Raw genomic sequence first — 920,816 nt, forward strand, 5'->3', positions numbered from 1 at the left:
GGTTAATTGTCAGTTGAATGCTATTTTTAACAATATCTTTTTTTAAAAAAGTTATTAAAAATTGCCTTTCAAGCAAGTTCCCACAGTGCTCTGCGCCCCCTCTGCAAAGTCAAAACAGAATAAAAATAGCTGAACTTTTCAAACATGTAAAAATCAGCATCGAAACCATAAGCTAGGATTCAGTTGATTAAAGGCGGGGGGAGCTCAGGCTTCAGAGCCGAATGTGACCCTTTAGGGTTCTGTGTCTGGCCACTGGAATGCCCCCCAGGCCCCATGCTTCCCTGGAATTGTCTCAGACCACAAGCATTTTTGCTTAGCTGGAATGAGTCTTTGAATTCTGATAATGCCTCTTGGTTCTTCAAGAGGGAGAATAAAAGATTCAGAGGGATGTGGGATTGTGTGTTATTTTGCTCCTTTACCTCTGGCCACACACACTACTGACATGTGGTCCTCAGAAGATCACCCAGAAAGGAATGGAACTCTTGGGCTGGGGAAAAAAAAAAAGATTGCCACACAAAATGGTGGCAGAATCTTGCTCTACAACAGGGGTGGAGAACCTCTGGCCCGAGGACCAATCTTGGCCCACCAAGAGGTCCAACTTGGCCCATGAGGCTGCTTTCCCCCAAACTATAAACACCTGTAAATATGTTGGCATCATGTGTGATGTCAGCTGATGGGTGGGAGGGCACATATCAATATTACTTTGGCCGTACTTGCCTATTCCCATAAGGGAGCTGGTGCTTGCAGCCAAAACAGGATTTTAACTCCTGCTTTTCATCTGATGAGTGTGTGCATGTGTGAAATCCAGTTCAGTTTTGACTTCCAAGTGCAGGAGCATGCAGCCAAAGCAAGCAGCCCCAAGGTGTTTTGTTTTTTTGCAAACATCAGTTACAAGTGGGTTCCTCCCATTCACAACCAAATGCTTGGAAAACACAGGCTTCTTTCTCCCTTTCCCACCAGCTGATTCGGGGTGGGGGAGGGAGGAAAAAGAATAACTTTTCCAGCCCTGTGTTTGACCCCTTGCTCTGTGGTTCCCAAGTGGCTGCAGGCTGCTTGGGAACCCTAGACAAAGGATTATGACAGGTCAGTGGGGACAGTGAACCTGCCAGTCAAGTGACACCTTAATGATTGCATGTGATTGGCAGGTGGGTGGTCCTCTCACCCTGCCAGAGCTAACCCACAAGGTGCCCATAGAGGTTCCCTATCCCTGCTCTGTTATGTAGAGTCTAAGAAGTTGCCCAGGCAGCTCTACAAGCTATACAACAGAAGTTCAACATTGTTGGATTTAGCACAGATCCATAGGGAAAGGCTAGCTCTAAACTTCTGAGTGTAGTTAATTGCATAAAGTATGCCTCTCAGCGCTTCAGCGGCAGAATATTCATAATGGGTGCTATCCAGAAATGGCTGTGAACTTAAATCCCAGTGCATTCTGTGCCTAACTTTCCCTGATCAGTCCCCCATGTGTACTGTAATTATTGGAACTGGAAAAGGTCCCGTCCCCCCTTTAAACAGATCTTGCATTTCCCTATGAAGTCAGCACAGATCCCTCTGGTGGAAAGGGCCTGAACAGCATGTAATGGGTTTGCACAACATTCATCATCACCCATCTTTTCCTAATGGAAAACTACAGGAGCTTTGATGAATGGGGAGTGCGATTTGGCCAATTTTGCCTGAGCTCCTTAAAGTGTTTGGTGTGCACTCCCCGCTACTATTATGCTATTTTGAAACTTCTGATAGCAACAACTTTTCAGCCTTGCCCTGAAATTGCCGATTGTACCGCTCCAAACAGCTGCTGTGATCCTGGAGGGATTGTTGTTCTGCTGTGATACATCTAATCGTGCCAAATTAGTGAGAACAAAGCACACATCCAGGAGTGCAGGAAGCGCCCCTGGAAAAGGCAAGGCTCTATTTTGCTGGGGACATCAGCGGGCTGAAACTGACATGTTAGCCATATAGAATGTGCTCTTCGCTGTAAATGGTGTTCTTCGAGCGTTCTCGGTTTTTAATAACTTTTTTAAAAAGATTGGCATTCTCTGTCAATTGTATGGGTGGCTGGAGAACCACCATCGGCTGAAGCACCCTTGACATTTGTGGTATGAAAAGAAGATAAAGGAAAGCAGTCCATCTCAACCTCTTAAATTAGAACTGTTACATCAGTGCAGGAACTGGGGTACTTCCAGCAGCTTCAGGGCAATTTCTCCTCTTTGTTCTTTTGTGCTGAAAATGGTTTCTCCTTTTGGAGGCTGAGCCCAGTTGCAGCAACTTGCAGTCACCTCTGCAGTTTACTGAGAGAGAGAGATTACAATAGAATTCTCTCCATTATTGTTAGAGGGACATGTTTTTAGAGGAGGAAATTAATTGCCCCTCCTGGAAGAACAAAGCTCAGTATTGACATTTTGGTGGTTCTCCTAACTTGCACATCTCGTTGCTGGCTGATTTATTTTCTTCATTTAGATTTTAGTTAACAATCAGAATGTGCTTAAATGGACTCTTGGTTCACAAGCTGCTTCATCCTCTGCAGTGCTTAGTTTGGATGGCGCAGACAAGCTTTCTAAGAAGAAATTTGCTGCCAGGCACTTGGGGCATTCATCCTGATTCGCTTGCACACAAAGTTTACATGGAGGTGAGATTCTAGCTAGCTGAGAATTCCTATTGATTGATTGTGGGGAGCTTACACTGGCCATGTGTCCTGATTTGCTTGAGGGGCGTTTGTACATTTTCCAGTTAGTCATTTGTCCACCTCTTGTTTTTCCCACACATTTCCCTGTCACTTAACCAAACTACAACAAAAGTCTGATCTTTTGAAATTTGTTGTGTTGGGGCAACCAAGTGCTTTGATCCATTATAATTGCCGAAACCTACCGTATTTTTCGCTCTATAAGACGCACCATACCACAAGACACGCCTAGTTTTTGGAGGAGGAAAACAAGAAGAAAAATATTCTGAATCTCAGAAACCAGAACAGCAGGAGGGATCACTATGCAGTGAAAGCAGCAATCCCTCTTGCTGTTCTGGCTTCTGGGATAGCTGAGCAGCCTGCATTCGCTCCATAAGACGCACACACATTTCCCCTTTTTAGGAGGGAAAAAGTGAGTCTTATAGAGCAAAAAATACAGTAAATGTTCCTTCTGCATTTGAATCCGTCCCGCAGAATATAGTCTGGAGCTCCCCTTGGGTTCTGTGGTATTCTCGTCTGTGGGAGGGCTGATGAAAATGAATGCCTCTGAAGCAGGGGAGGCCCCTCTTTCAGGCAAAGTGTCACTCAAGTGACCACCTAGGTGCCACTGGCCTCCATTGCCCTCAAGGCTGGTACCACCCATTAGGAACAGCGCCATGTTAGGCCTTCCCTCATGGTTTTATTTTACCATGGAAAGTAACTGGATGGCTTCAGGTTGAGCTGAAGACTTGGTGTCTGTGGATGAAAGAGACTATTTAACCCATTTCTTTCCACACACACCCCAAAGCTGCTTTCTTCCTTGAGAATAAAAAATATTGGTCCCTTTGTCTTTTATTGATTGGGGAGAAAAGTAGCTTGGGGTCAGCAATTTTGAGCAGCCAGCCGCCTGTGAACTGGTTTGAGACGCCAAGCCGCAGTTTAGTGGAATGTGTCATCTTGAATTGGCCACCAAGGGGGCGAATTCCTGTACTGTATTATAGATGTAAACCAGCCGCTGTAATTAGAAACGTGAGTATAGCACAGGCTCCTTCCGACTGAAGAAAGTGTGTTTAATTCCTCCTGGCCTGCATGCTGCAATAAGCAGCTTTTCCTCTTGAATAAGATGAATGAACGCCCCACCCCCCAATCCCTACTGACTACATTTTATTAGGTACCAAAATGAAGAAATCCGGAACCAGCTTTGAGCCATATTTTTGTTTTTGTTTTTAGTTTAATACTCAGGGGAAAAAGAAGAAGAAATGCTTGAAAACTGCACTTAAAACCTGAAAAAGTTAGAATCTGTGTTTTATTGAGCACGTTCATTGATTACGGTGGTATGACACAGGGGAAATTACTGCATTTGGAATGCTTCTCTAATGCCTGCAATTCCCCACACAGTAATGTACACAGTCATCATTTGGTGGTGGGTTTTTGTTTTTTGTTTTGGTCTCAGTGGAACATTAATGCACATGGAAGAGGCTGCTGGGAGGACGAACAGGGATTCCGTGCCTGCTCTTTGCTTTTGGGTCAATTGTTGTGTTGCCTTGGCTGTCCAGTGACTTGCTCTGCCCTCTCCCTCCTGGATTCTGTGTCTGTCTTGGAATCAGTTTGCCCATCATTCTCACAACCTTGCTCGAACCTTTCTGAACGAGCTCCGCTCCGCTCATCCCCCCCATCCCAAACTGTCAATGACATTAGTCCAGTAAAATATATGTTATGCTTCTACGCTCTTCACCCTGAGCTCCTCCTCAGAGGATGTGAAATGTTAAAAGTATTCCCAGCCAGTTTGTCATCCCTAAGAGAAGCTGAGCTTTGTGGCTTGTATTCGACAGGCTCCCAATATGCTGTACTGTAGCCTTATTGGAGTTCACCGATTGGGTCTGCGTTGCTCCGGGACAGGAGGAAGGAAGTCAAAATGACACCGAGGTTGCTTCAAAGAAAGAGTTTATTCTGCTGTCCGGATAGCAGAAGGCACCTGCGTGGTGAGTCCACAGCAAGTACAAAGAAATTACAAGTTTCATGCAGTATATATATCCTCCAGGCATCCTCTCCCCCTTCCCCAGCCACGTCAACTAGTATACGCAGGTTGACATCACATATGTTCCTGCTCTGGTACTCTCAACCATAAAAGGATCTTCCTTCCTGTACTTCTGACCATAAAAGGATCTTCCTCTTTCTACTCTTATCTGGGAAGATGTCATAATCTCCAGCAACACGCTTTTGGCGTTTTCCCCGGACATTGGTCTTGCGCATATTTTGTGGTCAGCACATAAGATAAAGTTCTGATGTGTTTTCGTTGTTCCCCTGGGGAGCCAAGGCCATCCCTTGCCTGTCCTGATAAAGGACAGAACTGTTTATGCAGTTGTGTCCTTATTATGGTTTTGCTCAACAGTTCAAGTTTTACGCATTTAAAAGTGCTCTCTTTTGAAAGAACAAAGGGGGGGGGAGTTGAGTCAGTTTTAAACTTGCTACACAGAAACCCATTCCTTCAGTACCGCTTCTCCCTTTCTGCATTTGGCAGACTTTCTACCTTGTGAAACAAAGCCTACATTCTTAAAGCAACATACATTTGTTTATGTGCCTATTTATGCTTTGCCTTACCCTATCCCCACCCCTAATGCACACACACCAACTGCAAAATTGCTGGGGGTGGGAGGGAGGGAGAAAATGAGTGTTGATGATCACACAGGCACTCTAGGAGATACCAATTTTTTTGGGTTCAGGGGCACCATTGGAATTGGAGTGCTGTGGGCAGCACTCACAAAATGGCTGCCGCAGTCGGGGTGGTGTAACACAAAAAAGGCATCTACATCAGGCACTGCTATGTTTGCTCAAAGAGAGCAGCTCTTTGCTCCTCTCCTCGGCTCAGAATTGAAGGGAGGGTGGTTGCCCAATCCTGGCATCCAATGAAATGTGTGTATGTTTTAAGGGGCATATTCAATATCGGTGAGGCTGAACCAATGCAAACAGGAACTAAGCAGAAAGATCAAAGAGTCTATCATGCATTGTCAATTTTGTAGGATATTTATGCAAACATCTTGGGGACACCGGGGGTGGGGTGCACACTGATGCCTGTGCACATTGGCTTGGTGCCCTGTAGCCAATATGTGTCCTTCACAGCTGAAGCTTCTCTGTTCAAGTAGACAAAAACCTACAGAACTGGATGACCATATATATATATATATATATATATATATATATATATATATATATCTCCATCCACTTGTGGTGGAGTTCACTCAATTCCTCCCCATGACTACAGTCTCCTGTGTCCTCCAAAAGCCACTGCTGAGGACCAAAGGACCCTTTGAGACGAGATGGGGAAACTGGAAGAACGTGATATGGTTGCCTGCACTAGAGGAACAGCCTTTCTGCTCATGCAAAACACTTTTGGATCCAAGTCTATGCTTTCAACTTCAGAGAACTGTCATGTGATTCCCACCCAGAAAGCTTTACAGAGTCAGACCTTCTTACCTTCAGCAACAGAACCATGTTGTGCATTTAATGAAAATCTTCTACCTCCACTGTTGGGAGCAGTATGCGTCAGGATAGCAGCTGCTGAGTATCCCAAGTGAGGAGAGCAGTGTTGCATTTTCAGGCCCTGCTTGTGAGCTTCCCATAGGCATGTGGCTTAAGAACAACATGCTGGACTTACATCAGCCTTTGGTGTGACCCAGAAGGGCTCTAATGTTCTTGGGGCCCTGTTTGCGCCATATTACTAGGTCAAAATGTTGGCCATATGCATCCAACATTGGCCCAAGGGGATGCACCTCAGAGGTCTTCTGCATTATACTCGGTTGTGTTTCATTAAGACATCTGCCTCCCACCGAATAGTTTAATTCCCAGAGCCCATGATGAACCACCTGTTCTAGGAATCCAGCAAGATGTTGGTATGCATGTAAGACAGAAAAATCGACCAAGCTGAAGGGTATCAGGTGCTGCCCTTCTGAAGTTCAGTGGGCTGTTCTCTCTGAAGAGCAATTATTCCTTATGGCCAGCCCTCCCTCCCCCCACCACTTTCAAATGCAAACAAATCTTTTTACAAATGTCGTAGATGGGTCATAACACTCCAGTGCATACACAATGAACACCTTAACTTTATTGCAAAGACTCTGTGTGTTTAAAAAAAGGAACATATTGTGCTGACATTGTAAGGAAGCCCTTGACGTCTGATAGTTTAACTGAGTCTCTTAATGTTTGACAAATGATTCCAGTTCAGCATCTGCCTTTGAAAGCAGGAGATAATATGGGACTGGCTCAATGTTAAACACTTTTTCTAGGGCAGCATGCAATTTGATGGGCTGCAGGGAAAGCTAACAGCTTTATACAATGGCCCGCTTCCAAATGGCCACACAATTCTTTTCCTTACGTCGAAATTACAGTGTTTTACAAAAGGGGAAAAAGGCAGGGGGGATTTCTTAGCTGCGATGTTCTTTATTTATTGAAGATGTGAAAGCTTCAAGTGCAAGTGAAATGCAATGTCTAATATTTGCAAATTGTTCCAGAATGAAAGTGAAGCAATTGGCCTCTGCTCTCTGTAATATTTCTGTATTGCTATCATTAAGCCCCATTGGGTTGATGCTTTGATAAGTGGTGGTCAGATGTTGGCCTTCAAGATTGCTATTTGCAAGCTCCCCACCCCCCTTTTTTCTTTTGGTGTATGTATGTGTTCCTATCCCTTTTGTTTTGTATTCAGCAATACTGGATGCTATATAATGGGAAGTGGAATAGAAATCTTAAATTTGGAAGCAGAGGAAAAGCTGAGCAATGAAATGTTTCTCAGCTGTGATTTGCTTTCTTGCAGGAGCCCCGTTTTCTTTAAAATTGTATGCTAAACATATCCTGTAAACTTGTCATCCGGGTGCCTAAAATCCATGTTAATTGCCAAAATGAGAGGTAGTGGGAGGACTCAGGTCTGCCTGGAAGGTGTCCATTGTCAAGGAAGACAACTCTGCACACACACAGGGGCACACTCATTTTAATTATTCCTTCTCATGTTCTCTACATTGCATAGAGAGAAACTTTAACAATGAATTCAAAGGGAAAAGAAACAAGAAATTGATTTTCCCCGCCCCCTGAACTGAAAAGTCCCAAATATTGCAACCTTTCCCCATAGGGGAGTTGCAACCCCTTTATCATTTCAGTTGCCTTTATTTCTGCACCATTTGCAGATCAGTAGTATTCTTTTTGGAGGTGCAGCAACCAGAATCTGTACACAGTATCCAAGTGTGGCTGCACCATTTATTTGTATAACAGAATGGTGGCAGTTTTATTTTCAATCCCTCTCCTAATTATCTCTAACACGGGATTCATTCTTTTTTCAGCTACCAAACACTGCGCCAACATCCACCAGATTCCTGCCATTTCAAATCCCATTGGCACATATGTCATTAATATTTTTGCTGCAAGTGCCTCGCTTTACACTTCTTTACATCATTAAATTGCATTTTCCAGTTTTAGGCTTTCCATACGTCAGGAAAATTCCTGACATGTCCTGGTTTGGGGGGAAACCTGGATGTATGTCAATGCGGCGGAAACAGCTCCAAAAGCTTAACATCACTATTTTGGGTTTTCCTCCCAAACAATTTGGGTTTGTTCCACCAAAAAAGCTCAACAATTTTGGCGGTTTCCTTAAAAAGAAGCTCAAAAAGCTCACTCTTTGTGGGTGTCAGGAATCTTACCTTTTGAAATATGGCAGCCCCACCGGTTTTAGGGTAAGCTCCTTTTATAGCTCCTCACAAACCCCTTACATTTTTACCACCTTCAGCAATTTGATGTCATCAACATATTTGGCAAAGTCATTGCTCACCCCTATTTCCAGATTGTTTAGGATGAACTTTAAAAGCACAGGTCCCACTACAGATACATTCTGATACTTAGATCTGTGAGGTTTGCAGCCAAAATCACAAACATGTTTTGCTTAGCTAAACGCATGACAGTGTTTCCCAACCGGTGTTCCGCGGCACACTAGTGTGCCGCGAGACGTTGCCTGGTGTGCCGTGGGAGGGAGGCGGGCGAGGCGGGCGGCGAGAGGCGGGGCGGCGGCGGCGAGGAGAGGCCGCCCAGCGCGGGGCTCTGGCTGCCTGCGTGGCGCTGACGTCACGGGGCTGTAACGTCGAAAGAAACCCGGGAATCCAGGCTGCGGACAGCCAAACTTCGCCTTTTCTCTATGGCCAGCTTTCATCCTATCATATGCTAATACGTCTACGGTTGAAGCTGCGGAAGGGCGGAAGTTCCTGCGGGGAAGAACCATCCGGTGAGCCCCGCGATCTTGGGAAGCTGAGTTCCCCCCTCGAGAACCGCCCCTCTCCCGCCACCCTTCTTCTTCTCTGCTGCCCGCGTATGGTCCCGCCGCGTAGCATCCTCTCGGCGCCCAGAGCCCGGGGGGCTTCCTGCTTGCCATGGCGAGCAGCAGCAGCCTGGCGGCGGTAGCTGGCCTCGCAAAAGCTCCCGCCACTGGAGGCCCCTTTGCGCCCGCCGGCCGCCTGTCGGCCGCCTGCTCCTGGGAGTGCCGGGCGGACCTGGCGGGAGTCCTGCGCCTCGTCCCGGGGGGGGAGGGAACTGACGCCTGCGAGCCCCTGGGACCCCCGCTGAACGGGTGAGGAAGGCGCCTGAGACTGGGGGGGGGATGCACACGCCCCAGGTCGCGGGCCTTCCTGTTCTCTGGAAGGAGCCCCGGGAGCCGTGGGAAGGAGGCGAGGGGCAGCCGAGACGGGGCCTCGAGGGGCTTGGCGGGGGGCTGCCCCTCTTCCAGACACCCCCCAACCCCCCAGAATGACCGCCAAATGCTGAACAAGCATCAAACAACCACAGAGGCTTCCGCGTCGTGACTCAGCGGGCAGGGTGTAGGTGTGTTTTTGCACGAAAAGGATCCCAGGCACATCAGTTCCCGGCGTCGATCCCTGCCTTGGAAACCTTGGAGAGCTCCTGCCCTCCAAGTGCAGACCCGCCGCTGTCAACTTTTTCCACATTGAACCCAAACACATTGCACTTGGGGGACCAGCTTCTTAAATCTTTGGCCATATAGTTTGCACGGTTGCACTTGGCACTGCGACCCAATTTGGATCAATTGGAAGACTAGTGGGTGTAGCAGCAGCCTGGCAAGAACAGGCTCTTGTCCTCTTTCCACTTTTTCAATCCACCCTTCCCCCTCTGGGGTAGCTTTCTTACTTGCTCTAGAACAGTGGTTCCCAACCTTTTTTTGGGCCATGCCCCACCTAAACATCTCTAAAATCCTGCCCCCCCCCATGACGTATAATTCTTATTATTCAAAAAGTGAACTCCTATTCACGTGGAGGAAGCCTAACCATTACCTTCTATGCTGTTACTATTTTTTTATTTTTTTTTACATAAGTAAAAAGTGACCTTTCCCCATCTGGCATGGTGGTGTGCCTCGAGATTTTTTTCATGAAACAAGTGTGCCTTTGCCCAAAAAAGGTTGGGAAACACTGGACTAGTACACAGAGAGTTCTTGAACTTCCTAGAGAGGACTCTGTGAGGTCACTTCCTTTGCCACCTCTAGTCAAGAACTGTGTAACAAAGGCAGCAAAACTTTTTAAGTCCTTCTGCCTGTGAGGAAGGCACTCTTCACCATGGTCTTCAGCCATGTTAGCTAAGACTACCAACTTTTATTTTACTGTAACTTAGAAGTATTTTTATGCACACTACCTTGCTATATTTGCTTCCTGCCTCAAAATGTAAGCAAACTCCCCTCCCCCCTCGTTTATTTCACTAAAAACGTGTAGTTTGTTCTCTGCACTGGGGGTGAAGAGGGGGGAGGTCAGTGGGCCACAAATGAAAGGGGTAGAAGGTTGCAATTGCCTAATTCCTTACCTTTAATAAGCTGCAAAACTTGTAATGGCTTTACTCTGCTAAAAAGGCTTCACAGTCAGATTACTTTTGTATCTCTCCCACACAATGTGGGGTAGGAGGTTTAGAGCTAAATCTACAAATTTAATCCTCAAATCCATCTTCCACAGGATCAACCTCGAGCATGCATGTACGTATGCAATTGGGTGTGCATTAGTGCCACTGGGAGCTGCAAGCTTAAGAAGTAGTAAAGTAAAAAAAGGTAAAGGACCCCTGGATGGTTAAGTCCTGTCAAAGGCGACTATGGAGTGTGGCGCTCATCACCACTTTCAGGCCGAGGGAGCTGGCATTTGTCTGCAGACAGCTTTCAGGGGCATGTGGCCAGCATGACTAAACCGCTACGGGACACAGTGGTGGAAACCAGAGTGTGCAGAAACGCCGTTTACCTTCCTGCCCCAGCAGTACCTATTTTATCTACTTGCACTGGCGTTCTTTGGAACTGCTAGGTTGGCAGGAAGTAGTACAGGGGCAGTGAGGCACCAAAAGTGGTGCCAGATGTGGGTGGGTGAGCCCCAAACAAAGATAAATGTGTCATTTTACCTAGGAATACTTCTGGGAACCACTGTCTTGAGAGAAGGAACACTATTCCCATACTCTCTTCGCCGCTTGTTTCACCCACCAAATCCCATGTAAAACAATGCAGATTCTTTACTGTTTTGTTCTATATTATTTGCTACCTTAATAATGAACCATTCAAGGTTTCTTAGTGACTCTGTCCAATCAAACCAATGGTAAATTATCCCCGAGTATTGTATGCAACTCTTTGTTGGATACTCAGGAGGCCTCTGCCTGCCGCCTTGGCTGGGTTGGAAATTCACTGTCAGAAAACTCAGAAACCTGGGGATTTTAGCAGAGTTCCAGAAATGTGCTCTCTTAGCAATTGTTGTGGTGAAAAAAGATAGTTTGGGGCCATTTATCTTTTAGTTGTCCTGTGGGTAAGCAGAGCCTTGACACTAGGCCGCCATTACACTCTCAGGCAAACCATGCCCCATCCTCCTCCTCCCTTTAAAATAAGGTGGGTGTTGTGGTGAACTGTGAGGCTTGGGACATAAAATGTGTTAACAGAGGTGTAAGCGAAGGAGCGATGGCAGGGCTGGCAAGCAGAGCAGGCGGGTGGGGGACAGCCTCTAGTCTAATAAACAAATAGATAGGCCCCTGGTATGCTTGTTTTGAAATGCAGCTCTGAGATCTTAGCTATCTAGCTCTTTTTAGGTGATGAGAACTATTATGGCTAACTGCAGAGAGCTTTCTCTCTGCCTGTGTGGGTTTTTTTAAATTAAAAAAACAACAACACAGCAGGCTTTGACTTGCATTGCCAAAAGAAGTATCTGGAATATGGGTTGGGTGGGTGGCATGGTAAAACGCGATCGTGAAGTGATAAGTTGCCACCATATCACAGTGTGCCGGGAGGTGGGAGCGGAGAAATCTCTAAATGGCATTTGATCAGTGCACTTATCACCACCTAAAATGGTTCATGTGACCCTCTTAGAGGAAGGTTGAAGTACTCTCTAGCTAGTATCCAGGCTACATCCAGATATGCTGTTTCCAGGTGAGCTGCTTTAATATTGCTGCCCTATATTTTCCAGAACAATGCAATTTTGACTCTGCAGGATAGCAATTCCTGTGCACACTGGCAAACCTTTGTGTGAGCATCAGTGATCTCCTTTGACAGCGTCTTCTTTCATTCCAAAACAGATTCTCAGCTGGAGGAGATGGAGGTAAAAAAAAGTCACCTTTTTCCGTCATACATTGAGAGTGTTATTACTTATTTATTTTAAAGTCCTTGCATAGAATTAAATGTCCTATCTTGAACAGAATCATTTTCTATCCTGCCTAGAGAGGATGTACAATTTAGAATCTGGGTCACTTGTTCTAGGCAAGGTGTTCAGTAATATACTTATTGCTGAGGACCCCAGTCGATTGTGGCATGTACATGTTTGTGCTTGGTTTATGTTGAATCTGCTAGCATTTTGCCTCACCAGCAGCAGGAATGCCATATTACATTTTTTTGGGCTATGGCAACATGAACATTTTGGGGGGCATATCTAGGGAAGGGTCATAGCTCATTGGCAGAACATCTGCTTTGCATGCACAAGATGTTGGGTATTGCTGCCAGTCAATACTGAACTAGATAACTAATGGTTTAACTCGGTATAAGGCAGCATAACAACAACAACAACAACAACAACAACAACAACAACAAACAAATATTTGTACCCCGCTCATCTGACTGGGTTGCCCCAGCTACTCTGGGTGGCTTCCAGCACATATAAAAACATAATAAAGCATTGCACATTTAAAAACTACCTGATACAGGGCTGCCTTCAGATGTCTTCTAAAGGTTGTATAGTTATTTATCTCCTTGACATCTGATGGGAGGGCATTCTACAGGGCGGGTGCCACTACCAAGAAGGCCCTCTGCCTGGTTCCCTGTAACCTCACTTCTTGCAGTGAGGGTAATGCTAGAAGGCCCTCAGAGCTAGCTCTTGTGCATCTATATTTATTTTCTGGGAGAGGGTGATGTGCACTAGCATGATCTTGCAGCCAGAGATGCCACATTGGACTAGTGAAAGATTTGGATAACCATCTCTATTTGGACAGTGACATCAGGTTGCTTTATCACTTCAGACCACAGATGGAAGCTCATAGGCTGAAATGCTTCCTCACAAAAACATACATATATCCAGAAAATGAATGCTTTGGAGAAGAGGTCTAATTTGCAGTCTAAAGTACAGTCCACATACAAATTTACTACCTTGGTGAGCAGTAAACAGCAGCCTCGCCTCCCATCTGAATTGGTACAGTCTTAGGAAAAGAAACTTGATACTGTTTGCATCAAAAAACTATAAAGGGTAAAGAGAAACTGCAGTATATTTCAGTGAGTTAAGAAATTACAGTGGCTTTGCTCTGCTTATCCAAGTTTTTGATATGACATTTGATGCAACAGGAAAAAGAGATCAGCCTTTCAGACTGTAACAGAATAAATTCAGATACTTGCCCATGATCTGCAAATCTCTTGCCTTTTTCTGGATTTTAGAAAATGCAGGATCAAAGATGTGGGAATTAATTAGCAAAGTAAAATGGTTTCAAAGAGAATTACTTTACATGCATTGCTTCTGTTCCTTTGTCATAATAAGAGAGTCACTATTTCATAGCATATTACCATTGCAGTGTTAAAAAAAAAAGGTGTTTACATGTCATTAGTTTATGGCTGACTACATATGCAGAGCACACCTTTCCTTAACGACAAAGACCATCTCAGTCAATTACTTTAAATCAATTTATGGCTTTGAGACATATACAGTCTCTCTCTCTCTCTCTCTCTCTCTCTCTCTCTCTCTCTCTCTCTCTCTCTCTCTGTGTGTGTGTGTGTGTGTGTGTGTCTGTATTCCAAAGCTTGCACAGGAAAAATGTCACTTGCTATCCAACCAAGGGCAAGCCTGAAACATATGGTTACAATATCTGTGCCTTCATTGGGCTCCTGGGAGTATTCAGTGACAAATCAATGAAAATCTCTTGTACATGGGCTAGTGCAAAGTGGTGTGCATTGAGGGTGATACTGGAGCCGCCCTGTGCTATGATATTGGTAGCTGTGCTGCTCCCTTCACCCGCTCCCTTGCACGGATGCATTTTAAGCAAAGCATGAGAAGCTATTGTTCCTTTGTGAATAAGAATTACAACAGTTTAACTTAAAATGAACAGAGAAACAGAAAACAGGTCTGGCTTTCCACTTACACACCAGAGAGGAGAATGTCCCGTAAATCTGTCAGATGAATGACTCCCTAAGCTGTATTCCTTCGTCTGTCTATGAACAATATTGGATGATTCACAAGAAAATCTCCCAGACATGAAAGGGTAATTATGATGTGGTCCATCAGTCATTCCCAGGGTTTGGCTGCACCAACGCTCCTTCCTGCAAGTCTTACACATGTGTGCATACCCTCAAGTGAGCCCCACTGAATATGTGTGGGGGGGGGGGGGATTACAGCTTTTTGTGTGTGTCAAGGTGTTACTGTTTGTACGTTTCTTACATTTCCACATTTCCCCCCCTGGGGCTGTGTGGGAATCTCTTCATATTGTGTTTTTATTATTTTAAAAACAGTGCTGAATTAGGGCACATATCAAATGAATAGCATTGTCAGCAGCCACTCTTAAGAATTCCAGAAAAACTAAAGCAGCTAATCTCTAGAATTTGTGATTGGGAAACCTTCCACAAGGATATTCCACTTTTTCCTCTCTGTCCAAGGGTTTATCAGTTCCCTCATTCCTCTGAGGCTTTTAATCGCAATTTAGAAACAATAGGGCTTTCACATTCCCTAAGCAAAGTAGTTCAAAATTGAAAAAGAGAGTGCTTTATGGCTCGGTTTATTTATATTTATATTAAATTAGGATTTTCAGTATGCCTAATTAGTATAATTAATCAAGGTTCCCCTTGAATATTCTCTACAGCTATTCTGTGACCTTTCTAGTTTGAGTAGTGGGTTGCAACATCGCTCTTCCACTGATATCCACTGTTCTACAGCTAACTTATTTGATGCTGTAAAATGTCACACTCTCCCCTCCCCCTTTACAGTTTCCCCCCTTTTTATTGTTCAGTTGAATATTGATCTGTATTGAGTGCAAGTTATCCTTTCTTCTTCCCAGAGCACTGGCCTTATGCTGTGCTGTACAAAAAGATCAGCTCCATCTGTACTTTTATTGTTTTGAAAAGTTAAACACTTCAAGGTGAAATTTAGGTGATAAAACCTACACTTTTCCCTCATGCTGACATCTTTTCCGATGCTTAGCTATACCAGTCTACATTTGCAACTGGCTGTAAGGTTAAAGGATCGGCAAAAACCCACTAAAGCATGGGCAGCGAACCTGCAACCCTCCATATGTTGTTGGATTCCAGCATGACTCAGTGGTCAGGGGATGATGGGAGCAGTAGTCCAGCAAAATCTAGAGGGTCACAGAGCCCCCATCGTGCGATAAACCCTGGGCAAGGCATACCCTTCTCACTGTTGCCAACCATCCAGAAAAAACCCTGGCATAGATGGAAAGCACCGTCTTAAAAGGCGTTACCCTTTCTGTCTCATACAGGAAGGAACGTCTCTTATTTGAGGGTGCCCTGTTATAATGCATGCAAGCATCATCTATGCTTTGTTTTGTTTTCCTTTAGAGCTGTTGTTTTTACTCGCATGAAAATATATTCAAATTACGGTGATTACAAGCAACAAACACAGTTAAGTTTTTGGGTTTTTTTAAGAGCAGCATGTCAATTCATAATACTCACAGAGGCACGAGGCTCAAGAGCTCAGGGCTGGCCATACTTTCTCAGACTTTGCTACTGGATTGCCCTTCATTGATGTTCGATGGATGGATTGGGCTGGTCCCTCTGGAGTCGGAGCCTAGACTGTTGCTCAGGACAGTGTCCTTGACACTGATCTGTCTACAGTGCTCCTGGGATGATGGATCCAGCCTGCTCATCTCACTCCTTGATCTTGGTCAGAAGCATATTTTATTTTACTAATTCCATTGAAAGTGTGCTCGAATTCTGCATTTTATACACTTTATTAGGCACGTATTATTATCAGTATAACATCATATGCGCATTTATCCACATTAGATGCATATACACACCAGATTTCTTAAACATATATTTATACAGTTCTGCTACAGAAATATAGTACCACATGGTGCACACTCTTTTTATATGTACAGCACGTGTATATTTCTGCATACAATTTTGCATACAATTAGTCAGGCTTAAAATAAACAAACCAGAATCCCAGAGCATTCAAGCAGCTTGGATGTAAGCAGGTGCTTGATGCGAGACATGCCAGTAAAGTTTGATTTGGTTGGAACAGTTACATTCTGTGTATAAAACCTCACAATCTGTGATTTTAAGGTGTTTAAACTGTTTTCAGTATTGTATTTTGATGTTATTACCTTCTCTGGGACCTTAGGGTGAAGGGCTGGTTAATGATGACGATGACGATGATAATTTCCATAGCTGGAGATTCAAATGTAGAATTCTGTCAACGGAAGCTTTGTGCAAATATTGCTGCTTGTGCAACAGGGCTCTTCACTTCTTTCTCCTCCACCCCCGGACCCCTAAAATTGGCTGTGGAGGGGATCAGGAGGACATCCCCTCCATAGTGCTTGGGGGGGGGAGTGAAGGAGGGCACGCTGCCTGGCAAGTCAAGACACTTGCCCTCTTGGAACAATCAGAAGAGCGTGATGTTGAATTCCTCCCCTGTTGTTTCCTACAACAGAAAGGGGAATCCTACAACAGAAAGGGGAATGCCAGGTTCATTCACACAAGGGTGACTTAGAATACATAGAGGGGGCTTTGCCCAGAAAGGCCATGTTGTTGAAGCCCCTCATTTTTAGGAAATACCATTTGATCAGAATTAAGTGGTCAAACTGTGGGGGAGACATACATCTTTTTTATAATATGACTGCCTGCGCTTTTTGATTATTTCTAGCACTGCATTTAGGTGTGAAAACGGGAGAGCAACACCATAGGCAGCTTTATTCCTGATGAACTAAGAGACCACCAGATTTATTCATGCCCCCAGGGATGAGGGATCCTTGACAGCTTGTGTTGCAGCTTAATATTGTAATTGATCTCATTTGCTGGCCTTTTGCACTGCTCCCCTTTCAGTCTTGTATGCTAAATAATTCAGACCTCTTATTTTCCCACAGCAAAAGAAACTCTGACTTCAATCATGCTTTTTACTGTTGCAGGAGCCTGTGGATCAAAAGTAGTAGTAATAGAAGGCCCCTGTGACGTAGATCACTTAACGTGACAGCTTTTTATTCATGCTGTGAGGATGTTCACCATCTGGTTATTTGATTAAAGTATTGTCTCATTCATATATATATATATATATATATATATATATATATATATATATTAGAACCCCCACTACAAAATGTTTCCTTTTTCATGGGTAAATCTGTAGCCATGAAAGATGCACTGAATTGTTTGGGGCAATGTGGCCACATTGGTGCCATTCTATTAACCAATGAGGCAGGTTTCAGGTAATCTTTATGGCTCAAAACACAGGTAATTAAGCAGGGGCCAAGCAAAAGAATTGCAGAAAACGTAGGTAACATAGCAGTTTAACTTGTGTAGGACTCAAATGGTGGCTGCAAAGCAGAAGGACTCAAATGGTGTCATGCATAGAGGGTCCCCTACCCAACTCAAATGGCATCAGGTAGTAAATGCAAGGGACTTGGTTAATAGCAGAGAATCACTGTTGGAAATAAATTAATCTGATTGGTCAGACACTGATTACCAGTAAACTGACAGCGGAGGCAGTCAGATTTAATTGAGCTCCAATCAGGGTTCAAGCAAAGCAGGCTCAGCTAGGGAAAGAAACACAATAAAACTAGCTATAGAGGCACATCCGTGTTGGTATCACCCACGTAGGACCAGTTCCAACTTAAGCAAAGGCTTTTGGAAAGGTGTTCGCACCTTGGCTAGAGACGGGATTAGAAATGGTTTGAGGACTATGGATTAGTTTGAAGCTGTCTTAAGAAACAGTTCATTAAATTCTATTTTTTAAAACGTATAAAACACAGGTCTCTAAAACTACTTCTTCATCTGGGGCCAGCATTTGTTGATTTCCAGTCAAACTAGTTTAGCAGCATAAGAGAGTTTATTTTTCATCTCGCTCCTGTTTAGAGTTAACTTCAGATGGAATGGTGAACTAATCTAAAAATGATCTAAAATGGATTTTTGGTGGGATACCTAAAATGTCACGGTTTTATGGTCCAATATCTTTGCCCTTTGTACAAGTGGAAGCAAACATCTTAGTGTTTCCCTTTTGGAAGAGGGTGATTTTTCCTCCCGAGTTGATAAAGCATTTCTGCTTCAGAGCCTCCCAAGTGGTACTGATTATCGGACAATTTGATTATTGGTTTCATAGGCCAGAACTGACTCGTAACATGTATTTTAGAATGTTTATGGGGAAAATAAAGTTTTAAAGTCTACTCTAGTGTTGGTGGCAAGGAGGTTACTTTTTTGCCTTCACCATTGCATCCCTGCAGTGTTGTCCATCAGAGCTTCTCCAGGTAGAGAAAAGGTTGTTGCATCCACTCATTTCAGAAGGAGATGCTCCTCCTGGGGTCAGCTCTGCCTAGTGGCCTGTGGTCAGTTGTCATGCGTGCACATTCACTACCCAACTTACATTCTCCTCTTCCTGTTATAAGAATGTATGCAGGAAAGCCTGCTGGTAAAGAAATGAATTTGAACATCTGGCTCCCTGGATGTTAAATAGAAACAATTATTATTTTAATATTGTCGTCATGATTTCTGAGTATGAAAATGTTTGATTTCAATATATGTTTATATATCAGTCTTCAATCATGCTTCTATTACTTCCACACCCAGTGGTAGGATATTTTACATTGATGCCTTTTGTACTGAACACAATCAAGGAAGTATTATGAAAGGCTTTTATTTGCTGATTTTCCAAGGTTTAAGGTGCCTTGAGTTAATTGTTCAAAACAAAACTTAAATAATACAGAAAACACAGTTTTAATAGCACCAGAAACACCCAAATATACTAACCAGCCAAGCCAAAAGCTACTGTTTTGTTGTTTTGTTTTTAATTATTTACTTGTTTTTAATCCTGTATTTATTCTGTGAACTACCCTAAGATCTTATGATGAGAGGCGGTGTATACATCTAATAAATTAAACTAAATTAAATTAACAATGTAAGTTGAAATACTTGTGTGTGTGCAGGACACTTAAATCAGAAAGGATTTTTTTTTTTTTGCTTTCCAGAACAGTAGCTGTTTTTGTCTGTTGTACTAAAGAAAAAGAAAAAGTCCTCTTTGTTGGCGCTTACTTCAAAGTAGTCATGTATAGGACTGGGATATTATAATCCCAAGGTTGATATGTTGAAGACTGAAACAAGACAAACTTTATTCTGAATTATTAAGTCCCCAACACTTTCACCTCTAGTTCTTCCCACTGCTGGTATGAATGCCCTCGAGAGAAAAAAGGTTTCCCACCCTGGTCTCAGGGCAGATCCACCCATGAGGCAATTGAGACGACAGCCTCAGGCACCACAGTCCAGCGAGGCAGCAGTTCCCCATGCTGATCTTTGTCCCCCCCCCCCTTTGTTCCTGATGTAGATCTTCCCTTACCCCATCTTCCCTGGTGGGGAGGGAGGATGCCATTTTGGTGTCCTCGTCAGGTGCCAAAATGTATTGGGCCAGCCCCTACATCAGACACAGGCGGAGCCTCATTGTCCATCTACTTCACAAAAATCTAGCTTGGGGAACCGCTGAGGTAATACTCACAAAACATGACTATAACAGTGCTCTGGCTGTTATGCAGGCCAAAAAATACTTCAGTCCTTGTCGGAACATTATTTATTTATTTATCACAACTCAAAAATCCCATTAAGATGTCTTCACAGAGAACAAACAATTTATGACAAGTAACTAGCAACAACTGTTCAGAAGGTTGGGAAGGCAATTACTTTATTAAAAAAGAGACACAATTGGCTTCTGCACCACTTATCCAAATAGATTTTCAGCTGGGTTCAATAAAGCAAAAAAAGAAAGATAGAAATTTGCCTTGGGTTTCTGCAGCCTTTTAAGATTTTCTTTGTTTTATTGTGGAAAGAAGAAGTGTTTGTTTAGAATTTCTTCACAGTTAGTACTGCGGGGGGGGGGGGGGATTCTGCTAGACTTCAAAACATATATCTGTCTCTCCCTGTACATTCAAAAAACTCATTATTAAGTTTTTCATGACTCTTCTAAAACTAGACGCTTCCTTCTGAGACATGAAAGTTAAGATTTCCCCCAAGAAAAAGTACAGTATTTGAATTTTTCTTTCTCCCGCTATTTGGGGCCTCTGGCATTACATACAATGACAGGTTTATCTTGCCAATACCCCTTTCTTCCTGGGTGCTAAAAATAATTTTGAAAATGTGCCAGGCAAAATGAACAAAAAAAATGTAGCTGTCTTCACCTTGTCTTACATGTATTTGCCTTGATCAGCTTTATAGTATAGGGGTGACCAAACTGTGCCTTCTGGCCCTTTTGCAATATGACTCTAGGGCAGTTTAAGCCAGCCAGGTGTCTTTAGAAGCTCATAAACAAGACACAAAGGTTCTGGGCATTCTTTGTTTGTCATACAGTATAACTTAGATGCAGTTACTACAATGGAAAATCTCTGTAGTTGATTTCCAGCATTTGATCTTCAGAGGGGTATTGCTTCTGTACAAAAAGGTTTAATTCAACTATCGTGACTAATATTTGATGACAGGCAAGTCATGAAACTAATTTCTCTTTAAAATAGGGTTGGGGAGTCTGTGTTGCCAGACTACAACTGTTTGTGTAATTCCAATAACTTGAATGTTGTGAAGTGGCACTGTTTGTGCATGTGTGCACCTGCACCTAGCATTTCCAAAGCTTTTTCCGTATGAGGTGAAAAAACCTAATCAGTTTTTAAAAAACATGGAAGCTTATTTCTGTTAGTTTCTAGATCTGTAAAACAAGCACCAAAACGACACAAATAATTAATAAGTTGCTATGAGTGTTGATACTTTGCCTGTTCACCAAATCAGTGATTCCCTGGAATTCTGTCTCCAGAATGGATCTATGTCCACTGCTGGCCTGGAAGTGAGGAGCAAAAACTTGCTGGCTGCTTATGGGTCTTGTGTCACAAGCTGATGGCCGCAGTGCACTGTGGGACAAAGCAAAGGAGAATCTGAACTTCCTAAGTGAAGTGCAGTCACTTTGGCATGCTGGCTACTGTTTTTCTAAAAATAGAATCTCTTTGCTTTTCATTCATGTTTTATCGGACCACTCATCACTGTGTGCCAATGTAGAAGTAGCATTTATTCTCTTATTTACCGTTCCCTCTTTTTCTTCAATAGTGAGAATGAATAGGAAATCAATGCTATTAGAGGGAAGAATGACGAGTTCATCCCCAGGAAGCTGTGTGCTCATATATTTAGCCCCACATCCCACCTGCATCTTTTAGCAAACCTGGTATATAGGATGGAACTACAGTGGTACCTCAGGTTAAGAACTTAATTCGTTCTGGAGGTCCATTCTTAACCTGAAACTGTCTTAACCTGAGGTACCACTTTAGCTAATGGGGCCTCCCGCGCTGCCGCCACGCGATTTCTGTTCTCATCCTGAGGTAAATTTCTTAACCTGAGGTACTATTTCTGGGTTAGCGGAATCTGTAACCTGAAGCGTCTGTAACCTGAGGTACCACTGTATAAGAAAAACATGTCAGCAAAGAAGCATACCATTGCAAGGAGACCCCAAAGGTCCTCTAATGTAACCTCCTGTGATGCAGGAATAGGATAAACCCAATACTACAGCATCCCTGAGAGGTGACTGTCTAGTCTCCATATGTTGCTGGACTCCAGCTCCGATCATCTCTGACTATTGCCCATGCTGGTTGGGGATGATGGAAGCTGGAATCCAGAAAATGCCTGGAGGGCCGCAGGTTCCCCACCCCTCCTTTAGGTAACCATTGCTCGCACCTTCCACGTAGTCTGTGGAATAATCACGGATTTGCTTTGCTAAAGACTTTAGACTTTCTAACAGTGAACAAATGCCTGAAGGGGCTCTCTCAATTAGCAAAGGCATAGTCCAGTTTCTCATAGGCAATGTGGTCTCTCCCCCCACAACTCCCTGCTGAGCAGATGTATAATATATGACATGATAAATTTGGGTCTAAAGTAATAGTAGGAGGGGAAAGTGCTCCACCAGTAGAGACAAATCCTGGATAGGATTTATATGTATTCATAAAGTACTAGAGTACGTAGTATTGTTTTGCAAAGTAAGGGCATAAAGCAGGATAAGCTGACTCGAAGATTACAAACACTTGAAATAAAAAAAAGTTGGTAGGTGAGCAGAGTTCTGTGATTTTCTAGGTGGTTCAGAACCTAGCACAAAAGTGTGTTTATTCACCTAAGCTGCATAGTGTTGCATCTTCTTTTTAGGTCCTTTGGCATTAAGCAAAACCACCTACATACTTTATCAGCCCCCTCCTCCAGCCCCCAGATCATGACACAGTTTGGTCCACAACTCTGCTATTATCAGAAAGACAGAACAAGAAGTCCACATAGAGCAGATAGCTCAAGAAAATGAACCATGCTGCAGGCTGCAGGGCAAGTCTCACAGACACATGCAGCGTATGGTAAAGGAATTACATATACAGTGGTACCTCGGGTTACATACGCTTCAGGTTACATACGCTTCAGGTTACAGACTCCGCTAACCCAGAAATAGTACCTCGGGTTAAGTACTTTGCTTCAGGATGAGAACAGAAATTGTGCTCCGGCGGCGCGGCGGCAGCAGGAGGCCCCATTAGCTAAAGTGGTGCTTCAGGTTAAGAATGGACCTCCGGAACGAATTAAGTACTTAACCCGAGGTACTGCTTTAAAATACATTTGAACCATTTTAGAGGTTGAAGGAAAATCAGTGAATCCACAGACCTCAAACACAAATTGAAAGCCCTCCTTTCTCAACGTTAGTCCGCTTTTACATAAACTCTTCCTCCCTACTCCAAACACAGACTGACATCAGAAATATAGAATGACAAATCAGGGGGGAGGGTTTTTTGTTTTGTTTTGTTTTTGCCTTTGCTTTGTGCAGGGACCATTTGAAGAGGAACGGTTTATCTGGAGAGTGAGAGGACTTTCTGAATTTAAGTAGCAGTGTCCTGAAAGGGTTATACCCAACTCTCTCTAGTTTTAACATGGTGTGTACGCTAAAGAGTCTGGATAGCTCAGCTGGTTAGAGCGTGGTTCTGATAACACCAAGATTGCAGGTTTGATCCCCGTATGGGGCAGCTGCATATTCCTGCACTGCAGGGAGTTGGGCCAGGTGATCTTTGGGGTCTGTTCTAGCTCTATAATTCTATGATTCTATATACAAGTGAGTAGGCGAGGTATTGGGAGCTCAGAGCCGCAGCGTATGAACGCGCCGCCATCTTGGAACTTTTCAAGATGGGAGGTTTGCTTCCCGACCCTGCATAGAAATGGCTGTTATGACACTGGCAAAGTTGTGTGTGTGTGTGTGTGTGTGTGTGTGTGTGTGTGTATGATTTCAAGCTTTCAGGCTGCACAAATCACCACTGGGTGTTCTTCAATAACGGAACATAACATTAGGTATTTTGTAGCATTGTTTGGAGCCAACACTCCAACGACACCTGCAAGGCTGAAGATTCCCAACTCCTTACAAAGAGAAAATCAGTGAAAAGAAACTTCTAATCTCCTGACAGCTCAGAAATATGTATTTTTTTTTAATGATTGTTGGTTCTTGAAATCTTCAGTGCTTTTCCACAGTAGTACACTAGATGGCAATGCAGAGGCAAATAAAATACTCTGTGCAGTGCTTTGAATGTGCCAGGCTGTATTTGATGGGTTCTTTATTACAGTGGTGGAGGGATTAAGTGTCTCGCTTCACAAAACTGGGCAGTGGAGCTGGCATTAGAGCAGAAGTGCTGGATCTGTTTGCAGGGATGGGATCTGAGGACAAAGAAGCCATGCTTTCGGGGAAGAACAGCCAGGGTGGGAGGGTGCCTGCCTCATTCACTGCAGCACAGTTGGCTGGGTAGCAGAGAACTCTGTTACGTTCTTAAAACTTAACAGCCATTTTTTGTTTTCATGATACTCTTAACTGTGCTCAGTACAGACTTTAACCTAATTCATTGGCAGGCGATACAGGAATTTCTTTATTGCTCTGTTGAACTAGGGCTGGAACTTAGTTCTGGGAGAAGCAATGCGTTTTCCCACTCTGCATTTACCAAATCTGCTCTTAAGGGCATGTCTACATAAAAAACTTTATTGCTGAAACACATTACCAGCAAACTAATTTGATAGGACTATGCTATTTGTGAGAGCAGGTTGGCAAGTTTTAGTATTTGAATACTTTGTTCCGTGGTGTGTGTTTTAAGCAAGCCCCTCTGCTCACAGAAAAATTAACATGCCAGGAGAAGGCTACCCTAGAACCTTCCTCCTGGTGTGCTAATATTATATGTATAGGGTGTGTTTTAAATAAGGTGGCATATTCAGCCAGCTGGCTGAAGTGTTAGTCCAGTAATTAAACCCTGATCTCCCAGGTCCTAGTCTGACCCTAAACCAGGCTTCCTCAACCTCGGCCCTCCAGATGTTTTGAAACCACAATTCCCATCATCCCTGACCACTGGTCCTGCTAGCTAGGGATCATGGGAGTTGTAGGCCAAAAACATCTGGAGGGCCGAGGTTGAGGAAGCCTGCTCTAACCATTGCACCACACTGTCTTCCTCCTGCTATGGGGCAGCAATATAAATCAAGTTTTATTTGATGTTTCAATGTGTCGTAAACTACTCTGCGATGATTCTTTAAAATATGAAGTGGTATAGAAATGAAAGGAGTATTTTGGCACCAAAGATGCGGTGGGAGCTTGGCAATATATTATTGCAGATCCAGGGTAACAGAGTTTAGGAGTGCAAGGGCACCCATAACTGCTAAAGTTGGGGAATGTTAGAAATGAATAAATGGTAGAATTTAGATAGTATTTGAAGTATTGAAGGAAAGATGAAAGGCGTTAGATTTAAAATGCAGGCTAAAGCAGGAAATCGCCTAGAGAGGCGGGCCACCATTGTGTAATTACTGGACAATGGCCAGTTGTTGACACTCTGCCTAAGCATGGGGTAAATAGAAGAGTAGGGAAGGGGATGTTACAGGAGCCATGGTGTCACACAGGGGGGAAATGTATCCTTTTAAAATTTGAGGTTGGGGAAGGAGGGGGAGAATCTAATGCTGGGCTGCTGTGAAGGACGGGCTCCCTCTGATATGTGAATGCTGTGAAAATCGATATGTGTAAATATTTCAAAGACACTGCATACTCCACTCCACTGTGCCTTGTGTTCCCCCAAAGGAACACAGACCCTAGTTAAGTGCCAAGACCCCTTGCAATCTCGTGCACCACTCAGTAGAGGTGAGTTGGTCAGTAACAATATATATATATATATATATATATATATATGGCATTTACCAGAGGTTTTGTTTATCAATTATATAATATATCACTTGTGTTCTGCATCTTTTCCATCCCATTAGAGTGGCTTACAGATCTAAATGGAAGAAACACCGACATCTTAACACAACAAAATAATATGCATACAGCAGACAGCATTAAAATTTTAAGGAGGGGAGGGGGAGACATGTTGTGAAATGCACGGTTTAATTGTATAAGAGTGACATCATTTCAAGAACTTGTCCTTTGTAAAAGGATCACCTGTGCGTATGAGAATCGTGTATAGCTCAAACTACTGAATAAATGGTTGTACTTAACCGTAGCGAAGCTGCAGTTTCCCCACTTAACCTTATAATAAAAATAGGAGCTTAAATTGAAGTTGTTACTGTGTGAGTAATTTTGATGGTTGGCATTAGGGAGGTCTCTGGTCTGCGGACACCTTCTACTGACAGCTATAAAGGACTCTGTGAACCTGGACATCTGTGTGATGGGAATGTTTTCTGCTTTATTGTTTAGGTTTCTAGCTCATTCTTTGATGCTTGTTCAATATGGTATGCAGCGTAGTAAGAACACAATTTTCAACAATAAAGCATACAATGTAAGTGTATGTGTGTAATTAGCAAATGGAGCAAAAGCTACATTTGTTCTAAAAACCTTTCTACCTCAGCAGTTTGAAAAGCAAAGGCTTAGGCTGGCTCCATAACTGGACCTTTTAGCACTGAAAATAAATTCCTGTCCCACGATGTGTTGGAAACTGAATTAAAATGATGATTCCACACAATATGGACTAAAAGCTTTATTTTCTGCATTAAATCTAAAATGCCTGACCACACCACAAAGGGTGTGTGTGTGTAAGTTCCTTGCTTTTGAAAAGAAAGTGGGAGAGAAACCACTTCCTAATAGTTATTTTTATTTTAGTTCTCACAATTCCACTCTAATGCAATATCAACAGGCACTGGAAGGATATATCAGATAGTGAAGTTACGTGTGACCCACTGTGGAGCTGATACAGCCCTTTGTGGTAGCATGAACTTTCATTTTCCTTTCTCTTCTCCTACTTGTGTTCAGAGGTGGATTTAGGGGAGAGTGACCGGTTCACCTGCACTGGGCACCGAGTCAAGAAGGCATTGCAGGGGACACTGCAACAATGACAAACAATGGAAGGTGAGAGGTTGGCAGCCAATTTTGGCATTGCACAGGGCACTGCTGAAATTTTAAATCCCAAAGTTTGCCACTGCTTGTGCTAAATGCTTTCTTCCTCCTCCTCCTTGCTTCTCCTCTGACTTGCTATGGATACTTTCATATTTCTCCATCTGGATCTTAACTCAGTGACTCTAACCCTCCGTGTAATAAACCTGGGAGAGTCATCCGTTTTGTAAAGTCTCTTACAGGCAGAATGAGAGAGTCCTCAGAACTGGTGACCAATGGAATCCACAGGTTAAAAATAGGTTTACTTGATTTTTAAACAGTCCTCACAAAATGGGATGGTGGAAAGATTAAAAACGTGCTGTTATTAAGGCCTAAAAGATACCGAGCAAATAAAGAGAGAGTGAGGGGGGGAAATATGAATTTGGAATGCTGGAGAAAAGAAAAGTTACTGAGGCACACAAAAGTGGATTGATTACATAGGAGGGCTTTAATGCAGGCTCAGCAAAACACAAGTTTCCCTACTTCACATTCTTTATTTAAGCTCTGGCTGCTCAAATGCACCACGGTAAGAAAAATGCAAAGGTTGCTGCAGCCAGTTTAGGATTGCAAAGTTCAGATAGCACAGGAAGGGGGGGAAGGCCTCCCACTGTTGCTGAGATTGACACTGATTGGTGAGGGAAACCAAATGAACAAATCCTCAAATACAGGAGCAGTTAAGAGTTCAGACCCTTCCTTCCAACATTACATAAGCAGAATGTCCATTGTTAATGAGTCATGAAGCTCCTCCCACAATGTGCTATTGCTATTCTGAAGCTGTAATTAGCATTTTGGTTTGCTCACAATGATGAAAGATTTGAACTTGAAGTACCCCTGGACATTTTTTTTACCAAGAAGTTGGGTAAAAGTATAGATTTCACCACCAGTTTTACAAATCTGTTGTTTTCTGTAGTGGACAGGGTGTCAGACTACAACCTGAGAGACCAGGGTTCAGATTCCCCCTCATTTGGGCCAGTCACTCACATTCTTACTTATCTGTTTCTCTTTTGGGAACTAATGTGGCACATAGGTTGCCCACCCAGAAATGCATTTTGCCCCCTCTGTGCCTGCCCCCTACAAATTTCTAGTGCTACTAGCACTTAAACTGGTCACTAAGCAAATATGCATCTTGCACCTAGGCACAAGTCTATTTAAAATTTTCCACAAGTATGTTTCATTTTGGGGAAGGGGAACTATGTACCACATCCACAACACTTTGTTGTAAACATTTATTTATTTATTTTCACACACACTCTCTCTCTCTAATTACCAAGGTGGCTTCTATGTTGCTTACCGAGTGTAAAATCAATTACTGTAAGCACACATAATTAAAATACACAATTCCTTCCAGGGTCAACATGCCAGTTAAGATAAAGTTAATATAATATATGTAATAAGCATTTTTTTTAAAGCTGAACTACAGTACTTAATTTAGCTATAATTTTCTCAATGTGTGAGGGAAGGAGAGAGTTGATATGAAAGACCTGCAAAGGGATGTTTCAGCAACTGGTGGTATCAGCTTGCAAGTTTGGCATTTCCCTTGCTGCCTCCCTCAGCCACAGTGGCGTAGCGTGGGTTGTCAGTACCCGGGGCAAGGCAAGTAATTTGCGCTCCCTAACCCATGGATTTGCGCCCCCTAACCCGTGGATTTACGCCCCCTAACCCTAACCCCCAGATGTTGCGCCCGGTGCGGCTGGTCCCCCCTGCACACCCCACGCTACGCCACTGCTCAGCCACAGTAGATTGTGATTCAATAGCATCGAATCTTTTGCTGCCTGCAGCAGCCAAGCAGCTGGCCCAGAGGTCCTTTCAATTCAGGGGTTTTAAAGTTTTCTTTTTCTTTTTTAATCCTCAGGAGATGGTTAGTGTTCTATTCCTTTACAAAGACAAGAAGGCTCCCTGCTGTAAAGCGTCATGTGTACTAGTGATACTACCCGTTTAGATGGAAGAACTGAGTATCTGTCCAAAATTCTGGAGAGGCAGCTAGCCTAGGCAATAATGAACTAGAATATGGACCAAATAAAATAAGCTTCCTCTGTGCCATAGCAGTGCTCATCTAAATGCTATGAAGCATGAAACAACACAACACAAATGCAATACAGCATGCACAAACACTTCAACAAGTAGTAACGCAGACGTGTATTTTCGCTCTGCGTGAAAACTTGTGGCAAGGAATAAGGGCCGGTGTCTGATGTTAGCACAATGCACATAGCTGCCTCTTAGATGGCAATGGAATTATTTTTTTGCCTTTCTGTCACCCGTGACCTCACCTAAAAGCTGGTGGCATTATCCACTTTGCATCTCTTCCTGAGTGGCTTTATTCATTGCTGCTATGTTGTTTCTGCTTCTCCTTGTGCCTGCAGATAATAGGGGGAGATGAACAGTAAGCTTATTGCTGCTGTGTGCTCCAGCAGTACATTCTCGGTAATCTGATTTGTCTCTACACAAGGATTTTAGAGATATACTTCAAGTCATTTATGCCACTGGATGACAGCAGGGCTAAGTTCTAGGAGGATTTAAGAATGTAGATGTCGTACAGTGCTGGTTGTTGGCTTGCTAGCTGTTTCCCAATCCGTCTTGGCTTTAATGCGATTTCTCTACGTTGCTTAAGGTTTTTCCTTCTACTGTGTGCTTCTTTGAGTTAGGACTGACAATGGTCTGTTCCATGGCAAAGGGGGAAAATACTTAATGTTTTCTCTTCTCCTTCAGCACTGCAAATATTTATGAATATATGTTTTGATTTCAGAAAGGATTATTCACAAGTAAACAGTTTGTGAATCATAGTCATTGCTCTACACTATGAATAGATTTCATATAAGATGGGCTGTAGCACAAGAGGCAAGGCATGCCAGATTTGTGATTTGCAGGGGAAACTGCTCCCCATCAGATCTGTTCAGACAAACAGCTTCAGCTTCTATGTGAACTTTGTTACATGTGAAATAAAGAGATACAAAATTGTTTGGACTGATTCCCAATAACCTTTTAAGTAGGAGACTGCCTAACAAAATTCAATGTTGACACACCCTCTACCATATGTGTGTGTGTGTGTACTGTAATGAGTTGCTCAGTTTGAAATTGTTCGTCATCTGCTGATCTTGTGTGTCTTAAGGATATTTTATGTTGTCATTGTTATACATTGTTATTGTTTTATTGGCTTGTTGCTTTATTGAAGGGTAGCCATAGAGGTAGAACCCCATGACACATGCCCTATTTATTTGGAATTTCAGGTGAGATACCCACACAGTGGCAGTTGTTCTCAATACCAGTCACCACACAGAAGCATAGAAAGGTTCAGATACTTTACTGTAGCAGAAGATAAGGAACAGTAAAGCAGTTATTGATGTAGATATATACAGCTTGTAGGCTTTTGCATATACATATACAGTGGTACCTCAGGTTACATACGCTTCAGGTTACATATGCTTCAGGTTACAGACTCCACTAACCCAGAAATAGTGCTTCAGGTTAAGAACTTTGCTTCAGGATGAGAACAGAAATCGTGCTCCGGTGGCGCGGCGGCAGCAGGAGGCCCCATTAGCTAAAGTGGTGCTTCAGGTTAAGAACAGTTTCAGGACCTCCGGAACGAATTAAGTACTTAACCCGAGGTACCACTGTACATTGGAACCTTGGTTGTTGAACACCTCCAAAGTTGTATGCTTCGGCTTTTGAACGCCGAAAACCCAGAAGTAATTGTTCCGGTTTTTGAACAATTTTTGGAAGTCAAATGTGCTACATGGCTTCTGTTTTGAGTTTCCCTATTGTATTGAGGCTTCTACTTTCAGTTTTTGGTTTTTGAACATTTCGGAAGTCGAACAGTCTTCTGGAACAGAATACGTTCGAAAACCGAGATTCCACTGTATTCAGATACATACAAGTACATTGCTGCTCTAAATAAGTTCAGCAATTCAAGACATAACATGGACAAGTAGCACTGAATGGCTAACTGACATAGTAACTGCAGGCTAACAGTCACTCACCCTGAGCGGACATGCTTCAATCACAGATATAGTCGGGGCACAAGGTTGTGACCATAGCAACTGGCTTGGCTGAATTGCACTTGCAATTAGTTCATCCACGGGGTGATTTACACTCATGAAGGAAATTAGCCCCTTTTCATGTCCAGTTACTGCAACACTATCATACTGAGCTATGATTGACTGTGAGGAGTTTATATACTGGTGGTGGTGTGTGGTGAGTGAAGTGTTGAATTACATTTTGTCTTATGCCCTGTCATAGTGACGTGGGTGGAGAGGTTGTTGATGTAATCCCCTCCTTTACCTGAAGTCATTTAGGAAGAAATTTATTGTGTTGGGTTTGGCTGTGATGTAAAGTTGCATAGCCTTAGACATAGTCAAAATCAGGGATTGGATAGTATATAATGTGAAAGACTGTGCCTGAGAAAGCCTACAGCATGAGAGGGAAACCTATGGCTCTTCACATGTTGAACTCCAACTCCCATCAGCCCAGCCCACATGATCAGGGATCAGGGCTGATGGGAGTTGTAGTCCATCAACATCTGGAGGCTATCATGTTGGCCACCCCCAGTCATGAAGAGCAAGGGATGTACTAGGTGTGCCCCCACCTCTTCTGCCCACAACTCCACCCTGTTTTAGCCGCCCCACCAGTGTTCCTTTCTTAGTGGAGGCATATCCTGCATTATGCCAATGTAGCATGCCTTCTGCCAAATCCTACGTCCTCTTAATAAGCAAGTAGATCTTGAGTTCAGGAGTGTGACCAGAGCCTGGTTTAGAAAATGCAGTTTCATCCCCTTCTCCTACCTCACTAACCCCATCAGGTAGCAGTGGTCCTGTCGTTAAAGAGATTGATTCTAGCCACATTTTCTTTATAAAAGTCTCACAACACCACACATCTGCCATATATTACGACTTACCTTTAATGGAAGAAAATGTAGGATGTTGGAAAGAAAAATGGGCAGAAACTACGAAGGTTTAAACAGTGCCAAAAATAACAATCCTTTGAGTTCACATTTAATATAGATAAGTTACTCAATCTACAGTAGGGTAGTGTGTTGAGGCTATTTATGCATAAATCACTTAGTTCAGCCTGGATCCAACACTGATAGGACATAATTGATCTTTAAAAGTTTCATGAAGGAATCACAGACTGTGAAATTAAAGGAGGGTTCTGTTGTTTAACTTTGCATTTCTATCAGTTGATAGGGATAGAACAGGCAATGGAAAGATGCCTCTTTTCTTTGCAGGAAGAATATTTTACAGATAGCATTGCAGTGTTAATTTGGTAACCCCAGTGTCTGCAAAAGTTAAAGTGACATTAACTTTCAGAGATCACATAAGTGTGGCCTCTACTGCCTCAGAGCAAGAGCCCATCTTAATCCAACATCCTGTTTTCCAGCAGTCGCCGGACACATTACAGTGGTACCTCGTGTTAAATACACTTCAGGTTACATACACTTCAGGTTACAGACTTCGCTAACCCAGAAATATTACCTCGGGTTAAGAACTTTGCTTCAGGATGAGAACAGAAATCGTGCAGCGGTGGCACAGTGGCAGCAGGAGGCCCCATTAGCTAAAGTGGTGCTTCAGGTTAAGAACGGACTTCCGGGACGAATTAAGTACTTAACCCGAGGTACCACTGTATTCTGGCAGCAACCAAGACATGAAGGCAATAGCCCTCCCCTGATTTTTGTCCCTCATTAGTGTTCACAGATATATTCCCTTTGATAATGGAGGTTCATAAGTTGCATATCTCCACCTTCACATTTGTTTTTGGAATTGGCTCAATAACTAGATCGCTAAGTATAGTTCCACAGAAGAATGCAACTGAGTAGAAAGTTACTTCTCACTCCATGTTCCCCCTCTGAGTGGTGGCCTCCTGTTGAATGCTCTCCCCAGAGAGGCACCATTGTGAGGCAAAAACAATATTATTCACCTAAGCCTTTGGAACATAAATTTAGCAAGGTGGGGAAGAGTTGGGTCTATTTTAATTTTTTTAAAAAATTGTATATTTTTGTGTTTTATCCTTGTTAATGTTCATTTGTTGTAAGTTACTATGAGTTTCATTTGGGGGGGGGGGGAAACGAACGAAAACAAATAATGGGAGGAGGGGGATATGTGGTACTGGTGGCACTGTGAGACCACACGCATTTTTGTTTACTTACAAATAGCATTATGTTACTTTGGTGGATGAAGTGGCCAGTCAACAAGGTTCATCACAAGTACTATACCACAACTGCTCCTGAGTTGTTCAAAGCAGCATTTTATTTGCAACTGCCTGGAAACATATGAGGTAACCCACTGCTCTAAATGTTATTTGTTCTAATATCCTTTGCTTACTTTGATTTTATATAATCCCTTGATTATTCCTTTCAGCTTATTTTTAAATATATCTCTCACAAACTTCCTCTCAGACAATAATTGCTCTCATGTTGGAATGAAGACAGAGAGCTACAATTATATAAATTTCTATAATTATACAATTATATATAGCTGGAAGGTGATGCCACAGTTCTTACTGAGGTGATGTGGGAAAAGCGGTCATTCTAAATTTAGTTGTATTCCAGGCTACTGAGTTGGTGGTGGTTGTTTTTTTTTGGGGGGGGGGTTTAGTTGCTTGTTCTTTGTACATCCCTATATTTCTTACTTTGTGCCAACTGGTAGGCCACTTGACTTACAACTTAACTCTGCTGTAGCTGTTTTCTGTACGAATGTGTGATTTGAAGTAAGAAAAGAGAAACCATTGTTCGGGAGCATTGAGACATTGTGCAGAATGTATCAGTGGCATGAAATAAGCTAGCAACACTTTCCTTTTGCCTGTGCAGTGCAATGCAAAAAAACAAACCCCATTGAGGTTTGCTTCTGCTCTGGGAATGGCTTTATGCATCTATTCTTGTGGTGGTCTTCAAAGTGTCCTGCAAATGCAATTGACTATATGACCTATTTGTTTCTACTGTGTTGGGTTTCAGCTGGTAGTAGACGACAGGATGGCAAGCATGTAATAGCAATAGTAGTCGTAGTCATAGTAATAGTAATAGCAATAGCAATAACAACAACAACAACAACAACAACAACAACAACAACAACAAATAATAATAATAATAATAATAATAATAATAATAATAATAATAATAATAATAAAATAAATAATCCTGCTGTGAAATGCCACTAGCTTTTTCTCACACTTACCGCTTTTCTCTACCCTTTAAACCAGAGTTTTCCACATGATACTTTTGGGTTTTGGTTGTTCCAGAATAATTTCTCAGCAAGGGCAGGTGGTGTTTAGAGAAGCTAATGAGAAGAATGACTTGGCTCCAAAGGGCATAACTGGAACGCATATCACAGCTGGGCTCTCTCCAAAGAGACTATGAATGAGACAGGCATTTTCAATTACTATCTAGGGTTGAGGTCCCAGTAATACCTTCTCACCAGTGACATGCTCCAAGCAATAATCATGCACACCCGTTATCTGCTTCAAGTGAGTACTTTAGCATGCAGGAGGCTGGGTATTGTCTTGCAAATACATTTTGCTCCAGTTGCAGGCCCTATCACGTTTTTGTTGTTGTTGCTGCTGTTATTGGTGCTACAGCTGTATCAGCTAAAACACTGTACACTTTGATGGAGTGGTTCAACTGTTATTTGTTTCGTTTCTTGGTAATCGTAATCTGTACCACTCCATAAAAAAGGAAGGTTGCTTGCTGATAGTAAGCAGAAAGCACAAGTAAGATAGATGGGACATTGATACTGCTTATGGGGTTGATAATATGTAAGCATTTGTAAGCATTCTTCATTGAGCATGTGCTCAGAAGTGGGATCATTCAGTACAGAGAATGATAATACGTTAACATCAGTTAACATATTAATGATAGGTTAGATGAATTCTTGAATGGGGATTAATTTTTGGCTGTGAGTAGTGGGGCAGGGGAAAGCCTTTTACTATGAAATCAGAATCCAATCCTTCTCTTGGTTTCCAGGCACCAATGGAGGCTTCCTTCTTGAGGCAAACAGCAGTCGGGAGGGATTTTCATTGGGACCCTGGAGAGTGGTGGTGGGAAAATATAAATTTTTCTCTCCTCACTCGTTGTGGTCCCAATGCTATTCAGGCTCCCCCATGGCTATTTAAACAACAACAATAACAACAAATGCCTGTCAATTGCATTATCACAACTAGTTTATTATTGCTGCCAAGAATCACCGAGAAGAGAGAAGCTAGAGCTGAGTGCTACTCCACTGATACAATATAGAAAACTGGGGAGGGAGATAATTCCTGTACAGTACTCTGGATGGTAAATTAAATGTAATTTAGTAAATTGTTCTCACATTCCCATCACATGTGAAAAAATGTCCCTTTCAGTTTACATCCTCTCTAGCACAGATCCTCCTTCAATCATGGTTTGAAAGTTAAGTGAATAAGCAACATGCATCTGGACAGATGAGGAACTAATTTCTAATGTTTATGTTTCAATTATTGTTGTGGCTATCTTTCTTAATTTTAAGAAGATGTTGTTGTCTTTTCTAAGTTCAAAGGTGTGTGTGTACTGAAATTAATAAATTAGTATGCCATTGGATGATGTCTGTACAGACTGTCAGAAGATGCTTAGTTGCTCTATACAACCTGAATGCAGGCTCCAGTTAATTTATTGCAATATTCCTGAGAAGCATGTCTAATTAGTTTCATCTCGCAGCTGAGTGAACAATGCCAAAAGGGTGGGATAATGCATATTAGATTCCATGTAGAATCAGTAGCTTGAGAGGAAACGTAGGTATGATAAATGTAATAATATTATGCGCTAATTTTATAGAAAATGTGTATTCTTCCTAGGGATAGTGTGAGGTTTTAGCCCATCCAGGATCTGGGACAGAATTATGGGTTCTAATCAGGGTGGAAGCAGTTCTGGAATGGGCTCAGGGCTTGTTCAGTTTGGATGGGTTCTGGGACCTGTTGCAGAAGTTAAAAGGAAAGTTGGCATAGCACGCCTGGTGGTATTCCTGGACTGCACTGTACCCATCTCCCATGTTCAGCTTCCTCTGATACAATGAGCAGAGTTCATTGTAGTAGTACTCTAGCTCAATAATAGCAGTACGTACTCCTTTGGTATGCTGCAGGCCTGGGAGCACATGAGTGAGGCTAACCACAGCCTGATGATGCTCTCCCAGCTGCACTAAGCCTTGTCTTGTACACAAAAGGACTTCTGGTATAGTGAGGGAGAGGTGATGTCCTTATTCTCTATGATTCTCTCTCTCATTCTCATTACAGTACTAGGGGGAAAAAACCAAAAAAAAAAAAAAAAACAAACCCCAAAAACATATCCCAAAGTTCAGTGCAGAAATGGACACCTCCATGCAGAATTATTATTTGTAGTACTGTAGTGCTTGTGTAAAGCCAGTTGGTTTCAATTTCATGTATTAATTCTGTGCTAGCTATTTTGCTCACTGGAAAGGATGCCTGCTGTTGCAAGTGTACTTTATCAAATTAAAGCACCCACTCCTGTTTCATGTAGCATATTGCATTATTTGCTACACTTCACTTCCTGGCATTCTTTCATCCCAAGGAAACACTGAACAGGGTATTGCATCAGTTAATATATGTCATGCACTGTCTGGGATTTGTTTGTCTTTGTATTATTATTTTTTTATACTTAACCTTATGGCTCAGGAATCGTTATGTGCTCAATTAACTTTGGCTTATGTGCTCTTTGCACTTAAAGACTATATTGCTCTTTCTGTAGGAAAACACACACACACTGATTGTTTTGTGCACAATAGACCCAAGTAGCCTGGTGGTGCATTATTTCATCATGGGTCAAAAGAGAACAGCTGTAGCTACAGAATATAGGGTCGAAAGGGGACATACTCTGTTACTGATTGTATTTGTTCTGTACCCGCTCTCAGCGCTGAATCATCCACTGGAATGTTGCAAGGGGACTTTAAAAATTATGAAATAATCCATATTATTTTGGCCTAACCACCTGCAGCAATTGTAACGTTCTATTAAAGGCTCTCAGGAAATTCATAATGTTGAACACCACTAATTTCTTTTCCACAAGGATTGCTATTCCAATTTACAGAATAATGAACAGTATGGAAAGTTGCAACAGAAAGCCTCAATTTGATCCTTCCTTTCTTCCTAATGAGTTTATCAGCAGAAAAGTAAAATGAATACAAAAGAAACAAGGACTCAGCATAATTCCCATATAAGCTCCTACTCTGCAGAGTTATATTTAAGAGCTGGAGTTTACTATGGAATATGCTACTGGGACCATGAAGTGTAAATTACATTTGATCTAATAACTAAAAATATCTGGAATACAGTTGTACCTTGGAAGTTGAACAGAATCCATTCCAGTAGTCCGTTCGACTTCCAAAACGTTCAAAAACCAAAGGATGGCTTCTGATTGGCTGCAGGAAGGTCCTGCAGCCAATTGGAAGCCACGGAAGCCCCGACAGATGTTCAACTTCCAAAAATAGTTCGCAAACCGTAACAGTCACTTCCAGGTTTGCTGCGCTCGGGAGCCAAAACGTTCGAGAAGTAGGCTGTTTGACTTCCAAGGTACAACTGTATTTGTAAACCCATGCATCACAATGGAAGAACTAAGACTGACAAAGTTTCCTTACCACAGTATATATACTATAGATGGGAGTCCAGTCAGCATGCAGGCTTTGCAAAACAACATAATTTAATCAGCTTTTATTGCTGAAATGAAACCAGTAGATTATGCCCCTGCAGAGAAAAGTGCAGCTATAAATGACAAGCAGGGCAGTGATGTTTTGCTCTGTCCCGTTTGCAAGAAAATGTCTGCTAGTCCCAGCTCTGGATCCAACATATAGCTTGCTAAGATACCATACCGGGCTGTGCTGCTGACTCTCCCCCACAACACACGCTTCGAAAACTACAACTCTGTAGTCCCCTTGACAGCATGGAAGACAGTTTCACATGTTGCAATCCAAAGTGGCTACGGGAAGGAATACTGAAAATACATGGGTGGGGACAACTAGACACAGCCACATGGCTCTAGTATTCTCACAGCTACCACATGGGGAAAGGCTCCTATGGCACTCGTGTGTGTGTGGCCTAGTTGAAAAACATTGGTCCAACAGTGTTTATGCCTATTGTTGCACCAAATTTGGGGTGGTGAGGTTGAGTCTCAGTGCTGTGTGTGTGTGTGTGTGTGTGTGTGTGTGTGTGAGAGAGAGAGAGAGAGAGAGAGAGAGAGAGAATAAGTTGAGGCAGCAAAAATGGTCCCCTATTGGAATCTCATTTATGCTACTTCATAGTAAAGTTATCCCTGACTGGTAGCTTGTAGATTGCTGCCATAAAATCCAGTTTCCAAGAGCTGACGTAGGATTATAAAATAAACCACACACAAAATTTTAATTCCTCTCTTACTTGGCTAAGTCTCTAAGAAGAATAAACTGAAATGCCAATTCTTACTAGGTGCATGTATTTACCATTGCAGAATGACCAGACAGCACAGAGCAAAGCAACCTTGATGTTCTTGACAAGAAAAGTCACACTATAGTTACAGAAAGTCAATACCCCCCCTCAGGCTTATGTCCAAAATGGGTAGGTATTGACTGCCCTACGAATCCTACCAGTTTTGAGGGTAATAAGAATATTGCAGTGTGCTCTTTGCTAGGAATAGCCAGCAGGCAAACTTTTTGAGTTATGCAAAGACAACTGAAGCATTTCACATATGACAGCATGCACCATGGGTAAAGCTGTGATCTCAGGCAAATAGCCTGCAATCTAAACAGTCATTTAAAGGCCAATTCTGCTGCCAGAAATGTCCTTGAAAGCACTGAGGGTGCAGCATGATTGCGCGTGTTGAAAGAATAACTGCACTATATCAGGAAAGGACCATTGTGAAGAGTGGATAATGTTATATATATTGGCCATTTCAGTTTTCCTGGTTTTGAGTAAAAAGGGACTAGGGATATGAAATACAGTGGCAGGATGGTTTGGATTTCAGAAGTTGGTTATAACAGCCTTTACCAGGAAGGCTTTCCCTGAAGTGTGACCCAGGCATTTTATAGAATAATAACTGTATAATTGTAGAAATTGTCTTATTGTCTTTACTTTACTGAGTTTGTAATTTTTTGTATTTTATATTTTATCTTACTTCATTTTATTGCTTTGGAAACTTTCTGTTGTAAATCTGCAAACAAATGAATAAACCACACACCAGGGAATTCATGTTTATGTGCTAAACCCTCCAAGGATTAAGATTATTCAGCCCACATAGTTAATGTTGATACTTATCATATTTAATATGATGATATTTATCATATTTTATATATGCACACAAAAATCCTTGTTATGATAAATAATATATCTCACTACATGAAAGGTGAGTTACTTTTAAAACTATTTTTCTCCTCTGCAGAAAATATTCTTGATTTCTTAGGGTGGGACTATACTTGAGAAGGTTTGAATTCCCAGATGTAGGAAGACAGTGATTTCTGTTTCAACTTTTATTCATTACAATCAATGCTGGTTCTATTCATCTGCAGTTCTGTTCATACCAAATACTATGTTACCTGTCCTGCTGGCCACTATTCCATAGAAACCTCAAAGTATCTTCTCAGTGGGGTTCCAGGTGGTTTGGCCAACCTGCTGTGTAAAGTAGAATCTCTGTCTTAAAATATGCCTCTGAATCTTCTGTGACTCACAGAGGATCTGTGGAAAGGATCCCCTCGAGATAAAATGTTTGAAAACCTCTGCCTGAATCAGGCCTGCACAGTTTGTATCCCAGCAAGCTGAGCACAACAGCAGTATATTCTGACTTGCGCAAAACTTGACAGCTCACCTGGTTTTGTAGTCACAGAACGGTAGCAAAGCCAGGATATTTGGTGATATTTAGCTAGTGGCTTGGTGGGTCAAAAGAGCTGCAGGATTGTTCTAGAGAAAATTCAGTTTTGAATAATAAGTTTTGACAGTCTTTGAAAATCTGCCTAATAATAAATTTAACAAAAGCATTCATTTTTTTAAAAAAAACCCATGAATCATAAATAAACAACCAGAGTGCATATTGTGAGAATCTAGCAGTTTAAGACGGCTTGTGTGATTCACTTAGGAATTGCCTGTTAGTTGTACAAAGGCTTTCAGACTGAACCGAAGAGCATAAGTTCCTTTGAAACTCAGCTGAGATTGTCTGCCTGAAGTGTCTGCTCAATGTCTTATTTCTGCAACAGCTATGTATTTATCTTGACACCAAATTTTCTGTTATGACCCTGGGAAGCTGAGGCTTTTTCTGCTGCCAAGCCTGAGACTAAACACCGATTTCTGTGCTCATGTGAGAAACACCGTCTTGTAAGTAAAGGCCTCGGAAAACACTGATGTCCAGCAATTAACATATCAATCTGGTTTTTACGTCAACTTGAAGTTACTGCAGATCTATGCAGCTGTAAAGCAGGAGCAACTGGCTGGGAGGAGTCCCTCTAGCGCTGTTCATGTATGACTGCACAGAGTATGGACCACTCTGGGATGCAGGAATAAGTTTGAGAGGCCAGTCCATGTTGGACTAAATTTACTGATGGACAGTGATTTTTCTACCCTAGCAGAGTACTTTGGACACAGATCTGACACTGCACCCTCTTCTTCTTACTTGCCTCCTCTCTCCTTCCCTCCTGCCCCCCCCGCCCCAAAGTGGCTAGAATGATAAAAGCCATTAATGATAGGAAGGGAGCTCCTTCTCTCTGTTGGATGCCACTGGCTGTCTTTTCCGGCTCCCCCGCAGCACATCCCAGTGTAATACGCTTCTGCACAAGTTTTACAGTGTGCCCAGCCTCCTAGTAGCACAGCTGGTGACCCAGTCAATTTTAAAATGCTGTGTCATTCTGGTTACTTGTGCAGCTTAAGGCCCTGCAGCGCAGTCAACTGGCTTTGTTTGAACGTCTCATTGATGTGTTAAATTTCTGTGGCACTTTTGGACCAAACTGGTCCTTAAGGCAATGTGGGGGGAAATAAATAGTGCAATTCAAAAAAAAAAAACACAATTTAAACAAAGACAAATGGTAGGGAAATACAATAAATCTAAACCACAATTAATATATAGCAGGTGGCAAACATTATTTTTAAAGCATTTACCTATTTTCCACCTCCAAAACCCTGAGGAATAATAATAATAATAATAATAATAATAATAATAATAATAATACAGTGGTACCTTGTTTTACAAACTTAATCCGTTCTGGAAGTCCATTCTTAAACCAAAGCATTCTTAAACCAAGGCATGCTTTCCCATAGCAGCAGGGGACTCAATTTACAAATGGAACACACTCAACAGGAAGCGGAGCATGTTCTTATTCCAAGGCAAAGTTCACAAATCAAAACACCTACTTCTGGGTTAGCAGCATTCTTAATCCAAGTTGTTCATAAACTAAGCTGTTCTTAAACCAAGGTACCACTGTATTAATATAGCTTTGGTCAGCCTGCTGAAACATTGAAAAGTCGAGGAGACTTTTTGGGAATGGGGTCTGTAACAAGGGTACTTCTGTTGAAAAAAAATAAGAGGATGGTGTTGAACTAAGTTTTACTTAAAGTAGACCTGTTGACATAAACAGACCTAACTTGGTCATGTTCCTTAACTTCAATGGATTTATTCTGAAAAAAATGCTGATTGGAAGGTCACCAGTTTGAATTCCTGAAACGGAGTGAGCTCTTGTTGCTCTGTCCCAGCTCCTGCCAACCTAGCAGTTCGAAAGCATACCAGTGCTAGTAGATAAATAGGTACCGCTGTGGCAGGGAGGTAAATGGTGTTTCCTTGTGCTCTGGCTTCCATCACGGTGTTCTGTTGCACCAGAAGCGGTTTAGTCATGCTGGCCACATGACTCGGAAAGCTGTCAGCAGACAAATGCCGGCTCCCTCAGCCTGAAAGCAAGATGAGCGCCACAACCCATAGTTGCCTTTGACTGGACTTAACCGTCATGGGGTCCTTTACATTTTTTACTATTATTTAGCTGGACACTAGAGAGATGAACATTTAAAAAGCTGTCTCTGGCCTTAGGTGTGTTTTTGTGTGCTGTTCAATGCAGCACTTTTTTCTTTTAGTGCTCGCTGTGAGAAAGACAATAAAAAAACCTATTAAAATCAGCATTTAAGGACAACAATGACAGGAAGAAGGAATAGCTGCTTTTCTCCTGGGTACTTTTCTAGGGAAGTATATTATAGGTGCCAATGTTTTTCTTTCTCTTATCTGTTTCTTTTCACAGTTTTTATATGAGCTTGTACAATTTGTTTCAGCATACAGTTACCTGAGAGAGATGGTGAATATGAAAGTGTGGGATTGGTTGACATGCCCTGTGGTGCCTTCAGTTGAAATGTTTTGTTTTGGCCTGAGGTAAAAGCAGCTTAGATGTCCTCCTAATCTTTCTCATAGGAGGAACATTTTGTTTGCTAGGTTCCCCCTGGGCTTTTTCTACATAGAAGCTTTCCATACATCTGATTCAGTACTGTAGTTCAGTATTAAACAGGTAGTCCATTTGCCTCTTCGTTTCTCAGACTATATGGTTCTCTGCTTCAAATATCTACCTGGGCTTCTCATGCCCTTCCTCTTCCCTTCCTACAATTCCTAGAGTGGTATAACAGTCAATCCCTCTTTATAGGCAACTCTGAGAATTGTAGCTCTAGGAGGGGAATAAGGGGCTCCTAACAATGTTTAGCACCTTTAACAAACTACAGTTCCCAGAATCCTTTGAGGAAGGTCATGGCTGTTTAAAGTAGAATCATAGTGCTTTAACTGTGTGGTGTGAATGTGGCCTTATTTTGTTCAATGGCACTTGGCTCCAAGTAGATGTATATCAGGTATTACATCCTATGTAGATACCAGTGCATTTGTTCATCATCATCCCTTGTTTTCCTCATGCTCCCTCTGCTTTTCCATGTTGAAGTTTGGATTGTAAAGCCGCTCAGGAGAGTAATGTGTCCTTTTTGTTTGCTACACTTCATGGCAAGCACTGGGGATACTGATGGCACTGTCAGGAGCTCGTCCTACACTCAAGTAGGACCCTGGCAGAGACACATGCCTGACTGGCATGTTCTCTCCCTCCTGGTCGTTCATTCGGGAGCTTCAAAAGCTTTCTTCTGCCTGAACATCACAGTGACTGATACCAACAGACATCGGCACACTTCGGCTAGCAGACATCGGCAGAGTCTTCACAGCTTGCGTAACAGACCTCAACAGCTCAGCATTTTGGCTAATCTACTTTATTTACATATAAACACACACAGAGCACTGTAACATAGCTCCCTCTCTCTAGCATCAGACAGCAAAGAGAAAAAGAACAAAGGACAATAATCCCACTTCACAGAACACAGTAACACAAACATCCTGTCTCCGTCACTTCCCACTGTGGAGTCAAAACATACATCGTCATGTGATAGACAAAAATCCCATGACTGCAATCATGGAGCAGGAATTCTAACTGGCACTATATACAGAAATAATAAAACTAGATAGGCAAGAGGCCGTTGTTGGCTAGTATCATTTAGAGGCTGAAAGCACTAAATGAGCACATCTGATTGTTAAAATGGGCATTTCTGGAGATCCATCAGTGATTATCCCAATCATTGATTATCCAATGATTATCCCAATCATCACATGGGTATATTTTCCTTTGGTCTGAAGATTTAATTTCTCCTCTGTGTCAAATGCAATAAGATAAGGAGAGGCAAGACTTGTCCAGTTGTTTTGACATTGGCACAATCTCATGTGTGTAGGTCTTCTGCCAGCTGGTTCCTCCCCCCTCCCCAGCTTCCATGCCTTTTCTCTTTTGTGTCACTGAAGAAAGAGAATGGGACTTCTGGACTTTCTGGTACCACCCTGTGTGTATTTCTACCATGGTGCAAAAATGAAAAGACTGAACTGCCATGACAAGGCTTCTTCCTGCTATTTCTGTCAACGTCTTCAAGCTTGCCTTTATTTAACTCCACAGATGTGTTGAAAAATCAGACTTCTTTGTCTTTCCTTTTTCTGATAACTCTTCCCTCCAGTCTCCACGATACTGGGGTGTGGGAGGGGGAATGGAGAGATGTACGAACCATAAAACAACACTTTTATGTTTTAAGGGCCTTCCCACGTCTCAAAAGATCTGAGAGACTGACAAGACAGCCATGGGTGGGTTTGGGTTTTTTTTTAAAAGATTTATTTCCCATTTGATCAGGCTAAAATCAATGGGGGTGAGCAAAAGACTTTTGTGTGTGGTAAAACAAAAGTTTAAGTTTACTTTTATGTGCCCTCTTCTCCCCTCTTCTCTCCAGATTACATTTGATCTATAGTACAAATTACTTATAGAGTTGTCATCTAAAAAAAATAAATCAAATTCTTGTGGTTTGATGTTTAAAGGGTATGAAGTAGGAGTAGGAATCAGTGAATATATATCTTTCTTTCTATCCGTTTCTTATTTTTCTAATGTTAAATCTAGTTCCCTATATTTCCATGGCCATTTACATTTTTAAAAGGTCCCCATGATAATTATTCACCATTTAAATGGCAAATTCCTAATATAGTATTTTTGTATGCAATTTTTGCCTAATTTACACATTTTTACAAAGCAATTTCCCCATTTATAATGCATTTTGTACATTATTTTCACTAATATACATATTTTTATGCACACTACTTGGCTAGAAAATTGCATTGCAAAATTCGGAGAAGCATAAATTTTAAATGATGGTTGTGTTTTGTTTCAAGTATAGGTAGATTCACCTTTAATTTCCCCCCATCCCCAATTTAGAATATTTAATAAGCCATAAAAGTGTAAAGTTGCATATACATGTTCTTTCACTAACAGTCAAGAATTAATGACTTTCCTGAAAGTATTGCTTTCAGATCCTGGGGGACTCATTAGAAATAATGTTGAAGTTCCAAGCAGAAAACAAAAGTATAGGGTGGAGAAAGTTCCAGGTCTGTTTTTTGAAGGTTGCTAACTCTAACTATTGGCTGATTTAAATTTGTAGGACTTTTGGTGTATGTTTTGGTGGAGGTGTGTAATATGATAGTTAGACTCAATCTGCAAATCCAAGGCTCAAATCTCACTTTAGGTATGTCACCTCTGCTATCAGCAGCTTTTCTCCGCCATGTCCACCTTATCTTGTGCATCGGCTGATCAGAAGAAGTCTTTCAGGTCTTTAAATGTAAAGGTAAAGGGACCCCTGACAGTTAAGTCCAGTCGCGAACAACTCTGGGTTGCAGTGCTTTACTGGCCGAGGGAGCCTACGTTTGTTCACAGACAGTTTTTCTGGGTCATGTGGCCAGCATGACTAAGCCACTTCTGGCGAAACCAGAGCAGTGCATGGAAACGCTGTTTACCTTCCCGCCGGAGCGGTACCTATTTATCTACTTGCACTTTGACGTGCTTTCGAACTGCTAGGTTGGCAGGAGCTAGGACTGAGCAACGGGAGCTCACCCCGTCGCAGGGATTCGAACCTCTGACCTTTTGATCGGCAAGCCCAAGGCTCAGTGGTTTAGACCACAGCACCACCTGTGTCCAGGTCTTCAGCTGGGACTGAATATCACCCCTTTTGCCCATAATTGTTTGTCAAGCCTTCATTATTATGCAGGTTTTTGTTTTTAAAAAAATTCTCACTCCTTTGTAATCATTGTAATCCCGGCATCTATTTGGTCAAACTGTTCCTTCCCTGAGAATAGCTGAGAGCACAGGTCCCATTGTTCAGGAACTTTTGGGAAGGCAGTGGTCTTTCTTTTTATTAATCTGGTAGCACTTGTTCAGGCAAAGCTGCCATTAGATGCAATCTTTGCTTTTTTGTAGGCAGGCATGGTTAGTCTGAATTTAGGAAAGCCTCCAATGACAAATGCAATATAAACTAATTCCTCCCAGTCAGATGAATTCATATCCAGGAGTGGAGTATGGGAAGACCGTGGCTAGTCCGCCACCAGTACTGGAGTATTTATTACCTCCCTATGCCCTTGCACAGTTCATTGTGCTTATGTCAGCAGCAGCAGCAGTGTTATGCCATCTGGCCACCTGAGTGATTGCTATCCGAAGCAGAGAGCCATGGCACCATGAGCTAAATGATCACTGCCCTCCCACCATTTTGCCACATGCTTTTGTTTACTGTTTAATGATTGATTAATAATCTCTTTAAAATATTGTGGGCTGGTGACAAGCAAAGTGGATCTCAGTGAGCAGATGCTCCCAGTCCTTTCAAACACAGAAAAGTGCTTTTGATAAAGAGACAAGACGAATGGCTAAAGAATTGGTTTAGGTATTGTACTGAGGGTGAGTGAATGAGGTGGACTAAGAGCTCCACCATGTAATAATTTTGTTGCACAGTAATGTGCTGTTCTTGCTGAGTTGTTGCAAGGGATTCAGACATCGGTTCTGTGAAATATATGATTGTGAACTCTTTTATTTAAAAGCACTTATGCACCGCTTAATATTTCAAAAATCTCTAAGCACGGTATGCTCCCTGAGATTCCACCCATGGAAGTTGCTGAGCAACCGTAGAGGACAAGTGAGGCTAAGACCCAAAGTGGCTGCCCTCCTCCTGTACATACGTATCTCCACATATCCTGCAGCTTCAAGGACACCCTATAACTCAACTGTGGATGATTTCCATAAACTTTACACAGATTGCTACAAAGGTGAACTCATTTACATAATTACTATGGAAATGAAGGGTACTCCATTGTGTTTGCTGTTGAATAATGGATCTAGCAATGCAATTCATAGACGCCTTGGAAGATACTATGTGTCTGTGTTTGTAAATGTGCGCGTGTGCATTTATTTAGGCTAATCGTGATGCTGAGATATCCATGCATGGCAGTAGCAATGCTAGCATTAGGCCTGTAAGGGGCAGAGGAGGGCCATTTTGAACAAGCAAAGTCTCTCTCTTCAGAGACAGCAGGAAGCAACAATTTGCCAGAAGTGGTGACAGTTGTGATGGGACATCAGCAGAAAAGGAGCAGTTGCAAATAGTCAAATGTATGTTAATGTACTTACAGAACCGCAGCGTTCCTGCTGATGAGATGCTAGCTGCTTCTTCCATAGCTCTAGCCCAAAGCATCATAGCACCCTATAGCTAGATAGAGGGTTGGTATTTTGCATGTTATTTTCACCTGTACTGTTCATATCTGTTCCCTTATTCAGGTGCTGTGTTTGACTAGAGTATGTAAGTAGGGCTATATGTAAGTGTCTGCATGCCGGTCACACCCCCAGTATCCCTTTGCACACCCAGTTTCCCACACGCTCTACCCTGGCCTTTCCACATTGCGTAGGAAGGTCAAAGGAAGCTTTTAAATGTTTTCACCCAAGTGCATTTAGAAGATCCCTTGGGACCTTTCTTGCTCGATGCAAGAAGCTTAAGGGTGGAGTGCATAAAGGCCATTGCGTGTGGGGACTTGGGGAGAGGGCTTGCATGCACTGAATGTCACTCTACACCCTTCCTTGTGTTTACATTCCCTGTTCAAGCCTAATACCTGAACAGAGCTTGTGTTTAGTTTTGGTGTCTTTATACTGAATTGATTGGTGAGATACGGAACTAGTGTGTGTAAGATGCAACTGTCACATGGTCGGTGTGTGGCATGTGTGCCGTAAGTAGCACAGGTGGGCAGCAGCACCAGGGTCATGAGATGGACCCTTCAGCTGTCCTGATTAACTGGACTAACCAGTTAATCAGGAGTATTGTTGTTAATTTCAGTGAATACTATTGCCTGTCTGCATCTCACACATTTGCATTGTTGCTTGCCACCCCAATCTTTGAATGGTGTGAGATGCCAGGGTTTCACATATACACAACCTGAGTCTACAAGGAAGGGAGGGGGTTCACAGCATTAACACCCCAATAGGGTTTTCCTTCTCCTATAGCCACAGCTTTGGATTCCAACAGAAATCAGGCATCAAGCTGTCTCCAGCTGCCCAGCACGCGGCTGCTAGCTCACATAACTCGCCTCTCAACTCTGGCCTTTGTCTTTCTAACTACCATTGAGTTGAGGGAGGGCACCCCACCCATTTGACATCTGGCACAGAGCCACTTCCTTTGTTACCTTAATGGCCATTACTTAGAGGACCATTATCTCACCAGGAAGCTAGCCTGGCTATTTCAGGAATTGAATCTGTGCTGGATCCAGGAGTTAGAAGGGGTCTCACATATACAGTTTAACCATCCCAACTCATAGCACTATGATTGGATGAAATGACTACCAAGCATTGAGATTAGGGATTCAAAGTCTTTCTGCCTGGGGACTCAAGTCAAAACAGAGTAAAAGAAGGCAAATAGCTCATGGACTTGGGATTCCAGAATGCTGTGGGCAGCACAATACCCTTGGCACCTTGTTCCTCCCTATTTATTTATTTTAATTCTGGGTGGGGTGCAGGTTGTCTGATTCCTTTGTCTATTTTGGGGGTGGATGGTGTTTAGATGTGCTATCTATTTAGGACTTAGGGTCCTGTGTTTTGGGCACTTTGAACCTGGACTTTGGTTCTAACTCAAGAGCTGCATTTATATATGTTACATGAATTTGTTCTCTATGGAATGTCTCACAAGCATTTCTTACCTAGAGGCCTGAGCTTGCCTGCAGTTTTAATATATACTTTTTGCTTCTGTTTCATTTGAGTCTGGATTGTGTGGACCCACCATTAGGCAACAGGCTTTGCACTGGACTGTTAGACTCTGTTTCTAGATTCAGGCACAGAGCTAGATACTCCTGTTTTCATCTGTCAAATGTTGGAATGCATGCACTTAATTAAAGCATATCTTCAGGGGCACCCTTCTGCTTGCACTCCATGCCACAAATCTGTCTACTCTTGGGTCTAGCAGGCTGGAAGCAAAACTACATGTAGGCACTGGTTTCTCTCTTTCTCTGTAGCATAAGTGCACACCACAGTGGCACAATTTTTGGATTTTACGTGCAGCACACTTGTTTGAAAATTTGGCTATTATTGTTTGGTTGCTTGTGAAATTTGTCTGCTGTGTTTCCACCAAATGGTGCTCAAGGCTACTGATTTAACTCAAACAATAATTCTTTGCAATGCTTCTATGAATATGCACACACAGACTAGCTGTTCTTGTAACCTGCCAGTCATAATCCTATGAGCAAGCTCCAACAAGAAACTAAGATATTGCTTTTTAAGCCACCCCCCAGAAAAGCTTAATCTATCTCAGGGTCATCTTTTCACCTATATGTTCTCATGGGATTGCTTCATAAATTCACCGCATACACTTCTCATATTATGTTGGAATTGGTTCTAAGAAGGTTTCCCATCCTTTCCCGTGCAATAGCAGATGGCAAGACTTCAATTAACAGTGAATTCAAACAATGTGATTCACTGGTAATTGCTGGCTCTAGTAACAGGACTTTGTTGCTTATGTTTAAAGAAATAATGATATAGCCACTTGCCAACTTGCCAGCAATTGAGAAGCACAACAAATTAGAGTGAAGGAGAGCCTATAATTCAGAGGGCAAAGCAGCCTGAATGAATCTTATTCTGAAAATACATGATGTTAGGAATTGTGAATACCAGTATGCTGGATAGCCTTCATTTCCTCCCCAACTCATAGCACATCACTATCCATAGAGGTTGTAAGGGACACAGTTGGCACTGTGGTCTAACCACTGAGCCTCTTGGGCTTGCCGATCGGAATGTCAGCAGTTTGAATCCACATGACGGGGTGAGCTCCCATTGCTTTGTCCCAGCTTCTGCCAACCTAGCTGTTCCAAAGCATACCAGTGCAAGGAGATAAAGAGGTTGAATGTAACAAAATGCAATATTCTTCTTACTTTATTTATTTGGTCTGAGGAGGGAGAGACAAAGCAACCCAGCTACAGGTTTGCTTTATCCTGCTTTAACTGTCTAGTTAACTTACTAGAACAGGAAGAGTAAAGTGAAAGAGTGCTGCTTGGTGAATCAAGAACACAGAGAGAATGCTTTCGGCTTAGAGCAAAGGTGCATCAGGGATTCTTTCTGAGGATGCTGTAGACATGGACTTCCTGCGTTGGCAAGAGGATGGCCTAGATTACCTCTGAAGTCCAGCCCAACTCTATGATTCTATAATCAAGCCTGGCATTCTGTGGCCATCAGTGACCAGAAGAATAAAAGGAGATGCCAGCCTCATGTTGGTTCCTGAAAGTAGCAACTTATCATCTGAAGACTGCCCTGTGAGTTTCGGCCAAAAGTCTTTCCTTAGCACCTTCATATGTCTTATTTTGGAACAAGTCACTGGAACATATACTTTCTCTTCTACTAACAGATGCCTCTGCCAGGATACTTGCTTTTGCCCCAGATTTCTTAAGTCTTTCTGAAATGGAATCTTCTAAGATGCTATAGAATCCCACCTTATCTAAAAGAGAACGTGCTGGCATTCATCCCGTCCTTCGTTCCGACTCTGCAGTGGAGGTTGTTCTTTGTTTCAAGAACAAAATGCCCCTGCCACACTCCTGCCTATTTATGTACTCTTAATGCACAATTAACATCCTGTTAAACTCTGCACACATGGCGAATCTACCCTGGTCTCTTTGTACTGTGGCTTTCAACCTCCTGCTACCCTTAAATTACGCCATCGCTCTCACTTTCATGCCAGGAGGAGCTTTTTCAATTTACCACACTGTCAGTATTTACTTGTTAGCCTGCCAATAGCGCTAACATTTTTAATTGATTTACTACTGATTCCTCCCCCCCTTCATTGCCAGGAGAGTGATAAAAAGATCACATGTTGCACAAATGTGAAGGCCTGCCCTTATAATGCAGCCTGTAGGCACTACGCTGCTCCTCAGCAGGTCTGTGGCATGCCTTGTTTTTATACCCTGCAATTAGGACAAGAGTCATGCTAATAATAAAACCTGGGGATACGGCATGAAAGCACCCGCTTTCGAAAGTACCTGTACATTTGTTAGAATTTACTTACATCTTCTGTCTAAATTGCTTGATGTACCTGGGGAGTTGAATGCGTTATGCGAGAAACTCCCCAAATAAAATTACATTGGATTTTCTTCCTGAATGTCACATTTGTCTTTCTAAATTCCCTTGTTGGCTTTTAGATTTCACATGAACAGGGAATAATAACAAATGGAGCTGCATTGTAATAACAAGGGGAAGCCTCTGTTTACCGCAAGAGCTGTGAAAAGGATATTCAAGAGTGTCCTTCAGGTTTGGTGTCTACAATTATAGAGGACTTGTGTGAGAATTATACATAATAAGGTGGTTTTGATTCCTACTTGTTGCTCTGTTGTTGTTGGTTTGGTTTATCCCCCCCCCCCCAGTTATTTTGCTGTTGTGTTACATTCGTAAACCATTTCAAATTCAGCATGGAGACACTTGCTAGCTGTGAAGTGAATCAGGAACAAGCAAAATCCAAAGACACTGGAAAACAGGCTAGCAGTATTTTTTTGTTGGTGCTTTAGGCAATACATGGACTGTCCAGTACCTAGTTATGATATTGCAGTATATTGTGTGGTGTTCCAGCAGTGGAGTAAAGTGTATTAAGTATCACGAAGAGGAAGTCAGACAGAGGTGCATTGCATACCCAACTGGCAACTTTATTGCATGTGAGACTTACAGAGGAAACTGACTGGCTGGCAGTACAAGGGGTGCTCCTGGCTGTGTATACACCATACATTTAAATTACACCCACCCATTCAAAAATCCTGCAGACCAACATGCATTGCTGGTGAGATGATGCTCAGATTGGTGTGTCAAAAATTGCCACCGACCAAGGCCATGTGATTGCATATTTAAACAAAACATCAGTCAGTCACCTTGAAGTCCTTGATGTGTCCTTATGCCACATGCACCTTTCATCTGTTGCAACTGTTATGTCGACCCCTCAAAATACTGCCATGGGCAATCACTGCAGGGTGCCAGCTTGGTCAAGCATGCTGGTGTTGTACAACTTCATCAACATCAGTCTGCCATATGAACTGGCAAGAGATTATCACCCTCTCTCTGTGTTGGAGACTGGATACTCTGATTCAGCATACCTGAACCCTACAAATCTTTTAAATAACTAAAGTCCTTACTTGAGGTGTTAGTTTTAATCAGCGAAGCTTTACACATTATTTTATCCGACACAAGCAGGCACCTTCGAAATACAAGTGCAAAACCTCCTCTATCTTTTATATCAATGAGAATCTTGTGTTTTATCCTAGGTTTCTTCTCCCTCCAAATAAACATAGACAGATCTTTTCGCCAGTCTTTCAGACATCATGTATCATTAAGTATTGGGATCGTTTGGAATAAAAATAGCATTTTGGGGGAAATAGTCATTTTTATTGCTGAGATTCTCCCTATTAGTGATAATTGCATTCTGCTATATTCAGTGTTATTTCAGTCTGGTTCTTCCATTGGTGAGCTATCGCTAATCATGCAATCAGTCAGAAGCCTACCAGTTCTCTGTGGTGCAGGGTGGAGCCTAATTCTATGTCCAAAGATAAGGCAGGATTTGGAGAAAGGAGATGGATTGTAATTGCAGATATAATGAAAAATACTCTATTCCAAAAGTGTTTAAAAAAAATATTCTGGTATTATTAGGTTTGATGTTAAGTGATAGCATGAATGTTATATTGGTAATCACAGCTGGGTTTCCCCCCCCCTCCTGTGGAGTGGAGAGCACAATCCTAACTCTGTTATCAGAGTTCCACTTATTTTTTGTGGGTTAAGTCCACATCTATTTATCATCTATCTGGCTATCTATCTATCCATCAGACAATTCAGTCTCTGGAAGTTGCATCCCTGTTTGCTCATTATTTCTTTCCTTGGCATGTTCACATTGGTAAAGCAGAAGTGAAGTATGCATATGAGCCATCGCCTTGCAGAAACGCAAGTGATTGATATTGTGGGTGTTAACCCTTCTTGTTTCAATTTTTATGCAGGCCAATGACATTTAGCTAACTGAGCTGTCAGTGTACAAAATTGCATGCCACATCTCATCAACAGAGAAGATAAATTACAGTGAGATTTGACACTTTCTATATACAGTTATACACCTGCGCAGGCCAGCCTGTAAACACCTCATTACACTGTAGTGCGTAATGAATAAAGTAGTATCTTGGACCTAAGCTACTGGTGGTTCCTGTTTCCAATAAACAATGTGCATTTGCCATATTCCAATTTTTTAAATTTTTATTTTACAAATGCAATATATTTGTCTGTCCAGCTACACTTGGTGTTACTGGGCAATAAGCACTTGCTACTTACCAGCCTGCCTTGGTGGCATAACTATTAGTGAATTGGGGCCTGATATGTGCTGCTGTGTAATATATAATCCCTGTCTCTGTTGCTTTATTCGTTGCATAATCTTTGGAAACCTAGGAAGCACTAGCTGCTATATCAAAGCAAAGGAATTACATCAGATTTAACGAGAGAGAGTGAGTTTTATTTTGACTCCTGCATTGCATATTTGTTCCCCCCCCCCACAACAGCACAAAATGCTATGAGTAGAAATAAATGAAATACGCTGACACTGCCAAAGAAACAGATAATAGTTAAAGGAACACATTTCCAAACTACAAGTAAACCACAAACCCTATTTGCTGGCAGTTAAGCACAGAAAACATGCTATCCAAGAAGACTGTATAGAACCAGTCTGTGTTTCTGATGTCTAAGCCAAGGAAGGGTAATCTTATGGGACTTCCAGCTCCCACCAGACCTAGCTAGAATGGCCAATTTTTATAGTATAATCATTATGTTTTAAAGGTTTCAGGCAGATGTCTTGTAATATTCCACATCAATTTGTTGCTTCTTCCTTATTCTATAGTTTTCAGTGTGATGCAGATCATAGCATCACAGTCACATAGCTGAAAGCAACCCATGTCTCAGCATTGGCAATCTGCCCTAATGTAAGGCCATGTGCCTATTCAGTCACATCTTTGTGATGACTGATGGACTGATTAATTGCCATATAGAGATCAGCTATTTTGATAAGTGTACATTACATGCCTACATGTGGAGCTTACAATGACCTCTGCAGTCCTTGTATCAAACCTATATTGGTTAAGTTTTCTTCATATGTAATTTTTTTTTAGGGGGGGAACAAGATATACTTAGCTTGTTTATCTGATAACATACTTATCAGAAAATAGACCAACTTTCCACTTTGAACCGCTACTCGACTTGATTTCAGAAGGACATTTCTAGGGTTGGTTACCTTTGAATGAAAAGTGGATCTGATTTCATTTATCAATTTCATATACAGTATCATTCAAGATTGGGTGATTTGCATCTTATGTTTCTAGATATTATTTATTTTGAAGGTTAGCAGTTTTCATTTTAAACTCTCTTAGGGAAAGAGAGCACACAATCAAATTTCAAACGTACATGGAATAGTGAGTTTTTATGATTTCATATTCTGAAACCTGCACTAATGTAAGAACATAGGAAGCTACCTTATACTGACTCAGGCCCTTGGTTCATCTAACTCACTATTTTCTGCACTGGCTGGCAGCAGCTGCCCAGGATTTCAGACAGACAGGGGGTCTCTTCCAGCCTCTGCAGCTTTCTGCAGGCTCATGGAGAAGGCACAAATGAAGTTTGATCCTCTTTATCCACCCTTGAGAAGGGGAATTAAATGAAGCATATGGCCCCTGGCATGCCCTCGTAAGGACCATAGGATTGCAACCTTCATCACTTTAAAAATCACATTTATCTAAGGAAACCGAAGCAATTTCACAAATTGTAGCAGTTCTGATTTTGAAGATATGAAATTTATTTATGTATTTTTTTAGCTCGATGCTACCTATTCTGACTTGATGCAGCTACTCTCCATGATCTCAGTAAGGGTCTTCTGTCTGCTTTTATCTAGGGAAAGAACATTGCTTTAATAGAGAACAGATTTCCTGTTCAAAAATACTCTCTGAGTCTCAATAGTTTTATGATTTATGCAGTAAATCATATATAATTGATGATTTGTACTTCTTCCATTAGTATTAGGTGGACACAACATTGATGTATTGCTACAGTTTTCTTAAGATGCGTTCAGGGTAAAGAGGTTTGCACTGAACAGCTGTGCTTTGCTATGTAAATTGCCCAAGGTTCTCAAAAAGAGAGAAATTGGTTAATTCTCTTCACCTCCTCTAGTCCCGTCTCCGCAGAAGTTTTGCAATACTGTTTTAGGCAGTGCTTGCATCTTTTTGAGGTTACTTATTGTTCTGATTTATATGTGCTTTTTGAACTAGAAGGAACCTCAAGTCAGCTCACATGAAAGAGTAAAATGCAATTACCTTGGCGTTACATCTACCCTCTCTGAGAAATGACATGGCCTGGCTTTGGAGTAACATTGTTAGTCCATGGACTCCTCATGTTGAACCAATCTAGAACTTGTTCTACATCACATAAAAGTAACATGCAAAATATATTTAAATGATCCATGGCAGTATGCTATTGAACACCAACTGCTAGGAACCACAGTAGCTTAGGGGTGGTATAGTTTGATACAATGAAAATGAGCCCTATGCCTGCCTCTTATCCTATGCTCTGCTTCAGTTAGTTGCATCCAAACTGATGAACTCTGGTTTGTACTTGCCCTCTAAACCTAGGATTGCAAACCAGCTTCAGTACATGACTATGGTTTGATCAAGTGGTTCTTTTTGAACCAAGCTGCTGTGTCTTAATTTAATTAAAGAGAGTTGGTAAACAAAGAAGTCTTTCAATTTTTATTTGAATGACCTGAATACAGTGGTATCTTGGGTTACAAACGCCTCGGGTTACAACCACTTTGGGTTACAGACTCCACTAACCCGGAAGTAGTACCTCAGGTTAAGAACTTTGCCCCAGGATGAGAACAGAAATTGCGCATTGGCGGCAGCGGGAGGCCCCTTTAGCTAAAGTGGTACCTCAGGTTAAGAACAGTTTTAGGTTAAGAACGGACTTCCGGAACTAATTAAGTTCGTAACGAGAGGTACCACTGTACTGAATAATGAATAAATATTCTTGCATTTATGTTCTCATATAAACGCTTGGTATTTCCAGATTACTTCAAACCAAATGCATACAAAAAGCTTTAGGCAATTGCTATAATCAAGGACTCACTAGGCAAAGCACTCTATAAGATTCTGTATTGCTTGGGTGATCAGCTTCTAAATAGTTTTGGTGAGCCTTGCTTGCATACCTCCAGGAATCAGCAAAGCAGAAAAATGTACCAAGGGCAACTCTCAGTCATCCAACGGTGAGTTGCAGTTGGCATCATTAACAAGTCCTCCATCTGCTCCAGCACTGTAGGTGACTAATGTCAGGGAGGATCACACGGCACACCCACATGCACACTCTAGATGTGGTTGGACTCGATCCCCTATTAGCCACAGCCAATTGGCCATTAGCCACAACATGACCTATGATCGGGGATGAAGGGACTTGTAGTTCAACAATATCTGGAGGCCACCACATTGGCTCCCCCTGGTATAAATGTTTTATCATGTTGAATGTTCCCCAGTTATTCTATTGTCTCTTCCTACTTCGGAACACCTGCCTACTATTTTGCATCTATTCAGTGCCTGCATTTATTGCAAGCACACAGAAAAGAATTGTTGTTCAGAGCTCCCGGCTGGCTTTTCTTTATATTCCTAAATGTCTTGGGATTATGCCAACATTGATAGGAAAAGGGCACTTGCTGATGTATCTATTATTTTACAAAGTTGATAGTTAAATCCATGAATGTGAATGCGGGTACTCAGGAGAAAAACAAGAGCTGAAGGACAGAGCTTTGTAGGATTACTAGAAAATGGTAGAAATAAAGAGAAGCTAGATAGTCGGAAAAGAGGATGGTGTCAATTAAAGCCCAAAGAGAAGAGGGAGTCGAGGAGCTCCAGATGACTGACAGCACTGAAGGCCCAGGCTGACGGAGTAGAAAGACAATGTCAAATAGGACCTTAGATTTAGCTCCAGAAAGGTCAAGTAACATTAGCAGAAAGTAGGATAGAAATGTTAAGCAAGTCTTTGTTCAGCTTGAGCTCCATGTTGTTTGACAAGGCCACGAAGAACCCAATTTTCTTTGCATATATAAAATGCTTTCTAGAAATCAAGCTATCATACAAGTCCCTCCATATACGAAATGACTTATTAATAGGGAGGAAAATGCCAGCAATGTAGAAAATCCACAGAAGGAATTGGATTCAGCAGAGGATGCTTGGCATGTGACAAATATGTTCTGCGAGTATGCTGTAGAAGTGGGGGGAAGTAGGCAGAAGAAAAAAAGCTGAACTTGTCCATAAATGACAAAACGAGAGAGGATGGCTACACCATGTTTTAACAAGCAGTTCAAAATGACAAGTGCAGTGAAAGCCTAAGCTTGCTTACTCAGAACTAAGCCTCACTAAGCTCATTGGAGGTTGCTCTCTAGTAAGTGAGCTTAGGATTTCACTGTTAATGTGCCTCTATTTCACGGACAGGAAAAAGAACAGCCAATGAATACTGTATAATTTGTCCAAATGGAATGAATCGTAATCAGCAGGATTTGATGCATCACACCCACAGGTGCTAAAGAATTCAGGAGTCAATGACTACAGAATGCAGAAACATGGGGCTTATTGAGAGCAAGGACAATAGGGATCAGGGTAATAAGGCCAAGTTAGTGTGACCTGGATATCTGAGGAAAGCATTCTTATTTTATGGTTACTGATTTTTATTTTCCTTTCCATATCAGAAAAGTTTTGCGAAAAGTTGTGATTGCACATTGATTTATTTTTGATTATAAAGTAGAGAAATGTTGACTGGTGGGTATATTTTTGGTGAAAAAGCCCCAGATACTCAGATTGCCTCAAAGAAGATGGAGAATAATTGCTCTCTATAGCTTCTACAGCAGCCTACGAAAAGGAAGCCGTAGATTTTCCCTGCTGGAAGGCAGATTTAGATTAGGTTATATAAGAAATTCTCAGCAGTGATACAAGTTGACCAATGGGACAAGCTTACCTGGGGAATTTTAAAATCAGCTTTTGATGTTTTTAAGATGAGGCTGAACATCACTGGCTGACATGGTTTAGCTATAGTGGACCCTGCAATGATTCATATGATTGGGCTAAATGACTTTTCAGTATACTTTTAGGACTGTGGTTTGGCAATCTTGAGAAGAAAAGAAAAAATGTGTGTTGGTTTATTGACTATGCAGATGGACACTTGCACAACTATTATGCAGGAACAATGAAAGCATATCTATGATGGAAAAACAGCTAGGTAATATAAGACATCTGTCTGTGGCTTCACGTGAAAGGAAGACAGTTTTTGGAAAGTCTGGTCTTAGGTTTCACCCTTATAGACAGTGAACTTAGTTTACATGCAAATGATTCACTATGTTGCTGATGACAGAACATGGTGACACACCTCTAATTATTATACTATCTAATTTAGAATATGTTTCCTTAAACTGTTTTACACTGGGAAATATAGAAACAACTACACACAGGTACCAGGTGGCACTGTGGTCTAAACCACTGAGCCTCTTGGGCTTGCCAATGGGAAGGTTGGTGGTTTGAATCCACTGACGGGGTGAGCTCCTGTTGCTCTGTCTCAGCTCCTGCTAACCTAGCAGTTCGAAAGCATACCAGTGTTAGTAGATAAATAGTTACTGCTGTGGTGGGAAGGTAAACAGCATTTCCATGCGCTCTGGCTTCCATCATGGTGTTCTATTGCACCAGAAGCGGTTTAATCATGCTGGCCACATGACCCAGAAAGCTGTTTGTGGACAAACGGCTGGCCCCCTCGGCCTGAAGCAAGATGAGCGCCGCACCCCATAGTTGCCTTGGACTGGACTTAACCATCCAGGGGTCCTTTACCCATTATCCTTTTTTTTTTTTCACTGTAAACAAATAAGCAACCTTAACCAAGCCTTACTTTTTGTGTTTTGCTGGTCAGCGGCAGCTGTTTCTCTGAAAAACATGGTAGGAAGGAGCGGGAAGAAAGAGGGAGAGATTAGACAAATAGAGAACCTTTTTTTTCTTTCTTTATTTGCTTTTGCAAGCTTTCATTTCCTGGGTTTTTCCATTGTTTTGGAGTCAAAATTCCTTTGTCTCGAACACATTTGAAATTCCCTCATAGGAATCACTGGAAATTGCTGATTTGCTATGCGAACGTTCAGCTAATACATGATTTCCTGAGAATGCATTGTGTTTGGATAGCAGGACCTGCATGTTTTTTAAAAAAACTTATAATTGAAAAAATGAGTCTTTGAAGCGTATTTTAGTCATAAGACTTCAAGTGCCAGCTATCCGTCTGCTTTTTTGTTTGGCTGGGTCACATGACAGCTGATGAAAATGGAAATTAATAGTACGTATTTTACAACATTCAACCTGAAGTTATTAGTGGCTAGAGGTAAAGTCTTTCATCTTAATCAAAAGAAGTCAAACTGATATAGACTCCTTGTGCAGAATGCTTTGCTCTGAGAAGCCTTTGGCCTCCAATCAAGGCAGCATGGAGATGGACAGTGGAGGTGGATGGTTACATGACTTATGTGGATGGAGGTTGAGTTGGACTTCCAAATGGTACCCACACATCGTCACCCAGGCCAGGTGGTGAGTAAACAGGCAGAACAGGCAGGTGAAGGGTCCTTCTGGACCTGAGGCCCTCAGTAGTGCCCGATCTGACTTACCACTGGTGCCAGACATGCCTATCTCTCACCAACTTTAGATACTCTAGTTTGTCAGGGTGACATTTTGTCAACTGAAAGAAAGATGCCCCATGCTCTCCTAGATTGCCAAAAGTCCATAGGTTGCCTAAGTGTGGTTATTAGATATAGTAACACCCATAAACAATAGCATTGGAACACTTCTTGCTGAGAGATAAAGTATGACAGACAGCACAGGAAACAGGAACGGGGTGGAATTTGGCCTTACTGAGTGATGCAGTAGTTGTGCATGTTTTCATTATAAAGATAAATCTTGTTAGATTTAACTTGTGACTCAGTTGCCTGACACAGTTATTGACACCTGTGATATTACTATGTCAACATTTTATATCTCCTGTTTGTATAGGTGAAATTGCTGTGTATAGGTCACCTGGCTTTCCTTGGTTAGAGTCAGAAAACACATTTGAAGGAGAGAATGAAACCAGCAAGCAGAAGTTATTAAAAGAACAGAGGTCCCCCCCCCCAAGAGATGAATGCTTCTGTGAAATCACATACACAAACACACAAAATTTCAACCGGCTAGGATTTTCGATTCAAAGCAGGATAATGTTTATATACACTCTAAATATCCCAAATGTGGCAAAATATAAGATGGATATAGTTTCCCCAGCCCATTACCTCCTTGATCTTGACATCCACCTTCCTACTCTGCTTGTTGTTTACATACCAGGAGGAGCTCTGACCATTTGCATCAGGTTGTGGGATGTTAGATGACTGAGATAGGGATGGGGGAATGGACAGGAACACCTGCAGCTCCTTAATTTCCTCTCAGAAGCTGTGTTTTCCCATTTTGAACCTGGCATTGGTGAACCTCCCAAAGTAGGGATGGAAATCTGTAGCTTTCCAAGTATTGCTGGAACAACAGCTCCAATCATCCCTCCACTGGCTCCTGTTAATAATGGGTGTTTCTGGTCTGCAACATAATTAAGGGGTTATTCTAGTTTAAAATATAGATTTGCTAAATATAAGGATTTTCTGTCACATGGGATCATTTTATTATATGATCAGATAGGTGAAAAAACACAACCATTAAGTCTCCCCCCCATATATATACAAATTAGAAGTTATATGTAATATATATAGCTTGTCAGAAATAAATCTTTTTGGGTGGTAGTCCCAGTGCCCTGGACTGTTCAATGCCTGCTAAACACTGAATTGTTTCAGCAAATGTTCCTAGCCAGCCATATTATTAAATTTTGCTGATTTTATCTGTATTCTGATTGTTTTATTATGGCTACTTGTTTTTAAAGTTTGTTGTGTTTTTTTGTATTTTTGAGTAAGTATTTTATAGTGTTTTAGGTAAACTTAGATTTAAAATAAATAAATAGCCTATAAATTGTGTTAAATAAAAAAAAGTCACAAGATAAGTAGAGATCTAACAATACGTGAAAGTTTTTTTCTTTTTCTTTTCTTTTCCTATTTGGACAAAAGGATCTGATCTCCAAAGTATATAAAATCTTGGTGGAGAAATGCATGAACATATATAGCCAATTAAAAGAAAACTGGGAGAAGGAATTTAAGACGGAGATCAGTGATGAAAAGTGAGTTTGTAAAAATCAACCAAGAGAATTGTTGTAAAAATATTATATGAATGATATCATACTAAATTATTGACCTTAATTTCTGGCATGTGCTTGAATTCCTACCACAGAGAGGTCTGGAATTACCACTGTAATTAGGGTTGGTGTTATGTACTAAGCTTGGAGCCTAGAACAATAGGCAGGTAGGATCCTAGAATGCAGCAACTGATTGGCTTGGAGGAGAAGACCAATCAGGCTCCAGGAGGGAAGCTGAATCAGCCAATCAGATGGGACTCATTGCGTAAATAATGTATATAAAAGCCTGAGGTTTTGGGGAAAATTCAATCACTGTTTTACAAGCTGCAATAAAGAGCATGAAATCACTGCAGGACTCCGAGTATATTTCAGTTGGCAAAGATGCAGTGTGTCTTGGGTGGTGGGGTGGGGGCAGAAACAGTAAGCTGGTCTTACCTCTTCTTTCCACAGGTAGATAAGGAATTTGGCCCATTCTCCCAGTTCTTCCTGCATAGGCCGTTTTTACAGCATTAAAGAATAAAGAATTATGTTTGTTTAAGTAAAAAAAAAGAACTCTACCACCTCAGAAGTTGTTTGGTAGTGCAACCAGAGCCTGAAGGATGAAAAAAAGTATAGGTTTACTCACAAATGCATTATTTTATAATTTGCTGAGGCTCGCCTAATAGCATGATTTTTCAAAACTGTATACCTTCTAGGCCTTGTTATATTTGATTCACCCAGTATTAAAACTGCATTTTGCTTTGGTTAGCATTTTGTGGTTGCCACAAAAGCCTCATAGCAATGAAAAGTAGAGACTGAAATGAAAATCTGAAATGAAAATCATTAGTCTGCCTGAGATATCTCAAAGGGAACAAACACAGTGATACTTTGGACTGCAATATGTTATTCTCCAAATTATAACATTTGTGCCCAACAGAGGAGCAATAAGTCCCATTTACAGCCAAGGGAGTTAATCAAATAAAAGTTATTGAATGCACAGTAATCGTTAGATAGCTGATGGTAGAAATCTTCCATATATTGTGTAATTAGTATTAAGTGATGGATTCCCCCCTGTTCTATGTAAGCATGCTTGCACAGTTACATAGAGCCCAATAATAGAAAAATATATATGGCATGGAATAGAACTTTGAAGTGTATCTGTTATCTCTCTGGTAACACAAATATTCTTAGTGGGCTTTTTAGTTTTTATCTAAATAGCTCTTTCATGTTCTTTGCTCTGCTGAAGGTGAGAATAAATAAAAGCTTTTATTTTTGGTGCAAATGCATTGGAATATTGCTGTGGGTGTTCAGGAACAAATCTCAAGCAGAGAAGAATGAGGGAATTCACTTATTTTGAACTCAAGGGAAGCAGAAAAGTTTCTGCTTTTTGCTCTCATATTCTGTGCGCCTTGACACAGAGCTGCTGAGTTTCAATCTTCCTTTTGGCTCATGTCACAGAATGCAACAATGGAGAGGAGAATGAATATTATCACATGTGCTCTGAAAAGGAATGAAACAATATCTAAACACTGATAGTTAATATGGATTTGAAGTAGGAGGTTGTTTAAATGGCGAGAAAGTGAGCTGGGCAGAGGCATAACACGGTTGCTAAACTTCCTTTGGTTTTGCATTGCAATTAATCTGGGCCTGTCAAATTATTTTGCTACATGTTTGGCTACTAATCTGAGGTCACATCCACACCGTACTTTTAAAGCACATCTAATGCACATTTAAAGGCATATGATTATAGCATTTGCATTTTTTTGCTGCAACAGTGTGATGAAGCTGCAAAAGAAAGCTAATGCTATTGTAGGCTGCATCAGCAGAAGCATGGTGTCCAGCTCAAAGGAAGTAATAGTCCCATTCTATTCTTCCTTGGCCAGACCACACCTGGACTACTGTGTCCAGTTCTGGGTGCCACGGTTTAAGAAGGATATTGACAAGCTGGAACATGTGTAGAGGATAGTGACCAGGATAATTAAGGGTCTGGGAACCAGGCCTTCTGAGGAACAGTTGAGGGAGTTGGGCATGTTTAGCTGGGATAAGAGGAAACTGAGAGAAGATACAATAGCCATCTTCCAATATCTAAAGGGCTGTCACATAGAAGATGGAGCAAGCTTGTTTTCTTCTGCACTGAAAGGTGCAGGAGACCTGAACCAATGGATTCAGGTTACAAGAAAGAAGATTCCTATTAAACATTTGGAAGAACTTTCTGACAGTAGGAACAGTTTGACAGTGGAACAGACTCCCTTAGAAGGTGGTGGACTTTCCTTCAATGGAGGTTTTTAAGCAGAAGTTGGATGGCCATCTGTCATGAATGCTTTATTGGAGATTCCTGCATTGCTGGGGGTTGGATCACATGACCCTTGGGGTTCTTTCCAACTCTACAATTCTATGATTCTATTACTTCCCCCATAGAATCCTGGGAACTGCCATTAACCCCTCATGGAACTAGAATTCCCAATACCCTTAACAAACCACAGTTACCAGGATTTTTTGTAGAAAGGCATGCACTTTTGAATGTGTGTTAAATGTGCTTTAAATGTATGTGTGATGTGACCTGAGAAGAGGACTAGGCCATAAATCCAATGGTTATCCTGGACAAACCTGAACTGTGGCCTAGCAAGGCCTGTCTGTGAACTAATCCTACAGAAGAGGGGATGCTGTTTCTACTTTTGTGCGATATTTATGGCCCAGACCTCATAAAACAAGAAGACTGCTAGGGAACTGACAGTCAGCTCCACATAAGACTTTCCTGCAGCACACAATGGGGGGAAAAATACATTGTAAAAACATTTGAAGTATATACCTCTCCCCCCTCCAATGCCAGAACGGAAAACTTATTCAACTAGACTTTATCTATGTCAGTGAAAAATTAACAAGTGAAAAACCATACTGGTTCAATGCATGCCCTTGATGAAATCAGACAGAGACTTCTGTGAATGGAACTTTAAATATCTCAGTGGTCTTTGGTCATTTTCATATGTTGCACTTTTTATCTCCTGCGGCAGCAGTCTTGTTGACCCCTTCGAATGTAGGGCGCCAGCCTCATCATGCAATGACATTTTAACATCAGTTGTTTAAGACATTGGGAAAAGCCTTCATTTTTATATTCCCCTTTCCTCCTTCATAAGACATATGGAAGTACTGCAATTCCTACATAGGCTGATCATTTGGGAATATTCGATTTTGCTAAACTGTCTAAAATTATATTTGGACAACTTCAGACCTATCAATATCCTAGAAGAATTTTGAAACCATGTATAAGGTTAGGAGGATGGAACGGGAAAATAGTTTAAACCTAAGGGGTGGGGAACAGTGAGAACCTTGGAAGTTGGTGCCATTGACTTTTGACAGGTATAATGGCCCAATACAGGGAGCCATACTTAAACACTGGAACTAGTGGCAGACATACCTGGATGTAGAGCAAAACTTTATATATTAACTCTATAATTCAAGAAAGCTTATTTTTATTTCTTGTGTGGGATTGATAGAACCCTGCATCTGGATGAGCCTCATTCATGGCATAGTTAGGAATTCATTACTCAAAAGCCTAAGGGCGAGTGTTACTATCATACAGTAATTTACAGATTTATAGATAATTTCCCCCCATCAGAGGTACTAACCATTATTACTTTTATTAATTTTGTAGTAGATCATCTACACTTGGCCACTGATGAAGGCTAAAAGCTGAAACAAGTCTGGCCAAGGAGCACCCGTTTTCAATTAGCATGTGCCGTATAAATAGAGTGTAGGAATGCTTTATTAATATGTGTTTGTAGTTTGGATTTTATTGAATATTAAATATCTATAGCTATATTTGCAACTTCCTATTGAGCATTTTACCCTTATTTTTGTTTATTCTGTGATTGTTGTTTTTTGCTAAGGAAAGCACAGCTTATTTCCTTGTGGCTATATGATACATTACCAGAAGAGAAATGACCGCTCTGAAGGAGTGCAAAGAGAATAAACACCATGGTGTATCTGCACCAGCATAACTGGATGCCTTCATCTGCCCCAGCTGCAACAAAACATGTCTCTTCCATGTCAGTCTCTACAGTCAAAACAGGTACTATAACTCTCCAGCAGATCAAATTTACCCCCAAAGGCACACGCCTCCATCGTCTCCCGAGACAGACGGATGCCAACAACGATACAATACAGTACAGTACAATTTGCTGCATCTTGTGGATTCTACAGCAGCCTGACATTCTTAAAGTTGGCAGTTTTTATATGACCAGTACAGTACTTCTGCTCTGATCTCCTCGTGCTCAGTATCTGGAGGGGAGCGGGAAGGACCAAGGTTCTCACTAAAGGGAAATATGTGAAATTTTGAATTATCTGAGAGTGAATTATCTGGCAGCTTACCTGAAATGCAGGCTTCATTTAAGTCGATTAGAGTTTTGGGTAATGTGATGGGATACATCTAGTACAGACCACAGAACGTAACCTTTCAGATGTCTCTATATTAGCCTTTAAAACAATAACAACATAAGGCTCTTCCTTTCCCCTGCTCGTTCTCACTTTATCAACTGGCAGATGGGTGATTTTTACTTGTTAAGGTGAATTGACTTCTTACAAAGGCTTTTCCACTGCACTGCCATAAATCAGTTGGAAACGATGGCTGTGAGAACAGTAAATCAGCACCCTGGGCCTTGTCATTTTACCATCCAGCCTGCATGCTGGGAGCCGACATTTGTTCCCAGCAACCGCTCAAGTGAAAAGGTGTTTTAAAAATACTATATATATATATATATATATATATATATATATATATATATATATAATTTGCACTTCTTTGAAACTTCGGAAAGGTGTTGGCATTGGGCTGTATTTTGCTTGAATAAAAGGGAGCTGCAGCAGCCTGCAGAGACATATTTATTTGAAACTAAGGGCGAAATCAGATGGGAGGTCTCAACCTTGAACATACTGATGTGCAGGAAACACTCCATGAGGAAGGTATGTAAGCCTGTGTAGAACTGGAGGTTTACTATTGCAGCATAGCTTTAGTCATGCACAGATTTAACTCGCCCAATGTTGTGAGAATGCTCTACCGCAGGGATGGGGGATCTCACATCTGGTGGGGAGATGTGGCCCTCCAGACCCCTCTATCTGAACCTCAGATCTGTCCCCAGGCCACGTCCCTTCTCCACAAGCCACACCCCCACAGGCCCTGCTCCTCGTCCTCCTGGAGTGTTTTTGCCAGTCTGGAATGAATGTGCCCTGGAACTCTGATAATGCTTCCTGCTTCTGTGGGTGGAGGAATAGACTGGGGCATGTGTAGAAACTACCCTACTGTAACATTTATGTCCTTTGCTCTGCTCACTTCTCTTCCTGCCCGCCCCTGGCACATGGCACAAGGATTACATTTCTTGCATGTTGTTAAGTTGTGGGTGAACATATTAGACAACACAGCGATTCTTCAAACAGCTCTTGTTTTTATTCACAGGCCAGAACAGAACTGAACTGAAGGGTTCAGCCAGCCTGCTTATATAGAGCTCCACTAGAACGCAACAGTAACCATTTTCTGTAACTATCCAATCACTGAATGTCACTTTCAATCCCTTATTTGCATATGTGGACCTGAGTGAAAACTATCTACAGTATCCCCCTGCTGGCCCAGGATGAGAACTTCAGTACATAACACATGTCACAGTTCCTGACATGAATCTAATTGCCTCTAATCCCACATGCATATTTCCAGTGCAGAGATGGACTGTAGCGCAGCGCCAGAGCATATGCTTTTCATGAAAAAATGGGTTCCACGTTCAGCCCCAGGCATCTCAAGATAATGGCTAAGAAAAATTTCCTGTCTGAAACCCTGTAGTTGGTGTCAACAATATTTTAGGTATGGAAAAGGTTTAGGCAGCTTCCCAAGTTTTTATATGGATATACAGTGGTGAGAGAAAACGAGTTCTGCATTTGTTCAAAGGTTCACTTTCCAATATAATAATTATATATTTTTCCCACACATATATTCTATATCACATATTCCATGGTTGAAGCTTGGCATTCAAAATAGGTTTGATCAGTTGAAGCCCAGCTGAAATTGTGGCTTGATAGCGAAACTGGGCATCAGAGGTTCTGAAAGAGACTAGATGTCTGATAACTTGCACTTAGAGAATTACACTATATATTTGAATCTTTTTGAGGCTCAGAAGACGCCTTCTTCCAAATATGTATTTATTTATCTGTCAAAATGCATATCCTAACTTTATACAAAAGATTAATGGCAGTTTACAACCCAGAAAGATAAGACAATGCACATTGATGCAAACATATTAGAATTCCTGCTTAAAGGCAGAAGCAGCATGAAATTAACTTTTTAAGAAATTTATGCAAAGTCTCACTGAAACAAAACATTGTTAATCGCCAATCTGAAAGCAAGCAGCAGTTAGGCCAAGAGGTCCTTCCTGATGAGACTATTCTAAATATTGAGGCTCAAAGCAGAATAGGCCTGTTTCAGGCATCTGCTTGTCAGGGTTCAGCCATGCCCAGATATGGAACCAGGGGATTCTTTGGAGAAGATCTCCACTGTGCCAGCAGCTCTGAATAGCCAGTTCAGTGTAGTGTTTAGAGTGTTGGACTGGGACCTGGGAGACCAGGGTTTGCATCCTCACTCAGCCATGAGACTTACTGGCTAACCTTGGGCTAGTCACTGTCTCTTAACCTAACATAGCTCACAGGGTTGTTTTGATGATAATATATGGAGAAGGAGGAGGAGGAGAACTATGGATGCCACCTTGAGCTCCTTAAAGGAAAGGTGTCCTCATAATCACAATCTCTCCTGCAGAATCAGAGGTCTCCTTACATATTACCTGGATTCCTGTCTGACACGGCCCCCTGTCTCTCCCATCACCTCCAGGACCACAGGAACAGAAGGGATGGTGAGCCACATAGAAGCTTCAGGGCCACCAGTGAAATGCCCAGTTGCTGCATGTGCAGCTATTCGGAACATGGGAGAGGCACATGTAAGCACCTGCCTTTATCAAGGCCCTGCAGAGAACCAGGAAGGAAACCTCCAGCTTCCATTATAAACTCTCAGTCTGAGCTGCTTTGCTGCAAAGTATCGATTCTCCATTGCAAAGCTTTCTTATATTAGGGAAATGGACACTAATTCCAGGGTGGGGGACTGAAACGGACTCAAAGAGAAATAACCTTCATTTCCCTGGTAAATATCAACCCAGCTGATGAACAGCCAACCTGCTTCTGCTTCTTCCCCAAAGGGGTTTGCTACCCAAGAGATTTGTATAGCTAAGGAATGCACTCAATATCTCTGGGCCAGTCCTGGTTGGTGGGTTGGAAACTATGTTTTAGTTCACTTTATTTATTTTCTCTCAGTCAACCAACTTTGCTCCATCTCTTTCCATTTAGAAAATGTTGTTCGTTTCCACAATCTCTCCGGATGTCAGCCAGATATGCCTTACACGTTGTAACCCTACCCATGTCTACTGCTGTTGAGTTCAATGGCGCCTACTCCCAGGTGAGTGGGCATAAGATTGATGTCTTGACAATGACATCTCTGTGAAACTGAGGGAACTTTGCTTGCAGTGACTGTAAGATCAAACCTTGACAGCAGTAAGAATGCTGAGATAAAAGGTCACTGAAGTCTTTGAAAGGTTTCAGAAAAGAAGTCGCTTAAAGTGTGACCTTCCTTTATTCCAGATCTTTGATATACTATCAAATAATTATCATGCAGAATTCCTCAGAAGGATAATTTACTCAGATGGCTTTGGTTCCACAAAGGAGAATTATGAGCCGTAATATTAAAAAAAAAAAAAAAGACGACTCATGCCAGAAACAGCCCCTTTTTTGGCCAATGCTGAGTAAGTATTATCTCACTATTTAGCCAAGTCAATTGCTTTTGTTGTTAAAAAGGTCCCCCTCTTGGATCTGAGCTGCTGGATAGGCTTTTGTGGTGGGTGGGTTGCAATTTTAGCTAATGAGCCAGGCAGTGCAGTCTCAGTGCTTTGTAATGGCTTTAGTCGCATTTGACTTCATGCACGAATAGTCAGAAACCAGCCAAAAGGAAGGTCAGGCAACATGCTGATAAGGAAATAATCCTAAATCTCCATTTGGGGTGATTTCATTGCAAAAATGCTTACTCTTGTGACAAGGTCACATTAGTATTTGAATCATCGCCTTTCCTTTTGGCTTTGTTCAACACTACTTTGAACAGCTTCTTCCTGTTGCGGGTTCCTTTCAGCTATTCATGTCAAGTGCCGCTGAAAACCTGTGTTGACTTCCTGTTGTTGTCCCCCCCCCCTTTGGAGTAACTCCTGCTTTGATTACTAAACAAAACTTTGCACAGCTGATTGGCATGTGGGGCCTTCAGGTGTTATAACTGGACAACAGACCTGTCTGGTTCCCAGGTACATGAACTGCCCATAGCACAGGATATGTGATATGAGTGTGGTCAGAATTTATTTACTTATTGCTTTAGGAAGTGATTTAGTGTTACAGACAAGGAGATGCTTGATTCCAAACACTTTGGATTAGACTTCACATCTAAAGTGGGGCCTTGGTTCACTTTTCTGAAGCTTTGTATGGCCCCTCCTTGACTGTAATGTGGATCAATGAGTATCTAATTCCATCCACCCCCACACCCCCACACCCCAATCCACAGCACGAGTTTCACATTCCTGCTGCGTTCTTGATGGAGTAGGCAACATTTTATTTATAAAAATTTGGAAGTGTGCACTAAAGTAGTACTTGGACCAATATACAGAATAGCTCTATATTACACTATTATTCATTGAGACACAGACCAACAAAATATTCAACCCTGAACTTAAATTCAAGTAGGGGCAGCGTTTGGTGGTGCCACTGCTGCATCTGCAGCCCTGCTGCTCGTGGCAGCTGTGGCGAAGGCGTGGGACAGGGCAGGTGCATCATTCAGACCCGGATCGGGCCCAATGCCATTATGTGACAGCTTGGAATTCAGAAGATGCCAGGCCAACTCAGCAAAACAACCTCCCTGCCGTGCAAACACCCTGTTTGGGGACCTTCTGCAGCCTGCTGCCAACAGGTAGTCCATCACAGACACACCTGCTCATTTGTACATTTGGCAGCCAGTGAGGGGCTGGCTCAGTCAGGAGAACTGAGTGGAAGGATACAAATACCCTTCCAAAATATCCATGATGCTTTGGAGCAGCTTGCTTTGTTTTGGACCACTTTGGACAAATCCCACTTCATTTTGGAGCAAGTCTGAGTACTTCCAAAGTGGCCCACTTTGGTTCAGTATCCAGCTATATTCTGAAGTGGATGCACACTAGGTAAGCTCTTTTGATTGCCTCATTGTGTGGCGAGATTTAATTGCTGGTCAGTAATGACCATATTGTAGTAGTGACATTTACCAAAAAAAAAAAAAAAAAAAAGGAACAGCTCATCATACTTGGCCGAATGTGGCCACATGTCTTGATCTCGGACACACAAAGCCTCTGTGTTTGTTTTTCAAATTCTTATTTATGGAAGTGTCCAAGTATAACAGTCAACTTGTAAAGGGACCATCAGTGGTCTGAGAGAACTGTAGGGGCAGCTCCTCACCCATCTTCCCTGAAACTTCTCTGAGGAAAGGTGGAAGAGAACAAATCCAGGCCAGGGATCAGAGCCATCAATTCCGGAGTTAGCCTGAATATTTTGTACCATTTGTTTGTGTTAAGATTTTAAACCGTAAACCACCTTGGTGGCTGGACCTGATGTTGGAGTATCACCTTTTTTGTATTTTGCCCTGTTCACAGCATAGCCTGTAGGCACTAGCACCCTGTAGTTCCCAATCTTCTTCAACCCTGAAAGGATACTATGTGAGATAATTGGTCATACTTTATGGGTTCGGTGAACCACTCTAGCCCACCTGCCTGTATTCTTTAAAAATTCCAGAGGGTCATTTCTGCCCCCAAGTTATTTGTAATGCTTTGTTGAAATCAAAGGCTCCCCCCCCCCGTCTCTGGATGGTTTCTTTCATTCATAGGCTTTCTCCCATGAGATTTGAATTGTAGATGATTCTGTACATTTATATTTAATACTGGAGAACTAACCAGCCATGTAGGTATTTATATGGCTCCAAAGTCATATGAAAATGCTTTGTACTGCTGAAATTGATGTTTATGCTTTCGCTGTCAGATACTGCATTTTCATTGTTGTTTGTTAAAATGTGTGTGTGTGTGTGTGTTTCTCCTCATGCCTGTGGAGAAATATAACCCATTTGGATTTGCCTAAGGATGAATTAACACATGCGTTTTTCATTAAACTGCTGTATACTTCTGATTCATGTAACTTTGTCACATACGCACCATATGTTTTAAACACATGACTTCCTCCAAAGAATGCTGGGAACTGTAGTTTGTTAAGGTGCTGGGAGTTGTAGATCTGCGAAGCGTAAACTACTGTTGCCAAGATTCTTTGGAGAGGAAAAAGATGGTTAATGCACTTCAATTGTATGGTGTGGAAGTGACCTTTGATTAAGCATGGAGTAGGTATAAAATTGGGATGCGGGTGGTGCTGTGGGTTAAACCACAGAGCCTAGGGCTTGCCGATCAGAAGGTCGGCGGTTTGAATCCCCATGATGGGGTGAGCTCCCGTTGCTCGGTCCCTGCTCCTGCCAACCTAGCAGTTCGAAAGCATGTCAAAGTGCAAGTAGATAAATAGGTACCGCTCCGACGGGAAGGTAAACGGCATTTCCGTGCGCTGCTCTGGTTCGCCAGAAGCGGCTTAGTCATGCTGGCCACATGACCCGGAAGCTGTACGCCAGCTCCCTCGGCCAATAAAGCAAGATGAGCGCTGCAACACCAGAGTCGGTCACGACTGGACCTAACGGTCAGGGGTCCCTTTACCTTTTAGGTATAAAATTGTGGGTTAAAGAACAACATAACTTGATTAAAAAATTGTTGTGCGCCCCCCCCCCTTTTAAAGGAGCTTCCTATCTGTGCCTCATTACTTTCAGTGGAGGACCTAGCCAGCTTTCTCCCACTTGCCATTATGATTTGCTTTGTGTTGAATTTAGCATGATTTCTGGTCAGACAGGATGGTCATAGAAAGGTCATAGAATGATGATCTTGTGAAAGGGCAGGCAACTGTGGGAAGAGTATGGGTAACTGACTAGAGCAAGGGTAGCTAATGTAGTCCTTTCCAGATGTTGTGAACTGTAACGTCCAACAGCCCCAGGCAATCCATGACAATGATAGAGTCCACAGTGTTTGGAGGGTGCCATGTTGGTGCCCTCACAAGGAGAGCCACCTCTTCAACCTTCCAGATATTTGGGATTCCAAATACTACCATCATTGACCATTGGGCATGTTCATAGTGGCTGATGGGAGTTGTAACCCAAAACATCTGGAGCGACCTGGGTGGGAGTATCAGGATAGCTGACCAAAATAGTAGTTATTATATTTTTATGCATGGTTTTTAGTGATAAATACAAGCATTGCTTTGTTTCTTGGGAATAAGGCAGATGAATATGTGAACATTCCAGCTATTTTACTGAAGCTATACTCTGCCAGTTTCCTTTTATTTGTTTTTCCAATTAGGTGTTTTCATCCGTTGGTTCTCACATGTCATCGTCACTGAAAATAAAAATAAATAAAAATCGGCACCTGACTTTTTCCTCCCCCCGCCCCCCGAGGAAGCAGTTCACATTGGCACCATAGCCATCAAAGCTGCGAAGGCACAGTGCAAATCATCACCTTGGAAGAAAACATCCTCCTCCGTTTTTGTTTCCTTTTCTGCACAAAATTCTGAGACATTTTGCAGATGAAAGGTAGGATGCTAGACAGGAACTCCTTTGAGCTTTGCCTTTGCATTCAGACAAAAATCACTTAGCAGGTTTTGATGCGTGCAAACTGGGAGGGGTGGGCGTGGGGGTGGAGAGAATGGGCAGCCGCATCACGATCAACCAGGCATTGTAAAGAGCATTAAATTTGCTTCTCCTTAAGAAAGAGTAAATTCAATTAGAGAGCCCTGTGGAGAGACAGCAGTAAAAGGATAAGACCTGAGCTTTACTGCAGAAACAAAGGCCTTGATTCGATGCACAGTTAGAATTGCTTAATTGGATATTCCATCATAGGATGCTATCAGATTTTGTTAGTTATAATGCATTCTTCCACACCCACCCACCTATCCAGACCTGGTAGAATTTGATTTCTCACTGACTGTTCTCAATGTACACCTTCAAAGTAAAAATAAATTACTTGGATTTGGAGAATATTATCAATCATCTTCTCTTCAGTAGTGATGTGTGTAAAAAAAATCCCAGCAGCCACTGGCTCCATTTTCCATATTCACCCTTTTATGTCTTCATTGTAGAAGAGTCTTTCGAATGTTACTTCGGCACTTTTGCACAAAACCCAGCTCTCAATGCTGAACAGACTGAAAGTGCTATTTTTTTTTTCTTCCAGGGGTGGGGGGCGCTGTCACACAAAGATCTTTACCCTCTACATCCTTATAGCTGTGAGCTATTAAATTGGCTGAACATAGTTTAACTACAGTTTTTGTAGAGTCAATTATTAATGAATATTTCATTCTATACACGGCATTGCTTTGCCAAATGGCAACTGCTGTGAAGTTAATTACTTTGCAGTTAGGTTTTAAGGTGAAAATCAAAAGGAGCTAGGACTTTTTCTTTTCTTTTCTTTTTGCTGCAAAATTCATCCGCAGAATCAGTTGTGTCATTGCCAAAGAATGCTAACGGTATGTTTTCACAAGCAAGCAAAGCAGGCAAGAGTCATCTTTGTTATGAGCATGGCTGATAAAGCATCCACAAAGCCATGGTTCTGGCAAAGAATGCATCCTACAGCTTTGTAGCTGCACGGCAGATGGATTCTCAGACTTCTCAAAGCATTGGGCGCGCATCTATCTATCTATCTATCTATCTATCTATCTATCTATCTATCTATCTATCTTTAGTTTTCAACCCATTGAGCTCCCAACATTTAGCCAAGTAGAAATGCTTTTCACAGATAAAGATGCTCAGAAAATACAGATGTACAAACTGCAAAGGGGAAACTTCCCTGTTGTGTCCAGCTACTACTTTGTGTAGTTACTCTGCAGATATTTTGGCTCTCCCTGGGCATCAGAAAGAATCAGGAAGTGGCAAGATAGCAAAAAATGTAAAAGGCTTCCTGTGATGAGCCACTTCTTATTTTCACACTCAAGTGGGGCATATGACTAAACTTGTTAACTCATCCAGGCTTGAAAATGGGGACTCTTTTTTGTGGAATTTGGAAACTAGCACTTTGTTTTCTTAAAAGGTGCACTATTTATTTGCTACCCTTGAACAATTACTAGATGCTATGGCCCAAATTCTGAGCAGAAGTTAGGACTCAGTTATGGAACGGGGGCAGGCTCAAATGTACCATTTTGGGGCATGGTGATTGAAAAGTGGTGACCTCAGATCTCCCAACACATCTGGATGATACTGATTATTGGAACTCATTTCATTTGGGTTTCTGGCCAGGGCATGTGACTTAGTTTGCTTTGGTCACCTTGGTAAATGCTCTATGCCAGGAACTGGAGCAGATCAGTGCAATCCTATTAGTTCTGAACATATTGGCAGCTGGTGATGCCATTAACCATGGTATTCTTCTGCACAACCTGGCAGGATTGAACCTTGGGAGTACTGTAAACAGCTCTGAATGCATGCATTATTGCAAAGGAACAGTTGTAAGTACACTCTAAACTATGCACTCCTGATTATTCCTTGGAAGCTGTGGCCAGAGCCGTCTTTCCCATAGGGCTTAGTGGTGCGCCAGCCTCTCAGGGTTACCCCAGCAAGTGGGAGAGCTGCGCGGCTTTGCTGGCGGCCTCCCCTTTCCCTGCACACCTGCCAGCTGAGCCCCGCCAACCATAAGGCTGGCGGTTGTGCAGCGTCCCTCCCAAGCCTCCTCGGGAGGAGAGTGATCCCCACAGAGGCTTAGGATGGAAGCTGCACCCTGCCAACTATATGACTAGCTGGCGCGCAGCTTCCCTCCCAAGCCTCTGCGGCGACCGCTATCCTCCGACAGAGGCTTGGGAGGGGTGCAACTTTACTCCCAGGCCTCTGTGGGGATCGCTCTCCCACAGCGGCATGGGGGAGAGTTGCACCCCCCCGGATGGCTGGCATTGTGCAGCTATGGCCACCCCAACATTATCCGTGGTAATTTGGGGGTCCTGGGCGGATATTTGCACCCCGGCGCTGCATCTGCTAAAGACGGCCCTGGCTGTGGCTGTCTGAAACAGGCTTTACCTGTCCCACACCTAACATCACATGCCAGGTGAGTGATAGGTGGGCATGGCTGACCAAAAACAGCCATATGGACCAACTGGATGGCCTGGTGGTTCCTCACCCTTGATATTGACTCATTCATCCAGTTTTAAGTCACTGACTTTGACACTAAAACCACTTCAGTTGCTGTGAGAATCTATACCAGAAGCTTGATAGTGGGAGTACATCTCTGTTGGTTTTTCTGGACCTCTTAGCATAATTCATTGGTCTCATCCTGGATCATCTGGTAGGAATGGGATTAGGAGAGTACCATATTAAGATGCTTCCAGTCCTTCTTGGGAGTTGGCTTCAGAAGCTGAAGTTGGGGGGACTTTCGTTCTTCCCCAGGTCCATTGGCTATGATATTTCTCTGGGTTCAGTCTTGTGTCCCATGTTATTTAAAATCTCCAGGGGGAGAAACTGAGAAAGATTGTCCAAGGATTGTGATGTGCTACTTTCATCTACTAGCTGTTGGTGTTCTGACTTGGTGCCTGAAGGCGGTAGTGGGCTAGATGAGAACTAACAAATTGAAACCTAATCCAGACAAGATAGAGGTGCTTCTTGCCTGGAAACAGATGGACTCTGGAATAGGAATCCTTGAACAGTTCACAGTTTGTGGATGGTTCTGAACTCAGCTCTTCACCTAGAAGCTGCAGTCAGGTGTGCCTTTGCCCATTTTAATCTGATGCATCAAGTATCCATTCTTGATTAGGTGTACCATGCAGACAAACTATGTAAGCTAGGATTTAAGGGAATTTGGTTTCATGGACATCAGAGGAAGTAAAATGGCTTGTGCGGTCACAGCAAAAGATTGCTAAGATCAGCTTATGAGCAAACCAGCAGCAGAAAATGTATTTGTGGGGGGAAATATTCATTGTGAATTGTTTTGCTCAGCTCCATCTGTCACAGTGAGATGCTTTATCCAGATTTGTGCAACTGTATTATTTCTAGGAAAAATGAAATGCCTGGATGTGTGTGGATGTGCATGCACATGTAAAGCACAATTTATTTGAAAGAAATTTATATTATTTCAGGTTGGTTGTTGGATCTGCACTTGGCAGACAGGCTGCAGAAATCATAAATGGGAGAATGTTGTTCAACTGCTCCTTTAAAGTCAGCTTATTGTAGCAGGATAATGAGACGCTGAAATCAGAGCCTTCCTGATTGAAGTAAGGAGTTAGGCAGTTGGAACTAAAGTGATTCATAAGTTATTCCGTTGTCTCAGCATAGTGGTTGGTGTTCAGTTCAGTGTTACTCAGAGTAGACCCATTTATGGACATGACTAATGGACTTACTCTGAGTAAAACTTAGTTGAATATTGCCTAGTATCTCAACAGTCTCATCCTACATTGCAAGGGTTTGGACTAGATGACCCTTTGAGTCTCTTCCAACTCTACAAATTTATGATTCTTACCCACGTGTTTGTAAATTCTAAGCAGATAATTTCTCCTTTATTGTCACTATCCCTTTCCCAAGCTGTTGGCATATCTGAATGCCTTATTTTTGCACAAAACACACTGAATTGTCTAGGACCTGTAAGTCATATACTAGTAGCTGTGCTCCCTGCTTATCTGCGAACAGTCAAAAAAAATCAATGCTTTCCAATTATAAGGTGACGATGGACGTGGACTCCTCCTCTTCAGACTTTGCCTGTGGTTCCATCCTTCCCTTCTTCTATTCCACTTGTTTAAATTGTCTCAAGAGTATTCTATTACTTACCCAGATACTGTACTTTATAATGACTGTGAAGAAGGGGCATGCAGGTAGGTAAAGATAGTTTGCTCTGTTGGAGATACAGTAGCCACAGATTATTTGGCCAAGGTGTGAAATCATACAATTATTGTAGGGATTATTTTCTGGAAATAACTTTTTTGTAATACTAGCAATAGGTCATCTCTTGGGATATATTATAGCAGGGGCAGCCAACACAGTGCCCTTATCATATTACAACTTCTACCATCCCTGACAATTGGTCATGCTGTTCGGCACTGGACTCAGACATCTTCTGAACAACACCATGTATTCCTGACAAATATAGCGTTTTCCAACAACATTTCCAGCAAAAAACCCCACAACACACATTAGGGTTCCGGTTACCCAAGGAGGGAAACTAATTAGCTGTCTTTTTAAATGAACATGATCATGAAAACAGCGGTTTGAAGCATGAGTTTATTATTATGTTTTATATATTCTGTAAGCTGCACAGAGTGGCTGGGGAAGCCTAGCCTAGCCAGATGGGTGTGGTATAATAATAATAATAATAATAATAATAATAATAATAATAATAATAATATTTATCTTGGGCATGTTGACAGCGTTTCTTCTGAGCATGTCTGCCCTTCAGAACTATACCATGGAACATGTTGCCGCATTACATAAAACCTTATATAATATACTGTTATTCCCTCACAGCCAGCCTACTTTCAGGTAGGTAGCCATGTTGGTCTGACGAAGTCGAAATAATTTAAAAAGTTAAAATAATAATAATAATAATAATAATAATAATAATAATAATAATAATAATAATAATAGTAGTAGTAGTAGTAGTAGTAGTCTAGTAGCACCTTAGAGACCGACTAAGTTTGTTCTAGGTATGAGCTTTCGTGTGTATGCACACTTCTTCAGAAGAATTAATTAGCCAATCTACTGCTACTATTTGCAGAAATGTGCAGCCTTGGTTCCAAAAGAACATGCCAAAGCTTTGTCTGAGGTTTGGGCTTGTTTTTAGATTATGTGGTGAAGTTGAATGGCAATGAGCAGCAATATGGTGTAATGGTTAGTGTGTATGATTTGGACCAGGAAAACTGTGTTTGAAGCCCCATTTGTAATGAAGACCACTCAGTGATTGGGGTGGATGAGAGGGCAGTTACACATCCAGCTCACAGCTTTGTTGTGAAGATAAAATATGATAACCCCTATGTATCTGCCTTATACTGAGTCAGACAAATGGTCTGACTCAGTATAAGGCAGCTTCCTATGTTACTGTCTAAGCCCATTAGAGATTATTTGTGTGATATCAGCACCATAAATGACTTCTGGTGTGTTGTCTCTCGCTGGGGGAAATGAAACAGCAGAGGTGAGAGAGGAAGGAATCTAGGCAGCCCTGATGCACGATATCCCACATGCCAGTCTGATGCCATGCCTTTTGGGAAGCAGGGCGGCTGGGGGGAGTTGAGAAGAGGTTCCTGTTATCACATGCAAGCGAAAGAGAACAAAAATTGTGGTTCTGTAAGTGTGAAGAACATTTATCTATGTGCCACAAGGTGGATCAAACACAAAGTATTATACTTGATCGCATTTGTGGAGCTCTTGAAGGATAAAGGCAGAACGTTGCCCTTTTCAAGAGCACATCACTAAATGACTCTCTACAGCTATCTTTGCCGTTTTAATCCCCCACCTTCACTTTTTATGGAAAACATTGGAACAACAGGAGGCAAAGCGGGACCGCAGAGTAAAATTGTAGCAGTAAATCTATCGAAGTTACCCAAGTTATTTTGAAGCTAATTATGACTGTGTGCAAAGCAAATGAAGTGAGAAGAACTGAATTAATGAAGACCGGCTACCTCCTACAAGCTAATGAGGCGTACTTTATACCAATAGCTCTTCAAATTGAAAAATTAAACTGCTTGGTAAAGGGGGGTGGGGAATATGCCGGGAAGTTTTGTTAAGGCCAGCACAGAAGGTAAAAAAAAAAATCACTCAGTGGGATTTATGCTCTCCAGTTGTTTAAAACCTCAGCATGACATAGTTACTTTAATGTGACACAATTCTTCCTTCAATATCTGGCTACTTTCCACCCACCCCCCACCCCCCACCAATCCTCATTAGGCATTGCATTCAGTGACACTAGACCAAATCTAACAACAGGCCCTTATTGAATTATGTCCATCTTTGTTGGGAGAATTAATCCTTAAGTTTATTAATGTTGGACTAATTATTATTTCTAAAAAGTTGTGGCATACTCATTTCAATTTTTAAATAAAATAAAATAGCCTCCTCTTTATCCTTCTGCACATCAGAAAGCACGGTTTGCTTTCTGGAAACATTTTGTTACTCCTGCCTCTGTTCTATGGTTCACATATGTTAAAATGTATTCTGTTCTGTAATTTTACTTTGATCTCAACCCCCCCCCCTGCCCCCAATTGTTCAGTGAAGGATCTGCCATGCAGGATGTAATGGCAGCATCCTACCTGAATAATTGCTGGAAGATAGACTGGTGCAATGACAGACTTCCACAACCATTGGTGTGAGCAAGTGGACAATATGTTCAGTACAAATGTGCCTTCAGTTTAGGCTTCTGCAACCACAGCAGAACCAGCTCTTTAGCTATGAATTATCTGTACTAATTATCCGTTTTTATACAACTAACTTGTGGATTAGAATAGCAAGCCACCTATACCTGCCTTGCTCTAGTTAATCTTTTCAGGGGGGAAATTATACACGTAAAGAGTTTGGTATCATTTTGGACCTGGATGGAAAGGATGAGCCGAGCCACTAAAAGGTGTGAAAATGACCAAACTACTTCCAGATGTTTGTCTGAGATGAGTCCTTGTAATTGAATCATGTCTTTCCATGGTCCATGATTGCATTACTGTTCAATTCATGCATAATGACATTACTCTCAATAAGGTTAACAGCCAACACACTTTTCACTTTCGATTCTTTTAGTATTTCTTTCTCCTTACGCTACAGTGAGCCTATATTCCCAAGAAAGACCCTGTCCTGTGCTCATCTCTATGGCAGGGGTAGCCAACATGGTGCTCTAAAAATGTTATTTGGTTTCAATTCCCATCAGCCTCAATTAGCATGGCCCAAGTGTTAGGGTTGATGTAATCCAACAACACCTGGAGAACATCACATTGGCTACCCCTGCTCAATGGGGATAGAATTTTATGACCCTAGGAACTCTATGGAGGTCCCCTGCCTAGGAGGGCTTCCCCATTCATTTCACAAGAGAGTTCAGACCCATTTGAACCGCTTTGTGGGTTCAGATTCCATGCACGTTTTCATGGAAACAAGCACAATTATGCATGAATCTACAAATAGGGAATAAGTTCATATTGCGTCAGAGATACTTTGACATCCTTTATAGAGTTTCAGTAAGGGTGCCAACAGATTTTTTTTAAAAAAATCCAGCTTGATCTGCTGTTGAGACTTGAATAAGCTTCATCTCTTGAATTCAGTAGGCAAACCTTTTATATATGTAACATGTGCATAAGTCTTTTCATCGGCTGATGCCTGGAACAGCTGTCAAAGGCCCAGGAGGGCATGGTGAAATGTTTTTGGGCAGCTCTGGTTTTGTAGTTCAGTGTTTAATCCACAGATGAAGACATTATAACAGATATTGAATCGTCATACAGTTCTCTATTACCGGTAGGTTAATGCATGCTGATTGTTTTGGCACAATGTATTCATTTCTGTAAATGCAGGAGTTCTCCGGCTTTCTGCCCCATGGCCCACTTGAGCATAGCTGTCAAGTGTCCCTTATTTGAAGGGACAGTCGCTTATTCCAGCGCCATGTCCCGCTGCTGTCCCTTATTGATGGATGTCCCTTAAATGATGTCCCCTAAATTTCAAAGGAAGCAGCTCCTCTCCCTCCCTCCCTGCCGGCCAGGGAGGAGGGAGGCTCCAACTGTGTTGCTTGGCTGTGTTGCTCACCCAATAAGAAGTCTAAGAACGACTGGGGGGTGGAGCTTGCATGCCTTGTGTGTGGCTAGTTAATGCAAGCTGAGGGTTTTTTTGAAATCTGTATGCCATTTTGTTGCACGTGCTGCTGCAAACTTTGCAGTGCAAAGCCAGGCCGGGGAGCCATCTTAAGTTGAGGCTGCATAGCCCTTGTGGTGCATGTGATTCAGAATTCAGATTCTATTCAGTTGAACCTCTGGTTACAAAGTTGGTTGGACAGTCTTCTCGAAGCTACCCATCATGAGTTTGACCAGACTGCAGGAGGACAGGAAGACTGGAGTGCCTGGAACAGGTGAGGCTGCAGGTCCCTTATTTTGGCTGCTGGTCCCTTATTTTCAAATCTGTAAGTTGACAGCTATGCACTTGAGAAGGGTGAAATAATAATAATTACTATTTTATAAATTTGTAATTCACTTTATATTGCAAATTACAACTGAAAAACAGACAAACAGCTCTTCTGCCATAGATACATTAAAACCAAGAGGAAAAAGAAATATATTAAAAACATCCCACCCACTTCTAAAAGGCACAGATAGTTAAAGGCCAAAGGCCTTGATACGGATGAAAGATTTTGCCTGGTGCCTAAAGATATGTAATAATGGTGCCAGGCAAGACTCCCTGGGGAAAGCATTCCCTAAATGAAGAGCAATGGCAGAAAAGGCCCACAGAAAACTACTACAATTCACCAGTACATAATGGAGATGTGCAGGCAGAACCAGTCACAAAATAGTCACAGATGGAGGCTGGGTTTGGCATAAACAGTTGGCAATTACTGACACCATGTAACCAATTCATTTTTGGAAATAGCTAAATTCTCTGCCACAGTGTTTTCCTCATGGCAAGGGGTTCCACAGCTGAGCTTTCCTCAAATTAAGTACAGACATTTGCTGTGGAGGTATTGTGACTCACCTTCCCCATTGTAGGCAGAATTGACTGTTTCGCACTCTAAGACATTTTCTCGTGTGTGTGTGTGTATTTCTTACATATATTTCTTATATATTTTTCATATATATATATATATATATATATATATATATATATATATATATATTCTTATATATTTTTGGTTCCTAGTTTCTTGTTTCGGGAAGCTTTTAATGTTTGATGTATTATAGTATTTTAATACTCTTTTGGAAGCCGCCCAGAGTGGCTGGGGAAGCCCAGTCAGATGGGCGGGGTATAAATAATAAGTTGTTGTTGTTGTTGTTGTTGTTGTTGTTGTTGTTGTTGTTGTTCCCATTCTCCTTTCATACTGAACTTTTACCTTATCCCCACACTGTCAAATGCCAATTTTGTTTCGTTTTTCTCATCCCTACTCCCCGTTCCTTTAAAAACCACTGTATCAAATTTCCTCTCTTATCTGCAGTATTTCAGCATTTATTTCAGTAAAGAAATAAATAATGAACCTTTTCTCTCAGGTTCTGATTTCCTTCAACATCTGCTCTGGCCATTTCCCTCTCAGCGGAGGGAGACCTTCCTACTCCTTCCTCTGACCCTTTTTACTTCCTGGCTACCTGTACAGTGGTGCCCCGCAAGACGAATGCCTCGCAAGACGGAAAACCCGCTAGACGAAAGGGTTTTCCGTTTTTGAGCTGCTTCGCAAGACGATTTTCCCTATGGGCTTGCTTTGCAAGACGAAAACGTCTTGCGAGTGTTCTATTTTTTTGCCCCCCCTTTTTCTAAGCCGCTAATCCGCTAATAGCCTTTTAGCCGCTAAGCCGCTAATGGCTGCTAATCCGCTTAAACCGCTAATAGCGCTAATCCGCTAAGCCGCTAATAGGGTTGCTTCGCAAGACGAAGAAACCGCTAGACGAAGAGACTCGCGGAACGGATTATTTTCGTCTTGCGAGGCACCACTGTACTCAGCATCTATGGGGTTGCTGGCACTGGCATCAGTCCAACCAAGAAACTAGGGCACAGCTTTGGGGGCGAGGTGGGGAAGTAAGAAGGCACCGGGCAGGCAGTGGCACTGAGGCCCACTTGAAAGTGGCTCAAAGCCCAGTGTTTGGGAAACAATGTGACAGTGAAAACTAGACGTTGGAAGAAGGTATGCGTTTCAAACCTATGTCGGGCCCATATAAGGAATCCCCTGTACCTAATTTGTTGTGGAGCCACCATGACAACAAGCACAATGGGGCAAAGCTTGCGAATGAGTTAGGAGCAAAGCAGCTGGTTTTCTTCTCACATTCCCCACTCCACTTGAATTTTATCAGCCAAAAATACAAATCCACATATAGCAGCTGTTTTACTCTAAAGAAGGAAAATACATGAAAAAAGAAACACTCTCCAATGCTCACTTCATAGTGAGCCAGGGTTTGAGCTAGAGATTTGGAGGGATAAATTATTTTCCCTCTGAAAGGTTCTATGGCTGAAAGTAGAATCTTGGCTGCCAGAATGAGGGCCATAAAAATGTTTGAGCTTCATTAGGTGCAGCATTGTAGCTTGGATTAGAATATGTCTGGCTGGTTTCTACACACACACACACACTACAGGTTCTCACTCCTATGTGCTAAGTTGATGGTTTAAAATGATGGATGTCAATTAGCCCTGTTTGTCAGAAACAGTCTCTGCTTCCCAGTACCTGTGCACAGTAAATTATCACACTAGTTTTTGCCATTTCTTTAGCATGGGTTCCTACTAGAGTTGTCAGTCTTCAGGGTTTGTGTTCCAACTCCCTCACCTGTTCCTATGGATTTCTAAACCTTAATTCCTGAATCTGGTGCCCTCCAGCCCAGGCTAGCTGTGACTGATTAAAATTGTAGCCCAAAAACATAAGGAGGGCATCAGGTTGAAGAAGGCTGGTTTAGAAGTTAAATTTTGGCAGTGAGGAGCAGACACACCATCTCTAATTTTCACTGATGAACTATGATGCCCTGTGCAGGGCAGAACCTCCCGTTTTACACAGAGACAGGCACCATCTGCACTATATATTTAAAGCAGTATTATACCAGTCATGGCTCACACCCAAGGAATCATGGGAAATGTAGTTTGTTAAGAAGAATTGGGAGCAGGGCTTCTTTCAGTCGGAACTCTCTGGAATTCAATTCTAGCAGCTCTCAGGTGGGCTGAGAACGAGGGAGATGTTCATGGTGAATTCCGGCACCTTTTTTTCTGGTTAGGAGACACCTTATTTATTTATTTATTTATTTATTTATTTATTTATTTAGTCACAGAGGGGGTCTTCCAGCGAGACTCAGCACGCGTAACAAACTGCAGGATTCTTGAGGGGAAGCCATGGCTGTTAAAGTGGTATGATACTAATTTAAATGTCTAGTGCAGTTGAGGGCACAGTTGCTGAGGTATATTTTGAACAACGGACAGATGTGTTTTTCTATTTTATCTTTACCCAACTGAGTAAATCTCCTTCTAGCTTTTAAAGGGGTGAAACACAGGGGTGCAGAATAAAAACACAGTATCCAAAATGTTGTGTAGAGCCTTCAGCGATGTTGTGTTGTGGAGAGGCTTGGACAGTGATTCATAGTTTGGGAACTGAGGTGTTACAAGTCGTCTATCTATCTCCTATCTATCTATCTATCTATCTATCATCTATCTATGAATTGTTGAAAAATATGATATATCAAGATGTCTGTTAGAGCAGACCAGCAAGAACTGTTGAGTTGACAGGTGGGAATAGGTGGCTATGAAATGGATTAGATTAAATATTAAGATGTGAATGTGCTTGCTATATGGTTCACCCATAAGGAAAGATAATTGCTGTTGCTTAGAATGTAGTACAATTTATAATTTTATGCAGGAGGTGGAAGGAATTGTGCAACATAATACCTATGCACCGGCCTGAAGGCATAGTTTGATCAAAATAGGTGTAGTCCATAAATTGGAATTAGCCTTTTCAACAACCTCAAGTTAGACAAATAAATCACTTTGACTAGCCCATTTCAATTTTTTTTAAAGAAAACAACCACCCTGAAGCAAATGAACTATGGATCATCCATTTGTGCTGCTGACTCACTTTGGCTGAGGTAGTTCATTATTATCAATTAACACACTCTCCTAAAGCCTGGCAACAATTATACTACCTTTTGCAAAGTCCATTTAATCTCATTAGTTGCCACTCTAACTCATAGGTTGCAATCCTATTTGATATGCCTACTTACCTGGGAGCAACCCTCATTGAACTCAATGAGATTTACTCCCAGGTAGACATTTACAGGATTGTGCTGTTGCTGACATAATAATCTATTAGTGTACAGTTGCGTAGAGTAGGAAGCATGCCCTCTCCTTATTTGCTTTAAGAAGAAAATGCTGCTATATTTAAGAAGAGGGAGGGAATAGCCATTTTGAAGGTACAAATGCAGCTCCCATTCCATGTATTATGCTATCTGATATACACAATCCAAAGTTATGGCATTATTTTGTTTAAGGATAATATTTCAAGAGGGTCAAATTAAAACCACCACATGCTTTTTCTAAAACCATTTTCTAACTAAGGCATAGAGCTAACTCCCACTGCCCCTGCCCCAAATTCTTAATATAATATGTGTTTTTCAACAGACTCATCCATAACATAGGGCCACACTTGTGGCCCAATAATAAGCTTGAATACAGTCAGCTCTTGCAAGTGAGAGGAAGGATGCATATAGTTTGGAGCAGAGAGGTGCTGGCAGGACAAAGTGTTAAGCATTTCCACACCTCTCATTTATCCAAATCACCTGCTCCAAAGTAGCTATAAAATTCATTACACACATTTGCATGTAATATGTAGTTTGTTTTTTCATTTCTGTCTCACCAGTATATATCCAGATAGCCCTCAAGAAAAAGCTTGCAGCAGATAACAGATCAGTAGGGGCTTCAGTTTCTACTACTTTGCTGATACTCACAATCTCTTTAACTGATCTGATTTTTCTCCTAATGTTTTACTCAACTTTTTTTTTTTTTGCTTCTTACCTTTTTGAACTATTTTCTTTTTAAAAAACTTTTGAGGATTGCATCAATAATTACCAGGGAGCATCCAGTTGACTGGAAGAGAAATCTTAACTTTCAACAACTCACCTCTGCTGCTCTCTGTTGTGGTGGTGACTTCTAGTAGGTGTAAGCATGTTGAAGACTCACAAAGGAATAAGGTTACAGTGAAGAGATATATCTTGTTCTGTTTTGTTCTGTTACTAAAGGGCCTGAGGAGGAATGGAAAAGTGTATGTGTACATGCATTTTGGGGTCTGATTTTACAGGGAGGAGAATATAACCAGAATGTATCTGTAAGAAGGAAACACATGACACCTAGCTTTAAATTGCAATGCCAAGCAATCTGAATTTTTATCAGGAGGAAAATAGATCATTTAACATTTAGGGTATATTAGTGGGACCATTAATTTTTCATATAGAACCTGAAAAATTGTTCTGATCACCCTTCTACCAGAAATAACTAGATCATGTAAAATACTAGCAGCACAATATCCCCCCACCCCCCATTCTGCAAAGGTGGTTCTATGTGACTGTTTCTCCTCCGTTGATAAAACTAATGTTATTCTCTCTCTCAATATTAAATTATTCAAATTACAGGATTTCAGCAGAGGCAGGAATCAAGTTTATAGACTATAGCCAATGTGGTGTTGTGGTTAAAGTGCTGGATTAGCATATGGTAGATCAGGATTCAAATCTGGGGCTAGTTGCTATCTCTCCGCCTTACCTCATAGGGTTGTTGTGAGGATAAAATATGGGAGGCAGAAGTGTGTATGTCACCTTGAGCTCTTTGGAGAAAACATGATTGTCGTTTAGTTGTTTAGTCGTGTCCGACTCTTCGTGACCCCATGGACCAGAGCACGCCAGGCACTCCTGTCTTCCACTGCCTCCCGCAGTTTGGTCAGACTCATGTTTGTAGCTTCGAGGACACTGTCCAACCATCTCGCCCTCTGTCATCCCCTGCTCCTTGTACTCTCAATCTTTTCCAGGGAGTCTTCTCTTCTCTTCTCATGAGGTGGCCAAAGTATTGGAGCCTCAGCTTCAGGATCTGTCCTTCCAGTGAGCACTCCTTCAGAATGGATAGGTTTGATCTTCTTGCAGTCCATGAGACTCTCAAGAGTCTCCTCCAGCACCATAATTCAAAAGCATCAATTCTTTGGCGATCAGCCTTCATTATGGTCCAGCTTTCACTTCCATACATCACTGCTGGGGAAACCATAGCTTTAACTATACGAACCTTTGTTGGCAAGGTGATGTCTATGCTTTTTAAGATGCTGTCCAGAGATATAACAACATCCAAAACACTTTCATAGTCCTAGTATCATTTAAAACATCTAAGTCCTCTCACGGGTTTTGGTACATTTAATTTTGTTTTAAAATGTAATTGTCAACATGCAGATTTTATAGAATCAAAGTAAGGAACATGTTTACACTAATAAACAGCGAGTTAATATGAAGGTTGGGTGGACTTGCCAAGAAGTAGAAGTCCCACCCCCACAATCTTGGGGGCACCACAGGGGACACTATTCTTTAGAATGGAGCGAGAGAGGTGTGGTGTGCATGCGTCGAATTTTGGTATTGGAGACAGAACTCTACTGGCCCTTGCCCTGCTTCGTTTTGTACTCCAAGGCCAAACCTGCCAGCTGTTCCTTTTATCTCTTGATTCCCTACTTTAGCATTTCAATCCCCTATAATGAGAAGAACATCCTTCTTTGGTGTCACTTCTATAAGGTGTTGTAAGTCTTCATAGAATTGGTCAATTTCAGTTTCTTCAGCACCGGTAGTTGGTGCATAAAGTTGGATTACTGTGATGTTAAAAGGTCTGCCTTCAATTTGTATCGAGATCAATCTATCATTTTTGAGACTGCATCCCAGTACAGCTTTCGCCACTCTTTTGTTGACTATGAGGGCCACTCCATTTCTTTTACTGGGTTCTTGCCCACAGTAGTAGATATGATGGTCATCCAAACTGAATTTGCCCATTCCCATCCATTTTAGTTCACTGGTGCCCAGGATGTCAATATTTATTCTTGCCATCTCATTTTTGACCACACCCAGCTTACCAAGGTTCGTGGTTCTTACATTTCAGGTTCCTATGCAATATTTTTCTTTACAGCATTGGACTTTCCTTTCGCTTCCAGGCATATCTGCAACTGAGCGACCTTTCGGCTTTGGCCCAGCCACTTCATCAGCTCTGAATCTACTTGTACTTGTCCTCTGCTCTTCTTCAGTAGCATGTTGGATGCCTTCCGACCTGAGGGGCTCATCTTCCAGCATCATAACAGTGACATATATGCCTGTTGTCTTTGTCCATGGAGTTTTCTTGGCAAGGATACTGGAGTGGCTTGCCAGTTCCTGCTCCAGGTGGATCACGTTTAGTCAAAACTCTCCACTATGACCTATCCATCTTGGGTGGTGCTGCACGGCATAGCTCATAGCTTCTCTGAGTTATTCAAGCCCCTTCACCACAACAAAGCAGTAATCCATGAAGGGTATATAAATGTAATTATAACGACTGCCTCCCAGACACCCTTGGTCTTGTGCCACCTGAGGGGAAGGTTTTCCCAGCTAACAGACTGTACCCCTCTGCTCAGCCCCCTCTCCCTCTGTAAAGAACTGTTGTAACCAGACAAGGGGCTAATTATTTCCATGAGGTTGCCCAGTGCTATTTTTATAGAAAAAGAGGTGCCCAAACTCATCATTCCCTTATAATGGCAATGGCATCCATCTGAGAGGTGCCGGAACTGAGTCCCGGTGAGTTCTGGCTGAGAAAAAGCCCTGAGATTGCTCCTTTTCAGTCAGCCTCTAAATGTCCCCAGGAGTCTCCCTTAATGCAGCATGGAACTATAGTTTCTAATATGTTTTAGACCACAACTCCCATCAGTTCCAGTTATATTGACTGTGATGGCTGGGGCTTATGGACAGGGTCACCAAGAGTCAGGAACAGTGTGTATTGGGGCATTAGACCCACAACAAAGCAAGGGCCTCATGTATTTCCTCATGAAGAGCTGGTGCAATTTTACAAATTCCACTTTTGAAACTGGGCAGCAGTTTGAAAAAATAAAAAATTTTAAAAAGTAGCAAGGCATAAAAAAAACATTATGGATGTTTCCATCCTCTGGGGCCTTCAGTAGAATGTGACCAAACAGTTCCTTGCAATTTATTGGGGTTTTGGAATTGGTGCCATGAAAAATTCTTTTTTTTCTTTTGATAGTGTATGAAGAAAGGAAAAGTCAAACTAGATTCTGTAAACAATAGCAAAATTGTTCCTGCAATGGACCTAATCAGTGCTATTCTAACAGCCAAGGTAAGTGTGACACTTGTGGTTTTTTTGTAGGGGAAAAGTTATTGGTGGAGCCAAAATGATTATTATTTTTTAGCTAATCATAGATGCATAGACAAATAATGATTCACTTAGTGCAGACTAAACAAGTGATGATAAAAAATCAAGACCAGAATTGTTCTGAATATAGCAAATTTTCATGGAACAAAAACAAGGATATACATATATCCTTTGGCAGAGCACCAAAGGCATGTGTGTGCTTTGAAAGAGCCCAAGGTTAATTTGAACTAGGCTTTTGAGAGATGCTGTCAGTTTGTATTTAACTGGGGGGTTTCTGGCAGCTTTGCTTATTATATGTGCTTGTCAAATAATTTACACAGTCATCAGTTCATCACAAACATAAATGAGCGTAGTAGCAATTTGCTAATTTAAGTTTTCTTAGAAAATCCTTGAGGTTGTGTTTAACTTCCATTTAAAATTATTAGTCTGAATGGGTCCAAGAAGAAAGGAAGGAGGGGGAGCTAGAAAGAAGTGACATTTTCTTGAAAATACAGGACAACATGATTCCTTTTAAGTCTAGTAGGAATTTATGTTAATTCTGGATTTGCATATTTGCTATGATTCCTAGTTTACATAATATGGCATTTCTGTGTTTGTTGTGATCATTAGAAACCTGACTAAAAGAAAATTATGGGGGAAATGCAACTCATGAGTCTTCCAGTGATAGGTGGGGAATTACAAAAAAAGATGGTAAACAGGTCAAGAAAAATGACAATAAAGGCTGTTAGATTTTGCTAAAAGGAACACAGGAATCCACAGGAAAACCTGTTTAACTCAGTGTAACTGAATATCTAAAATGTACCTTACTCCTGTTCCTATTCCAATGCTACTACCCTGCTTGTCCACTTCTCTCCTTGTCAGCCCCCATCAACTGCTTTGCTGCTGATAATGTGGTCAGAGGTTTAGCTATGCTTTGGTTTTCCTTTCCCCTTCCCTTCTGTCTTGCTCTGAAGAAGGATGGGGATGGTGGTGGTGGTGGCTTCAGAGCAAGGCATTCTGGGGAAGATGGAGGAGGTTGCCTGCTCTACCATGGCTTTGCTGTGGTGGCTAGAAATTATCTTAAGCTAAGTTAAAAATAAAGTTATTGGAGAAAGTTTAATTATTAAACTATTTTAAAAACAAAAAAGACCACACAATTTCTAGTGGTGGCATTAATGAGTGAGCTGGAACTGCGGGGTGAGAGAAAGGAGTGGAAATAGGGATTTTTGTTTAAGGAAAAGTGAGATTTCTAAGGAAACACCTAGCATAGTATAGCCTGGTGTTTTGCTAGATGGAAAAGAGCTGGAAAGGAGTGTCATGCTAGCTAGACTGCTATATAGACCATGAGAGAGAGAGAGAGAGAGAGAGAGAGAGAGAGAGAGAATTTAGACTGCTGTAGCTGCTAATTGGCATCCTGCCAGAGAGCCAAAAAGTTTTGCCTTTGCCAGGGATATGCTGCAGATTGACACTTCTGTGTTTCTATGCACTTCTGTGCTTAGTGGGTGACTCTGCAGTGTCTTGGTCACTGCTGGACTCTGGATCATGACACCTCCCTCCATAAAGTAATCTGTCCAGCATCTGAATACCAGAACCACACAGACGTCTCTTAGAATCCATGTACTTGATGACCATTATAATTATTTCATAATATATGTGGAGAAAGGGTTGGATAAAACCTGTTCTTTATAGTATCTCCAACAGTTCCCAGCTGCAAGAAATACCAGGTGAATGGAAAATTTCTCTAAAAATGTATTTTTACTATCTGCATCTTTGCTAATGTAAAGACTGCATTATTCTTTTTTAAGGAAACAAAGTTCTTTTCTTTTTAAGCCATTGGAACCTTTTCCTTTATTTTACAGCCAGCAGATGGAAACTTGTTTGCTGGAACTTCTGGAACTTTGTGAGTAAAATCTTCACTTATTTGCAAAGCTAAGTGTCTGTGATTTATTCTAACCTAAGTTTTTTATGGGGAACATTTGTTCAAGGATGGATGCTATAAAATCTGACCAAAATTCAATGTGCTTTGTAGCAATCACCATTGTGCTAACTATGCTAGGAGATCCCCCCAACCTCTCCAACAATTATTGCACAGACCCATAGTTTTTCTTTATTCATTTCTTAATTGAGGATATATTTTCCCAGTCCTTCCCCATTTCTGTCCTTTTCTTTTGGCTAGGTGGGGCAGGGAAAGCAACTTGGACCACTTAACATCAGACTAATAAAAGACAACATAGAAGCTATGTGGCCTAACCTTTAATGGGAACTCTTATTGACAGATGCAGAGCATTTTCATTATAAAAACAACATAGCTTCTAAATGAAGCAGCACATGTACTAAAGGCTGTCTGAGTCTCATGCAGCTATCATTTTTGACAGCTGCTACAGGTAGCTGTAGCTAGAGAATGCCTCCCAGTGTTTTCTGTTCCTCACGCTCCCAGACAGAACAGTATTAAGGTCAGTCTATGACAAATATGAATTCATATTGTGAGCCTGTACATTTCTGAAGCAAAGATTGCGCCGAAATTCACTAGCTACGCTTGGACCTCTTCAACATGCAGGGCTCATGGATGTAGAAGACAACCCCATTACTTGCTACATTGCCTTACTAGCAGCACCTCAGCCTCCTTCTGACTGAGTGAATAAATTGTGCTCAGTACAAGGTAGCTTTGACATGCTAGTGGCTTGTTTTTATTCAGGATTGCTTCCACAGAAGAGGCGTTGTGCAATGACTTAACTATGTGCATAATTAGCCTATAAAATGGCACTCATCCCTACATTTAGCCATTACATGCCCAAGGGTATGTTTGTATAAATGCCAAATAATGTGGATAATAGAATGGAACCTTCATGGATGCCAGTTTCAACTTAACTTAAAGATGATACATAACTTGTCCACCATTACCAGGTGACTTCACTTTTATGACTGAGATGACTACTTTGGCAGTTCTTGACACAGCAGAAGCAACAGCCTAACCAGCCTCCTATAGTCAATTGTATCAAATGCTGCTATACAAGTCCAAAGTGACTAAAACAACCAGGGGTCCTAGATCTAACATCAGTTTATCATCCATCATTCTGACAACTGTGTTGTCTATTCCAAAGGTCATTGGAACCTCATCTGGAATTTCTCAGTACTGATATTACATTCCAAATATATTTGCAGCTGAACTGCCACAGCCTTTAAATTTCTTTCCTTTTTTAGTGGATAGCAGAGTTTGAAAGTGGAAAACCATTTCTGATTGGGATATACACTGTTCCATATGAAAATACTCATACTCCTGTTGGAATAAGTTTTAGGCTTACAAACTGCTTTCATATTAGGAGTTGCAGTAGGAACTCAAGTGTTTGCTCGATAGTTGAAAAACTTCAGATGTTACTACTAGAAGTTACCGTATTTTTACCGTGTGTAAGACAATTTTTTTTGCTATTAAAATAGGCAAAAAATAGGGGTTGTCTTATACATGGATAGTGAATGCAGAGGGGGTGAGTGGGCAGGTGATTGGCAGCAGTGGGCAGGTGGGCGATTGGTTGCGACCTCCTTCCAGAAAGCTCAACAACTTTGGATAACTTTCCTCTAAAAACCTCAACAATTGAAGACTCACCTCTGCAAAAAAAGCAGATAAGAAGAAGAAGAAGCTCAACAACTCAAGAAATATCGATTTCTTAATTTTGGGTTCAGAAACATAGGGTTCGTCTTATGCATGGGGCCGTCTTATACACGGAAAAAAATATGGTAAATAAACACTTGGTGTAGCAGTGGGGGATGAGCACACAAGCTCTACCCTTTGATAGGGTGATCTTTCTGCACTCAAGGAGTTTCCCTGAACATTTTAGAATCCTGGTTTCCCAGGATTCTAAAACATGTAGGAAGCCTCCCTTAGGACAGAAGTCTTTTTGCTTCAGAAGATTGGTCTCTATAATTTGGAGGATGACGGGAACAACCATGTGGGGACAAAGTTGGCATGCTTACCCCATGCTAAATACTTACCCCATGTTAAATGTGTTTATTTAACTTCTAATTATAACACTTGATGATGGCTAACAAGGCACCAATCCCCATGAAAACTAAAATTACTAATGCAGTTTTAGAAAGAATTGATGCATTTTAATTTCTTTTCTATACTATGAAACTTCTACTAAATCTAAAAATGCCATCAGTCATTTTAGATGGAGATAACAGGCAAGAAGTCACTCAAATTAAATTTGCTTCCTTAGGCTTAGCAAGAGAAGAAAAGATCCCTAGGAATAATTGACAGATAAGAGATGACGGAGATAAAAAGAAATGGACTGGTAAGTATTTAATGGCTGTTTATGGCATTACACATGTTATAGTTTAGTGGTACATTGAAATTTCATTATTTTCATAGTTCTTGTTTTCCCATTTCGCTTTTCCTGTCCACTTCGTTCTGCTAATTTTACTGAGTAAATACAGTGTGGATAATGGACAGCTATTGTGCCAAAATACATTTAAAGGACTTATTCAAAAGGAATAATTTGTCCATCAAGGTGACCACAGCTGTCTCTTTTCCATAACATGAACTAATAAAGATGTATTAAAATGGATCTCGATTACCTACATCATCTGGGAATGCTAAAAAATTTTTTTATCACAGTCCAAGGAAGTTGTAGTGTTTCTAAAACAATGCCTGGAATTGGTATGGGGTGGATAAGCTGAAGCTTAATCCAGACAATAAATAGATGTTCCCAGTCAGAAGATCAGGTAATAGGAAATCTACCTGTTTTTGGTCTCAGATTTTAGTGTACAGTGGTACCTCGGGTTAAGTACTTAATTCCTTCCGGAGGTCCATTCTTAACCTGAAACTGTTCTTAACCTGAAGCACCACTTTAGCTAATGGGGCCTCCTGCTGCCGCCACGCAGCCGGAGCCCGATTTCTGTTCTTATCCTGAAGCAAAGTTCTTAACTTGAAGCACTATTTCTGGGTTAGTGGAGTGTGTAACATGAAGAGTATGTAACCTGAAGCATATGTAACCTGAGGTACTACTGTACATGGCAATAGAGCTCAAAAATATGGAAGTAAAAGGAGGAGGCCCCACAAGCCCCACCTCCTGACTCTCACCAATTTTAGTTTATCTTTCACTTTTGGTCCACATCTCATTTAAAGAACCGTAGGAAGGTAAAGCAGGTGTCTTGAAGTTTCCTAGCTACAGTACGCAGCTGGATTGAACAGGTCATCTGATGGCAGAGTTCTCCACTATGGTGAGATGCTTGGTATTTTTATTTAAATTATAGTAATTATTTCTGAACCCGCATATAGATCAGCACATGGAAATTTTATGGAAATCCATATAATACTTTATTGTCTTTTTCAGAGGTGCCCAACTCTCCTCTCTTCCCCCCACTGCCTATAATTTGAGCATTGTGTAGCCTGCCCATGCAAAACTGTATCCTGGCTATTTCCATGCTGGTGTAGCATAGCTTCTAAGAAGGCTTCTAGAACTCCATGGTAACAAGGGAGGAGTCCATACCATAGCTCCTTTCCTTCTTCCCATGCCAATCTCTGCTCTCTTGAAGGCTTGATCAATGCAGTGGCCCTTGGCCATAGCTTCCATATTATGAGTACTAATGATTTTAGCCTATTCACATCAGTTTTGGTGTGTGACAACATTCAATTTAAAGATGGTATAGCTACATTTGGACAATGGAGTTGATCTGTTCTCCACCTGGGCTTTTGAAGCATATTCTGTCTGGCCAGCTGTATTTCAAAGAAGGGGCATTTAGGTTTTCAAGCTACAGGTTAGGTTAATATTTTCTCCTGTGAACACTGAGCTGTTGTGGGCCAATTCTCCTATTCAAATACTCAAATATTTGACTTCACATATTTCCATTTATTTTACTATGCATGTTGATCCATAGGAATCCTTACAATGCACAGGCCATGTGCTGCCTATTGCATGGCAGTTCTTTTGTTGATGTATATCTGAATTATCACAAGCTATCAGGCATTTGTTTTTTCCACATCTAGAGATTCTCAGAAGGAGCATTTCATGTTGCCCTTTTGCTCAGCAGGAAGACGATGCTGGCAGTAGAGACAATATAATGATTTGGGCTACAGTTGTGAAGGGCTGTTATACTATAATGGGTCACATCCTCTGCTTTCCTAACATAAGGCGGGGGGGGGGGAGTTGCTGTCAGGCTTTGCTAGCTATAGTTTGTTTTGACATCTTTGTGTTACCAAATGTGCTGGCTGTCAGAATCTTCTATATCCCAAATCTGCTGGCCCAATTAGTTGTAAAAACAGGAGCCTCTTGTCAGAAATGCTGCCTCTCCCTTCTCTGCATACTGCAGCCCAAAAGGTTTTTGAACTCTATAATTAGAGCAGGGAATGCAAGGCATTGTGGTCCCACTTAAATACAGATGTTCAGTGCTACAAGTGGTGGGGTAACTGCAAATATGATGGGCACAGCAGTTCCTGAATATAGGAGTTCTAAACATGATCTCACGAAGGGGGTGTGTGGGTGTGGGTGCATGTGCATGGATCTCTCTGGGATAGGATTCCATGTTTTGAGTGTTGTTGGTGCTTCACAATCCTATGCATATATTCAGAAGCAAGTCCACTGTGTGCAATTGAGCTTTCTCCCTAGTCCTGACCTTCAGTTGTATTCCTACAGTTACCTGAGAGTAAGCTCCTTTGAATACATCAGAATTTACTTCTGAGCAGACATGCATGGAATTGAATTGATAATTTTTTTGTGAGTAGATAATTGTTAGGAGGCATTTTTGATGTGTTGCTGGACTTGTGGGTTTAAAAGAAGCAAATCCTAGTATGCTTTTATTTACTGCATATGTAGTCCACTTCCTCCAAGGATCTTAGGACAGCTCATGGGCTTATTCCATTGTATCCTACTGTTCTCCAACAGAACCCTTATAAGGTGGGTTAGTGGTTCTTGGCCAGCCATCTGAAGATCTCGGATTTCTTTTTCCTTCCCCTTCCCATCAAAACAGGAGGGATATGTCACAAAATCAAGGGGTGTGGAGTATTCCCTAACCATCAAAAGGAGACTACTAAGCATTAAAATGGGCACAGGATTTCACAGGACAACTAAAGGATTCCTTGCTATTTGTTTAAAGCAAATAATATTTCCTTCCCTTCCCACCTCCAAATTAAGTGTGATGTGATAAAAGAATTCAGTTCTGACAGAGTGCTTCTATGACCTTTTATACTCTTCAAGTCCTTAAACCCCTCACACAAATTTATGAGTTGTCTCCCATCTTCAGCAAGTCACAGGGATGTGAGATAGCAACATTATAGTAGGGAAATGCAAGTCTGATTTTTCAAGTAGGCAATGCTTTTATCTTTTTCCTCCACTTGATAAAAGAAAGCTCTTTCTTTCTTTTTGCCAGTATGAAGTATGTTCCGTTCCATGGCATGCAACTGACAGATTGCCATTTTAAATAATGGCTGGGGTTCAGTCCACCTAATAACAACCTTGTGCCCTGAGGCAAGATAATCTGAGATACAGAGGGTCCCTGGCAAATACCTGTCCATCATTTTATCGGGAACCTCTGTGTAGCCCCTGCCCTTGAAATCTTTTCCTGCTGTTAAATTGGGAGTGGGGGCTTAATTAAGAAATAGGTATAGTGCATAAGACTGAGTGGAAATGAACTGACTTGCTTTCATATATACTGAAAGCTTTGCACATCTTAAACATTCCTTTTATTGTCTCTCTCCAATTTGCTTCCCTTGTTCACACCCCCATTGGACTTAGAGCTTGACTAAGCACTTAGGTCCCATCCATACTATGCATTTAAGGTAGTGCTATACCGCTCTGAACAATCATGGCCCCCCTCAAAGAATCCCGGGAAATGCAGCTTTTTAAAGGAATTGACAGGTGTTGAGAGACCCCTATCCCTTCCCCTCAAGCTACAGTTCCCAGTGTTTCCTGGGAAGACGCATTGATTTTTAAAGCACTCTGTTTATAACTCTATGAGAGGAATGGGGGGTACATAGAACCCAAGGTCGGCCAAGTTCTTTGGTCACCTGAGGCCCTCCCATAAGTTGTTGGGACTACAACTCCCATCATCCATGACCATTCGCCATGCTGTCTAGGGTTTGATGGGAACAGGACTCCAACAACACTTGGAGGGCCACAGGTTTCTCATCTGTTGCATAAATTAATTATGCATTATGTGAAGTAGTGCTTTTATTCTGACCATCATGGATATATAGTCAGTCAAAACTATTGGGGTTTTTAATCAGACAATCCCCTAACTGCATTCTGGAGTGGTTGCAGCAAGGCTGTGTGTCACAGTATTCTGAAATGTGTAGTTTTCCATTTGGGATTGCAGAGAAATGATGGGCACCTCACCTTTCAGAGATGCTTATCCACCACCACTGATCTTGTCATTGAGGAACTCCTGATGAGCTACCAAGACACCCCAAAATTCTTTAGAACATATTTGAAAATAACTTCTTTATCATTAACCTTGGTTTTCTGCTTTAGCATTCTGTAATACAAGGATAACATTTGCCGATAAGTCCACGTGAAGCAGCTATATTTAAATAGAGTTTGTGTGGGGATGTTATATATTTGCTTTAGCATCATGGAACTAAGGTAAAGCATAAATGTTCAGCTCTGCTTTGATCAATGTGGGTTTTCTCTCATAAAAATGATCCTGCTACGTCCTTCTTATATTCTTTCCACCAGAGTTCAGCAAGGGCAGGCTGAAGATTAAAATCTCTTTCTGTGCAGAAGGCTTGCAATACTTCTGATTTTTGAAGTGATTAGAATTTCATTTCTCACTGTAATCTCCCCACCCCCCTTTTCTTTTCTTTCCTTTCTTTTTTATTAGAGCCACTCGCCCTATACATAACAACTATGGATGGGGAGGAAATGGATCAGGAGAAGGAGACATTCATTAGAAAGTAAGTGTGTGGGGATTAGAAAAGTCTGTCTGACTCACAAAGTAGAAATGGCATTTAGTATCCTAGTCCCCTTCTAGACAAAATAAGCAAATGCTGCCGTGAAGTTTAAAGCCTGCTGGTCACAAAATTGGAAATTGGTTTCCTGGGGCTCTCTGTAAACTCTTCATTACTTTACTCAATCATGCTTCATTAGAAAGTTAACAGACAGAATACCAGTGCACATTGGGATACGTTCAAGCGCCAGCCCTTCCGTCTCCTTGAACGTCACTTAAAACTTGAATGTCACAGCAGATTAGACATTGTGTCAAATTGCATCTTCTCATCAGGCTGCGGCATGGGCAGCTTGCAGATCATAGCTACTTAACCTCTTGAAAATTGCCAGGTGCTTTTTAGCCTGTTTTGCAATGGGTAACAGGAGGGTTTAATTCAAAGTGATTCTGATGGAACTAACACACAATTTCCAAAGGCATCCGGAAGGAAAACAAGCTGATGAAAGGCACAAACTAAAGACATGCGCATGATGTCTCACGTGAGCTTTCAACTCTTATTTTCTGGAAAGAAAATAAAATAGTTAAAAACTGCTATGTGGTTTTTTCCAACTTCATCGCAATTAATTTGAACTCTTAGCTGAATCTTACTCATCCAAATCCAGGTTCCAAGTTCTATTTTTCATGTTGGCAGTATAGCAGTAGTTGTGGTTTGCAATTTTTGTTATTGTTGTTGTTCTTCTTCAGTGATACAGTTCTTTGAATCTTAATGTGCTTTTTTATAACAAGGAGCCCGGCATGTTTGTTGTCAATAGCTATTTTTTGACAGGAGCTACTGCTAAAGAACTAGCTTTTAGACATACAGACTTAAACAAGCAATAGGTATTCAGTCATTCATCATCATCATCATCATTTATTGAATTTATATACCGCCCTATAACTGGAGGTCTCAGATTGTAACTAATCTGGTATGATCTGCTGACTTACTGAAATAAGTGCTACCTGCATTGCCTTTAAATTGAACCAGTAATGAGTCATCATGTAGAAGTGGCAATTGTATCTATTTAACTCCAAGTGTGATTTATAAATTAATAGTTGAACATCCTTTGTAGTTGGTACAATAGATTGTTTCTATTATTTTTACATCTTTTCAGTAGGGTTGGCTCTGCCATTTGGCAGAGCAAGGTGGCTGCTTCAGGTAGCAGATCTTTGGTGTCATGGACTAGATAGCACATTCTTCGTTATTTATTATTATATTGTATTTTTACTGCCAGATGGGACGCGGGTGGCGCTGTGGGTTAAACCACAGAGCCTAGGACTTGCCAATCAGAAGGTTGGCAGTTCGAATCCCCGCGACTGGGTGAGCTCGCATTGCTCGGTCCCTGCTCCTGCCAACCTAGCTGTTCAAAAGCACGTCAGAGTGCAATTAGATAAATAGGTACCGCTCTGGTGGGAAGGTAAACGGCATTTCTGTGCGCTGCTCTGGTTTGCCAGAAGCTGCTTAGTCATGCTGGCCACATGACCCGGAAGCTGTACGCCGGCTCCCTCGGCCAATAAAGCGAGATGAGCGCCGCAACCCCAGAGTCGGTCACGATTGGACCTAATAATCAGGGGTCCTTTACCTTATTTTTACTGCCAGAGAGGGGGGGGGGGAGTGCTTTTGTCACCAAAGAACATTCCTGATCTTGGATCCTATGTATCATGACTGCTAGGAAAGCACCAACTGGGGGATGCTGTTGTATTTCTGCCGTTATATGTGATGCAGCAAAATATAGTGGGCCAGCCCTACTTCTCTGGGTGTCTGTAAACCTTCTTAAATAATAGGAGGTGCAGGGTAGAAATGTTTGAAATAACTAAAAAACAAACAAACCCCACAACCCTATATTTACAAGGAGAAAATTGCATGCAGTTATTACTTCCTCTCTTTAAAAAAATCACGCAAACCTGTCTATTTCACATTTACCTTGAGCAATTCCATTCTTAGAGTAATTGGTCCTTCTTCCCACCCTCCCTAGGTTTACCCTAGCTTGTAACCATGCTGCATTTTTATTGCCAGCAGTGACATTTTTTTGTTTTGCTGTTAATAATTGTAACTTGAATTCAATTAAGTTTGATAAAACACACTTGTCACCTTCCTGTCCAGAAGAGTGATTTCTTTCATTCTTCCAGGATAGGGCTACAGTTTGTGCCACATCTTATTTTTGTTGCTGTTACTAATGTTATCAAAATGTATACTCCCAGTCATATTTGGTGAGGGCTTCCAAAGAATTACAGCCCAATTGTAAACTGATGGGCTTGATAAATCAACTTGTCCCAAAGACTTGTCACAGAAAAACAGCCTCTCCTGGAGTATACCATTTTCAGTGCAAAGACATGAGGCAAACCTAGATTTTCACCTTTTGTGGTATTTTTCCCCAAGTCCGCTTACCTTTGACGGCCATTGTAGCCTGGCCACGACCTTGTCTGCCATCTGGGAATGTCAACTGGTGGGGATTGCGGCCTGCCTGCGGATTGACCAATTGAAGGCAGAATCAGGCACAGGATGCCCTCAGGGGGTGGGCCAAATTGCCCAATAGCCATTGCTTGGGTCCACTCCCGGGGGATAAATCGAGGCCTGTCCAGGCCCCTTTCCAAGTCTGTTGCCGGATCTCTTTGGATCAAGTTCCCCACCACCAGCACCAAATCTGTAAATAAAACTGTAAGATGAGATTTCACAACACGTGCCAACATACGGTTTTTATGTTGTTATGAGGTGCATGATGAGCTTGAATTTTGCATTGAAGTGGTTATCTCTTTGATTCCAATTGTCAGTATCTTATTTTTGTTGCAAGAGCTATGCCCTAAAAGGTGACCTAAAAATATTCAAATGAATAAATAAATAATAAGTTATGGGTGAGGGAGGGTCTAGCACCCCTCACCCACTCTCCCACTTTTCTATTAAGGCGAAACCCTCCAATGCCACCAGTTTATATATGACTGGGGAAGTTCCTCATTTAAAAAGATGCACTTGCCACTATCTGAGTAAGCATATCCAAATAGCATCCAACAATTGCTTTTTCGTTCAGCTGCAACAACAACAAAAAAGTGATGGCTTTTTATTTTGATATGTTTTTGGAGGTTAAAAGAATGAACTGGGGAGGATAACCTCACATATATTATTTTCATAGTGATGTGTGGGAATCATTTGGCTTAAGCCTCAACAGAACACTGAAAGCCTACCCAACTACACTATGAAATTATAGTAGCTATTACTCATAAGCTACATTTATTGCATTTTGAATGGAGAATTAGCTGCATGGCTCCAATGGTGATTAATGATTTTTATGCAGCTAAACCCTATCCAATGTACTGAAAATGCTCTTTCTTAGGGAGTTTGTGGGTTATAAATGTGCACATGCTAATCAAATATTAAAGGTAGATTTGCTGACTATCGCCAAGTATTGTGAAGGTATGTTGAAACAGATTTTGTAGCCCAAATCATTGTATACAGTCTGCTAGTACAGTTTTGCTATATTACTGTATAAAAAAGAATTATTTGTTTAAAATACTGGTTCTGGTTTAATTAAGAAGAAAAAAAGACACCCACTAGGCTGTAACCATGAACATAGCATATCACATTAGATATAGTTCCAATCTATTTAGCGTATCTAAAATACTACTTGGAAGAAAAGTCAGGGCTATTTCTGATTATTTTAGAGAGACAAAGACAGCAATTATATTTTACAGAACTCTGAAAATGTCATGGTTGGTTCAATATCACACCAGGCTTTCTAGCTTGTAATATTAGCAATGGCTCATTTTCTGTAATGAGAGACTCTGTGATTAATGAAAGTGTAAAACCATATCTTAATAGATATTAGTTCCACTGCAAGATGTAATATTACTTTTCCTATAGAATTTAATGGGCTTGTGTCGAAGGTGGAGAATGATAGGCGAAACATGGCCTGTTTTTCACATGAGCAGGAAACAGGGAACTGCTCTAATCCACAACAGAAAAAAGAGGCAAATATCCAAAAGACGCCGTAGAATATTAGTTTTATTTTATGAAATAGTTCAATGCATTTCATGTTGTACAGTTACTTTTCAAGGGAACTTTTTCTCAGTTCTTTCAATAAATTGTAGGAATTTATTTTCACAAACTTTCTGATTTTCTAAGAATTGTGCATTAGAAGTACCGTGTGCATACAATGGCTGTGTGAAATGCCACTGTGGGTCTGCCAAATCCCACAACTGAAGTTAGGCACATTCAGAGGACCCACCATGAACCCAGGACCAGGGGCAAGACAGGGCACCTAAAAACGATTCCTTAAATCATATCCCAGGACAATAACACAACCTGAAGAACCAGATAACCGACAAGCACCATGGGATCATCATCGGGAATAGAGATGCAAGTGAGCACAAAGCAAAGTTTGGTCCTGAAAGCACTCACTTGGCAACATGAAGCAACTTGTGTTGGAGTCAGGATCAGAGCCACACTAGTATTTCAGGGAGAGTGGGGCAGCCAGGCCAAGTTCTTAAACCCTCAGTTGCTGCTTAGAAGCTGCTGAAGCAAAAGCTTCTGCAGGCATCTCCCAGTTTAGTGCTGATTCTGCCCTGCAGCACACCGTCTGACTGCTGGTGGTATTGGACGGCTTCTCTATCCAGCTCAAAAGGCTCACCCAGAGTAGCCCTGTTCAGGTCTTATGCCTGAACAGGAATGCAGACATGAGTAGGGAGCATGCGGATGTACATGGCACCCCCCAATCCCAACGTATCTAGCCCTACATATTCCACTTCTACCTCCCCATGTTGAAGAGAAACGTCTGAACAGTGTGTTATTAGACATTTTGATTTTGAGCAAGCTTTTAATATGCTTTTAACTGAACATGCTTAGAAACCCACTCCCAACACAGGAAGGTTGGGAGTGTGCAGGGGATGTTGAGGGCAGGGCCAGCATATGTGGTGGCCCCCATACCACCTTTTCTAGAGGAGGGAAGGACCATAGCTCAGTGGTTCAGCATCTGCTCTGCATGGAGATGGTCTCAGGTTCAATCCTTGCCATCTCCTGGTAGGAACCCCGGTCTGAAGTTCTAGAGAACCTCTGCAGGTCAGGCCATATTGAGCCAGATGGAACAATGGACTGAGTGTAAGGGAGCTTCCTATGTTCCTTTCAGGAATATCGCCTGAACGAAGTGGGGGGGGGGTCTTATGCAACTATGTATCTGAAGGTGGGGAGGGGGCATGGTGCGAAGTGTGTCTCAGGAAAAAACTGTTGGGTAAAACAGTACAAGATGATGGGGAAAAGTTACTTGCTAGCTAAAATGAATCAATTTCCTCCAAGGAGGCAAGTACAAGATTTAATCTTCACACGAAGATCTGACCTACTGTTTTGGTAATACAGTAAAATAACGAGGAGGAATTAGGCTTGATTGAAATATGCTTCCTTGCATGCATTAAAGCGAGGTCTATTTTTTGTAATGTTAGGCATACTGTGGCATATAAAGAAAAATATGCTTAATGTTTTGACCTCCTGTAATCTTGGCTGAGGTTCTGTACTTCAGCTAATGCCAGCACAGATTAATCAGTGCTAATACAAATGTTCTTGGCTGTAGATGAGAAGTTGGGCTGATGAGTGATTACTTTAACCGCCTGCACTATAGAGATGGTGTGCAATTTATTTCTGTGGGAAACACTCATTCTGCGAAGCTCAAAGACATTAAAGCCGACATCAGAAAAAAAGAAAGGTTTTAACATTGATATTTGGAGAGCAATGATTGTTTAACCCCAGAACTCTGTACCCTTTTCATCATGGCACCTGTTTCAACCTGATCTCATAATTCTGAATAGCTTGCATTTAAACATCAGGGTATCAAGAAGTAATTTTTAACCTTCGTATATCAGAGAAACTGGAGCAGGGTGGGTCATTGCGAAAAGGATAGGATGTCATTTTGAGCATTCGCACAGTCAGCCCTGTTCTGCTTCTCCTCCTCCTTCCTCCTTTTCCCAACTTGGGGAATGCTCGAGATGCGCCAACTCATCACTGCTGGCAGGAGAGAGATGGTCCCTTTTATTGGGGTTTGAGGAGTCGAACTACATAGATCTCAGCTGAAGGCTTTGCTGGACTTATTTTCATTTACCTGTCTGCTTGAGAATGACGGCGGCTTTATCTGTCATTGGCGGGAGAGACTCCCACAAGCCAGTATTGATTAATGGTCCTGTTGGGCTGCCACAGGACCCAGCTGAGGCTTGTTGAGGCTAATATTGCTAAGTTGTAACCTGGGGTTTTGTGTTTTTGGATTCTTGGGTGCAGATATGTGTCTGGGATGGGATCAGTTGGTGAGAACATTGTTGTCGTTTAGTTTGTGACCCCATGGACCAGAGCACGCCAGGCACTCCTGTCTTCCACTGCCTCCTGCAGTTTGGTCAAACTCATGCTGGTAGCTTTACCAGCGTCATAATTTTTATATGCCTGTTGTCTTTGTCCATGGAGTTTTCTTGGCAGGGATACTGGAGTGGCTTGCCGGTTCCTGCTCCAGGTGGATCACGTTCGGTCAAAACTCTCTAGTATGACCTGTCCATCTTGGGTGGCCCTGCACGGCATAGCTCATAGCTTCTCTAAGTTATTCAAGCCCCTTCACCACGGCAAGGCAGTGATCCATGAAGGGGGGTGAGAACATTATGGGTCCCTGTTGTAATGATCCTGGGCTCGGGGGGGGGTGTATGGTATGAGAACAGGGGAAAACCACATAACACATGACACAGACAGTTGGTGGCAGTGCCACATGCCAGCTCCTCTAGCCAGATGTAGTGTGCATTTCAGATAATGACACTGTTTCATTTCTCATTTTGTTTCATAAAATTTGAATTAGTTAGGTTAGCCTTTAAGTGTAAGGGGAATTTAATATCCCACACTCTCTGCTCCTTTGATTGAACAATTGCAGATTTTAGTCTTTGTCATAGGGCTGTTTTTCACATTATGATTCATATATCTATATGGCAGTGTAGAGAAGCTGTTAAAATACATGCAGCTAGATGCACACTCTGCATCCCAGCTGAACATCAGACAAGTGGCATCCCCCCCCCCCCAAATGGCAAGTAGCCTAACATGGTGTGGTTTGTTATCTATTTTTTGAGTCATTCAGCGTGATGCAGCAGTTTCACCCTCAAACCTTAGTGTTAAAGTAGACTCCTTGCACAAGATTTGAAGATGAGTCTTTACTTGTCAGGATGGCCAACAATTTAACAAGCTGTATTATTTATATTTATCAAATTCAATACAATTTGTTTATCTCCCTTGTGCCCAAGAGAGGGTTTGGTCTTCTTGCTCCAAAACACACATAAAAAAATTAGTCCATAGCTTGCCTGTCTTCATAAACTCTTCCAGACAGAGCCTCCTTGAAGTCTTTACACTCCCATGTTCTCAGTCAACAAAGCAATGGCAAGACAACCAGCCAACCCCCAACTCCCACACTCTGTTCTAAGACGCACGCACACACACTCTTAAAGGCAGTAAACATATCAATGATCCAGCATTTCTGTGACCTTGATTGGAGTTATTGCAGCTGTTACATTACATATGTTTTCTTTCCCCCAGTGCAACTGTAAAATGCATTTTCTAACAAACACAGTACAAATACTAACATGGTTTTCATAAGTAACAGGGGATGTGTTTATTTATTTTGTGGTGGTGGGAATACTAACAAACACAGCCCTGAAGTTACAGTGCGAAAAGTAGGGGTAACTTAAGGATTGAGGGACAAGGGGCAGAAAAGGACGGAGGGGAGGAAAATGTGTCTACATTAGTGATGGGGAATCTTTTTACTGTTAAGGGCAGCATACCCTTCACAGGTAATCTAGAGGGCTGCATGCTGGCGCTGAAGGGGACCAGAGGCAAATTTGGTCAGGCCCCCCCTCTTTCTCTAGTCTAGTTTAGTTAAGAGAAAAGCAAAAACAAAATTTTGAAGGTTTGTTATCCCAGCTTTTTAGGATCAAACCGCTCATTATTTTAAATGCCTCATCACCATTAAGACAGCATATTAGAAAAACCAGTTGGGAGGGGGAATCCGAATTGCGATTGGGTGCATGGAAGAGGTGCTCTATGTGATACTGCCTTTGATGTTGGTCTGGAAGATGCAGCTAGCTAACACCTGGACAGCAGACTGAACAGGCACTCAGGCAACCCAACCCCAGTCTCCCCCACCATGAGCAAACTTTTTTCTATTAAAATTATAGTATAGTAATTTATATGCAGGTAACCTGGAGATCCCAACAATAGCTCAATTCCTCCAGGATGATGTTAGCCACAGTTAGTCTATTCTTACTCATAGTGAGCCTCCTTAAATTAAGAAATAACCATTTAGACATGAAGAATCTGTGCCCCAAAGGCTTGATTGTTAAGGAAATAGCTGATGATTTGCTTTTAACTTTTGTTCTTATCAGTATTGAACTAATTTAAAAGACTCTGTAACAAGCTGAATTAGAGCTAAGCCAAGGGTCTTTTAACAGAGCCGAATTGCTGCTAGTGTGGCAGGAGAAAATTGCAACACTCAAGAATGGTAAAAATATGCACTGTTGTGTTTTGTTTGACTGCAGCTGACCTTTCATTAATAATATGAATAAATGGATCTCAAATACAACTTTGCAGAGCAGCGGAGTTTTCTCTTTCTTTCTGTGTTGGTATAGCAGTGTGTGTACTTGCAGCATTGCTGAAGTTTTAAAACTGATTATTTTAAAAGTTTGGAAGGAAAGACTGTGGCATAGGCCAGTATTGGATAAAAGACCACATTTTATGTTTTATTCAGTTAATTAGAGGTAGTTCACACTGGATGTATTTCACTTCATTCCTCTTTTCACAGTCATGTTGGCATGGGTCCTTAAACTAGGTAAAAAGTCTAATTTTCTTTTTTTATAAAAACAACTGTACAGCATATTTGTAAGTTAGAGAAATTTTAAACACCTTTCTCCAATGCCTTTTGAAATCCCATTGGAAACTTTTTTGAGAGAGATTACTCATAAAACCACCATAAGAAAATAGATGGTCAATCCCCACCCCTGCTCCATAATCTGAGTTTGCTACCCCGAGTTGCAAACATTATTTCCCCAAGACCTCTAAATAACAAACTAGGGTATCATAGGACACCAGCAGCAGCTGTAAATTATAGAATTATAGAGTTGGAAGGGACCCTGAGTCCAACCCCTGCAATGCAGGTATATCAACTAAAGCATCCATTCTTTGGGTTCATAGAATAATAGAACTGTAGAGTTGGAAGGGACCCTTTGGATCATCAAGGCCAACCCGCTGCAATTCAGGAATATACAGCTGTTCCATACAGGGATTGAACATGCAACTTTGGTGTTATCGGCACCACACTCTAACCAACTGGAGGTATCCAGTCATTCTGTTACTGCAAGGACTTCTGCCTGTGGATCAAGACTTCCTCTCCTCTCCTCTGTGCATCCCCACACTCCTCCAAATCTTTGGTAGAAGGCTGCAGGAACCTTAAAAACATGTTTTTCGGGGGAAGCAAGGGGTGTAAGTTGCTCAATGAGTTGCTGAGCAAGAGAAACAATCTAGACTAAAATGTGACTAGATGAAGCAAATACGAAAATGCAATGGCTTCATAACCTAGTATTTCAGAAAACTCGCAGATCTCACAAGTATATATACTTTTGGGTATAAGGTATGATGGTGTGCTTATGTCCTACTTTTCGGCTTCCTATGGGCACCTGGATTGCTATTGTGAGAACAGAATGCTGGAGTAGATGAGTCTTTGACTTGAACCAGTAGGGCTCTTATTACATTCTTATGGACAGGTAAAACAACTTGTTGATTGGCTGAAGCTGGATAATCATCCTGTTGACATTTCAATTCCACCTTAAGGAACAGGCATGTGTAATTGTTGTGTGTCACATGTCTGTTTACATTCTAGCACAGTATGCTGGGAACTTTCGTTTGTATAGCTTTTGCTTTTGCTGTTCTCTCTGAGATGACATGAGAGAGAGACGACATGTTTTTTTGTTCTGATTTATGATTAGTAAATCTGTAGCTGTAGCATGACTTCACAAGCCTCACACCTATTCTGTGTGCTCAGTACACTCTGCTAATAGCGTGCCCTGGCTTCTCAAGTCAGGTCTCTGATTTACGTCGGAGCACGGGCCAATGGAAGGAGATGTCCGAGCTGGGGCTTGCCAGCTGGCCTCCCAGCCCTCCGCATGTTGACTCATCCTGGGCTCTGCTGCTAAAGCCATTCCATGCTGCCACTCATTGGGTGATCTATTGAATTTTCTGATGGCACCTTTGATCTAGACAGCTTTTTTTCTGAATTGAGGGGCAGAGAGATGGGGGAAAGGTCAAAGTGATGTGGAAGGATGGGTTTGGACATTATTATTAATGACATGATGGCCAGTTCTAGAAGGGTGGTTGCAAGTGGAAGTAGCATCAGTGAAGGAGGTCACAATGCAGTTAGGGGGCTGAGAAATGATGGTGTGTCTCATTCAGGGCCGAGAGAGAGAAGGAAGCCCTGAGCTAGTCCTCATCCATGGTGCCCCACTGTGTAGGAGTAGGCCTTTAGTTATGGTCAGTAAGGGTGTGTGGAGAAGCATTTTCTCAATATATGCGGGATGTGGTTTTGGTGTGTGATCATACACAGAAATTCATGCAGTAAATGTTTGTGCTGACTTCTTTATTCCAATACTTTGGTATCCTGGACATGCTTTTATCTTTCTTGCTGTTTCCATAGCTATATGATTTATTTATGTCTCTGCTGTGGGCATTCTACTGTTTTGAGTGTATTTCCTGTTCCTTGCAAAATCTTGATATACTTATCATCATGTCTAGCATTTGATTCAGCAGCTGATGGTAGTGAAATGAGTAAACAAGCAAGGCGTATAATGAGATGAGTAAACCAGAGTCTGTAGGAGTCGGAGTTTGGAAGCTATATGAGAGCTAGTTGGCAAAGTCTTGTTAGCTCACTGTGGAATGCAACCAAATGAATTTCCTTGATTAGGATAACTATCATTAGGAGCTGCAGTCCATAATTTTAAGAGTTTAATTAAATCTGAGGTTGCTACTCACTGCTCATTTAGCAGCCATGGCTGAAAAAGCCATTTTCTCTCCATCTGAGCTTGGCAAGTATTCCAGCATATTAAATGAGTGTCTGAGATCGAGACATAGCATTAGTATTCTTTTGCAAGACCTAACTAACTACCGGTTAGGGTGGTAGATACCTTTTTGAGGATTAATATGTTATTGTGTGACAGACACCCTGAACCTAATAATACTGGGGAAGAATGTATTTCGTATTCAGTCTCAATAATTGTATGCTTTCCTTTATCCAAGTGGATTAAGAGTACTGTATTTATTTTAAAATCAGTTCTGCAATTATTAAAATACAAAGTAAGCTTAAATCTTCCCACCATCAACACATGGTGGCCCATCAAGAGCTTGAGAAACATTTTAATTCCTTAGACTACAAGAACAGGGAGGAATACAGGATTTTCCAGGGTTCTCAGTCTCTCCTGGAACTTCCATGGATAGACAAGGATCCTCACTGCAGAAGTGCAGCTTTTTGAGGTGCCTCTAGAATTCACGTGATCTTGTAAGTGGGGATGAAGATGTTGCCTCTTAGGACAGGATGTGTGCTCACCTGACTGCTTAGATATTCAAGACTAGCATTTTCACAAGTGCCACACCATGTCCATGCCATACTTGCAAGAAATGTATCCCTTGGTGTGGGAGCACCTGATATTTGGAACTGTGGCCAAAACTTCCCCATTTCAGGCTTGTGTTCACCAGTCAGCTGATAGGTACTAAACATTTGGTGAATAGTGCTAGAGGCAATCAGCAGTCTACTGAGTTAGCTAATACTTGATAAATGCTGAGCTATCCCAGAGCTTCCATGTTCTTCTTGTGCTCTTGTGGATAACACCTTTAGACTTTCACAAAACTATCCTATATATGTTTTATTGAATTCAGTAGAACATTCCCAAATATGTTTTAACAGGACCACAGCCCAAGTAGTTTTCTAAGCTGAAAACTAATTTACCATGTACCAGCAGTAGATGTACCTGTTCGTGGAAGGAAAAAAACAACAACAAAACAAACCAGCAGGCTGGCACTGCTGAGTTAAAGTATCCACAAAGCACAAGCTGGATATTGACAAGTTGGGATGTGTGCAGAGGAGGGCAACCAACATGACCAAGGGTCTGGAAACCAACTCTTATGAGGAATGGTTGAGGGATTTGTGTATGTTTAGCCCAGAAAAGAGGAACTGAGAAGAGATATCATAGCCATCTTCCAGTATCTAAAGGGCTGTCACATGGGAGATGTTGCAAGCTTGTTTTCTCCTGCTCCGAAGGATAGCACCCAAACCATTCAAGTTAAAAGAAAGGAGATACCAGCTAGACACCAGGAAGAATTTTCTGACAGTCAGAGCTATTCAGCATTGAAGCAGACTCCCATGAAAAGTGGTGAAGTCTTTCCTTCCTTTGAGGTTTTTAAGCAGAGGTTGGGTGGCCATCTGTCATGGATGCTTTAGTTGAGATTCCTACATTGCAAGGGGTTGGACTAAATGTCCCTCAGGATCCCTTCCAATTCTACAATTCTATGATTCTAAGTAACACAATTCATTAGAATGGTAAAATCTGCCTTTAGGTTAAGAGAAACTGACATGGTTCCTTCTCAGGAGGACAGAAGAAAGACAGAAGCACAGTTGCTTAGCACTTCCAGCTGAGCCATGAAGCCTGACTAACTCTGGGTATTCCGTAGACCTACTCATGCCTGGTATTTTTTTTCATATAAAAAATGCTGCATCCTCACAAGTCAGGGTATTTATCCTTCACATTTTAGGGCTCTGGGTGCCTCCTGCCCTGTTACACAATTCTTTTTATGAGTCACTGTACCTAGCAGGCTCTGAGAAGGCAGTGGGAGAAATTACGTTGTTTCCTCTATCTATATACTATCATCAATATAAGCTGTGCTGTGTGGGCAGTTTCAGGAATAGTTGTCTTGGATGGAGACTTTGGAAATGTTTGTCAATTCTCTGCGTGCTTGTGGATTTCATTAAAAGTCAAAATTGACCTATGCTAGATAAATCGATTTTGATTTTAGTGGAATAGAGTTCCCTGTAGTAAGTAATATAGTTAAAAGATGGATTTTCTCCCCCACTTAAAAGCCTGGTAAATAGAATTCTTAAAGTTCTTAGAGGGAAAGTGCTTAGAGGAAAAGGGAGCAAACTGTAAACATTAAAAAAACACTTCCACCAATAAACAACTTGTTGATTGCAATTTGATAAAAAGCAGCTCAGGTTCAGTGAAGTGTCCAGGCAATGGAATCTGAAAAATAGCTCCATTAGTATAGATTTGATTTTAAAAGATGGCATTGGCCAACAGATGCAGGATACTGCTGCGTATTGGCAAGGTGCATTAAGCACTCTGTTTACCCAACACATACATAAAGAAGCTGATTATATCAGCAATGGCATTACACAAGGTGCAGATTAAATGGGGACAGGGACTTGGTCTGCTTATCTCAGTTCTCCCTAAACAAAGAGGGTCACCTTTCTACAACAAGCAAACCAAAAAGGACTAAACATTCCTTATTATTGTCATTCATTATCTCTTCCTTTTTGGCCTATTATTAAGCAACATGGGTGTGATTTTCTAATCTGTTTTACAGAGGGTTTTATTTTTACATTATCATGCTTAATATTTCTTTACTGTGCTAAAAATGTCAGTGGTCTGTATACTGTTTCTATCTGCGCACCTACCGAGCTAGAACTCTCTATACAGTGGTACCTCAGTGGTACTTAATTCGTTCTGGAGGTCCGTACTTAACCTGAAACTGTTCTTAACCTGAAGCACCACTTTAGCTAATGGGACCTCCCACTGCCGCTGCGCTGCCGGAGCATGGTTTCTGTTCTCATCCTGAAGCAAAGTTCTTTACCTGAAGCACTATTTCTGGGTTAGCGGAGTCTGTAACCTGAAGCGTATGTAGCCTGAATCGTATGTAACCCGAGGTACCACTGTATCTCTATCTCCGTATCTATAGATATTATAATAGAAGCTTGGCTGCTCCTGTTAACATGTTTCTCCCTCCAAGGGAGGGAGCATGTAAGGTTCTCCTGCTTGCTCCCCATTTCCTCTTCAAAGCACCCCCTGGGGTATATTCATGCCTCATGCAGCACAATCTACTCTCCCTCCCTGCAAAGTCAAATGCATAGTACCTGGGGTAGAGAATCCCACAAGTGTCTTTTGCTCTCCCTGATGTAAAAAAAATATGAAGAATAAATAACAATTTGTTGCCCAAAATCAGTTGCCTGAAGTAGTCACCTCATCACCTCACTGTGCCAAATGGTAGAGGCCACCACGCATCAACCATACAGGAGCTTGAGCAGGAGAGTACGGTCTTGTTGCCTAGAAAAAAGCACTGCACTCACAGGTTGGAGCAAACCCACCCACCCCAAAGGACCGTGTCAAAATCCTCCTCCCCATAAAAGCTCAACAACTTTGATCAATCCAATGGGTAGATCACTGCCAGCTCTTTTTAATAGTGGGAGTAGATCACAGTCTCTTGGGAGTTGTACATGCCTGCTGCAAAGCAAGAGACCTTGTCTTTAAAAGGTGGGTGGGTGGGGTACAGAAACTTGTCTCCTCGTTGCTTCTGTCCAGTTCTTAACTTCTTGCCCTGTGCTTGAACTCCTGAACCATGACTCCAGAGCTGCTGACTCTTACTGTTACTTGCCTGACTAAAGATCTATTTTATTTTATTTTTACTTGCAAGTAAGAGCCTCTGCTTGTGTGTTTTGGGATGCAAGCCAGGACAATTGCTTTGTAATTTGCAAATGATCATCGGCTGTCCTATGGTTACCTCTGCTTGGGTAAGCCTTGGGAAGATATTGTGCAGTTGGTTTGTTTGGACTCTAACTTCCCATTAAAAAAAGAAAAGTCAGTAAAACTTTGATTGTCCCCCCTCCCCATCCTACAGGAGGTGGTGGGAAGGATGTGTCTGTATAGACAAATTAGAAATTGTATTTATGTGTGTTTGAGTTTGAGTTTGACCAAACTGCAGGAGGCAGTGGAAGATAGGCGTGCCTGGCGTGCTCTGGTCCACGGGGTCACGAAGAGTCGGACACGACTAAATGACTAAACAACAACAACAACAAATTTATGTGTGTGAGAGATCTACATAATCCTCACATTGTTAAGTGACTAAACAAAATCACATGACCAGACCAAGTATATCCAAAGGAGACACTTTCTGGTGTTAGGTATGCAGTGACTCAAAAAACTGCAATTTTGTGCTGTTAAAGACAAATGCTATAGCCAGTGGTATAAATAAATAATACACTTGCCTTCTCCATGGATGGACATGAAAATTTTACCAGAGCTTGCATAGTTTGTCTTGCCTCCAAGCATTGTCCATGAGTTCTCTTTAAGAACACAGGAGTTCCTAACAGCTGTGTACAGAATACAAACAACTTTCTTTTTTCCAAGTAGAGCAATTATTAGAACATTGCCTCCCTTATTGCTTGCTCTACAGCACCAGCTCCAATTCTGTTTTGATAATAGTCAAGTTGTGTGGAAAGAGAGAGGAAGCTTTGCTTCAGGACGGATTGCCTTGCATTGGGGCAGGATCTCTACTGTATTTTAACTACCCAAACAAAAATAATTCCAGGAGATACTGCTGACCAATGATAAAACAGATGTTAAGAAGCAAAAAGATACTATGGAAATGGCCAGGAATTGTTATGAGAGCCTCTGTATTTGTGCACTGTTTTAAAGTTGGGCTGAGTAACTTTTTTAAAAAGTTGAGGGCCATGTTTAATAATAATAATAATAAGGGGGAGAGCTAGAACAAGGAAGTGCATTCATAAGTGCGAGGCACTTGACCACAGAGGCTACTGCATCTTTCCAGGCCCCAGATAGAGCACCTCTGACCTTGGGCATCCATCTGTCTACAGTGGTCTCTCTTTCTCCATCTTGTTCTTCTGATGGGTGTATCTGAATTATAGAGAGCAGAGAGTCATACAGACTCCTAAATGCTGTGTACACTTTTCGTAATATAGGTCTAACAAAAGCAATCTCTGCCCCGATGGACTAAACTGGGGCCATTCTTGTAACTGTAGCTTTGGTTCTTGTAAGAATCAGATGAACGTGTTCTCCAGCCAAACATGTCTTCCTCCTGTCTGAATCTCAGAATGTACATCAAGCTGTTGTATTGTTTCTGAATGGCAAGATGACCCATATACCTTTACAACACCTGTATTTTTTTTTAAAAAAAACAACAACCCCAAAGGTTTCCAAAGAAGGAAAGAAATCTAGTAGAATGAACATTTTAGTGTTTTGGAAGATGCATATGTTTGACTTCAGTCATAAATGGAACATTGCTTTTTGTCACTGCCATGAATACACAGCTGGATTTTACACTGTGGAATTCTACCGGTATACTTTCTTTCCTTTCAACTGCTAATATATGGGAACACAGTGCAGGTGCATTTTGATTTATTTGGAAACAATCCCAGGGATTTCTGTTTGCTGTCTGTTTGGCAGCAACTACTTATAGCAAGGTCCAAATCCCTTCAGAAAGCTACACAAGGAATAAAAAATGCTCCAAGAAACCTGTAAGAAAGGGGAGGGGAATAAACTATAATAACTATATTTATACAATTATAGACATTGATTAGATTTATACGCAAAAGTGAACTCAAACACTATAACTGAGCCTCAGACATAGTGTGAACGAAATATGGTGAGGTGGAGACTGCTACTCAGCACATCTGTTGACATAAATGTATAACCAATAGTGATATTTTGTTCCGCCGATTCCCAGTAACCCAGGCAGCCAAACTCCTATTTAGTTATTTGTGCCTTATGTTTCCTAGTTATTCCAGCATTGGCTTTGCAAATGGCCTACCCAGGTCCTGAATGCTGAAAAGATATAAACTGAAGCCTTTAAAGACACAACTGCTTGGCATACATTCATTAAATCAATTGTATTCTTCTGGTGTTGCATCTGAATATAATTTTCAAATGGTAGAAATCCTATTTATTGCAGTACACTTTGCCATTGCAGAACACTCAAAGGGAACAGAATGCAAAACAAAGGAGAGATTCTTTGGGTTCCATGTTGATGCGACATACTAAATCAAGGAATCGTGCTGTGTTATTTCAAACCTGGGGCAGTCTCCCATGGACTAGAGCTTTGAATGCTTTCTTATTATTATAAAATCTATGTTTATTGGATTGCAGCAACAAGCTTTGAATGCTTGAAGCATCGATCAGTTTTCATCTTGGCTTGAAGACATTATGTGAACCTTAGAGACTGAAGGAGAAATGCAAGGTGACCACAAGCAGGGCAGATAAGATTAACTGCAGTATATTATCTCTGAACTAGAATCCATGGGCAACTGATAAGATTAGGTGGATGATGACTTGTTGAACACCAGGGCCATGTTGCCTACTCATCATGCTCCTTCTTTGTGTTTTGAATGCTGGTCTAAATGCAGTAGGACTTTCCGTGCAGAATCATAAGTGGGGTGCCTCACATCCTCTTTCTCTCATTTGCCTTTTATAGTCATCCTTTTTTTTAGTCTTATCTTACTACTGAAAGACTAAATATTCAATAATCCCACAAATACTGCAATGACTGGGATATAATTTAATTATTAGAAGCCTCGTTGGTTCCCAACAGGTTTCATTTTCACTGTATTTTATAGCTATCTCTAAAAATGTTTTAAAGTTTTTGTTCTGCTTTTTGTTACAACAGAAATGAAAGAGAAAGGTTAGGGCCCATTGCAGCCTTTGCATTCCATTTGCTTTGGACTACAACTCCCATCAACCTCAGCCAGCATTACTGCAGTGTTTGTCAACATGGGGCCCTCCAGGTGTTGCTGGATTACCAACACTTATCACCCCCAGTCATGCTGGTTGAGGCTGATGGGAATTGTCCAAAATATCTGGAGGGCACCAGGTTGCTGATCTGTTGTTCAAAAAGCCATAACATCCATTCATTCAGTGTAGTGGTGCCAAGCCTCTGGAACTCCCTCCCCAACCAAGATTAGCCAGGTACCCTCCTTGCTAAACTTCAGGTGCTTGGCTTTGTTCTAGCAGGCATTTTAAGCTAGTGTTTGTTGTCCCATTTTCTGTGTATTGGTTTGTTTGTTTTTTATGTAAGTGGTACATAAATGTCTTAAATAACTGATCTATAAATCTGACTCTCCACCAAATATATACAAATGGGGATTATGCATGTAGACACTTTTGCAATTTGGCAGTTCTATTCTTGACTAACACAGAGGGTGGCAGATCTATGTAAATATGAAGTGTAAAATGAGAAGTATCCCATTCAATTCAGCTCCCCTGTCGTTTCTATGTTACATTCTTTTCAAGTTGGGACAGGGAGGTCTAAATCCAAGATGGAGTTAAGCATGCTCAAGCCCTTTGATTGCAATGGGTTTAAGCAAGCCTAACCCTCTGCTGGGTTTGGACCAGAATTTTTAATATGAAACTCTCAAATCCGTTAGTTTATTTAATATCTAGGTTAGATGCTGTTGAAATATCTCAAAACTGGAAATGAAATAGAACTTGCTTCCCCTTCCAATAAAAAATGGTATCATTTGTTGCAGAAAGGGGTGGGTGGGGTCAGAATTAATCTAGGTTACAATAAAGAATAAACCTTCACAAATGATTTATTGGGAAATATTCATCCATTTTCTGGATTCTCATCTCCAAGCTAAAGCTGATCATTCCTAGAAAGCTGTGTAGTTCCCCCAGCCCCTCTTTCCAATTCGAACTTCAGTATCTGGCTCCCAAATATCAGGCACAGCAGATATTTTCAAAATAGCTTGAGACATTTGTGGCTTCAGCAGATTCAGTGTACTTTAAAAGCTGGCAGGTTTCTTTGTACTTCATGTTTCCTGGAGATAAAATTATCATGCCTCTATTCACTGGGATAAAGGCTCTCTCTACTGCTTTCATTTAAAGACATCTTCAGGTACAGAAATGTGCTTTTTAAACAACAACAACAACAATTCGACCACCAGTATTTTTAGATCAGCTTTAGCGGAGAACAGGACAGCAAAATGCAGTGCAAAAGAAAGGGCTATTCACCCTTTTTCAGTTATCCTGGGCCACACATGGAGTCATTAGAAGACCCCTGCTGGATCACACCAATGGCAAGTGTCCTCCTTCTAATCCAGCATCCTCTTTCCTACAGCAGCCAATCAGATGCCTCTGGAAAGCCCAGAAGCATGGCATGAGGGCAATAGCCCTCAGCCACAGTCATTCCTCATCAACTGGTATTATCTGATTCAGGCCTGCTGAATCTGGACCTGGAGGTAGCATATAGCCATCAGGACCAGCAGACATTAATAGTATTATCCTTTATGAATTTTTAATATTCGCCCAGCTTGACCTGAAAATGCCCAATATTTTTTAAATATATTGCAGGGGTCCTGTTAGAGCAGGAAGGACATTCTCCCCCAATTTGTCTTCTGGAAAAGTTGATAGGGATTATTTTCTAAATATTCTGAAGGTTGGTTCCATGGGTGGCTATTAGAGAGAGCGCCTTCCCTGTGGTGAACCCAAGCTGTGGATAACTCCTCCCAAAGGATGGTTTTGGAAACCTGGTTGAAGTCCTTCTTCTCATGAGTTTTTATTAGTGTTTAGATGCTTCTATGCTTTTGGTTTAGAGAAAGCTTCAACTCCTGTGTCTGGTTGGTTTTGTTATGTGGCATGGGGAGGTTCCACATTATCTTTTGTGGCAGCAAAACTTCTTGGACCAGCCCAGATGAGAGTAGAAGAAAAATGGGAAGCCTTTTGCCCATCAGTGCCTTAAGTTCTGGCTTCCCTTTTTTCACAGAACCATAGACAGCATTGGTAGGAGGAATTACCTGAGAACTTTTCTTTTCTCAATGGTTTCTGTCCCCCCCCCCAATGACGACAATGGTTTGTCTACCCTACACCAGAATTGGAAGGGTTTAGCCACAATTTTAAACTAATCTCAGTTTTAAAATCCCTTTGCATCCCCACTATTAATGGCTAATGCTCCATGATTTGTAAGGGGATTGCTTTTTAGAAATATATCAAAAACATCACTGTACATGTTCCAAGACTGATGACCCTTGTAGTAAGAGCCTTAATAGCCCTGCGATAATATAATGGGGCAGGATTAAAGATGAAATCTTGAGAAGAGAAACAAGATACATTTTTCGCCCCGAAAGATGTATGAGGGGGAAAATATAGAACTGTTTTAACGTACTGCCATTTCTGTACAACTCACTGTAGCAGTGCCAGTGACACATTATTATAGCTTTTGTACATGCCTCTGGAAGGAAGACAAGAGATGCTGGTGGGATTAAGGCCATTGCTTTAACAGTCTTACATGTCTGCATTGGGCCAGGACAGACACAGTAAGCTCAAGCAGAAAGAAATATAAGGAAACTTAGCCATAATCTTTTCCTAGCCAACATTCCTCTTGGGTGGGTTGGCTGTTTATGACTTGTGTTACAAAAATGCATGCCGTTCCTGTCTTCCATCAGTGCAATGTACAGTTCCTATTTCAAAAGAAAAGAAAAGAAAAAATTGGGTTCAGTTATCCACAAAGGACATAATCTGATAAAGCCTCTCCTCTTCCAAAGAGGGGAGGTGTTGTGGGCGGGACATAATTTCTGCGTCATGCAGGGGCCGTTATGGCCCCTGCCCACTCACCTGGCTGGTGCACCACGCCCACAGGTAAGTGCCCAATCGGGCGGCTTGGAGGGGGCATGGTTTGCAGTTTAACTTACTGCTGCGCCAGCCATTCTGCCTCATTTTCCGCCTTCCCAGGCAAGGAACTCATCTCTCTCTCTCTCTCTCTCTCTCTCTCTCTCTCTCTCTCACACACACACACACACACCACTTTATAGTGAGGTCATATGATTCCATGCAGGGTACTGGATAATGGGCTGCAGTTGGATGTGGGAAACCTGAGTTTAAACTCCTGGTTTGACCTTGGATTTGTTAGGTGCTCTTAGGCAATTCCCTGTATCTCAACTATCACTTTATAAACTGCAGATAAGAGCCACCTTTCTCATAGCACTGTTGAGTTTGGCATATCCTAAGGGTTGCTTGTCCAACACAAAGCCTGGTACAGATGTTTGCACTGTGAATTAAAAATCAAAGGACACAAGAAGAGCCCATTTGGATCAGGCCAAGCACCCATCTAGTCCTGCACTCTGTTCTCTCAGTGGCCAACCAGATGCCCACAACAAGCAGGACAAGGGCCCAATAGCATTCTCCCTTTACGGCAGGTGTGGAGAACCTTTGTCCTTCCAGATGTTCCTGAACTGCAGCTTCCACCGTCCGTGGCCATTGGCTGGGGCTGATGAGAGCTGTAATTTTGCAACGTCTGGAGAACAACAGTTCCCCATGCCTGCTTTAGGCCTTCTGCTTGTGGAGAAAATTATGGGACTGTCTTTCCATATCCCTCTTTCCTCTTCTCCCTAGCAAAATAATGTATTTGAAAAAAATGAATATAAATTTTCAGATGCACCAAAGTGTGCACCTTTATATAAAGAGCCAGAACTGTGTATCTTTTAAAATGCCTGCCATTTTTCATTAAGGTCTCATATGTTATATAAAATTGCTTCTGGATTACATTTCCACTGTCGGAGGTGGTATTTCTCTGAATACCAGTTGCTGGGAGATGGCAGGTGGGGAAAGTGCTGGTGTGCTCTGGTTCTGCTTTGTGGGCTTCCCACTGGCATCTGCTTCGCAACTGTGAGAACAGAGTCCTCCTGTCCCCTCACCCCATCCTTGGAATGGGCTGGGGAACTAAACAAGCCTGGAGCTTCCATTGGTCCCAATGGGAGGAGAAACCCTTATTTGAATAAAAGCCTCCGAAAGGGGGAGAAGCAAAACAGGAAATGGCACTCCCTTCCAAACTGTTGCCTGGCGAATGCAAACCTAGGAACACTGGTGGACAAAGGTGGGAGCGGGGGGGGGGGTTCACCCTGGGTGACATCCTGGGGGGTGACATCGCTGCTGCCCCCGCCCTGGAACATGTGCCACGTCACCTGGGACATGTGCCACGCCCCCCTGGGACATGCGCCATCCATGCCCCTGGATGTACGCCACTCCCAGTGCTGGAGCAAGTAGCCCCGCCGCTGCCTAAGACAACTTTGGATTTGATTCTCCCTCCCCTCACTGAGTAGAATTGTTCTGCCTGGCACAGAAGTGAGTTTGGGGTACAACACTCCCCCGTTTCTTAAACGTGTATGTGAGAAACAACAGCTCTTTGATTCCCAAGCACCTGTCTACTTTCCTTCTGCAAGTAGACTGGGTACGTTGAAAAATCCCCAGAGCAGTTTTACCAATATTCCTGACAGATTTCTTTTTATTAGGCTTCCTCAGCTAGTTTTCCCCACACTGCATCTTAAACAACATCAACATGCACACACTCGGTTAGAGCATCTTTCCCCTCCTGCAGTTTATAAGCAGCATGGGTAGGAGACATACTTAAGCAGCACATGGGAGATAAAGGAACTGGATTCCCCAGCTTGCTTCTCTGTGGTGATTAGCTCTCATAAACACCAAGTCAGCCATCACATACAACTGTTACATTTTTCAGATGCTGAACCCTCCACCAAAGGTGGTACCTAATTATTATTATTTAATTAAAAACAAACCCAGCAGCCACATACAAAATATTTTATTTAGTGTGTTTTTTTTACTATTTATTAAAATGTGTGCCCCACTTTTCAAAATAAGACAAGTGTGCTGGATCAGACCAGTCACCCATCTAGTACAGTATCCTGTTCTTGCAATGGCCAGCCACATGCCCACGGGAATCCTGAAAGCAAGATCTGGTAGTAGCGGCACTCTATCCACTTGTGATCCCAAGTGACTGGCATTCAGTCAGAGGTGTGCTGTCTCCAGCAGTGGAAGGGGAACATGGCAATCTTCAAAGTGGTCCACAACACTTTTGAATTAATGTGACAAACTTCTATATTGGAACAGCACATTTGATTAAGGGGAATTCTAGTTCATCAGTACCACCCGGTCACCAAAAACCTGGAAGTAGATGTGTCTCTTTCAGGCCATTATAAATGTTAGAAAGGTGTTCCCAACTATTGGAGAACATACTGAGAACAGTAGAATGTTGTTCCAAAGGTCAGGAGGTTGCAACCCTCAGGTACCTTCGCCCATGTTGTTATCCAGAGCCAGGGCTTTTCCCCCCAGCAGGAATTTGGGGGAACTCAGTTCCGGCACCTTTTGGGTGGGTGCCATTGCCATTCTATGAGAACAAGGGAGGCGTTCATGGTGAGTTCCAGTACCTCTTTTTCTAGAAAAATAGCACTGTTCAGATTTTTTTTCCTGTGGAGCTAAAAGAAAGAAAATGTGAAAGTTCTGGCCCTGTGACTCCCTCTACAAGTTGTATGACTTGTATTATTCCTGAACAAGAAAATGCCAAATTATTTGCAAGGATGGCAATGTGTATTATGTTCTCAGGAGCACCCTGAAGGTGGAGCAAGCCATTGGTTCTGGGTATGCAGTCACATAGGGCCACTTGCAGATTGATAGAAGTCAAGTCCCTTCTCAAGGAAGAAGTGGCTTAGGGTGAAGGAGCCAGGACAGAACTGGAGGCTTTGTAACAGGAATGCAGGACCTTTAGCCCTCCAGATGTTGCTGAACTACAACTCCCATCAGCCCCAGGAAGCACTTGTTAATTGAATTGTCTTTCAGGAACATTGGTTGGCCAAAAGATTCCCACATATGTTTTATAGGATGAGGTATAGGATGAGTACCGCCCTCTGGTCTGGTGGTACTGAAGCACCACAGAGAACAGACTGTCACCTCCCTCCTTTCACAATCATGGTGATGCAGAAAGTACAGCAACTACGTGAGGTTGCCAGAATCACAGATCTCTGGTATTCAAAGGGATCCACTGTTTCCTTGAAAGCTTGCCTCATGTTGTCTTCTAGCTCCTTTTGTAAGTGGAAAACAACAACAACAACAACAACAACAACAACAACAACAACAACAACAACAACAACAAGACCCCACATCCCACAAGGATTAGAGCCCTTGTATTCTCATGGGAGCTTGTATTTATCACTTTTGATGGACATTGCCGATCACTAGGAAGGTACACTTGCCACTGGCATGATAATGAGAGGCTTTTGTAGCCTAACAAAAGTCAGTACCTTTCAATTTACTCCAGTCGCGTACAGCTCATGGCTTTTGATGTCTGTAAGCCACAGTAGACCTGCCTTTAATCTCTACACATGTAGCTTTAGCAGCAGTTCTTAGGGGAACATAAATTGAAAGAGGAGGAATGCAACACAGAGGAGGGGGAAATATTCTGTTCGTGATTTACAGGGTCTCTGGAGCCCAAAAGCACTAAACAGGTTGTTTTACATGGAGAAACAGACCATGGAAGTGACTACCCCATTAAAGGGAGATTCAAGATAAGAATTACAACATGGGCAGAAACCTGGTTTCAGTGTAGTAAAATGATACCATCAGGATGTTACAGAATGAAAAGCAATCACTTTCAATTATTATTGCACATGTCAGCCCAGTAAACTAACTCAGCTGGTATTTTAAGTAGCAATTCACAAGCATCTGCAGGCTAAACTATTTTGCGCATGGACAGAAATTCAATGTGTATAGGCACCCTGAGAAAGGGGAATCTATTTGCGTTTCAGTAGTAAATAAATGTTGGGGGCTAAGTATATTCTCAATAGGAATGAACAAATTTGTCCATTTTGGTTTCCTTCAGTTTCTCTTCTTCCCCCCTAATCTTAGGCTCATTTCCCCCCCTTTAAATAAAGCAAGAAACTTGTCAGCACTTTAGTGTGCATTCCTCCTCCTAATACAACACATTTTGGTATGCAGTGTTGCCTAATATACATACTTTTGCAGTCAATTTCCCCAAATATATTGCATTTGTGTGTGTTATTTTCAGTTACATAGTCATTTTTATGCATGCTTTCCTTCCATATGCCATTTTTTTGTACACATTTTGGGAGGGGTGCAAAATTTGGAGAAGTGTGAATTTTGAATGATAGCTGGTCTCAGTGCATGTGTTGTTTTTGGGAAATGCAAATTAGGTACATTCACATTAAAATGAGAACTGAACTGAATTTCTTCCCCGTGCATGTCTGCATGTGAACACCTTCCGCTTCAACACATGTGGAGGAATTCCCTGAAACTAGACATAGGTATTTATTATAATTATATCTCAACCTTCCTCAGGAATTCTGGGTGGCATGGGCAATGTTATCCCATTTTTCCTAATAACAACATTGTAGTGTTGGGTAGGCCAAAAATTTAGTATCTGCTAGATCATGTGAACAGGACCATAGCCCAGTGGTAAAACATCTGCTTTGTTTGCCAAAGGTTGCAGGTTCAATTCCCGGTGTCTCTAGGTATGGCTGAAAAAATACTTCTGTCTAAGACCCTAGAGAGCCTTAGAAGAAGAGAAGAAGAAGAGTTTGGATTTGATATCCCGCTTTATCACTATCCGAAGGAGTCTCAAAGCGGCTAACATTCTCCCTTCCCTTCCCCCCCCCCACAACAAACACTCTGTGAGGTGAGTAGGGCTGAGAGACTTCAGAGAAGTGTGACTAGCCCAAGGTCACCCAGCAGCTGCATGTGGAGGAGCGGGGAAGCGAACCTGGTTCACCGGATTACGAGTCCACCGCTCTGAACCATTACACCACACTGGCTCTCAGTGTGGGCAGTACTGAGTTAGATGATCCAATATTATGACTCATTCTAAGGCCACTTCCTACATCAGGAAGAGCCATACTTGATGTATGATATGCCCCACTTGTTTGCTGGTAGACAAAGGATTAAGGAGAGTTTGGTGTACCAACTCCAAATTCTCCCAATCCTTTCTGAAACTAATGTCTGAATATTAAATTTCGGTGTTATAGTTTAACATCTGGAGATATTTAATATCAGCATGTCATATATTACTTTGAAATCTGACAGCTTTTGATAGCAGAGATGAGATCATATTTGGTGTTTGCCAGCTGTTGGATCTCTGACAGCATTTGACAGTGGACAGCTATGGCATTTGACATTTGATACAATATCAAACAGTATGCGATTAATGCATGATAGTATTTGAGAGCTGACTTCCGATATTTCGCCCTGTGAATATTTGCTCTTCTATAAATATTTGATTCGCTACGTGCTTGCTCTCAGTGTCTTAAACCACATTTTTAAACAGTCAATATCAGAGGGAAGTATGTGCTTTCTCAAAACAAAGGTGCCAGAGTTGAAGCTTTCTTGAAAAACACTCTTGTTGACTGCAAGTCCTGACTCCTAAATCTCAGGTGCATGAAGGTGGCTGCACTGTGGCAGAAATGTACACTGAACATGTCTGGGGGGTCACGCTCTTTATTATTGAAGCAGATACTCCATGACTGAGCAGGTGGCTTTCAAAGACGGGCTAGAATTCAGTGCTAGTCCTACTCAGAGTAGAGCCATTGAAGTTAGTGGAGATGACTAAGATAGATTCATAAATTTCAATGGGTGTATTCTGAGTGGGATTCAGTTGCATTCTGCCCAGGTTTGGAAGATGCCCCCTAATGATCTTAGACTCAAAAAAATCATGAAGTGTTCTGTATAGTTGCATATTTCAAATATAAACTGATCTGAAAGTTCTTGGTCATTTATTTAACACATCAGAAAATTAAGTGACTTTACTCTTCACCTATCATGCGTGCTGGCTCTGTTGGGGTGGGGTGCACATAAAATCCAACATGCACGCAGGCTGAGGTTTTGCAGTCCATCTCCAGGGGTGGGGATTGGTAATTGTGCAATTTTGGCCTACACACATTGGGTTCTATATGCATAGGGTGCATTTACAGGAGTCATCCCTGCAGGGGGAGCTAGCTGTGTACCAGATGAATGAGATGGCTGATACATGCTGGCATCTGGGTATGGATTCCTGGTGATTTTGTGGACCACCATGGAGAGAAGGCGCTCATTTGCATCACCTAACCCTATTCCATGTCCTATATTTAGTAGTGATACGACATTATCAGGACTTTATCAGGAAACTCAGGGTGATAAAAGCAATTAATTTATTGAGAAACAGCCACCAGACTGTATTGTAATGTTTAGAAGCCTACTGCTTGTTTCTCTAGGAGTTATGAGATATCAGAATCCACCTAGGTTTTATTCAGGTTATTTTAAAACCGCACCCCAGACAATCTGAGTGATTAAACAAGAACAAAACTTGACTACGTAACAGCCAATGGCTTGTTGGAAGCAAAATAAACCAAGCTCAGAATTGCACCTAAGCTGCTAAACTGAGCCGTGGCTTGGATTTAGGAATCTGGCAGCTTCAGGACCAGGAGGTGGGGGGAACAGTCACAATTTTTGCTCTGGGTACCTACACACTTGCTCATTCTCACTAAGTCGTAAGTTGACTTAGCATTACATGCAAACCAGGCCAATGAATAAAACATACAATCAATAAATTACAAAAAAGCAATTATAATAGAATTGGAAAATAGTAATTTATTTACGTTAATGACACATCTCTAGGAAATTACCCTGCAGGGAGCCCAGATTGCTGCCTCGCCAAATTCTTGATATTGCACCTGAAGTCAGTCAAAAATCCAAATAATTACTGCAATAGAAAATGACTAAAGAAACAGAGATATGGGATGCCTTGTCTTTAAAGTATGTCTGCCAAAAGGTTGTCCCAAACTGGACGGTTTGGGAGATGCTGTCACAGAATCCATTTCCAAACAATTAACAAGTTTTGCCGGTGAGAGTCAATACTTCACCCACAATGCTGATTTGTATATGTAGCAATGTATTAAAAAGCTAATGCTAATGACACAAACTTATGCCTGTGAATGCTCTGAATGCTTTTAGCATGTTTAATATACTAAGAGTGAAATGTCTTGATGTAAGGACAGAATATGACAGTTGATTGGTGCTGAGACAGTAGGAGAACTGCCTTATGGCTGGATGACATATGAGGCGATAAGGAGAGACATTGACTCGGATAAAACAAGGACAGTTTGAAACAGAATGGGCCTACTGTGATTAGGCTGGTGGACTTGAAATTCATTATAAAGCAGAATCAGTTATGTGAGAGCTGGGAGACCTTTTTGTGTGTGTGTGCAAACATTCTCATCACTTTAGCCGTCTTGATTTCTTGCCATTCATCACTGTCTCCCTGTCCAGTTTCATAAAGGATTTCTTGCTCTTTCTTGACACCTTACACTCCTCGCAACTTACTGTAATCTTGTAGAGGACGAATTTGTTCTAAGGACGAGTGAATGGTAAAAGCAAGCTGTGTTTGCCGCTTTCACCTCTTTGACTTAAACAACGAGACTAATGCCTTTAAAGCTTATCGTATAAAGGTATCATAGCCTATTTCTCGCTGAGGTGGTAAAGCCATGTCTGGGCTTGGATAACTCATCCATCCTCCACCACATTTCCTGCACATAGAAAGCTAGCATTTCAAGAAGAAGGACTTGTCTAGCTTTCTCTTTAACATGCTCATTTTCTGTGTGCTTCTCCCTTCCCCAAAGCATAATAATCAAAGAGCTTACCTGTATGTCCTCTTTTGTTCTGTTTAGAGTGCTATGGCTCTGACATAAGTAGGGATGGGTGAATTTATCAGTTTTTCTCAGTTTACCATTTTGCTGGTCTTAAATTCAGTACTCTATATCACTTTGCATTAAAGAAAAGTCCTCATGAAAATTCTTCAGCGTTTGTGTGCAATTCCGCCCCATATACATGTGTTTGAATGTAATTCTTTGTAATATACCCATTTTTGCAAAGCAATTTCCCCTAATATAAGACATTTCTGTATTTTAAAAAAAAATCTGCATTTTAAGGTACACTGTACCAAAGTATATGCATTTTGTACACATTGCTTGGTTGGGGAACTACACTGCAAAATCTGTAGATGTGTGAATGTTGAAGGATGGCTGGATTGTTTCAAAAGTGATAATTTGGTAGGTTCATCTTTAATCGCAAACTGGATTGAATTTCTTCTCCAACCTAAGATGCAGTTTGCCACCTCAATGAGAACTAAGAATTACTTTTGACATGTCTTCTTAACAGACACGCTTAATAGACACCATGATGTCCTGTAAAAAAAACGAATAGGTGAATGTTAGCAACTATTTCCATGAACAACTGAGAGGGAGGTGAAGAGAATCCCTCTATCCAAGTTATAACAGGTGATGTGAGGGCTTCTCTTGCAATTTTAACACTGCACACAAATATTGGGCAGGGTGGGGTTTGCTTTAAATCAGGCATGGGGCACCTGCAACTCTGCATATGTTGTTGGAGCCCCAGCTAGCATGGTCATGGCCAAAGAGGAAGGAAATTGTAACCCAGTAACATGTGGAGGATCACAACTTCCCCCACCCTGATTTAAACTGATTTCTGTGTGGAGAAAGCTTACAACACCACTGCCCATGCCACAAACCATATTGCACCAGCGTTTTGCCATCTGTGATGGCTTTCAGTTTGTTTCTGGGTCCAATTCGAAGTGCTGGTATTAACTTTAAAAATTCTAAATGTCTCTAGCCAGTGGCTACTAGTCATCTTCTTCCCATGTATGCTTAGGTGCACTGTAGGATCATTTTCTGAGGCCCTTCTACGGCTGCCTCTGCCAAATGTGGAAAGGACCTTTTCAGTGGTGTTGCATCTTTGTGGAATTCCCTCCCCAGAGAGACTTGCCTGGTTCCTCCATTGCGATCTTTTGGATTATAGGACCACCACCCCAGCTTTCAAAGCTTAGAGTATTCCAGTGCTTTTTAAAGGCTTTGCACTGATGTAATTTCCTAGTATTTTGGATTGGTGCTTTTGTTGGTTTTGTTGTGTTTAGACTTCATGTTTCTACTGGTAATTGTCCATTAGAATAGCTCAGCTGATAGAGCATGAGAGCCAGTGTGGTGTAGTGGTTAAGAGCGGTAGACTTGTAACCTGGTGAACCGGGTTCGCGTCTCCGCTCCTCCACATGCAGCTGCTGGGTGACCTTGGGCTAGTCACACTTCTCTGAAGTCTCTCAGCCCCACTCACCTCACAGAGTGTTTGTTGTGGGGGAGGAAGGGAAAGGAGAATGTTAGCCGCTTTTAGACTCCTTTGGGTAGTGATAAAGTGGGATATCAATTCCAAACTCCTCCTCCTCCTCCTCTTCTTCTCCTCTTAATCTCATGGTTGTGGGTTCAAGCCCCACATTGCCAGGCAAAAGATTTCTGCATTGCAATGGATTGGACTAGATCACTCTCGTGGTCCCTTCCAACTCTATAATTCTATCAGTCTGGGAACCTTAGTTATTGGGTGGCATATGAACATTTTAAATAAAAAAATTAAAGAGTGTGCATGCGCGTGGTTGTGGATGAGTTCCATGCATGAAATTGTATATCAATTTAATTGACAGGGGGGTAAATGGGATTGAAAATTGTGCATCAAAGACATGAGATTACAAAATGGGATTAAAAAATATCGTTCAAAAGTTGAACAAATGGAAAGGAGCACCAAAGATGGTCCTTGCCCAGGGAAGCATGTGGTCCACAATGACCTTGAGAGGGTGTTTCAGCACAGTAGTTCCTTGTGTACTTGGGATCTCTGATGTGCCACTGGAGTCTGCTGCTTCCAAGCACAGCCCCATTCATGTATACTTATCCTTTGCATGCACAGATGTGCTCACTCTGTTGAAATTAATAGGATAGCTCATGCTTATAAGACATAATTAAGCTGTTCATGGGGCTCTGGTTTAGGATGTGTGCATAAGAGAGAAGGGGGGGGAGAGAAAAAACACATTGGCTTTAAAAACTCAATTTGGTAATGAGCGGAGTCTGTTTGAATTAACTGTTTCTGAAACACTCAATTAAGTGAATGCAAGTAGTATTGCTTTCTGTACATGCAATTACATTTGACACTTTCACAGAAATTGCATTATTTTATTTAGGTAGAGAATTGTGTTAGAAACACTTCAGTTACATTCTTAGGAATTTTAAAAGAACGCAATGAGCGAATAAGGAATTCATCTAAGGACATTTCTTGAATAATGAATTTTATTGTAATTGCCCACTGTTTCGTTCTTGATTTGCAAGCTGCACGACTGTTTGGCTTCAAACATGCAAATTCATTGTTATCTTGTTCCAGTAAACAGATTGCTGTGATGATATACAGTAGTAGTTAAGCTATCTGCTTTGTTTACCAATTTCATTGCATGCTTCATTGCCTCTCTCTTGCAGCATCTCCCAGCATATGATGGAGGAGGCTCAGATATGCAGCCTATAGCACTTAGAAGTACTCTGTTGGCCTGGATCCAAAGAGCCCCATGCCTGTGCCTTATGGCACTTCCATGTTGTGCTTCTAACTGGAGCCACTCCTATTGCTTTGGTTACCTAAGAACATAGGAAGCTGCTGAATCAGACCATTGGTCCATCAAGCTCAATATTGCCTACAGTGGCTTTCAGGCAGGGGACATTCTAAGCCCTACCTGGAGATGGTGGGGATGGAACTCTGGGACCTCCGGCATGCAAGGTGGATTCCCTTCCATTGAGCTTTTCAGTGTATTCTACAGGCTTCTGCATAAAGTGAGTGATGGTGACAGTCTCAAGTTACATTTGAATCCTTCCCATTATTTATAAAGGTATTTAGATGACGTATTAAGTGGCATGTTGGCCCCTTTTATAAATCCCCTGGGAGCTACTGCAATTTTCTTATCGGTGGCCCCATCTAAATCCACCTCATTCTTCTCACATTCAAAGATGCCATGGCAAAGGGCGGCATCCGGTGCCCTCGTTCAGTTGGTGCAAGGGTTTACGCTTGCGCAAGCGAACCTCCTTTCCCTGTGCATATCCCACGCTTCCCTCACATTGGCTTCAAAGTATCAGAACAGATTTAAGGGTGCGTGGGCAGAAGAGAGGGGCAGAATACTCCGTTGTTGAAGCAGAAATTCTTGAGCGGGTGGCACATTCATGTAGAACTATAGGCAACTCCCCGTTTGTGCAGGGGTTGCGTTGTGGATCACTGCCCATATCAGTGCTCACGTATAGGCCTGTTCCATCCCTGACCCCATTCCACCCCCTTGGCGGGAGTGAGAATGTGTTTTAAATGTATGGTATATATGTACCCTAGGGGTGTTTTAGAGGTTCATTTTTGTGAAGATGAAGTTTTGTTCCCTACCTCACCCCCCCCATTATATCTTCTTGTTCAGATATTATGCATACATGGTCATTTCCAATTTTCGATAAATAAATAAAAATGGCTGGTTAATTTGAAGTTTTTATGTCATTCGCTAAATCAGTCTCTCTTACAAATTGCGGCAAGTTTTTGCAATCCTGACTGCTGCAGCTGGGGTGCAGGGGAGGGGGTTATTTTTTATTGAATCTATGGTACATGGTGCCAAAGGATGTGATGTGAGGAAAGGGTTGCCTAGTAGCAGTTTCTGAAAATGCTGATTATTTTGTTTGCTCATTTATTTTAATTTGGTTGGTAATCGCTTTGAATTGGGCGCACACTGAGAGTTGCTCTTGCAGTCTCCAGGAAGGCATTTATCTCTCTGTCAGCAAGTAGTTTAGTAAGGAGCCTGCTTTCAGACCAGAAGACCATAGCGCATGGTGACCTCTCAGCCAGTGCCTGGTTCCCAGCTTCCAAAATAGCTTGCTGTCATAGAGGTATAGAGTTGGAAGGGGCCATGAGGACCATCTAGTCTAACCCTCTGCAGTACAGAAATCTTTCATCCAATGTGGGGATTGAAACCCATGACCCTGATATTAAGAGTCTCATGCTCTACTGACTGGGCAGTCGACAACAAAATAAATTAAAATAAAATTTCCTATTTTGGGACTCGGTCTAGGTAACTTTAAAGGGCAGAGGGCACCTCTTGGGCTAGATTTGATTCATGGACCTCCAGCTGTTGTTCCCAAATCAGTGTAATGTAACATTTATAAATATACTCCATCTTAGACAACGTCTCTCACAGGGCTAGCTTTAGGTGTGAGGGGGCCTGGCAAAATGCTTTCTATGGGTCCCCTCAAGCACCACCACCATCATTCTCTGTGACAGGCACCTTTGACTGTTCTAATTATCTAATTATTCTAATAATGGCCCAATGTAACATCCTTCCAGGGCACACTGTGGGGAGTTTAAAATGGTGGCAGTCCAGCTGCCCACCACTCCATTCTGAGTCTCAGAGATAGGTATAAGAGCCCAGAAAAGGCATCTGCCTAGGTAGGCTTTGCCTGGTGCTTAGGCCCTGACTGTTTCTTAAGGAGACCAGGTGCTGAAATGGGGACTTGTTGCTTGAAGAACAAAAACCCTTTGTATCCGTGAAGCTGCCTCCTCCTTGTCTTCCTGTAACATGGCAACGGTGTTGCTGAGGGATGCTTTGCGGCTCACAGGCATAATGCGAATTCTCCCCCCTACAGAGCCAATAGCAATTACAGTTGCTCTTTGTATTGAAAAGGACATTCAATATGGTAACTGCACTGCTCTCCGAATGTCCTTTGGCGATTGACCTTTGAGATGTGGTGTCCATAAATTGGTTAGGATCCTGCTGGGATTTTAAGAGGATTTGTCACTTTGTAATCAATGGAAGCAAGCACTTTCACTCGGTATGATAGGATGAGCTTTTTATCAGTCTAATTCCAACATTACCTTTAAAACAAAAACTCCCCCAAAATAATCTTGATTTTGTGTGTTTAAGAAATATTAATGTCAGTTTTGCCTTCCGCACTGAAGCTGAGAACAGGTTGGTAGGTAGGTATATAGATTGATAAAGACTATGTGGGTTGTGACAACATCCTAGACTGCATAATGCAAGTTCTTTGACTGATGTTCACTTCTGGTGATCTGTGTTCTCCTTCACTTTAAAGGCTGCACATACCCGCTGCCTTTTATACCATAGAAGTAAATGGTCATCATTCACTATTTTGTTGCCTGTTAATTACTCATTCGTACTCCAAGTAGGGGTTGGTAACATAGAAAAAGTTTTTTAAAAAATAAATAAAATTGTCTGTGTATGTGTGCATACTTTTTAAAAACAACAACTCCTTGACAGGAATCTAAAGCACAGGGCAGCAGAAGTTCACAGGAATAGAGAGAAGTGGGTAGCCCAGAGTCCATGTTGTACTTAAGGGAACAGTGCACAGTTAATGCATCATGCCTGAATGCAACATAAACATCTCTTGGAGATACTGTTGATGTTGGAATAAAATTTGTTCACAGCACCTCCAAAGCAGAAAGTAAAGGTCATGGTATTTATGAGATTGGTTGGCCCAATAAATGTTGGTGCCTGAGGAGGCATAATGGGGAAGGCTGCCACTGCCATGGCACTTGCCACCTAACACAGTTGCCTCCCTTTGTCCCATGGTAGGACAAAGGCCCTATTCCTGAGGTAGAAGTAAAACCCGCTCCAGCCATTGGGTTATCCAGTCCCTATAGGCAGGGTCTTACAGAAATGTTATTTATTTATTTTCTTTCAGTTATAAGCTACTTTTCCTTTGTTCCTAGGCATGTGGTTCTTAGGCAGTCTCTCATCCAGGCACTGACCAGACCCAGACTAGCTTAGCTTCAGCAAAGTGGTAGCTTCATGTGCCTTCAGGCCATACCCAGTGAAAGATACTGTCTCCCATAGAATTTTCTCTGTGCTACATTCCACAAGCCCTCTCTCTACTTCTCCTATTTATGTATGCCAAATATTTTTCCTACAAATCCCAAGACAACAGCAAAACACAACGTAAGAAAACAATACAGTGGTACCTCGGGTTACATACACTTCAGGTTACATACGCTTCAGGTTACAGACTCTGCTAACCCAGAAATAGTACCTTGGGTTAAGAACTTTGCTTCAGGATGAGAACAGAAATTGCGCGGCAGCAGCGGGAGGCCCCATTAGCTAAAGTGGTGCTTCAGGTTAAGAACAGTTTCAGGTTAAGAACGGACCTCTGGAACGAGTTAAGTTCTTAACCCAAGGTACCACTGTACGTACATTAAAACAACATGATAAATAAAAGCATTATAACAAAACAATAGACAGACTTTTTATATTATTACTAACAGTTTGTTCAAGGGGGAGCTGCAATAAAATGTTGTCCTCCTGTCTAAAAGACGTGCTGCTGCTCAAGGATCAATTCCCTCCAGGCTTGGCTTTCCGTCCTCCCACCCTGCTGTGTTCTTTTTCTTCTTCCTTTTCCAACTGTTATGCTGTTATGCATTGCTAGTCCTAATTGGGCTGTTGTTGTTTTTTAATTCTCATCATCTCCTCCTCCTCCTCCAGTATCTCACATTCATCTTTGGATATACGCCTCTTCAGGTTCTTTCCAGCGTTCTCTGTTCTTTGCTGTCTGCATCCATATAAGCCCTGCTGTTAATTTTAGATCCTCCACCTACCAAGTTTGTCCCCTTAGGTTTTTAAAACATATTTTTGCATTACCTTTAAACCTTGGGGTGGCCCCGTTTTGGCTACAATCCGAGTGGCACTCACTGCCTGAGCTTGTGACTGAAAAAACAAACAAACATGTTTGTAGCACCATAGAGTAGATTGTTCATTAACTGGTTGCAGTGGACAGAGAATAACTCTGATTCAGGTTGCATTTAAAGGCAAACCTACCTGCTCTGCACTTTCTGAAACAATATGCAAACTCAAATGGCTTGAAACGTCATCCTTGAATCTTCATACTTCTCCAGATGTTGCAGAGCAGTTATGCAGCCACGTTATGTATATAAATGCATATACCAGAGTGATGCATGCATATAGTGGTGAAAATGCATTATATAGGGAAAATTGCTTTGCAAAAATGTCTATATTAGGCAAAACTGAATACAAAATGTGTCTATTAGGGGAAATTCACACTAAAATGTGGATGATGTTTCATTAGCATATTTTTCACACACACACACACACACACACACCTCCCCAAAAATCTGCAAACCCAGATTCCCCCATTCCTAGCTGTAGCTGACCTGGGTGTTCAGGTTCTGGTTGCCTGGTCTTTTGCCTAGCAATTTTTCTGGTCAAAACTTCTCATAGCCTGAAAGTTTCAAGTTTTATTCTCTCCCTTTCTCAGGAAAGAAAATAAAATAGTTTTAATGTATGTGTCTCATTTTCTCATCCTCTCTCAATAAATGTCTGGGCTTTATGTACTTTGCCAAGATCCGGCCACCCTCCATCGGAAGTGGGTGTGAAATCTGCACATGAATGAAACATGGGCAAGAACCTTGTTTATATTGTTATCCATGTGGAAGGTGAGCTTTGAGTCTTTGTTTGCTGCCTAAGCTATCAGTCATCAGTAAAACCAAGAGCGACCATGTGTTACTGGTCTTAGAGGAGGGAAATCTTTACCTAGACCATGGTATTATGAGCTGCATAATCTGTAACTCTCTTCTTGGGCAATGCAATTACAACTGTGAAATGTTCCAAACAAAATCCTCTTGTCATGGAATCCTCTTTGCACCCTCTACCCCCCCCTTTTAGTAAAAGAACCAACAAAATCACATGAAGACCAATGACCTATGGAATCTTTGTGGTGGTTTTGACACCTGTGGCAGCTGTCTCCTTCGCCTTCAGGAAGTCATATATATCAGAACAGTATAAATAGCTGTAGGGGGAGATGCAGCCTGAACTACAAAAGACTAGTTGAGCCAGGGAACGGAGCAGTTTCCAGAAATAGCTAATCCCTTGTCGCGAAAGTAATGTGCGAGGCAGAGGACATATACTTCATCTGGAGAAAGAGAGTGAGCCGTAAATGCAGAGATGAGTTGGAACAGCTCTATCTAGGACAAAAATTACCACAATCTGTAACAATGAAAACATGGACAAAACGGACAGGGTGTTATATATAATTTTGTAACAGAGCACAGTAGCAACTTGATCATGACCAATGCAGCTGACTTGTAGAGCACAAAGGAAGCACTAAGGATCGGGGAAGGGGGGAATGGTGATAAGAATGTAAGATAATGAACAGTACCCATGTCTAAGTAAAACCAAGGGTTAAGGACAAAGGAGCCAGTCAGATTATCTGTCTACAGAGCAATGGTCAAATGCCTTGAGAGTGTTGAAAGAAAAGGGTTGTGTCATGAGCCCTGGAGCATTGTTGGGGCTGTGCTTGGGTTGGCAGACATTGATGCAGGAGGTGGAAAAGGAAGAATTGGAGGGAGTTACGGGAACCTAAGTTCTTAAATCTTAAAAAGCAGAGTCATCACATTGCCAACAAAGGTCCGTATAGTTAAAGCCATGGTTTTCCCGGTAGTTGTTATGTAGTGTAGTTTCACCCTGGGCCAACAGGGGGATACTGTATATAGTTTTCACTCAGGTCTGTAGATAGTTTTCACTCAGGTCCGCGTCTGTTATTTTAGGCGGGAACTCTGGGCTGTTGTGGTTACAATGTTGACAGCCGGCTGCCTATAAATACAGGCCGGCTGAGCTGTTCGCAGTCAGTTCTATTCCAGCTTACCATAATAAAGAGCTACTTGAAGAAATCGCTGTGCCGGCTGCTATGTCAACCCACAACTTAACACTGGCGATGAGGATGGGATGGATGGACATCAGAGCACAGCTAGATGCGGCCAGCCTCTGAACTGAGCTGAATCACTGAGCTGAATCACAGAGCGAAATCACTGAGCGAAATCACTGGGCAGAACCAATTCAGAGCTGACTGTTCTGGCTAGAGCACTGTGTTCCATCCATCGCCCTTCACGCCGGCATCGGAATCATGGCTTCACTTGTGCCTCTACCGCCGTTTGCGCCAGCCTCTGAATCATGGGACTCCTACCTCGCTCGGTTCGACTGCTACCTCCAAGCCAACGAGCTGACAGCAGTATCAAAGGATCGGAAGCGGGGCCTATTCCTCAGCCTCTGTGGGCCTGAGGTGTTTGAGACGGCCCGAGCGTTGGTTGCGCCTGAAGCAGTCCAGGCAACACCATGGGACACGATCCAAGAGAAGCTCCGCAACCACTACGCACCAAAGCCGTCCAAGATTGCTGCCCGCCATGCGTTCTACCACCGGAACCAGGCAGAGGGGGAGTCAATCAACAACTACACCACCGCCCTGCGACAGGCTGCAATGCACTGTGAGTTCCGAGACTTAGACGATGCCCTGATGGATCGAATTGTCTGCGGGGTCCGGGACATCCATCTGCAACGGCGCCTCCTAGCCAAGCCAGACCTCACGCTACAGAAAGCCATTGAGGAGGCTGTGGCCTCAGAAGCTGCTGAACGCTCCGCCCAGGAGATCCGCAAGTCCAGCAGCCCGCGTCTTGCTAGGGAGCCAGTTCCGGTGCATCATGAAGAGGCCAGCAGTGAGGAGGCATCCTCCAGTGAAGACGATGACGTGCACCAGACAAAGCGGGAGCGCAGGAAGTTCCAACAGAAGTCCAAGGGCCAACCGGAATGTGCTGGCTGCGGAGGCAACCATTCCCGTGCCAAGTGTCGATTCAGAGACGCCATCTGTAGGAAGTGTTCCAGAAGGGGCCACATCGCTAAGGTCTGCCGATCGGCTCCGTCTGACACCCCCCCTTCATCAACTCGCAAGTCCAAGTCTTCACTCCAGTCTGCCAAGGAAAGTTGTTTTGCTCTCACCAACTGCCGCTGCCCGTCTGGAACCACGATTGGCCAAACCGACTCGCCTACGCGACGCAAGCTGAACGTCACGGTGCTCATTGAAGGAGCTCCATGTGACATGGAGATCGACACCGGGTCTGCCCTGTCCATCGTGTCATGGAGCACCATCAAAAGACTGGTACCCAGAGTGTCCAAAAGGCAACTCGACTCTCACCGCGTACACCTGAGAGACTACCAGGGAAACGACATTCCCGTGGTAGGCGTTGGCCGGTTCCGGATCGCTTTCAAGGATTTTTCGGGCCTGCTCCGGTTGGTGGTGGTCGAAGGTCAGCGGCCAAGCCTCCTAGGGCTAGACTGGTTTGATGCCCTCGGCCTGGAAGTCACCGGCATCAACTGCATCTCTAACGCAGAGACTGAGGGTCTGGTCAAAGACTTTGCCGAGGTTTTTGACGGCACCTTGGGCCAATATACAGGTACGCCCATCTCCTTTAGCCTTGATCCACAAGTCGCCCCCATCAAGCTAAAGCCACGCCGGGTTCCCTTTGCTCTCAAGGCTAAGGTGGACGAACAACTGGACAAACTGATCGCTCAAGGAGTTTTGGAGCCGGTTGACCACGCAAAGTGGGAAACCCCCATCGTCACGCCTGTCAAGCCAGATGGGTCGGTGAGAATCTGCGCTGACTACAAGTGCACAATCAACAAGGCACTTCAGCAGCACGCTTATCCGGTTCCTGTTGTCCAACACCTGCTGCATTCCCTGGGTGAGGGTAAGGTCTTCGCTAAGCTGGACCTTGCCCAAGCCTATCAACAACTGCCAGTCGATGATGCCACTGCTGAAGCCCAGACGATCGTCACCCACCGGGGGGCTTTCCGTTGCCGCCGGTTGCAGTTCGGGGTGAGTGTGGCTCCTGGCATCTTCCAAAGCCTTATGGAGCGTCTCCTGCAAGGGCTTCCGGGCGTGGTACCATATTTTGATGACGTCTTGGTGTCTGCAGACTCACACCAGCAGCTGTTCGAGCGCCTCCGTGCCATGCTGACCAGGTTCCAGGAGGCCGGGCTCAAGGTAAAGAGGGAGAAGTGCCAGATCGCCGTTCCACAGGTAGAGTTCCTGGGCTATCTTATCGATGCCTCCGGTCTTCATCCAACCACATCCAAGATCCGCGCTATCCAGCAGGCCCCCACCCCAAAGAACAAAACGGAGTTGCAGGCATTCCTGGGGCTGCTGAACTTTTATAACATGTTCCTGCCCCACAAAGCCACAGTGGCTGAGCCTCTTCACCGACTCCTTAGCACTAAGACGCCTTGGGCCTGGGGTCATCGGGAGACGGCGGCCTTCAACGCGGTCAAGGCTCTCCTTTCTTCAGACAGTGTGCTGGTGCAGTACAGTGAATCCAGGCCGCTGGTCCTTGCCTGCGACGCCTCACCTTTTGGCATCGGTGCTGTCCTTAGTCACCGTTTTCCAGATGGAAGAGAAGCACCGCTCGCCTACTTTTCCAGGACACTATCTCCGACGGAACGGAATTACAGCCAGCTCGACAAGGAGGCATTGGCACTTGTGGCTGGAGTGAAGAGGTTCCATGAATATCTCTATGGCAGGACTTTTGACCTCATCACTGACCACAAGCCACTCCTGGGCCTCCTCGCCGGTGATCGTCCAACTCCACCGGTCCTCTCACCACGCATGCTGCGATGGACTGTTTTCCTGGCTGCCTACCACTACCGGCTCATCCATCGCCCGGGGAAATCGATGGGCCATGCCGACGCCCTCAGCCGTTGCCCTCTTCCAGCATTTGTGGAAGACCCGGCTCCAGCTTCATCGCTCCTTCTGATTGAGGATCTTCCGGCAGCGCCTGTATCGGCTGCCACTGTGGCCTCCGCATCTGCCCAGGATCGCACCATCAGCCGGGTGCTCAACTGGGTGTGGAGGGGGTGGCCACAAGGGCCTTTTGCATCGGAGTTCCAGCCCTTCGCAACCAGACAACATGAACTCTCAGCTCATCGCGGCTGCCTGCTGTGGGGAGATCGCGTCGTGATTCCCCAGGGACTCCGTCAGCGCGTCCTGGAGGCTCTGCACGTTGGCCACCCGGGAATTGTCAAAATGAAGGCGTTGGCTCGGTGTTACGTCTGGTGGCCTAATATGGACGATGCCATCACTGCCTGGGTGTCCGCCTGTCAAGCGTGCCAGGAGTCGAGGCCTGCACCACCGGCAGCTAAGGGACACACCTGGGAGACGCCAAAGACACCCTGGTCGAGGGTGCACATCGATCTGGCTGGCCCCTTTCACGGCCGGACCTTTATGGTAGTGGTGGACGCCTATTCCAAATGGCTGGAGGTCGCCCTGATGCCCTCCACCACTACCGAAGCTGTCATCCGGGTGCTGCGAGGCCTGTTTGCAACGCATGGGTGTCCTGATGTCCTTGTCTCTGACAACGGACCGCAGTTCACGTCAGGCACGTTTGAGCGGTATCTTTTGGGACTGGGCATCCGCCATGCCCTAACGGCACCCTTTCATCCATCCAGCAACGGGAAAGCGGAAAGAATGGTGTGCTCGACAAAAGAGGCACTGGCGCGCCTGGACCGGGGAGACTGGCATGAGCGGGTCGCCGAATACTTGTTCGTGCAACACATCACCCCTCATGCGGCCACAGGGAGGAGTCCTGCTGAACTGCTTATGGGCCGCCGCCTCAGGTCACCGCTCGACCGGCTACACCCAGACTTTGCCGTGGCTGAACCCCCAGGCTGTGCCAACGCACCACGGTCATTTGTCCCAGGAAACCAGGTCTTTGCCCGGAACTATGTGGGGGACATCCCTTGGGTGCCAGCCACAGTAGTGGGAGTCACTGGACCTCGCTCGTACCAGGTGGCACTCGAAGACGGACGCTTGTGGCGACGGCACATAGACCAGCTTAGGCGCAGGGTTGGGGACTTGGACACTACCGAGGTGCCCCCAACTGCGCTTGCGGCTCCAGAAGAGACACGTACAGATGGCGAGGCCCCACCTACACCTCCCTTGCAAACTGCCAGCGTGGAGCCGAACCAAGCCGTTTCAGAACAGACTCAGACCACTCCACTTGCGGAGGCTCCACCCACAGCAGCGGATCCAGGGGAGTTGGTTCCAACGCCACCTAGGGTCGCACCACAGCCTCAGCGAGTACTGTGTGGCCCTCCGGACTTGGCTACCAGTCCCCGGCGGTCTGGCAGAGTTTCCAAGCGCCCAACTTATTTAAAGGACTATGTTGTCGGACAGGTATCACTGTTGGTCTAAGTATGGGAAATGTAACCGATATGCTTTTGTGCTTAATTGAACCATTACGCGTAGTGCTGTATATAAGGAAACCATTACGATTGTAACTAACGCCTTATCTCGGTGGGGAGGGGTGTTATGTAGTGTAGTTTCACCCTGGGCCAACAGGGGGATACTGTATATAGTTTTCACTCAGGTCTGTAGATAGTTTTCACTCAGGTCCGCGTCTGTTATTTTAGGCGGGAACTCTGGGCTGTTGTGGTTACAATGTTGACAGCCGGCTGCCTATAAATACAGGCCGGCTGAGCTGTTCGCAGTCAGTTCTATTCCAGCTTACCATAATAAAGAGCTACTTGAAGAAATCGCTGTGCCGGCTGCTATGTCAACCTTGTCGTGAAAGTAATGTGCGAGGCAGAGGACATATACTTCATCTGGAGAAAGAGAGTGAGCCGTAAATGCAGAGATGAGTTGGAACAGCTCTATCTAGGACAAAAATTACCACAATCTGTAACAATGAAAACATGGACAAAACGGACAGGGTGTTATATATAATTTTGTAACAGAGCACAGTAGCAACTTGATCATGACCAATGCAGCTGACTTGTAGAGCACAAAGGAAGCACTAAGGATCGGGGAAGGGGGGAATGGTGATAAGAATGTAAGATAATGAACAGTACCCATGTCTAAGTAAAACCAAGGGTTAAGGACAAAGGAGCCAGTCAGATTATCTGTCTACAGAGCAATGGTCAAATGCCTTGAGAGTGTTGAAAGAAAAGGGTTGTGTCATGAGCCCTGGAGCATTGTTGGGGCTGTGCTTGGGTTGGCAGACATTGATGCAGGAGGTGGAAAAGGAAGAATTGGAGGGAGTTACGGGAACCTAAGTTCTTAAATCTTAAAAAGCAGAGACATCACATTGCCAACAAAGGTCCGTATAGTTAAAGCCATGGTTTTCCCGGTAGTGATGTATGGAAGTGAAAGCTGGACCATAAAGAAGGTTGATCACCGAAGAATTGATGCTTTTGAATTATGGTGCTGGAGGAGACTCTTGAGAGTCCCATGGACTGCAAGAAGATCAAATACATCCATTCTTAAGGAAATTAGCCCTGAGTGCTCACTGGAAGGACAGATCCTGAAGCTGAGGCTCCAATACTTTGGCCACCTCATGAGAAGAGAAGACTCCCTGGAAAAGACCCTGATGTTGGGAAAGATTGAGGGCACAAGGAGAAGGGGACGACAGAGGACGAGATGGTTGGACAGTGTCCTCGAAGCTACAAACATGAGTCTGACCAAACTGCGGGAGGCAGTGGAAGACAGGAGTGCCTGGCGTGCTCTGATCCATGGGGTCACGAAGAGTCGGACACGACTAAACGACTAAACAACAACAAAGTTGGAGGAGCGGGGAATTCTCCCTTTTCACACTAACTTCAGCTGCTTTGGAAGGAGGAGAAAGGACAATGGCTCTCTTCTCCAATATTCTGCAGAGTGGAGAGCCTCAGTGGAGGCTGGAGAGAGTTTTGTTCAGCCAATGGGGCCAGGGAGGCTGACTGGCAGTGGCAGGGAGGTAGGTAGCAATGACTGAACAGGAGGGTGTAGCCTTGTTGCCTAGAATGAAGGTCTACCTTTGTGGATAGAAGAAGACCCACCCACCTGGTCAGAGGTTTGCACCTGCAGTCTTGACATTCCCAAGAGAGTCTTGCAAACGAGCATGCCACACTTCATATTTAAAAGCTGGTGGGAGAGGTGGGGAAACTTGTTGGGACGTCTTCATGGCTTCCATCTAGTTCTCAACTTCTTGCCCTGCTCTTGAACTCCTGAACATTGAGTCTGCTGCCATGACTGTACTATTACTTGCCTAAATAAAGATCACTTCCTTACTTACAAGTAGGAGCCTCTGTCTGCATGTGTTGGGTGGGAGACAGGACAGGTTGCTCTTCTCCGCCTGCAGTAATGGCTACCAGAGACTTTTGACCTCTTTGATATTTTTTTCCCTGATAGAAGACGACAGCTGTAAACTGAACAGTTAAAAAACAATCACAATGTTAAAGCACGGCTAGACTGACATCCTTCATTGTAGGGCAAAGAGAGTAAGACGGCAGTAAATGCTGGGATTTTAAAAATCGTGTATGGCAGCCAGTTGGCTTTCCTTCCTGTGACCTGCCAGTCATTGCACGGAACTGGCTGGGGATTTGGAGCATTTGGCAAGAAATGAATGGGGAAATTGGCTGGATTCCTTCCTCAAAAAGTGACAGCTGTTTTTAAGCAGCCCCACAGGTTAGACATGCCACTAAATCTGGAACTCCACCACGATTTTCCATATCATAGGCAATTAGCAGTTTATTAAAATATCACTGACCACCCCCATTTGAACTTTCTGGAGGTTCCCATAGCTTCTTCTGAGACTACTTATTTCCCTGACAGCATATGTACCTGATCATGCATTTGTATTCCATATACTTGTTGCTTTGCCATCAGTGCACATCGCGCCTTACATTGTAACCAAATTCATTTTGTGTGTGTGTGTGAATTGCTATTCGCAACTCTTCCAAATGTGTGTGCCTTCATTTCTTCACATACTGTTTATGACCATCTCACCTTTCTGCCATGCATTCTTGCCACTGGAGCAGAGGCAACCCGAGACCTTCTAGTGATATCTTTTGGCCCCTGGGTGCCAAGGCACCAGACCAGTCACCAGTGAACAAAATCACAAGGAGGAGCATCAACCTTGATGATGCAACGTAACCCATGAATGATTGTCATTACCGAAGCAGTGTGAACGAGCAGCTGGGGTTGGTCCAGGAGAGCATACTCTTAAACTCCATTTGTTACTGAGCCAGAACACAGGAAACCTCACAGAAGCTGCTACACCTTCCCAGACTATTTCAACATATGGGCATGTTCTGGCTATGTGTACATACACACAGACTCAATGGAAACATACCCAGAACCATCAGCAGCTGGAAAATGTTAAAACCCAGAGTCTCCAGTGAGCACTGTTGATTATAAGATCATGAACCACAGAATTATCAAGGAGGGGTGTGTCATGGTGCATAAGACAATCTGCTATGATAGCTGAAGGTTGATTGTCTGAGTGACAACAATGAGCATTGCTTCAAAAAGACACCCTCAACATACCATATGATATATTAGCATATCCTTCAACACCTTTCCATGACAGCAGCATAGGAAACTAACTTCTACTATTTGTCTGTTTTGACAGTGGTTCTCTAAGGTCTTAGACAGATTTTTCACATCACCTATTATCTGATCCTTTTACCTGGAGATGCTGCGAGGGATTAAACATGGAACCTTCTGCATGAATGTATATACTGAGCTGTGGGTCTTCCATGATCTGCTTCAACATAAATACTAATGCAAATGTTACTAGGCAATGAGTTCTTTGTTGCCAAACTAGACTGGCCTTATGCCCCCAAAAGATAGGGGAATATTCCTAAGCTGTTTTTTCCACTAAGAAATAGATCAAGATGTGGGCAAGTTGGTTGATAGGTATCTCTTTGAATTAGCTTAATGGAATGAACAGTAGCTGTTTGCTAGTTAGAGCCAGTGGTTGCAACAATGCAAATATATGTGGGAAGAAGGAAGTGACTGGTTTACAAGATGTTGTGCTCACAAAAACAGTCAACTTTGTATTGGACAACCTTGCTGTGATCCCCGCCCCCCTGTATTGTTCCTAGTGGAAACAAAATAGTGGGACTTTCTCCCAGGAGAAACATTGCAGGTTTCCCCAAACATATACTGTTATTTCCCTCACGCTCTGAACTTTTTGATGGGAGCCCTCATTCCTGAAATGGTGAATTGCTTCAACTATCCAACTTCTGAACTGAAAATATTATGTAGAATGGTTCTGTGTGTCTGTTTCTGGAATTCTATGAATCCCCCATTTTATGTTATTTTGTCATGTTAGGTGAAAAGGGGTTTGTGGTTGTGTGTGTCTTGTGGGAAGACAGAGGACAACATGTTTGTAGACACAGACTTAGCAGCCTGACTTCAAATCCCAGTTAGCTTTAGACTTCCTGACAGGCCTTGGGCAAATTACTCTCCCAGGCTCAGTTCCACATGTGTTCAATTGAAACTTCAAGCATATTGCTTTGAGGGTACATTGGAGAGGTGTGTAAAAGACCTTGCGTCTCATATACCACGAATAACAGTTGAGTAACTTTGTGCCCATTGCCTTTGATTCCGACTGATCTTTAACTTTGGTTCTCTCCTGCCTGTTCTTTTGAACATTCTCTTCCTCCCTTAGGTAGTCGCTGCAAAATATTTGTGGGAAGCCTTTTACACAGCACCACATAACTCAGCTTGAGTGCACTGGCTATACACAAACCATCTGCAAAAACAGACTGTAAAATGTACACCGAAAATAATGACCCAAGCAAGCAAAGAGACACTACACTCATAAATAAAAGACGAATTCAGACACCCTCCAAAGATATATTGCAGGGTTTCCTGGCGAACTGAACATCTGCAGGTGTCTCTTGGATTAACTGCCATTCTTTTCAACATGGCATGGTTAGTGACTGCTGTTTATTCTGTTGGCCAGGTATATGGCACAGGCATCCAGCTAAAAAGAAAAGAAAGATTGTTTTCTTTCTTTCTTTTTACTGTTTGCATCAGGGAGGTGAATGATCAGGCAGTATTTCTGCCTGAGGTGTTGGACTACACCATAACACAAGCACCATAGAAATGGAGCCTATGAAAGGGTCTTGCAACAAGAGTTATCGTTGCTGATCCTTCCTGTGTTGGGTGGATTGCTGGTTAACAGCCCAGGGTGGAGGGTTAATGCTTCATCACTAATTGTTAGGCTACTACTGGCTGGGGATCCCTCTTTGCTTTTGAATTAGATACCCCTGACAGCTTGGAGAAGGTGAAGTCATGGAAGAAGGGAACTGAACATTTTTAGCTGAAGTTAGAGGGAAGCATGGGGTGCAGCCTAGAGAATTGCATCTTGGGACCTGCCTTATCAGAGTGCCTGTTTGGTTATAGCAGAGTTGGGGAACCTCAGGCTCCTGGGAGTTGAATGCAGCCCCCAGGCCTCTTCCTAAGTTGGTGGTAGCCAAACTTGGCCCTCCAGCTGTTTTGGGACTACAGTTCCCATCATCCCTGACCAGTGGTCCTGTTAGCTAGGGATGATGGGAGTTGTAGTCCAAAAACAGCTGGAGGGCCCAATTTGGCCACCACTGTGATTCTCTCCTCTTCAGGCCACACCCCATCCTGTAGGATAATACCTATTGCCCATTAGGATAAAGATTGGGCATTGGGGATGTAAGAACATTTGACCTTCTTATGGATGGAATGTGGTCTACTGTACAGAGGTCCACCCATTGTTCCCTTGCTCCACCCATCGCTTGTTCCATCCGTTATTATTATTTTGACTCCGGTCCCATTCACTTTTGCCTTTGTCTCTAGCTGGTATGGAGCCCATATAGAATGGGGGGGGGAGATTCCCCCACCCCCGCTTACAGTATTGCACAGTTGCATTAAATCTCTAGTGCCCCCAAAGCTGGCAGTGCTGCTGTCCCTAGAACCCAAGACAGTGGGGAGTAGGGTATCCAAGTTTTTAAAAAATGGACAAGGGCTTCTGCATCCTTGATAGTAGGAGAGGGCAGCACTCCTGCACCTTTAATAGTTAGAAAAAGAAGGGATTTCAGTAGGTATGGCTTGTTATGAAGGTGGTGGTGGTGGTGAGGATTCCCCCCCCCCCCAAGCACCTGAGATGCCTTGGGCCACCCCTGCAACTGCTTGCCACAAATACCCCGCTTCAGTGCTAAAACAACACAGGAAGCACCTATGTCCTACATGAGCCCTTTGACTGAAATTGTAGAACTTTTGCCCTCTTTTATGTAGAACAGTGTGCTCCTCAGAACTACTTCTTTTTATTTGTTTGACCTTCCTAATGAGAACAAGTTGATACAGCTATGGTTAATGAGCCAATTATTCTTTTTCTTCAGAATAGCATCCATGAAAGCATTCCACCACCACCCCTCAAGTTTACGGTGGGAATCAATTAAAACCTATCCTATTATTTATATTTTATTACTGTTTGCATTTGGTAAGCCTTCCTCAATGAGATAATTAATTGGTCAAGAATAAAACTGCCCCTGAAGCCCATAGAGATTCCTGAACAGGCAATTCCAGCTTTGCAGTTAATTTCACAAACTTAATTTCCTCAGGATGACTAGACCTGGCTTGTTGCTCTCGTTGCAACAGAAGGGAGCAAAATCTCATGAAATTACATTCTGCAGTAGATTCAAAGTTAAACCTAAGATAACCAATGACTCCGAGCTATTATCTCCAGGACCGGAGGCAGCAGCTCAGGGTGGGACATCTCCTTTGCACGCAGAAGGTCCTATCTTTGGTCCATGGGATCTCCAGGAGGACTAAGAGAGGCTCCTGTCTTGCCTTTTGAATATCTATTTGCCAAACAACTATTAAAGGCACGGGAGCACAATTCATGACCAAGGGTCGTAATGCTAATGGTATCTGGCAATAGCACTGGGGAGTTTTAAAATAAATACTGTATTAGAATAAAAATAGGTGAAGCTTGTTCTTTTATCAAAATATGTTCTATGTTGCCACCAGGGTTTTTTGTGTTTATATTTTTTACAAATGTGAAGGCGTTTTAGTTACCCTGTAGAATATTTCAAAAGGCCACTTAAAGCCAAACTCAGTGTTACACTGTGAGTGGAGCTGATGTTAACAACATTGCAATAGTGTATGTGTTTAATGATGAAAGCTGGAAGTTTGAGAGGAGAAACAATAGCAGTTGGAGCATGCAGGTGTGTTGTTTAACCCTTTCTTCTCTGACCACCCCCCCTTTCAGAATCATGCTTTCACCTGCTTTCCAGTCCTTGAAAAACCAGCGGTACCAATTAAAAGCAACCAACAGAAATGGAACAGAGTCCACAGGGCCACTCATCGGCCATAGGAAGTTTCTTCTGGACAAGGCAGGATGCTGCATCTTCTTTGGAAAGCCCCAGAGACAAGGACTGCTCCAACTCACAATATCAGCAAGGTGGAGCAATTGCTCATTGGCACAGGTGTTTCCAATTCAGATGCTGAGAGCATGTGGAGCAGTGATCACAGTGCAGAAGTTTCAGGCTACATCCACACAATGTATTCAAAGCACTATTATAATAGTACTTTAACAATTATGGCATCCTCCCAAAAAAACCAGGAACCCTAATTTGTTAAGGGTGTTGAGAGTTGTTAAGAGACCCCCTATTCCCCTCACATACTTACAATTAGCAGAGGGGGTTTAACAATCAATCCCTCTTCCTAGGGAACTCTGTGAATTGTAGCTCTGTGTCTCAACAACTCCCAGCACCCTTAACAAGCTACACTTCCCAGGATTCTTTGGGGTATGAGTGTGTGTAATATTTATGATGCAGGTGTGGCCTAAGCAGTGGTTGGGCTTGGATGGGGAGAAGCTGAACTCGGCTGCTAATGTACACTGACCTAGTCCATGTGGCACAAGGACTTTTGAATGGACTGTGAGTGTTCTGCTGATTTCATTGCCTCAAGTAGCCCCATGTTTCCTCTGGCCACCTCTGTGCTATAAGGTGGATGGATAGTCCTTAGTCGGCCTCTAGTGGGCCTCATAATAGGGCTTCTCTAACAGGGTTAGTAAAGAGGTGTGGTTGCTTCTGGCAGCAGGTTCTTGAGAGTGAGCAACAATTGTAAATTAATAAAAGAAAAGAGTGAGCAGCAACTGCAGCAAGATGTTGGAATACAGAGCTACGTGTGTCACAGTGCGTGCCTGAAGTAGCCTATGTCCTCAGGTGTGGTAGTGGATGCTGTTTCCTCCTCCGCCCTCTGGTGTCGAAGCAAGATTCAGTCAGCTTCTATGCGTGGAATGGGAGATGCCACCTTGTCCCTTACCTCAGACTGCGAAATGTCGTGGGTTGGCTCTGGACTCGGGCTTTGGGGTAAGTAGTTGGTATGAAACTTTAGGCAGCTACACTTACTGCACCTTCCTGCTGTGTTCCTAGTTTATAAGTGCATAGAAGAAAGCCCTCAAGCACTTTGTGAATCTAAGTTTCATTTTAGGTTTGTTTTGGGTTTGCTGTTTTGACATTGTGAGGTACCGAGTAATCTGTGTTTGCATGTAAAAGCACTCCTCGTTGCTTGATGCTGGAGACCTTTGGAGCTCTTGCTTTTCTCCAAGTTCCCTAAAAATGCACGAAAATGGATTTTATTTTTTTTAAGGATTGCTATGCCAGATGTAGTGCTTTTGTAGCCAGCCTAACAGCTTGGATGGAAGTGCATTATCTTCCACCGCCAAACGCAAGAGGCAAACATTGTGGAGCAATTTTCAGTCTCTTCTGGAAGTGATGTGAAGGCAATCCTTTTAGGGTTTTATTCCCCAGTGCTTGCAATGAACAATTGAAGCTGCACTATTACTTGAATCCTCTGTGAAATTGGAGAAGCAAATTAGCTGTGAAAAATGCAAGAATTTCCGAAATACGGGGGACTAATGTGACAACTGAGTATTATGGCATAATTGAATTAGTTCTGTGGTACGGATTTTAAATAAGGGTAACAGAATAGAGCAGGGCTTTTGTTCCCAAATGAAAGAATGGATTTAACATTCTGAGGCTCAAGAGCCGCAGTTCAGAGTAAGAGAAAGTAAGTGTCAGAGGGCTTTTTGCCACCTAAGTGTGAATATTTGTCAAAGCTAAAGGCTTGCAGTAAAATACTCTGGTATAAACTAGAGAAGTCTTTTGAGGTGGCTCTAATTTATTTATGGATGCACCACACAGGCTGTTTATTATCAGCTCTGTTTCCTCAAATGCTTGTTGTTTTTAATGAATGCAAACGAGAGCCATGATTACACAGTCTCCTTTTTGACTCCCGTAGTCCTAGCCCCAAACTGTGTACTCGTTGGATGTAATGTGTGAACAGCTCTCTTTTCCCATCATGCCCATTAGGGATGGGAAGGTCAACCTATTTCTGTTCTCTGGGTCAGTTCTTTGTGTGCTCAGTGATCCTAGTTTCTCCATTTTAAACATGCCTGCGTGCGCACACACAAAATTTGCATATAAATTGAACCAATTTTGTGTGACCCCCCCCCAAAAAAACCACACCATCCAACTGTATTCCTAATTTTGATCAGGATACAGAACAGGAGATGGCAAATTTGCTATGTGCATGGTTCCTCCTCTCGTTTCCTTTCTTTAATGGAGGAACGTTCAGTTACGTGAGCTCTCATTGGTAGTCTTTAGTGATTCAGTTGAGAAACAAGTTTATGCCGTTTTCTCTTTGTGAGAGCTATTCCTAACAGTGCAATTCTAGAAAAAAAAAATAAGCTGGGAGGTTTTTAGGCCCCCCCCTGCCCACTTTACCAAAAAAACACACACCCTAAAATGAAACTTCTTTTATGACAAAGAATTTATGACACTATATGTGCCTATCAGACAAAATGAGTTATCAAAGGAAGTATGCCAAGCATGAAATCCATATCCCACTATTCTGTGATTTGCTGTAGACACAGTGGTTCAGCTCTCCTGACCACAGAGGCTACCTCCGTCACTTCAGTGAAAGAAGCTTGTGCTTTCCTTTGTAATCACAGAATGCATCCTCCCATTTACTGAGGCGAATGGGATATCTAAAGGATTTAGGGAAGCGTACATGGGAGTCTCTGGATGGCTATATCTTTTTCCTACCCCCTCTTTCCATATTTGTATGGCTGAGAAGTTGCTGGGTTATTCCAATTGTTTGAGATTGTCCAGCTGAGCCAACTTCAGTCCTCCTCCAAATAGCTCAGGCTGCAGCAGTCTTAACTATACTATTTACTCAGAAGTAAATCCTATTAAATTAAGTGGAGCTTACTCCCAGGTAACTGGGGTTAGGTCTGCAGTTTTAGTGTGACTCATGTGGTGCAGTTATACTACCTGCCAATCTGTGATTTTAAGATTACCTAGCACTCCATCATGGATAAGCAAAGAAGTCACATCAAGGTTACTGATTAAGCCTGCCTAGAAGAGGGGGAAATCTAGTAGCAATTTCCATCCACGATAACTATCTTCCTCTGCCCCAGGAGGCACCTACCATCTCCCTAGCACCCCCATGGCTCTAATTGACTAGAAACGGTCAAATTCTAACTTGGGTCCCAAACTCTTAAAAATGGTCTGTAGCCATGCAGTTCTTTGTCCCTGATGAACCTCTCAACCTGCAACTGATACCTGAACCTGCCTTCCCCAGAGGTGACCTTGGAGAGTAAGTTTGCTTGGATTAAGTGTAGGGTTAGGGTTTGTTCAACTAATATTCTGCTAGTGTTTTAGTTCAGTTTTGAGCTGCATACTTAGTATTCCCTCATATTTTGCCTACATATATTCCTTTTGAATGAACCACTTAATTGGATTTCTGGGCTGTCCAGGTTGTCAAAGGGCCTGGGAAAAGGACAGGGTGAAGCTGCCAAGCTGGATACTTGGCATTCATCCGGATCTTCCCCTACTCCCAAGGAGACCACCATAAGGCAGTGGGAATCCTGCACCCTTGTCTCTAGGATGGGTGGTGGCAGCAGAGACAAAGAACTAGGACAGGTTCCCCAAAGATATTAACCTGCTGCGTTGTCGTTTCCTGTAATGATAAAACTACCAAGGTTTGTCCTGTCCTAAATATTGTAAATCCCTGGTTCATTTATTGTTACTACCATGACTATCACATTTTGCCATTGAAACTTTCAGCCCAGTTTGTGTATTCTTTCCCTTTCTTCCCTTGAGTGAAGAACTGCACATTTTACAAACGTGACTTATCGCTCCTTTTGGACTCCTTCGTTCAAAACAAGAATAATGTTTTCCTGCTGTGCAACTGTTCAAGCATAAGGGTACTTAGCTCAACAGGGAGCCATTTGCAGCTCAAGAACCTTCCACACAGAGCTGTTTCAGATGTACTGCTGTTGTGCAGGAACAGGATGTGAACATTCCATGTGCTTCCTGTTCCACCACAATGTTGTTGCATGTATCAAGGCCTGCAGCGGATGCTGAAGGCGCTTTCATGTTCGGGAGATGCAAATGCTATATTTCAAACATGACATTCTGGAACGGGAAGCATGAGGATCTTGATATCAGTCACAGTTAAGCTTCTATTTTAAAATTTCATGACCAGAAAAGACATTAAGTACCTATCTTTCTTCTAGCACAGTTTCCAGATCTGAAATAGAAAGTCTTCCAGTTTGGATCCAGTCTGAATTCAAATAAAGAGCCACATTAAGGATGCTGATGTTAGAATAAGATTTTTTAAAATGATACCCATCTTCATAATTTCACCACATCTCTGACTGCAACCCTTCCAACAGCTTGGGGACTTTGTACCTATTATTGGCGTTAATCTCACTGAGTACCAACTATGGACTATTTTTGAAATCTGTTTATTTATTTTTGACTATTTAAAATGTATTTTTTTCTGATATACCAGCATTTTCACCTTCCAGGTGCTACCTCATTGAGCTGGTGGAATTTCTTCCCCTACACACTGATTTCTTCCCAAACCACCCTGCAACTGACAATCTTTTCCATGTTATCTTTTGTAAATGTATAGTATGTCTTTGAATCAGTCTCATCTACCACACCCAAAACCTTCAAAGGTGTGAGAACCCTAACAGTTTCCTCAAAAATTTCTTTGTTAGAAATAAAATAGATAGGATGTATATTAAACCATTTGACTTGAATGTTGGCTAGTAAGTCTCCCAGTTGTTCTTTTCATAAGTGGATATAAAACTCCCTAAACTGGTATAGATACTCACCTCCCTTACCAGTCCTTTATTCATCTGCACTGTTGAAGGAGGGATAATTTAATATAGGCATCAAAGGGAACCTACTTGGGATTCATTTAGATTGTCATGCTTTCTGCCTTATCTTCTGTTGTTTATGTATGAACACACCACAGGATTAATTGTTAATTGTAAATTGTGTGTTTTCTTGATGAGGTCTGGGAGCCCGCTCAGAGTACAAACTAAGCTTCATCAGCCAGGCCACACCTCCACTGGCCTCCTGGGTCACAGTTATTTCTCTTAAAGGGGGCTTGTGTACAGTATTTAGTTGATAATGTATACGTTACACTTTCCATACCATAAATGTGCACCTTGTGAATGCAACACAAACTATTGCAGACATATGAGAGCATGTTGGAAGGCTGCACCAGCAGAGGGACGTCCTTTGATTCTGACAGTTCCATCTCCACCACTGAATTTATTGGTGCAACTGAACCCTGCCAAGTAGACCCCTCTTGGACCAGATTTGTACATTGCTTGCAGGCAAATATCGTATTTTTTGCTCTATAAGACTCACTTTTCCCCTCCTTAAAAGTAAGGGGAAATGTGTGTTCGTCTTATGGAGCGAATGCAGGCTACGCAGCTATCCGAAAAGCCAGAGCAGCAAGAGGGATTGCTGCTTTCGCTGCGCAGCGATCCCTCTTGTTGTTCTGACTTCTGAAATTCAGAATATTTTTTTTCTTGTTTTCCTCCTCCAAAAACTAGGTGCGTCTTGTGGTCTGGTGCATCTTATAGAGCGAAAAATACGGTAAGTATTTACTACCACTCAAGTAGCAAAATTTGTTCTGCCAAACAACCTACAGGGGTGTGTGAGAGGTGCTTTCCCCTTCCCATATTTTTAACACTTAACATAGCTTACTATGGAAGGGCAATGCAGGATTTATATCTGAAGGAGAGGAAGCATCATTTTTTGTCTGTTTCTCCTTGTATGCCTGTTTGTTGAGTATGTTAAATTGATGGTTTGAAGTATTTAAATTGTGGTGGCCCGTGGCTTTAAACAATAAAGTTTTATTCTGTTCCAACTGGTGCAACGGAAAAGCTTCATAATATATTTTCCGTTTTGGAATTCCTTACTCGCATTGTATAATAAATCACATCCAAGTCTTTTATTCTCATATTCTGAAAAAAATAAAGTTATTAATGGAAGGCCTGCCATTTCCCAAGACGTTTTCCTGGAATTAAAACGTGAAGCACCTGAAACATAAACAATAGTCAGGGGAGGATTGACAATGTTTTCTGCTGCTGTTCTGTCTAACTGGGAGAACTTTAAGCTCCTTTGGCTTTTACTTACTTTCCTAACACTTTTGGCCACTGGGCATAGGCTTATAGCAGGTTTGGACGATGGAGAACTTTGGGCTCTCAAATTTTCCTGACTCCCTGTGTAACACTAACATCTCTCCCCCCCCAGCCTCTCATGCTCTGTTCAATAGCATTATTGTGGTGCCCTCTGCAGTTGTAGTTCCCAGCCCAACTGCACTTCTCGTGCCACCCTGAAACTGCCTCTGGTGTGGTTAACCTTTTTTTAACCTGAGTGCAGCATTATGAATTGGTTCCTTCTCCAAGGGCCAAATGCCCCTGCTCTGTGCCACACCCAATTAGAAGCATCATGGAGTGCTTGGCAGGGGGTGTGAGGATTGCTTTGCTGCTGTTCTTCCTTTCTTTGCCAGTTTGGAATATGTACTCCTTTTTGCATTGTTGTTTCTCATTATGTGTGCTTCCTTAGCAGGGTTAGGGTGTGCATGGTGCAGGGGTGCCATTGGGGCAAGCTAAGGGGATATTGGTGCATTTGCGGTGCTGCTGCCACCACATGTGTTTGTTTATGGTGCCACTGGTGGGGATGTTTGGCATACATTTGGGTGCCGTGGTGGAAAGGTGTGGCTGTGCATGCTGGGGGAGCTATGTATGGATTGGGTACTCTTGGTGATAAGGGACGCGGGTGGCGCTGTGGGTTAAACCACAGAGCCTAGGGCTTGCCGATCAGAAGGTCGGCGGTTCAAATTGCCGCGACAGGGTGAGCTCCTGTTGCTCAGTCCCTGCTCCTGCCAACCTAGCAGTTTGAAAGCATGTCGAAGTGCAAGTAGATAAATAGGTACCACTCCGGCAGGAAGGTAAACGGCGTTTTCGTGCGCTGCTCTGGTTCGCCAGAAGCGGCTTAGTCATGCTTGCCACATGACCCGGAAGCTGTACGCTGGCTCCCTCAGCCAATAAAGCGAGATGAGCGCCACAACCCCAGAGTCGATCACTATTGGACCTAATGGTCAGGGGTCCCTTTACCTTTACTCTTGGTGATAGTGCTATGGATGGTATGGGAATGTCTGCATTCCTTCCACTGTCATTGTTTCCCGTTTCCCTGCACTACGCATCTCCACCATCCACACAGGGTTTAGGATGGGCCAGAATTTGGGTCCAGTGCATCTATCCCATGGGTAGGCAAACTAAGGCCCGGGGCCAAGATCTGGCCCAATCACCTTCTAAATCTGGCCTGCGGACGGTCTGGGAATCAGTGTGTTTTTACATGAGTAGAATGTGTCCTTTTATTTAAAATGCATCTCTGGATTATTTGTGGGGCCTGCCCGGTGTTTTTACATGGGTAGAATGTGTGCTTTTATTTAAAATGCATTTCTGGGTTATTTGTGGGGCATAGGAATTTGTTCACCCCTCCCCCGAAATATATTCCGGCCCCCCACAAGGTCTGAGGGACAGTGGACCAGCCCCCTGCTGAAAAAATCTGCTGACCCTTGATCTGTCATATGCTCCCTCATATTTGTTCTGCTCATCAGCAGAATTAGGGATTAGTATCAGAAAATGTTTTGTGCTTAGGTTGTTGAGAGTATCCAGTCTAATGGACACCCGAACTTCAGTGCAGTTATAGGTCCACTAGTGTATTAATCTACCTAGAATTTTATCTTCCTGAGTTATTAGGGCTGGTTATACACCACTTTAAAGCAACTGCATTGTTCTTGGACTGCTTCCCCCCCCCCCATTGAAGGACACCCCCTCCCCTGCACACTTAATAAATATAAAGTGTGTCTGTGCTGGGCGGGGGAGTTCACTTTCTAAATACTATTTAACTTCTTTATCTAATTGTTTTGACACAAACAGGATGTAAATGGCTTTCTCTTTCTAAAAACTCTAAACAATTTCAGTTTTTACATCAAATTAAAGTAGCTTTGAAAGGAAATAATGCATCTACAGATGGTGCTGAATTGCATAAAATTAATTACTACATGTGCAAGTTCTCAGTAATTAATTCCATTGAGGCTTGTAAAATCCATTGCAAGCACAATTAGATGTTTTTAGCCTTCCTTTTGTACCTGAACATTTTACTATCTTATGGCAGACCATGTTGCAATGACAAGGAAAAATTCTGTACTGTTGCCCAGGGAAGGAGGACCTCATTTTCTACTTCCGTGAATCTGAAACAAATGGCCACATCCTGAAAATTAATTTCGATTAAAAAGCAGCAGAAACCCAGTGCCTTTTCTTTCTGTGTTCAACAATAACATTTCAAACAGGGGTAGCCAACACAACAACATTATTTGCACCCCACCCATCTAACTGGGTTGCCTCAGCTACTCCAGCATATTGTCCTCCAGTTGTTTGGGACTACAACTCCCATCCTCCTTTCACCCTTGGCCATTCTCATTGAGGCTAACATTGCATTATAGGTTTGTAAGGAGGGTGTAAGGGACGGGTGTGGCGCTGTGGGTTAAACCACAGAGCCTAAGGCTTGCTGATCAGCAGGTTGGCAGTTCGAATCCCTGCAATGGGGTGAGCTCCTGTTGCTCGGTCCCTGCTCCTGCCAACCTAGCAGCTCAAAAGCAAGTCAAAGTGCAAGTAGATAAATAGGTACCGCTCCGGTGGGAAGGTAAACGGCGTTTCCGTGCACTGCTCTGGTTAGCCAGAAGCAGCTTAGTCATGCTGGTCACATGACCTGGAAACTGTACGCCAGCTCCCTCAGCCAATAAAGTGAGATGAGCTCTGCAACCCCAGAGTCATCTGTGACTGGACCTAATGGTCAGGGGTCCCTTTACCTTTACCTTTAAAGAGGGTGTTATGATTTGGGACCTCCAGGTCACATTTCAGTGGTGGTGGTGGAAGAGGGGCACACACCAGATTCCCAACAAGATGTTCTTTAAGCAAGATTCGATTGCAAAGGATAAGAAATAGATAACACTTGCAGTTACTATTTTATAACTCATATGAAGGACCAGTCAAATAGTCTCTTGTGTGAAAAGAAAGGCACCTGTGTCTTTGGTACCTTTAACTAGTACATAAACCTAGATATGGTCCAGCTAGATTATATGTTAAATGAGAAGTGCAGCAATAAGCATGGGAAGCCTGTTGTATTTCATTTTGACTGGAGCACATGGGGAGCAAAGTGCCAATGGGAGTCACCCACCCACCCACCCACCCACCTGAAAACTAATCTCCCCTTGGTACGAGAAATGTTTGTTGTGACTATAGAGGGAAAGGTTACACCCATTGAAAAAGGCCCCCTACCCTTAAAAAACTGTGGATGAGGGAATGGGCCACAGCTCAAGGACTGAGTATCTGCTTTGCATGGAGGTTCAATCCCTGGTGTCTCCAGATAGGGCTGGGAACATATTCTCTGCCTGAAATCATGGAGAGCCACTGCCAGCCAGTCTAGGCAATTCTGAGCTACATGGTCTGACTTGGTATCTAGCGAAACCTCAGCTTTTCTACTCCATGCCTACCTTGAGGGGTTGTGCCTGACTGGAATGTATTCTTGAACTGTGATCATGGTTCTTGCTTGCCTGGATGGAGGTGTGTGTGTGTGTGTGTGTGTGTGTGTGTGTGTGTGTGTTTAGAAACCTCTGACTTATCTTTGGCTGGAACATAGCCTGCTGTGTAAAGGGAAGAGTCACACACATTCCTCCATTCACTTTTGCCTCTGGCCACACCCTCCCCAGGCAATGCAGTCCTCAGAAGCTTGCCTATAATAGGAAGCAGCCCTCTCCTGCTGAAAAACGTCCGCTACCCAAACCCTAAATGATGCCAAAACTGTGATTAAACCCCAACTGAGAGGTGATTGTGCTAAGTTCCACTAAGATGAAGGTATGAACATTTAAGCTTCACAGCACCTTTCTCCAGGATGAACAGAAGGGCAAAAAGTGCTTCATGAGGGAAGAAATAATTTATATCCTCTCAGGAGGTGAGTTTGGGAGTATTGTTAGGCAATGTTCCAGTAGTGGTTGGCAGTGCAGTGAGTGGAACTTATCTGACTACCTGCCACCAGCATTGCTGTGGCTTAATGGGAGAGGAAAGGTGGCAGTGAGATTGGTATGGTGTTGAGACACTAATGGGAGACCCAGACTGGATAAGCCAGTGTGTTTCCACTGACCTTGCCCCCCAGCGACACCCTTGATGAGAGGTTGGGTAAGTGCCTTTGCCCTAATAGCTGCTACTGGCTTGGTCGAAGCAAGCTTGGACACCCAAGGGTTGGTCTTGTGGTAGGAAAAACACTCTTGTGAGCCTTCACAGCAAGCACTCTGCAAATCAAAGGTATCTTATAGGTACAAAGAGGTGAGGCATCCAGTTTTAAGGATTTGTTTTGTATTAATTCTGATACAAACTGACCTGATCTGGATTAGCCCAGCTAATGTGTGGACTGGGATGCATCTCTCCATCATTGAATGATAGAACTCTAGAGGTGGAAGGGACGCCGAAGGTCACCTAGTCCAATCCCCTGTTATGTATGAATTTCGGCTAAAGCAGTCATGAGAGATGGCTATCCAGCATCTGCTTTAAAAACCGCCAGTGATGGAGAGTCCACCACCTCCAGAGGGAGTTTGTTACAATGTGGATCAGCTCTTAACTGTCATAAACAGGCATAGGCAAACTTGGCCCTCCAGATGTTTTTGGACTACAACTCCCATGATCCCTAGCTAGCAGGACCAATGGTCAGGGATGATGGGAACTGTAGTCCCAAAACATCTGGAGGGCTGAGACTGCCTGTGCCTGGTCATAAGTTTTTCCTGATGTTTAGCTGGAATCTCTTTTCTTGAATTCTGTGATGAAGTTCTCAGCTCAAAAACCATTGGAATGTATTGATTAATTCGTATTTTGAGAGTAAATATGTATTGAAATGCAGGTTTCCATGAAAAAAAGTTTCAAAAAGAGATTTCAATCAAATTTTTCATGCATCTTTTAATTTAAAAAATCAGATTAATGTAGAAATGGGACAGAATAGGGTTATGAATGAACACATTCAAAGGTGACATGGACTGGAAACTAATTGGTCTGTCCATCCCAACCTATCAGAGCTGGAGCTTGCTTTTGCTGCCAGTCATGCTTTCTCCTGAATCCCTTCTTCAATGTATGCAGCTTGTGTGCGAGAAGAGTTGTCCTGTGCTTGATGATTGAATTGGCAATGCAGGAGAGAAAATGGCTCTGGGGAAGAGAGATATAACAAGGTACTGATAACTAGGCTGCCAAAAAGAAAGAAAAAAAGAGTGAATGAGAGTCTGGAGGGGAGAAGAAGGCTGAAGAAGTAATAGGCAGCTGTGGTGCATGTGTGAAAGGGAGGAGGGGAAGAATAAAGACTAATGAACACTAATGTTTCAGGCATTAGCTATGACAGGAGTGCATTTGCTCTTATTTTTCTGCATGGATAAAAGTGGGAAGGGAGGGGCAGAACAGCACATGAGAAATAGAGACAGACAAACCAACAGACTGCTTTCCGTTTATATCCGCAACTGGAAAATGCAAGTCCATATTGGAGAATTTATTACTATAACTTCAAAGAAATGCTCCACACATTCCATTTTAATAGCTGCAAGTAGACATTATTATGGATTTCAAGAAAACTGTAGCATGTGCATCTGGCAAATGCATATTTCTAGGTGCGGTGTGAATCTTTCGTGCAGGTGTGTGTGCCCCAGAGAACTGGCATTGGCTGTGTGGATCAGTGCCATGTTGCCTGTGAAATAGGACAAAATCCTAAGGGAGGAATTCAGTGCCGTGCTTTCATAATAGTTCCGCCAATGCAACCCAATGGGGGGGGGGGAAGCCATATTTTGCTATTGGGACCTGTTGCATTGCCTCCTTCTAGTGCAACACTTTTATTGAATCCAGCCCTATGTATCTTCCTTGTCTGTTGCTTAGCAGAATTTGCAAAGACTTGAGGGTCCTTTCTTTTTTAAACACCTTTGGCACCTCTTTGAGATAATACAGTATGTACATACCAGACTTTCAAATGCTTAGGTTCTATGAAGCTGCAGTCCCATTTGCTTAAGCCCATAGATTTGCATGTACTGTACATCCAATTGCATGTACAGCAAGATGGGGGTGGGAGGAACGTCTGATTTTTCAAGACAAAGTGTTGATGCTAGTAAGTGGAGTAGACCTTTACCCACACGTTCTGATTACAGCCCTGCAAACACTTCTTCATGTCACTTTTCTGTAGGGTAACCAGCATCATATAACAAGTATCCTTGAGTCTACTTATTGCATGAAGGGGTTAAAACCATAGAGTAAGCTGTCCTGCCAGGCTTAGCCTATGTCACTTCCCCTCACTTTGGGAGGAAATGGGTAACCAAATATTTGCTACCTCACTCTACATGTGAATTCAGTATGGAAGGAGTTCTGAGCTGGTCACTCCAGCCAACCACATGACTTTAGCTAGCCTCTTTTGCTTCAGACCAGAATAGTCTGAAACTAGCATCTTCCTATACCAATAGTTTACAAACTTATACCTGATTGCTGTATGGAAAATCATATGAATTTGACCTTTGAAGAGTTTTGTAAGTAAAACCATTTTATGACTTGCCAAATGTGTGGTTTATCTCTCTACTAGGGAGAGAACTTATTCTTATACCATACTGGAGAGAACTTTTAAATGGGTACTTTTTGGGGGCTCACTGGAAGGGCACATTTTAAAGCTTTTACAGCCTATATTTCCATGCTTTCCTTTGCTGTGATACAAAATGTCTGCTAGGGTTCTCTTCCCAAAGGGTACTTGCCCCAAAGGTGGGTCTCGACTTCCAGGATTCCAGCATGTTCTTCATGCTGCGCTGACTTCTGGCCAGTGTGCACTCATCTCACCCTTGTTGCTGCTGCTGCCCATTTGCTTGCCCCGTGCCCTCTGGGCCTAGTCTGCACCATCTCCAGAGGCAGAGGGCAAGGAGAACAGATAATGTTGTTAGTTTCCATAGCTGGTCACTCACATGGCAAGGATGGGTAAACAGACAGCAACTGGAAGGAGAAAGGGCTGGGGATCTCTGGTGTGGTTGGCAGTGGGTCCCTTGTTGTGGCATTGGCCTCACCCCATGCCTAACAATTAGGGATGGACAAATATGTCCATTTTTTGTTCCTCTTGGTGTCTCATTTTTCCAATCTTAAATTTAGTTCTTCTCATCAGTTTGCTTTTTGTGACTCCTCATGAGATTCCATCAGAATTTTAGTGCCTATTTCTCTTAATATGCACATTTTTGCAAGCAATTTCTCTAATGTAATGTGTTTTTGAATGTTTGTATGTGCATTTTTTGCCCATTTCTCCTTAATATATGCATTTGTGTACATCTGTTCTTGTTCTTGTTCTTCCTGTTGTTGTTAGAGAACTGAATCACAAAATTTGGGGAACTCTGAGTTTGAAAAGTTGGCTGGGTTTCAGTTTAAATATTTTTTTGGGGAAGTGCAAACCGGACCAAATTTATTCCCTCAGTGATGCCAGTCCCTGTTGCTGGTCCTGATTGGAGTTCAGCTGGGGATGGACTGGCATCATTAGAGAGGCTACATGGGGGAATAAGCCAATGATGTGACTTACATTTGCTTGTAATAATTTATTTCCCAGCGTACGCATCATTGGGGGGTTCCTGAGTTTAAGCAGATGGGTCTGCTGTTACTATCTCCTGTAGCCTGAGATCCATTTAGACCTTAGAGAATTGTGTGTCTCCTTTGCCCATCGTTGATATGTTAAAGAAGCTATTTTACAAGAAAAATAAAAACAAGTCAAAAGAAACTGAAAACTGAGCAACAATTATTATAAGGCCATATTGCGGGGTGTGTGTGTGTAAGTTCTGGTATTGATGACAGAATTTATTGTATATCATAACATTTGAGATCAGTGCATGGCTTAAGAATAAATAGCAATTTTGGGAGGGGAAACACTAATCCGAACAATTGCTCTTATTTAACAGATTGAAAAAGATTCCAGGCTTCAATCCAGCTTTCTGTCCTTTTCGTATTTTATGCTAACAAGCTAAGAGAGGGCCTGGTTTTCCATTTGGCATGCTTAGCAAGTATAGTAAGAAGCAATCTCCTATATTAGGCTTCCTTTAATCTGGTGCCCCCCCCCAATATTTGGGACTGTAATTCCCATCACCCTTGACCATTGGTGCTGTTGGCTGGGGTTGACACGAATTGTAATTCAAAACATCTGGTGGGTACCATGTTTGGGAATGCTGTCTTTCTATCAAGGAATAGAGATGGTGGGCACTGTCAAGAGATGGTGGGCACTGTCACCATGTGTATGGTGTGCCATACACATGGTGAAGCAGATTAGCCTCAGGGTCCACCCTACAAAGCAAAATGCCTTCTTCCCTCAGCAGCTGGCTTGATCAGTATCCGGATTTCACCCATTGAATTGCATGACTCCATACAGTTCTGTAGGAAAAAATAAAGGGTTGTGGGTGGGTGACAGGAAAGAGACGAATACCCAGAGGATTAGAGCCAATTTGGCTCCCATCCCAGCATTATCTCCCAAGCGTAGTCTTTATTTTGTTCCATAAACCTCTATTACTATGAGAAATGTCAGATCAGGCTCAGGCCATGGGCAGCTGTTCCAATATTTAGACATGGAGGGTGTCTTCTCCAGCACAGAGCCTGCCAGATGTTGTAGGACACCACCTACCACCAGCTCCCGCCAGCATGGCCAGAAGTAAGTGATGCAACATCTGGAAGGTACCAGGTTGTAAAGGCTGAACTGGAAGAGGAAAGAGGGACTTCTGCAATTAGAAAGTTCCACCCTGTTGACCATGCAAAGGTTCCTGAGAGTTGAGTGGGCTGATGTTGCATACCTCTGGTTTGCCACTGTGAAAATAGGATGCTGGACTAGATGGGCCATTGGCCTGATCCAGCACACACTTCCTGTGTTTCTTATGTTTTGGGAGAGGGAGGACAAATCTGGGAGAGGGGGGAAGAGAAGTGACCAGGAGGGTACCCTGCTATAAACATTTATTTTTAATGTTGTTTGAATCAACCCAGGAGCATTTGAGGGGGAAATTAATGAAACCGTCAGTTTCCTCATGCGCAGTGACCTTTGACTAGCATTCTCATTTGGGAAGTAACCAGAAGAAGAAAATAGCATTTTCTGCACTTCACATTCTCTAAATTCCAGACTCGTGGATGGCCTTGCTATGTTCACAGAGGTGAGGGGTGCTTGTGCGTATTTTCTGTAACCTTTCATACCAGACAGCCACTGGATAAATGCCAAGGAAAGCCTGATCTGATTTCTAATCAGTGGACAGGCTGGTTCATGAACTCAGGGAGCGAAAAAAAGAAAGCAATTTTTTACTTCTGTAATCCCAAAGTTGCGCTTGTAACAATGGACAGAATAGTGATTCAGGGTTGGGATTTCCCCCCGTGCACAACAAAATACTGTGCCTGCCTGAAATCACATATTTCTTTTTAACCCTTTCGGATTGACACCTTCTGGCAGGCACTTACTAGAATGAAGGATGGAAAATAGAAAGCAGCTTGTACAACTGCTTAGCATTTTGCTAAATATAGCAGAGCTGTGAAACTGTTTAAAGGACCCACCTTAATTTTGGTGATTGTAAGTTTTTAAAAAACTGTTCGTAATACAGTGGTACCTCGCAAGACGAATGCCTCGCAAGACAAAAAACTCGCTAGACGAAAGGTTTTTCCGTTTTCGATTTGCCTCGCAAGACAAATTTCCCTATGGGCTTGCTTCGCAAGACAAAAACGTCTCGCGACTTTGTTTCCTTTGTCTAAAAACAAAGACATGTTTTGTTTATAAAGTTAATTTATTTTCCCTTCAATTTTTGAACTGCTCTTTACAGTATGTGTGACTTTAAAGAGCAGTTAATAAACTGTTGTTGTACCAAATTTGGCTTTGTTTGGACTTTTTTTGACCATAGGAACGCATTAATTGATTTTCAATGCATTCCTATGGGATTTCGTGATTCGCAAGACGAAAAATTCGCTAGACGACAAAACTTGCGGAACGAATTAATTTCGTCTCGCGGGGCACCACTGTATTGTGTTTTAATATTGTAACTCGGCCTGGGATGTCAGGATGAAGGGACTGTAATAATAATAATAAACTTGCTGAAACTTTAAACTAATTTACATTTGCCATGTTTGGGATGCAGAATAACATTGGTTCTTCATCTATTGCATGTTATTTGCCAGTACGTTCTCCGTGATTCCCTTTGGAAGGGGCTTTATTTGGGGGAAACGGTTACAACACAATACAACCGCTACGTTACTTCTGGAATTTCTGACGTCTACCTTTAAAAACTGACACGGGCTAGAACTAGAGTACCTGCAGGAATGGCTTCTCCTATAGCAATCTGCCTGTGAGCTCTGTGAACCGATTCAGAGTCTCAGCTCCCCACCATATTTTTGGAGAGTATACTTATGTATATTTATGAAAATGTAATTAGGAAGGGCCATAGCTCGGTAGTAGGGCACCTACCTGCCTTGCATGCAGAAAGTTTCTGGCTGGGAAAGATCCCTGGCCAGTTAATGTAGACAATAGTGTCCTACGTGGCCACATTAGTAGAACGGGGGGTGCATGTTAACCTGACCTGCAAGGTTGCATGAATTCTAGAAGCACCTTGCATGAATTATGGTTATAATTTATTGAATTAGTATACCATCCTTAATCTGCAGATCACAATATAAAAACCGCAAAATACATAGTAAAAATAAGAGCAACAACAAACCAATTGTCTATCCATGGAGGCTCCTGATGTGATAGAGAATCAGGGTTTATCACACAGGGAGCATCTATGGCTAGATAAGGGCCTCAGCTGCAGAAGAGTACTTTCCCATGAGGAGTTGTGTGGCTAAAGGTCCATCTCACTCTACCTGTGGTGTTCCTTCTGGGGATACTGCCTGAAGAGAACGGTTGTAAATGGTTCTCACCATTTCTGTTGAAGCTCAGTATGAAGTTTATGGATCACATAAATAAATAACCAAGGCAGAGCTAGGGACACAGTTGGGGGAGGGCAGAAAGGGGTGTGTGTGTGTGTGTGTGTGTGTGTGTGTGTGTGTGTGTGTGTGTAGTCTTTCTCTACTGTCTTTCAAACTTTAGGTGAAGAGCTTTGGACTAGGACCAAGGAGACCAAATCCTTGCCATAATGCTCATTGGGTGACCTTGGGCCAGTTGTCGCCTCTCAGTTTACTGTACTTCCCACAGTTGTTGTGATGATAAAACAGGGACAATATGTGTATGCCACCTTGAACAACTTCGAGGAAAAGTGGGAAAAACTGTGGTGGTGATTATTCTCCAGTAGTATGTGTATATCTCTCACTGGTTCTACACACTTACCACAAGCAAGCACAGCATCCATCCTCTTTCTTTGTCTTATACACGCTTTCTTGGACTTCAGGTTTTTTTTCTGAAATGTGACCCATCAGTGGCTTTGTTAAGTGTGGAATTCAGAACCAACACCCTCCACATAAAAACCTATGGGATAAAGTGGGGAGAGTGAGAACTCAGCACACAGGCATCTGATAGGGGCTGGCAGCAAGCTGTGACGTGCACTACAGAAGCCTGAGCCAGCCAGTCATCAGCCATTCCCTTTCTTCATGTCTTCAGAAATGCCTCTGAGACCATGTATGATGCAGCAATTGCAATGGGGGAAGTGGGGTGGACGGTGAAGCAGCAGTCAGGGGACCCACATGCTTAAAAAACACAAAAAATCCACATACATTTGTGTAGATAGCTCTGCTCTAGTGACTCACCTGAGGTCAGGCTTCGACCAAGTAGTGTTTGCAAAGTCGAACGTGAATGAAGGCTATATTAATATGTATCAATGCACCAATGTCTTCAAATTTCAACCACATTTTCTTTATGTAGACAAAAGGAACTTTTATTTTGTCTGCCTGCAGGGGGAGATTGCACCGTCTAGCGGCTGTTAATGCACTGCCATCAATGTGTAACAATGCTTTAGGGAGTTCCTGCCCCAAGGAGTTTACAGTCTAAATTATATATAATACGTTATAGATATAATTACTCACCCAGTACTACTGCGTTGACAGGCCCACTCAGTCTTCTAGCACCCCCAGTAGGACTATTAATAAGCTCTTGATGCAAAGCTTTCAGAAATACCCAGTCAATCATAACAACAGCATGATTAAAGATTCTTCACAATAATAAACTAATCTTCAAGGGTTTTTATTTTAATACCCCAAAGAGCTTTTGGATAGGATAAATCACAACTTAAGGAAGAGTGAGTAAGACCTGCAAAGTTTGGGATAGGGCTTTGAAATTTCTGGGGGAAACAACTCGTTGTGCTTGTGACCTTGAGACATGTCATCTATGCTTCCTTTGCATAGGTTGTTGTCCAAGAGTTAAAGATGCCAATAAGTCCTTCTTATCTTGCTGACATACTTGATTTGCTTAGTTAATGCCCAAATCATGCTTTGGGATCTCCTGTTTGGAAAGTGGTGATGGAAGCACAAATGCCTTTCTGATGCTATCGGCCTAATCTGGTTTTTTTTTTTTTTTTTACTAGGACCGCACAGATGCAGCTAGGAGATAGATGCCTATACCTGCCTGTGTAATAAGGACTGTGCTCTCGGGGGAGCAAGTTAGCATTCTTTTCTGAGAGGGCTGATCTGCTCCGTAGATTAGATAATCAAACACACCGAGACACATTATGCTGACAAGGTGCTTCAAAGGAGAATCTTGACTGGGGAAAAATACAGCTACCTTTTGGTCAGCCTGGCTGCATCAGCCTGGCACAGGGAAGGGCTAAATAAAATTGAGGATTAAAGTTAATGGCATTTCAAGAAGAATAGCAAGGCAAAAATAAATCCATTCTGATCTTACATACACATGTGTAAAGCCAGAATAACTCCCATGAAAACAAGAGGATTAGGTATGGAAGAACCCTTCGCTGCCAGAGCCACGTGTGTCTTACAGATGATATTACTCTTATTTCTTCTCCAGTATCCAGAGGATTTGGATCAGAACCTTATAATGCAGGTGAGCACACACTTCAGTAATCAAGTCCTTAAATACAGTATGCAGCAGTAATGCTATATTTCCCCCCTCACTGCCCTGGAGTTGCGTTTCTTGAAGGTGAACATTCTGAGTTACTGAATTTTCAGGCGTGACTGTTTTTATACTGTTTTTAATTAAGTGAGGCAGGACCAGAAACCAGTGAGCTGTCTGAATGCCTTTTTTTCTCTTGACATGACTGTCCTGATATTTTTCTTTAATTTTGTTATCAGTACATATACTTCCCACATTTTTTCTCCAGAGGACCTCAAGGTGGTGTGCATGGTTCTTCCCCCTTCCCCATTTTATCATCACAACAACCATTTGAGGTAGGCTTGGCTGAGAGACAGTAATGGGCCCCAAGTCCACCTAGTGAGCTTCAGGGCGGAGTGGGGATTTGATCCCCGGTCTCCCAAACCACACCAACCTGTCCGTCCAGCTTGCATTCCCAAGGGGAACACACTGGCAAGGCAGACACCTGCACCCTGTGGGACTGAGCCACCCTGGGCAGCTTGGGTGGAAGTGCAGGATATAGATCAAATAAATAACCCTCCATTCATCAGCTGATGAGTGGAGGGTTCAATCCTGCTGTATTCTGCTTCCCCAAAGCTGAACCCTCTCCTGCCCCCGGTCAGTTTTGCAGGTGGGCGGGACTGCCATCTTACCTGTCACATGATAGCACCATGATGTCAGGTGATTGGCAGAGTTGCACAACTATGTTGAAACTAAGTATCCGTATGAAAACCAGGTCAGACAGGCCACGTCAAAGAGAGGCAGAGTAGCCCTGCCACAGGACTAGTGTCCTGTTGTGCTGTCTTCTCTAAACATTTCAGTTTCCTTCCAGCAGGGGGAGCTAGAAAATAAGATTCAGCAAAGAGCCCATTTACGACCTATTTCTAACTTTGTGACCCCATAGACCAACATTGCGCCTGATTTTCTTAATGCACCCACTACACATTTCCCTAATACGGCTGTGAAAGTGAAGTACCATAGCAGCAACATCTTCTCTTTGCAGAGAGAGCTTTTTAAATTACTGTAGCATATTCCCAGCAGGAAGTATCTATTGTGGCGACTGACAGATTCCTGACAGCGGTCCTGATTCTGGAAGCTGTTAGAAAAAGTTCCCCACTCTGTGTGGTGAGTCTTGCAGACAAGCAGGTAGCTGGGTCGAGGCAGCTGGCACAGGGAGGCATTGAAGCAGCCATTAGTATTAGATGCTCAGTGTGCATTATGAAACACTGGGGATATGTAGAGACCTTGTTCTCCACCCCTATTTTCCTTGAGGGCCTCCCACAAGCCAAAATTACATCCAGAAGGACTGAAGAATGCAATTCAAGGAGGAAACTGACTGTCCATGCGTGCTGAACAGTATTTTAGTATTCAGATTTGCAGTATTTTGGTATATATATATATATATATATATATATATATATATGCATGCTGCCTATTTTAGAATATGTTAGCGCAATTTATTTGTTTGGTGCTTGGCCTATCATTACGATCATAAGGCTAAACGACCGAGTAGGTTAGAAATTCCAACCTAGGGATGCTTCCATAATTCTCACCAACTTCTCCCATGTATTTTAGAGCTTCAAATTACTTGGCCTTCTTTTTGCAAATTACCCTTTCTTTTTTCTGAAGTATAACTAATTCATTAGGGGTTCTTTGCTGCTCCCCCCATGCCCTGCCTTCTTTATCAGCAGTGTACATGCACTGATTGATAGAGTAGTGCCCCCCAAATGCAATCTTGATGTCAACATACATGTGATTGCATCAATATATTTGCTTATGTTACATTTTTGCATTCATGTCATGGTACCAAAAAAAGGTAGCTGTGACTGTACATTAATCAGGATTCTTTTGTGTGGTGGTTTACCCATGTGTCCCATTAAGACAGAAAGCTGCCCCTACCATTAGGCGGCATGAGGCAGATACTAGGGGGCAGGGATTAATGGCAAGGTATTGGGAGGACAGAGTTGCATGTTTTATCCAGCCTACAGTATGCCCCCTAAGCTGGCCTAAGGTCCCATGGAGGATGCTATCCTATTACCAGTGTTTGAGTAAAATTCAGCCACCCACCAGTCCATTTGACTTTTATACCTGGAAGAGGAGGAGGGTACCATTTTGCCTTTTGCCACAGGCAGGACAAATCCTTAAGTTGGCCCTGGTTAAACACCACTCAAGAGAAACCTTGATGCAGTCATCTAGATGATCACAATCGTATTGTGTCCCCCCAAAATATTCTAATCAGTGTACAAATGTTCATTGGTAAAAACATGTAAATGAAAAAATGAATTTGAAACTTGCAACCACCATGCTCCAATTCCTGAATTTAATTTTTAAAGTTATCCTAGTAAACCAGAATTCAGAAGAGGTAGGATTGCAAGGCAGAGTGAACCAGAGAAACAATATGGGTGGGGGACTTCCGGGTTAGCGCCTCCGGCAATGGCGGATTTCCTCTGACCGGGAGGAATCTGCTTTGTGGAAATCAGGGTCTGATTTACACTTTTTTCTGTAATTTTAAACTTTCAATAAATATCATTTTTTTTAAAAAAAAGAAAGAAACAATATGGGTGGGGAACCTGTGGCTTTCAACTCCCATCGTTTGGAGGCCCACTGGTCCCCCATCTTTGCATTGTGGGATGGAATGTCCTAAAACAACAGCAGATATATAAGTGTGCTGAGAACATGCTGTTTTACTAACAATGAAATGCTATTAATTGTTTCAGCACACCTTAGAGGGCATATTTTCTATTCTTTTGGGTTTGGGAAAGGTGTGTGTGTGTGTGTGTGTGTGTGTGTGTGTGTGTGTGTGTTACTGGTGCTTGTCTACAATGCTGTACACACATACCTGGGAGTGGGTCCCTTTCTGCTCAGCTGGGCTTCCCTTTGAGTAGAGATGCAGAGAATTGTTCTGCAAAGCCAAGTGAATTCTATGGGGCTCCCTTTGGAGTAGAACTGTGGGAGCAGGCAACACTATTTCATTTTGGGGTGGGGGAAGACATTTCAATGAAGTCGTGGGAAATGCAGTTTTGCCATTTAATAAAATTTACATAATGAGATGTAGGAATATTACGTGATATTTTATGTTGATCCTTTTCTTCTTTTTTGGGGAGGTGGGGGTGTCTTTTTCTAGATTTTCCTACTAGGCTTAAACCAATTATAGTTTGCCCAAAGAATCCGTTCTCCCTTCCCATATTCTGGCTGTCACTTCCTCCCAGGAGAAGCCCTAATTAGACAGTATGGCTCCCCCTCCCCCCCCACCGACTTGGATCATTAAATAAACTGTTGACTGAATGGGAAAAAAGACTTGCAGCACTAGAGAAAACTGGCATTAAAACAAATGCCCAGGGCAAAATGCTGTTGGTCTTTAAGACTAATTTCCCCCCATTTTCAGGGACTGTGGGGAATCTTTCCACAGAAAAAGCAAATAATAGCAGCAGGCCCAAATCGGGATGGGAGGGAGAATCATAAAAGCATAAAATTGTAGAGTTAGGAGGGACCCCAAGGGTCATGTAGTCAAACTCCCTCCAGTGCAGGAATCTCAACTAAAGAAGCATCACAGCATAATGAAAGGAGTGTGTGTGTGTGTGTGTGTGGTTGAAGGGGAGGAGAGTCAATAGTTATTCTGCAGGAAATAGACAAACTCATCCCCCGTGGAATGTGGGGTGGTGACTTTACACACACACACACACACACACACACACACACACCCCCTTTAAAAAAAGGCAGTTCTTTTATGGGTTCTTTTTAAATTGGAGCAGTAGAAAGTTAATTAGCAGGCAGATATGATCTGCCCCCAGCATACTCTGCCTTCCTGAGGCGAACTCTGAAGGATGATTTTGTGGCTACTCCCCAAGATCTTGAGATGATTTTGAGCAGGGTGCCCAGTGCTATTGGGGTGGCCAGAACTCACCATGAACACCTCCCTTGGTCTCTTATAATGGCAATGGTGCCAGAACTGAGTTCCGGCAAGTTCTGGCTGGAAAAAAGCCCTGCGGGTACCAAGTATCTCCTTCCCTAGCAGCTACAACTGAAATCCCATGTCCCTGAAGTGATAGAACAGCTAAGGCTGTGTACGGTACCTTACATTTAAAGCACTTTAAAAGTACACGACTTCCCCCAAAGAACCCTGGGAACAGTAGTTTGTCCAGGGTGCTGGGAATCATCAGTCACTGACTGTGAGACTACAGTTCCCAGGATTCTTTGGGGGATATAATGTACTTTAGTGTGTGTGCAATCGTAGTCTGAAGACGCTGTTGTCATGGGCAGAAGCAGACTTGGCCTTTCAACGCTGTGTTGACGAGCACATTCATCATTGTAACGCTCACTCAGTACTTCATGTCACATTTTTGAGCATTGAAAGCGCTTCCCATTCATTATCTTAGTCATTTTACAACTGTGAAAGATAGTCGGGTATTACTGTTCCACACAGTGTAAGGATGTGAATTTTGAATTGGGGGCTTACCAACCTGAGTTTCGCACATACGCATCAGAATCGTATGTAGGTTTACGCAGAGGTCAGCCCAAATGATTTCAGTGGATCTCACCCACCCACTGTTTACTTAATTTAAAGTTGTTGGTGTGGGTTTGGTTTTTTTTAAAGAAAAGAACAGAGGCCTGCTGGATCAGGCATACACAGTTGGGCTTTCCCTTCCCTCTCCCCATGCCCCTAAATGTGACTCTTTTGGTGGTGGTGGTCAGGAGAACCTCATAAAAGCACATGGAAGTGGGGGTATTCTGTCTGGCCAGCTGAAATGTTTGCCATAGCGCAACCTTGAATTGCACTCCATATGTTATACATATCTTAGATTCCCTGTTTTCACTGGTGTTTTTTAGGCCTTCCCCAGAGGTCCCCATGTTGATTTGTGCTTATGATGGCATCAGGGCAGTTATTGGTGGTCCCACCTTCAATACTGTTTGCACCTGGAAAAGTTTTGGGGTGGATATACAGCTTCGTTCCAGTTTTATTTTTGTCCCTCTAGTGTTGCTCTGTATAGCACCTCTCTAGATGGCAATAATGTACTCATGCTGGGGAAGCATCACAGAGCTAATAAAGTGGAATGATGTGTGGATGGCTCAGTATAAATCCATGACTAATGCACTTTTATTGTGTCAATGACACCCACAAAAACACCCACACCAGTCTGGAGGGGCCCTGATGAAAATAACATTTCCAGTTACCTACAAGGAGTGGTGAGATCTGAGACACAGTCAATTTATTTTATTCGTTTCGCTAAATAATTTATTTGCTCCACAAATATGATGAGATGCCTTAACTTGTGTGCAGGTTGTACATAAAAGACCACAGAATCTTCTGCCTATCCCTTCTTCAGACATGTTTCTAGTTATTATTCTAAATGGAAATTTCAGAGGGCAAAGAACATAAATTGGCAATAGCATCTGAAAGAAGCATGAACTTTTTTTTTTAAGTGGTAGCAGTCACAACTCTATCACACATTGTGAAAATAGAATCCCAGGACAGCGGCATTCAGTGTGAAATGCTGTTCAGAATCTCATCACTTCTGAATTTTTTTTAAAAAAAGAAAGGAAAAGGAAGGCACATTGGAAGAGTCTTGACAATTCAAGGGAGGATTGAATCTGGGATCGTTTCCCTCAATGAAATTATCATTAAAATAGCCTGGGGAAATGCATCTGTCAAAGTGACAGCTTACATATGGCTGGTGAGTTATGAAATTCTTGCCGGTTTCATAGACCTCCATGTTGATATTCCAGTAAGCAAAGGCCAAGTATAACAACACACAGCAGCTCATCTGCTAAAAAAAGAATTAAGAAGTGATCCTGGGAAAGATACTACATGTTTTGGAATTACAGTGCTGCGTCTGAATATGGGACGAATACATACCCTTTGTTTATGTGTGTTAGAATTTTCAGCAGCCATCTTAGTTTGGAATTCCTCATTCATATTTTCTGAGTTATTAATCATGATTACACACTAAACAAAATTGGTCGGTTTGTTTCAGCCTGGCATCTATGTTTGAAGCTAGCCAAGGGACACTTGGGGGCACCTTGGGGCAAGGAAGAGGCGAATCTTGACTGCAATCCCTACAAATACAGGAACACATCATATAATGTTTCTCCTCTGGAGATTCAATGTTTGTTGGGTTGGGGCAGTCAAAGAGAGATAGTTGAGGGCTAGGTCACCCTATCATAATACTGTTACTGTTCTTAACTATTTTCTATGAGTTTTGGCTATGTCATCCTGTTGTTTCCTGTCCTGTAGAACTCTATATTTCTCTATACGTGTCTGGTTTCTCTAGGTTTTTTTAGGCTATCTAAAACGTTTCCTATGGAGCATGGAATTGCTTAGGATTGTTCTTGTTAAAGCCCAGCAGTAGAAGGTTAAGAGAGAGAGATTACCGTATTTTTTGCTCTATAACATGCACCTGACCATAACACGCACGTAGTTTTTAGAGGAGGAAAATCCGTAGGCATGCCACCCGTAGGCATTCCCTCCATAACACGCACAGACATTTCCCCTTACTTTCTAGGAGGAAAAAAGTGAGTGTTATGGTGCAAAAAATACGGTAAGTTTTTTTTTTTTAAAAATAAAAGTTTAAATTGCTTTAATAAAAAACCAGAACCAAAGCTAGAGCTCATCAGAAGCAGTGTTCTAGAGAGCCTCACATTGTAATGCTTAGCAGAGTCATGTAAGGCCTAGATTGGAAACCACTGCAGCGTGCGCACACCTACCCATGTTGTCCTTGGATAAAAAAGGATTTGTAGTCATGGTGCTAGGGAGACTCCAAATTCACATATATGTGGAACAGTATGTGCATAGTTACTTTCTTTCCAATGTGAGGAGCCAGAGGATGAGTGATTGAATTTGAGCGAGGCGCACAGGATGAGGAGAGAAAGGAGGTTCCAGTGCACCGGTAGTGGGAGTCCTTGCACTGGTTTCCACTAGCGTGCTAGTTCAGTTGAATCCAAGCCTCCGTATTTAACTACAAATCCATTAAAATCTTTAGGTATGGTTAACCATGATATTACTCCCAGTTGTGTGACTGGACAGTAAGGAGAGACGCAACATGTGTGTTTGAATGCAGACTGCCATGATATTCAACACTGCTTCACACAGAAACTTTGAAAAGAATCATGGCTTTTCCAGATAAGTAAATTTTAGCAGAATAAGTGCTAAATTGCTCCTGCTCAGTCATTCAAGGAGATCCAGCTGTTTACCCCATGAAACATTTTTTTTTCTAACCACAAGGACTTCCCAACACTTAAATGAAAAAAATAAATCTACGTCTGGGGAAATGTGGTTCTTTTTGCTAATGTATCTTTTGCTCTTGCAGATGCAAAATGGAACAGTGTTCCATGGGTATCACTTGTAACTATTCAGTTGATGACTGACTCTGCTTTGAGCTCCAGACTTTATAAACAAGGTTTAATTTATGCCCCCCCCTTTAACATTTTTTTTAAAAGAAAGAGATAGGACAGTTCCTTAGTATAAGCACACTAATCCCTTCCCAAAAAAACTCCCCCTCCCCAGACTAAACAGAACCAGTATTGAATACCAGAAAGGTTACCCCTTTCTGACAATAAGACTTAGTTCTTTCAAGGATGGTTGCTTCTCCTATCTCCTATTATTCCTTTGCAGCAAGGCTATCTTCCCAGGAACAAGGCTGCTCTCCATGCACTATGGGAGTGAGGTTGTTATGTGGTCCTGCACAGAGTTTGCTGGACTACAGCTCCAAACATCCCTTAGCGCTAGCTTAGGGCTGGTGGAAGTTGGTATACAACAACATCTGGAGAGCCACATGTTTCCCACCCCTGCTATAAACTCACTGGTTCTTATTGCTCATTTACACGGTAAATAAAAGATACCCATATTTTAGATATATCAATAGCAAAGGTGTACACACTGGGGTCTCCTGGAGGTGAGGGGGAAGGTTAAAGAAAAGGTAAGGTAAAAGTAAGGCGACATCAGGCTGAGCGATGTTTCCAGCATAGGATTGCAAGACTTCTGCATGCTTTACCAATGCTCATGCTGTATGTTTCATCTATATTTTACCAAGGAGGAGTAAGAACTCTGCTGAACTCTCATTACGCGTGCAGTGATTTAGAAATCAGCCCCTGTGGCTGCATTTGATATTCAGTTGCTGAACTGTGGCACTCTGTTTCATTACTCATAGCAGGTTGGTTTGGAAATGTGTCCTATGAACCTATAAATTATGCAAATTTCACTGTAGATGTGTAGCAGCATGATGGGAGGGTGGGTGTGTTTTTCTTTTCAGCTTTTAATTTTTTAACAGAAAAAAATCATATTTTTTTTTAAAAGAAAAGTACAAGAACAGGAGCCCCAATAAAAAACACGAACATCAAACAAACACACACAAATTGGTAAATCCAAGCCCATATTGATGCTTTCTTTTGCTTTAAAAAGCCTATTTTGTTGATCAACTTTTTAATTATACAAAACCAACAAGTATGTAAAACAAAGCAGTGGTATGTACCTTGTTACAAGGAAATGGAGAATAATCACTTAATAGAACATATACAGCCAGCAAATTGGTCTGTTAGGGTAGGGAACTCCCCTAAACTGTCCCGTACTCACAGATCCTCATCGCAGCTCATAGAATCAATGGTTCAACCACACAAGCAATAAAATTGCAATTGGTGGGTATAATTGCATGGTTGGGGAGATGGCAGTCTCACATTCTCCCTCCATGTAGAGAACTGAGCTTGGGGGATTGTGGTGACTTGGGGTGTATGGGGTGCTAGGGCAGTACCTCTGGTGGGAGACACACCGTGCTCCTTTATAGATATTTAGAACTGGGCACACCCCTTTTCTCCCATTGTAATTCACACGGAGCTTGCCCCAAAAATTATTTTGAGCAGGCCTGCACATTAGCATATCCATATTCACAGAAGAGAATAAAGACACATCACTGAACTGATGTTGGTCACTCTTGATGGCCTCAAAACAGTCTGGGAGTGTTTGCCATTTGTCAATTAAGTACCAAGTCCTCATAGTCAGCACAGTGGTGGACTTTGGGCTCTCAAATTTCAGTGGTGCCCTGTGCAGTGCTAAGATTTGGTACCTTCTACCTCTCATGTTCTGTTCTACAGCATTGAATTCATGACCCCCGCAAAGCGGCACACTGTGTGACTGCACCATTTATGCCACCCTAAAACTGCCTCTGATCAGCAGCCTTTAAATTAAATGACATACCGCTAGATGTTGAGAGTCATAGAATCATAGAGTTGCAAGGGACCCTGTGAATCATCTCCAACCCTCTGCAATGCAGGAATATGCATCTGTCCCCCGTATGGTGATTGAACCTGCAACTTTGGCGTCATCAGCACCAAGCTCTAACCAGCTGAGCTATCCAGGCTGACTTAAGAGAATCCACTCATTTTATATACAAATAATTTAACAGTTGCCCACTTAACTTTGTATCATATATACTTCAACAGAATATCAAGGTACTTTAACATGCAGTGGAAATCCCTTCACTGCCTCTTGTCAGGCTTAGCCGTATATATTTCATTATACAATAATTTAGTGTACCAAATGCCTGTGTGTTGCCTTGCATATTAATCTGGTTATAAGTGCTATATTGAAGCTTAAATTAAGTTACTTTTGTCACAGTACTTTTAGCAGACCTGATGTGTTGCTATGGAGATTTCGGGTTTCTGCAGCATGACATCCTCTGGCAAATCAACTGAGCCAGCATCATTGGTTCTTTTGTATATTATTATCCAGAGCAACTTCACATCATTTGCAGGCTTATTCAACTGAGCAGTAATGCACAGACCTGAAGACTGACCTTATTTGTTCATTCCAAAATGAAGATGATAAAGGTCACCAGGGAAAATGATGAGCTCCCTTCTGGCTTGTTGTTTGTCATAACTGCCAAATAAAGGGTGTCAGGAAGCAAAAGGGAAAGGAAAGTTAGAGCCTCTTGAAATTAATGCAACTAAACTGATTTAACTACATTGGACATTGACAAATTGGCCCCAATTCAGCTATAGGTGCTCTAACAACTGGTGGCATCTCCAATGACATTTTAAAAGCATGCACTCAGGCAGCAAATAGGCCACAGATAGGGATGTGCACCTCGATCAGGGTGACTTTTGCCAGATCAGGGAGACTGTGTTTAACTTTGCACAGTACTAAGGGACACTTTGCCTGACCAAAGTGTGCCCCAGCAATATTTTGCCTTCGCATGACGCACACATAGCAATTGAGTGCACTATTCCTGGATCTCTCGTGCTTTTCCAGGCAGAAAGCATTACAGCCTGAAAGCTGGAGGAATACAAATGTAATATCCTTGCACCAGAAATGTAACCTTTGAGAGAACAGGGAAAGGGCTCAGTAATGAATGAGAAGCGGTGCTCATTTATTGAACACATGCACACACAGAGACCTGATTGTGCAGAAAGGGCTTGCCCTAGGCATGACCTATGTTGTGAGCAACCATCAAAGCATGACAAGAACTGGTCCCTGTTTTCAAAGAAACACTTGTGTTGTTCAACATGCTGAGTTTGTTTTGCAGGTATTGGTTATAAGGAAAACACTGGGGTGGAATCCAAAGTTATGGAAGCAGGCATCTATTTATTCAATGGGTTTCCACCCTATCTCTTTCTCACTGCAGCTTCCTGTTCTCCGTGAAAGCCTTTATTGCTGATCAGAAGGTCAGCAGTTCAAATCCCTGTGACGGGGTGAGCTCCCGTTGCTCGGTCCCTGCTCCTGCCAACCTAGCAGTTCGAAAGGACATCAAAGTGCCAGTAGATAAATAGGTACCGCTCCGGCGGGAAGGTAAATGGCGTTTCCGTGCGCTGCTCTGGTTCGCCATAAGCGGCTTAGTCATGCTGGCCACATGACCCCGGAAGCTGTACGCCGGCTCCCTCAGCCAATAAAGCGAGATGAGCAAGAGTCAGTCACGACTGGACCTAATGGTCAGGGGTCCCTTTACCCTTACCTTTTTATGCCTCCATTAAGGGGAGGACCACAGTTTGGTGTTTTAGCACCAGATTAGCATGCAGAAAACTCCCGGTTCAATCCTTAGCACCTCTAGGTTGGGCTGGGAAATATTTTTGTTTGAAATCCAAGAGGATTTGCTGCCAGTCAGTGTAGGTCATACTGAAATAGATAGACCAATGGCCTGATATCTTCCTCTTTTTCTGTTTTCTTTGCTCACTAGGACTGAAGTTTTTCAATCACCTCTTGACCAAGGTAAAGCACATTTAGTCATACATATGAAGACCAACTTCTGGGCAGTAATCCTATGCACAGACTATTTAAATCCCACTGAAGGGATTTAAGCACTCTGAATGCAGACTTGGAGACTACAGGTTGTGGCCCAAATCCAGAGTAATTCCTACCCAAAGACATCTGAAATCAATGGGACAAGTTAGTGATCACTGTCAAGCCCTTTTGGTTTCATCAACATGTAGGTCACATTACTAAATTTATCATGGCTTCGGTCTATGTCATCTATTTTAAATTATAATAATAAAATGTTGCTTTTCTTACTCAAACTGGCAATGCAAAGCCACCAATGAAACTATGAATGAAGAAGGAAATGAAGAATGCTGGTTTACTGTTAAATTTCCTATTAATACTACCAAGTACAGATGGGAGAGAAATTTGGTTTGGTCCACACTTCCTGGAACAAAAATGCAGCTCTCCTTCAAAATTCACGCTTCTTGAGATTTTATGACGCAGTTCACCAACCCCAAAATGCATACATTAGGGGTAAATGTTACTGAAAAGAGCAAAAACAAATGCATTTTATAAGAAAAAAATACATTTTACAAACTTGCAAACTAATATGGAAATGTGGAAAAAATGTGAAACTGAGAGAAACCAACACTGGCAGATGCATCCATTCCTACCTTCATTCATCCCTTAACATTTAGTAGGGTATAAACCAGGGATAGCCAACATTTCTCTCTCCAGATGTTTTTGGACTACAATTCCCATTTTCCAAGACTGCTGGCCATGATGGCAGGGGCTAATGGGAGTTGTAGTCCAACAACATCTGGGGGGCACCATGTTGGGTATCTCTGATGTTTTAAGATCACAGGACCCAATGAAAACAACCTCAATTTTGGTGGCCTTTTTCTGGCAGGGATCTTTGAAAACTGGAACTATCCTCCAGCGACAATCCAATGGACTCTGAGGAAGGACCAATTTATATAGAATCTTGTAAATCTCTGCACAAGCACATTAATACTAGTTAATATTCCTGCCTTCGGATGGTACTCTTATTCACTGAACTCAGATGTTAATTCAATCAACTTTATGTTAAGCTGTCACATAAGTCTAGCAAGTGTTTGATAATAACTCTTGTCTTACAGCGTCTATGATGATAAGCCTGGTATAATTGTGCTATCAGTTTTCTGACTGTTTGGCCCAGTGAGCATTGAAGTCAATGGGAGTTTTTCCCCAGGGTTCAGGATTACTCTTTGCTACCATAGGCAGCATTCTGAAATTCTTTCTCAAAGGTGTGGTCCCCCCCATTTTTGTTTTAAAGATCACTAGTACAAATGGTGGATAGTGTAAGTTCTACTGATTTGTAGGCAGTGCATAATTTCATTGAGGAAGGTGGCTAGCAGAAGCACTCCCAGGTCTGCTAAGCTAAATCCACCTTTGAATTCACATTCAAATCCACGAGTTACGTTTTAGAAGTGCCGTCTTTGTCTGCTGTGATAGGGGAGGTTGAATTGCCTATGAGTGCATTACCCTTTTTGAGTATGCAAGCAACATTTTCTTGTTCATAAGAAGAATGAAGTAAACCCGATTAGATTTGTTCTCCATCTGGGGTCAGGAAATTAACTTTGGAAATGATTTAAATCTCTTGCCCAGGAAGGGACTTTTCCAACTCCTTAGTTCAGTTTGACAGGCACTTCTGCCTTCGAATGGATATTGCAAGGTGAAAGGGATGAAACTAAAACTAATTCAGAGGGTGTTGTCTCAGTCCTTAGAATGGGCTCTCTGACTATTCTTCAAGTGTGGGAGCCAAATCCAGCTGTCTAGGTCTCTTTTTGGCCCACAACACTCTTCCTGAGCTATACCTCTCATCGGCCCTTCTTTGCACTCATTTTGTTTGGCTGGAAAATTTCTGCAAACTCTGATAATGCCTTTCACTTTTCTGGATGTAGGACAGATGAGGTGTGTGTTTGTGTGTAGCAAAACAACACAAATTTGGCTTCTATAGTGTCAGTTTTCCAGGTCACCCAATATGCCTTTTGGCAATTCCTCCCCCAGGTCTAGTTTGTAATGCGTGAACTAGGAAATCATGGGTATAATCAGGAGCAACTTTCAGAGCTATGGTGGGTTTCCCTTCCTATTCTGGTTAACCTGAGCATGGAAATCGCTGCAGACCCTAGTTCAGATCACCAGTTTTCACACTTTGCTTGCCCAGGCCAAGCCAGGACAGCTTGCAGAGGTGAAAAAATATATTGTGTGAAACAGCCCTTGGATATTGCAAAACTAGCTGCTGCTTTAAAGGAGAAGCGATTTTGCGAAAGCATAGAGAACAGAGCAGCTGCAGGGAAAAAGTGATGATAGGATATAGTGTAATTCTGGTTGACTTGGGCTTGGAATATTTAGATTGCTGTTGGTACTGCTCCCTTTGGGTTCTTTGTTTATCAAGGTGGTTGAATTTATATGCGCTGGCAGGGCATTGCTGGGCTAAAGAAGGAGAGAAATGCAGAACACCAAGCATGGCTGGAAAATATGCAACGGGGATTGTCATACTTTATCCTGTTAATTGTGTCTTTCTCTAGAAGGATGACTTGTGCTACCTTTCCTCTACAGAAGGTATTTAGGGCATGTTCTTTTCAAAGGAAAGGTGCAGAGGGAAGGGAAAGATTTAACATTTCAGTAGAACGAAGGCTGACCTCCTGCTCTCTGAGTCACACAGGGGGAGGGTTGGCGTCAGGAAGACTTTTGCTAAAGGGAACTGCCAGGCTGATGTGCCAGGGGACACCCCCTGTCACATATTCCTGTAAAGACTATTAAAGGGAGGAGGCTGGCTTTGACTTGGGTTGGGGCAGGGGGCGAGGAAAAAGAGATTGCTATTCACAATACTTTTTGACCACTGTGGAAGGTTCACAATACTTCCTTGCTGGTGCCCACTCCAGGCAATGGCAGCTCCCTCACTGGGCCACTCTCAGGTGAGAGATGGGATAGAAGTATTAGATAACCCAGTAGATGTGGGGCAATGAGCCTATTAATGCTTCAGAGATGTATCTTGCATGGTTGTGCTTCACTGTGGGTTGTATAGGCGGTTTATGTATGAGTGTTTGGTTGGTCAACTTAGATAATGTTTGAGGTAGTGAATTATTGTGGTGGTTGGGCAGAAAGGTTGACAAGTAAGACTGTCTATGTGGTTGTATGAATAACATGTGCTATGTTGCTTTAAAAAGTTTAAATTATACTGCCTTGTTGTGTTGTGTATTTTGATATTGTTTATATATTTGTTTTATTTTTTATGTAAATATTTGGTATGGTTTTTAATTGTACTTATGCTTATATACATTAGAAACTGCTTTGAGATCTTTGGATAGCAAGCAGTGTATAAATGGAAATAATAATAAAACAATTGTGTAAGGGTTACTAAAGAAGAGAAAAAGGATTATACATCTACTTGAGATGCCTTGAAGGGCCCTTCATTATATACTTTTTTTCTCCTCAGTCATGAAATCCCCTGCAAGTATCCCAAAGGAGTTCTTTAGGGTTGAAACCTATTCAACCCTCAACAATTTTTTTATTCAAAAGTCTATTCTTGGAGTTGTTATATAAGTTTCTTTATTCAAGAGAGGGAAATATTCTGCTGCTCCTGCCCCCCCCCCAACAATTGCAATCACCTCTTCAGTTTAAATGAATAATAAATGCCCCAATATGATTACACTAAAATTTCCAAGAGTCAGAAAACTCCTAATAAAATAATGGGATTTGAGAGTCCTTTTATTTATTATAACTAAAAGGAAAGGGAAAAAGGGAACAACTAAATCTGACATTTGAACTAATGTCATTTAGCAAGCAGAGAAAAGCACAGAAAGCTCTAGTTTTGGAAAACTGATTTCACCTTCTATACTTATAAATTGAAAAGTTGTAATAACTGTATTGTCATAATTGTACTATTTTATTAGTGACTAACACAGTGATCTAGTGTGTGTTTAGGCTGCATTGTCCTTCCCCTATCAGTTTGCCTCCAGATGTTGTTGGGCCCCAGTTCCCTTCAGCCCCAGCCAGTATGGCCAATGCTTTGGGATGATGGGAGTCAGAGTCCAAAACATCTGGAGGGCATGGGGTTTACATGGACTTGCTCTGATTTTCATAGAGTTCTCAGTAAGATTTAGGGCGGTTTTAACCCTAGTACACAAAAAATGTATTTGCAGATGGGAACTGGAGAGCATAACTCTTCCTAATCTGTGCATACAAACAGACTTTTGCATTCAGATTATGCTTTGCAATACTCCCCAGTACAGGAAAAAGAGTGTTGAGTAAAGTAACCCAGGTTCCACTGCATCCCCCCCCCAAAAAACTAAAGTTATGATTCAAACCGTGGTTGGCTCAGATATGGTCAAACTTAGGTGGTGTACAGAATGACTGATTCCCATAATTCATTTTCCCTCTCCAACACATAACCACCATAGCTCTGGCCTCTAGTTGGCACGGAAGAACTTCACATTCAAAATGTCAGGACAATTGTCCGCTGAGTGCAGAGATACCTGAAATGGGGGCAAAGTTATCTAGCACTGTAGTAATGCAATCTAAACACTAGCGCTGTGCCAAAATGTATCCTTCAATTTTTTGAAAGCTGTTTTCACCAGCAAAATATGTTTCTGGTGGTTGTTTTTTGCCTCATTTGTGGAGCACTTCAGAATTTCTGTAGGATTCTGGTAGATATAGGACTGAGCTTGCTTTATTGTTGCCAGCTGGCCATGGGTGGCATGCATTTTTCTTCCCCAAACATTTATCCAGCAGCCTCCCTGGCTGCCTGTGCTTCCTGATCTGAAGAGGAGCAACCTCGTAATGTCTTCCTTATGGAAAGCTCTTTCTCTCTTAAATTAATAACAAAAAAACCCCTGTCATATTGTAGGGAGCCTTCTTGCACTTACAGGAAAGCCCAGCCTAGAATACCATGGGGTTTTAATGAAGCATGGGCACCTGGGAAGGCTGCAGGGTGCAAATCACCATAAAGATGTTTTATAGAAGGAAAGAAATGACACAAGCACTGGCATTTTTCACTTTTGTTGGATGCTGTTCCTTTTTTTGTTAATTGATAGAGAATGCTGGGGGGGAAATGGCGGAGATATCTATAGTAGCTGGTAGTCAGTAAAAATCCCTGTTCATGCCAGAAAATCCAGGAAGTGATAAATGCAGTCCTCAAGCAAGAAGAGTGTGTACTTGCAGCCGGAGTAACAGGAATACCCCTGTTTTCCTTTGTCAGTATCACATATTATTTAAAGCCAAGATAGCATAAGAGTAGGCCTACCGCACAGCCCTATTGCACACTTCCCTGACGGGAAGCCCCACTGAGCACAGAGGGACTACATCTGAGAGCAAGATTGCACCGACAGATAGGAGGAACCTATGCTCATTCTCTTCTGAGCCATGAAGCTCTGGGAGCCTTTGAGCCATCTGCTATCTTCTCACTAACTCATGTCACATACAGGGTTGTTAAAAGGAAGAAATAGGATAACCCCAGCCTTGAGCTCCTTGAAGAAAGAGTGAGATGCAAATGGGATAAATGAATAGATTTCGGATACGGCATGAAAAGTGGAAATGGGAAGTGTTCTGGTGCATCTGTTAGTTCTGCAGCGTTCCCTCTTTGAACTTTTCTGTTACTGTGACAATTAAACCATGTTATTGCTCCACTTACATATGACTGAGAATGCAGCTGTGTAGCAGTAAAATCTTATTCCTTCCAGAAGGCGGTTGCCAAAGAACAAATTAGATTATTCAGTACATTTCCAATTTTAAAAGGACAACTCCAACAACATCTGCTACCACATTTCATTCAAAGTGCAGATGCAATGAAGATCTTCCGAAATTTGTTTTGGGTTACTCATCAGAGATGTGATGATCTCCCCTCATGACATCAAGTTGAAAACCCAGGGCCTTTCTGCAGTTACCATTTGTAGTGGTAGAGTTTCTGAGGGTTTTCTTTCTCTTGTTTGAAGCTTTCAGCATGCTGCCACAGGACAGCAAAAATTTTCCAGCTGGTATTCCAGAAAAAAATGTACTCAAACCCCCAACTTTTCTTCTGCTGCAAGTATCCAACTTTTGTGAACTATCTGGAAAGGATCTTTGATCATTTCCATTTGTGTGGCATGTGCGCAAGCATCGTCCCATTTTCTGTGTGGAGGAGGTATGGTTGATAGGTGTGGTTAGGGAGGCAATTATTTTACACCATTTCCCTCTGACCAGTCTGAGTAGCCAGTTTGTAAGCTCAGTTCAGAGGAGAGATGCGGTACAGAAAGACAATGGTGCTGAGTCAAAGTACTGCATGTGACAGCAGTCATTACCCACAAACAAAATTCCGTCACAATAGCCAGGTTTGTCATAGCTCAGGCAGACTCGTTGTTCCTCTTTTGATTTCCTATTCCCCCACTTGATTAGAATTCTGAAGAAGAAGAAAAGCTGCAAAAGAGCAATCTCTCTGCACATGCTCATAACTCTGGCATTTATTGGTTGGAGAGACATGAGAATAAGAGGTGTGACTAACAGCCACAGAACCTTCCTCAATTTGGGCACAACCCACCATTAGTGTGGAAATGAAATAATAATAATAATAATAATAAATTTTATTTATATCCCGCCCTCCCCAGCCGAAGCCGGGCTCAGGGCGGCTAACAACACTAAAATAGTGCACCATTATAAAACATCATAAGAATTAATTAAAATCAAAATTGATGGCAACCATAAACTAAAGTATTGTAAAGATTGCCAAAGGAGGGAGTCAGGCTGTGCCCTAACCAAAGGCCTGGTGGAACAGCTCTGTCTTGCAGGCCCTGCGGAAAGATGTCAAGTCCTGCAGGGCCCTTGTCTCTTGTGACAGAGCGTTCCACCAGGTTGGAGCCGCAGCCGAAAAAGCCCTGGCTCTAGTTGAGGCCAGCCTAACCTCTCTGTGGCCTGGGACCTTCAAGATGTTTTTATTTGAGGACCGTAAGTTCCTCTGTGGGGCATACCAGGAGAGGCGGTCCCGTAGATACGAGGGTCCTAGGCCGTGTAGGGCTTTGAAGGTTAAAACCAGCACCTTAAACCTGATCCTGTACTCCACCGGGAGCCAGTGCAGCTGGTATAGCACCGGATGAATGTGATCCCGCAGCGAAGACCCCGTAAGGAGTCTCGCTGCGGCATTCTGCACCCGCTGGAGTTTATGGGTCAGTCTCAAGGGCAGCCCCACGTAGAGCGAGTTACAATAATCCAGTCTGGAGGTGACCGTCGCGTGGATCACAGTGGCTAGGTCAGGGCGAGAGAGGTAAGGAGCCAACTGCTTAGCTTGGCGGAGATGAAAAAATGCCGCCTTTGTTATAGCTGCAATCTGCGCCTCCATGGAGAGGGAGGTATCGAAGATTACACCCAAACTCTTAACGGACGGTGCTGGCACTAATTGCACCCCCGCAAGAGATGGGAGTTGCCCCCTCAGTCCCATATCGTCCCGTCCCAGCCAGAGGACCTCTGTCTTCGAAGGATTTAACTTCAACCGGCTCCCACGTAACCATCCAGCCACAGCTTCCAAGCATCTGATCAGTGTGTCTGGGGCCGAGTCATGATGGCCATCCATCAACAGATAGAGTTGGGTGTCATCAGCATACTGATGGCAGCCCAGCCCAAAACTCCGGACAAGCTGGGCGAGGGGGCGCATAAAGATGTTAAAAAGCATCGGGGAGAGAATCGCACCCTGAGGCACTCCACACACCAAGGAGTGGCGGGATGGCAGTTCCCCCCCAAGCGCCACCCTCTGTCCCCGACCAGAGAGAAAAGAGCGCAGCCATTGAAGGACTGTGCCCTGGATCCCCACGTCGGCGAGGCGGTGGTCCAGAAGTTCGTGATCAACCATGTCGAAAGCTGCTGACAGATCTAGAAGAATCAGCAGCCCCGACCCGCCTCGATCCAGCTGTCTACGAAGATCATCTGTTAGGGCGACCAGAGCCGTCTCGGTCCCATGACCAGCGCGGAAGCCGGACTGGAATGGATCCAGAGCAGATGTTTCATCCAGAAACCTACCAAGCTGTTCAGCAACCGCTCTCTCAATCACCTTACCCAGGAATGGAAGATTCGAAACTGGGCCACCGCCTCCAGCAGGCCTGACAGGGTGGCTGCTGGTGCGCTAGGTGGCCGGTACACCAGCCAGACAGCCAAGCTCACCTCGGAGCCCCACACTAGGCCAACACATTCAATGCCGGGGATCGATGGCGGTGGTAGAGCCCTGAAAGAACAATCTTCCCGGATTAATAGTGCCACCCCTCCCCCCCGGCCCACAGTCCGTGACTGGTGGGGGACGGAAAAACCCGGGGGCGCCATCTCTCGTAAGGTGACAGTATCCCCTTCGCGCACCCAGGTCTCCGTCACACAAGCCAGGTCGACCCCCTGCGAGATGATGAAATCTCGCAGGGTGGCGGTTTTGTTGCCTATAGACCTGGCATTGCACAACACCAGTGACGGAGGTGAGTAATCCTTGCTCACCCTACCCTCGTCTCTCGGGATGGGGCGCAGATTGGAAGGGGTATGAGCATATCCGTATCTCGATCCCCTTCGCCTATGACATCTGCCCCCACCGCCATACCTCCCTCGCCCCTCCACAGTAGGAATCCCAGGCCTCATACTCGCCTCCATTTACAAAATATAAAAGCAAACCCTGCACTCACTTCCTAATAACATGTGACCAAAGGTGGAGAGCCAGGCATAGGCAAACTCCGGCCCTCCAGATGTTTGGGACTACAATTCCCATCATCCCTAGCTAACAGGACCAATGGCCAGGGGTGATGGGAATTGTAGTCCCAAACATCTGGAGGGCTGGAGTTTGCCTATGCCTGGTGGAGACAATCAGCTTCAAATTCACCCTTAAAAAGATTGGCAGAAGACACATACCCCGCCCTTCAGAACTTCATGTTCAGATTGTGTGCCTCTACATACTTTTAACCCTTGTCTGTCCCGACAAATGGTTTTCGTCTTCACTTTTAGGAGGCTGCCACCTGTACTTGAGGGAGGAGGAGGAAGGGCAGCAACTCTGGAGACTGGCTGACTGAAAACAACATCTTGAAATTCTTCATTGTATTTGTGGGTGGTGGAATGGAGGGGGGGGAGGCATGTCACCAAATATTTTCCAGCATGGGATGAAATTCTCCAAGTTTCATGGAGGAGGGGGCTCAGCCTACCATCATGGTTCCTTACTTTTCCACCAGGTTTGTTTCATGCTCTTGCTGCTCCTGCAGAACTCCTGAGTTGGCAGCCTGGCTACTAATTTATATCCCCCACTAGAAATGGCTCACCTAGTTGGATGGAGCCACAATATGAGTCTCCCAGCAGCAGGGGTGCTGCCGCTTACAGGGAGAGTGAGGGGTGAGTTAGTGGGGAAGGTTGGTGTAGTACGGGCACACTACTGGAAGAACCTGATTGACTCCCCTGGTGTAACCCACAACCACACGCCCGCATTGACCCTCTCCCCCTTAGTAAGTGGAATCATTAAATGTACTTAAGTGGAGTCTGCAGCTTCTAATAGAGCCTGTTGTTCCCTAAAACAGCACTGAGGAGAGCGTATTGATGATTCCCTCCTAATGAAATAGAATGAAATGAAATGCTGGAAGCCAATTCCAACCTGCTACTCCTCCCAGTACTCGCACTTGAGCTGTTATTCCAAAAGTTGCTTCACCTAAGCAAAATAATAATAATTAAAAAGCCAAGATTATTCTTCAGGGGCATAATTGCTGCAGTTGCACAATATTCTGGAGCTTGCATTTCAGATGTAAGCATTATCACCATCTTTAGAAGAAACAAGGCAAAGTTTTGCTCACTGGTGAGCTAGGAAAAGTATGAATTTGTCAGTTACATTATCCTTCATGCTGTATCCCCAATGTAAAAGAAAACCATTAGCTGATCCCTGAAGTGCACATATCTATCTATTTGCTACATAGCTGTGTGTTTTGTAAACACATTCTGAGTCTCTTAAAATAACCGTGATGCCAAAACACTAGCTGACTGCTTTGTGAAAACATGGCCCATTTCCTTCTGGAGTAGGAATTTAATTTGTTCTGAAATTCAATAAAGCTGAGGAGGGTGTAATGCTCCAGGTTTGATATCAGGAAGGAGGACATTAGATAGATAAGAAAAAAGGAGTAAAGATTTAACTGCATCACTTAAATGTTTATTTGCAAGTACGCATATGAGGAATTTCATGTGTGTTTCGTGTTTACAGGAGAGGTGTCCACACATTACATTCAATGTGTGCCTTGTGCAGTCTTTGTTTTCAGTAGCTGATCTGTACAAATTAATAGGTCACACTCTTCCGCACAAACACTTGTACATGTGTAGAGAGAAAGCGTGTACCCGCGTTCACTGTAATGTGTGAAGACACCTGCATTCTAGTCCTATTCCTCTTGCTCTGGTGATTCTTTCCCATGTGATAAGGGCATTGCATATGCAAAACAAGCCATGCCGATTCTAGATGGAGTTGCACTCTCCCTGAAAGACCAGGTGCATAGTCTGGGAGCGGTCCTTGATCCAGATTTGTATCTTTGAGACCCAAATGGCCTTAGTGGTGGTTGTTGGCATCCGTCTGTCTTGACCTTTGTGGTAAGGTTTGCCCATTTCCAGCTCTTGCTACTTCACCAGCTATGGTGGTTGCTGGACAATGAAAGCTTTGGCCACAGTTTTGCATGCGCTCTAGTAACCTCCTGTCTAGATTACTGTAACATGCTCTGTGTAGTGCATACCTTGAGGGCGAACCAGTGGGCCATCTAGTCCAGCATCCAATTCTCACAGTGGTCACCCAGATGCCTGTGGAAAACCGCCAAGCAGGAAAAGCAGAAAGGCTATGTTCAGAGGTTTGTTTGTTTGTGTGTATGTGGATTGTTTTGTACTGCTGTATTGATTTTTATTGGTGTTGTCATTGAAATTGTTGATGCTTTTAATTGCATAGTAAGAATTATAGTGATATTTCACACACACACACACACACACACACACACACACACAGACACACACACACTGCTTTGTGGGCACCTGTGATGAAAAGCAGTATATAAGAAAATAAATAAATAAACTCAAAATCACTTGGGGCCATTTCCAAAGTGAAACTGATGCATTCCGAACCTTCCATCAATCCATTTTGTATTTCTGAATTTAGTGCAGAGCACCACGCATAACACAATTTGTCACAGCTTTCCAGTTCTTTCAGTTCTTTTGCATCTTCCCCCCTCCTTTACATTGATGATGTATACATGTGGGCCCTGATAAAACACGGGGGGGGGGGGGCGGACCCAAAACATTCAGGATTTCTTTTTTATTGGTGTTTTATCAATGGACACATGCACATCGGTAATGCTGCATGGATAAAAGATGCAAATAAAAGGAAGGCGCCGAAAGTTGCGGTAAACTCTGTATGCTCCCACCCTAGAAAACTGAAATTCTGCTGGTTAAGTCAAAACCCAGGAGGAGTGGAATGCAGAACAGGCCACCACTGAGAAGTCTCTGTCTCTTGTGCCAGACACCCTCAGAGATCTTACTGTCTGGTGCATGAGTAGGGCCTCAGATGCAGATGAATGTGTAGGAATTAGGTTAAACCCAGGCCTTTGAATTGACTGTGTGCTATGCACATATTACTTTTTGGCTGTTTTTAAAAGAGACAAATTGAAATCCACCGGTTTTATTTATTTAAACACCAACACAACACTTTTGGATCAAATGTAAGTTTACTACATATTGTACTGTAGAAGACCAGTGTCCCCCATTTTTTTTGTCTCTCAGGAGGATGCACTGAAGGTCACTGCTATGCAAATGGTGGTTTGTACAGGAAGCTTTGATGATCAGACCACTAGTTTCAGGGCCCAGGTATGAAAGAAAATAGCCTTTCCTTAGGTTTCCAAGTGTGAAATCTTTGGAATGGACAAATTAAATAAGTTGCTAAGGGCACACTTTACAAGCCATGAAGGGGATCCAGCCTGTTTTCAATAGGAGCAATAATGTCAGATAAACTTGCCAGGGCACAAAATATGGGTCACATGGCATAAAGTTTTATTGTGGATGCAGACATTAAATAACCCTGTGCTCTTCTGAGTGTGCTGCCTTATCTATATTATGCATATTGTGGTGATAGGATGCGTAGTGTAGGCTGCCTTTGGCCACAGAATTATTTGAGGGTGACTTGCCTTTGCTCATTGCAGTAGCTTTTTTAACTTGATGTCTTTTAAAACCTGGATAATACCTATATGAATAAGGAGAATGAATAGAGGCTATCATTTAACATCCCTCCCATCTCCATGGCTGCTTGAGGATTTTGTCAGGCCACAATAAGATACAAATCAAGCTATTTTACTAAGTGATATGCTAAATAAATATAATCTTCCCCCTGCTGAGGGTCACCACTCATGTACACCTGGGAATATCAAGAGCAGAAATGTTAGGTATCATGTTTGCTACACTACAAATCCTTTTGACTGACACCCAGAAGCAGGCCTCCTACTTTGTGTATGACTGAAGCAGTGTGCAAACTGATTTCTCCTGGCGGACACCTCTTCAGTGAAGGAATCACAGGAGTTAGTCACTTCAGTATTGTGGGCCATTTGCACAACAACGTCAGCCTTCCCTGGAGTCTCTGTAATGCTGGTCTGGGAAAGCCATTTACCTTTCTGATAAATGACATACCCATAGGATTGGTTTGTTATTTTGCTGTGATTACTGTGTGGCTTCTGCAGGTTTGTGAGCAAGGCATAAGACCGAGTTGGTAGGCAATGAGTGGGCAATGGCAGGTGCTCCACAGCTGTTTCCCAGCTGAACTGGCTGGCTGATGGCCGGGTGCTCCAAAGCCAGCAGCCAGCTGGACCAGCAGCCATGGTTGGCAATTTTCTTTTGGGTGAGCAGGTAGTGGCTTCCTATTCTGCCACTTTCCCAATTTGCTGCCTGATCCATGAGGCTCACCTTGCCTCAAGGTCAGGCTGGCTCTCTACAAGATCCCCTGAAATCATTTATATTCACTCTTCCTCCATCCGAATCTAATCAAAGCAGCACTATTATCACCTATCAATTTTATATGGACAGCTGTGAGATGTTGAGTGTCCTTTTATAAGAAGTACATTTAAATTCCTCCTAAAGCATAGACTCCCCTCCTTTGATAAGCACGAACAAGGGAAACATTCCTTTTTTGTGCACCTGGAAATTGCTCTTATAGGAGCACTGTACATTTTGGTAATCAAAGGCTACAGCCGCCCTAGAACTCCTGAACTGAGTGACTCTCCTTCCTTGAGTTTCTTTTGTGTGTCCTCCTTGAGTTTTGCCAGCAGACACTTCGTCTTTACTCTTGGTTTGGTGCCTGTTCTTACAGTGCTGAAAACTCCAGGCAATCCCAGGTAAGAGTTTTGCTGGAAAACATGAAGGCTGACTTAGTTTGAACCCCGGTTCTGAGAGTTCCCCCCCCTCCATGCACTTCCACTTCTAGTGAACTCCACCTGCTGATGCTTTTCTGCACTGAGGAAAGTTCCTCCTTTTCTTTCCTCCTTTTCGTATTCACCCCAATGTCCCCTGTGTTCTCTCTCTGCATACAGCCAGAGTATAAGAAATGAATACCGTAATTTTGTCTTTCAACAGTGTTTAAATTCTCACTACAGTTCCTCCCCTTCTCAGAAGCCACACTATCATCACACAACCCCTGTGGCTGGCAGCTAAAAACAAAAACAAAATGCAAAATATTTATTACTTAGCGAAAGACGATAGTGTAGGAAATAGTAGAATATCAATGGATGGCAGCCATCACACTATTGCTCTTCTTCCCCCTGTGCACTATTGACAGCCTTTGTAGTTATTATATTGTCATTTTGCTTATTTTCTCAGTACAGTGGTACCTCAGGTTAAGAACTTAATTCGTTCCGGAGGTTCGTTCTTAACCTCAAACTGTTCTTAACCTGAAGCACCACTTAAGCTAATGGGGCCTCCTGCTGCTGCTGTGCCGCCACACGATTTCTGTTCTCATCCTGAAGCAAAGTTCTTAACCTGAGGTACTATTTTTCGGTTAGCGGAGTCTGTAACCCGAGGTACCACTGTAAAGCCTCATTTTTGGGAAAGCTCTAATCCAGGGGTTGGCAAGGTTTACCAGCCATGGGCCAGATCAATTCCACAGAGATTGTCTGTGGGCTGGACTGGCGCAGCGTGATGCCAGAAATCACATCTGCGCATGTCGGCGTTGCCGGAAACCACTTCTGTGCATGCCCAGATGCTGAAAATCATGCCTGTGCAGAAGCGATTTTCGGCGTTTGGACATTCACAGAGGCGATTTCCGGCACCCCTTTGCGAGTCCCCGCACCGCGCCGGTTTAGTGCAGCGTGTGGGGGAGTCACCGAGTGGGTGGCTCAGTTTGTGGGGGGCTCATGGGCCAGTAAAATGGTCTTCATAGGCCGCATCCAGCCCATGGACCGCATGTTGCCGACCCCTGCTCTAATCCCATCTTTGCTGTTGCCCCAAGTACCTTATAAAAACACTCGGCTACCTTGACTAAACACACTAAAGTTACTGACATTCAGGATTCATTCACATTTCTGCCTGTCCTGCCACTTCCTCCCAGAAAAAAACTCCTACTTCTGAATAGGAGCAAATGTAAATCGGGTTTTGCTCTGATTCAATGGATGGTAAAAAGCTGGCTTTCCTGGGCAATTTGGTGGGGCAAATGGAAAACCACTCAGAAGGCAATGGGACAAGCGGAAAACTGTTCAGGCCTGTGCTTCCTAGATTACGAGACAAGTGGAAGTGTGAACAAGCCCTCTGTTCCTGTGTATTTGGAAAATGTGCTGGTTTCTGAGCCAGCTCCACTGGGTGGGCAGCAATCAGTCTTCTGGCAGAAGAGAGTCAAGATCACAATGGAAAATGGTCCCCTTAGGGCATTTGAGCTAAACACATATTCCCCCTCTGGGTATTTTGTGTTCCAAAAGGGTTTATTAGTCCCTTGTTTGCATACACATATAGAGACACTTGTCCTAATTAAGTGTGTAAAGAAAATAATTGTTTTAGATATTTCAGGGCTTAACTATAGCCTAGAACCAGGGTAGCCAGTGTGCCCTATAGATATTGTTGGACTACAACTCTCATTAGCCCCTGCCAGTATAGTCAATAGCCTGGCATGATGGGTGCTGCAGTATAACACCACCTGAAGGGCACCAGTTGCTCCAAAAAGGTTGTGGGGTGAAACCTTGTTAGGCGAGACTCAAATTAAGCAGTAGGTTTTCTTAGAAAAGAAAATATGCAGCAGTCCCTTTTTTAAAAAAAGAAGAAATAATACATCATGTTTTGAATAGCGTTCTACATTCTTTTCCGCTGAACACGCTTGACATTTTTCACTGAAGTACTTTAATAACATAGGGGATTACATATACTAGATGCAAAGCAGTTTCCTTTCCGGTATGTAAAAAGAAATTGCTTTGTTTAATGTTCAGGACAGCTCCAAATTATCAATCCCATCGGAAAAAATAGCCGGAATGACCTTTTTTGTGTTAACTTAATGAAAGTGGATTTGGATGGGGTTTTTTTGAAACTGAGCATGGTAATAAAGTTTTACTGATCCATGCTAGAGAAGGAGAGAGAGAGAAAGAGAAAGAGAGAGAATCAGTTTGGAGGATATGGATTCTGCTGATCACAGCAGCCGCCATTTATTTAATATAGGCTCATGGCTAAGAGGAAACAGAATTGTAATACTCCTCTGGATTCCTTAAGGGGCTGTTGAGAATGCAATTTATATAACTTGCATAGCATACTATGCCGAGGAAGGGCAAAACTAGCTACAATGTTAAGTGAAGATTATTTCACTTCCATATGTTGGCTGATTTGTTATGAAAGCTTTTAAAAAAAAAGCTATTAAAAGCAGAAAGTTCTGAAGCGAATGATTTAGGGAGTGAAGGGAGGGGGTCCCCCCTCCATCTTTCAGGTCACAGGGGATTATTCCTCAGGAACATCTATATATCTCTAGTTATTATGAGGCATAAAAAAGTAACTGCAATAAATACTGTTAGAATAAACTGTGCTTTGGGATTATTGTTGTTCTTTTTTGCAATCTCATCTTGAATAAATTCTTGAACACATTCAAAAGCAGGGATTTGGACTTCTTAATGATGAATCTTTGTCCTCTCTTTCCAGTAAAAACTAAAAATGATGCCCCTAGTGTACATTACTTCCTGTGCCATGGGGGGATATCCAAAACAAACACAGTGGTGCATCTAGTCTTCTGTTATTGGGCTATATTTGTACCTACCAACTGTGACAAACAGAGAATGGAGTAGCAGGGCAGCATTTCACATGATGAGCCCCTAGTTCCCACGCTTTACAGATTCCTTAGATTTGATAAACAGTTCGGTGACAGGGCTAGATGTTGACATTTGTGTTCGGAGGATTTGCAGGAAAGTATGCCGCTCTTAGGAATATATTTGTGGTTTCAAAGGGCTTGTCTTGTCTGGCTAATAACTTTTGTAAGCGCCAGTGCAACAATAACACTCATGCCTTTCATTCTCTTCTAGAGATGAATGTGGAAGGGAAATTTGGTCAAGAGTACAACTGGGAAAACCTCCTTCCCCCTCACACACCTTCATCTGCCACGCACACAGCTTCATTTCTAGGGACACTTCTGGCTCCCATTTCTAAAGCACCCCTTGATGGCAGCAAAATTGCCAGCTGCTCTTTGCTGCTGCATGGAGAATTGTGTGGCTTCTGTGCAGTCAAGTTTTTTAAAAACCACCCTCAGCCACCTTGTAAGCATTTACACTTGTTTTAACACTGCCCATAATGTTTGAATCTTCTCTCCCAATCTCCTGCTCCCCCAAGCTCTAAATTTGAGCTAAAACTTTGATCCTGGCCCTTGTCAGGGCTAAGCTGTAGGCAGCAAGCTGAGGTGAGGGACAGAGTTACACCAGGGCATCAGAGTCAAGGGACAAAGCCAGCACCGGAAAGCACGTTAGGATGGAAGGTCCCTTCCAGCTCTTCTATTCTATGATTCTAATGGCAAGCCAGAAGAGCAAGATGAGGGGCAATATCAAAGAGCAATGAAAGAATACACGAATACAGAAAAGGTCAGAAAGACAATGTTATTCAGGTAAGGCACACCTAGAGCAGGAAGCCATCTTTTACTTCTTCCTGTCTCAGAGGGTTCATTGGGAAGCCTTGGTAGATGAAGCCATCCCAGAGCCTGAGGATAATTCACTGCTCAGGTAGAGACTGTAACCTGAAATATGGTGGTATATCACACTAGGTAGCTGTGCACATACATTGGTACCTCAGACCTAGCTGTCAACGTTTCCCCTTTTTAAGGGAAATTTCCTTATTCTGAATAGGATTCCTTGGAAGAAAATGGAAAAGTTGACAGCTATGACCTCGGGTTACAAACACTTCGGGTTACAAACACTTCGGGTTACAGACTCCGCTAACCCGGAAGTAGTACCTCGGGTTAAGAACTTTACCTCAGGATGAGAAGAGAAATCGCGCAGCGGTGGCATAGCAGCGGCAGCGGCGGCGGCGGAAGGCCCCATTAGCTAAAGTGGTACCTCAGGTTAAGAATGGTTTCGGGTTAAGAACGGACCTCCGGAACGAATTAAGTACGTAACCAGAGGTACCACTGTATTCAAAGACTGGTAGTGCCTGCAAACAGAGCTGTCTTCAGGTTGTTGGGCTGTGTGTGTGTGTGTGTATGTGTTTTTAAATATTTTGGCAATGTAGTAGTGGGCTCAGGGGCATACAGAAAAACTGTGCCAAGAGACCTCGAGGCCATTCCTCCCCTTGGTAATATAATGTGCTGGCTAGGTTAGAGGTAACACATGCTGTTGTGTGCACAGTCTTGTGGCACAGCCCCAGCAAGTCAGTTTCTGTTTGAATTAACAGAATGCCTAGCTGCTCTGCATGCAGTTGTTTAACATTGTGCAAGGAGCCCTCCATCTTCAAAGGGACTTTTGTACCACCTGTACTCCTAATCATGGTAGGCTGAGTCATTTGTTAGATGGTACTTTGACATCTTTATGTGATCATCCCAACAGCCAACCTGAGAAGTTGTTTTCTTTCTTAGACTTGAATGAATTCGTTCCCAAAAATTCTGTTCATTTTTGTGTCTGAATATATTCACCAGGTGTGTTCCGCCTGCTCTGATATTTGCTGAATATTCTCTAGATACTTGATACCTGTATTTGACACCCAGTGATGCTGGATTTCAGTATTTTATTTGCCAGGAGAGAGTGTGCATAATTAATCAATGGTCTTCAGTACATGACAGTACTGATAGTACTGATAGCTGGAGAACTGGGCACAAACAAACAAAATGAATTTCAATAGGGACAAATTGTAACACAGGAAGAACCAGTTGCACAAATCTAAGATGGGTGACACTTGGATAGCCAGTAGTACATGTGAAAGGGGTCTAGGGGTCTTAGTAGACCACAAGCTTCACATGAGCCAACAATGTGATACAGCAGCAGCAAAAAAGGAAAGAAAAGAAAAGCTAATACTATTCTAGGCTGCATCAACAGCAGCATCGTGCCCCGGTCAAGGGAGATAATAGCACAGCTCTAATTTGCCTTGGTCAGACCACACCTGGATGACTGTGTCCAGTTATGGTTGCCACAATTTAAGAAGGATATTGACAAGTTGGAATGTGTGCCGAGGAGGGCAACCAAGATGATCAAGGGTCTCGAAACCTTAGAATAATAATTGAGGGAATTTTGTATGTTTAGCCTGCAAAAGAGGAGACTGAGAAGGGGATATGATAGCTATCTTCAAATATCTAAGGGTCTGTAACATAGAAGATGCATAGAGCAAGCTTGTTTTCTTCTGTGTCAGAGGTGAGGATACGAACCAATGGATTCAAGTTACAAGAAAGGAGGTTCCAAGTAAACACTAGGAAGAACTTTCTGATAGCAAGACCTGTTTGTCAGTGGAACAGACTTTCTAGGGAGGTGGTGGACACTCTTTTCATGAATTTTTTAAAGCAGAGGTTGGATGGCTATCTGTCATGGATGCTTTAGTTGAGATTTCTGCATTGCAGGGGTTGGACTAGATTACTCTTGGGGTCTCTTCCAACTCTACAATTCTATGTAAACTACATTAGTGCACTAGCCTATACATATTTACTCAGGAGTAAATTTCACTAAGTTTAATGTGGCTCACATCCATCTAAATTATACAATTGCAGCCTGAGCTCAAGGTGATTTATTTTTAAGTAGACCTGTATACAATTGCATTGTAAGGGGATTTTATTGAATTGTTAGCTTCTAAAGAGCCCCAGGCTTCCCCCAAAACTATTTGACAGTTACTTAGTATATAATATTTGACTATTTCTGTTGGTTGTCAAGCAATGTTATTTAATATTTAATAGTTCTAATAGTTACGTAATGGTAGTTTTTTACATCTAACATGCAGTGATGTTTAACAGTGTTTGATACTCTGGAGCTTATCATTACATATTCGAAGTGTGCCAAAATCAAACAACCAAGAGGTGTCAATAAGTCTAAACCATTTGAATCTTCATTTTGAAATTTTTTCTTTTATAAAAAGATTAGATTGAAAAGGTGAATATTGAATCCAAAATATGAATGAAAGTGAGAAATTTTGAATATTTGCACGTATTCTTCTCCATTGAATATATTGTGATCTTAAATATTCAAAATTACCCATTACAGAAGGCAAGCAAAATAACTGTAAAAGACAGGAACATCAATAACTTAGCACAAAATGCAGCTGCTACAATGTGCCCCCCCCAAAGGCTCAAAAGCTCAACAACTTTGGTGTCCAGATTTTCACTTTTTAAAATATGGCAACCCTAATCTATGGCTATGCAGATAGAGCTGGACTACAATTTCCATGATCCATGACCATTGGCCCTGCTGGCTGTGGCTGATGGAAGCTGTTCAACAACCTCTGAAGTCGACAATCCTCGCCTTATGTTCATAATCCCTCCGTGTCTCACCACCATCTGAGGTTGGGTAGGAGGGGATAGGAGAAAGTGTCTTTTCAATCATCGTGCCTCACATTAGGAATGTCCTTCCAAGAGAACCATCTCCAATATCTTTTTTAAAAAATTGGATCATGCGTTACAGCAAGTTGAACCACTGATTCCCACTGTTTTATGATTCATGTGGTCTACGGAATGACTGATGACATTGCTGGGCTCTGTGCTTCATATTGTTTTGTTGCTGAATGTTGCTGTATTGTTTTGCTCTTTAAGCTGTACACTGCCCTGAGAGCTTGTGCTGAATGGCGGCTCATAAATTCTGGACGTAAATTAAATTAATAAAGAAGTGAAACCCTCTGGAAGACATATTGTCGAAGGAGCTGACAAAGTAAGCCACACTGAACTATAAGAGAAATAAAATAGGACAAACAAGTAGTAGATTCACTGTATGATGCAAGAACATGGGGTCATGATGAAGGATACCACTAACAGATGAGTGAGATCTCAGAGGAAATCTCCGGGACAACGAAACCATATTATTTCAATAAAAACTAGGTACCATGGGAATACAGCCCCCACGTTGTTTAATCATACATGGTGATATGGGCTTTGTGTTCATTTTAATAGATTCTTAAGCTCAGCATGGAAGCATTATTAACAAAAGAGCTTTGTTGTTAAATGTCCCCGAAACATGACATTTTACAGGATAGAATTTGTAAGCAAACATTTCACACAGTTCCATTTACAGAGAAGTTATAGCTCCCCAAACAGCCAACTTTATTGTTAAATCAAATGGAGCTTAGTACCCAGTCCTTGTAAACGTCTGGAGCAATGTTTTTATTTCAGGACATGTGTTTCGGTGTGTGGACATGGGGAGAAAAATTGACTAACAAGCCAAGAGATTCTTAGATCCTCTGTGGTCCATATGTAAAAAAGAAGAAGTCAATATTTGTTACTTTTAACCAACTGACAAGCTCTACAGTCTTTCAGGATCAGTGGCAGATTTTCAATTGCTCTGTATATACTGAAGGTATTTGTAGCAAAGGTATTGTTTTTCTCACCTTAAGATCATGAAATGGTCTCCCAAGTCACCACCAGATGCAGATTTTTTTTTCTGGGAGGGATTCTGCCGCAAACTGGAAAGTTAGGTTTGCAGGTTGGAAAGTGGTAGGGAAATGCACTAACAAGTGCAGAATAAATGACAAATTAGTGGGAATAAGTTTAACTTCTGTGCAAACAAATCAGGATGGAAGTCATAAGCATGTCACAGCAATTCTGTGCATGTCTACTGAGACACAAGCCCCACTGGTGCTTATTCCCAGTTAACTGTGCATAGGATTGTAGTAAAGGAGCCAAATGGAGACAACCATTTGTCTCAGGGCCTACTAAGGCATCGGGGATATCATAGTCCTACTAGGATCGTGCCTCTTCACCATGCAGGTGGTGTTGGTGATTGGATCCTACAATCTAATGGTGCCTCACATTTACATATATATTTATGGTTGTGCATATGCTCCTCACAAGGCAGTCTGTCTCAGAGGAATTTTGGACCTCCAGAGCAAAGCAGATCTCCTCTGAAGAGGACTAAAGCTAAGCAGTTTGGTCCTGAAGCTGCAGATCCATTTTGGAGGTTCACAGGGGCTGCCGTCAATGGTGCTACTCTAAAGGTGACTATCACAGCAGCTGTCAAAGGAGGAAAAGAATGGCTGCACTCTCAAATGGTGAGTGAGTGATGGGAGGGGAAGCCGGTCTCTAAGCAAGGACCCTGTTGACCCTTCTGCCCCGCCAGCTTTTTCCAGGGTTCAGCCGTTATTATTCACCTATGCAAATCTATGGAGACAACACGTGTGTGTGTGTGTGTGTGTGTGTGTGTGTGTGTGTGTGTGTAACCACACCTGGAAACCTTCGGCCAAAGATCCTTGGGGCAACAGGGTCCTTGCTGGGTGGAGGGGGGTTTCCCTCCCCACTAGGATTGTGAGCAGCCTTTCTTTGATGGCTTCCCTGAAGCTTCATGCAACAAGTGAGATCCCTGAATTGGTGCCAATCACACTTTCTAACTATAGGTCCCATGCCACACAGTTCTGGAGGACGCCCTGATCTTCAGGAGCTACTTTAGAGATAAGTGCATATGTGTGCTAGACTGTTGCATGAATAGAGTTCCATTCGCACTTCTCTGGGTCCAATCCATTGTGCATTCTCCCACCCCTTCCTTCAAACCTCCGCTGTTTAATCTAGGAGACAGCTGGGGAGAGGTTCCCTTCCACGCGGCAATAGGAAAGGAAGGTGTGAGTGGTGGTCCTGCTTTTCAGAGTAGAGGGTTGGTATTTCTCCTGTTCAGTTCCACACATAGCAGGTCAAATCTGGGAGCTTTCATGTGATGGGCTCTGAATGAGAGTCATGGCAAGAATCGTGGCAGTGCCTAATTTTAGGGTCCATTCACATCACTACTGTGTTCATTGCCAACGCATCTCTTTTATGTATTGTGCAGGTACAGATATGTTCATGGTTCATAGGTTGTTTGAATTGTTCCTCTGGAGCAGCAGATCCAATTTTGCATGACGCATCCAAAATGGGTTGATAACAGGTATGCACAGATGTGGCCTGTGAATGATTTAGGCAACCTATATAGCACCCGGCTGGTTAAAAATGTGCAGGGGGTTGGGGCAATGAAAGCCAACACTACCTGGCCAGTGGAATTGTATGAAAGGATCTTACGAGGCAGGTCTAAAGGATTACAAAGTATACCTCCTTATTATTATTATTATTATGTTGTTGTTGTTGTTGTTGTTGTAGTAGTACTAATTTGTTTCTGGAGATTTGTTGCTATGATCCAGTAAGTCCATGAAGGTGCAAATGCACAGCATGGCTTTTCAACTTCAGCCAACCTTCCTCCCATCCCAGGTGTCCCTGCCAATTGCTTCTCTAGGGGATGGGCAACTAGCAACACAGGAAGCTGCATTATAATGAGTCAGACCCAATGGTCCATCTAACTTCAGCGTTGCCGACACTGATTGGAAGTGGCTCTGCAAGGTTTGAAGCAGGGAATGTTTCTCAGCCCTACCTGGAGATGCAGGGGGTTAAATTGGGGACCTTCCGCTTCCACAGCAGATGCTCTACCACTGAGTTTTGGCCTTTCCCATGTTGCTGTTTCAAAAATAGAGAAGACAACGCAGAGGCCCAATTGTGCATGCAGATATAGCACCATGCACTTCTCTGGATATGTGTGCATGTATCCAAAATGAGGAACGTTCTGGATGCTGTACAAAACCATCCATTTCTGTTTTACCCATCCTAATCCTGGATGTCTACCAACCCTAATTTTACCCTTTAAAGTATTATCTTTGCCGCCTCTTTCAGTTCCGCCTAATGAGAATGCCCTTATAACGAAAGGCTAGAAGGTGTTACGACAAAACAGAATTGTTCTTCTCTCTCTCTCAGACTATCAGGGAAACATTTAACAATGTTTCTCCCTTTCTCCTCATTAGACTAACAATGAGCAATGACAATTGCTTGTTCCAAGATGTCTCTGGGAACACAGCCTAGCAGCTCATTATTAGCTGAAGCTGCGGAGACGGCATGGCCCAGATTGTCATTTCATGCACACTGATGTAATTCGGCACCAGCTGAGCTACAATGGCAAGCAACAGTGGATATAAGTGGCCTCCATTTCTCTCTCTTTCTCCTGCCATTACAAGCATGTGGTATCTACCACATACATGGCAATGAATGGAAAGAGCTACATACCAATAATTGCCAGCTTTTGTATTGCCTTCACTGCCCAGAACTCTTAGCAGAGTCACCATCCTAGATATGCATGGGGAGAGTTAAATTTGGGCACAAGGGAGATCATGGGTACCACAAAATACCAGGAAGTCACTTGTTATACTTCCAGGTAATGCTGAAATTCAAAAACTTGATTTATTTATTTTCTGATTCTGAGGATGGGGATCAGTGCACACAGATCCAGAAACAATAAATGATATGAATGAGCAAAAAATATTTCTGTATGTCCCCACCTGAGTGATGGCCCAGTGGTGCTAGTGGTCAGGTAGATTCCTCCCAGGTGCAACACAATGCTCATTAGGGCAGGGATGGGGCAGGGATTAGGCAGCATCCATGAGGTTGCAGGAGCTCCAGGTTGGTGGCAGAGGCCCTGCAGGTGTGCACATGCCTTTAGAGCTGCTGCTGCAGCAGCAGAGCTTCCCTAACGTCCCCACTGCTGCCTCCCCATGTTGGCAGGGGCAGCCCTGCCTTTGGGAGGATGTCGCAGACAGGGGAGGTCTGCAGCTCAGTTACAGAGCCCCTGCTTTGCAAGCAGAAGGTTCTGTCCCCAGCATCTACAGGTGGCACTGGGAGAGAACCTTGCCTGAAGCCCTGGAGAGTTGCTGTCAGTCAGTGTTGACAATACTGAACTGGGTGGACCAATGGTCTGACTGAGTATAAGGCTGCTTCCTTTGTTCTTGTGTCCTTCCCCAGCCCAGCCCTCCATGAACCGCCAGTGCTGCTTTGCCGCCTAACAGGGACAAGACAATTCAAAGTTCCAGCCAGCTGCTCCTTGCCTTGCAGGCCTTTCCCCACCTGGCCTAGGAGGGCGGGACCCTACCTGTCCCCACCTACAAAAGCTGAGGCTGCAGAACAGACTCTTGGGCTGGGGTGTTGTTTAGGGGGTTGTTGGAAGGTGGGGGAGTTGTTGCTGTTATTGATATTATTTTTTATATTTATTTTAGATCTTACGATTTATGTGGAAATTGTTTAATTTGGTTGTGTTCTTTTTGATGTTTTTTGTTGTTTATCTCCACTGTTCATGCTTGAAAAAGGAGATATTGTCAACTACTGGTAAGAATTACCTGAGAGATAGATCCGATAGTGTCTGTCAGGGCCAGCCCTACCATTAGGCGCATTGAGACAGCTGCCTCAGGTAGCAGTGTGGTGTAATGTTGGAGTAAGACCTGGCAGATCAGGATTCAAATCCCCACTCAACCAGAACGTTTACTGGGTGACCTTGAGCCAGGCACCCTCTCTCATCCTAACCTCACAGGATAGTTGTGAGGATAAAATGAGGAGCTGGAGAACCATATATGCCACCTTAAGTTCCTTGGCGTGAAAGTGGAACCTAAATGCAATGAAATCTATCTATCATCTATCTAATCAGGTGTGGCCATGGTGACAGCTCCCGACCATTCTCCTAGAACACCCTGAAACCAAGCCTATATGCTGGAGGACACTGTCTTGTCAGCAGTGTTGCTGTAAGATTCAGTTGCCAGTTGTGTTGATGTATGACTCCAATTGCCATGTGGGATGCAGGGGTGCAATCTTGCCATTCACCACAGAGAGCAAAATGTCTTGGGAAAGCTTAAGCACCTGTATTACTTTTACCCAAATATCCTGCTCGTGTGCATTTTACAAGGCTGTTTAAGGAAATTTACATTTAGGGATTAATTAGTTCTCGTGATCCTAAGGAACAATGCTGATAGATGTCGGACTATATACTCCATAAAACTGCTGCTGTTTTTATTTGTATAGTTTGATTAATAGTAAATAGACATTGTAAATCAATAAGCTAGAGATGTTGCATTTGAAATTGTGTATGTGTGGCCTAGAGGACTAGCAGGTGACTAACAAGGAAGTTATTGAACCGATCCCTTTTGCTAAACGATTTTATGCAAGGAAGGTTGGCATGCTTGAATGCCTGGAAGTTAAAGTATGTTATTTATCCCCTGGACAGATATAGGACATGACCATCACAGTGCAAGCTTCCATTTACTGCCCGTTCCAAACCTAAGGCATTTCCTTCAGACTGAAAGGTTTTGCAGTCCATCAACTTTCTTCCTGATTGCACAGTCCCAAAGCCAACCTCTTCTGTAAGAAATAACCAAGAATGGATTCTGAGCAGTTGAAGGCATTTCCCATTCGTGTTGGCTTCTGGACTGTGCCCCCCCCCCCACAATACAATTTCAAAATAATGGCTGTTTCATGAATTCCATATTTGTATCACACCCTACTTCCACAACCCTGCCAAGTAGTTTAGGCAGCAAAATGTCTATTGCTCCTTTCAGATCCAAAGGTAAGGAAGATTCAAAACAATGACATTCTGAGTCATAAAAAGCAAATCCAAGAGCACCATATTTTAACTGCATAAATCAGAAACGGCATTCTTGCCTAAAGTATGAGGCTATCCTGTGACTTTCCCTTGATGGGCTGAGGGTCCAAGGACATGTTACATTAAAGTATGCTGCTTTAAAAAAAAATAAGTATTTAGCACTGGCCATTTTCCTCTCTCTCTCTCTCTCTCTCTCTCTCTCTCTCTCTCTCTCTCTCACAAACACACAAACAAACAAACACACACCAGCAGCAGTTTGGGCCTTTGATCCAGAGTGGCACAATGTAGTACAGGGAGGCAGCCTGACGTTTCCTCCCTGTACCATTTTACACTGAAAACTGCCTCTCTCTGCTGCTATTTTTCCAGATATCAGAGAGAAAACAGCACAGAGAGGAAAATGCCAACCTCATCCCCTTGCCCTGAGATTCTGATCCAGACTATGGCTCTACATTTCTAAAAATAGAAAGTGGAGAGTGCTAAGCATGCTTTAGGGCTTGCTAACCAGGTATCGGGTGGCACTGTGGTCTAAACCACTGAGCCTAGGGCTTGCCGATTGGAAGGTCAGTGGTTTAAATTCCTGTGACAGGGTGAGCTCCTGTTGCTCGGTCCCTGCTCCTGCCAACCTAGCAGTTCGAAAGCACATCAAAGTGCAAGTAGATAAACAGGTAAATACCAGCGGGAAGGTAAACACCATTTATGTGTGCTGCTCTGGTTTCGCCAGAAGTGGCTTGGTCATGCTGGCCACATGACCCGGAAAAACTGTGGACTGCGGACAAACGTAGGCTCCCTTGGCCAGTAAAGCAAGATGAGCACCGCAACCCCAGAGTCGTTTGCGACTGGACTTAACTGTCAGGGGTCCTTTACCTTTTTAACCAGGTATCAGCCATTCACCATTATACTCATCCATAAACCAATGAGTACAAGGCAATTCTGTACTTATATGATTACCCTGCTGATTGATGAAAATAATTTGGCTATTCTATGCAACTACATAGATATTTTAAAGACCTAAGCCAGTGGTTTTCAACCAATGTGCTGTGGCACCCTGGGGTGCCTTGAGTGGTGGTCAGGGGTGTCGTGGGCAACACTGGCCTGTCCCTCTTCACTTCCCTCCCTCCTCTGATGACTTCTTATGTCTCTGCCTCTCAAAGGCTTGTGCAGCTGTTTGTTGCAGCAGCGCTGGCTACAAGCTATGCAGGCAAATGGTCCTTCTGGGGCTGGCCAGCGGGTGCTGCTGCCAGGAGCTGAGGCAGCCTCAGAGTAAGCAAGGGGGTGGGCAAGGGAGCCCAGTCTGCCAGCCCTTGCTGTTGGGAATGGACAGACAGGTCCCAGGCCCCTGTGGGGCAGTGTGAGGAGGCACCTCTTTTGGGGGCAGGGATGGCAGCTCAGAGACCAGGGGTGGCAGGAGGCTGAGGGAACACACCACAAGGGAGAGTGTTCAAAAAAGGCTGCCAGCTCTGCAGGAAAAGGCTTCTGCATAACTAGGCTTCTGAGCTCCACAGGGGTGCCACAGAAAGAATGTAGTTGGTCAACGCAGCCGTGGATTCAAAAAGGTTGAAAACCTATGACATAAGCCCTGATGTAGGGTTGAAAACTTTCTGATATACAGTGGTACCTTGGCTGTTGAATGTAATCCATTCTAGAAGACAGTTTGACTTCCGAATTGTTTGACAACTGCGGCGCAATGGGCGGTTAGCAAATTCAACTGAGAAAACTGAGAAACATGCCTCAGAAGCTGTTTGACTTTTGAGGCACATTCAAAAACGGAAGCATTTCCAGGTTTTCTGCGTTCGAAAACCGAAACATTCACCTTCCAAAGTGTTCGACAACTGAGGTACCGCTGTATATTTTTCAATGGGAAATGTACAATTTCTTTTAAAAATCATTGTTCCATAAAATTTGCTAGTAGCATAATGAATGGATACAATACAGGTCAAATAGGCAGCTTCAGAGTCGTAGTACTAATTAACTTTTTCATGTGACTATTCCTGGGAAGCATGAATGAATGTACTGTATAATAAATATAAATGCATTGATCTTTGGACAGGCTAAAATGACTATATTAACCGTTTTCCATGCTTTGATTCCGCACCCTACTTAAAAATGTGAACAATTTAGTTACTAAACTGTCATATTTTCAAATATTTAAAAGTATTCCAGTAACATTACTTCCAAATAAAGCTTTGACTTGGTTTGAATATAACATGTGGCCATCTGTCATGGTCATGGATACTTTAGTTGACATTCCTGCATTGCAGGGGTTGTACAGTGGTGCCCCGCAAGACGAATGCCTCGCAAGACGAAAAACTCGCAAGATGAAAGGGTTTTCCGTTTTTTGAGTCGCTTCGCAAGATGAATTTCCCTATGGGCTTGCTTTGCAAGACGAAACGTCTTGCGAGTTTGTTTCCTTTTTCTTAAAGCCGCTAAGCCGTTAATAGCCGTGCTTCGCAAGACGAAAAAACCGCAAGACGAAGTGACTCGCGGAACGCATTAATTTCGTCTTGCGAGGCACCACTGTACTAGATGACCATTGGGGCCCTTCCAACTCTATGATTCTGTGATTCTATGTAAACCACATTACAGTGGTACCTCAGGTTAAGTACTTAATTTGTTCCGGAGGTCCGTACTTAACCTGAAACTGTTCTTAAGCTGAAGCACCACTTTAGCTAATGGGGCCTCCTGCTGCTGCTGCGCCGCCGGAGCCCGATTTCTGTTCTTATCCTGAAGCAAAGTTCTTAACCTGGAGCACTATTTCTGGGTTAGCGGAGTCTGTAACCTGAAGCGTATGTAACCCGAGGTACCACTGTAGTAGCACTGGCCTATACATGTTTACTCAGGAGTAAGTCTTACTCAGTTTAATGTGGTATACAATTGAGTATACAATTGCAGCCTGAGCTCTAGGTGATTTTTTTTTTAAGTAGACATGTATACAATTGCATTGTAAGGGGATTTTATTGAATTGTTTTCCCTAATCAAGTTTCTGCCAGATTGCTAAGAGCTAATTAGAGCTTAAATGCAAATCATAATATTTCTCCTCCTGTATTTCTACTGATTGAATTTTGAAAAAACAGTTGAGAATCTAGACCTGTTTTACCATCCTGTAGACCTAATGTTGTTAAGAAAGGGTTTTAATCAGGTCTGAATGCTTTTGAAATATTTTGCCAGAATATTATTGTTGTTGGCTGCCTTTGGCAACAGATTTTTGTTGGGAAAGCAGGATATAAATTATATTGATCTGATCTTAATAAATGAATCTGCCCAGTTTCAACACTGCTTTTTTAGGGTCAGTTTACATGAGGATATTCATCATTTGATGAATATAATATCAAGAGAAGAGGTGAATAAGGGGGGGGGGGAAGAACCGCCATAGGTAAAGCTGTAATTAAAAATGTTCTCTGTGGCCTATTTAAAAATGTACTGAACATCTGGGAAAATAAGGGCCTACATTCTCACTACCAAATGGGCCAGGAATTGCAGCCTGCAGGGATCCCAAAAGAAAACATAGAAGAACCTCCAAAGAAACTAGCTCAAGAATTAAAAACAGGCAAAACACTTCACCTCCAACACGATACCATAAAAAGGTGGCAACACGCACCCTTAAAAACATCCCAGGAAAAATAGTCACACACTTGCTCACCCTTCCACCAAACTTACCAGACGACAATTGGGGCGCCTTTTCCTCCTACTTTTCTAAAGACTTTTGAAGGGGAGCTGGAAGACTAGGCCCAACCACTTTCTTTCTCTTCCAGAGATCTGGGTAGCGGGAGGCCTGCATTTGTCTCGTCAGCCAGCCCTGCCACTGCCCAACATACAAAAAAATAAAATAAAAAACCAGGAGGGACAGAGACCTTAGTGGGCACCAAAGTGTTGGGTGCTTCATGGCATACAGCAGGCATAGGCAAACTCAGCCCTCCAGATGTTTTGGGACTACGGCTCCCATCACCCCTAGCTAACAGGACCAGTGGTCAGGGATGATGGGAGTTGTAGTCCCAAAACATCTGGAGGGCCAAGTTTGCCTATGCCTGGCATACAGGATGTGTTCACACTGTTCCTCGGTTTGTCCCCAGCACCTGTCTTTTAGGCCATAAATATGTTTTTTCAATATACCTTTAAAATATTTTTTCTCTAGTTTTAATCATCTTGCAGTGCAATTATTAAACGGAGGTAATATCATGTGACTATGGCCTGTGATGTGTTTAACTGATAACCTTGTCCCATGTAGAAGGGAAGTACTTTTAATCCTTGCAATACAATTAAACTAATGTAATTAGTAGCATTTCTACAAAATGTAAGATATAGCGCCATTCAAGTAAAACGCATTATGGTCCTGGGCGATCGGATGCCTTCCCCACTAAGAGTAATGCACACAGACTTCATTTTTCACAACATTTGTAAAAGATTTATTTGTTGTTCTCTTTTTCCCACTTTGTTACAGTTTTTGTCTTTATCTCCCCCCCCCTGCTCCTTGGGGTAGAAGGATGTCAAAAGGTTCCAGTCATTCCTCCTTGGAATGCTAAAGAGGCGAAGATAATCTTGACCTTTTCCAAACACAGTGTTTTGATTTGTTGGGCACTGCATTTCTTTCTGGTTTACAGCTGTCACTAGCCTGTGGAAACAGTGGAATTAGATTCAGTCAGTCATTAATTATAGACGACACAGTGAAAACGCCAGTATACCTGTGCAGTTCAATACAAACAAGATATACAAATGTTCTTGATATTCCATCACCACGGCCTAATGGGGATGACAAAGCACTCCAGATTCAGTTCACTAGTGTGCAAATGCAGATGCCTTAATATTTAAATATTCTGTGCCCCCTTGTCATGCTTCAGTGTTTATCTGTGCTCAGTGATGGAGGTCAGTGATTGATGTGGCTCTCCAAATATTCTTGGATTCTAGCTCTCATCAGTCCCAGTCAACATGGCCAAAGGTCTGGGATGATGGAAGTTGTAATCCAACCACATCTGTAGCGTCACAGCTTCCCTATCTCTGGTTCCGATGCTACAAATACAGTCATTTATAGATGGTGTTATGAGGAACTAAACATATTCAAGGAGGCAAATAATAATAAAATAATAATACTAGCAAGTATTTATTAGAGGGGTATTTAAGCCTGTTATCTTGTGCCAAAGTTGTCTTTTAAATCACTGTATACTGAAAAGCATAGCAATTAGCAAAACATTTGATAGTACTTCTGGCAGTTTTAGGTTTTCTCTCGCAATACTATACACATTTCCCTGGGAGTTAGTCCCACATTGCGGCTTATTTCTTAGGATGTATACGATTGCACAGTAAACAGAAGCAGGTTCATGCATTTGCTTAAACGTGAAATCTGGGCTTTGGGGGCAGGGACGTAGATGCAACCCCACCCTCAACATCCCTGTTCATGGCAAGCCATCTGCTCAGTCCCCAGCCATCCCCATGTTGAGGATAGAAGGTCTGCAGAGGGCTCCCACTTGTGTTTGCTTGAAAGCGAACAAAACCCTTTATGTGATCAGGTACCCTGATAAAACAGAAGGGTGAACGCTTTGAGTGTTCACATGGTCGAAGAAATACTGTCAGAAATACTGTGAAATATGGCCCTCCGATCTTGTCACGGTGCATTTTTTGGCATGTTGTTATCATAATCGTTATGATTAAACAATGGCTAACAGAAGCGTGACCTTTGCCTTTAAAAATGATTCAAAGCTGGAGGAGTGAATCTTGATCCCACAGAAGCTTTCTCCTCCCCTTTTGGATTGCTGTGATGGAGAAGTTCCCTGAGTACAGTTGATTTCCCAGTTATATTTATGTAACATAAATTTATTGTTAGTAGGCTCAAAATATCAGATAAAAGCAAAGCAGATTAATTCTAGAGTTGCCATGCATAGTTTGGTTGCAGGTGTCATATTGACTTGTTAATTTCTAGCCCACCCTTCAACAGTTTCCCATGGCGGCTTACATGCAGGCCTTGGGAACATCTGCTTGTCAGCTCTTCCCATCTTTCTCCCTTGAAAGTTTCGTCTCTGTCTCCTAGAAAGAGATTTAAGAAGGAATAAAGCCTGAGAAATTAATCTATACTCATTTTTGAGTTTCAGATGTTACTATATCCTGTACTATTAGTGTTCAACATCAAATATTACTTTTACCCAAAAGTTCATGTTAAAGGGAAAATGACATTTATGATGCCTGTACTCCCTCAAATTCCAGAATTAATATTAGATACTTCTCTAAACTGAGATTCAAGCAGAGTGAAATGCCCATTAAGGAACAAACTGGGAAATTTATTCATCTCTAGAAGCTGCTGGCTAAAATGATAGAAAACATATAGCTATGCTTTTAGAATTGAAAATTAGTAAAGAGCATTAACAATGCAAGCCTAATTATAATGTTGAGGAACAGATTATGCCTAGGCATCAATGGATGTAATCACATTAGGAGTTTAGTAATATATGAATCCTAGGCTTGGTCAGATTTCATTATGTATACTAACTAACTGATTATAGAAGAGAAGGATAGTCCTAGATCATTTTCAACCTTTGTAAACAGTACTTGTTCTTATCTGACAATGAAGGGGTACTATGATCGTTTGTGTAGACAAAGATGGATTCAGAGGCCATTCATCAATGGTCTACCAACCATTACGCTTATATGGAATCTCCAAGTTCTCAGATAGTATGCTACTTCATATTAGTTGCTTGGAACAACCTTGGGAGAAGGCTAGTAGTGGCAATTTTCCCATGTAAGGGTGGTGGACCTGTTCAAATGGCCCACCCTTGGAGACTGATGGAAACCGAGGAGTTCCTGAATGTTCTGGGTGATCTTCTAGCAGAGATAGCTGGCAATACTATCAAAGCTCTGGTTTTGCTATGGAATAGCAAGATGAAACGAGCCATTGACATGATTGTTTCCAAGTGTCCTGGATGGTGTCGTGGAGCCTGAGTGGCTCCTTCTTATTCTGGGGAGTGGCGGGCTATGAAGTAAGCCAAGCAAATGGTTGTTTTTGTTTAAGTAAGTGGCTCAGGTCTGGTTCCGAAGCTGAATGAACCCTGGTTAGTGCACATAATCATGCCTCCAATGTGGCAGTGCAGGCTGCGAAGAAGGCTCATTTCTCAGTTTGCGTTGCATCCTCTGGTAGTTGATAGATGGAGTTATTTCAGGTGGTCCAGAGCTTACTGATTCCTACTGTGGATGAGGGACTCCTGGAGTGACCAACTGGCTACACAGGATAAAGTTGCTTGACTTTGGAGTGACTTTGACTCTGCAGTTATTACATTCCCAATGCCATAGGCAGTGATAGGAGTGCCAACTTGAGTAGCAAATAAATGGGGGCAGGTAAGCCCCACCCCACATAATCAAACTCAAGTTGTGGCACAAACAGCACATTTGAATGGCAGTGCTCATTAACTCTGGGGGGGGGCAAGCCCCCTCAAATATTTTATTGGGTGTGTGTGAAGAGACCTTGGCCCATAGGAGTTGGCTCCTATGGGCAGTGATATGTTATGGGGTTAGTGTCAGCTTATGCAGTCAGGTTATATGAACAAGGTGACTATTCCATACTCAAGTCTTGTTTGAATAAAGGGGGGGGGGGTCCTTCCCCAGAGTGAGGCATTCTGGATAAGGTAACCTTGGAGAGTGCCTGCACTGTCACCACTTTTTGCAGTGGCTAGAAAGTATTTTTTAAAATGAGTTAAACATTTAAAGTTGCTAAAGTAAATTTAAACTTGTAACTAAACTTAAAATTGATCCCCCCCAATTTGAATTTATAGCTGTCAGGAAATGTACCCTTCTGAGCTTCCTTGTCCAGAATGTCTTAGCCTGAGAGTAGAGTGCCTAGATGTAATAAGGCATTGGGTATTTATGATCGCAACACATGCTTTAATACTTGTGCAGGGAAAGGGAATGCATGAAGCTCCTAAAAAATACTCCATGCCTGCTTAAATATCACAAACAGTTTCCTTAAACCTGCTATAAAACCAGCCAGTCATATAATGGATCCATATGGCTCTTGCTGATTGGAATGAAACTTCAGCCACTTAGTACATTTACAAAGTGTTACATAGGAGATGCGTAAACACATTTCAGCAACAACAGGTAGGTAGCCCCTGGGTGGTTTTTTGTGGGGGTTTTTGCCCAATTTCATTCATTCATTTGTGTGTGTGTGTGTGTGTGTGTGTGTGTGTGTGGTTTTGAGTTCTGAGCAAGAGGAAGGAAGGAGGAAGGAAAAGAAATACACGGAGAACAAATTCTATGATAAAGAGATCAGGAAAGGGGAGAAAACATAACTGAATGTAAACATATGTATTTTCTATGCACAATATCCCAACTTTACAAAAATAACTGTAAATAAATAGCTCCTATTTCCAAATCTAAATAAATTTGGCTTCACCAAACCAAAATAAATTCACCTACACTGGGTAATGTTATGGTGGTAGATGCACGCAACCAAATACTCAAATATCTCTCACACATGTTGTGGCCTTTGGTTCATTCTGGAACAAGTTACTTCAAAAGCAAAGAGAACAGTCTACTTTTACAATGAGAAGAAAATGTAAACAACAAAAAAGATTCCCATTTCCCTCTGGTTTGTGATTTGTCCATTTACCATCTGCATATCCATTTCAAATTATCTGGTTCTATATAGGGCTTGGATATTGTTAAAGCTAGCTGGAATTTAATACCTGAGGACTTAGTATGTTCCCAATGGCAATTTACTGTAGGAAAAGGTAATATATGGTTCACACAATTGATATCTAAAGGTCAACTACAAACTACTTATTTTCCTGGTTTTTATTTTATTTACTCAACCAAAGACTCATGTTTCTTATTTCTTATTTCTTTAAAGCTAAACAAGGGGATTGTGGCTCAGGTGGATGCAAATTGTTCAAATATTCTCTTGCCTTCAACATATGAGTAACAACAACAACAATAATTTTTCATGAATGATTTAAAATTGTGTTAATGCAAGTTTCACTGCACATATCTTACCGATATACAAGGTGTGAAGTGAACATGGAATACCTACCCATGGTTGATGTTCTCCTAAAATTGGGATGTCTCCTAAAACAAGTGGGGATATAGTTGAATATGAAAATGCATATCCATGTCAACAAACCTTCATGAAAACCAGTAATCCACTAACACTTTTTTTCAGACTTTGGTGTATTTTGGGAGATCTATGTGCAATTATTGTGAATATATTTCCTCCTAATTTTATCATCTAGAGTAGCAATTTATTCCTCCATGTCTAGCTCTCAGGGAAGTTTAGAAGAAATATAGAAGTTGTCAGCACATAAGAGTCAACACATTACTGCTGTACTGCAGCCATTTATAATGAAACCAAAATGAGCACTCACTTGTTTGGCATTAATTTAATGTCCCACTTAGCTCCTATCAGATGCAAATAGCTGCCTCATCCGTTTAAGGGTTTCTGAGCGTGCATATAATGAAGTGCTCTGTACCTGTCAAGTAAGCAGAATTCATAACCGAAATCAGAAATGGATGAGGAAATTCAGTGTCCTTGTTAAAAAAAAGAAATTGAAACTTCAGACATGGCAATGTCAAATTTATACTTCATGTTGATTTTCCGCTGCACGTTTCACCTATATTACCCCCTGGGCTGAGTTTTCCAGGACAGAATGTCCAAGGATACATATAAATATACCACATTCCTAAACGCAAAGTCAGCAGGTGGCAAAGTAACAGCTGCAGTTGTCAACCACACTCAAAACAAAATAAATTGGTCAGCCAACCTCTTGTATTTAAGTCATTTTTACATCCTGTATTTTAGAGGGGGAAATAGCTTAATTTTAAACAGTATTCTAGTTATGATCAGTCTCCCCGGAGAAAGATTTTTATGAGTATAAATGGAGATAATGACTATCATTAGTCACTGCCATTAGCATAAAGCATTAGAAACTCTTATGCCATTCATAACAGACTTTGACATGACAGTAAAAATATGACTTCCTATCACTTCTGCATGCTTTCTGACTACAGCTGTTTGCTATTCTTGCACAGCTAGACTGATATCAAAAGGGTGGTAAGAGTGGTATTTAACAGCACCTTCATCATCACATCTAATTGTTTTCCACCACAGGGTGTGAAGCTTTATGTTCTCTATCAACCAAAAACAAACAGCCATCCTGCTTAATGGCTGCTCAATTAATGTTTATGGTGCTACTTTTATACCATGAGTTATTTGACAAATAAACTCCAAGAAGCAATTTAAGAACCTCTGAAGCTTAATGATAACCCAGCTGATATTTTAAAAAGAGCTAGGGGGGCGGGGGGAGGAATCCGTAAATAATTTCTTACTTGCAGGCTCCCTATGAGATTCACTCTCCACTTCCTGACATTTTGAGGGATGTTTGTTGGCCATCAGGGGATGGGCTTTTTTTTTTAACACCTTGCCCCACCCTCCAGCCTTAGGAGCCCTCAGAAAAAAACAACTGTGTGCAGTAAGAGCCTTCAGAGGGGAGCTATTTCCATAGCAAGAATTGTGAGCAGAGAGCACCTGTGATTTACCATCAGGGATGGTTGGTTTCACCTGTGTTGCCCCACCTTCCAGCTCTAGGAGCCATCAGAAGTGAGTTGCTTAATGGTTACTTGTCCTGTTGGTAAGCTGCAGCCTTCCTTAGTGTTTTATGTGTATCTAATGAAATCTTAATTGGTAATTGCTGATCATTATTTTTTAGTGTTATGCTGCAGTAGTATTATATCTTACTAAGCATTGTTTTGTTTTTATTGTGTGGCAGTGTTTAGACTTTGATTTTTGGGTGAACACAGGTTCACTTGTGGGAAATGAGGTATATAAATAAATTGAGAATGGCAGTAGTTGTAGTATTAATTGCCAAAATGGAATGAAGATGAGATCTAGAGAGAGACAAAAGGTCTGCCTGTCGTCTTTATAGCCTTGCTTGAAATTATTGTTAAGTAAAATAGAGATGAGTTGGGCATCCCAAGTCATACAAAGGTGACACTAAGTTCACCATACTGCTGAGTTTTATCCCTGTGGTGTCAAGTTGCCCTTTATAACATAGAGATGATCTATCCCTTATCATAATTCTTCCTCCATCTATGCGGAAGTGGTTACACTGATTAAAAATGAGAGTTCAAAGACAGACTTTCTGCTATTGCTTTGGTGCCTATTAATTAAACACCTTCTCTTTTGTATGAAGCCCTAGTAGGCTGTGTAAAATTAACATAAATAATATGCTTTCAATGAAGAGGTGCCACTGCAGGTTCTGAACGCAAATGATTTCGAGCCGCTGTTGTTAACTGCATATAGCAGTAATATATTCATCCAAGATTTTTTCATTCCGTCTTCCTGATCTCTAGTTTCTAATGATATATTACAAGCCTGTGCTTTTCCAGCCCCAAGGCAATTAATCATTAATATTCTTGTGCACCCCAAAGTAACTGGACAAAATTAGACAAGAAAAGAACCAGACTTGAAGGCTGACAAAAAATTCTTATCGGAAATTACATGTATTTTTATATCATTAATGCTCCTTGATAGACACACAGTAAATCTGTTTTAATGGCACCACTATAATAATATAGTAGTCTTTCTTCCTAATCTCCTAGAGACACCAATAGATCACAGGGTCTGTTCCTCAACAGAGACAAATGAGTTGGCGTGTTTTAAAAGCTGTCAGGCCTTTCTGACAACTTCCATCTGAGAAGGCGGCAGAGCAATGACAAAGTTATCACCTGACCGGCTGATGTTTGATGCTGACTGCCTTTGATTAAGAGGCAATGAGCCATTTTGGAGTTCATTTTGCTGCTCCTAAGCACCTCTTCATCGAAAATTATGCAGTTGGACTGATTTGTATTTGATTAGTTTAACATCACAGTTTTACTACGTGTAATAAATAAAGTCAGATTTTATGGGGTTGCTGCACATTAAAAGAACCATTGAGGAGGGCGCAAAACATATTTTTATTTCCTGGGTTATTTGCCTGACATTAAAAAAACCCACCCTATATGCATGTCATATTTAAGCAATGTCACTGCTTAAACACTGGTTGCTTTCATAGGCTGGTATTTTACTACTTTCCTTGTATGTATAGTGAAAGCACAATGCTGTTCGCATTCTAAAACAGGCTTAAAGAAATTTTAACCACAAAAGCAAATTCAGCCCACCTTACTTATATTGTGGCCTGCTGGAGGGTGGGGAACTTCACCTGTTGTTTGCACTGCTAGACAGGCAATAAAAACAGGGAGTTTACGGGGGGGGGGGGAGCTGCCATGCATGGCTGATGGATTTTTGCTGGCAATGTAGTCCACACAGTCAGCAAACTGATATCTGTGTTAGGAAAGAAGTCACTTGTAAATATGATGGTGCCCCTGTACATAAACCGCCCTGTATTCAGAAGTGAATGGATCAACTTACTAATTCTTCCCACATTGCACTGTGTAAAAAGTCCAAGCTGTGGTAGAGGACAAATCCCAGGCTGAATCCCTAGCATGCCTCCTCTTAAAGAATTCCGAGTAGCAGGCTGGGATAAACTTCTGCCTCAAACCTCAAAGAAGCCACTGGCTTATCAGGGTATGCAATAATGGGCCCAGCAGGTTACTTAGCAGTCTTACTTAGTATAATGTTGTTGCTTATACTTTAATTTTCAGTGGTACCTCGGGTTAAGTACTTAATTCGTTCCGGAGGTCCGTTCTTAACCTGAAACTGTTCTTAACCTGAAGCACCACTTTAGCTAATGGGGCCTCCAGCTGCTGCCGCGCCGCCAGAGCACGATTTCTGTTCTCATCCTGAAGCAAAGTTCTTAATCTGAGGTACTATTTCTGGGTTAGCGGAGTCTGTAACCTGAAGCATATGTAACCCGAGGTACCACTGTACATTCAATGTGTGCATTGTTCAGTCTTTGTTTTCAGTAGTTTATCTATACCTGTTTCAGTAGTTTATATTCCCTGTTCAGGGAAGTTTTTAATCTGTGATATTTTACTGTATTTTTGGTTTCTATGGAAGCCGCCCAGAGTGGCTGGGGAAACCCAGCCAGATGGGCGGGGTACAAATAATAAATAATAATAATAATAATTATTATTATTATTATTATTATTATTATTATTATTATATTATACAAATGAACAGGTGCACACTCTTCCTCACAAACACTTGTACATGTGTAGAGAGAAAGCGTGTACCTGGGTTCAGTGTAATATGTGAAGGAACCTGAAGCGTATGTAACCCGAGGTACCACTGTATTGTGTATTCAAACTGAAATAGAGGTTGCATCTTTATAATAATTATAATAATATAATTGCACAATCTGCAATGAAGGTTTCAAATGAAAGAAGATTTGTCATGGCATGCTTGGAAGCCAAGTGCTTTCCCTAGAATGAAGCAGGTTATGTTTGATTAGATGAAAAACACAATCATTGCTAATTTTAACAGATATAGATCCTGATATGAACATGGCTGTGCAGAATCTGTCTCCATTAAACAGTTCTTCTGAGCTATACCTTATTATGTTTGTTTTCTTGTTGGAGAAAAGCAAATACGTTTCCTTCTCTTAAGCTTCTAGTTAATGCATGTTAAACCACATGACAGCACTGTAGCCAGCACTTGCTTATAGATTCTGTAACTTAAGCCCACCCCTAAAAGCTGAGCCATTTTGTTTGTTGTTCTTTCCCAATTTGTTGTGACAAGATGTTTCTTATCTCCTTTCATCCTTTAAATAGATCCTGCATGAATAAAGCCTTTGAACTCCAGAAACTGTTATTACTTCCATCTAATTCACCCATGCTGCAAGATCTGCTATCAGTTCTTTGTATAACTGAACAAAGCTAGATGCTGTTGTAAGGTAAGAACAAATGTTTTATTGCATTTTAATATGAGAGCCTTCCATCTTGGTTACCCTTCCAGCTTGTTTTGTTCCATTCCATCTCGACAGCTGCTGCCCAGTAAGCTCGTCCTCAAACTCAGAACTTCAAAAATAATAAAGGGAGTTGTGCTGGAAATCTATGACAGTACTGAACAAAACTTGTAGAGAGGCGCCACAAGCACAATAGAAGGCATGTACTCCAAACTCTCCTTACTGTCCCTATTATCCTTAGGGAACTAGCAAAATGACTAGAATAACAACAGGTGTATATGTGTGGAGGGAGGGAGGGTATTTATAGTGTAAGGATCACTAGGAGAAGGAGGAGGAGGTCTCTGTGTATTTGCTGTCACTGTGTGAGGATAGGGAAGCCACCTAATTTCATTAGTGCAAGTGTCCCTGGTATTTTACCCCATTTCATTGTGCAAGTGTCCCTGGTATTTTAGCCCATTAAAGTGAACTGCAATTATTTGCTCGTGAAGGAGACATTAAAGGATCCCAAAGTCCTGGTGCCTAAGACAAGGGTTTGAAGTGAGGGACAGGCACAATCTTTATTCAACTGTATGCTGTACTGTAGCATTCTATTCAGAAACTTAACTGGAGCTATAGAGCAAAGCCTGCTCCTGATAGCAGGCTCCCCCCAACCTGTCATCTACGTAGAACTATCTTTTTATCTGTTTCTTTGTCACATTAGAGGGTGAAGGGACATTGGAAATTAATGTTTAGGCATATAGCTAAAGTGTGTTCATAGAGAACACTTCTATTGAGGGCCTGTTCAGAGATTTACTGCAGAAGCTACAATACACCCACCTCTCAGTTCCTCCACCACTATAATGCTTCCATTCACTTTGAAAGAGAACTTGGATCTGTCCAGCTCCGTTGATGTGAAATTGAGAAACAGATTTGGTGGGCATTGTATGAAACTTGTTCTAGATAACGGTGGGTTTCCTACTTCATAGCACAACATGGTATTCAGATTATGCAATGTACAGTACTACAAAAAAAGTAATTTTTATTTTACAAAAATAATTATCATAGCACTAAAGTGATATTTTGGGAGTAAATGCAGATTTGATCTGCCTGTCTAGCATGGAATATAGCATTTTGTTTTCTGAAAGAAATCCTATTGTTCTAGTATCATACTTACAGAGAAAATGAAGTTGATTTTAAGCACTATGGCAGCCTAGAGAGAAAATAAAACCACAGTCTCTCTCACCACATCCTATATGGTGTTCCGAATTCTGGCAGCCCCACTTTTCCAATCTCTCTTGGACACTAAGCTTGATAAATTTAAATTATTATTTTTTTCATTTCTGCAGTCTCTCTCAGTAAACTCTTTGAAAACACGTCTGAAGCTTCCTTTATTGAGAATTTGAGTTAGAATTCTTAAAACTTTTCTCAAAAATTCCTAGAGAGGCTTCAGCTAATGTCTGTCTGTATCATGGACTGGATAACCTGACCCTTGACTCGGGTCTGACAACCCATTTCACTGTTTCATGGTTTGTTGGATTTTATTGGACTTGCTATGAAATTTTGCACTCTGCCCTATGGTTCTGCGCATGAATGAAATAGCAAAAGAACACAATGAGGTTCAATCTAAAGGCACAAAAACAGCACCCAAAAGAGCAGGATGTATTTTAATATGAATAATTCAAATGCAGTCCTATTCTCTTACTTGGGAGTAGCATCAATTGTACTCAGTGGTTATTACTTCTGAGTAGACGTATTTAGTACCATTGCTTACACATTAAGTTTACATTGCTGAAAAATTAGGTTGTAGTAGCTTGCTTCTACTTCATTGATCACCTCTGATGTTAGCTTTTTATTTTAATGTGTTTTTAATAAAGTCTAAATCAAAAGACAAATAGTGTTGCATTAGAAGGGGAGTATTGACGAAAATATATCTGGACATTTGTATTTCCATTCTGCAGAGTATACTTTGGAAAAGAAAAGGAAAACATTTAAGTGCAAGTTGAGTTCTAAGCATTGCAAAGAGGAGGGAGATGAGAGCTCATCTAATTGAGATTCTCTCAGCACCCAGAAATATTCTGGGCTTGAAAGACAAGAGATATTTCTTGGTGTTTTGAATATGTCTTACTGTTCTGTTCCAGAACCTTTTGTAGGCTTGGACATGCCCATCAGCAGCGAAAAGGTGATCCCACTTTCCAGAAATGATTGTAGGACGAGAGAGGGTTTTTTGCAGGGATAGATGCCAGTAAAAGATTAATTAAAAGTACAGCTTACTGATGTTAAGTGCTGAGGAACTGAATGGCTCAGTAATGAGGGTTTATATAATCCCAGTTTGCATAACATTTTGATGCTATAATAATGCTTTCTCAGTAAGAGAGGCTATGAAAAGTGCACAGGTAATATAAATCACATAAGAAACTCAACCTGAATTTCAATCTTATTCCTACTGAGGGCTAGTTCATATGTTACTTTAACTGTAAACCACACAGAAGCTCAAGTACCTCATATTCCAGATTCCCCTCAATTACAGTAATGCTAATTTAAGTGCATTAGAATTAGAATCAAGTGGTACTCATGATCTGGCAAACCGCACAATTAATACAATGCGTGAACCCCCTCTTACATAATAATTTCCAGAGGGGTAGCTATGTTAGGCTGTTACAGCAAAAGCAACAGGTAGTGTTGCAGTATGGTAAAGACTTGCCAGATCAATTTGTTGGTCCTTAAGATGGTATTTAGGAACACGGGTGGCACTGTAGTCTAAACCACTGAGCCTAGGGCTTGCCAATCGGAAGGTCGGTGGTTCGAATCCCCGCAAAGGAGTGAGCTCCCATTGCTCTGTCCCAGGTCCTGCCAACCTAACAGTTCGAAAGCACATCAAAGTGCAAGTAGATAAATAGGTACCGCTCCAGCAGGAATGTAAACAGTGTTTCTGTGCACTGCTCTGGTTTTGCCAAAAGTGGCTTAGTCATGCTGGCCAAATGACCTGGAAAAACTGTCTGCGGACAAATGCTGGCTCCCTCGGCCAGTAAAGTGAGATGAGCGCCGCAACCCCAGAGTCGTTTGCAACTGGACTTAACTGTCAGGGGTCCTTTACCTTTTTTAAGATGGCATGTTTATTTCTTAGCTAATAGGCATTCTGTTGTGATGATGGATTGGTAGGTAAGATGTACACCAAAAATTGCTCGGAGTCTCATATTTACACCCAAGTCATATAGGTTCAGAATAGACTTCCACTTGAGCAGTGGATTTCTGTTCATACAATGGGACCTGCCCTTCCTCATCTTTTCCCTGTAACCCCCACACACTCTCAAACCCTGTTCTGAAGTGTTCAGGGACACTAGAGAGTTGATTTTAGGGGTTCAGGGGGAGGAGAGGATACCTTACATGCTGGCATTTGCCCACTTGGAATGTAATTCTTGAGTGTGGAATACAGGGCACCCGTGATCAATGCTGACTCACCACACAGTAATTGATGGTAAGGAATAAAATGATAGTTTCAGCTACTGCACTGCAATTCAATTATGCAATGTGTGAACATGATCTCAGAAGTCTTGTTTACTGTGCATTATCTTTGTTTTGTTTCATATGCTGGCAGATGATTTTATCAATACCATCTGTATTGCACACAGATGTGCTCCATTATTTTTCTAGTTATTTGTTGTTTCTATCATTAAGTACTTGTTCACCAAGGGCAATAACTGTAGTTTTATATCGCAGATGCAAAAATATAATGTCATAAAGATATGCCATCTAGTAAGGGATTAAGGATTCCTTTAGGAGGCACCAACATGCAATATTCTTTGGTCAGTGTTCAAGCTATAAAATTGGCTTGCCCTACACTTCTCTGATTCATCTGGCCAAACATTTGCATGACTGCTTATATGCATGAGTTACTATTATCCACTGAGAATATAATTCGTGAGTAAGCAGATGTTCTTCCTGCTATATAATGAGACTTGTGGAGTCTTGCTTGATTAGTATAAAAGATAGAAATATCACCAGCAAACGAAAGGAATGAGTCTCCTTGACAATACAATCCCCGAACACTGCAGCTATGATAAAGACTTATATTGTTATAAGAGATGATCACAGTTAATTGTCATAGTGTATATGGGGTAGAGGTAGCCTAAAAATTAAGGTAATGACATACAAGTGTCTTGTGCTTCCTTGCCCCATGCTTTCCTGCCTTCTGTAAAGTAGCATTGGACATGCATATTCTTCCTGTTATGCATCTGAGCTTGGATTAACTCATGCTTTTTTTAAAAAAAATGCACACAACATCCTGAATGTAGTGATGCCTGTCAATCTCCAAGACATTAACTTATAACAAATATGTGTGTAATAGTATCTCATAAGCTCCATCTTATCCGGTTTTGTAAGCTCTTAATTGGTGTACTCTTAGTGGCTTAGATTTTCCTGCACAGAAGGGTACTTTCTTCTGCTGAGTTACCAGTTATCATGTTAAGAATCATTGTTATCTGGATGAGAGATGTCGATGTTTGATATCATTATAATTGAATCACATGATTTGCCTCTGGCACTGGAGGTGTGAATATCTGATATGGTTATTCATATGGGAAGCTTTGGGTTGAAATTTGAGGAATATTAGGGAGATTTGTGAAGGAACTTGACTAATGCTTTCCTAACAGCCACATGGAGTTCTTGGAACGGTCTCAAAGAATGAGGTGTCCAGAAACATGTGGCTAATGCTATCTTCAATTCCTTGAAACGTGGTTTAAAGATAGGGATTTGGAACCTGTATATCTACTAGCTCTGATTATTAGCACCAACTAAGCCAAGTAGCAAAGTAATAACATAGCTTATATACCGTAATTCAGTATTTCGTTTTCTTTTAATGCTATGACTTGAATGCTCTCCCTTATTAAGAATGCTCTGTTGAACTGCACATGATTATTACTGAGGTTTAAGATGGATGGACTATGTTTCTTGCAAGGTGCCATATTGCTAGATAATCCAAGGAGAAGCTGGAATTCAAGGTGGCTTCCCCTTAATGTCTCAGGTAATCAAGAAGCTCTTCCCAAAGCTTATGCTTGTTTCAGATGTTTCAGCAGAGGTTAGGGTAAACTAGGGAAGACCATCATGTCCCTAGCTTGGATTATAAATACCAGTAAATCATTCCAGTTGTCTATAAATTATATTTGCTAGCAGATTAAGACTCTGAACAGGCTTAGACTGAGGGCTAACTAGATGGGACATCGGAGACTCATGTCTTTTCCCCCTTTGTTGTTGTTTGCTTCTCTTCCCCACTTGCATATAAAGCAGAGTGTGTATGTGGTAGACCTACATTTGGGTGCCCCTGAAGCTTGAACTGTTATGGAGGCCTCTTCACAACCAGCCATGAGCTCTGGATAACCACATTCATCTTTTTCAGTGGGGTTGTTCCACGACAGATCACCACAAATTTTCCATTAGTTTGTGTTTTTGGTATCCACTTAAGTACTTTTATGAACACATTGTTACTCCTTGAGGGTCATGACCCCTGCTAAAAAGTGGGGGAAATTCAGAACAGCCATCTTGCCGCAACACTCCACCATTACAACATATATGCTACTGACTCTCAAACATTGGGATTGTTGAAATATGTACAACAAAAATATCTATTTAAGTTGTGGAAAAACTAACCATGGGAATGTAAGATGAGGGGGCAGGCCAATGTTTGGTGTTCCTTTCCTGTGAGCTCCTATTATTTATAATGTTCTTTTTAACCTTGAGGAATTTTCAGCAAATTCCAGTAAGAACTGGTTTGATCCACACCTCTTGGAATAATGTGTGGAGTGGAAAGCAGTTCTCCCTCGGATTCTACACTTCTCCAAATGTGGCAATATAGTTCTCTGCTCAGAAACATGCCAAAATGCACAGCCTCAGGTTAATATGCTCAGATATGCATGCCTTGAGAGAAAATATATAGATTTTTGGTGTGTGTGTTTTTTAGCAAATATGTTAAAAGATAGAGAGTGTTCTCAGTAGTAGCACTGCAATTTTGGCATGCCCTCCCTTCTCATATTCAATCAGTGTTGACCCTGGTGGGTTTTAGGCACCTTTTAAGGACACGTGCATTTACTCAGGCAGTTGGTTAATTTAGCTGGAAGGAAGGGGGAGTCTACTCAGGCTGATGTTGATTTGTTTGTGATTGTTTTGATTAGTTTTTTGATGGTTTTCCTTGTTGAATATGTATTAAGAGTTACCTGTTGTAACCTGCTGTGGGATTGATTTTAATAAAGAGTGGGCTAAAAGTGCCTGACATGAATATACTTACTGTTTTTCATCCACACTAAGATTATTATTTAAATATCTAGATTATTGTGGAAATAGGATGGAATGGGTTTTTGAATCAATACACACCAAACTTGACGCACTCTTGTCACTTGTAAATGGTATCCCAAAGGAAGACCAATATTGAGGCATGGCTTTTGACCACTTGAGTTTGTTCTATCTGTATGTCCAATGTGCAGGTTTAAAACTGAACTCTAAATCTGTGATTACAAAATAGTCTTTACTAAAACAGAGTAAAACATAATGTAATATTCTTCTGATTACATGTTTACATTGTGCCTTCTCATATGGTGATTAAACATCCTTAGAAAGTGTCAAACAAGATTTTGAAAACAACCACTTTAAAACACTATTAGCAAACCATCTTATCAGGGCTCATCATTTGAATGAGAGTGTCCTTGGCTATATTTGGCAACTAGCATGTGTCAAAGAATGTTCTCCCATATGTAAAGCATAACAAAAGTGGGGTGGGAACCCTTCTAATTGGTTTATCCATTTGACAAGGGAAGGTTATTGGAAAGGTCAAGGAAAAATCCCCAAACATGACAAGCTACAGGTAATAGGAAATAAAATATTTATAAATGAAAATGCAAATTCCAGAATCTATACAGTACTTAATTACCTGTTTCTTCCAATCTATTCCTAAATGCATTTATCAGAAATCAGTCTCTCTGTAACCAGTGAAAACTGGCATAATTAGGATGTGTTAGACCTCAGTTTACCTCCCACTAATGCTAGCGATTCCTATTGAGTCTGATTCATACATGCATGTACATCACCCTGTTTCATCACTTGCTGTTTGGCTTAGTCAATAAAGGCAGCAGGAGAAGGTGGTGGACACAGAACACTAAAATGTTAAAGGTGGAGGAAATACAATTTTGAATGCTTCCCTATGTTTCTTACTGAATCATAGTTGCATGGCAGGAGGGAACCAACAACCCAAGGTCTACTTCAGGAAACAAAACACACAATATATAAAACCATGGTCAAGATTTCTGTAGGTCTTACGTAGCCTTGCATTAAAATTATTGTGAACTGCTCTGACCATATATTTGTATGGCAGGTGGTATAACACCATAAACAAACCAACAATAAAATGGGAATCCTCCTCTAATTCCCTTAGAGGCCTATTTAAATATTCAAATGGTTTCATAAGACAATAACTATCCTCTGACTGGTCATAAAGTATCTTGGCAACTTCGTTCTGGATAGGTAAGGTTTTGATGTCCAATCAACTTTTCACTCCATTTGATATCTTAGTGCATGAATGCGTGCTGTATATTTTGCTTGCTTAGGTCTAAAATTGGCCTTTGTTCTATAAACCTCCGTTGTGATTTACAGATTAAAGAGCCAAAGCCGGAAAGTGCCTTCATGCTTTCTGAATCTGAAGCATGGTGCTTTCCTCATGACAAGATTAAATGTTAGATGCCAAAGGTGATTCAGTTTTTCTTTGCTATAAGCAGTAAATGGGCCCTTTTCACAAGATTTGTGTAACCAAAATAAACCTTCAAACTAATAAATACCAAGGATTATGAACTGAATTGGAATTGCTGTAATTTTATTTTTTTTACCTTTAGGAAAGTGAGCTTTCTTACACACACACACTTATACATACTTTAATGCAATCACAGTAAGTCGCACAGCAAAGTGGGAAGACCATAATACTTAACAAGATTGGAAACTACATTCCATAATATATCTAACACGGAGTGTGGAACCAAATGGTGCAAATGTCCCAGAAGGCCTGTAAATGCCATATTGGTAGTCAAGATAACCCAGGGGACTAACTGGTGTGAGCTGTAAAATGAGATCCTATTTGCTTATCTGCTTACCTTGAAGCCTGAGTTTTGGTTTAGTTGGTTGGGAGAGGGAAGGCTTCTTACACTGTCAGCTACTCCCTTATCTGAGAGATGGGAGAGTTGGAAAGGGGCCTCTAAGCCAGGGGTGAGTTAACTGGGCTATGGTTGCCAGTTTATGTAGCTTGCTTTTTGTATAAATAACGCTAAACATATTTCAGCGTCCATCCTGTGTCTGTAACAGCAGCAAGGCTTTGCAGGGTTTTATAAGCTTGCACTTTCTTCTAATAAAGCACTGGAACTGATCACTGCGGCATTTTTGGCATCCTTGCATCAAACCACTCACGCCTCTGGGCCTGTGGATCAGGACACACAGTAAAGTTTCAGTGCAATTAGGGCAGTGAACCCACCAGTTGAGTAACTGAGTTGCTTTTAGTTAAGGTCTCAACTATTTAATGGTTTAAATAAATTGGGTGTTATGTTGGAGCCATTTAAGAAAGATGGAAAATAATTAGTTTGGGAAATCATCTCAAATGCCTTGGCTTAATCAACTTTGTGTACAGCAGTGCCACCAAACCCAAATTACTGATGAATAATTTCAATCCTAATTCTAAAATATTTATATAGGCAACAAGCAAATTGGTAAAAGTTTTTAAACCTTAATGAAATTCCACATTCTTCTAGGCAGGAAGGCTGTCCTACCTTGCTTCGTTCCTTGTAATGCGTTAAATGTCAGCTCTTTCTTTAGAACACAGACCATTCCAAAGCCCATGCACTGGAAACAATAATGATCCTATGAATGAAACAAGACAATAACTCAGTGAATGTTAGGTGCAAAAGAGATTAAAGTACCTGTTACATTACTTCCTTGTCTCAGCTATAAATAAGCTTCTGATAATCATGATTGACTTTGGCCTTGTCAACATATTTATTAGACTTATGTCCTGCTCCTCTTCCATAAAACCAAGAGCACTTTATATGTGACCTCCAGGTTCTTCCATCCAACCACCTTACAAAGCCAGCTTAGTTTGAGCAGTAGAGCAATGCCATATATCACAGTAGTCAACATGGTGTCATCCTGATGTTTCGGACTGCATCTCCCATCAGCACTAGCCAACACCACCAATGCTCAAGGATAATGGGAACTGTAGTCCACCACATACTCTACATATGCCTTTGGACTTTGGGGGATCCCCATTTCCTTGGAACTCAGCTACAAACTCTCCTTTTACCTCCTAGACTTCTTCCCAGCCTACAGCAATGTACATGCCATCAGTTAAGGGGAACATTGTTCCCAGACATGAACGAGACTTGGGCAAATGAATTCCTGCAAATGTGCTTGTTTGGGGGAGGAAATGCCCAGGACATCCTGAGAAACATTTAGCAAAAGTTGTTAGTTTTTTAACACGTGGCCCTGCCAGAAATATAGGAGCTGGCACCCACCAGTTGAGCAGGAGAGAGAGACACTGCACTTATGATGGGAGGAGGACCAGAAGCAGCAAAAGGGAAAGAAAACACATTTCTGAGCTGCTTGGTAATGTTGGTACTTGAAGTGAAGTCACTATTTTAGTGTTGTTAGCCGCCCTGAGCCCGGCTTCGGCTGGGGAGGGCGGGATATAAATAAAATTTATTATTACTATTATTATTATCATTCTTGAGGTAATAGAATACTTTTTAAAGTTGTAGCCAGTGCTTTTTTTTTCTTTAAAAAAATGTTTAGGGGTACTCTCATTTTCCTACTCATATTGAAAAACTGCCCCTCAATGAGGCCAAACTCAGATTCACGAAATGTTTAGGGGTATGCATACCCCTGCGTACACCCAGATAAAAAGCACTGGTTGTAGCTTACTTTTCCTCACAACAAGCCTGCATTATTGCTTAATTGAGAAACAATGCCATCAGTCCTTGACTGAGTGCAGAATAGACACTATTCAAGAAGCTAGATGCTGCGATTTGTCCTTTGAAGCTGGTCATGTAGTATTTGCTTTAAGTCAAAACAACGGTTTCAAACTGCGCTCCTGGGAACCCTGTGTTTTCTCAGAAGCTTCTAAGAGATCAGTTGTGCAAGCTTGTCCACCACTATTAGTCTGCAAATTGTTAGATGTATTCTCAGTTTAAGTACAGCAATGACAATACCCACCTAATTTGTCAGGGATTTGTGTAAATTGTCTGTGCAGCCTAGAAAACAACCTAGAATCTTCTGCAATAAACTAAGATTCTATAGTAGATGTAAAAAGATTTTTCAACCATGGAAGCTATGTGAAAAGAAAAGTCCTGGAAGAAGAAGAAAACCACTGTCTAAACCAGGGGTGGGATCTTCAGGTGTTGCTGGTAGCTTAGCCACAGTTTGCATGGCCAATAGTCAGGGGTGATGGGAGTTGTAGTCCAACAGTATCTGCAGGCCACAAGTTCCCCATCCCTGCTGTAAAGCTAGGACCTGGACCACTCTTTCTGAAGTTAACTTCCTATAATGGTCAATCTGAAAATCACCATCTATTAACTCAGTGCTCATGATGTGAGCTTGGATGAGACTCTTTATGACTAAGCCATGAATTGGGGAAAAACCAAAAACAATAGCCCCACTTTCACGAGAGATATATTCTGTAAAGTTGACTTCTATTGTTATTGAAAGGCCATGTGTTACTTAGAAATCTTTATGCACAAACCTTCGTGTTGAAGTAATAATCTTCCTAATTTACTGCAGTACAGCAAAGTTTCAGTTCTACAAGGTTCTAGTAATCCAAACTTTGCCCTCAGGTATATTAGGAGGAAGAGGAAGAAAGACTCTAAGTTCGACACCTTTCCTAGGCCAATTCCAGTGTCATTTTTCCTCACTGGAGGAATACCTGTGGAGGAACACATGTACAAAAAGTCACGCCAGGAATGCAAAATCTGTCAGTAGGTATAGGGGACCAATCAGTTCTCCTGGCATGAACTGGTATCATGCCAATTTGAGATGAATTCACCTGCAAAGTGGAATAAAGAGAAATCAAAAAGATGAAAGAGAGCTATTGCGATGATTCTACCACACATAAATCTAACACAAAAATGAACAAACATAACCAATAATAAAATCCACAAACCTGTCTGTGTTCTGGGGAAAAAAAAGTATATTTAATGCATTTCTGCTCACAATGGATAGTTTATTTACAAAAATTATATGATTTTTTTTTAATAAAGGGCTCCTGCTTTTAAAAGAAAAGAATTCAATGCATCATGTTCACAACTACTGTAAACATTGTTAGAAATTGTTTACTGGGCCGTTCGACACACAACTCAACACTTGCTTCTGTTTCTCTCCCCCCCCCCCAAACCACAGCTTTTTTTGTCAAGCAGAAGTGTACTGTGGCACGTATTAGAGACTATCAGTATTTTATACGTGAGTGCACATTTGCAGCATGATCCTGACCATCTTTACTCGGAAGTAAATCCCACTGTGTCCAATGGGACTTATTTCCAGTTAAGTGTGCACAGGACTGTGGTGTTGGGGAACTGAAAAAACCGAAAACAAATGGTTATTTATGGGCAACAGTTCCAGGGATTGAAAAGAAGAAGAAAAACCAATTACCCTGAGGTGTGTGTGTGCATGTGCAGATGAAGAACTGTATTTATTGCTTACCTGAGCACTACGTAACTGTGCTGGTTTGCTGTCCACTGTGTTTGGATCCCTGAAACAGTGAGACAGAACATTCAGTGTGACAGCTGTACAGCTAGCTAAGTCAACTTCAATAAACACAAAAGAATCAACTGACAAGACATATGTTTCAAAGACTACTCAAGAAAGTTAGCATGCAACTCCAGCTGCAAGAGATTTTTTTTTTTAACAAAATGAACAGCAACCGGCCTATGTTCTGTTCTCATCAAAAAAGTAAACCAATCACATTGACAAAAAGCCACCAGAAACAAAAAATTGTAGTTAAAAGATTTCACAGTTTTGGTATCCCTACTATAAAGTCTTCCTTTTTTGTCATAAAAAATTTAGGTTATATATTCACCGTTAGCAAGAGTTGCATTACTATTATTGTTAATTTTAGTTCTGTTTATTGCCTCGAGGGTTATATATTGTAAAATAATTTTGTTGCCGCTAGTTAATGTTAATTAGTTGTTTTAATAGCCTATAATACCTATTTGTTATGTTTTGGCAGGTTTACTTTTTTAACTATCAGTAACTTAATCACTTGGAATATTTAACATTGCTGTTGCATACTCAAAATTACAGAGTTACTATTAATGTTACCTGTTTAACGTTTAGTCATCCTTTGAGTCCTGCGACATATTTCCTTAATAATCATCAGCCATCAAGTCTGATATTCTCAAAAGAAATAACAGCCCTCTAAACTGCCTTCAAGGGAGGTGATAATTAGCACTGAAAATTACAAATAAAGTTTTTGAAGTTGAAGAGCAACAACTGGGCAGTGACACTGATGATTGGTTTGTCAAGACAAATTATTAGATAACTACGCAAATGCAGTCAACACACTCCTCGGAGTGAAAACAATAAGGTGAGTCTATGCAATGCTTACATGTTGAATGGGATATTTAATGTGCGGGGAAACTCAAAGGTTGAAGAACTAGCATTTAGACAGTCTAACACTGGTAAGCCGTAATCTTACCTCTTTAAACTCCATTACATTCTCACGAGAGACATGCTAATACAAACAAGTCAATCAGAGTGTGTGTTTAGCAAGATCAAGCTTAGAGGATCGTTTAAAAATCCATTTATTGTTCTAAAGCCACCTCTTTTTCCTCTCTCATTAACATGTTATACATTAGTCTCTGCTATCCATGATTCATGTCACAGTTTAGTTTGCTAGCTTTTAAATTATTTAACAACCATAAGCTATTAATACAACTTTTAAAGTGTTGCACATATTCTTAAAACAAACTTGGGTTCATTTATGTATTTTGTTTTTGAAAAAAAGTTTTTATATCGAAAACATTTTAGGCATCTCTTGAAGAAGAAATCAAGCAGGCATTTAAAGCTAAACACACGTAATTCCAAATTTAGTTTCTTACAAAAGGTTTCAGCTTTATTGACAAATTATGGCAAACATATTTGACAAAATTATGGTTTCCTATTTAGAGAAGCTTTACACATGGAACTTTATGTGATTTTTTAAAAATAAAAAAGCAAAACAAATACAGGTTAAAACACTGGACAAATTCAGTTAGCTACATACATACAGTAGCCGCTTGTTGTCAACCCCATTAAAACAGCATTTAAAATGAAATTTACAAACTTAATATTGAACATCTTAAATCTAACTAACATATAGTAAAAAGACAGGTTAAAACATCTTATCTACATCTTGATTATCATCTGGTTCAAAAAAGTCATATTACATTTTTAGCAACCCTAAATAAAAAATTTGACCTTTGTTGTACCGGGCAGGGAGGAGGGGTGTGGAGGGGAATAGATGCAGCTTCATGCTTATTTGTCCTGTTTTGCTTTAAAATTACACACAACAATGAGGAACAACCAAGAAAACATCATCTTGCTTGAATGGTTTAGCCAATGCTTGCCAACGGTCTTTTATAGTCCATGTTATAAAATAGTACTAATGCCAGTGTCACTCCATTGTGTAAACACAAGAAGTATATAGAGTAATCATAAGCAGTAATTCCTAGGATAGAAAAGAAATGGGCTATTACTTGTCTTGTTGCCGTTTATGTGGAGATCACGGGTTATTAATTGTCTTTAAGGTTGAGGTCACAGATGAGGAGGACCTTCAATATCTACCATAGGGGTGTTCCCTGTAACCCCCTCTGGTTGACCTGGAAGGTGGTGCCTTTAGGCTGGGACGGCTTATGGCCCACTCTTCTTGTGCTAAAACAGACAAAATAAGAAGAAAGAATTTACTTTATTTTAGTAGGCACGTATGTGTGTAAAAGATCGAGCTGCTCCCCGTTGTGCATTTAGCAAACAAAATATAAGGACAGCTTTGGGATCCATTTCTGTGTCCTCTCTAAAATCACACTTATAAGATTTCGCTGCCAGCCAAGGCAGCTTTCAGTAAAGAGCAACAGACCTCTTTCCCTTATTTGATGCAAGATATGAATATCCAATTTACTGGTAACACAATCAGTCATAAGAAAACGGTTGCTTTAAGTTGGCCTGTTCTCCAAACCCCGTGCCATAACTGAGTTTCTAACATGCTATGCTAAAGCATGAAGGTGGATATCGTTTTCTGCAGCTGGTACATTAATTGGATAAGGAGTTGAATCAAAAGTGGGTAATTGAAATGTGTTTTCTGCTTCCAAAGTCAACTAAAAAAATAAAACAGTAGAATGGAAACTACTTGGAACTAAAGTAGCGTTAAGACAGAATTTTTCAGAGTGTGCAGATAATTCTCAATATACATGAAATATTAGTTTACACACACACACACACAACAACAACAACAACAACAACAACAACAACACACACATACATTAATCACCCAGTAACAATAATATATTGATACACTGTATTAGTTGGAGTCTTAAGTGAACTCATGGTCACTTTTCTGAATTACACCAGCATGTGATATTCTCAGTTTAGCTCTGTGTAGTGGTGGATGAGTAATTTTCATCAGCTCATTGGCTTACTGAAGCAGTATTCAATGTTCAGGCCCTGTAATGCAAACATCTCTGCTGATTCCCACCACCCCACACACCCTGCCCATCCCCCACAGCAACCAGGCACTTTCTGTCCTGAAACCAGATTGACAGCTAGCCTGGATGGGACCCAAATAATCAGTATCCTCCAAGACAGTCTGGATGACATTCTAAATCATGCAGATAAATTCTTACATTCAAAGGGCTAGAACAGTGTTTCCCAAAGTGGCTGATACTGCCCCCTGGGGGATGCTGGAACAATCCAGGGGGGTGGTAGTCACCTTGGGTGCAATTGGGAGCCGTTGAATAAAAATAAGGGGTGCTGGAAGCATAAAGAAAGTATTTTTTTTTTTTAAAAAAACCATTCATACCTGTTTCATCTGTTGTGCAATAATCTGGCATTTGTGCTGGAGGTGAGGGTTTCCCCCGGGCTTGGGTGAACCCTTTTAGGCTTCACCCAGGCCCAGGAAGTGGATCGCAGCTTGCCTAGCTTATTTGGCCAATGGCAGGCAGGCTTTGGTGCTAGCCTCGCCCCTGGGGCAGATCAGATTTAGCCAGCAAGGCTTCACTTGGGTCTGCCCCATGGGTTTTTAATCCTGGGGCCAAGTCCACCTCCTCGTCCAGTTTTGAAAAACATTTGTACATATTTCATCTGTTGTGTAATGACGCTTACCTATGTAACAGTTATAATCATAGTGATTACTTTATTGTCCAAATTTGTCACTACATCTTTCTGTTTTTTCACTTAAAGAAGGTAGATTTCCAGGTAATTTATTTTTTTCCTGCAAAAGGGGCGGTAGGCCAAATAAATTAGGAGACCTCTAGGCTATGATATAACTTGGGAGTATTATTTATTTATTTCCCCCAGAGCCAACTTTCAGGTACTGGGTCATTTCAGTCCTAAGCTCTGTGCTTTAAACTATGTCTCTTGAAAAATTTTCCTGAGATATTACTACTGTGCATTATATATAAACAGCAAATGTAAGCTTAGCAGTTAATAAAGTGGGGTGAGTGGGTTGTTGTTTAATTTTAGGCCACTGTGACCATTTACAACATCAATGACTAGCCCTTCAGCATTTTTCTAGGGAAATCTCTGTTGGTCACAACATCCTGGTGAGAGTTAGACTGCTTGTGATTAGTAAGCTCTGGAAGTAAAATATGCACAATTATGTCTGCAAACGCATTCCCAAATGAATCAAATCAATGATCTAAGTTGTGCACCTGCACGAACAAACTAGCAAGCAGCCTACGGTCAAGACACCAATTAGACAACAAGAGCGTGCGTGATGTCTGTTCACATGGGTCAGTGGCAAATAACAGACCTGCTAGGGTTCTGCTTGAGAAACGCAGCAGATTGCATAGGTCGTGTGGAAATGTAAGGGCACACAAGACAGATTAGTTATCCTCTAGCATGGCAAAGTTTTGTCAGCATTTCAAGCAGATTAAACTCATACTTTGTCACCATGGCATATTCAAAGAATCACTTCCATTATCCCCTTCATCCTACAAACTACACTAACTCCTGCACTACTTGGATCAGGTATTTGGGATGTGGATAGGTTGAAAAAACCAGACACAACGTAGAACAAAATCAGTGTGTGACAGCTCTAACTCTGAATGAGGGGAACATTCAGACACAGCAAGCTCCTGGCTTGGTTTGAAAAGCTATTAAGTGTAGCAGTGCCTGGTTTCACATGTAATGGGAAGCAATGGCTAAAGGCTGAATCCTGGTGTGTTTTGCTGCTTGCACAATGGGAAGAGCAAAAAAGCAGGAAAAGGAAGGGCTGCCTATGCTCACACATCTAGATCTTCAGCTTAATGTTATGTACAGTGGTACCACGCAAGACGAATGCCTCGCAAGACGGAAAACCCGCAAGACGAAAGGGTTTTCTGTTTTGGAGGCGCTTCGCAAGACGAATTTCCCTATGGGCTTGCTTCGCAAGACGAAAGCCCATAGGGAAATCTCCGGGGACCTCTTTTAATATGCTGGTGGTGGGGAGCAAAGCCTTTCCCCCCCTCCGGCCTTCAGAAGAGGTCCAGGAAGGCCGGTGGGGGCCGAAAGGCTTTGCTCCCCACCGCCAGCATATTAAAAGCAGTCCGGGATAGCAGGGAAGCGCTTCCCGCTATCGCGGACGGCTTTTGAAGGCAGGCGGGGGGGAGCAAAGACTTTCGCCCCCCGCCCGCCTTCAGAAGAGGTCCTGGACCTCTGAAGGCCGGCGGGGGGCAAAAGTTTTTGCTCTCCCCTGCCTGTCTTCCCGGGAGAGCGGAGAAAGGCAGCACGTTTCTCCGCTGTCCCGGACGGCTTTGGAAGGCAGGCGGGGGGGGCAAAGACTTTCGCCCCCCGCCCGGCTTCAGAAGAGGTCCAGGACCTCTTCTGAAGGCGGGCGGGGGGCAAAAGTCTTTGTCCCCCCTGCCTGCCTTTCCAGGGGCTTTTACATCGCCCCGGACAGTGGAGAAGTCCTCCGCTGTCCCGGGCGATTTTAAAATGCCGCCCACCAGCATTTTAAGATCGCCCCGGACAGCGGAGAAGTCCTCCCCTGTCCTGGGGTTTTTTAAAATGCTGGGGTGGGAAGAAAAGCCCTTGTCCCCCCCCCCCCAGCCTTCAGAAGAGGTCGGGGGACAGACTGTCCCCGGACCTGGTCTGAAGGCAGTTTCCATAGGAACGCATTAATTGATTTTCATTGCATTCCTATGGGAAACCGTGCATCGCAAGACGAAAAACTCGCAAGAAGAAAAAACTTGCGGAACGAATTAATTTCGTCTTGCGAGGCACCACTGTATGTATGACACCAGCAGTGCCATGTGTGATGCTAAAATTTGGCACACACCCCTACCTATCACGCTCTGTTCTACAGCATTGTTTTGCAACCACCCTGCAGCACAGCACCCAATGCCACCCTAAAACCACCTCTGCTCTTATTGTTTCTCATCAAGCTGTTGACTGACTGTTCTTGTCAGAGGCCTTATGAACCCCTGTGACTATGAATCTAGACCTTTCCTTCATTGCTGTGGATGAACTTTTTCAAAAATACTCCTTGCCTCGGGTGTTTCAAAAATCTGCTTCCTTTTCTCCTGCAGGGCACTTTTATTGCAGATTCATCTTTGCCCAATCGCCTAATAGAGGCTGTTTGCTTTCCTGAACAACCAGAGCACTTTGCTTCTACTTATTATGATTACTGTGCTATCCTATGCATGTCTACTCAAAAGGAAATCCCATTGTGTTCAGAAAAGTGGGTATCGGATTGCCATAGGCTCCCCCCTTAAAAATAATAATCTTGCATTTATCTATTTGAATTTTGAATTGGAAAAATAAGAAGGGAGAAGAAAGTTAAAAGTGGCTTGAAAGAGAACTGCTTACGAATGAAATCATTTCAGGAGGGCTGCAGGAACTGGAAAGAAAGGGCTAAGGACATGAGTAATCATGGCTACAAGTTAATCAAGAGTTATGGGATTTTGTTTTAAAGCCACAAGTATTAAATGCATGAGCAGAAACCTTTTATTAATGTGGATACTTCCAATTTGCTGTGTTTTCACTGAATCAATACAGCAACCCACCATTAAATGGGGAATAGGAAGTTAATTGCTATTATCACTAGCTGCCAGCCTCCTTGGTTTGTCATCAATTGACAGTTACTTATTATTATTTCAGCAGTCTTACTTAAAATTCACATTGGCTCTTTGCCATTACTTTCACTGGGCTTTCAGTAAACTTCCTGTATGCGCTGGGAGCATTGCTTTATTGATGCATTATCTGCACACGTTTAAAGAGAATGTCGAGACCATGCACTAATATATATATATCTCCTATGACAAATGTTCTGTCTGCACAAGCATTTCAGCTTGCCAGACAACATGATCCTTCTTCTCCCTCTCCTGCAAGCTGGTCTGGAGGGTTCTCTTGACCCGCTAGACCCAATTTTGGAGGGTGCAGGGGAGAAGGAGAGAGGTGAAGAGCCCCATTGCACAAGGAGAAGTCCCTGTGGACGGCTTCCACTGACAGGGCTCATTAGGAATTCCACCCTCTGTGTGTGTGTGTGTGTGTGTGTGTGTGTGTGTGTGTGTGTATTAATTTTACATTCCTATTTCCAAGGGGATCTCCCACTCACTTACTTGCATTGATATGAACATGTGCTTTCTAGACACTTGATTGAGGCTTCACTCCAATATACACTTACCTGGGCAGAAGTCCCATTGAACTCACCATGGTTTACATCTGAATAGACATGTATAGGATTGCACTATGACTATCTTAAGGAAAAACTGCATCGACTTACTTACACTTGGTGGCAGTTCTTAACTCAAGGAAATGGTAAGACTCACTTCAGTGGGTCAGCCTGAACTTTTTTTTTTTATAAAATACAAAAAATCCTTTCTGCTTTTATTTATTGCAAAAAAAATTAATCCCCTTTTTTATGAATTAAAATTACCTTTCTTTCATCACATAGTGGATCGCTATCACATATTCTGACTGTGAAACAAACCTGTGTTAAGAAGTCTTCATTATGTTTCAAAAGATTGTGATACCCACCAGGACCAATCCCCCTTAAACAGCGAGCTAAGTGGATGAGCCACAGCCTCTCCCCCAAATATGCCCCCTTTTTTGTGCAGAACTAATTTGATTAAGTGATGGCTGTTCATTTCAGACTAGAACACAAACTAGGAAAACAGGCAAGATTAGCATTGCATCTTAAATGTTAAGCCTTCCACTGTGCAACACTAACATTCCATAGTCACTATCCTAAAAGGTAGAGGAGCTGGAGGGGAAAATGCAAAGTTGTGTGTATATAGTCGTGTGTACAGACAACTGATCAACGTCAAAAACGTGTTTGATCATCCACCAAGTTACACTTTTAAAATTAAAACCTGATAGTTCATAAAATATCATACGAGTAGTTATAGGTGTTCTTTCTAAGACTGGAATTACAAAATGCCAATAATCACATTCCTGAATTCTTCAAAATTCTGATTAACCTCAGACAATCATAGATCCTTAACTATGGGCAATAAATAGAGTACAGAGGCAGGTAGTTGTCTGTAGAAATTATTCACCTTCCCCCACTGCAACCATGTGTCAAAGGGAAGATGCTGAAGGATTTAACACACCGTACTTTGGGTATATCTTTGGAGAAAAGTAGTTTTAATTGGCCTTTAGGGAGGCTACAAACTCAAACACTAAAAAAGAGGGTTCATTTCTTAAGAAGACTAAGAGAAATGGAAGAAAGGATGAGAGAGAGGGCAAGAGTGAGAAAAAGGACAAGTTTTCCATGGGGTGTTATGTAAAACCCAAGATCAAACGAAAACTTTAGCTATATCACTAAGAACTGCATTCAATTACTCATTGCACTTTTAAAGACAGTAGTTACAAGCAAGGTTCCAGAACAGTACATTTCCGGGCACAATTTAAAGTCTTGGTGCTGACCTTTAAAGACCTTAACAGCCTCAGCCCAGTATACCCGAAGTAGCGTCTCCACCCCCATTGTTCAGCCCAAAAACAGAGGTCTTCCTCCGAGGGTATTCTGGCGGTTCCCTCACTACAAGAAGTGAAGTTACAGGGAACCAGGCAGAGGGCCTTCCCAGCAGTGATGCCCTCCCTGTGGAACGCCCTCCCATCAGATGTCAAGGAGAAAAAGAACTACACAACTTTTAGAAGACATCTGAAGGCAGCCCTGTATCGGAAAGTTTTTAATGTTTGATGTTTTACTATGTTTTTATATGCACTGTAAGCCACCCAGAGTGGCTGGGGAAACCCAGTCAAATGGGGCAGGGTATAAATAATAAAATAATAGTTGTTATTATTATTATTATTATTATTATTATTATTAGCAGCAGCAGCAGCAGCAGCAGCAGCAGCATTTTTGGCATATAATCCCTGTAGAATTTAGTAAAATAATACATCCTTAAAAAATCTAACAGTGCATGGTTAGGAAGCCTATTTTATTTTCATTCATTTTTTCATTCATTTTTTTCATTAATACTTCCCCCCACCCCATGTAATGAACAACATTTATCAAAGGAATGCATGGATAACTAAAAAGACTAATCAGCTTTGAAGAATTTGGTATATGTAAATAGCAATGATGGTTGGATAGTGTTCTCGAAGCCACCAGCATGAGTTTGACCAAACTACGGAAGACAGGAGTGCCTGGCGTGCTCTGGTCCATGGGGTCACGAAGAGTCGGACACGACTAAATGACTAAACAACAACAAATAGCAATGATGGTGCAGATGAATGAGGTGACCAGATTGATCAGCCATAAGCAGAAAAGTAGGCCAATAGTTTCTGTAATTATATATTGCATACTACCAGGAGCAGCGCAGGATAATCACCCTTTAAAAAATCTTTACATCTTTTTGGTGCAAATTGGAATGAAACAAAACACAAGTAAGGATTTTTGAGTTTCTCAAGTTTTTTGCAAGTAACACTGAAATTAGGGACATGGAATTTTAAAACATGAGGTTACTATATCTGCTTCTAGGTCTGCGCAATCCTAAGCATATTTTCTCAGAAGTAAATCCTATTGGTTTCATTGGGATTTTATTAGAATCACACTCATGCACTGCCATTCAAATCATGTTTACTCCAAAGCAAATCTCAATGGGTCTTACTTGCAAATAAGTGTTGTGAGGAATTCAAGTAACAATGCATGAGCCTCCTTAAAATCAAATCACTTAATATCCAGTGGAATTTATATGAGTTTAATATTCTGTTTTGACTGCAGCCAGTGGTAACAGCAAATACAGTAAAAAAAAAAAAGCACATTCATACAAATGTGCTATCATCAGTAGTAGTTTTAACACTGACAATATACTTCACAGAAAACCAAATAATTCTCATTGGGCGGAATTCAACTGGTACTATGCCACTCATGGAAGGACATTTGATCCCAGGGAGGTGCCTGGCCATGAAAGGGGAGGAATGGTTTTGGCAAATCCCATATCCCTCCCTGCAGCTACCTATACCACCTTTCTCCCTGTTCTAGGGGATTGCCCAGGAAAAGATTCTCTCGGAGAACCATGAGCTGCGGGGTGGATGAGGAAGGAATTGGCTCCTGTCCTCTTCTGTTAATGGATGCCTCTTCTGGATCAAAACCCCACTGTGAGTAGAAAGGCACCAATTGGATCCTATCACTTATACAACAATGCACTACACATCTGTCATTCCGTCTCTGCCTTCTTCTGAAATGCTTTGCTGACTTAGGTGAGAGATGCACCACCTGAAAGCTCTGAGACTGGCTGTGCTGGGGGAAGTTACAATTGTTGACTTGGGAAAGAAGTCCCTTTTGCCCGAGAACAAGCATGTGAGAATACCATTGCTTTGCCTTGCTGTCAGCAACTTCGCGACATCAAACATCTTCACTCACTACCTCATCTCCTTTGTATGCTTACTAGGAGCCAACACACTACACAATAACCTTTGGTGCCTAAAGAAAAGGAGTTTCAGAGGCAAAGGTGTATGGACATATAACTAGCACAGCTGCTGTCTGGAAAAGTGCAATGGAGTTATATTACAATGTTGGGGGAAACATTAAAAGATGCCAAGATGTGGGGCAAACAAAAAACCAAACCCCGCTCAATTTGCAAGTACTCACCTATCCTGGTGTGCATCTTTCTTACATGGCCACAGGGTTGGACCAAAGATGAACATGAATGAAATGAAGAGGAGGAGAAGCTGGGGCAGATGAGGCTATGGATGCAGGTGAGCATCTCAATGGAGAGAGAGAGGGAGAGAGCAAAAGCTCAGGAAAAGAAAAGCAAGGCAAAACCAGGTAGGGTGAGAAGCTGAGGCTGGCATGCTACACAGCTCATCCGCTCAGGTTATACAGTGGTGCCTCGCAAGACGAAATTAATTTGTTCTGCGAGTTTTTTCGTCTTGCGAATTTTTCATCTTGCGAAGCACGGTTTCCCATAGGAATGCATTGAAACGGTTTCCCATAGAAATGCATTAACAGTTTTAAGAAAAAGGAAACAAACTTGCAAGACGTTTTCGTCTTGCGAAGCAAGACCATAGGGAAATTCGTCTTGTGAAGCAACTCAAAAAACGAAAAACTCTTTCGTCTTGTGAGTTTTTCGTCTTGCGAGGCATTCGTCTTGCGAGGTACCACTGTATAGCCCAATCTTTCTGGCCCCATATCCTTACACACTTAGTGAACACTAACTGTGGAAATAATGCCATTTTCTATTTGCTAGCATCATTGTTTGACATTGTCCTATTAGGGAATCATTATTTTAAACCAAGCATGAAGGAACTGAAACTTTGCCGTGCACTAATATATTCTCAACAGCTGAACAAATACAATTATTTTTGAAACTGTCAACTTGCATAAACTTCTATTCTTCCTATGCATCTTTTACCTCTCTTTTTTTGTAATTTCTAGTTATTCTTGCTGGATGGATGGGTTATTCTTTCACATTTTGTTTGCTTCAACAGAATGAATCCAAACTTATACCTTCTGGTGATTTTAGAAAACTTTCAAGGCCAAATTAACTTTTTTTAAAAAAAAAAACTGGTTAAGAGTTCTGTAAAATCAAAACAGAGGGTTTAGATGTTCTGGGAAGGACAGAGGTAGCAGGTCAGGTTCTGAGGTCAGAATTTTGCCTGTGGAATGGGACCATTCCTGGTAGATAGCTGTTGCTTAGATTATCCCTAACACCCAATGGCCTTAGCACATTCAAAATTAAGCACTATTAACAGTGCAATCCTATATGAGTCAACTCAGAAGTAAGCCCCAGTGAGTTCAGTGGGGCTTATTCCCATGAAAGTAGGCAGAGGATGACAGGCTGAGTGTTGATTTCAGTCAAGCACATTCTGAAATTCGTTCTATTGCAATCAATTGAAAGAGCTTAATCTCAACTGGGTCATATGCCCTATAGTATAGAAGCAATTCCAGTATGAGGTGGCTTGTGTAGTGTTAGTAAAGCTACAGCACTTCCAGTTTCTCTTCATATCGGTGGGCGTGAGTATATAATGTGTGCGTGTACATTTCTGTTATGTGGCTGAATGCCAGTCACAACCTCCACACTGAAGGAAAAGATAAACTTTGTAGAGGACATCTATTTTTTATTTCTCATATGCTCTCTATGGAGGGGAAGTGGCCTTGCTTTTGTGGTAACTTTTCCCAAAACAACAAGACCCCGACCCTGGTGGTCTGCCCACCACTTGCCCATCAGTTGGCAACCCTATATGAGCAATCAGTTGCTGGTTAGGGACTGACAGGTTTGTCATGAACTTTAGGCAAGACTTGACCTACTGGAAGCTATACATGCAATACTTTTTTAAAAAAATGCATTTTAATTAAAGTAGCATATACTTGCTCTCCAGCAAGAACAAAGCATTTGAAGCACTGCATGCTTCTTGTTGTTTTCCTGTATTTGAGACAGCATATACGTAAAACAAGGTGACACCAGTAAGACAGACGACCATCACCATGAAATAGATTTGGGCCCTAATCAGCATTTTCACCACTGCTTTTTAAAAACTGATCTACAAGTGTGATGAATGTCTTTGCAATTCTGATGAAAACGAATCTGCTCAGTTTCCTGGCTTCAGTCCCACAAGTCACATTTTACCTCAGAATGACATAAATCAGCTTAGTCTGGCCTCTATAAAAGCAGGAGAGGGAGAATGTACAAGTAATTTTAGGTTGTCACTGAGTGATTGGTTTTCTGACTTCACACTTTTACCAAAAATAGAACAGGCCTTACCGTAGCTGTCATAAGCATCTTCACTTGTTCCATGACCATAGTCATAATATTCAGGCAGACTGCAATAGATTGACAGCAAGTAAAGTTATTGGCACATGAAAGCTTCAAACACAAGAAAATATAAGTTTGTTATGTTGGTCCTTTAATTAAAAAAAAAATAGACAAACAACTGCTAACTCAATATTTAAGGAGGAAAACCTGAAAGGAAAAATCAGTGAAGGAAAAAGGCAACATACAGTAGAATGCCTTGTTCATTTAACCCCCCCCCCCCGATAAAAGTAACCCTGAATGGAAGGTTTTGAAGATTTGACTGTGAACGTGCAGAAGGAATTACAGCTTGCTATAAAAAATGCCTATGCGACCAGTTCTTTGATCACAGTTAACTAGAACTAAACATTTTAATGATACACCTCCCACATTTAAAACATTGTGATTATTGGAATGAACCAGCAGGAATTTTTGTTTTGACTTGCAGTGGCTTCAGCTCTGTTCTTGTCAAAATGTATGTATGTGCTGTCATTGGGAACAGGCAGGTTAGATCCTCAAATGATAAGAGACAGAGGAGAAACAAAGCTCACTCCGTCAGTTTCCTTGTGCTGCAGCAGTACTATCATAACCACGTTTTCCTAACAAAGCATCCTTCATGCTTTGGAAAGATCAGTAACATCATGCCAGAACAGATGTGTCAACACGGCCAATGATAATTTTAGAGGGAGGGAAAAAAGCCTCTGGTATCACATCTGTAGGAAAGCAGGAAACCAGCAGACCAGTGTCATGGGCAACATGAATCTCCCAACACTGGCATCACTGCAGCTTACCTGGACATGGCCAGGGCAGGGCAGTGTTGAGGTCAGGGCTGCATGGACACACCAATGGGAACACACAGATCTGCGCAGCTCTGACCTTGCCACTGCACTGCCCCTGGCCCATTTAGGTAAGCTGCAACAAATGTAAAGTTGAGGGGCATTTTCTGCTGCCTGCTGCCAGTAGGAGAACTGCTTGGGTGGAGCTGGGACTTGCATCACAAGACAGCCCCCCCCCCAACCTGTGGTGCTCCTTTCTGCTAATGGAGGTTGGTGGAGAGGAGACTGCACACCATCTAAACTCCACTCTCAGCTATCCACGCAGTGGGGTTGGGATTTCAATGTAAGAATAATGTCTCATGTCATTCTGACTCTTGGCTAATCCACCATTTTAAGACTTTCCTCTTCAAAAACAATCAAACCACTATGGCAGGCATAGGCAAACTCGGCCCTCCAGATGTTTTGAGACTACAATTCCCATCACCCCTGACCACCGGTCATGTTAGCTAGGGATGATGGAAGTTGTAGTTTCAAAGCATCTGGAGGGCCAAGTTTGCCTATGCCTGCACTATGGGTTCTAGTAACAAACAAGTTCGCCTCCAGAATTCACTGCTGGAATCTGAGGATTTCCAGGATATGGAGGCAACTGTTAATTAATGCATGCCACTTTAAATACAGCTGAATATATGAAGCTATCTATTACTTATATTTATTAGAATAATATTCTTGTCTAATTTCTTAGACAAGAGCTTTGATAAGTGAATTGCATTTCAAGCATCTTGAGCCAGCACAGATAGTTTTCTATGACTGCTTTAAGGTGGCATCAGAAGACAAATCTCAACTAATTCATGTTTTGTACAAGTGTAGTACATCTCAGCAATTATCAAATGAAATCAGCATAAGCAAAGCTTTGCTGTTTACAGATTTTTATTTATATCCTATAATTTTGCAAGTTTCGTGTTCATGCATCCAAGAAAGCCAGGTTTCCTTGGCAGTTGGGAAACAAGGCACTGTTCTCTATGATTAGCATTCATTAGCCGGAAAATAAAGTAAAGCACATTTCTGAGAGCTCAGGTTCCTAGCCTGAAAGCACATATAAGATGAACTCATTATCAGCCAGGCATATTTCCCCTAGCATACACTACATTATACTTTAGCCTTTAGCTTCAGGGCAGCCTGATCTTGTACTGCCAGCAATGGCTGTCTCCGCCTCTGTACATTAACTCCAACATCACATTGTTGGTTAGAGAGGGAAAGCCGCCTGGGGGGGGGGGAACTAAACACTCCTGCAAACCCCATACTTTCATTCTGATCCCAGATTAAGGGTAGCTAGAATGGGGCAACCTGTCTCTGATGCCCCCACTTAATTCCAAAACCACGAGGAAGAAAGATGCTAATGCCCACTGGTATGATGAAGGTTGCTGAAGGGATTCCTTACCTCCCCATCTGAGGCTGGAGAACATATTTAGTATGGGTGAATTTGGAGCAAAACCAAGTTTGGCAGCTGTAGGGCTATGGAGTTGGGGAAATAAATACAATTTCCCCATTGGCATGCCCTGCAGCCTATAAAGCACGACTAGTCTTGGGCTAGCTGTGTAATAAAAATTGTGGTGTTGAGTAGGCCTGTGTATAAAATGTATTGTTACAAGTTTGGGGTGTTAAACTGTGTGTCAGATCCCTCTAATCCAGCAAGTGTTAGAATTTGATCAGGGCTTCTAATTTGATCAGAGTAGGTGGGTTAGTCTCCTGGTGATTCAGGGGGATTAAGGGGCTTAGTGCAATCTGGTAAATGTGTGGGGCCTCCTCTCTCAATAGGCAAATCCAGAGTTTGGAGTAGAGTTCATTTGCTGTGATGTGACCTAGAAGTAAAGCCAGCAAGCTGGAAGGAGAGTCAGAGCGGTCTTTGAGAGCAACGTTTGATTTCTATTTGAATCCAAGGCTGTAGCAATGGGAGAAACAAAACCCTTTGGGGGCACAGATGCTGTGAACCTCTCCATCACAGGCTCAGGTTGTATATATGTGCAAATATACAATATATATTACATATATCCTAAAGACACCACAGTCTCCGCTGTGCCGCATTTCCAAAAGTAAACACAAACCCTGGGGAAGTACCTGGAATCTCGCACCAAATGGAGGGGCATGTAACAGTGTTTTGGGACTACAACTCCCATCATCGCTAGCTAACAGGACCAGTGGTCAGGGATGATGGGACTTGTAGTCCCAAAACAACCAGAGGGCCAAGTTTAGCCATGCCTGATTTAGGTTCTTTTTTTTTTTGCAGTCCTCAAATGGGTTAGCTGCAGGGCTTTTTTTCCAGAGGTAACTCACAAGAACTCAATTCTGGTACCTCTCGAGTGGGCACTATTGTCATTCTAAGAGAATGAGGGCAGTGCTCATAGTGAATTCCAACACCTCTTTTTCTAGAAAAATAGCATTAGCTTAGTTGTTGCAGAATGAAAGGATGGGGTGGCTGTTATGATGATGGTGGTGGTGGTGTATATATAGCACTTCATCAAGAGATCTCAGGGTAGTCCCCATACATGTTATTTTATGAGTTTTTATTTATTGCTGATACAGCTATTGCTACACCTTATACATTACAATCAATCAGCTGTTCCGTGCTGTTGAAATAAATTGGGAATGTGTTTAGTATACAAAAACTGTGTTTCGTAAGCAAGCAGCAGCGGGGGGAGGGGATTAGGATCTTAAAGTAGAGCTTCAATAAATCTTGTATGAACTGTCAGAGTTAAAAATGCATTTCACGTAAGACACTTCCAAAAGTCAAAGAGCAACCGTTCTTCAAGAAAGATTGGATTTATGATTAGCAAAAATGGTTGGCTTAGGAACTCTGATGGGCATTTTTACAGTGATTAGAATGTGGCTTCTAAGATGAAACTTGGGATTCTATCTTATGCTAGTTTTAAATAATGAATTAATAAATAATAATAATAATTCAGGAATATTCCGTTCCTGCTGCAGGAGAGATATAAGGCTGAGCATCTCCCCTACTGCCATTATTTACTGGCTCATAATCTGAGACCTTCTTTGGAAGCAATAATTATTTGCCCTTATTATTTTGGTTGCATTCACTGCTTCACCTTTAGTAAGGGAATCTTAGAACAGGATACTCATAATGTGTTGGAATCAATATTAATTATGAAAACGAAAGCTCTCTTAGCTGCTAATAGGCCTGCCTTATCTCAGCAAAACATGAGCTTCCACTTTTTAGAAAGTCTTACATACCTACAGTATTATGGGGGATTTGTATGTAAATGTGAATAGGCTACAATGCCCTCAGGTAATCCTCTAGTGAGCACTCTTTAATTAACTTTCCATGGAAATGTTGCCTCAAGGGATTCAAATGCTTGGAGACACAAATCTCACACAATTGAGATAAATGTATTTGGCTAACCTTCAAATTTTCAAATGGTATATCAATTATAATGATAGCTGTTTGCCCAGTTAAATATTCTTATTGAAAAATGTTAAAATCTCGGCTAAAAATGGAATCTCTGAGCTAGAGTTTATACCCCGCAATCTTCTAGAATGGTGTAATTTACCACAACCTAGCTAAGCTGATTTGATAAATGTAAACGTTTTGTTGTTGTAGGGCTCCTTACAAGTACGTCCTCCTACCTCTACCTTGCAATCAGAGAAGTTGGCTCAATTCCTGTTGCCTGAACAAGCTGGCTTGCTTCCAGAATGAACTACATGGATACCTATTTGCGCACAAAGCCATGTTTGTTGCTCCTGCAAGGTTTGGTTTCAACCAAGAAAGTGCAATATCCATGTGCAAAGTGGCTTTCCATCACCAATGAATAACCACAGCCAACCCAAACACACCTGGGATTAGAAAGGGGGGTTTCCGGTTCACTGTGTGTGACAGGCTGTCTAGACCAGCAAAACTACTATTGGGCTAAATATTTCAGACTGGTCCTCATTATTCGCATCACTGCTCTTTCGGTCCTCCCCAGGAGGACATTTGACAAACTGGCCTCCCCAATTTCACCATTCTTGAATTTTGGGTGAAGTTTTAATGTTGTTTCGTGTTATTTTAAAATAATTGGCAGAAGGAATGGGTTTGGCTATATTTCATCCAGTTCTCTTCTTTAAACCCACTGATTCCTTCATGCACCAATATGAAAAGGAGATAGTTTCATTCAACAATAAGTGAGCTGAAATTTCTCCGAACAGTTCCCCCCTAAGAAAAACTCTTGGGAAATTTATCCTCCCCTCAATCATATTTGGTAAAATAGTCTCCACCCACCCATCCCTAAATAGCGTGGATAACTGGGAAGCATTCCAAGTCAGCCATAAAAAGCATCTATGAGGAGAGAGAACTGGGAGAAAAACAGAAAGCACATTGCCACTTCAGTTCTCCTCCCATGAGACCACATCTGCTTGAAAATTCAGGTTCTACCACTTCATACTTTATATGAATTAGCTGCAGACCTAGGTTTAAAGCAGGGGTTGTTTCTAGGTGGGCGGTAGGGGGTTCTATGGCACAAGCTGAATCTTCCTTCCATTGAGCACTGGTGGGCGGTAAGGAAATTCTACCATCAAGAAAGATGGTAAGAAAGGTTGACTACCCCTGGTTTAAAGAAATGGTCTTCCACCATCACGTCATTTGAGGCATAATGTCATGGAGAAGGGCTGTAACATAGCCTTCTTCAACGCATGCTACTTTAGATGTTCAGGATTTCCCCACCCTTTGGGAAAGCATTCAAAACATGTGCTAATTCACCTGCAGTGGAGATGTTACGTTCCAGGATCACGATTTCCTGGAAATCATATGGAATCGGCCTTGAGTTCCATGATGGAAGAAAGGCAGGATGTAAAATGTATATAAATAAATCCCTGCCACTGGATTATTGCTTGACAAGAGAGGCTCTGAACTCCTGCTCAAACCCGAGTCTCAGCATTTCTCATTTTAAAGTAATAATAAAGTACTGTTTATATCTTCTACCTTGTCTGATGGACATTTTCTTTCCCCCTGTACCTGTGTCATCAGGGTAACATTATCTAGAGAAACGGGGCCTCATTTTTGCTTTCAATTATTCTTCAGCAGAATCCTATGCCTCTTTGCTAGGAAGCAAGGGCCATTGAGCTCCATGGGACTGACTCCAGGTACATGTGCACAGGATTGCAGTCTTAATATAGCAAGATACAGAGAGGCCTGTATGCTTGCTAAATCACAAATGGACATAAGCATACTTCAAAGCCACATGAAATGGATAGGTGTAATAAGCCATCTGCTCAGACAAGGGCCAAAAGCCACAGAGAGAGGAGGAAGATGATGGAATGCAGTGGAACGGAATTACAGAACAGGAGAAAATACTTAAGATATTCTCTTTTTGAGACTATCAGATACAACACTGGAGATCCATAGTGGAAATAAGTATTTCAAGAACCTTAGAGGGCATAAGTGATTTATAGGAGAGAGAAAAAACTTTCTTATCTACTTCAGGGGTAGTGTATTTGATACACACTTGTGCTCATTGAATCAAATAAATGAGAGGTGGCATTTCAAAACAGTTTTGGATGATGAATGCTGTAAGTGGATTGCTGTGAAGACCCATAAAATGTCATCTTTTAGGCCTGCTAACTTGATTCATTCAATAGTCTCAAAATAAAATATGAGGGAATCTTTATTTATGAACACTGAGATATGAGCACAAAACCCAAAATGAAATACAGCTGTGTGCAAATACTGTGCATACAGCACAAAACTGGGGAAGTATACAATAGAGAAAAATAACAGGAAGGGTGGTGTGTTACCAGACTATATAGTGATTGTTCCATCTATTGCATACAGGTTTTGAAATCTTAAAATATTAGGCTTAAAACTGTCACCTCTCTGTTGCCTTTGAAACCCAGCCCAGTCTTTGGCTGAGCAGCTATAACATCATCCTGCAATTGAGTCAGGATATTGTGATGGCAGCTAGGTTTGCCATCCTGTGCACACTTATCAGAAAGCAAGTCCCTTTACCTGGGCCCACAATGTCTTATCGCTGGGGAATGAGAATGGGTCAAGAAGGAGAGATGCTTTTTGCAGAATCCAGAGCTGAGATGCTGAAGGAAGAAGGGACAGAGAAGGCAAGAAGCTGAGAAGTGGAGAGATGAAGAGACGATGGGGTAGCAAAGACATTTCCCCTGAGCAAAGGCAGCGAGGCTGGGGGCAGAGCTTCTGAGGTGCTGCAGCAGGTGCCACAACTACAGCATTCAAAAGGAAGGCGAGAGGCAGGGGGCGGGACTTTGACATCATGTGTGGCGCCACGATCCGCCACTGCCATGAGGGAAAAAGCATGGCAGAGAAACATGGGGATGAGGAAAGGAGAAGTCCAAGTGGAAGCTTCACATAATACCTAAGGAAGGAAGGGCCATGTGTTTGTGAGAAGGAAGTGGAAAAGCAAGGCACTTCTTAAGACTGGGGAATGTGAAGCCAAAGCAGCAGGGAGAGGTTATCGAGATGGTAAGCGCCAGAATGGATTTTAAATACTGAAACCAATTTTTAAAATACATTTATTGGACTAATGGTAGAATTAGGTAATACTACACTTTTGCTAGAATAGCTCATTTTGCCTCCGTTTATTTAAATGTATTCAAGGAATTGTATATCTTAAGGTTACCAGATATTTTTCAATGAATCCGGGGACACTTTTCAACTTCAATGGATTTTGTATGGGGACTGATTTGTAAATTCGGGGACTGTCTCCGGGAAATGGGGACTTTTGGTAACCTTAGTATATCTACACAATTTAGTGTAAGAGGGGAAATGTACTGTGTGCTAGTTACAGATAATATACAACTTGGTGTTAAGGAAGTTCACTTGCAAATGTTACTGTGAACGTGCTTCTTTTTGATTGCTCAGGAGATGTCATACTAACAAATTAAATCTCTCTTAGTTTTCTGTGCCATTTGCCTAATAAGCTTGGCTTCCAGTTTAAGAATTGGTATAACAATAAGGACTGCAACATCTCCAGAAAGAAAATTATATGAAAATTAAAGCTGACATTTTAAAATGTTATAAAGTCTTGAGTAATGTTTAGCTGATTTATGAAGTCAGTTCAGCCATTACTACTAATAGTCATAGCATATTCTTATGGTAGGCTTTTTACGTGTGAAAATTCCAGCCATTCCAAATGCCCCAAATAATGCAAATGAATCTGATATTCACTGCTGCTGAATGGATTCCCAAGGACCCTCTGCGAGGAGAAAAATACAGCTATGTTGTCTGCTTAAAGAACAAAGGTGTTTAGGAACAAACACTTTCATTAACTAGATTGTAAGGGTTGCATTCAATGTAGAGGCAAAGCTGATCGTCCCATCAGCCAAAGGATTTCTCTTTGCAGAACAGAACAATTTCCTTTCGTCCTCCCCCTAAATATGTTTTGAGGGTTCAACAAACCTTCCAGAGCAGATTGAGGGGTGGTACGTGGTGTTCATGGGGGTGACATCCCCTTTACTAGCGCTTATCTTTGCGTTAGCAGGAAAAATTTGTTGAATACCACCCAGGATCCTGATCACAAAGGGGCTTACACTAAACTGGAAGCTGAGCTTATTGGACCAAGAGGGATTTAACTTATTAGCATGACTTCTCTAGAGCGATCTAAAAGACAAAGGCTGCATTCAGACAGCACTTCACTCCATTTTCCATACATTTCCTTAACCTGATAATTTCCCATGTTTTACGTAATCTTTCACATGATGTAAAAGTCACTTCTGGAAATGTAGCAGACTCTAGTGGAAGTTTAGTGCTCATTTCCATGTTAATTGCTTCCATTTGCAACTCTGTTAACCTGGAAAACTGCAGGAGTTTTGCACTGTAATTTCCCTGAAGGTTTCATGCCGTTGCTGCTCACTTGATGAAATTTGGGGCGGTCTCCTGGCATTTGGGGTGTGTGTGTGTGTGTGCGTATCACAGGGAGAACAGAAGCACATATGTTCATAGAGAGTGGTGGTGTTGGCATGTCCAGTGGCACCCACTGGGGTGAATAAAAGTTAGTGTGACATGGTGGGATAGCAATTAAAAAAACCACACAGTGTCACAATACAACAGGAACTGCAGTGTAAAAGGGATGTCAGAAACCAGGAACATAAGTGCTAGCATTAAAAGAAGGATAATTAATGTCATAATGCCCACATCTAAATGAACCCAAAGATGCATGTTGCCATTAATATTGTCACAGAAGCAAGATGACATTGCTTCGAATACTTTCACAGCAGCAGGAACTTTCTCAGTACCAAGTTGTAGATTATCTGTAACTATACACAATACAATCAGATTCCTCCCCCGGCACAAAACTCTGTAAATATAAGATGCCTTGCATATGTTTGAATAAAGAGGCAAAGTCAAACATTATTGCTAAAGAATGTACCATCTCATTCTACAAGTAGTCTATTTTTAAAAACACACACACACTTTTTTAAAAAAAAAAGGAGCACAAAAATCACGTTTACCAATAGAAGAAATAATGTAGCAAGGTTAATATAAAATATTTTGGGTTATGTCTAATGAAATTGTACTATTCACGTTGGGATTTCTGCTTGCACAATAGAATTCCCCTCTCCTCTCTTCTTCCACATACGTGTTGCAGGGAGTTGGGGGAAACCCAGAACATATTTGGTGGGAGGGTTTAAGGAAGGAAGGAGAGGGAGTGAAATTTCCATTGTACAGGAAGAAGATCTTGCATGAACGGAACACTCTCGTTGAATACAACCCTGTACCTTGGGGTTTTTTTATCTATTGCTGTGCTAATGATTGTTTTAATTGCTTTGTATTTCACTTGGTTTATATTTTAATTGTACTTTTGTAAGCCACCCTGGAATCTTGTTCTAATGAGGGGTGTTAAATGACTATCTCAAACAAACAAATCCTGCCATGCTGTTATCATATCAGGAAAAATTGCACCTGCCAAAATTCTCCTTTCTGTACAACTGCAAAAGCCCATGTTTCATTCTAAATCTGGCAATCCTAGTTAATTCTAGAAGCAATTTTGTTGTGGATTGAAATGTAAGTTATTTTGGACTTCAGTTGAACAAAGCAGTGAGTGAAAGATTCCTGTTGTCTCAGTAAAGGCTTTAAACCTCTTAAGAAATGAAGACATGCAGCATAACAATCTAGTAGATGGCAGGGAAATAATAACAGGATAGAAGTAGAATAACTAGGGAGAAAATCCCTTCAACTCAATAACTGATTGTAAATTCAATCTCAATGGATGGCTGCTGTCTTGAGTCTTCCAATAAAACTGAATTATTAAATCAACATGATTCAGTTTTGCTGAGAATATTACTGCAAGCATTATACAGCAAGCTATTACATAGTTTTTAATATGTGATTTTGAGAACTACTGGAGAGAGAGCATTCCATATGAGCAGGAACCTGAGGCAAGAAGTTAATGGAATAAACAGGTAGCAATATGCCATTGATATTGGGGGACCAGCCACACAATCATTCAAGGGAATGATTGTGCAGACAGCTTGCCAGGCTTGAAATCCCTATTCCTATTTCAACATACAATCTTGGGTTCCTTTGTTTCTTCCAGTGTGATCTTCAGATAAAGGGTGGTATTATTATTATTATTATTATTATTATTATTATTATTATTATTATTATTATTATTACTTGGCTTTGGCCTGCCTGCCTTCCTTCAGCTCCTCACCACCTTCTCCTTTATTGTGTCATAAAATCAGCAGCAGTGATTTTAAGGAGTTTTATGCTCTGATGAGTAGGCAGTCACTGTGGCAAAATATGCTGAACAGCTGATGTCAGGATTCAGCTCCTGCAGCTGCTTCTGCAATTATCACTTCAGCCACTCTAGCATCTGATCTGCGCTAGGGTTTCAGAGCACTTGGTGGGAGTTGCAGTTGTGGGCTAGACCCCAAAGCTTCTCTGCTTTAAGACCTTTTGGAACACAGTGTGTGGAGCAGCATTTACCATGTTTTGGGACTGCTGACTCCTGTAGTCAGCTATGCCTCACTGCCTCACCTCGCTTTGCCTTGTGAGCAAGCTATGTCCTGGTTTCTTTGTTATTTCTTAACTTTGCAGTTGATTCTCAGCTAGCTTTAGGGCAGAGTTTTCCAAAACCAACATGATGACTCAAAACACATGGAGGACTAACTTTTTAGATCTTACACAACAGAGGTGGTTTCACAGTTCAAAGAGAAAAAGAGGCATAGCTGACAAAATGACCTGTGACCCTATTATTCTTGTGCACACTTTACATCTTCTGCCTTTATTTCCATAAAAGAGGGGAATGCAATACACAAAAGCAATTATTCAACCCATCCTTTTCAGGAGCCTTCTCATATGCCTTACCTAGAAAGCCTTTGGCTTTTGGATTCATCCTTGAGTGGTGAACTCACAGGTTCAGCCTCTGTACCTCCTTCAACTCTGACTTGACTCATCAACTCATGACTTTTGCTTGCCTTGCTTTGTTCCACACCCAGAGTCCTGGTTCAGATTTTTTATTCCATGTGCCACCTTGAGCCTTTGTCTTAGAACTGATTCTCATTGTATTATTGATCCTGATCTTATTTGTGATCTTTGAGTGTTTTCCTGTACTAGAAATTGAGCCCTGGGCATGATGCTGTGTATCTGCCATGGTTTAGGTCCATAGTTTGGAACACATATTGATTAAACACAGTATCTTTTAAACTATGTACTTCATGTTAAATCATTATTGCTCTTAGTTTTTCCTTGAGGCTAGACTGGTGCCATCCAGTCTAGAGAAGAAATATTAGATGGGATGGGATTGTGAGTCGGGGGCACAGGGAAGGAGGGGAACACTTGAGAAAGAGAACTTCCCTCCACTTTCGTTTTGGGGAGGATTCTGCTGTTCAATCTCCACCTTCATTACACTACTCACTGGGTAACAGTCGGTATACCTGGTAAATTTAACATTCCTTGAGGATCTTTTATGGTGTTTTTAGACACCATACATTGAGATTTGGTTTTGGCAGTAGCTCCTGGCAGAGTTAGGGATTAGAACAGATATTAAAGGAAATCTATAAGTAGCTTATCCATAAATTAGTTTGTTGGTGCTTACCTCTGTGTTTGTGTGGTATAGCTATTATCATAGGCCTCATAAATTGGTTCGTCGTATTCACCCCCATATCCATCATCATATCCCTATAATAAAACACAAATTTGTAATTTAGAAGGTCAGTAAGTTATAAATAGTATTAGCCTGAAACAGAATTTTTAGAATATTATATACCTAACAGGCAGCACATTACACACACACACACGCAAGAAACCTGAAAGAGTGTGTGTGGTATATATGCATGAATATATATATATGAATGAATAATTTCAGACCTGTTTTTATTTATCACCATAATGAAGTTTGTATTGTAAGAAAAAGGTGCTAATGAAACTCATTGTTTTTTCTGGAATTCAATATACAAATGCTTTTCTAAATATCTGCTAGTGAATAATAGCCACAGAAATGAACAAATGATTGCAAGGCTATATTGATCTCATTACCCCATTAAGAAGGTCATTATGGAGCATAAAACATACCATTCAGTTCTTTTTCAGAAAATGTGGTTTAACTTTAAGGAGAAAGCCACAGATAATAATTATAAATAACCGTTGTAATGAATGCCTTTTAACTTCCTTGAGCATTCATTCATTCATTCATTCATTCATCCATCCCTGCTTCGATCTCCTCTGCCACAGCAACTAGCAGTGTGCATGGAAACACAGTGAAGGCATGATAAAATGACCCTTTCAAAGCAGCTATTCACCAGCCAGGTGAGATCAGATAAAGGAGCTGCTTTAGCAGCAAATTACTGAACACGATTTGTACTTTCAGGGTTCAGCTCTGCCTAGACCTAGGGTTTCCCTCGAAGAGGAGTAAGGGGAGCAGGACCCTCCAGCAGATCTCTGCACAGGAGCAGCTGGTGGGGAGAAGTGGTGGCATGCACCTGGCCTCCCAGCAGCAGCTGCATTGCTACCACTTAACAGAAGGGAGAGGCAATGGGGAAGTTGGGGCTGTGTGGCTACGTCAGCGGGAGCAAGTGGGTTGGCTCCACCAGTGCACCTACACAGCACTGACCTGCCTGCCATCTCACCCCTCTCAGTAAGTGGTAGCAGCAGCACGACTGGGAGTTGAGCTGTGAGCTGCTGCCCCTCTCTACTGGGCATTCCTGGCTCCAGCCTCCTCATCCCAGAACTGGCAGCTTCTATCTGAGCTGCTTGTCTCTTGAGCTTCCTGTCACCAGGGTCACAGCAGCAGAGGGCATGGCAAGACAGATGGGAGTTTCAAGGTTGCCAGCAAAGTGCCAAGCTAGCTGCATGTGCGGCTGCCCAGGAGGGGAGAAAAGCCTGAATCAACAGCCTGGCTGATAGCCCAGAATAGGTGAACCTTCAGCTCCTATATAAGCTCTCAGTCTGAGCTGCTTCAACAACTTCCTTAGAGTTCCAAGTTTCACACTCCAGTGCAATAATGGGGAAAATACCTAGATTTCAATGAAATGAGTACCAGATTTCAGAAGAGAATTCTGGTGGGGGGTGTGTGTGAGCTATCTATTTGGATTGGTTCCAGAATTATCCCAGAAAAATATATAGAAAATCATAAAAATGTCCTGAGCTAGTCTGAGGGGTTTGCCTTGGGCCATTTGGGATTGTTCACATGTGGAAATGAGACTTGGAGAAAAAAACACAGAAGAGATACTTCGTGAACCGCCCATTAGATAGAATGCAATTAAACACAGAGAGACTTTAATTTTTAACCATAGACTTTTTGAGTACTATTGTACAAGGATGAAATGTGCGGCATTTGAGAATACAAGATCATTTAGTGATATGTTGCAGAAAGCACTGGAAGCACATTAAAAAGGTTAGGAAAATTAAACGCTTATTTCAAACAGCTCTGGAATGGTAAAATAACTTTCTATTAACTTTCCTATTGCAAGTGTCTACTTCTGCAAGTTGCTATGCTTTCATATGAGAATCACAGATGAGGTGCAGAAACAAGTTCAATGTGGGAAAGCACTGAGAGTTCATGACAAAAAAAGCTTCTTGAAATTGTATATTATTACTATATTACTACTACTAACTTTGCACTTCTATGCTAACAGATGCCAGCACTGCAAAATATAGCAACTGGCAAATGGCCATCACACAAAAGTGGGTTTCTTCCCCAGACTCTGCATTCCACTCTACTTGCCTTCCTATTTTAACATTAAGAAATTCTAAAACAAATTTCAGAATTTAGATATACTGCATATTTTTTGACCCTGAAAGCACTTCTTGAGAAACTGGTTTCACTCCAAAAAATGAAACCTCATTGCAGATTGATTCTGCATTACTCCATAGTGTGTCAGTTTGAAAGCAGATTAAAGCAGATGTTGTTGGCAGTGGTACACCAAGATTGCAAGCACAATTTCGTCCTTCGTTCACCTGGGGAGGGAGGAGAAGGCAAGGGCAGCCTAACCAAGGGGAGGGTTATCAAATGTGTATCAAGTCACCACACACACCCGTGTGAATGTCAGGATCTAGATTTAATCTAAATTGAAAGCAGCATGTTTTATGAGCATATATGATTCCAGATTGAGGGGGCAAGGGGGAAAGTGCTATGAACGGGTTAGTATGCAGCCAAGATTTTGCACAATGTCTGATCAATACATGCCACTGCTCATACATATCAATAATATGAATTGGGAGGAAAAAGAAAGATGTGAACAAATGGAAAGAACTAAAACCTACAGCAAACTTTGTGTGCACAGCCAGTAGAACAAAATGCCGAAGTTAAAAACAGAATGGCAAACCATTAGCCCGCAGTGTTACTCTGTGATTGAGAGCAAGTCATTCAGAAGCCCCAAATCCAAGGAGAAATCAAATGGGGACAGGGGGACGGGGATCACCTTTTCTAAAAGCAGGTATATAATGCATAATTTTGTGGTTTAGCTTATGCTGGGATGGCAAGAAAAACAACGTAACCTTCACACCATCCTAAAGGATATATACTCTTGCACAAAGCCACCTTCATTTGAGTGCCCACTGTAATGGAGTTGCATGAAGCTTTATTCACGTGATGTACAAAGGCTATAGATACATGTAGCTGTAGCTGTATCAGTAGATGGGTTTGGACATCTATAGCATCAGGGCCATGAGACTTAAACTTCCCACATTCCATTTTCCTTTATGTTTCAGTCTTTCTAAACTGTACCATCTCAATATGCTATTTCCCAACCTTTACTGTTTGCAATAAATATGCCTTGATTTCCACTCAAGCCCCATGTAAATGAAAGGCGATTGCATATGAACAGTATTTATTATGCTTGAGACTTTTTAGTGTGTTTTCCTAACTAATGAGAGTCTACAGATTTCAAAGTGAAGCTCTGCTGCGGCCATGCATCATTTATGTGATTCCCCCCAGCCCATTTTTAACTGACTAATAATCTCTCTGGCTAAACCTGTAGCTTTGAATCCTGGCAGAACTTGTCCCATTTATTCAGTGATGGTATTATTTTCCTTTGGGAATTGTGCATGAACTCTAGTGACTATGCAGAGTAAATCAAGAATGCTTACTCCCTTCAGGCCAACCTGAACTTTGCAAGTTACTATCAATAAATTGTGGAGCAAGTAATAAGAAATAAAGATTATGAACCTGTAAGGTTGATATTTTAATACTTCCTCACTACAACAGGCAACTAAAAATGAGAGGTTGTGGCTAGAAGCTGCTGTCCAGTCAGAATCAAGCCAGAATCCCATATCTGTATGTCTTACTGCATTTGTAATATTGACCAGTGCAGATGTAACACTGCCTCTCCTTTTCAGTTTAAGAGCTGACATTGGCTGTGTAAACACCAGGGTTCCCCCCCCCCTCCAGCCAGAACTCACCAGAAGTCAGTTCCAGCACCTCTCAGATGGGCATCATTGCCATTATAAGAAGAAGAAGAAGAGTTTGGATTTGATATCCCGCCTTTCACTCCCTTTAAGGAGTCTCAAAGCGGCTAACATTCTCCTTTCCCTTCCTCCCCCACAACAAACACTCTGTGAGGTGAGTGGGGCTGAGAGACTTCACAGAAGTGTGACTGGCCCAGGGTCACCCAGCAGCTGCAGGAGGAGGAGCAGGGAAGCGAACCTGGTTCCCCAGATTACGAGACTACCGCTCTTAACCACTACACCACACTGGCTCTCAGTGTGAGAACAAGGGAGGCGTTCACAGTGAGTTCTGGCACCATATTTTCTATAAAAATAGCACCGTGGTACCTCGGGTTAAGTACTTAATTCGTTCCAGAGGATCATTCTTAACCTGAAACTGTTCTTAACCTGAAGCACCACTTTAGCTAATGGGGCCTCCCACTGTCACTGCGGCGCCGGAGCACGATTTCTGTTCTCATCCTGAAGCAAAGTTCTTAACCTGAAGCACTATTTCTGGGTTAGTGGAGTCTGTAACCTGAAGCATATGTAACCCAAGGTACCACTGTTTAACTTCAAAGCACATTTGAAGCACATCCTTTTCCTCAAAGGATTCTGAGAACTGTAGTTTACAGAGTTACAATTCCCAGCAACCCTTAACTACAGTGCCCAGAATTCTTTGCGGGGGGGGGGATGTGATTCATATATGCTTTAAAGCACTGGTTTCCAACCAGTGTGCCATGGCACCCTGGGGTGCCTTGAATGATGGTCAGGGGTGCTACGGGCAACAATGGCCTCTGACCCTCCCTCCCTTCCTCTCGTGCCTCTGCCTCCCAAAGGCTTGCACAGCTGTTTATTGCAGCAGCCCTGGCTATAATGGTGCCTCTCTTTGGGGCAGGGGGAGGATCTCAGAGACCTGGGGCAATGGCTGTCCAGAGGACTCTCAAGGAGAGGAAGCTGAGGGAACACTCCACAAGGGAGGGTGTTTGAAAAAGGGTGAGAGGCTGCCAGCTCTGCAGGCAGGGGGTAACATAACTGGGCTCCTGAGCCCTACGGGGTGCCGCAGAAAGAATGTAGTTGGTTAAGGGAGCTGTGGGGTCAAAAAGCTTGAAAACCTCTGCTTTAAAGGACTAGCATGCACACCACTGCACTTGCGAACCCACTGCCCTGTTATTAAGAGTTTCATGCTCTACCTACTGAGCTGTTCTGCTTGCCAATGCTACTATGTTGTTATTGTCTGGAAGGGCTGTGGGGCGGGGGAGGAACCCCACAACATATTTGGCATGAAAAGTTATGGGATTCCAGCTGGAAGTTAGAGGATATGCACTAATTGGAAAGGAAGCAATGTGCAACTGTCCCAAAACTTTTGCTGGTGCAAATAGTATTGAAAGTAGGATTGCATACGGCTTCTCCAACGGCATCATGAGTGCAAATAATCATGAATAAGCTATAAAGAGGACTCCTTCAGGGGAAACCACAATGTCCCCACTCCATCTTCTGTGTGATGCCAATGAACCAGTAGCCACAAGGAGGCTGCTTGACATCGCTTTCGATAGAGGCTGCTGCACACAGTAGAGTGTTTATGGCAAAACAGCAGCTCACCACAAAACCTGTCAACTCGAACTGCAGTTAATTTGTCAATGTAACATGTTCTGTGATTGCTCCAGCACAGTAAGGGCCAATTCCAAAGTAACACAGATTTATATTTTGAAAGCTATTACATGAGAAACTACCCATGGAGCTGTACAGGAGCGTAATTCCTCTGAATGGAATCATTAGCAGAAGCTTTGATTTCTGTCTGTTGTTGCAGAAAAGTTGAATGAATAACAATTTCCCATGTAATCGCTTAGAAATCAGATCACTGGTTTCGTTGAATTGGAATATAATTGCTGAGCAACAAATGTGACTTTCTATATGGGAAAAAATAATAAAATATTATTACCAAAAAAAAAAAAAAAAAAAATCAAATCCCTTAATGCAAAGGTGGTTAACCTGTGGTGTTCCAGCTGTTGATGGAATGCAATTCTCTGCTGCAGCCTGTGTAGTCAATGGTTAAGAATGATGGGGCTATAGTCCAACAACATCTAGAGGGCCATATAGGTTAGCCATCCCTGCCCTAATGCAAAACTAAGCTTTTCCCCAATAATTTCCTATTTAGTGTTTTATTGTTCTTTGATGAATACCATCTCCTCTTAGTTTTATTACTGCAGTTTTTTTGGTTCTTTTTTAAGTTGTTCTCCATCCTGTCACACAGCTTTAGATCTTTAGCATCTCTCCAATATAATTCTCCATGAGGAATTCAGTTTGCTTTTTGGTGCAACGTCTTTGTACGTACGGAATGCTCCATTTACTCACTGGTGTATCACCAACTCTGTTGTGTATATAAGAGGGTTCCTACTTCTCAGGCATCTTTGTATACCAGGTGTAGCTAATATGGTGACCTCCAGATGGTGCAGGACTACAACTCCTGCCATTCTTGACCACTGGCCAGGCTGGCTGGGGCTGACGTGCCATGGACGGGTTGGGCACAGAAGAATGGTGGGAGGAACCAACTCTACCACCAAAAGAAGAAGGCTCAGAGCCTGGGGCACATTGGTGGGACAATGATGTGTGGTCAGAGGGAGAAGACTGGGAGAAGGTATCAGATGCTGGAGAGGCAACAGGGCTAAGTGAGTTGGGAGAATTGGTGGCAGAGAGAAGTCCAGAAGCAGAACTGAAGCAGGCGAATGGGTGGAGGAAGACCAAGAGGCAGAGATGAGTCAGGCTGGTGAAGAGTCACAGGTGTCTCCCCCTCATGCTGTTACAAGCTTCCTCTCAACCTACTTTCACAGAACAAGATGAGAGCTGAAATGGGCAAAACAGTGGAAGGCTGCACATGCGCAGTCTTCGACTGCCTGGAAAAAGCCCTGGAGAAGAAGGGACTTGGATGGTTGTGGGGAGACAGGAACTTTCAGTCTTGGCAACTGATTCATGGGGTAAGACCTACTGGGGATGTGTTCATTAGGCATGGCACTCAGCCAAATCTGTGAAGCTCCTGTTTTTGCTAATAAAGAGTTAACGTCAACTTTGAATGGTGAGATTTACTGCCCGCTCCCTCTTTGACATGACATGAGTTGTAGTCCAGCAACAACTGGAGGGCACCATGTTGACTATCTCTGTTTTACACGATGTGTCCAACTCAGCCAAAGCTAAGCACATTTTAGGAGGGCTGCACTGAATATTCAGTGAATGTTATATTTTCTTTGAAATAAGCTTATTCAGTGTATCTGAAGTAATTACTGAAAAAATATCTCAATGAATATTTCCATTCTTTCAGTGTTGTCTGGCAGGTTTTTGTTCTATCCAGCTACTGTTGTTTCTCAGATCTTGTTCTCAGAAGATCTGCTGCTGCTTGCTTATCACACCTTTCTCCTTCTTTGCATAGGCATCCATGACATCATTATGTCAGCCACAACAATGTGACATCAAAATCACATGGTACTACTGTAACCAATCCATTCAATAAGAACAAATGAAGCTAAGAAGTGGATCCTGTTCAATACAAGTGTAGAACATTTCTTTAAAAACTGCAGGTGCCATTCATGAAAATGGATACAAAACAAGGATACAAGTAATTCTGGCTAAGCCCTACGTCAAGCATGTGCTTAACACTCTTCCCTTAACTCACTGGAACATAAAAAAGGGTTTGATTGCATTATGTTAAACATTTTCCCAGTATTTACCCAGCTGCTTATCAGGATCCTCAGACATTGTACATTTAAGAACGCAGACCTGTTGTGCATTTAATCACTTAAAAAGTAATTCCCGTTTTTGACAGATGATCCCCAACCTCCCAGTCTTGTGAACCATATTATTCAGCCTTACTGGCATTATCTTAGCTCTCTTCATATATGGGATTTCATTCTGAGATAGTGTCGTTCCATCTCTAATATTTCTAAGCCTTTTAGCAACCTTTTCCACGTACACCCTGCAAGTGCCCTTTTATAGAGTGGCTGCCCTTTTAAAAGTCAGATATTCCTTCTTTTCCTGTCCTATTCTGCTACTAAGATTTAAAATTCCAGCTCCTTTATGATCAGTATTTCTTAGCATCTCAGCACTTTTCCTTTAAGTTAATTTCACTAAAATTAAGGATTGCCTCTCCTTTTATGGATCCCAGAATTAAATGTCCCAGAAAGCCATCATGATAGCTAGACATTTCTTCTCTGTTCCATAATCTGTTACGTACTTCACAAAACCATTGTAAGACAAATGCAGGCAACCCACTATTACTTTGTGTATTTGCCGTCAGGCAGCTCACAATATATCTTTCACCTTAGTCATAAAGATCTTAATAAAGCTGTGTTCGATAGAACATATTTGTGACAATAATAGCATAGTTCTGGACTGTGCTGTGAATTTTATAAACTATATCTGCTACATATTTACATGTGATGTCAACATACCAATGAAAGTATACCAAACCTCTTATATCTATGTGTCTAGGATTTCTTGTAAATGGGAACTTATTGGATCTGACCCACCAGCCAAAACAGGTTCCTCATGCCTGGTCTACAAGGAGAGGAAAAGTCCCCAGGAGGTCCTATGTACATAGAGGCTGAAGCCAGATTTCTCAGCTACAGGCAACAGAGCTCGGAAAGCTTTGAGTCTTCAAGGAGTGCCCCTGAGATAATCTGTGAGTTATGATGATAGCAACTGGGTAATAGAATTGGTTGAACAAGCACTGATGACTACAACATAGTTTGCTACTCAATCCGCAAAATATTTCTTTTATATTGAAAATAAGTTTTCAGTAAATATATTTAGTTCAACGTTAAAATAAATATCCTGGTCTGACTTCTCTCATACCTATACAGTGGTAACTCAGATTACATACGCTTCAGGTTACAGACTCCGCTAACCCAGAAATAGTACCTTGGGTTAAGAACTTTGCTTCAGAATGAGAACAGAAATCGTGCTCCGGCGGCGCGGTGACAGCGAGAGGCCCCATTAGCTAAAGTGGTGCTTCAGGTTAAGAACAGTTTCAGGTTAAGAACGGTACTCCGGAACGAATTAAGTACTTAACCTGAGGTACCACTGTAGTCTAACTCAGCTATTGTGTGTTCTAAGAGGAATAAGAGACACTACCAGAAAGGGTTGGTGGCAATGGAAGATACAGAAGAAGGGTAGACAATGTGGTACACTCTGGATAGACAGGTATAGTGGGAAGTGTAGTACAACATCTGGATGGCACTATGCTGGCTACTCTGGAAAAAGAGCCTGGGAGACCAGGGTTCAAATTCCCACTCAGTCATGAAGCTCATTGGGTGTCATCAGGTCACTGTCACCATCTCTCAGTCTGACCTACTTCACATGGTTTCTGTGAGAATAAAATAAAGGATCTTTCAAACCATGAACACTACCTTGGAGGGGGAAAATGGGAGATATAATTGCATTGAATGCAATACTTAAATAAAAAAGGTAATCAGTAGCACTCATCCACCCAGGGATAAACAGTGGTGTTAGGTTTTTTAAGGTATAGATATTTTACATTTTGGTATGGTGCAATCTTCCGCAAATAGGTAGTTGCGGGAATGATCCTGCATGTAAGGAAAGAAAGGTAGTGGAAAGAAAGCAAATTCCTCCCTATTTGGAGGATAAATCAATAAGATGAATAGATATTTGATAGTCTGTGTCAGGAAGGTAGGGTTTTTCACAGGAGGTGAAATGATCTTTCACATTTGGTAGCAACTGGTGAGATTTAAAGACCTAACAGTCACAAAGTGAAGGCAGAACAATAGGACTGGAAAAGGGAATCTACCACCTCAGCATAACAACCAAATGCACAAATAATGTCAAATAAATGAACATATAACAACACTTGATCCTTAAAGATATGATGCCAGAGTGGTGGGATGTTATGAAGGTTCAAAACCTGCACACTTACAGGTGAGGTTAGGAGCATAGAGTAATAAAATCATTCACAGCAAAGAATAAATGTAAGGTAAAAAGGTAAAGGACCCCTGGAGGGTTAGGTCCAGTCAAAGGAGGCTATGGGGTGCAGCACTTATCTCGCTTTTCAGGCCGAGGGAGCCGGCATCTGTCCACAGACAGCTTTCTGGGTCACGGGGCCAGCATGACTAAATTGCTACTGGTGCACAGAGGACCATGACAAGTGCCAAAGCACATGGAAACACCATTTACCTTCCTGCCACAGGGTACCTATTTATCTACTTTAACTAGCGTGCTTTTGAACTGCTAGGTTGGCAGAAGCTGGGACAGAGCAATGGGACTCACCCCATCAGACAGATTCGAACTGCTGACCTTTTGATCAGCAAGCCCAAGAGGCTGGGTAGTTTAGACCACAGCACCACTCGCATCCCTGAATAAATGTAGCACCACTGGTGCTACCAGTGGGATAAAAGAATAGCTTCATCATGCCCAACCTTCCTGTAATGGGCTTAGGATAGCACATATGGTTCTTCTCAACTTCCTACTTTATCTTCACAACAACCCTTTGGAGTAGTTGAGGCTGAGAAAGGGTCTGGCCCATGGTCACCCAGTAAGCTACATAAAGGTAAAGGGACCCCTGACCATTAGGTCCAGTCATGACCGACTCTGGGGTTGCAGCACTCATCTTGCTTTATTGGCCGAGGGAGTCGGCGTACAGCTTCCGGGTCATGTGGCCAGCATGACTAAGCCGCTTCTGGCAAGCCAGAGCAGCACACGGAAACGCCGTTTACCTTCCCGCCGGAGCGGTAGCTATTTATCTACTTGCACTTTGACGTGCTTTTGAACTGCTAGGTTGGTAGGAGCAGGGACCGAGCAACGGGAGGTCACCCTGTCGCGGGGATTCGAACCGCCGACCTTCTGATCGGCAAGTCCTAGGCTCTGTGGTTTAACCCACAGCGCCACCCACGTCCCTAATAAGCTACATAACTGGGTGCAAAAGCAGAGAGCTAACAAGGCCGACCACATTCTTTGCAGTCCAATTAAATGCACTTTAAAAATGTCTACTCTCCTATCTGTACTTCGGAAGAAAAAGGAATATGCACAACATATATATTGGAACAGACATAGACATGTGATAATTAGAAAAGATATTTTGGGTGTGATAGATTGTTCTATATTAAGCTATGGCCAAGCATTAGGCCTAGTACAGAACTTTTGTCTTGGCTTTAAAAGATATGCATGAGTAATGAGTCTAGAGACAAAGATTTTTCATTCTTTTACAGGAGCTATTGCCAAAAGGTCATGTATAATTAAAAGTTACACATGGAGGGGGTGGGAAAGACTTGTGGCTGGGACTGAAACGGAGTGCCAATCAAACGGATGCAAAAAGGTAGCAATTTGATTAATGAAATAAAATCAATATAGGTAATGGTTATTACCTATAATTTAAGTATTTTAATTAAAGACCCATAGCAGTTCAAGATAAAAATAATAATTACATCTATTCTGATGCCTCTGGAAGGCGAGATGGTTTCCTTCAGACTCTTTCCCATTGCTATTTTTAAGCTTAGCTGCAAAATCTACATCCATTTTCGTCTTTTTAAGCATTTGCATCCTGCTCTTTCAACTGAAAAGGCTTGCCAATTATTTATTCCTCTTCTTCTGGGAGACTGCATCCTAGGGCATGGTTCAGCAGATGCTAAGCACTTTTAAGTATCCCCAACTTCCAAGCTTTTGCTCCCATTGCTGCTCTGTTCCACCCCCAGCCTATCAGTGTGCAACTGGGAGGGAGGGATTGAGTTTGACCACGGTCGACCAGAGCGAACACCCCTGCTTGCTAATCCTCCATTTGGAGAGATAGGGGCAGGGCCTACACATCTACAAAATCAATCAGCAACCAATCCATTTCCATAGGTGTGCAGTTAGGGTAAAGGTAAAGGGCAAAGGCACCCCTGACCATTAGTTCCAGTCGTGACTGACTCTAGGGTTGCGGCGCTCATCTCGCTTTACTGGCTGAGGGAGCCAGCAGAGAGCTTCCGGGCCATGTGGCCAGCATGTCTAAGCCGCTTCTGGAGAACCAGAGCAGCGCACGGAAACACTGTTTACCTTCCCACCGGAGCGGTACCTATTTATCTACTTGAACTTTGACATGCTTTCGAACTGCTAGGTTGGCAGGAGCAGGGACCGAGCAACGGGAGCTCACCCCATCACGAGGATTCGAACCGCCGACCTTCTGATCAGCAAGCCCTAGGCTCTGTGGTTTAACCCACAGCGCCACCTGCATCCCTGCAGTTAGGGTAGTGATGGCCTAAACAGGCTGATGATTCAATCCTGCACTGACTCCTGCACTGCAGGCGGTTGGACTAGATCAGGGGTCTGCAACCCGTGGCTCCGGAGCCGCATGTGGCTCTTTTAGATCTTTGCTGCGGCTCCGGGGCGGATACTAGTGAGGAGAGGAGGCGCATTGTGTGCCCCGACACTCCTCACTGTGGCGGGCGCTGTACTGACTGTGACATTGCATGGGGGCGGTGCGTGCGTTAGTCACGCACCGTCCCGACGTCACCTTCCCGCCCGCTGTCAGATCGTGGCTCCGGAGATATATTTGTTTTAAATGTCGCAATGGTTTTGCGGCTCCCAGTTGTTGTTTTTTCTTCGGAAACGGGTCCAAGTGGCTCTTTTTGTCTTAAAGGTTGCAGACCCCTGGACTAGATGATCCTCGATTCTACGAGGGCTCTTTTAATGTTTCTTATACTCTCACCAGTATTTAGGCCATCAGCTGTTTCTAGCAAGCATACACAGTGCCAGAGGAGTGCATTGTGTATTTCTTCAACAGAATTTTAAAAGCTTTTGCCTCCACTTTGCCTGTTTCTGTTATCATGGAAACATGTGTACCTTGAAAGCAAGACAAACTGTATAGAAAAAATAATGAGTTGGTCGGCTTGTATGAAGCAGATTTCTCGCATCCTAGCGTTTATGTAGCAGAAGAGTGGATACTTCTAACGTGTTCCTATCTTGCTCCTGTGTAATTGCTGGGCTTTTATTCCTTTAAGATATCCATGCTGCATGGCTGCAGATAATTTTGAGGCTGTTGATGACAATGCTGTCTACAACGGATAGGCACTGGAAAGGGATGTTCATCATAATTCAAATCTTTGGTGAGACATCCTTTGTAGCTCTCCTTTTCAACAACGGTATTAAATAAATAGTGTCAAACGTGACAGTCTGAAAACCTTTTGAAAACTAACAGTATTTTCTTTCCCTTTTTATATATATATAAAAAAGGAAAAACATGACTTCACAGTAGGTGCTGAAGTACAACACAGCATGCAGGGCTGATTTTATTTTTATTGATGTGCTTGTGATCTCTTTCAGCATAATCACATTGGAGTGTACCCACTATCGCTTTTGCAAGAGACCCAACCTGGGCCTGGTTTTCTTTAACTGCCTACTCACCTTTAAAGGTATGCAAGTGCATGTATTGTGTGTGCGTGTGTGTGTGTGTGTGTGAGAGAGAGAGAGAAAGACAGAGGGAGAGAAACAACAACAACCCAGAGAGATAGATATGTCAAGTGCTATTGGGCACACAATCTATCCTCTCGCATCCTCAGACCATAAATGTTTAAACAATTAATATATACATGCACAGTAGACACGGAAAAGAATGGCTAAACACATAGGCAGTTACCAGGAGAGCAGAGTATTATTGCATCATGCTCACTAGCAGACCTTTCTATGTGCAACAGAGAAGCATTTTGCTGCAGAGATGGTGAGCGATAACGTTTAAAGAGGGCAACACAATGAATTATTGCAGAGAATGGAAGGGCAGTGTCCTCCTTTTATATCTCTATGCTCTCTGTTTCCTCTAAGCAGTGATGTTATGCATGTTCTTGAACTCAAATAACCTGGATAGTCCTGGACAGAGATACAGGTGGCATGTGTGCAGACTCAGCAGACTTCATGTGTTGCTTACATGCACAACATGGTCTGCACCGAGGTTGAAAAATGAGCAAGATAGGGTTGGCCAAGAGTTTTTATCAAAAGCATTTTAACCCCACCTTTCTTCACATACTTAACGGTGGCTAACAGAAGACAAGACCAAGAGGATAATGCAACACCACCTCAGGAAGAAAACAAAATAGAGAAAAAACTGTCCAATTTAAATGCTTTCCAGCAGAGTTTAAACACTAAAGTTTAAAAACTACAGAAGGACTAAATAGGAAGGGGCTATCCTAGTCCCTGCCTGGTCTATCTCCTAGCAAGCCAAGAGTGTGTGTTGCTTGCCCGTGTCAGTTTTCTTGTCCAGTAAGAGATCTACCTGCAGGAAAGAGTGTGTACTGTTTAGTGTGTTGGGGTTGGACTGCTGGCTAAATGAGTGTAGTCTAGAGCCTACCTTACTATAACAACAGGCCCTGCTATAGGTAGAGATGGCATCCCAAAGGGGCTAACCTGCCCTCCTTGGTCAGTCAGGGTATAGAATTGCAGGCCAGGTACTGTCAGAAAAAGGCCCATGACCCTCACCCAGGGGGAAAGCCTGGTTCATGGGAAGTTTGGTTTGTTGCGGTTCCCCCTGAGGGAGAGGCATGGAGAGGAGTGTAGTTGTGGACTTACCATCTTTCTCCTGACATGTGAGATGTGCATACTACTAGGCCTTAAATTGATTTTCTGTGGTCTAATCTCCCAGTTGTATGTAGTGATGGATGACGGTCCTCAAATATGTCTGGGAGGGCAGGTAGCAGGGACTTGTGAAAATACTGCCCCAGTCTCATTGGCTATGGGCAGAGGGAAGTCTAGATTCAGATTGGAGGGGATGACTGTCATCTGGGGTGGAAGCCTAGATGTTTGGTCTCTGTTCCTAATTCCAGTCCTCTCACCCATCAAGAAGGTACTGGTAGCATATCCACTGAGCTCTCTGGTTTGGTGGTGGTGTTGCTGACTGTCAGTCCATAATAAGCCCATGCTCATCCACAATTTTATTGTGCATGGAGGGGCTGACTCTTGGCTGTGCTGTATAGAGCTCGTGAGAGTCGCAGTGTAACAATATCTGGAAGATCTCATGTTCCTCACCTCTTTTCTATATCTTGCAGCATAAGTCAGTCAGGGCATCTATTACATTTCTCCTTCTAATTGGTAATTGCATGTGATTGGAATGTATTCAAATCTGTCAGTTGACTGGTTTAAGCAAATGCATGCTTCAGGGCAAAAGTAGCTGTGTTTAGACCAATTATTTAGTGCAATAAATGCAATTTCTGCAGGAAGAAATATGTAGCAAATAATTATGTAACTTATTTGAGAAGTTCAAAAATTGTTATATTTGGGGGGGAGAAATCCCCCTTTTTATTTATTTAGACAGAACAACACAATTTTGCGACATAAAGCTCTCATAAACAATGATTTTTTAAAATGTCATTTTGAATGAGTATGGTGAGTAATATGGTAAATCAATGGTGAAAGCTGATTATTGAAAATACAACTGTTGTATTAAATCACTGGGAAAGGAAGGGCATGCTTAATTTTATACCAAAGCAGGGATGGCTAGTTGGCGTGGCACGGTGCAGGGCACAAAGCAATAAGGGCAGATAAGCACAAAGCAATAAGGGATGCAACAGGACTTTTTTTTTTACTGTAGGAATGAATGAATGAATTGGTGTGAAGATATTTAAGATATTTAAAATATCTCAGATCTAGATAGAATGAAGGTGCCCTTCACACTGTAAGAAGCTGTAGAAAAATACCTGTCCTAGGAGTCCATACTGTATCATTGCCATAACATTTAAAGAACTACAGCCACATGAACCAATCCCAAAGCACCTGGGAATCAGCAGCAATTGAAATTGGCAGCTGGTGGGGAGTAGGTAGGCACACATTTCTAAATAGGGACATGATGATAATACTCTGTCTGGGATTTGTTTCAGGTTAAAAAGGGCGACAGAGGAAGATCTTTCAGACATGCAACAAAATCCTAAAGACGTTTCCTCAAAAGAAAATTTCATGGGATTTAGTAGGGCATGAGTAGGCACACAGAGGATTATGCTGGTAATAGGAAATAGGTAATAGGTCTTTTCTTTGTTGGACCAGGACATCCAGATTTCTTGTAAGGCAGATTTTTTTGCAACAGTTTTTAAATTTGCTTTTATTTCCAGTTATGCAGTACACTATGACATAGCAAGGTAGCTAGATAGATAAGGCTTTACTTAACGTTCCATAGTTTCTATTTAGAGGTTTTTTAAAAAGATACTGCAAAGGAATATAAATATTTTCATGGAATATAAGAACTAACAACTTTCTTTAAAAAATGGCTACTTTTCCCCTGGAGACACAGCCTTGCCTGGAAATTGACCTCTTTCACCCAAAGCAAGAAGCACACCTACCCTTAGACCAACAAACCAGAACTAAAAAACAAAAAAGCAGTTTGATTTAATGTTCCTTTTTTTTTTTTGGCCAATTCCTCCCTATGTTTGCTGCTCCTTTGACAACGTTTCACACACACACACAACATGTACACACCTTTTGTCTATCTGGATTCACTACACAGATGGCACCAAGTAACAGTAGCACGATGCAAGTAATAGTAGCATCAGGATACAATGCAGCCAGATTTGGCTGTGTGACAACTTTGCTGAGGGCTCGGTAAGAACAGAAAATAAGAATAAAAGCAGTCTATGTGCATGAGCAGGAAGACACACACACACACACACGTGCCAAAAATAGTCAAAACAGCATGGAGTATTTTCAACACTGCTGAAAATGTATGTGAAAATCTGATAGTAGTTCAATCTAGAAATAACCTGTTGCAAAGTCTGTTTCATGACTTTCTTATTTGGTAAAAGGTTGCAGAATAATTGCTTTGAATTGGGCTGTATTCAGCGTAGTGCTAAGAGGAACATCCCATCACCACAAGGATATCTCTTTGTGTAATGCAACATTTTCTCCCCTCTGCAACTCCTAAATTTGTTCTGGGGGTTACCCCACCCCTCTGGAGAGTTTGGATTTGTTATCCCGCTTTATCACTACCCGAAGGAGTCTCAAAGCAGCTAACATTCTCCTTTCCCTTCCTCCCCCACAACAAACACTCTGTGAGGTGAGTGGGGCTGAGAGATTTCAAAGAAGTGTGACTGGCCCAAGGTCACCCAGCAGCTGCATGTGGAGGAGTGGAGACGTGAATCCGGTTCACCAGATTACAAGTCTACCACCACACTGGCTCTCCATAGCAGTTTTTGGAATAGTATGGGGCATGCACAGTGGGCAGAGAAAGGAGTAAATCCTATTGGGCTAGCACAACTATTTAGTTGAATATCGCTCCATTGTTTATATATGGAATTATTTGATTTTATGGGAAGCAATTCATAAATATATCTATGTCTTAAAGCACCTCAAAACCTTGTCACATTCCATAGCTGCCATTTTTACGATGGAGCCGGCCAAAGCAAAAGTAAATACTGAATCATTTTTACTGTAAAGGTTGCTTTTCTTTTTTTACCATGACTTTTAACAGAAGTTTTTGTTTTTAAAGTCTGGAAATATAATGGTTAGAGTTATGCTAGTTCAACTGGAGAGAGAGAGAGATAACCATTTGTGGGAGAAATCTGATCATAAAGGTTTTTGCACTAAACATCATTTTGTTTCTTTTTTTTTTTACACAGTTCCTTTTCCAAAACTCGCAATAATTCCCCCTGTCATACACTTGTCCTTGGCACTGATTTGCTCCTTTGCATTCTTGTTATTCTCAAATCATTAATTTGGGGAAAACCAAGGCACTTAGTGACTGCAGACTTCTCATCTAAAGCTGCAGTTTAACATTCTCATTTTTCAGTGCATTGTTCAAGCAGAGATTTTCCATATTGGATATGGCCCACAGGGGCTTAATAAATTAACTCAGATTTCAGGCTGTAAGCCTTTGGGAATGAATAGAGGAAGAGTTAGTATTATCAAAAGGAGACTAAAAGGGACACACACAACCTCTCAGAGTAAGCCTAAAGAATGCTATATTTGTAAGTCCAGTTAGAAGTATGACTGATAGAAATAAGCTCCTAAGCACTATTACCCATAAAAAGCAGAAACAACAGGTTCACAAAAGAGTCCATAATCAGTAGGAAGGTGTAACCAACCCCAGCTCTGTACCTGCACATCACACATCCACACTTTAGGGACAGGTGCAACTGGTGCAGGGCTACACTGTGACCCTCTTCACATGAACATTGCTGCAGCTTGCTTGGTTTTTGAACAAACTGATCCACTCTCTTGCCCCGGCTAATGGTCATTTTGCATGCAAATACATCACTTGGATGTGCCTTCCAAGCGTAGTTTGAGTCTTACCTTTTAAAAAGTCGGCCTATTGAGGATATTCTGTATGCGCTGTATTCATGTGAGCAATGCATGTTTAGTTCATGAACCAACCCTTGTGCAGAGGTCATGAATTTTTAATTCACCCCAAGATTCGTGGTTTTTTTTTTTTAAGGAACGACAGCAACAACAAAAACTGAAAGCAGCTTAACAAAAATGAAAATTTGACAGCTGTTTAATCTGAACATTTTAAGAGGTATATTAATTTTTTATTCCACTAAAGATGTCAAAACATCCCTAACATTTAAAAACAAAGGAACAAAAAAACGGTGTGTATCAGAAACACCAAATAGGAACATTCCCAGCTGTCAGCTTTCGTTAGCGACAATAGTTTCAAAGCACGCTGTGGCTTCTTTCCTATAAGATCTGCCAGAAGATGTACAGCTCATCATTATATGTAGTCACTGTTATGGCACAGGTCAAACTGCCAGGGCCGGCCCTACCAGTAGGCAGCTGAATTTTTGTACTATAAAATGGTAGCCTGTTGTTATTTTTGTTGTTGTTGTTGTTGTATTTTTACTTATAGGGAAGGATGCTTATGTAATTTTCTACTTTAGGTGCCAGAATAACTTCCAACGGTCTTTAACTAGCACCCATTGCTAATTAAAGTAAAGGGAGGAAAAAACCCATAGGCTCATGAGTGTTTTCCCAGGGTGAAGCTTATGTTAAAATTGGTGTCTTGGCTATACAAAACTAGGTGTCCCATTTGCCCCACAATTGGTACAGTGCAGTAGTAGAAAGCACTCACACTGGCTTGCTGGATGAGAATACAGGCTGTTTCAGCAACCATCTAATTAACAGTCCTGAGACCAAGCAGCATATCACATCATGAAGTTTTATATATGCAGTTACGCTGCTCTGAGGTTATTACACTGGTTATAAAAGAATACAATAGGTCAAAATAGTTGTCCCTGTGCATCCAGCAATCTTCCCCCAAGCTACTCACCTGAATAATTCCCACAGATGATGTATTCTGGTAGAAAGGGAAAATATGGTTAACAAACAGGAGGAAAAAACCTTACAACTGTGCTGTCCTATGCAGAGCATTGTGTGCTGCTATCAGTTTAACCTCTTATACTTTGTAAATTCCCAGAAGCACTTGGCGCATTGCTGATGAGTTATGACTTTCTAAAGGTCTAGGTGCTTCTGAGTAATAGTGACATCTTTAAGAGGTCTACTGTCCAGCTACTGCAAAATATATTTTGTGGTGAAGGAGACAATTAAACTCCAATTTACAATGGCTAATATATTGCTGCAGCTGCACCACTTTGTTCCTGTACTAGGAATATTCACAGTGGCCTTATGGCATTGAAGTGGAACAGCCCAGTTCTTGAATTTTTATAGTGGTAGCATTCATACAATTACTGGCGCTCCACACCTGTAAAGACACTTGCACCATAGGAGAATGGGTAGTCCATTGTAATTGAAATGTAACATTAATTTAGTAATTCAAAATTTACCTGGGCAGCAGGGCAGAATGAGGTTGCCACTTATCTTAATCCACCTTGTGATGTGACCAAAGATTTTCCATTTTCTAACTTGAAAAAAGAAGCTACTCATTGTGGTGCAAAGCTTATGGCCACAGCTTATGGCCACCTGCTCATCCCAGAAAGCCTTGGGAACAATACCGCATAGTTGCACATCACATAGCTCCCAATGGATTCTCGGAAATCCAGTTGGTGTGATACAATACTAGGCCCTTGTCATTACTCCCTGCTGCCTGCATTTCCTCGCGAGACGCATTAAGGTAAGTGGCAACCACTAACTGAAAATGTCAAAGAAATTCTTCTCCCCCTGCCAAGAAAGCAGAAGAAAATCCCCCCCCTATTTTCATAGGGAGACTCCCCCCCCCAAAAAAAAAACCACACCTGAAGGAATGATTTCAGCCCAGTCTTAGAACCTGGGGCTGAAAGTTCTCAACAAAGTTTTACTCAGAGCAGACCCACTGTAGTTAACATGACTAAGTGAGGAGCCAATGATTTTAATGGGTCTACCTGAATGTCAAATATGCCATTGGCTCTCTTGTTTGATCTCTGGGGCCGTGTCCATGGGCAAACTGCTTGAATGGAAATAAATACATCCTGGACAAACGGTCTCAGGCCACACTGGGTCTAAAGGCACATGAGGCTACTGCTTTGCAGGAGCTAAGCAGGCTTGGGTCGGCTCAGTGTCTGGAGAGCCATATGTTTGCATAAACCTTGGATTTCATGATGGAAATTGGGATATAAATACATACATAAATACAATAGGAAGTTACATTATACTGAGTGTGACTGTTCCTGTACCCACTGAATGGCACTTGCTCTCTATGGTTTCAAGCAGGGGTCTCTCACAGCCCTACCTGGAGATGCCAGGAGTTGAACATGGGACCTTTTGCATGCAGATCATGTTCTCTACCACTGAGCCATGGTCCTTCCTAATTCTCATCATCTAGAGTTATTTGCTTGAGCTCTGGCTCTCCTAATGAGTTGCCATTTATAGGAAGAAACTGTCAGTGCTACATTTCAACACTATTGTTGAGTGTGAGGCTGCTTGTATGATTATTCAGATACTTCAAATAAGCCTAGGCAAAATATATGCATGTATGTTTACTCTGTTTGTATGCACCTGACATTTAATTGCGAGATATTTATGTAAAGTGTCAAAATTTCCTCTATTTTGTTTCTGCAAAATGCATATTGCATATTTTATGCAAATATAATGTTCTCTTAATTTCAAAGATAGACAGCCAAAGATCTAATTAAGCTGGATTTGCTCATCTAATAAAACGAAACAAATTCACATTAGCCTGTTTCAGTTGCTTTTTTACTGTAAAATGAGACTGCTAGTGGAGGAAGTGCAATTTCAATCCTTTGAGGCAAAAAACACCTAAGTTATTTTTATTCCTCTCCAAATCAAACATTCTTCCACTGACAGAGCATGAGAGTCGGCATGAGTATATCTGACCGTATTTTGTATGTGCAATGGAAATGGAATTCAGTGAGGTTTGCCCTGCTTCTTTATGTCCAGACACACTGCAGATATGAAGCAGAGATGGGGAATCTGTGGCTCTCCAGATGTTGAACCCCCAGCTACCATCCGTCCCAGTTAGCAGAGTCAATGGTCAGGGATGATGGGCACTGTAGTGCAACAACATCTAGAGGGTCACAGGTCCTTCAGCCCTGGTGGGGGAAAAGGTGGGGGGGGGATTCTTTGTCCAAAAGACCAGAGAGACATGGGACTAAGTCTCAAATTCAAGCAAGTCACTTCCAGAACTGGGAGGGAGGTAAGAGAAGCCACCACTTTAATCTCAAGGGGAAGGTGGGGGGATGCAAATGCTCTTGTTTCCAGAAACTGTAGTAGATTATATATCATTTTAATCCATCCCCAAAATGTGCCTATTTTGAATGTTCAAAGTCATGGGCAACGAGCAACCCGTGTTTTGTCGAAGAAAGAGGACGGGTATCTCCACATTAGGTCATATGGAATGTGAAGCTTTAAACGAACAAGTACAATTTGACAGCCCAAACAGATTCTCTTGAATTGTACTTATGTATTGTAGAGCTTAAGTACTAACACTAAAAATAGAATAGTGAAATATTTTAAGCAGAAAGTCTGGCACCCAGTAGAGCAGCAGAATAAAAAGGCTGTTCATTAGATTGTCCTTGTGGTTATTTGTGAAATATTCTTATTCTTATTCTTTATTAAATTTATATAGTGCCCTTCTCCTGAAGGTCACAGGGCAGTTTACAGCATAAAAATACAAAATGAAAACACAAAATACATATAATAATAACAAAACCTAGTAACCTCCTCCCACAAACACATTTAAAAGGCATTAGATTGCTTAATTAGCCAAAGGCCTGGGAAAACAAGTACTGAACTTTTCCTGTAAGCCAAGACTCTCAGCTTTCACTCTACATAACTGAGGCGTCACAAATATCTAGTATTTGATATGTCATAAGAATCTGGCATTTCCTTGACAATGACATTGGGTGGAATTCAGCGTCACGCAAAAAGCAATCGTTCCATCAGTGCAAGTACTTCTGCTTGTAACATGAAATGATCTCTCCTCTTGTATGCCCTACACAATGCTCTAGGAGTTCTCATGACCCTCCAGAGCAGATTTGGGGGAGGCATGGGGCAGAGAAGAAGGGGGGGTGCCCTATTGCACAACAGTGCAGTTCTGTTCTCCTGACTTTCAGTAGAGAACTTACTGAATGAAATCATTCTCAAAACTCCAGACTCAATTGTGGGAACACAATTCACTCCAGACATATGCAAAGAAGTCTAGGACTTCAAAAGGACTCCAAAGCAGAGAAGGGAGCTTTAAGTTTTCAGCTCCGCCTTTTAGGAGGGGCTGCTTTGTGGGCGGGAATCTGGGTCCTCGCAGTGACCCTGGAGTGGGCGGAGGAACGCCTCCCATGTCATCAGGAACCCCGGCTACGGCACACCCCTGGACAGCCAATTGGGTTTGCCTGGGGGCATGGCTATGCCTGCTTAAATAGCGGTGCAGCCGGGGAAGCAGCATCCTTTTGCCTCAATTGGTGGGATCTCCCAACCCACCCACCCACCCTCTTTTCTTGCATGGTTTGACTATGGCCTTGCTATGACTTATGTCAGTCAGCTGGTTGTTGGGGTCGGGTAGGAATTTTTCCACTTGGAAAATTGGCACTAGCCATTTGGTTTTCTCCTACCTAGTAGCACGTTAAGGGTATCCTGTTAAAGGGATCTGGGGTGGTTCCTGTCTGAAGCCTAGGCGTGGGCTAGGACCATGCCATGATCCCAATGGTGACCCTGGGGGTGCTCAATTGATGTACATAATAGGGCTCCCCCTTCCGGTGGTTGACCCTTAAGAGACTTCCTGCTGTCGTTAGGAGTCAGGATATAGTCTTGCTTCACCCAATTGCCTAAGCCAAACCGCTCATATCTGTAACCAATAAAGTTGTGGCCTTAGTTATCCCATAAACCCAATATACTTGTGTTGGTATATTTATTTCGGGGGGAGCTAGGAGGTCCGGGCCCTAGCCATGCAATTAAGGTTAATTTAAAACAAACATGTCACACCTCTTCTTATTAGCCTCCTAAGCTCTAATACAGCTGTGATTTAAAATAACAATACCAACAACCACCATTATAAAAGCAACCAACAACTTCCGGCACACCTTGTCTTGAGGGATTCAAGAAAGTGTTAAAAGCTTGCTTCACAATACTTTTGTAACTCTTGCAACTCATTTTTATTCCATACTTTAGTAAAGTTGTCATTGGCCTGATCAAGCAGACATGTTGGAAAAGCCTAGTCTTTACAGCTATGACTACCTTCAGGGATTCAGTAATCTAATGACACTCTCAACAGCTGGCAAATGCAGGGATCCAGATTCAATTTTCATTGTGGAATAGCACGTTTTGTCAAAAGGTTGGCTGGTGAAAGAATGACACAACAAACTCAGGACATGACATTCAACTCATAATCGAAGGCAGTTCTCCAGAACGAAGGAAGTAAACTTAAATGAACACAGGGAACTCTTATAACAGGACAAGCCATTGTTCCATCTAGCTCAATATTTTTCACATTGACTAGCAGTGAATCTCCAGGAGTCTTTTTCCTAGGCATCCCTGGAAATGCAGTAAATGAGCTGAGACCTTCGGTATCCAAAGTATGCGCCCTACCACTGAGCTATGGCAAAACCACTGGCGGGATGGGATATTGGGGGAACATTTCCAGTAGAAGCCAGAAACATCAGTACTCACAGGAGTATACTCACAGGACACAAGCTGTATGTATTAGTTATGCTATATAAAGTATTAGTAGTATAACACCAGTGTGCCCACTCTACTTCCAATGGCACCCACAAAAAAGTCTCTGTAAACATCTCCTCAAAAATTCACAATGCACAACAGTTTGGCTCTTCCTGCCCAAGTTCTGTTTGTACTTGCTTAGCTTCTCCTACATTGAATATGGCACCTTATACGTGCCCATATTTCACTGGATGCCAGGATTAGACATCCTCTCTTCCATCCTGAACAGGGAGGTGTAAAGAGTTTCTCTCTGTGAACGAGTGCAGCAGTAGCGAAGACAGGTGCCTTTCCCCCAATAAAGGAGAGCATGCCCACTCCATTTTGTGGTCCTGCCTCTTTTCCTGCTCTTTATGTAGCAGTCATTTTGTGTTATGCCACGCTTCCTCTGTGGCAGCCATTTTGTGACTTGTGCCCACAGCTCTTTCTCAATATTCCAATGTGCGCACTAGCCCCTAAAAGGTTGGTGACCCCTGGCCTATTAAGTTTTGTGGGGGTTTTTTTAATCCAGCACAAATTTCCCACAGATATTGTTCTTCTTCCACCCCTTTCTAGTCAATATATGTTGTCTTGGGTTAAGTCAAACCCCACTAGTGTGCATCCTCCATTACACAGCTGCAGCTGAAACCCCTCTAACCCCTCTCTCCCTCCTGCTATGAGCTGCCATCACTGAGGCCCTTGGAGAGAAGGCCATGATGCTTAGATCCAGCATCACAACCTGCTGAATTCTTAACAGCTGATTTGCCTATTATTAACCTTTGTAAGCTACTCTGGGAGTCTTTTTCAGCTGAAATGCTTTCAATAATAACTAAATATGCACACTAAAATCAATCCTTCTCAGTGAGGTGGAAGCACCTTAACCATTTGATAGCATTTCCCATCCCTAAAGTTGAGATCTTTTAACTTGAGGTGCATCATGAACTCAGCCTTGTTGATTTCATGGGACCTTATGCATTCAATCTAACAGCTCCCTATATGTGTACATGTTGGCCCAAATACTCTCCTGTCTTGTCAATACGCTATACTGGGATGAATGATGTCTCTGCTAGCACAAGCCTTTCCACCTGGTGCTACAGTGCCAAAGTGGGAATAGGGAAGTGAAGATACACCCTGATAAATAATACGGATACCTATAAGTAGCTGAGCATCCTTAGAAGAGGAAGAATTTAGTTGTGTTAACAGAGCTTTACAGCTTCAGTTTGAAATCTCTAAAATTCGCCCCCTAAGGATCTCTTCTTTGGAATAACTGAGAAGTTTTAATCCAGCCATCACTGTGTCATATTTTCCAGGCCTTTTCTGCCACTAGTTGACACATATTGATCCTTAAGGGTAGAAACAATTCTTTGGAACAGTTGTTTGAGGACCAGCATTTTATCTTCAGTGAATAAAAGTTTCCATTCATATACATACATATATGGAATTAGTTATGTTTCCTTTTACGACAGCTTCAGGATGCTGGGCCATTATGAATCAATGCTAAATATTCTGCACTCGGTAACTTATCATCCCGGCAGGTGTCCTGTTCAAAGAGAATTTTTGTCTAGTGTAGTTTTTCAATAACTTTTATTTCCCGTCTTCAAATCTGAGGCAAAAGAAAAGTGGGGGTTGATGTCGCACAAATACCGTTAGACATAGGGAAACGTCAACTCTAAAAGTGAAGTTATGAACTTAAAAGAAGTATGTGTAGTGATGCAGGTGAATTTCAGGAAGAAAGCTTTAAGCGCCAGAAAAGAGGCCATCTATAATGTATAAGGAAGCACCCTCCTGAAACTTGCATCATTTTACATTCTATTCCACATTGACAGGAAACTTTTTCTTTCAGATCTGCATGATTGATCTCAGTTCAGATGGTCTGGTCTCCTTCAATATGCAGAACACCCACAGATATCAATGGGAGCTCTATATAAAGAGTCAGAAAGAATATCAAAGATGAAATTCATTATGACCTAATTTAAGGACCCTCCCTTCAGTACCAGTGGAAAACTACCGCAAAAGGGGGGGGTGCATGGATACCAGAGCACAGGAGGTATACTAACTATTGAGAGAAGTTTCTCAAAGTAAAAATGCACAGAATCAAGGGGGATGTTAACTTTTGTTTTAGAAAGAAACAAAAGGTATCTGACATTTCAGTCTGGCTCAGTGTCATTTCTTGCTTTGATTAAACATTCTTCCATATGAAGTGGGAGTAGATGGAGAAAAGGAAATAGATTTTATATGGAACATTTATCTTCTAGATATTTAGCAGTTGCTTCAATACTTGGCTTCTGGTCCAAATTAAAGAAATTTCTCACTACTTAAAACAGGACTACTTTTTAGGGAAGGCCTTGCCCTCTAATGTATCAGGACACATATTATATGCATTAGAAGCATCTATATTTCTGGACAGTTCATTGGTTCTAAACACTTAAGTTATTAGGAACTCTAGGTAACTAAACCTATCTAAATAAAAGATAAGCCCCAGAACTTGAATGCCCTGACAACTACTAGATGTTCTAAACTAGATGTTGTCTTTCTATATGTTGGGCATGCTCCTTGGGCTGATGGGAACAATTTTATTTATTTTTTGCTGTTTAATAGGACCCTCATACCTACGGGACCAACTCTCCTGGTATGCCCCGCGGAGGACCTTAAGGTCCATAAATAGCAACACTCTAAAGGTCCCGGGTCCTAAGGAAGTCAGATTAGCCTCAACCAGGGCCAGGGCCTTTTCAACACTGGCTCCAGCCTGGTGGAATGCTCTGTCTCATTAGACCAGGGCCCTGCGGGATCTGCTTTCTTTCCACAGGGCCTGTAAGACAGAGTTGTTCCGCCTGGCCTTTGGCTTGGAACCAGCCTGATTCCCTCCCCCTCTTTCCTTTTTCTACTGTGATGGAACCTCTATTTGGAGACTTCCCTGGCTTTTCTGGCCCACGTAGGACCAGTCTGGATAGCTGGCCTTAAGATTTGACATTTTCTCCCCCCAAACAGTTTTTGATCTGGGCTTCCACTGAAATGAGGCTGCATTTTAAGTAATATTTTAATCTTGTTTTTAAGTTGTATTTCAATCAATTGTTTTTATACCTGATGTTAGCCGTCCTGAGGCTGGTCTTGGCCAAGGAGGGTGGGGTATAAATAAAATAAAATAAAATAATAATATATATAACGCAAAACACCTTTTCTTTGTAGAAATAAATAAATAAAAACTAACATTCATGCATGCTCATATTTTATTTAACTTGGTAATATGATAAGGGAATAAAGTTGTAAAATCAGAGCAGAGAGATTTCCAACACTATAAAAAATTGACAAGAATTTACAAAGGGCTCCCTTTTCCATCCCATTTCAATATTAAAAGAATGCATCAAGTGTTATTCCGCATTTATTTAAGCCAAAGAAGAAAGAAAGAAAGAAAGAAAGAAAGAAAGAAAGAAAGAAAGAAAGAAGCAGATCCTCTCAATACCTATTTTATCATCCTCCTCCTCCCTACTGGTCTCCATATTGGTGGTTCTGCCCTATGTTCTTTGTGTTACTTTCACATAGTTTCAGAAAGAATAGCACCTCACCTGATGCTGCTGTTTGTTTTCAAAGAAAACACGCTGAGTAAATACCAAGCATGTTGTGCAGTTTATTCTTATTGCTGCCTTGATGGAGTTGGGAAGTCAACATGCACTAACATCAGACAAATGTTCTGCAGTCTTTTCATGTCGGCAACAGCAGCCCAGGCATAATAAATCACTAGAACAAATTGTCAGGCTAGTAATGTGGCTTGTGCTGTGCTGCTTCTCATTAAAGGTAGTTGCAGTTGACGAAAAGCCCCTGCGTGCTGAACCCAGCATTCTTAATGAGATATGTTACCACAATTAGTTTGCTGCCCAAGTATGCACTCTGTCATTTGGTTTGCCCAAAATGGGGCATGATATGACAGAATAACTTTAACAAGACTCTGGCAAGGTGAAACATGCTGACACGTTTCTAAAATATGCTTTTCCAATGTAATTTCAGGTGACCTTCACAATATGGCCAGGCTTTGGGTAAGTCATTTGTTAATCAATAATAAAGCCCAAAGTGAGTATTTTATTGATACTTAAACCAACGCAGCTGATAAATCTTTTCATTGTACCACACCAACGGGTGCATGTCCAAGAGGAATGCTTCACGGTTGCTAGACTAATAACTGTGACAAAAACTTGATAAAGCATATTTGACATGCCAGAGTCAAAATTCTCTTATGGCATGCAGCACCCCTCAGTCATTTCAAGGTTGGAAGTAAATATCCTGGGTTATCATCATCCCATAATGTGGTTTAAATTACACAAAAGGAAAAGCCTGGCAGAGTCATGCATTACGAGTCATTCATTAGACAAGTGCACAAGGCTGATTAACCATTGAACTAAGTATATTACACAGTGGCCCCAGGCAAACTAATGTCCTTTACTGTACTGTAAAAGAGCCCACTCTCTCTATAAAGCAACACGCTCCAATAATTGCAGTTCTTAAAGAGCATTTTCTTCTATAGATAGTAAATGGCTGTTTCCTTATCAAACAAAGAAGTAACTTAGATCTTTGATATAGTTTGGAAACGGTGTATATTTAGTAGGGCTAGATGTTCCCCTAAATGGGAGAGCTTATAGGGACATTCCATGGACGTAGAATAGAATGTCCCTATTTTCTGAGGAATGTTGAAGGGTGGTGCGCCAGTTCTTGGAATATATTGGAGTTTCTACACCCAGAACACATCTCTAGAATGGGAAGATCTTAGTTTGCAGAATGTTACAACCAGGTGCTCATGTAATTGAGAATGAACAGAGTACATACCCAGAAATTAATTGCACTAAATATTTTTAGTTCATCTTGAGAAAGAGAAAAGAGGTGAAGGGAAAACGCACCAGCAATGAGAAGTTAACGCTTTATCTGTTATTTGTAAGCAAAGCAGACTAGTGCAAGACTGTGGTTTGTTAGAGAAAGCCGGAAATCTCACCCCAGTAACCTTTACATGGACTTACAACTCAGTGGTGCATATTAAGTACAGCCTCCACTTAATGAAGCTGGATCTTTATATTTTAGCACTCATTTGGAAAACCAATTAACTCTGGCTCTATTGAACAAACTCAAACAGGAAATAAATCAAGTGTTAAAACATTGGTGAAGAGCCAGACTTTATGTAATTAGGGTACTGATGTGCCCAGGGCTGACTAGTGGTACTGAGTGTTATAGATTGACAACTTCCACTTTCCAAAGCAATTAGAATTTTTAATGCCCCCTTGCTATACAGGTTGAAGTCTAGCAAAATCACAGCAGTATTTTGATCTTATGGAATCTGATGGTTTGGTTTATATTGGAAATACCAGTTCTTCACTCACAAAAGATGTTCTTTCGGTGTATTATATTAGTGAGGTCACTTTTTACAATCCCCCCACTCAATCTGCCAATACATGTATCTGCATCTGATTAAACGAACTATAGTTCATAAAAGCTAATGCCATAAATGTGTTCACAAGTCTCTTTGCTCTGTACACCTCTGTTCACCCTGATATACAGTCTGCAAAGGCTGAAGACTATGTTCACAGAGAAATATTAATAGGTTCAAATGACCGTGAACAATTCTTTCAAAGTTCTGAACCCACTTTTTACAACTGAATTTTACTCACTTTTATTGATTGTGTTCCTATTTGGTTCAAATTCAGCAGGGAAAGAGGCACACTCGTGGATATGCACACTGTTGCCCAACATGTAATGGAGTCAAGTGGGAAATCTAGGATTATCTTTCACAACTTAAAATCCAAATGATCTTAAGTTAAGAGATGGCATTATGAACCAGCTTCCTGATGTTCTTTTTGGTTTTGCTTTGGGCACCCCATTCTTCAGTTTACATTCCTAGAAAATATATGTATTATAGTTACATATTTCAAAGATGTTTTTGCATGGCTAAGTTTCACTCACCTACCTACTTTCCAACCAATTTATTAACAGTTCAATCTGCCCTTCTGATTCTAAAAAATTAGATACGCATTGCTGATTAGTCAAGCCTGGCTAAAGAAAAAAGAAAAAAAGGATGCATATGTTTCCATTTTAATACTAGCTAGAAAATTTAACTTAAGGGTAATGAAGATTCTGTCTGTTAATAAATTCCAAGTCAATGTTCATATGGTAGTGAAGTTGGGATCCAGGGAACAGTACGAATCTAAATTCTACTCCTAATGAAGATGTAGTGGCTGCATAGGAAATTTAAAGCTTCAGAGCTAGATGGAAGAGTGAAATTAAATTCTTCATACTAAATGTAGTTGAAATATATATTATGAATTACACCTATTAAAATTTAGAACCACCTTGCAAACACTTCTAGCTGTGTAAGTGGGCTCAGATTCTTATTTCACAAGGAATCGGCACATTTTGAAGTTAACAATTCCCTTAGCATCCCTTCCAGATTTCCAAAATAACCTAGTAGGACCATCTAAGTTCATCTTGTTTGCAATCCTTTGGGTATTTCTGTATCATGAACCCAAAAACTCATGCATCACACACATTTTCCATGTGATTTGAAGATAACTGTTAATTAATTGGACATTCACTTATTGGAGTGGCTGGAAGAGAGAAATCTGCAAGCTCAATTGTGGAGTAATCTATTCATATTTGTAGCATTAGAATTAGAAGAAAAAGAGGAGGAGGAGGAGGAGGAATTTGGACTTGATATCCCGCCTTTCATTCCCCTTAAGGAGTCTCAAAGCGGCTCACAATCTCCTTTCCCTTCCTCCCCCTCAACAAACACTCTGTGAGGTGAGGCTGAGAGACTTTAGAGAAGTGTGACTAGTTCAAGGTCACCTAGAAGCGAACCCAGGTCACCAGATTACGAGTTCACCCCTCTTAACCACTACACCACGCTGGCTCTTTACATGCCTTCAAAGATCCTATCCCTGAAGGATCAGGCTCTGGGAGTGCTAACTCTTTTCTGGTGACATGAGATAAACTGTATTTTTCTAAGACTAGGTCCCCCCCCCCTAAAAATAATGTCAAAAATTAGGGGGCGTCTTATACACAGGTACATCTCCCCCATTTTCTTAAATCTGAGTTCACAAAAATAGGGGGCATCCTATACATGCATGAGGTGTCTTATAGTTGGAAAAATACAGTAGTTCCTTTTGCATCCTCGGTCACATCCAGGTTGCACTAGTGTAACATGCTTTCCATGGAGTCACCTCTGAAAAGTGCTCAGAAACTACAGCTGGTGCAGAATGCCATCACCAGTCCACTTCTGGGTGTGCTTTATAAGAAGCACGTTACTGCATTATTATTTAACCTGCAGTGGCTCCTAGTTCATTTTCAGGCAGCATTCAAAGTGTTGTCTATTAGGCTTTAAAGCCCTATACAGTGGTACCTCAGGTTACATACACTTCAGGTTACAGACTCCGCTAACCCAGAAATAGTGCTTCAGGTTAAGAACTTTGCTTCAGAATAAGAACAGAAATTGTGCTGTTAGAAGGGAAAAAAGAGCTTTGCTTATAGGTCTGTTTGGATTACAGTGGTACCTCAGGTTACAGACGCTTCAGGTTACAGACTCCGCTAACCCAGAAATAGTGCTTCAGGTTAAGAACTTTGCTTCAGAATAAGAACAGAAACCGTGCTCTGGCGGCGCGGCGGCAGCAGGAGGCCAAATTAGCTAAAGTGGTGCTTCAGGTTAAGAACAGTTTCAGGTTAAGAACGGACCTCCGGAACGAATGAAGTACTTAACCCGAAGTACCACTGTACCTTTAATCAAAATAACCACACTCTCCTGTATGAACCTACTTTGTCAGCTGAGGTAAACAACCTGGGACCATTTTATGCCACCACACCTTTGGTCTCAAGTGACTTTTTGTTGTCCTGGCTCTTTATTATACTGCTATATTTGTTGCCATTTTCCTAACACTCCTAAGTTTATATATTTTTATTTGACATTTTAATAATGTGGTTGTTGGCCTTATTTGCTTTTAAGTTACAATGACGGTCTCTTAGTATGAAAGTGACCTATAAATAGTAATGAATGAGAGCATAAATAAATAATTTCCAGATTGGTTAGATGGCTTTAAAATAATTACAACAATATCTTAATTGCTGAGTAATATATCCGTGTCATTCTATCTGTCTATAACGCACAACACAGACATACACCAAAGCACAATAACATGATGAATATTAGACCATTCTCTGCCCTAAAAGGTTAAGAGTGGTAGACTTTAAAACACAGTTAAGGAAAGGATATATGAAGGTTAAAAGAAAATAAACCAATATATGTGAAGCTATATCATTTATCAATATTAGGTATGCTGATCATTATTAATAGAGGGGAAAAGGTCAAGAGGCATACTAAAGAGAAACAGAGATGAATGATCAGGAATGTAATAGCACTGGAAAAGAAGAGAGAGATTTCCACGTTCAGAAAGTGTTACTATTACTGTATGTCATCAACTGGAGTGCTCCCCAAACAGTTCCTCTCCCAAAGGGCCCTCTCTCTTTAGCCAGGCTTTTCCCCTGGCAGGTCTTGCTTGCTTCGCTTCTTCATTCTGTTAAATTGGCAGTCCAATGACTGACAGTAGTGTGATTAGGGCTCACCTGACGCTGTTGTTGTTGTTGTTTAATCATTTAGTCGTGTCCGACTCTTCATGACCCCATGGACCAGAGCACACCAGGCATTAGGCGGACATTAGGCAGACATTAGGTGGACTGAAAAAGTTGCCTCAAGTGGCAGATACTGGAAGGGAGCAGCTTTCGGCTACTTTTCACAAGACCGGCATAATTCCACCATCTGGTTCTTTTTCTTTGATCTCTGTGGGAGATAACTATGGGGTTGTCATGATAAGCTCCTGCACCTCTAGATTTACCACTAGGAATGATAAACAGCTAGCAGAAGGCTTTGGGGTTTTATTTTGGAAATAACCACTGAGGGTAGGTAAATATTAGCACCTCACTATATAGCACCATTTCATATAGATTAGGGTCTTGAATTTATGTTGGGTTCCACCTAGAACACATCATCTTCCCACTTCCCAGACCTTCCACCCACAGTGCTTCCAACTTGTCAGGATTCAAGCTGAGTTTACTGGCCATCTTCTAGCCCATTACTGCATCCAAGCACTGGTCAAACACTTGCACAGCCTCAGATAATTCAGATGGTATGGGGAGCTAAAGCTGGGTATCTTCCAAAAATGGGTGGCACCTTGCTTCAAACCCTTAGATTACCTCTCCCGGTGGATTCATATAGACAGATGCTAAAAAGCAGAGGGACAAGATGGAACTCTGCAGGACCCCACAGTACAACCACCAAGGTGAAAGCAGCTCTTGCCCCAGTGCTGATCATTGGTAATAGTCCTGCAGGTTGAAGCAGAACCACTGTAATACGGTGCCTCCAACTTCCAACCCACAGAGCTGCTCCAGGAGAATACCATGGTTGAGCTTTCAACACTGTCCCTCACCAAAGATTCTAAATAAAATTTTGCTGTCATTGGATTAAAGGTCTCTTATGGATTGGTTAGCCGCTGGGGGGGGGGGGAGAAAAAGCAATATGGCTAGTTCTCACAATAGAACGAAAACAAACATTAGAGGCCTCAAGATTCGTGTTATATCTGTGTCTTAAAATTTGCATTTATTTCTGAGCTGCTCTGTGCAGATTCACTTTGAGCTATAATTTAGATTCCAAGCCACTCTGCATAAAATGAAGTGTAAATGGCTATAAAAAATTTCCCCTTTGGTTAAAGTGGATGACATTTACAGGCGGAGAAGCCACTCCAGAACCGGATTAAGCCTGACAAATTGCAGACGAATAGGTCCAGGGGCTTTTTTTGTAAAAGGGAAGTAAAAGGTATTCACTTTCCTCAATAATCCCTTTTGTGGAGGAGCGGGGGTCCATGTCTTGTTCTTTCTTATATTAAAACAATGAGGTGGTAACTAAGTGGTGTGTATTCTTGCTTGTACATTTTTTAAAACTTTGCCATTTACACTTGCCTTGCCTTTCCACAGGCCTCCAATAGACTTCTCAATGGACTATAGAGTTTTGCAGAGCTCTGTCAAACTTTGCCCAAATGGGAATTTAGGAATCTGGCTGTATCCAGTTCCCCACTCCTGCAGCAAATCTATGAGCAGAAATGATATGAACCAGAAATAAACTGATTCATCCACAATATCCTATGAATATTAAAATATTCTGTAACATGTAACATGCATTTTTGAACTTCACAGAGGCATTTGGCTGACTGCATGAATTCTGGAAGAGATAGACCACTGTCTGATCTTGTAAGGCAGTTCTTAGATTTGTAATCCACTCAGGTAATCTTGCTGGAACATAATAAGCATACCAAGTGTTAACTATCACTCCAGCTGGTCATTTGAATTCACCACTATTCTGTCATACAGTCAACTGAAGTTATAACAAACATCTGATAGATTATCATTTTCCAGCTTGCTTTTGGTCGGCTTGATAAGCAATCTGTGATAGCTTATCAGTGTTAACAGGCTCACATGCTCATCTTGAACAGAGAAAGTAACTGCAGTCACCAGAAGAAAAAAATGTATCACATTCATGTGAGCCTTATAAATGAGAATAAGGAATTTCAATATCAGTAGAAAGCACAAAGGCAGAAGAAGCAGCAGCAAGGTAATCAAGGAGGTGGACAACAAAGCCAAAGCTGCTCAAATATTTATTAATAGGATTAGCAAACTAAATCCAATTTGGGTGCACAGTATTTTTCTAAAACAGCATAATTAAAACCTTGTACTAGAAGTATATTATCCATAATACATGCTGCAAAAGATTATTAATCCCCAGTACGTTTAATGTAATAGTATAAAACAATACTCTTAAGAGCATAAAAAGGCAATATGTAATAATATGTACATACTGCAAGATTTGCCATCTTTCAGCATGCTAGCTTTTACTTCCTTGGGTTCCCAGTGAACCCAGTTAATACCCAGTTTGATACTGAATAAACAAATGTGTTATCTGTACCACCCTGCAATATATATACACAAGTCAAGATGCGTCTAGGTGAAACTGTCTTATACACAGCCAGACCATTGATCCAACAAGCTCAGTACTATCTAGTCTAATTGGCACTGATTTCCCAAGGTGCTGCTAATGAGATCCCATGCACGGCCCTCAGTTCAGCTTGCTGAGATCTTTTAAAACTGGAGATTCTGAGCACTGAGCTTCAGAATGTCAGCATGCAGGACATGTGCTCTAACCATGAAGCTTGATTTTGACACCGTCCTACTGGGTACCTAAATCACATACACTTAGATGCACACATTATTCATTTCAATCCCTTGGTTGGGGGCATTCATGCCTCTGAACAGAGGTGATGTGCTTCTGATGTTTGCCAATATGTGTAGCAACATTTGCCCCTAACTTTTAGCAGTAGGTAAAGGTTCTTCTTATTTTTGCCATGTTCTTAACCCCTAAATGATGATGGCACAGCATTTTTCCAGGGCATCTTAGAGGGGGGGAGAACCACTGTGGCCACCACAAAAATATGGTGGCCATTAGCAAAGCAAATAAGAAATGATTTCCAGCAAACATGACAATGCACTTATTAAAAACATAGCCAGAGCACCAAAACAGGACACAAAAATTTCATACCTGTCCCAGTGGAGACATAATAAGGAAACCCACCATCAGCAGGCTTAGTGGAGTACACCCAGCAAAGAGTACACCCACAACTAATAACTGGCATTTACAATAAATTTTATCACAATGAAATTCAATAAAGAGGTTATATGCTAAGGGAAATATCAAGTAAGCAGCCATTCAAACTATTCCCCAAATACACACACACACACACACACACACACACACACCATATTTTTCGCCCCATAGGGCGCACCGGCCCATAGGGCGCACCTAGTTTTTTTTGGGGGGGGGGGGAAATAAAGAAAAAAAATGTTTATTTCCCCCCCCCCAGGTGCGGGGCTGGGGTGGGGGAAGCCCGAGCTTCCCCCGACCGCAGCCCCCAGAACAGGCAGCTCTCCGCAAGCCTTGGGAGACTGGCGCGACTTCCCGCCTCCCCGCTGTCCCCTGAGCTTGTGGGGCTGGCGGCGGGGAGCGCGCCTTCCCACTGTCCCCCGACCTGGTTTGGAGGCTGGCTGCCAGCCCCACAAGCTCAGGGGACAGCGGGGAGGCGGAGCGCGCCTTCCCGCTGTTCCCCGACCTGGTTTGGATGCTGGCGGCGGGGAGAAGCGGCAGGGAGAAGTGCGGAACGCCGCCTCCCCGCTGTCCCCCGAGCTTGTAGGGCTGGCGGCGGGGAGAAGCGCGCCCCAGGCTTCGAGATGCAGGCTGCTATCCGCAAGCCTTGGGAGCCCGACGGGAACTCCCGCGGAGCTCCCAAGGCTTGTGGATAGCTTCCTGAAGCCTGGAGAGCGAGAGGGGTCGGTGTGCACCGACCCCTCTCGCTCTCCAGGCTTCAGCGAAAGCCTGCATTCGCCCCATAGGACGCACACACATTTCCCCTTCATTTTTGGAGGGGAAAAAGTGTGTCCTATAGGGTGAAAAATACGGTATATATATATATTTGTCTGGGGTACAGCTGCAAGTACAATTTCCATTTACTTCAGTTGGTTTTATTTGCAACATTTATGTCTACAATGTGGGCATTTTTTAAAAGAGACCTACCCTGAGACTGGCAAACGTTTCTCTATTGCCACTGATATATCTGCTGAAATTTACAGGGAAATATTTACAGGAAGTATACTTCACAAACTGGTTTTATATGACATATTTTGGGTCAAAAAGACATTTGATTAAAAACAGAATATTGAACAAGATCATATCCTATTTCAGAAACATATTTCCCTTGCAATGCCTTATTATGAAGGGATAAATGAAATTTATGCTAATCCATGGTTATATAAGGGGATAACAGAGGACGAGATGGTTGGACAGTGCTCTTGAAGCTACTAACATGAGTCTGACCAAACTGCAGGAGGCAGTGGAAGACAGGAGTGCCTGGCGCACTCTGGTCCATGGGGTCACAAAGAGTCAGACACGACTAAACGAATAAACAACAAGAATGGTTTTATATCATTAATCCATTTTTTTTTACATTGCCTTATGGCTTTCCTTGAGCATAGTATTCCCTGGGTTTGCTGGACTTCTATTTAATGAAACAAGAAAGATGATGGCTAGGATAATACATCTTTCAGAATCTATGAAATTACCATCTTTATGTTCATTGCTTCGTACCCTAGTGAGTGATGACTTTTGACAAATACATAACAATTTGTTAGCCTTGCTTGCTAACCTGAATGACACTCATGCAATACCCTTGTATTTTGTCCTATTGTCTTCTGAAGGCCATAGCTGCTGATTAAATTCTAGGAAAGGCAACAGAAGTAGCCTCTAACATTTAATATATTTGAAAATTGCTTTGAAGATGTTACTTTATTCAGGCATACTAAAAAAAGTGTAATACTTGCTCAAGTCTTAGCTTGTATGCTCTGATCTTGAAAGCCCCCTTTTTTAATTAAAAACAAATCCTAATATTCTTCAGCATCAATCAATATGCCTATTTGCATGACGGAAGGTCACTTGGTGTATATTATGCTATCCCAACACAAATTAAACTAAACTCAAGCATATACTCCTCCATCATTAATCACTCAAGGCCATTGAGCAAGGCAGCTAATAACAATTCCAAAGCTACTAGAACAGAAATGGATTTGGGACTATATATTGAACCTTATAGACAGCATCTTAAAAAGCAGAAACATCACCTTGCCAACAAAGGACCGTATAGTTAAAGCTATGGTTTTCCCAGTAGTGATGTATGGAAGTGAGAGCTGGACCATAAAAAAGGCTGATCGACGAAGAACTGATGCTTTTGAATTATGGTGCTGGAGGAGACTCTTGAGAGTCCCATGGACTGCAAGAAGATCAAACCTATCCATTCTTAAGGAAATCAGCCCTGAGTGCTCACTGGAGGGACAGATCCTGAAGCTGAGGCTCCAATACTTTGGCCACCTCATGAGAAGAGAAGACTCCCTGGAAAAGACCCTGATGTTGGGAAAGATGGAGGGCACAAGGAGAAGGGGATGACAGAGGACGAGATGGTTGGACAGTGTTCTCGAAGCTACCAGCATGAGTTTGACCAAACTGCGGGAGGCAGTGGAAGACAGGAGTGCCTGGCGTGCTCTGGTCCATGGGGTCACGAAGAGTCGGACACGACTAAACAACAACAAATTGAACCTTATGAATGTTGCAAATCTACTTCCTGCCTCCTTTTTGAAACATTTTCAAGATAACCTGTGTAGAACTCTTTGCCTACTTCTCTATAGAAACCCAGTAGTATATGCAAAACATCTCAAGCTATGCTGACTTAATGATATTGTTCTCTTTGTGATGTGAAAGCATAGAGCTTCGTGCATTGTTCTCACTCCATCAACCACTGATTTATAGGGACAGAGGTGAATTCTGTGATACAATTCTCACCACAAAAGTATGAAAGTGCAATAAAGTACATATTTTAAGATAAAATACATTTAGAAAAGCATACATTGAGATAGAATGTACATTTAAATAAGTTCCTAAATATGAAGTTGGATGGAAATGATGAGTGAACATATACAGAACTGGCATGGATTGGGAATAGACTAATACATCCCATCTGATTTATAGGAGTGAGTTTATGCATATAATCAGCAGACTGAAGTGATTAAACTTTTTATCACCACTCCATTCTGTGGGTGGTAGATCAATGGTTTGAATGCTACCCCACAGAGAAAAGTCCCTGAACACAGATTCTATGATTCTATGAGATTCATAGTGAATCTGGCTACTGAACCCTTCTCCCTGCTAAAGGGCCCTATGCATATTATTGTAATTATGCTCCATGATTCATGGGATTTGACTCTTTATTATTCAGGGTTGGCCTGTCCCTGAACAGTTGAGGTTGTGGACAGGAAATGGTTAAAGTGCAAAGACTCTGTAGAGTACCGGTAACCCTGAAAGTTCAATATTTTTTGCTGAATCTTAATACATTAGCTATTCCTCTCCCACCCAGCTCTTGGAAGATAACCCTGTGATTTTGTTTTCTTTTTGCTATTTGGTTTATGTTTACAAAGTATTTAAAATGTCGATTTCATCGATTCTGTCTGTTTTACGTGGATCATTTTGTTGGGAACTGCAGTTACTGCTGTTGGGGGGGGGAAGAGCCTCAAATTTTGAAAATGTTGTCAAATCAGTTCTTAGTTGCAACTATTGTTTAATAGGCATGAAAAGAAGAGAATGCTCCTTTAGTGTAGCCTTCTTCATTTTGAATCTGATAGTAAAGAGAGGGATTAGTTGAGTGTCTCTAGTCAGGAGTTATCAAAGATGGCATTCAAGGTAAGCCTTTATTCTCACATCAGTGAGAGAACTGTAAAGTTGAGGTGTAACTGAAGGGATGTAGTGATTAACATGTTCTCCTTAGGTTCGAGTCCTCGGTTATGTAGCTGGTGTGGTATAGCAAAAGACATTGGTTTGCTCTTAATTCTGCATTCCAAGAGGGCCACAATAATTGCAAAGAAAAAGACACACCCTATTTCTTCACAATTGCCATCTATTACTTCATTGGTTAGTGCTTAATTTAATGACTCAACATTTTCTCCCTGCCTGCAAATATTTGATTTTTTTTCTGAACTGATGGAGAAAACATGGGACTCTGAATGGAATTAAAATCAACGTAGATATATGAAGTATCCCCCCCAAAGAAGCTTTACTATCTGTTGTACTAACTACGACAAGATGAGGCATGACCATTCACGCAAAGCCATCAGCTCTTGAATCCACATGATGAAGCTTAATTCCTTTTAATGGCTTTAGGACTGAAGCGTTAGATGAGCAATTCCAAAGAGCACACATATAATCATGGTTATCGCCACCATTTTCTATTTGTGGCGCCTTTTATTCTTGTTCTTACTTTTTAAATGCAAGAAGATACCATGGCTGATCAAGGCAAATGCCTCTCATTTATCAGTACTCTTCCTAAATTACCAAGTCTCAATCTGAACGGGACTTATTGTTCAGGGTATTTGGGAAGCTTATGGAAACACATAATGAAGTGGCACGGTAGCTTGTCCATATCGGCTAAAGAATTGGGACACTGAAGCCAATCTCACCCCATTTGCTCTCAACCTGTAGTTCAATGTGAATTGTTTGCATGAGAGATTTGAAAATCCAATGGGTGGTGGTAACTCTCCCTACAAAACAGATAAAAAACAGAGTTTCCACTATGTATTGCCTTCCCCATAACTGATAAAGTAGATGGTTTTGGTTTTTTACAGCAGTAGAAAAGAAGCAGTTTATTCATCTCCCCCCCCCCCTGCAGCCCTGGGGGCACCCACTGATAACCAATCAAATTAGTATTGCATTCTATGGTTTATAAGGGATCAAAGTGACAAAAGCACATTTTCTCATGTCCCTGTTTTGCTTAAAATAGATGTTCAGCTAATCTGTATTTATACCAGAGAATAAAATCACATTTCTCAAGACATGATACTATAATTAACTTATTTGCACACTGCATATAGTCAACTCTCATTAACTAATGAAATGCATCGGATATGTTTGCACTGTATGAATACGTTCCTGTGAAATTTTAAGTAACCCTTTGGAAGCCAGTTGTCACTGAGTCACAATGGGCAATAAAGGATTTGTGCAAGAATGGTAAAGGTAAAGGGACCCCTGACCATTAGGTCCAGTCATGACCGACTCTGGGGTTGTGGCGCTCATTTCGCTTTTCTGGCCGAGGGAGCTGGCATACAGCTTCCAGGTCATGTGGCCAGCATGACTAAGCTGCTTCTGGCGAACCAGAGCAGCGCACGGAAACGCCGTTTGCCTTCCCGCCGGAGCGGTACCTATTTATCTACTTGCACTTTGACATGCTTTTGAACTGCTAGGTTGGCAGGAGCAGGGACTGAGCAACGGAAGCTCACCCCACCGCAGGGATTCGAACCGCCAACCTTCTAATCGGCAAGTCCTAGGCTCTGTGGTTTAACCCACAGCGCCACCCGCGTCCCTTGCAAGATGGTACCATTGACCTAATCACTAATGGGGCTTCTGGATAACAGCTCAGTGGTAGAACACATGCAGAATGTCCCAGGTTCGGTCCTCAGCAAGTCTAGGCATGGCTTGGAAAGACCCCTGTCTAAAATCCTGGAGAGACTCTACTAGTCAATGTAGAAAAGCTTATGATTGTAAGGGTTCACAGGCAGCAATAACAAGACCGGGATGATTCAATGGGTATGGATTTTTAACGTAATAGCTCAAAAGTTTTACTATTTTATACAGGACTAATTTGTACCAGGGGATCATGCTGTATGAATTCATGCCTGCACATTGCTAAAACCTACGAGTTATTTTTATGAGCCTGGACATGTCCTGGAGTTATTCTGTATTGATTGTTTTCACCAGTTCCTCAGAGCAGATTCAAAGAAAGGCACAAAAATCTGAACATTTCCCTCAGTTGAAAAACAGCAATAAAAGATATAAATGTTACTGCTGATTAGGGATATATGGGCCAACATGTCTCCATGTTTGCAAAACCAGCTCCATTTTGCCCTGTTTGTGGGCGGACATTTTGCTGGCTGGGGCTGATGCAAATTGTAGCCTGAAACAGATGGAGGGCACCAGGTTGAGGACAGATGCTCTTGTGTGGCAGGCTTTCAGGTACCCAAATAATAAGCTAGGTTTCTTTGGTGCAGTTAACATGCTTGCCGCTGTGACTGCTGTAGCTCTATGGTATGATATATGTGTTATCCATAATGGCAAGCTTCCCTGGGTGTTTTTGTATATGTAGAACTCTCCCTTTCATGGAAAAAATAAACATACTGCAAGAGCAGCTTTAAAATTCATAGCTGAAGTTGCCCTCACAACAAAAACCAAAGATTATAATTCTTTAGAGGACGTGATGCATTGGTAACACCAACAAACCGATTTTCTATGTAGCTATGTGCATCACGTTGCATTCAGGAGGCTAAGAAGGTTCTTTTAAAATCCACCCACACGAATCATTATGTACTGTATTATATTAAATTATATTGATTCATGAAGCTATATCTGTGGTGCAACTTGCTGGAAGGGATATGTGCAGGTAATTTTTCTTCTGGTCTATACTGTAGAATTATGAGCATGAAAGATTGGAGGGAAGATTACTTTCTATTTATATACCATCGCTATTAATGACTATTTTTCACCTTTTGCAAGTTTTCTTTAAAAAACAACAACAACTAAAGATACAGTGTACGGGGCAAACAATAAGCCACACTTCTCTCTCAATAAGCTCTCCTCCTCCCTTGCACCTCTTTTGCTTTGCAGGGTTCCAGGGTTCAAGTTTGTGCGGTAAACGTGGATCTGCAACACCAGCAGGGCTATAAATAAGCAACAAGGATGGGAATATGTTTGGTGGAAGTGACTGACAAGGACTGGCACTCTTTCAGGGCTGTGGATCAGTCAGGGGGTGGGGAGTATGTTCTTACCTTCTTAATCGATAAGGAAGATGCTCCGTCTCTTTCTACATCCTGGTAAGTGGCTGGGCCAAGTACAGGTTAGTCAGTTTACCCGTCTGACAGGTGAAATTGTTTTGTTTACAGTTACTATTTATTTATATGCCACATTTCGCCCCACCCCAAAGGCCTCCAAGGCAGCACGGCAAGAATAAGAACACAGATGCAAATAAAAATTCAAAACAAAATATAAACTCACCCATGCAAATTGCACATGGCAGAGACATTCTCCCGGCCTTCACCTGATGGGGAGGATTCTTAGCTGTCACCTAACCTTTTTACTACGTTGCAGCTCTTGTTGGGAGGTGTGTCTAGCTGGCTGGGAGAGCATTGGCCACACATGTGCCTGTTCAGGGAAGTTTTTAATGTATGATATTTTAGTGTTTTTTTGGTTTCTGTGGAAGCCGCCCAGAGTGGCTGGGGAAACCCAGCCAGATGGGCGGGGTACAAATAATAAATTATTATTATTATTTATTATATGTGCCCTTGCAGCCGGCTAGGCATAAAAGTCAGAAGCACTGTCCTGCCTCAGTGCACTGACTTGGGCTGTATACATTTTTTAAGCATACTGCTTCCCAAACACAGGTATACCCCTCACAGAGTTACAATTATCAGCCAACCTTAACAAGCTACAGTTCCCAGGATTCCTTGGGGGAAGTCATGTGATCTAAATGTGTTTCAAATGTACAGTGTATACAGCTTTAGGCCTTCCATTCCATTTAAGTCAGTGTGGTGTGATGGTCTTGGTGGCATTTACAAGCTGCTAGTGGCCTTTTCTGTGGTGGCTCGCCAAGTGTGGATGCTATCCCTAGAGAAGCTCACTTGGCACCATTATTACATGTTTTGCACCAGGCAAAAACATTCCTCTTTATTCAGGCCTATGGCTATTAAATAATCTATAGCCTGCAAAAGTGTATGGGGAGAGGACTGTTATTGTGATTCTTATTTTAATAGTAGGCTGTCTGTCAGTATGCTTTTTACTTTGTTTTTACAATGTATTTACAATGTATTTATCATTGATGTTCTGTAATATGTTTTTAATGGTGTACACTGCCCTGGGATCTTTTGATAAAGGGTGGTATTTAAATCAAATAAATAATAATAATACCAACATTTAGTTATACAAATCTGAAGGGCAGCAAATTGGAATGTGTCGATATCTATAAATGGACACCTTCCCACTTTCAGTGCTATTGATGTTTGCTCCCTTACGTCTGCGGTACACTTTTTGCATAGTTGGTTATTTACAAGGACGTTGTTAAATACTGTGGCTCTCGGTGTTGTAACAACAACAAAAAAGAGAGTCTAATATAAAAGAGATATTTGGGGGTTTTCTTTTACTGACAACATCTCCTCACATATTTCCCAAGTTGCTACTATATCACACTGCACATTACCTTGGCTGACAGATGGGAGGTTGTGTTTTATTAAAACGCTAACATACCAGCAATTTCTTCCACCTCCCCCATAAAATACATTGATTATATGTTCTGCAAGTGTTCTGCAGAAAATGTATTGGGGGGGGGGGGGCGGATAACACTTGGTAGCCCTTTGCCCAAATCAGGCACTTGCCTCCTTTCCCCTGTAAACTGTTAGTGGGAAACAGAAAGATGGTGGCGCTACAGTGAACTCCTTCTATCAGTGGGAAGGAGCCTCTGTGGGTCTAGTACCACACATTCAGCTCACTGCTCTGCTCATGGGTCTCTGGGCTGAAGCTCCAACACCATACTTTCCCTTATATACTTGATCCTGGGCATCATCCACCCACATTCCACACACCAAGCTCTTAAGTGTGCTGTGTACGAGATCTGTTTGTACACACAGATTGTCTCTCAGTGAACTGGGGCTCCGCACTCCAAAGTGAGAGTCAAGTTCCTATCCATGCTTAACTCTGAAGTCTTGGGCTGTGTGCACACTATACATTTAAAGCACATTTAGGTTTTTTCATTTTTTTGAAAAAAAGATATGCATGAAAAAATGCATTTTAAGTAATATTTAACCATGCCTTTTATCACAAAATATGTAATTAAATATACATTTTATCTCTAGCTTTATTATTCTGAAAAATGTACAAATGGCTTAACAATTAACAAAATTTACAAAGCACTGTATAAAAGATAAGAACAGTGCTTCATAAAACAGCAGAATACAATAATTTCACATTCCCTTAACCAGCAGTACACTTGACTCACGCCCTAATCTGGGAAAGCCTGGGTAAAAAGAAAAGATTTTAGCATCTGTCAAAAGCACATAATCACTGGTGCATGTCTTATTTTTTAGGGAAGAATTTTCCACACAGCAGGAATCTAAAATACCTACTTAATGAACGCTGGTGTGCGCTTTTGATCTGAGTAATTTCACATAAAATTTGGAGAAGAGAGAAAATCCTAGTATTAATTATGTTCTCATCTGTCCATTAGTCAAAGAGGTGTGGCACAGGTGAGTCTGCATCAAATTCAAAGAAATTTGGTCAGGTAAGGTAAAGGTAAGTCTAGTCAAACTTTACCATGGGATGGAGTGCTTATCTCGCTTTAGGCTTGCGGAGCTGGCGTTTGTCCACAGACAACGTTCTGGGTCATGTGGCCAGAAGGACTAAACCTCTTCTGGCACAACAGGACACTGTGACGGAAGCCAGAGCACACAGAAACGCCATTTACCTTCCCTCTGCAGCAGTAGCTGTTTATCTACTTGCACTGGAGTGCTTTCGAACTGCTAGGTTGGCAGGAGCTGGGACAGAGCAATGGGAGCTCACTCCGGCATGCGGAATCGAACTGCCGACCTTCTGATCAGCAAGCCCAAGAGGCTCAGTGGTTTAGACCACAGCGCCAGCCACGTCCCTTGTATTTCGTCAGGCATCCCTTTTCAAAACACAGGATTATATTTTTGGTTGACTCCTTGTCTTCATGGAGTAAGACAGCAAAACATTATAGTGACTGATTCCTGTACAAGGAGAAAGTGAGATCAAATGTTGGGATTGCTCCAATGACAAATGCCACTTTGCCACAACCAGTTTTCAACTAAGAATGAGAAGATCTCCTCTATTCCATTCCTTTATTGTTCCATGGTTTTGCTCTGCTTTGGGTCCCTCATCTCCTGAATTCTCTAGTTTAACCCTGGCTTCTAAATGAATTCCAGATCCATTCATGTAAAGTCATCGTATTTGCCCCCCTTCTGAACTATCAATATGAAAGAGCAGATGAATGAAACACTGCACTAAGTACATACAAAAATTATGATGTTTTACACATGAGCTTCTTTGTGTTTGTAAAACACACACACACACACACACACACACACACACACACACACACAACACCAGAATCTTGATACAGTCATTTCAATAATCGTGTCAAGATTGCTTCCCCTCTGGGAACACACAAGTTCATGCATGCAGTTTTAGAAAACGCCGTGGCAGTGGGGTGGGGAGAATCTTGAAGCATTAATACATAAAATCACATCAAGACTCCTTTTTAGCAGTGTTTGGTATACACACACATGAACATTGTTAATGTAGAGGAGGAGAAAAGATACATGGGAAAGGCGGGAGCTGAAAGCTGTGGCAAACTGTGAATGCACTGTGTACTCTGGGAATTTTTTTGAAATACTGTACAACACAAAACAGTGCGGGACTCCTAAGACACCAATTCTGCTTGGGCAACCCGACCAAATCATTTCAAAGTCAAAAATCGGTAGGGTTAGAAGTAGAAGATAGTATATTTTATAAGTGATAAAATGTGAAGTTTTTTATGGTTAAAGTAAGTGATATATGTAAAATGCTAAAGATGAAGTAAAATGAAAATCAGATAGGTGGGATTTGGGGAAGCCCACTTAACAATGTTTAGAAAAATAAGGATATGACAAGAATTTGTTTATATTGTTTGTCTTTTCTGTTTGTGTTTTTTATTTGTGTTATAAAATGAATAAAAAAATTGGGGGGGGGGAATCTTAAGATGGAAGTCAGGCAAGGAAAATTTCAGAAGTATCCTCATCCTTATGCAGTCAGAGACTGCAATGCCCTGGCCAGTAACATGTACTTAGATCCCATTGGATTTGAGCAGCACCTGTGCCCATACTTCTGGACATGGGAAATTGCCCACAGACATCAGCAAAGTCACTGCAGATTTGCTGTGCTGTCAGAGTGGATCAATCTGTACTTAAACATAAATAAATTAAAAAGTCAATAAAATCAATAGTGTCATTTTTGTTTTGTAGAAGGGTGTCACGTCACTTGTAGACAGCATACCTAGAGGCCTTGTCTTCCTGTCACTGGCATTCGTTATTGCATTTAACATCTACAAGTCACATCCATCACTTCAAAACCACATTCCAAAACTCCAACTAGGAAATTCCAACCAGGTCTGTGCTTAGGTAGAATTCAATGCAGCCAGTGAAATGTAAATGCTTTTCTTGGTATCCAGAATTACAGCACATATCTCTCTTTGGGTTATATGTCTTCCAAACATATTCTTTTAACAGAATAGGCTCAATCTGTCCTTCGTGCACAGACTTCAGACCTATCATCCACTCACCTATATATTTTAGCCAACTCTTTCCTGATCTTCAAGGTCAAAACAAATACAGGGAGCATTCTTACTAGTATTTTCTTATGCAAAAAGGTTACATTGCTATAACAACAACAACATCAATAATAATAAAAAAGTATTATTTATTATTCATACCCCGCCCATCTGGCTGGGTTTCCCAGCCACTCTGGGCAGCTTCCAACAAAAGATTAAAAATACATTAGAACATTAGTTATTAAAAACTTCCCTAAACATTGCTAGAATATCACACGCAGCACCATATATTATTTGCAACCAGTGACCACCACTGACTCATCTCCTTTGAGTGCCAAAGAATTATGTGGAGGGTAGTTTGTTTTGCTTCAAGCTAGGTTTTTCAAAAAGCAGACAAACGCTACTTTTTTTCTCTTCTGCAAAACTTAAAGTGAGAGAAAAGACTTTGTCCCTTCCTCCAAGTCTTCAGTACTTGATAAAGAACTTGGGGGATGTGGGGGAGCTTTAAAGCCTGGATAGTTCAGTTAGATAGAGCATGGTGCTGACAACACCAAGCCTGCATGTTCAATCCCTGTATGGTAAGGTTACCAGATTTTTTTCAGTGAATCTGGGGACACTTTTCAACTTCAATGAATTTTGTATGGGGACTGATTTGTAAATCCGGGGATTGTCCCCGGGAAATGGGGATGTCTGGTAACCTCACTGTATGCGACAACTGCATATTCCTGCGTTGAGGGGTTGGGCTAGTATGATTATCCTCAGGGTCCCTTCCAACACTACAATTCACAAGTCTTATGATTCACTTTGTCCTGGGGTCTTGCAGAGCTAGAAGCAGCCTGTCTGCATTTGAAAGATCTCAGCAGAGAGGCAGCCGCTAAAGGAGGAGAGGCAACCCAGGGAGTGGATTTGTGGGGCTCTGGCATGCAGCCACCAAATACCATCATATACATGCATTATTGGTGCTGCTGCTGTGGAAAGTGCTTTCACCGCTTGGTGGCAAACTACAGATATGAGGATGGCAACCATTCCTCATAGTTTTACTTTTCAATAATGTCCATGTGGAAAAAGGAAACAAATTAATTCACATCCACATGAGCCACTGGAAACAATACACTCTAAGTTCCAGTTAGTAGGAAGCCAGCTTCCTTGGATGCAACTTGGTTTACTTTGTTATCAAGGCACAGTCCTTCCTAATGCCAACTTTTTAAAAAGATGGAATTTTAATTCCTCCTCCCAGTAGCTGCAAAGTGTGATGCTTGAGTGCCCTTCCTCATTTGTTTTTCATCATGTATCACTGCCCAGAAGCAATCATTAGCTAAATTGCTGATTTATAGCTGTAGCTTATGAGTTTTAAAACAATGCTAAACCACAAAGGTTTCTTTCTCAGTGTTACAACAATAGCAGAATGTTGCCACTAGTACACAAAGCTGCATACATCAAGAAAATGTACATGGAAGCGCTTTCCCTGCAGGAAACACATAATGTTTGCAGCAGCCCTTAGCTCCAATGACATCCCAAACTGCTCTCTTATTACTTTCCTGTTTTCTTCCAGAGCTATGCCTTGGACTGTCACCTATTTGTTGCACAGAAAGCACAGCTGGGTAGGAAAAAGCATGAAAGCTGTCACCTATCAGAACAAGGTCACAAAACAACTTTAGTGTGTGAACACAATTGCTATTATTTGTGCTGGCTCCCAGTGGCATACATCGTGAAAAACAAATTGCTTTTTGTTTTTGTTCCCCCATCTTTTTGACAGAGCCCAGGATCCAAAGTATAGTAGAGTTTGTTTCATATTTGATTCCCCACCCCTCTGCATCTATAAAGCACAAAGGCCCGCATTGAAAAGTTCCCTCATGCTGTGAACAGGATCATTTACCCTGGGCTTAATAAAAAGCTGGTAAAACCTCTCCTTTAATTTGCTTCTTTCTACTTTTACCCAACTCTCGTGCTAGCCCAGATTCCCAGGAAAAGGTTTGTTGTAAATGCTCACTGATATTTAGGGATGGGCGAATATGTCAGTTTTTGTTTCCCTTTGTTTTTCATTTTCATCCCCTCGGTTCTCCACATCAGTTTGCGCTTTTTTTTTTTTTTAAAAAAAGGGGGAAGTCCTAATGAAAGCACATCAGTGTTTTAGTGCATTTCCCCCAATATATACATTTGTGAACACAGGAAGCTGTTTTACATCAAGTCAGAGCATTGATCAGCCTAGCACAATTTTGTCTGCAGTGACTAGTTGCAATTTTGCAAAGTTTGCAAAGTTTCAGGATTGTCTCCCAGCTGTACCTCAAGATGCTGGGGGGTGAACCTGGGACCCTCTGTAGGCAAAGCAGATGCTCTCCCATTGAGCTATAGCCCTTCCCCATATGCAAATCTGCCTAATATGCACATTTCTGCAAGTACCGTATTTTTCGCTCTATAACACGCACCCGACCATAACACGCACGTAGTTTTTAGAGGAGGAAAATCCGTAGGCATGCCACCCGTAGGCATTTCCACCATAACACACACAGACATTTCCCCTTACTTTCTAGGAGGAAAAAAGTGAGTGTTATGGTGCAAAAAATACGGTAATTTCCCCTGCTATAAAGCACTTCGTATGTTACTTCCATGCATTTTAATGCACACTTTGCCCTAATAGTTTAGTTAGCTTTTCCTACACATTATTTGTTGGAGAACGGCATCACAAAATTTGGAGAGCTTCAAATTTGAAGGACAGCTGCATTTTGGTTCACGTGTTTCAGGACGGGCAGATTAAGTAGATTCGCATTAAAATGCAAACGGAACCCAGTTTATTCCACATCCCTCCTGATGTTAGTAAAGATGTTTCTACTACTACTACTGGGAAACTGTGCTCAGGAAATAACTGTTCATGTAAATGGGGTCTTTTCATATAAGACTGCAAAAAGCAAAGCCATACAACAAGGGGATTCCTCTTCCATTCTGCAGCATTTCCAAAGTGCTTTCTTTCCCCCCTATTCTTTTCCTATTCCACCAATTTCATAAATTCTTACATGAGTTCATTCTTTTGACATTATATGGGTAGCCACACCAATAGACTCCTCACTGGAACATTGATTTGGGATGCATGCTTCAGCTGAAGTAACATCTCCCTCATTTCTGTGGGATACATAGAAGTTATTTTGCTGGAAATTTCTGCATCAATGCTTAAATGCGTTAAGCACTTCTGAATTTGACCTTTATAGGTCTATTCCATAGGAAGAGGAGAAAAAATACTGAGTATGAATTTCCTTATACAATAATTCATTTTTATTAGCCCATGCTTTTTAAAAAACAAAAACTACACAAAATTTAGTATACTATTCAACAGTTTTACTAAAGCATACAGCCTTTAAGGTGTTTAGGATAATTGAAACACATTTCTTTATTGGGCTTTAAAACTGCTTTTTAAAACTGTTCTCACCCTAATTGCCTAGCAGCTTGACAGTTCACCAATCATCTAACAATGTTTATACATTAATTTTATCATATATATTTCACCATGAGTCGATCCTGGCAAACAATTGATTCAAGACTTTGAAAATTCTGAAACTTGATTCTGGAACAGAAATTAAATTTACAAAAGAATAATTAACAGTGCCACCTTATACATGTCTACTCAGAAGTAAGTCTCAATGAGTTCAATAGGATTTGCTCCCTGGTAAGTGAATACATGAGTGCAGCCTCCTATGCACACTTATTAGGAGCTAAGCTTCATTAAGCCTAACGGGACTTTCTGCTAAGTAAGCATGCAAAGTGTTCAGCTACATTTGGGTACACTTCTATATAGCAGTGGGGCACAAGAAGGAAGGGATGAATGGGAAATTATATATATATCTTAAACTTGGTGCCCTTCACATGTTTTGAAGTACAATTCCCATCAGGCCAGAGATTATGAGAGTTTTAGTCCAAAACATGGAGGGAACCAGATTGAAGCAGGGAAGTAGGAAATTGTCAGTTAAATCTGAAGCATGTTCGTTTATCTAAGAAGAGCTATGCTGTTTTCAGCATCATAGAAAGAACAATGGAGATTTAAGACTGGAACGTAGTCAGCTTACACAGGCAGGAACAAAGATCCATGGGAAGTAGGCCCGGCTTCCTCAGTTTTTCGGATTCGCCAAGCAGCCAAGTACTGATGGAGTCAGTGAAAAAAACAACAATCCTATCTGCCTACTCACCCCTCCCCGGCTCAGGAAGAAACACTGAATGATATGAAATACCCTATAAATGTGTGCCCTCTTCAGTCATCAATGCTGCCTCACCTTGGCTGCTATGGGACACTACAACTAAGCAAAGTTATTCCAGGTGTGACCTTAAAGGTAAAGGTAAAGGGACGCAAGTGGCGCTGTGGGTAAAACCTTTTTCTCTGCTTTTGTTTTTAGTTTTGATGTAATGTGTGTTTTGTTTTTTTCCTTTTTTCTTTTTATTGACTTGTATTGTTGAATTCCTTTTTTTATTCTGTTTTTTATTTATTTTTATGTATTGTAACTCTTTATTGTCTCTTCCCCCCCCCGGCTTTTTTGTAATTGTTAAACTTTTAATAAATATCATTTTTTAAAAAAAAAACCTCAGCGCCTAGGACTTGCTGATCATCAGGTCGGCGGTTTGAATCCCCGCGGCAGGTCCCAGTGCCTGCCAACCTAGCAGTTCGAAAGCACCCCCAGGTGCAAGTATATAAATAGGGACCGCTTACTAGCGGGAAGGTAAATGGCATTTCCATGTGCTGCGCTGGCTCGCCAGATGCAGCTTGTCACGCTGGCCACGTGACCTGGTCGTGTCTGCGGACAGCACTGGCCCCCGGCCTCTTAAGTGAGATGGGCGCACAACCCTAGAGTTGGACATGACTGGCCCGTATGGGCAGGGGTACCTTTACCTTAAAGGGACCCCTGACCATTAGGTCCAGTCGTGACCGACTCTAGGGTTGCAGCTCTCATCTCGCTTTATTGGCTGAGGGAGCCAGCGTTTGTCCGCAGACAGCTTCCGGGTCATGTGGCCAGCATGACTAAGCTGCTTCTGGCGAACCAGAGCAGCGCACAGAAACACCGTTTACCTTCCCACCGGAGCAGAACCTATTTATCTACTTGCACTTTGATGTGCTTTCGAACTGCTAGGTTGGCAGGAGCAGGGACTGAGCAACGGGAGCTCACCTCATCTCAGAGATTCGTACAGTGGTGCCTCGCAAGACGAAATTAATCCATTCCGCGAGTATCTTCGTCTAGCAGTTTTTTCGTCTTGCGAAGCAACCCTATTAGCGGCTTAGCAGATTAGCGCTATTAGCGGTTTAGCGGCTTAGCTGCTAAAAGGCTATTAAAGGCTTAGCGGCTTAGAAAAAGGGGGGGAGCGGAAAAAAATCTCAAGACTCGCAAGACATTTTCGTCTTGCGAAGCAAGCCCATAGGGAAATTCGTCCTGCGAAGCGCATTGAAAAACGGAAAACCCTTTTTTCCGTCTTTTGAGGCATTCGTCTTGCGGGGCACCACTGTACCACCGACCTTCTGATCGGCAAGTCCTAGGCTCTGTGGTTTAACCCACAGCGCCACCCGCATCCCGGTGTGACCTTACTAGTGCATTAATAAAAGATAATAATTAAGAGGTCTGTTTTAACATTCTGAGAGGCTCAGAAGCAGAATATGTCATCATCATTTGTTCTCGCTGAGATTACTGTGTGTGTGGCCCCTTCTATGCGTAAGGCCAGCATACTTAACCCTGTTACCTTCTTCTCAAAGGGCCTGAGGATTACTACTGCTTTTCTATTAAAAATGACACTCCTGACATTCAGCCCCCTTATTGCTGGCTTGTAGTCTTTTTATGATTACCATATCCAGACATGAGAGTGTGTCCCCCCTGCTCCGCATGCACCCTCACTTCAATCAAGAAAACAATTCCCGCTGTTCTTAGGACTGGCCTCGTTTTCCTGGCTGCACATGTGGACGTTTCATCTGCCCAAGCAACTGGCTGTGATTTGCACGTCCGGCTTAATGTTTGCATCTCAAAATTGCAACTCGCAACACAATAGCTATAATTCAAAACCAAGTTCATGATATAAATGGAAATGCCTGGGCTTTGTAAAGTGCGTCTGATTTCTCAAGTGATTGACATGAAAACTCATTTGGAGTTCCCATTTATTATTTAAAACGCACACGCACGGGAAGGGTGATCTAGAGGGCGATTTGCTCTCACAGCAAAATATGTACAAGAGCAATCAGTATGAAAAATGATGGAATCATAAATCAGAAATGTTCACAAGTATGCGCATTATGACTTTACCTCATTTCCCTTAAATACTGTTTTCATAAAACCCTAATGGCCAGATTCAAAGAACTGCTGCACCAGCAAGTAAGGACCCAGGTTGGGAGATACCAGTTGCTGTGTTCACAAAATGCCATAAATGAAGATAAAGCAGGTTACTGGGTGTGCAGAGAATTTATGCTGGCGATAAAGAAATGGCGTGGATGTGGGTTGTTTCTAAGTGTTAGGACAGTTCCATTTTCCTCATACAGATTATTTTCAAAACTCAAAGCTTACTCAGAAAACATTAACTTGTGGGTACTATTACTGTGGCCAACGCTGTGTTTTTCTGCATGACTATTCTGGGGTGCGAAGAGGGAAATAACAATGCATTAACTCTGCACCATATTACGTTGCCAATCTGCCTGCATGAACTTCTTGGCCAGCCTTCCAGAAACCTTCCAGTACCCTACAGAGGTTTTGGACTACAACTCCCATCACTATTGACCATGCTAGCTGGGGTTGATGGGAGTTGTAGTGCAGAAGGTTGGAGGTGGTTGTGTCCTGTGGAAGTGTCGAAAATTATGTGCTTGACGCATCTGGCTTACTCTGCCACCCCTGGACATGCAGAAGAACACATAACACATATATGAATAGTAGAATCAAGTTTGTGGCAATCACCAAGTCAACATGTACTTTTAGCATAGGAGGAAAACCGGTATAAAATCAGAGAAATAAATTTTGAATATAAAATGTTAAGAATAATCAATTACAAATTCAAATTGAACTTTTTAAACCCTGTAATTATAGGCTACAAGGGAAGAATGCAAAAGTTCTATTTTTTTATTTATAAAGTTGAATTTAAACTATAACTTAAATATGAAATGTATTGTGGCAAATAAGCAGAACCAGTCAAATTTGAAAATTCACACTTTAAATTACTATAAATTTAATATATGCTGACGGCTTGAATGGATTCACTGTTGCGTAACTCTGAAAAACAATTCTTTCCTGACAACTAAAATGTATTACATTTAATGTCAGTCTATGTGGGATGAGTCCAAATGCAACAGATTTATTCCCTGACTTTTAAATGTTTTATTTGTATAAGAAATGTGGAAAAAATGCATTGACCCTTTCAGTTAGAAATGGGCTAACATTTGGCTGTCTATAAAACAAATACTGTGTGGTATCCAGTAGCAAATACTGTGTGAGTCCCACAGACTCATGAGAGGGAAAAGGAAACCCACATATTCCCTTATAATCTAAGACAGGCTTCCTCAGCCCCAGATGTTTTGAGACAGCAGTTCCCATCATCCCTGACCACTGGTCCTGCTAGCTAGGAATCATGGGAGTTGTAAGCCAAAAACATCTGTAGGGCCGAGGTTGAGGAAGCATGATCTAAGACAGTGTTTCCCAACCGGTGTGCCGCGGCACACTACTGTGCCGTGAGACACCGGCTGGTGTGCCGTGGGAGGGAGGCGGGCGAGTCGGGCGGCGAGAGGCGGCGGCGGCGGCGGCGAGGATCCGCGTCGAGCCGGGGGCGGCTCCGCGGTGGTGGTGCCGAGCAGCGGGGCAGCTCGCGCAAAAGGGAGGAGCGCGAGACAGCGGAGGAGGAGGAGGCCGGCATGTCCGGGCAGCAGCAGCAACAGCAGCAGCAGCAACTCCCGGCGACGGCTCCTCCTCCGCCCGCTATCGCCGCCGCCGCCTCAGCTGCCCTCGCTCTGCTGCCTCCTCCCACCCCGGCAAGGGGAAGGAAAAAAACGTTCACTTTTGTGCGTCCCCCCCCCCGCGTGACGCTGCGCGCTGACGTCACGGGGCGGGGCTTTAATGGTGGTGTGCCGCGAGATTTTTTTCCGGTAAGCAGGTGTGCCGTTGCCCAAAAACGTTTGGGAAACACTGATCTAAGACATTGTTCTTCTGCTGGTGGATCCACTACTTTCTCATGGCCTGATCTAAGGTGGGTTGCAATAGGAACACTGCCATCATACAAATAAAAGGTAAATCAATTAAGAACTAGGTCTCCAAATGCATGTTAGGCTTAAAAGTGGGCCCCAGGTCTGAAAGCAAGTCTTACCATTCAAGTTTATTCCTCCCCTATTTCTTTTAAACGTAAGAGTCTCAGAGTAGAGACACTTGAGGAATTTTATAATTGATGATTTTTATGGTAAATGACCTCTTGTGCTGCATTCAGACATGGGGTTTATTGCATTTGTTTTACTGGTTATAATGCTAGCAACTTCTGTCCTGATTTCTAACATTCTTTTTACATTGTCGTAAAAGGTAAAGGTACCCTTGACCGTTAGGTCCAGTCGCGGACGACTCTGGGGTTGCGGCGCTCATCTCACTCTGCAGGCTGAGGGAGCTTCCGGGTCATGTGGCCAGCATGACTAAGCCACTTCTGGCGAACCAGAGCAGCGCACGGAAACGCCATTTACCTTCCCGCCAGAGCGGTACCTATTTATCTACTTGCACTTTGATGTGCTTTCGAACTGCTAGGTTGGCGGGAGCTGGGACCGAGCAATGGGCACTCATCCCGTCACGGGGATTCGAACTGCTGACCTTCTGATTGGCAAGCCCTAGGCTCTGTGATTTAATTCCCGAGGCATTATGGGACTCTGGGGTTTTTTTAGTGTTATTATTATTGATATACATCCGTGACATACTAAATTTCACACCAGTGGGTATGGTGTCACAACAATAAACACCATTAGAAGTGTTGCCATTCCCTCCCCCCTTTCCACTCATGTGTGCTTTCCCATGATCCATCGTGCGGGATGTCAAAATACTAGCCAAAGTTGCATTACACGAGTGTATGAAATCCAATGATAAACTTACAACACAACACTCCTGCAATATTATGGAATTCCAGATTTTTTGGGAGGGGGGCTTTCTGGAAACAATTAACATGGAAATGAGTGCTAAATTTCTGGTAGATTTGTAGATTTCCAGAAGTGGCTTTTATATCATGTGAAAGACCCCATAAAACATTAAAATTAACAGCCATGAAAATGTCAGGAAGCCAGAACAGAATGCTTTCTGAATACAGCCTTGGACTAATGTGCATGTCTAAGGACTTAAGCTAACCACTGATTTTGTGGTCTTATTGGAACAACAAAGGGAAGCAAAATAGAAAGAGCAGAAGTGGGTTCAATGGGGAGGGAAATTCTGGGGTGTGGGGAAGTGATGGAGACAGAGACAAAAATGGATTGTGGTGTCGGTGAGGAAGGAAGAAGCTGCAAGAAATTGGAGGGTGGGTGGGAATGCAATCAATCAGTAATGCAGGGCTTCGGCTTGTGACTCTTGTGACATATGAAGAATTTGATATGTGACTCTTAGGATAAATAACTTGCTTCCCTGTTATAGAAGATTAATAACATTATTTGTCATACACCCCAAAGCATGACATTTTAAATCTCTTTGCCATTTCATAGTCAAGCAAAGAAATCATTGCCACATCATGGTGCTATTATAATTTTGAGGCTGTGGTTGTTATCTATATAGGTTAACTTTATAGCTTCCAGAATTGACATAATAGCATTTTATGAATTTCATGCAAGGCATGTTGCTGGAGTAGTAAATCAAAACAGCAACTCCTGTTTACTAGGCCTGTTTCGAACAATCTCTAAATTCATGTTGGATTCAATAAACTTCTTGCCTGAAATATTATGTATAATGTGATCCCACCAACACTCTCCTCCCCACCTTTGTGTAATAGAGTTCCTGCATATTTAACCCCTTCAAGTTCTTGTTTACTTGACCGCTACAAACAACACATTTTCATGCATTGTACACACTTCTATTTCCTCAAGGGCCATGAAAGACAAGCAATCCTGTGGATCAACTGACTCTGGCGGCTTTGGTTCTGTCCTGTCAATTTTAACTTTCAGAAATGTTAAGGAAAGCCATGTAGAATTGTATATAAATCAGGATGCCTACACATTATATTTGTGTTTTTCTGTTTTGCTATATTTTTGAGGCCAGGTCAGGGGTGGCTAAATATAGACCTGAATACGTACTCTCCAATCCAGAATCTTTGTCATCAGTTGCTGGGGATGACCTGGGGATAAGCATATTCAGAATTGCAGCTTTACTCTGCTAATCTTAGAAACACACCAAGTCTAGATCATCTACTTAATACAGCTGGCTTCTAATGCATGCTACGTGTACACCAAAATCCTATGTAATGTTATGGAGAGTTCTGTGTTACATTCTCAGTTTGGCAAAGAGATCTCTTTTCTGAAAGCAGCACACTTGCCTGGGTCTTTTTTCCAGTGCAAACTGACACCAACCCTCAGAATTGGGGTGATGTGTACTTGACTCTAATAAATAAATATTAAAATTCTTCACCCAAGAGATCCCAATTCTATGTCAAAAAGTTACAACCTGCATAAATTATGCAGATATAACATATTTACATAATTTATCTGCTCTGCATAATTTATTCATTCTCCATGATTTTGCACGAATTATTCTGGTTCTGCTAGTCAAGAAGCTATTTAGGGCACTGACACCTCACCCATAATCACTGGGAATCTTATTTTAATTCAGCCACGTCTCTTGGCTCTTGACATTTGTGCAGGCATTGCCCACACGCTCTGTGTCCATATGGGCTAGAATCATAAATGGTAGTTTCTCAGGACTCTCTATTCCATATCCAATATTGCATTATTTACTTCTGTTGTACTCCTTCAGGATTCATCGCATGCATACACTCCTGTCTAGAATTCTTGGTGACACTGTTGGGCGTTTGGGGCCACTGTCTCAGTTTGCATTGCTCCACCTTACCTTTGGCAGCTAAACACGTCAGCAATGGCATTAACCAATCAGAAGTGAGAGTAAGTTAAGTCCTAAGCATGGGCAGCCCAAGTTGTCCACTACCAGGTTAGGTTGCAGTCCTAGATTATGTCCCTGGGAGTACGCCCCATTGAACATAGTGGGGATTTACAACCTTATGCATGGTTACCCATATATAGGACTGCACTGCACAGAATAATTTAGCTTGGTGTGATGTCACGGAAAACAATCAGTCTGAATTCTGAACTACAGTATGCTTCATTTATTCTACCTTTCCTACCACACCGGCTTTTTTTTTTAACCCCTCCAAATTAAAACAGGTCTCATTCCTCACTGACAGCTTGAGAAAAGTGAGTTTTTTTCTATTTCCTTTGTTTCCTCTGCCTATTTCATCACCCTGATGTATTCTTTCATTACTGAAGCTGTATCCTATTGCTAAGAAATGCTTTGTTAATGTATTCTTCAGAGGTTTTTTTCTTATTGAATAAAGAATTTATAAAGACATTATACATCAATGTGACTCAATTAAGCAGGTATCCTAAAATGCACAGGATGTTAGAAGACACTCAACGCTTACAAGTTACAGTCCACCGTAGTATAATAATAGCATAATTTGTCATTCTCATACAAAGTCAATATAATCTAATGAGAGGAGAAAAATTTGTATCATTAAATATGTACTCTAATAGCAAAACAACTTCTGCGCTTTTAAATCAATAACAGTTCTGCAAGAAGCAGATTAATGAGCATACAGTGATGTGTCTGAATGGTTAAACTGCAATGCCTTGCCCATTATGTATGTGTGTTTGGGTGTATGTGGGGCAATTCCGGCTGGGTTTTTGTTCTTTAAGGTTCATTTGTGAAGATTCCAAGGTGCTGAGAAGAGCACAAGGTGATGATGTCATCCGTCTGCACTGGCTGCTAGGATCCTCTACTCTGGGGATTGTGGCAGTACATGAACAGAATGAATCAGACCTCACCACCGGCTTGGGTGCAACCAATAAATGTACAGTTCCAGTGTTGGCTGTGGGTTCTGGAGTGTCCTTAGTGGTCACCTCCTGGAGTAGCTCTACCTCCTCCTGATCATTGCTGCAACTTCCCATTCACTTGCCCTGTTCCTCTGTGCTCAGTAGGCAAGGGCAGGCAGGCAAATGGAATGTTGTTCCTTCTCCTTGTTCTGTCACCACTCACTTGCTCAGAGAGGGCATGTGAACAGGCAGTGAAGAAGGAATGGGCAGCTGGCAGTAGATCCCCTCTGCTGATACCCAGCAATGCAACCCCCTGGTGTTAGTCCAGCACATGATCTCCTTGGTTGCTATTCAGCAGCAGCCTCCAAATGCAATGTACTCCTATGTATCCTTCTCTGCTTTTGCACCCTGGTTCATGCAAAAGGCAATGAGAACAGCAGAATGATACATATGGTACTCGTTGATTATACTGGTTTTCTGTAGCATCTTGCCCATTTTATCTCTCTCATTTAACACCTTCTAACTGCCAAAGATACTCTCATTTTTTAAAAAATGACACCCACTCAATTTCTAATTTTTGCTATATAAGGCAGTACTTACTGCCCCTTTGGATAGAAAAATTGTAACAAGGATACATTATGTCAAAGAATGTCTCCTGTTACTAAATGCACAGGGGAATAAAAGCCCATCTAATTTAAAAGGAAAACAGCCACAAAAGTTGACGGTATGTAGATAATGTCGGTTTTTCAGTCCTTAAGAATGACCTCTGTTAAATACGAGCAATGTGCCAATATACTCTGGGGGTCCTCATCCCAGTTTTCAATCTCATAGTGATTGCTCAAAGTGGACCAGGTCAAAACTAAGGCACTACACTTTAGAATAAGGTCAGTTCCCACATCATTGGTATTGCAATTTAAAGAGCTGAACTACACTTGCACTTCTGATCAAATGTAAGAAACGGGGATCTATTAGGAATGAGCACACTTCAGAACCACATGAAACAATTTATCTGAGATTAGGTACAGAACATTACCATGGGAGGGATGCTACAATGCTAATGTGACCTTTCCCAAAGTGGTGCCTTCCAGATGTTTTGGACTACAACTCCCATCAGTCCCCAGCCAGTTAAGTGTCAGAAATGCAGCCAAAAGAGCTGAACGTATTTGAAACTGGAAAAAAGACCTTTTAATTTCCTGGGTTCATCTCTATAACAATGAACACAGGCTATTTGATTGAGGGGCAGATGGAGCTTGTCAACCTGGCAAGTTAGGCCATTTAGGAGAAGGAAAACTCTTCTCCTAAACTTCGGTTGCCTTGCAGCCATACTCATTCATGAGAAAGGCTTCGGGAGTAAGCCCCGAGGAAAAATCTGTACCCGCCGCCTTGTGGGACATCTTTCGGAAGCTAAATAAACATTACACAAATCGGGGGGGGGGGAGGGCAGAGTCCTTAAGACAGTTGGATAACACCTTGTATGCCTCCTTTTAGCAACTCCTGCAGCCAAGCTGGTGCCAAACGTATTTCTCTGCTTTCCTTTGACTGAGAGAGAAGCCCAAGATCTCCATATGCATTGCCCTGGCTTGCGCCCCGGAGAGGTCACTTCCGTGCTGCTAATGCAGTGGTTTGACTCCACCCCTAGAGGTGCATTTCATTGTCTCTTTAGACGGAAAGGTGACAACAACACTATGGGTTATGGTGACTTTTCTTTTCTTTTTTAAAGCCAATAACGCACCATGTGAAAAGATTCCTACAGAATATATTTGACTCGATGAGCTGTCATAACACTTTGCCCAAATTTCCTGCATTCTGACTTGATCCAATTATTCATTCCTGAAATATAATTATATTACTATTTTGTATTATTGAATAATATTAGACACTAAGGCAGGTAGGTTTGGAAGAGGCTGTTAATATTTCACAAACCCACATCACCATTAGGAAGAGAGCTCATTAATCATTTAGCAAGACATCACCTTACATAGGGCCCCTGTCAGCCGAAACGGAACGCTGCTGTTTGAAAAATCACATTTTTTTATTATTATCCACCTGCTGCTATGCCCAATTTAGCACCGAGCTCTACCACGTGCTCACCTTGCAATTAAGAAGGCATGTGGGTTTTAAAATTAAAATAATCTCTTTGAAACCATCAGAACTGATCGGAGTTGGATGACAGAACAATCTAAATACCCCATGCTTTCAAAGAGTGGCTGGGTGGTGGCATCTGAATTGCCACCTCACAGGCTAATTGCCTTGGTAATATGCCAGCCCTGTGTGAGGCCAACATTTGACGCCCTCCCCCTAGCCCTGGTGGCACAGGCTTAAGCTGGGTTTGGGGAAGGAGGCGTGAGGTTCTGACAAGGTCCTAGAGACCTCCCACCTCTTCTCCAAAGACCAGTAAGTGCTTGCCTGGCTTTGGGAAGGAGGCAAGAGGACTGGTCCATCTAGCACAGTACTCTCTATGACTGGCAGTGCCTCACCAGGGTTTCAGACCCCCTACCCAGAGATGCTGGGGATCAAATCTGGGACCTTCTGCATGCACAGCGGATGCTCTCCCACTACCAGAACGCGCCCCACCCCTGTCATGGAATTCTACTCAATATTGATCCAGAGCAGATTCCAGCGTATAGTTCGCCGAGTAAAAACTTAAACACTTTGCAGGATTCCCCCAAAACAGACCAGAGGCTATTGTATTTCATCCAGCAGAGCTTTACTGCTACTGAAGGCAAATGAGCATAATGGTAACATTCAGGATTGGCACTGTCCATAAGAAATCCAGTTGCAGCAAACTTAACTTAAACTTACAATAACTTATAATAAGACTGAACCTTGACCCTAAGCATACTATGTACAGAACACCACACCAGAAGGAAGAGAGATAGAAAGAGAAAGTGAAACCCAGGCTCCTTTTGGCCTACTATTATAGTCAGCATGACCCTGACAGAAAGAGATAACAGAACCACTTTAAGCCAGCTGTACTCAGCTTCTCTAAAGGAATAACCCAAACAACATGAACCTTCTGCTGGTTTCTTTCACACAGAGAAGCTTCCAGAACCCTCTCGAATTAAGTAGAATAGGAAAGATCTCTACACATCAATACTTTCTGCACTAAGAAATGCAAACTGACACCCACAAGAGCTGCGTGGGTCGGCGCTGCGCTGCCTGCCTGCCAACGCAACTCTTGGCAGGAAAATTTCCCCAGCATCTGCAGAGAGGAACTCTGGGCCGGGCCATGCTGAGGTCACCCCTTGCCTGCATCCTTCCGTCCAAGCCCACTCACCATGGGCCTGAGTTACTCTGCCATCTTTGCCAAGGCAGGGAGGGATTGCCATAGAAGCCGATGCCTGAATGGGGGCACCTGATTGCACCCTCTCAGAATGCTGCGTCCAGGGCAGTGGCCCCCATGGCCCTTTCTCCATGCTACACAACTGGCTCTACCACTGAGCTGAGGCCCTTCCCAAGTCAAACGAATCATACTGAACTATCCAAATGAGCATCCCAGTGGATATGTGAGCTGAACAAGTGGGAGCTCACTCACTCCTACCAGTCACTCATGAAAGGCATTGAGATATCACCCCTCACATGGGCAGTTCTACGGGTGCATAGGAAGATCACTGAATTTCTCTCTCTCTTCCACACACACACACACACACACACACACACAGCCTCTAGCACTCTACTTACAGAAGATCCCTGTTGCTGAATTGCTGACACCATTTCCTCCCAATCAGTCTAGGATATTAACAGCACCTATTTTTTTATTTATTCTTTTCACTATACACCTGCTGAGTAATGTTTAGCTTGAAAAGCTTTCTTGCTATATTACAGATGACTGGTTGGTCCAGCAGAAGGTTATCTTCTCTAGGTTTCTCTTTCCACAAGACCAACTCGGTTGCTTTAAATTACAGAGTTATGCTTTTGTCCCAAAAAGTCCTCCTTGCAGGAGAGAAAAAGGAATGTTTTCTTCAAATAAAAACAAATCATTCCATGGCAATTCACACAGAGCTAAAAACTGAACGGCAAATATGGTTCGGCTAGTTCACAGCCTATTTCTGGTTGAAATGACGCCTGGTTTACATTTTCAGATATAACTGAAATTGGCACATGTTATGGATGCAGATCTCAAAGCCAGAACCCGTGAAATGGGGTGAAGCAGCTGCCTCAGGTGACAGAAGCCCCCCAGAGAAGCACACCCATGGGTGCTCCACCGCCTCCAATGCTGGCAGAGAAGTGGTGCAGGCATCAGTGCAGATATCTGGCAAGATCTCACAAGCTCTTGCCATAAATCAGTTCTCATGCTGGTGGCAGAGAACTGGGAAGTGCCGTGAAATGGGACACGGCAACCCTTCTCAAAGCTCCATACTAACAGAATTCTGGAAGGCTATGTTAGGGTTAAGAGCACAGAGGTAGTCAATCTATTAGACAACTGGGATATATCAAGAGTTCCAGTCAGCCAGTCACACCCTTCTGTTTTCCCTTCCCTCTTTAGTTTTTCTCAACTCTCACCCCACAACAGCCAATCAATATTCCATGCTCACTGGGCATGCTCAGTCCCCATTAAGGTAGTTCTTTCCCCATAAATATTTTTATACCTATGTAAACCTTGTCTCCCTCTTGTTGAATGGGTTGTGCCCTTTTGGCTATGTAAGGATCTACGCTTAAGAGAATGAGTTTGCTATATCAGCATGATCAATTGAAACTGATTCAGGTCCCACCTGTCCTGCACATTAAAAGTAGTATAATACCACTTTAAACTCTGGAAACTGTAACTCCGTGAGGGTAATAGGGGTCTCCTCAAAATGCCCAGGAGTCCTAAGAAGCTACAGTTCCCAGGAATCCTGGGGGAGTCCATGACTCTAGTATGATACTGTTTTAAATGTATAAGGCAGATGGTGCCTTACAGAGCAATTCTATATTGCAGGCGGGAAGATCCAGTGGTGGACCTACTGACATTGATTAAGCCCTACCAGGGTAAAAAAATGGAAGGGGCAGATTTTCTACTTTTTTTCTTCCATTTTTAAAAACCCCTTCAACTGACTTCAGCAGTAGGGAGTGACAGCAACAGATTTTATTCTGTGGTCACAAACATAGTTGTAGGAAAATTACTAAGCCAGCTCTAAATGTAGTTTTGGATGCTTTTCAGCAGAACAAGAGGCCTAAGAATCTTATGGGTTCTTGACTACCTCTGACAAACTGCCATACTTCATTTCAGCCCCTACTTCCAGCAGGAAATCTTTCTATGGGCTCCATATGGGGTGATTTTGGCAGTGTAAGTACAATCCTATAGGCAGACTGCTCTTTTCACAGGCAAAGTAACTGTAAAGACCCCTCCTTCAGCTCCTTAGCTGGCAAAACCTTCCTGGGTTTATCTATTGTGTTTTAAGTGGATAGCCTCTGAATTCGGTCCATCTTAGTTAACTAACTGATTAATTGATTGATTGATTGATTAATAAATAATAAAACAACAGTATCCTTGTCATCATACTTTTAAGATTACAAAATCCTTTAAGGCAGCCTGCAAGTAAAAATCAAAAAACTTTTAAACAAAATTACAGGGATGCAATATCAAGACATGGCAACTCAACCAGAAACCTCTCTGCCAGGCAGCTGGTGTCAGCTGGCTTGGGCTTGGAAGGAGGAGAATGTAATGTATGCAGTTTGCGGGTCCTTATTGAGATAGGAAGTGTGCTTAGGAAGCTTATGCAATTAATGGCTTTTTAATAGTTAGCTTTAATGAAGAACTTAGTTGGGCTGCAGAAAAGAAGCCTTGGGTTGGGGGAGGGGCTCTTGCTATTGTGCAGTATTTTAGGATTTATAAAAAGCATCTCTGCTAAAAGGGATAGGCAATATGAATATTTAAGGGCCAAGCGAAGGCCAAATATTCCCCTGGCTGTTACCCTTCACTTAGATTACTATATATCTGTATGAATATTTATTAGGCTGCGGTTGTATTAGCATCAAACATTGCAACATTCCACTTTAGGCTGTGTCAGCGCTTCTTTTCAACTCCATCTGGCAATGAATAGCAACCCTTTAAAGTTGGAACGTATCATTGAATATTTCAGTCAAGAGAGGCGCCCTCTTTGCAAAATTACATTGTTTCTCTTTTACAAAAAATCCTTAGAGACTCAGTATCAGACCAAGAGCCTGACCTAACAAAAACACCAAAATGATAAAAACGTACGCTTTGTGGTGCATTACGTGCTAAACAGCTTCAAATGTGGAAACTATGGGCATCACTATAGTCTCCTGCCTCAGAAATGTTGCTCTTCTATTGCTGTTTGGAACCTGTACAAAGTGGTACATATCGGACTCCCTTCATCGTCCCCCATAAAATATTTGAGGACACCCCCAAGTTGATCGGTATTACCATTCAAATAGTGTGGGTGTACCCTGTCATGTGACCAATTATGGGGGACAGGACTTACCTGGGTCCCCTCAATATTTTATTCAAGTTGGCACCCCTGGTGGTGCTGAACTGTACCACTGGGGTCATACTAAGGAGGAGACTATGGGCCTATCCATATCTTGGCTTAATGTGGACTGTGAAGCCCCTTTGGGCCTCCTTTAATTCTCCTCCAATGCTGCTATCTCACACTTTCTCCTTCCTAAATCCGGAGACTTCCTGTGCAATCGATGTAGCATCAGTGTATGCAATCGATATAGCTCTCCTGCTTGGATTTTCAAAGAATATTACTACTAGTAGTAGAAATACTTCTGTTCCAGTCTTCAGTATAGGAGAAAGTGACGCCAAAGCAGCGGAGGAAGAAACTAAAAAGGAATGGTTTCTTGTTTGGTTCTTGCTGCTGTCTTTCATGGGGCAAGCTAGGAATGGGGAACATTTTTCAGCTTGCAGGTCGTATTCCCTTATGAGCAGTTTTCTGGGAACCGCATGCTAGTGATGGGTAAGGCCAAAGACAAAATTGGGCATAGCAGAAGGCTGGTTTCTTCACATTCAACACAACTCTATCCTCCCATCTAGGCAACTAAGGAGCATTTATCAGAGTTCAAGGACATCCGGTAAAATGGATGCAGGGCTGGTGAGGGGTGTAGCAAGGGAAGGGATGTGGTCTAGAGAGAATTATGGGGGTCAGCAAAAGAGGTCTAGAGGGCTGGATTTGACCCCCAGGGCCTGAGATACCCTATCCCTGGGATACATCATCACCAAGAATGTGTAACAGTTAGGTGCACACACACTTAGCTCTAGAAGGAAACTAGAATTGTAGTGAGCAGAAATACTGCTGGAAGGGAAAAAGAGGGGGGAATTAATCTACCCCTTCCAAACAGTTGACTACTGGGATTCCAGTTTCTTTTAAAAGAATACATATGTGCAGCCTCAGCAGCTGGATATATTCTGGTACAGATTTCAGCAGCCAGGCTGCTTACCAGGGCAGGACAGTCTGAACATGTAACATTGATTCTGGTAATGCAGGACGGGTTACTTAGTAGTTTCTGAGCACAATTCAAAGTGCTGGTTTTGATATATATAACCTTATGCATCTCAAGACCCCTCCCCACATGAAGCAACCCATGCCCTGCATTCTTCATCCGAGGGAGGTGTAGAGGATGGTGAAACAAGAAGGGGCTTCTCAGTGGTGGCTCTCCATTTATGGAATGCTCTCCCCAGGAAGGAGTGGCTAGTACCATCACAATCTGTTTTCATGCGCCAGGCAAAAACATTCTTATTCAACTAGGTCTTTGGATCTAATTTTCTGCTTATTTTATTAGCAAGGATGGGGGTGTTGAATATATGTATCTGGTATATTTCAAGTTGTTTGAATTTTGTTTGTAATACTTATTTCCAATGTTCCATTTTGTAAGTCACTTTGAGCTTCTTTTTCTTTAAAGTAACTAATAAATATAAACAACAACAACACAACAACAAAATATTTGTCTGTGAAGTTACGCATATGCACATGGAAGCCTACTTTTAGGCACGTAAGTCCCCATAACTGGATTGGTGTGGCCATGATTTCCTTTTTGCACCTTCTTCGAAATAAATAAAGGTCAAGCCACGATGCCAATGCCCAGCAAAATCCTCACCACAGTTGATGGCATCTATGCAAGCACATACATGGTATGACATTTCAATTGACCTTGCACACAACAGCCTCCTGTGGATTAAGTCATTATTCTTTCAGAATGCTTGAGGCTGTCAACTCCACTAAATAGAAAACCATCTTTTAATTTTCAAGTGCAAACTCCCTTTTGTGATTCCTAAAAAAACTGCTGTCAATTTAGCACAATTATTTTTAAAAAATTTGCCAAAGGAAAGAGTGGTGCTTTTGTTGTGGTGGTTGTTTTAAAAGGCATTAAGAGGAGCAAGCACAAATTCTACCTCCCTCTTTCATTCTCTATGTTATATTATTATTCATAATATTCTGCCAAAACCCCTAATATAGTCTTCATAATAATATATAATCAATCTACTGTTTATTGTCATTAGAGTAAAAAATTGCAATCTGAGTTTTCAAGACACAGCAAATATTAGTGAAACATCATTTAGCCTTTTATCTAACTGCCTTAGGCATAAAAAACAATCCATCACTTTAAATCAATATGCTATTCAGTCTGGCAAGTTCCACTGTCTGTAATGTCAGGTTGTTCCCATCGTCTTTGTTCTATGTGTGTTTTTCAACACTTTATTCACTGTGCATAGTGGCAATCAGTGCAATATCGAAAGAATTATGAATAAAAATACATTTTCAAACTACAGAGATAGGCATATTATGTTTGACAAATAAATTGTTAGGTATATACACTTGCTTTCAGTACTTTTCAACGCAATTAAGTATGCTCACCTTGAAATATCTAATTATATTGGATCTTCCTCCCACTTAAATCAATAGAATATGTTCAATCATGGAATGATGAAGCATCTAACTCTTAGCTTAGAGAGCTAGCACTAACTTCCAAAACCCAGTGGAAAGGAGAGTCAACCTATAATAATCCACCACATGGGGAAGCTCAACAGCATCCAAAGTCTTGTGCAAGGCTGGTCATAGGTCAAGTTCTGATAACCCACTTGGAAGTAGTCCTGTGCAGAAAGCTCGTTTTTAATATTCACCATGCTTATGCAAATAGTTGCCAGTAAATTACACCTATCAGGTGTTCTTTCTCAGTGAATTTATCTCAGCTAGAGATGTGCTAACCAAGGGATAGCACTGGATGGCATATGAGCCCCCCCCCTATGAACTTTCACATTCCTGTTTTGTGAGGTGTCACTCCTGACACAGATTGCTTACCCCTGGCCCCACCTCTGATCTTACCTTAGTTTTGCAGTTGCTGCCGCAGCCAGAAATTGCATAGGCACTATTCTATATAGGAAGACATTCATATGAAGAAACCGAGGATGGATTTATCCATTTCAATCACACAAACACCTCCCAAAAAGAGATTTGATCACAAAATAGTACAGTATTGATGAAAATTGTACCTCTGCCTTAGACATGGGCTTTCCAAGTACTGTAAGTGCCACCATTTCCGCAGTTGTATTGTCCACTAATTTCTTTCTCAAGTGAATGCACTTTTGCCACTATTTTTTCTGCATCTCGAATCATCTCAGCCCCAGCTCACACATCCCAAGTGCCTTCACTCACCTACTCATATTTCATAGTGCCTTGGGCACAACCGACTACTTGCCTATTTCCTCTCTCATTATCTGTGTGGGAATGCATTTAGGCACTAGGAAAGGTTCTATTGTTTACTTATTATCCTTCCTTGCTCATATGGGTGAGCTCAGCAGAGTACCATCCTTTGCAGCTTTAAACTTGGAAGTTAAGATAAGGTTGATCTAACCTTCTAGAAACAATGAACCAGGATGAATTAAGGACAACTGGATTTTCTCTGGTATTACCCCTTTTCTCCCCCTTAAATATAACAATACACAGACATTGTTTGGTAAAAAAGTAAAAGTAGTATTTACATGCATAATATAGGCCTTGAAGCAGCAGTTACAGTAGCAAAATGTAGGCGGGTTTATGACTACTGTCTAAGTTACAATGGGATGCGGGTGGCGCTGTGGGTTAAACCACAGAGCCTAGGACTTGCCGATGAAAAGGTCAGCGATTCGAATCCCCGTGAGCTCCTGTTGCTCGGTCCCTGCTCCTGCCAACCTAGCAGTTTGAAAGCACATCAAAGTGCAAGTAGATAAATAGGTACCGCTCCAGCGGAAAGGTAAACAGTGCTTCCGTGCGCTGCTCTGGCTTGCCAGAAGCGACTTAGTCATGCTGTCCACATGACCCAAAAGCTGTACGCCGACTCCCTCAGCCAATAAAGTGAGATGAGCGCCGCAACCCCAGAGTCAGCCACGACTGGACCTAATGGTCAGGGGTCCCTTTACCTTTACCTAAGTTACAAAGGTATAAAATCTAAGTTCAAAATGGTGTCTGAGCTGCAGAGCTCAGGCATGCACATGTGGTCAGCTTGGAAGCATGATAAAGAAAGAGAGAGATGCCTAGGAAGGAAGGCCATATGCAGTGTTACAGCTTCCTGCCAAGGCAGACAAAGGAAGTGATCTCACACAGTTATCACTAGCAAATTTTACAGGAAAGCTCTGCGAGACTCATATAGAGTTAGCTTGGCTGCAGTCATTCATGGTAAACTCACAAATGGAATATGCTCTATCTGGGTGCAAATGAGCTCAATTTTCTCGGCATATTTGCATGTGCAGTGAAGATGATCACCTCAGAAGCTGTGGAATGGAAGAAAACTTTGGTCAAGAGGCACCAGCTTACGATGAAAATAGGCCTGAATACCTGTCTTAAGGGCAGAAATGTTTTTCTGTCTGGAGTGTGGGGCAAGCAGAAATGCTGACAAAGTTTTAGCCAAGCTAAGAAAATGCACCAGTGTGAAGATGGTGCAATATTTGCTACTCTGTGTGATTAGCAGTACTGGGTGACCTTTGTGAGTTTCCCTGTACCCTAATTAAGCTTTGAGGGAAATGTTTCAGCAGGTGTTTGTCTTGTAATCTGTTGTTTACCAACACAGAAACCAATTTTAGTTACTAGCAATGGGGGAACTGAAAAAGAACCAGTGTGCAAGAAAAGGTTCCTGGAGTGTTGAGAAACAAAGATAATGTGTACAACAGAGGCAAATGTAGGAAGTTTACAACCCGTAAGTGGTGATCCTTCTTTTTCAAATAGATGAGTTGTTTTCTTGCTTCTCCAAAATGGTGCCAAAATCACCCATAAGAAACAGTACTGGATACTTTTATCTTATAAAGTGTCCTTTTCTCCCTTTAACACACCACTTGTAGTATATGTTATAGGACCAATTTCAACGTTAAAGAAAAGCATTCCCTACTGCTGTGAAGCCACTGTAACATATTCATAAACACAACGGTTCTGTGCAGAAAGACTAAAATGTGACAAAATGTCTCCTCTTGTAATGCTTGTCATTGTCCATGAATCCACTGGATAAGTGCAGTTGTTCCAACTTGCCTAAAACCCATTGAAAAATGTAAATGGCCAACGGAGCTTAAATAGTTGAATGTGACATTAGCTTTCATTTTCAATCATTTGTATTGCAGCTTGAAAAACAGCACAGAGAAGAAACTACATGGCATTAAAAACAGTATGCTTCATTTTGCATTCCAGTTTGCTTTGTCTTGTATATATATATTTATATATATATCTAAAAGAGCTGTCTAAAATTATGATCTGCCATACTACTCGTACATTAGATGTTGTCATGGGACACAGACTCAGAGCTATTTGTGGCTCTCCTTAGGTTTTACAGGGGGAGGGGAGAAAGACCATTTACAATTATATCATTTGAATGCAGGAGGATTTTATTTCACCAGGAGGCAGTTGTGTGCTTCAGCCTTTGTGCATCTGGATCAAGAAGCACAGAACATTCATGTATACCTAAGGGTGGGTAACCTACAGGTTATAGTGGGGGTGGGGAAGCTTCTGATGTTGTGTGTAGTGGAAAAAGCTATACCCTTTTTATTAACTTTACTGCGGTAAAGGACATTCCCATAAGTGATGGGTGCTGCACCTATCACAGGTTTCACATAGCATTTTATACTCTTTTACATGTTGTTGTTGTTTAGTCGTGTCTGACTCTTCGTGACCCCATGGACCAGAGCACACCAGGCACTCCTGTCTTGCACTGCTTCCCGCAGTTTGGTCAAACTCATGCTGGTAGCTTCGAGAACACTATCCAACCATCTCATCCTCTGTGTCGTCCCCTTCTCCTTGTGCCCTCAATCTTTCCCAACATCAGGGTCTTTTCCAGGGAGTCTTCTCTTCTCATGAGGTGGCCAAAGTATTAGAGTCTCAGCTTCAGGATCTGTCCTTCCAGTGAACACTCAGGGCTGATTTACTTAAGAATGGATAGGTTTGATCTTCACTAGTTTACTGCAGTTACTAGTTAATAAAGGATATTGTCTTGCTGGAATCCTTGGTTTTGTTTTTTTATTGAATTCCCCACGTGGAACGAACCTGAGGAGTCATTTTAGCTACTCCCTTGACAATAGGAAGATATGTAAACATACTGCATGGCAGTCAGGATGAATGCAGGAAGAATATTCTGTGTTTATATCAGCATCCCATAAACAAATCAGAACAAATGCCCAGTAAAACTGGACATAGTCCAACCACCAGGTAAACTTCGTTGAAGCATATCAGGATGAATTCTCAATAAACAGGCCATCTGGAGGAGCTTGAATAACTCATTCAAATCTTGTTGAGAGCAAGCAAGGAGCTAAGACTATCTTCTACTGGATCAGTGACAGAGGGTACATTTGGACGTGAGGATTATTGGGTTAGTTTTTCCTGATTATAATCCTGTATTCTAACATTTCTTTTACACTGCATTATTACCTGTTGGATTCTAGATCTGTGGCTTTCTGATGGATATACTGTGTCATGTTGTGCTGAATTTGAAAATCCAGGAAAGAATGGTATAACAGAATAATGCCCCAGATTTCATCGTGTGACATTACAACACAAAACTCTTGTCCTTTTCTGGGTTAACAGGGCTGCAAATGGATCCCCCCCCCCCCAAAGCAAATAACACAGAAATGCTAGACAAGTAGCTTTTCCACTAGTAGTTTTCCAGAAGTGGCATTTATGCCACGTGAAGGATCACATAAAACATGGAAATGATCAGGCAAGGAAACACTGGGCAAATGGATTAAAGTGTTTTCTGAATACAGCCAAATCCTCCACCCCCCACTCCCCAATATGCACATTTTAAACGTTTTGCCATTCTGATGGGACCTTTTCTAGTAACAGGCAGCCCCTTATTTACTTTGGTTCTATTACAAATCATTATGAGATCTTAAATGAGAATAGCCATCATTAGTGTTAACAAGAATGTTCCAGAGCATTGGACATTTGATTTGTCAATTTACTGCAGGGATTGGGAACATGTGGCTCTTTGGATACTGCAGGTAGACAACTTCCATCATACCAGAAACTCCTGGGCATGCTGCTTGGGACTGATGGGAGTAGAGGCTCACAGGTTCCCCAGTCCTGATTTTCAGGGGCTCAAACCACAGTAAATAGTTCTTTTTTTCCAGTGAAAATAACTCCTATGGCCTTTCACAGACATAAAGTGACATATATGCTGCTGACACGTTAAACTGTTTATATTATAAGCACAAATTCACATAAAATTACAGTGCCCTTCAGATATATCATGCAGCAATTTAGACTCTAAACTAGATGCCTTTTGCATGTTTCACAAAAATACAGTGCTCATTTTTGTCTCAGGGAGGTTTGGGGACTTCTCTGTGATTTTAGGAAGTATGTAGTCAATGGGTGGGTATTCCATCAATGCTAATTGCCTCAGTGTGAGGAAAAGTGAAAATCAACCATCCTGCCGAGTAAACCCAGGAATGTATTCCCACCCACCCACCCAACAGATGTGTTGATGCAATATAGAACAAGAAACTCATCAAAGAGCTCATTTATGTTCCCCCATACCTTAACAGCATACATTAATAAATAAGGTCTCTCAAATTAAATGTGGTTCTCTGTGGTTCATGGTCATGTGCTCAAGTCACTCTTGATTAAAATGTGGGTTTAAAAAGATGCAATTAAGATGCGGCTCACCGCTATCCTCACTCTGAATACTTTTCGTCTAATATCCGTGTACAATGTTATTTCAATTTACCAAATACATGTATTGGTATTTTCAATTCACCAAATACATTATTCACCTTTCTCATTAGTTATAACTGCGACTTATTGGCATTTCCCAGCCCATATAGTCATCTGTTTCATCAGATGTTGGAACGCCCCAGTAACAATAAATGAGGCAGTCAAGAGCCCACACTGGCAGCAGCACTGATGATCCAAATGGCCCCCACCAAGGCTATTTTCTATCTTCTTTTTTGAATTAAAATTTTGTAATTATTTTTATTTAGACCATGGAATGCTTTGTAATTACAGACCACACAGCCTTTTCCTCTTGGTTGTTTTTATTATGGACTTAATAGATTGCATAGCTATATCCTATACTTCTTTCTTGGCAATTGTGATTTTTTTTAAAAAAACCAACAACCTTATTTTAATTTTTTTCTGGAACCTGCTTTTTTGTTGCTAAAATTCAATTAAAATATGGGGGGGGGGGATTACACAGCCCTTTTAGCACCTTGAGATCTCCAGTAGAATTTCTTAATGAAAATTACCTGGGGGAAATATGAGCATGCTGGAGTTTTCCTGTAAATGTACAGCTTATGTCACCATTTGGATCATGGCTCTTCTACCCACAAAGCAGCAACAACATCTGTATCTGAGAAACTATCAAGCGCTGTGGCAACAAATATGCTCTCAAAACCACAACCCAAGTGATATAAGTCAGGCCTCATGAATAGTTCAGTTAGAGGGGATTTCATTTTAAGAAGCTGCCAATATGCTTAAGGCACATATTGTGACCCATGAAGCTGACTACCAACCATGCACTGCAGCTTTTGATAGACAAAACATGTGTTAATACATCTTTGATACTTAAGCAGACATTTAATTCTGTAGCAGTTAAGAGGGCAGAAAACACCCTCACTCATGACTGCATTCTTAAGCACATTTATATAGCAGAAATACCCTACTGAGCACATTGATAACTAATTCAGAGTCAACACATATAGGATTGCATTGCCAAAATTCGTACTTTCTCAGCAGCATATTGACATTAGGATAGCTCATTCTAAATAGGAATACAATTTCAGACAACCAATTCCAAACACCAATGTTGTATTTTGATTACTGAAATATGTATTTTGCCTCCTGGACTGGTATGAGAATGAAAAATGCCTTGTTAGATTATTAAAAGGTTTCACTATCCCAACACCCAGGATATTTGGTGACATTCAGCAAAGTCTTTTCTGCTGGTTTAGCATTACTCACTGGGGTGCAAAGTTAAATCTAAATTTACAGAGGCAATGAGGAATTACGTTCTCCACATGATAACCTACCATCCAGAGCCTTGGCTAGGTGATCTTGCGCCCCTGGCAGAACTGTTGCGCCCGCTACCCATGGACAAATTAGCTCTTCTTTCCGCCTCTCCTTCAACCCCAACCCCCACACATTCAATTCTTCAAGCACTTCACCTTGTAATTAATTCTTTCAAAGAAAATCCAATATTTAATTTTTATGGACATATTTTAAAGCCGATTTTGCGCCTCCCTCGCCTGTGCCCCTGGTGGGGGCCTTCCTCACCAACCCCTGGCTACAGCCCTGCTCCCAGCATTAGTACACTGTTGATGAGTTTATTACTGGGGAGCAAGGCCCATTAAAATCAACAGGGCATCCTGAGCTCTACAAAAATAAGGGCACCATCCAGCCTAAGTTAAGCACATGAAGTCCTATTGATTTCTGTTGGAAAGCTAAGCATGTGCTTAATTATAACTCTAATGGAAATCAATTGAACTTTAAAGTGTTTCGCTATGGTTGGATTGTATAAAAATATAAGGGATAAGCAGCTATTATGTTGGCAGGCTTTAAAACACATTGGTACCTTCGGTTTAAAACAAGAAAACAAACTGCTTCTACCAAGGAGGTTCATGAAAAGCCTGCCTGACTAGGCAAAACTGGTTAAAGAGCTCCACTATGTTAAATGGATCTGATTCATCATATTCCAGATTCTCAGAACTACCTATTGTCCATTAGAATCCACTGTCCCTCATATTAGGCTACTATATCAAGCCCAAGGTGAAAAAAATCTCAATGATTTGCTTTTCAAAAGGCTGCAAGCCTCATCTAGTGGTACCTCGGGTTACAAATGCTTCGGGTTACAAACACCTTGGGTTACAAATTCCGCTAACCCGGAAGTAGTACCTTGGGTTGTGAACTTTGCCCCAGGATGAGAACAGAAATTGTGCTTTGGCGTCACAGGAGGCCCCATTAGCGAAAGCGGGCCTCGGGTTAAGAATGCACCTCTGGAACGAATTAAGTTTGTATCCCGAGGTACCACTGTACACATTTTTCCTTCCTTCAAAAATTTATATGCTGCCTCTCAGTCTTGAAGATGTTCAGAGCTTATTTAAAAGCTTCGTAACTATTTCCTTGACTCATTTTAAACACTGCAACAACATAAAACAAAAATGTGAATTCTTGAACTTTGAAAGATTGATCTATTTGAGAGGGTGCTGAGAAATCTGAGGAGTATTTATAATGTTAGACGAGCAATAGAAAAGAACTCATCCTCTCTAATTCTGGTTTTGGCAGAAATTATTTAAGACGACACCACATTTTATCTTATTTTTTTAAGGGTATGCTTTCCCCATCATGGGTTATCTCTGCTGAAATTTTACAAGGTAGCACAGAAAAATAAAGACAAATGGAATAGTTTAACTAGGTGAACAATTAACAGCAGCCACTGATAAATCCTATTCTTTCATATATCAATTCACCATAGTTAATTTGCTTAACGCAGAATGCGGTCTATAATACCAAGAATCACTCCAAGGGGATCAGAACAGACAAACCTCACGTGGTGTCTGTACACCAGGAAGTAGCATTGGCGTAGGACAAAAGAGTTCACAACAGAATATACCTGTTTAAAATGAAATGATACACTTAGGGATGGCCCAACGCCACAATGATTGTCAAGATCATACTGTGCAAAAACTAGTACAGTGGTACCCCGCAAGACGAACGCCTCGCAAGACGGAAAACCCGCTAGACGAAAGGGTTTTCCGTTTTGGAGGCGCTTCGCAAAACGAATTTCCCTATGGGCTTGCTTCGCAAAACGAAAGCCCATAGGGAAATCTCAGGGACCTCTTTTAAATGCTAGCGGTGGGGAGCAAAGCCTTCCCCCCCCTTCAGAAGAGGTCCAGGAAGGCTGGCGGGGGCCGAAAGGCTTTGCTCCCCAGCGCCAGCATTTTAAAAGCAGTCCGGGATAGCAGGGAAGCGCTTCCCGCTATCCCGGACGGCTTTTGAAGGCAGGAGAGGCATGCCGGCAAGTCTCCGCCAGCAGCGGCACCGCTGCCGCTGTTGGCGGAGCACTCCGCGAAGCCTGCGCGGGCTAATGTCAGCGCGCGCAGGCTTCGGCATGCGGGCAAGTCTCCGCCAGCAGCGGCAGCGGTGCCGCTGCTGGCGGAGCGCTCCGCGAAGCCTGCACGCGCTGACATTAGCGCGCGCAGGCTTCGGCTTGCGGGCAAGTCTCCGCCAGCAGCGGCAACGGTGCCGCTGCTGGTGGCGCTTTCCGCGAAGCCTGCACGCGCTGACATTAGCGCGCGCAGGCTTCGGCTTGCGGGCAAGTCTCCGCCAGCAGCGGCAACGGTGCCGCTGCTGGTGGCGCTTTCCGCGAAGCCTGCACGCGCTGACATTAGCGCGCGCAGGCTTCGGCTTGCGGGCAAGTCTCCGCCAGCAGCGGCAACGGTGCCGCTGCTGGCGGAGCGCTCCGCGAAGCCTGCACGCGCTGACATTAGCGCGCGCAGGCTTCTGCCTGCGGGCAAGTCTCCGCCAGCAGCGGCAACGGTGCCGCTGCTGGCGGAGCGCTCCGCGAAGCCTGCGCGCGCTAATGTCAGCGCGCGCAGGCTTCCGCCTGCGGGCAAGTCTCCGCCAGCAGCGGCAACGGTGCCGCTGCTGGCGGAGCGCTCCGCGAAGCCTGCACGCGCTGACATTAGCGCGCGCAGGCTTCCGCCTGCGGGCAAGTCTCCGCCAGCAGCGGCAACGGTGCCGCTGCTGGCGGAGCGCTCCGCGAAGCCTGCACGCGCTGACATTAGCGCGCGCAGGCTTCCGCCTGCGGGCAAGTCTCCGCCAGCAGCGGCAACGGTGCCGCTGCTGGCGGAGCGCTCCGCGAAGCCTGCACGCGCTGACATTAGCGCGCGCAGGCTTCCGCCTGCGGGCAAGTCTCCGCCAGCAGCGGCAACGGTGCCGCTGCTGGCGGAGCGCTCCGCGAAGCCTGCACGCGCTGACATTAGCGCGCGCAGGCTTCCGCCTGCGGGCAAGTCTCCGCCAGCAGCGGCAACGGTGCCGCTGCTGGCGGAGCGCTCCGCGAAGCCTGCACGCGCTGACATTAGCGCGCGCAGGCTTCGGCTTGCGGGCAAGTCTCCGCCAGCAGCGGCAACGGTGCCGCTGCTGGCGGAGCGCTCCGCGAAGCCTGCGCGCGCTAATGTCAGCGCGCGCAGGCTTCAGCATGCCGGCAGAGGTCCGCGAAGCCTTGGCCGGACAGCTTTTGAAGGCAGGCGGGGGGAGCAAAGACTTTCGCCCCCGCCAGCCTTCAGAAGAGGTCCAGGACCTCTTCTGAAGGCTTGCGGGGGGCAAAAGTCTTTGTCCCCCCTGCCTGCCTTCCCAGGGGCTTTTAAATCGCCCCGGACAGCGGAGAAGTCCTCCGCTGTCCCGGGGCGATTTTAAAATGCCGCCCGCCAGCATTTTAAGATAGCCCCGCACAGCGGAGAAGTCCTCCGCTGTCCCGGGGTTTTTTAAAATGCTGGGGGTGGGAAGAAAAGCCCTTGTCCCCCCCCAGCCTTCAGAAGAGGTCCGGGGACAGACTGTCCCCGGACCTGGTCTGAAGTCGGTTTCCCTAGGAACGCATTAATTGATTTTCAATGCATTCCTATGGGAAACCGTGCATCGCAAGACGAAAAAACCGCAAGACGAAGAGAATTGCGGAACGAATTAATTTCGTCTTGCGAGGCACCACTGTACTGAAATCATACCACCAAATCCATCTTCATGGTACAAATGGTACACTTCACATGCTTGTTTGTGTATCTGATGTGCAATTAACTTGCGAATCAGTGATTGTGAAGACATCAAACATAGCCAACATTTTAAAAAATGTATTTCATTTTGTTCATTTGTTGTTATCAAGAAAACAGGTACTTACATATTCTTCATAGGGTTCATGTGCTGGCGGAGGGGGTGGCCTGTAACCTGGTACTGCTGGAACTCCTCTTGCTCGAGGGGTTGGGACCCCCCTGGCTACAGGGGGGACTGGGAGTACTCCACGCGTCGCAGGCGTTCCTCTTGGTACTTGAGCTCCTCGTCCAGGTGGTGGTGGAGGAGGAATTGCACTCCCACGACCCCTGAGAAGGAATAGAGAAATCTCATTAATGTGAAGACGAGCCCTTAATGCAAAGCTATAAAACAAGCATGGGGAACCTGTGGCCCTCCATATGTTGCTAGACTATGGCTTCCATCATGCTAGCAAGAGGTGATAAGAGTTGGAGTTTAACAACTCCACCCAGAGAGCCATAAGCTGACCACACCTGAAACGAAATCTATCACACATTTTTAGGGTAAGCGTTAATCAACTTATATACGATGCAACAGATTACAGAAACTGAATTTGACACCCCCCCAAAGCACTTGTTTCACCATTAAATTTTCAGCACTGCTCGCATACTTGGCATTTGTTCGCCCTAAATAGAATGATAGTGCCAAATGAAAGGTTTCATGGAATAAAGGCAGTTCAGCTGGGCTATGTTTAGACAGATGGGGAGTGAACAAAGGAGCTGATGTTTGGAAGGAACATTGGTAGGTGACAGATATTAGCTGTTGGACAAGACCTTTCATCAACTATTTCCTCAAATAACCACCTACATAATCTCTATATTATTGTCTTTGCTCAGCTGTGGTTTGTATGCCAGTTGAATCCCTTTTCAGGATCAAGTAGATCAAAAGCAGAATCCAGATTGTCTAATGCCCTCCCCAAAGAGGTTCAGTCAGCTCCCTTTCTCTTGACTTTTTCAGCAGTCTTTTATTTCCATTTGGTTTTTGATCTGTGTTAACCTCCTGCTGGAGCAATGTATTTTTAATCTGACCCAGTTGCTTTATGCCCAACTCATGCTGTTGTTTTAACCATTTAATTGGCAAGTTACACTTGCTTTTATTTTGTTTTCTTTGTTTTCAATTTAGAAGAATCCCGAAAGTCATTTTGGGGGCCAGAAAATAGAGAAGAATTTTTCTAAAATAAATAAATCGCAGTGTGTTGTGAGAAGAAAGTAAGGGAAGAATGCATCATAGAAAAGTAATTGTAGAATGACCAGTTCATTTCAGATTCAGGTAGGTAGCCAGGTAGCCGTGTTGGTCTGACGCAGTCAAAATATATTTTAAAAAATTAAAAAATTGTCCAGTAGCACCTTAGAGACCAACTAAGTTTGTTCTTGGTATAAGCTTTCGTGTACATGCACACATCTTCAGATACACTGAAAGAGAAGTCACCAGACCCTTATATATAGTGGGAGGGTGGGGTGGGGTTTTTCTCAGGAGGGTACCTCCCTCCCACTATATATAAGGGTCTGGTGACTTCTGTTTCAGTGTATCTGAAGAAGTGTGCATGCACACGAAAGCTTATCCCAAGAACACACTTAGTTGGTTTCTAAGGTGCTACTGGACAATTTTTAATTTTTTTTATATAATCCAGTTCATTTCAATATAGGAGAAGGATAAACTAATATATAGGGGGCATGTAGCACTCTGGTGTGAGCTTTCACTCATGTTAGTTACACCAAATTAGTAGAGGAGAATCAGGTTCAAATTTCCCACTCAACCACGAACCTCAGTGGATGATCCTTGGGCCAGTCACCAGCCCACCTCACAGGCTTCATGTGATGATAAAATTGGGACGAGGGGAAAAGAATCATATAAGCCAATCTGAGCTCCTCCCAGGGATGGTAGGACACTTGGACCCAGATGTCATAAACAGAACATTCCCTTTGTAAGCAATGCTTCAATAATGAAAGAACATTTCTAAAACTTTCGTCATGTCATTAATAGTGACATTTCACCTCTGTGAGCTTTGACATATTGGAAATATGGTCATAGCTGTCTGTATGTTCCTTCTGATTTCCCACATATTAAGATATCCTCAACCCAATGCTGTTTTATAAAATACAAGTCAATATTGTTTTGGTTCTCTTTACTTGCTAGTGTGGGTCAGTCTATCTGTTGGGTTTATTTTTAAAATTGTGCTTTCAATTTTGTGACTTTGCAGAAACAGCATGTAGAATACTGACAAGTGTAATAAGCATTCTTATTTGTAGAAACATATATATCTTTTTCAAATGCCTATTCACTTCATTAAGTGATGAATATTCCACCTATATTAATTAACAATCTTAAATTGGAATTATACTACAAGCAGGATACGATAGGTTAATAATAATAATGATAATAATAATAATGTAGCAAAATCTAATGCCTTTATAAATACAGAGATAAAGGCAAGTAGTCAAACTAGCCAAGGAAGGGTTTGTTTTGTAGGAACTCGATTTTAAACCACAGTGGGACTGAAGAATACAATTTAAGGAGACTAGATTCAAACAACCTGATTTGCTCATTCCAGCATTAATGAAAACTGACAGAGAATATTATTTTTCTCTATATAAATAGATCATTGGGAGGGAGAGTGATATCAGAGAGACAGGAGAATTAGGTAATCTCTAGAACAAAGAGAAATGAATTGCATTTAGATAGAACAACAGTAGACGATTATTAACAACCATAGAAGTAATAAGATGGGTTAAGTAACATAACAAAATTTCAAATGAAAGTTTCTGGTTTTATTGAGAGGATTGTGCTTCCTATTCTTGCAATAATGAAGGGCTGAACTTAATAGGTCTATGTAGTTATGTACATGTAGGGAAGGATTGTGATCATACCTGCTAGCCTCACCTCCTGGGCATTCCCACTGCCCATACATTGGACCCCAGATCTACACATCTAAGGATTTTCACGTGTAGTATAAACTGAACCATCTAAATATTGAAATTTATGCATATAGGCTTCTGCGCAGATGTGATATCCAAAGCATGTGCCATGGGAGTGGGACTGGCAGGTGCAGTCACAATTGCTTATGAAGGTAAATGTCTACAAAGGGGGTATCTCATGATGGTTGAAAAGGCAACCATCTGAACCTACAACTTAAAAAAACACCATACAACCAGGATTCATCTCATTCAATATTTTAGAGCACTCGACCAAGAGCTTAAAATTACTTTGAGGTAATAGAAATAACGACAGGAGGACAAACACTTACAGGGGCTTGCAAAACGTAAAATAAAGGTAATGAGTCAGTCTACTGCACACTGCTGCTTTATAAACTCAAGAGATCCATTTGTTAGCCCTGAACGTCTCCTATTAAAATGCACCAGCAGTCAGTTAAGTCCTTCTATGGCAAGTGGAATGACTCCTAAATTAATGTAACATGACATAAAAGTATTTTGTGAAATTGTAACTGGGCCTAGGCAAGGTTCCTTGAATTGCTTCTGATTTTGAGTACGACGTTCGTAACTTATTTAAGGGCCTACTTTAACAAAGCAGTTCTTTAAAGTCTCTGTGAAAAGCAATACCCTACCAAACAGGAAGGCTTTAAGTTGTATGGATTTAGCCAGGGGTACTCAGTTTTGTTTACATATGAACCCCCAATCTGTCACTTAAAACCCTGGGACTTAAGCCATAACTAACTTGCATATTGGTCTGGAATTTAGTCACAGCAGTCATTAGTTCACTCTCAAACCTATTTTAAATTCCCTTATATTTCAATGGCAGTTAAAAGTTCAGTGAAAAGGTTTGTTTGAAAGAAAACATAGAAAGAAAACTCCCATATTTTTTCCCCTGTCAATCTTTCTGACTGAGGTGTAGGGAACTTTGCATTTCCTTGTGGGCAACCTTCCAGCAACATATACTAGTGATGTGTGGTGCCAGATGTAAAAGTGGGCAAAAGAATGGACATGAATCTTACATTTGCAGGGGAGGCTACATTCCAGTCATGCAAAAGCCATGCAAAAACCTCCACCCTCCTTGAAGTAAGCAAGAGGCAATATGTGTTCCAGAACACATTCCAGACAGGCAGAAGCACTTAAGGATATGTGGCCCATGAAGGTCAATTTGGTCCCCAAGTCTGAGATTCTGCAGCTTATCCAAATTGTGGTCGATTTAAATAACACCATCTGTACCTAGAGTCGCAGCTACTGTTTACCTGTTAACGTGGTTGTAAAGAAGAGCAAACGCAACTGACCTTGAAGGGGCTGCAGGAGGAACCCGGATCCCTCTTCCCCGCATGGCTCGTCCACGAGCTGACTCTTCTGAACCATTTAGATATGATAATTCTCTTAATTGCTCTTGACGGATTTCATCATTATAGTCCTGGAAAAGAGTAGGCAGAAGAACATCCTGTCATCTGTATAACTTGGGTCACTTTTGATTTCAAAATAATTAGACATACATATATATGGGAGGGACACGGGTGGCGCTGTGGGTTAAACCACAGAGCCTAGGACTTGCTGATCAAAAGGTCGGCGGTTCGAATCTCTGCGACGGGGTGAGCTCCCGTTGCTTGTTCCCTGCTCCTGCCAACCTAGCAGTTCGAAAGCATGTCAAAGTGCAAGTAGATAAATAGGAACCGCTCTGGCGGGAAGGTAAACAGCGTTTCCGTGCACTGCTCTGGTTCACCAGAAGCGGCTTAGTCATGTTGGCCACGTGACCTGGAAGCCGTCTGCGGACAAACGCCAGCTCCCTCGGCCCATAGAGCGAGATGAGCGCCGCAACCCCAGAGTCGGTCACAACTGGACCTAATGGTCAGGGGCGCCTTTACCTATATATATAGGCTTAAATGAATCTTTTTTTAATAAGAAGAGTGTTTTGTTTCGTTCTTGGGGGGAAAATCCTAAATATTTTACATGGATACATTATTCAAATATATGCAGTGCACTATGAACCAATAAATGTTATTGCTTATCGCATTATACTAAGCACATTCACACCCATAGATGTTCAATTGAGCTGAATACACCTTGCTCCTTAACCGGTGTGCTTAAGATTTCAGCCTTAAACCTACCTTGTCTGCGCATATGGAAACCATGTGCAGACACCTAGTATAAACAGTCATCTAGTTGAGAAAACAATCCATGGAGAATAGGATGGAACTGTATTCACTGATTCTACCTTTGACCTCCACATGTTCAAGGTCATGATTGCCAAGGGTGCTATGCTTATACACCCAAATCCAAGTAATCAATCCTTTGTGCAATCAACATCCTACAAAAGTGGAGTGTACAAAAATGGAGAGTATGGATCATACCAAGGAGCTTATACACATTTAGAGTATGCACATATGCCTCAGTGCAAATAGGAACTTCTATGTGCAAAGGCTGGTAGTGGACGTAGGGTCAGTATGTATGATCCTATGCCTCCCCTTCTCCTTTAGAACACTCCTTTACGAAGCTGTTACTTGGACCTAGGAGAAAGCCTAATCTATACTGTGAAAGAACTAACAGGATATTTTAGTAGCAATGAACCTAATGATCTTTGACCATTTGTGTTGTCAAATAATCGTCTTCATCACAGAGCCACAAATGTCTTCAAAATGGGAGTTTCTGCCTTCAAGCCTTAAAAACTGCATTAATTTGGAAAATATTACACAGTGAAGTCGCATCAGACACAGCCTTCCAAATAAAATCTCAGTGCACTAATTCCAGAGCACTCTGTGTACTTCTTCTGAACCAGTAAGCAGAAAACTGAACCAACATTTCTTCTGAATCTGATAACAGAATTACATAAGATGCCCACCAGAGAAAATGTGTAGTAATTCTACAGCAGTCATTTTAAAAAAATGTGCATTAACACCACTCTCTTATGTCTGCTGCTGTACTGTAAAGACTCTAATGCATTTGGTGGCTTTCAGGTAGGAAAACAGCACACCAGATTAATTAAGCCTTCCAAAAAAAAAGGAAGGAGTAAAATTCCTCTTTGCAACCTCTAAGACAAAGAAAGCAAAAATAGAGAATGCTCCAGTGGCAGAAAGACCAGTCTGGTTTCAAAAGCGACACCTTTGTTGCATTAAGAAAAAAAGCACCACAGTCATTTGTTTACACAGCACTGTAGCTTACAGTGACAGTTTGCTATAGATTTGTAATAGCACTACCTACACAGTTATAAAAAAGGAGAAAAATGTATATCAAAGTGGTTTCATTTTGCCGTAATCACAAAAAGACAGGGGAATATTCTCTGATGTATTGAGCCCCAAGGCATGCTACTAGAAAGGCATCCCAAAGGGCTTTTTAGCTTATATGTGATGTTTCTGCACACAGAATTCTTCCTTTGAGCTATCATTCCCCATGGGTTGCATCCCATGTTATTTGTTCTTCATAATTAGGAGAGGTTTAATTCTAATATCAAACTAAGAGCTGGCCTGCAGATTTTGCTTATCAAAGAGAAATGCCTTCACATTAGTTCCCATTCCTGCCTATAGCTGCAGTAAACAAATCTTCTGTCCTATGAAATGGGGAATCTGATGAAGAGCTGGCATGGAGATATCCAATGCTGTGAGGGAACAAAATGAAGTACCACAGAAATCAAGAAGTACAGCTGACAATAGGCTTCTCTCAGTCCACAGACGTAGAGGTGTCATTGAGAAACTTGGTATTTCTGGATGTTTTATGTGAGACTCTGCGATAATGAGATCTAGTAACACCAAATAAGAAGGCAGAAAGTGTATCACCTATAATAGTTATGGAACCTTGTCTCTGTTGGGAACTTATTTAGGGACCAAGCCATTTAGAATTCAGGTCACTGAATATGTGATGTCTGATCTCCTTGAAGAAGAATTGAAAGAAGTCAGTGGACCAGCCTCCCACTGGAAAACTAGATTGCCTCCAGCTTCCAGAGAAGGTTGAGGGGTTGCTTTTTAACTCCCATCTTGTTTTTCTTTCTTTCTCCCACCTGCCAGAAAAAGTGCCCCCCCAGTGCCAGATAGAAGAAGGGCCCCCAGCAGGTTATGCCCTCTACTATTGCCTTTCTTTCAAGGTGACCCATTTGGCTCTGAGGTGGATTCCTGCAAGGGTCAGCTACCAAGTCTCAGTCCAGTCCACATGCCTCTTGCACTCCCAGTGACTCTGACTGTCAGTATAGCATGACGACAGATCAGTATAACTATTATATAGTGAGAAATGCATTTTTTTTTTTAGTTTTTAGAAATATATAATTAGGCTTTTACAATTTGTGACCCAACAAGAGAATACAGGCCAATATCAATGCATTGTGCCAGCAATTTTATCCTGCCCTTTTTGCTTTTAGTAACTCCCAGAAAGCAGCAAAAATGGATGAAACTGAGAGAGTGCCCAGCATGCTGGTAGGATAACAAGGTCTTATTTAAAAAGAACTGGTTAAATACACTATTTGAACTGTCAATCTATTTATAGTGGGAATAACAAAGATAGACAACTGTATGCAAACAGAGAAAGAGAAAAAGAGTGTGTGTGTGCGTGTAGTTATGGAGTTGAAATATTTCATTTTTATAATTGCAAACATTTATCATATGTGCTCTATTTGGCATGTAATGAAACTGCAATCTTCTAAACCTGAAGTCTGCAATTTTAGATTACAAAGCTCACTCCAACTCTTTCATTAATCTGGAAGACAACATTAAATGAATCTTTCATAACTATTACGAGTCATACCAGAAATGGAGCTGCATTTCTGAAGGCAGCTGAATGCAGAGCCTTGCACTGGAGCTGGATGCGGTGCTCCTAAGACTTCCAATAACACAGAGATTGCAAGTCAGATGGAAGCTACACAGGAATAGCAATGAAGACAGAAAATGTGCCATAGAATTTGGTATGAGCAAACACTGGGTCGTTTGCACAAGCTCAAAAACAAGCTTCTTTCTCTAATGTGTTAAGCTACGTCCTCAAAGCGATCAATTATGGACGGTTCAAGTTAACGAACAGTAGTTAGTTCGCTGGGTAGAAAGAAGTAGACAGCACAGTTTGCATGGCTGCACTTTACAGCAGTCGACGCTCCTACGCAGTCTCTTTCCATGGGTTTCCTCCAGACTTGCCCATTCTTGGGTAAGGTTTTATATACGTACAGTGGTACCTCGGGCAAAAAACTTAATTCATTCCGGAGGTCCATTCTTAACCTGAAACTGTTCTTAACCTGAGGTACCACTTTAGCTAATGGGGCCTCCCGCTGCCACCGCACGATTTCTGTTCTCATCCTGAGGTAAAGTTCTTAACCTGAGGTACTATTTCTGGGTTAGCAGAGTCTGTAACCTGAAGCGTCTGTAACCCGAGGTACCACTGTACAGTTGCTCCCAGGTTTTTTCCTATAAAAATAGGTGCCGGTACTCACCATGAAGTTGTTACAGTAAGTGCCACAGTTTTCAACAACCAAAAAGGGGGTGCCGGTACTGCATACCCTTGAGTACTCCCAGAAAAAAACAACTGGTTGCTCCCTTGTATTCTTATGCATAGAAAGGAAAATACACACACAGAGAGAGAGAGACTGAATCAAGTGAGACTCAAGCATATTAATTGGAGAGGGTGTCTGTGAGAACCACTTATAATGCTCAAACCACACACACACCTACACACACACACACACCTGTTAGTCTTTAAAGTGCCACATGACAGAGGTGTGCAGGCAATTAGGTTCAGGGTTTCTTTGCTGACTAAGTAAAATGGCTTCCAGTAGCACCTAAAAGACCAACTAAGTTAGTTCTTGGTATGAGCTTGGTATTTTTTTATTTTGACTATGGCAGACCAACACGGCTACCTATCTGTAAGTAAAATGGATTCACTTTCCTCTTTGGAGGAGGCTGTCCCTTGAACTTTCTTACCTTAAGAGATGATCCAGTGGTTTGTATTATTGTACGTTTTCTAAAAACTCTGTCACTTCACAGTTTCCGCTGCCCTGTGCCAGCCCTTACAAGCCATTTTTGTGGGCCATAAGCCACCAAAATCAGCCTTACGTTACAATGCTGCATAGTAGAATGTTGCCTGTGAAGTTTCGAACAGCTCTGCTTTGTTGGTTTAAGTAGAGCCACATAGGATTTTTTTAAAAATGCAATTTATTTATTTTTTAAAATCCTGCACTGCAAAGCTAAGTGAACATGAAAATTCATAGATCTTCAGTGCTTTGAAGCCTGATCTCTTGCAGAGCCCCTGGACCTTAAGAAACATGCATAAACATCTATTCTGTACAAAAAGTATAGAAAAAACAGCAACAGAGCTCTCTGTGACTTTATAAGGGTCCTGCTTGCAATTGGGATAGCGACAAAATATAAAATGGAAAGTAGACCAAGACATTCAGTAGTAGAAATGGGCTTCACATTCTGCTAGTTCCACATACTGTTCCCTTTGTGCTGTTGGGGTTTCAATACTTTTCCTGCTTCTTTTTTCCTATTGCTTGTGGTGGATGTTTTACTTTGGTTGCTTTTAATTGTTTTATTTTGCTATAAACTGCCCCATATACAATTGTAGGTGCTGGTGACTATGTCATCAAAAAAGGCCCTGCTGTAAGTGCACCGTTTTTAAAATTTTAAATTGAAAGTATATCTGAAATTGTAAGTGGCTGAGTGGCATCATCCACATTTTCAAAGCTCAAGGCACAGAGAAGGGATCTAAGCAAGTCTGTTCTTTGCTGTGATTCAGCTGAATGCATGTCAGATTTGAAATGCAAGTTCAAGTGCATCTCCTCTTGAAAGCGATACCGTGCAGATAAACATCTTATCAGAATTTGCATTAAAACATTGATGTTATTTACCTGTAGTGTATTGCTTTGAAAGGGAAACATTCTGGAATGTACAGTTCAATGCAATTGCATTGATTGGAGGTTTTGTGAATCATCAAAAGGTTGAGGCTAGAACCCTTCTTCCTCCCCCTGCCCTCAGTTTTCAAGTTTCATTGAAACCTCCCAATGGAAAAGAGAGAGGGAGGTCTGGGACAATGCAAACCTTGATGCTTTAATGCTAAACACTGTGTGGTGTTGTTTTTTGAGATTACGATCATGCACACAAGCAGCTCAATATTCCATTTAGATAATGAAAAGCATACATAAGCATAAGTGGACAGCTATGTTTAGAGCCTCACTTAACTTCCTACTCATGCGCATTTATGCTCTCTGTTATCTAAACTTTAGATTCTAACTGAAACATTGAGAGAGCCATGCTCATTATCACATCCAGTTCTGGAGTTTCGTGCACACAATGAACTTGCACATAAGCATAGCTGGAAGCAAAAAAGATTCATGAGAATAAATTGCAGAGATGGAAAGCTCTGGCAAGAACAAGTTGTGCATACACACTGTTATTCCTAAAGTATGGCTATCCAAACCAGAGGAATGGCAGAGAGGCAAATGCATAGATGCTGCTCTGTAACATGGACAATATATATCAAGTACAGATGGAAATTTGGAGAAGACATTTGAAAGCATCTCTACATGTGAATAGGTTTTTATTAACATACACCTCTGGTTACAAACTTAATTCGTTCCGGAGGTCCATTCTTAAGCTGAAACTGTTTGTATCCTGAGGCGCGCTTTTGCTAATGGGGCCTCCTGCTGGGCAAAGTTTGCAACCAGGAGCAGTTACTTCCGGGTTAGCGGAGCTCGTAACCTGAAGCGTTCGTAACCAGATGCATTCATAACCAGAGGTACCACTGTACATTCTCCTTAAAATGAAACAGTTATTCTGCTGAAAACTGTTTTAAAATTATGGATATAATATATGATATCAATCCTACACACGAATACTCAGAATGAAGTCCTGCTGTGTTCAGTTGAGTTTACTCCCAAGTAAGGTAGAGGAATAAGGTTAAGGTAAAATAAGGTAAGTGTATTTACATGCATGTATGGGGGTGTGTGTGTTTGAAAACGGACACTTCACTAGTCACTGCACATATGAAAATCTTAATTTCCTTCATTCAAATCCACTGCTTAAGTATGAATTATTGTCTGTTGCAATGTTAAGCTCAATAGTCTCTCATGTAGTAGCCGCAAAATTAATGAACTTCGCATGCATGCCGGTGAAGAATAAATGACTTGAGAAAACTGAACTTCATTTTCACATTTCAAACAGTTAAGACAATCAATCTAACTAGAACAAGCAATGAAAAGTTTGTAAGAATGCACCATCCTGTTACCTTTTTTTTTGTTTGTTTTGACCGGGGTGTGTGTGTGTGTTTACCTACTTGTTGTCATTTCTTTCACCATAGAGATCAATAGGGCAATTCTGAATCAGTGCTATAGTGCTAAGTTAAAATTCCAGGTGCTGCAATTTTAATAGCTACAGAGGGTTTATAGTATAAAATGGTAAGTACCCAGATACCTGGGATGTTTGGGGAGTATGGGGAGGTGTATTACCTCTGGTGGGGGACATGTCATGCTCCTCCTGGGGTAGTTTGTCCAGCTTTGGTCCCATCCCCCGTCCCCCGGACTCAGTTCTCACCTGTGGCTCCTAGAAGCTGTCAGCATGTGACAACGGCACATTCTGAGAAACTGCTTCGACTGGCAGGCTAAATAAACTAGGCGACGGTAGCCAATGGGTCTCAAAGCCTCAGTGAGTTAAGAACTTCCTGTTTTATGTGAAGACTGGGTCTGGTGGATTGAGTGGACAAGAATAATAGTGGGTCCAATGGTCAAAAAGGTGTTTTCTGCATGTGCTGTAAGGAGACGTGAGGGGCAGATGGGGCGCATCCAGAGATCTGCTGTTAGTCAGTGTGCAGTATACTGAGATAGGTGGACAAATGGTCTTACTCAGTACAAGGCAGAGTCTGGTGTTCATACTGTAAATATGTTCATTTATGTGTTTGTAGAGCTAAAGAAGTCTGGATGGAATGGCTCAGTGAAGTGGCGGGAACTGTAAGACCACCACTTCCTATAGGCAACAATGCCACTGCTGACAAACTCAGTTAGCGGTGAGGAGGAGGAGGAGCAGTCTCATAGTAGAATCAGAGTTAGTTATCTAGTCCAACTTCCTGCTGGCAGAGGAAACTGACTGCTACAGGATACTGATAGATGATAACCCAACTCTGCTTAAATCTTCTAACAAAGGATAGTTCAGCACCTTTGAAAGCAGTCTGTTCCACTGTCAAACAGCTCGTACATTCAGAAAGTTCTTCCTATTTGTCTACTTAGAATATAGATAACTTATATACCACTTGACTTTTTAGAGCTAAATCTCTAAGCGGCTTACAAGCATCACAAAATATTACAAATAAAAATCAGAATAACAAATACACTATTAAAAAGGAAACCACCCGTAAGTTGAAACAACACAGTTGACAGCTGAATAGTATAATCCCCCTAAACCTCAAAAAAGGACTGAAGGGGGGGGGTTGAGATCAAAATGAATCACTTTTGGGAAGGTATCACAAAAATTTTAATCTAAACACATTTGGGTCTGGCCCTAACTTCTAGAGCAAGAGAAAACAAATCTGACCCATAATTGATGTGACAGCCTTTCAAACATTTGAAGATAGCTATCCTATGACCACAATATATCTAAATGAGTACCCGAGAGTGGAGGGCAGTTGTTGTGTGTTGATTCCAAGCAGTCTACAACCAGGTGACATCCCAGTGCAATAAATAGAGCCCTCTTTGCTGTACATCTTAAGGAAAACCAGTATCTCGTTTTTATTTTGTTTATTGTTGGCAGCACAATAAATCTAAAATGTGCAAGAAAGGCAACAATACGTGCCCATTATCTCTAGGCAGTTTGCAGGCTGAATGAGAATGTCTTCCAGGTAACAGAAGCCCAGAAATGTCTACTGGCAGAGTGCAGAGAGGCATAAACCATGATCATGAATACCTCCTTCTGAGGTTAAATGACAGCTGAGGGAAATCTGTCAGTGTGCCACGGACAAGGCTAGCCAAATATAGATGTCATTTTTCTCTTTCAATGTGCTCAATTAAATCTGTCTGGCATCATCGGCTGGGGGTGGAGGGTAGGGTGGAGGGTGTTGAAGTTTCCAATACACCAGCGGGGGGAGGGGGGGAGGTCTCACTCCCTAATAGCTAAAGAGGGCTTACTGCATTCTGTTTCTGAACACTGCTGCATTGTACTGACAGCCAGAAAGTCTAATTCTAGTGTGTGTAAGTGTGTGTGTGTGTGTGTGTGTGTGTATAATGAAAAATAGTTTTATAACCTGTTCTGTCCAGATGGTATCTTATGATGGATAAATTAAATAGGATTCATTAAAAAAATGGAAATGCCACTTCTCTAGATTGTGATTGTTGTTCGAGCTCCAAACCACCACAAGCACTATTTTGTGCACTTCCTGCAGAATAAATAGCATTTAATTAAATGGGACCTACTTTTGAGTAAACAACTCATAGAATCAGGCTACCCACATGTAGGATCAAAATTAGATGAATAGGAGAGAAACTGCTGGCTTCCATCAGAATATTGACGGAAACATATTCTGGTTTCTGCAGTCTATCAGTAGCCTTATATGTACACAAATTGGGATGCGGTTTAGGGTAAGGGGAGAGGAATGGACAAATGAGATGAGTTAGTATTCCAAAAAATGAAGAAATACACCAGGGAAAAATCCTTTGTTCATGAATAAGTAATGCATTCATTGTGCTTTGATGACAATTAGTATACTAATTTAACTGTTTTATGAGGGAACTTGCTGCTTTGTTCCAGTCTATCTCCCCCTCTTGTATACTGTATAGTGCTGTGATCTAAATTGCTAAGCCATTTAACAGCAAGTGCTGATGTGGAAAATTTAATATATTACTCTGATGGAAACTATGGCATGGGCACCCTTTTGGATATTGCAAACTGTCTCCTAAAACAGATGTTGGGTAATGAATTTCCTGGATTAAGGCAGCCAACTGTTGAAACACTTATAGTAAGTTAGTTTAGTAGGTGTAAATGTTGATAACCTACATTATTTATATTTAAGATGCTATTCCCAAGAGGTTTTTAAGAACCTGGAGCCACAGCAACACATTCCACTAGTGTAATAGGGCATTTTGCTGCTTTTTCCTTCCATGTGCCCAGTGGCGTAGCGTGGGGGGTGCAGGGGGGGCCGGCCGCACCGGGCGCAACATCTGGGGGTTAGGGTTAGGGGGCGCATATCCACGGGTTAGGGGGAGCATATCCATGGGTTAGGGGGCGCAAATTACTTGCCTTGCCCCGGGTGCTGACAACCCACGCTACGCCACTGCATGTGCCACCCCAATAAAGACTAGGGGGAGTCAGAACAGTGTGGCAGAGAGGAGAAATAATTCCATCTGGCAAGCAAGAATGTTAGTACTGATTAAACTACTACATTAGTGTGACATTAAATTCCAGCCAATGTGTGAACCCTTGTTTCCAAATTTGGGTAAGGTGTGCATTTTCAGCCCTGAAGAAATAACTTTATAGCTTCGTGAAGTTCAGTAGTTCCCTCCCAGCTACTTCCTTCAACAAATCAAGTAGGCCCAATGTTTAAATAAAGATTGCTTATAAAGAGAGTGCCAAATGTTAGATAGCTATCAAAGCCTCTAAAAATTCCAGAGCACGAAATAAACCTTTCAACATAATAAAAAAGCAGAAAACACATCCCTTTTGGAGGAAGGGGGGAGATGCAGTGCTGTCCCTCTGCTTAAGTTGCTATAGCTTGAATAATACAAAATTCATTTTTCTTAGAGCGTCATGGGTAGTGAAAGATAAATTAGTTCGAGGAGTTCAAGGTGCTACAGCAGCCTTTAAACTTTGATGCCTTTAGGCAAACTTAAATGCCAGATGATTTCTTTAGAAGAAAGTTAAGAATCACAGCAGCACATTTTTTATATATCTTTATAAATGCACTTCTATATTAAAAGTTTTTCCAGCTATACTTACAAAATGCTAATTTTAGAACCACAACTGCAACAGTAACTTGCTGATTATCAGAAATTGACATTGTTGCTCCATATGACTATAAAGAGACTGAACCTGTGTCCTCAAGGCAATCCATTTAGGTGTAAACTTTCATAGGCTGAATAATTTATTTATTATTTTGACAGTTTTCTATACTGCTTAAGTACAGTTGTCTCTAGAGACTTCCTACAAGAAAATAATAAGTTAAAACAATAAACAAATAATTCAATTAAAAAAGAATTTAAAAAGTCTTCAGCATTTGCTGGAAGCTCAAGTGGGAGGGGGACTGTCTGACCTCAACTGGAAAGGCGTTCCATAAAATTTGGCCTATGATACTGGATGCACAGCTCCTGGTGCCCCACTAACAGTGACTCCCCTGAAGACCACAGTGATCAGATATACGGGAGAGCAGGGATCTAAGGTATCAGGTGGTTCCTGAAGAATCCCAAATCCAAGTTGTTAAGGGCACTGAATAATCAATGCAAGAACTTTTAACCTGGCCCAATAGTGTATAGTGCTGAAGCTATGTGCTAATGAAATTCTGTCCACATCAACAGCTGGAGTCTCCAGATCTGGTCGCAGGGTAGCTCCACACAGAGTTAATAGCAACAATCAAGAGTGTTTGCACTTTGGTAGCTTTAGCATAAGGGCAGTTCAAAATGGTAGTACTGTATGTACAATTTGTCGCAGCTTTCAGCCCCCCTCCCCAAACTCTCTATCCCTGATGTATACTAGTCTGCATTGATAAAATATTGCAGAAAAGCACCTTGGATGTGATCATCTGTAGGATTGCCTCACAATTCTTCTGCAGTATTCTACTGATGTGCACATTTAAAACACCTCATAAAGAGAATATTGATAGTTCTTGTAGAGTCATATCAAATTTGCTTGTTTATCATGCTTTACCAATTCAGACAAACGCATCAGTAAAACACTGCAGAACAAGAATCACAAAGTAATAATGCATACCCAGTTACTTTTACAGTGTTTCATCAGTAACAGAGAAAAAGAAGACATAAATGAACATAAAGTTTCATCATTGTGTGTTTGTCCAACATTTGGAAATTAAAAAAGGAGCAATGGATAATTCCTGATGCATCGGTTCTACTTCAGAAACAAGCCCAGGTAATTCAGTATTCTAAAATTCAGATGAAGAGAATTTCAGAACCATGACTACTCAAGAGAAGCAGTTTGTCCATGGAATACTTCATTTGTTTTCCTCAGTTTTCTATTATTATTATTATTATTATTATTATTATTATTATTATTATTATTATTAAAACAAACTTCCTAAGTTACCAGCCAGTAACTGGACTTAGGCTGCAATACCCAGTGACCTGTAAGTCAATCCTTTTGAGCACAAAAGAGCTGAGATTTGAGGAGGCATGTACAGTGGAACCTCGGGTTACGGATGTAATCTGTGACAGAGGCGCGTCTGCAACCCGCAGAGTTCACATCCTGAAGCGCCGTGTCTGCACAGGCGCGATCCGGTGCTTCTGCACATGCATAAAGCGCGATTTAGCACTTCTGCGCATGTGGCGAAACCTGGAAGTAACCCATTCCGGTACTTCCGGGTTTCCCACAGTCCGTAACCCGAAAACACGTAACCTGAAGTGTCCGTAACATGAGGTGTGACTGTATAGTGACTGTATAGCATACTATAAAACTATAAAGCAAAGATATTGATTTGGCTCTTCAGTCAAACATCCACTGTACAGAAAATCTTTCCTAGAATATCATTGATTAGCTAGCATAAAAGTAAATGGTGCTTGGGGCACAGGCAGTGTATGTTAAATAGAGGATACAATTCCAAACTTCTGATATTTTAGTCTGGCATCCCGATTCTATAAATTGCTGTAAACTGTAGTGACATTTTTATTGATTTTATAAATTAAAACAAATATATCTATTCTGCCCACGGATAGAATAGTAATCTGCATAGCTGCCACTGAACAGCCTTTTTGTGTCTGTCTCAGGAAACATCTATGTCTTTACAAGGGAAGAAAAGTACCTTCCCTCCCATTGCAGTTGCTGTTGCCATTGCTGTGGCTCTTGTTGGGTGCAAAGTTTCTTCATGGGATGCTGAGTAAGATAAGGCAAATATATCTCACCTCTTTACAGCTAGACCACATTTCATAATAGCCTAGCTTCATACAACTTCCATGCTTTGGTGAAGAGAAACGAAAGAAAAATAAGTGCTGGAGCAAGATTCCTGGGGTCCAGACTCGTTCTGCTATTCTGCATGTGTACACAGACAATGTGCTTGTCAAGAAATGGGAAAGCTACATATGAGTGCTGACTGAACTGAAACACACCTTTGGTCTTCAGCAGACCACTTTGAGTTTTTTCCTACAATCAAGCAGTATAAATGAATAAATATGATGGTTGCATTTTGTGGGAAGGAGAATCATGTATATTGGTAACCGCTTTGAGGTTGCAGGGTGGTTTTGTTTAGTTTTTTATAATCAAGAGCTATGTAAGTTTTATGAAATAAATAAATATGTTCTTGGTAGGCTTGTATATGAGAGTGTACATTCTGGTGTGGTTGTATATGAGGGTACCTATTCTCACTGAATAACTCATCTTCCTAGTGGTAATAGGATTATTTTGAAGCTCTCATACAGGAAATTTTAAAAGTTGTAACCCTGGATAATGATGCCTTAAAAGAGAGAATCATGACCACTTACTATGTGGTGCCATATTTCCTCTACCAAGCACTAACCATATTGCATGCTGCTCATTCCTATGCAAGGTTATACTCCTGGAACCAGTTGGGCATACAATGAAGCGGAGGAGGAGATAGTAGTGCCTGGCTCCTTGCGTGGTTGGAGTGAGGAGGCTAAAAATGAATGGCACTTCAGCTTGTTACAAGTGCCATGGGGAGGTTTCCATGGCCTAACAGCAAATCAATGTGGAAATCTAGCCGTAGCTGAATCCCCAAAGAAACCTAGGTTTCAGTGGGGAAACATTTCAGAGTTATATGTGGTGTTATGGTTAGAATGATGGACTGGGAACTAGAAGCCCAGAGTTCAAATCCCCACTCAGCCATGAAGCTCACCGGGTGACCTTGGACCAATCACTGTCGCTTAGCCTAACATATGTACTTCACTTGCAAGGATAAAAGGGGGAGAAAGAGCGAAAAGCTCACTGGACAAAAGTTCAGATACAAACACAATAAACATGATTTTTGAAAAATAATTCAGCAGCCTACAATTGCAGAGTCATTTCTACATTGCAAAGGTTCGTTCTGATATGATAAATGAGGCTAGTATTGATTATTGCTCCCTATCCTAACAACTTGAATACTCAGTCACCCCCATGTTAAAAATATATTAGCTTTACAGGAAACAGATACTTGGAAGCTTTCAAAGGGCAAATTACTACAGTTCAAATGCAGTGTAAATGACTGGGCACTTCTATGCTGCCTGTGTTTGTTGGGCAGCAGCCATAAAGTGACCTTGGCAGAGCTACGGTATTTGCAGCCGTTTTTTAAATGCACCATTTAACCTGTAGTGAATAAAAACGTGTTTATCATATCACCTTTAGCATTAAGTAATAATTCACTCTTGTTTTCTTTCCATTGTTTTGGCACTCTGTCAGGAAAGTTCACAAAATCATCACAAAAAAGGTTTTTTAATTCATTATTTAATTGTAGATCAAACAGGCTTGCTAAATTGGATAAAATGCTATCTTTACAATCACAAATGTACTCTTCTCAGTAGAAGAAGGAAATTGCCTACCATAAAGTCTTCCAATGATTTCCCAATAAACTTCGTACGAATACTGCTACTGCATATCTGAATTTGCAAAAAGGCCAACAAAGGTCCGTATAGTTAAAGCTATGGTTTTCCCAGTAGTGATGTATGGAAGTAAGAGCTGGACCATAAAGAAGGCTGATCGCCGAAGAACTGATGCTTTTGAATTATGGTGCTGGAGGAGACTCTTGAGAGTCCCATGGACTGCAAGAAGATCAAACCTATCCATTCTTAAGGAAATCAGCCCTGAGTGCTCACTAGAAGGACAGATCCTGAAGCTGAGACTCCAATACTTTGGCCACCTCATGAGAAGAGAAGACTCCCTGTAAAAGACCCTGATGTTGGGAAAGATGGAGGGCACAAGGAGAAGGGGACGACAGAGGACGAGATGGTTGGACAGTGTTCTTGAAGCTACCAGCATGAGTTTGACTAAACTGCGGGAGGCAGTGGAAGACAGAAGTGCCTGGCATGCTCTGGTCCATGGGGTCACGAAGAGTCGGACACAACTAAATGACTAAATGACTAAACAACAACAACATATTTATTTATTTGATGTTTCCCCCGATTTATGTTCTTGAGAACCTGAGGCCACTTCAGCCATAACCCTGTTGCCTCTAAACATGGGTATACCCTCTTCTTACACCTGAAGAGGGCTACAATGTGAACCCAATTTTTAACCACGTCTGTGTTGACAGCCCAGTGACACCATTAAAAATCCGTAATTTGCAATATATGTTTAAATTCCTTGATTGACTGGGGATGACCCACCACTTACAGCAAGCTCATCTATACGCTCTGGACTTGACATGTTGCAACCTTAGTACCAGAAGATGACTCCTTGGTGTTCCAGAGCTCAGCTAACCAGACTTAGCCATGTCTTCCCTCTGCCAGATTTGTAAAACAGTTGTAATAAATCAACATCTGGAGTTCTCTAGGGTTGGGGAGGGCAAATGTTCTCAACTTTGTATTATTCCGTCCCTAAAGCCCTCTCTGCCCACTTGCTTTGACAGTTCTCGCTCTCTTTCTTTAGAGACGAAAGCTTGATTCTTCTCCGTACATTGCATAATTGTTCTTCCAAATTGCTTGGTACTTTAGCCAAACTGGACTACAATTGCTTTCCTCATCCCTCTAGAGGTCATCATTAATGTCAAGTCAAAACCAGAGCAGTGGCTTTGGAATTTCACATTAATGCTCCTTCAGAACTCTTGAGTAAATGCAACCTAACCCTGAAGGCTTACCACTGTCTAATCTATCAATTTATTCTAAAGCCTCTTCAGTGGATGCTTCAATTTGTGACATCTCTTCAAATTTATCACCTGAAATGAATAGCTGCCAAACAAGTGAATGGTATGCAAATAATTCATTTTGCTTCCTTACAAAACCACCACTAACTCTTATACCTGAGTGGTGCAGTGCCCTATTGATTTTCTACAATACATCCTACATCTAAGGCATTGTTCCTTTTCAAAAAAGCACTGGTCTTGATTATATATTTAGCTTCTCAGATTTATTTCTTAGCATGGAGATAAACATAAGAGATATAGGGAGCTCAGAGCACATTCTTCACTCTAAGACCACCTTCAAACCTGGACTGTCAGATGACTGAGCCCTTCAATCTTGCCTTTCCCCTCTAGCTGACTACTGCTGGTGCTCCTCCAACTGGGAAAGGCTATCCAATCCCTCACAGCTGGAGATGGAAGCAGAAGTACTGGGCAGAAGGTACAGATGTGGAAAAAATTATGTTCAGGGTTCACATTTTAGTGTGAACCTATCTGCTTCACGCTTCCCAAAACAACACACAAAGTGAAATGCAGCTATCCTTTGACATTCAACACTTTTCTGAATTGTGCAATGCATTGCTTCAACCAAATACCATGTCAAACATAACTGCAAAAAGCATTAGGGGAAAGTTTGCACAAAAATGCATGAAAACTGCTTGCAATAATGTGTATACTATGCAAAAAATGTAAAACGTGTATTATCAGAGAAATTTGCACCACAATGATGCCAAGTTTTCACGAGGATTGCAGACTGATCTGGAAATGTGGAGAACTGGAGTCTGGAAAAATGGGAAACTCAGAGAGCCCCAAATTGACTTGTTTGTCTATCCCTAACAGGAGGAAGAAGCAGCTGTGTAATGAATGACAGAACCAGTGGCAGAAAGCAAGATGCAAGGGCTGATATTTTGGCTTTGGAAGGCAGGTTTTGAGCTATGTGAATGTGCTGCAAGCAATCTTTTTATCTTGCATCACCACCCTTGCTTTACTAAATACTCCTTGCTGGCCAGTCTTTAAGATGTTGAACTACCAAACTGAATTAGACCTTCACCTCTGCACTTTTTAATTAAGTTCATAGGATTCAGGGCCAGCCGAAGACATTTTGGCACCTGAGGTGAACCACAAAATGCCCCCCCTACCTGTCAGGGAACGAGAGGTGAGTGAAGATCTACAAGAGGAGAATAAAGAACTACATTAGGAACTGTTGTTCCTGTGGATCCTGTCACCTGAGGTGGTTGCTTCACCTTGCCTCATGGGTGGGCCAGCCCAAGTAGGTTTTAGTTTTAAAGCAAAACACACTACCATCTCTTTGCCCTTGCAGCCATGTGTCCTTCTGCATGCTGGGATGTGACAGTTAAGGGACTGTTTTGAATGCTTGAGTCATGATCAAAACAGTTACTCTGTATTAAGGAAGAGAAATCGGTTCTCTGTGAATTCTAATAGAAACTGACGAAACTGGAATGTAGTTATAATGTGCAATCCTTTCACACTTCTCCACATGTAGTGATGCAGTTCTTAACTCAAAAATGTATTAAATTATGTATAAAAATGTGTAAGGGTAAACTAGAACTGCACTCTAAAAGTATTATTTAAATGCAAATTCATGTACACACACACACACGCGCGCACACACACACACACACACAGAGTTGGGAGTAAATCCTATTGAGCACAGAGGGCCTAACAACTGGGTAAATTTGCATTGGATTGGGCTGCACATCTCAAAAACAAAGGTTAGAGGGAGAAGGGAGAACCATCTTGAGGCAATAAATACTAAACAAGCATCCATCACCAAATGGGTAACTCCTCAGTGAACTATAATAATATTATAATCATAATAAATCAGAGATTTGGGAATAAACTAAAGTTATTAGATTTATGAACACATCAATAATACAATTCACTCCTTCCCAATGCACAATGGCAGTGGACTGAATGATGGGGAATCTAGTGGAGATTTGCTGTCTGAGGGGATATAATATGTGATGGGCCCTGTTGGTTTGATGGTTTTAGTTATCTAGCTTTTTACAGATACACAGTTCGACATAGGATGCAAGTCCATAGGCTTAAGTTTACTTTCCTCTGTAGACAGAAAAATCACCAGGTATTGGATTCCTTTAAACAATCTATTGACACTGAGAGATATAAGATAGAACCAACCCTCACAGTGAATTCTCCACACTCCCTTAAAAAAAGAAGAGTTCTTATCAACATAATACAGTACATTTTCAGAATTTGTTGACAATAATATAAGTACAATTTCAATACAAATAATAAATAAATTCTACCAAAATTAAAAAAGGAACTACTTTAAAATAATATAGTACTGTAGGGTGTCCAGTACTGGGCACCACAATTTAGGAAGAACATTGACAAGCTGCAACATGTGTAGAGGAGGGCAACCAAGATGATGACCAAGGGTCTGGAAACCAAGCCTTATGAGGAACGGTTGATGGAATTGGGTATGGTAAAGAGGAGGCCGTGAGGAGATTTGATAGGAAACTTCAGAGTGACTAGTGGGGTGCCACAGGGTTCTGTCTTGGGCCCGGTCTTATTCAACATCTTTATCAACAACTTGGATGATGGACTCAAGGGCATCCTGATCAAATTTGCAGATGACACCAAACTGGGAGGGGTGGCTAACACCCCAGAGGACAGGATCACACTTCAAAATGACCTTGACAGATTAGAGAACTGGGCCAAAACAAACAAGATGAACTTTAACAGGGAGAAATGCAAAGTATTGCACTTGGGCAAAAAAAAAAATGAGAGGCACAAATACAAGATGGGTGACACCTGGCTTGAGAGCAGTACATGTGAAAAGGATCTAGGAGTCTTGGTTAACCACAAACTTGACATGAGCCAACAGTGTGACGCGGCAGCTAAAGAAGCCAATGCAATTCTGGGCTGCATCAATAGAAGTATAGCATCTAGATCAAGGGAAGTAATAGTGCCACTGTATTCTGCTCTGGTCAGACCTCACCTGGAGTACTGTGTCCAGTTCTGGGCACCACAGTTCAAGAAGGACACTGACAAACTGGAACGTGTCCAGAGGAGGGCAACCAAAATGGTCAAAGGCCTGGAAACGATGCCTTATGAGGAACGGCTAAGGGAGCTGGGCATGTTTAGCCAGGAGAAGAGGAGGTTAATGGGTGATAGCCATGTTCAAATATATAAAAGGATGTCATATAGAGGAGGGAGAAAGGTTGTTTTCTGCTGCTCCAGAGAAGCGGAGACGGAGCAATGGATCCAAACTACAAGAAAGAAGATTCCACCTAAACATTAGGAAGAACTTCCTGACAGTAAGAGCTGTTCGACAGTGGAATTTGCTGCCAAGGAGTGTGGTGGAGTCTCCTTTGGAGGTCTTTAAGCAGAGGCTTGACAACCATATGTCAGGAGTGCTCTGATGGTGTTTCCTGCTTGGCAGGGGGTTGGACTCAATGGCCCTTGTGGTCTATTCCAACTCTATGATTCTATGATTCAACTATCTAAAGGGCTGTCACATGGAAGACGGAGCAGGCTTCTTTTCTCCTGCTGCAGAGGCTAATTAATACCCCATACATCATATATCGGGGCGCGGGTGGCGCTGTGGGTTAAACCACAGAGCCTAGGACTTGCCGATCAGAAGGTCAGTGGTTCGAATCCCCACGACGGGGTGAGCTCCTGTTGCTTGGTCCCTGCTCCTGCCAATCTAGCAGTTCAAAAGCACGTCAAAGTGCAAGTAGATAAATAGGTACCGCTCTGGTGGGAAGGTAAATGGCGTTTCCATGCACTGCTCTGATTCGCCAGAAGCGGCTTAGTAATGCTGGCCACATGACCCGGAAGCTGTACACTGGCTCCCTTGGCCAGTAAAGCGAGATGAGTGATGCAACCCCAGAGTCGGCCATGACTGGACCTAATGGTCAGGGGTCCCTTTACCTTTACATCATATATCATCTGTGGACCAACCTCAAGTTCTGGCTCCAAGTTTGAGCAGAGATTGTTTTGAATGTAGGGTAACGTCTGTCTTCATTTTCACATTCAAGTTCTTTCACCCATATAGATGATAGTTTATGTGTTGTGCCTATGTCCAATAGAATTTGACATAATAAAATACTTAGCTTTTGTTATATACTCTGCTCATTATCAGGCTTCCTCAGAATGTTAGGTCCATGAAAGCCATCTGTTTAATATGACACTTGCTCAGGAAAGAGGTGAGCTGTCTCCATAGCAGCCAAGGTACGGGGGCAAATTGTAATTGTGCTCTCATTTCTGGTTCTGTAAGTGGTCTGTCGCCTTTTAAAAAAATCTTTTAATCTAAATAAGCCTTTGCATCTCCAGCCCTCTAAATCACATACACAGCATGTATTTTTAAAAGCTGTGTGGTACTTCAGATGTGTTAAATGGAATAGTGCAGGTTTTATTTTTATTCATATTTTAACATATATATTATTTTTTAAAATAAAAGGTTTCCACCTTATATAAACAACTGAGTCTGGATTTTTAAAAAGGGATAAACAGAGAGTAAGAAGCTGTCCACCACTTGTTTTTCTAATTGGATCCACAGGGTGTTTTCATCCTCTTGGATATAAATGCCAGGTGTCACAACTGATGCACTTCATAATAAGTTATTAAATTTGGTATTCCCCAGCCCCCTTCCTTTAACTGCTTACAGAGTATCTTTTTGGGTAGCCTTAATGGTTTGGATTCTAATATAAATAATTCAGTCTTATTTTGCTAATTTTTAATTGTTTCTCTGGGTTCCAAATTGGGAGTTTTTGGAATAGGTATGCCACTTTTTGTAATATGTATTCTATACATTAACATTTAGTTTATTTTTTCCATATAGCTTCTTCTATAGTAATATGTTGCCAAACTGTGCCATAATTATATTGATATAGCTTATTCAACTTTTGGTTATGTATACACTTAAATATCTGATATTTTTTGTTATAAGATATTGGAATTTGTAATGACTGAGATAATTATTATTATTTACTGTATTTTGGAAGCTAAATGGGCTCCCATTAATTCATGCTTTATCAATGTTGAGTGCTAAAATTGCCCAATGGTGTCCATTAATTGTAATGATAATTTAAAATATTAAAAAAATTATAGGTCCCTTATCCGGCATTGGGGAACAAAGCCTGAGAAAATAGAGGCAGATATAGTGTCGGTCTACTGAGAGCTTGGGAGAGGTCTACTGAAGACATCACAACAAGCAGCCAATCAGAGCCATGCACAGGATCACACTGTAAAAAAGTTTTATGTGTCTTCAACTAATGATGCAGTGACTACTTCTTAACTAAAAACATTATTGAGCTTTGATGAGGGAGCTACCTTAATGGGTATCCATCTAATCCACATACTGGTTCCTTTGGAAGCTCAGTATTTTTTGTACTTATCTAAAGTTTTGAATTAAGGCTTATATGTGATGAGGAACCTAAAATGTGTCCAATCTAGAGGAAAGAATAGACATAAGAAAAGCCCGACTGGATCAGAAGCAAGGTCCATCTGAGAAGCATCCTATTGCCCAGTGTGTCCATCCAACCAGAACCCTCAGGGAACACCACAAGCAGAACAAAGGGACAATGCCCATCTCCCTGTTGCCCCTGCAACTGGTTTTCAGTGGCACATGGCCTCTGAATCTAGAGGTTTCACGTATGCATTGACTCACATCCTCAAGCTATAGATGTCAATTTTTCTATCAAGCAACACTGAGGTTATTTAGCATTTACAGAAGCTGCAAGGCCAAACCACTTGTCAAATATCTTCTTCAGGAAACTTTTTTTTTTAGTCACCTCTGTTGCTAAAGAGAAAGAAGAATACAAAACAGAAATTGTGCCCTGAAGGCACAATTTATCTTGCTAAATGTTATCTTGCTAACATTGGGATAAAACATATCCTATGTCTGCTGTTCTCTCCATGCTTAAGGTAAAGCAACAACAACCACAACCCCGTAGGCTGCACATCATATTTCACTCTGAAAAGTAGCAAGAATATTAAAAAGGCTTGATCTTGAAGGGCATTTCTCGGAGGGGTGGAATAGGGCGAAACCACATATTCTGAAGTCCACTTGTGTAGTTTTCATGCGTTTAGAAACCCACAAGATTGGTAAAAAAAAATTGAAACAAAACTGGTACAGTGGTACCTCAGGTAAAGAACTTAATTCGTTCTGGAGGTCCGTTCTTAACCTGAAACAGTTCTCAATCTGAGTTACCACTTTAGCTAAAACGGCCTCCTGCTGCTGCTGCGCCGCCACCACACGATTTCTGTTCTCATCCTGAAGCAACGTTCTTAACCTGAGGTACTATTTCTGGGTTAGCAGAGTCTGTAACCTGAAGTGTCTGTAACCTGAAGCGTCTGTAACCCGAGGTACCGCTGTATATCAACATGCAAGGTAAACCTACTTATTGGTTTAATTTGTATCCATCCTTCCTCCACAAAGGTCAGCATTCTTGGGCTATCCCATTTTATAATCACATCAACCCTGTGAAGTTGAGAGTAATCTGAGAAACAGGGGTTCACTGGAGATTGCCCAGTGTGCCTCAAAGCTCAGCAGAAACCTGAACTGAAGGGCCTGATCTAAGTCAAACTGACCCCTGTATAAGTGAACAAATTGTAATTTCCCAGGAAATTTTAATCCATATTATCAATTATACTTGCTGTGAATTTAAATTACTAGTAATAAATGTGCATCAATAGATAATGATTTTTTCCAAACTTCATATTTCCTGGCTTAATGATAGTTATATGAGCATTCAGGACCGATTCGGATGGATCCAATTGGCTTCCAGAGAGTGGTAGGGGATGTTTTATCCCAAGTTGATGGCCTTTCAGCTGATTCCCTGGTGGCCTGCTGGAATGCGGAGTTAACCAGGGCTATTGACTGTCTGGCTCCGAAGCGCCCTCTCTGATTGCATGGAGCCCGGACAGCCCCGTGGTTTTCCCCGGAGCTGAGGGTGATGAAACAATCGTTGAGACGGCTAGAGCGCCGGTGGCGGATGACCCATTCTGAAGCTGACCGGACATGGGCTAGAGCTCAACGTCGAGCCTACCAAGTGGCAATGGCGACGGTGAAGAGGGCCTTCTTCACCGCCTCCATTGCATCTGCAGAAAACAGCAGCAGGAGACTTTTTCAGGTGGTTCGCAATCTATCGGAACCGCCTGCACCACCGGGGCCTGGTAGGGACCCCAAGATCTCCTTCAATGCTTTTGCAAAGTTTTTTTGCAGATAAAGTCGCTCAGATTCAGAAGGAGGTAGACTCCACCGTGGGAGCAGGGCCAGGGAGGGAGAGTGCTAGAGTTCTGTCTAGTCCTGTTACATGGGATCAGTTCCACTCTGTTACCTCCGAGGATGTGGACAGGCTGCTTGGACAAGTGAAACCGACCACCTGTCTCCTTGATCCTTGCCCATCCTGATAAAAGCGAGCCGGGAAGGGCTGGGTGATGGGCTCTGCGGGGTGGTGAATGCTTCCCTCTGTGAGGAAGCCTTCCCAGACCCGCTGAAAGAGGCGGTCATTAAACCACTTCTTAAAAAAAACATCTTTAGACCCAGCCAATTTGGCCAACTATCGCCCAGTCTCAAATTTACCATTCTTGGGCAAGGTGATTGAGTGGGTGGTTGCCAAACAACTCCAAGCACGCCTGGAGGATGCGGACCATTTGGATCCCTTCCAATTGGGATTCAGGCCTCACCATGGGACTGAAACTGCCTTGGTCGCGCTGGTTGATGATCTCCGGCGGGCTAGGGACAAAGGTGAGAGCTGTTTCCTAGTTCTGCTGGATCTCTCAGCAGCCTTTGACACCATCGACCATAACATCCTTCTGGACCGTCTAGAGGGGCTGGGAGCTGGGGGCACTGTTATACGGTGGTTCTGCTCCTTTCTCCTGGGCCGTGTCCAGAAAGTGGTGGTGGGGGATGAGTATTCAGACCCCTGGGCTCTCACTTGTGGGGTGCCTCAGGGTTCCGTCCTCTCCCCCATGCTTTTTAATATCTATATGAAGCCGCTGGGAGAGATCATCAGGGGGTTTGGGCTGGGTGTTCATCAGTATGCAGATGACAACCAGCTCTACCTCTCCTTTAAATCAGAACCAGTGAAGGCGGTGAAGGTTCTGTGTGAGTGCCTGGAGGCTGTTGAAGGATGGATGGCGGCTATCAGATTGAGGTTGAATCCTGACAAGACAGAAGTACTGTTTTGGGGGGGCAGGGGGCGGGCGGGTGTGGAGGACTCCCTGGTCCTGAATGGGGTAACTGTGCCCCTGAAGGACCAGGTGTGCAGCCTGGGAGTCATTTTGGACTCACAGCTGTCTATGGAGGCACAGGTTAATTCTGTGTCCAGTGCAGCTGTTTACCAGCTCCACCTGGTACACAGGCTAAGACCCTACCTGCCCGCAGACTGTCTTGCCAGAGTGGTGCATGCTCTAGTTATCTCCCGCTTGGACTACTGCAACACACTCTACGTGGGGCTACCTTTGAAGGTGACCCGGAAACGGCAATTAATCCAGAATGCGGCAGCTAGACTGGTGACTGGGAGTGGCCGCCGGGACCACATAACACCGGTTCTGAGAGATCTGCAATGGCTCCCAGTACGTTTCCTAAACGGCCTCGGTCCTGTATACCTGAAGGAGCGTCTCCACCCCCATCATTCAGCCCGGACACAGATCCAGTGCCAAGGGCCTTCTGGCGGTTCCCTCATTGCGAGAAATAAGGTTACAGGGAACCAGGCAGAGGGCCTTCTCGGTAGTGGCGCCTGCCCTGTGGAACACCCTCCCAGCACATGTCAAAGCAATAAACAACTATTTTACTTTTAAAAGACAACTGAAGGCAGCCCTCTTTAGAGAAGTTTTTAATGTTTGATGCTGTACTGTTTTTAATATTCAGTTGGAAGCCGCCCAGAGTGGCTGGGGAAACCCAGCCAGATGGGCAGGGAATAAATTATTATTATTATTATTATTATTATTATTATGAGCTACTAAAATTCCTAACATGAAACGAGCATTATGTCCTCCTATGTTCTTCTCTGACATTGTCAGCACTTTGGTTTGGCTTTGGGATTAGTATAAATCAAGTTATTTTCTGAGTTTCAGGGAAAACAGCTTGGCTCTCTGAGCTGACCAAGGAAGTTTGTCCTATAACTGCTGGTGGAGATGATAGTGTTTAGTTTAGTTGTTATTATTATTTTAATATTTCCTTCCCAAATGTTTCTATTTAGCTAGGCAATTCATTAAGGGGGGGCGTTTTAGTTAAAGCAGTAATGTTCCGAAACAGAGAGAGTTCTACAAGTTATGGTTTAAAAACAAAATGCCATAATACAATGGAACTGAAAATGGAGAGCTGGTGGGTGAAGATGCAGAGAGGAAGAACAGATGGTGTTCAAACTATTATGGAGCAAATAAACAAGACATAAGGAACAAAGTTGCTACAAATTCAAGAGCTGTCAAGCAAGTAGCAACAGCATCAAAGAGTATGATGTACTCTGGCAGTTACAGACTCCACAGGCATCTTATAGTGCCACTAGGCATATTACTGAGAAACACACTATGTCAGGATGTCATTGTTGTATAATGACTCCAACAACATCTGCCGTATTCAATTCTTTCCAGCAGCTCTGTCCTATTGCCAATCTCATTGGTGGCAATAGGTCCCCTGTAGTTCCATCTCTATGCTTTGTGGGTTCATCGTTTTAAGGTTTTGGCCTCCTATAGCCAAGTCTAACTTATGGGACTAGACCTTCGCATCTGTTCAGCTGCCACTATTTGGAATGAATGTTTGGAAAGCAGGCAACTGTAGGCACAGTAAGTTATCCTTCAGTCATCTCCCATGTACAGTACAGCACTATTCGATATATAAGCATAATCTTTGCCTTTAATGTTTGGCGGAAGCAAGCAAACAAACACGAAACAAGCAAATGCCAACTTGTTCTGATTGCTTTTGAGTCTGGTATGTGGTATCTGCTAACCTCTGGTATTTTCTGGGTGATTTGTTTTGTGTGTGTGTGCTTTCCTTCAGAGTTTCTTCTGCTAATTCATTTGGATCAGCATAAAGGTGCAGTGCTGATTTTACTTTATTTTTTATAACCTACCCTTCACCCTAGGGAGGGGCATAACAAATGTTTTTAAATCGCAATAAGCAATATATAAAAACAAAGCAAAACAGTTGAGAGACAAGCCTATTTCCCTAAGCATGCAACTGCTTTGGGCCTGTGTATTCCCATTATCTGCAATGTTTCCTTCCCTCCCTTGACATTGTCTTAATGTTGGCTGTAATCAGCCAGCCTTGGAGCCCTGTTTGCTCTTCACAAGATAGTGAAGAATCTGAGTACAGTGGTGCCCCGCAAGACGAATGCCTCGCAAGACGGAAAACTCACTAGACGAAAGAGTTTTCCGTTTTGGAGGTGCTTCGCAAAACGAATTTCCTATGAGCTTGCTTCGCAAGACGACAATGTCTTGCGAGTTCCTGCTGGGTTTTTTCCCTTTCCCCCCTTTTTCTAAGCCGCTAAGCCGCTTATCAGCTGATCCGATCAGCAGATAAGCCGCTAAAAGCCGCTAAAAGCCGCTAAAAGTGCTAATCCTTTAATCCGTCAATGGGCTTGCTTTGCAAGACGAAAAAACCGCTAGACGAAGAGAATCACAGAACGGATTCTTTTCGTCTTGCGAGGCACCACTGTACTTGAATTCATCCCAGCACCTAAAAAACGCATAAACAAGATGTCCATGAGCTCAATCCACATCAGGACCATTCAAATAAATGTAAGTATTTCCATTATAATGGTTTCCAGGTTGGAACCATTTTCTGGTTTGTGGGTACTGTCCACAATCAAGTTTTTTAACTTATTTAAAACACTGCATCAATTCAGCATGATAATCCCTTCAATTTCTCCCAGTGTTTGCTTCAGGATTTGCATTAAACGGCACTTCACACAAGCTTGCTCTAGATCCCTTCTGGGATTCGGCTGAGTACTAACATAATATATACATTACCGTGTTTAACAAAAGAGGGATTTGATTTATGTGGGGAAATGTTTCAGCTTCCACCTTCATCAACTGACAAATTAGTAACACATATATATTCTAATGTCAAAATAAAAAAAATCCTTCCAGTAGCACCTTAAAGACCAACTAAGTTAGTTCTTGGTATGAGCTTTCATGTGCATGCACACTTCTTCAGATACCATTTCGTGCATGCACACGAAAGCTCATACCAAGAACTAACTTAGTTGGTCTTTAAGGTGCTACTGGAAGGAATTTTTTTATTTTGACTATGGCAGACCAACACGGCTACCTATCTGTAACATATTCTAATGTGTGTGTGTTGAAACTTAGTATCAGTGACTCTTCACCGATTCTTGATTTTTGTAATCTTTCAAGTTTTTGTATGCCTCAGAAACACTCCTTTTAATAATAAATTTAACCATTTACTGTGGAACAATATAAGGTTTCATGTCTGCTCTTTTTAACTCAGAGAGCCTTAAAGAATAACTCAGGGGTATACAAACAAAATGCCGGTATAGCTGGCACATAATTCCCCAATTAATTCCACAAGTAAACTCCCTCATAATGGTAAAAGATGGACAGGTTGTGAGCTGAGCCTATTCCATTTATTTCCTCTTCCTTCCTATTGCTGAAACATAACTAGTTTGGAAATCTCATGCATCTGAATTTCCAGGTCAATACATGCCAACTATATCAAAGAGTTACCAAATTTCCTACTCATCCATCCATATAGATCAAGTTGTGATGCTATGTGAAAAAGGCATCCTTCATTAAAGAAAAATAAATGATGCTGAGAAACTTGCAACAAAGATTATTAATAAAACAAGAAATTGGATTGCCAGGCTTTAGAAATGCTGCCCTTTAAATATGGTTCAGTGTAGACAGGACTTATTCAGAGCTGTAATTATTCAGAGCTATGTTTAGTGAGAAGATGTGCTGATTATATAAAGTGAGAGAGATTTTCAGAAAATCTTCCTGGGGAATTGTATGCTCTCAGAATCTTGTACAAGATATTATCTCCATGTGCATTCTCAATATATTAGACTATATCACGCCCATTTTGTGTTATGAAGTTTTGAAGAGGTTTGCTGATCAGTGTAAAGACCCACATAGAGTCCAGCTCATTAGGGTGAAGAATACTATGGCAATTGCCACAGGCTTTCTACAGACTGTCAGGATTTTGTTGCCACAACTTGGGTCCCAACCACACCATACATTTAAAAGCACTCTTACACCTCTTTAAACACTTTTACAGTCATGGCTTCCCCCAAAGAATCCTGGGAACTGTAGTCAAGAGTACTGAGAGTTGCTAGGAATCTACTTACAGAGTTGTAATTCCCAGCACCCTTAACAAACTACCATGCCCAGAATTCTTTGGGGGAAGCCATGCTTGTTAAGGTGGCATGAGAGTGTTTAAATATATGGTGTGGATGCGACTTTGGTGTTCTAGAAACCCAACTTTCAATTGGTGCTTTGCTAGTTCCTTCAAAGGTTTCACAGTCAAGGCACCACTACCTACACTTATATCACAAAGCAAGGAGTACAAAGTGTCCTGTGATCTGTACCCTTCTCTCAAAAATATAGTACAGTGGGTGTGGGTGTTATACAATGAATTATATACCTTAAACATGACTTAATTAAGGAAAACAGAAAACAACAAACTAATTGTATACTATCTGTACTACACCAAATTCTGATCATTGCCCTGAAAGTACGGTATGCTAAAGTTTTAATATTATTTTGTTGTTACATTCCCATGTTCCAGCCTTCCAAAGAGGTCATCATAAACTTAAGCAGCAAGGCACCTAGAGTAAATTAAGCCTTTCGGAATATTCTTTCTTTCCCTCCCATCTTTCATGTTGTAATCTTCTGATTTAGCCCTTCAAAACTACAGGAGATTCAACCCTTTTTGAACCCATATTAGCGATTTGGGTTGTATGTTGTGACTGCTTCCTCAAATAATAGCCACTGGCAACTGACAGGGGAGAGATAAGAGTTAATTGCTAAACAAGTTTATCTGGCAAGTATCAATAGAACACTTATATTTTTTTCTGCTAGAGAGGGAAAGCTGTCAAGCAGCCATTGTTTAATTACATTCACTAGCTGAATCTCATTAGTTGTTTGTTTCCAGGGCCTAAACCATCATTGCTGGCAGCACTACTAACCTCAAAACAAGAATCATGAATCAGAACAATGTGAACATTACTAGACATTATATCTGATCAGCATGGTTGCAGCTGCAGACATTACAATGCAATAATTTTACTTATGCTGAAGCTACTTCTTCTGCTTCAAACATAACTATGTCCTTGACCAGATTCCTGTTCAGGAACACCATTTTTTGGGGCTCACTGCTTCTGTGGCCCACTGGGCACTGTAGCATGTCAAATACACCTCAAAAGATGAAATGACCATGGCTATGACAAAGGGTGAGTGATGACTGGTTCATGAATGATTTTTGCTGTATCTGCTTTGCATATACTCTAGACTGGTGGTTTTCAGTGACTCTTGGGGATCAATGATGATATACAAGCTTCCCTTAAAGTCGGCTTGTACCCTATTACCAGCCTTCTCTTCAAACACACATATGCAGGGGTGTGTGTGTTGGTGTTAAGGATATGCACTCAATTTATGGCGAGGTAGCAGTGACGCTCAACTGGCCTAGCCACTGCTCCCATGAACTGTGTGCACATTCAAGAATTCCCCCTAGAAACTTCCCCAAGATACAGTTGTTCCAAGAGAGAGAGAGAGAGAGAGGAGTTCTCTGCAGATAAGCTGATGTAGAAATAGCTCCACAAAGATAGAAAGTTTAAAAACCATTGCTTCCTACAATGCTTAAAGTTCACAGTAATTGCTCAAAATACCAGATACTTATGCAGTATACAAAATACTTCTAAACAGACCACAAAGCAATAACTATTTGATGTCATCATCACAACATATAATTCTTATTTGGAAGTTCCTCCTGAAAGCCTGTATTCTATAGATTCATAGGTAAGCTATCTGCAAATTAAAAAGGAGCAATAAATAAAACCTGATAATCTTCCGGAAAACATTTTTTATGCCAGATTTCTTTGGGCAGGAACATGTAGGAAAATTACATGCCATAATGTATGCCAAGCTGCTTTCTACACAAATTCCAAAATGTGATTTGGAGTTTACGATAGCCATCTGCTGAGATCTCCGCCCCCCCTCCTTTCCATATGACATTATAATACTAATGGAAGCAGCTTTGTTATATCCAAGAATGGTAAACAAATTAATACCATGATCCTATATACATAAATTTAGAAGCAATTCCTATTGATTTAGTGGAAATGTCCATGTGATGTGTTTAGAATAAAATAATTAAAACCAATGGTGCCATCAATTCATCTAAAGTTGCTAAAGTACTCAAGTGCTGGGTGAGATAAAATGAAAGACAGACATATAGATATCTACTTTGAAGTAAAAAGGGAAAGGTAAGTAAATGACCCCTGGACAGTTAGGTCCAGTCAAAGGCAACTATGGGATGCGGCACTCATCTCGCTTCAGGCCGAAGGAGCCGGCGTTTATCCACAGACAGCTTTCTGGGTCATGTGGCCAGCATGACTAAACTTCTGGAGCAATGGGACACCGTGACGAGTGCCAGAGTGCACAAATACGCCACTTACCTTCCTCCCACAGTGGTGCCTATTTATCTACTTGCACTGGCATGCTTCTGAACTGCTAGGTTGGCAGAAGCTGAAGTAGCCACTTATTGACATGAAAATGAAAAAAGGATGGTTTCTAGTATATAGAAGCCTCCTGCTGTCACTGTTCCTTGCCCAGGCTGCTGGCAAAGATGGACTTTGGTCTTTCAAATTTCAGTGGCATCCTGTACAAGGCCAAAATTTGACACCCACCAGTCTCTCGCTTTCAGTTCTGCTCAATTCAAGTCATAGTTGTAGCACCCCCTAGACTTGACGCCCAATTGTGTGTTAGGATTCTTGCTCCATGCTTGCAGTCATGGGATTGTTTTATGTCACATGATGGTGTATGTTTTCATTCCACATAGTGGGAAGTGATGGAGACAGGATGTTTGGGTTAATGTGTTTCCGTGATGTGGGACTATTGTCCTTTGTTCTTTCTCTTTGCTGTCTCATGAGAAAGAGGAAGGAGCCGAGTTAGAATGCTCCGAGTGTATTATATGTAAATAAAGTAGTTTAGCCAAAATGCTGCGCTGCTGAATCCGTTACGTGAACTCCTAATACCCTGCAGGATCCCTAAGTGTGCTGATGCCTCTTGGTATCAGTTGCTGTGATGTTCAGGCTGGAGAAAGCTTTTGAAGCTCCTGAGGGAGAGAACATGCCAGTCGGGCATGTGTCTCTATCGGGTTCCTACTTGCGTGTAGGACAACCCTAACATTGCATTGCCCTAAATCTGCTTCTGCTGCTGCTGCAGTTGGGAGCTGCCAGTGAAAGATGGGCACAGGCTATGTGAGGCTCATGACTCTGAGGCTTGTGAACTGAGCCTGCAGCTGGAGCTTCTGCAGCTGGAGCATTGAGTTGGTTGAGTTTGCTTAAGCTGGATGAGTCCGCATCAGAGTCAAAGAGCAGAGCATCCTTCTGTAGAGCCCTTGCCTCTCACTAAGCCAGGAGCTATTAACTGACAAGGCACACAACAAACTTATCTGGTAACAGATAGTGGGCTATACCAGGTGCAGATCACATGGGAGCAGAACCAAATATGTCACTTCTTTCATCAGAGTCTTGCTCACTACTTAACAAGGATCCTGCTTCTCAGCCTGTGTAGAGTGCAGCCCAGCACCTTTGACCAACCTCACCTCATTATCAGGACATCCACAAATGGATGAACTGTATGCTCCCATATACACCTGCCCAGATTTTATAGTCAGGTAGGAAAAGGCTCTTAACAGTGCTGGCTGCATTTGCCAATTGTGCCATATGAGGCAACATGCGAGAGGGCGTTCTCAGCATCAGCACCCTGATTGGGAAATGCCTTCTGCTCACAGTTTTGACTGGCACAGACCCTGATGGGATTTTGGTGCCAGGTGAAAACACATCTATCTATCAAGGCCTTCAGCCAAACTGAATACCAAGTTCGGTAGCTTGCTGCCCTCGACTTGTTGAATTGTTATATGTGATGACATATTGGTTTTATGTGCTCGGATATTGTGTAGAATGTGCTTATATTGTATACTGAAACCTGCTTTGGGATTATGTTTAATGAGGAGTGGGCTAAAAATTCCCTAAATAAATTAATACACAAATGAATATTAATGCAGCCTTTTCCATTGTGTCTTACTGTTATGGAATTTTTGTTTATTACATTTGACCTGTATTTTATTGTGTTGCTTTTATATTTTAATTAATGCACAGTGCCCTGGGGCCTTATTGGTGAACGGTACTGTATAAGACTGATAAATAATAAATAAAAAACAGAAAAGTGAGCTATAAATAATAATGTAAAGCAAAGGAGGAACATGATGCCTTTGAAGGAAACCCTCTGTTCTGTCACTCTATAGGAGACACAGGAAGCTGTCTTATACCAACCCTGGCCATTGTAGTCATAGACTGCCATAGACTTCCTGGCAACAACTCTCAATGGAGGTAGACGGGAGTCTTTCTCAGCCCTATCTGAAAATTAAATAGGAGACTTAGCTGCACATTGTCACACTGATGCAAGGAATCTTGCGCCATAGTAGAAGAGCATGTTATTAGAAGGGTGAAAACAATCTGAATTAAAATCATCACGAAATATAAGAAAATCTAGCGTGAAGTGAATACACCAAGGTTCACATGACTCTCAAAAATTAATGGCTAGAGATATTCCAGAATCATTGTTAGCATCACATTCGATAAGAAACGCATGCCAAGGGCATCTGCCTTGGAACTCAGTATATAAGAGCTATAAAAACAAATTTAATTCAGGGTTTTCATTTGAGAAAGGCAGTCAAACTTATTCATTTCCCAGCTGACTCGAGACAATTAGAAATATGGTTGTGATACAGTCTATTGTTATATTAATATGTGTTTTACAAAGTGAAAACTCTGAAAACAGCAATGCCATTCAATTTTATCTTTCCTACTTTACATTTTATAAATGTAAATCTGATTAAATGTCTAAATATAGACTCATGCACTATCCAGAAACAAGCTATTGTTCCCTTTGTCTCCAATTTATTTCCCATTGGTTCTCATAATTATTTATTTAGGGTACTGCCATTCAAATGTTTGAAGTGGGACTTTGAAAAAAACAAAACACTATCTTTGTAAGGATAAATTTAAATGTCAGAAGATCGCTCTGCTATACACACAGTTTAGATTTTAAATTTTCAACCAAGAAGGGGGGAAACTGGCTGCCTACTTCTAACAAGCTAGAGAGATACTATCTATTGGGATTCGGTGATTAGTCTCCAAAGGAGGAGGTTTTAGTTATGACAGCTGGCAGCAGACCTCAGCTTTTATGCAAGTCAGTAGGCAACAGGTCAGGTCAAGTTGTTGTTAATTATTATGTGTTTTAATTTTGAGAATGCAATCTGTTTGTACAAACATTCAGCAATACGTACATTACCTTGCAGGGATCTTCATGCACCCCATGTATGAGCAGCAGGCATTTTTATCCATGGTACTATACCATATGCCACTCCCAGAGTATAAAACCTGTGTCATATATAAAAGTTGCTTTAAACAGATGCAACAATTCATTTTTGCCAAGGCAGTTTTGGTGCTGCTTTGACTGTAAAAATCAATGGTCAAGAGCGGATTCCTCCTGACGCTTTTGGATGCAATAGGCAAATGGGTAAATTGCAAGACCTGGCGACTTTTGAATAATTTCTGGATTGGTATGTAGCTGCCTGCAGGTCTGGGTACCTTGATCTTGCATACATTTAGGCACCCCAGTACTGATGGATGCAGCAAAGGCACAAGTAATTCAGACCACTAATACCAGCAATTTTGAAGGGAAAGTACTTCACAAAACAGATTTCCAGGTATTTAATGCGCAGACCTCCACTCATAGAAAAGGCCAACCACAGATGTGCATAGGTTTTTGTTGTTTTTGCTACCTTTCCTCCAAGGAGCTCAAGTTCTCCTCCTCCTCCCCATTTTATCCTCACAACAACCCTGTGAGGTAGGTTAGGCTGAAAATAAGGTCGAGCTTCATGGCTGAGTGGGGATTTTAACTCTGGTCTCATAGCTTCTAGTCCAACACTCTAACCAGTACATCATAATGCATCCTTCCACTTTCAGTCCTTTGAGCCACCTGAAAACAGCCTCCAGAGGGTTGGGAGCCCCTTTGGAACAGCAAGAGAGGCAGCACAAGAGACTGCAATGGGGAAGGATAAACCAGGAAAAAATTCCTTCACTCCAGGAGACTCCACTGGTTCTTAGTCCTTTCCATGAATAAAAGGTCTGCCACCATTTGTGGTTGTGCTGTGGTTAGAAAGTAGCACAGAATCAAAAGTGAAATCCTGTTACCACTACTATTACAATCACCAATATTACTAACATACATATAACTGCCAAGATTACGCAAGTCACAAAAGTGGTTCTGTACATACACAGACCAAAATATACTTATTCCCTCCCCCAAAGCTCATCCTCCATTTCATAGTTCTGTTTCATTGCATATCTCTGTTTCATTGTATGTATTATCATATTTCCTTTGTTTACACTTTTTCATATACATATTCTATTAAATGTAACAACCACTGCATATTGTACAAATCCCAATGCCACTTTGGGTAATTATGAACTGGTTTTAGTTGCAACCGTGCTTAAAGCCTTGCTGTTATGATCCTGGGCAGGTTATATTCTCTCTCTCCCTCAGTTTCCTAGCAATATGAATGACGCCCCTCATACAGGACTTTTCTGAGAAAACAAAGAATGTAGAGGGAGAAAAAAAGACACATTGCACAATGGCAGAGCAGCTGTAAACATTTGGCACTGTAAGTCCCATTGTATCTAATGGATTTATTCTTAAATAAGAATGCCTAAAAGTCATCTGGATAGATGATAGCAAACATTGCTGGATGTCCACACATTAGTAGAAATCTAATGATGTATCCTCAGTGTTGGCCAATGGATCAGCCGATCTATCTGAAGGCTCACACAAATCCTGGCCTTCTACACTCATGGTTCACTACTGGTGTGCAGAGCCAGGAGAAACAAGATTCTCTAGGATAAAAGTAGGTAGTACTCTCCCCCCCGCAATAATTTTCCCCACTGTGAAAGGAAGCCCAACCTGACCTTTATATGTTACTGTGAGCTAAATAGATTGGCAGGGGAACACAGCAGTGGAATAAGAGCAACAATACACAGCAGTTCATAAAAATTATTTCAGTATTGAGAACAAGAGTATAAGGTAGGTCAATATTATTATCCCCATGTTACAGAGGAGGGGGATGAGGCTGAAAAATAGTCAAACCTCACTTCTCAAACGGTTCTGTTGATTAACATTTCGGCTCCCGAATGCCAAAAACCCAGAAGTAAGTGTTCTGGTTTTTTCGGAAGCTGCTCTTGCAACCAATGAGAAGTCGCGCCTCGGTTGTCGAATGTTTTGTAACCAAACAGGCTTCCGGAAAGGATGACATTCGACAACTGAGGTCTGACTGTACCATGGTTACCAAACCAGCCCATCAGATGTCTGCTTACAGTAGTTTACAACTCGTGCGGTGAGCTCCCATGCCAGTAATTTACGTACCTGCACTGTGGGACACAGAAGTCCTGGAATAGTTGGCCTTAGTCCCCTAAACTACAGCTGTCTGTATTGGCCCTGAGTGTCCCTTAATATTAATCTGCCACATGCCGTTTCTGTGATCTGCAATGTCTGCTGATATAATGAATTCATACGAGATAGGGCGTAAAACACAATCACACAGCACAAAGATATCAGGCTTCTAAAAGAAAACCTCTTCACCTCTGACTTTTCCCTTAGAAGTGAAATTTCATTTTCATGTTTCAGTGGATCTGATGTGAAGCTTGAGGGTCACAGAACAAGGCAGGCGTTGCAGCATCATACTTATTCCCAGGTTGAAGTCACAGCAAACATCTCAATGGAGTTGTGTCATTGAACTAAACTGTGCCTTTGAGCTAACTGCAAAGTGAGTAAGGGCAATCTGTCATCTAAATGCGTGCTAAATGTTTGTCAGGGTGGCTTTGCACCAGGGACGTCATTTCAGGGTGTGCAAATTCTTTCGGGGGGGGGGGCGGCAGCAGAAAGACAGCAAGCTTTAACAAAGCAAATATTTTAAGAGGAAATGCATATATTTCTTATAGCTTATCACAGTCTCAGTAACATTAGCAATAGAGTTACACCTTATTTTTAAGCAATGTAGTTTTTGACATTTGAAACACATAGTAAAGCAAAACAAAGCAAAAGCCCATATAGGGTGCAATCTTATTATTGAGTTCCAGAGCTGATCATAGATTTTCAGTTGCTCCACTCACACCTGAATGGTTGATTCCAGAAGACTTGCTGGGATTCTGGCTCAGCCGCTGAGTCAGATCCTGAGCTCCCTCACTCTCCCATGAGCTACTTTTACATAGGCTACCCACCTATCAATCACCATGATGCCAGGTGACTGATTTCAAAGCGCTCCCAATTTATTCTTGTTTTGTAGGTACAGGTTGAAAACATCCCTGCAAATGAACATTTTCCTTTCTGAACGTAGGGCTTACAATTTGGCACCAAACAGTGTTTGCCTGCAAGGCCTGCTGTGGACAGGGATTCACTTTCATTTTAAATAATGGATATAGAATTATCTGGATTAGGATAGTTTAGCTCTATGCATTTCAGTTGATTAACTGACCTTATCAATGTACGTAGTTGACTAACGCAAAGGAAGAAGAAACCTCTATTTTGAAAGGTTACAGTGAAATGATATCTCTGGATGGATAAGCATAAAAGAAAATTGGTGGGAGGGGAGAGGGAGATGGCAGCAGTCCTTTCTGGCAACACAAATAATGTCAACGTACTTGACTTAACCAGGATGTGATTAATTAGGAAATCTATTTAACTGGGACATTTCCCAGGGAATAAAATTAAACCAAATGAGATTTAACTGGCAAGGGGCAGTGGTTAATTGGGATGATAATTCTACTTCATTTGGATGCCTACATGCAGTTAAGTGATACGCAGATATATAGTCTCATATATTTAGTACTTTACTGCTCCCTTCGCCCAAAATAAACTAGTTGCCAGTGCAAGATCAGAATCCCACTGTCACTATCTGGGCCAATGCTTAGTGGTGACTCCTGCCACTCACAGATGCTTTGTCTCCTATACCAGGCTTCCTCAACCTCGGCCCTCCAGATGTTTTTTGCCTACAATTCCCATGATCCCTAGCTAGCAGGACCAGTGGTCAGGAATGTTGGGAAATGTAGTCTCAAAACATCTGGAGGGCTGAGTTTGAGGAAGCCTGCCCTATACTATAGCTAAACAAGGGGAAAAAGGGATGTGCTGAAAGACTAGCGAACCTTTGCTACTGATGAGCAATTTTATCCCCTTTTAGAATAGGGGAGGCGGAAATGCCCCACTCAAGGGGGCTTCTTCAACTGCCAGACATTTACACTAAGGAATTCAAAAAGGCCTGCCCAAATGCATGACAAGTCAAAACAATTCTTCTCTCTGATTCATATTACTGTTGAGCTCATCTAAAACTCAAGACTCGCCCACCCTAATCACTGCTACTCACTCTAGATGACAGACCAAGAAGCAGAAATATATGCAAGAGTAGCCTAGTTCCCAATAGCAGCATGAACATCTCCCAATATTTGGCCTTTCTCTCAACTGAGAAAATAATTTCAATAGGTTTGAACATACACACACACACACACACACACACACACATATATATATATACACACACACATACATACATATATATAAACTATATTGACTTCAGTATTGTCTTGAAGTTGCAAATCATTGGTTGGCTTTGCTTTCCAGATCACATGTTCTCTCTCTTTGTTAATGGACAATGTCGGCCACATTCAATGTGATGACCCACTTTGTATAAGTATTACTCAACCAAGACATGAATCCCATTGCAAGTTTTGGAACCCTGCAGCAATGCCACAAATCTCTTTCCATCTATTATTTATAGAATTTATATAGCCTGAAGGTATTTTTCTCTAGCCTTAAAATACATTTGCTTCCCGTATTACAATTCTGCGACAATTTCCATTCAGATTATGTTGAAATCCTAATCTTGAGTTTCAAATTTTTCCGTTTGCCAGACTAGTGCATGTTTATTTACTATCAGAAATAGCTAAAAATATGCATGTACTAGGCACAGTTCTTTAATAATAAAATGTCACAAACAAAAGAATCAAAGAAACAGTCTCAAAAACAAAACCAGACAATCTGAATCAACAAAATGTAGCAAATGAGAAGTATTGGCCTAGCACAGGTGCATATGTGTCCGATGTCAGTCATCCATCATATACATGCACTCTTTACGTTGTTTCTAATGTTGTTGTTTTTTGCTTTGTGCTATTAATATATCTTATTTTATTTCCCAGTGTTTTTAATTCCTTTAAAATTTCAATACAATACAGTTTAAAAATTGAATCACGTACCGTAATGTAATAATAATAGTAATAATAATAATAATAAATTCATAGAAAATTACATGAAAATAGAAAATGTTTGGAGCAGAATGTTCAAGACTAGCCCAATACTTTTTGCTGCCACAGGCAAATGACAAAATGGCACATGCACACACCCATTCCACATATGCTCCTCATTTCTACCTCAATACTAGCAATGAGGTCCTGCACTGCCCCTGAGGGTCATCAAGGCAGTTATAAGAGTGGAGGAGAAACTGCATGACACACAGTTCTCCTCTCCAACAGAAGGATCTGGTCGGGAAGCTCAAGGGGAAGAAGTGAGAGGTACTACCACCTCCCAGCATATGCTGCCTGAGGCAGTTGCATCACTCTACCTAATAGTAGGACCAACCCTGTGAATGCTCTGCTTCAATGGTATCACAAAATAACTACAAAAATCCTAGCCTCTCCATCTAGCTCATTTGCAGACAATAAAAGTTTGCTGAAAAATATAACCTCTATGCTTTCACAATCTGTAAAAATGGGCCCAGAGGCATAATGAATGATTGAGCATTGATCAGGGACGGACAGATCACTCTATTAACTATCACATATCTTCATTCCATTCCATTGCATTTCTGCATTAATGGGGGGGGGAGGGGTTATGTGCATGAACATTTGCATTTCAATATATACTTAAATACGTATTTTTGAACATACCTCTATCTCAAAGCACTAATTTCTAGCTGTGTTTCTGTCTCAAATAACACACATTTTAAATGCATTAAACTACTTTTCTGACCTGAGATCTGTCTCAGTGCATAGGAAGAAATGTAAAATCCGATGGATACCTATGCTTCTACCCATACATCAGTGGAGAAGGTGGCATCATAATCGGTAGTACCAAATTATCAATGTCCTCAGGCATCCCTCCCATTGGTGTGATGGGTACTTTAGATAGAAACAACAACAAAATCGGAACCTGAGAAGCTTAATTATTTTTCAGTACCACAATGCTTGGCAGGAAAGGGGAAAACTTCACTCAGTCCCATAGGCAATAATACCTCTCTCTCTCTCTTTTTACTGCATAGAAAGGAACTTGAAGACAAGTGGAAAATGCTGAGAAATAATGATGCACCTTGCTGGTATCTGTGTAAAGTCAATGCATAAAAGAGGCTGAATCTTGGTATGTTGGGAAACTTTGTTGAAGTTAGCTCAGAAACGAACTTCTTGGATTCTTAAAAGGTTGTCTGTCTCGCTTTTTCACACAGACACACACATACACACTTCTGCAGCTTGGATATTTCTGCTGGAAAATAGCTTCTGACTTTCGTCCCTCTCCTTTCACAGCTACTCCTCAAACACCGTTCCCCTCCTTCTCTTTTCCTTACCTTCAGGTGGAGAATTGGGAAGGAAATAGCAGTCACAGCAATGGGAATGCAGAAAAGGGATTTGGTGCTGTTCCAACTGTCCTCCCTGCTCCTTGCTTGAAGTTAAAGGAAACACAAGGTTCTTTGGAGGCAGGAGGGTGGCAGAGATAGCTTTTCAATGGGGATGTATGAACCTATCAACTTCTGTTTCTCTCGTTTTCCCAATCATAAGTTAAGTTCACCACATTTCCACACTGCTATCCCATTCAGCTGCTTTGTTAACTCTGCCCATTGGTTAATTTTGAGGTTTTGTCTTATGATCGTTAATGTAATTTCTACCTATTTCAATTGTGATATTTTTGTAATCTGCCCTGGGAGCACTTGGTGAAACATAAGGAATACATAAAGAAATAATGTTTTTATAAAGTCCTACAGAATATTACCAAGACTGTAGTGTACATTTCTCTAATATACATATTTTTGCAAGCAATTTTCCCCAATATAATGCATTTGTGTATGTTATTTTCATTAATATATTCATTTTAATGCATACATCCCTGAATATATGTATTTTTGTACACTTTCAGCAAGGGTGTTAGAAAACTGGATCACAAGATTTATAAAAAGCTAATTTCAAAGGGCAGCTATGCTTTGGTTTGTGAATTGTTTCAGGAAACTAAATTAAACAGGTTTACATTAAAATGCAAACCAATCAGAATTATCTCTTTTCAGGGAAGGAGACATGGGCAGTGAGGGAGGGAAAGAGGTGACTCTTCTGAGTCACTCAAATAGGGATCTTGGATAATTCCAATGAAAACAGGAACAGAAACTGCTTATGTTCACTTATTCATACCATGTCAGCAATAGAAATCAATCCAGTGGATATGTTTATTATTCACGGTTGTTGTTGCTTTCAGTTTACAAACAAAAAGAAATTGATTATGTTTATCCCCATTTGCTTTGCATTTCTTATGCATGAAATGAATGGGGTGGAATAACGTAACAACAGCTTACATTTTACATTACATAAACCTAGCACAGCAGATAGCTAATGTAGTTTATGGTGGAAGATGAACTGCAGCAGAATGGAAACAGTACTACATGTGGCAAATACAGAGTGGAGTGGAAAACGATGTCTTCTTACACATCTACACTCAGATAGCTCTGGACATTTTGTGTTTCCTCCCCCTACCCCTGAAATCTTTTTGGGAGGAAGGACTTGGAGAAGTGCCAATCTGAAAAGAGCCTCAGATTATTTGCTCATCCCTAGTCCAACATATTTCTGGTTTGTTTGTAAAGGTGATGGGAAACTAGCACAAAAATAAAAAACGAAGAAGCATGCTAGCTAGCTCCATCTTATTTATATGCTTGTTGAAAATGCCAGTAATAAGTTGGTTGGCACATAATGTCCCCATCCTCCAAACCATCAGAAAAAGGAAGAAGGGATGAGGTATTGGCTGAGTATAAAATATACACAGTATGACAACTGGGTCAGGATCATTTGTTGTTTTCTCCGATAAGACACAGCAGAGCAGTACAGGCAACAGGCACACAGCATCAAAGAAACCAGCATGTCTGAGATGAAAACAACAAGGTTTCAGGTCATGAAAAGAGATGAGCTCCTTGGGATAACTGATTAGCCATGTGAAAACAAGGCTACCTTTAAACAAACTTAATACACCCGCTGTGGTTCAGAAACAGATGGAACCTGTTAAGCTAAAGTTCTCATGCAGGTAGAGAAACAGCATAACAGGGACCCATACAATTTTATAATCTGCATCATAGCAGCACATTCAAAATGCTGAAGCAAAATGGTCTGTCAGATTTGCGACTGCAGAAAACAATTTTCAGAGGCTTATATTATCACTGCTATTAACTGTACCTGTCTTCAGCTTGGCTGGCAAGCTGTTACCTTGTATATTCTTCTCTTAAGATTTCACAATAAATACCTTCCACCAAAGCCAAACACTTAAAATATTAAAAGAACAAACAAGCCCCGGAACAAACGGCATCCAAGGTGCCTTCTGTGTCCAAGCTGTGAGGATGGGAGCAATTTCAGGGAGAATAAGATTTAGCATAAATCATAGCAAAAAAATAATAATCACAAGCCGCATCAAGCCAAAACCTGGCATATTTTGTTCTCTCCTACTGACACCTGCAGATGTGCTATGCATGGCTATTTCTCAAAGGTGTTCCTGCCTCTCGTGGGCCAAAAATTATCTCCAGACTTTCCGAATATAAGGATCCCTTGAGATTGCTTCTCTTCTGACTTTTAACATAGGTGTCTCTAGGCAGAAAATTTTGATCTATGATTCATCAGTCCTATGAAAGCAGTCTACCACTTTCTCCCTACGCGCCTGCCAAGAGTATCAGCAGGAGAATCTTCCTTTATCTGCAAGCGGATTTTATTTTATTTTTTACACTTTCTACAGAAATAGACCCTGCAGAGACATAGAAACCTGTGCTGCCATTAAGGTAAGAAAGCTGGAGATGCTGCGAGCACACAAATGCCCCTCTTTAAAAATGGAAATGCGGATGACAACCCTCTATAGAGAGAAGCACAGGCAAAAATAAATAAATCTTATAGTGTGCTGTGTTGTGGAGTGGCGGGGGTACCATGGCTGACAAGATGAGGAGGACCTGGAGGATGGCAGCAGCAGCAACTGGGGATCCTGCTTTCCCACAGCTCTACAAATCAGGGTGCATTTACTACATGCAGCGGCAGCAACAAAACAATTGCAGAGCATTGAACTAGGGTCCCTTCCAACTCTATGATTCTAGAACAAGTCTAATAAAAGCAGGGCTGGATTTAGGTTTGATGAGGCCCTAAGCTACTGAAGGTAATGGGGCCCTTTATATGTCCAGCTGTCCTTTCAACAACAAATTGTCACTGTTTTTGTGTGTTGAACATATGCTATATATCGAAGGGACGCGGGTGGCACTGTGGTCTAAACCACTGAGCCTAGGGTTGCCAATCGGAAGGTCGGTGGTTTGAATCCCCACGACGGGGTGGGCTCCCATTGCTCGGTCCCTGCTCCTGCCAACCTAGCTGTTTGAAAGCACGTCAAAGTGCAAGTAGATTAATAGGTACCGAACCGCTTTGAAGGTAAACGGTGTTTCCAAGCACTGCTCTGGTTTCTCCAGAAGCAGCTTAGTCATGCTGGCCACATGACCCGGAAAAACTGTCTGCGAACAAACGCCGGCTCCCTCGGCCAGTAAAGCAAGATGAATACCTGCAACCCCAGAGTCGTTTGCAACGGGACTTAACTGTCAGGGGTCCTTTACCTTTTTTATATGCTATATGGTAATTTATGGACCTAATAGGCATCTAAAGACATTTGCACATAACAAAATGTGTATTTTGATATTAGTTAATAGCTACAACAGCTTGACCTACGTTCAACTGTGCTGCACTGCAGTCTGCAGCTGTATGCTACAAGTTGCCATGCAGCTAGTCCATGCAGAATGTAGGCACCCTATACAGTGGTACCTCAGTTTAAGAACAATCCTGTTTACGAACGATTTGGTTTACGAACTCCACAAAACCAAATCATACAGTGGTTACGCTCCTTCCTCCTGGGCCGTGTCCAGAAAGTGGTGGTGGGGGATGAGCGTTCAGACCCTTGGGCTCTCACTTGTGGGGTGCCTCAGGGTTCTGTCCTCTCCCCCATGCTTTTTAATATCTATATGAAGCCGCTGGGAGAGATCATCAGGGGGTTTGGACTGGGTGTTCATCAGTATGCAGATGACACCCAGCTCTACCTCTCCTTTAAATCAGAACCAATGAAGGCGGTGAAGGTCCTGTGTGAGTGCCTGGAGGCGGTTGGAGGATGGATGGCGGCTAACAGATTGAGGTTGAATCCTGACAAGACAGAAGTACTGTTTTTGGGGGACAAGGAGCGGGTTGGTGTGGGGGATTCCCTGGTCTTGAATGGGGTAACTGTGCCCCTGAAGGACCAGGTGCGCAGCCTGGGAGTCATTTTGGACTCACAGCTGTCCATGGAGGCGCAGGTTAACTCTGTGTCCAGGGCAGTTGTCTACCAGCTCCACCTGGTACGCAGGCTAAGACCCTACCTGCCCGCGAACTGTCTCGCCAGAGTGGTGCATGCTCTAGTTATCCCACGCTTGGACTACTGTAACGCCCTCTACGTGGGGCTACCTTTGAAGGTGACCCGGAAACTGCAATTAATCCAGAATGCGGCAGCTAGACTGGTGACTGGGAGTGGCCGCCGGGACCAAATAACACCGGTTCTGAGAGATCTGCATTGGCTCCCAGTATGTTTCCGAGCATGATTCAAAGTGTTGGTGCTGACCTTTAAAGCCCTAAACGGCCTCGGTCCTGTACACCTGAAGGAGCGTCTCCACCCCCATCGTTCAGCCTGGACACTGAGATCCAGCGCCAAGGGCCTTCTGGCGGTTCCCTCCTTGCGAGAAGTGAGGCTACAGGGAACCAGACAGAGGGCCTTCTCGGTAGTGGCGCCCGCCCTGTGGAACGCCGTCCCAACAGATGTCAAAGAGATAAATAATTACCTGACATTCAGAAGACATCTTAAGGCAGCCCTGTTCAGGGAAGTTTTTAATACGTAATGCTGTACTGTTTTTAACACTGATTGGGAGCCGCCCAGAGTGGCTGGGGAAACTCAGCCAGATGGGCGGGGTATAAATAATTAATAATAATAATAATAATAATAATAATAATAATAATTATTATTATTATTAAAGTAGTAGTCCCGGTTTGCAAACTTTACCTCGGTCTAAAGGCGGGACGCCTCATTAGGGAAAGTGCGCCTCGGTTTAAGAACAGTTTTGGTTTAAGAACGGACTTCCAGAACAGATTAAGTTCATAAACCGAGGTACCACTGTATATAGAAATGAGCAAACCAGTGATATTTTAGGCTAGCAGATGGAGCTCATTACATACATCATAGGAGCCTACACAACACAAAACATTGTTGCTGTATGTAAGTTTTATTTTATTTGTTTTTTTATCTTATATTTTGGAAATATACATCCAGTTTTTTTCTGTAAATTTTTTTGGGGGGGGGCCCCAAGAGCATGGGGCCCTAAGCTATAGCTTGTTTAGCTTACACGTAAATCCGGCACTGAATAAAAGAGACCAACAAATGCAGCAGATAAAAACAAATCAATATTAAATTCCTTTAAAGCAGAGTTGGGGAGCTTGTGGCCCTCCAGATATTGCCAGACTGCAACTTCCATTATCACGGACTATTGGCCATGGTGGCTGATGCTGTTGGAAACTGGAGTCCAACAACATCTGAAGAGCTGCACACTCCCCATTTCTGTTTTAAAGGCTTGGCTGCACCAGAAAGACTTGTAAGAATGGCACCAGCAGCATATGCGAAATAAGTTTCTTAACTGGGGTGCCACCACAGAAAGGGTCCTATCCTGGTAGCCATCTGCATTATTTTTGAAAAAGCGGTGGCTCAGAGAAGGGCCCCAGGGTCAGCTGGTGGAGGTTCAGATGGGTCTGATTAGGACTTTATGGGCAAAATCAGCACTCTTGAATTGTGCCAGGAATCAGATCAGGAGCCACTGAAGTTCTTTACTGGTGAAATATGTTCACCACAGCAAGTGCCTCACCACTATATTCTGTCCTACTTCAGACCCAGTCTCTGTGAATTCACCCAGGTTACAACATAATGTCACTATCGTGTTCCCAAAGGCTTCTCAGCCCAGGTTTGAAAATCAGCTCACATCTGCCTTACCTAATATGTGATTCTCACAGTAGCCTTCAAGCTAGTACTTGCTAATCTTGGTGGAGGATATCCAGAAACCTTGGGCACAGAAAACCCATTTACTGCAAACTACTGAAGTGGTCCTATACCTCTTGGTCTAACTTCAACAGGTATACCCTGAGCACTAGGTGTGCTCCAATCCCTACACAACAAGCAAACGCCATAAACTTATTTATCATGACATATAACCTCCATATACTGTATATACAGTTGGTGACACAAGTTGTATCATTTTTAACTTCATACATACAAATTCATATATACATATATACAAATTCCTGTTCTTCATCTAAGGAGATCAGGGCAGCGTACATGGTACTTCCCCTGCCTTTTATCCTCAAAACAACCTGTGAGCTAGATTAGACTAAGACGCAGTACTTGGCTAAAGGTTACCCAATGACTTTCACAACTGAGTAGAGATTTGAACCCAGCTTGCTCAGTCTTAGTCCAGTGCTCTCACCACCATGTCATACTGGCTTTCAAAGTTCTTATGAACTTCTCCATACATTCATTGAAACCATGATGGCCAGACCCCAATGCTGATGTGCCTGCTGTCCAATTGGGATTCTTCATAACACCAAGGGGGTAATACATGCATATGCCCCCATTCTCCCTAACAATGAATATTCAGCCACTAATGGGGGGGGGGAGAAAGTAGCCAATTGGCGCAATTTTTCTTATTAAATTTATATACTACCCTTCATCAAAAGATCTCAGGGTGGTTTTGTTTCCTCTCATAAATTAACTGAATGGTTGAGAGAGATTGTATGAACACCTATTTAGTGGTTTCCTGACACATACACCTGAAGCAAAATCAAGTTTGTGCTGCCATTTATACATTGCAAGCTGTTTCTATTATTTGAGGGGAGGAGGGAAAATCACCTTGGAGAAGTAATTCTATTCCTGTCTTGACCCTCTCTTCATTTCATAGAGGAACAAAAATAATTTTACGAACTTGCTGCAGATGAAGCAGTGAAACTATGATAAAATGTCTGAGGCATCTGACACTCATATCCAAACGTAGTTACCTGTATCCATATAGCACACAGAATTTATCTATGCTAGATTAATCTTTTTCACCCTGAAGTAAACTGACATTTGGCCATGTACTGAACTGGTCTTCTACTTGAGTGTTTTCCCAATGCTTTATGTACAAAGAAAGAATGCAAAACCCTCTGTTATGTAGCATTGATGCATTCCCTTTTATCATGCCAGATAAGCCGTCAACACTTCTGGGGATGAAAGTGGCCAGAGATATAGAAGAATGAAATTCAGAAACAAAAGGCCAGCTGTTGTGGGGAGGTTTTGTTCATCCCCAGAAGCTGAAGGCAATTTCTTTCCACAACCTGCAATTTAGGCTTAGCTGTTTTCACTGTGGAGAAACCACAAGCATTACCTAGGGATTCATACAACAATACGTGTTTCTCGTCATCCACATTCAATTGCAGTGCCCTTGCTCTGTCATCTGATGGGAAACCTACACCTTATGATGAGCTGTGCATTAGATAAACCTTTTTTAAAAAGACATTTCCCTAATGCTGAGTTTCCAGACTAACTGGCAAATACTTCATAAAATTTCAGCTGTGATTCAATTTTTCATTCAGGCTCAATATGTCATACCCTCACTGCCCCCACACCAACAACCAACTGCAAATATATTTTCAGTCAGACATAATAGGTAAACAATAGGCCGACTCTAATAATAATTATTTCCCTCTAAAAGGGATTCCTCAGAGTATTTGGAATGGCTTATTAACGGATTGCTTTCATTGGCTAAATATGCTCCCAAAAAGGCCTTAATCCACTTAAATACCAGCATATCAGTTCCCATAATGAGTGTGCAAATGTGAAGGAGTGATATCACATTGAAGCAGCTGTTCAGCTAATCCCAGGCCAAGGGTATTTGCTAGTATGTTCTGCAAACAATCACCTGATCATGATGTGGACAATAGAAGATTAAAAAAGCAGGGCAGGTGATACCCTTTTTTCAAGGCCAAAATATGTTGGCAAGCCTCCCTCAGCTCTTGGTATTCAGAAAGCTTCTCTTAAAGCACACCAAGGAAAAAAATATTCTCAACTGTGTGGTTTTTGAAAGGATTGGTTCTAACTTTCTCCCTTGAAATGTTAGGAATATATTGAGGGTTCCCCCCCCCCCCAATGCATGCAACATGCAATAACAGGGAACAGCTGTGATGAGCTTAACTCCCAATGAAGTTTTCCCAGTTTGATAGGAAGGGCTACAGATCAGCCGTAGACCATGTGCTTTCAATACAGAAGGTCCCAGATCCAGAAGCAGAGCAGCTGGCATGGTATGTGTGTCGGATGCAGTTACTGCAAGGGGGCAGGGTGATGGTGGCGAGGTTGGGGCTGTGCAAGCACACTGGCAAAGCCAATCCAGCACTCCTGCTGGTGCACCTCTGCACCCCTGACTTCACCCCTGCACCACCCCAATACGCAGCAGCAGCACTGCTGTCAGGAAGGCAGAAGCGTGGCACTTCTCCAACTGTTCCTGTCCTGGTTCAGTCCCTGGGATCTCCTGCTGAGGCTGGGAATGTCCCCTGTCTGAAGCCTCCGAGGGACACTTAAAGTCAGTGTTGACAATAATGAGCTAGAGAAACTGATGGTCTGACTTGGTATAAGACAGCTTCTCATGTTTCTATGCCTGTGTGATACTTATAGCCAGGAAAAAAATAAGGGTTGATCCACTGACTTCAAGCACTGTAATTTGAAATGTGTATGGCTGTGGGAGGAAAAGAGTTGCAGGTATATGCATTCACCTTACCGAGAGACAAGAAAAGAAGTTAATACTCTGTATTAAGTTCCATATGGAAATTCTGTCTTAAAACATGAGAGAGATGAAAATATAGCTTTGTAGGGGTCAGGAACGATATAAAACATGCCCACAAGTTATTGTAGGGTTTTAAAAAGGCCAGGAAGTCCCCCTCACTGGTGTTATATAGCCATTTGTTGGCATCAGTGTGCTGCAAAATGAGGAAAGAAAACGACCCTTCAACTACAAAGCCATAATTTACAATATATATCAAGCAGTACTTCTTTGACAAATTTGCCCATATCTAATACAGTGGCAGAATTCCTAATTCAAAAGGTCCAAAGACACCACCAAGATAGTGCTCTTTGAGCAGCAATTAACCTCTGAACCACTTGGTTCCTCCCCATGGGGAGGGGGGTGGAATTGCCCAGTTATCGTTACATTGTCTGAGCTAAAGGCAAAAAGAAAACTACTGGAAACGAAGAAACACTTGCTTTTGACTTCTTGTTCAGTTTGCATCTGCAAGGAAGTAACAAAAGGGCCCAGACAGAAGTACTTCCAAAAACACTCTGCAGGTGGGAATGCTGTCACTGTCGTGGTTTGTTTATCTATAAAAGTTTTGATATACCACCCACTCACATATCAAGACAGTGCACAACCTAAAATGTCGTAAAACAATACAATAACCACAATACAATAACCACAATATAGTGGTACCTCCAGTTAAGTACTTAATTCGTTCCAGAGGTCCATACTTAACCTGAAACTGTTCTTAACCTGAAGCACCACTTTAGCTAATGGGGCCTCCTGCTGTGCCGCCAGAGCACGATTTCTGTTCTCATCCTGAAGCAAAGTTCTTAACCTGAAGCACTATTTCTGGGTTAGCGGAGTCTGTAACCTGAAGCGTATGTAACCTGAAGCATATGTAACCCGAGGTACCACTGTACAATACAATAACCACAATAATGGCTGGCTCGTTTTTTAAAAAAAATATTAACCACTGAAAATGCTTACAACATAAAAAAAAAATTATTCAAGGTTAGCAGTGAGGATGCCTGCTGAAAAAGTGCTCCACAGTGTGGGTAGGGTGACACCAAATGTGCAACTTCCAGCTCAGCTGGGCTTCTGAGACATGGGGAGGAGCAAGTAGCACTGCTCCTCTAGATCAGGCTTCCTCAAACTGGGCCCTCCAGATGTTTTGAGACTACAATTCCCATCATCCCTGACCACTGGGTCCTGCTAGCTAGGGATTATGGCAGTTGTAGTCCAAAAACATCTGGAGGGCCGAGTTTGCCTATGCCTGCTCTAGATGATCCCAGTGGCTAAGCTGGGATACAGAATAAGGGCTCTGGTAGCTCTGAAGGTATCCTGGATGTAAGCTGTTTAGGGCTTTGTACAGCTTAAGAAAAGCCGGTGCAGATGTTTTAGCAAAGGCTGTCACATGCTGCCAGCCATATGGCCCCATCATTAGTTTAGCTGCTGCATTCTGTACCAGGTGGAGCTACTGGACCAGGGCCAAAGGCATCCCCACATAGAGTGCATTGCAGTAATCCATTCTCGAGGTTCCCTTCCTATTCCTGGTCTGCTCCACAGAAGATGAGCAGCCCGACATGACCCCCAGGCAAGCAGGTTTCCATGCCCTGCCAGAGGCAGCCAGTGAAGTGGAAGAGGGCAATAGGAAACTAAAGACGACATCACTGCATATTTTTGTATACTCTGTGTCCAGGTAGCTGGATGTTACTAGTCTCCAGCTCTCATCAGCCCCAGTGAACATGAGCAATGGTCAGGAAGGATGGAAGTTGTAGTCCAAGAACATCTTGAGGACACCTCATTGGCAGGGACGGAGAAAGGGGGTGCATGGCGCCCCAGGTATCATCATTGAGGGAGGTGACAAAATGCCAGGTGGCACTCACTGCATGGCCTGCAGCATGCCCAAGCCATGCATCTCTCCTGGGAGAGACGCGGTGGCTTGGGTGCCCACAGGCTCCGCACTGCCCAAACGGTCCACCCACTGCCTTCCCCCCAGCCATAGGGTGGCTGAGTGGGAGGAGACAGGCAGACTCTGGAGGCCCCACAGTACCCCCTGCCCCTATGGGTGGCTCGCGCTGCCCCAGGCGCCCGAACAGCTTCCTCCGCCGCTGCACACTGGCTACCCCTGCTTTATATCACACTGGAGAGAGGAGGAGAAAAATAAGGGGTGTCTTTTTTTTTTAATGACAGCCACACACCTCCCAAAATGTGTTGTTTGGGCAGGAGAGTTTCCTGCAGCAAAGCAGCTCTCACCTACACAGTACATAAAAAAGTTAATTTCTCATTCTTTCAGCTTAGTAACAGAAGGCAACCTATTTTCTACCACAATAAATATAATGTTTATAACAACAACAACAACAAAAACCCACAACCTCATAAAACAAATTAAAGATATATTTTGTCAAAAGGGGATAAAAGGCCTAATAGTCTAGTGTAAGCCTCTGCAGAATAAACCCTTTGGCATACACTTTAACAAGCCAGTTAATAACAGCTTTGTTAGCTATATTATACATCTGAAATAAAGCATTGAGGGATAAAGCTAGAAAACAAGCCATAAAATATAGTTTTTGCTTGTTCCAGGTCATTACTGCTGCTGTAAACCAAATCCTAAACCTTATAACAATTTGTGGAGACTTTACAATGCAGCAAAGATGATAAAGTGGAAGGTTGTTGTTTTAATAAAAAGGCACCATGCTCAAATCAAATGATAAACAAATCATAGATCACAAAAAGCCTGGATATTATATCCTATTCTTAAAGGGGAGAAACAAATTGGAAAAATGCTAGGTTTTGGTCAAATAATTTTTTTTATTAGTGCAAAACATTTCAAGGAAATGTCTAGATTTTTCTTTTTCCTTATTGCTTCTAGAAATGGGGTTTCTCTGCCAACAAATAGTGTGATGAATTTTGAGAGGTCACTTGCTAGGGATATGCAACGACCAAATGTTTTGAGTCAGATTCTAATTTTGTACTTCCGAAAACAGTCTGCCTCAGTTCAAAGTGCTTCATAGGCTGCCCAGTTTGGCTCAAGATACACCAGTGCCCCTGAATGAGAAAATTGCCAAATGGAAAATATGTCCAGGAGCTTTTGCGCTAGGCACACTTGAAGTTGATTTGGGGTATGCATGGGAAGTAAGAGAGATTGGCTTTCCAGGTGAGCTCTTTCCCTCTGAGTACAAGCTTGACTTATCCATCACAATGGAGATCTCCCTCCAACTTCTCTTCCTCCACCTGGTGCTATGCCTTATATAGTAAATATAAGAGTTATTATTTTCACGTTTAGATGGTATTGTGCAGCATGTTTCTGACATTCGGATCGCTGAGGCAGCATGAAACATTTCAGAGGTTGGTGCTTTGACTTGTGCAGCCTTGTGCTTCATCTCTGACAAGCTCCTAATCCCCCTGAGGCATCCTACTTCAGCTCAGGATTTAGTATTCCTCTGAATCTGATTACATGCCTACCATTTGCAGAAAGCCCCAGCACCTGGTAGATGACTGTCCCCTTTCCCCTTTAGTGTGGGGAATTAAATAAGAATCCCTGTGGACCCACGTGTGTGGGTGAACAACAAAAGAATCAGCGGGTTGCCTGGATTCAAAACGCTGGGCTAGCACACAGAAAGCAGAGTATTAGATTCACAAAAATAAGCAGCACAGTAAAGCATTAGGAATATAGGTTGTTAGGCCTTTTAATCCCTTTCAGCTGCACACAGCAGCTGACCTCTTTCTATCTCTCTTGCATGAACAGACCACACACTGTTAAATAAGTTTAAAATGCTTTACTTACAGATTCGAGGTCTCAGTCATGCATTGTTCCATGTAGCAGAATACTCTTGGGTAAAAAATACAGAATATATTTCCAAACGTGCTGTAAGCTTAGAAGCAAGCTTACACACACACACTCCTTTGTTGGTTACAGGTTGCAGATAGATAGATAGATAGATAGATAGATAGATAGATAGATAGACAGACAGACAGACACACACACACACACACACACACACACACACACACACACACACTATAAAGGAAGTAGAAAGTAGGGGGTGTGACCTAACTGAGTCTATCCAGCAATACAACTCTGTGGTCCTTAACCCCTTCATGCACTAACAAGCAGTTGTGCATAGTTATGTTTGACTGCAAACTCCCACATTTAGAAATGTGCTATAAAAAAATGTTCTCAAAATTGCTATAGCTGCTAGACTTGTTCAGCTCCTTTGGTTTCTAAAACTTAAATCCCTTAGATTTAAAACTTAAATCCCTAAGTAGGTTGTGGTTGCATCTCAACCTAAGTAGGTTGTGGTTGCACCTCTATGTAAAGGCATTCACACAACTGCTAAACCACCACAGACTTCCACTGCACCTAGTGCACCTGCTACGGTACATTTAGAACAATTGATTACACATTGTAATATAATAATGTTTTCTTTTTTCAAATATATTTTTAAGCAAAAGAATAAATAGTATTTTAGATTCTATATCAAGACTACTGCAGTGTAAACAAAGACAGCATGCAACAGAGAAAGTAGAGTCTTGCACAATGCAGTGTTCTTGTATGTGTTTGTTTGTGTGTGTAGGTGCTTAGGCAGTGGAAGAATAGGAGTGCTACAACTGTGCCCCTGTTATCATCTGTGAAATGCTGAAGGATCTCATTCTGCCTTTCTGTGAATGGAAGTAAAAAGGTAAAGGTAAAGGGACCCCTGACCGTTAGGGCCAGTCGCAGACGACTCTGGGGTTGAAGCGCTCATCTCCCTTTACTGGCCGAGGCGTACAGCTTCTGGGTCATGTGGCCAGCATGACTAAGCCGCTTCTGGTGAACCAGAGCAGCGCACGGAAATGCCGTTTACCTTCCCGCCGGAGCAGTACCTGTTTATCTACTTGCACTTGACGCGCTTTCAAACTGCTAGGTTGGCAGGAACAGGGACAGAGCAATGGGAGCTCACCCCATCGCGGGGATTTGAACCATCAACCTTCTAATTGGCAAGCCCTAGGCTCTGTGGTTTAACCCACAGCACCACCCACGTCCCTGTTGTGAATGGAAGTAGTTATCTCCTTTTAAAAGTCTTTGGTCTGGTGAGAGCTTCAGTAAAATAAGAGTGTGAGAGATGGATTTGTTGATTTGCCCTTGCACCTGCAAACCCCACCTCCTGCAGATCACCAATCAGTTCTGGAGGGGCTTGCAGTGGTGCCGGGAAAATCAGCTCCCTTTCTCTTCTGATAGCAGAAATGTTTGCTAGATGAATGGGAAGGCATAATTAGATTTATCCCAGGAATTAGGGGTTTTGTATTGAGAGGAGAGAAAAGGGACTAAAAAACTTCTCTTATGCGTACTGGCTCTTAGCCTGTGGTTCTACCCCAGGATTGCTATGCTTGTGTAACAGACAATACCTGGTCTGTGACAACAATATGAAATATATACATTAGAAGAAAATTGGTATTAGCATGAGATTACCATCCCACATGAAGTAATGTTTTTTTTATGGTACAGTCAATAAGTGTCCATAAATGAATATACTCTGTATATTAAGACTTGCTACTATATGTATAAATTCTGAATTCTAATTTGTATTGATTTATTGGGCTCATCCTGGGACTTTTATATGAGGGCCCATAATTAAAGTGTTCTGCTTTGACAAAGTCAATAATTCCATTTCCCCCCTGAGGCTCCTCATTCTGCTGTAGCATTCTTTATGAATTGAAGAGGCATGAGATTTAAACTTTGGTTAAGTGTGCAGTTTCTAGCAATGCCGCATGTGGCGCACGCTGCACTACTCAGCCACCAACTCAGGGTAGCAGCTGAATGAAGAAGGGCTAAGACAAACAAATGCATTAGGCACCAACCAAAAGATGCTGGCTAAAAACAACTCAGTTTATACAGCACAAGCTGTTAACACCATGCCCACACTTCTTTTTAACTATATTGTGCTGTGGTTATTCGTATATGTCCCTGGTGGTTGTGCAATCTCTTGATTTGTCACAATGCAAGAGCTCTGCAGATAGTACTAAAAAGGATGAACATGCAAATTTCCTTCTCTGCTTGACATTTCAAGTACTTCGTGAAAGGGAAAAAAATGTTTCCAAAAGCGCACCTTTCCAGCTTGGTTCCAACCCTCCTATCTCTCAAAAAACCAAGCTTATAAGCAGGTCCAGGGCTTTTTTTTCAGCCACAACTCAGTTCCAACACCTCTCAATGGGCGCCATTGGCATTCTGAGAGAACGAGGGAGCTGTTCATGGAGAGTTGTGGCATGTCTTTTTCTAGAAAAATAGCACTGACCAGGTCTATCCACTTTTCAGCATTATTCAGTACATGGGGGGCACATTAAGAATATAAGAAACCTGCTGGAACAAAGCCATCATGGCTAGTATCCATTGATAACCTTATTCTCCAAGAACTTATCTAATCTTCTTTTAAAGCCACCCAAGTTAGTAGACCTTACTATATATTCACCCCCAAATTATCACTCACAATTCAATTTGCCAATAAATTCTTGGGATAGCAAGTTCTGGATATCTATATTTCCTCAGTTTCTGAAAGGGTAGCTATGTTAGTCTGCTGTAGCAAAAACAACTGAGAGTGTTGTGGCACCTTAAGGCCTAACAAAATTATTACTGAATTAACTTTTGTGGCCTTCATCAGATGCATCTGTAGACCAAGGCTGTAGACCATGAAACCTTGTGTGATAATAAGTTGGTCGTGCCACAATCCTCTCAGTTTTTTGTACATTTTCCTCAGTTCTGATTAGACATAATCAATTTTTTAACCACAGCCTTTTATTTTTGTTCATGCCCTATTTATTCCAAAATGGCACACCAGAACACAGCGAAGCTCTTAATCTAAAAATGGCATTGAAAAAGCTGATAACTTTTAAACAGCTGGGACAAGGTGGCTGGATAGACAGTAAAGATAAATCCTTTTTAGACATCTTTCCTTGCCTGATGTCTGTGACAAGATCATTAGCCATAACAGCTGTGTTAAAGTGAGAAAAGCGGGGGGTGGGGGGGTCCAATGTCTTTCAGCAGGAAATTATTATTATAATTATTTAGGAAATAGTGGAACTGCAAAACCATTTACCCTACCGTGGGCACTTAAAAGGTCACACTGTGTGTGCTCCCTAGCCATGTACAGTTTGGATGGATACCTGGGAAAGCATGCAGTGTAGTAATGCAATGTTTACATTGCTACCAATGACCAATACTCCATGTGGACAGCACTAAAACTAAGCAAATAAAGGGGGTGGGGTATTTCAGACAAGAAACACTCATTTCTTCAAAATGCTCCTCTCTGAGATGACATTGCCCTGGAACAATGCACTCTTTGGCCACAGTACTGGATCTATTCCTTAAATATCTCTGGATCTGGGTCACCTGTAATTGCAAATAGATCACTCGGAAGTTCATTAAAGAAAATTTAAATGCAGAATGATCAAGGGTTGCTGGAATATGTTATATTGTTTAATTTGCAGCCATGACGGTGCCATGGGGAAGGAAGAGAAACACGTGTGTAATGGTGGCTCTGATTTTCAAGTATTGCTATTTATGCATTTGAACTAATGGCATAATACACACACACATTTGCAACAGCGCTACAAGCAACTTACTGGAACGAGGAATTTTTTAATTTCTTCCAAGGCGTGACTCATCCGTGAATAAGCTTCCCCGGGTGGGGCAAACACTTCAATTAATACATGTAGTTCATCACTCAAGTGTGCGTATTTGGCTTCCCCACTCTTCCTTAGTTCTTCTTCCTGTGGAAGAGGGTATTTTTAGAAATAGAAATCTATTCACTTTGCATTGATTTAGCATTTACAGAGAACACGACAAAAGGGCATAATCTAGGCAGGCTTTCAACAAAATGAGGCCCTCCGAGAAACAAAAATACCTGGTATAAATTACTTGATCTGAAAATCACTTTTGAGTGTGTGAGTGGTGAAAAAGGAAGAAGAAAACCTGGCATAATTAACATCTACAAAGAAAGACTTGCTAAATACTTTACAGGAATGTGTTAAAAATTTAATGATGAATGCAATTAAAAGACAGAGTCTTTGCAGATTAGGTTTTCCGGAGCATCTTATACTAAGGATACAATAAAATATGTACTAAAATATGGAGAATCCAGAAAGTCAAAGAAAAAAGGCATCTAAACATCCTGCATGAAGAAAAATCTGACTTTCGTAGTGTTTGGGTGGATCATAGCAAACCGTTTTAGGGTGTACAAGGGTGAGTCTGCTTAGGTAAGCTACAGTAGGAAACTTGCCCCAAGCTGTTTCTATTAAACATTTTGCTTGACCTAAAGCAGGAATTGTCAGCCTGGTCCCTACTGTCCACTAGTGGGCATTTCAGGATTCTAGGTGGGTGGTAGGGGGTTCTACGGCACAAGTTGGATCCTCCTTCCATTGAGCACTGGTGGGCGGTAAGGAAATTTTACCATCAAGAAAGATGCATTAGTGGGCAGTAGGTATAAAAAGGTTCACTACCCCTGATCTAAAGTTTATGCATAGGAAAAAAAAATTGGTGCACAGCTCACTTTTCTGCACTTGGCTTTTCCTATGGCAGTTGTCAAGCCTCTCTATTTGGGTGGAATGATTTGAACTGTGTTTTTCCTTTTCTTATAAACAGATGACTAGCACTCTGCTATCAATAACAGTTTTCAACAGAGACAATTCCTGCACATGAAATCTTGCACATGGCCTACTACCCATGGATCTTGATCTGTATGTTATATAGACAACATGCAATTCCTGCAAGGTTGTTTCAGTTTTAGTCAGATATCGTGTAGTATTAGCAAGGATCTATGCTCTGTATCTAAAACCAAGCTTTGAACAAAGGAAGACCAGGCATTTTTTCACTACAACGTTACAGTTTTATTGGCTATCTCCAGCAACTGCTCTAGAGAAAGCAGTTTAAAATTATACACTAAAAAATTCTGAATAATTCACAACAAATTGTTCTTTCTATAAAGCAGGGATTGGTGTGCCTTCTCTACATATCATGGGGAAACTTCACAATGATTCCCTGTTACATGAATGCAGTTGAGAACCTCAGGTTTTGAGCAACTCAGGTATTGATCTCTTCAAATGGACTTTGCCCTGAAACATTTTTAGCAACAGATAAATGATGGCAAAACCCAGCACTTACTGACTGACATTCACGTCATGTGGCTTCCCCTCTCTCTCAAAACAGAGGTTTTCCAGGGGGAAGGGTACTAGGGCATAGCTGTCAACTTTCAGATTTGAAAATAAAGGAAAAGCAGCCTGGAAAATAAGGGATCAGCAGCCTCACCAAGGGATCAGCGGCCTCACCTGTCCCGGGGACAGTCTACGGGATATCTAACAATCCGGGATAGCAGCGGGAAGCAGCGGGAAACGGCGCTGGAATAAGGGAATTTCCCGCAAAAAAGGGAAGGTTGACAGCTATGTACCAGGGTATGTCCTTTTATTTCTTTAACCTTTCATCAATTAAAAATCTAAAGTATCAATCCAGTACTGGGGTTCAACGTATCCCAAGATAGCCATACAAATAAAATACCTAGTAGAAGTTAATGGGCACCACACCATTTGCAATTTAAAAGTAATAATCATGCATTCACTGAGTATTTCTCTAAACCAGTAAAACAATGCAGGGTCAACTGTGGAAAAGTAAACTACGAAAATGATATGTGGAATGCTGCAGCCCAGATATCCTGTAAACCCAATGCCTATTCACCTATTACCTTAATGATGTAGATATGTTTATCCTATTATAATGTCAGTATGTTGTAGAAATCAGTAATTCCCCCCCCCCCCCGTTAGATGCTAACCTCCACTTAACATTTTGTTTCCTGGTTGGTGAGCGTATCCCCCCCCCCCCTACTTTATCTCTGCTGCCGCCATATAGATCAAAGCTGTTATGTTTTCTTAGCTCAGCATGGTGCGGGAGTAAAAATGACTGGGAAAGACCAAAGTGGGAGCCCACATGTCCTCGTGTTCCCAGTAAGGCATAGTTTGGGTTACAATGTCGTGCAAATGCAGCCAATGTCTAAACCTACATTATGCCTGTGTTAGTACCAGAATACGCCTTTTGGGGAACAAGGAATTAGTCAAACTCTAGTTTGAAAACAATGAGTTATCATAAATCCACTGGTAAATTTTTAACCAAGTCTTTAACCAGTTAAAGATGCCTCATTAAAAAGTTGATTTATTTGAACGGGTCTCCTTTGAGTATGACTAACATTGGATATCACCATATTTATTTTATTTAAAATATTTATTATGTGCTTTTCAATACAATAGCATCCCAGAGTGAGTCATATAAACTGTTGAAATTTAACATGTACGATAAAACAACAGGTATATTTCACATCAATCTCAACAACAAGACAAATACATCAGTGATAGCAAAACAGGCACTAACATATAGCAAATAGCTGATGTAGTGTATCTTAGATAGCTGCAGAATATAGCAAAAACATCACCGAGATAAACTGTCAAAATTCTGAGCATTTTGCAATAAACTGCATTAAAGTAAAAAGAACAACTGGAGCAGTATTAGTACAGCATGACCAAAATGTTCACATTGCACATGCATTTAAGTGCCATAATGTATTCATAAAAATGTCTTTATAGAAATCCAAAATGTATTCCTTCTTAATAATGCCTTTGTGAATCTTGAAATGTATTGGTACCAGCTGCAATATAGATGGGATTCATCTGATGCCAAAGAAACTTCAAGGCAACACTTCATCACTTGAGTCATTGCAATTGCTCATTCTGTTCATGGATGAGACAATGCATTGCCAGGCCGGGGTGTGTGTGCAGAAAATGTCCAAAAGGTTGATGTTTCTAGTTATAAACTCAGGAATAACAACTATTGCTGTGTACAGAGGAGAGTGAGAGAGAGAAAAAACATTGCCCAGAGCTATGCTTATTGCTTCTCATCTTTTGTGTCAGTTGTTCTTCTGCTAGCCTTCATGTGTGACTGAGCTTTCCAAATGATAATGTTATGCTGTGTGTCTGATGAGCCATGTAAAAATTGCGAGTCCTTCAGTCAAGGATCTAGGAACAGTGTAAGAAACTTCTGCTTCTCTCCCTCCTACCACAGACGTTGCTGAACTACAACTCCCATCAGCCCCAGCAAGTATAGTCAATGGCTAGGGATTATGGGAGCTGTAGTTCAGGAACATCTGGCGGTCCAAATGGCCAAAGGTTTAACTCTTTGTTACTTCAGAAGTGGCCTATTGTTGTATTGTTTGACCACTAGCAGAAAAGTCCTATTTATTCTGTGATATTCTCACACAGAAATCGATAGCTTCAGTTATATACTTCTTAAGTAGCTCGGAATAATGAAATGAATCTCAGAGACTTTGATATTGTGTGTGTGTGTGTGTGTGTGTGTGTGCGCGCGCGTGCATGTGTGCGTGTGTGTAAGTTTAGAGAGCCCTTTTTCATTTTATCTTCAGACCCAATGGGAGCTTTCCTGCTTGCAGCGGGGTGGAATTTTGATATAAACAGTGGGGGAGGGAATGGGTTAAAGCCCCCGCCCCACATACTATGGTCTCACTCTAAGTTACCCATGGTTATTTCATAGAAATATCAGTCACACAAGGTTAAACACCACGACAAATGTCACATCTAGCTTGGCTCTTGGAGGCTCCAGATTCGAAGCAGAGACTACTCTAGCAGTTAGGGCTTTGTATAAAAAAAAGATTGATAAAACTACTTAACCACTATATATATATTCAGTATCACAAAATATTCTCAGATTCCATCTTTTAGACAAACACTAGTGGCAGGCTGCAAACCATAAAACATTAACAGACACTTGTGGTGACAAAATATTTTGAATTCATATTTTGAAGCATGAAACAATATTAGTAAAAATGCCTAAGACTTGTCAAAGAAAAATCTACCTCTTATTGGGGAAATGCTTTTCCTGTAATCTAAAACATGCATATGCTGTGCTATCTGGGTAATGTACAGAAGAAGAAGAAATTGAATACCAATATGTTACATGACTAGTGTTTCCATACTAATCATATTGGCTTTTATCTGCAGTGTCACAAAACACTGGCATCATAAGCACTTAGGCACTCGCATAGCAAGCCATAAGATGAGGCTGAAATTGCTTTTCAAATACTTTTCAACTTCCAGCCACAATTACTTTTAAATGAAATGATGGTCCCATCACTGCAAATCAAATCAAACAAAATTTTGTTTATCTTCGCAATAGTTCTCTGGAGAACCTTTACTTCTCTTTTCACCTTACTTTAACTTAAGTCAAATGAATATAAACTGACTTTTCACAATGTTTAAAATATAATTTATCTTTAAAAACAAAATAACAACTCATATCTTCCTAATTAATAGTAAGCCAGATGTTATATCATTCCCATTGTTTTCATATTTTCAGCTACCCCAGACTGAATTTCATTTGGATTACTTTCACTAAATATGGTCAGCATTAAAAAGAAAAATGCATATATAATTTAACATTATTAATATTTGTGCATCTGTTTCTCATGCTTCCTTGTAAAGAAATGAATAGTTTATCCACTGAAAAAGAAACTTTGTCTTCATTATATATCTCTTAATTGGTTTCTATCTTTTTTTCTTAAGTAGTTATGTAGATATTCAGACTACAAAATAATGGTAAAATATCTGTCTGTGGCTTTGGAAACCATGCTATTTCCCTTTTTAGAGGCAATTAGTAAAAATAAATAAATCTTCAAAGCAAAGGTTGCATATCATCTTGCTTTTAAAAAAAGAAAATCTAGATCCTAGAACTAAAGCAGAAAATATCTGCACTACAAATGAATGAACATGGAAAATTCCAACTGCATTAGTCTTCCTAATACATTTATACTAATACCCAATTCATCATAAATTCCATTGTGCAATTACTTTATCAGAATAGTGCAAATTACTGCATATGAAAAATTGAAGTTCCCATCCTGTTCAGATAAAATTATACAGTCTTTATAAATAACTGTATAAATTTTAAAGGTGCTATTTTCACATGTCCTTTGAGGCAAACTTTAAATAGCATAATAAATTCTAGTTCCTTGCTTAAGTCTTCCCAAACATTCAGTGCAACACTATTTCTTCTACTTTTCTCTGTGGAGCTGGAGGCATCTCTTCCACAGTGCTCTCTATGGCAACAAAACATGAGAGGAGTATCTCAGAAAGAGAGAATGGCAGATGATGAGAACTATTTTCCAATGGCCACGTCCTTAGAGGGCTGTGGTCTTCATTAGAGAGAGAAAATGTATCCCGAGATACTTTGTGAAAGTGCCAGGACTCAGTGGTAGAACACACACTGAAGGTTTGATCCCTGGGATCTCCTAGTAGGGCTGTAGAAGACTCCTCTCTGAAACCACGGGGAGCTGCTGCCAGTCAGTGCAGGGGCAAACGAAGGCTAACCGGCACCTGGGGCGGGGCAAACTACCGGCTGCGCACGCGTTGCACCACTACGTATTACGCATGCATGGCATCGCTACGTACGACACATGCGTGGAGTCACTACGTAGGGTGCATGTGCGGCATTGCTACGTACAGCATATGCATTGTACGTAGCAGTTTACCACTGGCGCCACCTGAGCACCGTATAGGCGGTGGTGGAATCCTCTGCTCGCGGCTGTAGTGGTGATGGAGGGATCCCACCGCCATCCGTATGGTGCTCAGGCGGTGCCGGCGGCAAACTATGTACAGCGAATGTGCGACGTCACTATATACAGCACATGCGTGCGACATGGCGCATGTGTTGTATGTAGCGGTTTGCCACCAGCGCTGCCTGAGCGCCATATGGACGGTGGCGGAATCCTCCACATGTGGCTGCGGTGGCGCGATGGCTGCTCATGCCGCCACGCCCAGGGTTGGCGGGGCGAGCACCCCGCGGGGTGCCTTCTTGTCACCCCTCCAGACATAGCACCGAGGGCTCACTGCCCCCCTTTGCAACACCACTGAGTCAGTGGAGACAGTACTGATCTGACTATACTGAGGCAGCTTCCTATGTTAGTGGATCCCTAGGTAAAGTCTCAGGCCTGAGAAACAAGTGATGCCTTTATTCTGACCTAAATAAAAATGCCAATTCCTAGTGTAAGCTTTATTTTGGTATCCCACCCTCCCAAAGTAGGACATTGCTATGCTACCACTTTCAGGATTTTTTTTTTTCTTGATCCAAGGTGGCTGTCCGAGAGACCATAACAGCCTCCAATAGTCCAACTCCTGCTCTCACAGTGGCCAACCACATGTCTATGGGAAACCCACAATCAGGACCCCAAAGTGTGTGTGTATATGTATGTGTATGTGAGTCATTATGGGTATAGAGATCAGACACACTTACATTTTATGAAGCTGGTGAAATGGACAGAGATGAGAGGAATCTGACTAATTTATGTTCTAAGTAGGTATCACAGCTTTGCAGGTTCCAGTGCCATGTAGAAATGATTCAGCTTTATAATACTGAGCACTCTGCAACACAGTTCCAGTTCCAAGTTCTTTTAGGGTCTTGGGCTGCCAAGAGGGGCCCTCCTTAAGTAGCCCCAACTCACCCTCACTGCTGTTGACTCTGCCAGTTTCCTTGCTCCTGTCCCTCTGGGCCCAGAAGAAGGAGTCAAGTAGTGGATGTTGCTGGTCATTCTCTTTGCTCCTGTAACTGCTTGCTTGGGTGGGTGAGCAGGCAGCCACGTTAAAGCAGCCACAGCAAAGTAGTCACAGGTCAGATAGCTCTGGGGGTTATCAACCCCGATGTTACATTATCCCAGTGGAAAGGGTGATGCGTGCCCCATATCAAAAAGACAAACTGGGAACTAACACGTCTATCTCCCAACCTTCACAAGGTTCACAAATGCTTTGTGGAGCATATTCTTTTTGCACCCAGGGCCACTTCCAGAGAACATTAAGAGTAAACATTTGCCCAGACCTCAAAACTGGCAAAGGACCCACCACCCCGACATTGCTGCTATTCTTTTTTTTTGCACAAAGAACTCAAGAAGGTCAAGATAAAGCATTCTAGGTCCTGCCTCTTCCAGGTTAAGGAGGCCCACTGTGGATGCCATGTCGAATAGCCCTCACATCCTCAGCCAGCTCTGTCTCCATTCTTTTCCAGCCATGCTTCAAAGGTATGGGGGATGGGCGGAGCAAAGAGTACTCTGCGCAATGATGCCACATTGGCAATGCTATTCTTCTAAGTTAAGACCGTCATGCTGTCAGGCTGCTGCCAGCGACTCCCGGCTGGTTGCCCAGGAACGTACAAAGACAAAGAAATGTTTCTTACCGTCCACTTTTTATTCAGTATTTACAGAGAGGCTGTAGAACCCAGCCTCTTGGATGGTGTTGTCCCGAGTGAATCTCCAGCTCCCGTCTCTCCCACTTCCTCATCTGTCATTCTCATCGTCTCTCCTATGGGTGCTGCTACATGGCCTCTATCTTTGAGCTCTTTGCTCTCCTACTTTCAAGGCTCGCCAGGTTCTGGGAGTGGAGGGGGGGGGGTCTGGAATGCTTTCTAAAGACACTGTGTCTGTCAGCTGTCACCCCCTGGTGCTTCCTCCTCCTCCCCCTCCTCCCCCATTATTTTCTAACTTTCCCCCTCATCTGCCTCTGAGTTGTGACCTCCCTCAAACTCCTGTTGCAAATCTAAACTGTCTTCCTCTTCCTCCTCCCTGGAAGGGTCAACCTGGTTCCTCTTCCTCTCCCCAGTCCCTGACACATGTGCAGGAAACTACTGAATATACCATGCACTCTTCATGGGGAACTTGCATAGAGAACATACCAATGAGGCCCCAGAGAGCTACCACAAGTTAGAGCTAGCAGTACTGGACTAAATGGGCAGATAGTGTGACCTGCTGGAAGGCAGCTGCCTCTGAACAGTTAGTTCTGCTGCAATAGCCCAAAGAGAAATGAAAATGTTCTGAGCTTAAAAGGCAAATATATGACCTTTGCCTTTTGTATCATGTAATCTAGAATCTCCTTTACACTATATAGATGGAGGGAGTAAAATACCACGAAGACACATATAAGATGTCTCTTTGTGTTTTTAAAGGCTGGAAGTGTCATGATTAATATAGTGTTTTTTTCCTTCCTAAAGGTGAGTCCACCAATACTGAGAGTTAGCCTTTTGAAAATAATGTGTTTTTTTTTTAAAAGGAGCACTATTCAAGCATTCACAATTGTCCAGTCTATCAACTGATGAGAAGGTCATGACCATTTAAATACATAAAGGTTAAAAGAAAGGGGGGGAGAGAAACCTTTAAACAACTAATATTGCCTGTTAGCAATTTGATCAGAGGAAGTACTTGAAAAGAAAGAACCAATAAGCTGCAGCAGGAAGGGAGAAGGAACTACACTGCCCACTTTTAGACCACTGTGTGTTACAGGAATAGAAGTCGAGAAAGTGCTGTGTGTAGATTATCAAGATTAAATGCCCCTTCACAGTAACAATGGTTATTGCTGCATGAAGGAAAATTATTTCTATAATTATTACAAAATAAAAACCTTTTGGCCCAATCCAGAGTTCCCCAGGTACAACAACAGGTTGCTAATGCTACCTCCAAAACAAGAAGAAGGAAGGCAAAACCTCAAAAAAATTGCCACCAGAGCAACCTCTATGAAGAGTAATAGTCTTAATGGGGGGGCGGGGGGCGGGGCGGGCGGCTAAACATGTTTAGTTGATAATCTTCCTCAAAGGCAGAAGATTAAGATTATTCTATCAAGGCAGCATCTCTCCTTTAAGACAGTGCCTTGAGTTGTTGTTTAGTCGTTCAGTTGTGTCTGACTCTTTGTGACCCCGTGGACCAGAGCACGCCAGGCACTCCTGTCTTCCACTGCCTCCCGCAGTTTGGTCAAACTCCTTCATGGATCACTGCCTTGCTGTGGCAAAGGGGCTTGAACAACTCAGAGAAGCTATGAGCTATGCCGTGCAGGGCCACCCAAGACGGACAAGTCATAGTGGAGAGTTTTGACTAAACGTGATCCACCTGGAGGAGGAACCGGCAAGCCACTCCAGTATCCCTGCCAAGAAAACTCCATGGACAAAAACAACAGTGCCTTGAGAGAAGAACCTCAATCTTGTGCCCCTAATGAAAGTTGCAAGCAACAAAAATGCACTCGGCATTTTTGATCCAGTAAAGTCCCTTCATTCAGTATGGCACCCATGTTCGTTTGGCCAAAGAGTGCTATTGTCAGTAGTGTCTGAGCCTTTCCACAACGTTTCTGCCACAAGCGACATTAGTGTGTCAGGCTGCTCAGTGTTTCCTGCATTCCACGTAGAGCAAGATGGGAGCAATAATGAGTGAAGTGGGCTTGTAACTTTTACTGCTCAAAGAATTCATCTTTTTGATGTTTTGCATCCTTTATGGTCTTTTATTGCTGCTCCTTTTTTGTCCTTCCAAAGTTAGTTCCAAACCCTGCTGGGTTGGGAAGAAAAGGGAGAGATTCCAGGCAGTTTCTTCCCTAATAATCTGTTGAGAACAAGGGAACACCACCATGCATTTGTGATTCTTTCTCTTCCCTATCACTGCTCTCCCCACACACTTTATAAACAGTTGATTTGGTAATCATCCATCTGAAGCACATGCACGGAGTTCAGGAATCATGGACACCCACTCACACACCAGCCATGCTTCAATACTGGTCTCCTATAGAGGGCTTCTCAATGCCCAAGGCATGTTGAATCGAGACCTGAAAGTGATGCCTTTACAACTGAAATTGGTAGGAGGCGTGTTTCATGAAACGTTCCACACCGATCCATCCTTGAAATGCACCCCCTCCAGTTTTAGTAATTGTTCAGGATGGGGAAAATGGAGCAAAAGTATTTGCCCACTCAGAAAGGTGGCTCCATAACATCTGGTTGTATGGATCGTGTAGACATACCCACTTCTCTTAATGGCACCAAAGCAGCTGCTGAAGAGGCCAGTGAACAGGAATGAACAAAAAGAGGTAAGGTTTTTAGGGTTTGCTGTCTCCTGAAAATGCTCAAACCAATGTTCACCCATGAAAACTGTTGTTGCTACAACTTTATTGAGTCTGATCATATGGCTAAGACTGCTTAATGGAGAAGAGGTTTCATGACTGGCTTAATGGCCAGTGACCAGAGGTGGCTTCCACTGCCAGTTGCTTGACAGCTTGACCTTGAAGAGGAAGTACTCCATTTGAATTGAATGAGGCAAGGGTGATTCCAGACAAGCCCAGCTGCTATACAGAGGTTGCAAGTGTTGCAACCTTATTACTATTTATAGCTCTAATATCACTGATGTGGAAAAAGGAGTAAGAGATTATCTAACAGACCAAATTAATTTGAAATGTGGCCTGTGAATGTTATTAAATCCAAGACAGCTTTTTTGCAAGAAATTGACTGTTTAACATTTTTTGATATAAAAAGACTGAAACTTGAAATAAAAACCACTTGTCAGCTCCTTATGAATCATTTAGTGATACCCAGCTTCTATTAAGTGAAAATTAATGTTATGCCTCATATTAGTTCCCCCTTTGTGAAGAGAAGTCTCCTTTGTATGGTTAGTTACACCGACATAGATTGCCAAAATAGAGCCCTAGGCAAACAGCTTGATGAGAAATTAGTGCACATGTGTAACAAATTAAGATGCAGTTTATCCTAGAATGTTTAATAGCAGTCTGTTTGAAATCAAAGCATGCCTCCTGCAAATGTCCGGTTCTTGTTTTGGGGCTATGGGTGGGAGTTGTTGCCATTTAATAGCTGTTCTGATTATATTTTGTTTTGATATGCTGTAACCTTCCTTGGGACTGTTGGATGAAGGGAATGTAAGAAATACAGGAAGTAAATAAACAGACAGACAGTAGTGATGTAACTGATGTTCCGTATATGGATTTGTCTGGCTCATATTATTCAACCGCCTTATGAATCAAGTGCTGTTTCCTCAGACTTCTACAGCTTGGGATGTTAAATGAGATTCTATGCATGGGCAGGCTGTGTTCAAAAGACACTCCCTGCCTGTCACAAGCTACTATGCAGGCACTTGCAAAGTGTGTTATTTTTAATGCCAAGTCCTTACTTCTGAGGAATCTTTCATTAATTTCTGTGAAACTATTTGAGGTCCACCCCCCCATGAACAACAATATACTATGCTGCACACATATCATAACCTGGGGGAGTTGCACAAGCCATGCCTGGGACCCCAGACAAAACTATAATTCTGAGGGGCAAATGTGATAATATGCACCTATGCACATGTATCAAAATTACAAAGTTGAATAAAAGTATCAGAAAACAGATGAACTTTTTTCAGAATCATTGCTGAGAAAATTCATAAATACCAAGCTGATTCTGAATTGAGCCTTGGGCATTTTGCTACATGCACACAAAGAGACTGAAAGGAGCACTAGAAATTCTTCAAATCATTGTGGAATTCAAATACAAAAACCATGTTCTTCAATTCTGCATAGAGACGTTTTAGTACAGGACCTTACCTCTACTTTGTTTCGAAGCTTCAGCTGCACTCTACATCATTGCTGGCTAGTTACATCGGCTATGGCTGATGTCAAAAGGCCAGTTTTAGCCAAGACTGAAGGCAGACATCTTGCTTCCTTACTACTTTTTATTTCTTTCCCCCTGAAATACATGGTAGGAATCAGAACCAAATGTTCTGCAGGGGTCTACAAATGAATATTCCTGACATGTTGAAAGGGAGGTGGGGCCATGCCCATCAATGCCCAGATCTCCCTTCATGTGGCAGATATCTGTGTGCTTACACCAATACATGTGTATGGCCCCTTAAACCTGCCAGTGTGGGCTGTGGCCACCCCACAAATCAGTATTGGGGGTAAAGAGAGGTTGCACAGCCCCACAGTGCCATTACACATGCTTTGAATGTGTGGCTGGGATTGCCTGAACCCCTACCCTACAGTACGGTGTAAACCGTCACATGTGGATTAGAGCCACGTGAATGAGATAGATTTGTCAGGTTTCTGTTGCACCTGACAGCTAAGGACACATCCGAGTGCAATGTTCCTTACACTCATGAGAAGTAGCTAAGGTGAGAAATGGTTTGAGAGGGAACTGTCATGGCAAAGTCTTCCTCTAACAGCAGCCACAAAGAGAAGGTGGGTTCTCTCCCTGGGAGTCAGATTGTGGGTGGAGCCTTGCTTGTTATTTTGCTACTACAGTGGTACCTCGGGTTACAGACGCTTCAGGTTACAGATTCTGCTAACCCAGAAATAGTACCTCAGGTTAAGAACTTTGCTTCAGGATGAGAACAGAAATCAAGCAGCAGCAGCAGAAGGCCCCATTAGCTAAAGTGGTACCTCAGGTTAAGAACAGTTTCAGATTAAGAATGGACCTCCAGAACGAATTAAGTTCTTAACCTGAGGTACCACTGTATTAAAATGGCTGAATGTGCAGTAGTTGGGAGTTCTAGGCCTAAGATGTGTTTGAATCCTAAAGCAGTTTTAAGTTTATTTTTTTAGAAGCTGTGTCTATGCTTATTGAATCTCTATTAGAACTGAGTCCTAGCACTATCTTTTTACACAAATGAATCACTGTGTATGAGTTATGCAAGAAAGAGATTGGATGAATTTTGCATACCTTAATCTCTTCCATGTTCTCTGAAGCGAAATGATAACTCACAGACAAATTTCCTGAGAAAGATGCTCATGCCCAAGCATATGTACAACTAATGCTTCGTTTCCCCCCCCCCCAGACAAGATGCAAGGGAAGTTAATTCCCCCCCTCCTAGTTATAAATGGCTACAAGCCGAAGTAACAGACTGTGCACATTTTCTTTGAAACTGTTATCGAGGAACCACAAATTACTGCTGATTGTACCATAACTGTGCCAAGATGAAGTTCTAACTATAAAGTGATATTGATCTTGGTTAGATATATGAAGAAGGGATGTTGCAGTACAACAGTAATCAATCAGAAAAATAATCTAGAGGCTAATCAATGTCTCCGAATAAGGGAGCATTAATCCCTGAAGGAGATATTACAAATACAATCATATCTAGCTTAGTTATCTAAATTCCACTCACCATCTTCCCTTATTATGTTGATCAAGGAATTGAATTACAGAAGGCTGCAACTAGCTGTTCTTCCAAGCCTGATACCCCTTCCCCACTATTCTATTTAATTGTCTGCACTGTAATTTAATGTAATGCTGTCTCAGTAGTGGCAAGCACAAGAATTTCTTGTAACAGTAACCCATTAAGGCATATTAAAAGTATTTATCATGGTTCTCAGGAGTACAGATAAACACAGCACATGGGGAACTGGGATTTAACATAATTGCTGCAAATATTTCAAAATGGGCTCTTCGGCATTTATCTATATGTAAAACACTGAAAACAACAATAATAAAGCAAAGCACAACAGTATCAAAACCCAGAGTTAATGGAGTTCCATGAAAACAAATAAAACATTTTAGACTAAATCATTGCTCTACAGAAATGCAGATGGGCAAGGCCTTCAAGTAAAATGAACTATGGTTCTCAAAAGACCCATAATACACCAGCATCATAATATGTCAATTGTTTACTTTATTTCACATTTTTGTTCCTAGTATTATCATTCCATTTTTATCTAAACTTCCTATTTTTTCAAATATATGTTGAAAGTTTCATTGTGCCATTCTTCAAAGAAAACTTGATATAGGAAACCGAGCAACTGACTAGCCCCTTTAAGGTCTGACTTCTCCCCATCCATACTTCAAGGCGTTTGGTTCAATTACCTTCCATGAAAACTGTGCCCATACTATAATTGGCTGCAAAGCCTTTCTTTAGAGTTCCTACAATGACCCCATTCTCGTTACAGATAACCCTTCATCCACAACAATCTGCAGTATCTAACCAACTCTCTGGCATCTATGTTGTGACACAAATGGATCAGTGAAACAATTCTGTCTCAGATTCTGTCCAATGTAAGGAAATAAAACCTTTTTGAAAAATTAGGCAGCTTTGCATCAACTTGCAATTCACTTATTCCAGAACTTTACTTCTTTACAAAATAAAAACAGGCTACGGGACTAAAAACAAGCACAACATACATGTAAGTAGTTCTCTTTGCTCTGAACCACTTTCTCTTCATCTCTAACATATCAAAGGAAATTTAACCTGCATCTGCAGTAGCCATACTTCTTTATTATTTAATACTTTGCATGCTAAATCCTGGTAGTGAAAACAAATCTTGTGGCAGATCCTTAGTTTGCTTGTAAATATTACACAGTAGTAGTATGAAGAAATACAAAAGTCTGTTCTAACATCAGATTTGAAGCAGGCATTAGATGCTTTAGTTATCACCACTGTGTCTCACAAGTAATAACACGAGGCTCTCTTTCAAAGCATCTGTTCCTGGGCTGCTGCAATTATTTGCCAAGTGTTCCCTTAGAACAATGTAATATTTTTTAAAAAAGAACTCGCCCTGGAGTATGCAATTCCTCAGAGAAGGTTAAATTGCCCTCTTGGTTATTCAGTTTTGAAAATGCCACCACTAATTGCACTCAAATATTATACCACTTCATGAATCATTTCAGCAGGAAACATTTAAAGTGAAGCAGATGGCTTAATCTCTACTACAAATCCAGTATCATCCAGCCCTGTAGCCAAGCCCAGGAGTGAACAACTACACAACAGGGACTGCAGGCTCCCAGAGCTAATAGGCAAAATGGGTAGTTTGCACTTGACCTTCATTCACCCACGCAAGCGACTAGGAACATCTATTATAACAAATTATTTCTGTAGTCAAGGGAGACCATGACTAAACACGAACCTTGCTTCAATATAAGACAAACAACATGGGTACAGAAACACATGTACAAAGCCCTGTATTTTCTAATCCCCAACTAGAGACAACACATCTCGAGGAGTGAAAAAACACCTGCTCCCATAAACACCGGGAGGAATCCTTTAATTTATTTATTTAATCCATTTATTCATTTTCTTTTCACCTGCCTCATAAAAGAAGTAAAGCCTGTTTTGCACTGGAAGCACAAAAGTTGGTATCCAAAAATCAACTCAGTTCAACATGCCCAAGGTTGAGGCGCTGGCATAGGGTTATCTCAGCCACCCATGCCTTTACAACAGCAAATTTTCGTGCCTTTACAGCTGAAAGGGATTTCAACAAGGGTGCAATATGCAGGGATGCAGTGAGCATTCATTGTCTAAAATAAATCAACAGAGACTGTAGTCCTAATTGGTTGTTCAGAACAATGGGTAGTATCTGAGTTCTACTGCAAAAATAAAGAGCTGGCATAAGGGCAAACAGCAATGTACTGCTGACGACCCATGGGAGTAAAAGGATCTTCAGCCGTGGGTCATTGACTCCCTCCAGCTATTTTGTGGCATGGAACCTGCTTAAATCTGCATTTTAAAATCAGCAAAGATGGCCATGTCCCCACTGATTTCAAGCACACCTGGTTCTTGAGAATACGCCGCCCCAGTACAAGATCTCAAGTTTTTTTAAGTGCTCAAAGGAAATATGCGCTCTCTCTCTCTCTGAGATTATTTGTGCATCCCTGATGATATGGCATCATAAAAGTCTGCTGTTCAAAGCGCACAAAAAGCCAAATACATCATGTTCGAGCCTACTGGGGATGTCTAAAGTAGCTTTTTGGATCCTGGCCAAAAAGAGGTGTGATTAACTCGTCCCCTTTCTTTTGGCACATCCAGATAATGTTTTATGCTATTCCTGTTCCCATTTATGTCACTTGCTCATTTACGTGTGCTTTCATAACGGTCAATGATTTTGAAGGAATGTACACTATGGTATTTGCTCACGTTTGACTCTGTTTTCTACATGGGGAAAGGCATTCCAGATAACTGTTTCAATATAATATCTTCATTTTATTTAAATCTCTGATTTTCCTTTCCTTTACAAGCTGATATCTGCTTAGACAAGCTGATATTTTTAATTCTGCTTACTAATTTCACAAGGGTTTTAAAAGGGATGTTTGTTTCAATTATGCATAAAATATAAAAACACAAGAAAAATAAAAAAGGGATGTTTTATTGTGTTTTTATATGGGTTGGAAGCCACCCAGAGTGGCTGGGGCAACATGGGTGGGGTATGTATGTATGTATGTATGAATAAATAAATTATTATTATTATTATTATTATTATTATTATTATTATTATTACTATTACTATTACTATTCACTTGATGCCTATATCTGCCATGTGGGAAAGCCACGCAGTATGAAAGTGTTCTGGATCTTCCCAATCTTTGAAGACTTTAACATTATGCATTATACTTTCTGCAATCAACAGGGTCCTTACATTAGTATATCATAAAGATATCTGTAGATCCTGCAGCGTTTCCCATGCATATAGATATCTTAGCTGCTGCCAACAGCCATGTTATAAATTCTTTGGATTGCAGTTGTTGAGCATGATTGTCCCAAATATTCAAGAGTGACAGCCGTAGAGTCATTTGTATAGAAGTATTTAGAATAAGAGAAAGCTCCTGATACACATGACATCAAAAGTTTGGTTGTTTTTTGGTTTAATGAGTGGGCACTCCCATCGCAGGTGAATAAAATGTTCCTCCTGCCCCACAACCGTGCCAACAACATTTCTATGCCATCTTGGAACTTATATGGGGGTAACACTGTCAGCGTTCAATGCCACCTAAGTGGAAGTTCTAGTCAACATTCCTTTATATATATTCGGACACAGATTTATATAGCTTAGAAGATCACATATTGTTCTATTTACTCTCCACTATAGCAATATACTATACTATACTATACTATACTATACTATACTATACTATACTATACTATAGCAATATAGCGCGGGTGGTGCTGTGGGTTAAACCACAGAGCCTAGGACTTGCTGATCAGAAGGTTGGCGGTTCGAATCCCTGCGACGGGGTGAGCTCCTGTTGTTCGGTCCCAGCTCCTGCCAACCTAGCAGTTCAAAAGCACAAAGTGCAAGTAGATAAATAGGTACCGCTCCGGCAGGAAGGTAAACGGCGTTTCTGTGTGCTGCTCTGGTTCGCCAGAAGCGGCTTAGTCATGCTGGCCACATGACCCGGAAGCTGTCTGCGGACAAACGCTGGCTCCCTCGGCCAATAAAGCGAGATGAGCGCCCCAACCCTAGAGTCGGTCGTGACTGGACCTAATGGTCAGGTGTCCCTTTACCTATAGCAATATACATACTTTTTCCAAAAGTTTTCAGACCTGTCAGGAATCCAACTAATAAATCAAGAAATTCCCTGTATATAATAGAAACTACCCAATTTCCAGAAGCACCCTAGTTTAACAAGAAAAGTTCAAATTTATTAAGTTCACTATTGGCCTGAGACTTCAAATGTGATTCACTGATAAAGATTTAAATCGGAGAGCCTGTAGCTAATTAAGGTTTTGGTTGCCAGCTATGACCCTACGTTGTTCCAAAGTAATAGGGTTTTTAATACTGTATAAATTCTGCGATCTAAACCTGTCTTTCTTTTCCCATTTCAGCATCATGCTGTGTAACGCCATATCCTTAACTTTGAATGGGATCCCAGTGGAAATAAAGGGAAGCAGATAGGTGGTGTGTGGCATTGCCAATTTCCCTATGTGTTCAACATGCACAATGTAAATGGATTATGATTTTTTTCATAATAAGAATGTATTTAAATGATAATTTGGAAGGACCCACAATAGTGTTTGATGTAATATTTCTTGCTTTAGAGTCATCCATTTCTTGCACACTTTTGAAATAATAAAACATAGCTGCTTCAATTGAAATACCTCATAACAGAGGCCCAGCTGTGACAGGCCTCTGCCCCCCACCATACTGTTTTCTATAGTAATTTTTCATAGCCAATCAAGTTCTTTTCCCTTGAAAAACATATTTATTTATTAATTTTTGCCAAGATTTAAATGTATTTGGGCAGAGATGCATGGAGCGCATTAGAAAAAGATTCCCCCAAAAGGCAATACCACCATCTGCATGGCAGATATTCTGCGTAACACTGAGAGGTTCAGTTTAGTCCATTTGCATTTCCTTTTTAATCTTTTTGATCAGGGGAGAGGAATTCAGACAATATAATTTATTTAGGCTTTTATGAGCATGCACTCATGGATATTTAAACCCTTTGTTACAGTTAGAGATACACGCCTGTTTTTACAACTCCAGTTAGGCTTAAAGCTAAAATACATGATCATTGATATATTTATATTACTGCATAATACAAAAACTCCTTCAAAATCAGGTAATTCCTGTGCTGAGGATTTGTGTGAAGCGCTCAATTAAGATAAAACTGAGCGGCACACTCAAGTTAGCCTTAGACTCACTGAAATTGATGGCACAGAATTCGTGGTGATAGGCATGGTGATCTACCACCACCTTACACCATGCTCGGGTGTGTGTGTGGATTTAGAATCTGCAGCCATGACATTCTTGATGGCTGTAGCAGAAGGTGGTGCATCAGGGAAACCCAGCCTGATCCCTGAACCAACTTTTTGTGCTGGACAGCAGGGGAAGCTCCCTGTGCCAGTCAGCTCTGGCTGTGAGACCACTGGATCCCAAGGCCACTCAGCCCTTCCCCACCCTTTCAATGACCTGTTTAGGGGCCTTCTGCTGGGCTCCTCTGGCAGGTGGAGACACTGTCAGTGGGCTTCTCACCCTAAGGCCCATGCAGAAGGGGGGGACAGCCAGGTACACTTGCCCCAGTCTTCAGAGGGCTAAGTTAGCTGCCCGGGGGGGGGGGGTGTCTGCCAGGGACTAGCTGCTTTTTTGTTTGAGTTTTTTTATAACTTTATTCCAACAAGACTCCTGCCCCAAACCTCAGTGGAGCTCTGCACATTTAGCAGCCAATGGAACCTCAACCAGCAGAGCTGAGTAGAGAGAGACAACTCTGCCCACTCAATCTAAATCCTCCCCATTCCACCATTAAAGGGTAGCGGTGAATTGCTCTGTAACCTAAGCATGTGTGAATAACTGCCTGGATCCAACCAAGTGTCAAATATCATGTTTTCTTATACCATATAGCAATGATACCTGTAGGAAACAAAATTAAAAGAGAGAGGTTACACAGGAATTGGGTTTCTAAAAAACTACTACATTAAAGTTGCTCAATTGCAAGTGAATTCTTTGTTCAAAATCCACTAACGGAAAGTACTGATAGGGTTTTAAGCGAAAGGGCTTTGAGGGAAATCTATTTCAGTACAGTACAGCCCAAGAAATGTTCTATCCAACTAAGCCATGTTTTAGGGCTTATGGAATGTACTACTTATTATCGTGTCATGTTTTTGATGAACTCTGAGTTAAAAGTCCCTGCAAACATAAAATATATGATATGTGTTTTCAAAAATGTAATTGATTTTAAGTCTATATATATAGTGTCATTTCCTGTGTTTTTATTGTGCAATATCTTTCAATGTGTTCAGAATACAAATGATCAGACTTGTTGGAAAGGATGTGGTGCTGTTAGCACACATTGGCACGTGTGATGGGCGTGCCTCCATGCGACTACTTTCTGGACACAAATACTTAAGGAAACTGAAATCATCATTGGCCATTCACTGGTCCTAGACTCTTCCACCTATTTTCTCAGGACTTAATGTTGACCTCCCTTTAAAACCTTTTGTAATTTTCATTTTAGCTGCAGATAGACTGGTTCTGACACAGGGATGGAAGGATGTTTCTGTTATTAATGGGAACTGCTGGTATAAGAAAGCCACCTCAGAAAAACCTCCCATCGCCTTAAGCTTTTGAAGGGGACTGCTAAACCAATGGCTTTGCTGCCACTTGGTGGACCTTTGTGACGTACATGAACAAACAACATATGAAGCCATTTATCCCAGTGAAGTATTACTTTATTTGGCAATGCCTATGACACATGGCTCTTTGACTGATTGGTCCAAATCATGCCCCCGCTTTCACCCGACGGTGCTTAACAAGATGATGTCCCTCCTTTTCATTTATACATAAGGCATCTCCCTCTCTGCTTTGGACTTAACTTGGTTTTCTATGAACCATTTTTGTTTATTATGTTCAGTGTTATTTTATTTTTTATGTCTTAATAATGAAAGGTATTTAAAAATAAAGTCCCTGCAGACACAGAATAGATAATATGTTTTTTTCCCCAAAATGATAAAATTTTAAGTCTTTATATGGTCTTATTTGCTGCGCTTTTATTGAGCAATATCTTTCAATAATCAAAATGAACAATTTAATGTTATTAAAACATTAGACTGGAAGGTAAGTACAACTATATTTAATACAATGCTGCTAACATCTTCTGTTACTTGGGGCTCAAATAGACACTACTACCCTGTTAATGGTGGCCACTGTTTTTGCCCTAGGACTGCTCATGGCAAATGGAACACCTGTGATTTAGCAAGCCACTTCAAACATCCTCAGTATTACTTGAGGGAAAGCATATAATTTTTTAATCTAAATTCACAAACTACTTCACTCAAAGCTGATGGGTTTTAGTAACACAAGAGGTCATGATTAATGTGAGCACCTAGACATACTGTAAAATATATCAGACAAATGTTAGAAGAAACAAATAAGAGGTCTTGAGGTCTCAGAATGTGAGTGTGTGTGTGCTGTTAGAAAGCTAATGTAGCCATCCTTTCCATAAGGAAAAATCTCCAAAGCCTGTAGTTGGATAACAGCTTTATTAAGACCCACCAGTGTCAGGAGCATCCTACACACGAGTAGGACTCTGATAGAGACACGTGCCCCACTGGCATGTTCTCTCCCTCCTGGTCGTTCGTTTGGGAGCTTCAAAAGCATTCTCCAGCCCGAACATCACTGCGACTGATCCCTCTGAGATGCATTAGCACACTTCAGGATTCTCCAGAGTATTGGCAGTTCGCGTGACAGACTCAGCAGTACAGCATTTTGGCTAAACTACTTTATTTACAGATAATACATTCAGAGCATTCTGACTTAGCTCCTTCCTCTTTCTCATCAGACAGCAAAGAGAAAGAACAAAGGACAATAATCCTACAGTAATACAAACATCCTGTCTCCGTCACTTCCCACTATGTTAAGGTTACCAGACGTCCCCGTTTCCCGGGGACAGTCCCCGGATTTACAAATCAGTCCCCATACAAAATCCATTGAAGTTGAAAGTGTCCCTGGATTCATTGAAAAAAATCTGGTAACCTTACACTATGTGGAATGAAAACATATACCATCATGTGATAAAAAACAATTCAATGACTGCAAGCACGGGACAAGAATCCTAACATCCTCCCCTGATTCGTGTACCGAGTTGTAGTCATCAGTGTAACCAAAACAAACATACAGATGTTATACACACAGTATACCCCTGCATACCCATGATGCCTAATGAAGAGTTATTGAGAGTTTCCCACATTTACTTTTTACTATTCGGTTGGTTCTAATAAAGTGTTACCCAAATGTGGGCTTTGGAGCTTTTTTGCTGCTGTAACGCAGGGACAACCAAAGTGGGACCTTCCAGATGTTATTGGACTCCAACTCCCAACAACCTCAGGCACCAGGCCCAAAGGTCAGGGATGAGTCTACTAATATCTGGAGGAAACCATGTTGGCTACTCCTGCTATAAATGAATAAAATATGTTGTGCCCCTTGTGCTATTGCTTCTGATTTTCCTAATCTGATAATTCAACACCAGGGAAACAATACTTTGGTGTGCAGGCCCTGTTGGCTGTGCCATCTGTAGCATAAGATAGGGAGGTGGTGACACAATATGGGCCTTCTTGGTGGAGATGCACCAATTACAGAACTCCTTCCTGGGGGAATATCAAGTCTATCTTCACTATTGATATTTTGAAGTCCAGGCATTTGGATAATTAAAGCTGTAGGATTTGGGGGTTGTGGTTATGTGGGCTGCTGTTGCTGGATTTTATCTGGATTATTATTTGTTAATATATAATGGCTTTGGTCTTTATGTTATGCCATCCTGTGTTCCAGATTGGAGGAAAGATGGGATATAAACACAGTAAACAAATAAGCAAGCAAGCAAACATAATGTGATATGAAACACAATGGCTACTTTTCTTGGCCTCCCTAAATGTCTCCATTCATCAATGTCCAACTAGCACAGCTATTTCTATTAGAAGATAGTGTATGTATAGTATGTTGAGAAGTATAGCTAGCAAACATGATCAGGATAGTATAGGCGGCAGCCACCTCATTTACTTCGAGTTTATAAAAACAACTCTGTCTGCATACAAAAGTAAGTATTTAATCACACATAATTAGTAAGCAAAGATGTATCTTAGGAGAGGTAGCCACAAATATAATTACTAGTGATTCCTACCTTGGAAAACATGTATACCACATATGCAATTTCAGTGAATTGATGCCTATATATAAGTCCACTTGTAATCAGATTTCACTTGTCTATAGGTTTTTAATTGTTCTCTTCTATCATTTTCTTCCAGACTGTTTTAAATTGTTTTATGATGTGATAAGAACACAAGGTGGGGAGTAGAAGGGGGGTGGGTGGATTGTAAACCTGAATGTTTAAAATCTTCTCATTTTTAACACTCAAAGAAGAGACGACTTACAGGTTTGTAATGCAAGCACAGGGATGACAAGCTTTAAAGGCATCATATGAGACAGAATGGTAATCATAGTTCTCTAGTTGGAGGGCCTGTTATTTCCACCTGTCATAAGAACTCAATAGAAATTGGCTGTTATCTTATGATGGGCACAATTCCCTTCTGTACTCATCACATTAAGCAAACAGCTTATATCTGATTTTTAAAAAACAAACAAACCATACTTGGCAATTTAGGCACTAAAAGTTTTGAAATTTGGTGCTGTAGCAGGAGCGGGGGGAGCCAATAGGTGAATCAATGAGAAAACAATATTTATTTCTCTCCCAAAACTCCACCCATCATCTCTTTTATTGTTTTAAAGCATGCAGATTGTGGTGGATGGTTCTTCCAGACCAAAACATCTGGAGAGTACAAGGTTGGGGGTCTTAGACAATTCTCAAAGCCATGTTGTTCTGTAAGATCACAGCTTTAGAGTGATCATGCCTCTTGAATTGATATAAAACTGGTGATGGATGACTGGAGTTTTAGGATTAGGTGGAGGGTTCTCAATCACAGTAGAGTTTTTGTGCAGCTCCCATTCTTTTAAATGGATATTAGGGCCAAAGTTTATTCGAGAATTCAGTGATGGGAATTCCTATCTTCCTTCTTTCTCACAAAGTAGCAGTGTATGTTTGTGGGAGAAGTTGGTCCATGTGGTCAGAGTATGTGTGCTGGATGCTACCCTTTGTACCACAATGCAACCAAAATTCAAATATTCCTCCAAAGCTGGATTCAGCCACGGACGGAAATGCCTACAGGCCCATATTCATGGAGCTCACACATAACATCTAGTTTGGTGCTAAAGATGCAGGAACTTTCCAGTGAGTTGTGCCCATAACGAAGTCTCAGGACCTTCCCAATGAGTTGTGCACATAACAAAGTCTCAAGTAGCCTCTCTTTGCTAGGCTCTATGCTAGCACCAACATCTGCAATATACTCTAAAAATATTATCTGAGTAAATTAATCATTCCTGGAATCTTTGCACCAATGAACAAACATGTCCATTCATACTAAGAGCATCATATTTAATGTCCAGTTTATTTTAATCATATACTGTAACTTTTAAAAATATGTTGGTTTTTCTTTGCACAAACTGGTAACAAGAGATAATAATTTAGCATTAAACAGACTGATGAAAGTGGAATCTTAATGATCCCCTCTCTCTCTTAAACTCATTGTTTCTCTTCTATTGTGTTGAGATGAATGACGGGAGTAACAGAAAGGTAGAAGCAAACCAGGATTTCTGAAAGCAGTGTCAGAAATAACTGAGTGGAACTGCTACAACATGCCAGGCCTGGGACACAACAATACAGGAGAGTGATTGGAATCACTAAATGCAGGCACTGTGCCTGCTTCAAGAAATGTTGCCTTCATTTATACCTGATCATCTTAAGGCAGAAACGGGAAACCTATAACCCTCCAGATGTTCCATCATCCCTGACTGTAGCATTGGCAGCAGGAACACCTGGAGGGCCAGGGAAAGCAAAATAAAGGACATCTGCAACCAGCAGCCCTTTTGCTGACACCACCTTTCAGGGGAGCAGAACAAAAATCACAGCAATCACGTCAGACTGGATGAGGAAGCCAGCTGCCACAAAGGCTGAAACTATCTAGCTGCTAAGCGTATGTCTGGAAGCCTATCTCAGGAGTGTGTGTTTGTGTGTGTGTGTGAATTCTCTGTGGCCATTGCTGCAGAGCTGGTCAAAGAGGAATATAGGCATGGGGACTGGGAAGTGTTTGAGAGTTATAAAAGCCCGGGAGCCAATGATACCACCTGCCTAGAACAGAAGCAGAAATACCTTTTGAACTGGGGACAGCACTCTGAAGGACATTTGCTTCCCAGGATCTCCCTTAGCTGCCACAAGCATCAGGGCTGGGGAGAGGATTTCAGCTGTCACTGGTCATCCATTAGCTGCTATCCATCTAATAACTGGGAATCATGGCTAGTCCAGTTCCCAGACCAGCAATGGCAGTAGTATTGTCAGCAAAAATACAGTACTTGGTAGACTGGGGTGACAAGTTAGAAGAGCATCTGCCCCTAGGACTAACCACCTTTCAGGGGAGCAGAGCCAAGGGCCCTATGATATCAATGATAATGCTTAATATTCCAGGTCTCTTATTGTCAGGGCAATATAATATGCTTATAAATCTGATTGTGAACTGCTTTGAGAGCCATTGTAACTGAAAAGTGGCATGCAAGTATTGCAAAGCAAAGAAATATCTGATCATTGGCCATACTAGCTGGGGCTTATGGAAGCCAAGAGATGTCTAACAACACCTAGAAGGCCAGGGGCTCCCCACCCCTGCCTTAAGAAGGAGGGAAAGGCAAAGGGTGTGATTAATCAACCAGATGATAATTACGATGCAGTCCAAGTTTCAAGATGTTGTCAACTCCGTTCCAAGTTCTTTTTCATGTAACACAAATTCTAGGAACATGCATAGCAAACATGTTATACACCGTACCCAGTTATAAAAGATTCACATGGATCCTTAATCACTGCAGAGAACATTTTTAAGTTTCAATGATACACATTATCTCCGTAAAATATGTTGAGGTCTAGATTTCAGGGTGATTCCACCCACACCCCCAGTAATGTTCTTTCTCCTCAAAAAGTATAACATTATACAGAATTTTTTTCTACAATGTTAGATCACCATAATCATTTAGATACTCAGCAAATGACATATTACAATGACTTTGTCTACAGTCGATATGGCTAAAAATCAAGAGTTGGGTACAGTACCTTGGCTTTGTCTCTCATAGAACCCTTCCCCAGGATTGACATTTTTGCACCTGTTTCCTCTTGTAACCTTTTCAAGGAATTTCCTCTTGGTCCAAGCAATTTGCCCACAAAATTAAACTAAAAAATAAAACAGAATAGGGAGGGATGGAAGTTAGAAAATGTTGGTTTCTGGAAGTGCAGTACATATTGAGAAGCAATATATTGTAGATGGCATACTATTGAGAACAGAACAGCATCCTCAGTTTGCAAAGGATTTGCAGTTCCATGGATGTGCAAAGTGGCAAGAAGGATCATAATGTTTCCTTCCCAAGTCTGTTTTTTCCTCCTCAACTCCATATTCCAACTGCATTTCCCTACTTGATCACCAAAACCATTGCAGAACCATGATAAGGACAAACGCAGGGTTGAGGGTTTCAGGGAATGTAAGATGTCATGGACCGACTGGTTGAAGAGGAGTGGTGGGAGGCACCAGCTAGGAACCCCCCTGGGAACCCCCCAGGAGAAGAATGCTCTATCTTTCATATCTTCCAGAATATCTTCTAAACTGGTCTCATAAATTTGCTGAGTAGATATTAGCTTGTACAAGGGGAAGAACAAAATTAGATAGATCACCAGTACAAAATGATTATCATCCTAGATCTATGGTCAAACAGCTGCTAAATCAGTCACTTTACTATTTTTTGTAAAAAATATTATGGTAAATGCATTGCTGTTATAAATGTAACCCCTTTAATCCTACAAAAGCTAGAAGCCTGTCTTTAGGAACACAGGAAGTTTCCTTATACCAAGTCAGTACAGCATTGTCTGTACTGATTGGCAGTAGCTCTGCTGGCTTTCAGGCAAGGGCCTCTCACAGCCCTATCTAGAGATACCAAGAACTGAAGCTGAGATCTTCTGCAATCAAAGCATGTGCTCCATCACCAAGCCACAACCCTTCTCTTGAAGAGACTGGTGCGATATTTGACTATTTGACTATATCAACCACCGGGTGTTCTAGAGACAAACACAGATGCAGACAGCCCATATGCTGGCCCAGTTCCATCAAACAGATGGCCAATGACTCTAAGCAAACATCTTTCAGAGTGCAAGACCATACAGATATAACAAGCTATTCCCTCTGTTTTCAGTCTAGTAATTTTCCATCGGAATTTGGTAATATGTGGCATGTAAATAAAGGAATTTAAAGAAATGTATTTTTTTTCCTGGTTAAATAAAAAAAATTGTGCTCCATTTTCAGTGCAGGGGAATATAATGAAGGCCTCCGGTGGGGGGTATGACTGCAATGTCTTTTCCTCTCTTACATATATTTATTATTCTCTAAGTTTTAAAACAACACCACCACCAATGTTGCATTGTATAATTTGTGTGTGTGTGTTTATCTAGACAGATTGTAATCAGCTTTTGAAAAGCAACCAATTATGTGGCTGAGTGCATCTCTCAGGAGAGACACTCCACATCAATATGGAAATTTAGGTCCTCCTCCTGGTAGATGCCATTATTGCATCACTTAAAAATGGCATTTTGAGCAGGACCTCCCCAGCATTTCTCAAATATATAGAGAGAAGATGCTTCATGTGATATTCTGGACCCAAACCATTTGCTTGCAGAAAGGACTTACTGAATAGAATGGATGATAGAGCATCTCAACCTAGCTGATTAAAAAAGAAAGAAAAACTGGCACATATTCACATATGTTACATCTCCAAGAGGCCAAACTGTTGTTGTTTGCTAAAGTTGAGCTGAGTTTTCACGAGTTTTCATTTTCACATCAGAACTTGCCCTTTGGCGTTGTAGAACCTTTTGTACGATCAGTGGGCAAATTATGCAAAGGGAAAAGAAAAGGGGGGGAGCAGCATATTGAGAAGCTGTTATGCAAATGTCGTTCAGTCTCTAAGCTAGTTTCAAAGGTCTAAGCCCAGGGATTCTCCAGATATTACACAACTCTTTTGAAAACATAACCAGCAGCTTCCCAGCCCTGTGCAGATACATTTGTTTTACATGCATCCAAAAAAGGAAAGTGAAACTGTTTTGTGTACTTTTCATCCAGTTGCACTTTTCCATATATAAATTCCTATTAAATTTTATCCAGTAATATTTCAATATAATTTATATACAGAAATGCACTCCATATTTAGCAAACATACTAGAAAATTCTTTTGTGAATTCAGACATCAATCACATTGCCATATTGGGGATTGATTCACCAATGAAAGAAAACAACGCCATTCTATTTTAAGTCAAAGGAGATTGTTATGCTGCAAGGTCTATCAATGGTTTCATGAAACGTTCTTAATTACATGATCAGTCTGTATTATGTATTATATATAACCTGGCCAACATCCAAGTTGGAGGAGACTTAATTATTTCAGAAATTGTATATCAAAATCTAATTAAAGGATGCATTATAATTCACTGGAATTTTGATTTCATCATTAATAGCAATTATAATTAAGGCAGCACTTACATAGTAATTTGCATGTTCATAACGTAGTGCAAACATTAATTTTCTTATTCAAGTCATGTTCATATTCAAAGGAAAGTAGTTATTTTAATGTGACTGATGTGCCCATACTCATTAACATAGCTTTAAAGAGACAGCATTTATTTAAAAGCAGTTCTGTTTAATCTCAAGGCAATGTACAAAGTTTCATTTGCATGCCAAGGTCCCGTGACCCCACAGTTCCCTAGTGAAAAAATAAAGCACCCGACAAGGGGATTTTCGGTAATTTTGCAGGGAAATGACCAGAAAATGGGCAAAGTCTGTTCAAATATATCCCACTTTCTGCTCAAAAGTATCCTGCTCCATCTCCAGATTTGCTCTGTAGATTTGGGGGACCCCCCCCAGAACACATTTATGGGGCATTTGGGAAAGAAGAGAGGGATATTGTTCCACTGCATGAGGAGAAAACAATTTGTTTAGTACTATATGGTGTGCAACTCTATATACATAATTCATTTCTATTTTTTATTTAAATAAATTTATACATCACTTACTCAAACAAAAGACCTATATGCAGTTTACAAAAGTCTCTTAAGTAGCTTCTAAGTTAGAAGTTATAAATTAGCACCTGCAAATTCTTTGTACAGTGGTACCTTGGGTTACAAATGCTTCGGGTTACAAACGCTTTGGGTTACAAACTCCGCTAACCCAAAGTAGTTACCTCGGGTTGCGAACTTTCCCCCAGGATGAGAACAGAAATTGCGTGCCAGCGGCGCAGCAGCAGTGGGAGGCAGTATGCAAAAGCACACCTCAGGTTAAGAACGGTTTCGGGTTAAGAACGGACCTCCGGAACAAATTAAGTTCGTAACCTGAGGTACCACTGTAAATGGGTTCTCTTGTGTCTTCTTTTTTTGGAGATATGCAAGTGGCCACATTTACAAATAGAAAAGCTCAGATAAAGCCAAAGTATTTTCCAAAACGGGGAAATAACTTGATTTAAATGGAGTCAACATGAATCAGTTTTGTCCATGTCACACTCACAACTGAACTACAGTGCGTAGGTTCATTGGCATGTGCTGTAGTCATTAGCACCAGAACAGGTGCAAAAAACAGAAGAGGCTTCCCCCTTGCCACTCCAGTCCCTGGAACATCACCACAGTGCAGGTCAACAGGTAGGAAAGGAGAGAGGCTGTGTGGCGATCACATAGGGTCCCCGGACGTTTAACGGTATATTGATCCCTGTGCCACCACTGTGCTTGCTTCCCCGCTGCCACCAACCCGAGTCCAGACAGCTGTTAAAATTGAACCAAATAAACAAGTTTATTTTATAAGCATTAATAAGTTTATGTTTTCTCAGATAATATTCCTGTCAGTTTCTTAACTTTAGTTTCTTTACTGGCCTATACCTTCCTAATACCTTCTGACTGATTCTCACTCTCTCACATCAGACTAGCCCAACCCTCTCTGTCCCTTCTCTAACTTCAGACTCACTTCTTAACCACCCTAACTCTAACTCCTCCCTTTGGGTTCCCATTGGTTAGTCATTTTACAATTAGTTAACCCTTTCTTTATGAACCCAGTATGATGTCACACACCTAGGAGGGCAAATGCCACAGGCTAGAAGAGTGAAGGTTTATGAGCAAGTGAATGGGAAAGGGGCAGAGAAGAATGGGGCTTGAGAGGGTGGAAAAATTCTTCTGTGGTTAAGGCAAGCGATTCACTCTCATGGGACTTGTATTTCTGAGCCAGGAAATATGAGACTCATTGACTATTCTCCTACAGATATGATTGTGTTGAGTGCATGTATGTAGCATGGGATAAGTAATAAGGGAAACAAACTGGGCCGTAGCGGCAAACAGAATATAAGAATAAGCAGCAGAAGATAATAATGTTCATGAAAATAGATGAATATGTGTGTGTATGTGTTTATGGTCTGCGTTCCTGTTTCCCATAAGTCGATTCTGCCCTGTTCATACATTAATCTGCATATTGCTATTTTTTAACAAATGTTTGCCAATATTATGCATTTAAATGCGAATTTCTCAATATACTTCCTTTCAAAATGTGCCTTATTACGTATACTTTGATTTGAGCCAAGTACTGCATTTGAACATTTGGAAAGTATGTGGATAATTAAGTTCTGATAGGCACATTAGTCTGGGAAGTATGGACTGACTGGGTTGATTTGTCTGGAATTTGCAAAGATTGAATTCCTCAAGCATATCTAGTATGAATTTACGCATATGTTAATATTTCTTAATGACTGTGTATCTGCTTATTTTTTAGTCTATCTGATGTATCAGTGGGCAGCTGTGAAGGGTGATCTATGGACAACTGATCTGTCCTCAGATATATTTATTTATTTTTACCGCATTCGTTGGATGTGCTGCTGTTCATTTGTGGGGAAATACCACATACTGCTGACTTAACACCACATACATACAACAGGAAAAGCACTGGGGCAAAAACTGAAATACTGTTAACTATTAATAGGCTATAACTGATTAATAACATCCAACATATCCTAGCACATTTCACTTGTAACTTTTATCAAAGGACAGGATTTGGCTTTCAGTTTCTAAGAGGATTATATGGTTAATACTCAATTGGCTTCAAAAATAACATTACAGGGAGCTTGACTTCCATTGCATAACAATCCTCTTTTTGCCGTAATATTTATACTTGATAAGACAGTATTTAGCAAATTGTACATACTGGGACCAGCTCAGTGGCAGAGGTACCCAGATCTTACGTCAACAAAAAGGGATAATGAATTAAAGAGGTTATATTAGTGTTTCCTGAAAACCTACCATTTCCTTTAGCTTTAAGCTTCAAAACCTAAACCTACAAAAGCATGTGTTTGAAAGGAATTTGGGAACCTTTCTACTCACATAACAGTGAATGTAGTGAGGGAATAAAGCAGGCTTTACTAGAGACGTTCAGCTAGTCTGCTACATTCCATTAAAACTGGATGGGATTGATTTCCCTGAGTGAAAATGCAACATGATTTAGAATCGCATCAAGGTAACACTCTGAATTAGTCTACCACAAGAGTGGGGAGCTACAAGGCCGAGGGCTGAAAATGGGAGCTCCAGGCCTTTCTGTCCGGCCCACAGGGCTCTCACTAGGCCATGCCCCCTCAAGTTTGTTTATTTACTTTATTAACTTTCATTAAAGATGTCTGGAATTTTTTTTTTTATACTAACAATTAGAAAATAAATAAATTACAAAGCTAGATTCTGGAATACATATCTAGTGACACTTGCTTTAAAGAAACAGTAAGGCATGTTCATATACCGTATTTTTCTGTGAATAAGACTAGGGTTTTTTCCTAATAAATTATGTCAAAAATTAGGGGGTGTCTTATACACAGATAATGCTGAGGCCATTTTCTTAAATCTGAGTCCCCCAAAATAGGGGGGAATCTTATACATGGGGACGTCTTATAGAAGGAAAAATACGGTAAGTAGCATAGCTACCTTCTTCCTTTTTGTTCAATGGAACTGAAATCTTGTTTACAAGTCTTCCTTAATATTTGTACGTGCAAATGAATAGTGCATCGGTGTTACGCTAGCTTATGCAGTATCATCTTAGCAACCTGGAACAGGAGTAGTTTCTTTGCCATTTTCCTCAACATTCCCTGGTGTTTTTGTTTCTTTAAAAAAAGGTTTTGCATTAAATGCTTGCATTGATAAATTAAATAAATAAATAAAAGCTTTGTTTACTTAACTTACTAAATTTCTATACTGTCCTTCATCCGAGGCTCACAGGGCAGTTTACAATATAAAAGCACAAAAGCACAAAACATAGTAATGCGCGCGCGCGCGCACACACACACACACACACACACAGGCCACAGATTGTTTAATTAACCGAAGGCCCAGGAGAAGGCTTGAAAATGTCTTCAAACGGTGATAATGCTTGCTTTCCTTTATGGAAAGATGGAGAGGTAGGGGTGAGGTAGAAACATCTGGTTTTTCTATGGCTGGCTTGTAGCTTGTTGCACAAAGGTAAGATATACTCCTTGTTCTGCCCATTTTTTATTCTGGTTCTGCTCACCATTCCTGTGTAGCTTGCAGAAGGTTGCCAGTGAGGAAATGTGGTTTATCACCGTAAACTACTGAGCACTCAAAATGTAGTGGGAGAGCATTTTTTTTAAAAAATGCCATCATTGTCATCCTTGTAGTCAACTAGGGTTGGCACCTTTCTTTGTGGGCTTCCTGTAAAAGCCACTCAGAATGTTTGAAACCTCCCCTCCCCCCCACCCATTTCACTCTCCTGCAAATAAATTTTATCTTACCTAATGGTTTTAGCATCCTTTAAAATTCCTCAGATGTTTTACCCCAGTAGGAACCACCAAATTAATCTCAGATTTCACTCAAGACAGAATTCAGTGGCAACAACTGAGATGAGAATATCTTCCCAAAGAAATTTCACTGGTATTATTAAAACCTGTTTCAGTCTCTGCTGAAATTCAGCAGGTGCTTTACCCGAAGGGAAACCCTCAGATTTATCCCAAATTCTGAGTCAGTTCTAGTTAAACATATACAACAACCATTCTGAAAGTCACAAAGGGAGTTTTTTAAAAAAATAATATTCAGCCTAATAATGAAAAATACCATGGCAGAATAAGTAGTTTTGTAATAAAACCAGTTTCCTGAACCCACAGGAATCACTGCACTGAGCAGTACTGACAGCCATATCTCAAATTCACTTACACAAGAACTAACATCATATTGATTTACATGGGACTTACTTCCACTTAAGTATGCTTAGGATTGCATCTTACTGAGACAGGTGCATTATTATTTCCTTGGTACTGTTTCCTGATGGTCAGGGACCCCTTGGCTCTCATTTGAAAGCAGCAATTTGTTCACTTTCATATTTCATAACTTCAAGCTTATAAAAACAGTTAAAAGGTTTTGCCTTACTGAAAAAAAGGGTTTATATGCATTCCTGTCTGCTTACTCCCAAACATGAAAACATCCAGACTAAGATCTTGTGATCAGTGAAAAGACTGCTGCCAAACCCTGAGCTAAGACATAGTTGCCTTTACAGCAAACTCTGCTTACTTTCTGACATGATGTGCCTTTTAATCTGCCATCTGGTCCTATAGCAGCCAAATTATTATTATTTTCTTGCTGGAAATCAGTGTGTTGTAAGCATTCCATATGGAGCCTTCAAATGATCAAACCTGTCGTTTTATACTTTCAGCCTAAGCAACCAGTCCCTGGAATGGTACTTTACATTCAGCTGACTTCAGGGGACACATCATCTGCCAACGGCTACCACAAAATAATTGTCTTTGCTACAAAAAAATGGCAACATTTGTGAAGCAAACTGGGATTCAGAATGGCAACATTTGTGAAGCAAACTGGGATTCAGAAGGGAAAATGTCACCAAGTAGCCCTTATGCTGATTCTGTTGCGACACTAGCTTCTTCAGGGCTTATTCACATCAAGCACAGGCCTGTGGATTAAATTGTGCTTAAATTTAAGATCCATTCATTCACACCCCTAAAGCTAATTTATGAGCTGCTGCTCTGTATTGCAGTTCCATAAAGCTAAGGGCTGTGCGTGTGGGTGATGCAACCATGTGCTCCACATGCTCTGCCCTAGGTGTTGAACAGCTTCCACGCAGCTGCAGGTGCACAAGAAGGGGACTGGAATAAATATTCTAGGCATGGTGAAATGGTCCTTTGATCAGAATAAAGGTTTATATGAATCTCAGAAGCCAACATCATTGTTTATTGCATTCTATACATATCTCTGATTTACACTGAACTGACTCCTGGGGCTTGTCCACATTTGAGCATTATTTAGCAGTTAATCCACTCCCCCCCCCATTCGAATTGGACCAGAGTAGTCCACACCTGCGCATATGAATTTGCACATGTGGAGTCCATTTAATAAAATACATTCATATCACTATTATCAACTTTACCTCCCTGGCTCTTTAAAGCCTATCAACTTCCTTCCCTCCCGCCTCATGGCTTTCAAAATTAACCTTTATATCATTGCGTTTTGTATGTTTTCCAATTCTAATTACCCTCATTACAAAATAGTTCAAAATTTAAATAAATATAGAAAGGTAGAAAACTTCTCATTACAAGTCTTCTTATAACTCTGCTAGTGATGTTAATTGGTTACAATAATCTTTCAGATATCATATAAATTTTCCAGTCTTTTTGGAATACTTGATCATGCTGGTTTCGGATTTTTCCTGTCAGCTTTGCCAGTTCTGTGAAGTCCATCATCTTCATCTGCCACTCTACTTTCATTGGTACTTCTTGTTGGCATTTTCCATTCAAACCAGTAGGCAGCCCCTTTTGTGCTTCATCCCATCCTCTAATTTGTTGATTCTATTAAGCTAATTAATAGGGCATGCAGTTGCCAAGCTTTGTGAAAATCTGAGGGATGATGTCATTTGTTGTCGGCATCCATCTGTCTTGAGAGACAATGGAGTGAGCTTCTGGGGGTGAAGTCAAACCACTGGAGAAAGTTGTGGCTGCAGAGGCTGGTAAATCTTAACTGCTGCTTCCTGTGTTGTTCTTGCTGCATTAGCAACACCAAAGTGACCTCTCAGGGGTGCAAGCCTGGGCAGTGTGTATGGAAGTTCTAAGTTGTCCAGACGACAAGACCCACCCCCTGGGTCTTGCTGATGTACTCCAAAGGAGAGCAGAGCAATAGATTTGGCACCAGCTTGGCTATAGGAGCTATTGAGAATTGACAGAGGGAGGCGTCCAAGATGCCATCCATCATCTTAGGGACTCCACTTCAGATTTGTGTAGGGTTTACTCTTTTGCCTTTTCTTCTCCTCAAGATCTCCTGCGAGGCAGCATGTACTCCAGAGCCTTTCCCATGAAAGAGTATAGCTTCAAGGCAGAGGTGGTTTAGGATCAGAGATTTCCTTCTCCTAAGCTAACTTCCCAGTTTGACAAGCCCCATTATTTCCCTCTACAGCATGTCTTCTTGACCATTGAACCTACTATTGGCCTCATCCACTCAATCCGCCAGGGCCTGCCTTCGCATGCAGGGGAAGTGCCTAACTCAACAAGGGTTTGAGGGTTGATGTCATGTGGACTGTGCATATTAAATGGAAGCATGAACTGCTGCAAACACACGGTAATGCTGGTGTGGACAAGCTTAATAATAAAACTCTACAATATCTCTTTTGCATGCAATGTATTGCTCTGCTCAGTCTCCTTCAAACGAAGTCACATTCACAACCGTCTCATATTTTCATTACTAGGCTCAGACAAAACCCAGCCTTTATAAAGCAGACTGTTTTACTTAAATGTCACACAACATAAATTTATTCCAAGCTTCATTTGAAGCATTTAAATGCACAGGCATTTTTCTCAGATAATAACTTTAATAATCTTCCTCATGTCTTTTCTTATGAAGCATAATTACATCCCATACTTTGCTAGTATTTTTGCTTATGCGACTGAAATGATATATGCAAGAGCAAGCTTCAAAGGAACATTTCTCACATAGCTATAGATGAATAACATAATGGCTTCCCATTCATTTTTATACCAATTTCAAGACTCGAAAGATGACCCTGACCTCTAATGGTTAGATTTTTAAGGGATGCCCCTCTCTATTTTGAAGATATGTTTAAGAAACCCATGCTGGTCTGTTTGGCTATACAGTGGTTGTTAGGATATTTCCGTTCCACCTTAAAAGGGAGCAGGCTTTTGTAAGCAACTGAGTCTGCGCATGTCCTATTCACAGGATGTTTATGCTTGCTGTTTTTTCCTTTCGTTTTCTCAGTCGGCTCAGACACGCTGACAGAATGGACGTGTTTTCTTTTGTTCTGTTAAACGCTAAATAAAGTCTGTAAATTATGCTCTTCTGTGATGCAAGCTTTTGGCTGTGTTTCTGCTGATAAAGAGGGTGCACCAAGCCCTGGAATGTGGCTAGGAATTTCTAAGGCTTCGTGTCCCTAACTGTTGGATCTGCGTGACTACGGGAGGCCGATGGATGTCCAGAACTCCGGCTTGGGGGCCATGATGGACGTTATCTCCCTGGCAGTTTCCCAACAACAAGGTTTCGGGCCCAGATTCACGGCACCTACAGGAGAGTAAAGCTGCAACAGACTGCGTTTGAGAGGTATGAAGGGGGGAAAAGCGAAAGAAAGGGACGGACGCTTTTTCTGTTATACCTCGGCAAAGAGCCTTTGAACTCCGGCAAGGCTTAATTGGCCTGGGAGCCGAGCCAAAGAGTTCGTGATTAATGGGCTGCCAAGATAAGGAGTCTTTGAAGGCATAGAAGACTCACGGCTAAAGCAAAAAGCTGGAAATGGGGTTTTTCCAAGCTTCTGGAAATGCTGAATGCCCTAAGTTGGATGGGCAGAATTATGAACCCTGGGCAAAATGGTGTGAGAGTTTACTGCGTCAGTTTGGGGTGTGGCATGTTGTTTGTGAAGCCCCCCCAGTTCCTCTGACAGAGAGATGGAAATCAGCTGATTCGAAAGCGATAGACATAATAGTCCTATCCGTATCTCTTGAGGAAATTAAGACGCTGGCTGGCAACACCACTGCACGTGGAATGTGGTCTGCTTTAAAAAAAGCTCACAAGCCAATAATCCCAGCCCAGAGTTTGACTGCATCGGAGGTCCTAGCTGTTTCCCAGAGTGCGAGTGAATCCAGGGATGCTAAAGGCACCGGTTGCAAGCTGCAGGGGGAGCTGACCGTCACGTCATCCCAGGCAGCATTCCAGCCTCCAGGGGGAGCCAAGGAGTCGGCAGCTGAGAGCACTGGTTCTCATGGGAACCAAGGCCATCGCCTTTGCAGAAGCCGGAAAGGCAAAGGTAAACAGATGCCTGCAGATGGCCAGGAGCAGAGGGAGGGTGAAGAGCCCGCGCAAGAGAAAAACAAAGCATTGTTTGCTGGCACAGCTTCACCAAAGGCTAAAGGCACGTCTGCTGACCAGAAGCAGGGGGGCAAGCTGCAAAAGCCCACGCCAGTGGAAAGCAAGGTTTTGCTTGCTGGCACAGCTTCACCAAAGGCTAAAGGCAAGTCTGGTGGCCAGGAGCAGCAGGGGGGCAAGCTGCAAAAGCCCAAACCGCTGGAAAACAAGGGTTTGCTTGCTGTAAAGACTGCTCCAACTGCCAAAGGCAGGTTTATTGTGGACTCAGGTGCCAGCCGCCACGTTTCCAAGGACAGGCATCTCTTTATCTCCTTCAAGCCTCAGGAAGGTGAGATCCACCTGGCTGATGGAAGGACGTTGCAAATTGCAGGAGAAGGGACTGTGAAACTTGCAAGTTTGCACACAACCATCAGTGGTGTACTATATGTTCCAGGCGCTGCAAGCAACTTGTTGAGTGTCCCACAGCTTACTGGGCGTGGTTTTCAGATTTCCTTCAAGAGGAGCGTCTGTGTCATCAGTAAAGGCAAAGAGGACTATTTGCATGCAAAGTTTATGGATGGTTTGTTCCATATAACTTATGAGGACACTGCTGTTGTATCAAATGCTGATTCTTGTTGTGTTGCACAAACTAACAAAGTTCTTCATGCAGGTTGCATTCATGATGCGCATCGAAGGTTTTGTCACCTCTCTTGGAAGGCACTGGCCAAGATGCCAGAGGTGGTTGAAGGTTTGAACATCAAACCTTGTAAATTTCACATGAAATGTGTATCTTGTGCAGAGAACAAGGTGAAGGTTGCCCCAAAAGGCAAGGAGTCTAGCAGGCAGGCTTCCAAACCCTACCAGCTAGTGCATGCGGACCTGGTTGGGCCACTTGCGCCCTCTATAGGAGGAGCAAGGTACTTCATGATTCTGATTGATTCCTTTTCCAGGTACATTCATGTGTATTTGCTCGAACAGAAATCGCAAGCGTTTCCGATGTTTAAGGAATTCTGTGCTTGGTTGGAAAATGTGCACGGTAAACGTATTTCTTGTTTTTTTACTGATCGGGGCGGGGAGTTTACTTCTCAGCAGTTTGAAGCTTTCCTGACTGAGAAGGGAATCCAGCATGACATGTCAACGCCCAGATCGCCATGGATGAATGGGCTTGCGGAGAGAGCAAATCAGACATTGCTGCAAGGAATCAAGACCTTGTTGCATGATGCCAATCTCCCTGATAAGTTTTGGGGGGAAGCTTTGGGGAATTTGGTTTACAGTTATAATCGCAGATTGTCATCACCCATTGGTTGTACCCCCTATGAGAAGATGTTTGGCAAGAAACCCAACACCAAACACATGAGAATTTTTGGTTCGGACATGTGGGTACGCACACAACAAACCAACAAGCTTGGGAAGCGTGGGGCACATGGTTTGTTCATGGGGTACGAAAAAGGTGCATACAGGGTATGGATGACTGACTCTAAATCCATAAAGTTCACAAGGAGTGTTGAGTACAATCCTAAGTGGGGGGAAAATGTGGGAATTTTCCAGAGTTACCCAGAGGAGGAAGAAGGTGATGTCAAGCAAGCAGCTAAAGCTGAGGAAGCTGCTGATGATGATGAGGATGAGGATGAGGATGATGAGGATGATGATGATGATCAGAGTTCGGATTCCAGTTCAGTGGGTGGCGCTGCTGCTGATGTCAGTGACAGTGATGACACAGCAGACTACCAGAGCGCAAAGGCCTCAGTCAGACCATCTGATGCGTCTGACAATGAACTGGAAGAACCACTGTTCACCATTGGTCACTTTTCTCCTAAGAAAGAGGAGATGAGTCCAGAAGACTTGAGTCTAGTACGCAGATCTGAAAGGGCGACCAAAGGCAGACCTCCAAAGAGGTATGCTGATGAGTTTGCTAAGACAGCAACTGCTGTTCTTAGTAGCTCAGAGAAGGTATGGGAACCTTCAAGCTTCAAAGAGGTTCAGGAGTTGACCTCTAAAGATGCTGAGCCTTGGCTTAATGCCATGAAGGCTGAAGTTGATTCCTTGAACAGGAACCAAACTTGGGAACTGGTACCGGTAGTCCCAGGAATGAGACTGGTTGGCAGCAAATGGGTCTTCAAGGCCAAGACAGACCAGAATGGCAAGGTAGTCAGACACAAAGCCAGATTGGTTGCCAGAGGTTTTTCACAGGTACCAGGACAGGATTACCACGAGACCTACTCACCCACAGTCAAATATGAGAGCATTTGGCTAATGCTCAAGGTCGCTGCGGAGGAGAAACTGCATGTTTCCCACCACGACATTAATACAGCTTTTTTGTACGGGATTTTGAATGAACAGCTGTTCATGCTTCCACCTGATGGGATGGAGATACAGAAGGGTATGGTCTGTAAACTGCGGAAATCCTTATATGGTCTCAAGCAGAGTGCCAGGTGTTGGAACACAAAACTCACTGAGACATTGCTTTCTCTAGGTTTTCACCAGGGCAAAGCTGATCCATGTGTGTTTGTCAAGGAGGAGGGGCAAAACAAACTGTATTGTTTATGTTTTGTTGATGATCTTCTGATGTTTTGGAAGAATCAGGCTTTCTACCAAAGCACCCTAGCTCAGCTGAAGGAGCACTTTGACATGAAGGATCTTGGTGAGGTATCCAACTAGGTGGAGAGAGACCAAGCAGGTAATTTTCTGGTACACCAAACACAGAAAATTGCTGATGTATTAACCAGGTTGAATTTGGTTGATGCAAACCCAGCAGACACACCGATGGTGACAGGTTACCAGGTAGACAGTACTGCTGAAGCGTTTTCTGACACAACGCTATACAGATGCATTCTAGGCAAGCTGAATTTCATTGCCAGATGTTCAAGACCTGACATAGCTGTAAGCTGTAATCTGCTTAGCAGACATGCCAACAATCCTACGGTTCAGGATTGGAAAGCTCTGAAGCGCATAGCCCGCTATTTGAAAGGGACTATGCACTACAGGCTGAGGTTCACCAGTCAGAAGACTGGGGGTCTTGAAATCTTTGCTGATGCAAGTTTTGGAAGTGACACCACGGATGGTACAAGCACTTCTGGAGTATGCTACATGTACAACCACTGCCTGTTTGACTGGTTGTGCAAGAAGCAAACAACAGTGAGCCTAAGTTCCTGTGAAGCAGAACTCAATGCTCTGTCATTTTCACTCATGGATTGTGAATGGTTGATGCAACTGTTGAAGGACATCGGGGTTTCTGTGAAATGTCCTATACAAGTGTATCAAGACAATAGATCTTGTTTGGCTTTGCTGAACTCCGAGAGTTGCAAGCAGAGAACCAAGTACTTGCAGATTAAGCTACATCGTGCAAGAGAGTGTATTCAGAAAGGACTGATTCAGGTGTCCTACATGGCAGGAAATGAAATTCCTGCTGATCTGTTGTCTAAGGTTGTTAACAAAGAACAACTTAAGGTTTATGTACAAAGGTTGCAATTGGGTGAACCACAGGTACAACAGGTTACACGGAAAGGGGGAGGATGTTAGGATATTTCCGTTCCACCTTAAAAGGGAGCAGGCTTTTGTAAGCAACAGAGTCTGCGCATGTCCTATTCACAGGATGTTTATGCTTGCTGTTTTTTCCTTTCGTTTTCTCAGTCGGCTCAGACACGCTGACAGAATGGACGTGTTTTCTTTTGTTCTGTTAAACGCTAAATAAAGTCTGTAAATTATGCTCTTCTGTGATGCAAGCTTTTGGCTGTGTTTCTGCTGATAAAGAGGGTGCACCAAGCCCTGGAATGTGGCTAGGAATTTCTAAGGCTTCGTGTCCCTAACTGTTGGATCTGCGTGACTACGGGAGGCCGATGGATGTCCAGAACTCCGGCTTGGGGGCCATGATGGACGTTATCTCCCTGGCAGTTTCCCAACAGTGGTACCTCGGGTTAAGTACTTAATTCATCGACAGGGCTCCCCCTACCGGTGGCTTACCTACCGGTGAAGTTACAATGAACCAGACAGAGGGCCTTCTTGGCAGTAGCACCCTCTCTGTGGAACACCCTCCCATCAGATGTCAAGGAGATAAATAACTATACAACTTCTAGAAGACATATGATGAAGGTAGCCCTGTATCAGAAGGATTTTAATGCCTGGTATTTTATTATGTTTTTATATGTGTTGGAAGCCACCCCGTATGGTTGGGGCAACTCAATCAGATGTATTATTATTATTATTATTATTATTATTATTATTATTATTATTATTATTATTGAACCTGGCCTACAAGCAAGAGCTCACAACCAGCTTTTGATAGTAATCTTTTGATAACATTTTCACCCCTAATTTTTCATTGTTGGTCTTGATCTCCAAGCTAGCGTGTAACTCTGCTTGGCTTGCTGTCATTGTTTTTGCTTCTTGGAACTGTCTGTGCACTCTGCATTGCCATTACACACCTTTTTTGTTTTTGTTTTTAAATGCAGATTCTCTCCACTCTTGTGCAATCATCAGCATTTATTGCCAAAAGCAGAAAATAGAGGGATAAATAAATATTTATCTGCACTTAGGAAACATGTAAAAACCTTTTTTGTATTGGCTTCTGGCCAAAAGTTGTATGACATTTTTCCAGTGCTTTTTTAAACTGCTGTAATGACATTGTTTTAAATTGCTCTTAGGTATTATTATTATTATTGTGTGCCATCCTGTGCTCCCTTCGGAAGGAAGGATACATTATAAATTTGAATAATGAATAGCTAAGTTGATAAATGTTTTTGGGGAAGTGTCTTTATTGTAGGATTTTCATCTATGAAAGAAAAATACAATCTTGAATAAATGGGTCAGAAAAACACAACAGATACAATGTTAAATGTCTCTGTCTGGAGGAGTGGTTTAGAAACTTTAGGAAATCCTTTCAGTGAAAAGGCAAACCTGAGTGTCATTTAATGTTGTTTGTTTAGATGATGTGTGCCCATTAGAGTTGAAATCAGTCACAACACTGTTTAGCTAGAGATCAACATTTTCAGCTGGACAGGCTGAAAATCAACAGCAGGGTCGAGCTTAGAGAGAATATACCCGCTATGGGCCAAGCCTGTACAGTACTACTAAAGCAAACTAAGTATCTGCACAAACCAAGTTAAAGTAAACAAAAGACAAAAAACAAAGCTGCCTCAAAGCTCCAGAAGGCAGGGCCTAGGTGCCGCCTCATAGCAGGCTAACGGCATCTGATAGGCAAAATTGAGGTTGCTGCTCTCTGATCACTCCTAAGCAAACGTGGCACAGTGCTCTAAATCAGAAGATTCCATACAGCAGCTCCACAAGCTGGCATTGACAAGAACATCTGTGGATATAGCACATGCCATTTTAATCTGCAAAGCTGTTTTAGTTATTGTCCACCATTTATTTGTGTAAACAACCCTTTTACCTGCTATTATTCTGATATTTGTCTGTTCTTCTTAATTCCTCCCCCCATTAAGCAAGAATGTATTGGTACTGATAAATAACTAATTGCCCTACAGATCCCCTAAAACTGCAAATCCATGAATATACATATAACTTGTGTATTTACCTGCACATGTGAATAGAACATAAGCTGATCCCTTAACAAGGGGCTCACAGAATCAACTATCTGGCTGCACTTTGTTGAGAGATCACTAACACTGGGGCTCTCTCCCATGCTTTTTAATGTCTGGAATGTGATTCCTCTCTGGGCCAGCATCAAGGACAGAAAATGCCTCCAGTGGGGAAAGTTAGTTCTGTGCTCCCCTCTCACTGATCTGGGCTTCATGGATGGGTGGACAGATGAGATGGTGCTAGTAGTGACTAGGGAGAATCCACAGCAGCTGCAGAATAACCTCATTGACACATCCATCTGTGCCATGCATTTCGGGCAGGGAGTAAACAACTGACTCTCCAATTTTGCTTCTTCTTCTTGGAATTCCTTTCTCCCTGGTCCACCAAGCTTTGACAAAGAGCAGCAGCAGCAGCAGCAGACGGCTCCTGATCATTGCATCATTTGGCCAGGCTAGCATTACAAGGTCAAGGTGTTCCCATTCACTGCCTCCTACACTGAGTTTTAGGTTTCATCTAGTGATGCAACAATATTCTCTGATATCCAGTCCCACAGCAAAACAACATCAAGCTGCACATATACTCCAGATCATTATGGCCCTGAGTATTCTTCTGTACAGGAAAATATGCTTGCTAGTTTTATGGTGTCCTAATTTGATTTAAAAAAAAAAGGAGATCCAACCTGAAATGAAAAAACTGCATACAGAGGTGGAGTGTGTGTGTGTGTGCAGGGGATATCAGCGAAGTCTTTAATAGAGGGCAAATTCTTGTTCTTCACTGACAATGTACTCAGTTCACTTAACAGGTGTGAATGAAACACTACTGTGAACGGTTGCTTGCATAAGAACATAAGAACCTGGTGGATCAGGCCACTAGCCCATCTAGTGCAGCATTCTGTTCTCACAGTGGCCACACAAGGGCCTATGGAACACAAGCATGGATATCCATGGACATTTTGTGGACATCTTTTGAGAAGAAGAGTTTGGATTTGATATCCCGCCTTTCACTCCCCTTCAGGAGTCTCAAAGCAGCTAACATTCTCCTTTCCTTTCCTCCCCCACAACAAACACTCTGTGAGGTGAGTGGGGCTGAGAGACTTCAAAGAAGTGTGACTAGCCCAAGGTCACCCAGCAGCTGCATGTGGAGGAGCGGAGACGCGAACCCGGTTCCCCAGATTACGAGACTACCGCTCTTAACCACTACACCACACTGGCTCCACAGAAGCTGGAAATATCCACAGTTTTGCAGATTTCCAACATATCTTCTTTATGTAAACAGGCAGCAGAGTGCTTACTTTCCCATGCATTTCCTTTTTATGAAGGCAACGTTTGACAGGTGAGCTATGATGAGCTTTGGGTGGATTTTGCAAGGTATGCAGCAATGCGGCACTTGTGGCAGAAAAAAAATATAATGAACTCCCTAGTCCTCCCTCCGGTGGAGATTTCACTACTGGATGCTAAGCAACAAAAATAAGAAAGCTAGCCTGGCCAAATGATGCAGTTATGGACCTCAGTAGGAGGCACAGAACAAAGGAGAGAAAAGAGTAGATACTTTTTATGGCTATTCTCTCTTTATGATCTTTATGTTTCCTATAGTTCATTCATTGATATTCAGATGTTTTATATATACATACATAAACCCACATTTTTTAAGGACAGAAAGAGCCTGGAAACCTCACATTTTTCTTCCTAAATAAGTTTTTGTGTGTGTACTGTAATTGAATTAATCTGGGTTGCCCCCCAGATTTCTTACAGCCCTCCCAACAAATCTGCATTCATTCCCACAACTGAATTGAAATAAATGATTCATTATGGAAATGGCTTTTCCCAGCTAGAAACACTATTTACCACGTTTCATTATTATTCTGCCATTAAGGAAGCATCATGCACACTCAGAACAAAACTCATTCAGTAAAAGGTTAGAGAGGGGAATAATGCATGCTTTTTTGAACGCGTAGCTATTTAATAGACTTCTTGGCCATTTTTCTTATCATTATAAGCTTTGGGGACACAGTCATCTGCTTCAGGCTTGAGCTAGCTAGGGAATGCCTTAGTGATCACTTTTTTCTGGGCAATAGTCCTACTCTGACGAATAACTGATTATTGCACTAAAAAGCAGCCTAATTTGTTCCCATATAATATTACACAGGGCGGGAGGGAAGCTCTGAGGGGCGGCAGCAAAGAAATAATGACAGGTTCATGATTGTTTGTAGCTAGAGATTCACAAGAAGAATGCAAGAAAAATTATACGACAACAATTTTGTCATAAACACAATGGAACTGCTGTAACTATTCTTCATTTGCATAATTATAGTTGTCTATATATTCTGAAAAGATGTATGTCGTGGGAGGAGTGAAATCCATTTACAATGACACTGATGAAAATTTCAAATTGATGAAAGTACTTACATACATACATACATACATACACGCATGCATGCATGCATACATGCATACATAATTTTATTAGAATGCCTCCTTTCAAACCATGCTCAAGGCAACTTACAAGAAGGAAAAAAATACATAACTGCAACATAACAAAAGTTCAGCCTAGCCTTACTAGAAATCATTCAGTAATTTATATTAAGATTAGGTTTAATGTAACTTTCACCAGCTTGAAAATTTAGTCAGATATTGGCAGGACAGAGTTGGTCAGGGATAAGAAGAAAGGGAGTTGCCTTATACTGAGTCAGACAATTGATCCATCTAGGTCGGTACTATCTATAATGACAGGCAGTGACTCTCTTGGGTTACAGGCACGTATTTTCCAACCCTACCTGGAGACACCATGGATTGAACCTGTGACCTTCTACATGAAAGGCAGATCCTCTATCATTCAGCTATGTTCCTTCCCCTCTTTCATATTTTTGGAGGTGGAGTGCAGGCACGTGACTTGTGGGGAGGGCAAACAGCTCATTAGAACTTCTAGCAGCTTATTTTGGCTGGAGGCCACCATTTTGTTTTTCCTGAATGCCCCTAGGGAAGAAATTGCATTGTCAGAAATTTTCCCCTATTCTGGAAGATAAAATGGTAGTTGCAAAGAGCTCTACCAGAGCCTCTTCCAAAGCCCCCGGCTACTGAAAATTGTCAAAATGTACCTTAAATTGGGCTACAATTTTGGCCCAGCCCTATAATCCTTCATTGCAAAAACAGGTAATCATTTATGTTGGAATTCAGAACCATTAATATTAAGCAGGTACCTTCACTATATTGCATTTTGCACCTGCTAAAACTTTGTTTCAGCAAGCCTACCAAGGCATGTAATTTTAACATATAATTTAATTACTTATGACTGCTTTAAATTGCTAGTTTTGTTTATATTTAGTGTTAACTTTTTATGTTTGCCTTAATATATATTTTAATGAATATTTTGGATTGCTCTTTGCAAACTGCTTAGAGGTCTTCTGACAAGTAATATATAAATCTTGTTAAATAAAACAAATAAAACTACTTTCCTGATTAACAGCTTGTTGTTGTTGATGTTAATTAACCACTTAAAATGCTAATCAGCACTGTACAAAGAATAGAGCAGACAGGTACACCAGAATGGATTACAGTGTAATAGACACAACATCAGGAAGAAACAACAGTAGAGGTGAAAGGAAAACAAGCAAATTCATATTTCCGGAATGCTCATTTTAAAAAATGACCAAGAGGATTGGACAAATTCATGGAGGATAGTTCTATCTAGAGTTGAGCTGCAATTTTTCTGAATACATTTTTCTCATTATTTCTCACCTCCTTAGAAAAAGAAGGCAATTCAAGACTTTTCTCAAAATATATTCTCATCTTTTTCTTCTTATTATTATTTTTAGTGGGGAGGAGAGCAGGCCACCATTTCCACACATACACAGAGTCCCAGAATGATCCTAGGAGCAGGGCATTGTGGTTGATGCAAAATAGTGCCTGGACTGCCGACACAGGAGCTGCTGTTGCCACTTGCAATGGCAGCACTGGGAAACAAATAAAAAAAACTTGGGAAGAGGAAAGGAAACAAGGTGTGCTACTGCCATGGATAATGGTGAACTCTGCACCCAAGAAATGGTTAGAGAATTTCTCCTTTCCCTGGAGAAATCCACTGAAATAATCTTACTACTTTCTCTGGACATGGTGAGCCACTGTCATTCACCAATTTGCAGTTATATACTCACAACTCATTGCATCTTTTCTGTGACTCAGCCATAACAAAACAGGTTGCAAGTTTCCTCAAATGGAATCTTTTTAAAGTGCCCCAATGAAATGTGCCAAATTACATACTTGTGAAGCAATCAATACATTTCCTTTTTCCTCATCTGCTACTGAAAGGCAACATGCTTGCATGTCATTGCCCATTGGTAAGTAAGTTGTATGCACTTTAAAATGATCCCTCAATCACTGAAAGCTTTACTGGAATTTCTTATTTCTCTGTAAGCAGAACATAGTCCCTGCTGACCTGCAAATGAAAGGTAATCAATGTTCCAATGTCTCCTAGCAGAATTTAGTGCTGCATATCTGAAAACAAATACTGTAAATCAGAGACTAAGCAGGAAAAATAATTTATTACAAGTCATAAATATATGTCTACTGTACATAAAATGGGTGCCTATAACTCTATCCATCCGTCCCTGCTTCTGGAATATTAAAAACAAAAAACACAGAAATGGAAGTGTTACATTTTAATACTTGCAGTGTAACACTTAATAGGGCTCTTTTCAAGCCGCCCCCAAATTAAATAGGCAATTCACATTATGCACTTTTGAATTTGTAGTATATAATTAACAGCTGTAGCCCAATAAGGCAGTAACTCTGGGTGGCCACTTTTTTTGGTGACGTGAGAATGCTGAGCTAATCGGCTCAGTGACATTTCAGTTCTGTCTTTAAATATAATCCCATTATGGACTTTCAGAAACTTGGTGATCTATTATGTAGAAAATATACAGATGGCTTTTTTACAGGACTACACTGGATCAAAGTGCCACAGATATGTCTTGTTTAGAAGCTTATTTCTCCTACCCTTCTGGCACAGAACTGCCCTTTTCTAGTTTTTATGCACTGTTTGACATAGATTTATAAACGTAAGTAACATACAGAAGTTGTATAAATGAGGCCCGGCATCATCAAAAGATACTGAGTTCTCAGTGGGATTTAATTTGTGCCAGAGTTCACCAGGATTTGCCTTGGCATTTGTTTTCAATACTAAAGATCAATCCAGCCTTAGGCACTATGAAGTATGGCTGGGCTCATTTTTAATGCAAAACTGTGGTTTAGCCTAAAGTAAAGGTAAAGGTACCCCTGCCCGTACGGGCCAGTCTTGCCAGACTCTGGGGTTGTGCGCCCATCTCACTCAAGAGGCCGGGGGCCAGCGCTGTCCGGAGACACTTCCGGGTCACGTGGCCAGCGTGACATCACTGCTCTGGCGAGCCAGCGCAGCACACACAGAAACGCCATTTACCTTCCCGCTAGAAAGCGGTCCCTATTTATCTACTTGCACCCAGGGGTGCTTTCGAACTGCTAGGTTGGCAGGAGCTGGGACTGAGCAACGGGAGCGCACCCCGCTGCGGGGATTCGAACCGCGACCTTTCGATCGGCAAGCCCTAGGCGCTGAGGCTTTTACCCACAGTGCCACCCGCGTCCCTGTGGTTTAGCCTAACCATAATTAAATATCATACCATAATTAAATATTTAATTGTGGTTTAGCCTAACCATAATTAAATATCCATAACATGGTTTAAGCGTACAGATGCAAAACAGGCAAACTACGGCTTAAAGCTGCTTGGCTGGTTTTTTTGTTCCCATCTGCTCAGCACAAATTATTTGTAGCTCTGTTCAGGCATTTAGTTTTTACGTGACGAAGAAAGCCCCACAAGGTGGAAGGTGAAGTTCTGAAGCAGGGATCTAAATTGCATGGGGAATTCCCACCTCAGAAGTTCACCTTCCAAATCATGGGTAGCTGAGAAAAAGGAGAAGGGTGTGTGTTAAAGTGGATGGGGCACAGCAGAGCACACCCACCCCCTTTCTCTAGCACAATTTTTATCATACGTAAGAGCTGGAGACCTGGATATTGCTCAGGTGTGAGCATGCTTGTTGTGCATGTGTTTAATCCCATGCCCCAATGTTACGACGTTGCATTTCACCTAGAATTGAATCAGCTACATTATTGAAAATGACTTCACTCTCAAAAACTTTCAGTTCACAAAAACTGCAATCCAATTTAAATAAAGGCACCTGAAGATTTTTTGGGGGGGTGGGGGAGAAGTGGTAGCATGCCTTTAAAAAAATCTTCCAAACTAGTGATGCTGACATGATGTCAAAAAATAAATACGAACAGCTGCTGCCAGAGCTGGGAGAAACTTGAGAAATTAAATTGCAATAAATCACTAAACCCACAGGATACTTTCATCCAAGAGTTCTGGGAGAGATGAAGAATGAAAGGAGTCAAGCGATAAACAAAAACATGCTTGTCATTAGTAGTATGCAGAACTGGAAATGGCCATTGAGCATGAGAGGCAAGTCAAAGGAAAATTGAGGAATGCTATGGATGAACAAATTTACCACAGGGAAATTTTGAGAATTAGAAATGGAAAGTGAAGGTGGTGGTTTTTTGACTGAGTTGGGAAAAGGGCATCACATTTATTCTGGGTCATAGAGCAGCTTTCATGCAAGGAGAGGCTAAAATGAATTTAGTGGATTAACTTAAAAAAAACAAAAACAGAACCTGAAGGAAAGATGCACAAATAATCAAGGCTACCATGGAAGGCTAATATATTTTCTGTTCTAGGATTTTGTGGTATATCCATATCTGGCTTTCGCTGTCTCCACTTACTATAGATGGACAGAGAACACTAATACGGGTTTTGTTTCTATTTCACGTGTGCTTACTGGTTAATCCATTCCATCCACTTTCCATGCGGATTTTAAATGGGAAATACTTTTTAAAAATCTGCACGCATTTTGTCTTTTTTTAAACTGAAAGTGCTATTGAGGTGAAACTACTACCAATAGTCGTGGGCAATTGTTGTAGGGATAGGTGACTATGTAAATGTCAGTTTCTCTCAGTGTCTCGTTTTTTGAACCTTGAAAAATGGCTGGGTAGAGTCACCCACTCTTAGCTCAATCGCCTGCAAGCCTCCATTTTCTCCTGTGTCACCACCTCTTCCTTTCTCTTTCCCTCTCCTGGTTCCTGCTCCATTTGCCATCCTTCCAGCAGCTCCAGTCCTTTCTGCTTCCCTGCCCTGCCCTGCGTGCAAGATGATGCAGGTTTCCCCCCCCCCCAAAGACCCTTCCTTCCTTCCCCTGACTTTATGATGAGTCCTGCAAACCTCAGCCTGTCCTACAGTCCCTGAAAGTTGCCCTGCAGTACTTCTTCTTTGCAGACACAAAAAGAAGCAGCTCATTATGTTTACCAACGAGGGTGGGCTGAGTCAAAAAGCAACTTTCACCTTGTATTCTATTGACCAGGGTGTGGCTGATGGTGTCACATCAGCAGACACAACTGGTGACTAGCTACACTTATAAATGTAACTCCCCAGTTTCCAACCCTCCACCTTGATCCTGCAAATCACTGGCTGGCTTAGCCACTGCCTTTGCCACCCATCGGTCAGCCTTGCTTTCAATGCGTATGTGCAGTACAGCCAGCACCAAGTACAATAGCAGAGTGATTTCGGCTGTCATGAAAATGCTGCTGCAAGTCTATGCACGCTCTTTCCAGGTCTCCACCTATTCTGTTATATGCATAACAGAAGCACGCACAAAGTACATGAGGAAGGAAAAGAAAAGTTAATTAACGGAAAAACCAGAGAGTGGTGGGGAAACTAGCTTTCCTCTCCTGCATTTGCTAGGGAGAAAGATGTCAGCTGCCCTAAACCTGCCCGGTTGGCAATCCTACTCTTATACGCAAACTTTGCAGAAATTTGAGGCATACTTGACTGATAATAACAACATTGGTCTCAGAGGCCTGATTCTGTAACATTCTGAATGCCTCCAAGGAACAACACCTATTCATTACAGCTAAAAGGTAGCATTTTTAGAAACTGCTCATTATATTGCAACCCTAAGCCTTCAGTCAGTGCTTACAGGCGAAAGGGCGGGAAGCAATCACAAAGATGAAATGTTTGGGATTTTTCGCTCCTGAAGTGAATGTCTTGGACAACTATGAAGGTTAAAGTAATTTGCAGTCTTAGCTATGGCTTCCCCCTCTCTAATACTTGCCAGGACTTGCAACTTCAATTATATAACCCCCATGTTATCTTGAGGCATCTGTTCATAGTCTGCATTTTAATCAAGGCTTATATTTTGATCAGATACCTGTATTCTTAAAATGAGCTTAAAATATATTTTAAAATATCTGTATCTCTCATGCCAGGCAGCATCTCTCATGCCAGGCAGTGAGTGCATCGGCAGATGTGCTCATCTTAAAGAGGGCCCCTGGTTTATTGCGGTCATAAAAAGGCTGAGAAGCGAGGTCACTGACCTTACAAATTACAGAATAATCAAGTTGCAAAAACATTTATTATGCCTCTCATTTGAGACTTAAGCCCAAAGGGTAAATTGAAGAAGTTGCTTTTAGAACAGCAGCTGTTTTAGCAGCAAAAGGGGGGCTGTAAACTAAGAGGCTTCTCTCGGAAGTTGCTTTTGGAAACTGTTTTTTTACTAAGTTCCCTTTCTTCTAAATATATATATATTAATGTATTAAATATATAGGCTTAAATGTAATTATGCAAAGGATTTAGAAAGCATGAAATTTAGATGTTAGATTCTTATTTCATAGAGACATAGAGTCCTAGAGTTGGAAGAGACCACAGACCCATGCCAAACGGGAAGCACTATCACTCCTGACATCTGGTTGCCGAGCCTCTGTTTAAAATGAAATTAAAAACCATCTGGTTTGTAGGGAATAGGGAAAGAGGGGCCAAAGGTTATCTGGTAATTAAGGTGCCTTGTAGAGGTTAATGGCTACTTGTTTGCCATTTATAAATAGAAGAAAATATAGCTCTCTGTCTCCCATAAAAGGTAATAGGAAATGGGTGTATCTTATATGATTGGTTCTAGCAATCAGCCAATAGGAAATTCAACCAGGCTGATTGGACAGAGGCAGCCAAAGGAGGAGCAAGGGGACTGGGCTGAGGGAATATAAGTGCTGGCCATGAGGGCTGGCAGGCAGAGCATTGGTAACCATATACCACTGTGTCTCTCATTTATTTGTCTGACAAATAAATAATTATTTTAATTTCTCTATTGCTGCGTTGAATATTTCATTCCAGCTAAGCGTTAACCACAAGCAGGGTGCTACAATCTCCTTCCAAGATGCTTCCCTGCAAAAAATGAGTATTTGATTGGAATAGTACACATGGGTTGAGTATCGGCAATGGCAGTATTTAACAAAAAGCTCATTTTAGTGTTTCAAATTAACATAAAGGAATAGCAATGCTGCAGCACAAAGCCAAACTTATTGTGTGTGGATTTCTAACAGAATTAATGTAGTTTCTAAGGAGCAGAATTTATTTTTATTAAACAGTCTTCATGGAACAGTGTCTGGATTTACAACTATGATATCTTAAGCTTATCAAAATATTCCTTGTCTATCTCCAACAGAACACAGCCTATTAAATACCTCATTAAATTCATTCCATCTATTACTGAAACATGAGTTTCATGACAAATCAAATTATTACAAATGTTTGCTTTCCCTTTCAAGGGAAGGTAGAAAGTTAACAAATTTTCTTACAAAAAAAATCATACTCTCTGTGTATGTTAATAAAGACAGAAAATGAAGGATCGTTTTATAGCCGGAATCCAGATGGAATGCAACTTCTTTGACCTAGAGTAAGATTAATAGTAACTAATTCCTACAACGCAACTGCTGAACTGCTGAACACTGACCCGCATGCACAGAATCACCGTTAACATTTGACTCTTTCACATATTCCCTCCATACATAGTAGTAAATGTGTGAAGCAAGACCACAACTACTCGTCCCACTATCAACATCACTGCACCATTCTAGACTCACCCTTGGCCTCTGTGCAGAAAGCCAAAGGTTTGCATAGGAATGCCTATGCACGTATAGATGAACATAGATTGGTGCTCCGGTGGATCTAGAGCCCTGGTGCAGTCAGTATTTGTGATCACGTTCACATACATCTGTATATCTATTACTACTAATAGCCTTTATTGGCATAAGTTAAAACAGTAAAATCATACAAAGTCATCCAAATACACTGATAATCCAAACACATGCAATATATAAAAGACTAGATAGCCACCATTGAATAAATCAGGCAACTTTAGATTTAGCTTTAAGGATCTCGGCTAAGTACCCCAAAACAATCTTGGTATATACCGTATTTTTTGACCCATAACACTCACTTTTTTTCTTCCTAAAAAGTAAGGGGAAATGTCTGTGCGTGTTATGGAGGGAATGCCTACAGGTGGCATGCCTATGGATTTTCCTCCTTTTCCTCCTCCTGCTGCCACCACGCCGCTGGAACACGATTTCTGTTCTCATCCTGAAGCAAAGTTCTTAACCCAAGGTACTATTTCTGGGTTAGCGGAGTCTGTAACCTGAAGCTCATGTAATCTGAGGTACCACTGTACTGACAATATAATAGCAACAGTATCAGTAATGAAATAGTTTGGTTACACCTTTGCACAAATTCATCCTCCTATTATTATTATTTAGAACAAGCTGTACTTTCAGAAAGTTTATGAACTGTTTACAATACAACTATTTGTTACAAACCTTCAAAGATTGATACACACTACATCTTGATTCAGTGATGCTGTTCTATTATGTATTTTATGATTTTAAGATGCTTGAATGGTTTTATTGTACACAAACATGATTTTGAAAGAGTTGGTGGTGTATTATTATTATTACTATTATTATTATGCATAAATAAAACGTACATTTTCTATAGGCTGTGCAACTGCTTTGCTACAACATCAGACAAAAATACTCCCAGCCATTTTACACAAAACATAACAAGCTTCCTGAAGATGAGTGAAGTGGCCCTACAGAATCTCATTATGCTGACACTCAAACCTGGCTGTTGATTGCTGCCAAGTCTACTGTTGCTAGGGCTCAATATCTGGATATGAAGAAAGCCAATTTTCCTGTTTGCCCAGAACAGAAAATAGATCTAATAGGCAACAAATCCACCACTGGCTCAGTAACCTAAGATTAGGGATTTACTTTGCAAGATCAATTGGTCTTTTTACAAGATGTAATTTCTGAACAGTGTGGAGTAGGTCATTTATCCTGTGAACAAATTGTAAACCTTCAGGTAATGTGAAATCTCCATCCCATAATGTGGGAGCACTCTTCTGCACACTCACCTTGTACACACAAAAGGCAAAGCTTTGTGATCTGCTCAGGAACAACTATGCACAACCACTGCAGGAGAGGTTTCTCATGCAACCTGGACATTGTTTTGCTGATGTTGCCTCAATGAGAAGATAGGGCTGGAATGAGCACAATACTGTACTTAAAAGAACTAGGATGTAGACTACAGCCACAGGGCCAGCAGACTCGTGGTTTTGCTGAAGCTGGTCTGCAGGCTGAGTGACTATATACACTTCTCTATAGTCAGAGTGTATTTTGTCCATATAGCTGACATGCGTCAGTTCTTAGAGCTGCAGTGTTCCTGCTAGGAGGTAAAAACAAACACTCGAAACAAGCTGTTTCAAAAACTCTGGAGGTTTGCTGACAGACTCCAGCAGAAAAAAAGGACGTGCCAGCTATAAACTGGCTGCAGGGTTCAATCCCTCTATATCTTCTGCATGAGGATGTGAGCATGATGTCTGAATGCAATGGCATCAGTGAAGCATGGGTTCTTTGATGGTTGAAAGATAGAGTATACATGTTAGAAAATGATTTGAGGTTATGTTTTTACTAGTACTTGACAATGTATGGTATTTGATTGCTTTTTTAACATCTCATGCCCTTTTAAAATGTGGGGTTGGGGGGGTTATTGGATTGTTGTTTTTATTTTGATTATATGTTTTGTGGTTTTATATTTTGATTTTGTTGCGTGAACCGCCCTGAGACCTCCAGGTATAGGGTGGTATATAAATTCAATATAAAAATAAATAAAATAAATGTGTTTTTGATGATGCTATTATGTATGAATATTCTCAACATTGGGGATTGTACATTAAAAAACATGTGAAAATGATTTAAATCTATCTTTCCAGTGTAGGCAATTACTGTCTGCCTCGGAAATCCACTGCCCTTTCATTCTTCTTTTTATTCCAGACAGGAGCTTCCTCGGGAATCTGAAATACAGGAAACCCCCCCACCCCCAATAGTGCCGTCCTCGAAACAGAATAACTATGTTTGTTCAAAGAAAATAAATGAGCCAAGAATGGAACCCCCCCTTTTTTTGTCCCTTTATATTTCTCTGCGTGGAATAATTGCCAAAGAATTGCTCGAATTTATGTGAAGATTACCTTTGTAATGTTTCCCAGGTCAGTGTCAGGTTGGATTACCAGGCACATGGCACCAGTGCCAGCTGCACAAATTAAAGCAGAGGACAAACAAGATCTCTCACAAGCTCATACGCTTTATTATTATGGCTATTATTTCCATACCATGTTGAGCAGGCTTTTCCTTCATCCAGGGAAATTTCTAGAAGGGCGGATGCCAAGATTCTAATTTTAAACACCTTATACTCAATTATTAGCTTCCCCAAGATGAATGTGGTGTCTTTTTTGGCGTGGGGGGGGGGGGAGAGACAAGGAGGAAAGGACTGCTGGGGAAAACAAAGGAGATTTTTTTAAAAAATGAAGCAAACCTTTATTATTGTTATTTTCCTTTACCAGAGAGAAAGAGAGGGAGAGGGAGGGAGAAAGGGAAGAGAGAGTTAACAGCAGGTAACAGCAAATTGACAGGATGAAGAATGTACCCACTACAAGGGAATTTACATATCCCTAGCTCATGCATCACCACAGCTTACCCAAGTTTAATGACTCTTCTGAACTGACAAGATGATGATGCTCCCACTCTGTGGGACTAATCAGAACCAGTAAAATGCTTCAGTGACCAAAATTGGAGTGAAACTTGCATAAGTGGTTATCTTGCCTTAAAGACAAATGGGATAGTAGGGGTTCATTTAGTTTCTTTCAATTACAATAGCCATTGAAATAGAAATCCCTCTTATAGGAAGGATGTAGAATTCAACTGTAATCGGAGGAAGGGGAAACTAATTTAAGTTTATGAGACAGTGAGGAGAGAGATAAATAGTATAAAAATAAAAGATGACACATATTGACAATCTATATGGCACAGAAATCCTCCTGCACTGATCATCCCGCCTTTGTTCACTTCCTATTAACAAACAATGTACAGAATCAGCCAACACAGGCTTGTATCACATCCAGTGCTTGCTGATTATGTAGTGGTTGCAATGCAGCAAAGCCCTAATGTGCAAAAGTTTTGCGTTCACATAAGCGTGCCTTTCCAGTACATCCCTGATTTTACAGAATCGCAAATGCTTACATTAATGGGTTGTCTTTTACAATTAATTTAAGTTGGTTAAAATGAAAGGGGGGAATACTTTATTGCAAGCATCACCACAGTTTATAAAGCAGTGCATGTATGGAGGTTGATGACGTGAATAGGGGGGGGAACCCTGTATCAGTGCTTCCCAAACTTGGGTCTCCAATCAGTTTTGGATTACAACTCCTATTTTCCCTAGCTAGCAGGACCAGTGGCCCATGGATTATGAGAACTGTAGTCCAAAAACTGGTGGGAAACATTGGCCTATATGAAGCGCTGGTCAAGCCAAGGTTCATATCCACAAACCAGACAGGAATCCATTCTTTTAAGCATACAGTTAAACTCCTACATAGCATTGATTGCAAAATAAATGTGCACCAACACATATGCACAATATTGTTGTGGTTCATTGCTGACACTTGTCTTCACACTATAGGGAATGTTATTGACTATAGAGATGTGATAGGGAGAGTACACACGCAAAATCCAGAAAGAAATGAATGAAAATGTATGTATTTCTGCAATGTGAACATTTTTGTTGATGTTTGATGTAGGAACAAGCAGCTGTAAGCCACATTAATTGAAAAGGCAGACACCTAGGAATGTATTCACATTCTTCAGATACATTGCTACAAACTTGTCTCACCAGCTAATAGGAGAATAGCCTCCATAACTTTCTGTAAATTTAAAAATTGCCAGCAAAGACCTATGTAATCGTTGGAATGAAGCAACTACTACTACTTCCTTTTACAGAACTGGGGAACATGTTATACAATGTATAACAGGACAGAAAGAAGAACAGATTAAAAGAAGAGATAGATTTTTTAGCACAAGAGGTGACTATTTCTTGCAGTTGAGTCTGACACACTGTACAATCTTTCTGAAAGTATGCATTTAACTGGATTTAAAAGTATTCTCTGTCTGCAGAGGTACAAATGAGTCAAAAAAGGTAGCTCAAAACCTTTGCAAGCAATGCAGAAAAACAGAGATATAACAGCCCTGGGGGCTAGAAAATCAGGAATGTTTCTGGGAAATAGGGGGCAGTTGGTGGTAAGGTAAAGGTAAAGTTAAAGGATCCCTGGATGGTCAAGTCCAGTCGAATTCGACTATGGGAGTGTGATGCTCATCTCCGCTTTCATGCTGAGGGAGCTAGTGTTTGTCTGCAGACAAGCTTTCTGAGTCATGTGGCCAGCAAGACTAAACCATTTCTGGTGCATGGAGGACCGTGATGGGTGCCAGCGTGCACGGAAATGCCATTTACCTTCCTGCCACAGCGGTACTTATTTATCTACTTGCACTGCTAGGTTAGCAGTCGGTGATGAGCTACGTGGAAAGCCGCTCTACATATTCCAACATGTATAGCAATCATCACATGAATGCAATTTCATGTTGCTTTCACACAGGACTAAAAAGGATATAAGGCCATTCCTTACTCAAACCTACAGGATAGGAGAAAGATATTTCTGTCTACATTAACTACACAGAATGATCTAGCACAAAAGATTACTGTTTGTGTAATGGAACCCTTCCCCTCCTCTACTCTGCAGCTTATAACCAGATTTTCCCTTTGGTGAGCCTACAAACTTATTGTAATCTCTACAAATTTCTCAGGCAATTTCCACTGCTCAAGGCATATACAGGAAGGAAACATTTCCCAAGCACTCCTTTGGGTTAAATGTACAGTGGTAACTCAGGTTAAGAACTTAATTCGTTCTGGAGGTCCATTCTTAACCTGAAACTGTTCTTAACCTGAGGTACCACTTTAGCTAATGGGGCCTCCTGCTGCCGCCACACCACGTGATTTCTGTTCTCATCCTGAAGCAAAGTTCTTAAACTGAGGCACTATTTCTGGGTTAGCAGAGTCTGTAAGCTGAAGCATCTGTAAGCTGAAGCATCTGTAACCCGAGGTACCACTGTAATATGTTTAAAGTTTTGCCCATATTTAATTAATATTTATTTGTAAATTCAACAAAGAAAAGGAAGGTGGAAGACTAATAATAATAATAATAATAATAATAATAATATACAAGAAAATAAATAAAAAATCTAAATAATACTGACAGTAACAAAAAGCCATGGTTATTTCACATTGCAGATACAATAACCATAAGCACATGTGCACTAAGCTAAATATGTAAGTTAAACATATAAGCACTTCAGATGTCCATCCAAGTAACTACACAGAACTGACGTCTAATCTTGCCTAATTTTTCAGTCAACTTGCAGTCAAACATTCAGGGCCAAATATGTAAGCATGGAAGTGCTCAGGGGCTGATCATGCAAGAACCCGGGCATGAACAGGTGGCTACACCTGTGTCACCTTTAGAGACATTACTTGTATATCTCTGAAAAGAAAGCTTATTTAATGGTGAACATGAACAAATAATGTAATGTGCCATGATATGCTTCGATGGTGGATGCATTAGTGACAACTGCACTCTTCTAACTATGGGAGAATGAAGCGAGAGATCCCTAATGTTTCTCTTAGCACAGCATGGCTGAATTATAAATTCAGACACACTTCACATTCTAACAGATGGCCCCAGCTATCTTGAAGAGCGAGATTGTTTATTATTGGATAATAACAGTGTCCTTGTTTAATAATGGCCATTGAGAGATGTGCTGATGCACAGTTTCCATGGAGATGTGGAAGTGTCACTGCACAGTGTGCGCTAAGCTGTTCATATACCTCCTCCACTGTGGACAATCAGTAATGGACAAGCTCAAGCCTCACACTTCATCAAGGGGATGCTGCAGCGGGAATGGTGGCGAGTGTAAATTTCCCTCACTTCTGCCAGCTTGTTCTCATTGATTTGCCTTCTTGAATATGTATTGGTGGGCAACTAGGTGATTTAGCAGAAACACTGAATTTCAGTTATTTCCCAAAGGCAAAACCACAACAGGGTCATAGCGAACAATTCAACCTCCAGTATGCTCAGAATGGATATGCATACATACAGAAGGAAGGGGAAGTACAAATTAAAATAAATCCATACATCTATGCAACTGCTTATATTCCTCATCTACTCATAAGTTTCAATAAAGAGGGTCCTTTTCTAAAATGCGTTTTACCTCCTCTGGTAAACAGTTGCATAGTGGGGTATAGAAGTGGGACCTCCAACTAAATGTTTGGGGTATAGAGTAAAGGTAAATGTAAAGGGACCCCTGACCATTAGGTCCAGTCGTTACCGACTCTGGGGTGGCGGCACTCATCTTGCTTTATTGGCCGAGGGAGCCGGCGTGCAGCTTCTGGGTCATGTGGCCAGCATGACAAAGCCGCTTCTGGTGGACCAGAGCAGCGCACGGAAACGCCGTTTATCTTCCCGCTGGAACGGTACCTATTTATCTACTTGCACTTTGATGTGCCTTCGAACTGCTAGGATACACCATTCCATTCCTCTCCTACCTGTTTTTCCATCTCCTGCACCCAACAGTCTGCAAGTATTCTGTAGCTACTGAACATCCTATGTCTGAGCTCTTTTCCAGGTATTTACTGATTCTGCCCCCTCCCAATATACACACATTTATACTTCTGCCAACCTTGGAATACTGCCAAGCTTGTTTCTGTGCGTGAGCTGTGCCCAATTTGGCTACAAAGGATCCACACTAGCCTCTGAACCTCAGAAATATTTGGATGCACAACGACAGTCCTCTGATGAAATGCTTATGCCCTCTGTTTCTTAGGCCTGCTTTAGGGTTCTATCCCTTTGTGTCAGCTTAAGCAGCAATAGCAAAAGGAGTCGTATATGCTCTGTTGTGCAGGATAGCGCAACAGCAGGTAACAATCAACCTGGCTTTTCAAACACAATAGTATTTTGTTGGTACTAATTAACACCTTTCGGTTATGCCTATTCCCTTGCTAAAAACTCAAAAGCTCAATATGTTCAAAAACAATGACTTTTGAACCACAGCGCCCTCTGGCTTGTTGATGGCAAGGAAAAACTGGTGTAAAAAAAATTCCCTAGACACCAAGATCTAAGTTTGAGACGAGTATACTTTGGTGAGAGAGCCCCAACAAAGTTTTTAAATCACAAAATATGCAGCAAAGTAAAGTGTGGAAATATAGACTGCTAGACCTTAAAATATGCCCTTGTAAGTTCCAAAATCTCCCTCCTCCCTTAGCACAGAAAAGACCAAATGTTTGGTAAGTTAAAAAATGTTTTACTTACGAACTCTCCAAAGGTCAGGTTCGTGTGCTTTTTCATACAGCAGTCAGAAAACACAGGCAGTAAAGCTTGGCTTAGTTACAGCGATGAAAGTTCCTAAATTATTGGTATAGGAACTCAAGAGAGGCTTGTTGGAGCCATGTGGTCTGAGTTTAGAGCAACCAGCTCAGACCTCTTTACACACTGAGGTTCTCAGGTGATTACCTTCCTCCCAAGGTGAGGGGGTGTGACCTAGGACAGCTTACTCTATGGCATTAACCCCTTCATGCATTAATTAGACTTAGCCATGTTAGTTATATGAGGCTGGTTACCCCATATGACCTACATAGCATACTTACGCAGATGAAACATGAATCAATTTCAATTCAGCGAGACACAAAGCTGTCTGCATTGGTCTTGCTTGCTAGGAACCCCACTGCATATTTGCCCCCTACATAATTGTGAGCCACTAAACATGCTGCCCTGGAGCAAGTGGTGAAAGCATAAAATCTCAAGTGATGTGGTTGTTTGTACTCATGAGCTGAGGGGTCAAGCTTTAATACCTATATTAAGAACTGGGTACTATTTATGATTTTCTGTAATATCCATCAGTTACATCCCTTCATTATATATTGTTTCATAATGTTATGAAATCAAAACCAAGTCAAAAACTCTTTAACTATAAACTTTCATGGAACAAAATATATACAAATGGGAAAAGAGAGCGAATAATACTGAACACACTGCATTTCTAATTAGGAGAGGTGCTTCAAAGCAGCCTCTCTGAAAATAACTAAACGGCATATCCACAAACTGGTTACATGAGAGTTCTTGAATTGAAATAGATTGAACTCAGTGAAGTGAATCAACCCACAGAACTATAAGAAGAGACGCGGGAAACATTCCACAACATGCTGTTGTTGATGCTACTTGTCTGTGATAATATCACATCTCAGGTGTCTCAAGTCAGTCCCCACTGTGTCCAATATTTCTATAATACCCTGTGGTTTTTAAAGATTCTTCATGTTTTTCTTCCCTTCCTGGGTACCATTGAGTGTGATGATATCACCAAGTCAAAATTTCCTTCCAAATCTTTCATAGAGTCAAACTGTTTCAATTTCTGCATGCTGAAAAGCCGCCCCAAGGGGTTTTTTTGCACACACATTGTTCATAATGTTTACCAGCTCTGACTGGTATAACAGCTGCAATTGTTTCTGGCTGCAGCAGCTGTCCATGCATGGGTAACCTCAAGGCTTGATTACTGTGAACATAACAATGCTGCTGCCCTCACATCTGGCCTGGGACTTCAATTAGTGCAGCATGCAGCGGCCAGAGTGCACACAGGGTGCAGATTACTGGCAACATGCAACTCCACTACTGAGAGAGCTTCGCTGGTTGCCAATTTGCTACTAGGGCAGCTTCAAGCTACTTGTGTTAACTCACAAAGCCCTAAACAGCTTGGCCCTAAAGTATCTTAAGGACTGTCTGATTCCTTATGTATCACTTCACCCACTAAGATCCTTTGATGGGGCACTTCTGGTGGTTCCCCATTCCCTTAAGGCTCAGTTGGTCTACTAGGAACTGAGCCTTCAGTGTGGAAGACCAGCAGATGTTCAGCAGGAACAACCCTCACTTTTTTCTCATGACTTTTGAAAATGATATTGTTTATACCAACGTTTCCCAAACTTGGGACTCCAGCTGTTGTTGGACTACAGTTCCCATAATCCCTGATCACTGGTCCTTCTAGCTAGGGATGATAGGAGTTATAATCCAAAAACTGCTGAAGACCCAAGTTTGGGAAACAGTGGTTTAGACAGACTATCTGAATTTACCATTTTTTAAACAAACTAGCATTTATCGACATTTTACTGATGTTTTTAATGATTCCCCCTATCATTCAGCCCACATAAAGAGGGTTAGCAGTTTTACAAAGGGCACCTTGAGGGCCGAGGGAAAGCTTCAGTCGGTCATGTAAATTGCTGCTCCCAGTCCTTTCCCCATTTCTTTCTACAGTAGATAAATGCTGGTAAAACACTAATACTCAGAGTACACAATAAACACTGCAGAAGAAGTTAGAATAAGCATATTTTAGTTAGATGAAGGTACGACATTTTAGCACCAAGGCAAAGGGGGAAAGAATGCATGCCAGATCTAAGAACAGAGAGCAGAAATACTTGAAAATGTCTCTTTAGCATCTGACATACATCTGACATACATCTTTAGATACTGCCCTTTGTCTGCTGACACTGTAAGGAGCAAGAGTCTTTTATCCTGGCTTGCTGAAGATTCCACAGGTAAGCAGGCAGAAGCAAAAAGCAGCAAATAGATGCTGTCTCTGAGTTTATGTTCTTTGGCGGAATTAAAAACCAAGGCCAATTTGTCATTGAAAGTTATGCGAACAGCTGTAATTCATATAGTTTCACAAAACACAGAGACCTTCCGTGCACCCCAAAAATCTGCTCCAGAGGCCCCCCCCCCAAACTATCTAAGGTTTTGAGGGCATGCAAGTGACCACATGGGGGAAGAGAGGATAGTAATGCCCCATTGTACTAGCAGAAGCTCATTCTGCTCACGTGTAGGCGGTGTTGGATACAATATCAAGAAGTCATGCATCATTACATAATATCAATCAATCTCTTTGCTGCAATTCCATGTTCAGTGGCGGCGGCTGCGTATCACCCTTGTTGCAGACAAACCACTCTGAGTGTATTTATGGAGGTCATTGCCAAAGACAGAGGTGGAATCAGCAATGGTGACCTTGGTGATTCCATCTCCAGCAGCTGCAGTGCCTATTTATGCGTTACCATTCTTGACCACAGCAAGGGTCTTCATTTCAACCTTGGTCAGCCTTAACGCTACTAAAAGCCAAAGTAGTATTCAAAGCATTGGACAATTAATTCATTCAGAAAAAAACACACACATTTGCTCCCTTCTGCTGGGAAGAAAGAAAGGCCTGGTGGGAAAGACCCCCCCCCCCTGTACCTTCTCACCCAAAGGTGTTAGCTGTGCAGTAGGTCTATCCTTCCAGCCTGATGTCCAAGCTTCTGACAGCCCTGGAAGGCTCTGGGCCACTTAAAATTGCCTGTTGTGATGTGGGGCTGTCTCAATGCACTTTGAGCAAAGCCCAAATCCTTCCAAGCCCAGTTTTGCTTCCAATTTGGGCCTTGGCTGAACTCGGTGCACAGCCCCACTAAACAAACCATGTAAACTCAAAGCAAGAATCTATCCTGGCCCTGTTTTTGTACTTCTAAAATGCTTTAAGAAATTACTAATTTTCTATCAAGAAACCACTTTGAAAAGGATTCAAGAATGGGTCCCAACTTACACACAAGCCGTATATATTCACTCTTATATCTGAAGCATTTTTTGATCTTAGATTATCTTTTGGGATGTGTATGGGCTACCTGAATAGCAACAATAGTCAACAGTAAAAAGGTGACCACTATTTAGGACTGCCTTATTTGTGTTGTATAATGAATATCCACCAGCTCAAAATGTTATTAACAGAAGACAGCTTGCTCACTCACAAACACAAGGCATGTGACTCTATCAAGTCATGATTAATAGCTCCTTTTTTATTCATGAAGTTAGATGTCAGGCTTGACTGAAAAATGTGCATAATCTGAAATGTATTTATTCCAAAGCGGTAAAATTGCACTTTGTTGCTACAGATGGGTACAATAACAAACACATTTTACTGTTTTACAGATTAAAATACAATGCATGTCAAATGATGACCTTATACCTCCTGTGTTGAAAATTTCATTTAAAAGTTGCCAAACAGACTCACTTTCAGGGTAATCCATTACAAAGGATTCGTGTACACAGAGCTATAGCTTCACCGGGCCACAGTGTCAAACATAAATAAACCCAAGCACTTTATCATGGTAACTTTGCTTTGAGATAGACAACAGCCCAGGCTTTGCAAAGAATCTGGTTTGTATGCTATTTCTGCAAATAAGCTTATAAAATTATAAATCATTTAAAAAATAAATATTTTGAAATCATATGTGTTTTCGGTTTAATTTTACCGTGCAAGTAATGTAGCCTTAATGTGAAAGGCCTATTCAGAAATCCATGAGGTGAAATGAGAAATATCTGCTGAGAGACTTGTGAAGAACAGATGCAACACCATGGTGTGAATCCATTTATATACCAGCAAATTAAGAAAAGATGGTGAGTGAAGCAGTCTTCAAGCAGACAATATTATATGTAAAAAATGATGATGATAGGGTGTCTTCAATTCCCTCTCAGAGCAAACGCATGGGGTTATTTTTCAAAGCCTACCTTCCTTTCTCAAAGCCTACCTTGTCTGTAAAGCTTTTGCTTTAATCTATTAGTGAAAGCCTAGATCTGAATTTGCTCATAGTCAATCCTTCTTACCTTAGCCACTCCTTCGCCTCTATTCTTTTTGACTCCTTTTTTGAAAAGTTGATTGTAATTTCCTCAGGGGCAGGGACCTCTTTATTGGTTACACCACTCTATAAAGCACCATGCATATTGACAGGGCTATAACTCTTAACTACATAGATGTAAAGTGAAGAAATATGAAATAAGTAACAGCATTTACTCAAGTTCCCCAAAATGCAGTTAAGAGAATAACAAGGCGATCCAATCCTTGGCTGGGCAATGATGGCATGCCAAGCCGCTCCCACCAAGGCCTATTGTTCGGGCCGGCCAGAACAGGTTAGGGGGGGAACAGCCAAATGTTGAGTCAGTCTAGAGTGATCAGGCTCAGACACATGCCCTTTCCCAATATGTCTGAAATGGGCCAATGTGTGGCTATAGTAGCAACAGAGGAGAAGAAAAATATGCACCAAAACTGGTGTGGAAAGGAGGCCAAGATGCTTCGTGAAGCACAGGGAAATAACAATGTTAAGAAATTATCAACTGAAGATGCCACAGATTTTCAGCTGAGTGTGAAAACACTACTCATTTCACTATGGCCTCCCAGGTACTCTCCACATGCTCATATATCTTAGAATCCATTAAGATGCCTGATAAATTCCTCCACTTTAACTTCCAATCCAATGAGTCATTGTAAGGCTATCACACCTTTCTTAAAAGGATCATTAGAATCCATGGGCCATGAAATCAAGGGGATTAAATGAGGGAAAATTTACAGTAATGTAGTAGTAAATCAGGCCGCTTACTTGCGTCTGACAACCAATGACCGTAGGAAAGATCTGAAGGTTCCTATATCAAACGTAAAGCCAACCTTTGCTAAAAATCAAGTCTCAAAGTGCACACATTTGGAAGGGGTGAGAGAACTGACGTGATTACTCCCCAGTTAAAGAGACAAGCAAGTGGAAGCCAGTGTGCCATACAGTATGGTGAACTGGGCTGTGGAAGCCTGAGTCCAACCGCTTATTACCTATGAATAAGCCTTGGGACAGCTGCTATGAGTCCAACTTCTCTCATGATGGTGGCTGTGAGGATCAACCACATACTGTACTGTACATGCCATTCTAAGGTACAAACTGAATGATATGATGCAAATTAGTGAAACTAGGTCAACATACACACTGGTTAAGAATGAATAAACTGCAGTGCAAGGAAGCCCAATCAGGATCAAGACCATGAAATATGGGAAGAGAAGGTGGCACCACAGCCCCTAATGAAAGCACTTTCCTCCTGGGAACTTCTGTCCTAGGGAAAATAACAACTTTTACCACCAATGGTATGTGGCCCCAAAAGGTCATCCAGAAGGGAATGTGATCTTTGGGCTAGAAAAATCCCCCCCCCCACTCTTGTTTCCCCACCTGCGAGATCACATTCACCCGGTGCTATACCAGCTGCACTGGCTCCCGGTGGAGTACAGGATCAGGTTTAAGGTGCTGGTTTTAACCTTTAAAGCCCTATATGGCCTAGGACCCTCGTACCTACGGGACCGCCTCTCCTGGTATGCCCCACAGAGAAACCTACGGTCTTCAAATAAAAACATCTTGAAGGTCCCAGGCCACAGAGAAGTTAGGCTGGCCTCAACTAGAGCCAGGGCTTTTTCGGCTGTGGCTCCGATCTGGTGGAACACTCTGTCACAAGAGACCAGGGCCCTGCGGGACTTGACATCCTTCCGCAGGGCCTGCAAGACAGAGCTGTTCCACCAGGCCTTTGGCCAGGGCACAGCCTGACTCCCTCCCTCGGCAATCTTCGCAGAGCTCTGGCCCAATAGTTGCTAGTGGCTTGAATTAATTAATTTTTATAATGAATGATTTTAGAATGTTGTTTATGTTGTACTTTTGTACGGTTTTATTGTTGTTAGCTGCCCTGAGCCCGGCTTCGGCTGGGGAGGGCGGGATATAAATAAATATTATTATTATTATTATTATTATTATTATTATTATGTGTCATGAGTTTTTAAAAAAACCCTACATAAAATAAATTCATACATTTAACATATTGTCTACATAGGCTGACTTCATTAAATTTACCGTATTTATTGTCTCATTTGACCCTAAGCTCCTGTAGGGAAGGCAAGATGGACATGCGATTAAAAATCATTCTTAAACTATTTGTAACTTAATCTGCAACTGGGCAATCCAATGTATAGTTTGACCCATTACAATCAAAGCCAAACTGGGCTAACACATAGGTTTAGTACCACAGCCTAAATTTCCTACTGACTTTAATGGAGACAGGTCACCCACACCAGCTTTCAACACTTGTATCCTTTCTGCTTAGGACCCAACTATGTAAGTGCACACATAGTTAAGAATACTTACTATTAGTTGCTACTACTCCTATTACTGCCTATCCAACTTGCACTGTAAAGAGCTTTGTAGCCTGAAGTTTTTGGACCATTCCTCCATGGGAAATAAAATCTGATCTAAGAGAACTCCTATTTATATCCTTGCTTCTGAAGAGAAGATACTGCCGACAATTTCAGGACCATTTGTGGAGGGGGCGGGATGGGAGTATCAATGTTATTGTGTGGTCGGAATGTTAGGTGAGATAATCATTCAGGAAAGCAAAAGAGTGAAGTCAGGGATATCTTGAAGAGAGAATAGGAGAACTGAATCAATCCCCAGTTCAGGCCAAATGAAATAAAGAAGAGTTTGTGTTGTAGAAGCAACAAGAAGAGATCAAACATTCTTAGGTACTGCACTACTGGCTGAAGCATTTCTGCAGCCGGAATACACACTGCATATGAACTCTATCTACTGGGCTCAGTGGGGTTGAAGTGTGTGTTGATGTTGCCAATTTTACAAAACAGGAAGCAAATTCGCCTTTCTCATCTCAGTAAAGATTAAGCCAGCAATACAGGATGCTCTCCCCCTTCATTAGGGGAAATCCACTTTTAGTTATTGGGGGTGGGGAGCAGTGAGAAGAGTAGAATTACCTATGCTTTTTCTGCTTAATTTTAAAATTGATGTTGCCAGTTCATACTATAATTGAAGTACAGCCATGCGAATATTGAGCCAAATTTCTCCTTGTGGAGACATTTCATAGGAAACGCTCATTTCCATATCTGCAATGGTGATAGTTTTATGACAGTTTTATGACAGTTCAGGCCAAATCTAGGTTGTCTCTCATAAGTCAAACCTACCATGGACTCAGCATTTACCTTAATTGTCATTTATGATTATTACTTATAATCTCTACAACACTTTTTTTTAAGTGTGAAAAGTGCTTTGAAACATGTATCTCATTATTCTTTGCAATGTGGTAGCACCCATTATAATTCCCAGGAAATTGTGGCTGAATAAAAGAGGTCACCTATTGAAATGCAACAAGCTTATTTCGCTGTGGGAGCATACAAACGTATAAATTCCAAGGCTAATATGCTATCCATTGGAATATTCTGGTTTTAATCAATTATAAGGCATGAAATAATAAATACTTAACATGCACACGCACACACACAAATACAGGACAAGAGCTAGTAAAACAAAAATATTTAGGGAGCTAGCAAGGCACCTATTTATTATTAAGTTTTTAGCTTATTTGTCCTTGAGTTATCTCAGCTTCTCTTCCTACAGTGTAGTGTGTGGCAGCTGTTGAGAAGGCAAATCCCATGGTAGGGATCATTTAGGAAAGAAACTGAAAATAAAACTGCCAATATTATACTGCTGTTATACAAATCTCTGGTGTGACTGCATTTGGAATACTATGTACAGTTCTAATCACTTCACCTAAAAATAAAATAAAATACAGAGTTGGAAAAGTTTGAGAAAAGGGCAACCAAAATGATAAAGGAAATTGAGCAACTCCCCTATGAGGAAAGGTTGCAACATTTGGGACTTTTTAGTTGATAAGAGGTGACATGGCAGAAGTGTTTAAAATTGTGCATGCCATGGAGAAAGTGGACAGATAAAAGCTTATTTCGCTCTCTCTTTCATAATACTAAAAATTGTGGACATCCCCCCCCCCCCGAAAAGCTGAATGTTTGGAGGATTCATGACAGACCTAGGAATGCACTTCTTCACACCGCACAATAGTTAACATGCAAAATTCACTCCACAGGGGGCAGTGATGGCCACCACTGGGATGGCTTTAAAATGTGATTACACAATGATCTGCCTCCATGGTTGGAAGCAATAATACTTCTGAATACCAGTTACTGGAGACCACATGAGGGAACAATCTCAGGTCCTGCATGTTGGTTCCCCACAGGCATCTGGTAGGCAACTGCAAGTGCAGGGTGCTAGATGAGATGAGCCATTGGCCTGATCCAGCAGTCTCTTGTTATGTTCTCGGTCAACTCCATTGGGCCACCCTACCCCAATGATTGCATTTGCCCATGCTGCAAGTGGGTGAGCATTTACTGACTTGCGGGCAGGCCTCTGAAGAAAGCAGCAGCCCAGTGCCCTGTTAACAACTTCCAGGTCTCACTGTAGTCTGTGAGTTGGGTCCAACAAGCCACAAACCAAAGGGAAATAGTTACTAGCAGTGTTCCACAAATACTTGCCCAAGGGCTACACCAGGAGTTCACACAATGATACAACAGGATAATTCTGTAGCAGTTCTCATCGTTTGTGCAGCATCTTGTGCTAGATTTTACACAAACAGAGAACATCGGGCAATATAGTTTCACTTTTCTTTCACAAGGGATAAAACAGCAATTCCATGAGTAAAGAAAGCCTTATTTCAATCCAACCCAGTATGTGCCTCTGGGCCTTAGTGACCACACATGTAACTCAAACAGATAAGAGGATATCATTATTGCATTTGGTAATTCTTTTGTGGTTTTGCTATTCTCATCACTGGAAGGTTTTTCAGAGATCTTCTCCAAGTTGCCTTATTTAGAAAGATATATTCTTGGTATGCCTCTGCATTCAAACTCAAGCTGACTCCACCAGGTGCTGTCAACATGGAACAGCCTAAAATATGCAATTAAATTACCGTCTTGAGACTAGAAGGAAGCAATGAACTCCAGAGAAAATCTGTCCTGACATTCTACTATCATTGAGTTTTTAGCTTTATCTGAAGTAATAGTGGTTAATTCATTTGTGGTTTCAATAGTACGAAAGGAACTGTGAAAATGGACTGAAGAAACAAAACCATTCCATGTTGTTCTTTAAAAAACTCAAACCTCTTTCTTGTGCACATTAACTCTCACACTTTTGTGGTGCTGATAAAGTCTGCAACTGGCTATACAAAAAATTGTTGCCTATAATAGCCTTTAAATTTAAATCTGTACATCGCCTGGTATTCAAAACTAAGGCTAAGTTTCCATCAGTATGGTTCCATCTCTCCTGTCCCTCATAAATCTGTTCCGAGGGTTCCCTAAACCGACCAGAGGAAATTTGGGGGATGGCACAGGGTGTGCATGGGCTAAGCATTTAAGACAGAGCAACTTGGAACTACAAAAAGAGATCAAAACAGAAAGATCACAGAACAACTGAGGAACAGTTTTTTTTTTTAAAAAAAACACACACATACAAGGCAAATATTTGGTCTCTCACACACCTCTTATATCTATATCTAGAAATTTCCAACTCTGGCTATGATTCTAACCATATCTACTTGGAAGTAATTCAGTGAGACTAACGCCCAGGGTGAGGACGGAAGTTTAGAGTAGACCCACTGAAAGTTATCGACTTAAATTACTTAAGTTAATTTCATTGGGTCAACTCTGAATTCAATATGACCAATGTTGGTTATCACCTATATAGACATATTTAAAATGTGATATATTTTACATTCTAAATCCTTATATCTTCAGGCTCCCTCCTGTATCTAAATGATTCTATAGAATGCTTATGATATTCTTTTTCCTGGTAATGTTCAATAACTCCAGCCAGATTTAAGAGCAACTCATCACACTTTATCTGGCTGAGGCTTTAGGGAAAAAATCATTTCAGAAAGGAGTTTGTTATTCTCTTATTATCCTCAGCCCAACTTGACAACTGCAAACAGCTATTGCGTTTGCAGAGATCTTTTGTTAGCTTTTCAATGATTGATCACTTTCTTCAGTGCTAAATTTTAAAAAAGTCACACTGATATGACTGGAAGTGTTTTCGGCTCCTCTCCCTTTCCACAAAATAGCTCCCAGCATATCCTAGTTAATACATCCCCTGTGATCCTATTTACGATAGTGAGCCTCTTATAGATGCTACATGTTATTAGCATTCATTTTCTTGTTTGACTAAATAGGCATTTTGAGGTTGCACTGCTCAGACTGCAGCAGCAATATAAATAAAAAAGGCAATGCATTATTAAAGCACATATTCTTGTTACTCGGTTGCAAAGGGACGTGTGTGATGAAAGGTGATTTGTTTGGAGTGTCTTCCTTGCCAGCTGGAGTGTGAAAGTAACCAACCCTCTGTAAATATATGGTTTTCCAGGAGTTGGGCTCACAGCACTAATGGAGCAATACTGTTCCAAGTTACTGTTTGTGCTGAAAACAAAAGAGCTGACGATATCATTCTACTACTTCCCATTGTTTCTATGGCTTTGGAGCTCAGGGATGCTCCATATGTTACCTCTTTTCCATATACAGAAAGTGTCTATATAGTGAACAATATGAGTTGGGGCTTAATCAGGGGAGCAACATGGGGACTTCTCAGAGGGTTTTTCCAGCTTAAAAGGAAGTACAGGAATGCAACATTAGCCCCCACAGTTGACAAGTAGCACGAAGCCCCAGGATTGGTCAGGGCTGGTATAAATACTAAAACTGCCTGTTCAACACAGCGAGTTTTCTTTTCTGCTTGCTTAAATTGTTGTTGTTGTTGTTCTGGTGTTTTTTTTGGTCCTTTCTGATAATATGCATAGTATCTGCAGGTTTTGGAAGCAACCCCAAACCGCACAAAATTGGTTTGTGAAATGGAAGCAATGGCTGGGTGGGATAGGGTGGCAGGAACAGCCAACAGATGGAAAGAGCCACAGATCTAACGTGAAGCTTCAATACCAATAGCTTCTCTTTCAGAAAGACAAGTGTCCATGAAATGCTCCATTCTGCCCCCTGTAGTTTTCAGTTTTCCTTTCCCAACTCTCAGTCAATGCTCAGTGCTTGCTGAGCAAACCCAGTCTTCACTGGCCTGGATTTTGGGGGGAGGAGCTGTCCCCGTAGGCTTTTTTTAAAAAAAAGTACTTCTGTAGACACAGGTGGCGCTGTGGGTTAAGCCACAGAGCCCAGGGCTTGCCAATCAGAAGGTCGGCAGTTCAAATCCCCACGACAGGGTGAGCTCCCATTGTTCGGTCCCTGCTCCTGCCAACCTAGCAGTTTGAAAGCATGAAGTGCAAGTAGATAAATAGGCACCGCTCCAGCAGGAAGGTAAACGGCGTTTCTGTGCGCTGCTCTGGTTCGCCAGAAGCGGCTTTCTCATGCTGGCCACATGACCCGGAAGCTCTACGCCGGCTCCCTCGGCCAGTAAAACAAGTTGAGCACTGCAACCCCAGAGCTGTCCGTGACTGGACCTAACGGTCAGGGGTCCCTTTACCTTTACCTTTAGACATAGGAAGCTGCCTTATACTGAGTAAGACCATTGGTCCAGCTAGCTGATATGTCTACTACACTGACTGGCTGCCCAGGGTTTCTTTCCTAGTCCAACCTAGAGATCTGGAGATTGAACCTGAGATTTTCTGCATGCAAAGCAGATGCTCTCTCACTAAGCTGCAACCCTTTCCCTGAGACCTCTTGAAGCTCTTGTAGACTTTGGGGTTTCCAAGCTGATACCTCCCTTTTGCTTCTCAGTGGCTCTGCTTTGGCTCCATTTCTGCAGGCACACTTCGTCCAAGTTTGCTATTAGAGCGATGAGCTCAGGGAAGCTGCTGGTGACAATGACATGTCCTGCTGACCCCGACAAGGGAACTCAAAAAGCAATGTGGTAAAGGAAATCCCATGCAAATTGTTCAGTTATGTTTGATTTATACAAATCACATTACGCCTGGAAAAGAGGCACATACGCATCTGTTACTTGGGGAAAGAAATATATAAATTGCCAAAGTATTTTCAAACATTCTTTCCCACATCATGTTCACTGTTGACCCCACAGTTTAAGTTATCCACTGATGGGGAATCAAGAGCAGAAAATAAATGAGAAGGAAAAGCACTGTTTTCTGCTTTCCATGCTATCATCAGTCATCTCATCCCTCTAATCATATTACAAAAAGCATTTACATGATCTGCTCTGAAAGTCATATTGCCTCTTTGTGCTAGCATGCTTTTTTGCATTTCCAAAATACGTGACAAATGTAATTATGCCTGAAATAAGTAAAGCTTCTCCTTTGGCAGAAGCAGAAAAAATACTAAAAAAAAAAAATCTGTGCTATGCTACATCTAACCTAATTATAGTGACACCATTCATGGCTTTAGTGTTCTGTTGATGTCAGCATTTACATTGTGAGTGAGCCCTTAATTTCAGGACATTATTGCTTTGTTCTTCATAACTTGGCTCCTTTAATGGAAATTTGCAGCAGAGCAGTAGGAGGCTTCTCTAACTGTGTTCTTTTAAAGTTTCTTGATTTCTAATGTGACCTTAGGCCACTTCGAACCACATTAGGTGTGCTTACTGAATGTAAATACTACACAGCAGGGTCGCGGTGGTGGGCCTCACCCCTGACCTACATCACTCAGCAGCCTGGTTGAACAGGTCCTATGCATGTTCAAATAGCAAGAACATAGCCTTGTTCATTCAGTCAAAAAAAGAAGGGCTTTTCTCATAGTTTCTGATCATAGGAATAGTATAGTGTATCTCAGGTGGGCTGGGGAGCCTTTGGTCTGGGGGCCAAATGTGGCCTTCCAGAGCTCTCTCTGGCCCCATTAGTGCTCTCTCAAAACCATATCCCTTAGTGGCCCTGCTTCTAATTTTCCTTAGGTGTCTTTTCCTGGATGGAAATGTGTCCCCAAACTCTGGTGATACCTCCTGTTTGCCTGGATGGAAGACAGAGAGTGGTAGCCTCCTGTTCAAAGGCAAAATTCACATTTGTTACTTGGCCCACTTTTGCTTCTGGTTTCACTCACCACTGCCATGGGGTCCCAGAAGTGAATATAGTCCTCAGCCTGAAAAAGTTCCCTTCAACCCCTTAGGTCTATGGTAGACAAGTCACACTGAATGTCAGTTGCTCAAAAGGGGGCCTTCTTCTACTACTTTCCTGCACCTCCTTCCATGAAGAATCAGCCACACTCACGTGTGTTGTCTAAGAAGGGTTACTATATATTGCATTCATTAGGTCACGGTTTCCCAAACTTGGGTCTCCAGCTGTTTTTGGACCACATCTCCCATCATCCCTAGCTAGCAGGACCAGTGGTCAGAGATCATGGGAATTTTACTACAAAAACAGCTGGAGACACAAGTTTGGGAAACCCTGGTCTAGCCTGTGTCTTAATTTTTCCCTTCCAAACAAATTCAATGTTGGAATTCATATTCATATTCACATTTTATAGTTCCTATTCCTCAGAAAATTCACTTCATTTTAAATATTTTCCTCTTCTTCTCTGAAGTAGAGTTGGAGGAGTAGATTCAATACTGATTTAAGTGTGAATATTTTAACTGAAGTCATTATATTTAGTGCTGATTGATACTGAGGATATTTTACTCCTTCAAGAGCACCACAAGAGATTGCTTCATCCCATCCATTGTGCACAGCACAACACAGAGACCCTTGAATGCAACTGCATACATGAAATATATGACTAATGATTGTTTTAGTGCCATACTGAGGATATTTTACCATATCTGAGCATAGATTGAGAGTTCAAGCAATGGACTGACATTAGGTTTATCTGGGTCCAGCTTCCATGTGAATTCCAAGGGTTCTTAAAATACTGCCTCAAATGCCCAGGCAAATGCCCTTCTCTGGATCAGAAAAGTATTCAGGTCAGAGAAGGGCCCATTGCAGTTTCTCTTGGAGTGACATAGAAGAAGATGGGGAAGGGGCTTTGGGTCCCCTTCATTTCATGAACTCCCAGGAATAACTAAAAAACCCCAAAGTTATTCTCTCCCATTTTTGGTCTGGGGTGGGGAACCTGGAAGAGTTCTTTTGACAAAATGTTTTTTTGTTTTGTTTTTTGTCATCCTCAACTTCCCACCTGCAACAAAGGAGCAGTGAAAATGCATTTTTCCTTGAAGAATTGGGGATGGTAGGTTGGAATAACCCAGTGTTTATAATTAGAGCGCTTGTGACAAACTGCCCATGTTGCTTTCAAACCATAGTATATAATGAAATTATCTCTTTATTTGTCTGATCTTTGTTGAGCAAGGGGGAAACAATGCAGCAAAAGGATGTGGCAGATTTTTGGTACTACAAAATGCAATAGAAAGGGAAGCCAAATATACACTGGAAAGTGTCAGGCCCAACTTTGAAAGCAAATGTTCCCTTGCTGCCAACTATGCAGAGCCTCCCATAGAATCAAATACAGGTGGATTTTTAGCAATATCCATGACACAGCAAAGAGGAATGGAGGGGTAACATGGCCCTATCCAACTAAAAATAGCAACCAAGTTTAATAATGCCTAACAAAGCAACAGTACAGTGAAATTAATCTGGAGACAAGAATGATCTGCCATGGTAAACCACCACCATTGACTGATCAAGCTGATCAAGGAGATAAGCTGTCAATGTCCTACGTATACAGTCTTTTGAGAAACACTTCAAAAGGTGGATTGCTAATACCAGTACTTTCCTCTCTTTTTAATTTTTTAAATAGAATTATTCTTAATTCGTTTCTGATTGCCTGGAATCTTGCCAAGGCTGACTGACAGATGAAAACAAACTGTAGCATCTGCACAATTCAGCAAGGGCCTTATTTAATAGTTGACAACAGAAAGCTTGCAATGCAAGCCTGGCTAGCTGCACTAAATTCTGACAGCAGGACTTCTCTTTCCTTGGCACATCCAGTCTCCCAAAGCCAAACCTCTGATGTTACCACTGCCTATTTTTCTCTTCACAAAGACTCACTTAAAAACGCTCCCAAGCTCACAAAGCATTCCAAATGCACTTCCAGGGGGTGATAAATGTGCCTCAAAAGCTCTGTTCATATATTATGAAAGAGAATGAAAGTTTATTGTCTCCCCCCATTTCTGTCTCCTCCCCACTCCCTCCCCCACTTCTCTTTCCCCCTCAGCCACATATTACCCATAACAATCATGTCTCAAACTGAATGCAATTGCTTTGCATGAAGGACTCTATGATTTGAAAACAGAGATTCTGAATGTACTTTTTGTTACTCATGAAAAAATACTTTAATAAAACACATTTAAGCAAGTGCTGTGAAATCCTGACTGTCAGGATTAGAGAGAAGAGACATCTAAAAGAGAAGAAATGATTGGGGGGGGGGGTGGTTCAGCACCATCACTAGCTGAGCTGCTCTGGAATGACAGAACACGGACGGTAAAATCCAGAGTTTTAAATCAGATATATGATGTGATTTTTCTTTACATGGATTTGCAAGCTTAGAAATGAGAAAGAGGATGCTCCTTCCACCCAAAACCACATCCTGATTATTATTTCGCCTTCAGTATTGTGATGGAAGAGACGCAGGAGACAAAATGTAATAAACACCTATCAGTTGAATGTAAAAGGTCCCAGGATTCTGAACACACCACCTCTTCACTCTCAATTTAGGCCACAATCCTCATTCCTAAGACTCATTCAATTCAATTGGTCTCACTACTTAGTAGAAATGGTTAGGATTTAACTGTCATAACCTTCCAGGCCACTTGAAAGGAACACCACTTCTTTGGTAACTGAGTACACAGAAATCCTTGCATTTAATTATGTGCATGTGCTTTGCTAGTTGTAAGGGCAATAGGATAAGAAATCTTTCTATAGCACAAAAGGAGAAAGTTGCTGTAGATAGGTTGCTCCTTCATCATCTGAGGTCCTTCTTCATATGTCTCCTCCATGAGAGGTCCGTAGGGTGCCAACATGAGAAAAGGCCTTTTCTGCGGTGGCTCCCTGCTTGTGGAATGCTCTCCCTCGGGAGGCTCACCTGGTATCTTTGTTATGTATCTTTAGTTGCCAGGCAAAAACATCCCTCTTCCCCCAGGCCTTTGGTTAATTACCGGTAAACAATCTATGGCCTTTTAAACTGTGGGAGTTGTATTGTTTTTGTTTGCTGCTGTTATGTGTTGTGTTTTTATATTGTAAACCTCCCTGTGCTCTTTGGTTGAAGGGCAGTATAGAAATTTAATAAACATAATCATAATGTATTGTTAAGAATATTTGTATACTGGCCCATGACTGGTGTTATATGAAAAATATGGGATGTGCTGCCAGTAGCATCTTTGATTCCCAAAACAGGCACAGGGCAGAGAAGCAGTGATGCTATAGAACATTACCAATTTAGGAACAGTGCAACATCCTAACAAGGCAATAACAAGCTGTCCTCTAGCAATGTCTATTTCTAGTGCCTTTTACCATTTTGATGATTATTTTACATCAATTTTATATTCACAATTCAGGAGGTAAATGCCATCTTGGAATCAATGCACCTCTCCTTCTCTCTCTCTCTTTTTATACACACCTCTCATTTGGGTCGATATGCTTTTTTACCCACTGTAATTTATTGCTATTGCTGATGAAAGAATAAAGTGAAAAGTGGAGAGTGTAATCAAAGCTAATAGTGAGGCCAAATACCATGTGACAATAAATCAGCAGGAAAAATTGCACTAGAGATAAATGGGGGTGTTTACCATTTCAGTTTGAATACTGCCAGGACAACAACTATTTGTGTAAAATACAAGGCCGCACAGGGGAAAGCAGCATTCTTTTACTTCATCATATATATACACACATACACACACACACACACACACACACACACACACACACACATTACTACCTCCTGCCTGGGTCTTTGTTATGCAGATCTGTGTTGAGGAATTTTGGTTTGCAGAAGTGGCACCTTCCAAATTTGCTCAAAATAATACTGGCTTCCTTTGAGATGTAAATTTGTCTTTACTTCAAGGCAAGTAAGTGGGAAGAAACCAACTTATCATATGAGAGGATTTTTCAGAGGAATGTCTAGTAAGTTTCTTATTTTCCTTTCAACCAGTGCTTTTCAAACAGAGAACCAGGACCCACAAGTAAAACCTGGGCCACTTTCATGCGGGCCTCAGTGCCACAGCCTGCCCCGTACTTCCTCACCTGCCAGCCCCTCCTCCTAGCCATGCCATAGCCTTTTGGCTGGACCAATGCCAGCACCATCAACTCCTTACATGATGAGTAAAGGTAGCCAAGAGTTAGATATGTGGGGGGTGGGAGGACAGTAAAGGGGTACAATCCACCCTGAGTTGTAGTCGAAGTCAAAACTCCTATTGAATTTAATGGAGTTGGTCTGAACTCAATGTGTATTCCCTCAAAATCCAATCTGAAATATTGATCCAACACTTATTAGAAACAATAAAGAGGCATGAATACATTTTAATTCTCTTCTATACTACCCTGAGTTAGCACTTTGAGCACAGCATTTAATTATAACCATAACCACAATCATCTATCAAAATAGCACAGTCTGTCTTATATTAAATAGGTATTACAATACCTTTGGATACTGTTTGACAGGAATCAATACTCTTTCTGACAGCTTTATATTTTTGTTGCTGATGACATCGAGGTATTTTTTCTCTTCATCCTCCTTTTTCTCATCAGAACTCTGGAACTTTTCAATTTCTAGGAAGGGTGAACAAAAAATAATAATCTATAATTAGATGGCTGTTATTCTTTGATGCAGGATTATTTTCTTATTTGGAAGTTATATGAGTAACCGCATAGACTCAGGCAAAAGAATGAGTAGTGCTAAGGAGAAAATTCTGTCCATGCAAGAGTGAATATTCTCCCCCATCTCCCCTACCATGCAACACATAAATCTGTTCTGAGGGCCTCCACCAACCCTCTGGAGAACATTTGGAGATGGCATGTGGCACACATGGAGGGTAGGAGGGGTAAATCCTATTGTGCTAGTGGCAAATATCCTTGTACTAGCACACTATTTGGTTGAATACCACCCAACATACTATACAACTTAAGCTGCAGCTGACATTTCAACGGAACCTGTGATGCAGTCATAGGGAGACTTTATGATAGCAGTCAGCAGGACACTCAGCATTAGCTGGGTTCCGCTATGGAAGTTGAGAGCTAGAGTGAAGCATACAGAAACTATTGCAATAAGGCAAGAGAAGGAGGCCAGGCTCAAGACATTTATACCAGGCCTGGCCAATCCGGAAGTTTTATACCGCCAGCAAATCATGGGAGCCCTATGTTGCACCACCCTGTTCTTGTATACTCCTGAAGGGTGACCACAAACAGACCCAGGTACTTCACTAAAATAATTCCCAAACCACAATGTTCCCATTTTAAGCTCTCAAGTCTCTAATGAGCTGCCTCTTCTCCCTCCTCAAGTTTGTTGCAGAATTTCAACAAGGAATTGGTTATGAGAAATCTCCAGTTCAAAAAAAAATCATTTAACAAAAATGTTGCAAGCAAAGGATCTTGAACAATCCAAATTTCCTTCAAACCTTGAAACGTTCAGAAAGCATGGATAACTAACAGTACAAGCCTAACCATGTCTACTCAGAAGTAAGTCCTATTGAGTTTTCATGGTAACTGGGTGGGGTTAGGATTGCAGGCTAAATTCTGAATGACAGATGTTAGCATGGTCCACCCAGCTTGTATCAAAAGTTACAAGCATCAATTCCTCAACTATCTCTACCCTTCATTAAAATGTCATTCCTTCAGTACGTGTTTTCCTGCTCCAAAGAGCCATTGGCTTGCCTCAGCTCTTGTGCTAGGAGCTGTGCTTTGAGCTCCTGTCTGCCAATCATTCCTAAATATTTTATTGTATCTTCCTCTTCTTTTTGTACAACACTCAGAGAAGTGATTTTATGAGGGGGTATCATAAGTTAAATAAATAAGTAAAGTGTCTGTTGAGAACTGCCTGGCAGATGTTTCTTTCGCAAGAAAAGAAGGGAGTGTGTTTCACCCATGATGATAGCTGCTCACTGCTGTTAATATCCTATGACTTTTTAGGGGGCATCATGAGGAACAATCGGGCGAATGGCATTTTCAGTCCCATCATACATGATGTGGAGAATGGGCTCCTCTAAACCAGATGGAAGCCATTGTGTCTTGGTGCAGGTTAATCCAGCACTGATTTGCACTTTTGGACTGACATCTTTGCAGACCTGCGTTCCTCTCATCTAGTGTTTCTGACACTGGATCAATATTGTAAAATAGGGGTACACTCTTGGGAAAACAAGAATATTTATTTATGAGCGGAAGAAATATGCAGTTGAAGTTTTTATTCTGCATGTGAGGCCCATTAATAAGAGGAAGTAAGCTCTGGAAAACCATAGGGATTTCCTCATCTGAAGGAAAGCCATGCTGCCAATTAACAACGGCATTCTCCTTTATTATAGCGTTGGCTGTTTCAGGCCTCAGCATCAACACTGAAAATTGTTAGTCCTTTGATCAGGTTAAAGCTTCCCAGTGCTTTTTTCTAAAAAAAATATGTTTAGGGATACTCTCATTTTCCTACTCATATTGAAATACTGCCCCTCAATGAGGCCAAACCTAGATTCACAAAATGTTTAGGGGTCCCCTCCAGAAAAAAGCAAGGGTGCTTCCTACAAAAATACCAAGATTGTACAAAAACAAGATGTTCTATTACCCTATTTTTTGCTATTTCATATGAAATAGTGAACTAGAAATCCGGAATATGATTAAGGAACTGTTGAAGCAAACAAATAATAATTACTCTCAATTAAGGGCTTGTGACTCCCTTGAGCATATTTGTTTGGCCTTACAGCAGCCTTATAAGTTGCCTGTCTTAAGAGTAGGATTTGCTTCCTCTACCAAGTGAGGGTGTTGTGGCTTTTTCCTTTTCTCCTTTTCCACCAACATGTTGTTGCTGAACTTGCTGCTTGAGCCCCTGGTAATGACACTTCTCGGCAAACAGAAACCTGCTAATGAGCCTGGCCCTGCTGAGCCAGGAATGTGTGCACAGCAGGAACTTTCTGGAAAAGTTGAAGAGCTGCTGTAAAGAAGATAAAATGTGGATAACCTAAAATAGTGCTCTCTCTCTCTCTCTCTCTCTCTCTCTCTCTCTCTGTGTGTGTGTGTGTGTATGTGTGTGCATGAATGAGAGATTCATTCTCCCTGATCGTCAGAAATCACAGGGCGCCTTTGCATTTTGCTCTGAGGAAAGCGTATTGGTGACTTGTCCTGTTCATGTAATATCATCTGTTTTACTTACAGATATAAAGATTGTGCTGCAGGGAGCAACACGCAAACAAAGAAATATATATATATCTGGCCTGAGGTTATTTATTTATTTATATCTGGCCTGTCAGAAACACACAGCCACCATTTTCTCTATGTAACAACTTTAGTTCAGCCTTCCAGCACCTTCTTTACAAGGTGCTCTATCGCCCCCTTTGGTAGCCCAGAATAATGCATTTCTTGCTTGTTCCATAGTGACTCCAGAAACACTAATTCACGAAAGCAAAGGAGCGGCAAAGACCATCGTATACATACATGCAGTGCTTTTTTTCCTTAAAAAAAATGTTTAGGGGCACTCTCATTTTGACTCAAGAAAATCACCATTTTATAGTTTAAATTGGGAAAAATGAATACAGTAAATGGACAAAAATACAAAGATCCACAAAATGTTTAGGGGTATGCATACCCCTGCATGTCTGGGCTGAACATCAGAACACACATTCTGAGAAGGGTACTACTTTGTGTAACAGACAGGCACATCTGCAGCAATCCTATGCATACTTCTTTCGTGGGCAGTACCACCGGTCAAATGCAATGAGGCTTACTTCAGAGTAACAGCTATACAGCTCTGATAGGCTTACAAAATCACTTCAGAACAATTACGGATTTGCTTGGGTGTAATTGCAATGCATGGATGAAACATGCCTCACTGCTTCATCCTAAAATCCAGTGTCCTGCGGCTGCAGCATCTATGATCGGGCACGGTGCTATTTTTCTAGAAAAAGTAGTGCTGGAACTCACCATGAACACTTCCCTTGTTCTCTTATAATGGCAATGGTGCCCACTTGAGAGGTGCCGGAACTGAGTTTCAGCTGGGGGAAAAACAAAACCCTGATCGGGTTACCCTTACACCAAGTCAGGCCACTAGATTGCAGTCAGGCCAGTTAGATTGCCAGGTCTAAGGTTTATTATATCTGAAGGCCTGGACTACTCCTGTAGGAGGAGGTGGTGGCAGAATAATACAGGAATTTATCACTGACCCTCTCTTTGGTTCTACATAAAGTATTTTCTATCACTTTTGAGCTAGAGGTGGGGATTTTTAAAAATGTTCCCTCCTATAACAACCTTCACTGAATTAACAAACAAAGCTACTGTGCTAGCTTTTGGTTAATACTTTCTATGTAGGAGCATATGCAAAAGGCGACAAACATAAACACATGCCATTTGCAGCCTGCAGTGCCACAGTTCGCTCTATCAGCTTAGGCCTCTATTTTCTCATTTCCACCAGGCCAGAGTTGTTGTTTAGTCGTTTAGTCGTGTCCGACTCTTCGTGACCCCATGGACCAGAGCACGCCAGGCACTCCTGTCTTCCACTGCCTCCCGCAGTTTGGTCAGACTCATGTTTGTAGCTTCGAAAACACTGTCCAACCATCTCGCCCTCTGTCGTCTCCTTCTCCTTGTGCCCTCCATCTTTCCCAACATCAGGGTCTTTTCCAGGGAGTCTTCTCTTCTCATGAGGTGGCCAAAGTATTGGAGCCTCAGCTTCACGATCTGTCCTTCCAGTGAGCACTCAGGGCTAATTTCCTTAAGAATGGATGCGTTTGATCTTCTTGCACTCCATGGGACTCTCAAGAGTCTCCTCCAGCACCAGAATTGAAAAGCATCCATTCTTCGGCGATCAGCCTTCTTTATGGTCCAGCTCTCACTTCCATACATCACTACTGGGAAAACCATGGCTTTCACTATACGGACCTTTGTTGGCAAGGTGATGTCTCTCCTTTTTAAGATGCTGTCTAGGTTTGCCATCGCCTTTCTCCCAAGGAGCAGGCGTCTTTTAATTTTGTGGCTGCTGTCACCATCTGCAGTGATCATGGAGCCCAAGAAAGTAAAATCTCTCACTGCCTCCATTTCTTCCCCTTCTATTTGCCAGGAGGTGATGGGACCAGTGGCCATGATCTTCGTTTTTTTGATGTTGAGCTTCAGACCATATTTTGCGCTCTCCTCTTTCACCCTCATTAAAAGGTTCTTTAATTCCGCCTCACTTTCTGCCATCAAGGTTGTGTCATCTGCATATCTGAGGTTGTTGATATTTCTTCCAGCGATCTTAATTCCGGCTTGGGATTCATCCAGCCCAACCTTTCGCATGATGAATTCTGCATATAAGTTAAATTAGCAGGGAGACAATACACAGCCTTGCCGTACTCCTTTCCCAATTTTGAACCAATCAGTTGTTCCATATCCAGTTCTAACTGAAGCTTCTTGTCCCACACAGAGATTTCTCAGGAGACAGATGAGGTGATCAGGCACTCCCATTTCTTTAAGAACTTGCCATAGTTTGCTGTGGTCGAAACAGTAAAAGGCTTTTACCAAAGAGTTAGACCAGGTCAAAGAGATAAGGCGGTGCCTGGCAGTTAACAAGGGCTAGTATAGAGAGCCTAGTAGGACAAAGATGGCGCTTAGCTTACATGGCAGGAGCAGAAGATGCTCGCTGGAAGTCCAGGGGGAAGGACCTCAGGGGTGGATTTCAATGGATATGGAGGCAGAGGTAATAACAGAAATCAAGCCAAGAATAAAGCCGCCTGCCCATTCTATTCTGATTCCTCATTTTGAGATTTTATTCCTTCCTCTGGAGACTCAGAAAAGGAGGCTGATATCATGAAACTTCAGACCAAGGAGAGAGAGCTGACAAGCCTAATCACCATGTGGAGCTGGTCACTGAATGCATCAACAAGAGCCCCAGGAGGCCTTGCCTTGAAAACGAGATTTCTGGCTGTGATGAAGCATACACAGAAAGCAGCAGCAATTGGGCATCAAAGCAGCATAGGCGGGAGGAGGGGGGCTATATTGGAGCAAGTAAGCTTCTAACGGAGCAACCTCCCCCCAAACCCCGGCTGCCCATGTACTGATCAAGCATCATCACACCTTTCAATAGTTTCCCAAGCACAGATTTGCAGAAATCTACACTGTTCTGGCAAAAAGAAACTCAGTAAAGAATGTGTGTGTGTCTTACTCCCCCACCCCACCCCCCAAAAAACCTCTGCCATGCCAATAAAAGGAAGTTAATTATACTTCTCTTCGCTATACTTGACATCTGTTACAAAACTCACGTCATGAATATAGTATTTCCATTTTTAAAAAGGCACCCCCCCCAGCAGAAACATCCCTTTGCTACATTCTGAAGCATGTCAAAACTCATCAAATAACAAATGTTCTTCTCGTCAGCCTCTCCAACCTACCATAAAATGGAATATACACCTTCCAAAGCTGCCAGCATTTGGTTCCCCTTCAGAAGAGCAATGTTAGTGTTTGCTTAGTTTTTCTCTGGGCAGCTGTGTTGTGTGTGTGTGTGTGTGTGTGTGTGTGTGTGTAATTATTTGATTGTAAGTATTAATGATGTCAGCTACATGGTTTTCAAGAATCCTGCACCTCCATCATAAGATTGATTTTCCTTTCACCTGAGAATTCTGTGGCCTGGTTCTTATACAAACAGCCTTTAAAGCTATACCCAAAGTGACGCATATGCAGAATTAGGTGTTTCAGAGCATAACTGCATAGAAAACAATCATGGTCCCCCCCCTCCCCAAACAGCTAAAGGAACTATAGTATGGTGTTAAGAGGGCTCAATCTAGCATCCACCCATCCACACAACAATAACAACAGTTTCCCATGGGTTCCTAGAAAGAGTGAATAACTGTGCCTAGCTTTGGACATACTGCAGAAAGGAAGTGCAAGTGCCTCGTGTTGTCAAGTTCCCAAACCAAACACAATGACACAATGACTGTCGTGTGTAGGCAAGGAAGAGCTCACAAGGTCCAGATTCCATGAGCAAGGTAAGAGGTTGATAACCAAATAGGAGCTACAAAGATGTCCCAGCAGCTAGTATGCCCCTCCCACCAAGCTTTTAAATATGAAGCAGGCAAAGCTCACTCACGGGACTCTCTTGCCCTATAAGTCTGTTGATCTGCGCTCTATCTGGGCAGATGCAAATGATCTCGCCTATGAATATAGCACCTAGGTTTTGGCAACAAGATTGTGTCCTGTCCCTCTACCTCCATATCCACTGCCATCTCCTCTTGCTAAGCCCTTCCCTATGTCCTTTTGAAGTTGCCCTTGCTCTCTGAGGAGGCTCTATGCTCTGCCGCAAGGGCAGGGGGGAGAGCCAGCAGCTCTGAGTCACCTCTAGAACCACAAGGGGAGGACCTTCATCCTCCATTCCCTAATCTGCTCCTCTTCCTGGTCTATCTGGAACCAGACCATGCTAGAGTCTGGCGAAGCTGAGAGGCGCATGACACGCACTTAAACTAACCAGGTTCTGGCCCAGTTCACAAGAGACTAATTATACTGGGAAGTTACAACATTATAAATGCATTATAAAAATGTGACACCAGTGGGTGCTGTACAGCAGTCAATGGAAAATTGCATCAAGTGCTATATACGTTTTCCGCCTTGGTGGTTTTTTTTTATATGTGTAGATCCAGCCAAGGTTTGTAATGGTTGCTCTAAATAAGAGGTAAGCATTGAAAGGCTCCTTCTCCAGCTCTAATTAAAATGTAAACCAGAATAATTTGTAGTTTACCCCTTCCATCTACCAGACATCAAACTTAAAAAGAACCGGTTTGCACAGCAAGGAGAGGTCTTGTAAACTATGTGAAGCATTTTCAGCAATGGGTGTTTTTTATTGCTGTTTGGGGGTGGGGAGCTTCCCACTGCAGCGGTACCTATTTACTTGCACTGGTGTGCTTTCAAACTGTTAGGTTGGCAGAAGCTGGGATGGAGCAGTGGAGGCTCACCACCGTCGAGCGGATTCGAACTGCCAACCTTCCGATCGGCAAGCCCAAGAGGCTCAGTGCTTTAGACCACAGTGCCACCTGTGCTGCAGTAAAGATACCTGAGCACAGAATACACAGATATTTTGGAATACATAGAGGATAAACCATGCACAATACTGCTTAGAAGGGTGTATTAATATTCTGGCTACATGGGAAGTGTAGATCATTTTTTCCACCCAGTTGGCACCCTCCCTCCTGACAGTGCCCATATGCTGTGATTTAAGATATCTAGCATTATAGTGCAAATGAATGCTTGATGCTGTGGTTTATTTATATTTCCACTTCCAGTAAGCAAGAGAAAATATGACAATCAATATTGTGTTTTGAGCCAATCAAAAGATTCCAGAACATGAGACTCCCCCTTAGGTCCCAAGGAATTTTGCAGTTGGCACAGACCTCTAATAATGACAGTCAGCTAATTGCCCTTCAGATTATGGTAATATGAGCAGCACATAAAATTGGCCATTAGGGTTAGTCTAACAATTTCATAGCACATTATACAAAGACATAAATCTTGAAAGCACTTTTCCTTGGGGGAAGTAGGACATATATGTTACCATTTTCCACAGTGCCAAGTGTCACATACCAAAAAGTACTTCCAGTTATAGGCACAATAATCAGCAGGAAAAAAATGTTTGTCGGGTAAATGAGGATTAAAAAACCCTCTAGAGTTCACACCAGGTAAAAAACAGTCTACACATTGGATTAATCACACCTCAGAGCCAGGAGTTTGTAAAAACCAATGGGAGCTTCTGCTTCCACTCTGAACTCAGTACACAAACAGGATAAACATGAAGCAAACAAGGTTACACTGAATAAGCCAGGCAATATTTCCACCATACCGAGACGACAAAAAGGGGCGAGGGTGTTGAATGAAGGAACTGATGTTGAGTTACATAAAATGGAACTAAATGACCCTGACAAGTATGTTCTTAAACCCCATTAGTTTCCTAATGGAAATAAGATGTTCTGTCAAGGAAATAAAAGGAAAGGCTGACTGGAATTTTTGAATAAATACAAGGAGTGTACTTTGAGGAACTTCAGTTCCAATCTGCTTCTAACAAAAGTAACCAATGCTAGCATGTTCTCTCCCGGCAAAAGGAGCCAGGGGTAGGAGTAGCTGCTGGCAGCCTTGTCAAATTAACTTTTGGAGAGCTTCAAAATGCACCCCCCCCCAAGAGCTTTCTTCATCAGTATGCCTATTTGCCCAGCTGGTTGACCTTTCAATCCGCTTGTCCAGCATTGTTCAGATTGGGCAGACAAAGTGCAGGTTAGACATCCATGCTGTACCTTTAAATATCTTGATGTGGGAAGGGCCATGGCCGAATCCACGGATTCTTTTCCCAGTCCTGCCTTCCCAGCTTTCTCTGCCTGCTGTATCAAATAAGGTCCCAGGTATGACATACAGGGCAGAAAAGGATACAGAGTAAACCCTACACAAATCCAGAGTGCAGTCCCTAAGACGGTTGGATGGCACCTTGTATGCCTCTTTCTGGCAACTCCTGCAGCCAAGCTGGTGCCAAATGTATTGCTCTGCTTTCCTTTGGACCACATCAGCAAGGCTGAGAGGGGAGTCTTGTTGTCTGGGTAGCCCAGGATCTCCACACACACTACCAGAGAGGTCACTTTGGTGCTGCTATTGCAGCAAAAACAATGCAGGAGGCAGCAGTTATGAGTTACTGGACTCTGCAACCACAGTGATTCTCCAGCTGTTTGACTTCACCCTAGGAGGCGCATTCCATTGTCACTCAAGACAGATGGATACCAACATTATTGAAAATAACATTGAAAATGCATATGAAGGAAATTGCTTTGACAAAACGTGTATGTTAAGAAAAGTTGCATATAAAAATGCATTATTACAAAATTTTCATGAGAACTTAAAAAAAATATAATAATTCTCAACTTGATTTGGAAATATAGAGAAAAGAGTTTAAGATTGGAAAATGAAAACTGAAACTGACAAATTTGCCTATCCTTAACCCAGGCACAGCTCTGCTAAACCTGCCAGTCAGACTTGATTCCCTCCACATCCCTTCTTGGACTATTTCCCATTTTGACTCCCTCAAGCCTGTCCTTCAAGGTTGCTCACTTCCCCCGCCCCCTCCCAATTAAATGAGGCAGAGCCACCAATTAAATTCCAATTTGAAGTTGGTTATTGCAATCCCCATCAGATGCATACCCGGAAGATGTTCTCCAAACATCTCAGACACACACCGGATGCAGCTGCTGCACCTGTTGCAGGTTTAGTATTGTCAGATACTGTCCAATGCTTAATTACATTTGCATGCTTTTTATTTTAAAAAATTAAGCAATTATACCAGCTCAGCCGTTGCAGCATGAGACTCTTAATCTCAGGGTCATTGGGCAAAAGATTCCTGCATGGTAGGCGGTTGGACTAGATGACCCTCTTGGTCCCTTCCAACAATACAATTCTATTATTCCAAACGAAATTGAGATGAAATGTTATCCAGTGCCAGACTACCAATATGAAACTATGACCTCTAGGCATGGCCCATCAAGTGGCTTCCTCTCCCCTTTGTGTGCATGCACTGCAACCCTGACCTTCAGTAATTTGTGGACTTGGGCCCCCAGGCAGGAAAACTATGGTTAGATAAGTACACAGGAAGAACACACAAGATAACACAATTCCATGCAACGTGTGTGTGTGTGTGTGTGTGTGTGTGTGTGTACACGTGCCAAGGGCCACTTAGAAGAAGAAGAAGAGTTTGGATTTGATATCCTGCTTTATCACTACCCGAAGGAGTCTCAAAGCAACTAACGTTCTCCTTTCCCTTCCTCCCCCACAACAAACACTCTGAGGTGAGTGGGGCTGAGAGACTTCAAAGAAGTGTGACTGGCCCAAGGTCACCCAGCAGCTGCATGTGGAGGAGCGGAGACGCGAACCCGGTTCCCCAGATTACGAGTCTACCGCTCTTAACCACTACACCACACTGGCTCTTAGGGAGGGAATGGGGTCCCTTTTTGCTTTATGCTGATCCTCCCCAATGGAAATGGTTCTGCTCATGTAGAGATGGGTTGTCTTCTTCACTTCATTTGCTTCTTCTCCACTATTTATTTATTTATTGTACAATACAATTAACTGCAGAACACAGGAAGTCACATTGATTTCTAAGGATTAAACAATGAAATAAATTGCAATAAAAATTTAAAAAAATATGGAAATATTTGAACCCACAAATCTGCAGATTCGATGCACACACTTATGCTCTCATACACAGAATACAGAGAAATATACTGTGGATGTTTAAGTAAGTCACTACTCTGCTCAGTGGGTCTTACTCCCTATTAAGTATGTTCAGCATTGCAGCCTAAATTTTGAAAACACAGTGCAATACTACAGCATGTAGGTCTGCTCAGAAGTATGTCCCATTAGGTTCAATTGAACTTACTCCCAGGTAAGTAGTATAGGATTGCAGTGCCAGAGGAAAAATACTTCAGTGTTATCTATTATAATGGAATGAATATTCTAGCAAATAATCCAATTAAATCATTACTTCAACATCATTTCATTATTCTGCCCTCTGGGTTAATGTTATTGGTTTGGTGATTTCCCATGTCATTAGAAATAGTTCTTCAATCAAAGGTTTCCATGCTTTTCCAATTTCTACTCTTGCTCCTGAAAAATTTGCTACTAGATTAAGTCTCATGGCGATACTACTGTGACCTCTGAGTGAAGAAATGCACAGTTCTAGAAATTCATTATTCAGCTAAGATATCACACAGTTTTTCATTATAAAGAGAAAAGTCTGTTTTGTTTTTATTAGGATTTATAGTTTACCTTGGCCTTCTGTTATAATAAATTTTAATTTAACCTTTTTAACTTTAAGCAATGCTCAAAGTGTGACAGCTGAGCAAATGCCCTTTGGATTAATCGATCTGGACATTTGGGGAGCAGACATATTCCACACACCAGAAAGGACTATAAAATGCATCTGTGCCATTTATGGCCCTCAGCTCTGCAATAAACAAACATTCTGTTCCATGTGGATTTCCATTTTCGAATCTATGCAGCAGGATATGCTAAAGGGACATATGCCTTCCTGCTCTGCCTGCTAAATGGTGCAAAATCGTGAATGGAGCAATGTGATATTTAGCCCACAAAGCTATAAAAGTATAGATTTCTTCAGAATGTCAGTTCATGGTTTGTAGTACCCCGAAGCAATTAAGGAGAATGAGAACCTCAGCACTAGGGGCCATATCTACCATAAAGATGGCTTTTGGTTGCAAGAATGTCAAAAAATATAAAGGAATCTGTACTTTTTCCATCCCTTATTATGTACACATACTTTCTTCCTCATTGCCCCAGTGATAAATGGCACACCTGCACCCTTATATCCCAGTGCTTTCACTGAGATCATCCAGAGAAGTGCTGTGAGTTGCTCCCATGTTACAAAGTCCCGAATGGCCTCGGCTACCAGCCAACCATTTAGCACTGCAATCCCAATGCTGTGGAACACTCTTCCAGCCGAGGTTCAGAAGACATCCTCACTTTTCACTTTCAGATGTCTCTTGAAGACTTTTTTTTTATGCTGACGTGTCTATGCAGCTGTTTGAAGCTTGTTTGACCGCCCAATCATTTCTGTGCTCTTTTTAATGATACCTTATTGCTGTCCACCATCCTGATGTTTCAGTATATAAATGGTGGCATATAAATACTTTTCTAAATAAATAAATGCCTGGAGCACATCTACCTTACTAGCCACATAGGACAGTCTGTCAGGACCTAAATAAAATGTACATCCTGATAAGTTGTGCATAGTGTTAGTCATGACTAATTTAAGTTACACTGATTACATTGGCAGTCCTTTCCACACTTACTTCAGAATAACTCCCAGGGCCGGTCTGTCCATGTGGCAGACTGAGACAGATGCCTCAGGCAGTGGAATCCAAGGGGTGCATCCACAGGACTGCCCACACAAAACTGAAGAAGCAAGGAGAAGCAGCTGCAGCAGCTACTGGCAAGAGCCCTGAAAAATCGCACAGAACCTTCCGAAGACCCAGTAAGTGAGACTGCGGAAGGACTGAGTGCACACACGACAGCACCTTCCCATTTTTGCCTCAGGCGGCGAAATGGGCCAGGCAGCCTGTGGTAACTCCCATTGACCATGGTGGAGCTTCATTCCAAGTAAACATGAATGGGAGGAGGTTGTTAAGCTGCAATCCTAAGAAACCATTCTTGGCTGTGAGTCCTGGAGGACCTGCTCTCTGCCTTTTCTCACCTGGTCTAGGAGGGTGGTGCCCTGATCGACTCCAGCTAAAAAGGCTGATACTGCTGAAGAGGCCATATACCGTCTTGGCTGTCTCTTAGCGTAGACCCAGTATGCTTCCAAGCACAATTCAAAGTGTTGGTGCTGAGCTTTAAAGCCCTAAATGGCCTCGATCCTGTATACCTGAAGGAGCATCTCCACCCCCATTGTTCTACCCGGACACTGAGGTCCAGCACCGAAGGCCTTCTGGCGGTTCCCTCCCTGAGAGAAGTGAGGTTGCAGGGAACCAGGCAGAGGGCCTTCTCGGTAGCGGTGCCTGCCCTGTGGAACACCCTCCCATCAGATGTCAAGGCAGTAAACAACTATCTTACTTTTAAAAGACATCTGAAAGCAGCCCTGTTTAGAGAAGTTTTTCATGTTTAATGCTGTACTGTGTTTTTAATATTTGGTTGGGAGCTGCCTAGTGTGGCTAGGGAAACCCAGCCAGATGGTCGGGGTATAAATAAATAAATTATTATTATTATTATTATTAAGCCTGAGCTTCCACAGTTGTTGCCCACCATGAACCACCATCGGCAGGGCTGGCAGTAACAGCAGCAGATATAGTCCATGCTTATGATAATATTTTATTCTCTTGTTAATTATGCTGTTTAAAATGTGCGTTTTATATTTGATTTCCTTTAGTAATGTTTTGTTTTGAAATGTTCAAGATAATATTTTAGTTTTCTTTTGCTTTGAATGTATACTTTATATTTGACTTTCTCCAGTAATGCTTCATTCTGGATTGTTTTATTTTATGTTTTAATGTGTTGTAAAGCATTTTGAGTTTTTTTCTTAAAATTACAAAGTGGTATAGAAATGACATCATCCTCATCATCCTAAAGCATGTATCCTTGGTGGTAAACGCCACCCAAATTATCTGGCATGGTTTCCAAATATACTAGATTTGAATTAGGCTGCAAATTGGGAGTTGCATTTGCTGGCCAGTTTATTTTATTATTCAGCATACATGGAAATACATAAGGCACTCATAAAAAAAAGAAAGTCACAACCAAATTGTTCAGATTGCCTGCATTTCATTTCTTAAACAAACTGCCTTTTATCTGGCTCACATCTGTCACAGCAAATCTCAGCAGCTGGTCAAAAGGAACATCTGTCAATCTCTCGCTACCTCTAAGAATGTTCATTACAGAAAAGAAACTTGTGCAAACCCGTTATTGATTCAAGGATGCTGTCAGCTGCCTTGATAAGCAGTAGAAGTAGCCTCTTGGGCTTACATAACACCAAAGGTTCATTGCTGATGAGGAACATTTCCAAGAAGAGAGTGCTTTGTTACAAGTGGGTAACTTCAACTTCTGTTTCTATACTCTCAAAGCACTAAACTTTTTACTGTTGTGCAAAGTTTTGCAAGAAAAGCTTTCAGCGCTTTTTAGAATGTCTCCATCTCAGGCTGGAATGCTTAAGATGAAAAAGCATTTTCCATAAGCAAGCACTCTCAAGACACACGCAGTGTGCCTCTCTTTTTGGAATGAATTCTGCTAGTATTGCCAGTTCAAGAGCCATAGGCTGCCTGTGATGGAAAGCAGAGTATTTCACCTTGCCTGAAGGCATGTCCGCATTGTACCATCTCAGCCTCTGGGGTGTAGCACTGTAGTGTAAATCAGTAGCACACAAAATCCTTTGGAAAAGGTTGCTTCTTTTCCCTTGGCCACTCCACACTCAAAGCAAGAATACCAGCCTAGGATAATCCATAATTTAGGTAATGTAAAGGTAAAGCCTTTTTTTAACCCTGTGCCTTCTCTCATTCTTATTCTTTGGCCGGTTTTAAACAACCCCCCAGTACCTCTTCCCATAACAGTGGAAACTCCCATGTTGGTCAACAGATTATGAACCAGAAAATGTTGACTACTACAATCCAAACCAATAGGCTACAGCTCAATGTCAAAGAAAACAGCTAATGGTGTTAGTGTGAGAAACATTCATTTCTTTCATCTGACCCACACTGTTTCTTATTATGCTCATTGAATCAAGAGTGGTGAAACCGAGGCCCTCCAGATGTTGCTGGACTCCAGGGCTTTTTTCCCCAGCTGGAACTCAGTTCCAACACATCTCAGGTGGGCGCCATTGCCATTATGGGACAATAAGGGAGGTGTGCATGATGAATTCCAGCACCTCTTTTTCTAGAAAAATAGCACTGTGTGGACACCAACTCCCATTCAGCCCCAGCCAACATGGCGAATAGTCAGGGGTGATGGAAGTTATAGTTCGGCAACATCTGGAGAGACACAAATCCCCGATCCCTGCAGTAACTGTGGCTAAAAGTACATTGTGGGTGCTGCCATTTTAAATACCTCTGGATCTGACTAGTTTTGGAGATTCTTGTAATGTTATTCACTATACTGGGGGGGGGGGGGAGAGAGAGATTTTTTGATGGTCTAGCATTGTCCACCAAACAATTCTTGCCCACTGAAAATATATTTTGTGATAATAGAAAATTGCCATTTTGAGTTGTATATATCTTCAAATTATGCTAGTATATTGGTCAGGAGTGAAAAATAATGATATCATAGTAAGTGATTCCATGCCTACTCAGAGGTAAGCCCTTACTGAGTTCAGTGGGGCTTTATTCCAAGTAAACAGGAATTGTATCCTAAAGTAGCTACTAATGATAATGACTAGCAAAGAACATTATAAAAGAATTTGCTCTATGGAGTGGGTGTATCAACTACCACTGTTATAAATACTACTTTATTCCAGAATGCATTAAAATCACGAAAGGTTAAAGAAAACTTGATTATCTCACCAGTAAAGTCGCTATGCTTTCATTTCAAGTACATACTCAATTTTGCAATTAAAGTAATGATTTAAAAAACAAAAAACCCCTTTTTTGTGCCATGGCTAATTAATTCAAGATTCAGAAGAATGACACATTTGATTTAAGACTGCAAATCTTAGAAGTGGAGGTTTGCACAGTTTGGAACAAAAATACTAAGGGTTCGGTAGTGATTTTTGAAACACGTCTCTATTTACATAGTGTTGTATCTAGTGTGGATTTGTGTTAGCATAGAGCACTTCTATTGCTGCAAGGTAAGGTGTCTGATCTCTGCTGATCACCCACCCCTTAGAGCCCTCCCTGCCATAGATTGTATCCAGCAAAGTCTCCACTTCAGGTAGTATTGACTAGCTTCAGTCTCCCTGATTCCAATGGGCCCACTTAGTCAGATACAACCCCACATCCCACATTGTTCCCGAGGACTTGCATACGGTACATTCAAAAGCAGATTTCATATAAACAGAATCACAGAATTGTAGAGTTGGAAGGGATCCTGAGGATCACCTAGTCCAAGCCCCTGAAATGCAGAAATCACAACTAAAGCACCCCTGACAGATGGCCATCCAACCTTTCCTTAAAAACATCCAATGAAGGTCCACCACCTTTTGAGGGCCTCCATTCCATTGTCAAACAGCTTTCTAATACATTCTCATGTCCACGCCACCACCCTCTTCGCACAGAAAATTTCACCCCCTTTCCCCTACAGTCCCAACTGGAGATGTCTGCTGTGGTAAATTATTCTGCTATTCTGAGCAGGACCAGAACGTGGAGTCACCTGTTGTGTCTGGGGCTGTGGTTTTCTGAACTGGGAGAGTTTGTATTCCAAATTACCCAGTACCAATTTCCCACTCATCACGAGTTCCAGAAGCTTTGCTAGATAGTAGCCTCTGGGGTTTATCTCAGATTTCCAACATTGTAAAATGAAATGCAGTGTTGTAAGCTGCTCTCAGATACCAGCTAAGAGGCCCGACAGAGAATGGTTCAGCACGATTCAGTACATAAATTTGAGTTGAAAGAGTTATTGCTGTACAGGGAATAGTGAGGACTTTGGGGAATCAAAGCAGAGGCAACAGGATAGAAAGCTTCAGAAAACCTTAGACTTTGCATAATGCTACGAGTCTGTAGCCCTCTTCCTGTTAATTGCTCTCATGGAAGGGCAACAAAGGTGCTGTGGGTCTGTAGCTTTAGCTGCACATCCATTCTTAATGTGGCTCTTCTTGGCTTCCCACTTGTTCAAAGGAAACATTTGCAGTATAAAGTGTAAGGCAAGTGTGGCTACATTGTGGCCCTCCAGATGCTACTGAACTACAACTCCTGACATACCTGACCATGGGCCATGTTGGCTTGGGAGGATGGAAGTTGGAGTCCAACAACATGCGGAGGGCCATAAGTTAGCATCTCCTGGTTTAGCTAAGCAATGAACAAGCTTACAGAATTTCAGGTTATACCAAGTGAGAGGGCACTTTCTGAATTCCAAAACTACTCATGTGCGGAGTTGTTTCTTTTTCAGTTCATCAGGGTGGGCAAACTTTTTTAAAAAAAACACTTTGCTGTCAGATATCAGGATGGTTGCAGTTCAAGCAAGAAAGCGAGGAAGCTGCTTCTGTGGCTTTGTGCATTTCATTTCTGTTTACATGGTCTGGAAAAGCCAGATATATTTGCATCCTGCTTTTACTCCCAGAAGCTCAAGGCTGTGCATATTGTTCTCCCCTGCTCTCTTTATTTTTGCAGCAATATTGTGAGGTAGGTTAGCAGTTGAGATTTTTTTCCCTATTAGGTGGTGGTATTAAAAGTTTTCTATATTTATGTATCAGCGAGGGTGGGATATAAGAACAGAGAGTTCACCCAGACTGGTCTGTAGTTATTTTAACATTCTTATTCAGAAAAGATGAATCTGTCAGAGAAAAATATAACTGCCCCTATAGTCCAATTTCTACAGCTCGTGCCCTCATCCTGAAGAAGCTGGAGTACATGGCTGGGCAGGACCCAATGATAGCGCGTACTCTAAAGAAAGTTAGGCACCCCTGAACCGAGACAACCAGAATCAAAATGATACAATGGGGCACTTTTTATTGCAAATAAGAATTTTGTAAGCACTGAGGAAAAGGGTAAGAGTTCAGACCCACTGACCCCAACCAAGACTTGGAGGATCTTCACCAATAGAACAATATGGTCTATTTCAAGGGGGGGGATCAAAGGTTTACTGAACTCCAGCCCTGAATTAAATAAAAATTGTGGTATGGATTGGTCCCAAAACATGTGAGCCATTCACAAGGTGCATCACCTAACTGGTGTAGAGCAGCAGCTGAGTGATTCTTGATATCTCTAGTTCAAATCATTCCCCTCCCCCCATGAAGCCACGTGATAGGCTTATGAATGTTGCACTCTGGTTGGCCCCTCCCATCAGCAAAGCTGCACCCCTTCTTAGGGGAAACCAGACCTGGGCACAGCCTTTTAAGTCCTTGTAATGTCCAGAATGAATCAATGTTTAGAAGTGTTGGTTGGTTCAGAATAATGCTGTGCCAATATCTTCAGCCATTCTTTTCATGTTGGGGATGGAACTGCCCATAAAAAAGGAGTAGACAGTGAAAACGTCTGTGAAATCTTTGTGAGGAAGGAGTGCAGGAGTTTGCAATTCTTCTTACCTTGAAAACATTATGAGACCACCACGTGCTACATTCTTTCAGAGGTAGATTAGTCAGATGGGCGTGATTTTAGGAAAATGGCCGTGTAGGGCAAATTAGGATCCCAGCTGGGCCTAAATGGACACACAGGCCTAAGGTTTTCCCACCCCACTCTAATGTGAGTCTTCTGACCAATGCACTAAGTCTTGGGGGCTGGGGACCACAATTATTCATTCATTTAACTGAAACCCTCAGAACATAATGGGCTAGAACTGAGTGATTGATTCTACACTAGACAGCTGCCAAGTGAACATGAGAAATGAACAGATTTCCCCCCAAAGAAACGTTCTGAAATTTTAGATCTCAGCTTTCTGTGGATCTTTTGTTTCTGATGCTATGAACAACTAGATTTTGAGGAAGGGGAAAGAAAGGCCAGCACGGATGCAAACAGTCCTTGAGCATCACAGTTATTCTGCCAACAAAACCATCTCTCTCTCTCTCTCTCTCTCTCTCTTGTGTGTGTGTGTATGTGTGTTGAACTGGAGTCTGAAGGATTGATGGGAATAAATCATGCTTCAGCTTGACAGCTGGGCTTTCAATAAAGCAAAGGAAATTTCATGCAAGGCAGTTAATCAGTTTTGAGACTGTTTCATGCATATCTTAGCCGTAAATTAAGGAGGCAGAAGATTGGACACGATTTCCTGTATGCTGTTCTCTCTCCAATTCTGCCTCCATCACACACACACACACACACACACACACACAAACACAGAGGGAGAGAGAAAGAAAGAGAAAGAGAAAGCAGAAGAAAATTGCCACTGAAAACATGGCAATAGTGGGACAAAGGGTGCCAAACCAGAACAAGGAATCCAGTTGGCATCTATGCTGGCCCCTGCTTCAGTTGTGGAGTAGCCTGCACTGCACCCACAACTTATATTGTTGTATATAAACTGGAAAGGTCAACGAGACACAATTGAAATAATGAATTCATGAATAATATCAACTATTTTGAACCACTGTGAACATTTCAGCCACTTTTCAGAAACAGCCATTCGCTGGTATCATCTTAACAATATTTTCATATTTCTACAGGGATTGTTGGTGAATGCAAATTAGTGTTTATAATTGAGGAGGTTTCTGTTTCTGTTTTTCTTTTCACAACTACCTTCTAAGATTTTTTTATTAATTTATGCTGTGCTCGCACACACATGAAATTATTCTGAATGTACCTTCACTGGAAACAAACAACAGAAAAGGTAGTCAAGTCATAATTGTCTTGAGATGAGTCGCACTCAAAGATGGAAATAAAGCAAATGAAGGAGAAAGAGGAAAGTATGTGACGAAGTCCATAGGTCCACAAGGATCCGTAACGGGAGAAAGGAACACCTGCCTACCCCTTTCATCAGTTTCAACCAGGAGGAAACTACAAAGGTCTCCACAGGGGCATCACAACCTTACTCATATATACATGGATGCCTGATCAAACATTTGAGTGAACACTAAGCTAGCTGTGAGGATCTTATTCATGAGCAACAAAGCCTCGGGGTATGATGTGAAGGCATATGGTCAGTGATGGTTGGTGGAGCAGGGCAGTGGCACTCACTTGACCTCCATCGATTGGCATCACTGAAGCTTACTAGGATGAGAAGGGGCAATGCAACCGCAAGGCTGGCATGGTGCAAACACACCATCAGGAGCACCAGATTGGTTTCTACCATTTGCACTGTGCTGTACTTGCCATCACCTCAGCCCCTCCATCCTGGTAAGCCACAGCGATGTCACAACTGAACAGGATGCAGTAAGAAAGCTGGTTGAAGCTGAGCAGCTCTTGGTCAGTTCTAGGGTGGGAGAATCTTGTCTTCCATCATGGAAGAAAAGAACTGCCTCATCCTGCGTGTATATCCTTGCCTAATAACTATTCTCTTCAAATAGACCACTGCTGAGAGTACCACATGCCTCAGGGGTACACTTAGTATGAACTAGAAGCCAAGCTCCAATACTCTGGAATCAGTTACCACGTGAAATTAGGGAAGTGCTAACATCTGGACATTTAGGCACCTTTCAACGCATTTTTTATTTACCGTATTTTTTGCTCTATTGGACGCACCGGACCACAGGACGCACCTAGTTTTTACAGGGGAAAATCAAGGAAAAAAATATTATCCCTCCCCCCCAGCCCCAAAGAGCAACGGACAGGCTGCGTTCAGCCTGTCTGCTTCTCCCAGAGCTTCTTGGGGCTGCGGGGGAAGCCCGGGTTCCCCCACCAGCCCCAAAGAGCAAAGAAGCCAAGACAGGGCACGGGATCCATAGCCGCGCAACCTCTCCAGCCAGGAGCTAAACCTCTCCAGCGCGGCTAAAGAAGACAAGGCAGTGAGCGCGATCCATCCCACTCACTGCCCTGGCTTCCTCTTTAGCCTTGCACAGCATCTTTAGTCTTGCGTAATGGGATGGATCGCGCCAGCTGTCCACCGGGGCTGGACTAGATGACTCCTGGGGTTCCCTTCCAACCCTGCAATTCTATTACCTCGGAAGGTGTTTGGGGTCTCCACCACTGGAGGCTTTTAAGCAGTGGTTGGGGGACCATCTGCCTGGCGTTCTTTAGCTGTGATTCCTACATTGTGAGGGGGCTGGGCTAGATGACCCTCGGGTGGCCCTCCCAACTCTATACTGTCCTACAGTTCTGCAGCAGGAGATCCACAGCCACTTAGAAACATAGAATCGTAGAGTTGGAATAGACCACAAGGGCCATCGAGTCCAACCCCCTGCCAAGCAGGAAACACCATCAGAGCACTTCACACAATGCCCACACCATCAGAGCACTTCACACAATGCCCACCATCAGACCACTTCATACAATGCCCACTCCCAGTTTTCATCTGAGAGACATGTGGCTTCAGTGTCTAGGCAGGTACCCCCCTACCTGCCACACTTCCCCCACCCCACTTAAACTAAGGGAATTCCTGCCCAGAGAAGCTCCCAGGTGAGGCAAGGGTTAAGATCTACCTCTGGTAGATCTCTTGCGGCTGGAGAGGCACGCAAGGCTAAAGAGGAAGCCAAGGCAGCGAACGGGATGGATCGCGTTCCCTGCCCTGGCTTCCTTTTTAGCCTTGCGAAGCCTCCCCCCCCCCCCAGGCGCGCAAGTCTAAAGAGGAAGCCAAGGCAGCGAACGGGATGGATCGCGTTCCCTGCTCTGGCTTCCTCTTTAGCCTTGCGAAGTCTCCTCCCCCCCCCCAGGCGAGCAAGTCTAAAGAGGAAGCCAAGGCAGCGAACGGGATGGATCGCGTTCCCTGCTCTGGCTTCCTCTTTAGCCTTGCAAAGCCTCCTTCCCCCCCCCCCCCGCGCAAGTCTAAAGAGGAAGCCAAGGCAGCGAACGGGATGGATCGCGTTCCCTGCCCTGGCTTCCTCTTTAGCCTTGCGAAGTCTCCTCCCCCCCCCCCCAGGCGCGCAAGTCTAAAGAGGAAGCCAAGGCAGCGAACGGGATGGATCGCGCTCGCTGCCCTGGCTTCCTCTTTAGCCTTGCGAAGCCTCCCCCGGCTGGAGAGGTTGTGCAAGGCTTTTCTAGAGAAGGGAGAAGGGACTGACTGGTGGTGTCAGTCCTTTCTCCCTCTCGGGGAAAAGCCCGCAAGAGCCACGCGACGCTTGTGTGGGGCTCTTGAGGGCTTTTCCTGCCTGCCTCCCCTCTGCATTCGCTCCATAGGACGCACAGACTTTTCCGCTTGGTTTTTAAGACGGGAAAAGTGCGTCCTATGGTGCGAAAAGTACGGTATTTAAGGTTTCCCCTAAAGTGTGACCCAGGCATTTTATGGAATAACAATTGTGCAATAATAGAAATAATTTGTTTTAGTTTGCCAGGTCTGTAATCTTGTTGTAGTTTACTTTATTTTATCTTTATTATACACCGCTATGGTCACTTTTGGTTGTGAGGTACAGGCGTCTCCCCATTTACACAATTTTGACTTGTGCGACCACGTATATGCGGAGTACCAGGAAATAAAAAATCAATTTAAACTGCAGAAAGGCATGGAAAGGGCAAAGACAGCCAGAAAAGAGTGGGAAAACTGCCGAAATGGCGGGGAAACAGCTAGTACTCCCATAAGCCTTTGCACTGACCTTTGAGGCCTGTGGAGAGTTGGGAGTTGGAGAAAGGAGGTTTGGAGGGAGTGATTGTGGTGGAGTTTGGTGGAATTTTGCTGGAGGGAGTTTACAGGCTTTTAAAATGGTGCTCCCCACTGTACGAAATTTCATGTATACATGCGGTACCCAGGAACATAATCCATGCATAAATGGGGAGGTGCCTGTAGTTTATAAATCTACAAATAAATAAGGGCATAAATGAAAATAAAGTAATAATGCTAGAACAGGATGTGTCTGATCCATATGGATATCTTCCATCCCACCCCCCTTTCTGGACTGGGTTATCTGTCTACAGTGCTAGTGACGAGCGTTACATTGTCCAGTATGTTATGTTTGCCCCTTTGCCTTTTGGCTAAAGCCCTGGGAAAAAATCAAAGGAAGTTAAAGATAGAAACGAAGCAACCAAGCTGTGGCAGACGCACGCCATCTTGCTAAACAAACATTCCTTCTTGCAAAGAAAGCCTGGTATCCCGTGGCAAGAGGACACCCTGAAGAGGACAGATGGCAGCTGATTATAAAAGTCAAACTGAATATTCTACCAATGATCATTCACCCGGCACTTGTAATTTGCAAAGCCTTTTATCATTTTGTTGTGTTTGTTTTAAACAGTCCTCAGAGATGGATCACTGTTTCCCCAATATTTCAACACATATGTGGCCATGCTTACTCTGCAGCCACTACCACCGCTACCCCCTGAATACAGAGATGGAAATTGTGCTGGCATTGTTGTTTCTTTTTTAATGGGAAAGCAATCATGAGAAGCAGAAAATGAATCTAACTTCTTTTTTTTTCTTCTTTTTTTTTGCTTCAAGGTTCATAACACATAAGCTCTATGTGTACAACTGAGCCATTATCTTATTAAAGGCATTTACAAGCTTATCTGACAAAGCAACTATAAGCTTAGGAAGCCTCTTTGGAGCAAAGGATGGATCTTGCAGCAAGCTACTTATCGCTTCAGCAAGGGGCTTTGCACTGACACATGAGCTCTTTAAGCACATTAAGGCCAAGGCAAGGACTCTCAGGCTTGGTGGGTGGCTTGTACTGAAACTAGATATTCCCTTTGTCTATTTAAGAAGGAACACATTCACAATGTAAAAATAAATAAATAAATCCACTACTCTGCACATCGTAATTATTTTTTATGCGGCAATTCTGTGTCTGCTCAGATGTACATCCCATTGAGTTCTATACTACTTACTTCTAGGTAATAATAGGGTATAGGATTGCATTGTAAATCTTGTAGACTTTGCATACAGGACCAAAATTTTGAAGAACTGTAATTGTACTGTGCTAGGAGTAAATCCGGTTGCAATCTTAAGCAGACTTACTTACTTGGTAGTAAGTCCCAGTGAACTAAGTGGGGCTTACTTCTGGGCAGATAAATATGTATAAGGTTGCAATGTAAATCTTTTCACACAGGGTCTAATTTTTGAAGCGCTAGAATAAATTACCATTTAAAAAAACAACAGTGGAAAAGCTGAGCACCAACCAAATAACAAACTCGTAAGAGAAAGTCAGTAGGAGCTTCTCTACTTTTCTGACTGCATATTGTTGGAATTTCCCATTTCACTGATACACTTTCAATTATGTCTTGCTATTTTACCCCATACCCTTCAAAAACAACAAACACGCATTCTTTTGAGCATGTACACACTAATATTTCAAATTGCTTCCTAGCTGCAAGAGTAATCTCCATTTCACAAAGGAAAAAAGACAAGGATCTGATGCATTTTTTTAAAAAAAACCTTTCAGCAGCTGTTCCATTAGGATTTACTTGCAGAGATTCTTCTATGCCAAGGCTCCGTTCCAGATGAACTGAAATGGAGTGTTCACACTTTTCATGAAATTATCTCTGCTCTCACACTGCTGAAACTCTTTCTTTTTTTGGTGATTTGGGGACTTCCTGTGCAAGGACGGTGCTGCAGAGGGAAGGTGCCCATATCATACCTGGGATTCTCCATTGTGCCTCTTGGCAACTCCAGTGGGCCTTTTGCAGCCCTGTTGACCTGCAGCTGTAGGACAAGGAATAAATATTCCCTTTTTGCTACCATAATTTCCTTGGAGTCCAGATGCAGACAAGGAGGAAGGAAGGACATTAGGAAGTTAGGGAAGGGAATGAGGAAGAGAAACATTGAAGGGAACCATACTTGTTCCACTGCCGTGGATGAAAGTTATAAATAAGGTCCAGGAAAAGGGGTCACATGCACACCTAACCATGGTTCGCCTGTTTTACAAACCATATTCCTTTGAACCTCACAAGTCAATGGAATGGAAGACTTCTGGGGGAGGAAAATGGCAGATTAGTCATTGACTGCTGACACTCCTGTGTTATCTTGGATTAATGAAGATACACACAGGAAGGAAATGGATGGAAGATGAAGGGCCCTGGGTGAGGGGCATGGTACAGTGGATCACCCAGGGTAGGAGGCCCGGGGAAGAGGGGGAAACTCCCAGGTGAGAGCTGGGAGGGTTCAGTTTTCTCTGTGGAATAAGAGTAAAATATAATTGCGATGTGGAATAAAAGGCCCTCTTTCTCTTTTTCTCTTCTTTATTTTCTTCCTTTTCTTATTCTTGCATTATTCTTATTTTTCTTCTCTAGATTAGTTTGGCTTTTATTGTATTCTATGTTGAAAACGTTCAATAAAAATTGATTTATGGGGAAAAAAATCAATGGAATGGCATCCATAACCAGGGAGAGGAGAAAAGGCACATCTATCCACCACCATACATCTGTTATATATGTTTTATATACATATATGTGGTCAAAACCAATGACTACTTTGCTAATAATTACATTGCAGACTTTCAACACATTTTCCATTCATGCAAAGTTTCTGGGTAGAATTATGAATTTGATAGTAAAACACAAGCAAGTCTACACTCATCCAATTCTAACAATCCTTAGCGTCAGACACAGGTTCCACCTTTTATTTTTACATATGCTTTGGAGAGATCTGTTGTCTGAACTGTGCACTTTCCTTTAGTTGCTCACTGACCAGACACTGAAGATTTCAGCCACACTTCACACAGAGGAGCTGTCTACTTCAGCTGTTAAAATACCCTTTCTGGCTGCTTTAGACCAGTTGTACTTAAAACTTCCTCTCTATGGATCTGAGTCCTTTCTTATATCCTAAAGATGAAGTCTATGATTGCATCGTTCTGTCTGGACCTCAGAGGGCAGATGAGAAAAATGAACTACCTAGGACCATTTCAGCAGGAAAAAAAAAACCTGATGTAATAAGCGTAGGAGGGTTGTCTTATACCAAGTTAGACCATTGGTCTATGTAGCTCAATACTGTCAACAACAGCTCTCCAGGGTTTCAGACATGGTCCCTACTAGGCCTGCCTGGAGATGCCAGTTATTCAATCTGAGGCCTTCTGCATGAAAAGCAGATGCTGTACCTCTGAGTTACAGCAAACATTTCCCATCATGAGTGGCCCAGGCCCATATATCATCACCCCACCTTTGCAGAAGAAATAGGCATAAAAACCAGAGTGCCAGAATGCATTATCATGTTTCACAGAAAAAAATCCATCATGTGAAATTGACAGAGATCCATCCTATCTTGCAAAACTCCTCCCCGCCCCCCCCCGCCCTGACACAAATTATTTGGCAGTGTAATGTAAGTCACTGTCCATGTGTATTTATTCCATTCACAGGTACTTTTCCAAGGGGACAAAGTAACATATCAGAAGGAGCACTAGGGTGCTTCCAAAAGAATTGCTTCTCCTCTTTCAAATGCACTAACTAAATGCGTGTATTTTATTTTATTCGTTTATTCACATGCATCAGAACTGCATACTAAAACTAGATTGTTCAGCGAGAGTTTTGTTATGTACCCATATGAATGGCTAGTCAGAATGCCTTTCATTGTAAGCCACAATACCTTACAACAAAAGTAAGATATTCATTACCATTTTTATATTCTTATAAGGCAGTGGAGTTGCCAGGTGACAAGATGGCTATTCCTGAGGGCATTCCCATGATGATGTTACTGGTGCAGCTACAATATAAGTGCTACATATTCCATAGTTATTTTCAGTGGCAGGGAAATCTGGACACCCTGCTCCTTTCTAAAAGCATTTCTTCTGTCATCATATCAAAACTATTTTTAAAGATGTTTTTGACAATCTGTTCTCTTTTTAAAATAAAAAAATACAAAACTACAATTTGCACACAAATTTCAAGTCCTTTTACGCTGTTAATATTAAACAAATCAACATATGCAGAGATCAGTTGTATCCGCGGTACATGTTCCCAGGAGGAAAAAAAGTGTTTTTTTCTGTGAGGTGGGTGGCATGGTCAGGTCCCAGGTGTGGCTATGTAGACGCCTTTTCCAAAACCTCTTTTATCCCACAATGTAAAGCAACACATTGTAACTGCAAACCAGTATGAGGAAGGCAGCCAGGGATTCATTCTGTGAAGAATTTTCTAGATTGGAAAGCAAGCTAAATAGCCAAGCAGTGGTCAACAGTTGCCTAGACCAGGTGAGAAGTAGAAACATACATGCAAGTAGGGTGTTTTGCATCAGTGCTGTGCTGAAAAAGTCTCCAGCATTTTTCCAGCCATTTCCCTTCTGTTAATGCAAGAATAATATTTATCCAAAACTATCCAATACAATAGAAAAAGTCAATGAAATAGTCATGGGTGGGGTAGAAGGGTTCTGTTGTGTTTACCTTACTCCTGAAGTGCCGGGGCAGGAGGGCTGTGAGTGTGCTTTCTTTAATTCAGTGGTCTGCACTCAGCAGCTTTCCCAGGTGCTGATGCTTCAGTTAAAGACCAAGGGAAGGTATAATTGGAAAACCCCTCCCATGTGGCTTTTGCAGATCAGGAAGCATGGGCAGCTGTGGAGACTGCAGAATTCTGGGGTAATGTTTACTGGAAAACACCTGTGGCCACTTTGCAATGATGAGGCAAATCCCAAACCCTGCATTGCAAAAAAAACAATCTATAGGCACTGTAAAGAAATTATCAAGTTGCCTCACAAGGAGTTAGAAAAATGGATGCCTCTTTTGCAACAGAAGATAACTTTCAAGAAATTTGGCACATCACACAGCCCCACTGCATGCATGTTGCCTCTTACGGCAATGATACCTAATAGGGTTTCCATGTATTTTCTGTTCAAGATGAGTTGTACCTGGATAACCCACCATATTAGTTTAGCTCTCTTAAGGTATCCAGCTGCTTACCTGAATGATTAGAATATTTGCAGCTAGGCTGTTTCTACAAATTGGCAAAAGCAGGGCAAGTATGAGGCAATGAGGATGAGCCAGCCACAGCCACACACTTTTATATTAGTTGATTTCAAATCTGCCATTGATTTCAGTGGCAAAATATTTAAATACATGCATAACTCTTGTCACTGAATCAATGGGATTTGAAAGCCATTCAGTTTTGCTTGATTGTGCTCAATAATTTTTATTGACCAGCAAGTCAATAATCATAATATAGTGATGGCTTTGTTTTTCTATTTGATGATTTAATGATTAGTTACATTATATATTTTTTTAAAAAACCGTGTTTATTTAAAAATGTGTGCTTACAAAAAAAAATATTTACAGCATTCCCCTGTAAATAATTCTTTGGGAAACAATCAAAAGAGAGTAGCTCAAAGATACAGTATGATTTATTTCAACCTTATTACAAATAAACAAAGTAAATGAATTTTTAATAAAGTGTATATATCTTGTGAAATCTCTAAAGGGGAAAAACACACAGTTGTTAAATTACATTGTTTGAACTATTTCTGTCTGTTAATCAGAACTGATAAGAAAATCAGGAAGTGATCAAAGGGATAGATTCAAATTGTGAAGCATGCACAAACAGTCTCTTAATGGTTTCTGTTCTGTTATTTAAGAGATGATACAGTTAAGATGCTTGGAAGATGCATGCATAATTTATGTAGCAAGATGAAGTGAGCTTTGCTTAAGCCACTAAGTAGATATTTCTTGTTCATCCTTTGATAATAGTGTTTTTTATACATATATAAAACAAAACCCAAACTTTTTTTTGATGTAAATTAAGCAGGCTTGTTTTAAACAGGAGGCTAATTCATCTTTTTTGTGCTAGCATCTAAGTTCACAACACAATCATGTTCTAACTGCAGGATGTTCTAACTGTTTGATCACTGGAGGATTTGAAATTCTTTCTAAAAAGAGGAGGATCATCATGATTCAGCCACAGTTAAGCCTGGTGACATCCCTTTTATTTTTCCTTAAAATACTTTTATGTTAATTGTGCGTGCAAATAAGAACAGATAAAAACCAGGCTTTGCTACAAATTAATTAAATGTATAATGAGAAATGAAAGATTAGTTAAAAAGCATATAGTATTGCTTCAGGTACAGGTAGCTGTTCATTTTGCACACATATCTGGATGAGGAATCTCTCTCACACACAAAAGGATATACAGTGGTACCTCGGGTTACAGACGCTTCAGGTTACAGACTCTGCTAACCCAGAAATAGTACCTCGGGTTAAGAACTTTACCTCAGGAAGAGAACAGAAATCACGCGGCGGCCGCGTGCCGGCACCAGGAGGCCCCATTAGCTAAAGTGGTACCTCAGGTTAAGAACAGTTTTAGGTTAAGAATGGACCTCTGGAACAAATTAACCCAAGGTACCAATGTATATGCACAGCTAGATCTCCAGTCCCATTGCTATTTATGCTCCTCTTCCCCTCAGCAGGCATGGGGACAGTTTATGCCTGCTCTCAGAGCAAAGCATACTAGGAAGTGTAGAGACACATAGCATCCTTGCATCAATAGGATGCTCTATAAGCCAGCACCACTCAGGCTACTCCTTCTGTGTAATGAATCACCCTTCTGCCCTACAGGTAGCAATATAGGTAAGTGTGGCTGCTTTGGGGCAGAGTATGAATTGTTTTGCCTGGCATCTTGATAGGGTATGGGCAATGGGTTCCCTCCCTCTCCACCATCTGCTCCAAACTATGCCTGTGGAAAGGATGGGGGCAACAGGCAGGTGTGCTGCCAGTTAGGTTTGTCTAACATTAGTGATAGGCACTGTAGAAAAAGGAGTGGCAGCAGAGTCACTGTGGAATGCCCTTTATGGTGACTGAGGATTCCATAGATTGGCTATGCTGGCTGGGGCTGATGGGAGTTGGAGTCCAGCAACATCTGGCCAAATGTTCCCTATCCCTGGTGTATATAATTAGGCCATCCCTGCTTATGATTCAGAGATGGCTAAATTACCCGGGGAGGGAAATGAGCCAGCAAAAGTGCTCTGGACTGGAGCGGTGGGGCACTGCATATTTAAAATGCTTACACTGAATATTAGAAAGGTGATGTGGGGAAGGAAGGCAATAAAAAGAAAATGGTTAAAGCTAACCAGACACATAAATTATGTACGGGGCTTAGCCCACAATAAATACAGTAACAGGTTTTAAGAAATTGCTCAGGTGCCAACACATAATGAAAATCACCTAGGGTTAGCCCTAGACATGTTTCCACAAGCTTCTAGCATTGTAAAAGTTAAAAACAATCACGGCAGCTTGTAAAAGAAGCCAGAAGATCAAGCATTATAAATCCAGGGAATTGATAGATGCAGTTAAACTTTTAAGCATTCTATAAAACTGAGAAGATGTTCAGGGCACCCTTTTGACTCTCCATAATGATATCGCTCTATAACCACGAGGATAATCACTTCAGTACAGTGACAAGCATGTGGAACCATCTTACTCACAAGAGCTTCGCTTCTCATTTCACTGGTGGGAACTGGTCTTTCACATGTATGGTAAATCTTGACCAACACAAAGGTGAACCCTCCCAGCTCTCACCCGGGAGCTTGAATTTCTTCTCCCAAACTCCCACCCTGGGAGACCTAGGCAGGGAAGCCATTTTGTCAGCAAGCGTCCCCTTCACTGGAAGCCATGCCCAAGCCTGATTCCATGAGAAAGTGTGCCCTTATGACAGCATTTCCCAAGCTGGTGCCCTCCTGGTGAGTTAGACTGCAACCACCATCAGCCTCAGGCAGCATGTACCAGGCTGGCGGAGGCTGCTTCATGAACATTTGTTGTGAACAGATGTTTGCAAACATCTGTTTGGTGCATTCACATTACTAGAGATAGCAAACTTCCAAAGCTCTAGGCCTTTACAGGAAGATTCTCCATGAAAATAGAAACAAACTATGCAAAATGCGTAAGGAGCTTGTCTAGGATTCAACTGTTCATGTTTCTTTAAACACCCTTTCTTCTTCCCCCTCAGGGTTTTACAATAAGATTGTGTTTAAGTTGTTTGGGGTTGCATGTCAGTATTTCCCAGAAGAATGAAAGCTAGACAGCTGGGGAATAGTAAATGTGTGTATGAGGGGGTTTCTTGGGGAAAGTGACGGCACAATGGAGAAAGGCAGGTTGACAAGAAAATAAAAAAGGGGGAAGTGTGGAAGAAACGCGAGCAAGGCAAAGCTTCGGAGAGGGTGGACTCTTGTGAGATCTCAAGCAGCCCTCGAGATCTCATGAGAGCCTCCCTGAGCTCGCAAGAGGGCTTAAAAAGGTCTCTGCCTTTCTTGAGAGTGCGGGGGTAAGATCCATTTGGTGTGTCAGCTCCAGAAGCTAAGATGGCTCGAGAAAACCCAGTTCCAATGATTTGTTTGGACTATGCATGTTTTTGGTTTTACGTGCTACCCCTGAAACATAAACCCCGCCAAAGATGTGAGTGATCTGGACCAACAATATTTGGGGTTGGAAAAGAACTTCTTGCTCAAAGAAAGAAAAGGTAACGTATGTGCTTTATAATTAAGGCAGTCCTCAGAAGGATTCAGTGCCTTCCTACCGTGGGTTTGCAGTGACTCATTATTTCACAGAGAAAACAATTTTAAAAGACGATGGCAATATTCCCCTTCCATATTATTGCTCTCCTTCCCTTGTTTTGCACCATAACATTAGAACAGAGGCTAGATTCTTACACAGGAAGAGTTGCCTTATAGCAGGTCAGACCACAGGTCCATCCAGTTCAGGATTATCAACACAGACTGGCAGAAACTGTCCATTATTCGGAGAAGAGTCTTTCCCAGCCCTACCTAAAAAAAAAAGTGGTTGAACCTGGGAGTTTTTGCATTCAAAGCAGGTACTCTGTCACTGAGCTACCATAATTGAATAGGCTATTGCCCAGGAGTCCATGCCAATATAATTACCTCATAAGGTACAGTAGGGTTATCTTTGCTAAATAGCACTGGGCTGAAACATAATGGGGCTTTTACCACAAAATTAAGGGCTACATACCTTGTGCAAGAAAAAGCCCTCTCATTTTGATGGTCCTGATTGGCTTCAGGTAGAAATTGGCCATTGAATGTCACCGGTCCTATGCTATGGAACACTCTTCCAGAAGAAATTTGACAGGTATCCTTGCTATTGATTTTCAGGCATCACTTAAAGAACTTTTATGATGATGGGCCTATGCAGCTGTTTAAGTATTCTTGACCAGTATCACTGTATTGTTTTTACTGGGGGCTTTGGGGGGGGTATATAATGGTGTGGTATTAAACTGTTATTCTGAGTAGACCCACTGAAATCAATGGACCTAACTTAGTCATGTTCATTCATTCAAATGCGTCTATTCTGAGTAAAGTTTACTGCATTGATATTTTTTGATTAGCCATATATAAATACATACATACATATATATATATATATATATATATAGGGTGAACATGGGTGAAAATGTACCAGCTGCACTTGTCGGGAGAGGGAGAAGAGAGGTCACCTCCTTTAAAGTACTCTCAAATGGCCCCTCTTGGTCAACCATAGAAAATCTGAATCCAAGCTGCTTAGTGCTTCATTAAATCCAATATGATCCCCCATTCACTCTAATAAAGAGATATGTTTGCTCCCTTGGTGGAAATTGAGCGGCTCCCTCCACTGAACTGAAACGTGCCGTCCCCTCAATGCTGTGGCAGCCAGTCGCTCATAAGGCTGGCAGTTTTGGCGATGTGCTGCATTTTGTAAGGAGTTTAAATAGCCAAATGGCCTGTATCTTTTCAGGTTGTTATCAAGATGATCTTTACTGTTGTCTCTTTAAATACTGTTTCAATTGTCTGGGTTAGGAATTGTTTTATGCTGCTTTTTTCTAGTTGTTGTTTTTAAGATACTGGTTTTAAAATATTTTTATGATATCGTTCTGTTTTGAAAGGCAACACACAGCTCCTTAAATAAATCAAAATAAAATTATTCTGGATACACTGAATGTCCTTGGGCAGCTATTTCTGTGGGGCCTAAAATGCTCTCTGAAAGACCATGAAAACATTTCCTTTCTTGTTCACTGGTCCTCAAAGCACTTGCTTCAGCACCATCTATTTGTTTTATTTCTCCATTAGGCTGCTTCCTTCTTCAGAAAGCGATCACATCCCATCAAGATTGCGTCATATTACCAATGATGTCACAATGCTGCAATAGTCTGTCAGATTTGGCATCACAATAACATGAGATGACAAGGGGAAATTAAGCCAATTCAGAGTGAAGCTAATTCTTCCTGTGCCACATTGCCTTCACTCTGGGTTGACTGAGAGAGTGCAGCCACATGTGAATGTGGGATGAGGAAGGGTAGTGCAGTTGCCATTGCCAGGCAAAAACATTCCTCTTTACGTCTTTATTATTATTACAGCCACTGCCAGGTTCCTGTAACCACTATTAGGAATGCTAGCACTGCTGGAGTCATTGCACTTCCAGAAATGCTATAGCTACCAGACAGCACAGGTGTTCTTTGAGTTCCTGCTCCGTGGTTGCAGTCATGGGATTTTTGTCTTTCACATGACGGTTTATGTTTTGACTCCACAGAGTGGGAAGTGACAGAGACAGGATGCTTGTGTTACTGTGTTCTGTGAAGTGGGACTATTGTCCTTTGCTCTTCTTTCTCTTTGCTGTCTGATGCTAGAAAGAGAGGGAGCCATGTTGCAGTGCTCCGTGTGTATTTATATGTAAATAAACATAGATTAGCCAAAATGCTGAGTTGCTGAGGTCTGTTACACAAACTGCGAAGACTCTGCGGATCCTTAAGTGTGCCTATGTCTGTTGGCATCGGTCGCTGTGATGTTCAGGCTGAAGAAAGCTTTTGAAGCTCCCGAATGAATGACCAGAAGGGAGAGAACATGCCAGTCAGGCATGTGTCTCTACCAGGGTCCTACTCGAGTGTAGGACGAGCTCCTGACAGGTGTATCCCTGCCTGTCGCATGTGTTCCACTACTTGGTTAGATGGGCAAACATGTTATTCCTGGGCATTTCCTTTACCCATTGCTGAAACATCCATTGCTTCAAAGTCAGAGGTTCATTTTGGCTCAGCCCTGTAATGATCCCAGCCTGGGCTCATGTTCCCCAAGAAAGAAAAAGTAAAAGCTAGCTCAAGGAAAAAGCGATTTTCACCTCTTGTTGGTAGAATGGAAGCACAGCAACCTCCTTGGATGAGAAGTCATTAGACAGATGGCGCGTGTAGGTATTTTAATGTGCATAGCAGCTAACAAAAGTCTCCCAGTGCAAATGTTATCCATCAAGTAAATTGTGTGGCTCTACGGTGATCCTAGGAGGATATTAATTCCATTAAATCAATTGGTGCTTTGTGATGTATGTAATTCTATGTCCATACGTTTCTTGCAATTCATAACGAAACGATGCATTTTTTTCCCTCAGATAAGTGGTTTTAGCTGGAATTCAATAAAAATATAATCAGAAATGTATGGGCTAGGTATCTGACATCATCCTTTGAAAGGTCTGGCATCCAAAATGAATCATAGCTTTTTGGATACTCAGCAGTAGTTTGACAGATGCAACCACTTAGTAGCCCATTGTATAAAGGAGGCCAATCATGACTTAATAATTTATTGCATTTTTATCCAAATCCAAAATGCTCAAGGGGGGGGGGATACATAGTTCCCATCCCTCCATTTTATCCTCTCAACATTGTTGTGATATAGGTTGGGGGGGAGGCTTTTTAACTCAAGGGCCACATCCCCTCTTGGGCAACTTTCCAGGGGCCACATACCATTGGTGGTTTGGACCAGAAACAAAAGTGGGTGGAGCCATTGATGTAAGTCTTCTAGTGGGTACCATTTCGGCAATGCAAAAGCCAGAAGTTTCTGTACACATCTGTCTGTACACACACACATATTTCTCCATTCAGCCATGCATTCTGGCCAGTCAAATGCACTTGCATAGGGGTGGTGAGAGTCCAGAGGACCAGACAGGAAGGCCTGGACCATGACATTTGGACCCTGGGACTGATACCCCCCACCCCTAATGTCTAACTGAATGACCTTTGAGACGGGTTGAGAATCTGAACTCAGAGCCACCCTTTGGGTTTCTGATACTTTGTCTACACCCACGGCCACATCTTTCGCTAAGCTGTTATATGCTTAGATTTAATCTGTTGTGAGGGATTTTAGTATGCTTACTGATGTTTATCTTTGGCTGGCTTCATCATGTTTACATCTTTATGATAGCAAGCCATTCTGAGATTCCTTTTGAGAGTGGGAAAGAAATATGTTTAAATAAGCCACAGTTTGCCTTCTTTGGGTGGAGTTGCACTCCTGATTAAGCAACAGGGTCATCATTGTTAGAAGAGACCCAAGTGGATTTTGTGGCAAGGAGCAACTTTTACCAGATTTGGCTACAGTTATTCCAGGACAGGGATAGCTTGGCCACACTGACCCACTCAGTAATGCACTCTATGTGGGGCTAGACTTATGTCAGGTCTGGAAGCTGCAGCTAGTGCAACATGAAGTGGGTAGTTGGATGTGTGATGCTCATGGTCCTTTGCCATGTAACACCTTTGCTGAAAGAACTGCACTGGTTTGCTACCAGGTTTTGGAATCAACCTATAAAGACCTAAACACTATAGTCATCATCAGAAGCCCTTCTAGTTGTAGGTATGTGCCCATCTGTTAAGGACCAGAGGGGGGCCTTTTCTGTGATGGCACCAATACTCTGGAATAGTCTCCCCTCAGAGATGAAGCATGTGGAAAACTCTAATGCAGTATAGAAGCATGCTGAAAATCTTGTTCTCCTTGGCATTTGATTGTTTGGGACACCAGTCACTATGGTTTTAAGCTCTTACCTGCTCTTTCTGTTATATTTCATTTTTAGTATAGTACATGTGATATTGCTGTATTATTGTATACTGCCTTTATATGTTTTACAATCAAATACATTCACAGCTAACAATTTCAAGTTTGCCAGGAGCAGTATATTTCAGACATCTAACGCCTGGGCAAACAAAAACAAAACAAAACAAATCCTTTGAAAGTTAGCAGTCAGGGAGGCAGCTGTACCTCACCAAGGAGAGAATTCCACAAACAGGGAACTACCACTAAGAAGGCTGTGTCACGGGTCAGTGCTGCTACCAACAGGGCCTCCCCTGCCAATTGTATGGATCGATATGGTTAATGGATATTGTTGTTGTTTTATTCTTAGTTGTTACTGTGGATTATTAAAACCAGTGTGTATGGCTAACAAAAAGGCCCTTAGCATTCCTTCCCATTTCCTTCTTTCTTTCCTCAGCCGAGGAAACCTCATCTCTCCTAGATCACATGGCATTCATTTGCAGCTCTTTCAGTGCTTGCAGAAAGAAGCTATTTCTTATCGAAATGCCCCTCACCCTTTTGTGAAGTAGTAAGGTGGGGGAAATAGCTTTTGGGAGCTAAAAGGCCTTTGTGCTTCATGTTGGTCACTTCCCTTCATTATTCCTCAGTCACCTTTGAGAAGTCATTCGTTGCCAGAATATTCCATCCCACGCACAAATTATCTTAATAACAGAACAACAAAGGCTATAATTAACATTCATTAAAACCTCACGTATAAGCTGCATTAGAAGAAATGAAGTAGTAATTAACCTATACACTTCTACTGATTGTTGTATCTAGCTATTAGAGCTTAATGAGGATAGACAGCGCTGGGTCAAAAAGCTTATACTTCTTTTCGGGGGGGAAACATAACGACAGCAGCTGTCACTCAATTAATTCTGAGCCACCATCTCATTTTAATCCTTTCCTCCAGTTCACTCTTGTGCCCTTCTTTTCATTATAGCCTCATCTCTCCTTCTCTTTGTCTCCCTGCAGTGCTATGTTATATCTTTAGTAGTAAAAGCAGAGGATGTAATGAGGGGTCAGGATGGTGGAAAATGAACAGCATGGTGAAAAATCACAAACTAAAAGATGTTGTAGACTCCACAGTGCACAGCCTGGTTCTTTTGTTCTTGGCCACAGGAGACTCAGCCTTGCCAGACAATTAAATACTTCTGGCAATTAGCTGTTTTATGGTTTATGGTTAACCAGTCACAGACACATTTGAAAAATCTTGAGATAGTCAGTGAATCACAAAAGTTGTTTCTTCAAGCAAACAGGTAGATCAACTGAAAGGTGCTTGCTGAAGTGTTGTTCCAAATTATCTGGCAGGATCCTACGTCACTGACGTGAAGCAGAGTTATGGTACCTTATGGTATCTTTTAAGTGTTCACCTAAAATGTTTAAGTGCATGGGTGAAAGTGAAAAGTCTGAATGTGACAGATATGTGTTTGAATCCAGGGAGGACCCGGGATGATGAACTGCAACTCAAACCCTTTACAGATGTTGTAAGCAGTGGCGTAGCGTGGGTTGCTTGTACCTGGGGATGCGCAGAGGGAGTGCATGGGAGAGAAACAAGTGGAGTATGTACGCATGCACATTCAACTGCCTAATGGTGTCTGTGTCACCCAGGAGATCTCAGCCACAGAATTAAGAAGAGTAGTTCCGTTGTCTGGAGAGGTCGCTTCCTGGTCCGCATGGAGAAGCTGTTTTCAATGGAGCCCAGTGACGGAAGCACACAGCTGTATTGAGCCAGCACCAGGTGTTGACATTTTGTGCCCCTAACAATTTTGCAACTGGGGCAACCACCCCTGTGCACCCCCACACACTACGCCACTGGTTTTAAGTACACAGAATGATTGTGCGAAGGTCCAATAATAATTATGCTATATAGTTCTCCAGTTATCTCTGCAAGATGTATATGTATATGTAATTTTGCTAATTCAAACATACATATTGATGTGGATAGACAGAATTTACAATTTAGACATCACAACTATTTGTCAGGATATGGATTATGCTGTCAGAATTTCCGCCTTCTGAGTTCAAGCACTGATCATTTAGTAAGGAGAAATGGGGCAGATGGATGGATGGGTAAACGACAGGGTTAAAGTCAAGTGCAAGCTATGTAATCTTTTAAACACCATTCAACTGTCTTTGAACAAAGAATGTTAGATTTTAGTGTATTTTTTTGGGGGGGGGATTCTTACATGGTGAAGGTTGCATTCAAAAAACAACATGCTGAGTAGGGAAGAAAGAACAAATTGCTGTGCACAAAGCCATGATTTGGTAGACGTTGGATAAGAGTCAGAAATAATCCAGCTAGGACTTCTGGCTGATAATGTTTAAACTAAACCCAAGTCTCAGCCTCGCCATTGGCTTTCTAAGCATAGCGGGGTCCCTGCTCCAATTACAACTTTGCAGCAAGTGCAATAAAGTGACACAAATCCCTGAAGTCAACATATTAGAGCTAAATACCCAGAAGGAGATGATAACCTCTCAAAAACAACAACAACAACAACAGCAAGCCACCCATTAATCACAAAATTAACTAAGAGCCACTTCATGCTTGCAGCTCCACAGCACCGGCTGAGATTTCAGCAACTGTTATTATTCAGACTGCCAATATGTTTTTTGAGGGGTTGGGTTGGGTTTATTGGGAGGGGGTTGATCTTGTTTTCGTTATGCATTTTGTTTTTATCTTGTATTTTTTTTTGTTGTGAACTGCCCTGAGATTTAGGGATGAAGGGCAGTATAGAAATTTGATAAATAATTTTTTTAAAAAAATGAATCTTGTTGGAGTAAGAATGTCTTCATCAGCCAGCGAAAGACTGTTCACCTATGCAGCTGCACCGAGAAGGCTTCATTTCTTGTTCCCATTAATCATGACTTTGTCCTAGGTGGGAGGAAGAGATAGACTTCTCTTTCTCAAGGAGTAGGCAGTCCCTCAGGTATCCAGGACTTAAACCATTCAGAGCATAAAAGGAAATCACCAACACCTTGAATTGTGCCTAGAAGCAAATTGTCAGCCAGTGAAGATGATGCATGCAGAATAGGTTCTGGACTGGGTGTGGCCTTCAGAGATTTTTTTTCAAAGTTTGCCCCATGTCACTACTAACAGGCTTAGCATTCTGTATATTTTTAGATTAGGTTACTTGGACAAGCCTAGATTCAGCTGATGCTAAAATGCCCACAAGGTGCCTCAGCACTGCTAAGGCGCAGCCTGCAATTCTATCTGCATAGATGGATCCAAATTACAAGTTAATGGCTTTCCTCCAATAATTACCACAAACCTTTCATATATTGAACTTATGAATAATGCCCTCCTTCCACTGACACACGCAAACAAGACAGAAATTGTTTTCATTCTGTGTACTCCCGCACTGAAAAACAAAACCAAACACCGAAACAAAAAAAGCAGAAATAATATGGCACACAGTGAGAACATTGCTCTTCAGTAGCCTCTGCCGAATGATCATTAGAGCAGAGCTTTCTTTGCTCAGCACATTAGAGAAAGGACACCTATAGAGTATAATGAACAGCCTGGTCTTTTCAAGTTTGCTTGTTGCTGCAGCTTAAAGAGGAAGGTTCTTGCTGCATGCAAACATAGCAGACTGAGGCAAGTCTGTGTGCTGTGATTTTTTTAAAAGTCCTTCCAAATGGGAGGAGCCATCTCTTTGTGTCAAGAGTCCTGCTTTGCATGCAGAAAGTCCCATATTGAATCTCTGGGCAATTCTGATTCTGGGGTCTCAGGCAACAGATCTGAGGGAAAAGGCCCCTGCCTCAAATCCTGGAGAGCCACCAGATGTTGTTGGACCACAGCTCCCATCCAGGGGTATACGAAGTGCGGGGCGGAGGAGGCAGGCCGCCCTGGGTGCCACTCTGGTGAGTGTGTGACAAGATGGCCAAGAGGAGCCAAGGGTGTGTGCAGTCAGTATGGGCACCGCTCTCGCACGCCATCCATACAGGCATCCGTACGGGCTGCCTCTCGCACAGTGAACGTACGGGCTGCCGCTCTCTCACGCCGTCCATACGGCCCGTCTGTATGGGCTGCTATGTGTGCGCACTCCGTATGGGATGCCGCACATGCACAGTCCATAGGGACAGGGCGCGAGCGGCAGCCCATACAGACGCCACACAAGCACCACTGGGCAGTTTGTCCTGCCCCGGGTGCCGGAGAGGGTTCCTCCGCCATTGCTCCCATCATCCCTGATCATTGGCTGTGTTGACTGGGTATGATGGCAGATGAAGCACAACACTTGGGAGGGCCACAGCTTCCTCACACCAGGGTAGACCAATAATCTGTATAATAAGGGAGCTTCATGTGCTCTTGCTTCTCTGCTAGCACTAACATGCACTAAACTGAGCGATACCAGATTATTCCCATGGCATTTTACTGTGCATATCTGAGTATATTTATTCCAAAGCAAGTCCACTAAATTCAATGGGATTTTCTCCCTAGTGAATGCTGCTTGGAATGACAACTGTGGAATGCTACACTAACTTGCACCCCTTCCCATTTGCTTCTCAACCTGTGAAGAGTTCCCAGTCCATAAGGAAATGACATCTGCAGAAACAATTTCAGAGTGCTACAGCGGAATAGCTCAGTAAGGCCAAAGAAGACTGATGCTTAGAAGTCATTTTGGCAAATAAGTGGTGTGTGTGTGTGTGTGTGTGTGTGTGTGTGTGTAACTGAATGAGCCCTTGGTGCCACAAGCTCTATTTTAAATGGCAGTGCTTATTTGTAATATACATAACATGCTGAACTGGTCAGTCTTAGCCCTCCCTGTGTGGGGGACAGAAGTGATATGTGATGCAGTTGTGATCTATATTTTCTGGGTGGCTTGGGAATCCAAGGGGAGCATGGCAAACATACTTCTCTGCTGATGCCATTCAGAAATATCATAAATATGTGAATGAGGTCTCCACCCCACCCCACTGGTGGCGTGTCTTCTCAGGTGAAATCTGGTTCTCTTGGTTTCTCATTTTTCCATCCTAATTATTTCCGTTCTCTGCATTTCCACATCAGTTTGCAATATCATCACCATCATCATTAGCAGATGTCCTCATTCATCAGCATTTTTGCGCCAATTTATTCCAGTATACATGTTTGTATGCACTTTTGTCTAATATTCACATTCTAGCAAAGCAATTTCACCAAACATCACATTTCTGTATGTTAGTTTCACCAATATATGCATTTTATGCACACTTTACCCTAGTATGTGCACAGTTTACTAGGCTGGATAGTTGCAAAGTTTGGAGAAGTACAAATTTCAAAGAACGGCACGTTTTGGTTTGTACATTGTTTCAGAAAGTGCGCATTAGACAGAGTTGCCTTTACATGCACACTGAACTGATTTTCACCCACATCCCGACCCTCCACTCCAATGCCATTAAGACATTATAAAACCTATTCAGAGCCTGCCAGCACCTTGTGTAAGAGAGAGAACCAAGCCTCTTTTGCATGCAATGTCAGCTGCCAAATAAAGAGAGGGGGAAGAGAGAAGGAGTACTGATTGAACCTGCTTCTGTTGTTTACAAGGCCCAGTTCTCTTGGGAAGATGGGTTAACCTCAAGGTGTATAGGCTAAACAGCATATGACTGTCAAAAGCAAAACAGCTAAGCCAAATGCACAGAGTAGGCCAGAGCAAAACAAGCTTAGACATTTAAACAGCACAAGCTTTTACAGCTTCCCAGCCTTTGTGATGAATATGTACTTCAGCCGTCATTTTTGATAACAGTATCTCAACAAATGATGAGTGGATCTTTTAAAGGGTGCATGATCTCTAGTGGAGTCAGCTAAAGGCTGACTGGGGCTACTGCATTATAATGTTGACACCACCGCCAACCTACCTTCAAACATTATCCTGTGGTGTGTGCATGCCTTTGTGCATGCAACAAACAACAGGGATCACTGGATGCCTCATACTAAAGCAGCACCTAGTTCAGTATTGTCTGCACTTACTGGCAGTGCCTTTCTAAGGTTTCAAACAGGGATATTTCCCACCCCCACCTGGAGATGTCAGGGTCTGAAACTGAAAGGCACATGCTCTAACACAGAGATGCCAAATTAGTTACATCTCTGAAATAAATTCACGTTATCTTCCTGTCCTAGTCTCCTTGACTAAAATACCATCATTTTCTTTGTAACTGATGAAGCTGCACATGGGATGCCTTTTTTAAAAAATCTATCACCTTCCACACATATCTCAAGGTTGATGTACAAAGTGCAATAAAAACCACTTTAAACACAGTTGAAAGCCACCTAAAAAATATCAGTAGATGAAAAAAAATACCAAATATACACCCACTGCAGAAGTCTACTCATCCAGCTGGAGAAGCTTGTCCAGAAAAAAAGGCTTCAACTGTTTCCAGAATCTGCAGGTAGAGGGCACCTGTTGTATCTCAGCAGGAATGCTATTTCACAGACAAGGGGCAATCACACTGTGATTTATTGTGGAGTGGGCTTCTGAGATCTCTGGAACACGCACGAGCAGCTCTCTTGCAGGCCACAGTGTAAGCGAATTATGTAAAGGATAAGACAGTCTCTTGAGGAACCTGGTCATAAGAACATAAGAGCTTGTTGGATCAGGCCAATGGCCCATCTAGTCTAATATCCTGTTATCAGAGCAGCCAACCAAACACCTGTGGGAATCCTGCAAGCAGGACCTGAGCACAAGAGCACGCTACTGTTTCCATTACTGCTTCTGACTATGGGGGCTGAGCATGGTCATCATGGCTAGTAGCCACTGACAGCCTTATCTTCCATGAAATTGCCTGATCCTCTTTTAAAGCCATCCAGGCTGGCGCCCATCACTGCCTGCTGTGGGAGCAAGTTCCGTATTTTAACTGAACGAAGTACTTTCTTTATCTATCTTGAACATCCAGCTTCCTTGGATTGCCCACGAGTTCTAGAAGGAGAGAGAAGGAGAAAAACATTTCTCTCTGCACTGTCTCCACCCCATGTCCTGAGTTGTACAGGGCATTATACGTTAGTATGGAAACCATGAACTTGGCCTGGTAGCAGATTGGCAGCCAGTGCAAATCCCGAAAGCAAGATGCTAAATGTTGGCACAAGTTTGTCCCCATAAGTAACTTAGCCACTATGTTTTGTACCAGCTGCAATCTCTGGACCAACCTCAAGGTAGCTCTGGATAGAGTGCATTGCAATAATCCAGTTGTTAGGGTAGTTGGGGGGGATGGGACACCAGAACGTTTTCACATTTTTCTGTTGGTTCAGCAATGTGATGATTTTTTTTCTTTTTCTTTTTCAGAAAGAACAAAAGAATCTTCTAGGGAAGATGAATAAAGAGGGATGGCCTGAAGGCATAATACAAAAGCTGCTCTTTTGTAGTCCTGTCTCCTTAGAACCTCAGACCTAACTCCTACCCTAGTTCTTCCTGTGTATCTCTGAGACACCCAAGGGAATTACGGTAGGTTAAGATCCACAGCACTATTTAAGGCTTTTACCAAATGTGGGCAGAAGGTTAGAGGTCTTTACACACACACACACACACACACACACACACGACTGCCATAATAATCTGCACTGTCTCAAGATGCTTGTACAACACTGGTGGTGCTATAGTAATAAACATTATTTGTCTGCTGAGTATTTTTCCTAATCAACACAGATGACCTTCACATTGACTATGTACATTTATTTCTGATAATATTGGATGGCCTGTACTCTCTAGAGTTCTTTCCCAAGGGCAGGACTTTATCCATATAGTTTTTTCCCCCCACAAACACATTTTATATTTAAAAAGTATGATTGGCTGCAGGCATAGTTTGAAATGTCATTCACAAGTCACATTTATTATCATCATACATTGAGGCTGTCAGACCATATAATCATTGCTAGAATTGTTTCCAATCCACAAAGGAAATAAAGTGTCACTATCTTTGGGACACTACGAAATGGGAGTTAATGAACTGAAGCTTTCAGTCTGCACAACCTTAAGTCCAAATGCCTTAATTGTAGGTTACAGTATTTAAACAACCGCCAACATTAGCAATAGATGTAGATGTCCTCTTCCCTACAGATCACCTTAGGTATTAAGATTGGTAGAAATGGTTTCAGAAGCTCAGGAGTGGTGGTCTGGGAGACAGCATTCTCTGTGGCAACTTCTAAATTGTGGAACTCCCTCTCCACAAAGGTGTGTCTGGCATCTTAATTATACAGTTTCTGGCGAATACTGAAGACCCACCTCTTTACCCTGCCTTTTGAGACTTAAGATGTATATTTTTAGAATCCACCTTATTCCTATGGTTGCAAGTGGTTTTTAACAGTTGTAATCCACCCTGGGATCTTATGGTGGGTAATAAATTATAACAACTGGGCTTCAGACACATCACCATTTTAGGAAGTTCCTGAAATGGTTCTAAAGACCAAATCTAAAACAATGAGGTTGTGGTGGGGTTGTGGATGTGGTTGGGGAAATGTGTCTCCACCATAACTGTTTACTTATTCTGTGCATATTGAGAAATCATAAATGAGTCCAGCAAGTTGTACAGCTCCAGTGTAGGGTTGGGATATATCAAAATGTTACTCAGAAATATCAAGCACCCAGCAAATTTTGGATAAGACATTCTCAGGGGCAAAACTATGTCTGCTTGGAATCATTCAATCATGATTCAAACTCTGCAGCAAAAAGCCCACTGCACAAATGTTTAATTCTTACTGCAGAGTCTTGAAAGTGAGCATATTATTGTCAAGATGGTTGGATCGCTGGTTTTTATGTAAGGACTGTTTATTTCATTGTGCCACTGACTCAGTTCAGTCATATTGTTCTGGCTTCACTCAAAACCCAGTCCATTCGCTCCATCAATTGAAAACATTGCCTGGACCCTGCACATTGGCAAGATTAAGCTATACAGCAGCATCTCGTGGGAGAACCTATTGCATTCCTGGTAGCTCCATTACAACTCATGTAGCATGCTTTGCAAAAAAATATTTTAAACTCATTAGAGACTAACCATGGCCACAGTAAATGCATTTTTATTGTGAAAAGTTGAGTGTGAGGTCCCCCCTCCCCTTTTAAGTGTTTGAAAGAGACTTGAAAATGGATGCTAACACTTACTGTGCACTATAGGGGATAAAAAGGCATACATTTTTTAAAAAGCTTAGCTTGCACATTTGGTACAAGGGAAGAAAAACTATATAATCTAAATGTAAATGGGCTGACGAGCTACATTTTGCTACTGTAGTTAAAACAACACCACAACACCCTGTAACTTTCATGGTGTATTTTCTGCATTGTTTATCTTCAGTCAGCATAAGCAAAGCCAACGTGACTGCGTGCCTCAGATAGGATGATGAAATAAAGGCAGTGAGCTACACAGAATAAATATGTATGGAATGATCAGCAGAGGAGCTTTAACCCTTTGCATTATCCCCATTATCCCCAGTGAAATTCTGCTTCTGATCAGAAAGATGGTTCATTACATGATCCAACCAAAGTGAGGCATTTTTAAATACCTTTGGTTTCAATGAGAAAAAATTAAGCACACGTTTACTTCTCCCATTTAAGTTAATAGGACTCCAGTATGCTTTATTTTGATTGGATCATGTCCACTGATAGACACTTATAAGTGTCTGCAGTGTCCTTAGTGATTTACGGGGAAAGGACCAGCAATTATTGGATGAAAATTCGTGTAATTACTCCCTGCAAAGGCAACACTATATCTGTTCATATTAGGTGACAGAATAAGTTGTGGTTCTCAACCTCTCAGAGGAGATACGTTTGTCTGGTGCCACAGATGGCTTAAGCTGAATGGGAACTTCGAGGAACATTTGACGCTTAAGCTGTGCTTGTCTGTCTTAATTTCCGTTCCTTCTGCTACCTGTCCCTTCATGCTTAGTATATACCTATCTTACTGGAACTCTGGGGAATACTATCAACAGGTATTGGATGTCGCTGCATACAGAAGAGCTGTACCTTTGTCCTGCATAAAATTTGTGATTTCCATTTGTAAAAAAAACTGTGGAATTCACACGTTTACTTCCTGAACCTTCATGTGTGCTCATCTAATCCCTCGCCCTGTAATTTCCTCTCTCCTTCTTGCAAATCCTCTTTAAAAATATTCAAAGTATATTTGAAGTATATGGGAGTTTTCTTCCAGAGTATTATTTATTCAAACATTTATTGCTAAATCTCTCTCTCTCTCTCTCTCTCTCTCTCTCTCTCTCTCTCTCTCTCTCTCTGCCTTGCAAACTTTCCCTCTCAAGTTGCCTAGTCACCGCTTGGAAGGATGACACTTATATGGCTGTGTTTCATGCCATGTCATCCATCACCATTTTTGCATACACTTTGCAAGGATATACATAGTTTGGGCCTTGCTGTGGCTGCAGTCTTAACTCCACTTACCAGAGAGCAAGACCCATTGAATTTAATATGACTTATTACTTAGGAAGACATTGTACTGAGATTCAGTCACTCATTCTTGTTCAATGTTTGTTCTTTGTTCTTTCCTTTATTATATGATATGGTAAAGCTTGGTTATGTCAATTACTGTTATTACATAACTGATTTCATGTTTAGAGTTAACCGAAACTCCATAAAAATTCATACTGAAAAAGAGTAATTTTTGGACCAAAGAATGCTTCTGTGCTAATGTGACACTTTTCTCAAAACACCCTGGGAATCCAAGACAAGTGTGTTTCACATTCAATGCAGAGAAACAGACTAAGAGTCTCATTAAAGAGAGACTAGGTAAGCATATGGAAAAGTAATGTCTGACAGGGTCAAAGCAGCACATCATTTGCAAGGGGAAATTCTGCTTTTCTAGCCTAATCAAGTTCTTTGTATTAAAATAAAGCTAATCAAAGGAGATAAAGCCACATGCTGTAGTTGGGAGATTCATAAAGCTTATGATAAGGTTCTCTACAAAGGACTACAAAGAAAATGAATGCTCACAAGGTACAGGGCAAACCAGAGTCATGGATGAAAGAGTGAGGACAGGGATTAAAATCCTTCTTTGAGAATGAGCACCTTTCTCAGGGCAGAGAGGAAGAGCATTGTTTATATCTATTTATTTGACAAAGGCTAGATCTACACTGACCCGTTTAACATTATTTCCCCCTATTAGAGCAATATTAGATATGTCATTTTAAAATGTCACAAGGCATACTTATTAATTGAAATGTTTCTAACCTTGTATGGTGTCACATTTTAATTCTTACTCCCTCCCTCTGTGTCCTTTGTTATCTGCCCCTTGAATTCCATTGGAGGGGGTGGGTGGGTCAGAGTTTGAATGCAGTAAAATAAAAAAAAGTAAAGCATTACATAGGGACATATGAGCAGTGTTTCACCAATATAGCAGCAAAGAACAATTAAAAATTAAGTGATAAAAAAGACAAGGTAATAGGGCATTATAAACATAAAAAGTAGGATGCCACCTGCCCATCTACGTTATCAAAACCATCCCTTAACCCTTCCTTAACATTAAAAAACCATGAGTGTAGATCTGCCCCAAATGTATATGCTACTTGGTTGTCAACAGGAACTTAGATTAGTTTGCAAAAAATAAGACAAATATTAAAATTGTCAATAAAATTCAAAACTAGAAAACAGGTATATGGGGAGATCAAAATAGAATTAAAACAAGGTAAGCTAAAAACAGATTAAAACACATGCCAACTTCTGCATGTCTGGATAGGCTTCCATTGAAAAACAAAAGTTTTCAGCAGACACCTACCTGATGTCAATAGGCAGGGATTCCCAAAAGAATGATTTCTTACCAGTGTGGTACTAATGTTTTGTGGCACCAATGGCAGTTCCACATTTTGAAGTGGTCGAGTGGGTGTTTATGGTGTAAGGCAAACCCTCAGGCAAACTTGTCTATGGCCCAGTGTTCCACAGAGAAGAGAAGGGGCAACAGCTAAGCGCAAGAATGGTTCATTGCACAGGAATTCTCAATTGTATGGAAGCCAACTTGCAACTATGTGCCTGCGTACAGTATGTATCTGATATGTGGTTCTATTGCTTGCATTAAGGGGTTACCCCACCTCCAGCAGCTTTCCTTTTTTTAAAAAATAAAAATAAAATAAATACATATTAATACCTTTTTTGAACACCATACAATATAACACCACAGAAACCTTGTCTTCACTATGAAAATGAGTGGGGGGAAAGGAAGAAGAAATGCCTGCACTTTGGAAAGCCAAATTATGTAAGTTCACCGTAAGCAGAACAAATTATGCAAATTGCATGTATTTTTTTGCTGATGCTGCTTGATTGAACAAACCAACTTTAATTAAGCACAGGAACTGGTCAGAGTGAGCCAGAGTGGCAACAGCTTGCTGAAGATGGTGCCATGTATGGTGAACAAGGTACTCTGGCGTAAATGCAGAATAATCCATAATGGAAGGGAGAAAGGGGCACACAGATTAAAACGCACGCCAACTTCTGCATGTCTGGATAGGCTTTTATAAAAAGAAAAAAGGGGGGAGTTTTCAGCAGACACACTGGTGACTGATGGGAAGCAGGGAGGAATAGTTGGTCCTGTAAGTAACTGCAACTGCTCAGGGTTCCAGCCAGCCAGCTGTGCCCTTGTCCAGGATACACCATTCTATTTCCCTCCAGTTTTCCACCCCAAACAGCCAGTTAGCATCCCATGCCTACTAAGCATACTCTGTCGTCATTCGCCTGTTGTCGCTGTTTTGTGTTTCGCTAAATATCTCCTTTGTGTGTGGATGGATGTTGTTGTTGTTAAATTCTAAAAAGATCTACTCTTGGCAGTTCTGATTACCAAATAGGCACTTTTATGGGCCCCGGGACAATGGATCAAAATAATATTGATTTGATCTTGAAAAAAATTAGAATCAGGCTTACTTAGTTCAATGTTACCCTACTATGCATGAGGGCTGCCCCCAACAAAGATTTTGACTGCCTAGGGGCCTCCACAGGGTTTAATCTGGCGCTGACACTTGGCAAATGAGTTTGCCATAAATAAATAAATAAAACTAGAGTGGACCATGAAACTGGGGAAGGGAACTGTTATGGCGAGTAAGTCTTGAGCAGCGGAAGCCCTAGTGAGAGCCCTTTTTCTCGGAGGCTGAACTGCCCCTTGCCCTGATTCTGGAACTCTAGAGGCCAGCGTATCTGGTGATGCACACGTGAAAGCCCCTGTGTGTATACAGCCCCTTCCTCATTCATTGCAACTGAGGGGGAAGTTACACAACAGTACGGACAGGGGCTACAAGCCTCTGCAGCCTCCACTGAAGGGAGTGGAAAAGGCTCTATGGGTTTGGAGCTGCTGTTACGTTGAAATTGTTCTGGTTGTAAATTTCTGCATTTATGGTGTTTGTAATGTTGGGTGAGTGTGATGTAGTAGGCTGATTATTTTGAAACTGCCTGGGGATCCTACAGGATGAAGGTGGTTTAATAAATGAAAATAGTAACTATAATTATTATTTATTTCAAAACATTTATATACCGCATGATTGCAATAAATGCTAAAAAGCAGCTTATAATAATGATGATAATAATAACAGCACCATTAATTGCTTTAGGGCTTCATAATTAGGAGGCTTGAAAACAGGCAGAGAGGCAGCGCTTTTAAGCTGAAAGCAAAATTCTATCACTCATGATTTGATCTTAGTTATTCATCCCTCTGAATATCATCTTCTAAAACTAAGTTGGAACCTTTCCAATGAAATCAATGAGGTTTGAATCTGCCCTTAACAAAGTCTTTTTCCCATGAAAGTTTTTCAAATCTATGATGAAAAAAGACATCTTTTTTTAAGTACAGTAATTCAAATCCCATTCTAATGAAACGCATGCATTACGAGACATAATAAAAGGTTTGTCATTTCCTGCACACACTTCTAATTTGTCTCCAAACAGAGAAGTTCTTGATTTCCCCATTATCATTACACTTTTCCAGGCTAGGATCCTCTGCAAATTTTATTAATATACTTCTGTCACATTCATGGGGCTGTTAAATAAGACAGAAACACCAGTCCCTGAAGTTCATATGACCTCATATGCTGAGATGTTAATCTTGAAAGTGATTTAACATTTTTGCTATTTTATGCAAATTTCTTAGGATAAACGGATGTTATCAACTCAATCTTTTACAACCCGCTCCCTTGAATTGCTTTTTACAAGATTCTAAAATGGTAGCATCTATTTCCTACTTCCCTATATTCTCTGCTGCTTTGGATGCTAAAGCATGTATAAGAAATAGATTGCAGCCATTCTTAAATATTCCACACAGGTTGAAACAAAATGATTGACCAGGCATATCAAAAGACTGCAAATCAATTTTTATTTTTATTTTTAGCTCTTTCTCTCTATTTCATTTGAATGGTTCTCTGTCCTGCATACAGCTAACAGAGCAAAGCTGAGGTGAGTATGTTAGCACCACCAATTAACGATGCTGTAAATGATCCATTTGCTATAGGATTGTCGCTCTACTTTTTGTATTTCATAGCTATTTGGCCCCATTCTGCCTCCCTTCTCACAGCCACCCATGAGAAGTAAGGCTTCACATACAGTGGTACCTCAGGTTAAATACCCGGTACGCTTCAGGTTACATACGCTTCAGGTTACAGACTCTGCTAACCCAGAAATAATACCTCAGGTTAAGAAATTGTGCAGCTGCAGCGCGACGGCAGCAGGAGGCCCCATTAGCTAAAGTAGTGCTTCAGATTAAGAACAGTTTCAGGTTAAGAACAGACCTCCGGAACAAATTAAGTATGTAACCAGAGGTACCACTGTATCTGGTGAAGTTGCCACTGTTTTTTTTCCTACAACAGACTAACATGGCCACCTCTTTGAAAGTTGCTACAAAGAAAGGGTCACCAAGAAAGACATGGGCATATTTAATACAACTTTATGAGAAAGAGAGTCATACTGGTCTGGGTTTCTTGTGTGATGATGGCCATATACAGATGGTGCATTAGTGATCAGGATTCCCCTAAATCTACCTGCCATTGTCTTGTGTATATGTGGCCAGAATTATACTCTTTTAAGGGTTACTATCAAATTTCAACTGAAATGGAAGTTGGGTTAAATTGCATAATTCTATTATTGCAGATAAATGCCCAAAATCTGAATTGTGTGGGCTTTGTTGATTTGGAAGCTGTTCTGTATATAGGAATACAGGAAACTGCCTTATATTGAATCACCCCTACTATCCATTTAACTTAGCATTGTCTACACTGACTGGCAGCAGCTCTCCAGATTTCCAGGCAGTAATTTCCAAGCCATACCTAAACTACAGCCCTTCCCTTGAGCTCAGGCAGGACCTTTTAAGTCTCTAAAAGAACCAACTGCTCATTGGATGGGCCCCCTTTCTTCTTAATGGATATGTGTCAATGTCATTTTTCTTCAGCTGAAGAAAAATTATTTGACAATGTTGATGTTGCCACCTCCATATGCGAGGCCCCCACTGCCCCTCCTCAAAATTAAAGAGGACTATATATGTGCCACGTTTTATGGACCTTTAGGACTGCAACCCTCATGACGTCCTGTCAGCAAAACAGTCATGCAAAATAACTGGTTGATTAAGAGTGACCCAAGACACTTTGCTACCTGAGGTGGAGCAGCAAATAAACACACACACACACACACACACACACACACACACACGGCAAGGTGCATAGCATCTAAGGTGGATTACGTTATTTTGGTACCCAAGACAGAAAACTCCTCAAGTGGTTCTCTCCTGCCCCGGCAGAAAAACTGCAAAAATAAGTGACACCCCAAAGTGAACTCCCTGAGGCAGCAACCTCCCCCTGCCTCATGAAAGGGCCGGTCTTGTCCATAGTATTAGAAATTGAAAAAACAACAACCAAGAATCTGCATCAGGAACAATGAAGTGTACGATCACAGAAAGTATGGCCTCACAAAAGTGAAGCTGGGGAGACATATGAATGAGAAGTCTGGCTTAAATAAAATGCACACAATACCTCATTAAAAGTGTACTTGCACAGTTCAGGGAATGGCAGTGTATTTTATTGTTCTGTTGAAGTGTTTGATTCCACAGCTGCGATGACAAGCTTTAGCCTTGACAGCGTGTTTTTGTGGGCAGGTCTTTTGTCCTGCTTTGACTCAGCCTCTTCTTTCCTTTCTTTCCGGAATCATGCAGCTCAAGGTTAAATGAAGATTGGAAGGCCCAATATAATCAAAAGAAGGGAACCTGAGAGAGTAAGTTAATGTGCCAGCACACCCCATTCGGATGCCATTCCCACAGTGCTCCCCAGGCCCTGTCAAATGAACCGAATCTCAAGCTGGAGGTAGAGGATTCCTGCTGCCCTTCTGCTTTGAGTTTGGAGAGCAACAGGGTGTGCTAATAAAACACCATTTCATAAAGATCAATTCTGTCCTGCTGGCGAGCTGGAGAGAGAAAGAGAGGGAGACAGAGGGAGAAGGGCTGCCCCTGACTCAACTCCTTCGCTGAAAGAGCAGCCCAATTTTACAGCAGCAAGAAGAATCAGGAGCAGGTGTCACACATGCAGAGAGAGGACTATGAAACGTACCCTTGACAATCCCCTCTTCCCGTTATGTAGAAGGTGAATGAATCAGGAATGATTCACAGCCAGTGGGGTAAGGGATAATGAGATTGTACTAACTGCAGTTGAATCTTTTGTGAGAGAAACATGACCTCAACCACTGCAGCTACCTGGCGCCAGCATACAATATAACCCTCTATTTATTATTATTCCTGTCCCATAGATATGTCCATGTAGAATGAAAGCAACAGGGGAGGCAGGTGTTGTCAGAGCAACAGCAGACCTCAACATCTCCATCTCAACTTCTGCACAGAGTGTATGTGCATGGAGGTTGGAGGACAGGGATGGGGGACCTGACCCAGTTGGTGGAACAGTCAGCGATCGGGTGATGATCATTAGGACTTCAAAGCACCATGCAGGTTTTGCAAAGGGCTCTGCATGATTCTTTGAAGAGCTGCTGATGAGCAGTCTTGAAGTCTGTGCCTATCAGCTCATTGGGTGGCGATTTCAAGCCCACTTTCTGCTAGGGATCAGTGTGCACCTGAATTCCCTGGTGGCCAAATTAGGCACCATGATGTGCCAAATTTCACTTGCAGGCTGGAGGTTTTCCCCTTCTTCTGATGTAGAGGAAGGACCTTACCTCAGTGGGAATGGCCATTTTGTTTATTTCAAGCACCTTGTACTTTGATAGGATTATATATACTCAGCAAATGGTAACTTTGTTTTCTGCCATTTCTGATCCCTTTTTCTCACATTTTTAGGCACATTGCCACCTTTTTCTTTTTACTTCATAGTGTCTCCATAAGCAGAGGCAAAGTTGCTTTGTTCATTACACCACACAGTTTTTAAAATCAAATTTCACATTTTTCTCATGTTAACCTTCAGCTCTGCATTCACAAATGTCTTGCAGAAAGATCCAATTTCCCCCATGTCAGCTCTATGAGAGGCATCTTGCCTGTGTCTGAAGGGTATCATTTACCTTACCTATTTCAACTTCTCCCCTCCTGTTCAGTGGCCTGAGTACCAAGCATCCCTGCTTTTTTAAAAATTCAAATCCCACAGTGACTTGAGAAAAAAGACACCCCATGACATTACTTTGAAACTCAAGCTTCTCTCTTTGAAGTTTTAAATAAGTACGTTTTAAGAGCAGCTGGAATGCTGTATCATAACCCAGTTTGAAAGTATATAAAAACCTGTTCAGCATCTTCAAAAGAATGAAAATGAGAGAAGTATAATCCTGGAATTAATATACTTCCTGTCATAAGCCACTTATGCGAGTTTTCACTCACACAGATTAATGTTTTTCACTGGTATAATTTGGCCACTGTTCAAGAATCTTATACCTTAGACCAGTAGCCTTCAACCTTTTTGAACATCGGAGGGGCTCATCTTTACCCCAAACATACATTTGGGGACCCATTTCTTAAGCATTTTTTTTACCATATATTACCATGGTGTCAGTGCTGCTCTTGTCACCCGCTTTAGATAAGGCTGGAACCCAACACTGTGTCCTGACGCAGCAGCTGTAGACCAACATACAAACAGACACAACTGTATGCTCCCCCAACAAACACAAACATATTTGCTGCCCTGTTCATATGGCCACCATACAAGGCTCTCATACCTCAGACTAGATTGCAACACCACAAACACACACAGCCGCAACAGACACAGATGCATTTGGTCTCTTGCACAAGTTTTAATCTATGTAAACAATAAGCACCATTGTGCTATACAAATAACAGGGGAAACAGAGAGTATTTCTGCTGAACAAGTGTATTGCGGGGGCTGCTGTATCATGAAGTCATATGATAAAATTGATAATAAAATTAAAAATTCTAGGGACAGTAAGGTGACTAGTGACTAGTTACTATGTGCACGAACTGCTTGCCACACAGATGCAGTCAGTTAATAGTCTCTGAAAATTCACAATACACCAGAGACATTTCATGTTTGCACTGGCTTACAGTATCCTCTTTGACATTGAACATGCCCCCTTAAATATCCCTACATTTCAGGACTTGACACCCATTTTCCCTTCACTTCTGAACAGGGGAGAGGGGCAAATAGCTTCTGTCAGCGAGTAAGCAAGGTGGTGGCTGATGTAGGTGCCATTTTTAATTTAGCAGGTGAGTATACCTGTCCCATGATGGATTCCAGGAACCATAGACATAAAACAAAATCTGTGAACTCTTGTACAAAAGCTAATGGATAGCTTCTCACAGTGCAACAACATAATGTGTTATGGGGTTATGTGACCATCAGAGAAGCATGTTGAATAGGACTGTAGCAAATAAAGAGCAGAGAGCTTGAAAAGAGCTTGTGCAAAGTCTTTCAGACCAATTGAAAACTTACTCTGGATTTGGAATCACCTCTCTAACCCCAAACATCCCTTCTTTGAGCAAAAGAGTGTTTTGTATTTATAATGAAAAATCATGGTGATTTTGAGAAGTTTTGGGAGTTCTTACACTGGGACCTCGCCTTACACTGGGACCTCTAAATGGTTGCTATGTTTCTATCTTGTTGTTCTATGGAATATATTATGCTCTCACTGCTGATCATATACTAGGGTGATACCATATGGGAAATGTAATCTATAGATAAGCATTATTAGAGTCCCATCTGTTGCTGACAAGGTTCCCAACAACCAAAGGACAGGACATAAGTTAATTGTAATGCTTTGTAGTTTTTTGTTTTGGCTATTAAATAAAAAATTAGTCTTCACTGTGTTCCAGATAAAAAAAGAACCTCTGCCCCATGGAAGAACAACGGGACTTTATGCTAGTGGAAAGGCACCTTTAGATAGAAGCTGTTGAGTGAAAAGTGTCAAAGCTTGACGAAGATACACTGATTTTGCTTCTCCCAACCATTAACTTATTTGTACTATCAGAAGCTGACATCTTAGACACCGTCTTCACATTTTCATGCCTCAGATTGCTTGATGACTTTGCCCTGGCATCCTCCAAACTGTTAATTTGCTGGGGATGCTCTGGGGAAATGAGACAGACCATCTCAATGTCTCCAGAACGGATGGCTGACGTGGCAACTGCCCTCAGAATACAATCCAAGAAGCAGCATATACAAACGAAGGTGTTTATCTTTGGGCTTTTAAGGAAGAAAGTAATTAGTGTCAGGTTTCTCGAAAGACTGGGACAGCACAGATATCGATGGGGGATGGGGGAAGAATACATGAAGGTTCAGGCTGTCAGTGGCTGCTAGCCATGAGGCTGTGTTCCTCCTCCACTGTCAAAGGCAATGTGCATTTGAATACTTCTTGCTAGAGAGCAGAAATGGGGAGAGTTCTACTGTGCTCATGTCCACTTGTGGGCTTCCCATGGGTATCAGGTTAGCCACTGTGTCAACAGGATACTGGATTAGATAGGTCTTTGGCCTGATCCAGCATGGCTCTTCTTATGTTCTTAGATACAGACTCAATATTCTGTTTAGATTTCTTTTTTGGGGGTGGAGGGGATCCTAAAAAATCTCAATATTGTCATCTGTTGAGAATTCTCACGAGCCACAATTAAAACTTTTTCTTTCCTTTTTTTGGCATCTCTTACTCGTTGGCAGTTTACCCAATATTTTACAAATACGCAGATAAAGAGCTCATACAGAGCTCACTGATGTGGAAGGCACACCAGCTGACATAAGAAAGAAATGGAAGGTAGACAAGGGCATTTTGTTCTCTGACACCAGAAGGAAAAAAAGACTAGGTTATAGAGCACCTAAGGACATCAATAGCAATGAGAAGAGGGAGCCATGGGTATAATTCATAGTAATAATTCTTTTTACTGCCATAATAATAATTTCTTTTTTTGCATTGGATGGTTCACTGCTTAAGACATTTTATATGGAAAATGAAGTTTATACATATTTTTTGCAGGGGAGGGAAGGGGAGATGAAAGAAACAAACATAGTGAACTGCCTTCAGAAAGGGCCATGGCAAAGTAGTGGAGAATCTGCTCCACATGCAAAATGTCCCAAATTTAATCTCCAACATCTCAGGTGAGGCTTGGAAAGATTCCATGTCTGGAAACCCCTGAGGCCACTGCCAGTCAGGGTAGACAATGCCTAGCTATGCGTAGCAATGATCTGTGGTTCCTGTGCCTTGGGTAAAGAGCAGTGCAGCAATGTTTGAATTGAACAGACTCTCCCTTGACCATGGAGGGTGCTTCCACATGGGTGCTTATTGTGCAATTATTGTGCTCTTCATGCATGCAAGATTATTTATTTTTTAAGATTCGCACAATGTCATTGACATAAGATTGCCAGTCCATATCTCCCACCCCTTTAATCCAAATTTATCCTTTCTAGGGAAAACCTGAAAAGGAAGATCCTAGTTGCCCATTTTTGAATTTACTCTTCATCTGGCATCACCCAGAGTTAAATGCAGCACTTACCTGGCACCCCACTGCTGAAATCCATGGATAGTTAAAGAAACATAGAATTGGACCTTATCTTCCAGCATCTTCCAGCAATCATGGGCACCATTTTGCAAGCTTTTGAGTATGGCTCCCATTTGTTTAAATCAGTGATGAAACATGCTTCCTGATCATTAGATTCATCACTGAACAGGATGTCCTGCTACCTGCCTGAACATTTTGCTACAACTTCCCAATCACAGCTTGATGGAAACCGAACTGATTTAGCACCATGAATAAACTTGAGGGGCATCAAATAAACAAAGCCTTCTATATGTTTTATGTATAAAACATAAATCCAAACAAGAAAAGAAACTGCAATCAGGGATTTGGTGGATCCAGGGCACATCTCTGAATTTGGCATAGCCACAAAGTAGATACTCAAATTGGGGAAAAAATATATTTACTTTTCCAAACAGGATGCTCCATATTGTAAATCGATTGCAGCTTGTTCAAGCCTACATTGAAATGTTCCAGTATTTCCACCCACACATCCCCCAAACTATTCCAAAGCACATTAGAAAAGCCTACTAAGCATTCTTGCTTAGCATCATAAACTCTACCACAGCACTGCAAAATCATCTTATGTTTATGCACAGATGTTGAAATGAGAGTAGGCAATTATGCACTTCATGGTAGATTTGATCATAGCTGGGTATGCGTCTGAATTCAGCTGTTCCAGATGACTGGGTCAAAAATGTACTACGTCTTGCGTATGTAACAATCAGGAGAAGGAGCTTTATTGAAAGCATATTTTCTTTGATACAGTTTTTTAAGAGTTTTATTCATTCCTTTATAGCTCTGTTTGGAGCTTTATTTCTTTGATACAATTTCAGAGGGCTTTGACTGTACACCTAATTCACATCCCTATATTCGTCATATGATCACTGCAGCTACCACATGATCAAATGATAATACTAATTGGACTTCAGTTCACAGATTTCTTGCCATACCACCCTAAAATGTTTGGGGCAGAATTCAATTACATTTTTGTACCAGCACAAGGATTAACAATAGTGCATATACATTTCCCAACAATATTCCTAATGTAGGAATCTTCTGGGACATTGCTGGAAACCATAATGGTGGCTTCAAAACCAAATCATAGAGGGATCAGGGCAGGTACTGGTGGCGGCCTCTGCAGAATGGCTACAGGGACACTTCCCAGGAACGCCCGACATGCCCTCAGGGATGTGTTTTTGGCAAACACCAAAGCAAGGATTTCATTTTCTCATAAATATCTAACGTTAATTCCCTAAACTTGAGTGCCCAATACTCCCCTCAGCTGCATTGTGCATTTTATTTTTGAACCTCTTCCTTCAAAGCCTTCAAAACACGGTCCATTCTATTGTGCAGTTCAAAGAAACGCTGAAATGTTGGAGTAATAAATTTAACCAAGAAGGATAAGGGACCTGACGGACAGTGCAAAGGAAAATTTAATAATGGGTGATGTATCTTCACTGCAATCAATATTATTCAGATGGCTCTGTATTATAGCATCATGTTTCCCCTGGTGACTTGCATCTGAGCACTCAGCAGTATTGTTAGCTTTATGATGTTTTGGATGCTGTCGCTTTTGTTGTAAATTTGTAGTCGTCACCTACCAGTAATCCCAGCTTATTCATTCAGTGATTCCTAGTTTTGGTATCTGACAGAGGGGAATGGGGGGGGGGGGAGAGAGAGAAAGGAAGCTGTTTTGAATAAGTGAGAAATACACATAATCTCCTTTCATGGCCTGTTGTTTTGTTTTGTTTCCCCCTATTATCTCCATTTGCTTAATGGATACATTTTTTATTTGACGCAAAAGAAGATCATTGGACACAGTAGGCCAAGTTTGCATGATGCTATGATCAACCTATTATATTATTAGTTACAGATAGGTAGCCGTGTTGGTCTGCCATAGTCAAAATAGTCAAAATAAAAAAATTCCTTCCAGTAGCACCTTAAAGACCAACTAAGTTAGTTCTTGGTATGAGCTTTCTGAAGAAGTGTGCATGCACACGAAAGCTCATACCAAGAACTAACTTAGTTGGTCTTTAAGGTGCTACTGGAAGGAATTTTTTTATTTTGACTATTATAGTATTGTTAGACTCACTGATTTTAATTTAAGAACTTTGCTGATTGAGTAAGGATGAATATTTTGAAGGATATTCTCTATCTATATCAGGGATAGGGAACCTGTGGCCCTCTAAATGTTGCTGGATAACTCGCACCATCCCTTACCATTTACCCTGGTGACAACAACACCTGAAGGGCTACAGTTTCCCCATCCTTGACTGTTACTGTGGATGCACCTTGGCATTTCAAACAGATTTTAGGGCTGAGCCCTGAATTAAAATTACACATTTTATGCAGGCCACTTAAGCTTGAACCCAAAGACAACTCTGGTCACATGCAAAAGATGCTACTTAACCCATGAGGAGTTGTGTCAGAATATGAACATAGGTATATATCTGAAAGCACACCCTATCGAAAATAATATTATGCAGCTATATGGCATCTACATTCAGACACACATTCAGCTGGCATCTCAGTGCATGTCCAGCAGATGCTCAGAGTCCCTGCTGGAGCAAGTGATACATGCATGGATGCCAGATTTCATTCATGGATCTCCTTATTTGGATCAGGTTAAAGTTGCACACTAAGCTTTAAGTTCTTCCTTCCTTCTTGAGTATTCTGCCCTTTTGTTTACACAGAGCAACTGATAGCGATAAGAAATAACATGCAGTTAGGCTTGGAGATTTTAGTAGGCTGGGTTTCATGTTTACAGCTATACTGAATAAAACACAAAATGCACTCAAGCTAGGGAGGAGAAAACGCTTTGGGTTGTGAGCTGGCTAAAATTAGGGTGTATGTCTTGTGATGCTGTCATCATGGGTTGTATCCAGTGGTGGCTTGGTGCCAGGGGCTTGTGTAAGGTGGAGCACCCTAGTTTTGCCTATTCCTCCCTGAATTCCCCCCCCCAAAAAAGCTGTTCCTGAAGGTTGAGGAATCTTCTGGAACAGAACAGTACTGTATATGGTGTGGAGGGCTGTGGTAGGTAGGAGTGACTGGGGTAAATCAGGTGCCCTGACTTATATTAAGAGAAGTGCTTTCTGCTAAGGCAAAGCTATCATTCAATACAGCCAGTGGTGTGTTTTTTTCAGGCAGAACTCACCGGAACTCAGTTCCAGCACCTCTCAGGTGGGCGCCATTGCCATTCTAAGAGAACGAGGGAGGTGTTCATGGTGAATTCTGGCACCTCTTTTTCTAGAAGAACAGCGCTGGATCCAGCACTATTCTTAGGTGATAATAGCAAGAGGCAAACAAAATATGAAGTTTTTTTTCCCATTAAAAAGGTAAAGGGACCCCTGACCATTAGGTCCAGTCGTGACTGACTCTGGGGTTGCGGCGCTCATCTTGCTTTCCTGGCCGAGGGAGCCGGCGTACAGCTTCCGGGTCATGTGGCCAGCATGACTAAGCCGCTTCTGGTGAACCAGAGCAGCGCACAGAAACGCTGTTTACCTTCCCACCGGAGCGGTACCTATTTATCTACTTGCACTTTGACGTGCTTTCGAACTGCTAGGTTGGCAGGAGCAGGGACCAAGCAACGGGAGCTCACCCCGTTGCGGGAATTCGAACCGCCGACCTTCTGATTGGCAAGTCCTAGGCTCTGTGGTTTAACCCACAGCGCCACCCGCGTCCCTTTTCCCCCATTATTTGTTACTAATTCCTGTTTGTACTTTGTGCTGAATAACTCATGAGCTACACACACACACACACACACACACACACACACAGAGTGCCATGTCTCTTTGAAGCACTATCACTTACAAGACAGAATGCAAGGCAACGCTTTGAAATATGCACTAGTAATTTGAAGTACATAAAATCTCAGCAAAAGGAGAATTGAGACGTTTCCGCTAGGCCAAGGAGATTGTGAAAGAATATCATTTTGTACACAGCAACTTGGTGCTGACCAAGTTAGCCTAGAAATTGGCCTCATCCATTTCTGTAGGACCTACTCCAGCGGTAGTTTGTTTAGGGTTGCATCCTTAACCATTTTTACTGTTAACTAAAGAGCAGGCATCCTGCAGTGAGAGAAGAAAGAGAAGCCTAATTAGAGAAAACAAAGAAAAATCAGCTTGCATTACACCCTATGGCCCTGGATTTGCTGTGATGGTAGAGGCATGCTGAAGCACAGAAAATTTTTAGAACTGGAGATGTGAAGTAATTAAAAATTAGCAGCAATGCTCAGCTGTTTCTTTCTCTTCTTGCTCTAATCAGCCATCTCCTTATTTCTCTAGTCCTTTTGTTCGTTCTGGGAGATATCTCATTAACCGACTGCAATAAGCATCCATAAAGAAACAGTGGAGGAAATTAGGAGAGGCAAAAAGAGAAACACGCCGAGGAGGAAATGCGAGAGCAATGGAGTGATAGAGGCAGACGAGGGAGAAGAGTTCAGTGCAATGGCAAATGGAATGGAGATGATGAGCAGAAAAGTTCTAAATGAAAATCAAATGGAAAAGTGAGGAAAGTTATAAAAATGCAAATGTAAGAGGTTTGGGGGCCCCCCACTCATTCCTAAAGCAAGAAACCCTCAAATATATATATATATATAATTTTGACTTCTACATTATGGTGGTTCCCCCCCCCCAAGCTTAGTAGGCAACTCCAGAAGATTTCCATTACATTTTGATTAATTAAATATAATAGATAAAAGCAGCTGCCAATAAGAATTTTAAATGACCTGCCAGTTAATTCCTTTAATTTCAAATGATGGAAGCAGGTTTCATTTAACATTTCTAACCTTTGGCGGAAGCTACAGCTGCAAATGATTTCTATTACTGTGGTGCTAACCTCTCCGGCACAGTGTGTGCTTTATGCATGCATATATTTTGCACAAAAATAATCACAACGGCAATTCCTATCAGACAGATGCTGCCAAAGATACAAATCAGTGCTGAAATTATAGTCCTTTTGAAACATTGTGATTAGACTGGTGACATTAAGTGCTTTTGAGCATTCTATTTTAAGAGGTAAAAGTAAATTACTTTTTCCTTTAAATTCCTTTAATGTGTAAATTAAAGGTTATTAATCCTTCTTTATTTAGCTATTAGCTATATACCTTCGGGTCCCTTTTTTTAAAAAAAATGAAGCCTTTGAAAATTGCACAGAAATATATTGGTCTGATGAACATTAAATTTGAAAGGCTCCATTTTCTACATCTTAATTGTATCTGCTAGTCCGCTAGTCTGGTGGGAGAACCATGTGCAGCAGCTTGACCTCCTTGGAGGAAAATGGGATATATATATATATATGCAATAGTAATAAATAATAAGGAGCAAAAAACTGAGTGTACTCATGAACATGCGGACAATGTGAACTAATTTTGGCTCAGTCCTAATCAGCTCCAAGTCACCCAGTGAGGCAGAACTGCAACATTAGCTCCCAGGGCTGCTGCTTACTGGGAGACAGATGGGGAGGGGACAAGTGGTAGGGAGGTCAGTGTGATGTGGACTTTCCAGCAGAACCAATCTAATGCTCCTGCCATTGTGTCTGCACCTTGCTGACCTCCCAAATGCCACTTCTCTCCTTCTCTCCACTCTAGTTAAGAGACAGTAACGCCACTCCTGGGAAACTAGCACACTGTTTTCATTCCATATGGACAACCTACTTCTGGTCTTAATATACGTATGTAGCTGAAATACCGAAGTTTCATTGGGCTACACCTTGTGTTAATCCTTAAAATACATCTTCCTGCAACAATAATTTACGTTTTGTATGAACACTCAGTTAAAAGTGAATAAAATCACCCTGTATGAAATGACAGCGGTGTTGGGGGGTGGGGAGAAATCCAACATTTTTCTTCTTTCAAATTAACTACTGATAGTTTGACATTTTATAAGCATTTGCCAAAGGAACCCTTTACTAGGGTTGCCATATTTGGAAATTTGCCAAAATCTTGACCTCTGACATAGGTTGCCATGTATCCAGATTCCGACTGCCACATGGCAGGCCTACTTTCACACTCTGTCATCAAGTAGCTACTATCTAGGAGAGTAAGTCACTTCCATCTAGTCAAGTGCAACTTCTGTGCTAATAATGAATCAGGATAGCCCTTTTTTAGATGCCGTAACAAAATAGAGCCCCTCCCGCATTAATTGTTGTTTTAAGAGAACCTATCTGTACCCAGAGACTATCCATACCTTTATCCAGCAAAGAGCAATTTATGTCCAAAGCATCTCCCTCACATTAATAAGAGATGGTGGAGATACTCCAATTCCTTCCCTTTGATTTAAATGACATGGACTAATCCCTCTCTTAAGAAACAGAGACATCACCTTACCAACAAAGGTCCGTATAGTTAAAGCTATGGTTTTCCCAGTAGTGATGTATGGAAGTGAGAGCTGGACCATAAAGAAGGCTGATCGCCGAATAATTGATGCTTTTGAATTATGGTGTTGGAGGAGACTCTTGAAAGTCCCATAGACTGCAAGAAGATCAAACCTATCCATTCTTAAGGAAATCAGCCCTGAGTGCTCACTGGAAGGACAGATCCTGAAGCTGAGGCTCCAATACTTTGGCCACCTCATGAGAAGAGAAGACTCCCTGGAAAAGACCCTGATGTTGGGAAAGATGGAGGGCACAAAGAGAAGGGGACGACAGAGGACGAGATGGATGGATAGTGTTCTCGAAGCTACCAGCATGAGTTTGACCAAACTGGGAGGCAGTGGAAGACAGGAGTGCCTGGTGTGCTCTGGTCCATGGGGTCACGAAGAGTCGGACACGACTTAACAACTAAACAACAACAACAACAAAATACCTCTCTGCGTAATGAGTCACAGGTGTTGTCCCAAGTGGTTTACTCTTCACCGATTGGTTGGTTCCTGCCACTCTCTCCCCAAACCTTAACACTTCCTGGGACCCAACATGAAAACAGCTAGATTTGGGGGAAATCACTGTATCCATTTTTGCTGGCCCAAGGAACTCTTCCCTCTTCCCTGATGATACCCAGACCGTGCCTGCAAGCTGGAATATTTTGTTGCGTACACCTAAGTAGCTACTTTAGGAATTACAGTGGTACCTTGGCCAAAGTGTTCATAATTCTTGTAACAGAAGAGTATCACAGGGTCAACTAGTCCAACAGGTAGTGACTAGTGAACTCAAGGAGTCCACTTTTCTACTCACAAAGGATCCCCACAGCTATGCAGTGAGCCCAGCTCAGAGTTAGGGAATAAGTGGACCAGCGGTCTAAACCACTGAGCCTCTTGGGCTTGCCAATTAGAAGGTTGGCGCTTTGAATCCCCACAACAGGGTGAGCTTCCGTTGCTCTGTCCCAGCTCCTGCCAACTTAGCAGTTCGAAAACACACTAGTGCAAGTAGATAAACAGGTACCACTGCAGTGGGAAGGTAAATGGTGTTTCTGTGTGCTCTGGTTTCTGTCATGGTGTTCCATTTAGTCATGCTGGCCACATGACCCGGAAAGCTGTCTTTGGACAAATGTCGGCTCCCTTGGCCTGAAAGCGAGATGAGCGCCACAACCCCATAGTCACTTTTGACTGGACTTAACTGTCCAGGGGTACTATCCCTTTCCCTTTCCCTTTACCTTACTCCTGCATAAGTAACAAGCAGAGTGTTTAGTTCCAGCTGGTTCTTCAGATAGTGCAGTACATATCTGATATATCATGTGTGCCTTCTTCAGTGTATGAGGGACACTGATACCAAAAATGACTCACTTTTTAGGAGTACCATCTGGGGAATTCATAATCTAGGAAGGTTAACTTTCAGTATATATTTTTGGATCCTTGCATCCATACACATATACTGTGTTATCTCAGTTTAAGAACTTCCCTGTTTCTGAACTATTCGGTTTACAAACTCCGCAAAACCGGAAGTAGTGTCCCGGTTTGCAAACTTTACCTTGGTCTAAGAACAGAATCCGAACGATGGAAGGGCACTGGATGAGGGAGGCCTCATTAGGGAAAGCTTGCCTCGGTTTAAGAACTGTTTTGGTTTAAGAATGGACTTCCAGAATGGATTAAGCTCGTAAACCGAGTGGAAGCAAAGGCTCAGAAAAAACTCAATATGGAGGCCAAATGGCCGAAGTATTGGGAAATTTTGGAGCAAGAGGGAGATAGACTAAAACTGCAGAGCTTTGAAAAATTAAAAAACAGAGTGCGAGACTGGCTCCATTATTATCAAATAATGGAGGCATATAATTTGGACAAAAAATTAGGCTTCCAGGTGGAAAAATCAAAATTGGAAACAGAATTGTTAGACCCCAAAGTCAAGAATTTGTCAAGAATGTATAACTTGCTGTTGAAATTGAATACTCAGGATGAAATGGTGAAATCTGCTATGATCGAATGGGCACAAGATGTTGGACATAACATTATGATGGCTGGCTGGGAACAGTTATGGACCACAGGTATGAAGTTTATGGCATGTAATGCCTTAAGAGAGAATCTAATGAAAATGATCTATAGGTGGTACATAACACCAGTCAAGCTTGCAAAACTCTACCATTTGCCTGATAAGAAATGTTGGAAATGTAAGGAGACTGAAGGTACATTCTTTCACCTTTGCTGGACATGCCCAAGGATTAAGAACTTCTGGGAGATGATTTATAATGAAATGAAAAAGGTAGTTAAATATACCTTCCTGAAGAAACCAGAGGCCTTTCTTCTGGGCATGGTCGGCCAATTGGTGCCAAAGAAGGATAGAACTTTTTTTTATGTATGCTACAACAGCAGCAAGAATACTCATCGCAAAGCACTGGAAGACACAAGATTTACCCACCCGGGAAGAATGGCAGATGAAGCTGATGGATTACATGGAATTGGCAGAAATGACTGGCAGAATCCGAGACCAGGGAGAAGAGTTGGTGGAAGAAGATTGGAAAAAAATCAAAGTATATTTACAGAAATATTGTAAAATTAATGAATGTTAGAAGGATGCTGGAATGAAGTTACATGGTTTTAGCAGAAATGTTATAAAGAACTTAGTAAAAATAGATTGTTAATGGGCCAAAGTGTAAAATTTAAGGTCAGATTGTGTTAAGATAAATTATAGAACAAAAATTGAGAAAGATGGAAAGGATTTGCTGAAATAGCTAATTGAACAAGAATACAAAAAAGGGAGGTGTGAGGAGGTCAATGATACAAGTAAATGAAAGGTAGAGGTATAGAGATATCGGATGTGTTTTTTTGAATGTTTTTGCTTTTCTTTTTGTTTTGTTGTATTGTTCTTTTTTCCGTCTTTTTCCTCTTTATTTTTGATGTATTGTGAACTTTTTATTGTTTTCTTCTTTTTTTCCTGTAACTATTAAACTTTTAATAAATATATTTTTTATTAAAAAAAAGCTCGTAAACCGAGGTACCACTGTAGAACGAATGAATGAAAGACCAGTCCATTCCATTCTGAAAAATTAAAGACCATTCCATTCTGAAAAATTAAAGACCAGAGGCAATTTCTTAATATACAGATTAAAAGTGTGAAGGGTTATAGGTGACATGAGTGCTACTTAGGACAGCCCCAAGGAGAATGATTTAACCAGTATGTCCCATCAGCAGAAGCCCTCACCAAGGACTTCTGCTTGCATGATGGGGTGTTCCCCCTCCCCCCTTTGTGTCCTCATGCACACACCCACACCCAGAATAGTGCATGGGGTGGGGAAGGGGGAGAGTTCAATCTGGGAAGCCAAAATGCTTGCACTGATGGAACAATCAGAAGAGTGCAACGTTGAATGACCTCCACTGAAATTAATGGACCTAATGGACTTAGGTTCATTAATTTAAATGGTTGTACTTTGAGTATAACTACCCGCTAAACCACATGACCCTAACTGGGGAGGACAAAAACTGTGCTTTAAATTATCTTTCAAAAAATTTCTTACACTCTCAATATCACCTTGAGGAGATCTCCATTCTTTGAACAATTGCCTGGCTTTCCAGGTTGAGAGACAATGTTACTAATGAAAGTGGAAACTGAATTGTAAAGGTACTTTCATATCAGACTGAAATTTGACACATATGCCTAATCATATGTAGAATCATAGCGTTGGAAGGGACCCTAAGCATCATCTAGTCCAACTGCCTGCAATGCAGGATCCATACGGGATCAAACCTGCAACCTTTGCATTATCAGCACCAAGCTCTAACTGTAGTTACAAAAAAAATTCTGAACAGTAAGAGATTTTAGACCTTTGACTTGACATCAACTTCAAAACACATTCCAGCACAGGACAACCAAAGAAACAATGTGGGACTGTGGGAAACTTACACTGGTGGGAGGGGAAGTTTGCAGCGGCAGCCAGGAATGTATCTTTCTATATTTGCAGAGTGTTTGCTGGGTTTCCTAGTTAATGTGTGCTTTTCTGTTATTCATTTTATGAAACATTTCAGACGACACATTCAATGACAGGAATCCTCTATATGCACAAATTTTACACAAAAAAGAAAAGGGAAAGGGAAATACCTGTAAGAAATACTAAGTTCTGAATGCATTTTGAGATAGCACCTTAATTGAGGGGAAATGCTTGTGATTTCGTGAAAATGGCTCAACAAAAAATACAAAAGTTTTCTTGAGATTACTGCAGGATGCTGATTTTTGTTGAGCTATTTTCATGGAAAGAGTAACATGAATATTTTCTTTTACAAAGATACTATCTAGCCACACTGGGAACTCACATGTCAGCTGTGTGTGTATATGTGTACATTTCTACAATGTTTTCTCTTTCCCAGCACTCTGACCTCCTTTTTTTGTTTGCAAAACGTTTACTTGCTTTGTTTTGGGGCTGGACCGGTTATTAATTTACAGTATCCTTTTTAAAGATTACATAACTTGCTGCGGAAAGGGGTTTATTCATTAAACTTTAAAAGTAGATCAGCAACAAATGTCACCATGTGGAGGGCTCATGTTCAGGTTGCCAACCAACCAACCAACCAACCAACCAACCAACCAGCTAGTCATACTTCCAGGATATTCCAATCCATTTCCTCAACCCGAATTGTTTTTCTAGACTATTTATATGTGTGAGTTTTATTCCTGCAGACCTTGGAGTCCTCCCAAGCCTGTCCATACCTCCTTCTTGTTCTTAGATGCTACTGTTTTGCCTGCACAAGGAACATCACTCAGGGACCGATTTCACTAATTAGTATAGAGGATTTCTGAGAAACTGCTTGAAGGTTTGGCATTTATAAGTGGCATTATACATTATTAGTTAAACAAGGGCAAAGAAACATTAAGAGGTAATAAGGTAGCTCAAGGTTTTCAGATGATGGTAAGGAAAACATTAAGGGAACCCTTGATTCCCAGAACAACTAGTTATAAAGTTCTTGGTCCAGGCAGCAACATCCCCTTCACAGCCTTGAGGATGTGCAATGTGTAGTATTTATTCATACAATGCCCACACCTGGCATTTCAATGCCTGAAAGTTCTTGCAGAATAGCAAGGGGGTAATATTCTAGGCTGAAATAATGATGGCAGAGATGCAGCAGAGTCCTTCCTTGTACTGCACAGTTCAGTGCCTTTCTCTCTCTGTCAGTGCCTCCCATGCTGCAAAGCCCTGTGATTTATGCAGCTTGCCAAGGAGTGCACTGTAGCATCACTTCCACTCCTGAGGGACTGAAGCACGTTCCTCACCCGGGAAGTTATACCCCCTCCCATGCCCTTGCATGGCCCACTAGTAGCTCTGACAAGATGTATCATGTCAGTTCAAGAATTTCAGGGATTCAGTTTTGGTGGAGGGGTGGAAGGAATACACACACACACACACACAGAGAGAGAGAGAGAGAGAGAGAGAGAGAGAGGCAAATACTTTGAAATGTAGCTCTGATCATTTCCCCCCTCTCATGCTTCTTCATAGGTGAAGGAAGAATGTCTTCTCAAAAGAGGAGTGTGCTATATAATTTAGGGGGGGGGAGGGACATGTGTGTTGTCCTTCTGCAATCTCCCATTTATTACTCTTTTGCCAAAGTAGCAAATTGATCCCAGTCATAGCATGCATATGACTTTCTCTGTGGTAAGTAGTTTCAGAACAACATTAATACTGAAATCGCCTTTGGCTAAAGGCCTAGTGAGGGGAAACCAGACAGTATAACTAGCAATTCCTCAGGTTGTTATGGTTAGCTTGAGAACAGAAATGTTGCAAGAGATAGAAGGTACAAATGCACAACAGCTGCAGACGTTGGGCATTCACAGGCTCGTCTGCTTATTAATTTTCCCCACTAGAAACACACAGACCTAACTATTGCAGGGCTATACAAACAGCCACCCCAACCCAAAGCTCTGTGGATCTCCAAGATCTCCAAAGCTCTGCAAGTCACTTTATTCTTGGATACAGCTACAACACTTGAATTTAAAGTGGTCATTATTGGCATCCAGGAATCTGTGTTTACTCTGTGCCTATATATATATATATATATATATATATATATATATATATATATCAGTCCAGAAACAACTGTTCCACCTCCTAATAAAATATGGCCAGTTTAATAGTAGATGCTATGAAAATTTTAATCAAAGTTTACTCTAGATCAGAAGTAGTCAATGTGTGGACTACAACTTCCATCATCCCCAATGGATGGCTATGTTGGCTGAGGATGATTGGAGTTGTAGTCCAAAACATCTGGAGGGCACCACATTGGCTGGCTGTGACCTATATATTCTTTTCTTGTTATCACCTTCCTTGCAGTTTAGCTTTTTATGCAACTCACACATCAGTGAGCAAATGCAGAAGGTCACTTGAATTGTTCCATAAAATGCAACAATTACATAACTCACTATAGGTGAGAAAGTATAATGCAGTGGTTTTCAAACTTCAAGCATCGGAAGCTTCACAGGAGTTCCTTGATAGATGAAAAAGCATTTTGAATGACATTGCCAGAGTAGTGGTGGTCAGTCCACTGTGCGGCCACAGTAGTGTTGGGCATGTTTTAGGCTACACACTCAGCTTGGTTGGACTGATGGCAAAGCTTTCTAGACTCCATTTCTAGGACTCCATGCAAACTGAAAATGCACCCCAAAATGAGTCCCAGACACCAATGAGTTCCACAGCAGACTGCAAGAGTTCCCTGGTAGTAGGTATTTTGAAAACCACCACCATTGCTAGGTAAGCCAGGCAAGTCTATTCAGCTAAACAGAATATCACTTGACCTCATACTTTCCTCTCTGCCATATAGTGCAGGAACAGTAACAAATATGGTACCCTCCAGATATTGTTTGACAATTGTCAGGGGAAGATGGGATCTGGAATTCAGCAAGATCTGATGGGTAAGACATTCGCTACCCCTAAAGTACAGGAATACCCAGTGGCTGCAAAATTCTGTCAGAATAACTTGACACAGTAGCTCGGCTTCTGTGCGAGGAATTCTGAACTGCTCCACCTGCTTTCATGATCTCACTTTGATGATGCACTTTGATGATGCCCTTTGTGTGGATGGAGGCTTTCCTTGCATAGCAGTTGCTGCTATTCTGGAACAATATTCTTGGTTAACTGCTGGCACTAGGGAACCAACACTGCAAGCTGTGGCATTGATGCAGCTGCCCTTTTAACTGTAGAAAACACATTATGACTTGAGTTGATAAGTCAGATCAGGGCCAGCCCTGCCACACAACAAGGTAAATGAATCTGCTTCAGGGGGTGAGATGAGAGAAGCACTAAATCAGCAGGGAGGAACCTCTGCCCAATGGGCCCAATCAGGACTAGTAGACCTTACCATTCAGTACTAGAGGCCATTATGGACTCTTGCCTGCCCTACACCATACATCATATATGATGTCAGATGTAGTGTAGGTAAAAAAAATGGCTCCCTGCATTTGCCCACATGGTCTGACCCCATAGTGCTTTCCAGTGAATGGCAGGTGGGCAGCCCTACCTACCAGTCAAGATAGCCTGCAAGGCTTGGGAGACTGAAGCATCCATCCTGCTGCCTTGAAATGGTTCTCCAGCCCTGCGCTAGTTGAAGGCAAGACTTGGCATCTGAATGGTGCAGCAAGTGTTTAATATGTTAATCCTAACCAGGCAAGGAGAAGCACTGTTTCAGGCAACAAAATGTATCGCTTTCTGGATATAAGAGTATGTACGCTGACTTAAACAATGCATGCAATTATCATGGCAAAATAAGTAACAATAGGATTTACTATCAGATTTCTTCCCATTTCTTCCAATGAAATAAATGAGACTGTTTCACAAGTGTGTACTGTATAAGATTAGGGCTGGGGTCCACTGTTGGTTCAACACTTTCCAATTTCTGATGGACCATCTAATGCCTGATGTTGGTTGGGATACTTTCAAAGGATACTGCATTAGATGGATCTAGCAAGGCACTTCTTATGTTTTCAAGACAGAGTGCATAGTCCAGATCACTGAACACTGAGTCATTAAGTGAACCTGAATATACATGCTTGCTTTGTAAATTTTAAACACATCATTGGACTGCAGGGACCAATGTTAAACCACAAAGCCAGCAAGTCTGAACTTAGGGTATAACTAGTTTACAACAGCAAAACCTTTTCTATGAGAGGAGCAAACCTTTCCCTACTAAAATGCATGGTCCAAAAGGAACACAGGAAGCTGCCTTGTACCCAGCTGGCATTTTTCTGCCAAGCCCAGTATCATCTTCTTTGACTAGCAACAGCTCTCCAAGGGCTACTAGCTGATCCTTTTTTTAAAAAAGCTGGGTTTAAATGTGGGACCATCTGAGCTGCTCTCCTTGCAATCTACTGCTGCATGCAGCTGTAGAAAACACTTTGTCCTTTTTGCTGCAACTGAATAACCCAGATCTGCTCCTAGAATTTGTCCCCAGTCAATAATTAATCAAGAATGAAATCCCATATTCATACTTATCATTCTTTGTTGCTTTTGATTTCATAGAAACTTAAGCAGAACTAAAAGATTCAAGATGTTGGTGCATTATTTAAGTCATCTGTTATAAAATATTAGGACTAGTTTATACATATGTGTTCTTCCATCACTTGAAGAAACACCAAGCAATCATTTGCATGAATGAGTACATTACCACCAAGAAGTACCCCAATCCTAAGCAAGACAGCTAGCTATTTACTGAAGCAAGATCCCTTCCTGTCTGTAACACACGAAAAAGAGCAAAAACTCAGAAATCCACTTACACTGAATTAATGTCATCAACAGTTAATGAATTATAAAGTAAACTTACATTACAATAAGTTGATCTTTGTTCCAAGCCCTGCACAGACAATATCAGTTAATAAATTATCCTTGCAGCTAAGGCTAAAGATAATTATAACCATCCACAAATAAATAGCAAGTGCCTGAATGGCAGTGGGTCACTGGATTAAGCAATAACCTTTCTCTTTGAGAAGAAAGGCATACTCTTCATAACAGTGTACCTTGCAGTTGAAAATAATTTGCATGCAGTGACCTTATCACAGCCTCTTGATTCCCAGCAGAAGTATATATTAATGAGTCAAGCAAACTTTATGTGGCATGCAATTCTCTAGCTCTGAGTACTGTAATAGAATTATATTCAAGAAGAAAGAATTATTTTCAAGAAGAAAATAATGTTAAAATTTGTTGTTTTTTTTAATTTCACATCTAGGGCAAAAGTGGGCAATGTTTTGAAGTTTTCAGGACCTCATTCCCTCAGGGGAACATGATCAAAAGCTTGCATACCAATGGTAGGAAGGGCTAGAGCTGGTGATGGGCAGTGCTAAACCAAAAAATGAGTGAGGCCTTATCCACACACCTACCCTACAACCATGCATGCATGTTCAGTCACACATTCCATCCATCTATCCATCCATTCATCACTGTTGCTTTGTCTCTTTCATACCTCCATCCATCCATTCACAGAAAAACACATAAACATGCACCACATTCATTCATTCATCAACCATTCATTCTTCATAGGGCTTGTATTGTACAGTTGTAACAAGGCTGTGAAACTAAGAAAACATGGGTGCAGAAGAGCTGGCTTTTGTTATATATGTTCATTTCAAGCCTGGAAAGGTATTTATAAGCATAAGCTCACGTGAAGATCCTCTAGGACTTTTGATAAGCCTAAAGAAATGGATGTAAATATCTGCAGAAAGATTGTTTTTCGCAATTACTGCATTGGGCGTCCACTGCACAGGCAAGGGGGAAAGCATGAACAGAGTGCAAAGGGAACACTTGGGTATCAAAGATGCATACAGTATTATCTTCCTGCAGTAAGAGAAATGAGGAGGGGGGTGTATATGTATTTCATCCAGCTTCAGCTTTGACTTGGAAGCATGAAGTGATGAATCACTCACACTTTGCAAAGGTGGAATCTGATCTCAAATAATAACACCCAAGCTTCTTTGTCTAAATATGAACTTCTCCATGGCCTTAGTCAAAAAGCTAGACAAAGCTAGACACTAAGACAATTGCTCCATGAGGGCAAGCATTATGGCTTGCTGAACGGAACGATTCATCCTCTCCTCCCTCTTCTTTTTCCTGATCCTCCTACAGCCAATTTTTTTTTGGGGGGGAGGGTTGCGTGGGGGGAGAAAAGGTGGGGAACATCCCATGCAGAAGCAGAAGTCATTGTACTTTCATTGACATGACTCATTAGTTTAATCCCACCCCTGAACTCAACATGGCATCCATAAGATTCCCAGGTGCTCTCCCATCTATATGCACTAGACCCAAACCTACATTTCCATTTGCCTAAAGCTGTAATACAGAAGGGTCCCTTCAGTGTGCTAAAGAGGTACCTGTGTGATGAAAGGGATATTTGACTTTTCTTCTCTGAGCAGAAGCTCCCATGTTGCATCACACACACACTGTTACTGATATGGCTGAGTTTTAAAAGCAGCTGGCCATGTACACAGAAAAACAAGTGAAAAGGGGATTGGTAAAGAAAGAGAGAGAGAGAGAGAGAGGGAGAGAGAGAGAGAAAGAAAGAAAGAAAGAAAGAAAGAAAGAAAGAAAGAAAGAAAGAAAGAAGTGCCATGAAGAAAGAAAGAAGTGCCATGAAGAAAGAAAGAAGTGCCATGAAGAAAGAAAGAGAGTGACCCTATACATCTTTGGCTCTGATCACATGCACCTTGAGGTCCAGCCTCACCCACATTTGATTCCACCACCAGTATGCTGCCCCTGGCAATTACTTTAAAGGACTACAGCACTAAACATTAAAAAGTTTGCTCAACCCTGTCCTAGAACATGGCTTGTTCCTTTTGAGCACAGCTGCTCACTGAGAGGATATTATCTGCAAATTCTTCATGAGTGTTCAGATCTCTTTCTTTCAGAGTCACAGAACATCTAATTTAGACTCCAGCGTGACCACGGAGAGATCAAATTCTACTCCCCCCCCACCCTGCAATCTGCATAACTTTGCATTTTCAGCTGTGTTTTCTAATCATGGTAAATTGTGGTGTAAAAACACAATTAAAATAGAGAAGGCAAACTTCCACAAACAATAGAAAGTGGAACTGCAGATTCCAGTGTCACACATGTCAGGAATCACCAAGCTGTTGTTTTTTTCATTCATGTTTTCAGACTGATCCCTCCCACTTTGCTTACTTGCGCTCGCTCAAAAATGACATAATGTTTGCCCTACAGTGCCCAACATAAAAATCTGAATTAGTTGCCCCAAGTTCCACGGTAATAATAATAAAATATGGCACATAAAATAAGCAGTTTAAATATCCCCATTGCTGGGTATTTAAATATCTTTATAGCCACTGGAAACTACGTGGTTGAATGATGTACAATGATCTCTTACCTGCCACCTAGAAAGGTTAACTGCAAAATACTGTACAGTTAATTCTGGTAACAATGAACTTAGAAGGATCAGTAATTATGCTGCCTGTTGCAACAGGTGGCCACATAATGTGATCCAATTAGTATGGAGAAATTCTCTTTTAGGATTTGAGATTTTACAGCATCTGAATATTTCCCCTGCTTCTGCTCCTCTGTAATCATATATAAAGGATTTAAAGATGATACTGCTACAGGGAAGAAAGAACAGGCTCTAGGAAGTTTGCTTTTGTGGTGAGACCATTAGACCCTGGGCTTGCCCATATAATGTATGAAAGCTAAGATACAAACATACAGTATGTCTGTACAGAATTCCAAAGGGGCATGTATGCAGCTAATAGTGCAATCCTATACAGGTCTCCTCAGGAGCAAGCCCCTCTGAATTCAATGGGATTTACACCTAAGTAAGTGTGCATAGGGTTGTAGAATTAACATTTCACAGTATATTTCGTTTCAATAGGAACCAGGACTGCATACTTTGGTTACAGAACAAAGTGGATAAATCAACATTCCCCTGTACACTTTCTACTGAGAGTACAACTGCTCAGTCGAGTGGATGCTTAGTCCAAAGTTACTGAGCTGCAGCATCTGGATTCAATGGAAAGCACTCCCAAGAAAGTGTATGGGATTGCAGTCTTATGTCTTTGCACTGTCTGATGCAGGGCCATTCCAAACTTCACAAATTACAAATGATGTTAAATATTTCCGTATGTTGGATCCTTACCATTAACATAACTGAACTAGAGCTCAGTATTATTGATGCTAGTTTATTTATAAGTGCACCTTTCCTTATTGAAATATAAGTAAGGTTTTAAGGAAGGTGTTAGAACTAGCCATTACAAAAATAAGTTATGCATACTGGACAAGGCATACTAATAGTCATTCCTAGGCTCGGAAGATCTATTCCCTAAGAAAATGCAGAGGTTCTTCATAATTTAATCAGATATCCTTAACCTAAACTCTCTTTACACATATCCGTAAGAGTTCTGCTTGAGCTTGTCTGACTTTAACCCTCAAGCATTAGCAAGTGACATGAAGAATCACTTTCAAGTTTAAGCCCTGAAACACAAAGAGGACCTTGTGCATGTAATTGAAATACATTACTAGTAAAAAGACTTCCTAAGTTGTGATTTAAAAGGCTATCCCTCTATTAGCAAATAATAGCCAATATAGCAGATGGCAATATTATAATTCCAGTAAAGATGTCATTTTAAAGGCTAGTAAAGTAATGTTATGAGGGTTTTGAGGGGTGAGGTGGGGGTGAGAAGTAGGCTGTATGTGAGATCCTTCTAACCCCTGAATCCAGAAAGTGTTAAAACATAAGCCAAGCTAGCTTCCTGTGTTGAGGTGATCACCCAGGTGATTAAGAGAACAAAGGGGGCTCTGCTGGCATATATGATAAAGACACCACAGTCTCTGCCCTGCCTCATTCCCAAAAGGAAACACAAACCCTTGGTAAGTGCCTGGAACCCCTGGAATCTCACACCACTCAGAGATTGGGGTGGAATGCAACAGTAATATTGCTGTGTAGTCTCCTATTTGCTGGGCATTTGGATAAACGGTGTTATAATGTTTATAACCTGCTTCCCAGAAGGCTGCCTGCAAGCAATGGCATTTATCGTTACCCTTCATGTAGTTTGTGCTCTCCTAGGTAGATATGATCGCTACAATGAAAGTTTAATTTCTGTAGTGTTTTCTTTAAAGGAATCTAAAACGTGGCTCTAGAAACCTTGACAGATGGTGTTTTGAGTGATAATGCCAGGTAGCTGGTGGGAATCTCACATTAGCATTCTCTGCAGCTTTCATAGGCAGTTCACCTTAGTCTCTTTTTAATATTCACATATGTTCACCTACAGCATATGGGGTGGAAATGCCATAGCCACAGTTTACTAAAGCTTGTGAGCCGTTCTGAGTTGATTTCTAGCTTTAATAGGAAAGGCAGTTGTGAACATATATTTCATAGACTTGCTTTTATTTTTGGCTTTTAAAATAGTTGTATATTTTAATTTCCCACACCCTTATTTCTTTCTCTCTCTCTCTCTCTTACCCCACCCCTCACTTCTCTTGAGACTCCCACTGTGTCTCAGTACATAGTTCCCCCTGCTGGGAAAAGAGAAAACTACACCCACAACGTTAGAGAGAAAACTTAAATTTATCCCATGGGTGCCAAAGTATCTCCTGCAGAAATGGGTATGGGTTTTTCCCCCCTCTATAGAAGAAAAGCAGCTATTATAAGTATATTAAATCCATCATTGATTCATATCAGCATTCCCATTCTCAACAGAAGCACTGCCTTATTGTGGTTTGCAAATAAATACTCTGTCATTTAAGAAGACCTGAAGATTCCTCAGCTAAGTAAACGTGTTTAGTGCTTTTAAGCATTGTGAATTTAGTGCTTTTCAGATTATGAGTGTTTAAACATCAAATTAAGTTGGAACAGAGGCATATGTCCTTGCATGTATTCCTAGATTTCTGTATAGTTGTTTCTATCTAAACATTATCACTAATTGCGGAGCATAATCATATTTACCTACCAGAGTTTCTTCATACTTTATACCCTCCAATAACGTGCTAAGTAAACAATAATAGTACAGAAATAGAGGATATAAGTAAAGTATACAAACAGTATACAAGTAAAGTGAAACAAAACCTCAAGGGATAAGTTCAAGGGAGATTTTTCTGGTGATGATACTTTTGTACCTCAGGTTTTTTTGGGCACAGATTAATGTGACTAGAACAGTTAGACAAAGGCACAACTTGCAAAGTTTTATTTAGTGACTGACCAGCAATGCTGACAGCTCAAAATGGTGAATCCCACAGCACAACTCCATGATGAACAGAGTCCTGTTCCGCCTCCTAGAAAGACAGGCTGAACCCAACAAGGCAAATACGAACCAAATGAAGTGAAATGAAAGCACTGCTGAATTATAGACACTGTGATGGGTTTAGCTCTTGCCATATATATCTGAGTATGAAATTAAAAAGCACACATACACACAGCACAAGACGTAATGAGTTCAAGTGAGACAATAAGATCTCGTTCAAATGAAAGGAGGAACTGTAGCTCTGTCTGCCACAAAAACTCAACTTCAGTTGTTCACTTAATAAGGAGAGAATTCAATATTAACGAGGAGTATGAAAATAAATAAAATCTTCTTGTGGAAACACACGCTTTCCATGGAAATGCAGCAACCATCATGGCTACAGTCCTGGTAGTTATTTATTAAGTGAAAGATACTGGCAAGATTTGTATTTGGCAATGGGAATGCTCAGTATACTGAGGAGCAGAAGTTGTTTTGTATGCTAGCTCCAAAAATCTATTGCAGAGCAGAACCGGGGAGAATCCTGAGTCTTGTCTCTCCCTAAGAGTCTGCCCTTTCTTCCCAGAACATCCACGTCCAACACATTTCACAGCATGCCTAATTGTTGCTTATTCATTTGCAAACTGGACTGACGCTAGAAGAGGGAAGTGGCTCTTCTTCCGGAGTCTTGCCATGAACACAAACTGCCCTACTTGTCCTACAGCATTTCTACAGAAACCTGTCAGCATCTCTGGCTTAACCTTGCACCTTGAAGCAATGCTGCCAGTATACCGTCCCCACTGCTAAGATTACTGTTGCGCACCCGTTCGCATGTCTGTGTCAAGGCGAAGACAGTGTCTGAGGATTTCCTGCGTGTTTTCTAAAGCAAAACTCGACCCCTCTCTCTCCCCTGCACTTTCTGACTTGCCTGAGCACTGCAATCTCTAATGCGATTAAGTCGTTCCCAATCACCCGCTTCTGTCTGGGAAACCGCTGCCTGTATGTAGATCTGAGATCTTATCACAGAAATAGCCGTGCGCTCTCTCCCTCTCTCCCAACAACGGATATGCTTCTGCACGTTTCTTAACCCGTCTCAGTTTGGTTCAAGACAGCAGCGGAGATTAGCAGTTCGCTGTAGGCAGCAGCAACGCAGAGAAATGAAACAAGAGAGAAGCAAGAGAGATCTCCGCGTTAAGGGGAGGCGAGCGAAGTCTTACCTTCAGCCAAAAGGCGCATCGCATGAACAAAGGAGGAATCCAAGGTATCTTTCTCTGCCATCAGCTCGGGTAAATATTTCTCCTGTTCCATAGTATGTTCGGCGGCACTTTGGACCGGCTGCCTGCCCGAGGTGGTGCTGGAAAGGGACAGTGGCAGGAGCTTCCCCGGGTGAGATTCGCCTCTCGCCCTCCCCCTTGCTCGTGGCACTTGGGATGGCTCACTTCCCCATGCACCCAAGCGGCGGCAGGTGCAACACCCCTCGCTCAGTCCCTGCTTCAGGACCCCGGACAGCGCTCCCGCGGCCACCTCCCTCCTGCTCCCCTCCCTCCAGCAGCGCGCGCGTTTGCTCGCCCGTCTGCGTGTGTGCCTCTCCCCCCGCCACTGAGCGCCAGCCTCATACCAGAAGCTTTAACTAGGGAGGTGTGGAAAAGAAGCCTCCCACCCATCTCCCTTCCCTTCACATTGGTGGTCGCAGGCTGGAAGGCGGGGATGCGCGGGGCAGCGCTGCGGTGGGATTGGCTCCCACCCAACCTCGCCGGCTGAAAGGCAGGTTGGGGAGAAGAGACAGGAGCGCTGCTGTCTGTGGGAAGGAGGGGAGGGAAAAGGACCAGGCGCTCCGCTCGCTGTCCAAGGTGCTGAAGCAGGACGAAGGACAGAGCAACCTAGACCCGGCGTCTGAAGCAGCAGCAGACCCAACGCTGGGTTACAGTCAGGGGCCGAATTGTTTCACTTGCACCACCACCCCCGCCGCCCTCATAAACGCCTGGCAATTCGGTTCTCAGGGAAAGCAATTAGCCCGGTCACCGCATATTTTACTGGTTTGCAGTGCTGCTTGGCTGCTTTTAATACGCACCCAGAGACTCTTTGTAACATCCTGCTAGCCAAGAAAGTTGTCACCTTTTGGAGCGTGCTGTGCTCTTAATCACCAATATTTAAGTTTTGCAAGGGGGATCAACCTTATTCATCCCATCTTCTGTCGGGACTGCTGAAAGGTGGTGTGGTGGGGAGCTGATTGTTATGACTGGTACATCTAAAATAGTGGCGGCGTTGGGGGGGGGGGGCGGAATACTCACTGCAGGTTTGATTCATTGCCCTGTCCTTACTATAAACACCGTACAGCAGCTTGACTCGATCCAGGTAGGTTTTTTATGACTGGAGAGCATAAAAGGGAGAGCGAACATGTTGCCTTCACCAGACGGAGAGAAAGAAAAGTGTCAAGCTGAAAGCTGCAGTCTCCTCCTGGCAGTGTGTGCAAGGAGACAGAAACAGTGCTGGAAATGCTTCCCCATCCGACTAGGGAAAGAAGCCTGATGATAAAATGGGGAATACAATCTCCCTCCATTCTGAGCACACACAAAAAGCAGAAGGAGGTAGTAAGATTAAACCTGGGTTTTGTTTTTCACACTGCAAACTGCCCTGGATTCAGGTTTCATGAAGGACAGTATAAAGAAATGTTTTAAATGGGGTAAAAGAAAATGTTAGCTGCAAGCCAAAAGGCAGAAAAGTACCAGCCCTTTGGTGGTGCATGGCACTGTTAAAGCACAAGAGGGAATTAATGAAGCAACTAATATGGTTTGCTTTCTCCTCCACTCCTCTGCCTTGAAGTGTTCCTTCCCTATGCACACTGCAACCTAGTGCAAGTATAGACAGCATGGTGCTCTCCAGGTGTTGTTGGACTACAAGTCCCAGATTCTCAGAGTACTGGGTATGCTGGGTGGGGCTGGCGGGAGTATCTAGAAGGCATCCCATTGGCTATCCTACCTTTGTGCATCTCTTCCTTAAAGGATCCTTATCCTTAAAGGATAAGATGGAATGGTTATAGAAAGGCATTCACACTGAGTTTTCCTAAGAGCCTGGCAACACAGATTGCCAAAGCTGGCAACATAGATTGATACTAGGTACATACTTCCCTGAAGTCCCACTGTTGTTATACTGGACATCATTGCTTCCTCCTCAGTTCTATAGTAATGGATTAAGTCATCCAAAGGCACACCCTTAAAATGACAATTAAACCTCCAGACCTCCCAAATGGCTATTGGAAATGGCATAGAAATACATTGGGGTTTCATTAATCTTCATGAGACTTGAGATCTGGACCTAGGAACCATTTTTAATTAGGGATTGAAGTAACCAAACTGGGTCTGAAACCTCATCTGAACAAATTACCTATATATCAAAACAACACAGCCAGTTAATTCTCAGTGTATGACAGCTGAGCTTCCTTTCATGGTTATGGGACTCCACCCCCTCCCAAAAGCTGTTGGTGGAAAAGTAAGGCAATGATTTGCCCACGACTGTCTGAGATGGAATTTAAAGCAAGGTCTCCAGTTCCAAAAGCTCCGTCCTAGCCACTAGACAGCACTGATGCTCAAAGAATATGACCATGTTCCCTTAGTTTCTGGTACTTCATGTAGCCTGCTCCCCAGAAATTGGTTCTAGGAGGGTCAGGGGAAGCCCCAAAACAGTGTGCAGCGTGAGGGAGAATCAGTTCATCTGGCAAGCTGAAATGCATGTGCAGATGGAACATTCATCATGGCATGATGTTGAATTCCATCCAGCATCTCAAAAAGGCATCTTGCTGATATTCTGGTCATATGCAAATAAGTAAGTAAGTAATTGAGTTACACTAATACAATGAAAGTAAAACTTTCCACACTAACAAGTTAAAAGTTTTGCATGGTGCAAAACAGGCAAGGTTCAAGATCTGAAGTAGCAACCAGGGAGAGAGAAGAGGTGCTTACTCTCAAGCAGGGTCCTTACACAAATGGCCACCTGGCCAGAGCAAAGAGCAGGTTCTGAGACCTGCATTTGATGGGCAGGAATCGGTCCTTGGATGCAGCTGACTGACCAGTACCACTAAAACCCCGAGAGAGAGAAATATTGCTGCAACTGAAATATTGCATGAGGGCCATTCAAATCTAAATATATACAATAGCGCAACATCTGCAAATACACGGATGCACATGTGTGTGTGTGTGTGTGTGCATGTGCATGTGTGCATGTAACTACACACAAATGAGGTTGGTATTAACATCTCAGCTCCAAGGAGTTGAGATATGTATATGGAAAGAACAACACAACAAATAGAAGCATTATTTAAACTGATGCAAAAGCTAAGAAGTGAAAGTAATAGGATAGAATTACAAATGGGAAACTGCAGGGCAGCTCTTGGAAAATATATCTCTGTAGTGATATATTTTATGCTGTTGAATAGTCTATCATGGGGATGGTTAAAAGCTCTGCCATCCAGAGAGAAAACACACAGTACAGAACAACTCTGAGTGGTCAGGAGAAGAATGTGAGCGAATATCAATTAAAATAATGGCCTTTTTTATTCCATTATATTAACAGATGCTCCTAATGAGTCTCCTTTTTCAGTTAAATGAACTCACGTTGATAGTCTTTTGTTGCAAAACAGAATGGAATGCTTTGTAATAAAACTGTGGTGTGGCAGCATCTGAGTCCCAGATAAACCAAAGCTATATAGATGCTATCATTGTTTCAGATAATTCATTATCATAGCATGATGCCCTACAGGTAGGCCTGGAAGCACAACAGACAGGCTAGTCAAAAAACAGTAGTTCAGGAAGAAATCCTTCCACAAGATATGAGAATTATAAACAAGAATACACAGTCAAATAGTCCACATAGATACAAGAAGACATCACCTTGAAGAACAGAATAAATCTTTCATTCTTGCCTTTTTTAAAAACAACAACTGCTTTTTATTTGTTTTTTAAATCTCACTCTAAATAAGCACTCAGTTTGTTCAAAGTCTTCAAATATTCAATACATTTGCATTCATTTCTAAGCTCGGCAGAACAACTCCTTTGCTGTTAAATGATTGCAATTATCTATATAATACATAGACCCCTCTTTGTTGGGAAAGAAGTGTGGATGTGGTGGAATGTATTGCAAAAAAAGAACTAAGTATTGGATTAAGGTGTCACAGCAACAGAAACCTTGGAAAAAAGAGCTTTTTGTAAATGGCAGGTCTTTATCTAAACCAGCTGCTCTTAAGTAAAGCCACTTCCGGCCTGCCCAGGAGGTGGGGTTGCGGGCTTCACACTCACCCCCATGTGAGCGGGGGCTGGTTTCAGCTCCTGCGAGAACAGGGGAATTCCAGCCGCATCTTCCCCCCCAGCCAGCCAATCGGCTGGCTGGTGGGCGTGGCCTGCCCTACTTAGGGCCAGCGCAGAGGGGGCTCACCCTCTTTTCGCCGGCTAGCCCCCACGTTTTCCCACCCTCCCTCCCTTTAAGTAGGCTTTAGGTAGGTCTCTGACTTTGCTATGGACTTCGGTCTGTCGCCGCAAGGGGCATGGTAGGAATTTTTCCCAATTGGCAATTTACAGCCATTTGGTTTTTTGCCTACTTCGTAGCAACTCGTCACAACTCCTCAGCATTGGCGGTTAGGCATTGGTAAGAAGGGGTTAAGAGGATGGGGGGGGAGGACGCCATCACCTCCCCCCAGTGAACAAAGGGTGGTCCGGTAAAGGACTCTGGGACTTCCGGGTTGGTGCCTCCGGCAATGGCGGAATTCCTCTGATCGGGAGGAATTTGCCCCGTGGGAATTTGGGTCTGTACCGCCACGGCGAAGGCGGAGACCCGTACAAATCACAGGCGGGAGAAGCCTGTGAACGTGGGATTCGGCGGGCACCTTTTGCGCCTCCCCTACTCGTGGGGAAACCCGGTTTCGGGGATCCGGAGCGACGTGGGGTGAGCGGCGCGGTGCTTCGAATCGTCTGCTTCTTCCACGGAGCGAAGCTGCATAGCTGTTGCCGGAGAGCACTGACTTTTTCCTGTGGACAATTGGACTCTAAAGTAATTACCCATGAGTAGAGCTGAAGTAGGGAGAATTGGATTTTTAAACGTTTAATTTGGCATCGAAACGGGGAGGTTCGATACAGGAAGTCTGCCTCCCCTTTTGTAAATAAATTAAAGCAATGAGCCTGCAAGCGGAAGTCTTGGAAAGCCTTTTGTAAAAAGACTAAATCTCCATCGGCAAAGAACTAACCCCCCCCTTTGGAGACAGGAGAAGGGGGGGGAGTGGTGGACTGAATATGCCTGTAGGAGAGAGTCAAGAGAGTTAAAATACTGCCGCTCAGACCCTGGAAACGGGCTGCTAGCAGGATCGATGTCTTTTGGAATGTTCATTGACAGCGTTTAGAACATTCATTGACAGGTAGCTAAATAAGAGAATACATTGTTTCTACTGTCTCCGGCTGCTTTTAAAGAGGAGCAAAAGTAACTGAAAACTGAAACTAACTTTGGATTATTGGAACATTGTTTAAAAGAGGACAGTACTGACTAATACAAATAGAAACTGTTTTCCCCTAGTGGAAGCTTTTGAAATTGGTTGCTCTACAGGAGCTGGGCTAGGGGAATTTCCAGCTGCAAGATAAAGAATTGTGAGACTCTGGGATTGACCCTGAGTCTCTTAAGTGTTATGGCAAATGGAAAGGAAAAACAGACGGAATGTCGACAGAAGAGGCCTTAGCGGTCGTATTAGTGAAAATAAACGACTCGCTGGAACAGCTTCACAAGAAAACAGATGTGATAAATGTGAAAGTGGATGCTGCAAATGTTAAAATAGACTTAATGGTAGAAAGCTTAAATAATCTGGGACAAAAGGTGAATACCAATACAGAAACCATCCAGAAATTGATACAGGAATCTACTCTGATACAGCAAACTGCGGATGAAGTCAAGGAGAAAACCCTTGCTGCTGAATGTAAAGCAATACAACTGGAGAGAGAGAGAGTCCCATCCATACAAGGACAACTTGATGAACATAGTCGGGGATGTTGCTTTTGTTTCAAACATTGCAAGCTTTGGATGGGATGGATTGTTTCAGGAGGTGGCAGAGGGACGTCTCTAGATTTGTTTGGCAGGGCAGGAAGCCACGAGTAAAATTTAAGATATTGACGGATGCCAAAGAAGGAGGTGGACTTGCCCTGCCAGACCCCTAAACTTTGTTGTGAACCATCTGCTTTTTGCTGGCTGAGAGAATGGTTGCTTCTTGAAAGCACTGAAGTGTTGGATAATGGCAGATGAAGTTGATGGACTATATGGAATTAGCGGAAATGACTGGCAAGATCCGAGACCAGGGAGAAGAGACGGGGGAAGAAGACTGGAAAAAGTTTAAAGACTATTTATAGAAATATTGTAAAATTAATGAATGTTAGAAGAATGTTGGAATGAAGTTATATGGCTTTAGTAGAAATGTTATAAGGAATCAAGTATAAATAGATTAATAGAAAATTAAAGGAAAAAATAAGGCAAGAATGTATTAAGATAATTATAGGATAGAAAACAGAGGAAGATGGAAAGGAATTGCTGAAACAATAAATAGAAGTGGAATACAAAAAGGGAGGTGTGAGGAGGTCGTTGGAAATAAGTGAATGAAAGATAAGATATTGAAAATATTTGACGTGTTTTTAAATTGTTTTTGTTTGTTTTTGTTTTGTTTTGTATGTAGTGTTTTTGTATTGTATTTGTATTGTTCTTTTTGTTTGTTTGTTTGTAGTGTTGTGTTGAAATTGTTCAAAAAGTAATAAATATCATTAAAAAAAATGATAAAGGACTCCGGGGGGCGTGGCCCTGTCCGAAGCCTATGGAGGTGTGGGCCAAAGGCACGCCCCAGAGCGGTGACCCGGGGGAGCTCCTAGTTGACGTGCCTCAGCAGGAGACTCCCCCTCTATGGTGTTAACCCTTCCCGTGTCTCCAGCAAATGGGCTGGAGCCGGATAGTCGATAGGACCAATGCCTAAGCCAATGCCTCTCATTCCTGAATTCAATAAAATTGTGGCCTAATTCGCCCATTTAACCTTAAATTATGGTGTCTCGTGTCTTTATTTATCCTGGTGGGGGCGGGAACTCGCCACGCAAAGGCTTACCTATGTACGACATGCATAATGATCCCGGTGACTAGGCTAAAGGGGATGCAAACTGCGGTGAAAGGCAAGTTGTCCTAGTCTTAATTCAAAATCAGTTCAGGATTTGCAAGCTTTTCAGTGAGCATTTGGGAAAAGTTTCTCTCTTTTCTAAGAGTTTTCTCCCCGCCCATAATGCCAGCAAAAACGTGGTGTGGTGCTGCAAGCACGCACATTACCATTGATTCTGATTGCAGTAATTTTCAGAACAGTTCATCAAGTGAAACAGGGATCTCAAATTTGTGGGGCTTTGAAATTGGAAAGTTGATGTACAGCCCCATTCTGTGCATGCTTACTCAGATGTAAATCTACCTGAGTTCAACTGGCTTTCCTTTCAACTATGCATAGAATTGCATCCATAATTTATTGGGATCCCACAATTCAACAGCGGCTGATTTTTGTAACTCACATGTATGTCTCATATATGAGATGCTTGAATGTGAAAAGGTAGCCAAATGTATAAATGTGATTTTTTTATGCACGGCGTTGTTTTGTGAATTGCAATGTGATTTTGCACATAGCTCTGTAAGGTGCTGTGTTACAAACTGCTATATTACGAAGTGGTTAAATATGCCCCTCTCATTATTTCTGTTTGCTTAAAACAAGCAGTACTGGATGACTATTTTGCTACTGTAACTGAAATCTTTCAATTTGATGCCCCTACCAAAGAAGAGGCATCTGCTTCAAATAACTTATTGGCGCACTAGAAGTGTTTTGTGAACTCCATCTGAAGTGAACCTTGCAGCAGATTTGGGGTTTCCTTCTATATGGACAAACCTGAGATAATGAGCTTTCCAAAACTGTTCTCTATAGGCTACAATCAGGGGCATCATATCTCTTCCATGTTAAGATGGAAATATAGTTTGCACAGGTGTGTTGAAATAAGGGATATGAACTGCAGGTATGCAAGTGAAATGAAAAGAAAAGGCAATGATGTAGGGAGGCAATGGAAGGCAAGTGCCCTAGGATTTAACATGGAAGAGTTTGGAATGAAAGAGTGTAGTGAAAGGAGCTTGCACAGTATTTTGAGCTTCTCTAGTTAGGCAGTAATCAAAAGCAGGGGAAATTGATCAGGGTCAGCCAAGGTCAGTCTGAAGGACATGCAAAAGTGTTCAGCTAAAGCAGTGAAAATACTGATGGAAAGCATCATGCGGTCAGGATAAGCTTGGGAGGAGTTGAAGTGCTGAAGTATGGGAGGGCGAGACAGCAGAGTACTTAACTGGTAGGTAGACTGGAGGCTGTAGAATAAATGGTGAGGGAGAGGGCTGGAGGTTAAGAGAGATCAAACAAGGGCCAGAGAAGGGAAATTTACTGATAGCAAAGAGCTCATTGAGAGAACAAAGTCAAAAAAATATGACCAAAGCAGCATGCTGCAGAAATGCTGATCAAAGGGAATTGTGACAGAAAGCAAGAAGCTGAGAAATCAGAGTCTTCAGATAAGGGCAGGGACTTGAGCAAAAAAGGAAGGGGAGGAGGCAGAGTGAAGCATCAAAAGCAAGGAGAAAGGATGTGACAGAGCTCTGAGGAGGTGCAGAGTTGACACCCACATGCAGGGAACGAGAGTGGGAGGAGAATAAAAAGTGCACGAGGACCTAGAAAGAAAACAGGCTGAACCACAACAGGGATTCAGCTCAACCACCATGTTTAGCAGCACAGAGAGCCTTGTTTCATTGAGGCAAGGTCTGGTCAGAGGATCTGAGCCCTTCCTTTGTGAGGGGAAGAAGGTCCAATGGGCAGGATAGGAAGAGATGACGCAACATAAAGAGTTTTTTTGTAGGATGCCCTTGCAGGTGACATGCACCTGTCTCCCTCAATAGTAATGAATTAATAATATATAATTTATTTATTTTATAAATAAGAATAAATTAGTCACAGGAAGGGAGAGTGCTCTTGTGCTCACATCCTGCTGCTGGTTTTCCACAGGCATCTGGTTGGTTATTGTGGGGGGGAAAGGATGCTGGAAAAGATGGGCCATTGGTCTGATCCTTCAGGTGGTTCTTACATTCTTAAATGTTCAGGAGGAATTTAAAAATACTCCTGGCCGAACAATACTGTTTCCAGAGACGTTGAAATGATTAGCTGTGAGGGTATATGATTATTTTTAGATGTTTTGAATTGTTTCAAATGCTTTTAGGTGCTTTTGAATGTGTAAACGATTTATTTTATTTTATTTTTGTTGTATTGTTTTGCTCTAGGCCAGGCTTCCTCAACCTCGGCCCTCCAGATGTTTTTGGCCTACAACTCCCATGATCCCTACCTAGCAGGACCAGTGGTCAGGGATGCTGGGAATTGTAGTCTGGAGGGCTGAGGTTGAGGAAGTCTGCTCTAGGCCTTTTTCTATTTGCTGCCCTGGCCTCCTTTGTGGGGAAGGGCAGTATACAAATGGAATATAGATAGATAGATAGATAGATAGATAGATAGATAGATAGATAGATAGATAGATAGCAAGTAAGTACAAGCAATACAGGTGCAGATGGGTGCAAAGTTGTGGCCTGTAGTATAAGCCTTCCATTAACGTTCTTCTCTGAAACTCCTGGCTGAACACACCAGGTGTCCCAAAGCCAGCCATTACCACAGAGCTTTTAATAGGGAACGAGCAATGGAGAATGAAAATAATTGACATTTCTTTCTTCCTCCTCCTTTTTTGCAAAGCGAATTGGCATTTTACTTCTAAACCATGACACAGCCTGATATCTTGGCACTTTTTCTTTCTAATTATATTTGGCTGAAATGTGTATACCTATTATAAATGTCCACCATGCCTACTCTAAGTTTAAAGATGTATTTGAAAGAACAGTATGCTATTTAAAGGTTTGAATTGTTTGCATCATTCTAAATGCGAAAAAATAAATGCACCTTGTTGAAAGGTGACCCATTTGCACCTGTCAGGTGGATGGATTGGTAGGGAAGGGCCATTGTGTTATTCGAATAATGCCTTGCTCACTTTATTATTTTGACATCCATTTTACCTTTCAGCTATCAGTAGCTGCTGAAACAGAAACAGAATAGGGTACAGTGATCCTCTGCACAGTTAACCAATGGAAAAAGGAAGGAGGAGGAAAGGGCTGAGTTCAGAGCTACCTGTGGCGTCATTAAGTTACTGGGAATGTGATGTTACACAGGCACTGACAAAATTAAAATGCACTCCTAAAGGAAGATGGCTTGTGTCTGAAAGAAGCTTGTTACACTCCTAGCAGTATTGCATATCGTTAGAGATAATTGCTTCTTCCTTTTGAGTAGAACGTTGGATCTCAAAAGTCTAATGAAGTTTGAGTACAATAGTGGCTAGAGATAATAGTACACAAATCTTCATTTATTGGACAACATGCTTGATTCAAGAGTCACATGGGGATGGCAGACATAGCATAAATTAGAGAGGTTTTGTGCAGCACAAAGATTTGTATGGGATAATGATTCGCTTGAGTTGCATAGCTGCAGGGCTAGGTCATCATCGCTCATGAGTGCAACTTCAGAATTTAAGAGCTCCATCTTGTTATCACAAATTGGAATCTGATTATATTCTTGCAGGTTCAGGCTGTACCTTGCAGTTCCTTACTAAAGAGCAGAACTGTACTTTGTTCTACTTTATATTTATGGCAGTACTTTAAGGCAGTGTTTCCCAACCGGTGTTCCGCGGCACACGAGTGTGCCGTGAGACATCGGCTGGTGTGCCGCGAGATGCCTGGAGGGAGGCGGGCGAGTCGGGCGGCGAGAGGCGGGGCGGCGGCGGCGAGGAGAGGCCGCGCCTCCTGCTGCTGCCTGGCGCTCCTCCTCGCAGCCGGCAGCGCTGCCTGGGCGCCTCCGCGCGACTCTGCCTCGCTGGGTTTGGTCTCCCAGCAGAGACGGGTCACACGCGCCCCTCCCTCCCTCCCTCAGCCTGCGCGGAGGGAGAGCCAGAGAGAGGCATCGCTCCTGCGCTCCGAGGCGGATTGAGCGCAGCTGAGAGGAGCTGCCGAGGGAAAAAACTTTCACTTTTGTGCGTCCCTCCCGGCGTGACGCTGCGCGCTGACGTCACGGGGCGGGGCTTTAATGGTGGTGTGCCGCGAGATTTTTTTTCAGTAAACAGGTGTGCCGTTGCCCAAAAACGTTTGGGAAACACTGCTTTAAGGAGTTTATTTTAAATGTGTGTTAGATTTTCTGCGATAGTCTACTCTGAGTACTAATTAATTGTAACCATATGTTGAGATATCACCAGCTCTTTCATTCTGCATGCAATGATTTCCCCCCATTAATTACTTTTTTTAAAAGACCGGGTTTGGAAGAAAATAGACTGGACACCCCTTGTTCATATGTGTGTTATTGATGGGGAGGTGAAAGACTGAAGGAGAATGGAAAGGAAAATACAAGGATCTGAAGGATCATGGTGGGGAGAGAGAGGAAGGACCCCATCATACTTCCTTCATGGGATAAATAGGTTTATTTATTCCACCTCAATCTGAGAAGACCTAGGTGGTGTGTGTGTCCCATCGCAAATGTAAAATAAGGACTACTTCATGAATTATATATTTTCATGTTAAGACCTAAGCCTCTTAAGTGTGCACCTAAGAATGAAAGGATACATGAGAGAAATGTGTATATGCAAACATATTAGCATACAGGCACACATTCATGAGGCAGGATTGGCTCTGAACTGTACATCTGCTGGCATAGTCTGATTAGAGACTGGATACATATCCAGAATGTATGAAATAGCCTTTTGGTGCGAATCACAGGAAAATTCTCAGTTTGCCCACATTTTAGGACCCTTACCTGAGGCTCTCTCTAGCTATCTAGAACAATGGAGGAATGACTGAATGAAGCAAATATTCTTAAGGGCTTCTTTGGCAGTTTTCAGCATCATGGAGCACAGACAGTTCCAGACAAGGCAGACCTTTCTGCTCTACTATATTGGCGCTTTCTCTCTCTCTCTCGGACAGGCAGGCAGACCCAATTCCACAACACAAACCCCTTGGGCAGCTGCAAAGGACCCAGTACTTGAGCAGGACCCTGACTCATTCCTGCCCTGTCTCGTCTCCCCATTTTAAATGTCTGGTTTTCGATATAGAGTTTCCCACAATATTCCACAGTAGGGATGGACGAATGTGTTAATTTAAGCTCACTCTGTTTCTCATTTTCCCCCAGTCCTAAATTCAGTTCTCCACATTTCTGCAGCAACTTGAGGTTAAAAAATAAATAAATCTCCATGAAATTTCTTCAGTATTTTAGTACAGATTTCTCCTAATACCTTTTATATACAGTTTTGACTAGTGCACGTATTTTTTGCAAGCAATTTACCCTGATATACTGCATACCTGCATGCTATTTTCAGATATATCCATTTTTATGCACTCTCCCCCTTAGTATAGGCATCATCCCCCCCCCCCACTCTCAGGACCAGAACCAGCTCTGTGGGCTGACAGGAGAGAGGAATGTCCATCATAAAACACAACTTTGCTTTTGTTCTTCCATATTAAGTTAGGGTAGAAACAGGAAGGCAGGATAGCAAGCAAAGACCACAGAGTTTCCATGCACTTGAGGTGCCAAGCAGGATAAATACAACAGTACTCCTTTGTTCAAGACATTTACCTGATGTACCCCTCACCCCATCCCCATTGCCAGAGCCTCTTTGGAGGCTCTGGTTATGTTGCAGTTGCCCCAAAGAGGCTTGCAGTTAAAGCCCTGGCCTTCAAAGGCAAACCTAATGGGAGTGGGAGGTGTTTTTGAGTCCTAGGTTCACTTCCTCATTACCGCAGTGCCTTATTAATCACAGATGCTCAGCAGCTTTAATGGGAATGCTACACAGTGACGCAATTAGCTTTCCATCAGGTGAGTGCACAGCAGAAAAGAGTCCCCAAGGAATGCTGTTCACTAGCAGCAGGTGTTAATGAGGTACTAACAAGGCAATATGTCAGAACACAGAAAATTGCCCATTAGCCAATATCCATGGAGATAATGTTGAAGTATGGCACCTTATGACAAAATATTTAAAATAGGTGTGTAAACAAGTGTGTATTGAAACAGGCTGCTGCCACTCAGACTCTAATATTGCACTGTTGAAAACGCAGGTATGTCCACTATCTGATTTCATGGTGAAGCTCACAGTAAGCCATCTAATCTAAGCCCACGATTCTGCAAGCACTTGAATGCTCAGCTGCTTTCATCCCATTACACAAGGGAACTTTGTGTTGTCGTTTTTCACATGTAGTTTCTGAGGATGTAAATAGCAGGAATGTTGAAATACACACCAAAGTCAAGGGAACAACAAAAACAACAAATTATTTATACCCCGCCCATCTGGCTGGGTTTCCCCAGCCACTCTGGGCGGCTTCCAACCGAATGTTAAAAACACAATACAGCATTACATAATACAGTGGTGCCTCGCAAAACGAAATTAATTCGTTCCGCGAGTCTTTTCGTCTTGCGATGTTTTCCGTCTTGCGAAGCACGGTCCATCGCAACTGCGCCTCTTCAAGCGGCTTTAAGAAAAAAGCGAACAAACTCGCAAGACATTTTCGTATTGTGAAGCAAGCCCATAGGGAAATTCATCTAGCGAAGCAACGCAAAAACTGAAAAACCCTTTCGTCTAGCGAGTTTTTCGTCTTGCGAGGCATTCGTCTTGCGGGGCACCACTGTACACAATACAACACAGAACATCACTGTAGTTAACCATAGCAGACCCACTGTTTTAAACCTGAGTCTATCCCAATCATGTATAAAGGGAAAGAGTGGAGTCCAAAGGAGTACTATGGACCCACCCTGCTTACTTCCCTATAGCTTCTCCTTCCAAACACTTTTCTCCCCAGGTAAGCGCTTATATGAACAGACCGTACCAAATAAAACATTGGGGGAAAGGAGGTCTTAGCACCCATCTAACCACTCCATATACTCTGCTCTAAAATGTTTATGTGGATCCTCCTGAAGCAATCACAGTTTAAACTGAGTTGCATACTCAGGGGGATCAGCACTGATTCTGGAGTCCCCAGTGATGCACCTGTACCATATCTTGTTTGCAAGTATGACTCTTCCATATTCTGAGGTGCAAAGCTAAAACAACACAGAAGTGCACCTAAGGGAAAAACAAGAGAGAAACATCTGATGTGTTTCTGACTCATCTGTTGAACATGTCAACTTCTGATGCCGACTTTCAAAGTTAATGGGCTAGCATTTTAGTGTAGGAGATGTATCTTTGTAAACAACCAGTTGAGCCATAAATTTAGAGCGAAATGAAGCCGGTGGCCACAGTGTAGATAACTGTGGCTAGCTTTTCTACATGGCACTAAGGCTTTGATATATGACAGTTTAGGAAACAGACTTGTATTGTGGTGAAGGTCAGGAGGTTGGTGGTTCTTCATTAGAATTTATTTGTGTGCCAACCAGAGTTCCTAATCTAGATCATGCCTAGTAGGTGTAAGAGTCACAAAGACAATGATTCCTCAATTTCATTCTTTCTCAAAGGGCAGCAGCATGATCTGTTGGAATAAAATGAGAATTTCCCTAATCATTTATGGAGATATTATATATCTTCACCCTAAGCATAATTTTATTCATTCATTGGACTGGATTTACAGGCCACTAAAAGAGGAAGACAACTAAAACAAACAAATGAATGAATTTACCAAATCATACATGATATAATGGGAATACTAGTAGAGATTGCAGAAAATTCTATTTTAAGGGAAAAAAACCTTCTACAGAACCAAGTAAAAATTAATGATAAACAAAAATGAGCTCCCTTTTGTGGCTTGTTTTCATTTAGCTGTATCCAGCTATAAAAGGGCTCTCAAAGAGTGCTACCAATTAGCTATCAGTACAGAACAGCTTCAGAGAGCAATCCCTAAGCTTCCGGTATCTTTGTGACAACATCCTAATCTCTGTAAATTATTTGGAGTTGCATTTTTTTTTTTTTTAAAAAAAATCCATTAGAAGTGCTTGCTCTTCTCAGTGTAACACAAACGGCTGCTTAAAAGTGCCTGAAATGATTTCATTACATGTTTGAGTGAGGAATTATATGAAGTAAGAAGACTTACAATGACTGGTGGTTGTTGGTGTCCACTAGGAATAGTAGGGCAGAAGGCAAGGAGCTCAAACAGTGGGAAGAGTCAATGAGAGGCAGGGCCTACAATTCTAGTTTTGTCTCCATTTGCCCTCCCTGCTGAGTTCTACAAGGTGCAATGCTGGGACTAAAAAGGAGGAGGAAGCTGGCAGGAGGTGCCATCCCCTGGACTGGTTGATGATAGCAGGCAGGTGACTTCACCAAGTAAATTGTATTCAGATGGAAGGCAGGGGAAGACACATACGTTTTCATTTAAAAATGGAATACAAACCACTCCCACAGTCATATTCTCTTTCAATGGGACATTTTATTTCCTGCCTGAGAGAGGTGCACTACCAGAGTGCTGCATGCTTTCCAAGAAAGGCACTGAGGCTGCTATGCAAGGCATCCATCCCTAAGAATTGTTTCTGGTCCTTGTCAATGCAAGTGTTGAATCCATCCAGTTACCACATTAAGATGTGGAAAATTAATACGCATATGAAGTTAAATATATATTTTGTTGCTGTTAGCATTTATTATGCAGATTCAATCACAAGTTATATATTAAAACACACACTTTTAGAAATGTGCTCATTTCTAAATATATTTTATCCTAAAATACCACTTTGTTTTAGGGAGGGGCAAATTAAGTCAATGTGCTTAACTATATGGACTAAACAAAACTCTCTTCTATTTCTGCTATAGAGTAAGTCCCATTGATATCGGTGGGGCTTACTTCTGTGTAGACATGTATAGGTTTGTGTCATATGTTGTCATATGTGTGTCATACATGTGGAGGAAAACCTTAAACACGTTGCAGAGTTCCCAAAAAATAGACCAGAGGCAATAGTACTTCATTCAGCAGAGCTTTACATGTGCTGGAGGCAAATGTAGCATAATGGTTATCAAATTCAGAACAATCAGGATTGGCTCAGTCCATACAAAATCCAGTTGCAGCATTTATAAACTTAACTCATAATAAGACTAAACCTTACCACTAAGCATTCTATGTACAGAAGCAGAAACACCACACCAGAAGGAAGAGAGAGAGAAGAGAAAAGTAAGACCCAGACTCCTTTTGGCCTATATTTATAGTCAGCACGACTCTGCAGAATAGAGATAAGAGGGTAGTTCAAAGCAGGTTCCCAGAAGGTATAACCCAAACAATCATTAACCCTTCTGCCTCTGCTTCTCTCACACAGAGAAGCTTCTAGAGATCAATACTTTCTGCACTAAGAAATGCAAACTGACAGGTTGCACCACAGGGAAGGGAAACTTCTGGACTGTTTTTGTTTGAGAGGTTGTTGAGTTGCAATGGTGGTCAATACCATCCATTTCATTTGAAGAATTAAATATTGTCTATCATATCATTATGAATTTATGGATCAATTTTTAAAATTTATATACAGCATTTCATTTATATATTTCAAAGCGGTTAACAATATACAGTACACAATAATTAATACTGTCCCACTGCCACCCCTGGACTCTTTTCTGCACTGAAGAGTCTGGTCTGAACTAATAGGTCTGATGTTAACATGTTTGGCAAGCTGCTCTGGGTGTAAATGGCTGAGATATGATTTGTACTCTGAAACAGTGTTCTTCAAACTAAGCTTTGCAAACCCCTTTCACATGTATTTGTCTGCCTAGAAGTCCCCCCCCCCACATGGGATATGGAGACCTTTTCATGTTGTGGAAGATTTTGGGGTGCATTCTGAGTCACACTGCCAGTCTATAAACAGAGTTGTCTAGGCCTGTTTGGACTTTGTCTTTGTCCTACCTGCTGTTCCTCAGAAACTATCCAGGAGCTACGCATCTGAGGGCAAGGCTAGCTTTACTTTCAGGGAAACTTGTCCACCATTGTTGATCTTCACATCAATGACACCCTGCTAAGCTTCTAAGGAACCCCAGGGTTCTTCAGAACACAGTTGGAAAATGTCTGCCTTGGCAAATTAAGCACAAAGAGTAAGAAAAAGGCAGGAGGCTATATTCCATGTTTTCTTTTTGGTATAAGTTCAGTTTTCAACCTGCCTAGGTTGTACTAAGTGCTGACTGGCAGCAGGAAATAAAATAAGTGGCCCTGAGCGGAGCAGAGCAGAGGCCTCACGTTGACCAGTATTGATCAAACCCCACCCAGGTCAACAGCTGGAAGCTTTCAAGCCTTCAAGCAATCTGATGCATCAAATGTACTTCAAGCACATTGTGACCTGAAATAATGTCTGCATTTTAAACATGTGCCTCCTATAATCTCTCACTCCGTGATGCAGAAAAGTGCATAACCCTAACCCATAGTAAATTTAAGTTCACTTGTGCTGCTTACATGGCAAATGAATTGCACTTATATCTATAGCTTTGTTTGTTTGTTTCCTTGTATCTTTTCTTCATAAACTACAGTCACTGTTGAGCTCCATCTATAGCTCCTTAAGTTACTATGTCCCCCCCCCCCCCATTTCCACTGCAAACAATAATTCTTTACTGAAACTTAATCCCCTCAACTATGAGGTGAACAGTGTGTGGGAACTGTCTTCTCAATAGTGTTTCAACTACCCTGGTTGGTGGCGGTGGCGGCGGGGAATGGAGTCAATAAGGAAGATACTTTACATATGAGGAGTTCACCTGCTTTGTTTTTTCACCGCAGTTGTCCAAAAGCACAAGGCTTCATTCAAGGCTGCAGAGTGCAAATGGGACTTAAAAGAGGCAGCAGCAGCTTGAGGTCGGGTTCATACTTTATGGTATAATGCAGCGTTTCCCAAACTTGGGTCTCCAGCTGTTTTTGGACTACCATCATCCCAAACTAGCAGGACCAGTGGTCAGAGATGGTGGGATTTGCAGTTCAAAAACAGCTGGAGACCCAAGTTTGGGAAACACTGCTGCATTGCTTATCTGACCTCCCTGCATACTGGGATACAGCAGAGAAGGGCGAGGCAGTGATAAGGTTAGGTAAAGGTAAAGGTACCCCTGCCTGTACGGGCCAGTCTTGACAGACTCTAGGATTGTGCGCTCATCTCACTCTATAGGCTGGGAGCCAGCGCTGTCTGCAGACACTTCCGGGTCACGTGGTCAGCGTGACATCGCTGCTCTGGCAAGCCAGAGCCGCACACGGAACGCCTTTTACCTTCCCGCTAGTAAGCGGTCCCTATTTATCTACTTGCCCCTGGGGGTGCTTTCGAACTGCTAGGTTGGCAGGCGCTGGGACCGAGTAACGGGAGCACACCCCGCCGCGGGGATTCGAACGGCCGACCTTTCAATCGGCAAGCCCTAGGCGCTGAGGCTTTTACCCACAGCGCCACCCGCGTCCCGTGATAAGGTTGGTATAGTGCAAACATGCCAGCAGGGGCACCAGATTGGCTCTATTTGCACTATGCCAACCTTGGCACTGCCTCATCCTTCCCTAGCTCCATTCTAGTATGCAGAAAAAACCTCTCTCAGCTGGAAGGGGGGGTCAGGTAAGCATCACAGCCCCTTTGTGCTATCTGTTGTTCCCTTTCATCTCTGAAGGGGAGGCCCTGCTGCTAGCTGTGGCTTATTGTGCAGTGACTTGGGACAGGGCCTCCTCTGTAGTGGCACCCAGGTGATGGCATTCTCTTTCTACAAAGGTACACTTTGAAGCATTATTGTAAGGTTTTCAGTGCCAGCTGAAGAGGTAACTCTTCACCTAAGCTTTGGAAGATGGGCTGATTTGCTGTAACTGAGTAATGACAATCTGTTGTATTTTATATTATTATTATTAGCCTCTTAATCTGGTTTTAATGTATTGTATTTTGTTTTTACAGCTTTACAGTATAAGCAGCTATGCTTGTAAACCACAACAGAACCATGTGTCATAAAGGCTGGCACAGAAACCAAGTTAATACTAATAATAGTTTTGGAACGTGTGAAAAGGGCTAATTTGCAATAGTATGTGATCTGAGGTGCAGGGCTGTTGCTATTCTTGTAGCAAACTGTCCCTTCGGTTCTCTAGCTGCAAAGAGGTCCTCACTTCAGAAAGATATTTAAAACAACCTTTCAACATCTCAAGAATTCAGCATCTGACCATTAGCTTAACTGTTGACACAGGACTGGGGAGCCTTTGACCCACATGAAGTTGCTGAACTACAACACCCATCATCTATGACGACTGGACATGCTGAATGCAGCTGATGGGAGTTGAAGTCCAACAATTAACCACTTCCTTCTTTCTCCGAATTCAACTCAGCCCGCTGCCTCTGCAGGAGAATGTATGGAACAGGGGTGGTTCTCCAGGGCTAACTTACTACATCTTCACATAATCAGGTGATTAAGATGATGTTTCAATCATTTACAGGCTTCAACCTATGGAAAGCCTCCATACATGTGCAACATTGATATTGGACTCTCCAAGATACAGAAGGTATAAGATTACATACTCTACAGCTTCACACTGTGTTTTGCTTCCTGGTAGGAAGAGATCTGCCATGGGGGAAGGGATACTCCCCAGTTTAGACCAGGGCATGAAAAACAAAACAAAACTCTATGCTTTAGAAGGCTACACTGAAAACTATAAAGAAAACAGCATTTTATTTTGAACTGAAGGTAAACAACAGGCAACAAAAGCGCAAACACAACAATTCAAGTATAATCATTAATTAAGAGGAAAAGGAAACTCTATGGCTTCATATAATGGGTGAGCTATTAAAAAAAATCTTAAACACAGATAGTTCTTCAAGTCCCTGCAATCTGGTGCTTAAGTCCCAATTGGTGTAAGGCTCTAAGTGATATCACCAGATCCTGCCCCCCTCCCCAGGATTATCCCTTGGTGCCATATTCCTTACCTCTCCCTCCCAGTGACCAGTTTAGAAGCAAGAAGAATATATGGAGGGAGGGATGGTTGTGGCCATGTGATTTGCCAGCAGCCCATTTGGGGTGCTAAATATCTTCTCCCTCCTCAGAGTGGGCTGTCAGAAAAACAGCCCTATCTAGGAGGACTAGAAATATTGCCTAAGTAGACTTGTATGATCCATTCAATCATGTCTTATGAAGATTTCTGAAACCCACATTTACTTTTAACATTTCTAGGTCTGCAAGCCACAAGATAATAAATAGCCCAGTTATAATGGCTGTCTGTGTTTCTAACATTAGTAACAGAGGACATTAATTTAGGACACCGGAAGGTCCTTAAGGCCCCCACCTTAAATAACTATAGGTTCTATTGTTTAAATATTTTTGAAGTTAATAAAAATGTGGGAAACACATACACAATTAGAAAATTAAAATAAACACACTGTTGTGTGGGTTTCTAAATTACTTCCAAAGAGGAAGAAATCAACATTATGAGTTCCACTTATTCTTATGGTTTCCTACTTAGGATTCTAATTCCCTCATTGATAAATTATGCTGTCTGGGATCTAAGCCAATAGTTTCCAGAAGTGAAGAAATCCTTATTGATCTGGATGAGCAGGGAGAGATCTCTCATTTGTTCGACTTTAAGTAGCTCTGTTACTTCTGATCTCTGTAAATGTTTTGATAAACTGAACATCGGAATCTTATCACCATATTCCTGACACGGTACTAAAAACAGATTGTCCTATCTGCTACTATGATGGGATCACAGGAAAACACTAAACATTCAATACAAATGGGTATTGTTCACCCTAACGCAAATACACTGATCAAACACACTCATATTAGTGGTATTGTTGAAATCACAGTTAAGGAAATCACAAATATTAGCTTCATTCCAAAAAATTCCATACATGTTCAGACACATGGTAAAATTCAATATGAATGCTTTTAAGTATATGGTCCTACATAGGAATAAGCAAGGAAACGAGGGCTGCATAATTTATTGGTTCAGCAAATTAAAACCCCGTAAGGGATAACATATTCTGCCAGCCCAGGGATGGGGCAGAAATTGCCAAAAGCAAATCCTTGTGTGGACTCCCTGTGAGGAATTTTTCTTCCTCTATGTTCTGGACAAAAAACCCCTATTCCTGGATGTTCTTTGCCACAGCAGGGGGACAGCTGTTGAGTGTTGTACATAGGAAGGAGCCACTGGTGAAACAAGTTTTAAAAAAACATTTTAGCAGATCCTAAACTGGATTTATGAATGAAATCACAACAAAATGCATCCTGATCAATAATTCCAGATAATGTATCAATGGTACGTAAGACTTCTAGGATTGATCTGAGCATATTGCTTCCGAATGAGATGCTGTAGCGTGTCTTACAAATGTTTCCAAGAAGGCTCTAAATGCATTAAGGAAGCACTATACTTTAATATAGATTGATCTGATAGCAAATTACAGGTACAGTAAAGTCCTCTGAACCTCACTTTCAGATGTTCCATTTTTTTATTCCAGGAATCATTTTACAAAGGTATGAAAGAAGCTGCCTATCGGCACTGGAATCTAGTCACCATTTGTACCAGAATAAACACAAATCAATAGCTTCCTTGTGTGCTTTGACTAATCAAGATGGATTAAAGCATGGTGACAGTCTGTCTAGGCAATACAACATGAACGGAATGTCTGTCATTAATTGGTGGCAGGCTGCATTTCACAGCATTTTCCTTTGCAGGGGCAAACAAGTACATTCGGCTCTGGATAGGGGCGCAATTATGTCTGCCTAATTTGCCGCGGGTGGGTAAAACCTCAGCGCCTAGGGCTTGCCGATCGTATGGTCGGCGGTTCGAATCCCCGCGGCGGGGTGAGCTCCCGTCATTCGGTCCCAGCTCCTGCCCACCTAGCAGTTCGAAAGCACAATTAGGTGCAAGTAGATAAATAGGTACCGCTTTCTAGCGGGAAGGTAAACGGCGTTTCCGTGTGCTGCGCTGGTGCCGGTTCGCCGGAGCAGCTTCGTCACACTGGCCACGTGACCCGGAAGTGTCTGCGGACAGCGCTGGCTCCCGGCCTCTAGAGTGAGATGAGCTCACAACCCTAGAGTCTGTCAAGACTGGCCCGTACGGGCAGGGGTACCTTTACCTTTACCTTTAATTTGCCGCGGAGCTAAGAAGCAGATAGTTCCAGCCTTTTCCTCCCAATCTCCCAAATATTCTAGGTCCCTACCCACTTGGTACTCATACATCTCTCACAGCTTAGTTCCTGGTGTCAGGAGTTGAGGCCTGGCCACATCAGAGATTGCAGTGGTGGTACCAAATTCTATGGCTAGGGGAATCAATGTCTTTCCTTCACCACTGAAAGTTGGTTTAAAATGTGAACACTTGAAAGGTTTAAAACATTTGACATCTTTTTGGAGAGATTTATTTAGCTACAATAACAACATCAATATCTGCCTAGTGTTTTTAATTATCCTGTGAATCTTCTCAGTAGTACTCTTTGGAAATCAAGCCATCTTGTTGTTCATAATGTTTAACAGTTCATTAAAAAGCCTGTCTTTTTCTTCTTCTTTTTAAGTGAACACCACTTTTCAACCATATAGTCAAGGCAGCATAAATATGACTGCTATCCATTTAGAAAGGTCTTTTCATATTATTTATTTCCATTTTTAAATGGTATGTCAATTTTGCTCAAATAAACATGCTCAAAGCGCCTCACAACAGAGCAACAAAAATGCAAATCAATACATCATTACAGTAACAATCAGGTATAGGTAAATCAATTCAAAACACAACAACAATCCGATGAATGACTCACTTTGATAACAGGAGCATTATAACACATAAAATCTTGAAATATAATCGTATAACTATCTATCCATCTAATACTATAATCATTCTAATGCAATCACATGTCAACAACATAGCCAACACCCACAGCATGACAGAGCGTATTCTCCCTAACAGAGAGCACGTGTTGCAGTTGGAGGAACAGGCCACCCCGTTATGACTAGGCAAATTTGGTGGAACCCAGCCTTTAAGAGGTTAACTGGGTTGCTGGGGAATTTTGATTGTTGCCAATTCAGAGGAGGGGTCAGAGGTTTTAAATATAGGGGCCAGACGATGGGACGTCCTCTTGGCCGTTTTGCACCGGATCACCTGCCCTCCCTCCCTTTAATTAGGGTGGTTTGTTCATTTGACCTTGCTATGCCTGTCATGGGGTCGTTCGCCTTGGAGCGAGGGCCTGGTAGGAATTTTGCCATTTGGCTGATTGGCTGGTGCCATTTGGTTTTTGCCTACTGCGTAGCAAATCGTCACAACTTGTAAGGTTGGCGGTTAGGCATTGGTTAAATTGGTGCTTGGAGGGGTAAGTGCCTACCCCTCCAAATGATGTGGAAAGGGAATTCCGTTAAAGGAATCCAGGGGCTTGCCATTCGTTTCGTCCTTGTCCGTGGAGCCGGACTTGAGCCGTGCAAGCCCCAACGGAACATGAGGGTGAGAGGTGTTGGACTGTGTCCCAGCTTTATCTCTCACCCAATACTTGTTTCCCACGCTGGATTCCGGTGGTGTCCGGAAGGGCCAGCTCTGTCCTTGGGGGCAAGGACAGATAGTCATAACCAATGCCTAAGCAACCACTCACATTTTTTGTATTGAATAAAGTTGTGGCCAAAATTATGCCAAAAACCTTAAACAAAAATTGAAGTGTGAAGTGTGAATTATTTTTGGGGGGTGGCACTGTGGGACTCAACACGCAATATTATACCACACAAACTAACCAATCATTATGCAGGCTATTTCCCCCCCACCCCAGCACCCACAGTTCCTAGCAGCTTGATAATATATTATAGAATGCAGGGCAATTAATAAATCTATACTGTGACGTACTTAAGAATTCACAGAGGCTGAAAATTAAATTGCACACATTTCATTTTAATATCTACTTGCTTAGTGTTGTTGTTTTTAAAGGGCATCTAGGACAAATTATTGGAGGACTGGCCTATCAACAGATACCAGTTATGGCAGTTAAATAGAGTTTAGGAAGTATAACCCTGAATACCAGATGCTATGCACATACAGTGGTGTTCATGTTTTAGTTGGGTGGTATACGATCTGCCCTGTATGCTACTGCAGGATGAGCATTTCTAGTTAATTTTAGTTATTTTAATTTGGTTTTCTAGGTTGTTGTTTTTTAAGTAAGTTGCTTTGAGAGAAGAAAATTGTAGCAAGTGACTAATTGTTGTTGCTGTTGTTGCTGCTGCTGCAGAAAGAAACATCAACAACAAAGTGCTGAGGAAACAGCAAGAAAGGGGGATTAGATGTTGCACAGAGTTGATAACAGCCATGAAGAGGTAAAGGGACCCCTGACCGTTAGATCCGGTCACGGACGACTCTGGGGTTGCAGCGCTCATCTCGCTTTACTGGCCGAGGGAGCTGGAGTACAGCTTCCGGGTCATGTGGTCAGCATGACTAAGCCACTTCTGGTGAACCAGAGCAACACACGGAAACACCATTTACCTTCCTGCCGAAGCGGTATCTATTTATCTACAGTGGTGCCCCGCAAGACGAATGCCTCGCAAGACGAAAAACTCGCTAGGCGAAAGGGTTTTTTGGTTTTGCGTTGCTTCGCTAGACAAATTTCCCTATGGGCTTGCTTCGCAAGCCGAAAACGTCTTGCGCTTTTTTTTTAAAGCCGCTTGAAGAGGCGCAGTTGTGACGGACCGTGCTTTGCAAGACGAAAAACATCGCAAGATGAAAAGACTCGCGGAACGAATTATTTTCGTCTTGCGAGGCACCACTGTACTTGCACTTTGATGTGATTTTGAACTGCTAGGTTGGCAGGAGCAGGGACCAAGCAATGGGAACTCACCCCGTCGTGGGGATTTGAACCACCGACCTTCTGATTGGCAAGCCCTAGGCTCTGTGGTTTAGACCACAGCGCCACCCGTGTTCCTTCAACAGCCATGAATAGAGGCAGCATTTTTCTGGTGTTTTCACCCACCTTGAAAAACCAACTTTCACTTTGTCAATGTTCGAGGAACAAAATTTGCCACTCAAGTCCATATCATGACGCTTCTAAGCAGAAATGCCACAGCTGCAGCTTCCTGTTTCTTTCCAGTTCCATGGCTGGCAAGTCAAGTGCAATTTTTGCACACACTCCTGCCGTGCTGTGACTCAGGCAACCTATCCTATTCTCTAGGTCAGGTAACACTGCTGGCAGATTTTTCTTATAGTTTCTGTCATCCACTGCCAAAAAAGTGGAAAAAGGAGTGGGGTGGAAGACACCTGCAGCTAACCTGCCTAGGGCTGCAACCTTCAAATCACTCTTTCTAGAGCAGTTTCATAATATTCTTGCTGACTGTAATGAATTGCCACAGAGTTGGTGTATTAAATATCTCAGCCTCAGGTATTTTAACCCCCTTGAACTCAGCAGGACTCAACCAGTTTCAGTCCACCTATTCTGATAAAACGAACTTATGGATCAGGCAATTAATCCTCAAGTCGTTTAAGGAGGAGTATCTGCAATGTATTCACATTTACTTTTGCTCAAGTGTGACATTGTAATTCTTTTGGGAAATGCACTGAGGGGCTAGGTTGAGGCTGCTGCTGCTGCTTCTATAGCTCCCTTCATCCAAGGATCACAGAGTGGTTTACAATATAAATGCTTCATTGTAAACGGCATTGCAAGCAATGACCTCTCATTGAAAACTCTTTGAAATGCTAAAATAGTGAGTGGGGGAGGGATCTCAGCAAATTTACAGGGTGCAAAGTTGCAATCTTTTTATTTATATGCAGTTTATCACATGCTGCATTGCCAGTGTCACGTAGCCCAAGCAGTAAAATTAGATGAAACTGACACGGGGACAAACAGAAGAAGACGCCTTCACCCCGGTATGGCTCCCCTTTATCACATACACAGCCCAACAGGACAATGACAATAATCCACCAACAGCATACAAATCAATATGGCTAACCTGATCCAAAACACCCACCCACCTCACTCACACACGAAAACAAAGATCACCACAGCCAATCACAAGCAAACAATCACACCCTAGGCCAACCTCAACCTCTCTCACCACCAAAGGAACACAAGTGAACAACACAAACAACGCTGACACCAAACTCTACACACATTAAACATAATAGAAACACCGCCACCCGACCCCACCCCTATCCATCTTCCCTCTCTCCACCCTCCTTTCTTTTTTCTTTTCTTCTCCCTCTAATGCCTCAACAAATGAAACGGATTTGTAAAAAATGTTACATGGGGGGGGGGAATATGAGGCACTACACTTCTGTAAAACAAGAAAATCCTTAATAAAATATATATTAAAAAAAAATTAGATGTGTCTGATGCCTGCAATCAGAATTAACCTCAGAGTTGCTACCCAATCCCCTAAATCACGTGTCTGAACATAACAAAGAATTATGCTTGGCATCTAGATTGCAACTTGAGAATGTTCAAAGCACTCTGCATACCTCACCTTATTAATCCATATGGCAACCCTGTAAGGTAAGGTGGCATTACTGACCCTATATTGCTGAGACACAGTGGCTTGCACTAAAATATTGGTGCTTTTTTTCATGAGGATCTTAAAAAAAGAAGAACTGCAAACTGAGATGCAAATGAGGAGAACTGAATTAACACTAGGAAAGTTGGAAACTGAGAGAAACTGATGGACACATTCACCCATCCCTAATTTTGAGAGGTTATTTGTATACATCACTACATCAAATACCACTTCAGGACTCAAAGCACAGTTGTGAGACCAAAGTTACATGAATAAGAATGACTGCATAGATCAATGATCAGAGAATCACAGAGTTGGAAGGGGCCACAACCGTAATCTAATCCAACCCCCTGCAATGCAGGAATCTTTTGCCCAATGTGGGGCTCAAAGGCACAACCTGGAGATTAAGAGTCTCACGTTCTACTGACTGAGCCATCCCTTGAGATCCTCCTACACTAGGAAACCTCTGGTACTGACCTGATGACATTCTATGTCAGGCATAGTCAATGTGGTGCCCTCCAAAAGTTGTTGGGACTACAATTCCCATCGCCTTCTACCATTAGCCAGGCTGGCTGGGGATGAGGGAAGTTGCAGTCCAAATCACCAGGAGGAGACAACACTGACTATCATTGTCCTATGTGATCCTCCTGAAAACAAGAAACAATAATTAATTCATTTTAGAAGCAGCACCATCCCCTACCTTGGTATGGCCATGTGGCGGGTGCAGCGAGGACTTCAAAAGTATGTTTCATGCATTTGTGGTATGAAACACTTCCTCACAACATACACATCATTCCCAATCCCTGAACAGCCCTTCAGTGAACCTTGGGCTCAGTTGGTTTCATAATGGAGATTAGCTTTCCTAGTACAATGGGGGGGATGACTGTAGTTTAGTATGCTTTCATAACAATACCCTATGACTAAAAGTGACATTTTACAGTGAATGCATTAAGACACAGATCTGTCTGCTTGGGGAATATATCCATTGCTCCATTATAAACCATCGATAGCTTTATCTTGATTTATTCAGGCAGTATAAAGGGAGATGCAAAGGGCATGTAAATGTTACACTTACACTGAAAGGTGTCCACTAGTTTTATATTGTGCTTTTTGAGATGAAAAGGGGAGAGGAAGATCAATGCACAGCGAAGGCACAGGGAAGAAAGAATATGCAGAGCTTGCATAGAGAATTCTGATGTGAATATATTTTCTGCCTCCTTGGATCCCATAGGAGACGAGGGGACAAGTATGTAAGCCCCGATTCAACACAAATACTAGATGAAGCTTTCTACACACACACACACACACACACACACACACTCATAAAGAATGGCAGTACAGAGTCAAGGTCAAAAGCCTCATCAAAAGAGGCATTCTATGGTTGATTGGAACATCTGAGGAGTGGCAGGGAGAGGCCTGCAAATAACATCTGGTTCTTTTTCTTGAATCCGCTGTCAGGAGCAAGAAACCACAAAAGGCAGCAACAGCACTGTGGGTATGGAACACTTGTCCTATGAGAGTATTACATCTAGCTACTTCAGCGGTCATTCCCATGCTGCAATCATCAACATCCCTGGTGGCTGAGGGAGTAGAGGATTGAGATCGGATCTGTAGGACTTCCACATCATCCAGCATCTTACAGATTCAAATAAGGGCAATTTGACCTCCCTCTCCCAATTCTCATGCCAAATATTTAGCATAAGGATGTAAGAGGGGATCAGATCAAAGGTTCATCTAGTCAAATATACACATAAACCTTTTATTGCAGCCCAAACAAGGGTGGGGGGAGGATAAATCTTTTCAGAAGGCACTTTAATAATTACTCACTACTATGACACTTCAATAGACACTATAATAACTATCCTCTATTGTGAGAGTGACAACATGAGAAATCAATTTTGGACTTTTCTTTTCTTTTTTTGAACCACTTCCCCAGTCCAGGAAGAGGGCCGCTATTAAATGATGCAGACCGCCACTCTGCAGAGTATATAACAGGAATACCAAATCTTGAATGTTACAAATGTAGCATATATCAAAGATAATTTGCTACCAAGCATTCATATGACAGAAAACATCTATATTATATTCAGCCTTTCCAGAAAACACGACAAATTATATATGCAGCGCAAGTATGAGAAATAAAAAAGTGACATACACGATACAAATATGTATCTTGTACATCACATTTTTAATTTAACATACTTGTGTTTCATATATAATTTGCAGTGTTTCCTGTGGAGGCTGAATCCAATATAGATGTCTTCTGTCATATGAATGCTTGGTAGCAAATTATATACCAAACATTATGTAGGAGAAATGATGACCAGATTCTACTTCATTGTTCTCTCTCCCCCACCCGCCCACTGTTGTAGAGCCTGCGCCATGATTCTGCTTGCCCTATATATATAAAAAAGGCCCATTATCCATTAATAAGATGAAGAAATACAGCAGGTACATTTCCAGTTATTATTTTGAGTTAAATATTTATAAAGCTGAACTCCACAATCCTCGACGAGAAGCAGATGTAAATCACCAGCCATGTTTCAGAAAGATCTCTCTAAAGTGAATTTTTAAAAGGAAAGGGGCATGTGAAAGCTTCACAAACAACGTTATTCTTAAAGGCAACAATGATATTGTTTGGGGGGGGGGAGGATTCAAATGTAAGAGGTTGCAGCACGAAAGGGGTTACATGAGAGGATATAGAAGGAGAGACTTCCCCACTTGGTAGAAGGGTTTAAGCACAGCTGAAAACAATGTTGCCAGCAGGTACACAGAGCTATGCAACTTAGCAGGTTTTATTGCCAATTGGCTGACAACCAGACTGAAAGAGGAGGCGACCACACAACATGGTACCCAAAGGATGTGGTAGAATGAGGGCTCACATGAGGGTCTCTCCATATGTGACCAAAGTGGTGCTACAGGTGCTGGCATGTAGCCTCTGGAAGATTGCCCATGATGGTTTCTTGGGCTGAAGAATTGTTTTCAATCCCTACTTTAAGCTAGTCTGAGATAATGTAGTTGAAGAAAGAGACAAAACTGCACTATTAAAAACAACAACAACCTTGAGATTACAGAAACGTGATGTATACAACTATTTAAGAAGTCAGAGAGCGTACATGTGGCTCTACCTGTCTGCCAGGAGCTGAGCTATTATAGCACAATTTTGATATCATGATGATGATGATGATGATGATGCCATTCATGCTTAGCTCTTAACTGTGGTTCACAACATAAAAATACAATATATGACTAGGAAAACCAGGAGGAATAATTAGTCACCAGGGACAGGGAAGAGAATGTGAATGGGAGCTGTTTCTAGGACCATGCAAATGCTTCACATTTAGCCCATTGAGACTAGGCAAGACTTTGAGGCTTTCAGATATGAACATTAGATTACTCCATTACATATGAAAGCTCAAATCTGAGCAACCCTGGCATTCACATCGGGTAATTAGAAGGATTTCAAAGCTGTTTATTAAAGGTCAAATTCTATCATAAACAGCTTATGTGAGTTTCTAAGAGAAGGGCTTTAGAAATTACCAGAGTTCTGGGAATAAGAATATCCAGTTCTGCCATAGCAGAACTTTTAACTGTTGTTAAAAATACATTTTTACTGGGTCTGTCCTGAAAAGTAGACAATAACAATACAGCATTTTGTGTTCCTAATTACATCTTTAGTACATATGGATGGACATCCTATCTTCAATTAGTCCTTCTGTGTGCAAGTCCCATTAGATGAATCTAATGTCTGAAGACTAGGAGCAGGGCTGGATAACTATAATGCTAAGTATGACTACAAATCCATCTCCTTTACCTTCTGCTATATTTTTATTGGCTACATATGTACATTCCTACACTGGGCATCTTTATTTATAGGTCAGATAATATCAACTGGCCTCTCATCTTAAAAGCGAAAGAGCGGCCATTTTCTCAGCTGGGGGGAAAGTGACAGCAGAGTTGCCATGAGGGGCAGACTAATCCTTGTTGCTTCAGAAAGGCAGACTGGGATAGCCACTTACAAAATGCCCCCCAGAGGGCACATATTTGCATAAAAATTTAATATGCTTATGTATGTGTATAGGTACAGAATTAGAAATAATTACAATAAATCAAAATACCATTGAGCTCACCATAGTGAGGAGTGTGCCATGATCAGGTAAGCACTCTGCCCACTCATCCTGTTGCCTGGTTAATAACTGTTGATAGACAAATTCAAGGCCGCTGCTCTTCACTTTTAATTCATTTACATTCTAACACCTACCTATTTTGGGGGGGCTGCTTTGAGTGCCTAAAGGTTTAATCTCCCCCAGGCCTCCACCTCACAAAGAAGTTTGTCTGACTTCATTAACACTTGTTGATTCAGCTAGGATAACCACACCCCAGGAAATACACAACCCAGGAAATGTGCCTAACCTACTTAGCTTTACATTAGCTAATTACTGATGCTTAGCATACACACTACATTTCCTTAGATTCTAACCCCCAGATAATCCAACACAGTTTTTGGCACAAGCTTAATTAAACATCTCATGCAGGACACTAGTCCTGACTTAATTGGTTTTAATTAAGTGATTAGCAAGGTCTAACACACACTTAAATCTACAGGAGTCCAGCTATCATTTCACACCAGAGACCAGCTTTTGCCACCCCAAACCTTAATTAAATTCTGGCTCTAGCGTGATCCAGAATTTAGGCTGCCTTGCACCTCCCAGATTCACAACAATACATAGTTTAGAACCCCTCCTGTGTCTTGAAGTAGCATTTCCACGCTCCACCACTGCACATCACAAGCTGCCCACTGGCAGAGTGGGGAAACTCACAGCTTTGTGGCTCCAAAGACCACCCATTCCTGGACTGAAAACCAAATGAGAATTTCTTAGGGAAAGAGGATCCCACTGCCAGTCCTTGTATGTACTGGGGTGGCACCAATGGCAGGAGGAGAGGAGGTAGGCTTGAACTAGGATCTCCAGTGTTTGTTTCCTCATCTCCTGTGCCACCAGAACTCTGAGGCTTGTGCCAGCCAGACAGGTGAGGCTCCACAGGCCAAGGGTGCCCTCTAAGTTGAAGAACCAGCTGCTGCCAACCACTGTGGACAATACATAGCTAGATGAATCAGTGTCTTAACTGGGTGTGAGGTTAATTCCTGTGCCTTTATCTTAAGGTGGACAGCTAATCCCCAGATCCAGTAGGGAGGCAGCAGGCTCTATAAAACCCTTTCTTCTAAGCTTGTTTGGTACTTGTCACACCAACAATGTATATTTTGGTTTGCTTTGCCTTGCCTATTCTAGTTGTGCCACAACAGAAAAGGCCCTTCTCCATGAATTCACAGTTTTTAATCTCCTGGGTTGAAGGATGTGAAGCAATTCCTGGTCAGCAATTCCTTTGAAGAGGCTGATAGGTGCAAAGCACCATAGCTTGGGTTTTTGCCTATACACAGTAATGAATTGCTTCCCATGAAACATATCAAAATAAACACACCAACAATAAAACTACATACATATGAAAACAATTTACAAAATCAATCTAGTTACAGATTGGGGTAAGAATCTTCACTTAAAAGACATGCTGGGAAAGGAAGAAAAGGCACTGAAAAATAATAATAATAATAGAGATGAGATGAGACATTCACAGAGAATGTGATCTACCACAAAGGCATAACGCTTTGCAAAATGTGTCCTAAAAGGTCTCATTTCTGGAAATAGCTTATTTTGGCAGCTGCGGGGCACATTGGTACCTTTCCAGGATATTGGAATTGCCAGGTTCTGTTAATGTAAAAAGCTAATCTGAAAAGAGGAAGAGGTGGCAGTACAATCGTGACATCTACTCCTAAAGAGCTCCTATACATTTGCTTAACATTTAGCATGTAGTTGCTTCTCACGGCTTTAATTGGATCCCGGGCACATGCCTTCAGTGCCTTTCTGAAGAGGAATTACTTCCCATATTTCCAATTTCACTATCTATGTCAGTGTATTACTTTGATTAAGCAGTAAGACATGACAAGTGTGATTTACAAATGACATTCGTCCTTGGTCACAGAAAGCGTGTTCTCCTTCATGGAGAGCACGTGTTGCGGTGGGGGCTGCCAGGACACTCCAAAGTTGGGGGGCGGGCTAATTGATTGTTGGCCACTGATACGATTGGGGCTTCCCTTGTTGTTGGGAAGAAGTTATTGTTGCCATTTTTTGATTGACAGCCAGAAATAGTAAAACTCCTTGCACGAGGCTAGAGCTTCCTCTTTTCGCCCGTGCATCAGATTGCCCGTCCCTCCCTCCCTAGAATAGGGTTGTTCGCTTTGACCTTGCTATGCCTGTCATGGGGTCGTCTGCTTTGGAGCGGGGGCCTGGTAGGAATTTTGTCCATCTGGCTGATTGGCTGGGGCCATTTGGTTTTTGCCTACTGCGTAGCAAATCGTCACAACTTGTAAGGTTCGCGGTTAGGCATTGGTTTATGGTTTGGTTGGTTGAGGGGCATGGATTGGCTGTGCCTGCCCCTCTAATGCTGCTGCTGCAAGGGATTCCGTTAAAGGAATTGGGGGCTAACTATTGCTTGTCCACTCTGTCAAGGGGGCTCGGGCCATAGCAATGAGCTCCTGGTTGCACTTGGGGTGAGGGCAGGTTCCCTGCTCCGCGTAACCCCCAAGTGTATTCCCCCATTCTGACTTCCGCATCGTGCGGAATGTCAGACTGTCCCCCATGGTGGGGGCACATAGTCGCAACCAATGCCTACGCAACCACTCACAAATTTGTATTTTAATAAAGTTGTGGCCAAAATTATGCCAAAAATCTTAAACAAAAACTTCTGTGTGATGTGTGAGTTATTGGGGTGGACCTGGGGACCTCGACACGCAAACCATCAAACCTGCTTTTTAATCTGATATATCTGAAGGCAAAAAGAGATAATGTTAAGTCCACCACTATATTACAGGCTAATGAGGTCTAGCTAGGTGCTTACCAGCTAGCCTGTTCCCCCCACCCCACCCTGCCTCCTATTTTTAATTTGTGTATTTATCAGTTTAAGTTTTACACACACACACACACACACACACACACACACAACTTCCAAAATAAGATTAAAACCTTTAAATAATAATTTGGTCTGCAATCCTAACCTTGTTTACCTTGGAGTAAGCCCCATTTAATTCACTAAGACCTGCTTCTGAGAAGACATAGTTAATATGGTGCTGTAATTCACAGATGCCATGACACCACAGTCTCATTGAGCCAAAAATATGGATGTAATGTTTGTATATGGGCTGCTTATACTGAGTTAATGTAATGTGTGGTATGCTTCTTTTCCTTTTAGCAATCATTAAGCAAAGATTGGAGCAGTGGAGGGTGCTTTAATTTTTTCATGTGGTTGACTTCTGCGGGGTTCATAAGCATTGGTCAGTTACTTTTTTCATTTGTATGGAACATTGCCTTCAGCTGCATTCAGCTGAGTGCCTCTCAGTTTTCTCAAAAGATTATTTCAAAATGTAATTGTCTTAGACAAAAGAGTGAACATTCCTATGCTATGTTTTTTGTCTGTTACAAATCAATATGAATAGACTCTTACAAATCAACCAAGAATATAGATAGCAATCATCCTGTACTCCCAGGTGGGTCACAAAACTAGAATTAATCTGTACCTTGGAAGATTAACTTCACACCGTGAACTGCCTGCTTTAAATTAGTATATGAATCAAATACTGTAGTTACCTCTTCTCCTAAATTCCATCTATAGACTACCAGGAATCAACTCAGGTGAAACTTGCAGTGCTATTTGCTAAAAGAAAAGAGAAGTGTGTGTGTGTGTGTGTGTGTGTGTGTGTGTTTACCTTCCTTCCTTCCTTGATCAGTGTCCTTCAAACTTGGGTCCCCAAATGTTATTGGGTTACGATTCCCATCATCTCTAGCCACTGACTAAGCTGGCTGGAAATGATGAGAACTGCAGTCTATCAATATTTACAGAATTGGATGTGCCTCAGAAATTCCCAATGGCTAGACAGAGAGGCCTGGAGGCTGGCATTTGACCCCTGGGCCTGAGGTTCTGCACCTGGATGTATTGAGCCAGACTAGGACCAGGGAGCCATATTCTTACTCAGCCATGAATTTCACAATGTGACCTTGGGCCTGTCACACAAGTGTGGTGGTATGGATACGATGGCAAAAGGGGGTACTTTGAATGCCACTTGGAGTTCCTTGGAAGAAGGATAGCAAATATGAAAGCCCACATAACTTCATTGTGTACATAGGCTGAAACTCTCAGACACCAAGGATGTTACAATGCCACAAAACTCTTCTAAACTGGGCAACCTCCCCCTGCCCACCCTTCATTTCTGCTGCTGAAAGAGACTGATGCAGAAAAAGTGAAAAGTCCAGTCCAGACCTCCAAGAACGTAATGGCTCACAGAGACCATTGGCCTAACCTATTGCAAGTTGTTTTATTAATAGTATTCCAAACTATCCTATTAATCTAGTTCTCATAAATCCTTGGTACTGGCAATCTTTGAGCTCGTGTATATCTTACAAGACAGAGCTCATCATGCAGAGCCTTGAATTAAATTTATGAGAAAATAAATGTTTGATTCCTCAAGTAGCAACTCTATCCCTCCTGCCATGTCTGACTGGCATTTCCTCTTTGTAGGAGTCAGCTTGCTTTCCAGGGTGGGAGGCAGGTAAGCTCCCCCGATGAGACTCTCAGAAGAAATGACTATTTGCTGAATAAATTCATGAGAAGAAAGACAATTCTGCAGACTTCTATGAATCCATGTCTAAAAGCCCAAAATATAGTAGGATCTGTAAGTTGGTGAAGGAGATGGGGATAAAAAAACTACCCCCAAAATGGCTCAACTCCCCATCCTTTCCCTCATACAAAGTTCAAAGAATTGCTTTAAAGTTTCCTTCCCCATCAGGAGCCCACAAAATTATTAAGCACTGATAAAAGAAAATTTAGTTGTAAATTATAGGTCTCACATGGATCAGTTTCAGACCTTCTAATATTTCTGCTCTACTTAATTTTTTTGCATAATTTATTCATGCATGGGGTTCCAGCAGATTGAATAAACTTTTTGATTTACTGCCCTAATTTCTAATTAGGTAGTTCCTCGCTATAAAGTGTTCATACAAGGAGCTATCATTTTAAAGTATCATGCCATATTAAGCAATTGTAAAATGCATATATTTTGTGTAATTACAAAGCTCATTCTCTTGTCCTCAAGAGATTTTCATGTAGAATAATAACGTGGGAAAATATACTGCTTGCTGGAGCTATTGCAGATTCTAATTTGCACCTTTCATGCTCCTTTTCATATTTTATTTACTCTGAAATGTCAACCATAACTAAAGTTGGTCCAGAAGGAATGTTAGACATTAGCCCCTTTCCCTTGGAATCTATTGTGATATTACTGTATGTCAGGAAAAGATGTATGTCTGCAAAAGAAAAATAAAGGTTTCTGTCTGAACATTGTCATTGAATAAGATCAAATTTCTGTGAGTTACATCAGTGGGCTTCAACCTTTATAGAGCAAAGAACAACTCCCCCAATTCAAATGAAGTTGATTTTAATTTTTTTAAAATTAAATTATTTTAAACATATAACAATCTATAATTTTTTAAAATTATACTTCTCTTTGTGTGCCCACATGTAGTCAGGGTTTGTGTTTGGGAACAATAATAGTACAGAGGCTTAACTGAGTTTAAAATTTGGCCACAACTTCACTGGTTGATAGTAAAGGTAAAGGCTCCTGGATGGTTAAGTCCAGTCAAAGGTAACTATGGGGTTCTGGCGCTCATCTCACTTTTCAGGCTGAGGGAACTGGCATTTGTCCACAGATAGCTTTCTGGGCCATGTAGCCAGCATGACTAAACCGCTTCTGGTGCAACAGAACACCATGACAGAAACCAGAACACACGGAAACGCCATTTACCTTCCGCCCGCAGGAGTACCTATTTATCTACTTGCACTGGCATGTTTTCGAACAGGTAGGTTGGCAGGAGCTGGGACGGAGCAACGGGAGCTCACCCATTGCGGGGATTCGAATTGCCGACCTTCTGATTGGCAAGCCCAAGAGGCTCAGTGGTTTAGACCACAGCACAACCTGCATCCCTGGTTGATAATACAAAGACTTGGCATGGGGTGAAGATCCAGTTATCAGACAGCCCAACTGCTGTCCATTGTACGCAGCCCAGCTTGAGCGCAGGGACCTACCAGTGGGGAGGATTGCACAGGTTTGGGTGCACCACAGTGTGGACCCTAATTTTTATTGTTTTAAGTATCTAGCACTCTCTCTCTCTCTCTCTCTCTCACACACACACACACACACAAGTGCACACACACTTCCATTCTTGCTTCAGTTCCTTCTTCCTTGCTCTCTTCCTTCTTTACCCTTCTTTCTCCCTTTCTTTGGCTCTCTCTTTTTTTAAAAAAACAACACAAAGTTAAAAACAAAAATGATGGTTGTGTCTCTGGCAACTGAGCTTTTGGTCCCACCCATTAGCTGAAGAGGAGATCAGTGAGTTATATGATATGAAGCAGTAAGAAATGTGAAAAAGAATTATTATTTTTATCATTTGTTTCAAATTAGGCATAACTTTGTACAGAATTCAAGCTGGCATTCATCCAAAACATCTCCAGCGTCAGAATCATGCCCTATGGATATGTCTCTCACACAACATGGAATTGGAATAACTATAAATAGTTTGTAGTTGATTCCAATGAAAGCAAAGAAATTTAAAGAAGCAATAATGTTTATAGACAATAACTTATATCAATTCCAATACATTGTTTCTTAGTGTTTTTGTATTGAATTTCCTGGTTCCAATGCAGGATATTTATTTATTTTTTGCAACATTGTAAACAGAAATTATTTTTACTGCAAAAATGAAATAAAAATCTATCACTCCAGCACTGTTTTCAAACACATAGCAGGGTGGTGCTGATATTCTAGATGTTTACAGGAAACTTTTCTATAAGACAACATACAGAGTTGTCTTCTAGTGAGAACTTGTTTCCTCTAACTGGCACCATCTCTCTCCAATGTTGCTGGCCGAAGGCATTCCCAGGTATGTGTCCTGAGACTGTTACTCCCCACTGGCAACAGCTATCCAACATTTGAGGCAGAGAATATTTCCCAGCTGTTTCAGCCAGAGATGGCAAGAACTGAACTGGGATGTTGCTGAAGCCAAGCATGCACACTGCATCCTTCCCATGAGAAATTTGGAAGAGAGACATGACTCTTATGATTAGTAACTCTTAACTTCTAGAATACACATCAACACAACCAACTGAATTTGCTTTTGTTTTGTTTTTTAAGGCATATATTTATCTGTGGTTTTTATTTTGCTATTTGTTTCAACTGTGCTGTAATGCAGAAGAACTGCAGAGAATGCCAAGAACTGGTCATCCATTGAGACACTCAGCAACTTCTCCAGGCCACTTCATCAGCTCCTAGGAAGCCTCAGGGAGCAAAGTGAAAAGGCCAGGCTTTGAAGCAGTGGTCTTTACTAGTGTGGAATGAGAGGGTACCTTGGAATCAGTTGCAGTGTTGGTTTTTGTTCTCAGACAGCATGAGTTCCTGAGTGAAATTATTCAAGGCCTGGCATTCCTCTAGTCAAAAACTAAGAAAGATTTTGCCATCGCTGAGATTGTGTTTGAACTGAGCTGACCTCGCCTCCTCCTCGCCTCTTCCACTTTACTTTCCAGGAAGCTGCCGTGATGCAACCGGAGGTCAGGTGAGCATCACCATCCCACCATCAGCTACTGTCTTTGACAGTTCAAACATGCATCTCATCTCCAACCTTATTGCTGTGGAAACTGTAGTGGCTACAGCATCAAACTTATACGAGGTCTGAACATTTGTCCAGTTTCCCTAGGATTATTTACCCTAATTGAAAGAGTTCTTTCACGTTACCTGCTACCTGACCCTTTCAACTGGAAATGTGGGAGGGGCTGAACCTGGGATGTTCTGCATGCAAACCATGTGTTTGACCACTGAGCTATGGCTCTCCTCAAATGTAATTAAATCATAATTGAAATTTAAATCATTTCCCGAAAGGATTAAAAGTCAAGACGGAACTTCCAAACCTCAGAATATGACTTGCAACTGTCATGTGGACATTTTGGCTGATTAGGGATAGTACTTAAACTTAACAGCTACAAAGGGCTGCATTTTAAAAAAGAAAATTGCCCATAACTAACATTGATTTTTTAAAATAGTAAAATGCTGTCTTTTGACAATTATTTGTAATGAAATCAAGAGAAACAACATAAAAATGATTGCTACAAGCATTGGTCAGAGCAACAAAACCACCTGTGATATCCCCAAACCTCCAGGCAAATAGAAAGCATTTTAAGGGAATTGTAGACAACAGGAAGTATATGCAAGATTCACAAGTCTGACTGCACATACAAGAGACATTTTCTCTTGCTTCTTTTCCAGTGTCTGCAGAATATATAATATGCACTGAGAGCCCATCCATCATGACTGTTTCATATTTATAACCTTCTGAGTCACAGACAGAAGACAAAACCATTGTAGTTTACAAAGTTATTGCAATATATAGGACAGGACAATACACCAAGAAACATCATGATACTAAGAGCTAGTTCCCACTGGGCTGCAACACTTCAGACTTCAGGCACAGGCTCACACAATGGAATGCTTGAACCATTGGGCCATAGCTGTCAACGTTTCCCTTTTCTTGCGAGGAATCCTATTCGGAATAAGGGAATTTCCCTTTAAAAAAGGGAAACGTTAACAGCTATGAATTGGGCAGTAGGTGATTTCTTTCCCCATACTATCATTTGCAATAGTAATGTTGATGCTCGTAATGATGATTATGCGTCTGCACTGTGCTTCTCCTACTCCTATTCTCAATAACTTGAGCTCTATCCATGAACCATGCTGTGGAGCAAGGAGCAGGAACAATAAAGGGTTGGCATCGCTTACCCACCTATCTCAATATTCAGCTGAGGCCCATCTCAAGTAGCTTCTTCTTCCTCCATTCTTGCATTTTAAAAAGTCTGCAACTACATACATATATTCAAGAAGTGCCTCAACAAGCTGTCTGTCGACTGCTCCACACGACTGGCAGGCGGCAAAACACTTCTTTCCATACTTCTTTCCCCATCCCATTACACACACATTCTCAAAAGCTTTTCCCAACTTTTCATCCATGGCCGGATTAACTCCCAATTGCCTCCTCCACAAGGCTACCAAAACAAATAGGAAGTGAATGGGCCCTGGGGCTTCTTCTCTCTCTCCCATTTTCAAAAAGTCCATTCATAGGCGTCTCCCACCTCACTTCCCCAAAAGCCCTTCCGTGGGCAAAGCAAAAAGGAAAGGAACAGCTCTGGTGATTTCTCCACTCCTCACATTCTCAAAATAAATACATAAAAGGGTGACAATCACCCTCCCTCTCCTCTCCTCTCCTTGTTCTGTCTTCCCACAATGTGCAACTGCCCACATTTAGTCTTCCCTGCAAAGAGAAGGAGTTAATACCACAGCCAACGCCAGAGCAAGCATAGGCAGCAAAATAAACACAGCAGCAAACGGATCAACTCCTTCTCTTTTTCTCTTATCAAAGAAAATCAAGCAAAGAGGAGGCGAAGGGGTCCTAGCACTTCTCCCTATTTTTCCCTTCCATGGTCAGCAAAAAGAGAGGAGGTGAACAACCCTGGTTTTTCCTACACATACACACAACATAGCCCCCAAAAATGGGAGGAAGGATAACACTCATCTTACCCCTTCTCTCGGTTTTCTTCCCACAACATCATGCTCCAAACAGGCTCACCCTTTCCTCCAGAGAGGAGGGGCAGGAATTGACCATCAGCACCAAGTGGACAACTTTAGTTACTTTTTCACATTGATATCTGTCAGTTTTTACAGCACCTGACAGAATGTGACTTCTGCATAACTTGAATTTTTGAACTTTCCAAACTCCCTGCTCCTTTTCCCCTCATGGTCAGAAGAAAAAAATAAAACAAAGAAAGGGGAGAAAGAGGGCAATGAGAGAGAGAGAGAGAGAGAGAGAGAGGTGAATAACCCTAGTTCTTCCCCCACCTCAGCATCCTTAACCCTCTATTTGATTTATCTCAATCCTCTTTCACCCTTCCTAATATATCCCAGTCCTATCTCCATTGTTCAAAAAGGTTTGTTGCCTCTTGTTCCTATCTTAGTTACTTATTCTATTAGTCTTCAGTTAGAACAGTCACTTAGACAGTGTCACTTCCTTCTCCTGGCTCCCAATTTTGGCCACAGTGTTAGGATTTGCATTTTATTAATAGCTGTATCCTCTCCCAGTCAACCCTACTCATTTATCTAGTGCTTAGCATATTATAATTCCTTCATTGCTGCCTACCTAGGCAATTACAGTGGTGCCCCGCAAGACGAATGCCTCGCAAGACGGAAAACTTGCTAGATGAAAGAGTTTTCCGTTTTGGAGGTGCTTCACAAAACGAATCTCCTATGGGCTTGCTTCGCAAGATGAAAATGTCTTGCGAGTTCCTGCGGGTCCCCCCCTTTTTCTAAGCCGCTAAACCGCTTATCAGCTGATCCGATAAGCCGATAAGCCGCTAAAAGCCGCTAATAGCACTAATCTGCTAATCCGTCAATGGGCTTGCTTCGCAAGACGAAAAAACCGCTAGACGAAGAGAATCACAGAACGGATTCTTTTCATCTTGCGAGGCACCACTGTATAATAACCCCATCATTGCTGTATCGGCTATATTATTTGCTCATTGTATTGCCATTTTCCACTTTAAAAAATGACCATTTTGAAATTAAACCAAACCAAACCTGTATTTATCTGTTTTCAGAGATATGCAACTTATCTTTTCTGAAAGGTTTATGCCACTGAGTGGCTGGTTTTGCATACTGCTGCTACAAAGTGCAGTTTTTTTTATGATTGTTGTTTACATAGGATTGCTGCTTTAAACTACATGTTAATGTTCCTAATGCCATTTCACTGTTTATTTACTGGAAGTTCCCTCAGTTCTTGGAGAGGTAGGCTGCAGCTCTCTTAAATAAATGATAAAACCTTTATCCTTTACGTGCAAAGAATCCTCTTCACCTGGGATTTTTTATAACTCTTGAGGTCATCTATCCTATATATATTTCATCCTCTCTACTGCAACACAGCTGGGCCAAGGGAAAATTTAACAAAAGCTGGATGTTAAGTTTTTCAGCAGAGAAGAAATGTATCAGTATCAACCGCAATCCTGGAGAGGTGACCACAGAACCATCAACTGTTATCAGGCTGATGATGAGATTGCAATTGTCTCTACAGGGGGTAACTGAAACCTCTCATTTCTATTCACTACTTCAGCAAAGCTTATAGAACACATTATACTGTAGAACAAATGGCTCCACTGCAGGATTTGCTTTCCTTGAAGGACAAAATCCAGACAGTCCACGGTGAAAAATAATAATACTAGTTGCCAGTTTCACTGACATTTGCTTTTTATTCCCAATCTAAGAGCTATAAGACAAAATGCTTAAATATATGCTATAAATAGGGGCATGTGGTCCAGTTCCTTGCTGAACTACGCACACTGGTTGTGGCAACGCAAATTGGGTCAGGCAAGTGTGGCTTCCTTTACAGACAAACACACCAAGCAAAATGTGAGCACTTCCCTGGGGTGTGATCTTATGCTCTTGGGAGTGTGTGTGTGTGTGTGTGTGTGTGTGTGTGTGTGTGTGAATTATCACAGGAACAGGGTTAGCAAGCTATACCGGTCTTTCCCAGCCAATTCAAACACACATTACAAGGGCTGGCCATGTATCTGCTCTATAAATGAACTAGTCATTTCATAAAATCTTAGAATTGTAGAGTTGGAAGGGACCCTGAGGACCATCTAGTCCAACCGCTGGCAATGCAGAACTATGCAGCTGTCCCACACGGGGATCAAACCTGCAACCTTGGCATTATCAGCCCCATGGTCTAAGTAGCTGAGCTAAACTTCATGGAAGCACCTCCCGCTTTCATCTGTCATATGTATATAGGTCATTGACTCCATGCATGGCAAACTAGGCTCCTAAGGGCTTCAGAAGTCACTGGGCCTCATGACCAGGTTGACCAGTGAATATGAAACATACTTTGAGAAGGTCAGGAGAAGGCTGTTTCATGCTGTGACCATAGGTTGAGGGAGATCTTTAGCTATAGCCGAGCTCTCCTTTCTCTTCAATTTCCAGGCACATTGCCTGCTTAGACAAGATAAAACACACAGATTGGTTAGACCACTGGGTTTATTTAGGGGCCATGTGACCATCCTCGGAAGCTTTGTTCTCACTCAGGAACATTTGCCCTCAGCAATATTATTGCATTCATTATGTATCTATTTGTTTATTGGATTTGTACCCCACCTTTCACTGGAACGGTATCAGTGTGGCTTGCGTATAAAACACTGCAATAGAACAGAACACAATAAAAAAGGCAGTAAAACAGCAGAGTGAGCAGGTAAAAAGCCATATAAAAAAGATAAAAGCAGGAGGGAAAAAAGACAATGAAAAGGCTCTCAAATTCCTTTAAAAGCATGAGAGCACAAGATTGACTCGGTTGACTAAAATGAAACAACAAAGGTGTAAGACAAGCATATCCAAAATGGGAGTTCAATCATTCAGGAGCCACCCTAAAGTGGTCCCTGATTGGCTGGAAGCACTCAGTGAGGAAAATGATGCTGAAGCAGCAGCAACCCAAGGAAAACAATGGCTCTGTAAATAGCTCTGGCGGAAAAAAGGGGAAAGCTAGGGTTTTTTAAAGAGACTGTTTTCATCTCCTCAAGAGCACAAAATTCATCCTAAAAATGTCCATGAGCAACATTCAGGGCAACCCTCAATTCTGCATAAAGAAAGGTTTGTTATCTCTGAAAAAGTTATCCAAACAAGATTAAATAAGATGCACGTGTATCTTTCTATGTGGGTGAATGTTATCCTTAGAATCCCCTGTGGGCTAGCATGGTCTGCAGTGAATAGAGCGTTGGCTGCACTTCGGACATGGGAGACCCAGTTTCTGAGAGTCTATTCAGCCATAAAGCTCCCTGGGTGGCCTTGGGCAAGTCATTATGTCTTAGCCTAACCTATCTCACTGGGATGCAGGGAGCATAAATGAGATGCGGAATTGGTAGGTGCTTGCTTTGCTCGAAAATGCTACAGGAATTATTCATAAACACTGTCACTATTCCGCCCCTAGTCTAATATCTTTAAGCTGGGTCCTATTAGTATATATAACTCTATTCTGTGTATATATATATATATATATATTAACTTTTTGACTTCATTTACATTTTTACTATATGTATTTTTTAAAATACTGCATATTTGACACCGGCAATTTAGCTTTATACACTTATGGGAACGCAGGTGGGGGCTGACTGAGGTAGACTGAAGAAGGTAGGCCGTTTTGGCTGCACCTCCATGATAATGGGAAGACTTGGATTGGACACTATAGCCATCACATCTAGACTATGGATGTCCACACATGCACCAATTCCAGAATTATAAGCAGGTGATTCTTTCAATAAACAGCATAGTATTTGTTATAAAATGCATGCTTTCCAAAGTATATCCCCTCTCTTATTTTTATTTTTTTAGCATCCAGAAATCAGCTTTTAAAAAAATATTAGGTGGTTTTAAAAAAAGGAATGAAAACTCTGAACCGTTGATTAAAGGAATCAGAAATCTTCTTGGCAAGTAATAGGCATTAAGAGAGAGGCCAGATGTCAAGCAAGTTAAAGACACATCCTTCATTAACTTTATACAGTAGAATTTGAGACTGCCAATTTAGCACTCAGAAGTGTGAAACGGAAAGGAAATTAATGACGGACTAAGGAGAAAGGCAACTTGGCTCTAGTTCTCATCAACGATCCTGTTTTTCTCCTTTCCCCCATCAAGGGCATTTTTGCTGGTCAAACATTATCCTTCCCACGTCTCCTTTTTCAGTGACCATGGCTAAAGAGGGGTTGTAACCATCATTATTAGCTTTCTCTTGCCTGGCTTTTCATTCTGTCAGTACCTTCAGAATCCTGGGATTTCTGAAATCCCCACACTAATCCCCAAGCAGACACACTGGGGCTGAAGAGGGAAAAGATCAATTTTGCATACAGTTGTACATTGGAAGTTGAACAGAATCCATTCCGGAAGTCTGTTCGGCTTCCAAAACGTTCCAAAACCAAAGCATGGCTTCTGATTGGCTGCAGGAAGCTCTTGCAGCCAATCGGAAGCCCTACTGGATGTTTGGATTCCAAAGAACGTTCACAAACGGAACACTCATTTCGAGGTTTGCTGCATTCAGGAGCCAAAACATCTGAGTATGAAGGCGCTCAGAATCCAACAATTAACTGTATTAATGTAAGAATTACTGTACCCTGGATCTGACCAATGGTTCATTCCATCTAGTTTGTTTGGTTGGTTGGTTGTAAGTTGCTTTGGGTTCCCCTGGGCAAAATAAAGTGACTAACTAACAAACTAATGGTGGTGGTGATGTACCTGGCTGGATAAACCCAGGACCTCCCTGGACATGCAGGTACTCTATGCATATATGTCCATAAGACTTGTTTCGCATGCTTGCCAAATTCATGGCTTGGGTGCAGTCTGGGCTTACTCTGCACAGGTCCAAAACCCCTTCCCATGTGCATTTAAATTACATTGATAGTAAAATTATCAAATTGTGTTGCTATGACTCTTTGACACAAAGCATCCAGGGGCAGGGGAAAGGCTGATCTGGATTGGGAGACTTTACACCAGTTCCATCCCTAACCTTCCTGCGTTGAGTGGAAAGGTCTGAAGGAGGATTGTAAGCATGTTCAGATGCACAGTCATCAACTGAAGGTGCACAATGAGGCTGGGAGCTCAAAGAAGCACACGGTTCTTCTCCCCCCTCCCATCCATTTTATCCTCAAAACAACCTTATGAGGTAGATTAGCCCGAGAGACAGACACTTGTCCAAGCTCACACAGCAACCTTTGTGTCTGAGTGGGGATTTGAACACGAGTCTTCCCAATCTTAGACTTACAGTACGGTACAATGGTTACGGGGTATCCCAAAGATGTGATGCAAGTAACTTCAGCAATGGCTAGGTATAGCAGAGCTGTGCAGACTGAGAAGTTTTAATATTTGTATTCTGTGCTGATTTTGTTCTTCTTTTCCCATTTGCATTGGTGCTTCCCTCTCAGCTTGTATTATAGTGATTATACCCAGTGAAATTAGAAGTGGCTCGGCCTTACTCTGCCTTCAAATTAGTGGATGGTTACCCATTGCACAACTGGGAATGCGTTTCACAAATTCGTGAACTTCACAAGGAATAAGAAAAAGGGTTTTCAGCCTCATTAAAGCTGTTTGATGAAATGCCACTTTCTTGAAGAGAGAATCCCTTTAGCTAGTTCTATACTTGTCCTCACAACCTACATTACAGTTACTCTTAGCTACTTTCAACATAATATCTGCAACCCCTTAGCCACTTTTAGAATATTTCCTATGCGTAATGCTTTCCAACATGAAAGAATTGACCTTATGCAAGGAGGATCCTGATCCTGACCAGGAATAAAAGAACCAACTCACCGGCTGACTTTCAAACAAACTGTACTGTGTGGCACTTAATTATGTACATCATGCTACTTCACAAGAATATAAGGTCGTCTACAACCGGGGGCGGGGGGGGGGGAGTTGGATCAGTTTCTAGATTTTATCTGCAAACATCTACCTCGAAAGCCAGGTGTGAAAGGAAAGGGGTGATATTTTGAGGATTTCACAAGCCTATTTTTCCTCTGCAGAAGGAGCTATGCTGGGCATTATTTGTTTGCCAGTTAATGCTGAAGCCTTGAGCATAGCATTTAAAGGCCTGGCCTTCAATTTTCTTTCTATATCAGTGGAGGCTGGTCCTATAGGGAGAAAGGGGCACAGCAATAGCTCAGTTGGTTAGAGTGTGGCGCTGCTAACACCAAGGTTGCAGGTTTGATCCCTGTACGGGACAGCTGCATATGCCTGCATTGCAGGGGGTTGGATTAGACAATCCTCAGTGTCCCCTCCAACACAAAAACTCTGTGGTTTTATGATTCTATGTGACCCACCGACAGCCTTGATTCTTCCAAGCCCCCCGCTTGCCTTCTTACATACAACTAATTCAGAAGAGTAGACCTGACTCTCAGCTCTCCTCCTGCCATAGCTGTCAACCTTCCCTTTTTGTGCAGGAAATTCCCTTATTTCAGCGCCATTTCCCGCTACTTCCTGCTGCTATACCGGATTGTTAGATATCCCGTAGACTGTCTCTGGGACAGGTGAAGCTGCTGATCCCCTTTTTCAAATCTGAAAGTTGACAGCTATGCCTCCTGGTCCGTGTCACCCTTGCAGAATTCAACAAGAAGGAGGCCAATACTAGACTGCGTTGGCTCCACCTGTCATTGACTCTGGCTCCACCTAGTGTTGGCCTTCCTGCCTCCTGCCCTACCAGTCCCAAAGGGCACCAGACATCCCTGCACCATTTTACTTGAGCCATAACTGGTGTCCAATTGTTTGCAAAAAGAGAGACTCCCCTGCCTTAGCACCAACTAATTAATAAAACACACACATCCATTATTTACAGCTATATCAATACAGCTATAGAGAGAGCATACCACTGACAAGCCGCTGTGTGTGTTTAATTGCTTATTTCACATTCTTTAAAACATGATGGCAATACAAAACATCTCTCCCTGCTCTGTGTTTGTATGTTTTGCACTCTCACAAGACAATAAAAACAACCCAGTGTCCCCCAGCCACTCTATTTACAGCTAATTTCCAAGAAGGGCAGAGCAGAAGCAATAAAGCATTTAAAACACACAGCCGCAATCTTTATTTACAATGTATGTTTGCTGAGAACTGTGTCTAGCAATGTTGCAGAAACTCATCTTGAATGGATACCTGCAGCACTCTAGTGGCCAGTCTTCAAAAATGCAGCATTACAGTGAAAGTGAGGCAAAAATGATCAAGAGCTTCTTTTGTATATATGTTACAAAAAGACTGCAATTATATCACACAGTTATCTAGGAGTAAGTCCCATTGAAGTCGATGGGGCTTGCTTCTGAGGACACATGTACATTAACAACATTGTGAATGTATTAAAACAAATATGGAAACATATTTGAAATGTTTTATCAGGCCCAGATAACATTTGAGCTTTGCTCAGGGTGTCATATTACCAAAGTCCACCCCAGTCTCAGTGATTGCTAACATTCACCTGTGAATCTCAATGTTCACCAAATTTTGGGCATTTAGTGTAAGACACTGATGCACATTTAATCATTTGATATTAGGTGACACATCTGAAAACATGTGATGTTATCATTTCTCCAGAGTGATTCAGCTGAGTCAAACACTTAATGACAGCAAGTTTTCTCTTCTGCATGTGAATTCAAAGCTATTTTGAGTGAAAATTGTTTTATTTTGCAACAATTCAGCAACTTGATGTTTCATCAGGATGACTAAATTCCTGAGTGTTTTACATAACTCACTTCACTTTACCAAATGTCTGTATAAGGTGAGAAGCAGAATTTCTGTCCATAACAGGAATATTAATCTTTTTTTAAGCCAATGCAACATATTTTCCAACTCAGGTGATGCCTGGTTAATATAATGAATCTTCTACTACTTCCCTTGGGAGGCTATTAAATAACCAAATAGTTCTCTCAATCACCAAGTCTTTAAATATTCAGCTGTTTTTTTCTGCTTTAATTTTGTTCCATTTATCTAACTGGCATTGCAAAACTCCCCAAAAGCATTTAAGATCTTTTATAAAAGGAAAAGTGGTTCAAAGAGATTTGGCACTATTTTAATGTGGAATTCTTTCCCTAGATGCACATGAATACTCTTTCCATGGCTAGAATAATCTGGTACCCAATTTAGCTATGAGAATTAGGATATGGTTTGATTGATTGACCTTTTATCTACAAACCTGTGGGGAAGCTGAAAGGAAGGCAATAGTAATGTATTATTCAAAAAGGATAATTGCACGGTAATAACACATAGATAAAAGGTCCAAAATAATATAATTGTAACAGTGAGACAACTGTCTAGGCCAATGATTGCCATCCTTTTTGGGCCCATGGACACATTTGCAAACTGAGGAAATTGTCTATTCTTCTCTCTCTCACCAACCCACCCACCTCCTAGTCTATTGGCTAAAAAGCATGTTTCTTTCAAACCTAATTTCACAGGGTAGGAGACACTCTGCAGGCCTCAGTGAAGGCCTTTTGAGGTACACGTGTATCCATTAATGCCATGTTTGTGACCCTTGCTCTAGGCAATCCAGCTAGGAAGAGGAGGATGGTGATAATGTGATAGCAGAAGGCAAAAGTCCTCTAGGGATGTGATCTTTAATAAACGTACTACTTGAGATCTCCATACTTAAGAGCACACTTCAATGAATGTGATTGTTCATATATGTAAACTAACAACCTTTCTCTCCATGATACTTTGCCTCTCAGCCTTTTTGATTGCAAACAAACAAAACACAGCAGAAAACTGTCACCAAACAGCTAAAGTTTTACCCCAGGTTTCATTTTCTTCTTGAATCAACATGGCCTCACTTCTTTGTACTTCCTGCTATCATTTAACCCTCCTGATCCTCCATATTGCTTCTGTAAGGCCTGTGCTCTCTTTTCAGCTTTACCTTATCCACTGTACTTGAATTATAACTCCTCTGGGCAGGGAGCAATTCATTGTATGTGTAAGGGTCGCAAGCAGGTTAAGAACCTTTTAAGTCCGCCTTCCCAACCCAGGTGCCTTCTGAATGTTTGGGACTACAATTTCCATTAGTTCCAGCCAACAAGGCCAGTGGTCAGGAAAGTTGGGAACTGTAGTCCAAAACATCTGGAGGGCACCAGGTTGGGTTAGGCAGCTTTGACGTCTGGATAAGAATGCTGATTTGTTTTTTGTTTGTCTGTTTATTAAATATTTCTTGGTTTACAAAAGTGCAGTGGCACATTGGTTTACCAACTTAATCCATTCCAGAAGTCCATTCTTAAACCAAAGCGTTCTTAAACCAAGGCGTGCTTTCCCATAGCAGTGGGGGACTCAATTTACAAATGGAACACACTCAACAGGAAGCGAAACATGTTATTATTCCAAGGCAAGGTTCACAAACCAAAACACCTACTTCCAGGTTTGCAGTGTTCTTAATTCAAGTTGTTCATAAACTATGCTGTTCTTAAACCAAGGTACCACTGTATGTGCAATGTCTCTTTTTTCAAGTTACATTTTCTACAGATCAGTTTCATTTGTTGAGACATTAGTGTTACATTAGGAAGAAAAGGGGGAAAGAGGTGGAGGGTGCCTGATGAGTGAGGGTGGGGTTGGGTGGTGATGTTTCTATTCTACTTAATGTATGTGTGGGGTTTTGTATCAGCATCGCTTGTGCAGCTTCTCTTTGCTATTCGCTTGTGTTCTTTTGGTGGTGAGAGAGGTTGGGGTAGGCCTAGGTTGTGGTTGCTTGTTTGTGATTGGCTGTGGTGAACTTTGTTTTCATATTTGAGTGGTGTGTGTGTGTGTTTTTGTATCAGGTTAGCCATATTGATTCATATGCTGTTGGCGGATTCTTGTCGTTGTCTTGTTGGGCTGTTTATGTGATAAAGGGGAGCCATACTGGGGTGAAGGTGTCTTCTATTTGTCCCCATGTCAGTTTTAGTTTATTGGTTAGTTTTTCTAATAAGGCTGTTTCCCATACTATTTGATACCATTGGTCCATGCTTACTCCTGACAGGTCTCTCCAGTGTCTAGCTATGATGTTTCTGGCTGCTGAGGGTAGGTTTACCCCACATGTTATAATTTACCTTTACTGGAAGGCAACTATAGGTGTTAATCCAGAGAAAAGGACAGAAAGGAGAAACCCTCAAACAGGGCTGGATGTGGATGTGGAGAGAGGCAGAGCAACAGAAATCCAGTTTGCTCTCTTCCAGTGCTTTGATTTCCTCCCAAGCTTCTTATTCCCCACACAAACGGCAACTTCTGATGATAGCAAAATGAATACAACCCTGCCTTTTAAAATAAGCTACAAATGAAACAACAAAAAAGGCCCAGACAAAATCCATCTCGACACCTGCCCACCTGTCAGCTACATAAAACCAATCTGCTGAAGCAATAGACATCAGCCGCTGAAGCAAGCCCACTACAAAAGGAAATAAGTTACAGTTTTCTTCAGACATTTTAGTCATTCATCTCCCCTAAGCCCCTGCGGAATAAGCTCTACCTGTAATGTGAGACACTACTAGAATCTCTGCTTCACCCAATGATAGTAGCAATCTATTGTTTCTGAACTATGTTGTCCCTTGAGTTATATCTCAGCTCATGCATTTTTGATCTGTGTGACAATCGTTGTAGCATCACGCCTACAGCAGAGGAAATAAGACATTGCTGCTACGGTTTCTGAGTTTCTTCAACATTTTGCTGCAGCCTCATATAAAATGCAATCAATTAAACAACAATAAAACCAAGGCAAAAACTGGAAAGCAGCTATATCTAGTTCAGACTGGGATCCAGAATATACACCTGTATTTGAAGCAGTATATGGTGAAGCAGAGTTTCATGTGTGTAAACACACAGGGACACATAGTGGACACATCCTGGTGCATGCTGACTGGTGGCCTCCCAATAACAATGAATGTTTTCTGAACATATGTCACCTTTTCAAATGTGATGGTATTTGCCACTGCTGAGTGCCAGTGCAATGTAGTGATAAGTTGACTTAAGACCAGTAAGACCTGGTCATCCTCAGCACCAGCCTTAGAGAGGAGCTGCAGCTTATTTGGTTAGCTCCACCTTCAGTTCTACGTGGAGCTGCCCTTGGCCTGGTTGAGAGGCTCCAGCTGAGGCCAAACTATTGATGGGGACAGACTATCACCAGTGCATAACTCTGGTGCTTAAATGCTTACATTGACTGGTCATAAACTACCAGACCATGTTCAGGGTTCTTGTATTAATTTACAAGGTATTTAATAACATGGGTCCAGGATACCTCAGAGAGTGCCGTGCTTCAAATTCCTGGCCTCATCCCACAAAGAGGGGATCCCCCTCCTCAAAGTATGATGACAGATCTCTTAGGAAGAAAGAGTTAGTTAGACATAGCCACATGGCAGAGGGGTTCATGAAGAGAAGACCCAGCACAAGCTGCTTGAATTTGAAACCAGGCAGTAGATTCCCATATCATTGGGCAAACCTTTAGATTCACTTTCTTAGCTTTTTGAACAAGTTCAGAATCCTTGCAGTTGGCAATGAAAGTGAAAGAATGGCAGACCAAAAACAGCAGACTGCTAATATTTCCCCCTACCAGACTGCCAGGAGAATCAGAGTTTCAGTTTATTCTCCAGCATATAAAAGACCAAGTATCCACACAAAGCATCTGAAGATACTTCACCACTGTGACCTACTTGCAGCAGGAGCAGAAGGACAATGGTTTTGGAATAATATCTGATTGTAGCATGCCTGCTGTCAATGAATCCTTTCGAAAGGGCATCCTTCTAAAAGAAATGAAAATGCAGGACTGCTGAGGTATTGCTTTGAAGAAAAGTCCAAGATACAGAACAGTATTTTATACAATAGTTTCTTCACACTACCATTCATTGTTTGGTTAGAAAAATGGGGTTATTTTCTAGATGATTTCTCTTTCCAAGTCAATGTAAGCACTTCTACTCATGAAAGGTAGGGCCCCAGGTTTCTTCTAATCTACTTACACACACATTGCAGCCATTCATAAAAGGTGCACCTAAGGAGTCCTAGGGAACCCTTTGGAACTGAATGTAATTCAATAGAGGGCTGTAGTGGATGGCGGTGCCCAGCCTTGTGTGAGTGGAAGTGTTTTCTGTTAGTGCAACACCAGTGCTGGATACAACCCTTAACTCCATGTCTTCCCCCACTACGTACCCTCCAGATGCTTCAGACTACAAATCTCATCTGTGATGGTGCTGGCTAGGTCTGTCATTCAAAACATTTGGAGGACACCAGGTTGGGGAAGGCTGCCCTAGCATATTACGCCCTCTCCCATTCCAGTTAATAGAAGTGCAATATCTTCTGCATTACCAAACAAAGAGAAATGGCATGACTACCTCCACAGTACAACTACAGGGTTCATGTGATGGGAAAGGGTGGAAACATGTAGGTTGATCTGATTTCCCTTTTAGGAAAGGTCTGGTTTAAAAATGCATGCAACTCGAAAGCTTTCTACTAATTTTCCATGAAGTAAAATATATTTATAGAGTAAGAATAGGAAAATCAAATCAACAAATGTTCTGAAAGTGGACTCCTCAGAGGAAAATGGCTAGAATCACAAATACGTAATCTTGACCTGCAAACAATAGAAAACTTCATAACACCATTTATGATAGGCACGCTTACACCAGACCAACACTCATTCCTCAATAGCTCAATACAAGAATCGGAGATATTGACCATTATCAAAAGGCTGAAACATGGGAAATCCCCAGGTCCCGGTGGATTCAGTGCTACATTCTACAAAAAGTTTAACGTTGAACTTGCTCCATGGCTCACTGACCATTTTAACAACATACTTGAAGGCAGTCCTATTACTGAATGCTGGAGACACTCCAAGACAGTGTTCCTATGTAAACCTGATAAGGACCCAACTCTTGTAGGATATTGGTTTCCTTAAATAATTAGGATGTAAAAATATTGTCAGCGCTAATGGTAAAGAGGTTGAATGGTTTATAGGCACACTGACATCCCCAATCAAACAGGAGCAACACATATCATACTCTTTCTGCTGAGCCTTGAACACCACCCATAATTTCCCCCCAAGCAGAATCCAGGCAGTCTTCATTTCCTTGGATACATTCAAGGCCTTCAACAGAGTTGAATGGAGCTTTATTAAATTTTTGTTAAACAAAATGATTTGAGGGGAGGGGGGAATTCCTCCACTTTGTAGACAAAATGTATTTAAAAAACACACCTCAGAAACAATCTAATGAATGGACTCAGCTCCTTGGCAATCCGGCTACAGCAAGGTACTAAACAAAGTTGCCTGTTGTCCCCCGCAACTCTTTGCACTAGTGATCAAAACCCTGGCAAACAAGATCAGAAATGGTGGCAACATTTAAGGCATAACATCAGGAAAATGCTCACATACCAGCAATCTGTTTGCAAATGATGTCTTAATAATGGCAGAAAATCCCAGTCGAGCCTAGCCAGCTCTTCAATCCATTTTACAGCAGTTTCATGCAGCAGCAAGACTCAAAGCAAATAATTCGAATTCCACAATAATGACCTTCAATATTCTTAGAGAAGCAAAAAACAACAACAAAAAACAAAAACACAAAAACCCCACCTGCAAACCTTGTGTGGCTTCCAGCCATGTTGTGGGTGGTTCAGATATGTGGGGGTGATGCTAACTAAAGATTTAAAGTATCTGTACAAAAGAAATCACGCCAGTCTTGCTTCCAAACTAAAATCTGACCTTTGCAGGTGCAGATGGAAACATAGTCCTTTCATGGCTTGGTCACATTGCCATCCTCAAAACGACCACCGTACCTTGCTTTCTATTTTTACTCCAAGTTCTGCCAATAGGCATTCCAACCAAGATCCTCAAGAAGTAGTAACACGCAATGGAACTCTACACCAACAAAGGCAAGCACAACAAATCAGCCAAAATTACTCTCTATAGACTTAGCTCTAGAGAAAGCCTCAGCTTTCCTAACTTACAGTTTTATTTCGACACCTTCCAACTAAAGCAAATGCTCCACATCATCAGAGGTTCGGACATTCCCTGGATAAGAATGGAGTCCTCACCGCAATAATTAACAATACAAGGCCTTCCTTTATTGCCCATGTCCTGGAATGCAGTCAAGAAAATTAAAATTCCATTCTTAAGACTTACCTTCTTGGTCTGGAAATGTTGAGCTCCTCTTCTGGCACCCCTTCCATCTATGGCTTTCCCTTTCCTCAACCGTCTGAGCTTTTGACAAGAGGATAAGTATCTATAATATAAATAATGGGTATTCAGACTTCACAATCTTCTTCCTAGAGGCAAATCCATTGAAAAAGAAGCACTAGCAGTCGGGCATCTTGGTTGCGGGATTTACCAATTTGTTCATTTGCACACAAACTCTACAACCAAGTACAACCTCTGATATCTCAAACTACATTTGAACACCTCTGCCCCTGCCCTGGACTAGAAAAGGATAGCTTCCCAAATTTATAAACTCCTGTTTGACCTACAGGTGGGATCCATCTACAACTCTTAGATCCCAGTGGGATCATTTGTTGCACTTTTATCATTTCACTTACACTTTTTAAAACCAGCATTCCATGTTTAGTCTTTAAGAGCACGGTGATATTCAATAGTACTACAGTGGTACCTTGGGTTATAGACGCTTCAGGTTACAGACTCCACTAACCCAGAAATATTACCTCGGGTTAAGAACTTTGCTTCAGGATGAGAACAGAAATCGTGCACCAGTGGTGCGGCAGCAGCAGCAGGAGGCCCCATTAGCTAAAGTGGTGCTTCAGTTTAAGAACCGTTTCAGGTTAAGAACAGACCTCCAGAACGAATTAAGTTCTTAACCCGAGGTACCACTGTACTACATAATGGAAGTTTTCTTTCTGCTTCAAGTGGAACAGAGAGATGCTTCACTCCCAATGGTGCAGCGGGATTAGTCACGTGGTCAAATCTAAATGCAAAGCAGCTTGGGATTTCAGGTGTTAGCCTCACTGACATCAAAATGAAAAGGTAAAAGGTATATTGCTTAAGCATTATTTTACAGTTGCAGCCTTTGTTTGATTGTTCTGCAAAATCTTCCACTTATACAGAACCAACAGTTTATATTTGTCCATATTAGACTGCTCCCGGTGAGAGAATATAACATCCTGATTGTATGACTGTGAATCTCCATTTCAATTTTTACATTTTTTAAAATTACCTGTTTGCTTGGTTTCCACAGTATTTTCTGTTGCATCAAATAAAAATAATCCTTCTTATTTCCTCTTTCCCGCTATGAAAAATACGGGCAATATAATAGAGCTCAGATAACATGCTATGAGGAATTGTACACATTTAAATGAAGGCATATACTTCAAATCCAGAATCCTAGTTAAGTGGTCTCAGGAACCTCGACTCATTCATCTCACCCTGGCTGAGAGAAAAATAGTACAGTGTCTTGTGAATATGCAAATTACTGAGTATTAATTACCTCCAGCAGCCATATATTCCAAGTTTAAGTGTTAGAACTCAGCCAAGGCAATAAGACCAAATCAGGTCTGTCTTCGTAATTTACATTTTTATAGTTCTTCCTAAAGCAATCCAGAATTGACTTTTACTGCCATGAGAGGGCATAAGCTAGTATATAAATGTACTTACTACACTTGTTATAGATGTTGCTTTTAAACAGGGCTACACTATTCAACTGTTTTAAACACTGTGTAACATCCTGGAGTAAAAACTAGCACCGGTGAAAGTAGAGCACCTGAAGGAACAATAAAATGAGTAACCAATCAGTCCTGTGCATGTAAAATCCCACAGGTCTGATAGGGGCATAACCCTACATTATAGTACAAAGGCTTGCAGCTAAACTCCCAACAACTGAGAGGAGATCAAGGGCAGTGCTACACATTGCTTCATCAAACTGTGTTCCAAAATGTTAATGTACCCTGGAAGTCATTGTGGTGTATTGGTTAGTGTGTCAGGCTGGGAGAGCAGGGTTCAAAGACCCACTCAGCCATGACCACCTTTCATCGAAAGATCACAGGCTGGGAACAACATAAAAATGTGTTGATCTCAGACTGAGCCTCATAGCAGCTTCAACTCACAATAGGTAGCTGCACTTTCACTGAGAGGTGTTTCTCCATTTAAAGGAGTCCAGTCTTCTACAGGTGTTTACTGGATGAAGGGTGGTATACAAATTAAATAAATAAATAATAAAAATGCACAGCATCTCTAAACTGATTTAGAATTGCTAGAGGACTTCAGGATAATTATGCTTGAGTCATAAGTATATCTCCTACAGTGCAAGTTATGAGCCAGGAAAATTGCAAGATTCAGTTCCGTCATTAATCTTCACCTCTCCTTCACCTGCAATATGGGGATAATAGCACTGACCCACCTTATAGGAATAAGGACTGTTATAAGAATTGCTAGGATTACAGATGTGAAATGTGTCAAACACTTGAAATGAGCTAAAATAAATGCTAAGTATTATTATGCATCTGAAGAAATAGGCTGCTACTGATTAAAGTTCACACTGCAGTAAATCTTGTAAGTGCTGAAGCATTTGGGGGGGGGGTTATTTCTCTTTGTAGACTAATGAGGCTCATGGTTTTTTTTAACAAGGCAGTTAACAATTGATATTCAGTGTTGATCTGTTTGAGGTGGCAATGGACACGCTAGCAGGAAGCACCACCATTTCCTATGGAAAAGGAGACCACACTTCCACATCACTGAGCTTAATCCTTGTTTTCACAGAAGTCAGTTATCAAATAATTAAAAATCACACCCAGTATTTCAACATATATTTAAAAATATATTAAATCTGTCAGTCGCATTATCTTGCCCAGAGCAACCCAAAGCAAATTATAACCAAACAAATAGACAATAAACCTCACACAGGTACACTAAAAACAAGAGGAAAGAGAAATACATTAAAAACATTCCACCCACTTCTAAAAAGCCACTGATACTTCATGGCCAAAGGTCTGGTTATAGAGGAAAGTTTTTGCCTGGCATATAAAAATACATAATGATGGCGCACAGCGAGCCTCCCTGGAGAGAGCACTCAACAAAGAAAAGGCCTATTCTTGTGTTGCCACCCTCCAAATCGCTAATGGAGGGAGCACATGAAGAAGGGCATCAGATGATGAACATAGGGTCCAGGTCAGTTGATAGGGGGAGAGGTGGTCCTTGAGGTATTGCAGTCCTGTGCTGTTTAAGGATTAATCAGTCGAAACCAGCACTTTGAATTGGCAGCCAGTGCATTTTGGCCAGGATTGGTATCATAGGCTTAGATAGATAGATAGATAGATAGATAGGTGGATGGATAGATAGATGATAGATAGATAGATAGATAGATAGATAGATAGATAGATAGATAGATATGAATAGCCTCTGCCTGTCTTATAGTTCAATCTCTAGTTTGTTTTTAGTGTTGCACAAATAAAATGAAACTAATGGAAACTATGGCAACACACTAGATATCAGTTTACTAGTATCCGTTTATCCCTATGTGAAGCCAGGCTTCCCATTTCATTTGTTCCTTGAAAAATACTACTGCATGCAAAATGTTCAGGTGGTGGAAGCATTACATGGGAATATCAGACTTTGACACCTCTGGAAAACCTGTCTACAAACCACGGCTATGCTAGGGATGGGAGGAGAAAGCCCAGAGTCATCCAGCACTGAGAAGTATTGTAAAGCAAATTGGGCATTTCCTAAGTGCAGTTATTCTGACACTCTTCTCTCTCTCTCTTCTTTCTGAAGAGCAGCTCTCTCCCCTTATGTCATGCTGCAAGTTTTTTCTATAAATTTGGAGGAGTCTGAAAAGCAGACTGTGATGTGACACTGTGAGAGGAAGGTGGGTTGCTGCTTAAAATGAAAACAAGAGATCCACTCCTTCATGAGCAGATCTCACCTTGTACTACCTTTGATCACAGCCACTATGCATAATACAGAAAGCACTATTTCTAAGTGTGTGGGGGGAATCCTTCATTTTGAATCAAGGCTCCCACAGTTAGAGTTCACCAACAGTAAGTGATGATGAGAAGTGGAGGGTGCAAATCTCCTCATTCCAAGAAGTTCTCCCATTCTGAGTCAGACCCAGGTCCATTTGCGTCTGAGGGCAAGTCAAATGGGGCTTAATCTGCTGCCTTGCCACTAGCCATGCCTGCCATTTCTGCCCTTTATATTACAGGCTTCCTCAACCTCTGCTCTCCAGATGTTTTGAGACTACAATCCCCAGCATCCCTGACCACTGGTCCTGCTAGCTAGGGATCATGGGAGTTGTGGGCCAAAAACATCTGGAGGGCTGAGGTTGAGGAAGCCTGCTTTATAAGCCACAGCAGCTGCAGCAAAATATTTCTGTTTGCAAAAGGGCAGGAGAAAACCAGTGGTCAGGAGAAGTCTGCTAGATGCTGCCTTAACCTTGAAATGACAAGGGGTGGGAAGGATTATTTCAAGCTCAGGACAGAAAACATAGGAAGCTGCCTTATATCAAGTTAGATCTAGCTTAGTATTATCTGTACTGATTGACAGCAGCTCTCCAGGGTTTCAGGCAGGATTGAACAAGGGACTTTCTGCATGCAAAGCAGATGTTCTACCACTGAGCCGTAGCCCCTTTCTTAGGTGGGCCTGCTGTGAGTTCTTCCTACTCCTAACCCTTTGCAAAGAAGGGGATTTTGCTTGTGAAGGTGAGGGTGGGAACTGGTAGGAAATGGAGCTTGTTGTGGCTAAAACATCTTTGCGTGTGTATGTGCTTGTGCATGTGCATGTGCATGCATCAATATACTGCATTTACTTAAAACATTTTTCATAAATAAATTCTGTCAAATACTATAACAAGAAGCAGCAGCAAAAAGTCGTATCAAGGTTGTGTTTTTTTTAGTATTTGAAGTGATAGCACATCAATACTTATCACTATATCCTATACAGTACAATAAAGTCACATATAAACAGAGGCATTTTTTTCTTCTTAAAAAATGTATCATTTAGTGAAGTCCAGCAACCTGCTGGAAGCTCACAGGTTCCATGTTGTATTCAGAGGTGCCAAGCCTCCTTTATGGACCCTATCCATGCATTTGCAACACATGCACTGCCACCTCGGCCTGCCCTGCAGTACAAAAAAGTAGTGCCTACATTTTAAAGTTGTATACAATCAGGAGAGTCCTGATTGCATGAACCACCTACATTTGTATAACTGTGTACATAATGGGTCCCATCTTTTCTAGGTGTCTTGCTCAACGCACAAATATTGAGATAGAGGCCAGTGCATCGCAATCAAGAGCAGTATGAACAAGGAGCTCTCTGCCCTCTTCATGAATTTAGAATACCCACAGACCAGCCCCGCATGAATAGGGTTTATTTTTGTGACATGAACCTGTCAGTTTTGCTACTTCAATTTCTGAGGGGTGGGGCTGGATAATAAGTACATTGGGTCAAGTGCATTAGTACATTTCTTTGTAGGTTGTTACATTTGATACATTTTCTTGAAAGGCAGCAATGATAAGATTTATATGTTCTTATGCATACCCATTACATCTCAGTTGGCAAAGACACCAATATGGAATGTCATGCTGCAATGAATTGCTTTAAATCCACCAAGTAAATGTAATACATCATGCTACGTCTAGTGAAGACTGCAAATTTGGTTTTCTGGGGAAAACAATACCCATGGTCCTAATTAAATATGTGATAACTTAGATACACCTATAAATCTGGAACCAGTGAAACCCTAAGTACATCTGATTTTATTCCATGCCTTCCTCTTGCATGGGCACAAGACATATTAATCAATAAAGCTTATAAGGAATATGTAATTCATCATAATTCCACTGAGATACTGTTTGCTGGTCCAGACCACTAATTACTGAAAGCCTTTAAAAACACTTTCATTTCTTTCCTATCCTAGACAGCTTGATTTTAAAAGAAAGAAAGCACACATTTTTAAATGCCACATCATCAATTATTGTAATGCCACAGAAGATTAATTTAGCCAGGCCAATAATTCTCATAATTGACATCTTATTTCAAGGACAGAAATGCTGAGGAATGACAGAAATATATATTTTTAAAATAGCACAAAAGAAGAAATTGGTATCAATGTTTCAATCATGAGTCAGGTGCTCTAGGTGGGACACAGAAGAGCCTGAAGGTTTCGTTATTATATTTATTTACTTCAGTGATCAAATGGTTTAGCCATTCATGATCAGGATAGCTTCATGAAGTTTCATCTCACTTTCTAGTCATGAATTAAGGATGAGAGATTTCAGTGTCTTAACCATGTTCCCCAGTGGTGTTTTCTCTCTCCCCACCTCCAATTTAATTGTTATTAGTTTTCCAAAATTTTAAACAAATTAACAACAAATTGAATTGAATTTAACACCAATTAAACTCCAGTGCTATTTTTCTAGAAAAAGAGGTGCCAGAACTCACCATGAACACCTCCCTCGTTCTCTCAGCCACCTGAGAGGTGCTGGAACTGAGTTCCGGTAAATTCCAAATGAAAAAAAAAAGCCTTGGTATAGGAGCCTGCTATTATTTCAACTTTCTAAAGTCAAATATTGGAGGGGGGGGCATACAAATCCATGGGGATTATCTAATATAAACCTTTGCCCTTTAGCCCCAGACATTAAATTTTATTAATGACATAACAAAATAACAGTGAATGTGTTTGTTTATATATATTTATATGCTGCATTATAATGCAGGTACTCCAAACAGAAATCATCACACATGTACACACCTAGTATAAAACAACAACAACAAATGAATTAATAACTGAAGCACAATTAAAACTCAAATTCACAAGCAGCAGCAAAAGTCAGCAGATTTATAGGCCAGGTATATTTGTTGACCAACAGTCTATTGCTGACCACTAGAGCAGTTCCACTATGATAAGTAGGCCTTATTTCGTTGCATGTAATAAATTGCTGTCTATTGTTTATGGATGCAGTGAAGGAATGTAAAACTCAATTCTGCCGTCAGTTTGTTAATGTAGCTTGAGCATAATACAATGTCAACAAGCAATTCGATTTTATGACGCCTCCCTTTCTTTTGCTTTTTAAAAATGCAGGTCAGTTTGAACTACTAGTTGGTTACTGCAGAAATGTTAGGCCTGTAGTTGCTATGGCGATGTGCCATTAGCAGTGAGCAGGTACTCTCAGCAATAGATATATTCTTCCATCATGCCTGTCAAAAATGTACCAGGCCAGTACATTTGGCACCACGTTGCTATATTTTAACTCTGAACCACAGTTTTCAGGCAGTGCCTGGCAGAACTATTTTCGTCTTTTGTATGTTGTGTTTCCTTGCTCACTTGACTGACGCCTATAATCACATGAAGAGTAAGTGCACCTTGCGGAATGAAAGGCCTTTTGTTGACAACTAAATGGTAGGTGGGGGTTTGGAATGATAGACAGAAAAGTTACTGGGGTGAGGTTGTGGAAGGTTTGTGCAGGAGAGGATAATATTGGTGTGTGTTTTTGCTTAAACCTGCCCCCCCCAAAACCCCTGGGATACAGCACACAACGTCATTGAGAAGGATGCTATTTATCTAGAACAAAAACAAGTGTTAGAAGACAGTAAACAATGACTCTTTATCCTGTGTCTGGAATCTTTTAGTATACTACAGCTTTCCATGTTAAAGACATATATATATATTAAATAGCATTTCTGTATCAGACAAGGTATACTATTCCACATATACAAGGTATAATTTAAAATGCACTGAAACCTTCTATACAGCTTTGATGAAGTATGTGTATGCATTCTTGCCCCTCTCTTGATTGAAAAAAGTGCATTATTTATGAACCCAAGAAAACCTTGACCAATATAAATGAGCACGGCTTTGGAAAATGCCTGCCTATTTTGCTCCCCTTGTGAATATCAGTTCAATTAGTTGCTTGCACACTGATTCACAATGGGATCTTTCTGCCTAACACGATTGCTGTTACTTGAGGGGGAAAGCAACTGATGTTATTTTGATGCCCAGTAAAGTGATGTGTGCAGCAGTCCCTATGTACATTAACTCTTAAACAGGCTGAGCCAAGCTGAATGTGGCTTATTTCCAGGTAAGTATGCATAAGATTGCAGCTGCTTCACTTATGAATATTTGTGTCCACTTATATAAAGGCAGAGCACACACTCGGCACAAGATGAACCGTTGCTGAGTTGTAGCAGTTGAAATTTCAAAAGGAGGAATCTGATACAGTATTTGAATGCTTCCCTCTATCTTTAAAGTTTCCCTACATAGAAAAAGAAGCATCACAAGGAGAAACCTATAATCCTAGGGGGTGGACAATAGGTCTATATCTTATCTGTGTCACTTTTGAATGTGTTCACCCATAGCCTATCCTAACCTGTTTCTGCATCAATTTTCAATTTCAAAAGAAATACTCATCAAAATTCACATTTAAACACACATTTCTAGATATATTTCAGCAACACACATTTTGATGTGTTTTTGCTCTTGAAATACACATTTTAAAATATATCTTGAACAATATTTGAATGAAGCTGTTTCACACGTGAAATACAGTGGTACCTTGGTTCCCGAACGACTTGGCTCCCGAACAAATCGGCTCTTGAACGTTGCAAACCCGGAAGTAAGTGTTCCAGTTTGCGAATGTTTTTTGGAAGCCGAACGTCTGTTTTGGCTGTTTCTGGGGCCAATCAGTCAACCAGAAGCCGTGCCTTGGTTTGCGAACGTTTTGGAAGTCAAAGGGACTTCCAGAACGGATTGAGTTTGGGAACCAAGGTACCACTGTACATCATTTGATGCTGAAGTCAACACGTGATAAATATGTACAAGCGACATCATTCCTTCATCACAATTTATTAGCAGCATCATCTTCTTCTTCTCCCCTCCCACCATACCATTATGCAGAGTGAATCAGTCTTCCTGGCAGGTGACTTGCTGTGGCATAATGGGGGGCAAAAGAGCAGGTGGGCGGGCAAAAGGGCAGGTGAGTGGATGGGCAGGAGGGGTGGTGGGCATTTAATTGCCATGCTAACACACCAGCAGAGGCAATCCAGCACTCCTGCTGGTGCATTTGCACCAAGTCACCATGCCCATCCCTGGATACCACAAAGACCTACCTGCCAAGAAGCTAGTATAGTGGTTTCACACGACTTATTGAGCACCTTCTGGTGCAACTTTTGTTTATGCAAATGCTTCTAGCTCACAGATGTTCCCAGCTCATTTCTGAGAGCTGATATTGTAGTGTAGAAATTTTCCCTTACAGATATTGACATCTGCATAAACTTATCTGCATTGCACAAATTATTTGGCTTGCATCACAACTGTAGAACAAGAAATCTCCAACAGCCCCAAAGGACTCAAATGTGTATTTTATTGACTTTTATATATTTTTTTAGTTCCTTCATCCTCTCCTCTATATGGGAGTATAATTATAGAATTGCCCAGCAGAGCAAGTACCCCAAACCTTTAACAACAACAGCACCAATTTTTATCCCTTTACTCTTTTTACACTGTAGCACAGCATACAACACTCTGTGTCTTTACATGCCACACATACAGCATCAGGTGTAGAGAGGGTGAGTATAGCTTTGGAGAAATGGCCTTGTGGGCCAAATTAGAACTCTGCATGGCCTAATTTGGCCAGTGAGCCAGAAGCTCCCTATGCAGACATTTTCACCGTGTAGGTGAAGCAGTTAAGTACTCTGCATTATCTGAACCATATTTAGTGCTCAAAGATAAGCTGCTAAAGAAGTTCTGAAAACAGGTACAGCTTTCAAGCAGTCTATCAAGCCAGAAAAAGAAATGTTTAGGAAGGGTACCAAGGGGGGCAGGATTGAAATCATACAGCTTTATGTAAAAATAATAATCTAAGAAACCCTATTTTCCCCCACCCCACCTTGAGTCAGAATCAGCAGCAAGGTTCTGTGTTCAATTTCTGAATCATATCCATGTCACACTTACCCAAATATCCACGTAAACATATCATCAGGATCAGCATGAGGGGTTGGCAGGATCCTGTGAAGCCCCACAGTATATTAAGGGGGTAAGTAAGTAGGAAATTCTAAACGTATGTTTCATTCCTAAAAAGCAACTTTCGAAAGGGGTTACTTGAAATAGGAAGTCAGGTGGGGCAGGGGTGGGGCGATAACCCTTTCTCAAGCAACCACATACTTTGCATAACTAGCAAATATGCAATTAATGCCACCTGGCTTTTGGGGGGACTCGAATATGGCAATCCTACCCTAACTAGCCATGGAGCTGAGCATTGTATTTCAGCAAACCCAGCTTTGTGTATGCATGTGTGCGTGATGAATTTTTAACAATAAGGCTCATTAAAAAAAATTCATGCATTGCACCATTATAACCAGTTGCTGTCCGGTGTAGCTGAAACTAATGTCTATGGAAAAAACCTGAAGATATTTAATGGGTTCTTATGGTGGCAGATGAAATTTGAGATTCATCAGAAGCAAAGCACATGAATCTGATTTGCAAATTCGGAGCAGAGGGGAAACATTAGTTTCTTCAGTGCTGTAAAAGCTGCATACTGCTTCATCATAACTCATTGCATTGGGGATGGAGACAGAAACATTGAAAGAGTTACTTGCTTTAGATCATCATCCAGATAAATGTGTTCCATTACATGCAGGCCTTTGGATGGTGAGCATCTCCCTACAGGGTAGATAAATCTGTATTTGGGCAGTCTGTTAAAAATACATTAACTATTTTAAATGCATCATTAGGCATTCTTTTATTGCCTTTACCTATGGACCTTACAACTCAATATGCAGTAAAGAAAAATGTAGGAATTAACAATGAACATTTCTATATGTGTTATGTATGGGTATTGATTTTTAAGCCAATGAATGTAATTATATTAAAAACTATGGACATCAGCAGAAAGTAATGAATTTGTTTATGTGAGCAAAGAAGCTGTCATCCTGTTCCATCAGTTCTTTAGCAGAGGCTCACTATTAACCAAGCATCAAGAAATCATGGAGGGAAAATGGCTGTATTATCTCATTAATGCAATTTTTATTTATTTATTTATTTATTTATTTATTTATACATACATACATACATACATACATACATACATACATACAACATAACCTCATATACTGGGCAGAGTAAATCATTCCACTGAAATTTCAACACACAACTGGTTCAATTTTACTCTCTTATCTGCATATGTATAATTCTGAGTTTACTGATGTGGTTTTGTGTGTAGCGATCACACGAGAAAGTTCATGAAGCTCATCAAAACTGCTTTTGTTTCTTTTTTTCTTGGTTTGCCCCAGATTATTATTAACCAAGCAGAAACCTCCCACCCAGCAAGTTCCATGACAAAGGGGAAATCAGTGCTTTTCAACATGTCATTCTGTGGGTTGCAACGTTACACTTTGAATCTCTCACTAAATTATTCCTGTATTTCTAGGTTGGATTAACCACAGTAAGGTTTCAATCTGGATGCATCAATTTAGTGCCCACATCCCAAATGTAATGTGACTGGTATTTGTAGAGTGAATTGCCTATGTCTGATAAAACATATGCACAACAAAACATATTGTCTCTCCCAATATCTGTGCTATAGCTTCATTGTTGCATCACAGGGACATAACATCTCAGCGACCAAACTCCTGTGATGCTGTTTTTTAATCCTCCGAATATGACAGGAACCCTGAATTGCACTGCAATCTGACATCAAAGCCATGATTCAGTTCAATCGGGAGAAATAGATCCTGCACAGAACACCATGACAGGCTTGCAAGACACGCCCCCCTCCGAGAGCCAATGAGCATTGCGATGGAAGCATAAGACATTCTGCTGCCTGAGGCAAAGGACAAAATGACACCTCACTCCTTCTGTGTACAGAAGATGTCCAGATTGGTAGGTGAATCTAACTTCAACACTGGCAATGGTGAATGGGTAGCATTCTCCACTGCACCCAAGGGCAGTATGCTAGGTTAGGGGAAGCATGGCACGCTGTGTGGCAGGAACCACTCCACCCTTCAACATTTGCTGCCACTCTCTGCAAGGCAACATCTGCCTGAGGTTACCGCTATGCTCTGTGAAGACCTCCTTCTACATAGAATGGACCTACCAAGTTCAGTTGTGGCCTGGGCAGGCCAGTCTTCCTGTTATATACCTGCTGGGATTGACAGGGCATATGACCTTCACCTGAATCCTCTTCCTTTCACAGATATTTTGTTTCCATTTGCAACTGTAGCTGCCTCTGATTAGTTATCATTTAACTCTTTGAGGGGAATTAGCATAAGATGTCATGTGCATGGAAGTTGCCAAATCAATTAACCAACTAGAAGGGTTACTGTTAATAGCACCAGTTTTCCTATAACTTCATATTGCTGGATAGTTCTGATGAACTACAAAAATGTTTTTAGATTCAGGTAGGTAGCTGTGTTGATCTGACGCAGTCGAAATATATAAAAATAAAAAATAGTCCAGTAGCTCCTTAGAGACCAACTAAGTTTGTTCTTGGTATAAGTTTTTTGTGTGCATGCACACTTCTTCAGATCCAAAAGCATTTTTAATTTTGCTTTCTGTTGCCATTCTGGAACTTTTCTTTCTTAGTGCCACTTTGTTTTGTACGATTCCTTGCAAATGAAGGAAAACAACTTTTCTGCTTGTATATGTTGATAATATAGAGGCCCACAGTCTAGATGGATTTTATTTATATCTATAAGATTTTGCAGACTTTGGCTGTGAACTGGGGCCCTACAAAAAACAAACACAAAAAACTAAAGTTGGGCCCCACTTCTTTAAATTGGGCCCCACTGGCCAGCTCTGAGTCTCATAGTTGCTGGGCCTGAGTTGCCCTGCCCTTGCATGAAGTCTTGGGTTTGCAATTTTGCCAGAGGAGAGACTGCAGCACTGGGGAGATGGCAGGCTGGCGAGGCCCCCTAGATTTAGAGGCCCAAGTTCCCCTGCCCTCACATGAAATCTTGGGTTTGCAATTTTGGGAGAGGGGAGGTTGCCTGCTGGGTAGCGGGCAGGCCGGCGAGGCCCCCCTAGATTTAGAGGCCCTAGGCTTCAGCCTACTTAGCCTATACATAAATCCGGCACTGTAATCAGCTATGTCATATGTAATGAAGGGAGAATGCTATATTGTTCCTGCTGAAATTATTTCATATATTATTTATTAATATTAAACTAATGTTATAGTTAACTGTTGATAAATTGCTGGTGATTGCTATTACGTTGTTGTTGTTATCATCATCATTTTCATCATTATCCTCATAATCATTAATTTATATATAGCACCAATGCTCTGCATTGTACTTTACAAGAAAAGAGTCCCATGCCGCAAGGAACATATAGTCTACAATTCAATACAGAGGAGACAACAGAGGGGATGGATAGCAAAGTTATCACCCAATGGGTTTAAGCTGCTGGATTTCAGATTAACTTGCAGAGAAATATCTTGACAGTAGTTACAGTCTGAAAATAGAACAAACTATTGGCAGAGGGCCCACCATTGCTGGAGGTTTTCAAGAAGATACTTGATAGCCATCTGTTGAGAATATGCACAATCTAGATTTCCTGTACTGAGCAGTGGCGTTGGATCTGATGCTCTACAAAGCCCCCCAGAATGCTCAAGATCCATGCCATACATTTAAAATACTCATATACCACTTCAACACTCATAGTTATCCCTCCAAGAGTCCTGGGAATTGTAGTTGTTAAGGGTGCTGAGAATTGCTAGGAGACCCCCTCACAGAGCTACAGTTTCCAGCCCCCTTAACAGACTCAAGTTCCCAGGGTTCTTTTTTTTTCAGGGGGAGGGGGAGCTATGTGGTGTATGGTGTGGGTGTGACTTCACTTAGATATGCTTAGGGTTGGTACAAATGTTAAAATGGCAGTGCTTTTGTATCAAGCATGGGTTTTAAACAATGCTCCTCTTCCCACTGCAAGCCTTAATGCAACTCCTGCCTTCCAACTTAGTATCTGAAACTTAAATCATGCCCATGGGTCTCCCCTTGGGCTGTGTTTTCTCTGAATTACACAAATGAAAGTGTAAGCACCCGTCTCTCTTAGTGGCCATTGTTTCTTTCTTCTTCACAGTCAGATAATCACTGAGGAGTGCACATAAATATTTTAAAATCATATGCAGCACAGAAGGTAAAGCTTAGCAAACAGGAGGTCTGGAGAAACATTTCTAAAGAAAATAACCTTTCCATCTACAGCATAATTTTAAGAAAGGATGTTTCGCTGAGCCTCATCTAGGGGTGAGCCGGACAAAGTTGGACAAATTTCCTCACTCCCATATGCCTTATAATGAGTCAGTCGGACGATTGGCCCATACCCTCAGTATTTTCAGATGGCAGCAAGCTCTCTGGGGTTTCAGACAACCGTCCTTCCCTGTCATACCTGGAGATGCTAAGGGCAGAACCAACGATCTTCTGCCTGCAAAGTAGATTCTCTACCTCTGAGTCACAGTCCTTCCCTTAAAGGTGTGGGCGGAGGGGACATTTGCGTGGGTTATACAAGATTCTAATGACTTTCAGGGCTTTCTCTTAATAATGGTACAGTGGTACCTTGGGTTACATACGCTTCAGGTTACATACACTTCGGGTTACAGACTCCGCTAACCCAGAAATAGTACCTCGGGTTAAGAACTTTGCTTCAGGATGAGAACAGAAATCACGCTGCGGCGGTGCAGTAGCAGCAGGAGGCCCCATTAGCTAAAGTGGTACCTAAGGTTAAGAGCAGTTTCAGGTTAAGAACGGACCTCCGGAATGAATTAAGTTCTTAACCTGAGGTACCACTGTATCTCATTCAGCTAAGCTGCAAGGTATCCCCCCCTCCATGGCTAATTCATTCTTATCAAAGCTCCACTGGTTTGCAGAGACAGATTGTGTTGAGGTGCCTGCAAAGCTCTCCAGCATAGCTACCTCCCTTGCTTTCCCCTGTCTTCTATGCCAGAGTCTTTTGAGATTCCTCCTAAGGCTGTGAACCACTCAGTGGTGGACCTAAGCAACTACAGAAAAGGCTGTAGGCTCCAGCATGGGAACAACAGTTGACATATCCCACCCTTCTCCAAAGGGTCTTTATGTAAGGACACTTATTATGCAGCTGCAATGCTTCTTAAAGAGAACAAGGTTGTAGATTTGCCTAAGCACTGGAACTCAGAATGGGTTGTTTCTACTGTTTCTACTGGTTGTTGCTTTGCAAGTCAGAAATATTGCAGTCACGGCAGCACAATAAGAGTACAAGGACCCATTTCTATTCTTGACTCGCAAAGTTCTGTCTGAGAAATTTTTAGGGGCCTCTTTGTCAAGTGCATTTTCCAATTGCTGTAAAACAACACAAAACCCTCCCGATAATAGCCCAAATGTATTCCAGCATGTGCAGTATTGTTCTACCATTTGCACTTCCCGTATGGATGAAAAGCGCCTGCCCTTTGGCCTTTTGCCTCTCCATATACCTCAGGTAGGTGAAGGCAGGAGAGCCGCAAAGCCCCTGGGGTGCCTTTCCACTGTAGAACATGATTAGGTGGAAATAAAATAACATCTGCCGGTCTGTTGTTTGATCATTCCTTTGACAGAATGAGGAAATGTTTTTAACGCTATGGGTAAAAATGCTACCTTCATGGTGAAACCTTCAGAATAATGTGATTCTTCCTGTGTCAATTTCTTGCCTTGCAGAAACTCTTTGACAAAAAACCTCAATAAAATTTCAAGGACTTCAGAGTAAGAAAAATACATATTAAACAATGGAACAGTATATAAGAGGGGCAATGTGACTTGATGGTGTCAACACACCACCAAGAATCAATGACAACGGAACAAGATTCAGTGTTTGGCAGCTTCAAAAGCACCACATTGCGAGGCGCTGAAATTACTGTCAGTATTCAAGAATAGCCTGCAGGCTGCTCCATAACTCTGGAAAAAGTCACTGTGACTGGTCTAAAGTACTATGAAATATTTCGCTGAACTCTACTCTGAGGGCAGATTTAAACCCATTGATTAAGACATTGCTCTTCTGAAATTCACTTGCTATGACAATTTACAAGTGCGCTGTGTCAAGATGAAAAAAATTTAATGCTTATAAGGGGGTGGAAATAGCAAAATAATTTCAAACTTCAGTGGCAACAATTATATTTGAGAGTGAGAACTTTTGGAGGGGCAGGAAACAAAAGCAGCAGCAAAACTTTAAGCCCCAATAAATGTGACCTTTGTTATAGAAGCTCACACATAGCCAGGAAGGAGGAACTAAATATTCTCATTCAATCAATGAATCTAAATAATGAATACCAGTTTCGGGCAAAGACTTAATTCCAGTGGCGTAGCGTGGGGGGTGCAGGGAGGGCCGGCCGCACTGGGCGCAACATCTGGGGGTTAAGGTTAGGGGGCGCATATCCACGGGTTAGGGGGCGCAAAATTACTTGCCTTGCCCCGGGTGCTGACAACCCACGCTACACCACTGCTTAATTCTTAAAATATAATCCAATGACACTTTCATAAGAGACAAAAATCTCCTTCCACTGCATAAGGGATCAGCCCAATGCCTTCTGCTCAGTGTTCCAGACCCAACAAGAAAGCGGCTGCATCAAGATACCACCTAGAGGTGGACACACCATTCTATTCCAAGTGTGTGTCACTTTCACCTAAACTTGTTCCATACCAGTTCTGAATTAAATACATCCTTTAAATTATTATTATTTTATTATCGGCCCTTTACTCTAAGGTTCCAGGCTAGGCTACAGCATTAAAAACAACTTAATATATGTGTATTTAAATATATATTTTAAAAAGTATTTTCTCTCAAACGGGAGATGGAGGCATTACAAAATCCAGAAAAGTGCCAAATCGGGGGAAATGACTGAAGGATAGCTATGTTCTGACCCTTACATTAGTTTAAGAAGTGTGAACCAGGCCATCTTGTTCCTAAGTCCACAAATAACAAATTACTTAAGCATCTCTAGTGCCAGACAAACTTATTTACACCATGCCTCATGAAACTCAAGGAATGGGGTTCCTAGGTGATCTCCCATCCAAGCACTCACCAGACCAATGTCTGCTTAGCTTCCCAAAGATGATGGGCTCTGATCATGTCCTTGAACCCTGGGCATATAGCTACACATGACTTAACAAAGTGAACCAAAATATATCCTTCCTGATCAGAAAGATTAGTCCAAACTGAGAAAGGGTTACTTGGACACACAACTGTATGGCTGATATCATGGATGAAGAAACATTTCACAGGGTTCATTTAGATTACTCAACACCTTGACCATGGCCCATGCAATATGGCTGGTCCTGTGTGGCTTTGTTTTTGCTGAATAAAAGACCATTTTATTCTGGCAGGCTTTTGTTGTAGACGGCAGATAATTGTGTTGTTGCTTTTAAAGCTTTGTTTTAAGTAGTCATTCTGTATCCTTGGTTGATAGTTTTATGCTGTTGTTTTAATGAGTGGCCCTGACTGGTGCTTTTGCACCCAAAGGGTAGGATATAAATGTTTAACAAAGTAAATAAATCAATAAAATTGTATATCTCCCCCCCCTGCTAAATCCTTTTCGAACATTATACAAGCCACATGAACTGAGGCAATGCAACTCACTTAAAGTTTCTCTCCACCCCCCCCCCCACATTCAAGTAGCATTCAAAATTACCCCAGGAATGTGTGCATCCCCAGCTAGTGAATTTTTCAGTGGCTGTCTCACAGCTATAGACATTGTGTGATAGGTTGCCTCTGGGTGATCAGAATTAAGCTGTGTGTGTGTGTTTTAAAAAATGGGGGAGAGGCATAAAATGTATTTGTCATTGATTTTCTGTTTCTATAGGTGTGAATATAGTGTGTTTGACCAGTGTACTATGAGACAGGCAACCTGAAACATAAATAAAAGCAAAGAATTTACAACCATATTGTGTTTAGTGACATGGCAGCTGACTCATTGCTGGGGTGTCTAAAAGTCCTGTTTTCATGCCGCCTGTATCCCCACAAATAGAGAAAAGTTCCAAGATAGTCTTTTTCAAGTTGAGTTTCCTGTTAGATAAAAAAACACAAAAAACACTAGGATCTTACCATACCATTTTCAAACATGGCAGGAAAACCGCCCTAGCCCCAAAATGTGACAAGTAACAGCAGCACCTGCCTGCCAACCAGTTCCACAATCCCAGGACCTCTTCATCTTCCCAAACTGAAATTGCTCAAACTGTCTCTTGCAGTTCTCCTTTGCAGACAGTGGCAAGACACATTTCATGAATTCATCAGGAGTCAATTTTACACTGCCAAGAGCTATGTCACACAAAAGCTTAGCAGGCAAACCTGTGGAATGAAAATAAAATACCATAACATATCTAAAGGTATGAATCCAGAAATATACAATTTGAGCAGGATGGCCACTGTGCATAGTGATGGATGAACGCTTTCCTTTGATCAGTCCGGAACTGGATTGGTAATTGCAAGCTTTCTCAGTGACCATTCAGGGTGGGTGGGTGTGCATCTATTTTGGAGTCTTCCCTTCCAACTTGTCATGTTGGGTGGGTCGGTATAGGGGTGATTATCAAGCACATGGGCTATCATAGTGGGGCCTTCCCAAACCAAACATGGCAGAGATCTACTTGGAATATCAGCTGTTCCACAACCCAAGCAAACCTGGGGCTTCACCTCAGAACAACACTTAAAACAAGGCATACAGAGCAGATAACTTGGCTAAGTCATTTTATGGGAACCAATTATGTCCAACCGGTCAACTGTGCAGAGGTGTCCAAGACCTCAGAGAAACTTGTACCTCCCATGATCCATCTGGAGTCCTCCCAGCATCCAGTCAGTCCAGGAATGGTGTGGAGAACTGGATTTATTGACAATTTCAAATCCAGATTAATTCTTCTTTTACCTTAAGTAGATGTTGGGGGTAACGAATGGATTACCTCACAACATTTCAAAATATAATGGTGGGGCAGCCCCACCCACTTCTTATCACTTGTGTGGAAACCTAGCTTCTGGAAAGCAACCGAAAAACCCAGTTTATGGCAAAACCCTACTTGACCGCTCTATTCCTTGCTTTCGGTCTTCTACTTTCTATGTGCCAGATTATACATTGGTACATAAAATGGAGATTCATAATTCTGAGATGTACAAGACAGCTGAGCAAACTCGGACAAAATGCAGCTGGTCCTTGCTAGACATTTTTACCTGACTCTGATGATAAATGTCAGCTGCTGCTATCCAAGATCCCCCCCTTTTTTTGATGAGACAGATCATTTATCTTCTGCAATTTTTACCACTTGTCTCCTTCGCATTCAGCAGGATACTTTTTTTTCACAGACAGAAAATGGGCTAGCTATTTTGATCCCCGTTACTTTCATTTAAACTCAGTGATAGCCTTTGAAACTAACAACTACATTTGCTGGTATATTAACTACCAAGAGAGTGTTATGGACTTTTATTAATGGGGCAGAAAACTCTGTTCACATCAAAATCTCCTCTGATCCTACAATGCCCTCATACTACATTAAAAATCCTGAGGGAAAGACAACGTTTAGTAGTCTAATTTTACCTCTAGACTGGGAACTTGAAGTGTTGAAGGTGTGGTTGTTGGGAATGTAAATTAGAGGTGTAGAAAGTGAGCTTATGGTAAGATTTAGGTACAAGTTGCATTCCAGGGGCAGATCTACACTCATGGTTTATAACATTAACGAAGGGTAAAGGAATGATTTTCATAACGTAGATGGACACACTACGTTTTGCTTGTAATGTTAATTATGTGTTATTAAAATGTGACACCAGAGGGTGCTGCAGAGCAACCAGGAACCAGCAGTAGGAAAACAGCGTTGTTATGGACCAAACAAGGTAAGGAATGTTTTTAATTTACCAATATGCCCTGTGATGTTTTAGAACAATATATTTACAATGACGTTGAAAAACGTCAGTGTAGATCCAGCCCAGTTTGGTCCCTCCCTCCCCCTCATACACTTCGGGTTACATACGCTTCAGGTTACAGACTCTGCTAACCCAGACTGCTAACTCGGGTTAAGAACTTTGCTTCAGGATGAGAACAGAAATCATGCACCAGCGGTGCGGCAGCAGCAGCAGCAGGCCCCATTAGCTAAAGTGGTGCTTCAGGTTAAGAACAGTTTCAGGTTAAGAACGGAACTCCGGAACGAATTAAGTACTTAACCCGAGGTACTACTGTACTTTGTTCATTACCATAAATTTCTTGAAAATCTCAATAAAATATTTGGGAGTGGTGGGGGAATTACACCCTGGAAGAAAAGTAAGATAAATAGTTCAAACTGAAGCAGGAATAGGATCATCCTAACCACCCCACCCCACCCCCCGCCATCACTATGAATCTAACAAACATAATTTTGTTATATTGCTCCTTGCTCAAAAAAGAGGAAGATACACATTTCATAGAATGCATCATTGTTTTAATTCAGGAGGCTTAAAACCTGTGCAAGCTCAGTACAGTAGCTGTACAATAAATCCCATGACAATTGTCACCAAGACTCACCCGCAGCTGTCCAGGGAGTATAACCAAGGCCTCCCTTGCACACGGCACAGTTTATACCTATAAAAACGCAGAATGCAGCTTTCACGCTGCACATAGCAAGGATACACAGCTGTGCACACATGGATAGCGGAGGAAGGGAAGCCACCAGCAGAAAAATAATTTTGTATGTCTGTGTGGATCTGGAAAGTGAATAAATTATTCACCATGTTCTCTCTGTCTCCCTTTTATTCCTAAAAATATGAATAAGTTTATTTACTTGTTTCTCTATTAGAACAAATGCATGGCATGGCAATTAAAAAAAAACTGGTAAAAAAGGGGGGGACACAACAAAATAGAAAATCAGTAGCACTCACATCCAAAACAAAGTCAGATTGCCCATAGAATTGACCACAGATTGTGCCTATGTCTTGGGGAATATCACTAACCCAAGCACTATTCCTCAAAACATAGGCGTAATCTGTGGTCAATAGCACTGACCCAAATAATTTAGGTCAGATGAGGTGGAGGGGAGGACTTTAATGTAAAACATGTTACCAACATTAGCAAAGGGGTGGGGGTGGGACAGCCCTCATCTGACCTTTCAATGGCTGAGTCACTCCAGCTTACCAAAATGTGGAAAGGTGAAGTGGCAGAGAGCCTGGCAGAGCTCATACCCCTTGAATCTCCTCTCCCTTCTCCTTCCCAGTAAGCAGCAGTGATGCAGCTGTCATGTCAGGTAAGCACTGCCACTCCACTGCACTGTCTACAGCCGGTTACCAAGTTGTGTGGGGAGGGGGCTGACTAAGAATTGATTCAGAATGTTAGGGGAAGGGTAGTACCTCTGGCAGGAGACATGTCATGCTCCCTTTGGGGTAGTTTGTCCACCTTTGGTCCGCAGCCAGCTCTCAGCTCTCACCTGCGGCTCCTAGAAGCTGTCAGCATGCAATTGGCCAACTGGATTCAACTGGCCAGCTAAACCAGGTGAGGGTAGCCGATGGGTCTCAAACCCTCAGTGAGTTAGGGGCTTCCCCTGCATGCAAAGACTGGTTGAGCAGACAGGACTAATAGTGAGCCCAATGGCCAAGGAGGTGGCTCCATTTTAGATACAGGGAAAAATCTAGATCAAGGGTGGGGAAGCTGTGGCCTTCCAGTTTCTCCTGAACATCTTTGCCCATCTTCCCTAACCACTGACCCTGCCAGCTAGAGCTGAAACATGAAATCCAGCAATATTTAGAAGGCCACAAGTTCCGCACCCTGATCTAGACGATGATTTCCTCTCAGTGGAAACTAAACAGCGCTCTCTCTCTCTCTCTCTCTCTCTCTCTCTCTCACACACACACACACACACACATATATGTATCCCAGTTGTGCCAGGAACAATGAATACAAAAGGAAGCACATTTGACATTTTAGTCAGATCTATTTCTAAAGGGACAAGCTACTCTTTCAAAAATAGCTTTATTAATTCAGTTTTACAACAGAAAATGGCTCAGAAGCATTAACCTTAATTTTAGTCTCTTGCAATGACTGGTCTTTCTCAGTTCCCTGCATAATAAAATAAGTATAAAATTGGTTTCTGTTGAGAATGACTTTTACATCTCTTGCTAACAGCAAACAGCGATCAAGAAGGTATGCTTAGTACTTAATGCTCTTTTTTCCCTTTATAACATCTGCTAATCCTCTTGATCATACAGCTGCCTGCTGCCTTCTTAAGGACAATACAAAGTTGGGAAGCTTGGAATAAGTATGAATATTTTTACGCTGTGCCTTTAGGGAACACACGTAGGTATCTACAGTAAAAAGGTACAGTGGGTTGAATCCAGAGTTGTGCTTAATGGAATTCCACATGTGCTGGAGGAATGAAACAGGAAGGTGGTCTTTGCCAATAACTCTCCCTGTAGCACTCTGTGGCTCCTGAAAAGCTGACCCAGGAGGTTGGGGACCTCTCACAGCAGCATGAGGGCAGCTTTGGGGGCTGCCAGAAAAATGAGGCATCTATGATTACTGCTTCCCCTCTCCCCCAATGGGAAGCCCCAGCCTCTGTTGGATCTTGGAGCCTTTTATTAATGGAAGTGCCCTTCCATCCATGATATGACCAATCTGGATCCAACTCACTGTTGTTGCTTCAAAGTAAATGTCTCTAGTGCATCAGCAGTCCTAGTGCATCAGCAGTCCTCTACTGTCTACATCATATCACCTACATACATGAACTTTATAAAAATAACATAAAACGGAATAAATTTCCTGCTCTCACGTGAGTGTGGATGGAAGGAAGAAGTCAACAAAGGATAGAAAAGAGATTCAAGCTTAAAAATGAATAAACGTCAGCAAATGCAGTTCTTGTGCTTTGTTTGGGGTTAAATTAAGGGGTAAGAACTAAGAGAGAAGATTAAGGGGAAAGCAGTTCCAGAGCAAGATTTACAGTGGCCACGTATCCTCTATTTGCAAGACTGTCAGGTCCACTCTAACGGTAGGGCCAACCCACCACGGTAGGGCTGTATAATACAGCACAGATGAGGTTTTGAGTATTTGTGGTCTAGCAAGTATTGGAGGGGGTGTGTTTGGTTGGCATAGTATATTCAGTAATGAGGGAGGATGAGGAACAGAAGGTCTTCAGTCCATCGTACATCCTTGTAAGCTTGTTTTCTATCAGTAGCTTTCTTTTCTTTTTAAAACGCTTGTGTACAAACCCAGTGTCAATCAATTTCCTGCTCTGTGTCACTTCACGGTGAAACAGAGATACTGGGTCACAAACCTTCTTCTTCTTTTCCCTCCAGTAGAACAACAAGAGATACAACAAAGCTGCTATGATCAGAGACACAGCACACAGCAAGTCCTGATATCTTGCTGCTTTGAAGAAAAACTGACCTCTTCCCACATACCAGTGGGATGGTGAGACAGCATGACTTTTATGAATATTCCAGTTCAGCTTCTTGCTACCATGCAAGTTACATACTGAGAAGCAGTGAGAGGTAGGTCTATCATCACTAGACGTAACTGAGAGAGCAGACCTCCATGGTGGCATATCTGAATGCTGTCCTTGTGTTCAGATTTTCACTTTAAAAACAAGTTTTCACAGTGAACTTGACAAACTTCGAATAAGGGCCACTCTCTTTTTCTACCTATTGTGATTTATGTATCTTTAGGGCACCCGAGAAAATCCTTCTAAGTATTTATTTATATAACTAACAAAATGTATGCACCTCTTGACTGTAAGAAAACCTCTGAGCAACTCAGAACCCCTGCCCTATAAAACATTGAAAATGCTGATTAAAAACAGTTAAAATCAAGTATTTAAAAATATCTAGAAGATGATTAAAATCAACAACAGATAATTCAAAATAAAACACATGTTACGTCTACGTGTCTTGGATAGGCTTGTCTAAACCAATACGGCTAATAGGTAACACCTTGAACCTGACCTGGCAGCAAATGGACAGCCAGTGAAGATCTCCAAGCAGAACCTCACACTCTGCCATTCCATGTGAGTGCATTCCATCTGTGCACCAAGTTCAGACAAAAGTGCCTTGAAGTCTTCTCAGTGACTTTATCAAAACTAAGAAACTCTTCTGTTCTGGAGACCATGCTTTTTAGAGGCACTGAAAGACCATTGCTTTGTTTATTTATACATCCACACATCTTTATAGCCTGCCCTTCATTGAATGATCCCCGGGTAGGTTACATAAAACATCAGAATTTATAACAATGGGCTATTTATTAAAGCCATGAAATTAAAACCACAAAACAACATGACATCAGAAGAGCAGAAGAACAGGCCTACAACAGCATGGCGCCCAAAAGCTCATCCTAAAAAGCCCTAGGTAAAGAGGTGCCTTTTGACCTGGCTCTGAAAGTGATAGTGCGACATACACCTTTTGTCTGACTTTTGATGGGATAAGCTAAACATTTCAGAGATAATTATATGCAAAGGCGGTACATGGGTTACTAAAGTGATGCCCAATGTTTATTGCAGTAACAAGTGTTAAATATGAAATAAAACAACATCAAAGGGAAGGCACTGGCATTTTATGGGTACAACAAGGAAGAGAAAAGTTGAATAGATTTGAAGAATAAGCATGGTTAAAGAATTTTTGGAACAGTAAACAGAGGATGATAGGTCACAATTGTCTTATGAGATCATACAATGGTGGTCTTCCTCAAGTTAAGTCTATTATCCTGTACTTTGCCTTATTTCAAAATTTTACATGCCTTTTAATTTCTCCTTAATTATTTCATTATTTTCTTTTACCCCCTTTCTTGTCTCTGATTTCAGATATCTTTAATATTCATTTACTTGCTATTGTTAATTTATTCACAGTTGTGCTTTTGTTCCGTTTCCTTTGAAATCAGCCCTTTACAGGGCTGAAAATGTGCATTGCTTTTTTGAAGATTAGAAAGAGAGAAAAATGGGACCATCTTCTGCAGAGGATGTAGATTTAATTAACTGCTTACATTTATTCATAAAAGGAGCTCTTTTCATCCACAAGCCATGCTGAAGGCACATGACCTGCACAGCCCTTGCACTGTGCAGCCCTGAAATGCTTCCTGCCAAAGCCCTAGGCCTCTGAGCCTTAGCATCTCTTGAAGAGATGCTTGTGATCGATACTAGTTGTAGTAAGATTAATAATGGGGCAATATTGGATTCTGGCTTATCGTCTGGAAGCCTTTGCCACTGCTCCAGTCAATTGCAGAACTGTTGGCTGTTTTTCAGACACTGGGCCACATGGCAGTCCAAGTATGTGTGTGGTTTGCGTACTTGGATAAATGTGTTTGTCTGTGCACATACGCAAGGTCACATAACCACAGAGAGAGATGAACTTGCATACAAATCGGTACTGAGGGTTTGTTGTGGCATATGCCTTAAGATATTTCTCCATACAACGTATGTTAATAAATCTCTCATTATGCAGCAGTAAATGTTTTGTTGTCTAAAACTTCTGCTGATCATTTTGATCAATAACTGCATTCTTTGCTTTCGTTCATCCGTTTGTGTGACTGTTATGTTTTGATAATTTTTATTCAGTTTTATTCAACAATATAACAAATTAACACTTAGCTATTCTCAATCTAGGTAATATAAAAACAAAGAAGCATTTTTGATTGAGATATTATAATATTACAGCTATTTGATTTTCAATAAGAAAACATAAAAGAGGGAAGGAAAGGGGAAAAGGGGAAAAAGATTTGAAATCATAACATTTCTCAAATATGTTCATTGACAGATTTGAGTGGCAGTTTTCTAATCATAGTTTGGCTCAGGAATGATTATTAATAGATTAAATGCTTTTGTATTAGGATATGAAAGTTAGATATATTTATACAAATGTGAATATACTTATGAATATGAATAGGATTATGAATGTGGTGGGAGAACCTGGAGAATGGAGAACCTGATATTTTCCTTTTGTAGGATGCTTTTAGTCATGTTGAGTCACATGCTGTTGCGGGGAGGGGTTGAGTATTATCTGGAAGACTTGAACGTATAATAAAATTATGCCAAACCATTGTGAAGTTACCCTTTTGTTTCTGTTCCCTTAACAGCTGTAACTTATTTGTTAGTTTCTCCAACAGAGCAATATCCCGTGCATTTTTGTACCAATTGTCTACAATGGAATGTTATGACACATTTCTCAAAGGAGGTGCTAGCAAGAACAACAGAAGCTGGAATGGTTTTTCATTTTGAATGCAGCATGCATTGTGTTATGATAAAAGCTGGGGCTGAAACATGTGGATATTGTCAATCTGTTCTTCCTTTAAAGTTTATGTTAAATAATACGGTACTATATTTTATTTAACCTGAATACAAACTCAGGTTAATAAGACTACAACAACGTATCTCTGCAGAACTTCATACATAAAGCTGCCAGAGGTGTTTCTTTTCCATATATTCAGAAGTGTCTTCCTGGGTGTGATGAACCACTGCGCTAAGTTCATGTCAGGTGGGTCACTGCTGCTTACTGGAAGGGACTAGGTAACAAGGAGGTCAGGGCTGTAGAAATGCATCGCCACTTCCACTGTGAAAATTAGTATCCATTTTCTGCTGCTTTCTTTGGAAAAAGAGAGACAAAATTCTCCAAAATTCCCAGGAGGGAGTTGCTGGTTACCTTACTTAAGCATACAAGGTCACCAAGAGTTTGGGGGAATGTTTTCCTTTTCCTTTTTTAGCTATGCAAAATGATGCAGGAAGCCATGGAGAAGAACAATGCAATCCTAACCACCTCTACTCAGCAGTAACAAGTCCTCTTAAATCCAGTGTGGCTGACTCTCAAGTAAGTGGGGCTAGGGTTGCAGCCCAAGCCTTTCCCGTTGTGCAGTTTTCCAAATGAAAAATCCCACCTGCAGATGTTTGTTTTTCCCATGGATGGCAAGTAGCAGTTTCATGCAGTGAAAAGGGTTAAGCCCCTCTGCCCTGTGCCACAGTCGCTCTCTTACATACAAGCACACCTCTGCCTCTTGCAAGAAATTTTAAGAGATGTGCTCATATTTCCCACATCTCCAATGTCACATCTTATTCAACTGTGAATATAGCAGGGATGGAATGAAAAGGAAAAAAATTCTGCCCCACTTTAAGCAAAAGAAGTTTCAAAACAAATAGCTCCTAAATCCAAGAATTAAAAACAAAAAATCAGGATAGAACTGGTTCAAATCCTATTTGTCTATGAACTTTAAGGGTGACCTTGATAAATTTACACACACCCTCAGCCTTTATTTATTCTGTAAAGGTCAGCCTATGTTATCTGGTTTGGAACGATTAATGTCTTTCCTATTCTCACAGGCCTTGCAGGAAGTGGACACACACACACACACACACACAATTTCCCTGAAGAGTCATCTCTATTTTTATTATTGTAAACAGGTATTTTCCTTATAGAACTCAACACTTCACTTGCTACAGCAATGATTGTGGAGCAGATCTTGGTGCAATGAAAGCTTTGCCACCAACTTCAAGAAACAGCAGCCTGGAGCTTTTGAGCATGATCGAGAAAAAGTGGATCCCTTTGAAGTCCCTTTGATTTCATTGGAAGAGATTTACATGAGTTCTCAGCTCCCCCATTAAAATGGGCTCTAAAAATACTTAAACATACCTGGATCACTCGCTTTGTTTCTTCTGTTGGTCAACAAGAGGAAATGCCCTTAACCTTGGCCTCCCAAAATTGGCACTAGAAGGGTCATTATTGAATCTTATCTTTGCATCACCAAAATGAAGTGGTGAACACTTCTGGAACAACTTTGTGATATTTCTGGAACAACTTTGAAGTTGTATTTAAATATGTGTACTACAGAGGAGATCAAAGGATTTCAAATAATCAATTTGCATCATGTAGCAAGAGATTTAAATAGCTGTAAGTAACTAGTAACCACTTATTAAAACTGTGTCGTAGAGTTAGAACTATCCTCCTGTCATTGCAGATGCATTTGACAAGCAGAGATGGTTACATTACCTGTTGTAGCTTATTACATCACTAGAGCAGCTTTGACTGCTAATCTCTAAAGATTAGAATTTTGCAGCTAGAGTTGATAATCTGGCTAGGTTGATTCTATCATTTAAGTATCTCATATCTGTTAAATTTATATCCTGACTTTCTTCTTAAATAAGAGCCCATTGAAGGCTACATACAATTTTAAAACAGCATAAAACATTATACAAAGACCTAGCAATTTAAATGACATTTTAAAAAATGATGCAGTCAGGCTGCTTTGTGTCTGGAAAAAACACACCTATGTGCTCCTTTTGTCTGGTATTAAGTAAAGCTGAGGTGCTACATCCCGCGCCAGCTGTGGTCTCTGTTAAGCATTAAAGGGCAGCTCCATGTTTATTGTGTTGCAATAATCAAAACTGAGAAGTTACCAGCAGGAATCATCCCTATGATGATCTAGGATGGAGTGAAGGAAAGCCACATTCCTAGGTACAGCCATCCACCTGAGCAATTAAGTGTAAGGAACACTTGGAAGTTCCTAACCTGATAATGCAGGGATAATTTGATTATCTATAACTAGCAACAGGTAAAAATCCTTAAATCTGCACCCCATGATTCACCTTCATCTCAGACCCATCTTTCCTAGGTAAAGGATAAAGGGACCCCTGACCATTAGGTCCAGTCGTGGCCGACTCTGGGGTTGCGGCGCTCATCTCGCTTTATTGGCCGAGGGAGCCAGCGTACAGCTTCCGGGTCATGTGGCCAGCAACCAGGTCATGTGGCGAACCAGAGCAGCACATGGAAACGCCGTTTACTTTCCTGGCGGAGCAGTACCTATTTATCTACTTGCACTTTGGTGTGCTTTCGAACTGCTAGGTTGGCAGGAGCAGGGACCGAGCAACGGGAGCTCACCCCGTTGCAGGGATTCGAACCGCTGACCTTCTGATCAGCAAGTCCTAGGCTCTGTGGTTTAACCCACAGTGCCACCCACGTCCCTTCCCATCTTTCCTACCTAACAGGAAATACTGCTTAGCAGTGTCATGTATCTGGCTATGTGTGAATGCAATGTGTCAGTGGATAAATTTATAGACATAGCCTCCTGGAGGAATTCTGTATCAGGATGTCCATGATTCCAAGTCTAAGGTACAGATTCTCATAAGAAGTCAGTTTGTCCTTCTGAATTTTGCCCATCCATGCTGCTGTGTTGCCACAACTTCCTACTTCAAGCCCTATACCATGTTGGTGCAAGGAAAAAAGTAGGTATATCAAAAGAAGAAGTCCTGGATGCCAAGACTGTGTCAAGCATTCTTTGGCAAAAGAACCCCAGCAGAGATTTAAAATCACAAAATTTGTAGCAAAGCGTGGCAATACAGGATGTTAGACCTTTAAAATATGCCCTTCTGAGTTCCAAAACTTGCCTTGTTCCCTAGCATAGAAGAAGACCACACGTTTTTAACTTACCAAAGGTCAGGTTCATGTGCTTTTCCATACAGCATTCAGAAAAAGTTGCACAGGCAGTAAAACTTGATTTAGTTACAGTGGTGAAAGTTCCTAAATTCCTATGCCCTTTTAAAATGTGGGGTTTTTTATGGGGGATGGAGTTATTGGGTTGTTTTTATTTTGATTATGTATTTTGTGGTTTTATAATTTGATTTTATTCTGTGAACCACCCTGAGACCTCCAGGTATAGGGCGGTATAGAAATTCAATAAATAATAATGATAAAATAATAATAAATTATTCATATAGGGACTCAAGAGAGGCTTGCAAGAGCCACACAGTCTGAACCACAGCGACCAGCTCAGACCTCCTCATATGCTGAGCTTCTCAGGTAGACTGAGCGAAACAAAGGCCTGATTACCTAGTCCCTCCCAAGGGGAACTAAGCCTGGCAGGACAGCTTACTCTATGGTTTTAACCCCTTCATGCATTAATTACACTTAAGCATGTTGCTTATAGGAGGCTACTTATCCCTTATTATGCACCGAGGCTGATGGAAGCTGCTGTCCAACAATGCTCAGTTTCCCCATTCCTGAATTAAAACCTCTGAGAACGTGGGACTGCTGAGACAGCCACTGTGCCTTGAGCTTTGCTCCACCACCATTCTCCTCTGCCACTTCCTCTGCCATACTTACTGTAGTAGTGGAACAGAGTGGGGGGCAGGCAGAACGCAAGACACACTGGGTCCTTCAATCTTAAAACGCTTTTAAAAAATGCACAGGTAGCCTACAGGTGAAAAGTTGGTAACTTCCACACCTTTTACAGGCCACAGTTGTAGGAAAGTTAGCTACAACGAAGCACTGCTTAAGTTTGTGGATTCCACCCCCACCCCTGTAGAGGCAAGGGTATAACTCAGCAGAAAATTAGCATCTGAAACAATCACAGTTCTAGTACACTGAAAAATCTATATGATATATTTTAGAAAGGTTGTTCAAGGAAACCTGGCAGCCTGCGACATCCATCTCTGCCCTGTTGATGGAAAAGGCCATGCTTTGTCCTATAAATAAGCTTCATTTAGTCTCCTGGCTCACAAGTTTTCTACTTTTGTCATTTTCTATAAGGCTACATATGTAGACAGTAAAAATGGTTTAACCATCACATCATCTTATAGAAGATGGCAAGGTCATCTCTATTCTCTGCTGAAATAAATCCCCTCTAAAAGAAGTGTTTTGAGCTATAGTGATATCACTGTTTCATGACACCATAAAAATTTATGAAAGCAGAGTTATATTTCAGAATCTCATTCCAGAACTTTAACAATTGTTTAGAGTGCATAGTTAATGCTGCCAGTTTACTAGGGCCTCTAGCATAATAATATGAACTGTTTCAATGTATTCTTTTAGTAGCTTCTCTTGGTACTATTTTTTTTTAAAATAAAAAAAAATCATTTTAAAAGATTTAAAAACTTTATGAAAAAGCGCATGCTTTAAAACTAAATGTGGTATCTTTGGCAGAGTTTGTGTGCTGTGTTTGCAATTTTAGAATATAATCTCGGTATATTAGCATCCCAGTCCAGGGAGATGACCCCACCAGGCTCCTGGAAGATTGTGCATGCACAGCATAAAGTTTGTGTTTTACACTCTCAGCTTGGCATCTCCATGCCACTTAACAGCCAAACTGTTTCAGCCCTTGTGCGTTTTAAATGGAATGGGATACAGCTTGACCACAAGGAAGGTGAAGTGCAAATGTAAAGAGGATTGAATCACAGCTGAAAAGTTATTTCGAAAGAATCCTTTTGAATCTCGTCGTACCAAACCTTTTGTTACCCCACTGTTGTTTTTGAGTCATGTTTTATTTATTTCAATACACTGATAGCCAAGTTTTCTACAAAAATTGCCCTAGTCCAGCTAAAGCTAGTTGTAAGAGTGACTGAAACCAATGGAACAGGTTAGACACAGCTAATTTAAGTCCCACTGCCCATTGCCCAACTTCTGTTTTTTTCTGTGATTTCTAGGCATGGGTCTGAGAGGGTGTTTTTGTTTTTGCTGCTGGTTTCCCCAGGAAAACACAATATCTACTGCTGAATAGAAACACATATCAATCGGATGCTCTTAGTCAGTTGGAAGGCAGAACAAGAAACAGGGATTCAGCTTGTGCTGGATAGGGCAGGACTCTTCCTGAAGACACAGGTTCATGGTTCTGGTGTGCTCCTGGGTTCAGACCAGGTTGGTCTCTGCAGTGGCCAGGAGTGCAGTTTAAGCCTGTGCTGCAGGTACGGCCTTGGTCCTTGAGACGTCTGATTTGGCCACAGTGACACACTCGCTAGTTACATCCCGTTTGGATGCTCAGAAACTTCCAGTTGGCTCAAAAAGCTGCACCAGGGCTGCTTAAAGGGAGCATACACTTCCCTTGCTAGAACAGCTCCCACTCACTACTGGTCTGCTTCTGGGCACAATTCAAACTCCATAGGTTATGACCTATAAAGCCCTACACATATTAGGTCCAAGCTATCTGAAATACTCTATTCCCTCATACAAACCTGCCCAAGTTTAGAGATCTTCAGGGGAGGCCCTTCTCTCGGCCCTGCCACCCTCACAGGCACACTTGGCGGGGATTTGAGAGAGGGCCTTCTCAGTGGCTGCTCCCAGACTTTGGAACTCCCTCCCTAGAGAAGCTAGACTGACTCCCTCCTTGCTGTCCTTCCACTGGCAGGTGAAGACTTTCTTTTTCCAACAGGCTTTGGGGGATTAGCTGTGTCAGGAGTCCAGCTTGATCACACAGTAAGCGCAGTTAATTAAAAAGGATGATTTATTGTCAAAACAACAGATAGCTCTGGAGGGCTTAATACAGCCTCCGCCATCATCAATCAAGATGACCCTTCTGAAGATCTCTTCCGGTTTCTAAAACGGAAATTGAACTTACGAAGCTTATGTCTTTTGTTTCGCTTCCGGTCTAGCAACCCCACCATTCGCCGGCTACGGGGACTGATTGGGTCAGCTCCAACCTCTTTCTTTTCCGAGGTACTATCTGTCTCTGTTCCCACCTGTTGGAACTTCCAAGAGCTTTGGCACTCATTCCACTCATCCGTTCCCTTGGCAACCAGCATTCCAAGGAGCGAGGGAATTGGCTCTAGCCACTGTTCATCCTGCATGATAGTTAACTCTCTCTTATCTGCGCTGCTTCCTTCAGTGAGAGTTGACTCATTCATGACTGATTTAATTAAAGTGTTGGTACCATGTTGTTTTTATTGTAATTCTTGGGAGGTTTTAAACAGATTTTATATATGTATATAGTTTTAAGTTAAAGCTATGGTTTTCCCAGTAGTGATGTATGGAAGTGAGAGCTGGACCATAAAAAAGGCTGATCACCAAAGAATTGATGCTTTTGAATTATGGTGCTGGAGGAGACTCTTGAGAGTCCCATGGACTGCAAGAAGATCAAACCTATCCATTCTGAAGAAAATCAGCCCTGAGTGCTCACTGGAAGGACAGATCCTGAAGCTGAGGCTCCAATACTGTGGCCACCTCAAGAGAAGAGAAGACTCCCTGGAAAAGACCCTGAGAGCCAGCATGGTGTAGTGGTTAAGAGCAGTGGGCTCGTAATCTGGTGAACCAGGTTCGATTCCCCACTCCTCCACATGCAGCTGCTGAGTGACCTTGGGCTAGTCACATTTCTCTGAAGTCTCTCAGCCTCACTCACTTCACAGAGGAAGGGAAAGGAGATTGTTAGCCGCTTTGAGACTCCTTAGGGTAGTGATAAAATGGGATATCAAATCCAAACTCCTCCTCCTCTTCTTCTTCTTTTAATTCTGTCAGTGTTTAATTATATTTTAATTACTTATGTTTCTGTACTTTTAGCAGTCTTTGTTTTTATCTGTAAGCCGCCTTGAGATAATGTCAGGGGGAAAGGCGGGGTATAAATAAATAAGTTAATAATAATAGTGTTAGGAATGGTATAAGGCTGACATCAAAATCTACACCTTCATATTGAGCTGTCCCCTCTTCCCTATGACATGTGGTATCACTTCTCTTATGTCATTTTGGCAGCATATTGTGCATTTTGATGCCTACACACATGTGAATGGAAGTCACTGACACAGGTGAGATAACCCCTTAGTATCCAAATTTATTTCCAGTGATGGACAATGCTCTACTACATTTCTGCTTGTCAGGAAGTTATTAATGCAGCCCATCCAGAGTTCCTATCGTTACCCCTTATTCCAGGTGACCTGATAACCCCACTCTCCAGATGCTGAGATTACAACTATATACCTGTAAGAGTTGCATGAAAGTGAAAACTCTACCAGCTCTCGAGATACCTTTCCTTTATAGCACTGTGACAGGGAAATATGTACCTTGTGCAATTCATTCTAACTCTCAAAGGTATGGGAATGCTGACAGGATCTAGATCCAACAACCTTGACTTCATTTTGCAATCTTGCATTATAATAACTGGAACGGTGGTGCAATTAAAATTGAAGATCTCTCTCTGTGTGTGTTTGAACTATAAAGTTGAACCTATCTCTCCCAGGATCTTAACTCAGTGTTATGTTGTGTCAGTCCTTCCCTGAAGCTAAATGTAGATGCAATGTTCTGCTGGCTGCTTTCTCCAAAAACAGTAAATGGAACAAGCCTAGGATGTGCTGTTTTGTTCCCTTCTCTCCGCCTATGGCAAATTTCTCAGTGATATGATCATCTCCTTTAAAAAGTGATAGAACAGAAAATGAACTCCCCTAACAATAAAAGAACTTAAAGTCTCAGAGCAGTTGTTAAGCTTGAAGAAAGTAAAAGTGTAGCAAAGACCATAGATTTATAAAATTGGATTTTTTTTCATCCTCTCCAAAGCATTACCTTCACGCTAACAATGAATATAACAGAACAAATTATTTTCTTACACTTGTTCCATCACATTGACTTTAGTATTAGGCCTCAGTATACGCTGCACTAGTCCACTGAAGTAATAATCACAAACTCTTATCTTCCCCTTGCCCCCCCCACCCCACAAAAAATCTTGTTGTTTTACCCTATTATACATTTAAATACAGTACTAGCTGCTGCCCTGCTGAAATCTGCAAGCCCACATTCACTGGCTGTGCTGCTATGTTTATGCACATTCTGGCTGCTCAAGGATCATGGGAGCTGTCCAACAACATCTGGAAGGCTAGAAGTTCCCCATACCTGATCTATATGTTTGGAGTGGCAGGCAGACACACACGGTGCTATATGCAAAATATTGCCTGTTGTTGTTTCTTACCTGCCCTTCACTATAGGGTCCCAAGATGAGTTACAGCAATTTAAAAATACAATATGAAAAAGTTTTGTTATTATTATTATTATTATTACAGTCACAAGAATAGTGCGAGTCTTAAAAATATGTATCTCAGGTGTCAAAAGCCAGGGTAAAGTGGTGTGTTTTCAGCATATGATGGAAACTACATAATGAAGGAGGCAGACATACTGCTTTGAGGAGGGTATTCCATAACTCAGGGGCAGCCACAGAAAATGTCTTCTCTTGGGCCACTGCCACCCGAATTTCTAAGGGCAAGCAAATGACTAAGAAGGTCTCCTCCACCAATCTGTAGGGAAGTGGCCTTCCAGATATTTGGGACCTAAGTCAGTTAGGGCTTTGAACACCAATGTGAGCTCCTTGAATTGGGCTCAGAAATGAACTGGCAACCAGTGAGGCTGTTTTAAAACAGAAGTGATATGAGTTCTAAATGGAACCCCAGCCAGTAATCTGGCTGCTGCATTACAAGACGTGGTCTGTCATTCCAGACATTACTGTTCCTACAGCTCTCTCTCTCTCTCGCTCGCTACTTCCACAATGCTTTCTGTCCCTCATTTTCTTCATTGCTACGTTCACTACAATCCATTACGTGCAAAGTAATCCCTTTATGGTTTCCAGGATTGAGATAGAAACTCCATTTCTGGGCAGTTACTCCTTATTAGAATCCAAACGTATCAACATCAAATGAATCAAGTCAATTGCTCTTGCACATCATCCCACACTGAAATGTAATGTAATTGCTCATGCAATCTTTGTCCTGTCTAGGTAGCATGTTTGAAATACACTTTTTGATGAAAGGGGGAGTATTGACTTCAAATGTCATTTTCCAATGAAAGTTAACAAGCTTCCACCCAAAACCGGTACAATGTACTACAAGGAAACCTGCTTCTCTGTTAACTTGCACTGGGAGTGCAAGTTGATCCAAAAATTGTTCAGAAGACGGACTTCTCAAGAATTTGGCATGTCCTTTAACCCATTAAGGCTTTGCATTGCTGAATAGCATTGTATGCTACAGACGAATGCTTTTGTGAACACCACTGAATGCATCTGGAAGGAACTTAATTCACATAACAGGTAGTAACTGCAATGCACATTCTATGGAAATGTACAATAATTTGCAGCATACTTTGTTTATTTTGCATTTTCATTTGGATGAATACCGCATATCTGCCACCAAAGATTTAGAGATTTAACTGCAACCGAACATATTAAATAGCAGGACTGTCTGACTTTAGGCAAAGTGTAAATTATTTATAGATCTAGTTGCTGGGTGGGAAGAGCTCTAAAGATATTCTTTGGAGAAAAAATATTAATGTTTAGGATTGAGTATCATGCACCATGCATAATCTGTGTGTAATGTTCGCAAAGGGAATTACAGTATTCAAGGAGAAGAGCATGGGATTTAAAAACATCTGTACACTGGAGGGCACACCTTAGCTTTCTAACAATCCTACACATCTGTGGTAGTTTATCATTGAAGGTGTGCATGGGCTATACCAATTATACATTTATGCAAAATAGAATAAGTTTCCTTTCAGTCCCCCCTTGCCCACCTTGCTTCGAGCATTCTTGGTGAGCTTGGCTTGATTTCATTTTAATTTTATAAATGCACTTGAGATCTGAACTGTACAGGATTTGCTCAAGTCTGAAGTCAAGGGCAAATAAATCTATTTTCAGAGTTTTCATATATGACTTCACTTCACTTTGCAGAGTTTTGTTTTGAATGTGTTATTGGAGAGCAAATACCAGCACATGAAGTCTGCCGCATAGCTTAACTCTATAGCTGAGGGGACAGTCCTTTTTTAAAAGAAAAAATAAAAAAGAGATGAAGGCAAGTATCCTTTTATGCAATATAATTTTGCACATTATTGTTTTGCAAAGGTTTTTGGAGCACTGGATTGTTATGCAGTCATGGACCAAGAGGGATTTGCATTCGGCAGATACCCACAGCCAAAGGATTTGTTAGTTAGCTGAAATTAATATGTGAAATGCATCCCTCACCAACTCACATTTCACCAGCTTCTCTGCAAGAATGTCATGGGGGACTTCTCAAAAGCTTCACTGAAATCAGGAGCTTCACTATGTCCATAGCATAACCCTGATCCACAAAGTTTGTAACTATCGAAAAAAGAAATGAGATTGGTTTGGCATGACTTGTTTTTGAGAAACCCATGCTGGGTCTCAATAATCACAGTATTCTTTTTTTAAGTGCTCACAAACCATTTAACTGTATGTTCTAGGACCTTTCCTGGTATCAGCACCAAGTTGACCAGTCAGTAGTTATCTGGGTCTTACGCACCCCTTTCTTTGAAGATGGGAACAACATTTGCCTTCCTCCAGTCTGCAAGGACCTCTCACCCAGTAGTTACTTGAGCTTTTTGAAATCGACCTTCTTGAAGTCCCAACTGTATGCCCAACTACACTATCACATGGTCCTTCTACAAAATGTGACCAGGGAGGGCAACTGTTTGTCAGCAGTAAGCATATATCCCAGTGTGGTGTAGTGGTTAAGAGCGGTAGACTCATAATCTGGTGAACTGGGTTCGCGTCTCCGCTCCTCTACATGCAGCTGCTGGGTGACCTTGGGCCAGTCACACTTCTCTGAAGTCTCTCAGCCCCACTCACCTCACAGAGTGTTTGCTGTGGGGGAGGAAGGGAAAGGAGAATGTTAGTCGCTTTGAGACTCCTTCGGGTAGTGATAAAGCGGAATATCAAATCCAAACTCTTCTTGTAATATCTAGTTACGTAGTTATTCACTATACTGTAAGTCTGGCTGAATTTAGTGGCACTTGCTTCTGAGTAAATATGCTTAATATCTTGTTGTTAGTGTCAGACCATTCTTGGATTTGGTGTATCCTCAATATATATTTTAGCTAGAGAAGTCCAGAGATTCTTCACAAATTGTGGAGTGGACAGGATGGTTTTTTTCCCCTCCTTGCAGCAAAGTAAAGTAAGAAACGTTTAACCTCTCACATTCATATCCTATTTTAATCCCGTTTTACTCAGCTTGACACATGAGACTTTGGTTCTATTTTCCACTCAGTGCCCATTTTTTTCAGTACTAAATTTTAGATTTTTCTTATGAGGCTCAAAAGGAATATTTATGTGCAAGGAGGTGGTTGAGAATTTATCAGTCACGGCAGGGTGCACAAGGACTTGCAGTTGCGCAACAGATAAAATGGTAGCTATTGAGAAATATGCCACAATCAAGAATTAACACAATCAACAATCAGGAATTGAACAGAGGCACTAGAATAGCTAAATTGTGGTTCTTCATTCTTAAAAATCCTAACATTGTTCAGGCTTCAGTTCTTTTAACTCCAAGTGTCTTTCCTTGTTGACATTTCAAACAGAGATATACATTTTGTATATGCGTCAGTGTCCCCAAACAAACTATACTATTAGACAAATATTATTCAGAAATAGGCAAAACCTTGGTGCCTTTGGCATGTTTTGTTAATAGTAGACAAAACCACACTGCGATATTAAGCAAAATAAATGAATATATCACTATGCACTTAGGTTTCCTCTATTTCTTTGGCATGCTACATTCAGGGGACATACAAAACCTATTCCCATTGGCTGATGTTTCTTCACAGTTCCTGCCCTCAGTCACCAGTGCTCCGTTCATTTTTCTCCTATCACTTCTATTGGTGATTTCATCCTTATTTAACAGAGGAGTCTCGTTTTTCACATTTTGAAACCTATAAAACTGATAAACGTCCCATTTTGAAATCAGTATACCTCTCAAAATTAGTAATAACCATCCCACCAATTAAGAATCATTTAAGCAAATGAGTACAGGCAGTCTATTTCATTCAGACAAGTACCTTTCTACACTGCCAACACATCATACATTTAGTATCCCAATACACACATATCTCTTTGTTCTATGCCTCTCAGAACTTTAACATAACATCCTAATCATAATATTTATCTTTGTAACTTCCCAGGGAGCCTGGTGTTATTTTAATTTTCTAGATACAATGGAATAATAAAAAGATATTGAAAATTGGGGTGGCTGTCTGGGGATTCAGGCTTATTTTATTTTATTTTATTTTATATAGCTCCTCCTGTGACCTAGGGAAAGGTACATCAAATTTAATTTTAAATATGCATCAATGCCAATAAAAGCATTAAATAATATAATGCCAATCGTATAAAAACAACAACTCTTTACTACAAACATCAGTGGTCTTACACACCAAGAACCTACATCAGTTAAAGTCTGACTAAAGCTGGCACCAAACCCAACCAGTGCTGGTTCCAGCCAGATTTCAAGAGAGAAGACATTCCAATTCCGGGGAGCCACCACTTAGAAGGCCCTTCCATGTGTTGCAATGACTGTCCCTAGGCCTGGCAGACAGCTAACTTTAAACAATCCTCTTCTGAAGTGCCAATAGCCTCATAGTTTTAGCACAGTGCAGTGACACACTCATTACATTAACATGATTAACATTATTATTATTAACATGTAAGCCCCATTGCGCTTAATGATATTTCTGAGAAACAAGCTAAGGATTACATTGTGAGAGGCAGACAGCCAAACTAGAGAATGTTCAAGGAGAATGTTCCATGAACAAAATAAAAAAAAAACTGTAGAGCTGGAAGGTACCCCAAGGATAATCTATCTCAATCCCATGCAATGCATTTCCTTTTGTTGTTGTTGTTTAGTCGTTTAGTCATGTCTGACTCTTCATGACCCCATGGACCAAAGAACGCCAGGCACTCCTGTCTTCTACTGCCTCCCACAGTTTGGTCAGACTCATGTTTGTAGCTTCAAGAACATTGTCCAACCATCTTGTCCTCTGACGTCCCCTTCTCCTTGTGCCCTCCATCTTTCCCAACATCAGGGTCTTTTCCAGGGAGTCTTCTCTTCTCATGAGGTGGCCAAAGTATTGGAGCCTCAGCTTCACAATCTGTCCTTCCAGTGAGCACTCAGGGCTGATTTCCTTAAGAATGGATAGGTTTGATCTTCTTGCAGTCCACGGGACTCTCAAGAGTCTCCTCCAGCACCATAATTCAAAAGCATCAATTCTTCAGCGATCAGCCTTCTTTATGGTCCAGCTCTCACTTCCATACATCACTACTGGGAAAAGCATGGCTTTAACTTTAAGGGGATCCTTCTTGAATTTCCTTTTAGAGCACACCAAAGAGTTGTCTAGTCCGACGCCCTGTGCTGTGCACTGATCTACCTGATGAGTAATAGACTGCAGCAACAGGAACAAACTGCGGTTCTGTACTGATTCCACACACACACACCATCAACATCATCCGCAGTCTACTCTTCTCTCTGCAATATCAGAGCAATAATATTGTCCTACTTTATAGTTATAAAATGTTCAAGAGGACCCTCACCCTTTGCTCCATGCCAAAACCTGTTCCCAGTCTCATAAAGATTGGCTTCAAAGAAAGACCCAGTGATTTTGAATAATGGTACTTCCAAGTAAATATGTCTAAGATCAGGACAACTAATTGAATTATAGTTCTCATACCACAGTCATCTTATCACAGAAAACGAACCTCCAGACCAGCCAGCCTAATACAAAAAGTTGAAGTTTCTAACATTTTAATTTACAGCTGAACTGTACAAGTTTCACTTTTCTGTATTAACTGGAGTGAAACATTAAAGGTTCACAGAGGCTATGCCGTCCAGTGGGACTTGTTAACAGAAAGAAAGCCCTCTAGTGCTACCTTTTTGATTAAGATAACACTCAGTAGGGGATCCTTCTTGAATTTCACATGTCAGGGAGAAAAGAGAGAGAGAGAGAAAGATGCCAGGAGAAGGATGAGCTCTGCTCTTGCCCAGAAAATGCAAGGAAAGTTTCAGAATTAAAAAACAACAACAGTTGCCTTGATTCCTTGTATCAGGAGGAAAGTGTATAGGGGCACTGGATTGTGGCATGTGGAAAGAGGGGTTAAACCTTTCTCTCCCAACCACGATCTTGACTAAAGACCCCCAACTATCCCCGAATATGTTACTAGCCTGTCAGGGAACTGCCATCAGCTCAGAGGCGAGAGGTGGAAGGGCAGTTGTGTTACAGGGAGCCTCCAAAGATCTTGCGAAGCAGTTCCTCCTCTGGCGAGGAGGGAAGCCCCATCTCCAGTGGGGAGGGGGTGCAGGGACCAGAAGATGCTAGGGAGAGCCTCAACACCGAGCCTGAGCAAAGTGGAGGGGAGGCAGGTCCCCCTTTGCCAGCACCCACTCTGCGCAGTAGGTTTGGGCACAGAGAAGGGAGGAGAAGGATGGGGGTCACACGGCTGTTATACTGGGGAAGATATAAGGACCGCCCACTCCCAGATTCATCTAGCGACTGAGCAGACATGGACTTGCGACGCTCTGCACTGTAAATAGTTTGTACTAATAATAAAGTCCAGAAAAGACAGGTTGGAGTCTTGCCTGTTTGCTCTTGAGCAACCACACCAACACCTGACATAGTCCAGAACAGTCTCTGTGGGTTTTAAAATAAAATAAAAAATAAAAATCAGATCTGATGGGAGGACAGTTCAATGGAGAATATAGCTCACTTTCTCCTCTCTTCCCTGTCCTAATTCTCATTACCTCCAGAGGATGCCTGGTGAGCCAAGGTCCACCTGGCCATTAGGAACATAGAAAGCTGCCTTATACTGAGTTGGAATATTCATCAGTACTTCCTACACAGGCTGGCAGCGCTTTCCAGGATTTCAGACAGGGTTCTCTTCCAGCCCTTCCTGCAGATACCTGGGATTGAACCTGGAACCTCTTGCATGCAAAGCAGATGCTCTACCTCTGAGCTACAGCCTCCTCCGCATTGTGCAGGGCAGAACAAAGCCTTGTTACCTCTCAATTCCTGGGCATGCATCACTTGCATCAGTCCTCTGGACAATTTTTGTGGAAGCAGGAGGCAGTGTACTGTCATGCCTTTTTTATGATGACCCCCTCATTTTTTAATTTGTTTTATTGCACTGACCAGTTTGTGTTTATATTAGCCAAAAACTCTTGTTAAAAGGGCTCTCCCTTTTCGGGTGAGAGTTTATTACGAAACGTCTGTAGCCTGCTGCTATATGACATGCCACTTAATTTCTTCTCTGCTGGCTAAATGTATTCACTCTTTCTATTTTATAAAACATGAGATACCAATAACTTATAAAACTGTGTTTTTTTAATAGGGTCTTTTCCTCTTTGGTTTCCTAGAACATGGAGGCTGCCCTCTTCACGAGTGCGACATCTGGTTGGAATAAACTTAGTTAATTATCTCTATGGTGACTTAATTAACTGTGGCTTTTTTCTGCATTACTAATAAAAGGGAAGAAGTCTTTCTTTAAAACCTTTATACAATACTGCAAGAAACAGATTGAGCCCACTCCAAAAGTGGCAAACTTCTCGCATTTCCACATAGAAAAAATAATGTGTATGCAGAACATCAGGAGCATCTATTTTTTTCCTTGTATGCCCAGGCAATGGGATATCTAGCTTTGGCTACAGCACCCCAACACTGAAATGCACGTGCCTGAGATCATAACACATGCCTGTGCAACAGTAGCAGCCTAGCTGGAAAGCTTAAAGCTTGACCAATCACACTTAGGAGCTAGGTAGAGTAATAGATCTAAAAAACAGCGTAGACTGTTTTGACTTGGAATGTTTGTTTGGGGCTTCCCAGAAGTACGTAAAGGCAAGAAGCCGGCCCGCAATGGTGCCCACCTGAGACGTGCCAGAAACGCGCTCTACCACTCTCCGACTGATGAAAAGTACGGACCAACACACTCCTCTGAGGTCAGGAAGAGACTCAGAGAGAGTGTAAGCTGCTGGTACACTCCACCTATGCAACAAAGGTGCAGCAGTGCTGGGGCACTGGCTCTGAACCTTTAAAAAAGTAATGGTTTTAGTGTATCTTAGTTTCCCTCCCATCTGGGATTGCAAGAGTAAGTGGAAGATTGGCAGCAGCAATGCAGGGCTGGTGTTCATTGTTGGGCAATGAAGTGGGTGAGGAAAGTTCTTGTAGGCTCCCTTTGTCACAGAAGTTACTAAGAGAGGATTTCACATGGGGAAAGACAGATCTCTGTGTCCCTCAAATGGCAAGAAATGGCATCTTCACTGTAGAAGGAGGTCTCACTGTTCTAGAGAAAGTCCGAACCAACATTTCATTGTTCAGAATGTTATTTGTTCTTTCCTGACATTGCTTCTGTTTGCCTCTAGGAAAGCTCACAAGATCTGGATAATAGGTACATAGCTGCAAGGAAATACGTTTCTATAAATATCCTCAAGCATGATCTACAATTTAACCTCAGTGTTATTCTTCATGGTGATGAGGCTGCATCTCTGGCAAAATGTGCCTCTTCTCCCCATGCCTGACTAAGGTGGCTAGTCAGTAATGGATAAAAAGGCAACATGAAATGTAAACCTCTGCGCCTGGTGGCACCAAAGGAAAACATAAGCTTTTCTAGAATATTCTAAGGAAGGTTTCAAGTGAGCTTCAGAACAAATAGTTCTGTTTCATATGATGCTGCACAGTGGACACCTTCTTCTTCTAAATCAAAAGTAGGGAACCTGTGGACCTCCAGATATTATTGAACTTCAGTTCCCATCAGCCAACATGGCCAAAGGTCAGGGATGATGGGAGGTGTTGTCCAGCAACATCCGCGTTCTAGGTACACCCAGCACCACACTCCAAACTACCAAATGTCTTTGCTCAGCCTTCATTTCATTACTTCTGCTCCTATTGCCAGTGTATATAGTGTCTCTGAAGATACACTATCCTATTGTCAGTGTATATAGTGTATCTGAAGAAGTGTGCATGCACACGAAAGCTCACACCAATAACAAACTTAGTTGGTCTCTGAGGTGCTACCACTTTCTATCCAACTCCTTCAACTGTCAAACCCCAGTTGTCTTCCTCACTGACAGCTAACTCCTGACTGGCTAGAAACTCTAGCCGATCAAAGTCTGCTATCAGCCAGACCAAGGCCAGAATTAACCTCTAGAAAAAGAGGTGTCAGAACTCACCATGAACGCCTCCCTTGTTCTCTTATAATGGCAATGGCACCCACCTGAGAGGTGCTGGAACTGAGTTCTGGAGAGTTCCGGCTGAAAAAATGTCCTGAGTCTCACACCGAATAAGGTCTGCTGTTGTACTTCCAACACCTATTACACTTTCTGCTTTGTTTGTTTTGCTTTAGTCTACATCTCTCCTGCATCACCCCATTATTTTACCTCAATTTATTCTTTTGAACTGTGAAGAGATGGGGAACGATGTGGTACCTTTTAGAAAACCCTGTCCTTGGCAAGTAATGATTTCAAAAATGTACCAAACTTTTCTCCGTTGTTGAAAGGTGGCTCTAAACATCATAGCAGTGTACACTCAACATTGTACCAAGCACTTTAAATGAAGTGCATTTGAATTCTCAGCAGGAGAGAGATTGGTATAAGTGGTTCAGAAAAGTTAATGACTTTGAGCCTTATGTGCTAATTAATGCTGATAAATTCATTTTTCTGTACTGGAAGATTGGTATGAAACTGGTTTGCAGTGACCTACAGGATGGAAATAGTTGGGACTTTCAGTGTGCTCTAGGGCCTTAAATAAACGCAATCACCCATGAATGTGTGAAATGTTTAAAACATGCATTGGCTTTCTAAGAGTATCCATGCTGAATATTAAAACGCAGAAGTTACTGATGATGCTCGCTAGAAATGCATTTAATTCTCTGCTGCGTCTTAAGGGAAGGGGGAAGGGACACTCATACCACATTCCTAAAATGACCAGTTAATGAAAGAAACAAAAGCCACACAGAGAATAAATATAAGAAGCACTAGGTTAACTGGAATACAATAGTAGGCTTTGAAAGGCCCTACTTTTGTGCCAACTACTATTTATTATGGACTGTGCTGACCCAGAGGGCTTACAGCATGAGTTGGACGTTCTCGGCAGCATTTAACCCTAATATTAAGTAGCAGCAGTAGGAGGGCCTATCTTTTGTTTTTAAGAAACCTTTTTAAGCCACCTCCTACCCACCCCAATTTAAAACCCATTCTTTAAAAGAACACACACACACACACACACACACACACACACACACACACAGTGTATTGGGTTATTATGCAAATACTGACCTCACTGGGGATGGAAAGCAAATCATCAGGAAGTGTATGATAATGTATCCTTCTAACAGGCCTGCATTCAGACAGAAGGAGGTCATTGCAATCTACTGCACAGCATGGCCAGTCCTGGTTGTCACAAATCATAGCACTGCCCTGGATTCTCATAACTTAGGACACTTTTTCTGAGAGGTTCTTGATGCCTTTGCTTCCAGGGAGGGGGTGGGTGGGACTTGTGACCTTTCAAATGTTGTTGGATTCCAAATCCCATCAACCTCAGCTAGCAAGGCATGTTGGAAGTTGTAGTCCAGGAACCTTGGGAGAGCCACTGATTCCCCACCCTTGTTGTACATACATGTGAATGGTCGTATGTCTGCATACTTTCCAACATTTCTCCGATGAAAATAGGGGCATCCCATTCCACAATGATAATTTTACTATTTATACCCCACGCACCTTACTGGGTTGCCCAAGGCACTCTGGGCAGCTTCCAGCATATATGAAAACATAATAAAAACATTAAACATTTAAAAAACATCCCTATATAGGATTGCCTTCAGACAGTTTGGGGGTTAGATAACTCCATACCCTACAACATTTCTCCAATGAAAACAGGGACGTCCTAAGGAAAAGTGGGACATTCCAGATTCAAATCAGAAACCAAGATGGCTTCTCTAAATCAGGGACGTCCCTGGAAAATAGGGACACTTGGAGGGTCTGTGTCTGCCTACAGTGTGGATTACTACATTGCTCAAAAAAGGCTGTAAAGCATGGGAGAATGGGGGTGAAGTTAAGTTGGGGAAGGGATTTAAGTCAATTGCAAAGAGTCTGGGCATTCTTCTGTTCTGGTGCTGGGAACCTGCATCTTAGCAAAGGCTGCATTACTTTATTTTATTTTTTAGAAAAGCTTAATAGCCTTTGCAACTGGAAATTATTCTTATATGCTTGGGAAAAAATACTGTAAATCATGTATATCTGGTATAGGTTTCAAGGGTCATAAAACCTGTAATTAGTTTATTTCTGCACCTATGAATGGTGAAGCCCATTAGGATTTAAAACTGGGAAGTATTAAGACTGGTCAAACGTAAAATGGAGGCCTTGCATAAGCAAAATGAAAACAGTATACTAGGATAAAATCAGTGATGTGTTTGATTAAACTAGTTGCATTAAGGGCACACATCAAATTTATTTAAAGCCCAGAGGTAACGCTACTTATTTGAATACCAAGAAACATTACACTGTCTGATATGAAAGAGGGTAAATTCTAACAGAAATGTGATATGTGGTGAATGTAAAAGCTCTGAATTAATTTACTGAACTAAATAATTGGGTGCAAACAAAGATGCATCAGAAGAAAGTTAAAGAATTTCCAGAAAACATGTAACTTATAAAAGAGCTTGCTAGGGCTATGAGAAATCAGGATATGAAAAACATTGTTACTGTAATTCCTTCAATTGAGCAGATTCAGACATGTTTATCATTTTCCATGGGAGGGACTGCAGTGGAAAATGTCTCAGTTTATGCCTGGAAGCTCTAACATCTTTCTCTCTCTAAAGGGATGGAGAGAGAGAGAGAGAGAGAGTGCTCTGCCAAGACCTTGGCAAGTTATTGCCAGCTTGAGTTGATGAGACTGACTAGGATGTACCAATAGCTTAAATTTTGTATAAGACAGCTTCAGGTGGTCGTATGTCCATGCTGTTTGGTGGACAGTGGCGTAGCGTGGGTTGTCAGCACCCAGGGCAACGCAAGTAATTTGCACCCCCTAACCCGTGGATTTGCGCCCCCTAACCCTAACCCCCAGATGTTGCGCCTGGTGCGGCCGCCCCCCCCCTGCACACACACCCCCGCTACGCCACTGTTGGTGGATATTCTTTCATATTTTTGAACAAGCCAGCTGCCCCATTAGGCAGAGTGAGGAGGATAGTTATGTGTCTGGCTAGTCTGGTATCTCCACATTCTTGCTACAGACCATATGCATGACAAGAGCTTGCAGGAGTGAAAATAATCCACATTGCCAGAATGAACTGGTATTTTGTGGCAAGTGTGACTTGTTGTGTTGCACAGCATTTAATTTAAATGATTGCTGTTATCCTCCTGATGACAAAACGGATAGAATATAAATTCTCCACTAAGAAATGTTGCTGGGTGTGTGTGTGTAAATATTCCCCTCTAAAAAGCTGTAACATCAATCATACACGGTGGCAATAACCACCAAGCAGGTCAGGCTTCAAAATCTTGTAGCAAATGTGACTGGAAAACAAGAAGAAAAATGGAAAACTAGCCAGCCAAATCACACCCCTGTCCCATTATCCTACTCTCTTAATAGTTGGCTTGGGTAGCGACAGAAACGGCATCTAAACGGAATCCTGGAATTAGCAGAAACCTAAATGGAAAGAAAAACTTAGAATTTAAACATGGGGGGGGGGGAATGAACCTCAAAGCCCCAATGAGATTGAGCACGCTCAGTTGCTACTAGGAACAGGGGAGAAATGTTTTAATGTTTTGACCATATATTGTTCATTTGTAGGCTGTGCACTGCTTGTTATGGGCATACGTCTGTCTCAGGAGACAATGGAGGAGTGTACCTTTGGGGGTAAAGTTAAATCGTTGGAGAGTTACAGCTTCTGTTGTGGCCGTAGAGACTGATACAGGAAGAGTTATATTTTATTGCAGGTGGGGCAGATGAAGGCAACCAGTTTTGCTGCTACAGGTGCACCTGGACATTTCTTCTCTCTACGCTCCTCCTCTGGTCACTGCTGTTGATACATGACCTGGCTATGAGATCTTAGAGCTAGTAACTGAATAAAATGGCATCCTATCCCCAAACCCTAGGCAGTGTATCTATTCAGAATGCCAACTTGCCAAGATGAAGCCACTTAAAGAACAATATTTCATGACACGGTTTAATTACTTTACAGCAGAGTGCTGCAAGGAGCAGTAGAAATGCAGATTAAATTCTTCAGCTGATCTCTTGCAAACAGTGAGACATTTCTCTCTCTGCCAACTTTCAGGGACATAAATATATGATAGTCTCAGAGGTTCAACAATCACATCAGGCTAGATAAAATCAGGAGATTGACTTTGTTGTGGTATCTGTCTCCAGTGCTAACTCAATTTTGGTTTCTGTATTTCTAGCCAATAAAACAATAATGTTATCAAGCTTTCGACAGAATGCTGCTGATTGAAATATGGAGCTCCTTCCAATGGCTTTTGCCCAGGTGTCATTGGCATGGACAGATAAATTCTACAGCTAGCTTAGAGATACTGAATAATTAACAGATATTGCTATCGTGGTGCAAAGATTCTAAACTTGGAGCACCTATGTCTCCACGCTAGTAAGAGTGCAAAATCCAGGCCTGCATTCTTAAGTGAGGTGTAAACAACATAAACAAGTATTGAGATGCTGTAGAAGGGACTGAAAGTGTGCGTGAGAGAGTCTGAAGCTTTACACCTTTCTCCCAAAGCAAAATAAAGTTTGTGATTAAAATGGAAGCCAACCATAAAGTTTTGTCCTTTGGTTCGTAATACTCTAAGCAAAAGAAAATTGTTTAGAAGCAAAGCCAGCACTGGAGAGCAAGGCCCCACACCAATAATAAGACCAATAAATATTAATGGATAAAGAATTAGATTTAGAATGTGAGCCCAACAGTAGAGACATGTTTCAAAAAGCCGTGTGTATGTGTTTATACTGTATGAATGCAGATATTTAAAGAGAGGGGTATGGTGAGGGGAGTGAGACTGTAGCATGTGTTTACTGCTTACATTGTGCGGTGGTTAAGGTGGGTGCCTTAACCTGCAATTTTGGGGCTTTCTGATGCAGTGAGTAAATTTATAAGCACTTTAACGCTTCTCTTAAACTGACCATGATTTTGGGTGCTGCATACATTCATTGTTGTGTTCAATTAACTATAGGCTAGTGTCAGAATAAATAATAGGTTTCCAAGGTTCTTAAATAATTGTTTCCATTTAGTTCCAGCCAGAATTTCCCATTTAAATATTTGAAGATCTTACTGATGCTATTGATTTTCCAGGAGCTCAGATTATCGGTGCTTGTTGTGAAGAGCTGAGTGGGATTGGGAAGGTGGAGTCACAGTGGCTGCTGGGTAAAGGTAAAGGTAAAGGACCCCTGACAGTTAAGTCCAGTCACGAACGACTCTGGGGTTGCGGTGCTCATCTCACTTTACTGGCCGAGGGAGCCGACATTTGTCTGCAGAGTTTTTCTGGGTCATGTGGCCAGCATAACTAAGCCACTTCTGGCGAACCAGAGCAGTGCATGGAAACGCCGTTTACCTTCCCACCGGAGCGGTACCTATTTATCTACTTGTACTTCGATGTGCTTTCGAACTGCTAGGTTGGCAGGAGCAGGGACCGAGCAAAGGGAGCTCACCCCATTGCGGGGATTTGAACCACCGACCTTCCGATTGGCAAGCCCTAGGCTCAGTGGTTTAGACCACAGCGCCACCCGCATCTCAAAATAAAAAGAGTATTCAACTTTTTTCCCCAATTGCAAGATAAATACTGTTGAGAATGAGGCACGTCAAGGATGAACTCAGCAGAAAACTGATTGGCTGAATCATCTGTGTTTTCCAGTAATTTACAGTACAAAATGAACACTTCTTGCCATCCTATACATGTCTATTTGAAGGGAACCCCACTGAATTTGATAGGACTTAATCTCAGGTAAGTGTGTAGAAGACTTCAGGCAACATCCACTGAAGTATAGTGCTCTGTTAGATTTGTGGTATAATTTTTTTTTGAAGGATTTCTGCCATTATTAGGAACATAAGGAGCTGCCTTATACTGAGTCAGACAACTGGCCAATCTAACCCAGTGTAGTCTACACTGAGTGGCAGTAGCTCTCCAGGATTTCTGGCAGGAGGAATTTCCATCCCTACCTTCAGATTCCTGGGGTTGACCTGGGCCCTTCTATTTGCAAAGCAGATGCTCTTCCACTGAGATACAGCGCTTCAAAGATGGGTATTTGAGCATCTCATATAAGTGCAGAGAGCTTATGTAAGTGGTGATCTTAACTGCAGAATTAAGTGGCTATAAACTGAGGCACAATACACATTTTGATACTCTTAAGTGGTTTGTGGAAGGAAATATGATATCTATTCAAAGCAGTGGATAATCTAGATATAGACGTGGATGTGTGCCTTGCATTGTTAAGCCAAGTGGGAATGGAAGAGCTGATTAGAGTTACTGTTTCAGAGGATAACTATATAAGGTTCTTTTCTGTGCCAAGGGGAAAAAAACCCCCTTCTTAATCAATGAACAATTCAAGTGGAGGTGCCTGTCAGAATGGAACTATAAGAGATATGGTAGATTTATATTCAGGGCATGATGAGCCGTTCAGCAGGTAGCTCTTTGTTTAGAAACGGGGAAGATCCCATAGAAAACAACATAATGTGTTTTGTAAAATATTGATTGACATTGTGAACTAAATTAGAGACTGGCAGAACCAGTTCAGAAATCAGAAGAGGAGCGATATATGATACACACATAACAACAGCAGCTCCCTGATGTTGCCGCTTTGTCAGGTGATTTTGTAAGCCTGATGCCGATAAAAAGAGAATGTCTGCAGACTAAGACAGTCAAAGAATGAGAGAGAGGCTGGGTGTTCTGCTTAAACTGAAGCTGGGTTGCACAAACCTTGCGATCCATAAAAGTAGGAACGGAGACTTATCCTGAGCCAAACTATTGTCAGTATACTGTTGACATTGACTGGCTGTGGTTTTCCAGAGTTTCAGATAGCGAGTCTTTTCTTTTTAAAAGTAATTTTTATTTGCATTTTTACATACAGTTCAAAAAAGAATAAGTAAAGAATAAAAAGGGGGGGGAATAAAAGCAAAACTATGACAAACACCTAAGGGCTTTCCTCCCCTTCGTCTCCTTCTCTGGTATCTTTTCTTTTCCCTCTGTTCCACATATTCTAAGTTACCAAGTTCTGCTCTTCTTACTAATGATCTCCATCTTTTCCAGCCCTAACTGCAAATGGCAGGGATCGATCTTGGGTTTCTCTGCATTCAAGGAAGTGTTCTACCACTGAGCCACAGTGTTTCCTGAAACCAGATGCAGCTCACTGGCCATGACTTGTGCTCTTCAGATGCATGACAACCACATTTCCTTCTATACAAATAGCAAAAAAACCCAAGAGTTTTAGGGTTGCCATACATGGCAAGAGATGTGTTTTGTTTACCCATTAAGCTATTCCTTTCCCTGCCATCACCACCACTCCACTTCCCAATATTCCAAAGGATACTTGAGCTCTGAAATGGTGATACGTTGGTGGATCAGGCAATGATCATTCACTGTCTGGAATGGAACCATTTAGAATGCATATGAAGCTGCCTTAGCCTGAATCTATCCCACACTTGCCTGTTGTGATTAACAGAGATTGCTGGAGGTCTCAGACACAGGTTTTCCCTAGCTCTGCTACATGAGTTTGGACCAGAAACTTCTCCAATGCATGTGCTTTACCACTGATCCTGGCCTCCACTGCATTTCTAACTACAGTACTATGTTCTACCTATAATTCCTTCCACCTTGGCTGTCTTTCATATGGATGGGAACTATAATATCCTTAAGCACACATTGTTAGAGGTTCACAAGCAGAGACCATTTTGTTTCCAAGCTTTCACCCTGTGCTGTTTAATGCACAGAACTGGCAGGTCCCACCAAAGGGTAGTCAACACCTCCTGCGAAACAATAATGCAAAGGCAACAGTCCAGGCTTGGAGATGAGATGAGGTGGGCACAGATCTGGTCTTACCCATCCACACTTATCTGAGTCTCTATGCCAAACCCTTAATTCTTTAGGGCTGAATCTGTTAAGATGTCAGGGGTTATCAGCTCAGTATTGGGGCTCCTGTGAATTTCAGAGTCAAGTAGATAAGGCCGTACAATTCGGTCTCGTATTGTTGTTGATGGCACCTGTATTTATTCATAAAATTTCTCTTACCTGCCCTTCACCATTAGGTTCTCAGGGCAAGGAACAAATATAATCATATTATGAAGACAGTTTATGCAATCATAAAAACCATAAAAATGAATTATATACAAAAAGCAGCACAGTATAGGTTTTTTTAAAAAAACAAAACCCCAAAAGGGGTGAGCCTCAGAAAAACACCTTAACTTCGGAGACCAGGGTAAAAAAGTGTGTCTTCAGCAGAAGCTGAATAATGATGATGCCACACACACCTTTAATGACAGGGGCAATATGTCCTGTTTCACTGCTTGAGGCAAAATGGGAAGTGCTGCCTTGCCCTGTCACTGCCCCAAAGCATCCCTACCAAGTTGTGCAGCAGCGGCGGGTTCCAGCAAGATATCACAAGATCTCACTAAAATCTCGTGAGATCTTGTGCACTCTGTGAGATCTTGCAATATTTCAGGGTGCTATTCTCTGCTGCTTCTCTGCAGGCAGTGCAGGCAGAGGGGCAGGTGGGGTGCCAGCTTCACCCCATCTCATGGACCACTAGGTGATGCTGTTTACAAGCTTGTGCACAGGATGTGTGTGTCCCTAATCCTTTATCTACCTGTCTCTCTGTTCTTGCTATGCTTAATGGTGAATATATCAGCACTGACTAGAATATCAATTTCAAATTATTAAAATGTGTGCATTCCTAAACAACCAAGCAAGTGCAAAGTGCAATCAAATATATCACAAAAAGACACTTTCACTTAATTGACACAAGCAGCATAGCTTAAATTATTTATGATGCTCCACAATGTACTAATTCATGTCCTGTAACGTATCTTAAATAATAATGAAGTCTTCAGCTTGATTATAGCTTCTTGCTGTTGAATTTCTGCTATGAAGTGAAAAGATCACTGCATTATAATTAACCTTTTTCTTTTTGATCATAAACTCCAGCAGGTTTCTGTTCTTTTTGGTGTGTTCTTTCATTTCATTCCTACCTTTCTTATGTACACCAGTCTACTGAAGCACATTTCTCCCCGATGAAGATTATTTCCACACCCCACTTGCACAATCACCCTCTCCTTTGTTCCTCTCCTTCCAGCTCAGCTCCTTATTTCTTAAATTGAACTACAAATTTACTATAGACTTGGAAATTCCTTACAGTTTGGTTATTATATTTTCAATAGCTGAACTGGTTCCCCCCGCATTTGTTAATTTATTTTTGGTGTGCTTCTGTAACCTCTGAGCAAATTGGTTCTGTTTGTAACATCTGCTCCTTCTTACTCCTTTGTCCTAACTTGACTGTGGACAAAAACAACATTGGCGTGTAACAGCTTTCTATGTGTTTTAAGCTTTGTTCTCATCTCCTGGTTGCAAACAAGATCTATTTTTGATCACTCACTTCTGTTATGCTGTTGATGATGATTAATTCATTTTCCTCATAAAAGTGAGACAAAGCAACTTAAAAATACTATATATACAATAAAACCAACTACAACAAACAGAACTGATAAAAACCTAAAGAACAGGTCTTCTAAATCCTGCCCCACTAAAAGAGGCCATGAGTATTTGAAACCCTCCAAATTAAGTGTTGATAGCCTGGCTGAAAAGGACAAACTTTGCATGGCACCTAAAACTAAAGATGGTGCCAAGTAAACCTCACTGGGGACAGCATTCCACAAGATGGGTGCCACCACTGAAAAGGCCCATTCATGTTTTGCCATCCTCTGGACCTCCCATGGAGAGGACACATGGAGAAGGGCCTGAGATTACAGTCACAAGGTCTGGCTCAGTTCAAGCAGGAGGAAGCGGTACTTGAGACACTGGGAGTGGTTTTAAGGGGTGATTGGTTCTGCTGAAGTTATTGCTGTATGTAATCCCAGTATGAGTGGCGAAAGACTCCAGGATTCCTGTGCTTTACTATAGGTTTGGTTTCCTTGGAATGAAGGCCAGCAGAGATTGTGGTTTCTTTAGGATGTATTGTTTTATGCACATATGTACCCGAGCCTAGGAGCAAGGTGCTCACAGCATTAATACACCCATAAATCTTGCTTCCCCATTAGGCTTCCAGAGTTCGGCTTGGGTTCAGTACACAGCAGGATATGCCTCTGTGTCTCCAGCTTCCAGCTCCAACCAGAACTCACGAATAGGTATGACTGCAGGTGTCATCTTTGTATAGATGTATCATTGGGACAGGAGCAATGAGTGTCCTGGGCTCTCCTGTGACACACTGAGAGCAGTTTTATTTTTCCATGCTGAGCAAAGGCCTAGGTGTAGGTACAACCCATGAACGTAACAGAGCTGAATAAGCTACAGCAAGAGGATGGAAACTGATGTAGCTATTCCTTTTTCTGCATATGATTCTTTCCTGTCTACCCACAAACTACACATCTCCATCTCTCTCTCTTCTCAATATCAGGCATTTTCTATTAGAAAATGGGTCATGGAATATATGCATATTTTCATATAGATACATGATGTTAGGAAAGTTGTTTTCAATCATATATGGAATGTTTTGGTGAGGGAGAAGGGGGGGAGAAATCAATTAATGCAGAGCAGTATTCCATAAACAGTGGGAATTTGGGGGCAAATAGTAAAAAAATATTAAGGTTACTATAGATTGTGCTCTTCAAAGTAATGTGTAATCCGTCGATACCATAATCCTAAATTATTTAGTAAATACACAAAGATAGATCAAAACATTTGATAATACCAGAAGCTCAGCAGTGGGTAAAATTGATTGCATGCACTTTGAGCATGAATAAAAGACTTTATGATTTATTGACACTCTGTAGATTAATCTGAGGCCACACAGAGCAGTAAAGCAGAGTAGTAAGTTTGATTTGTAGGAATTTTAAGAACAATCTGACAGCGAGGAAAAAGAAAAATTTGATAGTGCATCATGACACAACAGTTTTCCTTCTCAACTCACAGAGATTTTACAAAAAGGCAACACAGAAATAATGGGGGTTGTTTTGTGATTAATCCTTTAATGCTATTCCACTGTAGTTGTACTATTGAGTTTAATTAGTAGAATGGAACATTAACACCTGATGTATACGACTGAAAAATCAATAGCCTACATATGCTAGGTTTCACTGTTAAACTAATAATCATGAGATGGTAATTAATGTATGCAGCTACAAATTGGTCATTCATCACTGATTTCTTTCAATTCAGAATCCCAGATGTTTCTCCTGCTCCTCCTAATTTTATAAACTCTAAGAGTTATTTTTTCTTAATATGCATGATCTAAATAAATGGAAACAATGAATACATCATAAACTAAATTTAATTCTGGAAAATCCTCTTTTTTTGATAATTTTTTTTATTGAACGTTTCCCATCTGCTCTACATCACCATAAAAACCTACCAAACATATACACTGACACGCAATGACGTTTTATTTCAATTTTTGATGTGAGAATTGAATTTTGATAGTGGGCATGCAATTGTAGTTAGCAAAATTAATGGAGAACAGGTCTCAACCATGATGACCAAATGGACTCCCAGGATTCAGAAGTAATATACAATTGAATATCAGTTGCTTTCTCACCAGATGTGGAATCTCATCAGCCCCAGCTAGTATAGTTAATGGTCAGATATATGATCAGTAGTTAGCTGTAATCTAAAACATCTGGAGGACTCTAGATTGGGGAAAGCTGGACTGTTGTCTTTTTGCCCTGCTTGTGAGATTCTCATGGGGTTCTAGTTAGCTATTTTGGGGAGCAGGGTGCTAGTCTAATAGACCCTTGGTCTGATCCAGCAAGATTCTTCTTGTAAAGTTATTCATATCTTGAGTCATTTTAATTATTTCATAAAATTTATACACCACTTAATTATTTTTTAAAAACCCTCAAAGCAATTTACAAAAATATTTCAAAAATAAAATCAATAAAACATATAACTGCACTTTAAAACATACAGCAGTTAAAATACTGAATTGCAAGTGCACCCTTTCTTCTCAGAGCATGACAATCCCATTTATTTCAACCTAGTCCAAATTCAACCTATATAAATCAACAATGCTTATCAATAGAATTGGCTAGATGAGGGAAAGAACAGAAGGGAAGGCTTGCAAGAAATCATAACTTTAAATTGAGGTACCACCCGTATTTTAATTGCCACAGTGTTCATTCATGGGTTTATGTATTCAGCAAACAAGAGTGCAGATTAGTCAGGACCCTGAAGGGAGAGCAATTACCTAGCTTCTTGTGGAATCACTCTACCAGGATATATTCAGGAGAAGAAGAGGCTAAGCAGAGGCCCCTACACCAGAGCTTTCCGAACTTCTCATGTTGAGGACACACTTTTTAGACATGCATCATTTTGCAACACCGTAATTCAGTTTTACTAGCAAACTGGAAGTTAAACTAACCCCCTTCCAGCCCCGGGAGCTTTCGCACGACACACCTACACGCTGCAGCTTACACAGTAAGGTTTCACGGCACACAGTTTGGAAAGCTCTGCCCTAAACAAATCCAGAGTGGAGTTCCTAAGACAGTGCGATAGCTTCTTGTACACCTCCTTCCAGCAACTCCGGCAGCCAAGCTGGTGCCAAACATTGCTCTGCTTTCCAGTAAGGCTGAGGGTGGGGGGGTGTTGTTTGAGCAGCCCAGGACCTCCATACACACTGCCCAGACTTGTGCATCAGGGAGGTCACTTTGGTGCTGCTAATGCCATGGTTTGACTTCACTCCTGGAAGCACACTGCATTCTCTCTCGAGACAGATGGATACCACCACCATCAACTCTACCAGAAGTAAGTGGAGCCACATGATGTTATGATGACTGCCCATTTAAGAGCCTTTCTCAAGCTTCACTGCAGAGTCAGGAGGTGGTTATGAGATTGCCATTGTCATCCACTGCTGAGAAATCCATGAGTGCTCTCAAATTTTCTCATTCATTCTGTTCTGTAGCCATCCTCTATGCCAAGGGTGGCAATGTGTTGTTGTCTAGAAGTTATGGAGTGCAACTCTCATCATCTCCTGCCATTAGTTATTCTAGGTGGGACTAATGGGAGTTGTAGTCCCACACATCTGGAGGACATTATGTTGGTTACTTCTGCTCTACCTCTTCCCATGCTGGTCACCCAAGCCTAAAAGATCACATGTGAGTATGTTGGGGGAGCAGAATCACAATGAACGAAAATGAATCAGGAGTAGACATACAACTGTGCATACAGCAAATAATTCACCAATGGAGGCAGGGTTAAAGAACAATCAGGAGCTGGGCAAGCTCTGATTGGTCGGAGCCTGGTTTTAATGTAAAAGGGATAGAGAAAAAGAACTGCCCCCAAAATATGCAGATATTATTGTGAAAAATAAGGAAAGAATGAATAAGGAAAAGTGTGTGTGTGTGTGTGTGTGTGTGTGTGTGTGTGTGTGTTGGGCGGCGGTGGGGAACCAGTTCAAGAAGAAGAAGGGTTTGGATTTGATATCCCGCCTTTTACTCCCTTTAAGGAGTCTCAAAGCGGCTAACATTCTCCTTTCCCTTCCTCCCCCACAACGAACACTCTGTGAGGTGAGTGGAGCTGAGAGACTTCAAAGAAGTGTGACTAGCCCAAGGTCACCCAGCAGCTGCATGTGGAGGAGCGGAGACGCGAACCCGGTTCCCCAGATTACGAGACTACCGTTCTTAACCACTACAGCACACTGGCTCTCATCTAGCCATGAACATGAGAGCAGAGCAGACAATGCCAGGAGGTTGAGATTGATGCCATGCTTATTAGAAACTTTTAACACCACATCAAGGTCAGGATGGAGAAAGGGAGAGTGCAATAGTCTGGAAAGCAGAGATAATTGACCGCACATAATTAGGCAGCTTAAGTACTTTGAAGAGAGTGCAGTCAAAACAGAAACCAATCAAGAAGTTAATTTATAGGAGGGAAAGTGATTAGGTATATTGGATGATTTTTTTCCATGCATCTGAGAAATAAGGAACACTGGAGAGGTTTCCTGTGATTAAGTGACCTAGATGAAATTGGGATGACTACCTTTCTTGCGAACGTATCTTGAAAAACAGACAATTCGGCAACGTTCAATGTATGTTGATTGTCTTCATGGACTGCAATGCATCGGCCTTTACTGCAAATTGATCAACCCCCAAAGTATGACATTTAGTTTAACATTGTGGAAATACAATGAGTCTCTTTGCCATGTTTTCAGTAAATGAAGAACAAGAAAACAGTTTTGTTGATGGGCTTAGGAAACATAGTAAATGCCAACTGTGGCTTCTCTGAACTTTTCATTGTTCACAATTCTTTCTTTTACTTTTTTTTCTTTTTTGTCTGCCAAAATGCATCCTGCTCAGAACTTACATCAGGAAAATTAATCTGAACATCTTCAGCAGAGGACTCTATTATTTATTTTCATAGGGAAGAGCAATTGACCACATATTTCCCATTATAGATGACCTAGAACAGCAGAAATACACAAGGCACTGATACACAGTTAGCGCTCACCAGTCTAGTACTGCTGCTTTGCAATGCCGGGTCAGTTCACAATAGGTCCTTGCTCATCCGTTATTTGATCTTGGATGATGTACATTACTGAGACCTGGATGAATGAGCAGGGTGGAACCCTGCCCACCTGCATACTCAGTACCACAACCAACATAGATGATGAGTTGGGGAGAGGGCATTGCTTTGGTCCATGAGGATTCCATCTCCCTCTCTAGGAAACATGTATGATATATTTTTCAAGTTACCTTACATTCAGCTCCACCTCCCTGTTCTGTGTCTGCGTCTCAAATGCATTGTGTTCAGTTCCATTGCAGCTGATAAATCAGGTTCTTATGAAAGCTTGTGCAGCAATAAATTTGTTAGTCCTTAAGGTGCTTTAGGACTTTGGCATCCAATCCACCAATTAATCACACCATTGCCACCTTGTCTGCACTGTTTTTAAACATAATACAACTAGTCTGAGGCTAATTATAGGCCAATACAGTATTATTTGCACAACTCTTTTTAAAATCTTAATCAGGCAGGACTTGCATTTCCAAAGTAGCATACATAATGGGATAAAATTCACAATTGTATAGATCAGCTGTGACAAAAATGCCCAAAGAATGGCTAGAACTGCAGCTTTTTATGAGAAGGACTAGATATTCTTCTAGTCTTATTCTGGGATTTCTCAAAGCCACACATTCTTAATGAGCCATTCTTTGATTTATCAGAATCAAAATTTGATAGTGTGTTGTTTTCGAAAGGCGTGGTTTATTATTTTGCTAATGTGTGCTGTTAGCCAGAGAGTCTTCCATAAGGAAGTTAACATGGCTTGTACTAATAGTCAGAAACAGTTGTTGGTTTTAATTTATATTAATGGTTTGACAGTCAAGAAGGTAGATAAACTGCAAATAAGAGAAAGAAACTAATTTTAATTTTGTCTTCTGCTAAAGTCTTCTTGATAAAGACAACTTCGTTGCCTACATAAACTCGAGGAAGTGCTCATCCCTCTACTGCCATTTAAAGTTTTAGTTGTAAGAATTAGCACTTCCATCCATACAAGTCTGCATTGTTGCAATACGGTTTTAATTTGGAAGCAGATGACCATTATTTCATTGTAAGCCTTTCCACAGATTTATGGAGTAATAAACCTGATGCAGCTTTAGGAATCCTTTCAAAAGAGAAAAATGGGGAACGTTAGCAAAAATGCTTTGAATAAGTGGTTTCGGATACTGCTATGTTTGTTTCGAATACATGGGATCCGGAAGCTTGTATCAGCATACTGCCTCTGTATGTGTCTGTAGCTTAGGGCTGTCCAACGTTGTGTGTTCTTGGAGACAGTCTATTCACCAGACAATGCTTAGTGGCCTGAAAATTGTGTTTTGCTGCACCACTTGAACCCCATAGGTAAACTGGGCTTTATAATAAAGTTCTGAAGTAGTTATCAAATGAAAGGATACACAGAAACTCCAAATAAAGATTAGTTTTATGTTGTAGTTTGTACTGGCCTACCAGGGAGGGGGGCATGTGTAAGATACAGAGCAGCACAGTGTGTATTACCGTATTTGTCTGTGTTTTGTCTCTGTTGTGATATCTTACGATGGTTTAAAACATGTCTTTAATGTTAAAGATTTAGGCATGGTAATTAAGAGATGCAAGGTAGCTGCCAACCTCTGAACAGAATGCACAGTAAATCTTGGGGAAATACATCACATATCCCCAAAATCTATCAGCAGGAGAACCTGATTTTCCTTCTCTGCACCCTTTTTTCTATCTTATTCAGCTTAGAAGGCTATTACAAACCCAGTGTGAAATCTTGACAACCATCATTTCCCTCTTGGTTTTAAAACAGTTATGTATACCGGGTAGTAAAACAAAACAAAATAATGTTTTACCCACTATAATGTTTATATATATATATTTTCCTGTATTGTTTCAGCTGCACTGTCAACATCTATACTCTTATCTGATTACGTAAAATGTATGGAAGGGACAGCAGTCAATAGCATTGGAAAATCGCAATGCCTAGTGGGCTTTATGATTTTTAGAAACAAGATAAAAGCTTTATGACTCAAAGAAAGCAATCAAATGGTTTTCGGTAGCCACAAGCATCATATTTACTTAAAGGATTGTGACTATAAAAGCAAATATCTCTTACAGGAAGCCAGGACAAAAGCTGTCAGGGAACAGGGTAGTAAATAGCTCTGAAATTGTTTTCTCTGCTTCATTTCAAAAGCTTAAGGCTAAGAATGTTTGACCTTTTACAAATGGAATGCTTTCCTCCAGGTCACGGGGCTCTGCTGAATGCTGATGGTGATGGGGAACTTGATGCAATCATTTTGAATGGTAAAAGTCTTGGGGGCTGGTGAAGTCTCTCCTGCATCAGGAATGTTTCTAATCTACTGACATTTGCCCATTCCATTTTAGGACTTCTTATTTTCCCTCAGCTATTCACTTTGTGCTGCCGATATTTATTATTAGCAAAAAGGGCATATGAAATGGTGTAATTGTTCAGAAATTGCTTTGAAGGTTTAAATAACTCAAGAAGGGTTAGGTCCAACACAAGTCTTTCCCTACCTGGAAACTTTCCACAATCAGAAAATAACTCTTTTAGAAAATGAAAAAAAAAACAGGGCAAACCCTCCCCTCACTATTGATTCCATTTGAAACACCCATTTTCAAACTTGTTCTGTGTTGTGGAAAGAGTAACCCATGACCACATGAGCCATGCCTTCACCATACAATTTTTGTGGGGACAAATTAGCTCAGGGTGATCTTTTTCACTAGATGAGGGTAACCTCCATTTCACCTTTAATAACCATGAGAATAACCTGGCTTTAGTGGAATAACAGATCTGTGGACCAATCAGTCTGATCAGAGCCAGATGTTTCCAGCCTTCTTCACCTCCTCCTTCCTGTGATTTTTTTCAAGTAAATGACAACAAGCTAAATAAACCCAAGGCAAGTGGGTTGCTGGGTAAGAGGGAGGGCCAGGTAGAAGCTATCAAAGGCCCCACAGATCCCACTTGCTCCACCTGGGCCTCCATGGACAAAAATGGATTCCAGGTGCACCTCTAAACTGTGTGGCTGTTCCTTCTGGAGGAGTGGAGCCCCATCTAGAACAGTCAGAACCCCCAATTCTTTGAGCTGGAAACCATTCATCAATGGTGTTTCTGTCTGAGCAGGCTTCCATTTCAGTTTATTTGCCTTCATTAAGTTCATCCAGGCACTAGTTCAGCTTGGGCATGGCCTCTCCGGATGAAGATTTAGCGGAGAAATAGAGTTGTCATCAGCATACCTATGGCACTTTGCCCCATATTTTCTGATGACTGCTCCCAGTGGATTACACCAGTAGAGGCAATGTAAACAGGTGCATTTTAAGAAGCTGACAGAATGCTAATACAGATGGAGCCTTCCTATTTCAGCAGAGGGCGCATTCCATAACATCAGTGCCATCAGTGAAAAGGTCTGCTGTCATGTCACCAAAAGCTGGTAATCAGTAGACTAACTGGGTACTATTTGTTAATCGTAAACTTTCAACTAGAATTGTCACTCATAGATCCTCAAGGCAAGATTATGTTCCTAAAAGAATGGACTGATAAAGCACTGAAGCATTCAAGCAGGCCTTCACACATTTGGTTATATCAGTGTTTCCCAAATTTGGGTCTCTAGCGGCTTTTGGGCTACAATTCCCATCATCTCTGACCACAGGCCTCACTAGCTAGGGATGGTGGGAGTTGTAGTCCAAAAACAACTGGGAAACACGGGGTTATGTGCTTTAAAAAAACCAACAAACCCAAACAGACAGACATAGAGATTAATATCTTTGTTTCTGGAAATGTAACCTGTGACTTCAAGTGGCAGTACTAGATTCTGACCAGAACCTAATACATCAAACAGAAGTAAGCTAAAACATTTGGACTTGATGAGCACCCTCAAACTGCCATGTCCTGCAGTATTTTATATCACAGAGACCAGTTTAGATGAGTGATTTTGTAAGCTTGGTAGGTTGTGGTTCCAGAAAAGACTTTTAATTGGTGAAATAGACAAGAAGAACAGTATGCAAAAAAGAAAAGCAAAGGATGGCAAAAAAACAGTTTAGGAAAGCTATATGATACTGGGGTTCTTTCCCACTAAATGAGATACCACTGTAATAGTATGGCCTACACAGGAGGTCGGGAATGGAATTCAATTAGAAAATATTGAGAGAGCAATTTAAAAAATAGAAAGTTATTAGAAGCCTGCTGTGTGACATAACATAGTACAGCTTGGCATTCTCAGAAGCAATTCCAGAAATGGCAGTTATTTGCAAACTGCAGAAAGGGCGACTGTAGTGCATGACGACTATTATCAGAATCTTATTAAAATGCTTTTTGACAAATAACAGATCTGCAGACATATAGATAAAGTGCTACTGTTATTTGGAAAGGGTGACGCTGCTTTCATCTTTAACACTCCAGAGACCAAAGTTTTGGACCAGTGCCAAGTGGAATCCATACTTGCTGGATTGCCAGCAATAATCCCAATTATTTTGTGTGTTCTCTCAGCGGGAGATAATTAACGCTTCCAATAAACTGCAGGGCTCATGGAGGTAAGCTAGTAACTTCAAAATGGATTTGGTATGTCCACTTAGATCCACTGAGACTCTGGCCCAAATTATTCATTTAAATTATGTTTCTCCATAGTATTTTACTAATTATGCTGGCCTTCTTGGAAAGCAATGGATTGCCATACTTTACAAAGAAATCAAGAGGGCAATTCCTTCCTTTATTTCACAGTGCAGAATTCAATTTGAATCAAAAGCTATATTCACCCATGTATTTCAGTGGGTAGGGTAGCCAACCAAATTTGACCTTTTCAGTCAGTTTGGGTTAAATGAAAGCTGAACATTGCCATTAGCGGTAACCAGAAAGTCTCTAGGGTATTCTGCTACAGGTGTTACATTTTAAAGCAAACAAACCAATAATTTTAAAAACCACGAAAACACACACACACACACACACACACACACAGGCTATTTGCCTTGCTGGCAACATTATAGCAGGTTTGGGGTCTTACATGCGGGGTATGAATTACGGTAAATCTCAACTCTGGCAGATTGAAAAAGAACCTCTGAATTGGGAGGACATTCACATGAGAATGATTCCCATTTTATTTACGGTAAGTTCAGAAATGTAGATTATTAGTGGTCTAGAAGGCACCAACAGAAACCATTTCCAATGGACACCATCCAAGTTAAATCTGCCTAAACTTTTGACAACCAGATCCTAAAATGCAATGTTCTGTTTTATCGGCTTCCATTTTAAAACATAAAACATTATTTGGAGGAAGGGACAGACCTTGACAGCGCTCTTGCTATGCATCTCAGGCACGCCATTTTAATGAGGCTTATCTAACAAACTTCCCAGTAATTTTGAAGATGAACCTTGGTTAACTTTCCGTTCGTGTTTTATAGGCTTCAGTTAAGCCCCATTGAACCTGGCAGAGTTATCCTCCATACTTTATAGGAAAACTGTAGCACCTTTTCATAGGGGGAGTTACTTTTTTTTTCTACAGTGGTCCGTGGTAATATGCATTTACGATATGCTGCATAAAATGGCCTAATCAAGCAGAGTTCTCTTTCAGACATTGTCATTAAGAACCTCTGGTTATCATGAAGAGTGAGAAGGAAGGCAGAGTACAGGGTCCCTGTTTTACAGAAGCCGTCCTGGTTTCTGATTGGATCCCAGAATGTCCTGCTTTTCTTTTGTGGTTGTTTAGTCATTTAGTCGTGTCCCACTCTCTGTGGCCCCACAGACCAGAGCACGCCAGGCACTCTGGCCTTCCACTGCCTCCCGCAGTTTGGTCAAACTCATGTTGGTAGCTTCGAGAACACTGTCCAACCATCTCGTCCTCTGTCATCCCCTTCTCCTTGTGCCCTCAGTCTTTCCCAACATCAGGGTCTTTTCCAAGGAGTCTTCTCTTCTCATGAGGTGGCCAAAGTATTGGAGCCTCAGCTTCAGGATCTGTCCTTCCAGTGAGCTTTTATTTAGGACGGCCCTATTTTCATCAGAGAAACTTTAGAGGGCATGGATTTATGCAACTCCCGAGCCAAGGAGATACATCCTTTAGAAGACATCTGAAGGCAGCCCTGTATAGGGATGTTTTTTTAATGCTTTATGTTTTGTTGTGTTTTTATATATGTTGGAAGCTGCCCAGAGTGGCAGGGTATAAATAATAGCTGGATCAATGGTCTAACTCAGTATAAAGCAGCTTCCTATGGATAGCCTATCTTTTGAGTCCATACAGGTGACCATTATGTCACATGTTCTACCACCAGACTTAATCCACATAGGCTTTAGATGTATTCTGTGTATGTATAAATAATTATCTTTGGCCTTTGGGGTGGATGATGCAGATATCCACTCCACAATAAGAGCACTCAGCCTGCGATGGTTTGATCATCAATACCACCTTGCAGGCTGCAAAGAGAATTATATCATGTGCAGAGAAATCAAACACAGTTGTATTACTTATCCACACATTCTCAACCTGTGAAAAGTTGCCCGTTTTCTCTGGCTGCATCAACCTCCTGCCCTACGGGGAGCCAAGGGCGTGTGCCTTGAACCATGAAGCTTGTAAAATTGCATAATTGACTTACGCCTATGGTCCTCCCGCTGCTGGCCTTTCAGAATTATACCTTTCACCTGCAGCAGTCATAGGAATCTTTTTTCCTTACATGTGTCCTAGTAAAGAAATACCCAAAAAGTCTCTTTCTGTACTTGAAGGTTTAGCAACTTTCCACTATCATGCAGCTGCAGTGATTCAGACTAATAGGATTTAGCCTTCCTGGGAAATGGTAAAGGGACCAATTATAAAAAGCGTAGATGCCTCCCTATCAAGGGCTGTGTTTGTTCTCTTTGGCAGGTGCCACAGTTTAGACCCTATCTTGGCTGAGTCCAAAAGACCTGTGAGTCCTGGGTGAGTTTTCAACTCATTATAAACTGAAAGTTGGGGGTGGGGGAGAGAAACCATATATATATATACATTTGAAAAACAGAACAAGCAATGTCTGATCTTCTCCTCAGAGCTCCTTTCTATCAGAACCAGTTTTTACTCTGATTAGCAGAGCAGACAAAGAACGCCACTGACAGATACAAGGCACTTCAGCAAATTCTTCTCCGTTTTTCTCAGTGAGTAAAACGAAATGTGTTAGCGCTGAAGCAAGACACAATTCAGGGCACTAATAGAAGCCACAGATAGAGCAGTCCCCCATTTTTCAATCAAAGCCTTTTCTAGTCCTCCCTCATAATTTTTACACAATTTATAGCTTTTTAAAATAAAGTTTGGGCTGTTAAATAGGATTCACACACTCAGGAAGGGGTTCCAGTCTTAAACCAAGTCTGCCAAATTTGCTCATCGGTTTGATTTTTATTTTTTTAAGTCCTCACAAAAATCCATCAGCATTTTAGTGCTCAGTTTTCCTTTTAAAAAAAACCAAAACAATTTTTATATCCAAAATACCAAATTATATATATATTTCTGAAAGCAATTCTTCCTAACATGACACATTTTATAAGTTATTTTAGGCATACTCTCCCCTAATTATTCACATTTTTGTACACTTTTTTTAAAGAACTGTGCTATACAAATTTGTAAAAGTGTGCATTTACAAATTTCATAAATAATAAACGATAACCAGTTGAAGTCCCACTAGCAGCGGGTACAGTTTCCCAACACAACTATCCTTCTGAAGAAGACAATCAATTTAGTGGGACCTAAGTATTTCACAAATAACACTGAAGCAAGCCATTGTGTATCATTAGCTCCCCTCACCGCCACACCAACAACAGCTTTTTGTGTTGTTACCTGAAACCACCCTCGTCTTCCCGAGTGTCTGTAGAACCCCTATCTGGGTTGCTGTGTGGTTGTAGCTGGCGATCCAGCATTTCCTTTGTAGGAATCTCTGTCATAAGAATGAAGGAACCAGATAGCCTTTCATTGCTAAGCAGTATTGTGGTATAAAGCTCATTTTGTTGAAATGACCTTATAAGCAGTCCTTCTGTCTGCTGCCAGCTATAGGACTCCTGAATTACCTGCTTGTAACTAACAAATACCTTCCTATCTTCTGTTCAGTTATTGCAAATCTGTGCTAACTCACCCACTTCCTTTTTGTCCCCATCCCACATTGAAACCATCTTACTTCCTTTCTCTACAACAGATGGAAATATAGTCCTTTGAAGAGCAAGAGCCCAGAGTTGCTGTTACCAGCCAAGATCAGAATCATTGCTCTAATGTTCCTTCCTCCAGCTGCTTTCACTTCACTGGTATACTCTGGGGTTTTTTAAAATATTTCATTGTGCCTTCAAACTCCAAGCAGTCCAAACAGAGTTAGTTGTTTGTCTCCAAGAATAAGTAGCATTTTCTTTTTATCAGAAAGTGATTACACGTCCTAGAAAGCCATGACTGGTGTTTTGTTTTTGTTTTGTTTTTAAATCAAACCAAGCCTGCACATTTTCACATGCCTATTAATCATTTAGCTAGGGTGCTTTTAAAATCTTCCCCCTCATTTTTCTGCTTGTTCTCGTATTTCTTGTACCTCCAATGGCTGCATCATTCTGGGGGGAAAGGCTGAATTTCAAAATTAGTAAAACAGAGCCCTTGAAACTAATGCAAACTAGCTTGCTTGTGGATGCATATCCTGGTATGTGTGGTTTTTTTTGGGGGGGGGGCAGTTAAACACCAGGATCATCACAGAAACCCTTAAGCCATAATGGCTTCTCACTTTTTCATACTGAGTCCCAAATTCCCAAGGGGCCTTTCCTTCAGTACAGTGTTTCAGCATGTTACTGGAAGTTCAGATCTATGCGTCCCTCCAACACATTTCTTACAACTATGCCTCCCACTCCCTTCCACACTGTCCACTCAATATGGCATCACTTCCTGTTTTTATGAAAACAATATCCGGGTCACTTGACTGCCCGTAAGAAAAATTTTCACCATTTCCCCGCTTCTCAGTCGGTCGGTCTCTCATAAAGAAAATGATAAGTGGGGCAGGGCCTGTCCACGAAGCTACTGCCATGGCTGCAAGAGGCGCCAAGAGGTTGAGGATGTTGAAGAGCAGCCATTGCAATCACTTGGTTCCAGCTTGCTTCATTTGGCCAATGCATCTGCACCCCTGCCCCAGCCTCCAAGGAGTGGGTGGGACTGGTGTAGAATATGTCCCAAATTTCATCTGAGGAATGTTGGAGGGTATATATATGTTGGTTGCAGACTAGGTTCTCCTAGTCTCCCCAACAATATTTGCAGGTGAATAACCCTTAACTGGTCTGAGATAAAATCCCACAAGTATGAATATATCCTCAGGTGCATCCATCAGAATGAAAGCACAAGGCCACAAAGCATGCCATTCTGGAGAGTGATCCCAGATTCTAGTAATCTTCAGCTGGCTTGCTGAACGCACTGAAGATGGAGATCATGATGTAATAAACAATGCAAATGTCTTAGCTGCACAAAATGTTCCATACAGTGGTATCTTGGGTTACAGACGCTTCAGGTTACAGACTCCACTAACCCAGAAATAGTACCTCGGGTTAAGAACTTTGCTTCAGGATGAGAACAGAAATTGCATGGTGGCGGTGCAGCGGCATCAGGAGGCCCTATTAGCTAAAGTGGTACCTCAGGTTAAGAACAGTTTCAGGTTAAGAACGGACCTCCAGAACGAATTAAGTTCTTAACCCGAGATACCATTGTAGTAGACATGTGCACCTAAGCAGTTCCCAAGAGACTAGTGAAGGGGCAATCTGTACATACAGCACCCCCTGTGCCATGTTGTAAAGCACATTTTGTTAGGTGATCTCCAGATGTTTAGGACTACAATGCACATCAGACTGATGAGAAAAAAAATCTGGAGAGCACCAGGTTGGCTGATTTAGTTATTATAGTTTTTTAATGGGATCAGAAACAGCCCTTAAAAGAACTGGGCAAGATGCATAACTGAGGGAGCCCAGAAATCTGGACACCAAGATCTAGCCTCTGAAACGGACCTATTTTCTCTGTGTGGCACTCCTCCAGATACCTGTTCCTGCCAAAATTTCACTTATAACAAATAGCTGTCATTAAATCAAAGCCAGCGCTAACATTTTAACAGTAATGGTTGTTAATCTTTTAGAATCTGTTAGCGACATAATAATGAAAAGGAATGCGTGTTGGATTGTGGTGATGTTTGACGCTGAAACTAGGTCAGGAATCTTTAAAACACTTACACAGGCAACAGATTTTCTTGTTTTTTTATTACCTCTTATTTGGCAGCCTACATAATACTAGAAGTATACAAAATGTTATATAGGCAGTAATAGGTATGTGTACTCAGGAGTTATTAAGTATCAGCAAGTATTATTCATCAGCACAGTTTGGCTTCAGTTTCTTCAAGGTAGTCCGATCGTTCAGTTTTAAATATTTACATACCTCTCTGTCTGCCTCCATCTTGAAATTAATTCCCTGCTCTCAAAATAAAAGATGGCCAAAGATTATGTGCCTTGATGTTGGTGGGCTACCCACACCCTCCAAGGTTAGTGATATCAGCTAACCAGCTATTTCATGACCATGAAAATCTGAGCTGGGATGTATCCCTGGAGTGCCAATTCCCACAATGCACTTCTCTGTGCAATTGGAATGGTCAGGACAAAGGTTGTTCATCAGTGTGAACACTGAAGACACACGGGACAACGAAACCTAGCCAAAAACCCAGTCAGGAGGCTCAGAATAACCGTGAGAAGCCAAGAATGAAATCTTTATCCAGCCAAAGCAAATTAAAACACCAATTCAAAAGCAAATTAATGAGATGTCCAAGCAACAAGGAAACAGATTTTTTTAAAAAAAGTTTTTATACTCTGAAATTTCATAATCCTTCCCTTGTTAGTAACCTGTCTGTGTGTGATTTGCCCTTTTATTAGTTGCATGTTAGTACATTATTATCTAAAATGATGGTGGGGAAATGGCTTAAGCTGTTCATTCTAAGGCATTAGTAGTTACCATTTAAAATGGATACTTAAGGCCAGTGGGTTGTTGTTTTTTTAGAAAAAGAGGTGCCAGAACTCCCCATGAATGCCTCCCTTGTTCTCTTATAATGGCAATGGTGCCCACCTAAGAGGTGCTGGAACTGAGTTCCTGTGGGTTCCAGCTGGAACCCCCCCCCCCCCCCGCTTAGAGTCATAAGTGAGAATAACAATCAAATGGTAACGCCTCTGTTGTTGTATACCGAGGGTTTTATCAATTTACTAATCTCAATCAACCTTAAGCTTTACTATAGAGCATATGATACAGATACCTTTTTGAAATAATTCAATGGAAATATTGTGGTAAGTGTATATATGTATGTATACTGCCCTTCATCCAATGATCACAGGTTGGTTCACATTAGTAGATTGATAGAAATCACAGTTTCTGGATGAAAATGGTGGGCTGGATTCATTTGTCATCTGTAACGAGCACATGCTTTTATTGACTCTTCAGGGCAAGGATATGCACTTTGTTCAGTATCTTGTTAACTTGCTATTGTAAGTTTATATTGAAACAGGAGGAGGCATAGTTAGATTAATCTTTAATATAATAATCTACATTTGTGGAGATGTGTTTTCGTCTGGATTTTAGCTTATCGTTGATTTTTTTTTAATGTTTCCATTAACTCCCCCACCAACATCTTATTGTTTCATTATTTCGGTAAACCGCTTTGAGGTGCTATTACAAACTTGTGAAATAAATAAATACCTATGTAGCACACAAGATCTCAAAACCAAAACAATATAACACTTAAAACCAAGCGCCACTATATATCAACCTCACAGTGTTATTGTGACAATGCAATATACAAGTAAAGAGGAACATGCCCTGGTTAGCAAAAGTGAATAGTAAATTAACAAAGAATAGGGATAATTTTGTATTCTGCAAATATTTGAGATTGATTTGTATATTTGATTTTATGATTATGATGTATACTGCTCTGGGTACTTTTTGGCACAATACAGTGGTACCTCGGGTTAAGAACTTAATTCGTTCTTAACCTGAAACTGTTCTTAACCTGAGGTACCACTTTAGCTAATGGGGCTTCCTGCTGCCGCTGCAGCGCAATTTCTTTTCTCACCCTGAAGCAAAGTTCTTAACCCAAGGTAATATTTCTGGGTTAGCGGAGTCCGTAACCTGAAGCATCTGTAACCTGAAGTGTCTGTAACCTGAGGTACCACTGTAGTGGTATATAAATATATTATTGTGGCTACTGTATAACTATTGCCTATGCTCTGCTCATATGAACCTCTTCCAAGAAGCTGTCTTACCTGGCCCTTTCAGGTTACCTACAGCTGTGTGGATGCATATGGTCCTTGAACTGGGCCTCAGAGATGGTCAAGACAACAGATCTCACAGGAGTTCTTGTGGTATGAACTAGATTGGCTAAGGGTAGACTGCTATCTTTCTGCTTCTAATAAAACCCACTTTACTGGGAAGACAGGCGGGGAAACATGAGTGAGGCAACATAAGTTGGCCGACCTAATTTTTGAGACTTCAACTTCTGCTACTTTGAGTTTAGAAGTAAAATAATGGAAAAAGCAGTTTGCATAATTGCACTCCCCCCGCCTTTAACCTAATGTGTTTATCAGAAGCCAGCAGTCCCAGTGAGTATACGCTTACTTTTCAAGCTTTGCATTTCAAACAAAATGGGTACAGTATGGAATATATCAAATGGAATATGTGGCACGCTTGCAAGGTGTTCCTCAGTTATTAGCTGTACCTAGGAATAAAACTGATTGATGTGCAGGGTTTGTCTTTGGTAGGAAACGCTTGGAATTTAAATGTCCTAAAATATGTTTTTAAAGGAAATAAATACAGCATTATCTGTCACAGGAATGGAAATTATACAGTGAGGTAAATATAAATTGCATATTTGCATACAAGTATTACTGAAATACAAAAAGAAGATGTAAAAGTGTACTTTCAGTTAACCTTTCACCTTCTGCGGTTTGTTATTCAACATATATGTTATGGCAGGTTTTCATCCAGATATATAAGGCAATGAGAATGTACCACATTATTCTTTTCTGCAAAATAACAACAACAAAAACAGACGCTACATCACTCTAGGGATGCAATGTTACTGTAATGATGGTATTTCTGTGTTTTGGTCCACAAATGCTATGTTTGAAATGAAATTATGAAATTAATTACACAATTAATAACTGTAATGGCATGCAATGGCCTTGAATCCACACAGTGAAACACCCACTGATGCCATTTCAATAACATATGAGTTGGGCCTGAGCAACACTTTGAGTTGGCTGAACTGCATAGTTAAGAGAAAACACAGTTAAAATGCAAAGGGTTATATTTGAAATAACAAATATTTCCAGTGTTTCCCCGGAGCTTTATAATTTGCCTGGAGCTTTTTTAATTTTGTGTGTGGAACTTCCACACTTGTGCTACAGATCCATATACCGGTAAGTTTTCTAAATCCATAATGGAGCTGCTCTTAAAAATGGACCTAGACTTGTGATGCAGCCAGAAAATGGCCACTAGCAGGCTGTGCCACAATTTTTCTCATTTCCATTCTGCTTTGGTCCCAGGAGAGAAATTAAACTAGTCCTTGAAATGCACAACAAAGCTATAAAGCAACAGCAACATTTCCCATAAGCTCTCTTCATTGCATTACCAGATTTCTTATTCATGAAGTTTGCCCTAATTGCATTAGTATGAAAGTATATTATTTTTATTGATGATAATAGTATATGAAAAGTAATTATATTAGTGATTTCACTGTATTAGCAAAATAATGTTAATCTGTGTTATAGGCAAAATGTTGCTTTGGAGAGAGAGCAAGGAAAGCAGCTTTAGTGTGGCACACTACCCAATCTCTGAGCGATACGAGATTCCGGAGGTTCCAGGCCCTTACCCAGGGTTTGTGTTTCCTTTAGGAAATGAAGAACGGTGGCTATTGTGGTGTCCTTATGATATATGGTTTATGTACGCAAATGCACCACCTGAGCCTGGAAGGGTTCAAAGCATAACCCCCTCCCCACAAAGGGTATTGTTTCTCCTATAGCCAAGGCCTTGGATTCAAACAGAAATTAATAATTGCCTTGTCTCTCTCACTCCCCAGCTTGCTGCTTTGCTTCTGGTCCACATAACTGCAACTCAACTCTAACTCTGGTTTTATTCTTCTAACAACCACCCATTCACCTTCTCACAAAAAGCCCCTTTCCCTTTTAATGGCCATTGCAATTGCCCAACACAGGAATCTAGCCAGGTTTATATTTTATTACTTACTGGATCCAGGAGTTAGCAGGGTCCTGCATACAGCCTACTCCCCCCTACTAAAGTTATTCAGACCTAACTGCTAACTGTTGAGTCACTCTGACATGTAACTTAGCAGCCATTTTCTCTCTGTGTTCTCTGTAAGATTTCAGTCAGAGTCAGTCTGCCTCAGTTGTGAGCAGTATGTAATCTCAGTCAAACTGTTTGGAACCGTGTTGTTTATGAAGAAGTTTATTTTAACTCAGTAAAGCTTTTATTCTTTCACTTCAAAGTCTGCATTATTAATTTACGCTGCGCATCATCCCCACTTTCACAACTTACATTGCAAGCTGCTTGAGGACAAGGGACTGCCTCCTTTTGCTTATGAAACTCTTGTAAAGCGCCAAGTGTGTTGGTAGCACTGAATAAACAATAAACATTAATGGACCCAATCCATTCAAATCTGTTAAAGTCTTGACATAAAAGTTTACAGGTTGCCAACTGAGCACCACAAGATAATATTGTTTTTGTTACCTTCTGCCGAAGAGAGGCTGCCAATATTTTAATATCTTTTTTCACCTCAGAATTGTGACTGCTCACGTACCATATTATTCTATATACTAGAACACATACTTATTCGTATATTTCAGGGATGGGGAACCAGTGCCCTCCAATCAACCCCCATGGCCAATGGTCAAGATGATGGGAGCTGTGGAGGCCCACATGTTATCCATCTCCGATATATTTGAACAACACTTTCAAAATCTGAACAACACTTTCAAAATTTCAGTCAGAGGTTTTTACTCATTTCAGCTCAAAGATATTCTAGAAAAGCATAATGGACCAGATTCAGCTATGCTGTTATGCTAGTGGAAGCCAGTGCAATGAGTCCTCCTAGGGCAAAATGACTTCCTCCCTTCTCCACCCTCCATGCCCTCCTTCATCTTCTCCAAATCTGCTCGGAATGATTGGGATAAATCCCAGAACGGGGGGGGGGGGGCATGGAGGAAAACAAGGGAAACTGTTCATATTTTGCATATTTAGCAAGCAGAAATGTTTTTGCTAATAGAACAATTGCCTTAGCACAACATTGAATCCCACCATTGTGGTCTTGTAACCTGTTATCGGCCGTTCAGAACAGACTGTGTTATGAACATGTGAAAATGCGCATTATATGGGGGCCTTCCTGTTCCCCTGTGTATATTTAGGTGTGTGTGCATTCATATTGTGAATATTCATATTGTGCATTCATATTGTGAAAATATACTGTGTATATTTAGGTGTGTGTGCATCAAAAATATTCATCCATCCCCTACTCAGAGAATTGACTTCTAGAGGCCTTGGGAAATAGCCAGACTCTGAGGAAAGCCTATGCCAGAAAGTCATACTAACAAAATTGCAACAAACCGGCAAAATTGCTTACCAACAAGAGAAACTGGAAAATGGAAACTATCCCTGAAGAGGGAGGATTGGAGCATAGGGTATCCATAATTTCTTTGTGTTAAGAATCAGATTTCAGGCATTTGTTATAATGAGTCTTTTAGCATTTCTTCAGTACTAACCCTTCAGAAATTAGGTTGAAGCAGATTTATTATGTGGGACTGAAGCCAGATAGAAAGCCTAGTCCAAATTAAAATCAATAATAGAGTAGTTCAAAAGTGCTCTTGGACACCCACTTTTCTATTCATACTTTTGGAGCAGAACGAGGCTTTTCTCCTCTGATTTTGGAGCGAAGTGCCCTTTTTTAGGAAGCATCAGAGCGCAAAGTCACCGCCTCATTGCAATATGTTATTGTGTTTTAAATTATACTTTTTTTAATGAGTGCTTGCTTCACTTACCTCATTTTCATATCTGCATTAGCACAGCACTAGCAAAATACAATTCCACATGAAATATGTTTTTCAAGAATCTATTTAGATAGAAACAAGCATGATGGAACAATGTTCTTCATACATATTCCTAATCAAAATGAACTTTAATTAGACTAAGTCCATAACAACTGTGCCGGGAGCAAGCATCACAACGTTTCAGAAACAATTTCCAATGAACCTTGCTAGGTGTTGCCTTGACAGTAGGACTTAGGAGCCACTGCAGTAATAATGTAGTATTATTTATAAAATAATAAGTAGAAAAATAAAGGGTAATTCAGTTGCATTCACAAGAGCCACCATTTCATAAGTGTGGCAATAATAATAATAATAATAATAATAATAATAATAATAATAATACCCTGCCCATCTGACTGGGTTGCCCCAGCCACTCTGGGTGGCTTCCAATACATATAAAAACATAATAAAAATTACATATTAAGAAGCTTCCCTATTCAGGGCTGCCTTCAGATGTCATCTAAAGGTTATATAGTTACTCGTCTCCTTCACATTTGTAGACAGCAGACAGCTGTAGAGAATGACAAACTGTGGATATCTACCAGTGAAACATTTTCCTATCCCACTCATTTCAAGCTACCTAGAAGGAAAGAAAGATGCAGTGGCGTAGCGTGAGGGGTGCAGGGGGCGCCGGCCGCACCAGGCGCAACATCTGGGGGTTAGGGTTAGGGGGCGCAAATCCACAGGTTAGGGGGCGCAAATTACTTGCCTTGCCCCGGGTGCTGACAACCCACGCTACGCCACTGGAAAGATGATCCGGCAACATTACTGAAACCTTGTTGTACAACATAAACGTGAATTATGAACTAACACAATGCTCCAATTCTATTTACATTCCAGGCTTGTTAATCTCCCTCGGCTGGATTCTTCCTCTTGTTTCAATTCTTCTTAGGCTTCAGAATAGTTGATCTATCGAACTGAACAAATGCATTAGGTGATCAGAGAAATCGTGGGAGGTGGGCTGCAGTTAGCTTCTGCACGGCAGCAAGCCCAGCCTGGCCAGATGTGAAGTTGGGGAGGGAGCAGGAAGCAATGGTGTGCAGTAACAGCATCGCTGCTTGGAACACTCTCCGCCTTTCAACTGTGCCTGGAGGTGAGTGCAAGCAGGGTTGGGGGCAAGGGCATAAGGGACTTGGGAGTTGGGTGCTTTTTACCTTTTGCCTTTTACAGCAAAAGCATCTGGGTGCACTAAAAGAGAGCAGAAGGAAGGACAGGCAGGATCTACTGATCTTGCAGTAAGAATGCAAAAGAGGAGAAGCAAGGTGGTGGAGATCATAGTGGGGGAATAGAGGATGGCGTAGGGTGTGCATTATGAGCACCACATTAATGAAGTTTAGGCTTTGTTTTTTTACTCACACATTTTTACTCCCAGGCCTTCATTTGATCTCCCTGTGTTATAACTTTAACTCTCCTCTGATTTTTCAGTTGCAAAACACAGGAAAGCAAGAAACATCGGCCATTGGCTCATATGGCCCAGTATTGTCTCTGCTGACTGGGTCCAGGTGCAAGCTTGGAGGGCTTGTGATCTTCACCTAAAGAAAAGTGAGCATGGTTGGGCTCCTGAATTTTCCTCTAGCTAAAAATGAAATCGAAACTAAAGAAGACTTCCTAACTCTTCCCTCACCGTGACAAACACAATTGCCTTGAACTACCTCCCTGCCTTTTCTTCAAACAACATTTTCCAGAGCACAGGATCAGCGCTGATAGCACTCAAGCCATGGGAAGAGGGAAGTGGGGAGATGATATCTCTCCTTCCCCTCTCTTGAAACCACAGTAGGCTCTGGTGGAAGTCTTCGTTAAATAGCTAGTTATTTTTACACAGTAGACTTAAAAACGAAAGAAAAAATGTTCATTTGTTATAGCAAGGCACTGCTAGACCTAACATCTGATTTGGTTTTAGCTGGTTAAATAGAACTTGTATAACACAGTGAGAAAGTTGCTGAAATCAAAGAGGCCCAGATGAAATTGAAACACTTTCTTGGTATCTCTGTGATAGTGTTGCAATGGTCATTAATCATGTTTTAATTAAATGTTTCCCAGATACAAATCTGACTCATTAAGCCACCCACAGATCAGTTAGCTTAGGACTCCAAGAGCACGGCTGAAAGTAATATAGCTGAAAGTACTTCAGCAAATTCAACAGAGAAAATTTTCTCATGAAAGACAGAGCATGTTCCCTTCCCTGATCTGGACCTTTTAAAATATCTGCCCAACTACATTGGTTTTAAATGGGTTAAATGTGCTAGTTTAAGTGATTGCTTATTTTTAATTTTTTCCAAATTCGGTTTGTTAATGAAAATTCCAGGTGCCCTGTATTCTTCCTAGGATAAAAATAAAATAAGGGGGTTTTCTTGGAGGGGGATTGCAAGCTGGATTATATCCTTGGATCCCTTCCAGGCCTGCTACCTGATCTTTTTAACTGAAGATACTGGAACCTCCTGCATGCAAAATATGACACTTGATGGTGAATGCCAATGTTGACTCAAATTAGATCCTAACCACATGGAATAAATCCAAAACATCAAAATGTTACATTCCTCAATTTTATTTTGTTGTGCAAGAAAATGTATGTTTTAAAAGAAAATATGTTAAAAAAACTATGAATTGAAATAGGCATTTAAATGCAAATTTCAGGAGGTTTTACATTTGCAGAAATCACAGATCTGTGCAGAAAGAGGATGCAGTGGAGTTGCGAGTGAAGATGTGCAAAAGTGGCATGGACCATCTGTCCATCCCCAGTTGTGCACTACGGCTGTCTCTCTAGACCAGTCTTTTCCAGCCTTTGCTTCCCAAATGTTGTTGGACTACAACTCCCATCATTCCAGACCATTGGCTCTGCTGGCTATGGAGGATAGGAGTTGTAATTCAACACAATCTGGGGACCTAAGGTTGGGAAGGGCTGCTCTAGACTCATCTTCCTCTTCTCTTTCCATTAAAGATGTTATGCATTTTCTAAATTTCCTGACCAAACCAAATTAGAAGGTTCATGTTGCAAATAAGCCTTGGAAATGTAATGGGGTTGAGTTCCAGCTGCAATGGTTTACTACCGTGTGCATTGCAAATAATTCTCCATCATCTCACTCATCTCTTCCAAATTCAGTAATCAAGATGCATCCTGCCCATAAACAGGCCAATGCTATTGTGGAATAGCTGGCTCTGGGCTCTCTGTGACAGCATGTGTCTGCTAACCACAGCAAGGACCGTAAGTTAGAAATATTAAAGTGATGTGCCCATTTCCAAATGTGGGTGAATCAGCATAGCTCAATTAATGATTTGATTACGGGTGTATTAAAAACCAGAAGTCTCACTTTGCCAGCTGCCTTGGATTGGCAATGCTGTCGTCTTATACGTAATCTTTTTTTTATCTGCTTTCCCTGGAGGGAAATGCTGTTTTCAGGCAGATGGAAAAGAATAAAACCTAAAGAAAAGAAGCAATTTAAAATAAACTCTAAAAATTCCTGAGGAAAGTCACTCCCTCTTTGAAGTCCGGATAAAGAACGTAATATACTATTAATCCAAGAGCAGGAAGGCTTAGAGGACAGGGACAGACTAAATGCGAAGATAAAGTTGTTCATCTCCTAAAGAACTCTTACATAAACTACACGAGAAGGACATCAGTTTTATTTCTCTTTGACTTTTATTCTATGGAACATCATGTGATTTGTTATGAGCCAGAAACTACTGCTGTATTTTATTATTATTACACCATCAACGTCCTAAACAAAAATAAAACAAAATTGACAACACAAGCGGCAATTTGTGGTTGTTGGGCCCAGTGTCAGCACCCAGCACCTCAGGCCTCAATGTCTTGGCAGATTCACCCCTGCACTGACCTAAGCCAGGCATTGGTATTTGAGATCCTTCTCTGTAATTTCTCACAATTCCCCAACAACAGGCTGCATTGGGAGCATTGTGCAAAATTAACATGGCAGCTGCGAGTTGTTTGGCATTGAGTATAGTGTGGCTACTCTCTGCTGCTGCCACCAGCCTGACGTTATAGGGGGTGTCTCAGCAGAGGACACACTCTGTGTTGAGGGCTCCACACAAACCTGCTTGTTGTGGTTGTACAACCATCAGCCCCTGCCCTCATGCCCTGTTTTTCCGATATGCTGGAACATGTTGTTACAAAGTCCCATCTGGCTTCAGCAATAAGTCAGGCATTTTGTGTTGCTGGTCCCATTCTGTGGAACACTCCTCCAGCAGAGATTCAGCAAGCATCTTCACTGTTTACTTTCAAGCATCTCTTGGAGAACTTTTTATGCTGACAGGCCAGTCATTTTGCCAATTGGTTTATATATTCATTTATGTTTTATTGCACTTGTACATATTGTTGTATGCTGCCTTGATATTTTATACAGGTTGGCAGCATATTAAATAGCGTTAACATATAAATAAATGAATAGACCATTGCTGAAATTAAGTGGGAGAGGCAAGGGGCCCTAAATGAAACCCATACATCCCCTCCTGTTTTTAGCCAAATTGTGAAAAACAATTGCTAAGAGAAAAGTTCCTTCCAGTAGCACCTTAAAGACCAACTAAGTTAGTTCTTGGTATGAGCTTTCGTGTGCATGCACACTTCTTCAGATACTTTTCGTGTGCATGCACACGAAAGCTCATACCAAGAACTAACTTAGTTGGTCTTTAAGGTGCTACTGGAAGGAACTTTTTTATTTTGACTATGGCAGACCAACACGGCTACCTATCTGTAACTAATTGCTAAGAGAGTCATCACAAAAGGGAAGAGGGCTGCCTTCCCGCTGCTCCTTCGATAATTCAAGCTTTGTACTAGTAACATTTTTTAATGACACAGAGTTAAAACTTTATTACGTGACAGCAGATCAAATAGCTATTAAAGACGCACACAAAGACCAGTACAAAAGCTGGCAGTCCTACTTCTACACATCTTCTGCAGAGAGTGGGGTCTGGTCATAAAATGGCTGCAAACACACAAACTTTTTTTTTTTTTTACTAGTCCTTCCAATGCAACTCGATGGGTATTTTATTTATACGTGTTCATTTGAATTGACATATGCAAAAGACTTCAAGTGACAAGAAAGGAGATTCTGAGTAGACATTCGGAAGAACTTTCTGACAGTAAGGAAAGACAGTGGATCTCTGGAGATTGTGGACTCTCCTTCCTGGGAGGTTTTTAACCAGAGGTTGGATGGCCCTCTGTCATGGATGCTTTAGTTGAGATTCCTGCATTGCAGGGGGTTGGACTAAATGACTCTTGTGGTCCTTTCCAACTCTATAATTCTATGATTCTATGAATTGAGCAGCAGCCAGCGATATCTCCCTCTCCCACACCAAAAGTGGTAATGACTTTTAAAATTATCACTGTCTGTTGTTTTGTTTTTGTTTAAGTAAAAGCACTGAAATTAAACTACACATAATCAGGAAGCAAATCTGATACCTGAATATATTACTATGGCAAAGGAGTACAATTTCATGAATGTCTAGAGAGAGTTAGCAATACACTGGTGCTTCTTAAACAAATGGTTTTTAAGTGAACAGCAAATCAATGCTCCAAACAGTGTAAGGTATTTGAAAGTAGGCTGACATGACAGAATGCTTCATTGCTAAAGAATTACTATATTAACAGTCAGTCGTCTAATAAAATACCTGTGTGACATGAGCTAAGGACACTTGACAGGGTTTGGCAGAAACGGCACCATCGCTGTCTGTTTATGAAAAGAAATGGCATTGCAAAGAAAATTGATTCCTGGTAGTATTCCGTCAATATTTATGGTCTCTAATCAGCAGACAAAAATCATTGATGGTTTTATTGCCTCAGCAAGTAACTACAGCTTTTATATGTACCAAAGCTTTTCTTAACACTTCCAATTCTGGATTTCATAACAACGCAGAATCACAAATGAGATAATGGCAGAACAGGCCCTTTCTTGAGTGTAGGAAATGTGCTGTAATGGTTCTTCAGAAAATGTAATTGCAAAGCCTTGCAGGATCAATGTAGGTGCAGATGAGTCTGAATTTATTAGCAAGCCAAAGAAAGCCAGGCACTGCTACAGAATAATACTCTCCTTTATCTTTTTTTTTTTTAACAGCCTGTGAGCATTGTCATCTGTTTGATCCTATTCTCATCGATATGCAATGATAAGAGTTTTAAAAGGCAGATGCTCTTTAATGCGAAAACTGAAATCAGATGAACAGATTACCTGATTTGGAAAATAATTTAGGAGTGTTGCCCAGAAGGGCAGCATTATTGCACTAAAAACAGATGTAGCTCAGTGTCAGGGTGTCTGTGTCACATGATGAAGGTCCCAACTTCAATCTACAGCATCTCCAGGTGGGGCTGGGAGGGATTTGTCTGAAACCCTGGAAAGTCAGTGTACCAGGTGCTTCCATTCTGAACCAAGTGGGAGTGTATTCCTGGACTCTCTTCAATCAACTTTTCCTCACACAGTCTAGCAGTGGTGGGAAAGGACCGTGGTTGTGGAGCATCTGGTTTACATGCAAAAGATCTCAGGTTCAATTCCTAGCATCTCTGGGTTGGACTGGAAAAGTCCCCAGTCTGAAACCCTGGAGAACTGCTGCCAGTCAGTGTAGATGGACCAATGGCCTTGCTCAGTATCACCTGTGCTAGATGGACCAATGGCCTTACTCAGTATCACCTGTGCTAGATGGACCAATGGCCTTACTCAGTATAAGGCAGCTTCCTATGTTCCAAGAGAAGCCCTTCATATTGGCAAGTGGGGTGCAGCCCTGCCAAGTTTCTGAACTTCCAAAACCTCCAAAGCCATGGTCCAGTCTTTGTCCTGTCACCCACAATAGTATTAGTACATTTCGAGTGACTGAGAAGCTTCTGACCATTTTCTCTGCTAAGCCAGTCATAAAAATCACCAGCAGGAGATTCCCTCCTCTGCCTCCAAGGACAGAAAACAACGTAGAAACACCCAGGCAACTTTCGCCCATAGAAAGAGCTGGGCAGGGAAGGCAGGTGGGGTGGTTCTGGTCTAGTTCTCCCTGCATTTCTCTCTCACAGAAGCCACATCCAGAGGCACAAAATGTAAACAAAACTTAAGCGCTCTAAGCCTTGTGGGTGTGGGGATGAGTGGAGTGGTTCTTGCATATTGCAAAAGTTTCATGTATTCCCGTTCTTTCCATCCCTCGTTGCATGAGAGATCTGTCCAGTCAGAAAGTGGGGGACCAAACAACTGACCAAGCGAGGTTGTCCCGTTGCAATTTAGACCATGGATCTATTATGAATCAAAGCAGTCCGGAAAGCAGTGTAGGAACACTGCCAAGATGACCTTACCAGAGAGCGTCCAGTTATCACCTTCATTTAAGGTAGATAAAAGCTTAATGAGGGAACAAGTGAACAGTTCTGGTGCCGATTACTGGAAGTAAGACAAGCTCTCCTGCGAGGAGGCTATAAAAATAGTAAGCAGAGGTCCTAAGTGGCACTTGACTAATTTGGAGGCTCTCATCCACTGTCTGAATTTCATTATTGATGACACCCCCGTGAGTAATGTGTTTGTGCAAAGAACTTGCTCCGAACCACTGGGAACTCAATTACCCTCTCCATTAATATGGGCTGATTATCTTGCAGCCTTCAACAGGGATGCAGCGGCCCTGGTCACTCGGAACATTCCTCAAGGATGGCAGAATAATGTATGTCTAGCGGGGTATGTGGAAGGGGAGGCGTTCAGCAGCTTTTGCCATTAGTAGTTTAAATAAAAGAACAGCAGTCAAATATAGCATATTTGTAGTGCTGAACAAATGGTTGCTTAGCTGTGATCTTGTATCTAGTTACCCAGGGCTGGATAACACCAAAATCAAGCTTTTACACATAAAGCTAAGCCTCCTTTAAGTCAATTTTGAATGAGTCTCGGGCCCCATTTACTGGGCAATCACTGCCAGGTTTTTACCTGTTCACACAATGCTATCCAAAATGCATGTATCCAGGGCTTTATTTCAGCCAGAACTCACTAGAACTCAGTTCTGGCACCTCTCAGGTGGGCGCTATTGCCATTATAAGTGAACAAGGGAGGCGTTCATGGTGAGTTCGGCTCCTCTTTCTAGAAGAAAGCACTGCACGTATCCTGTAATTTTGTAAGAAAATACTACTATTTGATGTGTCATTTATCAAACCAGCTTCACATTGATTGGAGTCCTTAAGCCAGTCCTAATTTGTCTCTAGCCAAGGTGTGAACACCTTTGCATACAGTAAAGACATATCTGCCCCATCAATGCTCCTTGGTGTGTACACAAACTGGTGTTTTTTAAATGTTGCAAGCTGCAACCTTGAATCCTAATTTAGGAGAAAGGCAGGATAGCAGCAGCAGCATCATACAGCAGTTGAGGAATGTGCTGTTTGGCAAAAAATTGTCTGGCACACAGCTGCTAAAATCACAGGATTACCACCAGAAAAAAGATAAAAAGTCTACCTTACTGAAGTGAATGGACAAGTCCTTCCATGAAGTGCATTAGAATGCATAATTCTTGTGTCTTTACCAGAAAAAATTTCAATAGTCACAGCATAATGTAATGTAAGTAGTACTTACCTCACAGTGTATAGTTAATTTACTGTATTCACTACCACAGGAAGTGGTGGGCAGCCATTATTTAACTGGCTTTAAAAGGGCAAATGCAAAGAGAAGAGGCCTATCAATGGCTCATAGCTGGTAGAGTGCAAACTTGGCATGGAGAAAATCCTAGGGATCTCCAGATAAAGTCTGGGAAAGCCCCCTTTCTGAAATCCTAGATATCTGCCTCCAGTCTGTATGAAGTGAAATGGACAAGTGGACCAATGCTCAGATGTGGTATGAGGCAACGTTCGGAAGTCCCTGAATACCATTTGCTGTCGTTCCTTCATATGCTGCTGCTTTGTAGTTCTCATAAGCATCTGAATGACTACTGTGAAAATAAGGGTGCAAGATTCGGTGGCCCTTTGGTCTGATTCATCACAGTTCTTACAAGGTATCAGAGCTTCATAGGAAGGAGAAAAGAGGCACCTATTGAATATCTACTTTCCATGCATGAACTCCATATGTGCCGTCGGAGTCATACAAAGCCCTTGATTGGGCCTTTTATTTTAATTTTTTAAGGGAGAATTTTTAGGAAAGCTAAGGAAAATTTTGCTACGCAATTTTATCTCCTCCAAAAATTTCAAACATAACCAATTTCCTATTATTGTGTCAGATTGACTGAAATAAACAAGCCAGCCTGTGTTATCATGGTGAAGGCTCACATTTCTGTTGTCCGTGACTATGACTAACAACAGACTACTGGCATCAAAAAAGATCTATAACAGTTAAAGAGGTAAGAGGGGGGAGCTGGCTCTTTTTATTCAACTCTGGGAAATGTAAGGTAAATATGTATTAATCTAACCCCTACCCAAATGTGTAACTGTTATATACTGTAGCTTTATTTGCATACCAGGTGGGGATGGGAAACAGATGGTAAAATACTGAGAATCATCAGAAAATCATGAGAAGCTTCTCATGCAATTATAGAAATTACAAAAATACTCCTTGGGTCTTTAGGTGTTCTTGTGTTCTGATACTGCATCTCCTCCAAGATAACATATTGTGCTTTTAAATAAAACTGTAGAAGAATGGTTTAAGGAGGAAAAATAGGGAAAATGCAAGCTTCCCCCAAGAGTCCTTTTTAGGTATTATAGGGGGGAAGCAAAATAAGTACACGACAAGGGGGCAGTGGTGATGAGCACACTAGTTGCGTCCCCTCATCACTGTTCCAGTGACTTCTGAAGTAATTATCCATGGAGAATAACGCCAGTGTGGTGTAGTGGTTCAGAGTGGTGGACTTGTAATCTGGTGAACCAGGTTCGCTTCCCCGCTCCTCCACATGCAGCTGCTGGGTGACCTTGGGCTAGTCACACTTCTCTGAAGTCTCTCAGCCTCACTCACCTCACAGAGTGTTTGTTGTGGGGGAGGAAGGGAAAGGAGAATGTTAGCCGCTTTGAGACTCCTTCAGGTAGTGATAAAGCAGGATATCAAATCCAAACTCTTATCTTCTTCTTCTTTAGAACTCTGGTTTCCCAGAATTCTAACATGCATGGGGAGCATGGAAGGCGGCTGGGGAAAAAAGAAAATGAGAGCATACAGAGTTGGCCATATTTGAGGTTGTTGTATAGCTACGGAGGTTGCTGCATGTTAGATACGGAGATAAGCTGTGTTGAGCAACACAACGTTGCTGCTTCTTCACAACTTTTTATTCGCTATTTCCTTTTTTCTTTCCCTCTTGTCTGCTCTTCATTTTGATATATTCATTCTCACCTCTGCATCTGTCAGGGCCCGATTCATCATTCTTGGCATCACAGTTTTGCACAGCTAAATCTCTATTGCAACAAATGGAGTTACTCGGTCAGAACAAAGGGGGTATATCGGTGCTGTATTGGGCCATTAGAGTCCATTTCTTCCTGTCCATTTTGTTTTAGTGTGTTTACTCCCTTGGCTGCGTTGCATACCTCTCACCCACCCTTTCACTGCACTCCTGTGCCAATTTCCACATCTGTCTCTTTCTGTTTCTTCACAAAGCACCACTTCCTTGTTTTATTTTCATTCAGCCCTTCAATTTCTTACATATTTCCTTGCAGTTCACAGCTTTCCTTTGGTGGGAAGTGGAGGGGGCTGGATTCACAAGGGGGTGTCAGATGTCATCAGCTTTAGCATTCTTCCCGAAGGCAATTTATTCACCTTTCTGTTTATCTTTGTGCTTTTAACCTGCTTGTTTTCATTACTAGGGCTTTTGCTGTTCGGCAAGCGTTGTGCTTTCAGGTAAAGCGGCCACTTCAAGAATGAATTATTTAAATGTTCAGGCAAACTCTTACAAAGGATTACAACAGAAAGGATAGCTTGAAAGCTTTTGGAATTAAAAAAAAATACTTTAAAAGTGAATCCTATCAGCACATTACTCTAACAGTTGCAGTGCTGAATGGGTTCATGCCACCCTCTAAGGACGGATGAAGGTTAGACACTGTGGAAAATGGGATCCTGGACTTGGGCTGCAATCTTATAAACTTCACCTGGGAGTAAGGCTGCGTACACAACAAACATTTAAGGAACATCACTTTCCCCAAAGAATCCTGGAAGCTGCAGTTTACCTCACACAGAGCTACAATTCCAAGCATCCTTAACAAACTACAGTTCCTGGGATTCTTTGGGTCAAGGGGAGAGCGATTAAAAAAAACAAAACATTGTGTGTATGCAGCCTAATCTTCCTTCTTTCCTCCCAATCCAATCATTTCGTATCATGTCATTTAAGATTATAAGCCTGATGGCAGGTCCTGTCTTTTTTTAAAGTGACGTGTACACCACCCCGGGAGCCATTTATAACTCCACTATTATGACAATAACTCCAAATAAACAAATAATGAATAAACAGAGCAGGATTTACTTTAAATTAGACATGCACAGGATTGTGCTGAAAAAGTACAGTTGCATATCCTCCAACATCTCTCCAATGAAAATAGGGACGTCCCATTCCATAATGATAATTTTACTACAGTGGTTCCTCTAGTTACGAACTTAATTTGTTCCGGAGGTCTGTTCTTAACCTGAAACTGTTCTTATCTGGAGGTGTGCTTTCACTAATCAGGCCTCTTGCTGCCGCTGTGCCACCAGCACACAATTTCCATTCTCATCCTGGGGCAAAGTTCTCAACTCGAAGTACCGGTAACTCTTCCAGGTTAGCGGAGTTTGTAACCTGAAGCATTTGTAACCTGAGGCGTTTGTAACTCGAGATACCACTGTATTTATACCCCACACATCTTATTTGGCTGCCACAGCACTCTGGGCAGTTTCCAACATTTATAAAAACATAATAAAACATTAAGCATTTATTTTTTAAAAAATCCCTACACAGGATTGCCTTCAGATGGCTCAGAGGTTGGATAACTCCATACCCTCCAACATTTTCCCAATGAAAATAGAGACATCCTAAGGAAAAGTGGGACATTCTGGGATCAAATCAGAAACTGGGACAGCTTCTCTAAATCAAGGACGTTCCTGGAAAACAAGGGCACTTGGGGATTCAAAACAGATACTTAGGAGGGGGGCTAGAGAGAACACCCAGCTTATCTTGGCTCTCTCCAGAGCCCAAGGTGGCTTGCCTTTCTCTCTGAAAAACATATAAAAGCCTGCTGGATCTGTCCAAAGGTCCAGGTAGGCCAGTGGTCATGAAGTCAAGTAGTCTAGAGACATGAGGAGTTGGAGTAAATGTTGAGTCTGGCACAAACTTACCCATGGATCCCAGCTGCCACTCTTAAGCAGTTTGTTTAGGAAGAGCAAATATTCTTAAGAAAATAAAAGGAACCTTTTTAGTTCATGTCTGTCCAATTGTAGCTACAGTCATACCTTGGATCCCAAACGCCTTGGTACTCAGATGTTTTGACTCCCAAACGCCACAAATCCAGAAGTGACTGTTCTGGTTTGCAAACTATTTTTGGAAGCCAAATGTCCGATGGGGCTTCTGCCGCTTCCAAGTGGCTGCAGAAGCTTCGTGCAGCCAATCAGAAGCCACACTTTGGTTTTCAAACATTTTGGAAGTCGAACGGACTTCCGGAATGGATTCCGTTCGACTTCTAAGGTTCGACTGTACTTACAAACTGTATTCAGGCCTCCTTGGGTGTAACATAGTGTCAATGGCCAATGGGGGACAATGGACTATTTGGCAACAGTCAACGGTTAAAGAATTCTTGACCCAGAAGTTTGTCTGTCACAAGTCAGTCCCATAGCCATGAAACTTTCCAGGATAAAGCAAGAAAAGTGACAATGGCTGCTAGATGAAACCCATTCCTGTGTGTATTGAGGGAAATGTGACTTCTCTGTTAAGACAGAATGAGGAAAAGGAGATACTGGACAGTCTTGAAGTGACAGGTGGCCAGTCATATTTCCTCTGGTCCAGCGAAGATACAAACCCACATCCAAATGGTTTTCACATGGCTTAGGATCAACCCACTGAAAGCTGTGTGTACAGTGTAAATGTTTGTGAGAAACTGAATATCTCTATTGCCTTAGCTTCTTTAATTTCAACCCTATTGAAGACCTGATGTAGTACTGCTAATTAAAATGAAGGTTAATTGGGTAAACTGTACATATTGATTAAGGGGGCAAAGGAACTGGCCCACAGATCAAGAGCTTTTGGTCCATGGAAATTATGTGATTTCATATTGTACAGGACAAATAATTCAATATCTGGGCTATAGCTCAAGATGAATAATTTAAAAAAACAACCCAAAACATTTTTGGTACTGAGTGGTCTAATAATGTCTGCATTGATGAGGACATTTATTCCCTTGGCATGAAAAGTTTAAATTACAATAATAAAACAGGGGAGAAATCATGCAAACTAAATTTATACAGCTTTTGTTCTTATCGTGCTAAGTATAATTTCTGTTTATGAAACACAAGATAGCCTGCTAAGAAGACAAATTGAGGTTACAGCATTAACAGTTTTCTATTATTTCAGCCTAATCCTAAATAGAATTGTTCTTTCATTAGAACAGATTTAGTTGTGCTTTTACCATTTGATCTGGAATAATTTTGTGGATGTAGAAATTTCTGCACAACTTGACAAGATAATAGCAATGTCGTCAGGTGGAGTGCACAATATTCTTTTTCTACTGTACTAAATGGGTAAATAAATGAGGCGGTCATATCTTGTTGGCATTGCCTGACTCACTGTGGCATGATCCTCCTCCCGCAGCTTCTCGCTTTCTATAGATTCAGCAAATCAAAAGCTTAATGTTAAAGTTGAGTCACTCAAAATATGGTTATGCAACCCAGCATGTAGGTCTTTTTTTCATATTTGCCATTTGATTTTTTCCAAGCCTTATTCTCCTTCCAAAATTACCTTTCGCAAGAAAATAGGCTTCCAGGTGGAAAAGTCAAAACTAGAAACAGAACTGTTAGAACCCAAAACTAAGAATCTGTCAAGAATGTATAACTTGCTGTTGAAATGGAATACTCAGGATGAAACGGTGAAATCTGTTATGATTAAATGGGCACAAGATGTTGGACATAATATTATGTTTGCTGACTGGGAACAGTTATGGACCACAGGTATGAAGTTTACGGCATGTAATGCCTTAAGAGAGAATATTATGAAAATGATATACATGACCCCAGTCAAGCTTGCAAAAATCTATCATTTGCCCGATAATAAATGTTGGAAATGTAAAGAAACGGAAGGTACATTCTTTCACCTTTGGTGGACGTGCCCAAAAATTAAGGCTTTCTGGGAAATGATATATAATGAACTGAAAAAGGTATTTAAATATACCTTCCTGAAGAAACCAGAGGCCTTTCTCCTGGGCATTGTCGGCCAATTGGTGCCAAAGAAGGACAGAACTTTTTTCATGTATGCTACAACAACAGCAAGAATACTCATTGCAAAGTATTGGAAGACACAAGATCTACCCACTCTGGAAGAATGGCAGATGAAGGTGATTGACTACATGGAATTGGCAGAAATGACTGGCAGAATCCGAGACCAGGGAGAAGAGTTGGTGAAAGAAGACTGGAAGAAATTTAAAGACTATTTACAGAAATATTGTAAAATTGATGAATGTTAGAAGAATGTTGGAAAGAAACTAAGGGGTTTCCAGCTGTAATGCAAATACGAAAGAAAAAAAAGTTTACAAATGGGTTAAAGCTTAATGGTAAGGATTTGCTGAACTAACAAATTGAAGTGGAATACAAAGAAGGGAGGTATGAGGAGGTCTGGGGAAATAAGCGTAAGGAAGATATGTTATGGAAAATTGTTTGTTTTTTAATTGTTTTTATGTTGTATTTTGTATTTTGTTTTTTTATTTTTCATTTTTATTGTTATATTTTAAAAACTTTAATAAATATTTTTTTAAAAAACAAACAAAGTTACCTTTCGCAGTGAGGAAATATGGCAGCATAGCTTGTTCTTGCACTGCTCCTTGATGCCAATAGCCTGAAATCCTTTCAGAGTTCCCATCTCCTCTCTGCTGCTTCCTCCCATATCAGCGTATCTATGGAGTGGGCTATCATCCAGCAGTATGTCATCTTTGTTTTATTATCTTCTTGCTGCCACCACCCAGACTGGTAGGGTAGGGTCTTTGGGGAGGGCAAAAAAATGTTTGGAGGGTCCCTGACCTTTCCCCCTCTTCCTCAGCACCCAGATGTGCTGGTCCTGAGGGTTAACCATGAGGCGAGGTCCGAGTCGAGTCCGAGGTTGAGGGTGCAGTAGGGAGGCAGTCCGTCAAAGCTGAAGCGAGGTCCAAGGCAGGGAGTTGGGTGAGGTCAGGAGCTCCAGCAGAGAGGCAGGACAGGGTGCAGGCAGGAACAGGCTACCAACAACATTGCTCCCGCAACTTGGGACTGGGGCTGGCTGGCTTTTATCTGCCCCGAGGCATAGGGTGGCCCAGGTCCACAGGTGACTCGCCTCTCCTGGTCTGGAGGCGAGCACTCCTCCTGCGGGAACTTAGTTCCCTCCGCCTCTCTGCCCTGAGCCTCTGCAGCTCAGGAGAGGCTGGAGGGTTACTGGACCCAGAGGCAACCTCAGCCTCCCATGAAGGGGCTGAGAGTGGAGCACCAGCAGGCAATGGGTCCTCCATCACCTCAGGAGCCAGAGCAGACTCAGCTGGTTCCTGCACCTGAGGATCCAGCACAGGTGAGGACCCTTCAGGCTCAAGCCCCTGCCCCGGCTCAGCTGGTTCTGGAGGCGGGGAATCCTGTGCAGGCTGGGATTCCTCAGGTTCAGCCTCCAAGTCCGAATCCCAGGCCATCACACCAGAGCTGCCAGCTTCCACTGGGGCCACGTCAAGGGAACTCTTCCCCACCTGCCAGCAGTTGCCCATTGAGGCTCCCAAAGAGCTGGTGCCAGTCAGAGGAGGCAACACTGAGGAGTCTGACTGACTCAGTGTAAGACAGTTCCTGGGTTTGTAACTTTGAGCATACTGGGATTTACTTCAAGGAACAGGCATAGGATTATACTTGTCAGTGTGCTGCCAGAGTAGAATATGAATAGTCAAGATTTGGAATTACAAAACTAACTGAAAATTAAATAGCAAACATCTATGGCACAGTCAAGAATTTTGAGCTGCAGAAAGCATCTAAGAATACTGTGATAGGATAGCAGATCCATCTTATACTCATAAAGAGAGGCATAGCTGAGTGAAGCTTCTAGCTGAGGAAACGGCTATGTCTTTACAGAGGTTTATAAAATCATGAATGGTGTTCAGTGCATGATTAGAGAAAAATTATCCACTCTCTTTCATCAGATGAGAACATGGGGGCCATCCACTGAAATTGACTGGCCACAGATTTAGGATGAACAAAGTACTTAGTTAGGAAGAAATGCAATTAACCTTATGGGATCTATTCCTACAGGATATTTTATAGCCAATGGCATAAATGGCTTTAAAAGAGGATTAGATGTAATCGTGTTAGATAGGTCTATCAGCGACTATTAGTTGTGACAGCTAGAAATGGAAGCCCCACAGTGAGAGGCAATATGCCTCAGATTATCAGATGCTGGAGACAAAAACCAGAATGATGACTATCGCTATTGCACCCTGTTTCTGTGTTTCCCTAATTGCAAACATCTGATTGCAAGTGGGTGTTTTGGTGACTTACCCATCCCCCCCAAAAAGCAGAGAAACCAGGAATTAAAATGTGATTGAAACTGCTTTTGTTAGTCTGCCGTTTCATTTTCAGACCATAAACAGACCAATGTAAGTGAGCAATTTATGTCCCAGTACCAGAAGTAAATTGTTGCAACCAGCTTCCTTGGGTCAGCTGTCAGCTTAGCTTTCCTTTCCTTTTATCTTATGTATTTTAAAATTTTGCTTTATTTATAAACTATGCATTTTGAAATTCTGTTTTGGTTCTATGAACTGCCTGCATGGTTTTAATATGGTTTTTCTATTAATCTAGGACAAAGCATGAAATTTAATATTTTCGCCATGACAAACCCATGAAATTTATCAGCCTACCCTGAGCTCTGTGAGGAGAACATTTTATAATCTACTGCTGTTTAGCGTAAAGGAAGCTTAAGTAAATGAATAAACATGTAGAATATTTCTCCCTATGGTCATATTATTAATTACTTTTGTAGGATATAAAGTTTACATTGTGCTCAAAGCCATCATAGGCTATAAAACTGTCTTTGCTATATTGATTTATGAAATTAAAATTCCACGGTATAGCAAACAACGAAGTCTGGATATAAACGAAGGATTTACAGAGAGAATCTCTTCGGTGATTTTAAATCACCTGCTGACCAGGCAGATGACTTTCTCACCACCCACAATGCTATACAACTGGTAACTACTTTTGATTAACTATCTTTCATTGTCTTCTATTATTAAATATCGTCTATATAATTTTTGCAATATACAGTACTAGGCATCTAGAGTTGGATCCTACCTAGGTAAGTTATACTTAAGGTCCCTTTGGGATCAGTTCAAGATGTTAGTCATGACTTACATTCCACTGATTTCATTGGGAAATAAGTGAAACTAGTTTGGTTTGGATCCAAGCCATAATCTAATTTTTCTTATAATACTAAGACAAATCTAGAAGCTTGTGAACGTTCTGCTTTTAAGTTGTGTTATCGCATAGTTGCTGATGGGGATCCCCAGATATTGTTGGAAAGCTTGTTATTCCAAGTTCTAGATGAACCATGCTGTCCTTCATGGCAAAAGACTTGTAATTTTTTTTGTCTGGTTGAATGTGCTGGCTAAGGAAATCCTAAACTACCATTTAATAGGGGCAGGGAAGGGTTAAACCTGATATTGAACTGTCTTCCTAGGACGCTTTTTTCCAGTGCTCTTTTTATGTGAATTTTTGTTTGTTGATTTTTATTTTTATTTTTATTTAGACTTCATAAACATGATATAAATTAGAACATAATAAACCAGAATTAAAGTTACAATCTGTTTAATGAAACTATATTATTATTCATTTCATTTTGATACAGCATCATATTTTTAAGGGGTGGGAATCTCAAAGTGGTTTACAACCTACATTAAAACATCAAATAAAACAATCCATGATAAAACATTAAAGAAGAAAATCAAATATAAAGTATTCGTTCAGGGCAGCAGCATAACCAACAGGAAACTAAAATATTTTAAGATTTCAAAATAAAGCATTACAAAGAAGGTCAACTACAGAGTGCACATTGAATACAGGAAAGTTAACAAACAATTAACAATTAAAGAAAACATTTCTAAGGGAGTCAAATATAACAATTAAAATAGCATAATTTGCATGAAAAACATTACCATAAGGATAGAATGTATCTGCTGCTGTTGCTGCCAATCTTGCCAGTGGTGGTTCATGGCAGGAGGCAGCTGTGGAAGCTCAGACTCAATAACCTGGGTCAGCCAATAAGGTCTCTGGCCTCTCCAATAGCCTTAACTGTTATATCTGGAGTCAGCCAGGGCCCCACCCTCCCAGGCCAAGTAGGAAGGGCCTGCAAGGCAGGGAGCAGGCCTTCCACCCAATATGGAGCTCACAGCCAATATGACCCAGTACTTTATCCAGTGCTTCTCTTTTGGGTTAACACTCTGCTCCAAACTAAAGCAATGAGATGGCACTGCTGCAGAAGAGAATTGTGGAACAACCAGCAGCTCTTTTCCATAAGTTTTTGGGGCCACAATTTGATCACATTTAGAGTATGCCACAGTTTTTGCATCCATTTCTGGTAACCCCTTTCATTTCCAATACACATTGCCGGTGGAATCTGTATATCTGCTAATAAATTACCTGTCAAGGGCTTTTGCTCCCTTCTCAGCAGAAATAAAATAAAACAGGTCTCAAAGGCATCTCATAATCAATAATCACCCTTATATGTGTTTACAATATTTTTTTTCCAGAAATCATGAGCACATTTACAATTCCACGCACATATTTAAAAATTTATCATCCACCTGATAAACAACTATCCACACAAACAATAACTGATCTGAATTCTAAACAGTGTGTGACGTCATTGATCCAATGGTTTATGAGATGCTGGGCTCCAGAGGGCTAACCCTTTAACATGAGAATGGAAATGAGCAAAACCTGGGAGAGTAGGGTCAGGTCCAGGAGGAATATAATAGCTGAGCTGGAACTAGAAACTCTTATGTTCTGAATGCTTTCTGTGTTCTGTCCAGGGTGCTGAAAGGACCAGTCTCTGCCATCCCTCCTTGTTCTTTTGTTCCAGGCTTCTTGATCTAGGATTGGGCATGAAATCTCTGAATGTTTGTTTCCTGCTCTTACCAGGAAGTGGAATCTACTTCCTCCCAACCCTTTGGCAAGTTGGGCTTCAGCTCAACTTGATATAGAGCTTTCTACTTTGCTGTACTGACTGATGCTGGAAGATGGTGTGGAAAAACTCTTGAGAGTGATGCTCTCACACCAGTGTTTCATTTTAATGGACATTAACAAGAAGATGTGGTGGCCCTTCTCCTGCCTCTTGTATGATCTAGTTTGGCCATAAGAGGTGGTGTCTTTCTCTTTTCCTCATCCATTGCATTCAGTGACACTTTTTCAGAAGAAGAACCTATAATCAGAGATATCGTTTATCATGGTAACTCTTGCTAGATCTCCGTCTAATCACCTTGAAGTCAACACATTCCTCATGCTCTACATCTGTGCACTGCATCTTATCTTCATTAAATATAACATCCTATCCTGCTCTGTGCATTACCTTTCTAAAAGAATACTATCATCTTCAGCCTCATCAGCTTCAGCAAATGATCACATCTCACCAAATGTGTCATTATTCTTTCTCTACAATATTTTTCTGGCACATTTAATCAGAAGTGCTAATTTGCAAAGCCCGTAATGCCTCCATCAAGTGTAGGTTGCAAAGACAGTCACCTGCCAATACTCATCTTTTCTCATCTGTTATTTTAACAAGCTGCTTTCCTGCTAATTGGCATTTGCATATATTCTTGTGTCCGTATAGCACAGTAGCTTTGCAGAGTGTGCAGAGATTTAAAGGATGCAGGTTACTGCTGCGCCAGACTTCATCATACCTGCTCAAGTAAGGCTCAACAGAAACCTACCATCTTCACTATCAGTAAGCTTGGCAAGGCACAGGGTGCTACAGTCTCAGTGCTTATCAAGAAAAGGTGCATACTTTTTTTTTCTATTGCAGAAAACTCTAAATAGCTTCCAGGTAAGTTAATATTTATTTAATTTATGAAGTGCTTCTAATGAGGCACCCCAAATTCATTTACAATACAAGCATATATGGAACAATTGCATATAAAAAATTGTTAAAACATTTGCTTATATAAATAGTATGCACATACTATTCTTTAAAAAACCAGAACAACAGCAGCACACACATTTATAAAATCAATTATAGACAAACATGGCTTGGAGGTCTACAGTAGACACCCATAGTAAGGTCACTGCTGTTTCTCTCTCCTACAGTTTTTGCCCATATACTATCTATCTGCCTTCCTGGATGTCTTCACAAGTGTAGACATCCCTTACATATAATGATGCTAATCCTCTCTTCCTCTATGAACTACAGCGGATGCTCGGGTTGCGAACGTGTTCCATGCAGGATGCACATTCGCAACCCGCAGTGGCATGTCTGCGCACGCGTGGGTTGCAATTTGGCGCTTCTGCACATGCACAAAGCACAATTTAGCGCTTCTGCGCATGCACGACTACCTAAACCTACTACTTCCGGATTTCGGCAGTCTGTAACCCAAAAAAACGCAACCTGAAGCGTCTGTAACCCGAGCTATGACTGTATCCTTTTTGAATAGGTTATACCCCTGAATTTCTACGTTCTAGTCAGGAATCTCATCTCACCAGTTTCAGTATTGCCAACAGCACAACAGGATGCCTTCATATGCCCCAGCTGCAACAAAACATATTTCTCCCATATCAGTATCTGCAGCCACAGCAGGTGCCATAACTTTCCAACAGTTTGACTTCACCTCCAAAGGCACATTCCTCCCAAAACAGGCAGATGCCAACAACAAAAAATGTTAGGTCATGTGTGCTATCCTGTATTAAGAGCTAAGGTCTGTCTTGCTTGTTTCCCATACTCTATGCATTAGTATAGAGACAAATCTTCTTGTAGTTTCCTGCTCTTTAGCAGCCATCTTTTAACAGCCATCTTTCAAAATTCCCACATCAGAATTTTGCAGTGCAGTTCTCCAACTAAATAATGTTTACAAATATTATTAGGTAAAAGTGTGCATAAAAATGAATATAGTAGTGAAAATAACACTATACACACTCTATGAAAAGAAATTGCTTGCAAAAATGTGTACATTAGTCAATACATAAATGTGTTTAAAAAGTGAAAATGCACTAAAATGTTGAAGAATTTTCAGAAAGATTTTTTACAAAACAAGTTGCAAACTGCAGAAATTTAGAGAACTAAATTTAAAATTGGAAAAATGAGAAAATCTGAGAACCAAAATTGACAAATCCTTCAATTACTACCCCTGGAGTTTAAAATTATATTCCTCTTTTGCTTGCCTTTTGCCTAAAGTAATCAGTTATATAATTTCATATTGGCTGTAGCTTCCTCTTCTATAATCTTCTCTAAGCATCTGTCTTATACAAATCAGATGAGTATGCTACATTTAGAAACTGCTCTGAGCATTTATCATAGATGTTCGCTGTTCAGTTGAGTAGGCTTCAGCCGCATTTACACAAGGTAGCAGAGCCTGAAAGTGAAAAACAATATCCAATTAGCAGAGATAAATAAGGGGAAATAAGGGGTGTATGAAGGTTTAGGAAAGTAAGATGAGGGGGAAACCCAGCTTAAAACTCTTTTTTTTGGGGGGGGGACTAATGACAAAACCCTTTGTTTACCTCTGGAGAGATAAAGATTGAAAAGGAAACAACAAAACTTAGGGAATGTTGATGGTTTGCATTAATAAATAAATATTGGGCAGGCCTAATAAAATCCAGCTGCTATTGACTTGTGTCAGAAAATAGCTCTATATTTAAAACTAAAATAAATGTTTAACAATAAATGTTTGCTTTTACATGGCACCCCCTTTTTTATCAGTCTGCCCATTAAAAAACCCGCATAGAAACAAAAACTTATTGAAAAGTTACCTTTGGCCTTTTGGAGGGGCTTGGTTCCCCACCCATGTCCTTAACACACATGTAGTGATAGATAACATGTGAACTGTGCCTTTGTGCACTTGAAATAGTTCTCTTAGACTTATTTGTCTAATTATTATTATTCTCTTAGTGCTTATTTGTAAAATGCATTTAACACAGTATATAAACTACACGTTTATTTTCATGGTCAGCCACTGAAAAATTCTTACTGAGACAGTGTTTCCAGAGATCACATCTGCAGATTACATTTTATTATCATCCTTATTGGGCCTACTCTGACTTTCTGTGTTACAGCGCATGAGCATCAGTCCCTCTGATGTCAAAATGAAACACAATCACTATCCTTTTCAGTGTTTATATCTTATGTCATTTAAACATCCATCAAACAATGATTCATGAGGATTTATGTACCAAAGTGAAGGATTAATTCCTTAGAGTGAACAGTATACGGCAACTCACATTATCCAAGTGAATAAAAAACAAACCTTGTGTGACAATCCAATAAGTTAAAAAATACAAACATATCTTAAGAAGATGGTAACTCAAGATTAAAAGCCTCACAAATGACCAAACATTGGATCCCAATACATTTCCAAGCACAATTCAAAGTGTTCGTGCTGACCTTTACAGTCCTAAACGGCCTTGGCCCAGTATACCTGAAGGAGCGTCTCCACCCCCATCGTTCAGCCTGAACACTGAGGTCCAGCTACAAGGGCCTTCTGGCAGTTCCCTCACTGCGAGAAGTGAGGTTACAGGGAACCAGGCAGAGGGCCTTCTCGGTAGTGGCGCCCACCCTGTGGAACGCCCTCCCATCAGATGTCAAGGAAAGAAACAACTACCTGACTTTTAGAAGACATCTGAAGGCACCCTGTTTAGGGAAGTTTTTAATGTTTGATTTTATCATGCTTTTAATATTCTGTTGGGAGCCGCCCAGAGTGGGCGGGGTATAAATAATAATAATAATAATAATAATAATAATAATAATAATAAACATGTCAATGTGCCTATCTACAAATGTCTCATCTTCATGATGTCTACAATTTGCTACATAGTGGTTCTCTTTGGGCCTTTTGAAAGCATGTTAATACACAGGAAGGGGAGGGGCTTGTAATGATGAGGATGCTAACTTTGACCCTGTCACTATTCCAGAAATTTCCTATGCATAGGGAGTCTCTACCAATATAGGAGACTCCTCACTTTAGATGGTTTCCCTCTACAAGTTGGAGTGCAACTGGTTGTGTTTTTTTTAAAAAAAGGTTGTTCGTTTCTTCAGAATGGATACATTTCCTCAAACCCTGCACTGTGTTCTGTCATAATACACCACCATTCATAGAATGCTCTCACTTTTTTACATGGTCTTTCGCTGCATCCTGTGCTGTCATTGTGTTGTCAGCCAAACCATGACTATGAAATTCAGGCTCCATACTGGTATTAGTAACAGGTGTATATATTTACTAGGGGTTTATATTGCTTTCTAGAAGGACTCTAAATACAGTCCTGCATCATGCATTACTCATCAAGAGGGAGAAGGAAGTCTGGGTTGTACATTATGCATGCCTGCCATCTTGCCTGCCCAGCATCAATGTCTGCAGTGGGAAAGCCTTTGTGCAGGCAGGTGTACATAGGAGGAGGAGGCCCTCATTGCAAGTACAGATGCAAATATCAAGGCGAGTTGCTGAGCGCAATGCCTGATGCAGCCGTGCTCCTTGCTCATGTGTTAACTCATATTTATTGTGTTATTTCCCATTCCGGGAAGCTTTTAATAAAGCAAAAGCCTGCGGCCCCACTGTATTCTTGCCAGAATGCAGGGTCTGTCCTAAAACCCATTGTTATTACAACTGAGTGTTATGGTCCATTAGGCCAGTTCAGTGCTGAACATGGGTTTTTATTTGGAGAGGCTTCAATCAAAAATATTTGAAAAACTGTTTATAATCTTACCATGGGGGCGGGGGCAGGGAAAGTCATCTGACCTGATGAGACAATTCAAGACCACAGTGGTGATTTAATGAAGCAATCAGCAACATGTCAGATTTTATTGATGGGGCCCTTCAGAACTCTGGCAGGTGATTTGATCCCCAGTGGTGCAGACAAATCTTCCCCCGAAAACCCTGTTGCTAGCAAAAGCTGTGGAGGGATTTCATTTTGAATAAAATGTGTCTTTATTTTTTGTCCTTGAACTGAGGTGATTTTTGTTGCTGCCGCCGCCACTGCTGTTCAAAACACTTCTGCTTGGGTTTTAATGCTATTGTAGTGGCCTAAAGATGTTATTTATGATACAACGCAGACACACTTACCTTTCAAAATGTCAAATGTTCAGTCGGGTGCTTAAGAAGTTACTCCTCCGATAAGGCTGAGCCAAAAAGGTAATAAATGTAATTTTCACCAAACAGCAGTTTTAATAGCTAGGAATGTGCTTTTAAAACTATGAGAATCCACACTTGAAACAGACTTTAGAAACATCGTTATCCTCCATTAGGGGCTCTTAGTTGAGCTGATGTGGAAATGCAGCTGCCAAGAATGGCAGAGAGCAAGCAGGCACAAATCAGTTGGGTGCTCATTTTCATTCCAAAGGGATACAAATCACTCCCCTCTAAGTGATCATTTGATTCCACAAAGTGTGTATTTTTGAAAGACTTATTGAAGAGTGTCATAAAAATTATGTTTTTTTTAAGCTCGTGTCAATGTAAACGGCAAGAATTTCCTTGTTGCTGCTCAGTCAGTTTAGCGTAAAAAACAAAAACAAATCCCCACATCCCTTTTGCTTTCATGGCTCTCTCACAGCCGTTCCCCCAAGGAGGTAATTTTGAATGCTTTATAGATTATATTCTGTAATTTCATACAGTGACCTGAAGATTTCTACGCCAAGTGCTGAGCAGGACCCTGCTAAGTGAGCCCCGCTATGCCTATTTAGAGATTGCAGGGGGAAAATTAAACTGAAGGCCCCAGAGTACATACCTTTGAACACAAAATATATACGAGTTCCTGAAGGGCAAATATCCCTCCAAATGTGTGTCCCTTTAAAATGCCTCTAAAATGTGCAAATGCGAAAGGATCAACATCCTACCTGCAATTATTTTAAATATATATGTGTCGATTTTTGGGCCCTTTCAAATTTGAAAGCTTGACTTTGTTACAGTTCAAACACACTTACCAGGGAGTTTCTACTATTCAAAAAGATGTTAATTACTTCTGGCTCCACATGCTTAGGATGGAGGATAAAGTTATCAATGGCTACTAAGCTTGAGGGCACATTAAACTTTTCCAAAGCACAGCTTTCACATAACACAGACAGGGATCATAAAAAAATGAAAACAAAAATAAATACTGCATATTATAATTTGGACTTGCTATAACTTACGGTGGACATGGTATATGTCAGAATAGTGTGTTTTACTTTGCTGTGTTCCATACACTTAAAAAGAAAAAGAAAAACTGAGAGAAGCACATTTAAAGTGTTCATTTGCAATGCATTATTTAAAAAATTAAATAGGAACTTTTGTATTAAGTATGCATAATCTGACTCTCATGTTGGGCAAGGCCATGTCTTTTATAATGGTGTCAAATCATAATTAAAATAAACACAGATTGCTTCGCAGTGAATGGGTGGTTTGCTTTTGGTTTAGAGTAGCTAATCTCTAAATGTGCCATTTCCAGAACTGGAAGACAATCCCTGTTTGATTGCTTTATTAAAATGAATCCAGTGAACTTCTCAAACAAAACAAAACAAAAAAATCAATTTTAACACCTCTCTGCAAACGATTTCCTTCTGTTGGAATCATTTTCATTTTTAATTATAAACATAATTTATCAGTGTAACAAGCCTCAGCTGCAGATTAGAAAGCGTATTCACACTTTAAAATATATTTATTGAATAATTGAAAATTACTGTATTTGAATAATAATAGGGTTGAATAATTTATTATTTTAATTTTATTAAGCAAGCAAATTATAAAGAGCTCTTCTCACGGATATATTTTACCCTGTGGCTTCAAGAACTGGATGTTGGAAAATCCTGCTTCAAGGTTCCTGTTACCTTTTCGGAATGAAGTTGAGAGAATGTCAGTCAAAGAAATTGCAATGGATCATAACTCAAGCCGACAGAATGCAGATCTATGAATCTTCCAAGAGTCATACGTCTGATATTCTGCTAATTTATATTTTAAAACAGAGGGAGGGGTGTCGATTTTTTTAACCAGCCACAACCCTTATGCCACAATCCAGCTCCATTGTCAAACTCTGGCTGGTTGGAGGATGTTGGTTGAAGGAGGAAGACTGCCATTGACTTCAAGATCCTTTCCTTTCCTGGATTCCCTCCACTGCATTGAGATCCTACCCCATAATTTGAGAATCTATTTCATCATCATCGTCATCATCTTACTAATTTACAGAGGGATGGCTTTATTGGTCTGCTGCAACAAAACCGGCAATCTTGGGGCATCTTAAAGATTCCAATGCACAGGAATTATGCCTTAATAAATATACCTTATTTATTTAGCCTGATTTCCCCCCATTATTAAGTCGTTCTTCCAAAGAACAGACAAGAAAGGTGACCTATGGAAAACAATGAACATATGAAGTTTTTTATATGGAATCAGACCAGTGTTCTATGCCATGGGTAGGCAAACTAAAGCCCAGGGGCTGGATCCGGCCTAATCGCTTTCTAAATCCGGCCCATGGACGGTCCGGGAATCAGCATGTTTTTACATGAGTAGAATATGTCCTTTTATTTAAAATGCATCTCTGGATTATTTGTGGGGCATATGAATTTGTTCTTCCCCCCCCCCAAAAAAAATATAGTCCACCCCCCCCCCACGGTCTGAGGGCCAGTGGACCAGGCCCCTGCTGAAAAAGTTTGCTGACCCCTATTCTAAGCAGTGCAGGGCTTTGTCCACTCGGACTGGCAGTGACTCCCCAAGGTCTTACTTAGGCAGCAGTCTTTCCTGTCACCTGTTACAGAAACCGAATAGGTTAGGGGCTGGAGCTGGGACTTTTCATTCAACAGCAAGGGTTGTACTGCTGTGCTAATGTCTCCTCCTTTAAATCATTTCAGTTTGGAAATTTATAGCGATTATTAAAACCATAACTTATACTAGGATGATATAATTGTAGATCTGGGTATAGCCAACAGTATAGCCCTAAGATTCAGTTCGCTTTTAAAAAAAATCAAAATCAAAATCAGCTCTGGTTTAGAAATTCACAATTCAATGAGAGCAAAATTACCCTTTATTAAAGGGTGAAGATATCAAATGGAACTGCCTTTCAGCATCCTTGATGAGATATGGTACACATTATAACCTGAAAGGTTAATTGAAGTATTGGAATGGCTTGATATCACAGCAGATGACTATTTGGCTGTGTTCATTTGTACCCTTTTCTGCCCATTTAGGCTTGCTCAGAATGTTGCTTTCAGCCCACAGATCCTATCTCTCAAGATAAACATGTACACTGGGTACATGGGTACTCAGATGTAAGCTCCATTGAGTTAAGTGAATGTACAGTTGCAGTCTTAATGGGTGTGCAATTGCAGATGAATTAATGTGAATTTGTAAGCATTGGGATGCTCTGTTCTCAAGAATATTTCCCAAATCAAATCATTCCTCTTCTATGAACTGCAGGACAGTAATATGTCCAGTATTACCATCCTAGGGTAAGTCTTCTCTTTCTTTCCAGGTCTCAGACAAATCTTGTAAGTAATTTCCAATCCAAAGTATTTAAATCATTATCCTGTACAAAATTAGGTATAGATAAACAACGATTTCAAGGAAATTTAAGCAAGCCTTAACACTCTGGTTTTACATTTCTTTTTCTTTTCTTTTTTTAAGTATTGTACACACTTGCTTCCCCCTCAATCTCCCAACCTCAGCAATAGCCACGACAAATTAGAACGAAAATGATCTTACAAGGCAGGTAGCAATATAATAATAATAATAATAATAATAATAATAATAATAATAATAATTTATTATTTGTACCCCGCCCATCTGGCTGGGTTTCCCCAGCCACTCTGGGCGGCTTCCATAGAAACCAAAAATACACTAAAATATCACAAGTTAAAAACTTCCCTGAACAGGGCTGCCTTAAGATGTCTTCTGAATGTCAGGTAGTTGTTTATCACTTTGACATCTGATGGGAGGGCATTCCACAGGGTGGGCGCCACTACCGAGAAGGCCCTCTGCCTGGTTCCCTGTAGCTTTGCTTCTCGCAATGAGGGAACCGCCAGAAGGCCCTCAGCGCTGGACCTCAGCGTCCGGGCAGAACGATGGGGGTGGAGACGCTCCTTCAGGTATACTGGGCCGAGGCCGTTTAGGGCTTTAAAGGTCAGCACCAACACTTTGAATTGTGCTCGGAAATGTACTGGGAGCCAATGTAGGTCTTTCAAGACTGGTGTTATATGGTCTCGGCGGCCGCCCCCAGTCACCAGTCTAGCTGCCACATTCTGGATTAGTTGTAGTTTCCGAGTCACCTTCAAAGGTAGCCCCACGTAGAGCGCATTGCAGTAGTCCAAGCGGGAGATAACTAAAGCATGCACCACTCTGGCGAGACAGTCCGCGGGCAGGTAGGGTCTCAGCCTGCGTACCAGGTAGAGTTGGTAGACAACTGCCCTGGATACAGAATTGACAAGCGCCTCCATGGACAGCTGTGAGTCCAAAATGACTCCCAGGCTGCGCACCTGTTCCTTCAGGGGCACAGTTACCCTATTCAGGACCAGGGAGTCCTCCACACCAGCCCGCCCCCTGTCCCCCAAAAACAGTACTTCTGTCTTGTCAGGATTCAACTTCAATCCATTAGCCGCCATCCATCCTTCAACCACCTCCAGGCACTCACACAGGACCTTCACCGCCTTCACTGGTTCTGATTTGAAAGACAGGTAGAGCTGGGTATTGATGGACACCCAGTCCAAACCCCCTGATGATCTCTCCCAGTGGCTTCATATAGATGTTAAAAAGCATGGGGGAGAGGACGGAACCCTGAGGCACCCCACAAGTGAGGGCCCAGGGGTCTGAACACTCATCCCCCCCCCCACTTTCTGAACACGGCCCAGGAGGAAGGAGCGAAACCACTGTATGACAGTGCCCCTAGCTCCCAGCTCCTCTAGACAGTCCAGAAGGATGTTATGGTCGATTGTATCAAAGGCTGCTGAGAGATCCAGCAGAACCAGGAAACAACTCTCACCTTTGTCCCTAGGCCGCCGGAGATCATCAACCACTGCGACCAAGGCAGTGCGATAGAGAAACATAATTCGCTTTCGGCTTTTGCAACGACATAACTCTGTTCATAACTCTGTTCATGAATGGGGATGGCGGTGGAGAGAGGTATTATGTTACTTTCTCAGAGAGATATTGTGTGGATTAATTCATTCATGTTTGCACAGCCTGTTGAAGATGGAAGTTCTGTTTAGTGTTAAATATTAGTTTTGCAATGAACAATGCTGCTATCCAGAAGAGCTATTACAGTAGGAGTGCTTTGATCCCCTTTATTTGGCTGAAGGGAAGTTCATGAAAGCCTTTGCAATCTAAGGATGTAATCCTTAACACATTTACCATAGAGAAAGTCCCATTGACCTCAGTGAGGCTCTGCGATGAACCTGACCTGTAGCCATGTTTGGCAGAGGAGGCTCCTTGGAACGAGGAGCGACATGAAGACCTGCCAGAGCCACCTGTCTCTATCCCACCCACCTGCCACACCCTATGGTCATCTCTTTGTTGCCCTGCCTTGTAATAATCTGTTCTGGTCAGCAGAGACCTTCAGCTGCACACACATCTTCCATCTATTGTGGATGGCCCACCCCCAAAGTCTGCTATAGTATGGCCTGCTTGACATTATTGCCTCCCTTTGTGGGGGGGGGGGCGGGAAAGCAAATGTTTAGGAAGACAGCCCTCAACATATTCATTCCTAATGTTGCTTAGGAAGCCACACGTGGTACCCAGCTCCTGTTGTTGTTGTTGTTGTTGTTGTTGTTGTTGATATAGATAAACCACCCTTCATCCGAGGATCACAGGGCGGTTTACAATATAAAAACACAAAAATACATGCCACAGTAACAAACGAAAACAATAACCCCACTCCACACGCAGTTTGAAAGGCCACAGATTGTTTAATTAGCTAAAGGCCTGGGAGAAAATGAATGGTTTTGCCTGGCACCTGTATCTTAAAAGGTAAAGGGACCCATGACCATTAGGTCCAGTCATGGACGACTCAGGGGTTGCGGTGCTCATCTCGCTTTATTGGTAGAGGGAGCCGGCGTACAGCTTCCGGGTCATGTGGCCATCATGACAAAGCCGCTTCTGGCGAACCAGAGCAGCGCACAGAAACGCCGTTTACCTTCCCGCTGGAGCGGTACCTATTTATCTACTTGCACTTTGACGTGCTTTCGAACTGCTAGGTTGGCAGGAGCAGGGACCAAGCAACGGGAGCTCACCCCGTTGTGGGGATTCAAACCGCTGACCTTCTGGTCAGCAAGCCCTAGGCTCTGTGGTTTAGACCACAGCGCTACCTGCATCCCTACCTGTATCTTAGGGAGGGGTAAAATGGACGTTGGTCCTTTCTGGATTAACTGCGAGTGGATTCAGTACTGAAAGTTTCTGGTTGCAATAAAGCTTTCTGAACACAAGGGATAAATGAGCTTCTGTGGGGTTACGTGGAACGCTGTGAAATAATAATAAAGGGAAATGGATCTTCGACATATACATTGAGCACATAGTGATCACTGTGAAATGTGACAGATTTTTCTCACACCTTATTACTGGCTGACCACACTTATGCCCTTTATATCTTATTATAAGGGATTTCCGCCCCTTAATGAAGGCTAAAAATTGTGCCCAGATTACTCCCACAACTGGCATGGGGTGCCATGCCCACAATACATCTATCTGGGTAGTATGGCAAGCCTATTCCCACTCAACAGAGGAGGACTTATTTCAAAATTAATGTGTCTTATGATTTTAAATGAGAAGTACATGTGACAGAGGGTATTTTTTTGTATTGTTTTTTACTGGACACACTCATACACAAGAAGAAAAGCACCTGGCAAATGTTTCTCTTCTTTGCAACTTTTGAAAGGCACAAGAGCCTTATTAGCATATGGACATTGCAAACCTGCATTGATTCTTCTGGCTTAAAGCTCACAAGGCTCCTTCCCTTACCTGCAACCTCATTTGCAAAAAAAACTCTGTTCTGCATGAGGCTAGAGGCCCAGAGGATGGGTAAGTGGGTGAACATGAGGAGAAGGTGGAAGAGAGTATCTTGCCTGAAGGCCCCCCCAAAACCTGAAGCCAGCGCTGTCTGTTTTGCCTCCCATCAGGAAAATGAGAGCATTAAAGGAACCTGAGGAGTTCAAAAGGGCAAGGGGGGAATTAGGGGTCTTGTGCAGAGGGAGAGGAAGGAATGAAACATATGAACTGAGATCCCCAAAATGAATGAATCCCCAGAATCGTATTTGAAGGTCACCTTGAACGCTTACTATGTCCTTAAGAACTTCTGCTTGATAAAGCAATGGAGTCTATGAGTAAACTTCTCATTTTTTATTTAAAAAATGCACTTCATTCACTAACTTTTTTATATACTTAGGATGATTTGTGTGAGATTTGCCCTTTTCCTTAACCTCTAGAGCAGAAGGATTTGCTATTTATCAATGGCTGAAGAAATGCTGGCAATTTCTTCACGCTGCCTATTCACCCTGCCTACCTTTCTTTTTTTAACTGAGGTTCGTTTGTTTTTTGTCGGTTTGTTTCAGAAGAGAACATTTTCTGCTGATAATCCTTAAACTCCTTGTGATGTAAGCGTTTCCCCCAAAGCTTCTCTCGCACTTGACTGCTGCCTTCTTACCAAGTGCAGGTAATTGGATTTGACCCACGTTGAGGTCTTCGGTGCAGTGATTGATGTGCTTCTGCCTGGTCCTCATCATTCTCTCATGACCTGTGTAACCAACATTTATTTGACCTTATGTGTCCATTCTGTGACAAACTCATACAGCCTGGCATTGTCCCAGTTTCTGCCTACTAAGGCATTTACCAAGATACTAATGGCTTCTTATTTCGGTGTAAAAATGGTGCCACCTGCAGTTTGTGACTGAAAAGGCCATATCCCCTCCTTACGCCAGTCATTTGCTTACATCTTCTGAGATTCCTTACCTTTGGGCACAATAGAATTGAATGACTTCTCTCCCACACTCTTTATCTCTCTCTGACACGTACTGCTGCATATATTTTGTTCCTTGTCAAATGAACAGTGCTGTTCCTGCAGGTTATAATCACTTACAGGAACAGTTTCTTGTCGAGTTCCCGGGGGCAGGAATGCTTCTCATATCACAAAGAGCTACACAATGCCAGCCTTAGTAGGAGTGCAAGCTCCAACATTTTTCAGAAGTCTCTGAGATAGTTCTAAGAGACTATGGTGCTCAGCTAAGGGAGACCTGAAGACTTGGGATTCAGTGTGCTGCCGTTTAACTGCAGGTGATATACACTACCATGCAGGGTGACTCCATGTAGGTTTTCATAGCTGCTCCCCCATCTGTCTCCATCTCTTACAGTGTATTGCAATAGAACAACATCAACAAGAAAATGGAGCTAAGAAGGTGATGTCTGTTCCATGTATGACATGGCTGCCCCCTCAATATATCTCCCACACCCTATTTGTTACTCCAGCTTTCAATCACATTATATATTGCAATCCTATAAAGTGACCAGGCTCAACTGTGGCCTTCCAGGTGGGAAGTGCAACTCCCATCATCCCTAGCCAGCATGGTCAATGGCCAAAGGTGATGGAATTTGTAGTTCTGCAGCATCTTGAAGGCCATAGGCTAGCCATAAACAGCTGCTTTTTCTGAAGCTGTCCCCACATATTTAGGGGCTTAGTTCCCCAAACTTCTTCAGGATACTGCCACAAATGGCTATCACACTAGAAGTGGACTGCACATTTTTGCAAGCCCTCTCATTCAGGTCTTATACTGTTTGTGTAAGTAGATGACCCATTTGCACATATTATTTGTGCATTTAATTATTTTTAATGTATACCTTGCCTTTCTATTTGTTTATAAAAGTAATGGATTAGAACAGCAGCAGAAATAGTTTGGAAAATCGCTTCCCCCAAAAAAGATTCATGCTGCAACTCTGTACTCACTTACCTGAACTCAAGGGGAATTATTTCTGAATGGATAGGATTGTGTTGTAGTATTAAAGTATGATACTTTTTACACATCTCCCAAGGGAGGCAGTTCCAAAAGGCAACACCATTGTGAATGCCTGCTCTCGTATGCCCACAAGCCAAACTTCCAACAGTGATCTGATACAAACAAAACCATCCTGTAATGACCTGAGTAGGAAGTAGGCTCATATGGGATGAGATTGTCCTTCAGATATCCAGAAGTTCTTGTTACTGTTTAGGGCAGGCATGGGGGAACTTTTGCCCTCAGCCAAACTACAATTCCCATCATTCCTAGCCATGCATGGTGAGGCTGTTGGCAGTTGTAGTTCAGCAACATCTGGCAGGCCAAAGGCTTGTGATTTTAAAGGTAATGAGCAGCTCACCTATATGATAAACCACCTCAGATCGAGGCTTGCCATTCTTCAGAGAATTTTTGAATTTTCACCTAGCATACAGTCTTGCTTTAATATATGTTTTGTAAAGGGCCGAATGCATTTCTGGTTGGTATTTTAGTAATAATGACTTCCTGTGAATGACTCTGCAGCCAATTCTCTCTGCAACCCCCCGAGTGCTGTTGCCAACTTAAGCATATGACCGGAATGATATGATAAACAGGTTCAGAGACCTATGCTGACAGCCTTGTTGGTGCCACCTGTTACTGGTCATGGGGCATCCCTAATGAAAATAACTCTTGCGAGACATATTGCCTTCCACAGGGAACGAGGTAAAACAACCCTGACAGTACTATATGCAGCTGCATTGCTAAACTGACATTTATACAATGTCATTCTAGGCCACAACAAGAGCCAGTCCATTTTTATTGGCTGAATGGAGAAATCTGCAGTACAATCTTCTAAAAGGACACATCAGCAATCCTGGCATTCATACCACTTCCTTCAACTCTGTACTTCCCATGCCTTGGTCTTTCTAATTGCTAAACTGAGTCCCATGTGATCAAAATGTGAACATAGGCCTTGTTTGAAGCTTCTGCAATGAAACTGGTGACTTTTTTAAATAAAAAGGGCATGATAGCTATAAAAATTATTATTATTATTATTATTATTATTATTATTATTATTATTATTATTTGTACACTTGTGGCAGTGAAGCCTCTGATAATGATTGGTTGAGCATGAATGTTGGTTCCAAATTTTCCATTGCTCAAGGAACAAAGAGGAGCCGGTAATCCAGTTTCTGTGAGGAAAGGGAGGGAAGTTATTGGTTTGGTAGGATGAAGAAGAGGCATATGGAGGCAGGAAAGCTAAAGGACAGAAAAGCTGAAGGAAGAGAGCAGGCTAGATATTGGCTGAGAAAGAAGACCCTTTCACAGTGGCAGTGAAGAATGAGGCTGAAGAGAAACCACAGAGGAGATAAGGAGATAAAACAAGAAGGGTCTAATCAGAGAAAGTAATCTTGACCACAAAGACAGATTTGCTCACCTCTAGCCATGTTACAAGTCTTCCAGATTTCGTCCAAACATTAGAAAATAATTAATTTGGGTGCACATCCTTCCTTAGGCTATTCTCCAGGGCTAATGTAGAAAACTATGCAATCTTGTATACACTTTTGAGATTTAATAGATTGATGATGATGCCACACTGTTGTTTATTTGAAGAGTGGATTTTTAATGGCTTTGGAAATGTCTTATTTGCTTTTTTGAAAACAACAACAACAACAACCCTGTCATTCATTCAGATAGTTCCTGCTTGAATAGCAGCAATATAGATTGCTGTGGATATTTTTCGTCATTAAATTGATTTAAATTAAATTATTTTTGCTCTTGTACCCTAATGTAAATGGCACTACTTCTCTAATCTAATAATACAGACGGTTTTGAAAATATGTACTGTCAATTAGAGACATTTTTATGACAAAAGCAAGAAAAAGAATCATTAATGAGAAAATAGTTTGCCTCCCTATATACTGGCTTCAGTTAATCAAAGGTGCTTTGAAATTGAAATCATTAATTAATTTTGCTTGGGTTTGTACTGATCAAGCACTTAGAGAGTTCCAGAGAATCTGTGAAATTAAGTTATTCTGAAAGTGAAAACAACATTTAATATACTCTGTTTCTTCTAAATTATAAATTATAAATGGCCATATTAGTAGTCCAGTCAATGCATTCTTGTTCACATTTTGCAGTCAACAGAAAGAAAGGTAGTTTGGGAAAGTATATATAAAGTGTTTTCCAGCACTTGCAGCATTCATCTCAATGTGGGTGTCTCACCACCTTCCCCTTAGAACACTCTGGGCTTGTTGGTAAGTCTCACTAAACCAGGCCATGGCTTAGTTCAGTATAGGGATGGGGAGAAATCCAGTGCAATTCATATTTAAAGACAAAGCTTTCTAATTTGCAGCTTACAAAACAAAAGGAGAACTGAAATACAGTCATTCTTTCCCTTAATATAATGCATTTTTGTATGTTGCTTTCACTACTAAATGCACAATATAGACATGCTTCCCCAATATATGCATTTACACATTACACCTTGGTTGGAGAACTGCATTGCAAAATTCAGAGAAGGGAAAATTTCAGATGGTAGTTGTGTGTTGTTTTGTGAAGTGAAAATTAGGTGGCATCTCACTGAAATACAAACAAAAACAAATCTCTCCCTTTCTTTAACTGTGGCTTCTGTGAATTGTTATATATGAAGTGCCATTTATAAGTAGCAAAATGTGAGCATTATTCTCCAAACAAGATTCCATTACTCTCGTCAGGAGACCTTTGTGATTATTTCCATGGCAGATTGTGGATTGCAAGACCAGAACTGAAGCTGGTTGTCCCTTATATCAAAGACTCTTCAAATGCCTTCACCCAAGTCCTAACATGATATAAGCCATACATTCTACCTCCATGGATCAGCCTTTGCCAACCTGTTGCCCTCCAGATGTTTTGGACTACACCTCCCATTAGCCCCAGCCAGCAGATGATCCCCTACCCTGGTCATCCTGAACCAGGGATGAGAAACCTGTGGCCTTCCAAAACTTGTTGGATTCCAGCTCCTGTTATCCCTAATGACTGGCCATGCTAGCCAGGGTTGATAGGAAGTGGAGTCCAGCAGCCTCAGAAGAGCCGCTGAGTTCCCCATCCCTGACTTAAATGGTGTGGAAAACTTGTCATGTGTAGCCACCAGTCATACAGTGTACCAGGGTCCCCAAACCACCTCAGAAGCCAAGGGTGTATGGCAAGGAGGAAGGGAGAGGTGGATGCTTGTAGAAAATGGCTTTCCACATAACAAGAACCAACAGATGGCAAATCCTTAATTGCTCATGTGTTCTCTTTCTGAAGCATATAGCTACTTCAGTCAGAATTCACATTAGAGCCAATAAAAGCTTTTATCATCATTGCATATCTTTGCAACCCCAAACAAATATGATATCAGAGGAGAGGGTAGATTGTTTACCTCAGGAATAATGCTTTGGTGTCAAGACGAGAGTTGGGAGCCAGTCAGCAATAACTCACAAGGTGTCAAGTGAAGTTAACACTTTATTCAAAGAAACAAAAGCAGCTCAGGCCTAGTGAGCACAACAACTCATCCCTGTAGGTCTTGCCCCAATGAGGCAGTTGCGAGGACAGCTCCCTAAGTTTTCTCCTCCCCTGAGTCCTTCCCAAGAAACCTGAGACTTCTTCGTCTTGCCTATCTTTGCTCCACCTTCTTCATACCTCTGCGGGTTCTAGGAGGGGAACTGGTCACAGCAGGAGGGGGAGACCCCCTGGCTTCTTTGGCTGCCTGCCCCATCTCTGCCTCATGGTTCCGCTCCTCTCTAGCCTCTCCTCTGAAACACTCTCTATCACAGACGCTTCCTGCTCACTAAACCCTATTACCCTTACAGCTTCCAACACCTCCTCCTCCCAGGCTGCCCCCTCTTCTCCCTCTGACCACTCATCATTCTCCCACCTGCTTCTGAGCCTTCTTCCCTTGGGGATTGTTAAGGATAATGGTTTAATTTCCTGAAATAGGAATGTTTGCTTATGTTGAATTGCTGTGTATTTTTAGCATGGGGTTTTTCCTTTGGCAGTAGCTCTCTCATGTAATTGGCTGACTATGAGTCACATGAGAGAGGCATTCCATTCTGTTGTGACTGTTATTCAAGCAAATGTCGTTTTTAGCTGTTTTTCTGCTTCTCTCTCTGTATGTGTGTGAGGTGAACAGCTGCTCTGAGAGACTTCTCAGGATACTGCTGAGGACAGTGTGTTTTAGTGTCATCTGTCTGAAGTGAAACAGACAGAGAAAATCCCTAAACGTTAATAGGGAGAAACCTGAGCACCAGATTGTAAATATATTTTTCTAAGTTATATGTTTATGAAAGTAAAGGTTTTTAATATAAAGAGTCTGCACATTGCATATCATCCATTTGGGGGAGAGAAAACAGTGGTGGGTTTTGTGTTCTGGGGCTTAGGAATCTGCATAACTTCCTGTGCACATTTTCTTTCAGATTTTAAAGATTATTTAAGGATGTGAGATGTAGTTCAAACCTTGGAGCAACGGGCTGACAAAACCTGTCATAGACACTACCATACTGAAGAAGATCGCTGCTGTTCACCCATCTGCCCTAAAACACAAGTGCAGGTTTCTCCCTAATTTCAAATATGCTCCCATATAGAAGAAAGATACTGTTAGAAGAACAAGCAGGCAGAGAAGATGAAACAAGCGTGTGAAATAAAACAGCTTTACTCAAAGTTGTGAAGCCTTATTTTCAAAGAGAAAGCTAATGACTAAATGCAAGTTAAATAATAAGCTGAACTCTAAACAAAACATCAAAGGCAACAAGAAAACTCAAGATGAAATTGTTTAGGTGTATAGGAAGCACGTAATCCGCCATGCCTTGTGCTTCAGGCAATTAGAAGAAGAGTAATATATACGACAGTAGCATATATCAATATTCTTGAGAGAGCTGCTAAAATCTTGAAGTTAAAAGGAAGGAAGAAATCTTCTTGAAAATGGAGGAGGGAAGGACAGCCTGTTAGAAATAAGAAGAAATTGTGTTCTTGAGATTATTGGTCTTTAAAAAACTTTCTTACGAAAGGGGAAACTGTGCTAACTTTCATGCTGCCAGTTAAAATTACTGTAAATTAGAAGCAGTTGTCACTTGATGATTGTTGGAACCAGGTGATACCAGAGGTGATCTTTACCCTGTTTTACCTTAACAGTCACTCTTGGCACATCTGTGTGGGGAGGGGAAGACTTCTCTCCCTTCTCCCCCTGAAATTTGTTGCACACCTCCTGGAAGCTGAGGTTAATAACATTTGTTATTCCTATTTGGTTCCTTTTTTAAAGCATAACTCACTTTCTGCAAAGGAGGGGGGCAGAGAACCCAGGAAATAATGTTGCGGTTCGTAGTTAATGCCTCAAAACACAACATTCTTTGATTCACTCCAAACCAGCACCAAACTTTGGCAAAGGTTTAGCAGCATTTTCCAACGAAAGCCCTGCGTTTTGCAGTCCCCCACAAATGGAGCAATAGCCACTCAAAACGGGGGTTCAAAAGCTCACCCAAAACCCAACATTGTCCAATTCACTCCAAACCAGTGTCAAACTTTGGCAAAAGTTTTGCAGAGTTTTGCACCAACCTCCATCATGTCTCCTGATGCTCCCAAGGAGGATTGGGACTGTTTAAAGATAGAGGGCAAGCAGGTGGGCGAGGGACAGGGTGATGGTGGGGTGCCCCGAATTGCCCTCCCAAAATGTTGAAGTGTATGCAAAAATGCAGAACTTTATCATTAGAGGTTGGCATTCAACTTAGGTTTGGGCAGATTAGCATCCTTTTAAATGTGTTGGGGAGGGGGTATTGGTTTGCTCTTGCTCTTGTTCTTGTTTTTATTATGTATTCTGTGTTCGCATTTTGCATTTTTATGCTGTGAACCTCCCTGTGATCTTCGGATGAAAGGAAGTATGCAAATTTTAACAAACAAATAAATAACACCACATAATTCCATCCTTCGGAAAAGCAGTGTACCTTCAAAACCTTTATTTGCACACTTGTTTTACCCTTGCCACTCCTCCATGCATGGCTATAATATCAGTGTACTGGAAGAAGCAAAGATCACCAGTGTTGAAGCAATAATTCTTCAACATCAACTTCATTGGACTGGTCATGTTGTGCAGATGCCTGATGATCGTCTTCCAAAGCAACTACTCAATTCTGAACTTAAAAATGGAAAGCATAATGCTGGTGGTCAACAAAATAAATGTAAAGACTGTTTCAAGGCAAATCTTAAAAAATGTAGTATAAACACTGACGACTGGGAAACACTGGCCTGCAAGCACTCCAGTTGGAGAACAGCCTTTACCAAAGATGTCAGGGGCTTTGAAGACACTCGAACTCAGGACGCAAGGGAGAAACATGCTAGGAGAAAGGCACACTTGGCAAATCCACACTGTGATCAACTCCTACCCGGAAACCAATGTCCCCACTGTGAAAGGACGTGTGAATCCAGAATTGGCCTCCACAGTCACTTATGGACTCATTGTTAAAACCATGTTTATGGAAGACAATCTTACTGGGCTATGAGTGATCGCCAGAGAAGAAGATAATGAAGCAACAGCAAGGCTCAATCACTTTTCTGGTTCAAGCAGCATCAGCAGGTAGGGTCTTTCTCTGACAGAAAATCCTATAAGATTATTCTATAATTTCTACTTAGTTAGCTTTACTCTAGTTAGGCAGCTTCAAATAAACCTTAATTCTTTGTCTAAACTTAGGGCATTTTTATACACAGGACCTCTTGCTTCAGTAACCATGTAATGTGAATGTGAATTCTACATCGGCCTGAATCCACATTTGCATTAAATATGCTGGTCCTCCACACTCTCTTCTGCATTACCAATGAACATAATTACCAATGTAAAAGAGACCCTGATCCTATTTAAGCCTCAGGTACAGAAACACTCTTCTCTCTCCAGCTCTAGCCATATCATAAGGACGTGGCAGAAAAACTGTCGTACATAGGCATGCATGTGTGAGCACATCTCCCACCTGTTGACACGGACTTTGACTTCAAAAGGGTGTGTTCAGTTTAAGTGAAAAAGGAAGAGGACCAAAGAAACCCCATGCATGAAGTAAGCTTCTCAAGAAGCCGCTAGGACTCAGAATCCAGCTCTTATATTTAAATGGACTCCAGCAACTGCCTGCCCTTGATTCCTTTTGATGGGTGACATCACACAAATAGCAGCATAGTTTTCTGAATGAGTCAGTAAGGGTGTCAGAGCCGCTGTTGCTTCGTCAGACATTTGGGGCAACTACTTAACCCTTATGCCTGCTTCTGGAGTGCATGGGCAAGATTGCCTTTCCCTTCAAATCTAAGAACATTTCTTGCATCCGGTGTGTCAAAAACGAATCAGCCAACTACATTTGAAAAAACGAATTGGCAAGCAATTCTAGTTCAGTGAGCATATGAAAATTAATAGGTTCACCCAATCACCTGATACAATTGCCTGTATTTCTTGTATATACACTGCACATGGACACACTCTGGGATTTGCTGAGGTTTTATTATGAAGATAGCATCTTAAGCTGATCAGCACTGGCCCTTTGGCGAAAGGAAGCCCATGTCGTGTTCGAGAAAGTAAGATTTCATTTCTTGGTGATTAGCTTTCTACCTATAGTAGATCAGATTAATCTTGAAATGTTTATGCTTTGAATTTTATATTCCACTCCCCACCCCCATCTTAGAGCATCATCTGTTCAGCTGGAATATGATTAAGTTCAACAGTGAATGTGGGAGCCTCCAAATACAGTGCCATAAGCCAGGGGGGCGAGAGAGAGAACATACCAATACAGTTTTCAGCCATCTAGGGTTCACTTATCTCCCTGATCCAGGTTTTCAATCAGTAGTTTATGAATTTCAAATTGCTGCAAAACTCAGCAAGGCAACTCAGCCAACTGGCTAACTACCATTTAGGTGTGTACATCCCTGCCTTACAAGAGATCCAGAGGTCTGGAAACTTGCAAACTGCACTTCAACTGTAATGAATTTCTCACTTCAAATTCAGGAGTACTTGTGCATCTTTGGAGAAACACAAGCAGGAATCAACTGAGTTCTGCCCCACCCCCCTTACTGCAGCAATACTTAAACTATTTCAGTTTCTGCCATGAAATGCTTTCACAATATAGTTAGGGCCAAACAGGCTTAATTCTGCAGTGGCATTGAAAATATTAATGCTGGTGCACTTTGTACAATGCCAGCATGTGAACGGAAAAACCAATGGTACGTTTATTGAGAAAGTGGGGGGGGCAGGGGTGAGCAGTTGCTTAACCTGCAGCATCACTTGCAAAACTAGTAGTTCACTGAATGCTGTACTAAAGGGGATCTACCCTCTAAATCACAATTTTTAATCTGAGGCAATTTTTTGCATCCATTTCTGCTTAGTGAATCCCAAGGTTCTAGTATGACACAAGCAGGTTACAGAACCTGCCAGTTTCTGTCCTGCAGGTCCTTCCAGAAGGGTTAAACTTTCATTCCTTATGTCTGGCTATGGTCTGAAGAAAAGGGGGCTTTTCCTTTGAAAGCTTGCCTCCAGAAGGTCAGTATTTTGTGGTAGAGATTCGATGGCATACCAGAAATTAAGGTTTGTGCAATCAAAGCGGATTAAACTAGTCTGTCATTCTGGTCCGACAATTTTTAAAAAGTGGGGAGCCTTTAGGTGCAATGTGGAGGCAGTCCGTAGTAGCTGAAACTGGGTGCAGGGCAGGGAGCCGGGTGAAGTCAGGAACAGGCTTGCAAGCAGGGAACCAGGGCGGGTCAGGAGCTCAGGCAGGAAAGCAGGACAGGGTTCAGGCAGGAACTAGCAACAAACAATATTGCTCCCGCAACTTGGAACTGGGGCTGGCTGGCTTTTATCTGCCCCGAGGCATAGGGTGGCCCTGATCCTCTGGTGACTCACCTCTCCTGGCCTGGAGGCGAGCACTCCTCCTGCAGGAACTTAGTTCCTTCCGCCTCTCTGCCCTGAGCCTCTGCAGCTCAGGAGAGGCTGGAGGGTTACCGGACCCAGAGGCAACCTCAGCTTTCTCTGATGTGGCTGAGAGTGGAGCACCTGCAGGCAATGGGTTCTCCATCACCTCAGGAGCCAGAGCAGACTCAGCTGATGCCTGCACCTGAGGATCCAGCACAGGTGAGGACCAGACACTGTCTAACCCCTGTATAGGCTTTGTGCAAGCCAATCAGGATGAATACTCAATAAGCTGGTCCTCTGGAGCAGCTCCATGAGAAAGGATGGAATATGGAAGGTTTCCTCACTGATGCCTGGTAACTTCAGCCTGTCTGGTATTACTCTGGTGAACAGGTCTGGGAGCATATGTGCTATTGTGTGATAGCCTTGAGTAAGACAGAAATTCCTGGAACATTTTTTTACCAACCTCTGCTTATTGAATCAAAAGGTTGCAGAAGACTCAGGCACTCTGACTCCAATAAATATAGCTTTTCAAATTCCTTAGGTTTGCTTATTTTAGAACTTTGATAAAATCCTGAATGTTTTATTGATCTGCTTCTCATTAGGATGTGTGTTGCAAACAAAAACTCAATATTTCAATCCCACAAAGCAAACAAAAATGTGTCACGTAATCTTCTATTGCCATTTAAAGCTCGACATCTAATTTTGATGCATTGTTTTGATTATTCATGTGATTTCTTCATCCCCACCACCTTTGCTTTGTAGATGTATCCTTTTTGCTCCCCCCCCCGTTGACTCCAATACATTTTTAATCAATATTTTAATTGCATGCAGAATTGAAGCTGAATCCAGCCTGAATCTCAATTGAAAGCTTTCTCATATTGTTTAATATATTGCTTTATATAGGAATGGTTTTTATGGGAGGGGGGAAACCTATTGTCATCTTTTTCTTTTAAACTCTGAAGTACTTCATTAAAGTGCCTCTGCAATCTCTTCGAATTCCCAAGACCCATTGTGTGCTATGCTAACCAATAAACTCTAAAATAATCTCTCTCATATATATATATATATATATATATATATATATATATATATATATGTAGCCCTTCTCTCTTTGAGACATCAAAACAAGGTGGGATTAAAATCTGTTCCACATAATGTTCAAAATTTGGCATTTAAAATCAACTTCACGCAAAATAATTGCCTCAGTGCTGCCTTATAACAGAAGCCTTCACAGGAGAAAGAGCAAATCACAGGCTGTATTTGTTCAAAGGATTCCTCTCGCACACAATTTCCCTTTGGTCTGTGCAATCTGTATAACTTCGCAGCCTTGACGGCTGCATTTTTTTTTTAATGCCACTGAAGAATTGTCTGTCTCTAACCCAGTTAATGAAGTGCACTTTCACAAGTGCATTGTATAGATTTTTGTAACAACCTTTCATTGGAGTCGTAATCCGTTTTGCCCTGAGAGCAGACACCCCTTTAGAGATGCTCTCTCTATCTCTCTCTGCCTAAAAATGCAGAAATGTGGCGGGCAGCAGTCGTGTTTCTTCACACGGTTCTTTCAGGCCTCAGGCTTCGATACCTTTCACTCTCTGCTTCCTGCTCACCTACTCCTGTCTCTCCGCAAATGTTTTCCCTAACCACTGGCAGCGGCGACAGAAAGTGACGCTTTGCTGCATATCTCGTGTCCCCTGAAATAAATTGGCAATCAAGTGCTGTCATTTGTGTTTTACCTTCTCCTCGGTGCAATAGCTTTGGTGCCGGCTACAGAGATGTGAGATGCGAGTTATTTAGATCATCTTGGTTAGCATTGTAGCAGCAAATGCAAATTTGGCTCCTGAGGTTTGCTCCCCTCAGGGTAGAAGAGGGGGAATGTGAGGAAAGAAAGGTTGGGAGGAAAGGAATGTGAGTTTTATTCATTTAGTTATTTCATTTATCAAGCCCTTCCCATGGAATCACCCTGAAGTGATAACAATAACAATGAAAAATAAGTACAGGTAAAAGCAAGTACAGATCTCATACAACTATGAATAGGGATCAATGGAGATAATAATCTCCGCATGAAAGACTTGTTGAAGGTCTTCAAGAGATGCCCAAAGGAAAATAGAGGTGGTGCCTGTCAGATATGGGAGAGAGTTCCAATGGTTGAGTGCAGAAGGAGTTTGCTGGGTGGGAAGGAGCCACTGAACTACCTTTCTGGCAGGTGGGCTACTGTTGCTTACGAAGGAACGGAAGAGGAAGGGAGAGGCAGTGGGGATGTGAGCATGGTGCAAGCCCACCAACCTGGTGCTCCTGGTAGTGCACACCTCTGTCTCCCAGGTAGCTCATGCAACCCATCTGTCTGCCAGGAGGCTAGCATAATGGGGAGGTGCTTCTGGGTAAATGGCAGCACACGAAAGACCCAGCACATACATCACATGGTATTTTCAAGAGGCCCTCTTCTGTAGACGACAGTGGTCTGTTGGGTGTATAAGGCAGGCATTGGCAAACTCAGCCATCCAGATGTTTGGGGACTACAGCTCCCATCGTCCCTGACCACTGGTCCTGTTAGCTAGGGATGATGGGAGTTGTAGGCCAAAACATCTGGAGGGCCGAGTTTGCCTATGCCTGGTATAAGAGATGAAATTATCTATTTGTTTACTGCATAATGTTTTTTTAAAAACATCCATTTTCTGAAGCAAAGTACTTTTTGGCAGCGATACAAAGCTCCAGTGTGAAAGTGCCATTCCTTCCTCCCACAGTAGAATTACTCTTCTTCTTTCAAAGTCGGGGATTGCTTGAGGCATATTCCTCCACTTTGAGATGAATAGGGCAGCCTTCGCTCATTCAGGGCTCCAAAGTGGCAGGGGTAGAGGCACAAGCTTTCGGCTTCTACTTTCTGATCCTATTAAGCCAGATTCACAATGACATAGATAGATAAATGTTTGTTTATTTATTCATTTGTTCATTATGCAGTTCTTATCCCCTACTTTTCTTTGAGATACGAGCACTGGATGGCTCACAGCACACAATATACAGCAGAATAAGATATAAAAATATACTATTAAAACATCCAGGCATAAATGTGTTCGATACAAAGCAGCAGCAGTAGCAGTCAGCTTCATCTCATCCAGAATTGACATTGACTCAAGACTTGGAGTCCTGGATAAATAGATACATTTATAACTTGCACCTGAATAGAGCTAATGTGAATAACAACTGAATACTGCTTTGTGGCCCCTTCATGGATCACTGCCTTGTCGTGGCGAAGGGGCTTGAATAACTGCAAGAAACTATGAGCTATGCTGTGCAGACTGTCTGCCCAAGACAGACAGGTCATAGCCGAGAGTTTAGACTAAATGTCCTCCACCTGGAGAAGGAACTGGCAAACCACTTCAGTATTTCGCCAAGAAAACTCAATGGACATAAAAAGGAGAAGTTTTGATAAGAAAGTGAGAGTTTCCAAGGCATGCTCTGGTTCATGGGGTCACAGAGAGTTGAACACAACTAAGACGGCTAAACAACAACAACAACAACAACAACAACAACAACAACAACAACAACAAACCACTTTGTGGGGAGCAGGCAGTTATAAACAGGGTGCTCCCCCCACAAGGGGCTGAGAATGGATATATACCCAATGCTTGAGCCAAAGCCTATCTACATCTGGAATCAATAAAGTTGTGGCCAATTTTAAAATCCCAGAATATTGTCCTGTATAGTTTTTGCACCCATTTTAGGCTAGGCCTTTGTTCCCTTGGGGTGGGGGTCACTGTGATTAAGTCCACAGCCACAGTTTATTTTAGCTAACTGAACCCAAGCCTGTCTACAAGCCGTGGTTGGTTTGATGCTGACAGTCGAGGATTTAAGGCCACGTATCAAAGCTATTTTGCAAGCCGCGGTTTGGTATACACAGCCAACGCTGACAAACCACAGTTTGGGCCCTTGTTCCACCTCATGAGGCTGCTCAACCTCCTGGATATTTGAAGCAGAGTACTGAAGAGATGGAAGGTAAAGGCAGAGAGTGGTTTGCTAGTTATACATTTGCATGCTCAAATCGTGGTATGGGTTCTAAAGCACGATTAGCACACGTGTTATGTCTGAGATCAGCCAGGAATGTGTATGCTGTTTCTATGCCTGAGTGACTCCCTGACTGTGAACCCACTAGAGCAAAAGATTGCTTGCTGAAAAAGTTGCAAGGCTGGTGTGCCAGCTGTGCCCTGCCTGGAGAACATGGACCTACTCAGATACTGATTGCGTTGCTTCCAGGCTGGTCTATAGGGGGATGACTTCCAAGGTAGTTCAGAAACTTTAATTAGTACAAAATGTGACTGCTAATACTAGGAGCTGGATTACACTCAAAATTTGCATTATCAATTTAAGAACATAGGAAGAGCCCCGGTGGATCAGAACAAAGGCCCATCTGGTCCAGCGTTCTTCTCTCACAATGGGCAACCAGATGTCTATGGGAAGCCTACAAGCAGGACTGGAGTGCAACAGCACTCTCCCCATTTGCAATTCCCAGCAACTGATGTTCAGATACATACTGCATCTGACAGTGAAGGTAGAACTAATTTGTTTCTCAGTTTAAAATGCTAATGATTTGGGTTTTTTTACTTTAATTTCCTAAATGGTTTGGGATCATGATATTTGGTCCCAAAGCATGTGAGCCATTCACATGAACTCGCCCAACTCTTGAGATCTTTCCGAGTCCAGATACCATGTCCTCCTGCATTCACAGGTCCGACCTCTCAATGCAAACCAGCACAATACGTGCTTATAGCATGATGCATTCTTCATTCGTAATGACAAACCTTTCCCGTAGATGCTCTCATTCTTGTCTTCCTCGCATGGGCAAGGAATGAAAATTAGGAAATGTGAAAGTTGTTCCTTTTAAATTATTTGCTAGGAATATTCACTAAACAAAACATGCATTTCGTTATGGGGATTTTGAACACGATAATGTGCAAGATGCAAAAGTATTAGAAGTCATCAGCGGGATACAGCTGTTTTATGTAGTTCTAAAGCTGCAGTCTAAATTGATTGTGCTTCTTTGTCTCTAAACCAGCTGGCCAAACTTTATTAACACATCTGTCAGTTGTTCCTCAAAAAAGATAGCAAAATTGTTGCGCTCTCTCTCTCTCTCACACACACACACACACACACACACGTGCAAAGGTGTTACTTGAATGAGACATTTTAAGAGAAAACTAAAACCTAATGACTGTCATACTAATTCAGCTGCTTCAGCAAACAGTGACATCCATTACCTGGTCAGTTGGGCTGAGATTAGAGATGCAACTGAAATCTGGATAGCCCTGTTTTTTTGTTCCTAAGAGAAATTGCTCAGACTGGGAAGCAGGGGTTGCAGATAATTCTGAAATCTTTCTAACAATGTGCAATTAAGCCATATCTCTGTGCTTAGAATTGGTGTGTCTCATAGGAGCAATACTATGGAAAGGGGGCTTCCCTTTTGCCTCTAGCTACAAGCTCTGATTCGAGAGCCCCAAAGTTCAAATCTCTTCCTTCACCAAATACAGTTCCTAGTGAGAGACAAAATGAAGCAGCCTGATTGGCATCCTTGAGAAACAGCTGGGGATGTGTGGGGAGACTTTCCTCTGGTCTGGATTGTCTACCAGCTCCACCATTAAATTCAACAGCATCCAACCAAGTCATCTCAGTCTAGGCCACCTTACAGGGTTGTCATGAGGATAGAGTGGGTGGGATGCGTGCTTCCTTTAGCTCCTTGGGTGAAAGGTAGGATAAACACATAACAACAAATAAATAAACAGCAATCCCAGGGGATTATGTTGGTGAAAGAAGGTGTACCACCATTCAGATTTTTTTTTTTAAATGACCACAATGCTGTAGGCAAGATATTTTATGTTGTGTGGAGTTAGATTCCTAGCTCGCTTCATCTTGTGAAGGGCAGATAATCCCTTTCCTTGCTTCTCCAGAAGTAATCTCACACCAAACACAAGCATTCACAAAGTTTCAGGTCACCTTGGAGCTTAGTTTGTGTTGACTCAAGAGGGCTCAATCCCAGAATCTATTGCAAATATTTTTTAAAAAATTAATGAATAAAGAAGTTTGATTTTATACTTTCCCACAACAGGAAACATGTGTTAGCTGGGTTTTTAGCATTGGCATAAAGAAGAAATAATTCCGTAACATTTGGTTTTGGAAGCCCTATAACTACTCCTCTAAAGTTAGTCAGCATCTCAGTGCAGCTGTTCCTAGGACTACACAGCAGGCCCTGGGGAACATCCATGCATTATTCGTGTATTTGGTATAAACTGTGCTATAACCTAGATAGGGAGCCCTGTTACAGTTACAAGCAGTATAAAAGACATGTGTGTTCAGAGCAGAGGTGCCAACATCTCAAGATGATTGAGGGGGCCTGACACAAAGTTCTGACGTCACATGTGCAATGTTGCGAGGAGCCGGGAGCAGAGCCAAATGCCCTCTGAACATTGAGGGGCCCGGCCCCCTCAAAAAAACATAGGAGGGCAGTGTCTTGGCTCCCAGGAACTGACGCCTATGATTCAGAGGTAAGTCCCATATAGTTCAATGAGACTTACTCCAAGGTAAGTTAGTATAGGATTTCAGCCTTGATGCATTTGTACATAATAGTATATAATTTTCCACATTTTTCATGTCTAGGACCACATCCTTCCCTCCCTGAAGGCTGTTGCTGCCCCCCCCCAACATTTGCCACCTTACGCACTGGCTTCACTGTGCTTAATGGTATGGCTGACCCTGGAAGCAAAGTAATTCTTGCACTATTCTCCTCTTGGCCTACATGGTTTCTCCTGAGCCCTCTAATCTGGCCTGCTGCTTCAGGTGCACCATCCAATCAACCCGGCATTGGCAGTATAGCTTGCAACCCTTAGTTTCACAAGCTCTCAGGACAATATCTCTGCATCTGGGACGCAAAGCATGCATATGCTCCTTTTAGATGTTTATGCTGCAGTTACTATGTCACATATAATAACTGTGCGAACTGCTACATGCTTGGCTTGGTTCAGTAAGCTAAGAAATTACGAGGACTCTATATATTTGCCATTGTTTGATTAGAACGCTAGGTGTTTTATTGCTCAATTGAACAAACCCTATTGTACTTTAATTAGCATGCAGAGCATGCACCAAAATCTCCAAAGAAAAACGTGATCCTATCATAGGTATATTAAATGGAATACAATGCATCTTTGGAATCCAGCACTAAAAGCCTATTAACATAGAATGTATAACAATAAAAGCAAGCTTTAATAACACCTCAGTGTAGATCCTTGTTGGGACCATAACCCACATTTCTGCATCTCGTATGATACCCACGTAGAATTTTAAAATGAAGATTCTATCTGCTTGGAGCATTAACACTGCTAGAAGAAAGTACTTTGAAAAGGCTTTGAGCATGTTAATGGAAAGGAGTTGAGTACTATAGCTGGAGGAGATTTTAGATTATATTTCCTCTAAGACATTTCAGAGAATTTATCTACTGTAGATGCCTAAATATCAGCCTTCTGTGTGCTTGTAAAGTTCTAACCCATCTGAGGCCTGTCAAAAGGAAAGGAGAGAACTTAATTTGCTGCGTCAAATTTTCCAAAGAAATTGGGGCATCTAAAGCACTGGTCTTCAACTGGTGGGTCACGGCCTGATGCAAGGTGGGTGGCAACAGGAGCACTACAACCATGCAAATATATTGTAAAAGATTAACAAATGGGTCCCCAAATGTATGTTTAAGTTAAAAGTGGGTCTTTAGTCTTGAAAAGGTTGAAGATACCTCATTTCCTGTGTTTATTGATCTGAGCCCCAAAGGAGCGGGGCTATAGCACCATCTATTAATATTTTTTGGCCGTGGATTCGATCAACTAAACGCTTCATCTGAAAAAGGAAAATTTCTGATTTAAAAATGACCACACTTTGTGATTTATCCTTATAGAGAAACCTTATCAGCAAATCCTCTGACAATGACCACCTGCAGATGACTGGAATTCAGGAAGAAGTACCAGTGCTCCTACAGGCTGAGGCTTGGTCAGCAGGAGGTTGAGGAAAGTATTTACCGTATGTTGACTGGTTCATTTTTTTCTAATTGAAGTTTTATTTTGTTTGAAGGGTTCCACTGTTGTCAAAATCTGATGTTTCCATCGACTCAGAAATTTTAATCATCTGCACTGACATTTCGTATTTGCTAAGAAGCCACAAGACAGAATGCATTAACCACCACACATCCTTCTGCTAAGTTCTGCTGGGTCTTTAACAGACATCTATAGCAATCAGCATGAAGGAGAGGGGACCTTGAGCAAATCAATAACCATCTCTTTTTATCTCCCTTTGTTCCACTTCACTTTAAACAAAAACACACCCGATGAGAAATCTACTAGGTTGCCTTTTTGACAAATAAAAAGAGGAGAAAGAGAGACTCTGTCTTTCATTGTCAGCGTCTCCTCTCTTAACAACTCTTCATCAAAGTTATCCATGCTCAGGTTCCTTCGGTTTATTGAATACGTATTCTCATCACTATTTATGCAAGCACCATAATGCATGGCAAAGGATGTCGCTTTCTACAGTGAACACTCACTAAGGAATAGTGCAAGAGTCATAAAAAACAATCAAATTTATCTTTGAAATTCCCCGCTGATTCTTCTTGATATTCATATTGAGGAATGTGCGATGGTGCTGTCAGGTTTTATGGGTTCATTGTATCTTCAGAACATAATAAGTTTAAGAATTCTGTTGCTCGCAAGGCGGGAGAGGAAGGAGAGGGATAGAGTGTTAGGTCTTTTCCTTTTTATTTTTAAAAATACCTGTTTGAAATTCTTGTGATTTGTTTTAAAAAGGCATTAAATACGGCATTAAAAAACAACAACCAAGACATTCTTCATATCCTTCATTTAAGTTTATGAGGTTTTAGTATTAATAAATGAAAGGCCGAGACACTCATTTTTTCCAGCCTAAAAATATTGCACAAGCTGTTGTTATTTAATTATTGGTTTTCACTTAAAATGAGTAGTTTTTTAAACTTCCCAAGCTGTTGTTTCCTGTTGGGGTTTGAATGCTCTCAATCGCCACTTGCCTGTGGCTGGGAAGTAAAAATTCAATATCAATAGGATGACAGCTCCTCAGAGGGACGTTTTGGCAGGCTCTAAAGTACAGCGCTGTGACAGTGACTGGTGTTGCTAGAACATCCTTTTTACATTCATTTTAATGTATGTAGGAAACAGATCTAGCTGCTTTTATTCACTATTTAATCGCTGATGACTCCCATAGCATTTGCTTAAGTTCCACCTATAAGGGGAAAGCACACCCAGGGGGGCTGCCTTTACTTTTGCTTGTATTCCTGTAAACCAAGTACGACTTGTTGGTATTGGTTCTCAAGGTACTTTCACCACAACTGCCCCATTGAAGTGAGCCGACCAGCTCTAGAATGAACCGTTTTCAAGAACTACAGCCATGTTGTAAACGTTTGTCACAGGAATAGAAGCAATATTTTCTCCTGGTGGCAGCCCCCTTGCCATTGCGTGGACAGGTGGAGTCCCCAGATCCCGAGCGGTCCCCCCCCCGTCATGTGGAATAACGACTCAAGACAACGTGCTATGGGATTAAAATGGCCACAACTTTATTAAATTTCAAATGTGGGTAGACCTTGGCTCAGGCATTAGGCGTTCTCCCTCCCCAGTCTCCAGCCGGGGACCTAGGGAGCTTCAGGGTTATCCAGTGGGGGGGGGGGATGGGCCGGCTCTGGAGAACATATGTTCAAGCAGAGATAGCCGCCCCCGTTACACCGCTGCCGCAGGGGAGAGCAATGACGACCTTTCAGCGTATGGTCAAAGCCTCCCTTCAGAAACCCCTTTAACAGGGAACCCTGGTATCGCCGCCGCAAAGAGGAAGATGGACTAAAGGATTCCGCCCAAGGCCTGATACCGCCAAAGTTCTGACGTTTTGCTACGGGAAAGGCGAAACCTGCCAATGCAGGGAAATTCCTTTCCGGCCCTTTAACAGCGACCTTAACGTAGCAGCGCCCGCATACCTGTGAAGAAAAGTTAACCTGCAAACCTATGAAGAAAAGTTAACCTGCAAAAGAAGACATTAACTGAGGGTGGGTAGGGTGGGAGAAGCTCTGGAGCCAAGTGAGGATTCCCAGGTAAGATCCTCCTTCTATTGTGTGGGCAGGTAATCCCTCCCCCTACCTGGCCTGGTCTCCTTGGCAACGCTTCCCCCAGGTGGGATTGGACAACTGACTGAGGTAGGCGGAGACCTCCAGGTATCCCACCTGAGGGAAGGCAAACCAAGCCTATGCTGATGGGGCCGCTCCAGATCTAGGGCTGCGCGCGTCCACGCAAAGGGCGCCCCCCGTTTTAAGCGGGGAGCGGTCATTCTGGAGAGCCACTGGTCTTGACTGGGGTGGGGACTGAGAACCTTCTGGGTGTCGTAGTTAAGAGGCCTCATCTGTACCATACAATTAAAACATTCTCATACCCAGCGCTTTTTTCCAAGACAAAAAGGTGCCATAACGCACATCCCTCAGAAAACCTACCCCAGATCTTTGGGCTGAGGGGCAGGTTTGCTGAAGCTGCTCAGCTGAGGCAAGGGGAGCCTTCCTCACCTGCACCTCCGACTCGCAAAGGAAACCCTCTCTGGAGCCCATAGAAGATATTCTTTTGGGGCTCTGGGAAGGGTTTCCTTGTGAGCCAGAGGTGCAGCAGGGCTTTGGTTGGTCAGGTTTCTTCCCCCTTCCCCCTGCTTCTAGTGGTCAACTGAAAGGTACCAGAATGCCAGCTGGAAAATAAAAGCCCTGCTTATACCACATTAACAGTCATGGCATCCCACAAAGAATTCTGGGAGTTACAGCTTGTGAAGGGTGCTGAGAGTTGTTGGGAGAACCCCATTCTCCACACAGAGCTACAGTTTTCCAGAGTATTTTAACAACCCCACTTCACAGGCAGCTCTAAGAACTGTAGCTCTGTGAGGGGAACAATGATCTCCTAACAACCCCCAGCACCCTTAACAAACTACAGTTCTCAGGATTCTTTGTGTGAGGGGGGTGCTATGACTGGAGCATCAGAGCAGAGAGACATGAGTTCAAATCTTCACATGGCCATGAAGATCACTGAGGGGACTTGTAACCTCCCATCCAGTGGTGTAGCGTGGGTTCTCAGCACCCGGGGCAAGGCAAGTAATTTGCGCCCCCTAACCCGTGGATTTTAGCACTCGAGTCTCTTCCGCGCCCCCCCCAGATGTTGCGCCAGGTGCAGCAGGCCCCCCTGCACCCCCCACGCTACGCCACTGCTCCCACCACAAGTCTTCAGGACAGCCATCCGAAGGCTGGCGCGGGGAGAAGGTCTCTCCGCCCCACCGCCAGGCTTCGGAGCATCCTTCCGAAGGCTGGCGCGGGGAGAAGGTCTCTCCGCCCCACCGCCAGCCTTCGGAGGAGGTCCGAGGACAGTGGGGTTCCTGCTTCCTCGAGGAGGGCCGGCCAAACGCGCCCCCCCAAATGTTGCGCCCGGTGCGGCCGGCACCCCTGGCACCCCCCACGCTACGCCACTGCTCCCATCACATCTCACCCTAACCCACCTCACAGGATTGCTGTGAGGCTACAAGGGAGCGGGGAAGACACTTGGAGGAAGGCTGGGATATTATGAATAAAACAGTCAGCAGCACAGAGAGTTGCTGATGCAGAAAGGGGGCTGAAAAGCCCCGTCTCATGCAAGCAGAAGTGTTTAAAGGAGTTAAAAATGATGGGAGGAAAACTTCACTTTTTGTGATGAAAAAACACTCTTTTGTCCTGTTGCCACCTCTGGTCAAGCAGGTTGTTCATATTTGTTGGGGGTGGGGGGTGGGAATTCCATTTCCCTGAACAGGTGTTTACCACAGTTTGCAGTCTCTTATCTCTGGCATCTACATTGCCTGTGATCATGAGATTAGGGCATAATACATAAACATCTGATTTGCAAGGCTGTTATCAGCGATGCATGATTGCGAAAAATTGGGATTACATTTCTGGCTTTGACTACTCTCACAACCATAATATTTCAAGGAAGCAGTCAAAAAGATAATGCAAACATTGGGGACTGCTACTGTTTGAAGAGACAAAAAATCTGACCCCGTGACTCTGTGCAGCATCCATCTTTGATGCCAAAATTCAGACAGACCCTAGAGAAAGGACAGAAACAGCAAGCATGAAACCGCATGATGCAGTGTTGGGACTCAGAGAAGAGCTGAAGACATTTCTGGCAACTGAAGTGAACATTAGCATTCCTTTCATAAATTTGCTGAAAGTGCCCTTTGTTAGCTATTTCTCTTATTAGAAGCAAAGAAGGATTAATTTTAAACAACAAAAATGCATGAAAAGAGCTATAGAACTGTATCCAATGCTGGTGAGGCTCTGAATTGTAATTTTTTTGGGGGGAGGGGGAGGGAGACTAATAGAAGAAATATAAACAGATTGAAAGAAAATGAGGCATTGTATTTTATTCATTTTCAGGGTGAACTATATTTTAGAAGAACGAGCTATCTATTGGGACAAGCTCTTGTATGTGAGGAAAATAAGGTTCTACTAATGCTGATAGATTTGGGACACACTTCTAAGCAAGTTTCTAATGAAAATATTTTGTAGAGAGACTTGGGGGATCTTGAAACCCTGAAAAAAATAGTGGACTCCAGTTATGACAGGCTGGAGTACATGAAAGATCTGTCTTTTTCCACCTGGCCTGGGAAGGTGGGGGCCCTGACTGACCCAACTACAGAAGCTGAGGCTGCTGAACAGACTCTTGGGCTGAGGTGTTTAAAGCATTTTGTTGGTGGGGGGTTGTTGCTGTATTTGATATTATTTTTTGTATTTTTATTTTAGATTCCATTCCAACACCTCTCCGGTGGGCACCATTGTCGTGGTGAGTTCTGGCACCTCTTTTTCTAGAAAAATAACACTGGATTTTATTCTGATTTATGTGGAAATTGTTCAGTTTGTGCATATATATATATATCACATGTTGTAAGCCACCTTGAGCATGGTTTTAACTATGGAAAGGCAGCTTATAAATAGTGTATGTATGCGTACTCACAAAAAAACAGGGAAGTCCAGCCACTTAAACTTCAGTGCCAGATGTAAGATAACCAAAGAGTACATCAAAGCAATGGTTAGCAGCCTATCCAGTGAGGCAAACGGTGGATCTAAACTAGCAAGGAATTTGCCTCGACAACAAATTCTAGTCCAAGAAGAAGGAAAATGAAAACCGTGGTCCTTTTTAGCCCTTAATAATATATCTGTGTGAGAGAAAAATGAGCTTATTGTGAATTTAGGTATTTAATAAGGTGCTACAAGAAGCTTTTCTATAGAACCTTGAGTGGCAGCTAGCTTTACCATAACTCCACTTTCAGAAAGGACCTGCAGGCAATGATGAACATGAGTTAGCTCTCTGCCGCTCAAATGGCATGTGGCCAAATCATATTACCACTTAGGCCAATTCACCCAAGCCCTCTTCTGTCTCTGGATTAATAACTTGGTGCCCAGATAACATATGGGTTGGGGTGTTAGTACAGCAGATTTGGCATCCAGCTGCTGATTTCTAAAACAAAAAGGGGGGCTTTATTTATGGAATGCTGCTGATCCCTTAAACATGGAACACTCACCTACTGTAAAAATAAATAAATCAGAAAATGCCTCTGCTAACTCGCAGCCTGAGTGGATACCATCAGAGTCCTGACAGGGTGATAGGGTCTGAATCTCTTGCTACTTACTGTCATTCCTCAAAAGCCCTCCAAACAGTAGCAGATGGCATGGTGTGGTGGTGGTGCTCACCTGACCTCCAGTCAGTTGCATCACTGGTTACTGGAAGGTAGCAGGTAGGGACAAGGCGACAGCATAGGCAAGGGAGGCACAGTCCGAAGACTGGGAAGGGCACCACATCTGCACTGATCTAACCTCACCACCGCCTCTCCATCTATTTCCCAGCAAGCCACAGCAGCACAGCTGACCAGGGGTCAGGTGAGTGTCACAGTCACAAGCTTAGAAGGCTTTTAAATAGTGCTAGGCAAATTCATGGAGGATGCTAGCAGCTACAGGTCATGGTAGCTATAGCCTAACTCAAGGCTCAGAGGCAGCATACGTCTTTAGGGAACAATCATGGGAGAGAGCTGCTGTCATCATGCCTTCTAGCTGATGACAGTGGTAAATAGCAGGGCTCTTATATTTGGTGGAGACCTGGACACCAACACCAGGTCTGCCCTTGAATGTGCAGTTCTACCTTTGATTCCTTTTGTCAGGTGATAAATAATAATAGACCCAGTGTGACAGAAAGCTCCTGCTTCTGACCAAGATTTTGTGAGCTTATTATTAGCGTTAATTTGCAGTTTGTTGCTAAAATCAATCATATATAGCATCACCAGCAAACATTGCTCAACCGACAAACCATCTGCATAAAATGCTACATAGCCAAATCATATGTAACTGCTGCAAATCTTAGCTCGGGTTTAATACTGTTTTGCATGAATTCACAGTCTTAAAACACACCCAGTTGCTCATTATTTGGTATGATGGAGATTTTAAGCCTCCATGTAATGGTTTAACAATTTCTTCTTGACCAAAGGGCGTAGTACTTATCTTCCACTTCAAGAGAGTAATTTTGGCAAATAGCTCCTTCGTCTAGATTTCAGATCAGGAGCTGTGTTAAAGAATGCCAAGGTCTTGCCCTCAGGTGTAATTTTTTTTCTTATGCAGCCATTGGAGTAGCATTGTAGGCAAAGAGTCCATTTTTTAGACACCATTTGTCCTGACATCTAGGAAATGAAACAAGCCCTCTCTTGACACAAGTCAAGTCATTTAACCCAGCTCTTGACATATCTGCATCTACAGTGGCACGTCTGGAAAAAAACAAAAAGGGAGGGTGATGAAAATAGTAGCTGTCCCAACAGGTTAAGAAAAGTAAAAGTGGGAAGTTTAGTAGGAGTGCAATGTTGCATTGCTGGAACAGACCAAAGGCCCATTTAATCTGGCTTTCCCAGCTGAAACGTGGCCAACTAGTTGCCCTTATAAGGCTCACTACTGTGGCATAAAGGGGATAATGGGTGGTGGGGCACAGCAGGAATGCCATTCGTAATGTGCATTTGCCCCACATGTTAATAAAGCGCTGAATACACACTGTACATTTTAAGCACATTTCCGCCCCAATGAAACCTGGGTACTGTAGTTAAGGATGCTAGAAAGTGGAGCTCTGTGCGGGGTAAACCAGGATCCTTTGGAGGAGGAAATGTGCTTTAAATGTGCTTTAGATGTATGGTGTGTACACAGTCTTATTTTAATGAAGCATGCAATCATATATATTGGGAATTACAACAATTGTGGTCCAAAGACCCACAATATATTGGGAATTGCTTTTTAGCTGTTTTAAATTTTGCAGTGGTTCATATTGTTTTATTTATGATGCTGTTAAAAAGGATTAATAGTCATGTAGGGGAAGAAGACAAAATCACCCTCGGATGTTGATTCCAACATTTGATAACTGGAGGCATGCCACATTTTAATATGACCAATCCATGTAGCTATTGTTAATTCTTTTGTCTTTTAGTAGCAAATTGCATTTTTGAGAACATAAGTTGGGGGTGTCATCAGCCAAAGTAAAACAAATTTGTGGTTATAGTTGCATAAATGGGGAGTAGTAAAAACTGCACTAACATTGAATGAAGTTTTCAGCTGCTGTACAATATTAGAATGTACTGTGAGAATTCCATTAAATCCTCTTCCCTGATTTTGAAATAAAAAGTTAATATTTCCAAGAGGTTGATTGACACTGTGGCAGCCATGGCACTAATAGTCTAGTCTAGTCTATAATGCCATGCAGATTTTACTCTGAGGGCCAATTTTAATTCTGGTGAAAACTCCATTGATTTCCGTGATCCATTAAATAGTTTTGCCTTGGGCCAATTTGAGTTCAACACTGAATGTTGTATTGCCAGATTGGTGGGAGGGAAGAACTTCATGGCCTTAAGGACTGCATGGTCGGCCTGCAAGAAAACAGGTTATCTGATAAATTGCTAACAAGGTTAGATGGAGTTGTTTCACAGTTTGAAATGGTTTGTGTTGATACATAGGTAAGAAAAATGCACAATTAGTATGCTAAGGCAAAACATACGGTAATTTAGTTCCCTGGCTATGCACTAGCCAGGATGACACAAAACAAGATGTGAAAAGATACTGTCAAAGTTTTACTGTGAATGGAGTTCAGCGTGGAGTAAGTATAAGCATGGAATAGGTGCTTAAAGTTTCTTCTAGATGGGGTAGGCAAATATGTCAATTTCAGTTTCAGTTTATCTCCTTTTTCTAATTTAAATAAATTCAATTCTCCGTATTTCTACATCACTCTGAGGATTATTATTTTTAATCTCCTATAAATTTCAATATTCAATTTTGCCTAATATATACATTTTGTAAAGTAATTTCCCCTAATATAATGCATGCTTTTATGTTATTTTCACTAACATATGCATTTATATGTGGGTGTGCATCATATCCTCACTAAAGCCCGTTTAAAATCTTTGTGCAGCCAATTCAGCAGTAATAAATCCAGCTGGATTCAAACATATACACTCAACAGCTGATGGGATGACTTTACTGGTATTGGTATTTTCCAACTTAACCTGAAACTTTCTGCTAATGGAAAAATAAAATAGTTATTTGTAAGTAGCAGTGATGCAGAAAAATATTACCTGGCAATTGGTTTTTGAGAATTAAAAGAATGTGATCTTTTTAAACGGAACGAGAAGCGGAAAATCAAAAACATTGATTTCAAAAGAAAAGCCATTCCATTCATTGTCCTGAGACAGTTCAAAGGAAAGCCCTATATTCTCTTTGCTCCAATCTTTTGATATCCTTGCCAAAACAAAAACAAAAAACCAGGTCTGAAAACAGGCTGCTTTCTTTAGCTACATTTTCTTCAGCACAGGAGCTGTCTGTGTTGTCTAAAGTTGTAAGAAATACTGTGGCGAGAGCTTACAAAAAGCTCATGCCTTACACAGGGAAGATAAGGGTATGGGTGGTATACTTGTTAAACAGAAATCACCCTGCTGGCTTTCCCTGAGACTAAGCTCCTTCGCGCACGAGTTGTAGCATGTGCATTACGGCTCTTTAGGCAGACTGGTCCCCAAATACTCTCCTCAGTCCAGCATCTCCACTTACTGTTTCCCTCCAGCTATTGCAGCCCATGGACAGCTGGTAAATGTATTGTTTTCTGCTCCTCACTTGCCTGAACAGTAAGAAATCCCATGGGCAAGCATTGCAGGGCCACTTTTCTTTTGTGGAGAAAATATTGCACACTTAAGGTGTTTAGTTTTACCTTTGAGTATCTGCATGGGCCCTAAGATTCACCTCATTTCTGCACCTGTATCTGCATCTATGTTTTTTTGATTCACCTTGTTATTTAGCCCCCACAGAAAGAGCCATTGCACACCCCCTAATATCTGTTCATTTATCAGATATACACCTGGAAGAGAAGTAAACTGGGAGCAGAATCGGTCTCCCAAATGCAACAGTAGTCAAGCCCACACACCAACACCATATTTCATGCTAAAGGTAAAGGTAAAGGGACCACTGACCATTAGGTCCAGTCGTGACCGACTCTGGGGTTGTTGCGCTCATCTCGCTTTATTGGCCGAGGGAGCCGGCATACAGCTTCTGGGTTATGTGGCCAGCATGACTAAGCCGCTTCTGGCGAACCAGAGGAACACACGGAAACTCTGTTTACCTTCCCGCCGGAGCGGTACCTATTTATCTACTTGCACTTTGACGTGCTTTCGAACTGCTAGGTTGGCAGGAGCAGGGACCGAGCAACGGGAGCTCACCCCGTCGCGGGGATTCGAACCACCGACCTTCTGATCGGCAAGTCCTAAGCTCTGTGGTTTAACCCACAGTGCCACAGCCAGCTGCAAAATCCCACTAGTATCTCTTTTCTAGCCAAAATAACGGAACAGTTGCCTTAAATTCCAGTACTGTTGCCACTAGCCATTAAAAAGCCTTTAATAAGAAAGCACCTTCAGCTATCAAGCTATCAATACACAAGCTGCACCAAAGCCCAGGGAAAATCACTAGTGAGCATGCTTCCCAGGGTACATATTGCTTCTTCAGGATACTTTACACACTGCAGTTTTGGAATAAAAAAACTGCTTCAGCACATGAGTCACATGCCTGAAATTATATTATAATAAAGTCTATCCAAGGGACACTGCTGAAAATTTAATATTGCTTTCTTGCCAAAAAGTAGGACCAGCAATTTCTGTACACTTTAAAAAAAATACACACTTTAAAAAGTAACTTGGGGGAGCACACCCATAGGCAAATTCCAAAGCAGGAAGGAGTTATTATTCTTCCACATTAAGTGGTACTTCCGCATTAAGTGGTGCACCCCTATTACATCCTTAGCTGAACTTGCCTATTTGTCAAATTTATTCCCAGCACCTTCTTCCAAAGGAGCCCAGGACAACAGAGAGAGAGATGTCTGGGCTGAACGCTGTAACTAGTTATGCAGAATGTATCTTGCCAGCACCTCTGTTGGGTTCCTGTGTACTATTCAAGCTGGAGTTTGTGGCCATTAGAGCCCTTTTATAGCTTGGGATCTAGACACCTATAGCACTGCTTGCTCCTATATTGTCATTCAGATAATCCTCAGAGATCCTTCTCTGGGTGCCCACAGCTTTGGCCATTAAGAAGGCTGGTGACAGGAGACAGAACTGTTTCTGTGGTAGTTACCCTGTGGTAGTTAGGAACAACCACTTCAGTGATGCTTGCCTGGCTATGACTCTGTTGATCTTTGGATTATTAGTTTAGTATTGTTATATATTTATTTCTACCTTTGCCTTTTCCCCTGATGAAATTTAATATCCCAATGTATGTCTGGTTTTTTTTTCACCTGGTCTATGCTTTAATGAACAGTGACATGGATCTAGATTGCTTTGCTTTTCTGTTAGGTATATATTGTTGCTTTACACCATGTATTCCTGATGTTTTATTGATTTTCTGTTTTGTATTTCATTGGGTTTTAATGTTTCATATCTTTATTGTTTTATCCTTATTGGAAGTTGCCTTGCGTACTTTTTTTCCAAATAAAGCAGGCGATGTATAAGTACTTTAAACATTCAGGCCTGTGAATTCAATCAAGGTGTGTTGGGAAATGAACTGATTTTATCTGGTTGAGTAGCAGGGTTCAGAATGAAGAGAAATAAAATGGGGGGGGGTGAGGCAAATGTCCAAAACTGGAAGAGACAGCATGTTAAAAATTAATTAGAAGAAGGAACAAACCCCTTGCATGATGTAAAGGCTGTGATGAAAAATTGTACAACAAAGTGAAACTTTGGAAGGGAAGATGGCAGAAATTAAATCTAGCTTTTGTTGTCTGCATCTGAAAAGACAATACTCTCACAATTACCATTTTAAAAAAAGTTATCTCAAACATTACCAATGCCCAACTGCGAGTGTTGCAGCAGTTATTTATAAATGTGATTTGAGTGAAGAAAGGGCTTTGGAATAAAGAACCTATAATGTATCATGAGGGGGGAAAAGGAGCTTTAGAAATGCCAAACATTAAATTGCATTATTATGCTAGCTGCCTACAGTAGCTAATTGGATGGTTCTATGATACATTTACACAGGGCATAAATACTGGATAACCTTATTTCTCAGTTAATGCATAATCTTTTTTTGTGGGTAAATCAGAAAGTGCACTTGAAACATTGTAAGCAAACACTTTTGATTAAAATGGCTGAAGAATCTGAGATGCATACAATCAGAATCAGTTCAGCAAAATCTCCAAGGGTGCAAGTAATATATAGTCTAGATTTCAATCCTAATGGTGAGTTAGAATTGGAAGAAATTTAATTTATAAAAATAGGGAAGTATATTAAGATGAGAACAAATCATGTCCTGTAAGGTGTAAGGTACATGGTGAACTATGAGTCACCTCCGTGGTTTGATTCTCTATAAATGTTTCTGCTCAGTGGAATCTGATCCAGCAGGGCTCCACACCCAAGGAAAATGTCAAGAATAGTTTTTAATCCCTCCTCCCCCCTGAAAAAAGAGAAAAGAATCAAAGCCACAAACTCTTTCCTGTCTAATAGACATTTTATACTTCTGTCTGTATTGTAGACTCCATTATTTGGCTGATTGGCAATGGTCATGGCTTGTGGGAAGAATGGGCAGGAAATAATAGGGATGCTAAATTTAACATATTGAGGCTCCTACAAGGTGAGGGATAGCTATGCCATTGCTGGCTGGCTCAAGTCGAAGTTGCAAGGGGGTGATCTTTGGTTTCCATTGGGCATACCTCACTGAACACCAACCAATGGGGATGGAGTCCATGATGCCCCCTCAGATCCTCTTCAGAAACAGGAACATGGTTAAGCCAATTGGCTTACCTGCACCCTGAGTGAGGTAGCTTTGCCTTTGGTAGGGACCAGTGGACAACTTGCACCTACCAGCCTCAGTTGCACTGCCTGTGCCATAGTGTTGGCTTTTATCTGATTTGCTGTTACTAAAACAATTATTCCTTAATCTCCCATAACTATATTGTGTCTTCATTCCTGAGGGTGTGGGTGGGTGGGGGAAGACTACAACAACTGAAGAAACACTGATGCATAAGAAGAAGAAACAGAAATAACACTGATAAGTTATTCTTCCTCCATCATCTCCAAGACTCATGCAAAGGGGGTCACACATATAGCTCCTTGGCAAGTGGTGTGCTCTCCCTTGTGCAGAATAAATGCAGGGTTTGGAGCAGGAGATTTATTCCTCTTTCCCTTTGACATGAAAACTGGAAGTGATAATGGAAGAAGTGCCACTTCTGATCAACACTGCTGCCACATCTCATAAATGTCCAAAAGCCAGTTATTGAAACAACTCTCACTTAAACACGATTGCCAACACTGGCTAAGGAGCTGATTGCTTATGTCCTTTGGAGTTCCTTCGAAAGACATGAACATCTTATGCCTTTGCTTCAGGAATCACAGCTTCTCCATTTACTTTCAACCGGGGGTGTAAGCAGGCATTCATTTCCATTCTGCCCCATATTTCTTGCATGCAGCGCTGTTTCCGTTCCTCTGCAGCTTGACTGAAAACAGCAGCAGCAAATGAATTGTTGATTTCTGTTCTAGACATGGAACGAATAGGTGAACAATATCCACTCCTGTTTCTGTTTCCATCAGATTTCTCCAACACCCCTACTTTCACCAAGTTCTTTGTAAAGTAACAAGAGTCATCAGGGCTTGAAAACCCTGTTAGAAAGAAAAGCGGTGCTCCTCTTCCCAGTTGTGTGAGAGATTATTATGAGAGGCACTATTTTAGGACTTGTGAGAGCAGAAACAATCCCATTGTGCTTCATTATACTGCCTTCAAAGCCAGTACAAATGATACGGCAGTGGAATTTTGCCCCATCCCCTGCTTCCATTGTTGCCCACTGTATTACATAGCAGTCCAAACAACCCTCCCGAGAGCAAATGCTGTCTAGTGCCAATCTTGGTTGTCAATTCCCCCAGTTACAACAGATGAAAATTATCTTGACATTCTGTGTATTTGTCTGGATGTTATCCATTGTTGCTGTTGTAACCTCCTTTGAGGCATCATGCTGAACACAGATTCAATTTCTGAAGCACCTGAAGGCAGTGTCAGCACTGAGGAACCTTGCCAAAGCCTCACTCTCGTAAAATGGAACAAAGAAAGGATTCAAGCCGCATTGTGATTTTTTAAAAAAAGAAGAAGAAGAAAGTGTCCTCTACAATGGTTAGCAAGAAGGAATGCAGTTTTAAAGGCTTGCTGGAAGAAAAGTGCACAGAACAGCTAGATGCAAGAATTGTTTTGATTACTGGAATTCAGGCAGCAGAATAGTGGGGTTGTTGTTGGGGTGGTGTTGTGTTTTTTTTAATGCACTGCTTTGATTCCTTGGTTGGAAAATACTTTTCAGGAGCAAATTGGTACAAGCTTGTTGTGTGGAGTAAAAATCTCATTTTGTCTCTCTTGGAGACACTCATTCCATAAAGTATTCAGTTTCCTGAATAGGGATGAAATTCAAAGCTTGCTTCATTTTGTAAGCTCTATGGAGAAAAAGCTCCCGGTGAAAGAAAATAAGAATGCAGACTAGTGAAGTGCGGGGAGCAACAAAAGGGTTTGTTGCCAAAAGGCATCCAGAGTGAAATCTGGTGACTGATTAGCTGTTCCACTTGCAGACTGGAACCTGGACCATCCTGAATCTGGCAGCATCGGTTACAGGTCCAGAGAATTCTTTTGGTGTCATAGGTTAAATGCATATCGACAGAGGATGATACTGCCATGCCATTGTAGCAGATGAAGCTTTTGTTCATGTCTGGCATAGCCCACAATGTTGGGCAAAGCTTTTGGAAATGGTAGAGCCCAGAAAAACCTGCCATAGTTCAGTAAGCTCTCATGGGACAGACCTTTCCCAGACCAAGCATCTGGGTATATATGTATATATTTAAACAACCAAGTTGACAAACTTGATTGTGGTTTGTTTGTTTGTTTGTTTGTTTGTTTGTGTGTGTGTGTGTGTGTGTGGAGTTGGGGGAAATGCATGTGTTTTAGTGAAACTAGAGGGCTCTTCCTATCTCTTCCATATATTATTTGTGGTGTTCATACCACAATCACCAGCACATGACGAAGATTAGAAGATCCCACCTGTATTGCCTGGCACAGGAAGAGCTTAGTTGCGTGAGATGTTGTAACTGTGTTTTCCACAGACTGAACCACCATGCATATTTCAGATATGGTTTCGTTCTGCAGCTGAGGCTCATTAGAAAGAGTCTGCTGCCTGTTGGTATGCTCTTGCCAGGCTTTTTTTCAAAGTACTTTTTCTGCTGTGTCTCATGAACACAAGCTCTTTTCTAAAGCCGCTTGCCTTGCTTTACAGTTGGGAAGCTGTGGCCCTCCAGATGTTGATGGGACTATAGCTCTCAGCTTCAGAATCAGAAGAATCTTTATTTGCATCAGCCACTATCCATAGCAATAAAATAAAATACAATGTACTGAAGACAGAGGTAAAAATTTAACTATGCAAAATACATTCTGGAGGTTCACATCAATAATCAAATAATAGATCTTATTCTAATTACCCCGCTAAATATTTTTGCAGTTTTTGCTGTCACCTGATTATCTTGATCTGCTAGGAGAAAGGACACAGTACAAATGGTTGAGTGACCTGGTATGGATAGTTGTAGAGGGGTAATAACCTCACTCCTCAAATCTTTATAAAGAGTGCAAGCTAGAAGCACATGAGCTAATAACTCAATACTGCCATTTCCACATGGACATAACCGTTCTTCCAGTGGATTTTTTTTAAAATCGACCCTCAAGTACAGCTGAAGGCAGTAAATTTAATCTTGCATAAGTGAAAGTGTGTCTGTATTTTGGAATTGTTAAATTTTGCAAATAGGGTGCCAAAGTGTCAAAATGACTAGGTGGGAAATAATCATACCATGGAAAAAAATTCCTTATTGTGGCCAAATTATTATGTCACTCGATATCGTATAGGTATTGTCTAATTAACTTATTTGCTTTACTGAAGCCCAGTGTTAATAACTGTTGTGGTGATAAACCAGAAAAGTAAAGCTTTTGGTTGACAATTTTAGTTCAAGCGCACTCATGACAATCTTGTGATACTAAGGGTGGTGGACTGGTGGCATTTAAATTTAGCCGAAACCAATAATTAAATGTGCTACACCAAATCTGTAATTCAACAGAGGGGAGATTAGTCTCCAAGTGCAACGAAGCATTTGGAACACAGGATAGAACAGAAAAAAGTTGCCTTAGAAACTTAGACCAAGCAGCTTCTGTGCTAGGAGTTTAGCTTTAAACACTTCAAGTGTTGATAGTATGTGATTGCCCAATTTTGTATGGAAAAAGCGTGTCAGAATTCTGGCGCTTTGAGACGCATTTTCCTTCGCATATTTCTGATGTGCTCCCCATGACCCTGCTGACTGAAAAATAAGGCCAAGGTATTTAAAGACTTTAACTTGTTTGCTCAACTGATTATCCATACACCATCTATGGGCCTATAGTTTCTTGAAAACACAATGACTTTAGTTTTCTTGTAATTCACAGACAGCTGTTCTCTTTGGCAGTATCCTAAGAATGCCCTCATCAATCTTTTTAGACCCACTTTTCTTTGAGATAGAAGTACTACATCATCTGTGTATAATAATATACAGGTGGCTTTTGTGGCCGATTTAGGGGCATGATACTCTGGGGAGGTTAAACTCTGGGCAATATTATTTATATATAAATTAAACAGTGCGGGAGTTAGGATACAACCTTGCTTAACTCCCTTTGTGGCTGGTACGGATCCTGTGAGCTGCCCATTTGTAGAGCAACACACTTTCAGAAGAGTGTTTTTATATAGAAATTTAATCAAGTACAATAATATTTAATCTCTGCTTGAAGAGTTCAGCTTATCCCCCAGTCTTACTCAAGAGATTGAATCAAATGCAGCTTTCTGATCCATGAAAGCTGCATATAGCATGCCACCTGATTTCTTAACATACGTATCAATAAAATGGGCTAATACAAAACAATTCTCTCTAGTTTATCTGCCTTGTCTAAATCCTGCTTTGCATATAATTTGCTAAATATAGGTAGCAAACTAATTGGTCTACCTGTATAACTTTGAATACAGTTGTACCTCGGAAGTCGAACGCCTTGCAAGTCGAACGTTTTGACTCTCAGATGCCGCAAACCCAGAAGTGAATGTTCCGCTTTGAGAACATTCTTTGGAACGTCTGACACGGGTTCCGCGGCTTACGATTGGCTGCAGGAGCTTCCTGCAGCCAATCAGAAGCCATACCTTGGTTTCCAAACATTTTGGAAGTCGAACGGACTTCTGGAACTGAAATATACTCGGAGTCCTGTAGTGATTTCATGCTCTTTATTGCAGCTTGTAAAACAGTGATTGAATTGCCCCCCAAACCTCAGGCTTTTATATACATCATTTACACAATGAGTCCCGTCTGACTGGCTGATTCTGCTTCCCTCCTGGAGCCTGATTGGTCTTCTCCTGCAGGTCAATCAGTTGCTGCATTCTATGATCCTACCAGCCTAACAGGCTGATTAACTTCCTCCTGGAGCCTGACTGGTATTTCCCTTCAAGCCAATCTCAGTTGTTGCATTCTAGGATCCTACTTGCCTATTGTTCTAGGATCCAAGCTTAGTACATAACAGGAACGGATTCCGTTCGACTTTGAGGTACAGTGGTACCTCAGGTTAAGTACTTAATTCATTCCAGAGGTCCGTTCTTAACCTGAAACTGTTCTTAACCTGAAGCACCACTTTAGCTAATGGGGCCTCCCGCTGCTGCTGTGCCGCTGGAGCACAATTTCTGTTCTCATCCTGAAGCAAAGTTCTTAACCCGAGGTACTGTTTCTGAGTTAGTGGAGACTGTAACCTGAAGCGTATGTAACCTGAGGTGTATGTAACCCGAGGTACCACTGTACGACTGTATAGGGATGACTACTGCCGTGGCCCAAACTTCAGGAAATAACCCAGATGAATCAATAAATGAGAATATTACTGCCAGCAGGGAGGCCTACCAGTCAATGTTAGATTTCAACAGTTCTGGGGACAAATAGTCTATGCCTGGTGCTTTATTATTTTTAAACTGTGAAATAAGGTTCTTGACCTCAGTTATAGATATTGGAAGCCAGTCTGGTAGGTTTCCCAACGATTCTGTTATTTGGTTGACCTCATCATCCTGCCCATGATAGAGTGAGTGATAATACTGCAACCATTCATTGGGTCCGATAGTACACACTGGAACATTACAAGCATTCTCCAGAAGGCCTGATATTGTACGCTGGAAGAGGCAGGTGTCTCAGTTTCCCTTGCTGATTGCTGGGAGCTGGGGTACAGCATCTGCAAGGCCACAGGCTAGCCACCCATGCTTTAGCATGACCGCCAGCCGTTTCTCCCCCCGTTTTCCAAATACCTGCTAATCTTCTTTGGGCTCAGGCTTCTGAGGGCCTTCTCCTCCCAATGACCTTAGTGGGGATGATTAGGGATGCTTAGCACATCTCCACATGAAGCCTCTGATTTATTGGATAATTTTGCACCTGAAGAAATCCTGCCTCTTTGGTCAGCTCCACTGAACTGGTTTATATGATACAGAAGTATAAACGTCAGCATATGGGCTGTTTTTATCCTTCCACCACTGCCACATTCAGAGTACACTACTAAGTCAAACGCTGAACACAGTGAGAATGATCCCAATAATGAACATTGTAATTCGTGGATTTAATGCGCAGGGTAGGATTTCACATTACTGGCCTTGCATTGTAAAGTATCCTGTACAGAACATGCACGTCTCTCCACATGAGATTAAGAAGGCTTTATGTCCCAGTCTGCTCCAGATATGTAAATCTGAGGGGCCAAGCTACCAAATCTCAATATCTGTCTTACTTGCCTTCAGAGTGTCTTTATTTCAGGCTGCATGGATCAGGTTTCTTTTGGCATATACAAATTTAAAACCATGTCCACAGAATTTAACAAACAGGCCCAAACCAGCAAGTGACACAAACATACTAGCACTGCCATACTTTTTTTTTTTTGTACATGATTTTTGAAAACCCTCTAAATAGAGCATAAATATCTGGTAAATGTGTCTCTCTTATTTATTTATTTATTTATTTATTTATTTATTTATTTATTTATTTATTTATTTATTTTCTAGCTTTTTGTACAGGCAATGGCATAGTGTGGGGTGGGGTGGGGGGAACCATAGACCTGCACACAAAATTCTGAGGGGGCACAACCAGGTGCCCCCACATAGATGCTGTCTTCCGTGTGGACCCCTGCCCCAGTGCAGGTGGCAGAGCGGCCTTTGCCCATAGCGAGTAGACACAGATGGAAGCAGGCAAGGGGTCACCCCAGTCCTGCACAGCCCGACGCTCCTCTCTGCAGTCATTGGGGAGATTCACCTGCCAAAGGCTGTATCGGCTGGCTGGGCTCCCCCTTGCGTGGGCAGGGGGGAGGCACAGTGTGGCTCTGCTTGGGTCCATTTAGGGGGTGCTCCAATGGCATCAGCAGCTTGTCCGCCCTGGGTGCCAGCAACCCACGCTACGCCACCGTGTCTAGGGTTGTGTTTTGTTTTGTTTTTTACTTTTGAGTAAACCATAAATATTATGCAGGGTATCAGTAGTTGTGATTGCAGCAGGTAGCAGTGCAATCCTGCTGTTCTCCATATCTTAGTGGGTGCTTGACCCCTTATTTCGCAAACCCCTTAACATCCACCAAGAATATTGTTTTTCTGTGCATGAAGTTCCCATGAAATAACCATAAAGAGAAAGTCACTCGCAGTGACTGCTCTACAGCTGTGGAATTCCTTCCTCTGAAAAAGGGAATAATGTCATCAGGTGATTGACAGGTGGGTGTCCCCCACCCATTGGTCAAAGTTCAGAGGGGCTCACTGGATCAACTGATCAGCAGTTACATTGAGCTTCTTTGAAGTTAGCTTGCAGGCAGAGATGGAATCCAACTGTGCCCCCAAATGGGCAAAGCAAGGCTTGCTGACCTATTAGCTTACTGGCATTGTCAGCAAAACCCTTCAGCTGTACTGGGGTGCTTTCAGTGGGGAATTGCTTAGGGCAGCCTTTTCCAACAGGGCTTACCTTCAGGGCCAATCTGCTGCTCAGCAAGCTCTATTTGCAAGGGAATAATTGAGCACGTCCTTTATGCTCCTGTTTATTCCTTTGCAGGCATGTCCTTATCTGCTGCTCACCTGACATCACATATGACATCAGGGCAAGTGGACATGTTTCCTTTTATCAAAACAGCCTAGTGGACCAAATTGGGACCCTTGCTGGGCTTAATAAGGCCTGTGGGTCAGTGATTTCTGGGAGTTCTTTTGGAGTTAGCTGAAAGCCGAACCTCAGCATGGCTCCAAAATATCCTAAGGCCTAAGCCATTCTTCTTTGAATGGGATTTTGGTGTCAATTTTGGTTAAAGCAATAGGAAGCATTTTTGTCTAATGTACCTTTGGGGCGGTTGATTTTAAATGTTACCTTTGAGAGGGAATGTATAAAATATCTAAATAAGTGACCATTCCGAAGAAAGGATTGGAACAGAGACACAATGCTCTAGAGCCCTGGTCCAAAGGCCACAGGGTGCATAATGCTCACACAGAACCCACACCCAAGGAGGAGGTTTTATTTCTATAAAGCCTGTTGCATCCTTTACTTCTCAGCACTGAATAAAATTGAGGCAGTTTTTGTATGGAGCCCCCATCGACACAAATGCCTTCCCGGGGCTTGCCACAAATCTTAGTGGATCAGGACGCGGGCTTATAAAAAGGCCCTAAATTCATAAGATTTCTAAATTGCCTTGGAAAGAAGGCTGTGGAGAATGCCATATTGATCTTCTTACACACTGTGGAGATGTAAAAACAATAATTCAGGGCTCCCCTTTTGTACCAACAAGACACTCACCATTCTGTTTCTGCCTTCTGCTGGTCCCTGCATTTCTCTCTGGCATTCTAAATGAAAGCCGTTTCCTCAGTGACCAAAATGGCCACTTTGGATACTGCATGAGTGATGTTTTTAATTTCTCTCTGTTACTTCAGACATGTATTGGGGAACGGATGGCTATAACTGTATACTTATGAAGACATAAATAAGCATGCAGCATGCACTACCAGCATCTCAAGTAAGTAACATTTAGTAAATCAGGTGGAACTTTGCGACCTTGGAAGTGACTACTGAACCATGTAAGCTAGCCCATGAGATATGAAGCTCAAAACACCATATATTTCCCACTCAACCAGAAACCAAAAGCCAATCAGTTTATAAACTGCTTGCTTCGCTCTCCCCACTCCCCGCCACGATTGCTGCATGTACGCCTCGTTATTTTTTGTACTTTTCCTTGGCGTGAAGACACATTTTCTGTGCAGTTTGTATAATTACGCTTCGTATTTATTAATATGTTGATAGGCCGCTAATGTTAACACCACCCACATGGTAACCCGACTCTCAAACCCATAAATAATGCAAGCCTGGAACTGTTAAAATCCCAGCAATCAAACTCCTGCTCCCCAATTCGCTGTCATAACAACAAGTGAGACTGTGAAAAGAGTGGGAGGGTTCAGAAAGGCTTTCTAAGATGAAGGAAGGTTTGTTTGCAGGCGTTCTTTGGCCTGGCATCAGCAGGGATGCTCACCAGAGCCTCGTCTCTTGACATTACCTCTATGCCAGCATTTCGCCTGCCAGGTTTCTGTTCAAATGCAGCATCTGTTCCTTTTTCTTTGGCATGTGTCTTCCTCCCTTCTCCCCGCAGAGACTTTTTCTTGCCTGTTTGCCACTTCCATGCTGATCAGTTCCAGCATAGCCTACAACAGGAATAGCCAACATAATGCCCTCCAAATGGTATTGGACTAAAACTCCCATCAGCCCGAAAGCCAGCAAAGTTCCCGTCTTTTCTATAGGAATATCTCTCTGTCTTTTTACAGGGCCAAGTAACTACTAGATTTTGTAGCAGTTGGTCCAAATAGCCCTTAACACGGCATTAAACCAATCTGGTGTGGCTAATCTAGTTATGTTTGCATGACAGCATGATTCTACCTTTGCACCATGTTTAGAACAGAAGATTGGGGGGGTGAGGGTAAAACATCAGCAGCAGCTACTACTTTTCCCCTTTAGGGGTGGGTGTCAAAAACTTGACTGATGAAGATTTTTGGAGAACATGAAAGCTTTCTCCTGACTTTGTGACATTTCAGTTGGTTCTAATAAATGTATGCGGATACTTTATATATACTTTTTATATACTGATACTTTATATATCCATACACCTTGAATCTTCACATCACTACAGCTTGTCAGGATGGGCCTGCCCCCGCTACATATTTTGGAAAGTTATTTGTCTGTTTGTTATCTTTCCATTCGCACATGTCTTGAGATATCATTGCCAAACTTGACATGAAAGTTCCCAGGGTCAGGATGGCCCTCTTCATTGAAGTTTGGATGCTGGCCACCATTTTGAATAAGGATGGTGGACCAAACTGTGTCTTCGGGGTGACTTGGCCTGCTTTTTTGGCATAGGTTCAACTGCCTCTCAAGATAGTGTCACCTAACTCTGCACAAGGATTCCTGAGGTGGGGATGGGAGTCTATGCTGACATTTGGGTGCCAGGCACTACTTTGGATCAAGATGGTGGGCTAAAACATCAATTTGCATGGTTTTTGACATAGATGTGACCTCCTCTTGAGGTATTGTCACCCAACTGGACACAAAGGTTCTTGAGGTGGGGATGGGGGTATTCATTGATTTTTGGATGCTGGTGCCATTTTGATTTCACCTAATCTTTTGCGTGGAGGGTTTCATAGAAATTATATGTGCAATCTCCCCCCCCCCCCCCCCGCTATGTGATTTTGCACGAGCAACTCAGACATTAGCAGATATGCAATTCAAGAGATGGCCAGATGCAGGCAAAGCATAACTGGGTCAGAACCACTAAATTTTGTGCACAAATCCATTTAGAACAGATCCCTACTCCGTTTGTAATGGTCACCAATAGCAGTTTCTCTCTCATAAGAAATAGTGGTGGGAAGGGAACAGTTTTTTGCAGGTAGTGGGGGACTGTGGCACAGGGCAAAGTAATGCCACCTAGTGATGTTCATAGCTGAAGAGGGCTCAGATATACGATGCCAATGCTCTGCCCACTGCTCATCCCTGCCTCTCTTCTTAGCTATACATATTGCAGCACATTCTCCAGTTACTGAGAGTACAAAGTAGCTCAGCCATGATTTCATTTTTCTCATTTGTGTAGGCAGTATTTCTCACCAGTTTTGTACATACCTCCCTCAGTTGGCCAGTGCACTTCAACAAGTAAACAGTCGCTCCTTTCGATGACAAAGAGCGGCAGTCAATTTTTCACAACTCTTTTTTGTTTTTTCAGGGTGGGAAGGGTTTGTGACCTCACCGTGTTCCAATGAATCAAGCTACATGTGTAATTTAGTAGAGCTGTCAGCATCCATTACTGGAAGAATCTACCATGTGTTTCTTCATTTACTTGTTTTCCACCAGAGGTGCAAAGACTAATGCTGTCACAACATGGAGATAGGAACCGTGCAGGGCTGTTTTCTAAACCCATTTGACTACATAATGTAACACTGCCTTTAAAGCCTTTCACTAACATTTTCCTCTGTTGTGTGACAGAATGTTAACTGCCCCCAGATTAAACATCAACACTGAATGAAAGCTTTGAGTTACATGAAATGTCACTGAAATGTATACGTGCATAATTGAACAATAAGCATTTCCGTGTAGTACCAGAAGCCTTTGACTTAGCAATTCTGTTTTTACGAGTGGGACCTGCAACAAAATGTTGTAGTTTAGAGACCTTCTCTCCACTTGTACAATCAATTGACCATGCCCTCCTCTGAATATTCCATTCTATTCCCCCTCCCATGTGATTTTCTTGTTCCCCTGCCCCCATATCACTAGTCAGACATACTTAGTACTTATTGACTGTTTGGGTTCCCACTCCTTAGCGTTTTAATCCCCTGTTAGGCTGAAGCCAAAGCAATAGCTTCCCAACAGTAACATCATTACTGCTTACTAGGAGAGGGAGGGGTGAAGAGACACAGAGATCTGGGCTACATGAGTGCACCACTGGGAGCCCCAAATTGGCTCCACCAGTGCATCTTCAACTCATCACCACGTTGTCCCTCTCCCTGCTGGCAAGCAGCAGTGATGCTGCTGCCAGGAGGCTTTGATTGCGACTCACAATTCAAAGTTTTAGTACTGACCTTTAAAAATTGCTTTGGCCCTGTATACCTGAAGGAGCATCTCCATCCACATCGTTCAGCCCAGAGACTGAGATCCAGCTCCAAGGACCTTCTGGTGGTTCCCTCACTGCAAGAAGTGAGGTTACAAGGAACCAGGCAGAGGAATTTTCTCAGTGGTCATGCCCACCCTGTGGGATGCCCTCCCATCAGATGTCAAGGAAATAAATAACTACAGTCATACCTCATGTTACATTTGCTTCATGTTACGTTTTTTCAGGTTGCATCCCGCGGTGACCTGGAAGTGCCAGAAAGGGTTACTTCCAGGTTTTGGTGCTCACGCATGTGCACAAGCGCTAAATCGTGCTTCATGCATGCACACAAACGCCAAGATATGGCGCTTCAGGTTGAGCTCTTTTCATGTTGCGAACAGGCTTCCGGAACAGATTCCACTCGCAACCAGAGGTACCACTGTATCTGACTTTTAGAAGAGGGCAACCCTGTATAGGGAAGTTTTTAATGTTTGATGTTTTACTGTGCTTGATTTTTAAATTTGTTGGAAGCTTCCCAGAGTGGTGGCTCGAGCAACCCAATTGGATGGGCAGCATATAAACAAACAAACAAATTATTATTATTATTATTACTCTGTCCCACCAGACAAGACACTGCTAGTTTAGAGTTCAACCCACTGCATTCCATTTCCCCTACAGATGCCAGTTTTCTATTCCCCTTCCCATTAGCCAGCCAGCATTGGGCTATTGAGTTTGCTCTGACCTCATTTGGCTGTTTATGGTGGAGGTGGATGCACCAATGCCCTATCTCAGGGGTGCCCAAACTTTTTTCAAAGAGGGCCAGATTTTTGGGATTGAAGTTGTTAAGCTTTTCAGGGATTTTACCCCAGGAAATAAACTGCCACAGGGGCCAGATTAAACTGACCAGCGGGCCAGACTAGGCCCCCGAAACAGGCTTTGGACAGGCCTGCGCTATCTAACTACACAAAAGTTGGTGAGAATATATGCTCAGTTTAAAATGACTCTCTTCTGCTTCCTGTTCTGTATTTGCAGCATCAGTAAGAGACCCTCTCCTCTCCACCACCATCACTGAAGCCCTTGGAACATACACCTCGCTCCAGTTCTTCATGACAGGCATTCCACTAGTTTATAAATAATAACAGGTGGAAATGATTTTGTTCCTGATGTTGAAAAATGTACAGGACAAGTAATTTATTACAGTGAATTGCCTGCTGCAAGAACTGATAATAATTTTAAGGGGGTGAAATCAAGCCATTTCGAAGGAAATTAACATCTCTGTGGTGGGGGCTATCGATTCCCTGTAAGAACATAATACAGAATCAATTATCATTACTCTGCACTGTGTTTCAGTTCATAATTTTTGGTGTCAAGTACAGATGCTTTTAAATGACACCCCAGGATATTATCCTTTTCCAAATAAAGCAAGTCCAGATGTTTTTTTTCCTGGTTAAAACAGAAAAACAAAGAACATATGGCCCAGAGTTACCTTGCAAACTGCATGTGCCTTATTCACTTATAACGTAGCTTCAGCCCCCAAGCTAAATCTCTTGCCAGTAATTTCGAAAGCTTATGTCAGCGAGATATCACTAGTTCATTTCAAAATCTCAGAATGCTGTAGACATCATGAAAGGAGACTTTCCCTCCTCTACTTATTTCACTTCACTGAATCTCTGGCAGAACCGTAGTTGTCATCAAGATGAAAACCTGATTCTGCAAATGCTGGAGCTGTGAACAGGCGATAGCTTTTCAGAGACCTAGAGAGAGAGTATCTCTGAAACATCATTACAGACAGTACATATGCTCATTTTTGTGTGTGTCCTGCTTTGGTCTCCAGCCAAACTGATTTTGCAGGCTTATATAACGTGTTGTTTTTCAAACTTTGGATGCTTCTAGACCGGAAGCCCTGGGCACTACAAAATCATTGCTCTTTTTCCGGAAGTTACAAGTGGACTGTTAATGGACTTAAACACGCACACACTCACACTCACACTCATCTTGATTTGTCTGCAGAAAACTTAATGCAGAAGTTACACTTCTGCAACAGCTTGTGTTGGTAAATTCCTGAGCATAACTGTTGGGTAGTTTACGCTTCGTAGCTTTCTCTGATCTGCGTATCAGGCGCAGGTCTTCCTTACTGACCGTCTCCTCTTTGGGAGAATAGTGACCTACAGTGAACAGTGGCTTCTCCAATTCCAGTTGAGACTCTAACGATGGTCTGGAAAATGTATGTGTATTTCTAGCAATAACTGTGTCACCTGTATCAGAACTCTCAGTGGTGCTTTCACTGTCACTATCAATGGAAACTACATGTTCCATTTAAATACAGCTGCTGAAATTAAGATAGCTAACCTGGAGTATCTCCAGATGAGGTCATTCAGTGAGCATCATCCTGATTTGTTTGCAAGAAGATTACAATGTTGGCTATTTAATAAGCAGTCATTCCGCTTTGATTGTGGGGAGGTTAGATAACTTTGTGTTAAAGCCAGTGTTAATCTCACACTTTCCACAGCATTCTTCTGCCCATAGGAGCCAACTCCTAGGGGCTGAGGGGTCTTCAGCCCCCCCATAAAATATTTGAGAGAGCCAGGGCCCCCCAAAGTTCATGGGCACTGCCATTCAAATAGTGTGAGTGCACCACAACGTGTGAATGATTATGCAAGGTGGGGCTTACCTGCCCCCCCCATATTTTATTTAAGTTGGCACTCCTGTTCCAATCAGTTTCCTTACTGCAGAAAGTCCAATGTTTAGGGCAGGCATGTCCAAAGTCTGGCCCAGGGGCTTCTTGCGGCCCCCGGGCTGGTTTCAAATGCCCCCCCCCCAGGCAATTTTGAAAAAGCAATCTCTTGCGGCCCCCGAGCGCCTGCCCACCAAAGCCATTTCCTTTTTGCGGGCTTGTCACGAGCTCTCCTCTCTGCTTGGGGGGCATGGCTAGCCCCCACGCCATTAGGGAGTCCCTAGCTGCGTCACTCCTTGGGTCAACCAATCTGGTCGGATGGGGGCGTGGCTAAATAAATAAATACTACAGTACACATTTGGGATGTTGATGCTGTGGTGATGGCAGTGGCAGAGGGGTGGCCACTGCCTTGACCTCAACCGCCACATTTCCTCTTCCTCCGAGGCTTCTATCTCCTTTCTCCATGTCCTTGGGCAGCCCCTGAGTTGTTGGTCCTTCAGTGGTGGTGGGGAAGCGGTGGGCAGTGGGCCAGGCATGGAAGGCGGAGGAGGGCTGAGAGCGGCGGCGGCGAGGCTCGGGCAGCGCGGTGCCTCCCTTCCCATCAGAGCAGCCCCAATCCCATTCCTACTTGTGTGTAAGCAGGAGGGGGTGGGGATCTCTCAGTTAGGTAGCACGAAGTCTCCCCATCAGAGCAGCCCCGATCCCATTCCTACTTGCGTGCAAGCAGGAGGGGACAGGAAACTCTCAGTTAGGTAATGCGATGCCTCCCTTCCCTTCGGAGCAGCCCCGATCCCACTCCTACTGTGTGCAAGCAGGAGGGGGCAGGGGTCCCTCAGCTGCAGTCCACGCATGTTCACTTCATCAAATCTGGCCCTCTTTAGAAAAAGTTTGGACACCACTGGTTTAGGGGAAGCTGGTTTGTTGTGAAAGACCTCCCATTCAACCATAGCTGTGCAGGTTCATTTTGCCAGAATGTGCTTGGATCCCATCTGAAAATAGTGACAGCCTAGAGTGGCCTTTTGTGTGAAAACTCAGTCCCTTTCTGGTACTGAAAACAAATTCTGAATGAGAAGGTGAAATACCTAGGGGTTTACTTAACATCTAAGAATGTGAATTTGTACAAGGACAACTATGAAAAATGTTGGTCAGAAATTAAAAAAGATCTAGAAATATGGTCAAATTTGAAATTGTCAATGTTAGGCCGAATTGCAGTGATCAAAATGAATGTATTGCCTAGAATGTTATTTCTGTTTCAGACCTTGCAGATTCTCGACAAGATGGAATGTTTTAAGAGGTGGCAGAAAGATATCTCGAAATTTGTCTGGCAGGGCAAAAAGCCCAGAATTAAATTTAAAATATTGACAGATGCTAAAGAAAGAGGGGGATTTGCCCTGCCGGACTTAAAATTGTATTATGAGGCAGCAGCTTTTTGCTGGCTGAAAGAATGGATGCTCCTCGAGAACACGGACATCTTGGATCTGGAAGGTTTTAATAATGCTTTTGGCTGGCATGCATATCTTTGGTACGACAAAGTTAACAGTGCCTTTAAAAATCACATTGTCAGAAAAGCTTTGTTTAATGTTTGGATAAGATACAAAGATCTATTGGAAAATAAAACCCCTAGATGGGTGTCACCAGTGGAGGCTAAAGCAGTGAAGAAACTCAATATGGAGGTCGGATGGTCGAAGTATTGGGAAATTTTAGAACAGGATGGAGATAAGTTCAAACTACAAAGTCATGAGAAATTGAAACATAAAGTACAAAATTGGTTTCAATATCGTCAAATAGTGGAATTTTTCAAACAGGACAGGAAAATCGGTTTCCAGGTGGAAAAATCAAAATTAGAAACCGAACTGTTAGAACCCAACACTAAGAATTTATCTAGAATGTATAACTTGTTGCTGAAATGGAATACACAGGATGAAACAGTTAAATCGGCTATGATTAAGTGGGCACAGGATGTTGGTCATAACATTATGTCAGCTGACTGGGAATGGTTATGGAACACCGGCATTAAGTTTACGGCATGTAATGCCTTAAAGGAAAACATCATGAAAATGGTTTATAGGTGGTACATGACCCCAGTCAAGCTGGCAAAAATTTATCATTTGCCCGATAACAAATGTTGGAAGTGTAAAGAGACGGAAGGTACCTTCTACCACCTTTGGTGGACATGCCCGAAGATTAAGGCCTTCTGGGAAATGATCTATAATGAAATGAAAAAGGTACTCAAATGTACCTTTTCTAAAAAACCAGAGGCCTTTCTCTTGGGCATTGTCGGCCAATTGGTGACAAAGAAGGATAGAACTTTTTTCATGTATGCTACAACAGCAGCAAGAATACTCATCGCAAAGTATTGGAAGACGCAAGATTTACCCACTCTGGAAGAATGGCAGATGAAAGTGATGGACTATATGACATTGGCCGAGATGACAGGCAGAATCCGTGACCAACGAAAAGAGACGGTGGAAGAAGAATGGAGAAAATTTAAAAGTTATCTTAAGGACTACTATAAACTTAATGAATGCTAAAATGTTGTGGTTTCCAGAAACAAAGGGGTACAGGGATATAAGGTTAGAATATAAAAGAGGACTAAGATGACAGAGATTGGAAAGTAACAATTGGGAGTTGCTAGTTGAATTATGGACATTGGGATGCAGAGAGGGGGGGTATGGGGAAGTCCAAGAAAAGAGGTTTATGAAAATAGGTTTGAAACTATACGTGTATGTTTGTCATTTTAAGTGTTTGTTTGTTTTTCTTAAAAATTTTGTAAAACCAATAAAAATTTTATAAAAAAAAAAAATGAAAACAAATTCTGAATGTGCTCAGAGGCACCCTGTTCTTTAATTCTAACTATACATCTTTTCCCCCCAGCCCTAGCTGGTAAATCTTGGTGTTATATTATGCAACATTCAAGAGCTGACAAGCATGAAGCCTGCCCACTGCTGCCTTAGAGGTGTGAGCAGGATACCTACAAACTATTTATTGAAATGGCTTCAGTACAAGTCAGTTAGAAAATCAATTCCATTTCTGCAGACATTATATTTCTGCTAACTTAATCCTTAGGCAAAGAAAGAGTTTTCTATTACAATTAATTCTAACTCTTTGACCGATACAAGCCCAAATGAATAATTACTCCAGGCTGTTCGTGCCTCTGAATTCCTTGCAGCTGTCCTTCATTAGTTCTTCCACCAAACCATAATTCTGTTTCAAGCTTTTCTCAAGTTTGTCTTGCTGAATCCATAATCCCAAAGTAAGCCCCTGGTTTTCTTTCTCCTTTTTGATTTTTGCTTAACCTAGAAGTAGCACAGCATCTGGTCACAAAACCTTTGAGTTCTGAGGAGGACCTGGCAGGGCTGGATTTAGATGAAGAGAGGCCCTAGGCTACTCCAGTTGTGAGGCTCGTCCCAATCTCCCACCCTCACAACTAGAAGAAAATGGAAGAGTATTATAAACAAAATTGAGTGAAGCCAATGATGATGATGGGTATTTAAAATTCTGCAATTCACAATTTCTCCTCTAAAGGACATCAGAAAACTTCATCAAAATTTGTTTAAGTTTTTCGCTTTCAGTGTATAGAATGCTCAGTGCGGACAAGCTCTCTCGAGACATCGTGGACCTTAATACATTTTAAATTCTTTTGAGTCTTGAAAAACTCCTCTCTTCCAAGCAGTTAGTGACCATAAAGCTAAGAAATAACCGCAAAATTGCTTCCAAATTAGGAAATGCCATCTGAATTTTTTTTCTTGCATATAATTTGATAAAGGTCTGTATGAGACAGAGAGTGCTCTGCTGTAAGCCTATGGCTTTGTCTCACGTACAGGTGAAAGTGCAAAAGTTCATCAATAAGGTCAATATCTTCTGGGTATGCTTCCATCAACCTTGCTGAATTTCTTGCTTAGATGCTATTAGAATAGCAAGAATGGAAAAACAACTGTGCAACATCACTGTACACAGTACAGTGGTGCCTCGCAAGACAAAAAGAATCTGTTCTGTGATTCTATTCGTCTAGCGGTTTTTTCGTCTTGCGAAGCAAGACCATTGACGGATTAGCGGATTAGCGCTATTAGCGCTATTAGCGCTATTAGCGCTATTAGCGGCTTTTAGCGGCTTATCGGATCAGCTGATAAGCGGCTTAGCGGCTTAGAAAAAGGGGGGGGAAGGGGAAAAAACCCGCAGGAACTCGCAAGACATTTTCGTCTTGCGAAGCAAGCCCATAGGAGATTCGTTTTGCGAAGCACCTCCAAAACGGAAAACTCTTTCGTCTAGCGAGTTTTCCGTCTTGTGAGGCATTCGTCTTGTGGGGCACCACTGTACTTCTTTTTAAGTTGGCTTCAAGTGCATCTAATATAGGAATAAAGAATTTTATCCTAAACTTACCTCTTGAAGAAAGTGCATCTAAGATATCAGGTGCACTTCTGTCATTTCTTTGCCGTTCCCTCACTCTTTGTCTCCTTGTTTTGTAGTTGACATTTGTCAAGGTGGCTTCTGCTTGTTTCTCAAGCTCATCAAAATCTTCTCTAATTTTCCTTTAAAAATCCAGAAGTGAACTGTACAAACTAGCACAAGAACTCAGTAACAGGTCTGATTTCTGAAGGGCTTTGCTGACCTTGTGAAAATGACCTAGCACATGGATTTATATTTCTAAAATTCTGCAGGCTTTGGCTGTGAACTAGGGCCCCACCCAAAAAAAAAATCGGCCCTAGAATTTCAAATTGGGCCCCACTGACTGGCCCCAAGTTTCATAGTTGCTGGGCCCAAGATGCCCTGCTCTCGCATGAAGTCTTGGGTTTGCAATTTTGGGTGAGGGGAGACTGCCTGCTGGGGGGCAGGCGGGCTGGGGAGGCTCAAAGATTTAAAGGCCCTAGGCTTCAGCCTACTTGGCCTATACATAAATCTGGCACTGGGACCTGGCAATGAAGGAGGAGAATTGTTGGATCCACAATCATCCTGAGGAGTCATTTGCCATAATAAAAACTCAACTATCCCTCTGTTTGGGTAGGCAACTTTGAGTCAGCACCAGGTTCTAAATCAGTCTGCCAGCAACATCTGGCCCCAAGTCAGAGTCTCCTGCAAGTAGGCAGCTTGGAGCATGATCAAGCACAGCTTGTTAATCAAGGGGAAGAAGAAATGCTTCGGAAGCAGTCACTCTCGTCACCCTCTCTCTTGTCTGATTTTTCAGCTAGGCACAATAATTCCAAGTTTTATTGAATCAAGAGTTTGGATTGTGAAACGCACCAAATGACATTGCAGCATTTGGAACACAGGGTGCTTCATATTTTCTATCTCCTTTTTGATGGCCTATGTTACGGTGTCCCCCAGTGGCTAAGTAATAAGGCACTCGGCTAACTTTCCTAAGGTTAGGCAAATAAAGAGTTTTCCGTTGGAATTAATTCTAGCACTTGTCAGGCATCCAAAAATCTGCAGAAAATGAAAGTGCAAGGGGGCTTGCAGCAGGCGATGCCCTGACCTGTGTGTGTTCATTAAAGCATCTGTTGAGGGCTTCTACACATGGGCAGTGGGCTCTCTCTGTGCAGAACTGGGAACTCCATCTTTCTGTTCATTAAGTGTGTGTGTGTGTGTGTGTGCACGCGCGTGCGTTTAGCTCCCCTGTAATCTATCCTAGAATTATAGATCTGTGAAGTACTAGGAAAAGTTTTAGATAGCAACCACCTCCCTACACACACACACACACACACACACACACACACACACACACACAAAAAAAATATCCCACGATGATATTAGAAGAGGAAATAAGTGCTAAGCCAATTAAGTGTGCAGAACTGGTTCCAGAGCAGCCCAGTTCAGATGCTCAGTTTGAAGCTTGCTAAACCATAGTTTGAAGCTTGTTTAAGATCCTAATTAGTAAGCTGACATTTAAATGTGTGTTGGGTGTGCTTTAAATTTATGGTGTGGATCTGCCCTTCATCTAACATCTGAGTTGTGTGTGGGGTTTTGACAGCTAATAAATGTACACCAGTCATTTCTGAGAAACTAAAGTTTCACTTTTAAGAGAAAATAACTGTACAAACTCTGGTCATTTCTGAGAAACAAAGATTTTACACACATGTTAAGAATGCTGATGTGTCTTGCTCTACTCTAGAGGATTCTGTGGAAGAAGAAGAGTTTGGATTTGATATCCTGCTTTATCACTACCCGAAGGAGTCTCAAAGCGGCTAACATTCTCCTTTCCCTTCCTCCCCCACAACAAACACTCTGTGAGGTGAGTGGGGCTGAGAGACTTCAAAGAAGTGTGACTGGCACAAGGTCACCTAGCAGCTGCATGTGGAGGAGCGGAGACGCGAACCCGGTTCACCAGATTACGAGTCTCTTAACCACTTCACCACACCAGCTCTCCAACCCATTATCTTTTTTAAAAAAATGGGTTTCAGAAACAGGGGCGGAGGAAGGGGTACGGTGGGTGCAGGCCTCCCCAGGTGTCACCACTGAGGGGGGTGACAAAATGTCATGTGGCTCTCACTGCGGGGCCTGCATCGCACCCAAGCCACACGTCTCTCCTGGGAGAGATGCAGTGGCTTGGGCACACACTGGCTCCACGCTCCACAAACAGTCCACCCACTGTCTCCCCCCAGCTGTAGGGCGACTGAGTGGGAGGACCTTAAAGACCAACTAAGTTAGTTCTTGGTATGAGCTTTCGTGTGCATGCACACTTCTTCAGATACACTGAAATAGAAGTTGCCAGATCCTTCTATATAGTGAGAAGGATATATAGAAGGATCTTCTCACTATATAGAAGGATCTGGCAACTTCTATTTCAGTGTATCTGAATACACTATATAGAAGGATCTGGCAACTTCTATTTCAGTGTATCTGAAGAAGTGTGCATGCACACGAAAGCTCATACCAAGAACTAACTTAGTTGGTCTTTAAGGTGCTACTGGAAGGAATTTTTTATTTTGACTATGGCAGACCAACACGGCTACCTATCTACTACTGAGTGGGAGGAGGCAGACTCTGGAGGCCCCACAGTGCGCCCTGCCCCTGGGCGCGCCGCCCCAGGCGCCCAAGCAGCTTCTTCCACCACTGGTCAGGAGGGATGGTGAGTTGCTACCACAAATTTTCTCAGTCACATTGCGTTCACTTGGCTCTGGCCTGACCCTCCTAACACTAGACCTGCATGATGTAGCAAACCAAAATAAGAAATAAAAGTAAAGATTAAGAGAGATGCTTCAAGATATTCTGGAAGTCTACAAATCTGCAAGTAGAAGCATTCCATTTTGCAAAAAAAAAAAAAAGCTTAAAAATTTAAATTTAATAATCGTCTCTTGATATTCATAATCGGAAGTGCTAATACTAAAAAATTTAGAAGTGCACATACATGTTATGAAAATGTAATCAAAGGTTGCAATGGAAAGATGCTGCTGATTAATAATATGCACAGTGTCTTCATACAGGGCCTCTCTCCAAGGAATTGTAAACATTTTATAAACTAACTGAGCCTCACAACCATTCTCTGAAAATTGAGCCGTAGGTACCAAAGATGTAATTAATCCTCTCATGTTTGAATAGCGGCTGCTGAGAGCTAAATGTATAAATGCAGAGAGGCTCTTCAATGGCTCAATTTCCGGCTGTTGTTGAATATGTATTATACCCTTACCAGGGCAACTGTACCTGGCATAAAATGTGGGCCTCTCTACCTCCATTGAGAGGTAATAAACAAGGTCCCATCAGCATTGTAAGCTATCTTGCATTTGCAGCAAAGGAGGTTTACACATTTTCCAACAAAATGCATTAATAAATAAATACCGTGGATTATTGTTTTGTTGTTTTTGTTTTAACTATTTACTTGTGTTTTTACCTTGTATTTTTATCCTGTGAACCGCTCTGAGATCATGTGATGAAGGGTGGAATAATAATAATGATGATGATGATGATGATGATGATGATGATGGATTCAACACTGAACAGCTTGAAGGGGTTATACTCCTTTGGATAGCCTAGAAGGGGAAGCAAGGAGAGTCATATCAAATTGTCAAGAAAAGGTGGAGGATTATCTCTCTTCTATATGGTGTTTGATGTGGAGGTTTGATGCTAGATTATCGTTTCCTTAACAGGAGAGAGAAAGTCAAATAAAGCCGGATTTCCTGTGGGAAAACTCTAATTAGAATGTAATATAAACAAGACTGAGTAAAGAAACAGAGGAAATATAAATATCCTTCAGTCATTGATCTCTTTTTATGAGCTCAGTTCTACACCCAGAATCTGGTGTGCTTGCAAAGGGGGTCTCCACATCAAATTCTGGAATCCTTTCCTAGCAAGTTCAATTCAACTGACTTCAGTATTACCATGGCCTTCTTTGCGTGGAAGGTGGAGGGCTGAAGCAGCAAAGATAGAGACAGCGCTGCCTTTAGGTAGGTGAGGGCTTATCTACTCTTACCTTTCCTCCATTCTTTCAAGGCACAGTCCATGACTTAAAGCTCCATGTCTGAGCATCTCCTTTTTTCCTGCTCCAGAGTTTTACCTGTGAAACGCACTCTTTAAAGCTCAATTGGAGCAAACGTCAATCCACAGAAAACCTGGTGTTTGCTCTGATTCAGCTTTAAAGAGCAGGTTTTCATGGGGAAAGCTAGAGGCAGGGAGGTAGAATGCTCTGACATGGAGCATTAAAGCAAAGACCACTGCCCCGGAAAGAGCGGAGCAAAAGGTTGGTGTGGATAAGCCCCAAGGCAGGCAGTGTGGGGACAGGAAACAGTTTTTGCTGCTTATGTGAGCACACACCAGTGGTTAGCTATCCCATGGCCCAGAGGCTAAAGGCCACGTGAGACATGACAGGGCAGCCATGTGTCTTTTAACCCACATGCTTGCTTCATCCGTGTGCAAAGTGAGGGTGCAAACGTCTGTTTTTTACATGAGAAGGAGTGCACGATGGTGGGGTGGGTTCCACTCCCCTCCTCTACCTGCTTTGTTTATCTTAAACAACAGACTCAGCTCCACCGCCACCACTAGGAAGTGTCCTGCCTAGTTAGCCCCCAAGTCACAAGGACCATTATTCTAACACTTGTGGATTCCAGAGCTGGTTGCTCATGATGAAAGTTGCAATAGCAAGGTTATGTGCACAGTTTAGGAGCATATTGTTTGCCTTTATTAATGGGTACTATTTGAAAGGCAGAAGAGCAGAAGGTTGAGCCTGACAATGGTTTTCTCTTTTGCTTTGTCTAGTTTTCCTCCCTCATTTCCCCAGCCATCAGTCTTGACTACTCACAAGATTTAGTCAAAATGCAGGTATATGTGCCCTGTCTGAGTGGCTCCGGTGTGCACAGATGCACACCTAGAGCTTCGCATGAGCAGAGCATTTGCTTCAAGGCAGGCATATGTTCTGCTTATTAGATATGTACCTACAACACTAAAGACGATCACACAGAACTCTATAAGTACATGAAAGCACCCGTGTGTGCCCTGGAACCACTGTAACGAGGAGGTTGTGCCTTTTTTCTGTAATAAAGAAAAGGAATCAATGCGGCGTGTTGTGTAGGAACTTTTTCAGCCCTAGGGCCACATCTCCTTCTGGGCAACATTCTGGGCTCATGCATGCCATGGAAAAGTGGTAATGCCATGAATTTATATCTTCTGCTAGTTTCTGCAAACACTCATCATCATCTCTTCTATAATTCATTCAGACAAGCAAGAGTCATTACAACAGGTTATAGGAGCCAACTTCTAGGGAGTGAGGTCCCTTCAGCTCCTGCAATAAAATATTGCAGCCCCCCTAAAGTTAATGGACATTGCCATTCAAATGGCGTGCATTTGCCACATCTTGTGATCAGTTATGCAGGGCAAGGCTTACCTGTCCCTCTCCCAATATTTTATTCAAGTTGGCACCCCTTCAACAGTTCAAGGACACATTTCAGCCAAGTGTGGGGGGAAAGGCTAGTGTGGTCAGAGGAGAGTGCCTGGGCAAGAGAGTGACCTGGGGAGAGTCCCAAAGCCAGGCAGAGAGGACTGAAGGGCTGCATTTGACTAAGGCTTGATCTACACAGACCTGTTTAACATTATTGGAATGATATTAGATATGTCATTCTAAAACATCACAGGGCATACTTGTTCATTAAAGCATTTTTTACCTTGTGTCAGACTCCGGGGAATTCTCTCCCTCCCTTGGTGGCCGCAAGGAGCAGAGAAAAACAAGGAAGAGTTCTTACTAATGAGATTATTCAATCATCACAGCGAGAGACGAAGGAATGCAATCTGCCTCCCGATTTATGGCACTGCTCCAACTGAGCTCCTCCCTTCCTACCAACAGCACTTCGCCTTATGGTGGGCGCCAGTGGCTAATCATCTCTGAGTCCTTTGCTCTTGCACCCTCAAAGAATGCCGAGTTCTGGAAGAAGGGGGGGGATCAGAAATACTCTCCAGTGATGACATGTCGGCTGGCTGCTCTGTCTCTCCTGGCTGTGTCCCCCCCCCCTTCTCTCAACACCTCCCAACACTTCTGTTCACCTGTCTCTGAGCTGTGACTTTCCTCAAACCACTGCTGTAATTCAATACTGCCTTCTTCTCTGGAAGCTTCAGGAGAAGGGGGGCGACCTCCACCATTCCCTCTCAATCTCGTTCCCTTCAGTCCAGCCCCTGACACCTTGTCCCACCCCCATCAAAACACTGTCTCCCTGCTGCTGGTTACTGGTTGCTCTGCTGCACCCTCTTGTGTCACATTTTAATAGCGCATTATGAACGTTAAAAGTAGGACATTATGTGTCCAAATATGTTATCAAAACCATTTTCTTAGCCCTTCCTTAACATTAAAAACCATGAGTGAAGATCCCCCCTTAATTAGAAGCTGGATTGAATGAAAATGAGACCAATGTAATGGTGCATTATATTTTACTGAGATACCAAAGAAGTACAGTGGTACCTCGGGTTGCAGACGCTTCAGGTTACAGACTCCGCTAACCCAGAAATAGTACCTCAGGTTAAGAACTTTGCTTCAGGATGAGAACAGAAATCGCATGGTAGCGGCGCAGCGGTAGCAGGAGGCCCCATTAGCTAAAGTGGTGCTTCAGGTTAAGAACGGTTTCAAGTTAAGAACGGACCTCTGGAACGAATTAAGTTCTTAACCTGAGGTACCACTGTTTGGTAAAATTTTACCACCACAAAAATTCAACATCAGAATGCTAATTTATGTTTTTTATGCGCTTCCTAATGTTGCCAAGCTAAAAGAAAGCAAGAAACAAGAAGAGATTATCAGCCTGTCTAGGTTTTCATAATGGCACAGCTCATTGATACCTAAAATGCCTTCTCCTCAATTCTGAATCTAAGTAAAATCAAATATGACTATCCAGGATAAGCAAACTAGAGGGGAGAAATAATCTCATTTAGAAAAGAACTTCACACCTAGGTTTCATTTCCACATGAGCAGGAAATCAATTATTTTCAGAGCTCGAAATTTATCTTTCTAATTTTGAAGACAATCTACAACTAACAAAAACCATATCAGAAAAGAAAAGTCACTGGGTATCTGCAGCAAAATAGAGACAGCCAATGAACTCCTCCAGTGAGAGAACTAAAAGGCTGCCACTGAGCAAAGGAAATGTTCCATCAGGAACAATGATGTTAATTCACCAAACACATTTTGACAGGGCAGTTGCAGGATGGATGCCTGCAAGCCTAGCGTAAGCCAAGGACATGGCTAGCTAGTTAACGCTCCATTATCTCCATGCAACTGCATTTCTACTACTTTCTGGCCATGTTTGTTTTCCTAGTTTCTTGCCTGCTTTCTTCCACCACCACCACCCCTCCCCAATCACTATTCACAGAAACAAAATATGAATTATCTTTTCACAAATATATATTCCTCTTTGGGGATTCTTCAGGTTGAGAACACCCCATTCTGTATGTATAGTTTTTTTATTGGAGGTGTGTGTCTTAAAATATGTGGGATTTGTATTTTCCCAACTTCAATGCATTCCTATAGAAAATTGCCTCGAGGTGATAGTTCATTTGAAGGAGCTGACATTGCCTTTTTCTCCAGATAAAAGAAATTTAATTACTGCCGTCCAAAGGGAAGAAGTTGGGCCTTGTTTGAATGTTTTGACTTCTTTCAGAAACGAGCTACTTGCAATGTCTGCGCTGGGCACATTCTCCTTCAGATAGATTGGGTATATCTTTTGTAGCTATTCAGCACACAAACCTTCTTAACAGAAATGTCTTTCCTTTCTTTCCTTATCACGAAAATAAATAGTAATCTGCTGCTTGAAAGGCTTTTGAAGCGTGATGGCAGAATTTCAAAGGTCTCCATATTTATTTGAATCTCTCTCCCCCACACACCCACCCCACTCAACAAAAGCCTCTGTGCTTCCAACCACTGTTCATTGACTCCGCAGCGGATAGAGAAGAGAAGAGAATCTAAATCTCAGTGGGAATTTGATTATTGTGTTTATAATGTTTTTAGAATCTTTTAACCAAGTCATTCCAGAGCTTTTTGAAACGGGTGTTGTTTCACTCTTGTGCTTGAAATGAAGATGGCTGTGGACAAATGGAATGGAAGATGGACTAAAAACACAAAAGGAACATCCAGTTGCTTTTATTTTTTTCCACAAGAAAACTAGACTAAAGTAATCATGGGTCACATCCACACTTTATATTCAAAGCACTGTTGTACCACTTTAACAGCATAGCTTCCTGCAGAGAACCAGAGGAACTGTGGTATGTTAAGCTTTCTGAGCAGAGGTGGATCTACTATGAAACTAATCCTAATCCTGGAGGGACCTCAGAAACAACTTTGTTCCACAAATGATGCTATTTTCATCTGAGGAATGTTGGAGGATATGGAAGAGCCCTGCTGGATCCAACCCAAAACTCATCTGCTCCAGCATTCTGTTCTCACTATGACCGGATGCCTACGGAAATTCCGCAAGCAGAATAGGAGCAGAACAGTGCCACAACTTAAGAAGGACATTGACAAGCTGGAACATGTGCAGAGGAGGGCAATCAAGATGATCAAGGGTCTGGAAACCAAGCCTTATGAGGAATGGTTGACAAAGTTGGGTATGTTTAGCCTGGGAAAAGACTGAGAGGAGATATGATAGCCATCTTCAAGTATCTCAAGGGCTATCACATGGAAGATGGAGCAAGCTTGTTTTCTCCTGCTCTGGAGGGTAGGATTCGATCCGATGGATTCACCTTTCAAGAAAGGAGATTCTGACTAAACCTCAGGAAGGACACTTACCTTAGATGGTTGGGTGCCTTTGCAGGACAGAACCCTCATGGCCACTATGATCCAGTGAGGGACATGGCTTTTGGGTTTTTCTAGGCTGGTGCATCCTGCCTACCAATTGGCAAATTGTGGGCAGGCGGTCTAGGTGGCTCTACCCCAGGGGCGGATCAGACTGGGCCTGCATGCATCACCCCAGTCCGCCTTCTCAGGTCCACCTCCTCCAACTAAACACCTGGAAGAACTTTCTGACAATAAGAGCTATTTGGCAGTAGAACAGACTCCCTCAGAAGGTAGTGGACTCTCCTTCATTTTAGGTTTTCAAGCAGAAGTTGGATGGCCATCTGTCAGGGATGCTTTAGTTGAGATTCCTGCATTTCAGGGGTTGGACTAGATAACCCTCAGGGTGCCTTCCAACTCTACAATACTACAATTCTATGATTCCTGGTCTTGTACCCCAACATACTGCCTCTGACGCTGGAGGTAATTTAGCCATCATGACTCGTCCCCATTGACAGATTCAATGACTATATCTAACCCTCTTTTAAGGTAGTCATTCTGGTGGCCATCATCACATCATAACAGCAGTGAATTCTGCAGTTTCTTTGACCCCTCCAAAAATGACCAAATCTCAGATGAATTTTGCACAGTGATGCTCTAGCATTGACATGTCCAACAGGGCCGGTTGCATTATGTAACCGCCCTTCAAGAGGTGGGATGAAAGATATGCAACATGGTTTCAAGTTAGGAAGGAGTAACATGACAGATGACGATGCAAGGCCTTTGCGTCGGGATACTGCCACCGCTCCTTTGAAAATCTCTCCATAGCAGTTGGAATTGGCACTGAGAGAGCCATAAGGATAGACATTAAGAAGAGAAGTTCCTTTAATATGCCTACTGAGTTAGCGGCATGGACGGGTCCAGCAACAGCACATCCATTATCTGTGCCTAATGCATAGCACATATATAAGTTTACAGTGAGGAATAAAAATGATAAAGCCTTCGCTTAAAATTACAAGCACTGTTCTAGGTTTACCATGCAGATTTTTCACACACACACCCCTTTTTATTGTTTGATTTTGCCTGGGCCGGAGTTAGAGCAGGCAATGTGTGAACCGTTCCATACTGCAGTGGGAAAAAGAAAGGAAGTCGCAGTGCAGATAGAGACACTTGCTCGGTTTATGGAGATTTCTCCTCCCTTCTAAGGGGAGACTAACTTGTGTCCCTCCAGGTATTGCTGAACTACAACTCCCATCATGCCTGAGCATTGGCCATGCTGGCTGGGGCTGGTGGGTGTTGTAGTTCAGCAGCATGTGGAATACTGCTTGTTCCCCATCCCTGTTAAAGATGAATGCCATCCCTGCTGCAGCAGGCTCCCTGTTTGTAGCAAATGGGTTGCCTCACCCATCTGCAGCAAGCAGAAGCTGACGTGTTAACTGGACTCTCCCTATTGGAGACACTCTGTGAAAATATGCAAGACTGCAGTTTCTGCTTATGGTGAATGGCAGTTGCCTTTCCTAAGATAATATTGTACACACATGCTTATGGGCACATACTCAAACAGACATTCTCATCTATTCAGCACCACAAGCATAAGCAGCCACCATGCACTGAGAAAGAAGCAGCTGCTGGAAGCAGGTTAGATGTGCACATTGTGAGTCGAGGACCCACCACCTGCTTAGGGACAAATAAGACACAAGGACACATGTATTTTAGGTTAATGGGCTAAAGAAGGCATGTGAGTGGTATTGGCTTAGGCATTGGATCAAACAATATATATATGACTTCCACCACTCAGCAGGGAGTCATCCGAAGGTTAACAACCAGTGGGAGGGGATTGTTGATGCAAATACAACTGGAAGCTTCCCCTGATGTCACCGGGGGTCATGCCATGGCCCTAGCCACCAGCAGGGCATCGGACAGGATCCACAAGCCGGATTCCCAGGCAGCAGCATGAGGGCACGGTGCTGCCACAGCCACTTGAATGCAGCTAAACCTCGCCCCCAAGCCAGCCCTATTGCCTGGCTGACGGGCGCGGCGTGGCAGCTGGGAAACTGATGCAGGGGGCCAAATATGCCCCCCTGCCAACGCGGAAACTGGCTCCTGCTCACAACTCCTCCCCTCTGGTAGGAGGAGAGGCTTTCCCACAAATCAGTCCTCTTTCACACCAATGCACTCATGCACGCAGGCATGCTCATGAACATCACGAAGTGCTTCATTGGGCAGCATACACATACAGAAGGTGATGGTGCAGAATTGCAGCTTCATTTTTTGAATTGATGCTTTTTCCAGAGTCTCATGTACAAAGGGAGTTTGGAGCCAGCGGTACTTTCATATTACCCCTTTCCCTGACTTCCAACAACACCCATAGGGCTAACACCCTCCCTTGCTTCAGGAAAGGTGATTCCGTCCACCCTGGATCAAGCACAGTTAGCCTGACTTAATTTCCTTCTTAATTTAATAAAACTATTGCACTGCAGTGAAATCCAATTTGTTGCCTCCTGCCTGGGATCATGGGGAAGGGAGACTCAAAAGAGCTCATCAAAGGCTTTCTAATAAGATTCATGTAACCTCATCTTCAGCCTTATCTTTTCTTGCATCTCCTTCTGTAATTTGCTTTTCCTTTGGTTTTTCTCTTGGCGTTGCTATCTTTCATCTGCCATTGCTTTCAATGGCTGTTCAGAAGTTCTTTGTCTTATCTCGCCATCCGATTGTTTCTTTCTTTGCTCATTTAAATATCTTGACTCTTTTGTTAAGGTTAGATAGAATCCAATTACATGAAGGCAGCAGGTGGGAGTTTTTAAGTGATACATCTATGCTTCAGTCTTGCACAGTTGCTCATGCTATGTGCAGTTTAAATGAAAGTGATTTACATCCAAGTAGTCTGTGGCGCAGTCACTGGCTAAATGTGATGTGTTAAATGTATCATTTCCCAGTTAGCTGAGGTTCACTGAATTAAAACTCCAGACTTTTGACTTATATTCCACTTCGCAGGACTCAGTGCATTACATGGTCTAACACAGGGACGGAAAATCTGTGACCCTACAAATGGTGTTGGACTCTAACTCCCATTAACCCCAGCCAGCATTGCCAATCCTGAGGGATAATGGGAGTTGCAGCCTAACAACTTCTAGAAGGGGACAGGTTTGCCATCCGTACTGTAACTTGGTGAGTTACAAAGGGTGAAGAAGTTTCCTACTGAGGACATGAACAATTGTTAAGCAGGGAGTCAGCTCCCTCTTGTCTATTCCCAGTGTGTGTTTGATTAATGCCAGTAGAGCATATGCCAGCTCTCATCTTTACAATATACTTTGCAAGAGTAAGTGGGGCAACCCTAGATTTTTCATGAGCCTGTAGCACACCAAAGACTCTTCCTGAAGCATGTGGCAGACCCATGTAGCTCTCACTAACCTTTGCTTTGCTTCTGTTTCCCAGGTCCTGCTATTAGAAACAACTTCTTCTTCTTCTTCTTCTTCTTCTTCTTCTTCTTCTTCTTCTTCGAAGCACATACTCAGATATGAGTCCTTTAATGATAAGATATTGATATCTTATTATCTTATTGGGTGGATAGCTGTTTTCCTTGACTGGGGCTAATTCCATACTATAGTCCTCAGACTTGCATATGCTGATGTAGGAGAAGCTGATGGGTACACATCTACATGGGATTGCATTCTTCTGATCCTAGTGGCTCCAAAAACTGCGGCCAAAATAGCAGGAAGCATTGCAATCCTGTGCAGCCATAGACACATATACTTCTAGTCAACATGGTTCCATTCCCACATGGCTTTCATGCACAAGCAAATCTGAGAGTTGTTGCATGGTGGGAATTGAGAACTGAGAAGCACAGCTGCATATCTACCTTTGCTGCTAGAAAGAATCACCACAACAGGATAGAGTGGGAGGAAATGAGAAGGGAAAAGACCCTCAGACCTATTTGCCTCACTTATGTATCAGCTGAGCTTGTGTCCTAGGATCTGCTTCCTCTTCTCTTCCACTGTCCCAAGTTCACGTGCCAAATATCAAGAATACAGAAGGTAACATATAACTTTGGTACTCATTCCATTTTGTGGTGGCAACCCTGGGCTTCAGCTGTAGGTACTAGAGGTCAGTAGAGTGTGGAGGTGGGGGGAAGAAACATTGCATATCCATAAGATTAAGTTCTGAAAATGTTGGCTTTTCTCACTGAGCTGGGACAGTTGTATGTACAGCATTGCCATTGCAACCTTCTAATAAAAAGTGGCCCTGAAAACAAAAGAAAATATTGAAAGAATTAAAGCACAATTTATTTGTGTTACTGTTTCTATACTCCATTACATGGGCCACCCAAAGTATGCAATATACTAAAAACAAAAACAAAACAAGAGAGCATGAAAAAAATAGAGGCAAAAAAGTGGCAAAAAGGAAATTAAATTAATAAAATGGCACCTCTAATCTCTTTAAAGTTTATTATAATTATAATGTACACAGGATATGGCATTTCCTCATACAAAGCCATGTTGCAGTCTATTCAAGGTTCGGATCTACAGGCAAGAGAGAAACAGGGAGAAAGAGAGAGAACTGGAGGGGATGTATGCCCAGATCTTCCAGTCCTCTTATGTCCTGCAAAGTTCCTTCAATGTGAGCCAAGGAAGGCAGGGCTCTATTGAAGTCAATCCACAAGTGGGTGATTCCCTCACAGGGTGGATGCTTTCAATTCTGACTTCCTTTTTCCTGACTACTGGTTGGACCTTGGCTCCTGGCTCACCCCGAGGTTGCTGCTCACAGCCCAGCTCTGACCCAAAGAGAAACTTGCACATCAGGAGTAACACTTCAAGCATAGCCCTTTGCCTGTTATGTTGGTTTTCTGTTTTCAGGGAATTTGTAAAGAAGAGAGCATTGGAAAATGGTGTCTGTAACCCCTCCTTCTTCCCTTTGCATTCCCAGAAGGTAGAATTAACTCTTACTCCCCATTCTGCTGTGTGTTGACCAGACTATCCTGTAAAGCGTGTTCTTCTTAATAGAGAGCACGTGTTGCGGTGGGGTCTAGCAGGCCACCCCACTGTTGCTGGGCAGATCTGTTTGGATGGCCACAGGCTGTGATTGGGTACTTTTGTTTCTGGGGAGATTTCAATGAAGAAGAGAAGAAGAGTTTGGATTTGATATCCCACCTTTCACTCCCTTTCAGGAGTCTCAAAGCGGCTAACATTCTCCTTTCCCTTCCTCCCCCACAACAAACACTCTGTGAGGTGAGTGGGGCTGAGAGACTTCAAAGAAGTGTGACTGGCCCAAGGTCACCCAGCAGCTGCATGTGGAGGAGCGGAGATGCGAACCCGGTTCACCAGATTATGAGACTACCGCTCTTAACCACTACACCACACTGGCTCTCAGTGTTACCAATGTTACCAATTTGTGGGTTGGGCTCAAAGGTTTTAAATATTGGGCACACAGCTTTGGGCTTTCTCTTTTGCCGCGTGCACCGGATCACCTGCCCACCCTCCCTAAACTGGGGATTTTGCGCTTGACCTTGCTATGCCTGTCATGGGGTCGCCTGCTTTGGGGGCAGGGGCCTGGTAGGAATTTTGTCCATTTGGCTGGAGCCATTTGGTTTTTGCCTACTGCGTAGCAAATCACCACAACTTGTAAGGTTTGCAGTTAGGCATTGGTTTAAAAATTGGTTGCTGGAGGGGTAAGTGCCTACCCCTCCAATGCTGGTGTTGCAAGGGAATTCCGTTAAAGGAATCCAGGGGCTTGCCATGCTTTCATCCAAGTCCCTGGCATTGGGCTTGGGCCGTGCAAGCCTTTTGGAGCATGTGGGGAGAGGCGAGGGTCTGGTGCCCAGCTTCATTTTCCCCCAATATTGTTTTCCCTGACTGGCTTCCGCTAGAATCTGGAAGTCAGTTTTGTCCCTGGACGGGGGGAGAGATAGTCGGAACCAATGCCTATGCAACCACTCACAGTTATGTATTTAAATAACGTTGTGGCCAAAATTATGCCAAAAAACTTAAACAAAAATTATGTGTGATGTGTGAGCTATTGAGGTGGCTTGGGGATCTCAACATGCAACAAAGTTTAACAGACCTTCCATTAGGATCTTGTAAGTAGCCTCACATCTAACGAGGGGATGAGCAAGAGAGAGAAAGTTTAGGGAACAAAGTAAACTTTCACTGAGAGAGAAAAGCAGGACCAGAAGGTCAGTAAAAAAATTATTGCTACAATAGGTAATATAATTGTATCATGGCAGCTGTAGATTAGGGCTGAATGAACAATTCATCACAAAGAGTTTATTCAGCAAGCCAGTTATCTTCATGTATGCCACAATAGATGCAAGCTATCATATAAATGGCTAACTGTTGTTATACATTTGCTTGCTGAATTATTCCCTGAGAAACATTAATGGCATGGGTTTAGTAAGTAACACCAATCCAAGAAAATATGGTAGAAACCCAATCTTCAACATGACAAAGCTTGTAATAAAATTGAGGAACATAATCATCTTCATAAAATGTAAGAAATTAGAAAGGGAAAGAGGAAATGTGGGAATGGATTCAAATGAATGCCTCAGAATTGCCTTAAACTTTGCAAAAGAAGTAACTCTCAGACTGCAATTCTATACATGTCTCCTCAGAAGACCCACCAAGTTAAATGGGGCTTACTCCCAGGTGAATGGGTATAGGATTGTGGCCTTATTATCATACCAGTGAAATTATAAATTTCCTGGGAAGTAGATCCTCCTAAACTCAATGGAACCTACTCCTAGTAAGTGCATTTAGGACTGCAGCCCTAGCTCATAGAAAATAGTACAGTACACTCTTTTCGGAATGTAAACATTTAGAATTGTACAATTTAAATGAAATCTATAGTATGTTGGCTTTTGCTTCAGGACTAAGTGGGCTGTCCTTTCAATATCTTCAAATTCTGTAGAAGGGACATACTTCATCCTGAAGCTCTGGAATCTTCTGCTAGGAATCTGTGGCCATTTATGTGAACCTGACAAAGGATGTGCTGCAACAGCTGTTGCCATTTCACCTCCTATTCCCAATGGTGTTCAATGGTGTCCCAGTCCTGCCTCTGACATCTGCACACCTCCCATCTCCATCTGTATCCATGCCATGGTTCTGCAGGACTAAAGGAAAGGCACAGATATGTGTGAGTTTAGGAGTTGCTGACCAGGTGCCTCCAGGGACCTCTTAAGGCATCCATCAAAGGTCCCAGCAAATACTCCTCAAAAGTCCCAGTGCATGAGATTGTGTGTGTGTGTGTGTAGAAAAAGTCTCCACAACTGTGGGGACATTAAAGCACCCCATCCCCTGATGTCATTGTGGTATCAGGTAATGTGAAGATCTAGTCTGCTGGGCAGATCCAATTTCCTACCCCTGCTCTAGATCACAATAAATAACCCTTATGATCAATAATAATACTGTAAATATCTGCATGTCCAGTGTATATGGAGAAAGGAGGATTTCCATTCATTCTAGATTTTAGATGGTTTTACTTCAGTCAGGGAGTGTGAATGGAAGAGATTCACTGGTTCCATAAGTAATTTCACAGTGCAAACTGCACCCCACCCCACCCCCACATTTTTTTTTAATCAAGAGTGTTAGTCACCTTGAACACCTGGTTACCTTTTCAGGTAATAAGTGTAATCTATGCTTTTGCTTCAATAGCTCTCTCTGTTTTAACAAGGAGGGGGAGTGTGTGGCTCCATTTAGAAATGAGAACCGTGTCTGCAAATTGTTTAAGCCTGAACTGCTATCAGCACAGAACAGTAACAAAATACTAAATCCCTATTTGGACATCTCAGCAATTTAGATTTAGTATTCGTGAGATAATATTTCACACATCCCACAGCCATTTATATGCTAATAGTTCCAACAAATTATCAGATACAACCTTTTTCCTCCATAAATGACCTGTCATATTCATAACAGCATCTGCATTGGGTGACAGGATTTCCCCCTCACATATATATATTTTTTATCCAGCCCAAACTGCACATCCATAAAGAAACTAATTACATAGTTTCACAGCTGATAATATACTTCCTAGCCTGCTAATTTATGATGAACAGAATAATTCAGAGAAATTGGTACCCCGGAATTTAAGGGATTTGGGAGGAGGGTACAGATGATTGATAGGGAACACAGCAAGGCACTTTTGCAATCATTCTTGACTTTTTAGCATTCCTCTAAAACATTTTTTACACTAGAGTTTTATCTAAGTCAAATTTCTATTTCACAGTGCATCAATCACAAAAAGTCATGTGACAACTTGCTTTAGATTGCCTAACCAGTGTTCTTTGTGCTAAATGCTATAGATGTGTTTCTGTGTGTGTGTGTGTGTGTGTGTGTGTGTGTGTGTGTGCTCCTGTTCCCTCCATTCACCCCCCCCTTGCCATTCCCCCACATTAAGTCCCTCAAGCTTTCTCTTCCCACCTCACTACTCAGTTCGCTCTTCACCTTCCCAACCCCATTTTTACCACTTCTCTCTTCTATTATGCACCCTGCTTTTAACCTTCACCCCCATATTCATGGCTCCTGCCCCTCTTTTTGTGCAACCTCCCCTTGTACACAACCTCCATGGTAACCTCCTGCAACTTCCTCCTTCCACAGTTCGCAAATATTAAGCACTAGTTTCACCTTCTGCTCAGTTATGAAGTCGCCATCTGCTCCTCTTCTGCAGACCCTTTCATGTCCCTCTTCACCCCAATTCCCATGCCTCTTACTCCTTCCTTTTCTTAAAAAAAAACACCATTCAACCCTATTCTTATCTTCACTCCTGGCCATCTGATGGCCAGAGGTGAGGGTAAAAATGGGGCTTCCCTTTTATGCCTTACATGTTGATTGCAGCATCTGGGCTTGAGGAGTCATGTGGACCTCACCTATCCTGACTTCCTGAGCCTAGTCTAACTAAGGAATCACATACCTCCTCCCTGAACTAGCAAGCTAGCAAGCCCCACCTGGGCTGTGGGTCCTTGCCTGCCTTTCCTGCCTTAGCTTCCTAGAGCATACCTCCCATTGCTCCCTATGCCTCAGAGACCCCCTTGTTTTGACCTGAGACCAGCGGCTGTGGGTCTCACTGAACCTGCCCCCGCCTTGCAGGCAGGCCACTTCCATCTGGTGGGCCTATATTTGAGTGTCTTTATACAGTATGTGTGTGTGCATTTATATTGTGCCTAGCGATATTAAGCACTTTAGAAATACTGTAAAAAAATAAATGGCCATAAATATGAATGCGAGAGATCTGCTTTTTAAAGAACAGAATGTGGGAAGGGTGGGGGGAAGCAGTAGATCTGTGAAGAAGCACTATTCTGCATTTTTTTATAAGCTGTAAACCAACTGAACTTATTTGTCCTAGGTGACAATAACTATGCCTGGTGCTGATATAGTCTCCCTGTTGTAATCAGGTCACACTAACATATCGAGTATAAAGGGAACAGAGTGCTTTGTGTTTCTCTGATTCACAAGGTTGTTGCAAATGCAGACATAGGCATTTTACCACCTGCCTGTGGGCAGAATTATGTAGCAGAAGCAGCCAGGACTGACACACGCCTGACCCAGACATTATTGTCTGTTCTTTTCCTGAATTGCTCTAGAAAGTAGTTACTTCTGATGAGATCTTCCCACGTCTGCTGAGACCAGAACAGCCAAGAAATGCCACTGACATTAAGAGAAGGAAGAGGACAATTCCATCCATCCCTTTCTGTAGGAATTCTCAAAACTATCAAGTCAGCTGTCTCTTGGAAGAATAGTATGACAGGAACATACACACACACACACACACACACACACACACACTCCTTGACCTTGACATTGTTTCTGTTCCGCTCACAGTTTTGTATGGGATATGTCACCGTCACCCTGGGGCATTATAAATTAGCAGGTATCATCAGCACCCCATCAGTATCGGCTCTCTGGTATACCCTCTGGCCCTGGACTCAGATATAATGCAAAGAGGCCTGTTGATTTGTTCCAGGGTGGAAGATCTACAGGCAGAAACCTGCCCCTACCCAAAGCAATTCTGTTGAAAGCCACCTTGAAGGTCTCAATATGGTGGGAAGATGAGACATCAGATTTGTTAAGTAAAATAAAGAAAAAGTAATCAATGCAGGGCGGCTTCCACAACCATGTGCCACAAGGAACCACATAGATCAACTGGGTAGCAGGAGAAGTAGCACAAATGTGGAGGGAGGAAAGAGGAGCAGTAGCAAGTGTGGACGGCCATCTCTTGTGCCAGGTGAATGAATGTGATCACATGCATGCAACAACCATCTTAAAGGAACTGCCTCTTGGGGAAAGGCCTGTTTCAATTTCAACGTGGTTCAGAATAACTGAATCAAAGAACTGTAGAGTTGCAAGGGACTCCAGGAGTCCTCTAATCCAACTCCCTGCAGTGCAGGAATCACAGCTAAAAGATGGCCATCCAACCTTTGTTTAAAAACCTCCAATGAAGGAGAATCCACCACCTTCTGAGCTAGTCCATTCCACTTATATATGTACATTTGGGGAAGACCTGTAGGTTGTCCTTGGAGCTTCTACCTCATTCAAAAGGGTCCAAGGTTCAATCCCCCAAAAGGGCTGGGAATGTTCCCTGTCTGAAATCCTGGAGAGTATACGTATTGATCTAGATAGACCAATATAATATACTCAGTATAAGGCAGCTAATAATAATAATAATAATAATAATAATAATAATAATAATAATAATAATATTTTTTATTTGTACCCCACCCATCTGTCTGGGCTTCCACAGCCACTCTGGGCAGCTTTAAATACATTAAAATGTCACACATTAAAAACTTCCCTGATCAGATGTCTTCTAAATGTCAGGTAGTTGTTTATCTCTTTGGCATCTGATGGGAGGGCATTCCACAGGGCAGGTGCCACTACCGAGAAGGCCCTCACCCTGTAGCTCCCTGTAGCTTTGCTTCTCGCAATGAGGGAACTGCCAGAAGGCCCTTGGCGCTGGACCTCAGCGTCCGGGCAGAACGATGGGGGTGGAGACGCTTCTTCAGGCATACTGGGCTGAGGCTGTTTGGGGCTTTAAAGGTCAACACCAACACTTTGAATTGTGTATACAGCTGGTGCCTAAAACAATAAAAGATGCTCTACTCTACCCAGTTTAGAGGAAGTGTGAATCCAGGAAACCCCTTGCTTGTAATATTGTCCTGTTTTTGTGTGTGGCTGCCCTCATTTCTCTAAATATTTGGCACTATCTTTCGGTTTTAAGTCTTCCACCCTCATTGTTTGGTGTTACGAGCACTGATACCAATTCTGAATAGCTCCAGTAGTTCTTCAAAGCTTATACAAAATAAATCTTTCCCCTCTAACACCCTTTGTTAGCCAAATGGTGATAACTCAGGCAAGAACAGTACTATTAAAAAGATGACCTTGTAAAAATGAAAGGTTGAATTAGGGGCAGGAATGTTTGAAATAGAAATTCCCAGCAAATCCTTGGTACACCGTTGACTCTGTCTCATTTCCTGAATGTAAATATTGAAAGACCTTGAAGGGTTTCCATCATGAGAGCAGCAGCTGTTTGCATGGGAGTGAATAACTGGTTACATTTCGTACATTCATTTAATTCTCAGAACCTTGGGGGTTTTGTTTGTTTGCCTTTAAATGTCCTGACACATTTTACGAAAGAAAGATCCTGCCGTTGTTCTTCCAGAAAGAAAAGTCAGAGATATTATACAATCTCAGTTGCCACATGCAGGGAAAGAGGGATCCCTGTTTCACATTTTAGACCACGTGGGACTAATTCTCAAGTCCATATACACTAAGGACCACCCCAAGAAAGGTTGCTGCGGTGAAGCAGCAAATGGTGCCACCTCTCCCCTTCAGATCCAGGTGGGTGGTACTCAAAGTTGGACACATTCTCTTGGCACCTGAAGCAAAAATTTCGCTAGTACCCATCCCCCTCCTGCCAGTAAAATATAATGAAAACTAGGTTAAAACCCCAACTATCTACTGCTCTTTCCTAACATCCAGAATGTCTTCACTCTGTCTAATGGTAGAGCCAGCCCTAGCAAGTCCACTGGTTCACTGAAGCTAAGTTCAGACATTTCACTAAACCATGTTTATGCCGTTATAATTATTTTAGCCTTTAAGGTACTACAACTCTGATGCTTGTGCCTGCTTTAGTTTCCCATCAGCTCAGCACTCAGAACCATAAGTTCAGTCCTGTCTCCTTAAAGCAGAGCAATGGCCTAAACTGTGGTTTGGCAGTGAATTCAGATGTGACAGCAAACCACAGCTCACACAAACTGCAGTTTGCAAACCAGCTTTAAATCCTGGTTTGATACCCTGTTTGCCAGCCCACTGCAAACCACAGCATGGAAACTGGTGTTGCTTCAGTCAGTTACAAACTATGGTTTGGCATTATGTCTGAATGTGGTCACAGAGAGACTATTAAATGGACCTGTGTATTTGTGTCAAAGTGACAAATTCTCTTGATTTAAAAATAGTGGATATTTGAAGTTTGTCGATAACACTGCTATAAATATTATGAGATGTAAAAAAAGGAAGCAGAGCAACTGCTGTTTAAGAGCTTTCTTTTCTTTTTCTGTCGCTGTGTTGTATCTTTAACATATCCAAGAGCTGGTCCTTGAACATTGCTGAGAACTTTGCTCACACCATAAAGCCTGAAATCGTTCTCCCATGTAAACTATACAAGGAGCAAAATCAGGTGCCTAAATCTGAAAATAATTTCCAAGAGAAATATTGCCAGGGGAAGAAAAATACTTTGTCACTTTGCATCAAGTTACATCTTCCTATATCTCACCAGATGACAAAAGGAGATGCTCTCCAAAATGATGTGTTGGAAGTCATCTGATCGCCAGGACATCTGAAGTCCTTGCCTGCCTTAGCCTCCTAAAGCAGACCTCCTACTGCTCCCTATGCCTCAGAGAAGCCCAAAGGGCAAGTCTTTGTAAGAAAATAATGCCTGGGGTTTAGCTGCTTAATTCATACTTGGATGCTTAAATAAGGTCTCAGTTCTGCATTGTGAGCCATGTGGGTGGACAGCTGGAGCTTGCAGTCTTGTCTGCAGAAGTCTAACTGAGGTATCTGAAGCTCATGAATGCTGTTACATTCACAACATGTGTGAAGAGAAGATGCCCATTTATAGGGTCACCTTCAGACTTGGTATTTCGTGAAAGGGATTCAAGAACATATTGAAAATCTAGGTTTATGCACATAAAGTGGATTAAATTGCTCTGTTGCCCTTAAGAAACCCATTCATTTTTAAAAAACAAAACCAAAAAAACAAAATGGACTTCCTGCAATTAGGAAAGTGATGGGGACAGGTACTGTAACATGTAGGATGAATGAATGGTTAATGGGAAGATGTGTAAAATATTATATAAGGATATTGTCACCATATAATATTTTGGGGGACAAATCAGAATGAGTGCTCCATAAAGACCTGACACTTAGTTAAACAGCTGCAAATAAAACATTTTAAATGTGTTGTAAAGTACAATATGCAAATGTGACACTAGATGGTGAGAGAGAGCTATGCCAAATTCAATGTATTTTTCAAAACTTTTTTTAAAAAAGGATTTTCAAAGTGTTTTTAATATGTGTGTAGATTCCACCCTCATATAGTCTAATCTCTATGCATGGTTTGAGCAAGAAAATCAAAATGGAAGCTTAATAAACAGGATGTCTAGAAGAGCCATAAGTGTTTGTTGTTGTTGTTTTTAATCATTTTTATTAAGTTTTCCATTTTAACATTCCAATCAGATCACATTAAATATTCCAAATTATACATATGCATATCAAATAATCCAAATATTCTGCCAAATTAAAAAATTTTTGTTGGGACTCCCCATGCTTCAAGTTCGGGGGGTGTCTGATCATCTCATATCTCTGCTGCTTTTGATAGTCATTTCTAATAGTTCCTTTAAATCTTCCTGTTGTTTCCCCATCTTTCACGGCCTCTGAGTTGTAGAAGAGCCATAAGTGTTTGGATAGGGACTTGGATGAGCTATTTGAAGATTCCAGATTCTGTGCTCTGTTGAAAACTGTTTTTACTAGCTTTGGCGTGTTCTTTTTATGTGCAGAGACTGCATGTGGTGGGATCTCCATGGGGCTCAGCAGAACCCACTCACCCAGCATTCCTCCACAAGAAAATATCAGGGGAGCTCTAGAACTTGAGGAACTTGACTGGCTAGAAAAGTGACTGGGGAAAAGAAAAAACAGCAATGCAGCAGGGTGATGAATCTGGCAGTTGCTCCAAGAATACACATAAACACAGTCCAGCATAAGGGTAAATTAGGTTTGCTATGCCACTCTCTCTATGGATTAAGCAGGGCAGCATCACAAGGCTTTCTTAGATCGCTCCTCCCAAATACAGCTGTTTTAAAGCCGTTCCTTAGCTAGACACCTTGCTTAGCTCCTGCTTTGTAGTGATTTACATGGGGGATTCATGGCAATTCCTGAGAACATTTCTTCTTCCTTTGCCTCCCAATATGGCACCCTTCCTTTCTCACAGTCCTGTAAGCATCTGTCTTCTCCACCAAGATGCTTTATCTCATTATTTTATCTCCTCTTGTAAAGTGCTTTAAGATGCTTGTATGAATGGGGGTACATAAAATTAAATTGAATTCAATTGAACATTTTAGTAAAAGTAAGATTTTTGGGCTGTGAAACATTGGCTTCTGTGAGAATTTTTAAAGGTTATAACTTTTGGCAGTAAAAGCAAGGAAATTCAAAGTTACAGCTGTCACGCCAACTTTAAATCAACCTTTTTTTATTAGGTGTGCCAGTGGTCTAAGATCACAGGAATCGATGAAAGAGGACATGGTTTGCAATCATAAAAATACAAAGATAACACAAGTGAATAGCAGAGAACCTGCACAAGCGACACAAAACCCCACATATATTAAGTAAAATAGAAACATTGCCACCCGATCCCACCCCCACTCACCTTTCCCCCCCTCCACCTCTTTCCCCCTTTTCTTCCTAATGTCTCAACAAATGAAACTGACCTGTAAAAAAATGTTACTTGAAAAAAAGAAAGAGACACATTGCACACACTTTTGTAAACCAAGAACATCTTTAATAAAAATACATTTAAAAAATACAAAGATGTAAGATTAAGAAAATGTGAAGTTTCATATTTTTAATATTTAAGTCCTGATCAATTTGAGGTGGAATGTTGTTACCAACTTGTTTGTTTCTTATATCCCACTTTTCCTCCAAGGAGTTCAGAACTATATACATAATTCTCCTCTCCCCTATTTTACCTTCACTAAGGTAAAATAGGCTAAGGCTAAGGAATAGTGACTTCCCAAAAGTCACCCACTGGGCTTTGTGGCTGAGGTGGGATTTTGCCACTAGATGTGTCTCTTTAGATTTCCATTTAACTTAAGATAGGAAAATTGATGGATGGACCCTGCCTTTAGGATGGGACATACATAGTCCAGCTGGTCTTTTCATACCTCCTTTTCCAACTGCAGGGTGCCACACAGAATCATAAACTCATAGAACCATAGTTCTAGTTACAGGTAGGTAGCTGTGTTGGTCTGCCGTAGTAAAAAAAAAATTAAAAAAATTACTTCCAGTAGCACCTTAGAGACCAAAGTTTCTTATTGGTATGAGCTTTCGTGTGCATGCACACTTCTTCAGAGACACTGAAACAGAAGTCACCATACCCTTATATATAGTGAGAAGGTGGGGAGGGGTATTACTCAGAAGGGTGGTGGGAATGGCTAATAGGTGTGGTAAACCTGTTGACAACTGTTAATGACTGCAATTGGTCTTACAGGAAAAAGCAAGGGGTGAGATGGCTAAAAATAGCTTTATCATGTAGAATGAGATAACAAACTTAGTTGGTCTCTAAGGTGCTACTAGAAGGAATTTTTTTATTATTTTGTTTCATAGAACTATAGAATTGTAGAGCTGAAAGATTTGCTCTACCAAATAAACTATCTGATAGAGGAAGAAGCTGTAGAGCAAAATAACCCAGGCAACTCGAGTAAGTAAGCCAAACCATATGCATTATAGAGAAAGTATCTGCTAGAGAGGAAATGTAAATGCTACCTTTGTCATTTGGATTTTAAAAAAATTACTTAGAAGTTAAGTCCCAAATAAGCGTATTTAGGTCAGAAGCTTTGGGTTGACATTTGGGGTGTGTCTTTGTGGTAATAACTATTTGGGCTATTATGATGAGCTCCTACATTTCAAAGTTCACCACTACACACCACTGGCAGTGGTCTGTCTTTAATTTTTTTGTAGAGTACAAAACGATTGCTTTTAGGAAATGGGATATAGAAATATGAAGAGTGAACCTATTACTTGTGAAGAAAGATTTCTTTAGGAAGATTATGAATAATGAAAGTAGTCTGTGATCGTATTTCCTCCTTGATACAAATAATTAATTAGGTAATGAAATCTCTTTTATCACCCTAACATAAAATTAAAGACCCAGGGTAAATGAGGTTTCAGCCTAATTTCTCAACAGAAGCATTCCCTTGTGACCCTTCATGTTAGTACAATAAGGGAACTTTGGGTTGAAAGAAGCTGTGTATGTGATAAAAGAGGCAAAATGGGCCATCAAAGCTCCACTGCAATGCTTAAGTTCCCTAGCTCTATCTAGTGGCTGAAAAGACACATTTGTCATTAGAAAACCATGCCCCCAGTAGGATGTGTTACTGGATGGAATTTATTTTGTTTCCTCTGCCTTATTTGCACAGTGGGAAATGTAGTGAAACTTTGGGGTAATGCCTGCTCTGATGCAATGTTGTCTAGCCTTCCTGCAAAAAAAAAAATGGGATGAATGCTCAATAAATAGGTCATCTGGAGGTGCTCAGAGACTCTTGCTGATCTACTGCAAATCACCCCATGATCTGTCAGTGGATCCCAATCTACCTTCTGTCCACTTAGATTATGCAGCATAGTTTACTCAGTTTCACTAATACAATGCTCCAAACAAATTTCCACTAAGTCATTTATCCTTTTTTGAGTTAATGGAAATAATAAAATCATTTGTCAACCAATGATCCTAACCTCAAGAGATGCGTGTTAAAACCTGCCTATGGCTGGTGCTTCCTCTCAGCTGTCAGTGCTTCCTCCCACCAGCTTCCAACATGTTCCACACTACTGGTTCTTCTGCAACAGCTACTACAAAGCCCATACATTCTTTCCCTCTTCTGTCATGGCCCAGGCCTCAAGATCAGAGGGGGAGGAGCAGGTTGGGTCCAGGGCTGATATACCACTGGCAGAGGAAATGGATTTGGTTTCTGACACAGAGCCTGACACAGGACATTCACAAGTGCCATCCTCTGAGCCTGGGGGTTCACATGTCTCCTGAAAGATCCCACACAGTTCTTGTTGGTGCAAGAACTGTGCCAGATAGGGGCCTGGCCCTTTAAGTACTGGTCTTCAAGCAAAGGGGTGATGCTTGGAGGGTCATTGGACTGAAGGCTGGTCTATATAAAGCCTGAGTGCACCTCCAACCTTATTGGGAGCAAGTTGCTCACTAGGAGCTGTCCATAGTACTGAAACTGCTCAGCAGCTTTTTCTTTGGCTCCAAGCTGCCCTTTTCTTCACTCCCCTACAGTCACTGGCCAAACCTGCTAATTTAGCACCTTTTAGTATGGGTTGCTGTATAGCAGGGGTGGTAAGCCTATGGCCTCCAAGATGGTGATGGACTAGGAGTTTCATCATCCCTGATCACTGGCCATCCTGGTTGGAGGTGATGGGAATTAGAGTTTGATAATATATGGGGATATCACAAGTTCTCTAGCCTTGCTGTAGATTTTGCCTTCTCTTCCACTTGGGCTCCCTTGGTTCCAGCATGTGGTTGGCAGAAATGATGTCAAATATTAGACACAAGTCTCTCATTGTGCTTCTCTTCATACATCTGAAATGTTTGGGAGCCGCGATGGCAAACTGTAGCTCATGTGGTGTTATAGGATGCTGAGTTACCCTTTCAGTGGCAATCCACCACAGCAATGCAATGCCCACAAGCAATTAGATCTAAGCACCAAACTTTTCTCAACAATTTACTCCCACACCAAATTGCTTTTTGAACACATGAGCGATGTGTTGGGGGAAAAAAATGTTTACTGAAAATTCAAATTCTCTATTTTTTTAAAAAAAGCATCTTTAAAGCTTGTTTTTTTTTAAAAAACAAAAACAGCAAGGCTATATCAGAGCAATGCAGTTATATCACAATCCTTTTAAGAAGCATAGAGCACAAGGAAGGGTTATCAAGCTTAAAACATTTTGAAACTTACTTTGATGAACATTTGCAAAACTCATAAAGAGGTTTTTTTGTCCTTTGGTAAAGCTTTTATGGATAATTTAAAAACTCTAAATGCATGTGCATGTCAGTAATTTATTCTGCAGAGATTGTCATTTAATTGAATTGTAACTAGCATAGTTGTTCTGACTACACCCTCAGGAGGCTTTGAAAATGAGAAAAAGAACACTTTAGATTGTTTCTCCTTGATTAGAAAAAAAGAGAGAGAGAGAATGCCCTACATATTTTTTGAAATGCTGGATCCTCTAGCTGACAGAACCACGGAGTCCTGTAGAACAGATTAGACATTTTCCAGATATCTTGAGCTATTATAGGCAAACATGTTGCAGCATATTAAAAAAACAACCCTGCACCAGTTACTCGAGGGTATTTTTTTAAATGGAGAACAGAAAATTCATTTTATTATGAGAAGACTGCAGCATATGAGCACAATCTTCATCAAGTTGCCACCTCTTTTTCTGGCAGTGCCAGGCCCTTAGTATATTTTGACTGAAAACTAGGGGAACAAATGGGGGAGCAGGAAACTGGGGGTGGAATCTGCTACCCGTCATTGGTCTATGGAGTCATCCCTGAATGTTCCTCTCCTTTTAACAGCTAAATGAAAATTATCAGACAAGGGCAACCAAAATAAGGAGGTGGAACATCTCCCTAATGAGGAAAGATTACAACATGTGAGGCTTTTCAGTTTAGGGGGGGAAAAGACAAGGAGGATCTGATTTTGTTGTTTAGTCGATTAGTCATGTCTGACTCTTTGTGACCCCATGGACCAGAGCACACCAGGCACTCCTGTCTTCCACTGCCTCCAGGAGTTTCGTCAAATTCGTGTTGGTCGCTTCTATAACACTGTCCAACCACCTCGTCCTCTGTCGTTCCCTTCTCCTTGTGCCCTCAATCTTATCCAACATCAGAGTTTTTTCCAGAGAGTCTTCTTTTCTCATGAGGTGGCCAAAGTATCTGTCCTTCCAGTGAGCACTGCCTTGTCATGGCAAAGGGGGCTTGAATAACTCAGAGAAGCTATGAGCTATGCCGTGCAGGGCCACCCAAGACGGACAGATCATAGCCAAGAGTTTAGACTAAATGTGATCCACCTGGAGAAGGAACCAGCAATCCACTCCAGTATCCCTGCCAAGAAAACTCCATGGACAATAATATTGGGATCTAATAGAGGTGTATAAATTATGCATGGTGTCAAGGGAGTTAATAGGGGAAAGTCTTTCTGCCTCTCTCATAATACTAGGACTTGGGGACAAGCTAAAAGTTGGAAGATTCAGGACGGACAAAAGAAAAGTACTTCTTCACGTATCATAATGGCATTTGCTCTCACAAGATGTTGTAATAGCCACCTTGAATGGCTTTAAAAGCAGTTTAGACAAATTCATGGACGATATGTCTATCAACAGGGACGCGGGTGGCGTTGTGGGTTAAACCACAGAGCCTAGGACTTGCCGATCAGAAGGTCGGCGGTTCGAATCCCCGTGATGGGGTGAGCTCCCATTGCTCGGTCCCTGCTCCTGCCAACCTAGCAGTTCGAAAGCAAGTCAAAGTGCAAGTAGATAAATAGGTACCACTCTGGCGGGAAGGGAAGGAAACGGCGTTTCCATGTGCTGCTCTGGTTCGCCAGAAGCAGCTTAGTCATGCTGGCCACATGGCCCGGAAGCTGTACGCCGGCTCCCTCCGCCAATAAAGCGAGATGAGCGCCGCAACCCCAGAGTCGGTCACGACTGGACCTAAGGGTCAGGGGTCCCTTTACCCCTTTACCTTTACCTTATGTCTATCAACAGCTACTAGCTACAGTGGGCTATATTCCACCTCTCCTGTTAGAGGTAGTAAGTTTCTGAATATGAGTTGCTGTGTGTCACAAACAGGGAGAGTATTGCCACACTCAGGTCTTGATTCCTGGCTTCCCAGAGGCATCTGTTTGTCTACTGTGAGAAGAGAATGCTGGGCTAGATGAGCTTTGATCCTTATCCAGCAGGACTTTTCTTATGTACCCATTATCAACCCAAACTTTTTCCAACCTAGCAAAAGAGTCGTTTGTGGCTTTTGTGCCTGCCTTACGGCTGTTAATGGGATAAGAGCTAACTCATGATAAAGGTGACAACCCTAAATTATTCAGAAACTATAGCCGCTTCTTTATGAACAAGGGAAACAATCGTTTGAAGAAATACAGGGAAGTGAATCACTCACAGACTGAAAGGAAAAGAAGATGCTAAAGTTTGTTGTTATTCCTTAGTTCATTATTGGCATGAGAGCTCAAAACTCAGAACTCAGTAAACAAATGTATTATGGAACTGAAGTTTATAGGCCCCTGAATCCCAAAATAAGCTTTGCACAACCCCATATCCTATATCTCCATAACTGGAGTGGGGGGCTAACTCTTTCAAGAGCCACAATCCAATCAAAGCCAGTGTTAAATAATGCACAATGGGCAATGCTCAGTGATGTGTGATGACCCTTAGATGCCAAGATGGTGGTCCAAAGCTAATCGCAGGGTGCATTTCCACATCTTCAGAGTGTCCTCTTTGAGATAGCAGTGAATTGTGTCCAGCTTAATACTCTATTTTGGTGTAACGCACTGTCAAGTGTGTGTAGCAGGCAAAATATAGAGAAAATAATATATTAAAAAGTGGAGTGGTGCACCCCAAATTAAGTTTTGTGCTGTAGATTTTTGTCGCTGTTACCTTGTAAATGGGTCTACACACTGTGGATGGTGAAAAAATGACTTGAAGGCCTCTAAACTGGTGACTCCACAGCTTGAGAGCACCTCTAACAATTTTTCATAGCTGCTTAGCTTCAATGTTTTGCAAGGCAGTAGCTATTTCCTGTAATCTCCCTCTCCCTATTACTGCTCAGTAGAATGGCAGCCTGCTGACAACCATTCCTGGGTCATTTGGAGGAAGCTAGGTTAGAAATACTTTAGCAGCTGGGCCTAAATTGACACAGTTCTTTGCCATTTGTCCTTATTTGATGCTGACATTCCTAGGTTGGCATGATGCTGAGAGGCCCAAAGGAAACCTTTGTCACTGTGTCTGAAAGTTAGAAGAAGAAAATGGAGACTTTTGAGGTTCACTAACCACTTGTCCAAGCTTAATGGGGAAGAGAGAATAATGATGAAAAAGACTTTTCAGGCACTTTCTACAGCTCTCCTCAGGCTTTCTATTTCTGTGTGAAACCAACACATGAGTGGGGATGACCATGCTAAGCTACACCCCTGCTATAGCTCCCATTGCCCTCCACAAAGTCAGCCGTGAACTACTCAAAGTAGTCATCATTCATACGCCCGTGTGGACAAATAAACCATGATGGTTGTTCAAGAACTTCTAAACCATAAAGATCCTTGATTGTTGGGAAGCCAAGACAGCCCCTTTGGCCTCCTTGGCCCATTTCTTAGTATTATAAACAACTGACATGCGCTGCTCTTGTTTTCAAAGCCATAAAATCCACATTATTCCAAACAAAGGAAGCAGCTTGCTCCAGTCATTTGATGACTTATTACACAGTGAGCCTTATTGTGAGCCTCCACTGATTTATCGTACCATACCAAGGAGTATGCTGTATAATTCTGTTTTGCGCATCCTACTGATTTACTGTAAAAATGTACCAAAGATTATACTACAGCTTTGTAGCAAGACTTTCACTTACAAGGCCATGAAACTGGACCACGTAACTTTGCCATGAAACACTCTGATTTAGTAAGGAGCACCGGGGGGGGGGGGTATTACATTGTGCAATTCTGGACTCTCTAATTTACTGTGGCGCTCTCAGCAAGTCCTCTGGGTTGGCTTTAACAGCCTGCTGATGGAAGCAAACCATTCTTCCCAAGTGGCAGCAATGAAGTATCTACATGAAAACTTCCTGAGCACATTGTCCGGCCACATTTTTGCCATATTTATTACCAAGTCTCCCAATATTCATGGACAAGGTTTTTAAATGCCGTAATTCATCCAGGAGCTTTTTATAAACACTTATATTTTGGACTTCAGTAATCTGCTCAGCTGAATGAGCATGAGCTGGATCTGATCCCCATGGCATCACTGTAGTCATAGTTCTTACAAATATCAGCAATTGCAGAATTTACATGCAGAGGTCACATTGAGGCATGGAGCCACCTCAAATTTGTTTACATATGTGCAAAATATACTTCTTGTTTGAGAGTCCCAGGGTTTCACTGTAGGGCCCCAGTCAGAAGAAGCATAGGTTGGTATCTTTAGCAGTGGGAAGTGGTGTAGAGCTTTTTATTGCAGAAGACCTCAGGTTCAATTCCTGGCATCTCCAGGTAGACCTAGGAAAACATAGTGTCTGAAATCCTGGATAGCAGCTGCCAGTCTGTGCAGAGCAGAGGTGGAGAACCTCCATCTTATGGACCTAATTAGACCTGCCAGCCCTTCCCATTTGGCCCACCAAGCCATTCTGCTCAAGCGACACCCACCTGCCCCAAAACTGAGGTCATATGTGATGTCAGTTGTGGGGCAGGTAAAATACCAGAAGGGCCGAAAGGAGCTGATCAGCAGCACTGAAGTCCTTTGAAAGGCGCTTGGAACTGTCAGCTGATTGCCAAAGCTTCAAAGCACAGCACAGGGCTCTCTACAAGAAGCAACAAGTGGCTGGTTGTTGGGGCTTGAAGAGAGCCCCATGCACAGCAGAAGCCCTGACTTCAGGGATTTTCTCGTTCCTGAACCCTTTAGAGCAGCCAAGTGGGATGGAGCAAGCAGCATGGATTCAAAGCACTTCTATCAGTGCTTGGAATGCAAACTGCTTCCTCTGCAAATAAAAGAAAAACTTCCCTGTTTTTAAATGATAGATAACACTGAGCAAAGTGGACCAATTGTCTGACTCAGAGTCAGGCAGCTTGCTACATTCCAAGCATCCAATACAGTGGTACCTCAGGTTACATATGCTTCAGGTTACATACGCTTCAGGTTACAGACTCCGCTAACCCAGAAATAGTGCTTCAGGTTAAGAACTTTGCTTCAGGATGAGAACAGAAATTGTGCTCCGGCAGCGAGGCGGTAGCGGGAGGCCCCATTAGCTAAAGTGGTGCTTCAGGTTAAGAACAGTTTCAGGTTAAGTACGGACCTCCAGAACGAATTAAGTACTTAACCTGAGGTACCACTGTGTAGCCTTTAGGATGCTCTCCCAGGGACCAGAGAATTGCAGCCTCTGTGATATATTTTATGAGTTCATTTAAGCCACGTGAGCAGGCATGGTTGGGATGATGATGTCACAAACAAAATGTTGCTACGCAAAGAAACTCCAGCAAATTGTTGGTTGATTTCCTTTTTTGTTTGTTTGTTTTTGAGAATATTTTTTTATTAACCGACCAATCACATCAAATCAAACCAAATTACATAAATTCCAAATTACACAGCCGAATTTTAAATTTTTGTTGGGGGTACCCATATTTCAAGTTCCAAAGGAGATCCAATCAACTTCTTGCTTCTTACTGCTGTTTTAATGTCCACAAATCTAACCTTATGATGTTCACAGTACTATCCAGTCCTTTCTTATTGTTTTTCCACATCTCTTGTTGTTATTTTCATATATTTTTCCTTTCTCTTTGTGACCTCTGATAGTCTCCACAAGCTGGTTAGAACAGTTTGTAATCCTGTGTGGATATTATTTTTTTAATCCAGTAGCCATATCCAGACGTTTTCCATATAACATCACTTCCATACATCAAAACAGTCTTAGTGTCATTAATCTTCACCAATCTGCCTCCTTTCTCAAAACCTCTGAGGAGATTCACCAGGAATGCAGTCTGAAAATGAGTCCGTTCCTCCTCCCGACTATAAATCCTTTGGCAAGATGGCGACTCCAAATTAATTGCTGCACCATTCCAAAAGCTCTTATTGCTTCTCGATCTCCATAAAGCATACTTTTGGTTAAAGTTTATCTCCACACAGACCTTAATCATCCTGCTTGGGTCAGTTCAACCGACGATTCTAATGAGGAGGGGTTCTTGTAAATCACATAGAAGGAAAGTAAAAAAGGTTCCCCCCCCCCATTCAGTCCCATTGTCAACATACCCAGCCTTTGGTGTATCTTCATCGTAAAATATTCCTGTTTCTCCAGCCCGTCGTCTTCTTTCTCAGAGGTCACTTAAATTAGCAGACTTCACTCCCCTTCTTCACTTGAAATATGTGCATTTGCTTCTTTTGTAATTAATTATTCCAAATTGCTGCAGCTAGTGCACAATCAGAGACAGCATCCAGGAGAGCCGAGGTCCACACGGGGGCATTCTGCCTAGGGCCCTCACCCCCTTCTTTTGAATTAGGGGGGTGATTTATGGGCACAGAAGGCAAGGGCAGTGTTCCCCATTTCCTTGGGGCAACAAGGGAGACTGCCTACTCCCATAACAGCCTCTTAATTACCCCTTGTGGGTCGGAGAGATGGTATTGTCGGCCATCTTCCAATGCGCCCCCTAGTGGCCCCCCCAATTGTTGGTTGATTTCCAGCAGTGTTATAAGAAAGTGGAAGACCTGCATCAAGATTTTGTTGAATGCTTCTAGGAAAAAGAAAACCAGTTCTTTGCTAACACCTGAAGATTCCACTGCTCCACTCACCCACCCACCCCAAAATATTGAGTATATGTAGAGTACACATACTTAATTACAGTTGTCATGCAAAATAAGACATGAAAGGTGGTATCATTAGAATCTCGACAGTTATTTCTTACTCATTCTTTTCAGGGCTACCATCCTACATACAGCTGAATTGCTTAAATCCAATTTACTTCAATGGAATTTTAGCTGGTAACTGAGTCTATGATGACAGCTGAAATCTTGAACCATTAATCACACCCAGTGTTAGAACCATGAAATTGTTGTTGACAATTTATATATCCCTCCACCTCCTCAAAATCTACCCATCTCGATGTGTTAAGATTACTATGCACAAACTTCTAACAGATAAGTTATTACTTTTTTTAAAAAAGGATCAAAAGAATAGTAAATCTTGGACTAAGCATAGATAATGTCAAAGTGGCTAAAGGCAGTGAAGAACCACATGACCCACACTGCCACAAGAAATGACTGTGTGAGCCAGTCCATAGCCTTCCGCTCTCTCCTCACTCATTCTCAAATCAGAGTTTCCAAGTACACTCAAAACACCCTTTACAATATACAACCGCCCTCTGTCCCAACCACATCTCTACCTGCCCCATACCTGACACCATACATGACTTCAGGTGTAGGGAAGCTGTGCATGGCTTGAAACCAAATACCCTTGTGGGCCAAATGGGGGAAGCCTAATGGACCAAATTAGGCCTGGGGCCACTGGCTCCCCACCACTGGTCTACATGGACCAAAATCTGTTTGCACATTAAAATATATACAGTGGTGCCTCGCAAGACGAAATTAATCCGTTCCGCGAGTCTCTTCGTCTTGTGGTTTTTTCGTCTTGCGAAGCATGGCTATTAGCGGCTTAGTGGCTATTAACGGCTTAGTGGCTATTAACGGCTTAGCGACTTTAAGAAAAAAGAAACAAACTCGCAAGAACTCGCAAGACGTTTCGTCTTGCGAAGCAAGCCCATAGGGAAATTCGTCTTGCGGAACGACTCAAAAAACGGAAAACTCTTTCGTCTTGCGCATTTTTCGTCTTGCGAGGCATTCGTCTTGCGAGGTACCACTGTAATTTGCTTGTTGTGGCCTTCTTTGGCTTGTTTGCAACAATCATTTGCAAGCACACACAGGGGTAGCTTTCAGGCTGGTAACCCAGCAGAGGTTGCATTAAGCCAGCTGTCTCATGAACCAACACCTCCTCAAAATGCCTAGATCTCAAAATGCAGAACTCCTTCTTCAAGCTGCTATTATTATGCACATGGCAGCAGCCTCACAGGTTTAGAACTCAAACCAATGAGCCCCCCTAGTGTCCTTGCTAACTCAAACAAGTGGCAGATACCAAAAATAAGTCCATACAGTACCTTTATCTCACACTCTGCCTGACCAGCAAAGTTACAAGCATCTTCCTCTTAATACAGGGACGGGGAACCTGTGGCTCTTCAGATCTTCTCAGATCTTCTCAGAATGCAATTCCCATCATTGATGACCATTGCCATACTGGCAGGTGCTTCCCTGGGCAGCTCAGTTGGTACAGCATGAGACTGTTAATCTCAGGGTCATGGGTTTGAGCCCCACATTGGGCAAAAGATTCCTGCATTGCAGGGGGTGGAACTGTTGGAAAAACGCCCACCAGGAAGGGTGTCAACTTCCCAAGACACCGAGGCGTCTCTCCGGTGGTCACTCTCTGGCTGGAAACTGCCCTCAGTCCAGAGAGACGAGTAATAAGCGACCCCTCCATCCTGAGAGGAGCACACACATCTTCTGGTATCCCATCACAGAAGAAAGAGACAGTCAGTAGTCTACACACTACTTTATTTACAGACTCTACACGGAGCTCTCATCCAACATATCTGCTCTCCTGAGCAGCTAGCACAGACGTCCGACTTGACACTCACTTCACTCAGAAGCGAAAGTAATTCTCTCCAGTTATTGAGAACAAGCAGAGACTTCCTGTCTCACGCTCACAGACATTACATGATGTCAACAACCATTGTGCTGCTCCTCGCAGCTGGTGAGATATAAAAAATCCCAACAGGAACTAGATGACCCTTGTGGTCCCTTCCAACCAGGGCTGTAGCTAGGGGGTGGTGAGGTGGGCCCCCGCCAGGGGCGCAGGGGATGGGGGGGTGCAAAATCGCCTAAAAATATGTCTATAAATCTTGATTATTGCCTAATAAGAAATGGTTTTAAATAGAGAGTGAATTGAATGGGTGGAAAGGGGAGGGGTTGGAAAAGAGGCGGAAAGAAGAGCTAATTTGTCTGTGGCTGGGGGGCACAATCTGGACGGTTCTGCCAGGGGCGCAAGATCACCCAGCTACGGCTCTGCTTCCCACTCTACAATTCTATGATTTTAACATCTGTAATACCAGGGTGGATTTTCTTTTAGAAAAGTGAATCAGCCAAAATCATGACTGTCACTTGCTTTCCCCCTCCAGGCTACCCTATAGCACTCTGGAAAATGGAAGCCACCACAACCCCGTGCCTTTTCTACTGGGGATGCAGGTCCCCAACTTTAATTTATATCTCACACCTTTGTTCCAAATAATTATAATAATGCCGTGGGAACCTTATATATTACTTTGCATCCTGCAGAGCATGAAAAGGTTACAAAAACTAAACAACAAATTAATCAAACGTCAAGGGGGAAAGATGCATAGTAGCTGTGGGCATTTGTGTTACCCTTAAAAAAAAAGATATGTGGTATTTTTCTGGGCTGAAAACCTACAGTGATTTCTGATGGAAGCAGAGACGAGCATCAGTTCTGTGGCGTGCTGCTGCCCTCTGCCTTGAGTCTGGAGAAGAACTGCTCCTCCTGTTCGTGGTGTTCATGACAAACAGCATCAGGAGCCATTCTTTACAAATCAAATCCCATTTTCATAACTCAGGAATCTAAAGCTGTCATTAGACACATGGGACTGTGAGTAATGCTGAGCTCTGTATCTGTCTATCCGTCTATCTATATAGGACTGTCTTACCGTATCTCAAAATAATATCTACCCAGGCGTAATAAGCAGGTGCAAGGTATCATTATTGTTCACTGTGCAACTGAAGACTTGCCTGTGCAGTCATAACAGAGTCATTCAACACTACTGCAGCATGTCCTTGCATCTTGCTACTTGACATCTCTGTTCTTAACTCTAGTTTTCGCCAGTTGCTTTCACCTTCTCGTTTCCGTATTTATTCTCTTCTCCTTGTTCCTTGTTCCCGTTGTCCTCTTCTCCCTTCATTTAAATTGTTGCATGCCTGGGTGCCACACCCTCCATCATCCAGCTGGCACATCAGGGAAGGTGCTCTTACATATGAACATGGATCTCCCGTGTGTGGAGGATCTGTACACATGTGCCCTTTCTCATACATGCCGGATGCATGAGTGATGTGGCACAGCTGCCAGGCACCTCCACAAAAAGCACACACAGTGTTTATCTCTCAGTACAACAAAAATGTCCATTGATTCCGGAATCTTAATTTAGAACAATTTAAGAAGAACTCAACATGAACAGATTTCAGAAATAACCTCCTGACAAGAGGACAATGGCTGATTAAGCTTTTCAAGTGTGGGCACATGTTATAGACATAAGCACTTATACATGTATTGTTTTCTGTAGGGGGGGAAGGAAGCACTGCGCATTTTTGTTATATTTTAAAAACATGTGGAATTGGGTTCATGAGTTACACATATAAAGACACCAAAACTTATTTCATTGGGGAAGAGCTGTTTGTTTTAGGCTCATGGAAGAGGCATGTGAATAATCAAGTATCACACTTTTAAATACACTGTACAAAATGGACAAAGGCACACTCCTCCATTGTCCCCCAAGACCGACGGATGCCAACCAACCAACAAAATGGACAAAGGATATGGAATTAATATCCTTTTGTTGCTTTTATTTTGGGGTGTCATGCAACAAAATACACTCCAGGGAACTAAGTTTTATTTGAAAATCAAACCCAATAGCCCTAAATCAGTCCATATTTATACTCAGCAAAACAATACATTTCTATCCCTGTTGCAAACACACTTTTCATAAATAGTGTTGAAACCAACAAATGTCATATAGATACATGCAAATTAAGATCACAAGCATAATTTGTTTCAGCATGTCACTTTTTAAAAAAAAAATCTTACGAAAAACGGTCCATTTATGTTATCTAGCAGAAGTGATTTTCTCTTCCATAACGATGAGAATTTTTATATTCTTCATTATGCATACAGATGATATTAAAAGTTGTGCTTTAAAGACTTAGGTAGCATGTTCCAATTTAAAATATATGGATCGATGAAAGAATGCAATACTTGAATAACTCAGTTTTAAGCCTAAACCATACATGAAGGAGGACCACTTGAGGCTGGAGATGGAGGATAACATTACTGATAAATTCCTGCACCTATATAAAATCTAACATATATGAGGTATTGGTTCTAACCTACACAGAGGAGCATTCAGAAATGTGACCCCCCCCCCAACAATATATAATAAAGCAAATATATCTTTTAATGAATTGTGGGTGCTTTGTAGGAATCTGTCAACGGTATAATGTGTCTGTGTCTGTGTCTGTGTTTTGTTTTGTTTTGTTTTGTTTTGTTTTGTTTTGTTTTGTTTTGTTTTAAATGTGTTGTAAGTCACTTGGAGAACTTTGGGTAACAAGCAATCAACAAGTCTAAAAAAATATTTTTAGTTTCTTGGAGTTTGTTTCATCTTGTCCGCATTGTGTGACTGCAGGATTTAACAGAGTTACTGAAAGGAACATTTAAAAAAAAATGTTGCTAAACTACAGCAGATGCAAGCTAATGGAGAAGAGCGTCGTGGCATCCATCAGAATTCTGAACTACCTAATGAAGCAATCCACCCTGCTGTGCAGATTCCTCCACAGATTTCTTCCTTAGAGTGCTACAATTAAAAGCTGTTATTTTATGCCACGTTCAAGGGAAAGATGTGTAGGTTGCAGGTAAAATGAGAGGTGCAGTTGTACAAAGGGCTTTACTGCATTTAATGAGATAAGCTAACAGACAGAGCCGAATTCACATGTGATGTTTCAAGGCAGAGTTGGTTTGGCCAGTTACTAAGAAAAGTATCAGTTCCAGAAGATGCAGCTTCCAGCAGGTCATGCTACAATGGATATTGTTTTGCAGCTTAAATAATAAATGCAGCTTCATTCATTCCTTGTGGTATCTCCAGTGACCTCCTACAAAACGTAACAGACCAACTTCACACTTTGAATTTAAACCAATTCAGTGCCATAAAATATTAATATTTTTCAATAACAAAAAACCATTAGCGTCACACAATGGAAACTTTCCTGCAGCATGTCTGATGAGGAATGAGAGGGAAGTTATCTAGTAACCAAGGCATGCATCTACCCATCTTCCATGCTTGCTTTTGGGTTATTGATCACATCACTATTCTCCTTCTTAGATACAAAGGCTTGGAGGCAGTGATTTCCGCCCTGTCCTGTGTTCATCGCAATCAGTTCCACTTCTGTTCTGCTACAGCTCAACCTCTGCTAAAACCTACATTATTATCCTCATCCTCCCCAGTGGCTGAAACTAACATAATCAATTATGTAATCAATTGGGTTATTATGTAATCAATTGGGTTATTAACTTTGGTTCATTTCGACAGAAGGGAAATAAATGCAGAAACAATGCAGAAAATAAAATATTTATGTAACATTCACAGACTTTAAAAAGATAGTGAATATGAGCGGGTTGATCTATCTATCTATCTATCTAGGGGACGCAGGTGGTGCTGTGGTCTAAACCACAGAGCCTAGGGCTTGCCGATCAGAAGGTCGGCGGTTTGAATCCCAGCGATGGGGTGAGCTGCCATTGCCTGGTCCCTGCTCCTGCCAACCTAGCAGTTTGAAAGCACGTCAAGTGCAAATAGATAAATAGGTACCACTCCAGTGGGAAGATAAACGGTGTTTCTGTGCACTGCTCTGGTTCACCAGAAGCGGCTTAGTCATTCTGGCCACATGACCCGGAAGCTGTCTGCTGGCAAACGCCAGCTCCCTTGGCCAGTAAAGCGAGATGAGCGCCACAACCCCAGAGTCTGTCACGACTGGACCTAACGGTCAGGGATCCCTTTACCTTTATCTATCTATCTATCTATCTATCTATCTATCTATCTATCTATCATCTATCTATCTATCTATCTATCTATCTATCTATCATCTATCTATCTATCTATCATCTATCTATCTATCATCTATCTATCTCTGTGAACATTGCATAGATAATTGCACAATTTCTGTTCCTGACCTTGGATGAGCATGCAAATTGTGGCAATTTCCAATTCTGTTTCCAGTAGAATTCTCTGAATCCCTGCATGCATGCATTCTGTGAGCAAAGGTTCATTCATACCCCACTGGTGGAAAAAGATGCAGCTTTTTCCAGTTTCCCCCTTCCCAGTGAGGCCCACCTCCAAAATCTGCTTCGGATTGTTAGGGTACCTTTCAACTCTAGGGTGGGGGTGGCAAGAATCACATCCACCAGTGACATCCTTCACTGTATTGCATCACCATGTGTCTAGAATGAGTCCTTCTGTTTGCCAGATGGAACTCAGGATCCAAGCCGTAGTTCAGCAATTATTCTTCTAAGAAGTATAAAACTTTTAGAACTTAACTTAAAATAAAACCACTCCCTGACGAACAGAGCTACACTTGGATAGACTTTATCTTATATGTGAATGGTTCCCAGTTGCTGTATACAAAGCTGAAGAAAACAGCATTGGAATTATTTACAACCTTTTTTATTGGTGACTGATCTTCATGCTGGAGCTTTTCACAACTTCAGTTCAGCACTTTACTGCAAAACTGGTACTGAAGGAAACAATCCAGGAAATAAGTGTGTACAATGCCAACTTTGTTTTTTTCAGTATGCCAAACATATACAGAACTCTGGGGCAAAGGAATCAGGGTGCTCTATGCGCCAGCTTTTGGAAACTGAAAAAGCCTTATTCAAGAGCATCTATATTTACTACAAAGCTATGGAAACCAATCTTTCTACCAATAAACAATTCTAATACTCTGTATAGCATTTAACAAGTGTTCAGAGTAATGCATTTGCATTATCTGGGTGTGATCCTTACAACAACTCTGTAAGGTAGGTCAATTTTATTATTTCCCATGCTGCAGATGAGAGGACTGAGGCTGAGAGAGAGCAGTTTGCTTAAGACTGCCCCGTGAGTTCATGGCAGAGATGGGATTCAAACTGGAAACTTATTGATCCATAGCTCAGGCTCTTAGCCATAACACTACAGTGGCTCTCAAAATGTCATGCACTTGTGCTAGATAAAATATTCTAAAAATTTATTCCTTTCCACGTCCATCTCTTCATTTTCCATCTCATACTGTTTCATAGCGATGAAATACCGAACAAAGGTGTTACCTAGGGCTTCCCGGATGCACTCATCTTCCTGAAGTGCAATGAGAGCATCTTCTAATTTCAGTGGGATTGTTGCAACTTTGAAGTGAGCAGTGCTCTGGATCTCCTCTGATGCCTCCTGGAAACTGAGTCCTCTCCTTATGCCATCCAGACCAGCAGCGATAGTAGCAGACAGAACCAAGTAAGGGTTTGCCATTGCTGAACCTAGCCTGCTTTCAATCCGAGTTCCCTTCTCGCCATGACTTTTGACGTTAAATGCACAGCTGTTATCATTCCATGCCCACTTCACAGACACCATCTCCTTGGAATCCTTGCGGTACACGTTGTAGCGTTTACGGCAGCCGATGGTTGGAGCCATCAAGCAGCTCAGAGCAGCGGAATGCACCAATAACCCAGCAAGCCAGTTCTTCCCTATGTCGGTGAACTCGGGGGCTCCGGAACCAGAAGAAAACAAATTATTCTCCCCAGTGATATCCCAAAGGCTATGGGAGAGGATGCCCGAGTTGCAAAATCCATTCTCGGTGAAAAAGCTCGCAATGTAATTGTACTTTTTGGCCACTTCTTTAATGCCGGTGCGGAAGGTGAAGGCACTGTCAGCTGCACTGAGGCCAAACTCTGGCTGAAAAGAGATCTCCATTTGGCCAGGTCCTGTGGAAGACGAGAAACTCTCAATGTTCGCCCCGGCGTGATACATCCCGTCAATGAGTTCCTGAATGAAACACTGGTCTTGGTTATTGAGCATGGTTGTAGTGGGGAAAGTGATTGCCTTTGAATTGATGATTTCGGCAATGCCATAAATGCAGAACTCGTAAGTGAAGGCAGAACGCAAGGCAAAGCCGTGGTCTTGGAGTTGCCCCAGCTGTTGTTTGGCAATGTGCCTGGGGGAAGTCAACAAAGGGTTGCCAGTTACAGCGAAGGAATCGCAGATCACTCTAGCAGTGTCTTCAGTCCATGGCAAAACCCGAAACGTTGATAATTCAGGACTCAGGATTATGTCGCAGTTGAAATTGCTGGCGCTTATATGGTTTATTTCATTATCCTTGGGATTCAGAGTCAGTTCAAGGTAACCTCTGGGCATGGCAACACCATGGATTGCTTTGGCCTAAACAGAGGGAAGAAACTTTTAGGATTGCGCTGTAGTCACTTTAACACTGCAATTATAAGGTACAATTATGATTACAACAGTGAGAAATGCTATGCCTGTTTGAGTTCAAATTCTGCGCAAGGGTAGCTGTGTGTCTGATTTTACAGAGGATAGTCCTTTATCTGAAGGGCTGTCTGATGCAAGATCATTTCAAAGATACAGAATCCTAAGAAGGGAGAGCAAGAGCCCTGAAGCAGCCCATCAACAATTAAAAGAACCAGGACAGCAGACTGAGCAGACACAGAATCTTTTCCATTAAACTGAGATTATTTCCAGTTCAGCTATAGTATATTTCTAAATTTGAATCTATAAATATAAATTAACACATGCAAATTTTATGCTAATATGCGTCTTCTTTTGCCCTTTTAATTCTGATGATGGACTTCCTCTTTCTTGGTGATATGTAAGGGGCCGCACTTCCAAAGCAGGGGTGTCAGCAACTTGTTCCATAAGGGAGTTATGCACTGTATCTCATGAGAGATATACGGTATCGAAAGATTTCTAAGTGTCCAGTGGGACCTCTAGCATCTTTTCTTTGAACAGGCACAAACACTGGAGGTTGCCAAGAGGGTTGGGAAATAAAAAGGCCCAGTGAGCATTTTGGTTGTGTGGTTCTCTGGATTGTGGTATAGTTCACTAACTCTTCAGTGAACTTCCTCTGTGAAAGGTTAGCAACCAGCTGCGTCTCAGGTTGCACCCTGTTTACAACTTCTTCCTACTTCTCACACTTCCCTCTTGGACCTCATGGCTTCCTTGTTCTACTATAGACTAGTTAGCTAGACTAGAACTGGGAACTTTTCTATCCAAGTATCTATTTTCCATATCTACAAGGTTAGTTTCCTTACATACAAGCGTGTGTGTGTGTGATTGCAACAGAAAACATCTGCTCCAAGGTTCACAGGTACCGTATTTTTCGCTCTATAAGACGCACCAGACCACAAGACGCACCTAGTTTTTGGAGGAGGAAAACAAGAAAAAAAAATCTTCTGAATCTCAGAAACCAGAACAGCAAGAGGGATCGCTGTGCAGTGAAAGCAGCAATCCCTCTTGCTGTTCTGGCTTCTGGGATAGCTGCGCAGCCTGCATTCACTCCATAAGACGCACACACATTTCCCCTTACTTTTTAGGAGGAGGAAAGTGAGTCTTATAGAGCAAAAAATACGGTAATTGGAACAAAAAAATCCAACAAATTTGTTAACAGGTGACATTGGCCAACCCGACAATAGGTGGAATCCAACTGGTTCCCTTGGTTTCAGGGAAGGGCTCGTGATCCTGCAGACACCTTCACAAATGGGAGAAGAGGGGAGGTGATTTATCTTATTTGTTATTCCCCTTACAGGCCCCCACCCCACATTCCACCCTGTTCTGGGAGGTCCCCCAACACTTGAGGGGAATGAAAGAGGTCATAACCTGAAAGAGGGGGGAATTGAAACATGTTTGAAAAGCACCCCAAACCCATCAAACAACTTGCCAATGTGACAATAAATGAAAGCAGAAAGATAAGAAGACGTGCAGCAGTCCAACAATCAAGTATAGAAATGTGCAGGTAGAAACAGAACCACCTGGATGGGAGGCAGGCAATCAACTAGTCCTTTGGTTCTGCAAAGGGGGAATAGATTTCCTAATAACTGCCTCCTCTCTCTATTAGCAGAGGCATACGATGGATCAAAAGCTCCTTCCAAGAATCCAACAGCATCCTATGTCAGTAACCTGTAATATTGTACATGTGGTTAGACCTAGTCCTGCACACCTGTGCTCATCTTACATTCCAACTTATTTTTTATTCTATTTTGAAGAACATCAGATGATTTACACTTTCACTTCTACTTTAATTTGAGCTTGGGTTGGGGATATATCAGACAAGTTCAGATTAATTTGAAAAGGGTGAGCCTGGCTCCCTGCACTTTGAATTGAGTGATGGGTGAAAAGATGGTCCCATTACCCCATCGCCTTTCAAGAGCATTAAATTCCCTGGAAGAGAGTTCATTTCTGCTAATGCCTAAATAACATCAGTGAAAGAAAACTGGATCTGAGCCCATAGCTTCAAAACTACAGCAAGATCTAAGGACAAAATTAAGAGAAAATTGCCTTTGGGGCTTCAAAGAAGTTTAGAATGAAAGCAAGGTTTTACTAGATTTCCAGTAATGCCAGTATATATTTTCACTCAATGGAACCTGAAATATTCATGACACGGTTATAGCTAAAATGCAGCATATAAACCATCCATGCTGAGTATCACATAAACAATACACCAAAAGGCCCTTAGAGGTCACTACTTTCTATACAGATGCTACCAAATGCTTCATAATATGACTCATATTTATTGGAACACCAGCATCACTAATATTATTATTAAGCTGTCATGCATACAACAGTATTTTCTTATCTGATTTAATCGCTGAAAAGGGAATACTTCCAAACTAGAATGATTCCCATGCTATCACTTCAGTGCCTTTTGTAATTTGCTCTTGGCCTCCTCCTGCAATTTGCCAATGTCAAATAAAACAGGATCGTTGTGCATGTTGCAAATGTTTAGAAAAAGAAAGATAAATCTGGGGGAAGGCGAGTCTTGGGTGTGTAAAGAATCAACACTGACAAGTTCTCTTAATTAGATTTGCATTTCTTCAGGGCTAAGGAATGACCGCTTTGGCAGGGGGGCAGCAGGGAGAAGATGAAATAAGCCTTATGGGGTACCAATGAACAAAGGAGGAAATATATGTTGTGTAAACTGGAATTGTATTGTACATGGCAAAGGTCTGTGGCATAGCAGGTTGTCTCTTCATGGCCTGGGAACACAGAAGAAGACTTGCTACAGGGGATGGATAAACGTACCCGGAAAAAACGAGACGGGATGCTCTTTGATCTTGACACGCCATGAAGGTCGGCTGCTTCAAACCTGACAAAACGTATATTGTCTCTGGACATCTGTTCTTTAATGCGCTCAATCTCAGAGACCAAGTGAAGGGGAATGCTCTTTACACTGGGATCTCTGCTGTGTTCTAAAAATGAAAATACACTTGATCAGGTCAAAATTTAAATATTTGCCATCAACATGTCCACGCTGGTATATCTTTTCAATGCAGCGCGCGATCCCACGCAAAGATCAGTATAGTGGTACCTCTGGTTACTAACGTAATTCGTTTCAGAGGTCCGTTCTTAAGCTGAAACTGTTCTTATCCTGAGGCATGCTTTCGCTAATAGGGTCTCCCGCTGCACGTGCGCCTCCAGCGAGCGATTTCCGTTCGCATCCAGGAGCAGCTACTTCCGGGTTAGCGGAGCTTGTAACCTGAAGCGTTCGTAACCAGAAGCGTTCGTAACCAGAGGTACGACTGTATACGTAAGCATCTTGATTCTAATGGTTTGAAGCAGAAAAGCCTCTGGAGCAGCATGTCTTAAGGCTCAACAAGATACACTTTGCAAATAATAACTTAGCAATACACCTAGATAACGTCTGTGCATATGCAACGTATAAATGGTGAAACATTTTAGGTGGTAATCAACTGAAGTTTACTCAGAGTAAGCCTATTGAAATTAATGGACCTAGCTTAGTCACGTTCATTCATTTTAATGGGGCTACCCTGAGAAAAATCTAGCTGAATGCACCCCCCGCCAGAGCCCCACAGATTTCAAACAGGCCTCTGCTGCTCTCAGACAGCTGGTTTTTCACTCATTATTAACAGTTGTAGTCACTAAACTGCCGGAAGCAAATGCAACCAGTTGTCTGAAGGGGTCTAATTATGATATAGTTTGGATAAGATGCAAAAATCTAGCTTTCTGGATTCCGGGTGGCCACAGATTCAATCATTTGTTGGACTCATTTATTCAGATTAGTTCCGCATGATTGATACGTGCTACTTTGGAGCCAATTAAAACTGTCTCCAAATTTTGCCTAATCCACATGCAATCCAAAGTGAATTTGCAGGGTTCCTGCTCAGGCAATATTTCTTTAGGAATTTCATGGGCCTTTATTAAGTTTCAATAATGTTAGCCAGGTGACGTGCAGGTGAAGAGCTTGCCACAGCCCTGGTTCTCTATTAAATGATGTATTTATTATTACAGTTTATAGCCTCACTTTCTGCATGGAACACCCAAGGCAGAAAGCAATGGATTGAGTGAATCTGAAGGAGCCTGTTCAGGGAAAACCTCTACATGCATTACATTAAAATTAGCTTTAAGAAGTTCTGCTCAGGAAAGTTCTGCTCATTCCAGTGTGGTATAGTGGTTAGAGAGCTGGGCCAGGACCTGAGAGGCTTGGGTTCAATTTCTCACTCAGCCATGAAACTCACTGGAGACAATCTGGGTTGGAGCCTTCCTGTGCCCCCTCCCATTAGAGCAGAGAAGGCATAGGCAAACTTGGCCCTCCAGATGTTTTGGACTAGTAATCAAAGGATTCCCATCATCCCTGACCACTGGTCCTGCTAGCTGGGGTTCATGGGAGTGGTAGGCCAAAAACATCTGGAGGGCCGAGTTTGCCTATGCCTGGAGTAGGGGATATCTCCATGGTGTCCGTGTTTTTCAAGAGCTATCCTGCAGCTTTCCCCCCCTCAGAGTTCATGCTTTCATGATACTTCTGGCTGCTCTCCTTATTGGAGCTACCAAAAATGACATTTTTTTGCTGAGGTGGGGGGTGGAGTGGAAGCAAGCATTTATCTTTTGGTAAAAATCATCGAGGGGGGGGAGGCACTGATAATGACACAACACAGGCACCCACCTTCCTCTCCCCTGCCGAGCCCTAATTACTGAGTTTGAATGGGCTCCTCTGACCCTCCCACTTGCGGCATTTATACACACACACGCACACACCTTTTTGATGCACAATGTCCTTGTATACCATAAACCACACAAGTCTGTGTTATCAATAAAAACAAGACAAGGCAACACTTCTGTTTAACTGGGAAGACTCCCATCCCTATATGGTGTGCTGCAGGCAAAGTCTTAACTTCCTTACCAGATGTGGGCTCAAATTTAGCTTCTGAAGCACTGCCTGCATTGGGGGAATGTGTCTGTTGTCTCCCAGGAGAATGATCCATATCTTCACTTTCGGATGGCTGCTTATCCAACCCAGCAGAGCTGTGCAGCAGGGGTGGCTTCCCTGTTAGCCCTGCTCCTGGCTTGCGCCCAGAGAGGACTTTCTGATCACCTCCTCTTAAATGAGGGTGAAACATTTCCATGTAGCTCCTTTGATTATCACTAGACTTCAGCGGAAGTGTATGGGAAGAGGGACTTCTGGGTTTGCCACTGTTCCTAACCCTGGTACTCAGCACCGGGCTTTCTCTCAACAGGTTTTTCAACTCTTGCAAAGTTTCTTTGGAAATTCCAGAGCCCAAAGCTAAAGAGACTTTGCTTTCATCTTTTTCCTGGGTTGCTGCATGATGGTCCATGTCCTTTTTCTCAGTCATGTGGAACTTCCACTCCTTCTCTGCTGTGTCAGGTTTCTCTTTATCATTTCCTGGTGTTTTTGCATACTCCCTGATTTTCGCTGTATTTAGACACACAACTTTCTCTTCTTTGCCATCTAAATCTGTTTTCAGTGCATGGTCTTCATTGCTGAAATTTTCTATTGCCCCATGAGCTTCTGGGCTGCTTTTGTGAGGTTCCTCTCTGCCCTGCTGTGGGTCTTCTGTTGTATGACAATATTTGGGAGGGCTCTCATCTGCTTCCTGCATTGCTGGGAAGCCTGGTGGTTTCTGAAGAAGTTCGTCTGTACATAGCTTGAGGTGAGCAAGCTTTCTTTGATGAGAGAGAGAATCAGAAGTGTTTCCAGGGTGAGAAGTGTCCATAGTTTCACATCCTGCTGTAAGGTTCTGCTTCCCAGTGACTTTGACTCCTCTTTTTCTTCTTAATCCACACATGCAGTTGCCATCAACTTCCTCAGTTTCATTTCCGGCAGTGCTCTGCAATCATCAGCAAATATAAACAATATGCTCTGATCGAATGAAATATGCAGCCCTCTTTAATTCACACTTTATACATTTGACATACTTACGGAATTGATACATTCCATAAACCAGGCCCAATGCACACTGTAACATCCACACTGCAAGGGGATTTAGACCACAACCTAATCAAAACTTGCTCTTCTGTTAAATGTTTAATAGAATCCAATATATAGATATATCTCATCTTGTTTTCTTATCCTTAATCTGACAGGTTGTGGGCAATCTAGCACCAGTCAGACAAGAAAGCAGGACATCCAGGGACCTGCCTTAATTATTATTGCTATTATTATTACTATTTGTATACTGCTCTATACCCATAGATCTCAGGGCAGTTCACAACATAAAATTACAATATTAGAAAACCACAAAATACATAACAAAAATAAGAACAGGAACAAACCAATAATCCCCATTCCACAACACATTTAAAAGGACATTGGATGTCAATCAACCAAAGGCCTGCTTAAAAAGAAACGTTTTCGCCTGGCATCTAAAGATGTATCATGAACCAAACGTCCCAGGGGAGAGCATTCCACAAAGAGGGAGACACTGCAGAAAGGACCCGTTCTCCAATTGCCACCCTCCAGACCTCTCATGGAGGAGGCACACAAAGAAGGGTCTCAGAGGACAATCTCAGGGTCCGGGTAGGTTCATTTGGAAAGAGGCAGTCCTTGAGGTATTGTGGTCCTGAGCCATTTAAGGCTTTATAGGTCAAAACCAGCACTTTGAATTAGGCCCAGAAACTAATTGGCAGGCCAGGGTCGGTGTAATTTGCTCAAACTGTCTTGTCCCAGTAAGCAACCTGGCTGCTGAATTCTGCACCAGCTGAAGTTTCTGAGCCGTCTTCAGAGGCAGCCCTACATATGATGCATTGGAGTAATCTAACCTAGAGGTTACCAGAGCAACAACAACCGTAGTTAGGCTATCCCTGTCCAGATAAGGGCGCAGTTGGGCCACCAGCCAAAGCTGATGGAAGGCTTCCTCTTATTATAATTAAGTCTCCAATCATTTCTTGATAAAGGAGGTCTGTTAGGAAAATTTGCTTGTCCAAAAGGTATTTTCTTAAAAACATTGTCTTCTTGAGTCTTTAAGTAATCCTGCATTCTGTATACCAAACAGCTAATTGTTCACTCCATCCCAAAGTCTCAATTAAGTTCTTCCTATCAGAAAGGAAGCGGAGTTCCCACAGCTGAGCATGAAGAAAAAACTAAATTATACAAAGTATGAATGGAAAACATTCATCAATATTTCATCTCTCCCTAGTGAGATCTTCAGGAAAAGAGAGAGAGAGAGAGAGAGAGAGAGAGAGAGAGAGAGAGAGAGAGAGAGAGAGAGAGAGAGAAGAATTACAAGAAAGATAGTTTTACCTTCTCTAAAAACACTGGAAAGCAAAGGATTTAAGAGATGAGAATACTGGGCATTGACAATGTATGGTTTGAGAGGGGTGTGTGTGTTTCAGAGAGTTTAGAATGATCTGATGCTAAGCTGCTCCACAGGGCAGCAAGTTGTGGTGCCAAAGTTCTGTCGTGGAAGACTGGGGTGGCTAAGCTGTGGCCCACATACCCCATCTTCCCTTAGGACTCTAAGACACCCCACATTTTCTTTTTTTTAAACCAAGTTTGAGTTTTAGCATTTTGACTTCTTGTATGCAATACACAAAAGTGTGGGTTAAGTTATTGCAAGTTTAAGTTAAGTCTGCTGCAACTGGATTTCTTATGGACAGTGGAAATCCTGAATGTGCCTGATTTGTGACTATTATGCTATTATGCCCTGTTTAGGGAAACTTTTAATGTTTGATGTACAGTATTTTAATGTTTTTTTGGAAGCCGCCCAGAGTGGCTGGGGAGGCCCAGCCAGATGGACAGGGTATAAATAATGTATTATTACGTATTATTATTATTATTATTATTATTATTATTATTATTATTATTTGCCTTCAGTAGCAGTAAAGCTCTGCTGGATGAAATACAATTGCCTCTGGTCTATTTTGGGGGGATCCTGCAACGTGTTTAAGTTTTTGCTAGCTATACATTGGAGTTCTGCTCTGGCTCAATATTGAGTAGAATTCCATGACAGATCCACACAGATTGTCTGTGTGGATGGCAATCTTAATTGTTGCTGAGAATTTTTTTTCTTTCTAATACAGCACAGGTTGGGGGTACAATCCAGCATTTTAAGGCCCTGTAGAAAAGATTAGCAACTGCTTCATCTCTCCCTCACTCAGATCATTAGAAGCTGATGGCCAGGGGCGTCTTACCCATAGAGGCTAGTGGCGCGGGGCGCCAAGTTCTGGAGGGCACCAGGGAAGAGGCGGAGGCTGGACGTGGCACCTCCCAGCATCAGCTCGCCGCTCTCGCCCGCCTCCGCCATGCCACGCCGAAGCAGCATCGCTCCCGGAGCCTCTGTCTGCTGTGGGCACAGCAGCACGAAGCGACCAGCTGAGCTGGGAGGCACCGCATCCAGCCTCTGCCTCTTCCCCACCGGAGGAGCCGCCCTCCAGCTGCTGCCTGCCTCCTCCAGCCCCACCAGCAGTGCTGTCCTCCCTAAAAAAACTCTGGGAAATGGGGGGGCCACCGGACGGAGCTTTGCACCTCGGTGCTGGATATGCTTAAGACAGCCCTGTTGATGGCTTATGCCTTAGATTTGTCCACTGAAGCACAGACAGGGTTGATTTAATTGAATTCCCTTCCTGACATGTGTGCTGCACACAAATAGTTAACCTTTCAGCTTAGTGCAGACAATTAGCTGACTTGGGAGGCTTTTAGCTCAACATCTAACTTCAAAGGGAAAATGCTGCTGCTTGCTAAGCACACAGTGCATCAAACACCCCAAACTTTGCCTGTCTAGCAGTTCCAGATCCAAGACATAAAGCGATGGTTTATGACTGATTAAGTTCTTACCTAACACTGCATGCTCAGTCTAATTTCTTGAAATCAGTCTTCTGCTTGTTTATTTGTTTGCTTGTTTGCTTGCTGACTTATTAAGGTTACATCCCAATATTTCCAATGCACTATTTTTCACCAAACAATGCAATAGAGATTCTTTTTCCTCACCACCATTCATAAGCAAAGCATGCACCTAGCATGTTTTGTTTACATCATTCACAACACACATATGTTTTACCTGGCCATTGGCATCTTCTTTGTCCATCTCCTGCACATTTTGGTTCCAGCTCTCATTCAATATGGCTAAGGAAATGTGCCCAGTATTTATGGAGGTGTCTACAATGGACCTATCTGCAACAAACATGAGCTAGCACAGAATTTCCAGAAGCTCCTCTCTTCCGGGCCAATGATCAACTGGGGGAAAGAAGCCATAGAAAGGGTTGCAACCAGGAGGGTGCTTTGCTGGAATAGTTTAGAGAGAAAATGTATGTTTGTAGCCAACCAGCTGCCGGGAAACACATGACAAAGAAAGCATAAAACAGTTTTGTTCAACTATTTTTTCCACAAGCTTTTTGTTTTGTATGATGTAATTATTTTGTTGCTATTCTGAAACCGAACCTATTAATGCAATTCTTAGGGCCATTCCAACAGCAAAGTGCTGTTGAACCCAACACAGCAAGAAAGTGTGCAGAACCAAATAGAATCAGCCCTGTGTGACACATGCTAGATGTCGGTGGCCATTGTTTCTCTCGGCTCTTTGTGAAAAGGGTTCAGAATCTTGCTGAATGAACAAATTCGTATTGTACATGCCTTTGCCTGCATTGTTGTAGGTCAGGATGGGAAGGGATAGAAAGCATGTTGCTCAATGGGCATTTGGGTTCTGCATGTTTCGTTAAACTGACTCAGCAGGGCAAGAGACAAAGCTGAACAGCCGAGCACAACCCTTTGGGGGCTAACACTGGTTTCTGTTTGCTTCACAGTCATTGCAGTTGCAAGCGGGAAAGCCAGTCTGCTCAGATAGTAATATCCACTTTGTGTTAACATATAAAATTTTAGAGTGTGGGTTGGATAAGGCATGAGAGCGCAACCATCTAAACATTTGGGGTTATATCCAGTTAAGTCACACTCAGAATATTCCCCCTGAAATTAATGATCCATAGGCCACATTCGCACTGTTCTTCTGGGAGATGTAGTTTGTTAAGAATGCTGAGAGTTGGTAGAAGACCTCCCACAGACCTAAAATTCCCAGATTTCCCCATGAAGAGGGACGACTGTAGAAATTGTAGCATTGGGAGGGGGATTGTGAGTCTCTCAGCACCCTTGATTCAACCACCTCATTCTCCTGCAGGAACACAACAGGCCTTTCTAGAAAATGCTCAAAATCTGGTAGCTAATTTCCAATTATTAAAATTAGAAGTTATTCCAGAACCCATTTGTTCAGGGCTGCAATATCAGCTGCTACATCTGATCAGATGCTGAACAATGCAGCTTTCTTGTATTACAATTTACAGGTTTTTAAATTATTGTGCATCACTTCAGAATGCATTTAAAAAGATGAGGCGGAGTGGGGGAGGGAGAGGAGGAGGAGAGAGATTACTTCTCTAGAGTATTTTAGGGATGGAGCTAGAATGAACATTGGGTTTGTCAAACAAATGAAAGAACATTGAGTTATTTAATCATGTTCCTTCTAATTATTGATTGCATTTAAATATGTTGCCGATCTTGATTACTAAAGCAGTATATTAAGATGGAAACTGATTAATTCAAATACATTGGCATATCCTCAAACTTTCAGTTCAGGTGCCTTTTAGAGGGGCAGACGGTAGCTCCAAAATCAACAGCAGGAGCCTTTAGCAATCACAGGGAAGCCAGAAGCACTGGTAGAAAGTGGATATTAAAACATAGAAAACACTCATTGCACTCAGAAGGCCCCATGTTCTGTACAAATTCCCATTTATTCCTCATCCAATGCACTCCCACCACTGGTTTGGGAAAGGAATGTACACATGACATTTGCCACAATCCATATCGACTCTATAACCTGCTGTTTCTTATAAAATACTGCATATTGATGGGTTCCCCCTCTTCCCCTCAACTAGTTTTGATCCAAATTGAGAGAAAAAAGAACAACCTAGCTGTGTTTTAACATTATGGTGTGTACGCAGCCTTGGCCTCTTCTACCTGCATGTTGACCAGTATAGATTTCTGCGGCATTGCATCCTGACCCTGCTAAAGGCTTCATGGAATGCACTCCTGCTTACCGTGCAAACTTTAAATCACTGAGGGTGCTTCCAGTGTGTCACTTCTTTGGGTGGGGGTGGGGGGACATTCAGTCGTACACCAGAAAATTAAGGTTGCACAATTATAGTTGTTTGGGAGGTCATGCGCAACAAACCTGCTTCCTTAAAGACCTGGATTTCAGCAACAAGGAAAGTGAGGTTAGGGGAGAAAGCATTGGAAAGTGTGCGGTAACAAGACATTGGTTTTGATGCAACTGCCATGTAACCTCCCTGGAAACCAATCAGAATGAAAGCTCATTAAATAGCTAGCTTCATCTAAACCCCCTACAAAACAAATCAGGATGAGTACTCAATAAACAGGTCATCTGGAAGTCCCCAGACTGTAAAAAAAATTGATAATTCAAAAACATTGGTGCCACTTTCCACTTTAGTGTAAAAGGGCTGAACTAGGAACATGGGAAATGTGTGTGTGTGTGCACCCAGAGAACACTGCTGTTAACTATAAGGATTTATAAGGGCTGGTGTTTCCCTTACCCAGAAAATACAGGGCACGGAACAATGGGGAGGTGACTGAGCTAATGATGAACTTTCCAGATACTGATACTGTAGGAGGAGTATCAGGAAGACTGCATCAAATTTAATGATTACTTAGTTAAATATGTTAAGTTAAATTAACTGAAAACAGCTTGCAGATACTTAATTGGCTTATGATTTTATTTAAGTTAAGTGATGAATTAATATGTTTAATTTCATAATGTGAAGATCTAAGGATGTTAATGTTTAAGTTAATTTTTTTTAAGAACTGTGATTTGGAAAACCGCTAAAAGGACATGCAATGAAATTCAACCAAGGGGAAGCGAGGAAGTCACTTAACAATATTAATAAGTGTAATTTTTAATAAGGCTATGATTCATGTTGGTTTGTTCTATGTGTTTGTTTGTTTATAATGTTGTGAAAACCAATAAAAAAAATTGGGGGGGGGGGGAATGTTGAACTTTCCACAGCAAAGTTCAGTCCCTCACATACTCCAGGCATCTTCTTTCTAAGTGAATTTACACATGCACACGAAAGCTCATACCAAGAACTAACTTAGTTGGTCTTTAAGGTGCTACTGGAAGGAATTTTTTTTATCTGTAAATGAAGCTGTTGTTAAAAGCACAATAAAGAAGCGGGTAGCATCGAACTGCGGACTGATCTGAAGCCAGGTTTCATTGCCAGTAAAGTACAGTGGAACCTCAGTTTTCAAACGTCTCAGCTGCCAAACATTTCGGAAGACGAACACCAAAAACCTGGAAGTGAATGCTTCTGTTTTCGAATGTTTTTTGGAACTCGAACAGCTTCCAAGGCACATTTCTCATTTTTCCCCATTGAAATTGCCAACAGCCCTTTGATCCTCAGTTTTCGAACGTTTCAGAAATCGAACGATCTTCCGGAACAGATTATGTTCGAAAACCAAGGTACCGCTGTATGTATTTATGAGGTTTGAGGAATAACAACGGAATGCATGCTAACAAACTGAACAAAAGAACCCTCTCCTGTACAAAATAATAATGTGTTGTGTGCTTTGCAATACAGTAGGTGGCACCATTTGCACAGCTTAAATGTTCACATCCAAAATGTTTGGATTTTGCACTTTAAAGCAAAAGCAAGGAATCTTTTATGATTCACATAATGATCAGGTTCATGGTGGCCTCTCATAATTGCACCTTGACTCTTTTTTTTTCCCTGGACAACTGATGCAGCTCCATGAGATAAAATGATGTGCTTCTGGACTAAAATGAATGTCGCAGGTGGATCCTAGCTCCTTAGGAAAAAGTTTGAAACTATAAGCTAAAAGTGACCAGATGGGTTTCATCATAAACAGCCTCAGAAAAAGCCTGCTCTAACAAAGGCATAGACCACTGAAGGTGCTTCCATATATTTAAAGCACATGGCTTCCCTTGTATAATTCTGGGTAGTGTGGTTTACTCCACACACAGAGCTACAATTCCCAGAACTTTTAATAAGCCACAGTTCTCAGGATTCTTGCGGGGGGGGGGGAGTGATGTGCCTTAAGGTAAAGGTAAAAAGGACCCCTGACAGTTAAGTCCAGTTGCAAAAGACTCTGGGGTTGCAGCTCACATGTCGCTTTACCGACTGAGGGAGATGGCGTTTGTCCGCAGACAGTTATTCCGGGTCATGTGGCCAGCATGACTAAGCCACTTCTGGCGAAACCAGAACAGCACATGGAAATGCTGTTTACCTTCCCGCCACAGCAGTACCTATTTATCTACTTGCACTTTGACGTACTTTCAAACTGCTAGGTTGGCAGGAGCTGGGACCGAGCAATGGGAGCTCACCCCATTGCGGGGATTCAAACCGCCGACCTTCTGATAGGCAAGCCTTAGGGTCTGTGGTTTAGACCACAGTGTCACCCATGTCCCGTGATGTGCCTTAACTGTGCTTTAAATGTATACTGCTCTTGAGCCAACTGTAAGTCCCCCCCCCCCAATATTCTATTACAGTGGTGCCCCGCAAGACGAATGCCTCGCAAGACGGAAAACTCGCTAGACGAAAGGGTTTTCCGTTTTTGAGCTGCTTCGCAAGACGAATTTCCCTATGGGCTTGCTTCGCAAGATGAAAACGTCTTGCAAGTTTGTTTCCTTTTTCTTAACACCGTTAATACAGTTGCGACTTGACTTCGAGGAGCAACTCACAGAACGCAGTGTACATAGTAGCCTTTTTTGAGGTTTTTAAAGACTTTGGTGATTTTTGAAGCTTTTCCAAAACTTCTTTTGCAGCCATTTGGTAAGTTAAGCTTTTAAAACTTTTTTTTGGGGGGGGTTGGATTTTGGGTTGGGGTGTTTGGAATTCAAGGACTTGGTGTTGGGAAGGGGTTTGCAAGAATCTGGAAGCTTGTGTGTTTTTTTCTGCATTTTTATGATTTTCTGTGACCATTGGGCCACTCTGCTGTTTTTTTAAAAAAATTCTGGGTTTGAATTTTGAAATGCTCTTTACAGTATGTGTGACTTTAAAGAGCACTTAATAAACTCTTGTTGTACCAAATTTGGCTTTGTTTGGACTTTTTTTGACCATAGGAACGCATTAATTGATTTTCAATGCATTCCTATGGGAAACCGTGCTTCGCAAGATGAAAAATTCGCTAGATGAAAAAATTCGTGGAACGAATTAATTTCGTCTTGCGAGGCACCACTGTACAATAATTACAACAATAATAATTACAATTCTTACAGAATAGATACCCATGCTGTTATCGGTGCGATTATTTGTCACAACAATACAATCTTTTTGCTAAATTATTAACTTTATAATATAATATGAAGATTATGATTTTCCCCCTAGAGAAAGTTAATATTAACAGTGGTGTTGTCTACCTTTTTAAAAAAAGTGAACCATTTTCATTGTAATCCTTTATTCTCATTAACATTCACAAGTGCACAGACAACCACAATCCCTCCCACTCATTCCTGCATTGTCATACCAACATAGATGGGCACAGCAACACGCAAGTGAAGAAATAGCTTAAGAGGGAATATGCACCACTTCACACAATTCAACAGGGCATCTCTTCCTGTGTTTCCCTCTTGCCCCTAAATGCACACTACCAACGCAAGTGGTCTGAAAAGTGAGATGAGCGCCGCACCCCACAGCCTGGACTTAACAGTCCAGGGGTCCTTTACTTCTACCTTCACCTTACTCCAAAGGAATTGCTTCCACAAGCTTCAGTCTGAAGAACTGGCACTTTTGCAAGTGACACATCATGTTCATTTTGCACTTGCGAGGATCCTTTAGTGTGGCAGCCCCTATTCTTGCCTGTTTAGATTAGGCAAATGGCTTCATTTTACTGCTTTTAATGCCTACTAAAAACTTTTTTTTTTTTTAGAAAAGTCTACTCAAACACATAATCCTTTGTTTTGAAAATGGTTGGTTTTTTTTCTATATTTTGTTTATTTTTATAATGTGTACATGTTTTTAAAGTGTGGTGATTTTATTGCCATTTTCTGATGAATTTTTAATGTTATTGAACAGCATCATCAATCTTCTAAAATATAGATAAATATTTTTTATGCTGCACAACCTTAAACATGTCTATTCAGAAGTAAGTTCCCCTAGGTTTAATGGGACATCAAGATAAGTGTGTATAGGAATGCTGTCTTAATGATTGTAGAGTAAAATTAAAAGAGTCATTATTTTACAGTTCTCTCAGGGTAGATGGAATGCCGCTTTACCTCTTTGCCTGTTACTGGGGATGAGAGAGTTTGAAATGGAAAGCTACCAGCAAAAAGTAAGATTCATGTGGAAAGAGCTATTAGTCAACTCTTTTGTCATAAGCTGCACAAGCAATATTGCTACAGCACTTTGCATAGTTCTCATACATTTCAGCTGGGGGTTGAGCTTCATTAACATGTGCCCCTGAAATTCCGGCTACCACCAAACTGATGCCAAAGTTTTGGGCTAGTTTTGTGCCATTTTGCACTGTGAACTCCACGTTTTGTGCTGCCCTGCCACCCCTCAAACCAAGTAACTGGCAGGGCAAATCTGCATCACTACTTACTGCCAAAAAATCCAACCTTGCCCAATTGTCTCCATACCAGTGTCAAAGTGGTGTGTTGGTTTTGTGCCATTTTGTGACACAAACCCAGCTTTCTGTGCTGCCACCCAAACTGAGTAATTGATGCCTGGCCAAATGGCCTATCCAAATTTGCTTCCCCTTATGCCTTGCATGTTGATTGCAGCATCTGGGCTTGATGAGGCATGTGACCCTCACCTCCTCCCCGAGGTAGCGAGCCCCACCTGGGCTGCGGGTTCTTGCCTGCCTCAGCCTCCTAGAGTGTGCCTTCCAAATCTAGTAACTGAGTGTTTTCCAACCTTATCCACTCTTTTAACCAACATAAACATGCTGGTTCGTAATATAAATGGAAATCTGGCCATGTGAAGCCCCCTCTCTCATTAGCATCTATTAATATTTTATATTTTATTCTGGGTTTCTTCCCTTGCCAGATAAACCTAGACATATCTTTCTGCCATTCTTTAAAGCAGCCTGTATTGCTAATTATTGGAGCTGTTTGAAATAAAAACAACATCTTAGGTAAAACATTCATATTTATGGCAAAAATCCTTCCCAACATGGACAATGTCATTTCCCTCCATATTTCCAAGTCCTTTTTAACTTCTTTCCATGCTTGAACATAATTATATTGGAATAGATTGAGGTTCTTAGTTGTCAGCCATAATCCCAAATACTTCCCCTTTTCCCCAGCTTCCATGTTTTGCCAAAGTTTCAGGTAGCAGAGGACCAGAAAGGAGATATCAGTGGGTGAGGGATCCAAAGCACAGCAGGAGTGTAACAAGGTGCCTGTTGTTTTTTTAAAAAACACACATGTTAAATAGTTTTTATATGTATGCATGTCAGTCTCTACATGAGTGTCCTTCAGCCTTGTCACATCCTTGTTCTCTAAGACTTTCTGCAAAATGTCAAGGTTCTGTGTTAAGATATCAACTGACTGCAGTGCTGGAGCATGGAAGAAGCATGGTCCTTGGTTGAGTTAAACATCAACTGAGAGGGAGAGTAAGTTGCCAGTCACTTCCATTCTCGGATGGCTTTGGTTCAGATTGCATAGAGGGTTCAGGAGCCTTGTTGAGTTGTGAAATCCCACAGAGCCGCCATTAAAATCAATAGGACGACTGAAATAAATAGTTTGAGGAAGGCAGCCAAAAGTTTCCATATGACTCATGTTGCTAATTATAGCTAAAGATCAATGAAAGGACAGCCAGTGGTCTGTTAACAATATCTGTTGTGATTAACCACCACAGAGAAGTCTTGCCCCAGTAACCCCTTACACCAAAAGGCAAGGGGGGCAGAGGCAAAGACATTGTCAAAACAAGTCTGTTAGTCCTCAGATATTTTGATTGCCTAAGCACAGTTTTACAACTAAAGTATTTGTCAAAAGAACTGGATGTGCTTGTGGCAGAAACTGAGGGTACTTAGCTGAAGGGAAATGTTTAGTCATGTCAAATTTACTTTAGTTAAATTAAGTTTTAAAATCTCAACTATCCTTACATTATTTATATCTGTAACTTCATAACTTCTCTAGGTGGTATACTAAAGCCAATAAGCTACAGAACTAAGCTCAAGGTTCTGGTTGTATAAAACCCTATACAACTTGGAACCAGGGTACCTGAAAGATCATATCATCCTTTACATATCCAACGGATCACTAAGCTCTGCAGGTGAGGGTGTCCTGAAGATGCCAGGTCCATCCCACACAAAGCAGGAATTGGGCCTGTAGTACTACCTTTGGGTTTTTTAATATATTTTTTGTACAAATCAGGCCTTTGTCTTGTTCCATTCAAATTGTTCAAATGTCGTTCGTTAAAATATTGAGCAACCTTTATTTGTGCTTCTCTTTTGTTACTTGCTCTATGTGTGTATTTGTCACCATCCGGTTTCTGGGCGGTCGAAGTCCCGGCTGAGGACGTCGGGACCGGGGGCAAGATGGCGGGTGGGAGCAGGAATGGGAGTCAGGAAGCCAAGGGTCTGAGGGTCAGAGAGCCAGGAGTCAAGAAGTCAAGGGTCCGAGGATCAGAAAGCAAGGAGTCAAAAATCCAAAGGCAGGAAGCGTGTTGCTGTGGCAAAGAGCCAAACGGAAACGCTGACCTTATATCCCTTCCCGGCTCTTGCCACCAGGTGCTGTGAGTTACCGATCGGCCTCACCTGTGCGGCCGTGCCTTGCCTCTTCAGAACAATCATAGGAAAGCCCCAGTCCTGCAAAGCCCTACCGGTCACAGGGCCTGGCTCCTGCATGCACTCCTGACAGTATTTTCTATAAGCATATTTACTTATCATGGTCAAGTACTTTACATAATGTTTCTATTGTATGATGCTCCTGCAGTACTCATATTTATTTTGTATTATTTACTAAAGTATGTGACATTTTACTTCGTACTGATTATTAGGAAAAGCAGCTAGAGCAGATTTGCCCTTGGACAAAGAAGCCAGTAACTTGTCTAAGATAAACTGATTGTCTAGACCACCTTGGATTCCCCACTGGCAGAAGTTTGTGAAAGTCTCCCATTACCTGTAGAATTGCCTCTCAAGCTGTCCTTTCCCGTGAACACATGAAGTTGCTAAGCTAAGTTCTTGGTCCATCTATTACAGTATTATCTGCTCTCTAGGGCTTGTATACAATATGTGGGTGGTGGGTGAAACAACATCATTTCATATAAGCAGACGATTGAAAATAACCGGGGGGCAGTTATATTTGGCAATGGTGTCATGGAGGCATAAGATAATGGGGACATTGAGTCAGACCTGTCATCTGCTGAGGCAGATATTTTCTCCTGCTGTTATCAGATGGAGACATGGGGGAACAGTGAAAGGGAGACTTTTCACAAAACTGTGAAGAAGGGGAGGGAGCAAATGAATTTAACATGTGTAATGGAAAACTGATAAAATAGAAAGTTACTTCTGCTTACTTCCTGAAGGAGAAAGCGGGGAGGGAAGTAAAAAATACCATTCTTACCAAGTGGTTTTCAAAAGCAAACATCTAGGTTAACAATTTCATGAACTGGTGGCACTTCATTCAAGGAAGGGGCTTTGTATTGCAAATGTGAAACCTATCTTGGTTAGAATGCTTATTTTGATTACAAATGCCTCCCTTGCTCATAAATAACAACTGGTTGTTAGCGCTGCAAGAAGCTTAACTGGTAATTTTAAGCTTCATGTATGAAAACTCGGTTAACATTGGCCCTGTTCACATATCTCACTAACCATAGTTAAAAATCAACTTGGGTTTACTTAACTCTTCCACTCAGGAAACAAACCAGAGGAAGGATTAGCATTACATGCAAACCTGCACAGGTGCTTTTCCCCCCAAAACCAAATCATGAGAGGTAAGTTAAGAACACAGTTTTGTTTGGAAACAAACAAACCACGAGTCCTAGTTTGCACATAACATGAAGCCAGCCTATGGTTTGTTTCCTTCCTGAACTGGCAGGAGTAGTGGAGGTGTGAAGTGGGGGGCTTTTGATATTAAAAACAAAACTATGCAACTGTTTTGATTTTCACAGCTGAGTACCCTAGTAAAGTACAGGAGGGACCAGTCTAGATGTTTTAGGAGACACAGGGCTGCCACTTATTTGCACCCCTTGTAGTATCTAATTCAAACAATACATGATTTGTGCTGTGCAATGTCCTGTCCCTGCCTCAACATCATTGGCTGGCAAGGAACATGGGTAAAGAAACACACAGTGTGATAAAGAACACTGTAATGTTCAGAAGTTCACTTCATGTTCTTCTAGTAGTTCTGGCATATCAGAATCTGGAGCAGGGGATGCTTAAGGAATTTGGTATTTGCAAAATCCTGTATGAACAGTTCTGATCTGCACCTCATGGATGTATAGGAATTTAGGCTATAATCCTAGACACACTTACTTGGGAATAAGTTCCACTGAACTTTGTGGAACTTATTTCTGGGTATACATACACAGATTACACTGTAATAATAATAATAATAATAATAATAATAATAATAATAATAATAATATAATAATAATAATAATAATAATAATAATAATAATAATAATAATAATAATTTATTTATTTATACCCCACCCTCCTCCTCAGGGCAGCTAACACCAGTAAAATTACAATAAAAACATAATGTGGGGGGGGGGATGACACCAATTTAAGGCTGAAATGTTAGGCTGAAATCTCATACCTACTAACCTAAGAATAAGCTCCATTAAATGCAAAGGGACTCACTTCTGAGTAGAAGTGTATAGGATTAAGCTATTAGATTTTGGTGGTTTTTCGCATTTCCCATATGTGCCATGTGCCATTCTTGATTTTTAAGAGATTTTCAAAATATGTTCAAAAATGCATATTTTAAGAGAAACCATGTTTGTATTGAAACCATACAGTATTGAAATGCAAAATTTCATGTGGATTCTTTTAAAATGCAGATTAACATAGAAATGGGATGGAATAGACTTATGGGTGAACCCATACAAAGATGACATGAACCAGGAAAAGACTGATTTATCCACCCCTAACTTGGAGTAGTTCCAATCTGGGTTTCAGTCAGGTTCTCTCACTACAAGCTAAACTTGTTTAAGCCATAATAGGTTCTACCTGGCCTTACTCTACATTCCAAGGCTTTGCCCTGAATGCTTGCTGCAGAGCTATTCCTGAGAACCTAAAGTCAGTCAGAGTGTGTAAAGAGAGATGGAGCAACAGCAGGCTCTGTGCTTCTTATAATGTCTAGTTCACCCACAAGTGGCCCAGCAGACTTGAGCAAGGGAGCATGTTAGATAGCAATCCCCCACTGGCATTGCCACTGTCACTTCCTACTTTTGGCTTTTTATTGTCTTGTTTAACTCTGCTCAAAAGAATCTGCGCAAGTAACTATGGAGGGACTGTGTTGTTTCATATATAGCAGCATGTGCAACAATGGCACACTCAGCACAAGCTTAAGAACCTTGTTGCTTAGTGCACAAGTGTGAGCTACACAAATCAGGCAGGTCGACCAAGTAATATGTTGCAAGTTGTTTTCACACTGCCTTTTATATATATCAACAAGGTCAATTTTCACCATCTTAAACACACAATTTCTGGGGGCTGGTGAACCTCCTCCCAAAACATTTAGGGAGTTGGACATGCTACTGTTCTTAGCCCATTGGCAACCATACCGTCCATCAATGTCACTTCCCAGAATTGAAAAGACCATGCCCTGAGAAGTCATGTCCTGAGACCCATTCTCTTCTCCAGCCCTCTCTAGATTATTCTGCTTTTGGCATAAACACAAATCAATAGGAGTCTTGAATTTTCTCTATGCAGCAAAAACTGTGGGAGATGGAGCCAATCAATGAGATAAGGTTCTCTTGCAGCAGCTATTGTCCTTTAGAAGCAAATGAAGATATGGAATGTTTGAGGGCTGGTGCCAAACTCTACCCCTTATTGCCTCTTGGCATTTGCAAGCATACAAAATACACATCCCCACCCCCACGTTTTGAAAAAGATAATGAACTGAATCACAAGCAGATAATACAATTCTGATTGAATAAATAAAAGGTGCATCGCATTCACAGAGACTCTTCATCTTTATTGCTTGATTTAGAGATATGCAAAATGTGTGTTCAGTGCAATGAAAATTTAGGCTTAAATGTCAAGGCTTGTGCTTTAATGTTTTTGTCAATTATATGGTAAACTTCTAAAGCTGAACTGTGGCATAAATTTTAAAGCTGAACTGAGCCCTCGCCATTTGAGGCTGATAACAAGACAACAATAACCAGATAACCAACTGCAGAGTATTTCAACAGCTTCCAGGTGCAGAGAAAGAAAGGAGGCCAGTACATCATGTTCCCAGAATTAACACAGAAGAGCGTAGATGGAGGCCCACTTTGAACATGCAGCTGAGTTTAAGAGCTCGCTTTAGGCACATGGTGGAACTCAGTGTCACACCAGTACACATGTTCCATCTGCGCAAGCACATAAAATAGTACAATCCTCCTCTCTTTCGCCCATGCACTTTTCTGGGGGTTCTTTGGGGGATATGGGGGGAAGAGAGGGCTTCTGCTGACAGGGTTCATAGGTGAATTATGCACATAATGTTAAAAAAGAGCCCAGTTTAGACACAACGCTAACGCCCTAGAGCAAGGGTGAAGAATCTCCACCCCCCCAAACCTAATTAGGCCCGATTCAGGTCCCAGTTTGGTCCACAAGACAGTTTCACCGTAACATGCCCACCTGCCTGATATCACATGAGGGGCTGGTCATGCTATGGCTCCCAAGGAACATTGGGAGGATTAAACTGAGCTCCCAACTGTTCCTTTGCAACTGGGGCTTACTGTCAGTGCCAACTGATGCTGAAAGCATGGCTTCTTAATCCCAGCTTTGTCCATCTGCAGGGGCGGATTGGATTCAGATTGTGCTTTCAGACAGGCTTGTTTCTTCTGCAGACAGCTTGCCATGCCTGAAAATGGACTTCAAAGGGGCTTGTTATAATTGCTAGCCAGCTGATAATGATGTGAGGTGTTTGACAGGTGGGAGGCTCTGCCTACATATCAAAGTTGGCCCACAGGGATCAGTGAGATAAGAATGTAGCCCACCAGCTAGATCCAGTTCCCCACCTTGAGTCTGAGGCACACGGTCCTTTCCCTCTGCTCCTTCATGTGCAAAGCAAGGAGATAAAAAACTTCTACTTTTGGTTTTGAAGAAATCACTGTTTTCCATTACCTCAGAACTGGCAAAACTGCAGTTTGATGTAACTCTAGCTAGCTCATAGACACTAGGATAAGTATATGCTTCCAGTCCCCCCCCCCCCCAACCACAGATAGAATAAACCACCATTTCCCTAGATGTTAACAAGTAACGTTGGTTTGTCAAATCTGAAAGTGAAAGCTTCCAGTTACCTCCCTTCACGTGCAAAGGCTTGCCATGGCTTCTCCTTGCAATGTTCAGGGCCAACCTAAGGCCTCTGGCTTCCTAAGGCAACGGAACAATATGGTGTTCCTCTCCCATTCCATGTACAGAAGCTTACTAGGCTGACAAATGAATCTTACTTCCACACTGGCAAAGGGCATTCTCTGGAGACAGCAAGTTAGGTAAGGCATGCAGGAAAGGCAGGCCACATGGCATGGCCAGTTCTGTCATCCTGACATCTCACCACTGCTTCCTACCCCCAGCATTGCCACACGAGGCAGGAGTCTCACTCTTTCTAATGGAAGAGCATTATGATTTATCATTATGTCTGAAGCAGGCCAGAGTCTCCCTCCAGCAGTAGTTTAAAGAGAGAAAGAAAACCACACAACCCTCTACCCCCCCCCACCTTTCTCAAGCCTGTTCTAATTCGAAATAATACGATTCATGACCACTATCCACAAGAAGCTAATTATTCAAAAGCTGAAGCCTAATTTCACATAACTCCTACTGCCTTGGGATATCATTAGCAATAACTACACCAGAGAGCACTGCATACACTGCAGGATATGTGATGCAAATTCAACGCAAGGCCTACCAGGTGGGGGGGGGGTGATCTTATCATGCCTGCTGTCTAGCCCCTTTCTCCCTCATAGCACAGTGGCTTTTAGAGCCTGTGAGCTGGGAAATCTCATCTCAGGTATGAGCACAGTGGGTGGCCCTTGGGAATCCACACTATCTTTGACTTAAATGTCATATCCACGGCATGCATTTAAAGCGCACTTACTCCACTTTAAAAGTGGAACTGTAGTTTGTTAAGGGTGCTGATCTAGGGGAGCTACCCTTCCATTCAAAAAACTGTGGTTCCCAGGATTCACTGCAGCTGTTAAAGTGGTATAAACTGAGATATGGCATGGATGTGACCTTGGCCTCCACTCCTACCTGTGGCATGGGTGTGATCCCCTCTAGAACTATCTTATACGGCTGTTGAAGCCAGTGTGGTACAGTGGTTAGAGTGTCAGACTAGGAACAGGGAGACCAAAGTTCAGATCCCCAGTCTGCCACATGTACCCTTGGGCCAGTCACTGTCTCTCAACCTAACCTACCTCACAGGGTTGTTGTGGGGATTCAATGAGGAGAGGGAGAGCCAGTGTGGTGTAGTGGTTAAGAGCGGTAGACTCGTAATCTGGTGAACCGGGTTCGCGTCTCTGCTCTTCCACATGCAGCTGCTGGTTGACCTTGGGCTAGTCACACTTCTTGGAAGTCTCTCAGCCCCACTCACCTCACAGAGTGTTTGTTGTGGGGGAGGAAGGAAAGGAGAATGTTAGCCATTTTTAAACTCCTTCGGGTAGTGATAAAGCGGGATATCAAATCCAAACTCTTCTTCTACATGCTACTTTGAGCTCCTTGGAGAACAAGGTAGGATATAAATGCAATAAATAAATGCAAAATAACTAATAAACTAATTGATAACTAGTTACTGTGTAATCAAAAATGCATTCTTGCATCCATCTCTAGCAATGGAAATTTCTTTTCAGTTCTGCAGCTGAACATTAGAAACTCTTTAGGGCTTTGTTCCTATGTCCACCACCTCTCCTGCCATCCCCATAAAGTATAGTATCATGCCGGCCTTTACTGGTTATCTTTCCATTGTCTTTTATAAGCAAGGTGACGGGGAAACAAACATCAAAAGCACCATTCCAGAACACAGCCATTGAAACTGGGATTAAGGAGCGGCAGGGTGTGGCAACAGAGAAATTGTCATGCATGTCAGGAATGTGCAAAAATTAATGCTCTTGGTTTCTCTTGTTCAAAGGAGCCCAGAGGGTGGCACTGTGGGTAAAAGCCTCAGCGCCTAGGGCTTGCCGATCAAAAGGTCGGCGGTTCGAAATCCCGCGGCGGGGTGTGCTCCCGCTGCTCGGTCCCAGCGCCTGCCAACCTAGCAGTTCGAAAGCACCCCCGGGTGCAAGTAGACAAATAGGGACCACTTACTGGCGGGAAGGTAAACGGCGTTTCTGTGTGTGCTGTGCTGGCTCGCCAGATGCAGCTTTGTCACGCTGGCCACGTGACCCGGAAGTGTCTCTGGACAGCGCTGGCCCCCGGCCTCTTGAGTGAGATGGGCGCACAACCCCAGAGTCTGTCAAGACTGGCCCGTACGGGCAGGGGTACCTTTACCTTTACTTTATGCACACTATATATTTAAAACACGTTTTCCCCACTCCTAAGAATCCCAGGAACTGTAGTTTGTTAAGGTTGATGGGAATTGTAGTTTAGTTAAAGGGTTAAAGTAGGGGAAAGTGTCTTAAATGTGGTTTAATGTGTGACGTGTACATATACCTTGAGCAGTCAGACTTTTGGTTACAAAGAACTTACAAAGTTCCTGCTTGTCTCCAGGTGTGCTGTGCAATACCAGACATCATCCTGGCTCCTACTTGTGCACTGCAGTCCTCCTGCTGATTTTATAACCTCAAATAGCTTCACCTACAGCAGTAACCTCTTAATCTGTTTCTGCTTCTCCTCCTCCAGCTGTCAGCAGTATCATCACCAGGCCTGAGGAGGCCAAGATTATTATTCCGTCTGAAGCCTGTTTCACTTCTACCTGCATTGCAACACAAATCCTACGGTAGCCTCTGCTTATGAGAAGGAAGCATCTGCCTGGCAACTTCTCCTTCTATAGTTCTAGAGTCTCAGAATAGTCAGACAAAGGTGAGGTACATGTGAGTGTTCAGGTTATTTGTAGTACTTGCACCGCACTGTGTGTGCATGTGTGCACGCACGCTTGCACTGAAGGAATGGGTTTCCAAAATCTAAAATCTGACTGCGCAGGGATGACACATCTGGGTCTTATCTTACCCCCTGACTACACTGACGCACAGACCTTGTCAGCCCCCCGGGAATGGCGCCAGGAGTACTCTTAGAGTTGGTGACCTTCTTACCCTTACAAGATAAGGAATATGATACCCAGATGTGTCATCCCTGGTCTCTCCACTTTGGAACTGACAAGGCCATTCATTAGGTGTCACAAACTGATAAAGGAGAGAGCTTTGTTTATACAGTTGTGTTCTTGTTACGCATTTGCTCAAGTGCTCAAGTTAATGGGTTTTAGCTAATGCACCCTTGGAGAAGGAAAAATGAGGATTTTGGGGCCCGTTTCAGACCGCCTGCGCAATCAGATTTTAGATTTTGGAAACCCATTCCTTCAGCACATGTGTGAATGCTGCAGGATTCAGATGTACATAAAGATGTACACTTCCAAATACTTTCAAGCCTGGCCTGCACAAACAGGCCTTAGGTCATTTTCAGACAGCCTGTTCTTTTTGAGCATTCATCCTGATTTTGTTTGTAAGCAATGCCCACTGTTTATAGATCATACATTCCAATCTGTTCGACATGATCAGGAACATGATCAATGGTAAGAGGCCTAATCATGGTGTAAGAAAATACTTAATAAACAGGTCGCTCCTGGGAGATGCCTCTTTCCCCTATAAATTAAGCTGGGGTATAAATAGCTTTCCTGCAAATGGGGATGAAGAATGTTCTGTGTTCCATATCACCTCTTGTGCCCAACTAAGGAAACAGGGGTCTGGGCTTCTATGTTTACTTGGTTTTGCCTGCCAGTGCCATACTGTATTTGTTGTTGCGCATTTCCTGCCTCTTTGCTATCTGTACTTTGTGTAGGTCAAAACACTTTCCTCCTTTAGATTCTTCATATGAAAAGGCATACAGTGTTATGCCAGTGCTAAGGGGCTATGTCCTTACTCATTCCTCTTTTACTAGTTGCTGCATCATGTGCTTCCCAGGATATCAAGGTTGGTGTGTTGTGTTTGGGTGTTGCTATGGCAACACAGGCCTGTGGGACCAAAGAGTCCTAGTAGTGTTCTTGCTGTTTGCTTTCCCTGTGGAGACAGTGTTTGTGTTATTCTGTTGTAGGGTTTATTCTAATTCTGTATTTTCTTCTCCAGTGAAATAGACTGCCCCCTCCCCCCTACCCCACTCTGTGAATGACATAGCAGTATATTAGGCTGCATTCAGACATGGTATTTAAAGCATTAGCTTTAGGGATTCTTGTGGCAGTGCTTCTTGTTAAGTTGTGGGTGAACATATCAGATGACACAGCGATACTTCAAACAGCTCTTCTTTATTCAGAGGCCACAACAGAACTGAACTGAAGAGCTCAGTCAGCCTGCTTATATAGAGCTCCAGAACAATGTAACTGTAGCAACTTTCTAAAACTATCCAATCACTGAACGTCACTTTCGATCCTTCATTTGCATACAAACTATCCAATCACTGAATGTCACTTTCGATCCTTCATTTGCATAACTATCTACAGTATCCCCCTGCTGGTCCAGGGTGAGAACTTCAGTACATAACACTTCTGTCCAGATTTCTAATGTTCCTATCACACTGTCCCATCCACTCAACAGTTGTTAGGGGGGGGACCAGATGCCTGTGAGAAGCCTGCAAGCAGGACATGGGTGCAGCAGTGCTCTCCTCACTAGTAATTCTTAGCAACTGGTATTCAGAGAGACACTGTCTCCAACGGCCCAGAGCTGCTTCCCACCTCCTTCCCTTCTGCTCTCAGCCCCACTCTCAGCTTCCTCCACAACAGATTGTTCTCAACATTGGAGGGGAGCAAAGGGACCTGGGCCCCTTATACTTGGTGCCTATGGCAGGGGTCAGCAAACATTTTTAGCAGGGGGCCGGTCCACTTTCCCTCAGACCTTGTGGGGGGGGGGGCAGACTATATGGGGGGGGATGAATGAATTCCTATGCCCCACAAATAACCTAGGGATGCATTTTAAATAAAAACACACATTCTACTCATGTAAAAACACGCTGATTCCTGGACAGTCCGCTGGCCGGATTTAGTAGGCGATTGGGCCGGATCAGGCCCCTGGGTCTTAGTTTGCCTACCCATGGCCTATGGTCTTGTGGTTATTTGGCCAAACGGAGGGCTACTTCAGGTTGACGGCAAATGAGGTGGTAAACCTGCGCTTGAACTGCATCGCTTTGCAATGCAAATGGGGACTCCCATGATAGAATTCCCCTCCCTCCGAAAAAGAAGAAAAGACAAATGGTTTTTGCTCATAGAATGCTGGCTCTCATGGTTAAAGGTCCTATCCTACTTCTATTCTTCCTCATGAGTATCCTGACATGGGCACCCACACCTGCAGTGGTATAGTCCAGAGAGGTTACCCATAACTACTCATTGCTGCTTGTCAGAAGTAGGCTGTCAGAAGTAGGCTATCGTACGTACATGCATGGGAATTACAGCTGCCATATGTACATTCTTGGGCTTTTTAAAGTATATTGAAATATACTTGGAGTCGAATGTGGATTTCATGCTCTTTATTCAGTTCATGGTAGTGAGGAATGAAAGTTCCCCCCAAATATCTGCTTTATATAAATTATTTACACAATGGGCAGCACATGATTGGCTAATTCAGGGATTCTCTTGTAGGCCAATCAGGTTGCGGATTCACTTCCACCTGGAGCTGGATTGGGTGGCTCCTGCGGACCAATCATACTGCTGCATTCTGAATCCTATTGTTCTAGGACCAATCAGACTGCTGAATTTTGGATCCTATTGTTCTAGGACCAATCAGACTGCTGCATTTTGGATCCTATTCAACTCAGTACATAACATATATTTAGTCACCATGAGGCATTCTCTGTTTTGTGCAATAATATTATATAGAATGTGCTCCATTTCTGTTACTGAGAATCACATACAGTGGTACCTTGGGTTAAGAACTTAATTCTTTCCGGAGGTCCGTTCTTAACCTGAAAATGTTCTTAACCTGAAGCACCACTTTAGCTAATGGGGCCTCTCGCTGCCGCCGCGCCGCTGGAGCACAATTTCTGTTCTCATCCTGAAGCAAAGTTCTTAACCCGAGGTACTATTTCTGGGTTAGCGGAGTCTGTAACCTGAAGCGTCTGTAACCTGAAGCGTGTGTAACCCAAGGTACCACTGTACTAACAATTTCCAGAGGGGTGTTGCTCTGCTATTGGTCTCAAGGTGACCAGCCTTTAAGAAAGGAGTTTCAAAGAAAGGCTCCAGCATAAAACTGCATTAAGAAGTTCAACTTTATTCATTTGTGTCTGAACAGAGGCAATGCTTTTCTTTGCAACTACAGGTGTTAATTTACAGTATTCAGTATTACAAAGTTGATTGTTTTATGTCTTATCACTGCTGTTGCAAGGTGTCACTGTGCTTATCTTACATATATTCTAGCTCTGGTTGAATTGTCACTATCTGGAGTTTTCGTATTTTATGTGCCTCTGGCTTGACTGTTTACAATCCCCTCCCCTTATCACCATGTGTACAAGTAAGAATTATACTTCATACTTCAGATGAAGTGAATTCTAGTACGTGGAAGTTTATGCCATAATAAATTTTGTTAGTCTGTATAGTGCCACAAGACTCTTAGTCAGCAGCCTTACCTCATCCTGAGAGAGTCTGATTATACTAACACTTTTGAAAATATATAAAAGGATGTCACATAGAGGAGGGAGAAAGGTTGTTTTCTGCTGCTCCAGAGAAGCGGACACGGAGCAATGGATTCAAACTACAAGAAAGAAGATTCCACCTAAACATTCGGAAGAACTTCCTGACAGTAAGAGCTGTTCGACAGTGGAATTTGCTGCCAAGGAGTGTGGTGGAGTCTCCTTCTTTGGAGGTCTTTAAGCAGAGGCTTGACAACCATATGTCAGGAGTGCTCTGATGGTGTTTCCTGCTTGGCAGGGGGTTGGACTCGATGGCCCTTGGGGTCTCTTCCAACTCTATGATTCTATGATTCTATGATTCTATTCTATGAAATATATGATATATTATCTTCAATACAGTGACTCAAGTTCGCTTTAACATCTCACAGCTATACTTGACCTTCTTTTGATAATCTGTGTTTTGGTGCTGCTGAGTCCTGTATGGCTAGCATGTTTATTACTAAAATCCTAGGAGATTTCCCAAGTTGCTGCAGAGACTTTGTGCCTTGTCATAATAATAATAATAATAACAGTACCGAATCGGTGGCACATCCCCTTCTGGCTTGTCCTCTTTATAAAGACTCAAGGAATGAGATCATCACCCCTCTTTTATTGTCCATTCCGGGTCGCCCAACCACTGCCACAGTGTCCTTTCTCTTGACAGATCAATCAGAATAGGTGACAGCAAAGGTTGCAAGGTTTTTAGCTGGGGCAATCAGAATAAGATCCACTATTTGACTACTGATTCAAAACCCTAAAGTGTATTTTATATAATTTCTATTCTTTCTATATTGTATAGTTGTTTTATTGCTATGGCTGATGCAAATACAGATGCATTCATAATAATAATAATGATAATGATAATAATAGTATTTATACACCGCCCAACTGGCTGGATTTCTCCAGCTTCGAACAAAATGTTAAAAATACATTAAATGTTAAAATACATTAACACATCAGTCATTAAAAATGTCCCTAAACAGATGCCTCTAGATGTCTTCTAAAAGTCAGATAGTTGTTTGTTTCCTTGACATCTGATGGGAGGGCGTTCCACAGGGCGGGCGCCACTACCGAGAAGGCCCTCTGCCTGGTTCCCTGTAACTTTGCTTATTGCAGTGAGGGAACCACCAGAAGGCCCTCGGCGTTGGACCTCAGTGTTTGGGCTGAACAATGGGGGTGGAGACGCTCCTTCAGGTGTACTGGGCCGAGGCCCTTTAGGGCTTTAAAGGTCAGCACCAACACTATGAATTGTGCTCAGAAACGTATTGGGAGCCAATGTGGGTCTTTCAAGACCAGTGTTATGTGGTCTTGGCAGCCGCTCCCAGTCACCAATCTAGCTGCCGCATTCTGGATTAGCTGTAGTTTCCGGGTCACCTTCAAAGGTAGCCCCACGCAGAGCACATTGCAGTAGTCCAAGCGGGAGATAACCAGAGCATGCACTACTCTTGCGAGACAGTCCACAGGCAGGTAGGGTCTCAGCCTGCGTACCAGATGGAGCTGGTAGACAGCTGCCCTGGACACAGAACTGACCTGTGCCTCCATGGACAGCTGTGAGTCCAAAATGACTCCCAGGCTGCGTACCTTCCTTCAGGAGCACAGTTACCCTATTCAGGACCAGGGAGTCCTCCACACCAGCCCGCCCCCTGTCCCCCCAAAACAGTACTTCTGTCTTGTCAGGATTCAACTTCAATCCATTAGCCGCCATCCATCCTCCAACTGCCTCCAGACACTCACACAGGACCTTCACTGCCTTCACTGGTTCCAATTTGAAAGAGAGGTAGAGCTGGGTATCATCCGCATACTGATGGACACCCAGTCCAAACCCCCTGATGATCTCTCCCAGTGGCTTCATGTAGATGTTGAAAAGCATGGGGGAGAGGACGGAACCCTGAGGTACCCCACAAGTGAGAGCCCAGGGGTCCGAACACTCATCCCCCCATACCACTTTCTGGACACGGTCCAGGAGGAAGGAGTGGAACCACTGTATAACAGTGCCCCCAGCTCCCAACTTTTCTAGACGGTCCAGAAGGATATCATGGTCGATGGTATCAAAGGCTGCTGAGAAATCCAGCAGAACTAGGAAACAGCTCTTACCTTTGTCCCTAGCCTGCCGGAGATCATTGACCAGTGTGACCAAGGCAGTTTCAGTCCCATAATGAGGGCTGAATCCCGACTGGAAGGGATCCAAATGGCCCGCATCCTCCAGGCGTGCTTGGAGTTGTTCAGCAACCACCCGCTCAATCACCCTGCCCAAGAATGGAAGATTTGAGACTGGGCGATAGTTGGCCATATTGGCTGGGTCTAAAGATGTTTTTTTAAGAAGCGGTTTAATAACTGCCTCTTTCAGTGGGTCTGGGAAGGCTCCCTCACAGAGCGAAGCATTCACCACCCCGCAGAGCCAGCCCTTCCCAGCTTGCTTTTATTAGCCAGGATGGGCAAGGATCAAGGAGACAGGTGGTTGGTTTCACTCGTCCCAGCAGCCTGTACACATCCTCAGAGGTAACAGATTGGAACTGATTCCATGCAACTTGATTAGACAGGACTCTAGCACTCTCTCGCCTCGGCCCTGCTCTCATGGTGGAGTCTACCTCTTTCCGAATCTGAGCAACTTTATCTGCAAAAAACTTTGCAAAATCGTGGCAGGAGATCTTGGGTTCTTTACCAGGCCCCGATGACAAAGGTGGTTCCGTTAAATTGCGAACCACCTGAAAGAGTCTCCTGCTGCTATTTTCTGCATATGCAATAGAGGCGGTGAAGAAAGTCCTCTTCGTCGTCGCTATCGCCACTTGGTAGGCTCGACGTTGAGCTCTAACCTGTGTCAGGGCTGATTCAAAATGAGTTTTCCGCCACTGGCGCTCTAGCCGTCTCAGCGACTGTTTCATTGCCCTCAGCTCCGGGGAGAACCACAGGGCTGTCCGGGCTTCATGCAATCGGAGAGGGCGCTTCGGAGCCAGAAAGTCGATAGCCCTGGTTAACTCCGCATTCCAGCGGGCCACCAGGGAATCACCTGAAAGGCCATCAACATGGGATAAAACATCCCCTACCACTCTCTGGAAACCATTTGGATCCATTAAGTGGTGGGGGCGGACCATCCGAATTGGTCCCACCTCCCTGCAGAGGGGAAGGGTTGTGGAGAAGTCCAGTTGCACCAGGAAGTGATCTGACCATGGCACTTCTTTTGTTTCACTTTTACTTAATGTCAGATCAGCAACATCCATAGATGTGAACACCAGGTCTAAGGCATGTCCCCGGCAATGAGTTGGGCCAAACATATTCAGGGACAGCCCCATGGAGGACATGCTTTCCACAAAGTCCCAAGCGGCCCCTTGTAAGGTCATGTCGGCATGGATGTTAAAATCCCCTAGGACAACCAAGCTAGGTGTCTCCAGGAGCACATCCACCACAACCTGAAGCAGCTCGGCCAGGGAATCCTTGGTGCAGCGGGGAGGTCGGTACACCAAAAGGAATCCTGTACTCTTCCTATTGCCCAGCTTCCAAAACATGCACTCAGAGAACTGGGTCTTCCCAATAGGACGCCCAGTGTAAACTAGTGACTTCCTAAAAATCACTGCAACCCCACCACCCCGCCGCCCATATAACCTGCATTGCTGTGCATACGAGAAACCTGGTGGACAAGCAGCAGCAAGGACAGGCCCATCTGCTTCATCCAACCAAGTCTCTGTCAAACATGCCAGGTCAAGTCCTCTATCCACGATCAAGTCGTGGATGGCAGTGGTCTTATGAATCATTGACCTGGTATTACACAGCAGCACCTTCATCTCATGCGGGTCTCCCCTGTTGATTCCAGTATCCATCTGGTCAAGACCAGACCTGGAGGCAAGGATAGTCTTCAAATAACAACTAAACCTGCCTCCTTGGTAATGACATAGTCTGGTCTTAACATAACTCCTTCTACTACCTGTGATCACTGAGATTGGGTGTCTCAGTGCACCCCCCCCCATGGAACCTGCCCCAGCCATTCTGTTGGCTGGGGCTCACTCCCCAGCAGCCCTGACCCTCTCCCCTTAACCAAATACAAACTATATGAAACAATAGATAAAGGTAAAAGGTAGGTGTCCCTCCAGTCCCCCAGGAATCACTGAAGTAGGGCAGGGCAAGCCTGGGTCTTTCCCCCCGTAAGCCAGATGAAAAGAGCCTTCAGCACTCACAGCCGGTAGGTGCCTCTGCAGTCCCCCAGGAGTCATTGAAGTAGGGCAGGGTGAGCCTGCCCAGCCCCCACAGCCAGATGGAAAGGGCCTTCCAGGTAGCAGCCTTCAGCACTCACAGCCAGTAGGTGTCCCTCCAGTCCCCCAGGAATCACTGAAGTAGGGCAGGGTGAGCCTGGGTCCTTCCCCCATAGGCCAGGTGGAAAGGGCCTTCTAGGGAGCGGCCTTCAGCATGCACAGCCGGTAGGTACCTCTGCAGTCAGGCTGAAAATGCTTGCTGCAAACAAAGCTGTATGCAGAGAGCCTTTTATACCAGATTATTCCAGCACTGCATGTATCATCTACTATGAGATGGAATAAAGTTTGCTCATATGATAGATGAACAGAAGGTTTACAGCCTTTTCCGAGTTCTCACCGAAAGAGCTTTGAAAAGAAAAACGAGTGAAATGCAAAGGGAATTAACCTTCCCAATCTTCATTCTGGTGATAAGAAGGAGCATCATATACCACTGGGTCCATATCAGGTGCAATAAAATCATCCTTTGAAATACAATGGTCTTGTTTATCAGCAGCATAGTGGGTGACATGGTGGTTCTATGCAGTTGAGGACTACAGTGATAATGATGGTAAATCAACAAGGTAGGTCAGGTCTGAATCACTCCAACAAATCCAAGTGTGTCATACTGTATAGGAGGCAGAAAGGACAGTTCGTAACAAAGCCCGTCAAAAACAAGGATGTACAGGTGGAACCCTCCCTCCTTCTCGTCTCTCCACATGCACCCTAAATCTGTTCTGGGGTTTTCGCCAACCTTCCAAAGCAGATTTTTGAGGTGCACAGGGAAAGGAGAGGGAGGGAAAATTCTGTTGTGCAAGCAGAAGTCCTTGTGTGACTGGGACGGTCTCATTAGATGCAACCCAACAATTACAAACAAAAGATTAATGAATTTAAGAAGAGCCTTGCTGGATTAAAGCAAAGTCCCTTCTGGTCCAGCATCCCAGACCCTGCTATCATCATCTGAAGCTCTTCTTTGTGTGCCCCCTCCACAAGATGTCTCTTGACATCTAGTTATACTTAACAGAAATACTTTCCAGGGGATTTCCCCCACTTACAGTCCAAATAGCAACACATTGAAAAAAGTGCACCATTTTTAAATATATAAAACATATCCTAGTCTCACACTGTCACTGTCATTTAAACAGAGAGAAATGGAACACTCTGCCAACTCCGAAGAGGGATATATTTGACTGAATATTGTATCCTAAGGAAATCTGGCATCCTGATAACAAACATATTATATGAAAACAGGTAATTACATGGGCACTGGAGTGATCCATGTGGTATGCAGCTTGCAAAAGTTGCTGTGCTTAGGTGATGTCAACACATTAAAATGTTTAAAGACAGTGGTCTTCAGTGGAGAAGCTGCAATGTTTGAATCAGGCCTCACTACGAATAACTATAAGGGGAAAGCTTTGTTTTCAACTTCTCCAGTCACTCCAAGCTCACTGTAACTGCCCTTACTGTTATACTTTGTTTTTTTTTATAAAATTTTTATTGGTTTTACAAAATTTTAAAAAGACAAACAAACACTAAAAGTGACAAACATACACGTATAGTTTCAAACATATTTTCATATAAACCTCTTTTCTTGGACTTCCCCATACCCCCCCTCTCTGCATCCCAATGTCCATACTTCAACTAGCAACACCCCATTGTTACTTTCAAATCTCTGTCATCTTAGTCCTCTTTTATATTCTAACCTTATATCCCTGTACCCCTTTGTTTCTGAAAACCACGACATTTTAGCACTCATTAAGTTTGTAGTGGTCCTTAAGGTAACTTTTAAATTTTCTCCAGTCCTCTTCCACCGTCTCTTTTCGTTGGTCACGGATTCTGCCTGTCATCTCGGCCAATGTCATATAGTCCATCACTTTCATCTGCCATTCTTCCAGAGTGGGTAGATCTTGTGTCTTCCAATACTTTGCGATGAGTATTCTTGCTGCTGTTGTAGCGTACATGAAAAAAGTTCTATCCTTCTTTGTCACCAGTTGGCCGACAATGCCCAAGAGAAAGGCCTCTGGCTTTTTAGAGAAGGTACATTTAAGTACCTTTTTCATTTCATTATAGATCATTTCCCAGAAGGCCTTAATCTTCGGGCATGTCCACCAAAGGTGATAGAAGGTACCTTCAGTCTCTTTACACTTCCAACATTTATTATCAGGCAAATGATAGATTTTTGCCAGCTTGACTGGGGTCATGTACCACCTGTATACCATTTTCATAATGTTTTCCTTTAAGGCATTACATGCCGTAAATTTAATACCGGTGTTCCATAACCATTCCCAGTCAGCTGACATAATGTTATGTCCAACATCCTGAGCCCACTTAACCATAGCCGATTTAACTGTTTCATCCTGTGTGTTCCATTTCAACAGCAAGTTATACATTCTAGATAAATTCTTAGTATTGGGTTCTAACAGTTCGGTTTCTAATTTTGATTTCTCCACCTGGAAACCAATTTTCCTGTCCTGTTTAAAAAATTCCATTATTTGACGATATTGGAACCAATTTTCTACTTTGTGCTTCAGTTTCTCCTGACTTTGTAGTTTGAACCTATCTCCATCCTGTTCTAAAATTTCCCAATACTTCGGCCATCCGACCTCCATATTGAGTTTCTTCACTGCTTTAGCCTCCACTGGTGAGACCCATCTAGGGGTTTTATTTTCCAATAGGTCTTTATATCTTACCCAAACATTAAACAATGCTTTTCTCACAATATGATTTTTAAAGGCACTGTTAACTTTATCATACCAAAGGTATGCATGCCAACCAAAAACATTATTAAAACCTTCCAGATCCAAGATGTCCGTGTTCTCGAGGAGCATCCATTCTTTCAGCCAGCAAAAAGCTGCTGCCTCATAGTACAATTTTAGGTCCGGCAGGGCTAACCCCCCTCTTTCTTTAGCATCTGTCAATATCTTAAATTTAATTCGGGGCTTTTTGCCCTGCCAGACAAATTTCGAAATGTCTTTGTGCCACCTCTTAAAACATTCCATCTTGTCAAGAATCTGCAAGGTCTGAAACAAAAATAACATTCTAGGCAATACATTCATTTTAATTACTGCAATTCGGCCTAACATTGACAATTTCAAATTTGACCATATTTCTAGATCTTTTTTAATTTCTGACCAACATTTTTCATAGTTGTCCTTAAACAAATTCACATTCTTAGATGTTAAGTAAACCCCTAGGTATTTCACCTTCTTTACCACAGTCAAACCTGTTTCCTCTTGAAATTTCTCCTTTTCCATATCTGTTAAGTTTTTCCCTAAAACTTTAGTTTTTTGCTTGTTCAACTTAAATCCAGCTACCTGGCCAAACTGTTGTATTATTTCTAAAACCTTTTTCGTACTAGTGTTTGGCTCTTGCAAAGTCAATACTAGGTCATCTGCAAACGCTCTTAACTTATAGTGTTTAGCTCCGACCTGCACACCTTTAACCTGCTGGTCATTTCTTATCATGTTCAGCAACACCTCCAGAACTGAAATAAAAAGTAATGGGGAAATCGGGCACCCCTGTCGTGTTCCTTTTTCTATCTTAAGTTCCTCAGTCACAACATTGTTTACAATCAGTTTAGCTTTTTGTTCAGAATACATTGCAGCCATACCATTCTCTAAACCCTGGCCTACCCCCATCCCATGAAGATTCTTCCTCATAAAACTCCAAGAAATATTGTCAAAGGCTTTCTCCGCGTCCACAAAAATCAATACTGCTTTAGTGTTTATATTCACCTCTAGCTTTTCCAGAATGTCTATTACATTCCTTACATTGTCTGCCAGGTGTCTTTTAGGGAGAAAACCTGCTTGGTCCTTATGAATCTTCTCCATCAAGACTCTTTTAAATCTTTTTGCCAAAATGTCTGCAAAAATTTTGTAATCCACATTAAGGAGTGATATTGGGCGGTAGTTCTTAAGTTGGGTCTTTTCAGTCTCTGACTTTGGTATGAGTGAAATATATGCCTCTTTCCACGATTCAGGCGCCCTTTTTCCCTCAAGGATCTCATTACAAACTTCTCTTAGTGGTTGAGTCAGCCATTCCTTCAGCGATTTGTAGTATCTGGAAGTCAGTCCATCTGGTCCCGGAGATTTGCCCAGTTGCATATTCTGAATGGCAGCCTCTATCTCTTGTTCTGAGATTCTCTGGTTCAAGTCCATCTTACTTTGATGAGAGATGTTTTGTAATCCATATTTTCCAAGGAATTTGTCTATATCTTCTTCATTTTGCGGGCCTTGAGTGTAGAGTTTTTTGAAAAGCAATTTCTAATTTCATTAGGTTTAGATATATTCTTTCCATCCACCTCTAGGCTTGTAACTGTATTTAGTTTCTGCCTTTTCTTCAGTTGCCATGCCAAAAGTTTGCCACATTTATTTGCTGATTCAAAAGTCTTTTGCTTCATTTGCTTTATCTTCCATTCAATCTCTTGGTTCATCAATTCCATATATTGTGTTTGATATAACTTGATCTCTCTTAAAATGTCCTGAGATTTTGGTTTTGTTCTTAATTTTCTCTCTCCTTCCTTTATCATTTCCAAAATCTTCTCTTTTTTCTCATTTTGTTTTTTCCTCTTTATTGAATTTTGTTGAATCAAAAATCCTCTCATAACCGCTTTACTTGCATCCCAGATCACTCTTTTCTCCACGTCGGTCCTCAAATTTATTTCAAAATAGTCTTTTAGGGTCTTTTGGGCCTTCGTGAGAATCTCCTTATCTCGAAAGAGGGTGTCATTCATTCTCCATCTAAATTGACCAGTTATTGTGAGTTTCATCTCCATCTTCACGGCGTTATGGTCGGAGCAAGTTTTTGAGCAGATTTCCACTTTCTTAATCTTTGGAGCCATTCCACTAGTAACCCAGATTTGGTCGATTCTGGTCCAGGTCATCATTGCTTGGGAGAAGAAAGTTCCCTCTCTCTCCAGAGGGTTCCTTGTTCTCCATATGTCTATCAAGTCCATATTTTCTGTCATTTCGAAAAAAGTCTTAGGGAGTCTCCCTTCCTTGTTAACTGTTAGTCTTTGTGCCTTGTCCATGTTGGTGGAGACCACGCCATTCATGTCTCCCATGATTATCATATTGTAATCCAAATAGTCAGTGAGGGTTTCATGGAGTCTCTTAAAGAAGTCAGATTTGCCTTCATTTGGTGCATAAATTCCAACCACTAAAAGTTTTTCTCCTTGTATTTGTATCTCCACTGCCAGATATCTCCCTTGTTCGTCCTTGAATATCATTTTTGGAGCCCATTTTTCCTTCACATATATTACAACTCCTCTCTTCTTAACTTTGTCTGATGAAATAAATTCTTGTCCTAGCCTTTTATTTATAAGTAGTCTCCTGTGGGCTCTGGTTATGTGAGTTTCTTGTAGACATATCAAGTCCAATTGTTCTCTATTCAAAATATGAAATACTTGTCTTCTCTTCAAAGGCCCATTGAGCCCATTACAATTCCAACTAAGGAATTGCAGAGCCATCTTGCTATTTACCTAAGGCTCCTCCAACAGCTCCAAGTTGTTGCTCTTCTTCTGATGGTGGTGGTTTTTGTCCAATCGAGAGATTCAGGATATCCAGTGCTCTCCTCTGTTCTGCAAGTACGTCCACAGTCCCCTTCTGTAGGTCCTCCTGGTATCTTGCCAAAAATTTATCTTTATCTTGGATTGTCTTTATTTTCACCTTCTTTAACTTGTAGTCAAATGACAGTCCTTGTGGGAATTCCCACCTGAAGCGGATAGAATTTTTCTTTAGCAAAAGAGCTAAGTCCTTGTAGAAGTTTCTTAAATCCAAAATGTATTTTGGGATGTCTTTGAAGATCTGTGCAGCTGAATTTCCAATTTGCAGGGCCTTTTCAAAGTGTAGTCCTAGTATTTTGTCTCTTTCCTCCTTGGATCTGAGTGTAATCAAGCAATCTCTCGGGGTCTTTCTGTCTTGCTTTTTACCCAATCTAAAGGCAGTCGTAATTTTGAATTCGTCTTCCTCAAGGTCCCAGCGATCCACAAACTCCCGTGTCAGATATTCCACAAGGTTGTCTCTTTCATTCTCCGGAATCAGTCTTAATTTTAAGTTTCTCTCTTTCCTCTGTAACTCCCACAAGGCCAAAGTTGCATCATGCTCATAGACCTTCTTGGCAATCGGCTCTAATTTCTCCTGTGTCTCTCCCGCAGTGGCTTTGGCGTCTTCCGCAATTTGGCGCGTAGTGGCGTTTTCCTCCACCAATTTATTTATAGATTCTGTATTCTGGTTTAATCTTGCTGAAATTTCTGTTAATTTTAGTGTGTTCTCTGAAGTCTGTTTTGTCAAAGACTCCAGAGTTTGGTTTATCTTGAGCAGAGCGTCTGTCACAGCTTCCATAGAGACGGCTGCTCCTTTGTCTTGTCCTGTTGTTCCTGCTGATCCGGCTGTTGCGCCTGAGATTGAGCCTCTTTTCTTTACCTGTTGCTGCTGCAGCTGTTGTTGTTGTTGTTGCTTGGTCTTGGCTCTTGTAACTATCTCTTCTTGTGAGCCACTCATGTCAAGGTCAATTCCCACGGGATTTATTCTCCCTTGGAAAATTCCACTATCTTAGGCTGTGCCGGACTTTACTTTATCCTCTAGAGGGAGCAAATCAAAATGGCCATAGAACAAAATTTCCAAATACGAAAACAAAGGAGATTGTCCAAGATGTAAAACAGGAGATTAACACAGTCAAAGTCAATATTACTAAGAGCTTGTAACTTTAAATTGCCACAGTTGCCCAGTTTATGCTGTTTCTTCTTGTATTATACAGTAGCCAGGCACTGTGGAAACTTTGTATCAAAGTATCACTTCACAGGGAAAAGTCAGTTCAGTGTGTTAAAAAGGCAGACCGTTTCGTGCTTTCAGATGGGTGAGACAGCAGAGGTTTTTTACTTCCAATAGATCATGCAGTTATTAATCAAATTCACCTCCCCTCTGCCCTGCTAGCTAGAGGGGAGATCAAAGGTCTAAATGTCCGGTTTAGCTGATCAAAGAGCGGATTTAAACGGATGCAAGTTTAAAGCTCCGTTGCTTTCCTTTCATGCAGTCGGGGGGAGGAGACTTCCGGTCGGTGCCAGCGCTTAATGACGGTCCTAGCTCCGAGCTCCGGAGAAGGACTGCTTCGCAAGTTCGGGTCTTACCTGCTACGGCAAGCGGGGGACCCCTAAAATCCCAGGCGCTGAAGCCTGAGAACAAGGAGACTCGGTGGGCACCTTCGCGCCCCCCGGTACCGTGAAAGAGCCTTTTTAAAGGCTACGGATCGACATCGGGAGAGAGCGCGGTGCTGAGAGTCGCTACCCAGCCTGCGAAGTGAAGCCGCGTCGCCATAAGCGGAGAGCGCCGATTCCTTCCTGAAAAGAAAATTTGGACCGAATTCCCGTGAGTAAGAGCTGAAAGATAGTCGGGACCCTTTAAATTCTAAAAATTGGACTAAAAACGGGGGAGATTTAAACAAAGGAAGTCTTACTGTTATACTTTGGGAACCATTGGTCTTGTACTTTTAAACAAAAAGAAACTTGTGAAATATGTGTTTACAGAACAGACGGCAAAGTAACAATCTAGCCCTCAATTATCCTTTCCCCAAAGCAGTCTTTATTGCTTCAGATCTGCCACAGCCAACTCTTTCATCGTTTAGACATTCTGCCCCTTTGACTGTTTCTAGTTAATTCATCGTCCATTTGACGTAACCGAAAATCAGATTTCTAAAAGCAGCCCCAAGCCTGGAATTGTAAAACACACACACACACACACAGAGAGAGAGAGAGAGAGAGGGGGGGGTATGGCTGCCTTTTTTTATTGCAGATGCTAGTCAAACCCTGTTTGGAAATAATCTTTCTGATATCCTTGACAATGATGATACTTGATGACACTTGAACTCTTAACTATAATTGAAAAAGAAAATGGGGAGGGGGGAATGCATTGACATCCATGCATCTATTGTTGTTGTTGTTGTTGTTGTTGTTGTTGTTGTTGTTGTTGTTGTTGTTATGTTGCACACATTTCCCTTTTTACAGACACATAAAGAGGTTAATCACCTAATTGAATCATGCCTCCGGACTGAATGTATTAAAATATGAAGGAAGAGTAGGCTCTATTATTCCTCAAGAAACTTAAAATGATACCCACATAGCCACACTTATAGTGAAATTCTATGCACGTTTACTCATTAAATGGGGGAGAAATTCAGTTTAGTTTGCTCTGAAAGCTGAATCAATCAAATTCACATTTTCTGAAACAATTATTTTTAGAAAAATGCATAAATTATTAGAAAATGTGCATAGAAATGAATATATTACTGAAAAGAGCATACAAAAATGCATTGTTCAAAATTACACAGAAGATGTGTTTATTGGAAGAAATTCACACTAAAATGCTCAAGAACTTCCATGAGGATTCCCCCCCCCCCCGTTTTTAAAATTGCAAATTGCTGCAGAAACATGGAGAATTGAATTTAAGATTAGAAAAATGAAAACAATACCAGTATGCATCACGTGCACATGACTAGTTATGGAACAATGTGCTCCACTGCTGGAGGCAGGAGTGGCTAATTGTTGATGTTGGGGAGATTTAATTTTGTAACAGGGAAGAGAAAGGGTGAATGCAGTATCTCAGCCTCCCCGCCTGCTATGACTATCATATCCTACAAATTGGAGTGATAGCTTCTGCGGGGGGGGGGGGAGGATCCTGTTTCCTGTTCTCCATATGTAAGTACCCTATGACTGATTCCCCCCTCCCAAGCTCAATGATGTGGCCCCCATCTGCTACTTTGACACCACTTTAAACAATCCTGGAAACCATAGTTTTTCCAAAAGGGGCTGAGAGTTGTTCAGAAAGCCCTATTCCCTTCCCTTCCAGCAGAAAACTGCAGAACATGAGCCCACTGGAAAAGCAGTATGTCTGACCCAAAACTTTTGCAGGTGCCAACAATATTGAAAGCATAACTGCCCTGAAACCATCACAATCACAAATAATCATGAATGGACAATAAAAAGATGTTGGGAGGCCCCATAAAATAAGCTGCCTGAGGTGGCCACCTTACTCTGCTTAATGGTAGGGCCGGCCCTGAAGAAAGTTGTCCAAAAAGGCAGGAAGAAGAAATTACAGAGCCGAAGAAGCTAAGAGTAGGGCAGTATGTTTCCTAAGATATCCAGTGCCATGTTCAGTAGATGAAGGTAGGTTTTTTTAAAAAAGGATATATTCATGGTTCCCTAACTACAACATTGCTTTTCTATCATTAGATGTGGAAGACAGAGAACTCTACTTCACATCACTCAGCTTCCTGTTCTGTTACCATATACTTTACATAACACTTGCCTCAAACAGGTAGGAGTCCTTAAAGTAACCATAATGGCACTGGTGATTACAGAGATGTATGGTTGCTAATGATAGTTTATGCTGCCCTGGCTCTTACAGTGCAAGGATTTAAACACTGTTTTCTTTAAGCAGCTGATTTAGGATGTTGTGCCAGTGCTACATGCTGGTTAAAATAAACTTAGAATCAGATGGAGGCATTCCGTCCACACCCTTGTATCACCCATTCATCCTTGATGTAAGGTTTTTTTGTTGTTGTTTTTTAAAGGTGACTGGTAAAGCTAGCTTCTTCTTCCAAAGTCAGTTCTGGACAATCAGGTCTTAACTCTCAAGGCTGACTTTCTACTGATTAGCAGGAGGCCAGATTAGGATCTGTTAACAGCCCTGTGCATTTCACAATAACTTGGTTTCATTTTCTCTTATTGTGTGTATCTAGGCTAACTTGTGCTCTTGACAAGGAGCTCTATGGGCACACGCACCCTTTGGCAAGGACTTGTTTTGCCCCTGCCCCATTCCTTGCCCCCTTGGCAAGGAGAGGTATTGGTGCCTCTGAGGCCAGGAGAGACCATAGACCAGAAAGTCTGCTTTTCATTGACTGGGGAGGGGGCCCCACAGGGCTGCCATGACAGCTCACGCCAGAAAATGGATTTGTCTGCTGAGGTGACTAAAGGAGCAGTGGCAGTGGAGGAGCAGCCTGGGGAGTGTGCAAACAGGCAGACTCCTGGCCACTCCAGGCCAGAGTGGAGAGGTAAAATTCCCCCTACCCAATCTTGGGCCTGCGCCCTTGGCAGGAACCAACCACACCAACCCCTAAGTATGCCGCTGCTTGTATGCACACCACAGTATGACTGTTCAGTGGTGTAAGTCTTTTAAGAGTCCCACTATAGTGAAAAATAGGGAAGCGGGTGGCGCTGTGGGTTAAACCACAGAGCCTAGGATTTGCCGATCAGAAGGTCGGCGGTTCAAATCCCTGCAATGGCGTGAGCTCCCGTTGCTCGGTCCCTGCTCCTGCCAACCTAGCAGTTTAAAAGCACGTCAAAGTGCAAGTAGATAAATAGGTACTGCTCCGGTGGGAAGGTAAACGGTGTTTCCGTGTGCTGCTCTGGTTCGTCAGAAGCGGCTTACTCATGCTGGCCACATGACCCGGAAGCTGTACGCCGGCTCCCTTGGCCAATAAAGCGAGATGAGCGCTGCAACCCCAGAGACGGTCACGACTGGACCTAATGGTCAGGGGTCCCTTTACCTTTACTTATAGTGAAAAATCCATCTTATGCAAGGGAAGCGAAGGAGAAATGGTATAATCAGGCAAGCTTTCATCTTCTTTCTTTTTATTCATCTGTGCTTTGGGGACACTAGGCAGTACTGGAGATATCAGCTTACTGCTGATGGGCATGTTATAAGGACCTCGCGCATTACATAGAAAGGGAAGTGTAGGCAGGGCTTGCCTCAGTCAACCGCTGTGTTCACACAGTCAAGATATGCATGAGCTTCAACTCCAGCGTGCAGTTGATTTGCTCCTCCCTTCATCTGAGCAGTGGAACAACACAGGAACCACAGTCAACATTCAAACCAGAAAACTATAGTTAAAGGCTTTCAAACTACCCAGAGTATGAAACCCCTGGTTTGGAAACAATGGGAAGCTTTACTTATTTATTTTATTTATATACCACCTTATACCCGGAGGTCTCAGGGTATAGCTTCCAGTCTTGTGCACTTTCTCATGGGAAGAGAGGAGAAAATGGAATTTCTGTGGCTGAATGAAACTTGTACATATCTCAGCTTATTAGGGCAAGATGTGATCATATGAAAGTGGCCAATGGCTCTATGTATGTGCCCTTTTCCATAGTGGGGTCCTTTCCTCCTGGATTCATCTGTCTCATTCTCTATGACAACATTGTCACTTCCATTTAACGTCTTCCATGCCCTGTCCTTGCTGCCCTTTCAAGAACAGCACCTGGACATATTTCCCATCTATCCAAAGGATGAAAAAGCAAGAGAAACTGTAATTTACAGGAAAGGTTAGAGGCAAGAACTATCATGCTTAGACCTGAGTCAGGAAGCATCAATGGAACTGTGCTGGAACTCTTAAAGACCTTTGTTTTCTTCTTGTTAACTCCATCAAGCACCTATGCTCAATGTAGGTTAAAGGGTAGAGCACAAAATGAACCATTGTTCTTATTTAGGTCACCCCAGAAGTTACATGGAAGCTACCCTATCACTGCCCTTGCAATTCTGCAAATAAATGCTTTAAGCCTACTTGCCATGGTGATAAACTGCTTAGTTAAGAGAACTTAAAACTCAACATTTTACTGGTCTATTAACATTTGATATCCCAGAGTTGAAATGCACCTGCAAACAATTTAGAGCCCAAGTCTAAAAATGTTAGGTTTACTTCCAAATATAAATCCAAAAATGTACATTACTAAAAGCATCACTAAATAGTAGCACTGTCAACCAATGAAAGATATCTTAGTTGCATATTGGGGTGGGTGGGTGGTGTTAGGGGAGGGGTAGTACCTCTGGTGGGGACACATTGTGCGCCTTCTGGGGTAGTTTGTCCAGCTTTGGTCCCCACTCTGCACTCACTTCTCTTCTGTGGCTCCTAGAAGCTGTTGACACGAGGCAGCTGCCACACCCTGGGAAAGGCTTCAACTGGCTGACTAGAAGAAGAAGAAGAAGAGTTTGGATTTGATATCCCGCCTTTCACTCCCCTTCAGGAGTCTCAAAGCGGCTAACATTCTCCTTTCCCTTCCTCCCCCACAACAAACACTCTGTGAGGTGAGTGGGGCTGAGAGACTTCACAGAAGTGTGACTAGCCCAAGGTCACCCAGCAGCTGCATGTGGAAGAGCGGAGACGCGAACCCGGTTCACCAGATTACGAGTCTACCGCTCTTAACCACTACACCACACTGGCTCCACACTGACTACACCAGGTGAGGGTAGCCAATGGGTCTCAAACCCTTGGAAAGTTAGGGAATTCTTCCTGCATGCAAATACAAGCTCTGGTGGACTGAGCTGATGAGACCAATAATGGGTCCAATGGTCAGGAAGGTGGTTTTTTCACATGCTGTAGAGGGAAGTGAGGAGCAGATGGGGCTTGTCAACCTAGTAAAGTAGCCCATCTAGGAGAACAATGATCCTAAACTTCCGCTGCCTTGGGGGATCTTTTCAGGAGAAGGAAAGGAGGAGTAAAGCCTACACAAATCCAGAGGGGAGTCCCTAAAACAGTTGGATGGTGCCTTGTATGTCTCCTTCTGGCAACTCCTGCAGTCAAGCTGGCACCAAACATATTGCTCTGCTTTCCTTTGGACAGTATCAGCAAGGCCAAGAGGGGCTCTTGTCATCTGGGCAGTCCAGGACTTCCATATACACCACCCAGGCTTACACCCCGGGGAGGTCACTTTGGTGTTGCTAACGCAGCAGTTTGACTTCATCCCAGAGATGTACTCCATGATCTTTCAAGACAGATGGATGCCGACAACAAGCTCTGTAGTCACCTTTAAACAAATTATTTTAAATTAAACACATTAATATTATCAAAATGACAGCGCAAGTGCCTTTTGGAATACTGAAATTGTTGTACTATTTAACAAAGGGTATCCTTAACTGCTGGGGGTGGGAGCCATATTTTAAATATTTTCTTTTCTATTCCCTATTACAAAGCATAATGAACCAAACCAGTCAAAAACAATAAACAAACACACCCTTTCAGCTTCCAAAAATGAATTAACTAAAATGGTGTACACACTATACCTTTAAAGCACATTCGAAGCAACTTATTTCTACTCAAAGAATTCTAGGCACTGTAGTCAACCCCACAAAGAGTTACAGCTCAAAGCAACTCTTAACAAATTACAATGCCCATAATTCTTTGAGGGGAGAAATATGCTTTAAATGTGCTTTAAATGCATAAGTTGTACACAGTCACCAGACGCAAATTGTTAACCTAGCAATTAAAGACTGTAGACCTAATAAATGTTATCCCCATGGATTCAGAAATGGTAGTCTGTAAGGAAAAGGCAATAACAATAGTCATAATGATGCCACGGGTCATTTCAGCTGAACTATATTTGCAGCACCTGCTCATTTTCCAAATGGCAAATTAATAACTACAGTCTCTGCAGGGCATTTCATATATTATGGTACCCACATGAAGGCTGTAGGGACATTGTTCCTCCATGGTGGTTCTCCATTCAGCACCTGCAACATCTGGTTGAAATCTGGTTTCCACATGCTATTACTAATTTACAGCACTGTACCAACAACATCTGCTCAAAGGCATGTCATATTGAATTCAGTGGGTTTACATCCGGATTATTAGGGTTAAGATTGCAGCCTTAGTCTGAAATTGCTAAACTTTATCCACTCGTTTTTTGTTTTTGTTTTTAAAGTGAATCCCCTGAAGGAACAGGAACTACCTAAGTACTTAAGGGCAATAAGGAGCAACTCATCCGTATTTGTACATTTCTACTCCACTCTTCAACCCCAAAGTGGTTGCCATAGTAACTGGCAATAGCTAAAAGGAAATGATTAAACAAGACAATGCATAAAACTCATGGATAATATTTAAAAGAGCAGAGCATACCTATATTAAACAGAATAAAACAAGACCAGAATTAAAATCAAGAAGCCCTCAAATTCACCTGGCATCACATGAATATTAAAGATGGTACTAGAAGAATCTTCCTGGGAGAGAGCATGCCAAGGATCAGTAATCCTGCAGTAATGTTGAACAGGAAGCAATTGGAGGCAGAAGGTGGAAGTTTCTAATTAAAATTGCGGAGGATTTTGTTTAAATATAACTTTTATTGAACTGAAGCATTATAGAAGCATCTTGGCCATGGGGATGGCTCTTTCAGCCATTAATAGCTGTTTGGAACAATAATTTTAATTGTGGAAAATCATTGGCCATAAAATAAATTCTACCTGTGGGAAGTCCCTCTAAGGTGGAACCAGCATCACTTCCTTCTGCAAAACTATTATGTAGGCTGTCTATGTGAATCATGTGGAAATCTGTTTTTACAACTGGTTTGACACCCAAAAAATCCCAGTTTATTTTTAAAGTGCCAGAAATCTTTTTGTTAAGGTATAAGACACACATGTGAGCCACTATGAAGAGGTGGGATTTTTTATACGGCATCAATTCCACTGAATTAATAAATATCAGTTATGCCACTGCCTTTAATGAGAAAAGTATATTGTGGGGAAAATATGGCAGGGAAAAGAAGACAATGAGTTTTTAGGAACCTGTGTTAAGGAAAACTGAAAAGTGGGGGAGAATTTCTCACCGTGCTCTGTGTCTGAACTGAACCTTATTTAATTCAATATTTGACCTTTTAAATATAGCTGAACCTTCTCCCACCCAAAGTTTACAGTCCTTAGTTCAAACCCTGAAACTGTAAAGTTTGCAGAAACCCCTTTCTACTGAGTTTCATCTGAATTATAAAGAAAAAGCAGACCCACCTCTCCCTGCTACTCTCATGTAAATAAATAGTATGAGCAATATGTTTGTAATCAGATTAGCCACTACAATTAGCTTGGGCGAATGCTACCTTCCCCTTTTGAAACTTTAAACATCCCATGGAAGGCACTTAGGCCAAATGATGCAGGGAGCTAATTCATCTTAATCCAGTGGATGCTCCAGTAAGGTAGGGAATTCTCCGGAACACCTGAAATAAATGTTGAGTATGTAGCATTGTATTAATAACAACAACAACAATAATATTTCAATTTATATACCACCCTTTATCAAAAGACCCCAGGGCGGTGTACAACAACATTAAAAACACATTACAGAACAATAATAAAAACATAATACAGTGGTGCCTTGCAAGACGAAATTAATTTGTTCCGCGCGTTTTTTCATCTAGCGAATTTTTCGTCTTGCGAAGCACGGTGTCGGAAAAGTTTTGGAAAAGCTTCAAAAATCACCAAAAACCTCAAAAAAGGCTACCACACCGCGTTCTATGAGTTGCTCCTCAAAGTCAAGTCGCAACTGTATTAACGGTGTTAAGAAAAAGGAAACAAACTTGCAAGACGTTTTCGTCTTGCAAAGCAAGCCCATAGGGAAATTCATCTTGCGAAGCAGCTCAAAAACCGCAAAACCCTTTCGTCTAGCGAGTTTTTCGTCTTGCGAGGCATTCGTCTTGCGGGGCACCACTGTAAAACAGCACACTAACAGGCAGACAAATAATAAAATAGTTATTACAATCTTTAGCCCTACACTTTCACAGGCCATAAATTATTTAATACCCATAGGCCAGGGTAAAGAGGAATATTTTTTCCTGGCGCCTAAAGACGTGTAATGATGGTGCCAGGAGAGCCGTTCTGGGAGAGTATTCCACAGTTGGGAAGCCACCACAGAAAAGGCCTGTTCTCTTGTTGCCACCCTTTGAATCTCTCTAGGATGAGGGACATAGAGAAGGGCCTCAGATGGCAATACAGGAAATAAGGCTCAGCTATCTTGGGTACTGAAATCCTCCTCAACACCATCAGAAATAGTTTTCAAAGCTTCACAGTAAATGAGTGTCAGACCAGGGTCTGGAAAACCAGGGTACAAATCCTCACTCAGTCATGAAACTCAGAGGGTGACTTTGGGCCAATCGCTCTCTCTCAACCTAACCCACCTCACAGGGCTGTCATGAGGAAAAAATGAGGGGAGAACTGTGTAAGTCACCTTGAGATTCTTGGAGGAAAGGTGGGATAGAAATGTACTAGAGAAAGAAAGTACAGTGGTACCTCGGGTTAAGTACTTAATTCGTTCCGGAGGTCCGTACTTAACCTGAAACTGTTCTTAACCTGAAGCACCACTTTAGCTAATGGGGCCTCCTGCTGCTGCCGCACCGCCAGAGCATGATTTCTGTTCTTATCCTGAAGCAAAGTTCTTAACCTGAAGCACTATTTCTGGGTTAGTGGAGTGTGTAACCTGAAGCGTATGTAACCTGAAGCGTATGTAACCCGAGGTACCACTGTAAATGAATGTTAACCAGGTACAGTTTTACAGGGCATTCTGCACCCATCCAATCACATTCACACTAACAGTGTGATGATCAAACGTAATTGAAGAACTTTAGGAATTCATTTGGCTTTAATAAAAACAAAAACAGAAAAAGATGATTTGGGGGCATGATAGGAAGATAGCACTGTTAATGAGAGAATAATTGTATTCTGAACCCATGAAAACACAAAGCCGTATTTGTGGCAAGTTCCACAAACAAGAGCATTGTTTACTACAGAGGGATTTCTGACCTATGCTTTATTTGAGCTGGAGGTGGCTTGTTGTACCTTTTGTTTATATAAAAACAAATTCTGGCAGCTTCTGGTGGAAGGTGAACTTGCAAGGCTAGTGCAAGAGCCTCCACAAATTATATGCCTCGTGAGGGTTTTTAATGGGAGCATCAACACAGAGTACCACAAAGTTCATGCCTTGCTTCAGCTTGCTGACACTGATATGCTGTGTCTGAAATCCAGGTTTGTAATGCATGTTGTTCTCAAGGAAGAGCTTGTTTGTATGGATCTCCTGGTTGTTTTGAATATGATCTTGCCAACTACTTACTGCACCCAACATTATTCATGTATAATGGTATGGTAATTTTGAAAGTTTAACTAATCATTTAGGTTCTGTTATGCAGGAATGGATAGACAGTATAAAAACATTTTTTTAAACCCAAAGCAACAAAACCTTCCAGGTATAACAAGCTTTTTAGAAGTTAGTACAACAGTGCAATCCAATCCATGCCTACTCAGAAGTAAGTCCTTTGGGATTGGATGAGATTTACACCCAGGTAAGTGGCAATTTTGAATTGGGCTGAATTCTAATGTCATTTCCAAATATGTATCTTTTTAATGTTTTATAGGTTACAAACTACTTACAGTCTAATATTTAAGTGTGTTGTTGTGTAAAATGTTCTGTATCTATTTTCTCTTGCGAACTTTCTTCCCATTAGCTTCTGTAGGAGTAGGAAAGGTTTTTAAGATTTGTTTTACTGGAAAATCTCACTCTTTCATTTCCATGTTGTATATAATGTTGGAATTTCTAAATTCCTTATTAAGAACCTTAATACACAACCTGAACAGAATTAGTACACCTTCATCTTGAAGCAGTAGGATGAGCCTCTCTTATGGATTACAGTGGTACCTCAGGTTAAGTACTTAATTCGTTCCGGAGGTCCGTTCTTAACCTGAAACTGTTCTTAACCTGAAGCACCACTTTAGCTAATGGGGCCTCCCACTGCTGCCGCGCTGCCGGAGCACGATTTCTGTTCTCATCCTGAAGCAAAGTTCTTAACCCGAGGTACTATTTCTGGGTTAGCGGAGTCTGTAACCTGAAGAGTCTGTAACCTGAAGCGTATGTAACCTGAAGCGTATGTAACCTGAGGTACCACTGTATTAGTCTTTAGAGTTAAACCTGTTAAACAACAGGAAATAAGGCATGAGTCAATGGGCATATCCTGGCCTTAAAAAGATAGCCAGGCCAGTTTTGCTTCAGACAAACTTTTCCCAACCTGTGCCCTCCAGGTGTTGTGCTGACTAGGTATGATGGGAGTTGTAGTCCAGAATATCTAGAGAGCACATGGTTTGGAAAGATGAATTAATGTAGCATAGGCCTCTTGATATATATTTGTTACTAATGATGGCACTATGCAGTCTCCAAGCTCAGAAGCAGAATGAGCAGGTGAGGAGCACAGTGCTAGAGTAGATATACCAGAGGTGGACTCCAGCTCCCATCATCCTTGACCATTGATCATGTTGGCCGGAGCTGATGGGAGTTGTAGTCCAGCAACAACTGGATTGGCATGGGATCCTTGAGATCCTTCGGGGCTCTTTTCAATTTTGTCACAGGTCTCCTCACCTATGTGGCAAAAGTACCTCACTGTCAGCTCGTTCATTACTATTGCATGTGGCAATTAAGAAGATTGTGCCTTGTAAAGTCAAGGGAGGGAAATAAATGCAAGATCTCCCTGGGTTATTCCTTAAATTTTTCCTGCAGCGAAGGAAGGAGGAATGAGCATGCAAGCACACAGTAGGACACCCATTTCCAATCACATGAGCACAATGACTATGCTCTACCTTAGGCTTCCTCAACCTCGGCCCTCCAGACGTTTTTTGGCCTACGTCTCCTATGATCCCTAGCTAGCAGAACCAGTGGTCGGGGATGATGGGAATTGTAGTCTCAAAACATCTGGAGGGCCGAGGTTGAGGAAGCCTGCTCTGCCTCCACTGTTGAAGGCAGCTGCTGTGGAGGGAATGCTGCTGCAGTCAGGTCCTGCATTCAAGCTTCCCAAGCATCTGTGAGAACAGGATGCTAGACTAGATGGGTCATTGGCCTCATCCAGCAGGCTCTTCTTATGTCTTTATGTTCTATTCCGTTTGCGTTCCCTTTAAATATATAGAAATGCACTACAAATTGCTAGGATCCTTTATTGACCTTTATTTTTATTGTTCTTATTCACTAACTGTAATGTTATGTAAAAAGATACAAAAACCAATAAATGGTATACATTTAAAAATTGCAGGAGTGGTTGTAACTGCAAAAGCCCTACACAGTTTAAAAAAGCAAGGGATTCTTTGTGTTTCTGTATAATGATTGTTTTATATGATATCTGATCCAAATTAAATCTAAAGATTCTGATCTTAAGAATGGGGATGGGCAAATGCTGGAGAGATTATGAAGTGTCACAAATGCTTATCAGCAGGAACAAGCAAATAATTGTTTTTCAAAACAGCTAGACAATCCACTGCAAATAATTATAGTTCAAAGGATACTTTTTGATAGATTATATCAGTTCTACTCCCAGGTTTCAACTCCCAGGTCAAATTTTATGGAATGTCTCTGCAGCAGTTATTATAGAGGGAGGGAAATCCAGCACTGTTGATTATCTGTAAGGATTTCTTATGTTTTCCATTAGAATTTCCATTAGAATAACCACTGATAAAATGCCTCTTATATCTAAAACTGAAAATGACACCATTGTTACTCTGTAGCCTTAGCTCCTTTCATCTCTAGATCCTAAAGGTGTGTTTTTTTGTCATTGGAGCCTGAAGCCATTTCTTTGCATTGCTAAGTAAAATGTGTAATCAAATTAACGAACTTTCCTTGCCAAAACCATTGTTTCCAGAACTACTTCTTCTCTGACGATCACTCGTAGCTGAGTAAGATTGTCTTCCATAAACACGGTTTTAACAATGAGTCCATAAGTGACTGTGGAGGCCAATTATGGACCCACACCTCCTTCCACAGTGGGGACATTGGTTTCCGGCTGGGAGTTGATCACAATGTGGATTTGCCAAACGTGCCTTCCTCTTAGCACGTTTTCCCCTTGAGTTATGAGTTCAAGTGTCTTCAAAGTCTATAACATGTTTGGTAAAGGCTGTTCTCCAACTGGAGCGCTCGCAGGCCAATGTTTCCCAGTTGTTGGTGTTTAAAAGAGGTTTAAAGACTGTTTCAAGGCAAATCTTTAAAAATGTAGTATAATTTTTAAAGATTTGCCTTGAAACAGTCTTTAAACCTCTTTTGTTGACCACCAGCATTACGCTTTCCATTTTTAAGTTTGGAATAGAGTAGTTGCTGTGGAAGACGATAATCAGGCATCCGTACAACATGACCAGTCCAACAAAGTTGATGTTGAAGAATCATTGCTTGAACACTGGTGATCTTTGCTTCATCCGGTACACTGAACTGTTAACAATCAGGTGTTAACAAATAGGATCCTTTGTGGGTTTTGTTGGGATTATCTATGAGCATGTCTGCTTATTCAATAATCATAATAGTAGTAATGATAATAACAATAAAGTGATGCATAATAAAGTGATGCAATTCAAAGCATCTCATAATTTAATGAAAGCTGTCTATGTTCTGTACCATTACTTTACCCAATCTATACCAGTCCTGAACCAAGCACAGGTAGGTGATTCAAGAGATTTTTTGTTTGAATGAGAACACAGTTCTGGCATGATGCTCTAGTCTACTTCACTTATAGATTTTTAAAATACCAAAAGCACTTCATATATAGTATATGTCCTTAATTATTACCTCTCTGTGGCAGAGAAGACTGGAATTAAATGTGATTTGATTTCCCAAAGTTTTGTTGTTGGGGGAGAGGAAGGATCTGTGTGGGATGCAGTTTGATATACTCCCAGTTTGTGTGGAGAAAGGAGTTCACCCTTTGATGCACGCCAGTTCAAGGCAGATCCCTAGCATATCAATGTAGATCTTCCCAAACTGCTATTTACCACAGAAGCAATGATGAACCAGCACAATGTGAGTGCATGTTTGTTTCCTCTCTGCAGTTAATATCAGCTATTGGGGGAGCATTTTGTATTTTCAGCATTGGGTGAAAGTGTATCTCCTCACTCTCCTATGCTTACAGTCCTAGTACATTTTTTAAAAAAGCAAAACAAAGCAAAACAAATGAAGTCTTCCTGAACCCCTCCCTTTTCACTTTCTTTGTGCAATGGTACCAATTCTTTGGAAATGCACTTAATGACAACCAGAAGTTTGATTTTGTTCCAAGTGATTATGCAATCTGGTGACTCCCCGTAGCATTCTGCTACTGACTTGTCTGCCACCATATTTTGACCCATCTCCTCTTTGTTGGTTAAGGATGGTAGGCATGGCCAATCTAGGCCCTCCAGAAGTTTTGGGACTACAACTCCCATTGTCCCTAGCTAACAGGACCAGTGGTCAGGGATGATGGGAACTGTAGTCCCAAAACATCTGGAGGGCAAAGTTTGGCCATGCCTGCCCTAAAGCAATGCTCAAAGTAAGGTGGAATGATACTCCACTTTCTCAGATGAACTAAAAACCATCCCACTTCTTTTACATAGATAACTATGCCTCTCCTAATCTGAAACCAACCTATCCCACATGTTTTCTCTTTACACTTTGAGCCCTGCAGCCACTTCCTGTTATGGATCAGAGCCAACACAAATATAAGACAGAAAATCAGGTCCTAGTAATCTTTTCTAATAGCAGTGTGCTCAGAAAATGTTGACTGATGCAACTTCAGGGTGAGAGTTAAGCAAATAAATACTTTTTAAAAAGTCATATCTCAATATAGTGCTAATTTATATGAATAAAGCATTAAGAAGGGTGCAAATGACTGTATAGGCATAAGCAGATAAAACCTGCATATTGGATTTTAAACCAGGACATACCTGGTTTATAATCACGAAACTCAAAAGGGTTTGTCTTAATAGGTGCGGCTGATGCGCAAACAGGTAGGTCAATATGTTTCCTGTAAACAGCTACAGGTTCCACTGCACCTTCTTTTCTGTAATGCCAAACACGTTTTCCTACAGTCAGATTCTATCTGTAATATGGATGCCTGCCTGGAGGTTGTAAAAGGATCTCTGAGGCAACCCAACAAACACATTTCTAAAGATGATTTGAGGTGCTTTCTGATCTGAAGATGTTGAAATGCAAAATGATTTTGGTCTCATGTTCACAGAACTGCAGTTATTCTGGCCTGATATCAATAGAAGTGTATTTTAAAAGAAATTCACTGAATAGCATCTTTGGGGTGATGCTGTGGGTGGATTTGGAAAACTCTTTCTTCTTTTAAATGTGAACAAAATTTCTCTAGCTTGTGGAAGCACTTTTGTACCCACCCCCCGTTCCCCAAATTAACAACGTGCAGTTTATCCATCAGTTTTGTTTATTTAAGTATTTTTAATGCCACCTTTCAGTTCTGTGGCAAAATCCCTTTCAAAGTCTATTCCTCGTCTACATTTTGTTGATCATTTTGGAAACGAAAGGTTATCCTCCTCTTGAATCCTAAACTGAGTATCAGACTTTCTACGGCAACCATTTCTCTCCCTCCTAGTTTTATTCTTATGGGAACTTCAGGAATAACCACCATTGTTTGCAATCAATATGCATTTAACACAGAGTAAAGTAAGGAATGAAAGGCAGGGAGTGATGGGATGATTGTTGCATTGGCAAAGGTCACTGTGGAGCAGGTGTGGGGACCCTTTGCCACTAGGCATACTTTCTGGGGTTGATGGGAATTGTTGTGCAGTAGTATCTGAAGAGCCAAAGGTTCCCAGTACCTGCTCTATAGCAATAGTTCTCAACCTTTTCAGACCAAGGACCCACTTGTAGTCCAGACATGCATCTAAGAATCCATTTTTCAGTTTTACACTATATATTTGTAAGTGAGAGACCCACACCTTAGGTCCGGCCACCTAAATCCACTAGTGGATGCAGATCCACCAGATGAAGACCAATCCTGTTGAGCATAGCTGTCAACTTTCAGATCTGAAAATAATATCAGCAGCCTCGAAAATAAGGGATCAGCAGCCTCACCTGTCCCGGGGACAGTCTACGGGATATCTAACAATCCGGGATAGCAGCGGGAAACGGCACATGAATAAGGGAATTTCCCACCAAAAAAAGGGAAGGTTGACAGCTATGCACTGGAGTCTAGTTGTTTCAGTCTCGAAAAAATAAGTAGTTAACCTGCATCTATAAACTGTTTTAGCTGTCCTATTGTGTAGTGCTAGAGTTACTGCTAGGATCACTTCCTTCCAGTTAAAAGAAATATAAATTCCATAGAGGAAGCTAAATCAACTGTGTAAAAGTTCACCAGGAGTTAGTGCTGGTCTCCATTTCAATGCCAGTGAGCAATTTTGGAACAAGGGAAGTCATAGTAAGAATGTATTGTTGACCTGGAACAAGGGTGGAATTTGGTCTTTCAAATTTCAGCAGCGACCTGTGTGAGGCCAAAATTCAGCACATGCCCCTCCTGCCTTTCCTTCTTTTCTGCTCAATCCACTATGTCATAGTTACAGTGCCCTGCAGCACCCCTAGATTTGGCACCCAGTGCAACCCAAAGTTTCCTGTGAAGAGGGTGTGAGCCCCATGCACCTCCCATTTTAGAATTTCAGCAATACTTCCAGACATGGGCATAGCCAGGATTTTTGTTAGGGGGAGCATAATCGATGTGATTGGTCAGTTAGCAGCTGCCCCTCTGCCCCGCCCCCCGGCTATGCTCATGCTTCCAGAAATATACTGCAGTTGAAACAAAGTTGCTACAAAGCAGTCCAGGTTGTGGATAGACCTGAAATGTTTTCCCCTCAGGCTGCAATCCTTATAGCTCTGGTTTTGTGCATGTTAAGTTTCATGGATCTCAACAGGACTTGCTCCGAAGTGCGTTTGAGCTGCAACTCTTCTTGTACAAACCACATAGCAAGCAGCTGTTTAAGGTCACCGCTGTCAACATGGCAGTGTAAATTTACATTGCTTCAATTCAACAAAAACTTTGCAAAGTCTCGTGGGACCTTTTTACCTCTTGACACAAGCACACAAAACCACCTTCTCAGAAGAGGACCACAATGAATCTGTTATGGTGCCACAAAACATATTTCAGGGATAACCCCAACAAATGCCTTCCTACAGACCCAGACGTCGACCCGCTGCTGCTTTCACCGTTCCCGACCACTGGCTCTGCTGCCGCGGAGCAGCGACTGACGGCAGCCGTCACCCCTAACATCTTTATGTGCGACCCAGGGATTTGCCCCCGCGGAAGGCAGTTCATGAAATGGAAACTTCTCAACCTGCAGGGAGTTTATGCCGCAGCAATACACCACACCTGTTAAACTGGTGAGGGTCTGCAACATTATTTCTGAGCAGGTGGGGCGTGTGTGTGCGCGCGCGCGCTCTACTGCAACGCTGAGGTGGTTTCTCTTCTCAAAGGGACTCAATACAGTCAGAAGCACCCGCCTCTCAAGGCAGCCGCTTATCCGAAGAATTCCGGCTCTGGCCTTTCAAAGGCAAACAGCGCAAGGGAGGCTCGCAGCGAGGACACCAATCAGGGCCGGCGCTTGCCTCGCTCCGCCCTTCTGCTGGCGCCACCTCCCCGCCCGCGGCCACCGCTTGCTTGCTCGCAGGCCGACTTTCTACCAAACCGGTTCTCACCGGCTCCCTCCGCCTTTAGCCTCTTCCTTTTCCCCGCCCTTTCCCACTCCTCCTCCCCCTCCCTTCTCCTCTTCTAAATCCCCGCCCACCGCCACACGCCTGACCGTGGCCGCGCGCGCGCCCTTCCGACGCCTCCGATTGGCCGGGCGCCGCCGCTCGCGGGAGGCGTTTGTGACGCGGCAAAGCTTCCGAGCTCCCCCCCCCTGCTTTTCGTAAAGGCAACGGGTTAGGGGGTTGGAGAGGAACGGGGCGGGGCGTCGCATGACACACGCGCGTGCCGGAGAGCGGGGCGGCGCTTAAAGACAGCTCCGCCCACTCCAGCCTCCCCACTTTTCTGCTTGCCTTGCGCAGAAGAGCGCGCGAGCAGAGGCCCCGCCGCAGCTCCTCCCCGAGCCCCTCCCACGCCCTGCCGCTTTTCCTTTCTGCCGTCAGAGCCGCGTTAGCAACGCCGCCGCCGCCGCTACCAGAAGCACCAGCAGCGAGAGCAAGAGGAGCTCCTCCTCCTCCTCGTGTCCGCGCGCGCGCCCCCCCTCTTCGGTCTCTCCCCCCCTTCTCTCTCTCTCTTTCTCTCCCCCTCCGGCTCCTCCTCCGCCCTGCATGGTCCATCGCCGCCGCCCTGCTCCGGCACCACCACCTCCGCGGCCGCCTCCGCTTCCCTCAGGCTCAGCTCCTCCTGCCCTCGGCGGTGGCGCCCTCAGCACCCAGGCTGTATGATCAGGCTACAGTCTTCAATGAGTAACCATATTCCTGTGAGTAACGGGCGACCCTCTCGCCGCCTCTAATCGCCGTTTTTTCCCTCCCCCCCCCCCTTCTCTCTTTCTCTCCCTCCATGTTCGTTTCTTTGTTCCTTGGGCCCCGACGGCGTTTCCATCAGGCGGGCGGGCATGTCGTGGAAGCGCCCCCCCCTTCCCAGCTGAGGCGCCGTCCTCTCAGGCGAGGCGGCGGCGGCGGCACACAAAGCCTCCATTCTCTTCTAGAAAAGGGAGGAGGACGCCGCTCCTTCAACCTGTTCTTCTTTCTCTGGGCTCCTTTCCCCACGTCGCTGTGAAAGCGGCGGCGGCAGATGGCCGCGTCCTGACTCGACTGGGCCATGGAGGGGAGGCATAGAGTGAGAGAAGAGGGCTTCGACGCCCTTTCGGAAGGAGGCGTCTGGGCGGGAGGCGGCGGCGTCGCCACTGTCTGGAAGGGGTGGGGTGGGGGGAGAAGTAGGAGCCGCGCGGATGGAGGGAGCGAAGCAGCAGCAGCAGCAACAAGCATCTCCTCGATGTTTGCGGGAGGGGGGAGGGCGTCGGTTAGCTTGCAAGCCCCACCGCCATGCTGCATGGGGTGGGGGTTTACATGGCCCTGCCGCGCGCGCCACGTGCCCCCCGCTTCCTTTCAATCCGTGCCCGGCCCATCGGGGGTTGTCTCTGCGGCGTGTCTCTCGACCTTTAAACCCCGTCGCGACGACGTGTCGTTTGCCCGATGCCCCCCTTTTTTTACGCCGGGTGGCGCCGCGCTGCTTTTTTGGGGGGGGGCCACCGGGCCGCGTGTATCCCCTGAAAGCCCCCGCCAGCTGGGAGGCGAAGGATGCAAGCAAGGGAACAGAGCAAGGATTGCCGGTGGCGGGTGGGGGGAGAAACACGAACACACACACGTACGTTGGTGAAATCGCGCGTGTTTAAAATAGGGGAACAAGTGTATTCAATCGCAAACGCCAGCCTCAACAATTCGGATTCCGCCTCCGCTTGTCTTAAAGCGGGTTCAGAAGGGACGCCGCGTGCAGAAAGATTTGGGACAGTTCTTATTGAGTACAGTAGTCATTAGCCGCCTCTTCCCATACTCTGGATGACTGCAGCTCCGTTAGAAAAGGCCAGTCCGCCCTTGGTGCCTACCTCTGCCCAAGAGATGCACCCGATCCTAGGCAGCGCGAATGAAGCACGCCAGGTTCTCCCCCCCCCCACCCGAATTGTATCAATGGGCTTCGCTGTGAGTCGTGACTCCGGGAAAGGAAGCGGGGGCGTTTCTCTCCGCCCCTTGCTGCGTGGCTCGGTTCGTTGAGGTGAGGAAAGGAAACAAGTCGAGACATGTCCCGGCCGCTACCTGGCCACGGCGGGGCTATTGCGCTTCCGAGTGTGACTCACCACTGGGGCGTGCGGGGAGGGGGTGAAGGGAGAGTGGAGAGGACATCTGGCGTGGCTGGGTCAGCGTGGCTTTCCCGTCTCTCTGCTGTCTGCATGCAGATGACGAGCACGCTGCTTCCCGCTCCCGCTGCAGTCACACGCCGGAAGAAGGGGGAACCGCAAAAAAGACGCGGTCGGGGCAAAAAGATTTTTTTGCCAGGTTTCCTGCGCAGTCGGTTGCTAGGGTGGGAAGAGAGCGACAGTCTGGAACACGACCTCGTGTCTGCTTTGCTAGGGAGACCCTGTCACTTGGGCTGAGGAAGCATGTACTTGTGTGTCATGTGAGAAGCATATTGAGTGTCAAGAAAGGTGATGTGGTTTATAGAAGTAATTTCTAAAGTCAATAACCAATAAATTTTTGAATTCCAGTAGTTAAGATGTCCACATTCCTCGATTTTTTTTGAGACTCCATACAAACGCTTTGGCTACTTAAGAAAAATTGTAAAAGCTATAATTGGCTATAGGCAGTGATAATGATATTTTTTCCATGGAACAGGGTGTACCATAATCAATCCAGATTCATTTTGTAAGCAGAAATTAGAACCTGATCAAAATCAGTGGGGATTTGTAAAGACACATTGAACAGTTCTTAAATCTAAAATATCCTTTGAGTCTGGAGGAGTTTCTGCTGCTGGCTGTCTTTTGCTGTAGCCTGAATTTTTAACTGGAGGAGGCAATTATTCATGTATCATGAAATGGCTACCATGCCTGCTCACTGATTCAGGCACCTGCCCCATCCCAATTCCAGAGCTTCCACCTCCTCAGAAGTTCCTTCTGTTATTCCTCCTTCTTGTCATTTGTCACTTTTCCCATTTCATCTACTTCTTGCACCTTCCCACACACTTCTAATCAAGCTACTTTTCTGCAGTTCTCAGGGCAGCATTCTAATCTTGGTTTCTTCCTATGGTTCTAGGCAGTTTCCAATGGCTTTCCAGCCATGTCATGCTCTACAGCTCGCTTGTCCTGATGCTTTCAGTGTGGTTGCTAGTGTAGGATGTGGGTAGGAAACGGGAAGAACCTAAAGTGGCTGTGTTCAATAAATGCATATGCTATTTAGTTTGAAAGACTTTTAGGACTCTTCGCAACATGGCAGAAGCTTTTTTACCTTCAAAAATCTGCACGAAGCCCAAAGTTGTTGTCATTTGTCTAAATAAAATAGCAACTTTAGTTTCAGTAGGACTTGGAGCAGACTTGTTTGTAACAGATTCCCTGTTGCAATAATACTTGGAACATGTAGTTCAGATAGGCAAATACTATGCAGAATAGGCACATATGAAATTACTAATTAAGCCACAATATATTCCTCTGTTTCAGTGACAACTGTTTGTAGTGGTCAGTTTGCTTGTCTCAGAGACAACCACTATTAATTTACAACTGTGGGCTGAAACTATGTAATAAACAGTTCAGATAGTGCAATAACTTTTGATACACAGTGGAGCTTACCTGTGCGACCCTTAGTTCTGACAGTTCCCCAGTCATCCAGATCAGATTAATTTGTCTTGAAAAGAGAGCATCTTGTGCAAAGAGGAATGAACTAGTACTAAGTTTAAAACGTGTTGACTATGATAAGTGAACTCTCAGATTACAGGATAAATAGATAAATTTTGCTGTGGTGTCAAATTTCTATTTTATCTTCATAGCCTTCAATTTCTTCTCTCCTTTTCTTTGTCTTCTATTGCTACAGTGTTCTTTTAAAAGTTGTTCAGTTAGGTTTATGTGCTGTCCTTTTGTCTTAACTGTACATTTAAGAAGTTATTGTATTTAAAAGTGCTGGGTTGTCTCCAGGGCTGTCTTTCCATGAACAGAAGGTTCTGGTGATTTAAATGATTTAACCCTTGCTCTTCTTCAGCACTCCTCACCACCTAAAGCCACACACACACACACACACCACCTCTGGAGTAGATTGGGACAGGAACTCCAGAGGAAAGAGGAGGATCATCAGCAAGAAGCACCACTTTCACCATTGCATTTAAGGGGCAGGAGTTTATGCTGAATCAAAGCCACCAGTGAACAGAAGGACTGTATTGGCTACAATGAGGTTCCTTCTGTGGAGGTTCTCATACTGTTCCAAAGGATCCTCCTACTCTCAAGAGCATATTTGGGGAGTAGGCAAAAAATGCATTGCTCCCACACTTCAGTGTGCAGAACTCTGCCCTGGGGGTCTCTGGATCCCACCATTATCGTTAATTGTTATGTTCAGTATTATATGAACTGGCTGTTTTATATTGCTTACAGTGTGCAATCATAACATTGCCCAGAGAGACATTGTAATGAGCAATAAATAAAATGTGAACAAGAGGCATACACATAGAAGACAGGCATGGATGCCATTTAAAAAACAGCATCTTGGGACCATTCCTTCCTATACCTGAGAATGGGGGAATTCTTCCTGCAGATTTTCTGAACACGATTTTAAACAAATCTTTCTGATTAGGAATCTCCTTTCTTGTTCATTAAGTCTTTAATCTAACTGGTGATCCTAAACATTGCAGGCCAGTGAGCATTTCAGGGTGGGAGAGAATGTCAGTTCTAAGATCATTTCTCAACAGACAAATGCAACAACTTTTGGTGTTTAACAATTGCTGTGATTCCAAGGAGTGTATATGTCTTATCTGAGTCAGTTTGTTCCTTGGAAAAAATATGTAAGTAGCAAGATGTTCAAATTAAAACACAGAAGCAGACTGTACTAGTTCTAGATCCACACCCCATATCAGAACATAAAGTTTTCAAGCACACAGTACGTTAAAGTGTATAAATTTTGCTCTGTGAGTTGAGAATTGCCTGTAGATGGCATTACCAGAGAAGACAAAATTTGATCTCTTTGATTAACTGATTAATATGAGTATCTTAAGTGGAATGATTCCTTCTTTCTGTGTCTCTCTGTATAGTCAAAAGCCAAGAATGTGGTTTGGATGGTGTTAGATGATGGGCAGCTCATGTGCAGATTATTTACTCTTCTGTTGTAGAAATATCTCAGGCTTAACAGTATTTTTAAAAATGTAGTGTCTTTTGTTTCTACGTACAATGCACAGTGTTTGAGAAGTTTCATGATATATGGAAACTTACCATTCTTGAGTTTCATCAAAATAAAGTTGGCATACTGATGAGAATTCAATGCTGCTCTTGGGTTTGTTACTATAACCATGACAACTCAGCTGCCTTGGCCTGAAAAAGAGTTATCTTTAAGAGCATCTGTGGGTGCAGCTGTTTGGGGGCAGCTAAATATTTATTTGGTGTTGGCTGATATTAAATTCTTTATCTGCACTCCCTTCACCCTGCCTCCTTTCAGATAAGCCCTACCTTGTGGCTCAGAACTGACATGGTAGTATTATAGGGTAGTTATTGTTCTGGCAAAAATAAGTAAATGGAGGCATTGGTGTCTTATTACAACTGTTTTATTAAATGGGTGTGTGGGGAAAATAATTACACTTCATGAATAAGATACAGTTTGAAAATAAGCAGTCTAAATCATCCTTCCCCAATACAGTGCCCTACAGATGTGGCTGGAGTATAACTTGCATTGGCTCCTACCAGCATGTTCAGGGATGTTATAGTTCAACAACCTCTTAAGGGCACCAGGTTAAGGAAGCTACTATATATTTGTTGAACAATTTTGATTCATAATTTCAGCTGTGGTAGTATGGTAGAAAATTAGCACAAACCTATCTTGTCCTCATAACGAACTCGAGAGGCATATTTGGCTCAGAGTTTATTGGCTGACTGAAGATTAGCTTTTTAGTAAATTGTGGGTTAGGATCATAGTTGGTTTTGGTTTAAAGTCCATTGTCCACTATCACATTGATTGTAATTGTGTAGAGACTGCAGGATTACCTGCATGATATTACAGCTATGCCACTCTGGTTGAATGTATTCACTAATGCTGTTACATGGCCTTTCCTCAGTAATAATTGCACTGGCCCCGTGTAAACTGTAAAATGGCCATTCCATTTCTTTTCTCCATAGCTCTTTGATTTACCAGCCCTAATTGATTCTCATCTAGTGATTTCAACGTCAAATGCCCCCTGCTTGCCATCCTCTTCCTTGTATCTACAGATCACATCTGGTTTATCATTTTTAATGTTAAATTACCAACAAGCAATGGGTATGTATTCAAACTTTGGCTGAATGAGCCCCTCCCCTAAACTTGCCAGACCTTTGTTCTTACACTTCAGCTGCGGCATTTGGCAGGACTCCTTGTATTTAAACTGAGTTTGCACCCATTCACAGATGGTGAATACGGTATATGCAACAACGTTGCATATGCCATGCGGGTATCCCCCCATTCTCCCCACAAAACAAGGCAGAGAATTTTAAAGTTCTCTGCCTTTCTTACATGAGTCTGGGAGGTTTTTTGCAAGTTCTTGTGTTTTAATTTTTGTGATTTCAACTGAATGGCCTGCAACCATGTAAAGTTTAAATTGTGTATGTTGTGAGTGACCTGTATAGCTTATAATTCTTTAGGTGCATGTGTTAATAGAACTTGCTTAATTTAGTCAAGCTTTAAAACTTCTGTAAAAACTTTCATGAAGCAATCAGATTACCGTATTTTTCCATGTATAACACCTGCCCCCTGTGTATAAGACATCCCCTATTTTTGGGGACTCAAAATTAAGAAAAGGGGGTGGGGGATAGGTTTCCCCCTCTAAAATAATGTTTAAAAAGGGGGTTGTCTTATACACGGGGGTCATCTTCCCCTATTTTCATAAATTTGAGTCCCCAAAAGTAGGGGCTGTGTTATACACTGAAAAATTCAGTAATTCTCCCAGTAATGAACATTGCTTTAGTAAAACTGCTTTCCTCATCTAGAACGAGGAGGCTACTTGGAATTTGCCATTTACTGGCTTAACTGCCAGTGGCCATGAAACCCCCTGAATGGTAACAGTTGTATCATGAACAGTGTTATAATCACACTGAAATTCCTGTAGGTGGCTTGCTTCAAAGCATGAAAGCGTGATTTTGATAAGCCCTTTAAGACCCATAGGCAGGACCCCGAAGAGAGGGTTCTCATTAGTAGATTCACCATCTAGTGCTTTTCTTGCCATTAAATATGTATTATTGAAGTGTCCTCCTTCAGCATCCAAACTCTTGATACAAGCTGCTGATTCGCAACCTAAGTAAATTGAGTTCATTGGCATTTTCCCTCTATTAAGCACTTCATCATTTTAATAACTGGCTTCTGAATTAAGTTCGAGTCAGGTTTAATGCTGGTTTTACTTAGAAAAGTAGGCTGCATGTCACATTCCAGTTTGGATTTTGTTTTGTTTTTAAACATTAGTACCACTCTTACAAATAATATTTCACAGGATGGTCATCCATCCTGTTTCACTCACCTCCTCTCTTCTCTGAAAACTCGGTAAATGCTATACACCAGCTGCCTCCTCCTATGCAAAGGAACTGTAAAGGATTGCTCCTGTCTTAAATAGCCAGTGTAATGCTCACCTGGGGCTACGGTGACCAGAGTTCAGGTCTCTGGTTATCTGTGGGGTTGTGGGTTACCATAGGGCTAAATGGATGACCATACACCTTATTCACAGGATTGTTAATAAATCATAAAACACCACAAATGTTGCCTCCAAGTCATTTAGAATTTGTGTAATGTATACATGTTGTAATAAACAGGGTTTCATTTGGGAGGCCATGTGACAGGCATCTTTACATCTCTACACTCTTTAAGTTTGGAAGGAAAAATTCCTGCACCTTCTGCAGAATGGAAAGTGATCCAGAACAAAGGTCTGTTCTTGATACTAATCACTTGAGTTTGCCACCTCTTGGGAGACAGAGAGAGAGAGCTGTCAGTCTTCCTGAATGCTGTTTTTAAATTAACCTGAGGAATTGCAAGGATGATCAAAATATCTGCAATACAGTAAAGTAGGTTTTCTTATTTTAGAAGAAACAAGTTTGTCTAAATCACACATAGGCAAACCCCAGCCCTCCAGATGTTTGGGACTACAATTCCCATCATCCCTGACCACTGGTCCTGTTAGCTAGGGGTGGTGGTAATTGTAGTCCCAAACATCTGGAGGGCCGTACTTTGCCTATGCCTGGTCTAAATTAAGGACATTCTCAATATTGGTGGTTCATTCCTTAATGTTACCTTTACCCAAGAATAAGCTATTTGTAAAGATACCTGCTCAGTCACTGACGAATGTGCTCTTCTTTTTTTCTCTCTTTGCAGCAGTTCTGTGGTGTTCTTGGTCACACATTTATGGAGTTTCTGAAGGGCAGTGGGGACTACTGCCAGGCACAGCACGGCCTCTATGCAGACAAGTGAACTATAGAAATTGATTACTACTCCACCAAGAAGCCCCCTTAAGAGTGGTTACCAGAATAAGACGTGTTGAGTTGAAATTGGCAGAGCATTTTACAAAGGAGTTCAGACCTGGATGGGGTAGCCTTGCTGCACTGCCTTTCTCTTTGCCTCAGTATTACAGGATTGAAGAATTGCTGCTTCTTGTTTAGGAGGTTCATTTCATTTCCCATTGCTCCCAACTTCATGCTTGTCAGCACGGGAAACTTCAAGTGGCTTTTAGTGGAGTAGACTTCGGTTTCTCCCAATCAATTCTGCTAGGTTTTTTGTTTTTTAAAAAATAGTTTTGGTCTTGTTGGACGTTTTAACTAAATTAACATGGCCCGAATGAACCGCCCAGCTCCTGTGGAAATCACTTACAAGAATATGAGATTCCTTATCACTCACAATCCAACCAATGCAACCTTAAACAAGTTCATAGAGGTAAGGGTTCTTGAGTGGGAGGCTTATATTAATTTTTGTAATGTTGAAAAGTTTGATATAACAGTATTACTGAAATTTGCCTTAGACAGTATTACTGAAATTTGCCTTGACTACCAACATGATGGTCTGTTAAGAGTTAATTTAACCTTATTTCTTTTACACCACCATTCAGTCATTCCCAATACAGATTTCCTTATTGCATAGTAGTTGCATGTTCAAGAATTCCTCAAAACTGCATTTAGGTTTTTGCTTGTGATGACTGCAGGGGGGTGTTCAGCTTTGCTTAGTGTGGTACAATTGCACCATGCTACATGTAGGTGAAGCTCTGAGCTGGTATAGTATAGTGACTAAGAGACTGAGCTGTGAGTCAGTTTTTAGCTCAAACCTCTGCTCTCCCATGAACTCTAGATCACCATAAATATGCCCTACACATTCAAATGTCAGTATTATCTCAGATCTATCTTGCATATGAGGATGGGAGGAACTAGATTACATTACAGGATTATGATAAGGATTACAAACAGATAATGCAAATGAAGCACGTTAAACCATTGGAAGTGTTAAACTAATGTACAGGGCAGAAGAGGGCAACCAGAATGATCAAGTGGATAGAGCTCTACTTTCAGAGGTAATATGTGAATACCACTTGCTGGAAACTTCAAGAGAAGAGAGTGCTCTTGAGCTCAGGTCCAGCTTAAGGGCATCTGGTCGGCCACTGTGAGAACATGATGTTAGACTAGATGGACCTGTGGCCTCATCCAGCAGGTGGTTCTTCTGTTCTTAAAGATATTCCTGCCCACTTGAATTGCTCTGCTATACTTCAGGTCTTTTTAGATATTTGTTAAGTAGTGCTGCTTGAAGAGGTGAAATGCAGTAATTATAGGTCTTCTGAACAGCCTCTGTATTTGAAATGGTTCACAAAATTGCAATAGTCTGGGCATGAACATCAAAACGGTATCATCAAGATATGTATCACTCTCTCTCCTTAGGAACTTAAGAAGTATGGAGTTACTACAGTAGTAAGAGTATGTGAAGCCACTTATGATACTGCTCCAGTAGAGAAAGAAGGCATTCAGGTTTTGGTGAGTAGCTTATTAAAAAGATAACATTAGCCATAGGATTTTTTAATTTCTATGGTGCAAGTGAGTGAACATGGAGGGGGAAATAATGCAGGTTGTGGTAATCTGGCCTTCAGATTTCTATGGATGTTTTAAAGCGAGAGAAGAAACGCAAATCAGGCAGTGATTTGCTAACTGTAATACAAATTAAGAAGTACTATTCTAGAATATGTGGAAGTTTAGGTAAGAAATTATTCACTTCATGCATTCCAGGATTGGCCCTTTGATGACGGAGCACCACCATCTATCCAGATTGTTGATGATTGGCTAAACCTCCTAAAAGTTAAATTCCGCGAAGAGCCTGGTTGTTGCATTGCTGTACACTGTGTTGCTGGTCTTGGAAGGTAAACAGAACTCCAAATGGCTATCTGCTCTGACTTCTCTACCAAACACCGATTCCATTAGCTAGTCTTACCGAGTTGGGGAATGGCTTGTAGCAAGTTACAGCTGTATGTGTATTATTGTCTTTTCAAATCAATGAAGCTTTGACTAATGAGAGTTTGCAGCCCATATATCTAGTGAATTAGCTCTTGAACAGAGTATTAACAGGGAACCTGTACATTTGCACTAATCTGAGCAAGGAGATCAGTATTTGTAACAATGAATGGCAGCTTTTGTGTTCCTCAAGCGCCAGTTTATGATGTTGGGTAATATGATACAGTTGGCATATGCAATTAATAAAATTCACTATATCCATCAGATTTTTGCAGCGCCAAAGTATAAGTGTACTATGAAATAGTTGTTTGGGTCTACAAAATGGGAGAAAATGACTATTGGGAAACATTCTGCAACGTGTGTTCTTTCCCCTCCACCAGAGCACCTGTATTAGTTGCCCTTGCACTCATTGAATGTGGAATGAAGTATGAGGATGCAGTGCAGTTCATAAGACAGTAAGTATTAAGTATCTGCCTTGTACATACCTGCCAATGACAGTTAGGAAAATCTTGAATTCCATACTTCAAAAAGTGTTGCTTTTTGTTGCTAGGACCACATGCAGCACAAGGCCTAAACATCTGGCTAATTTTAATACTTCTTTAGCCCCTCTTCCACTGTATGAATGCTGTGTCCATGCGAATCGGCCAGTGCCAGGAGAGATTTTAAGTCCTAGTCTAATAGTGGATTGTACAAGAGAAGGCAAAAAGAAGAAATGCGAAGGCTGAAGCTACAGTAGAAGTGGAATTGTAGGTGTGATTTGTACATCTGTATGTATCTCTATAACAAATTAGTGAACAGCTGAAAAAAACAGTAAAACGAAGCCATTAAAGGCAAGAGAAGTTAACATAAATAACAAAACAGAACTCTACACACACACCCCATTTAAAAATAGTTCAAAGAGTCTCAGATTACCTAAATTATTTTTAAAGCCTGAGTGAAGTATTTATCTGGTGCCACAGAAGATTGCAAAAATGGCAACTTGGCATGCCTCCTTGGAAAGGCTATTCCATAACTGGGTACTACGGAAAGACTCTCTCCCTGGCAGTTGCTTGGCTCACTTCATTCAGCAAGCGCAGGTCCTTGGAAAAGCATTTTTAAAGTTCAGGTGTATGATAGAAGGCAGGCTTTCAGTACAAAGTGAAAACTTGTTTTTACAATGAGGGTGGGGATTCTGTTCTTGCTAAAACTTCTAAAGAAACAAAACCTATCTTAAGCATATGATACTTGGTCACAAGTGAAGTAGTGTTACTTTCAGCACTCATAATTAACATGTTCAATATTTGAATGTTTTGTAGGAAGCGCCGTGGAGCCTTTAACAGCAAGCAGCTTCTCTACTTGGAGAAATATCGTCCGAAAATGCGACTGCGTTTTAAAGATTCAAATGGTCACCGTAACAACTGTTGTATTCAGTAAAAACCAAGCTGCCTATGTTTCTGGCTTTGGAAGTAGAAGATGAAATCTATAATTGGGCAGGTTACATGAAAAACTACATGTATGTCTTAAACCAAGTTACATGAAGCTTCTATAGGTGTAGGCCACAATGTTGGCAGGAGAGCAACTTCGTTTAGATTATGGTGATTATGATCTTTTTTAGAACATGAAATATACTTGGCCTTTCAAAATGTCTTATTAGTAATTTGTATCATTAAACTATCCTTAATCATGCATTTCAGGGTTTTTTTTTTCCATCGCAGTCCCAGTAGTCAAATCTACCATGACATGTGTAGAGATTAGGTGCCAAAAGCCCAGCGCACTATTTCTGTATACCACAGTGTAGTTCTTAGTAACTACATCTATCTGGACCATTGCCCTATTAGCAGCTGTCTTCTGTTTTGTGGATAGGGCTTCATAGAATAATCTGCCTATTCACTATATTTTCTCTCTCACAATCACACTAGAATGAGTATCAGGATTTGCACACGATTAACTGTCAATTACTTCTGGTACCCTAGACTTTTGTCATTTAACCCTCTTCATTCACCTACATTCTCTGGTTAACTCATAGAAAATAATCCTTCACGCTGTACAGAAGCACACAAGTCTTTAATGTCTCCAGACAAAAAAGCCTTACAGTTAAATAAATATTGGCACTAAATGTGCAACTTAGCAGAGGGCCTGTGAAAGGATGAGAGGGGACAAATAAATATTTCTAGTAAAATGTTGCCTTTTGTCTTGTGCAGGAAGTATAGAATATGCCCTTTACTTTAGTAAATAATTTTTTAATGTAGAAATGCTTTATTGTAGCTGAACACTCTTAATCATACATTTCTGAAGATCTTGTAATTTCTTTTATTGTACTTCTTGAAAGTTGTTTACCAACTATTGCTTTGTTAGAAGTGATTTTGTTTTGTTTTTTCTTGAGTTTCTGCCATGAATTTGGCAGACCTCTGTAATATTTTGTATGCCTTTTGACCTGCGTAACTTAATATTTGGATACTTGATAATTTGTTATGTAATTGATAAAATGGTGGTGTGTATTAATGTTAAACCATATATTTATACTGTTTTGGGAATGTGTGGTTATAGTACTGTGGGAGAAATAATTTGCCAGTGTTCACCAGCTTGTAAAATCTAGTGTGAGAGCTCATCTAAATAAACTCAAAACTGCATTGCAGTGTACCCGGAATTTTCTCTTTGGGGCAAGGGAGGGTAGGGAAGCGCTCTGATTTACAGCTTCGATGAATATATTTGAAGTGGAAATCACAGTTCAAGAAGCATATTAATTTCCCTGTGGTAAATACATGTTGGATTCTCTCTCTCTCTCTCTCTCTCTCTCTCTCTCTCTCTCTGTGTGTGTGTGTGTGTGTGTGTGTGTGTGGTGTAACTGAATTTGTTCTTGGTAACATGGAAGCATTAAGTGTTTTTCAGTAAACTTGTTATATTTGTAACATAAAATGGGATTATTATTAATAATTTATATTGTTCTGCAAAGCAACACTGTATTTTAAAAAACCAGTAATTTAACTGTATGTGGTACACACCATTCTCCAGAGCTCGCTGCTTGGATCATGAACGTGCAAGTAACATTTTACCATCTATTTCAGTATATCCACAGTATTTCTCCCAAGACACACAAGGCAGCAACACTATTTTATTGGGACAAATGCATTGGAAGCATCTTAATATACTAGATACTTTGAGCAAGTTCTTTAGCGACATGTTGAATCTAAGGACCAAACATCCTTAGGAAACCCACCAGTTCTGTGTGTAATTCAAAGTTTTGACTTTGGCATAGAGAAAGTCCTACATTAACTGAGTCCCAAATACTTAAAAGATTGCCGCTTCTTATAGAGACAAGTTTGAGAGTTAAGAACTGCAGAGGAGGTCTTGTTAGCAATTGCACGACCCTTGAAGGTCTCCCATCCTTAGGAAGTCTCTACCTTTAGATATGTGACTTGTGCAAACTCGGGATGGGGGGAGTGTTCCTTAGAAACATACACAATCCTTTGGGAATGTTTCAATGATTATTTACCCAGCTGCTGGTGACAGTGGTGACGATGGAATGATTGAAGCGATTTATGTTTTATTGTACAATAAATGGACCTGGCAAAGGGCAGGCAATGCACTTTATGGATGAACAAAGGCAAAAAAAACCTGGCCCTGTAGAAGAGGAAGCTATGAGGGCACTGCTTACCAGCAGAGGCACAGCAAAGGAGGCAGCTGAGCCATGTGGTGTGCTGGGTTGATTATATGCCTGTAGTGGCCAAAAGCCAGTGATTGTAGTTTTGCAGTACCTACCTATGCCCAACCATGTGCTCAGATAGCAAGGGGGAGAAGAGGAAGATGACTGACCAAACCCAAAGAGTGCTGACTTATGGTTTCTCCTCATCCTGGAAAAAAGTGACAAGTGGGGTGCCACAGGGTTCTGCCCTTGTTCTACGTCTTTACAGATGACTTAGATGAAGGAAGTGCAGGGATGCTCATCAAATTTTCAGATGGCACCAAACTGAGCGGAATAGCTAATGCCACAGAAGATAGACTCAGGATTCAGTATGACCATAACAGATTGGAGAACTTGGCCAGAACTAACAAAATGACAAATGTAAGGTTCTGCACTTAGGCAGAAATATTCAGCTGCCCAAATATAAGATGGGGGACGCCAGTAGTGCGTGTGAAAAGGATCTAGGCGTCTTAGTAGGCTACAAGGTTAACATCAGTCAACAGTATGATGCAGCAGAAAAAGCAGCTGTGGTATTCTAAGCTGCATCAGCAGAAAGATTGTGACCCAATGAAGAATTGAGAGACCTGCTCTATTCTGCTTTGGTCAGACCCCACCTGGAGTATTGTGCTCAGTTCTGGATGCCACAATTAGAGGAGGATATTGACAAGCTAGAATGTCTACAGAGGAGGGTCTGGAAACTAAGCATTATGAGGAACAGTTGAAGGAACTGGGTACATTTAGTCTGGACAATAGGAGACTGAGGAGATGCAATAGCCATCTTCAAATATCTAAATGGCTGTCACATGCATTCTATGCAATTCAAATTGTAATGCAATAAAATATATAAGAAAAAAGTTATAAAATACAATTAAAAACCATACGGCATCTAGCACAGTACATTACAATTGCCCCTGAAAGACCAGATGCGCAGCCTGTGAGTCATTTGGGACTCTCAGCTGTCCATGGAGACACAGGTCAATTCGGTGTCCAGGGCAGCTGTCTACCAGCTCCATCTGGTATGCAGGCTGAGACCCTACCTGTCTGCAGACTGCCTCACTGGAGTGGTGCATGCCCTGGTTATCTCCCACATGGACTACTGCAATGCACTCTTATGTGGTGCTACCTTTGAAGGTGACTCAGAAACTACAACTATTCCAGAATGCGGCAGCTAGACAGGTGACTGGGCACTGGGACTATATAACACCGGTCCTAAAGGATCTTCACTGGCTCCTAGTACATTTCTGAGCACAATTCAAAGTGTTGGTGCTCACCTTTAAAGCCCTAAATGGTGTCGGTCTGGTATACCTGAAGGAACGTCTCTACCCCCATTGCTCAGCCCAGACACTGGTCCTCAGAAGCAGTCCTCAGGTTGCGGAAATCTCAGGATCCGACTGGACTTCCGTAACGGATCCTGTCTGCAACCGGAGGTACCACTGTATTTTCTTTTTGGTTGTATGCTTTTTGATGTATTTTATTTATTGTGTATGACTACTTTTGTTATGTTTGTAATTATGTAATTTTTTCAGCATGGTTTGAACTATGGAAGGGCGGCCTACAATTAAACTTATACAGTGGTACCTCTGGATGCTATTGGGATCTGTTCCAGAGTCCCGTTCGCATCCAGAAGTGAACGCAACCTGCACCTGCGGGTTGCGATTCGCCGCTTCTGCACATGTATGTGTCCTCATTTTGACCGTCTGCGCATGTGTGGGTGGCGAAACACTCCTCCTTTACTTCTGGGTCACCACAGCACGCAACCCAAAAATAATTATCCGGAAGCTACTTCAACCCGAGGTATGACTGTATATGTATGACTTATGTATGTATTCAAAACAGTAAAAAAGTATATCATTTGTGGGGATTGCCATGTTAATGGACAAAGTACTAACAGAGCACACAGTGAAGTCCTTCAACTGTGAACATTTCTCCAATTTGTATCTTGTGATAAGGAAACAACGACTGTATTCTGAGATACTGGGGCTTTTAAAGAGGCACAGTACAGAAGCCAGACTGTTGCATTCTCCTTACTGGGGAAATCCTGAGTAAATCTGTTGCAAATATTTCCAGCTTGGTCCTTATTTGGTAACATGCACAAATGATTTTTCCTGCTATGTCCTGAGCTCAATTTTGTATTAGAAAGTTCCTGTTGAAGGCTGTCCCTTGATCCTCAAATTCTTAATCTGGCAGTGGAAGTTAGTCCTAGAACTGGCATCATAATTTAGGATGCAATCCTATACATGTTTACTTTGCAGCAAACCCCACTGGAAACAATGGAACTCACTTTATAGAAAATATGCAAAGAATTGTGTTAAAACTGTTTCTCTCATGTGCAATTTCAACCCCTGCTCTTCTTACTAATGTGGATATATATCTTTAAGAGAACACAGCTACTGGAATAATCACAGAAACAAGGACACAAACTACATCAATCACTATCGAATTGTTTGTTTACTGAAATGTATAGTTGAAGGCCTATGCTTGCTTACTTGGGATCAATGTCTGACTAAACTGCAAGACTGAGTTGTATGAATTCTTGTGGACTTTACTTACTGACAAATAGTAAGTGTCCCAACAGTATGTTGCTTGTGGTTATTCATTTCTTATAGAATGCATTGACTTGAACAAACGATGGATATAAATGAGAATCCATCTTTACAATAAAGTTTTGCTCCTCCACTTTACCCTCACTGTCATGTATATATGGAAAGGCCCTCACTGGTTTACAGCTTCACAAATGTATGTGTTTGCTCAAATTCTAACCCTTCACGAATGTAGAGATTATTGCGGGGGGGGGTCTGTCCCCCTCAAACTAATATAACAAAGACATAAATATCACCATAAAACAGTATCAGAAGAAAGAGTAGAAAACCTACAATTCTCAGTCTCTATGCATCTTTGCCACCCACAAAACAAAGCCTCTGTAACTATTTGCTGAACAGATGTAAAAGTTTCTTTTTTGGATGTTACAGACGTTCCCCATGTGACACCATTACATCAGAAGCTATTTTTTCATGGGGGAATAATTCCTAGAAGACTCAGGCACTAGTACACAATCAGCCAATGAATTTGCCCACAAATTGGTAAAACTGCTCCTGGATTAGTTTTTTGGGGGCCACAGCCCACTTTGTCAGATGCTCTGGTCCACAAAGGCCTTATGCCACGTGTTAAGTCTTTTAGGTATCATGAAGCTTTGTGCGGCAAAATACACACCTCTCTGAAATTTGTTTTTGGATCACAGCACTTGACTACATGATGGAATGTAGCTGTATTGTAAAATTAAGTCCATGCAAATAGAAAACTAGATACTAGGGAGATCATAGGTATTAGGTTAGCTGTCTGTCTGATATGTTATCTTTGTACTTGAATTGATTTTTTTCCTTTTCCATGCACTCAGTTATGCAGTGCAGCAGCAATTTTATCATCTCACCCAGATGTGTGTGTTTTGTTGTTAAGTAGGCCTCAGAGGAATTTACTTCTGAGTAAACATGTTTTGAATTGCACCATTAGTAACAGCAGTCCCCACAGGCCTCTGGGATTTAGGGAGAGCTAAGCGTGTGACTTTCTGTGTACTATTTGAGCCTTAGCACATCTAAGCTATTGTTAATTTTTTTATATCCAATTTTTTTAAAAAATAATAATCCTGCACTTCAGCAAGCACCTTCAAATTATGTGATAGGCCATTTTAAAGCTAGCAGCACAGAGAGAAGTACAGCTGTGCCCCTATTTCGATGGTTATAACATTCTCTTTCAAACATATTTATTTAAAATACATAAAATGAGGGGGGTGGGGGTGGAGGCGGCACACAAATGAATTTCCTTAGGAGACCTTTTGCGTACACAAGCTCCATGTCATAGCGAAAGGCTCTTCAGGCTGCCACTCCGCAGGCGTTTGCCGGGAAGCAAATACCGTACCATTGAGCTCAGTAGGGTTTACTTCCGAGTAAAACGTGCGTTAGGTGGTGCACCGTAAACGTTAAGAAAAGTGAAACCCGGGGGAGAGGGTCGCACGAGAGGAAGATATTATTCAGCAACAGCAGTCAGCAGCACAGGTCTGTACGCAAGAGGAGAAGAAGAAACAAAACAAATTAACCGTCCCACGCTCAGAAAACTCGAAATACGTTTATTTATTACGGGAGATGGAAGGCAAGCGTCAAAGCGCACGCGCAAAGCCACGCGCAGGGTAAAACAGCGCCGTCACGTGACCTCGGCCTCCGGCTCTCACTACCCGACGCTTTCAAGTGAGGCACGCGGGGCCTCCAGCGTCGGCACGCGGCCAGCCGGCCCACGAGCGGGAGAGACCACCTGCTGGACAGGAGTAGGGGGGGGGAGTCGTACTGTATTTCTTTCCCCCTTTAGCCAGCCGAAGCAGTCCCGTCCGTCCGTTCTTGTCTCCGCCCACTTCCAACTCCCACCCCCTCCGCGTGCCCTTTCCACTTCCGCACAGCAGCCAGCCAGCCTTCCTTCCTTCCCTCCTCCTCCTCCTCCTCCCCCCCTCATCCCTCCTCCCCGGCCTGGGGCTGCGGAGCAAGAAAAGAGACGTAAGAGAAGGGAGGGGGAGGGGAGAAAAAGGAGCGCGGGGGGGGGAGAGGGGAAAAAAAGCCCAGTAGCCGGCCAAGAGAGGGAGCGCGTGCCCCTAGCCGAGGCAGGTAAATATAATCTCTGGGCGGCGGCGTTAGGAGGGGAGTTCGGGAGCGCGGCCTAGTTGGGAAGCTTCGCGCGGCGGGGGCTGAGGGTGGGGGTTACTATTCGTAGTGAACGGATCCAGTCTCGCGCAGTGCAGTACTAACCCCCCCCCCGCCACGAACGAGTCTCCGCCCGAACCCCCCGTCATCCGGGTCCTCGTAGCCTCCTCTGTTTTAACCACCGCCTCCCCCCCCTCCACGCCGGGGGCTCCTGACCCCGCCCCCTTCCTCGTGTGCCCCGTGTCAGGCTTCCCCCAGGAGCAAGGGCCCCTCGTGCTCCCCGTGGAGGGCCTGTGGCACAGCTTCCCCATCCCTTTCCCTTCTGTTCCGAATACCACTTCGCTGCTCCCTTTGGGGACTGCTAATTCATCCCGATTTTCCCCTGGCCCCCCACCAACCCCAGTTTAACAGTGTTAGCTAGCCATTTTTTAAGCCATGGTGGTTTACTCAGCAGTAAGGCCAAGCGAGTCCAATGAGACTTCCTCCTTGGTAAGTGTTTTAGGATTTCGGCCTTTTTTTTTTAGTGTAGAATTGTTTATTAAAGTATCTGTTAAACTGCCTTTCATTAGTTAGCTATATTGTGCTTGGGGGTTGAGGGAGAAGGGGTGGTGGTTCCTAGTGGTCATGCAAGCATAAGACCCAGTCATAATAGCTTTAAAATGCAGCATGGCAGATCAGACAACTAAAATGCTGTCACACAGAAAAGTGCTGTAAGTCAGAAGAAGTAAGCCCCCTTGAGCTCCATAGAACTTAACTCTCATGTGTATAGTAGGGATGGAGAAGCTGTGCTTCCTTGGATGTTGTTTGTCTCCAGCTCCCGTTGGCCTTAGCAAACATGTTCAGATGTCCAGGCCAGGGATGAAGAGAATTGTAGTGTAGTAGCATTTGGAGGGACACAGATTCTCCAAATCTGGTGTATCTCCATCTCTGTGTCCACCTTGCAGATTTCATTCCTCTGGTGATGGTTATTTATCAACATGCTTGTGCAGTGTGTGTGTGTTGGTCCAGAATAACTACTGTTCTTCAGGGCCACTTGGACTTGTATTATCATACTTTACACCTAAGCATGCATTGAAAAGGTAGAGAAAATAAGGGTTGGTGAATAACTAATTGGCAACAAATGTTTTTGCGTATACACCCTTACCTTTGCCTTGCGCCAAAACACTCTGCACATTCCCAAGTGTTCAGAGTGTTCAGCCAGTAGTATCATCTGACTTTTTATTACGTTACTCAAGCCTGTCTTCACCCTCCCACTCACACTGATCAGCTGCTCATATGCTTGTTCCTGGTGGTTTTTGAATTTGCTACAGTAGTGTGGTCTATAAGTTGATGTCTTTTTCTTAATCATTTGCAGATTAGCTTCTCTAACAAACCTTGAATGTTTTCACTGATATTTCTTACTGATTGCATCCTAAGCATTTCTGGCCTTTCAACTTGAAATGTGCATATTTAGAACCTTCTCAAGAATGATTAGATTTTTATACTTTTAAAGTGTAAGTTTGAGAATTGCTCAGCCACTTAAAAATCTTTCACCAAATGTAAGATACGCTTTTATAGTATAACATTTTTATTTATTATTTATTTTATTTATTTAACTTTATTTATACCCCACCCTCCCTGGCCAAGACCGGGCTCAGGGCGGCTAACATCAGGTATAAAAACAATTGATTAAAATACAACTTAAAAACAAGATTAAAATACTACTTAAAATGCACTTAAATTCACTTAAAATGAAGCCTCATTTCAGTGGAAGCCCAGATCAAAAACTGTTTGGGGGGAGAAAACGTCAAATCTTCACCAAGGCCAACTATCCAGACAGGTCCTACGTGGGCCAGAAAAGCCAGGGAAGTCCCCAAATAGGGATTCCATCACAGAAGGAAAAGGAAAGAGGGGGAGGGAATCAGGCTGGTTCCAAGCCAAAGGCCAGGTCGAACAACTCTGTCTTACAGGCAAGAAAGCAGATCCCGCAGGGCCCTGGTCTCATGAGACAGAGCGATCCACCAGGCGTAGCCAGTGTTGAAAAGGCCCTGGCCCTGCTTGAGGCTAATCTGACTTCTTTCAGTTTTTCAGACTTGCTTTACAATAACTTTTAGCACTTGTTCATGGTGTAGTTCTTAATTGATATATTATGTGTTTTAATGTTGCTGGTTTATGGTTACTTTAAGAGCAAGGTTTTTAGGGATGCCTAAAACATACTCTGATCCATCTAATAATAATTGGTTTGGTTGCAGCCCCCTGCCCCTTAACTTTCCATCTTGTTCCTCATCAACTTCCTCTGTGATCAAATGCTACAGATAATTTGTTATTATGCAGTTGTAGCTATCACATGTTCAGGTCTTAAACAGCCCAGACCAGTTGTGTTTATTGAGGAGCCCTACTGATTTTGGGGGGGGGGATCTACAGAAGCCGTAGTTCCACGTTGTAAATGGTAATTTTATGTCTTGTGTGATCTGTGGCCAGAAGGGGAAACTTCTCAAGAATTAAAGCACAAGGATGAAGTAATTATAGTTGGGTATGAGAAATGTTACTGCTGCACATTTTGCTGAGTGCATCCATAGCACTTGTGGTGTTTTGTGATATCTCAGTAGCCAGTAGGTGTGTTAGATATATATACAACAGTCTCTGTGCATTGGTTGCTTATTCTGTAGTGTGTATAATGGACTAAGATGGAGAAAGTACTTTGATTCAGGAAAAAAAAAAGTTTTGGAAAGTGTTGTCACAATATAGCCATGCCACTGAAATTATGTACAAAATAAGCAACAGAAAGGGATGCAGGTCATGGCAGTTAAATTCATCTGAAATATTAATTGTATTAATTTACAGATAATTTTCAGGTTGACTTTAACTGCCGTTTCCTTTTAAACTACTTTGGCTTGTAAATAAAGTAAGGAATTCTTACTGTTCTTGGTACCACTACTGTGTTACCTGTTTCACTTCCGTTGCATCTCTCTACCCCAGCCATAACAACTTGTTCCTGTTTTCCCCTGTACTGTTCAGTGCTGTGACCTTGCATGTTTTCATGTGGAGCACCCTTCTCACTGTAGAACTTCAAAGATTTCTCCCCTCCTGCCCCAACATACACATTTTAGAGTAGATGAAGAGTGCTCTTTTGGACTGTATCATCTGTATGCCAAATCGATGCCCTAAGGGTTTGAAGAGAGGTCTTTAGTAGCTGCTTTGCAGTCTTGGAATTCATTTCCCTTAGAGTTACATTGTGGTTCAAGTCTCAGTGTTTCTTGGATACACTATCAGATTAGATAAGGTTCAAGCATATGTTCTTTTTACATTACTTCTAAAAACATGGTTATTTTATTCTGATGGGTTCACGGTGTCATACTTTCAAATCACCAATGTGTGTTGAGAACTAGATAATGAATGAGATAGAAATTGATTGAAATAAATGAAAATGTGCACTACCCCAGTCTTTAAAAACTGCATACTAGTTGGCATGCTTTTAGGCATTTTGAGATGAAAACAGTTCGTTCTGTGTTTGGAAGAAGTATCCTGGTTGTATGACACATTTGTCTGGGCTAGCTTGGAAGAGGACAAAATGAAACTGCACACCTGACTGAATTGTTCTAGCCATAGATCCTTGTATGGCTTTTGATTTCCTGCTAGATTATGTTGATGACTGATGAAGTGTTTCATATGATCACCGTTGCTTCTTTAAGCCTTTCAGGAAGGCATGCCAAACTTGGTGGCCCTATATTACAGCCTGCTGGAAGGCTTATAAACATGTTGTTTTTTGCACCCCTAAGCATCATAGGTGGATATACCATAGTTGGGACATAGCTCCTTAAAGGTTGTTCTCATTAGGTGGATTACCCTCAGTTTTTGGAAATGTAGACAATTCAGTTGTGCATGAGCAATGGACAAAGCATGAATTCTTTACATAGAAATTCAATTTATTTCTCTGGTACTTACTTCAAGTAAGTGTGCTAAGGATCAAAGGAAACTGCCCCATATGAAAGAGCCTGACTTACTTTGGTTGAGGTTACTGAAATTTCAGCTATAGTTGCAGTGTGTTTATGTGTGTGCTTTTTTAAAAGGGAAGTGGCAGAGCAATCTAGTATTGTTTTAAAGTACAACTGAACAAGTGAAGAAACTTTAGCTTGGAAGTGTTGTTTCCTTAATTTTGGAAATTAAACTTGTTGACTTGAAATACATTGTGATACAACATTGATAATATTCTGTATTATCTGCATAGGCAAATCTTACTCATAGTGCAGTCCTCCACAAATCATGGGTACTGACTGAAGTTATGAAAATGTGACCTACTACTTGTGGTTTCGCTTAAGCACCTGTTGAGTGAAATTGTCTGGGGTTTGGAAGGCACAAGACACCTTTAGTGAGATTGAAATTAATATGACATTCAAATTCCACTTTGGAATCTGTAAAGGTGGATTTTGAAATCAGATATTGGCTTAAATATTTTGAGTCACACTCGTGGGTGGGTTCTTGTTTAATGTTCACAATTCATCCTTGACATTTTGAAATGTATTTTTAATCCTTAGACACTCTAATCAAAGAGAAGGCAACATCTTTTTTTTAAGCAATTGAGAATTAACTGAGGCATAAGTACCGTATTTTTTGCTCTATAACACGCACCCGACCATAACACGCACGTAGTTTTCAGAGGAGGAAAATCCGTAGGCATTTCCTCCATAACACGCACAGACATTTCCCCTTACTTTCTAGGAGGAAAAAAGTGAGTGTTATGGTGCAAAAAATATGGTATATTCATCACTGCAGTTCCATTTCTGTTGTGTTCTGGCTCTGTCCTGGCATCTAGAGATTGTGGGTAGTGGATTGTGGTTGCAATTGGACCCATGCCAGTCACAAAATGTGCCTGGCCCCTTGCTAATTTTGAACACTGGAGATAGGCCTTTGGTCTGATTCAGCAGTACTATTCTTGTGTTCTTAAGGCACTTAAAAACAGCGGAAATTATCTAGAATTGTGATTTCCTGAGGATTGTTGAGAGATAGCTTCTTCATATGAGCTTGGGCTGCTTGGGTCTCCTCCAATAGTGGGTCTATAACTTGCAAATGGTACCTTGAAGATTATGGAACTCATAAGGCTTTTTGCATATCTTTTAGAATCTCCTGGACTGATGTCTGCAGATGATCTGGGACACCTAACTAGTGTTAAATTGAGTGGAGAATAATATTTTTGTTTTTCATTCTCTGTAATATTCCTTGCATTGATAGCAGTTGCAATGCACAATATGTAGTGCACAGTATAAAAAAATGTAGGGACCGGTCACTCTTTGAGTTTGGAAGATTGCTTTGATATTTTACCAACTAGAAGTTATCATTCCTCCTAGGAGTTAGCCATGAATGTTGAGTGATGGATACTGGTGGCAGAGAGCGCATAAGGGAAATGGGGTGTCTTTTGCTAAAGACTCCCATTTGCAGACATCAGCTAACTACACAGAATGCTTCTATTTGAAAAATGACCCAGCTTCTACAGAGACAAGAGCTGATATAAGACAGATACAAAGCTGCTGCTTAGAGCATTCAGAGACTTCTAGATTTTTACAGTGATGCATTGTTTCAGATAAGAGTCCTTTACAGGTGATGCCTTGTGGATGTAGCCCTTTAAATAGGCAAGATGAAGTAACCAATGCTGGTTCCAAAGTTGTAAATGTCTTGTGAACAGAAACAGCTTCCTAACGCCCTTATAATAGGAAACAACAGTGTACCTTGTGGTATATCATAATTACTGCCAAGGGTTTTTGTGGCAGACCTCAAGCACAACAAACTCTCATTAAACTTGAATTGAATCTTGACAGTTGGTGGCTTCAGTCAAGCAGTTCTATGACAATGCAGTTAGTGTTATGACTTCTGCATAATCAAATTGAAAAGCAACAATTACCTGAAGTAATCACATTTACCTAATTAGAAAATGGCATTCTTTCAGTAGGCAACGCTTTAGAAGCTTTGCCAAAAGTGTGGTGGCCATGATGCTTTTGAGTCTTTCAGCTAAATTAGTTTGCAGAGATTCTAAAAACTTTCCCAACAATTGAAGGTTTGACTGTTGAAATTGAAGCTTATAAGGGGAAGTTCATCCATCCCCTGTATATTTCCATAGCATTTACTGTTTTCTGCATGCAGACATAAAACTCTGCTAAAATTCAGCTCTCTTTAGACTTGTTGCAGTTGCCTATCATAACTGTAAATGGTAGAGTTTTATATGCTCTTCATATTAAAAGGGTCTTTTGAATTGAGGCTGGTTTTAATGCAACAACTTATGTCTGGAGAGATATGTTAGTCTGTGCTGATACTGTTTTATCTTGGATAAGAGCTTCATAAAAATTACTCTTAACTTTTATAATAAGGCTTAATATTATTTTTCATCTATTAAATTGAATTAATATAGGAATACATATCTTGACTTGTTTTGGATTGAAAGATGGCTGTCACATTATGTTGGCAGATCTTGACATATCTGAGATACTGATTCTCCCATCAGATTACAGTTTTTCAGAGTTAATATACAACTTAATCAACTTCAGTGGGGATTTAAAAAGATTAGCTGTCTATTTGACAAGATGATCAAATAAGAATCATCCATATTTGAATGCTTTACTTTTTAATGTAAACCTAGGGCTGATGTACACTTCTGGTGGCAAATATGGGTCTGCAAAGCTTGACATCCTTGCAGTTAGATAGGGGTGGGCTTTCAGTTTCTAGGGGAATAGAAGCAGGTGGGTGTGAGGTACTTAATTCTTCCCTCGCTGCTTTTGCTCACATCACAATTCTTTTCTCCACTGTTTTTTCTCATTTTATGTGGGAGACCCCATGCCTGGGAAACTTTACTGAGAGAAAAAGAGGTGCAGGAGGGGGTTTCAGGGGGAAAGCAGTGGACAAGGGTGTGTTCTGAGACCCTTTACAATTATTTTACTTCAGGCTTCTCAAAAAAAGTTTGCAAAGTTAGCAAGTGGGGAGAAACTACAGTGCTTTTGTTCTGTAAAAATGGCCCCCTCCGTGGCTCGGGTTACCATGTGTGCATTTGACCCATATATAAAGTTTACCAAACCTAAAATTAAATTGCTAAGTTTTTTGTTGTTGAAAATTATTTTAAATAAAGCAAATACAATTTTTTAATAAAAAGAGAAAGAAACTATTTTTGAAGAGGTATTCAAAATAGTAAAAAGCCAGATCAAATTTATTAATAATTTTTAGGTAATTTTATAATTCATAGCTTATTTTTCTTATGGTATTTTTCTTGTCTTTCTATAGGGATTAAAGACACACAGGAGTCTTCATGGATATAGTTGATACATTTAATCATTTAATTCCTACTGAACACTTAGATGATGCCCTATTTCTAGGATCCAACGTGGAGAATGAAGTCTGTGAGGATTTTAGTACAAGTCAAAATGTCTTAGAGGATTCGCTGAAGAACATGCTCAGTGATAAGGACCCTATGCTAGGATCTGCAAGTGCTCAGTTCTGTTTGCCTGTTTTGGATAGCACTGATCCCAATTTCCAGATGCCTTGTTCAACAGGTAAATCTTAATATTTTTCAAGTATACACTTTTGAAAAGAGCAGAAGCTGGTGTTGTTCCATTTTGCTCTGAAAACATGAATCCTTTCCCCCCGCTCTGCTTCATGGCTTGGAGCCTAAGGTTAAACCACTAGCTTTCCTTCACTTCACTTGAGGTAACCATTATATTTATTGAGGAGCTTTAAAATAAGTTGTGAAGAGGAATACTTAGGATTATTTTCAGATAGTGTTTATCTTACTAAAATAGGGATTTGGTTTGCATAGCATTGCAGTTTTAGGTTGCACTCGTTTCAGAAAGTGTACCTCTTGATTTGACTGAGGTACTTTCATTTCATTTAACTTTTAATTTGTATACCGCCTTTCTATATTCCTATTTAGGAAGGCAGTTTGCAAGCTGAAGAATTCAACAAAACAGACAGCAAAGATCACACACCTAACAATCTGATCCAATACAAAAAAGTCATGATAAAAGCATAACTTTAAAATAAACAACTTGCATTGAGTAAAGTGTTCAATAATCCATTAGAGTATAATAGTAAATAATAAAATTAAATATCAGCAAATAATAGTTAAATAGTTTGCACTTAACAATTGCAATAAATAATTACTAAACTATAATTAATAAAATTGATGGCAAATTACCGTGCATAAAATACCTCAAAGCATACAGCACCATGTAAAAGGATCAAATTGAGAAACAAGGACACACAACTTACAAAACTACTAAAAAAGAAGAAGCCCTGAACTCTTCTTCTCTTTTCCCAGCTGTTTCTGCTCTTCTCAAAGTCATTGTCTGGGAAATGCTCCTAGGGCTGGAGGGTGGGGCAAGGCAGGTGGAAAAAGCCATTGCCTGATGGCCAGCACAAGCTCTCTCTCCCCTCACAGTTCTTTATTTGGAAACATCTCTCTTATGAAGGCTCCTCACAGTGGCAGCAAATCGTCATTAAAGGGTTTACAGAGCAAATTGGATATGCAGTCATCAGGTAGATGGTGTTTCAATTCAGAAAGTTTCCTTTGGATGACTTTTAGGGTATTTACTATAAAATGGTTCTTTTGTTTGGGCTGCCTACTATGTTAAGTACTTTTAATGTTAACATTCAAGTTGACTGCCAGCCAGGAACAATGGGGTTGAATGGAGCGCAGAGCCACTGGGCCCTTCTGCTTCCAGTGGTCAGGACTGGAGGTAGGAGGTACAGTGGAAATGTTATTTTCCACTGCACCGTTATCAGGCTGTCTTATACTGAGTGAGATTATTGGTCCATCTAGCTCAGTATTGTCTACACCAGGGGTGGCCAATTCCCAAGGGACTGCTATCTACCGTATTTTTCGTCCCATAGGACGCTCCGTCCCATAGGACGCACCTAGTTTTTTTTGGGGGGGGGGAATAAAGGATTTTTTTTTCTTTATTTCCCCCCCAAAACCAGGTCGGGCAAACCGAACCAGGTCGAGGAACAGCGGGATGGCGGCGCTGCGCCTCCTTGCTGTCCCCTGAGCTTGTGGGGCTGGCCAATGTCTGTCCGGCGGGCGGGGCGCTCTGCTTCAGGGCACCCCTCGCGCTGGGAAGCAGGCTGCTATCCGCAGCATAGACAGCCCTGCGGGACCTCCCGCAGGGCTGCCTAGGCTGCGGATGTGTTCCTGAAGCCTGGAGAGTGAGGGGTCGGTGCGCACCGACCCCTCTCGCTCTCCAAGCTTCAGCGAAAGCCTGCATTCGCCCCATAGAACACACCCAGATTTCCCCTTCATTTTTGGAGGGGGAAAAGTGAGTCCTATAGGGCGAAAAATACGGTACTTCTTTCAGAATTAAGAATTAAAACCTGGCAGTGATCTACCACCTTTTTTTAGGGGTTCAGGTCAAAGTTGTTCAGCTTGTTTTAGAGAGGGGAAGTGCGGCTGGGAAAAAAGGAGGAGGAGCAAAAGATTGCTGTGGATCTCCCTCTTCCATTCCAGAGATCAGGAGAAAATACAGGGAGGGAAGAGGGGGCGAGGCGGGGCCGTTTGCTTTTGGGCAAAAGCAAAGGAAAATGAGCCCACGATCAACAGTGATTGACTGCAACCTGTTGGAACATCCCTGGTCTACACTGACTGGCAGTAGCTCTTCAAGATTTCAGGCAGGAGTCTTTCTTAGTCCTACCTGGAGATGCCTGGAATTTAATTTGGGACTTTATATATGAGAAGCAGATGTTCTGCCAATGAGCTGCTCACTTCCCGCAAAGGAACACCTCAGAGATTGTAGCTTATTTAGGCTACTGATATATTGGAATCTATATCTCTTTTTGCAAATAATTACACATCTTTTTCAAACCCATGCAAGCATTCGGTCTCCCTTCTAAGCAAGTGTTTAGCCACCACATGATCCTAACATCCTGCTTTTTCCATGTTATTGTTGCGGGCAGCTCCTGTTCACCCAACTCCTCCTTGAATATTAGTGTGGAAAAGAATAGGAGGAATTTCATGGCATTTATTTCTTTATTATTTAACCATTTCTATACTTGTTAATTTAATATACAAATGCAAACAATTAAAAAACAACACAGTGCAGGGTTAATAAAAAGCAGTGTAAACCCACACAGCAGTGTAAAATCAGTAAGCAACACTTTAAAATTAGCAAGGAGTATACAAGATAGCTTTAAGAACTAAAAGCAAGGAATTTAAAAAGCCTGGGAGAGGAAAAAAAATGTTTTGCATATCATTGAGCATTAAAAGTGGCTACTGATGAAAATTGAACTTCCATCCGAAGGCAATGTGTTTAAAACTCTTAAAAGAAACATTGGTCAGACATAATGATTTCCAGAGGGCTAACCACCTCAGGCAACAATTCTGTAGTTGCTTACTTGGGAATGAATGGGGCCCATTCAACTCAGTAGGACTTATTTCTGAGTAAGATTGTATAGGTTCTCTCTGTTACTCTGATGCAGCAACAGTTTGTACCATTTTAAGACTAACTTGGCTTCTGATGAAATTGACTGTAGTCCACAAAACTTTATACCATAATACATGTGTTAATCTTTATGGTGCCACACTACTGTTTATTTGTTTTCATGGGTCAAACTGTAGCAAATGCTGTTGTTTTGAAGAAACAGTTTAAGAAACCAGTCTTTAACTATGCTTTTATCATCTTTTAATCAATGAACCTTACACTGAATGGCCTTAGTAGAAAATTACTGAGTACTTTTCCAGTCCAGGATTCCTGCTATGGCCACGGTGGGCTCCTAATAAGGGTATTTTTATACTTGGGATTTGGTTGGGGACAGAACAGTTACGCAGAGATGCAGAAAAAGCAACCCCCCATTATTAATTTTTGGGTAGACACTGACAATTTCTTGCAAATATTGTTGGAAAATAGTAGTAGCTATGTTGACTTTTCTCTTTTGATCACTGATTTTGACAGATTTTATAGAAAGGGAATTGATCAAACATTTTACTAGCAATTTGGCTTATGCTTCTGCCTCTTCCCCATTAAGTTGTGCATGCTGAGCAAGCGTTGGATGTCTAGTCAGAAAAGTCACAGTCCTAGCCAGAAATAGTTTGACGGTAACCAACATAGCAGTGGCAAACCTTGGTGTTCCAAATTTCAGTGGCACCCTGTGTGATGCCAAAATCTCTCCCCCAAGCCCTATTCCTCGTCTCTCACCTTCTATTGGATGTCATAGTTGTGGTGCCTCATAGTTGCCCCAGTGTGAGTGCACCATTTGTGCCCTCTTAGATCTCTGAACATACTGTACCTTGTTGAATGCATGATATCCAGCTCCCTGGAATGCTGGGGTAAGGGAGATACAGTTTATGGAAGTTTCTGAAGCAGCTGGGGCACTTCACAGTTTAGATTTGATGTATCAAACTTAACTCTAGTAGTTTGTATCCAGTGGTGTCCTTCAAGCTGAAAGGTTTTTGTTTTTTTAAAAAAATCCAGCATAGATTTTCAATCAGTAGGAGGGAGGTGAGAGGAAATCTTTCCACTTCCTGCTCCCCCTGCAGCCACCCTACTCCATCTCCCATGCTATTGTAAAAGGTCTTTCAGTCCTTTGGAACAGAGTTTTGGGGGTGTGCATAGTGGAGGGGGATTCAGCAAAAACAATTTCCTTTCCCATTCCACTGATAAAAGCACCTGCTGGATCAAACAGCCTTTGATTAGTGTGAGGGACACTATTGGATTTAACAAAATTCTTTTAAGAACCTGACATGCATTATGTTATAACTTAGCAGGTGGCATTGATAGTTTCCATTGTCAGCTTACACTTTTCTGAATTTTCAGTGGGCAAAATCTAATAGATAGTTGAGTATCCTAGGGTATAGCGCAGGGTATTTGATCTGAAAGACACTGAGGCATTTGTACATGTAGATTTCATAAATCTATTTTGTGCTGAGCTATAAGCATCTGTTTCCAGTTTGGGCCTGCCTGATCTTATCTTGCTGGTGTTCTTGGTTGAATAGCAGTTGGCGGCTCTTTTTCCTTTGGCCAATGGATGAGGTCTGAGTTTCTGTTTCCCCTTCCTTCTGCAGTCTTGGGGCAATTGGTACCTGGAGCTGACAGTTCTTTTGGCAGGTGTGGGGAAAGCACACCTTGAGCTGCCCCTTCTATTCTCAATGAATGGGATGAGGCTGGTCTCCTTAACATGAGGTTCTTCCTGGGATGCTAGAGGAACACCTTCCCACTGGCCCTTGATATCCTGACTGATCGTACAGAGCAGAGTGTGCTGCCTTTCAATTCTACAGCCCCATTTTTTAATTAGCTTGCATAGAAGCCTAATATAAAGGCATCCTATATATTAGGGTTGCCACACGTCTGAATTTTCCCGGTCATATCAAGAATACTGCAGCTGCAAGCGGCGTCTGAGCAGAAATCGGCTAAATGTCTTGGAAGATCTGGACGTATGGCAGCCCATGTTGGCTGGGTCATTGTTGCTGATTTTCCTTAGAAATAGCTCAAAAATGTCTTATTTCTTTGCAGTTTTGCAAAAAAAGCTCAACTTTGGCTCAAAATAAGAAGCTCAACAACTTTTTTGTCTGGATTTTTACTTTTTGAAATATGGTAACCCTGCTCTATATATAAACATTGATGCCTTTTTTTCTCCATACCCTAATATTTGCCTCTAGTAGTTTGCGCTGGTGGTTGACAGTTCTTACAGACCTACCATTGCATTTCTAAAAATATAGCTTTTAATATTCTAAGACCTTTGTTCTCTGAGCTATCCTCCTAATGATATAATAGCAAATGGTACTTTTTTTGTATTTGCTTTGATATATGCTCCTAAAGGGTGTTTACAATCTGACATCTTGTTCCATGTCTTTCTCCCTTCCCTTCATCCCCTAGCTAGTGTAATACTAGTTAGCATATGCTTCTATGCTCTTTGGGTAGGATCCATAGTTTCATGCGACTAATTCTGTGCGCCCCCTGGGGCTTTGACTTGTTTGCTGCATGGCAAACTCAGGAGACTTTCCCAAGCGTGAAAGTTTATTGAAGTCAGAAATAATTTTTAAATAAACTTTATTGAATTTATTAAAATCCACTGGGTGAAAGTTCTTGGGTTTCTTTAGATACTGACCATTGTTTCGTAGTGTGGTGAAGCTGTCTGGCAGGTTTTCTGTTTCCCTTGGCTCTCTTGCTTGAGATGCAAGGAAGACCCGAATGGATCCTGCTCTTCCATCAGTCTACCTAATCAAGCTAATGACAAATGGTGAGCATTGTTAGAGGCATTTATCTTTATACTTCTCTTGGGACTGGTTTGGCTACTTGACATTTCTCTGTGTAGAGCAACCTCTGGACACAGGTGCATGGAGGAGAAGCTTTCTGACATGGTATATCCAAACTTACAGGCAGGGCAATATCCAGGTGGCATGGGACCCAGGGCCCCCTGTTACATTTTTATATAGGTGCAAGTCTGCTTCTGAAACAGTACAAGGAGGCGGAACCAGTGCTAGAAATTCTGGTATATAAGGTGGTCGCCTAATGGCACCTTGAATCTTATGTTGTGGTCGCCACAACAGAATGTCTGTTTGCTAGGGGTTGGATGAAATGGCCCTTGGGACCCCTTCTAATGCTGCAGTTCTATGATTCTATGATCTCTGTAGCTTGCTCTTATAACAGTTCACTTGCTCCAGTATGCAAGAAGGAGAAACATGCACAGTGGAAATGAAAATGGTATGAATTATGGAGTAGGATAGAGTTTTTTAAACTGTAGTTGCCAACATGGCGCCCAGAAAGCTCAATGTAATTGCAATTGGATGTGCACCAGTAGCAAAAAGCATCTGGCTAATTTTGAACACCTCGGAGCAGCGTACAGTCCCATGTCTTAAGAGCAAAGATCTAGAAGAATCCTTAACTCCTTTAAATAGATGCTAGGGATTTAACTTATAATAATAATAATAATTTATTATTTATACCCCGCCCATCTGGCTGGGCTTCCCCAGCCACTCTGGGCGGCTTCCAACAAAATATTAAAATACCGTAATACATCAAACATTAAAAGCTTCCCTAAACAGGGCTTCAGATGTGTTCTAAAAGTCTGGTAGTTGTTCTCTTTGACATCTGGTGGGAGGGCGTTCCACAGGACGGGCGCCACTACCGAGAAGGCCCTCTGTCTGGTTCCCTGTAACTTGGCTTCTTGCAGTGAGGGAACTGCCAGAAGGCCCTTGGTGCTGGACCTCAGTGTCCGGGCAGAACGATGGGGGTGGAGACGCTCCTTCAGACATATTGGACCGAGGCTGTTTAGGGCTTTAAAGGTCAGCACCAACACTTTGAATTGTGCTTGGAAATGTACTGGGAGCCAATGTAGGTCTTTCAAGAGCGGTGTTATGTGGTCTCAGCTTCCACTCCCAGTCACCAGTCTAGCTGCCGCATTCTGCATTAGTTATAGTTTCCGGGTCACCTTCAAATGTAGCCCCAACTTGAAATTGTATACATACAAAATACAAATTATACTACCATCAGGCCAGCAAAAACAAAACAAAGAACTTTAGGGATTGTGTTATAGCAGTTATTTCTAGGACACATGCCTTATCCACTTGCTTTGTACAATAGCTTTACTAATAGCAAAATGTAAAATTGTATTTAATGATATTCTCCAGTCTTTTCAAATATTACTTGCTAATACATAATACTGGCAGAGCCAAATGGATATGTGCCTTTCTTTACCCAAGTGGTTTGAGTTAAAATTTCAGAGGCAAAGCAAAATGTGTCATCTGATGTTTGGAAATTGATAGGTGGGCAGTCCCACCCACCTGTATAAATGGCCCATGAGGATTAGGCTATTAAAGGATATGGATTACTGACTAGAAATGCCTCCCTACTGGTTCCACGTTTAGTTCTTCCAAAGCATAATCATTTAGTACTTGTAGAAACTTGACTCTTTGTTATGACTACATTTTCTTTTATGTTGTCAGATTTCTGGTAGTTGGAATTCATCCCTTGTTGCTTCATTTCCAGTGCATGTTGCATTTCTTTCCTTTGGAGTTTGGTATATTACTTTTTTCTGGCGTTTGTGTGCATGTATATTTATTTAAAGCATTTATTTTTATTCAGCTCAAAAAGCTCCTATAGTGGCTTAAAGGTAAAGGACCCCTGACAGTTAAGTCCAGTCACGAAAGACTATGGGGTTGCGGCACTCACGGTGTTTGTCCACAGACAGTTTTTCTGGGTCATGTGGCCAGCATGATCAAGCCGCTTCTGGCGAAACCAGAGCAGTGTATGGAAATGCCATTTATCTTCCCTCCGCAGTGGTACCTATTTATCTACTTGCACTTTGACGTGCTTTCGAACTGCTAGGTTGGCAGGAGCAGGGACCGAACAATGGGAGCTCACCCCGTTACGGGGATTCAAACCGCCGACCTTCCATCCGGCAAGCCCAAGGCTCAGTGGTTTACACCACAGCGCCACCCGCGTCCCCTCCTATAGTGGCTTACATGGCATCAAATAAAAATACAATAGTCATTACCAGTAGGTTTACACTTAAAAGACATGATATAAAATGGATTGGGGTATGGGGGAGAAAACAAGTAAGCTTAGGACCAATTTTTAAAATTATATAGTAGTTCCTATGAGACCCCCTGGAATGGAAATAACTGAGCGAGAGGAGCAGCTCAGTGGAGCTGGTCTCTCAGCAGAGCTGTTGAAATATCATGTTCACTGTCTACTTCCTTAGTTAGGAAGATATTGTATTTTAAATATTTCCACAATATGCGTGTGGTGATTCCTAATCCAACTAATTTACTTTATTGTCCTAATCATTTTGTTGTTCATTTATTCTAGAAGATAATGGCGGCAAGTGCTTCTTACCCATTATGTTTTTCTGTCTTGTTGCATCTGAAAAGGCCTTGAAATTATGAAAATCCTCTTTTCTTTAAAAGTTGCTGTCGTGTGCGGGATTTTGCAGTTAGGAGGCATTTCTTCTGGTGTCTCAGAACAGTTGCTTTTGATTTTTTCCGTCCTGTATCTTTTTGATTTTTTTACAAAAATGTGCAGAACATTAGATAGCAGCTGATGTTCCTGTGAATGAAAATTGAGATTATAGTGAGGAATGTAGGATGCCTGGGGACAAGTCTATTCGCCCGCTTACTACACAGTATATGAAACAGTAGGGCAGGGTGGGGAGAACTCCATTTACCCTTCCTTGTTGGATAGTGGAGGCTTGCAGAAGTATTTTTCTCTGTTGCCTTGTTACAGAGTCTACCTCTTCTTTCTGAGTCTTCAGATTGGTAAAGATGGAAGTGAAGGGAGACAGAAGGGGTTGTATGTGGAAGATCCTTCCCCGCCCCCCACTGCCGCTTTAATATGCTGTTCTCCTTCCTTTCCTTTTAACCTTGTGGGTAGTTCTTTTAAAAATGCAGGTCAAAGTGAATAGAAGTATGAGCAGGGGCATCTCTTAAGGGGCCAGTTTTAACATAGGGCTTCTCAGTTGCTGATTCCTAGGGTTGATATGACATTGATGGAGTATGACTGCAGGTGTCAAAATAACTGGTGTCAAGATGCTGAAACTATTCTTAAAGTGGCAGTTTTGTAGAGAAGTATAGATTTTGGGCATATTTCACTATAACTTAATATATTTATTTTGGCCTGAAGTTGAATGGGTTTTAATGTAGTTTTAATGTATTTGTATACACTGTCTTGTGTACAAGGCTTGTATCCAGTGTAGTGCTAAGGAACTGCCCTGTAAGCACAATGATTTCTACTAGCACAAAAGGACTTCCCCGCTGCCACCCCCCGCTTGCCCCCAGATGTGTTCTGGGGTTTTCCCTACCACTTCAAAGCAGATTTGGGGAGGGGAGGGGGGAAATGGGGTGACGGGGTTTGATATCACCCATTAAATGCAGTATATAAATAATTCAGGTAAACAAATTAAGGAGATACTGAGTGATTAGCTTTGCCTGCAAAAGCTGTTATGACTTTCTTAAAATTGTGAATCCTAGTGTAGGTAGGAAGATGCCAAAGTGAAACAGATTTTTATATGGGTGCTAATGAAAATGGTCACACTACCTCCTACAGCTTTGTCGCATGTAGGGGAAGAAAAGTTGGAGAAGGATTAGAATTAAAAGTTTCTTAGGGCATTGTGAATAATTGGCAGTTGTAATCATATTTGAAAGTGTGATATTCTGATGTCTCCTTTAGTTTGTTGTTTTGGGGTATGTTTTTTTCTTTTACTTTTTTTTACAGGACTTGCTTTTTGTAGATTATGTTGTTAGGCTATCTAGAAATAACAAGCCAGGAGGAAAAAGAAACGTAAGGACAAAAGCACCAGCTACTTTTGAATGAGTTTATGTCATCAGGGCTGGATGAATTGCATCTCAGGATAGTAAAGGAACTTTTTGATGTACTCTCGGAGCATCTGTCTAACACAGACCTTTATCTCCCACCACCTGCCTCATGGGCAATCCAGCCCACTTGTTAAAGTTGACTCCTGAGGGAGGGGTATGCTTCGCCAGTGCATTCACCACAGGGAACAGAGTGGGTCTAGTCACTCCATGGATGAGCTTGAGGGTTCAATCCTAGAAATGAATTGATTGATGGATGAGTATCTTGCAGCTCACATAACTGGAGGGCTGTTTAGCTTGGCCGAACAGAAGTTGTGCAGGCCTGACTTACACTCCTCATGTGTGAACTGGCCTTAGTAAGAGGGTAGGAATATGGCATTTAACATTGATCCTGTGCATTTTTACATGGGAATAAATCCCACTGAGTTCAGTGGGGCATATTCCAGTTAAGTGTCAGAGGGCTGCAGCCCTAGGCTATGGTTCTCAGTCTCTGACTGGGAGCTTAGCAGGTGAGTCATCTATTAATAATTCTCATGATGCAGACTAACATGTTCTGGATTTTAAAAATCTAAAAGCAAATCTCTAAAATTAAAAAGGTAAAGGAGATTGTCACTTTTGGATCAGCTCTTTCCATTGTTAAATTCTCTTTCTCTTAGGTGGGAAGGGACAGTGAGGGGACAGCTGATCATTTAAGGACTGAGAACTTCCTGTGGCAAATCAATAAAATGTGAGTCCTTTAAAATTGGCTATGACTCTTTCTCAAGGACCATGTATGAGAAATATACTGCTCTGGATGACTACTTATTTTACCTGCCCAGTGGGATAGTTTGTATATCATGCTTCCTAATTATCCCTTCAGTCTTATTTCTCTCTGTGCCCCCTCCCCATGCATCATTTCCCTTTAGTTAGTCTAAGTCTCCCAGCTACTTTCATGAGACTGCAGCCCTAATAGATACTTTTAAGGTTTAGGATTTTTATTTCTATTTTTAGTTGTTGGACTTGATGATATTATGGATGAAGGAGTTAAGGAAACTTCCTGCCGTACCATTGATGAAGATGATCTTTCACCTAACAGGAATTTGAGGGACCAAATGGATGGAACGTCAGTCAAATCGCCAAGGAAATCTCCACGTCTAATGACACAAGGTAGGTCTTCTGAGGAAGTTCACATTTATAGACAGCAAATCTCTGCATTTGATTTAGTGTGGGCTGAACAGTGTATTGGAGTCTTGGTTCACTGTTGAGTGAACACATTCAGATACCTAAATGTAGTTATATATATTCTTTCTTCTTGTGTTTTATCACTTATAAATGCTTCAGATTTATATTTTAAGTGGAAGTACATTATTTGCCATCAAAAGTCTTCCCAGAGATAATGAGAAATTGTTAATGTGTTAAGATAAACTTAGGATCACAATGTTAAGTTATACGAATAATCTTATTTTTAGTTTGCGATGCAATCCTATGCATGTCTACTTTGTAGTAAGTCCCATTGAGTTCAGTTGTGCTCATTCCAGGTAAGCAGGTACAGAATTGTTCCTTTTGTCTGTTATTTGGCAGATAGATAAAAATACTAAACACTTCATTTGTCTTTTTTAATAGAACCAGTACGAAGTCTGCGGCAGAGCACACTAGCCAAACGTTCAAATGCGTCACCATCTGTTAACCCCAAAAAATCAGCTGTGAAGTCTGGATCTGCTCAAAAGGGAGGACTGAAACAGCAGGATAAAGGGCAGACTAAATGGGAAAATAGTAGTGCCAAAGAGCATCCAAGAGATACTGAGCACAGTCGTAATGAATCCTGCCAAGAACAAGAGGCACTGGAAGTATTATCACCACCACCACCTTCTAGCAATGCAGAATGGGTTGCGTGTTGTGCAACTTCAGATGAAGTGAAAGCAGATAGTGAACATAAAATTCCTAATCAGACAAAAATAGAGGAAGCAGCTAATGAAGTAGGGAATTCTTCTCACTTACCAGGGACCAGTTCCCCAACTAAAGAAACTGAAAGCGTGACAAAAGTTGTGCTACCCTATGGTGGTGATGGAGTAGGCTTGGAAGCATCTGCCTTTACAGAAACTAATAAAACACAAAATAACAGTCTAGTTAAAAATGAAGGGAATGAGACCATGGTTAATAAATTCACTTCTGAAATGCCTTCAGATGAAAAGGCAAACATTGAATCTGAGGAGCTGAATGAAACTAAAATGGATGAGGAAAGCAAGGAAACAGGGAAGGCCGATACTCCTTTTGTTACAACAGCTTATGAGAACGCAAGTGAAATTCAGGAAACCCCTTCAGTTCAGCCCAGTTTTGTAGATGGAAAGCCTGCCTGTGACTCAAGCTTGCCAGCTCATCAGATCAGCTTGCCAGATGACAGAAAAGAGCCATCAGATGACTCTAGAAAGGCTGGGTTGCAAGATCTTCCTTTAGGTAGCATGGAACTTGACCAGATTGATTCAAAAGGTGTCAATGCCACTTCTGCCAAATCAGAAACAAATACTTTAGAAGATGGTATTGCTCAGTACATTCCAGTTCAAGCTATGCATCAGGAGGCTGACAGTGTAAAAATGGGAGTGCATGAGTCACCAGGCTTGCAGGAAGATGGGCATACTGGCATTTCATCAAAATGTGTAAGAAATTTGAAGCCCAAGCACCCCAAGTCTAAACAAAATAAAACTACAGCTGCCCAGCAGAAAACAGCTTCCGTAAACCAAGAGCTTCACGGCAAAACACATACTGTGTCAGCTGTTTGCAGCCAATCTTCAGTAAGTCTGAAGCATCAAGTGGAGGAGCATGGGGATCTCCAGCATTTTCATAAGCCAGTGAAAGTTAAGAAAAAACATGCAGATAAAGATGTGAAGGCCCAGGGCTGCGAATCTGGAATGGCATTAAAGAAGCCTCTGCAATTGTTAGGGAAAAACATTCCACGGGGCCAAATCCCACCACAGGTACGGAAGATGTCCGCAGAGAGAGCAAGCGACAAGTCTTCCAGCCATCATGCGGGTTCAAAAGAAATATCACACACAGTGTCGGGACCAGCACATCCTAAACAGGGGCAATTAGCACACCACAACCAGAAGCAGTTACTGAAACACCCCCTTCTTAAAGCCAATAATTGTGTTAAAGAAGAAGGAGGGAAAAGAGATTCCGCAGGTGTGCCTCTGGATAATTTGAAAGAGGATGAAAAAGAGAAACTGAAACTCAGAAAGTTAGAGAGGAATCTTCAGCCTCGACAGAGGAGAAGCAGCAGAAGCCTTTCAGTAGACGAGCCTCCGTTGTTCATTCCAGATAATATCTCTACTATAAAACGAGAGAGCTCGGATCACCTATCTCCCACTGAGAGCAAAAGTCTCTGGGTACCTAGTAAGCAGTGTGGGTTTTGCAGAAAACCACATGGCAACAGGTGTGTGTGTGTAGGTATATGTTTTTGTTGTTCAGATGTTTCATTAATCAGACACCTGCTTCTCATGTCCTGGAGTCTAGCACCCAGACTATCTTTTTTAAATTAACCACAAAAGCACCCTGTCAACTTTCCAACATTATAGGCTCTTGAGCTACACTTTCTTAAGAAATTAGGGTAAACAAAATAGTGATGAGCTGTGATTACCCAGCGTAATAGTTTGAGTCTATTCATGTTTACACTGAAATAAATAATTGCTGTGTTCTGTGCCGTCTGTGGCATAGTAAGTGTGCTTCATGTTGCAAATTGCAAAATAGATATGCAGAAGAGGTTTCTCTGGAGCATTTCCTGCTGCCACTCTCACAAAAACCAGGCAATCTGTTGGTTAACTTTGAACAACTTCTGTGGGACCTGCACTAAAAAAAATGATAGCTCCAACTGGTTGAATAGCTACCATGCTGCATAAACATGATGCATAATTTTTTGGTATGGGGGATAGTAACAGTGATGTTTGTTAGATGGAGGTATGTAATTTTCTCTGGGATATGTTGTTAGCTTCCTGATACTATCCACTCATGTGTTTTTTTTGGAAGAATGCAGTTGGCTTTTTTCTGATGTTCCAATAATTGGGTTCTGATTAATACATTTGGTTTATATTTAGTAAACAAAACTAACCAAATTATACAATAATAATTTTACATGGTATTTAAAAATCTCAAAAAAGTTTTACCCCCAGTAGTGAAAAGTAGTTGAACTGAAATATTTAATCAGGAAATAAAGTTGCTTCACTTATGTTTGATTAGGAAATCAAGGTCACTTAATGTGTTTTTAAAATGTTGTATTCAAAGCTTTACTTGAAAATGTCACACTTTACAAGTACAGTGGTACCTCGGTTTACTAACTTAATCTGTTCCGGAAGTCTGTTCTTAAACCAAAACTGTTCTTAAACTGAGGCACGCTTTCTCTAATGAGGCCTCCCGTCGCCAGTGCCCTTCTACCATTTGGATTCCGTTCTTAGACTGAGGTAACTGTCTCAAACCAAGACACTATTTCCGGTTTTGCAGAGTTTGTAAACCAAATTGTTCTTAAACTGGACTGTTCTTAAACCAAGGTACCACTGTATTGAAGTTGTAAAAATTTAAACAGGATGACTTAGTGGCTTATGCCTCCCTTAGATTATTTAAAAGTTAAAAAAATGGGGAGTTGTATTTCTCATCACTAATTGTGTCACATGATAAAAACAGCATGAGCCTATTAAAAATAAGTTGGAAAACAAAAACCTTTAAAGATATTACTTTCATAGGTCCAAAGAACTCTGTATTCCCCTTACTGGTAATCATCTAAAATAATAATTAACACTTTGAAACTGTCTATTTTGCTTGGTATTTTAGCTTTTTATTGTGTTACACATTTTATGAAAAGAATGGCTTTTAAGAAATGGATTTATCACATCAGTGGTGACATCTGGACACATTGATTGGCTTTGTTTGGACATCATGCAAATCATAGTATAATGTGATAAAAACCTGGTGTAGCTCTGAGGAGATTGGAAACTTATTCACTTCTGGTTCCTGTTAATCACAGTTTAGTGTGTTTTCCTAACTCTAAACTGTGATGAAGTTAACTAGTTCATTTAAACAAATATCTTCATATCCCATTTTTGAAGTTGACTAACAAGCATAATAGACCTTAATCAGTTTGTTGGTTTGGACAACATGGCAAGCGATAGAAAAGCAACAATGGAAGCAAGAGTTTCTGAACTCTTTTATGGCCATACAGGAGGAGGGGCGAGAGAGTGTGAACCTAAACCTCACTCTAGCTTGTTCTTGTTATGCTAAACTGTGGTTTAACATGATGTCTGAACAGAGCAATACTGTGCATAGAAATTTGAATTTTTTTATTATTTTTTTAAAGGTTTCCGTAATTTAATAGATACCTAACTGTTGGTAACAGTGGTATCTCATTCTTCTGATGAAAACGTTTACCACCTTTCTTTGTAGGTATTGTTTAAAATTGTGGAGTTGTATTCAACTAAAATAATTGCATGCGTGGAACAACTTTTCTTCCCTCGGGTGCCCACAAATCTGCCCTCTGGAATGTGGAGGAAGGAGGGGAAGGAAAAGTTCTGTTGCACTTGTGGAAGACATTATGCAATTATTTAGTTGGATACAACATGTGGTTTTTAAGATATCAGTTGCCTACTGCATATTAAAATGATGGTCTTGTTCAGGTTGTTGGTACTGGTGGCAACATAATGGATTGGACCCAGACTTGTCCCTGTGTAAATTGAAGGGCTGTTTCCATTCATGCTAGGATCTGGGATGCAGTAGGGTCTTTCTGTTAGAGAAAGGGGCAAGTCCTCCCTTTACTACCTCCCATACTGTTTTGGAAGATCATCTAACCATGCACTCAATAGAATTCAAGTGGGGGAAAAGTCATTGGGTCTTCATTGCCTAAATTTTAGTAGCTTTTTTATTATGCGTTATAGTGTGCTGCTGACAGAATAAATGATGCCTAACTTTAGAACAATGTAAAATTAGTCCCTGCCATTATAAGCATAATTTGATGACCTCTTCCTCCAAATAATACAGGTTTTGATAAGTAGAAATTATGGAGTGTAGGAAAATTAAGCTGGCATTTTGCATTCAGGAGATTGCCTTATTCTTATTGATATTGGGTAGTGTTGCATGTGTGCAGCAGGGAGTCATTAAAATAACATTTACACAGAAATATGTGTTCATTTTGGTTGTTAAAACTAATGCTGAGTTTGGTTAAACGATGTAATATGTTGTATTTAAAATGAATTTAAATGTGTAGTCTGGGGATCTTCTGCTTGCTGAAAACATAAGCGTAAAGGGAAACGTATATAAAAACATACTTTTTGAAGTATGCTTACCACTGTACTTTCTATAGTTTGGTTCTTTTTTTTACATTTGGAATAGAGTCACTTTCACTTATGGCATACTGTTTGCCACCTGATAACTAAGTTAGTTCATTAATAACTTGCTTCACATGGTAGAATAATATTTTTTTACGTTTTTGGAAAAGTGCATCTAGTGGTCCGCACTTGCAATGATACTACTACTTTCTTTTTATTCCAGTTATGTCAGGTTTCCTTTCAGGCTCAATTCTAACTTGAAACGTTACTTTTTGTACCGGGGCTCTCGGCAGTGGTTTAAAACTGTAGCACCCTTCCCATTCTGTAAAGTGGATCCACATGATGAAACCACAGGGAGGCCGCACTGCTGGTCCACTCACCCAGCTCCACTTATCTCTGCATTTGAACAAATGCCTGAAGTGGGTAGGCAGTTGCACTTGTAGAGTCTCCTTCCATTCGATTGCCAGCTTGTACTTTGGCCCTTTTGATCATGTAGAAAAACCTCGACAAATATAGCTGGCTTTCACCTTCAGACCTTTGCTCGATGCTCAGAGGTGGAAGTGGAGCGAGGCAAGCGGGTGAAATGTCCGTGGCCAACCACTCTAATTGTGTGTAGCCTGTTCACTTGGATAATGTGTGAAAGGGGCTTGTTTCTCTTAGAATTACGAATATCCTACTGAGAATTATGAGTATCTTACTGAGAAATGTTTGAAGTATCTTTTCAGAAGAATGATGTGAACAGAGCTCATACTATGTCGTTAAAAACTGCATAGGAATATATTGCTGCAATACAGATGTGCACATTAAACGGTGGACTGGATCCATACTAACAAAATAATCATATGAATGTGTCCTCCAATGCATGTGTGTATCATGTTACAGCCCAAGGGTGGAATCCAGAGCTGACCTCTCTACTGACAGAAGGTATTCATCAGAGGAATTGGGGTGGGAGGAAATTTTCAGTGATTCCTTGTCCATCTTGCCCCTCCTTAAATCTGCTTCATAGGATTTTGGGGCTACCATATTTTTGAAGGGCAGGGGGGTGGGGTTGCAGGTGGAGGGGGTATTAACAAAAATCACTGCCCTCCCACAGGCTCCCCATCTCTGTCCAACACTTAAACATTTTACTTTTTTGGAGAGTAATTCTCTTTTTCCTCCCCTTGCCCCTGCTTAAGTTCTTCTTTAGAATTTGAAGATTAAATTGTCCTTGACATGAGAAAAATTTTACAGTTATGCCCTTAGTGTGGAATTTGTTATAGAATCAGGGCCTTCCATGTTTGCCAATCTACAATACCTACTTCAGTTCATCTGTGTTTACAGTGGATTAACAGTTTATCTTTATGTAGTTAGCTATATATACTTCTTAAATACTGGTACAGTTGTTGTACTTTATTCCTGTAAAGTTTTAAGAATTAGCTTCCCTTCTTTGTGTCTGTAAAAACAAAGGGTGGTTCCCCCCCTAAATGCTACATAAGGGTGTAATTTAAAGTATGCTAAATGGCTATATATGCTAAATTGAAATAATGTATTTATTATAGCCATACCAAGAAAACTGAAAATGTTTTTCAACAGAGTAGTTACTAAAAATACAGTTGACAGTATTTGTTTCACCCTACATGAACTTGCTTCACATCGAAGAATGGAATGGAAAGGGAAGTGAAGAATGACTTTTTGCATTTACTAACATAAATTTCTAGTTCATGAATATGCTGCTCGATTTGTTTACAAGAGCAATCTGTGCTATGTATTTTAAATAAAGTTAATTTTGAGTTGGTGTATCATTTTTAAAAACTTGTCTTCAAACCCAACAAAATTATTTTGACTGTCCACATTCCACTTGGGTGACTGCTTATTTGAAAAAGATAGTCTGGACGTTGCATTAGTATATTTTAAGAGACTCTGTATTTACAGTAACAAAACCATGGTTCAGATACATTTATTGTTTTACTCTGTTTGCAGAAGGCAGTACATTGTTGCAATCAGAACATCTGTTTTAAAAATTGGTGCTTAAGTGAACTGTGTACAACCAGTACTTCATTTTGTTTTCTTAAATGTTTGCAGCATGTTGGTTTTAATGTAAAGCTTATTGAAACACTTTGAATACCACCCCATTATTAATATTTTTAAATGATTTTTTTCTTTCTTTCTGTTGCAGCTACACATCTGCTAATTCAGCCTTACAACATGAGTAGCGCTTGGACATCAAACTGTGAAGCTGTCTGCAGCCAGAATTTTTAGTATTAGCTACAGTTACACACACCTTCAAAAGCCACGGAAAAAGAAATTGTTTGGCCTTTAAAGCCGTCTTCAGCTCTTCATAAATGATTCTCTCCTTTTAGACATTCGGGGCATCTCCCTTGCTCCTTGACAAGTGAGATTCCTTATTACAGAGGTATCGAGGGGGGTGGAGTCTTGTGGCCCTGCAGATGATGTTGGACTCTCATCCACCAAAATCAGCATGGCTAGTTGAAGTCCAGCAATCTCTGGAGGACTGCAGGGCTCCCCACTCCTCTCTTATCAACTTTGCTACATTCTTGTTAGCTATCCTACATCTACACAGTATTCCTAGTGCCAGTACTAAAATTCAGTCTCTAATGGACAAAACTTTTAAATGAATTCAGAACATCAAATTAGGGCCTGATGTTTACTTGGAAAATGCCTGCTTTCATTTTTGTAAACTTTCATTTTTGGCTGGCATGTCTATCCCTGCCACGTTCATATTCTCTTTATCAAAGTGATGAAAAGAAAAGACAAGGAAATGCCCATTGTGTTTGGAGAGTAAATTAATACCTTTATTTTGTATTTGTGGAACTAAATTAGAGCTTTGTAAGCTGATACAGAATATAGCTAGCCAGCTAGCTTAAGCCGCCCAGATTGGCTGGGGAAACCCAGCCAGATGGGCGGGGGTATAAATAATATCATTATTATCTGTTAACTATTCCCATGTTTGTGCTATAGGCTTGAATTTTCCTATAGCAGACCAAGCCATAAATTGGTGTATTTGTCAAATCAAATTTCTGTTTATGGGTAGGATCACAATATAAATTTAAATTGTAAATAAAGTTCTAAAAGAGCTCATTAAGAGATAGTAACAGTTGGATAAATTTGGAATGACACAAATTGTCGTTATTCCAGACTGGAGTTTTTTAAATACAAAAATGTACTGGTTCAGAATTCAACACACACAAAAAACATGCTTACAGGTTGTATGACATTAACTCTTAAGTCTGAAAAATGAGAGTTACATTGGAACAGATATTACATAGCAAAGAGTCAGGATGTGTCTACATAGTTTAAGCCTGTGTTCATAAGGATTTATTTCAGTTGGTGTTTAACTGAGTTTAGTCACTGGACAAAAGAGATGTACAGATCTGATAATTTGGGAGCCATCGTGATAGCCTGCTCCTTGTTTGTTGCTTCCCATCCCAGTCAATGAAAAACTGAGCCATAAGGAGTCCACCTTGGTGTTATCTTGTTTCTTTGCTTTTCTACCGTACTGCTCTTGCTGAAACAACAAATTCAGAAGCCGGCTTGCCCTTTTAAAAAAATCAGAAAATATAGATTCATTTTAATTTACCTAAACATAATTGCAGCTGCTTCGTGAAAGATTGTGGCAGCCACTGTATTTTGTTCAGGACACTGGGAGCACTGCTGTGATTGATCAACAGTTATGTTTTACATGCTCAATAGTTGTTTTAGAACACCTTTCTCCTCTCTTGAGTGTGCTTAGCATCTGACTGAGTGCTATTGAAAGTACAATACCCCATATTGCTGTTCTGAACACTTTCCCATATTGACCATTTCTTTCTTAATTGGAATAGTCGCTGCTAGTATTTCAAAAGTATGAAATTAATTCGGATTCCAAACATAATGTGCGTAACCCAAAATGGGCAGGAGTTCCCCATAACCTTTTCGGGCATGGGATGAAGGGAACACTTTTCTATTTCTATATAGTCTCCCTACATTGCAAATGTATTCCTCTTTATGCACACCAGAGATGCAAGATCATAAAGCCTGAAAGTGCTTTCACTAGTCTGGGGATAGGCAGTGTGATGCCTGGCAGAGAGGGAGGACAGGAGGACTATAACTCATCATCCCTGACAGTTGGCCTTGCCGATTAGGGTTGTGGAAGTTGTAATCACAAACATCCCAAGGGCACCATATTGGCTACTCTGGCCAGGTCTATTTTTCTGCCAATTCCTCATCTTTTAAATATCCACGTTTCTATGAGGAGGAGCACTTTTTCTTATTTTTATTTCATTCCCTTACTGCTACATTTAGACATTCAATTTCTTATTTCTATCAGATTTTTAAAGCAAAGAAATACAATTATTTTCACACTAAATCTGAACATATAGTCCTCCACATAGCTAGTTCAGCTTTCAGCAGATTGAATCTATGTAATGTATATGGATTTATCAGACATACTTCATATTCTCATAATGAGATTTGCAATAAGTTTTGGGATCCTTAAACTGGAACATGACATTCTAGAATGTTTTGGTTGTGATGGAAAATGTCATGATTCCCCCACCATAGAAAACAAAGCAAAATCAGTTCCTGGTCTTCAAATATGCTAGTTTTTATGGCCATCTTGGAAATTGTGATAGGCTCAAATTACGGACACAGTTACCTGACAGAAAATTTGGTTGAAACCACTAGCGCTTATTTTCAGGTAATATGTTTAGTAATAGGCTAGACTAAAAAAGCCTAGAAGATAATCTGAGATACTTTATAAGTTTTATGTATGAGCTGACAGCTGAGATTTGTTTCTTACGCCTGAATGAAGCATAAAGAAATTGTTAATGGAACACTACACCCCCACCCCCCTCTGATTGTTAGAAGCCAAATAGTCACATATGTAAGTATTGGCTGGAAATCCATATGGTAAAACTCTAGTCCAAGTAACTATGAATGTGAATCTGTACTTGGAGTTATTTCACCCCTCTGAGCTTGAGCTGTCTTTAGTGGTACAAGAGGAAGCGAAGTACGCTGTTCTTACTCGTTTCTTACTTGACATAGTTTAGAACAGGCCAGTCATACTTTAGGGTCCCATGCTCTATATAGTATTCTGGCTATGTATTGTGTACCTCAGCAGACCCCCCACCCCACCCCCCCACCCCAGGATTTATCAAGTATCAGGCAGGTCTATTGTTACTATTATTGTTATTAGAGGAATGTGAGTTAGCAGTGTAGAACAAGACAGATACTAAGGTTATTGGGCCAACCGCATTGTTCCTCACTACATTAGAATGGTTGCTTTCAGTTACTTGGAACAACAAACTATTGGCTAGACTCATAGCATGCAATGGCAGGCTTGTCAGGAATTGCCTTAGTGAATCTTGACAAAAATTGCCCGTGTTTGCATCTTCCTGATAAGACTTAACACTAGAACTTACAAATCTTCATTAATAATTTAAGTTATATAACAAGTAAATTTGTTGGGGGAAAGTTACCCAAGCTGATACGGAGCACTTTTAACATTGATTTCTGCTCTCTAGTGAGTACTTCAGTCTTCTTGTTATAAACATGAGGGGGGAATTTAATGTAGTGTTAATTGAGGTGTTTGGGGGCAGGGGGAACGAAGGCTGCTTGTGCAGTGAGGTTTGGCTCCTTACAGCTGTGCCCCCCATCTGTTCTGGTGGTTTCTCCAACCCTCCAGAGCAGATTTAGGTGGTGCAGAGAAGCAGTGTGAAAAGTCCTGTTGCATGAGCTGGGCTTAATCTCTGCATGCAACAACTTCGTTGAATACCATCCATAATTTTCTGGATTCCTGTCTTTGCCAAATGCTTGAAAGATAGAAATTCATATCTACTAGAAGGCTGCCCTTAAGTTTCCCTCAACTGTTTCAACTCCACCTTGTTTTCTATATAATTTTAAGGGGAAATTCAAAATACAAGAGTTTGGATGTCCATAAAATGGTACACCCTTCTCCCTTCCTAGAAAATAGAGAAAGTAAAGACTACTGATGAGTGCAAGGGGAAGTTAAGATTATTTATTGGTTTGGGTTATCTTAAGTTTCAATATTATGAAAAATGTAAGGTGCCCGTTCGGACAAATATATATTAGGAGATTAATTGCAAAATAGAATAGGTCTATGAAAAGACCAAGTTTTGTTCTATTTAGGAATGAAATTGTTTCTTGCACTGGAATTGTGAACTTCTGCTTTACTAACTTTGTTAGTTTGTGGCAGTTGCAGCCATGCTTGCTTAATGGTCTAGATAAAGTTGCATTTTGAACAATGTAAGGATATAAAATGTCATGTGATGCCCAATTGGCCAGCTTAGGTCCTCTTTTGCTAATATTTTGGTGATGTGTGACAATTTGGTTATATTTTTCTGTTGTGCTGCATCATTTCATAGTATGGGAGGCATAGCATATTTTGAGGGGCACATATACTTTTAAAGGTGTATAACCAACTTAAATCAGTTTCTTTTCCGGGTCTATTTGAAAGCCGAAGAATTCTTTGATATCCAAACTGCTACATTTCTAAATTAGTGTGACAAGATCCAATTTTGGTGTCACCTTGGCAACTCCTACCATGTTGTAAGGCTGGAGCAGTGGATGCAATCTCCAACAAGCTGAGTGGAGCCAGTGCTGCAATATACTCCCTTTAAGATGTGATGTTTTTATAGTCAAGGAAATGTAAAATCTTAAGCATATTAAGTCATTTGTTTTTTCTTGTTTCAGGTTTATGGTAGGCTGTGGCAGGTGTGATGATTGGTTTCATGGTGACTGTGTTGGTCTGAGTCTTTCTCAAGCACAGCAAATGGGAGAAGAAGACAAAGAATACGTATGTGTAAAGTGTTGTGCTGCAGAAGACAAAAAACCCGACCCTGTCAATCAAAATATACCGGATGCACAACTGAAACCGGAAACAACACAAGAAGGTAGAATGATGGAGTGCGAAAAGCCTGGAATAGCAAAACAAATCTCCATGTGTCCACAAAGTAAAACAAAGCAGGGAGAAGAGACTGTGAAGCACAAGGTCAAAATTTTTAAAAGGGTAAGAAATGCTATTATAGTTGCCATATGATAATGATGATAATAATAACAACAGTAACTTTGGTAGGCTCCGGTAATTTTTTATGCGATTTATAAGACAAGGGGATACATAATCTCTTAACACAGTTTAGGGAATTTGCATATATTGTACAATTTTTGAACAAGGCTCATTGGAGATTATGTATATTGACTGGAAAATGTGCATCATTCCATCCTCATGAATGGATTATGAGCACATGCACTCTGAACCCTGGTGAATGTGCAGAATGTCTGGTGATTATGTACTTTAACAACTCGACTTGGATTAGCCCTAACATAAAAATATATATTCTGCCTGTCTGCACTCCCAACGTAGGGAAAAATAATAAATGACAGCTCTCCAAATTCTTTGAGGAATGTATGGTGTGAATGTGAACCTCACAGAAGGTTCTCTGCTCTGGTGAGGCTTTCATGAATAGTGGTATATAAATATTTTTTATGAATAATAATAATAATAATAATAATAATAATAATAATAATTTATTATTTATACCCCGCCCATCTGGCTGGGTTTCCCCAGCCACTCTGGGTGGCTTCCAAAAGAATATTAAAATACTGTGATACATCAAACATTAAAAGCTTCCCTAAACAGGGCTGCCTTCAGATGCCTTCTAAAAGCCTGGTAGTTAAATAAATAAACAAACAAACAAACAAACAAACAAACAAACTTGTGATTCATGTTTCAGTGCATTAGGTGTTAATATTCTTTTTTGGGACCTTTTGCTGGGCTTCATAGGCAGAGATACCAGAAATTTATGTTCATTTAAACGAAACCTCAGTGGGCATAATTTCCTCTGTTTTTTAATCTACATCTAATTAACACACACACATGCAAATATATAGGTATAAAACTGATCATTCTGTTAGAAAGGACTGCAGTCCAAATGGTTTCTAATATTTCTTAACACTTGTTACAGGAATCTGGTGATGGAAAACCAGTATCAGAATGCAGAGATTCTGAAATGAAAAAAAGGCAGCAAATTCCTGTTAGGAAAACAGGACAAATGGTTGCATGTCCTCAGCGATCGTCGGAAGACAAACACGAAAGAATGAATAAAGACAATCTTAATGTCTCTTGTTCAAGTGAAAGCACAACAAAAACCGGTAACTAAAAATTTTGAAGTTGCTTTTTTTTAAAGAAAAACAAACCCACATTTAAAATATAATGTTATTACATGGAATGAAATATATAAGGGCTCATTTTAAATACTGCTGTGTGGGTTGCAGCTTAACCTGACAATGGAAGACTTGGACTCCTAAAACATTGCTTTCATTGCTGGAAGTAAATATTGTGAAGGGGGACGGCCACTAAGGGCTCACTGGACTTGGGTGCCTATAGTGACAAGAGAAGGCAAGTTGCTTCCTCATGCAGGCTTTAGAATCCTACAAACCAGGTCTTTAATAAAGCATACAAAGCTATGGTCTACAATTTGGATTCTTTAACGTAAATTTCATTAAAGAAGGCTGACTTTTAATGCAAAGTATTTAGGATCAGTTGAGTAATTTGCTGTCTGTCCAGTAATTTGGTCAATTTCTAATAGAGATGGACTTGATTTACAGGGTTTTTGTTTTTTTTAAAAAAGACAATGCATAGAACCCTCTGGTGCCTAATATTGTTTTGTACTAATCCCAACAGGATAATCAGTTGTGTAAATCCAAAATTACGTAATTGTATGTTCCTTCAAATGTAACAACGCCTTCCCTTCAACCTTGTGAAATTTCAAATTCAAGTTATTAAAGCTATCCCATGATGTGACATTTATATTTTAATGCAGGTGTTCAGGATAAACAGGAAGTAAAGAAAAAGAAAACGGAGAAAGGAGGAACAACCAGCAATGTACACCCAGCTCCTGCCCCTGCATCCAAACCTTCCGCTGATCAAATAAGGCAAAGTGTTCGGCAGTCTCTTAAAGAAATCCTGGAGAAAAGGTGCGGCCGACGAGCTCAACAAATTGTTAATGTCTCAATTGTTATTGTTTCCTGGTGGAAACCAAACCAAAAACATATGATGTGTGTATTTTTCAGGCTTGCAGACTCAACACTGAAGATTCCTGAAGAAAGGGCAGCAAAAGTTGCGACTAAAATTGAAAAAGAACTATTTTCTTTTTTCCGAGATACTGATTCCAAGTATAAGAATAAGTACAGAAGCTTGATATTCAATCTGAAAGATCCCAAAAACAATGTAGGTGATGTTATCTATGTTTGATACGCATTCTGAAATTTTTCCATTAGTGCTTGACTTTCTTAACGGGGTCAGTGTGATAAAATATAAACTGCTTATGGTTCTCTCCCCCCCCCCCAGGTGCTGGCAGTGTTGTCTTTCAGTTATTTTGGTAGCATATCCAAATTGAATAATGTTTGTGACTGACGATGGGTAGAGTCTAGTCCCACTGTTGACCCATGGAATAACTCTTGTTTCAGCAGGCATCTCCGCTAATGTAATAGAGGAGTGGAGATTATTTCCTCCCTCCTCTTGCAATCCTCTGTGGTATCACACTCTGGTAAAACCTGGTAGTTGTGGGTGGGGAAGGGGCTGCAGTGGGAGGGGGAAAACTTCTAAACACATTTCTTCTTTTCTTGTGTTATTGAAGGAATTTTGTGGGTTAAAAGCTGTTATGTGAGTGGAACAGCAGCATTGGATTCCACCTGAAAAAACGTGGGTCAGCCCAATCTATAAGCTCACTTCTTTATGATTCCTTGCTATTGTTGTTCTCTGTTGACTTCTGTAAAACTTAAGTATTGCTGAAATGTACTTAGATATGCCTGCTGATCAAGTCTGCCAATGAAATAAGTTGTCTAATAAATCTCCAACTTTCTGTGTGTTCTGGGAAGCTTCCATGCCTGCATTCTAATGTTTCTTGTTATGTTTAACTATACAAAGTTCTACAAAGGACTCATATGTCTATTGCTTTGTTCACTTAATTTAAGCTACCAGCACCTCTTCAAATCTTTTTCCTTGGTGAGAATTTCATTTTTCAGTAACTATTGTTTGAAAAATCAGCCACTGAAAACTCACCTGAGTTTCATTTTTTGAGATGTGTCCTTCAGGCTAGCACATCTTTAAATGCTTTAATGCTTTAAAAATGCTTTAATGCTTTAAATGCTTTAATGCTTTAAAAAAAGCATTAAAACATGCTAAGGATTTTTAAAGAATCTGACTTCACTTTGTGAAATGGTGGATCCATTAAGGACATTAATGTACAACTATCTGTATAGTTGTACAGATAGTGTAGAGAGGGCAGTTTTTAAAAATGATGTACAGGTGAGACTGAAAAAACTCAATTTTCTTTTCTGGTTGAAATTGAATTAGAAGCCTGCAGATATTTTTTTTTAATTGTTAGCTATAACTAATTACTGATTGTTTCCCCAGATACTGTTCAAAAGAGTGTTGAAAGGTGAAGTAACTCCAGACCATCTCATAAGAATGAGTCCGGAAGAGCTGGCTTCCAAAGAACTAGCTGCATGGAGGAAAAGAGAAAACAGACATGTACGCTTAATTTACAGTTGTTTATTTAATGGATCACCTGTTTCCTAGTGCTAATCAATACAAATTTCAAAACTTTCCACTTGTCTTCTGTGTTTCCCGTTCACCATCTGAAGTCTAATGGCTTCTTTCTCCAATGAGGAACCGCAGTGAATTTTAGGTGGTTGATTGTGTTGTAACTGCAGTGTGAATTTACAAGGGCTTGTTTAAATCACTTACAGCTAAAATACTTTAGAAAATAGAACAACAACAAGAAGAAGCACAAAATTCGTTGTAAAATTTGAGCTTAATTGATCAAAAAATGTTGATCTGTGGGACTGGTACAAAGGGAAAATATTTTACCGTTCCTAAATTACAAGCAGACCTGTAGATTTCCAGAATCCCTGCAAAGAATTGATGTGATAGAGACATGTGTTCTCTATTCATACAGTTATTGTACATTCTTTCCCACCTGATAGGTTCTCTCTAGACCAACTTGTGTCTGAGCCTGGGGCAGATTGCTTCCTCACCCCCAACCGTATTGCCAAGTACATCTCTTTAATTAGTCCTACAGAAGTGAATATTTTCCAGGGGAAAATAAAGGGATGCATTTGACAAGAATGTGATGTGTTGGGTAGGCCCTATTGCACCTCTGGTGCTATCGCAGCCTTTGTTTTCTTCCAAAGAAGTGAATACCTACAAAAATAAAATCAAAATCTTTGGTGACAGTGTGCTCCAAACCTCCCATTGATGCCGCTTAAAGCCTATTCAGTGTGGCTCTTATCATTGGTTTGGAACTTGCTTATCAGTGCATGGTTTTGAAATAGTTCATCCTTGATCCAGTGACTGGCTTTCTACCGAATACAAGAGTCATCTTTCTAGAAGTATAGCCATTCCATTCATGGAAGCTGAGGAAATTGGGAGATAACGGCTGAATTTAGACGGTTCGCTGTAGTTTAGCAGAGAGCAGGCCTCAGGCTTGTCAGCTTCCTTTACCTCTCTCCTTTTCTGGTATGGCTGTGAGAGCAGGGTGGGAGACTGAAAGCTTTCGCTTCTGTTTTTAGCTAACTGCATTATGCCCCAAACACATACCGACTTCAAACGGTGACAAGAAGTTCTCCTGTTTCAATAACCCGTAATTAAGTACAATTTAGGATGCAGGCATAATGTGAAATTAATTGAAAACGGAAATGGGAGCTTCCAGTTGAAGGGGAGAGGAAGGGAGAGTGCATGAGCTCAAGTCTTCTGCATGTAATGCTCAACTATAGTTCAGCTTTACAGCCAGGCCTCTGGCTGTGAAGCAAACATGGAATAATAGTATCCACCATCTGTTGCTCTCTCTAGATCTTCTACCTATTCTTCATGCTAAACATCCAGTGAAGGAGGAGGACTCTAGTTTTCATCTCTCAGACAACTGTCTTCTCTAACTTAGGTTTCATCTCCCATTATCCTCATCCAGCATGTCCAGTGTTCAGGGATTATTATGGGAGTTGCAATTAAGCAACCTTTCCACCCATATTCTGGGGCTGCTTCTGGTGATGTGTTCATAGGTTTTCACACTGTGTATCTGTTCCGTTTTTTGATGTTTCTTGATAGACAATTGAAATGATTGAAAAAGAGCAGAGGGAAGTTGAAAGGCGACCAATCACAAAAATTACTCATAAAGGAGAAATAGAAATTGAGAGTGAGGCACCGGTAAAAGAGCAAGAAGCACCAATGGAAATTCAGGTATCACGACAAAAATATTGTTTTTTTAACGAAATAAGTTGCTGTGTATTTGTTTAAAACAAACAATGCATTAGTTCTGTTAAGATAGATAAAGTGTCTGGGCTGAGACAAACCATAACCTTGGGTTTGGGTGTAACACAAGCCAAACCATGTCTTAGCCCCAAGAAGCACTGCAGCAGCAGGACTGGGGGAGGAGTGTAGCAGTTGCAATCTGGGCACCTACTCATTTGCATTAAGCTATGGTTTGGCTTAGCATTACCTGTCAGCTGGACCTCTGTACGTTGTGACTCTATTTATAAAGTTGTATTTTTATTCTATATAAAATAAAATTGCATTAACAAATTGTCTGTCTCTCCTTGTTTAGGAAACCCCTCCAGTTAAGATTGTGGAGAAAACAGAACAGATTGAAAAAGATAAAGAAGTGGATGAATCCGCCACTCCTGATACAACAAGTCAACATAAGAACCATCTGTTTGACCTCAACTGTAAAATTTGCATAGGTAATATTAACTTTTGCATGCTTAAAAACCAGTTGAGAAGTTGGGGCTGCAGAAGTTGAACATCTGCAGAGCCACAGGTTCCCCACAGCTCCTGTTATGGATAGCTAGCTCTTAATTTCAGTGAGAGTAGCAATGGGAGTGGCACAGTCTGATAAACTGTCCATTTATTTTCTATCAGCCTCTCATTGTATCCTTATAACAGCTGAAAGACAGTGACTTGTCCTAGGTCACTTTCTGAGTTTCCGTGGCTGAGTGGGAATTTGAACCGGTCTCCCTTGTTCTACTCAGGCATGTTAACTAATATACCACTCGGGTACCTGCTTTTTTTGCAGCATGCAGTGTGATCTTGGAAATTCATCCTGCTTCTGACTGGGGACTATCAGATCCTTTTCCTCTACCATTAGCTTTATCACATTGGTGCAGTTTGGCATAATGCACTAAACTATGGTTAGAAGACTGAACCTCAGTGAGTCTTTGTTTTGCGTGTTCCTCCAACCTCCCTATGGTCTGATGTGGCTGGAGGGAAGAGATCAGAAAATTCTGATTTATATTAACCAGTTTAGTCTGAATTCTAAACTTTAGTTAATCTTAAGTGTAGCTAGTTCAATCGAGCCAAAAGTTTGTTGGAAGTTCGTTGAAGCAAATTAACTGCAATTAAGAATAACTGCAGCCTGTCTAGGTTCAAATGACACAAGAAGGTTATTTATATATAGTATAGTATAGTGTATTTTAAAATGGGGTTTTACAGTTTTTAGGGGTTTTTAAATGTTTTATGTAGTTTTTATGTAGTTTTGTGGTAGTTTTATGTAGTTTTTATGTAGTTTTATGTAGTTTTTCAATTTCATTGTTCCGCAATAAAGATATCGTTATTATAATGTAAGCAAGTGCTTGTGAACTTTTCCACACAGCTGTACCAGATAGAGACAGGACAGTGTGCAAGTCCTAGGCTTCCTGTGACTTGTTCTCATAATGCTAAACCATGGTTTAGTGTTGCATCCAAATACTTTGTATTTCTTTAGGAAATCTGTATTTTCATTAATAATTACCTGCAAATGGTTGGACAGTTGGACAAATTAGAGAAATGTACAAAGCCTCTGGGTTTAATTTCAGTGAGCAAGGTTTTTAAGCATTATAGTAAGAATTGTAATTTAGTGTTAAGATTAGGGTTTTTTTCTAATCTGGTATGGTTTAAACAGTGAAGCTTTCTAACTTGCCTTTTCAAGGTCGAATGGCACCACCTAGTGATGACCTTTCTGGGAAAAATGTGAAAGTGTCTGTTGGCGTTGCCCGGAAACCATCAGACAATGAAGCTGAAAGCATAGCGGATGCACTTTCTTCAACAACAAACATTTTGGCTTCAGAATTATTAGAGGAAGATACAGAATTGCCAAATCCAGCACTTGCCTCTGCTTCAGGCTCTAGGTAATAATTTTGTGGTTGCTGCCAGTCACAGAGAATTGTGGCTGCTGTCCCTAGTTAATATTATGTTCATAAATAAGTGGAAACTACTGCATGGAACCCCACTGTACACAAACAAACAAAAGCAGCCTTCATGTTTACTTTTAAAGAAGCTTACTGACCCACCTGTGTGTATTCCAAGTACACAAAGTGGAGGCTTTGAAAAACAGGTGCTTGTTACAACTTTTTTTAAAAAAAAATGTGATTGTTTTGTTACTAACTGTCTTGGTGGTTTTGCCATTATATTTGTAGCAAAGATGGAAGAAAACAGATTGAGATTATTACTAGTCTTGCACATATTTCTTTCTGTTAATGTTGCTGCCCCAGCCAGTGTCCCTACTGCCATCCTCCCCCCACCACCCTTGCAGTAGACTAGACTGTTTTGCATTTATTATATTTTCCACACTTTTGTCCTACAGATCAGAAATGCCTGGCATGGTTGAAAGTGAAGCACTATTTCTGGCTCGCCTGAACTTCATTTGGAAAGGCTTTATCAACATGCCATCTGTTGCAAAGTTTGTTATCAAGGCTTACCCCATCTCTGGCTCTTTTGAAAGTTTAACAGAGGTAGTATGTATACACTCAATGTTGTGTTGTCGCTTTCCTTGGAAACTTTTCCAAATTTTCTTTTCATTGCGAACAACTAAAATTTGAATATGGCATTGTGAATGCAGAGTACTTAAAAACACCAAGAGATGTTGTTTATTCTCTCTTATTTTAGAAAGGGTTTCAATCATAGCACTTTGTTTAACAGACACTTCCATCCCTCATGCCCACTCTTTTTGTGGTAATACATCAACAGGTGTATCAGAGACTTAAATGAAGATCTCCAGCATGTACACTTTTTAGCTAGCTTTTTTACATACTGGCTTTCTATAAATTCGTTTCTATAAATTCCCATGCACTCAAAAGGCAGTAGAATTTTTACTTCCTCCCTTCACTCATCATTTGAAATAATGTGCCTTCTTTTATGAATCATGAGTGATACTGATTTTTCTCATTTAGCTGTACTTTCATAGCAGTACTTCTCTATGGTAACTTCTTTAAGATGTTTTAAAAGCATAGTAAGTATTTGAAGAGTAGCTATTATTTTACAATGTATTTTACAATGTTATAAAATTACAATGCATAATTATTTTCCCTTCCCATAGGATTTGCCAGATAGCATCCAAATTGGTGGCAGGATATCACCCCAGACTGTTTGGGAATATGTTGAAAAAATAAAAGCCATGGGGACAAAGGTAAAACCAAATTTGTTCTGGTCCTGGAAATGTATGGTGTTAATTGTCCCCTGTCCCCACTCAGTTTAAATATTTTTTAAAGGCACAGTTTCCTGCTGCTACTATTACTATTTGGCATAAATTCACTACTGCCATTTGTGCAGGATGCAGCACAGAACATGGACAAGATCAGGGATTCTCAAACATGGATCGCCTGCTGCTTTTGAACTACAGTTCCCATCATCCCTTACCACTGGTCCTGTTAGCTAGGGGATGATGGGAGTTGTAGTCCAAAAACAGCTGGAAACCCAAGGATGGGAAACCTTGGTCTAGATGGACTGACCATTGGTCTGATCCAGCAGGCTCTTTTTATGGAAACACCTAGTCCTTCTGAATGATAAAGCCTAACAAAACTACTCTCTATTTGGTGATAAATGAGTAGATGTGGATGTTTAGCACATTTTCAGCATATTTTCCTATGATATGAAGACCACATGACTGGAGTGAAGTGATAGTAGAAGGCACGCCGGCTACAAAGCATGGACAGTCATGCAGAAATATTCATAGTCCTAAAAATATTTTGCAGATCCAATTGCGTCTCTGCAAGTAATATTTTCATAGTGCTGGAGTGGGGAGTTATTATTTTTTACTAAAGATATTACAATATTCTGCATGTGCAATTTCTGAAAGTTTTGTGCACAGAGAACTTCAGCTTAGTCTACTGATCAGATCGGATCTGATTTAATTTAACCAAAAGAAGCACAGACTTCTTACAGTGTATACATTTCAGGGCTGCTTTATTCAAAAGGCAGGCTGCACACCTCCAAAAATGAATCCCTGTATAAGTTGGTTCAAATTGCTGAAGTTCCCTCCTTCATAAGTACTGTTGTTTTAAGATTGCTTCACACCCACAAGTGGCTTGCTGGGCTAGCCGCTTGCTGAGAAATCCTTCAAAAGCTTTGCCAAAAGCTGTGGAGAGGCCTCTTCTTGGCTGCAGCTTGTAATAACCAAGACTGCCCTTCTTTACCTGCAACTGAAGTCTCTGCAGTGTCAAATTCTCCTTGCTGCGTGAAAAACCAACTCTTTCAGGTGCAGTAAGTACCTGAAAGTAAGATGATGATTGCTGACTTTCCCCTCTCCTCTCCTGCCCTGCCACCAAGTGCTGAATTCTGCTTTAGAGAACTAGTTGACAAATTGTAAGTTAATTTGTGCCACCCCCTTCTCCATAGGAAATCTGTGTGGTTCGTTTTACCCCCGTGACAGAAGAGGATCAGATTTCATACACTTTGCTGTTTGCATACTTCAGCAGCAGAAAGCGTTACGGTGTAGCTGCAAATAACATGAAGCAAATCAAGGATTTATATATCATCCCTTTAGGTGCCTCTGATAAAATTCCACATCAGCTGGTGCCTTTTGATGGTCCTGGTAGGTAACAAAAGTTGGCCGTTTCACATGTTAGTGATGGAGATCTTGTTTTTGACATTTATACTGTTGAGGTTCATTTTGATTATCCCCCAAACTGGATAGCTTGAAGCTTTTACAGTGGTACCTCTGGATGCGAACGGGATCCGTTCCGGAGCCCCGTTCGCATCCTGAAGCAAACGTAAGACACATTTGCATGTGCGCGGGTTGCGTTTTGCAGCTTCCGCGCATGCGCGTGACGTCATTTAGAGTGTCTGCGTGAACGGCGAAACCCGGAAGTAACACGCTGCGTTACTTCCAGGTCGCCGCAGAGCGCAACCCTAAAATATTTAAGCTGAAGCGTATTCATCCCGAGGTATGACTGTATTTTGAGAGCGCGCATGAAGCTTGCAAATGTCACCCTCATTGAGAAACCTCGCCTTTCAGTTTTCCCCCTCAACAAGCATGCATTAGTGCTTCCTGTTGCTCATGAATAAAGCAAACTTATCTTTATTTAACAGGAACTAATTATTTTAGAGTGTATAGGAATTCTACTTACAGGGAGCAGCCCTTGAGAGAGACATGGGGAAATTTGACTACTTGGAGCAGCTGAGTTTTCTGAGATTGCAGAGGCATAGATAAGCTTTTTGGTAGAAATAGGTTTTTTCTCTCCTGAAGTGTATGTGTATCTTATTAATTATACCACTGTGGTTCCCTGCCTTCCAAATGCAGGTATTGAAGTGCACCGACCCAATTTGTTGCTGGGGTTGATAATTCGTCAGAAGCTGAAAAGGCAGGCCAGTTCTGCCACCAGTACGAACCCTAGTCCTGCCGAAGAGAGTCCTGAGAATTTGCCCCCAGAAAAGAAGAGTAAACTGAGCAAACCTGAAGTCCTTCATTCTGAATCGGAGGAAAAAGAAGATGAGAACGACTTCTTCAACTCCTTCACAGCTGTATTGCACAAACAAAGGATCAAGTCGCAGCTATCGAATACCGAAGAAACAACTGTGAGTGAGCCTGCTGTGGAAAGCATCAAACTTGAACCACCAAAGCCTCTGCGGTTCCTTCCTGGAGTTTTGGTTGGATGGGAAAATCAGCAATCTGCTCTTGAGCTAGCAAGTAAGCCACTGCCAGTTGATGATATTCTTCAAAGTCTTTTGGGCACTACGGGGCAGATGTCTGAACATATCCAGCCAGCAGTCAGCCAGCTAGCTAGTGAAGATCTGCCTTTATTAGATAAAAAGGTCAGCATAAAAGAAGAACTAAGGGACATTCCTATAGTAACTGCTGGAACTGAAGAAACGAAGGGGGAAAAGGACAGTTCAAAAGAACCAGTTGATAATTTCTCTGCAGTTGATACACCAGTAGCCGATGTCTCATGCTCGTCAGAAAATCTGACAAGCATAAGTCTTAAGGGCAAACCACCAGATGTTTCTACAGAAGCATTTTTAGCAAACCTAACTATTCTGTCACAGAACAAGGAAACCAAAGAGACTCCTGAAAGCAGTCTAAGGTTGGGTGACGGTGCTAATGTTTCTCAGGAAAGGACCACAGATTTTCCTGTCTTGGCGAGCACAGGGAAAGGAATTGGGAGCAATAATGGCGGTGTAGCATCGGTTGATAGTATGACTGTGAATAGTTCACAGTTCATCAATCTTAAAAGGGATCCAAGGCAAGCAGCAGGACGAGGCCTACAGAACAATGCTTCAGAAAATGATGGGGACAGTATTAAGTATGAAGAAATGCAGAATAGTCAACAACCGGACACTTTAGAAACTGAACAGGCTAAAGTAGATAATAAGCAACTGTCAGGAAATGACCTAGCCTCAGATCGGAGCGATAGTCAAGAGTGCAAGAAGTTGTTGGTTTCAGCTGCATCTACAGCAGACAGTGTGTGCTCCTCACAGCCAGAAAATACAAATCCGTTGGGTGAAGAAGCACTGATGCAAAGCACCGAGGCACTACATCCCATTAGAAGAGGATTATTGACACCGCCGTCATCATCTCAGTTTGAAGCAGATAATGCCAGCGGTTCTGAATTCAGTACCAAAATGCCCAGCCCTGTTGCAAGTGGAAGCTTTTCACCAATCAGGACTCCGCAGCCAAATTTTCAGCACACCAAAACTTCTCCACCTGGCTTTCAGTTTCAAGGGGCTGTTGCCCCTAATTTCCCTCCCCAAAACAATCCTGTGTTTGGCTTTCCTCCTCATCTGCCCCCTCCACTCCTCCCTCCTCCAGGCTTTGGCTTTGCTCAGAACCCTCTGATGCCTTGGCCCCCCGTTTTGCACCTGTCAGGTCAGCCCCCACATTTTGTTGGACCAGTTACGCCAGTGCCACCCCTGGCTCAGAAACAGCCAAGATTCTCGGGGCCAGAACACTTTTATCAGAGTAGAGACACCCGGAGGCCAGAGAGGCGTCACAGCGATCCTTGGGGTCGCCAGGGTCCCCATGTGGAGAGGGCATTTGGTAGGAGGAAAAGCGACCAGCACAGGCAGAGGTTTTACAGCGAGACCCACCACCAGAAAAAGGGCAGGCATGAATGGGAGCCGGATTCCGAAAGAAATAGGCATAGAGATAGAAACCAGGAGAAAGAGAGAGAGAGGAAAAGCAGGGAGGAAGGGCATCGGGACAAAGAGAGGTCGCGGCTTTCACATAGCGACAAAGACTCTGAAGGCAAATCCAGAGACAGTAGGAATCTTGACAAGAAGGAAGCGCCTAAAAGTGAAGAGCGTGCTCAGGAGAAGGAGAAAGAGAGAGAGAAAAGTAGGGAGAGGCACAGAGAGCGAGAGAGCGACAAGCCCCGAGATAGACATCAAAAAGATAGGGACCACAGTGACCGGGGGAAAAACAAAAGGTAAAAGTAGCGGGGAAAGGGGTCCACAGCCTATCTTCTAAAGTTTATAATATACAGGAAATAATCTGTTTTAAATATGTCCTAAAATTCTGTAAAAATATATGCTTGGGTATCAGTTGTGCCATCAGTTCTTTCTTTTTTAAAAAATATCCAGTGTTTAATGTTTTGTAGAGACAAGTCTTGTTGGGTACCAACCAGTGTACCGCTTGCTCATTTACTTTTACATTCAGCCACCCTAGGAGCAGAGGTTGAATTGTTCAAAATTTTATGTTGCTTGTATAGACAGTAATTTAAGGGTTTTCCTTTGATATGCAATAAAAAGTGCATAAAGGTTCTTTGTTCGATTTGGCTTCAGTTGACATATTTGCAGCCTTTGGTGATTTGTGCTCGCTGTTTGAAGATGCTCCAGTAAATATAAAGGAGAATTTTGTATCATTCACTCTTCTTAGATTACACTGACTTAAAAAGAAAAGAAAAGAATGTGACACCCTCTTCAGAAACCCAAGTTTGAATGCAGTATACAGCATACTTGAATGGTGTTGAAGACTTTCAAAAGACAAGCAAAATGAAAAAAGAGCAGTATTTCTCATCATATTCCCGCCCCTATGCATCTGAAACAGTTTTTGAGCAGAAATTAGAAGGCTGCACGGTCCAAATTTTATTGCTTATAGGGTACACATTTTAATAAGGTGCCCCCACACCTTTTAGTCTTTATGCTATAATTTGTATTAATTTCCCAACTATTTCTCTTGCTTCAAAAACTTGAATACCTAAGCTTGTACATGACATTGTGTTTTACTATCCTTTATATTGTAAAATGTAAATATTTTAAGGGATATTTTGATTCTACAAATGATAAAGCCTTCTCACAGCTGTTGTTTGATTGGTTTTAATAGATGTGAAGCAATAGGCTAAACTGATATAACAGAAAGATGTATAAATGTGGCTTGACTGGTAATTTTTAACAACCCTAGGGCTTTTAATAAATAGATCAGTAAAATTTTGTGATTTTCTGTGGAAAATTATAGTATATTGCTGTTTCTGTTGGATACCATTGCACTATTCTGTTCAACATCCTGTTTTGAAGTATTTAGTAAAATTAAGAGCATTGTGGATAAAGAACCTTCTTGAGTAAGATCGCCTTACCTATGAACATAATTTTTTTGCACTTTGGTATCAAAATAAACTTCCTTTCAATAATATGTGATTAAAGCAAATCGTTAGGCTATTTTAAAATCCTATTTAAATATAACAGCCGGTTTGCAAACCTTGCACATGGCTTTATATAGTCAAATTAAAAATGCTAAACAGTACAATGCTTGATGGTAGCTTTTATTTAAAGATGTGACTATCCAGATTGTTGGCTTTTAAGAAACATTTTTTTTAGCACAATGTATATGTTAAATAGAAATTCAAGATCATGGTAATTCTGATGTAAATTATTGCTGGGGAAGGAGGGAACATTTGCAACTATGTCCAGCACAGTTGTCTAAGCGAATGTAGAATGTCACCTTCTGGGACCAAGGTATCACCCTCAATCCCGCAACTGAGCTTTGTTTTGTTTCCCCAGCACTTGTGAACACACTCTGGTCAGCATGACTTCTCAGCTAGTTTGTCTTCCAAGACCAGCTGGGAATCCTGCTGTCTTTCTATTTCCCCACCCAACAGAAAGTAGAAAAGAAGCTTATTCAACATAGAAGCAGATCATCTTAGACTTAACATAAGCATTAATGAAGGCTGTGAGTGGAAGAAGCACAGATAGGTTTATTAATGAATATTCCAAGCGTCCTGATTTTGAATAGTTGTCAGGGTGGGGATTGTTCAGAATTTGTATGGTGAGAATTTGACTTCCTTGAGCAATCTGCAAAGGGGAACCAGTCATGTTTATTGTGTAGCCCTGCATTCATGCTCTCGTGTCTCAAGTAGAGTTTGTGTTTGTACAAATGGAGCAGATTTCTCTTTTTTGTTTCCTCTTATGCCTGTGTTTCACAGCAGTGACCTGACCTGTTCATGCCTTTTCTTCTCTGTGTTTTCTTATGGGCTTAGAATAAAGTCTGGTAGGTTAACTGGTGGGTGGTATTGGAGTACTGAGGGCTATGTGAAGAATTTTCCTTTGAAATTCTGGGCAAGCAGTTATCAGAGTTGCATGAGTACAGCTACTAATATTTAATGTAGTAGTAGTAACTGTGTCTGAATACCTACCAACCTGTGCTTTGAAATCAGCAAGGGAGGTCCTGCTTTTGATCCTGCCAATGTGAGAATATGGTGGCCCCTGATTATGGCGACCTAAGACAGGGCTTTCTTGGTGATGGAATTCCTTCCCTAAGGAAGTGTGGTTGTCTCCCACCCTACTGCCTTTTACGCATTAGGTGGAGGCATATTGGTTGCTTTGCTTTTGGGACACAAATTTGCCTTGGTATCTATCAACCAAAGACATTGTGCTTGTTGTATTTTGCTTCTGATTTTCTTTTCTAGTTGTATTTGGTAGCACTTTGGAAGCTGTGGGAAGGAAGGGCAGTACATAAACACAGAATCTTAATCATAGTGTTGTAATAATGATTTGGTGTTTGGTTTGGTTTCCTGGGGAGGCAAAGAGAATGCAGTCAAAGACCTTGCATAGATAGCAAAGGTCTTGCACTGTTTGAAGGCCCTTGACATGGCAATCAGTGAAATGCTACTTCTGGGTTAAATCACCATTTTGCAAGTTGAGAGCAAGCAAGGATTGGAAAGTTGTTTCACAGTGAGATGTTCACTAGTGTGTAAACAGATGAAGTCTTGCAGAAACTGAAAAACAGTAGGTTCATAGGAAATTCTAAGTTAATTCTCCATATGGAAGACAGTCATTTTTCACAGTTTTAGAACTAGAAGATGTACTCTTCTAGTGAGTTTCAAATTGTGTAATCCCCCCCCCCCCAATCTTCTTGTGGATTCAAACACTGGCATGCCAATTCTACATCTGACTTGTGAGAGAAAATTGTGTAGGAAAGTACTTGCAAGTTGCTGGTGTTCATGTTTAGGTATGTTTCCCTTATAGAAGTACATATATTGTCCTTTTTACAGATAAGTCCTTTTTACAGATTAGTTATATTCAATGTGAGACTTTAACGTTGTATAGTGTAAGGTTGGGGGAGAAGAATAGTGGGGTGAGAGAGCAGAGGGAAAGAAGGGGAAAGTAAACTTTCATTCTTTTACATAGTGTATGTGCGAGATTTTTGTGTCAGCGTCACATGGGTAGGGTCTCTTTATTACCGTATTTATGTGAATCTAATACACCATCAAATCAAATGTGCGCCTCCATTTTCAAAACTTTGAAACCAAAAAAGGATTTGCTGGCGCCATCAAATCTAATACATACCCTAATTGTCACGACGTAATTTGGCCAAAAAAGGTGTGCATTACATTCCAGTAAATACAGTAGTTTTCGTTGACACTGAGAGAGGTTGGGGGCCCAGGGCATGGTTGGGTTCCATTAGTTGGCTGCAGTGGCTTTTGTTTGTGTGTGTGAAAGAGAGGGGTTGTTGGGTCAAGTTAACCATATTGATTCATA

At 41.9% G+C, this 920,816-nt stretch overlaps 5 protein-coding genes and 3 long non-coding RNA genes across 54 annotated transcripts; 5 read left to right on the plus strand and 3 right to left on the minus strand.

Moving 5' to 3' along the window:
• The first annotated feature begins 10,185 nt into the window (after positions 1–10,185).
• Positions 10,186–246,743, plus strand: LOC310703525. 2 transcript variants are annotated; one of them, XR_014524216.1, is made up of 15 exons: positions 10,186–10,353; positions 12,112–12,243; positions 60,673–60,782; positions 64,664–64,845; positions 68,151–68,259; positions 68,442–68,602; positions 88,831–88,923; positions 90,798–90,838; positions 93,153–93,227; positions 97,750–97,822; positions 146,416–146,539; positions 147,374–147,520; positions 216,473–216,594; positions 238,897–239,038; positions 245,391–246,743. It is a non-coding gene; the product is annotated as an uncharacterized lncRNA (long non-coding RNA). The 2 variants fall into 2 exon arrangements; XR_014524217.1 differs by lacking the exons at positions 146,416–146,539; positions 147,374–147,520; positions 238,897–239,038; positions 245,391–246,743 and having other exon boundaries at positions 216,473–224,705.
• Positions 207,172–547,170, minus strand: KHDRBS2 (KH RNA binding domain containing, signal transduction associated 2). Of its 3 annotated transcripts, XM_083495874.1 has the most exons (17): positions 546,796–547,170; positions 468,759–468,886; positions 416,385–416,501; positions 390,770–390,916; positions 335,097–335,224; positions 330,963–331,161; positions 252,829–252,911; positions 240,975–241,033; positions 230,328–230,502; positions 228,295–228,343; positions 227,342–227,521; positions 225,378–225,468; positions 212,131–212,235; positions 211,800–211,834; positions 211,187–211,279; positions 208,737–208,807; positions 207,172–207,401 (listed from the first exon to the last, which is right to left on the minus strand). In XM_083495874.1, the coding sequence occupies exons 1-9, from the start codon at positions 546,884–546,886 to the stop codon at positions 230,405–230,407; spliced, it is 1,050 nt and encodes a 349-aa protein (XP_083352000.1). In that variant the 5' UTR covers positions 546,887–547,170; the 3' UTR covers positions 207,172–207,401; positions 208,737–208,807; positions 211,187–211,279; positions 211,800–211,834; positions 212,131–212,235; positions 225,378–225,468; positions 227,342–227,521; positions 228,295–228,343; positions 230,328–230,404. The 3 variants fall into 3 exon arrangements, with proteins under 3 accessions (XP_083352000.1, XP_083351999.1, XP_083352001.1); XM_083495873.1 differs by having other exon boundaries at positions 211,187–212,235; XM_083495875.1 differs by lacking the exon at positions 230,328–230,502 and having other exon boundaries at positions 211,187–212,235.
• A 13,214-nt stretch (positions 547,171–560,384) lies between these two features.
• Positions 560,385–602,458, minus strand: LOC310703527. 5 transcript variants are annotated; one of them, XR_014524219.1, is made up of 3 exons: positions 602,352–602,458; positions 600,873–600,972; positions 560,385–561,175 (listed from the first exon to the last, which is right to left on the minus strand). It is a non-coding gene; the product is annotated as an uncharacterized lncRNA (long non-coding RNA). The 5 variants fall into 5 exon arrangements; XR_014524220.1 differs by lacking the exon at positions 560,385–561,175 and adding an exon at positions 567,054–567,747; XR_014524221.1 differs by lacking the exon at positions 560,385–561,175 and adding an exon at positions 573,574–573,689.
• Positions 602,459–729,174: 126,716 nt separating this feature from the next.
• Positions 729,175–823,059, plus strand: LOC310703529. Its single transcript, XR_014524225.1, has 4 exons — positions 729,175–729,294; positions 729,768–729,807; positions 813,139–813,225; positions 822,886–823,059. It is a non-coding gene; the product is annotated as an uncharacterized lncRNA (long non-coding RNA).
• Positions 796,210–806,980, minus strand: LGSN (lengsin, lens protein with glutamine synthetase domain). Its single transcript, XM_083495883.1, has 4 exons — positions 806,939–806,980; positions 802,825–803,770; positions 800,709–800,875; positions 796,210–797,834 (listed from the first exon to the last, which is right to left on the minus strand). The coding sequence occupies exons 1-4, from the start codon at positions 806,963–806,965 to the stop codon at positions 796,635–796,637; spliced, it is 2,340 nt and encodes a 779-aa protein (XP_083352009.1). The 5' UTR covers positions 806,966–806,980; the 3' UTR covers positions 796,210–796,634.
• Positions 823,060–855,546: 32,487 nt separating the features above from the next.
• LOC310703524 (uncharacterized protein) lies at positions 855,547–863,801 on the plus strand. Its single transcript, XM_083495882.1, has 2 exons — positions 855,547–856,030; positions 863,619–863,801. Exons 1-2 carry the CDS (start codon positions 855,992–855,994, stop codon positions 863,712–863,714), a joined length of 135 nt encoding a protein of 44 aa, XP_083352008.1. The 5' UTR covers positions 855,547–855,991; the 3' UTR covers positions 863,715–863,801.
• A 232-nt stretch (positions 863,802–864,033) lies between these two features.
• Positions 864,034–868,335, plus strand: PTP4A1 (protein tyrosine phosphatase 4A1). Its single transcript, XM_083495881.1, has 5 exons — positions 864,034–864,173; positions 865,163–865,255; positions 865,505–865,635; positions 866,107–866,181; positions 867,022–868,335. The coding sequence occupies exons 1-5, from the start codon at positions 864,069–864,071 to the stop codon at positions 867,137–867,139; spliced, it is 522 nt and encodes a 173-aa protein (XP_083352007.1). The 5' UTR covers positions 864,034–864,068; the 3' UTR covers positions 867,140–868,335.
• A 5,257-nt stretch (positions 868,336–873,592) lies between these two features.
• On the plus strand, positions 873,593–918,585 carry PHF3 (PHD finger protein 3). 40 transcript variants are annotated; one of them, XM_083495842.1, is made up of 17 exons: positions 873,593–874,033; positions 881,312–881,580; positions 891,977–892,047; positions 892,311–892,466; positions 892,923–894,726; positions 904,292–904,607; positions 905,563–905,749; positions 906,421–906,574; positions 906,671–906,827; positions 908,016–908,132; positions 909,705–909,836; positions 910,201–910,336; positions 911,560–911,758; positions 912,214–912,361; positions 912,946–913,035; positions 914,244–914,439; positions 915,148–918,585. In XM_083495842.1, exons 4-17 carry the CDS (start codon positions 892,331–892,333, stop codon positions 917,271–917,273), a joined length of 5,898 nt encoding a protein of 1,965 aa, XP_083351968.1. In that variant the 5' UTR covers positions 873,593–874,033; positions 881,312–881,580; positions 891,977–892,047; positions 892,311–892,330; the 3' UTR covers positions 917,274–918,585. The 40 variants fall into 40 exon arrangements, with proteins under 40 accessions (XP_083351968.1, XP_083351972.1, XP_083351959.1 ...); XM_083495846.1 differs by having other exon boundaries at positions 873,593–873,925; positions 881,404–881,580; XM_083495833.1 differs by having other exon boundaries at positions 873,596–874,033; positions 912,214–912,364.
• Positions 918,586–920,816: the final 2,231 nt, after the last annotated feature.

Source organism: Podarcis liolepis, assembly GCF_965112155.1.
Source record: "Podarcis liolepis genome assembly, chromosome: 3".
NCBI classification, from domain to species: Eukaryota; Metazoa; Chordata; class Lepidosauria; order Squamata; family Lacertidae; genus Podarcis; species Podarcis liolepis.

What these genes read in the sequence shown, in the direction of transcription:
- LOC310703524 (XM_083495882.1), top strand. Translation starts at nt 855,992, where the DNA reads ATGATCAGGCTACAGTCTTCAATGAGTAACCATATTCCT. An exon ending in CAATGAGTAACCATATTCCT is followed by an intron (nt 856,031 to 863,618) that starts GTGAGTAACGGG and finishes CTCTCTTTGCAG; the next exon opens with CAGTTCTGTGGTGTTCTTGG.
- PTP4A1 (XM_083495881.1), top strand. Translation starts at nt 864,069, where the DNA reads ATGGCCCGAATGAACCGCCCAGCTCCTGTGGAAATCACTTACAAGAAT. An exon ending in AAGAAGGCATTCAGGTTTTG is followed by an intron (nt 865,256 to 865,504) that starts GTGAGTAGCTTA and finishes CATGCATTCCAG; the next exon opens with GATTGGCCCTTTGATGACGG. An exon ending in TGTGTTGCTGGTCTTGGAAG is followed by an intron (nt 865,636 to 866,106) that starts GTAAACAGAACT and finishes CCCCTCCACCAG; the next exon opens with AGCACCTGTATTAGTTGCCC.
- LGSN (XM_083495883.1), bottom strand. Translation starts at nt 806,965, where the DNA reads ATGGACAAAGAAGATGCCAATGGCCAG. An exon ending in TAAATTTGAGCCCACATCTG is followed by an intron (nt 800,876 to 802,824) that starts GTAAGGAAGTTA and finishes TTTCATTTTTAG; the next exon opens with AACACAGCAGAGATCCCAGT. An exon ending in TCCCGTCTCGTTTTTTCCGG is followed by an intron (nt 797,835 to 800,708) that starts GTACGTTTATCC and finishes CCCTCTGTTTAG; the next exon opens with GCCAAAGCAATCCATGGTGT.
- PHF3 (XM_083495851.1), top strand. Translation starts at nt 881,337, where the DNA reads ATGGATATAGTTGATACATTTAATCATTTAATTCCTACTGAACACTTA. An exon ending in CAACTGTAAAATTTGCATAG is followed by an intron (nt 910,337 to 911,559) that starts GTAATATTAACT and finishes TGCCTTTTCAAG; the next exon opens with GTCGAATGGCACCACCTAGT. An exon ending in TAAAAGCCATGGGGACAAAG is followed by an intron (nt 913,036 to 914,243) that starts GTAAAACCAAAT and finishes CCTTCTCCATAG; the next exon opens with GAAATCTGTGTGGTTCGTTT.
- KHDRBS2 (XM_083495874.1), bottom strand. Translation starts at nt 546,886, where the DNA reads ATGGAACAGGAGAAATATTTACCCGAGCTGATGGCAGAGAAAGATACC. An exon ending in TTAAAAAATTCCTCGTTCCA is followed by an intron (nt 335,225 to 390,769) that starts GTAAGTTGCTTG and finishes ACTCTTTTCCAG; the next exon opens with GACTATAATGATGAAATCCG. An exon ending in ATGAACCCTATGAAGAATAT is followed by an intron (nt 252,912 to 330,962) that starts GTAAGTACCTGT and finishes GTTTTATTATAG; the next exon opens with GGATATGATGATGGATATGG.